Source organism: Purpureocillium takamizusanense, chromosome 7 (assembly GCF_022605165.1).
Source record: "Purpureocillium takamizusanense chromosome 7, complete sequence".
NCBI lineage: Eukaryota > Fungi > Ascomycota > Sordariomycetes > Hypocreales > Ophiocordycipitaceae > Purpureocillium > Purpureocillium takamizusanense.
The window spans coordinates 973,299-1,916,244 of record NC_063074.1 but is presented as its reverse complement, the minus strand read 5'-3'; the positions used below and the strand labels follow the sequence as shown (position 1 = coordinate 1,916,244).

Below are 942,946 nucleotides of genomic sequence, written 5' to 3'. Positions count from 1 at the left end.
ACAGACCTCTCCCACAAGCCGCGGCGTTCCAGCTCAATGGCGAGGCTCGACGACGACCGACGAAGACGACGACGACGACGACGACTGCCTCACGTCCGCGCTCGCCCTCGTCGCCATACATGCTCTTATTGTGTGGCGACGCGGTTCGACTCGTGATCCGGTACTGTACCTCTGACGGACCGATGTCGACAAGTTGATCTGCGCATCGCCCTTTGCGCGAGGCTCTAGCGCGGGGGCGGATGAGGGCAGCTAACGCCAGTGGGAAAGGCGCCCACGATGCCAAGGGAATCCGCAAGCCACGACCATCCCCGCCAGACCCAGGCGGTCCGTCCGTGTTGTCAACTAACAACGTAGGCACGTAGTGGCGAGTGGCTTGGTGGCCCTTTGGGCCGTTGCTTGGACACTGGGGGCCCGTCCCTCCTCGCGGCCTGGCGAGCCGTGTGTCTTGACCATCGCGTCGCTGCCAGGCCACGCAGGCACTTACAAGCTGGCAGGGCAGTCCAATGCCGCGAATCTGGCATGTTGGCCTCGGTCGCCCTCGCAAGATTGCATTTACGCTCGTCCAGACTGCACAGGGAGCCATGCGCCACCGACCGCCACATGGCGCTGGGTGACGAGCCGAGAATCTACACGTCGCTCGACCGCACATGACTGCTCAACAAATGGGCTCTCGAGGGTGACTCAAGGAGCGTGGCATAGGTTCAGACTCCCGCGCAAAGGAGTGATGATCGTCGTTGTCACGACTGCGGAGAGCCCAGATCCTGCCTGGCACTTTGGACCACGCACGGTACGATGGTACAGTACAGTACTGATTAGCGAAAGCGAAGCCACGCGACGCAGTGCAGGATTTCGTGCAGCGAGTACGAAGTACAATTGCCACAGTTGGTACTGGACCAGACAGAGCCAGACTCCTTCGCCTTGCGCCTTGTTCCCCATCCGTCAACCATGCATGTGCACGAGGGCCTCGGGAGCGCAACTGAGCCCCCAGTTTCCAGGCGGTTTGTCGATGCGTTCACTGGGGCTTCATTTGGTGACCCGAGAAAGCCCGTCCCAGTCCGTGGCCTGAGACGGTGGAAATAGACTGTCGGTGACCAGGGAAACCAGCGCGTGCTGTGTCTCGGTTCAGTTGGATGAGCTGGACCTGCATGCCATCCCTTTGCTCGCAGCGCTCACGGCCTCACCTTTTGTTCAAGTGCTCACTCCAGCCTGCGCTGCTCACGTTGTCTGCCTTTCTAGCGACACCCTCCGTGTTCACTCTGCGAACCAATGGCCGGATATCTTCGGGGCTAGAGTGGCAGACGCCAGCGGTGCGAATGGGCCTGAAGCCACCCTCGTGGCGCCCTCTGCGGTGGCGTGAGTGGAGAGGGAGGGAGGGAAGATGGGAAGGAAGGAGGGAGGGAGGTGCCTTGCCATGGATTCTTGCATCGACGGGGGGGCGACTCACTAGCATCAATGGCAGCCCGCGCTCCAGGGCGTCGAATGTCTGAGGCGGGGCCTCGCGTTAGGCGCACTCTATCGCCCCTGGGCCTCCCTGTGGCCTCGGTAGCGGCTTCCCTCACGGGCCCGGCTCGAGCCCCGCGAGGTGAGATCGCCCAAGTCCCCTGGAACGGAGGCGTGGAGGTTCAGGTTGGCGGCGGCGGCGACTTGCACCTCCCCACAGAGCAATGTCCCAGTCTGCCCTCCCGTCGCCTCCAGTGCTGCGCTGCCCTGAGGGGCCAATGCCATGGGCAACCCCTCGTGGCCTCCAGCGCGCGGGAGCCACTGGAGAGTCCCGTCTTCATCTCGAGGGCGGCCCCGTCCATCCGCCCGTCCCTCCCGCCACCCCCCTCTACATTCTCCAGGCCGCATCTCCGTTCTCCAGCATTGCCGTATCCCCCCAACAAGGGGCCCGGCTCCTAGTGCGAGTGCATCCACCCACAACTTCTCCGCCTTCCCATCACCGGCGACCCTTCGGTCTTCTCTTCCACCTTCCTTCCACTGCCGGTTGCACGTCCACTCGTTTCGAGCTGTCCCGAGCGACCATTTCCCACCAGCTACAAGCATAGTATAACCAAGTCGAACGCATTGCTTGCGGAGAAACGACACCGACGACAAACTGCATCGTCACCGTGGGCCCGTATTTTTTTCCTAACCCAACGTCGAACAGTTACGCCGCCTGCGCCTTACTGACGCCACGGAGGCCCTCACCAACGCCTTCACAAGCGAACCCGAGAACCCCACCGTACATGAGCTGCGCGGCGGCTTCATGATAGCCTTCTGCCCGTAGCCAGCGTGCACATGGACCCTGTGCCTCGCCAGCCGCGACCGTTTCATCTCAGCCGCCGACCCATGAACTCACCGGCCCGTGTCACGGATTGTTGATTTGCGAGGGTTCTCCCGCGACGGACGACGCCAGCCGCGCTGGCTTGCAAGGCCAACAGCATGCTGTCTGCTGCTTCACTGGCAGTAACGGCGGCGGCCGTTGCCCTTGCTGGCGTGGTCAATGCCCTGGACCCGACGCCGATTAGTCTCATGGCAGGCGACTGGTTCGTGGAACCGCTCCTCCGTGATTCACGCCCGACTGACGTCTTCACCGCAGGCTGGGCATAGATGGCAATTGGTCAACTGCTCAATTCTTGCTGGGCTCCAAATCTGACCTCGTCAATGTCATTGTGAGCACGGGGCTTTCAGAATTCTGGGCCGTCGGCGGTGGGGGATGTGCCGGAGGTACGTTGCTCTACGCCCTCCTTTCTGCTCAGCCAGTTCGGCTAGGGTTCATTTCTCTCTCTCCTTCTCTCTTTTCACCAGCACGGGCTGTTGATCACGCTGACAACCATGGTGCAGACGAGCTCACCTGCAGTAACGCACGTGGCGGCCTTTATAGCCCAACCAAGTCTGCCCACTGGTCCGCCCTTGGTATATATGAGCTAGGTCCCCAGTACTTGGGAATAAGGGCGAATGGGCAGTATGGGTTGGACACCATCAATGCCTACAGTCCTGTTAACGATATTGGCTTCGGCATGTCCAACGTATTGATGTCCGCCATCAACACCACCGACCCCTTTCTGGGCATGTTTGGACTTGGCATCCAGCAAGCCAGCTTCAACAACCGCACTATCGCTGAGTCGCCCATGACACAAGCTGTCAAGTCGTTCGGTTGGATACCGAGCTACACATACGGCTTCACTGCTGGCGCCCACTATCGTACGTTGCGAGGATGACTTGAGTGTCATGGTCTGAGATAATTGACGCTGACTTTGTTTTTCACAGGTGGCACCGTTCTTTCGGCTACGTTGGGAGGATTTGACATCAAGAGGTTTGTATCGCATGACAATCGGTTCACGTTGGACCCCAAAGAGGGCATTCCACGCCCTCTCGTTCGAGGCATTCAGGTTGCTGTCAACAATGTTGACGACAAGCCTAAACATTGGAGTTCCATGACAGAAATCCTTTCCGACTGGAGTAGTTCGTTTACGGCCATCGTTGACAGCTCGACGCCGCACTTGTGGTTGCCGGAGGAAGTCTGCAACCGCTTTGTCCATGCGTTGAATATCACCTACAATGACACGTACGGCCTTTATACACTTACAAACGACCAGTACCGCAGCTTCACTTCAAAAGACGCGGTGCAATTCACATTTAGCCTCACCAGCTACGACAACCACGACAACTTCGGCCTTCCCCTCCAAGTCCCCGGGGTTGTCAACATCACGCTCCCTCTGAAAGCTTTCGTCAGCTTGCTCGAGTATCCATACCATTCGCAGATCAAGTATGGCGATCCTGCGGTTCCTTATTTCAATCTGAAGAGAACGAAAGGCAAAACCTTTATCCTTGGACGATCCTTCTTGCAAGAAGCTTATCTCATCACACGATTCGATTCGGCAGCTTACTCCATCCATCAAGCCCGTTTTCCGGCCGAGGGAGATGCAGAGCTGCAGGCAGTGAAGCAGCCCAACAACAGCCCGTATCCCGGACCGCCACCTCCTAAAACTGAAGGACTCAGCACTGGCCAAATGGTTGGCATCGCTGTCGGCGTCGTATTGCTTTGCGTTGTCATGATATCCGCCTTGTGCCTGTATTGTCGACGACGCAAGCGACTGCGGAAGGCAAAGGCAGCAGATGAGACTGAAGGCAAGGACTCCGCTTCGACACTTGCCTCAGATTCGCCGCGAACGCCTGTGTCTAGAATTTTCTCTAAAATTGCTCGACGCGCAAAGTCCCGGCGAGTTGCGCGTGGCAACGAGCAAGATGCCCAAGTGCCCTTCGAAGCCCCCGACTGTCAAATTTACGAGTTGCCTGCCCCAGTTCCCCCGGTAGAGCTGGATGGGGGGAGTGATGAGAGCTCCGACTTTGGCGAAACCGAGCTTGGTACTGACAATACTGAGAATCTGAGCGCCTACGAACTTGCGAGGAGGAAGTTGGACAGGCAGTTGCAAGGGCCGGTTCCCGCCTACTCGCCACCAGATGATGGCGCCATGCTATCGCCAGAAAAATCGATCCCGGACTTGCGGCCTGCAGAAATACACTTTGTAACGGATCAGCCATCACCTATTTCTCCGACTAGGTCCCGAGGCGGAGACTCCAACACTCTACCGGGTTCGGAGCCCTCGCCCGTCTCTCCTCGGGCCGATTGGAATGGCTCGGAGCCCCCCTCCCCAGTCACAGCATCCTTGCCTCCAAGATCCTCATCGAAAGGAACCAGGAGCGGGGTAGGAAAGACCGAGTCGGTCACTTCCGGAACTCATAGATCTCGTTCGACTATTTCTACTGTTCCGGCAACGCCGGCGGCAGACAGCCAGCCGATCCCGTCAACGTCAATTCAGAGAACACCTATAGACCCCTCGAGGGTGATATGTCTAGGCCCATTACCGGAAAACATTCAAGCCCGCCGCTCCCACCCAATACCGCGGATCGTCGGCTCGGACGGGCGAAGCATCCCGCTTTCCATGTTTAACACAACCTCGATGCCTTCCGAAGGAAGCTTAGGCAGCAATTATACAGAGGAAGAGGAGCGATATGTGGAGGAGATGACCCGTCAGACGGGCCCGTCGCAGGCGAGGCCATATCACGCCAGCCATCAACCATCAAGAAGAAATGAAGACCAGCGTACGACACTGCCTTCACACCCGGAGGAGACTGTTCAGGCCAAGAGCACTGCACATTCCGATTCGAGTTCGATACGGCCTCGTCTTGACCCTGGTAGAGACTTGATCCACGTTCCCCAGATGGCAGAAAAACGCTACAGCTGGGAACACGACTGATACCTCCAACTGCGTTCGCCATGCTGGTGTTTTGGATATACCAAGTATTTGGCCTATATATCCCATCGACGCCTCCGCTCTCAACTGCACAGACCACATGTGGTCTACATTCTTTTTTCGTTTCATCTTGGCTCGCGTCTGCTTGTTCCTGTTTTTTTCATCTTGGGAAATAAAACTAGCGAAGGAGTTCCGGCATGGCGAGGGAGTGGCACCACTAACATGGGGAACGTCTAGCACCTGACATGGCCCCTGGCCAACGCCATAGCGGCACTGCTTTGCCGCCTTTTTCTTTGGCAGGACTACTGGGATGTTGATGAGTTTTTGCAACGCTATGGATCCGAGTCAACGGCGTTGGGTGGCAAACTGCTGTCTGGGCGATATATATCTTAACGAGTCTTATGATTTTGGTTAGCGAAGCGGAGGATGGCCGGGTACGCCTGGGGCCTTGCAGCAGAACAAGACAGTGGGAGGGGACAGATAGGAACCGTCATCTTTTGTCCATAGACTGGCTCAGCCACGTATTCCTCTCAGTATAGCGAATTAAATACTTATTCAACCAAACCGAACCTGCGCGTCCGTTCTGTCTCTATCCAATCGTGTCTCTCCACTTTGGTCCTTGCCGGGACCGGGCACGGGCAGCTTGCTCAGAAGGCATAGCCATCAAGAAAATGGTCAGAGTTCTTGCTCGATCTAATAGCCAATGGCCGTGAACCCAGCCATCAGTGGCGCCTTTGGCCGGCTAATCTAGTTTCACATGCTGTCAACATCAATATGCGGATCTACCATATCTCCTGCCACCAAGTCATCTCCTCAAGCATCCTTTCCCGCTCCGACTCGTCGTCCCCGGCGGACTCGACAAAGGGATCAAAGACTGCGTTCTTGCAAGCATCCGCCATCTTGGTCGAGCCGCCGCACACTGCGAAAATTGGCAACTGGGGGATGAGACGTCCGAGACGCGGGGCCTCGCGCCTGACCAAGTCCTGAACGTAGACCTTTTCCCTTTGGTCGCGCGAGAACGCGGTGAACAGGACCATCGTAGTGTTCTCCTGTATTGCCGCCCACTCGTCGCGGAAGAAGTAGTCGGCCGCTGCATTCCGATTGCCGAAGAAGAGCAGGACGGGGGCCGAATCGAGGTGTGTGAGACGCTCGTGGATGAGGCTTCGGACGGGGGCGACGCCGGTGCCAGTAGCCATGGCGATGAGAGGACGCCGGGCGTTGGAAGGGCCATGGATTGGTGATAGGACGGCCTTGTGTGAGACAACCAACTGGGCCCCTGCCGGCAAGTCGGCGAGATATCTTGAGCAGAGGCCTTGGCGAGGCTTGCGCAGGATGGTGCGGTACTTGACCAAGGCGACGAGTAGTTCGACCCGGGTGGTCTCTGGACGAGTTGGATGCGCGAGTCGGTCGCCGCCGTTGGCGATACTGAAGTCGCGGCCACGAATGAGAGGGAAGACATCAAGAATCCGCTCAGGTGGGATTCGGACCGAATAAAACTCCTCCAAGGCCTCCATGATGGTGCGACGAGAGCGTGTCGCGTAGTCAAAGTACTCATCCAGAAACTCCGTCATGGTGAACTCGAGTAGCCGCTCTTTGTGGTCCGGGTTGGAAGAGAAATAGGAGATGTTCTTGAGGAAAGAGCGTCGAGGCACGGCCATGAAATCGATGCTGTGCAGGAGTAGGCCACGAATTGTACAGGGGGACGGCGCACGGAGGCTGTTTGGCAAGGGCCCGCACAACGAGAGGTCCAGCGGCTTATCGGCGACGGACTCCCAGCCCATGAGAGTGATGAGCCTTTGGGCGTCGTCAGGGAAGTTCTTCGGGTAGATGGTGAGACAGTCGCCAGGGTTGCAATGTAACTTCTGGCCGCTGCCCCGAGACGGTATGTCAAATGACATGAGGCGTACGTCTTGCCAGTGCGTGTCCGGGGTCAGTTTTTCATTGCCGGCGAGGCTGGCATCCCACCCACCGGGGACGGGAATCACCTCTAGAGGTGGTGTGTTGGGAAGAGGGGTCTCATGAGTCTCGTCCGGGCCTTCGCAAAGCCCAGAGGTGATAGACTCGGCCTCTGCTTTTTGAAGCGCAGCGTGCAATGACCACCTCGGCGGCAGGTTGATCTCTTCGGGAATGGGGCCAAGGCCATGGCGTGGAGGATACTGGGCAAGCAAATGTGTCTTGAGCTCGTCCGCCCATCGCACAAAGCTGCCATCGATACTGCAAAGCCGGTCAGCAGGAAGAGACGTGTTGGGAAATGTGTCTTTACCCTTCGGGGAACTGCTCATCAGCCTCGCATGGCTCCATGAATGCCGTTCCGCCAAGCTGTTCCAGGCGCCGAATGAGCTTTCGTGCTGCCCAGTTGAACCTTGAGAGAATCACGTTAGCTTGGCCAGACACGAAAAGTCCACATGAACGGTGCTGTCGACCTACTTGAGGTATGTGCTGTCCCCCAAGCCGCAGCACGTGAATCTCACTTGGGCTAGGCAATTACTTGGCAGCCTCTTGCGAAGAAGCTTCTTCCAGAAGAGCAGCGAGTTGTGAGGCATGTCCCCCTGCCCGGTGGTAGAAATGACGAAGATGACGAGCTGGTGCTCCAGCAGCGCGGTCTAACGGGGCCAGGGATTAGCGGCGGGAAGGGGACGACATATGTCGACAGTTATCAAGGTGCGTACGAGTTCGACAGCGTCGAGTTCCTCCACGAGGCTTTCGAAATGCAGCCGTCGACACAGCTTGCCCAGCTCCTCCGCCATGTCCTGTGCATTGCCGGTCTCGGATCCGTATAGGACCAAGACGGTCCGGTCTGATGAGGTCATGACATGCGAGTCTTTGACGGGAAAAAGGTGCGTCCGTGCCACGCCCGTGGTGCTATTCAATTGATGGACCGAAAGGATCGGGAGGGCTCTCGTTGATATCGGGATTCGCCGACTTAACCACAATGCCGTGGGTTGGGGGGCGTGCCAAGCGCGTAGTTGTCGAAGGCGGAGGTTGGCCTGTGGTGGAAATCCTCGGGCAAAAAGTCTCGGTGGAAGTCCGATGCCGGCAGATCTAATCAATCAGCGCCGATGGACTCTGGCGCTTTGGTCGGCCTCGGCCTGTAGAGATGATACGCAATGCGCTAGGCTGTTGCTGGTCGTGGCAATTACTGAACTTGCTGCCCCAGATGTTGTAGTATGTTTTGGAATTGCGTTTTAAGCGGCGATGGGCGCGTCGGTCGTGCGAACATGTTGAAGGCTCAGAAAGGGAACACTTGGAAACCCGTACCCAGCGGCTATGGGTCGCGTGTCGCCACACTCACATGCAGAAGGCAACTACTAGGTATGTAGGTAAGTTCCTTATGTAGAACCCCACTGATAGGTTACTACCATACCGTACCTACCTAGAGCTGGACGGTGACGACAACTAGTAGTACGGGTGGGGGCACGGGACCTACTATGGAGATGAAGCCAGCTCCAGGTGGAGTACATCGCTGCCGTTCAAATACATATCCGCAACCTGAAGCTCGACGGTGGCATCACGAGACCCCGTTGGTCTCGCAGTCTGGAGCAGAACAGAGTGGGAGCTTCGACTTTGTGCTTTCCCAAGAAGCCGAAGGACAATAGTATCGGGCATTACTTTGCATGGGTCCAGAATACAGGCGATTGAGGTTCATGCCACCCTTCGTATCGCTGCTCTCCTCGGATCTTCATGGCACTCATCATTGCCAACATCTACTTCGCATGCCGTCGCAAAGCCGGCACAAGGAGTTTCCAAGAGCCTCTCCGTGCATGAGGAACATCTGCAATCAAGACCGGCGCCGGGCGCAAACGCGCTTCACGTGCTGCACGCCCGAGACCTGGAGCCCTTGCGAGGCAAAAGCAAGTCCGCGCACTGGGCTGTCGAAAACGCGACAGTGGGGAAGTGAACCACTATGACCAGCGTAGAGGCGAACCGTACTACTACCTAGGTAATAAGCGGAGTTACGGTACAGTAGGCGTGAGTGCGTCGCCCGCTTGAGCGCCCGCCGCGTGATTCAGACGGGCAGCCGTGTAACGGCCAGCGGGAGGCGGCTGCCACTTGCCACTTTAGTTTCGCCTTCTTCGGCTGCGGCACCGTGAGGGCAAGGGCGTCTGGAAGCGGCGCAGACGATCTCGGGAGTACGTACGGAGTACTAAGGATGTACTTCGCACTGACGGTCGGGGACCACATCAGTGATCCTGGGGCTCAAGGGTCGTCTGCACGTAATTTCTTTGTTCGGCTAACCACGTCGCGTAGACGCATGGGCCTGAGGCCTGGTCGTTGTCGCGGCAAGTGCGCCCGAGATGCGGCAAACCAGCAAGGCGCCGATGGCTCCTGCCACGCAAAATCCAGCAATCATCCTGCAAACGCACCACGCGAACCGGCTCCAAGGCACCGTCAAACGGAAGGCGCAATCAAGGTAGCGGTGCCGAGAGACATGTTCGAAGCAACCTCTCAACCCCCTTGCAGCCCTTGTCGGCGCCGTTGCCTCTTTGGACCGTGTGTGACGGCTCCTTCGACGCAGACCCAGCTCTACGGCAGTCGTCCCAGGGACGGGAGAGGCTCTGTAGCAAGCTGTACGTACTTGTAGCCGGGGGAGCCCGACAAGGTGTACAGTATACCTGCTGTACCCGTAGTAACTACTAGGTACCTACCTCCCAGGCTCCCATACCTTGAGTGTTTGGTGCTCTCAAGCTGCCTCCCGAGCTTCCCTAGCCGCTTTGCCCACCTCCAGTCGTTCCATCTCGCAAACCGCACGGCGAGCTCTGGACCATCTCCTCTAGGCGGGTGTTAGCGCTCACATCAGCGTCTCGCCCTTCCGTAGGCTAGGTGCTCTGGCAGGCAGGACCTCCACTGGCGCTCGCTGAAGGAGCCACCTCCAGTGAAAGCCCCTGCGAGGCAAGCGGACCCCTGCACAAGACCCCCCGACTTCAGCATCTCACAAGGCAAGCTCCAGCGCCAACGTCCACCAGGGTGGCAAGCGCAGCACACCTTCCTCAGTTGCCCGCAGCGCAGCTTTGCGCCGTCGCCCACCCCCCCCCCCCCCAAGAAAAATATTTCATATTCGCGACTCCAACCTGGCGTTCCCCTTTTCTCCCCTTTCATATCACCTGTCAACCTTGAGTCTTCCGCGCAACGCATCGCCGTCTGTCAACCCCCCAACGTTATCTAGGGCACCAAGCTACCCTGTCCATCTCCTCCCTCATTGCACCAGAGTTCAACCCCCGAGTTTCTCCTTCGAACGCCGCTGCCTGCTCCCGCCAGCCCACGTTCGAGCGTCATTCACCGACTCACCTGTCGATCCTCCATCCACCAGCCACCCAAAATGTCTGCTACCAACGTGGAGAAGGCCTCCGAGGCCGCCGTCAACGACGTTGCCAACACTCTGAGCAATACCTCAATCTCCCAGCCTGCCGATGACAAGGCCGCCGCCAACGAGGCTGCGTCGGCCAGCGCTGCCGAAGGCCGCCGCCTGTACATTGGCAATCTGGCCTACGCGACAACCGAGGGGGAGCTGAAGGACTTCTTCAAGAGCTATCTTGTGTAGGTGGCCCTTCGATCTCTGAATCCCCACCATCCTGTCTCCCGCTGCCTGCGCGGTATGTGTTGCGTTGCAGACGCTCGAAGGTGTCTCTCCGAGGTAGCGTCCTTCACATCTCCGCGCCCGTCTTCGCGCGTCTTCGCTTGCCACCGTTGCAACAGCGGGGATTTTTGGTTTGCCCTCGTCACATACCCTTCTTTATTTCCCAGACCGTACTGTTTGCCTGTGCTTATGCTTGGGTATTTTGTGCGAGCCATCAGCTTCATTTTGCGTTTCCTAACATGCCGCATGCATCCGGCCTGTGCTGTGTGCAACAAAGAGAGAGTAGCGCTGGCTGACATTTTCCGTCACAGAGAGTCTGTCTCCATCCCGAAGAACCCCCGCACCGAGCGCCCCGTGGGCTATGCCTTCGTCGACCTCTCCACCCCCTCCGAGGCTGAACGTGCGATCGCCGAGCTCTCCGGCAAAGAGATTTTGGAGCGCAAGGTCTCCGTGCAGCTGGCTCGCAAGCCTGAGGCTGCTGGTGACAAGGCCGACGGTGCCAACGGCGAGGGTTCCGGCGCCGAGGGCTCTCGCCGTCGCGCCTCCGGACGTGGACGCGGCCGTGGACGCGGCCGTGGCGGCCGCACCGGTCGTGGTGGCCGTGTTGGTGTATGTCATCTCGTTGCACCGGAATCTCCCATCATCAATAACTAACGAGAAATTAGGACGCCGGTGAGGAGAAGAAGGAGGGTGACGTTTCTGGAACTGCCGCAACTGACGTGGCGGCCGCCCCTGCCGATGCTGAGGGCACCACTGAGGTGCAGCCATTGAAGGACATCACGAACAAGAGCAAGACTGACGAGGACGACAAGAATTCCAAGTCTCAGACCCGGCCTCAGCGTGAGCGCCGCGAGCGCGGCCCCCCTGCGGACGGCATTCCTTCCAAGACCAAGGTCATGGTCGCCAACTTGCCCTACGACCTGACCGAGGAGAAGGTATGAGCCGCCATTTCACAGAGCCACTGTCACATTCAAGGCCGAGCTGACACGCAATGCAGCTCATTGAGCTGTTCAAGGCATACGAGCCTTCTTCGGCCAAGATCGCCCTGCGACCTATCCCCCGATTTATGATCAAGAAGCTCCAGGCTCGCGGTGAGGCTCGTAAGGGCCGTGGTTTCGGCTTTGTCACCCTGGCATCCGAAGAGCTGCAGCAGAAGGCTGTCAACGAGATGAATGGCAAGGATATCGAGGGCCGCGAAATTGCCGTCAAGGTGGCCATCGACAGCCCGGACAAGACGGACGAGGAAGCCAACGCTCCCCAGGGTGAAGAGACCAAGGAGGGCGCCGAGGCTGCCGCCGAGGCCCCTGCCACGACTGCCACTGCCTAGTTGCGTGGCAATGATTGCCTGTCCAGGCCAGGGTGCGCCTCAACCTGGAGAGCATAATTACGACATGGCACGCGATTTGAACGATATCTCTTACGGTAGCTACTGGCTACAGTCTCGACTTCAGGGACACCGGATTCCACCATTCGGCGCGGGAGAATACTATTGACACTTGTTGACAGGATTCTTCTTCAAACCTTTTGGCGGGCTCTGGTTGCGCCCTCAAATTTTGGCAATTTCTTACCTCCAACCACCACGGGAGGCTACGGAAGACGAAACCCCTTCTCATGTATCTGTACCACTCCTTTTTCCGTATCGGTTCTGCTGGGTTGTATTATAGCTTAAGCGGGAAAACGGCTCGGGAGGAGATAGAAGTGCGATACACAAAAAGGGGCGTTTTTGGCACAGTTGACGATTGATTGTGGTGATCGCTGTGTTATGTGAAGCCGTCCACTGGTTCTGATATCGAAGAGCTCGCAGCGCGGAGACTCTGCGCAGGAGACAGTTGTAGTAGCCACCACATGCCTTGCACACGCAGACGCGAGGAGCAAAAGCCCGCGAGGCTTCGTGACTCATAGAAGACGTGCTGGCATTTCGTAATGCGGCGTCGTCCACAGTCGCCGCGGTCTCCGCCGCGGTCACGCAGGCGCTTGTGCTGGTATGTAGGATACAGTTATGGCATGTGAGCTTTGAAGTTTTCGCCATGAGGTGAGCGAATTTGAAGCCAGAAATGAGCCATCAACGAACCATACACGGCTCACAACGCAGGGTGTAAGTTACGACAGAGTGCGCGCCATGACCATGATGAGGCGGCGCTGGCACGCTGCTGAGCCTCAAACCACCAACAGCGCCCGGGCGGGGCTGCATCACAGCGGGCGCCCCGCCAGCCAGCCCCATCAACGTACCTGGGGTTTCTTGCCCAGGTATGGAGTGCCCAGTGCACTGGCCCGCGCAAAGGGGGGAGCAAGGCGCCTGACCGGGCGCACTATCTGACCTGGTGGCCCCTTCTCCCAAACAGCGCATTGGACCGAGACGACGCTCGACACGCACACTTCTTGATTCCCACCACGTCTCCGCCTCGGATCGACTAGTTACAATCTCAAAGTCGCACATCGCCAGCAACTCGATTGTGAACACGCGAAGCGGTGCAACGCCAGCCCGGCCAGTCCGCCGCCCAGAACCACACGATGGCGACCAAGGCCATGTGGGAGGTCGACCCGGAGACGCGCTCCAAGGTCAGTCTGCCGGTGGGGGTCAACGAAGCGCTCGACCCTCCCTGGACTCTGAATGCGCGCTGACGACCGAACCCATAGCTCGCTGCTCTCCAGAAGGAATCTAAGAACAGTGTCTGTTGCGATTGCAATGCGCCGTCGCCGCAATGGGCGTCACCCAAGTTCGGCGTCTTCATCTGCCTTTCCTGCGCCGGCGTCCATCGCGGGCTGGGCGTCCACATCTCCTTTGTGCGGAGTATCTCAATGGACGCCTTCAAGGCGAGCGAGATTGAGCGTATGCGCCTGGGTGGCAACGAACGATGGAGGACTTTCTTCGAGGAGCACGAGGACACACAAATGAGAGGCATCACGTGGGACGATGCCACCATCGCGGAGCGATACGGTGGCGAGGTGGGCGAGGAATACAAGGAGAGGCTATCATGCAAGGTTGAGGGCCGTGAGTACGTCCCAGGTGAGAAGAAGCCCGCGGTGGCGCCAACACCAGCCCCCGCCGCGGCCACTTCTTCGGCACAACGGTCTGCCTCCCGGGCGAGCACACCACTCGGCGGAACGACAACGCGAGACGAGAGTCCTGCTCCCAACGGCGGCGGCAAGGTCAAGGTCGACGACAGGTACTTTGCCAAGCTAGGCGCCGACAATGCGTCCCGGCCTGATCACCTCCCCCCAAGCCAAGGAGGCAAGTACGGCGGCTTTGGCAATATGCCGGCTGCGACGCCGTCCAACCAAGGTCCGCTGCCAAACTTTGAGGATGTGCAGAGGGATCCCATGGGAGCGCTCACCAAAGGCTTCGGCTGGTTCACGTCGACCGTTTCGAAAACGGCCAAGACGGTCAACGATGGCTACATTCAGCCTACCGCCAAGAGCGTGAGTTCGATGCACCTTGTGTGACGCTTTGAAGCACAAAAGAAGCGCGAGACTGACGGAAGCGGGCACGCACAGTTTGCAGAGGGCGATTTTGCTAAACAGGCGCAGTTGACCGCTGCTGCGTTGGCAAAACAGGCGCAAGCGGCGGGCAAGAACGCCCACGACGGCTTCAACCGTTTCGTCGAAGGCAACGATCAGCCGCGCCGGGATGCGCCCCTGGATGCGAGCCGCAAGGACTTCTGGGACGACTTTTCTTCCCTGGCAGAGCAGAAGAAGGCTAACAGCTCCATTGGGACCAGCGCCATGGGCATGGGTAAGGGCCGGGGCGGCGCCGCAGCGCCGCCAGCGACAAAGAAGAATGACGATTGGGATGATTGGTGATGTTTGCCAAAAATTCAGAATTGTAAGTATGACAATCAGTGAATCATATATGGTGTTTCACCCTGGTCCGGTGGGTTTGGAAGAGAGATGGGGCGTGGCGGATCCAGTTGACGGGCGCAGAAGCATGGACTACGGGCATTAGCATATCTTTGAGACTCGATTTGGGGCTCAATTTGAGGAAAATGATAAGGAACGGCGTGTTCATAGTAAAGAAGCAGACGATGCGACGGCTCTGAGTTGTCGGGCTTTGTTGGCGAAGGGACCGTTGAGTTGATGGCCGGCTCCCTCTCCTAGAATTTGTGTTTGGATGGTCATCGACTTATGTACGACAAAGATCACAGACATACGGATTCCATGCTGCCGAGTCAAGATAAGTCCACGATTATATGCACTCTGACTCTCTTTGAGCCGCCTGCACATCAATCTGATAAAACGTTGGAAGTGGATGCGGGAGGTCACGTGAGTCGGCTGGCCGAGGTTGGAGCCGGTCATAGCCGGAACGTCTCGGGGCTCTGACGACTGGCTTTCGGTCTCCAGTGGCGGTTCAATGCTCGGCTTCCTCCACCTCACAACCATAAGGCCCGGTGCCATTGACCTGCAACGCTCGCCATGTCTGCTCTACGGATCCTGGTACCCGTCAAGAGGGTCATTGACTACGCGGTAGGTGGCTTCTTTAGTCCGCCCATCTGTCTTCGAGATTGCCAGAAATGGGCAGTCGCTGACCCCGTTGCCAACATGACAGGTCAAGCCGCGAGTCAACAAGGCCCAGACGGCGGTTGAGACGGCCGGCGTCAAGCACTCCATGAACCCGTTTGACGAGCTCTCCGTAGAGGAGTCGGTGCGCATCCGCGAAAAGAAGCGCGCTCCAGGCGGCGTCGACGACATCTGCGCCATCTCCGCCGGGCCCGCCAAGGCACAGGACATTCTGCGCACGGCCATGGCCATGGGCGCGGACCGGGGGATTCATGTTGAAGTCAAAGAGGGGGACGATCTGGAGCCGCTGACGGTGGCCAAGATGCTCAAGGCGGCGGCGGAGCAGCAGAAGAGCAACCTTATCATCCTGGGCAAGCAGAGCATCGACGACGACTCGGCGCAGACGGGCCAGATGCTGGCGGGCCTCCTGGGCTGGTCGCAGGCGACACAGGCGAGCAAGGTCGAATTCGGCGAGGGCGATAGCGTAACCGTGACCAAGGAGGTGGACGGTGGCGTCGAGACGGTGCGCGCCAAGCTGCCGCTCGTGGTGACGACGGATCTGCGCCTCAATGAGCCGCGCTACGCAAGCTTGCCCAACATCATGAAGGCGAAGAAGAAGAAGCTGGACAAGGTCACACTCAAGGACTTTGGGCTCGAGAACGAGAAGCGCCTCAAGGTGCTCAAGGTCACGGGTACGACCAGCGCCCCCTGTTCCCCGACGCCCGGAGAGGACGTGACACTGACAATTCCTGAAAAACAGAACCGCCGGCGAGGCAGGGCGGTGGCAAGGTCGAAGACGTGGATGGTCTGGTCAGCAAGCTCAAGGAGCTGGGCGCTCTGTAGATGGACAGGACGCGCGCAACCGAGATGGAGGCCCATAGATGTACGCTCACGGCACATGACAGCACAATACAACGCAATAAATACCACACGCATACTGATCCCGTGATGGAGAGCCAAGGGAGCCCGACGGGTCTGTGTGACACGGACCACCTTTAATTTTTGTGAGCTGCATCGTGGGGTGAGAACTGGGCCCTCCATGAGTATTGTGCTTCGTACGGCTGTAGAAGATGGAAGAGGTCGCCAGCAGAGGTTTTAGTTCGGAGTTTCGTCCCGGTTCAGGAAAGTTGACACCACACGTGCGGCTGTACTACTCTGCTTGTCGGACAAGTCGGGACGATCTGACATATCCATCATCTCTGGGCAGCGCGGAGCCATATGTCGGCGGCGACAGCAGGTTCCTGGGGCAACACAGCGTGGGACGGACCTATGCTATGCAGAAAGTCGCCCGGGATGAAGTCAGTGGCTCGGACCTCGCACGTCATGTTTGCTGCCGTGCTGGTCGACGGCAAGCTGCGTGCGGCAGCACAAAGGGGATTCCACCCAGTCCTCCACCCCGGGCTGCATATGCCGTGGCGGGAAACGCCTCGTGGTGCCACATGGCGCTTCCGCGGGCCGGTAGGAGGTGGCGGTGTCGATTCAAGTGACGAACGGGTTCCGACTCTTGCCTTGGCATCACCATGTGAGGCCCATGGCGGACGACGGGGCCGTACGCTCGGTTGGGAGCGGTGGGGGGGTGTTGTGCCTCTGTGGCTACATGCGCCAGTGACGGATCACGGCCGTTGACGGGGGCGGGCGTCGTAGCCGTGACTAACGGTGCTACGAGACGGGACGCTGCCAAGGCGGCAATGGGGAAATTTTTGTACTTCTTTTTCAGAGCAGAATAGGTACGTATACGGATGGCAGGCCTGGGAGAAGACAACATGCAGTACAGTAGGCGTTACGGACGCCAAACGGTGCGGTGCGGTGCGGTGCGGAGGGCATGTTGCCGGTCTCCCTCTCTCGCCTCTGATCGGTGACAACGGGCGGCCAGTGACAAGTGCGGGAACGATATCGGCGCTGCCCTGACTGCCGAGCTCCGAAAGCGGTTAAGCGTGGACAGCGATTCAGTAGCGGTGACGGACACCGGCACGAGGGCGACGTCCTCTCCCCACTGCCTGGCCTGGTTGGTACGCCTGGCGGCTGGGACCAGGTCTGTCCGCCGCGGGGGAAGGGCGCCTGCAGCACTGCAGCGAATGCAAGCAGCCTGCCCAGCCCGCCCTGGGCAGCTCCAGGGCAGAGCGCCCGCTTGCTGGAGGGGGGCCTGGAGCGGGCGGGGGGGCCAACGCCTGGAGCACAGTGAGGTGAAGGTGAATTTTTTTGGGGCGGGGTCAACGAATTGGATGCCGCGCCAGGCGCCTGCGTAGGTACCAATTGCTCCAAATCGGAGGCCGATAGGGTACCTTGGGCCGCCAACCTGTGACTCTGCCGTGTCCATTGGCAGCCCGCTTTTTCTTTTCTCATTCTGCCACCCACTCCCCGCCGCCATTGAATCAAATTCCCTCGTCCATCGCTTCCGCTCCCGCTTCGTCCTTCTCTCTCCTTCTCCTCCCCCAGACTTCCGTCACCTGCAACCTCTCTCGCGCCGCACCTGCAGACACAAAACAGCGATCAAGAAAACGCACTTTCCCCTTTCTCTCTCTCCTATACCCCCCCGGAGTGCCCCTGTCGCCTCAGCCCTCCCATTTCGTTGCTCTGCAGCTCGCTGCAATCCGCCCTTATGAACGGGCGCCCGTCAGTCTTCACCTCTCAAGTAAGTGATACCTAATCGTGCTTCCACATCTATATGTTGTGGCACCCCGATCCCTCGACTTTTGTCTTGTTCATTTCTTGCCTCTGCCAGTACTTTGGCTTGAGCAGTGGGCGGACGGTTCGTGGCCTGGACGGTCTCCCTGTCCCTATAATCGTCGTCCTCGCCGATGCTGCCCGAGCCTCGGCCATTGCTCCCACCGCCCTCCCACCAGTTCTCCCTCCATAAGAGCTCCCCTCTTTGTGCCTTGTCCTGTCCATCGTTCATACGTGGCTTGCATGCTAATGTGTTTCACTGCAGGATTATCTTTCTGGTGCGTCAACGTGTGTGGTTCGGCTGCGGCTGCCTGCCTGCCAGCAGGCGGCATGCCGCGGCCTGCAAAATGTCTTGACTAACCACCGATACAGACCACCTGTGGAGGTCCCTGTCATCTTAGAGACAGCTCTGCCTATCTCCAGCCCGCTTCTCTTATCTCGCATCAACACAACGTAATTGCAAACACCAAACGATTGCCATGTTTTCCCGGCTGGCAATCACACTCGCCAAACCGGCGGCTAAGCCCGCCGCGCTGAGCGCCCATCCCGCCGCCTTCGGCATTCGATTCCTGTCCCAGCAGGCTGCTCCCGTTGGAAGCACCGGCAGGAAGATCGGCTTCAAGGGCGTGCGAGCTACGGCCCCCGTAGCCTCGGCACCTGCCACCCTCACCATTCGAGTACGTTTATCTACCCCATGCCTCGCCTGCGCTCTACCATTTGCTGACGGCTTCTCGCGCAGGATGGACCCGTTTTCAAGGGCAAGGCCTTCGGTGCCGACTCCAACATCTCGGGCGAGGCTGTCTTCACCACCTCTCTAGTCGGATACCCTGAGTCCATGACCGACCCCTCATACCGAGGCCAGATCCTCGTATTTACGCAGCCGCTCATTGGCAACTACGGCGTTCCCTCGAGCGAGCGAGACCACTTCAACCTCCTCAAATACTTCGAGTCCCCCCATATTCAGTGTGCCGGCATCGTGGTCTCCGACGTGGCCCTCGACTACAGCCACTGGACCGCCGTTGAGAGCCTGGGCAATTGGTGTGCCCGTGAGGGTGTCCCGGCCATTTCTGGCGTCGACACTCGCGCCATCGTCACCTACCTCCGCGAGCAGGGCTCCTCCCTTGCTAGGATCTCCATTGGCGAGGACTACGACGCTGACGAGGATGAGAGCTTCCTCGACCCCGGCCAGATCAACCTCGTCAAGCGCGTAAGCACCAAGGCTCCCTTTGTTGTCGAGTCTCCCGGCGCTGCTTTCCACATTGCCCTCCTCGATTGCGGTGTCAAGGAGAATATTCTGCGCAGCCTCGTTAACCGTGGCGCCTCGGTGACCGTGTTCCCTTACAACTACCCTATCCACAAGGTCGCCCAGCACTTTGACGGCGTTTTCATCTCTAACGGCCCTGGTGACCCGACTCACTGCCAGGAGACTGTGTTCAACCTTGCCCGCCTCATGGAGACATCGTCTATCCCCATCATGGGCATCTGCCTGGGCCACCAGCTTCTGGCCCTGGCTGTCGGCGCTCGCACCATCAAACTGAAATACGGCAACCGGGCTCACAACATCCCTGCCCTCGACTTGACCACGGGCCAATGCCACATTACTAGCCAGAACCACGGCTACGCTGTTGACGCTAGCACCCTACCCAGCGAGTTCAAGGAATACTTTGTCAACCTCAATGACGGTAGCAACGAAGGTAGGTTTCCATCGTCAACATTTGATGGGTTAAGAGGCTGACGAGGTTATAATCAGGCATGATGCACAAGACCCGACCCATCTTTTCGACCCAGTTCCACCCCGAAGCCAAGGGCGGCCCCATGGACAGCGCGTACCTATTTGATAAGTACCTGCAGAACGTCCAGCTGGCCAAGGACGCCCAGAAGATCTACAAGGACAACCGACCCAGCCAGTTTGTCTTGGACATTCTGAGCAAGGAGCGCGTCGGTGTTGAGCCCACGCCCCTTGCCAGCGCTGCGTAATAGCGTGCTGACGAAGAGGCCCCGGCGCGATGTTGATACATGTTGTTTGGGTCCGGTGGCGTCTGCGACACGGGATTCGGATGGGATATTCAGGTTGATATAAGTTGCGGGAGGTCCGTTTGAAAGAGACCATGACAAAAGAATGATTGTGCTACACGTATTCTCTGGAGCTTTTTGTAGTCTAGTAGTGCAATGGACTTGGATCTTTGCCATCTTGTTGCACACTCACTCAACCCAATGAACCCAATCCCCGTCCCTTCTTCAAGTGGAACGTGGCCGTCCAGGGGAGCAGGTCAGTCATCCGGTGTACTCTACAGGGTTGTATTTCTATTCTACAGGGTGATGCAAGAGGCGAGGCGCTGGCTAGGATGGGCGTTGCCGCCAGATCCGTCGAAACCAACTAGTCCAGGGATGACCACTACTAGTCCAGTCGTCCATCCATCCAAACATGTCAAAAGTTTCGCACATGTCCAACCAACCTTCAGATCCGCTTCAGGTCGCGCCATCCCAACTCGAGCCATCCCATCTCGCGTCGGCCGCCTCCTCATTCATTGTCTGAACGCAGTTGCAGAGGCGCCGTGGCCCAAACAAACCGGCCTACCCCTCCGTTCAACTCCTCCGCCACCAAAAGTCTTCCCCTTCCACATGTCCTCACGAGAACGCCTTGTCCATGCGTTGATCGTGGAAAGATCATGGCGGGTCAATCGCCAGTTGCATGGTCCGCATTCTGGTGCAGCTCTGTTCCCGGCTGGGATCGAGCGCCATCAAGTAGCGCAGCTGCGGGACTTCTGAAAAGTTGCAATAAATTCCGACATATGTCGCTCAGCCGTAGCAGGCGTGGGTCAGACAAATCGTTTCCCGGTAAACGCCGTGTCATCCCTTGGGTATCATTGAGCATCAAAAGTCGTCATCCTCGACCCCTGTGTGTCAAATTTCGTGTTGAATGTGTTCCTCTTTCGTCGCGCTTTGGTCTTGTCGACTTGTCTGTCTGGCCTTGCGTGGCGGAAGGCGCCATCGCGATAGCCGGTCAAGAGAGCCGTACATGCAAATTGCAACGATGAAGCCATGCAACTGTTGCAAAGCCTCATTGTGGGCTAGTGGGGGCTGCCAAACTCAATACTCAAACACTCTCGTCTTCGCAATCATGCCCTCACACCCCGGGCAGATATCGGCAGTTCGTGGAATTAATAAGGGACGTAGCGATCACGTCCAAAGCCGTATGGACCGCCCCGAGGCGCGCCGCGGCCGCGGCCGCGACCACGACCACCGCCTCGGCCTCCGCGGCTACGGTCCATGGCCTGCTGACGGTGGGGAGGACGGATGCCAGCAAAGTTCTCTCTGCCGCGGTCGACGAAGACGTCGCCGCCCTGGAAAGAATAACGGTTAATCTCCCGGTCGGGTCCGAGGTGGACATCAAAATCAAGGTAGCGGAGCATGCAGTCGAGACGCCGATCCGCCAGTGACGGAGGCACCTCGCGGAAAGAAACCCACGGTTGCTCGATGGTACGGTTCCCACCATTGTAGGGAGAAGGTCCAGGAGCAGGACCTGCGTTAGGAGGTGGGTGCTGGGTGTTTGGGTGAGCGTTTGGAGGGCGATGGCCACGAGGTCCAGTCGGAGCTCCCACGACACCCTGCGGCGCCTGCTGCGGCGCCTGCTGCGCCTGCTGTGCCTGCGGTGGCTGTGCGCGGACGCCATGCGTCGCTGAGGAGGAACCAGTAACGGATGTGGAGCGAAGAAATGCTTCGGCAGTCAGTGCGTCTCCCACCCTTTCGTAGACCACCTCCCAGCGTTGGCCCACTTGACGTCTATTGTTGCCGTCCTGTTCGGTTTGAATCCAGCCATCGACCTTGCCCTCGGGGACGAAGTCTACAAAGAGAGCCTTTCTATTGCTCTCCAGGGGCCAGACACGACCGTGCAAACGGCGACGGACGCGACCGGCTGACGATGCAGACTCGAAAACAACAAACGCGTGCGTGCGGATGCTGTCGACGTAGAGGCTAGAGATGGCGTCGTCGTTGCGCTGGCCTCCTGCAGGCTGCTCAAGGTTAAGCAGATGATCGTGGAGGTCAGTCTCTCTCATGGGTCGCATGAGGTTGTTGATGTAAATGGCACGAGTGTTGGCGTGCATAGATGGGGCCACATTCGGCTGCGAGGCTTCTGATGAGGCTTCGTCGTTGACGCCACCGTCACTGGCTGCGACGTTCTCGTTGTCGAGGCTCGGCTGGGCGTGAGTTTTTTCAGGAAATGACGCGTCGGGGTCAGCAACCGAGGGCTGGTCGCCGTCATGCGCGACATCCTGGGCTCGCTTTCGCTTCGCGTCCATCTCCTTGGGGGTGGGGCTTTCGGAGCGTCTCTTGCGCTTGAGGTCCTCGGCATTTCCCTCAGGGACCCAGTCGTTCATGGGGGCATCCACGCCAGGAGAAAGACTGGAAGCGGCTGCAGTGTCTGACAGTGGGACGGAAGACTCGGGTGCAAGAGCTCCATGCATTTCGTAGCTCTCATGATCTGGCTTCTGGTTTGCTTCCTCCTCGGTATCGCGGAGCGCTTCACCAGAGGCAACCACAGGATCAGGCTCGCTGATGGGGGTGGGTGGGGGGATGGCGGCCTCGATGGGCTGATCATCTGTTTGTTGAGGAGTATTTTCAGGCTCTTTCTGAACTGCCTCTAGCTCTCTGGCGTCTTCATTCTGGGCATCGAGTTCATGAGACAAATGTCCAGCGTCGTCGGGATGGGCTGGCTCCGTAGGGGAAGCAGCCTCCTGGTCAGCAGCTTCGAGACGGGCAACGAGCTCAGCCTTGAGACCACCCTGTGGAAGACCGCGGCGCTTAAGCTCGGCCTTGAGATCGACGACCTTGAAGGTCGCCCAGGCGGCCATAGCGATAGCTGGTGCGAAGTCGAGGCCAAGCAGGCAAAGACTCGACGACAACAGTCCAGAAAATCGGAAGAGGCCCTGTGGTTTGTGGGATGAGCACGAGGCGGAATTACACACGCCATGACTGCGAATTTTTGGCTGGGGGACATACGGAAACGATGCGTCAACCGGAAACGAGCGTCGTCGAGCTTCCGTCGAGTTGAAACTCTGTGGCGGAGGTTCGAGGTAAAATAAACGATAGTGCAGAGCGGAAAGAGTACCTTGACGATGAGGGACCTGTGTCGACGTGGAAAGGCGTGCGGTTTGAGGGTGCGGGACGGGAGGAGTTGTGCGAGGTTGTGAAGGCGAGGTTTGCGATGTTGATGTAGACGGGAGAAACAAACCAAAACAGCACGGGCGAGGGACCGCGTCAAAAAAAAGCTGGGCCGACGTTCTGAGAGGTGTGGATGGATGGATTGGAGGGATGGAGGGGCATCCAATCCATTGGCACAACACCACCTACAATTAGTTAGTACCTAACTACTTACTACACCCTCTGTAACTTGGTACCTACTGTGCTACCTGTACTCCGCTACCTACCTAGTAGGTAAGGTACTAACTAAACTTACACCCCGTCCGCAATGGATGGAGTGGGGCACCCGCGCAGCTGGAGGGCGATGCCCCTGCAGCCCGCCAGCTGCCAGCGAGAGCCACTGACGCCCGCAGGTCAAGCAAGGTACGTGCCTACCCCGTTGGGCTGTTGTGCAATGTGCTCCCTGTCGACCTTCAACAACGGCTTGAACAGAATGCCCGCACACGCCTCCAACAGCACCGACTGCCAGCCAGTGGGCGGGGGGACATCGTTCCAATGGGTTCTGCCCCTGCGTTGCACGAGTCCACCCCCTGTCGCTCCCCACCCTGGGACACTTCTTCGGCACTTGATGCCAAACTGCCAACCGCTCCAGCCACTCATCCATCCATGGTCCATCCACCACCTCACGCGAGCTGCCGAACCGTCGTACAAAGTCTCCAATGCTCACTCTGGAGTTGGCGTCCGCTACTTCGTACATACCATATCGCCTTGTGTCGAAGCCAAGGTCGGCGTTCTCTTCAATTGGTCGCGCTCAACATTCGTGAACACGGCAGCCAAGAACCAAGTCAATTCATGAGGGTCACCCTGACTCGAAATATTCGTGCAACGATGCAAACACAGTTGACTTGAGGCAAGCGAAGCCACATGTGGCGCGAGGCACAGGTATGCACGTGAAAAGACTCGCCAGCTATTTCCATATGCTGGCGAAATGGCATTGTCACGACACCACGCCAAACGTGAGAATCACAACGCCTATGATGAGGATCATGTAGTGCGCCTAGAGTCTGGCTCCGATCCCTCAAAAATCATCAGCCCGCCCGTTGAGGCAAATTTGCGTTACTCAACCCTCATAGCCGGATGGTCTGGCTATCTGGCGCCCTTGTTGCGCCGCGCCAGCTTGGGCAGGGCGCGGTCGCCACCGAGTCTGCAAAGTCGCTTGTCCTCGCGCTCGATACTACAGCAGATATATGCCCCTTATCGTCGACTCGAACTCGTACGCTGCCGGCTCGCAATTATCGAGATTGTTGCGTCGGCAATGCTGTAGAACGCGATGTTGCTTGCATACAATGACGTTGCTTACAGAAAGTTGAGGGAAAGACAAGACTCATAGGCAACTTCCAGCCCTTGAGGAGCATGTGCTTGTCACTTTGGCCGATCTCCTTGGAGAGATAGCTGGTAGAAAGCAATGCATAGCATTGAAGGTATGGCGCGCACATTAGTGGCTGGCAACGCTCGAAAACGAAGCCGAGATCACGGGCCATGCAATGGACTTAGTAGCGCTGTAAACGTTCCGCCGGCCGTACGCCATTGCAAGTCGCAGCCACAGGTGGCAAGCCTTGCAAGTTGGACCCTGGAGGCGGGGCTCCTCAACGGGCATCTCATGCCAACTGCTACCGCCGCCAGCTTTCTCAACGGCTGCTACGAAGTACGTAGAGCCGGCGCGTCCAAATACCTACCTACTCGGCAACACGTTACGAATCAAGGGGGCGCCATACGATCTACGTAGCTACCTATTTGTGGTCTTGTGGCCATCTGCAAGAGTTTACGTACGAATTACTTGTCCGCATGTTTGTTGTTAGTGTTCAACACGCTCACTCCTTCCCCCTCCTGCGCCAGGGTCGGCGGACCCCACCACCCGACTTCTTCACAGCGGGTACGTACACGCAATCACTGTACCGTTAGTACAATTATGCACATCACCTGCCTGCAAACCCCCAAAGAGGCACGCCGGTCGACTTGTCGCACTCCTCACTCTGCCAAAAGAAATCCGACGACGCGCACACAGACAGCCCCCCCCCCCCCCCCCCCCCCCCCCCCCCCCCCCCCCCCCCCGGCCAACATCCAACATCCCCATCGACGCTCACACCCGCGACACGCGATCCTCCGTCCCAGTATGAGCACCCGCCATGGTGTTTTCTGGCCTGCTCAGCTCGGGCGACAGGCCGTCGTCTAGCCGCTCCAAGACGAGCGGCATCGAGGCGCACGACCTGCAGCCCGAGTTCATCCACGACGAGGCGCAGCTCCCGTGCACCCCCCCCGAGCGCCCCAACCTGCGCGACCTCAACAACAGCCTCGAGGCGCTGGCCGCCGTCTTCCCCGACATACAGATCGAGGTGTTCCGCGAGCTGCTGTCCAGCTTTGACGGCGAGTCGAGGCTGGCCCTTGTCGCTGACGCGTTGCTGAAGAACCGCGTTGCCTGGGTCAAGGGCCGCTGGAGGGCGATAGAGGCCGACGGCCAGGGCGCGCATGGCGTCCAAAGGGCAGACGTCTTCCGAAGCCAAGAGTACATCAAGGCCGTTCGCGCCCTCGCCTGGCAAGAGTTTCGAGGCCTACCGAGGGCCACCATCAACGCCGTCCTCGCCGAGTCGAACCACTCCTATCTCGATGCCCGGCGGACCCTCGTCTCGCTGTCTTCCAAGTCGTGGCGCTTTACGATATCATCGCTGATTCTACGCCGGAGGGCGGTGACGGGGACCGGCGGAGACTCCGCCGAGAACCATCCGCTCGTCGTGTGGCGCTCGACCGGCCAGGGGTCTATCATACCCACGATCCGCACCACGGGCAATGCCGAGCTCGATCGCGAACTGTACAATGCCCTCGTACGGCCACTGAAAGACCGGCTCCGTGTGGACAGAGAGGCCGCCGACCGTGACCTGGCGGCGCGGTTGAACAACCGTGAAGCCGAAGAGGTCAACGCAACGCACGAGTGTTCCTGCTGCTTCGTGACGAGCACATTCGAGGAGTTCACAAGCTGCAGCAAGGGCGGGCACATGATCTGCTTCCGCTGCGTGCAGCATTCCATCAAGGAAGCCCTGTTCGGCCAGGGCTGGCTCAGCATCAACACGGAGACGGGCACGCTCAAGTGCCTAGCCGTCGACGGCAACGAGTGCACCGGCCACGTCCCGGCCGACCACATACACCGGGCTCTGATGAATGACAAGTCGGGCGCAGATTTGCTTCACCGGCTAGACCAGCGGCTGGCAGAGCACAGCCTCGTCGCATCCAAAATTCCGCTGATACATTGCCCGTTTTGCAACTACGCTGAAATTGACGACATCTACATGCCGACCCATGAGACACGACTGCGCATGAGCGCTGGCAACGCCTACCAGCTGTTTATTCTAATCATTTGCGCCGGGTTTCTTATTCTCAGAATGCCCTTCGTCTTCGCATCGACGATCATCTGCGTTGTGTTGAGTACCAACCTCACCCTCTGGGGCGGCCTTACCACAGAATGGAAAAGGGCCATCACGAGGCACTGCCGCCGGCGTCGGGGCTTGCGGTTCGATTGCCAGAACCCCAGATGCGCGCGGTCATCGTGCCTCTCATGCCACAAGTCGTGGACGGATATTCATGTCTGCCACGAATCATCGCTCGTGGCGCTGCGAACGCAGGTGGAACAGGCCATGAGCCTGGCGGTCAAGCGTGTGTGCCCGCGATGCAACACCTCGTTCGTCAAGAACGCGGGCTGCAACAAGCTGACCTGCCCGTGCGGATACAAGATGTGCTACGTCTGCCGCGCCGACCTCGGCGACGAGGGCTACCGCCACTTCTGCGACCACTTCCGCCCCGACGGCGACCCGCGGCCGTGCCGGGAGTGCGACCGCTGCAACCTGTGGGAGTCTGAGGATGTGGAAGAGGTGCTGCGGGAGGCCCGCGACGAAGCCGAGCGCCGCTGGAAGGAGACGGAGAAGCGCGAGCTATCGGGCCAGGAGAAGACATACCTGGAGACGGGCGTCGCGGCGAGCGGCTCACACCGCCGCGTAGGGCGGATACTGTCGGGTGGGCACATGCCGACGCTGCCAGACATGCTCGACTTTCTGGTCGAGGTGCTCTTCACCTGAGGCATCATCAGTCGGCGCGCAGGCTGCTCGCCTCGGGTCCTCCTCACCACTGTACGATCCTTACGTTGTGTCGCTTACCTTGTTTTATGCGTTTCACTTGCCTTGGGCGTTTGGGAGCGGGGAAGCGGGACAATTCTTTCATATCAGCCGCGGAATATTCCCTCAGATGGTATACACAATAGTGGTGTGGTACGCGGACTGGCCGGCCTTTGTTTGGCTCATGCCGACCGATTGTTTTGTTTTTCATAAAATTCATTTTACCATCTCGCACGGCGGGCATAGGTCGGATAAGGTAACAAGGGGGTAGCCTCAATGGCAGCCCAGCGGACTTCATTTACAGTACAGACATCATTATAATACATGACCCATGGCAGAATGCTTCCTTTTCTCAGTTTGCGGGCTCTTGGAGTGCGAAAATCACAAAGCTCCTCTCTTCTGGCCCTTTCCACCACCATTCTTTCCCTTTGTACTTACTTTTTTGCTCTCTTTGGCTTACATCTTGCTCTTGTCGTCCGTCATGAGCTCCGCGGCGGCGCCCGCGATGGCGGGCTTGCCCGTCTCCTTGACCCTGGACTGGAAGACGACGCGGCTGCCCTCGCGCCACATCTCGGTGACGAGGGTCTGGCCGGGGATGACGGGGCCGGCGAAGCGGACCTTGATGTTCTTGAAGGCGCCGAAGCTTTTGGGAGGGGAAGAAGAAAGGTAGGTTAGCACGACGGTGTTTTTCATTGTTCACGGAATACCTGACCGAGGCAAGGGACGGACGCTCTAGGAACGGGGTTGGGCTGTGGGTAGGGGGAGAAGCCATACCGGTCGTAGACGGCCTTGCCGGCGATGCCAAAGGTGCAGAGGCCGTGCAGGATGGGAGCCTTGAAGCCGCCCATCTTGGCAAAGGCAGGGTCAATGTGCAGCGGGCTGTTGCGGGAAGTGTGTCAGTCGATATCCCATATTGGTTTATAAAAAAAGAAAGTCCCCTTTCGTTACCCGAGCGCTGTGGGTCCTTCAGGGGTAGTAGTAGGGAGGGGGGAGTGAGGGAGGGGTCCAGACGTACTTGTAGTCGCCGCTGAGGCGGTAGATGGCGGCCTGATCGTCGGTGGTCTGGCTCTCGACGACAACGTCCGGGGCGCGCTTGGGCGGCACGTTGGCGGCGGTGGCGGGGCCGCGGTCCTGGCCCTTCTTGGAGCCGTCGAAGCCGCCGCAGCCGCGCAGGAAGACGGTCATCTCGTTGTAGAAGACCTCCTGGCCCGTCTCGGCGATGACCGTGGTGATGCCGTTCTTGGCCAGCGCGGCGCTGCCCTTGTCCACCACCTCGAGGAGGCGGCCGCGCGAGACGAGGCGCCCCGACGTCGGCAGCGGCCACTGGCGGATCTCGAGGTACTGCTCGCCGTGCAGCAGCATCATGGGGTTGAAGTTGGGCACGATGGCGCTGTAGTCGAAGGGCATCTCGGTGGTAAAGGGCGGGATCACGCCGTACGTGGGCAGGACCTGGAAGTCCTCGTTGCCCTCACTGATGAGCGTGGTCATGATGGTTAGCTTGCAGGCCACCTGCAGCAACAAGAAGCGTGCGTCACCTACAAGACGTATTTCAGCTCAGTGCGCTTGGCACCAACGCCGAGGTTGTAGAGGATGGCGTCGCGCTCCTCGTACTTGAACTCGCAAGGGTTGCCCTCGGTCTTAACGGCATCGGCAATGGCAGAGAGGTACTCGTTGCCGGCGGCAGCAGAGCCGGCATCCTGTAACGACACGCAAATCAGCGATGGGGGTTCAGTCTCGGCGCGACTTGATCATTCTCTGTCAATCTGTGTCTTCTTTTTTGGATTTCACAAGATTCCTAGCACTAGTACTGCTACAGATACACGGGCGGGCGGGCATGAGGAGAGAGTGTGAGTTCTCATACCTTTCCGGCACCGGCCTTGTTCCCCATGTTGGCCATGATCTTCTGCAGCGACTCCTGCGTCTTCTCCGGGTTGTCGGTGCGGCCGTCGTCAAAGTTGACAATGTCCTTCCAGTGCTTCACCACCTCCTCGGGGACGAGCTTGACGTCGACAGGGAAGCCGTGGCCGCCGGTGCGCTGCCAGCGCGTGCGGCCGCACCAGCCGCTGCCGACCTCGTAGAGACCGCCAGTGGGGTCGGGGCACTTGTCGCTGCAGAGGGCGAGGACGAGCGGGGCGATGTAGTCGGGCTTGAAGGCCTGGACCATCTCCTCGGGCATGATGGTGGCCGTCATGGCGGTGCCGGCGTTGGGGGCGATGGTGTTGACATAGATGCCGTACTTGTAACCCTCGAGGGCCAGGGCACGGGAGAAGCCCAGGATACCACATTTCTGGACGAGTCAGCATGACTGTCTATTCACCTCAAGCAGGTAGCTTAGCTCCGGCAGGTTTTCACTTACCGCCGCGGCGTAGTTGGCCTGGCCAAAGTTGCCGTAAATGCCGCTCGTCGACGTCGTGTTGATGACGCGGCCGTACTTCTGCTTGAGGAAGTAGGGCCAAGCAGCCTTGGTGACCTTGTAGGTTCCGCGCAGGTGCACGTTCATGACAGGGTCCCAGAGGTTATCGTCCATGTTGGAGAAGGCCTTGTCCCGCAGGATGCCGGCGTTGTTGACAACAATGTCGACACGACCAAAGGCATCGATGGCGCCCTTGACGACGGCATCACCGTCCTCGGCCGAGGCCTTGACGCCAGCCGCCTTGCCGCCCATCTTCTTAATCTCGGCAACCACATCATCGGGGTTGACGAGGTCGTTGACAACGACAGAAGCGCCGTACTTGGCAAACGCCAGAGAGTAGGCGCGGCCGATACCAGCGCCGCCACCAGTGACGACGGCGACCCGGCCGGTGAAGTCGAGCTTCTCACCCTGCTCGTTGGGGCCCATCTTCATCGACTCCTCAAGGAGGCCGAGGAAGTCGTTGGGACCGGTGGGGTATTGAGGGCTGGAGAAGTCGGCGACCTTGTTCCACTTCTTGAGGATGGCGCCAGGCGTGTAGGAGTCGTCGGCCTTGAGGAGGAGGCCGCTCGAGCGCTCCCAGCGCAGCTTGGCGACATGGCCGCCACCGACCTCGAAGATGCCGCCCGTATCGGACGTATTGTTCTTGTGAACGAGAACAGCGACGAGGGGGACGACCCAATCGGGCTTGAGGTTCTCGAGAACGTCAGGGGGCATGACGGTCTCCGTCATGCGGCTGGCGGCTGCAGCGGCGGTCAGCATCTCACTCAGCACAGACTGCTTACGGTTCTCTGCCTGTGGACTGGAGAGTTCTTACCAATGGGCGCAATGACGTTGCAGAGAATGTTGTACTTGATGCCCTCCTTGGCCAGGGTCTCTGTGAAGCCAACCATGGCGAGCTTGGCGGCCGAGTAGTTGGTCTGCCCGAAGCTGCCGAAGAGGCCGGCGGCCGAGGCAGTGTTGATGACACGGCCGTACTTTTGCTTGCGGAAATGGGGCCAGGCAGCGCGGGCGCACTTGTACGCGCCCTTGACGTGGACCTTCATGATGAGGTCCCAGTCCTCGTCCTTGATGTTCTTGAAGGAAATGTCACGCAGGATACCGGCGTTGTTGAGGAGGATATCGATGCGGCCAAACGCCTTGATGGCCGTGTCAATGATGCGCTCGCCGTTCTCGACGCTGTCGTAGTTGGCGACGGCCTTGCCGCCAGCGGCCTTGATCTCGTCGACGACGACATCAGCAGCCTGTGTTTGTCGAGGTTAGCCGCAGTCCCTTGGTGATTAGGCAGGAGAAAAAGTCGTACCTTTGTCGAGTTGCCCTCGCCCTTGAAGGAGCCTCCGAGGTCGTTGACGACGACGCTGGCGCCGCGGGAGCCGAAGAAGAGAGCGTACGCGCGGCCGAGACCGCCGCCGGCGCCGGTAACGACGACGACCTGGCCGTCGTATCGCAATTGCTCAGCCATAGTGCGTGTGTATGTGCGCGCGTGTGTATGTGTATGTGTTGGTGGTGACGTCGCTCACGAGCCGTCCCTCTGCCCGCGAGAAGAGAAAGGCAAGGCAGTTAACGAAACTGGAGGCCCGGGGTATAAACGGGAGGTGGAAGCGGTATGAAGATGGGCGGAAATGGGGGGGGGATGAGGAAGAGCAGATGATGAGAGAGAGGCACGACGACGAGGAGGGAGAAGGGAGGAGGAGGAGCAAGGTTGAGGGCAGCAGCTGTGCTATTTTGTTCACTCGGTCGTCGGTTGGCCCCAAAACTGACTGACGCCGGCGAAGCCTAGAGCCTCGGCTGAGCTGGGCGGGGTGGGTAGCTCTTTCCCTCCCCGCCGCCGCTGGTGCCGCTGCCGCTGGTGCTGTTGGCTTTCCCGTGCCGAGCGGCGATGGGCGGCGTCGGTGCCAGATTCCCCACGCGCCCATGCGCCCCCCCAGGTGCGGAGGGAGACGCTAGGCCGCTTCGGGGCAGCGGCTTCACATGCCAGCGCCCGTCCGTGGGCGTGCAGGCAGGCGCAACGGAGAATTGCGCCTGCACTGCACTGCACTGCACTGCACTGCACTCACTCCGTTCCTCGCTATGATGAAGTCATGTGGGACAAGTCGCGGCGTGCTGCCTGCCATTCGCACTCTCCTCCGTCACATGTGCGCGCGTACCTGGTCTCGTATGGTATACTTCGTAGTGCCTGCCTTTTCACACCGACGACAGCCAAGTAAGAAGAAGCTACGGGCTGGCCCTCATAGACTAACTGCCTGCCATGGAAGCGTTGGAAATGATGCCCGATGATGATGGGTCGCCGCGCGCGAGCCCAGCGAGCCGACCGGCGCACGAATGCCGTCCCATCATTCAAAAAGAAACCCGGGTCGCCCCCCCCCCGACTGCCCCGGCTATAGCGTGTGGGCTCCAATCCCGCCCCCGAGGACGGACGGGCTTCCCATCCTCGCTCGGCATCGGAGCCGGAACCACTGACTCGTTCGACTCTCCGGACCTCCCCCCCATCTCTCTCGCACCCTCACTAAGCGCCCTCGACACCGCTGGGCCGCGGGACGTCACGATGCAGTCTTTTAGCCATCCAACGTCCCGTCCCGTCTCTTCACCAGGCCAGATCCGTCTAGCAGGGGATGGATGCGGGATGCGATGCGTGGGCGGGTCGTCGCAGACGCATCGAGCCGCACCAGATGGCTTATCCCACTGCCACGTACAATCATCGCTCTCCAAAATTTCCCGTGAACCAAGACTAACGCATCCCGACGAATGCGAGAGGTCCAGGCAAATGCTACTTTTTTTCTGCCATCGCCGCAAAATCTGGTCATCTGCGAGTGGGCCCCCAACGTCATGACCACTATAAGTCAAAATAGGCGTCCATTGCTTAGCCAATCACCATTGGTGAGCGCGACAGTATCCACGGTGTGCTGGCGCAATGGTAGCGCGTAGTCCTCCTATTGTCCTATCCTCTGGGGTAACAGGAATCAAGACTAAGGCTCAGGGTTCGAGTCCCTGGTATACCGGCGTGCTTTTACTTTTTTTTTCTCCTTTCTTTTTGGCCATGACACAGACACACTTCTTTGCATACTCGCCTTCTTCATGCTAAGCCACTGGTCTTGAGGCAGTTTCTATTTGAAAATATTTTTTTCTGGAATATATACACGTAGCGAATAGATTATGAATCCTAGGAGCTGGACATGTTGCTGCAAAACGACCACGCAACGGAGCCCATCGAATCACCACCATATGGCACATATCTCAATCATATATACGGTGCATTGGCACACAAATCATGAACAATAGGGGAAAAACTTGAATCGAGTTGGGGTATCTTTCACCATCTTCACATTCCTCACACCCCATGCCGCAACCAAAGCTGCGTGCCCCTTCCACCCATCATGCGCCTCCTCGTTTCCCATCCTCCTCCACCATCACGCTCGGGTCATACGCGAGGCACACCGCAGTCGCATAGTCCCCATCGTGGCTAATAGAGATCATGGCGCTCACATCCTGCTCCCCCTCCTCTCCGTCCGCGTCGCCGCCGCCGCCCGCCCGCCCAGCCCCCGCACGTATCCGTGCCACCGGCGGTCCGCTCCCCAGCCGCCCCTCGCCGCCGCCGCCCCTCCGCTCGATGATGACGTCGTGCAAGGTCAGCCGCCGGTGCGAGTGCGCCTTGATGGCCGCCTCCTTCGCCGCGAACCTGCTGCGCGGAACACCCCCGGGTCAGTGCGTGTGTCTGGTCTGGCGCTGCCGACTGACGCGCCAGGGGCCTGATGGCCGCAGTATCGACTGAAAGATATAAAAAGGGGGTAGGGGGAGGGGCCTTGCGCACCTGCCGGCTAGAAACGCCGCCGACTGCCACAGCGGCGTCGCCCGTAGCGTTAGCTCCTCGGCGTCATGCTTGGCAGCGGCCTCGCCGCGAGCGTCCGTCTGAGACGATGAACTCGTTGTAGCCACGTCTCGAAAGTCCAGGCGCGCATCCTTTTGCGCCAGCTCTTCGGGCGCGAGGATGCGATTCACGAAACGCGCCCGGCGTGGGCCGCGGAGGATGGAGTAGATGCGCGAGATTTGGCAGATGTCGGTGCCGACGTTGAGCGGAAAGGGAAACGCCCGCAGCGGCTTCATTGACGCCGGCTGCTGCAAGGCAATGGTCAAGGAGAGAGTGGCTGCACAACTGCCGGTGCACTCTGTGCTGGCAACTTGGCATCGGCCTCGCGAGTCGTAGGATGACTGCCTTATCGATAGGAGTTCCCTGCGCTAGCGTCGCTACCTAAACCAACTTCCATTGTTACGTCATTCCTCAATCACACATCAGGCCATCAGGGTTACACCCAAGCTTCGACGAGGAGCTCACAAATGTTCAATAACCGACGCTGTTATTACCTAGCACGCAAATAACCGACGATCCGGAATTCTCAAATCATTTAGAACCTTCCCACGAACAATTCCGAGCTCCCTGCAACTAAACGCCTTGGTTATGGTACTTGGAGCAAAGGAGGTATGCCCCGTTGCATCATGAGCAGGGCATGAGAAAGTAAAACAAACGCATTCAGTGATGCCTTCTTTCACAAATCATGATGGCGAAAATCGTCATCGAGTCATACTTTATAGTAAATTGCACAGGGCCACTGGGTGGCAGCGAATGACAGCTGCTGGTGTGGACGGAGGCGGAGTTGGAGTGACACAGCGTGCCATATTGGGGCGCTACCGAAGCTTCGAGGCGTCGAGTGCTCGATCGCAAAAAAACTGACGTACGAGCACCCTACTCGTTGAGCAGGGGAGCACGCTCCTGGTCGGCCGGCTCAGCACGTCGCCACCTAATCTCTCGTCCAGTCCAGGCGGGTACAGCCACGACGACTGTCATGATGAAAAGGAGGGCCATGATGATGAAGGCAAAGATCCACTGGAGGGCGATGATCTGTCGCGTGAATTGAGCGACACCAATGGCGGCAGCGAGCATGCTGAGGGCAAAACCCATGGTGTAGTCCTGCGACCAGTCAGCAAACTAGGGGTCACGGTTGGCTAGCATTCAGGCTCTTACCTTGTAGATGATGATGAAGAACATGCCGTAGACAAGGAGTGACCAAATGAAGATGTTGCCAAAGATGCGGGCCACGAGGCTGTGCGGGTGCGGCACCATGATGGCACCGTTCCAGTAAATGGCGACAAAGGTCCAGGCGAGAGGTCCCGACACGGTGGGCGCGTGGATGAAGCGCGGGTACGTGTGGTGGCGGAAATACAGCGAAGACAGATTGATAAAGTTGAGAATGAGGAGCAACTCAGCCCAGTGAAAGTGCGAGCGGACAAACAGCATGACGAAGCCAAAGTGGAAGAGGTTGTTCAGAATGAAGTGGCTGCCGACGCTGGCGGCGGCATTGACGGTATCGGCATTGCGGGAGAAGAGGTGAGTGATGTAGCCGAACTGGAGAACAAATAGGCCGACCCTAGACGAGTGAGCATTAGCAAGATGCTAGGGACTGACGGTAAACGTCGGAGGGCCAGGTAGAGGGTAACGTGGGCGCAGTACCAGTAGATATCGCCAAGAATGTGATTCATGGTGAATGCGCTGGGATAGAGGTAGTTCTGATCCCAGATGCGCTTGCGGATGGTGAAGCCATCATGGGGCCTGTGGATGGTGTAGTAGACGGTCACGACGACGGACAAGAGCCAGGTAACGAGGGTGAGGATCTTGTAGGTGGTGATGGACCCTGACGTGTGCGACTCGCGCTTGGTGAAGGGATTCCCTGGGGGGTCAAGTCAGCGCTCCCTTCTCTGCGTAGAAGCAAGCCTACACGCATCGCATGACGTGGGCGTGGCTCGCTAAGATTCCGGGAGAAGAATATGGGGGTGACTTGCAGGCATTCCAGTTGGCCATGACGGTGGTGGTTGCTGCGATGCAGCGGGTTCGCAAAGGCGTACGTGAATATGTGTGGGAGACGGCGAGGCGAGGGTGAGGACGCTGCGAAGCGAGGAGCAAGGCGAACGAGGTCCGAAGATGCTACGGGATCTGGCGAGCAGGTCGGTGGAACGACGAGGAAGCGTGGGCGGGCAGTAAAGTAGCAAGGTAGATAGATGGCCGGGGCACGGGGAATGTATAGGCTTATAATGGGAGGCTGCTGCTGCGGGGAAGGCGGGAGGGTGATGAGCTCACTCTGCCGTCTTGTACTTTGTACGAACTACGGGGCCTACCCAAGGTACTATAGTCACCTACTTTTGTTTCGGGACATGGAGCGCCTTGGAGGATGGAGCACTACCAAAGGTAACAAAACAAGTCTGGGTTGCAAGTGCCAAGGCAGGTACCTACACGGAGTAGCAGTAGTACAAAATGCCAGCCTACTACTATACCTTGCTTGGCTCGCGTCCCTACCCAGGTACTAAGGTAGGTAGCGTGGCGAGGCAAGTACCTCACTTGAACAAGGCAGGTCAAGAGCTCTTTTCCCCCTCGTGACTGGGAGCTTGTTACACGGGGCAGGTCAGTCTTCAACGATACCTCTGCACAAGGTACTAGGCGGCCATGCTCTCGCCCTTTCGGTCCCCTCATCCATCGCAAGCGGTGCAGCTCCTCCATCATACTGGAGCGACGACGTCACCGCCGCTGCTGCCGCCGCCGCCGCCGACTGCCTTGCTGGCGCGCAGACAAGACAAGGCCTCGCAGTGCAGTGGGACGGCGACAGCAGAGGGGAGGGGCAACTAGTACCTACAGTCGGTGCCTTAGATGTGTTGCAGTCAAGTACCTGATAAGTTACATGCGAAAGTACAGTACCCTACCTTCCTCACCCAAAAGAAGGAGTACCAGCCGTGGGCGGCTGCAGTACAAACGAAGCAGGTCCGGTCCATGGCTTTTTGCACACGCACGCACGCACGCACGCACGGCTCGATCCCGCAGGCCCGGCTCATCGCCATCATCACGTCACGCATCGCCGCTCCGCTGCCTCGGGGTGCCAATCAGTGCGCGCGCCAGCGACAGCGCCTGCGACAAACTGGGCGGCGCAGGTGACCTCCGAGGGGGGGTGGTCGAGGGGAGGGGAGGGGAGGGGGAACGGCGGGAGTGGCCACGACCGCGACCATCAACCCACACCACACGCGCGAACCCACGCATCCCCACGCGTCGCTCCAGTTCTGGTTCTGGCCAGCTCTGAATCCTAGCCGGGGATCGCGGGGGTAGTATGTCGTGTGTGGGTGTCTGGATGTCTCACCAGCCGCCGCCGCCGGGCCGGCACTGCATTATTCGTGGTGGGTTGTTGGTTCGGCGAGAAAAGGAGTCTCACTCACTCACTCACTGGCGGGCTCAGAAGAGGGGTGGGGGGGGAGCAGCAGTCGGCTTCTTCACGCACTGCCGACCACCACGACGCGCAAGCCTGCTCGACCGTGTGTGCAGCCTGCATCAACGGCACATGTACGTTGCATGATGCTTTTGTACTTGGCTTGAGCATTTTCAGGTAGCTTGTACAGTACCGCTGCCGCCGCACCACTAGCGGCCCACTGCAGTGCGCCCGTTTCAGCGGGGTACCGGTCCCGCACTAACTTGTAGCATCCATCCATCCACCACCTCATCCATGGACTGGACTGGAGCGGCCATCGATCCCATGCGCGATGGCAGGACCTTGTTCTCCGGCGCCGGCCCAGCATTCGCTCAAGGCAGGGGGCGAGGACCACTAAATCGATGCCCCATCGCGACGCCCGTCCATCTTTCCATCGCATCGCATCGCATCGCATCGCATCGCAACGCATCCTCTGGACCGACGCCCGCCGAATGGGCCGCTTCTTGCTGACGAGTGAGTGGGCGGGCTCGTCTCTAGAAGCCTGTCATGCCGTCCCACGTCTTTCTTGTCGTTTCGTGTGTCCCTGCACACACACGCCTCACTCTGTCGGGGGGGGGGGGGGGGCGTCAGCCTGCCTCTCTGACTTACATCCAATAAAGATACGTACTACCTCCAGGTGCTACTTCGTCCTTGTATGGAGTGCGTATTCGTACCTCTGCACAATAGTAGTACCTACTTATTTAGGCACTTGCCTAGGCACCTTAGTAGGTACTAACTTGGGCACGAAAACTTGAAGACATCGCCAGCCTCATCGGCACCGGCGCCCCCCGTTCCTCGATCGAGAAAACGACAAAATCATGCCCGCCTCCCGCCGCCCCCGTTGACACTCGACGCCACCGACGACGCAACCGCACCAGCTCGCGCCGCACCGCAACATGGCTGGCCTGCCACACCCACATGCCACCCGCCGGACACCACCACCACCGACCATCCCAGGCCATCATGGATGCACTGCATTGTTACTACAACCACCACCACCATCGCCGGTCACTACTGCCCGCCTTGCCGCCCTCCGCTGCTCGAAAGCAGCATCCATCCAGGTGGCAGCCTGCTCGTACCTGACCAACGTCAACAAGCACCTACCACCAATCCATACATCTCCCTGCGCTAGGCCCTTGGAGCGCCTCCCCCCCTCCCCTTCCTTCAGGCCACAAACCACACCACCCCCCAACCAAAACAGGGCGCCCTTGCGGGAGGCCATCCGAAGCCCGCTGCTACCCATGATGCTAACGTCGTATCTGCCTTTTCTACTTCGGTCGCCATCCCGCTTGTTCATTGAAGAAGTCTGTTGAGAAAGGGTCCTTCTCGCTGCATTTTCAACTGCAAAAAAGTGTGTTTCTTACTCAACAATAATAACAAGAGGAGATCTTTTATACAGCCAACTCGTGTCCGGGTATCTCTGTAATCCCCTTTATGCCATCAAAGAAAGCCCCTCGAGCGCCGCCGCGTCATACCATCAGCCGAGCAAAGTACAGAGAACAAAAGAAAACGAATAGTAGACAGAGCCTCTGCGGCTTCAAGAATCTGTAACCAGCTGCTCTCCTTGGTCCAGCAGTTCCGTCACCCTGCCTAGGTCCGTGACCAGGTTCTCCCCGAGGCCTACCAACAAGAGCTTCTCCGCGTTAGCCGGCAGACCTAGATATGTTGGCGGCTCGCGCTCCGGCAGCCTGTGGATCCACGCCATAAAGTCTTGCAGGCTTGTGCCCGAGGGCACCAGCAACCCGCCATCCGGTCCGTCCACGAGCTTGTGGTCCACGTCGTACGCCGCTGGCGTCAGGAACGAGGCCACCAGCTCGCCCAGGAGCTTGAAGTCGCCCTCATCGTCAATCTTGCCTCCGTATGTCTCCGTCACAAGGTATCGAATCATATCCCACGGGATGTTCTGCGGTGCAATATTGGTTCGGTTGCCGGCAACGCCCTCCAACCACGTGTCGACAATGAATGCAGAGCATTCGTACTGAAATACTGTTAGCAGGCTGTCTCATGGCCATACTGAGTGGTACTTACGTCGCTGTCGTTAAATTCCCAGAACCCCTTCCAGCCAAGGGTCGGCGCATACCGCAGCCGCTCCTGTGCCACGGCATGCAAGAACGAGATGAGGAGGTACAGCCTTGCCCTCTCCACGGGGCTCTTGGTCGCCCGTGTTGATAGTGACGAGAGCGAGTCCTTCATGTTCGCTCTCACGCCGGCGGGCTGCTCATACATGAGCACGCGAGAGGCGCGAATCAGATTGACGGGGATCTTGGGGCTCGACTCCATCGACAGGAACAGTCGGAAGTCCTTTTGCGGATTGAGCGCTTCCATTCGCTTCTCCAGGCTCTGAAGCCATGTCGGTGCGAGATGAACGTTCTTGACAAGCACCCATGAGCCCGTCTGAGCTGCGTTGCTAATAGCCTTGTCCGCGCTGGCCAAGCCTTCGTTAGAGCCCATGGCAATGTTGGTGCACTTGACGTTCATCCTCTCCACGAGGTTGTCCACCTTGTAGCTTGCGTCGAATCCGGGGCTGGATACCAGAGCAATCGGCAGCCTGGCCGAGACTTGACTGACTGTTGCTCCGAGGTCTTCAACATAGTCGAAGATGTCACTGCCAAACACCTGACCGACGAAGCGTTCAGCTGCCGGCACGAACCGATCCATGCGGAAGAGCTTCACGAGCAGGAGCGACAGAAGAGCCTGATCAAGAGGGCTGGCTTCATCATCCCAGACCTTGGGTACGGCCGCCTCAGCGAGCTCCTCAGCCAGGAACTTGTCCCAATCGCCAGTCGATATGCCGTCCAACCTCTCCTTGAATACGCTGAGCTTTCTAGCCTGCATGAAAGCGTCGTCCCTTTGGCCGGGGTTAGACGACAAGTCTTTGCCTTGGACGCGGCTGTCGAGGATGATGTCAATCAGCGACTTGTCCATCTTGTAGGGCGAGGCCTGCGCAAGCAGCATGCCCAAGGTGATGCGGTCCTTTTGCAGCAGACCAAGTGCCGTTCGCTTGAAGGCGTTTACAAACAAGTCCTTGACAATGATATCGCGACGCGCATTGTGGTCAGTCTCGCTCGCCAGATGCTGATTGCCGTGCAGCACCATCTGGAAAATGTCCAAAAAGTACTGAAGCGAGAACTGATAGAAGTGGTTGAGGAAGTGCAACTGGTCCAAGACGGCGAATACGGCGCTGCATGAGTTGGCGATAATACCGTACTGCTGCGTAATTTCTTCGACTTCCGCCATGACGCCCTCGGTGTTGCTCATCTTGGCCGAGATCTCAGCAGCCTCCGTCTTGAGTGTCTCGAGTGTTTCGATCACGTTGTCGTCGTCGAGAATATTGCCGCGGGACTCGTTGAGAGCCTGCAGAAGCTGCTTCTCGAGCTGACGTAGGTGCACCTTGAACTCTCCCTGGAGCTTGATGAGATTGGTGCGGCGCTCGTCGACATCCGGTCGCTCTGACTTGAGTACGTCGTTGAGAGACTGTGTCTGGAGACTGCTCTTGGTGACCGTAAAGTTGACAAAGGTGGTTCGGCTACAAATATCCGGAGCAAACTGCGCGGACGGGTCCCGGGTCGACAGGTAGAGCTTGAATGACGGCGAAAAGTCAATCTCTTGCTTGCCGAGCTGGATCAGCACACGGCCGCCAGTTCTCTGGTACTCCTTGTTCAAGACGTGATTGAGAATGGGGTCCAGATGCTCCGCGTCTTGGATCAAAATGGGGTTGCCAAAGCGCAGAGAGCTCTCAAGCTGCTTGGTAAATGTATCGTCCAAAAAGCTCGTAACCGTAAGGCGTCGGTCTTTGCACTCTTTCTGCAAAAATTCGGTGACTCTTCCCGACGGGTCGATGATGAGAGGGTATCGGTTGAACCGCTTGAGAATGATGGCGTTTTCCGTGCATAAGTCGTCGACAGGCAGCGTGTTTTCTTGCCAGCTGAGACGCTCGTCTGCACTCGAGAGGTATTCGGTAACGGGGTTCGGGGACTTGTACTGAATGCCGGAGAGGTGAAGCTGGTGACACCAATCGTCCATCATACTCTTTCGGAAGGTTTGGTCGTAGAGACCGCTATACGCCAAGAACGCGGCGGCGACCAGAACGTCACCCACAAGAGTGCTGATTTGTGTCTCGAAAGACTTGCTGCCTTCTTCCCAACGTGTCCTCTCCGACGACAGGCTGTCGAGGAGCCTCACGCTTCGGTCGACCTTGAATTGAACCTTGGACATCTCGGCCTTGATGGCTTGCGTCTCGCTGATGAGCGCGGCATATTCCGTCTTGTACGTGTTGATGCTGGCCTCCAGTTCAGCGATATTGCTCTCCACCGCCTTGGCTTCAGCCTTCGTCTGGAGAGCCTGCTCCTCAAGCTGCGTCACCTCTTCCTTGAGCGGGCCAACCCGATCTAGAATGTCCGAGTAGTTGACTTGAGCCGCCACCCACTGCACAAGAGGTCCACAGGCCTTGGAGGCTCTGTTAACCTTCTCAAAGGTAAACTCAGGGTTGGAAAGGAACTCGTTGCGCATCTTGATCCTCAGCGCCTTGGTCATCTGCTTGGCATTGTCGAACATGATAATGCTGGCAATGAAGTCATCCCTTCGTACGACTGCCTGGACCGCTTTCCAGTCGTTGATTCGGTGCCCGAGAAGCGTGCAAACTGCGTCAAGAGCAAGCCGGACGCCCTGCGGGGGGTTGCCCATGGACCGAACTTCGGTCAAATGTTGTCGCTTGATGTTGCTGACACTGGCCTTGGCCTCCTCGACGGCAGGCTCGGCTTTGGCGAGATCCTCCAGCACCACCTTCTTCCGCATTGCCACTTCCGCTTCTTGCTTCTCTAGCGCGACCTGGATCTCCAGCGACGTATTCTTCCTCTGCTCTGCCTCGCGCTGATCTGCAACCATGCGCTGTAACTTTTCATTGGCCTCGGCATCCTTTTGCTCCAGCTGAGTCTTCTTCTCGGCGAGGCTGACGCGCAGATCGCGGACCTTGTCCACCGTGTCCCTGAGCTTCTCAAGACCGACGTTCAGGTGGCGCTGCTGCTCTTCCAGGTCTTCACGCTTCTCATTGTACAACTTGACATATTGGCCGACGAAATCCAGGAAGTGGCGAGGCGTCAAGAAAGTCACCTTCTTCTGCTGTTGATATAGCTTCCGGTTGTAGCGCTGAAGCGAGTAGTGGATGTAGACCATCGAGTTGATGACGGCCTCGCGATGAGACGGCGGCAGGTTGAGGCCGCGGAAGGCCACAGGTATTGTATCGGGAGACTGCCAGTTGCTCCTGTCCAGGTCAACAGAGTGTGTCAACTCGTGGCCTACCTGGAACAGAGCCTGATCCGACCAGTCGCCGAACCAGTTAAGCACACATCGGTTGAACAAAGCAGGACTGGTCGCGGCCTTGGACGACAGACCACCCTCAGGCGGATTCATTGTAAAGACGACATGCAAGTTGTTGACAATCTGCTGGGTGAACCACTTGTAAAGCTCCTCCGGAGAGTCAAGGTGCAGGTTTTGACGCTGCGCACCTTCTTTGCACGCTGTCATCAGCGCAGCGTAGTCGTCGCCCTCGAAGAGGCCAGGAACCTCGGCATTGGCCAGAAGTGTGTTCATTCGCTCCAAAAATCCGGAATCAAGCACGTTTGCCTCATCCATGATGAAGCAGATCTTCTCGCCCTTGCAGCCACAGCGACGAAGGACATCACGCAGATCTTCGTCAAAGTCCTCTCCAGAGTATTTTCCATGGACCTTGATCTGGAAGACCTTGAGGCCGTTCATCCAGGCGACAAAGCGCGAGAGCGTTGTTTTGCCACTTCCACTAACACCAATCAGGATCAGGTGTCCCTGCGGCTGCCTGAAGACACGATCAATGCGAAGCACATGCTCCAAGACGTCGTTGAAAAGGATAAGTGGCACATCAACTTCCTCCTCGCAGAATGTCTTGAGTCGCGCTTTGACAAACTCACGTAGTTGCTCGCGGTCGACAGGGACGTAATTCTTGGACAGCCAGTTAGAGAAGAGAATAGGGCCGCCGAGAGCCTTGTCTTCTTCAATAGTAGGGAAGAGTTCGAGCGCGATGCGCCTGACCGCCTCATCGGTCCACTTTCGCTCATCCTCAGCGACCAAACGATCCTGGAAGAGACGCAGGGCCTCGTGAGCCCATATGCGGATCAAGCCCTCGAGTGACAGGCTCTCTAGAGGCTTGATGGCCTCGTAGACACCCCGGACCCAGCGCGTAAGCTCACGCGGGCTGTACACATAGTGCGGCTGAATCTTTGGTGTGAACCTCTGTTGAGACTCAAGATAGAACCGCACCATAGCGTGCGTGAGGGGTTCCGCGTACCCTCGCAGGGCAGGAATGATCTTGAGAACAGCTGAGTTGAAGGTTCCGTAAATTTGGTTGAGGGATAGCTCCCCTGGATAGTCCACCATGATGAGAGGTGCGTGACGCAGGAACCTCGCCCCAAGCGCAGTACGGCCGGCATCAGTCGGGGGGTTGCAGGCACCTACGAACTGGATCCGGTCGAGTGTGACCCAGGATTTGTCAGATGTACGCCAGAACCCATTGTGTTCGACAAGTTGGCGCAGGAAGGAAATAGCTCGCTGGGTCCCGTAGTTGTCCGGTGCCGGCAGATTGATTTCGTCGCAAAAGATGACGAGCCATCGGCCAATTTGTGTCGGTGAGAGCATGACCCCATTCAGAGTCTTCTTGTATTCGCAGTACTGCTCAAAGGTTTTGATCAGGAGGTCTGGCGTGGTTGCACTAGAAAAGTTGAGGCCGACAACTTCCATGTTTGGAAGCTTGCGAAGAGCACTGAACAGCGTCATTGTCTTGCCTGACCCTGGAGGACCACAGAGCAGGAGAGGCTTGTGTTCGGCCAACCATGAATAGAGGACGTCCTCGTGTCGAACCGTGTCCAACGTTGGGATGACGACATCGGTCTGAATGATGGAGTGTGTATTGACCTCGATGGTTGGCACTTGGTTTTGCCACGATGTCCATTCAGCTTTCGGCAGGCTGACATTAAAGTCGATGAGCGAGCTCGTGCCGTCCAAGGGCGGCGACCCAAAGCTGGCAAGTGCGCAGATGTCGTCGCCAAAGGCCTTCCGGTCGCCGAGCGGACAGTCTCCGGTCAGTGCCCAGACGAGGGCGAGCAGCAGCTTCTTGGGGATGAAGGCCTCAACCTGCTCAGGGTCCAGGGGAAAGTCAGAATGCTGCCCGTTGTACTCGATAACATCGCGAACCGCCTTGTTCAGCAACGAAAAGAGTGTCGTGAGCACACGGGAGACAGTGAACTCCATGATATGGTTGTAACCCTGGGCGCGTTCGAGCACCTGGAAGATAAAATCATCCGAGATGAGGCAAGATTTGAGCAAATCCGCCACCTGCCCTTGTACGACCAGGTTCTTGGCAGGCGTCTGTCCTGTGGCAACACTATCCTCATCCAAGTCCTCAAACGGAACGCTGCTCAGAGTTTCGAGATAATTGGCGACCATCATGCCGGGTGTGACAGTGTCCTCGCTGAACCACACCATGCCGCATCGACTGACGGTAGCGAGGGTGGCGTATTTCAACGTCTCCACCTCGAACATGATGCGAACGTTAGGTGGCAGGTTCAAGCGCTCACCGTTGGGAAGCGTAAGCAGCTTGTTGTCATCGAGCACTGAGTTCAAGTTCTCGACCCACTCGGGGTCGACATCGCCGTCGAAGACGATCCAGTGCCGCTTGGAGTCCTCGCCACGCAGGTTGTCAACAATCTTGCGGAGAATGCTCGTGAATAGGCCGTCGGTCCACTCGCGCGTAGTTGAGTCTAAATTTCCGTAAAGGGCCTCCTTTGACATGACTTTGGAGTCAATGACGTGCGACACGCCTTCGATACCTTCTACTTTCTGAAGCGCGTCCAGAAGGAGGCGCCAGGCCGTAGACTTTCCGCTGCCCGAGTTACCAACCATCATGACACCATGATGAATCTTTTGAATTTGGTGCAACTGCAACACTTTGGTCATCCACGTGTCGGTGACGACGAGATGACGCTCCGCGGCTAGGCCGCGAATAGCCTCTTCAAGCGCTTGGAGGTTTGCCGGCACGTATTCGATGCCAGGGAAGCATTTGCCTTCGAGTGTAGTCATGATCTCAACGTCCGACTTGATGAGCTTCGGAGCGATTGTCTCACGAATGCTCTGGACGATAATCTCCGGCTCCACGACCCCCTCGACACGTAGATTGCCATCATTGAGACGAGCGCGCTTGAGACCACCGGAGCTAACCAAGACGCTCTTCAGAGCACGCAGACCAAAGTCATAATGTGCTTGCTTCGAAAGCTGGGCAGAGCATTGGTCGAAGAATGGGACGGTCTGCTTGGAAAGTTGCTTTGCCTGGTTGAACCCTTGAGAGTAGAGCATGACTTCCGCGATGAGCTCTTTGTCAGGCTTCGACATGGCAACGCTGCGAAAGAGCTTCTTGAGGTTGTCGGGCAAGTTCGAGCGGCCTGCATAGCCAGGGTTCATGGTTATGAAGATGCCGGTGTTCTCATTGACACTGAGTTGACGGCCAACCAGCTCAATCTGAGCCTTGTCCTCCTCGGCACCCTGCTTGAGACCGAGCTGGATATTCTGAATCTGCTGCGACACGGCAGACAAGATCCTCTCCTCGAGACGGTTGAACTCGTCGAAGCAGCCCCAGGCACCAACTTGACAGATTCCCAAGAAGATACGACCCATGGCCTGAAAGTCAAAGGTGTCGTCGCAGCAAAATACCAGCGTAAACCTGCCAAGCTGGACACCCAGCGCCTTGACCGACTCCGTCTTGCCGGTACCAGCAGGGCCGTACGGCGAACCACCTAGGCGCTGACACAATGCTTGCGTGAGAGTGAGGAAGCAGCGGTCAGTCAGAGGGGTGCGAACGAGGCGATCTGGAACGCCCAAATACTCGAAGCCGTAATTGAGCTTGGCATTTGCCATGCGAACGTGAAGGCGGTCGAGGAAGTTCCCTTCAGGCGTGTAGACATAGCGCATTTGCAATTGCCAAAGGTAGTGACCCGCGGAGTTGGCACCAGCCATTATGAGCTTCTCAATGGCATCGCGCTGGTGTACACACTCGGTAATGAGTTGCTCACACTTCTTGCGAAGTGTGACCTCCAACTCGCCCAAGACGGTATCGGCAAGCACACGCAGAACTTGGATCTCTCGCTCGAACAGTGTTTGCAATGCTTGGCCGCCAGAGGCAAGCGTCTTCTCCACGGCTGTGGTCCAAACGACTTGGGTAGCCAGGACAACGATCTGACTGGGGAATTGCTCCATGAATGCGTTCAGCGCCGTGGCCTCCATAGTTTCCGACTCGAATATAGGTGTGTACTGGTCCACAGCCTCAGCGAGCAACTCGGCGAGAGTCGACTTCATGCCATTTTCGAGTAGCGCCAGCCAGTCATTGATTCGTGGGGTCTTTGCCAGGGAGATTTCCTTCTTCAGCTTGACGACTTCGCCTTCTTTCGAGGTAAAGCCGGAGATGATGGCTTCATCGTCCATCACGAGGCCGGACAGACCAGCAAACATCTTCTTGAAGTGCTTGGCGATGCGCAGAGTGTCGTTGCTGTTGCCGATCATTTCCAGCAAATCCTCGTCGCCGACGAAATAAAAGCGAGGGAAAGACACCCGCTCCTTCTCGAGATATTCGCCCAGAGCCTTCTGGATCTTGTTCAGCATTTCTGCCAAGCGTTCCAGCGACTTTTGCGCATTGGGAATATTGAGCACGTCCAGGACGTAAGGCGTCTTGTTGGCTTTCTTCATGACCGTCAAGAACTCGCTGTTGATGTTCTGGAACCGACCGGACTCAATCGGCAGCAAGTGCTTGATATCCGCATTGCCCGTGAAGACACCCTCCAGGTAGACCCACTGGCGCTGGACGTCAATCCAGACGTCAAACAAGACATGGACACGATTTAACTTGTCTTCCCAGGAAACGGCTTCTTCCTCAAACTCCTTGTAATAAGGGGAATGCTTCATGGCCTGCAGCGAGTTCAGGTTCTCGCTGCACTTCGCAAACAGGTCGTCCCACCCGCGGATCAGGCGGCATTTGTTCTGATAATTGACCATTTCTAGGGCGTAGTTCTGCCACGTCTCACGGACTTGCTTCAAGAACTCCTCAAGCGCCATCTCGCCCTGCGCCTGGGCGATGATGTCCTTGACGATTGCCTCGGTGGCAATGAGATTGAGGTCCCAAACATCGCCAAGCGTCATCGAACTGGGAGAGAACCGTTTCTGGGGCTTAATCTGCTTGTAAATCTTGTGCCAGTGCCGCTCGCGGATGGCGTCCGATTTGAGATCCGAGAGGATGGGGTTGACCTTGAGGAAACCTCGCAGAATGCCTTGGACATGCTCAAAGGCTGCGTACTGTCTCATGCGACTAGGCATTTCTTTGGTGCTCTTGATGAGATCATCGACCTTGGACCGAATCTTGCGAGGTTGAACTGCAGTCCAAAGGATGTCGCGCGTCTCGTTGAGGCTAGCCCAAATGGTCGACAAGTTCGACCAAACTGACTGGAAGTCTCGGACCTCCTCAAGCGTCGCCTCGAGAGAGCTGTCTTGGCTAGCGGGAAGATCCAGTGCTTCCTTTGCCTTGACTACCTGGAGGAAGTCATCCTGCAGGCTGGCTATGCGTGACTCAAAGGAGCTCAGCGTGGCAGAAGCCACATCGGGTTGGATCGTCCCAGACACCGGCTTTTCCTCGTTCCACTGGAAGATGATCTCAGCAATGCGCTCGTTCACCAGCTTATCCTGCGCAGTGATGTTCGCTCGCATGGCGTCCGACTGCTCTTCCATGACCCTCGATTTCTTCTCGAGAATTTCCTTGAGCGCCTCCCACTGACTGTCGATCTGCTCTATGTGCAGCCAGTCGTTCGGGAAGTGATACCGTTGTCGCACCAACGTTGACTGTCCCTGACGGAACATGTCAATTTCGGGTGCCCAGAGTTTGACATTCCGCTTGCAACTCTGCACAGCAGTGATGAATTGAACCGCCTGGGCGGTAGATGAGGTGTCAGAGCTCTGGCCCTCCAGGTGTTTGCGGGCCTTCTCAATGTCTGCATTGACGTCTCGCATTCGATTTCCAAGACGGCTGGCAAACTTGATCAGGATTTCATGTTGCCACTGGTCGTACTTTGCGTTGACCTTCGTCTGGACCTGGTCGTAGTCGACGGTGATGTGGCCAAACGAGCGGCTCACCTCCTGGGTGTCAAAGGTGGTGCGGACTTTGCGGATATCCTGCAGACACTCGAGCCATCGCGGAAGGTGGTCACCAAGCATGTCGTAGACCTGCTCCGACTGAAGATCCCAGAGAGACTGGAACTGAAGCCACTTGTCGACGTATGCGCTAATTTCGTGAAGCTTCTTCTCGACAGACACGTACACGCGATGCAGCATGCTTGCGCATTCAGTGGGCAGATCAGTAAAGCGTGGCTCATCGGTGGTGTTGGCGCGTAGGCTCATCTGATACCGAGATGCCTTGATCTTGCGGAGATTGCAGGCAATGCCCAGCCAGTCATGGAGGTGAAGAAACCAGCTGGCCCTTGCAAACTCCAAGGGCGGATCCAGGTAGATGACCTGATTTCGCATTGCCAGCTCGAGGACAGTCCGCTTCATGACGGGAGCGTCCTGCCTGCTGTCGTCTTCTGTGGTCTTCTTTCGGCGCCCCTCTTCCGTGGCCACATCTTCAAAGGCTGCTATCCAGGCCCGGACAGCGTCGTGCAGCCGGTCCAAGAGAATGGATTGGACCTTATGGTTCAACTCTGCGACCCAAAAGTCAAGATTCACGTACTGTTCAAGATTTAGCTGATCCACGGCCGACTGGATGGTGTTGAGGCGTGACGAAAAAGCCGATGCATCGTAGGGACAGGTATTGAGCTCCTTCAATGCCTGTTCGACCACGACATGGATGTGGACAAGGGAGACAGCCTTGCTCTGGAGAACCGAAACGGCAGCGGCAAACCCGCGGATGAACATGCCGTGCTTGCTTTCGGTGTTTTTGTTGAGGCCAAAGTCAGTGCCACCAGGGAGGAGAGGCCGGGACTGCCTCGCATCGGCATAAAACAGCTCATGGGAGTTGATGAAGGACTCCCAGCGAAGGGGAACGCCTTCGCCAATGAGTCTGTACACGTCGTTTCGATATCCGTGGAGAAGAATCGATTCCTCTCCCATCTCTGAGATTTGGCGCAGGGTCTGCGACAGCGTTCGCACACTCTCCATCAAACTGACAGCATAGGGGTACACTCTCTTGGCGTCCTTCGACACCGTTGTGACCGCGTGAGGGACCGAGTATGACTGCCACATCAAGTTTCTTGTTTCCTTGAAGAGAGTGATGATTTGCGGATCAAAGTTCACCGCCAGCTCGAGGATACCGCCTGCAGACCTTACTCGAGCAATTTCGAAGAGTTGGCCAGAGATGGAGATCTTTCTCCGGCCCACATCCGCCAGCCATGCCTCGTATATCCGTGCCGTGTCGAGCTTGTTCTTGAAGAGATCACTCTCCTCTTGCAACTTGTGTCCTTCGGCGTGCAAATGCCAGTCCGGGCCGAGCACAGCCTCGACCTTGCGCATGTACCCATCGAGCTGAAACTGGATCTGGCGGGCCCAGATGATAGCACCGGAGACGGGGGGAAGGTCGCGAAGTTGAGCCATAGCGTGCGCCTCGGAATGTCCATACTGCTGCTTGAAGCGCTCATGCAAGCCGTTGATGGCTTGCTTGACGTGGTCCATCAACTGATTCTGATATTCCTGGATTGCTCCACGGATCTTTGGTCGCACGAACAGTGCGTTGAACTTGGAAAAGACGCGAAACATCTCGTTGGCAGTCTTGGCCGTCGCCAAGCGGTCTCGCAGTCGGGCAATGATGGAGTTTTCTACACGCGTCGTGCGCTCGTTGTAGAGATTCTCGGCTCGAACCCACCGTTCCTTGCCTTGGTCGGTGACGTCGAGTAAGTCTACGTTTTGCAGAGCCTCCCAAGCCTGCTTGACCTCCTCCACCGCGTCGACGTCGCCCATCTCCTCCATGACAACGCCATTGCTGCTGGTCGTCTCGGTCACACCAGGGATGGTCGCTTTTGGGCCCAACACGTTGACGATGGTTCGCTGAAGCTGCTCGTGGTTGTCGCGAAAGGTGCCAACGTACTTGATTCGCGACTCGAGCTCGGAATGCTTCTTATTGATCTTGATAGGGATAAACTTCTCGTTTCTGCGTCGAGTGACCTCGCGAGCGACATTGGTGAACTCCTTGACGTTATCCTCCCAGGTCCTGAAGATGCCATCGCAGGTTCGCATGAGGGCCTGGAACTGCTGGTAATCTAGGTTCACGAGCTCGGTGCCGGGGAGCAGGCGGTGGAGCACATCATCCAGATCCGCGGAGATGGCTTCGACCAGAGGAAGTGCTCGTCGTATGGGATACGGACATATCCTCAGCTTCTTGTTCAGGTGACTGAAGATCTGCGAGACGGCCTCTTGGGCTTTGGGAAGCGAGGTCGCTGAGAGGAGTTCATCCAGAGGAAAGTCCCGCATAAGCTGATTGTACTTCTGCACCTTCTCCATTGCCTCCTTCAGCCCCGTGTCCGCAGTGAAGCTAACGGTCGCCTGAAAGCGCTTGGCGTGCTTGAGGATTTCGAGGGTGAGCAGAACACCTTCGCTCCTCAGCTGGCCTTCGATTCCTTCCAGAGCAGACTCCATGGACAACCAAAAGTTGACTTCCTGGCTCGCTGTGCTGAACTCCTGTGTTGCGTTCAGGGACGGGTCCTTGGTCATCTTGGTGACGCCCTGGATCGACTTGATCCACGAGTTCACGTTCGCCTGCAGCCTATTGAGAAAGGAGCTGTCTTGTAGCAGGTTGACAGGTATTTCATCAATCGTCGGTCGAGTATGCCGCGCCTCGGCATCGTCGAGAACGTTTTGAACAATCGAGTGGAACGTAAGGGAAATTTCGGGGATGTCGACGTTTTGCTGGAGGTGAAGGAGGCTCAGCTCCAAGTCGTTGAGTCTCTTCTTAGTCACAGGAATACCCGTCTTCGCGTCGACATCTGCGCGGCCCCTGGACCTGTTGGCCAGCTGCTGGCTCTTGGTGTTCGCATCAAAGTATGGCACAAGTGCGTGGTGAACCTGAGAATGGAGAACCTCCCATGGGGATAGTGAGGCACCCTGCTCTCCCACAGCAGCATTGAGAGAGGCAGGCCCCGGCAAATTAGTAATGAATATTTGTGAAGTCAGCGGTCGGGTCGGGTCGATGGGCTGCGGCGTCTTCAACAGAACGAGCGAGGCTATCGTCGTGGCGGACGACGAGATCTCGGTGGAAAGCGTGTAGTGAAAGGACGAGGGCACTGCGATCAACAGGTCAGCATCGACATAGTCGGCGAGAGTCCAGACCTCGCGCTCACCAGCCGTGTCAGTCCCATTCTCAACAGCGGACGCGGCGACAACGTCTTTCTGAATATACAGGACGTTTTGGGTATCATTTGCGAAACGAGTACAACGCGAAACAGTCTCGGCATGGCGGCTCTTATGCAGCAGGTTGCCCGGCTGCTCCAGCTCCTCGCGCGTGGCGCCGAGAGCCACCTGACAAACGGATGCCAAGTGCTCAACCACGCGTTCCGGCTCGATGGTCTGGAAAGGCGCTGGCGTCGCCCCGCCGTTGGCCGTTCCAACGCCCGGCGCCGGCGGGGAGGACACCTCCATATCGGCGTGCGCTGTCATGCGTGGGTATCGGCGTCGATGAGCGGGAACTCAGAGAAGGAGAGGCTCCAAATCACAAGCGAACGTTCATCTCTGTCAGTCAGAGGCGGGCACGAGAGGGCCGAGGGTCGATGGTTGAATGGGAGGGAGTGCGGAGCAAGCTCAGGGGCGCGGTCAAGGCTGCGATGTGGCTGCGCCAACACACGCGACGAGCGGCGAGAGACCCCCGAAGGCGTCGGCAAAGATGAACAAGTACGTAACTGCCAGTCTGTGGTCGGTCGTCGGCGTGCCGGACGGTGGTGAGGGTCGTCGGCGGAGGACGTATATGTTGAGGGATGGAATGGTTTGGGCTGGTTTGGCTCCGACTTCTTGCGAGCAATGCATGAGCCCGGTCCTGCAGCTGCCAGGAGAGAGGTAGGTACGCGACTTTGGCAACCCAACGAACCCCTGTCGCGACGGCATGTGCGGCCCTGGGGCGTTCTCGCTGCAGCAGTACCTAGGTAGTTACCACTAGTAGGTACCTACCGTCCTATAAAATGTGTGCATGTACATACAGTACGGGCAACCTCTCTTGGGTACCGAGTACGTGCGTGATTGGCCCGGCACCACGCGTGGCCATGGGGGTGTGGCTGTTGACTCTGAGGCGCCCGAAGCCCGCCCCGCAACTACTAACAACTTCGACTTCATCTGATATCTGGGTCCACCAACCTACCTTATTCTGCAGGACGTGGACTGCATGCGAGCGAGCATATGTGTAGTATGTATGCGCCCCCGAGCATGCCTCCCAGCACGTTCTATGCTCAAGAGCGTCATCGAGCATCGTCGTCGCCTCGCGGTCATACATCTACACCACCGTGCACGTCACCCCGATCCGTTGAACCGACCATGCATGGCCATACCAGTACGAAAACGATGCCAGACCTCACCTGTCCTCTTGTGATCCCAGTACCTATTGTCCCAAAATGAAAGATACAACCAGCCGTAAAAGACCCCATGCAAAACCGGTTCCTGCCAGCTCTCTCGGTTCGCAGACATCTCTCCCACCTCCCCTGTAGACTCAGTTTTTGCCATAAACCCAAGCACCCCAAAAGGTGTAAATCCCAGCAAGTCGTCCGGGAACGCCATCCCTCCACTCGCAACCCACGCCAGATCTTGCGTCGCCACAATCCTGTGCACCAGCCATGACATGTAATACCGGGAACCCAGCCGCAAATGGCCAACCCTCACGGTGGTCCCTTCTCTATTCGGGCTCTTCTCTTCGCCTAGCATGGTCTGCCCAGCGCGGCCCGACCTGCTGCAGTTCCAGCAAAAACCCCAGATGCTCCTCCTTTTCCACCCCTCTAGCCTGCTCAGGCTACCAGACCCATGGCCGCCAAATCACCTGCCCGGGTTGCCGCCAGCCGAGGCGTTCTCCGACAGCCTCTCACGCTGAATCATGACTCGCTCGTTGCAAATGTCGATGAAGGTTTCAAACTTCTGGATGAGCTTCTCTTTCTCTTCCAGTTTGGCCTTCAGCTCGTCAATTTCCTTTTGCTTCTCGTCTTCCATCTTCTTCATATCCTCGCGGGCCTTTGCGAGCTCTCGCCGGAGATCGGCTCGTATGCGGTCCTCGGGTGACTGCTGGGGCTTGGTGTAAATGGCTGGCCGGTTTTCAGCTATGCCCGTAGCCACCTTTGCCGGATTCCGGTTGATGGCGGCGCGGGCGTTGTATATATCCCTTGGGAGCAGATGGCAGTCTGGGTTTTCGTTCTGAAGAATCTGCAACGTTTCGGTGACGCCGGCACCTGCAGAAACGTCAGCGGAAACTGATCGACCATTTGCTGGCTGCTCCGACGACGTACCATTGTCCTTAAGCTGCTTGACCGCCGCCACCATTTTGCTATCTAGCTTGCGAGCGGCTGGGTGGTTCGAAGGTCCCTCGCTCGGGCCATGGTTGTGCTTCAGGTGCGCCAGATCAGGTCGGTAGCGAATTGTCCACTGCGTGCGCTGCTCAATGGCGAAGAAGCCGAACGGACAGTCACATTTCCTGGACGACGTCTTGCGTTTGCGAAATTCGGGACTGACACGGCTCGGCGGCTTGCCCGCCCGGTCGCAGACAAAGAGAACCTTTTTCAGGCCCGGAACTGTCTTCTTTGACCGGCCAATGACGATTGCATAGCCCACCGATGTGCAATACCGCAACACGGCCTTCTGGACAGCCTCCAAGGTCGGATAGCTCCCTCCTTCCGGGGGCGGCGACATCAATTCGCCCATTGGCTGGGAGGGGACGTAGGACGGGTCGTTGAGGAGCTTCGCTTCGAGCGTGCTCGCATCATCGTTCCCATCATTTTGTCCTTCAGTGTCCATGTCATCCACGGCGTGGTCATCCTGCTGTTGAGGAATCTGGGCTGGCGGCTGCTGCGGCGAGGGTTGCACCTGCTGTGCTTGCTGCACCTGCTGCATCTGAGGCACCTGTGGTACCTGTGGCACCTGAGGCTGTTGCTGCGGCTGCGCGGGAGGCTGCGGCATCTGCTGCGGCTGCTGCTGTGGAGTTTGCTGCTGCTGCTGCTGCTGCTGTTGTTGCTGTTGTTGCTGTTGTTGCTGTTGTTGCTGCTGCGCCTGCTGCTGCTGTTGCTGCTGCTGTTGTTGTTGCTGCTGCTGCTGCGCCTGCTGCTGCTGTTGTTGCTGCGGTGGGGGTTGTGGCGGCAATTGCTGCTGCTGCTGTTGTTGCGGCGTGTGCTGCTGTTGAGGAATCGGATGGCCTTGGTGCGATTGACGTCCAGGGTGGCCCGGATGTCCCTGGTGACTCTGATGTCCCTGGTGCCCCATATGGCTCTGGTGCGCTTGATGCGCCTGCTGATGGGCCTGGTGCTGCGCCGCCTGGTGTGCCTGATGTGCCTGGTGTGCCTGGTGCGCCTGGTGTTGTTGATGCTGTTGTTGGTGGTGAGGCTGCTGCTGCGGGTGCTGCTGCTGGTGGTGCTGCTGGTGGCTCGGGTGCCCCAGATGCGGCTGGTGAGAGGGATGAGGCTGCTGGTGCTGCTGGTGCGAAATGATAGGGTCATGCGGTACAGACTGACTGATGCCGCTGGGGAATACCATGGGCGGCGGGTTCGGCTGGGGCTGCATCTGTTGCCGCTGGGGGGCAGCTCTCTGTCGCTGGACATTGAGTGCGTTGGGGACATGGCTCTGCGGCGCCCGCGACGCCGGGTGGCCATTGGGAACATTGGTGTTGACAGTTTGCTGGAAAAGGTGCCCCGGATAGGCTGCCTGCGGCGGCTGCTGAGGCGTGTAGGCCTGGGTCTGGTAGGGCGAGGCGGCGTGAGGTGCGGGAGACTGCTTGTTCGGCTGGTGCTGGTTCGCATGCGAGGGTGCAAATCCGGGGTTGCGGCGCAAGCCGGCCTGAGAGAAGTTCAAGCCGGCGTGGGCATTGGACCCGGATGGCCCAAGGCTCGACATGATGGCGGCAGCGGGCGAGGGGCGACGACGACGCCTATTTATAATGCTCTGGCCAGTCGGTGACGGAGGAGGTGATGGTCAGTGTCTAGGACTGGCCGTCCCGTGGTTGGCGTTGACTGTTGACCGCGGCAGCGGGCCACGAGGCTCGCGCGGGTGACGCCGGGGGCAGCGGTGTACGGCTCGCAGCGACAACGGGTGGGTGTGGACGAGGTTCGTGAGCAGCGAGCGAATAGGCGCGTAGGCAGGCGACGGCGACGACGACGACGACGGTGACAACGCTGACCAAGGCCTTTCGAGTCTCGGTCTGCGAGCAAGAGAAGCAAGATGGATGGGGGGGGGAGGGAATAACAATCAATCCCTTGGGAGGAGGTGGTGTGGTCGTGTCAGGCCCGTCGTGGAGGAAAAACACTGCGCTGACGCGCGCCCGATCGCTCCGCTCGTGTCGGGCCTCTGTCGTCCCCTCGCTGCTCGTCGCTGTCGGCTCGTGATAACCCAGTCCGCACGTCTGTATGCCCTCGATTGATGAAGCAACGTTTTGTCGTTGACGATGGCGCGGCTCAGAGAAGAGCAAAACCCTGGACCTGGTTTGGGGGTGTCGTTAAGGACGATGGGCATGGAGGAGGAGGCGTGGAGGTGCGGTGCTGGGTAGAGGTGTGGGCAGAAAGACGGGAGGAGTGGCATGGGAGTGAGAGAGGGGACGGCAGCCGGCGAAGGGGGAGGGAGGGCATGGAGGGAGGGATGGGAGCGCGCACCGGGACGGGAGAGAGCTGCTGGGCTGAGGTGTGGGAATTTTTTCTCTGCCCTGCCGCGTCACGATAGGCTGTGCTGGCTCGGGTCCTAGTTGCTGGCGCCCGGCGGGGGGGCGTCTCAGGAAGGTTCCAGTGCTGGGCTGAGTGACTGGGGGGGGGGGGCGCTGTGCGAATGCACGTAGCGCGTTGGCTAGCACCGAGGCGCGAGCCCAGTGGCGGGATTGGCTGAGGAGGCCGGCGTTGGGAGGTGGGAGTGGAGGGGGGAGCGACGGACGCCGCTGCTCCTCGCTGAGGTGGGCTGCACCCGGCTGCGCTGGAAAAGGTACTTGCCCTGCCGGCTCGAACCTTAACGGTCGGGGGTACCACCCGTCTTGATGGAAGGCCGCAAGGCTCGCAGCCCAGTGGCTAAAGCGTGTCCCACTGGCGATGCCCTAGGGCTGGCCTGTTTGAGAGGGGGGGGCCGCCGCCGGGGGGGGCGCGCTGGGTTGGCCAAAGTCAGCTGGCCTCTCACTCACTCATCAACATGGAAGGTACAGTACTGCACAGAGGTACCTTTGTACGTCCAGCCTAGACCAGCGCCGCCTCATCAGGAAAGTCCCTCCCTTGCCTTATAGCCCAGCTCAGCGTTCGCGATACGTCTAGATAAACGACTCGTGCCGCGCATCGCCGTTGAAAATCCCGCTGGGGCGAAAGGCCGTGCAGAATTTTGTCCTGCTCTCCACCGGATGTACATTGGCAAGCCGCAAAGTTCTTCTGCTGATGATGTTGCAGCTCCGAGGGCCAACCGGAATGACCGCCCCCTCCTCGGCTTCTCAGGACCAGCCCCCAGCATGTCACGGCGTCCGTACGACGCCGTGGCTTCAGCGGCCTTGCCCGCCAGGCCTGAGTCCTCGACACGTGACGTGTGTTACACCCAGAACTGCAATGTGACAGCTGCTCATTATCATTATTATTGTGTTGTAGTTAGTAGTTGGTCAATAACTTGATCACCTTCCTGTCGGACAGCAACTTCGCTCGCCGCATCACACGCCTCCGCCGGCATCTTCCATCACCGCATTGGAGCACATGCGTCACGACGCGATTTCCCCACATGCGGCTTGTCCAACCACCCGTGTTGCCTGAAACCTGGCCTCTGTGTGTTCCTTCCAAAAGATATCTCGCTGCTCTAGCAGAAGTGTTGGATATGCCGTGTAACTCTAAAGCGTGGTGCTCTTTGGCTGATGACTTTCGCATCCTTGTGACTTCGTGCTCCCTATACTCCGCAGTTCCTGCCTGTGTGTATCCGACGCCGCCCCTCCACAGGCAACCCCGACCCTCAAGCCTGGTCTTCCATTAATCCGGGGGCTGCAGAAAGCCGGCGCCCCTACCCGCACGTATGGTATCGTCCCAGGCCAATAGCCCCAGTCGCAGACTCCAAACTCCGCCTCGCCCGAAACCAAAGGGAAAAAAGGCAGAATCACATATAAAGTCATCACCGGTCCATATGCTTCCTCTTCTTGCTGGGCCGTCGGCTTGAGTCATCATCGTTGTCCACAAAATGTCCCTTGTCCAACTGATGCTGCCTCAGGTTGTCCGGCCGGCGCTTATACTGGCTCGTGCACCCAGGGTAGGGGCATTTATATATCTTGGGTGGTCCGGTACCGTGCTGCAGTTTTCTGTGTTTGGCCATGCTACCTCCGAACCACCGAGGATCGCCCTTCGGTCGGTAGCCGCAGATGTCGCAGCAGCTGTCCGCCTTCACTTTTTTAGACGACGATGAGACGGGTGTTGGTGAGGCAGAAGTTGGCGAGCCCGCTGCTGCTGATGATAGGCTGGAGGACGACGATGCCTCCGGAGTCGGCATCCATGAGGCGCCCATTGGCGCCGGAGGCTCGACGGTCACCACAGGTATGGACGTTGCCCGTACAGGTACAGGTGCATCCGTAAGGGACACGTCGAGTCCAACGCGTAGCCCAAGGCCACAGTTCGGAACTTGACTCAACAAGTCATCCATATTTGGCGTCATTCGGCCTTCAAAACCGAGGGGCTCAAACGCCGCCTCTGCGTTGCTCATGCCTACATCTGCTGGGGCCGTCTTGCCAATTACAGATGCCACCAACTGCACGCCGCTTCGATAGTATCTGAGGCGGGGATCTGCGTGTCCAAACGACATATCGAAGAGTTGAAATAATGAGTCGATCTGTTCGCGTACAGAGAGAATATAATTGTCGAATGGGACGCTGAGTGGAAGTCGCATCTGGTCGTGAGTTAGTTTAAAACCTTAGACGCTTTCGCAAGCACCGTTAAACGTGCCTTTCCCGCTTGCAATAGCTCCAACTCCAGTCGACGTGGCGTAGCGATGTGATTTGACTTGACTCTGTCCAGAATATCGCGCATAGCCGATCCAAAGGCAGGAACTCCATTATGCTGTTGCGCAAGACAAGTCATTGCGTCTTCGGCGGCGATGGCAAACGGTGAGCCTTCATGGGCGTCCAGGTTAATGTCGTTTATGTGTTCTCGCCATACTTCCGATGCCTGTATGTCGATATGCGTGGCCTTGCGCAGGACCGAGGCTTCCACTTCTATTATGCTTGTTAGCTGCTGTTAGAAGGCATACATCGGTCAAACTTGCCATCCAGGAAGTATTGTGCGACAAATACTAGTGGGTCGGATCGGTCCATGCTTTGACAGGTCGCCGGCGCTTTGCCCTTTGACGTAGCCGGGTCGAAATCTGGCTGTGACAGGCTCGACCGTAGAAGATCCACGAAGTCATCGACGGGCATGGCGTCTGGTTTCCACAAGAAATCAACGACCTGAATATATGCCAGCTTATTCTCGCGAGATAGCCATGAGCTGTATGAAACGGCCTGGGTAAACAGAGCCGTGGACCGGGAAGCAGCTTCTTGCTCATCGATAACAAGCGAGAGCGCATATACAACGTGAACGAAGCAAAGCAGCTTGACGGCAGAAGTGACGACGTTGCCACTCAAGAGATCAGCCATGGTCTCCAGGCCAGCCAATGCGACAGATGCAGCGGACATATTGCAGAACTGGTTAACGACGTGGTTTTTCCCATCGCATCGCAAGCCCTTCATGGAGTGTGTGATATGGACCTCAATGACATTTTGTGCTGTTTGAATCAGCGCTGGGGTGTCGACGTATTGATTCCGGAAGGCATTAGCCAGCATCGTTGCAGAACTTTGGGCATTGTTGGGCCAGTGAAATGCCAGATTTCCTTCCAAGTGTTGCTCCTTCGAGGATGGCTCAGGGGCCGGCTCTGGTTCGGTGTCAAGCGCATCCGGCATGTGAAGGATATCGAATGTTGGCAACTCTGCCGGGAGTTCTTGTATGACTGGCCCGGCCGCAGTGTCCTGAACATCCATCTGCATCTGCGCCGCAAAGTCGACTTGTCGCTTATACTCACTGTTGCCCTGCGGGAACACATCGGCGAGGTTCAAGTCGTCAGCTGGGGAGGTAAGTGCCGAGTCGAACCCGGGAGCCTTGCTCCAAGATCCCGACCAGGCGGACATAGGGGAGATGTTATGGCTGGCAGTGCTCGAGGTACTGTTGGTACTGGCTGTACTGGCTGTTGACCGGACTGACGAGCTTGGGGCAAGCATGCCAGCCTTGCTTTTACCCCTTGATCTTGCACGGTAATAATCTGCCAGGCCTTGGGTGTGTACTTGCAAGACAGGGCGGTCGTAGGGAGAGGGCCGTGCGACGACATCCGCGGCCACATTCGGAGGTTCCGGCGTTGGGGAGAGGTCCCAATTGATGAGTGACTCGTCGATCACGGCGCGTACGTTTTGGAGATCCACGGTTTGTGGCTGTGGTGCAACCGTGGTGGTCATGGATGACATGTTGAATAGGTACGCCGGGTATGATTCAGGCTCCTCTCTCGCCTCCGGGATGGTGGCAAGATAATGCTCGGAAGAGCCGATCTCGTGGATTTCGGTCGACTGCAACTCAGCTTTTGGAGGTTCCAGGGCCGACTCGTAACTTGGAGGGTCGTCTTTTATATCCAGATCCAGGTCCGGAAGACTGCCATTCTTGGACTTGTGGCCCAGCGAGCTGAAGAAGTTTCTGGCCAGGGACATCATCCTCTTTCTCTTGGACGGGTGCCCTAGGCAACGTCTGCACTTGACGTCGCCCAGGTGCTCGGCCTTGCCGCAGTCATAACACCAGTACTCGCTTGACTCGAGGTGCTCACAGGAATAGAGGTGCTGCAGCATGAATTCGTGGTTGGGGAAGACCCTGCGACAGCGAAGCATGGGACACTCCCTCATCTGCTCGGGAGTGATCCTCGCTGAGCCATTGCGCTTGACGGCGACCCAGACGATAAATCTGTGCAGGGAACACTCATCGCTCGACATCTCGCGGGATCTAGTTGACAGCGGTCTTGGGTCAGCTCCCGGGCAGACTTGCGCCGTGCAGCAACAGGCAATCATCTCGAGCGCATGGCCTTACACGCAGTTGGGCGAGCTCCTCTCGCTCTCAAACGAAGTCACAGACGCAGAGGCGGTCGAGCCAGTGCCAGAGCGGCGCAGACCCAGTCGGTGGCCAGCGGGACTTCGGGTCCATCGTCGTAAGGCTGAGGCGGCGAGGCCCGATTCCTCAAAGGAGGAACGCCTTGAGGAGCTCTCCATAGTCGCACTCGCTGACGGTGGTCTGTTGTGAGCAGGACAACGCGGCGGGGGGTTCTCTAGGCAAACGGCAAGCAGATGAGGACCATGGCCAGGACGAAGCAGAGAGATCGAATAGAGTTGTTTGGCCGTCACGAGTTGCCACGCATGATGTTTTATTCGAGGTCTGTCCTGGAACACTGCGGGGAGGGAGCCACGAGGCGTGCTGAGGCTTGAGGCAGCCACAAAACAACTGGTCCGCCGTTGGTCCTAGGACACAGTGCTGCAGCAGTGACGAGCAGCATGTATTTAGGACTTGGCGAGTGTGCATGTAGGACTTGGAACGGCAGGATGGGGGGGGGGCTTTCGAGCAGGGGGGCCCGATGAGGCGGCTGAGCGAGCACACGGGAGCCGGGCCGGGGCTCGGATCCCACAGCCTCCCGAGTCACCCACCCCGTCTGCTCAGTCTGCTCTGCTTTCCCGGCCGCGCTGTCTATGAGTACGACATTCATGGCTGAAAGGCGCGGGCGACCTTGCGTGCTTGCTCCCCCTCCTGGCAAGCCAAACCTTGGCGGAACGGCATGGAAGGGCACAGCAGGATGCCGTTGTGCAGAGGGGCAGGCCAGGGTGCACAACACGGAGTGACGACGCGACCACAGGGCGCACCCGACACAGCGAGCAGACACACCCCTCCCCCCCCCTCCCCGCGTGTGCATGCGTGGCTGTGGGCGATCTGAGAGGGGATACCCAACAGAGCCGCATCGCAGAGAGTACCTAGGGCGTCGATTGGAGCGCTGGAGGCAGCCTGTCCTCACGCCCTGTCCTGTCAGCAGTCGTCAGCCACACAGGACGAGGCAGACTTTCCTTCATACCCACGGGCAGATCGGAGCCCCCGATAGGTGGGGGACACGGGCGTGGGCTTGGCGGGGCCAACCGGGCAGACGACGGCGCTCGAGCGGCAGCGACTTGCAGTGGACGACGGGATGGACTCGTCGAGGGCACGATATGCCTCGTGTCGGTATACGTATTGGGTTTCGTAGTCAGCGGTCTCCCTACGACTTGGGAAATACCCGACGTCTCGGCGCATCTCCAACTACGTACCTCGGAGGCGCCCACCCGTTCCTGCCAGCAAACTGCCTTCCCGTTCCAGAAGCAACAACCCACACACCACCTGCTCCTGCTGCCGAGAACCCATTCCGACGCCACACTTTCAGCTCAAGTAGCAACGACAACCTGTATCGTAGGCCCCACGCAAACAGATACTATGTGCGCTCGCACCAGTCATTCACAGATATTCCCACGATCGTCACGCCAAAACCCATCAAGCCTATATCCACAGTCTGAACAGAGCTGACGCGAGCCCCGGCGGTCGTCCAAGTCCGTTTCCAACTTGGTGCACGTGTGCAGGGTAGTCGCTTGTCTCAACTGGCACCCCAGTTCGGCTGTCATGATAATCGGCTCGGGCACACGCTCATCAACGAAGGGCTCAAATGTGTACTCACATGATAGAAACATGCCATGCTTCGATGTCGTTGCTTCATATGCTTTATTGCCCGTACGACAAAGGATCTAAGTTGCCCGCGGCCTCATATTTAGGTGACTCGTAAAAAGAAAAATTGCTCGCCGCGCCCATGTATGTGGTACCAGATAGTATACAAATGTAAAAGGAAGTGCGCGTAGCGCCATGTTCTGAGCCTCATCGACCGCTCTCGTCCTGTCTTTGTGCAGGCTTGCCAACCACCTCCCTCAAAACCCTCAATTTCTCCTCTGTCACGCGTATTGCCTCTTCGACCTCCTTCTCGTCCATTCGCTCTTCGCGCAGCTTCTCTTCCACAGTCCGTGGCTCCAAATGCCTCTTTCGAGTAATTGGCCCCCCCGAGTGTAAGCGGTCAAGCCCGACACGCTCATCGAGCCACTCCCACAGCTCACTGTCCTCGCGCCGCCACAGCTCCTCGTACGCTGCCAGACGGCTGGCGCTGTAGAACCCAACTTCGGGGCCGTAAGGCGAGACGTTCTTCCTCGGCGTGGAGCCGAAGCCAAACCACATCGCAACGAGTAGACCCACGAGCAGCCCGTACATGACATTGCCCGTGAGCACGGGTTGAACCAGATCGGCGCAAGGTTCGATCAGGCCCCTGACCGGTTCGAATAGGCCCCAATCCTGCTTCGCCGTCCGCTTTGCTTCCATCTTGCCCTCCACGCTGCCATCGGTCGACTGCAGAGCCTTGCTCCTCTTAAGCTTTCTCTTTGCCCGCGCGGGCCCATTGGGGCCCGTGCCAGCTCGCGAGCGAGTAGATGCCGCAGCCTTGAGAGCTGCAAACAAGTCTTTGCAGTGCTGTGTTTGGCCATCGACAGCGCCCTTTTCGATGGGACCTGAACGCGGTTAGCATCCTGCACTGACAGCCGCGTGATCTCCTGCACTTACCTTTCAGCCAGCTCTTCCCGGTCCATTCGGTTGTGCAGTTGACCTGAACGCGAGTGGTGTTGTTTTCTGCCCAAGACAAACAGAACCTCGTCTTGACCAGAAACACATTTCCACTAGGTACGTCTGGGGTTTGTGTGGAGGCGCTGACGTTGACGGCTCTCTCTAGATCGAGATTGTCGACAGTCTCCGACACGATGCACTTGGTTTGTTTGGGGCCGATTGACGCGTAGAGGGGCTTGATGTATGAGTAGGTGCGCGACCTGTTGTCCAGATTCAAGCCCTTCTTATCATCCATCTGTAGTTCGGTGCATTTTTGATCCCCTGCTAGCCACTTGGACATCCACGCCACCGAGGCAGGTCCAAACATCAAGTTGTACACCTTGCCCAAAGGGGCAGCGATGATGTCGTCGCCGACAATTTTGTCAAAGTGACTGGCCGAGTCGCCACAGTCTGTGGGTGGGTGAGTAGCAGGGCCCGGGAAGTCGACAGAACCCCCTGGAGGGGACGACGTATCCCCCGGGGGCTCAGCAGGAAGGCCATTCTGGACGGTCATGGCCGACGCCTTTCTGAGGCCAGGCTTCTCCGCGTCGGCTTCCACACCACTGAGCTCCGTCGCCTGCGTGTTGGGAATCTCGTCGTTCTCCTCTTCGTCGTAAAAATCGTCGTCGTCGTCGTCGTCGCCCTCGCTCTCGTCTTCGGATTCGGAGGCGACTTCTTGTGGCTCCCCTGCACCACCGAGCATTTCGTTGCCATCAACCTTTTCAGTCTTGTCACCTCCGGTACCCTCAAGTCTTACGCCATTCAGCGTGCTTCTCAAAGTCGGATGCCCGAGTTTCCAAATGTTGACGATGAGGTCATACGTCGCATCCCTGCTAGTGAAGCTGGCAAATATGTGTTTGGCATGAAGGGTTGAGATCATGAGCCCATTCTTGAAGACCAGCGCGGTGCTTCTTTTTTCCACTGACACAATCTCGTCAAAACTCATGACAAGGGTCGTCGTCCAACCGAGAATATTGCTGCTAAAGCAGAGATGCCCCTCGGAAACATACAGCCTACCGTGCGCGAGAATCTCTCTCTGTAGAGCACAGCTGTAGTCTTCGATGAGGTAGTCATCATCGGGGACGCTCTTAAAGAAGGTGTGGAAATCACGATTGCGCTTCTTGCTGGCAATGGCGAAGCCTGTGAGCTTTGGCGCCCCAAAGCTGCCGCTCGGCGTGATGGTGGAGTTGTTGGTTGCGGCTGCCGCTGCAGCGGCAGTCGTGGCCGTTCCGCCCGTCGTGACAGAGCTTCCACGCTTTCTGTGCGGCTTCATGGCACTTCGTATGCTCGATGAACGCTGCGCGTGACCCTTGTTGTCCGCCAGATCCATCTGTGGGGGAGTCTGGTCGCCACTCGTCGTTGCTTCTGCGAGCGATCGGGGACGGCTCGCAGGGCCCTCTGAAGGTACCTCTGCGAGCCGAGCCTGCGGGTCAACGGGCGCAGATTCTGAGCGGAGTCTTGTATCAGCTGCATCCGAGAACTTGGCGCTGGCCGGAGAGGCGATAGAGCTGGACGGCTCCGCGATTCCCAGCTGACTTAAGCTCAAGTCGCCGCTGCCAAGCGTTCGAATGGTGGATTCTTTGCGGTCCATTGTGTGGTCGATGCGGGGTTCCAGGTCGCGACCAGCCTCAGGCTCAGCTTGGCTGGTAACAGAAGAGCTTTGAGATCTGGGAAGGCTAGGTCTGCTCTTATTGCTACCGATGCCAATTCCCGTGCCGGGTATGTTGTTGCTGAACGTGGTGGCTGCGTTTTGGGCAGCGGTTAGCACGGATGAGAAGAAGCCGGTCGCACTTGGTGTCGGCTCGCCGCTCTCGTCGGTGGGAGTCAGGGGGGCGGTGGTGATGTTGGAAAGCTTGCTCGGCGCGATAACCGAAGATCCGGATCTGGCCCTACGGTGCGCGCTCATGCTCTGAAATGATGGGCTGCTGCCATCCGAGCTCACCCGAAAGCCGCCACCATTCCGCGTCAACCTTGTCTCCGGTGCTGTCCCTCGAGCGGGATCGCCACCGTCGGTCGGTGTCGGGGGCGTGTTGACGATAACGGGCGCAGCCTTGTCTAACGTTGGCGGGGTACGGGGGGGTTTCGTCTCGAGTCGTGGTGGTTGTCTCGAGCGGCGGTCAGGAGACGATGCGGTGACTGCGGCCGGCGGCTCGATAACGATGGGGGGCGCTGTCGTGTCACGGCCCACGGAGGCGGGGGGTGTGATGCTGTCGCTGCCGGCACGACTACCTTGTGACGATGGCGCAGGCTGGAAATGGCTATTGGAATCGAGATGCGTCGCCTGTACGACGGGAGAAGACGTGGTCAAGTATCCGATGAGCGATGGATGCGCGGAAATCGTGGTCGGTCGAGCTGGTGGAGAGCTCGTTGCGGGTCGCGGAGCTCTGTTCGGACTGGGGTCAGACCTCTTGTTCTGCGCATGCAGCCTGCGCGGGGGCTACAGGCACCAACGGCTGGCGTTGTAGGCGCGGGCAAAGCAATTGTGGTGGTATATCGCAAAGAATGGATGGCTTGCATCCAAGAAGAAAACGGTCGGGCTCGCCGAGGAAGTGTGGGCATAGGTACTTCGCACGCAACGTAATAAGATGGGAAGGAAGGTGGGAGAGAGCTGACATCAGGTCGCCGCATTTGGGCTGTCCGCCGTTGGCGTCTCAGACGCGCGGGTCCAGGACCAGCAGTGCTGCTGCTGGAGCTCCAAACCTTGCGCCACGCGGTGTAGCCATCCGACCGAAACGACAAGGGGGGGGGGGGGCCAAAGGAATACAAACTCACCCTTCAGGCGTGGCTGATTGCTGCTGCAGGTCGGCAACGCTCGAGTTGCGGGATGCAAAGCTTCGGCCATCGTCGTCGTCGTCGTCGTCAAGCAAACCCGTAGAGTTCGTGTCGTCGCTGTCGGCGAAGCGGCGGCTTGCTGTGTCATCGTCGACGGCCGAACCCTCCGCCTGCTTCTGCCTTCTTCGCCTGCGTCTGGCCGTAATAGACTTTGGCAACAGCTTGCCTAGGCCATTGCTGCCGGTGCTGGTGTCCATGAGGGTGGTGTGCTGTTCTTGCAAAACAGAGAAAACCCACGGCCAGTGGCAGTATCGGGCGCGGGGGTTGTCAAAGGTCCGGGACCAGCCGCGTGCGTCCGAGGCGTTGAGGGTGTCTGGTTGCGCTCCCCGTCCAGGCTACCTGCCACAGTGGCAGATGGACCCGGTTACTACAGCTGAAGCTGTCCGGGATGGTCGGTGGTGTGGGCGCGGCTCAGCTTCAGCATGCGCATCTTTGACGACACGCCGGCGCCATGAAATGAGGTGGAAGATGAAGATAGCGATGTCAAGTCGTGAAGAGGTCGATGACGATGAGGTATAGCAGAGGGGAAGTGTGAGCCCAGGAGTTGAAGGTCAGCCCTGTGCTGTGGCCGTTTGATGGTCAGCCCCCCTTCCGCCCAACCCTCTCTCGTCGGTGGCTCCATTTTAGACGCATTGTGCGCAGGACCAGGCGACTCGGAAGGTCAGCTCCAGGTACCTGTAAAGTACCTGGTGTCCCTGTGGCCTACAGACACGCGCAAGGTACCTATCTCTCGTCCAGGTGGGGCCCGGACAGGCAGCGGCCCGGGGACATTGACGCTGTCAAGCTGTGTTCTTTCCACTGGGGAAGGAACCGCCGGCCACGATCGACGATCCTTACTCAGTGGGCTGGCTTTGGTTCTCGATGCGCCCGATGCGCTCAATGCAGGTGCCAAAACAGGAAATGCCACTTGTCATCGCGCGCTTGCTCCATTCAAGCCTGCCTGGCATACCCTGCAATATCGCCATCAACAACGCACTGCCAGCGAAAAATCATGAATGTCTCCAGAGCAATAACCACTGCTTGAATTGCGGGACTAATCAATGCAAACGCCCCTCTGGTGGGGGCTTGTGTCTCAGATGTGCCAGCGAAGCTCGAAGCACGAAGGCTTCTCACAAAGTGTTGCTTCGTGGTGTAGCTACGAAGTAGCATCGTCACGTCCCCGCATGCTGCACTCGTCCCATTTGTCCACAGGCACGTCCGTGTTGGGTGGGCAAAGCTTGTCGTACCCTCCAATACCGCCGATGCGCAACGTTACCAGACTGGGACGAGGAACGGCTGAGCAAGAACCAACTACCTATGATGCTACTGTACGGAGGCTTAACCTTCGAGTGGTCTGGCTGGCTTGTACTTTTTTGGCAGTGCCTGGACTCCATTCACTCGTGCATCACAGGATAAAGGCGAGCTGGGTATAGAACATGCGTTGATGGCCGGCTCCTACTCTGAGCTGCTTAGACTGCGTCTCATACCAAGAGTTGGCTAAAACGAGCGTTGCCGTTCGGCGTAGACCTGGCAAGGCGGGCAACCTCCCGCAGGAACCAGCGGATCGATGAAAGCAGTTCGTACAGGTACTGTACTGCTGTACGGTACTATTAGAGGTACGTACCTACCTGGTACGTAGCTGGAGGTCTGGTGGCTGGAGGACGACGCCCCGCGTCACCTCAGTCACCTCAGACTCGTGGCGGTCCCCACGAGTCCCGTCGCTGAGGACTGATAGCGCGTGTTAGGCGACACTTTGCCGTTCGCGGAGAACGCTAGCGCAGGTCGCATCCAGGGTCGAGGAAGCATGTAACCTCTACCCCCCCGCCGGCACTGACCTGCCATGAGAACCTCACCTCAGTACCTTACCCCTTCACCCACCTGTCCGTCAAACGTGCTCGACGCCGCGCGGACAGCCCCGGGCGCCCGGAAATGAAGCGAAGAGTATCTATACAGCGAAATCACCCTCATCATATCCAGGGCTAACTAGACGCACTCTTGTCTTCCTTCCTGTGCAAGCACTTTTCTTGGGGCCTTCTTGTCGTCATGGACTCGTCACCACTCGTCAAAGCGCACGACCACGCCCGCGCGGCTGCCGTCGCGACCCGTCAGGCCCAGCAGGCCACGACGTCGGACACGACTGTCGCCATCAGCGAACACACCCACGCCGCTGGCGAATTCGCCAATGCCGCGCGCAGCACCACCAGCCTCGAGGCCCTGCGCACCCTTAAGCTGCTGGAGGAGCACCACAGGCGCCTCGCGGAGATCCTCAAGCTCCCCCCGGAGCCGACCTCGCAGACGGGAGACGATGAAGAGGAGACTGGGGAGAAGGCATCCGTGCAGGATGAAAAGGGCGAGTCCGCGACCGGCCAGCAGTCGACCAGCAGGAGAGAGCCCCACGGTTCCAAGGGTGCGCAGATGCCCAGCCTCGCACAGCAGCGCCGAATCGCGGCGCGGGAGATGTCATCGTCGATTGCGAGCAACCTTGCCTCCGCCAGGGGGATTCGATCCAAGTACCGCGAGCAGCCGCTCAGCCCCAGCGTTTCCAACGATCAGGCTCCCGGCAACGTCGATCCCCACCCGCGCCGCGACGGCTCCAAGGCCAAGATGCAGGACATCATTGACCACCAGACGGGGACGCCGACCTGGGTGCCGCCGATGAGCGCCCCCCGGAAGCAAGAGATGCGATCCAAAGGCGTGCCGTCGCCTCGCGCAGAAGTCCCGAGTGCTGCGTCGACCGAGGACGCTGGGTACGCCCGTTTCTACAACACCTTCGGGAATCTTATCAACAAAATCTCGGCCCCGTTGGCGTTCGCCGGCCTACCACTCATTCAGGAGGAACCAGGGTCCGAGGAAGCTAGAGAGCCAACCGAGGCGAGGTCCGCTTCCCCAACGTCTGCAAAGCGCAAGGCCCCTCGCCCGCCGCCCAGTTCTCTCAGCTTAGACCCCGACCTGTCGAAGATCTACTCCAAGGCCACCATGAGAGCGTTGGCGAGAGAGGGACATAGCGCCAGTGATTCCTTCTACGTAGTGCCAACTAGCGGGCACACCATGTCCTACGCAAACATTTTGACGTACGCCGAGAAGGAGAAGCGACGCCTCGAGGCGTCTGCGCACAGCGACCTCGCGCCGCCAGCCGAGGAGGACGAGGAGGACTTTGTCGATGCCAGGGAGACGCTGGTGCCGCTTTCGCCGGGAGCCAGGCGCAGAGCGGCTCGCAGCCAAAGCCACACGGAAAAGGGCCTGCGCAACACCATTGAGGAGCTCAGCATGGAGAACAAGTCGCTCAAGGACATGCTGGACAACGTGTCGAAGCGCCTGCATGCCTTTGAGGCGAGCTCGCAGCACTCGGCCATGGCCCTGGCCGAGAGCTACCGGGTCATGCGGCCGGGCTCGCCTACTGCGACGCACGCCAGCGGCAAGGCTGCTATGGATGATGCGCTGCGCAAGAAGGCACTGGACATGGAGGAGCAGCTCGGCGCGGCGGTCAAGCAGATGGAGCGGCTCGAAAAGGACAATCGCAAGATGCAAAAGACGCTCGACAAGTACCGCGAGAAGTGGGACATGCTCAAGGCGGGGGCAAAGGCGCGCAGGGAGGCACAAGCCGGGGAGAGCGTCGAGGATGCGCGGCAGAGCTAAGCAAGGCACGCGCTGTGCCGAGGGAACACCGTCGATGATGTGCCTCATTAGGTACTGTAACCATCCATGCACGTACTGCGTCTGGGCCATGTAGTCACATCGGAGTGCAAGTCCTTCTGCGCGCCCGCCCGCTCCCACCGGGGTCACTCCAGCGCGTTGCAAGCCTCCATCTCAGTTCCACCAGAAGCTCACGCTGAAACTGATGCTCAAGCTCCTCACGTAGTGCCACCACCCGATCGGAATCACCAGCGTGTCGCCCGGCTCGAGCACGCACTCCCAGCACTCGACGCCTTCGAGCCCCCGCCGCATGTCCTCGATTTCCCCGTCATCGGTCCCCTCCGGCGGCTCGTCCCAGCCCTCGAGCACGCCCACGTCCACGGCGCTCGTGTTGCTCATGTCGACGCCGTGTTCGGGTGCGCGGGGCCGCATCGCGTCCCGCCCGCCGCCGCCGTCACTGCACCACGGCGGGTACAGACGCACGTACTTTGTGCCGACGACCTGGCACAGCAGGTTGTGGTAGCCGTCGGTGTGGAGCGGCGTGATGGTGCGCGCCGGCCCGAACCATGCGTTGAGCTGCGGCACGTCGACCTGCGGCTGGTCCTTGGACGGGTCGGTGGGATGTCGGGGCACCGCGGCCCAGCAGAAGTCGGGGACGCGGATGTCGTTGCGCAGGACCGGCATCTGGTGGAAGAGGTTGTGCTGGGCTAGATATCCCACTGGTCGCGCCGTGGAGACGCCCTCTGTGGCTTCCTCCTCCTCCTCCTCCTCCTCCTCCTCCTCCTCGTCGCCGTCCGGTGCGGGCACGTTGACGTACTTGTCGAGGAAGCGTTTGAACTGGATGAGCTCCTGGCCCCATCCCTCGTCGACATAGCTGCGCCCAACTTCGACGGGCACGAGACGGCGCCCGCCGAATGTTCGGGAAAGGAGATAGTCCTGGCGCCTCCACGGGTTCTCGTTGAGGGCCGGCCAGTGGCCCATGAGGTCGGTGAAGATGACCGGCCGGGCCCTGCCGCCCTCGGCATTCATGTAGTCCTCGAACCTGTCGAGCGTCCAACCGTGGTGACGAGGGCATGTCCGCTCCGGCGACACTGCCGGCCGGCCATACGGCTCGCGGCTCGAAAAGATGGCACTCGCCGTCCGTTGGCGCTTCAGCGGCGGCTCCTGAGCACCGGCCCCCGCGCTACCAAACTCATGCCACACTTGCAGCTTGTGAAGCGTCTCCTCGATCCAAGTCGAGCCCAGGCTACCTGCGCCGCCAGTGGTGATGAGTGCTCTGTCGAGCAGCTCGACGACCCCATCCATCGCTGTGTCGGTGACGCGGCTGCGGCTGCAGAGCGGGCGCATGACGATGTGGAAGGTCATGAGCACCAGCGCGTCCGTGTAGAGTTCCCGCCAGCAATACGGCACGCGGTCGTACCGATACGCGTAGAACTTGGCCATGGCGATGGTCGCGATGTCATCGAGTCGCCGGCTGAGCAGGTCAGTGTGCGCTGAATCGGCATCACCACCACCACCACCACCACCACTGTTGCCTCCGTCGCATCTCGCTTTGCAGATATGCGCCAAGAGCTTGCCCTGCTTCACGAGGAGCTGCGCTGTAGCCGTCGCCTCCGGGTCTGCCTCGGCAACCGCATCCTTTCGGGGGATCCCTTTGGAGTCATGGCCGCCATCATGAGTCGCCGCTGCTTGTTCGAGCTTGTTCTTTGAGTGCGACTGCGCGATGGTATTGGCTGCAAGAGTATATCGCGCCAGAAGCTGCTCACAAGCTGAGTCCATTATTAGTCAAACATGGTATTGCCGAGGGCGGGTGGGCTGATTGCAATCCTGCAGCGTGTAATGTTGAAATACGAAGTGAGAAATGGGTTCCATGACACTGAAAGCCAGGCATGGCGGGCGACCCACACCTACAAAGTACCACGACGTCTGTGGCACTCGATACCATACCTCCCGTCGCCAGCCACATTGCACGATGTTAGTTACAAAGGACACCGGCGTCATTCAACGGGCAAGTTCGCGTACACTGTACTAGATACCTACTCTCATGCAACGGCACGGACGAGTCGACCAGTTGCATCGCCAGCGCTGTAGGGCTCAAATCCAGGAGCTGTGTCGTGTTCTATTCCTAACATGTCCATACACCTACAATGCCGTCCCGCCGGCCTTCAATCATGTATCCGTCTCTTACACGCACACGCTCTACAATAGCAGGCGTCTTGCCCTCCTCGGCCTCGGCAATGCCCGCGCCGCAGTCCCATTGCCGCCCTTCCACCTTATCGTACACCTTGACCACATCCTCACCCGCTGCGCTTACAATCCGGCGGGCGTCAAACATCATGCTGGTGATGGGGTTGTCGTAGGCGTAGGCGTCGAAGATGGAGCCTGTCCGCAAGTCCCATATCTGCGCATGCATTGTCAGCACAGGGTGTACGAACGAATGGACATCGCGACACTTACTCTGACGCTCCTGTCTAAGCTGCCAGTCACCAGATGGACGTCGTCGAATTGTAGACACGTCACGGCGCCCGTGTGGCCCACCAGGCTTCGATGAACCTGGCCACTTCTAAGATCCCAGAGGCGCACCATGCCGTCGGCGGTGCCGCAAGCCAATGCCGACTCGAATACCTGCAGCGCGCCAACAAAGTCTGCCGAGGTACCTTGCGACCGCCCTGTCGGCCGCCACGAGCTGTCAGATGTGTTTGTCGCCGTAGCCTGAGCGGCTGCCCACATCACGTCCAACGTCTGCACACAGCGGCCCTTTTCCAGGTCCCAATGGCGAAGTGTCTTGTCTGCCGACCCAGACACCAGCACGTCACCCCTGAAATACAGCGCCGTGACCTCATCAACGTGGGCCTGCAGGCTGAAGAGCTCGCAGTCGGCCATGCTCCCTTCAGGCGGGTCGATGGGCTGGTCGTCAGGATTTTCAAAGGCGATTGCATCGTCGTCCTCACCATCCTTGTCGTGGCCGCCGTGCGGATCGTAGAGAGCGCGGCTGAGGTCCCACAGCTTGATCGTCGCATCCGCGGACCCAGTCGCCAGGATGTTATCCTCAACCTGAAGAGCGCGAACCGACGCCGCGTGTCCTTCCAGGAAGCCCATACATCTGCCGGCATTCAGATCCCAGACCTTGACGGTGTCGTCGAGTGCGGCCGTCACCATGGTGCCAAACGGCGCATCAAAGTCGAGGGCCGTAACGTTGTCTCGATGTGCCCGGATCTCGCGAATACTGGACCCAGCCTCGAAATGTTCGTGAAGAATGGGCATCGACTTCCGGCGGTGGACTTTTTTCGGCCTGCGCGACGGCGTGCTGCTGGTCGAGTTTGGAAGCTTCTCGTATACAGATTGCGACATAAATCCAGGATCGTGATCGTCGGCGTCGCCAACCAGGTCGGCCTCGTCTTTCGTAGGAGCTTCTTGGGCTATGGCCTCCGCCTCGTCGACGAGCACCTGGGCCTCCTCTAGACGCCCCTCGACATCGATAACTGCGCGCGAACTTTGTGAGTCCTACGTGGAAGGCGATATTCTCAGCTGTAAACCTACTGTCGTGCTCTAGGAGAGCTTCCTCTTGCTCCAGGCCCGCTAGTCTCTCCAGGATGATCTTGCGCATGCCGTGAAGGTTGGCAATCTTGTTGTCGATCTCGCGGATTTCGCTGCTGGCCATGTTCTTGCGGACGCCGAGTAGCTCAAATTCGTGCATCATGGCTGCCTTCTCCCTCTTCAGCTGGGACAAATGCTTGGCGCCTCCAGTCTCGGGCGTTGATGCGCTCTCTTCCAGAAGCTTCCTACCCCTAGAGACACGGCGTCGATGCTTCTTCCCTTCGTCAGTCAGCTCGGGAAAGCTTGCCTGGAAGCCCTGGAAGAGGGAGTATGAGTTGTCATTGTCTGGGATGTTGGAGAGGAGGTCGTCAGACAGGTGGGTCAGGGCGCGATGCTGTATTTCGGTCGTGGAGAGCTTCGCGCGGACGAGATCGGTGGGCGTCGTGCGAGCCATGGAGAAGACACTGCGCTGAATGGTCGGGCGCTTGAGCTGCTTGTGCACCTCGGCCATGGCTGACTGATAGTGGTGGGTGGTCGTCGACTCGGCATTGGGACCCATGAGATGCGTCGCCGTCGTGGTCACCTTGCGGCCGAAGGCCTCCAGGCCACGGGTCTACGGGCAAGGAAGAGGATGAGTTAGCCAAGGCCTTGGAGAGCCGGCCATAGGGATGCTGCGCACCGAGATGATGGAGTGGTCCTCTTCCGCGGCGTCGTCGGGGAAGCCATAATGGTTCTCCTGGTCCGCCATGGCGCGGCGGCCGGTCCGGCCTGCGTGGCAAGCAAAATGAAGCGATCGATCGGCGACGTGTCGTTGTCGACTTCAAGAGAGAAGGGACTCGCGGCGGTTGGGCCTCAGCGCGGTTGTGGCCTGCGTGGGAGCAGCTGAGCAATGGCACGCGACCAGCAAACCTCGCGAGGAGCGAAAGTGCGACAGCGCAAGCGGAGAGACGCGACAAGCCGATGGCACGCACGAATAGAGGGTGTGAGGTGCAGCTCGTGGGTGCATCCGTGGGTAAGGTTGGAAGTACCTGGGTACCTTAGTACATTCTACCTTGCGCTACCTTCAGCCCCGCCGGCCCCGACAGCACACCCGCAGCAGCCCGCCTGCCCGGCAATTGAGCACGCCGATTGGAAGCCCCCGACAGGCGGCCCGGGCGGGCGCAAAGTGCCCGCCTTGGGTGCCCGCAGGTGGCACTGAGACACTGCGCGACTTCAACGGGGCCTTGCCCGAGGCCCCCCCCCTGGAGCTGCGGACGGACCGCTGCTGGACGCCTGCAACGGCGGCTCTGCCGGCGCCGGAGTGCCATCCATTGGATGGACTGGGACCTGGAATGACGATTTCGAGCACAGCCCCTGGCCTTCGTTCACACGTGCATCGTACAATCCTACAACCGGCGATCCAAGAGCCCTGGAGCTCTCCTTGCATGACTCGCCGCGATTTGCGACGGCTGTCTGGCCACTCACTCATCAGTCCTGCTGGTGCCCTCCTCGCCCTCCCTCCCGAAGCCACGCCCGCAGCTACTTAAGCCGGTGTATCTTGGCTGCTTTTTACGTGCGCCACCCCGAAAAAAAGCTCGGCACGTAGTAGTGAGACGCATCATCTTCCCGCCTCCGGCCTTCGGAGTCCACACGGCCTTATCCTCCACCACAAAACGATCGCATCCCACGCTTTTGAGCTCGGGGCGGTCGCGCAGAGAAAGCAGCCGACTGAATACCTGGACCAGCCTCGCTTGCGCGGTCCAAGATCCAACAATCATGGATTCTGTCGTGGACACCGCCGACGTCAACAAGGCGCTCGATCTTTCGCACATCCGGTTCCAATTGATGTAGGCCGATCCCCCCCCCGCCGGGGGCTCACGATCGACAAAGATGCAGCATGCTGATTGATGTTGCAGCCGGTTGGAGGACACCATCACCTTCCACCTCATCGAGCGGGTGCAATTCGCCCTAAACAAGGTGCTCCAAACACTTGCCCTCTGGCCCTGGCAGGTAGTCTAACTAACATGGCGGCCGCGCGCAGACCATCTATGTCCCTGGTGCGATCCATATTCCCAACAGCCATCTGAGCTTCTTCGACTGGTACTTCTCCGAGCAGGAGAAGCTGCAGTCCCTGATACGCCGCTACGAATCGCCCGACGAGTATCCGTTCTTCCCTCAAGCCGTCCAGACGCCCATTCTCAAGCCACTCAACTACCCCAAGATCCTACACGAAAACGATGTCAATGTCAACGACAAAATCAAGGCCTTCTACATTGACAAGTTCCTTCCGGCCGTATGCCCGGACTTTGGACGCGAGGACCGCGGCGAGTCGGAGGAAAACTATGGTTCCACTGCGACGTGTGACTTTGCCTGCTTGCAGGCCCTATCGCGGCGCATCCATTTCGGCAAGTTTGTTGCCGAGTCCAAGTTCCGCTCGGACCCGGAAAAGTACACGCGCATGATTCGGGCCTCTGACCGCGAGGGCATCGCGGCGTCCATCACCAACTCGGCTGTCGAGAAGACCATTCTCGAACGGCTGCGACTAAAGGGCCTTACGTATGGAACTGATCCCAGTGCCCCTGGGGGCACCGAGGGACCAACCAAGATCAATGTCGACGCCCTTGTGTCCATGTACAAGGACTTCGTTATCCCATTGACTAAAGAAGTTGAGGTGGAGTACTTGATGCAGAGACTTGAGAAGCCCAGTGCTTAACAGCTTTATTTGATTATTGGGGAGGGCTTAGGTACTCGTTAATGGCCTTGACTGCGCCTTCAAATTTGCTCGCCTCGATCAAAATCATGTGTCCAAATGCCTTGATGCCCATCTCCTGGAAGGCTCGCTTGCTGTCTGCAACAGCGTCGCCCTCCTTTGTGTAAGGGAAGTTGCCGTAGGCTAGAGCGTGTTTCTGCAGGACCTCGTCTTCAGGGTGGAAGTAGTACGTCGACGATTCATCCTTGGCCCTTTTGCGTTTCCTGTCCTCCACGTCCAGGGTCGACTCAACTTCCTGATACGTCTTGGAAAGAATCAGGTAATGCGTGAACTCGTATGGCTCCTTGTCCTCGACGGCGGCTTCCACCTCGTCCATGAGCATGGAGTACATGGGCGGGCTAATCTCCGCAGGGACGTTGATGAGCCGCTCCGAGAAGACGAGGCCAACATGTTTGCCGCCCTTGATGAGCTCCGACACCGGGGCGAGCGCCTCGTTGGTTTGCGCCTTGTCGGTGAGGTATTGGAGGATGTCTTTCATGGGCTCCTTGTCGCGATTCTCGTGCGTGTTGAGCGCGGTGATCATGGCGTAGGGATCGGTTGCCTTGCCGTCGACCTTGACGGTCGAACCGATGGTCGGCTGCGACAAGACGAGGTCGGAAAGGGCGGACATGTTGAAGAGGTTGGCGTCAACGTCGAAGAGTTGCCGCAGGAGCGACTTGACGCCGTGGAAGTCGATTTCCGGGTCGTAGTTGAACCATTCAAACTCGACGTCTACCATGTCAAAGTCCTGGATCATGAGTTAGCAGGTCATATACCAGCCAATTTCCCTTGGATGAGCGTGTCAAAGGGGCTTGCCTCGTCGTCGCCGCTGTCCTGGTCCATCTTGTCGACCCCAGCATCGGCGGGCGGCGCATCCTCGCGTGACCTCTTCTTGCCCATCTTGTGTGACTGAAGAAAGACTGTCTGAGACGGCTTTGGGGCGATGAAATTGTGACCACCGGAGAGAGATCGCCGGAGTTTGGTGAAGGCTTCAATTCAATGTGCGAATGTCACCACTGGGAGCTTCGCCGCCGAGACTCCTCCAGCACCGTCAGTCCGGACCATGTCAGTAAATTTTGTCAGGCTGCCCCGCGCTAAGCCCAACCAGGGCTGATGCGTGGGTTCGTGGCGGGAGCTTCTACAGCGCTGCACGGCGGTCGACAAAACCGTGAGGGGCGCTCCCCGGAGCGGACCAATAGCGCAAGGAGACTCCCGTATGGCTGAGGTGTGCCTGTGGCTGAGCTGGGCCGTTGCGGAGGAGCAGGCGACCGCCCCCGTCGTCGTCGTCGCTGCAGTTATCCATTGGTAGCGCCGAACCTCAGCAGTTCCAGCTTCCCCGTTCCGCAGCCCGGCACCTTGCGTCACCGTCGCGCCCGCAACTGGCCATTGCTCGCTCTCACCACCACGCCATCGCAAGCATTGACGCCGCTCTAGGATCCGCACCATGGTCGATGCTTGAAGCCTCGCCAGCTAGATTTCCGCGACTTCTCCCGCCGAAGCGACGCAAGCTCCACACGCGCCGACCGAAGTCTAGCAACGTCATCCCCCGCAGCGCACGCGGCAACCATCGCCATGGACTACAGCGCGTCCATTAACGAGGCCGAGGATCCGGCCGGTGCCTCGCCCTGGGGTAACTCGCCCCAGTCTTCGCCGCACCACAGTCGGACCGCCTTTGGCAACGTCGCTAGCGAGCCGCCGCCCTTCCCGTACACCCCCGAGAACTCCAACGGTCTCGGGCCAGCGGCTGTTGAGGGAGAGGGGTTCCAACGCCCGGGAACCGCTGCGACCGAGTCTGGCACCGAAGGCGAGGCTGGAGATTCTTTGGCGAGTGAAGCCAATGCAGCTGAGACGGTTGGTAGCTCGCAAGCCGTGGCCGCCGAGCAGGCCTCGCACACCTCGCATGCCGAGCCCCGTTCCCAGCCAGCCGCCGCTCCGCATGCGCAGCCTGGGCAGACGCGACAACCTCCTAAACCAGCTCAGCCTCAGTACAGGTTGCAGGCCAAAATCACCGGCCTTGAGCGAACCGGCAAAAAGGACCCCGTGCTGCGGTTCGATGTTCATGTAAATGCCGCCTACATTAATCCCCCACATCGTATCGGAACCATCCAAGCTGACCCTCTGAAGACGAACCTTCCACGGTTCCGGACGACCCAATATCGCGATGTGAGGCGACTGCATTCCGAATTCGTCAAGCTAGCTGATCACTTGATTTCCGCCAACCCCGAGGCCCTGGTACCTGCGGTCCCGCCTCCCGTCACGGCGGCTGGGGCCGGCACCGACGAGGACGAGACTCGCGTCAAGGCCATGATGCAGCGGTGGTTCAACTACGTGTGCAGCAATGACGTTCTGATGAGGGATGATGAGATGATTCTTTTCGTCGAGAGCGACTTTGGCTACAGCCCGCTGGTAAAGATGAAGCAACCTGCCACGGGCGTACGCCGGAAGATCCTGAAGCAATTCGCGCCCCCTCCTGATGATACCCCTGAGCTGGCGGATGCCCGACCTACGGTCAAGTTGTTCTATCTCGGCACAATGGATGCCGGTCACAAGGTGGACAAAATGGTCAAGGCTCGGCGAGGTAAGTTACTGACAGTTATGATCAGCGTAGGCGACAGACTCTGACCAAATGCAGGCCTCGGTCTCGCGGAATCTGACTATGGAGTCAAGCTGGGCAGCATGAACGTCCAGGAGCCACATCCCGGTCTCGCCAATGCCTACAGGAAGCTCGGCAAGGTCGTGCAGACCGTGGGCGACTACCACGCCGCCCAAGCGACGGCTGAGGCGGCCACAATCGGAGACCCGTTTCAATACCACTCCCAGGACTCTTTCATCGTCAAGGAGTCCCTGACGAACCGCCAGATCCTCATTCGGGAGTTCCTGCAGGCGCAGGAAGCAACGCGAAGCAAACTCAACGCCGCCGACCGGCTCAAGGCTAGCTCAAGCGTGCGACGCGAAAAGGTTGACGAAGCCATCGCGGCCCTCGACGAGGCCAGACAGAACGAAGAGTCGCTCTACAACAAGACCAACCGCGTCACGCAGAACCTTGTGCAGGAGCGGCGGAAGTGGTTCTCTCGCACTGCGGCCGACCTCCGACTGAGCATCCGCGAGTACGTCTGTCGCGAAATCGAAGCTGAGCGGCGGACGCTGGCTCTCCTGGAGACTGTGCGACCAGACATACGCTCCATCGACGCCTCGGGCGGCCTCAGCCGTCTCGGTCGCGAGGCGCACCCCACCATCCGCCGCGCCAGCATGGCCGCCAGCCAAGGCCCCAAGGGGGACGCGTGGAGCGGCGTGCCTCGGCGCTCCGACGCCACGAGCCGCAGTGTCTCGAGCAGCTTCATGGGCAAGGTTGCCGAGGAGGGCGACGGCGGCGATGACGAGCGCGAAGCCGGCCAGGGCAAGGCCGGTGGCGCAGGTACCGCTCACGCTGGCCTGCCGGGAGTGAATGAGGACGACGACGACCGCATCGATGCGAGGAACGCGGCAAGCCGGCTCGCGACGAGCACCTTTTGAGGGAGAGTGGCGTGGCTGGTGAGAGTGTCGACGATGAATGTTATGACGCAAGTGGTGCGGAGGCGGGCGGCTGGATGGGGCACATGGGCTTCAGTATATGCCTTTACTGCTATGGCATGTGCGCTTGTCCCCACGCTTCATGGCTCCTACGGCACCATAGCTGTTCAATTAACAATGTGTATGCTGGAATGGCCTGAGAAGCTGTCATCAGTTCCAGCACCGGTGTAAACACTTTAGCGTATATGTCAACCAAGGCTAGTTAGTATTTGCTTGCTTGGGACAACTACTGCATATAAGCGCATGGCGTGAAACTACCGTGTATTGAGCGTGAACGCGCAAGGACGGCGGTCCATGCAGCCTTCATGATCCTGTTGAACTCCAATAAACAGGCTAAAGGCATGCTCTCCGAAACGCCCCGCCAAGCCCAGTACTCCGACCCCCACCCTCACACGGGCCTGCTCTTCTTTTCTAGATGAGCAGCTCCCCCGCTCCCGGCAAGTTGAAAGACGAGCCTCCTTGAAAGTCTGGTGCGCCCCGCCGGCCCGTCGACTTGGCCGCCTCGATGATGTGAAACTTTTTGCCCACGTGGCGCGCCTCAGTCACGCCCTGCATCATTTGATTGAGCAGGCCGACTAGGTGGACGTTGTTGGTCTCCTGGCGAATTTCCCGTTCATAGGCGTCCTTGTCAGACGGGATGATCAGGTCCAGTCGGCTGACCAGGGCCTGAATCTGCCGCAAGATCGGCAAAGAGGGGACCGTACTGTATTCCGTGTCCATGCTGTCATCATCGGTCGTCAGACCATTGACAAACGACGATGGCAAATGCTCTAGATACGCCACAAGCAGTCGAATGCGAGAGTGTAGCATTTTGATGGCGTTGGCCTTGGTAGTGAGCGAGGCGAGCGTCTCCTCTTCTTCTCGAGTCAAAGGGACATTGTCTTCGTCGAGCGCCTGCCCCTTGCTGTCCTCGTTTTCGCTTTCGACAAGTCGTCGCTTTCCCTTGCCGTTGGACTCGACAGACCGTGTAGGGCGCTCTTCTTTCGAAGGAGCGGACGCGACCGCAGCACTGCCCCCCCCAGAGGCTACGTAGTTCATACTGATCATCTCCGTCTCGTCTGTCTCGACCGAATATGGCACCTCGCGGAACTTGAGCTTGAGCTTCGACTCGCCGTCGTCCATTTTTCGGTCCTCGCCATCTTGATCGCCCTTGAGCTCGTCGACTTCGTAGTTGCTCTCGTATACCGTGAGTGGCAGCTTGCCGCCGACTGAATGGTTCACGACCTCCTCGGGATGAAAGCCCAACAGTATCGCGGACTCGTTCCAGTCCCGTAGAATTTGTTCATGGATGGGGAGGACCGTCGGTGTCGGGCCGGTGGGTGGGAGGAGCGTGTACCAGCCGACAAACTCCAGCTGCCGCTCCTTGTGGACTTGGGTCACTGCAGAAAATGTCAGACAGCTTGAGATGGGCATCCCTTTAAAGGCGCATACTCTGCTCTAATCTCAGTGAGAATTTCTCCGTGTCGAGGAGGTAACGCCCCTCGACGGCTGGCGCCGGGAGGGTGTGGCATTCAAAGGCATGCTCGATCGTGATCTCGCGGCCATTCTGCTGGCCAAGGAGGGCGCCAACGATGGGACCCGTCTGCTGCCGCAGAGTATGTCTCGTGATGTAGTCGGATATCGTGAGAAGGACGAGAGGATGGAGGACCGCCTGGAGCTGCGAGCTCCTCTGACTCGACAGAAGAGGGTTAGAACTCCGGGAGTCCATCCTCCTCCCTACAGGCGGCCGGCAATAGGGCTGGGATACTACGGGGATGGCACGGTGGGCAAAGGAGCCTTTGCTGAGCAGTGCAATTCCTGAGTGATAGAATGACGCGCTGGTGCTGTCGCCTGCGATGGACCGTAGATGTGAGGCAGCTTGTGGTGGTGGGTAGTGGAGGTGGGAAGCTTTTGCCCCGCGTTCGTTGACGTTTGCTAGGGAAAAACAGCCCCACGAAATGTCACTGGGTTTCGCTGACTAAAGCATCACGTCGTGTAAGTCGGGTCGGGTGCCTCGCCAGCGCAGTACACCAAGAGGCATGAAATTTGTTCTTTAGGGTACATCTATATAACATTCTATATACAAATTGCCTCTCATGGCAGATGATCGAGTCGTGATGAGTCTCTAATAATGATGGGCAAGCACTGAGCTCCCCGGCCTTCACGTTTTATGCTGGGTATCCGGACCTCATACTTCGTATCAACTGGACCAAAAATCCACCCCGCCCCCCCAACCCGCAATGTCCAACCAACATCACCATTAACCCCCTCCCCAAAAGCCAGCTTTATGGGGCCCATTACTCTCCAGCATCCTCCGGAGGTGGCGTATGCTTGCCCTTCTTAATATTCTTCCATTCCATGCAGAGAGCGCTAGCAAGTTGAGCAACGGCCAATGCAACGCCTAGGAAGAAGATCCTTGTACAGGCGTAGTTATAGGCGTTAATGACAGTGTCGAAATATTGCGGCGGGACCACGTGTCGAAGTTGAGTCGCTCCGGTACTGACAATCATTTCGGGATCCAGACCGGGCAGGTGAGATAATCGAGACACCAGCAAACCACTGAGAATTGTCTGGCCGACAGAGACAAAGATGGCGCCACCCAGCTGCTGCGCGAAGAAAGTCACAGCCAGACCGCTCGGAATATCATCCTTGGGGAGAACCGCCTGCACAGCCAGGCCGACGGTTTGCATTCCAAGACCGACACCGAAACCGGTCAGAAATTGGTAGGCGATCCAGTGTGATGACCCGGTGGTTGGCGTGAACGTCGTCATCATGCCCTGCCCGACGGCCGTGATACAGCCGCCAAGAATCATGGACGGAACATAGTATCCGATGTTCTGCGTGAAAGCGGCCGAAACAATACCCGCTACAACCAGACTGAGAACGAGGGGTATGGTGTAAATTCCAGATTTGACCGGATCGACTCCGTGCGTTGTTTGAACTAAGGAACTGTAAGTAACAAAGATCAAGGGGGGCAGTGGAAAGAGACGGACGTACACCATAGTGGGATGTAGTAGACGCTCGCAATCATGCCGCCGGCGAGAAACAGCATGAAGAACGTGCCGGCGAGGATCGATCGCTGCCCGATAATGCGCACTGGTAGGGTGGCGCTCTGGGGCATCTTGACTTGTACTGCGGCAAAGGCGAGGCCAAGTACCCCGGCCACGACGAACAATAAGATGATGCGCCAGTTACTCCAGGGATACGTAGATCCTCCCCATTGCAGAGCGAGGATGAGCGAGACCGTCGATGGGATGAAGAAGAAGGTGCCGAGCGGATCGAGTCGCAGAATCTTCTCTTTGGTTGTCGTGGGTTGCTGCGGCTTGGTGGCCGGATTGAGGAAAAAGAAGAGAAAGATAAAGGCCACGGCGCCAATGGGAAGGTTCATGTAGAAGCACCACCTCCAAGTTGCTCGCTCAGTGAAGGCTCCGCCAATCAAGGGGCCGGCGACAGAGGATATGCCAAATACGAGACCAAACATGGCTGTAGTCGTGTCAGTATAAGACGGGGCACCATGAGAGGGCGCTCGAAAATCAGCTTACATTGGAACATTGGCCGCTTGTGAAGCGGCACCATGGGGATGACAATGAGCATGGAGCCGGTCATGATGCCAGCAGAGCCCAAGCCGGCAATGGAGCGACCAACGATGAAGACGGGCGAATTCGGGGCGGCGCCGCAGAGTGCCGAGCCCACTTCGAAGATGATGATACACGTCAAGAACGTCCAGCGCAGGCTATAGAAGCGGTATATCCGCCCAAACACGAGCTGAAAGGCGGCCGTCGTGAGCATGTATGCCGCGCCGTACCAGCCAATGTCGCCCAGGCTGCCGAAGTCGTCGGTGATGCGAGGGATAGCTGTGGACAAGATGGTCCGGTCCAGGGCGACGAGGAACATGGAGACGAAGGCGGAGAGCATGATGAGCCAGAACTTGGCTGTCTTTGGCTTGTAGTTCTTCTCGGTCTCATCCTGGGGGCCAGGCCCGGGTTGCTGTGGCTTCTCGGATACCGGCTCGCCAGCTTCCTTCTCAGGCACTGTCGCAGGCACTGTCGCCGATTCGTTCTTCTTCGCATCCCCGCCTTTTGTGCTGGACGAGGACAAGGAGGCCCTGTTGGGCCTGTCCTCGGCGGACTCTGTCGGCTGGTCGATGGCCATGGTGAAGGAGATGCTGCTTCCCGCAAGTCGCCGGGTCGGAGCGAAGGTAGGAAGGGTACAAGTCGTAGTTGCGCGTAGTGAGATGCAAACGAGCGAGCAAGAAGGGTTTTATAAATGATTGGGACGAAATAACTCTACGTACTCTTGAGGTCGAGGGACCATCCCGTCGTATTTCAGGCTGGGACGGGCCATGGGTGCTACTTATCATCTTATACTGACGAGTCGGTGGCTGTCGGGATTCAAACTGGCCCGCAGAGGAGACAAACAATTCCCTTTTTTTTCCATTTGGTGTTGGGGCTCGGGCTCGGACTTGTTCGCAATCCCTTTGAGGCCAAGACGTCAGGGGTCGTGAGCTTGAAATTGGCTGCTCGCGGCGGCGTGTGGCGGGCGGGCACGGGAACGCGCAATGCTTGTGACTCGCATGGCTCGATGCATCTCGCGAGACGGGAGGCGGCAAGCACAGGCTCGGGTGCGACCTGGGCTCGCAGCTGCCCGAGGTGGTGGCGCCATGCCCTTTTGGGAATTATCTATATAACCGATACCCGGGTCGGTTGGCAGGCAAAGCTGAAGGCTCGGGACCGAGAGGGGCATTTTGGACTCCGACACCAGCAACGGCCTCCTCTCTCGTCCAGCGACGTTGCCAGCGTGCGTGCCTGGGCCGGGCTGTTACGACGACGGAAGAAAGAAAAAAAACCTCAAACGCGCTGATTGCCAGCAGGTGACGCGGCGCATCCGATCCAGCGTTTCCCCGACCGAGGACTTCGGCATCTCGCACCGCACCATTGAAACTCGCGGGCGCCACCTCGTCCGCAACTCCCGCCAGGCCATCATCGACAGGTGCCGTAAGCCAGCCTTGCCTTAGTTTCCCCGCCTCTGGGTCCGGCACCTTGCTTGGTTCCATCCAGGTTGTCTCCCGTTCCGTCGCTTCGGCACAGCACTACAACGTACCTTACCTACTGCTGTGCAGTACTGCCCCCCCTCGCAAACGCTCCTCGCCTGGCGTGCTCTTGAGCCCACGACGCACCCGACACTTGCTCCCGCCGCGCCGGACACGACAGGCCGCTCCCGCACCCGAACACCCCTCCGTCCTGCCCGACCTCAGCCTTACCGCCGGGGTTGCTGCATCCCATCGTGGTGTATCTGCACCCTCGCCCCCGATTGTATGCAAGTCACCGGAGCGTGAACCAAACATTCTTGGCGCTTGCGCCGTGTCGTCCCGTGTCTCGCCTCCCGTCCGCCTCGACTCTGGGCCCCGGCGTGCCCCGTCAAACCCCCAACCCACCCGGCCCCAGAGGGAGCCGCCACTACGTGACCAGGCCGAGCCCTGGATATCGGACGGCGCCTGGTCGGCGTTGCATAGGTAGGTAGTATAAGAAATGTCGTCAGAGTCGTCGGCGCCCGCGCAGGGCCCGGAACCCGGCCCGGCGCCGATGGTCCAACCTCCGCAGCAACCTCATCACCTCGCGCAGCAACACTCATCGCAGCAGCTGTCGCTCCAGTACCAGCCAGACCTGGCTGCCATGAAGCTGACCCGTGGCACGAGTTGTGTGCTCTGCCAACAGCGCAAGGTCCGCTGCGACAAGAACAAGCCGTGCGCAAACTGCGTCAAGGCCGGCGTTGAGTGCAAAGTCGTTCCGCCCGCTCCGCCGCGCCGGCGCAAGAAGCGCCTCCAGGAGAAGGATCTCATTGACCGGCTCAAGAAGTACGAGGCCTTGTTGAGTGAGCACGGGGTCAAGTTTGATGCCATTGGCCAGGATCTGCGGAGCGACGGGCCGCAGATAGACGACGTTGAAGATCTGGAGAATGATTTCGAGGGTCTCAAGACGTCGCCAGAAGCCAGTGCGTCCCCTTCGGCGACGCCCAACCATGAAAAGTACGTTGTGCCCTTATCGCGGCAAATTGGCCCTATGCTGCTGCGTCACCCTTGCTGACCGTCACACCGCAGGACGGCAGGTGCTTGGTTCTCTCTCCACAAAGAAGTGTGTAGCCGCCATGCTGCAGTCAGACTCCCTGCCCAATCATGATGCTGACGTCTCACCCAGTTTCGAGCAAGTGAGCAGATCCTCCACGACTCCTCGGATGATGAGGCACCTGGAGTTCAAGGGTCGACCATCCACCGCGCCTTTGACCAGATGTTCAGCGACTCAGATGGCTTTCCCTTCATTAATCCCACCAGGAAAGAATCTGTCACCGACGACCATCCTTCCCCCATACAGATTTTCCAGCTGTGGCAGATATATATTGACAACATCAACCCATTACTCAAGATCACTCATGTGCCCACGGTTCAGGGCCAAATCATAGAGGCCACCTCGCGACTGGACAAGGCGCCCAAAAACATTGAATGCCTCATGTTTGCCATCTATGTCATGGCCATCACGTCACTTGAGGAAAGCGAGGTTCAGAAAATGTTCGGCGAGTCGAAAAAAGATATCCTCGGCCGCTACTTCTCGGCGCTTCAACAAGCGCTACTGAATGCGGGCTTCCTGCGGAACCACGATTTTTACTCTCTTCAAGCATACGTCCTATACCTGGTACGTGCCCTTCAAGTACATGTTTCACGCTCCCAAGGGCGCTGCTGACCAGAGCTTAGTTTGCCGTGAGGTGGTTCGTAGACCCTCGCCAGGTCTTCTGCTTACTTGGCATAGCTGTCCGCATTGCGCAGCGCATGGGTCTTCACCGGGACCCTGGGGGCATTGGCCTGCCCCCGTTCGAAGTCGAGCAGCGTCGGCGACTTTGGTGGACCATTGTAGGATACGATCGGCGGATAGGGGAAATGACCGGATCGACCGTCACGGCCTTATCTACCGGCGGCGACTGCAAGATGCCGCTCAACGTCAACGACTCTGACCTGCACGTTGAGGGCAAGGAGATGCCTGCGCCGCATAGTGGGCCGACCGAGATGCTGTTCGCCCTCACTCGGAATGAAATCGCCATGGCGGTCGCCAGCAATAGCAACCGGGACAGCTACAAGATGCACAATCCCGACAAAGGGAGCCCGTCGTCGTCGCAAGGAAGCGGTTCTAAGCCACAGCCAGCCACCATCCGAATCATCGGCCAAGACTCACCGGCGTACAGTCTGGATGGCTTCTGCGCCCACATGGAGGGAACCTATCTCTCTCAATGCGACCCCAAGATTCCTCTGCACTTTTTCACCTTGACAATGACACGGCAAAGTCTTTGCAAGATGCGGGTCATCAGTTTCCTGGTTCGCATGCACAATGCGGAGGCGATGCCCATCAAGGACATTGAGCGTGACTCCCTGTTTCTTCAAGCCACGCAAATGATTGAGTACGACAACGTCGTTCAGTCATCAGAAAGTTTGAAGCCATTCAGGTGGTTTTCCATGCACCACTTTCCCTTCCCGGCCTACATGTTTCTCGTTCAAGAGCTTCGCCATCGCGTGAGCGGCCCTATGATAGAGCGGGCGTGGGAAGCGATTGGCACCAACCACGATCTTAGGGGTCTAATGAACAATCTGCACAGCCCCATGCACTCAGCGTTTGGGAACTTGTTCTGCAAGGCTTGGGATGCGCATGAGACATCGCAGCGACAAAATGGGAAACCGGCGCAGCCGCCCCGATTCATCACCGTCCTGCGCGAACGCATAGAGAAGAAACGACGGGCCCGTGTGGATAACGACAAGGACCCGAGCCTACAGCAGGCACCTATTGCCTTTCCGCGTTCCCGGGACACCGACCATTCCACCCCCAACAGCGCCACTAGCAACCCAGCCATGATGACTCCCCCGTCGGTGGACCAGTCCATGTCAGGCACTGGTCCTCTTCCGCCGCTACCGCCCGGCTCTGCGCAGGTACACGACACGAATGACATGGACTGGTCATATCTCGTGGCCGGATACCAAGACATGGGGACGTTGCAGGGATACAACAACTTTGCCGGATTTGGGAATATGGGAGGGGCCATGGGTGGGATGCCGCCTCCCGGCGGGGGCAACAACATGTACGGTGGGTAATCACCATGCCGGCATATAAGGCAGGGGGGAAGCAACGAGACTTATATAGGTTGCATTTTCAGATGCTGGCGCCGGGTCTGTTCTTTTGGATACCACCACAATGAGCGGCGAGAGGACGGTACGGCATTGATGGAGTCTTGGAATCACGTGTACCATCATCACTGGCTCAGGCCATTCTTCAACAATCAAAGTCTGCAAAATTCTCATCTCTGTTGTGCTCCTGTGTCTTGTGTAGCATCCTGCATGCGTGCGCATGTGTCACATGTCCTTGTGCGAACGGTATAGGCCCCTAAGTGGGAAGATAGTGTTATACCCATGGAGCGTGATGGGTAGGTAGACCCTTAGAGTCCCGCCGGGCCCGCCTAGAGTCTCACGTCAGTGTCTGAGGCGGCGCTGTCGGGAGGCGGCCCATGCGGGTGCAAAAAAAAGCGCCGCCTATACAAGCCCAAGTGGTGCGCGAGTGATCGTCAGGGGGGTTCAAAACCGGCGCTTTTTTTTGCACCCGCATGGGCGGCGTCGAGGGAAGCTTCTGATGTCGAGCTGCTGGAGCTCGGCTGCTAGACAGGCGCTCGTACCCTCTGTCGTGACCCCCCCCGGCCGTTGGCAGACACCTGATGTTTCACTTATAATCATTGCCAGTTCAAGAGGGTGGTTTCTGGGCCCAGATGTCGAGCCAGTCGTGTTGAGCGTGGATCCGCGGATTATTGAACGCATCCAGGATTTCCTGCCCCAGCTTGTGCGCTTCGTCGGCATCCAGGCCCAGCGTTTCGTGTCTGACCAGCATGGTGACCAGCCAGTCCGACAGCAGGCTCTGGGCAAAGACGCCCATCTCTCTCAAGCGAGGGTCGTTGTGCCAGCGGCCGATGGGGATGGCGTTGCGCCTGACTGTGACGTTGACGAAACCTAGGCTCTCCAGCACGCCGGCGGCTGAGGAGGGGAACTGGAGGTTCCACCCGTACACGTTCGAGAATGGTCCATCAATGTGCTTGTACAGGGTATGAATGGGATGGTCGACATCCGCGGTGCCATCATCCGAGAAGATCTTGGGAATGATGTCGTGGATCTCAACCCAGCCACCTGGCTTAAGGTTCCTGCGGGAGGGGGTTGTGTGGTCAGCAAAACATGTGACGGCCCGCGATTGCCGGAACACTCTCACTCACTCAAGACATTTACGTAGAACTAGTTCCGGACGACGCACTGTGGGAAGAAGAAATCGGAGATGCATCAAGTCGGCGCCGAGGTAGATGCTGGTCCACGGGCGATGCTCGTCGTCCAGGTCTTCGACTCGGAACTCGAGGTTAGGGGGCAGCCAGTTGGGCTGTATGGGAGACAGATCCACGCCTATGACGCGGGCACTGGGGTATTGCTCCGCGACTGTTCAGACTTTGTTGAGCAGGACATTCTCTTGTGCCAGACACCCGGCCGGGGAGGAGGCCGGGGGGGAGGGGTTGACAGACCATCCAATGCCCAAAGTCCAAAGCCGGTCCCGAGGTCAACAATCTTTTGGGGGCTCGGACCAACCGGAGCGATGAAGAGTTTGCCCTCGAGGATGTAGTCCGAGTACAGCCTATGTTTTACACCTTCTCGAAGCTGCTCGGCGTCATCGTTTGGCATGCCATACCGCCCTTGCAAAACACCCTGATAGCGCCTGAGTCCGAAGGTAATAGGAGTCAGTTCAACGAAGCCGCGATACCGTGTAGAGGAATAAGTAAGGACTCGCCTCCCATGCTCGTATGAGTGCAGAAGCCTCGTGGTGTTGAGCGACGTAAATTCCGAGGTTGTTACCGACTCGCCATAGTCGGAGGTGACATCCTGATCATCGGTAGGATTGGATGCCATGACTGTGAGGACCCCGACATTTTTGTGACCAAGGCCAAGAACAAACCCCACGCGAGACGGACCGAGACGAAGGGGAGCGTGGCCCGGGGGGCTGGGAAGGCTACAACTAGTTACAAAGTTAAGTGCCGGTCGATGACAAGGAGCGCCTTGGCGTCTGGCGCGACGTCTGGTCGATTCGCACGACACGGGGGAACGGCTGCTCTTGAAGGAACCGGGTCCGGGGAGGGGGGGATATGAACGGGGGCCGGGATAAGGCTCGCAGAAGGCCCCCAATAATTGAGAAGGGTTGAGATGAGAACCAGGCTCGTGGACACGCCAGATCGGCGACGACGACGACGCTCAAGGATGGGTTGGTGCCGGGTCGTCGTAGTACATGGCGCTGGTTACTTTGGTAGCAACGTTAGTAGAGGTTGCCTGTTGGTCGTCGACCCAACCTGCTGGAAGCGGGTGGAGTGTCGTTTCGGCAACACAGAGGTCGGGCGGGCGGCACGCAGGATGGATGGCACGCAGGCAGGGTGGCACTGAGAGAGAGACTTGGGGTGGAAGAATGGGGGTGTGTGGATTGAGGCCCTTTCGCTGGGCTGGGTCCCAAAAATCGTCTCTCCTCCCGTCCCAACTGACTAAATTATTAACTAACGTTAGTGCGCCGTCTGGCTGGGATGGTGGGCAAGCCAACAACAAACACCCGTTGCTGCCGTCGGTGAGAGCGGCGTTGGCGAGTAGTACTACTGATACTATTTTGCCCAGAGCGAACCTGGGCTTTTACGAGGAGGGGAAAAAAAAAGGGACAAGTTAAAGGCAAGGAGGGGGGCTCGCGTAGAGATGCAGTATGCTCACCGCCCAGTGCCATGTCTCTCTTGCGCGAACCAGACTACCAACCTACTGATCCCAGGTCGTAGATTATGCGTGAACGAACCCCAGCAAGCACGAGGAAATCGTGGAGCTCCAGTGCTGGACACCACCAAGATCAGATCGCCTGACGCGGGCCTGTAGATCGGTAGGGCCATGCAGGGTGGCTTCCCCGTGCCGTCAGAGCAGGGGGGGGGGGGGGCGCGCGAATGAGGTGAGGCATCACGGGGTTCATCAGTTTATTGTGTGTGTGTGCTCGTACGAAGCAACAGCTTAGTATTCTGCTCCGCCCTTTCCGTAGTTTTGGGAGCGGTCCCATCAAGTACGCACATCAGCTCTTGACGTCAAAGTGCAGGCACCAAGGAAGCTTGGCTGCGTGCGCCAACCTGCCGGACATCAAAGCAGCAGGATCGGATGCAGCCCCCTCCCTCCCCCCTGCCCGTGTGCCGTGTCGGGAGTCGGACGATCCATCGACTTGCTGCTTTCCCGCATTGTCATTTGCACGCACGGTCAAGCGCACAAGTTCCGTCATCAGAGCCTCACCTCACGCGGAGCGGAGGGGATGACAGATGACGGCGGACAGGCGGTTGGGTGGTGCGGTGCAGCTTTCTTGATGCAAGATTGGGTAATAGTCTAGGTAGCCAGCGCAGCCACAGAACCTACCAGCGTTAGTAGCACCTAACGTGCGTACGTAGCTGGATCTTTGCCTGGGTACGCAAGGTGGTTTATGTACGCAGGCCCGGGGCTGCGCACTGCACTCGTGAAGGGGGCTTGTTGGCCGCTCGAAATGCAGGCGGGGACAGCTCAACCAAGGTTGCATGCATGCCTCTGATCACTGGCATGCATGCGTCCGCTTCGTCGGTCGGAACTGGAAGCAGCAATGCTTCGTGACCGCGGTCCGACGGGGCGTACTTCGTAATGTGAAATATAGAAGCGAGGATTCAGATGACGACAGCACGCCGGAGACATGGCCTACTCAGCCGAGACCGCCGATGCAAGGTCGTGGCCATCTTCCTGCCATGCACAGGAGGACCATCACGGTGCTGGTTGTGTTGGGCTAGTAACTTACTTACTCGTATGCATCCCGGGAGCCTGGAATCCTGGATTCTTGAAGGGATGGGCGCGCGCCCTCAAGGCAACTCTTCTCGTCAATTTGAGTACTAGCCAGAACGTTACTACCTAAGCAAGTAGGTATTTCGTTCCTTCCTGTTGCGCGCCGACTATCTGTAGGTACTACCCAAGTTAGTAGCTGCGGTTGCTGGTGGTGCAAAGTACAAAGTACGTATACTGTACAGAGTATCTGGAAGAAGAGCACCTGCAGCAACCCTGCCCCCGGTTCAGCAGCAATCGGCTTGGGCCCCGCCCTCCCGGCCAAGCGGGGCGTTCCTTCCCTCCCTCCCCGGTGTCACAATTTTGTCGCGCGGCGCACATGGAAGGCGCGTCACTGGCGCCGTCCAGCGCGTCTCCTGCCCATAAACACCTCCCGAGCCTTTCGACGCCCGTCCGTCCCGCGACAACCTCAACGCTCCTCTTCCTGCGACGCCCCGCTTGGACGCTGCCGTCACCACCTCCTGCATAGTCGTCTTTCAATAGCCATTGACTTTTTCTCTGGGCCCATTATATATACTACGTCGTTTTATGCATTACCGATTCCGTCCCGCCGCCTCAGCACACGCGCGACGGCACCGCGCCCGGCGCGTTTAATTGATTTAGGTCCGCCATCACCGTCACTACGACCAAAGACCACGATCCATGCATCCACGGCAGACTCAGCATCGTCACGCGTTTAAACATTGCTAGCCATGTATCTGCCACGTTCGCTGATATCGAAGCTCTACACCCACCTCCAAAATACGCGACATCCGCTCTCGCCGCCCGTCCTGATCCTCGTGGCCCTCGAGCCTGATTCGCTCTGCGCCTGCCGCATTCTCACCCGCCTCCTTAAGCATGACTACATCCCTCACAAGATCCAGCCCGTCGCCGGCTACAGCGACCTTGAAAAGGCCGGCACGGAGCTTGTTGTCCCCATGATGGAGAGTCAGGGCGGCAGTGGCGGTGTTGTCGTGTGCCTCGGCGTGGGAGGCATGGTCGACCTCGGGCCCCTACTGAAGCTGGAACCCGACGGCGAGGAAAACACCTACAGCGGCGTCGAGGTCTGGGTCATTGACGCCCACCGACCATGGAACTTGGGCAATGTGTTTGGTGGCTTTCCATTGGACCCGGCTACGGATACATCCAATTCATACCAGTCCAGGAGCCCGGGTGGCGTGGTAGGTGGGCAGATTGGACGAGGGTACCAGGCAGGCAAAGGTGGTATTGTGGTCTTCGATGATGGTGATATCGAAGAAGACCTCGCTGCTGAACGCGATGCTTACCTTGCCTTGGTGGACATGCCTGATATTGACGAAGATTTGGATGACCTGGGCCTCAGCGAAGACGACGAAGAGGAGGAACGGGATAGCGTCCGCCAAGATACCACCCGCGCTGGTCAGAAGAGGAAGAGCTGGTCAGATGGGCACGATGATGAGTCAAGCGACGATGAAGACCGGCCACGTCAACGACGCAGAAGCAATTCTGTAAGTCCAACCCAAGCAGGAACTCGTTCAACAATTTAACAATGGTGCAGTCGAGCCCCATACCCAGCTCCCCCCGCCCAAGACAGAGGGGTTTGATCTCTCTCCGAGATCCCGACCTCAATTTCTCCAGCGATGCAATCGAACCTCCCTCTGCAGCACAACCTCCTCCGGCGCCTTCTGCCCGTGCGCTCCGGCGGAAATTGCTTCGCATGCGCCGAGACAATGAGTCAATTCTTCATCAGTACTACAAGATGGGCTCGTCGTTCGCAGAGCCCATATCCTCTATGATGTACTCGCTCGCATCGGAATTGGGTCGCGAAGACAATGACTTGCTTTGGCTCACTATTGTTGGCGTAACGTCCATGGAACTGTACGGCAAGTCATCGGCGGGTATTGCGGCCGCCCTTCGCGGCAGTGATAGAGGACGGCCGACGGGATGGATGGGGGTCAGAGGAGCTCGGTTGCGGCAACTGTTGCGTGACGAAGTACGGCGCTTAAACCCACCAGAGGTTACAAATGGCCGAGTCGCCGCCGAAAACACGGGTGTGATCCCCACGACGGCACGGAACCCCGAAGATACGGCAATTCGACTGTCGCCCGAACCCCGGTTCCTCCTCATTCGCCACTGGAGTCTCTACGACAGCATGCTTCATTCTCCCTATCTCTTTTCCCGGCTCAAGACGTGGAGCGAGACGGGTATCAAACGTTTGCACAAGCTCCTTGCGAAGATGGGTGTCAGCTTGGCCCAGTGCAAGCAAAGCTACACGCACATGGACATGATGCTCAAGCGGGAACTGAGAGCCAAGCTTCTGAAATATGGTTCGCTCTACAATCTCGACGAGATGGTGCCTGCGGTCGACACGGACGGCAAAGACCGCGCCGGCGCCAAGGACGGCTGGGGCTTCGTCAGAAGCTGGGGCTGGCGTGCCACACTCAGCGCACAGGACGTCGGCGTGGTCATTGGCGCCCTCCTGGAGGTTGGCAAGCATGCGCAGGTAACAGACGTCGTCTACCCCGGGAGCCAAGTGTCCCGCGAGGTGGAAGACGACGCCGAGTACCTTGCCCAGGGTGAGGAATGGGTCAGCCGGTTCTGGGAAGCGTATGATGCCTTGGAAGAGTGAGTGTACCACGCGCCTCGTCTCCGTTCCAACTACTAATCTCCTGGTGGTGGCAGCATCGACGCCCTCAAGGCCGGCCTATCAACCGCACAATTCTTGCATCGCGCTATTTATCGCACCGGAACGTCCCTCATTAACAAGAAACAGATCAAGCACTTGCGAGCCTTCCGCATGTGCGTTGTCAAGGACGGACCGGATGTGGGGCTCTTCACGCATCCCGCTGCGTTGACGAAGCTGTCGCTCTGGATTGGGGAGGCCTTGGCCGAACAGGAGCGTGAGGCGCACGGCAAGCTGTCCCATGGCGGACGAGGAACACCCCTCGTCGTGGCAAGTCTGAATGAGAAGCGCGGTGTGTACATTGTTGTTGGCACTGGCGGCGGCGGCGGACCAGATACTACATTTCTCAACCGAGAAGCAGCGAAGAAGCGACGAGACGAGAAGGAAGCCAAAATCAAGGCCAAGGAGGAGTCCCGCCACGCTAAGCAGAAGATTCGAGAAGACAAGCGCGCAGCGAGACGCGCAGCCGGCCAACAGGATGATGATGACGAAGATCTTGAGACGGAATCGGAGGGCTCGGACGCGTCGGAATCAGACGACGAGTCAGAGGATGGCGACGCCGAGCAGACGAAGGGATACGGCCTGAACAAATTCGGCAGTGCGTTTCAGGAAGTGGTCTCGGAGACCAATGCGCGCGTGCGAATCGACAGCTTCGAGCATTGCGTGGTGGAGGTGAAGAAGGAGGACCTCGGAGGCTTCTTGGAGAGCCTGAGTATGAAGGCTGTCGTTGGCTAGTCCGGCCTCCTGACGGCAAGACTTGGGGCTCGCGGACGCCTCTGACTCAAATCGGCCTACGTGTGTGGCATGCTTAGTTGGACAAGAAGTTGTTAGTGATGATTAGGAGTACGAAGCGCGGTGTTACCCCATGTTACGAGACCGATGGCATATGTACTACTTGGTACGGCGGATATCTTTGCTGCATAGTTTATCATGAATTGCTTCCCTCCCTCATCATTATCGGTTTCTTTGTTGCCGTCCAAGGTTGCCGAGAAAGCCAAGACATGTGTCGGCGTGTTGGTGCCGGCAGGCAATTGGAGGTGAGATTTGGCGCTGACTGTTTACGGATGGCGCCGTCAGCACGTCGGGATGCCACTCAGCCCTAAGACACCAGCCCCCGGGATGTCGAACGGCCGCGCCATGCCCGTCAATTGGATATCGAGGGCCCCTGACTGGCTGGTACTATGGACGAGCACCAAATACACACGACGGCCGCACGGCAGGATCCCGTCAGGGGCTGGCCCCTCCCTCGTTGGGGCCCCGTTAAGGTCCTCCTTAGCCGGTCAGCATGCGCCCCCCGCCGGACTTGAGCATACATACATGCGAGCTGAGGGCGAAGGCTGATGGGTGGCGCATTCATACTAGTTATCTATATATGGGTGGGAGAGCCCGTCAGGCAGGCATCATCTGAATTCTACACTCGGGGTATCTGACATCGTTCTTCTCCGCGAGTTGTTCACGATCGAGAGAGAGACACGTTGGTCCGAGATACCGAAAGTCAAAGAGAACACGTTGGGATTCGAGCAAAGCGACAACACCATGGCCACGGAGAACGAGTCGACGACAATGAGCGGGGTCCCCGTGCCCTTTGCTCTGGTCGAGCCGTCGGCGGCAGGCGACAAGGTAAGGCACATGACCCTCCGACCAAGCAGTCTTTGCTCTCCAATTCGAGACGCGAAAGAAAGGGGAGAAAAGAGCTGACGTAGCGTGATGCCACCAGCTCGGGGATCGAGCCAAGGGTGCGAGCCTCATGGCTGCGGAGATGTGCATCGTCCACAACTGCCTCATCCGCGGCGTCAACGCCATATACATCCAGTGCGTCAACGTGGCGACCAAGGGAACGGAGCAGGACAAGCTCGACTTCGTAGGGTTCGCCAGCGCCTGGGGCCGGATGATCGAGGAACACCACGCCATCGAGGAAACGGACGTGTTCCCCGAGATCAACGAGATTACGGGGGTGCCGGGCCTCATGGACGCCAACGTCGAGGAACACGCCGTGTTCCACGAGGGCTTGAGCTCGTTCAGCGCCTACATCGAAAAGGTGAAGGACGGCGAGGAGGCGCTCGACGGCGACAAGCTCCGCGGCATCATCGACGGATTCATGCCGGCGCTGCGGGAGCATCTCGAGCACGAGATCACCACCCTGGTGGAGCTGGATAGGTACTCGGACAAGTGCGACTGGTCCGCGTGGTTCACGAAGAAGGGGGGCGAGATTGCGAGCAAGGGCATGAAGTCTTCTAAATACCGGGTGAGTTTTCCCATCGCAAGGACTAGCCAAGTGGAAGAGTTGGTCAAGGAGTCTCTTTGATGAGGAGTGCCTTTTTTCATTGCTAATGGGCGCGTTTGTCATAGAGTGAGGTGTTTCCGCTAGCCTTTTGCCTTCACGACAAGACGTTTGCAGGCGGCATTTGGGCGAGTTTCCCGCCGATCCCGTACTTGGCCACGTTGGTGCTGCGATGGTTGTTCATGGGCACGCACAAGGCGTGGTGGCGGTTCGCCCCATGCGACCTGACGTCGCAGCCGCAGAAGATGCCATTTGCGTGAGGAAGGGAGGTGGAAGCGAGAGACACGGGCGCAGGAAAAGAAAAAGAAAGAGCGAGACGAGGTTTGTCTCTGAGCGGATGGATCGGGGTCGATTCTAGCGTCATATTACATGGGCCGCAGTCGCGATGATGACGATATCATGGGGCGAGAGGCGCCGCCGAGGCATGATGAGGCGGGGATGGAGCGGCTCCGAACGAGAACGTGTCGGGGGGGGTTCAAGCAAGGTCCGCCGTCCAGAGGCTGAAGAATTATTACTAGTCATAATAGCGGTTTGACAACAGATACGCTCGCGAGGAGGCTCGGGACTGCAAATGAAATCGCACAGACGGCAATTTAGTAACTTACTTGACAATCTGGAGCAGGCTTCGACGTTCTTCTAGAAGGCATTCAGGGCGTGGCTTGCTGACCGTTGAGCGGCCCTGGCGGCGCAAGAAAAACAAGCTTCTCATCGACCTCCCCAAGTCGGGGTACTAGCTGGTGGGGGCCCATGCAGGACAGGGGGGGCAAAGGGGGCTGTGCAAAAAGGGTTGACACGATCGATGTCTTTTTTGGATGCTTTCTATGCCCGCGTGCGGCCCGTGGTGTCCGCTCGAAAGGAAGAGGTGCGTCCACGAGCAGCGGCGACGACGTCGAGGACCGTCCGAACAAGGGGTGGCCAGCTGGCATGCGAGGATGCAGGCACGTGAAGGGGCGAGAGACCGATGTTGGTGTGAAAAGGCCGGCGCGGTCGAGGCAAGATAGGAGCTGTTCTTCTTTCTTCTTCTTCTTCTTCTTCTTCTTCGACGGGCGTGTGTCCAGAAGGTGACGATGGTGGCATGGGTGGAAATACGGTGCATGATGTGCGTGGTGTGTGTGGCGTGGCCGTCGACATGGGGCGGACGTGCCTGGCAGGCGTTAGAGGTCACAGGGGAAGGAACGGCCCAGACTAGGGAGGGGCCTCAGGGTTCCCCTCCACTCCGCTGCTCCAAAGAGGAAGTGCTGCAGAAGGCACCTCCTTTTAAGGTGCGGATGTACGAAGTACCTTCGACTACATTGCTAGGTTAGTTAGTAGTGCCCCAGTCCATGGACAAGGTACTAATCCACTAACCTCACAGTAACCTTTGCCTATGCGTGGGTTGGGCACTCTGCCTCTGCGCGTTGGAGTGTATAGTACAAGGTAAGGCAATGCATACCTGTTACCACCCAAGGTACTACAGTGTGTAATAGTATGGACCTGAGCTCTGGCGAATCGTCATTGCATCGCGGGCTGGGGCCAGCGAGCCACACACAGTACATGCAACCACACCTTGCGGTGCGAAGATGGGCATGGGTGACGCGGCGGCGGCGCATGGGATGCGGCCCGTCGCGACGACCAGTGGTACGGTACAGCCAAGTTACTTGCCTTTGTACTTTGTACGTGTGCACGCAGCACTTGGTCGGGGGCGCGAAACATGCAGAAATGGTCGTGTGGCGACCAGGATTGGCTGCCTCATCCCAGGTCGTCATGTCGTGCGCCAGCACAGCGCATCGGACTGACGCAGCTTTGTGGTGCACGGCGAGATTCCAAACGACTGGACGAGCAGGACAGGCCAGGGCGCTACTAGGACGTACATACCTACTAGGTAGGTAAGGTACCTAAGGTAGAGAGAGACCTGTAGTAGTAGTACTTCTTACACGTCTGGCGCAACAAGGCTTGTAGACGTCGTTAGGCGCCACCACGACCACAAACAACCGCCCCGACGACAGACGGAACGGCCGGCCTTGCAGCGGCTTCCACAGGCAGAGCCGCCTCTGTCCCTCGATGGTGCATCAATGCATGGCATGGCCATCTTGCTTGAGTCGGTAACTACCATCGATACCACTGGCAATTTCGGCTAGACACCCAAGGTAATATTTGCTGTACCTTGAGTATAGAGGGGGATATGCTTGATAACAGCATGGCTTGGCTGCGGCAGGGGATGCGTGCAGCGTTACTCTTCACATCTGTCCACGGAAAATGCCACGGAGAAGCTGCCGCCACCACTGGGCGGGTTTCGCAAGCCCGACGTGTCAGTCCTGTTGGACAAGAACTGCATCTCGCTGCCCGCCGGCCGGCCGCATACAGGCTGTACCCAGAGACAAAAGAGGCCGCACAGGGGCGGTGGTGACCATTCACGCGCAAGCAACCCGCCCAGGGTGCGAAGTACAGTCTAGAGTACTACTAGGTACTAACGATCGATACTGGTACCTTGGGTACGGGATAGGTAGTTACAGGGCAGCGCTTCCAGTCAGGCGGCTTCGGATGGGAGGTACAAGTCAGGCAGGAGCCTCTCGCAAGGTACCTCCCTAGGTGCCTCAGGTACCTTGGCGCTTCTGCCAGACGGGGGGGGGGGTTCGAAACGAACGGCGCCACCCCTCCTCTCTCCCCTCCCAGGGCCGACCCCTCAATCTGAGGTGGCACAAACACCTTGGGTACCTTAGGTACCTCATGCAAGCTCTAGAGGTACTGAAGTACCTAAGTAGGACTGGGAGCGATCCTAGAGAGGTACCTCCTAACTCTGCAGTACAGTATGCCTCCCGCACCATAACCCCTCTGCGGCTCCGCTCCCCCTCGTCACCGTCCACCGTCCACCACCCGCCGCCTGCCCACCATCCCGGCGCCCGCTCGCCCACCCCCGAATTGTCAAAGGGACCACCACACGCCGCCGCCGCCGCCGCCTTTCTCGCCCTCGCTCTCTCTCGCGCGCTCTGCTGCTGCTACCTCGCTAGCTTCGTCACTGGTCGAGAGCCCGCCCATTGTCGCCTCCGCTGCGTGTCGCTCGCCTTACTCCCTCCCAGCTCGACGCACACACGAGCACTTGGTACTTCGTACATCGCGACTCGTCGGCTTCTTCGCCTCGCTCACGCCCGTATCGTTTCCTCTACTACAGCCGTCGCCTGTACTTTGCCGCCGGCTTGGGCCCCGCCCCGCTGTCGCCGAGTATTCTGCGCAAGCGCCACGACGCTCCACGGCGCCTACCTCCTCCCCTCGCCCGCCTGAACAGCCGACGACGACGACGACGCCGACGGACGGACGGACCCCTGACCCGACTACGACAGCTTTCCTGCGCCGTGTGCGTCTCCAGATTTGGGTTCCAGAAAAGGCGCATAGACTGGCTCAACGCGGTCGACTCGGCGTACATCGTCCCCTCCGGTAGACGTCTTGGCGGCGCGCCAGGTTCCTGGTTCCCTCCGGCGGCCGACGCTTCCCGAGCCCCCTCGATAAGCGCCCATCATTGCAGGCTAGCGACGACGACGACGATAACCACCTCGCGCCAAGGTGAACCGTCGTCATGGGTAAATCGTGAGTCTGACATTTGCCTCTCGCACCCGCCGACGGGCCCTCACAGAACTGGCCCGGCCCGCACACGCCCCTGCCTTGCCACACTGTCCGCGGCGAGTCGAATGCGACACAGAGAGGGAGGCTCACCTGAGCCTCGTCGTTGAAGAGCTCGCCGCCGCACTTGTCCATACATTATCGTCGTGCCTGTCGCAAGTAGCGTTGCTAACCTGCTCTGGTGGTATGCGCCCGCAGACAGTCAAAGCTCTCCCAAGAGCAGCTCGCCGAGCTTCAAAAGTCGACTCACTTTGACAAGAAGGAGCTGCAACAATGGTACAAGGGTACGACAACGGGCAACACAGGGCTATGCTCTCCATACGACTTGTCTTGCTCTTGGTGGCTAATCATGATGCCCTGCCGCAGGTTTCCTCAAGGATTGCCCGTCGGGCATGCTGAGCAAGGAAGAGTTCCAGAAGATCTACCGGCAGTTCTTCCCCTTTGGGGATCCAAGCTCGTTTGCCGACTACGTCTTCAACGTCTTTGACAGCGATAAATCCGGGACCATTGACTTCAAGGAGTTCATCTGCGCGCTGAGCGTTACTAGCCGGGGCAAGATGGAGGACAAGCTGGACTGGGCGTTTCAGCTGTACGACATTGACGGCGACGGCAAGATAAGCTACGACGAGATGCTCCAGATTGTCGAGGCAATCTACAAGATGGTACGTGGGCCCCAGGAAGAAGAACCGATCAAGCACCAGGAGCAGTCTCTTCTCACACTGTTTTTTTCTTTTTCGCGCAGGTCGGGTCCATGGTCAAGCTGCCCGAGGACGAAGATACCCCGGAGAAGCGTGTCAAGAAGATTTTCCGCATGATGGACAAGGACGAGAACGGGTCCCTCGACATGGAGGAGTTCAAGGAGGGCAGCAAGCGCGACGAGACGATTGTCTCGGCGCTGTCCCTCTACGATGGGCTCGTGTGAGAAGGAACGGCATGACCCGTCCGTCGCGGGGCTGCTGTTGTGGATGGGTTTCCCAGGGGGGCGATTGTTTGCGTCGTCGTCTTTGTGTTGTTCGTGTCCTTTGGCCGTATCATGGAGCTTGCGAGTATGGAAGAGAAAAAGAGAAAGCTTCTGCCCACGCCTCCCCTTTGGAATCCCGCAATGCAACGACGCACGCCGGGTGCGGTCCACGTGTATGGTTGAGCCATTTCGTATCATATACGAGAGCGTCGTGTACATCCGCACGGCTGTGTCGTGAATGTGTGTGTGCACAGCCAAGGAAGGTCAAACAAGTGCTGCTACTAGTTAGACAACGTTACCGATGCCCAGGTCCGGAGTGGGTCCGCGGTGCCTGTCGCTCGCTCACGTCCGACGCCGAACGAACTCATTACACCGCGCCGCGACTTTTCCAACGTTTCCCCCCCTTGTCATCAATAAACTCCCTCCCTCCCAACCGTGCCTCGTCGCAGCACGCTTGCGCTCAACAAAAGCTTGTACTGCACATCACATCCCACTCCCCTACCTTGCTCAAGGCAAATCAATCATGCTTCTCTGCTCATGACGGAGAGAGACAACCTCCTCCGGCCGCCTCCCCGTTGCGCCTCCTCCTCCTCCTCCTCCTCCTCCTCCTCCTCCGTCCTCGCCCGCCGCCGTCGTTACCGCCGCCGACGAAGCTCCGGAAGATGAGGAGCCTCGCCGCCCGGCTGACCGCCGCGTTTGGCGACCCCGTCACGGATCCCGATGAGGGTGCGCACGACTAGTTACTTGCCCTCCCCTTTCCCTCCGCCCCCCCCCCACAAACAAGAAAGCAAACAATCTTAAAAAATGCCCCCGTCTAACTAACCCCCTTGGTCTGCGCGACCATGGCAACACATATACAGAGACGTTTCTGCTCTACGCGCGCCCCATGCCCTCGCAGGACCTCGGCTTCGTCGACCCCCGCGCCGCGTCCCTCGAGGTGCCCGTCCGCGGCCGCGAGTACACCATCCACCAGTCGCCCTCGGTCCTGGCCTCGTCGCGCGCCGGCGGCACCACCGGAGCGGGTGTGTTGGACGCCTTTTCTTTCTCTTGCCCCTCTCTTCCCCTTCCTTCCTCCTCCTTCAGCCCCCTCCCCTTCGCTCGACCTGATGATATCCGGCGTTCACTCCTCCTATACCTAGTTTCAGCGTCCCCCAAATCCGCGTGTCAAAAACTGACCTCGACGGCGGGTTTATGTGAATGACTCTAGTCCTCTGGCGGGTAACTCCCCTCTTCGCCTCGTGGCTCGCCACCCCGAACACGGAGGGCACGCGGAACCACATCCTCTCGCTCCTGCGACGCCCGCGCCCCTCCGTCGTCGAGCTCGGGTGCGGCATCTCCCCGCTCTGCGCCCTGGCCCTCCGCCCGCTCGTCTCGTCCTACCTGCTCACCGACCAGCCCTACGTGCAGCGGCTGGTCACCAAGAACCTCGCCGCCAACCCTCCGCCCGCATCTCACCCCTCCTCTTCTCACAAGATCCCGTCGTCAAAAAGGATACGCGGTGGTGTCGCCGCCGCCGCCACGGATCAACAGCAGCAGCACGGCCACGTCCGCTTCCAACCCCTGGACTGGGAGACGGACCAAGTCACCGCCGACCTCGCCAGCCCGCACGGCGACAGCTTCGACGCCGTGGTCGCGTGCGACTGCGTCTTCAACTACGCCCTCATCGCCCCCTTTGTGCAGACGTGCGCCGACGTCTGCGCCCTGCGCCGCACCTCATCCTCTTCGTCCTCACACTCCTACTCCCAACCATCCTCCTCCCGCAACGACGGGCACGGCGGCAGCGGCCAGCAGGACCAGCACCACCAGCCTCGACGTGCGGACGACGACGACGACGACGACGACGCGGGCGATGAGGATGGGGATCCGTGCCTCTGCATCGTCGCGCAGCAGCTGCGCAACGACGACGTCTTCCTCGAGTGGCTGCGCGCCTTCAGCGACAGGTTTAACGTCTGGCGCGTGCCTGAGGACGTCCTGCCCGAAGGACTTCGCCCCGGCGATGGCTTTGTAGTGCATGTTGGTGTCTTGAAGGACCATGAGCAAAGACTTTGATAGAATCGGGACCTACACCATAAAAGCAAGCGAACGCGTGCTCTCTCTACATGCACTACTGGTCATTGCGCTGGGAGTTGGTCTTCGAGGTTCCAAGATGGAATTGCGCGGCTCGCGCGTCATTTGCTTCATATCTGGCAGAGCTTGTTCAATACCAGTAATCTCAAGACTTGCTATAAATCTTTTTTTGGTCACCTGCTAGTCCAACGTCAGGCGGCCGCAGTCAAAATACCCAACTGCGGCATCTCCTCCCCACCGTGTCCCCCCAACACCACACGCGCTCCCCTACCATTCAAGCGGCTCCTTCTTCTCCTCGCCTCGGTTCGTCTTGGGCACCGGCACCGCCTTGACCGGCAGCTTGCCACCCCGGCCATTGCGGCGGAGGTACCCGGTCCCATCGAGCCACGGCGTCTGCTCCGTCATTTTGCGCTCAAAGGCGGTAATCTTGTCCTCGAGCTGCATTGTCAGGCCGATGTCGTCGAGGCCGTCCACCAGGCAGTGCTTGCGGAACTCCTCCACCTCGAAGCGGCAGATGACGTCGCCCGCCGAGTTCTTGATGGCCTGCGCCGGCAGGTCCACCTCGACGTCGCGCCCGGCCCGGGCCTCGTCGGCAATGGCCTCGAGGTCGACCTTGTTCTCGATCCTGATGGGCAACATGCCGTTCTTAAACGTGTTGTTGAAGAAGATGTCGGCAAACGAGGGCGCAATGACGCACTTGATGCCAAAGTCCAGCAGAGCCCAGGGGGCGTGCTCGCGGGAGCTGCCGCAGCCAAAGTTATCCCCCGTGCAGACGAGGATCTTTGAGCCGCGGTACGGCTCCTGGTTCAGCACGAACTCGGGGTTCTCAGAGCCGTCGGGGTTGTAGCGCAGGGCGTGGAACAACGCCGTGCCCAGGCCCGTGCGCTTGATGGTCTTGAGGAATTGCTTCGGGATGATGGCGTCCGTGTCGACGTTGGCCATCTCGAGGGGCGCGGCGATGCCTTTGAGGGTGAGGAACTTGGGCAGGCCGGCTGAGGCTCCCGTGTGGGGCGCGTGCGTGTTGGTCTGGGGTGCCGTGTCTTCGGGCTGGTCGGCGATCATCTCCCTCTCGTGGGCATCTTCTTCGACTCTCTCGTCGATGCGTGGCGTGGCGGACGGCGTGATCCTCGCCTGGACGTGGGGGCTGGCGCCGTAGTCAGCGAGCTTACGGACGTCGGCCAGCTTGCCCACAATGGCCGCCGCCGCGGCCATGACGGGCGACATGAGATGTGTCCGGCCCTGAGCGCCCTGACGACCCTCAAAGTTTCGGTTCGACGTGCTGGCGCAGCGCTCCTTTGGTGACAGGATATCCGGGTTCATGCCGAGGCACATGCTGCAGCCGGCCTCTCGCCATTCGAAGCCGGCATCGACGAAGATCTGGTCCAGTCCCTCTTCCTCTGCTTGGGTCTTGACCAAGCCAGAGCCGGGGACCACCATGGCGCGCTTAATGTTGGCGGCGATCCGGCGGCCCTTGACAACATGGGCAGCGGCACGCAGGTCCTCGATGCGCGAGTTGGTGCAGGAGCCGATGAAGACCTTGTCGACGGGAATGTCCTCCATGGGTGTGCCGGCGGTGAGGCCCATATATTCAAGCATGCGCCGACCCGAGGCCTTCTTCGCGTCGGTAGCAAACGTCTCCGGGTCGGGAACGACGCCAGTGATGGGGATCACATCCTCGGGGCTGGTACCCCAGGTGACGGTGGGAATAATGTCCTTGGCATCGATAAAGACGTCGACGTCGTATTTGGCATCGGCATCGGATTGCAGCGACTTCCAGAAGGACACGGCGGCATCCCACTCGGCGGAGCCATATTTGGGGGCTAGGGGCCGGCCCTTGAGATACTCAAAGGTGGTTTCGTCGGGGGCTACCATGCCGGCACGGGCCCCGCCCTCGATGGACATGTTGCAGATGGACATGCGGGCCTCCATGCTGAGAGCGCGGATAACGGAGCCGCAGAACTCAATGACGGCGCCGGTGCCGCCGGCAGTGCCGATCTTGCCAATGGCGTGGAGGACAACATCCTTGGAGCTGACGCCGGGGGCCAGCTCGCCGTCAACCTGGATGCGCATGTTCTTGGAGCGCTTGGTGATGAGGCACTGGGTGGCAAGGACGTGTTCGACTTCACTGGTGCCAATGCCAAAGGCAAGGGCGCCGAACGCGCCATGCGTTGAGGTGTGGCTGTCACCGCAGACGACCGTGGTGCCGGGCAAGGTGAAGCCTTGCTCAGGGCCGATGACGTGGACGATGCCCTGGCGCTTGTCGCCCAGGCCGAAGTAGGTGAGGCCAAAATCCTTCACATTTTCCTCGAGGGTGACGCACTGAGTGCGCGAGTCGTCTTCGTCGATGAAGGAGGCAATATCCTTGAGGGCCTTGCGGGACGTTGTGGGCACATTCTAAAGAAGCAAGCCCGTGTCAGAGTGGCGCACACACGAAGCGACCGAGGGGGATGGGAAGCGCAATGCTTCGCGGTATATACGCACGTGGTCGGTGGTGGCCAGGGTGCAGTCCGGTCTCCGGACCTTGCGGCCGGCATTCTTGAGGCCCTCGAATGCTTGCTGTCGCACTGGTCAGCAATGCGCGGGACGAGGATTGGGGACTGGGCGGGAATGGGGCTGCGCGCGCGTACCGGTGATGTCACCTCGTGGACCAAATGTCTGTCTGCAGCGCAACAGGGTCAGTGCCTGCCAGGACCAAAAAAGGTAGGTAATATGCGCCAACAGGGGACGGGGCTGCTGAAGCGGCATACCAATGTAGAGAAGAATTGTGCCGTCGAGCTTCTCGTCCACGACATGGTGCGACAAGACCTTGTCGTAGAGGGTTTGCGGGGGTCTCTCAGTGGCCGGCATGGTGGCGGTTGCGTGTGAGTGAAGGGAAGGGTAGGTAGATGGAGGAGTGAAGCTGGAGGAGGGGAGAGGGAGGGCGGTAGTTTGACGGCGGCTCCGATCCGGCCAGTGGGCGGGCTATCGATATCGGCAGCGGCTTTGGGTCGTTGAGGAGACGTATGTAGGCAGTGGGCAGCTTGTCCGAGCACGGCGCGGTGGCTGAGAAAAGCGAGCCCAGGCAGTGGCGGCGGTGGTGAGGGAGGTGGGGTGCGGTGACGGAACCTTTTAGAAGGATGCCGCAGAGAAGTCAAAAAATTGGCGGGAGAGAGGAGGGGGAGGAGGAGGAGGATGAGGAGGGGGAGGATGAGGAGGAGGAGGATGAGGAGGAGGAGGATGAGAAGGAGGAGAGCACGCCGTAACACGAGCACAAGACACCACGTATTGCACTACACGGCTTTCTGTATCGCAACGTACGTACGTATGACCCGGGGACAAAAGAAGAGGGCCTTGATTCCCTTTTTAAAAGTCCCACCCTCGGACGCTGCCATTCCCACACCTGATGAGCGGCGAAGGCGCGGGCGCGCGCAACCACCGGCTTCGGAGGCTCCGATGATCGGAGGGGGGCACCCGCCCACCCCCCAGCTAACCCTGGCGGCTCCGGACCGGCAGCAAATCCCAGCGCTCCTTCCACCCGTGGACACCTTTTGGCACCGGCTGGCGCGGGGTACTTGCAGGGCTGCCGGCGGGGGCGACGGCGGGCAGGGCAGGGCAGGTGCCCAAAAAAGTACCTGCACCCACTGTACCAGGCCTCACGCCAGACTCCTACAAAGTACGCGGTCATCCATGTATTCCCTCCCCCCCCCCCACGAGCTTCATCTTCCAGCGGGCATGATCGGCCACACTCGGCCCACCCCACTGCGGGCGATTGCTAAGTCAATGCTCAGGATTGGCTCGACCGCGCCCGCCGCGGTTCAGGTTCAGGTTCGTGCGGCAAGGATTGGTCCGGCGCGGGACGGGCGGGCGCTGCAGCGCGAAAAAAAGACGACGAGATCTTGCGTTTTACACATGTGAGAAAGTGAGGTGCGCCATCCTGCCCCCCGAGAGGGCTCGACATGTTTCTCATTTCATTCTTCGCCCTCCTCCGATCCCGCTGGTACCTTCGTATAAATCGTAGCAAACGGTACGTACCATTGATGCTTTTTGGTGACATCGCGACGAGATCGGACGGCGTCGTGTCGCAGAGCTCTATGGTACGTACCTGCTTGCGCCATGTGCACCCAAAGTCGGTTCTCTCCCTTCTCAAAGTGGCCGAGCTGGAGAATGTCCGACCCACCCCGAACCCTCCTATATGTGCCTTGTCGTCGAGGTTCACCACCATGCAATGTACTCTATGACCTCGTCACATTACCCTCGGGGCCAAGTACGAAAAACTCGTACATCAACACCTCCGATCTGGGCGCTGCCCAACGCCAGAGCCTCTCCATGATCATGATCGTCGGGAGTCACCACCCTGAGGCTGTTGATGAGGATTACTGTCTCGGTCACCATGCAGACCAAACCGATATAGTGCACGTCGACTGGCCAATACAGCCGTTCCACGTCCAGCCCATCTAGTTCAGCGCAACCCTACGGTTGACAGACAGGCATGCTTCCACCTTGTAATAATTATGTCTTCACTGGTTGTTCAGTCTGCATACCAAATACACCCACGTCACTGCCAGCCAACCTGGACAGCTTAGAGGCGCGTTGCCAGAGACGGAATGGACTTCACTACCACTCAGCTCCACGTAAGAATCAGCCCACGGACACATTTCCCTCATGTCCTACCATCCCAAAGTCGTACGAAGTACTCTGGCGCCAGCTGTTCTTTGTGAAGCCGGCCGCTCTCAATCTCTCATGGTTACAGACTCAGGCATGCCGTGCTTGATGCCCCTTCACCACCTCAGCGGCTCCCTGTATCCATCTCTCGTCCCACCTTCACCAACCAGCGTTGCCAGTGCAGCTGCAGCTCTCGTGACCTACACGAGCATCACACTGCCTACAACTGCTGTCGGCATCGCCAACAACAACGCCAAAACATCCATCCCGGTTGCCTCTTGTCGCTCGTTTCTCTCCCAGAACTCGGACCGATACTGGAATACTGGCCAGACAATCTCCCAGTACATCGCTAGGAGTGCTTTCAAATAACGATAGGTCGTGCTTAGCACCGGCTTGATCGACGCCCACACCTCGCCTTCCTCCTCGCGCCACGCTGACCTTGCGGCGTGCTCACCTGTCGTCGTCTTGTCGAAAGGATCGCCGATGTCGTCTTCGGCGTCGAGATGAATGGGATAAGCCCCCGGCATGCCCATACTCTCCATTGAGCTCACATGGTTCGTCCATTCTCTGTTTCGACGTTCTCCTGTAGGCCGGGTTGGGGCCGAATCTTCCGCTACAGGGCGCGTCAGGTCCTCGCTCGTGCGTGTGTCGGGCCTTGGGTTCAGGTTTCTGTCCTGTTTGGCCGGAAGCCCTTCCTTGGTTGGCACTTGTGAGTTGCCACCGCTCCCTTGGCTCGACTTGGCGTTCTGTGGTATACACATTGACCTGTGTGATGTGCTGCACGGCGCCTTGATCTGCTGAGCCTCGCGCCCTGACTGCGCCGCTAGCTGTGCTGCGACAACGTTCCTTCGTCTTCTTGAGGGGGTCGTTCGCCTTGTGGACATAGTACCTGTTGCTTCTTCCGGTTTCAGCCTCGTCGAGCTCAGCGAGATATTCTGCAAAGGACTCTGAACAGTGTCCTTCAGCTCCTCGTCCGTTGGACTCAGTGACGGCAGGTTGTATATCAAACGGCTTAGTTGGCGGTGGCTGGTTGGCCGTCGCTCCGGCGAAGGGACGTCTCGTGTTGTCGGGACCGCCTGATGGTCGCACCCAGTAGTGGTGATGGTGTGTGTGGAGGCAAACTCGTCCATGATTTCCCGGCTCTTGTCTGTAATCTTCGTCATCGCCATCGTGCACCAATCGCTGTCTTGGCTTCCTGGACTCTGTGCTTCGAGCAAACATCCAAGACCTTGTTTGTCCTCCCGTTTCTGCTCCCCGGTGAGGATTTGGTCCTTCGGCGACGTCACTGTCGCACGCGTCTCTGTTGGCGGAGGGACTTTGTCTGTCGTGCCAGCTGGGCTTTTCAATACCAAGCATTTGATGCTGTCTGGTTGCTGGATATGTCTGAGGTTGGACAAAGGATTTGGAGCGAGTTTCGACTCGTGCGGCCTTGGCTTCTTTTCCGTCATTTTCAGTCTCAAACTCCCGAACGAGTGGTGGATCAGCTTCTGGAGAGACGGTTTCGTTGTTGCCGCCCGAAGTACGACGTCCTTGTCTTGCTGTGAAACCGTGGGCTCTGGACCATTGAACTTGTTGAGGGCGCGTTGGCTCTGTGTATGCACGTTCAATTTTCTCCGAAGTAGCGTGAAACTGCGTTTGGGAACCAGGAGCAGACTTTCCTGACTCACAGGCGGCACGGCCGTCGCTCCGTCGAGTTCTCGACTTCGCAAAAGTAGATCGTCGGGATCGGTCTGCGGCGGCACTTGATTGTCTAAAAAAGACCCTTCAACCGGGTGTGCGACATTGCTCTGGAAGAGTCTTGTTGTTTTGCCTGGCGTTATTACCTGGAGCTGAGGTAGCCTGCGCGAAGAAGGGACCACAGCTTCATCGCTAGCAGTGGTTTCCGGGCCGTTTCCGCTAGGGAGATGAGACGGAAAGCGCAGAGTGTCTTTCGTTGCTAAACCATCAGAAAGCTCGGAGTCATTGAATTTTATGCCGTTTTCGAATAATTCGAATGCGGATGGTGTCAGTTCCGTGAGGCTCTGGCCGTGGGGGGTCTTAACGACGGTGCCCCCGGAGCTCGAGTTCCTAGCCAGAGCATCATTGATTGCCTGTCCCAAGCCCTCTTGAGTACCCAAACGTGCACTTTGCGTGGGATATGCCAAGTCTATGAGCCTGGTAGTATTGTAATCTGCACCGTGGATAGTGTCGATGCACCGGGACCGCCGGTCTGGATAGCAGGGTTAGAGCGATATCAGCAACGCTCACGCCCAGCCTTGACTTACCGGCGCTGTCGATGCTGCTCACTTGAGACTGAACAATGGGACTCAGGTCCGGTTCCTGTGCCGAAGACCACTGCTTTGTATGTCTTCTCCATCTGACGGTTCTACTGGCATCCTTGAGCTCATTTGGGCTCCCTTCAAGACCACGCAGCTTGTTCTTCTGTCCTCCGAGGGAGCCTTGTTCCACCTCTTTATTGCCCTGGGATACGGGTGTCCTGTATGAGTGACGGCTACTCCTGAATGTGTTGCGCAGGATGTTGAGCTTCTGCAATGTGTCCTGGCTGGTGCTGCTCCTGTCGCTCTCTGTCGGAGTCAAAACATCCAACTGGCCTGTCTCTGGATTGACACCCTGCACTCCGAGATAATCTCCACTCTCTTTCAGGTTTCTTCTCTGGCGCCGTACCTCCTTCCTCGCCTCGATGTGTCGGCGTGTCTTGGATAGGCGACGCCCGGCAGTAGAGGAGACAACCGAGTCAGACGTGGTGTCATCGCCGGCGTGATTGTCTCTTCGGATGGGGATGTGAGCCCTATCTTGCTCATCATCATCGGGTCGCTGCAGACTGTCATCCTTGGGGGCCCAGCTCCATTTCCTCCCAATATCTCCCAGAGGGCCGAGCTTGGCCATATTTGCGGATGGCACTTCCCTCCTATTCGAGGACCCTTCGAGATGTGTCTGGGACAGATCTCTCGGTGTGTTCCAACGAACAATGTGGTCTGATCCGATGCTCTCACTGGCGCAGCTTTGACGACTATCCGTCACGTACCGGCGGGGCCTCAGCTGTGTCGGGTACCTTGACTCTTCTCGTGCCCAGAAGCCCTGGTCCCTGAGAGTTCCACCACGCTCTGGCCGTCGACTCGGGAGCACGTGTTTCACCCAGTCACTCCAGGACGACGTGGGACGTCTCCCTGGACGCTTTTTGCTCCCTCGACGTGTCCTTTGGGATGAACGAAGCACGGCTGGTCCGCTGCTGGGTGGACTAGTTACGGTGGGTGGCAGAAAGTACGGCATTGCAGAAACGAGCGGTCGAAGTAGGTCGCCTCGGTGGCCACAAAGGTGTCATGGCCGGAGGTTCTTTGTCAGAAGAGTGCGTTTTCACGCGGGTGTCGTGTCTCTTTCAAGAGTTAAGAAATGCACGAGAACGGAGGTAATGTTGAGGCTGCCAGTCCCGGGGCTGCATCAGTGAGGGCCAGAACTGGTTTGCTGTCGTCTGATTACCTTAGCCAACTCAGTCGCAGCTTCCTAGTTTGCCTGCTTCTCCGGACCTGTTCCGGCCGCAGCAAAAGATAAGAAATCCCACAGAGCAGCGGAAAGTCGAAGTAGTTTCACTTAATCGGGTCGTATTGCTCACTCTGTAGCCGCGCCTGCCCGCCTAGAAATGTACAGGGAAGGCTCGCGCCATAGATAAAACTTCATGCCCCAACACCAGCTAAGCAGATGAAAACGCCGCCTTGTATGCATTAATGCCCAGAATGCGCAACCTAGTCGTACAAGCATCCTCCCGCCTTTGAACATTCTATCGTCGTGATGGGAACCTCTCGTACCCAGGCCTGTGCTTGCCCATGTTGGCAAAAGGATGCGGCGAGCTGTTGAGGTTGGCGCTATACGACTTTCGGAGATTGGATTGTTTGGTCGGACTGGGACTCCTAGGGGGCTCCCAGTTGCGCTGCTCGTACGCGGCCATCTCCCTCGAGTTTCTTGGCGAGGGCTGATCGACCTTATTGATGTCGCCCAAGCTTATGGCTTTCTTGAGAGGGGATCGGTTGTGCGAGTAAACTCCCATGCTTCCGCCGAAGTTGTGGCTGCTTCCTGTTGAAGGTGGTATGCCACCGCTGGTCTGTGCTGCCACGGGGGTATATCCAGCGGGCAGGCTACTCCTCATTGTCGGACTTCTGTGCGTGACGCTCTGATTGATACTCGGGTTCAGGATTTCCACCCGGCGCGTGGCTGTTGGTGGTGTGAACATTTGCGGGTTCATCACATTACTGCTGCCCACAGAAGGGGTAGATTCTGGGGAGTCGACGTGGGGGTTGTGACGCGCCACGAAACTGCGCCTGATGAGCGTCGTCGGCGTGCCCGTCTGCACAAACTCCCGTGCCTTTACAGGCTGGTCGTTTGACATCTGGGTGCCCACATCTCTGACCACGGGATGGATTCGAGGGTGCACAAACTTGGCGTCGTACTCGTGCATGACCTCTTTCTGGATGATGGCGCCGTCCTTGGCCTGCTGGGAGTAGCGTGACGAGAAGAGGACGAGCTGCGCCGACAAGACCGCCTGCATCACCAGCGCGTTGAACACTGCCACGCTAGGCCGAGGATCCAGAGGCGCGAGCGGAAGGAAGAGAAGATAGACGAGGACGTGGCCCGGGCTGAAGAAGCAGAACATCCTGACGGACACGGGTAGAGGGTCCCAAACAGAGAGCTCCCACACGTCTCGAATCTTATCGGGATGTGCGCGCGACTCGGCCGACTCGGGCGTCAACATGTCGGCGATGTATCGAAGTGGCGACGAGGTGACAGGTGACGACTGAACTTTGACGCGATGCGCGGATGGCGTCGATGGTTGAACATCAATGTTCGCTTCGAACATCCTGTACTTTCTTGTTCGACACATGGTGTAGATGGCGTTGGTGATGGACACGAGTACGAGGCCCCAGACCAGGGGATACACCTATTTCGGAAATGTCAGTAAGGATTCTGTAGAAAGCGTCTGACGGTGGAGCTCACCAAGAACGACACCCAACCTACAGCCCCGTCTTCCGCAAAGATGTCATCGCGAGCAGCTGCCGAGCCAGAGTTTGCGCGCGCCAGGAGGAAGACAAAGTTGAGACCCAGGCCGACTTGCGTGCCTACCAGGTTCGAGTCCCAGTCTCTCGTCTCCATCTCTTCGGACAGCCACAGCAGAAAGTCCATGGGGTTGAGCATCGACGTGATGCGCTCCCAGAGCGGTCTGCGTCGCACGAGTCGAGGCATGTTGGCAGTTGCCCGTCGTGACCTGCGAGAAGACGCTCTGTCGATGCAGCGCTGCGGAGCTGCGAATGTGGGAAGCGCGCGGCCTTGTCGCGATGAGGGCGAGGACAAAGGGCCGCGCCCGAAGCTGCGTTTGCCTAAGGTAGGTGGGTGTGTGCGGTCGGTGCTGCTTGTTTACTTTTTCTGATCAGCCTTTGGGGTAGCCCTGCTGAGCTGAGGTGCCTGCCCTGGGCACCCAAGGCACCCTGCTTAGAGCCACAGGAGCGGAGCAGGGGGGCGGGGCGGACCAACAGTGGAGGTCAGCAGCAGGTGAGGCGGGGCTGTGGCTGTTCGCCGCACTCTCTTGATGGACCTTTGCGCCGCAACAGCGTGCGTCGTCTCCTAACGCCGCAACCCGCTTCGCTCTCTCCTACCGACAACGAGCCGCGAACAATCGTCAAGATGGCTTCGCAGGCGGACTACAAGGACCGGCAGTTTCTCGCCGTGATCGGAGACGAGGTGAGTAATGCCGCGACGGTGGCGAGGTGACGCACTGCGGCGCCTCGTTGATTGACCAACCGACCACTGACGTAAACCCAGGACTCGGTGACGGGACTGCTCCTCGCAGGCATCGGCGTGAGTCTGGGCTGGACGGCAGGCCATTCTGTACTTGGCGGCCCCCGCTGACAGAGCAGCAGCATGTCACCGCCGGTGCCGACGCGCAGAAGAACTTCCTCGTGGTCGACAGCAAGACTGACAATGCCGCCGTCGAGTCAGCTTTCGACCGTTTCACCCAGGAGAGGAAAGATATTGGCATCGTCTTGATCAACCAACACGTCAGTGTCTGAAAGTTTCACTGCGACGGCGCGGATATGGAACGATAGCTGATAACGACACAGATTGCTGACAGAATACGGCATCGGATCGACACCTATACGGCGGCTTTTCCTACGGTCCTCGAGATTCCAAGCAAAGATCACCCTTATGACCCCGAGAAGGACAGTGTGCTGAGGCGGGTACGCCGGCTTTTTGGCGAATAAAGGGGAGGTGCCTCGTCAGATGGGCAGCACTTGGAGGCGTCGTCTTATGACGAGGCTGCGGGTCAGTAGAGACTAGTACATTCATTCACCGGCGGCAGACCCGTGGCATGGGAATCCTTCCTAACTTCAATTTGCATTCAACGCGGCAATGTATGCTAAGCGCATGATCCCTCTAGTAAACGTAGCTATACTCCCCGTTCACGCAGCCTAAGTTTCAAGACGAAGGGTGATCATAGGAAATGCAAAACGCACAGCAACGCGCCAAGCCGACAATGCGAAGGGAAAGCCATGTCTCGTCCCAGAGCAACCAAACTGAAGAATATCTGTCGCTATACGTATGCGCATGAGGGGATGGTCAACATGAATCGTGGAATCAGAGTTCGTTGCTGAAGAAGCCGTTGCCCACTTTGAACGTGACGGTGGCGGTTAAGCAGGTGATCTTCTTATCGTTGGCGGTGTAGACATCTGCGAGGACGGAGTATGTGCCCTGAAGTCAAATGGTCAATACAAGGCGTCCTAGCGTGGCGCGGGGTCCAGGGCGGAAGCGACGTGGCATACAGGGGGTATCTCCTTGGGCAGGTCCACGGTCTTGCGGATCACCATCTTGCCCTTCTCAAGAGGGCACTTGAGGTCGACGTTGCCAATCTGCTCGCAAAGGTCCGCCTTGGTGTTGACAAGCCTGATGAGACCATACTTGACGGTCAAAAGCACGTACGCGCCCTTCTCGATGGTCTCGTTGACGATGCCGCTGGCCTCAATGACCAGTTCCTTGCCACTGCCCCACGATTAGCCTCCATCCACGCACGGCAAAAGAAGGATGGTCTTACGCAGCCGGGGGATTAGGGCTAAGATCAACTTTCTCAATCTTGACAATATCGTTGCCGTGCTCGCCAGTGCAAAACTCGAGCGGGGACTCGCCGGGGACCTTGGTACCGTCGTCGCTGGCGAGGGCGTTGGGGGCCTTGCCGTTGAAGACGCTCAGCGCCTCCGCCGAAGCCAGGCAGGCCGTCAGGCAGGCGACGGTGGCGGAGAACCTCATCGTGTAGGGGTTGGGGATATGCTATTCTCAAAGGTGGGATGCGTTGACAGAGGGATGCTTGGAGATGGATAGAGACGACTGCGGTGACTAGGTCGTGAGGCTGGTGGCGGGAGCGCAATCAGCGGAGATGGACGAGCGGCGATGTCGTCGGAGGTCGGGCGTCGCTTGTTGGGTGCGTCATGGGACCTGGACTCCGCTCTGATTGGCGCTACAGGAGCGACCGCAGGTCACGCTCGAGACTGGTTGCCGACAGGGATGAACGCCTGCAATCGAGCCCACCTACCCACCCCAACAGGCTCAGTCAGGACAGGGCAAGCCAGCGTCAGTTTCCTTTGGCTCTGCTGCGGGGGCCCCCAGGTCCCACTCAGTCAGTGGTGCTGTGCCTGGGCCTGCCTGTGGACCTCTGGTGCAGTAAACTCTCTTGTTGGACTTCCAAAAGAGCGACTCATATAGTTATGGCTTTCACGATCGTGTTTATAACTACGAGTTCAAGAGTTAACAAGGAAACTCACAAGGAGAGCAATGCAAAGACATGGTGCGCTGGCCGTGGCTACGTGGCGGGCATCCGATGTTCCCTCCCTTTCTGTACCGTACGAAGTACCTACTTCGCATGGAATTGCCTAAGAAGCCATGGAAGTCTCCTTCCTCCAGGCCTCGCTTCGCCCTCGCTCTCGCCCTCGCTCTTGCTGAGGCGCGAGGACATACATTCTCACGCACCGTCGGACGGAGCCGAGCAGATAGGGGATATACGCATCACTATCGTGCCAAAGACGTCATAATGCGACACAGTGCCCTTTTGGTACGCAGTCATGGCGACTGTGCTCAACCTGGATCATAAGGTACAGATTTGTACGTACAATCGTTCGAGGGGCTTTGTGCTTTGCTCGTGCTGGACGCCAAAGCTTCAGTGTCCCAGTAAGAAAGTGGTACTGCACAGACGTGCCTGGTGCAAGAATGCCAGCCAGGCTGCCGCTGCCACTGGTGGTACTAAGGCGGTCGGTGAATCAGCCCCTCAGGCACCAGCAGGCAGCAGCCGCGCACGGACCAAGCGTCTTCCGTATAAAAATCTTCCTCGTCGCCGGCCATTTCTCCCTCCTTTCTCTCCTTTTCTTCTTCATACTTACCTTGTTCCAGTCCCCCGAGCTCAAGCATTCGGGGTACTAGTGGGGGAGGCCTGCATTGCACACCGCGGAGTCTCCCGTGCTCAATTGTCCTTCGGGGCCATTGGGGGCGCAATTTTTGATGTTTTACTTTCTTTCATTGTGCTTGCAGCCTGGTGCTGTGGCACGAAGAAGGAGGCGAGGTGGTGGTGGGAAGGCTAGTAAGGCGAAGGCCTGACTCGCGTGTCAAAAGTTGGCGATGGCGAGCGCTTTCTTTTCAAGGTGCCCAAGTCGGGTCCAACGGGAGCAGATTGATCTATTGTAGCACATATTTCGCGTATGGTCGTTGCTACAACACGGTTCACCACTCGTAAGGATATTGGGGCTTGCTCTTGTTGCGCCTCGCGAGCCATTCCAATTTAGTCACCCAGCGACATGGTGACAGGAACATCCAGTTTCAGCCTGCCGCCCTGGCAAAGCAAAAGCGGTCAAGAAGCTCCCTGGTCTCTGCGATCAAGTGTCCAACCACACTGTCTGGCCGCCTCGCCCAGCGTCTTGATTGGTGGCTGCCGCCAGCCGGGCCAATGATGCTCATGCGCCGCTCCGCACGCTGTTGTTCCCGTCATGCTGACGCATTCTCAAGGTTGCATAAACACGCTACTCCGCGTCTGACCTAGCGCGGTACCACTCTCTGTGGCTGAACAGGGTCGTCCCGGCGTCGTTTGCGCTCCTCGTTTGCAGCCAGACCCGCTTACCACCGTGTAGAGGTCGAAAAGTGTGACGCCGCGTGCACGCAGATGGGCTTGCCCAAGCTGGTCGCACAACGAATGTGCCCATCGGACCTGAGCGATGTCGGTACTGGCTGACAGTGGTGCTCCAATTCTAGGTGTGTATGTCGACCATGTCGCGCCCGAGGCTCGCTGTGCCACCGCTTCCGGTCTGGAGGAGTGACCTCCTGTTGCGCGAGATCGATTTCACCTGTTGGGTGCGGGGGTGTGTGGCTGCGAATCGCAGCCAGAACGACACCCATGGCCATGGTACGTATTTGGCTTCCGACCACGGGCTGCCTTTTTCGAGGGCGTGAGTGGGCAATATTTGTTTGCTCCTTGTGTCCTGTCTGCAGCACGGGATTTGCATCGCATTGTTGGTCAGCGCGGACGCTCCTGGCTGGGCCGCTCGTCGAATGACGTGCGAACAGCCACTGACCACTATGCACCTCTGTCAGTGAACCCAAATAGCACCGTGCGGATTGATACATTCGTGCTTGCTTGCTGAGCCACTGCGTGTCGCGACGAGCCACCTACCTATCACCGTGTCGCAACACAGTACGAAGTGCTGCGTACGTGTCGTCGCCCAGCACCTCGGCTTGCACGCAAACCGCCCTGCTTGCATCTGCACTGTCGGTAGCACAACTTATCGCTGTGCGGCTCGGATACCCGCAGAGGCGGTGACTGAATCATTCCACTTCTGACAACCAGAAACGACACGAGAATGGACCCCGATCTGGAGCCAGGGCCTGGAGAACGCTGTACAGTGCAGAAGGTGGTACCGGCACCGAACGAGAGGAGAATTCCCAGCCTCCACCTGCCGCGGCCTGAAAGTTACGTATGCCAGTACTGACGTACTGCACGCACCACGCACCGTACGTACAGTACCTACCACCTGCTGTAACCTCTGCCTAAGCATGTACGGTACGTACCGTGAGCACCGGGCACAGTATCAACCAGATGGGGCCTTGCGAAATTTCTCTCCGGCAGGAGCTCTCCTCGCTCCCGCCCGCCAGCTCACCTTACCAAACCACCCGAGTCGATATCTTCCCTCCGTCGGCGTTGGTGCCACGATGTTCCAACTGGACGACGAGCACGGTTATGCCCCTGTTCTAGCCGCAGCTCAAAGCCGACGCCAGGAACGACGAACTTGAGCGAAGTCGCTGCCAACGACCAAAGACGGCCCCTGCATCTCCGGCAATGCGTCAGCGGCCGCGGATGGCCTCGTCAATGCGCCCAGCAATGAGTGCGTCCTCTGAAGCCTGGGAGACGGCGTACAGCGGGTGTGTTGTGTGAGTGTGTCTGGCTGCAATTTCGCGAGCAGTCGGTTCCGTCAGTGGGAACAGCGAAAGAGGGGGGGTTTCCGGTTTGCTCAGTGGTCCCCCCTCTTTTCCTCTCCCCTTCCAGGTTGTGAGAGGCCCAGTGGCCCCTCGCACTCTGGCCCTCTCTCTGTTGCTGCGCTGCCTGCACGAGCTCGCAGCCAGCTGTCCCCCCCCCCCCCCCATCCCTTCCGCGACACTCCACCTCCGCCCTCCCCTCGCCTCAGGTCAGACTCAGCCCGCGCCGCCTTGTTCCCTCCCATCGGGGAAGCCAGTGCTCCCCGGCCTCACCCTACCTGGCGGTACGTACCGCCTTGGCCTGCCTGCCCGGCCTTCCGTTGAGGCCTGAGGCACCCAGCAATCACAGGGCCCGGCACTAAGAGGGTCCCATCGCACCGCTTGTCCGCGATTGGGCTTAGCGCCAATGGAGGCTGCTCGCTGCGCTGCGCCTGCGCTGGGATGGAGATGAGAGTGCTGCCGCGCCGCCTGCGTTTGGGCCGAGTACGTACCTCTAGTACTGAGGTGCTCCTCCACTCTCAGCAGCATCCGGCATCTCAGCGCCCTGCACCCGCGCCGGCGACCAGCACCGACGCCAGCGACCAGCCAGCCAGCCAGCCAGCCCAGCCAGCCAACCCAGCCCAGCCCAGCCCAGGCGCAAGTGCCCTGGCCCGCCAGCCCATTCCCCATCCCCCCCCCCCCCGGCTGGGCGGCCAGCCAGCGAACGAGCGTGCGAGCGCGCGCTCTTGGGATCCTCGCTGCTCCTCCCACTGCTGGGTGCCGCACTCGTTGCAGCGCAGTGGCACCCCCAAGACTCTGCGTGTTTCTGCCGTCCCATCCCCCGTCCATCTCCCTCCTCCTCCTCCTCTTTCCCATCCTCCATTCCTCTCGACTCTACGATCTGCTCACTTGTTGTCCTCCCTTCCACGGACCGGTGTCGACGACTGTCGACCTTACTTTTGTCTTTCGAAACTCTGGCCGCCTCAATTTTCTTGGCATCCACGATCCGCTACGTCGTCCTCCCGCGCGCGCTCGACTTGCCGACCTCGACCGCCCTCCGTGACGAGTCTCACGAGTTTTGCGAGGAAACTTCTGTCCGCGACCACGGCCACAACCACTATTCGACACGCTCCAAAACCCCGTTTTGGGCCTCCCTGAACTTGACAGACCTCATCATCTGACTTCTTTTCTACCACGCTGCCGCGACGGTGCCTCTGCCCTTCTGTGCGGCTCTTAACGACCACCTGCCCACTCTTGGTCTACGGACTGCGAACGCTTCTGTGCTTCGATCGGCCAGTCTCTTACCATCTCGACGCATGGGAGCTTGAGACGGCGTCAAGTCATCGTCCGCGCTCCCGGCCCCGTCATCGCCGCGCGCCTCGACTGGCGGCGTCATGCCCCAAAGAGCGCGACGGTAATCAATTCACTCACGCCCCTCCGCGTCAAACCCACCCGTGAGGCCCTCTCTACATATTATGACAGACAACCCTGCGCCGCTGCCGACGCAGACCGCAGTTCCCAGTCAGACCGCCTTTGACGCGCCGGTCGCCGCCCCCGTTGTCAAAGACGAGGTCGCCGCCAACGCTGCGGAGACGGTGGAAGAAGAACCGTACACGATCAAGTGTATCTGTAACTTCTCTGACGATGACGGAAACACGATATACTGCGAGACATGCGACACATGGCAGCACATCGACTGCTTCTACCCTAATAACAGGGATGAGGCTATCCGCGAGGATTTCTCCCATTCCTGTGCAGACTGCAAGCCACGGCCATTGGACCGACAAAAGGCCATCGAGCGCACACTGAGACTCAGGAACGCCGCCATGGTGCAACCCTTGCCGGTCGACAAAAAGGCGAAACGGCCGCCCTCGAAAAGCCACAAGAAGAAGGTCAAACCTGCTGATCTTCAAGGGGTTGGCCAGCCTGAGACTGGCAAGAGTGGAAGCCCTAGCGACCAACCATCCTCGTCCAAGAAGCCAAAGTCGTCGCATCGTTCCTCACACTCAGTCAGCTCTCAACCTTCCAAGCGCAGTCCATCGTTCGGAAACCCGCGCCCGAACCATGCGCACCCCCCGAGTCCTGCCACAACCCCACCCGATCTCCCCGACGATTTCTTGATACATCACTATTCTGACGGATTCTACTCGTTGTACAACGAGAGCGATGTCCCTGACACACACAACAACGCGTTTGCCAACATTGCGATACCTGCTGCCCTTGGTCAGTGGCTTCGGGACCCCGAGACGATGAAGAAGGAGGTTGGCCGCACGCGAGATGAGGTCTTTAGAATTGACCCTCCTGTCGCAGACGAGAAGAAGCCGACTCTTGAAGTCAAGGATTCCACTCGTAGCTCTGACGCTGGATTGACACTGCGATGGCGCTTCGTCAAGTCTACCACCCCGATTGCCAAGGATGTCCGTCTGATTGAGCTCAATGGACAAATCGGTTTCCAGAAGGACTACTGCGCCGACCCCGACAATCTCTGGACCGATCTCTCTTCTCCGCTCCCTTTTGTCTTCTTCCACCCAATACTTCCCCTTTACATCGACACCCGCAAGGAAGGTTCCTTGGCGCGATACGTGCGGCGAAGCTGCAAGCCAAACGCGCAGCTTGACACATATTTGTCAAGCGGATCGGAGTATCACTTTTGGTTGGTGAGCGACAGGTACATTGCCGCGAACGAACAGATCACTCTGCCTTGGGACTTCCGCCTAGAGAAGAGCGTGCATTCTCGATGGCTCAATCTGCTGGGTCTCAATGATGACGACGTCTCGTCGCAGGACGAGCCCGAGATGGATCCCTCCGAATATAACGCCATCTCGAACTGGATCGATCGGATTCTCTCTGAATATGGCGGCTGCGCCTGCGACCTGGAAAACAATTGCGCCTTTGCTCGTTTCCATCGGCACTACTTGTACGGCAAGAATCGGGGCCGCGTTGCGAAGAAGAAGTCACGAAAGTCACGGAACCATACCATTTCCCCGACTAGCACAGGACAGGCGACGAATAGCCGGGCGCCTAGCGAGGGCCACGTCGACGATGGCGCAGACAACGACACGAAGAACGAATCGAGTATCTCTCGTAGCAAACCCTCGAGCAGAGACCGAACACCGTTGCCGCAGGGCCAATTTGATCAGTTGGGAATACTAACCGAGCCCACTGACCGCGATAAGCGGAAGGTGGCCATGGTAGAGGATTCTTTTAGGCGCATGGAGCAGCAGCAGCCACCACGAAAGAAGAAGAGAGTGTCCGATGGCACAAGCACGACTTCGTCGAAGCCTAAGTCCCGGAACGGGTCCGCTGCACCTCCGGGGAGTTATGTCGATGCTGGTACTTCTAGAAGTAAATCGGGCTCCCCAGCAAGCGGACAGTCTCCAAATCTGTCAAACCTTCCCGGGCCAAGCACATACAAGCCGACTTTGTCAATCGGGCAGTCGCGGCAATCGTCGGCGGCTCCACGGTCGGCGTACTGCGACGCAGGAGTTCAGACAGACCCTGTACAAGGAGAGTGGTTCAGCCAGCCAGCCCGCTCCCATGACTGCAAACGGCGAATCCTGTCATTATCGAAACGCTTGCTCAACAGCAGACTCAGAAACATCGTTGGAGACGAGGAAGCCAGGAAGCAGCCATCCCAAGCTGCACAAAGCGCAGTCGACAATGCGATGGACATCGATTCCACGACGGCTGACCCGAAGCCGTTTGTCCCTGGGGGTGTTGTCGAGCCACCATCGCCGATGTCACAATTCAGCGATACAGTGATGTCCGACCAACCTGCGGAGCCCGCGGCCTTGGTCCCAAACGGAATTGCTGCGTTGGGGCCGGAAAAGAAAACTCCGGATTTGCGTGTTCAGATGCCACCCATACCCGCCTTCGACAACACAGGGCTCGTCACGACGCCATTGTCAGCATCTGGGGCTGCAGGGCAATCCCCGGTGTCCGGAACCCTGCCCAGCCCTTTCGCGCCGCCAGCGGTCAACGGAGTAGCAGTCAACCCTAGTCCGGCTAAAAAGAAGCTGAGCCTTAGCGACTATACCAAGAGCAGGATGAACAAGGCTGCTGGAAAGGTGGCGGGCGGCTCCGCCCTCCTCAAGCCCGGGCTCGCCAGCCCGGAAGAGATTAAGGTGGAAGTCACGTTCGAGTCACAAGCCGTGGATAAACCACACGACCCAGCAGTGCCATCGACAGCACCGACATCGAATGGTCATTGAGGAATTCTGTGACAGAGTCTCGATGAGTCACGCTAGCAGTACCAAGTCTTGGGGAAGAGTACGGTGTTGACATACCGCGTGGGAAAATCCATTGCCTGTGAAGACGGGATGCAACCTTATTACGGGAGGCTATTCATATTCATGTCATGTCAGGAAAAAGACTATCTCGGACGGAACCGCTGGAGTTGGCGTTTTGGCGGAAATGATTGCACAACTGAGGCGCGGCGTACTCCTTCATATATACCTGTGCTCATTACGGCGAGGAGGGAACCACGGCAGTAGCTTTTATCACTGGAGTTCAGAAGGGGTTTGTCTTTGGTGTTTTCTTACGCCAGTATGGCAGCACTGGGCTCAGGCAAGGTTCACCTACTTCGCTCGCGGGAGAAGCTGTTACGACGCCAGAGGTACGTCAACGGCCTCGTATGACAGGGGCGTTTTGACACAGACATGATTGGGCCTGTCGATTTTGTTGTCTCTTTTCAAACCCATGTATTCATAGGCTCGACGTGGCGAACGCGGTCGCACCCCTCAATTTGGGGCTGATGGTTAGGTGGGTTCAAGCCCTGCCAACCTCGGTGTAGATAAAGATTATTTGCAGTTGTCATCTGCCCTTCTTGACCTCCAGTGGCCCTTAAGTCGTACAGAATGCGTAGCTCTATAGCTTCGTCCCCTCCCGCCTTGACATGGAATCGCAATATTGTGACGCGTCTGTCTCAACCCCCCTTTAACCACACTCATCTTTCATTCGTCTTTTGCGGTGTCTCCCGTGCTGAGACGTGGCAGACGCTGGACATGGTCTCTAGTTGGTCTGACAGGAGTAGTGTTACGCTGAGTTGGTGAGAAGTTTCATTCATCTAGCCCATGGGCCCGGGAGGCCGCTGTATAGACTACTTTCCACGCAACGCTAAGAGCGGGACACCCATTGAGAGAAGGTGAGTATGTATACAGTACACGTCCGTGGCATAACAAAAACACTTCCAAGCAGGGCTTGTCTACTGTAGACTCAAAGCAATCTCGCAGTTCAACAACGTTCTAGTATATGCAGACCCCGGCACAGCCGTCACGTCCGGGTCGCAGCTCGCACCACGATACGCCGTCGTTTCATCGCAGCGGCTTTGTCTCCTACCCTCCGTCGATTAATCATCATGCAGTATCGCGGCGGCCGCGGCGGCCGCGGCGAAAAGACACCCGTCGAGTATCGCCCGAAAGTCCTCCGTCGTAAAAACTCACACAGCCCATCCGGTCCATCACGGGGACTACTACAACGCATCAGCCTCATTCCGAATACCTATCCGCTAACCGCGGGAAGAGGCAGCAATAGCCTTCTCCACCATTTTCCCGACCCGCGACAAGAATTTCCTCTCTAGTTCATCCACGGCAGCAGATTCGTGCGGTCCTTCGCGCAGCCCCAGGATGCTCCCCAGTCTCGCGTAGGAGAGGATCCTCCAGTCGTCAAGTTGCTTCAGTATCCGTCGCATATCTTGCCTCAGCAAGCAAACCTTCCTGCTACGTTCCGCATCCCCCAGCAGTTCGGCAAGCGCCTCGGCATCGTAGAGGAACCGCTCTATGCCTGTTGTGCTGACCTTATGACGATGTACGGCGCTGTGGCGGATGTCGGCGATGGAGCGTAGGAGAATCCTCAGCGGCTCCCCGGCGTGTTGCGCGGCTAGAGAACTCCGTACTTGCCGCAGAAACTCGTCCGTCCAGCAGCTTAGCTCTACCGACTCCGCGCAATCCCATCCGCGGCGTTGAAAGATATCCCGCATTGTTCGCTTTCCGTGCTCGTAGCAAGCCGCCTCCAGAATGCTTTGCAGATGTTGCAATAGCGCGAGCTGGGTTTTGGCGGGGAGGTAGACGGGAATCACTGATGGACCTTCGACAGGAGCTGTCGAAGTCATCGCGGCGCTGGTAGGTCTCATCGAAGCCGAGGAGCCTTGGGACAAATCACCGACAGCTGACAACGGTATGTGAGTGCCCCTTGACGCGCGGTTAACGTCCGGTGCAGGGGCTGTTGGCCTAACAGCCCCCCTTCTGGGAAGAGGATGCTCTGCATCTAAAGCCTGCGTTGAAGCAGAGTTCTCGCCATGTGCAGCTGAATTTGGGCGGAGCCTTGTCGCTAATGATGATCCCGTGTCCTTACCAGTAGGACATGAGGTCTCAGCCGTTCTAGTTGTCTTGGCGCCGTGCTGCTCGGCTAGTAGACCGTAGTCTTCGTGTGTGTCCGTCTCGACTTTTACTGGTGATGCTTCTGAACAGTTTGAGATATTGAACTCGTCTCGTCCATCGGCCAACTGAACGTTTGATTAGCGCTGAAGATGACACATAATAAATGAGAATGATTTGGAAGGCTCACGGAAAGTACTGAAGTACGGTAGTCGACGACATGGCGCCAGTATATCGCACCTTCGTCCTGCACGGTCTCTCCATCTGCCAGTTGCTTGACTCTGGCGTGCCTCACAACACGGGTAACATTGATGACACCCACTACGTATGGGTTCTTGTCAGCCAGCCACGTACACGAAACAATCGTATGAACCACTGAATGCTAGCTTGAACTCACTGTGGTTGGACGCTATGAGCTCCTGCTGACAGTAGTCGGACACCAGCTTGCCAAGAGTGTGCGAGGGAAGCTCCTCTGAAGAGTACATCCAGTATACGCGCGCATACACGTGGGACTCGTCCGCTGCCCTGACCTCCAGGATTTTCGCCACCCAGTGGTCTGCGAGCTGGATTACAGCCGCTTGATCAGGGTCTTCTTTCACGTCGCTCTGCTGCTCAGCCGTTGCGGAACTGGCAACGTAGACGAAATCTTCCACGTAGTACTTGTCATGCTTGACTAGATTGGCTGGTTGTTGGTATTTGTTTCTGTCTCAGGGATTCCATGCTTGTGGTTGGAGAAAACCTACGGACAAAGCTGTTGTACCGTTTCATGTTGAGCCATTCCTGCTGCGGCTCAATAGTATACGAGACGTCCATGTCCCGCCTTAGCGACCCTCCAAAGGGGGGAAACGGCCATTCCTGTATTGGTACCCTCGCGCTGTCTGTAGCATCGCGCTTCCGCTTCTTGTCGGAACGAGTCCCTCGTGCATAGGAGGGCGTCTCGATGCTGGCCACCTTGAAGGGGCAGCGCGCAAAACTCGACTTGTCTCCCACGTGGGACTGCCTGGCGGGGGGCATGATGAATTGACCTTGTAAGGGAATGCAAACAGAAACTCGCGTCGTTGTCCTGAGTTGCGTGCTGGGTCAAACTGTTTGCTGAGCCGGAAATGACTGCACGATAGCCCGACCAGGGGTTCTGAGACAAGGGTCCAGGCCAACTAATTATGGAGCAGGACAAGACAAAACCCCTTCCACTTTCATGCACGATTCAGGACTTTAGGAGGGGTCTGCCAGACAGGGGACCACTGGGCTCAAGGTCTTGTTATAGTTTATGAAATGAACGCTCCGGGCTACGACCAGACCCCGTGTCGGTCGTCCTGGACGGCGGAAGAGTGGTGGAGCAAGTCAGAGGCAAGGCATGCGGTGTATATCAAGTCAACTCTAATCAGAACACGTACTTACTTCGTATTTGCTGTACGACGTACATGTAGTGTGATTGTCCTGGTTGGTCAGTGGAACTAAGTGGCTTTGATAGGTCGCCTTTGCGTTGGACGAAGCCCGTGGCTTACTGCGCCATATTTGCTTTGCTAACGTGCGCTTCTATATTCGAACATCTAAGCTGTGCTCCGGCATGCAGATGCGATGTGTCCCTGTGCAGATGCTGCGAATGCTCCCTCAGCGGCGTGCCGTGCCCCAATTGTCTTCCTTAAAGACAAGGAGAGCCAGCTTGTGTCTCACGAACAGGCCAAACAAGCCAGCGAAGAGCTGCAGCAAAGTGACCTCCCAGGCCAGGCGGTCTTCGCGGAGGGGGCCTCGCCAGACAAGCCAAAGATTAAGAATGGTGAAGTTGCTCGTTTCGACGAAGAGCCCCCTGTCGTCCAGCGTGACCGACAGCAAACGCAGCTTGGATAACAGGTGTAGAAGCTGCCCAACGAGAGGTCGCGGCTGGCGTTCTGGTGACCAGGGCGTTACGGACGGCTCGAGGAGGCCAGTCCGGGCGTTGAACTTAGGGAGCCGGTGGCGCGGGCAGGGGATGAGGCCGAAGATTTGAGGACAAGAGTAAAGAAAGTTGAATATCTGCGGTACGAGGAGCAGGCCCAGGGTCTTGGAGAAGTGGCCGAGGATGCCCACAACGGCAAAAACCATGCCGGAGAAATAGCAGTACGTGTCTCCCACAAACACCTTTGCCGGATACCAGTTGTGGTAGAGCAGAGCGCAGGAGACACCGATCCAGGGCAGCAGGAAGTAGAGGGAGAAAAGATGGGAGTCAGTCGCGGGGTGCGGGTACGGTGTCAAGAGGTAGAGGCAGTCGTTGAAAGCGATCAGAACCGCAACGACCACACACTGAGAGACTTCGATGCCGTTGATGCCTGCGAGCATGTTGATGCTTTGGGGGCAAAACATGGCAACACAAGCCATGTATACGTAGTATAAGGCGCCGAGGTCAAAGAGCTCGCCGAGGTACGGCTGGAGCTGCACGGGAATAACAATGGAAGTAACGCCAAAGTCGACAAAGTAAACGACGAGTATAGGGATGGAGGCCAAGCCGGGGATCCACCATTTGTGACGCCATCGAATATCGAACAAGTCGTCGCCGATGCCAAGAAAGGCGATGGTCTGGAGCGCAATGATAGCACCGAGGTACGAGGCGAGCTACAACATCAGCGGAGGCGACGGATGGGCCGGGGGAGGCAGTATTCACCTTATTATGCGGGAAGCGATGTAGGAAGCGACCCTGGTTTACCTCCTGGACCTCGACCACAACATCTCTGTTCCCGCCACCGCTCGTGGCCGCGACGATGTCCTTGTAGAAGGGAAACGGAATGAATACGATGACAGTCAGGAGGTAGACGGCGGCACAGACGGCGCCCATGCACTCGGGGATCTCGACTTTGTTGAGCTTGCTGAGGTCGCGGCCACGAAAGCCAGCCTTCATGAACGTCGGCCCAAGCCAGCGTATCATGGCATAGCACAGGCAGAACGCAAGGATCGAGAGGGCGAGCGAGGCTATCAGGGGCTCGCCATCGCCGTGGAAGGTATTTGCGATGATGGCAACGGAAGCGCCAGAGAGGGTAAGGAGCGTGATGGTCTCCGTGTGGGAGAGCGAGGTCGGCGATACGGCGGCGCCATGCGCTGTGACAGCCATGATGGCGGCGGCGGCGATAGCAGCGCCAGAGCAGGCAAAGCAGCCGGGGAATGTCGGACAGGGCGCTTCGATGCTCAGGGCAGTTCGTGCAGGCGCATCGTGGAACGACGGGGGCGCGGAACGGGCAATGCGAAACCCGATGGCCGCAAGCGAGAGAACAAAACAATAAATAGGAGAAGAAATGCTCCTAGCCTGGTTCGTCTGCCGGCAGAGTAGACAGTTGAAGAGGCCCGGGGGACGGGACAACACCAACGAACGCGTTGTCGTCGCGATCGCAAACGTAGCTGCAAAGTAGAAGTAGAATTGAGTGAAGTCCGTCGTCGCAGTTGCGGCCACGTTCGAGTTGCAGGAAACCTTACCCACTTCGATGGGGGAAGTCTTCAGTACCTAGGAAGGTGGGGCAGGCTGGGAGCTCCAGCGCAGCTTCCCTTGACACTGTGCTGCATTATTCGTCGCGACTACGTACCTACCTTTACACTTTATTATGTACGGGCCGAAATTCGTCAGGCTAATCTCGTCCTTTGCGTCGTCAAATCACGATACTAACTACAGGGGCCCAGCGAAACGCCATGCCAACGCCATCCCCGCCACCCGATGCTTAGCCCGCCGTTTGGGTATGCACAATCCTACTACTGCTTGATTTTTCAGGGTCAGGGGACTGTTGCCCCTGTCTTGGCGATTCGATTGCCTTGCTCAAGTAGCTCAAGCCTCGCTTCTACGTTGTACGTGTCGCGGGCCCATTACACCGTCTCTGGCAAGAGTGCTTGTTCTCCCGAGCTCGCAGGGCTTCTATTGTACGCTGCTGACCGCTCAAGTATCAATCCACAGCGAATGATGACCACGGGTGGCGATCCGAGGAGTGTCGGATCAGAAGTGGTCTTTCTTCGTATCCTAGACGCCATTGCTGACACCCACCCCGCGCGTTGCGCCGCGAGCCCACTTCACGCCCTTGCCCTCGCCGAGAGGTCATTGCCACGCCTTCATCATCGTGGCCCAGCGGCGTTTTGTCGCAAACCATGATGAACCCTCGGCTGCTGACAAGAAAAACTCCGATCCTGGGGTCGATGCTGCCGCACTTCCGCTTGTTACTTTCGGGTAAGCAACCTCCGCGTCGGCACGACCGCCACGCGTGATAAGCTAAGGAGCCCTGTCAAAAGATTTCAAGGACCAAACTTCAGAGAAGAAGGATCGGCCCTCGTCTGAACGGATGTTGCCATAAAGAGGAGGCTTAACGCGCATGCACAACCACAACACAGCACAGCACACCGGCCCCGGCTGCTAGTAGTCCGCCTTGACCGTGTCACGTCTTCGCCCGCTAATCGCCGGCAATGAGCGTATCCATGGACTTACCAGCCGCCCTTGCAGCTCAGACACGACGGCCAACCACATTGGCTGCGGAAACAACGCGGCCACTACCCAAGTCAGTAGTTGGCGGCCCTGGGCATTCAACCGGACAATGGGGAGGATACCTCCTCCGACCTGCCGCTTAGAGCCGCTCCAGAATCTCACTCTCCTGCTCCAGTTTGGCGTGCAAATGTCTGAACCATTGACGAAGGAATGAGTCAAGGCCGAGCGCGAGAAGAGCAGTGCGAATGGCCGACCCCCCTCGGACGCCTCATGGCTACGCCCCTCTCCCTCCCACACAGCAGTCGTCTCGCCTCATCAAGGTGCATTGTAGAACAATTTGAAGTGCCATAGTCGGCCGTGACCCGATGTGTAATCATAGCTGGCCCCTCGTCTTACACCCCCCTCGATCTCCGTAAACTCCGGCCGCTACCTCCACGTCTTGCCGTCTTGCCCTCTGCATTTGTATATATACGCTACTAAGTCTGGGTGTTGCTGCTCGTGGCTAATTGTTCATTTGAGCCCAACACTATTGCTACTTAGTCTTCTCAGGCGGAGGAAGTATAATACTAACATAGCCCTAATCATAATTTTGCCTCAACTTCTATCAGGCTGGCCTCACACCTTCAAGATGGGCGTGCCGGAAGAGAAGGACTCAGAAGGTGTGCCAGCGAGAGCTGCAAGCGTCGCCAGCGCTGCCGATGACTCCGATAATTCCTCGACCGTAACAGAGAGCCACAAGGCAACTAAGGCCTTGGAAAAGACTGCCAAGTCTGCAGAGGCCCATGCCGAGGCAGGAAGCTCCGGGCGACTGGATGTCGACATTGAAGCTCAACGGGTATGGGCATGCAACCACCCGACGGGAGTGCTGCTAACTTTCCCTAGGAAGACATAACGTTGGAAAAGGTCGAGACTCACAAGTCAAACACCAGCCGGAAGACAGGGCATAGTAAGCTCAGCCGTCTCTCCAAGAACAAGACGAAGGAGAAGCTCCCTCCCCCTACCATCCCGTTGATGGACCTGGACAAGGGCATCGTCGGCTGGGAGAGCCAGCACGATCCTGATATGCCCCTCAACTTTACGCCTGGCCGAAAGTGGCTCGCCACCGGCCTGCTCGGTGCCGTCACGTTCATGACACCCTTTGCCTCCTCGATCTTGGCCCCAGCTATCTCGTCGCTGGAAAAGGATTTTCATGAGACCAGCATCACCAAGGGCGCCATGCCCGTGAGCATTTTCCTTCTCGGCTACGCCGTCGGGCCTCTCTTTTTATCTCCGCTCTCGGAGATTTACGGCCGGAACATCGTCCTCGTCACGTCCAGTGCGTGGTTCTGCGCTTGGCTGATTGGGTGTGCGCTCGCGCCGTCGTTGGATACCCTCATCTTCTTCCGTTTCCTGACTGGCGTGGGGGGCTCGGCTTGCCAGACCATCGGCGGCGCTATCATCGCCGACATGTTTCCAGTCAGTGATCGCGGCCGAGCCATGACAATCTGGATGCTGGGGCCGATGTTTGGCCCCTCGTGCGCCCCGGTCATTGGCGGTTTTGTTTCCGAGACGATAGGCTGGCGCTGGGTCAACTGGCTCGCGTTCATCCCAGCGACCATTACCGTCGCTCTCATGACGTTTTTCGGCCGCGAGACCAACCACCGGGTCCTGATTGCCCAGAAGACCATGCGCCTTCAGAAGGAGCTGAACCGACCAGAGCTTCGGAGCTGCTACGTCGACCCTGACGGTCCAGTGTTGAGCAAGGGACGGATTCTGCTCAACGGACTGATCCGACCCATAAAGATGCTGTTCCGCTCTGTCATCATTTTCAGCGTGTCGCTTTACATTTCGTTCGCGTACGGCTGCCTGTACCTGCTCTTCAACACCATCCCCATCGTCTTCCAGGGCAGCTACCATTGGTCCATTGGCATCACGGGTCTCGTCTACTTGACCCTGCTGATCGGCTACGCCGTCGGCCTGACATGCTTCTCGATGCTATCCGACAAGACGGTCGTCCGCATGACGGCGGCCAACGGCGGCGTGTACGAGCCGGAAATGCGTCTTCCCGACTGCATCTGGTTCGCGCTCATCCTGCCCATCACCTTCTTCTGGTATGGCTGGAGCGCCGACAAGGCCGTCCACTGGATCGTGCCCGTCATCGGCATCGTGCCCTTTGGCATCGGCATCGTGGGCGTATGGCTCCCCATCCAGGCGTACATCGTCGACTGCTACCCCCACTACGCCGCCAGCGGCCTGGCCGCCTTCTCCGTCCTGCGATCCACCGTTGCCGCCTTCCTCCCGCTCGCCGGGCCGCAGATGTATAAGAGCCTGGGCGTGGGCTGGGGCACCTCGCTGCTTGGCTTCATTGCCGTGGCCCTGATCCCGATTCCGGCGTTGATTTACAAGTACGGGAAGTGGATGAGGACCCGGTTCCCGTTGACGGTGTAGCGAAGCCGCTGGATCTATCTCACTCGACTCTCCACTGACTTGGCGGGGCTGTTACATGTCGAGGTCTTGTTAACAAAGATGGGAGTGGAATACTTACTGCCTGCGGTCATGAGCGCCGTATAAGCCATCGATAGGTTGGAGACGTAAATCAAGTCCAAATATTTGCTCATATAAGTAGACGAAAAGCAACCCGCAGACTCCCCTCTAAAGAATTTTTAAGGCCAGAGAGTGGCAGTGCTTGCTTGCTCGTGGAGCCCTCCTGAGGAGCCGGTCGCTTCCCCTATTCAGCAAGGCATATGCGAGTGCCCCTTCCTGTGCGCAACTTTCGTCGACAAAGGCTGCCCGACAGATCGCGTCCTCAGCCCCGGTCCGAGTTCCGCCACTGGATCCACTAAACCGGACCAGTCCGCTCCGCGTAGGTCTCGGTCCGGGGCCGGAGCGGCCATTGAAACTGAGATTACCGCCGATCCGGTAGCCGGTAGGGAGAGCCTCCACCACCTCTTTCATCCAATATTCCAAGTCCCCTGCATGCCCTAGAAATCATTCGACCATCAGACGAGACGAGGTCATGAGCATGCGGAAGTGAACATCATGTTTCGTATAGACTTGCTTGCTTGCCTCATGGTTTCAAACCAAGTTCCACTTCAAGATGTATGCCCATGCCATGCCCACGCGGCCCTTCTTAGCCAAGAACTCCTTGGCTGTCACACCCCGACCGTCCTGTCCATCGATGCTGGTCAGCATCGCGACTTGCACGGACTGGCCCGGCGCCCCCAAATCCCGAGCATTTACGTCTATCCAGTGCCAGTAGCCATTGGTCTCGATGGGCACCATCTCATCCTTGCGCCCGTCGACGCCGTGAATGCTGAGTAGCAGGAGCGGGGGCTTCCCCAGCCCATCCTTCTCCGACGTCCAGTGCTCGCAGATTTTGGAGAATTGAAATCGGACCACCTGGCTGCTGTATATGGCGATATCCGCCTCTTTCGGTTCCACGCTCTCCTCCGCTATGCCTTCCTGATGACCGTTGGTGTAGAAGACTGGCGGCTCGCCATCCACTCGGCCTCTATAATATTCTTCCCAGGAGACCACACGCCCATCGCTTCGATACTGGTAGCTTGGATTGCTGGGGAAGTGTCGCAAACCAAAGCTCTCGTTGCTGCTAGTGAATTCCTTTGGTGAAAACTCCTGTTTGTAGAGGTTGTTGGCGCCACAAATATGGCCAGCACCCCAGCAAGCGTCTAGCAGCTTCCACACACCGCCATCTATGCGCACCGCGTTCCACGCATGGCCGTCAGGCTTGGGCGGAGGCGGGCGCTCCCCTTTCTTCAGAGGCGTGTGCCCGAACCCCTTGCCATGGCCACCGACGACGACGCACTCCAAGCCCGCGCGGTTGGCAATGGCCTTGTATGTCTCCGCGTATCCCTGGCAGACAGCCTTGCCACTGAAAATTGTCTCTTCGACAGACATGTGCCGCACATTATTGCCGAAAAAGGCTACGGTATCGTAGAAGATGTTGTGGTGGAACCAAGTAAAGATGGCGCGTGCCTTATCCGTGTAGGACGGGAAGGGATCGCAAAGACCACGCGCCAAATGTCCCACAGGATCGTTCCGTGGAAGTGACTGTCTCGGGAACTGAGCCGCCACGCCATCCGCAGCGCTCCAATCACGACATACCCAACAGTCATTCAGCGGCTTGGGCGGCTCCGCAGTCCTGGATGAGGCCGCATCGATTTGGGCTGCCGACGGTCGCGATGCGACAGGAATCGGTGGTGGCGCATCATCGTTCGCCGACGCAGATGGTCGAGTTGGAATGGGTGGACGGTCCGTTGTCGACTGCCCGCTACTGAAGCCCCGGATAGGAGGCAACTTGCGTGGGGCCGGCTTGGTGTCTTCTTCCGACTCCGTCCTAGTAGTGGCTGGTACGGGAGGATTCGGTGATTTCGCAGGCCTCGAGGGCAACCGCGGCGGCAGGGTAGGTCTCGAAGGAATGGCTAGTGTCGCGGATGGTTGTGGTGTCTTGGGTTTGGCTGCTTGTTTTGCCGCATATTCTTTAGCTCGAGCGTCCTTCTCTACCGCCTCGGCGGCAGCGGCCTCCTTTGCCTTGGCCTCGAGCTCCCGCCTGGTGGGGGGAAGCGGGGGTAAGCTGGAAGGGTCGAAAGCGGGAGCCATCTTGCGGCCTGCACCGCCATTGGAGCCGTAACTCGAAGCAGACGAGGCATGCCCGATGGACACGGACGACAATGTTGAGTGCTGGGATATTTCAGAGGAGGCCGAATTGCGCCGGGCAGTCAACAAGCCGGACTGGGTCGAAGCACGGCGAGGGACTTGCGCTGGAGACGGTGACGCCGACGACGATATTCGTGAAGGCAGCGGAGGGGGCGCCTGTCGACTGCCGTTCGGTTGATGGGCCCCATCGCCGCCTGAGGCGGTGGAAGACTGGGTGTCACGCCGAGGCAGAGGCGGCGGGTTGTTTCGATTCGGTCTCGGAGGCACCGTCGGGTTCACCTGATGATGTGACGGGGTTGAGCCATTGGTGCTGCGAATAGGAGGGGCTGGGGGCGGTGGTTTCTTTCGCGGGGCGTCGGAACCGTTGAAGTTCTTCTGCTTGTTGAGGGCAGCGATCCTCTCGGCGAGCGTGTTGAACTGCGGCTCCTCGGTATCCGCCATGCTGTCTAGGCGAATGGCAGCAGCGTATGATTCATCGAGGGCGCAGGCGTCTACAGTGCGATGGCAGTGGGAAAGGAATGACGAGGACGGATGGATCGAAGGCAGATGGGTGTGGCGGCGGGCTTGGCTATATCATAAGCGTGTGCCGCCAGGCCAGGCACGAGGAGGGCTTGGTGCGGTGCCGCTTCCCGTTGAGGCTCCGGCCGATCGAAGAAGGGGACTGGACCGCCGCCCCGACCACGGCGTGGGACAACCGTGGGCGACTGGGGGCGAGGAGTCGAATCCTTCGAGGAGTGGAGCTTCGTTTGTTTGCGCAGTTGCTGGCCAAGAAGTCGATGACACTGGTTGGGGACACGGATGTTGACAGGTTCTGGCTGTCTTCCTGGTGGCTTCGGCGAGAGATAGGATGGGACGTGAGGGGGGAGGAAGAGTAATGGAAGTTTAGATGGGGTGGATGCAATAAGAGGAGGCGTGGAGAGTAAAGCAGGCGATGATGTCGCGCGCGTTATTCGAGGTCGGAGTGAGGTCGAGGACCAGCCAGGATGCCCACTCCCCTCACTCACAGTGGACGAAAGACTAGGTGGCTTTCTTGGTTCCTTCCTCACCTGGTTTGCACAGCCCACCTAACTTATTAGTCCTGGCAGCTGGGGCAGACGGGAGTGGCAGCCAGTGGGGCCTGTCTGCGACTCGCTGGGCCCGCTGCCCTGGCACCTGGCATCCAATCCATGTCGGGGCGGCTAGGCGTTTTACTGGGGCTTCCGCCACAGGTTTGTGAGGCGTGGGCGTCCAGTGTCTGTCTGGTACCTAGGTAGTTATTCCAGGGGCCGACAAGGTCAGGACTCAGGCAATCAGGGCATCAGCCGGCCGTCCAGTGCAGCCAGCAGTGGGCGGATGGCGGGCTACGTGTGCTGTGCCTGCCGTTGCCACCAACGTAGACCTTTTTTCAGTTGCGGGCGCTGTGGGCCGGAGTAGTCGTCCCGAGGCACATGAGATTCGCATGAGCGAGCATGCTGCAACTTTTATTTCTTTTCATGCTATGCTGCAGTGTGACCTCGGAGAAGACTTGTCATGGGCATCGATTGCATGGCGGCACGCCGAGAGCGGGCATACTGAACTTCGAACTTGAGAGCGTATCTGCGATTCAAGGCTATTGTCTTTTGGCTTACATGTCCTTCGTAGGCAAAAGCCATCAAAGCAGACTGTGTTGTGCTTTTGGTATGTCTCAGTCGCACGCTGGACGGTCATCATCGCCGTCAGTCAAGCACCCCCACACGTCTCCTCACGAGAGCCCTGGCACAGCTAACGCGGAACCAAAAAAATGAGCCGCAGTGCACGGGGCACCCAGTGGAACCGGGCTTGTCGGGGGCCCTGGGGGATCGCTTGTGGCATCGGCGCTGCGAGCCAGCTGCCGGGAACGGGGAACGGGGCACGGGGCAGCTGCACTGGTCTTAGTGCAATTGCTAGCAGGACCTACCTGTCAAGGTACCAAGGTGTACCCAGCCTGCGTTTTGGAGTCAGATTGCGAATTGGGCGGCCCTAGGTAGGCTACACCTTAAGACCTACCTAGTAGTACTGAGAAGGTAAGCTATCAGCTTGTGCACTGCGAGCGTGCCTCGTGTACTGCGCCGCCGAGGAGAGTGAGGAAGAGCCCAGTCGTGAAATGATCGCCGCCTGCTCTTTGCTCCAGCTGGGTCGTCCAATAGCCTTCCGGTGGGCCCAAAGCGCCGCGAGACACTGCATGAGGCCAACGCAGCCCGTCGGGCCGCTCCAGATGGGCATTGTCGTTGCTTCTTGCGTCCCGTCGTCGCCCAGTTACCTGACTTATACCAACCAACCTGGCACTACTAGTATGCCTGTGGCTCACTACGAGTCGGTACGTTGCGTGTACATCCCATGTACGAAGTATACCTCGCACATTCACCCACTGCGCCTGCCGAGCGGCACCCCGTCGATTGATTAAATTCGGTCCAGCTCCGCACAACCAATCATGGGCAGCACACACTCTCTCATCAGGAGCCTTGGTGCGCCGTGGCCGCATCGCACTCAAACCGTCGCGGCATCCCCATTCTCGACCGGATCCATCCATCCATCCAGCTGCCCGCCGACCAACCAGCCACACCGGCTGCCGCCCGTCTCGAATCGGCTCGCCGCTGTTGCTTTCCTGCGCTGAGCCTGCAGCGAAGCGCTGGACAGCCACTGGCCCAGACGGTTCCGGAATGCTTCGTACTTGTGCCGGCCACTCCCTCCTACCGCAGTCACCACCACCAACATTACCACCACAAGTCTCGTCGCCCCAGAGTGTCGCCTGGCTTCCGTCGTTGAACAGCCTCGACCACACTGTCTGAGCCAAGCCCATCGCACCTGGGATCTTTGGTAGCGAGGCATTCTGTCCTTCTGTCCCGTCATCGGCGGCGCCCAACTCGTATCCATCACGACGACCACGCGTGCCCGCATGCCGCCTGCCTCACACGTGCGCCGCGTGCAGCTGAACGACATTGCATCCTGAAGGGGTGCCCTCACCGCGTCGCCCCTCGCCTCGCCGGAACGCCTGCGCTCCGTCCCCCCTGCTTGCGATAATGGCAGCGGAGGCTTCCGGCGGTGAGGCTGTCGCCCCGGCCAAACGAGCCTTTAGCTTCCTCGACTTGCCCGCCGAAACACAACAAGATATCATCTCTCACGTAAGCCGTCTGCTTTCCAGCCATGTCATGCCTCGTGTCGCTGCCTGCTCGCTCGACGGGACGCAAGCATAGGAGCGAGGAGGGGCATTATGATGCTGACTTTCGTCTATAGTGCTCCCAGAGTGACCTGATATGCTTGGCTCTGGTGTCCAAACGCATGCATGAACTCGCATCCACCCAACTTTATCGTAACTTCCACATTGTGTTCCCCGACGATGACGATATCAGCTTTGACTCCCCCATCGATGGCCTCGCCGGTGGTCTCGACACATTCACAACGAGCGAGTACAACTACGCCAAGCACCTGCGTGACCTCTCCATGGACACGCTGAGTGCTGGCCAGAAGGGAGAGCAGTCCTACCAACCCTATCTTTACTCAGCTAGTTGCGGCAAATTTCTCAACACTCTGCTCTATCTCACGCTCAAGAAGGCAAGGTCGCTTGAAGCGTTTAGGTAAGGATGACAGCGCTACCACCCGTGCGCTTTGGCGTTGGCTGACTGCCACCTCAGATGGAACATTCGCGTCGAGCTCAGCCGACCCATCTACCGAGAACTGCACCGGATAGCGCCACTGACCAAGTTGCATATTCGCATGCAAGCCGGAGAGTCATACTACAACCACCCTCCGCCGCTGCCTGTGTCCCCCGACTTGCACTCGCAGCCTACTACAGGTCACTGGCCGACGCCGCCAGTCGGTCCCTCTTCCTCGTTATTTTCCTCAGCTACCGCGCCAACCCAGTCTTCGTCACAAATTCCGGGTGGGCCGCCGCCAATTTTGGAACCGCAGTCTCGATTATCGGCCAGAAACTCCTCCTCGAAACGTGGCGCAGGAACGAAAGAGCCATCCACATTTTCAGGGTTCAAGAATCTCAAGAGCCTCAGTGTCTTGGACATTGATGGCCTTGACGCCGTGTCAGAGCTCAGAATTTGTGTGAAGAACTCGTATTCCACTCTGAAGGAGCTCCAGCTGTCCCTGTCCGATACATTGGCACAGCAGGCCCGGAAACCTCCTCCAGATTCCGACGCTGACGATTCCGATGTTGACGATGACTTCCATGTGGTTCCAACGTCGCAAAATACCAACTACGACGCAACTGGTCCTGCAAAAGCATTTCGAGCCCAGGAGGAGCGCAAGATCCAAGAGTCTATTCTGGGTCGGATTCTCGATATTGATCAAACCTTGACGAAAAAGTCTCCCATTCAGCACAACGCGCATCACGGCTCTTTTGATAAAGGTAAAGATGTCGACACGGGAGCTATCAACAGCGATCCTCGCGAAGCGTTTGTTTCGTCGATCAGGAAGGCCTGTTCAAAGCTCATGGCTCTGCAACAAGGCTCACGCGACTTCACGATCTCGCAACAGGACATTTTGGACACAATTGAAAGGGCTGCGAGGAAGTATGTTGATTCAGCCGACGCACCGTCAAAAAGTAGCGACACGACGAACTCGCCCGAAGTGCCCGTCGAACAGGGCTCCGACAGCGACCGACAAGCGATGCTGGCTTTGAGGCCTAAGGTCGATGCAGATATGCCGAAAGTGGCAGCCGAGCTGCCAGGTGCGGGGCCAAGCTCGGCGGTCAATGGCGCCTCTACGAGCTCTTTGCCAACCCATCTGTCTACACTGAAAGACAGTAGGCTTGACGGAGAGGAGCTGTCGCCAGACGACATCGACATTGCACACGTTCTGATTGTGGATGGACCGGAGGATTCGATTGCCGAACCCGCAGAATCGTCTGTCACGGCAGAGGACCAGGCCAAAGCCATGCCAGTAATCAGGAGGCCGGATGCAAACATGTCCGAACTGACGAAATTACTCTGTACAGGCACCGATCCTGTCTTACTAGCGGAGGCTGCGGATGAATGGGAGCGCCAGTGGACAGAGAAGAAGGCCATGCTGGAACCGCTAAGCGACAGGTTGAGGTTCTTGCAGAATCAAACCGACCTCTTATCACAAAGGGTAGGGAAAATGCGTTCGGAAGGCGTTGGCTCTGGGTCCCCGGAGATGCAGCTCATACTGTCAAAGATGCAGATGCTGAACAGGAGCGTGGCGGAGATTTTTGACGATGTGCGCGCAGTCGAAGACGATGTCGGCACAGTTTCCAAGGTGCTGTCAGCGGAACTATCAGGGGTCGGCCCGGCAGGCGACAAGCTGCGTCGATACATGGACGCGTACATGCGCGAGACTCGTGGCCTGGCTCTGGAGACGCTCAAGATACACCTCATTCCCGTCAAGGCCTCTGCTCTATCGCGCGGTGTCGATCTGGCTTGTCTGAAACAGCTCACGCTGCTCAATGTGGGGAGCCAGACGCCGATCTGGGCGCTGCTGGCCAAGGAGGGGAAAACACGGCCGCTTGCCCTGCGGACTGTCTTCACTGACCATGTCACGACGACCTTTCTGTCCTGCATGGCGCAGCTTCCTGAGCTCCACGACCTGTTTCTGTTGGAAAGAGGTCTCAAGCACAAGCCCGAGAGTTTCGCGCCGCGGACGACCACTACGATCGATCAGATACGGCGTCTCGTTCTCAAGAAGCACATGCACACACTGAAGCGCCTGATGATCAAGGATGAGTCCAACGGGCCAAACTGGGACGCAAACGAAAAGACGATGATTCTAATTTGCACGCGCGGCGCAAGCTTGGAGGAACTTGCCTTGAGCATGAACATTCACGCCGTGGTAAGGTTGCAAAGAGACAAAAGGGGGGGTACCAGCCAGCTAATTTTCTTTGTGTAGCACGCTTTCATGCAGTACTTCTCGGGTCTGATCAATCTGCGCGCCATCAACATCCTTCACTTTAGGAACAACGACACCTGCATCTGGGTGATGCGGGAGATTCTGCGGTTTATTGTGGACAACTTGTCGCATCACCCGGAGCTTAAGCTCGAGTGGATCGCCATGGAGGATGAGCGGGTGGAGCGGGTCGTGAGACCATCTGAGACGCAGGACAAGGTCCGCCAGGACGAGCCCGCCAACAGATCCAAGGGCAAGGGGAAGGAAAAGTCGCACGTGCCGACGGGGGCGGCGATGGATAGCACATTCCCGCTGCTGCCGATTGACGGGTTGGACTCGGATTCTGACAGTGAGGACGAGTCCCGTGACGATGGGAGACGACTCCGATTCCAGACGTTTGGCCCACTGCAGTTTTACGACGTATGGGGCGTGAAGATATTTGAGAAGGAGATCCGAAGTGGACGCTTATGAGCCGTTTTGGCGCCTCGCGAAGGTCACAGACCTTTGAGTCGCTCGAGGCGGGAGCATGCATGCTCAACGGGGGGTGGGGGGCAACTTTCTTGTTGGGAGTCATTAGGTGGCGGGTAGTCTCCCATCGAGGCTAGATGAACCATTTGCTGGGCGGGAACAGCACGGACGGCGCAAAGCGATGAGGGGTTTGGATTTATGGATCTCGTCAGGAGTGCACGAGAGGCTGGCTTGAGCGAGCGTGCCCATCGTGACCATCGTGACGATTGGGGAGCACCTAGGGCGGCTATGTATTTGCTCTGTACAGGGTTGTACATGTGATATTGACAAGAGAAAGCAATGCCTTCTCCAGACGCGCAATAGTTGCTGGAACGTAGACGTGCGTGTCGCCAACGGCCCTTCGGTTCGCGAGGTGGACAGGATAGATAATTAGTCGAGGTCGGCAAGGCCCCTTGCTTGTGTGGCATGCTCGTTGCGGCAGTCTCTTGGCAGTGGACGCTCGACAAACTCCATAGTACTGCCGTCGGACTACGTACCGAACTGGCGAGGTGCAGCCCGCGGAGCGATTCAGACCCATGGATGTCATGCATGAGACGGGATTGGGGGGGGGGGGGGGGGGGATCGAAGCTGGACCCTGGATTTCGACTCCCGAAGCCTCGACTCCACTGGAGAGCTCCGGGGCGTGCGTGGGATCGGGCACCTTCGTACTTCAATCGTACTGATGAGGGGGAAGCGGGGACTGCCGGGTCAGTGGTGGGGGGGAGAAGAGGGGGGGGGGGGGGATTTCCCTAGCCCGCCCCGTTTTCTCGACGCACACCGCCAACCCAAACGGAACGTCATTCTTGTTCCCAACGTTGTGCTACCGGCACTATCTCCGTCGTCAGCTTGGCCTGGCCTAGAACGGGGGGCGTTATGAGTCTCGTGACGGCCGCCACCTGTGTGCGGGGGGAAGACGAGGAGGGAAGGGGGAAGAATGCGACGACGACGGGGCACGTAGGGCGTCAGCGACCTTTTTTCCAGAGGTCGTCCAGAATCCAGATGCTGTATGTAGGCCCGCTTCCTCCTTCATGGTCCCAGACTGGACTGGACGGGACGGGACAGGATCAGGCCGGGTATTGCGTGCTCGCTAATCATAGATGGCCCGCTTGCTGCATGGACGCGCGCACCGCTACCTGACGTTACTTGACGTATTCGCCAGTGATATTAAGTTGGGGATATATGAGGTGATGATGATCCCGGCTGACGATCACTCCCGGGCTTGTGAAATGCTTGCGCCAGTGGGAAACCTGCATCCCCCGCTCAATCAATGACTGCCCCCTTCCTCTTACATCAGCGCCCGCCCGCCGCCCGCCCGCCTGCGCACCCGTCGTGTCATTTCACCTACCTATTCATTCCACGTATTGCTTCCTCCCATCATCCCCCCGCTGCTCTTTCTTGTCCTGTCCTGTCCTATCTGCCCGTGTCGAGGAAACAAAACAAAACATACTGCGATTCTCAGCCAGTCCTACCCCGCTGCTACGAGTAGTAGTCCGAGCGGCGATGCCGCCTTGCTGAAGCACGCGACCGTCACGTCGTCACCTCTGCATGCGTATGCCGATGCTGAACTACTATTTGTACCAGACATACGGCGATAATGCATCTGACTACATACCAGAGGCCGGACTTTAAGCCATTGCTCAACATTTGTCGGGGGCTCGGCGGCGGCGGCGGCGGCGGAGGCCGGTCTGGCGGCAAGCCCGTCGACTGGCCCAGGTCCGTCGACAACGAGGACGACGACAACATCAGCAAGCCCGAGTCGTCTTCGGCGGCGCCATCGAGCAGCCCGCCGCCGCCCGTCGACGCAGCTCGGTCCAGGGAAGAAGGAGGAGGAGGAGGAGCAAACCCCAAAGGGTCAGGGTTGTTCGAGCCCTCACAGCTGCTAGAGCTCCCTTCTGATGCGATACTGTTGATATGCGATCAACTGGACACCCCCGAGGCGCTCAGCCTGTCCCTCACCTGCAAGAGCCTCTACCGCCTGTGCTTCTCCAAGTATTCCTCGTGCCGCGGGGCGCTGTCTTCGGAGGAGCGCAGGCGGTTTCTCCTGCTCCTAGAAAGGGATCCTCGGATGGGGCGCAGCGTCTTTTACTGCTACCCGTGCAACTCGCTTCACCAGTTTGAGGAGCACTGGGGCCCCCATTCGAGCTCAAACGGCGGTGGTGGCGGCGGCGGCGGCGGCGGTGATGATGTCGTCCAGCAGGGCGAGGATCAGCAGCAGCAGGACATCTCCTCCTCCTCCTCCTCCTCCTCCAGACGAGAACAACAAGACTGCGACAACCGCGATCGCTTCTCCCCGATCGGCAACCGCTTCAACCTCTCCTACACCCTCGCGCGCCTCGTCATGAACCGCCACCTATACGGGCCGGCCCACGGCATCCCGCTGCGCAACATCTGCGTCAGCCACGTCGCGGAGAGGGACGTGCTCCGCGTCCGCTGCACCACCGACGCCCGGATCCGCGGCGGCGAGCTGTACCTCCTCCGCACGTACGACTTCTCCCTCGCGCGCGGGGACGTCGACGAGTTCCGCAGGTGCACCGGCGCGCGCGACTTTCGCCTCTGCCAGCACATGCCCCTCCTCTCCGGCAGCTCCGCGTACCGCCAGCACATTGCCGAGCTGCAGCGCAGGCCATCGCCGCCGCCGCAGCAGCAGCAGCAGGCCAACAACAACAGCAGCAGCAGCAGCAACGAGCCCGGGCTCGTGCCCTGCCGGGACGCTCAGGGCTCGTGCGGCATCTGCCTCATGGACTACGACATCACCATCTCGGCCTCGACTTCGGCGAGCGGCGGCGGCGGGGTCGGGGCCTGGGACGTGAGCATCAGGGCCTACCACCAGCTCGGCGCCTGCCGCTCCCCCGACGACTGGAAGTGGGCGCGCTTCACCGAGGCCGTCCGTCCGCATCTCTTCTTCCCCAACCGACCGAACCGTCGGGGCTCGACGCTGGGTGCCAGGGCCGTCAAGGAGCTGTGGATGGGCGGCGCCGACGCGGGCGAAGGGGAGGGTGGACGTGGTGGCGTCGCAGCGGCGGCCACAACCACGACCACGACCACGACGATGAGCCAAACTGATCTGCCCATCTCCCTGCCTTCCTGCTTGTGGCGCCATGCAACCCCCCTGACTGAACCCCCAGTCTGACGACGCGCCCGCCAAGATCATAACGTCCCATCGTGCCTCTATCCCATCGGAGAATCGCGGCCCAATCCCAGAGGCTTGGTTTGACTCCGAGCGGGCAGGAAAGACACTTCTGTGCTTCCGCAGCGCCAGACCTCTGGCAAGCGTCGCACTATTCTCATCCCAGCCTTAGGAACCGTGCAAGCCGGACGGCGATGTGCTTGAGCCGGCGACGGGGTGGTAGCCTGTGTGGCCAACAGGAAGCGTCCAGATGTCCATGTGTATGTAAGAATAAGTGAACATGGAGCTCTGCATTGTGGAGGACCGCATAGCCAAAGGCGAGCACCAACCAATGGCACCAGACGGTAGACTTGTTTATCCATCCCTGAGCATGAGGTACTCAACACACGCAGCTTCCCTGAGACGTCCGTCTACAACGAAGTGGTTGGGCCGTCGCAACTTGCACCGGCTCGGACCATTCACTCACTCACTGAAGTCACAACAGATGGCTAGGCAATGCAATAGCTTCTTTAATACAGAAAAAATCTAACCAAGTTCGAATCGTGGCGCCCCCGGCTGCACGGGATGCGCGGGGTTGTAGTACACTCTGCACGAACGTTCTATCGTAAAGCTCGGCACCAGCACTGCTCGGCTTTGCTTTGCCAGATAGACGAGTTTGCGCATGACCATCGGGTCTAGGGATGGGGATGATCCCCACGATGGCCCGGGATTTGATGTTGTGGATAGGTATCGTTAAGGGGTTCGTTTGATGCTTTATGTGCGAGAGCCACGATCTGTTCACAGCTTCTCGATGATAGCGGCAGCGTATTCATGAGTCTTCGCCTTGCCGCCCAGGTCGCCAGTGAGGGCCTTGCCCTCGGCGAGGGTGTCGAAAATGGCCTTCTCGATCCGATTGGCGTGGTTGTTGAGGCGCATGTGCCTCAGCATCATGATGGAGCTGAGGAGCAGCGCAGTGGGGTTGGCAAGACCCTTGCCGGCAATATCGGGGGCGGAGCCGTGAACGGCCTCGAAGATGGAGCACTCGTCACCGATGTTGCCAGAGGGAGTGAGGCCGAGGCCACCAATCAGACCGGCGCACATGTCAGACAGAATGTCGCCGTAAAGGTTGGGCATGACCAGGACCTTGTCGTTATAAGGGTCGGGGTCAGTGACCATCTTGAGGCACGTGTTGTCGAGAAGCTCGGCGTCGAACTCAATGCCGGGGAAGTCCTTGGCAACCTGGCGACCAACGTTCAGGAAGAGGCCGTCGGACATCTTCATGATGGTGGCCTTGTGAACGACGCGGACCTTCTTGCGGCCGATGGACTCGGCGTGTTGGAAGGCGAAGCGAAGAACGCGCTCGCTGGCCTCGCGGGTGATGAGCTTGATGCTCTGAACAACACCATCAACGACAACGTGCTCAATGCCAGAGTACTCGCCCTCAGTGTTCTCTCGGATCAGGACGGTATCGACGTCATCGTACGGGGTCTTGAAGCCGGCGACGGAACGGCATGGTCGCAGGTTGGCGAAAAGGTTGAAGGTACGGCGCAGAGTCAGGTTAAGCGAGACGTGGCCCTTGCCAACAGGAGTCTGGAGAGCGCGCAAAAGTCAGCGGACTGTCGATATGTGCTGCTATTCGCGCGGGGGCGGGGTGCCTACGGCCAGGGGACCCTTGAGGGCAATCTTGTTCTTCTTGATGTTCTCAATGGCGGCATCGGGAATAGCCGTCTTGCCGTCCTTCAGGATGGGGGTGACATCGACCGACTCCCAAGCGATTGGCGTCTAATTGAAACAAGGGTCAGAGCGTACAGCGCAGTCAGGAGCGGCGGCGAGTCGAACAAACCTTGGCGGCGGCGAAGATATCCTTGACAGAGACGGCAATCTCGGGGCCAATGCCATCGCCCTCAATCAAGCTAACCAGATAGTTGCCCTGAGCGAATGATCAGTAACTGCTGTAGGCACGAAGCAAAGCAACCGGTCTGAGTGATTTTACAAAGCGACAATCCCGGGGATGGGGCGAAGCATCCGTGGCCAATTGCACAAAGCTTGCCAGTATGACGATCACTCACCTTGGAGTCCTTGGTTCCCTCGTACTTGGCGACTCGCTCACCGGCAGTAGAGTAGCAGCGCTGGAGGTCGGGATGCGTCAGAAAGACATTCGATGCGTTGGCGCAACCAGAGGAGGAGGCCTTACAGAGACCGACCAGGTGGCAGCGGCGCGGGGAGCAGCGCGCAGGCACTGCCTGGGGATCGGGCTAGAGAAAGCTCGGATGGCCAGCATCGTGGAGAATGTGCGCGAGGAGCGGAGAGAGGGAGAGAGAGAGAGACAGAGAGGCGCGAGCTGCTGGACAAACACGCTGGGCCAAGGGAGAAACGCGAGGTGGAAGCAAAGGATAGAAAGTTTTGGGAGGTGTGGACAAAAACTAACTTAAGGTAGCCCGTCGATGCGGCAGCACCCAGCGCCTCAACCTGCACTGGAGCGGGAATAGCGATACGGCGACTTTTGCCTTGCCGGGACTGTCCGCGGCGCATGGGTACCAAGTTACTTGTGGCTGCTACGTTGCACGCTGAGGCTCACCTGGGCGGGCCGGCCAGGCAGCCAATTCGGTGACAGATTGAGAGCACCAGCCACTGAAGGTGTGGCGCCGGCCCCACCTTTCACCTTTTTTTTTTTCGCGACTTGGTTCGGTCCAGCGGCTCGGAGCCGTCGGACTTGCGCTGTGGCACGCCGAGCCGTGAGTGGCCGCAGGCAAGCGCAGGCGCAAGGCTGAGGTTTCTGGACGGACATGTGGCGCAGCATTGATGCCCGCAGCCGCGTGTGGCGTATTTCCGCTTTGGTGTGGGGTACCTCGCTCGCAGCGGCGCTGGACGGTCTGATTGTCTGTCACAGCTCCAGCTTTCATCAACCAGCTGGCGAGCTCCTCATCGTGCGACGCGCACTTCATCACCTGGCCACGACAGCGATCCCTTTCCCACGCCACATTTGCGCGCTTGATTCGCCTCTCCTCTCATGCCACGCGAATCACGCATTTGACATGATTGCCCGATAGACAACGACATCGGCGCATAGAGCGAACGATCCGCCCCTCATTCTCCTTGCCTAATGAGGCAGGGGTTTTGAGCGCACGTTGACGACACAATGGCCGACTTTGAGCGGACCATTCTCGAATTCTATCAGCTGCCTACACCATACCCTTCGGAATGGCCCACCGAAAAGGATGCAGGCTACTCTTCAGGAGACGACGATGGTGATATGAAGCATGGCCGACGAAAGTCGCGATACCAAGCCCTCGAGTCGGTGGCGGGGGGAGGCCAGAGCGGAGTTGGAACCATGGTTCAAAAGGACGAGCCTGACCCTCTCGGAACATCTGACAGCGTCGTTCGATCGCTCAAGAACATGGGTCTTCCACTACAGGATGACTTGCGCATGCGTAAGTCTCGCAACTTCCAATCGTAGGGTCTGAGTCCCTGCGGTCATGATCTGAAGCTAACGTGTCACCGCCTGGCTAGGAAACCGCTTCCTCCTTTCGTCGACTACCTTTTCCCCCGCACTCTTCCTGTCCCAGATGCATGCTAATGCCGACACACGGAGCTTGCTGCAGGGTCTGGACGTGCTCTCCCAGTCAATTGACCAAAAGTCCGCTTCGCTCAAGGTCCTCGTCGAATCCAACTTTGAACGCTTTGTCCGAGCAAAGGCAACAATAGACAATGTCTACAAGGAGATGAAATATCGCGGTGTGGAGCAGAACCAAGCCCGAGGCAGTCGTCACACGCGGCACACCAGTCGAACCAGCTTTCGCAACAGTATTAGCGGCACGGGCCTCAGCAACCCGCTTGCCCTACCTCCGTCGGAGAATCGAAAGAAGAATGCGCTGATGAAGGAGAGCGAATATGGCGTACTCGGAATCAAGGCTCCCCTCCTGGACGTGTCGGCGAAAGCCGAGGACGTCTGGGGTCCCGCCCTCGGAGGCCGGGAGAAAGAAGAGCATCTCAAAACAGTCTCGCACCAGCTCAACCATTTCAAAGAATACGTTGAGCTCAGCTCATCGGTTGCCGATAGCATCAAGCGGAAGGATTACGAAACCTTGATAGAGAGCTATAACCGTGCCAGGAAGTTCGCCGACGAAGCTCGCAAACTGTCGCAGACTCTCGGCGGCGAGACTCCCAGCGATACGCAGCTGTACCAAATGGTTGTTGCTGGGCGGATGTGGCATGACGTCGACCAACAAGTGCAGACCTTCCGGCGGGATATCTGGAAAAGACTCATATCTCTGCACACGCAGTCCAAGTCGGACACCGCGACCGGTCGCGTTCAGGATCAACACATGGATATTATCGGCCTGCTCCTCGAACTGGGTGTCGATGACAACCCGATATGGGTCTGGCTTCTAAGCCGCTATGACTACCTGAAAGGGAAGATTCAGGGGACAGCAGATCGGTCCAAGGTGGAGATTGAGGTGTTGCGGCGTAGGCTCGCTAACAACGATAAACCCACGCCGCAGTCGCTCGCCTCGCATCTACGGTCTCTAAGCAGACAATCCGTGCAGGGCAAACACCCGACCTCTGACGCTCCCGACGTCATTGAGCTATGGGAGAAGATGCTCACGTTCCTGACAAATCTCGTGTCGTCGCAAGGAATTCTGGGAGAGCTTGTCGAGTTTTGGCACACAGCGGAGGGGTTCATCCAAGGGAAAACGCAGTCATCGCTACCTCTGGGCTACAATGGTGAATCACGAGTCCATCACCAGCTCACACAGCAGGCCATCGCCGACCTGGAGAAGGGCATCGTGGAGCTGGTTGACTTGCTACGGGAGCACGTCTATGCCTTCTTTGCGGGCATGCCACCTGAGGATATATCCTTGCTCTTCTCTCCGCTGCCTGTGACACCACATTCACCGGCCTCTGCGGGCGGCATGACGCCCACGACGCTTCGAGACCCGCGCTTCAATTTCGACCCAAACAATCCCCCGCCACCGTCCCCTAGGAGAGGCGAACCGTGGGAGAAGCTTGCGTTCTGGCCCCCCTGGTCCAACTCAATCAGCGGCGTCCATTATCTGTCCAAGATGCTGACACTTGTCGGCTCGGGGGCTTCCGATATGGCCGGCATTAGCCCTGTGTCGTCGGGTGACCCTTTGGTACTGGACAACTTGAAGTCCCTGGTGGCAATTTCAAGAGAACGCTGCGTGACGGCACTATGTGCCGCCTGGAATCGTGATGCCGAGAACATCAAGTATGTCGAGGATTGGGAGCGGTCGCCGGACTCGGGCGATGTTACACGCATGCCAGCGGCCTTCTCATCCTTTGAGAGCGCACTACTGTCCGGCATGCAGAAGATTTTATACATCCCGGATGCCACTGCCCGAGACAACGCTCGAAACATGGTGCTACCGCCCCCGACCAAGCTGCTGCAGATGGTGCGGAGTCAGTACGTGACGACTCTGTACAAAGCTCTGAGCGGCATGGTGGAGAATGCCGAGCGCTCGGTCAAGAAAGGTGAAGACGACTGGACCACAGCCCGGGGTTCGTGGCAGGGTTCAAGCGCGACAGCACTCGTCACCGGCAAGAGCACCCTCGATCCGGGTGACAGGGTAAGGATTGCTTCCGATCCAAGCACGAGAAGATTGTACTGCCCTCAGCTGACTCGTTGCCCGCAGAATGTGCGCATGCTGTTGACGTTGAGCAACCTCCAATCTCTACGCTCACAGGTGGTCCCTAGCCTGAATGCGCAATTCGAAAACGCTTTTTCTGTAAAGTTGACGGATGAGTCCAAGACGATTCGGGACGTCCTGGGTCAGATTGACGCACGTCTCTTCCAGTCATACACGAAGCAAGCTGTGGAGAAGCTTCACGTCATCATCCAGGCCGGACTGTCGGCAACGGACTGGGCACCTGCTGCTGGCCAGCGCCCCCAGTCCGCCAAGCCGTACATCTACGAGGCACTGCTGACCCTCGTACTCGTCCACTCGCAAGTGTCGACGACGGCCTCGCCGCTCACGCTGCAGGTCCTCTCCTTCTTGCTCGAGCAGACGTCGTTGCAGCTCCTCGACGCCTTCCGCAAGCGGCCGCGGTACTCGCTCGAGGCCCTGATGCAGGCGACACTCGACGTCGAATTCGTGGCGCAGACGCTCAGCCACTACACGACGGACCGGGCGACGGAGTTGCAGAGCCAGATCTACCAGGAGCTCGACGGGCGGACCGACAACGACGCGCGCGCCCGCCTCCAGAACGAGCTGCCGGAGATGCGCAGCACGCTGAAGAAGCTGAGGGACGCCAGCAAGAATGAGTTTGCCTGTTTCAAGAAGCCGAAGCGGCCGCCGGGTCAGAGCGCTTCCAAGTCTGACACGAGCAGTGTAGCTACTTTTGTGAGCACGTAGAGGGTGAGGAGCTGAGTGCCGGGAACTGAGCGCCGAATTGGAAGACGCACAAGCTTTGCTCTATGGGGAGGCGGTGTTTAGACATTGGGATCACGACGTGTTAGCGCTCTGCAACCGCTTATTAGATACCTCGAGTAGGTTTAAGAGTCTTGTCACCTGCGGAGGTGTCTCGACAAAAGCTATTGATCTACCTTGATGCATCGCCCCGCGCCAGTTGGTCTGGCCTGGCTAGTGGGTAGGTCACGTCGTATACATGGATTCATTCATTCTATGCCGCGAGCGCACCCGTCTTTATTTCGCCCCCACACTCTTCTTTTTGCCCAAACGCCTTGCACGACCAATCAGAATAACAGCAACAACAGCAAACAGAGAGGCAACGGTATCAAGTTGTTGGGCAACGGTAGTCGGGGGAGGTATCATGTTCGTGAGCGCGTTGAGTCGTAAGCCATGAGAAAGGGGTTCGGTGCCAAAATCAAGGAGGGCACGCTGTCCCAATCCATGGGCAAAATAGTTGGAAAAAAAGGTATAAGTGTTAGGGTGACGGGTTGGGCAGCAGGAGGTGAGAGCAGAACATGAGCTCCAAGGAGCGCGAGTCCGCTGGGGAGAATTGTGAGCCCTTTTGGCGGGCTTGTATCGTATCATCTAGATCGAGCGTGTTAGTGACTGAGGAATTATCTTCGACAGTCGGGATGCGGAGCGGGGGAAACCTACATTCCAGGTCGAGGTTCTGAAAGTAGGCCGACACGGCGGGGTCGAGATCCGTTGTGGCCAGCTTGCCGTCCTCGCCTCGTGTTGTCTGCGGGAGTGCCTTGCGAATGCCGAGCAGCATCTTGAGCAGGGCAGCCAGGTTGCCGCCTTGTTCCGTGAAGACGCTGGGGTCCCGCTCAAGAGGCCAACCGGGCCGCAGGTGGTCCTGCTCCCAAGCCTTGAAGGCCCAGGTCGACTTTTCGATGCAGTTGAGGAAGATGATGGCCGTGAGGTACGTCTTGAAGCCCGCCTTGGTCTTGCTGTCGGCGAGGAGCCGGTCCATGAGGTTGAGGAGGCCGCGCGAGGTTGCGTTGGCCTTGCGCTCGGCTGCGGCGTTGAGCTGCATGCAGATCATGGTGTAGATGTCGACGCCGTTTTCCGTCTGCGCTTCCTTGATGGGCCGAGAGCGCTCTTCGTCGCCGGCCAGCTTCTCGACAATGGTCCACTGCCTTTCGCGATCGATGCTTTCAACGAGGCCCCAGAGCTCCAAAGCTTTGCTCAACAACTCGTCTTCATTCTCGGCAAGCTGCTGCACGGCAGTCTCGAGTGTCACACGCATGAACTTTGAGGGCTCGCGCTCGATGAAGAGGTGAAGGACATCACGCATGTATGCCTCGACCTTTTGTGGGACCTCTTCCTTGTCCTGGTTGACCATGATGACCTGATGATCTCTTGTCTGTTGGCCCTCATCTTGATCTTCCCCCGACTCGAGGATTACCGCTAGTGTCGCTAGGCTGATGCTCTTCCCGGCGTCTGGAAAGTGCGAGACCTCGACCACGGAACCGACGTCTGTTAGCTGTAGCTGATCCTTGTGGAGGTTGATGCGATTCTGTGACAGGACAACCTGAACACCAGCCGAGTAAAGGTCCAGCTGCTCGTGTAACCGTGAACGGACGCAGCCTGTCATCCAGACCCTGGGCGCCAGCACCTTGCGACAGGTGTCGCACGGCGTGCCTTTGCTGCAAATCTTTCGCAAAATCCGGCATCGAATGCAGGCGCCCAACTTGCGGACCTCCTTGACCTCTTGGCGCCTCGCAGGGGTGAACTTGGAACGGTAGTGACGCGACCGCCCGTTGAAAAGTGGCCCGCTGGTGTCCATGCGGACGCCCCCACGGTTGAGCGGTGCTGGCATGGGGGGGCTGTCGGTGGCAACGGGACCAGCAGATGCGGTGGTCATGTAAGTCATTTCGCCCCAGGGCTGAGAGGCGCTCGCGTCGCTAGCCACAGGCTGAGATGAGGGCTGCGCTGCCTCTGGTGTCGGCGACGCCTGGGCATCGGGCAGGGAGGGCGACAGAGCGGGCTGATCGTGCTGTACAAGCTGTGGATCGAGAAAAGAGGGATTGAGGCGAGCTGCAGCCGCAACGGCGACGGAGATGTTGGAAGGATCGGGGGATGAGCCGCTCACGGGGAGAAGGGCCTGCAACCTCTCTTCGGGTGAGAGCTCGGTGGTCGGTGGCGGCGTGTGGGCGAGGGCGGAGACGGCGCGGTCGCCTTGAGCGGGGCTTTCGTCTCTCCGCGCACCGCCCTGTGGACGATTCTCATAGCTGACTGGGGGGTTATCTAGAGTGTACTGCTCCTGGAGCTCGAAGCGGTCGGCGTTGTGTGTGCCGTTGGCTGTGGCGGCTTGGGCAACCGCGGTCTGGGACGCCTTTTGGCTGCCTGCACGGCTATTCTCGTTGAGGTCTACTTGCCGCGACGCCTCAGCGAGCGTCTCGAGAGCACTCCATCCTTGGGGTAGAGATGCCGGAGACACGGCCTGGCCATTCTCGCGCGCAAGGGCCTGCTGGTGGCGCTCGGCGGCCGATCGAGCATGGGCGATGCCGTGCAGCTCGAGGCAGGCGCGCATGCGCTCCGAGTCAGAAATGGCAGGGCATTTCTTGGTGATGTGTGCGGTAAGGCTGTCGATGCGTCCCTTGGGGAAGTTTTCGCCGCATTGCTTGCAGGTATGCGGGTACCGGTTGCTATTGTCGTTGAGCTTCGGCCCGCGCTCGAAGTACTCGAGGATGAGCGGGTTTGGTTTGCGGCCCATCGCGCGGCGCAGCAGCAAGGGGCCGGGCAATCAACCGGCAGGCTCGGGAATGGCAACGGCCAAGTGACTGCACGGGACAATGGCCCGTCGGAGGGTGCGAGACGCGAGTCGACGAGAGTTGTTGCTGCCGTGGGCGACGGACGGGGATAGCTTCACGGCGGGATGAGATTCTGCCTCTGTTGACCGACAAAATTCTCACACCGCCTTGAAGGGTCGGCGGGCAGGATATTCCGATGGCCGGAAAACCTGGTTGGTGGGGCGTAGTGATTGGTGGGTGTTTGGGCTTTGGATGGCAGCCGGCACTTCCAATCTGAGCGCGGGCGCCCCCACTTTATTGGGGCGCTTCTCAGGCGTTGCCGCAAGCGCGCTTGAAGGGCCCAATCGAAGCCTCCGGCAGCCCGGCAAGCCGGCAGCGCATTTGCTCTCAGGGCAGGTTGGGCCAGGCTCTCTCCTGCCCTGAGTCGGGTTCCTGATGGCGCAAATGGGCGTGCACACACCCCACCGCGTGTGGCCTTGCTTGGTCTTCTCTGTTGAGGGTTATGCCAGGCAGGTAATGGCGCGCTTAGAGGCTTTGCCAACCTCGATTGCTTACTCACGCCCACAGTAAATTGCACAGTACGGTGTCTTGCTGTTCAGTGAGCGCATACGAAGTTGGTACCTTGCGCGCCCGATGACGCCCTGAGAGGAAACACCTACCTGTACCAAGGCAGTACTCGCTAGTGTCATGCCAAGTTGTGGCTCGTGAGTTGACCCTAGGGAGTACCAAGGTACGAAGCTCTTCTCCGTCCCCTTGTGTCACGTGTGTTGTGTACAGTAGTCCTTCGTACAACAAATCGTATCGTATAAGTTAGCCGGCGCTCAGTGTCGCACCATTTCATCTGTTGTGGAACAATGATATCTTGGTCTGAACCTGGGGTCTCCACGGTCATGGGCCCGCACGACCCGCTGCGCGATAGCATGCATCATTGCCGACTTTCCACCCCCAGGAAAAGGCGCCGAAGTAGTACATACAAGGTAATTTATGTACAGTATTCATACAATACCAAATACCGCACATGGAGTAACTTACCAGCGGGACTAAAGTATCACAACTCGTACCTTGGCGGCCAGGAACAGGGTCCAGCGGCAGCCACCGGAGGGGCCACAAGGCCAGACCTCGCCCACTTCCACTCCTGACAACGAACAAACAACCATCTCCACCCAAGGCTAGAAGACGCCGTGCGCCTCCCCCACACGTGGTCCCTGGCCAGTCATCACGAGCCGCGAGCACACGAGCCTCTTGATCGTCAGATCTCTCGCTGGCAGATCGCCATCTGACTTTGGGCGATGTCGACTCTTGCGCCATGGCCCGGGTGGGAAGAGACGGCGCCGGCCTCGCACGGCGTCGAATACGTGTCGATACGGCCGCCGCCGACATTGTCCATTGACCCTTGTCGCGGTCGGGCACCGAGTCACATTCCTCGTCGCGTTGCGCCCCTCCTTCATGCGCTGCGACACTGTCATTTCCAAAATGCGCCCGCGATTATGGCGCATGAGCCAAAGGATGGACCCTCTGCGCCGCACTCCGTCAGTCGCCTTTCCAGGGCGGCGCCTCCTTGCTTATCGAGGGGCCAGGCTTCTGGAATAGTAGGATAATGCACTGCCCGCTCCCTTTTTGGCAGAGTCTTCTCTTTAGAGGGGCGGAGCCATCGAGGTGAAGAATAGACCGCATACTGAACTCTGCGTCCATTTACCTCATGAGACCGTTTTGCATCACCTCCATATCTCCGTGATCGCCACTCTGACCTTCTATCTGGCTGGCTGGCTAGCATTACTACTATTTTCTGACCCTACACAGACCGTCCCGCGCTCCGGGGTTTGGCGCCATCCCGGCCCGCCACCCACGGCCCCTACGCGAGGCACGTTGTTGTTGGATGCTGCAGTCCAGGCTCCATCCCGCCCTCGAGACGTGACCACCTACCGTCCAGGGCCATGTTGGCACGTGTGCTGTCGTTCTACGCGAAGACCGCAGCAGCCTACATCGGGCGAGAGGGTGGTGTTGGTGGTGTTGGTGGTTGTGTTGTTGTATATTAGTCGGCCCAGTCGCTGCACGCTCTGTACGGGAGCCGTTGTGGCGGATGTACTCCGTCTTTGTCTGAGTCTCAAGGATCGTCGGCGGCGCTCACGATGCGTTTGACCATCTGCCTCCAGTCGCTTCTGTCGGCGGCGGCATTGGCCGTCGACCTTTCTCAGTATGCGTTGACCAATGTGAGTGCAAACCAAACCAGGCCAAAAGCACTCCTCAAGCACTTCACTGACCCCGAATTCGAAATAAATAGACTGGGTCGATCGACGGCGGAAACACCTTTCCCGGTGTGTCTCGCCCGTTGGGAATGGTCAAGCTGGGTCCCGACCTTCAAACGGGAAAGGATGCGTATTCGGGGTATCTACCAACGGGCGACTTCATTGGCTTCTCGATGCTGCACGAGAGCGGCACTGGCGGCGCGCCCAAGTACGGCGTCGTATCGCAGATGCCCATCGTCGGACCCATCAAGAATCCTCTGTCCAACGCCATGAGAGCTATGCGGGCCGCACCCGACTTCACAGAGGTCGGGTACTACAGGTCGAGCCTCAAGTCCGGCGCATTGGTCGAGTTGGCGGCGTCGGCCAAGGCCGGCATGTACAAGTATACGTTCCCCAAGGGCAGCGATGGCCTCAACGTGGTCGTCGACGTGTCCCACGTGCTGCCGTCGTACCGCGGCATGGGGCTGGAACAGCATTATCTCGGCGGCAATATCACAGTTCACAAGCAAGCATCCGGGCATCTATCCTACACGGGCTTCGGGACCTACGATAATGTGAGACCCGGCTTTTCCGTGTCACAGCCACTTACATGTGCTCTGTCTCTCTTCCTCTCTTTGGCTTGTAAGTGTCAACTATGCTGACTCGACATGGGCGATGATAGGGATGGAACCGAGCCGGACCGTGGACCGTGTATTTCTGCGGCAGGTTCGACGCGCCTGCGACTTACAAGACCTTCTTGGGCGCAGACAAGACTTCGGACAAGCTTGTCGCCTTTTCCCAGGAGCCAAGCTACCAGTCCAACAAGGCGAGGCTCGGGGCCGTCTTCACGTTCAAACAGACATCGGTCGTCTCCCGCGTCGGCGTCTCCTTCATCTCCGCCGCCCAAGCCTGCTCCAACCTCGACAGGGAAATCACCGCCAACACTACGCTGAGCAAGCTTCGGCAGGAGACGCGCGACGCTTGGAACTCGCAGGTGTTCAGCAAGGTGACCACGACAGATACGAACAAGACGCGGCTGAACCAGCTGTATTCGGCGCTCTACTTTATGCACCTGCTGCCCACCAACAAGACCGGGGAGAACCCCCTGTGGAAGTCTCAGGAGCCGTACTACGATGACATCTTCACCTTTTGGGATCTGGTAAGTCTCTCCCGACAGTGTCTGCCTGCCCGGGCGTGAGGGGTTGACGCTGGTTTTAGTATCGCTGCACCACGCCTCTGTTGCACATCCTGCAGCCGTCGTACTACGAGGAGCTCCTGAGGTCCATGATTGACATTGGCCGGCACGAGGGCTGGGTGTCCGACGGGCGGTCGTCGTTCGCAAACGGGGCGGTCCAGGGAGGCAGCAACAGCGACAACGTCTTTGCCGACGCGTTCATTAAGGGTGTCCGCGGCAAGGTCAACTGGACCGAGGCATTTGCCTCCATGGTGAAGAACGCAGAGGTGGTCCCGCCCAACAACCACGATCCTCGCGATGCCACGGGATCTACCAAGGAAGGTCGCGGCGCGTTGCCCGACTGGCTCCAGCACGGCTTCATCACCACAAAGTTTGCTCGGTCCGTCAGCAGAGCGGTGGAGTAGTGAGTGTTTTACGGTCCCCCATATCAAGGTTCTCGCTGTGGTGAGTGACGTTTTTTGTTTTGCTGACGCAACGGACAGCTCGGTCAACGACTTTTCCCTCGCCGTGGTCGCTGCCGGACTCGACCGCGAGGACGGGTTCGACAAGTACTTGAACCGGTCCCAGCACTGGCGCAACCAGTGGAACCCCGACATGAAGGCGCTGGGATTCTCCGGCTTCCTCGGGCCCAGAGACTCCAAGGGGTTCATAAAGCAGGACCCCCTGTCCTGCGGCGGCTGCTACTGGGGCGACAAGTACTATCAGGCCCTCCCCTGGGAGTACTCGTTCAACGCGCACCATGACATGGCGCATCTGATCAAGCTCATGGGCGGCGCCGAGCGCTTCGTCGCGCGCCTCGAGACGACCTTTAAGCCCAACGTCGCCTCGGGCAACGCGCAGTTCGGCCACACGCTCTTCAACCCGGGCAACGAGCCCAGCTTCACCACCCCGTACCTCTACAACTACGTCAACCGGCAGGACCTGGCCGTCAGGCGCAGCCGCTTCGTCGCCAAGTCGTACTACGCGCCCAAGCCCGGCGGCCTGCCCGGCAACAGCGACGCTGGCGCCATGGAGTCGTGGCTGCTCTGGAACATGATCGGCCTGTACCCCATGACCGGCCAGCCCTACTTCCTCGTCGGGTCGCCCTGGTTCTCCGACCTGACCATCAACCTCGGCGGCGGCGGAGGGGGCGGGAAGACGAATAAGAAGAAGGAGAAGAAGCAGCTCGTCGTCAAGGCCAACGGCGGCGGCGAGGACAGGTTCTACGTGCAGTCGCTCAAGGTCAACGGCAAGGCCTGGAACAAGAGCTGGGTGACGTGGGACGACATCTTCGCCAGGGGCGGGACCCTCGAGTTTGAGCTCGGCCCCCATCCCAAGAACTGGACGACGGGCGTGCCGCCGCCGAGCATGGCGAGCCTGTCGCCGGACCAGGCCAGCAAGTTGGCGGAGCTGTGGTCTCAGGGTAAGAGCTGAATCGTCGACACAACACACACTGCCCTGCTGCACCGGGCCCGAATTGCTCCCGGGATCCAGCGAGATGGAAACGCGCGGCGAGCGCGTGTTCGAGCCAGTAAGCCCACCTCTGCCGGGCCGCGGGCGACGCATCTGCCGATGCAAAGCCGCCCTACTCCACGATTGTAGTACCTGTCGCTGTGGCATGCGATGTAATGAGGGCTACATATGTACATAACGACCTAATAGTTGGATACGGTGACGGGGAAACACTCCCATGTACATAGTCATGACGCTTAGAGTCGCCACAATAGAGCACATGAAAGATACACGCTTACAAAACTGCGTGCCCATACCAGCTCATGCCGTCTTCTCACCCAAATGGCCGATGAGGGCCGTGCAAATCATAGCGCCAGACGCCGTCATGAGGCCAGCAAAACAACCAAATCCAAAAGACTCCATACGCTTCTGGTATCATGAGTGCCCAGCGCCAGTGTCCGGGTCGCCACCGCCAAGCCGCTCGACAGTGCGAAAGACGTTTACAATAAAATTCATGGTCCAGGAGATGAGCCCGACGAGCTCAAAGGCGCCGAGAGCCGCCGCGAGATGAAGGAGGTTCGTCTCGCGCACGTTATGGTAGACAAGGCTCTCAAAGGCCAGAGCAGTGCTGGCCGACTTGAAGATGATAAAGAAGAGGTCGAGGAGGATGAGGCGGACTTTGGAGACGCCCGAGCGCAGGCCCACGGGTTTGCCCGTGTACTCGTCGTAGATCATGTAGCCGGTGTAGGGAATGGCGACGCAGTCTACCACGATGGCGACGAGAGACTGCGTGCGCTCGGCCGTTTCGCGGTCGTGAGAGTCTTCGAGGACGAGGATGCGCCCGGCAACGGCGAGAGCGAGGATAGAGGTGACGGCGACGGCGAGACGAAACAGCAGCGGCGACAGCGAGTGGCGGATGAGGACGTTCCACGCCCGCTTGTAGAAGGCGACGGTGCGGCGGCGGCGCGAGCCATGGCCCTTGGCCTTTGCGTCGTGCGGGTTGACGTTGTCGTCGGGACGTCGGTCAAAGTTGGGCTGGAGCTTGCGCATGGCCTCGTAGTCAAGCACCTCGGACTCCTCCCCGGGAGCGCGCCCCCAGGCGGAGGAATGGAGGAAGTCGTGCCAGGCGAGGGCCGGGGCAGCCGTGGCAGGCGAGTAGTAGCCGGGCACGATGACGGGGTCGGCCGTCCGCAGGTGGTCCCACTTCCGGCCGCGCATCGAGGCGCGGCCGTGACGCAGGAAGTGGGGGATGCGGGCGCGGGCATCCTGCGCGGGGCCGAGCTGGGGATCTTCCCAGGCGACGAAGCCGTCTTTGGAGACGCGGCGCCGGGGCTGGTCGGGGGTCGAGTTGTGCTGGGGGCGAACGGTGCGCGATGGGGGGCTCAGCAGGCGGAGCTGGTCGTCGGGGGGCTGGCCATAGCGCTTTTCGTATGAATCGATCCAGGCTGTGCACGGTATTAGTCTGGGACGGGACGGCGCGAAAGAAGACGGGGGGGGGATTGGTGGTAATACTCACGGGGGAGAGATCTCGGGGGCCGCAGGCGGAGGGCCGTGGTGTTGTCCGTCGTGCCGCTGGCGGCCGTCTGGACCGAGACCGACGCGCGGTTTGGCGGTCTTGGAGGCGACGGTGAGGAGGGGGAGTCCATCGGCGTTGGCAGAGGAGAGGCGGTAGAGATGGAAGAGTGGGAGATGGGAGACGCCAACGACGGCGACGGCGACGGCCGGGGTGAGGGCGAAGGTGAGGAAGCAGGCGCTGGCGGTTAGCAGCAGACAGCTTGCATGGTCGGTAGTGATGCCGTCCACGGGAAGGGCTTCATCGGTCGGCGGGCGCGGGCAAGAAATTTGTTTGTTTGTTTGGAGAGACCCGCCGCCTGAGTCGCGATGTGGCTCTCAAGGACAAATGTAGGATTGCTGCTGCTTTGGCGATGCGTCACGTCTGCCGTACAGGTTGGATTTGGGGGACACGAGCCGTCCCGAGTGTCTGGCGGACGCGATGTGGTTTCGACGGTCGGATTGGGATGGGGATTGAAGATTGTACGCAGTTGAGGTGGTGGTGGGTGGTTGGTGTTTTTAGACGCCGCATGACAGCTTTCCACCTCACCTCACCCCAGCCCAGCCTGGGGGCAGGGACGCCGAAAACAGGTTCTGGCCTGCAGTGGTGACATTGATGCACGCACGTCGCTAGCGGTCTGGCGTTAATGGCCCAAAGGCAAGGCACCGCTAGCGCCGACCTTGAACCACGGGAGCTGATGGGATGATGAGGGAACAGCAGATCCGTTTGGGGAAGAAAGTGACGACGGGCTGCAGCCAAAGCGGAGCCCGGCCGCGAAACATGAGGCGAACCTTGTTCTGCCACGGGGCTGGCGGGTCGCCCGGGTGCCTGATGCCGGGCGGGCTGCGACACGCCCAGTGGACGGGCGGGGAGGCAGTAGAGGTTGCCAGAGGCCAGGCCCCCTGTAGCTCACTGCCGTTGCGGAATTGCAACTCGTGGTGCCCTGATGAACGTTGGCGCATACCTAGGTAATCATACTGGCCCGCTGGACAAAGGGTGCCCCTCCTCCGTGCAATACGGCACCGGCGCGCGTAGAGGGCTCGACGTCACCTGATCGCGCGCCAGAGGCTGCCAAAGCTCCCACCTGATGCTCCCCAGACACGCGTCGGCACCTTCCAGGTTCCCCGAACCCGCGACGGCGGGCAGCTCAAGACAGGTTTATTCATTTCCTGCGCAATCAATTATCGCCCCTTCCTACCACCGACACGCGCGCCGCCAATTTATACTTTCAAGCCTCACCCCGAGACCGAGACCGAGCCTGTCACAGTCCCTGCCGGCCCGTCTGACCGGTCTCCTTCCTCGCGGCCTTCAGTAGCCGTGCGTGCCTCTGCCAACAGATATGAAGTGGCCAGCCTCGGAGCCACGTCCCGACATTGCGTGAGCCCGTCCGCGCCGTCTTCATTTCCGCTCGGCAGCTTCCTCTCCAGCAATTTCTGTCGCTGCCGAGGTCAGCATGGGATACAAAGAAAAGGGCAGCAGGCTGGCCGCCTTTGTGCGCGGCGGCTCTGACAGCGGGGCGGCGGCGGCCGGAGCGCCTGCGCCTGCCAACACCGATGACCCTGACGAGAAGCGTCCTGGAACGCCCCATGGGCGTCCGTCCGCCGTACAAAGCCGGCAGCAGCTTGCCGACGCCATCAAGATGCCTGTCCCGAAGCATCCTCGGAACGTTGTGGCTCCAGTGCTGCACGACCCAAAGGCGGAGCCCGTCGCCAGTCAGGGGAAGATTCAGTCCCCACGACGCAGCGCGCAGCCACCCCTCTCTCTCCCTCCGGTGCCCAGAGACTCCGACAGCAATCACGGCGACCTCTTCTCAGGCTCCCAGCTCGGTGATAATTTCATGAACTCGGGCCTGTCCACCCCCCACAACGAGCCTGAGCACATGGAGGAAGAGGTCACGCCGACAGCCAAGCGTCGCAACGAAGTAGCTGTCGATATGCCAGTGGACGACCTTGCGCGGAATCCCTTCGCACTACGCACCTCTTCTTTTCTCATCAATGACGAGGGCAGGGTGTCAGTCATTGATGGCAACAGGCGCCGACTTCCTCCGCAGATGATGGACGGCTTCCGTGATGACGGCGAGGACGCCTTAAATCATAAAAGACCTCATACCAGGTACACCCTCCGTCAGCACCATCCTGTCATGCCTCAAGCCCCCGCCACAGTCCGTCAGGTCCGAGTCAGGAAGCCACCGGCCCCTACTCAGCCCTCAAGAATCATCGAGGAGGCCGACGAGCCGCACAGCCCGGCGCCATCCGAGGACGGTGCAGCTTGGCCAGAACATCGCATCAGAGACAGCCGGCGATTACGGCCATACGACCGCCCCTGGGATGATAATCATGACCTTGAGGACGGCTGTGGGGATCCACAATCTGTACCGGAACGACAGCGCGCGCAAGAACCTAAACGACTGCCAAGCGCACCATCGATGCAACCCAGGGTGGTGGCTCAGGAACATCAGTCCAGAGACCGCAAGCGACGCCGGCCGAGCGCCGAGTACGACGACAACATGCTCAGTTCCATGACATTCAAGGACCTGCAGGATGAGCCCTTTGACGGCGGTGACACGAGACCGAACGGACTCAATGGGCGGGAGCTAGCCGCCAAGCTCCCCTCGAAACTGGCCCAATATCGTCATCTGGGCGATCGGGAACAGAGCCAGATGTTTGCTTCCATGTCCATGGATGACTGGGAGGTAGCTGGCGACTGGTTCGTGGACCAGTTCACCGATATCATGCAGAGGCTGAAGCAGGCGCGGCGAGACAAGCGACGCCTCATCCGCGACTTTGAAAACGAGGCCGCGGTGCGCGAGGAGGCCGTGCGGCTCCGCTCAGAAACGATTGACAGGCAGCTGGCCAAGATGCGCCAAGATGGGCTGCGCGTGGTGCAGGACAAGATTTCATAATGGCCTGGCCTGGCCGGGGTTGTTGTAGGGAGGGAACATGGGCGTCGCTGCCCTCTGTGGCATTTCCTTTGCTCAATTTCGTTGTATGGTGCGCGCACCAAGCGTGGCGTTTGGGAGCCATAGATGGTACTTGAGTTGGTACGTCCTACATGTAATGAACAAGAGCTCTCTAGGCCGCCGGTCGTGCGGTCTATATGCGAATCACCTGCTTCACCTTTCGATCCCGCCCGACGACCATCCGCAGCTGGCAGCCCGGCCGGCCAGGCAGGACTCCATCCCTCACGCCGTCCGTGTACAGCTCGTACCCAGGAAAGTAGCCGTCGACGAAGCGCACCACCTGCTCGGGCGTCATGCCCGCCGCGGGATCGCCGCCCCTGTCCCGCCGCAGCGCCTCCTCCTGCTCGAGCCGCCACGCGTACACGTACCCGACGTCCTCGGAGTCGACGTGCACGAAGGCGTCGAGCCGGTCCGTCAGCGCGTCGTCGTACGCCCGCAGCCGCTCGTTGACGAAGAGCAGGTGCTCGAGGGCGTGGTTCCGCAGCGTGCTGCCGCCACTCCGGCTTGGACTCGGGGTCGCGGCGGCGGCGGCGCGCCAGCGGGCTTCGACGGCGGCGGGGGGCAGCGCGCGGAAGCCGACGCACCAGCCCTCGAGGATGACGACCTGCACGGGGCCCTGCCGCTGATCATGGACGTCACCGTCGTCGTTGTCGTTGTGGGGAGACTCGCTGTTGTTGTTCACCGGCGTCCAGGTGCTTGCCGGCCGGCGGTCGCCCTGCCCGTTAAAGGCCGCCTTGTCGTAGTGCGGGATGCGTGTCGGTATGCCCCTTGCGAGGGCCGAGACGACGTCCCGTATGAGCGCCACGTCGTGCGTGCCTTGCGCGGGGGCACACACAGACACACGAGTCAGCTCCACGCGCTGCAATACTCAAGTCCAAAACAAAGATGGGGGAAGAAGACAAGACAGACACCTCTCTCCATCCAGCCAAGGAGTTCGGGGGGGGGGAGCGAAAACAGGCACCGGCTGACTGCCTGGCTTCAAGGTAAGGAAAGAAGGGATGCCTTACCGGGCTCACCGCGGTGCTGCACCAGCGCGTTGTCGGGATGCGCCGCCGCCAGCGCCCTCTGGTCCGCGTGCGTGAGGTAAAAGTCGTCGACGCTGCACACGAGCGTGCGCACGCCCCGCGCCTCGAGCGCGCCCGCCAGCGCGGCGACGAGCGTCGTCTTGCCGACGCCCTGCATGCCGTTGAGGCCGATGAGGAGCGGCGGTGGCGCCGGGGCCGAGACATGGTCACCGGCTGCCCTTTCTGCCGCGGCCGCAGAGGAAGAAGCCTGATGATGGTGGTTATGGTCGTGGTGGTGCTGCTGCTGCTGCTCGCGGTGCGCCCGCAGCCGCTCGAGGATAAACGGGATGCATATCGGCGCCTTGTCGTCTTCAAACGTCGGCGCCATGGGGGGTGGGAGCGAAACGAGAGTCGCTGCTGAAAGTTTCAACAGACCGAGGGGGAAAGAAGGGGGGGCAAACAGTGAGCGCGCGAGGATACGTGTTTTGGGTGGTCGTGTCCGTCGTGGTGCGCATGTCGTCGGCCCGGAGGCGGGATCAAGGCCGGCCGTCGGAGGCGGGGAAGCCCGGGGGGAGGTGGTGTGGGGTCGGGCGTTTTGCCGTCCGTCCGGCGGGGCACGGCACTTACACGGACAAGATTGAATTCGACTGACTGACTTGGTACGCTCTTCGTACTTGATTTTACATGCTCTCAGATGAATTTGAACGGATTTTCGGCGCTGAGATTCCTGGGCGGGCCCCCCAGTGCATTGCGGGTTATCTTCTACGAAACGCATGTGCGCAGTCGTTTCCAAGGCCCGGAATGGTTTCCAGTGTCCTACCACCGTTCAATTCTAACACGAGTTAATGGGAAGAACTGGTCTATCGTTCAGGTCTTTGGCAACTTGTGCCCTTACACTACCAGTCCAAATTTCACGATAATTTGTAAGATCATCGCTTGCTGCTCATGTCCTCAAAGGGGCTACGCTCGCCTCGAGATCCCATCTCGCCCAGGTATCCAGAACAGCCCCGCGCAACCACCTAACAAATACCCGAGTCACCCTTCTCCGTCCAAGAGCGGACCGACCTAGTGTTCTCACGGGAACCTTCCTCCATGCTCCGTTCGCCTCGGCCGTGCGACCGGCGACCGGCGATGCTGGTAGCATGACGCCGCAAACTGTCCAACTTGTGCGGCAGCGACTTGCCGTACCAGACCAGGACCGCCGCAGCTGTCAATGGAATAGCGACGACCCAGTACAGCCAGAACATGTCCGAGACTTGCCACGCGCTCGAGTTGTCGTCGAATTTGAAGAATGTTGTGCTGAAAATGGCCGACGTAAAGGTTGCCGGCAGGAACAGCAGCGACACAAATGCAATGGTCCGCATGGCAGAGCTATCTCGCTTGGTCGCGTTGGCAATCTCGACGGACACTGTGTTGAAGGCGAGTCCAATTTCGCTATTCAGCCGCGCCTTGTTCGAATCGGAACGGTGCAGCAGACCCGTCAGGAAATTTTGCTTGTCGAGTAGGCCATTGGTGATGTTCCTCGACGCCATCGACTTGCTACCACGCTTGAGGCCATTGAGAAAGCCGTCGTGGTGCTTTTCGATCCATTCCGTCGTAGAGATGGCGACTTCGAGTGTCTCGCAGACGTGCACCGCATGCCTCTGATAGTCGTACATGTTGAGAAAGCTGACGCTCCCGAGGATCGAGGCTTCCTGCGCGTGATCGTCCCGACTCTTCTCAATGCTCCTGACCAGATCACGTATCTGCCACACAGCCTTGTCTTGAGCTCTGACGACGAAGTCGATGAGGGGTGGGTAGATCCAGAAGGGGTCGGCCAGATCGTCCTCTCTGACAATGTCCATAAGGCTTCGCTCAAACTCGACGCGCAGGCCGTCATCTCTGTACCGCATCTTTTCTGGATCGAAGATGAGAATGACGGTATGGTTCAGCGAACTGTACCAGCGCGAAAACACATTCAGCTTTGCCCAATGATAGTCCACCTTGGCTTTCTCGGGCACGCTAGTTGTGTGCTTGACCTTGAAGCGACACCATGATACTACAGTCGGTTGAGCAGAGAACTTTTCCCTAACCTAGGCGGCAATCTCACCTGTTCCCTTCTGCTTCGCCGCAGACTCTGGAACTTCTCGAAATCCAAAGTAGCTGCTGGCCTGCACGTAATGGTCTTCCCACCATATCGGGGGCATGTCGAATTCGGAAGTCAGGGCTGACCGGCAAACATCGCAATTTCGGAGAGCTTTGTCGTTCGGCCCAAGGCCCCCTACGGCATTGACAAAACTCCAGCGTCTGTCAGCAGGGGCGCCCTCTGTGTTTGATCATGGTCTTCTTACATGAGAGAGACACCTCTCGCATCAGTGCGCGGACTAAAAGTGAAGTCGGCAATGCATGACTTTTGCGTCTCGTATTGCTCTGCCTTTGACTGCGCTTGGAGATGGTCAGCAGCTTAGCGGTTCGGGTCGCCATGGGAGTTCCTACGGACCCCAGTACCACGTCCTTGCCTCCAACTGCGGGCAGTGGTTCTTGCACGGCGCAGACAACTTCGTCATGGTGCTTAGAGGCGGATGCGAGGTGGACATGCGGCGGACGAGACGCCGCGACTTGGCCAAGCCAGATGATCAAGCCGGTAGCGACAGGAAGCCCGTAGTGCACAATGCAAGAATGACGATGGCAAGCCAGCCAATGTTATACCATTTCGGTGGCGGTCTCGGGGAACGAGGCCCTGTTGACCTGCAGGTGGAGGCAGCCAATGGGTCGCGGCTCTGTTAAGCGCCCGTCGCAAACACCGCCTTCTCACTTGCGTGGCAAGCAACTCGAGTCGCACCAAATATTCAGGCGTGGCAGTGCAGTGTTGACAGAGTTGTCGCGGCGACTTGCTGCCTTGTAGGGGCGTCCATCGCTTCGAGAGATATCCTCTCTGGCTGATAATCACACGAAGCAGATGTGTGGCCCGTAATGGTGAGGCAGATGGGCTTCCACAACCCCGCAGCCTCGTACGACAGAGTGAGTGGCGGTACTCGCAGCTTGACTGGTCAAACCCTGGCGATGGAAAACTGCCAATCTGCCTTTCCCCTCTCATGGCGGTGCAGAAACACGTCACGTACGTAGGCATAGAGAATAGGGAGGTAGGTGGCTCGGTTGCGCCTGCCAAGACTCGCAATGTGTGGTCCAGGGTATGTCGTTAAGCTGGCAATGTGCGGTTTGCTGGTCCTCCACATCACGACCCACGATTTGTTCGAACTTCAGAGTCGTTGTCATGCAACACCCTCGACCTCATCGATCGAGGTCAGGCGAAATATCCCAATCCGAGCATCTACAATGATGCTCGCGCCTTCCTTCACGACTTGCCCATTCGGCGCGTCCCGACCCAACGAAGCGGAACCCGCAGATCTTCATCCACTGCCAAAGCCATTCTCGGCCGATGAAGGAGCGCGGGCGGGCAATAACCTAAACGACGAGGCATTGGGCGAAACGGTTGACTACGAAGTATATACTCGCGGTTTCCGCGAAGGGCCCCTCCGTATTTCGGGCGGGGCTCTTGCATCCCCGTCATGGTTGTCCATGCACCGGCCGTGGACGACGCAGTCATCCTTGGATATACCCCCGAACAGCTGTTGGCTGCTTCAGACGGCCGTGTCTCGGCTGAGCTCCGCCTTGCTCACTGGGGCATGATGACCTGCCTCATTCGGGGTTCTGCGCTGAGATGGCCCCCCTTCACCCCCCCACCTCCAAACATCACAACGCTGCACAACGACGCTTTTCCCCTCTGATCTTGGCTCGGCAAGGCTGCTGATAGTGGGCCTACTGAGGCATTGCTGCCGCTGCCATTGATTCTTGCGAAGTACAGGCCTGCCCCGTTCCCGTGCTCATCGGTCGTCAGCCTCTCCTAGTTCATCGATGCTGTCGGCTGCCGGTTTCCTTCTGGCTTGTGAGTGCGGTCCTGGCTGACACAGGATTTTGACCAGTGCTCCGAATTCCGTCCACGACACCAGCGCCAAGGCGAACTTGGAGGAATCGAAGTGGTCCGGCATCGGACAGTTCGGTCCTGCATGCCGGCCCCTGTGTCACGATGGAGGCTAGATACATCACGGGCCACAACACGAGAGCCCAAAGTTCACCAGTACTACAGTACAAACAACGGCGTACGCGGCTCAACTGCCTGCACTCTTACAAGGTGTTGCATGGCTTGTTCCCACACGGGCCACACCGATTCCTCGACGTGGATGCGCCTCCCGCCATGCCGCCTTGCCGCCGCCTTGCCGTTCGACCCGGATGGTGGGCCTGTCTCCCCGGCCCTCCACATCGCCCAACGCCGCGAACTCACACCGTCCCCGCTAGTTAGCCCCAGACCTGATGCAGGACCGTAGGACGGAAGCTCCAAGACCCTCTGCGATCGGGCGCCTGCGGGCGTTCGAATCCGTTCCTGGTCCGTGTGACCACACCGCGTTGGTTCGAACTTCGGACTCAATGCGGGACGGGACGATTTCGTCGTGGTCAGCCAACTTAGACTTTCTTTTCACCTTCTGTTCACAAGAACGGGGCTCGTTCAATTGAGCCGCAATGGACATCGTGATCCATCGCTTCGGCTCGTACGAGTTTTCGCCTTTTGGAACCAGGGTTCAGCCAGACGAGCCTCCTCAGACACTGCTAAGCACGTGTGTATTCCCGCCATAGCCCGTTGAGAGGCACCAGCTGCCAGGTAATGGTCGTCAAGTGCCGTTCCAGGAGATTCTAACCCGTCGCACAGGCTCGGCAAGGCTGTCGCTCAGGTACCATGGATCCAGAAAGTGTCTGAGTTTGCCCAGTCGGGCACCCCTCAGGTGGTCATCTTTTCCATTTCAGCATTGTGGCTTGTATTCGGCCTGCTTCGACACCGCCGTGGCACCCCCGACTTCAAGCCAAAGGCTTCAGCAATACGATGGCGGTATGAACTCTTGTCCCAGGTGCTGAGGGCGACATCACTTGGGTTCCTTATCGCCGCGTGCATCCAAGGCCGTGTGCATTGGCTCAACCCGGCACTTCTAACGTACTGCTTCCTTCTCGGCTTGACTCGCCTCATCAACCACCTGCGATGGCGCCATACGGCTCTACACCAGGTCAACGCTGTTATGGCCGCCACTTTGATGTTGCTTTTCGCCGCTCAGTTTCTGCCATGTATTCAGATGGGCTCGGGCTGCTCCAAAAGCCCCGCGCTCGTTGGCGCCACCGCCGCCCTGGCCGCTGCGTTGATCATCGCCATGGTCACCCCTCGCGAATGGGTGCCGCCGCAGATTGGATACGATATCCCCGGTTTCGAGGTCCCCAAAGAACCGGCTCCCGAGGAGACATGCAGCTGGATCAATTACTACTGCACGTACCAGTGGCTGACACACATCATCTGGAAAGGAACCATGGGAAAGCTCGACATGGCTGGCATTCCGAAGCTCGCGTGGTACGACGAGCCTTTGTATCTCTTGCGCAGGGTCCAGGGTGCCCGCTCTATATCCAAGACGACCTTTTGGACTACTCTCCGCTTCATGCGCACGGAGCTGCTCCTCATGTCGCTATGGATTGGCAGTGGCTACACGGTCGAGAACGTTGCCCCCTTTGGCATGTACAAGTTGCTTGAATACCTCAGCTCGCCCAACGACGCTATATACCGCCCATGGGTTTGGCTGCTCCTCATGTTCACGGGCCCCGTGTCTCGCTCGATCCTGTTTCAGCAGTACATCTTCACCTCGACCAGGCTGATAGTTCGGATCAAGTCTGCCATGACCCAGGAGCTCTATCACAAGGCTTTGGAATCCATGGAGCTTGAAGACGATCCGTTCGAAGTCAACAGTGACAAGTCCAAGCACGACGAATCCAGCGAAAAGGCGCAAAAGTCTACCTCTGCCGGTCGTTTGGCAAATCTGATGGCTGCCGACGTCGATGCAATTTTCAAATCTCGAGATATCATGATTGTTTTGGTAGGAGTTCCTGCAGGAACGATTGTTTCTCTCATCGGCTTGTACAACATGCTTGGCTGGGCCTCCATTGTCGGAACCTTGATTCTGGTCCTGGCAACTCCCATTTCCGTTTGGCTTGGCAAGCTCATGTACACCACGCAAAAGCGGGTGCGTAAGGCCCAGGACTCGCGCATATCCCTCGTCACAGAGTATCTCGCTTCGATCCGCGCTATCAAATACTTTGCATGGGAGGCGCCCATCACTGACAAGATCATCGCCGCCCGTGCTGTCGAACAAAAGAGTCTGTGGAATCTCGCAGTCCTTCAAGCCATAATCAATGAGGTGACTCAGGTCTTCCCGTACCTCGCCCTGCTGGTCATGTTTGGCATACATATCATTGTCGACAAGAAGCCCTTGGAGGCGTCCACCGCGTTTACTACCATCTATCTCGTCAAGAACATTCGCAGAAACATTATGATGGCCAGCGTCTTTTCACGATCATTTGCGGGCGCCCTTGTTGCCTTTGGACGGTTGGACAAATATTTCGAGAGCACCGTGCCGCTCGTCAAATACCCGGTCGGCCCGCTACGCATTTGCGGCGGTTATTTCCGTCGAAACAAGAAGGCAGCTTTCCGTCTGGAGGACATTAGTCTCGACTTCGTGGAGGGCGGCCTGAACGTCATTTCCGGCCAGAGTGGCAGTGGAAAGACGACTCTGCTGCTCGCAATACTCGGCGAAACCTATCTCGAAGGCGGCAATGTGACGGCTCCTGCCGACATTGCATTCGCGTCCCAATCTGCGTGGCTCCAGAACGAAACCATCCAGGATAACATCCTATTCGGCAGTCCCATGGAGAAGGCTCGATATGACAGAGTCGTGGCAGCATGCTGTCTCCCAGAGGATCTCAAGGAGCTACCACAGCGTGACCAGACGGTCGTGGGAGAGAACGGGACATCTCTTTCGGGCGGTCAGAAAGCACGGGTTGCCCTGGCTAGAGCCCTATATTCGAAGGCACCTCTGCTGCTCTTAGATGATGTCTTCTCAGCTCTCGACGCGAAGACGTCAGCAGGGGTGTGGAAGCGTTGCTTCTGTAGTGATCTTCTTCATGGCCGCACCGTAGTGTTGGTCACTCAAGTCCCTTGGATATCATCTCAGGCAGACATGGCAATTTTGCTCGAAAAGGGTCAGGTACAAAGTGCAGAACCTAACATTGGTGTCGTACGCCAGCCGATCAAGATCGCCGAGGTGCTTGGCGGCGATGTCGACGATGAAGAGACTGAAACGGAAACGCCTCCTGAACCAGAACTGCAGCCGAACGGCGACTCCTTCAACGACCCGAACAAGGTTGCTCCGGATTCCTCGGTCAAAAACGTCGTTGATGAAGAGATGAAGGCGTCAAGCAATGTTGGACGCCTTGGTAGTGAGTAATTATAAGCCCTTTCCTAATAGGAGCCGCCGACTAATGATAAACCAGTGTTCCAATACATGGGTTACTACGGAAACCCGTTGTTCGCCATATCCTGCCTCGTCGGCCTCTTCCTCTCCAACGTGTTTTATTTTGGCGCCAGCTTTTGGTTGTCAATCTGGGTCGAAGCTTACAAAAACAAAGCACACGTCGACATTGCCTTTTACATGGGCATTTTTGCCCTCTTCACCTTTGGCGAACTCATCTCATATGGCCTGATCGTCGTCTTGTTCGAGTGGGGGACCTGGCGTGCCGCTAGAAAGCTTCACAACGACTTCATCCGCGGCATCATGCGCGTGTCTCTGTCTTGGTTCAAAGCAACGCCAATCGGCCGCATCACCAACCGCTTCTCTGGGGACATGGCGTCCATTGATGGATCGATTAATGGCATGTTGCGCGCAACGCTGGATGCCTTCATGATGCTCTTCTTTCGCATCGGTGCGGTCAGCGCCATCATGCCGGTATTCATGCTCCCCGGCATTTTTACCTGTTTTGTCGGCGTCATAGTTGGGGAGATGTACACGCGGACGGCCGTTGTGATAAAGCGGCTCACATCTTCGGCCCAGTCTCCGGTCTTCTCCCAATTTGCCGATACCCTGGCCGGGCTCTCAGTCATCAGAGCCAGAGACGGCAAGGCTCATGACTTTGGCGTCGAGCTGGCGAACAAATTAAGAGTTTGGTCCGCTGCCTCGGAAACAAACTACAACTGCAATCGTTGGGTCTCCGTCAGGATCGACTTTGTCACTGCTCTCGTGGCTCTTTTTGCGGGCATCATAGCCGTGTCTAAAGTCGGGCTCGTCGGCGCCGGGCTTGTTGGCTTCTCCTTGACCAACGCCAACGACCTGAGCCAAACCATTCTCGTTCTTGTGCGGGCCATGAACGAGCTCGAAGTTGAGATGCAAAGCTTCCATAGGGTCAAGGAGTATGTGAAGCTGGAGGCCGAGGATAAGGACGACAAGCCATACCCAGACGCGGGCGCGGGCGACTATGCGGACGATGACGCACACATGATTCCCAAGAATTGGCCGCGATCTGGGGAGATCGAGTTCCGCAACGTTACCATCAGATATGATCCTGAAGGTCCAGACATCCTGTCCGATGTCAATCTCAAGTTCAAAGCTGGGCAGCGCGTGGCAGTCGTCGGACGAACAGGGTCGGGCAAGAGTACTGTGAGTTGGCGACGTCGACCTTGCTGAGCCTATATCTAACAATTTTACAGTTGGTTCTCTCCCTCCTTCGATTCACTGACATTGTCAGTGGCGAAATCTTGTTCGATGGTGTCGACATCACAAAGGTCCCACGCCACAGACTCCGAGCGAGCCTGACCATCATTCCTCAAGAAGCTGTGCTGTTTAGTGGGACTGTTGAGTCCAACCTCGATCCCACCGGCCTGGTCCCTCGAGAGAAACTTGAGGCGGCATTGGAACATTGCAAAGGAATTGCGTCGTTCTCCGGTGACACGACTGAAGTGGACACCGGCGCAGAAGACGATCACGACTCGACGCCCGAGAACCGCCGCGCCCAAGCCATTACGCTGTCAACGGAGGTGGACGCCCGCGGCGAGAACTTCTCGCACGGCCAGCGGCAAGTCCTGTCGCTGTGCCGTGCCCTGATCCGGAAGAGCAAACTGATGCTCCTCGACGAGGCGACCGCGAGCATGGACTACGAGACCGACCGCGGGATCCAGCAGGTCCTGCGCAACGAGCTCGAGGAGTTCAACGACGGCCGCACCCTGGTCACGATTGCGCATCGCTTGCGCACCATTATAGACTACGACTGTGTGGTGGTTATGAGCGCCGGTAGAGTCTTGGAGTGAGTACACCTCCATTTTTTTGTCTCCTTTTTGGTTCTTTCCCTTTCGCCCTCGGCCGTTTCCTGGCCGGGACAAACTGACATCGGCCACTTTGCCAGGTTTGGCTCGCCCAATGAGCTCTACGAGGCCAAAGGCCAGTTTTACGACATGGTGTGCCACAGCGGCGAAGAGGAGGAGCTGCACAAGCTCCTGGAACAGACATAGACGCTGTTGGGACTGCGGCAACACGACGGACGCATGCGCGCCCTCGAAATACGGGAGGAGGGAAGGGAAGAGGAGTTCATGCATGCCCAGTAAACTCGATCCCATATCGTTGCTAGTCATGTAAGGTACTCATCGTGCCTTGTTTTTCCCGTTCTTTCTCTCCTTCCTCACTGCGCTGCGTATCTGCGCGTCCCTCACGGCAGCCACTCTGCTAGGACAAAATGAGGAGGGGAAAAGGGTAAAAAAGCCAAAAATCGGGAAGAGGAAAAGAGGCCCGTCTCATCGTAAAGTCATGATAGAGGGACAGCGATGAAACCACGATAGAGGACGCCAATTGAACAAGAGAGAAAAGAATTGATGGAATTCAAAGTTCGTTTCAAAACCTCCCGGTTTCCTTTCACCCACTGTTTCGTCAAACAAAGGCACACGCCGCCTGCCCGCCCGCCCGCCCCCTCCAATACGTACCGGCCGCCATCCTCCCACCTCAACGCCATAAAAACTCTGTATCAATGACAACCTTTGATGCGTGGGGCTGGTGCATGCCATGCATTTGGCCCCCGTCCGCGGAGACTTGCGGGCGGGCTCTGTGTTCTCCTGCGATGCGACGGGGGTCCGGGGATTGGTATCGTGCGACGTTGCGCGCTGAATCGAGATCCGCTCCAGACTTTCCGCTACCTCCTCGTCTAGCTTCTATCCAATGCACTTCCCTTCCCTTCCCAACTACGGCTACCTGTGTCCTACAGTCATTGCCCATTAAACTGTTGGCCGTCCAGGGCCTGCGGGTTGGAATCGACGTTATGGTAGTCGAGAATCTCCGAGTACCTGACGAAAAGAGGGTTAGAACCATGGACGACATGATTTGGGTAAAGATGTTGCATGACTCACATCATGATCTTCCACGTGTCGACGGGTAGGTCAGCATCGTTAAAGCTCCAGTCAAACTTCTCGTCGGCAACGGGCTCGTCGGTCGGGTCATGGTAAGGAGCGAGGTAATCGTGTGCCAGGGCCTCGGTGGCTGTTATCCGCTTTTTGGGGTCGAAAACCAGCATTTTCTCCAGCAAATCGATGGCTGCAACGAGATGTCAGCAATCACAGACGGCATTCTCGGGACCCAGTCGTCGTACCAGATTCATCGGCATTCTTGAACTTGTCCTTGAGGGGCTGTCGCTCCCGCTTCGGGAGGGACTTGACGAATCTCAAAGTCTGCGCCGTGGTCAGACGCGCTCTCTTACTCTTCCGCTTCATGCAACTCACATTTTCGCTAGCAATAGTGTTGATAACATCATCGGGGGGCGTGCCGAGCAGCTCGGTGATGATTGAGAACTGGTTGACGTGGTCCTTGCCGGGGAAGAGGGGCTTGCTCTCAAGCATTTCGGCGAAGATGCAGCCGGCACTCCAGATATCGACCTCGACGTCGTACTTTTGCCAGGTGAGCATGATTTCGGGTGCTCTGTAGTATCGGGTGGAGACGTAGCCCGTCATCTGGGGGTCTTGGATGCGCGCAAGGCCGAAGTCGCAAATCTTGAGGTCGCAGTTTTCGTTGACAAGGATGTTGCTCGGCTTGAGGTCACGGTGAACGACACCGGCCGAGTGCACGTATTTCAGACCCCGCTGCGGAACAGGGATTGTCAGCACAAAGCGCATCCTTACGTGTGTGGCTTTGGGATGCGTGACATACCATGATCTGATAGAGAAAGTACTGAATAAACTGCTTCTCCAGAGGTCGCGAGGTGAGTAACCGGTGCAGATCGGTGCCGAGAAGCTCTGTGACGAAGTAGCTGCAACTGGTCAGAAAGTGCACACGAAGAGAGATGGCGAATTGGGTCTGCAACATACATGTCTTCGAGGGGAGAGATGAAGATGTCGCTGAGTGAGATGACCTGCATGGAGGTCAGCGCTGCCCAAAGCGAGCAAATAACGTGGCGTGGGGAGCCTGGGACCGCGAAACGCACGTTTTCATGCCTGAGGTGCTTCAGCAATTTGAGCTCCCGATATGTTCGCTTGGCAAGGACCGGAGTGCTGAAGGGCTTCATGATCTTCTTGACGGCAACATTTTGGTTCGTGAGCTGGTCGCGGGCGGAGCTGCGAGAGGGAGGCATTGTCAGTTACAGCGGAGGCGGCGTAGGCGGGGAGGAACCAGGGCATACCAAACGAGTCCAAAGGCGCCCATGCCAACGGGCTGGAGATCCGAGTACCTGGGAGCAAGGTCAGCAATAGGGAAAAAGGCGAGCGAATCGGTGGACGGCCAAGGAGCGGAACGGCGCTGAAGGGTGGTTGCGCATCCGGGGCGGTAGGATGGCGGGGGGCCGGAGCGGCGGAGTTCGTGCGTACCTCGACGTGATCTCAAATGTGGTGCCAAAGATCTGGGCGCGCACGAATTCGGCCATGATTGCGGTGCGCAGGCGTCGATGCTCGATGCTCGATTGTCGGTGATCCCTGAGGCGGGCGATGGATGGGCTGCGGGAGCGAGGGTTTGTGGGAATGGAAGAGCGTGGACGCGGCGGCGGAAGAAGGGTCGGCGATGGTAGTGTCGGTCGGTGGGTAAGGATGGTCGGGTTGGTGGTGGTGGTGGTGGTGGTGGTACTTGGTACTACCAGTAGTGGCGGTGATGGGTGGGTGGTGGTGGGGTCACGTCGTCTGCGGGGTGAGGCGGCGGTGACTTTTTGAGTCTGTGGCGTGCAATGGGCAGCAAACAGCGCCTGTCGCCTCCGTCGGCGCTGTCGTCACCTGTGGCGTTGTGCTTGGCGTCGAGGTTTGGTTGTCGGGTTGGGCTCAACGGCCTTTTTTGACGTATTAGGTAGGATTTGATTGGCTTTTCCTTTCTTTTCGTCTTCCTTCTTTCTGCAGCGGGCTGCGCGCGTGCGTGGTGGGCTCGGCCGTTGAAGCGTCCGTATCGCGGAGTTGGAGGGCGGGAGGCAACGCAAGCGTTTGACGATGGACGGACGGATGGGGATGCCGCGCACGCGAGATGGGCAGCGGCGGCAAAAGTCGATGCAGTTGAAGATGCGGTGAAACCAGCGAGGTTGCAGGCAGCGCGACGACGAAAACTGGAGCTGTCGCGGAAACAGCGAGAAGTCAGCAACACATCGTGTCTGGCAACGGAAGTCTGCGCCTCGTGCAGGGTCGGGGTGTCGTCATTGAGCAGCAGCCAGCATCGCTTTCAAGAGGAGCCGCTGACGAGGATGGAGGGACGGGGGAGCAGGATCCATGCAGGCTAGGCAAGCCGCACGGATCAAGGGGGGGGATGAGATCCCATGGCGAACTTCCATTTTGATGGATGGACGCAAATCAATGCATCTTCCTCGAGCGCGCTGCTGGTGCTGGTGCTCAGGGTTCCAGCGCCAGGTTCCAGCGCCCCAGAGCGTGATATCCAATGGAGGCGCCCTGAATTGGACACCTGTGACAGGCCCCTTCCTCAGGGTCTGGTGCGCTTGCACGAGCTTTCCGGTTAGGTTGCTGCCCGCCCCTCAGCTCCCGTCCCGGCCGCTCAGCCGCCAAGGGGGCGTGGTGGCTAGTAGTGCGTGGTAGTGGCAGTAGCCCCTGGAGAGAAACCTCCGGCGAGGCAGAAGCGCCCGCCCGCACGGTGAGCCGAGGCGCCTCCGTCCACTGGCATTTCATTTCATGATGGCCACCTCATGGAAGTCGCCCGCCCACCACCATCATATCATTTCCACAGGCCGAGAATTCCCAAGTTGCGCATCATGTAGGCCATACCGGTCAAGGCTGCATCCGTAGAAGCCCAACTCGGCGTTCGGGAGGGATGGACAGGCCACGCAGTCGCACGGCAGCGCCCATCATGGAATGGGATGCCTTTTTAGCCGTGGGGGACGATGCCGGAGCTTGCCGCGTTCCCGATGTCGCCGCTATCGCGCCGCTCTCGCCGCCGGCCTTCTCGTTTGGTGAATGGCGAGCGTACCCAGTGGTGGCGGCGTGTCCAATGTATACTGTAGGCACCCTGGACGACCATGCGCCCGCGACCCCTGCAGTCCTGCACTTGCAGTTGCAAGCGTCGACGAATCGCGCGGGGGCGCGGCTCGCCTCTCGTCTCCCGATGCTTGACGCATGACGTAGGTAGGAGGGCACGACTCCGTTTGCCTGACACACCTCCGGAGGCAGGAAAGCCAACTGTGGCGACGAGGCGGGAATGCGATCATCGCCTCGAGCGCGGGCAAACCCCGTGCGGGGCGGCGACCCAGACGAAGGAGGATGAAGAGAGCGAGAGGAAGTAAAAGGACGAGGAGAGGGGGGAAGAGAGACGGCCGTGAGGGGACTTGGCATCGGATAAACGACACACAGCAAGGCGAACGGACCCAACTTACACGTCTTTCGTGTCCTCGGTACAATTATCGACCGAGATGAGGGGGATGAAGGAATCGCAGAGCGCGTTTGTTCCCGTATCACGGTTCAAACGTGTGCGCCGGGCGCGAATGCACAGCGGACCGTTGGTGTTTTATCAACCGCAGCCGCAGAGCTGGGCGGATCGGGAGCTCGGGGCTCGATGGGGGGCGCGCGCGCTTCGAGTCTGCCGATAGTACCTGTAGGCACGTAGCGTTCGCCGCCTGTCGTTCGTTTTTTTCTGGCCTAGCCGAGGCGCTAGCAATCATTAGCATTTCGGTGCCCGTTCGTCGCCTGGCCGCCGCGGTTCTAGACTTTGCTCGTTCGGCAAAAGCTGGGGCGGGGGAACGAACGTTCGTTTGGTGGTCGTAAAAAGCCCACCACTGGGGGGGGTTTCGCCGGTGTCCTTGGGTAAAAGACACGGAGGGGAACAAAGGTTTGCGCTGCTGCCGTTTACTTGTTCCGCGCGGAGAGAACGGGGGGTTTTCTCTCTCTCTCTCTCTCTCTCTCTCTCTCTCTCTCTGATCGCTCCGGTACGGCGAACTGAGGCGCGGTTGTCCGAACTGGCCCGGGACAGGGGGGCGTTGACCGGCGGCGGGTGTGCGCCGTTGGAGAGCAAGCAAATAGTTAGGTATGCCGTGTTATTGGCAAGGGGCACGATCGAGATTCGCAGTCGGGCGGGGCCTTTGCACGTCGGCAAGCTCGTGCACCTGCTCAGTCACAGGGTCGCGCTGTCCGTTTCTTTGCGAGGAGCAACGAGGAGGAAGAGGGAGCTTTACAAAAAAAAAAAAAAAGACCACGAGAGACGGGGAAGAGAGAGGGGGGGAGGGGGGAGAAGGAGAAGAAATGAGAGAAAGAAAGAGCCCTCGTCCTCTCTCAACCCAAAAGGGGGGACGGACGCAGGCGCTTCGTCGCATGGATCGGTGTGGGAATATGTCGGTGCCAGTCTCTGCGCATCGAGATCTGCCAACCCATCGACGCGGTCGAGGTCTGCAACCCACCGGCACAACAGGGACGCCCTGTGCCCCGTGTCTTTTGTCTGGTTCCAACTCCAGCTCTTGTTGCCTGCGGGCGGCTCGTTCTCTGCCCGCCTAAGATATGTTGCAGGGTCAGGCCGGTCTGCTCCCTATCCAGCCCTGCCCGCGCGTCTACCTACAGGTAGGTTAGTAACTACCTTGAAGACTGCCCTGGCGACGGGAGGGCTCCCGAACTGAGCTCATCAATACGCCCCGGCGGCTGCGGTGGTGACTGAAGTGCCGCCGCCTCATACACCTCCCCCAGGTACCTACACAGGTACGATGCCTTAGTAGGTACTGCCCTGCCCTGATGACGATGATGGAACCAGCCCGTCCAGCGGACAGCCAGCCCTACTAGAGCGCCTCGGCCCAGCACAGCGGAGGGGGGGAGGGGTAAGGTAGGTAGGGGAGGGGGGCACCAGCCACAGGGCACCAGCCGCCAGGGCCGACATCCCCAGGGGGCAGCAGCAGACAGCGCACCATCCCGCCCCTCCACCACCACCACCACCACCAGATCAGGCCCATCCATCCGAACATGCTATCCGCCTTGCCACCGTCCTTTGCCCAGCAATGAAGATGGATGGGATGAAAGTCGGAGGACTTATCACTTGGCTTGCCCACCTAGTTACCTACCTGCCTACCTGCTCACTCCCGCTTTGCCGTCTAGATGCGACGATGCAATTAGTAGGTGCGTCTCTCACGACTAGGCGTGTATGCACCTACAGTACCTTATACAGTATAACCTTAGTACCCCTCCATGCCATCCCACAAGCCAAGATCTCGATGCGCAGCGACAACAATAGTCACGGGCAGCCAACCAGCCCTTCCCATTCCCCCATTCTCCAAAATCACAAATCAAGGAAACCCGCGACGGCAAAACCCCATGCCCATCCATGTCTGTGCCAAATATTGATCCCTCGTGCATGGGATTCATTCCCATTCGCCGGGTCCCCTTTTCCTCCCCCCCTCGCCCCCCATCCCTCTCTCTTTCACCCCCGGCTGCTGCTCATTCCGACCCTGTCCCGCCTGCCTTGCTTGTCAGACCAGCCATAGGTACCATCCAGTCAGTAACCCAGCCCACCTGTCGCGAACAAATACAGCAAAGCGAGGGGCAAATCGGTAGGAATTTCTCTCCCCTCCCTCCCCCTCGAGGAGAGCCCTGACGTCACAGGTACCGAGGGCCGTTGGTGACCGCCCGCGAATGCGCCCAACGAAAGCAACATGCAATCGCAGGGCATGGCATAGCAGCAGCATGGCATGGAATGAGAGGAAGTCTTCCGGCTCATCATGACCACTGCCACCGTCATCACCAGTGAATGTTCGGAGACGAGCAGCAGCACGGTCCCTGACTTGCCAGTACTATTAGGTGCTCTCCTTGTGAATTAGTACGGCTACGCACGCACATGCCAGCAACAGATGGCCCGCCGCAGCGATACGCAGAGTTATTAGGACAAAGTACGTTGGGTACGTGTGGACCAAGTCCCATGTGCACCACTTCGTAAGGCATCCCGAATACTACGGCTCGTGGCACGTGGCAAGCAGTGCCGCCTCGCAATCGCTCCCATCGGTTCAATTGCGTACATGGGTATACTATACGTGTTTGCTTGCTCTCTGCAGGTGCTTTGCTTGCCTGCCTGCTTGCCTGCCTGCTTGCTCGCCTGCTTGCTCACTTGCTCGCTTGCTCGCCTCACTGACGAGACCCCCGCCCATCCCGCCATCCCGCCATCCCGCCAACATAGTTAGCCAGGCGCACACCGCACCGCACCGCACCACACGGCAAGGCACGGCACGGCACGGCACATGCGCACACCACCTGACGGGACGTTATGAGGTTAGTTAGTACCTCAGTCAAGGTACAGCACTTATTATTATTGCTACTGCCACTGTAATATGGAGGCTCCTCCCCAGGTTTCCCGGCACCGCTGCCCAGCGCGCCCCTTCAGTCGCCCGCCCGCCCGCCCGCCCGCCTGCGTGTGCGTGTGCGTGTGCGTGCCCCTCCCCCTCTTTCCCCCTCGCGCATCGCCCCGGCCGCAGGCAATCGACGCAAAAACCCCGATCCCCGCCTGGCCTGGCCTGGTCCAGGGCGCTCGAGGAGGAGCTTCTCCTCCGCCCCAGGCCGGGGCTAAACGCTTGACCTGGTTCCTGCTGCACAGCCACTGCGGCATGCACGTATGTACCAGTGCCTAACAGGTCAACGCCGTCCGTCCGTTCGACCGCCCGACTGCCTGCCCGTCTGTCTGTCCGTCTGTGCGCTGGCAACATCGTCCAAACCGCCGCACTGACTTAGCACCGCCAACACTACTGCCACAAAAGACGCTTTGTACGTGTTCTGTTAGCCATGTCCGCCACATCACGCAGCGGCTTTCGACATGTATCTGTTGTAGTATGAGGTTTAAACGACAATCCGTTGCCATCCATGTATCCTCCATGTTAAAGCAAACTTCCACCCTCCTCGCACGACTGACTCAAATATAAGTCAGACAATCATGTATTCGTCAAACAGTCTCTTCCTTCTACCCGGCTTCCCTTCCTTCCTCGCAACCGGGGCACACCCATCGTAATCGTCAAGCGCTACTACTCCCGAACGACAAGAGGCTCGACGTTCCAGATGCTTTCTGCGTACTCGTCGATGCATCGGTCGCTGGTGAAGAAACCCATGCGTGCCACCGCCGTGATGCACTTGGACACCCACTCGTCCTGGTTTCGGTACGCCTCGTCCACGAGTGCGTGCGTCTGAATGTAGCTGTGGAAGTCGTCCGACACCAGGTAGTAGTCTCCGTGATGCCTCACGGCCGCGATCAGGGCCCCAAAGTCGTCGGGCGCTCCAAAGGTCCCTTTCTCGATCTCACCAAACACCTTGTCCAGGTCGCTGTCGATCGAGTGGGAGCCGTAATTGTGTGCGTGGCGAAGGTCCTCTACGTCTTCTGCAAGGTTGCCAAACAAGAATATGTTATTCTCGCCAACCTCCCGGGTGATTTCAATCTGCGTGCGCGCTCAGTGTCAGCAGTTTGCCATTACCGTTGCCACGGTCCACCCGGGCCAGCATCGCCGCCCCCTGGGACTTACGTTGGCGCCGTCGCAGGTTCCAATGATCAACCCTCCGTTGAGAACAAACTTCATGTTGCTAGTTCCCGAAGCCCTATCCGCTGGTCAGCCGGGCCCATCCCCTCGCGGGTGTGGTGGTGCCCAATGGTAGACTTACTCTGTGCCGGCCGTCGAGATGTGCTCGCTGATATCCGAGGCGGGGCAGATCATCTCAGCCTTGCTGACGTTGTAGTCCTCCAGGAAGATGACCTTGAGAAGATCGCCGATATCCTCGTCCTTGTTCACAACAGCGCCGACCGCGTTGATGAGATGGATGATCTGTTTGGCCATCCAGTAGCCGGGCGCGGCCTTGCCGCCAAAGATTGATACACGGGGCAGCTGCTTCTTCCTGTCCTCGGGCTTCATGGCCTTGAGGGCCAGGTACCGGTGGATCACGCCAAAGATGTTGAGCTGCTGTCTCTTGTACTCGTGGATTCTCTTGACCTGGACGTCGAACAAGGCCGCTGGATTGACCGTTACGCCATTCGCCTCCTTGATGTACCGCGAGAGGCGCACCTTGTTGGCATACTTGATCTCGGCCCATTCCCGTCGAAAGTTGGGGTCTTTGGCGTGCGCTTCCAGCCTGTTGAGCTGCGTCAGGTCCTTCAGGAACGAGTTGCCGCCGCACTTGGACGCGATGAGCTCCGCCAGGCGTGGGTTGGCCTGGTGCAGCCAGCGTCTCGGGGTGATGCCGTTGGTCACATTGGTAAACTTGTCGGGCCCGTAGATCTGCACAAAGTCCTTGAAGATGGTCGTCTTGATCAGGTCCGAATGGAGCTCGGCGACGCCATTGACCTTGTGCGATCCGACAATGGCCAGGTACGCCATCCTCACCATCTTGGGCTGCGACTCCTCGATGATGGACACCCGCCGAAGCATGTCCCTGTCCTTGGGGAACGCCTTTTCGACCTTTTGCAAGAAGTAGAGGTTGATGTCGTAGATGATCTGGAGGTGCCTCGGGAGAAGGTGCTGGACGAGGCCGACGGGCCACTTCTCCAGCGCCTCGGGGAGCACTGTGTGGTTAGTGTAGCCAAACGTGTTGGTGACAAGATCCCACGCAACGTCCCATTCGAGCCCTTCGACGTCGATGAGGATGCGCTGGAGCTCGACGATGGCCAGCGTCGGGTGCGTATCATTCAGTTGAATGGCGACCTGGTCGGTGAACTCGCTCCAGGGGCGCTTGGACTTTTTGAAGCGGCGGACGATGTCATGGAGCGAGGCGGCGACCCAGAAGTACTGCTGCTTCAGTCGAAGCTCCTTGCCGCGCTCCAGGTTGTCGTTGGGATACAGCACGGCGCTGATTGTCTCGGCACGCTGCTGATCCGCCACGGAGCTCTCGTAGTCGCCATTGTTGAACTTTTGGAAGTCGAACTCGCCCCCCGATGCCTTGCTGGACCATAGGCGGAGGTTGTTGGTGGTCGGAGTATCGTATCCGGGGATCGGGACATCGTAGGCGACGGCCACAACAGTCTCACCGCCCTCCCATACAGACACCGTCTTTCCTTGATCATTAATAGTTTTGTTGACATGGCCAAAAAATTGGATCTAAAGGGTCAATCAGCCCAGTTCAACCCGTCAGCTGTAAGTAGAACCGGCGCTTACATCCACAGTCACGTCATGGCGGGGAAACTCCCAGGGATTGAAATCCAGCCAGTAGTCCGGCACCTCGACCTGGTAGCCGTCGATAATCTCCTGCTTGAAGATTCCGTATCTGTATCGAAGGCCATACCCCCAAGCCGGGTAGTTAAGTGAGGCAAGGCTGTCCAGGAAGCATGCCGCCAGACGGCCCAGGCCACCATTGCCAAGAGCAGCGTCGTGCTCCTGGCTGATGATGTCCTCCATTCTGAAGCCAAGGTCCGCAAGACCAGCTTGGGCGGTGCATTAGCAAATGCCATGTCCCCGATGGGGTCTGATCGGTAGGGGAGTGGCCCATACCTTTGGTTACATCCTTAAGCCCAACATTGAGGATGGCATTGTCCAGAGCGCGTCCCATCAGGAACTCCAAGCTCAGGTAGTAGACGCGCTTGGCGTCTCTGTACGTCTGGCGCTGCTGCGTCTTGTTCCATCCGGTGATGAGGCGGTCGCGAATGGCGAGGCTGGTGGCTGAGTACGCCGCCGACTCGTCGCAGTTGAACATGCTCCTGGCGAGGGTGGTCTCGACATGGCGAACGACGGCCCTCTCGAACCCATCCTTGTCCTTGAAGTCCTCTGGCTGGTTTCGCTTCCAGGCCTCGCGCTGGGGTTCGGGTATGGATGCTAGACAGGAACCGCATCAGCAAAAAGAGCAAGAAGAAGAAAAGGGGTAGGCCCCGAAACCCGTCACGGGCTGAATGCCGCCCATGAATTTGCCCACCTTCAACGATCTTGATCTCCCCAGGTCCCAGGCCGGTGGAGGTTCTCTTGTGCTTGGGCCGCGATATGCCGGCAGGACCCACGGCGCCCTGGATATCCACAATCGGAGCTCCGGTTGAGGGGCGACGCTCCCGAGTGGGCAATCGTGACTGTTCTGTCGCCATGGCTGCTGCTCTGTGGGTTCCACGGAACGAAATCTCAGCGCCTGCACCGCGTGGTCAGGACGTCGGGCCCTTTTTCAATGCGAATCTGCCTCGTGGGAGGCCCTGTAAAGAGAGATAGGCTCCGTCGGCAAGCTGATCGTACGAGAGGCTCTCGGCTGCTCTGAAGAGGCGTGATCTTACAGCTAAAGCAACTGTGGTGGGGGCCTTTAGCGGGGTTGGTTTGAGTGTCAGTCAAGACGCAGAGCTCGGGAGGGCCGGAAGCAGCTCGCGAGGGAGGAACAGGCGCAGGCGAGGGGAACAGAGTTCAATGTAGGCCACGATGGCACAAGAAAGGTAGACCCTTTCAAAGAGATGAAAACAAGAGGTTTCACGTGCGGCGTGGCAGTGTGGTATGGGGATGGGGGAGGGGTAAAGAGGTCAGGAAGGAGGGGGAAGGAGATACCTTATACACCTGCAATACTAACCTCGAGTACTGTCCGGGGCGAGGAGCAACTCGAGGAACATGGGAGGAGGGGAGCATCACATCACATCATGCGTGACTTCTCCCAGCCCCTCGCCTCCTCCTCCTACCTGCGCAGTAGCTCTGACCCAAGCTCGCCCAAGCTCCCGCCATCATGCCAGTGGATGTCAGGTCAAAGCCCCCTCCCCATCCCCCCTCTCAATTGAAGGAGGCTTTGCAGGCCCAGTTCCCGCGTGCCTTGGCCACCAAGGTAGCATGCTGGGTAGATGCCACACAAGAATAGTACCTTACCTCCTTCGTGGTACAGTAGGTTTATTAGTACCTTGGCCAGTGGCCTCTATCCTGGGCGCCACCCGCCGAGCCGAGCTGCAGGCCAGCCAGCCGGTGAGTTGGGCTGGACTGCGCGCGCATTGAACCTACCGCAGCAGCCATCGGTGGAGAGCTGCGGGATCGCACAGCACAGCAGGTTATAGTGCTTTGGGGTAAGTAAATAACCTGAGGTACATTAGTAGGTGCATTCGCCAACGGCGGGCCCTCTGCGCAATTCCGTCTCTGAAGCCGAATTGGCCGCATGATAGATACATCCCGCAGGCTCGGCACAGTGAGGTGCGTGCTGCACGAGCTTGGATACTTGCCCCTCCCTCCCCCTCCCCCCTCCCCCATCCTCCCCGCCATGATGAATGCACGACCAACAATCAGCCAGCAGCTGCAGCAGCAACACCAGCAGCAACAAGCTTCGATTGCGGGCGGGTGGGGAAGAGCAACCAACCAAAATAGCGTCATCGCCGCCTCTCCTCCAGCTGCGACTCCAGCCTCGCCACCGGCTGGCGGGCGTCGCTGCATGCAGCGGCATGCAACATGCACCACCACCTCCACGCTCATCCTCGTCCTCGTCCTCGTCGTCATCCTCCCTCTCCCACCCCCCGCCAACGCGCCCGTCGCGCCCATCACCGATCCCAATGACTCTCCCATCTAATGTTGATGCTACCCATGTGATGCCGAAGCTCTCGCCTTCACTCTGGTCACCGCCTTGCCAGGTTATACTACTAACGTACCAACGTACTACTTTGATACGAAGTAAATGCTACCGCCAACGCCGAGAACAACGAGCGGGGTGCACTCCTCCACTGCTTGAGGGCGGGCCTCCCTCAGGCCATCGTGGGGCCTTTCATGGCACCCCGCCGCCTCGACCCGCCGAGCGCCCCCAGTCTCCTCACCGTCGGGTCGGAGGTCCCTTCGCTCTTGACCTGGAAATCGTTGTACTCACGCACTGCGTTATCTACGACTTCGTACAGCACGCTATTAAGTTCGGGGGGCCTAGTGCTTAGTCCCATCGCGATCTCCCCGGCGCAGTCCCATTCTCTGCTCGCTGAGGTTGCCCTGCCTGCCTGGACCAACGCGGTCATGGATGAACTCATACTGATACAGTAGTTTTATTGAATCATTCATGTCTCGCTGCCTTGCCCCCTAGTCATTTTACATGAGCTGTGGGATGTGCAGGTCCGGAAAACTTCTACACCCATTCAACAACGTCCACTCGCTGTGTTGCACATTCAAGTGTGCTGCCAAATAAGAGTTACTCGACTCGATCCAGTGTCGATGCGCGCTCCTTTTGCTGAAACCTCGCTCACCCAATCGCTTGTTGCGGCCATCCCAACTTGAGGCCTACCCGCGCCGACTGATGCGGAGGCCTGGAGCAGAAATCCTCGCCTTCGATATCCTCCTGAATATCCAAGCACCTTTCTGCGCCATCGTCTCCCAAGTAGTTCATGTCACCGTATCATCATGCAACCTTGTGTCGTCCACCGAGCACTCGCCCATCCAAGACACGCCAGCCGGCCCATAGCATCGCTTGTAAACGTGGCAATCCAGCGCCAACTCCAAGGGCTCTATGTGGACGCAGCGTGCGGCTCTGCCACAGTGCCTCCCCGGGGCTGGCGAAAGACCCCATCTAGGAGCGGCGCATCGTTGGGGACTCCGTTAGGTGAATTAAAGTAGTGTGTGTTGCCCCCCGTCATCGGCAGGTCGTAAAAAAGGTGAGAAAGGTACCGGCACGCCAAACACAGTGAACGCCACCGGCTGGGAATAGACAGCCACCTTAACTCCGAATAATGCCCAGGAACGCTGGCGGTCCACCGCCCGTTCGTTTGTGTTGTTGGTGACCCAACACAGGTCCATCAAAGTATTCCCGAGTCTTTGAGCGCGTTGTTCAATATAGTCTCCTTAACAGCTGCGAACACGAGTCTGATATTCGAGGTATCCGTTGCTTGGGTGAGGCTGCGCGTTGCCTCTATTAGCATATTACCCATCGACCAAGTATGTCACTAGCAACTGCACTCACTGAGGATAAAGATTCAGGTGCGCCCGGTTCACCTGGTTAAAGCGCCACAGTAGATACTTTGCTGCCTTGTTGACGTCGTTGCCACCTGAGTAGTCGGGAAAGTAGTTGCCAAGCGGGGACCGGGTGAGCTTTTGCTTAAAGATGTCAACCTTGTTGAGGAACAAGATGATGCTAGTCCGCATGAACCATCGCGAGTTGACTACTGAGTCGAACAATAGCAAGCTCTCCATCATTCGGTTCTGACTGCTTTCTTCGAGAAGAACTTGATCGTACTCGCTGAGCGCGACGCAAAAGATAATCGACGTCACGTTCTCGAAGCAGTGGATCCACTTCTTGCGTTCGCTCCGTTGACCGCCAACATCGAACATGCTAGTAACGGTCAGCCGTCAGGGGCTGGGTGGCTGGAACGGGATGAACAAGGTTGCATACTGTATGCTGAGCTGTCCCATCTGGAAACGAGTTTCGTAGATGCCTGTGGTCTTAGTACGAGCACGTAGGACATCCATCTCGTTTGGCAGATAGTCGGGAGCGACGATGCGCATCACTTCTTGGAAGAAGCTGCATGGCCACGCCGGTCAGCGATGCCCCGTACCAGTGGAGAGAGATGACATACTATTCTGCCGAGTCCATGAGGTAGAACTCTGTCTGATGTTCCATCAACTGGTCCTTTGCTGGGTCTGACCACAGCGATTGAACGGCAGTGCCGACCTGAGGGTCAATGTGCGCTTGCGGGCCAGACTCGGCTTGGTAATCTAGCAGGAACTCTATGTGCTGCTTGTTTGTCTCCAGCTCTGGCTCGATGTCGAATTGCTGCATCGCCATGATGACAGCTTTGGCGCACTCGACCAAGTTCTTAAAGACCGTGGGCCTGTAGTTGTACAGCTCATCCTCGGAATAGCCCTTGAGGTGGATGATCTTCATTTGTTTGACAATCGTGGACTTGCCACTCTCGCCAGAGCCTGTGTAGTCGGGTCAGCAGTCGAGAAAACGGGCCAGATGACAAACTACGTACCGAGCAGTAGAATCTTGCATTCTTTCCGTAATCGCTTAGAGTCCTCTTCCAGAACCTTGTCGATGGCTTGGCTCTTCTTCTTCTGTTCCGCCTCCTCACTGTTGGAGCTCATACAACCACCCATCATGGGCGACTGGCAGAGCTCGACCGTGTGCGCTGACACAGCTCGAGGCGATGTGGCGTGTAGGTGGATGGCCGTCAACGACGGCAATGCCTCGCGATGGGGGTCTCGTCGAGGCTACTGGCGCATGGGCGGCCCTCGGGCGAGTCGCGGGTGTCGCGTTGGAAGCCGCAAGGCGATCTCGATCGAGGATGACGGGGGTACGGCCCGTTCGGCACGAATTCGTTTTTATCGGACGCGAACCCGGGAGATGCGTGGTAGAAGAGACGCCGTGTGGGGGGCGAATGCACGGTGTCGAGGAGCTACGCCGGCTGTTTGGGCGCGCGATGACGGGTCAGCGTGGGCGGAGACGGGGGGCGTGAGGCGGGTGACGAGGAAGGCAGTAGCCTCGTCGACCTCGTCGTCACAGTCGTCGTCGCAGTCGTCGGCGCCGTCGGCGTCGCCGGATTGATTAGTTGCGGGTGCCGGTGACGGTGTCGAGGGGCGCGGCCCAGGGGACTGGGAGAAGCAAAGAGAGAGAGGGCGGGTGAGGTGGTGAGCGGTGGTGGAGGAGCAGGCAGGCGAGGCGAGGCGAGGCGAGGCGGCAGGTTGGGAAGTGCAGTGGGAGCGAAAGCCAGGCGCCAGTGAGACCGCTGGGACTGATGACAGGCTTGGCGGGTGCTCAAGTCGGGGAAGGAGCTGCGCCAATTGGCGTGGAGCAACAAATGGAGATGGATGCGGATGGCCGTGGATGCGCGTGTGGAGGTCCCCGAGCCCAGCCGACCGTCGTTGGGCCTGGCGGTTGGAGGATGCTGGGGGTTTATTAGCTCTGCTTTAGCACGAGCCTATAGGCTACGTCCGAACGTACCTCCTCGTGCGGGTGCGGCAAAGTAGCACCTACAACGGCAGCGGAGGTTCCCAGGTTCCAAGCCCGGTGAACAGATGACGAGAGCCTGGAGGGCGTGCAGTGCAGTGCGGTGCCGGTATGAGGGAGCGAGAGACAGTGCCGCACTTTGCCGGGCGTCAGCCTCCAAGTAATAAGGTATGCGTGTTGCAGCTGGTACCGTCGCCTCGCCTCACCGTCTGGCGTCTGCGAGCGGACGTGCCCCGTGGCTGGGCCCAGCAGATTGGGCGGACCGGAGGCAGTCTGCAGCGGCGAGCGTAATAAGGTAGTATGCGTACCTTACGCAGCCGGGCCAGCCTCGCGCTCAGCCGGAGCGCGAGCAAACACACTGCGGGCGCAGAAAGTCGCTGAGACCCTGGCCAGGCGGGCGCCTTGGCATAAACCGATGCCTGTAAGGATGCAGTTGCGGCAGCCGCACGCTGGGGAGCGGCACTGACAGCGCAGCTAGTGGCCGGTCGGTCGGTCGGGTTCGGTCCGGTGCTGGCGTGGGGATGATGAGGATGGATGGAGGGCAGTGGGATGACCACGGCGGTGATGGATACCTACAAGCCAGAAAGAAGTTGGGCGAGGGGAAGTCGGGACGTCAAAGTGCGCCGTCGTCACCGAAGGGGTAGCAAAGGACGTTGGATCTAACAAAAAAGCTATCAAGTTACCTGGCGGTGGTGTGTGCGTCGTCCCTTCCTTACTTGCCGTGCCTGTTTCATCAAACTCCGCCTCAATGGCGGCAGCACAGGCGCAACCTCGCTGAAGACTAAACACGACCAATTGTGGAAGTCGCGGCCGACGAAACATCCGTGTCCCGTCCCATGTCCGCGAACACTCAAAGAAGCCCACTGCAGTCAACCCATCCAGGGGGTGCAAGGTGTTTCGTAAGGCAGTTACGTATGTACTTGGCACGTACCTGGTGGCAGGCGAGTGGTGCAGCGAATATATGTAGCGGCAGGAGCTGATGCTGCCACCTTCCCGCCCCGTCGGATGCTCGTGCACACATCCATGGATCGAGTCCCCTCCCCCGTCACCTAGGGATGCAGACAGGCAAGCACTTGCTTTCCGGCAGACATTGGCCACCGGGAGGTACTTTTATTAAGGCACGTATCTTAGAAGGTACAGCAAGGTAGCCAAGGTACCTTATCTGCGCACTGCGCCGGAGGCGAGAAAGCTTCACCGTTGAGCTCAGAAACAACCCCAGTCGACGACAACCGCAGACATCCGCCCCCCATTCAGCCAAAAAGGCGCGCGCACCCCAATGCGGCCCTGGCCACATCACCGCTGCTGGCCCTTGTCAACGACTCGCCCAAAGCGCTTGCATGTTCTTTGCGGATCGGTTCGGGGCGCCATGTCAGCCACTGAAGGTTGAGAGGAGGGGGGGGGGGCAAAAACCCTTCGAGCGTTGCTGGAATCAGCCTCCGCATTGACACAGGGTGGTGGTGTGCTGAGACTCGGAGTGCAGCTCGGCTCGAGGGTGCGCCTGTCACGAAAGATTCGTGCCCATGAGGCGGCTCGCGACGCGACGGACTTTGCTGCGTCGCGCTGTCAGTGATGGATGGGTCCATTCGAATGGTAGCGGAGTGGATTCATTAGTTAGGGAGGAGGGCCTTTCGGTACGGCACTATACTCTATTTCTCCCCCACCCGGGGTGCTATATATTAACTTAGTGCTAGCACACGCACTGATCGCGATAATAAGCTGGATAGGTTTCGTACTACCTTCGTATGTCTTGTCGATGGCGTGGGGGCGAGACGGGCTGATTGCAAACTGGGTTATGCTTCGTCCGTACGTGCTCGCAGGCCACGAGGACAGGGTTCGCCCCTGTCTTGCTTCAGCAGAGCAGCCGCCAATGCGAAGGCAGTGTTCTAGGCGGCCGCATCAGCCTGTCTCGGCCAAAAAGGGTCCAATTGTCGCAGTGCAAGACCACGGACGCCCGAGCTGGTGGCCGCGAGCCGGGGATACCTGACAGCCGCGCTCATCGTCACGGGCGCTTTTTCCGCTGACGACGTCTTTCGAAAGCTCCAGACCCAGATTGCGTATCTGGGAGGGAGAGGCTGGCGATCATTGCTCGTGACATTTTTCGTCTCAAGTGTGCTGCCGCCTAATCTGAACACCCTCCCCCCTCCGATGCATGGCAGTGCTACCGAGAGCGTGACAGCTGGGCTGTCTCATCGTGAGCATGTCACAGAGCTGAGGCTGCACATTGCGCCAGGACATGGCCATGCGCTCTGATGGACGTTTCGCATGTTGAAGCCCAGGAGATCCATCCGATTTACCAGAATGCTTGCTTCTGGTGGCGTTGCTGGTGACTGACATTTCTCGTCGTTGAGTCTTTACATTGGCGTAAACCCACAGTAGGGCCGATGAACTTGTCAGGGCATGGGTGACATGACATGGCTGCGGGCAATCTGCATGCCGCCAATGCGCGCTTTCGCAAGACCACACAATGCGACGAACCGAACAAGATTCGAAATCAGTGCTTCAGCATAGGGGGAGAGCAGCAGCCAAGACCAAGACGGAGCCTCCTCCCCAGTTCTCCTCAGCTTCGTCCCAAATCAACACTGCCAACAAATGAAGATGGATCGGGGTCGTTTCCCGGCTTGCGATGCAACTTATTATCGATTCACCACGTACTAAAAGGTACGCTTGGCACCCTCTGGACGCCCGAGTCCAGACATAGCGAGGAATCAACGAGTCAGGTCACCCGCGGGCAGAAAGAAAGTTCAGCTCCGAACCCTTCACCGATATGGCGCTTGCCATGCGCTCTACCTATGAGAGCCCCAGCATTGATCCCTCATTCCACAAATCAAGCACCAGGTACTAACGTTAGTCAGTCGCATCCAGCTCGAATATCAGGTGAACCCGGTGCACGGCACGGTGAGACGGACGGCTCCGACGCCTCGTGGGCGGGCCGCTGGCCCCTGAGTCTCTGGCATCTCGCCCACCAGTCACGTTTAATTATCAACGCTCTTGCCTGAGCATCTGGTTCGTGTGGCTGCAGCACCTGCGGACCAACCCCCCGTACCGGGCCTCGAGGAGCATGGCATGGCAAGTGAGCCCCCCCCCCCCATGTCTCCTTTTTACCAACAGGCACCGTCCTTTGGACCCGCCGTCATTTGGCAAGCATCTGCAGTGGCCAACGAGGAACGGCGCCGGCAAGACCAGGGGCCCTGCTGGTGTGCTCACTCCACGTTGGAAGTCGGCACATGTTGGCTCGTCCCCTGTTGCTCACGTTGTATCGAAACTCGCGACACAGCACGGTCACGGCTGACGAGGCAGGCCAACGGGAGCGACAGCAGTGACGGTCTACACGATTCGTGCGCGGCGGGCCACTCCGCGGCCCGGTGTGGGCGTGGCTGCGAGGGGCGACGATGACACCCGGTGCCGAGCGCAGTTGGAGCACGTCGACACGGTATGACCTGCCTGTCGACGGTAGGTACGCGGCGTCGAACGACAGGCCAGCAACGGCCCCCTACCTGAGTCCCGGGATCCTTTTGGGACGCGGGGAGGGGGGGGAGGGAGGCGGAGCGAGGGCGACAGGGAACGCACGTGGCGCCTCGGGCGTGGAGGTACGACAGCCTTGGACGTCTCATTTCTTCGTGATACATTCTCATTCTGGCCGCGTGCGGCCGCGACAGCCGTCCTTCCCGAAGCAGCCACATATGCGTCTCGTCTTTCTTTTTGTGCAACTTTGCACCTTTGTTTTGGTCCGTCCCACGTGTCTGTGTCACCAAGTAAAGGGCGCTCGCTGCACGTCAGCAAACCTGCCCGGGCACGTACAGTAGGTATACTGCATGCAGCTCCTGTCCATGTGCCGCCGCCTCGAGTGCCATGTCCGCACACGAGACAGAAGGGACTGCGCCGATGGCGCATGCATGCTATTCTACGCATATATGGTGCAGATGGCGGGCGAGCCGTTTGGGCCGGGTGAAGCAAGACCTGGAGCTGTCAGTCATGGTGCACGTCTGGAACCGCGAGCTACGCACGTTTGGGGACATGCGGAGCGCATCACATATTGGTGCTCGTGGTGACGGCTTGGCAATGTCAGGGAGGCATAGTATGACAAGACGCGCCTCCGGTAGAGTCGACATGTACCTGGTAGAGGGACCGGCGCTTGCTCTCCATGTCGCGCGTCGAGGCCGCGGACGACGCTCTACGTGCCAACGTACTAAACAGGCTACCGATCTCGTATCAGGTACGGGACACTTTTGGTCGTCGTCGACACAGACGAACAGCCGCTAAACCTCGGCGTTGTCAGATATTGTCACGGACCTTGGGTCAGTCGTCCATTGTTCGCCGGACGCGGGGCATGTAGTAACCTTGTCGGTAGGGTTCATGAAGATTCGATCAGGCACAAGCCGTTTTGGCGGAACATGCCGTCGGTTCCGTATACGTTTACATACGCACTTGGTGTAACAAAAGGCTCATGTCCCTGAAACCACTTCGAGATGCAGATACTACGTACCAAGTAGTACATGCGTGCCTTGCGCAAGCAGCAAGCTGGCTCATCACTGGGGAAAAAGGCGTCCCCCCGTCGTCTTTCCCCATCGATGGCGGAAGTAGCCGGGACACGCTCTCGGCAGGGCAGAATCTGGCGAGGAGGGCGCACATGGCGCGTGGCGATGAGACGTGCCGATGTCACCACGCATGCAATGCAGGACACGCTGGCAGGCAGGCTGACGAGATGCATACCTTACATACATACGCTGTAGTAGTAGTAGTAGATGCCCAGACAGACAAGACACTACTGGCCGCGCGCCCCGCCCGGCGTTTGCCATTGTTTATTTCATTTCAAGTGCAGGTGCATACGCACTTTGTTGTTGCAGGCGGTCGCAAAGACGGCATTTGCTGGAGACGGACAGCCAAAAAGACAGACAGACAGACGGGGCGAAAAAGGGTCAAGACGGGAGACGCGCCACGTGACGCGGCATGGGCGTGGGCATGGGCGAAAAAAAAAAAGAAGCTGGAACGCAAACGATGGGACCACATGGGCGGGCGGCGTTGGAGTCGGAAGCTGGCGTGCAAGGGGATGTTTCTGTCTCTTCTCTCACTCCCCTGGTGGGGTCTAACCACGTAGCTTATTTTTCGCCCTGTCGTCGGCGCGCCCCGTCATCGTCGGGGACGAGACACACTCTTTTTATTATGGTACTTGGTAGTTGGCCCATACAGATTATTAACTTACCTTAGTAGGTGGCCCTTGGAGATGCTCCGAGCACCCAAGCCTCGTCCACTCACTCCACTGAAGCCCCTCCCCCCCCTTCACGCGCCAAGGTTGTTGCTGAGCTGTACAAACCACCACCACCAGCAGGACAACCACTGACGCCAGCACTCGAATCGAGGTCGACGCCGCGCTGTCCAGTCAGTACTTGCCCGCACCGGGAGACCACGAGGGACAAGTAAAAATAAAAAATCCGGTTGACGTGCACTGCACTGCACAATTGGTATGATCACGCCCGTGCCCGCATTCGCTGGCACGCGTCATTGACGTCGCTGACCCCTTCTTCCATGCAGGCAAAGCTTCTGTTGTCAGCGTGCCGCGCCGCCCCTCGGAGCATCCAGATCCAGACCCCCAGACTGCACCCTACCTGCGAGAAAAAAACAAGGGCGGCGCCCGTTCAGCTGCCTTGCCTTGCCTTGCCTGCCGTTCGACCGTCGAGTCCCGAACCCCGATACTACTGCTACGGCTACTACCTTGCTGCCACCGTCGTCATTGTGCCCTGGGCCGCCCCGCGGGTCTGTCTGTCTGTCTGTCTTGTCTGGCTGGCGCTGGCTGGCATTGCATTTGCCCGGGACTCCCCCGCCATCTCGCATAGCCCGTGACAGTTCATCGTGCATTGATTGCCCTGCCGTTCGACACACAGCCGCAACCTACTAATCTACTACCTACGATACGTACTTCCTTGAACACGCCCTACCCGCGGTTCGTGACCGTCACCGCCGGCCTCTGCATCGGATAGCAATCGCCGAGACTACACCGCCGCCCCGAGACGGAGCATCCATCGGGCAGTCGGACCGCAACTCTTACGGACCAGGTTCCCCGGCCGAACGCACGCCTTCACACCCGTCAACTCGGCTGTGGCACGCGCCGTCCGCCCCGGGCCGCCTCGCCTCGCCTCGCCTCGCCTCACCGACAATCGACAGTCGACCGCCCCCGACGCTCGGCATAGCCATCCGCTCGCGACGCGTATGGATCCCTTGTAGATGACGACGACGACGATACGCTCAACTCACAAAAACCTCTTGGAAAAATCTACGCCCGCTGCGTGCTGACAGCGCGCCCACGGCGCAACACGCAGAAATGAGTGGTGATGAGGACGCCGGCTCCCAGAACGGGGCCGAGATACAGTCAGTGCTGTCGCCAATCAGCCCGCCGACTCCTGACACCCCTTCTTCCAGTCCCGGCTTCGCGCCGTTCGTGACCGTCGTTGGCTTTCACCATGCCCGCGGCCCAGAGGTTGAGACGTGGTTCGGTGCCGACGAGGGCACCGACCCTGCCGTCGACTTTGGCTGGTCTCTGCTTCCCTTCATGGCCCTAAGTGACGGTGCACACGCGTGAGTCCGCTGCTGCCGACTCCCTCCCATTTGATGTTGTTGTTAGCTGACCCAATCGCTCAGGTCCGAGGAAGACTTTTCGTACTTTACGTTGCTGAGGCCCAAGACAGACACGGAGCCGGCCACTTCGCTCTTCGGCATTTCCTGCACGCGGCAGCTCGACTCGACCCAGCTCATCGACCGACCCGCCGATGTGACCCGCTCGACCGTGCAAAAGGCCGTCGTCGTCATCGCCGACAGCCCGCAGTTCTTCGGCATGCTGCGGGAACGTCTCAGCATCGTCACCCAGGCTTGGTTCGCCCAGAGGGACTTTACCGACGTGGAGATCCTGCGCAGGTTCCAGGAGAGCCTTGCCGAAGAAAAGCTTAGGGGCGTCATGCAGCAGGAAGCCGACCGCGATCAGTACCTGGGCATGAGCCTGCGTGAGCTTATCCACGAGTTCAAGTGGCAGACGCTGGTCTTGTTCAAGTGCTGCCTGCTTCAACCAAAGGTATGCGATCCCTTTCCCCTCTCCTCTCCCACGCAGCAGACAGGCAGAGACTGACAGGTATAGATGCTCTTTTTTGGATCGCGGTGTGACAGGTTGTGCATGGTCCAATATTCTCTTATTTCCTTGATACCCGGACTGTTGCGCAACCTGCAAGACTGCGCGGAACCTGAGCTGAACAACTACGAGCAGAAGCTGTCTCGATCCACGAGCCTCCAGAGCAGCAACCGCAGTTCCCTCCTATCATTCATGGGCCTCCCTCTGCAGATTTTCGGCAAGGTACGTTTTGTTTTTGTCTTTTTTCGGCTTTTCCCAACCGCACAGGACCAAGCTCACAGCGGGGCGGCAATCAATCGCAGGGAAGCTTCTTTGGCCCATACACGCCTCTCCAGCAACTCGACATCCTCGCCGACTTTGGCACCAAGTCATACCTTGTCGGCAGCACCAATTCACTCCTCCTGCAGCAAAAAGACCGATACAGTGATATCCTGATTAATCTCGATGAGGACTCTATAAATATCACGTCCCCGTCCCTCAAGTCGGCACTGGCCCTGACCGCGGCTGATCGGCGATGGATCGACTACCTGACGCAGGAGGTCAACGAGACGTGGGACGAGGCGAACCCGAGCAGGCCCAAGACGATGCAGTACATTGGGAGCGAGGAATTCATCCGATCGCAGTTTGAGGCGTACATCCTGGGCCTCATCTCCTCAGTCAAGTTCCACAACTTCCTGACGGCCAACAACACCGAGGGCTCCAAGGGCGGCGGCGGGTTCGGCGCCGCCGAGGACCCCGCCGTGGACTTTGGCCTCGACTGGCTCGAGGCCTGGATGCGCACGGAAAACTACCGCATGTGGGACGCGCACACCGACGCGAACCTGTTCGCCGTCTCGGAGCCAAAGCACCCCTGCGCCGGCGGCCTGACCATCGACGACGTCCAGCGCCGCATCGCCGAGCAGGTCAAGGAGCTGCACCTCGACGAGCGGTTCGCCCAGGGCCGCGAGATCCTGGGCCGCAACCTCGCCGTCGGACGCGAAAAGGCCTCCACCATGTTCAACAAGCTGTACTCGGACGTCGAGTACCTGCGCGAGTCGCAGCGCCGCCGCGCCGACGAGGCCAGGGGGGCCGCCGCCGCCTCCTCCTCCTCCTCCCCGTCCGAGAAGCAGCAGCAGCAGGGGCAGATGGTCGACCTGTCCTCCAAGGCGCAGCAGACGGTGCAGTCGGCAGGCGCAAAGGCCAGCGCCTACATGTCCAGCTGGGCCGCCTGGGCGGGCGAGAAGCGCAAGACGGGCGGCTGGGGCGGCAGCTGGGGCAAGAAGTCCCCCTCGCCCTTCAAGGCGCGCGCAGCGGCACCGGCAACGTCAGCATCACCAGCGGCGTCACCAGCGGCGACAGCAGCAGCAGCAGCCAGCCCCACCCCCATCGACAAGGACTACCAGATAGTCAGCCCGCGCTGGTCGCGCGAAGCCTCCTCGACAGACGAACGGTCTGGGCACCGCCCGCCCACGCACGCCAGCTTCAGCGAGAGCATCCTCTCCGGGCCAGCAGGCAGTAGCGACGCCCCCGACCGGCCTGGCTCCGGAGGCTCCTCCTCTTCTTCCTCCGCCTCCGCCTCCGCCTTCCCTTCATCCGAAGCAGCAGCAGCGACCACGACAGGGGACGGGCCTTTGGACTCTGCAAAGAACGTGGAGCAAGCACCCAAAGACGACGGCTTCCAAAAGGAGGAATTGACAGGCGCGTCAAGGAATCGCCAGGTCGAAAACGGCAAAACCACCAAGACGGCCCCACTGGAGCAGGAGGAGGAGGTGGAACAGGGCGGCGGAACAGTCAACACCGAGGCAAAGGCACAGCAATAATAATAGATCGCGCGCACTGCATCGCTTGGGTTTTCTTGGATGAGAGGGAAAGGGGGCTGGGCAAGGGCGTAAGAGGCGTCCAGGCTCCAATGGTACATCAGACACGTATATATGCTAGGCAGCATACCCCGAACCGCATTCGAAACCACAATACTCATAGCCAGGACTGTTTTATTTTTCTCGATTGTGGGTGATGCATCGAGCAGATCATTATAAAAAGCGCTGCTCGTCTTTCCTTCTCCGTTATCCCCGCCCAAGGCCCGCCACTGCGTCCGTTCCATGCAAATCCTAGACGCCGCCGCGATATTCCCTTTTCATCATGAGGCTGACTAGGAAAAAAAGACCCCGCTGGTGTGACGGCTAGAACGTTCGCACGAAGACCCTCGAATGGCTGGAAATCGAACCGCCACTCGAGGAAAATATACAGATGAAGGCCACCTAGCCATAACCCGCCTCGTTTGTAGCAAACGCTCCAACCTCGACAGATGAGGGCTGCCTGTCCAGCTTGTGGCTTCAATACATCAAGTTCGTTGGTTCGGCTCCGACGCGCAATGCAATCGTTGGGTTGAGGGTTTGCTGTTCTGGACCAACCTAACAGTGAGATGGTGGACGACTACGCCAGGTAGCCCAGCTCGTCGTCCTCCAGGCGCTCCAGATACTCTTTATCGAGAAGGATCTCAATGCATTTCTTGATGTCTCCAACCTTGGGCACAAATCGAGATCGAATTTGGTTGATGGTCTCGCTGACCAACTGCGTGTGCTTCATCTTCTTTCGGGCTTTCATGATGCGCACAATCGCAGACTGCAAATTGTTAAGCGCCGCCTCCCTGCTCGGGATCGTATGAAGGGGAGGTACGTACCTGAAGAACCAGCTTGCGGTCTTCCTCGATTGTCTTGTTGGTTTCCGCCTCCTCTTGCTTGGTTTCCTTTACACCTCCAAGATTCAAGTTGACTCGAATCTTCTTGTTCTTGAAATCGTAGTTGAGGTTGAACGTCTTGCCTGAGCCCGGTTTGTCACCAGAGCCGCCAGACATGAGTAGCACCTTGGCCTTGAGAATAACAGCCAAGGCTTGGTCCAACACTTCGTTGCTGAGCTGGGTCGCGCTGAGCATGTCCTCGTAAGTGTAGGAGTCCTTCTCGTTGAAGAGAAGGAGGATGGCCATCTGGTATATAGAAACCTGGAACGTGAATGGGGTCTTGCTGCTCTTACAATACCCCGTGCGTATCTCGCCCTTGCAAAGATGCCATAGCCACGTGAGCTTGCGACCATCGTGCTTGTGCTTGTAGAAGCGCGCGAACCGCTCAATCTCCGTCGAAATCTCTGCAGGAGGGTGAAAATGGGTGCTCGGTGGCGTGAGCGGCCAAAATCCCGTGCCGAGAATCGAAAAGGTCGAGTCGACGCCGCTCACGGAGTCGACACTCGCAAGGTGCTCGCCAAACTCCTTGTTGAGATCTTTCGAAATCTGCATGTCCTGAAACATGCGCTGTAGCTTGTTAGTGTATTCGAAACCGCAGGCCTCCTTCAACTTGCTGATCATGCTCGTCTCGGCGTCATCCGAAGACGAATTGCTGTGCACCAACCGCCTCGCAAGCATTCGAGAGTAAAACTTTTGAAAGACATCCTTGTCTTCGATATATCTGAAGACGATCATGATCTGGCTCAGCGTCCGCTCGAGGTCGGCCTCCTCGATGCTCGTGCTGCTCTTGCGAAGCAGTACATCGGTGTATTTGGCCAGAAGCTCTGGCGATTTGCTCGACGCCGACTTGCAGACTTCGTTGCGGTTCACGAACTCACGGCAGGCATTATCTAACGATCGAGTGAACTCAGCCTCGTCGTTGAAAGCCTTCTTCACCAGCAGCTGGTACTGGCTATGGACCTCGAGGAGGGCATCGACGTAGACCTTGGGTTCGAGTTTGTCCCCCTCGGAGGACTGCACCTTTTGCACGGCGGCGAGACCAGCCTTGCGCACATGAGTCTCGAATTTGGTTCTCAGTGGCTCGAGACCGTCGGGGATGCGAGACAGAAGATTGTACATGCGGGCCATGTCCTCTTCGCGGTCTGTGTCCAGGAGGACCTGGAACTCCTCACGCAGGAGTGTCGAGTGGTCTGCAATAAGGGCCATGTTGCAGCATTTTTTGAGGGGGACGGCGATGTCCTGGTGCAGGTACATGCTGACCCTCTCTTCCTCTTCGGCGAGCCGAGTCTCCGCCTTTTTCATATACTCGACGACACTGTTCTCGGCGACGAATTGTTTAGACTCTGCCTGATAGAATTCCTTAGTCGCAGCTAGGAATGGCCTTTCGAAGTGATAGCGGTAGACGTCGAGGGTGGACTTGGATGGGTCGGCTTCGTCAAGTCCGAGGGACACGAAGGAGTCCACTACTTGCTTGATCTGGCTGTGCTCGATGGTTTCGCCATTTCTTTGCTTCTCGACGAGCTTTAGGACGGCGTCCATGACCTTGGCTGAGACCTGCTCAAACAGGACCTTGCGCCACTGAACGAGGTGTAGTGTGTATACATCGTAGATGTTCTTCTTGCCTTCGTCGATCTCGCGCTTCACCCAGTGGCGATTGAGGTATCTGAAGAGGTGGTGTATGTATTTGGCAGCCGTAGTGTAGCGATTCCACTCTTTGATATAGTACGTGAGAAGCGCTTCCTCGGTGTGCGATTTGGACTCTTCGACGAGCGTCTTGAGATGGGCTTGCAGGTAGCTGATGAGGTTGTTGTAGAGCTCCTCGCCGAGAAGGTGCGCTAACATAGGAATAGTGAGGTTAGCAATCGAGACTCGGAGGCGCCTCGGAAGGGAGTGCCCACCTCCGCGGTGGTTGGAGTGCATGGCAGGACCACTCAGCCCAACTGCTTTTTGAGACGTGCAAAAGTTGTGAACGGCACTGTTGAAGAGACAAGTCAGCAACGCGTAAATACGGTAGACGGACGGGTGGAGGGCATTTGGACGTACGTGTAGACTCCCATGTACATTTGCATGTCGATGCCCTGCTCAAGGTCATTCATAATACGCGTGATACCGGCCTGCAGATAATTCCATCTGCGCTTGGTTAGCAAACGGTTTGGCCCGTCAACAGGGTGCGTGATGCGCGTCAAGGAACTCACGTAGCACCAATGTCCTCACGGTTGGGAACCGGAGGCATCTGCTGGCTGGCGGGAGCCATCTTGGCGGCCATGTTTCTGCCGCGGGCTTCGCGAGAACGATGGGAAAGGAAGGAGAGGCAGAGGCGGGGTCAGGCGGCGACTCGCTGACGGAAACTCGAAGGTAGAAGGGAGGCTCAGGCGAGGTGGGTCGGACGCGGAGTTTGACGCGAAGGAGATGACGGTAACGGCTCTATGAGCGCTGCGTCGCCGCCACGAGATGCTCGCGTCGTGGTGATGGCGGCGCTGGCGTCGGGGCGTCACGCTCGCAACGATGACCAACCAGCAGCACCGACAGTAGGCGTGTGTGACGGCGGAGGGCGTTTGATCCGCTTGTGGATCAAACAGAAGATAAAGAAGAGTCACACGACGCGACGTCTGCCGCGCTGCTCGCTCGGCCCTGCAAGGACGAGGAAAACAAAGAAGGGGGGGCGTCGCGGCGTGATGCGGAAGGGAGACGCAGGAGAGAGGGATGATGGAAGGCGAGTCGGGCAGTCAGCGTGGAGGTTGTGGAGGTCAGCTCGGTAGGTGGCCGTGGCGGTGGTCGTGGCGTGGTGGTGGTGTCCAGTACGTACCTCGTGTGGCTGATGCTGAGCCGCGCCGCACGCTGCTGGGGCGGCAAGCACGACAGCCTACAGGCAGCTGCTGCGGGAGGCGCCGCCAGGCCGAGACATGACTAGCGCAAGTTCTGCCGCGCTTGGCCGCCTACCTCCAAATGGAAGTGGCAGTCGCGTGTCTTGACCGACGGTCGGCGTCGCCACCTGTTTGCCAGGTGCCGCTCATCACCCGCGGACCCGACCCCTCGGGCTGGCTCAGCAGCTGCCTACAAAGTCGCTTCAATCTAGTTCTCAAAGGCTGGTTTGTGCAGCGCCTGACGGCGAGACCTTGTGTCCGCAAACGCAGGACATTACGAGGCACTACATGTCTCCGGGCCAGCCGCGGTACGAACGGATGGATGCCTAACGCGGTGGCGCCTTTGCTGGGTTGAGGCAACGCCGCCGTCGACGATATGTCAACCGGCTGCGTTGGACGTAGAACGATGACGGTGCTAACCTGGGTCAGCTTTCGAATCTCGTCCCACCGCGGGCAAAGCCATCTCGTGAAAGAGCATCCTGGACATCTCACCCTCGGGTGCCTCGATTCTTTTCCCGTGGTTGTTCTTCTACGGGCAACCCGTTGTTCCAGCTACAGAGCATGGTTCTGTACAAGATAACGAGCCAACGATTTGGCAGCAGCCTTACATTGAACATGGGATTGCTGCGGCACGAAGCCTTGTACGTGGAGCCCCGGACCTGCATTGACACGACCATGTGAAGTCGTTGGCAGCCAGAAACAAGCCATGACCGCTTGGTGCATTTCCCATGGCGAAGCTGAGCATCGATTCGGCACCAGCACCCTCGTGACCACACAGGGTTGGCCCTCGAATTCGTCACAGCCTCTTCGCCCTACCTGGGACTAACGCATTGGCTCCCATCAAGGCTGTTGTTGATGGCAGCGGCTTGCTGTGGAGACTGTGACGCCTTCGCCCCCCCCCGTCTCATAAAGTCCTGGCTGACTTGCAAGTCCTCCGTGCTCCTTGTAGGTGACGGCGACAGGAGAGAGGCGGGCCGAATCCAGACTAGGACGTCGTCATCTGGGCGTCTCGGCTTCGGGCCGCGGTGATGCACGTGGTGGCGCTGGCTGGGCGCTGGCAAGGACGGGAGCGCGATTGAAGTGCTGAGGTCCCCGTCATCAGCTAATACGTAAACGTGACCTCTTGACATCTCCAACTGTGGGCAGGTGAAACGGCGCTGGACAGTCGGAGGGGGCGGGGACAAAGTCCTTCAAGTTGGAGAGTTCCCCATCAGCCCCCTCATCACGCCTCCCCTCCACCAGTGGAGACCACCAATACCCTCGAGAGGCTAAAATAAAATCCATAGCGTCATGTGAGCTTTCAAAGAGAAGGGCCCTGAAAGAGGGACTGCACTCTGGGTGGGCCTCGCGGCAAGCACATCATCACCGACCACCCGAAGCACCTCGTTGCTTGACTCGGCTCGCTGCCTCGCTCCGTTTACGGCGGGTCAATTTTCACGAGCGATTCCTAATAAACCTCAGGCGCCTGTGCTGGGCCCTTGCGTGACTGACCTGTGTTGTGGGCATGGGATGCGGTAGGAAGTCAAGTAAGCATCGGGATTTTTCCTTTCCTTTCATTAATTATCGCTCGGCCCGCCGCTCGACCCTGCCTGCTCTGCTCGTCCATGACGATTGTCCTCGTCGGCGCCCGGTGCCTTTGAACGCAAAACGGATTCCCCGCGGCAACCAAAAGGCGCAAACAAAGGCGCAAACACCACTTACCAAAGAGGCGACCACACCGGCGCGGTGACGAGACGTGTCTCTCTTCTCTCTCTGCCTCGCGCACTCCCCTCGGCCGGCGCATCGGGCCTTTCATTTTTCTTTTGCTTGTTTTACCTAAACTTATCCGTTCGTACCTGAACATAGCACCAGCTGCAGCCCGCTGCAACATCGCCCGCCGACTGGAACACCCTGCCATCCCGCCTGCCTGACCCCCCCGCGACAGCTCTACAGGCGTGCGCTTGCTTCAGTGTCTGGCTGACGGGCCGCCAGCCTGACACCGGACCGGCGGCTGTTCGTCCACTCGTCGTCCGCATTCGTACCGCACGCTGCACCCCGAGCTGAATGGATGCCCGACCCGTCTGCCCCTGAGCGACGACTGCGACACTCTCTGCATCCCTGCCAATACATGCCTCAGGTGGTCCGATCACAGCACGTTGCACCCAAGACGACTCACCCTGCCATTCATCGCAAGGGCCTCCGAACACTTAGTACGAAAGGTACCACTTCCTGTCAAAAACGGGTCGGGTACGTACTGTAACTGGTTCTCGGTCGCGACGGCGGCGGCGTCTGCTGACCCCGCCACCACCACCACCACCACCACTACCGCCACCACCATCAGCCAGCATTCAGTACCACCACGCAACCACTAAACCACACCTGGCCTCCTCCATCGTCCTGCATCCTCGTGCATTGCATCGCATCACATCGCGTCGTCCCGCGCCCGCCGCTCCCCCAGTGCTGCGCGCCGTGCTCCCTTTCACTCTTCGCGAGGGCCGCTCCCACTCTACTCAGCTCGACACCGTCGCACAGCTCCAACAAAGAGTCAACTTCGATAGTCGTCCCTATTGCCATCGATACCATCCGCCCTAGGGCGAGTCGGCGCCTCGCCTCTACAATAAGACTCCAGCGTCCTCTCGACTGGTCCCCCGTCTCATAAGGCGCTCCCGTCGCGCCGTCGACTCGGTCGGCTGAGCTGCGACTGGGCCCCGTTGCCTCATACACCCAGGCGCCGCCCGCAGGTCCTCAACTTGCCAGGTGGTGATATCCCGAACCGTCCGAGGCCCTGGATCAAAGACTCCGACAGCTGTAACGGCACAGCTATGCCTCACTCTCCTCCAGCCTATCTATTTGTCGTAAGGTCAGTTTCGCGCGCCTTCCGATCTGGGAACCAGAGACCCTTGCTGACCACGATCCCCAGACATGGAAACCGACTCGATGCCGCTGACAAGAAATGGCATCTCACCTCGCCAACCCCGTATGACCCGCCCCTGACGTACGGTGGCTTCCTACAGGCGAGGCAGGTGGGCAACCAGATCAGCAACTACTTGGAGCAGGCCAAGCTCGATGAGGAGGTCTCGCAGAACGGCGCAGCCCTCTCGGCCAAGCGGAGACGCTTCAAGATTGTCATACACAGCTCGCCCTTCCTCCGCTGTGTTCAGACATCCATCGGCATCAGCTCTGGCCTCGCCCAGACGTCTCCCGACTCCATCTTCAGCCCCGCCGACATCATCGTCCCCAAAGCCACCCCAACCTCTCAGCCGTTCCAGTTCAAGTCCAGCCTGCTGCGCCTCGACTCCTTTCTTGGAGAATGGCTCTCTCCAGAATACTTTGAGATGATCACGCCACCTCCCGGCCCTGCGCTTATGATGGGGAGCGCCAAAGCCGATCTTCTGCGGAGGGATGATTACAGCGCCTACACTGATCAGGCTCCGCAACCGCCCCCGGAGAAGCCGGCTTCGAACGGTTCCCTATGGCAAGCGTCTCCGAGTTCAGGCTCGTCCAGTGGAGCACAGACACCAAGGTCAGAGTCAAATGCGGCCCTCAATGTGTCCGGCTTGGCGTCTGCTCTGCCTGCTCGGGAGGCCAGGGGGGAGTATGTTGCCCCCAGGCCGTTGCACTCCGTGTCTGGCAGCCACAAGATCCCAGAGGGCTTGGTTGCCCACGCTCGAGATTCGTGTATGACCGTGGATTACCAGTGGGATTCGATGAGAGAGCCTCTCGATTTCGGCGACGGTGGCAAGTTTGGGGAAGAATGGACGTCAATGCATACGCGTTTCCGCGGCGGTTTGAGAAAGCTGCTCAACTGGTACGCCACGGCAGACAAACCCGCTGACTTGGTCGCACAGCCTTCGAAAGCGACCGGCGGTGACGGGCCCGAGGTTGAAAAGGAAGACGAAGACATCGAGACGGTCGTCATCGTTGTGTCCCACGGCGCTGGCTGTAACGCTCTAATCGGAGCTATTACTCACCAGCCTGTGCTCATGGATGTGGGCATAGCGTCCATCACTATGGCGACGAGGAAACCGAATCTCGATTACGAACAGATGTTGGCATCTGTCGAAGCATCAGCGGACCCTTCAGGAAAGCCTTTTGTCCAGGTGGATAAGATGTACGACATGCGGCTATCCGCCAGCACTGAACATCTGAAATCCAGCGGCTCGACTCCTGTGTCGTCGAGGTCGCAATCAAATTCGAATATCTGGACCGCGCCAACTCCCGGCACGCGTGGCCGGACTTCGACATTGGGTAGCACTGGCGGCCCTGTCATGAGCCCATTCATGTATTCGGATCCGTTTTCGTCGACAGGCAGTCGATCCACGTCGGCCAGCGCGGCAATGGGAAGTTCTCTAAGGCGCGAGTCGGCTTCGTTCCGACCTACGCCGCGTGGGTCGGCTATGGCCACGACGGGGATAGTTGGTACTGCCGGACAATCACCCGCTCGCAGCCGATCTCCCGGCACCGGCACCGGCGCTTCATTTGGGCTCTGGGCGCCGGTGCCATCATCGTTGCGGCTGATGGATGACGGCGGTGACGATGCGGACGATTTTGGCTCCATGATGCCCAATTTTGATCAAACGCGATTCGAATCCGCCGTCGCAGAAGACGAGTCGGAGGTCTCCTCAGTGAAAATGCCATCCACAGCGTCAGCGGCGGGCGCTGTGCCCCCGTCGCCAGCAACAGCCTTTCCGGCAGCAAAAAGCACCTCCCGCGGGCCAGTGCTTGCCGCTCCGATCAAGCTGAACACGAGCATCGTCCCGGAGAAGGCAGCTGAGGAGATGAAGATGTCCCAACTTGGCGGCGGCCTGGGCGGACTCTGGGGACACCCGCCACCGCCGGACGAGGCGGAGCGATTTCGCGATCTTAGTCTGACCAAACGACGGTGGACCGTTAACGAGCGAGCATGAAGTCTGAAGCATCGATTTTCCATGTTTGGCTGCTGGTCTCTGATGCCTAGCTAGGCTTCTTGCTATGCGCCCAAGGAAGTCTCGTCCGAATGATTTAATACCCTGGTTTATAGCGTTGTCAGTGAGTTCCGTTTGCGTTTTGATGAGCGGCGCTACGGGCGGGATTTGATCTTGCACAGCATGGCGGTGGCGAAAGGGAAGATGTGTGATGCGTGGAACGTGCGCGTATCGCAGAAAAGGGGGGAGGCGTTCTCCAAGGGCATATATGATGGGGATACCAGCGGGTCGACTATCTCCTCTCACCTTGACGGAGCGTGCGATTGGTGTAGTTCTTACGGCTCCGACGGCGGCGGCGACTGCCTGTAAAGGGTCCAAATCTAATCTATTCAATACTCATGTAAAGATTGCCCGCGTCTGCATGTGCGAGCCTCTTGTTGTACCCATCAAGATAAGTCACAAGGCCAATGTCTACCACACAATGTGCCGCCCCCATGACCGAGAGCGCGAAAATGGGGTATTCCGCTACTCTGGCCCAAAAAAAAGATCCATGATGTCGGTCCCATATTTCTCTCTATTCCAAGACGCCCGCCGGGCTATGTGACGGGGCAAGCAAGACACGTTTATTCAAGGACGTGATGCGTATCTTCCCCTCCTCCTTTTCTCTCTCTCCCCCTCTCTGGTTCTCACCACCTCTCCCTCGCCCCTCTTTCTGTGTGTGTCTGTGTGTATGTACATGTGTGTATGTCGGTCTTCGTCTCTCGCTTTGGGGCAGGAGGCGGGCGAAGGGCGAAGGGCTCTTTTACGCCGGGCCAAAGGCCTTGGTCATGGCCTGGTGAGCCAGCTCGACGCCGAGAAAGGTGGCGGCGTTGGCGGGGACGGCGCGGGCGAGGGCGGGTCCGAAGCCCGGGAAGAAGGCGCGGTAGCCACCCTTTGCGTAGAGCTCGCGGACAACGCCGCCGAGGGTGGCGTGGCCCTCGGCGGTCTGCAGGCGGGACTTGACGGTGTCGACGGGGAAGACGGGGATCCACATGGCGACGCCCGCGGCGGCGCCGGCGCAGGTGACGGCGGTGAGGGAGAGCTCGCCGGTGGGCTTGCCCGTGACGGGGTCGCGGGGGCTCATGGCGCGCTTGATGTACTCGTAGGCGGCGAAGTAGGCAGCGGAGCCGGGGCCGTCGCGGGCGAGGGTGGCGGCGGAGCCGCGGAAGACGCTGCGCAGGCCGCCCTCGCGGTAGAGCTGGCGGACGACGTCGAGGCCGCCGTTGTACTTTGGCTTCTCGCCTGGGGCGAGCTTCTTCTGGCCCTGGACCTGGAGGATGACCTTGACGCGCTCAAAAGGGGCGGTGATGGCCGTCATGGGCACGGCGGAGAGGAAGCCGGCCGTGGAAATTTGCGCAATGGACAGGCCGGCGACGGGGTCGACGGGGCTGGAGGCCGAGACGATTTGCTTGCCGAGGTCGTAGCCCCAGAAGGAAACGGCAACTATTGTTTTGGTAAAGAAGTGTCAGTCTTGAGTAGCTTGCAGGAAGGAGGGGGGGTCCAGGAAGAAGAAGACTCACACATGGGCGTCACGCCGACCAGAGGGGCGCTGACTCCCGCGTACAGGCCGCGGCGCAGGCCATCGCGGGCAATGCTCTTGCGGACAACGTCGACGGCGGACGAGTAGACGCCGCGCTCGGCCGTCTGCAGGCGGACCTTGACCAGGTCAAAGGGGTGGCCGACGACGACGGCGCAAATGCCGCCGAAGCCGCCGGCGCCGAGGGCGCGCAGCTGCGAGAGGAGGCCCGAGGCGGCGGCCCTTTTGGTCTCCTCGACCTGCGCGCGGTCGGGGAGCTTGTCGCCAACGAGGGAGGCGGCGGCCTCGGCCGGGGAGGACGAGGACGAGGACGAGGGGGACATGGTGTGCGTGGGGTGAATGTGTGTCTAAGAGTGTGAGTGAGTCGTCGGCGGCGGCGGCCGGTGGGAGCCAAGAGGAAGGAGCGAGACGGCGGTGTCGAGAGAGGAAGGGGGGGAAAGGGCGCAAAAGAGAGGAGAATGATTTTTTTTTCTCTCTCCCCTCGTCTGGTTCAGGTGATGGTGGTTGTGGTAGTAGCGGCGGCCCGTTTGGGCAGTGGTGATGAGGCCTCGTGGGTTGGGTGATGTTGCGACGACCAGAGGCGGTGGTGGTGGTGGTGGTGGTGGCGGTAGCTGTCGTATGCGCGTGCGCGCGCGCGTGTGGCGTGGTGTGGCGTGGTGTGGTGGTGGTGGCAGGAGCAAGGCAGGTTGGCCCGCAACTTGAGTTCGGGTTCGGTTCGGGGGAGGGGAATGCAACAAACCAGCGGGCGGCGGCGCGAGGGGGGGGGGACGAAGGGCGGTTGCGAGAAGCAGGACGGACGATTCTTTCAGTGTCCCGAGAGCGAGAGAGAACAGGATGTCGTCGTCTAGAGGTTTTCCGATCCAAGTCGCGTTGGGGGTGTGTAAAACCTGTCTGTCTGTCTGTCTGTCACGCCTGAACGAGGTGGAGGCGGCGTCGCAACCCGGCGATGTACGTCACAGCGCGGCGGCGGCGGCGGCGACGGCGATGGGCGGTGGGGGCGGATTCGGTCAACGGCGGTCCCGGGCTGTGCTGCTGCTGCTGCTGCTGCTCTTCTGACTTTCGGCGCAGGTCGAGAAGACGCTATGCCACTCCAATGCAATGGAATAGGTGCGCAAATTGGCGGACCGGTATGGCGAGAAGAAGAGGGGAGAGACGACAGAGGAGCGGGACGCGCGCGCGAGAGAGATGGCGGGAGTGTGAGAGAAGCAAGTTGCGAGATGCGGCTCTTTTTGCTTGCCTCGTGAAAAAAAAAAAAAGTGTTTCTAGAAGCATGCATGCACCGACAAGCGAAAGGGGCAGCGAGCTTTAGAGGCAAGAAAGGAAACCCTTCCACTGCTTCGGCTTCGGCCAGCCATGCATCCAGTCGAGGCTGCGGCGACGGGCTCCCCCACCCCCAGCGCCAGTCAACCTCGGCTCGGCCGTTCACCACCAGCAGCTGGTGGGGGGGCTGCCATTCCGTCCACCCTCGGCGGCCCTGCCTCGACATCGCCGTGCCCGCCCGCACGCACGCACGCACCGCCAAATATCCACCGAAATTGAAGGCTTACTAGCTACTATCCCCAAATCCCCGGAGAACTGCTCATAACCCCCTTCCGAGCCGGGCAGCCAAAGCCACCCATTTGTCCTCCAGTCCAGAAGGTGGTGGCCTCCCGTGGGTGTTCTCTTCCCTGCCTCCCCCTCCGCCTGGCGGGGGTGGACGTGGACGTGGACGGCAGGCGCGGCTCCCCGGTCGGCCGGTGGCGGGCGGACGGGCGGGCGGATCATTATGGCAGGCCCAGGTACGAGGTAGGTAACTACCAACAGAACCTAAGAGTCCAATGGGCGTCCCGACTCCCTCCCTCCCTATCTGGGAGGGAAAAGTACTGGATGGACTGTCCCCTCAGCCTGCCCGCGTGCGGCGGCAGCGGCAGCAGCAGCAGCGCTCTCATCAAGCCATGGATGAATCCCACGGGATCAACAAATGGCATGTTGCAGCCCCCCCCCCCCCCCCGCCATGTCGCCGCCCGCAGACTCGACGCGCCGTAGCCCGCGTCCTGTAGGACCCCAGGCGCCCCCCTCCCCCCCGGCATCGGGGAGGATGGATGGGACGAATGGATGCAACATGACGTTTTTTTGCACAGTGGCCGAACCACCCCCCTTTCCCTCCTTTTTCAATCTTCTCCCTCCTTCGTCACATCGCCCCTTTTCCTTTGCGCAAAGACGTAGAAATCGCCCACGGAACCAGCGTCAGTTTTTCTTGCTGATGCCATGGCAGATACCTACCTACCTACCTAGTTACTACACCGGGGCACTGTACTACCCCGTGCAGCGGCGCCCCGCGTCAACTTCCACCTCCCCACATGAATTGGATGGAACCCCCGTGCCCTGTGCCCTGTGCCCCGTGCCCCGTTTCGCGGGGACCTTGACATGTGAAAAAGACCGCCCCCCGCCCTCCCATCCAGGCCAGTCGACAGAAAACCTCAAACTCCTGTCGAATGATCGCCATTGTTTCCAGGGCGCGGCAACTGCCGTTTGCACTCCTGGCTCATGTGGTCGGACCGAAAATTCGTACCATGTTTGATTGATTGGCGTACAAAGTACAGCGGGCAAAATATATCAGACCGAACCGAGCACCGCCCAGCGCCGCAACCATGCTCGTCCTCTTGTTCCTCGAACCCTCCGCCTCCTTCTACAGTACATATGTTTTCTCTGTGAATATACAAGCCCATTTACGCAAAAACATATGAATAATGTGCCCATGCCGGGGGTTCGATCCAGAGACCCATGCGATACCGTGCTGGTGCTAGTGCTGGTACTGGTGAGTCTGCCGCTCCGGTCCGGCACCCGGCACCGGGGCCAACGACAGACCCGAGTTCATGCTGCCGCTGCCGCTGCCGCCTCCGTGGCCTCGGCGCCTCGTCTAAAACGGCTTCGGTGTCGCTGGCGTCGCTGGCGTCCGTCCTCTCGCGCACCAGCAGCCGTGGTCGCCCTCCCGCTCCACCTGCACCGTCGCGTCGATGCCCTCCCGCAGCAGGTACTCCCGCACCCGCTCCCTGGCCTCGTCCAGGCTCACACCGCGTGCCACGGTAACGTGTACCACGCCCACCAGCCGACCCCCGGACCGGCTGCCCGTCCGGTCGTCCAGCCACAGCTTGGGAGCCGTGTAGCTGACCACCCCTCGCTGCTGCAGGATGCCCCCTAGCGTGTTGCGCATTGTGTACTCAATGTCCTCGGGCACGCTCAGCAGCAGCCGCTTCGCGCACGACACCACCAGCGGCTTCGACGACAGAAAGATGAGAGCCGCGATCAGACAAGACGCCAACGGGTCCCAGCCTGACCACCCCCACACGCTCGTCAGGATCGTCGACACAATGACCGACACGCTGCCGAGCGTGTCCGCCAGCACGTGCAAGTAGATACCGTGCATGTTCTCGTTGCCGTGCGAGCTGCAGCCCTTATGGCCGTGGCCATGGTCGCCATGTGCATGGGAGTGATCGTGATCGTGGTCATGGCTGTGGCCGTCATCGTGGTCGTGCGAGTGCCCATGCGAGTGCCCGTGGTCATGTCCATGATGGTGGTGTCCAAATGCCATCATGCCGACCAAGTTCACCGCCAGCCCCAAGCTGCTGACTATGAACAGCTCACCCAGCCGCTTCGTCTTGGTGCCTTCCCACAGCCGCTCAAACGCCTCAAAGGCAATCTCGACGCTCAGGAGCCTGCCAAAGTCAGTCAGTCGGAACCCAACATCAGAAGCTCACTGCGCTGCGACCCACATCAGCAGGATGCCGTTGGCGAAGCCACTCAGCGTCTCAATCTTGCCAAAGCCATAGGGGAATTTTTGGCTCGGGGGCCACTTGCTCATGACGGCCGCCAACAGCCCAACGAGGAGCGCCACGCAGTCGAAAAACATGTGTATGCTGTCGCTGAGGAGGCCTAGCGAGTCGGTCACGTAGCCATAGAACGCCTGCACCGTCATGAAGCAGAAATTGAGCCTGAAAGCAACCTGGTCAATCATCCATGTGTCACGAGGCGGCCTGGAATACCCACGTCATAAAGTAGAAAATCCTTCTCGAATCCTTTTCCACGAGGATGGCGTGGATAATGGGAAATCGCGCGGCATACGGCAGTATCTTCCGCGTGAAGAGTGACCGCTCGGCTTTCTCGTCCGAGTGCGAATGCGCGTGCGCGTGTACATGACCGTGATGAGCGTCGTGGTCGTGATGATGGTCGTGATGATGGTCGTGGTAGTCTGGGCTGTGCCCATTGCCGGCGTGGCCATGGTGGCTGTGGCGGTGCTTGTGGTCCTTTGTCGGCGGCGAGTATGGTTTGGTCGGGACGTCGAGGGCGGCGGGTGTGACGATGCTCTTGCCGCCGGCCGTCGTCTCTTGCGTCCACCCGGCGAGCGTGTCCAACGCGGCCGGCGGAGCCTTGTCCCTCAGCAGCGAGGCGCTCGTGTTGGACGCGTGCGAACCGGCGCGGTTGTGCGAGTGGTGACGGGAGTGGGAGTGGCCCCGGTGGTCGTGGTCGCGAGCGTCCTCGTCGACGTGCGCGGGAAGGGACTCGCGCGACATGGAGGAGCGCCAGGCTGTCAGCGACGACTGCGAGTGCGAATGGGAGTGGGAATGGCCGTGGATGTGGTGTTGGTGCGCGTGCGGGAGCGCAGACGACGGCAGGGTATACGGCGAGGCCATGCTTCCGACAGCACAGGACTCTGTCGTCGTCGTCGGCGGCGGCGGCGGCGGCGGCGTCGTCGTCACTGGCGGTGCCGGAAGCGGATGGAGCGGTCGTCGTCAGGCGCTGCGGGTCCTCGCGAGAAAGGGTGGAGGTTTGAGGCAGAAGCGGCGCTGGCTGGCTGGGCGTGAGTACAAAGTACGGATACAGGAGAGGAGGGGGGGGAAGCAGCGGCGGAGCTTCCCAGCATTGCTCACCTCACTCAGGTCAACGCCGACGTCATCTGTTTCCGGGCGGTGCAGCACAGGACGCGGGTGTGGCCGAGCACGAGCAGGGAGGCCTGAGGAGAAGGGTCTGGGGAGACGGAGGACGTGCAGCTCTCTTGGTGATACGCCGCTCAATGATCAATTGGGTCGTGGGACGTCGGTGTGTCTGTCGCTCCTCTTTGCCAGCGGGCTGCGCGGTTTGATAAGGAGGCGCGCCAGCTGGGGTGCACGTGGTGGCAACGGAGCCTGGCTGGCTGCAATTGACTGGGAGGTGAGGCGCCAATCTCAGCAGATCCATGCAGGTGCACTCGGGCACCCTCACTGGCTTCATGCACCCCGGCCCGCTGTCCCAGGAAGGTCGCAGTGAGGCGGGCGGGGAGTCGCTACTACTAACTTACTAACCTTACGTACTTAGCGTGTGCAGGCGGGCAGTGAGCTGCGGAGTGCAGCAAGCATGGAAGATGGAACGCATCGAGGTCCACCGCGTGTGAGGAGGCGATGCAATGAACCGGCGACGGCGGATTGCAGCAGACAAACCCGCGAATGAGTCGAGGCCTCCAAAGTCAGTCAAAGTGTCAGCCATATGGCATTGTTTATTATGCGTCCCGTCTCACTGAGAGGTGTGCCGCGCGATCATAATGGGGAGTGGGCCTCCACTGAAGGTGTTTGTCTCGACCCCCTCTCTGGAGCACCGCAAGCCAATTGCCGGAGCCCCCCCAAAGCTGCAACCCCCTGCTGCAGGACACATCAACTTTCCCGCCCGGAGAGCCCGCCCCGGAACAGACGGGATCAATGAGAAACACGCCAGGTGCTGGATAACCGCCGGCTGGTGCGCTTCGTCCCGCCCAACCACTCTGCTTCCATGGCTTGGCGACCGACCGCCGTCCCGAAGCAGATTGGCTCCAGCGCACAGCCCGAGGCAAGGTCTCGGCGGGGAGGCAATTGGTTTCTCGCAAGCAGTTGTCGGCTAGCCCTACTGACTCGGTGGCAATGGATTGGTTGCGGCCTATTCGGTAGTAGTCATCTCAACTTGGAACGTATATTTGTAGGAAACAAAACGATGTGTTTCGAGCAGGTTCCTGAAGCCTGCCAGGTGGTGCTGATGATCAGGTCGGGTACCTAGTACTACAGTGCTGTACTCCCCGCTGACACAGCACCCACTAAATAAATCGGTCAAGGTAGCGTTGAGTTATGGAGTACAGGCACCGCGTACCAGAGCACTGCAGAGGCGTACCTTGGTTGCGCACACGAAGCCGATAACTGCAACTGGCCGCGTCGGCAGCTCCACGGACACCAGCGGGCGGCCGGCGCGCCGCCCCGCAGCGCAGAGGCCCCTGCTGCTGCCGCTGCCGCTGCCGCTACGTCGCTCCAAGTCCATGGCCCCCCCCCCCCGGGCCCGTCGAAACCGCATTTTCCCAGGATTCCGGGGGAGGGCGATTAGCGCCCCGGGCGACGACGCACCACCGGAATCTCCATCCCGTCTTGGAAGGCCACATCGCCTCGCAAGCCAACGGAGCCACGCCCAACGACGCGGACGCCTCACGTGCACGCCTTCCTCTCACTCATAACCGCCTTCTCCCTCGCTCACCTTAAGTCGGCCTCGTCGCCCCCGCGAGCTCGACGCGGACGGCACGCGCTCGCCCGCCGCCGCCGCCCGGGGGGTCTCAAGCCATGATTGTGCCGTTCCTGGCGTCCGTCCTCGCCGGCGCCGCTACCGTCATCCTCTTCCGCTATGTCTTGACGTTCCTCCCCTGGTTGGGCCGCCGCGCCCTCGACGTGATCCCGACGCGGTACCGTCCAGCCTCGCGGCCCGAGGACGAGCACATCCAGGTCCTCGTGCTCGGCGACATTGGCAGGAGCCCTCGCATGCAGTACCACGCCATCAGCGTGGCCAAGCACGGGCGCCATGTTGACATTGTGGGATACAAAGGTGGGTGGGCGCAGCAGCGGATAGATGCCTGTCATCACGTTCATGACGCTGACAGCAGACATAGAGACTGCGAGGCATCCCGACCTCATTGGGAACCCCCGCGTGGCCATGTATGCCCTCGCGCCGACTCCCGAGTGGATCGCCTGGGGGACCCTGCCCTTCTTCATCAACCTGCCCGTCAAAGTCATTCAGCAGTTCTGGACCCTCTTCTACACCCTCATGTATGCCACGCCGCCAGCTCGCTGGATCATCATACAGGTATAACCTACGCGCACGAGTCCGACTTTGATCTTTGTGTGTTGGTGTTGACCCTTTCTTCAGAACCCACCATCTATCCCAACCTTTCACGTAGCCCTCCTGGTCTCTTTGGTCCGAGGCAGCAAGATCGTCGTGGACTGGCACAATTACGGCTACTCTATCCTTGGCCAAAAGAGATTCCGCGGACCCCTTGTCCCCATTTACCGATGGTATGAAATGGGGCTCGGCCGCTTCCTCGGCAACGCCAACCTCGCCGTGACCGACGCAATGACCCGTCAGCTCCAGGGAGGTCGCTTCAACCTCAAGAACCCGGTCTATACCTTGCACGACCGCCCTGCTGAGATATTTCAGCCGATTCCGTCTGCCAAAGCCCGCGCAGCCTTCCTATCAAATCTCCCAGAGACAAAGTCCCAAGCCAAGGATATCATAAACGGTAGCGTGCGTCTCATTGTCAGCAGCACATCTTGGACTCCGGACGAAGACTTCGGCATCCTCCTCGACGCCCTCGTCGCCTATGCCAATCCGGACGTCGGCTCCACGGTGGAGCCTCCGGCGCCCATCCTCGCCATCATCACCGGCAAGGGCCCGGAGAAGGCCAAGTACCTGGAGCGTATCAAGGAATTGCAGGAGGGCGGGCGACTGCCGGGGACGCGCATTCTGACCGCCTGGCTCTCCAATCGCGACTATGCCACCCTGCTCTCCGCAGCTGACCTTGGAATCTCCCTACACAAGTCGAGCTCGGGGGTCGACCTGCCCATGAAGGTCGTTGACATGTTTGGCGCAGGGCTGCCCGTGGCCGCGTACTCGGCCTTTGAGAGCTTCGGCGAGCTCGTCAAGGAAGGGCAAAACGGGTGCGGGTTCGAGACGTCGGAGCAGTTGACGGAAATCCTGCGCCACCTGTTCAGCGCAGAAGGCGAGGCAGAACTCGCGCATCTGAAGAAGGGGGCTGTCAAGGAAGGGTCGCTCAGGTGGGACGAGGAGTGGGATCGGGTCATGGCACCACTCATAGAGGTTTTAGAAACATAAGCCGATAGGTGTCGATGCCAAAGCATCGCCGCCGCCGCCGCCGACTCGACATGAACAGGGTCGTCCAATGCATATACAGCCTTGATTTTGAACGCTAAACAAATGGGCTCCAGACACCAACTAATGCACCTCCTGCCACGGGAGCACCGCCGGTTCCATTCTCAAACAAACAACAAAACGCTGCCGTACGCTGTGCTCACGTCCCATCCCCCCACCTATTCAGCCGCTACGCCTTCCGTTGTGAGCCGGTTGGGTGGCCCTCGGGGTCTCAGTCTTCGCCGAGGCTGTCGCGGACGCACTTGCGACACCTCTTGCGAAACTCCTTGTGCTTGCCCTCGCGCTCCTCGCGGAACAGGCGGGCGGCCTCGACGTTGGCGGGGCTCTCGTCGTTGGGGTCGTGGAAAAGGCTGAGGGTGCTGACGAGGATGGTCTCGGGGGACTGGACGGGGCTCCAGCGCTCCGAGGCGGCCTCGTAGCCGTACTCGTCCTCCTCGGGCGGATGCAGGATGGAGATGCACAGCGCCCCGGACTCGTAGATGTTGGGATGGAACGGCACGGGTTGCTGGAACGTGAGCGTGGGGGGCATGTGCGGATAGTTGGGCGGGAAGACCATGCGGGCACGGAAGTTACCTCCTATAATATTGGACAAGGTCCCAGTCAGAAATCTACATACCTAGTTGTAACGTGGTAGGCAGACAGCATGTAAGCCGGAGGGAGGAGGGGAGGCCGAGACAAGGAGAGGGGGGAAAAAGAAGCCGCCCTCACCGCCATAGTATTTGCAGTCGTCGTTGATCATCAGCATCACCTCCCACTCAAAGATGTTGGCGTCGTTGACGAGGCCACACGAGATGCCGGGCAGATCCTTGCTCGCCTGCATCTCCTTGAGCTGCCGCCTCAGCAGCGAGCCGGCAGCGGAGGTGGCAGACATGACCTGCGGTGGACTGTTTTCCCCCCGACCGCTGCGCGGTGCGCGTCTTGGGCGGGCTGTGGTCGAATCGGGGGTGTGGCCGAGGACGTGGTCTTGGACGGGCGGCGGTCGCGGCGGGAGGTGGTGGGGGGGGGTGAGAGGAGGCGAAGCGTTCCCGTCTGCAACCTCGCGCGGGTGTGCAATGCAGGAGAGCTGTCGAACCCTGCCTGCCTGCCTGGGTGGGAAGAAAAACAAGGGGGGAGGGAGGGGGAGTGGGTGGGTGTTCTGTTCAGGAACGTGGAGGCCGATTTGCTCGCTCTCGTCGCTTTTGCTCGATGTCGTCGGCGGGGAGGGCTGGTGGTGTCAGTGTGCTGTGTGGCAGGGAAGATGTTGGTCGAGGGGTGGTGGGGTTGGTGATCTGAGAGGCTCGGCGGACGTGGGGAGGAAGTCGGGGCGGGAAGCTGGCAGAAGAAGCAAGTGGACGACGGGCCCCGCCGAGGAGGGAGGGGCTGACCGGCAACCCAACATGATGAGCAGCCACGCCTACCTACTGCTAGTAACATTGGTATGTATGTACCAAGGGTTGCGAGGCCAGCCGCACGAGCATGGTGAGTGGATGGATGGGTTTATTGTCGTAGCGCAGCAAGTTGCGGAGGGGAGACTGCGTTGCGAGGTATCGCCGTGTAGGGCATGAGACACAGCAGCCAACACAACCATATGGGCAGTAAAGGCCCATCTATCAGTATATCCAATCGCTCAAAGAGATAAAACGCCATGCCTTCCTTGCCCGCCCTAGATCTAGTCGCAGATCGATCCGGCGCGGCGCCAAACAAAGATTTCGCCATCTATGCGGGTATCAAGATCCGTTTCACGCCCGTTTTCCCACTCCCACTCAGCGATGTCCATCGTCATCTTTTCTTGGACGTTCCAAATCCCGTAAATCCCATCTGGGCCATCATGTCGTCCTCGTCGTGCTCGCCCTCGACCCTGACGTCGTCGCCGTACTCGACCTTGACCTTGGCTTCCTCCTCGCGCTGCAGGCGCTTCTTCTCCGCCTCGGCCCGCCGCTTCTGCCGCCTCTCCTCGGCCTCCTTCTCCATCTCCTCTTCGCGCAGTTGTAGACGGTCCTGCAGGCTCGTGGCCTTTTCCTTCTCGAGGTCGTGCTTGCGCCGGATGTAAAAGGCGATGCGTTCGTGCACCTCGGCCGCCGACGCGCGCTTGACCTCGGCCGTCTGGCCCGTGTTGAGCAGGTGCTGCATCGTGTTCAGATGCTCCACGAACTGCAGGTTGTCCTTGAACGTCAGGTCGCACGCCTCGCAGTAGAATCCCGCGCTGCGCCAGCGCTTGCCGACGCCCGCGCCGGCGGGCACCAGCTGCGTCTTGCCGACCTGCGCCGTCAGGTCGATGACATTGCGTCGCGCCGTCGTGTACGTCTCGTCGCCCGTCAGGGGCTTGTGGTATTTCTTGCCCGCGAGCTTCGCCTCGTACCGCGCCTTGGCCTCCTCCTTCTCGCGTGCCTCACGCTCCTTGGCCTTGGCCGCGTACTCGTCCAGGTCCCATGTCTTGCGGAAGTCGGTGTCGCCCGCGGGCGCGCCGTACGCGCCGCCCTTTTTCGAGTCGGCCATGGCGCTGCGAGGCTGTGGTCGTGGTTGCTGACGGCGATGCTGATGCTCGGCGAGCGTGACGACGCGAAAAGTTGAATGAGGCCGGGCAACCTTGCCTGGAGGGTGAGTGCCTGCGGGTGCTCTCGCTAGCGCAATGACGTCCCGCTGAGAGCCGCCCACCGCGCCGTGCGGCCATCAGGTTGCTCCACCACTCGTCGCATGGCTGTAAATGCCCCGCGGCGGGGCATCGTCGAACCTCAAGTCGATCCTCGATTTTTCCGAACCGACAAGCCGGGACGCATATCGCCAGACGCCCCAAGATGCTGTACCTGGTCGGTCTCGGTCTTTCCGACGAGACGGACATTACCGTCAAGGGCCTCGACGTCGTGAAGAAGGCCTCGAGAGTGTACCTGGAGGCGTACACCAGCATTCTGCTCGTGGACCAGTCTGTTTTGGTGAGAGACGCAGCCGCCGCACCACCGACGCACCAGCCGCTGACACATCGCAGGAGAGCTATTATGGACGGTCGATAACAATTGCCGATCGCGAGATGGTCGAGTCGAACAGCGACGAGATACTGCGAAACGCCAAGAACGAGGACGTCGCCTTTTGCGTCGTTGGTGATCCATTTGGGTAGGCGTGCCCGGTAAATGACCATTCGTCGGGAGCGATTGCGACTGACAAGGATGCAGAGCCACGACGCACACCGACCTGGTCATTCGAGCGAGAGAACTGGAAATACCTGTCAGGACCGTGCCCAACGCCTCCATCATGTCTGGCATCGGCGCCTGCGGCCTGCAGCTGTACAACTTTGGCCAGACCGTGTCCATGGTCTTCTTCACGGACTCATGGAAGCCCTCATCGTTCTACGACCGCATCAAGGAGAATAGAAGCATTGGCCTGCACACCCTCGTCCTCGTCGACATCAAGGTGAAAGAGCAGAGTCTGGAAAACATGGCCAGGGGCCGGCTCATCTACGAGCCGCCGCGCTACATGACCGTCGGCCAGTGCGCGCAACAGATGATCGAGATCGAGGACGAGAGAAAGGAAGGCGTGTATACTCGCGACAGTCTGGCAATCGGCGCCGCCCGTGTAGGCGGAAAGACGGAGAAGTTCGTCGCGGGCACATTGGAGGAGCTATGCGACGCAGATGATGCGCTGGGGCCGCCTCTGCACAGCCTGGTGTTGCTGGGCAGACGAGCGCACGAGTTGGAGAGCGACTACGTCCGCGAATTCGCGGTCGACAAGGAGAAGTGGGACAGGATATGGAAGGAGGACTACGGCAAGCAATGATAAATTCATATTAGAAGTATACCCATCATCGGCCTCGTACTACTTGGTACACACTATCTGATGCGCAGGACCGCAGTCTTGCATCTCATGACACGGGCTCCTCAGTGGCTGGCCCGCCACTGCTTGACCTCGTCTTGCGAGATCTCTCTCAGATTGTTCACTTGAGCAGGCTTGCCCGTCATGGCTCCCTGCACTACTTCAACTGCCCGGCTAATGATGTTCTTGGCCACGAGCGAATATGTCGTCGAGAGCATCTTGACGCGAATGACGCCAATGCGCGGGTCGTTCTCCGATCCGTCGTGCTTGCCGTCGCCAAGATCCCCGAGCCACGCCTTGAGCGCGGGGTTGTAATGCTTCCTGACGAGCTCTCTGTCCGTCACTATCGCGGCCTCGCCAGAAACGGAAGCCCACTCGCCCGACACATTGAGGAAAGAAATGTTGACGTGCGGGTCGCTCGACAGGTCGTCCGTCTTGCCAGACTCGGTGTTTGTATGGAACAAAAGATCGATGCCACCAGACTCCTGTGGAGGCAATGTTAGCTGTCATGTATTCCGAACACGAAAAGACTTTGAATGAGTCGTACAGTAGCGGCCAAAGCCATGCATCGTGAAACCAAATTCTTTGTTTCAGCCTCGCGAGTCGTCATCATGCCAAACTTGCAAGACGTCATGAACTGAACCAGGTCGTTGATCTTGGTCTCCAGATTGGGTTCATCTGCGTTGGCCGCCTTGTACGGGTCGGCAGGCTTGTCGCCAACGGAGGTGTTGGAGAAGGACATGATGATAACTGCTGTGTTTCTCTTTATGACTTGAGTGTACCAAGTAGCATTGAGGATGCGAGATGTATGATATTATACATTTTCATATCTGGTCGATTACCTCATGTGCGCTATATCGCGACCGTCATGTCGACTGATCGCATATGTCCACGATCGGGGGTTCATCATGACGTCAACCACATTGAGACAGTGTTCGGCGGAGGACCACATGCAGGCGTACTAGTAGCGTTGCCTAAACGAGCCGCCCGAATAGGTACCCTATTTATTTTTTCTGTTTTCCAAACCTCGACAAGTTGACGAGGCTGAGGTTGACGAATCCCCGTGTTCATCGGGTCCGCCACAGGTTTTGGCCGCAGGAACCTTGCGTCGGCGGAAGCGAGGGCTGCGGTGTCAGGCCGGACCCAGGAGGTTCCATGCAGCAAATTGCAGGGACGGGAGCCAAGCGAGGTGGCCAGTGGTGGTTCGACGGACCCCCGCCATCGCGGCAGGAGCTGTGCTACGTACGAGTAAAATTTCGCCCACCACCAACCTGTGCATCGCAGCGTCAGTGCTTCTCTCCACGGGCCCAAGCTTGGCTTGTCAACCGTGCCGAGCCAGACTCACTGCACTCGGAGAGAGAGGGACAAGACAGCCCGACGCTGCAGTCGGCCCCTCGATCCACACGCGATTCCGCGATTCGCCAGCACCCGACCATGTACCCGCAATCCTCCACGCCTTGGGGTTTGTGCATCTTCGTTAGCACTGCATTTGTCTGTAAATGGCCAGGGAATACCGGTGAAGCTTTCGACGAGGCAGGCACGATCCCGTCACATGACGTCGTGGTCGACCCATCGGAGTGCCATTCCGTACAGTCGTGGAAGGCGCAATAGCCCTCTCTTTCCCCGCGCCTCCTCCTGGCCGTGGCAGCCAGAATACTAAGCTGGAGCCCGGCTCAGCGTGTCGACGCCCGCGCCAGCCCGACACAGAAGGAGCAACCGCGACACGGCCCATTGCCTGCCCACAGCCCACGGCCCACGCTCGCGCCGACACTTGCGCCTGCCTCTCGACGAGCCTTGACGCCTCGTCCACGGCTTGAACTCCCAACATCCTCGCGAGCCAGCAATTAATTCTTTTTTCCCTTCCATCTCATCCTCACGCGAGCAGCCACCAACCCTTCTCCTCGCAATCAAACCGCGCGTCCTCATCTAGCCTCCCCCCCCAACGCTCGTCATCAGGCCAGGCCAGCACGGTCTGGGATCCAGGCGCCTTCTCTTCTTCCCTCAACTTAGATCCCGTCCTGTCGCCGTCCTCCACCACCTCTGCCAGCGCCTGGACGGTTTCCTGCTGGACCGAGCTCCCTTCCCCATCACCCGTCGAGTCACTGCTCCGACGGTACCAACCGATTCCAAGCCATGTACCACTGCTGCCACATCTGAATTCATGTGCCACAGGCGAGTCCTTTGAGCGACTTTTGACTACCTACTACCGCATTCTCCCCGTGCACCAGGCCGGGCTTTCTTTTCCAATTTGAACAACCATCCTTTTCAGCACACCACCAACGCGAAAACTTTCTTCGTCGTGGAGGCAATTTGAGACATTTGCCTCGCGGGCCCGGCGAGGTAGCTCACCTCGGCACACTCGGCCGATTCCGAACCATTCATCATCCTTGGAATCCAGCAGCTCGCCGTCCCACTGCCACTGCCACGGACCGTCTGTCTGCTCGTGGTCAATCACCACCTTGCCCGCTCGTCCAGTTTGCTGTTGCAGCCTTCACCCGAGGCTGGCACAGATTTGGGCATTGCAGAAAGCCCAGCAGAATGGCTTCATCTGCGCCAGTGGTACGTGATTTCCCCCTTTGGACCCCGGCCACTCCGGATGCCGTTAACTGACCGGGATATGCAGACCGTCTTCCCTTGGGAGTGCCGGGATAAAGAGGATCAGGCCAAAGCCTCCTATGAATTCCCTCTCCGGCGTGCCAACCAGGAATTGACAGAGGAGAACCTGCGCCTCAAGCGTATCCTGCGAGAGAATGGCATCTCTTGGTCCCCGGTTGCCCAAGCCCATCTCAAGCAGCGAGACCCTAACAAGCGCCGGACCCGATCGTCCATGGCGCATGATCTCGGCCGCCCGCACCTTCCCACGGAGGTCATTCTGCGCATCCTCAAATTCGCTCTCACGAGCGCACATCCGATCATTGACCCCCTTAGCCCTACCACGTCCGACCACCTCACTGAGCGCGAGAAGACAAGAGGCAATCAGATTGCCATCCACATCCTGGCCACCTGCCGAGCACTGCAAGTCGAGGGCACTCGTTACCTTTGGGAAGGTAATGAATTCACGTTCACGACGCCCGAGGCCCTTCGTCACTTTGCGGAACTGAGCCCTGGCTTTCGCCACAAGGTCACCACCGTTCGCCTTCGCATTGTGGCCCGATACTACGACGACCAGCGTCGTAAACACAAGCTGGAGCGGTACTACCATGCCGATTTGAAGCGAGATCAGAACCTCAAGGTCCAGATGAGGCCCAAGGAGACACCTCTTGTGCGTGGCGGGTTTCGGTGCTACACTTGGACCCAGATCGTCGACTTCCTTGCCGCTCTCCGAGCTCCCTACGACCCGGCTTACCGTGACAAGAAGAATCCTCGCCCCAGGCTGTTCCCTGCGTTGTCGACTTTGCGGATGGATCTCGTCAACTTTTCGGACACGCTGCTTCCCTTTTCCGGCTCTGAGCTGCATGACATTGCGAGCCATGAGCTTGGATGTACGCTCAATGAGCTGCAGATTACGGGAATGCCTTTCGACGACGCCGGCATGAAGGCGTCCGCCGAGCTCAGTGGCATGCTCAAGGACGAGGGACTCTATCTCGACGGCCCCGCCTCGTTCATTGCCCTCTCCAAACACTTGCAGCCCTTGTCGGGTCAAAGATGGTGTGCGCGAGTCATCCGGGCCTGGAAGGGAAATCCTGTGGGATCCGACTACGACGATGACGATGAAGTTGACGACAACCTCGCACACTTCAATGGCAATCACCAGCGGCTAGGTGCCCTTCCTCCCGCTCCTGTGGAACAGGGTCACCCAACCTCCACCCGGGATGAGGACACGGTCATCTGGAAAAAGGTGCCCACATCCCGCGATGGCCACAAGCGCACCTGGATCCAATTCTCTCGATTTAGTGGATACGAGATCAACGACCTGGATGATGACAGTGAAGACGAAGGGGTCTGCCCCTGCTGCGGAGAGTCGCATCCAGGCTCGTCCTTTCTCGAGTACATGATGGCGGATGATCTGGACTGACACCCGTATCAGCACGACCCTTGAGTGCATTGATGGTCCTTGAGTGCTCTATTGTCGGCAATGTGCAACGGGAAAACGGAGTTCGGTTTTGGCCATTGGGCGAGATGGAGGACAGCATTGCTGCATGACTAGATACCCTTTAGCTAGCGGAGACGTTCCGGCTTGCGTGAGTTTAATGAATGGAGCTTGTTTTTTTGAGCCAAAGGTCTCACAACGCTTGTCGCGAGAATTTCCCACGTTGCCGATGTTTTGCTGGGCGGGCGGCCACTGAGGTGACGCCGGGCGGATGCTTCCGCTTGCGGATGGGGGGCGGCAAGGCGGGTCGACACCTGTGGTAATTGTTAGTGCAGGGGTTGGAATGCCACGGTTCCCCAGATTTGTAAGCCTCACCCGCCATCAGTCAACCTCGCACCATCAGCCACCATTGTCGACCGCAACCTTTTCGTACTGGTGTGTCTTCGATGGACACAAGCCACGATAACGGGACGCGGTAGACTCGAAAGCGGCCGCCTTCCTGCCACGATCAAACATTCGTCCATCGCTACCCGGGATGAAGCTGCTCGACATGCGCTTGCCCGCCCTAGCGGCGCTGGCCATGTTCGCGTCCATGGCCATGAGCGAACACACGAGCAACTGGGCTGTGCTGGTGTGCACGTCGCGATTCTGGTTCAACTATCGGCACCTCGCCAACGTACTGTCCATGTACCGGACCGTGAAGAGACTGGGCATCCCGGACTCGCAGATCATCCTGATGCTGCCGGACGACATGGCGTGCAACCCGCGCAACGCGTTCCCCGGAACCGTGTACAGCAACTCGGATCGCGCAGTGGATCTGTACGGCGACAACATCGAAGTGGACTATCGCGGGTACGAGGTGACGGTGGAGAACTTCATCCGGCTGCTGACGGACCGCGTGGGCGCCGAGATGCCGCGCAGCAAGCGCCTATTGACCGACGACCGGAGCAACATCCTCGTGTACATGACGGGCCACGGGGGAAACGAGTTTCTGAAATTTCAGGATGCCGAGGAGATTGGTGCATACGACCTCGCGGACGCGTTTGAGCAAATGTGGGAAAAGAAGAGGTAGGCTTGCAACATGTGTCTTGCGTTCTACACACTTCAGCAAAGGCTAACCATGAGCAAGGTACCATGAGATTCTCTTCATGATCGATACCTGCCAGGCGAACACCATGTACAGCAGGCTATATTCACCAAACATCATCGCCACCGGCTCCTCCGAGCTAGACCAGTCCTCGTACTCGCACCATGCCGACAACGATGTCGGCGTCGCCGTCATCGACCGCTATACGTACTACAACCTGGAGTTCTTAGAGAGCCAAGTTCAGGATCTGAACAGCCCCAAGACGGTGGGTGATTTGTTCGACAGCTACGACTATGAGAAGATCCATTCCCATGCCGGCGTCCGATACGACCTGTTTCCCGGAGGGGCAGAGGCGGCTCGCAGCAGGCTCATCACCGACTTCTTTGGCAACATTCAGAACGTCGAAGTGGACCGCGCCAAGGATTCGGCGCTGGAGGAGCAGCTCCTGGAGCTAAGCAAGATGATCTCCTCGTTGAGAGAAAAGGATGCTGAGGAAGACGGAGCGAGCAAGAACGTGACGTCTGTTCCCGCTAGCATGCCGACGGAACCCGCCAAGAAGCTTCAGGGAGCAACAGCGCTGACAGAGGATAACTGGTGGACCAAGAAGGTCGTTGGGGCGTCGGCCCTGGCTGGATGCGCTCTGCTTTGGGGGCTGGGATCGTTCTTGGAATGAGAGCACTCGTTCGACGTGCGTTTGTTGAACTACGGGACGTGGTTCAGAGGCTCCTTGATGCAAGTCATCGATTCCTTGGGGCCGGGGTCAAGGTCTGTTCGACAAGGCGGGCGGACTCTGATGGCGAGCTTGACCATCACATCAAGGACCTTCGTGGTGTTCAGGACTGATTTGGTGTATTTCAGCGTAATGCAAGGGTGCTTTCTGCATTGTTTGAAGAATCATGGGATGCATGCAGTCTACGCTTGGTATTTTATCACTTAGCAGAATATACCGGAACGTGTTTATACAAAGTGTATGATCCTGACGTGAATGATAATAGCAAACCCTATGTGACCTGAGCATACCATTCCAATGTGCCATGTGATTAGTCAGCGGTCAACTTCAGTTCGAGTTAAGGTGACCTGAACTCGGCGACCTCACGTCTCTATCGTACACACAGAGGGTTGTTCACCAGCGACACTATCCAGAGGGTAAAATACATGCACAGCGCGTGATGGAAGGTCCATGAGGCTCGTGCAAGCGCTCCCTGGCAGCCATAAAGACGCGGAATGATGGACCGCGCAAAGGTACGTGTGGGCTCCAGGATTCACTTAAGCCAACTAATGAAGCCGCTGGGGAGAGCTATGTCCCATCCCTAGCTGCTTGAAAGGATCAGATTGAATGCGCGCTAACAAGATAAACCAGCTTCGTCCACTGGAGAGTCTGTACTTCAGGTTCCGGCCTCTCGCGCCACACGCCCTCTCCTGGTCTTGTGACGCGGAGCTGGCCGTCGCTCTTGACGACTCTATCCACGTCTTCCTCCCCGACTTCCCTGCGAACGTTGGTCACGACGACCCGGGCTCCGGGAAAGGCAGCGATGTGGCCCACCCGCAGTTCTCCATGGCGCTGCACGCGGCGGCTCTCATCCAGCCGGACCCGTCCATCAACGCGAGGCTCTGCGCCTCGGCGGGCGTCAAGATCCTCAGGGCACGCGTTGGCGAGGACTTCAAGCTCCAGGGCGTCGGAGGCGGGCCGGTGACGGGGGCGGGCGCGGCGGTGGGCCAGGTCGTGCGCGTGGAGTGGTCGCCCGGCGGGCTGGGGCACAGCCTGCGTCCGGTGCTCGCGGCCCTGACGACGAGCGGGTGCGTGCTGGTGCTGGGCGAGCACATCGACACCAACTCTACCATCAACGCCAGCGCCACGGCGCGCACGTTTCGGAACTGGAAGGTCCTCTGGGGGCTCGGTGCCGGGCTGCCCATCCCTGACGCTCAAGGCGGCCGGGACGGGGTCCGGTACATGAAGGAGAGGATCGTGTCGTTTTCGTGGGCGAAGGAGGTGTCGCCCGGGCGGGCACTGCTCGCCTACGTTACCCACCATCGAGAGGTTGTCATCATGAGCGTGCAGTACTCTGGCGGCTCGCGGCGTGCTGATGCTCCGGGTCAAGAGTACGCATGGAGGCTCTCGGAGCTGGCCAGGTTTGACGGCAGCGGCCCTCACAGAGGCATGGAGACTGGCGATGCCGACTTCGTACCCAGCGGTACCGCATTCTGTCTTAGATGGAGCCCTTGGTACGTGGCCACAGACTCTCGAACGGCAACATTGGCGTATATTGCTCGAGACCATGTCGGCTTCCGCAGGATTACGATTCGGGGCGACTGGGAAGCGGGAGGCGACCCGGCGGTTGATGTCGAGGCCGCCGACACGACGGGGATATGCATCCCGCTCGGCACGGACGCCCTCGTCGAATGGGAGGACGCTGTACGAGCTCCCCGCACGTTGGTTCCGATGGTCCACATGTGCTAACGGCGAGCAGATTTGGCCCGACGGCGAGACGTGGATGGCGCGAGGCATCATCGCGACCCCGTTCGTTCCGAGGCCGTTCCAGGTGGACCTGTGCGGCAGCGTGAACCGGATCGCGCGCCACGCGGTAGATGAATGCTCGAGCCTGTACGCCAGCGAGGACGAGGCCTCTACCAACCCAATCACCGGTACTTCTTGAATACCTGGTGCGTGTGCCAATCACGAGTTCAGTGCTGACGGCGCGAGCACCCCACAGGTCTTGTCATTCACCGGCCCGGTCCAGGGGAGAAGCCGCCCGCGCCGCGGTACTCCATCGTGAGGCTCTCCGCCACGGCGACCAACCAAGATTGGTACCAGACCAACGTGCCCGAGGGGGAGATGCCGCTGCCGCAGTGGGCGGAGCGGGTGAGACGGCTCACGCTGCGGACGGCCTCGCGCGTCGCCGTCATGCAGGGCGACTATTCGGACCCTGAGTCTGACGACGACGACGACGACGACGACGACGATTACGAAGATGACAACGAAGACATGGTGGCGGTAGTCGACGGCGAAGAACAAGTCGGGAATGGCGAAGGGGAGCCGCCTCTCTCCAAGGTCCCCCCACACCGCTTCCGCTTCTGGGGCCTCGCCGCGTCCCCCGGCGACGGCACCACGGCGGCGCTCGTGACACGGCACAACACGCAGCACGCGCACCGCCGCGCGCGGTCCAGCATCTTCTTCAGCTGGCGCGACGGCCGAGGCAGCACCTCCGCCGACGGGGCCGGGGCCGCGTCGTCACGTCCCGCCCCGCCGGACGGCTTGACGACCGAGGGCCGGCTCTGGGAGGCCGTGTACGGAGGCCAGGGCGACGTCGCCAGCATCCTGCCCCCGGACGGCGCGGAGGGCCCGTCCGCGCCACTGAGCACGGCACTGCATGACCTGTTCCGGGACGTGGCCACTCGCCGGGGATGCGTCTTCTGCGACGCGAAGCTGACCACGCTGGGCAAGGAAGCCAGGTGCGAAAGCGGACACACGTTTGGTGAGGTTTCCCCCCCATCTCCTCTTGTCTCTCTCTCTCTCTCCCTCCCTCTGAGAGAGGGCCACGCGTTTCGCGCAAAACAAAAGTGCTAATGCAGTCTTTCGCAGCGACATGCGCCGCCACAGGCCTCGCCATCATGGCCCCCGGGGTGTCGCGCCAGTGCGCCGTCTGCGGCCTGCGGTGCCTCAAGGTGTCCGAGCTGGTGGCCATCGCGACCGAGTACCTGGGCTCAGTGGGCGCGGGCGCCGTGGACTCGACGGGGGACCTGTGCGGCGGCTGCGGCGGCAAGTTTGTGTCCTAGGAGCAGGTGGGGGAACGCGCGCGCACACACCCCCTCCCTTTCCCAATAGTGGGCAGAGGCGCGCGGGGGGGGGGGTTGCTTTGGGCCTCCTGACGAGAAGAGCCTTCAGCAGCAGCTTCTTCAAATACACATAGTTGAAGCAACGATGAGGGCCCTCTTCGTCAGGCCAATGGCAGCAAGGGCATGTTGCGTTTCGACTTGACTGGGAGAAGCGGGCAGGCCCACCATCGATGCGGGCCAAACAAGCCTGACGGCTCGACCACAGAAGCATAGGGCTATAGCCAGTATATAGGTAGTAATGGAACCACGGCGATCCAATAAACGTCCATGTTCATGTTCCTTTTCGGATATCTCTCGCATCCCTGGGCCCGTTGACCCAGATAGAACCAGAGCCAGAGCCAGAACGACATACTCGCTACGGGAAGAGGAGCATCGACCTGGGCGCGACCCGGCCCGACATGGGACACAAAACGCGGACGACATCATTCAAGCCTTCGACAATCACGGTGATATGAAGAGGCCGACATGATTGCAGCAACGTCTCATCATTCCTATCTGGACAAGCGTGACGTCCTCCCCTCGACCATCATGCCCCAGCTACCACATGGCCATCCACCACCAACCCCCGTCCAGCACTCACTGCGTTATACACGCTGGACCCTGAAGACACCCCAATGTTCGTTTCCGGCTACGGGACGCAGGGCGGGGAAGAACAAATAGACATTCGGACATTACGAGTATGGCGTTCCGGCATTCCAGCTTGCATCTTCGTGGCACGCGACAAGCATCCTGTCCTTTCGTCCATACTTCGTAGCGTCGGTGAAGAGGTGCCATGGACCGAGAAAGCCTGCCGACGACCGTATGTGAAAAGGATATATATCAACATGGAAATTGCACCGGCCCCGGAAGCCCTTCAAACGGAGGTTCCCCGAAGCACGGTTCCAAAATAAAAAGGGCGGTGAAAGAGCGTAGAGAAGGTTGAAATGCTCAAAATGCGTTCCTTCGATCGTCTAGGATCATAAGCACAAAATCGCGTCGTGCGGTATCCATGCCGCACCACGTCTCCAAACGCCAATCTTTTTTTGCTGCAGGTCACGCCGGCTTATTTGTAAAGTCGGCCGCCCGGGGGCAGATGCTCAAGGAGGGCGACTGCCCATTCAATATGCCTGGCCAGGGACCGGCTTCCTGCCAACGGGGCCCGCAGGTGGCCCAGAGGAAGATCCTGGAGACATAGGCTCCTGGGGCGAAGACTGAGGGTTCATCGGACTGGGCCCGAGCGGGCTCACCCGCCGAGCTGAGCTGTTGGGGCTTTGTGGCGTACCAGAGGGACCTTGCCTCGGTCCCGGGGACTGCGCTCGCGGGCCGGGGCTCATCGGGCGGCCCGTACCCATGGGCGACTGGGGTCGACCGCCATACCCAGCCGGCGAGGCCGGGCGAGGGCCAGGGCCGGGAGGCCCCATGCGCGGATGAGACGGAGATTCGGGGCGGCCGGGTCGGCCACCGTGAGGCATGCCCTGCGGAGCCATCGAGCGCTGTCCGTTGCTGACGCTTGGTCCTCGAGGCCGGCCGTTGGGGTTCACGGGGGGGCCAGGACGGGCGGCCCCTGGAGGAGGGCGAGGCTTGACCGGACGGGTGGACAGGCAGGTTCGAGGCACCACGCCTTGCTGCGATCGATCCAGGCGAATGACAAGGGCCTGCGAGAGTCAGCACGTTGATTTTTGACAGAGCCTAACATGGTCAAGACACTCACCCAACCGTCGTCGTACTCGTGGAGCAGACGGACCAGCTCACCAGCCTTGAGGCCCATCTCGTCCTCCAGTGTGGGTTGGAAATCAAGCTGGACTCGGTGCACGGCGGAATTCTGAGGACCACCCGCCGCTGCGATGGCGGCGGCACCACTGGAAGCCGGGGCAGCAGTGCCGGGCGCCACCGAAGAAACACTGAACTCAGTACCGGCAGGACTCGGGGGTATCGTGCCAGGATGGTGAGGCAACGTCAGATCGATATTCTTCGGGCCGCCATTGCGCATCGATGTCTTGCGAGCCAGGCCGGCTGCTGCACCCGCGCCCACAGCAGTGCCAGCGGCGGCGGCGGCGATAACAGGTCCATTCGCGGTTAGTGGGTCCACGGGGCTCGGCGGCGAAACGGATCGGGGGGTGGTGGGGCCAGAGCCGTTGACGGACCCGTTGACGGGAGACGGGCTGGCACGACCATGGCTTCTCTCCTCCTTGATCGGGCTCGGGACTCGCTCGGCCTGGTTGCCGAATGGGTTGGCAGGGTTGGTGCTTTGGCTAGTGCCAGGGCGCTCCCAGGCGCTGCCGCCGACAGCTCGCGCCGACGCGCCAGCAGCGGCACCGGCGGCAGCCCCGCCGAGCATCATGCCCGCCCCCTTGCTGGAGCGCTTGTTATCAAGGCCGTTCCAGTTGGGAAGGAATTGAGTGACGGGACGCAGGCTGATTCGCGGGGCCTTGGGGTCAGCCTGAGACGCAGAAGCGGGCTCGAAGGGGGTCGGGCTAGGGGCGGGAGCGGCGCCAAAGTGATGCTTCTCGTCATCGTCCAGCTGCTCGCGCTCGGTGGCAGCCTTGCGGCGGCGGTTGAACAGGAAGAAGACGAGCAGACCGACCACAAGGAGGCCGCCGAGTACACCAAAAGCGATGCCGGCCTTGGCCCCGGTGCTCGGTCCTTGGTCACCCTTTGACGAGTCGGCGGTAGAGCTCGGTGAGGGCACGCCAAGAGTGGATGATGGTTGGCCATCGCCAAGACGGGTGGCGCGCGTAGACGAAGGGTCAACAGTGGCCTTTGCAATTACAGAGTCGACCGAGGACAGACTGGTGTTGGGTATTACCGAGGGCATTGGCGTTGACTTGGTGTGCTCCTGTGGTGTTGTCGTCGGCGGCTGCGTCTTGTTTTCCTCAGTGGGAGTTGTCTTGGGCTCCGGCTTTGGTGTTGGAGCAGAGCTGGGAGGCGGCGGTGGCGGCCTTTGGGTAGGCGTGTCCTTGGCCTGTTGGCCAATGGTGGAGTATCCGGCGACGGGACCCTTGAAGGTCGGCTCCATGGTCTTGTAAACGGTGCGAACAAGCGTTCCGTCGTCGCCTATTCCCTAGTCAGCCTGGAAACACCAACAGGCCCGCGCAAGCCAGGCGCAATGCTCGAGGGCAACGGCGCTGGAGACTATCGTCGGGGGCTAGTAGTACCGTCGTCTCTCTGGACCTTACCATTGTTGTTGTTGCCGCCGCCGCCGCCATTGTCCTTGAAGGGGTTCATCTTGTCCATCCAGCGGTCGAATTCGTCTCCGATGTCACGCCTGTCATGCAGATGGCGATGTTGGTGGTGCGGCATCTTGACCAGGCGGCGGGAGGAAACGTCAAGTACACTTTCGTCAAGCGCGGGCGGGGATATAACGTCAGCCGCTCAGGAGAGTGAGGGGACTTGACGCAGAACGCGGCAGGAATGCCAAGGGTATCCCAAGTCGAGGGAGAAACGAATGTATGGGTGCGCTATCGTGCGCGGCGCGTGTTTATTGTCGGGAGTGAACGAGGGTTGTCTCAGACCCGCAGGCTGGGTTTAGTGATACTAGACTGTACTGCGTCGGGCCCTGTCAAAGGAGGGTAGAAAGCGAGCCGGACCTGATGCCGAGCGAGAAAAGGCGGTGATGCGCGAAGGACGGTCGACGGCGAGTCTTGAAGCTCTGCTCTGCTTTGTTCCAAGGCTTCGGGTGCCCGAGACTTTGCTCTGGGAAAAGGAACGACGGCGGGGAGAATGAACGGAACGAGCGGACCGGCGCACACGCAGCTGGGAGTGACGGATCGGAGCGCTGCTGGTATACACAGTCACACGTCGGCGCTCACGCACACACCCACGGTTTCACGCTGGACGAGCGTTGCGTGAGGTGGCAGCGGAAGTGGACGGACGGTGAGGGTGGAGAAGAGGAGAGGGAGAGGGAGAGGGAGGAGGAGGACAAGGAGGAGGAGGAGCAGGAGGAGGAGCAGGAGGAGACGATTTAGAGAAGGAACCCGCAGACAGGATGGCACCTCGAGCTGGACATGGGGCTTGATGGAAGCTTTGGTGGACAGAACGGGGGGGGACGCCTGGACAGGGGCACGAGCACCGCTGAGCTGGGACCACCTTGGCGCCGAGAGGACCCGACAGGGCGAGGTGAGATCGTAGCTTAGCTTATTAGCTTAGCTGGAGGTGGGCGGCGCGGCGGCGCTGGCTGTCAGCGGGCAGGCAGAGAGCTATCCCGTGGGGGGATTGCTGCCCCGGAGCGGTGCAATCTGACGAGAGAACGGGCGGGCGAGCACAGTGAACAGGTGCAGTGGTCTGATTGACAAACGGTGCCGCCCGGCGTTTCGTTGCTGGGATCGAGTGGATGGGATGTTTGTGTGTCTGTCGAGCGAGCGAGCAGGGGTCGAGGCGCCGTCGAGGTTGAACAGGAACAAAGGACGATCCCGCACTGTAAGCGGCTTGGTGCGGGGGCCGCCCTAACGGCCCTCCCTTCACCTCGTGTTTGTGAAATGGTGGTGGTGGTGCCCGATCCCATCACGCCAGTCGGCCGGCCGGTGGTGGTGGCTTATTGTCTCATGAAAGCTCCATTGTGACGGTTGGTGCGCACGAGTTTGTGCATTCCATTGGTGAGCGGTCGGGCCCATTGTGCAAAAAAATGTGAGGATAATTTGTACTGTACAGTATACGTATGTACGATGCTGGACGGGCAGCTTTTGCGAGGGCTCGTATAAAGTACTCGTTGCAAAAGGATAGACACTCCTCTAGGATCGTTGTCGCCCGATACTATAATCCTGTATGCAGGTCATCTGATTTTATTTTTCTTCGTGTTTCAAGGGTCTCCCAGCTCTTCGACAGCGCCCTCGGCCTGGGCTGCCGGTTTCATGGCGGCGACACTAAGTAGCACTGTTGAATGCGCGCTCCCGAGCGCCCGTGCAGCAGCAGGAGACAGGCGCAGTAGAGTTGGTTGGGCTGTTGTTCTGTCTGCCCTGTGCTGACGCGCGGTGCATCATCCGGCGTCGACATCGCATGCATGCACAAACATCTCCCTTTCAGCGAGCGCGCCATGGTGTCGTCTGTGCGAGACACCATTTAGTAAGGTACGTTGTACCACTAGTAACACAATGCAGCAGCGTGCACTGTACTGCGACCGTAGTGTATCTGCACAAGGTGCATGTCATCACTCGGCAATCACCACCACCCTCTCGGCCTCTAAAAGCGGCGGCGAGAACTGCCCAGCAACACGAACACAGCAAAAGTCGGGAGGAGCCAGCCAGCCGGCCAGCCAGCCCGGAACAGCTTGGGCCGTAAAAGCACCACCACCACCACCACCACCCGTCATCACGGTGCCTTGCAGGACAGGACAGGGGACCATGGGGACTCGCAGGGGCCCTCGCAGGGGCCTCGCAGGGGGTGGAGGGGGACCACGGCCTGCACGGTCCCCACTACACCCCAGGAACCCGTCGGGCTTGATTGGCCCCAGATCAGGAAACGAGATTGCTAGCCAGGCACGCGCATGACCTGCAGCCAATCCGGGCGGGGCCGTGCGCTCCACCCCGCGACCCCCCTCATCACGGCCACAAACGAGCGTTTGTTGCGTGGGTCAATCATCAATCCCTTTCGCCATCGTCGTTGTCTGTCGTCTTGCCGTCGTCGCCGTTCTGTGCCAGCGCCACCTCATGCAGCTGCTCGCGACGCAGCCACCATCGGCAGCAGCAGCAGCAGCAGCAGCAGCGATTTCTGTACCACAGTCCGTCGTCATTGCCCCTTCGCTCGCCGCACGTCTGCCTTCACCCTCGCGCCCTGCACCCTCGATCCTCGCCATCCCCGAGTCATCGCCCTCGTCAATGCCTTCCAAGAAGCCCTCCCTTTCGCAAATGCTTCTTTTTCCAATACCATTTAAATTCAATGGCTTCGATATAAACCCACCACCATCTGGCCAGTTCTTCGCTGCCTCGACGCTCCATGGCTCCTCCTCCCCCTCATCCTTCTGCCCCTCCTCCCGCGTCTGCAGAAGACGGGCTGTGCCGGACTCAAGGCACACCGTCCAACGTCTTCGACTTGCCTGAACCGTCATCGCCCGCATCCTGGGCTTGATCGCGGGCGGGCACCCCTGGCCGAGCCATCCGCTCCTCCTCTCCCGCCCTGTCATCGCCAACAAGCGTCAACAGGGGCTGCTCGTCACGGTTCCCACTTCGTTGCATTTCTTTCTGCCTGCACCTGCGCGCTGGGGCACACCTGCGACGAGTGGTCGACCAGCGGTCACGATCACTTCCTCCTTCAGCTTCGGACGGACGGGACCCTGTCCCCAAGAGCCCCAGGTAAGAAATGTGTCTTCCATCGTCATCTCACCGACTTTCTCACTAGACTAGCAACCGACGCAATCGTTCATGTATGTACCTGCATAAAGCGCCCGTCCCGTTCCTTTGGCAACCCCGCCCTGCCTCGATGCTTGTCTCTGCGCAATATAGGCGGGCTTATCCCTTGCGCAATGAGCCTTGCGCAATGAGGAGGGTCCCTCATGGCTCCTCGGCGTCACCGGCACGAGACTTGCGCCCGCGCGCGCATGTGTGTGGTGCTGTGTGTTATGTCTCCCCACAGCTGCTCCGTTCCGCGCCTCTTCTCTGAGCCTTCCAAACCAACACCTCAAAGGAGAAAGGTCGGTCGGGTAAAGCTGCGAACCCGTCGCGCGAGCTAAGCAGGCCTTTGAAACACGCCCGATAAAAACTTGGGCGCCGGGGCAGCTGGGGACGATTATTCCCGCCTCCGGCTAGTGGTGCCTTCTAATTTCGATATGAGACCTGTTTTTTAGGCAGTCGCGTCTCTTTTTGCTCGCGCTGCCTGACAGGCGTAATTTGGGCCAGCTAGGAAGAAGAGAGAGCCTCGCGACTGTGATGCTTCCTCATTACGTACCTGTTGTTGCCAGAGGCCCGCAGAGGAGACCTCCCAAGGCGAGGACACATGGTGCTCTGATCATCATAAAAAAACACGTGACTATGATATTGTCAACTCTGTGGAATGTAAAGCCAATCTAGCTATCTGTCTGCTGCCGTGGCATCTAGGGCAATGCCCCCTTCCGCAATGCCAGCCGGCTATCTAAGGCTTATTTGTCCAGCCCCGCGCGCAGATCCGGTGTCCTCCGAATCTCGTTTCACTTTGTTTGCCACTCACCTATCAACATCCCCCAACGGTTCTAAGTTGTAGATGCGCAACGCCGGCCTGGTCATCGGATCCAGAGGATTTCTTGATGCTATGCCCGCGCGCTCGGGGCACCTCCGGTAGTGGCCCGCATTGCCTCAGGTGCCTCCCGTCCCAGTGTTTCCGTTCCATAGCGGAAAATAAGGTTTCCAGCTCACGTTTCGGCAAGCCCAGCCGCACCTACACTTGAAATCGACCATTCCTCGAGTTATTGAACTCTGTTGCGCTTCCTTTCTTGGGTACGTGCCCTTCTTGGTACAAAGTCAGTTAGTTCGTACCCACCGCCGCGACATGGTCGTAGCGTCTGCGTGGCTGGCTTCGAGTCTTCCGTATCTCGCTCGGTGGTGGTCTAGGGTGGTCGCTTTTTAACCAACGCGCCGCACCGGACGGGCGGACGGATGGACGGACGGGCGGGGCGGATCCCCCGGTCCGTCACCACCGGCCCCGTACCCGGATCGGCCCAGATGTGCCCCCAGAACACCCAAAGGCGACCCACGGGCTCGGAAAAAAGCGTCTGCACCGTGATAAACAAGGCCAGCGTGTTTGGGCCATCAGATGGTCCATGTCTTGGGGTCATTCCATCGTCCCCGTTATGTCCGCTCCGCCTCTCTACGGAGTGATATATAGCTCGTCTATGAACGCAGATCGCTGTGTGTATGAAAAGGGAAAAAAAGCCCAGTGAGATGACTCGTCTCCTCGTCCGCCCAAACACCCCCGAATCTCGCTCAAAATGAGAAACACAGACGACAAATCTGCCCACTCCGGCGTACCGTCTAGTACCACCGACCACGTCTACCCCTAAGCTTACATGGAATCTTCCATCTGCCGACTCCTCGTCTTGGACCAGTTGTCGCGGTCCTGCTTGCCGCCTTTGCTCTCCAGGCCCATGCCGCGCTCGACCCACTGCTTGCTCTCCATGTGGGAGAGGCGACTCAGCGCGCGGGCAAAGGCAAAGGCCTCCTCCTGGCCGGCGAACAGGCCCGAGTCTTTGATCTCGATTGGGGCTCCCTGCTCGTGCTCCTCCAGGACCTCGTCCGCGGTCCTCTCCCGGGCTTTTGCGTTGCCGTCCCCTCCCTTTCCGGCTCGCATCTTCCTCTCCCCTTCGAGCAAAGCCTCGGCAATCTCGTCCCGCGAGACAAAGAGTTCCGTCAGGGGCTTCTCCAGCGTGAGCACGAGCTTGGCGTTGCCCTCGTAGACGGCGTCGATGAACGTGATGAAGCGGCGCGCGAGGTCGCGCTCGTGGATCGTCATGCCGGGCACGTCGGTGACGATGAAGGCGTCGTAGCAGCGCACCAGCTCCAGGTAGTCGGCCGCCGACTTGGGCTTGCCGATGAGCTCGTCAAACGTGAACCAGGCGCAGCGCCCGCTGACGCGCGGGACGTAAATGTCTCGGCCCCAGACCTTTTGCGTCTCCGGGTGCGGCGCAAAGTTCTCCGAGTCGCCGAGGAAGCGGAACCACTTTTCGGCGTGTGACGCGGCGTGCTGGTCGAGCGGCGTGTGGTAGACGCCCGACGGCGGGCGCGGGATCTTGCGGTAGTCGGTCGGCGAGTCGAGGTTGATGACGTGCAGTCGATTCTTGAGCAGCTTGATGGCGGGGATGAAGGACTCGCGCTGGATGCCGTTCTTGTAGAGGTCGTCGGGCAGACGGTTTGACGTTGTGACCAGGACAACACCGTGGGACATGAGAGCCTCGAGCAATCTGTGCAGGAAGTCAGCGGCCGTTTGAACCACACGATATTCGAAAGAACGAGGTCGCTTCGTCGTACCTTCGGAGTATCATGGCGTCGGCCACGTCGGTGCACTGAAACTCATCGAAGCAGAGCACGTTCCCTTGCTCGGCAAAGTCGGCAGCTACATAAGGCACCGCATCGATATCGCTGCCATGCTCTACCTTGAGCCTGTGCAGCCGCTTGTGGACAAGCTGCATGAAGTTGTGAAAGTGGATGCGGGTCTTCGTCTTGACCGATTCCGGCAGGGTGTCGTAGAAGAGATCCATGAGCATGGTCTTGCCGCTGCCCACGTCGCCGTAAAGGTAGAGGCCTCGCGGCAGGTTTTGGGGGATCGCGCCGATGGCTTGCGCGCCGGCGCCGGCGCCCCCGCCTTTGCCGAAGAGGGAGGCGAAGACGGACTTCTTGGCGGGCTTGAGCTGGTCAAGGCTCGGGTGAACGACAGGAGGCGCGTGGTACTCGCGCAGCTCATCGTGTAGATGCTGTAGACTCTGGATTATGCCTGTTGCCAGGCGAGGCGCTCCCCGTCAGTGATGCGCAAAAGCGGTCTGTTGAGGTGGGAGGGCGCAAACTCACCTCGTTGATGCTCGTCGTCGCGCAGAAAGCCCTCATCCACGCGCCGGTCGTACTCCTGAAGCGGTCCTGTACACCAGGATCCTCTGTTCGGCTCGCTTTCAAAGAAGCGCAAAGTGCTTGGCCGAAGCCAGCCCCGCCGCGGGGCGACCTCGTTGAGCACCCTTGCTCGTTCCAACAACCCCTTCGCGTTGCGTGTTCGCGAGACGCCGGTGAGGCCGCCAAGCGATTGTCGTCGCGCGACCACACGTATCGAGCTGAAGGACCTGAGAGGCGACGCATCCTGCGGCAAGGCGACCATGGCCGACGCCTGCAGGCGGCGCAGGGGAGCATGGCGCGCCGTGCCGCCCCGCATGGCGACTGAAGCGGCGCGCACGAGAGGACACGACGGCGATGCCCTCACGGGAGGAGCAGGAACGATTCCGCGTGTGCGCGCAAGAGAGAGATAAAAGGAGAGTCTGAGTATCCTGGGGAAGCCCTGCTTGCCATGTGGGAGGGCGAAGGAGAAGCTGAGCACCGGGTGTCAAAAGTGAAACGACGTCACGGGGATCACGGAATGGCGCCCACGTGGATGTGCCGAGCCTGCGGGCGCGGACGGGGCCCGGGGTCTAGAAGTAGTCCCGTGTCGGCCCGCGGTTTAAGCGGTACGCGCACAACCCCGGCCACTGTGGCCAAAAAGTTGGAACCAGCAAGATCAATATCAATCAATCAATTGACCTGCTTGTTGCGGTGCTGTATTGGATTATTATTAAAGACGCCGAAAAGCCTCAAGACTCCTGCGCGCCCAATGCCCTAGTTAGTCGTACAAGGAAGTGTAGGTTTTCGTCACGGTCCTGACCCGCAGCGTTGAAGTCACCGTCCGCCACAACCGCCACACATGGCTAGCTAGAACCTACGATGCACCTTGTAGGTCGTAGCATCCTGCTTTCCCAAATCCCCGCCCTCTTCATTCGTCGTCCAAACCGTCGTCTCAACCGCAAGGGCAAACGATCGATCATGCCATCCAAACCGCCATGCTCAGGCCCCCGAGAAGACACGTGATGGGCACTTGGAGCACACCAGCCATCCCACGGGCCGGGTTCCCATTTTTGGGCGGGTTCTTGTTGTCGGTGCAGACCATATTGTCCGGGTTGTTGTTGTTATCAACCATGTCCCCGCCATACGCGTTGTTGCCGGGCGTAACAGAGGCAGCCAGGGTCACGGCTCTGCTCCTGTACTTTTCAAGGGTCTTGTCGCCGCTGGGATTGATGATGCCAACCATGCCTCTGATACACTCGTCGCCTTGTGACGAGTAGAAGGGCGTTGGGTCCGTGTTAGTCACAGTGACGCGGAATGTCTGGTTCTGTTCAGAGGTGTTAGATCCAAAGCTGACTCAGTTTGTCGTCCTTAAATGTATGCTCACCGACTCGCCACTCTGGACGGGCACGAAGCCGGAGAAGAAGCCAGTGCCGAGGCGCAGAGGAGAGCATGGGTTCTCATATGCGCCCGAGACCACGCTGTGGTTTCGGGATTGGAAGTGGAATTCGAGGACGTCGCCTTGCTTGGCTCGGACAGTGGAGGGGTCGAACGTGGTTTTGCTCGTTGCAGTGATCTTGATGGTGTCGGCGTGGGACAGGCAGGCCAGGGCAGCCGCCATGAGGCAGTGCTTCAGAGAAGGCATGGTAGCGTCAGTTACGTAATGTTTATGCAGAGGGAGGACTAAGTGACGGTGAAAGTGCTGTAGATTGAAGCTGGCGTGGCGCTGCGAGTAATTCTTTTCTCGTGCGCGGGACTCACGTCGTTTTTTAAACTTCAATGGTCCATGGTCGTGGGCTCGCGAGAAGGGATGAATGCCAAAGGAGAGATGAAACACAAGCTCACGCGCGCACCACCTCTTGGTGATATTTCAGCAACACAAAAACGAGGGGTCGAAGTTGGAGAGGCCCCTTGAGATGAGCCTGTGAACTTGACTACACGCTCGAGATTACGCCCAAGGAAGTGCTCTGTGCGGGCGACGGCAGTCGGTTACTTGGCTAGGGCAACCATTCTCTTTGAAGGGTTGGCGCCGCGCGCTGTAAATGTCGTAGAGGTCAATATATCCTGTGAGCTCGAGGGCGAGCACATGTCTCAGGAGCGAGAGCATCAAAGGCTACCCTACGACAGATGTATGCCGCAAGCCTTAGGGTCGCATCAGCGAAGCTACGGCTTTCACAGGCTGTCAATGATGACGGCGAGACCAAGCTTGTCCATGGCGCGGCATCAGCGCGGCCAAGGATCACGGGACGGTGGCGGCAGCATAGGTTGGGCGGCGCAACAGACTTGGACCCCTGATGAGGAAGATGGCGCCTCAAGCTATCCCACGTTTCGCAGGCAGGGCAGGCGTTGCAGGTAAGCAACCCAGCGGCTTCCCGATCGGGAAGGGGCGTCCAGGAAACATGCATGTGAGAGAAGGCGCGAACTGTCTGCTAAGGAATGATGGCTGCAGGAATGACGGGCGGCTGCACCTGCAGAGCTTAACGGGTGGAAGAACGGGTTCTTACCTCACCTTAGTACCTACCTACCTTTTCCTGCTCTGACATGTACCTACGATACGCGATTGGTCTGAGCCTTCGCGGAAGCCCGCCCTGTACTTGTAATTTACACGGTAAGACGATGCCTCCCTAGCCGCTGCTAGCCAGCGAGGCAGGGGCCTTATGGATCCGCTCGTGAATGTCACTCCCCCACGAGAGGGAAGGAGCCCCTCCCTGCGCAAGACCTCACGGCAGGTTCTCGGATGGCCCCTCGACTGGCGAGATCAATTTTAGAAGCCATTTAGCCCCCTTCAATTTTAAGTGGACAATAGACTGCTAGAAAGACCCCCGCGGGCCCTTCCAGTCCATTGACCACAGAGGACGGGGTGCCGCAGGGCGCTTCGACTACGCGTGATACCGCCATTTGATTCTAAACGAAGGTGGGGCCCCGTTGGTCCGCATCTCTGCGGCATCTGCCATGTCAAAATGGGGGTCACGACGATAGGTGTCTGGTGCAGACGGAGGTTAGATGTGCATGAGGCAGAGTTATACAAACACATCTTGTACGCAGGATCTGAACGCGGCGAGAATCGCTCAAAACGTTCAACAGTCCACTTTTTGGAATAATACAGTGTCAAGCAATTCAAGGGCAAGATTGCAAGGGAGCTGGTTTCAATAGACAGCGACCATCGTGGCTAGTGTCTCATGTCTCTCATTCATGCCTCTAGTGTGTCTTGTGCTCGTCGCCCAAGCAGGTCGGCATCAGACGTCGTGATTGATATTATCTAGCAAAGATGCAATGCGGACGAGCGTGCACGAGATGTTTGCGGTCGCCGTGGCGTTGCAGCGAGTGGTCGCTGTCTACAGTATGGCGCGGCTCCCGCCAATCGTCCCGTGATATCAACCACACGGCCCATTCGGCTCGCAATATCATGCTGGTCCAATTACAAAATTTTCTTCCGACAGGTATCATCTATAGGCGAGTAAGCTAAGATTGCAAAGACAAAGAATCCTCCAATAGATGAACCAAGCTTGGTATTCTGACCCCGGGCTCTCGAGGCGATACGACGCACACGGAGGTGCCAGATGCTCAGATGTCGTATCGAAGGGGCGTGGCCATGTTGAAGCTCTACTGGCTGCAGAAGTCAGCTGAAGGCAGTGGCGAACTTCCTCGACGCCGTCGACTTATCAGCGATTCGAGGACAAGAGAGGCTCTGCGCGGAATACCGCCCGCTGCAGATGTGGTATCACAGAACACGGACTGGCAGCATCCGATGCTAACATGTCGTCATCCCGCCGGGCCCTCGCAAGGGTATCGACGCAAGGCTCCAGGGGCACGCTTGGATTGACATGCCGAGCCGGTGGCGCCGTCCCAGTCGTTTGGTCTCACGGTCCCGGCCGGCCCTTCAGCAGCAGTGAGCGACACGGTTGTGTGCGGTTGGACAGCGTCATCGGACACGGGCGGTCAGGCCAGGTCACGCCGACCTGCGCAGATGCCGGTGCGGATGCAGATGCACGAGCCGATGCCAATGCCGATGCGCCGATGCAGGCGCAGGGTCGGGTCGAGAGGGGGGGGCATGCAGAGAGATTCAGCCAGGCAAGGAAGGAGTTGGGCGGATGCAGCAAGACGGGCGAAGGAAATGCCATGATTCACGGAACGGGATTTTGGGGCGAATTTTCCTTGCATGAGGTGAGGTGCCGCCTTGTTGGCCTGGCTCTGCCGAGACGAAGCGGTACGTAGAGCCTGTCGTTGGCGACCGCTACCTGCCGGCCTGCGCCTCTGTCGGGCCGGTGGTTACACCAAACGACTGGATACCATGAACCAGGAGCATGGACTGGAGGCCGCTCCATGCCCACCGGCACGGTGCCCGTCAACAGCTGGAGCTGGACTGAACCAGGCCAGGCCACTGAGGGTCCAGGAGGGCTTCCAGCGCCGGACTCCAGCGGTGGGCCACGAGCGGACGGCAGGGCCGGCGCCGCCAAGACCGCCTGTCCGATGATGGGTAGGCCTCTGGATGGTACCTACCTAGTAATTAAGGTGTCTTGGCTACGTTCGGTACCTCGGCACGATATTATTGGCGTTGCGTTGCATTCTTCGAAGAAGGTGCTCTGCTGGCCAGTGAGTGGGTGGCTGCTGCCAGTTGAGCCACACACCCCCGCGGAAAGGGTCGTCTGAGGTGGTCCCCTCCTTGACTCGGCCACTGCCACATTTTTGGCCTGCAGGCTCCTCACCTGGCACGAGAGTGGCAATTCATCCACCGAGACTTTCGCCAATTCAGCTTTCGGGACAGCTTCCTCTCTCTACCCAACCCACGACGTCGTCGTCGTCGCCCCCGTCGCCGCCGCCGCCGCCGCCGCTCACCACAGCCTATGCCTGGCTGAGAAGAGTTTTTCGACAGACTCTTCACAGCTGCCGCCGCCAAGCCAACATGCGGACTCTGCAGGTGTCTGGCGGCGCTGCTGTGGACACGGCTGACGTGCAACGACGCAACGAGCACCTGATGGATATCAGGACAATGGCCGAGCGTGTTTTGTTGGTCGTCGCGCCGCCGCCGCCGGCCGTCGGTCGGGACCGCGACGCGTCCGAGTCTGCAGCAAGGCTGTAGGCAAGCGCAAGGGACGAACCCCGGCACCAGCATGCGAGAACGGGACCGAAGGCAAGGAAATGCCTCTCTACTACTCCAGCAGCTCGAACAAAAACAATGATGAGGGCCTCCCCGCAGGTGTGGTGCTGCGCTTGCCCTCGATTCATTTGCCAAAAATGTCACTCCGTCGTCGGTACTGGCGCGCCGTCCGAATGGTCCTCCACAAAGCCTGCTGGCTCCCGTGCTCCTGGAAATTCCCCGACATTTGGACCAGCCATGGGAGTGGGGATAAGGGACGCCATCCATTGCTGGGCCGGGCGTGTGCGGAGCATCCGCTCTGCGCGCCGCTCGCGCTGTCAGCTGTTAGCTTGCCTGCCAAGGTGCTCTGCTGCTCGCACCGCACCTAGGGGGATCGTGATGCCCTTTGCGCCAGACGGGCCGGCCAAGGATCAACGCGTGCTTCGTAGCGCAGCACGGCGCAACTACTGCTTGTCGTTGCGCCGTCGACAACACCATCTGTTTCTGCCGCGCGCACGCAGCTCGTCCGGGTCGCGTATCTGCTAGCTAGGTATGACGAGCACGGCCAGAGCCATCACAAGCACGTACTTCGTACGGCTTATCTTTGCCAGCCATCACAAGCACATACGGCTCATCTTTGCCACGCGAAATCCAGCTACCGAGTAACTACCTAACTACGTCGCAGGTCTGCTGCTTCGTTTCTTTATTGGGCGTCACAGGTGCCAGGCATGGCAGGGCCTTTTCCCACGTTTGCCCCCACACCCTGAGCTTGACGGGTCGGGTCCATGGATGCCCCCCTCCTACACGCACCCCCCTCGCCCCTCTATGTCTCTCCATGCATGCCTCCTCAAACCTTCGTTGCGCCCCGTCTGCTGACTGCCAACCCGCATGGCCCCGTCTTCACTCGTGTCTCCTTGTGCACCTGGGAGCTGTCGCGACGCGGCTCAAAAGCTGAAAGTCCGCACGTGTGCCAAAAAGCAACGACGAGGTCGACAGAAAGCTTCGTCGAACCTTGATGCTGCTCGCCTGTCCGCGTACGCATCGTAGATGGCGACAAGGCTGCTGGCGCGGGCCCCCGAGCAGCTTGGCGGCTGGGCCGACTGACCTTGGACGCCAGTGCGAGGAGTGCGTCGAGACTCGGCCCATGCATCCCACATGGAGCTGCCCGCCCTATGGAGGCGCCAGAGACACACCCAAGCCACCGGTTCGACAACTCGGTGACGTTTTGCCCGCCCATTAGCCTTTGGCGGTCCGTCTGTCTGTCCTGTCAGGGGTGGCACTACTACGACTACAACGTACCAAGCCGTACTGTACGTGTGCGTGGCGGATCAAGGCACTGAACTGACGACGGCAAAGAGTTGAGGCAGAGGGAGCGCGAGTCACTCAAGCCTGCGTGGTCAGAGAGCGCAAGATGCTCAGCCCACCACCTCCGCGGCGGCGGCAATGTCGTCCCGTCCGTGGCGTCTGCTCCTCACCTCACCCCCCCAGTCGCCCGTCTGTCCGTCCCTCTCTCAGGCAGGCGAGCAAGCAACACGTACCACGCACAGGGTACCGTACGTACGTACCTGCTTTGCCTTTTAGCAGTCAGCAACCGAGCGAGCGAGCGAGCACGCACGTACACACGCATGCACGCACGCACGCCGGACAAGGCTGGGCCAGGTTGTAGTTGACGGGACGGCTCCCCTGGTCCTCCCTCGACCTCCCCTTGCTGCTAGCGTCGTCTGGTATAATGTTTCCAGCCCAGCCAAGGTCTCCCCGCTTATTGCCTTTTAGTCGACAGGCTCGACAACGGTTCCCCATCGCCCTCCTCGACAGCCTAGTCTTGGTTTTGTCCACTCAGTCTGGCCAGTGGTCCCCGGCGCCTGTGTGTGGTCCCGGGGGCGTGCTCTGATCTTGCCGGACACGGCCCTTGAATCAGGGCCTGTCGGGTGCTTTAAACTTGAGTCGCCCGTTGGGCAACGGCGGATCGAGCCAGACACGTTAAACTCTGCGCGACTCAAATCCCATTCTTCTCGATCTGCAACCCCATTCGACCGCTGGCCCCGGTCACTGTCTCTTCTTGGGTAACTCCCATACATAGGCGTCCCTCGCCCGCACCCTGGGCCTTGAAGATCATGCCGAACAAGCTGCTGCTCCTTTTTAGATCTCGACAACGTGCCTGGCACTAGACCAGGACCCCCTCTGCCCTGCCCCCCCCCTTCTTTACCCTTTCATTGTGCCCCATCCCAACTACAAACGACACCCAAGCATAGCTTCAGCTCTCTTCGAGCTAGGCATATTGCCTCATCGTTGGTTGCTGTTCAAGTCTGATCCAAAGCACCTGCACCTGCACGCGCACTCGCCCTGCCTTGGAGAGGGGAGAAAGAAACACAAACGAGGAACTTGAAGCGGGCGAGAAGGAGAGCTGTTCGCCGCCTATCGTGCGGTTGAACAAACATTGAGGCTAAATGTCAACCCCCGCAGTAAGTACCTCTCGACTGCAAGCCCAGCTGGCGCTTAGCTCCTTGACTGTTTCGTTTCGAGACCAGGAGTGCACGGAACTGACCCTTGAACCCCCCTTTGCTTTCGCTTGCTGCAGCAAAAGGCCAACCTAGCCCGTATCCGAGACAACCAGAGGAGATCACGCGCGCGAAGGAAAGAATACCTCCAGGAGCTGGAGCAGCGGCTCCGGGCCTGCGAGCTGCAAGGCATAGAGGCCTCAGCCGAGGTTCAGGTGGCCGCCAGGAGGGTCGCGGAAGAGAACAAGCAGCTGAGGGAGCTCCTCTACCGGCACGGATTCACCGACGAATACATCGCCAACTACCTCCAATCCGGCGCAACCGTCACACCTGATCCCGCTCAGACATCCTTTCGCGCGGGCGACGCAGGATCGGCCGTCCAGTCTCTTCAGCATCTTCTCGTGCCACGTCGACCGGCCGGCCTAGATCCGGGCATCGCGTTCCCGCTGCCGAGCCAGTCGAGCCGAGAGACATCGAGCGCCAGCACTTCGACGGCCAGCTCGACTATATGGGACCCCGCGCACACGACCATGGCAGCGTACGGTCACCACCCGCAACCTATGGGCGTCTCACCTGCCGTAATGGGCACGCCCAATCAAGGACCGTACACGTCACCGGGCTTCGGCAATGCCATTCCTGCGCGACAAGATCCTTTTGCCGGCCAACAGCACCAGCAAATACTCGGTGACCCGCGGCAGAGCATTGTGACGACACAGCCAGCGCAAGCGATGCACCTGGATAGCCGACCGGCGGTGAACTACCATTACTCCATGCCGCCGTACAACGACCCGACGACACGCAACTATGGTCCTCCTGGTGGCGGCTGCTGATGTCAGCGAACCCTCGCCAGGGATCAGAAAATACAAGAATCGCAGAGTCATGACCGCCGTCGGGGGTCGTTCATCTCTTCTCCGTCATAAAGTCGATTCTTGGCGCGACAGCGGTCCCGCGAAACCTTAAATCAGGCGACCGGAACTTGGGCCGAACGGGTTGAGCGAAAGCGACGGCCAGATTGTCTCGCTCCGTCCGTGGCAGAACTAGGGGTCGCTGACGCTCCGAACCATGTTAAGATATTTTGTATCCATGGTGCGAAGAACAAGGCTCCACGACGGCCTCGGCACAAACACGAAGCGCAAAAAGGAACGACGGTCGCCTCGGCGCCGAAGACAATCGAACGAGGCGACGACCGTATTCCCGTCCGGAGGAAGGCGGGCACTAAGTTAGTCGTCAGATTCGGTCGGCAGAGAAAATTGTATGGCGCTAGCCGAGCGCGGCGGGCAAAGACAGGCAAGACGACGCCAGCGAGTGGCGGCAGGAACCAGCTGTTTCTCGTATCTCCCTTTTTTTAAGGTTGGACTTTAGCCTCTTGCCGCAAATCCTGACATAGCGTTGCGGGCCGCATCGGCCGACGTCGCAAGACAGACGAGTACTACAATATCACGGCAACGACGAGAGAGACACGAGCGGAACCCTGATGGTGAAGCCCACGATGGCCTGGTATGAACAGCCGGCATGGGATGTGGCATGGCAATGCGGTGGGCCGGTGCCGAGGCGGCGAACAGCACGACGCGAAACCGCGGCCGGTGCCGTCGGCTTGCAAGCCGAAGAAGACCCTGCGTCAATGTATGACGCCACTGCGACGTGCCATGCCGGGTGCGTGGCGCGTGATGGAGTACAGTAAGTACATGTGTCTTAGTACGGCACAGTTTTATGTCGAGAGCCAGCCAAATTTTGATTCTTCCATGGGGCACTGTACCGAACCCCATCCATCCAACAAAGTCTACAAGGCTTGTACATATGCCATCGACAATAGCGAGACGTGACTAGCAGCATGCTCAGGACGGCGGCGGCGGTGCCAAGCGCGTCGAGGGGTCGAGACCGCGCTTGCCGTCGGCGTCACATCACACCAGAAAGCGCACAGGGGTTTCTTGATTCTCCCTCCGCCTCGGTCGAGTGATCTGGGGGGCCGGACACGGGCAGTGACATGACACGGGAGATCGCGATCGCAGTGACATTCGGTCCCGGCGGGGTCGGCGAACTTGACAATACCGGGGACGGGGAGGAGGGAGGCGTAGAGGGAGGTCGCCGAGGAGGACGCACGCACCGCGAGTCGCCTACTACGCGCCGACTGCAACCATCGTACGAGGCCGAGTCAGGCACGGCGCGACACTTGTTGGTCACGCGTGGGGGGATCGGTTATTAGTAGTATCTGTACAGACGGACCGGTGCGGCGTCCGTATACGTACGAAGTAGCACTACCACGGGAAGGGGGTTCCACCACGTGGGAGGGAACGTTGCCTTTGTAGGATGTGTCTTTTTTAAGAAAGGGAGGGGAAAGAGGCCGGTTCACAAAGTACGGAGTAGTGCTGAAGGAGTGCAAAAGACGAAAAAGAATGGGGCGACGATGACGGACGACAACGACGACACCTGAAGAAGGGAGGGGCTGTTGCTGTTGCTGTTGCTGGCGGGCGGGGCGAATGCGTGGTAGGCGATTGCCGATGGGGCTGTACTAGTAATTTCTACAAAGTACAGTACGATTCTAGGTATTTAGGTTGTAACTAATTGACTTGGCGGCTAGTCGGTCGGCGGGTGGCGCTTCGGGGACGGCGAGTACGGAGAATATACTGTAAGTTGGTACGTACTGCAACGCAGTCACACACCACACACAGATACATCTACAGACACGCTCATCACCCACACACGTGTACTGCAGAACGTGGGGGTAAATTAGGCGCGGGAGAATTATACCTTTTAGGAGGATTGGGGACGTTGGTGGAGGGCCGGGGGTGTGACTGATGACGGGCGCGAGAGCCGATGTGGACTCCGTTGGTAGGGCTGGGCTGGGCTGGGCTGGGCCGGGCTTGGAGGCTGGAGCTGTGTTGGGCTGTGCGCTTCCCACCGCCTGGATCCGGTGGCGGCGGCGTCCTCGACGACGGCGGCGCGGCGGTGTGGAGGAAGAAGAGGAAGGAGAAGAAGAAGACGAAGGGAAAAAAAGAGAAGGGGGAGTACTAGGAGGAGGGCAAGGATGACGACAGGGGGGAGGAGGGCAAAAAGCTGCCTGCCGGGGGGAGTTTGAGAACCTGTTATTCATCGTTGCCGGCGCGGCATCATATATTGGGGGGCAATAGGTCCCTTGGCTACTTTGTATGGTACTGAAGAATTGAAGAAGACGTGGGACGTAGATGGGTGAGTCCAGTCGCGTGCATGCTGTACATGGGACGGAACGATGACGACGATGACGGTGCCGTCGAGGCTAATTCCATCTATTCTGATTGCTGCTGTACATAATTGATGGAATGCGATGGAATAATACTGCAAGTGCCTTTGTAGGTGCAGCACGCACGGAACACGAAAACGACCTGCGCACGGCATACCGAAAGGAATCATCATCACCAGACTTTGTAGGGCTGCTGCGCCTCCACCAGCACCACCGGCACCACCACCAACAACAACAACAACCCACCGGCAGATGGGGATTAGAAATACCATACGGACCTAGATTGACGGTGACGCAGCTTTCCCGCTTGTTGCTCGCTTATTTTTGCCGTTGTTTGCCGCTGTCGTTGCTGTTGGTGTTGCATGTTGGTGTCGCATGATGGTGTTGGTATCTGTCGTTGGTGTCGTCGTTGGTGTCGTGCAGCCAGCCCCAGCCCCAGCCCTGCGCCCCTCCCCGGGTCCCCCCCTTGGCGCCAACAGCGGGATGTGCCGCCGCACTTTGGTAATAGTGCATAGGTGGTGGCGGACTTGAAAATCCAATGGGGAGTGGGAGGGGGGTGTAAGAGGCGCACGCGAGGGAGAAAAGAAAGAGGAAATAAAACGAGAGACAGACAGTCCAGTCCAGTCCAGGGGAAGAGAGGGGGGAGACAGAAAGAGGGCAAAATAGTTAGGGGCAGGGGGCCCAACAGGGGGGGCGCGTGCCTGCCCCTCGCGCCGCGCTCGCGCGAGAGAAAAAAGAAGAAGAAGAAGAAGAGACAATAGGATTTATTATTTGGCGCACCGACCTTTTACACAGAAACATTGAAACTACATGCGTACTTCGTACTTACACATGACCCCTAAGGTAGGTATACAGGAGGACCTTGTAGACCAACAATCGGGGTCGACGCCGCCACCGCATTTGGCCTGCCTGCCCCAGGACGACGACGACGGCACGCAACAAACAACAGCAGCAGAAGCAGCAGCAGCTTACAGCTTACAGCTACAGTTACGGCAACCCCCTCCCCCACCCTCCCGGGGCCCCTTCCCTGCTCCCGCCTTGGCCTGGACCCCTACTCATCCCCCCCCAAAAAAAAGAGACGCTGTCCCTGAGCGCTGCTACTGCCGGCTACCGGCTGCGAGGTGCCGGACTGTTGGTGATTGATATTGTTGGTGTTCATCTGTGGTTGCTGCTGTGGTACTATACCTTGGCTACCTACTTTATGTGCAGCATATATGTTAGTAGGTCGTTCCATGAGGTGCCCACTAAAATCCGCCTCAGGTGCCGTCCGGTGACGTCCTTGGGGGGGGCCTCCGGGGGCTCCTCCCGTGGCGGCGGCGGCGGCGCCTGCAGGGACAGGGGCAACGGCAGGCAGTCCGCGGGCGACGGCATGACGGCGGCCGGCAGTGGGAAGGGAGGAACGGCCGTGGATCCAGCGCGCCCGGAACTGAACTCGCATCCAGAAGGCGGACAGGGGGGTGGGTTGGTGGGTAGGTGGGTGGGACACTGATAGGTGGTGGGGGTGGGGGGGTTACCACCATGGCGGTGCCCGTGTCGGTCCCGGGCCGGGCTTTATTATAGCCGTAGGTTGGGTAGGTGCTTCATGCTAACGTCACTCACTACCTACCCTTTACCTACCAAGTTACTTACCTTGAGGTATGTAGTAACTAAGGTACTAAGTTAATTGGCATACCTAGGATAGGTAGGTACCTTGGTAGTAGTAATGGTGGAACCTTTTTGCACATCCAACTACTATTGCGTACTATACGAACTAATAGTAGAAACTTGACGCCGCCGTCACCGAGTGCAGTGCGTTGATGCGGCGGCGCTGGCAAGCAAGCTGCGCTCTACAGCTTTCGAGACACTCAGACAGCATGCGAGCTGCCTTTTTCTTCTTCTTTCCTGTCGGAGTTACTGTAGTGTCGTCTTCTTACTTTGTACGTAGCGACAGCCCCGTCAAGGGTAGGCACTCTTTCAGCGGTTTTGTCATTCACTGCCGAGGCATGGGAAAAGGTAGTACTAACTTATCATGCATGTATCAAAGTAAACGTGAAACCTTCCGGAGAGAAGAATGGCCTACGTCCCGCTACTGCGGAAAGCAGGGTTGCCCAACGCTCACCTGCCTGTCAAACGAGGCATCCGACTAAACTACTCACCAAGTGAGTTACTAAGTATTGTCCAAGTCATTTTGGCTGGTTGGGGTCAATGACATTCCTTGCTGGGCAGTAAGTATTTTGGGAGGGTTCACTTGGGAAGCGGGGCGCAGGTTCACTTCCTGAGATCATCCTTCGTACGTTTTATTCGAGGTATAGTAGGCAGGCACGGCGCGGAACAGGATGATATGGTATGTCACTCTGACCGCGACGATGACCATGAGAGACAGCAAGTGACGGCAAGCCCACTGGTTACTACGTTACTGCTGCTCTCTCTGCCCGTCACTAGCACGCACTGCCCAACGTTTATAAACGGCCACCATGCGCGACCACGGACAACAGGATGCGCCTGTCTTCTTGACTGTCCGATGAGGTTGTAGCAAGAAATTCCAACTCCGCGCCCTGGATCCTGTAACCCGTAAAACCTCATCTCATCTACTACACTCGCTTCCCTCCGCCGACCTCAACCACCGTCACCGCCGCAGGCCAGCAGCCGCTCCGCAGCCCCCGCTACAGGAAGTAGTCGGCCACGGGCTTCTTCGCCGGCATGCCCCGAGAGTCCTGCGGCGCTGCCTGGAACACGCGATACCGTCTCGCCGGGCCGCTCTTAGCCGCCACCCCGTCGCCCTCGAGCCCGGCCATGACCCCGGCGCTGCGGCCCACGTCGCCGTTACTCCGCGAAAACGCGCCCCAGCCGGACTCGTCCTCGGACAGCTCCATCACGGCCGCCACGTTGCCACATCGGTAGCAGTAGTTTGGTGCCGACCAAACCGTGACGATGGACGCATCAAACATCTCCTTGAACCCTTCCATGACGAGCTGATGAGCGCGCGCGATAAGGCTGAGATCGTTGCGGTGATTAAACACCCTGACAATATCAGCTCCAAACAGAAACCCCGCCCCTCGCGGCGACAGGCCCCATCCGTCGATATCGTCGGGGTCTGACCAGAGAAGGTCGCACATGGCACCCTCATGAGGCACCTCCTGCTTGCGATCGATAAGCCGGATCCTATCCACCGTATCGACGAGCGGGCTCAGCCCTCCATGCACGCAGAGCACCGCTCCCGCCGGGTTGCCCACACTGCCGCCGCTGTCCCCCGAGGCCCCCGAGCCGGGCGGACCCGTCTTGTCCTCAGAGCTGTTAGATCCGAGGGTATGCGACCCCGAACTGTCCCCCTGCTGGTTGCGATGCCGGCGGGGGAAGCGGCTGATGAGGCCCCCGTTCTGGTCGCACACCTCGATCTCCATGTTGTCCATGTCCGACGGCGGCGAGAGCGTGTTGGACGCGCCGAGCACGATGGCGCCCAGGGCGAGGTAGTCGAAGACGTCACAGCAATAACGCCACACGTTGGCGCTGCCATATTTCCGGAGACATTCATCATAGAATCCATAGACGGTCGTGATTTGCCGCGACTCGTGGTTGCCGCGAATGAGTGTCATGCGGTCGGGGTATCGTACTTTAAGACAGAGAAGCAGGAGGAAGGACTCGAGAGAATAGAAACCGCGATCAACAAAGTCGCCTATGCCAGGGTCAGCATCTACATTCGCCATCGCTTGGGCGTCCGGGGAGCTCGCGCGCGACTCACCCATGAAGAGATAGTTTGTATCGGGCACGTCCCCGCCCACTCGAAAGAGCTCCATAAGATCGTGAAACTGGCCGTGAATATCGCCGCATATCTGCTCCAATGTTAGCGCCTCACGAGACAGTTGAGAGGCACACGCCGGGGCAACATACCGTCACCGGGGCCGTCACGGTGACCACGTTGCCCTCTTCGATGAGAAGCTCACGCGCCCGGTGGCACAGCTCCCGCACCTGCGGCTCAGGAATGGGCCGACATGCGCGCAGTTGCGCGATGGCTCTGCAACACGGTTAGCTCAAAGCGGCTATCCAGAGAGGGCGTTGGATGTCGACGCACTTGTCGAGATCGCTCATCGCGGAACCGGCTTGACAACGGTCGCACGTGAGGCGGCGCGACTGGTTGCAATCTTGTTTGCGGAGACCTCGGCGATCACAACATGTCGTAACTGTGCAGTCCGGGGGCTAGCGGAGCTACGCCGCTTGATGGACGTGCGTAGGTCGGTATCTCGTGCCGAGCACGTAACGCGGCGGTAGATGGAAGAATGTCGAGAACTTGTTCGCCCAGGTCGCGCGGCTCGAAGTCGCGATCGCAAAGTGGGAAGGGGAAAGCGAAACCCGCCCAGCCGCTGCCAATTGCCAGAGACACTAGCGCCGTGCGCCGCCCCGCCAATGAAAGTCGATGGGTGGCAAAGGCCAAAAAAAATGTGGGCATGGCAGGCTACGTAGGCAAGGTAGCATGGTAGGTACTACAAGCAGGGGCTCATCGGAATTAGCTTCTGCCGGCTCCGATAGGCAATTGTCCCACCCGGCAGCCAATAAACGTTTGCGGAATCATCATGCAGCTCATTCGGCTCATCGGATCGCGTGCAGGCGTCTTTTTTCCCGGCCTGGGACCAGCATCGTCGCGCAGCTCAGTTGAAGCACAACCACCACCCCGCCAGCGCCGGCGCAGCAATCATCGCAGCGGCGGGAACATGCTTGTAACATTATGTGAGTGCCTCGGGCTCAATTCACCCACCAACAATCTCAGCTGACGAAGCATACGCGAAACACAGAACACTCTTGATCCCTTGTGCCGAATACGCGAGAGCGACGAGGGATCATGCCGCCACACCTCCACCCCAGGTCGCGAATGACCTCCTCCCTCTTCGCAACGACCGTCGTCGCCAGCTTCTTTGTCGTCGCGCTCCCGCACATCCTGCCCTGTCCCGTGCCCCGGACCAAGTTTGCCGACGGGGAGGTCATGGTCGACGAGAATGGACGGAGGAGGAGGTGGAGGAGGAGGGATTCCGCGGAAAGCAAGGATGGACTTGTACAGTTCAATCAGCCAGCGGACGACGATATATATACCAGCGTGGAGCGGACGACGAGAGAGTGCCCCGTGCCGAAGCCGGGAGGTATGTTGGGCGAATGGCTTGGCTTTCACAAGAGCGACGGCGGGACGGGGAAGCGATGACAATAACGAAGAGGGCAAACAATATAAAAAAAAGAGTAAACACATGAATCAGAGTCCACAGGACATGTATAACCAGTGTTCGAATAAACATACTTCACACAAGCTGGGTCCGAACGACTGCCCTGTGCGCATCCATGTCCCGACTCGGGGTGCCGTGCTCGGCGAAACCGATCACCCGCAACAATCGTGCAAGGCCCGCAAAGCAAGACCAGAACAAGGGAACATTTGAAAGTCGTGCTATGTGACCCATGGGAAGACACCTCGGCAGGGACCGGTGACGATGACCCGTCTCCCAGCCCTCGTCTTGGCAATGACTCCACCAACGCGGGTGGTGCCATCCGGACTCCCACGGGTCAGACGGCCTGACTACGAGACGCTGTAGTGACGCCCTCACATTCGTTGCCAGCCACCGACCGCCTGGGCCCTCCCCGTATATTGCGTGCCCAACGTGGGGAATGCGACGTGGTGTTTCACTTCCGCGCCGACGTGAGACAGTTGACATCGTCTGGACCGCCATAGAACCCCGCCCCCCCCTCTGCCGAGCTCGTGGACATGGGACAAGAGTCGACGTTGAGCTTAAAAACTACCCTAAAATCCGTCCGTGGAAACAGACTGACCAAGTAGTGAAAGGAAGAAAAAAAAAAAAGGGTCCGCTTCCCGTCTGGTTGCGCTGTGGCCTTGGGCTTGCTTAGCCTACGGCTCTGCGCCATACCGGACGATCTGACGTCGGAGATGGTGACAGGTGAGGGGGAAGGGGGGCCAATGGCAGTCACCAAACCTCAAACTTGGCGACTCCACGAGCTTAATGCGCTTTCCCACCCCCCCAAAATGCCCCCCTCCCCGCGATCGAGTCCCGCGAACCAATGGCATAACACGACTTGGCACGCTTCTATGTAATAGTCTCCTGGCCGTGGGCAGCAGGGACGGCAGGCAGCCTTGTGAGAGTCATGGGCCCGCCGCCGCGGGGGGGCGGACTTTGCGCTGGATACTGCTGATACTGGTTGGGAGGGGATGAGGGGGTGATGAGGATGGCTTCGATCCGGTCTCAAAAGCGATTCCTGGTGCGACGGAGAGCGCTGCTCCCGTTCAGACGGGCAGATCTGCCACCGCGGCCATGTTTGCCCCGTTGGAAGGATCGCGTTGCGAGAGGAAATCCGAGAATAGCACCTCGGCATAGTCGAGGCCTGCCTTTTGCCGTGGGACTATATTATGTCGACATCCTTCTCCCTCAGAAGTAGCACCGTCCGTCGCCCTCATCAGTGGAACTACTCATCTTACCTTCTTTTCTTCTCAACCCTCCCCCCCTCCTTTCCAGTCCTTACAAGAGCTGCGCTCTGTTCAATTCGCTTTCCCGACCTTCATTCTCCGGCTTTTCACTCCCTAGAGGACGTTCTCCAACAACAGAGACTAGAATAATTAAGAAAGCTTCATTCCTTCCCACACACACATACACATCACCTTCACCATGAAGACCGCCTCCATCCTGCTCTTGACCGCTGGCCTGGTGTCGGCGGTGGCCGTGCCCGCCAACCAGCTTGCCGAGCGCAGCCCGGAGCAGCTCAAGGCGCTGCCCAACGCCGCCGCGCCGGCCGTCCGCCGCTCCGAGTGGTACGTCCGCCAGGAGGAGCAGGCCCCCCCGGCCGACGACAGCGTGCCCGCCCGTGGCGGCATCGTGGGCGGGAACCAGGAGCAGAACAACCAGACTCAGGAGCAGAACAAGGACCAGAACAACCAGAACCAGAACAATCAGAACCAGGGGCAGAACAAGGATCAAAACAAGGACCAGCAGAACAAGGACCAGAACAACCAGAACAAGGATCAGAACAACCAGAACAAGGATCAGAACAACCAGAACAAGGATCAGAACAACCAAAACAAGGATCAGAACAAGAATAAGGACAACAACAACAAGAACAACAACAACAACAATAACAATAAGAACAACAACAACAACAACAAGAATAACAACAACAACAACAACAACAACAACAACCTCAACCAGGGCTCCTTCATCCCCCTCATGCAGAACCTCTTCCAGCAGATGGGCCTCAGCAACGTCATCAACCTCCAAGCCATTCAGAACCTCGCCCTCGCCAACCAAATCGGCCTCTTCTCGCAGGCGCAGCAGCTCTTTGACCTGCAGAGGCTCGGCATCATCTCCCAGCCGCAGGTGGTGGCCGTCCTCGGACAGGGGCTGGCTGGCAACGGCATCCGCATCGGTAAGTCTTGCCTGGACACTTTTTCAACAAGACCAAAACAAATGAGCCAAAAAAAAGCTTTGTAACACGAGAAAGGTGGCTGACTCTTTCTTCTAACAGTGGGCTAGTTGCCGTAGAGAAGCGGGAAAAGGGCGAGTACAGCGCGGCCGTAGAGCCGTGGCCTTGAGTTGGGGGTGGTGGTAAACTGGTGGTGGTGGTGGTTTGTTTCTACTTTGTACGCCGGGCAGGAAGCATGGGCAAGGTTGCGAGAGGATCATGGAATTTGCTTGCCTTGTCAACTTGAGAGAAAGTTATTTATGAAGCTGCGGAAATCACGAAAATATGATGACGGGAGTTGGGCTCCATCAATGGCAAAGCGTTTCGAAGGTATTGTGAGAGACCACATGGGTTGGCAGTCAGCCCACGGCAACTCTGGCCTGCATGCAGTGAGTGTGGCCATTACTTGGGAAACTCAGCCACCCCAACTGCGAGCTGTAATAAGAGTCCAAAAAATGGAGAAACCATGGGGATTTACTGTACCGATGCGTCAAGTTATGAAGCCACGTGCGGCAAGTGGCGCTCACCGTGATTCCTTTGGCTTGAGACAGTGCACATGTAACCTATGCGATGCAGAACGCACCACTCCAACGACGACTGAACTACTGAACAGAACTCGCATCTCACTTGAGTAATCACCCGCATCGTAAATCTGTTTTTTTTTTTTCGTTTCCTCGTGACCAATATCATGGTAGTGTTCGCCTCATCCCATCAGAGGGCATCGCCGACGGTCAGGGGCCATTCTTGGGCGCTGGCCATCCTCAAACACCAGCCGTGTCTGATTGACGCGGCAGAAGTGCGTCACAATGCAGACGACATCCCGCACCCCTGCCAAGCTTATCGCCAAACTTGGGGCGGGTGACACGCCAACGCTGCCTCTCGATCGAGTTTCCGGATCCGTGCGTCTTCCCTCCCCTTCGGGACCCGGCCGTGACGAATTGGATGACAGCTGCAGGCCCCTCCTCCTCGATCCATCATGCCGATGTCAAGTCCCCAGACCCGTGGCTGGTGCTCTGACTACGTACTCTATACAGTAGCAGCACACCATCGCAATGGCATCACAATCGGGACGGATCCACGCCGCCCCAGAATTGGACCAACGATGGTTCAGGTTGAGACGGCCGGCTCTTCCTTCATAACATCCGGCCGGTCATTGGGTATCGTCTCGCGAGCCCATGTGCGGTGAGGGGGTTGGGCCGTTGCCCCCCCTTTTCGTCTCATACCGTGCAGGGCCGGTGCGCGGGTTGAACTGGAGCCAAGAAGCCGGAGCCACATTCGTTAGACGCCATCTGCCATCCCGTCCGGCCACGACATCATCCGAAGTGCGGTGGCTGACGGGCTGCTTGGACGAACTGCCCGGAATGTGGTCGCTGCCGGCGAAGCGATGGCCGGGAGAGTCGTCGCCCGTGGGTAGTAGGCCTTGGCGTGTCCCTACCTCGGCCCCCTTGGGGAAGCTATCGTATTGCGTTCCGGCTGGGGTTTGGAGAGGGCCCCATGTTGTATAAAGACACTCGGTCTCGGCTCTGCCTCCCGAGTTCAAACACTCTACACTCCGCTTCCCAGTTAGCAAATACACTCATTCTTATTCATTCATTCAGAGGTAAGTGCCGAAGATCTGATGCGCGATGGGGCCGGGCTAACACACACCTTAGCTGGGCTCGCTGTTCGTTTCGTTCCTTTCACTTGTCTCGCCAAACACCCGAGCTGCGCTCCGTGCCGGTCATTCCAACCCATCGCACAATCCTTACGTCTCTAATTACCCGTCGAAAGGTACTTCTCTTCGGACAAGATGAAGTTTTCTAGCATGATCGCTGGCGCATTCGCCGCCCTGGCTGTCGCCGCCCCGGCCCCGTCCCCCGAGGCCGAGTCCACGACGCTCGAGGCTCGCCGCAGGTTCGATGCCGGCAGCCTCAACAACCTCGTCTTCAGGCAGCAGGACCTCAACTACCTGCTGAGCATCAACTCGCTGGACCTGGGCCTCTTCCAGACTCTCGGTGTCAACAACAACCTTGACCTGCTTCTGTTCCAGGAGCTCTTCAACATCCAGGCCTTCGACGTCAACTCGCTAGTGCGATTCGCTCAGTTGCACACGCTCCTCGCCGTGGCGGGTACGGGCGTGTTCAACGCCTTTGACCTGTCGACTCTCAACCTTGGCGTGCTTAACCTCGGCTTGATCGGCGGCGTGGGCGGCGTCCAGCTGAACCAGTTCATCGACAAGGGCGTGATCCCCCAGATTGGGAACATTGCTGGTGGCGGTAAGTACCGAGAGTGTCTTCCCTACACACGGAGTTTTAGCCATCAAGCGGCTGACGGTGAAACAGTCAAAACACCCATCATCCTGAAGTGAGGCTCCAAGATCCCTCGCAGCTTTGACGGATAAAGAGGACGCTCTCCGAGGATGTGACATGTTCGAAGGCCTCTCGAATTGGACGCCGTTGAGACAATGTTCTTCTCTGTCACTCCTGGCCTGCGCGCGCGGATGGATGCCTCTTGATGCCGTGGATCATGTGCAAGTATATCGGTAGTGTTTCCTTTCTCGGCTAGGAAGACGCAAGTAGTTCCCGCACTTGATAACTCCAACATTATTGTCAATCAAATGTCATTTTCTGGATTGAGGTTTACTTCCAGGCGCGCAGCGGAGACGCCGACACTTGCCTGTTCACGTGTGCATGCCCAATGTGATGTGCAAAACAGTCTGCCGGACGCCCAAAGGTGGCCTTGGCTGAGCTACCCCTTGCACGGAAGCCAGTTGTGATTGATGATTGATGCCTTGCGGCCGGCGATGTCGACTTGCCTGCAGTGTTGCAGGCGACGGACATGTACGAGGGCACGAGAATACACGCACATGGGAATATTGCAGTTTTCACGTTGTCCAGGCCAAGCAGACATCGTACGAGATGCGGAGCAGTAGGTACAGTATACTGTACTTCGTATGAAAAGGTGCCGAAAGGCAGCTTGATGGGGAAGGTACGCCCGCTGGTACCGGCGCCCACAGCCGCTGGCGTTGCATCGCATTTCGTATGTGGTGGAAGGAGCTAGGACTTTGTACGCATGCACGGGAGTCGCTCCCGCCGCGCGCCTTCTGAGTTCGTCACGTATTGCCGTGCCTGGAAAAATTGGAAGGAGCTCTTTGCCACGTGCTCTCCACGCACAACTGCGCCTCCGTCCTTCGTGCTTGCGAGTTAAGCCTCTGCTTCCACGTTGACTGGACGAGGCGCCAGCTCAGGAATCTATGATACGGCTCACGTGTGCGAATTTTCAGGCAGTTCAACACAGCACATGAAGAAGCACTGCTCGATAAATCTGGCCACGCATTAGCCGCAACAATGATCGTTTAGAGCCGAGACGGATGCACCCAGGTAAGAATAGAAGCGCACATATCTCCTCCCGTCCATCCACCACCTGTCCGCTTTCAAGATTGCAGTCGGACATTGAATAGCACATCTCCCATCAACTAACAGAACACGGCAAGGCCCGACCGCCGGGCCATTCCCGGCATTCGAAATGAGATTCGTCTTCGGGGCCACATAGTGCAACGGGTCGGTCACTGTCTCTCCGTGACCTGGCGAACCCCTCAAAGTACTCCGACACCGATGGCATGAATATCACAAAGCCCGCAGCTAAGCGTGGGCATCAAGAAAGCCATTATACATTCACAAGAGACAAAGACGGGCTAACCGTTGACTGCTGGCCGTTGATGTTGCGTGGCAGGTTTCGTTGTCCGTTGAACCCATCGTCGTGGCACCACCAGCATGCCTCCACCACGGATCCACCTGCGTCACTCCTGCAGTTGCTACTATTTCTGACTCTGGATCTGGGATCCGCTGGAGGCAGACTCCGCCCGCAGAAGGCCACCGGTTGTCAGTGAGCCCGAGACGAAGCGAGATGATTGTCCGCAATTCGGCCTGAGCGGTGAGGAGCTGCTGATCCCGCTCCGACAGCCTACCGAAATTTCTGACAGGAGCCGAAGCCAGCTGTTTCGGAGATGGCGGAAACGACCTACTACGAACAGCGCACAGAATAATGGTCGTCAACAGGGGCTCGGCCAAGACGAGGTGGTACGACGCGCATTGGTAGACCTGCGCGTCGGATCTTCGGCTCGCAGTGTGCAGGCCTGCTCGAGCTAACACGATGTGCACATACTCCGTAGAAGGTGCGGAGAAAAAAATCAGCGACTCCACTAAACAAGGCCATGCCTGTTGAGCCCACTGGGGCCAACGCGAGGGCCAGTGACTGGGAGTACCACGTCGGCCCATCTACGCTCGTATACGAGACGGCCAAACTGCGGACTCTGGCGCCGCGCAAGAGACCAGACGCCTGTTTGTCCGGCAGTTCCCAGTGGGCCGTTGGCAGGTCGGCGGTTGCAGTTGGCCCGAGAACTTGGCTACGAAGCTAGAGGGCGCGCGCCAACGGCGGCTGGGCAACCCCAGACGGACGTGCCGATGATCCCTTGACGGAATGGCAAGGCTTGGGTGCTGCCACGGTGCTGCAGATGCGATGCTGTGTCCGTACCACTAACACGGGAGGTGATGGCAGCATGCAGTGGCGTCTGGCTCTGCCCTGAAGGAGACAGACTTTGGGCTGGACCTACTATTGCTTTACAGTCGTCATAATGGTCGGGTTGCACACATGCATGCCCCCTCAGCTCACGGCTTAGCGGGTGCCTGGGGGCAAGCCACGGCGGACTTTGATTTATTGCTACACTACAGTATACCATTGCCCATGGCCCATGGCTTATGGCCCTGACGCCGCGACGCGGCTCCCCATGAACGTCGCGCTCAGCTACGGCGGGTCTCGGGTCCAGCACAGGCAGACTCGACTCGAAAGGGGCGACGCGACGGCGATGCGACCAGGGCTCGGCAGGACAATCGAAGCAAAACGGTGCAGCCACTGCAGTGTCTCGTCTCAGCCTCCCTTGTCCCAAGACTCTTGCCGCAAGTGCGATGGCGACTTGGTCAAGACAGGCCAGTGAGTGTCTCGGAGAAAAGGCAAGTTTATGTTGCCACGTTGACTGTCATTCTTCCTTCTTCTTGCTCATCGTCTTCCAACGTGTCCCGGCCACGTACGAAGTACTGTACATACGAGTGCGTTCGACGACAACGACGACGACGACGACGACGACAACGGCCAAGGCACCAACGACTGGCTTGACAGGCAAACCGGCCGACACGAACCCCTGTTTTACCTACTCTCGGCACCGCCTCCACCGCCTACACCACCAACTCGGGATAGTGGAGCCGTCGAGAGCCTCGCAGGCCATGCACGGCACCCAAGCCAAGGCGGTGCATCCCGGAACCCTGCGGCACCAGCGGCGCCTCTGCTTCCCCTGAGCTGCACGGACTCTGGGCGACGAGGCACAGCAGGCTCGGCAGCACATCAGCGTTGCCCAAAAGCTCGCCTTCTCTCCACCCTCGGCCAAGAAAACGGGCCAAACTTCGTGTCGACAAGCTTGCTTGCGTCGCTCACCAACTAATAACTTGCCCATCATCTCGCGCATGTTTTACGGGGTAGGAACCCCTGGGCTGCCATCCCTTCTTTCGCGGCCTGCCCTTGGGACCGGCTCATTTATTAGCCTCTCGCACCCTCTTGCCCGTCCCAGTGGCGTCTGTGTCTGCGGCCATCTATCTGCTCGCGTGCTCAGCTCCGACCCCGTCAGCCTTGCGACCGCAAGCTCACATCAGCTCGGCACGGCCCCTGACGATACTTTGGGGAACCAGGCCCCTTCAAAGCCCACGGGCATCCTCTCGACGAAGCTGTTTGCGAACACCACTGCAGCGAGGACTGGTGCTGCCAACTCGCCAAAACATGGTCCAAGCCCCTCACCGCCTTCGACCGAGGATCTCAAGAAGCGTTGCAGGACCACCAGGCAGGCAACATGCGTCGAGCCAATCGCCCGGCTGCCGAGGCCCTTGAAGGCCCGGCAAGCAAGCACAAGCTCGAGCGCGCCCGCAAGCACCACGGCGACGTCGACGAAGACGACGAGGTCGACACCTACTTCACCTACAGGCCCTTGTCCAACCTCCCTACGCCGCCTCCTACCTACAAGGATCCCTCATCGGCATCCCAATCGCCATCTTCGGATGAGGACGACGAGCATCTGATGGTCAGGTTTCGAGGTACGTGAAAAGTAGAGGAGGAGCTGCAAATGACCCGGCTTGGCTGACAATTGAGGCGGTATCGCAGGACCCGCCATCCATCTCGTCAATCTCATCCCTTCTGCCGCCTCGCTGGCAACGGCATCCGTGCCCCTCGTTCAGGCCCTGCTCACCCGCGCCGATCTCCCCCTCGAAACCATCGCCCTCGCCGTGTGCATCCTCGACAGCCTCGACGCCAAGTTCGCGCGTGCCTGGCGGCTCTCGTGCCCGCTCGCCCCCAACACCTTGATGCCGCTGTCGAAGCGCCATACCTTGCCCCCGACGCCGGCCCTCTACCAAGCCGCCCAGCAACAGATGCTGCACATTGACTCTGTGCGGCCCGAAGTCATCATCCTCGCGGCCATCGTCATCGCCGTCAAGTTTACCGAGGACCCGCAGCAGCCAACGCATTTCTACTGTCTGGAGTGGGGTAATGGCCTGTGGTCACCCGACCAGCTCAACACGACCGAGCGCTGCATCATGGAGTTTCTGCAGTACAGAATCATGCCGCTTTGCGACGAGGACTGCCTTGCCGATGCGATGGTCGACATGCAGCTGGCTGGTCAGCAGAGAGATTCTGAATTCGGCAGCCAGCACCACCACCAGCGGCCTAGGGCGGCGTCGCCAACGGCACACTTCTGCCCGTCGCACAGCAGATCCAAGACCATGGTCCCCCGCACTCCTACGCTGGGCTTGGGCCTCTCGCTGACCCCAGCGGAGACACCCTGAGCGGAGCAGACTGGGGCCGTCAATGACACCACGATGGGTCGCTGGCTGGCAGTGGTGGCCATATTCACGAGAGCCACGAGATGTCGACTTACCACTTGGCGCCCATTGGGCCTCGGTGGCGTTTCTAAGTCTTGGTTTAGGGTTTTTGGCACATTGGCATGGCGTTGTCGGGAGACTCGGGCTCTGAGTCGCGAGATTTGGCATGGAGCCATTTCTTGAAGCTTGTTTGGTACGTTGCCTGCGAGCCTAGGAACGTCTTGTTGGTGAGGCGGTGCCTGGTAACGCGGACCGGCAGACGCATTGGTTGTTCTGGACAATTTTTTTTTTGGTGGCAAGCTGTTGTCGACATACCCCGGAGAGCCTTGTGTTGATTGTTTTGCTTTTTGGGCATCTGAAGCAGCATTGGCGTGGCACTGCTCTTGCTTGTTGGTAATGTATGTCCCTGGGGATCAGGGAATCAAAATGGGGAGCATGATATGTATGGGATTGGGCGGTGTTAGTGTGCAAGCGTCGTCACAGCGAAATTAATCACGGGACCTGGTTGTTTTAATCCAATATGCATCTATGTATGGGCTTTGGAGAAGGATGGTTCCATGGCATCTTGTGTCTAATAACGTGTCGCTGGCTGGTATGGTCGCTCACCCATTGTCCCTTGAGCTGTTTTCCCTGGCCCGGCAAGGGGAGCATCACGGGCTGAGCCTGGCGACGGTCCACTTGGCTTCCTCACCGGGCTCGCCGCCGTCCTGGAGCTCGTAGACGAAGCGGTCATGCAGCCTGCTCTCCCTGCCCTGCCAGAACTCGACGCGGTCGGGGACGATGCGCAGGCCGCCCCAAAAGTCGGGGACGGGGATGTCGTCGCGGCCCTCGAAGCGGCGCTCCGCCTCGGCGACCCATTCCTCGAGCTGGGCGCGGCCATCATCATCGCCGTGGCCGTCGTTGTCGACATCGCCGACTCGAGCGCCGTCGCCGCCGCCGTCGCCGCCGGCCTTGGGGACGAGGACCTGGCTCTGGCGCGAGGCCCAGGCGCCGATGCGGCTCCCGCGGACGCGCGTGTCGAAGTAGGCCTGCGACTGGTCCCGGGGGTACCTCTCGGCGCGGCCCTCGACGCGGACCTGGCGCTGGAGGGCGGGCCAGTACCAGACGAGGGCGGCGTGCGGGTTGGTGGCGAGGTCGCGGGCCTTGCGCGACGTCTCGAGGTTGGAGTAGACGACGAAGCCGCCCCCCGCGTCGAGCTCCTTGAGGTAGACGAGGCGCGACGAGACGCGGCCCGAGGGGAGCTCCGCCGTGGAGAGCGCGCACGCCTCGGGCTGGGCGATGGCGGGCGTGGCCTGCGCCTCGGTGAACCACGCGTGGAACTGCGGCGCGGGGGACGCCGCCGACACGAGGTCGCGCCGCGAGAGCGTCCCGCGCGTGAACTGCGCGGCCTGTCCGTGGGCTTGGCTGCCGGCCGGGGCGACTGTTGCGTGCGTGCGCGTGCGTGTCAGCCCCAGTATTCCTCTTTTCCCCCTCCTTCGTTGGGGGGGAGGGAGGGGGGATGTGCTATCCCGTGTGTGGAGGAAGAAAAGAAAAGAACGAAACTTCAACAAACGTACAGATGAGCTTCTCCGGCGGCGCAGCCGCACCGGACTGCGACTCGGCGACCGGCGGCTGATACAGCGCCATCTGCGCGGCTCGAACGCAGCTGCTAAAGCTTCTCTGGGTTTCTTGGGCTTGGGCTTGGGCTCTGGCGGCGGCGGCGACTCGACGGGTAGAGGCGGCGAGGATGGGGCGTCGAGCTACCGTTGCAAGCCGTCGTCGTTGCTGTGGTGGTGGTGGTGGTGATGCTGCTGCTGCTGCTGCTGCTGTCGCTGCCCGATTTCCGGCGCTGCTACGGGACAGCAGAGGGACGACGACGGCGACTTCGTTGCGCGGTGCTAGTCGGTGGACGAGAACGGGGGTCCCCAGCACCCGACGCGTCATATGAAAAGGAGATGAAGCAACAACGCACGCCGAGTCGCGGCAGGCGGACAACGGCGATGACGACGGCGGGGTGTCTCTCTCTCTCTCTCTCTTTCTGAACCTTCTGAAGTAGGGGCAGCAGCAAGCTTCAGTCACCCCATGCGTTGCCGTCGAGCGTCCTTTGTGGTGGAGCGTGACTGCGTGAGCGGTGTGGTACGTATAGGCAAGTTTTCCAATGCGTGCGCAACTATAAGGTAGTTATGACTTTGCACAAACGACACGACAGGGCCGACGTCGGAAAACGGCGGCATGACACTTGGAAGAGGCACGGAGGGGAGGCCCGGATGGATGGATGGATGGATGGCGGGGTTGGTGGGGCGGCATCCCCCTACTAAGCCACACAGGCGGCCGCCGCCTCGTCAACGACTTGCATCCAGCTTGGATTGCCTCACTCGCGCCCTCAACCTCAACCACAGCCATTCATCGCCACAGGACACACACAAGGCATGGACGGAGACATACCACGAGACGGTACGATTACGAATCATTTATTTACTATATACGCTAGCTAACTAAAACGAACAAACCTACATACAAAATACGTACACAGATACGCACAGCACGCAAAACGCACATATACGCAACGCACACGTATATACACGCAACGCACGCCTGTACATACAATGCACTCAACATACAACACATACACACACAACGCCATACACGCAGCCAACGCACCCAAACGGTAACCCGTACCGAAAGATGCCGTGGCTACGACTCTACGCCTCTACGATCCAACGCCATGCCGGTCCCGCCACGTGTAGAACTGCCATGCAAATCGAATGCCTTGAGACGACACAGTTCTATCGTTATGAATGTAGCACTCTAGCCCGTATTCGTAAATCCGCCTTTTTTTTCCTGCTGTTAGATGTCAAACTTGAAGTGACTCCGCAATCCATGGCATCTGCCCGACATGCCTCACGATGAGGACATGACGAGTGCGAGCAGGGCCATTCTGCAGTAGAGCCCATAACGCATCTGGAGTGCATGTTAGTGCTCGCTCTTCTCCATCAGGGGATGGGTCACGCCTGCTTACCTGTCGGAAGTACGCCGCCCGCTGATCAAAGTCAACCTCCTCGGCCACCTCCTCGTTCCGCGGCAGCGGGTGCAGCACCACCATGGAGCTCTTGGCGTGCTTGAGCGCCGCATTGTCCACCCGGTACGAGTTCTTCACTTTCTCGTACTCCTCCACGCTCGGGAAGCGCTCCTTCTGGACCCGCGTGCAGTACAGCACGTCGCTTCGCGCAATCATCTCGGGCGTGAGCGTGTCCGACTCGCACAGCAGCTGGCCCGATGCCACGAGCTGTTGCCGCACGCCGTCGGGCAGCTTCAGCCCCTTGGGTGCCACTAACTGCACCTGCACCTGGTAGTGCCGCAGGAGGTACACGAGGGAGTGCACGGGCCGGCCGTACAGGAGATCACCCAGGAAGGTGATGGTCAGGCCCTGCACGGTGCCCAGCTCTTCCCGAATGGTGAAGAGATCCAGAAACGCTTGCGTCGGGTGCTCCTTGCTGCCGTTGCCGCCGTTGATGACAGGTACGTCGCAGTACTTCTCGGCAATGTCCACAGACTTTTCCTCTGGGTGGCGGAGCACGATGGCGTCGCCGTAGCACGCCAGCGTCCGGAGCGTGTCCTGCAGGCTCTCACCCTTTTGCACCGACGAGTGCGACGTCGAGATGGCCACGGTCCTGCCACCAAGACGCTGCATGGCCGCGTCGAACGAGGCAGAGGTCCTGGTCGAGGGCTCGTAGAAGAGCGTGCAAAGCACCTTGCCGCGAAGGAGGTTGAGCACGCCCTCACGTTGCACACCCAAGCGCATCTCCTGAGCGACAGTGAAGAGCAGATGAAGATCAGCTCGCGTGTACTGCTTGACAGACAGCACGTGGGACTTCTTGAAGATGGAGGGCTGAGAGAGCAGCTGCAAGACGGAGGCGCTGATGGACGAGGGGGCCGCCAGGGAGAACTCGTCCACGCCGGCGCCACGGAGGGGAGACGCCACAGCGTTGGCGCCGTCGCGAGTGCCCGGACGCCTGGGGCTCTCGGTAGCCTGGCCGATGGAGGGAATGGTTGCCTTCATCTCGGGCGTCTTGACAGACAGGACCTGCTTGGGCACCGCCGGCTCCTGAGTGATCTGGAAGTCTCGCTTCGAGACGTCCAGGTACACGTGGCGCGCAATGGCCTCGATCAGAATCTTCGCGTTCTTGACGTTGGTGACAAGAGGGATCTGGTAGTCAACGGCCATGCGGCGAGTCTTGTAGCCCTTGCTCATGTAGTTGGCCGGCCGGCGATACTTGTTGTTGGAGGGCAGGTTAATGTACAGGTCGATCGTGTTCTTGGCCAAATGCTGCGTGAGGGAGAACTCGGAGTTCATGTCCTCGTCGCGGCCCAGGACCTCAAGGTACTGAACCTGGACGCCGTGCTCCTGAAGGAAGTCGGCAGTACCGGCGGTGGCGAACAGCTTGTAGCCGATGCGCTGGAGCTTCTGCACCGAGGGCAGCATCTCCATCTTGTCCCTGAAAGAACCAATGGACAAAAGCACGTTGGCCTTGGGGATCTTGAAGCCGGTCGAGAGGAGCGCCTTGAGGTAGGCCTCATACTTGTCGACGCCAAAGCAGGCAACCTCGCCAGTCGAGGCCATCTCCACACCGAGAACAGGGTCAGCGCCGGACAGACGCGAGAAGCTGAACTGGGGAACCTTGACGCCGACACAGTCGGGAGAAAGGCTGGTGGGAGGATACTCCTGGAAGGGCTGGTGCATGATCGCCTTGGTGGCCATCTCGATCAGGTCAACGCCCATGACCTTGGAGACGAAGGGGAAAGACCGCGAGGCACGGACGTTGCACTCAATGACCTTGATGTCGTTGTCCTTGGCAATGAACTGAATGTTGAAAGGACCCGTGACGTTGAGCGCGGCGCCAATCTTACGGGTGGCTTCCTCAATGCGCTCAATCGTGGTCTGCTCCAGATCCTGTGGCGGCAGGATGAGGGTAGCGTCACCAGAGTGCACGCCAGCGTTCTCAACATGCTCAGAGACGAAATGGCCGACAACAACGCCGTCCTTGGCGACAGCGTCCATCTCAATCTCCTTGGCGTTCTCAATGTACTTGGAGATGACGACGGGATGCTCACGCGAGACCTCGGCGGCCTGAGCGAGGTAGTTTACCAAGTCCTTCTCGGAGTAGACCGTGTTCATGGCCGCGCCAGACAAGACGTACGACGGCCGGACGAGCACAGGGTAGCTGACAGTCTGGCAGAACTCCCGGGCCTCCTCGAAGCTTGTCAGCTCCTTCCACGTCGGCTGGTCAACCTCGATTCGGTCCAACATGCGCGAGAACTTGTAACGGTTCTCAGCCATGTCAATCATCTCAGGCGAGGTGCCCAACACCTTGACTCCAGCGCGATGCAGGGGCAGGGCAATGTTGTTGGGGGTCTGGCCACCCATGGCGCCGAGGACGCCGCCAGCGGCCTCCATCTGGTAAATGTCCAGCACCGTCTCCAGGTTGATGTTCTCAAAGTAGAGCTTGTCGGCCTCATCATAATCGGTGCTCACGGTCTCCGGGTTGTAATTGACCATGATGGTCTTGAAGCCGGTCTTGCGCAACGTGCGGATGGCGCGGACCGAGCACCAATCGAACTCGACGGAGGAACCGATTCGGTACACACCGGAGCCGAGAACCATGACACCGTGGTCGTTGAAGTCAACGTCGTGCTCGGTGGCATTATAGGTGAGGTAGAGATAGTTGGTATAGGCCGGGAACTCTGCCGCGACCGTGTCGATCTGCTTGACAAAGGGCTTGATGCCGGCCTCGAGCCTCATTCTGCGAACGGCAATTTCGTTGGAGTCCCAGAACTTGGCGAGCTGGCGGTCGCAGAAACCCAGACGCTTGGCCTGCAGCATGATCTCCGGCGAGCCGACGATGTCCTTGGTGTTATATTTGGACATGTCCTTGGCGAAATCGCTGAGGCTCTTGAGCTTGCGAAGGAACCACTTGTCGATCTTGGTCATCTCCCAGATCTTGTCAACGCTGTAGCCCTCGTGCATGGCGTTGGCAATGGCAAATAGCCGCTGGTCAGAGGGCGTCTGGAGCTCGTCATCAAGCTTCATGAGGGCGTTGGTCTCCCCGAAGCCGAGGTTGTGGAAATCGATGGCGCGGATGGCCTTTTGGATCGCCTCCTCGAACGATCGGCCAATGCTCATGACTTCTCCGACGCTCTTCATGGAAGAGCCCAGCTGCGTCGACACACGCGTGAACTTCTTGAGGTCCCAGCGCGGCATCTTCACCACGACATAGTCCAGCGAGGGCTCGAAGCACGCGCAAGTGACCTTTGTGACCGAGTTGGAAACCTCCTTGAGGGGGATCCCGAGACCGAGCTTGGCGGCAATAAAGGCCAGAGGATAGCCAGTCGCCTTGGAGGCCAAGGCAGACGATCTCGACAGTCGGGCGTTGACCTCAATGATGCAATATTCCCGTGAGAAAGGGTTGAGCGCATACTGGATGTTGCATTCACCCACAACACCAAGATGCCGGATGACGTTGACCGCAGTCGTCCGCAACATGTTATAATCCTCGTCAGACAGGGTCTGCGAGGGAGCAACGACGATCGAGTCGCCGGTGTGGATGCCAAGAGGATCAAAGTTCTCCATGTTGCACACGGTGATGCAGTTATCCTGGGCGTCGCGGACAACCTCGTACTCGATCTCTTTCCAGCCCTTCATGCTGCGCTCGATCAGAACCTGCGGGCTTGCGGCGAATGCCTTGTTGCAGAGGTCCATGAGCTCCTCTTCGTTGTTGGCGAACCCACTACCTAAGCCACCAAGGGCGTACGCAGCGCGGACGATGACCGGGAAGCCAATATCCTTGACGCACGACATGGCCTCTTCAACGTTGCTGGCAGAGGCAGACTTGGCGCATTTCTCGCCGATGGACTCCATGCTTCGGGCGAAAAGCTCACGGTCCTCGGTAGTGATGATGGTGTCGATGGGAGTGCCCAAGACCTTGACGCCGAGGCCCTCAAACTCATCCTTCAGCTGGATACCGACTTGGAGGGCAGTCTGTCCACCAAAGGTGACGTAAATGGCATCGGGCCGTTCGTAGTGAATGACTTTGCGGACGAACTCGGCGTTGACAGGCAGGAAGTAAACCTTGTCGGCCAAACCCTTGGAGGTCTGGATGGTGGCGATGTTGGGGTTGATGAGAACCGTGTAGATTCCCTCCTCCTTGAGAGCCTTGATGGCCTGGCTACCAGAGTAGTCGAACTCACCGGCCTGGCCGATGCTGAGGCCACCAGAACCGAGGACGAGGACCTTCTTGACGGAGACGCGGGGGTGCAGCCTCTCGTTCTCTTCAATGGTGCCTCCAGGGAAGCTCACAGGCTGCTGCAGAGAGGCAGGATTCTCGGCACAGTCGGCGATGGTGTTGATGAAGACATCAAAGAGGAACTCGGTGTCTCGGGGACCGGGCGTGCTCTCCGGGTGAAACTGCACGCTGAAGTAGGGCTTGTCGACATGCATGATGCCCTCGTTGCTGCCGTCATTGGCGTTGACGAAGAGCTCCTTCCAGCCAGCGGGCAGAGAGGCAGCATCGACGGCGAAACCGTGGTTCTGCGAGGTGATGTGGCATTTGCCAGTGACCATGCTCGTGCAGGGAATGTTGTGACCGCGGTTACCAAACTTCATCTTGGCTGTCTTGGCGCCAGAAGCGCGAGCAAGGAGCTGATGCCCCAAGCAAATGCCGAAGACGGGCGTCTTGTTCCTCTCCATGGCCGCCTGGATGTTCTTGACGGTTACGTCGAGAACAGCCGGGTCACCAGGACCGTTGGAGATGAAGAGACCGTCGTACTGGTCGCCAGCCTCTCTAGCAAGGTCGTGGTCCCAGGGGCAGACCATGACCTCGACACCACGCTTCAGGAAGCAGCGCAGCTGATTGTACTTCATACCGACGTCGACGCAGAGGACGCGGATCGGTCGGCCAGAGGGGTGCTTGCGAGTAGTCACAGAAGGGGGTGGCTTGTACAGCTTAGGAGCCTTGACAGACACTACGAACCGGCGTGAGCATACTGCCTGAGATCAACTGATAATATAGGGGACTCACCCTTGGCCACGAGGTTCTGCTCGTTGGGGTTCACCCAATCAATCGCCTCAAAAGGTTCCAAAGAGACGCCGGCCAGAGCATCGGGGATGACGCCATTCGGGACCGCGGCGCCGTTGGGGATGTCCTTGATCTGGAGCCTCATCTTGCCCAGCATGCTGCCCTTTTCCCGGATCTTCTTGGTGAGGCAACGGGTGTCGACGCCGTACATGGCGGGGACGCCCTGCTCCTTGAGCCAGGTGCCGAGGGACGAGGCAGCCAGGAAGTGGGAGTAGTCCTCGCCGCAGTACGAGTGGGCGACGAGACCGGCGATGTGAATCTGGGAAGACTCGAAGTGCGCCGGCAGGTCGCCGAGCAGCTCGTCCAAGGCTTCGCGCGACGGAACACCATAGTTTCCGACGAGGGGGAAGGTGATGACGAGGATCTGGCCGCGGTACGAGGGATCCGTCAGGGACTCGGGGTAGCCGACCATGCCCGTCTGGAAGACCAGCTCGCCAGCGATGCTCTTGTTGGCACCGAAGCTGTAGCCCTGGAAGGCGGAGCCGTCCTCGAGCTCGAGGCAGATGCGGCCCTCGTCCTTGGTGCTGGCCATGCGCGCCGAGGCGGGCGGCAGCGCGGTGACGGCCATTTTTGCTGCTTCAGCAAGTATGGCGGGTATCAGAGAGAATTGAAAAAAGAGGGGGCGAGTAGAGAGGAAGCGAGGGGCAACGCAGCCTCCCCGTCAGATGATGATAAATGGCAGAGGCTCGCGGGGCAGACGCAGCGCAAGAGTGGGATGCTCTATGCCTATGCGCGTGCGAGGGTGTTGCTAACGACTGCTGGGCAAGAAAACTCGTTCTCAGAGCTTCCCTGGACAGGTCAAGAGCGTTACCTCGCAATCGGCTGCCGCAGCGACTTGTCGATCCGTCCGTCCAGAGCGACGAGAAGACTCTGATGGAACGAGAGCGATGGTGAGGGAGGAGGAGGAGGAAGGGGAGGGGACTGAAGGGGAAGAAAAATACGTGAGCCCGCAATTGGCAAGCGGCCCAGAAACTTTTTTTTTTTCTCTCCTCCGTCCGCTGGGTCCCCCGCCTTGCCCGCCTCGGTGGTGGTCGAGGTCCCTGGCGGTGGGCGGCAGCCTGGTTGGCGTCGCCGAGATGGCGTCTCGTCATTGGCCAATGGCTATGGAGCCAGGCCGCCGGTCCAAAAGCCTGCAGGGCGTTCATAGGCTCAAGGTGAAGCGTGGAGGGGCTTCCAGCTCCCCCTCAGCGAGATGCAGCGCGTCGACGAGCCTTGCATGGAACCCAAACCTTGGGAGTGGCATCTGAACCCCGCCGCCCCGCCTGGCACGCATCAGTGAGGTCAAGGGCGGTGCGGTACGTGCCAGAGGAGAACCTGCGACGCCACCGAGTCGTGCATCGCCTAGTAGTCCCTCGCCGTCTGGTCTTTTCTTTGAGCTTGACGTTGCCGCACACTGGGGCAGTCGATTCGGGCATCGGCGCCTCAACTCGTGCACTTCGCTTTTATCCCATTGCCTTTCATGTCGTCCGCCGATCTCGTCGCCGTCGACGACGGTCAAACCAACGGTGGTAGCGCTCCTCAATGGACACAGACAGGTCTGGGATGGAAATGGAAAGTCTGCTTAAGCAAGGCATGATAAAAGACTTGGAAAAAAGCAGCATATCGTAGATGGAGGACCCCGCCCTCTACCAGGCGTGGCGCCCACCATGCACACCATACCGCATATATTGGTTGATATCGTACGGATTCCTCTCGCCGTAGAGCACACGCACGCCTCCTACCTATGTTGCCATTGCTTTTGCACTTTCGCCTTGCCCCTACACAGCAGTGCGGCCTAGGCCAAGTCGAGCCGTTGAAGAACGGCTGCTCAGCCGGCGAAGGAGCATGCCAGCACGCTTATATGCTTCACATGGAGACACACACACACACACACACACACACACATACGTGCTTTGGTTCAGCTCGGGAACCTCACAACGTTCGAGTCGCCATTTGCACTAGCGAACAAAAGTGTCGTATTAAAGTCTTTCAATGGCCACAGACGCCGATCCTTTGGTTTCCCCGCTCTATCCTGAACAACAACACCGTTGCGCCCGTCTGCTAATGTCACATGGACCCCTGGTGGGCCGGGGGTGCCGGCATGTTGGGCATCTGAGGAGCCTGCTGCACAGTAGGACTCGCTTGGTTCGACGTCGTCTGCTGGCCGCCCTTGGGGCCAGCGGCCGGTTTTCCAAACGTGTGCGGTTCCTTTTTCGGATCGAAACCGGGGAAGACGCCTTGGAGTCGCCTGTACAGCTCCTTGATGGCCTTGTCCCGCTCCGCTCGGTCTGCTACGGGGTCGATGGTCGAATCGACACCTTCAGCGCCCATTGGCGGCGCCCTGAGCTTCAGCGTCAGGTTCAGCGGCGGCGCCGTGAGGTAAGCCGGGCACGGCGGCACCTTGACCTCGGGCTTTCGATCTGCCAGCGCAGCCATATAGGATAAATTGGCTTGCAACCTGCGCATGCATCTAGGCGTGGCTGTCAGTACTCGTCGCCCCCTCAAACGCGGCCTACACCGTAACGTACTGCACGTAATCTTGTTGGAATTGGCTCTCCTCTTCTGAAGGTTTCCTGTCCGCGGGGTTTGCCCCGCCTGCGGCATGCTCCTTCTTCAGCTCTTGCTGGGTCGTCTGAATCTGAATCGACTCATAGAGCAGTTCGTGGTTGATGTCCAAAAGAAGGGCGAATCGCTCCTTCTCACGAGACTCAGTAGTCGGGCTCATTAGGGTTGGCGCCGGCAAGCTCATGCCGCCGCCGCCCTGGCTTGCAGAGAAGGTTGGCGTCTGAGGCGTGGTCATACCGCCTGTCGGTTGCGGCGCAAGGCCCGGCGTCTGGTTCTGCGGGGGAGGCTGAGGGGTCGAGAACTGCGGCTGCTGAGGGGGCATGATGCCTCCCGGAGTGCCTTGCTGGGCGCTTGGTGGTCTCTGGGGGGTCGACGCTTGACTCATGACCGGGTTTCCTTGCTGCACCTGGGCTTGAGCCTGTGCCTGTGCCTGAGCCTGTGCCTGAGCCTGGGCTTGGGCTTGGGCTTGGGCTTGAGCCTGGGCCTGAGCCTGGGCCTGCATCCGTTGCATCATCTGGGCCTGTTGCTGGGGCATGCCGCCCTGGTTCATTGGGAAGCCCTGCATGCCCTGCGGCATCATGTAATTGTTTTGGGCGAAATTCTGGGGAGGGACGCCCTGCGGCATCATCTGGCCGTAAGGGTTTCCGGGATACTGCTGCGGGTAGCCTTGCACTGCAGGCAGCGGTCAGCAGCCATACGAGAGACGAACACTGAGACTGACGCGGCGCCGATCACGGGCGAGGAGGAGGCTACCAAACTGCGGTTCGGCTTCGAGACTCCTTCGGCACCACGATGAGGACGGCAAGGTCCGACTTACTTTGTCCATTGGCGGCCATGTTGGCCATGCCTGGGTTCTGCATCATGCCAGCGGGCATGCCCTGCATCATCTGAGGGTTCGCGCCCGGGTTGAAGCCGCCCTGAGGACCCATGCCGGGGTACTGCTGATGCTGCTGATGCTGATGCTGCTGCTGCTGTTGTTGCTGCTGCTGCTGCTGCTGCTGCTGGCTGTACATCATCTGCTGCCCCGGCTGCGGCTGTTGCTGCGGCGGCGGTTGCGGCTGCTGCTGCTGCGCCGGATTGAATGGCGCGTTGGCAAAGCCATAGTTGGCGGAATACATCTCGGGCAGGAGGCCGCCCGCTGAGCGGCTGGTGGTCGATCAGGCCGCGCAGCAGTAAATGCGTCCCGTCCCGTTTTGCAAGGCGACAAATTGACGAGTCGAGGCGCGATTTGAGCTCCTCCAAGGAAGCAGTTGAACGTCGGAGTCGAGTCAACGCACGCTCCTACAGCGACTCCAATACCCTCCGCCCGGCCCGTCGCACCGTGGGCGCGTCTTGGACCCAAGGAGAGTAAAGGATCGACGCGTATGGCGAGTAGAGTCGTCGCGATCGGGGTTTGGTCACGGGCGCCTCAGTGGGAGCCGCGGCGTCTCGTGTCGCGGTCTGCCGATGGCCTGAGCGAAGGCGACGCGCGCGCGAACCCGTGCGATGATGGCGTCGAACAGTGTGGCGCTGGAGTCTCCTCGGTGAGATAACAGATAGACGTGGAGTCTCGTCGCGCGCGGGGGGGCTCTTTGCGAAAGGGTCGCGCGTGGTAGGGTCGATGGCTGATGGGGTGCGAATGCGAGAATGTATGCGGGAGCGATCCACGAAGGCAGCAAGGTATTCGATTTCGAACCGCGGTGTTGCGTCGGGGGAGCGAGTGGAGAGCCCAGGCGCGCGGACAATTTTCGGCCCTGGCGCTACCTGCTGCCCCTGCCTGGACGGACCCGCTCCTTCCAAGTGGAGCTTGCCCGGGCCCGTCTCAGTGACTGCCTCCATACTATGTACTAACGTTAACAAGTGGAAGAGGAAGGAGCACCTGTTGGTGAGTTACAGCGACAGCGACAGCGCCGCTCTTCCAAACCTAAGTCACTCGACGTGCCATTGAACTGTGGCATCCTGGCAACGCCGTTTCAGCCCTATGGCGAGAACAGCACACGGACACGGAGCATACTAGGCAACTACTTACTCACTCGGTATGCACAACTGAAGGTATGCTGTACTTGGTAGCATGCAAGGGGCATAATAACCTCGTACAGCTACCAAGAAGTTATCGAATCACCACACACGCACACACACACACACAACCATGCATAGCATCATCGACCGCAAGTACAAAGATGTATTCTCTGGAGAGTCGAAACAAGAACAAGCCGTTCTGCAACGGCGTCCATCAACGCCACAGCGACTGTTGAAGTGCCTGACCCGGAACTCATGATCCTGCTCAGCAAAAACTGGCCGCGGCCACCGGCCCCTCTTGATCGCAGGAAGACCTGCTGCACCAGCTTGCATCGATGATGTTGAACCACACACACCCCGCGCGGCCTGTTCGTTCTCTCGTCGTTGCCCTCAGTCGCATTTCACGCTCTGGTTCCGGCCGTTCCGAAACGTCATCCAGCATTTGCTCGTCTCGCGGCCAGGCTCCGGCCTGCACTGCAAATCCCAGTAGTCAGCTCACACCAGGCGTTTATTTTCCTCATTGACGGATGTTCGCGTATGTTGCCCGCGAGATGAGATGCTTACGGGATACTCATCGGGACAGATCATGAGCTGGGTCGTCTTGTTGCCAACCTCAACTCCGCAATAGAACCCCGGCTCGCAGGGCAGGGGCATCTCGTCGTCGAAAAAGCAGATCTATGATTCGGGCTTCATGTCAGACATGCTCGGGGCGCGGATCGAAGCTGTTCGGCTCACCCCCTCTTTGACTTCCCACATTTCGCCGGCAAGGGCCAAAGGGCAGAGCGCCAGCAGATAGAGAGCCCAAGACTTCATTGCTGTGTGGTGTGTAGGTGGTGTTGTTTGAATCCGGGTGTGCGGGATGTATTCGATGAGAGGTAGCAGGGGAGCCATTGAGATTGTCGAAGGCAAGGACCGTGGCATTTATACATGCAGCATTGGCCTGCTCATCATGAACTCTGCTGCCTTGCTCGGGGCGATTACGCCACACACGCAAATGCAATTGCTCAAACTAATCAGAGGCATACGTACTTGGTGTGTCGCCCTTAATACCGCAACGTCGTGTACCAATGGGGCCCATCAACATTGCAATATCAAAGGCTGCGCTGCGCTTCGAAAAAATGTCATCGCTTTGAGATGCGTGCCGTCATGTCCTGTCAAGCAATCATCCCACTTGTAGAGCGCGTCTTCTACGGAAGGCATAAGGATATGGTAAGGCCTCCGAGTCTTGTCGTGGAGACACGTCACCATCCATTCGGTCCGAACTGAGCGTTACTTGATATCCGGGCCCCCTTTTATACCGCACAGGCCAAAACCAATAACATAAGCACATCACGTCTCTATAATATACGGCTGGTCTCTAGTGGGGATGCGATGTGGTTTGCGGTTGTCGTATGTCAACGACATGATGTGCGATAGCATTCTACACGTACTAAAAATGCCACCCGTCGTCGATAAGGCTCCCTCTGACATTATGCTCACATCATTCTGCTGATGATGATAACCACGACGCAGTGGTAGTAGTTTCTATGATGAATGCGAACAAGTGTTTTTGATCTCTAACGTAACTCGTATTTGGCATGGATTTCAAGTATTCCACGTAACCAGGGTCGTGGGGCCCCAGACAGTTGCAATGGCAGTTGTACTTGTACTGAAGAATTTTACGTATATTGTACGCAACCCAGCTCGTCATTGACAAAACATGTCCTGTGGGCCCTTCCTGTGCTTCGAGGCGCACGCCCAAGTCCGACCGTGGGTGTCCTGCAGGATGCCCGCGCCCACCAGGTCCTTGCAGATGGGAGGCGTTTCCACGGGCAGCTTGGCGAGCCAGTTGGAGAGGGCCCCCGCGAAGTTGGTGATGGTGACGCTGTGGTTCACGCCGAGGCAGTACAGCTCCGGCTCCTTGACCGTCTTGATGAGGCTCGTCGAGCTCTGGATGTGCTCGTCGGCGAGGTTCTTGGCCGTCTGGGCGTTGCGGCTCCTGCAGACGTGGATGTGGACGTGCTCCATCTTCCTCGCCCGGGCCGAGTTGAGGAAGACGGCCTGCGACTGCGGCTTGTAGTGCTCCTGCGCGTAGGTCCAGCCGCGCTCGTGGCTGCCGCGCATCTGGAGGATGCCGGGCAGGAACTCGGTCGTGGTGATGAGGGGGTCCTTGGGGTCGTGGTCGTCGTAGATCCAGATCGGGGCCGGTCCGGGCATGATGACGCCGCCGGCCGCCGTATTTTCGCATCCCCCGTGCTTTATGCAGTCGCACACGGTGTGGAAGTAGAGCCCGCAGCCCGTGCAGTTTGTCTGTGACTCTGTGCATCCGCTCTTGCAGTCCTTGACGCCCTTGGTCTCGAAGATGGGGTCCGAAGCGCAGTAGGTGCAGGTGCTGGAGCAACCCGTCTTGGTGTCCTTGCATTCGCACCCAGACACGTCTTTGTTGGATATGTCTTTGGGGTTGCAGAGCCTCGCAGCACCATACTCGATCAAACAGGCGGATGAAAGCGCCAGGAGAGCCACCTTGACTTGCATGACGGGCGAGGATCAGGTGTTAGAACTGGCTAGTGGGGAATGAAGTGTCTTTTGGGGATGCAAGTGCAGGATAGCAGCGATCTTACAACCATCACCGTCGTTGCTTCGAATCCTGCTCTGACAGAACGCAACGGCCGCAAACCAAGGACTTATTTATACCTGCATGCTTCGGCGTGAATCTTATCGTCTGCAGGCTCTCGTGCCTCTGGTCGTTGGCAGTGGCCATGGATCGAGACTCCAGGGTTGGGAGGCTAGACGCCGCGTCTTTGCGACAGCGCGGGAGCTGAATATGCGACAAACCTTAATCACCCCAGCTTCGCTCAACAGTCGCGTGGGTGGCAGAAAGCAAGATGCCAAAACTCCTCGTTCCTGCACTGAATATGCCAATTTTCATTTGTTCTTGCCCCAAGTTCTCGACGCTGCTCGTGGCGAGATGGTTGAAGCCTGAGCATTGATCCCGGTTGACCTGAGGGTGAGCCGCTCCCCCCTCTTCGCATGTTTCGCGGCACCTGCTCGGCAGGTCAGTCCAAAGACCCGCTTGAACAGTTCCACAGGGCTTCTAGACCAAGCTGTGCAGCCGAGAAGATGGGTGCTTGTAATAGACCTACCCCCGCGCGCGGCGTCGGCCACAGCACAGGGCCCCACGTAGTCGCCGCCGCCGGAGCCTCTCTCGGACTGTGAGAGAACAGGGTTCCGGACGGGGCGTCGATAGTCTCGAGACATTTCGTCTATTCCGTAGCTGAGTGTGTGTCTCCGTCAGTGTAGATGCCGCCGAGGGAGGCGCGCAATCTGTCGACGCGGAAGCCACAGGAGATGTTGCCGTCGACGGCGCCGGAGCCAAAACCCAAAGGCAGCCGGGCGGTCTCCAAGCATGCCCAACACGACCCTTACGTCTCAAGTGGCCCGTGTATTTATCGCCATGAAGCATCGCAATGGTCTATTGGAGCGGATGTCCTTGCGACCATGCTTTCCTTGACTTGCTGATCCGGATGTTAGATGGCCCAGCACCATTTGCATCCACACATTTTCTTTCCATGTTCACACCTCCGAGCCCTATGTGCCAAGCCCGACCTACAGTGCCACACTGTCCTCCGAAAACGAAAAAACGCAAGACTGCGAATAGTGATACTCATTGAACATTCGCTTCATGTCACCCCTGTGAGGTTTAAAGGGCGAGGATAACCACAGTCAAACGACAATTGACTATCTGCAGGGTTGGCGATGATTCCCGCATCGGATGCTGTGTAAAATAGACTGAAAAAAAGAGCATTCACTGCAGTCGGCCGCCATTGGACGGAGAGAGATGCGGCTCCGGGGCCTCCCTCGGCCGGCCACCGGCTCGCTGCTAGGGAGTGGATGCTCCACCACGGCGGCCGGGGGCCCACCTGGGCACCGGGCCGAAACACGGGGCGGGCACTCAGCAGCTGAGCTCAGTGGAGGCCCCCTCGTGTAGGGCAGTCAAGCCGTTGGGCGGGCTCCTGCAAGTCAGCTCAGTGACTCCCGTCCCCCCACCCCGCTCTCCGGCGTCGGCGCGGCACTCACTCACTCATCAGTCACTCCCGCCATATCTTATCGCTGATGACCTCCAGTTCTTTTTCAACAGCGTCCCATCCCGCCATCCCGCCATCCCGCCCTCGCCCTCTCCTTTCTCCCGCCGCCGCCTCACGATACCGACTCCCCTTCTTCCTCCAGAACGTAGAGGCTGCTCGTCAATTGCGTCGCCAACCCCAATTCCCCGTCGCCCGCCATGTCGCCGTTTAACCTCGACACCTGCGCGCGGCCCAACATCCTGGCACTGCAGCCGTACCGCTGCGCAAGAGAGTATGACGATTGCCGCCCGCTGCTGCCGCCGCCCCTTCTCGCCGTGTTTCCCCCTCTTGCCCCCTGGCTTTTGCTGGTTTTGGTGATCGTCGTAGTTCCCAAACTGCGTAATTATCAACCGATGCTTGGACTGACAAGCCCTACTTGCGCATGATACAGTGACTACAAAGACGACGGCACAAACATCCTCCTCGACGCCAACGAAAATGCCTTCGGCCCGTCCCTCGCCCCGAAAGACGCCGCCAGCACCTCCTCCGCCTCCGCCTCGTCCTCGTCCCCCGCGGGCCCCTCGTCGACGCCGCTCTTCGATCCCCTCGGCCTGCACCGCTACCCCGACCCCCACCAGCGCGAGCTCAAGCAGCGCCTCTGCGACCTGCGCAACGCGCACGCGCACACCCCCCGCGCCATCACCCCGGACAACCTCTTCGTCGGCGTCGGCAGCGACGAGGCCATCGACGCCCTGCTGCGCTGCTTCTGCGTCCCCGGCCGCGACCGCGTCCTGACCTGCCCCCCCACGTACGGCATGTACTCGGTCTCGGCCCAGGTCAACGACGTCGGCCTCGTCAAGGTGCCCCTGCTCCCCGCGCCCGGCTTCGCCCTCGACGTCCCCGCCGTGCTCGACGCCCTCGCCGACGAGTCCAACTCGGTCAAGCTCGCCTACTTTTGCTCCCCCGGCAACCCCACGGGCTCCCTGCTCGCCAAGCGCGACGTCGAGCGCGTCCTCGCCCACCCCACGTGGAACGGCATCGTCGTCGTCGACGAGGCCTACATCGACTTCGCCCCCGAGGCCGCCTCCCTCGCCGAGCTCGTCGCCGAGTACCCCAACCTCGTCGTCATGCAGACCCTCTCCAAGGCCTTTGGCCTGGCCGGCATCCGCCTCGGCGCCGCCTTCGCCAGCGCCCCCGTCGCCCGCCTGCTCAACTCCCTCAAGGCCCCCTACAACATCTCCAGCCCCACCAGCGCCCTCGCCGCCTACGCCCTCGGTCCCGACGGCCTCGCCGTCATGCGCGCCAACCGCCAGCGCATCGTCGCCCAGCGCGACCGCCTGCTGCGCGAGATGCCCCTCATCCCCGGCGTCGGCCGCCTGCGCGGCGGCACCGAGAGCAACTTCTTGCTCTACGAGATGCTCGACGCCGCGGGCCGGCCCGACAACGTCGTCGCCCTCGCCGTCTACGAGCGTCTGGCCGAGACCAAGGGCGTCGTCGTCCGCTTCCGCGGCAAGGAGCACGGCTGCACCGGCTGCCTGCGCATCACCGTCGGGACCGAGGACGAGGTGACGCGGCTGCTCGAGTCGCTGCGGAGGCAGCTGGCCGAGGTGAGGGGCGAGGGCACCGCCGTTGACGCAACGGCAGACGAGGAGAAAAAGGAGCAGAAGGCAAACGCCGTTGTAGCATAGACTCGTGCGCGTCAATCGCTGCCATAGAAGCAAAAGCCCGAGTACGGTCGAGGGTCGTCTCCGCCCATTGACTTGCAATGACCGGCACGAGGGGCTCACAAAGGGGCCTTTGGTTATGCCATAGATGATTAGATATGAACAGTTTACATCTTGATGAATGTGCTAATGCATGTTCCCAGTCTTTGCTTCAATGTCAATTTCCCATTCCCATCCCCAACGCCCTTTTCTCGCAAGCCTTTCTCGTGCGCGTCTGTACTGTGCTTTCTAGTGAGATATTTACAGGATTATATACTCAATGAAAATTGACGACGCCTTCCCACCTCATATCCGAGTCAGGCCGGGGAAATGATCATGCCATGGCCCAAGTCATAGCCGTCGTGGCCAGACCGAGTACGACCAGCGCCAAGGCCGAGCCGCCCGGGGGGAACCGGCCGGCGGCGTCAGACTTCTTGGTTGGTGAGGAGACATCGCGGCGCGACGTCCGCGGCGCATCAGGTGCGTCGCGCTTGCTCGTCTCCGCCACATCAGTCTTGTAGGTGTCGATGGGCTTCCACTTGGCTTCGCGGACGTGCTTGATGGCGTCACCCTGGAGGGGCGCTTCGGCTTGGTGGATGAGCAAGCCCTGGATGGCCTCGAGCGCGCACATTTGCGGGCCCAGACCCGCCTTGTTGTCAAACGAGCCCGTGTACCACTTCATCCCACACTCGCGTCCGGTCTTGCCTCCTGTGCAGACGGAGGCAGCGGCCTTGACGGACGGCAGCATGTAGTCCTCAATCTTCTTGCGCAGCGAAGGCAGCATGACCGATGTCTGCCACATGAACCGCGACAGGTAGCCCTTGAATGTGATCATGTCGTAGTTGCACTTGTCGTTGGGCTCACAGGCTGCTTCGTACATGACATTCTTGGACTTGCCGCTGTCCTGGAAGAACCAACTGGCGCCGTCGATGAGCTTGCTAGTGCGGTCTACCCACTCACTCTTGCCCGTATGGTTGGCCATGACAGCAGCGCCGTAGATGAAGACGCCGCTCGTGTAGGTGAAGGAGGCCTTGTTGACTTGCTTGCACGAGGTCTTGATGTCGACGCCGTCGTAGATGTGGTAGCTGGTCGGGTCGATGATGCCTACTTGGGCAGACCAATCCCAAGCCTTTTCCGCCCAGTCGAGATACGTCTGGTTGCCTGTCGCCCTCGCCAGTCGCGCAGCCAGCTGGAACAGGCCACCATTGCTGATTGAGTTCTTGTACGTCATGCCGTTGGGGTTGTCGGCGTAGATCTGCCACAGCAGCCCGCCATTGCAGTTGCCGGCATCCCAGCGGCTGACGAGTGAATTGAACACGTTGGCAGCAATGTCGATCCAGGCAGGGGCCTTGGCGTCGGGTTGCGGGAAGTTGCGCTCCGCAGCAGACATGACTGCAGAGCCCCAGAAGAAGAGATCGTCATTGCCCTCCTCTTTGGCATGTTCCTTGGGAACATAGTTGAAAGTCGGCGCCAGATTGGTGGGATGCAACAGGGCTTGCAGCACGACGTCGTTGTAGCTGGGATCCTCGGTGTAGTGATAATAGTCCAGCATTGCGCCCCAGAGGGCGCCGGCCACCCACCAGTAGTACGGGTCAGGGACGTCTCCGATATCCTGAGGGCGTCCATTAGCAAAAGCCTTGGGGTATGAACGGTTTGCGGACCTACCACGGAGTTGGGATCAGTGGTGACGTTGCCCTTGTAATAGCTCATGGCATCGTGGGCTACGGTTGCTGCAACGTTGCGAATAGAAGCTGCGTGCTTCGTCAGTATAAGGCACGTTGGACGCAGGATCGTATCTGAATGACTGCACGTACTTGGACTGTCGACATTGAGGTCCTTTGGGGAAATGATGCCGCTCAGAGCCGCGACGATCGGGGCGCCGCTCTTGACAAACTTCATCATGCTGGCGACTGGAGGTGGTATTCGGCGTAAATGGTGTTGAGGGTTGAAGGTGCTGCCCGGCAGCTGTTGTGGTAGTAACGGTCGAGGCGTACGTTGTCGATGGCGGTGACAATCGCAGCGCCGTAGACAATACCGAAGACAAGGAGAACAAAAGGTAAGGTTATGAGGCAAAACAATGCCAAGCCTAAGCGCCGCAATACAACAACCTAAAAGAGCTGCGATGGGGTGATGTCTTGATCGGCGTGATGTAGAGCTTGGGATCAATAGACACCCATAGGATTTCGTATCACGGCATGTGATGCAGTGAGATGAATGGAAAGATAAAAGGGTAGAAACCAAGCGGTACTGTACAAAGAGCCCCGACAACAAGTGAACGAGTCGAGAAGGAACCGTGGGGCGGGCCGTGGGCGAGACGAAGGTGAATGAACAGGCAGTGCCGTGAATACGAGAACCAGCCGCGCCTCCGCTGCGAGGGAAGGAAACAATGGGGGGTTTTTCAAACAAGGGACGAAAGAACGAAACAGTCCAGGCTATATCGGGACGAAGGAGAAAGCTGAAGATTGAAGAGGAGGGGAAAGACTGAACTGCTTGGGGGGCGCCGAGCACATAGAGTGGTGGAGCTTATGTACGGTGTCATGGTGTGGTGAGCTGCAGGCAGAATAGGAGGCAGGTGGATGCATCAGAGCCAGGGTCTCTCGATTCGGCCCAAGCTCCAGGAACAGCCAAGCATAAGCCAGGGGTTGGTTGTTCTCCGGGAGCCTGCCAATTATGGCAGCCGGCCGGACTCGCTGTTGATCATACGGCCTGGCCTGGCCTGTCTTGCCGGCAGTGACACAGGGGCAGAGCGAGCCTCATCAAGGGCCGCCATGGCCACTCGAGAGATGATCGCTGGCGGCCCAGGACCCCGGTTGCGCTTCCCGACGGGAGCTTGGTTGGATCTGGCGGGCCCTGCGCTATAATTCCAGGGGCGTCGTGGGCGAGCAATACAAAGGCGGGTCCGCTCGTTTCGCCTTTGCGCGCGCCAACGGGCCCGGCAAACTGGACGTGGATGCCAAGGATGCTTTGGCTTTGGGTTCACATGCGGTTGTGCCACCCACCCACCACATCCTGTCTGTCGTGTTGCGTGGCCTGTGCTCGAGCGAGCAGCGCATCATCGGGAAGCTCACGGGTTGGACGAGGGACGAGCGTCAGGCGTGGCGCCCGACTGCGACCCATGAAATGGACTGACAGACGGGGCGGGCGCCTTGATCAAGTGCTGTTTTCCGCCGCCGCAGCATCGCATGTATGTACGGTATACGAAGTACGTACGTGCCATCGTATATGTACGTCGCAGTCGAGGGGGCCAAATCTGGGCGTTTCTCGGAGACTTTCCTGCCAGCAGCCTTGCCGTTGCGCTCGACAGGGGCGCTTGCCTGTTCCTCGCAGACGGGCGGGAGACTCGGACGATCATCAGTGGTGCTGGCAAACAAACGCCAACGCAGCGGCCACCGGGCGCCAGCGGGGCTCGGATTGGCCAGCAGCAGTCGAGGGCCGCGAACAAAAAGAAGAAACCTGAAACGGGCCAGGGGGTTGGTTCTCCGTCATGGTTGGGAGGCGCAGGGCGGAGAGCGAGCGAATCGCAAGGGCTGCGTCGCTGCGGGCAATCGGGGCGGGCGGCGGTTGTGCCTGAGGAGCGTGAGGAGGTGGCGGACGAGACGGCGGGGGCGGATGGGGGCGCGCATTAGGCATGGTCTTTTTGGGGGGGCGGGCTTCGTATTATGTCAGTGGCCGCCGCCGCCATTGTGACAATGGGAGGAGGATCCAATCCATGCATGGGGGTCGCTGCTTCCTTCCTGGCTTCGCCCACGACTAGTCTTTCAGCTCTCTGCAGGTACGTACTTCGTATCTCGCTCACGTTTGGGTAGGACTGGCTGGCGATACCTGCTCCTGCCGCAGCAGAGCATTCGCGCCCGGGCGGACAGCAAGCAGTTCGGGAAGGAGTGAGAGAAAGGCCCGAACGGTTCGCCGGCAGGAACCTGAACCCGGCCCGAGACACGTGAATCTTGTGTGCCTGGAACGAACGCCAATCCCCCCCCCCCCCGGCGTGGCGGCGGGGCTGCTTGCAGCATCACGGGCAACGCACAACAATAAGGTGTGGCTGTTTTGCCAACGTTGGGCCTTTAGCGGACAGACAGCATTGCTGCACAAACAAAAAGTGGTGTTGATTCTGCGGCGTTGTCAAGAGTTTCGAGAGTCACGTAAGATGTTGGAGATTTTTTGTCAGACCTTTTGTTTGTGGAAAAGCATTCCGTCACTGTCCAGACGTCGGAAGAAGTGGATTGCCTCTCAGAAGAAGGCTGATGATACGATGAGGTGTTGCAAACCAACGCAACGACCACCAGGCGGACCGACACGAGGATGCCTCAGGACAAGGAGTCGTGCACATGTCCGGAAGAATCCCAGGAGGAAAACTACAGGACGTCACGTGAGGGTGCGCGTGATTTCAGGGACTCGGTGGGATCAGCGCGGAGCGAAGTGAGCGAGAGAGACTCACTTCAAATGGCTATCGGTAATAAGGAAGATGGGAGCTGAGCAAGGTGAGCGCGGCTCATCCGGCTTACCACTGGGTCATATGATCATCAAAGAGCTGAATGAATATGCATACCACGGCCATTACTCAGGAAAGGATACCCAGATATCATATCCTGTGACCAATCCAAGCATTCATCTAAATGAGATGTGCAAAGCCTCCTGACGGACTTTTGTGAATCGTTTACTGCTCGTCAAGCCTAGCTTGTTACAACCTCCTAAGTAACTGCGAGCCATAGGGTCCCCTTGAGGCTTCGTTACATGAAGGTTGCCAATCACACTGTACATACCTAGCGGGGAAGGCGGGCTTGCCAAAGGAATATTTACCAGTGCCCACAAGGATAGGGGCGGCTCGCACTCGCACGTAGGGTCGTGGCTCGCCTTTTCTTCGAGACGTGGGATCGAAGGAGAGGGCGGTGCTTTTTTTTTTTTTTTTCACATGCTGTTCACGCAGGGTCTGCCTGGGTCAGGGCTCTTGCACCATCGATCAGCTTGACTTGAGGGGGTTCATATTGACGCTACATTAGAGGGGGCCAAGGCTCTCTCTCCTCTTGAGAAGCTCAGACGCGTGCCTTGTAAGTTGTAACCTATCGGGCCCATCGCCGGTCTCTTTGCCTCCTGCCTAACTTAGTACCCACATACATGTATATAGGACGATTCTGCTGTAGCATGTTGACGACCAGTTCCCTCACACGTTCCCTCATCAAAGCTGCGGTGTCTACTCTGGCTTCTTGTGGTGGGCTTCAAAACAAGCCTCCGGGCTCGAGTACTTGCCCTTCCGCCAGAGCCTTTCCTCGCAATACGTTTTCGTCCCCGGGCAGGTCTCAGAACCGGGAGCCATGTTGCACATGAAGTCATAGCCCTCTAGATAGGGCAGCAGAGCGGGCGTCGAAGAATCCGAACGAACAGGAGGAGGGGCGCGGTTTCTGTGACAGACCTCCCAGCCAAGGTTGTCAACTTCCTCGCAGTAGAGCTGCGAGCCGATGCACTGTTCCGACTCCGAATCCTGCTGCGAGCAGTAGCTTTTGGGTTCGATCCAAGGCAGCGGGTCAGGATTGGGCGTGCGGGCGTCGAAGCAAGCCTTGATGTCCTCTGTGCTATCCCCCTGTTTCCAACAAAAGTGCAAAGTGCCCAGGCATTCCTCCGAAGGATCGGGATGGTCGCGATCGTTGCTACCAGCGGCCAGAGGGGGGCTGCCACTGGAGCTTGTCGGCCGGCTTCGCGTGACAGTCCAAGGCGGTGGTGGTGGTGGTGGTTTGCGCCGGCACGGCCGCGACCGCGGTCGCGAAGGCGACGATTGAGAGAATGTTCATGGCGTGCATCATGTTGGAACCTGGTGCTTCTAGGCGATGCTGGCGCTAGATGATTGGAGCCTGATGAAGTGAATGTAGTACTGAGTTGCTGGCTGACTGCTGGGGTGATGTTCGATGTTGCGGCGAGGCGGCGGCGGCGGCGGCGGCGGCGGTATATAAGGAAGATGTGAATGATCCGGAGACGCCTTGTACTTTCTCTGGGCGTCGTCGTCACAGTCTAGAATGGGTATGCTTTTCGCACATGGGCAAGAAACCACGCCATCTTGCCTTGAGACCATCTTGCCTTGGGCATCGATTCGCAAGGCATAAACTCGTGGTCGCCCATTGGCATTGCGTCGTTAATGCGCCAACCTAAAATGAATACTAGTTCTCATGCGGCTGACGCCATCACGACGAGGTAGGCAAGAAGGTGCGATATTGCATTCGCTCGAATCAAACGGGAAGAAAAAAGCATCGTGGTGGCTGGTGGTGCGCCATTATGCCCTCACTCAGCCTTGTGATCAAGAGGGACAGGCGCTGCGTAACTTATTAGGTGCTACCGCATGTCGTTTGATGCTTGGCTTGGCATGTACAGGGAATCCTGCATGGCACATGCTTGTGGAGACATCAAGCAACACATTCCGACCATCATGCAACTTGACATGAGGAAGAATTCTCTTCTTCCATGACGACTTATATACGCCCGCGTTGCGTTGGGCGTCCCTCCCCTGTCAACACGCCAGGCAGGCAGGTTATGTACATAGTTAATTTAGTAGGCAAGCAGGATGAAGTCGTCACGCAGCTTTACCAACATGAGTATTCGACCCCGCGAAACATTGATGAGCTCCTCCACGTGCCAAGCCTGCTCGATAACATACGTACTGCAACTAAGAAACTCAGATAGATTCCTATTCGATGCCAAGCGCGACTACCACGACTTGCTCCTGCTCCGCACAACTCATAATTTGCAAGGACACAGGCTAATTATCCCTCTTCTATCGAGGTCCGTGCGCGAGAGTTGACGCGTATGCAATACACCATTGCGATATATTTCGTCGTCGGTGACCTGTACTGTACAAAACCGGGGAGTAGGCATAGTATTCGTTATATACTACAGCCATATGTTTGATTAGATATATTCATCTACGGACGTTACCATGGCCAATAATTCAAAAGGGGACAAGTCATGATGCCCCCCCCCCCACCCTTCCGGCCGCGGTCCCGGGGCCGCCACCGTTGCCACCTCGTGATGCCCTCTCGGATGTCGTCGTCTGCAGTCTTCTGCCCTTGGCCGCGGGCCCGCGATGTGGCTATTGAAGGCGCGTTGAGAAGCGTGGCCGTGATGTTGTCCGTCGTGCGTGCTGCTTTGTGGTGTTTGCGTGCGCGGCAATGGGTGGGTGGCCCGCGCCTGCACACCCTTACTCGTGTGGGGTAGGGCTGCGCGGCACGCAATTGGCTAGGAAAGAAAGGAAAATGGAACATCTGTGCGGCTAGCACTTTCTATCTGTGCGGCCAGCATTACCCGAATTAGATGCGGCTTTAGCCCATGACGGAGACACCTGGCTTGCATCGGCGAGAGTTGACAATCGCGGCAAGCAACCTCTCAGCTTTTCCCCCCCCACAAGTCATACGCAAGGCCGCCGCCAGGCATGACAGACTTGACATGAGGCGTAGTCGTGGGTGGCCGGGCACGGAAGATGGCCGAGCCAAGGTGATCAGAAGATTTCTGCCGCCTGGATGGAGGGAAAGAGCGTCTCAAATGCATGTTGGTTCTTACCTACAGCCAGACGCACGGTGTGGGTACCAGCATACAGGGGAATGCAAGGCAGCCCAGCCTTGCACACCGAGCCTTGAGGAACGAAGTCCTTTGTGGTCTTGACATCGGCACCGGTCTCTGGCCATTGAGCCAGCTTGGAGGTACCGGCAGTAGCTCCGGCCTTCGGCCTTGTGTAACAGCTTGACTAGAGAATCAAACTTCGTTTTTAACTTCTCTAATCTCGCTGGGAGGGAAAAAGACGGCCCATAAAAATGCTTTCGGAGCTTCGTTCCTCAGGGCATTTCCATGCAGAAAAGAATCATGAGGAGGATGGAGATATAATCCTCAAGCATCTGAAGAGGACACCAATAATAACCCGAGTCTTGGTGACCAGGACGATCTGAATGCCTTCACCGTACTGCTTGTGCCTTCATAAAGTGCCATCAAATCGCGGCTCTAACAAGTGCAACACTGTGCTGCATGGCCCCCAGATGTAGTAGAGCGGCTCAGCGGGATGGACGAGGATCCTCCAACTACGTACAAGAAACAGGCGTTTGAGCCGCTGTCGAACTGGGCGATGTAGCCCGGCTGATGGTGAGCAGGATCCCCACAAGGTCATTTCCCACCCGCCAGCCCTCAAGCCGCCGTGGGTCGACGACATCTCCTGCTTGTACATACTGCTGACTGGATGCACGGGGGTCCCCTGCCGCGCCCGCCCGTGCATCAGCATCGGTGTGCGCTGACCACGGCGTTTGCTTCTCCGACCCGGTGGAGCTATAGCTGGTATGTGAGATCCCGGTCGTCGGCATCGCCAGCAACCTGTAGTCGTTATCAAGAACTCACATAAGTGACTAGCCTGTCGACGATATCGTGGACTGCGCATGACCTTCTGTTTCATCCAAAGCTTAGGATTTGTCTGCACTACGAGGCCAGGGCACGCCCAGTTACCTCTGCAACTGCATTGGTAGGATTGAGTCTCTCAATACGAACAGGGGATCAGAAAGTTCTCTATAGACTCAGTGGTTGAATAGTGAGCGCAGTCAACTAAGCATTTATCCAGCCACAGTACTTGGCCGCGATACCCCATGAATCAGGAGCTGTGCAATGTGAGGGTAGGGGCTGGTCAGCAGAGGTTGCTCCCGCATCACGCACCAGGCATTCGGATGAGGGGCCAACCACATAGCTTACAGTGAGTTGCATTAGTTCTATCTATCACTGACAAAGGCCCGGACGATCAGATGTACATATTGCATGCAGAGACGGGTCGGCAGTTTCCCAATGACGGCATGCTGCTGTGAATCCCTGCTGTTTCGAACCAACGGTTCAGTATCTGAGGCGTTGTGAGCCGTAGGAAGACGGACAGGCCAAGTAAAGGGGGCTTCTGCGCTGCGATACGACTCTGTTGGTTCGACCAGCCCGGTGTCTGGCTACCGTTTGACTCGTGTCGTCGGACGGACACCAACGGACAGCCGGGGTAGGTCTTACCTCAGTGTTGCCGCCTTTTACCACGACATAATTGAAGCGTTGATTTGGACGGTAGGCAGATAGCCATCATTACTATCCGCATATCATTTCTCCCGTTCTTCAAAAAAAAAAAACCGTCACGAATATCCGCCTTTGAGTCTTCCCGCCCCGAACAGATCTTTCCGCCAGCGAATTCTGTACGGGCGGCCAACTCATTCCAGCTGACAAGGCAACATTTTAGTTACAGCTGTATCTGTTGCTGATAAAGAATAGAATATGATCGCCTTATATTGCCTGAGAATCACCTGCGGCGAAGACTTTACGTGTTCTGTCGCGGCTTGTCTAATCCCTCCGAACTCAGGGATCAGACGAGGCAAGACGCGGCCGCAAGGATCGTAGGCGTCAGACAAATTAAAAATCAGCTGGCTATATACAATGTCTCATTGCATAATGCAAGAACAAGAGAGTGGTAGTGCCCAATTTGGGAAATCTTTCAGCCCGCTCCCCGAGCCTGGTTCCAAGGGTCCTTCAGCGTACCGTCTGAGAGGGGTCTAAACCGCGGCCCTCATGCAGCAGAAGTTGGTATGATGGATGAAGATCATTCTCCTTCGAGGGTATAAAACCAATCCATGATCCCCATTCCGTTAAAGATACCATCACACCGCTGTTACTTCTGTTCATATTCACGGATTAGACTCAACTCCTCGATTCAACTCCTCCGCACGATCCACCATGAAGACCAACTTTCTGACCATTGCCACCCTGGCATACACAATCATTTCTTGCGCAGCCGCCAATCCCGCCAGTTTGCCAATGGGGATTGAAGTTACAGAGCGCGATGGAGTGACTCTGGTCCGTGAGGTTGTATGTTATACCGCCTACACTCATCATAGAAAGCAGAGCTGTTAACAATACTCATTACTAGCCCCACGAACGCCGTGGATTGGAGAAGCGATGCCGGGAGTGTGTTCACCTTGGTGGCGGCTGCAAGATTGGCGATGGAAGCTGCTATGCCGCTGAGCATGGAAGCTGCACTTGGTGTGGAAACCACTGCAAATCCATCTGCGTTCCGGATGGAGAGACTTGTGAGAAGTGGTGTCTCTATGCACCAAAGGATGGTTTTTAAGCTGAAAGGATAAGGCTTATACTTTAGCTGATGAGGGAGACTAAGAGATGGATGGCTACGACAATCTTTTGGAAGATGTCCCATGTTTCAAAAGATAATTCTCCATCGTTCGACCGTTGGCGGACACGTACGTAGTCAGAACCTGTGTGCGTGTGTTACATGATTGTGAGGCAGCTGCGGCGCGACCCGTTTCCATGGGGTGGCCGGGCGCTAGCCTTAGCGGCGGACGGCATCCGGGTGTGGCGGAATGTGCGGCGCAGGATTGGCCAGAAAACGATTCAGAAAGTGGAACGCCTCTACGTCGAGAGTTTTTCTCCAGTGCGAATAGCACTAGTAGTACTCTGTGTTTTGCACACAGAGTACTATGCACAAACCACAGCCTCATTAATGCACATGGATCTCAACGGCTACAGGGATTGGCAGTCACACCGCGCGCGACGACGCATTCTGACATGTTTCACTCTGTCGACGTTGCAGTCAGGCTGCGCACGGTAATCCTAGCATATAACATCGGTAAGGGAAATGGCCACGCGGCCACCGGATGAAATTTATTTTAAAAGCATGATCTCAAGAACCGCCCATCTCTAAATCACCAATAATGGCATGTAAATCGCGTGCTAGACTTATCCTTGGCGTAGGAGTCTTCTCTTTGATCTGGTGGGTGTTCTTCCTGCCCGTGCCGCATAGTGGCGGCTTCCATGAAATCACGAGCGCGCCGCTCCCGCCGCTAGACTTTTTAAAGGCGACCACGGATCGCGACCAGAGACATGCAGAGTACTACACCTCCAAGGTGGCGCGTGAGTTTTGCGCCGCGCATGGGTTCTCGGTTTTCAAGCCGCGCAGAGTTTCCGGTGAGCGCAAAGTATACGACCTCGTCATGGTGAATTCGGAACTGGACTTTCTCGAGATTCGGCTCAACACGATATACGACCATGTCGACTATTTTATCATTGTGGAGTCGCCGAAGACATTCCAGGGCGAGGACAAGCCCCTTATCATCAAGGAAAACTGGGGCAAGTTCCGTCGCTACCATGATAAGATGATTTATCATGAGTTACAGTTTCCAACCACGTTCAACCCGCATCGTGCGTGGGACTATGAAGACTTGCAGCGGGACGCCATGTACGAGCAGGTTATGCTTGGATTGAAGGGGCAAAGGTTTCCGGTTCAAGGGGACGTCATTGTGGTTGCCGACGTTGACGAGATCCCCCGTCCGCAAGCGCTACTCGTGCTACGCTCTTGCAACTACCACCGACGCCTCACGCTCGCTTCTAAATTCTACTACTACTCCTTTCAGTTCCTACACACTGGACCGGAATGGCAGCACCCGCAAGCAACGTACTACGAAGGATCACGCACCCTCAAGCCCACCAACCTGCGCAATGGGGATGGCGGGTTTGCCCCATTCCGCGGCCGAGAAAAGGGCGTGTTGAATAACGCAGGGTGGCATTGCAGCAGCTGCTTCGCGACAATAGAGCAGTTCCTTAACAAGATGGCCAGCTTCTCCCACGGGTGGATGAATGCTGAACCGTATCGAGACAAGGACAGGATCGCGGCGGCGGTGAGAGAAGGGAGAGATGTATGGGAGAGGCAGCAGGACACATTTACCAGGCTTGATGAGAACAAGGACATGCCTCCGCTGGTGCTCGAGGAGCCAAAGCGCTTTGGCTACATGACGAATCGGGATGGACCTTCAGCAGGGTTTACGGACTATCTACAACCGGATAAATAGCCAAAGGAAGAATTTAGGAGTATATCTTGACATCGAGGTGTGAGTGACGTTTGCTGGGCAGATGCGGTTGCTTGGGGATGTCAACCACTTTGTAAGTTATCAGTGGTTTTGGTATGAGAGTGCCTGTTCGCACAGACAGTCCCCTTTTCTTTTTCCTGGCCAATCGTGTGCCGCGCAGCCCGCCACCCCCACACGAACAAGGTACGAAGTACCTACGCACGCGCGGGCCGCCCACGCAGCCCCCGCAAACACCATCATACAGCAGCATGAGACGGACAGCATCACGGCTACGCCTCTCAACGCGCCTCCAATAGCCACATAGCAGGCCCGTGGCAAGCTCAAAAGACTATAGACGACGACGACGACGACGACGAAGAGCTCCGCACAAAGTCATGATTTGCCTGGACGGGAACCGTCCCCCCCCCCTCTTCAGTCGAGGTCCGCCCGAGATGCACATATGTGCTGCCAAGAAGGTAGTACATACACATCGTACCCCGACGATTTTCATCATATATGCGACGGTGACACGCTCTGAGCCAACACCGGGCATCTCGTGCAACCGCGCGCCGCCCCCAACAGTCCCGCGTAAGGCCAATGGTGGGATTCGCTCGGCCGCGATGCTGGCCTTATGTAAGGGAAGCCAAGCCTTCAGGAACAAAGTCATCGGCAGTCTTGGTTCTTGAGCTTTGGAAATAGGCATAGCGGTTCATGTTGAGCATCCTCATCGAAATCCGAACTTCGACTCTTCATCTTCCGGCCTTTGCTTGCCCCGACGGCGGCGTCGATCCACGTCACCGTGGCGCGAAGTTTTACATGGGTCTGGGTCATATGAGCACAAGTTGCACAGGGGTTCTGCTTTGAACAAAAGCGCCGCGTGGTAGATTCCGAATCTGCGACTCTTGGCCGAACCCAAACTCCGCGTACAACCCGAATCGAAAGCCTCCCCGAGACCACGCCCAGCGCCGGTGCAACGCTCCCTCGAGCGAATTCATGAATCCCAACGCAACGCAACGCTATGCTCTGGCTCTGGCTCTCGCCATCCGGCGGCCAGACGTGACCGACTATCGAGTGCAAAAGGCGGGGCATCAGGTCCGATGACGCCGACGACGAGGCCGAGTTCCTCCTCCTCCTCCTCCTCCTCCTCCTCCTCTACCACCAACACCATGCCAGTCCAGCCTTCCGTGGTCCATCACCTTTCTTCTCTTCTCCCAGGGGTATATCCAGCTTTCCGTCCGCCGACCCAGACCTCTTTCTCACCATGGACCATATGGTACGCGCTGCTAGCCAGAGACAGCCGCGACAAGTAGGGCGGCGCCCACGGCCACGCTCAACAGGCATCTATCGACTACTGTGCTTCCGCCAGCGCTTGTACTTGTGATGTTGGGACCGTAGAGCACCGAAGAGGCCACGGTGGGTACGGTGATGTCAGTCGGTGTGACGTTGAGGCTGTTGTCCGTCGTCGTCGGCTTGTCGGTCAGCGTGAGCACGCCCCACTGAACGTGGGAGCCGGACAGCGTCGAGGTCCACGAAACCTCGGTAGGGCCGGTGTGGTGCCCGTTGGTGTAGCCCGAGGCGTAGCTCGAGTAGCCCGAGCAGGTGGCGGCCGTCGTTCCGTTCATGTTGCACGCGAGGTCGGCAATGCTAAGCAAACGAAGACGGGTCAGCAACACCGTCGTCACCGGTGTCGATGCAGTGGGGGAGGGAGGGAGGGCGCAGCGCAGCATACTAGGTGGAGGTCAAGGTCCCGTGGAACTTGAGCGTGCTCTGGCCCTCGACGATGATGAAGGGGAACTCGAGGGAGATGTCGCACGCGGCGGGCGTGTCTGTCGGGCAGAAGATTGTATACGTCGTCTCGCTGGCCGTCTGGTTCTGCAACACACACGCTCGGTTGTCAGTCTCGGCCGGGTGTCCCCGCGTAGGGCCAGGGCGCCAGGGATCAGGGATCGGCATTGGGGGGGTGGGCGCACCGTGGAGAGGACGCTCCCGCGGAAGAGCGACCATGACTGGCTGGGGTAGTCGGGGATGAAGACGGGCGCGGTGGTTATGGTGGGCGTCGGAGCCGTCTGGCTGGGGGTCGCGCGACACGGACTGCATCGGAGAGACAGCGCGAGGAGGCAGGCCGCCAGCGACGATCGGAGGCCAGGCGCGGGCATGACGGGCGGTGGGTTGAACGACGGCGGCGTCGTCGTCGCCGTTGGCGGTGCTGCGTCAGCGGGCGGTCGGCGCGACGGGTCGGGGGGTCGGGGGGGGTCAGGGACTGGTGTCCATGGAGCGTGTGCGGCGGGCGACGAGCGTTGGCGATGGGCGGGAGGAGAGGAAGGAGGATGAGGAGGAGGAGAAAGAAGAAGAAGAAGCGGCGGCGATGGACGGCAAGAAATGCGAGCCAAAGAGACGGGAGGTCTTGGTTCACAGTCTGGGCAGTCGTCGTCTTTTGGGTCTCGGGGACGAGCAGGCGGGCGAAACGAGATTAGTGCCGACGCCGCCGTACCCGGCGGCTCTTGGCATGAGTCTGACAGCGCGCTCGAGGCCCGCCAGCCTGTATCAGCGCTCCATACTAGCGGTACCTTGGCTACATAGCGGTGCGCGGGTATGCACCAAGTACCGTAGCTACACGATGACTGACAGAGAGAGGGCTGTGGTGGAACGAGCGTCCGGGCGTCTTTGACGTCGACCTGCGTGCGTACGTACGTATACCATTATACCAGGTACCATCGTTAGTTTGCTGCAGCCCAGGGTGGTCCCGACTGCCGGAGAGCAGACGCCAACGTTGGTTGTTTCGTAACTACGAAGTACTACCACGCATGCACGAACACTGCCTGCTTGTTGGGCCGGCCCTCTTGACTGAATCGAGGTCCCTTGACGCTTGGCACCACCGGGCAGGCAGGCGGGCAGGCGGTCGCTGATGATCAAAAAGACGGACTCAACATGGCGCCCCGGGGTTCGATGCCGTCCACTTGCCGCATGCGCAAGCCGATGATGGTGTGCGATCCAGCGCGGCGGCGCGGTGCGGCGCGGTCGTCGTTGGCAGATGCTATGTTGGTTCAATGGCCCCCGGCCCCTGCTGCAGCTCTTCCATCATCCGGATATTCTGTCCTGCTGCCGTGCCGGGGGGGGGGGGGGGGGTTTCGTTGTGTTACGCGACGAGGACGAGGGCCGTAGGTATACTGTCTGACGTTGCCACATCTATACCTGTCGTTGTACCCTCTCAAGCCTCTGTCCTTTTTTGCGCATGCGCCTCTCGGCACGTGTAGACTCTGCCAAGCCGCGAAAACGAACGCTCGAGGTTGCACGAGCGCAAAGGCGGCGGCACGCCAAGGCGCCCCCCGGTGTTAGCTGAGTCGGCGCTCGCCACCGCGCCTCGAACCAAATCAAATCAAATCAATTGCCTGCCCCTCGAAGCTGCTGCTGCTGCAGTACCACCGGACCAGGTAACATACCTAGCAACTACCTACCCAGAACTGCTGGTGACCGACCGCCAAGAGCGCTCACGATGCCGACCCAAGGCGCGGCGCCAAGGCTTCTCCCCTCCCCCCTCCCCCCTCCCGGCAAGGGCGGCTCTTTTCGCGTCATGATTGTCAAAGCTCTCGGGTTGCGCTGCGCCTGCGCCTGTGCCTCTGCTCTGCCTGCGCGACATCGGACAGACGGCGCGTGCGTGCGTGCGTGCGTGTGCCCGCTGCGGGCTGGCTGGCTGGGCTGCCCCTAGGTATGATTTGGTAGGCAGTACAGTATACGCACACCTCGCGGACAGCACTGCACTGCACTGCACTCGTCCTTCATGCTTGCCTTTGGATGGGCGGCAAAGCATTGCGGGTGCTTGGCGACAAGCGATTCTCAAGCCCCTCCTCGCAATTCCGCATCATCTCACACCGTACTTGGACAATGTATTTACCCGGTCTCGACACCGCAGTGTGTGTCATGGTTGCCTCGTGCGCCGCCAATCCGGCACGAACCGAGAGCCCGCGCGACAGTCGGCTCAATCCTCTGCTCTGCAAACCTAACCTTGGAACGCCAAACAAGCCCTTATGACCTCCCCCCCTCACATCACACGTCAGATGATGAGTGAGACGGCGCTCATACATACAGTACGTACAAGCAGGAGCCCCGTTATTAGGTATAGGTTAGTGGTACATATCGTACCTGTGCTGTTGTTACTACAGGTACGTGCAACCCTACTACGTACGTGCATGAACGAAACGCACGAGCAACGTCCTCGGAGATGCCGTGGATGCCTTGCCCCTGTCGAGTTGACGATTGCATCCGCCAAGCAGGCCAACTCCTTTTTTTTTTCTTCCTTGGTCGTTGGCGGCAGTGGGCCGACGAAAGTGCCGGCATCTGTTGCTCGCCCCCCAAGCCAGCTGCTGGCGCCGTCCCTGCCCCTCCTGCCCCAGTGCCGCCCAATGCATGTTGCTGCTCAAACCCAAGATGTTGTTGGGTTGGATCTCTGGCGACCCCTTTCACTTGTACATGTAAACAAACGTCTTGTCGACGGCTTCGCTGGGCCCCGTCTCGACTTTTGATGCCTGCCTGCCTGCCCCCTACTAATTAATGTACCGCTCCTCCTCTGTGTCCTGCAGAAACGTCATCTTATATCCACCTAATTAGCCGGCAGTCGCTCATTCATGCAACGTCTCCATGCGCCCGGGGTTTCCAAGCTACTAACGTACCTAGTTACCGTCGTCTCCGTTGCTAGTTACTCCGTAGACTCGATGGGGATAAAGCCGCGCCGGGCTCTTCTTTCTCTCTCTCTTTCGCTTGGTGACAGCCGCCACTGCCGCGGGTTGCACAACCTATCATGGCTTACCTTAATACTACCGGCACTCCGCGGCAAATCTCGCGTAGTCAGAAACGACGCAACGATGAACGCGACTACTACTACTCCTTGTGCAAGGACTACGTTGCCACGCATGGAACCACCAAGACTAGTAGCGCAGACGGTCGGTGGCGCGACCTACGGGGCTCCCAAACAAAAGCACTTCTTGGCACTCGCGATGCCAAGTCGTCGTGGCGAGTCCTACCTTACTATATTAGTACCTACTACTAGTTGACTTTCTCCCGCCCCTGATGTGCCGCGTCCGTCTCTCCTTCAGTCTCTCTGTCGTGTAACCTCTCTCTCCGTCCTCGCCAGTCGCTCCCTCACTCACTCACGCTCGCTCGCTCGTCCGTCCGTCTCGTCGCCTGCGCTCGCACGCTTCCGCTCGTTTCAATCCGCCCCGAGTCGTCATCGCCCTCAGCCCAAACGAGCAAGGAATCCCCCCACCAAAAAAAGAAAAAGAAGAAGAAAATGGCCCGCTCCCTCGCCGCCCTCCTCGCCGCGACGACCGCCCTCGCCGGCGCCGCCCTCGCCGCCGACAGCGGCAGCAGCAGCACCACGACCGTGGTCCCCGTCCTGTTCCCCCTGTTCGACAAGCAGGACCTCGTCGGCTCCGTCGTCGACGCCGAGCCCAAGCTCACCACCTTTGCCGTCGCCTGCGCCCCCGGCGTCAAGCCCGAGGACTGCGGCTTCCCCGGCACCTTTACCGTCCTGCAGGGGCCCGAGACCTGGTCGCTGAGCTTCGGCGTGTCCATGTCCCTGGGCGATAGCTCGACCGTCGCGTACGTCACTGCGCTCGCTTTTGCCTGCTTCTGCTACCATCATCCCCCCCCCCTTACCCCCCTGGTCGTCGTCGTCGTTGAGAACATGGGACTAACTATCGCACGTGTATATGTCTGCAGAGCCCAGGACGCCAACTGCAAGCTCGACGCCGCCAAGGACGTCGCCACGTGCGTCGCCACCGAGTCCCAGCTGGACGGCGAGACCACGATGCAGACCAGCACGAGCGAGGTCCTCACCGGCTACAAGTCGCTCATGATCCCCGTCACCGTCACCGCCGGCCTCGACAAGCTCTCGGCTCCCGCCCCCGGCGCCACGCAGACCGACGCCCAGGCCAAGCCCACCACCGGTGCCAGCAGCACTGGCGCGTCCACCGGCGCGTCCGCGTCCGTGTCCGCGACTGCCTCCGGCTCCGGCGCCGCGGCAAAGTCTTCCTCAGCGTCGTCGACGACGACAACGAATGCGGCCGGCCCTGCGGTGACGCAGAATGCGGTCCTGGCGGGTGTCGCGGCGGTGGTTGGTGGTGCTATGATGATGTAGAGAGGGGCGGGGGCTTGTTGCTGTGCGTCACGGATGACAATTCGGGCACGTTGTGTTGATGTGTTCGCAGTGACTATCGCACCGCAGCAACCGTGACGTGATGTCAGTTGAACGGCAACGGTGGAGGTGGGCGATTCTCTATAATACATGAAATTTACAAATAAGAACTACAACCTACAATATACTTCGTATATCATATACATAATATAATATCACGGCAAAACAAATCAAAGACAAAAAAAGGTTGGGAAGCGACCCGCGCCCCGCTCACTCCGTGACAAGGCTCACCTAGATATGCATGTCGTACATGAGGGTTGACCCATTCACAGCAGTACCAGACACGCATAAAACGGCGTTCTGCGTGGCTGTCCGTAGTTCTGTCTCCTTCACCGTCATCTTCTAAACCGTGCATCCCTCTTGCGGCATCGGGCATCTCTCTGTAGACGAGCCCACGCGCTCTGCACGCAAAGACGTGCCCTTTACAGGACTACAAAGTACGAAGTAGAAGCAACAGCCCTAAGAACCCCAGTAGAGAGTTCTCTTTACCCCCGTAACTGCAGCAAGACGTAGAAGTTTCTTCGCTGGCGCGGCCTGCAAACAAGGAGCCCAGGCAAGTCAAGGACAGAGTCGAAGTTTTGCCGGCGCGCCCCAAGATGGACCGCCTCGTCAACGCGGGCAACATCCTGGTCGGGGTGTCGGCGTCGGTGCTCGTGTACGGCGTCCTCGTGCTGCACGCGCTGCCGTCTCGGCGCGGCGCCTTCGTGGCGACGGACGAGTGGATCCGGCGCGCGGTGCGGAGGACGGACGCGAGCCACTGGGACAGGCTGGCGATGGCGGAGATGTGCTGCTGACGCCGGATTGCGAGGCGGTGCTGGCATGCGACGAGGGTGAGGACGAGGGGGGTGGCCGGGCGCTGAGCCGGACGTGTGTTGGGCGAATGCCCGGGGCAACATGTGGTTCTATGCTAAAGAACTGTATGCAAGATGCTGGGGCGCTGTAGATTTTCGTGGGTATATATCAGCAACTGACGCAAGGCCTTGGATGAATCGACGAGACATTATATGGCTGCGTTAGCTGTCGTATAGATGGGGATTTGCGTGTTACGTGGCGAGGCGATCCTCGCGTCCGTCTTGCCAGCTGGTGCAGTTGATGCATCGCAGACACTGTACGTAGGAAGGTCAGCATCCCTCTGTCGGTGCCGTGGTTTCTGCATGAAAGAAGTCCATGTGGTCTGACCTTTTCGTTTATGCGCTTGCGACAGTACTTGCACTTCTTGGTGTACTTGATGATGGGGTCGTTGGACACGAGGGTGTAGATGTGGGCGAGGCCGTAGAGCGAGAAGCCGACCATGATGAAGGAGACGACCTGGTAGATGAAGGACCTGTCGAGTCACACGTTGAGCGCTCTCTCTCTCTCTCTCCTCTCTGATCGGGAATTTTCCCCTTTTCGCCTCTTCCATTCTTTGGCACACCGACCTACCCGTAGGCCATGACGACGGCGCCGTCCTCCTGCGCCTGGAACAGCGTGTTGTACCCCGTGGTGGCATTGTACCCGCTGCCGTACCGCAGCACGGCGAACTTTTGCTCAATGTTCTTGTTGACGGGGAAGATGACGGAGAGCGGGGGCATGAGGATGGCGCTGACAAAGGACTTGACGAGGTCGGTGAAGATGTTGGCGAGACTGTGTTTGTTTTGTTTCCCCGCGGTCAGCATTCATTCATTCGCCTGTCTTGTCATGTCTGCTTATTAGGCCGTGTCGAGTGGGGGAGTCGGCGCACATCAAGCCAAAGGCAATCTGCAAAATGTTGCCCTGAAAGGCAAAGTCGACGAAGCCGTCGAAGAAGCGCTTCATGCGGCGCTGGCCGCGGCCGAGCAACGACTCGGCCTCGCTGGATGAGCTGTGTTCCAGGTCGGCGGGCATTGTCGTCGGGGCTGCAGCGGCGGTGACGACGACGACGACGATGACGATGGATGCTCGAGAGGTGAAAGGAGGACGCCGAGCATGAAAAAGGGCAGATTGCGAGTGGGTAGGGAGGGGGCTTGGTGTTTGTTGTCAGCGGCGGCGGTGCTGGATGACGCAAATGGCGGTGGTAGGGGAGCGTGGGGTTATTAGTAGCGCCACCTTGGTGTTGATCTGGGGGGCAGATCTCTGGATGTTAGTGGCTGAGCGGCTTAGGGGACCCCTGTGGATGTGCCAGGTGACACCCAAACTTGCAACTGTCTGGCTGGGCATTGTTTGCTGGCTGCGCAGCAATCAAAACCGCCGATTTTTGGTGTTTCAAGCTTGGTGCCACTGCCACAATAACCGCTCCACTAGGTGCGTCAGCGATGCTTGTAAGCGAGTCCATATCTTGCGAGTGCTACAGCCCCAAGACTTTGGAAACGTGGAGACGGCGAGGCGGAGAATAGCCTTTCAAACTTGGGATTATTTTGTATTAAGTAGACTGCCTCGGACATTCCAGATGCCCGGGTGCAGGTTTCTAGATGGAGTAGAGGGAGCAGATGCGGGAAACCAGCATCAAGAGGTATCGTGTCGTATGAGGCGCACCCGCAACACAAAAATGCCGCCGAAAAGTGAACAACAGGGTCCAACGCCAAAGCAGTGCCGCTCCAACACTTGCATGCCACTCGCGATATGACATGTGCCTTTTTCACAACTCTCGGGCGTAACCAAACGAGGTCATCAGTCCATGCCCTTCTCGCTCTGCTGCACCGCAGCCGCCTTCTTGCGCCGCAGGGCCATGAACTGGGCCAGCCAGAACACGGCGACGCCCATCATGAAGCCCGTGGAAATCCACGTCAGGACGTAGAACTTGGTGCCGCGCTCGGCGGACAGGCCGACGCGGGCGCCCTTGTCGTTGATCTCGCGCACGCCCTTGCGGCCCGCGACGGAGACGACGATGCTCCCGATGAGGCACGAGAGGGCGCCCAGCGCGCCGAGCACAAGGTTGGCGAGCACGACGGGCGGGCGGTAGGAAAACGGCGGCGGCCCCTGCGGCGGCAGGACGAGGGCGGCGGTGTTGGCGAACATGGCGAGCCCGCTGAAGCCCATGGCCAGGGCGTAGAGGACGAAGAGCCCGAGCAGCGCGTCGTTGAGCACGTCGAGCTTGTCCTGCACGCCGTCGGGCCAGTCGATGTCGGCGAGGTTGAGCTTGAGCGGGCCGACGCCGAGCCCGTGGTTGAGCATGTCGGTGAGGTTGAGGCGGTCTAGACGGTTGCGGTCTGTTAGTATATATGCACACCACATCCTCGTACACGTACACTACAAAGGGGGGGGGGAGAACAAAACGTACGAGCAGGAGACGCGCTGCTGCAGTTGGTCACGGTGAGCGTCACGTCCTCGGCCGTGGGGCTGGGCGAGAAGCTGCCATCGCACGAGTCCATGATGTGCAGCGAGTACCACTCCGAGATGCCCAGCTTGCCGGCCAGCTTGTCGGCGACGTTGCCCGTGACGTCGTTGATCTTGTCCTTGGCGGCGTCCTTTTTGTCGTCGATCCAGCCTTTGACGCTGCCGAGCACGCCGTCGTCGCCGCCCTTGGATTTATCGGACTTGTTGAGGACGTTGTGCCCGACCATGGACGTGTTCAACTACAAGTCCCTTGAGTCAGCCCGATGGGTAACGCGCGTTTCTCGAGACTTTTTTTTTCTGGGAGAAAGCATACCCTGACGACGGCATAGTCCTCCATGAAACCCTTCTTCTGACCGGCAAAGAGGGTGAGGGACGTCAGCACGAAGCTGACGAGTGCGAGCACCAGCGGCGCGAGCACGAGAAACCGTGCGATTTGCTGCATCGCGGATCGCTTCGCTGTGTCTCTGTCGAATCCCGTCGAGATATATTAAAGAAGAGGAAGAAGAAAAGAAAAGAAAAACAGGAGCTGTAAATCTTTCCCTGTCTTGATATGTGTGGGTTTTTGAGCGAGGAGAAGTAGGAGAAGATAGAGGCGTCGCGGAGGATGATGGGTGGCGGCGGCACGCGGGCGAGATATGTTCGTCACCCGCGTTTGCACCAAGTGAGGCGGCTCCGAACAATGGATGGCGAAGAGCGCGCGGCAAACAGACGAGGCGAGACAAACAAGGGGCCCCCCTACCCGTCCATCCTTTGGGCAGTGATTCACTCTTTGTATGCATCAAGACTAATACATTGGAGCCATTGTCCGGGAGGACCACGACGCACCCGACCACCCCGGTTTTGCCCTTTGCTGGCTGGGCCCCCGCCACCGAGCCAAGATGCGGCGGCAGCCAGCCAGCCAAGCACTGGAATGGGTGGAGGACCGCCCAACAGCAGCGATGTCATGGTCGTAGTCATCGTTGTCGTCGTCGTCGTTGTTGTTGTTGCTGTCACGGGTGGGGGGAATTAATCCCTGTCGCGGACCTGCAGCGGCTCTGCCAGGGGCGCAGCATGCATCGCATCGCTCGTTTGAGGAGCCGCTGCGGCCATTGTCATTGGGGGGGAAGGCGATGATGAAGAAGATGATGAAGAAGGGTCCTTGCTGCTGGTAGGCAGGGCGTTGGAACGTGAGGTGGGCGGTTGGGCGGGCGGCTGCGTGACGGGGCGGCCAGCGATTCGCTGCGGGCCTCCGTGAGTGAGACAGTGGAGGCAGTAGGGCGGGCGGGTGTGCCTGATGAGTGGATGAGTGAATGCCCAGAGCCCAGGAACGGGCAGGCGGTAGTTACTAGGTAGGTATTGGTGACTTCTTTTTCGGGCGCCCGTCTGCTGCCGGAGAGAGGCCCCGCGGCGTCTCGTGGCCCGGTGGGGCCGTCCGTTTTACAGTGGACAGCCGCCAGCCACTCGCTGGGCCAACAGCGTGCTTGGCTGGGACAATGGACGGGCGGGACAGCAGCCTGTCCAACTCAATTCTAGGTTAGTAGTGGAGCGCATCGGCCGGAGAGGGGGCCGCCCGCAGCGGAGCCCGGCGCCGTTCAAGACAGCGAGCGAGTCGCTGCCCGGCCCGATGTGCCAAGTGGCAACCCCGCGGGAGCTTCCCGGTTGCAACGAGTGGACGCTGTCGCGGATGGAGGCATACCCGACCTTGCACTGACTACCAACGTAAGTAGCGCCATGATGGAGGATCTCTTTCATGTCGCTCGCCAGTCGTTGAAGGGGAAAGAAACCCAACACCCCCCTTGATCAAGGAGCTGGGCTCACCTGAGGATAGGAGGCTGTGGTGCGTACGTACAGTTTACTCTTTGTGGTGTAACAATCACCCCTTATTAGCAACGGCTCGCAGACGCAAACGCACACACACACATAGCATCTCAAAGAGCGTTTTTCCAGGCAGGGCTTCCCTTCTGTCGACTAAGAATCCGCGTGAGGCTTTGGACCAGCACCCGTGATGGCAGGCAACCATCCCACAAAGGTCGTTGTATACGCTCTCACAGGGTGCTCACGAATGGCTATTCTGTTCTACGCAGTCTCAACATGAGGTTCCCTTCTCGCTGGCGGACCTGGCACATTGTGCTGGACAAGTCTTGGGACGAGCATAGATCAGCGGCGTCGTGCTTTGAGCCACCACCCTGGAGACACACATCGCTTTCCACCTAAGACACTGCGTCTACGCTCTCCGCAGAAGAGACAAGACTCTGTCGCCGCCTACCTTATCTTAACACGATGCGCATGACGTTAGCCAGTAGGTATGTATACTAGCTCTGTATCTATGACCGAGATCTGTTTGGCTGGTACTGTTATGCGCAAGTGTCACTTCACGCTGCACATGGCCCAAGGGGGGCAGGCAAAGTGAAAGCAAACGGAGAGTAAGCAAGAAAAATGAAAGAGCACTTGCAGCAGCGGCAGTCGTTCTGTGATACTGCACCGGTTTATGTAGTGTCACCCTGCAACGGTCACAACTCCGAGCCGTGCTGCAGCGTTATCAGCCGAGTGTGCGACGTAGGTTAGTGACTTAGTTACGAAGTTGCCTTTCAGCATTACTTGAGGTACGTACCACCACCGAATGACCGGCGCGACGGATGACGTCGCTGGCACATGCCGTGCGCACCACGTGAAGCCTGGGCCCACTGCAGTCATTGCTTTAGTGCCACTGCCACTGCCTGCCACTGCCACCCCCCCCCCCCCTAACCCTCTGGCGCGTTCCCGCGCCCCAATCTCCCGCCTGCACCGCCGGCATAAACATCCATGCACCATCTAAACCTCACACCGGCTCGCAACGGCCATCATCACCACCACCACCACCACCTCCTCCTCCTCCTCCTCTACCGCCGCCGTCGTCCCGACGCATCGATCCGATCCGACGAGTCCACACGACCGCCTGACCCACGATAAATGTCTTCGCGCCTTTTCTTTTCCTTCTCTCTTCTGCCGCCTTTTTATCGTCATCAGGGGTATTCCCTTTGACCCGCAACCTCGCCGCCTCGCCATCCATCTCCACGTCGCCTCACCACGCGGCTCGCGATTATACCACCACCGCCGCCGCCGCCGCCGCCTTATCGCCTCCGCGTTTCCGGGGACAAACGCAGCTCGGGCGCGCCTCGACCATGACACTGCAGGCAGCTGCATCCCTCTCCCCGCGTCAACAGTTGCCCGCTGGTCGTTGAAAACCCCCCAACCCTCCCACGAGGCGGCCCCAACGAACGAACAATGCGATAGAGCCCGCGCGCAAGCAAACGCCCTCTTCTTCACGCCTCTCTTCCCCTCTACAGTGTGACGAGTGCGCTCTTTCCGTCGCTCCCACCGCCTGTTCCGAAAATTAAATACGTTTCGTTCCCTCCCTGCATACGCGCTCCCCTCCAGCGCTCCGTTAGCCACGACACGCGGCAAGGCCTTTCAAGCAAGCAAGCAAGCAAGCAAGCCAGCAAACGGCTAAGCCATGTCTTCCCTCGAGGCCAAGATCGTCGTTCTCGGCGCCCAAGGCGTCGGCAAGACCTCGCTCGTCATGCGATATTGCAAGGGCGCCTTCAACCCCGCCAAGGTTACGTCTACCGTTGGCGCCAGTTTCATGACCAAGCGTGTCATCGACTCTGACTCGGATACTGTCGTCCGTCTGCAGATCTGGGATACTGGTAAGCCTCCTCCCCCTCCTCTGCTTGAAGTCCAGATGGGCGCGGCTTGCTGACCCCTCTCACAGCCGGTCAAGAGCGGTTCCGCTCCATATCACGTTTGTACTATCGCGGCGCCAACGCCTGCATCCTCTGCTACAGCATCACCGACGCGCAGTCCTTCGAGGACATGGGCGTCTGGCTCACCGAGCTGCGCCGCAACCTCCCCAGCGACGTCGTCTTGCACGTCGTGGGCACAAAGGCCGACATTGTCGCCCGCGACCCTTCGGCCCGCCAGGTGCCGTTTGAGCGCTGCATCGCCTACGTCGCCGAGAACCTCGCTCCGGGCCTCGGCAGCACCCCGCCGCCCACCGCCACGCCCCTCGGCGCCTCTTCCTTGGCCCTGACCGGTGCCGTCGCCGGGGAGCCTCGTAGTCCGAGCTCCAAGCGCAGCTCCGGCTTCTGGGCCCAGGAGGTGGGCTGGGACGCCTGCCACGAGATCAGCGCCGAGAGCGGCGAGGGCGTCGAGGAGGTCTTCCGCGTCGTCGCCCGCAAGCTCGTCGAGCAGGACCGCAAGATGCAGCAGGCCCTCCTCACCGCCATGGCCGGCCCCGGCACCCCGGGCTTCGAGGCCGGCATGGACGGCGGTTACTTTGAGGGCGCCAACGCTAGGGGCAGCTTCCGCGTCGGCCGCGACAGGCGCAGCTGGCTCTTCTCCCCGGCTTTCTCCCCGGCCGTTACCATCGACCAGTCTGGCGCCGTGCAGCAGGAGCAGACGCGGGCCGACTACGCCAATAAGGAGCGGCGCAAATGCTGCTAGACGACGGGCACCGCACAAAGCATAGCACATAAAACCAGCAAACAAGGAAATAAACACGAGAACGATGGGCCGGATGGATATATACTGGCGGACGACGGCGTGGCGATGTCATTTTGCGGCAGCGGTTAGCTCTGTTCGGTCGAGCCGAGCGAGATACCCCGGTGGATCTGTGGTTTTCCGTCTCTCTTGACTCTTCCAATTCTCTTTCGCAGGCGTCTCTCTTGTTCTCTTTTGCATCACGTTGGTCTCTCTCTTTTCTTGTTTGCCATGGTTGGGCACTGGCATCGCGTGTCTTTTCTGTTTCGCCCTGCCCTGTCCTGCAGCACCGTAGGGACGGGAAGGGAGGTGGGAGGAGGGGGGCAGGACGCTTGTATACTGACTGGCTGAGCGGAACAGGCGTTCAGGATAAATGTGACTAATGGGATCCGGCCGGGGGTTGCCTACGTGTGCGCGCGCGTACTTCGTACGTGAGCAAGGCGTCCTTTGCATTCGTGGTGGCAGCGGCAGTTGGTGTTTTTCTGTGGTAGTTGCAGTGATGTGTGACGGAATGCGGTGGTGCATGCGTGCTGCGTTCTCGGATTTCATATTATATACGGTCGCACGCGCGTCAACGAACGAACGAACAAACGGAACCTGAAATTTTCTCTTGCTCTTCTGCCTGGGCGGTGACAGTGTGGTGACTTGCCATGTAGTTTGGATGAGCGCGCTCGACAGGCCGTGCATGCGTGTTTGCTGAGGAGGGGAAAAGGTGGGAGAGGGAGGAGCCCGTTGAATATAAAGTCACCGAGGACGGGTATTTTGCCTCGCGAGATTCGCAAGTCGTTCCTCTTGCCCCTTATCCTACTACGTCACGTAGCTCCCTTCATCTCCCCCCCGCAAACGACCCTTGCCAGCCTTATTTCGTGCATCATGGCACATATACTATGGTAGGGTTTACTACGTCTGCATGTATCATGGTAGGTTTCACGGATGAAGAGCTTGCGTGTACTTGTTGACTTTCCGAGGAGACCTCGATGTATATTGTATACAGCGCTCCCATAGTGTACACATCACGTATCGGCACTATTTCCATTGTACTTTTAGGAGCAGTATCATCTACCACATAACATGGTTCACGCAGCGGCGTCTTACTTCTCCAAGCCGGTCTGTAGCATCTTGTCGACCCTCGGGATGCTGTACTCGAGCCCAATGTACGCGTCGCTGACTACCAGGACGTCCATCTTGCGCCTCTGCCCCTCCACTGGCTCGGGCAGGCGGATCGTGGCCCTGGCCGACGGCGCGCTGCCTCCCCGGCCGGGCTTCCTGCCGGCACCGGAACTCGAGCCCGCGGACCAGCCCACGCGCTTCACGGCAATGACCTCGTCGCGCTCCACGTCGGCGACGACGACAAACCAGCCCTCCGTCTGGGGCTTGGGGAACTTGGGCGCAAAGATGCGCGCGTCGCGGTCAACGAGCGGGTTGAGCCGCTTCAGCTCCACGGTGAGCGACTCCGCCGTTGCTTCGCTGAGCGAGACGGACACGTTGGGCAAAATGGAGACGGCGCGGGCGAAGCGCGACTGCTGTGCGGCAGGCACGCTCAGCTTCTTCGCCAGCTGGTGGACCTGCGGCGTCGTAAGGGTGCTCATCTTGGCCAGCGACGTGTCGTCCTTGGCCGACTCCGGTTCGACGCCGGGCAGGATCGAAGCCGGCGCGTCGTTTGGCCAGCGGGCGCATTTGATGGACTGCATCAACTTCATCATCTGCAGACAGCTGGACAAGTGGCCCAGCTCGGTGAGGACATCGATGGACGCTTGGATGATGCGGATCGCCTGGTCGAGCACGCTCGTCTGGTCGCCGACGTAATCCGTGATGGGCAAGTCGATACGGGACATGTGTGCCTGGAGGAGGAGGAACGACTTGACGTGAGGATCCCACATGGGCAAGCCAAAGGAATGACCGGGGAAGGGGAGGTTGGACGACAGCGTCTCGTTGACGAGGTCTTCGTTGTGTCGCACGGGAAGCTCGTCATACTCGGTCGCGCGGCACATCCACGACAGCACGTCGAGAAACGACGCCTGCGCCTTGGCGTTCCGAACCAGGTGCCGAATGGTCAGGTGCGAGAGGTAGTAGTAGCTCATGATCTTGCCGAGCGGCGTCGAGTCGACGTCGCCGTTGGGAAACACCTCGACGCACTTGGACTCTGCCAGCTCACCGAGTGACTTTTCCACCATCTCCACCATGTACTCGTTGGCCAGCTGCTGTGCGGCAATGGAGCTATGCTCCTCGGCGGACAGCTCTAGTCCATAATAGGAGGGGTTTTTGTGCAGCCTCCGGAAGAAGAAGGTCCACGTCAGGTAGTCGAGCGCGTCCTGCTTGGTCAAGATCGTTTCGGCCGACACCTCGGCCCCCAAATGGTTGTCGAGAACGGTGTGCAGGGACGATTCCACGGGGAAGCCGGTGTGGAGGAAATGCTTGTAAAAGTCCTTCTTGGAGTCCTGTGTGAAGATGCGAGCAACGCCCGAGTTGTCAAACTGCGGACGGCCGGCTCGGCCCAGCATCTGCAGCACGTCTGTCAGATCCATGTCCTTGTAGCCCTCCATCTTGGCGTCGTAGAACTGCGTGCCCTTGACGACGACCAGGTGGGCGGGCAGATTGACCCCCCAGGCCAGGGTGCTGGTGGCCACCAAGATCTGGATCTTGTTGTGCAAGAAGAGCTCCTCGGCCAGCTGCCTGTCGGACTCGACTAGACCGGCATGATGGAGCCCGATGCCAAAGTTGATGGCTTCTTTGAGCGCATCGTCCTTGACCCTAGCCAAGTTCAGCTGCAAGTCCTCCTCGTCCATGCGCAAGAACCGTCGAGGGTTGTCTTCCATGCCGCAAAAGTTGATCAGATCTTTGGCAGTCAGTCGAGTCTGCCTTCGCGAGGCCACAAATACAATGACCGGCTTATCTGGGCTGTGGTTCTTGATGGCCAAAAAGGTCGGCCGGTTCATGGACTGCATCAGCGGACAGAAGCCCCTGACTTCTGGAAACCCGTCAATGTACAGCTCCAAGGGAACCGGGCGCACCGAGTGCTTGAAGTTGAACAATCCCTCCTTGACGCCGAGCCAATTGCCCAAGTCGGTAGCGTTTGCACAAGCCGTCGACATGCCAAGGAGCCGCACGGCGTTCTTCGTTGACGAGGCAATGTAGTTCATTCGCGAGACGATGATTTCCAAAATCGGACCGCGGTCTCCAGCAAGGAGATGTATCTCATCGATGATGACTAGGCTGACCTGTCGGACATAGCCTCGCGTCTGCCACGAACGCGAGATGCCGTCCCATTTCTCGGGCGTGGTGATGATGATGTCTGCGTCCTTGATCGTCCTCGTGTCTGGTGTGTTGTCACCCGTGAGCTCCACCAGTTTCAAGCCCAAGGGCCGTGCGAGGCGGGCTCCCCAATCCTTGACTCGCTCGCGAACGAGCGCCTTCATCGGGGCAATGTACACAACTTTCGACTTGGGGCGTTCCCTGAATGCCCACCACATGGCCAGCTCGGCAGCCACCGTCTTTCCACTGCCAGTGGGCGACCCGAGGAGGACGTTGGCGGCTGTATGGTAGAGGGTATGGAAAATCTGAGTCTGCATGGGGTTGAAGAATTGGAAGCGTTGGGCGTAAATCTCTTCCAATCCTGGGTTCTTGAGAGCCGTGATGGGGAGCGGCTGTAGATTGAGCAATTCTGTATAGACGCTCTCCGTGTCGGGCCTGATGAGGTGTTGGAAGGACACGGGCGTTACAGTCTCGGCGCCGAGCCATCTGTCCGAGACGGCACGCACGTAAATCTGCGTGGGCAGAGGGTCCGAGAGAGGAATGGTAAAGTTGAGCTCGTGATCATCGTGAAGCTTCCTATGGTTTAGGATGAAGAACTCGTGGTGGTAAATCTCGGACGTGTCCGAGTTCTCCACCCATATGTAGAATGACTCGGATGTTCCGTGTATATGGTCTCTCCAGGTGAAGTCTGGTATGACATATAGCTTGATCCGAAGAACGTCGCGGTTCAATGGGGCGATCTCAGCCTCCACATGGACTGTGGGGAAGTGATTCAAGATCTTGGCAATGTTCTTTCCAGCGCTGTGGTTGTGAACCAGGCCGCCAATCTCAGCGGCCTCCATGTCTTTCATGGCCTCCACGGTCAAGTGCTCTTTCGCGTCGAGTTGGTTGAGCACAGGCTTGGCCAGGTCGAATTGGTGAAGAGGGTGTTGAAAAGGCCATATCCGCTTCTCAATAGACTTGGACAAAGTGAGGAGGACGAGACACTGATGACCCCAGCGGCGATTGAGCGCCAGCATAAAGAGGGCGCGGCAGATGCGGCCAGACTGCTGCGCGACGTAGTTCATGTCGTTGGAGAGGGCAAAGTCCTCTGGCTGTTGCCGCGAAATGTACGATTGCAGAAGAATATTAGTCTTTGCCTGCGGCGTATCGATTCCTCCTTCGACAGCGCAGGGGATGATTTCGTTTTTAAGGTTGGTCAGCTCCTTGGCCTCGGTGTCGCGTGACTGCACGTTGTCGAACTCGCCGCTCATGCTAATCATCCTGAGAATGTCTGCTTCTGTGGCTTGGGGCTGCATCATGGTGTTGAACACTTGGATAGACGTGTGCAGTATATAATACTGGCTGGCAATGCGCCCGATATCCTTGCTGCGCAGCTCCTCGGTGCGCTCGTTGAATATGATCATCTGGCATTGCTGCAGCGTCCGCGCAGCTTGGATGGCGAGCTGGCGCCGCCGCTGAACGAGGGTAGGGTCGTCCCTGATCTCAGCCCACTCTATGCCGTACGCAGTCGGACTCCTTTGCATGCGGACAAACAGATACGAGTAGCCAATCCACTGGACCGCGTCCTGAATAGAGGTGACGGTCCCTAGCGCAATCTCGGCGTTGAGGTTATCCACGAGCTTGGTTGAGAACTTGGACTCGATGGGGAGCTGCTCCGTGATGGCAGTCAGGTAATGGTGCAGCTTGTCCTGGGTCGTACAAATCATTCCGATACCAGTGTCTTCGAACTGGGGTCGACCCGCGCGACCGAAGATCTGTAGCACGTCGAGAATCCCAAGGTCGACAAACTTGCCTTCCTGGGCACTGTAGACCTGGGTCCCCTTGATAACAACGGCTGCAGCAGGCAAGTTGACACCCCAGGCGAGCGTGGCCGTGCAGCAGAGAACCTTGAGAACGCCCTCGCCAAAGAGCCGCTCCATCAGATTGCGGTCCGCTCGTGCCATACCCGCATGATGGATGCCGATGCCCTTGGACAAGAGGTCTCGAATATCCTTGGACCGAGACGACTTCATATCCCTCGCCGCCTGTTCGAATCTGGGATGGCCACTAGGGTCAAACAAGTCCATGCACATGTGTTCAATGGCCTTTTGGTGCAGCATCCTGGCGCTCACCATGGTGTCTTTGCGCGAGTGCACGAACACCATGACTTGATGATCCCTTTCGAGCATTTCCTTGACCTTGTCAAAGGCCACGTTGTCGAGATTCTCCTTGGACTGCTTGGATCCGGCTTTGCCCTTGACTCCTATGAAGTGCTGCTCCAGGGGTACAGGGCGGAACGAGGCGTCAAAGTAGAACATGCCGGCATATCGGTTCACCTTGAGGAAATCGGCGACGTCGACATAGTTGGGTAGGGTGGCACTGAGGCCAATGACGCGGATTAAAGACTGAGTGCTCTCCACCTGACGCTCGGTTCGAGCGACGAGCGACTCCAGAACGGCACCTCGCTCGTCGTGGAGCATGTGGACTTCATCGATGATCAGGAGCCTGACCTTTTGAACCAACTCCGTGTCACCAGTGCCCTTTCTTGTAACAACATCCCACTTCTCGGGCGTGGTGACAATAATTTGTGTCTGCACAATCTCGGCCTTGGTCAATTGCATGTCTCCGGTGTACTCGCGGCACTTGATGCCGAGCCACGCGAGACGCTTGCCGAGCTTCTCGGTCACCTCGGCAGCCAGCGCCTTCATCGGAGCGACATAGACAATTTTGAAGTCGTCGATGTCAACGGCAAACTCCGTCGCCGCGGTGTCCTCCATCGGGTTTGGGTAGACGTGATGCCCGATGGTGTGAAGAATCGTGAGCATGGCGGCGTCAGTTTTGCCTGCACCGGTAGGAGCGCAGATGAGCATGTTCTCGTTGGTCTTGTACGCGACGGGATACACAAGGCTCTGCATACGGTTCAAGTTTTTGTAGCCCTTGAAGGTGTTTCTGCAAAGCCCATCGAGGGCCGAAATGCTGACGAGCTTCTCGCCAGGGCCGGGCGTGCCTTTGCGACCTGCGGGGACGGAGTACTCTTCGTACTTGTCAAATTGATGGCGTTCAGTGCCAACAGGAAGGCTGTACTTTTGCCCAGTCGAGCTCAGCGTATTGCCCGCGTGATAGGATTTGTACACGTGCGGGTATTGCGGCTCCTTGGCATAGCTGGGGGCGAGGGCGGCCGTCTTGTGCCTGACGTCTTGCTGGCGAAGGGCTTCCTCGCGCTGGGCTTTGGTCAAAATGCGTGGAACGGAGCTGGATGCCTGGTCCTGAGCCGATATCCCGGCCAGGGCCTCGTCCCTGTGAGCGAGGACTTCGATGATGAAGTCGAGGTCATCGAAGCCGACCAGGTCGGTGAGCTCGGCCTGCAGCTCCTGCTCGGGGCGGTCGGACGAGAGCAGACCGGTAATCTGAGACTGGAAGACGTCGGATGCGAGGCCGTTCTTGACAGCAATCTCGGAGCACCTTGCGGCGAGCCAGTCCGGGCCAAAGGTAGACGCATCACCAACGCCGTCGGGCTCAACAAAGTCGCTGCTGTACTCGTCTTGGTCGTCGTCGGAGATGAAGTCCCATACATCCTGCCCTCTGTTCTCCGAAGAGTACCCCTCAAAATCATCGTCGCCGTCCCAGTCGTCCTGGGCCTCCTTGGGGGGTTGAGGCGGGAGCTTGAGCTCTGCGAGGGCTGCCCGCATCGCGGCGAACTGCTCTCGCCATTGCGCCTCGGCTGTGGCCAGATTGTCGGATGCCATGCTGGGCCCTTTGCGTGAGACGAATTTCAGAGTGTACACTGGGAAGGTTATACGATGTAGATGGCAGTATCAGTCGTGGGCAGTCGTTCCGCTGTAGGGTGCCGCAGAGTCTAGCAGGTCGCGATATAAAGGCAGGACATCCAGTGCGAAGTGGCTTGGTGGGTGAGATGACCACGGAAGTTGGACTCAGAGCACTCGACGAGTCACACCGCCCCCGCTATCCGGGTCGCATACGCCCGATGGGCCCAGGTTCCCTCCAGCTGTCCTCCACTCCCACTAATAAAGAGCGCTGGCGCGGCACCCTGGTGGGGGTCCCGTCCGTTCTACTAGCGGCTGCGCCCGTCTTCAGTGGTCGCCTCCAACACTGGGCCGCTTCCACTTGGTAACTTACTTGGAAAACATCACCTCAGAGACGGCAAGACTGTAGCTGCTCGGGAAATGGTGGATATGATCGCTCTCTCCGAACAAACAGAAGGTGGCATGCCAATCGGTTCCGCGCGCTCAACGCGCCAAGATGGCCAAGTCGCGACGCTTGTTCCGCTCAACAACATGACATTCACACTGGGTATCCCAGCGGAGGGTGGGCTCCTCGCAGCCCCTTTGAAGCCCGTCGACGACCCGTCTGCGTGGGTTTGCGGGCTACCTCTCTTCCCTTCTCTGCGTTCTTGACCATGAGTACATGCTGTGCCTCCAGCCTGCCGGCCGAATGGCGTCTCTGGACCAACAATTCGTTCCCAGTTGCGCCATGACGAGCAAGTGTGGTGTTGCCTAACTACCTTACCAAGAGTCTTCCTCAACCGCGATCTACGCCCAGAGGACTCTGGTTTCAAGCTCTGCCGGCTACGTCTTGGCGTTCCTCGACTGCATAGCCGGGGAGGCTCACCCTTTGGATCTGTCCCTCTCCCCGGCTCTATGGGTGTTTGTCACTCTGATCATGCCGAACCTAGCCTTAAGTTCTAGTAGAGTGACGAAAGTGTTTCTTACTTATACTGAGCGATAGGCTCAGGATCGCCAACAAGAGCTCGCCAACGCAACCACGTATCGCGAACATTACCCATTCCATTTCTCTGGGAGACTCGGACACTGGACTGTGTCAAGGGGATCTTCAATCCATCTCCGCAGGCGCTGCCGAGGAGACGACGAGTGCTGTGACGATCTCTTCCCTGCAGCAGGCGTTCGGTGTAAGACGGATGCGTCGCCAGTGCGTCACAGTTGGGGCGCCCACTGCCGCGTGACCCAATTATGGTGGCTCCCGCCGCTTATTACCTTCCCTTCCATCCGGGCACCTTAGTAACTACCCCGGCACCCGGGCAGGCACATGCGGGCGGCCCAGCGCTTGAGGCGATCAGGCTCTGAGGTGGGCAAGCGTATAGGGTTGTACCTACCATTTGCTTCCTGCCTGTAGGCAAGGCTGCTGCCGGCTAGCCGTCACAGGCTCCAGCTGCTCCTTGTGCCTGCGACTCAACTCCGTCCGTCCCAACCGCTCCATTCAACATCCTCCCTCCTCCAACCCGCCAGCCGACCGCCCTCCCACCGGCGCAACGACAAACGACAACCGCCACAAGACCCCGCCATCCGCACAGTACACGCAAAGCCTCATCCTCCATCGTCCAACAGCCAGAGCAGAGCCGCCACCATGAAGCTGCACTACATCGGCGTAAATGATGCCCCTCCCCCCCATCCCCGCCTTCACCGTAGGCCGTCGTCTCACCTCGTCGTCGCTCGCCCGCGAGGAAACAGTTCGCTGACAACAAGCCGCCGCGCGCGCGTTCTCGCGCCGCTCGCGGGGGGGCGCAACCGAACAGATCATCCGCAACGAAGGCAAGCCCGCGCACGAAATCGTCGCCGAGAAGGAACTGAGCGCCTACTCGCGCTTCACACGCAACAAGTTGGTCACCGCCGCCGCTTCCCCTCCCCCGCGGCCTCGATACACGGACCGCCAGCGCTGACTGTCTGACCCTTTCTCCCTGCTTTTCTCCCCGTCCAGCTATGGCGAATTCATGACCCTTTTCGCGAAGACGGTCGCCGAGCGCACAAAACCCGGCCAGCGACAGGACGTTGAGGAACAAGGTACGCCAACTCATATGTGTGCCGGCAGCGACTTCAAGGGGTCAGCTCCGGGTTCCCGCGAGAGTCAGAGAGAGTGCCGCGGCTGACAAGGAGACATACTCGTCGGCGGAAACGAAAAGATTACACATTCCATGCCTACGGCCGGACCGAGGGCGTCTGCGGCATCATCATCTCGGACCACCAGTACCCCGCCCTGGTCGCCCATCAGCTCCTCAGCAAGTGCGTCGACGAGTTCCTCTCCAAGCACCCACGCTCGTCGTGGGCCACCGGCCAGCCCCAGCTGCCCATGCCTGAGCTGCGCGACTACCTCACCAAGTACCAGGACCCGCAGCAGGCCGACAGCATCATGAAGATCCAGAAGGAGCTTGACGAGACCAAGATCGTCCTGCACAAGACCATCGAGAGCGTACTGCAGCGCGGCGAGAAGATTGACGACCTCGTGGCCAAGAGCGACGGCCTGAGCTCCCAGAGCAAGATGTTTTACCGTGCGTCGGACCCCTTCCGCCCAATCCCTTTTGCCTGTCATCTACTTCGCTACCCTTCTATGCTCACGTTTGCCCTCCGCGCCCCCCGGGGATGTCCTTGCGAATCCTCATCTGACTGACTGACTGACTGACCGACCGCTTGCAGAGCAAGCCAAGAAGCAGAACTCGTGCTGTGTGTTGATGTAGCAGAGCCCCGACCGCTCTCTGCTTTCATGTTTGGCGTTGGACGTGGAGGATGCTGCTTTGCCCCCGAGCTGGCAGCACGAAAGATTGGGTACGATTTCTTAAGGCGCAGGTGCATTTATACATCTATCCACCGAGTACGACGCACCCCTGTTCTCTCGGCTCTACGCGCCCGTCGCTCGTTGTTTACGAATCCTCAATACATCAGTTGGCATGGGAAGGCTTCACATGGCTCGCGCCAACAGCGCCAAGATCAACACAACGACAAGGGCCAAGAGTTGATTCAGTACACACACCAGGGGCGGGGAAATAAATTAATGATATATGCATGTGAAGAACTTGATATTCACGTGAGAAATAATATCGGGCCTCGTGTCTATCTACAGGACTATCCCAGCCATTAACGCTTGGTTCATGCTCGTTACTTGGCCACCGCTGCTCGTCCATCTGGACAACCTCGCGAGTGACACCCTGGACACCCTGCCTGCAGGGCTCAATGAGATGCGCTTAGCGGGAAACAAAAAAAAAAGGGAAACAAAGGGACGTGAGAATCGTCTTGGAAAGGCGTGGATTAAGGTCGTGCGACGAATAGTCTTCGTCGCAGGGCTGGACGCGGCGGCGGCCATCCCAGTCCTTGCGCAGGCCAACCCGATGGCCCGCCACGCGCCTTCACCCATGCGACGTAGCGAGTCCTTTGGGCTTGTGCTCATGCGCGTTCCACAATTACGCGCTCGCTCTTGCGGTGCATGGCCTTGGGCGAAGTAGGATCGTGCCTTGGGTCGATGAGCCTCGGCGTTGAGCTCTTGGTCTCGCTCAGCTGTCTTTGCTCCAGCCCATGTCTCTGCAACGGGCCCAAAAGCGCCCTTTGCTGTCGGGAGACACTTATTTGTCTGGCAATGGACACTTCAACGGGATCCTGAGGCACCTTCTCCACTGCCAGTTCCGGGGGCTGTGAAACTTCCTCCGCGACGGGCGATGGTGGTAGTGACCGATCGTCATCCCGAGACGCAAAGGACCGAGGCGTTACTGCCTCGAGAGGCGGGTGTGTCGTGTTCCATGCTGACGGTGTTTTCCTTCTTCCTTCTTGAGATGTAGCTTCGCCATGGAAATACTCGTTGTCAGTGAGAGAAAGCGGCTTATCCACGGACAATCTAGCGCCGACGCTGATTTGAGACGACGAGCGACTGTGGAATTTGGATATGAGCTGCGGCCGTTCAGTTGTATTCTCGGCCGGCGGCGTCTCGTCAATTCTGCCCCCTTGGAGGCTGGACTCTGCAATGTGCCTCGTGCCTCTACGTTCAAGCGAGGTGCCGGTAGTCTTGAAGCCTGGTCGGGTCGAGGAAGGCATCGTCGCAGGAGATGTATTTGATCTTGCGCGTGAGAACTGCTCAAGGCCTCTCCCTTCCGAGCGAGGAGACTGATTCCGAGGTGAGCTTGACAAGTCGCCCAACGGCCTAGGTGACTCCTCCAAGGTCGAGTCATGGCCGTTAGGCGCTCCCTCTTGGATGGCCTTGAGCCGCTCTTGGGTTGCCTGCCTTCGAGCGAGCAGTGATGACGCGGTTTTATGCTGCAAAAGATGGCCGAACATGACGCTGTAGCGCTCAAGCGTTATATTTGGGATTTCGACATCAAGAAGCGGCTCGTTGGGGCGTGTCGCAGAAGGCGAGAATGCGTCGCCTCGCGCACTCTCTCCTGTCGTGTAAGTTCGGGTAGGACCATCCTTGGCTGGTGGAATGGGTGCGAAAACTTCGTTGCGAGGAATCTTTGCTCGCGCTCTCAGCATCGGTTCTGTGTGGGATCTGGCTATGGATCTGTGTGGAGATGGTGCGGCTGCTTCGACTCCTCGCGGATTCAATTGCGCGTGCGCCGCGGTCGACGCGCTTCGGCCAAGGGGCGAAGAGGCTGAGGGGCTCGTGACTGGCCCATCACGCAAAGGGCTCGAGGTACCTTTCCCTTTTTTGGATCCTGACAAGCCAAAGATACCCCATTTTCGAGACTTGGCCTTGGGCGAGGTCTCGTCATTGCTCGCGCCTTGGGCATCCGGGCTACCAGCAGTGACTGTCGTCGTGATCTGCGGTCTCCATGCTGTCATTGCGTAGTCGGGAGGGTGCGTTGGGCTGCCCAAGGCCATGCCAATGGCGATTATTCCAGTTTCCGGAGCGTCGTCCCGAGAAACCACTCTCAAGTCGTGAGTCTGGTCGATGGAAGTTGAGGACTCTGCCGAGGACCGATCGGTACGGATCGGCCTGTGGTACGATCTATAGTTTTCCTTGTTCTTGGCCTTGACTGCCGACGGTAATCCACCGGTAATATCTTTCGGGCTGGGCTCTGCGGATCCAGGGCCGCCATCGGCATCGGAGGCAATGCTTTCGTAAAGGTTCTCTGCCAGTGGTGGCACAGCGCCCTGAGGTGATACCATGGGGCAAACTGAAGGGTTATAAAGAACCCAGCAAGAGCCTGTGTCGGACGAAGAGGGCCGAGCTCAGGTGAGGGTGTCCCAGGTACGCCACTATCGTTTGCGCAGCGGTCGCTGTGGATGGAGACGGGAGCGATTTTGAAAGTCGATCGTATGAGATAACAGCCGCCGTTACACCTAGCCGTTCAGGGTTCCGCGATGTTTCTGTTCATTTTCGGGGTCCTTCTCATATCAACCTGAGGGGTGAGCAAGTTGCAGTGACTTTGTATTGCAGAGCAACGTCTACTTGTCCCAAGACGGTGGCGGTGACGAAGGCCCAGGCATCCTGCGGTATGGCTTGAAATTACCAGGGATGCGGCAGCCAAGTGCCCTGTAAGCAGATGCTCTGGTGGTTTCGAGTGAATGAGAGGAGGTCTGCGGAAAGGAAGAAACAGCTCCATGGCCGAGGCGGCATGGATGGGCTGCCCGGTGCGTGTCATGGCATACGAAACCTCCACTCGGCTCGTGTTGATGCAGCGTTATGTGGGCTTGCCCAGCATCGTTGCCATTTGGCGCTACTACCCCCTGATGCCATCGATCAGGTCGTGTGCTCGCGCACGAGAGCGATGATTGCGCAGCGCGGATCTGCTTGTTTGAGGTTGATGCCAGGGGCGGGTGACTTCAACCTGCCAGGGATCAGCTCCCGAGAAGAGCTGCCGCTGGGTTTCTGTGGACGCTGCTGGCGGCCGCTGCCATGGATCCCTGTCAAGGGGGTCAGCGTCTGTGGACCGCTGGAGGTTTCGGGAGCTTGTTTGCATCGGTATCCCGGTTGGCACTTGCAAGCTTGCTCGCGAGAGTGCTCGTGCCCCAGAAGAGCTCGCCCACTTGCCGACGCAGAGTCAGTCGGCGACGACATCGCCACGTCCATTTAGGTTGTTGGCCGATACGCGCCATGTCATTGCGAGCATGCTTGGCTGCATCTGTTGCGCCCTTTACCTTGTTTGGGTGAGGCCGCGACGACTACTGGGTTTGCTTTCGAGAAGGGTAGAGCGAAGCCGCGCCCCGGGCTTGACTTGTGGAGACGCGGAGGTGCAGATGCGCCGCGATTGATGCAACGCAAAAAAGTCGACAGCGATGGCATGCGATGCAGATTGCGGGCACGCATCTCGATAAGCACGGCGTCAAACGGCGGTACCGACGCGAGGCCATCCACGGACGCACCTTCCGAGCCCGGATTGTCAGCCTCCAGCCGCTCCTGCTCCCGCTCCTTTTCCTGCTCCTGCCTGCTCTTGCCCTGGGAGTCTCGGACAGTGCGTCGGTCGTTCCTGCGTCACACCCTCACCCTCACCCAGAGACGATGGTATTCGCGGTCGCCGCCCATGCCGCCCCACCCCCCTTGGCAGGCGCTCTTTGGGCAGGTTGCTCCCGCGCGCGCCGACTTGTCACGCCTGGACGTCGTGGGCCCACGCGATGGGGAACATGAAACACCCAACGATCTTGGGCGGCTCAAGCCACCACGTCTCAGATTTTGAACGGTTTGGTCCCCTGATGAGATGTCTGTATTGATGTGTGTGGTACGAAGTACTTCGTATCCAGGGACTGACTGACTTGGTTGTCCAAACACGCAGTGGCACTCTCTTCGGCAGGCTTCTGTCGCAGGACGTCCTGCCAGCTGAAGATGCCGTGGCCAGCCGTCGGGTCGGCCGTCTGTCGAGCCAGACAACCTTGTGAACTTACACGGACGGGGCAGCGTACCTACACAGGTACTATAGGTAACAATGATATGCACCCGTACCCAGTACTTCGTAGTTGCTATTTACAGAACTGTTTGAGAAAGATGAGCAGAGTCAGTACCACGCTCTGGGGTCAGAAAAGCGGCCCGTACCATATTCAATGATCCCGAAGGCCAATTATCCTACCATGCCCAAGATGCTTAAGTTGGTTGGCCATGGAAAGACCACGACAGCACTGGCCTGGGATCCGTACCCTGCCACGATACCCTGTCTGCTGACAGTCGTCGGCTGACGGTTGGAGAAGGACGCAGACAAGCAAAACGCAACAAGACTGCATTGGGCATTTGTGATTGAGTATAATCTCTTCTCCCCACCAACATCCAACAAAGGCCTCATCGTGGCGGGGCACAACTCCGTGGTCCGAACAGCGCTTGCTCAGACGGCCCGGCTAGAGCCGCCTCTTGTTTTTCATTTTAGCACAAGATCACAAGGCTCCTGAGTGGTTCGTCCCGTTTACGGCTTCATTATCCAGGGCCACCCGTTACAAGGCAGCCTGCTACCAAAGTCACCGCTGGCATTGACGACGCCCGTCGCAAACGCCCCTCCCAGAGTCCCGTCCCCGAGGCCGCGCCAGGCCGACGGGAAAGGGCCCGTGGACGGTTCCGTCAGAACGGGAGCCGCCCTCGCACAGCGACCTCCAACCGCCATGGACGGTCACCAGACTACACTGGACGGGAGCGCTAAGTTTCGGCAGCTCGCTCAGGCATCGATCTAGCAGCCGCCGCCGCCGCCGCCGCCGAAGAAACGCACTGGGGCCCCAGGCAACACTCGCCGGTGGTCCAGTGCCATTTAGCCAGGAGGTCACTGCAAGTAACCTTGAGAATGGATTGGAAGCGTCGTCCAGGCGGGGCCACAGCGCAGTCGCCTCGGCAGCCTCCAGCCCGGACAGCTTTGCGTCAGTGGCTTCCCACCACCAAGGGGCTCCAGGCGGCGGAATTTCTGGCCTCTCAACTCCCGACCCGTTGCCGCCTTTGCGGCGCCTCGCCACACCCAGCCGACACAGCTCCCGCTTATGAGGCGGACAGCCTGGATGGAGGCCAGTGGGCACTCTCTGGTTTTAGGGGGGGCGGCTCCAGTGTGTGACTACTGACGACGGGACGACGGGTCAGGCGGCCGGCTGGGGCTGCGCTGCCCAGCCCAGCGAGCGGTACGGAACGGTACCGCCAGCACCCGTGGTGGGGTTGCTGAAAAGGTACCCCTTCGCTCAAGAGCCGTGGCGGGGAACCTCTGGCCATGAGCCAATCCAGCCGGCCTTTGTCACCCAGTATAATTTCGGGTGGAGGGGCAGCACGCAACAAACTGGCGCTCGAGCCGACCTCAACTTTGGACTTCGATCCAACAAACTTCCAGAGCTCCCCCTCCGTCCGCCGACCCTCAGGATATCCGCCCAGAGCTTTAGCTGTAACCTCTTTGCCTTCGCAGCATAGCTTCTACTCCCTTTACCGGGCCCCCCTCCGCCTCGCCAGCTTCCCGCGGTCTCCCGAGCACGCAACCATGTCCTGGCAAGGCAAGTCCACCGCCTCCGTGTCGCGACCCCTCCTTCGCGGCACCAAAACCCTGACGTGATGGGCTGACCGTCCCCGTAGCTTATGTCGACACCAGGTAGAAGCCCATTTCCCACAGCACGCTTCACCATGCCGCATCGCGACGCTGGCCGCACACGTCGACGTGTTCAATGTACTGACGGAGAGCTGCAGCCTGGTTGCCACCGGCCATATAGACAAGGGCGCCATCATCAGTGCTGCCGGAGATAGCGCGTGGGCAGCGTCTTCCGACCTCCAGGTAGGCACCCGCTGCCTGGTCGAGAAGCCATGTCACGCGGGAGATACGCGAGCTAACTTTGAGTCACCACGCAGCTCAAGCCGGACGAGATGAAGGCCATCGCGTCCATCGTCAGCGGCGACAAGGCCGCCAAGGACAAGGCCTTCGCCGACGGTCTGTACGTTGCCGGCAGCCGATACGTCATGGCCCGCGCCGAGGACCGGAGTATCTACGCGCGACAGGTGCGTCACAGACCCCTCATATGGCACGTCGATGTAACATCGTGGGCAACATGCTAACGTGTTCTCTTCGCCACGTTTAGGGCCGGAATGGCGTCGCCATCGCGAAGACCAAGCAGGCCATTGTCATCGGCCACCATGGAGAGACCCAGGTCGCTGGCAACGCCAGCTCGACCGTCGAGGGCTTGGCCGACTACCTGATCAACCAGGGATATTAAGAGATGGGCATGTACGATGGAGCCGAGCCACTCGCCACGATCTCGTGGGCGAGCCGGCGAGGAGTGGTGGCGGCAACGCGCGGCGGATCCGCCTTGTCCAGCAATACATACGGTCCAAGCAGGGACAGCTAGCTACCGGCCTTGAGAGGCCGCGCGACGTTGCGTCTGCGAACATGGGGTTCTCCATTTGAGCCTGCAATCTTTACCTTACCTACCTCCTTATATGAGACCTAGAATCTTTGGTGACGTTTGGTGTGCATACATCTTCAGTGGGGCGGCGGCAGCTCTTCGGCAGGCTGGTCCATGCTTGTTGCTACAGGTGCCGTGACTACTGGACCGACGTATTCCTCTATGGCACTGAATCAGACACTCCAAACTCGGTTGTCGACAACGTCCGAGTGGTCCTCCAGGTGTTGTTGGTGAGTGATGTGAGTCAAGAAGAGGGCTGCATGCCACCTACTTTAGAGATCATGGCGGTTGCGGTATCGCCCCCCACTCACGAGAGTATGGGCTACCCGAAGCAGCCCGAGAAGTAATAGCTGGTCTCGAATTTCTGCAATGCGACGAGCAAATCCAGCAAGCTACGGCCATCATGGAGGAGGGGTGTTGCCACTAGAACATTCGATATGGGTACAGCATCAGATACCTGCCATTCTGGGCAACGGCAACCACACAGCTTCAAGCTGGCTCGTTTTACATTTGTTGTACATGATGGGGGCCGAACTCCCTTTCATTCATTGCGCCAGTACACGTCCCAGTAAACGCCGGATCCGCTTCCTCTATGCTCGGGCCCGTCTTTCTTTCCTTTTCGTACTCGTTCCCACAAAGCTGCGGATTATGCGTCGTCGTCGCGTTGCGCCAGCTCAGTCCGCCCCCCTTCGCTTCGCTCGTGCACAATCCGAAGCGAGGCGAGGCGCGCCGTCATGCCTTTCGTAACAAAATAAGAAGAATGAAAAAAAAAAATCTCGTTGCGGTCCGATGGGGTGAGGAGGGGAAAACATCTCTCGGTCTCCCCTTGCCCACGTTGGGCTTTATACGGGCAGCTCGGCGTTCCTGCGACCCAGCCCGACCTTGTCGACAATCATGCCAATGTAGGGGCCCACGACGGGCAGGCCGCGCGCGAAGCCGGCTATGGTGCCGAGGAAGTCGCCAAAGAGCACCACGATGCCGTACGCCTCGACGAGGAAGCCGATAAAGGTCCACCGCAGGAGGATCAGCGCCAGGCCAACGAAGAAGGCGGCGGTGCCCCTGGCCTTTTGCTTTCGCGCGAAGAAGAGGAGCGTCTTTTGCGGGCCGATGATGATGGTGAGGCCGATGAGGAAGAGGATCTGCCGAGAAAGAAAGAAGAACCTGCGTGTTAGTACTTGCGATTCGGCGGCGGGCGACTGCGGTTGCGCGAAAGGGGAAAGGGGGGGTCGTACGTTGCCCATGGCGAGCCTAGGTAAATTCGCGTCAGCATTTCCTTCTTTAGGCTACACGTAGGCGCAGCGCGGTTGCAGCTCACATGGCTCGATCAAAGAAGAGCATCACTCCTCCGATGAGGAACAGTCCTCCTGAAAGGGGGGAGGGCAGAAAGCGGGATAGTCAGCGTCCGCGCTGCAGCAGCGGGCAGGGTTATAATGCGGGCGCGTGCCTACCGCCAGAGCAGAAGACCACCCCGATTTCTGCAAACAAGAACAAAAGCATTTGGTGTCAGCATGCGTGCCAGCTTTTTGCGCAGCGTTGCGGCGACCACGATGACCTGCCTCGCGCCAGGCTCGCGACGGCGCGCGCACTCTCGCGGGAGAGGTCGTGTCGTGGGCGGGACGTACTTTGGGAGTCTGATAGCCACATCGACATGTTGGCAGCTGGTGGTGGGTTTCCGTGCTGCGATTCGAGGAACAGGGGGGAAAGGAAGATGGGAGCTGGATGCGCACGCAGCTGCGGAAGAGCACGGCATGCAAAGCTCACGTCCCGGTTCGAAGAGGAGAGTCGGCGGCGGCGGCGGTGGTGGAAAGGGTTGCTCGCGAGGAAATGATGCTCGAACTCTGGCACGCAACAGCAGCTGCTCGCTGGCCTCGACTAGGTACTTTAGTTGCGAGGCCACCTTTTCGGCTCCGGCCCCAGGGGTCTTGCAGTCGCTGGCGGCTTTTAATTCATTTCGAGCTTAGCGCTCACGCCGCTCTTGCGCCCCTGCTCAAGGGAGAGGAACGAAGTAACATACGAGATAGTGTGGCCATGTTTCCATTGTCACGAGAGAATCACTGGATCGGTCTACAACATACCGTAGACGCCCTGCAAAGTGCCGTGCGATGGCTCATGCAATGCCCCTAGTAAGACTTATCCATGCAAAAGCCTCACGTCTACTTTTCCAAGACTCAACAACAACAGTGTCAAGCAACACACGACGAGACGAGCGCACATCGAATCGCAAACACGTGCCAATCCAATAGGTGTCTTAAAAGCGGCACGGTACCTGGTCAAGTGGCAGGGAGGGGGGGGCGGCGAAAGAGCCCACCACCTCGCCGCCCGCCGCACAGCGTCCAACTTTCTGTGCCAGACAAACAATTTTCCGACGCTGAAAGCTGCAAGTCTGCTCCCCTTCGTCAAGTGCTTGTTTGCACCCGCACACACCTCCACGCCCACGAACCAGCACCGCGTCTGGCCGAGCTTCGAACAATGAATGTTTGAATGAAGGCATCTTGGTCTGAGGGCGGCGCACATCACGGAGTTGGCGCAAGGCCACGCCATCACGGCGTCTCCTGCCAAGTGGCCTGAACGCCGTCGGGTGGTAGGACTTGTTTCAAGGCGCGAAGCGTGTGTGCGTGCTCATCAAAGCACGCCATGAGAGGCAAACAAAAAAAAACGCTTTGCATTGCTCGCTCGTAGAAGCGAGTCCAGATATCCGTCTGCCATTCTATATTACATTGCCACGACGGCCACAAGCTCCGCGCTTTGGCAACTGAGATTCGTCCTCCGTACGCTCTCGGTACTCTGTCGACCTGGCAGAGAGCAAACCTCCTCGATCACGATTAAGCCGGAGCGTCAATTGCCATCCCTCTGCCGAAAGGCTCAAGGTGCATAGTTGGGGCTTGACTTTGTTGGTCGGACAATTTTTCTCCTCGTGAACGTCCCGTAGCATGGAGCAGCAGCATGATTCTCCGTGATCTGCTGCTGGCAGACTCTGTACTTTGACCATGTGTCGTCACTGTGTCTCCCCGTGCCTGTCCGTCGTATCCATTCCGTGTGATCATGACGGCCGGGGACTTGGATCATTTCAGGACCGTGTGCGCGCTGCGTGCCTCGAGGAACATCTCGGCAGACGACTGCGGCAGCGACCGGATCAGCCCAAACACCTCCTTGTTGTGGTACCGCATCCGCGTCTTCGGGTCGAGGTAGGGCGCCGGCAGGCCGGTGACGTCGCAGTAGTGCTTCGAGTGCGCCAGCGACGGCGCCGACTCGATGTTGGTGTACGTCGCGCTCGGGGCGGACACGGCCAGTCCTCCAGGGACGGCGACGGCGGCGGCGGCAGCGGCGCCACCGTTCTTGAGGCTCTTCTCCAGCACCAGCTTGGAGAGGCTGCGCGACGCCTGCGCCAGATTGGGTGGGTTGCTGCCGTTGACATTGTCGTTGGAGCTCAGCGCCGGCGTCGAGGTGCCGCTCGTGGAGAGGCCGTCGTCGGCGGCGGGCGTGGCGTTGCCGGAGACGTCCTGCGGGGTGGCGAGCGCCGAGGCCTCCCTCCTCGAGGCGTCGCCGACGATGGCCTTGAGGTTCTTGTTGCGGCGCTGGTTGGGCCGCCAGTTGGGGTTGCGGAAGTGCTTGTGGATGGAGTGGATGTCGAGCTGCTCGATGAGCTGCTGGTGCGCGAGCTGCGCCTCCGTCGGCGCGGCCATGGTGTCGGTACCGATGGGATAGAGTCGGAACAGATGGCAGTCGTCGTGGATTATGCGGCGACGGTCTGGATGCGGTGGGACAATGTGGCGGTTGGATGTGGTGTTGCGGGCGGGAAGAGTTGTTAATCAAGGGCAGACAGACAGACAGACGGTCATGGCGGTTCTGCCGCGGCCCACCGTGCGCGTGCCTGCGAGTTGTCACTGTCTGTGGCGCCAACGCCCACCATTGCTTTGTCTGGCTGGGGGATCATCGCTGTGCCTACCCGCCTGCCTCTAGCAAAACACCTTGATGCGCCAGCACTGTCAAAAAGTCGCCCGTATCCTGCTGTACGAGGATTGAATTTGAACATGGTGAGACTCTAACGAGCTGTCATTGATGACCAAGTGGCATATTTTAACCGTCAGTAGGAGAGCCCGCACGAGCATCAGCAGAACCTCCTGCTGTCCCGCATCATCACCAACGTGGTACGCCACGGCCTCGCCCAACGCCGAGGGGGCCAGCCACTGACAAGCCCCAGGAGAAACTCAACGAGGCTGTCGTCGTCATGAACAAGAGCCTTCAAGTCAGTCAATGGCATCCATGCGTGCGAGTGTCCGGGAGCTGACGTCTGTGTCAGGAAATCAACATTCAGAACATGAACGTCGAGCTCGTCGCGCAAATGTTTAAGAATTATCAGTCCAACGTGCTGTTCCACCTCGAAGGTGAGCGAGCATGTACAGCTCCCATTGTTTGTGCGCATCCTCACAGTTTCATAGCCACGGACAATCTCAAGCCACCGTCATAAAGTAATCTAGGACGGACATGGCGCCGACAGCATGGGCTGCTTGCTTCGGCGTTTTGGCCCGGCAACAGAGCCCCCAAGAGGAAGGCTCGTGGCAGGACAGGACAGCTCCATTTGTATATATTTAGTACTCGTAACGATGTAATGACTCATACGTACCATGCATTTGTGTCGATACTGTCCTTTGCGTTCTCGTTGCGTCCGCCGAAGACGGACCCAGTGTGCGCCTCCGCCAGACGCGTCCACTACCGGCCACGCCCATCATTCACACCCGCGATGTGTTAGCGGCGATGCTCGTGCCCGCGCGCCACCTATTGCATCCCTTGACCCACCTCCAAGACCTCTCTCGCCCGTCATTAGCCTCACAGCCTCGCAGCCTCGCAGCAACATACCTACTTTACGCTCTTCACCTTTGTGCCTCTGCCCCCAACTCCGAACGCGCCATCGCGGTCCGCCTCGCAATCGATTGGGTGCGACCCCGATTCCGCCCTCGCTGACGACTGCTTCACCATGAGAGTCTGAGACTCTGGATACGTCCTCTTCCGTCGCCAGCACCACCCACTTCGATTCTCCCCAGCAACTCCCACAATGGCGCCCTCTGCCGTCGACGAGAAGCCTCTCGGCCCGCCCGAGGCGAAGACGTACCCGCCCGCCAACATCTTTCCTGTTAAAGAGACGCGATTCGAAAAGTACATCGAGCCGCAGGACGACGGGCGCAAGCGAGCCCTCGAGAACCCGGACACGGCGGCCATCGTTATTGACAATGGTAATGAGACACTCACTCCCAATCGCAGGCACAATCTGACGCCTCGGTCACAGGCTCCTCGGCCGTGCGAGCTGGCTGGTCTTTCGAGTCGGCCCCGCGCTTCAGCATCCCCCCCATCATGTCCAAATACCGCGACCGCAAGCTCGGAAAGACCTTCTCGTTCGCCGGCTACGACTGCTACGCCGACACGACGGCTCGCGGCCACATCCGCAACGCTTTCGAGGCCGGCACCGGCATCGTCAGCAACTGGGACGTCATGGAGCACGTTCTCGACTATGTCTTCCTCAAGCTTGGCATGAACAACGCCGACGGCGCAGTCGACGTCCCCGTCGTCATGACCGAGGCTGTGGCCAACCTGCCCTATTCTAGAAAATGTCTGCCCCGGCCGAGACGCTCCATACAAGCATCTACTGACAGTGCCCTGCAGCCATGACCGAGATCGTATTCGAGTGCTACGGCGCGCCGTCGCTAGCCTACGGCATCGACTCGCTGTTTTCCTACCGTCAAAACCAGGGCAAGACGGGCCTGGTGGTCTCCTCGTCCTACACCTCCACCCATGTCATACCAGTCTACAACTCCAAAGCGATGCTCGCGCAGGCCATCCGGTTAAATTGGGGTGGCTACCACGGCGCCGAGTATCTGCTCAAGCTGATCCGCCTCAAGTACCCAGCCTTTTCGGGCAAGCTGAACGTGTCGCAGGCGGAGAACATGATTCGGGACCACTGCTACGTCTCCAAAGACTACGACAACGAGATCAGGAGCTACCTAGACTGGACGGGTCTCGAGGACCGCGATGTCGTGATTCAGTACCCCTACACCGAGGAGGTGATCATTCAAAAGTCAGAAGAGGAGCTGGCTCGGATAGCAGAACGCAAAAAGGAGAGCGGCCGGCGGCTTCAGGAGCAGGCCGCCAAGATGCGGCTGGAGAAGTTGATGAAGAAGGAGCAGGACCTTGAGTACTACAAGAACCTCCAGAGCCGGCTGGTGGACGAGACCAAGAAGGAGACGCGCCGTCAGCTCGACAGCCACGACATCAAAGACGAGGCTCAGCTCGACAAAATCATCAAGGAACTGGAAAAGTCCATCAAAAAGGCACGGACCAAGGACGTGGGCGGCGACCCGGAGGAGGAGCAAGAGGCGCCAGACTTTGGCCTCCTCGAGATTCCCGACGACCAGCTCGACGAGGCACAGCTCAAGCAGAAGCGACAACAGCGGCTGCTCAAGTCGAACCACGAGGCCCGGGCGCGCGCCAAGGCGGAGAAGGAGGCCGAAAAGGCCCGCGCCGAGGAGGACGCGCGGCTGGACAGGGAGCGGCGGGAAAATGACCTCGAGGGCTGGCTGGACGTGAAGCGACAGGCGCGCCTCGAGACGCTGTCCAAGATCAAGGAGCGCGACCGCCTCAAGGCAGACCTGGGCAACCGCAAGTCGCTGGCGTCGCAGATCCGCATGAAGAGCATCGCCAACCTGGCGTCGGACAACCCGACCAAGAAGCGGCGGCGGGGCGGCGACGACGACAACTTTGGCGCCAACGACGACGACTGGGGCGTGTACCGCCAGATCGCCGTGGGCGAGAACAGCGACGACGAGCAGGAGGAGGAGGACCTCGCGTCGAGCCTCAAGCAGCTCGAGCAGGACCTGCTCAGGTACGACCCCGAGTTCGACTATGAGCAGACCGAGGAGGCCAAGTCGGACTGGTCCAAGTCGCTGCTGCACGCCTTTGCGCGCGGCCCGCGGCCCTTCAACCCGGCGTCGCAGGCCGAGCTCAGCCAGGTCCACCTCAACGTCGAGCGCATCCGCGTCCCCGAGGTCGTCTTCCGCCCGTCCATTGCGGGCGTCGACCAGGCTGGCATCGTCGAGATCGCCGGCGACGTCCTCAACCAGCGCCTCGCCGGCATGCCCGCCGCCCGCGACGACTTCCTCCGCGACGTCTTCCTCACCGGCGGCAACACCCTTTTCCGCAACTTTGACGACCGCCTGCGCGACGGCCTGCGCGCCCTGCTCCCCGCCGACGCGCCCCTCGTCGTCCGCAGGGCCGCCGACGCCTGCCTCGACGCCTGGAAGGGCGCCGCCGGGTGGGCCGGCTCGCCCGCCTGGAGGGAGGCGCGCATCTCGCGCGAAGAGTACCAAGAAAAGGGGCCCGACTACATCAAGGTGAGCGAGCTACTACACAACGCCCCCCCCCCCCCCCCCCCACCTATCTTGACCCTATTATACGCTTGCGTATGCCCTGCCTCGTATGACATTGAGAGACTGACCACCGCCCTAGGAACACGACATGGGTAACTCATATGCGTGATCCGAGTATGCTTCAGCAACAGCTCCGGGAGTCGGTAGGAACGGGCTTGTGATTTCTATATTTGCGAAAAGGAGTCTTGATTGCGGTGTTTATTAGTCATTCTCACCAAGCCAAAATGGAGGATTCTCAAAACTGAATAAAAACGGATGTCCAGTTCATCTGACACAACATCGTACCGTTGACCACCAGAGCAGGTCATCGTCTATATAATATCCGTGTTGAACGCTACAAAATAGCCAGTATCCGTGCGACAGCGTCGCGACACTTCGCGTCCCGTAGCCCTCTCGCCTATCGCAATACATCAGTAAACACTTGGCAAAGCCATAACGCCCAAGGCATCGTCCTTGCGAGACGAGCCGTCACCTTCCAGAAACGCCGCTAACGCATAAACGAAACTCGCGCAGCGGTCAGGCGCCCGGGCATCTTGTCCTATTCTGCCCGGGTGACTCCTTCCTCGGGCTGCAACTGTCGGTTGATCTCTTCGGCCGAGCGCGTGTCGTCCTCGGCTCTGTTGGCATAGGCCTGTCGGTCCTCGTCCATCTGCTCCTGCAGCCCGGCGACGGCCTGGGCGACGGCCTCGAGCGGCGTCCCGGCCGCGGGATTATTGTTGGGTTCGCCAGGCGGCTGCTCCGGTCCGCTGGCCGCGGGTGGCGGCTGAGCAGCCGGAGGCTGGGAGAGGTTGACGTTGGGTGGAGGCTGAGGAAACTCGCCCTGGATGTCAAGCAACCGCGACTGCAGGTGAATGACATACTCCCGAAGCGCGTAGTTTTCTGTCTGCATGGCCTTGTACGTCTGCTCCATCTCGCCGTAATCCCGTACCTGCTGTTCGAGCTTCTTAATGTAACCCTCTTTCCGCTGGCGGAACGCGCGCTGTGGGAGACGTTGTCAATGAACCGGAACCAGGAGTGAAGCTGTAGCTACGACAGCCGGTACGTAAGAATTGCTCACCTGGGCAGCTCGGTTTTGCGCCGCGCGCTTAGACTGCGACAGCTCACGCTTCGCTTTGCGACCATCCGCAGAGGATCCTTGGTCCGGAGACGTGACGGACGGCGCCGGGGCTATGGGGGCGTTCTGAGGAGGGGCGGGAGAGGTGGCTGGACTGTGCCCAGACTGGGGGGGCATGGGCATCATGTTTGGAGCGGGCGCGCCGTGGCCGGGAGCCGCGCGAAGGTCAGGGTGAATGTGCGAGTCGGCCTCGGACTTGACGGCTAAGGCGCGAGCGGCGTCGTGTGAGGCAGCAGCCAGCTCGTCGTATCCATTCGCGGCACGCGCAGGCGGCGAGTGGGAGGGAGCGGCTCTCGCGTCGCGCGCGCTTGACGAGTCCGCGTCGTGGTTTTGCAAGAGCTCGAGCTGCGCGCGCAATTGCTGCTCTGGTGGTATCCAACCGCGACCGTGTTAGCAGGTGATGAGAGGCTCCCGGGGGGGTAATTGAGGCGCAAGCGGCGAATACGTGGCAAATGTGAGGCGAGGAGGGTAACAGGAACAGTGGCAGCGCAGACGCAGACGTGTTCTTTCTACCGCGACAAGCGGAAGGGCCCTCAGGCAGGTCAAAGTGCGCTCCAGATGACAAGACAGTGTGGTGTAAGGGCAGGCGGGTGGTGATGCAAACGGGTATACGGTGATTCTCAAGGCGAGAGCTCAGAAACACGGCCGCGCCAACGTGCAGTGCAGCTGGCAATGGGTCGTTGCAAGCGTCTCGCCACTGCACACAGGCCAAAAGACAAAGAGGAAGCAGAAGACAGGGACGAGGTGATCGTTGAGACTGACCTTGATTGCTGGTGCCCGTCGTCTGCTGCATTGCTGGGGATTCTGACTCAGCATTCGAGATGCGGGATGACTACGCAAGAATCGACGCTGCTGACGTGAAGGGAAAAATGAGGGCGAGCGAGGGGAGGACACTACAGCGCCGTGGTAGGAGCGCCCCGTGCTTGTCGATTGCTGCTTCTGCGTCTGTCCGTGGGTGGGGCTGGGGTGTGGGTGGGGACGTGCTCTGTTGGCGTGCATCCGGTAACCCGATTATGTAATATGGCGCAGCTGGGGGGGAAGGGGCCGAGGGCGGCCCTTGTGCCCGTCATCCGTCGCAATTGCCCATCCGCAGCCAGGACGGACGGAGCAGGTGCGATCCCTGAATGGAAACGCCGGCGGCGCTTGGACGACGAGCATCTGGGCATCCGGCGGCGCCTTCCCTCGGCTTGTGTCGTCGAGGGCAGACGGCAGGCAGGCGGCGCGAGCACACTCTCATGCAAGGTGCTTTGTGCCTAGGAGGTACAAAGGTACGGTCTGCTGCGCGTTGGTCAAAGTTGGAGCCGTTTGTTGGGCCCCGAGGCACAAAGTACTTCTCGTCAGGTAGACACCTACTACCTCAGTCGTGGCATGCACCAGTGGCAGGTATCTTCCTATCTTCCTAGATTACGAAGTACGTGTTCCGCATAACCGCACCAAGAACTTGTAAATGGGCCTCAGGCACCTTGGTGTCACAAGTCCGAACATTATTACTCGATTATGCCCTGCGCCGCGCCGCCTGGCCGCATTTCGGCCCAGCCATCCATGGAGGATGGGAATGCCACTTCGCCGCACCACCATGTCAACAACTCCCCGCCCCCAGCCCAGCCCCGGGCGCCCTCCTCCCTCGTCGGCCGCGTCGAGAGCAACGGCAGACGGCTGCGATGGCAGTACCGCCAACGTATCAGGATGGCTGGAATCTCGCGCGCCCTGTCACGCCGAGATGCACGCTGTCGGGTTTGTCAGCAATCTCCCAGCCGCCGAGCGGGGGAGGGCGGCCCTGTGCTGGGACGACACCAACTGGATTCCAAATGGGGAAATCGGCTCTCGCCCAGGCCCACGTTCCCGAGGAGTTCAAGAGTTGCGCAATATGCCGTGGGGTGGACGAGCTGGCCGCCGTTATCTCCAGGGCTGATCACGCGGTGCGGACACATACTAATGGCATGAACGGCCGAAATGCAGCTTGTGTCGTCGGGTGGCCTGGCCGCGCCATCAAGTAGCGCCGCCTGCCATCGAGATATGGCTCCGGGGCGTCCAGGACGGCTGCGAACCATCTTCTTCTCAGTACGAACCGGGAGCTGCGGGCGTATCCGCCTTTGCGGCGATTGCCACGTTGGCATTGCCGACTCTGGGCATGATTACTCCGGGATTATGTATGCGATTGGCCCGACGCGAGGCGGGAGCTACAGGGGCTGTTGTTGCAGGCACGTTTCCCTGACCCTGCACCAGAGGCAACGTCGGTCAACAACGAGATTGCCATCGCTTCCGAAGCGTTTCCGGCCTCCACATGCCCCGGTGAGGTGCTATACCTCATGAAACATAAGCGGACAGTTCCCTGACGGCTCTCGGGCAGTCCAAGGGTCCGCCCTGCGTTTTGGCCGCCCGTCACGCCAACAATACGTACAAACGTGTTCTCGCAAATTCCCCAGTTCGAAAGGGTGGTCTGAGTGCCTTCCCCTTGCAGCAGGGGCAGGGGCTTGGGTTTCCAACCGCCAGACGAGCCTCGGCGTGGTTTCGCAGCTCTGTCACCCGCGGTCAAGTCTTGTCTATATTTTGATGAACATCTACTAGCTTCGCGGTGTTGAGGCGCAGGCCCCTGGCCTCAGACACCTACTCCTCCCGTATGGAGGCCGGCAGACTCTTGAAGGGCGATCCCGCTCTCCACACGTGTGTAACGTTGTCCGGGTTGGTCAGGACCTTGATATCCTCGAGCGGGTTCGCTTTGACGGCAATGATGTCGGCGTCGTATCCCTCCTTGAGCTGGCCGCTCAGCGGCGCCAGCCCTCCGAGTGTTTCGGGGCCATTGGCCGTCGCGCACTCAATGGCTTGGAGTGGCGTCATGCCGGCCTCGACCGCGTATACCAGCTCGTGAGCATTGTTTCCATGCGACAGCTTAGACGACTTGTCGCTGCTCATTACGTCCGTTCCCAATGCTATCTTGACACCCTTTCTGACGCTAAGCTTGTACGCTTCCCTAGACTGTACGTCGAGGCGGAGGACCTTGCTCTTTATCGATGGCGGCAGCTGGTCCATATAGTCGGTGGCGAGGGTCCGGACAACGTGTTGGGTCGGCACAAAGATGGCGTCCTTTTCGATCATGAGGTCGGCAACCTCCTCATCGATATACGTGCCGTGCTCGATGGACTTGACTCCAGCGCGGAGCGCAGCCATGATGCCTGCCTTGCCGATGGCATGGGCCGCGACGGCACGACGGCTCCTCGCCGCCTCGTCAACCATGGCCTTGAGCTCTTCGTCGGAGAATTGGCGATCCTCGGGGTCATTGTCGAGGCTGAGCACGCCCCCGCTGGAGCACACCTTGATGACACGGGCTCCTCGCCGGACCATTCTCCTAACGGTCTTTATGCATTCATCGACGCCGTCGCAGACGCCAAGGGGCACCCCGCCGTGTTCCATGGCGTCCCTGATCGTGGCGATGGGCTGCAGGTGGTCGTCGCAGTGGCCACCGGTGATGGACAGCGCTGCAATCGAGGAGTAGATGTTGGGTCCGACCAACGGCCCGTCTCTGACTGCTGGCCACAGGTCGCCCGCGTACCCCTCGAGCTCGCGCACCGACGTGTATCCGGCCATGAGAGTGCGTCTCAGATCGTCGACAGTGATGGCGCCGATCAGGGCGCTGTAGTTGGGCAGAAAGTTCATGAGGTTAGACATGGAGGTGGCCACGTCGACGCCCATGAAGTGGGTGTGGCAGTCCCAGAGTCCAGGCATGAGGACGCACACATGAGTCGGCTGCATGTCATGATACTCGGTAGGGCGCTCCGGGAACGAGCCCACCCACTCGATGGTGCTGCCCCGGACAGCGATGGCGCCGTCCCGAATTGGCTCCCCGCGACCCGGGATAAGGGTATCGGCCCTGAGGAGGGTCACGACGGACTTATCGACGGGGACTTGGACGTCAATATGCGACGAAGGGAGCTGCTGGCGGCGGGTAGAGTCGTGCATATTGTCGCCCTGGTGACGTCTAGGGTAGCTGGTTAAATAAGTTTGCTCGGGTGGCTACCACCACGCACTTGCTCGGTACGAGGGCGAGGATGTAATGCCTGTATGGTGGGTGGCCTAGGATGGGACGCGACCGAGTGTCGTCAATATCAGATGGAATTTAAGGTTGAATGTTTGCAGCGAATGTGCGGGAAGACCTCTTCTTCCTCCATTCCCCTGCTTAAATGAGCGTGAATCATGAGGACGGGGCGGGTGCCGTTGCCGACGGACACTTCCTTCAGGTGTTGGTGGCGATCCGGGGGCTTCAACGGTCCAATTACGCAGATAGATGTCGAGCGGCTGTGAATTTGAGGGTGTGGAAGAGCAAGTCACCACCAACGACGTGGAAGTGCGATGGAACTGTTGGTCACGGGCCCGGATGGGGGGAGCAGGAAAAGGGAGGGGGGCCAAAGGGCGTGATGCACCGCCATTGGAACTGACTCTGTGCTGAACGAGAGCCCCATTTAGTCTAGTTTCTCACACCTGTCGTCGTCGTCGTCGTCTTCCGAGGGGACCAACGGTTCGCTTAGATTTGCATGACGCACGTGCGGCGGACGTAGCCGTTATGGAAAGGAGGGAGGAGGTCACTCGGGGTTGGATCCTCGAGGCACGCACGTTACGTTCGAGTCCGCTTGTTCCTGCCCCGAACGCCGACCCGCCGCGGGCGCCGCAGCCGGGCGCGTGCTACAATAGTAAGGTAGTACCTTAGTACGGGCTGCGTGCCCGCCCGGCTCCGGGGATTCTGGCAGGTCCACTGACTGTGGGGCCGGCGCTAGCTGTCTCTCTCTCTCTCTCTTTCTCTCTCTCACACACACTCGACCAAGTACGAAGCAATTAACGTGCTATCTCTCATCGACGCCGAGCGGCCGTGCTGCAACGCGCACGCCGTCGCCGCCGTACTCCTCTTCGTTTCCTCTCCTCCGCCGTGGCATCCGTCATGTCACGTCGGGCCATAGCCGGCTCACTGACACGTGCCCCTCAGCTGATACGTCCAATCACGATACAACCGCCGCCCTTTCCCCCCGCTCGCTTCTCATCATCATCATCATCATTATCACCATCATCGCAGTCAGTGTCAACCGCATCGGCCATGGATCCTCCGAATTCGAGCTCGAGCGCCAGCCCGCGCTTCTCTGCCGGCACCGACGAGGCGTCCGCGCGGGCGGCCGTCGCGTCGCTTCTGGCGCGGCCGTCGCCGTCGCCGTCGTCCCCTGGTGGTGAAGGACGCTGGGCGCTCGTCAAGGACGGGGAGGCTCTCGAGCGGAGCTTCAAGTTCAAGACGTTTGCCAAGACCTGGGTGCGTGCGTGCGTGCGTGCGTGCGCCTCGTTGGGCTATGTGACCTGCCGACGATGCCTTATTACACCCATCACTGCTCTCTTTTGACAGGGTCTCGATGCTGATGACGGGGCTTTAAAAAAAGGATTTCATGACGGCCGTGTCGCTGCAGTGCAAGCTCAAGAACCATCATCCAGAGTGGTCCAATGTGCGTTTTCTCCCACTTCCTCACTCCCTCCTCCCCTGTCCCGCCTGCCTGCCTTTCAAGCACGTAAAGTCACAGCCACACACGCCGCCCAAACAATGTAATGAGCACCTCGCAGAGGCTTGACCACGTTGGGCTGACGTGGTACATTGCTATCGTAGGTCTACAACACCACGTACATCCGCTGGACTACGCACAACCCGAAGGGCCTCTCGAGCAAGGACGTCGATCTGGCGGCCGTATGCGACGCCTTGGCCAAGGACTTCGGCGAGCTGCCGCCCGAGCCCGTGAGCTGCGCCGTGCGGGACGTGGCGGACCGCGTCGTCGGCGAGGCGGGGCCGGACTGCTGCACGCCGAAGAAGTGACGGCGTTGGAAGGGTGGATGTAAGATTTGAGTGCGCTGTACTGTGCCAGGATATCAAGCACTCTGGGTGGTGCGCATCAGACTGTCACAGCATAAGGAATGGAGCGTGGAGCGTCCATGGGCAAGACGGATCTAGTACGATGCCGCGTCGTCTACAGAGGGTCCAATCGCTCACTGCTGTAGGCCGACTGCGCGGCCTTCAACTTACGGGGCAACATGACAAGGTTCAAAATGATCGGCCGGCGATGGTATTATTAGTATTCGTCTAAGCCTTCCCCGGGCCTGCCACAAGGTGTGCACCGGCCACAATGTATATACAAGAGCCCAAATGCCATACTCAGCTCGCACTTCCCGAACGCCATGTGAATGCCAGCACTGCCCTCTAGCCTGGCATGATCGTCGTGACTGACCATTAGTCTATTGCATCTCAGATGATACGCGCTTGCCCCCCCGTCGGCCGAGGCCGTGCGCGTTGTCGGGTTGTCACCGTGACCCTTGGGCTCTTCGCCTGTAAGGGTCGTCTCCCCGCTGCTTGCTCATTGCTGCTTCTTAGCCTCCCGGATGGCCTTGAGCTTCCTCTCGCGACGCTTCTTGTGGGCCTCGGCACCGGCCTCGGTGTCCAGGAAATAGTCCCACCAGCGGAAGCTCGAGGCGTAGTTGCCAATGAACTTCTCGTGGTGCAGGTCGTGGTGGTCGGCGCCGGCCCAGACGGGCAAGACGTGGCGCAGGCTCCAGGGGAAATCGTAGCCGCTATGGGCATCGATGGCCTGGAACAGACGCAAGATGATCCACGTGTACATTGTGATGAGGTGGAGGTCGCCGGTGATGCAGAGCAGGATAATCGGGGACCCGACGACGCCGATGCCAAGGAGCATCGTCTCAATTGGCGAGGCGTACTCGGCAGCCAGGCCAAAGGGCGCCGAGTAGGTGTGGTGCATCTTGTGGATGGCCTTGTAGAGCGGCCCGTAGTGCAACGCTCGGTGGAACCAGTAGTGCCAGGTATCCTCCATGACGAAGAGGATGGAGATCTGGATGGCCATCTTGAGCAAGGTCGGGAAGGGCACGCCGTAGTCCATGCCAAAGTACGTGGCGATGGGATGGAAAAACCAAATCTGCGGCAGCTCGGCGGTAAAGTGACTGACGAGGACGATGGCGGCGCAGTCCCACTGCTCCTTGAGCGTCGGCATCTTTTGCTGCTGAATCTTGTACTTGTTGAAGTAGGGGATCTTGTCCATGATCATGAAGGGGAGGCAGCGGCCGAAGTAGACAATTTCGTGCATGACGAAGCTCATGATGCCCGTCGCCAGCGTGTCGTTTTGCATGAAGAGATACCAAGCCTGCGCGCAGCCGAGTTAGCCCACTGCTGTTTTCAGACATTCTGTTGAGGGGGGCGGAGGGCGGCGGTGGGAAGACGTACGGCCCAGAGGCGCTCGAGGTAGTTGAGGTGGACATTGTACTTGCCGACCTCCTCGAGGACGGAGAAGTAGTCCTGGGTCTGGTTGCCCATGGCCTTTGCGGTCGCGTTGCTGGGAGACGTCGCGTTAAAGACGTGTCGGATGACGATAAGGGGGATTTCCAGAGCGGTACTCACACCATGTCCATCTTGGCGCGGAGGCTGCGGATGCGCGGCCGATTGCAAGAGAATAGGGTCGGGCGGCGGCGGCGGCGACGACCACCGTGAACAACGCAAAAAGGAAAAAGGTCCGCGACAGTCGGTTGAAGCGACTGGAAGCAGAAAGGGTCGGTAGGAGATCGCGGTGGGGGGGGAAAGAGGGAGGAGGGAGATTTTATTTATCGGCTCTCATTTAAAGTGACCCTTGTTTTTGGGGGGTCTACTTTTTTCTTCGCCTCCCAACCATGCCAGTTGAGGTCAGGAGATGGCAAAGCGTTCGGGTTCCGCGCTGTAGCGCGGGTTTCCAGGGGCAGCTGCACGCTGGACTCGTCCACTCAGCGCCCTGTGCCTCGGCGGTCGCAGCAGCGGGAGGAGCTGGAAACCCCCCCAGTGGGGCGGGTTCCGTCTGCTGTGATGGCTCCAGAATGAGCCCACCCGCCTGGGCGGCTTCCCGATGTTCCGGGGGGTCCAGCGCTGGAGAAACGCATGATGACAGGAACGTGGCCCGTGGCTGGTGCGTTGGCGCAGCCACACACACGCAGGCCTGCGATGCGAATACGAGCGAGCAGGCGATCGGGTGCACCCTACGAAGTACTAGGTACCTAGGTTCCAGAGTACATGCATTTGTGCCGAGGGCAGGCGATGGCGAAATACGGGCTACTGCCACCTCGCTCTGGGAAAGAGTCGATTGTCGCAAATGTGATTCAGCTGAACGCCCTCTTCTGCGACAGTGGTGGCACGCGCGGGACTTGGAACCTCGTTGGGGAACAGAGACGGCACCTCTGCGTCGGTCACCAGACGGACCTGTGGTGGTGCGCTGCATGCAAGCCTGGCTGGAGTACGTACCGGCGCTGCCATCGATCGAACCCGAACACGAGACCGCGGGCGTGGGCGGGCCCCACCAACCACGGACATCCGATCGCCCGCCAAAGGCAGGACTCTGGCTGGATGATGTGCTGTCCAGCCTGCAGATTATCGGTGACGCGCCCGTTGGCCAGCGCCACCACCAGTACCAAGTACCACCTACCACATCCACCAGCAGCAGACGCATCATCGGCACCTCCGCCATCCGTTGGACCTCGCCGCCGCCGCCGTGGTGCCATTCACTCGAAGCCGCGCAACACGCTCCAGCTCCCTGGAGCCGTGCCGCCCGTCTACGCACGCGTCTCTTCCCCCGCAACTCCTGCACGCCACTGGGCCAGCCCGGTCCATACCCGCGGATGAGGCTCTGTCTTGCGGCCACCCTCTCGCGTGCCACCACTAGTGCCGGGCCCATCCATGCACCTGTCCCGCCTTGTTGCTTGGGCTCGCGATCCTACACCTCCGGCAACATCGTACCATGACGCTCGTCTCCGAGTAAGTGGCCCTAGGCTGCCCTTCTCGGCCTCTTCGTTCCCGTGCCTGCTGACAGCTTCTTGCTCCTCCTTGCAGTCAGGTGCGGCGTCTTGATGCGTACCTCGATCGCCTACCCGTCCTCTCCGAAGGCTCGTCCGATGACGGAGCTTCCGAGGCCGAGGAGCACGGCTTTGCCGTGGCCGACGCCGCTGCTGCTTCGAGGCTGGATCAGCTGCTCCGTATCGTTCAGTCCCTGAGCACGACCTCGTCCTCGCAGCCGCTTCTTCCCGCAAGCCGAGTACGGACCCTTCTCATCCAGTCCGGCATCCCATCCGCCAGATCACGGCAGGGGGAGTCGGACGCCGCGAGCGCTGGCTATACAGTGTCAAAGAGCGCATACGAAAACGAGATCGAATGGCTGTTGGTCACAAAGGCCACGATCCAGGTGTACGGCGCCATCCTCAACAACCTCTTGGACCGCATCACGCCGTTAAGCGACGACATCTGGTACTGGTCCGAGGTCCTCAATTCCTATACCTACAGCAGCCTCTATACTGTGCAGACGTCACCGCTGCGCCTGTGGGCATGGACGCAAGATGTTTACGTCTCGAGTAGGACGCGCATGCGCTCCATGTCTGTGCGAGATGCGCCAGCCGATATCGTCGACTCTACAGCATCGGGCATGTCGCAGCAGTGGAAGCAGTTCTACGGCATCGTTCGCGACACGATTCGGGAGCGTTCTTTTGCCAACATCCAACGCAAAGTCCTGTCTCCGCTCGCCCTCTGCCGGGCCGAAGCACGGCGCAAGCAGGCCCAATTGAAGAAGCTCAGGGAGATTACAGCAAGTGGCCTTGGCGTGCTGATCGACGAGGGCCTCCAGCTCGGTCACGACGACGAAAAGGCCGAAGTGCACGACCACCAGGACCTCAAGGGCGTGGTCGAGCGCAGCGTGGCGCTCATGGACGTGGTTCTCAAAGAGGTGTGCACTCTGGATGTCAACATTGACGACTTTGAAGATAAAGTCTTTGCCGGCGTCGAGGAAGACCCGGAGTTGTCGGTTCATCTCGAAGACAACATCACGCCAGACCGACCGGCCGTGTTGGCCCGCCGCCTGCTGCGTATCATGAACAGGACCTTGCCGGAACACTTCAACGCCATGCAATCGCTGGCGCAGGCAAACGGGCGCCCGTCTCGCATTGTCCGCTACTGGCTGCCGGCTGTTGTTGGCTTGCTGTCCTCCACAACTATGCTTCGGATCCTCGTGAATCGCAAGGCGGACATCATCGACTGGATCACGGGGTTCGGCCAGACGGTCCGAGACTTTTGGTTCAACTGGGTCGTCCAGCCCTTGGCAAAGGTGATTAAGACGATTCGACATGATGAAACAAGCGAGATTGCTATCATGAGCAGAGACAGTCTGAAGGCGGATCGCGAGAGCTTGGAGCGCATGGTAGTGGATTTCGCCGTGGACAAGCCTCACTTTGCCGCGGAGGCCTCGTCGCTGTCGGACGCTCAGATCGCCGAAATCCGCAGCAAGGTGGCCGAAGGGGACGTGACACCCGTGCTCCGGGCATACGAAAAGGACTTGAAGAGCCCGTTTATGGGGGCTGTCCGCGGCGACCTCGTTCGGTCTCTGCTCATTCAGGTGCAGAAGACCAAGGTGGACCTGGAGGTAGCCATGACGGGCATCGACTCGCTGCTGAAGAGCCAGGAGCTCGTGTTTGGCTTCGTGGGACTGACACCGGGGATCCTAGTCTCGATCGGCGTCATGCAGTATCTGCGTGGTGTGCTCGGCGGTCGTTCTTGGCACCGACAGGAGCGAAAGGCCGGGCGAGTCGTCCGCGTTCTCCGCAACATCGACCGTATCCTCTCGGAGGCGAGGCCGATGGAGAACAACGTCCTCTCCTACAAGGACCACGGCCTGCTGCTGTGCGAGGTGCACGTGCTGCGTGATCTGGGAGGCAAGCTCATGCCACGCGACGTTCGCAAGGAATTCCTAGAAGACCTTGACGATTTAGCCAACATCAAGGGCATACAGGTGCAGGCCAGGGCGCTCGACAGAATCCGCTGGGCGTATGCCAGGTGGCTCAAGTAGAAGCCCTTTTGTTGGTATGATTTGGGCGAGGTACGTAGTCGCTTTATCACGAGGCATCACGGAGCATGAGCACGCGACGGGAGTGGGCGGATACGGGCCAGTGCCCCACAGAACTCTCAAACACGCAGAGGAAAAAAAAAGTACGTACAGCAAGAAATTAGAAGAAGAAACAAAAACCCTTGCCAAAAGCGGCACCAGTACGCCTGTCGGAGGAGGTTTGAGGGTGTGACCGTGACGAATTCAAGCCGACGATAGCCTGCCCCATCAAGGTGGAGGCTGCATGGATGATGATGCATCGCGTAGATGCAGTGGTAGGGGCGACGCAGGTAGACGACTGAGTCTGGAATGGCATTGCGTCACGCCAAGTCGCTTATCCAAGGCGGTAGGCAGTACCGGTACAAGGAAGAACATGAGCATTTTGATCGACTACCACTACCTTATCGTAAGATAATTACTTGGGTACTTATTTAGGCAGGTACTACCTAGTACTAAAGTGTCTGTCAGATAAGAAGAACCCGGTGCCCTTGTGTAAATGCCTCGAGTTGCATCGGTATAATTACCGTCCGTACACGCCTGTAACGCTCACAACTTTTTTTTCTCCTCGATACCCATCTCCTCTGCAGTGGTCAATTTGCCGCTGACTACGATATGATGTTAGGCCTCCCTCACTTTGCGCGTCCGATTCAGCTCGGGCGATGATGATGCATGTAAAACAAAGCCGCGCGCGTCTGCGTCTGGGTGCGGCTGCTCATACCCTCCTGTCGCCGCCTGCGGCCTGTTCCTTCTCGCGAATGTCCTGCAAGCACGGGGCGAAGAACATGTCGCCCGTGACGACGAGATGCAGGGTCCGGGCGGCGACCATGAACCATAGGGCGACGACGGCGAGGGATATGATCTAGCGTCGCGGAAGATGGCCAGTCAGCATCCGCTCGCTATTTACTCGCACACTACACTAGACCATCGCCGCAGGGTCGACAACCGGGGGGGGGGGGGGCAAGGAGCCTTGATTCTCTGTGCGTACTCACCATGGTGGAGACTTTGAAAAAGTCGCTGTCGAGATTGACGGCCAGCAAGCTGGTGCACGTGGCCCAGACGCCGAGCGGAAAGGTGAACCCCCACCAGCCCATGTTGAAGGGAAAGTCTTTTATGGTGGCGATGCTGATGAAGGCGAAGCTGGTCCAGACGAGGGCGAACCCCCACATGACGAGGCCGAGGAAGACGCCGAGGACGTAGAGGATCTCGGCGGCGCGGGCGACGTCGACGTCGGCGCCGACGCCGCGGAAGACGGCCGTCTGGGGCAGGACGGCGAGGGCGACCTTGCCGAGCTGCTGGATGCCGAAGCCGCCCTGGCCGAGGGGCCCGATGGGGAGGAAGACGGAGACGATGACCTCGCGCGGGGGCAGGGAGTGGACGGTGAGGCGGTGGAAGTAGAGGGCGAGGACGCAGCCGGAGAGGGTCTGGCCGATGCCCCAGAGGACGTAGCAGGCGACGAGGGTGGCGAGCGCGTGGGACGGGTCGGGCAGGGCCTCGGCGACGATGCCGCCCGTGGCGGCGGCGACGACGGTGGGCACGATGGGGAGCAGCAGGGCGGCCGTGGTGTTGTGCAGGCCGGGCTTGTGGCGGTGCATGACGATGAAGGGCATGGTGATGCACGTGGCCATGGAGAGGAGGGCGTCGATCCACCAAAAGGCCCAGGCGAGGTGGACGACCCAGTCACCCCATGGCCTGCAGCAGAAGATCATCATGTTGATGATGGCTGTTTTGGCAGGAACGACAAGTCAGTCACGGGTGAACGGTCCCCCTCTGCTGATTTCTCTACAATCGACTGGCAACGGACGATCCGAGGGAGAGAGGAAAAGAGCAAAGGGACGTGATGAAGAGGGAATCCAAGGCGAACGAGAGAGCAAGCATGCTTACTGGCAAAGCCCATAGGAAAGCAGCCGAGAAACAGCGACTGGCCCGGGTGCGAGATCATGGCCCGCCAAATCTCGGGGTACAGCGTGTACCGCAGCAGCGAGATGGCGAGGAAGACGACGAAGAGGCCGACGTTGGCGGCGAAGAAGACGTACGAGACGTACTGCAGCCAGGCGCCGTTCCAGGGCAGGTTGTGCAGCAGCACCGAGACGATGCCCGTGCCCATGTTGACGGCGAACCATCTGATTCCATGGGTCAGCAAACAGACAAGACACCTTCTTCTTTATGGTACAAGGAAAGAAAACCCAGCTGAGAGACCACACGCTGGGGGGTTAGAGAAAAGGGCTCCGAGTGTGATGGACCATGAAGAAAGGAGACAAAGATGAAGACGAAGATGAGTTGGCGGAGCCGAAGAGGAAAACAAAAACTCACGAGGGCGTAAAGTTGCGGACGACGTGCCGCCAGCCCGCGTCGTGCTTTGTCTTGAGTCTCCCGCACGGCATGCGCTCCCCCAGGCATGGTGATGGCATCCCCGACTGTGACTGGGTCTGGGACTCGGTCTCGGTCTCGGACAGGCACTGCAGCGGAGGCGGCGGCTGTGGATTCGGGGGGCCGGAGCACTCCTTGGCGGTGGAGGCGGCGGCGGCGTCGGCCGTGATGGTGGTGGTCGTCGCCAAGGCCATGATGTCAATTGGGGTCGGCCCTCTTGTCTCTTACTGCTACTTTTCACAAGGAGGACAGCGAGGGGAGGGGAGGGGAGGAGAGGGGCATTAGCCGTGGGGGCTTCGAATGAGGGTTTGTTGCAACCTCGTTGACAGGGTTTCGATCCCAAGTCTGGGGTAATAATCTGCACGATCGGGAGATAGAGAGGGAAGTCAATCAATGCCCACCCCCAATGTCGTGTCGTAGCACACAGATCCTGCAACAAGAAAAGATATAGGGAGATCGATGTACAACAAACATCAAAAAGAGTCAGGAAAGGGGAGCCCGAGATGGATCGGACGTGGCGAGTCGGGCAGGTAAAGAAGAAAAAAATGGCCCAACGATGGCGATGAATACATATACTGTACGTACTGCTGCTACGAAATGACTAACTAGTTGTAGTTGATGGGGGAAAAAACCACTTTATTAAGTTGGTTGGCTCGGTATGTTCGCGGGCGGCGGGCGGCGTCGGAGAGGTGGAGCCCGCAGCGCCGATGAACGGGCGTCTTGTCGCCCCATGCGCCGCCGGCACCAGCAGTAAGTTACCTTGGTACCTTATTCAGTTCAGTTCAGTCATCGAACGGCATATTCTGCGACGACGACGACGATGACCGACGACGAGCGACGGGGGGAACACGATGATGACAAGGACGAGGGGCACGCCGGGGGAGAACCAGATGACCTTTCCTCTTTTGTCCGTCCTTGCCCCCCTCGGAAAACATCATTGCCGTCTCCTTTTGTCATCCATTCTGTCTTGTGGTACTGTATACCATACTCGTACCACGGCTCTATCCTATTTCGTACCACTTCTTGGACCGGCTCTTCTCTTCTTCACTGGTCCGGCCTCACTTCCCTATTCTGTAACTACCTAGCGACCTGCCCGTGATGCGCGCCATCCATCCCCCCCGGCGTCCGTCCGTCCGTCCCGTCCCCCCCCGCGCGCAGCACACTTGCGCTGCTGTGCCGCCCACGATGCACCACCGCTTCCCTCCCCCTCCTCTAATTATAAGCGTACTTTTGCGCATACTACATACAGCACATACCTACCGATGGGCAAGGAAGGGAAGGGACAGCAATCGGTGGCTGGCTGCTGCGTCGGGCGTTTCGGCTGTTCCCCCCCCCCCTTCCTCTCTTTTGCAACCAAACCCCCCCCCCCTCCCCTCGCCCGCTTTGGATTTGCAAGCAGGCATGCATTTTGCATGCATTGTACGGGGGTCACTGCACGGCGATGACAAAGTGCCGGTACTGTACTGTTCATTGCGATTACAAACATCATGGAAGTGCCGTGTGCAAAGTGCAAAAGTGCTGTTTGTTCGAGACCGCCAACGCGCCGCCCCCCCCCCCCGCCCTTCCTGCCCCCCGGCCGGGGCCGCTGTGCGTCCCCGGCACGGCAGTCGGGCAGGCAGGCAGGCGACGAACCGGCCTGGAGCGAGCAGGCCCCCCCCCCTTCCCGCCCCTTTTCCTACCTGGTCGCCCGCCGACTTCCGAACGAGGCCCCATTTTGCGAAGACCCAGTCCTCCTTTCTCTTTCTTTTTCGGCAATCCCAATCGGGCGTCGCACAGCGAGCATAGGCACAGTCCCTTGCCATGGCGAGCTGGCCTCCGGCCGGCGTCCCGGACCCTTGCGGGGCGGAGGACCTGGAAAAAGGCTCCGGGTGTGAGAGCACATAGGAGCAGCTGACGAAACATGTGCGATATTTTTTGTTTATCTTTATTTTTACAATTTTTCTACCAAATTTTTCGTGGTGATTCTGTTGACTGAATGTGGTGTTTGCCGCTCTGAGCCCACGTGGTCCGAGAAGCGCATGTAGCGGCCCTGTCACTGTACAAGCGCGAGCAACCTTTCGGGAATCGCCGTCCTGTTCCTCATACGGCGACCACGGCCGGAAGACGCCCCGCCAGTACGCACAAGGCAAGGCCAAGTAGACAGAACGTAGACGTACCTTTCTTAGTCAGGAGTGGACTCATGGTTCAGGGCGACCCAGTTTTCACAGCCCACTCCGCCAACCATAGCGTCCGAAACCTTCGCATCCAGTGCGGCTTCTCTCGCCATAACTCTCGCATCGCATTCCGACGGAAACAATTGGCACAAAGGCCAAAACCTGTTCCTCGACCCCACCGGAGCCCGGCACCCGCTGCGCTTTGTCGGCCACCCGAGGTTTCCCCCGTGTTCACCTGACTGGCGAGGCACAGCCCAAGGGTCAACGCAGGAGGCCCCCGCCGCGGCGACAATCGGACTGTCGGTGTGCTGTCCTTTTGTTCCGAGTTCCTGTCGTCAATCCATATAACCCCTCTTCAACCAAACACCCATCATCGTGTCAAGTCATACCAAGTAGCAGACCTTGACATCATCCATCATAGCAAGCAAGCCTCCAACATGGCCATCGACCTGATCCCATCCATCCCCGTGACCTCCGCCGCCAAGGACGTCAAGCGTGCCCCTCTCGCCAACCGCTTCGACGACTTGGTCCTGGCGCTGAAGGAGGCCCTTGGCCCCTCGTCGGGTCTGACGTCGGACGACGTCAACGTCGAGTTCCTCACACGCCTCATGACCAACTATGATAGCCAGCCTGCCGAGTGGTCCCGGTATGCCTTTGGCGACGCCAGCAGGGGCTACACTCGTAACCTCGTCGACGAGGGCAACGGCAAGAGCAACCTGGTATGTGCCCGATGCCCAGGGGTGACTCGTTCATGGGTAAACATGTCCGCGACTAACGATCATGATCGCAGCTCGTCCTCGTATGGTCTCCAGGCAAGGGTAGCCCGATCCATGACCACGGCAACGCCCACTGCCTCATGAAAATTCTGCGTGGTGGCCTGACCGAGACTCGCTACGCCTTCCCGGAGGAAGGCGAGCCCGCAGGCCCCATGAAGGTCATCTCGGAGAAGACATATACAGAAAACGCCGTGGCTTACATGGCCGACGAACTTGGACTGCACCGCATCTCCAACAACGGAAGCGACTTCGCCGTCTCGTTGCACCGTAGGTTCTGCCAGCCACCAAAGACACTTGTCCTTGACTGACTTTGACCTCGCAGTGTATACTCCGCCCAACGTGGCCAAAGAGGGATGTCACATCTTCGACGAGAAGACGGGCAGGAGCAGCCACATCCCGGGCTGCCACTACTACTCAGCGTATGGCCGGCTGCTGAAGTAGTAGGGCGTGGCGTCGAGGCGGTCCAGTATCCTCGAGCCATGGTGGCTGTATCGGCGTTGATGCATTCGTCCTTTGATCTTGTAGCGAGTTTTGTCCTTTCATTCCGTTTCCTTGTGTTGTCGAGTACGGCGAGCCTGACGAGGCTTCTCGGCTGGCAGTGTGGGGCCCAGGCATAAGCGATGGCAAAGAGGCCAAGTGCCGGATTTTGGCAACGAAGTCATGATAAATAGGGTACAAAATGAAAGCCCCAAGTCTAAACAAGACGTCCAAGGCCCTGAGATGTGTAAGGAGTGAAGTTGAAGTGGAAGAGAAGGGGGAAGGCATGTCGTCTTGTCCTCATCCCTCGCCTGTGGGAGGGCTCATCGATGGCGTGATTGACGCTAGTCCTGAATCGGCCTCCTCCTTCGCTCCACCGACAGCCGTCTGGCGAGTCACGTGATACCGTGTCTTTGGCGTGAGCCAACGAAGCGCGACTCGGAGAAGAGGAGAGTCGGGTGTCAAAAATAGGCGTCACCAAGGTGCTACGGTTGGCGCCCATATGCCTCGAATATTTCGTCAACCTCCGGGGTCGTACAAGCCACGGTCGACACCAACAGGTGCTCGCTGCCTCGCGCGTTTCACTCGACATCCCTTTTGCCGCTGCAATTCGTCGTCGACCCACCCGGTGTTCCAACGTGGAATCAGTCGTGCTGCACTAGCCCGGCAAGCATTGGTTCATTTGGCGCGAGCGTCGGCCGACAAGCCACCAAACCAGACAGCGAATCTGCGCCCCAGTCACCATGCCTCGCACCTCCAAGAAGCGAGCTAGCGACGGTGTCATTGACTTGACCGAGGAGCATCACCAGGCCGGGCGCCAGGCGAAGCGCTCTGCACTGTCCACGAGCCACCCATCGCGCCGTGGCTCCGGCGCCACGCACGGTCCCTCGTCGTTTACTTCCACCGGCATTGGAGGTTCCAGCGTTTACGGCTCGTCGCCACAGAGCTCGCTGTCTGCAGTCCGAGGCTCGAGCCGTGGACCCTCCCATTCGTCGCAATCATCACAGGCCACGCCTCCCTCTCAGTCCGGAAATGATGATCTGGAGTTTTTGGATCTCACTCAAGACGACGATGGACCTCCCACAGAATTCTACGGGTCCTTTGGTTCGAAAGCCCGAGCCACGGCGTCTTCAATGCCCGCTAATGCCGTCTAGATGGCAAGATTGTTGGAGTTCGGTACTACTCAGGGTATGCTAACCCGGGAGAGACCGTCCTATGTCGCCGAGAGCCGCAGAATCAGGTACGAGTCCATTATCCGCTGCCAGAGCTGCTGCTCATTGTGAATTAGTACGACCGCAATGCGATCCGCGTCGACAATGTAATGTACCAGCAGATTGGGCACTTGCCCAGAAAAGTTGTGGAAAAAATTGCTCCTTATGTGGTATGCCACCCTCCGTATTCCACGACTCCGATCATTCGTTGACAACGGTTTGCAGGATTCGGGTGACATTACGCTGGAGGCGCAACTCATCGGCGAGAAAGGCGTATATGACTGCCCCATACGTGTCTTGTTCTTCGGGCCCAGCGACCCGGCATCGCGGGCAAGAATTGAGAAGGCACTCAAGGCAGATAAGCTCGTCAAGGCCACTCAGTTGAACCAGACCCGGAAGGAGGCCGAGGCAAAGAGGCTGGCTATGGGTCTCAAAGCTGGCAGCTCAACGCAGGGCGTTGGTGATGAACAGAACGACGCTGGACAGGCCGAAGTAACGCTCGAGGATCTTATGAAGAGCAGCGACGCTACCGAATTCCGCCAAGGAGGCGATGCCATCAAGACTCTTGCCATCGACGAAGAACATTTGGCCAAGATGCCAATGGCGGCCCAGCCACCAGAGCTCAAGGCGACCCTACTTCCGTACCAACGGCAGGTGAGTTACACTTAGCGATGCAATCGTGGCAGCGTGCTGATAATGGTCAGGGCCTGGCTTGGATGATGTCCAAGGAGAATCCACAACTTCCTCAAAAAGGCTCTGAAAGACTGGTGCAACTCTGGAAGAAGACTACCCGGGACATGTACTGGAATCTGGCATCGGGATTCGTGACTCGGACTGCGCCCACGCTGTGCTCCGGAGGCATTCTCGCAGACGACATGGGCCTTGGTAAGACGCTGCAGATTATCAGTTTAATCCTCGCTGGCGGCCCTGGATCGACGCTCATCGTGGCGCCCGTGAGCGTCATGAGCAACTGGAAGCAGCAAATCGAACGACACGTCCAGGCAGATAAGGCGCCGAGTGTCATCATATATCATGGAGACAGGAAGGCGAAGGCTGCGGAGCTCATGAAGTACGATGTTGTCATCACCAGCTACGGAAGGCTTGCCCGGGAACGTGATCCCAAGGTCGAGCGCGTGTTACTGAGCAAATCTGTCGAGTGGCGGCGCGTCGTGCTTGACGAGGGCCACACCATTCGCAATGCCCGGACCAAGGTGGCAGCAGCGGCGTGCGAGCTGCAGGCTAAGTCACGCTGGGTACTCACGGGCACTCCCATGTAAGTTGTTGTGGCAGCAATTGTATGATGGTGCTGACAAACTCCATCCAGTGTCAACTCGGTCAAAGACTTGCACTCTCTGGTCAAGTTTCTGCATCTCACCGGAGGCATTGAGCAACCTGAAATCTTCAATACCAACGTCACCCGCAAGCTTGCTGCTGGAGACCGCAGCGGTGAAGTCATTCTCCAGGCCCTGGTGCAAGACATCTGCCTGCGGCGCAAAAAGGACATGAAGTTTGTCGATCTCAAGCTGCCAGACAAGAAGGAGTACCTGCACCGGATCACGTTCCACCCTTCAGAGAAGCAAAAATACAATGCATTGCTGTAAGGGACCTTTCCCTTTTCAAGGCATCGACTGGCTAACGGCCGGCAGATCAGAGGCGCGTGGAGCGCTGGAGGACTTTCAGAAAAACTCTTCTGCAGGACAAAAGGGGCGGTTCCAAAATGTCTTGGAACGGCTCCTTCGGCTCAGACAGGCGTGAGTCTTCCCTATACTACTCATCACACACACGAGACCACTGCTGACCCAGCTGCCAGCTGCAACCATTGGTCACTCTGCAGAGAACGCATTGAAGACCTCATGAAGCTTCTCGAGGATGAAGAGGTTGTCACCTTCACTGACAAGAACCGCGCCTTGCTGCAGGAGGCCCTGCGCCTCTACATTGAAAGCCAAGAAGACTGCGCCATCTGCTATGAAGTCCCGGGCTCCCCGGTTATCACAAACTGCAAGCACGTCTTTTGTCGGGGTTGCATTACGAAGGCCATCCAGATACAAGGAAAGTGCCCCATGTGCCGCAACGGCCTCACAGAGGACTGTCTTCTGGAGCCTGCCCCCGAGGGATCTGGTGACGCGGATTTCGACACCGATACTCAAAGTTCAAAGACGGATGCCATGATTCAAATCGTCCGCGCGACTCTAAAGAATCCCGGCTCCAAGGTTGTCATCTTTTCGCAGTGGACGTCGTTCTTGAACATCATTCAGAATCAGCTGAAAGCGGCCAACATTCAATTCTGTAGGGTTGACGGGAGCATGAACACAACCAAACGCGACCGCGCAATCGACGCCCTGGATAACGACCCCGACACTCGGGTAATGTTAGCCAGTCTGGCAGTCTGTAGCGTCGGTCTGAATCTGGTGTCGGCAGACACCGTCGTCTTGTCAGACAGCTGTGCGTACTTTGCTGCCGTGAGCAACATACTTGGGCGACGGCTAACTTTGACAACAGGGTGGGCGCCCGCGATCGAGGATCAGGCCATTGATCGAGTGCATCGGCTGGGCCAAATTCGAGAGACTACAGTCTGGCGCCTCGTTATGGAGGAAACCGTCGAGGAGCGCGTTCTGGCCATTCAGTCGGAGAAGCGGGAACTGGTTGGCAAGGCGTTTCAGGAAAAGGACAAGAAGTCCAAGAAGACCAGGGACACGCGCATGGCCGATGTCAAAAAGTTGCTGTCTTAGAGGGCTAGACTCAGGCGTTGGGGAGCGTGTTCCTCCGTGCGTTTGCTTCATAGACTTGGGGGCATGTTCGTTGGCTCAGATGGAGGCGGGCACATTGGTCACTCCGAGCTTCTTCACCCTGCCATTTGCTGCAAAAGTGTTTATCTCAACTATCGCTCATTTTCTGCGAGGCATGAGCGCGTGCTTACTACCTGCAGCGGACGGGGCAGCTGGGCCTGCTTCGGCCTGGGGACGACAGCCTTGCCGCCGTCGTAACCTTGATGGCCGCATGATACTGACACAACTGCACAGCACAGCATGGTAATTGTGTGGCTTTTTATAGCACCTGCTTGGCTCCTGTGCATGCGGCTCCTTTACGTTGTTGAACCTGCTGTGTGTGAGACATGGGCTGTCCGTCTCCTTGAAGGGTTCAGGGATTGATTGGATTGCAAAGGCGTACGATTGGCCAGCTCGACGGGGTGGCTTCCCCGCTGAAATTCTTGTGTGGAGGGGTCCAGGCCGCTGCAACTTTTCCCACTCGACCTACGTCTTCTTGCGTGTTCGCGGGGACGCCATTTCTGGCACCCAGTTCGAAAGTGTGCAACCCGACACTCACCAACAACACAGCCAGGATGGTTCTGACAAACTGGCTGTCCGAGCTAGGGCAGCAAGGTATCGTAACAGGTAAGTTGCCGCGAGCAGACTCGTCTCTCGCCCACGGGTGCGTGCTTCGTATGCTAACCGCTGTCGCGCCCGCGCAGATGCAGTCGAGCTGTGGCACGCGCATCGCACGCTGCTGATTTTCTGCGCGCTCTTCGTCCTCCTCTCGATTCGAGTCTACATCCACATCTACGACGACGAGAAGGATGCGGTTGCTGCCGTTCCACGAGCGTACGACAATGAAAAGGCGCCGCCGCCCGAGACCGTCGCTCCGGCCAAGGCCGTCCAAGTGGCAGAGAAGCCCGCTACGAAACCCACCACCGGACCCAGGAGAATAAAGGGCGGCGTTGCCAAGAAGCCGTCGCGGGAGAGGCAGGATGCGGTAGATGTCACGCGCCCGGTCAAGATCATGGCCTTTTTTTCGTCCGTCACTACCAAGACGGAGAAGATTGCCCGGGACTATCTTGCATCGCTCGAGGCGGCAGCGGAGAAGCTCGCGCGGGAGACAGGTCGCGCCTTTCTCAAGCCGGAGCTGCATGACCTGGCCGACGTCGACTTTGAAGACTTCTTCGTCTCGCCGCCCAAGTCTGCAGACGGCGCGTCCTACTTCTACGTCTTCCTGATTCCGAGCTACAACATTGACACGATCAACGACACGCTGCTCCAGCACCTGGAGGAGACCCACCACGACTTCAGGATCGACACCGCGCCGCTGTCGCTCCTGATGGGGTACTCGGTGTTTGGCTTCGGGGACAAGGAAGGGTGGCCGGACGAGGCGGAGGGCTTCTGCTTCCAGGCCAAGGAGCTGGACAGGTGGATGTCCAAGCTGACGGGCAGGAAGCGCGCGTATCCCGTCGGTATGGGCGACATGAAGAGCGATCACGCGGAGCGCTTCGCGGAGTGGTCAACCGGCCTGGAGGAGGTCTTGGAACACGTCGCGCGAACGGGAAGTTTGGGCGAGGGCGTCCGTGGCAGCGGCGACCCCATCGAGAGCGACCAAGAGGACGTTGCCGGCGAAGATGATGGCGAGGTCGTCTTTGATGACGAGGTTGAGAACGCTGACCAGGCATCCCCCCGCGCATTGGACGATGTCGAGGATTTGGGCAAGATGATACGCACAAACGGCTCCTCCTCCACCGGCAGCTCCTCCAAGAAGGCACCGCTCGCGGTAGACTTTACTTCTTACGGTGCTTCCACAAAGAAGAAGACGACACCTCAGGCCGCCGTGGTCAAGGAAATGGTCGCCAAGAACTCGCCCACGTACGCGGCCCTGACGAAGCAGGGATACGCCATCGTCGGCTCACACTCGGGCGTCAAGATCTGCCGGTGGACCAAATCCGCCTTGCGGGGGCGCGGGAGCTGCTACAAGTACTCCCTCTACGGCATCAACTCGCACCAGTGCATGGAGACGACGCCGTCCCTCTCGTGCTCCAACAAGTGCGTCTTCTGCTGGAGGCACGGCACCAACCCCGTGGGCACGACCTGGCGGTGGGTGGTCGACCCGCCCGAGATGATCTTCGAGGGCGTCAAGGAGAACCACTACAAGAAGATCAAGATGATGCGCGGCGTGCCCGGCGTCAGGGCCGAGCGGTACGCCGAGGCTCTGCGGATACGGCACTGCGCCCTGTCGCTGGTCGGCGAGCCCATCTTCTACCCGCACATCAACGAGTTCCTCGCCATGCTGCACGCCGAGCGCATCTCGTCGTTCCTCGTCTGCAACGCCCAGCACCCGGACCAGCTCGCGGCGCTCAAGGCCGTCACGCAGCTGTACGTGTCCATTGACGCGTCCAACAAGGACTCGCTCCGCAAGATCGACCGGCCCCTCCACCGCGACTTTTGGGAGCGCTTCCAGCGCTGCCTCGACATCCTCCGCGAGAAGCGCTTCCGCCACCGCACCGTCTTCCGCCTGACGCTCGTCAAGGGCTTCAACGTCGAGGACGAGGCCGAGGGGTACGCCCAGCTCGTCGAGCGCGGCCTGCCGTGCTTCGTCGAGGTCAAGGGCGTCACCTACTGCGGCACCGCCACGTCCTCCAACGCGGGGCTCAGCATGTCCAACGTGCCCTTTTACTGGGAGGTGTGCGACTTCGTCCGCGCGCTCGAGAAGAGGCTCAAGGCCCGGGGCCTCGCCTACGGCATCGCCGCCGAGCACGCCCACAGCTGCTGCATCCTGCTGGCCAGCGAGCGCTTCAGGGTCGACGGCCGCTGGCACACGCACATCGACTACGCGCGCTTCTTCGAGCTGCTCGAGGAGCGCGGCCCCGACGGCGACTGGACCCCCGAGGACTACATGGGCGAGCCGACGCCCGAGTGGGCGCTCTGGGGCAACGGCGGCTTCGATCCGCGCGACGATCGGGTGGACCGCAAGGGGCGCAAGATTGAGAACGTCGTCGTCCGGGAGCAGCCCCCGGAGCAGGTCTGGTAGCTACCATAGTTACGACATTGTACACGTTTCCATGTGAATGACAAGGCAGGGATTGTAATGAATCATGGATGGTGAATTTTGTTTTTGCGGAAACGCTGCCATTATTGCCTTTCCCAAGCCCACCCTGTGTGGTATCATTTCCCACCGTGGTACTGTTTACACAAAGCTCTATTCGAAAGCTTGAAGAGCGACAATATGGTACACTATAGGGGGGGACCGGTCAGTCCGACCCCTGAGATGGATTGGAGCGCCCCCTCCGTGGTGTACTTGTCAAGTGTGGAGGGGGGTTTCCTGTCGAGTTGAGTATCGGGGATTCGCTGCCCGCAGGATGTGCGGATTGCAAGTGGTCCCGGGATGCGTCAGTAGTTGATGCTTTAGTCGAGGCCGACGTTGGGGATGTCGCCCAGGTTGATGCCGCCGGCGGGGCGGGCACGGATATCTAGGCTGGAGTCGTATGCGATCATCTCGGCCAGAATGTCTAATATAGGCTGAAAGGCGACTGTTGTTAGCCACGGTCCTGGCGAATCCCCCTGTGACACGATAGGAAGGGCGACATACCTTGGGCACGGTGCTGTCATAAATCTTGATGAGGTCGCCGGGGGCCGGGTACACCTTGAGACCCTTGTAAAAGGCAAGAGCCGATTCAACCGCCTTGGAAGCTATCAAACAGAGTGAAGTCAGCATGCGGACGCAAAGCAAGGCGTGTATATGTGCTATCGGAGCAATAAGGGTAGAAAAAAAGAGAGACAAGGGCAGTCGTACGGTCTGAGCTGAGCATCTCTCCCGACATGACCTGTTCGTTAAAGTAGGCCTCGCGTTCCTCGACACCAGCAGGGAATCCCTCTTCCTTGGCCTCGTCGACCTTGATCTTGATGGCGTCGCGCTGACGCCGCGTCGAGGCCTCGGCCTCCTCCTTCTCGGCGCGGGCCTGGCGGCGCTCGTTTCTCCTCAGGTTGCGGCGGAAGTCGGCTTGCGAGCGGCGGCGGTAGTCGAACCAGGCGACGTAGGCTGCGAAAACGCACATGTTAGCTTCATTAGCTCGCTGCTTTCGGTGTGCGGTGAGGTGGTTCGAAGACGGAAGCTGAGGAGGGAGGGGGGATAAACCGAACTTCCGAGTGCCGGACGGTGAACTTTTGGGGGGAAAGGGAAGAGGGGAGGGAGGGAGATCGGGTCACTGCGTACCGACAACGGCGGCCGCGGCGGTTGCGACTGATGCCGTTACGACGGTCGATGTCTGAACCATTGTGACAGTCTTGAGGGGGGGAGGCGGAGCTGTAGCTCGGACGGCGGATGAGCAGTGTCGCAGCGACGGAGATGGACGGGGGGAGATCTTTCTGTTTTCGCGACGCGAAGGGACAAAAAAAACCCTGGCGTGGTTGATGTGGTGGGCGGCTGAGGTGGTGATGTCTGCTGAGAAGAGTTGCGCGCCCGCCGAAGGAAAGGGTGGGTGGGCGAGAATAATGCAGGCAGCTGGTGCAGCTTCTGGGTGCGCTGGTTGGTGGTGGTGGCCGTCAATCAGAGCCGACCAAAATTTTTGACGACATCAGCAAGCAGGCAGGCAGGCTGGCAGGCATGCGGCGCTGGGCCGCGGGAAGGGAAAAAAGGCTCCGGAACATCGATGGCGCGGGCGTTGGACGGTGGGTGCGTCGGGAGAACGTCGGCTGAATGGGCACCGAGCTTCCAGTAAGGTGCCACGGTGCAAAAGACGGCCCCCCGGGGGAAGACGGGGCCTTGGAGTGGCATCGCCTGGTGGGGCGTCCCCGTTGGAACGGGACGGGAGCCCGACGGGAGTGGATGGCGTGCAGTGCAGTGCGCCAGTGGAGGCTCAGGGCAGTCGGGTCCACGGGTGCTTGTAGCGCAGTGACAGCGGAGAGGCACCTCCACTGACTGAGGTGGCTAATAGGTACCCCCCTTATTCTAGCCAGTGGTGTGAGGTGTGCCCGCGTGCTGTGGCCTTGCCCGTTTGCTCAGCGGCCGCGCTGCTGATGAAACACCAGACTCACCTCACCTCCACATCGACGCCAGCCACGACGCCAGCCGCGAGCATCTCTGGTTCGCGGCACGACACACAAGAGGCGTGACGTCTGCTGCCACCGCTGCTCCAACACCGCCGACATCATGTCCGAGGAGCGCAGCAAAATCTCCCTCCGGAGCGGCCCTAAGCGCAAGGGCCGCCCGACTATCAGCGCCCCGAGGCAGATCTCGAGCCCCATCGCGCAGGATGAGGCAATCAAAGGCGGCGCCCCCGGGCCTGTTGAGGCCGTCCCTCGGCCTCGTCTACGGCCAGGGCCCTCGACCAGAGGAAAGGTACGATGCTCGGCCCCCGGGGTGTGCCCGGCGTTGTCGTTACGGCGGCTGCTAACCGTGTCCAGACCTCAGACCTTGTCAAGCAGCGATACTCGACGCGGTTCAACAACCTGCCGGCCGATTTCGACCCTTCCGCACCACCGATGCCGGCTATGCCCTCGATTGACAGATACGAGCAGGCAGATCGTCGACCGCCACCGTCGCGAGGGGGGGCCGCCCCTGTGGTAGACATCAAGACCCTTCGAGACCCCAACCTCGTGCCCGACCAGTACGTGTCCAAGGTTCTGGGCGACGCCACCGAGGAGCAGATTCAGGAGTTTGAGGAGTCATTGCGCAAGCTCAAGCAACGCGCCGCCACGGACCTCCAGCAAAACCTGATGCAGAATCGCACGCAATTCATTAAGATCAGCAAGGAGGCCGAGAAGCTCAAAGGCGAGATGAGAGCCCTGCGCAACCTGATGGCGGACCTCAAGACGAACACTACCGCCCTGCGAGCCGCCTCGATGAACAATGACGAGCCGGCAAGCCTCCCCGGGCGCGGCCCCACGGGCTTGAGCAAGCGAGACAAAAGGAGCTCTGTTGCGGATAGGAGCGCACTCTGGAACTCTCAGATGCAAGCTTTGTACAAGAACGTCGAGGGGTCCCAGAAGTTTCTGCCCAACTCGGCGGGTCGCCACGTCGTCCAAAATGCCGGCCCGTGGATCGAGCTGGACAACGCGACGTACAAGTCTCGGAGGGCGATGCAGATCTTCTTGCTCAACGACCACTTGCTCATTGCGTCACGCAAGAAGCGCAAGGTGGACGCCCCCAACACCGACACGTCCCGGAGCCCCATGATCAAGCTGGTCGCGGATCGGTGCTGGCCGCTGTTGGACGTCGAGGTCGTCGACATGCCCGGCACCGGAGAGTCTTCGGGCGGCAGGAACAAGCTGGCCGACGCCATCATGGTCCGCGGCGGCGGGCAGGAGTCTTTCATCTACCGCACCGAGAAGCCTGAGGCTTCCGAGAAGAAGTCGCTGCTTCTCAACGTGCGAAAGGCGGTCGAGGAGCTGCGCAAGGGCCTGCAGTCCGAGATGGAGGCTAACAACAAGGCGCGCGAGACCATCAACTACTTTGCCTCGCGCGACCCGGGTCTGCTGCAGAAGACGGAGCTACTGGAGACCCTGTCCGACATCAAGGACATGCTCATCGAGGTGGATGGCAAGCAGCAGAACCTCCGGTGGGTTGAGAGCCAGATGGACGAACTCGACATTGATGTATCGCTCCAAAGGATCGAGCCTGCCGTGACCCGTGTGGAGAAGCTCAAGGGACTTGCGCGAGGGCTTAAGAGCAACGTTGTCGCGCAGGATTTCATCGACTTCAAGGTGGAGGAGCGGTGCTCCAAGCTGGCGGGCATACTGATCCACGAGGTCGAGACGACGCACAGCAACCAGTCCAAGACGAAGCGCAATGTTGGCTGGCTAACACGGCTCGGGTTTGAAGACAGGGCCAGGGAAGCTTATCTGGCAGCACGTCGCGACATTATCCACAAGCGAGCAAGGTAAGCATCTCGCCAACAGCTGGGCGGCAATGCCGTGATGCCACGGCCGGGGGCTGACCAGGACACAGGCAATGCATTTTCCAGGGCGACCTGCACCTCTACATTTGGCAGCTCTCGTTTGTCTACTTCACCGTCATCCACAACACGGTGCAATGCTTCCAGAGCTGCTTCCCGCCGCCCATGATGAGCGCGTGTGTCAAGTGGGCCAAGGAGCAGGTGGAGGCGTTCAATGGTATCCTCGCGAGGCAGCTGAGCAGCACGGAGCGTGGAGGAGCGGTCTGGACGCAGTGCATAGACCGGGCCAAGGAGCACGCGCAGAAGCTATCGGAAGTCGGGCTGGATTTCAAGGATCTCGTGGGCCGGGGTCTCGAGGCGGAGGCCGCCGCGCGCGCCTCTACTGGCACCGCGACGGCGACGCCGGTGGGATTGGGATTGGCCTAGGTAGTTGCGAACTGGATGACGATGACTGAGGCACGACCATGGACGAGCTATGTAGCCTGATCAGGGTGCTAATACGGATAGCGTGTATAAAGTACGATTAATAACTACCTATCTAGGAGTTGGACTGTTCCAGGAACGTGCCATGATGTTGCAACTCCTTTGCAACGACCGTTCACGAATGGGACAGTGCGAAATAAAGGCACCCGACCTTGCCGACATTGGAGCTGCGGGAATGGCGCGGCTGTCGGGCACCAGCCACAGTGAGCTCCCGGAGCTGTCTCACGCAATAACTAGGTAGGTTGCTTTGAGCTCGTTTGTGGATGAATTGGAAGTATTATGGGGAGCTCCAGTCAGTGCATTTGGTGGGGCGGCTCAGAGGCTCTCGCGGAGGCCCAGCCAGTTTGTCAGTATGGATGGGAATCAGGGACAACAGGCACGATGAAACGGCTACATACGTCGCTCTTGACGCTGTTTATCGAGTGGCCATCGTTGAAGAGGTTTCCCTTTCGAAGCTGTCGAGATCTCCAAACCAACAAGAAAAAAATTGGTAAAAAGCCGTCTTTGGTTACACGTGCTATCTACCTAGGAACGCACGACCGGTAACTAAAAGGGGGGATACACAAAACGCATGCCGGGCCGGCGCGTAAAAGGCACGACAGCTTGCGTTAGTACCCAGAGAGTGGTTGTGTATCAGAGTGAGCCAATGTTTTTGGCGCGTCCCCCCGTGTCGCCCGTGCCGCTTGTCTCGCCACCTCGCCAGCCTTGGGTGGCAAGTGCCTGGGCGGTTGCCGTTGTGAGTGCCTGCCTGCCTGCCCGCCGTTGCGTGCCAGTCCAGCGTGATGGACCGCCCAGGCTGGTCGGCGAGGCTGAGAGGCGGCGTTGCACTGCACCCGACTGCACTGCACTGCAATGCGCTGCGCTGCGCCGCGCCAGCACGGAAGCAAGATTCAATCTCTGCCAGGAGCACCTCATCAGTGGAGGGGGCCCGCCCCCAGCAGCAGCCCAGACCAGCCCACCCGCCTGGCCGTCCGCCCACTCACACGCCGGCAGGCCCCCCTTGACGGGCGGGCGGGCACCTCCACAGCTCTCCAGCCAGCACCTGCGCTGGCAGAATCAGCATCATCCACCTATCCCCATCAATCACTCAGCAGCAGCAGCAGCAGCACCCTTCTCCGCCACTCCTCCCGCAACGAAACGCCCACGATCAAATCTCCCCCTCCACCCACCCCCCCTGGCGCTGCATCATCGCGACGAGCCACATCACGCCGGGCGGCTCCTCCAACCTCGAGCTCAATCTGCACCGGCTGGCTTAGCCACTGCTTCGAACCCCCACGATCCTCTGTGTCCCCTTTGGTGTCGTCGTAGCCATCTCTCTTTCTCTCTCCCCGTCCCCGTCTCCCTGCTTCGCTGCTGCCCCACCGATCGAATCGCGACTCTATCCGGGCGTGATCGCAACGTCATCTCTCTCGCCCGTCGTCTTCTGTCCCCGTCCCTCGACCGCAGCGCCCCGACAGCGGCTTAATACATCATGGACACCAACATGGAGGACGTCGGAAGGGCACCCGCCGACGTGTCGCCCGTCCAGAACGAGCCCGCCTCGATCCCCACACTCGACGGCTGGATCGAGAGCTTGATGAACTGCAAACAGCTGGCAGAGGCCGACGTCCAGAGACTTTGCGATAAGGTGAGTGTCCCCCTTCCTGCACCGCACCGAGCTTCGGACAAGGCGGTGTGCCGCCACTGGGCGCGCTCGTCATGCCGTCGCCGTCGCCCGGACTGGCCTTTGCCGCCCGCCTCCGTCCACGGCCGCGCGCCGTTCCTTGCGTCGTCGAGAGCTCGCGTGATCGAGTGAGGGGTTGGGCATCCGTGCTGACTTGCCATTGTACAGGCACGCGAGGTTCTGCAAGAGGAGTCCAATGTGCAGCCCGTGGTACGTGACATCCCTCTTTCGATGAAATGGCTTGACGCGACTGACTTGACGTCCCTGCCAGAAATGTCCCGTCACCGTCTGCGGCGACATCCACGGTCAGTTCCACGACCTGATGGAGCTCTTCAAGATTGGTGGTCCCAACCCAGACACCAACTACCTCTTCATGGGTACGTGACGCTCCCCTCGCAATGCCGCCTTCGGCGTGCCCGACGCTGACGCTCCCACAGGTGACTACGTCGACAGAGGCTACTACTCGGTCGAGACGGTCACCCTCCTCGTCGCTCTCAAGATCCGATACCCCCAACGCATCACCATCCTCCGAGGAAACCACGAATCCCGGCAAATCACGCAGGTCTACGGCTTCTACGACGAGTGCCTGCGCAAGTACGGAAACGCAAACGTGTGGAAATACTTCACTGACCTCTTCGACTACCTGCCACTCACCGCCCTCATCGACAACCAGATCTTCTGCCTACACGGCGGCCTGTCGCCCAGCATCGACACGCTCGACAACATCCGCGCCCTTGACCGCATCCAGGAGGTCCCTCACGAAGGCCCCATGTGCGACCTGCTGTGGTCCGATCCCGACGACCGTTGCGGCTGGGGTATCTCACCCCGTGGTGCGGGCTACACGTTTGGCCAGGACATCTCGGAGGCGTTCAACCACAACAACGGTCTGACATTGATTGCCAGGGCGCATCAGCTCGTCATGGAGGGCTACAACTGGTCCCAGGATCGCAACGTGGTGACCATCTTCTCTGGTACGTCTACTCCGTCCCTACGCGTGCGACCTCTGCTGACTGGTGCAAGCTCCCAACTACTGCTACCGGTGCGGTAACCAAGCCGCCATCATGGAGATTGACGAGCACCTGAAATACACCTTGTAAGCTCCAACCGCCGACTCAATGTGGACACGAATGCTAACGAGGCTCAGCCTGCAATTTGACCCCTGCCCGAGAGCGGGCGAACCCATGGTCTCCAGACGTACGTGTAACCTCTTTGTGACATGGGGTGACAGGACGCTGACTCGACACAGGAACGCCGGATTACTTCCTCTAATCGTGCACGACCTTGCATGTTCGGACAGATCTCGAGGCATACGCTGCGACGGCACGGCGTCAAGGACGACTCCAGAACTGTGTACGACTAATCTTGACAACAGTACAGAGGACACAGAAGACAACAGATGCGAGTCTACGTGCGTTGTGGGCGGAGGCGGGGACATGTGAGACTGGGTCTAGAAGGTGGGCGAATTCCTGGCTTTGGCGACGCATAACATAGAGTCTGCGAGGCAGGAAGACAAACAAGAAAAAAAATGTTGCGAGTACATGGATTCATTGCTAAATTTCTGATGAAACCCTTTTGTTTGCGATGGCTGATGGGTTGGTCGTGACTCTTCATTACTCGGGGTGACAGGTGAGGCTGTTGCAGTATTACTTTGAATGGCTTGTGCTTACGACTGAGAATGTTTTCGCTAAATTACCCCTAGATACAAGGGAGAAGCGTGTGCGCGTCAACCCTCGCGAGCTCTCCCAGACGGCATACATGTCCCGTCTAGTCTATAATGGTGCCGCTGTTTCCCAGCCGACAGTTGTCATGATGGTCATACACGTTTGCCTCCTCTTCCGCGACAAGCAAGACAGGGAGAAGAGTTGGTCCGCATCGCCTCACGAGGGCATGCCCCTTTCCGTCTCGGCCTTGGCTCGGGCCTCCCAGTCGCGCTCGCGGTCCTCTTGGCCCTGCTGCTCGGCGCTGAGGCGGAAGCCCTCCTCGACGGCGTCCTTGTCGTTGTTGTTGTTGTCACCACTGCCGTCGCCGCCACGCGAGTAGTCGCCGGGCTTGCAGCTGCCGTTGGGGATCCAGAAGCGGCGGTCGAAGCGCGACAGGGCGTAGGTGAAGACGACGATGAGCTCGATGGTGTAGTTGAAGCAGTAGTAGGCGGCCTTGTGGTGGAACCAGGCGGGGTGGTCGGCGGGTCGCTTGATGTAGGCGATGCCGGCGCGGAAGCCGGCGCCGAGGGCGAGCAGGGTGGTGGTGAAGAGGACGAGGGCGATTTTGGTGCGCATGCTGCCGGTGCCGAAGGGGTCGACGGGCTGGCCGACGCCGATGCCGCCGCCGCCAGTGATGGTGGTGGTTTGCCGCGGGAGGAGCAGGGCGAGGGCGACGATGGGGACGGGCAGGAAGGCGAGGACGGCGAGGAAGGTGACGGCGAAGAGCTGGACGTCGCGAATCTTGGTCAGCTTGTCCGCGTCGAGGGTGTAGAAGCTGTACACGGCGGCGGTGATGACCATGACGAGGCATGCGACGACGGCGGCGTACAGCCCACGAAAGCCGAGGCGCACGGGGCGGCACCACCCGAGCCGCGGCTGGTAGGCGCGGAGGATGCGCTGCGCGAGGATGAGGTTGACGATGAAGAGGAGCAGGACGCCCGCGTTGGTGAGGATGTTGGCGGCGATGGCGACGCGGACGTTGCGCGGGTAGCAGGCCCAGACGATGCGCATGACGTTTGCGGTGATGCGCGCCATGGAGAAGCCGAAGAGCACGCCCGAGAGCACGAACTTGTGCCCGCGCCGCATGTTGAGCTGCAGGATGGTCATGTTGAGCGCCGCCGAGGCGACGAAGAGGGCGAGCATGACGGCCGAGATGGGCACGTCGACGCCCGTCGTGGGCTGGCCGCCGAGGCCGGCGCCCTGGGGAGGGTACGGGGGGCCCTGCAGTGCGTACGTTATTGTCAGAAGGAAGCTCTAGCTAGTTACTGCCTACTCTCCGTGGTGGAAACGGCATGTGTTTTCTTCTTCGAGTGTTTTGGGACAGGGAGGTTACGAACCGGCTTCTTCAGCTGCTCGAGCTGGCCTCCTGGGCCGCCCGGCGGAGAGTTGGTCGACATGTCGTCGTTGTGAGGTTCCGGCTCGCCGGCCGTCGAACGATAAAGAAGCCCGTCGTGACAATCCAACTACAGGCGCGTGTGTATGTCTCTCTCTCTCTCTCTCCAACGAGGGCATTCACACTAGTGTCTCCCACGTATGTAGTGTGGTTATGGGTAGTTTGTTGACTCTGTTGACGATGGGTAGCACAACGAGGGTTGCATGGCAAGATAGACAGACACAAAGGGGGCGAAGAGCCTCACTACGACATATATAATAACCCCCACGCCTCAAGGATGCATGAATACGCCCTTTTATTTTTTTCCTCCTCCTGGCCCTTAGCGTCCCTTCCCGGACACCGCGCCGTCTCCATGGCGTTTGGTGTCCTGTTATGAGGTGAAGCGGTGCAGAGACGGACAAGCCACGGTCGGGGCTCGCGCAGTCGTGAGATCCGGGGTGGGTCGCCACTTGTTAGCGGGAGCGCGTGTGAGCTGCTACCTACTAAAACTACGACTAGCACTTAGCACCGCTAGGCCGGGAACCGGGGAGACTCGTGGTCGGGCGCTAGGAGGCATCGTGCGTCAGGGCATGGCTCTCGGGCTTTCCCAGGCCACCCGTGGTGCATGGGCATCGACCCTCCCCCAAGCCGAAGCCCAGCGATAAGCTTTTCCCTGCTTGCTGCTGGACTTTTGACGAAGGGGGCATTGAAGACGTGAGTTAATAACAGCGTTGCGCTTGTTGCCTCAGCAGTGCAGCAGCGGGATGGGAGGTGAAACGGCTTGAGACGAACGACGACGCACCGGGACCGCAGCTCGTCGTCCGGTGGGATTGCTGTGACGACTGGCGGCACGTACATGAATCGTGGGTGTTGTCGTCGTCGAGAGCCATGCCCGCCGAGTGATGGACAAGCCTCAATCAGAGGCCGGTGCTAGCAGTTAGCCTTGGTACGTTAGTAGTGCTCACGAACAGCATCATTCTTCGTAGAAGTCGGCAGCGAGTCCTTGCTTCCCACCGGTCACCCAACGTGCGTGGCGTCGGTACCGTGCATCCATCGATCGGGGGGGGGGGGTGCGGCCCAGCCCAGGCGACGGACAGACGGGAGGACGGGTTCCCGCTTCGATACACGACGGCGGGTCTGGCTCGCCGCCGCGATGCTGGAAACCACCCACGGGCGGGCAAAAAGGACAAAGGACAAAAGGAAAGGATCAGGGCCCCGCAAGCGCCATCATCATCGGTGGTCGGAGGTCGGAGCTTACGGTGGGCGCGAGCGCCGACATTGGCATCACTAGCCAGGAATAGGGTGGGTCTCGACTTCCTTCCTCGCCGACTTCATGCGAGTGTCAGTGAAGGCAGGAGCGGCTTGCTGCGTTCGTCCGGCTGTTGCCCTGGCACTAGACTACACACGCCACCGGCATGCCTGCCTCATAATAAGACGGGCTCTTGGGCTCGGGCAGATTCATGTCACTCATGCGCCTCGATGCTGTCAGATAAATACGAATACTAACTAATTGGTTCAACGCAGGGCGGGGCGCGCGAGCAGTTGATCCCAAGAGACGGCCGACACGAAGACGACCGACACGACACGACGCGACACAATCAGCCACGACTCCAATCCGTGATTGACGCGGGCCCACGAGACACGCCGCGACGACGGCCACTATCATGAGATGAAACGAATTACCTATCAAACGGCCTACTCCATCTGACCAAACAGTCAAACAAAGTCCAAGACGACGGTCTGCCTGCCCACAGACTACCAAAGTACCATGACGCCTCCCCGATGCCCATCCAGAAACCAACGAGACCAAAACTCCTGTCCGTGCTCCGCCCAAGACCAGACGTCGTACTTTTCCCAGCTCGTATTTCCCCTGTACACTGTGGCTTCTGGCCTTTGAGAACAATTTTACAAGCCAGTTTCTAGATGCCTTCTTCATACCGTGCGTCAGTTGCGGGCTCGAGATGTGATCAAGACCAGCCACGACGGGTCGCTCACCTGCATCAACAACAAACACTGGCACCTCGCCCCATGGAATGTTCTCCCGCCTACTCCCTCGCTTCCTGATGAGCGACCACCTCCTCATCCATGTATCTGGCCTTGTTGTCGGCCAGCCGGCTCCCGTCCACCTTGCCCCGGGGCACCCAATGGAGTTCCACGCGGGCTCCCCGCCCCTTGAGGCTCCGCGCCAGGTTCAGTATGTCCTGGGTGGCCTGAACCACCTCGGTCCGCTCGTGTGACATGGTGAGGAACAAGGGCCCTTGGATGCGGCAGAGGCGTCGCAGCACCGGGGTAGAGTCGGAGAAGACTCTCACCAGCGAGACCGGCTCGCCCGCGACCGCCGTCGCCGCCGCCATCTCCACTTCCTCCGCCTCCGTGAGGGCCGCCTGGAGGGCCGCCCGGATCGCCAGCGTCTCCAAATGATCCTTGTCCTTGTCCGCCGCCGCGCCGGTCCGGACCACCCGGTACTTCCACTGGCCGCCGCCGCCTGTGCTGCGGTACGACACGGCGTACCCGGCCGGCCGCAGCCAGTAGCCCTCGACGCACGTGTCGGTCCAGAGGGCGAGCTGGCCCGGGCTGCTGTTGCAGTTGCTCTGCGCGAACGGAACGCCGTCGATTGACCGCTGGATCATGACGGTTCCGCAAAACACCGACTGGCGGATCGTGGCCGCGTCTAGGTCGAGGGCGCGGCGCCATCGCGAGACCCGGCGGAAGGCGTTGCTTCGCTGGAGGGGGCTCGTCAGTCTCCACGACTTGAGCCAGTCGTTGTCGGAGTTGTTGTCCTCTTTCGAGGGCTGTTGTTGTTGACTCTGCTGCTGCTGTCCCTCTTCCCCCTGTTCCTCCTCCTCCTCCTCTCCCTCTCGCTCCTTCTGCAAGTGCTTTGGCTGCTTCCCCCCAGCCGAAGGGGCCATGGAGCCGACCGCGGTGTCGGAGTCGCGGCTGGAGGTGCCATCGACCTCGTAATCGACGTACTGGCCTGCCGCGGCCTGGTCGTGGGCGCGCTGGGCGACCATTGCCAACTCGAGGAGCTCCTGTTCGATCTCGTCACACATCATGTCGGTATGTGCCTTGGAATGGATGGAGTGGATGGGATGCAATGACAAGTTCAAACAGGGCAGGTGTCGTTGTAGAAGAGTGAGTGGTATTGGACATTCAGGTTGCAAAACGCAAAGATGAACAGGAAGGAAGTCGTCGCTGTTTTATACTCTGCAAATGACCGAGAGAATCATCTAGGGGACTTCGAGATGTTGTTCTGCTCGTCTTTGGGTTTCTCGTCCCGTAAACTATGTTGTCCTGTCACAGGGGTTTTAGGTGCAGTCCACGGAAGATTATCACTAGCACGCACTCTATCGCAACCACCATGGCTTCGGCACGGCGCCTCCGTGGAAAGCTCATTGCATAGTCTACATACATCGTCCGCTTTGAGTTACCCAGGCACCAGACGCCACCGGCCGTCACATGAAGTAGCATACACGAAAGGAGGGACGCTCCGCACCCCTGGGATTCGCATGATGATTCGCGAGGACGTCCATCGAAGCCGCAACGCAGGTACGGGGAAGTGCTCGTACTGACGTCGACGGGGATCGGTGACCTTGGCGTGGCTGGCGTCTTGGACAGGCATTTTCGTGGGTGCCTGGCCGTGCGTGGCCTCTTGTCGGGAAGACAGCTGTCAGAGGGGAACGAACGAACGAACGAACGGAACCCCTGGGGATGGATGGATGGATGCCTGGTACGGGACGGGCTGAAGTCGAGGCGCGGTAGATTGGCACCTGGCAGGTTCGTCGCGCGCTTGACACGTCTGGCGCAGAGCTTATTGCCTTGTTTACCTTTGGTCTAAGATTTTGTTCGTGCCGGGAGCCTCGTGGCGATGATGTCCGGCACTGACAGTTGATTGTAGAGTAAAGAGGGGGGAGATAAGGGTGACGCCGCCTCCTTCTCCCAGAGGTGCGCCCGCGCCAACGCACAGGCTATGAAGATGCTATTATGTGGCTGCGGCTCCTAGACATCAATCTTTTCATCTTTTGGCGAGCGTCCAACTACGCATAATCGACGTGATAAGCGCGGCGGGAATGTACTTTGGCGAACGGCATCACACACTGCAGGTATATATATTGCCAGTATACTCGACTCAACAGTATATACTGAGATTTAGTCTGGGAGGCGCTGTTGCTCCCACCGGGGAAGATGGCTTCCCCGATCGGGTAATAAGGCGCCCTTGCCGCCATTCGCCCGCCCCCCCCCCCCTGCCGTGCCCCTCCATCACCGCCGTGCCCGTATATATAGCCCGACCTCATCCTCCCTCCTCGACTTGTACTCTCGACTTTCTCTGCTCCTCGTTCCCTCGCACATCGGCCTCCTATAAACCGATGCGTGGGGGTCGAAACTCATCGTGTGTTTCATGTTGCACTAATGCCGGGGACATGTTCCATGACTACAGGTAAAAGTAGCACAACGGTCCCGATAGTGTGTCCATGACGTCCGCAATCTGTGTGCTCCTACCGGCGAATCCCAGGCTGAGAACGTCAGTCAGGCTTACCACCCTCGAAGGTGGTATGTTTGCCCATGTAACGTGGCTATATAGTCCCTGACCTAGTTGATCTCGCCGAGTCTCGGGATCCATTGCTTGCCTATAGGGCATTTATGAGTAATGCGACGAAAATGTTGACCTGCAGCCACTTACCACAGCGTCCACATGCGATCCATCATTCCATGGTGGGTATAGAACGCAGGGTCTCCGGGAGAGTTAAAGAAATCAACGCCTCCGGAGGCTCCTCTAAAGCCCTACCTTTAGAAAAGGACGGCCGAAGTCACGTATTAAACATTGAAGGCACGAAGCACTTACGTAATGGTACCGTGGCCGCTGACATGGGGCCCGAGCTCATCAGTGTATAAGACTCCCTCTGAAAGCGATCGGAACTCATCAACGTTCGGTTTCTGCAATAAATCTATCAATAGGTAATTAGCCGAAAATCCTTAAAATGTGCGTCTACTACTGCTTAGGGTATATATCTTACTCAAAACAGTAGTATAGTTGGCGTAACGAGTATTCAGACCAGGGCCAACGTCTCTCTTTATCCGCCGGGGGTTATATGCTACGTTGTCTCCCGGGCCAACATTGATTGTTATGTTCGCAAACGGTCCAGTCGTAACAAAACCTCCCCCCACTCCACGGGGGCGTGCACCTTTTCCGGGAAGAGGAAGGTCAGTAGACGCCCTAGAGGGCCGGGTAAGATTTGCGATAAACTCCCCGTTACCCCCTAAACTATATGGGTCTCCATTGAAGATGGGGCTGTCTTGCGGCGCCGAGGAATATTTTGGCCAGTCCCAGTACTGCAGGCATTGTAAGTGAAATTTCCGGAGCCGTGAGACATATTTGTCGTGGTCTCGTGCATACCGGTTGATAACCTTTATAGCCACATTCTTTACGCAAAGCGCGCTCGTATTCATAGATGAACCAACGATGCCATGGCTGAAAATAGCCATTATAGTGAATGGTCCTTGTCTGTAGAAGGTGCGTGACAACGAAGTCGTCGAACTATAGGCATAGCTATGCGTTAGCGTTGCACACATGGCACCCCGGGTCCTTTGTTTCGTACTCGGGACTTTGCTCCGGCTGCCACACTTTTCGGAGTTCGGGCGGGCAATTTTTGGAGACATTTGACGGCATTGACATAGTCCAGCCTCTCTGCCTCGGTGAGAGCACCGCTATAGGGAAGGGTTAGTCTTGGTTCGTACGGGGGGTTCTTGGACATGTCTTTCGACATACTACTCGCGGCGGAAAACGACGTTCTTGGATGTACACCGAGCATGCGCCCCTCTAGTATGGAATGCGGCCTCTCGGTCGTCGAGGAATCGTAGAACTTCTTCCTGTATCTCCTTGACGAGGGAATGAAACTCTTGCTTGTCGGCGTCGTGGTCGTCCCGTGAGGCAACCGATGCGTGAGCAGTGGCCACCCCAAGACTGACCAGAGCCAAAATTGACACCAGATTCATGTCAGTTTTTTTCGTGGTCGTGGTTCTTGCAAAGTGTCAGGATGAAAATAAATGGCATGCACCGCCCGACGGCTGGGGTGTGACTTCGGTTCCGCCGGTCGACATTGAACGGTATTTAAGCACGTAAGTAACGCTGTCTCAGACGGCAGACAAGATGTCTGAACCGCGACAGCACATCCAATTGTGTTTCATGAATCTTCGTATCAAATGTCATGGCCAGCGCCACAGTGTCGGCTTTCTTGGACATGTGGTCTTCCCTTGTCGGTAGGGATAGGCGTGGGCACCCGGCGAGAGCTCTGCGCTGTGACCCTTCCGGCAGTCGAGAGAAAACCATGACGCCGCATCTTCCGACCTTGACGTCCTTGGCGTTGCAGTGTTGGACGCATCTGCTACGAACGCGTCTTGTCGCCCCAAGTCTCGGGCGCGCGGGGCTGGTCACCAGCTCTCCGGGACGACGGCCGAAGCCCTCGGGACATGGCGGAGCACTGGGGGTGGCGCAACGATTTGACTTTCAACAACCCTAATAAAAACCCAAGCGCATCGCAACGTCACATCAAACATTGTGCCAAAGGTACTTGGACTCCTAGATGCTGTCCAACGCGGGCTGGTTCACACTATTGGTTATATCGAATCATCCGACATGGGGCTCTTGGTCATGTAAGGTGGGCTGGCGACTTTGATGCACTTGATCACGCCGGCCACACTCAACGTCTTATTACTCGGTGTGCATGGTCGCGTTTCCGTCCTTGACATACGCGTCTAGCGCCGCCAGAGCCCTAGACGTCGGAAAGCGACCGACGGTTATAGTTTCCTAGGCACAGTTGCGCAGTCCAGTCGTTGGTTCCCGCAAACCTTGAATAGCCTGGCATTCCTGGCCTGCCGCAGTCGTGCCCAGGATGCAACGAGTGGTCAGCTCAAGAGAGAGCTTGCATTGGCCGTCCAGAATACCACATGCTGTGCGTGACATGTTGCACAATGTCGGCGATATTCTGGAACGGGGTGCGGAATCGCCTTTCGCAGACCTATCGCAGTCTTGCCCGGTCGTGGGGTAAAATCTCGTTTTGTGCCGCTTGCCGCAGATGATGATGATGATGATGATGGTGAAGCGTGGAAGGGCCTTTTTGGGGCGTCGGCTGTTGGATCCAAGGTTTGATCGCATGCGCGGCGGAGTTGAGGAAGCTCTTGCGAGAGGCACCATATATCGTTCTGGCCCTTCCGAGACTCTCCGTCGGCGTAACGAGACTATTTTTTTCAGGGAGGCCGGTGTGTTTGCTTGCCTTTGGCTTTCCAGAGGATCAGGCGCGATTTCAGCATTTCCGTGAGGTCGTCAAAACGTTCTGTTCCCCTGCCTCGCGCGTTGGATGCGCAAGGCTGGCGGGGCCATTGCCCTAATAAAAGTGCTTATCAATGGAAGCAACCCATGGCGGAGACAGAAGGCGCGTGAGAGGAGGAGCCATAGTCTTGTTGTTCTGCTCGACGATGCCCACGTTTTGTGGTCTTGGACAATCTCCAGCGCTCCCCAAGGCAAACGCGCCAGGAGCTCCGCCGAGCCGACCAACCGCGCGACCATTGGGTGAGTAATAAGCCAACTGGGGGAGCCAGGCATCTCTGCAGAGGGCGGGCGGCTTCTCTTCCACAGACATTGCTTCCTCGCCGATGCAACGAGGACACTGTGCCTTTGCCATGCCATGAGCAGCGGGAAAAGACGGTCCGGGTCCGGTGATTACACTGTATAAGTTAGTAGTTACTCTGCGGGCTGTGCCAGCCCCTCCCTCACTGTCGAGACCACCAAAAGCGGCGGCACCTGCCACCGCCCGATTCGGTGGCCACAACAGCGCTTTCTATCGTTCATCTGTATTTGACGATCAACCCGTCTTTCCCGGCCGCCGTCTCCATTCATGTACTATCTTTGGAGGCTGCGGCTCCTTGACTCTGTCTGACTGAGCTGCGCAAAAATAACATTGACGGCGAGAGCCCCGACGGACGGACGCACGGCCGCGTCTTATGTGGCGAGCCGTGCTGCCCCTCCATCTATCCATCCATGGTGGTGCGTCGCATCTCGTCTCGCCGCGCACCGGCGGGCGGCACACAGGCCATGCTCCGATTTTATCACTCCGCAGTGGTCGCGAGACAGACGGGGTTCGCTCGTCGCAGCACGAGCCGGCTACGAAGACTCGCGCGCGCGCGGCCGTTCCAAAACACCGCCGCAGGCCGAACGCGCTGCCAATATATGCCACGGGCTGATTTGTATCGGGGGGGTTTCAGGCCCGCTACATGCATCCTATTCTGGCAAAACCTCTTTCGCTCTCTCTCTCTCTCGCTCTCTCTCTCTTGCGTGCGACGTATTAGAAACGCTTAAAGGACGGCGTATAAGTAGTGTAAGAGGGTGCTCACTTTCAGAGACACGGGACCTGACAGGAACTTTCTTGCCTGTATACACGCGAGTCTTCTAGTTGATATCTCAACCTTGCCATACAACGTTTATAACAATGAAGCTGGCTACTAGGAGTTTCTTCTTCCTGGGCGTTGTTTTTGGCCTCGCTGGAGAGGTGACGTGCTCGCTCGCCCCCTCGCTCGCCCGCGATAAGCGACTTTCTAACCCCATCGCAGGTTCTCGCGCTGCCGCACCCGCCGAGCGAGGCCTCCAACGTGACGACGATAGACACGGCGCTCTTGCCCGAGACAGACAACGTCCAGCTAGCCAGGAGGAGCGGCTTCACGAAAATGGAATGCGCAGTTTACAAGTCGTCTACATCAGCAGCCTATCATGATTCCACGTTCGAAAACAAGGATTACTTCCGCCATACCCATAAGGGTCTGCTCACGCTAGGTCCGGGAGAGTGTGACCGGGTTGGCTGCTGGGAGGACGTCGGAGTCTGGTGGTGCAACGAGGTACGTGGGCGCGCCCTCCTACAGCCGCGATGCGATGCGATGCGATGCGCTGCGATGCGATGCGATTCAAACGCACGCAACCGGATATGAAAGCAAAGGGAGGGGGTTTTCCATGATTGCTGACGACTGCGGTGGTGACGCACACCACCACCACCCCCCCATGTAGGATACCAAGAACAAGAAAAGAGTGTCTAGCTGGCTTGACGTCGAGGACGCCATCTTCAAAATGCACCTCTTCATGTACACGCCAGGCTGCGAAACGGAACCGTACCTCAAATGGTCCAACAGGATTTACCATACCGACGGCTGGAGCGTCACAGTCAGCCGTAAGAAGGGCCAGGAATGCTGAGCGTGTGGCGGCTGGGGCCAGTATCAAAGGAATGTAGGTGGTAAGTCGGGAGCGGGTAGTAGCGGCAAGGGCGGGGGGGGGGGGAGCGCGGGGGGGGGGGCCTCTGTATGGGAATAGGCGATATATTTCTTTATACAAGATGACTTTGTTCGCTGCACATCACCACGACAGGTGCCTCTATTGACGCCTCGAAGCATTGCATGTAGGCGATCCGGCGCTCGTATCGAACAACCTGATGAGCTAATAAGAGATTACTCTACGGCATCGAATTGCAGGCAGCCGAGGGTAGTAACTAGTAGACTCGTATATGCATCAGCCCAGAATCGGGGAGGGGAATGCGCTGCGTCGTCCCCCTCATTGGCGAATGGCGAACACATAGTACATGTACTTCGCACAGCAGTCAGGCAGGCAGGCCAATGGACAATTGTCGAGCTCACGGGGCTAAAACGAAACGCACGTAGGCTGCAGCAGTCGGCAGGATCCGACGACGACATCAAACAAAAAAGCAACCCCCCCCTAAAAAAAGGAAGAAGAAAAAACCCGGGAGGCGGGGTGGTCACGATGGCATGGATAGTGACACGTTCTCCGCAAGATGGTGTTGTGCGATTTGTGTCAGACACAACCACAAATTTTGGACCCCCCTTCCCCTCAGCAAAGCAAGTTTCGTATCATACGCCACCGACGACAAGCCCGTCGGCCATCGACTTTTTAAGAGGGACACACGGACGGATCGTTTGGGGGGCGGGGGGGACGGCGACGGCCACCAAACACGTCTGGAACCCGCGGATGGCCCGTCGCGTAAACAAGCGAGGTGGCCGACCAAATTCCCGCGTGCCCTGGCGCTTGAGACACAAAGCAGGGCGTCGCCGGCAGTTAGGTACTGTCTCGTCAAAGAGAAAAAGGCGGCTCATTCGAACGCCACGCGTCCGAGAGGATACATTGTAGAGAGGTCAGGACGCGGCGCGCGCTCTCGCGTCTTTCATCTACGACGGACCGACCCCCAGGCAGCGAGCGAGAACAGAAGGCTGGTGGTGGTCGTGGGTGGTGGCGGTGGCGCCCTCGTGTGGGCAAACCGGCGCCGACTTGTGCTGCCGTGCTGTTGGTTTCAAGGGCGATCTCTGTGCTACGAAGTACGGAGTAGGTAAGTAAGGAGATGCTAGTTACTAAGTTACGTACTACGTTAGTACTCCGTACTTGTACGATGGTCCCGAATGTTGGTGTAAGCCACGGCAAAAGCAAGCCCTTGGAGTGAGGCTCACAACAAGCAAGCAAGAAAACCATGCATGCATGTTCAATGAGGCCGGGGACCAGCAGGTGACACGCGCGACTGTTTGGGCAGATCAAACAGGCGCGGCACGGTAGTTGGCGCGTTGAAGATGGTAGTATATACACGGGGCATGCATGCAACAATGATGCAGTCAGTAGCTCTTCGTTCAAGTCGATTGTTGCCGCATTTTTATGCCGACAGCTGAAGCAGAGGCTGGTACTTTTATACTTTTATGCAGTAAAAATCCCCTTTGGATTCGAAAAGGATAAGGCGGTGGCGGAAGCTTTGGTTGGGGCCTTGCGGTTTCGAGGCGTCGCGGTTGGAATGCGGCAAGGAAGGAACGGGGCCAGCCCCCACGTGGTGGACAATGGGTAGGAAGGAGAGCAGACGAACCAGCAGCTCTTGCCTCGACAGCAGTGGCACGTACATACGTACGAAGTACGTATGTACGTACTACTGTAATGCACGAGGTATCGAACTTCACACGTTACCCAGTAGTACGTATCACGACGGCAAGAGTTCGTTTATATACTGCCCGTACTCGTACGAAAGAAACGGCCATGCCCGGGACGCAGCAACGTTTGCTCCTCTCTCTCTTCTCGCCGGCATGCATGCAAACCATCACGGTCAAACGCCTCTGCCAATTGATCGCCAGCCCGTTGCCCGCCGCTACGGCACACCAGAGTAAGATTGCGCTCCCACCGAAAACGTCCCAATCGAAACAAAGACGGGGGGGGAGGCCCTTGTGCGAGGAGCCTGGGCCAGGCAGGCGCAAACGCCTCTTGCGCGCCGCGCCGGAAGCCCCACCCCCCTTGCTAGGGTCCCCCAAGATTGCACGGCCCCGCAGGCCAGGTACTCGCGGATTGCCCAACCAGACGAGCTTTGCCGCGACGGACGTTAGTGCATCGTTGAAGGCCCAGGTCACTCTGCAGGCTCTCTTTGGCGTTGTGGTTACGCCGCAGAGCGTCCCTGCGGTATCAGCCCGTCCCCCCCGCCAGCCCGCCAAGTATGTACCTCGTACCGCAGAAAGAAAAGAAGAAAAAAGGTTCATCACCAACTGCCCAGGCGACACCCCCGGCCGCCGTCGACGCCGTGCCGCAGTTGGGAGCTCCATTCTGCCGGACCCCCGGCGCTGGGAAATAACAGCAGCTCAAGGCGCACAGCAGCGAGATTGCGCCAGTGGCAGCTGGACGTGACGAGACGAGACGGACCTGCAAGGCACCGACGACCTGCAGCGATAGCTCGCTCCCCTGGTCGTGACCCAGCTTGGGCGGTCCGGCGCTGTGTTTGACTACCGACCTGGTACCAAAGCTACCAGACGCACCGCCAACGTCCCACCACCCACCCCCCCGGGCCGCTGGTGAGGTTCGACCACCGCGCGCTAAAGGTACCTGGACTTGAGCGGCCGCGGTGAGGCGCTGGGCCCGATAGGTACGCCAGGGGTACCGGGTGTGTCTGGGCGCACCGACCACCGTCGCCGCCAAAACTGGGCAGCCGGGTTCCATTCGGGTGAGTAGTCACAAGGTACCTACCGCCAGCCCCTGGCATGTTGGTGCCCGCAAGGTACCTTGGGTAGGTGTCCAGTACTGCACCTCCCTCACTGCCACGGACGACGATGGGCCAGACTCACACCACTACCTCCTCCCCGTCGGCCCTCGCATCCCATCCTTCCACCCTCTCTCTCTCTCTCTCTCCTTCTCGTCGCCTCTCCTCCCAGGACGGCCGTCTCTCCCGTGCCGCCCCTCGCCCTCCACCCCACGCACACCCACCCACGCTCTCTCTCTTCCCTTCTTCTCCATTCCCTTCTTGTTTCGGCCCCAAGGTAGGAAGCCAGTCAGTCAGCGGACTCCTGCCGGTTTGCGCTGCCAAGCTTGGTTGCTTGCCCGCCTGTCTGTCTGTCTGTCTGTCTGTCCATCCTGGACGCGGTCCGCCGGGTCGTCTCGTCTCCTCGACCTCGCATTCTCCTCCCAGGCCTACGGAACCACGCACCAGCTGCGCTCGACGGCATCCACTCACTCATTACTTGGCCTAGTTGATCCCTAGTATTCCACGCCAACCACCTACGTCTTTGATCTTCCTTGTCGGCAAATTCCCTTTTTCTTCTCTTGTCGCCTCGGCACGCCCTCAGAAGCTACCGCGCGAAACGAACGACCGACGTCGTCGACGGCCAATTGCGTCAATTTCACCGCCTTTGTCGACTCGCGTGCGGCCCCCGGAGACGTGAGACAAGGTTGCAAAGCTTCTGGCGCGACGTGCCTGCTTCTTTTCGCCCTCGTCGACGACACTCGCACGACGGCGCAACCGGAGCGACACGTCCGCCACGACTGACTGCCCTTGCCCGCTCGACGTTTGTCACCAGCTTCCTTCCTTTCTTCACCACGCCGCCGGAACCCGCCCGCAGCGCTGCTGTTTCCTGGACTGCCTGCCCTTCCTTCACCCCAGGACGCGCCCCCGTCCGGTCCGCCGTGCCTCGTCTTCACTTTCCGTGCCCGCTCCCTCGTCGACCACGCGTGCTGTCGCCAAGGCCGTGGGTCAGACTTTGCCTCGCAGGTCACGACCTCTTGTCTTTGGGCCACCACGCTTAATGCTCTAGCATCGCTCCGTAAACAGCGCCTTAGAAAGCTGTCCAACTGCGACGATCACGCCCTGCATGGACATTTGAAAACCGCAATCGTACACGTCGACGTTTGAGCATCGAATCGACAGCCTCCAGTACACACCGCGTCCCGGTCCGAGCTCGTTGCTCCAGCCTGCCTATTGCGTCGTCTCCTCTTATAGCATCCAAGATGCGGCCGCGCACCGTCGACGATGCTTCGCACCGGCGGCGCCAGTCCGGCGTTCTGAAACGGAACACGCGCGGCGACAAACTGCAAATATCAACCATGAGGCGTGCCGCCTGGGCTGTCCTGGCAGCTGGCTCCAGCCTAGCGGCTGCACAGTCCAACGGTCGATGCGTCTCTCTCAGCGGCTCCAAGGCTTGCCCCGCGTTCGCGTCTGCCTCCGTTTCCACCAACGCGGCCTTGGTCAAGACTTAGTGAGATGAGACCTTGATCTTCCACTCTGCCGCTCCCTAACTGACCATTGCCTAGCCCTTTTCTGCAATTCGTCTCCGATAGTGCTTCATTCGACTATCAGTTGACAACTTATGTGAAAACATCTTATGTGAAAGACAAGTAAGCACGCATTCGAGGCATTGTTCGAATCTGTCGTTGACGTGTAGCAGATTTCAAAATGTCCTCGGTTGCAGCGGCATCAACTTCACAGACACGAGCAGCATGTATGCACGCTACACCACCACGGTACTCTGCAACACGCTTGTTCAGCAATCCAGCGCCGAGTGCGGCCTTTCCAAACAAGCATCACGCCCCGTCTGCGCCGGTACATGTGCCGACTTTGCCCAAAGCGAGGCCTTCATCACGGCAAACAAGGACCTCTGCTCAACACCAGGCGCCGACCTGACGAAGCTCATCAGAGCCGACTTCACTGTCTGTTCCCTCCCCGAGGGCTCGCTGCAGGGTGAATGCATTTTCGGGTTTGACAACGAGCCGGATAACTGTGGCTATGGCAACAGCACGTTGGGCCTCTGCTCGTACTGCAAAGCCGGCGGCGTCAACTCGACAGACACGTGCTGCTACAACGCCGATGCTGAAAAGCGCTGCGAAGGCGTGAAGCTACCCACTATTACGGCGACCATGATCTTTAGCACACCAACTGCAACTTCAACGCCAACCGGCACGTCGCCTGCCGACGGCGACGGCAAGAGCAATGACAAGAGCGGTGGCCTCAGCGGCGGCGCCATTGCCGGCATAGTTGTGGGATCCCTGGCCGGCGTTGCCCTTATTGCTATCCTCCTCCTTTTCTGCATACGGAGGCTGAGACGCCGAGAAGGAAGCCAATCAGGTAGCATCTTCAACCAGCCGTCGCCGGCTAGGAAAGGGCCCACCATGTCCCAGATGCGACAGAGCCCGCCGGAGGGATACGAGGTACTTCCAGGAGGGCGTGTTGCTCGCATGTCGGCCTTGGAGGGCCACTCGAGTGGCTCTCCAACACACCACAGCCGCAACGGGACATCGACTGCCGCCGCGGCCGCAGGATTCATGGCAGGACGAGGCAAGGGTGGAGACACGCAGTCGTCGTCGGACGAGTTTGGAGAAAGCCCTGAATCGGAGCCTCGTGGTGTCCTCCGACCGCCGCCCGCGTCAAGGAGACAGGGCTCCCTGTCGAGCGGATCGCTTCTCGCGGGCGATGCTCACTCGCCAGGCAGTGGTGGCGACCATTCTTCGCCTCTAGGCGTTGCCAGCCAAAATTCAGAGCAGCTGCCCTTCTTCAAGGACTACTACTCTCAGGACGATATCCACCCTGCCGACAAGGTGGCCGTGCTGTGGGCGTACCAGCCGCGAGCCCCCGATGAGTTTGCTCTTGAACGCGGAGACATGCTCAAGGTTGTGGGTATCTGGGATGACGGCTGGGCCACGGGCGTCATGCTGGACGAGCGGGCAGAGGAATGGGAGGCGCGACGACAGACACAGCGAGACAGCGGCGTCTCTAACACGTCGGAGCCTCGTGACGGCTCACCGACTGCGACACATGGCGAGATGAAGGCGTTCCCGCTGGTTTGCGTCTGCCTCCCCGAGCACTGGAGGAAGACGATTGAAGGAGACGGGTCGACCGATACAAACGGGAGTGGAATCGCCGCAAACGCCCCGCCAAATGTCTGATGGGTTGGCCGTGCTCTCCAACAATGAGCATGCTCTTGAATATGGGCCCTGGAAAGCGGCGGTTCTCAACTTGGCATTGGCTACGGCGTTTTGGTCAACCATGGCAGTCTTTGCGCGACAGGCTGTTCCAACTTGGGGGCAGCAAAGCATATATCGCGTCACGTCCCTTTAATGTGTACTCGCGGCACCTCGAAGCGCGCGAGTAACCTTTGACAAGTCGAAGGCGCCGGTAAAGCACGGCCAGAGAGCGTCCCGTTGCTCACGGCGCAGCATGCCAAACGCTCCCTCATTACCCGGACGCTGTACATACGTACTCTACATTCGACACAGCATCATGACGAAAAAGCAAGCGCATAATGACCACACCACGCCACGCCTTGCCGCGAGACGAAAGCTCAGCTCAATTCGGTTGTGCCCGCGCGAGCAAACTTGACGAGATGAACGAAGTGCGCTTAATTGTTTTGTCAGTATACCCGACCGTCTGGCGGTTTCGACTTGATTTGCGATTATCGAGCGTGGTTTTCTCTTTTCTTTCTTCCAATACCCGTGAGCGTTCATCAAGGAAGCTTGACTGTCGAGGCGGGATGGAGGGTGGTGCCGCTGTTTGGGGTGAATTGGTGTAGAAAAAGGTGTGGCGACGATGTAATCGACCTGTGGGAAGGAGATGTACCTGAAGCTGGGGCTGTCAAACGGGCGGCGTCATGGGAACGGACTCTGGGGGTTTGGGAGGCTGTCACGACATTCGATATCATCTTCTCTGCCCTACCGGCCGAACCTAAACATTGACATAGCTGTGGAGGGGTCACCTCCCGATTTACTTAGCTAGTTTAGATAACAATGGATGCGTCCCTGAAGCGTCGGAGGTGCCCACGTACCTGCTCCAGTGGGGAGACGGTGATGTGTATATAATATACATACATCTAATAACGAGGCAGCTGTGCAGTTGCGGTGGCGCTTTTTGTCTCGCATCTGGAGTCGGCGGAGGAGGAGCGGCGCCCCACCGCGGGGCTCACCGCCGCCGACTACATACGACCCCTCCAACTTCCAAGCCCCTCCAAACGACGTGCTCGGGCATTGACAACTTGACTCACCAAGCTACAAATACTTGGCCGTCTCTCACCCTCATCGCGACAACACGCCGCCGCCACGTTCCGACTCTCTGTCTCTCCCTTGGCAGAGCCAATTGACCACGAGCGCTGCTGCTGCTACTGCTGCTGCGACAGGGTCCCCCCACCCTCGGTCCTTCCCCAGACGACGACGACGACAACAACAACTGTAGCGTCCGCGCATCACGATACAAACACACACACACACACAAGCATCAGCCACGCACGCGCGTGCGAGGACACGGAGACTGCACGCGGGAGGAAAAGACCCGTCCGTCGTTGTGCCATCCATATGGCGGACAGGAGCCTCAACGAGCGGGCCGAGGGGCTGGTGCCTCGGTTCAGGCTCGAGCGAGTGCTGAACCAAGGTGCGTTTTTGCGTTAGGTTCTCGTTGGATTTGGCGTTCCTGTCGTCACGAACAAGCAAGCAAGCACGCAAGCAGACGAACAAACAGGCGGCCTGACGATGTCTCAGGGCCGTGCTGAGTGAGCCGTGCTGTGTGGTTGTTGCTACGTTATACCACCCGTTGCTTGCTTGTTTTGCCTGCCTGCCTGCCTGCCTGCCTGTCCTTGCCTCGATTTTCAAGTCAAATCAGCATGTAACCATTTGAGAAACGACAGACCAAGCCGGCCGCCGCACCAGCCTCTACGGCTCCATCGACGCGCAGCCCGCCCTGCTGGTGCTCGAGCGCGCGCCCTTTCCCGCCTCGGAGGCGTACCTGGCCCGCCTGCCGCGCAGCCTCGCGCGCCTGCGCAACCTGGGCGCCAACGACGTGTACAGCTGGAGCATGGCGCGGACGGGTCGCGACGACGATGACGACAAGAACAACAACGACAGCAAGGTGGATGGCGGCGACGGCGGCGAGGGCAAGGGCAATGGCGACGGCGACGACGACGACGACTTCTTCGCGGACCTCAAAATCAACCTGATATACCCGTGCACCGACACGCACGTCAAAAAGTACAGCAAGCAGGGCGTGCGCTTCGTCACCGAGACGCCCGACCTCTACCGGCAGCAGATCCGGCCGTACATGCAGGCCAAGCGTGAGCAGGGGCGGCTCAACTGGGTCTTCAACATTATAGAGGGCAGGACCGAGGTCGACGACGTTATATACAGGACCAAGCTGGGAGAGGCCGGCGACGAAGGATTCCTGCTCCTGCCCGACCTCAACTGGGACCGCAGCACCATCGATGCGCTGCACTTGCTGGCGCTCGTGGAGCGGCGCGACATCTGGTCCCTGCGCGACCTCAGGAAGAAACACATATCCTGGCTCGAGCACATGCGCGCCAAGCTCGTGTCCGCCACCGTGTCCACGTACCCGACGGTGGAACCCGACCAGCTCAAGCTGTACGTGCACTACCAGCCCACCTACTACCACTTCCACATCCACATTGTGCACGTGGCACTCGAGGCGGGCGCCACGCAGGCCACGGGCAAGGCTGTTGGCCTCGACGGCATCATCGAGACCCTCAAGGCCATGGCGGGGGGCGACGAGGCGGGCATGGACGGGCTGTCCATGACCTATACGCTAGGAGAGGCAAGCGAACTGTGGAAGGACGTGTTTGAGCCCCTCAAGAGCGGGCAAGCTTCTCAATAGCGATAATGAGGTCATTGACGCCAGGGCCGTTGGGGCAGTCAACCCACTCGCCGCCGTCGCGAATGCAATAGACTTTGTCGTCGAGTCTGATGGTGCAGCTCACCGTGACGTTAGCCTGCTCTCGTCAGCTCTAGAACCCTCTCGGTAGTGTCTCGCGGTGGTGTCTCCATACGTCAGCAGTGCGCTCGACGCTCGTGCGCAGCAGCTCCAGACCATGTGCGCCGTCGTCGCGCGTGGCGCACTCGTTGAGAGACTGGAAGTCAACGGCGTGCTCCAGGGCGCAGTCTTCGATAAGAGCCCGCTTGGGAATGTCTTTGTAGTCCTTGGTCAAGCACATGATGAAGCCCAAGTTGATCTTGGGGTCCGGGTACAGCTCGCGCGCACAGAGCTCGATAATATTGCCGAGGCATTCGGACGGGCCGTGCATGCATTCGACCCCATCGTTGGCGGTGGGGCTGGGAGCTTGGGTTAGCCAGCAAGCGACTGGGGAGACAACGAAGTTAATTCTCACGTTCCGATGTAGTTGAGCTTGAAGTCGACTTTGTCGTGGACGCGTTGCATAGCGGGGAGTATGAGCTCCCGGAGGGCATCCTGCAGCAGGCCTCGTTAGTCAAGGCCAGACCATGGGCTGCGCGGAGGACGAGGGGAAAGCCAGGAGCGGGAGCTACTCACCCTCGTGTCTGGGCACTTGCTGATGATGTGCGCCTCCAAGGGCACCAGACGGTTCGCATTGTTGATGCCGGAGACTGGGCCAGTAGCCACGCCATGCCGGCTCAGCTGTGGCGCACCGGTCCAGACGTGGTAGAGGACGACGAGAGCAACGACGAGGGAGAGGGTCATGCGCATGACATGGCGGAGGCGACTTGGCATGGCGGCGGTAGTGGCGGCGGCGGCACCTCGCGGGTCCGGACAGGGCTGTGTCTGACTGGCACTACGGCTCCTCTTCTCATCCATGGTGGATGACCTTGATGATAGTGCTTGGTGCGGTGCGGCGCGCGCGGCGGGGTGGTGGACGACGCGGTGCCGCGGCCCCTGCACGTGTTTCGGGGTGTGTGTGTGTGTGTTGTGTCGGTCGGTCCACGGTCGAGAGGCGAAGACGGGGGTCGGCAGGCGGACGCTTTTGGGGGGACGGGAGGGTGGGTGTGCGACAACCGAAGAATGCTACCTACCGCAAGCAGCAGGTGGTGTGGGTGGTGGTGGTGGTGGTGGCAGCGAGTGCGAGCGAGGGTCGCGTTTCGAAAAAGCTGCTCGTGTCGGCGCCTGTCGCGGGCGATGATGATCTGCCGCCGTCGCCGCTGCCGCTACGATCCGGGTCCGTGACAGGGAGTCGGGGACCGGCAGATGTCGAGATTGATGAGAAGCGGGCGGGGCGATGGATGGCAAGCGAATGCAAAGTGGGTAACAAGTATTTTTTGTCGCGAGGGGATGCCGACGGCGCGATTCGTATCGTTGCTAGTAATGCTGGTGGTGGTGGTGGTGATGATGATGCGGAGTCGACATTGGGGGGAGGAAGCTGTGGACTTTTGCGAGGGGCTACTACGCGAGTTAGTGATCAACAGCCCCGGTGCGTTTCGTTGGCGGCGGCAGCAGCACAGCACAGCACAGCACGGGGAAGAATCTTGATCGAGGAAGGAGGACCCCTCTTCAGCCCTGCCTCATCACGCCCGGATGAACTTCTGCAGCAGCAGCCACGTTGGGGCTTCTTGAGCCGCACCTGCCTGCTGCCCTGCGTGCGATGCGATTTGGCCGCACCACGACCACCAGTCGTCCGAATCGGGACAATGCTTTGTTTCCCCTTGACCGAGTGGCTCTGCATGTCGCAATTCGCTGCAAGGTGTTTGTTCCATTGTTCCTTCGTTACCTTGGACTCAGGCCCCCCCCCGGTTCGTCACCCGCTCAATGCCGCTTCTCACGCAATCTACAGGCACCTCTCGGCAGGCTGAGTTCTGAGTCCAACTGACCGGAATGTTCCGTTCGACCTCCCAGAGGCCCCCGTTCAAAAGTGCGTCAACGTTGGCCAACTTCGTGCACGCCTTCACGCCGTAGTAATCAAACAGAGTTTCGAGGCGGCTTCAACTGCCGAAACAAAGGCTACGGCCGAGGAGACAGGTCCTGCAGGGCCTGAGATGCATCATTGTCTCGTCTCGTGGCCTGGATCCTTGCTACGGTATCAACCCGCCATCGCGAGCCAAGCTTGAATGTCAGTAAGTGTGGCGAGGCGGGCACCTTGCCGTTGTGTCGCGAGGCCGAAGCAGGCGAGCCCTCGTATCAGATGCTGCATAACAGACAGACAGATGCCAGGATCACCTTGCTGTGCTTCCCCGCATGCTTGATTGCCTGCCCTACCTTGGCCGCTGGTATAGTACGTAGTGGCAGTCATTGCCCCGATGTGCGGATGACAACCCTGATAAATCTGCCGTCGGGAGTCTTGCTCCGCGTCGTCGTATACGAACTCTGGCCCGGCATCTCCTACCATGCCCCCCTGTGACCATGGTTGCATCCGCCCGAAAAGGGGGCAGCAGCCACCGGCCCGTCTGCGCCGGTGGGAACGAGAGACGACCGTTTCATAGGAGCCGGTGGTGCTTCTGACACTGCTCGATTTCAGGATGATGAGCTGTCGTGACCTGGTGACAAAGGTCGGCGCATGGCCGACGCGACGACACTCCACGCTTCTTACAGGTGGGGTTGGACAAGGCGCAGGAGTTCGAAACGCAGCAGGCGGGCCCCGAGCCTCACTCAGCAAGACGATGACGGGCGTGTCGGGGATTCGTGCATGTGGCATCTGCAGCGGAGAATACGGGGGGTTCAAGGACCGGTAAGCTTGAATCGGTTGCAGGTGACGCAGGGAGAGTCGAGCATGGCATCCATGACATGCATCATGGGGAGGGGGATGGAGATGGGAGACGAGATGGGGTATGGGGATGTGCATGTGGGATGATGTGGATGTGGATGGGCATGGGCATGGGCATGGGGAGCGAGCGCCTGGGGGATGCGCAAACGCGCGCGAGCAAACATGGAGTCGTCGTTTCACCCCCACCTTGGCTCCTGCCCACACGCACACACACACACGCACACGCACACCACACGCACACCACATGGGCTCCTTCCCGCTCTCGCTCCCACGTTGCATCGCCTTCCTTGCCAAGCTGCCTCCCACCAGAGCTCCTGCCTGCGCCGGGCGCTGTGCCTGATTGGGCCGCGCATACCTGCATCCCCCGACTCGCCGAGCAAGTATGCCTCATCAGGGGTTGTCGACCGTCTTTTAGCCCGCCCACCACTCTAAAAGTAGGTACCTTATGACCTCGGGGTCTGCCTGCGTGGAGGGCATTGGAGGAAAAGGGGGGGCTCTCGGGGTCATGGGCAGCGGGCGGGTGAGCGGCCACCGACCCGCAATGGGCTCCCGGACGGCCCCAAAGTTCCCCTGATGCCTGCCCGCCTGTTGCCTCCGACAGGTGGTGACCGTCCAGCCCGGCGCATTCAGTGGCGGCCTGGCCTGCTCTACACGTTGTCCATTCCGTTCTATCAGGGCCAACGAGATCCATGGCTAATAAATGGAAGCTCAACCGATTGCCACTTGCCGCATAACCCTGAAAGTTAGTGGAGGTGAGAGTGGAGGTGCTGATCTGGAATCGAAGCGCCCCGTATCGTACCTTATGTTGTGAAGGTAGGTTAGTTAGTACCTTCGGAGCTATTGCAACAATATTAGTACTGCGGTAGAGGTGCCCCGCGGTGCCAGCCAGCCAAATCCACCTCAGTGGATGACAGGCGGGTGGATGCTACGGCGCAAACCCCCCGCTGTGCGAGGCGCAGCCCAGCGCAGCCCAGCATCACCCAGGAGGTCGCCCGCCCAGGCTGGACGGGAGGGCTCCATGTTCCGCACCTCATCCTCCAATCCCGTCCCTCCCGGCGCAACCTCCCACCCCACCATCGATCGTCTTCCCACGCATCGGTCCATGTCATGGAAGCTTCCGTGTTCTGCATCCCCGACCTCGTGCCTGACACAGAGGGGACCGTGTGCATATAAGCACCGGGCCGCATCCACGTCCTCGTCCCCCAGTCTCCTCGCGACATCCCGGCGGCCGCTCCCACACATGTATGGAATGATCACGTACTAGCAGCAACCGCCAGGACTGCTCGGGACCCCCGCCATCGCCTAACCTGCTGTTGGTCGACGGCCTTCCCGTGGGTAAAGACAGACCGCTGCTGCACCGCCATGACGGCATCGTCATCCGACGAGGGTCCGGCCGCCCTCAACGACTTCCTTCGGCCCTTCCACGTCGATGTCGACACGTGCCACGCCCTTTCTCAGCGCTTCGCCGACAACTTTGCCTACCTCGCCGCAGAGTCGCAGGACCAGTTCCTTCCCACGCCCATCTCTCAATCCATCCTGCGGCCCATCGCAGACCATGGCCAAGGACGGTAAGCAGAGGCTGGCGCGGGCACTGCCTGCGGATCCCATCTTTTCGTCGATGAAAGAATCTTGCCGCTGACTCATGTCTCTAGACATCTCGCAATAGACATGTAAGCCGTGGCCGTGATCAAACCCCTTCTCCACGTGGCGGATGAGCCCACCCCACGAATGCTTCAATGCTAATGTCTTACAGCGGCGGCACCAACTTGAGGGTAGGCTTTGTTGAGCTACTCGCGGCTAAGCAATCCCAGGAGGAAGCCAATGGGGTCAGCGTCAACGGAAACAGCAATGGCCACTCCAGCGGCCAGACAAACGGCCACTCCAACGGTCATCAGCAGCAAGAACGCGCGCCATCCGGTCGTATACGGCGTCATCTGGAGAAGTCGTGGTCCATCTCAAATCACCTCAAGAACGACAATGCCGACAGCTTGTTCCTCTGGATTGGTAAGTGCATTGCCGAGGTCGTAGCCCAAGGACGCCAGGCATTCAACATTCCCAGCGATGAGCCGTTACCGCTCGGCGTGACCTTTAGTTTTCCAACCGACCAGCACTCTCTGTCGGAAGCGACCATAACCTCCATGGGTAAGGGCTTTGCCATACCGCCCGACGTCGAGCTCGGCGCGAGGCTTCAGCACGGCTATGACAAGTTCAAGACCGAGGACCTGCCGCCAATACGCGTTGCCGCCATCGCCAATGACTCCGTGTCCACGCTGGTCTCCTTCATCTTCAACTTTGACGGCGCAGCGCACCGTCGAGCCACCATGGGCCTGATCCTCGGCACCGGTAGCAATGCAACGGTTCCGCTGAGGTTGAACAGCCTCCACCCAACTAAGCAACAGCAAAAGGTGAGCGTGTTGCCCGGGGAGAAGGCCGAGGACGTCAAGATCGCCGTCAACACGGAGTGGAGTATCAACGGCACGGCGGCCCCCATGCGGGAGATGGGGTTGATAACTCGATGGGATGATGCGCTCAGCGCCCAGAACGAGAGGCCGGGGTTCCAACCGCTCGAATACATGACGGCGGGAAGGTATCTGGGCGAATTGGGGCGGATGATGATGCTGAGTTACCTGACGGAGACGCTTGGACTGCCTGCCGAGACGCTCCCGTCGATGCTTCTCGAGCGACACAGCCTGACGACAACGTTCCTCAGTCATTTCAAGCCCTTAGAGCCTGCCGTCCTCGTGGCCAAGCTCAAGGCGGAGTTCCTGGAGCCGACGGGTTTTGCCTGGACCGAAAGATTTGCTGAAGCCTTGTACCACATTGCAAAGGCCATCGAACTGCGGGCTGCAGGCATCATAGCCGCTGCTGTCATCGCCCTTCTTACAGTGGCGGAGGAGCTTCCTGCTCACGGGTCTGCCATGCAGGACCCGAGCGTTACTGAACTGGGTGTCGGTTACACGGGCGGCTGTATCGTCCACTTCCAAGACTACCTGGCGGACTGCCAGCAGTTTGTGGACGCCCTGATGAGGAAAAGATTTGGAGACAAGACGCCTCTGCGGGTGGCGCTGAGCCCGTGCCATGACGGAGGGATAACAGGAGCGGGTATCCTGGTGGCCGCAGCCATGTCGAGTAAAAAGCTGGAGACATGAGGCTGAGGCTGAAGCCGAGGAGCGGGAGACGTGCAGGCAACGTCAATGCAGCGGGTGTCACGGGGCGGGAGTTGCTCGCCTGTCGTCCAACCTCGGACGTAGAGCGGAGGCGGGGTCATATCCAAGGGGGGACGAAACGTGCTGGGTGAATCGATAAGACCACCGAAGTTCAGTAGATGGGGACCCGAGGGGCCGGGCCTGATATCATGTAGAGCCGCCTTGTTTTGCAGGATAACGAACCTATGGCGCAGATGGCGACATCCAATGCGGCTTTTTGGTCTCTGATCGGAGGCGCCCGATCCTTTTAAGCACACGGCTCTTGAGTATTGGACGGTCAATGTGCCTTGGTCGACCAATGCGTTGCCTTTCTTGTAAGCGGATACCGGCATGAGGAAGGCGACTCTCACCGCTGGGAAATGTAGCATGTAGGACCTCGGAGTGACCCAAGGGTCCCCGCCGAGAATAACAGAGTAACTGTCGGCCTCCGAGTCTCGAGCCTCGAGGGTCACGCATGCAGGCAGGCCGATGACGGGGCCGGTCACAGCGGGGACTGGCTGCGGCAGAGTGGATCGGGCACCCATGTTCCGTAAACACTTACATGACCATGCCGCCCCGGGACGTAAATCGGGCGGCGTCGGGGGCGGGAGTGGCTCGTCGTCGTCGACCGGTGAGCTCTTTGACGGTTTCTGTGTGCGTGCGTGTGTAACTTGATCTCGATGTGCGTTTCCGGACGGCCCAACGACACACGCCCTCGCCCTCGCCCTCGCGCCCTGTCTCTCTTTGTTCGTCCGTCTCCCCCGCCCCGTGGAGAGTAAAGAAAGCAAGCACTTGACAAGGGCGACTTGGACGTGCCGCGCGTCCCCACCGAAAAGGGTTGAGAAGAATGCCTATAAGCAAGTTGCGGGCCGACAATATCAAGGCTACGGCGGTGAATCCATGCCTCTCCGGCACGAGGTCTGGGCGTGCGCTCGCCGTGTCGGGCAGTGAGAACCTTGCAGGCTTGACGGTGGACGGCGATTTGTTAGGACGGCTTTCGAAATCGCTGCCCACGTCGTCGCCAGTGTTGGAGCCGGAGTCTTGCGGCGTCGCCATATTGCGGCCGGTCGTGTTGGATCAGTCCCAGGAGAGCAGCAAGACGGCAACGGAGCAAAGCATCCTGATTGGCGGTCCTGTTGACGAGGAAGAGGATGGGGGGGATGACGGTCGCGACGTGATGGATTGTCGTGGTCGGCCTACGGAGAGGTCGCCGCTTCTCCCGCCTCGAGACCGTCACTGCCCCTTTTCTCCTAAGCCGACGATTCGCAGGGCCGGCGAAACCGTCAACACCGACACCGACACCAACGAGAATAACAACGAGAACGATGCAGAGCCGCCGCCCTATCTTAACGGTGTGTCCCCCGGGCGTTTCTGGTTCATCTTCTCTCAGTTGCTGCTGTCGCAGTTCATCGGGTGCTTCGACGGCACCATCATGGCGTCGTCGCACCCGGTCATCACGTCCTACTTTGGGGCGGCCAACTCGGCGTCGTGGCTGTCGACGGCCTTTCTGCTTACCTCAACGGCCTTCCAGCCGTTGCTAGGCCGCCTGTCCGACGCTGTGGGCCGCAAGCCGCTCTTTCTCGGCTGCCTCGCCATTTTCGCGCTGGCGACGGCATGGTGCGCCGCCGCGTGGTCCATCGAGAGCTTCATCGTGGCGAGGGCGCTGTGCGGGCTCGGCGCGGGGGGATCCATGACGCTAGGGAGCATCATCACGAGCGACCTGGTGCCGATAGAGTGCGTTTGTTGTGGTCCTTTGCTTCTCCTCCTCGCCACTCACTCCCTCCAGTCTTCCCTCCCTTTCCCCTATTTTCCATGGTTGCCGCCTCCTGGACGAGCCCCCGAACACGGAGAAAACTTCTGCTAACCAAGCATGACACGCGGACGTAGACGGCGCGGCGCGTACCAGTCCATGATCAACGTCACATTTGGTGTCGGCTCCGCGCTGGGGTCCGCGCTGGGCGGTGCCATGGCCGAGGCACTGGGCTGGCGGTGGGAGTTTGGCGTCCAGATCCCGCCACTGGTGCTGTGCCTGGGTATCTCGGCCGTGGCGATCCCTGCGGAGCTGGGCATCGTCGAGGAGGAGCGCAAGGGTGTGTGGCGGGCACTGCGCGAGTTCGACACTCGCGGCTCGCTGCTGCTGTCGGCGTCGATATCCTTTCTCATCCTGGGTCTTGTGAGTGGTGTCGTTTCCCCCTTTCCCTCTACTTACTCTTCTGGGAGGAAAGGCGGGCGGACGAGACATTGTTGAAGTGAAAATTCCGCTCTAGCCTTCTTCCCTCCTTCCAATTTGCTCTTTTTCTAAGTACGTACTTCGTACCGTGGATGCGGATGCTGACTGCCTGCCATTCGTTTTGGGAAAGAACCTCGGAGGCAACGTTCTTGCGTGTAAGTGCACCTGCCCAACTACCATGTGCTGCTAAAGCTCTCTAACACATCGTCCCCCCTCCTTGCCTTTCCGCGCCTTCTTCCTTCCTTGAATTGCCATGCTGTGATCGTCGACTGTACTGTGTCGCTGTACTGACACGCCCAGGGTCGCACCCCTTTATCGTCGCCTCGCTCGCAGTCTTCGCCGTCTGCTTCCCCGTCTTCTTGCTCGTTGAGTCGCGTGTCCGCCGGCCCATCATGCCGCTTCACTTGATCCGCTATACGCCGCGCTCCAACCTCATAATTGCCAACTTTTTCGCTGCCATGATCTCCAACTCTATCGTCTTCAACATGTATGTCGCCCCTTTCCCTCTCGCCCTCTCTTTATGAACTCATGGCCACTCTTTCTTGTGCGTGTATATAGCACTTATGTGAGAGAGTGAGGCCTCGGGGCACCCAGGCATATATGGGCTAATGGATGGGTGTGCGTGTTCCTAGACCCCTCTACTTCCAGGCCGTCCTCCTCACCATTGCCACATCATCGGGCCTACGCCTCGTGCTGCCCTCGCTCGTCGCCTCCATCGCCGGCACCGGCACCGGTTTCGCAATCACCTGGACTCGCCGCCTCAAGTGGCCGCTCATCACGGGCGCGGCCATGTACCTGGCCGGGACGGCACGCCTGTGCCTCCTCCGCCGCGACCTCAAGCGCGCCGCGTATTTGCTCGTCCTCGTCCCCTCGTCCCTCGGCCAAGGCTTCCAGTTCCCGGGAACCTTCTTGGCTGTCCTCGCGTGCTCGGCACAGGCTGATCAGGCCGTCGTCACGAGCACCCTCCTCCTGTGGCGCAGCCTCGGCATGGTCCTCAGCGTCTCTGCCAGCAGCCTCGTTGTTCAGAACGCCCTCGTGCACCACCTCGGCTTGAACGTCTACGGGCCGGAGAGGGAGTCCGTCATTGCCCGCGTCAGGGCCTCCGTTGAGGCCATTGCTACCCTGGAGGAGCCATACCGGGAGCAGGTCATTCGCAGCTACGACAATGCCTTAAGGCTCACGTTCTTCTGTTGTATCGGGCTGGCTGTTGTTAATTACTTGCTCCTCGTGCCTGTCAAGCTGCCACGACTTGCATTTAGAAAGCATGGGAAATAGCAGGATGCATCGGGTGATCTCCACGGGGCGCGCACTTGTCGTCATAGCACAAGTTGGGATAGCCACGGGCTACGCGTTCATGACGTTGACATTTGTGTCTTGCGGATGCCCAAGTCCCGAGGGGCATTGTACCCATTTACCCCCAGATATAAAGTACACGCATGCTTGCAGCCGCCAAGTTTTACGGACGGGCTAGCTCACTGCGAAGATAGTAATCCCCAAACCCATTCAGTGATACCCATTGACATTGCCCGCCCGCAGCGCCTCCAGCTCGTCGCGGACCTTTCTAAACTCGTCCTGCGCCTCTCGTTCGCGCCGGCTGACGAAGCCCACTTCTTCCCTCAGCGCCTCGAGGCGCCTGTTGATGGCCACGTCCTCGGAGATGGCGAGCGTCTTGAACCCGCAGAGCGCGTTGCGCGCCTTTTCGAGCGCGTCCGAGGCGTCGTTGACCTTGTCCCGCAGCATCTTCTGCCGTTTCTGGTACCCGCCGAGGTGGAGGCCGAGCTTCTTCTCCAGCTTGGCGCCTTGCTCTGCCGACGCCATGATGGCGTCTTGCACGGCCTGAACGAGAGTCCGTCAGCAACCACGTGAGTCAATGTGAAGGAGGCGGAGGAGGGGAAGGAAAGTCTCACATCGAAGCCAGCGCGCATCGCGGCCTCCTGCTCCGCTGGGTCATCGTTGTAGCACCCAAGGCCGAGCAGTGTCGAGTCCTTTGCCCGACCGTCAAAGTAGGTCTGTATCTCTTCCAGGGGAGGACGCGGCTTCGCCTCGGAGAGAATGAGCAGGCGGGCGTCTGCGAGGGCGGCATCGTCAATGCGGTCGACGGGCCGGGCCGAGGCCTTCGCCTGGGAGCCGGGCAGCGGGTATCTGGCCGCGTCGTGGGCCATGAGGACTGCCGTTTCCTTGGCGATGAGGGCTGCGGCGGGGTCGGACTCTTGGCCGGCCTGGTTCAACAGGTTGTCCAGGTTGACTACGGCCGGGCGGGGCAGGTTGCGCTGCATGACTTGAGTCCTGCGCCTGCGCTCAAGCTCTTCCTCGGCGGCCTTGCGCTCGCGCTCCCTCCGATCCCGCGCGGCAGCGTCTTCCTGCCGCGCCTCGTCCGTCATTGCCGCCTCTTGTTGCTCATCCGGAATCTCAAATTCCCATTCGGTGTCCTTTGGCTTCGGGAGGGAGGCGAGTCCCGCCCGGAGCTCGTTCCGGCCGGCCAGCTCCCGCAACCTGATATCTCGGGGAGTGGCCGAGACCATGGACACGCCGTCCTCTCTGTTCAACGCAAATGTGTCTCGCGGCGTCCGCATGGGCGTCTGGCCTGGCCGGGCTGGTGTGGCTCCGACCCCGCCTGCTCTCAGGGGCGTGGCCATGGGATTCGGCGTCGCGGCGACCTGCTTCCTCGGCGCGATGCCATCGAAGCCGGTGGAGGCCGCTCCTTCGTACAGCGGGGTGTTCTCGCCACCAAGAAGCGCTGACTTGGTCTCGTTGAGGGCGCGTATATTCCGAATCTCGTTGGCGATGTGGTCTTCTTGCGCGGGCGCTCTCGGTGTCCGGATCGGGGCGCTGTTGTTAACCGTCGAATAGTCATTGACAAAACCCCTCGTTGCGTCGTTGTCGCTCTCCCTGGCCAAGGTGTTGGCCGCCTCTCCCATCTTGCCCATCTTGACGATGTCCTCGAGCTCTCCCTCGCTGATCTGCGGGGCAGGCAGGTTCAGAGCTCGCCGCTTGCTGTTTTGCTCGGCCTCACGCAGTTTCTGCATTTGACCGGCCTTTATGGCAGCCTTTTGCGACTCTGACATGCCGTCCTTTTCATTTTTCCTCCGCTTGCGGTCGTTGTCCTCGTCACCGTCACCCTTGCGCTTGGTCGCCAGCTGTTGCTTCCGAGGGTCAAACGCCTGGCGCTGGTGCTCGTTGCGCCTTTGTTCGTCGGACGTATCGTAGAAACCGGGGGCGGCCTTTGTCTCGAAGGGGATGTCGGCGTTGTAGTCCATCTCGCCCTTCTTGCGCGTGGTGACCTTGACGTTGATGCCGGCGGTCTTGAGCTCTCGGCGCTTCTGCAGAGAGGCCAAGCGGCGCGACTCTTCTTGCTGACGTTCTCGGGCTTTCCTCTTGGCCTTCTTGCCCTGCGTGTTGGCCAAACGGGCACGAGCCTCGCTCAGCATTTCCTTCTCGTCCTCGTCGAGGTCGACGGTGTCGGGCCGGGCGGGCTTCGTCTCGGGATCAGGGTCCAGCTCGCCGGGACGCAGCCTCCTCACGTCGTCGGCGCTGGGGGCCTGCGTCTCGCCGCCGTCGGGGCCGGTGAGGCCAAGGCCGGAGGACTCGCGGGCCTCAGCCTCGTCGAGGAGCTTCTGGTAGCGCTCGAGACACTGGTTGGCGGTGCGGCCGACAATGGGGGCGATGGTGCGCCATTGCGTGGGCATGATCTTGGCGAGATGGAGCAGCTTCTCGTCCTCCTCCTTGCTCCATTCGATCTTCTTGATGCTGGGGTCGAGCCATTCGTTCCAGCGGGCCTTGCACTGCTTGGGCGTCTTGCGCGCCAGCAGCGAGGAGACGCGCGCCCACTGGTTGAGGCCATATTTGGAGACGGAGGCCTTGAGGATCTCATCCTCGATGTTGGTCCAGACTCCTCCCTTGACGACGGGCATGATGGCGGCTGGCGGGCGCGACGCGGACGAGGTGGGAGAAGGTGGGCGGCGCGCGGCTGCCGTGACGGTCTGGCGAGAGAAGCGCGATGAGATGATGGGAAAATGTCCAACGAGGCTGCAGTTGGCAAAATGATGCTGAGTCATCCAATTTGTGGCGCGGTGGAGAGCACTCGTGTGGCGCGTGCTGGACGGTGTTGCGAGAGAGCAATCGTAGGTGGATGGCAGTCCGTGGATCCGCCACCCCCACTGCACTGGCTGGGCTGTCTGGGGCCCCGGAGCCCGCGCCGTGCGTCTGGTGGTGCCAGATCGAAGCTCGGCTCCCTCCCTACCTTACATTTCGTACAGTGACATTGGACCCTAATGGACCAAGACAAACCCAGTTACAGAACAACGCGGCTAATAATGAGCCTGCAACGCTGATGCTCGTGACAGTTGCAGCAGACGTCGCGTGGAGCCTCCAAAGATAACACAACTCTGTGGATTGAAACAGACATGATCACAGGGTCCCAAAAGCGCCACGTACGACGCCGAGGGCGATACACCACATGGACCCAAGAAGCATCTGGTTGGCGGGCAATGTGTGAAGCTGATTCTGGTCGAACTGTGACGATCCAATAAAGGTCCCCCTCCGTTATCATGGCCGGTCGCTGGGTGGTACTGTAGTTACCTACTCACGTATAACGCAGCTTGCATGCATGTACGAAGTAGCCAGCCCAAGGTGTGCGTTCCATCCAAGGGCAATTCGACCACGTTGATTGTCTCGGGACTTGTCGTTGCAGCCCAGCGTCGACGTGCCGCAGCAGCCACCCGTCCGTCAAGCCGGCATTGCCTCGTCCCCGGCACGCAAGCGTCCATTGTCCCCTCGACACTCATTTTCCATTTCCCCGTTGGGAGAGTGGTGCGCCGGACGTGACATCCATTATGGTGTACTCTGCCGTTCCCGACGTCGCGAAACAAGATTCCCTTTCGATGGGACAGGGAGGGGAACACACAAGTCCCTCTTCAACCTCGCAAAGCCCGTCGGAAGACGTGGACGACGATACAGGTACCTAGGTACCTTATCTAACTTTAGTAGTACCTCGTTACTCCGCAAAGTCCGCTCTGGGCGTCCCCAGTCCAGCGATGCCCAGCGCCCCGGGTGTGGGTGGGTGGATGCCCGCGCGCGCGTCTGTCAGGAACGGACCGCTGGGATCTGGGCCAGAACGCTTAGCAATCAGCAGGCGGCCAGTGGGTGGGCGCCCGGCCATCAATCAATCGGCAGGGCACCTCTCCATCCAGATTCCACCCCCCCATCCCCCCGACTACTGCCAGCGACGACGACCGCGTCATCGATTTGCTGGCAGCGAAAGCCCGGGACGTGCATTGGTTGGAGGCTTTGGTCCGCCGCCATCGCGCTGGGATTCGGGATTCGGCCGGACAACAGGGTCCCCAAGCCCTGTCGGGCTGGGCCGGTACGGTACCAGCCTGCCAGCGAGGCGAGGCAGGTAGCGGGCGATGGGCATGTTTGGGCCCTGGCTGAGGGCTCCCGGTTTCTTGGACAAATGGATTTGTATGTGGTCATGACTGTATGCGGTCATGATACGCGCATTGTGTCGTCCGGGACAGGCCCGCTGGCTGTGACCCAAATCGACGCGGCAATGCAGTGCAGTGCAGTACCACAGTGCAGTGCAGTGCAGGGCAGGGTTAGTACTCGCAGTCGGGCACTGTTGGAACGACGTTTAGCGTCTCCGCTAGCCGATGAACCCCCCCGCGGCCAAGCTGCTGGCGTGGCGGCGCCTCGGCTCCCTGCTCCGTCAGTGTGCCATGGATGCTGGACCTTCCCCTTCCTGACAACCATCGGCCACTTATCATTGTCGGCTCTCCATCCATCCTTGCTTGGGCTGTTTTGCTTCTCTTCCCGCTTGTCGACTCGTCAAGCCCGGCTCTTGTTCCGCTCCATACAAGGAACGGAACTTTGTTGCTAAACCTCAGGTCAAAGCACATCTCCCTCCTCCTCCCACTAAGCCTGTCGTGTGACGAGAATGGGATCCGACGCAACTCGTCACACCTCACCAACACAAAGAACCCGCGCCGGCTCGACCAACGCTTCCGCCGAGTTGGCCCTGTCCTCCACTGAACGCTGAGCGCATTCGCTGCGCTATATATCAAGGCCATTCATTGCCTGCGCAATTGGCCTTCTGGACGTCCGCCGCGCCACCGCGTCTCCAGCCGACTGAGCGCATCGATTATTCGCGAGCATGGTGCGCAGACGCCCCCTCGAGGGCTCTCAGCCCCGGCCTGCTGTGTCTACCAATGTGTACGGCCCGGAAGATGATGCCACCGAGTCGACAACGTCGCTGAGCACTGGTGCCCAAGACGTCGGTGACGGCGCCAACGATGGCGGTCGGAAGAGCAATTGGAGTGGCTTCGATGACTTCGAGGGCCTTCCTTGGTGGCGCACGCCTTCGGTATGCCGCTCCGCCTGCGCGGCGAAACTCTACCTTTGCTCGAAGCGCAGCGGCAACTGACGCAGACGTTGACGCAGGTGTTTTGGCTTTTGTTTCCCTTTGCCGTTTTCACCTTGGCCTTTGGCGGTGTCATTGTTCCCAAGCTGAACCTGTAAGCCGCCATCCATCCATCCATGTATCCTGCATGTCTCGTTTTCATGCATGAGCCGCCGCTTGCTGATGCGCCGACGCAGGATTCTTGACCTCGTCTGTAAGCAATACTTTGCCGACAGGACCCTCATCGACCCAAAGCACCCCATCATCCTCGGGAGCGATAATCCGCAGTGCCGGATCCCTGCGGTCCAGAAACATGCGGCAACCTTTATCCTTGTCCTCAACTTCGTAACCGGCGGCTTGAGCGCCATCATCGCCCCCAAGCTCGGCCACCTGTCCGACAGGTACGGGAGGCGGCGACTGCTCGCTGTCGCGTCCGTCGGCGGACTCCTCAACGAGTTCATCACCATCCTCGCTGCCCGGTTCCCCGAGACCGTCAACTATCGCTGGCTGGTCCTTGGCGCCGTGTTTGACGGCTTGACGGGGTCCTTTACTGCCGGCAGCATCCTGTCCCAGTCGTACACGAGCGACTGCACGCCTCCGTCGAAGCGCGCCGTTTCCATGGGCTACATCCAGGCATGTCTCTTCACGGGCCTTGCCTTTGGGCCGCTCATTGCCGGCTACTTTGTCAAATGGAGCGGCAACCTCCTCGCCATCTTCTACGTCGTCCTTGGCTGCCACACCTTCTTTATGCTGTTTGCCGGCTTCGTGATTCCCGAATCCGTGTCCAAGAAGAGGCAGCTCGCGGCGCGAGAAGCCCATCGCAAGGAAAAGGAGGCTCGCGCCGAGCAGGTGGGATCATGGCTATCGGCGGTCCAGTCGTCGAACCCCTTTGAGCCGCTCCGCATTCTTTGGCCCACGGGACCCGGCACTTCGACCAAGCTTCGGCTGAACCTGGTCGCCCTCGCCATCTGCGACGCCTGCATCCTCGGCGGCACGTTCGCCGCTGGAGCCTGCATCGTGCTGTACAGTGAGTACATGTTTGACTGGGGGACCTTTGAGACCTCTCGGTTTGTTTCGGCCCTGTCCATGGTGCGCGTCGTCGTTCTCATGGGAATCTTCCCCGTCCTCAACTACTTTGGGCGCGTGCGTCCCGCGGCGCCGCGGCGCAGGCTGTCCGGGGTGACGCCCGAGGACAAGAACAGCGGCGCGGACCACTTGGACACCTGGATCCTCCGCATCGCGCTGTTCTCGGAGATCTTGGGCTGCACTGGCTATGTGTTTGCGCGGTCCGAGGCCCTCTTCTTCGGCAGCGGCATGATGACGGCCTTGGGCGGTCTGGGCAGCGCGACCACGCAGGCGGTCATCACCAAGCATGTGCCGCAAGACCGCGTCGGAAAGATTCTTGGGGCCATTGGGATGCTGCATGCTCTCGCGAGAGTTGTTGGGCCCGTCCTATTCAACGGCATCTACGCGGCCACCGTGGAGACGTTTCCGCAGGCCATTTTCGTTGCGCTCGGCAGCTTGTATGTCGTTGCCTTTGTATCGAGCTTCCTGATTAAGACGCATAGTGAGTCGCAAGCACCATACGAGACGGCGCGACGATATTCTTGCTGATTGCTGACCACGTGTCCTAGTTCACTGGGAAGACGAGCCTGCTGCGGGAGAGAGGGAGCCTCTGCTAGATGCACAGCGGGCGTCCAACGGCGACGCAAACATTGGCGCCATAGACGAAGAAGACCAGCTTCGCGTCCAGTGAGGCGCGGCGCACTCTGGACCACTTGTCGACAGGGCACGGGGCTCTCCTCCTCTTCTTTTCCTTGGTTTTATTTGGCGGGATCACATTTTCTGGCATTCGAGGAGTTTGGGAGTTGGCAGCGACATTGCAGTTGGATACCTACTATGAGGGCCATGTAAGGGCGGGCAAGACGCGCAGACGCAAGCAGACAGCGGCTGTCGGTTCGGACACGGAGTCATATAGAACTCATGCGACATCCGTCTCATGTAAAAGTAGGGACACGTATGTGAAGCATTCATGTGAGAGAACTTGGATGTGGCGTCCCCAATGGGGTGAAATTAATAAACTAAATTAATTGACTGGCCGAGGAGCCATTGATATTGACCCGAGCACCGAGTTGGCACCCAGTGACATCGGCCGGCGCCACACCCTCCTGCCGCTCCGCTGACGTCCATCTTTCTTCCATCACCCCCACCAGCGAGCACAAGCTCCAGGCAGCTCCAGGTTCCCGATTCAGCCTCACAGCTCACGACAACCCACGGCGCTTCTCACTTAGCACCATTCTCTGACACATTTTTCACGAGCGGTTCCCCTTCCCGCTACACGTCGTATAAGAGCCACAGGCACGCGGGCGTCCTCGGACGGAGCATGCTCGCCGCCAGGTCGTTGTTGTTACGCACACGGGCCGCCAGAGCTGCCTCTTCGACGTCGCCAACAAAGAACAAAAGCAACTGCAATACTGTCCTCACCGCATTCCGACCTGTCTCGTCGTCTGTGACACGGGCCATCGCCATGTCTTCGGTGCCAGACGTCAAGGAGATTAGGTTCGGGCCCTTTGAGGTCACGAAGCAGGTGAGTGATCGAGGTCGAACCCCAAGTCCTAGTACTACACGCACACGCGCACACACACGCACACACAAATACGTGTCCGAGTCCGCTCGGCTGACCGCATACAACAGGTCTTTTGCGTCACGCCCCTCTCCTTTGCGCTCGTCAACCTCAAGCCCATCGTGCCGGGCCACGTGCTCGTGTGCCCGCTGGCCCCGCACCGGCGACTGACGGACCTCTCCCCCGCGGAGACGGCCGACCTGTTCACCACGGTGCAGCTGATACAGCGGGTGCTGGCGCAGAACTATTTCCCAACCGACGAGAACCTGGAGGGCCGCGGCCAAGGCGGGGACCCGTCGTCATCGTCGTCGTCGTTGTCGTCGCTAGTAGGAGGGAGCTTCACGGTGGCGGTGCAGGACGGGCCGGACGCAGGGCAGACGGTGCCGCACGTGCACGTGCATGTCATACCGCGGGCCAAGGGCGACCTGGGCGATGCCATGGACGAAATCTACGTGCGCATGGCGGGCGAGGAGGGCAACGTGGGCGGCGCGCTGTGGGACGGCGTCATGGGCAGGCGGCCGGTGCCCGGCGGGGGGATGCCGCGCATCGAGGACGTGGAGCGCAACGTGCGGACCGAGCGGCAGATGCACGACGAGGCGGACCGGTACAGGGCGACGCTGCGGCAGATGCACGACGAGGGGCAGAAGGAGAGGGGAGGCGGGGTTTCCAAGACAGAGGCCCCCAAGGCCGCCGAGCTGTGAGCGAGTCGGATCATGTCTGTAAGTGCAGGCTCGCCATGGTTATGCTTATGGGAGGGCGCCAGGGTTTCTCTACGGCAAGATGCTCTCCAATAGACTCCAAGACTTAGTCAAGATCTTGGGCACCGTTTTCCCCCAACGCAATGCTCGGCTACACACGCAGCAGCGAGTGCGTCTGGCATGAGGGCATGACGATGATGGGCGTAGAATTTTTGGTGACTTTCAGGTTCACTGGCTGGCATGACAGAGGACACGTGCGATGCAACGAGACACAGGGGGATTGATGAGGCATTGCTTGCAGCTGAGTTGATCAAAAGAAAAAGAAGGAGAAGAAGGGGGAGAAGGAGAAAAAACAAGAGGCGCATCATTCGCAGACAAATCCCGTCATGAAACCCCTGCTCCCTTATCATGCGCAGTCTATTTGTTTGAAGTTCTTCTCCCCGTAGTACGCCCAACAGCGACCGTCGTCGGCGGTGCACTATTGAACACAAGAGTGATGGCGTTTTATAGTCAGTGAGTGTAGTAATATGACCACCGCGCAGAGTGTGACAATCGCCTGGTGAAAAGTGCAGAAGCGGCGGCGCGCGGGGCGGTCTTGGACGCCAGCGATGCTTACTTTTTAGGATTGCAAGGCTCATATCTGAGAACTTCGTGGACAACGTAGGACAGTGCCGGAGCCTCATTGAACCATTCTTTTGCGGGCTCCACGTAGCGATGCTCGCACATCTGAGTCGTGACATTACACTAGGAGATTTCAGCAGTTCAAACGTGTCTTGTCGTCAAACGCGGGGGGCTCTCTTTTGTCCGGTTGATCAATGCCAGTAAAGAGCAAAGACCAAAAAGAAGAAGAGGAAAAAAAAATAAAGCGCCGAGATCTAACAGATAAGATAGACTGATAGAATGCAATTTGGTAAAGCATAGGACTGAAGTTTCGAGTTCGTACCTTCACTCCCGCTATGCGCCTATTCGCCTTTTCGCAGTGCTCATGCATCCTCTGTTCCGTTGGGAAATGATTAAGGATCCTCAGTTGATCGCATTGCGTCCATTCCGGGTTGGCGGATGCAAACCCACGGGAGAGAAGCAAGAGGCCGAGCATTGCGCGGGTCAACATCATGTTTCTGAGCGGGATCAAGGATGGCGGCTATCGGAAGGGCGAGGCGTGTGTGTGTGTGTTGGGGGGGGGGGGGCAGAAGAAGAAGAAGAAGAAAGACAGAAATGACAGAAGCAAAGGGCTCCGGGGGTGGCTCCGCTCAGTGGCCTTGAGAAAGTCGCTGTAGGTTTTGGGAACGCTGTCCGGGGAGGTTCTATCACGACCTTTTATACATGCGCGAGCGGAGGGAAGGTAACGCGTCAGCAGTTCCGTGAGCGTTCTCGCTATCTGCGTCAGAACGAGCAGCATTACTTGATATATATTATGCGATATATTCTTTTCCAAGTCAACTATAGTCATATCGTGCGCTATGATCATGTATATGGATGAGTGATTAGCTAACAAGACGCACGCACGCCCTAGTCCGATACTTATCAGGGAGAAGAGAGAAGGAGAAAAAAGACGCTCAGACGCGGCCTCTGTCTTGTCATAGAGTGACTTGGAGTTCGGGCTTATAACAGTCCTTTATCACGATTCAAGTACACTAAGCAGGGGAGACGACACGGTGGCCAGTATGAATATAACCTTTTTCGTATCACAAAGCCATTCCGCGTCTGAGCAAAACCTCGAGGAGGACGAGGAGACCAGGCAAGCTCGCGAGCAGCATAGAGACAGATTGCACCATATCACGCGGGATAGCAGGGCTTATGTAGTTTAACAGCATGATAGGGGTGGAGAGGGTGGCAATTCGATAACCGTCTATTTCCAAGAGCCTTTGAAATTCCTCGCACTCCTTCTGTAGCTTGCATGGTCTCCCCCCCCCCTCCTTCTTTTTCGCTTTTGCCGCCGCCAAGTGGGCATAAGCTCGTCGAGTCAGGGATCCCACTGAGATACTAAAAACAATCGGTTTGACAACTGATAACCCCTGTGATCCCGTCTCTTGCTACCAACAGAATATAAAGCCCCTATTTCCTGCACCGCGTCTGCGCATCTCGCAGCTGCCCCCCTCCGTGCACTGGGAGCCGTAATGAAAATGTAACATTAGCGACAGCGTGATGGCCGACTTCATATAGACGTATCGCTTACCTTGCCAATCTGACACCTGCGATCCACTTTATTCTTGTAGGCCTTGAAAATAGGGTAGGGGTAAACTTGGCCGCCCCTGCCACGATGGGGATGGTTCATGTTTCGGAACTTGGTCCTCGACTCGACCCCGTACCTGTAAAAAAAGCAAACGTCGGTCGTTGCGTTACACTATGGGTTTTTCATGGTTAGACCTGTCAGTTGGCGCTCCGCAACGTCTAGACCTGCCCAATGAACAAAAAATGGACAAGCAAGAAGAAGGGTTATGATCTTCGGTCGGTACCTGTATCCCGGAGCGAATGCTTTGCTCGTCGACCCATTCTTGGGCCGTCTTTTCATCTTTGAAATAAGGCATAACGGAGAGGCCGCCGCATGATACGCTGGTAGGGAGGAGCAAGAGCGCGAGCAGGGCGGCCGGCACCATGTTGTGAGGATTGAGATTGGAAGCAAGACGTGCAAAAGTCGAGATTGGCGCAAGTGGAGAGGGTAACGGCAGCAGAATGAAAATGGCGACGGCACCTTCTGGAGTCAACGGGGGTTAGCAAACACCTGCTGCCGGGCATGTCGGCACCGCTCGTTTTATATGTTCGCGAGAGGGCGGCTTATCGCTGCCCGGTTCGATAGAAATGGACACTTGGCGTTTTGGAGACGAGCATGCCGTAAAATATTAACTAATTTTTAATTCACAAAGCATCGTTTGGCAAGAACGCTCGGTTGCGTTGAGGATGTTTCATGTTGTTGAAGAAAATGCCGGCTGAAGATGCCCGTGCTCTGTCTGGTTCGGGGCTCCTCCTCAAGTTACCAACATAACATCGAATACTTTTTTTTTTTTTTTTTACAAAAGCAAACCATGTTTGTTACAGTTTCTAGGGTTAGCGTTTCCTAAGCTGTGACTACTACTGGGCCTTGATGCCTGGCCGGCTAGGCGACAGTCCGCTGCTTCTGGGTTCTTCTGCTCGGCGTTCACGTACCGAGTATGCGGGATCCATGTGATGTGCCACTGACGTTGCCCCAGCCAGGGTGCGGAAGCTCGTTCGCCCCTCGTCGGCGGGGGGGGGGAGGGAAGGAAAAGAGGCTGGATGTCCTGATGCAAAAAGATTGAACGGGAACGGGTCGCGATACGCATCGGACCCCGGCACGCATCTATGCGCAGCACCGCGCGGCCCCGATGGTTGCACGAGCTGCGCCGCAGGTGGCACTGCAGGACATGGACGATTTGAAACAGATGCGCCCGCTACCACAGCCACCACTGCTGCTGCTGTGTCTGTGCGTGCAATGGAGCGAGTGGCTTGTGTATGTATATCGATGGACAGAATCCGGGGCAAGATGGCGAGGCGGCCTGGCGCATCACACGCCGCCGAACGATCAAAGGGTGGAGGTGATCTGTACATGGCCAGAGTCCGTACTAGCCGGGCGATTTTTTTTCTTTCTTTCTCCTTCTTGTCTGGGGCCGTCTGCCGCCGCGACTGCAGTCCATCCATCCGCGGGGTCATGGGCGGCAAAGAAAAAAGAAGAAAAAAAGGACCGATGGATGTGTCGCGAGAATCGGCGCTCTGCCGCTGGCGGGCATCGTGCGACATCAAAAGGCGGCAAGCCCTGGGCGGGGTATGCAGTGCTCTGTCTGTTGGGCACGGAGCAGTGATAGTTGTACGGAGCAAGTGACTTTGTAGTTACGTCTGACCCAAAGACATCACACTTCAAGACATTCCCGTTTGTGTTGTTGGCCGCCGTGCATATAGTACAGTCAAGGCCACCACCACCATCACCACCACACGAGCGCGCTCCCCAAAAGGGATGGAAATTCTGTCTAGCAGGTTCGGCAGGAGAGCCGGTTGCGGGTTGCGGCGCCCGATTCACCATGGGCATACGCGCGCGCTGCCTTCTGCTGCAAGTCATGGTCCGCGCCTGGCACGGCACACCGAGCATGCCTGCCCTCCCTCCATGGATGAATGAATGCCTCCTCCGACATCCGACTCGGGACCCTCGAGCAGAGAGGAACTGGTGTGGTTGCAGCACGCTCCCCACCCAGTGCGACGTGATCCCGGCATGGTCCACGGGAGCTAGTGCGATCCCTGAGCCCTGTTCCTCGGTAGATGCATGGCGATGTCGGCCAAGTGGGCCTTCCCAGCGCCTCGCCTGCGCCAGACGGACAAGGGAGGGGGGTCATCGTCGACGGGACGCGCCCACGCGGCGACCAAGTGGAGGGCACTGCATGGATGGGGCCCACCTCGTCGGCCGAGACGCCAGGCGAGCAGCCACCTCGCTGGGTGTGCCTGGGCGAGGCGACAGGGTGTCGGGCGCCCTCGCATCGTCATTGGCCTGGTGTAAGTTGCGTTCGCGGTCGCCCTCGACATGCCAGTTGCATTTGCAGGCACGAGCACGACGGCACCGTCTGAAGCCTTGCATTGCAGCACTCGTGCGCCGCGGAAAGGGTGGAGGGAGGGGGGGGGGGGGGGCTGCTGCTGGTGTCGTCCATGTGAGCCAAATCGAGGCAGTCTCGGAGACTCGACGACGGCCTGCAATCAGTAGGCGCTGTGTATACTGTACTGTCTTCGGCCTGTCGTGCGGGGGTTCCTCGGGTTGCGGTGTGTGGAATGCCTTTGTCGCTCGCTGTCGCATGACCCACGCATCCACGACGCCACTTTTGGCGACTGATAGCCACAGGATACGTATGTAGTTATGGGCCTCGTCAAAGACAGAAGAGGGTTGCAGCAGCAGATCTCACGCACAGGCTCCAACGTTGTAATGGCTGCGACTGCACCTCCGTCAGGGTCTTGCAAGGCGCTCGGGTGTCCCGCGGCGGACGACCCCCGTCAATAGCATTGCAGTGTTGTGACTCTTGGTAGGCCTAACGCAAGTTGCAATTGTCGAGACGACACGGGAAACTTATAGCGGACAGAGGGCTCTCTTACATCGAGGCGACATCGCTCGTCTGTGGGAGGGGGCCAGAGGATGTCGCACTTGGTCATTCGTCCAAGAAGACTGTCGCCGAACGCCTCAGCTACTCCCGCACCCGCCACCCGAGGATGATCAATGCCGTCTTTGCAGGGCCGCATGTGAGGTTGAGATGGATGGTGGCGAGACCAGCGAGCGAGCGAGCGAGCGAGGACGGAAGGAGGGAGGCAAGAGGGACGAGATTGTCGGCGCAAGTGGTTTGACGGCGGGGTTCCGTGCGACGACCGCAATCTGCACACGGATACGTACCTGTTCTGCAACACGCTCCTCCAGCCCCACCGCCCGCCCGGTTGGTCGAGTTATGCAGCTATCCAACATAGTGGCATGTCGTGGTGCCAGGCCCACCCTTATCAGGCCGCGCCAGCGCCACATGTCACCAGACACGAGAAATTGTCGGCGGGGTTTGTGGCTTACCGGGGCTGGTCCCTCCCACGTAGCAGGATCATCAACCCAAACACCATCTTCTACATCGAGATGATCAACCTGGCGGAGCTCCCGTCCCGACCAAGGCACACCGACAGCCCACCTACTACTCCTTGGGGCCTGCAGGCCGACCGAGCAACGAGTGCGCGTTTGCGTCTTGCTTTGCCATCCCCACTCAGTAGATAGCCTCCAGGGCCAGCAACAGCACACCCGAAAGCAAACAATTCATTGTCTAGCGCAGACAAGGACGGCATTGTCCATGTTGACGCTCAACAAGCGCAATTGACGTGCTGGAGGCGCACGTCGTGCAACCAAGGGATGACGCATGCGGACTCGGGTGCGCTGAGACAATGCTGCTGCTGTGTGAAGAGAGTGAGACATGGGAGAGAGCAGGCTCTGCCGCGCTCATCATTGATTGTACCAAGTAAATACATATTCGCCCCGCCACGTGCATCTGCAACTGCATCTCTGCGCCTTCGCCTGCACCTGCACCTGCACCTGCGCCTGCGCCAGCGTCTGCGTCTGCGCGTGTATCCACCATGCATTCACCGCACCCAAGAAATTTCGCACCTGCATAAAAAGCTAAACCACTGAACCTGTGTGTGTTGCATGCATGCTTCTATCGATGCGTTCAGGCTTTGCGTCCCCCCACCCCACTCGCAAGCGCCGCCGCATCCTGCACTGTCTCCGTACTGTGCGCCTCCCCGATGGCCCGACCTTGAAATGCCCTCCTCCCACCTTTCTCGTCCGCTCCGCCCTCCTCGACTCACTCGACTTTTTCCTCTACCACTCACTTCCTTATTTTCGTGCTTCGGTTCCAGGAAAGCCTCTTTTGCCTTGCGACCTTTTGCCATATTCTCCTTTCCGGAGTCGCGCAATCAACTGCAAAGCCTGCCTCGAGACTGCCAACCGTAGTCTCGCTGGCAGAAGAGTGCCCACTGCTTCCCACACGAACCCACCATCGCCACCGCCGCTCGAGAGCCCGTCAGGATACGCACACAAACACGCGCGCCCACACCACCACCAGCTCCGTGCCCGCCGTGTCTTGCTGTCGTAAGCCCTCGCCTTGCGGAGAAGCCATGACCCTAACCAAGCAGACGCGCTTTCGGAACCCCGATGACTTTCCAACTCTTCAGCTCTTCCTGCTGGGTATGTGCTGCGCCCCTTGCCGTGTGCCGTATACTGTATGTTTCATCGCTGACACCATCTACAGCCATTGTCCGTCTTGCCGAGCCCATCGCCCTCACTTCCATCTTCCCCTATGCCTGGCCTTTGGTCAAGAAGTTCAAGATTGGCAGCGAGCAAGATGCATCCTTTTACGCCGGCCTCCTCATCTCGTCCTTTTCCCTCGCCGAGGCCCTCATGGGCATGTACTGGGGCGGACTCTCTGATCGCATCGGCCGCAAGCCGGTTCTGATGCTAGGATGCGTGGGTACCATGTTCAGCATGGTCATGGTAGGCTTCGCCTCCAACATGTGGATTGCATTGCTCGGACGAGCCATAGGTGGTCTCCTCAACGGCAACATTGGCGTCATCCAGACAATGGTCGGCGAACTCGTGACCAAGCCTGAGCACGAACGTATGTTGCCTCTCCTATGCCAGACCCTCAAACTTTATGTGTTTTGTTTACTGACCGATCATGGTAGCCCGAGCCTTTGCCGTCATGCCCTTCGTGTGGAGCATTGGAACCATCATCGGCCCCTGCATCGGCGGCACCTTTGCCGATCCCCACGAGTCGTGGCCCGATGCGTTCCCCAAAGGCAGCATGTTCGAGCGCTTCCCCTACCTCTTGCCCAACCTCCTCTGCGCGCTCCTCCTGCTCATCAGCATCGTCTTGGGGTTCTTCCTCCTCGACGAGACGCATCCTGACATGCAACCCCGGGTTCTGCTGCCGGCAGACACATATGTCTCGGAGGAAACTCCACTGATCGAGACCTCAGATGCCATGAAGCGACCCGCTGTGGATCTGCGCGCGGAGACGTATGGTACCATGCGAAGCGTCAATGGGCCGAGCCAAGACTGTATCGACGAGCCCATCGAGAAGCTTTGCGTTACCACCACACCCGTCTGGAACAAGCGTGTTGTCGGCTTCATCATTGCCCTGTCCATCTTTACGTACCACTCGATGACCTACGACCATCTCATGCCCATTTTCTTCGAAGACGACCGCGCATCGACAGTAGCCGCCATGGCTCGCATCCCATCTCTTTTCAAGTCATCCGGCGGTTTGGGGCTCTCTTTGCGCGACGTGGGGATGATCATGGCTGTCAACGGCGTCATCGCCCTGTTCGTCCAGGCTGTCATCTTCCCGCTCGCCGCGGAGAGGGTCGGTGTGTACAAGCTCTTCCTCATTGTCACGGTGCTACACCCCATCGTCTACGCCGTTGTCCCCTTCCTCCTGCTCGTTCCTGAATCCCTCATTTTCCCTGCTATCTATACTTGCCTTGCCATCCGAAACACTCTCTCCATTACCCTCTACCCTCTTCTCCTCATTCTCATCAAGGAGGCAACCCCGACTTCCAGTGCTCTGGGCAAGGTCAACGGCTTGGCTGCCAGCGCCGGCGCCGCATGCCGCATGATCGCGCCACCGATCGCAGGTTATCTCTACACCTATGGCAGCAAGATGAATTGCACTGCACTAGCCTGGTTCGGCAGCGTGGTCGTTGCCGCGGTTGGAGCTGTGCAATGCTTCTCTGTGCCACGCGAGCGAAACAACGACAGGACCGAAGAAGGTGCCGTTGCACAGCCTAAGCAAGGACCGAATGTTCTCGCTACTGAAGTTTCAGACGACGAGCAGTGATTGCTTGTTGTTTTGCGACCGAGTCCCGAACCCCCCTGAGTTTGCTGTTCACCCTCGAGTGCTACTCCCCCTAAGGAGCGACGAGGAAGCAGTTGACCATTTAGCAGTTTACGAACGACGAAGGCGACGTGGAAATCACGCGGTGTGGTGTTGTCCTGATGAGGGAGGGTGCTCTTTCAGCGAGTTTTGGCGTGTTTGAGTGTTGCAATTATAACCCATGGAGATTGGAGTCGTTGGTGAGACTAGCATTGGCATGGGTCGGCGTTTTTGGAGCACGGCGAAAGGTGTACTCTACTGCTTTTTACTTTTTTCCACCCTCACGAATAGAATGAGGCAGAACAGGTACATAGCAGCCAGGCAGGTAATAGAACGAGTTTGACGATGTCAGCTGTTACTGTATACGCACGAGTGGGTGCGCTGTGGCCGTGGTGCGTTTATCACGCTGTATATATCGAGACTGACGACACTCGTTCACGTAAAAAAATGCTTGTGAGCTGCCGTGACGACCCTTGGGTTGGTGGTGGTGGCAATACTAATAAGGCGATAGAAGTGGTGTGGTGGCGCCAGCGCCCAATAGAATTTTTCGGGTTCCGGTGGAAAAGTTGGAGAAACGGGGATTCTTGACGCCCAGCCAGAGTGACGTTTTTCAGCACCCCTAACCTCACCTACTCAACACCACGCTATGCCAGCAAGAACATGACACCTTACCGCATAGAATATCTTATCTGAAAAAGGGGAAAAAAGGATCAGAAAGGAAAGAGGATAACTCAGGGGACGTACCAGGACAACACATCCCGTCGCTGGGGACGGCCGCGCGCCTCAGACAGCCGCCACAATGCACATCGAGGAACTCACCGAACAGATGGCTCGGGCCATGGACATGGCCGGGCAGGGACAGCAGCAGCAGCAGCAGCAAGGCAGCCAGAGCGAGACGGACGCGACAAAACCGTCACTCCCGCCGGGCCTCGCCGTCAACGCCGGCAAGACGGTGGACGAGGTGTGGGCGGAGCTGAACAAGTCGCCGCTGTTCATGACGGAGCTGGAGGAAAACGACGACGTGGCGGCGCTGCAGGCGCTGAGCTACGAGGGATCCGCGCTGGAGAACAGCGCCGACTTCAAGGAGCGTGGCAACGAGTGCTTCAAGGTCAAGGGGTACGTGGACGCAAAGGAGTTTTACACGCGGGGGGTGCAGATCCTGGCGGCCGAGGAGGGCAAGCGGGCGCGGGGGGAGGCGACGACGAACCCCGACGGCGAGCCCGACTCGGAGGACGAGGTGCGGCGGCAGCGGGAGATGCTCGAGGCGCTGTACGTGAACCGGGCGGCGTGCCACCTCGCGCTGGACAACTTCCGCAGCTGCTGGCTCGACGGCGCGGCGGCGCTGCGCCTCAACCCGCGCAACGTCAAGGCGTGCTACCGCAGCGCGCGCGCGCTCCTGGCCGTGGACCGCGTCGCCGAGGCCGACGACGTGTGCGCCGCGGGGCTGGCCGTGGACGCGGACAACGCCTCGCTCCGCGCCGTGGCCGCCGACATCGTGCGCCGCGCGGGGGAGCTCGACGCCCGCCGCCGCCGGGACGAGGAGCGGGCGGCCACGCGCCTCCGCCGCGAGCGCCTCCTGGCCGCGGCCCTGGCGGCGCGCAACATCCCCACGCGCTCGACGGACAAGCCCCCCGAGATGGGCGACGCGCGGCTCGAGCTCGTCCCGGACCCCGACGACCCGCGCAGCTCCCTCGCCTTCCCGACCGTGCTGCTCTACCCGCTGCACCTCGAGAGCGACTTCATCAAGGCCTTTGGCGAGACGCAGACGCTCGACGACCACCTCGCCTACGTCCTGCCCCTGCCGTGGGACGCCCAGGCCGCCTACACCCCCGCGGGCGTGACGTGCTACGTCGAGACGCGCGACGGCGGCCTGCTCAAGATGGGCAAGCGCGTCCCGCTGCTCAAGGTCCTGGGCACCGGCAGGGTCGAGGTCGTCGACGAGGTGGTGCGCATCTTTGTCGTGCCGTCGGGCGAGGCCGAGGCGTGGGCCAGGGAGTTTAAGGAGAAGAGGGCGGCGGAGAGGGGGGACACCACAACAACAACAACAACCACCAAAACCACAACCTCAACTACGACCACTTCCGCCGCCGCGCGGTGACGGGAAACCAGAAAGACGGTTGGAAGGGAAGATTGCGGCCAACGCTCCCCGGGAGGCGTGAAGCAGAAAGGGGACAAAAGTCCTGCATGGATATACCAGTAGAGAAGAAGGGTCAACAGAGCTGCATGCGCGTGCCCTCTCGTCCTATGGTGGTGTGGTGGTGGTGGTGGTATGACAAGGTGCGAATCTTATAAAGAGTCATTCTGTCTCCGCCACGTGAAAAGGCTGCAGCAGCTACGTGCGTGCGTACGTACATATCGTACATCAAGATGACGCAGCAAAGGAAAACAAGTCTCCAAACAAACGACGCCCTCCACCGCCCCCCGCCGTGATGCCCAAACTTGTGTCATGCCTCTTGCGACCCTCCTCTACTTCTCCCCAACACCCTGCCTCGCCCCTGTCACCCGCATGGCGCCTTCAATGTCAGTCCCAACGCACAGTTGATACTGCCCGCTCTGATCGTTTCATCATTAGCACGACCTGGCACGACCCGGCCGCTGCGTCCATCTGCCCGCATGCCCCGGTAATGAGTCTTGTGACCCGACGGGGGCGGGCCCGTCCGTCAGTCCCGGCGCCTCCTGGTCCTCTGTTTGCAACCTCACCAGCGTCGCAGCAGCGGCATAATCCGCGACAAGACCATTGCCCGTTCGTTTCTCGTCTTTGCCGCTCCTTGTGGCCGCCGCGTCCTCTCGTGCTGGTGACGAGGAGAACGCTGCAAAGCCCGGTCTTGGCTCAGGGGCGGATGCCCCGGCATAGCGACGCTCCCAGTCGCCTGGTATGAACGCCGTCGCAGGCGCGTCAATGCTGTCTCTATGCAAGGGATCCCAATATGAAATCGGGCCTTGTGACTGTGCTTCTTCCTGTCGGGGGTGGATGGGAGGTAGACTGACCCCGCCAGCGTACGGATACGTCCTCGTCGTCCTGTGGCCGTGGGGAGGGAAAAGTTCGTGCCTGACCGGCCGCGCACCGGAATTGTTCCTCCGTATCGGCGTCCATGGCGAGAAACCGCCAGGCCTCAGGTAGGGATGTAGTTCCTCGCCGCGCGCCGCTCGATGGCTGTCGTGGGGCACATACATGAGCAGCCCGTTCTGTGTCGTGGCTTTCCTTGACAGGTAGGCATCTCGGGAGGCCTCGGCCTCCATGGTGGCCTCCATCACCAACTGTTGGTTGATAATCATCTCTCCAAACTCGGGGTAAGTGGCGGGAATGCACTCCATCGGAAACTCGGGCCCAAACAGTGGAATCAACGCCCCGGCGATGTCGTAGCAAAACGTGGCGCAGACTGCTCTGGCGCAACGGAACGGCATCCAATAGCCTAAAACGCCATGTCAGTCCCATGCTCGGATCGCGCAAGTCGGGCTCATACTTGCCTTGCGCGCCTACTGAACCTCCCGTAATGCTGGGGGAGATGTCTCTGAGCCCCGGATTCTTGTCCAGCATCTGCGATGGTTTCGTCTGCCCGCGCGTTAGTGCCGGGGCGCCTAGCCGGTGGATAATGGCCGGTCCATCGTCTCACCTTGGCATATCCAAGGCTCTTGAAAAACGGCGTCATGCGAACAAGTCCAATGTTGTAGTCCCACATCACCTTGTACTTCAGCTGCTGTCCGGGAATGCGAAACTCATAAGAAAACGCTACGTTTGGCGTGTCAGTCAGCTTTACATCTCAACGGGCCGTGTCTACTTGCCTTCGATGCTCTCCCGGCCAGTCTTTTCGAAGAAGTCCTTTTTCGTGCTGTTATAGGGTATGTGCTCACAACACTGCTGGATGTAGCCAAACGCATCAATTTCGTATTTGGCGACTTCCCGGGCGGCTGCATCGCTGACGTCTTCGAAAGGAGGATATCTGACCGGCCCTTGTGTCTTAGATCGCGGTACGTATGCTGCATTCCTGGAACCTCTTCTGCTTGGAAGTCGGTGTTTCTCCATCGTTGTTGCCAAGGTCGACTGAGTTTCGCGGGCTGAGGCCATGGGCAGGGCATGGGCTGGCAGACGTCGTCGGTCGGACCGCCTGTCAGGGGGGTCCGGATTGAGGAGCGATCTCAGTGGCAACATCGTGCATGGGGCGTTTGCACGCCGACCAGGTCAGTAAAGCAGGCGAGCAGGCACCCGAAAAGCTCCTCTGATCCTTTGCAGGTAGCCGGCCGCGACTGCGAATTCCCTGCAGCGACGTAGCCAGTGTATGGTGGTGGTGGACAAGAGAAGGATGCAACAACGCCCTACTGCTGCCACACAACCACAGCTTCGCAAAGAGTCCATCAGTAAGCCGTAGAACAGGCGCGGCAAACAACCGCAGAGAAAAGGAACTCTTTCTTGTCCACGGGGCGTGTCGCCTATCCCAGCGGTATCTCAAGCCTCCTCCACTTGTTCCTGCTTCCCGCCCCAGAATTCGACGGCCGAGACAGCTGGCAGGTCTGATCATGAACGCCGACGCAACGGGGCCTCAACAAAGCTGGAGCCTGGGGCCAGAATGTCAACACTGAGTCTCTGGGGGCACACTCTCATCGTCCTCCATTCCGTTTGCAGGTCCACCTGTGTCTGCCCGCGCGGCCCGTGGCGTACCTGGCGTTGGGTCGAACCGAAAAGCTTAGCCCTGAGCTGCCTGGATCCTTGTTTCGAGGCAGCACGATCGTTGATCTGGCTCCAAGATGCGTCGCTGGGCGAGAATATAGGGCAAAAATTTGCGTCAGGTCGTTCCTTGATGCATGTACGGCGCTGAATGGCCCCACGGGTGGTGCTCCCGTTGTTTCCTTGGGCATCGGCTCGGCGGTATTCACGTAGGATCCAGCACCGGCAGCGGAAAGGGCGAAGAAACCATCTGCTTGCCGTCCTTAGCCTTGTGGCACCCATCGGGTACCTGTCGGGCGTGGGTTTAGCTGAAGAGAAAGTTTCGGGCAACGGGCTGGTCCTGAGGGCGTGCTTGTCCGACATTCAAGGCTCCCGGCCAGGGCGGGCTGCTGGGCGGCAGCTCTACCGCGTTGCAGAAGCCCTTCTCGGATGCCAAACAAGCTGTGTGGCAGGCCATGTGGAAGCAAAGGCGGTAGGTAGGGTGGGCATGACAGCAGGCCTTGAGCATACGGGTATCTGCATCATGTACCGCAGCCTATGCCAGCGGCTCTTGCGCTCGAGGCCGCAGAGTCACGGCGCCGAAGCCTGGTGCACTCACTCCCAGCCAGTTCACCGCCCCGGATTTTGCAGACCCTTTTTTTTGCCGGATGAATGACTCGTCGCTGACTCTGCGAGTCATGATCGACCATCCCGGTGCCGTGGTGTTGAACCCGTTGCACCCTGTCGACCCGGTCTCATCCAGTCGACGAGTCGGTCTGGCCGTAGTATCGCGTGCCCTGCCCAAGCATAGATCTTGCCATGGTTACGGCGGGGGTAGTCCCTGGGCATATATCTCCAGGACACTGTGACCGTCATCTTGACGGCGAGGATGTCAGAGATATCTGCTGCATGACCGAGACGGGAGCGAGGCAAACAAATGCCAGCGTGACAGTAACAAGGCTTCTTGTTGCCGGTCTACCGCGGCGTATAGGGCCGCACTCTCGCAAGAGGAGAAATGCCCCGGAGGAGCACAAACCTGTTCATGGGGATAAATTTGCGGACTTGAGCCGAGCCTGGAACCCAGGAGCACGTGTAACGTCGGCTGCGTCCCCAAGACGGGGAGCCCGGCCTTGCGTCATGTAGCGACCAGGTCCAAAGACTTCAGCGTTGCGCGAAAGGTACTGTATGAACGCTTGTCAGACGCGTAAAGGATGCCCACCTGCATCGACGTTGCCATGCAGGGCCTATCAGCATGGTGGTGTCCCAAGCGTGGTGACGTTCGGGTCCGACCGAGGACGCAGCTCTCCAGTCTCACGCACGTCTCGTGCTCGACGAATAAAGACTCTTGCAGCGTCGGAAGCTTCCTAATACCACTCACCCTGGCTCTACTTGCCTGAGCAAAAGACTGCCGAGGGCTCAGCCCAAGCAGCTTGGATGATGCTCTGGTTATCCCGGTCGACATACCACGGCCTTTTAGGATATGGCAGACAACGGTTTCCACAGGCGCCGGGTTCTCTTCCTCGCCACGTGCTGCTGCTGTCTGTCGTCATCAAATCCGCCAACGTGCGCATCGGAGAATTATGCCCGTGTGCTCTTGCCACAGCATCACCACTAGGCGACAGACAATTGAAGCTTATCCCTCTAGGTGCCGATTTCATGTTGAGACATTGGCAACCCAGACGGCAGGTGGGTAAGACAGGAGGCCATGACGGACTCTAGCGTGGTAGTAGCTAACGTCGAGTGAAGCCAGCATGGCTGTCAGACGTTGCAGGCAGGGTGGCACGAACGACGAAAGCCCTTTCGCGGCGTCTGAACTGCCCGTTTCTCGTGTCACATCTCGGCATTGTGTAGCCGGACTCGGCTGGGAGGCACCGCTGCTTCAGGCACAGTCTATCGGGACGCGTCAAGTCGAGCCGGGCGGCGATGATGTCGCAGCAGCCCAAGCGCAGGCTTCGCATGCGGGACACGAGCTCGTCATGAGATGCCTGTGATGTTGTTACATTCACGTTGGGCTTACGACGCAAAGCGCAGAAACAAACACCCAATGGGCGGCCCTGGGGACTTGAGTGTGACTGTTGACAAACGGCAGGAGACAACTGTCCGTCGGCTTGTTGCGGTGCGCGGCTACACTGACACAGCGACGTGCGAGGTTGCAGACGGACGGCTGGGCTGATGGTGGAGGTGCTGGTCGGAGGCGTAGCACAGAAAAGGGGGCAGATGTGATGGCGAGCGGGCAGGGGTGGGTCGTCAGGGGTAGACGGGGGTTGAGGGTCCAGGAACGATGGCTGACATAATAATTGGGGTGTGGGTACCAAGTGTACTGTGTATGCCTCAGGCAGCAAGACACGGTCCCATCTTGGCTGGCTCTCATCAGGGTCCTGAATGGGGCAGGCGCGCGTCCCAAGGAGGGATTGATTGTTTACGCGATGGAGATCGACGGCCGACCACCACAACAGCCACAACAACAAACAACAACATCAACACTACCACCGGCGCTCCTTTAAGGGTCATGTGAACTGGCTCCCCAGACCGGCACGCCCCGTTGTCTTGTATCGCTCCGTCGCCGTCGCCCGGCTCGTTTTGCGGTCGTACCGGTCTCGCCGCCCCTGTCGCTCTTTGTTCTCGTGTTCAGACAATTTCTGTTTCTTTGTGCCTTGGGAATACTCGCTTTACCCTCGACGGTCTTTATCTAGAGCCGCCAAGATGGATTCCGACATCATGGACGATTCTGTATTCAGCCTGGACGAGGAGTCGGACGGTTTTGTTCCTGAAATGGTAAGTTGACCGCCCCTACCCCGAGTTTGCCTTACCGGTCGCCTCTCGCGCAGCTGGATATTTCATGAGCGGCCGGCGCATCGCCGCCAGCGCAGGCAGGCAGGCAGGCCGTGCGCCAGCTGCGCGCCGCCAGCGACTGCAACTGCAATTGTTGGCGAGCGCCCGGCCACGGGTGCTTCAAACCGCGCGCGAGTCTCTGGCTTCACTCCGCACTCTACCCTCCCCATACACCACCCAGCGCAGCATCTGCCTTCGCCATGGAGCCCCCTCCCGCGCCGCGCCAGGATGCGAAGCCATCCATCATTGCGAAATGGCTACTAATGGCTACCGAGCAGAGAGCCAAAAAGGCCGCCGCGCGGCCCGCCGCCAAGAAGGCAGCAGCAGCGAAGCCTGCAACGAAGAAGCGTGCCAAGCCCGAGAGCGACGACGAGGATTCCTTCGGCGAGACTTCTGGTTTCTCCCACACGCCTCCTAGCTCTAAGAAGCAAAAGAAGGGGCCGGCGCCAAAGAAGTCGAGCGGAGTACCGTTGGCCGAGGTGGAAAATGACAGCTTGATCATTGATGCCCCGACGCAGGCCAAGTCCAAGAAGACCGCGACCGAGACGTACCAGAAGCTCACCCAGCTGGAGCATATCATCAAGCGTCCTGACACCTACATCGGATCCGTCGAAAAGACGGACCAGCAAATGTGGGTGTTCAACAAGGAAACGTCCCAGATGGAGTATAAAAACATCACCTACGTGCCCGGCTTCTACAAGATCTTTGACGAGATCCTCGTCAACGCTGCCGACAACAAGCAGCGAGACAGCACCATGAACACGATGAAGGTCACCATCAACCGGGAGACGGGCGAGATCAGCGTGGAAAACAACGGCAAGGGAATTCCCGTTGTCATCCACGAAAAGGAGAAGATCTACATCCCAGAGCTGATCTTCGGTCACCTGCTTGCCGGCTCCAATTTTGACGACAACGAGCAAAAGACTGTCGGTGGCCGCAACGGCTACGGAGCCAAGCTCTGCAACGTTTTCAGCACCGAGTTCACTCTGGAGTGCCAGGATAGCACCCACGGCAAGCGATACAAGCAAACGTGGAACGACAACATGCAAAAGATGCAGAAGGCCAAGATCACTTCTAATAAATCTGCCGACTTTGTGCGCGTCACGTTCAAGCCGGACTACCACCGCTTTGGCATGCCCGAGGGCATCAGCGACGACCTCGAAGCACTGCTGTATCGACGCGTGTACGACATGGCTGGCACTGTCCGCGGCGTCAAAGTGCACCTTAACGGCACGCAGATCAAGCTCAACACCTTCAAGGCCTATTGTGACCTCTATGCCAAATCCATCGCCTCAGAGAGGAGCGCGGAGGAGGGTGGCGCCCCTACGTGCACCGTAGAGATCGACAAGGACAAGACCCATCCCCGATGGGAGGTGGGCTTCACCGTCTCCGACGGCACCTTCCAGCAGGTCTCCTTTGTCAACTCCATCGCTACCACCTCGGGCGGCACCCACGTCAACTACATCGCCGATCAGATCACCGCCTCGTTGCTCAAGACGTTGAACAAGAGAAAGAAGGGCCATACCCTGAAGCAGACCCATCTCCGAAACCACATCTTCATCTTCGTAAACTGCCTCGTCAACAACCCTGCGTTCACGTCGCAGACCAAGGAGCAGCTTACTACCAAGGCTAGTCAGTTTGGTAGCAGATGCACCTTGGGCGACGAATTCCTCAAGAAGATCGCCAAGTCCGAGGCCATCGAGAACATCATGGATTTTGCACAGAAGAAGGCAGACAAGATGATGTCCAAGAGCGACGGCAGCAAGCGTTCCCGCGTCAGCAACGCCAAGCTGGTCGAGGCCAACTTGGCGGGCACCCGCCGCGGACACGAGTGCACGCTGATTCTGACAGAAGGTGACTCTGCCAAGGGTCTGGCGGTGTCGGGACGAGCCATCCTCGACCCCGACCGCATCGGCGTGTTCCCCCTTCGAGGAAAGCTGCTCAACGTGCGAGACGCCTCAATCGACCAAATCACCAAGAACCAGGAGATTCAAAACATCAAACAGTTCTTGGGCCTAAAGCATAAACAGGTCTACACGGACACCAAGAGCCTTCGTTATGGCCACCTGATGATCATGACCGATCAGGATCACGACGGTAGTCATATCAAGGGCCTCCTGATCAACTTCCTCCAAGTCCAGTTTCCATCACTCTTGAAGATACCCGAGTTCCTCCGCGAGTTCATCACGCCAATCGTCAAAGTCTGGCAAGGTCCGAACCCGAAGAAGCCCCTCAAGCTCAGGTCCTTCTTCACACAGCCGCAGTACGAAGAGTGGAAGAAGTCAACGGAGCACTCTACCGGCAAGTGGACGAGCAAGTACTTCAAGGGTCTGGGAACCAGCTCCAACGAGGATGCCCAGGTCTACTTCACCAACCTGGATGAACACTTGAAGGAGTTCAACGTGATGACGGCAGATGAAGCCGAGCTATTCGATTTGGCCTTCTCCAAGAAGAAGGCAGACGCACGAAAGGAATGGCTCGGCAACTTCAAGCCTGGGACGTTTCTGGACCATTCAACCAAGTCCATCACCTACAGCGATTTCGTGAACAAGGAGCTCATTCTGTTCAGTATGGCTGATAATATGCGATCCATCCCGTCGGTACTAGACGGGCTGAAACCCGGTCAGCGAAAGGTCATGTACGCGTGTTTCAAGCGCAATCTGATCAAAGACAAGAAGGTTGCGGAGCTGTCGGGTTACGTCTCGGAGCAGACATCCTACCACCACGGCGAAGCGTCCCTTCAGCAGACCATTATTGGACTGGCCCAGAACTTCGTGGGGTCCAACAACATCAACTGCCTGGAACCAAGCGGCAACTTTGGTTCGCGACTCGCCGGAGGATCCGACGCCGCCAGCCCTCGTTACACCTTCACACGTCTCTCTCCGTTCGCGCGCAAGATTTTCTCGCCGCTTGACGAGCCGAACCTGAAGCATCAATACGATGACAACAACCGCATCGAGCCTGAAGTATATGCTCCCATCATTCCCATGGTGCTGGTGAATGGCGCCGACGGCATCGGCACGGGATGGAGCACGACGATCCCCAACTACCATCCCATCGACATCGTCAATAACCTGAAGCGACGCATGGGTCGTCTGGAAGAGGATGACCCGGAAGAAAGGCCCTTTGAGACCATGATGCCGTGGTTCCGGGGCTGGAAGGGAAGCCCTGAGCCAGCTGGCCCGGACCGGTACAAGTTCAACGGCATGGCCTACCAGAATGACGCCAACGCCAACGAGGTGGTCATCACCGAGCTGCCGATCCGCATGTGGACAGACGACTTCAAGGCCAGGCTGGAAAAGGTCATCAGTGGCGTGGATGGCCCAAGCTGGATCAAGGACTACAAGGAGTTCAACGACCACAAGACGGTGCACTTTGAGATCATGGTCGACGAGAAGCACATGGCCAAGGTCCTGGAGGAGGGCCTGCTCGAGCGCTTCAAGCTCACCAAGCAGGTTGCCACGTCAAACCTGGTTGCCTTTGACACGAACGGCATGATCCGCAAGTACGAAAAGGTGGAGGAGATTCTCGAGGAGTACTACCAGTACCGCCTGTCCATGTACTTGGAGCGAAAGGTATTTTCAGAAGAACCCCGCGTGTCTACATGTGCAGCGCTGACCAGACCTAGAAACACTGGCTGGGCGTCTACCACGCCGAGTGGCGCAAGCTGCAGAATCAGGCGAGATTCATCAAGGAGATCATCGACGGTGACCTGATTGTGGGCAAGAAGAAAAAGGACGTCCTCGTGCGCGAACTTCGCCAGCGCAAGTATGAGGCCTTCCCACGGGGCAAAGACACGAAGAAGAAGGCGACAGACGAAGACGACGATGAGTCGGGAGGTGAAGACAATGGAGAGGACCAAGACATGGTCGATGGTGGTGCTCGCGACTACGACTATCTGCTCTCGGTAAGCAACGAACGATGCGACCCCGGCCTTGATGGCGCTCCAGCTAACAGGTTCAGATGCCCATCTGGTCTTTGACGGCAGAACGCCTCGAGAAGCTCAACGACGCCATTGCCAGGAAGAGGGCCGAGCATGACGAACTTTTGGCCAAGAGCGAAAAGGACCTGTGGTGCACTGATCTAGACGAGTTTACGATCGAGTGGGAGAACCAGCTCGCGCTCGACGCAGAGATCCAGACCAGTATTCGTCGCATGGGCCGACGCGTATCCCAGAAGATAGGAGCTGGGCGAAATCGCAAGGCCAAGGACGACGATGACTACGAGCCCGAGAAGAAGACCAAGGGTAAGGGCAAGGCCAAGGCGGCGCCCAAGGTGGCGCCCAAGGTGGAGACGAAGAGCTCTCAGAGGTTTGCCGATATGTTCAGCTCGAAGCCCAAGGCCAAGAAGGAGCCGAAGCAGGAGACACCAGGCTTCTCTGAGGACAACTTTTCCGATGACGACTTTGCGGCGCTCAGCCGAAGCAAGCCGGCGGCTGCGCCTGCGCCAAAGGCCTCGCAGTCACAGTCGGTATCGGCCTCGCAGTCGGAAGAGCCCGATGCCGGGCGGACGAAGCGCGTGGCCGCCTCCAAGGCGAAGCGGGTGTTTGAGCTGTCATCGGATAGTGACGATGACTACAACGACAACCTGCTCGGCGACATTGGAGACATGGTCAAGGGCATCGGCAAGATGGAGGGCGAGTCAAGCGGACGACTCAGTCTATACGCCATGAACCGACCAGAGTCGAGTCACGGTAACGGCGGGTCCAGCGGACTGCCGAAGCTTAAGACGAAGGCGTCCAGGTCGACATTTGATGTGGACAGTCCGGACGAGACCAACTACGAGCTGCTGGCAAAGTCGTCCCCACACAAGGCGGCGAAGAGGGAGGAGGACGCGGTTGACAGCTTCTTGTCGGACGACGAGCCCATGGTGCCACCTTCCAAAGCCCAGGCGGCCAAGGCGTCTTCGAGCGGGACGGCTGGGCTCGCAACAGTCAAGAAAGCACGAGGGCGGCCGGCGGGGGCCAAGAACAAGGCCAAGGCTGAGCCCAAGGCCAAGGCCGCGCCCAAGGCGACGACACTCTCGCCCGCCGCCAAGGCCTATGCGGCGAAGCGGGGTGTCAAGAAGAGCGTGCTCGCGGCGCTCGACGACTCAGATGACGAGATGGCTGGTCCCCCCTCGCCGGTAGCAAAGCCTGCGGCTCGTGGACGGCCTGGTCGGACTGCCGCCACGAAGCGCCGTGTCGTAGTCGACATGGATTCGTCGATGGATCTCGAGGAAGACGATGGCAGCGACGACCCGTTTAAAATGGACGATGATGATGACTAGATATTTTGGCGCACGGTGCCTGAGGGGCTCGAGGAGTGCCGGATTTCAGTAGCTTTGCTTTTTCTTTATGGTGACGAGTTGTTGTCGCTGCGAGCCGAAGGGGCGAGCTCGTTGGTTTGCGGGCGTTGGCAGCAGGGAAGGAATGGATTCGCCCAGTCTATCTCAATTTGATACACCTTGACGCACTGCCGAATAGCTTGCGATGTGGTGAGCGCCGACGTGCAATGATGGCTTAATACGTGGGGAACATGAAAACGTGAAGTGAGTGTGGTTGTGCTTGTGGTGGCATCTATCTGTACGTAGTGGCGGTGATGGTGGCGGCGATGGTGGCGGCGTCGTCGTCTATCGATAAGGAATGATGGAGGGGTAGCGCGGGAGGTGCAGCACCAAGCTTGACTGACTACAACAACGGACGGCTGCTGAGCTCCAACCAAACAAACAACTGCCATCTTACCTTGCACAACCTCTCTCGCGAGGCAACGACGACCACATCTCAGAGGGGCAGCATCAGCAGCTGGAGTAGCAGCAGAAAATCAGTGACGTCTTTCTTCCCGACGATACACACACAGCCACACACACACAACGATGGCCTCGTCCTCCAACGACGAGCCGCCGCGCTCGCTCCGCGCCGTCTTCGAGGACGCAGAGGAGAAGCGCCGCGCCCTCGAGGCCTCCCCCGACGCGGCTACCTCGCCGCGCTACGCCGACGCCGTCGACGCCGCCGCCGCGCAGTACGCCCGCGCGCTCGACCTGTCTTCGGCGCTGGCCGTCTTCTCGCCCAACGAGTCGCTCGAGGACCTGGCCACGGCGTCGCTGCCGTACCTGCTCGCGAGCTTTTACCTGGCCGAGGTGCTGCAGCGGACGCCCACGTTTGTCCATCCCGTGCCGTCTGCTAGCGGCAGCGGCAGCAGTGGCGCGCCATCGTCGTCGCCGTCCGAGTCGACGCGCAGGCGGCTCGAGGTCCTGCGCCGCGCGCGCGCCGCGTACGAACGTTTCGTCGACCTGGCCGACGCGTACGGCCTCGTGTCGGGGCCCTACGTCGAGATGCTGGAGCGGTACCGCGACGACGCAGAGGGCTTCGCCGTGGTGCCGCCGGGGCGGGACGCGGCCGCCCGGCGCGAGGGCAAGATTGCGGGCTTCCGCGCGGAAAAGGCGCTGCGCGAAAGGCTCGCGTACCTCCGGGCCAGAAAGAGCCGGCGGCGCCACAACGATGATGAGGACACCGGCGGCGTTGATGACGAAGATGATGACGGCGACGTGGACGAGGAGGTGGCGCGCGAGCTGCACCTCGCGACCGTGGCGCACGCGGTGCACCAGACCTTCCAGGCGCTCGACTCGATGAACCGCGAGGTGCCGCTGCTCGCTCAGGCGCAGTCAGCACCCGACAACTACAACAACTACAACAACAACGGTGCCGAGCGTCAATCAGGAAACCAACGCCCCCGCGCAAACGACGACGACGACGCCACGACATGGCGCCTCGACCAGCCGCTCCACCGCAGCGGGCCCGGGGCCACGAGACCGGGACGCGGCGGCCCTCTCCTCTCGCAGCGCGGCACGCCCCTCCAGCCGTTCACGCTCGTCGGCTCGCGCGCGGACCTGGCCCGCGGCGTGTTCCGCCCGGGCCACAACCTCCCGACCATGAGCATCGACGAGTACCTCGAGGAGGAGCGCCGGCGCGGCGGCATCCTCGAGGGCGGCACCGACCCCGCCAGGCCCCAGGTCGACGAGGACGACGTGGACGCCGCCGACCGGGAGACGTACAAGGCGCGCGAGTGGGACGACTTCAAGGACGAGAACCCCCGCGGGTCGGGCAACACGCTCAACATGGGGTAGCCTTTTCTGCATTTCTCTGCTTGCTTGTCTGTTTGCTTGCTTGCTTCATCTACTTGCTTGGGTGGTTGGCATTTTCCACGGCGTTCATTCTTCTTTGGCATTTTGGCACGGGGCAAAGGCACTTCCAAGCGGGAACCGCAAAGCGACGCTCACAGGCAGAGGGGAACACACCGGTTCATCAACACAACACACAAAACAGTGTCTTGCACAATAGATACCCTATCTTTAAACCTCAGGGCCAAATACATGAACCCCCCCCCACCCCCCCCCCCCTCTCTCTCTCGTCATGACATGTCGTCGTAGTCTCGTTGATATCCAGCCGTATTCCTCGTCTCGTCGTACCCTGAAGGCAGCATCCTTTCAAACTTTTGCTTTTAGCGACCCGTTCCCAAAGTCATCTTCTTCGTAACTCGTTCGTTCTCCACTTTCATGTACTAGAAGCACGTGGATGCTGCTCAAACCATCACCAGACTGCCCTCGCTGTCGCTGTCACCGTCACTGTCTTCGCTATACGGCCCGACAGTGTCGTCGCGCCTGCCCCACGCGCCGCTACTGGCGGTCGACTCGCCGTCTGCCGTGGAGGCATCGTGCGCATCCGTGCCCGAGTCGGAGTCGACCATCATCTCGAGCGCCTGCCCCACGCCCTGGTGCGCCGCTGGCACCGCAAACTGCGCCTCCTGGTACTCCGAGCCGGCCATCGTAAACGACTCGGATGCGAGGGTGACCTCGTCGGCAATGACCTCGTCGGGCTTGTACACGGTCGAGATGCTATCGTGCACGTCGACCGATCCCGCTATGGTGCTCCCTTTGAACCTCATGGCCGACATCTCCTCAATCATGGACTCCGATATGCTCGCCGGGGCGGACGGCAACGTGCATCCCGTGTGGTATGCAGGCCCGGGGCCGTTGGGCCCCATGTCGGTTGGGGGAACATAGCTCTCGAACACTCCGCCCGTGCCGTCATCGAACCCGCCCGCCCACAACGGAAGAAACTTCAACTCGTTCATCGACATGGTCAGAAGCATGTGGCGAGTGAGATTCAGAGGTGGGTCGACGTCGTGGCGTATCCACGACACGGTGATGGGCTGCAGGGCGTCCTTGACCTGCCAGTCCAAACGATCCAGATCAAGCACGGGAAGAAAATGATAGACTGTGCTTCTGCTAGAAGTGTCGTATGGGCGCACAAACTCGGCGCATTCGGCAGTGCGCATAATGGCAGGCTGTTCGCGGGTCACGTTTCCGAGAATGATGTCCAGCTCCTTGACCAGGGACTGGTATGGAATCCCCGTCTTCTTCGCATGAGCCCCCAGGTATAGATGCCAGCTGCATGTCTCGCCGAGCTCGTTGTAGAAAAACGGACAAAGCAATTTTTGCGTGTCGTTCATGCGCAAGACTATCGATTCAAGGCTTTCGTAGTCCTGTGGCAGCATGTAGGTTGCCCGGTCCACGTCCATACTCCGGAACGTGTAGCGCTTTTCTGTGATGGGTTGCGACAGAATTCGTCGTACTATTTCGTTCACGGCAGTGGGGAGGGCATCCATCAGCACCCGCAGCAACGCCAGGGCCATGGGACAAGAAGGGGTGTCCCCTTTGGCCAGAAGAACCTCGAGCCTCCGAAGTTTCTCCCACTCCGCAATGTGCCAGACGTTGAACAAGTCGGGGCTCTGGAGCTGGTCCTTGAGCGTCGAAATTCTATCCACCAATGTTCGCGCGGCATGCTGTATGAGGTTGGAATGTTCGTCTGTGCAGTCTCCAGTCCTCCGGCCGAATATCGTGGTGCGGGGCGACGCCCGCTTGGCCTCGTCACTTGCCGCGTCCTGGAGGGCGAGTTCGTTGACAAGGATTCGGAACGCATTTTGGGTAATCTGCATGTTTTCGAGAGCGAAGCCGATGCGGAGAGCCTCTTCGGGAAGCACTTCGATAAATTTGATGTTGTTTCCGTGCATGAACCACTGCACGATACGATCGCGTATGACGGCGACGCAGTCAAACATCTTGGCAAGACCCAGGAGAGTCCAGACCCGGCTGGCCGAATCAATGAGCACATCCCGATCTTCGATGATGAAGAGCAGACGGATTATGGCGTTGCGATGGCGGATGGGGCAGTAGTCGGGTATCTGCCGAAACGCTGGTGTCTTGTAGCGGTCCGTCTCTCCCAAGAGCTTCAGGTTGAACAGGGTATCCGGCATTATCTGATAGATTCCAGGCTTCCTACCGCCATGGATTGTTTCATCGTATGTTTCGGGTGCTGAAACATTGCCGGCAGTGATGGCGGGCTTGAGATCCCCAAAGAACTCGTCGTCGCTGTCGACGTCGGGGGCCCGGCTCAAATGCCGGCACGAGCAAACATCGTCATGACCGCTGACGAGGCTCGGGTCCGTGTCGTACAGCTTATTGGAGCTCCACCAGCTCATGATGCCGGGGGTGAGCGAGAGCTCCGTCATCTGGAAGACGAGCTCGTCGCCTTCTGAGGGGGGCGTGAGGTCAATGAGAAACTTGACGCCGGGAGGCATCTTGTTGACCATCTTGCGGCGGCGCTGTATTCTGAACTGATACGTCGGGCCGAGCAACTCGGCGAATTTGGAGGACCCGGTTGCCAGAAGCCTCTGCGAGTGGACGCGGAACTTTTGGGTGCTGGCAAAGGGCACCCCATCACAGTCGGTTTTCCTCCACGAGTCCTTGAGGGTGCTCGGCAGGTCGACAAAGACAATGGTGTCGCCATGTTGAAGCTCGAACTCGGCATTGTGCAGAATGTGCAGCTCCATGTTTCTATACTCCTTGATCTGGGACTTGTCACGCATGATTTTGGGGCTCTGAGGCCACAACGTCGACTTGTTGAACGCGGCGGCGGACTGATCTACGTCGAGGACAGAAACTCGCGGCAACGAGGCGCCCTGAAGTATCACGCCGTCTTGCAAGTTGCCGGTCCAGTCGAATGAGCTGGCAGCCCAAGGATCGGTCATGGGCCAGGGCGTGAGGCCCTGCTCCGGCCGGCCTGGTTCATGCTGGGTTGCCATGGCGGGCGGATGAACCGACAGACGGCTGAACAGACGGCTGGGTGGGTGCGGATGGAAAGCAATTTGTCTCCTCGACAGTCGAGCTTGCTATCGCCCGCGATCAGCTTTGCGGCGGTTTGCCCACGTGGGTAACTGCCCGGCGCTGGCGGACGGGCAACAAGCCTTGGAACTTGTAGCCAATTGATGTGCGTTTTTGCTGATGAGCGCCTCGTGGGATGCAGAAACAAAGTGAGGGGCAGTCCCGCAGTCGACCGTGCAGCGGAGATGGGCTCGATTACGAGTCTGCGGTGAAGGGAGTAGCAGAGCGGCCGTGAAATCGATGATGGGATGAATGAAGAGGCAAACACGAATGACGGGGCGATGGGAAGTCGAGGTTGCTGATGGGTGGTGGTGGTGGTGGTGGTGCAGCACAGTATAGGCGGCTCAGGTAAGTAATGGCCGCCCGTAAACGCTGATGAGTTGCCTGCCCGCCCCGTCCCGTCTGCACTGCATGCCCTGCCCCCGTGACACGTCTAGGCTGTTTCTTACATGCAGCAGCACCGGCTGATGGACCGGGCAAGTGAGAAAAGGCAGTAGATCCCGGGTGGTAGGCAGGGCGAGGCAAGGTAAGGTAGGTTAGTACGAAGTACCCTTAGTACATATTCGATTTCTGTACTGTGCGAGGTGTATCGGCGCTGGCCACCATTCTCGCAACGCAAGTCGCGCGCCCGGAGGAAGGGGGCTTTTACGGCTTCAAGGTTGGTTATATCTCGATTGCCTTGGTGACACGCCGGAGCCCCAACGGGATGGGCTTAGATTCGCAAGTACACCTTGCGTAGGTGTGTTATTGGCACGAGTAGTCGCCTACAACTTCAGAAGAGAGGGAGAGAATGCCTGGGGCCATCCATGCATGGGTTTTTATCGACTTCTTGATACCTTGGTAGTAGCCGTGGCCCAGAGTCAAAGTCGGACAGGCCGAGCAAACGGTCGTGCCTGCCTTGCCTGCCTGTGGGATGCAACCTCCTGCACTGCCCACCAACTCTTAGTACATGATACTAAGTGAGTCACCCGCACGAACGAAAGTGCTGAGGTACAGTGCTAGTACCAAGGTCGTTGGAGTTTGATGGAGCATCTGCTCCTTTGGTACTAGAAGGTCCAATACAGGTTGACACCAAGTTCACGTCAGTACCAGCCACGAGCATGTCCATGGGAATGAATAATGTCAGTTGAGTCAACGCCCAGCCAGCGGCGCAGCTGCGCAGAATCCGGCAGTGCATTGACTAGCAGATCGTTGTTCCCAGTGTCTGCATGTAGTGCATCTACCTTGCGCTGTACTAACACTGTGCAGAACCAATCCGAACTCCAAACCTGAGGTAGCACTCCAAGTACCTGAGGAAGGTACAGGTACCCGGCCTGGTTTGTCCCAAGGCACCTACAAATATGTGCCCACTACTACTAGGTACCTTCAATGCTACGAGATCGAATCGCCAAGAGAAGAAAAAAAGAGCCCTTACATCCATCCAGCATCATCATCATCAGCCGCTGTTGCCTGCCCGTCTGTCCGTCCGCCTGATTGCACCGCCTCATGGTTGAGGATGATGATGATGATGTTGTTGATGACACGGCTCCGAGACGCAAAACAAAAATGTATGAAGCCCGTTGCTCCTGGGGGCCCCCCGGCCGGTGAGTTTCCTGCTCCTCCTCCTCATCTTCCCTCCCTCCCCGGTCCTCATTAGCATCAATCGTCCCCCCTCCGCTGAGGCTCACGCGCCACCACACCCACCACGCCTCGTCTCGCAAACACCAATGCCAACCACCAACAGTCACCACGATGGGCCGGCCCTGCGGCCACGCAACCCACACCCCTCCCCCCACCCCCCCGGCCCGGTTTCCACTTCGGCAGCGAGGCGCCACATGCACTCCCAGCTCCACCCCGTCTGACTGCCTCCCAGCTGACCCCGCCGTCGACCTGCCTGCCGCTTGTTGTGGATTCTTGTGAGGCTCCAAAGTCATCATCAATCTGTACTTCGACTTCCTCCGTACTGTGAACCTCGTCCTAGTGTCATTCTACAGAACAGCACCTGGCTTCAAGGACACGCGCAATTCATTCAATGCAATGCAATCCGGTTCTTGTTCTTTTCTCACTCTTGCCGATCCTGGCCGCAACCAACCTGGAACAATGCCGTGCCCTGACATGCGCAATCATTCTTCCCGCCACCGTACGCCTCATCGCCACCCAATAAACCTTACAAACCGCTCAAGGGATGGTAGGTATATATATGCTTCGCGGACCCCAACGCCTGTCAATGCAGTCAATCCCCATCATTACCCCCTCCCATTACATGGAGCTCCCCTTGGCTCCCATGCCGTCGTCCACCTCCCCTTCGTCGTCCGTAGTCGCGTAGACAATCTCCTTGCCCTTGGTCCGGGCCTCTCGCCGCGCGCCCATGCCGACTTTGCCTTCCTTCATGCTCCGTCGGCTGACCGGCCGGCTCGGGTGCGGTCTCCTGGGCGTCCCCTCGCCCTTGGTCCTCCGCGACCGGTCGTAGTCGCCGCTGTCGATGCCCGTCGCCCGAGCCTCTTCCGCCGACGAGTTGCGCGTCGTGTGCGGGCCCGTCGAGCTGTTCTTGAGGTCTCGCATCTCCTTGATGACGTCGGCGAAGCTCTCCTCCAGCGTCTTCATGCGAGCCAGAACCAGCCTTCCCATCCTATCACGGTCAGCGACATCCACCCCGCCCGCCGCACGCAGTCGGTTGTCCTTCATCATCGCCATGGCCATCTGTGTCTGGAAACTCCCCGCCATCCCGGCATTGGCGTCTTCCGGGGCGAACTGGTCTGAGAGAACGCTTAGGTCGATCGACGAGAGTCTCCTCGCGTCGCGCAGGCGGTCGCGCGGGTCGAGGCTGAGCATCGCCGTCCTGCTCACGCCGCCGCCAGTCTGCGAGAGACCGGGCGGTGCGAGAATTGGACGCGGGTGCGAGCTGGGGATCTGTGCCGTTCGTCGAGGCGAGGTCCGACGGCTCGCCTGGACAGGCGACGCTGCGCCGCCGGTGCCTCGGCCGCTCGGCCCGAGCTTCTTCACTGGGGCGGTCTTTGGCGGTGATTTTGTGGCGGCCGGCACGGCGGCTTGGGTCATCTCCTCTGGGTTGTAGAGGATAGTATTTGTTGACAGCGTGCGGCCGTGCATCCCACGCCTGTTGCCCTGGCGTGGGCTGGGGACTCCCTTGGCCGACGAGTCGTGCGACGAGGCCAGCTTGGCCGACCGCGCCGCCATTGGTGTCGTGAAGTAGTCTTCTTCCTCGATGCCGTGCTTCTCGAATTGGTTGCTGCGGTCGGCGTTGGTCACAGCATCGTCCTCGTCTTCGTCGTTCGTCACCAGCTCGTCGTCGCCGTCCGCGTCCGTGTGATCCTTGTAATCCGGTATCACGACGTCCAAGTTGGACCGGCGGCGCGCAAACGACGCCCCTTGGTTCGAGAGCAGGTCGGCGGGATCGCTCGCTGTTGATCTGACATCCGACACCTGCCGGTGCGACGATCGGTCCCACGCCACGCTCAGGCGCTTCTGCCAGTCCGGCACCGCTCTGCTATCCACCGTCGGCCAGTTTGAAAGCGGCATTCCATCGTCGTCGTGCTGGTCCATCCAGTTGCGAATAGCCGTCTGCGTCTTGCGTCGCTCGTTCCGCCGCTGGGTTCGTAGAGTAGATGCTTCGGGCATACGCCGAAAGACTTCTTCCAAGGCCCGGTCCTTGTGGAAGCCCGCCACAGACTCCTCCCGCACCCGAACGTTGGGGCTGAACATGGCCGTCCTCTCGACTGGGTCACGGAACGAGATCGTTCTCGGGCGGCTTCTCCCATGGTTCTCGACCAGGTCCGTGGGCTCGAACATGGACGGCGCCAGCCAAAACCTCTCATACAAGTAGATGAAGAAGAGGACGGGGAAGTGCGTGACCTTTATGATGGTGCGGTTGAGCCAGACAAAGTGTCTCAAGGGCATAAAGTACCGCAGGGGCATCAGAAGCCAGGCAAAGATGTTGCTGGGAGCAATGTACGAAAACAGCGCATCATTCTTGACCATGGAGATGGTGTTGATTGCAAATAAGAACCTGCAGCAACGGTTAGGCGGTGCCTCTGTAGCTGCACTTGGGACAGACAACTTACTGGTGTTCCTCGGTGGCATTTGACGCTATGGTCATGAAAGAGTTGGTCAAAACGGTGATGAGAATTGTCCTAGGCCAAGGTATCAGCCTCCGCCGCATGACGGCCAAGTTCATTCTACTCACACGACCAAGAAGTGACAAATAATGAGAAACATCATCATCAGAATGCGAGCAAGCCAGTTGTACTGCGGCCACCTAGTGTCCGGTCAGCATTGCCCTCAGTGCGGTCAAGGTAGAGATCCTGAGCAACGTACACGTCCCACGCGGCGGGAGTGAAGCCCATGAGAATCTGAAAGATCTTGTAGGCGACGTCGCCGCCGCTGTTGGCGCTCTGCGACAGGGTGAAGAAGACATAGAATCCGCTGCACATGATGAGAACCAGCACAAACACGGCAGCCAAGTCCACGGCCATGAGACGGAACGCAATCAGGAGCTGAGAGAAGTATTGGTAGTGGTCCAGGATGCTAAAGATGCGCGGCAGGAGAAGAATGGCGTTGGCGGCCAGGACATCGTACGCCATGTCGTTCCAGTGGTGCGGGTCAACCAGGAAGACGCCATAGGCGCGCATGCAGTAGTAGGCGATGAGCAGAACCAGGATCCCCAGGTCAAAGATGTTCCAGAAGCTCATAATGTAGAGCGCGAAACCCTGCTCGTTGAACCCAACGAGTTCGTCCAGCATGAACCCGGCACTCCAGAACCAGAAGACGAGCTCGAGGCCCGTGATTTGCACCGATCTCTGCGAGAGGACCGCCAGGAAGAGTCCGATCAAGACTGCGAGGGACACGGTAGAAAGAAACGACCTATACCGGGGGACACGCAGGCGCGACAGCTTGAGCATGGAGGCCTGGCGGGGGTCGTACAGCATCACGGTCCTTCTTCCGGGGGGCACGTGGAAACGTCCCGGCTTAGGTGGAAGGGATCCAAGCAGCGGGGTCCGATCGTTGGACTGGCGAGCATCGCCGTTGATGCCTTGGATGGAACCGGGCGGGGCCTCGCGGTGCAGGCTATCCGCTGCCGAGTAAAAGGTGATGGCACCATTCCACACGGCCTCGAGCTGCTGGATGACGACGGGATGTGCGAGGAAGTGCTTGGCGGAGGCGCGAATGGCAACCTCGAGCGTGGAGGTCCTCGACACCGTCATGGCCTGCTTGGACTTGGAGTTGGGGCGGCCGCCGACGGGGATGGGGGACTGCGCTCCCGGGAGCCCCTGCAGGGGATAAAAGTCGTAGGCCAGGGCATCGATGAGCTCCCTCGTGGTGTATTCCTTGAGCAGTTTGAGCGCGAGCAGCTCGCAGACCTTGGAGCGGGTATTGCTGATGCCGGCGTTGGCGGCGTAGCGCTGGCCCTCCTTTGTGAACTGGAGGCAGTTGGCCATGAGGGCGTACAGGGTCGCGCGGGAGAAGTGCTGGGTGCGTATCTGCTGCTGCATGGGCTTGACGAGGAACTGCGAGACCTGGGGCGAGCGCAGCTGCTCCCAGGTGAGCGTCGTCTCGGTGCGCGCCGAGACTATGATGCGGATAGCGTGCGTGATGTTGTAGATGGGCAGCGAGTCTGGCGTGCAACAACGAAGGGGGTCAGCAACACGATAAAATGCACTTTCGGCCAGGAGCCATATTCAAGGGTGTCTCGAGGAGGACCGTACCAAGATGCGTGGCAGAGAAGAGTGGCAAGACGGGCAACGCCTTGCCCGTCCTGCCGTCCTCGTCTGCGTCGGCGCCGTCGCCATCACCGTCGCCGTCCTCGTCCTGCGCATCATCGTCGGCGCCGTGGTCGAAGCGAAGGCCACGTTCCTCATTCGAGTCTTCGTCGTCGTCGTCGTCGGCCTCGGTGAAGTCGGCCGTGGCATGCGTGCGTCCGACGTAGCGTCGACGGGCACCGGGACGGGACGAGGGTGACAGGCTCGACTCGCGCAGGTCGACGCGACGGGGGCCGTGGCTCGGGCGGCGCAGCAGCGAGGAGAACATGATTCCAGCCAGGGAAGCGTGCGTTGGCTCGTGGAATCCAGCTTGGCCGCCGAAGAGGTGGACACGTCTCAGGGCAGCAGCAGCGCCATGGAGACGAGGCGAAGGGGTCGGGCTCGATGCCGCGAAAGGGCGAAGGGGAGGGGAGGAAGAGTGGGAGGGCGAGAGAAGCTTGGGTCGAGTGAGGTGACAGACAGGAGGGCAGGACGGGAGGTGCAAAAGGATCTTCCTGCCTGCCTGCCAACCCTGGCACGCACGAACTTCGAACCCAACCTGCAATCCAATCTCAATGGGCGAGCGACAGACGGCCAGCAGTACTAGGTAGGTACGTAGCCCAAGCCAAAAAGCCCGGCCCGGGCACCCACCCACCTCAGCTCGCGGGCGTTACTGACTTAGTGAGTTAGTGAGGTTTGTAGCCGCTGCAGGCGGGCTGGACGAGGCGCCGGGGCTGGCGCGCGGGGCTCAAGGGACGGGAGGACGCCCGGGCTGTGGGGGGGCCGATGTGAGGTGATGACCTCCAGCTCCATCAACCTGGAACCTCAACCCCGAATCGCCCCCCAATTACGCCAGGCCCAGTGCCGTGGGTTCACCTAAAACCGGGTGCCAGACGCACTGCTGCGGGACGAGGGACCCGCTGGAGGGAGTTCCAACCCATGTGAGGCCCCGCCCCTGGTCAAGGTCTGGTCTGGTCCGGTCCGGTTTGGCTGGTCACGTCGCACCAACAAACGGCGCAGGCCAAAGGCACGGCGGCTCAACGCGCGAGGGCTTCACTTTTTTCTTCGCGGCTGTCAAGGTGGCGGAAACGCATGCCGCTCAACACACTTTGTCGTGATGGTGTTTTTTTTCCCTCGATCCGTTTCTTCCTTACCCTTCACTTATCCTTGCCCGCGCCCCTCCCTCTCCTGAGGCGGCGCAGCGCGCGCTCGTGCGCCGGGCGGCTTCCATGCATCCATGCCTACTCGCTCACTACGTACTACAGTATAGTGGGCCGGCGGCCGACTTACACGGCGCCGTGGTGGCGGCGGCGGTGATGATGATGCTGGTGGGCCAGTTCAAATTACGCACGGGGCTAGCGAACGTTTGCCAAGGTTGAGCCATGCATTTGTTGACCATGTCCTGGACGTCCTTTGTTTTCCTTGCTCCCTGCGATGAACTAACTGCAACTCGTGACTTGCAGTTGCACTCGCCGAGTCGCGATGGCAGCTCCGCCATTCCGTCGGCATGGAGCTTTGGGTATCTACTGAGTGGTCTGCGAGCCGACGAATGCCATGATCGGCAGCCAGGCGAGACAGGGATGGACGCATGGATTAGGGAACATGGCCGGCACTGCAGGTATAGAGTGCCACTATACTACTAAAAATTTTAGGTACTTGAGAGGTGGTGACGGCGAATTTGCACCATCGCCGCCCACCGCCTCGACGGCGAGCAGCAAACAAGATAGAGCAAAGGCGGAAGGGAAAGAGAAAAAAACGAGGACGACGAACGCCTCAACCTCACACCGTCTCCAGCCCACCACCACCACCACAACCATCATGCAGCCGATGGCGCGCGCTGCAACCACCCGGCTTTTGACTTGGGGCGCGCATTCGAGATTGGCCGCATGACCAGACACACACACACCACACACACCCTTGCCTCGTCGCTCGACACCCCTTGACGCAGGCAGATGGCAGGGTGCGCGCCGCCGGACGCACGCACACACCACGCACGCACACGCACATGCCGCTCGCAAACCGGTCATTGGGCGACGGCGGGCGGCGCGATGCCTGTCTGTCTCGCCCTTCCCTGGCGAGCGTTCCCCGTCCGTCCGCCGCATCTGCTCCGCGAGCGCCCGCTAACCACGCCGCCGCAGACCTGGATGGCGCGCTAACTGCTGCTACTGCTGCTGCTGCTGCGAACCACGAGGACATCAGCAGCAGCTTCTTTGTCTCGTCTCAGATCAGACAGACAAAACTCGTCGCCGCGCTCCCCCGGGGGAGGGGGGAAGGGGAGAGCGGTGTGGAAGCTCGTGTGTAGTTCCCTTGCGTTGCGTTGCTTTGCGTTGCTTTGCATCGGCATGCCCATCTGGTGTTGCTGCCGCCCTCCTCCATCATCCTTCCCCGGGGCCCGGTCCGCAGCAGCGCTCGTGCGTGGGGCTCGGGCGGTGGTGGGTGTGCAGGTTGCAGAAGAATTGCCGCTCGCTCGCACGCAGCAGCAGCAGCAGCGGTGGATGATGGGATGGATGGTATCCGTTTGTTGACTACCCACGTACATCGGGTCTCATTGTGCTGCTACTTCATCGAGAGTTGTTTGTCTCGCTTGAGGGAGAGAGGGAGAGGGGAGGGGAGGTGTCGTGACCAGCATCTGACGCGACGGGTTGCATCATCAACAACATGGTTCCAACTTCCCCCACCATCGCGAGTCCCCCGTTCTGAAGACAACGACATCGTCGTCGTCGCGAGACAAGCATGACCCTGCTGCTGCGCACGCTGCCTCGTGTCTAGTGCTCCCTCCTCCATGGAACATTACTACTTTACCTACGAAGAATTTTTAATCTACGAAGCATGTACGATGTACACTTTACAGTGCCACGAAACACTTGACCGTCTGTTTTTCAATGCGCTTGACTCGCGGGCGTGCTGGACCCCTCCATCCGCGCCTTAAGACACGCACACACACCTTTTTGGCCCGATCCCTCCCTTGCAAGGAAAACGAGGAGCCATCGCCAACCTGCAGCGGGGGAGGGAGGAGGGAGGGGGGCATGGGATGCAGACATGCACAGACCCCAGACAGACAGACCAGATCAGATGTCGACCTGCCTGCCTGTCTGTCGGTCTGTTTGTCTGTCTGCATGTAGTTACAGTATATCGTACGTCTGTCTGGGTGGGCTCCCTCCCTCCCTCCCACCCCCGGCGACGGCCTCGTGCGCGAGGCATTTGCTGCGCGATATACTACCCATCGTCGTCGCTCGCGGATGACATGCAGTACATCCCCGGGCACCCCCATCATCAGCATCATCATCCAAGCCGGCAGGGGGGCGGCGGCAGTAGTACGTAGCACCATTACCACCACCACCACCATCGCCCACTACTACCAGGGTCCCCAAGCTCAGTCAAGCCCGCAATTGAGCCTGTTGTATTCAGGCTCTCGCTCGATCGATCGCATTTTCGCTCGTGTATGTATATGCCTACCTTGTGTACGTATATGCCTCGACTTTTGAACCCTCTTGCGCGCCCCGATCCCCTGGTAAAGGAGGGGTGAAGACGCAACGAATAATGGAAGGGCGCCAATTGATCCCCAACTACTCTATACCATGACGACCAGACACAAAGAATAGAATGTCGACTGGACACATGCGCCTCATGACATCCAACCCAGACCGGCGTTGGCAATATGTCTGGCGAGGAGCGAAAGTCGTAAAAAAACCAACAATTGGAGGCATCGCCGCTCCTGCAGGGTAACAAGGTATGCATGCATGTATACTGTACGTACTGCTGCGTCCATGTGTGTGTGTGAGTGTGTGTGTCACCCGAGACGCGCATCGTTGACAGCTCATGTGGCTGAAGCTATGCCCCCCCGGCTCCTGGCACAAGCTCGCGCCACAGCTAGATCGAGGTGCACGGCCCACCTGCCTGCCGGTCGCCCACGTTCATGTGGGGCGTCGGGAGGAGCATGTAAGTCGGACACGGGGGGGAGGGGCTCCGCGGCAGGATATCAACTTTCGGCGCGAACTAACATGCAACGTGCTGCATGTACGATGCGGGATTATGAGTAAAAATTCAGGGTCTATTGCTGTGGCTTGACGTAGCGCGCGCGCGTCCGCCACTTACACACTCGGGACCGCCCGGTTAGGAACCCAGTCCGACCCATAGTAGCGCATTCGCACATCGTCTCCTTTGACGAGTCCCGCGCCCTGAACAACGTACGTGTCCCCGGGGAACACATCCACACCGTTATCATCCCATCGGATCTCGCGCTCCTCGTCGGCGAGGTACAGTTCCAGGCCCTTGACAGGAGCGTCCGAGCTGATCTCGACCCGTCCCTCCAGCACTCGAAGCTTGATGTCATACGCAGTCGGCAGCGTCACATATTTCAGTGGCTGAGGCCAGTCTGACGCTCGAGAAACGACGCTCCCATCCGAGTGACGCATTATGGCTTGCACTGCAGTCCTGTCATCAACAGCGCAGTCCTCAGCGAGCTCCGTCGAGCGGTTGGCCCCGAGGATCTGGTTCCCCAAGGATATTGTCTGCCGGAGCTCTCCGGTCTGCGTGTCGTAGAGCCGCACTTCAACGCTGACGGCTGCCTTTTGCAGCGTCGTGTTCACTGCCCACACGTCATAGACGTACTCTTTATCCACGAGATCGTGGGGAGGACCCAGCAGCTGAGGCGGCGGCGATTTCAGCTTCTTGAGCTCCGGCGTGGAGCGGCCAATTCCGAGAGCGAGAGGCGCCGAGTCGCGCTTCGTCGCGAAAAAGGCCAGCTTTCGTTCTCCGTAGAAGTCAATGAGCGACCAGCTGGATACTGGCCAGCAGTCGTTGATCTGCAGCCACCGTCAGCACGCTCTACATCATAAATCACATCAGCGAGGGAGCGACACCCACCTGCCATATGAGTTGGCCGCCACAGTATTCGCGCCCCGGACCCTTCCATTGGCGACGGCAGCTACGGACGGCAGATGCGAGGCACTCGGCTTGCATGAGCTGCGTGGCGTATATCCAGCTGTCTAGGCGCATCGAGTCGGCACGAATGTTTTCCATGACGTACAACGCCAGCCTCCGTTCAGACCCGTCGGCTTTGTTGTGATGGTCCAGCACTGCGCTCTGAGGATACCGCTGTGTAGGGTCCGTCACGAAACGGGAGACGGACTTGGCAGATGGAAAGCCCAACATGCCAAATTCGGACACGAATCTTCCGGTGAGCTTGTCCCATAGCTGGTACTTTTCCTGCGAGCCGTGCCACACATTCCACTGGTGAATGTCGCCAACAGTGCGGTCCTCGGTGCCGTTTCCACCCCACGGAGACGCAGGATGATACGGCACACCCGGTGAGTGTTCGGAGACGACAGCGGGAAGAATAGTCTCATAGATTGTCCGAGCCGGGAAATTGGACTTGGTCCAGTCGCCGGAATGATCATTCGGATCCCAGTCCAGCTTGAGCATCTCTGCCACTTGGTAGTCCTCATTGTTACCCGCATAGATAACCACGGAGCAGTACTGCCGGAGTCGCTTTAGCTGGTCCACAGCCTCTCGCTTCACGCTGGCCGCAAACTCGGGATAGCAAGGGTACTGTCCACAAGCGAACATGAAGTCCTGCCAGACAAGCACACCCTGGCGGTCGCATTCGGCGTAGAGGGCGTCGTGCTCGTATATGCCGCCGCCCCATATTCTCAGCATGTTTTGGTTGCCCTCCAAGCAGGCCTCGACACTCTTCTTGTAGTCTTCTTGGGTCAAGGCCGTCAAGAATGAATGGTCGGGAATCCAATTGGACCCCGAGATGTACACAGGCTGGTTGTTGACCTCGATAAAGAAGCTGGTTCCGGGCTCCCCTTCCAAAGGCTCCTGCACCAACCGCAGTCGGCGGATCCCGATATGCGATGTCGATGTGTGCAGAGAAGTGCCGTGGCTGCTACGAATTTGAACTTCAACGTCGTAAAAGACTTGAGGCCCGTGTCCCGCAGGGTGCCAGAGTTCCGGCTGCGGAATGTCGAGAGAGACGCTACCTTGAGTCTCGTGCGCCGCCAACGTGGATTGGGCTTGGAACACGAGCTTGCTGGGGGAGGTGACGGTGACATCCACTACTGCGTCCTGGTCGAGTGCGGCGCCCCACGAAACGTCGATGGTGCAACGCTGCAAATCCTCACTGACAGTAGGATTGGCGAAGACGTCGTAGGCCATCGACGAGTAACTTTCAAGGTGAATCTCGCGATAAGGACCGCAGGTGAGTAAAATAGGACCCCAGTCCCAGCCGTAGTGGTACGGCGCCTTGCGGACATGCACGCGAGAGCTATCTCCGTTGAAGGCCCGCAGCTTTCCGTGCTTGGATTCAAGTGCTCGACCTTCACGTAAAGCGCTTCGAAAGGTAATGCGCAGGATGTTGGCACCGCTCTGCAGCTTGTCCGTGACAATGACCCGGTGGCGATGAAACATGTTGGATGATATGAGTATGAGCTGCTCGTTCAGGTAAACCGTGGCGAACGTGTCGAGGCCCTCCAAGACCAGGTCTTGCCTCGAATGGTCATTGTCCGGCTGGTGCACAAAGTCGCACTCGTACTCCCAGTCTGTCTCCCCCACCCACTGTACGAGGCGCTCATTTCGGTCGAGGAAGGGATCTGGAATGCGTTTTGCGTCGAGGAGGTCCGTGAAGATCTCGGTTGTCGGTCTCGAGTGCGAGCAAGGGTTCCAGTCTCCATCGCTCCCATGTTGGCGCCACCTCCATCCGGCGAGAGTCTGCGAGGTTGATGCCATGACGAGGGTGGTGCAAAGGCTTTTGGCGAGCCAGGGCAGCGGAGAGGGCGGCGAAAAGAAGACATGGCGACTTTATGGCCGAGCGTCGCGCCGCCTCATCGTAAACATTCTCCCGTCTCTTGCGCGGGCTGTCGCCGTGCAGTCGCCCGCGCATGGTTTCCGCCGCCGACCTTTTTTCCGTCTGGACTTATTGACCAAATCGTGGGGGCCAGCCGGGGACAAAGCAGGTGCAGGGGTCCATCGCACCTGCAGACAGATTGTGGGGTCGCTCCACCCGTCAGGACGCGTGGGGTCGTGGACGTGGGTGGTGGAGTCGTGCAGGCGGTACTTGCAGAGGTACTTCGTTGTAAGTTCCCCGACCCTCGCGACGTCTACCTACCTACTTACTACTGGCCTCGCTTGTCGGATGCAAAATTCCCTCCTGTCCTCCGCCGCCGTTCTCGCCGCCCTCGCCGCTCGACTTTCCGTTGGAACACCTGCCTCGGCGCTTCCATCATCCTATGCCTCACGCAGCCACGTGGCACAGGCATCTGATCTGCCGTGCTGACCGCAGTACCATGTTCAAGTCTTGCGACTACTGCCGGCATCGCAAAAAACGATGCATTCTCCCCGCGGGGTCTCCTATATCGGCACGGTGCTCCGATTGCGAGCATCTTGACCTCGTGTGCACATTCAGCTCTCGCCAACCGAGTTTGAAGCGCCGCAAGACGTCCCAGCGACTCGCGGCTCGTCTCTTAGAGGGTCTCGCCACGGATTGGCCCATGACCAGGACTGACAGTGACGAAGATGTGGCGAACCTCAAGGATGGCGACTGTCAGATACCTCTCGCCGGAAAGCGAGACATGGCCAACAAGCGTCTGGTGCAGGCAAATACTCCCGTCACTCACCACGACGACGAGCCTCTAACAATCAGCATGAGATACTGGCGGAATGTGCATCCATTCATGCCATTCATCCCTGTCGAGATGCTAGAGGAGGCGGACCTCGGAAGAGATCCGGATCTGGAGCACTGCGTCGATCTAGCCTCCCGCTTTTCCTTCAACTCGATGAGCGAAGACGTTGAAGTTCCCCTGCTCACGGATCGGCTGCTCTCGATGCTGCGCCACGGCACGCTGTCTACCTCAGCTATTGCCGGCCTTCTTCTCCTAATTCCGTCCATCTCCTTCCCAGACGAGCTGATCCATCAGGCAAGCCACTCTAGGTTCTTGACGAAATTGCATACTGACTGTAGACAGATCCTGTCCGCGGTTGAATCTGCAAGCGCTGCTGGCTCAGTGTCGCCATCCATATTATCCGGAACACTCGTTACCCATATCTGGCGGCAGCTTGCTGGATACTCTCATCCTCCGTTGAATCTGCCACTAGAAGTTCTCGGGAACTATGCCGAAACATTGAGCCCGACAACTTTTGCCCATCATTATGTCCGCCTCTCCCAGTTGGCTGCAGAACTTGGCCAGCGCCGCATGGCGATGGACCTGGACGGAATCACGGCAGACACAGCGCTCGCCTGGGCGAAACTCGAGTATAACTGCCTCCTGTGGCAGGTTCGTCTGCCGACGACGCTCTTGGACGGCCGCGATGATCTCCCGGCCACTCCACAGTCTGTCTTGATTCACTGCTTGTCGAACATGATCCTGCTGTCGTTTTACAGCGATGTTCTCGAGCACGCGGATACTCTGGGCGCCCAGTTGGCACTGCGACCTGTTCCGGGGGTCCTCCTCTTTCTGTGCGCTCTCGCTCGCAGCACATTTATCTGCCCTCGCAACGTACTGGACCGTTGGACGCTGCTTCTCCACATGCAGGCGGCCACAGTCCGCACCATGCTGCGTCTCTGGAGACAAACAGGGTTCGAGAATTGCCGGGCCCTGTGCAATCTCTGGGAAGACAGCCACAACCTATACCCTGACCTCAAGCAGCATGTGCGCGAGGAGATTGGGCCTGGTCCGTGGACGATTGAAGAGATTGATGGCTACTCGGTGTTCTGGACGTTTCGCGACCTACGTACGCTGACCGCCAAATTCATCATCGATAGTCGAGCATGACATGTTGAGATTTTAATTACCATGTGTCTGTCTCGTGATGGTCTGACCTATTTACCAACTCCCTTTAAGCCCTTGCCTTTTAATCAGTTTACGGGCGCTGTTGCTACACCCAGCTCGCTGTCCGCCTGCCCAAAGTACATGAACCACTGCCCCTTGAACTGCACCATGCCCTCGGTGAAAACAACCTCGTTTACCAGGCCCTCGCGCTCGTTTTGAGCCGACACCACCACCGACGGCTGATCCAGGCGCGCGACCGGACCATTTTCCAGATGCTGGTAGTCGATGAGCATCTGGCTGATGGAATACTGGTTGTTGCGGTAGCGCGCCGTTCCAAGGGTGGCGGCATTGTAGACGAGAATCCACTTGCCGTCGCGGGTCTTGACAGGGGCTGGGCCGGGCTCGAGCAGGCGGCTCTCCCACGGGAGGACGGACTCTGCAAAGTGCTCGCTGAAGGGCTTGGCAGTCCAGTTGAGCAGGTCGTCGCTCTCGGCGAGGTAGAGGTACGAGTCGCCAAAGATCATGACGTAGCGGCCCTCGGCGTTCTTCTCGGGGAAGATGGCACCCGACTTGGAATGGCCCTCGCGGAAGAGGGTGCGCCCGTCGCAGTTTCTCTCGACGTCCTTCATGTCCGGGAACAGGGGCGGGCGCTTCTCCCAGTGCACCAGGTCCGTGGAGGTGGCGAGGCACAGGCGGGGGGTCTTGAAGTCCCAGGACGTGTAGGTCATGTAGAAGACGCCGTCGAAGCGGGCGATGCGGGGGTCCTCGACGCCGCCGCCGGCCTTCCAGGGCTCGCTGGCCTCGAGCACGGGCCGGTCGAGGCGGGTGAAGTTGAAGCCATCGGTGGACCAGGCGAGGCCGACGCTCGACTTGAGCTGGGGGTTCTGCGCGCGGTAGAGGAGGAAGACGGTGTCGTCGAGGACGATGGCGGCGGCGTTGTAGATGTAGCCCGACTCGAACTCGTTGCTGGGGTTGGGCACGAGGAGCGGGTTGTGCTGGTACTTGGTGAAGGGGCCGATGGGGAAGATGGGCGCCTTGTAGTTGGCGTCGCCCTCGCGCGAGGCGGGGGTGATTTTGGGTGGCGTGGACGAGTATGCTGTGGAGGGAGACATGATGGTGGTGGCGGATGGTGTTGGGGGGTCGCGATGAAGAGGCGAGAAAAACCTACATGGTCTTTCTTGGGTTTCTTGGTTTATATTTCTTTATATTTGGTGATCGGGTGAGGGATGGCCCCCAAGGATGCAGTCATTGATACTGCGATGGGCGTCGGGGAAAAGGTCGGGGTTCTCCAAGTGTTTGGGGGGACAATGCCGACATTGTCCTTCCATAGAATCCATACCTACCAAGCTACCCACATGTATGCAAGCACGGAGAGGTGCAAGGTAGGTGGGTACTAGGTAGAGATGCTCGCTACAAGGACTATACCGGCCGGCCAAGTACCTGTCAAGGTCGACAAACGTATTGAAGAGGCAAACCTGTCGACGTGCGCCACTCGGGCCGGACGTTTTTGCACGCAAACCCGCGTGATTCCAGGAGAATTAGACGAGGCTACGCTCCTGTAGCGCCGACGAGCCCGCTGTGGCGCATCCGCCTTGCTCACCGAGACGCACCTGGAGGCTCCGTTTTCGCTGACGACTCTGGCCATTGCAGGCGCCCGGAGAAATAGCAAGGCAGAGAAAAACGATTGTTTCTTGCTACGGCGGCACTAATAAGTTGCTGGTACTAGTTAACTAGTCGCACGACCGAAGTGGACCGCTGTCAGCAGGGGGCAGGCACCTCCAACCTAGGAATCAGTTTTCGATGCACTTCGTTGCCTGCTTCGTCTGCCTGCCTCATCCTCCCCCCGCATCGTGGGGTGATTTGATGCCAGAAAGTCGATCGGCGTGGGGTGAAAGGTCCGACTGACCGACGCCGGGCAGGCCATCCCCATCGAATCGTCCCAAGGAGGAGGAACCCCTGGGCGGGCAAGTCGGAAAAAACGTCGGCCGTGTGCTCGCTCGCCCTGTCGCACCAAACAAACACCACCACACTCGCGCTCTCACACACAACGACCAGCGAGCGAGCGAGCGAGCAAGCGCCACGGCACACACACACACGCACACACACTTTCTGCCCCACACGATCTCGCCATGCGCGACGCCGGAGTCGGCTCGAGAAATGCCGTCTGGCTCTGCGGGATGGGTCCGGTCCAGATTCTCCCAACCCTGTGTCCAGGCCCCTCCCCCGACCATGAGAGCGGCAAAATTGTCGGGAATTCGGCAGGACGCCTCCGTCGAGGACGACGACGAGGCGGCGAGGCGACTCTCACTCTCACTCTCTCTCGCTCTACCCCTTGAACCAAACCCCAATGTCGTCCTGTATAAAATCACGGCCATGCGTCTGCTGAAATCCGGGGAACCCATAGCGTGCAGATCGCAAGCCCACTCGCCTTGGAGCTCCTGCCCTTCTCCTGGATCCCCGATACAATAAGCCTGCCTGCCTGCCTGCCTGCCTGCCTGCGCTCCCCGTCATGGACACCACCGCCGCCGCCCAAGGCAAGCAAGGGTCCGTCGGCTCGGACCATGTCGAGAGACCGGTTGACGACGCCGTCGATGTGCTCGTGCACCAGCGAGGCGTCGCCGCCCTCGAAGTGGTGCAGCGGCTGGAGCCCATCAAGAAGAGCAGCAAGCGCATGATACAGCTGTACATCATCTGCGGCTTCATGTTCCTCGGCTCGACCATGGGCGGCTTCGACGGCGCCCTCATGGGCAACATGCTCGCTATGCCCTCGTTCCAGCACCAGTTTGGGGCCGGCATCGTCGGCGTCAAGACGGCCTACATCTCCAGCATGTACTCCATCGGCTCCGTCTGCGCCCTGCCGTTTGTCGGCCCGGCCACCGATACGTGGGGCCGCCGCGTGGGCATCGTCTTCGGCTGCGTCTTCGTCGCCATGGGCGTCGTCATCCAGGTGACGTCGCACGCCCTGCCGCAGTACCTGGCCGGCCGCTTCTTCCTCGGCTTCGGCGCCTGCATCGCCAACGTCGCCTGCCCGTCGTACGTGGTCGAGTTTGCTCACCCGGCCTACCGCGGCGTCATCACCGGCCTCTACAACTGCGGATACTACCTCGGCGCCGTGCTGGCCGCCGCCGTCCTACGCGGCTGCGCCGGCCTCACGGGCAACGCCTCGTGGCTGATCCCGACGTACCTCCAGCTGGCCTTCCCCGCCCTGCTGGTCCCGGCGTGCTTCTTCTCGCCCGAGTCGCCGCGCTGGCTGTACGTGCACGGCCGCCCGGCCCAGTGCCGCGACATCCTCGTCAAGTACCACGGCAACGACAACCCCGACTCGCTGTACGTGCAGCTGCAGCTGCGCGAGTTCGAGGACGAGCTGGAGCTCGACGGCGCCGACAAGCGCTGGTGGGACTACCGCTGCCTCTTCAACTCGCGCGCCGCCGTGTACCGCGCCATCCTCTGCGCCGTGGCCGTCTCCGCCTTCAGCCAGTGGACCGGCCAGGGCGGCGTCTCCTACTTCCTGCCGGGCCTGCTGCAGACGACGGGCATCACAGACGCGACGACGGTGCTGGATATCAACCTGGGCATCACCATCGCGGGCGGTGTCGCCTCGTGCACGGGCGCCACCCTCATGGACCGCTTCGGCCGCCGCAAGATGCTCATTACGTGCTGCATTGGCCTGGCCCTGCTCTGGGGCGGCATGATCGGTGGCACGGGCGCCTTCACCACCTCGGGCAACACGGCGGCGGCAAACGCGTCCATTGCATTCATCTTCCTCATCAACATCGTCTTCTCGTGCGCCTACACGCCCCTGCAGGCGCTGTACCCGGTCGAGGTGCTGTCGTTTGAGCAGCGCGCCAAGGGCATGGCGCTGCAGAACATTGCCGGCAACGCGGCCGGCCTGGTGAACCAGTTCGCCCTGCCCATCGCCCTCGAGAAGATTGCCTGGAAGACGTACTTTATCTACCTGGCCACGTGCTCCCTCGAGGCTGTCTACTACTTCTTCCTCATGGTCGAGACCAAGGGCCACACGCTCGAGGAGCTCAACGAGATCTTCAAGGCGCCGAACCCGCGCAACGCGTCCCTGGCCAAGGAGAGGACGGAGGAGACGGTGGCCCAAGTGAGCGAGCTCAAGGGCGGCGATTTGTGATGTAACAAAATAGAGCGGATAGGAAAGCAACAGCCACCATTGATTGTGTTACCGTTTTGCCCTGGGCGCGTGTGTGCTTCTGTGACTGACGCCGTGGTTTGCCTGCGCTCCCTTGGGGGTTTGGTAGTTGCGTGGCTGTCATACGATTGTGCGGCATCTTGGAGTCACCTCCAGGATTACCGGCCGATGTAGAACAGCGGGTTGGTGCTCTATATGCACAGCAACGTCATCGCGGATGTCTCTGTACGTACCTGCTTCATACTGTACAGGTAAAAGAGCTCCATCTTCGTAATCAAGGTTGGCTCGGCTCGGGTAGGTAAGTTCCTGCATCCTGGCACACGGTGACTTACTCCGGAAGGCAAACATCATTGGTGTCATGCGTCCCTAATGAACGAGGGGTAGCATTGATATATATACGTATAACATACCTTGGCACCGAGGGCGACCGGGGGGCAGGGAAGGACGCGAGGGATGGGTGGATAGCCGTCGCTTGACGCGGAATTCGATGTCTGGGTTTGCGCATTTGCCATCGGCACCCCAAGACCAGGCAAAGACAAAAGGAAGGCGGTGCTTGTCGCGGTTCAGATGACCGCCCAGCGCGACGCCGCCATCGTCGTGTCATGTCATGGACGACGGCGATGCCGATGCCGAACGCATGGATCCAACCAAGGGATGGCGGTCAGCGCATGAGAGCGACCCCAGCAGACGTAATTTCGCCCCCAAGCGCTGTGTCCAGGGGGTCCCTCCCGTCCGGCCGCCTGCCGAACCTCGACCTCGCCGGGGACCAACCAGCAGACGCAGTTTGCGCCCGCGAACGGCTTTCGACGATTTTTGATGTGGTGGCCGGGATCCAATGGGACGGGGACTGGAGGCCCTGAGTCGACAGCAGCCAATTTCGCAGTGGCGCTAGGGAGGCGTCCTGCACAGTCGACAGGGCAATGGAAGCGACGCCAACAACTGCCACTGATGAGGTGCCCGTGCATGTCAGGTACCGTCCCGACGGTCCAGCATTTCAGGGGGGGTGGGCGCTCGCAGTGCCAAACGGTGCGCCAATGGACATCTTCCATCCGCCTGACCAAAACGCACCGCCGTTTAACGGCTACTCCAGGGCCTGGATGCAACTGCCCCTGATCGACGTTACGACCGCCCCTGCTTGGCCGGTATCCCCCTAACAACCGACGGAAGCCCGCGGCCTTGGAGCAGCCCGCCCTCCCCCCTCGGGAGCTGCAGGACCAGCGGCCGCGACCCTCCAGCAACGCGACCTCGACCCGCGACTCCACACCAGCTTGTCCAGCGTTCCCTTGTTTCCCACCCATATCGCGTCGTCGCTCCTTTAACCCTGTCGTGCTCTTGTTTCTACCGCCTATCCCCCCGTACAGTCCCTTTTGACTGCCGGCCCACTGCTACTATTGCATACGCCGCACTCGCTTGGTTGCTCCTCCTTGCTTGATCGTCTCTTTTCCCACCCCCGTTTCCAGAGCGTGCTTGTACGTACTTGCAATTGCCTGCCCCTGGTTGGCATTCCGGTCCCCTCGTCATCCCGTATAGTATCCAGATCTGCCAGATTCAGGGCCTCTGCCGGCTTTGCCATCCGCCCTGTCTCAGCCCCTGCGAGCCGCTCGATGAAACGACAAGACCGCGCCGCCCTTTCTTCTGGCCTGCCGACTGGCCACTTGCACTTCGAGAACCGTCATTGACGTCGAGCCTGCCGACCAGTATACGTGCTGTAATACACATCGCCCTGAAGCGGACGGCTGGGTCCCCTGGTGGAGGATAGTGTGGGCTGTGTCCGCGTGTGGCCCCGACTTGACCCTTTGCCCTGACACACGTCCGGCTCGTTCGAGAAGCGCGCGGCCCTGCGCCCTGCTCCGGCATACCGCATTCCAGCCCCGACCACCCCTCGATCCGTCCCTCGGCCCTCCCGATGACGGCAATGGTCTTGAGCGGGAAAGACGACGACGATGACCACCATGCCGCGCAATCCTCCCCGCCGGAAAACTTGGAACCCAGCACGGCAGCCGTGGACATCGCGGCCATCACGAACACCGCGGACGTTACGGACACGGCGGACGAGACGGGAGCCGAGACGCCCAAGATGGCTCACGACTCCATGGTAACCGTGAGGCTCTCGGAGCCGCCCTCGCTCACCCTCGATACGACACCGGCCGGCCGAGATTCTGCCTTGCCGCGGGGCAGCGATGGCGAGCTCCTCGACGCGAGCAGCGACAGGACCAGCGGATTTTCCGTGGCGCAACGAGACTCGTTCGTAACCGTATCGTCTACCGACGCGAGCAGCCGCAGCCTGCAAGATGAATTAGGGGACTACGCTGTCCATGGTGGCCCTGAAAGTGAGGATGATCTGGAGGAGGTGGATTGGGAACAGCTGGAAAAGACAGAGGATGAGCAGGTCAAGGATGACGAGACTGACAATGTGCGTGTCGATCCCTCTGCACTCGCCGCTCTTCCGTCATCACGATGCTAACCTTGTATAGTCGACGGCACTGCTCCTGGCGCGGCTGGAACAAGAGAATGCAAAGTTGGCTACTAACCCAAAGAGTGTCAAGGTCCAGGCTGTTGAGCGACAGACTGCCAGCAGACCCCGACCGCCGTCGATGGCTCAACTACGCCAGATGGTCCATGGCCCGACGCCTCCCGCCCTCAGGTACTCGATGCTCCCACCCCCTCCCATGACGGACCTCGAGTTCTATGCCGCTCTGGTCAAGGACTACCAACAGACGGCCGCACGCTTGCCAACCCTCTTGTCGAACAAGATCCGCAAGGGCATCCCGCCGCCCCTCCGTGGCGTCGTCTGGCAGAGCATGTCTGGCGCCCGCGATTCGGTCCTCGAGGAGCAATACGAGCGTTTCTGCGGCGAGTCCAGCCCTTATGAGCCCCTCATCGGCAAGGATCTGGGCAGAAGCTTTCCGGGCGTCGACATGTTCCGCGACTCGGAAGGAGACGGGCAGCGCATGCTTGGTCGTGTCCTCAAGTCTTTTAGTCTGTATGACACCAAAATCGGCTACTGCCAAGGCCTCGCATTCCTGGTTGGGCCGTTGTTGATGCACATGCCCGATAAACAAGCATTTTGCGTTCTGGTTCGGTATGACTTGTGTCTTTCCTTTGCCCGTGTCCCCCTTGTTGGCAATGCTGACGGCTTGTTAGGTTGATGGAGCGATATGACTTGCGCGCGTGCTTTCTGCCGGACCTCTCTGGGCTGCATGTCCGCATCTATCAATTTCGCCAGCTGCTCCGGCAAAGCCTACCCACGTTGTCGGCTCACCTGGAAGAGCTTCAGGTGGAGACTGCCTACGTCTCGCAGTGGTTCCTCAGCTTCTTCGCAGTCACATGCCCATTACCCATGCTATTTCGCATCTACGACGTCATCTTCGCCGAGGGCGCTTCCGAGACCCTAATGAGAGTCGCCCTCTCCCTAATGAGGAAGAATGAAGAACGACTGCTTGCTTGCACGGAGCTCGAGGATGTTATGCAGCTGCTTCTTTCTCGGGGTTTGTGGGACTGCTACCACTACGACGCCGACGAATTCGTCCAGGACTTTGTCGGCCTCACAGCCATCGTGTCCAGGGAGAGGCTCTCGCAGCTGGAGCAGGGCTACAGGGAGTCTCTAGTTGCGACGGCCAACACGGCGCGAGCCTCGGACATCACCACCGCTGCAAGCCGCTTCCTCGGCCGGATATGGGCATCGTCAGCGGGGACCAAGCATGCCACGCTCGCCCCCGGACTCACCGCCCCGTCACGGCCGTTGAGCATGCTGCGGCGCAGTGCATCAAAGCAGAGCATAGCGTCGACGCTGAACTCGATCGAGGCCAGCTCGGCGAGCGTCGCGAGCTCGTCCCTGACGGACGCCACCACCGTCTCACGCGCGTCCTCGAACGCCGAGGACGAACCATCGAGCCGCGAGTCGACGCCTGTCGGGCCCAAGCTGGCGCCAGGCGCCGCCAAGTCCGCCGACGAAAGATACTTGCATAGCCAGATTGAGGATCTGTTGACGGCCCTGAGCGAGCTGCAGCGGAACCATACCCTCCAGACCAACCAGCTTCAGTGGGAGCGAGAGGAGCGAGAAGAGGACCGTAAGGCGGTCCGGTTGTTGCTTGACGGGCTGCGCAAGAAGGCAACGAGCCAGGATGCATCGGCGGACGAAGAGGGAGCAGACGATATCGCAACCGACTCCATGGCGGCTCCAGAGCCGGCGCCCGAGTCACCTCCTACCGACACGTGTGCGCCGTCGGCCGAGGACCTCTCAGAGCTGCTTGACAGGGTAGATACGCGCTTTGGAAACGAGGACAAGAAGCACCGTTCCTCACTAGCGCAGTCCAAGTCGCAGCTCAGAGAGGAGCTACTGACGGTCAAAGACCAGCTGGTCAGCGCAATGTCCTTGTCTCAGGAACTTAATCGCCGAATCTACGACATGGGCCAAGAGATAACGTCTTTGAAAGAGCAGTTGCGAGAGCGGCATGGGCATGTGCGAACGCTCCATCAGGATAAGCAAAGGCTGGAGAAGCAAATCCACGGCCTTCGCACCAGGGTGTCAGCGGGATCAGCGATTGAGCCCAGTCGAGACACGACGGAATCGGAGTGGACGCTCAAGAGCAGCAGCAGTGGTGGGCTGAGAGAATTCAAACTTGGACGCAGCGTGTCGACGCCGTCGAATGGCCCCGAGTACAACAAGCGGGCATCGTCGCTGCCGCAGCCGCACGAGCCTGTGGTGTCATCCGCCGCGTCGACTGGGACCAAGACGCCGCCCAACGAGCACGAAGCGCTACTGCTGGAGCTCGTTCAGGCCAAGACGGCCGAGGCAACAGCGAAGCAAGAAGCAGAGGAGGCGAAACAGAAGCTGGAGGCTCTCCGCAAGGCCTGCGGAATACCCCCAGGAGAATCCCCAGGGGCTTCGACGGCCGCCTCGGGGAACCCAACCCTCGCCATGGGGGTGTTTGGGCGGCTTACTGGACATGCGCCGACGCCATCGTCGGATCAAAGCAGCAAGCCGCCAGGATCAACGTCGGGTACTGCTCTTGCCGGCGGCGGGTTCTGGGGTTGGCGACGGTGAGCTGCGAGAATGGACTCGTGACGCGTTGGGTTCAGAGGCTTGCATCTATGTGTACGAGACGGGAGTTTTTACTTTATGTGGCGGCCGTCTTGGCCGTCGTGCATGGAGTGCGCCGGCTCACGTCAGGACGCTCAACTGCAGAGTCAGGGGGCCTCAAGGAGAGCGAGCGTATTGCGCATCTTGGGACCGTGCGCCGTCCGCGCCGGTCCACGTTTCTTTTTCTTCTTTATTTTTCTTTCTGCGGGCATTATACCAATACTTAGAATGTCATAAGCCAACACGCAGGGGATGCTAGGTAGTGGACGTGGGAGGAAGAGGGCGGCTCGACTTAGCACGGAGTTTTGTGGGCAGCTGCTAGGACACGTATGCAGTGGACGGGCTGTCTTTGACGGCCCTTGATATCTCTCGGTCTGTGGGCGGGCACGTCGTGATTGTATGATTTGTGTGATTGCGCGACCACTGTTGAAGACTAACATGGCAGCGGCGTACGGAGTTTGCGGGAACGTAGACCGCACGCCACACGCACGCACTGGGGGATCTGTCCGGCCGCCCGCTCCACCACCCCCTGCCAGGGGCTTGCATAGGGAGCACGCGCGCGTGGTCCCCCCCCCCCGGACCGAGCCATGTGAGTGAGGATCTGGGGCGCAAAGTATGGCGCGGCAGATGTTGGCCTTCACGCGAGCAGCCAGAAGGAGTCGGGGGATACATCCTCGGCATCTCGGGAGATTGGGACGGGGGTGCGGTCGATCTATCTGCGTCGCCGCCGGCATCGCCGGCTTGTGTGACAAAAGAGGAACAAGCGCATAGCTGATGAAGAGACCTCAATGGACCATGAAGGGAGGAATAAGAAGAGCTCCATAGACGGCCGAGCGAGAGAGAGATATGACATGATGCCAGTGATACCAGGCCTTGCCTGCCTGCCTTGCCTTTTGTTAATGGTTGTCGTGCCGTGCCGTGTCGTGCCGTGTCATGGAGTATTATATTGATCTCTACGATCGACGGGGGAAAATATTCAAGTGCCTTCTTCTTGAGAGGACTGCCTCGAGAAAGGAGTTGTGTGTCTTACTCCGGGCGCCGACGAGGCACAGGGTGAGGGTGAGAGAGAGAACGAGGGGGGGCAGGCCGCTCGCTCATGTGCCGTTCAGTCGGTCGGCGGGCGTGGCGTAGCGTGATGTGGCGCTGGGCGGTAGGAACCTATCCTATCATACCCGACGTGCATTAGTACCTGTTGCACAAGGAAGAAGAGAGAGAAAAGGATCATATGACGCGGACGGGAATCACACTGCCTGCTTGCTGCGCGTGGGCATCACGGATCAAGGGCGTTTCCTCAGGCGCATCGCCGTCATTTGATGCTGCTGCTGGAGGCAAGAGGACTCGAAGGGGGGGGGGGGTTGGTTGGTGCCCCCGGTGAATTATTTAATTTGCAGAGAGTGCAAAGCAAGGCCATCCCGCTGGCCCCGACCTCACGGTAATGTGCCCCCGTCGGCGAAACTTGTTGGAAGAAGTGGCAGAAAAATCGACGTCGTCATTTTACGATGGGCGAGCCTGGTAGATCTACTACTAGGGCTGGGTACTAATAAGGTCAGTGAGGTAACTAGTTACCTCCTAATAACGATCCAAGCTTGCCAAGGTAAGGTGGCACTACGCGGTAGCCAAGGTCCATAAGTAGAGCCTATTCCCCTCTCGTCAACCAAGACGCCATCCATCGTGATGCGCGCCTCCCTCATCGGCGGCGGGGGCCACGCACAGCCGTTTTATTCAGGTGGGCGGCAGAGTCGGCCAACGTGCTTCGTACATACAGTATGAACTCCGCCTAGATTTTACCTTGTCAGTGGCCGTCGTTGGCGGTTGATCCTGCTGTGGCGCGACCCTATCAGCGCCAGCCGGACCAGACAAACCCCCCCTGCGTCATTCGACACTCTCCAGCCACACACGGAGCCCCTTCTAGTGCCAGCCCGAGATGTTGTACCTGGTATCCGTGGATGCACCTACCAGAGCTACAAAGTACATGTGCCCTGGAAGCTCCCCCGAGGCCGACTGATGAAGGGGCATTTGATCCTGTCGCTCTGTCTAGTCCAGTCGAGTTGTTGACCCTGCTGCTGCTGGACGGGACGGGACCCAGCTCATCAGGCCGCCGCCGCCAGCGGGTCCAAACGCCACTCGCGAAAGAATACCTTAGGTACCTTATTAATACTACGGGCCAGGTGCTTCCATGACCCTCGAGGTAGCGCTGATGAGGTCTGGTGCTCCACCGCGACTCCAGCGCAGGGCCTGGGCTGTCTCAGAGGCCTGCTGGACATGTACGGTGAGGGTAGGCACATGCTTCCGGGGGCAACAAGCCCACCTACCTAGTACTTGCTGCAAAGCATCCAACGCGCCCGTTTGAGCACTGCACCTGTGCACGGCAGCGCGGGAGAAAAAGAACTGCCTACTAAGGCGAAGCTGTGGGCAGGAAAATTGGAAGTGCCGGGCGAGCCACGCACCACCACTGCAGCAGCCAAGTTCCAGGCCCCTTCCCTTAGTGCTAGCAGTTACCTACAGTTACACCCCCGTCGATTCGATCCGATTCCTGCTGCTCCCGTAGTATCTGTCTGGTTGTCTCGCAGGCGCTCCGTCATCATTACCTCCGTGTCCTCCTCCTCCTCCCTCCTCCCTCCTCCATCCTCCTGCTTCCTGCTCTCTCCCTCTTGCTTCATCTTCATCCTGCATCTGCCATCTGCCGTCTCCTCCTCCATCGAGCTGCTGCATCCCCCCTCCCTATTCAGGTACGTGCGAGCGCGAGCACCCATTCATCCCTTCCCATCGTCCGGCCATGCCAGCTGTCTAGCTTAGCTACGTCAGCTAGCCAGCCAGCCAGCAGCTGTTCGTTCTCCTCGACAAGCTCCGGCTGCAGGCAGCTCCAACACACCCCCAATGCCCCCCCCCCGACCCGACGTGTCCGTCCCACAGCTCCGCTAACCAGCCGTTGCCCCCCCTACGTGCAGGCACAAAATATTCCAGCCCGCCGCCAGACCTAAAACCCCCTTCTCTCGTCCACCAACCGACCGGCGACACAGCCAGCTCCTATTCGCAAACCCCCCAAAAAATCCTGCAAACCCAACGCCCGCCCTCCTTGCACCGGAAAAGAATCAACCGTCGCAATGGCTGACACTGCTGACGCGCCTGCGGCCGTCAACGGCGGCTCTCTGCTCGACAACACCAAGACCAGTGAGGTACGCTGAGGACGAAGCCCCCCCCTTCCCCCCGCCCAGCTCGGGCCACGAAGCTGACAGAGAGCCAGTCAGAAGTTTTTTTTCTCTCTCTCTAGCCCTCTGACATGTGACGACGCGAACGCGTCCAGCGACCGCGATGACTGACCTCTCATCCCAACAGGCGCCGCCGCTGCCTTCGACTCCGTGACCAACGGTGCGTCCAGATGATCCCGGTGGCGTCTGCCTAGACCGAAACACTAACCCGACACGTTTGCGCAGGCCCCGTTGCACAGAACGTCAAGGACCACTCTGCAAAGGCCTCGGCCGAGCTCTCCAACCTGGCCGCTTCCCGCAAGACGCCTGACAACCCGGCTGCCACCGGCCAGCCTCTGACACACTACCACTCCTTTTTCTCGGAGCTTCTGTCGTGGAAGAACCCTCGTATGCGCTAGATCCCCCTCCCTGGGCCCGTTCCCGTGAGAGCACGCGACCACGTGCCACCTTGTTGCCCGAGTCCAGCGCTGACCCTGGTGTCTCTCAAGGTGCCTCTGCCATTGCCTACGCCTCCATCGTCTCCCTCATTTTCGCCGCCCGATACCTCGATGTCATCCGCTGGGCTTTCAAGCTGTCGTGGATGGCTCTCGCCGTCACCGTCAGCGCCGAGGCTGCCGGTAAGCTCGTCCTCAGCCACGGACTGGCCACGCAGATGCGTCCCCGCCGCTACTACACCGTTTCGCGAGCGACTCTCGACAGCATGATTGGCGACGTCCACGAGCTCGTCAACTTTTTCGTCATCGAGGCCCAGCGTATCCTCTTCGCTGAGAACCTCGGTGCTTCTGCTGCTGTGAGTTGCGACGATTCATGGCACTATGCCCGAGACCGAACATCAGGACTGACAGACCCAGGCTTGCGTCGCGGCCTTCATCTCCTACTACCTGGTTAAGCTTGTGCCGTACTGGGGCCTGGCTGTCATTGGCACCACCGTCGCCTTCTTTGTTCCCCTCATCTACACGACCAACCAGGAGCTCATCGACCACCACCTCAAGAACGCCTCGGATGCGATCGGCGCCCAGACGGCTCAGGTCCGCACTGTTGCTCAGAAGCAGGCCGACCACCTCGCCGCCGTGGGCAAGCAGTATGCGGGTGACTACACCGGCAAGGTCCAGGAGATGCTGCGTGGCCGTAGTGCCTCGCCCTCTGCCTCTGTCAAGCCCGCCCCCGTGCCCGTCGCCAAGCAGCCCGTCTTCCCCGTCCCGCCGACCGAGGAGCCCCAGAAGCAGAAGGTTGCAGAGCCCGAGCCGGTGCCCGCGCCCGTGTCGGAGCCGCTCGGCGAGGTTCCCGCGGACCCTGTTGCTGCTGAGCAGGAACCTCTGGTGGCGACTTAGGTGGCTCACCACAACAAGTTCCACGAGCACACGAAGTGAGGCAAAGGCATAGCTAGGCTAGGCGACGAACCTGTAACCGTCCTTTTACGAGGCATATGTTCTTTCCCCGACATTGGCATCGGTAGCGGGGTTGGCAAAGCCGGCGTTTGTGATGCGCCCCCGGCTGCTGCATTTCCTCGCGACCCTTTCGGCTTGCCCTGAGGTCAGTCGAGACGGACGAAAAACAACTTTGGAGAAGCGCTTGCGTTTGGGCACCCCGCGGCACGACGCGCGCGCGAGGTATCGAGTAACCGGTCAGGCTTGAGATTGTAGGACATGGTTTTCACGGTGGCCTGCTAGCGATCCCGACATGAGTTAAAACTTTATTAATGGACACGGTAATGAGTTAGTATCCTATATTCCTGTTGGGAGCATGTTTCTTGTGTGAGGTGTCTATTGCACTGCACTGCACTGCACTGCACTGCACTGCCTACAGTGACTGATGCAAAATGTTGCCACACGAGCCCTCACTACCTAACGTGCCAGGATGAGAAAGGCAAAGCCCAGGATGCCGCGGTAGTGCGCGAGGTAGTCGTGCTCGCGCTGGTCCAGCTGCCGGCGCAGCTCGTCGGCGCCAGGGGCCCCGGGGTGGTCGAGCAGCCAGCGCCTCTGGCCGGAGCGGTGGCGGGACTCGAAGTCGTCCCACTCGGCCTGGTCGGCGGTGCTGAGGTGCAGCACCGTCCAGCCCTCGTCGCGGCACGCGGCGACGAGGTCGGCGAGGGAGCCGGGGACCTCGTCGTCGCCGAAGAGGGCGCGCGTGGACGCGGGCGGGGGATGCTGCTGCCAGAACATTCCGCCAAAGAGGACTCTGGCGTGCCCGTTGCTGCTGCTGCTGCCGCCGCTGTGATGCTTTGACGGCGCAGAGGAGGAGGCGGAGGACGACGAGGAGGAATAGGGCTCGACGATGCGCCCGAGCTGTCGCAGCGCGGGGCGCGTCCCGCCGAGGGCGTGCGAGGAGCCGATGCAGATGGCGCGGGGGGCGGGCTGGGTCCACGACGAGGCTGGCTGCTCGACGAAGGAGACGGCGACGGTGCTGCTGCTGCTGACACCGCTGGCATCGTCTCCAGGAGGAGGTGGTGGTGGTGGTGAGGTGACGAGGCTCTGGGAGGCGGCGAGGGCGAGGCGGCCGCGGGCGAGGAGCGCGGCGTCGGTGTCTACGCCCGTAAAGGTCATGGTTACCGTTGCGGAGGAGGAGGAGGAGGAAGAGGAGGAAGAGGAGGTGGAAGAGGCTGCGGCGGCGGAGGAGGAGGCGGCGCGGAGGAGGAGCTCGCCCCAGCCGCAGCCGAGGTCCACGACGGAGATGGTGCTGTTGCTGTTGTTGCTGTTGCTGCTGTTGCTGCTGCTGCTGCTTGTGGCGCTGGCGCTGGTAGTGGCCATGGCGGCGGGCGAGAGGGCGAGGTGCGCGATGAGCGCGTCGGCGTGGGCGGACGAGAGGGGCGAGTTGAACGCGAGGTCTGCGTACTTGGCCTGCGAGAGGGTGAGGGAGGAGGTGGAGGAGGTGGTGCTGGTGCTGGTGGTTGCCATGGGAGTGGATGTGGGAGTGGTGGCGGAGGCGGATGCAGTAGACGGTTGCTCGTCGGCGGCCATGATGGTGATATGAATATGAGGTCAAAGGGTGGTCGTTATCGCCAGTGATGTCGTCAAGCTCGTCTTTCTTCTTTCGTGTTCAGTGGTGGTGGTGATGATGATGATGGTGATGGCGATGGCGATAGATGGTAGTCGATGATTGTCCGTGGTGGTGGCGGGTGGTGTTGAAGCTGCTTCTTGACTGATGGACTGACTGACTTCACCTTGTCTCACGACACAACTTGTAACTTTAGTACGTACAGCAACAACCAAGTTCTCCATGAACCAACAAGTGCTTTCCCGCGCTCTTTATACCCGATTGTCCCTCACAACTAGCAGTACACACGAAAACGAAAAAAATAAATAAAATAAACTCCCGCGGTTGAAAAGGGCAATCCGTCGCTCGCGCTGAGACCTTGAACGGGAAGGAGAGTTGTGTGTGGGATGGGATGGGATGAGTCACCCACTCACTCACTCAAGTAATAAGTCGACTCAGTCATCGCCATCGCCAAGATCAGCGTCCACACACACTATCACCGTACTACTATATGTTCCATTTCTTGAACCCCTGTCAGCGCCCATACAAGTCCTTGGCCACGTCCGAATTCGTCCGGCGCTTGCAAGGTTACCTACCCCCACTGCAAGAGAACGAAAGCTGCCAGCGTACGAAATACGGGGGGGGGGGGGTTAGTTAACTACAAACCGCGTGGGGACGAACATAGACAAACTGAGAAAGAGAGACAGAGAGAATGTGAGACAGAGAAACTTGATAGTCTCTTTCCAACGTCATCGTCTAGCATCCATGTACATGCTACAGTAGCAGACAGACTCGCCCCTACTTCCGCCTCTTGCCGCCGCCGCCACCGCCGCCTCCATCGTCGGCAGGCCCCCTCTTGCGCCCGTTCTTGCGCCAAAACTCCTTGCTCTCGCGCTTCTCCCGCGCCTCCTTCTTCTCCAGGTTGTCCGCCATCTTCTTCTTAAAGGCTGCGCGATTCTCGTCCTTCTTGGCCCGCCGCTTGGCCGCCGCGTCGTTGCGGACCGTCAGCAGCTGCTGCATCAGCGCCCGCGCCTTCTTCTCCTCCGACCCCGGCGCCAGCACCACCGCCCGCTTCTGCATGTACGTCTCGCGCTTCTGCTTCTTGGTCTGCACAATCTGCGACTTGAACGGCAGCTCCGCCGCCAGCGCCCGCGGCACCCGCAGCGGGTTGAAGTGCCGGTTCTCACGCTCAATCTTGCGGTACTGGCTGTTCTTGAGCTGCGGCGCCGCCACGCCCTCGTCCCGCCGCACCTCGCCCGTGAGTCGCATGGGCTGCCACCCCACCAGGTTGGACGCCGGGTTGTAGAAGCGGTGCGGCTTGATGGGGTACCACGCCCGCAGGAACACAATGTCGCTGAGCAGGATCTTGTCCTCGAAGGTCGCGCGGAAGTGGCCCTCGGGCTTGGAGAGCGCTCGCTTGATCTGGCCGCGCACCCCCGACACCGTCTTGATGGACGCGCCCTCAAACTTGGCAATCTCCAGCGACGAGTTGAACATGTCCTTGATAAAGGCCGTGTTCTTGAAGATCTTGTACGGCACACCCGTCAGCTTGAGCTTCTTGACAATCTCGGTCGACTCGTCCACGCTGAGCACTGTGCCCGTCGCCGCTATCCGGAAGCCCGGCGTCTCGGGAGAGAAGCTGTTGAAGCAGACAAAGCCAGTGTTGGGCGCAATCAGTGGCGCGTACACGGTGCCGAAGCAGTGCATGTGTTCGGGCGTGTACTTGAGCATGCGGTTGCGCGTCCGCGAGTCCGAGATGCTGTAGATGGGCAGCGTCTGGAACCGCCTCCACCCGAGAGAGAAGATGAGGGGGTCGTTGGTCTTGAGGATCTTCTTGTGCCATCGATGCCGCTTGATGCGTACCTGCACGAATCCCCATCGATCCTCGGTCGGAGTCAGGCCGCCCACGATGATGGGCAACCTGGCGTTGAACTTGGTGACGAATTCGGCCGGCACGTTCTCCAGGACGATTTTGGCGTATTTGCCGGCCCGGTATCCCTCGACGGCCGACCGTTGCCGCTCATCCAACGTCTCAAACTCCTCCTTGTTGATGTCGAGCTGCTTCTGGATCATGGCCTTTTGCGCGTCGTACCACTCGTCCTCGCCAAACTCTTGAATGTCGCCGCCTTCGCGACGGGCGTTGGCCTTGTCGTTGAGGAAGCCTTCCCGGTCTTCCTCTTCGAAACGCATCTTGAGCTCCTCCTTCCTCTTGGCGTTCTTTTCACGCTCAGCGGCGATGTCTTCCGCCGAGGGCTGCGCCGGAGCACCGGCATCGGCGGCCTCGAGATCCTCAAAGACACCATCGCCTTCGTCGCTCTCGTCGTCTCCACCGTCGTCGTCTTCGTCCTCGTCACCGTCTTCGTCGTCCCTGCCCACTGAAGCAGTCGTAAATCTTTTGCGCAGCTTGGCGATGGCGTCCCTTTCGGCCCACTTCGCGGCCAGGTCCTCGTAATCGTAGAGGGGTATTGACCTGTCCTCAACCATGTCCTCCTTCTCTTGTGCCGTCTTCTTGAAGAAAGCCTCGTCGTCCGAGTCCTCTTCAATGTTCTCCTCTTCCGACTCGCCGTAATCGCCGCGCCATCGCTTGAGCGCGTCTTCTGCACTCAAAGACGTGTCGTACATGAGCCTCGCCAGGTCGCCAGTGTGATATGACCGCCGCCTGTTGTTAAGTATCCTTGCCCTCTCGGTCAGGTCGTCTTTCCACCTCAGAGCAGCGGCCTCCTCGTCCGAGTCGTACTCCTCGTCGTCCTCTGCCTCATCGATTCCATCAATCGACCCCAAATCAGAGTCGCTGTCCGCAAACGCAATGTCCTCTTCGCCATCCCCCTTGTCGGCATCTTTGCGGAACAGCTTGCCGACCTTGGCTTCGCTGAACTCGTCGTCATCGACGTCCGAGCCCTCGTCGCCGCTGCCGCTGACAAAGCCCTCGTCATCCTCGGCGTCCACATCGTCTTCTTCTTCTTCCCGGTCCGCAAATCGAGCTCTTCTTTGGGATTTTCTGCCCGTGTCCTCCTCCTCGGCGATAGTCTTCAGCTTCTCACCGCCAGAGAACAGCTGCACGCCTTCGTCTGTCTGTCCCAAGAGCCTCCGCTCGGCTTGAAGCCCCACAATCATCTCTTCGCCTTCACCACGCTCCTCCTCATCATCGGCATCCTTGTCGAAGTTGAAGCCCTTTTCTCTAGTGATCCAGATGGCGTCACCGTCGATCTTCAGGCCGCTTCGATCCGACATGGGGGCGTGGAGCTTCTTTTCCTTCTCGTCCAGCCTCCTGCGTCCAGTCTTGCCGGTTATTTTGGCGAGCGCTTGCTCCATGGATGGAGTGGGGCATGGATCCGGAAGTACCTCCATGTTCGCGACGGTAAAGTCACCCAGTCCAGCGACGTGGACGCGCTGGCCTTGCGCCGCAAAGTTGGTGCCGCGCAAGTACCCGGACAGGACAATTGACCGGTCGCATTTCGGGTCCTTTTCGATGTTGGAAGGGTGGGTGATGTCGCGGAAGCTGTCGACGATGGTGTAGGGGTGAGAGTTGCGCCAGATGAGGGGGCGCGGGTTCTTCATGACGGAGAGGAAGCGCGAGAGGTTATGGATCTCGCGATCGGGGTATCGGCCGTTCATGACGCCAGAGAGGTAAAACAGATGCGCGCCCTGATACAGCTCTGTCCAAAGCCGGCGCTTTAGCCGCTTCTTTGCGTCCTTGAGCGCCTGCGGCTTGCGGAACAGGTCGAGGTGCGTCAGGATGCCAAAGACGTTGCCCGGCATGCCCGTCGAGGCCAGGACGTTGAGGAACTCCATCGTCTCCATCTCGAAACCGTAGTTGCCGTCAATCATGAGGAGGACGATGTCGGCGACCTTGGCGATGTCGACCATGGCCTCGAGCTCGTTGGGGCATTCGATAAAGGTCAGGCGCTGCTTCTTGGACGTGACGACGGTGATGGGACCCTGGGGGTCCGAGATGGTCTCCTTGGCATATCGGCGGATCAGGGACTTGAGGAGAGTCGTCTTGCCGACGCCGGGGGGCCCGACGATGGCGACGAGTCGGGGAGGTGCCTCATCGGGGAGACGGTCGACCTGGGGGACGTGGAAGCGCCGTTCTTTGATCTGCGGGGGTCAGCATGTACTCCAGGGAAACACAGCAAGATACTGCGTACATCTTGCGAGCGCGCAGCAGTCTTGGCTAGCTTGCCCGGCTTGGAAAAGGCAAAGGCCTTTGGGTTGCGTTCTGCGATGGTGGAGGTCAGCATGCCGCATCTCTCTGCTCTGTGCGCCGGAGCCTGCTCGCAACATACCCCCTGTGTGCTTCTGCGGCTTCTCTTTAGACTTGCGATGCGGCTTGTGGACTTGCTGCTCCATGATTGCGGTGCCGACAGCAAGGACGCAAGGCTCCTCGATCGCTGGGGATGCGGCGTCGTTTTGTCTCTGTTCGAGGCTGCCCGCTGGCTGGTAGGGAAATTTTCTTAGACGGGGGACTGGCGATGCTTATCGATAAGATTTTCAGTGGAGATGGCGCGCATCGCATCAGCGAGGAAGGCTTGGAAGGCACGCGAGCAGGGGTCCAGCGGCTCCTGCCCCACCCCCCCTCATCTGCAGCTTCTTTGCTTGCGATTCCTCAATCACAGTTCCTCATCTACGTTCATCACAAAGCGCATTACAGTTGTATTCTTAGTCACTTAAACTCTCATTGCTTGTGATCTTGGATTCATCTGCACTACATATACCCAATTCCGCATCCTGCCTACAGACAGTGGTCCGGCTTCTCTTCCGGGTTTCCCCACCACGTTGGGAACGGGTGTGACGTCCCGCTCGCGCCGTAGACGGCAAAGGACAGGATGAAAATGACAATTTGCGCGCCTCCGTCCAGCGCCGCGCCGATGAGGTAGTTGTACTTGTTGTAGATGTTGGGCATCCGCCGACGGAGCCAGACCTGCGAGAAGACGCCGACAGCTATCGACGACCAGATCCACGACGTGTTGCCAAAGTAGGCCTGCCCTGCGCACGAGGCGATGATGGCCGTGTTCAGCGGCACCTTGCGTACGCTCGGGAACACCTTGAGCACGCCCCAGTGAATGACGGGCAGGGCGGCGCCGATGACCAGGCCCAGGGGCACCAGCAAGTAGCGCCCCCGCGTCCCGTACATCTCCTTGGCCAGGGACCACGTGATGGCCTGCGAGTTGAGGCTCTGCATCGTCGAGCCACTCCAGACGTTGTTGCCCTCAGGGTCGAGCAGGATGTCGCGCTGGTTGGTGACAATGGTGGTCATGACGGCGTAGTTGAGGCCGGCGCCCAAGAGACTCGCATAGATTTGCGTCGCAAACATGACGCGGTGAGGCACCTTGGTGTACTGGCCGACCTTGAGCCAGTTGGACAGGTTGACGGCCAGGAGGATGACCTGGTGCGACCAGCTGGCAAAGTACAGGTTGGCAAGAGGCCGGCCGGGGTGGACGGCGCCAGCAACCATCTTGGACAGCTGGTTCGTGGCGACGCCCGTCCCGTACAATCCGTACAGAATGCACGAGAATGGGGCGATGGCGCCGCCGAGCAGGAGCGAGATGATGTAGCCCCAGACGGGGAGGGTCGTCTCGCCCCTGATATTGACGACGAGACCGGCAATGAAACACAGGACGAAGAGGGCCAGGTACCACCACTGGGGCACCTCCTTGTACCGGAGCATGGCCTGGTAGTGAGGGTCGGGCTGCGTCCTGTTGCGGGCCTGCTTCAAAGCGAGAATCATGTCCTTTCCGAAGAAGATGATGACGTGCGTGACGAGTGCGCCGATGGCAACGTTCATGGTGAAGTAGCCCCAGACCGTGCTCGACGTCAACCACGGCAGACCCACCTTGTCGAGCTTGGCTTGGTCGATGGTCCCCTCGTCGTTTACGATGGACGTAGTGGCGAGCCTCGTTCCGTTGGCGTGAAAGAGGGACGTCGACATGAAGGGGAACGTCTTGGCGCTCCAGGCGTTGTTGTAAAACAGACCCAGCATGGCGGCGTACCAGATCACGTACCCGATCCAGGCGTTGAGCTGCTGCTTCAGGGGCAGCGCCAGGTACGTGCTCTGGATGTATTGCCAGTCGAGCGAGAAGTTGAGCAGGCCCATGCCCTCGTTGGACGATGCGCCGCCAAAGACTGTCGAGAAGATCTTGCGCGTGCTGGTGGGGGCGTTCATGGACGCGAGGCAGAAAATGGATATGCCGCCGAACCACGTCACGATGTACGCGGGGAAGATTTCCCAGACGGCGGCGATGCTCAGGGCCCAGCCGAACTTGATCAGGCGGTCGCGGTTGGCGCGGCGGTCGAAGTGGAGGTTCTGGAAAAGCACCACCTGCGGCAGCGTCGTCCAGTAGACCATCTCGGCGGGGTACACGATCAGTGGCCGGAGGAGCCCTGCCAGGACGAAGCCACAGAGCGAGATGGAGAAGGTGGCCAGGATGGCGGTAGAGGCGGTGACGGCGCGGTCGTAAAAGAGACGCTCGACGGCGTAGATTTCCACTCCGGAGAGGCCGTTGTTACCGGAAGAGGCGATGAGAGACGCAACGACGTGCTCCTTGATCTGGAAAGGTTGTCCAAAGTTGAAGAAGCGTAGGGTGCTGCGCAGCCACCCGGGCTTGAGGCGGTCTGGGTTAGGCGTAAAGAGAGCCCATGCCTCGCCAAAGACGAAGATCAAGACTGCAGCGCGTCGAATGTGAGCAAGAACGACCAGCCGCGAGGGGAGATCAGATACAGGGTGAAAGCACATACGCTGCAAGAAGACGGCAGAGACCTGCATCTGGACCGGCTTAAACACGTAGAGCATCGTAATGACACTAGACAGGGCAGTGAAGACGGTGCCCAGAAAGATGGACCGGAAGGTCAAGGAGGGATCCTGGTCGTCCCTGTCGGAGATGAGGAATTTGGAGACGTCGAGTCCTGATGAAGCGCATCGGATCAGCAAAAGAGACGGGAGGCACCATGGACGAGGCGCATATGCGCTTACCATTGCGAATGACTGGGTGACCCTTGACATAGACCACACCGTCGTCCTCTTGCTTCGTGTCCTGAGGGCCTTCTGAGACGTGGACGTCCGTCCTGTTCAGGCTTGCTGCCTTCTCATCGTTGGCCTCAAAAGGAGGCCACTCAGGCTTGTTGTCGGCATCGCGCGCGCGGGGGGTATCAGACTGCACTTGGATGGCCGTCGACGAGCCTTTGGTCAAGTCGGCCATTGTTGTCGACTATACTGGGTCGGACCAGGAACCGACAACCGAGGATTTGCAGATCCAAAGCGAGGCAAGAATCGAATCGGTGCTCCCCCCGCAGGAACGTGCGATCGGCTGGTTTTTGGCAGGCGAAATGGGCGTCGCACGAGGGCAAAGCACGGCTGTGTGAGACACCAGGGAGGGAGGCCCGACCGCGGCAACTTATATCATGGCGCTGAGCGTTTCCCGTCGCCGCACCACGGCCTCCGTTTACGAGTATTCTCGCAGAGGAAAAAATGTCCTATCCGTGGAATCACTTTGGGTGCTGCAGCACTAACGCGACGGACTGCGGGGAGGCAAATCGAGCTGCCTCTTAGTTGATGGTGTGATTTGCAACTGGCATGGCGATTGCAACCCGACGAGTCGTTTGTCGGTGCAACGCTCCGCATCTTGGGCAACGAGACCGGGTTCCACGATAGGGCTAGGTTGTGCACCTCCAAAAGTACCTACCCGTTTGGGGGGGCGACATGGCGGGCGGCGGCGCGTGTTGCGAGGGGGGAGGGGGGGCACCTAGACTTGTTATTACTTCCTAGGGCAACTCGCTCAGAGTGAAGCTTCAAGACCCGCGCAGGACCGTTGCCACGGGGCAGTATATGGCAGCTCTCGATCCAAATCGCCTTGGCAGCCGTTGGACTGGGACCAGACTGAGCTGCCCGCATCCTGCAGCTTCGGCCGAGTCTTGGAGTGTTGTTGCACGGACGGCTCTTGAGTCTCGATGACGGTGCGGGGCCTGATCAGACGACTTCTAGCCAGTTCAACCCGGTGCGCGTCGATTGGTCCTGTGTTTGGAGGCGGACGAGGGAAAAAGTGCAAGCAGCGACGGCGCAATAAAGGGGGCGGGCGCGGGTAGAGTGGGTTTCTGTTCGCTCGAGGGTGAGCACTTGGTCGATGTCGTGCTCAGGTGCGGAGACTGACAGCCGGGGTTCGATGGGGGGGCCACTGTCAATCCGTCGACCCATCAGACGCGGCGCCGACGGGACGTCGTCGAATACCGTATCATGTTTCTGCCCGAATGGATCGCTCACTTTGGCAATGCGGAAGAACGAGAGGAGATGAAAAGGAGGCGTGGAAATGGACCGTTGACATGTCGTTGGCGGCATCGACGTCGTCGTTGTGGTCGGTCGTCGTGGCGGCACTTGGCAAACGGGAAGGCGCAGCTGGCGTTCTTGGCTCAGGGTCGGGAATTGGCAAGCACTGGCCTTGGCCGATTATTAAGGCCGCCGGATAATCAGGAGCAGGTGTAAGTCAGGCCGCTAGCCAGTTGGCCGACAGCACCTGCGCAAGCCACGCTGACGAAAAAAATATCCGACTGCCATTACTCCGTACATGGATTGTCCTGAGGATGAGGTCTGAAACCATATGTCCCGCTTATGTGAGTTGCCCCGGCCGTTGCCCGGTGTCCCATCAGTCATCGTCGGCGGCGTTCGTACAGGGGGGAAGTTGAGGTGTTTGCTACAACGTTGCTGAATCCTTTCTCTATGTAACGAATGAATGTCTTCCGTAGACACGGGGTTGGTAAAGAAGACAGTGTTATGGCGGGAGGTGAGAGGATGCGGTCCTTGACTTACACGACAGCCCTCACGCACCACCTCCTTGTGTGGATGCTCAACAGCCACCAAGCACCTCACACCCAGCTTCCAAGGACCTGAAACATCACGTATACTTAAAGAACTAATTTTGTATTATTTGTTATTCCATGGCCCAAGGAACTCGTTGCAGCTCATACATTAAGCTGGTCAGCGCTCGTAGGTTCTCCTCGTTCCAAAAGCGCGGATTACCCTATACCACATGAGGTCCTTGATGTTACATGCAACCACCACATCAGCTTGAGATCTTGCATATCCGATCTTACATTTATGATTTGACAAATAGATTAGGGCAAGCTACATTTCGTGAGAGGCGCATGTTGGATTACACGAATGAAGGACTGGTTCAACCGAGGAAGTGCCCTCCCACTCGAGTATGTGACAGCTTCAATGTCCGCCAATACATACTTCACAACTCCGTCACAAAACACAAAGCCGGCTGTGATGAAAGTAGTTCTTCGCGCAGCTCACGTGTGGCAAAACGCGCCGCGTGACGGCCCAGGGTCTCGCGCTGGCCGTTTACTACCCACAGCCGCGCGCTCTTATTCCCACCATGCCCGGCCGCTGCCGAGTCGAGCTTCCTTGTTGGGCAGGCGCCGCTGCCGGGACACGACGACACATGCACACAATATGTGGGAGTCACACGCGGCGGGCGAACCCTGAATCAACCAGACTTGCAGATCTTGGCGCAATTGCCACGACAAAATGCCGACGAGCATACTACGCCCGCCGTGTGCGACAAGAGAGAGAGAGAGAGAGCGCCGCTCTGCTGCACGATAGTGATGGTCGCAAACAAAGACAAAAGCCCGAGGACAAAGTGCTTGCTGTGACAACAAAATAGCCTGAGACGGGACTGCCGGACTACCTGTTGTCCCACGGTCTGCCCGTAGCCCGGATGCTCTCACTCGACGGGGACAGGGACCTCAATGGACAGTGGCCCCCGTGGCGTGACCCAAACACTTGCACCGTTGCACGGAAGCCAGCTCTGCAACCGAGCTCACCATCGGTGGAACGATGTCGTGCTGCATCCCCCTCACCTCGAGTTCTGTTACGTGCCCGGCTCGTCGACCAGCAGCAAGCGGATAACCAAGGCATTATTCTTCAAGGTCATCATCCAACAAGTGGTCCCAGAATTGGGATGCAAGCAGCTTGTACGTAAGAATAGGTCGCGAGGTAGAGGGAAAAAAAATAAAAAAATCGCAATCCATCACATGGCCCGGCGGCAATAACGCTCACGCCCTGCAGCTCGCCCTTTTTACGCTCGATGCTCCCTCCTCATCGGCCCGTGACAACCGCCATGGCGGCTAGTACCACGAAACGGGACGGGCACGGGATCGAAGCTATTGGATGTTTGCGATCGAGACGCCAGAAGCTCCAGCGGAGCCTCACGCCCCCCCTCCCATCCCCTTCCAGCTGCGTTGATGAGTGGCCAGTGGCCCTTGAGGAGAACCATGAAAAGACTAAAGTATGTATCAAGGAGAAACGGGCTGCGTGCACTGGGCCCAACAACGGACGGCGCGCTGTGGGTTCTATCCCACGGGGGGGGGGGGGTTCAGACTACGGGGTGCCAGACGTCGGCGGGCCCTGAGACTGGGTCCTGCCCGGCGTTGTACGTAAAAAAAGACGGATAGCCCGTCCGTTGCAGGCAGCAAAGGCGAGAAAGCTTGTTTTTTCCAGTGTTTTTTTTTTGGTGTCTCGTTTTGCTTCACGGGCTCCATCGATCGTGCATACACGGGTGGGTCTGGCCTGTGATGATGTGGGTGATAGTACTGCCCAGCAGAGCAGCAGCCGTTTGTGGTTCGACTGCTAGCTGCCAGCGGCCCTGGGGGGGTACAGTATAGGTGAGAGTTCGTTCCTCTTGCGGTTCGCGTCGTCCACGAGGCGGGCGAGCTTACGATTCTTCCATTGCTATCCACAGGTGCTACAGAAATTGTTCATGCGGCCGCTGGCGGTATGGCAAAGTTTTTCTCGTCGTTTTTTTCTTGGTTCTCAGTCCTCTGCAGTGTCATCCACCCGTCCTCCACGCCACCACGGGAGCCGTACCCGCGTGGGTGGATGGGAATTTCATGGTGGCGCACGGGCGACGGGTACAGTATTAGCAACAAAACAGCGGGCTGTCTGCGGTTCCAATGGCGCCGTTCCCATCCAGCTCCCAGTGGAGCCCCGCTGGTTCGGGGTGGCGCAGCCCCGTCCGAGCCCCGGCCGGCCGACGGGGGCGGAGGGGGGGCCAGCGGTCGGCCTTGGACGGCGCCGTCTGGGCTCCGCCTTGCGCGCCCCCCCCCGATGCGAATCCAGGTGGGCTGGGCTGGACTGCAACACGAACGCCAACAAAAAGTCTGTCGTGTCATGCCATCGTGTCCGTCATGTAAGGGCAGAAAACTGGTGTGCGAATCGGGATCGAATGAGGGCCCCCGGGGGCTGGTCTGCTGATCGGTGTTACCCGCCACGGCGCCTGCATCGTTGCAATTACGCTGTAACACACGTCTCGTAACAGGCTCTTTCTGTTGTACCAAGGTAGCAGGCCCCCCCCGCCCCCCCCCCCCTCCGTAGGCGACGACAAGTTGAGAGGGCTTCTCGCGGTTGGCTTCGGATGTGGCTGCTCGACGGCGACTTACACCAGCAGCGGCAGCAGAAACAAACGGCTCGTCCTGCTGCTGCTGCGCCCCACCGCCGCGCCCCAGCCAGGACTTGCTGCAACCTACCTATGCACGGGTCAATCTTCAGCGAATTTCAGGCGGGAACAGCCCGGCTTTCACTGCATGTCTCGGAGCGCGTTGCAGCAGTGCAGTGGAGCCCGTTGACTAACAGCCAGCCCGGGTCCAATCCTCAAAACGGGGGGCCAAAGGAAACAGCGCCAGCCGTTGGACAGCCCTGCCTACCAAGGTGCCCGCTTGCCGGAAAATTTTCCAGCGGCCCAGGCCTGGCGCCAGTGGCCTAATGGAGCCGTCAGCCACACCAGAACCACAGGCCGTTGCAAGCTGGAGGGAGGGGCGGCGGGCGGGCGGCTCGACACGTGGGAGAAGACTTTTTTCTTCGCGTCTGGCCGTGTGAATGAATGCTGCGGCAACGACCAATCCCTCCGGCACGCCTCCCTTCCAAGGCTGCCTGCATGTACAACGTCCGCAAATAAGTCACTACTAACGTACGAAGTACTGCCGCCGCCGCCGGTGAGGCGACGACAGCCGCTGCTTGCCCGGCTACCGCCGCCGCGGCCGGCGTGCCCCTTGCAGTGGCGGGCGATGGGAAAGCCAGGTAGGGGTGTGAGAATTGAATTTTTTAGAAGCAATTGGGGGACGTTGTTGGCTACAATCGCAGGGTTTTTCCTGTGATGGATTGATGTGGCGTGGCACCGATGCGATCCCGCTGCGATGCCATCCTGGGATGGATGGGCGATTGATTAATTGATTGATTGATGATGTGAGCGCGGCGCCCTACGATGGCGACAGCGACAACGACAATGGCGATGGATGGCGAGACGAGGACAGTGATGACCCGAGAGGGGGCTTTTTGGGGTCTCGCTGGCGTGTGATGCGATGTCGTCACGACGGGAGCAACGATGATGATGATGCTGCTGATGATGCTGCTGCTGCTTACACGCACGCGCGGTCGCTGATGAATCACAACCTTAGTACCTACCTATGCAAGCCACACGGCAGCCCTGTGACTCGCAGCGGCGTGGCAGTTCGCACGAGGGCTGTTCTGCCGTGTGCGCCGCGCCCTGTCGATCTTTACAGGGCTGTTGTGGCTGTGGCTGGCAGGTGTGTGTTTCCATTGGCGGCAGCTGGAGAGAGAACCTTGGAAAGGAAAAAGCTTGGTCATACCACCACCACGGGGGGGAGGAGGAGGAGGGGGTGACGTTGTGCCTTGCGTGGACCCGCCGGCCAGATTCGTCACACCCCCTTTCGCGGCCCGTGTCCCGCTGGCTGCTAGTTTTTTTCCCTTCTCTTTCACTTGTCTTCACAGGGACCTAGTAGCTTGCCTTTGTAGCTTAGTAGTACCTAACTTACCAAGTGGCCCCCGTGGCAGCGAGTGGATTTGCTTCGGGTGCGTTAACCGTGACACGGCCCCCCTTCCGCCCCGTGAGTCAACCCACCGCCGCAGCCAACCCGGCTTTGTCAGTCGCACTACACCCAGATGCCAGTCAGTCATCCATCCATCCAGTCCGCCCGTCCACTCACTCTGGTACGTAACGAGGGGCGTGCGCGTAGGACGTGCGCGTCGAGGTGGGCTGCTGCTGGCGCGTCCGTGATGTGTGTGGGTGGAGGTTCGTTCGGCAACCGACGCCAGGCGACGGCATTCGTTCACTCACTCACACGCTTACACGCACGCACGCACGCACGACGATGCTGCTGCTGCTAAGGTGAAAGTTTTCCTCTCAACCGTCCAAGAAACTAGTATACGTAGTTACGTAGTTACGTACCGTGCCGTACCGTGAGCTTCACGATGCTGCCCTCCTCGGGTATAAGAGCTCGCGGGCCCCCCGCCCTCCAAGGACCTGAATCGCCTTCTATCCCATCATCATCATCACCATCAATAACAACCCACAAGCAAATAAGCCTTCACTCTACTACAAGCCACCCCCCAAAAGCTTCTCTCACCCGCAACCGCAACCATACCCAACACCAACACCACCACCACCACCACCACCACAGCCAAAATGTCCAACTCCTCCGCCGCCGAGACCATCAACGCCTACGGGCCCATCTCCTCCCCCCACATCGTCTTCTCCGACATCTTCAGCAGCTCGCGCCGCAGCTCCATGGCCTCCCACGCCACCGACTCGCGCAAGAACAGCGTCTCCGAGCAGCCCAGCAGCAGCAGCAGCAAGCACAACAAGAGCAGCAAGAGCAGCAAGAGCAGCAGCAAGAAGACCCCCAAGGTTCCCACGCTCTTCATGCCCTCCATCCGCTGGGTCAACTAAAGAAGGCGAGATCGGGTACGACACAAAGAACAAACACCCTTAATGACTATACACTTTAATGAGCGCGGGTGAGGCTCGGGGCGGCCAGTCAGCAATGGCTCGTCGGCCTCCTCGTGCCCTCCCCGCCTGGAATTCGATGGCGAACGGCATTGCGACAGGCGGAGGGGACGCTCTCACCGGCCCCTCTCTCCTTTTTCCTTTTCCTTATTATAACGACTTGACGGACCATGGGGGGCTCTGATACAAACATCAACCCCGAGACTTAAAAAAGTGCTATTTGGATTTCATTTTGCAGAAAGAAACGACCCATGTCACCCCTGGGCGACGTTGATAGAGAAGCGCCTTGGATATATATATCTCATTGTTTTATTTCTTTCGATTGCTTCTAGAACTTAGATCCCTATACCAGGCAAGAGGCCTTAAGAGACACTTGACAAAATTTCTCGTCATCCATGCAGGATCTCTCATGCTCATTGCGCAAAAGTGATTGTCTACATCTACCTCATCATCAGCATTGGCACCCCCCCAGATCCATCCCGTCAAGGCGCCCTGCTCAGAAGCTGTCGTTGAGAATGTCCTCGTTCATCTTGACCATTGTCGGGCTGTACTCGGACGACTCCGGGTCCGCCCCCGCGTCAATGAGAATGTCGTCGACGATCCTCCTGCTCGCCTCCCGGGCTGTCATTCGCGATACTTTGTCAGCGTAATCATTCCCCAAACGGAGATGTGCACACACGGAGAGCGGGAATGGCTCACCTGGCGTCTGCAGCAGCTTCGACGGCGGCAGCGCAAACTGAATAGTCTTGGGCGGGCTCATCCCCGCGTAGAGATCACCGTCCTCGTCGTCGCCGTCGCTCTCCCAGTCAATCTCGTACTTTGGCTTGCGCCCGCCGCCGCCGCCCTCTGTATCGCCCGCCAACGCGTCCCGCGTCTTCCTCGCCGTCCCCGGCGTCTGCACGCTGACGCCGGGCGTCCTCGGCCCGCGCTGTGACGTTGCCGTCGCGGCCGCCAGCCGCTGCCGCGCGTTGCTCTTGAAAGGGGACATGAAGGCCTCGCTTCGCAGCGTCGGGACCGCCATCTCGGGCGACGACATGGGCGAGTCGTCGCGCCACGAGGGCCCCGCCGCCGCTTTCCCCTTGCCGCCGGCATCGCCCGTAGCCTTTTTCAGCGGCGAGATGCGGTACGCGGGCTTGTGCGGCGTCGCCTGCAAGCGGTAGTTCTTGTCGAGCACGCGGTGGAGGAGCGGATCTTTCTGCCTCTGCGTCGACTGCTCCAGCGTCCTGTCATCGCGGGCGCCCAGCCCCCCTGGCGTCATGGACATGTCCGGCAGACGCGCCGTACGCTGGGCGAACAGCACCGTCGAGTCCTCCCCGACGTCGTCGTCATCGTCGTCGTCGTCTTCCAGCACCGTCGTCGCGCCGGCGTCCTCCTCGTTGGCCATCTCCCGCTTCAAGGCCTCGTACGGCGACTCGAGCGGCGACAGCTGCGCGCGGATCGTCTTGGTCGCCGGTGGACGAGGCGTGCTCCCCGTAAGTTCCGCGTCGTCCAACAGGGACTCATCGCCGTGCAGCGTCGACTGCTCCGCGGGTGTCGTCGTGCGCGTCGCGTTGTCGTCATCATCATCATCCTGGGGCTGTGCCGTGTAGACTGACGACGTGTCGTCTCTCATCGCCGTGCTGTCCCCGGCCGCCGAGGACCCATCGTCGTTGGCGAGCTCCTCGTAGCCAGAGAGCGACACGTTGGCGGATGCCTCGAAGAATTGCTTCCAAAACTATCCCCAGGCGCGCGTCAGCAAGCTGCCCTTCCTACGTTCGTCGGAGCGGATTCGGTCATGTCATGCCTTGGACGCGTCCCAGACGGCGCGCGAGTGCTCGCCATATTGCTCCACCAGCGGCAGTATGCTCGTCGTCACGATTCGGTGGGCTTTGCTAAAGTTGTGGTCGATTTCTGCAGGAAAACTCTGGTCAGCCGACTCGGTGCGCTCGCCGACGGATACGCTGCTGCGACGTGCCTTGCAGCGTCAGCGTGATGGACTGCTCCAGCTTCTCGAGCTCTTCCGTCAGCGACAGGTTGCGCGCCGCGACGCTCGGCCGGGCCATTGTGCGGGGCCTCTCGAGGCAGTTTGGTTTGGTCTGGCGGCTCGGTTATTGTTGTCGAAACACGCGTCTGATGTTGGGTCGCTCTGTGGTTGTCGGTGAGATGAAGTCAAACAAACCGCGTGGAGAGACGCGCATGGAGGGGTAACTTAAGTGTGTACTTTGTTCGACGTGCAGCAGATTTGGCGGGGCAGCAGGTCGCGCCTCAACCGCCGCCAGTGTGTCCGGGTCAGTCAACCGCTGCGTGGGATCCGTGAGCCCGCCAAACGACGCGTGCACATGGAGCAGTGCAATAGTATGCTCTCTAAACGTTTACGACATGACTACATCTTTTATATCTATCGCTCAGCTCTTGACGTAGTAATCGCACATGTCGAGCTTCATCAGAAGCTGCGCAACCAGGCTCTCCTCGCCCACGCCCAACTGCCTCAGCATCTTGCCGCCCGCCTTGCCCTTCTCCGACAAGCCGCGGCACACAGTGATGAAGACCTGCATCTTCTTTTTGAAATGCGCGTACAGCGTCGCCGCCTCGGCCTCACCATCGGTTTCCAGGTTCCGTCCTAGCGCGTGAAGTCGCGACCACTTGGCGTACCGCAGAATCGTCGCGAATATCTCCTCCAAGAGGGCCAACACCGGCTGCTGTCGTTTCCTCAAGAACAGCGCAAACATGATGCCGTCAATGACTTGGGAGTGAAGATGCCGCAGTTGGTCAGGGCTTTGAACTGTTGCCGGTCCCGCCTCGACGGCCTTGTCGAGGTCGGCGCGCACCTTGTCCAACCGCCTCTCGAACGCGCCCCAGGGAACCGCAACACCTGTGTCCAGAAAGTACGAAGCCACGCTGCTCACAAACCTTTGCGCTTCTCTGGCAAACCGGAGCGACAGGGGCCCGGGGTTCTCCCACGCGCTGGTCCGCGCGCTGACGTCCACGTGTAGTTGGTTGACGACGTGCAGCATCCGCAAGACTCTCAGGAGCAACTTGAAGATGCTGTCGTAGTGCATGAGATTGGTGGGCGTGATGACCGACGTTAGCTCCGGTGGGGGTTTGTACGACAGACGAAGAAAATCGAGCGCCTCCAGCGAGTCTGGGTTGATGCACTTGTCGATCTCTTCAGGAGACAAGTCCCGCACGGCGAAGCTTAGATCCCCGGGCAGGGTCGATGGTTCAACGGACTGGGAGGCCATGGTCTCAGGCTTCGAACCTTGTTGCTGTACGTAACTCTCTGTCAAGACTCCCATGAGAGAAAGCCGCAGCTCGGAACTGGCGGGTGGCCAAGTGTCTCGACTCCCAAGCCGCAGCCCCATGACTCCCCCCTGCATGGCGACGCCTGCCTGTCTCTCAGCAGACTCTAGGTCAGGATCAAACAGTGCGTGCGATAGGCGGCTGCAAAACATGCCGTTACCGAGCAGCTGAAAGTCCCTCTGAAGTCTGAGGTGGCTGCGAATGTCATGCGCGTCAAACAGGAGCCGCAAGGCTTCTCGACTGACGATCTGAGCTTGCGCCGAGGCGATGCCGCCAAAAGACAAGACTGGGAGCAGTGACCAGTGTGGGGTCGCGTCGGACTGTATAGAGGCGGGCTGATAGTGTCTGGTGAGGCCCTCACGGACTATCCTGCTTAGCGGATCCTTTTTCGCCACCTCTTCCATAGATTGGCCCAGGTGAGCTATGGATGACATGATTCGTGCTTCCATCGCCCCCTCATCGAGTCCAAAGTATTCCAGCGTTGACGCTGGGTGGCTCTCCTGCTTCTTGACAGAGCGGGCGTCTGGCATCAACCCATGGCGGCTCTGTTCCAAAGCAGCCCGTAAACTGTCTCTGTAACGAGCGACACGATTTTCGAGATCCAGGATAGAGTCCCAATTGTAGTGCCACTCTGCTTTCGGTGGCTGGATCAGCTCGGTCAACGACTCCTGGGCTAGCAGATGCTTAGGATGAAAGGATTTGATGAATCTCAAATTTCGCCCGGTTTCGAAAATGGTGTCGACGACATCCTTTGGCATAAAGTCCGGAATTTTGCTGCTGTCGAGGCGGAAGTCGACTTCTATTTCCTCGCGCCCAAAATCATCCACGTAGGCCTCGGCCTCGACCTTGACAAAACCTTTGGCGTCTCCTTCTTTGGTCTTGGTGAGTGGCATGCCGCTTTCTTGCCTCGTGCCTATCCATTCTTCGATTGTCTCGACCCAAGGTGCAGAAACTCGTTGCAGTATCTCGCGAAATATGTACCGAATGTAATTCTCCCCGTCATCGACAGACGAGGCCGTATGGTACACGAGGGACAAGATCTCCTCATCTGGACAGTTGGGACGCAGCTTCGTTGCCATTCTCCTCAGGTACTTGAGAATGGTCAAGACCTCTTTGATGGTCGCCTGGAGCTGTAGCAGCGAGCGGGGGCTGCCTCCGTCCACGGCGACGCGCTGCTCGACGGCCTGCAAGACTTGGGTCATGCTGCTGGCGAGGGCAACGCCGCAGCGGCTGGGAAGCGTGTCCAAGGCAGCGCGAGAAAAGAGTCCGAGCTGCAAGAACGTAGAGCCGCACCAGTGTGCTTGGCCCTCGAGGCCTTGGAGAACCTGCTGCGAGTAGCCGGAAACGCGCAGTGCTGGGAGCGCCGGCTTGAAGGACCCAGCGCTTTCGTTTTTGACGAAGAAGATAGAGTCCCTTCCGACGGCCAAGGCAAGCAGAGACGAAAAGTACGGCTCGGCCGCGACGATGGGGACCGCCAAGTTTCCGAGCTGGAGAGGGTCGTCGGGCAAGGACAGCAGGGCGTCGTAGGCGTTGGGTCCGGCCTCGCTGAGGAACATGGGTGCGTGCGGAGCGACTTCGCCGGCATCAAAGGCGTCCCACGAGCGGAAGCAAGCCTTCTTTGGCGGGGACTCGGATGCGTCCATCCATAGATCCTCCTCGGGAGTGACATGACCGGGACCGTCGACGGGGTCCTCCGGCTCCGGGGAGGCTTCTGGCGTCGGCTCCCTTGGCTCGCTGCTGGACAGCGGGGGCAGCCGAAAGAAGCCATCCTGATCGAGGGAAATATCCCGATTAAGCGTGTTTGTGACGGACAGCGCGCTGAATGGCGCCCTGAGGCTCAGGCCGTCCGTTGCATTGTCGCGCGGCTGGAACGACGGCTCCCTGATGAGAGCATCCTGCCCGAACAGTGGCGTGACTGTGTGCCCGGCGTCGTGCGGCTCTAGCCAGTGGGATTTGGGCCAGAAGTCGGGAATGGCAAAGACATGGCCTTCTTTGCTGTCGCCGACCATGGCTGCATCTTGCGCCAGCCTTCTGGTCGAGATGCTCGAAGGGTGACGTTGGCGTTGCACGGGGGGAGTCTCCAGGCCCGCGACGCGCCAGAGCGCGTTCAATGGATGGATCCATGTTCACAAAGGCGAGCAGGGCGCCCGCGGCGGCTGGTCCACCCCGTACGGCAGCCAGCACTTTTATTAGCGGCATCCAGCGTGCCCCACTGCCCTGCTCGCACAAGGTAGCTGGCGGTGCAGTCACATCCATCCATCTCAGCAACCTCCGATTCACAGCCTCGCGCAAATCCAATTCTTTTCATTCTCTCGCTCCTCCCGCACCTCAGCCTCGTTACGCCCGCCACGCCCGCCAGCAACAGTCATCGCCACACACCCGGAGCATCATATCATATCCCACGACCACGTACCGCATCCAACGCCAATTGGCCCATCTCGAGCACCATGCCGCCGAAGAAGCGGGCGCGCGGCCAGCCTGCCGCGACGCCATCGGCAGCCCGCGACGATGATGCCATGGACATCGACACGCCCGAAGCCGGCGGCGACACGGCCGCGGCCAGCAGCGCTCTTCCCAACCTCAACGACCTCTGGACGGACGACCAAGTGGCGTCACTTTTCAAGGGCGTCATCCGCTGGAAGCCAGCTGGTATGTTTCTCCATCCTTGCCTTTCCTTTCCGTCCGCGCCTTTCCAAAGAGAGCTGCGCGAGAGAGATCCCCCCAGCCCGCTGACGTTGCTCCAGGCATGCACAAGCACTTCCGCATGATCGCCATATCAGAACACCTCCGCAACCACGGCTTCGACGCCGACATGTACCCGCACACGCGCATCCCCCACATCTGGCGCAAGCTGCGCACCTTTTACAACCTCGACATCATCGACGAGCGCGAGTCCTTTGACGACGACGACTCCTCCGACGATAGGTACCTCGAGTTCGCCCTCCCGCGCGAGACCTTCCTCGAGACCATGCTGCAGCGCGCCGTCGCGGACCCCAGCGAGGCGCCCACCTCGCCGCCGGAGCTTGACCTCTCCCCCCCACCCGAGGGCGGTCCGGCCGCCTCTGCCCCGGCGACGCGGAAGCGCAAGCGCGCCAGCACCAACGCCGCCGCCACGGCCAGCGCGACCAAGGCGCGGGGCCCGTCGGTAGAGGACACGGAGGACGGGACGGATGCGCCGTCGCCGGCGGCGAGGGCGACGAGGGGCTCGCGCGGCCGGACGAGGGCCGCCAGCCAGCAGGTCAAGGCGGCCGACAAGGATAAGGACAAGGAGAAGGAAAAGGAAAAGGAAAAAGAGAAAGAGAAAGACAAGGCAGAGACAACGGAAGACGAGGAGGATGCCGAGGATGGCGACGAGAGCGAGTCCGAAGAGGACGAGGAGAGTAGCGACGAGGAAGAAGAGGAGCGGGAGGAGAGCGGCACCCCGGCGTCCAGGGTCACCAGAGGTGCCACGCGTGGTCGCGGACGAGGTAGAGGCAGGGGAAGGGGGAGAGGCAGAGGGCGGTGATGGAGGATTGCAGACCCGTCGCGGCGGTCACCGCCGAGTTAGATACCCAGCGAGGCGTTGGATGCAAAAAATTATCAACAGACTTGCTATTATCCTAGTGAGCCAAATTCATCTACCAAGGACCCTGTTATAGCCCATAGACGACGGGTATCACTCCGTCTGCGCCTCCCACTCGCTGCGATACTTGAACTGTTCCGCCCAGTCTCTCCTCAAGGGGTATACGCTCTCCACGTCCAGGTTGGACCTCTCAAGCCGGCCGGGGTCCTGCACCCGGGGCATCTCCATGGGCGGCCTCCTCTGCAGCACCTCCCACATGTCCATCTCGGCCCGGGCGCTGGCGTGCTCGTCGAACCGGTCCGCCTGCTCCTGCTGCCGCCGCTCCGTCGCGATGCGCACCCTGAGCGCCTGCCTGGTGCCCGCGACGTCGCGCAGGTCGGCCGCCGAGTACCACAGGATCTCATTTGCCTCGCGGTCAATGTCCCAGTCCTCGGCGTTCTGGGACGACATCTCTTCGTCTTCATCCTCGTCCTCGGCCTCTTCCTCTTCCTCTTCCTCTTCCTCTTCAGAGCCGGATTCTTGCTTGTAGCCAGGCTGCCCGGTCGTCGCCTCCGGTCTACCGTCGCCCAACGCGCGCTCGACCTCGTCATACGACATGGGGTTCTCCTCGCCCTCGTCGTCCCGGTCGAGTGGTGGCTCCTCGTAGACGTCCAAGCGCAGCCTGCGGGCGCTCTTCATCCATAGATGTCTCGCATTCGCTGGCATGGCGAGGGAGGCAACCGCGGCCTCGGCGTCTTTGCGCCGCACAAAACTTCTAGTCTTGGGCACGAGTTCGCGCTTTGCCCTGATCCTCGACATGCTGATGAAGAGCGTGGCTTGCACCAGCCGCCTGGTCACGGACACGGCCAAGGAGTGGAAGTCGTCAAACGCCGTCGCCCACATGGAGGGGGGTACGTCGTCAATATGGTGCCAGTTGCTGTTGGGGATGGTCGAGTTCATGAAGAAGCGCTGCGAGAGCCTTAGCCACCGCGAGGTGTGAAAGAGCTGCGAGAAGGACGGCGGCGGCCGGCTGTCGCCCCGGTCCAGTCGCACGGCCACGTCCGGCGTGACGTCCCAGTCCGCACCCCATTTCTGCTCTTCGCGCTGCGACTCTCGCTGTTCTTGCTTCAGCGATACGGCGTCTGCCGCCTCCTCCTGCGCGTGGCAGCACTGCTGGCTGAGCTCTACGGCGGCAGGGTACTCGGCGGTGGCGAGAAACGCCCGGCGGTCGTACAGTCTCCTCCTCTGGTGGGCGTCTTGGAGGAAGTTGATGTAGTGCTGGACCTCGACGACGCTCTTGCTGCCCACGTGAGCCGCAATCTGTGCAGTGTGGTGCCTGCCACACCGCGACAGTGCCTCGAAGAATTGGCGTTTCTCCAGGGGCGACCAGATGGTGAGGCCAATCTGGGTGTCGGGAAGGTCGACCTCGTCGTCCAGACAGGCTCGATGTGCCGCATCGTCAATATCTCTGTTGAGCAGCTCGAGATACGCAAGGTTGATGGTGCCCCTTTGGCGCTTAAACGGGCGGAATGCCGGGTTGTCCTCTGCTCGGCGCTTTAGAGAAGGACGTTGCCTAGCATCGTGGCCCGAGGAGAGCGCGCCGCGCACCTCGTCGGAGTCGCCAACGTTGCTGCCTTCATCATCACTAGTGCGGTACTCGCTGCAAGTCTCGGGAACGAAATCGTCGTCCTCCGCCTTCACGTCTTCGTCGGGCTCGAAAGACTCCCGAGCAGGGTCTTCTTTTTCGGCGGAGTAGTTGCCCTCTGAGTCTGGATCCATCGTCGGGGAGAAAGGCTGGCGTGAATGGAACGAGGCGATGCGAACATGGCTGCCGAGTTCAGAGCGTACTTTACAGTGCGATTCAAGCTCAAAGAGGGCTCTTTTCTTGCGTCAGAAATGTTGCGCCTGAGCCCGTCGGAGTGGTATCGAATGGTTGAATTGAGAACGAATGCCCGTAGTTGTGAGGGTGAGATACAGCGGTGAGGGCCACGAAAATGGCAGCATTGGTAGGGGATAGGGACGCCGCCACAGCTGCTCGGGGCGATTACATAAGACAACAATTTTACTTCAAACCTGTGCCTCAGACTTGGAGCATGATGGACCCCAAGACAACTTTTGACCTCCGACCGGCTCGCTGAATGAATCTCGTCGGTCTACAGCTCGAGCTCATCGGCATGCTGTCATGATGTACGATGCTACGCACTCTTGCAGGATGCGTCTCCCGCGCGACGGCCGGGACGAAGCTCAGGCTCGCTCCCTTGAGCTTCAAGGCCTGCGCCGCGACGGTCGCCCCCATCACATCCCCCAGCAACAGCAACAACAAGCCCAAGCTCCGAGACTATCAGCAGGAGTGCATCAGATCCGTGCTCCAGTCTTTAAAGCGCGGGCATAAACGCGTCGGCATCTCCTTGGCCACGGGGAGCGGCAAGACGGTGAGTTGTCGCTGCGCCCCATCTCACAGAGGACCCTCCGGGGCTGACTTCGATTGATGGCCAGGTCATCTTCACTCAGCTTATCGGCAAGGTTCAACCTCGACTAGGCGGCGGCGGCGATCGCACGCTCATCCTGGCACACCGGCGTGAGTTGGTCGAACAAGCGGCGAGGCACTGTCAGATTGTTTACCCAGACAAGACGATTGAGGTTGAGATGGGCTCCCTCCACGCGTCCGGGACGGCGGACATCACCATTGCCAGCGTGCAGAGCATCACCTCCAAGGATCGTCTGGACAAATTCGACCCCGCGACGTTCAAGCTGGTTCTCGTGGATGAGGCGCATCACATCGTCGCCCAGGGCTACCTCAAGACCCTCAAGCATTTTGGTCTCGAGCAGAAGCAGCGCGACTCGCCCACCCTCATCGGCGTGTCCGCCACCTTTTCCCGCTTCGACGGCGTCAAGCTGGGCGCCGCCATTGACGAGATTGTGTACCACAAGGACTACGTTGACATGATTGCCGACAAGTGGCTCTCCGATGTCATCTTCACCACCGTAGAGTCCTCGGCGAACCTCTCCAGGGTCAAGAGCAGCGCTTTTGGCGACTTCCAGACAGGGGAGCTCTCCAAGGTGGTGAACACGGACGAGGTAAACGACGTCACGGTGCGGAGCTGGATGGCCAAGGCGCCCGACCGTAAGTCGACGCTCGTCTTCTGCGTCGACCTGGCCCACGTGTCCGGGCTCACGCACAAGTTCAGAGAATACGGCCTCGACGCCAGGTTCGTGACGGGCGAGACGCCCAAGGTGGGGCGGGGCGAGATCCTCGAGGCCTTCAAGAGGGGTGACTTCCCTGTGCTGGTCAACTGCGGCGTCTTCACCGAGGGCACAGACATCCCCAACGTCGACTGCATAGTCCTGGCGCGGCCGACCAGGTCGCGGAATCTGCTGGTCCAGATGATCGGACGGGGCATGCGTCTGCACCCGGGCAAGAAGAACTGCCACGTCATCGACCTGGTCTCGAGCCTGGAGACTGGCATCGTGACGACGCCGACTCTGTTCGGCCTCGACCCAAACGAGTTGGTGGACCTGGCGTCCGTCGACGACATGAGGAGGCTCAAGGATCAGCGCTCAGCAGAGGAGGAAGCCAGGCAACAGGAAGCCAACTCTGGCGCGTCCAGTGCCGTCCCAAGCGCGGCGAATGCGGTTACCTTTACGGACTACTCGTCGGTCATGGACCTCATTGCCGATACGTCCGGAGAGCGCCACATCCGCGCCATCAGCCAGAACGCCTGGGTGCAGGTTGGCCATGAGCGGTTCGTCCTCTCCGCGCCGAGCGGCTCGTACATACGCATCGAGCGCATCGCAGACCAAGCCGGCGCCGGCGCCGGCGCCGCAGCCAACTCAGCCCCGACGTACCGCGCGGTCGAGATCCGCGCGCTGCCGCCCGGCGTCTCCAAGTCGCCGTTTGCCTCCCCGAGGGAGATCCTCACGGCGGCGACCTTCAACGACGCGGTCCACGGCGCCGATAGCTACGCGTCCAACGCGTTCCCGCTCACCTTTATACGCCGACATCAGTCGTGGCGCAACCTGCCGCCCACGCAGGGCCAGCTCGACTTTGTGAACCGCATGCGCGGCAAGGGTAGCGACGCCCTGACCGCGGCGGACCTGACAAAGGGCAAGGCCGCCGACATGATCACCAAGCTCAAGCACGGGGCCCGCGGCCAGTTCGCCAAGATAGAGGCGGAGCAACGACGACAGGAGCGGCAGATGACGACGGCGGAAGCAAGACAGGGCCGCGAGCAGGTGAGAGTTGGGCCGGTCATGGCGTGAGCGCCGTTCCCTTGGGTTGATGTATACTACTATTCGTGACTGGTTTGCGGCTTTATACCACGGGTGCAGGGCGTTAGGGACATACGGGCAGCATGGGCTGCATACGACATACCTGCCACATCTATCATGTCCATCTAGTTTTGGAGAATAGCTAGACAGACGGTTTTGATTTCTTCCATCACACACCATGATCTATTCTGCCCCAGAAGATGTGCGGCCTGTTTCATCTCGCAGCCTGGCAGTACGAAGCCAGCCCGCCATCCGCAGCCCACCCCTCGCACACCTCGAGCAGTCCGCCAAGCCTGATGAGCGCCCCCGTAAACACGAGCACGTGCATCCAGTTGTGACTCTGCCCGAGCAGGTCAAACGTCTCGGGGAACCAGCGCTCCGGCACCCTCGCCGCGTAGATGGCGGCGCCCGCAAAGTTGACGAGCCCGAGCCCGAGGAACGACCGCAGGCCCATGACGGCGTTCACCGCGGCGAGGCCGTCTCCGTCGCCACCAAAACTGCGCCAGGAGTGCACTACGGGGGCAAAGAGGCTCGAGCCGAGGAAGCAATACATGAGGAAGCGCGCGGTGCGGAAGCTCGGTGTGCGAAACCGAGGCTGCAGCGTGAAGACGGCGCAGCCCGCGGCGGTGGCTGTCACGGCGGAGAAATACAGGATCCGTAGCGAGGCGGGCGCGCAGCGGAGGGCAAAGTGCGTGCCCGACACGCCGGTCCCCCACATGACGAGCACAATGCCGAGGTGGTCGAGCTGGTTGCCAAAACGGTGAACAGGCGCGCTGTGGTCTGACAGGGTGTGGTAGACGGTGGAGAGGGCAAAGCACACGACGACGCAGAAGTAGTAGGCTGAGACGGCGGCAACGTCGGGTAAGCTGATGGCTCGGCTCGAGGTGATGGCGGAGGAGTGAAAGTGAAGGAAGCGAAGGAGCCCGAGAAGAAACTGAAGAGCGCCGATGAGGTGCGACCATATGTTGGCTACCGATAGTCAGTTCAATATGCCGCGCTGAAAAAGAGTGCGGAGAGATGCCAAGCCTGCACCACTTGCCTGTTTCATTATGTATCTGGAGGATGCTCTTGATGGACCTTGAATAAGAGAACGAGGCAGGTCTGCGTTGTCAGCTGACGGGTTACCGCAGACGACATCTCTGGTCCGCTCACCGATACGCCGTCAAGATGTACTCGTTATCCCTGTCTTTGTGAGTTTCTGAAATGCGGGTATGACTTGAGTATTTGCCTACTTCTGCCATGGCACTGTGGCGGGCTGTCAGCGGGGACTCTGAGAGTGAACATGTGAGTTGCTGCCTGCCCTTACATATATCTTTCCAGGCCAAGAGCCCGACCTTTTTGCTGTTGTCGCTCATAGTTGGGGATGAGGAGGCTGATACATGAGCAACAGAAAATGATCGAAGAACAGCACTTTGTATCTGGTGAAACGGGGAGAACGGAAAGCGAAGTGCGCCCCGTCGCAGACCAAGCAGCAAAGAGGGGAGAGAAAGGCAATCTGACACATGGGGATCTACCACGGCGGATCGGCGGGGAGAACGCTACCCCAGCACCCCAACAGCACGAGGCAGCGCGACCAGCAAGCCGCGTTTGTGCAGAGGATGGGCGGGCGTGCCTCAGACATTACTTCGTACATACCTAACGGGACAGGGGGGGACCAGGGTGATGGCCCTGGCCTGGGCTGGCGCGAGGCGGCCCGTGGGCGCTTAGCCCGTGGCTTGACGAACGCTGATTAGCTGGCCGCCTCGACGACGAGGCTTATACCCGCATCTCGTGCAACCTCAGTGCTGCTGCAGGCTCCAGCCGTGTTGCATCGTACAGTGTAGCGACGACCAACACTTGGAGAAGAGGCGACGACGACGACGCCTGTTTTTCAAGGGGGCGATAACAAGGCCTGGGCGGTTGGATTCCGGCGGCTTCTGTGACGAACGGGAGGGCCAGCACCAGGCGCTTGGTGCAAGAATGAGGGGAAGCTGCAGCCACGAGATGCATCCTTCATCAATAGAGGGAAGGCACGGGCTGCGGAGGAGCGGGTAGGGAAGGCGCCGCCAACCGAGTATGAAAGGCAGGCACATCCGATCCGCATCTGATCTGCTCACAGTTCTTTTCGTTTGGTGCTTGCCTCGATACGTTTCATTTCAAAGTTTGCCCTTCTGTTACTCCCGCTTCTCATCGCTCTTGCCCGCTCGCTGGATCGTCCTTTGTGTCGCTGACGCCGAGCAAGATGCTCTTGTCGAGGCACACCGCTATCCCCGACAACACTATACACAGCCTCCTCGCCCGACGTTCCCAAGCCGTCAATGCGACCGGGACTGCCTCCAACGGTAGCAGCGGCACTGCCTCATATGTTGGATACGTCTCCGATCCCAATGGTCGCGGCACCACGTCCCTCGTCTTGTCCTGTCTTCTAACACTCATCCTCTGCGTCTGGTCTGCGCTCCACCTCAACGTGCCGGCCCGACGCCGCAGCATTATCCAAGTCTTCTGGCTCAACATCCGCTGGATCTTTGCTGGCATCTACGCCCCTGAGCTCGTAGTCTTTGTTGCTTGGCGTCAATGGTGCTCCGCGCGCATGCTCCAGCAACACATATTGCATCTCCATGCTGATGCCAAAGAGCGTGGCGATGACCGGTCCTCAGAAACGACTCACAGCGACCTGCCTCCCTGGACCATGGCTCACAGTTTCTTCGCTTGTGCGGGTGGCTTTGCCATCGAGCTCGAAAGCCTGTCTGGAGGCGTCCTCGACCAGTCACACCTGTCCGACGGAGACAACGGCGAGAAGACGGAAAGCCCACGGCTCACCCTCACCGCCAGGGGTGTGATGCTCCTTGCTAGTAGCGGATTCGTACCACGCGTGACCAAGGCCGAGATCGAAGACAAGTCCAAGGCAAATGATCTTGCCAAGGCCACAGTCATCGTACAAGCCACCTGGATGCTCGTGCAGGTCATCGGCCGCCTCGCCGCACACCTGCCCGTCACGCTCCTCGAGGTCAACACAGTTGCCCATGTGTAAGTTCTAAGTTCTAGGATCCTCGTCGAACTTGGCACCGTGCCATTGCTTTGATAACTACTAATTGCACAATGTACTTCATATTTATAGCCTCTGCGCCTTCGCCATGTACGTTTTTTGGTGGGACAAGCCCTTGCTGCCAAACGAGCCCATCATCCTGCGAGACGAGTCCCTCGCACCCCTCGTTGCCTTCATGTACGCCAGCAGCGAGATCAGCGGTCATGTCAAGCACAAGCAAAAAAATGTCAAGTCTCAGACGTTCATAAAAACTCTATTTGCCAACCTCAACCTATATTCAACAACGCCCGAGCTGGAAACGCTTTGTCTGTTGCGGCCCCGTGAGGATAGCGAAGGTGGTGAGACTGCGAAGGGCGAAGCAGAAGATATTGTCAAGCATCCGAATCTCGCATCTGTCACTCAATTCCCTGGCAGTGTTCAACGCGCGCCGCCATCTTGCCTGCGCCCTCTTGAAAAGACCCGCCAGAAGGAGCAAGGCACGGCATTCTTCGAGCGCAGGCCGCGAGTCATCTCGCACCAAGACCAGACTGCCGAGGATCCTGCTCCCTCAGATATGTCTCGATGGTCTCTCATTCAGCAAGCCTTTCAGAAATACCCGGATCTACTCCTTCGCAATCGTATACTTCTATCCCATTCTGTCGGCGAGCATTCGTCCTGCTTGCACCTGCGACCTGAACAGCTTGTCGCCACGCACATCCCCAATTGGCCCTCAAACGACCTTCTCCGTTCCGTCAACGGCCTCATCGTCGGCATGATTCTCTGGCTTGCGAATCTCTGCTATGGCGGCTTCCACGCAGCCGCTTGGAACGACCACTTCCCGTCTGTCCCAGAAAAGTGGCTGTGGCGAGCCTCCTCCTCCTACATTGGCTTCTGCGGAGGCTTCTGGGTGGTCCTCAACTCGGCCGTGGCTCGCTGGCCCGCCCTCAATGCCTTCTGGGAGAAGTGGATGGACGGCGAAAAGTCCTTGGCTCAGAGCATCGGCCTCGGAGTCATCGTCTTCACGTGCGGATTTAGCCTGATGCTGGCCCGCATGTACGTTGTAGTAGAGGCTTTCATCAGCATCCGCGAGCTGCCCGCCGCGGCATATGATACCCCCGATTGGACAGATCTCTTTCCTCACTTTTGATCAATCACTGTAGATGCGTAGGATACCCCTCAAAAGCATAAGGCGTTCATAACTGGGCTGGCGCACAAATGTTTAGAATATGAATCATGGCGCCCATGCTTAAGACGAAAAGGGAACAAACAGGGCAGACATCGCCGGGGCAGGCGAAAAGATGTTAGGTATGCTTCACGGCTTTATAGCTCATATATTGTGCTGTTGCTGCGTCTAGCGTAGACCCCCGTGCCGCACAAAAGTTCCGTTCCCTGGGGTTTCGACGCGTTCAGAGACACGCCGTATCCGCAGCCCGTCATGCTCCCGCAACATAAACTTTTCTCCTGCTCGAGCGCCCACGCGCCGGCTCTCCGCACAAATCCTGCGTCAAACTCTCGACCAGATCATTCTCGCTGCGTATTCTCGGGGTATTTTTGGTTTTCTTTGACGTTCAGTCGCGCATATGGGTATAAAGAGTGGACGTCAATCATCAAGAGTGACACCACCCGTCAAATAACCAAATCAAACAAATCTCATAAACATTCGCAGCGTTGCGGGGCACGAAACAGAGCGTGCACGCGGCGCGGCAAACAGGCAGCAAATGCAAGCAGAAACAATCAGGCCCGACCGATGCAACGCCATGTGACATCAGCCGTTCCAGGGTATACGTTTGCGCCAGGGTATATCCAGCAGGGGTATTCGCTCGAAGACGCATTCTAAGTTGGAATCTAACGGGAAGGCCCAACTGGGCCGGGGTATCCTGAATTCATGGAATGGGAAGTAGAAGGGCGGCCGCTGTCCCCCGACGCGCGAGGGCCGTGGCGTGGCGTCACATCGCCGGGCAGCGGAATGGCAAGCTTGCTGTCAATGTGCTTGCTGATCGGGCGCGGGGCCCAAGGGTGGTCGTCGTCGGGCAAATTTACGCCGCTGTCGTTCCAGGGGTTACGGTCGGCGTTGAAACTGCGGGTCGACTCGATGGAGATGAGCGACGACTTGGAGACGTTGCTCGAGCCCTTAAAGAAGTTGCCGTTGGTCGATTGCGAGCTGTTCTTTCTGCGGTCCAAAAAGGACGAGATGGACGTCATACTGCCGGGCTTGCGGAGGCGGTCGAGGATGCTGCTCCGCTCACGGGCGACCCCGGCCTCAAAGGCAGCCTTGACGGGGGAGTCGGCAGCAACGGTGTTGGGCGCGTGCTGAAGAAGCTTCGAGTCGAAGTACTGGAGAGAGTCCTCAAACGAGTCCGACTTGGGCCGGGGGATGGATCCCTTGACAATGGCGGCATCAACGGCAGCAGCCGCAAGCTGGGCCTGAAGGAAATCGATGGCATCCCGAAGCCCGCCGGCATTGTTGCGAGTAAAGCCCCAGACCAGAGTGACAGTCGGCTTGCCCTCTTCGGTGAGCTCGTCGGGGTTCTGGTGAACAGTGACCTCAACCTCGTACTGCGTCTTCAGCTTCGTCACCAGGTCTGAAGCAAAGTCCGCTGACTCGATGAACTTGACAAGCTCGGCAGTGCGGGCAACTACAAGCTCGTGCTTGTCTGGCACCATGCCAAGGAACTCGTCCACGCAGTGCGGTACCTGCCACTGCGGGCCGGTAACCGTGACCTCGTCGCTTGCCTCCTCGGTACTGGGGAAGTTGATCTTGCAGTTGTACTTTTGCTCCAGCTCATCGATCTCGGGCAAGCGTGCAATGAGCTCTCGATGGTACAAGCGATCTACGCTGGCAACCTGGGTGGTGTACTCCGAGTCCTGACCAGCCGAGTAAGCATAAGAACCCATGAGGCTATTCGGCGTGTTAAACTCACGGCTCGATCCACCATCTCAAGAATTTCGTTCTTGACCGCATCCAGATTCTGCGCGTTGCGCGCGGGCGTACGGCAAATCACGTTATCGACCTTGATGTCATCATCCTCGCGACTTATTCCACCTCTATCCATTGCGTTGGAGAACTTGACGAAGACGGAGTGCTTCTTCATAATACGCTGGATATGCTGGCCACCGATGCCGATGATGCGCTTGTGGTATTGGTCCGGGACATGGAAGGAGATGGAAGCAGGCATCTCTTGCTCAACAAGAGTGAGGCCTTGCTTCATGGACTCGTAGCTGGCTGCCATGACGTCAATGTTGAAATTGTACTCGTTGAAGCCGTCAAAGATGATCTGCACGTTGCCTGCCTGCTGTCAGTCGCCGGCGTCCATGGAACCTGAGGAGAGGCAAAACATACTCTGGCCCATGATCTTGTTGATTTTGCCATTCTTCTTGCCGCTAACAAACTCTTTGTGCTCGTTGGCCAGCTCAATCTTGACGCGAATCTGGTACGGAGCCAGTGTCACAAAGCGAAGTTCGGAGATGACGTTCAGCGCCGACTTGACAGCATCGTCAGACCCGGTGACGGTGAAGTTCATCTTGTCAAAAGACAAGTCAGCGTCCGAGTTGGCGCAGATCTCGCCCAACATCGCCTTGATATCCGCGGGGCCAAGGAGCTGTCTCTGATCGGAGTGCTGCGTGTACCAGCCAGCACCGTAAAATTGACCGGCCTTGCACGAGTTAGCCAGTGATCCGAGAAGGCGGATTCACACGTGTTACCTACCAAGGACATGAGTTCCCGCACGGTTCGCTCAACGGGAAGGCCCTCGCTGCCTTGGACCCGAACCATGGTACGCTGACACGCCAGTGGGGGGAACATGATGTACGTTCCATTGGCCTCGAGAATTTTGCGAACCTTATCGAGGCGGGTGAGCAGGATGCTGTCAATCTTAGCGGCGGGAATCGTGACGTCCTTGACGTAGAGTCGAATTCGCGAGACGGTCTCGTGCAGCTTCTGCTTGGCCAACTCGATGGCCTGCGGGGAGTCGCCGGTGATGAAGATATCGGAGGGATCACGGCGGTTCGCGTTCGGGGGACAGTAGCGGTACATTTGCGAGAACAGCGGAGGGAAGTAAATGGCAGTCCCGGTGGAAGACTCGATGAGCTTGATGTTCTTTCGATGCCGACCACAGACAAGCTGGTGGAGATAGAGCTCCACCTTGGTGACGTCGACAACACGACCAAGCTGCTTGGGTCAACACACGAGATCGTCATGATTAGAGGCAAATTTGGACGTACCAAAGTGTCAATGTGTATCAAGACCCGGGCTTTTGCGTGCTCGGACGAGAGAATGTCACCGTAGATGGCGACCCGCCATCGCTGGTCAATGCGCATCTCCGAATCGCCGGTCATGCCGTCCACCATGGGGGTCAGCTTGGGGCCAAGCAAGAAAATGTCGACACCGCAGAAGCTCGAGATGTAGTCTAAGGTTTCCACGACTGGGGTCTTGAGGATGCCGGCGCTGAGGTCGCAGACCAGGCTGCCGTCGATATCGATTATGGTGCAACGCTACGCAGCAGGGTCAGTCACCTGCTGCAGCAGCATATCAACAGCACCAGTAGGAGAAACAAACATACCATTGAGATGGGAATCTCATTGAGAATCGTCTCCCTGCTCTTGTTTACCAGCTCCGGGGAGCCGGACAGGCAGACGGTGGTGACCTGCTGGCCCCTGCCATTCTTGGGCGTTGTCGACAGAACGTGGGCCTCGATGGGTAGCGGTCCGATGGACAGGTCGCTGCAAAGCTTGCGAAGGTGGACCAGGTTCTGTACGTGAACGGGCAGCTCGTGCACTTGAACGTCATCGGGAGCGTCCTTAGGATGCGTCCACCTGAGGACGGCGTCCGTCGTGGCGTGGACAATGTCTTCGGTGTCGGGGCCGGCGAGGTCGGAAGCGAAGGGAACGTTGAACGAGTAGTGGATCGTGGCATCGGCGGCCTGCGGCGAGCTTATGGGGCCGCCAGGCTGGGCGGCGTTCTTGGGATGGGCGTTGAGGGCGTTCATGGGCATGTTGGGACGACCCATTCCGAAGTTGGGGCTCATCCTCTCGGACCAGTGACGCATGTTGGCCAGCTTATTCATGGTGAGGGAGCGGAGGTCGGGCTGGTCAAGCAGGGGGGCGTCAAGGCGAGGCGGATGGGCGACGGCTTTCGTGGGTATCCGGAGAAGAAGAGCCGTCAAAACGAAGTGAAAGAAGGGAAGCGTGCAGCGGCCGAAGAAGACAAGGGCAGAGTATGTCAACGGGGGGTGGGTATCTCGGAGGAGGTCGGTTGGGGAAGAAACAAAAAATAGCCGGGGGGAAAGGGGAGGGGGGGAAAGAGAAAAGGAAAAAGGAATTGGCGAGGTGGCCCTTTCCAAGTTCTCTTTTCGACGCGGGCTCGGGGGGGGAGATGGTTTGGCGGTGGTGGTGACGAGGAAGAGAGTGAAGGAGTGGAAGAGGAGGAATGGGACGAGAGAAGGCACCTCAGAGCCGGGTCCAGCCAGTCACGTCGGGTCTCTTGGTGGTGCAGGACTGGGCTGGGCTGGGCTGGGCTGGCGAAAGCGCGGGCGTCTGTCTGGCTGGAGTGGAAAGAGACGGGGCAGCAAGGCGCGGGCGAGCGAGTGAGCGGGCGAGAGCAGCAGGGCAGCCAGCCCAGAGCGGGTGGGGATCGGGGCGGAGTGGAAGGCCCCGGACACCTCAGCCAGTAGCAGTGGAGGCGGCCCCATGGCACCTCCAAGGGGACCTCGAGTTACCTGCAGGCCCCCGGCAGCAGCGCCCGCGGTGGCACATGCAGCGGCAGCAACAACGGCAACGGCAGCGCACACGAGGTACTGCAAAGTACCTTGGATGGAAGGCCCCCAGGGCAGAACCTCCGACAAGCAGCCACCCAAAGAAGCTGCCCCACGATATCGAGCATGGTTTGCATGTTTCCCGCGCAGGCGGCCTAGTCCAAACTAAACAAAGCCAGTCCAGATGGAAGCGAGCCACCGGGTCGGGGGCAGTCACGTCGGGGTTTGCCCAGCCGGCGCAGGTGTGTGCGCGTGCCATGCCAGCCATGCTAGGGAAGCTGATGGATGACAGAGAGAGAGAGACGGGAGGGAGCTGGCGGATGGGGTTTCCATGCTTGGGCGGGGAGTGGGACAAGGGAGTGGACAGCCATTGGGCAGACGCGGTGGGAGGGGGGCGGTCTCGAGCCCTCGACGGGCCCGCTGCAGCTCCCTACAGGGCAGCGTGGCAGGTGGGCGCTGATGATCGGGGGGGGGAGGGGGGCCGCGGACATGGATAGGTTGGTGGAAGCAGCAGGCAAACAGGTCAAGTCAGGTCAGGTCAGGCCGGGCCAGGGCAGGGCAGGGCAGGGCAGGGCAAGGCACGGGCACCGACTCGTCCCGTGGAGGGCGGCGGCGGCGGCGGCAAGGTTGGAACCCAGCAGGAGCGGCGGGTGCAGTCAATTCCAACGTGGCCCGCGCACCACCGGGCCGTTGTGGGAAGAAGAGCAATCATCAGTGCGTGGACGGCAACCTTGCAGAGGTGCACATACATAAGGTACTGTAGGTTGCAGACGTATGTGCACCTTGCGGGGGCTTGATGAGGGGGTCAGCGACTGCAACACCACCGTATCACCAGCAGAAAGTGCACCAGGTCCAGGTCCAGGTCCAGCCAACGCTGGCTGGCGGCGATGCCCTCTCCTCTGCGTGCGTGCGTGCGTGCGTACCTTGCCTTATCTCGCCAGCGCACGGAACGGGACGTAGGGCGTCGACGCCCATGGATGGGAGGTGTTGAGACGGCGAGCAGTGCTGACGCACCACGCACGTATCGGCGACTGGAATCGTCCGTCAGCTGGGCTGGGACCTGGACCAGGTCCTTTCCATCCGGTGGGGCGCTTGGCGATTGCTGGCGTGGGCTGGAGGGCTCAGAGCGTGTCTTTGGTGGGTTATACAATGTGCGAATGATACGTTGATGTCGGCGGCCTAGACTCGGGCTTGAAAGGCAGGCCACCGAAACTTCCTGGAGCCACAAAGGACAGTCAACAAACGGCTTGTCCGATTCTTCCACGATGGTTGAGAGGCGGTGCTTCATGGAGGGTGATGAGGGGCGGATACAGCAAGGTACTGCTTGGTGCAGCGCCTTGCACCTCCGGAGCGCTACCCCATCCGTGTGACTGCCACGGCGGTGCTGGCGGTGCTGGCGGTAGTGATGGTGGTGGTGGTGGTGGTGGTAGTGCTGCTGCTGCTGCTCCTGTTGCTGCCGGTGCTTCCAGGTTCCCACCCCAGCCCGCTAAAGTGGCAGATGCCGGCAGCCCGAGGTGGTGGGCGCCCCGGTTCTCGTACGCGGTGAGGTGAGCTGAAGGTGAGGTTAGGTCCCCACAGGTCGGGTGCTCGTGGGCATGGCGCCCGGCGTCTCCACTCCACAGGTCCTGACCCAGGTGGGAGCGCCTTCCAGCTGTTGCTTGTCCCAACCGGAAGGCACCTCGTCGATTCCACCTATGAATCCATCCAGGCTTTTTGCACTCGAATCCATCCTCCAGCTCACATCGTCCGTCCGTCCGTCCGTCCGTCCTCCTCCGCCAGAGCCCAGCAGGCGCGTGCTCAAACGCTGCAGACCTGGATGTCCCTGCCGGCAGCCGGTGCCCAGACCTGCACCTACTAAAGACTACCTCAGGTTCCAGCCGCCACGCCAGAGTGTACCGATCCAACTGTCCAGGCCGGGTTGCTCGCTCTGCTCCCTGGCCCTCGCCGCCGTGCCCGAGCGCGGCGCTGCTGCAGGTGCCGAGGGCGTCCCGTGTGCCGGCAGCTGGGCTGTTAGTAGCAACGCATACACGAACGAAAGGACTGTGCTGTGCAGTTGGTACATCCGCGAAAGTGGGAACTTCGTATACTACACTACCTAACGTTACGGCCGGCCTAGCTACTACCTACCTAGGTACCTACATGGCTGCGAACGAGTGAGTGCTTCGCCGCGGCCAGGTGCGTCTACAGCACACACAGAGACCGTTCCCAATGGGTACATCGTGGGTGCAATTGCGGGACTCGGTCTCGGGGCAAGCCGCGTGGAGGAGGTGGGAGCATAATGGGGGCCGGCGACGACGACTCCCTCTCACGAGTCACAGCCAGCCAGCCAGCCCACCACCAACCACCATCCGTCCACCTCGTACTTGCTATGGAGGCAGTGTACAAAGGTATGTGCGGTAGTACGAGCGCACGCATATTCGAGGCCCCCAGTCAGCCCGCAACGCACTGCAAGCCGCGTGCTACTATACCTACCTACAATGTACGGCGACCGGCCAGCCGAGGCGTCCGAGTCGTGTCTTGACTCTGACGAGAGGGGCCCCTGCCAGGCCTTGGTCGTAGCTTTACGCGCTACCTACGTCGGTGAGGGTACAAGACAATGACAGGGACGAGCACCACAACCACTTCTCGCTGCTGTTTGTACCGCCGCCGCTGCTGTTGTTGGCCCCAATGGCAGCCTGCCTGCCTGCCTGCCTGCCTGCCTGCCTGCCGTTCTGCCGGCTGCAGCGCTTCAGCCATCTGCCCGTCCGTCCGGCCGACCGGCAGTTCGGATCGGGTCCCCGGCCGGCTGGGTAGCGGGCGGCCAGCGTGTCCCGCAGCTGCAACAAGTCTGTCTTTGTCATGTCTTGTCCGCCTTTGTTGCTGCTCCTTTGCTGCCCGAGGTGAACCCCCGTTGGGTCCTGGTACGAAGATGGCGCCAGGTCATGCAATCGTGGCTAGGCAAGGTATGCAGCACTCGCCATAGCCATGGACGTGGGACATTGATGACAAGCACAAGGAGGACGTCGTCCACCGCACCGCTCTATGCCTCGTCCATTTCTTTCTTTCTCGAAAGCTCCGACCACTTCATGCGCCCACACACGTTACATATGGGAACAGTAGGGAGGGGGTGGAGACTAACTACCGCCTGCGGAATGCAATGAAAATGCAGCAGTCACCTCTTTCTCTCCCTGTCTCCTCCCTCTCTCTTGTTCGACCGCAGCCCACTCACTGCCTGCCCTGCCCTTCTGGCCCTCGTATCGCATCTCGTGCCGTTGCTATTTTCAGGCGAGACAGACACGGATCGTCGTCTCTCTTTTCTCCGATGCCCTCCTCGCGCGAGCACAGCTCCTATCAAGGTACCCACCACGTACGTACTACGTACAGCTAAAAACCTCGTGGCTCCGCCTCCCTCGCCCCCCGCGTCGTCCATCCGTCCCGCTACTACGGTATACCTAGTACCTACTAACGTACATGTGCCGGCCTGGTACGAAGGCAGCAATAGTAGTAAAGTCCATCGACGCCATGGACAGTAGACAAGCACCCGGCGCTCCGAACGATGCTCCGTTGACAGCAGCGCCATCTCACTGGCCCGATCCGAGGCCCGTTGAGTTGCTGCGCACGTACTACGACCTACTTGCTACCTAGTGCTACTACCACTAGTTTGCCCGTCTCCACGTACACGCAACTCCCAAGACTCCCTCGGCGCGACGGCACGAGTGTCAACAACCCAAGCAACCCCCCAGACCAACTCCGCCAGTCGAATCGTCGAGGTGTGCCGCCGCCGCCGCCGCAGCAGGCACAGTTAAGTGAGGTAGGTACTCCGGAGGTCCAACAACGTCCATGATTCACGGGCCTCGAGATACGCAACACAACACCATGCAAGCAAGGGGCCTGCCCCGTCAAACCGCCGTCGCACAGCGCGAGCAAAGGGGAGTTGGGGGGGCCTCCAACACGTTGCTTAACTCTAGTAGTACGTGCGCAAAACATCAGCGGGCACGTGAAACGCTGCCGCCGGCGCCGTCGCCGATGAGCAAAACAAGGTGATGCAGGCCGGGGCCTTGCCTTGCCCAGGAACTGCTGGTCAGATCCCCCCCATCCACCCCCACTCACACGGTTTGTTGGAGGAGAAGATGGAAGAGCCAAAGCACAGCCCACCTCGGTTCTACACTTGTCTCTCGTCCCATTCATTGATGCGAGTTCGAAATCTTATTTGAAGCTCCGCCCCTGCTGACCTTAGTAGTGTATACGTACCGTACGTACTCTGCTTTCCTTGCCGCGCCGTGAACGATGGTGGCAAGAGGGGAGTGGCCCGCCCCAAGTGTACGTAATAGTTACTTGCCAGTCATGCATTTGGGAGGGAGCGGGTCGTTTCCCTCCCTGACGTCCAAGGGCCTGCGAACATGGACGAAGTGCACAAACACACATGCTACCCGCGCCGTATCACACATCTCAAAAAAGCGTGCTTCAAACTTCGAAATTCAGGGTATCTCTGTGACAACCCGGCCGCCTCGCACAAATGCTATTCTGTACACACATATTTTGTTCAGAATATGAATCACGCAACACCGGTGCATGCATCGCTTCCTGCCCGGGCGCCGTCTCACTCACTGCCCTTCCTACCGGTATATCTCTCTCCTGGCGTCGTCCGCGTAGACAATCTCCTGCGTCGCGCCACGTGGCCGCTCGATAAAGGCAATCTCGCCGCCAGGCGGGGCATGAGATGAATGGCGATAGTCGCCGAGGGGCGGCGCGCCATAGTTTCTAACATAGGGCTGGGCAAGCTCGCGGCGGCTGTCTGGGTGGACGCTGGCGGCGTATTCGCGAACTGGCACCTCAGGCCGCACGCTCTGCACGCGCCCGTAGCTCGGCGGCATCTCGTGGTACCGTACGGCATCCGCCGGTATCGTGCTTGGAGCCCTGGCTAGGTGGCCCGGCGCTTCTCCAAAGAATCTTCGTTCGCGAGGCCCTCCAACCTCCACAAACTCCGCCGGCGGCGCCATTGGCCGTGCGGAATACTCGCGTCCATGGGTGTCTCGGTAGTCATACCCGGCATACTCAGGCTGCGTCACAATGCGCCTCGGCATGACGGCATATGCTGGCGGTGCCTGCGCACTGTGCCTGACGGCATCACTGCGGGGTTCGAGCCCAGCCTGCCGGGACGCCGTTCGGGGCGGTAGCCGTTCGTAAACTACACCGGGTTCTCCGGGACTCACCGAGGGAGCCATGGGTCGCTGAACCGCAGGATGAGCCGGGTCATAGTACTCACGGCCGAACTCGTCCACTACCATCCGAGGTGGCGCTGCTCCCGGCGGGGCACCGTACGATTCGCCGTCGGATGCGACGCGTACTCGGTCTCCTGGGAATTCGCCATAGGGTCGCGGCTGCTCTCGATAACCGTCGCCGGCGAGGGGAGGGGGGACTTGCCGGGAGGCATATCCCACGGTGGGCGGAGGATACTGCACAGGCAGCGCGCTCTGCGGGCCATAGCTCCTAAGGTGGCCCTCGGCTGGTATCCTGTGGTCGTCGACATACTGCCGAACGTATCTCGACTCGCCGAGATACGTCGTGCTGGCTGCGCGTTGAGGATATACGCTGGCGCCTTCGTAGCCCAGCGGGATGGGTTCGTCTCTGTACGGCCGGGTCAGGACTTGGCCCTCATTGCCGTTAGCCGGCGGTGGCTCGAATCTCGGCTCATACTCGAGATCGACAACACGCCCCTGAGCCTGTCGCTGGCGCTTGTTTGCCCTGTATTCAGGGGCAAAAATGGGCGACGGAGATCGAGGCTCGGGCTTTATGTAGGGACTGACGTTAGCATCCGGCGCTTGCCGGTCTGCCTTTCTTTTCTTCTTCCTCGCCTTCTTCCTCTCCGAGCCCTTCCCACCTTGGGATGAGCTGTCGGGACTGGTCGCCGTGGAGTGCTCATTGCGCAGCGCCGCAACCTGCGCCGGCGTGCCGTGTGTGCGGGGAATGGTTTGCTGGTGAGGCATCCGGCCCTGGGAAGCGGCAACCAGTAAAGAGACCTGAGACGGTTGAGGTGCCAGCGGCTGTAAAGCATGGCTCCTTATGTGCGGTGACGGAGGATGCATCTCCATATACGAGTCGATTCGCTGCGCAACGCAACTCATATTGTCTTCGGCTTCCGGGGGCTCGTAGTCCATGTGTGCTGAGTCGTCTGATAAGCTCTGCTCGCCGCTCGTTGGGGCTTGAACGAATCGAGTCGAGGCTTCTTCCACGCCAATATAATTATTCAGGCCTGGAACCACGCGGGGTTGGGGAGCGGCCGTGGGAGCGTTCGCAAGCGAAATAGGCTGGGCGTCGACACGCCTTACAGCATTCGCGGTCGGTTGCCCAGGGAGGGTGGTAGGCTGCTGGCCGGGTGGTTGTTGAGGAGCGGCCTGGGCGGGGGGCGGCGGTTCGCGGGCGACAACGGTCGGGCTGTGTGCCGCTTCAGATGCGTTGCGAACTCGAGAAGCCATGTGAGACTGAGGTGTCTCGTGCTGCGAGGAATAAAAGGTATCGTCATCGAACGAATCACTTTCAGCGTCCTTGTTATCAGTTAAACCGTCTTCAGCTGGCATAGTGGCGGCGGCGGCTGTGGCAGTAGCAGTAGGAGGGGGAGGATCCTGGACCGCGGGAACGAGGGCCTGGGCCTTGGAGAGAACATCGGACAGATCAAGCTCTGCGTTCTGCTTCTCCGCTTGAGAGGCCCTAGGCCCTCGTCGCCGGTCCACTTCGTCTTTCAGGGCTCGCTCGAGTCTCTGCCGTTGCAGCATCAGCTCGGCCTGCACCAGTTCCTCGGACTTTTCGAGGAGTATCGGATCGAACTCAACGGCCCTCGTTGCGAGAGGGCCCGTGCCGCTCGACGTGGACGCTTTCGCCACAGCCGGGGCCTTCCCTTTGCCCTTGGCTTTACTCGTCGACGACGACTGCGCGCCGCCTGTGCGGTTCGCATGCTTAGCATCTGTGACTGTCGACGGCACAGCATATCCATCAGCTGGGGGCCGTGCGATAATAGCACTCTGATCCTTGGGCGGCCGGATCGTCGGGTGCCGACCAGAGAGGATGGTGTCCTGTAGTTGCAGGATCAGTTCGTACTGCCGCATCTCGAAGGCTTCTCTGTCCTTGTCCACGGACCCGGCCATGGAGCCTGCGCCGTGGGACGGCATGTTCGAAGCTTTCCCCCGCGCCATGATCGCGGAGGGACCGCTCCTCACGCGGTCGTCGCGTCACTTGAAGCTCTCCGTGAGGCCTGGGTGGTCCAGGTGGAAGCTCGAGGTATCACAAGCGAGCGCGCTGAGGGAAAAAATGATGAGCGCCGTGACATGAACTGCTTCGCACGAGAAGCCTTGAGCTCAGCCATGGACAAGCTCCAGCGACACGTGTGTGTGACGGTGTTGGCTCCGTGCGGTGCCTAGTTAGCGAAGAGTCGCAGGAGTAAAGGGTGCAAGTGCGCGCGACGAGAGTCGGCCCAGGGGCAACAACTTCGGGCGGTGAGCTGTGGCAGGATGGATGGATGGATCCATGTGCCAAGTACTCCGTAGCGCGCGGTGCCCGATGCGGCAGGCGCAGGCTCTGGAATATGATTGCGGGCCAACGAAACCAACATTGGCCCAGGCCATGATACGTACTAACCTATACGTACTCAGGTACCTTATACAATGTAGCAGCTTATTGCATCTATGGTACGCTGTAACGGAATCTGCTTCTATAAAGTGCAAGGCCAGTCGTAAACATGCTGCCATGCCGCTCTGTCAGTCGGGCGCAATTCTGCATGCTTTTGAGGCGGCCCGTGCCTGCTGGCCGCAAGAGTCATTGGGCCCCTCCATCCACCGTTCGCCGTCGCAAACTCGGGCCTCTGCCGCCGCCGACGGGGGGCCTGTCAACCCGCGACGTCTAGCTATTACTCGCTCTCCACGCTAGTCGACTCCCCGGCTTCCTTCCAAACACCTTTGATCCCCCATCTCTACTTAGTCACATATTTCAACTTGGGCAGCCGCCAACCTGGCTCATTCTTCGCGCATTTTTGGTGTACTTTCTAGACGTGTGCTTTCATCTTCGAGTCCGTGTCGCCTTCATCGAGCGCAACCGTTGTCGCTCTCTCGTCATTGCCCAGTTCCTCACCCGACCACGCATACCGCCGCCACCATGGCCGCCATCGTCAACGGGACAAAGACCGGCAAACCGGTGCTCTTCTTGTATGTCCCCCTCCCAGCTGGTCAGAATGCTTTAAAGGCGACTCTCCTCAACTGACGCGCGACGTCCAGCGACATCGATAACTGCCTGTACCCCAGGAGTGAGCCGCTCACCGATGAGATGTGACTCATGCGCACGGAACACTAACTTGATGGGCAGGCACCCGGGTTCATGACATAATGGCGGAGCTCATCGACCAGTACTTTGTCAAGCATCTTGACATTCCTTTCGACGAGGCGGTCAGGCTGCACAGGGAGTATTACACCAACTATGGGCTGGCCATTGAGGGCCTCGTGCGCCACCACCAAATCGACCCCCTCGACTACAACGCCAAGGTCGACGACGCGCTCCCCCTGCAGGACATTATCAAGCCGAACCCCGAGCTGCGCAAGCTGCTCGAGGACATTGACAAGTCCAAGGTGGCCATGTGGCTCTTCACCAACGCCTACGTGACGCACGGCAAGCGCGTCGTCAAGCTGCTGGGCATCGACGACCTCTTCGACGGCCTCACCTTTTGTGACTACTCCCAGCAGCCCCTGATTTGCAAGCCGCACGAGGAAATGTACAAAAAGGGCATGCGGGAGGCCGGCGTGGAGCGGGTCGAGGACTGCTTCTTCGTCGGTACGTGCTCTCTGGGCTGGTGACGTTTACGCATCGGTGCTGACTTGTGCACAGACGACTCCTACTCCAATTGCGTCAAGGCAAAGGAGTTTGGCTGGACGGCCGCCCACCTGGTCGAGGACGGGTTGCCCGTACCAAGGGCCCCCGCGTCACAGTATCAGATCCGTGACCTGCAAGAATTGCGAGACATTTACCCCCAGTTCTTCAAGTCCAAGTCGTCATGAGGAGGAAGAGTGACTTTTGACGGCATGAATAGATAAGTAATGTAGTTAATGACGGCGGTATAGACCTTTTTCAACATAGACAATGTTGTGACTTGAGCCCAAGGCCCAATCATGGTGGTGTTGCTAGACTCCCAATCTGCCCTTGCAGTAATCCGATTCCGAACTCCTCGCTATGCATTATGAAACGCCCAAACCGGGCTTTGCCATACCTCCGGTCAAGGGCGCCGCACACTGCGAATGACATCGTCCAGCTGCGCCAGTATCTCGTCCCTCTCCTTGAGCGCCTCTTGCCTCTGTGCTTCCGCCGCCTTGAGGTCTTCCTCGAGGTCCTTGATGTTTTTCTCCTGGTCCTTTTCGCTGTTGTCGAGTCCGGGGAGCGATGAGATGAGGTACTCTATCTGCTGCTCCTTGAGAATGAGGTCCCTGGAGAGCTCCCGCAGGCCGGCCTGGAACTCATCGGCGGGGAGCGGGTCGACTGGACACGGTCAGCTGGCGTTCTTCCCGGGCGGGGAAAGGGATGACGCTGTTGGCACGTAAAAGGATCGTCGGGGAGGGCGCGCGCGCTCTCTCACCTTCTCTCTGCTGCGGCTCCTGCTTAAGGTCCCGCACCTTATCGCCGGGACTAAGAGTCTCGAGGTCGTGCCGGCTGTGCGTAAAGTGCAGCGTCGCGACGAACTGCTGGGCGAGCTGCAGGACGAGGAGGTCACGGTCAGCGCGTGTCGCAAATCGGGCAGGCGGGAGGGTGCGCGGGTGCTCTCTCTTGTGGGCAACCTACCTGGTCGACCGCATCCTGCAGCTGCGTGAGTCTGTCCCCCATGGTGAATAGACAGCGGTTGCGCGAGGGCGAGGCGCAATGCGGTAGTCAGTGTCGCGATGGTGTTGGTCTGCCTCCTGTGCTCCTCTTGTCGGAGCTCCGTTTGGCGACGTCAAAGGGCTCACAGTAAGTGGCTCGGGAGGTGCGGCAAATGTACATGCACTGTATCATTTCACTGTGCCCAGCGTTCGGACCACATCTGCCCCCCAAAACGCCGCCGGGTGGAGGCCAGTGGAGGCAGGTCCCGGGCCTTGGCGCACGGGAATTGGAAGTGAACACCCTGTTGTCAGGCGCGGCTGCTTACCTTATCGCCCCGTCTATTTCTGGATGATGCCAGCAAGCAGCTTCACCTCGACCTCTGCAAACCCTCGCACGTCGGCCTCGTCCAATTGCTCGTGCCGGTCTCTGCTCGCGTAGCGGACGCGCAGTTTCACTCATTGTCAGGACCGTCTTCGTCCCCTTTGCTTTCTTCTTCCTGACCAGAAGCAGCCCCTATCCCCTCCCCTTTCGCGCAAAAAGCGACAGACGGGCGGTTATAGAACAACGACGACGAGGAAGACGCCCGGAGATCCTTCACAATGTCAGAGCAGCAACAACAGACCCCGCCGTTCCCCCCGCCGGGCCAGATGCCACCCGGCATGCAGCGGCCGTCGCCCGAGCAGATCGCCGAGATCCAGCGCCGCGTCGCCGAGGATGCGCAAAAGGCCGGCATGTCGGTGCCCGAGTTCATCGAGCACATCAAGAAGCAGGCCATGGAGCAGCAGCGGGCGCGCATGATGCAGGCTCAGCAGCAGCAGGGCGGCCACCAGCACGGCCCCGGCTGCAACCACGACCACGGCCATGACCACGATCACGACCATGATCATGACCATGATCACGACGGACACCACCACCACAACAACCAGCCCCAGCCCATTCAGCCCGGGCCCGCGAACCCCAAGGCCATCGCTGTCGCCAAGTTCCTCAAGGGCCAGGACCTGAAGCCGCGCACCGTCATTCTCAACGGCGAACGCAAGGACATGTTCAAGGGTAAGCGACCCCATCAGCCCGCTCTCGTGGACGTTGCAATGCTAATAGGTGCAGTCAAACGTGCTCTGCGCGCCCTCCAGTCGCCTGCTTACGAACGGGCCCGCAAGAAGAACCCTCTTCTTCCCGAGATCAAGGACCGAGCCTCGCTGGAAAACACCTTCAAGCTCCTGCCCCTGAGTGTGCTCGCCCTTCGCGTCACCAAGCTCGAGCCCCAAGCCGGGCCCAACGGCAAGAAGCCCAAGCGCGTAAAGGGCCAGTGGAATGTCCGCATCGAGCAGCAACAGGAGGCTCAGGAAGACATGTACTACTGCTGGTTCTACGAAGGCAGCCAGATCAAGCGCCAGCTCTACGCCGCTCTCGCCCTCGTCCTCATCTTCATCATCGTCCTGTACCCGCTCTGGCCCCTCAAGCTGCGCCAGGGCGTCTACTACCTCAGTTGGGGACTTCTCTGTCTGCTCGGTCTCTTCTTCGTCATGGCCATCTTCCGCGTCATCCTCTTCTGCATCACATACTTTGCCGTTCCTCCGGGCCTCTGGCTGTATCCCAACCTCTGGGAGGACGTCTCGTTCATGGACAGCTTCAGGCCTGTGTGGGCTTGGCACGAGGTATGTTATCCGTCTAAGTCCTCTCTCGTTGGTGTCTCGCCGATACACAATGCTAATTGGCCGTCTAGTCTGCCGAAGAGAAAAAGGCCAAGAAGAAGAACAAGAAGAAGGTCAAGGTTGGAGGCGCCGGCGGCGGTACCACGAGCGCCGCGAGCGCCAACCATGTATTCGCCGCCGCCACGGGCATGGTCGAATCCACTGCCACGACGACGGGCACGGACACGCAGATTCAGACGGGTGGTGCGCAGCAGCGCAACTACGCTGCGCCCAGAGTGGAGGAGCTGGACGACGACGAGTGAGCGGAGGCAGAGGATCGCATGGAGAGTCGAAAATGGCGGCAGTGGAGAGACATGTGTCTTGTCTTGGAGGTCGGCGTTTGGGTCGGAGCAAACACAGAGTGTCACAAGTGGAAGGGGAGGGTCTTTCCATGTATAGCATCATGTCACGGTAGCAGAATGAGTGAAGTGTTCATCTACAGGTCTAGATGCGACTGTCGTTTGGCCGCTTTTCCTCGTTTGTCTGGGCACGCGCCGCCTCGTCTAGTGCTCGCTGCCCTGGGACCGCTCATAGTACCAGACGGCGTCCTTGGCCTTGGCGCAGGTCGACAGGCTGCCGCCGGCGGCATCCGCGGCCAGCTTCTTGGCGTGCGCCTCCTGAGGGCGGCCGTAGACGTGGTAGTAGTACCACACCTCGCCGAGGACGGTGCGGCCGGCGTCGCCGGAGCCCCTGCCGGCGTCGGTCTCGTTGTATCGGGGGCCGGAGCAGCCGAGGAAGGGGACGAGGCCGTCGAACCCGCGCGTCAGGGCGCCCTGGATGCGGGACAGGGTGTAGGCCGTGCGGTTGGAGGGGCGGACGCCGGCGGCGGCGAGCCAGTCAAAGGTGGGGAGCTCGCGCTGGAAGCGGATGACGGTCTCGAAGAAGTCGAAGAGGTCTCCGTGGGGGGTCGCCTTGGGGCCCTGTGAAGTGGCGGCCAGGAAGAGGACGAGGCCAGAGCGTTAGACACAAACTCAACGGACCACATACATATATACAAGTATATGAAAGGGGCAGGGGGGGGAAGGGGGCAAATCTCGGTGTAATAAGGAGCTTCAAAGAGACGGACGGGGACACGTACGTAGCACTCGGTCTGAAAGGTGGAATAGCAGGTGGCGTGCTTGGAGAACTCGTGGGCCCAAAAGACCCAGTTGGGGTCGTACTGGCTGACCCAGTAGCGGTTCATGTACGCGAGGAGGTCGAGCTTGCCGTGTGGCGCGAACCAAGCGTCGATGGGCTCGCCGGCGTAGGGCGGGACGGGGACGCCGTGGGGGGTGCCGTCGGTGGTGTTGGGCGCGGGCTTGGGGTCATATTGGCGGCTGTTTTTGACGGAGTGTTCAGCGGCTACTGACCTATGCGCTTGGACTGTGATGCCGTCGCCTGGGGTTGGGGGGTCTAGCAAGACTCACCTCAGGTCGCAGTACTGAGTGTAGGAGCCTGGAGGGGGCAGGGAGGAGGTTAGATCTCGGTGAGGTGGCGAGCGTGAGCCCTGCTTGGGAAGGAAGGAGCGGGGACGTGGACTTGCCGTTGCAGAAATCTAGTTGTGGTCAATTGCGTGTAAGCAATTGCAATGAAGACGTATGAGAGAGGAGGAGGAGGAGGAGGAGGAGGAGGAGATAAATCGAGACGTACCGGGCCAGAGGCCGTGAATGGTCCAATGGTCCTTGGGATAAATCTGGCCCTTGCTCTCGAGGCCGGTAAAGGTGTTCCAGATTTGCGTGGCAACCTACTCATCGACCACCGCCACCGCCATTGTCAACATCAGTCCAGAACTCCAGAGCAGAGCGTGACTTCTCAGGTATCGATAGGTAAGGTAGGTAGGAAGTCATTACCAGCAGCCCGCCGTACGTTTCCGTGCAGCACGTGTCGGCGACCTTGCCGGGCGTGGCCTTGCAGGAGCACGACAGGACGGGGTCGACTAATAGCAGACGAAGAAGACGGAAAGCCGCCCACTCTCAGTCAGTATTCTGGGCGTAAAAGGCCCATTCTCGTCGTCTCTTGCGGAATGCGGGGAACGGGACGGCCACGCACCGAGAGCGCAGGTGTGGTTGTCGGCGGTGATGCCGGGATACAGGCCTGCCGAGGCCGGCGGGGGAGCGACCGCCAGCAGCAGCAGCAGCATCAGCCCTGTGGCCGACGAAGCCAGGATGTTGGCGCCGCGATGCATCTTTGCGAGAGAAGAGTAGACGGGCGGAGGGGGGGGTTCGCGGGTGGGCGAGCGAACGATGGGAGGCAGACAGACAGACAGGCTTCAAAAAGCACGACCAAGGCAAAACGCGCGCGGGTGCTTCCTCGTCTGCCTTCTTATTTACTCATTTCAAATTCCCCGTATGGACGAACGAACGCACCGGGCCGACCGACCGACGCCCATGCTTTTCTTCCATCTTACTTATTAGGCCTGTTAGCCGACAGCTCAACAACGACAAGTTGGATGCCTGCCCGATGCAGCAACGGTCCCGCTCATCTTTAGCTCCTGTGCCCTCCTCTCTCTCTGGCGGCACCTTGGCTAGCTGCGAAAGCTGTGTGGCGATCCAGGGACCTTTGGTGTGGCAGGTGGCTGAGCCGCGCGCTGTGGTAGGCCAATTCCAAGTTGGCCTGCCTTGGGTGAATGCACAGTAAAGCATAGTTATACGCTGTGTGTGTAGGTGGCGCGCCGCTAACTACTAAACAAATGCTCCCTCCCGTCTTTGACCCCTGGTAAGCCTGAAAGACGAACGGCGGGTCAGCAGCAGCGGCACCCCTCTCCATCACCACCACAACCATCCAAGCCATCGTCGGCTGCGGCGAGGGCGGGCACGTTTGGGGGGTGAACCGACAGGTGAACCGACAGGTGAACCGACACGAGGGGGGCACGTGGCGTGCCTGCGCATCCGAGTGCCTGGGCCGTCCAGTTATTCGATGCACGTATAAAAGTACGAAGTACAGTATACAGACCGGAGCACGCCGAAGCAGGGGCCGCAGGCGGAGGAGCCCTCCGAAACGGGCTTCGGTCAAGGGGACGGGGGTTGACATTGGCTGGGTGCACCATCCCGGCGCTATGGGTTTTTTCTTCTCTTCTGTCTTCTCTTTTTCAGGTGACTTGATCTGGCAAAGTGATGCTTCCCTTGGGAGAGTTGATGGCAGGCAAGGTGTCCCTCTCCTCGCCATCAGTCGTATACCTCAAGAGTCCGGACTTTACCCTAAGCGTCTGTTCTCCAGGCATGAACAATATCATGAATTCAAACACAATCCTAGAGGCGATGAACTAGAGCGCAGCATGTAAAAACGCGTACCGACAGAAATATATGCCAACTGTGAAGTACATACACAGTCACTCAGCATTGGGCCCAAGGGGCTCCAGGATCTGGCGGGATCATTCAAGCGTGCCAGGTGCCCGAGCGTCAACCAACAACGCTTTCATTCACACGGTCCTCCGTTACATTACTTGTTTGTTTTAATATAAAAAGAAAGAACCTTTGGCGTCGTCAACTTCGGCGTACTGGCAAGCTCGCTCTTCACGTCACCGAAATGTCGGTAAACAAAAGTCAACTTTTCACTCTGCACGGGGAACCCCCCCAGATGTGGTGAGAGCTATCAGCCAAATATACTCGGGGAGTGACCATTGCAAGGCTGAGACGAAGTCTGAACGTCAGAGCCGCCCAACATCTAAACAAGGAGCTGCCGACAGTAGTGGTTGCCTTCTCAGCCGCAGACAACTCACAATGTGACTTCCTAGTCTGGCTCCAACAGCGCGTGCCCACCGTTCATACTTCGCATTTGGTTCGTCACCTTCAATTCACATCGTGTACTCTACGTACCGAAGATACTCTCTCCTCAGGTACCTTGGCGTGGCCTGGCAATGTTTGAGCTTATTTCTACCTCTGCCAACATTAACCAACCTTGCGGCTTTCGTACCAGAGTCTGCATCCAACCTCGTTACCAACTCGCGGCCGTCATCACGCCGATCGCTGCGTCCACGCATTAAACACCGCTGGTTCTCTCTCACCGCCACGACTGTACAGCTCACATGACCCACCGCCGGATATCCGTCAGAGTTGCTTGTAGAAGAATGTGCCGTCCTTGAGCTCCCCCGTCGGGCTCAGCCCGTACTTTGGTATCTTGCCCAGCTCCGTGTACCCCAGCTTCCTGAACAGCGCCTCCGCCGGGCTGCCCGTTTCCGTATCCAGCACCTGCGAATTCGACGTCAGCTTTGCGCACGTCACTCAACTCGTCCGGCCCACCAGCAGCATGGGCGGAAGGGGGAAACATGTCAGCGCCGTACCAGTGTCGTCCGGCCCAGCTTCGCTGCGTCGGCCTCGAGCGCCGCCACGAGAGCCGTCGCGCCGCCCTTGCTGCGCCAACTCTTGTGCATCAGCAGCTTCTCCACCGCGCCGCGGAAGGGCTCCGTCTCCGAGTCAGGCGTCGCGAGCATCACCACGCCCATGACCTCGGGGCCTCTGGGCCGGCCCGTCGCCGCCGCCGCAGCGGCAGTCACGGAGGGGTCGTCCTGCGGTCCCTGGCTGACGAGGATCCAGATGTGGCGCTTCCCGTCATGGACCTCGGCGATGCGCTCCTTCCACCACGACAGCAGCTTCTCGTGTGACAGCGGCGGCAGAAAGGTGGCGATGGCGCGGTCTTGGGTGATGCATGAGGCGTGGATGGCGGCTAGGTAGGGGGTAAGGTGCGCGTGCGCCTTGGGGTCAAAGGGCAGCACGACGGTGCCGGGTTGCGCCATGGTGGGCGCCGGCGGACAGAGGAAGAACCTGGAAGCTTCCGTATTCGAGTGAAGGCGTACGCAAGGTCCCCGTGAAAGGGGTGGCTAGTGGCTCAGAATGCACTCGAGCATGTCAGTCCGGGCTCGCGAGGCGGGAGTGCGTCTCAATTTTGTGAGCCTCGTGCTATCGCCAAAGTCAGCGACCAGACCCGACGCCCGAGCGGGCTCGCTCGCGTGTTTGCTCTTCTCTTGTATTCCATGCGTAGACCATGGGCAACGGTCAAAGGGCAAGAGGCGTGAGACGAAAAAAAGGGATGTAAAAACATACATGCTGGCTGTGGTGTGAGGCTGGTTCTGCAAGTCCCAAGTTGCGAATCGTCGCGAGCGGGCGCCGCCTCCTCGAGCTGAGCAAAGGATAAAAAGCCAGGGCACACAGCTCGGCACATGTGCGTCACGATGCGCGAGTGACGGGGCGGGCGGACCGGGCCGGACAATGGAGGGCGTTTCGAGACTGCCGTCGGCCGGATGCACGCAGGGACGGGCTGGCTGCGTGCTGCACGGCAGAAACGATGGGATGCATGGGTTGTCGGATGGATGGATGGTGGATGCAACGGGAATGGATCCATCCATGCCCGCCCGAGCAGCGAGCGGGTGGTGATGGGGGGCTTGGGGGGATGGCCTGACCTACATCCCGTCCAGTGAATCCAGCGGGCTGCAGCGGGCGGTCGGTCCATTGGGGCGGGGGCCTCGGGGAAGCTCCAGGGCTCCATACCTAGGAGGTTGTCAGGGGACGGGAGCCCCTGCCAGGCGGAAGTGGAGTGGATCGATAAATTCCCAATGATAACGAGGCCCGCGGCCCGACAGGCAAAGGACTAACAGCACCATCGACTCCATCGCAACAACAACCCTGCACCTGCCTGATGGCCCGTGGTCGCTCAAGCTGGACGAAGGACGCGCGGTCGAGGGAACAGGCTGACGGCGATGGGGCCCGTCAGGGACATCTTGCCGACAAGCTGAAGACGAGCCGGCTGTTGGCGAGGTATTTCGCCAGCGGGAGGAGGGCCATCCACTCGAAGGTAATGGACGGGTCGGAAGACCGTAGGGGGAAGTACCGGCGGGCTCGCTCGCCCTTCTGGTGCCGTAACTGCTGGTGGGCGGGTGCTCTGCGCCCATGTTTCGTCTTCATGCGATACTGTCATCTTGAAATTTGGGGCCTTCTTGGGCAGCTGGAAAACATGACGAGCAGGTTGGGGGAAACCGGATGCTGGATCGGCATTGCCCCTTTTTATTATCCGGCTGCTTTTCATGCTGTGTCACCATGATCCCGTTCAGCCTCACCTGCTTCGCGCGTGCTGTGGTTCGAGCAATGTTGAATAGAGGAAGAAATACACCCCCGGCCGCCTTTCGCGTCTTGCCACGATGATCCACTTCAGCCTCATCCATTCCTCGCCCACTTCGTACTTTGTGGGTGTTGCGGCTTTATGAAGTAGACGTATTCCAGGGGGGGTAATATAACCCCCCCGCGACCTTTCATGTTGTGCCACGATGATCTCCTTCAGCCTCTCCCGAGCCCTCTCGTCAACAGCTACTTGGTACGTACTCTGTACGTCCCGTGGTTCTGGAAATATTCGAGAGTATGGTTACACACACGACCGTCCGCTGAGCTTCACGTACTGCCTACTTTGCTTCAGCTATATTAACGTCTTCTCAGCACACGTTTCGGTGCCTCGTTGGCTTATAGTCTTGGATTTCCAGACTGCTTTCAGTCGAGTCTGTCACAGCCTCAAGCCACTATGCGCCTTATGTTCAAAGGGCGTTATAGTAAAATGCTTCGTCTTAGCCAGGCTGGAATTCTCGAGCTGGTGGCGTTTCACCACAGCACTCTCAAGGTAGTCCTGTGCATTGCTGTCATCATCCTATCCCATACGTGGCTTAAGGAAGGACCGGAAGACACTAAGGAGGTCATGTACTGGGACATGAAGGATTCTTTTGTCCTGCTGAAGCACGGCAGCCTCGAGCGAGACGAATGATCGAAGGTTACGAACTTCTGCGATGTCACGACTTGATCCGGTTCCAGTTTCATTTGAGCCAGGGGTATGGAGGGTCTAGTCTAGTGCCTTACCGAGTCAGGGGTTCAAAGTCGCTCGATTCTTCTATATAACGACTAAGAGACGTCGGCATTATATATATAATAGCATCGCTATAGTCTGCGAAAGTCATAACGTCTATGCCCTAGTTCTTACTTATAGTAGTAAGCCTCGAAACCTATTAGGGCTCGCCTCTGCTAAAGAGTTTTATGCAAATATAAAATACCGGCCTCAATCATTCATGAGTTGGCGAGCATCTAAAGCTATAGTAGCTGGGTTCACGGGAGACCGACTTCTCGGCCGTCAGTTTCTTGCGAACACGTGCGGTGCAAGTTTTCTTTCCCCTTTTCCCGTTACTACTGTACTCAAGTTAATGCACTGTTACATGCTCTCAAAAATAGACACCATCCCGTCTGCAGGAAACGAATGATCCGGCTGACTTATTGCAGCCCAGAACTGCGAGATCTACATCCTTGCGTTAGGACCAACCCCGTCACTGAATGGAATAATCTGTTTGTCTTTGGCCATCACTTGGAAATCATTGACGGCTTCGGAGATGTGGAGAATAAAATGTTCATTTGCGAATTTCTGCAGAGACTTGTCACGGAAAACCATCAGATACAGGCTGGCTCGCATCAGGTGGAATACAGACGACCTGGTCATTTGGGATAATCGGGCCGTATTTCATGTTGGTCTTCCTAATGCTGCCAATTGCAAACACCTACGATGGACGCTAACAATGATCATGAGCAGTGTGCGACGTATGACTACGGTGGGAGCGGTGTCCGGCGAGCAAACAGAGTGTGCGGTTGTGGCGAGGTGCCCTAGCTTGATCATCGGTCTCCGAGTCGGCGCCAAGCTTTGGGCATTTAACGGTGGTATACACCTGGAATCAAACCTGATTTGTGGGTTTGCTATGAGACGTCTGTCACTCGTTAGGTTTATTTTTCAAAACGCCGAGAAGGTTGAGTATCGGGCCTCACGAGACGACAACTTCCAGCTCTTTCGTGACGAGTCGCGGGCTGAACGTTCAAGCTGAAAGTTGGCAGATCCATAGGGCGTCAACTTGAACACTATAATCCGGTCATTCAGAGTTTGTCGACCCTGCCTTGAATGTGGAAAAAATCGATGATTGCAGGGTTCACGTTGAGTTTCGCGCTCTCCCACCACCAGGTCGCGTCCTCCCCTGTGAGCCGGAAAGAAGGTTGGTGTATAGAATTGTGGTTACGGCCGAGAAGTAGTGGTGGTTTGACGCCCCAGGGCGTCGTGGGACTCGCTGGGTGCTCACGGCAGCCCAATGCAAGACTGCACGTTTGAGAGAGGGATCCATGAAGGGGTTCAACTCACTGGGCCTGTCTGAGGATAGGCTTGGGAGAGAGGCGAGGTCTGCAGCTACGGGAACAGTAGGGACGGGAGTCACGGGACCGCCTAGCGCCTAGAACAGGCAAGAATGACGCCCTGCCCTTTGTGCATTGCCCTGGATGTTTGACTCATCACTGCGGGAGAGAGGAAGAGAGGGAGAGAATGTGTATGAGTGTTTCGAGAGAGTGTGTGAGCGAGAGAGAGAACGAGGCGGAGGCTGCGGCTCATTTCGACTCATAGTGGCTACACCACCTTCTCCGCCTTGGCTCAGCCAACCGGCGCAACCGTCTGGGGAAACCACGACCCAAGTCGATCCACTACCCGCATCTTAGCGCCGCATCATCCGGATTCTGCCCCGCCATAGTTTATCTTCTAACGCCGCGATGGGATGCAGCTGCTGCAAGTGCGCATGCATGTGGGGGAAGCACTTCAACAACCCGTCTTGACGACTTTGAGCTCGGCCTTGACCGGTGCCGTATATTTACCCGTCGCGCCTTCCCACCGTAAACGAACCTCTTGCTTTGGACTCCTGTGAAAGAATCAATCCATCGACATCGAGTAACCAGAACTCACCACACACCCCACCTCTCTCTCATGACGATACCCGACCTCACGAGCCTCGACACTCACGACACCACCACGACATCCTCCACACTGGGACGCCTACAAAGTGACCGACCCAGCATGGTGGACGTCGACCAGCAGCCGCGCCTTGCCGTCGCGCAGGCCCCGTCCCTTTGCCGCCTCTGCGACGTCGAGCTGCGCGGCGCGGAGACGTGGCGCGCGCACGTCAAGAGCGACGCACAGTGAGTTGCTCTTCCTTTTCCTTCACCGGTAATGCCCGGACCCTCCCCATTTCTCAATGCTGATGTCGTCGCGGCCGTTCGCCTCCGCCCCCAGTGTCTATAAGCTTCGAGTAAAAGTAGCGGAGCCGGGGAGCGTCGTCGAGTCGCCCTCTGTGTCGCCGTCAGAAGCCGTCGACGGGCAAGCGAAGCCCTCCAAATCGTCACGCGCACCGAAGAGGGCGGAGGTTGAAGACGACCAAGATGAGGAGGAGGACGTGGAAGATGACGAAGACGAAGACGACGACGAAGAAGAAGAAGAAGCGCCTGTCCCAGACTTCATCCCCAGCGAGTGCCTCTTCTGCGCCCACCGCGCCTCCTCCCCGCCCACCCTCGCCGCCAACCTCGCGCACATGTCCACCGCGCACGGCTTCGCCGTCCCCTTCCCGGACCTGCTGACCGTCGACCTCGACACCGTCGTCGGGTACCTGCACTTCATCATCCACGGCTACCGCGAGTGCATCAGCTGCGGCGCCCGCAAGGCCACCGTCGAGGGCGCCCGCCAGCACATGCTCGCCCGCGGCCACTGCCGCTTCGACGTCTCCCCCGACACCGAGGACTTTTACGACATGCCTCGCCAGCCTGACGCTGCCGTCGAGCAGATGCAGCGCCTGGCTGGTGCTGCCGCTGCCGGCGGCGGCGACGACAACAACAACAACAATGCCAACAGCGGCATGGCCGTCCGCCTGCCTTCGGGGAAGCTCGTCGCCCAGCGCCGCAACCCCGCCGACTCCCACCAGGAGCCCCGCGCGCCCTCCCGCCGCCAGGCCCCGCCATCAGACAAGGAGCGCGATTCGCTTCCTCAGCAAGCGTCAAGAGGCTCGACTGCTGCTGCTGCTGCTGCTGCTGCTGCTGCTGCTGCCCCTTCCTCCTCCTCCACTTCTCCCCCGGGTCTCGAGGTCGCGCAACGCGGCAGCGGTGGTGGTTCTGGCGGACAGCAGCTCGTGCGCAGCAACGAGGCCATCCTCGCCGCGCAGCTGTCCCGGCTGCGCATCGCGGGCGACCGGGCGCAGCACAGGATCGAGGCCCGCAAGCGCCGCTGGGTCGACCGTCGCAACAACCTCACAAAGTCCAAGCACTTTCGCATCGACGCCGGCGACAGCCGCTTCGGCAAGGGGTTTTGCTGTTAAGTGCGTACCGGGCCAGGTGGTCGGTCCGCAGCGGGTGGTTGGTGATTCGTCTGATTTCTTCCTATATTATGTGACAAAGAAGCAAGGTTCTGGCTGAAGGAGGCAGACAGGCAGGCAGGCAGGCATGCTGATGCTGTTCATGTATATATATGTAGCCGCCTTGGAGCACCAAACGTGGACATTTATCCGTTGGGAGGCATTGAACACTTGTCGAGAGACCCCTCGACGTAATCAATCAAGCATGTCACTCGGAACCCGGCGCTCGTTTTGACTGTACCTATCAGTCAGCATCACCGTCGTCGTGTCAAGTCAAGTACCAGATCAACAGTCGCGCAGCCCGCATCATCGAAAATGGGTAGATTAACCTATGCAAACAAGCCCGCGTTTCCACCACTGTCAATGCCATGTGCAGGCGTAAAAAGCCATAGTCTTGGACGAACCCCGGAACTCCGTGTCCCCTCTCACTTTCCGCAGACGCGCCGCAAAATCCTCTCGCTTAACCCGCGGCCGAGCAAATCCACTGGCTGACTCCTCTCGCGAGCGGGGTGTCGGAGAGAGGGAGAGGGAGAGAAATCCAACACGTGGTCGGGCCGACATAAGACGCATCTTCCCCTAGGGCCATGCATGAAGAGGTCCAGTGTCCTCACCCGCGCATTCTTCAACCGAAAACGAGGCCAAACGACCGTATCCGCCGTCGTCCGTCCCTGTAGTAATCTGCCAAAATCCCGGCCGCTGTTTGCTGATGAATCATGCTTCCGTCTCTTGCTGTAAAACTGCTCGCCTCCCTCAATCCGCCTTCTGATTACCATTGACGCCCAGCAGGCCCTCCTTCAGCTCTTTGATGCCCATGGTGTCGTCCAGCCGAAAGTGGCCGCCGCGTCTACGGCTGCGGCCCCGCAACCAAGAGTACAGCCCGAACGCAATGCCCGCCACGCAGCCAAACGAGAGATAGGGGTGCTCCGAGAAGGCCACCCGCATGTCGAAGAAAACCTTCTCAATGGCCGAAATGGTGAGCTTGTGCTTGATGACGTGCGGGCCGTAAACAATTTTGTCGAGCGTCTCCATGATGGACGTCCGGCTGACAAGGATGTAGTTGCCCGTGACCGTGTTATCCCAGTATCTCCGATTCTTCACGTCTTGTTAGCTTATGCTGATAAAGCATTGAGTCTGCCCGAGGCCACTTACGTCTTCGTCGTTGATAATGATGCGCTCACCGTCCTTGACGTCAATGCCATAGGTGGTGCGGATCCAGCGCTGCCAGTACGTGCCGTCGACCCAGGCAAACGCCACCTCCTTACGACCGGCGCTGCCCATGTCGATGCGAATCGCCTTAGCCGCACGCAACGCGCGCTGGTCGCCGCGATCTTCTGCCTCCTCGATCCTCATCTGCTTCGAGTCCCGGAGCTTCTTCCTCTCAAGCTGGAACTCCTGGATCTGCCTGTCCATCCACTCGTTCGCCGCGCTCTTCATTTCCCGCAGCGACGTCGCAAAGGCGTCCTTGTCCTTGTGGTTGAGGATGCCCAAAGCCACAATCTTGCCGTCAAAGATTTGGCGCGTGTTGGACGGGTTCAGCTCGGGGACAAGAGGCAGCCACACGGACCTCATCCACTCGAGCACGCCGTTGACGTCCCGCATCTCGTTGGGCGTCAAGGGTGCGTAGTACGTGGGGCGGCCTTCGCGAGAAACCAACAGCCTGGGCCAGGTCGTAATCTTGAACCTGCTGAACATCTTGGGGTCCTTGGTCTTGACGAGCTTGGCGTGGCCGATGAGGCCCAGGGGCAGTCTCTCGAGGGCCCTAAAGTCCTCGCTCGTCGTGGCATGGTCGTAGAAGTAGACGAAGATGACCTCTTCCTTTTGCTCGAGCTCCTTGAACGACTCGGCGTCCACGTCGGGGACGCCGCTGGCCAGATCCACCGCCTTGTCGGCGTACTGAACAAAGTCGCCGAGGCCCCGAAGCCCGGTGTACTCGGCGCGGTCCGCGCCCTTGAAGAACATGATGGTCGGGTACGATCGCGCCCCGACGTCCTTGCACAGGCGCGACTCCTTGTCGCAATTGACCTCGCCGACGTTGAGCTTGCCACGCATGGTCTTGGCGAGCTGCTGCCAGGTGGGAGCCATGGCTTGGCAGTGCGGGCACCAAGGGGCATAGAACTTGATGAGCCACGGGTCCTGGCTCAGAGTCACGAGCCTCTGGAAGCTCTCTGCCGTCAGGGCAACCGAGGCGCCGTCGGGGTTGTGCGTGGCCACGGGCTTCTTGGGTTCCTTGCCCTTGGCCTTCTCCTTGTCGCCAGACGTGGACACCTTCCAGTCGCTGCCAAAGGCTGGGCTCGACTTCTCGGTGCCAGCAGCCTTGGCCTTGTCGTTCTTCTCCGTCGGGTTGTCAGAAGAAGGCTTCTTGGCCGGGTCAACCAGCTCCTCGGATGCCTTGGTGCCGGCGGCAACCTTGGGGCCGGTGGTGTCGCCAGGCTTGGGCAGAACGGCGTCTTTGGGCCACGAACCAGGATGCGTCTTCTCAAGGGCGTGTTCGACCATCTGGCTAACTTCGTCCATGTCCTTGGCACCCCGGACGAACTCGCTGCTGACACCATTCTCGTACAAGACCGTCGTTGGGTATGACTGCACGTCGTGTTCCTGGCAGAGATCGGAGTAGGCGACACAATTTATGGTGGCGAAGCGGAAGTCGTAGTACTTGATGAAGGAGGTGTCCTCGGCGGGTTTCGACGTGTAGTAGTACTCATAGAGGGTCTGGTACGTGGGAGCAAAAGCCATGCAGTGGGGGCAGTACGGGCTGCCGTCGGGTTAGCCATGAGCGGCAGGCATTTGCCCGTGGCAGACAGGCAGGCAGGCAGGCTTCGCGACATACCTATAGTGCTTGACCAGCATCCAGCGCGACTGCGCAATCTCCTTGTCCCAGTTGGCGGGCGTGAGCTCCAGCAGCGGCGGGACGGAGAGTCCATTGAAGGTGGTGCCCTCCTTGTCGGGATCACGTTCCCCCAGAGACTGCGCCTGGCCCAGGGTCGCGAGCCCGGCGAGGAGTGCGAGGGCATGTGGCCTCATCGTGGGCGATGTTGCACCTCGCCTGGTGCAGGGAGACCAGGCAAGCGATCAGGAAAGACTGCAGCCAGCCCGCGGAAGGAAATTCGATTCGGCGCAGAGCAGGGTGATGCGACGGCGAATGGCAGGCGGCACGACGGCGCGCAACGTTTCGCAGAGGGCGGCGGCTTTTTGTGTACGGCCGTCTGGACCGGACGGACGCGTATACTGTGACAAACAAGTCGATGGGAGCACGCCCGGTCGGTAGGAGATTTCGCTCAGGAGGTGGTACGTGCGACACGACACGCCTGGCGTTGGAAGGAGGCGAGGGTCTGGTCTGGCTGGTAAGGGGTGCTGGTACTGTCTATGGCGACATGGATGAATGGAAAGAGGCCGCAAACCCGCTGCCAGGCGAGGCTCCGAGTGTTCGGCGGGGAGATGTTGTGGCCGTTGGAGTCGGGCGTTGATGAATGGATTGGCGAGGCGAGGGCAAGCAAGGCGAAAAGGGAAACGAACAGGCTGCGTCGAGGAAGCAGGAGGCCAAGCAACGGCATTGACGAAGGAAGCCACCTTTTCCGTAGGTGCGGTGCGCAGCGTAGTTGGGGCGTTGCGCCACACTTCCATGGACCGCTAAAACTAAGATTAGCGCCCATGGCATGCCCGCCTCCCTGGAGCTGGTGGGAGCAGGGAGGAGAGTGGACTCGACGAGTTCCACCATTGATGGCGGGCAAGGCGGGCAAGGGGGGGGGGGGGACTATGTCACCAGCCACTCGCCTTAGCCACATGCCGTCAATAGCAGGTCTGGGTCGGTTCTTGGATGAAGCATCCATCCCACAAAGTGATAGACGACGAACCAAGTCGTGCTTGCCCGTCCCGCTGGCGGGCAACCTCCAGCTGAAGCCGTATCGACAAGCAGGCCGAAATCCGTTGCATAAGCCGGCGGACGAGCGCGCGCGCACATCATCACGGTGTTTCATGCAAACGCCCCATGTAATGCCGCGTCAGATCGACGGCCGCCCAGGGCCGTTGGTGGCCCCAATGCCGCCTGAGCGCCAAGGGAGGGACGGCATCAAGAGCATGAAAAGCATCGATGAAGGGCATGTGAGCGGCCTCATCACAAGAGTTTTGCTAAATTGCTGCACCCTTGCTGCTGCATATTGAATGCAAGGGCCAACTTGGTCGCGTATTTCGTACGTATACTGTACGTACGTGAAGCATTTGGCACAAAGTACGAAGTACGCGACTCGCAGGCTTGCATGCCCCATGAAAGAGCTGGCCATGAGGGAGTTTGCGGCCTTGTGACTGCGTCGCGGTGCGTGGTTCCCCTACGCCGGGGGGCCCGGGTTTCGGTTCCAGGTTGCTGGCGGATGCTCCCGGCGCCCTAAAATCGCCTGTAGAAATGACCCATTCGCCGTACCTAGTGCGGGTTCCGTTTAGTAACTACGTATAGAGTGTGAAAGGCAGCCGGCTGGCCTTGTGGGCATCTGCACAAGGTAAACAGTGCCGAGATGGGGGATGGGCCTCGCCAGCCTCCACTGGCCTTCCAATTGCAAGCCATTTTACAATGCGCTGGCCTGGGCAGCTGCGACAGAGCTGGCAGCTGCCGTGCTAGTTCTACTTCATACCTACCAAAGGTAATCGCCCCAACTCACCAAGCCCGGCAAACTCGTCCTCACCAAGCTCACAACGTGCGCAACATGCCACGCCACGGGTCCTAGCCTTACACGTCTCTCGCTGCATTGACCTCATCATCCGTGGACCTATATCCAGCCCACCCGCCTTGGGCCAGGTGCACCGTTGAATAGATCGGCAGACCCTCCTGGTCCCTGGATGTTCCAGATGGTAACGTCCTTCCGCCTGATCCCGACCCTGTCCCACCTCGGTCTCCCCCTCGAGATCCGAACCCTTGATCAAGGGACCATGGAGCGCCCTTCTAAACGACAGCGAGTCGACGAGCCCGATGAACGCATCACGCCACGGTCCCTGTCGCGACCCATCACACCCCCACGAGCGCCTCAAGGTCGCGCACGGCGAGTGCTCCCCTCGCCATGGCAGTTGACATGGATCCGCGACCTCCCCGAAGAGCTCAACGGTGACGCCGTGTCCCTCAAGGACCTCTTGGGCGATCCGCTCATCGGGGAATGCTGGGAGTTCAACTTTCTTCATGACCTGGACTTTCTCATGAGCGCCTTCGACCTGGACACCAAGCACCTCGTCAAGGTCCACGTGGTGCATGGATTCTGGAAACGCGAGGACACAAACAGACTCATCCTTGCTGTAAGTGCCCGTCTGTGACTCGCAAGGCATCTCCTCACTGATGGCCGCAGCAAGAGGCGTCCAAGTTCGACAACCTCCAGCTTCACGTCGCACCCATGCCCGAGATGTTTGGGACCCATCACTCCAAGATGATGATTCTGTTTCGCCACGACGACACGGCGCAGGTCATCATTCACACTGCAAACATGATCGCCAAGGACTGGACCAACATGACGAATGGAGTTTGGAGCTCCCCACCGCTCCCGAAACTGGCAGGGGCAGGCAACAGCTCACGCGGTTCGCATTCAGCACCATGGGGGACGAGTGAGAGATTTAAATTTGACTTGCTCAGCTATCTAAGCTCCTACGACCGCCGCATACCAACTTGCAAACCCCTCGTGGACGCGCTCGCCGAGTATGATTTCTCCCAAATCAAAGCCGCCCTGGTTGCAAGCGTCCCTGGCACACACAACGTGCATGACGAGTCGGAAACCGCCTGGGGGTGGGCGGCCCTTAAGAAGTGTTTACGAACGATACCGTGCGCCGAGGGCGACGCGAACATTGTGGTGCAAGTGTCATCTATTGCGACCCTCGGCAGCAAGGACGACTGGCTCCAGAAGACGTTGTTCGACCCTCTTTCCAGCACCAAATCCCAGCAGCTCTCCAAGAGACCAAAGTTCAGCGTCGTTTTCCCGACTGCGGATGAGATCAGGCGGTCTCTGGACGGATACGCCTCAGGGGCCTCCATACACACCAAGATCCAATCACCGCAGCAGGTCAAGCAGTTGCAGTATCTAAGGCCCATGTTGTATCACTGGGCGAATGACAGCGAAGGGGGAAGGAGCTTGCCCCAGGAGCACAAGCTGTGGGATGGCGGTCGAAACCGGGCAGCGCCGCACATCAAGACGTACATTCGGTACAACAGCCGCGGGTCGCTGGATTGGGCGATTCTCACGTCTGCAAACCTCTCTAAGCAGGCCTGGGGTGATGCTGCCAGGTCGAACGGGGAGATGCGGATCGCCTCGTGGGAGATTGGCGTGGTGACCTGGCCGGCGTTGTACGGTGAGAGCAGCGTCATGGCGAGCACATTCAAGACGGACACACCAGCTGTTGGCGGCAACAAGAATCTCGAAAAGGGTCCCGTCATCGGTCTTCGAGTGCCGTACAGCTTGCCCCTGCAGCGTTATGGGCCCGACGAGGAGCCTTGGGTTCCTACCGTGGCTCACACGACACCCGACCACTTTGGGCGGACTTGGGACGGCTAGAGGCCGCGAGATTAACAAGGGTCTGGCGGGTCGGGTGTCAGAGACGCAGAACTGCAACGTCGTACGAGGTACGGAGTACAGCGGAGGGATGAAGCACAGCATGTCGTGGGATGGACTGCATGGCGGGGGAATATGAGCTGGGCTCCCAGGACCTGTCAATGGCGGCTGGTTGCATCCAATCGACGGCATGCGCTCGTGCCCAGCGCTGTACCCGCGAAACGTATACCTTGACGTCGCATGACGACCTGCTAACATCGCATGGGGTTGCTTTGGGAGTCCGGAGAAGGCACCGCGACACGGTCAGGTTGGTCGCCTCACACGAGGCAAGGCGAAATGAGGCACGGGGAAACACGTGTCCTGGAGAGCGAGTTCGGCAAAAGCCTCGATTGGCGACCTGCATCGACGGTGACAGGGCTACGGCTTTGCTCGTGAAGGGCGCGCGCAGAGAGGCAGGGCGGCGTCGTCAGCGTCGTCGTCGCAGGCTGGCCGGCAGCAGCGGTGAGCCGGATAGCTGGGACGGGTCTGACTCGGGTCAAGGGCGTGTTTGGGACACGAGGCGATCAGCATTGGCGTCGAAGGGAGGCGTTGGGAAATGATGATGGTGACGATGATGTTCGTCGTCAGGCAACATTGACGAGCCGCTGCTGCATGTCTGGCTCCCTGGTGATACACATTATTCACGACGGGGGGCGCGGGACGCCGAGAAGACGAAACGGATGCTGCACGCCACTGCGGGTGCCCACTGTGGGTGGCCGGACGGATGCCTTTATAGGCCTAATCAAGTTTGGAGGTTTAGGTTGGCGCCGCCACCCCAGCATTTTGGTTCACGGCAGGCAGATCTCTCTGCAACTTCCACTTTCAAGGTCCCACCGTATGACTCTTTTTTTTTCTCCAAGTCATGTCCCTCCATCCATCCACTCACGATTTCTGTCTGTGTCGCTGGCCGGCGCCCTCTCCTCACTCCTCCCACGAAATTCATCTTCTTGAACCCGGGTCACTCAATTGACAGGCCCAGCGACTACCGCTGTGAGCCGCGACATTGGATACACTTTGGCCATGTTGGACGCAGTGCAGTCGCCACTTGAATTGGAAACATCTTGAATATCCTTTGGCGGATGTTTTTTTTCATTGGACTTGGTTACTCACGGGGCGACAGTTTCTTGCTTGTACTTTGGACTTTGCCGATCGCCGTGTCGCCACTCATCGGCCCGTACAACCTCCTCATCTCGCTTGAACCGTCTCTTCACTGCAACAAGAGCCTCGAACAGCTCGGCCATAAGGCCATCCCAACCTCGCTCACACACAGACACGGCCTGACCTCCCGCCTCGCCACCGTCCACCATCATGGATCGCGGCCGGACCATTGCTTCGCCCAAGGGTCGCGGCAACAGGCGGTCCACCTCTCGACCGCACCAGATGCTCTCGAGCTCGCCCTTGGCCGAGCAGGCCCTGGCCGATGACATCGCCGCATGCTCCGAGGACGACGCCAACCACCCCGAGGACGACGACTTCTGCGATCCCGGCTTCCCCACTCACGGCCACGGCATGTATCGACGTCCAAGCGGCGTGGCATACGGCGGCGCCCGGCCCGTCTTCAACCAGCCCATCGACGAGCCCATCCTGACCCCTCTGGAGCGGAAGCAGTCACGCAACGCCGAGAGGAGCCTGCTGAGGGACAACCACGTCCTGCCGCCGAAGCATGCCGCCGATCCCAAGAAGAGGCCTGGTCTCGGGGCACGCATCTACCGTCGCTTTTTCAGCACCAAGCTGCCGCCTACCGACGAAGAGGACGCCGAAGCTGCTGCTCGACGACCGACAGAGACGTCGCCACTCCTGCATGGCGCTCACGTTCGTGAGTATGCCCCCGACGGCGACTCTGGATCCGCGGACGAGCGGCTCGAGGAGCAGTGGGAGGGTGCCGTTGCGTCTGGCCGGCTCCGTACCACCTGGCAGCGTGAGGCCAAGACCATCGTGTCGTACTCGGCGCCATTGATCGCCACCTTCTTCCTCCAGTACTCCATCAACGTGGCCAGCATCTTCGCCGTCGGCCGGATCGGCACCGTGGAGCTGGGAGCCGTGTCGCTCGCCAACATGTCCGCCGCCGTCTCGTGTCTGGCGCCCTTCCAAGGTCTGGCCACGAGCCTGGATACTCTCTGCGCTCAAGCCTACGGGTCTGGACACAAGCACCTCGTCGGCCTGCAATGCCAGCGCATGGCAACCTTCCTCCTGTGCCTCTCGGGTCCTGTGGCCGTGCTTTGGCTGTTTTCCGAGAGCATCCTCGTCCACATTGTGCCCGACCCCGAGTCGGCCCGGCTCGCCAGCCTCTACCTCAAGGTCATGATCTTCGGCATCCCCGGCATCATCCTCTTCGAGACCGGTAAGCGGTTTCTGCAGGCTCAGGGCCTCTTCAGGGCCACGACGTACATTCTGCTCGTCGCCGCGCCCATCAACATCTTCATCAACTGGCTTCTGGTCTGGAGGCTAGGCCTTGGCTTCGTCGGCGCCCCCACCGCCGTAGCCATTACCGAGAATCTCCTGCCAGTTCTTCTGTTCCTGTACGTCAGGTTCGTGGACGGCCAGCAGTGCTGGGGAGGCTTCAGCAAGCGGGCTTTCACCAACTGGTGGGTCATGATTCGCCTGGCACTGCCTGGCATGGTCATGGTCGAGGCCGAGTGGCTGGCCTTTGAGATTGTGACGCTCCTCTCCAGCCGCCTGGGCACCCAGTATCTGGCGGCCCAGAGTGTGCTCGCGACCCTCACCACCATCTCTTTTCAGATCCCATTCCCAATGTCGATTGCTGCGTCTACGCGAGTCGCCAACCTCATTGGAGCGGGTCTGGTCGACGCGGCCAAGATAACGGCTAGAGTGGTACGTGCATGCCGCACCTTACAAGTAGATGTGTTCCTTGCGCGCTTGCTGACCCTGCTACAGACCTTTGTCGCCGCGTGCCTCCTTGGCGTCTTCAACCTCGTTCTTTATAGCACGCTTCGATATCACCTACCGATTCTCTTCACCAACGACGACGAGGTCATTGCCCTGGTTGCTCAAGTCCTGCCCCTTGTTGCCGTGATGCAAGTATTCGATGGCCTCAGCGCCGGAGCACACGGCCTGCTGCGCGGCATAGGCAAGCAGTCGATTGGCGGACCCGCTAACCTCATCGCCTACTACGTCATCTCTCTCCCAATTTCGCTCGGCTTGACCTTTGGCCTCGACTGGCAGCTAGAAGGCCTCTGGAGCGGTGTCACGGTTGGACTCATCGTGTAAGTGAAGATGGTTATTTTCTCACGTCAAGGGAAGAGGCTAACTCTCTGGCTATAGAGTATCTCTGATCGAGTACACGTACCTCCTCAGGACGGACTGGCACAAGGCCGCCGCCGAGGCCGAGGCCCGCAACCAGGCCGGCTGAACGTGGGGGTCGACACACCGTGCGCTGCTTTGGGATTTCCGCGTTATTGATGAAGCATTTGTGCGGCGTTATCCCTTGGGGCATTCTGCAGGAGCGTTCAAGATGGGTTTCTTGCGTGGAGACAGAGGCTGGCACGAGGAGACGCTCACTAACTGGTTGGAGTCTGTTGTTGGCTCTACACTTAGCAGCCTCTCAAGGCTGACGATGTGGACATGTATGCATGTATGTGTGTCGCGGGTTGGACGTGCTTTGGATGGAGTACGGCTGCACAAACGCAAGGTATGCTTTTTGCAGAGGTTTGGGAGGCGGGCCCCCGGATGACGGAGATGGATCGTTGCGAGATATACCCGAGCGATGATGTGTGCACGATTCAACTACTTTGCTGTTTCTACGTGCCAAGTACGTCCTACAAGGTAGTTACATACGGTAGTAAGTAGGCCAGAACACGGCGCGATGAGTGGCGCTCCCAGCCATTCAGGGAGCGGACGGCTAACAAAAAATCGATCTTTTTCGCCTTGACCTTGGAACTGCCTATGATGTACATGACACGAAATCCACGCGCCCCACGGGGAAGATAGGCGTGGTGAGCCGAAACATGGATACCTAGAGGGAGGATAATCAATCAATCAATCGCTCCTCTCCTCCAGCCAGCCATCCAGCCAAATCAGCCCGCCAGCCCGCCCGTCCGTCTTTCCGTCCGTCCGTCCGTCCATCGCGGAGCCCTCTCTCTCTTTAACAACTGTATCTGTTCCAACAACGCAACAGCAGCAACAACAACAACAACAACAACAACAACAACAACAATAGCGCAACAAACAACATCTTTTTCTTTTAAGCGTCCCGTTCCCACCTGGTCCTCCTCCCTTCCCTTTCCTTGAAGTTGCGGGAGCAGCCAGCCATCTTAAGCCCTAAGAATCTGCCCCTCTGCCTGCAACGAAAAAAAAAAGAGGGAAAAAGTGCCCCAACACCTTTTCTTTTGCGGTGGTTCATCACCCACTCCCCCTTGTAAGTAGGTGTGTGCATGTGTGCGTGCGTGTAGCAGTTGTAGCATTTGTGGTAGAGTTCTAGCTGAGCATGGAGTGCGTGCGGATAGCCTTGGGGCCGAGTTCACTGAAAAAGAGAAGAGAGTCAGCATCGAAGCTTAAAAGCGTATACTATAAAATGGGCGAGGGGGAGAAAAGGCAAGTGCAAGAGGAGTGTATGTGCGTCTGTCTGTAAAGTAGGGAGGGGGGGGGGGGGCTCCGCTTACTTGTAGTCGACCCTGCTCAGGCTCATGAGACGCTGCGCCTCGATGCTCTGCGCGTCCATGTTAGAGTGCAGGCAAAAGGCGATACGGGCCGCGACCTGCGCGCCGAGGAACATGGCCTCCTCGAAGCCGTTCTTGGTCCACTCGCTGAGGTACGTCGGCAGGGCGGCCGTCTTGATGCTCGTGGGCGTCTGGCTGTGGAAGTGGTAGTGCGTGCCGCCGCCCGCCGCCGCCGACGGACCCGCCGCGTCGGAGCCCGCGGCAGGGGTGGCGGCCGAGGTGCCGCCTCCGGTAGCAGCAGCAGCACCGCCCGCGGCCGAGGTGTTGTTGTTGTTGGCGGCAGCGGCAGCGGCGGCGGCGCCGAGGCTGCTCGCCGTGGTGGCCGCCTGCAGCAGCGGGTTGACGCCGCTCGACGGCAGCTGGTGCGGCACGCCGGTGAAGGAGCCCGTGGGCGTCTGGCTGCCGGTGCCCGTGGGCGTGGCCACGTTGGACGGCAGCTCCGACGTGAACATGGTGGCCGTCGAGGGGGACACGAGGTGCCGCGCCGTGAGCGTCTGGAGGATGTTGTCGCGTAGCCCGCGCAGCCGCGCCCCGTTGCCTACGAAGACGAGGTTGTCCCAGCACGCCGGGCGCATGTACATGTCGTCGATGCCCTGGATCGTGCGGTAGATGGTCGACACGATGCGGTCGATCTCGGCCCGCTCCGCAAACGTGAAGCGCTCCAGCCCGATTTCCACGTCGCGGCGGATGCGCTTCGGCCGGAACTCGGGCGTGTCCTTGGACGTGTCGGGCGCAGGGGCCGCAACCGCCGCGGGCTCCGGCTCCGTCGGCTCGGGCTTCGGCTGTCCCTCTTGCTGCTGCGGCTCCGAGGGAGGTACGGCCGTCGCGCTGGCGCCGTTCGTTTCGGCCGGCTTGTCCTCCTGGCCTTCGGGCTTCGGGACCGCTGAGTCGTCTCCGTTGGCCATGGTCGTGTCTTCCGTCTGTGGCGCGGCGACGGCGCCGCTCCCGTCCGGCGCAGTGGTGGTCGGCGCGGAAGCCGTGGCTTGTTGCTCTCCTGCCGGCTTCTCTGCCGAACCCTCAGCAGGCGCCTCGGCCGTCGGCGGGACTTCTGCTGCTGCCGCCGCTGCTGCCGCGGTCGTCGCGCCGTTTCCGTTCGTCTCTTGCGGCGCGGCCGGCTTCGGCTGCTCCTTGGGAATCTCTTCTTGCACAACCTCTTCGTAGAAAAAGGTGTTGTGCGTCCGCTTCGCGTTGGGCAGCCGCGTGGGCTTGGCAGGCGCGGCGTCGCCCTCGGCACCCTTGGGTTTCCTGCCAGGCTTGCCCTTTTCCTTTTCCTTCTTGGCGAGAAACTCCTTGGTCTGACCGCTCGTAACAATGGCCGCGACGTCGAGCACGCCGTCTTCGTCACCGTTCTTATCCGTGCCCTCGTCCTCGTCGCCGCCATAGTCGGCTGCCGGCTTGGGCGCCTCGCTTGGCGCGGCCGCAGGTGCGGTGCTGGAGATGGCGGCGGCGGCGGCGGCGGCGGCGGCGGCGGGCGCAGAGCTGCTGGGCGGCGCACCCGCGGTGACCTCCCGGGGAAGCTCAACCAAAGCGTCCTCGCCGGGCGCGTAGGGGAGCACCTCGCATATCGTGCTCTTCTTGAGCTGCTCCGCCATGTCCCTGCTGAAGCCCTTGCCCTGCAGCATCTTCAGCAGGCGCTGGGTAAAGACCTCGCCGCCGCTGATGAGGCGGTCCCCGTTGGGCGAGCCGAGGTCCATGTGGTTGACGACGCGGCCGTCGTGGATGGCGGTGACGTCGACCTTTTCGTAGCCAATGTCGATGACGGTCATGTTGGGCCACTTGAGGCCGTACTGGGTGGCGAGGCCGCTGTGGATCATGCAGAGCGCTGGCGTGCGCGTCTTCTCGAAGATGTACTGGGCAATGGCCTCGCAGTCGGGACGCGTCCACTGCGGCGAGGCCATGAGCATGATTGGGGTGTTGTGGTAGGTGGTGGTGAGCATGCCGTGGACGTGGTCGAGGAAGGCGAGGAAGGCGTCCATGTTGACGATGCGGCCGCCTAGATAGATGTGTGCCCATTGTCAGTCGAATCGCGTTCGTAACATCACGGTGAGCAAAGGAGAACATAAGCATACCCTCAATGGGAAAGACGGCGCCCTCGTCCGAGTCGACGTCCTCCACCCAGTCCTCCGTCTCGACGCCGCCCGTGACCCTCGTGCGCTTGTACGTGTGGTACGGCCGCCACTCGTCGCCGTCGGGGAACATGCGCGTCGGGAAGCGATGGGTCGGCGGCGTCAGCTCGCTGCAGCCCAGCTGCGCCATGGTGGTGCGGCTGCCGGGGCACACGACGAGGATCTGCTCCTCGCGCCATTTGGCCGCCGAGGTCGCCATGGTTGTGCCGGGCAGCGAACCGCTGCTGCGCGTCGCCCTTGCCGGTGATGGTTGCGCCTGCGCGGGTCCTCCTTGTCGAGGTCCTCCTGCCGCTGCCGCTTCTGCTGTTACTTCTGCTGCTGCTGCTGCTGCTGCTACTGCTGGCGGTCGTCGCCGATTGTCGACGTCGCCCTGGAGCTGGAGGAGCCGCTGCAGGAGCAGAGTCGGCGGGACCCCGTGGTTGTTGGGGCTTGGAGCGTGGCCGCTGTGCGCGAGGGGCGGTTTTCGTGCGCGGCGGGGCGTCGACCGACGAGGCGCCTCGAGGCTTCGCGGGGAGTTCCTAGTCGCGGGGCCGCGGGAGCTGGCGGTGCGTCGCGATGGCGTGGTCGGCAGTGGTGGTGGTAGTGCTTGGTGTGGTGCTGGTGCGGTCGGCGAGGCTCGAGATGCTTTGCGCGACCGCAGGCGGTGCCCGTGCCCTTGTGGCGTCGAGCGCGTGTCCGCCGTGGCTGGTGCGGCAAGTGTGGCTGGGGCCTGTCGCAGGGCATTGGCCGTGCTGGGGAACGACCACTGCCAGTCTCGCACGTGATCCGCCCTTGAGGCTCGCGGCTGGCGATGATGCCACTCGAGAGGTGGCTTTTCAGACGCCATGGCGACGGACGCTCTGCTCAATGCCAATGGAGACAACCAGCACTGGGATCGAGTGGCGCGCCGAGGAGAGTCGGCGTGGAAGCAAGGGCGAGACTCTCAAGAGCTGTGCCAGAGGTGGGCAAAGATTCAAAGAGCGAACGCGCCAGGCTGGACTGCAACGCGTTTCTCGGCAACGACTGAACAGGCCTGCGGCCCGTTGAGCCGGCTCCCAGCATACATACATACATTCACTAGGGACGGAACGTGCATCCATTGTATTCAACAGTGGATAGATGCATCGATAAGTATATGCAACTTGGAAACTCCGGTGCGGCCGTCTAATATGGTCCTAAACCCACGACCTGCCATCATCCGTCCCTTCTCCGCCCCGACAGCGGCAGTCCCAAATGCTCCATGCGTGCCCGTCGATCCGGCCTGTGAATCGCCTTTCCTCTTCGTAATAGTGTCTGTCCGCTGAAATCGCAAAAATAACATCCGAGGCCTGCTTGACGCCGCCGCCGCCGCCACCGCCTCTCAGAGGCACCCAGTACCGCCGACTCCATTAACGCAGCTCGCAGGCCACCAACGCAAAACGGTCAAAAGCGGGAAAGCTCCCGGGGTTTCCAAACGCCTAATGCCCTTGCCGAGGCGTTCCACAATACTCAAGTGGAGGAGGCCGCCCCTCCTCCCGTAATGTACAGCGCCAAACCTACATATGTCAACATGAATGTAACCATTTCCCCGAGATCCGCAACCCAATTAGGAACTGATATCGTCACGTAGAAAATGAAAAAGTCATACGCCGGCTAAGCAAGCCTGCCTGGCCGTGCGGTAGCTAATGTATCGTCGTCAATGTCGTGGCCGCGCCTTCACGCGGCTGTCGCGCTCTTTGCGACTGGCACCTCGCGCTCGGTATCATGCCCATGTTTCTCGTTGGGCAGGTCTGTGTCCGTCTCTAGGCCCGATTTCTTTGGCGTCTTTTCTTCGAGCGCCTCATCCTCCACCAGCGAGCGCGGCCGCTCTGACGTCGGTGTTGTCAGCGACGACCCATCGTTGCTCCAGCGGTCTTCTGTCACGCCTGTGTAGACCGAGGACGTGTGCTTCTTGTGTGTAGTCGAATCCGAATTGTCAACCTGATCGATTTGGCCTTCGGCTTCATCGATTCCGTTTGTCGCCTCAATCGCATCGGTAAATTCTGCATCGCTGCTCTCGTGAGTCGTAGATTCGGCTTCTGCCGACACCTTCATCTGGGGCGACGTCTTCTCCGAACCCAAGGTTCTAGGCGCTGATTCCAGAGTCGGGGTTTTCTGCGTCTGAGTGTCCTCCGTCACGGTGTCATCCCCGGTGGGCAATGAGGACGCCGACGTTTCGGTCTGAACCTCGATAACGGGTAGGGACTGTGTGCCCTTGAGCGTTGTCTCGCCATGCCCGTCTTCGCTCATCGTCTTGCCGATGCTCGCCACTTCGGGCGCGCCTTGCTCCGCGTCCTCCTCAGCATGCAAATCCGTCTCGCTAAAAGCCTGCCGCAGAGGGCTCTTGACGCTGGAAACGTCGCCACCCATGTCGCTCTTGCTCGATCGAGAGCTCCGGAGGGCGCTGCGCATGGGCAATGGCGGGGGCACGCGCTTCGGGATGGTCACCACGTTGCCCTTGGCGTGGATGACCCGCGAAGCGATGGCTTGGGTCCGCGTGGGCTGTACCGCCGCCACCTCAAACACGACCGGCTCCTCATCTTCGTCCAGGTCGTCTTCATCGTCTGCGTCGTTCATCTCCTCCTCGGGCTTTTGCTCGTCTTCATTGAAAGTGGATGGCTTGGCCGCCTTCTCCTCCGAGGGCTCGGCGGCGGGCGGAGACGGGGCGACGCTAGTGCTGTCCCGCGACTTTGTGGCAGCCGTGCCGGCCGCCAGAACGGCGCCAATGGAGTGTTCCTGACTGAGATGGCGCAGGGGCGCGAGATCGACTCTGGTATAATCGACCTCCTCGTGCTCCTTGACTGCTGGGATGCGATCAATCGAAGCCCGCACGTTACCGTCGTCGCTCTGGCCGGGGCTCGGCGTCGTGTCGGGGGTGTTTGCGACATCGGTCTGCGTGTGGGCGTCCGTGACTTGACTTTTGACAGTCCGGGAGGACATTCCGCTGGCCCGATTGCTTCGGGTGGTGAAGGTTTCAACGCTTTGCCGACTAAATTTGGACATTGAGGGGCTCAGTGGCGTCGGGCTGTACTCAAACTGACTGCTAGAGGGCCGTAAGCGACTTCCGGCCTCTCGAATCTCCAGGCCGGCCATCTCGAGGGCGAGCACGCCAAACGGGTCAGGGTCGTCAGCCCTAGGCACGCCAAACGCTCCGCGCGGCGATGCCGGGGTGGAACCGGGGGTGGCGATGACGGCGTCGCCGGGCGCAGGCTGGACGGCCATCTTTTCTATGACAGCCGCCTCAAAGTCTGTCCTGCCCTCGGCCATCTTGATGACCTCGGAGAGAGGCTTCGTCTCGTCCACGTGACGAGAGACGTTGCCCGCGAGAACGTCCATCTGCGTGACGGTGCTGCCGTAGAAGCGCTCGTTTTCATTGGTGCGCTCTGTAAGAATACAGCCGTTAAGGTTGACGGCCTGGTGCTTGCCGCGCGCCTTCATGTAGGCCAGGACGGTGTTTCCGAGTTCCTTCCATTTGATATGGGCCTCGTCAGAGTCGAGGGTGACCGAGGGACCGTTGGTGAGCCCGACATCCTCGCCGAGGGTGACGCGTGGGCGGGTGATGGACTCGAGAGCGGCGAGATTGTTGATGACAAGAACGCAATCGTAGATGTCGACGCCAATGATGAAGCTGAGAGTGGGCGTATGAAGCAGGATACCCGAGGGAGGCGACCAGGTGCCGTCCGACTTTCTGGCAATGAGGATGCCGGAGCCGCCGGAGCCCGTCATCCACAAGCCGCTGCGCATGCAGGTGAAGACGGCAATTCCGGCGGCGTTTTGTATTATTCGCTTGGGAATCTTTTTGGTAATAAACTCGGGCGCCGCGGTCGCGTCGGCGGATGACGTCGGGGGTTCCGCTTCTCCGTCTGCAGGCGCCGAGTATCCATCGGCTGCAGGTACGTGCGTTAGCATTCGAGGGACGAGGAGCACAATTGGCGGCGACGCAAGGGGCAGCGGGGAGCAGAAGCAGAATCAGAATCAGAATCCAGGGGCGCGAGGGACGCACTGCAAAACGACTTGAGGATACGGGCAGCCTTGTCGCATTCGAGGTCGAGGGTGGCAGGCCAGAAGGCCTCGCGCTGGACGCGGCCGTCGCCATTGGCGACGGCGACGTTGATGCTCGGGGGCTTGGAGGGCCCCGAGGCGCTGTGTCGATTGCCCCAGGCGAAGAGGCTGCCCGGCTTCGCGCCCGAGTTCCTCTTGTCCCAGGACGGGAGGAAAGCAGAGACGCGCTGCATGGTGGCGACGAAGCGCCTCTCTGCCGCCGCCCGTCGTCACCAGTCGAGGAAGCAGCGTCGGGCGAATTCTGGGAGCGCGGGCTGCTGGGGGACGGGCGAGGGAGGGGGGAGAGAGGGGAGGTTCGCCGGCCGCCCCGTCGTGCGATCGATTCGTCCTCGGAAGGGGGGCGATGACGACGGCGACGACGATGTTGACGATGCTGGCGTCGGTCGGGGAGTCGACTGTAGGGGCGGGTGCCGGGAGTTGGGGGTGGTTGAAGTACGAAGCCAGGCGACGGGGGAATGAAAGAGCAAGAGGAGACGACCGAGACACCTTTGGTTTGGTTTGGTTTGGTTTGGTTTGGGGTACGAAAGTACGTGCAGGGCACCGCTACCTTGGCTTAGGTACGGGATACGCAGCCCAGCGCACAGCGCAGCACAGACAGCGCTGTGCGAACTACCTTGGCTACGCTAGGGTGTCGACTACTGAGGTAAGGTTGGTAAGGTACCAATGGTGCAGCAGGGACAGGGCAGTGGCGTCTTGGGCCATCGGTTCGGATGACCACCCTCTAGAGGTCGAGGAAAAGGAACCGGACTGGCAGATGCAGGCACTTCTCTCCGCAGAGTGAAGCGCGCCTCGTGTGAACTTGGATTTGCTTGGGGGGGCGAACATGGGGTCCATCAAATCGCCCAGCCGGACAGCCCTGCTGGAGCCCACCTCACCTGGGCATCTCCTCCGTGCATGCAGGCCATGCCCGAAACCAGGCCTTGCCCTCCACCATGTTCTACCTAGATAACTTTCCGCACAACCTGCTAGCCTGTGGGGATGCACACTTGCGGCGGCGCAGTGGGTGGGGTGGCCATCGGTGGGTGCGGCACCTCAGTGTGTAGGTCGAGTGTGGGTGGGTGAGTTGAGTGGGTGTCCGGGACTGGAGGGCCAGACGCCGGGGTCGGGACGGGTCCCTGTGCCGCTGCCGCCGAGGCCCGGGCGGGGGGGGGAGGCGCTGGAGGATTACAGGGCGCGCTGGCCCGCGAACGAACGAGCACGGTGAGGTGGAATGGAACAACGTAGGTAACCAGCACAATCAATCACAGTCACGTCACGTCACGTCACGTCAGGCAAGCGGAGCGCTACCTAGTAGGTAGGCTACCTTATCTGGCTACCAAGGTACTGTACGTGCCTGTGGTAGCGCACCCAGAGGGGAAAAGAAACCAGGAAGACGAAAAGAAACCAAAAAAAAAAAAAAAAAAAATTCACGACAAAAAAAAGTTTCTCGTTGCACCAACTACTGAAAGCATGCGGCAGCCGCCCTCGCGCTAACATGGATGGGCATGACCATGATGAGCATGATGGGCGATGGGCGCCGTGCGGTAGTGGTCGGTCGAAGGGGTGACACGGGCACGAGCGCGATCTGGCGCAAGGCTAGCCTGGCAGGGGTGCCGGTCATCATGAGTTTGAGGAGAGTCGGCGGCCACCCATCTCGCATGCCCGCCGCCGGATGATGGCATGGCGTGGCATGGGCAGAGCAGGCGGCATGGATGATGGTATGATGGGCGGCGGCGCCGGCGGCAGCGGCGGGCGAGGTAGACATCCGTCGATGATGGCTGTCCCGTGGCGCGCACGGGCAGCGGCCCTGCATGTGGAGGAGCTTTGGTGGACGAGGGCTCCTCTAGACCGACGGGACGGGACCCAACAGCCAGGAACGGGCGCCTTTAATTACAGCGCTGGATGGACTGCGTGCAACACTCGCGAAAACGCCATGAATTCGTGAGGTGACGTTGGGGGTCGGTTGTAAGTACAGCACAGCGCAGTACAGTGCAGTGTAGAAGAGAGACTGCAAAGTGATCCAATGGAATGGATCTTCTAGAGCGTGGGCCGGGGGCAGCACCACCACCAGACCTCACCTGCACCCAACGGCTGCGGGCCCCCTGCGCCGCTGCCCTGCCTTGCAGTGGCCTCCACTGCCAGCACAGGCCACTCCGCTCGGGGGCCCATCAACGCTGCAGCTGCAATGGAGGGAGCCCAGTGCATTTGATGCCGCCTGGTCGGGTCCAGAGTCGGGTGGCTCTGGGGGGGCGGGGGCCTTCTGGGGCTCGTTGTACGGTGGCGTCAGGGCGCCCCGCCCCCTCCTCCACTCCATCGTGGATAAGTTGATGCTTTCTCCGGCGTTTGCGATGCATGCTCAAGTGATGCGATGCGGTGCGATGCGCTGAGTAACAACCCGAGGGATGCTTGCTTTCTCGCGGCAGCGGCAAAAAGGCAGCAAAGCAGCAGCAGCAGCAGCAACTATTCAAAAGCGGCCCCCACCGAACCATCGCGTTGTCCGTGCAGGGACATGACATGATGGGCAGGGAGCGTTGCAGGCAGCCGCCAACATCAACATCAACAACAACCACCACCGCAACCTGAACCGGGAAAGGCCCCGCGCAAATCACTGCCCGCTGACCACTGACCACGGCCCTATTCTTCTTTCATTTTTTTTTTCTCTTGTTGCTTGCTTGCTATTGTGAATCACGGGGAAATTGAGGCGGGCGTGACCGACGTCGAGATCCGCATCGGGGCCCATCCATGGCGGCGTCGCGGCGCGCGCCAACATCATGTGCCACACGCATCCATCGTTGGCCAAATGACGCCCTCGTCCCCAGTCTTGACGGTCTTGACGCGACCAAGCGGCCGCCGGCCGAATGGACCTGGTGCGTACAATTTTTGATGAAAGGAGGCGCCCAGCATGCCGTTTTGTCGCGTGCCGTGTCGCCAGGAATGCGCCGAGAGTGGTTGGTTTCGCAAAACGACGACTGACCACGACGATGTGGTGCGTCGTACTTGCACTATCATTAGTACCTAGGTACTACTATGGCAGTGGGGGATCAATCAGGTGCTGTGCTGTGCTGCTGCTGCTGCTGCTGCTGCTGCTGCTGTCAGTTGGGGGCGCTTTCACTTGTACCGAGCGAGAGCGTGCAACGCACCTCCTTCCTCACCACAGTCTGAGGTGCACTTGACTTACTCATCGCTTCCTTCCCGGGTTCGCGCCAGCCAAAAGTCGCGAGCGGGACGGCACGTTTCTTTCTGCATCCCTCCCTCCCCGTTCCTGAAACAGTTTCTCCTAAAACACCACCCCCAAAAGCATCGCCAACATTCATTTTTTCTTCTTTCTCTTTCAACATCGACGTTGCCCTGATACGTACCAAGTACGTACTACCAACTACGTATATTGTATACTTACGCACAGAACACTCGTATGCAAGCTCTGTCTGGTGGCGCCCGACCCCAAATATCCCTCCTTTTATGGCCCCCCCGCCCTTGTTGATATCATGCTTGGTAAATTGTACAGGCCCGCCTCGTAGGCAACACTGACTCCACGAACCATGCAACAAAGACGCCGTCACCGCAGCGCCCCCCCCCGCAAACAACCTCGGACCCGGTGCAGCACAGAACACGCCACGTCTTGTCCATGTTGTGTAGCCTGCGGGCCTCTTCGCAAGGACGTGCGCACTGCACATGATGGACATAGTACGTACTTACTACAATACTTGTTTACATACCTGGCCTGGCCGGCGGTTGACAGCTCGCCGCACAGACTGCTCCGCCGGCGCCTGGGCCCAGCGGCCTCACAGACAAGCAGGCAACCAAGCAAGCTGTCATGGCCCGTTGCGTGTTTCACATAGAGGGGCAGAAGCAAAGGCCGCCCTCGCGCTCGTGCCTCGAGCGTTGCAGCACGCCAATATACCTGCCCGCCTCCTATTAACTTACTTGCCAAGTTGCTCCTCGATTAATTACCCCTCGCGGCACGGAGTCAGTCGGCGCTGCATGACATCGACGACGCCCCAACCGGATTGTCCAGAGGAGCGCGAGCCGCTTCCTTTCTCACTCCTGAGGATGCGCTACTGTGCTATACAGTACAGTTCGCATCCGACATGCGAGTTACGAAGTCGCATCACGGCAAGCTAACTCGTACATACATACAAGCTCATGGTCCGTGGCCCCCGGGGGGCGCCATCCATGACAATTCAGGCAACCCGACGGGCGCTCCCACGCGCTCCAAGACACACGTCCGTCTCGTCGCGCGCTTCCTCCCTGCAGAAGCAAGTCGTGCATGTCGGGGAGCCGCCGGCCCCCATCCGTACATACGGACCGCACGTCGCACCGCATTGACAAGCCGTCCCGTAGGTCTTTGGCAGAGGAGCGTCTCCAATCGAGGCGAGGATCGGAAGCTTGGAAGCTTTCTCTGGCTACTACACGGAATCCCACTGTTCGGGGGGGTTGTAGCTGTCGTTTGGCACGTCGTCCTTTTCCGCCACAGCCGGCCCCCACGAGGGATATATACGGAGCACTATTGCTTTCCACTCATCACCGGGACACACAGCATGAAGCTGTGAAACTGCGCCGCTCTCGTCCTCGGATGCCACCCTTCTGCGTAACATGCACAACTCATATGCGAATCGCTCCCTCGCCACAAGAGGTGCTCCATACAGGACAGCTGGGCAAGCCGGGGATATGCGGAAGCTCTTTCGCGCGACAGCCACATATAACAAGCACGTGTGTAACGGCAAAACGCCGACCCTGCTTGCGGGAACCTTGAAGTGGTGGCATCCATTGCTTCTTCGTTCAATGCCGGACCCGCAGCTCATCTCGCTGCAATCGCGCTAATAAATCGCGAACTTATTGGGGGCGGGGGCGCTCAGTTGGAACCGGCCGACCCTCTTCGAAAATCACACCTCGTCTCGTCCGTCTGCTCGTATGTGCATTGCTAGTAGTTGCGGCTCCTCGTATTCTTCCATGATGCGAGTGGCCTTGCTGGTTAGCTTGCTGGGGCTCCGAGTGAGAGTCCTTTCGCCTAGGGCAACCTAGGGCTGATACGGGCCTCAACTACGCCACGCCACCAGCACATATCCGGAGACAACAGCGTCGTCGTGCGTGGCAGCCCGGACGGTCGTGTTTTTCGCATCTAAACGAAGCCAGTCCTGAATCTGTAACTGATCTTGGTTGGTTGTGAGTCGACCGACTGCGTACGTTTCTCCATCAACCTTCCCTTGTAGTCGCGGGTCTCATCACAGCTCCCGCTCCGTTTAGTCGTAGCCTTGTTTCTCCCACTGTCATTACCTTTTTTAGTATTGTAGGTTTTATCATTCGCGATGTTCGTCTAGTGACAGGTTTTTTAGCAACAGGTTTCTGCCTGTTCTTTGTGCCGTGGCAGCGCCAGTGTCTGACTGGCCATGCATCTGTTTTTGCTTCTTCCCCATGCCCGGCTGTGATCCCGCCCGCCCCTTTGCTTCTGCCGTCTCCGGCAAACCCCTGGTTCCCGGTCTGAGGAGAAGAAAACAGGTTGCCGGCCATCGTCACGTCGCAGAGGCCGCCCCCCTTGAAGACCCTTGTTCCGGGGGGTCACAGATGAACGACATGCCGTGCTACTTTCCCTCCTTTTTTTTTCTCTCTCTCGTTTCCTGCAGACGTGCATTGCTGCTCGGACACGGGGTGGGATGGAGGCCCACGACTTGGTTCCCCCTTTTTTCCCCCATTGCCAGACTTGGTTTTGGTCTTTATATTTTCCTTCATGTGGTGAAGTGTCGAAGCCCCCCCCCCCTTTTAGGTGGGTGCGGATCATCATCTTGGTTTCTTGTCTGCCATCGCTTCCTTGCCTCTTTGAGCGTGGGGTCTATGTGTGTATCAAGACGACGCCTGGGTCGACGGTCGTAGACAAGCTCAACTATGCAAGGAAACATACGCACGCACGCACGCACGCGCACGAGACAAATGAAGTGCTTCTGGACAAGGACGGACCGCCAGTAACGTTGCGTCCTCCTACGAACCCCAAGCTCCATGCCTAGCCGGTCGTACATCCGTAGATGCCCACCGGCCTGTCCATGCCGGCCTTTCTGCACAAGTAAGGAAGGTCCGCGAACTCAACTATCGGGATGTTGGGGGGGGGGGGTCATAGACGTTCGATTCGGCTCTGTTCTTCAAAGGGGTATCCCGATCCGCCGAAGTCTCCATGCCTAAAAAAATACCTGTTCGAGAAATGCGGTATGAAACGCTTTGCGTGCTCTACGCGGGATCAATGCCCTTATATACGATACAAAACGGACGCCAAAGAGAACTCCTGCGCCGCTGTCGTTGCGTGTGCGCGTGCGCGCCGCGTTCGAGAAGAGTGACCCGTGTCGCGCAGGGCTGTAGAAGGATCGTGGAAGACTCCTGGACGTCAATACCCAAGTCATGGAGGACAGTGACCCAGTGCCCACTGCCCACCGTGGAATATATTTGGACACACACACACACACACACACACACAAGGTTGGCCGATCGGTCGCCATTGTCCTCTCCCCCTTCCCCCCTCTCTCTTTCTCTCTCTCTCTCTCTTTATCAAAACCCCCCTGGCGTTTCTTCCCAGTTTCCGCCGTACAGCACAGGGCAGACCGTACGATGCACTAGAGCCACTCAAGCATAATTTAGTAGAGATATAGGCATGGGGAAAAGACGCTACACAAGGCAAAGAACAGGCGATTCAGTCTCCTTCAGTCAAAGAACCTTTCGCGTTGAGCGTTCGTCCGGACAGACCCCATGCAGGCTCATCTATACGAAAGTTAACATGTTGAAGCCTTGTCGTTGACATGACAGGGTGCTCCTTGAAAGACGTACAGTAATAGTACTATGGTGGCTGATTGAAGTACCTCTACATCGCAGAAGTGGGCCCCAACGAGCATTAGACGTTAACGGGTACCTACCTACAATATGCATACCCGCCTTGGGCTTGTTAGTAACGTTAGTAGCACTGTTCTCTTCCAACGTCGGACCCACCGCTGACCACCTCCAGTTCGACGTCCATCAAACCACCGGCGTTTTTTGGCGGGTGGACGTCGCTTGCCACTCAAAATTTCACAACATCGCGGTTGCTTCCTGTCACTCACTCACTCGCTCACTCCCTCTCACTCAGTCGATCCACCACTCACTCACACACACACGCGCGCACTCACGCACCGACACAGTCGAGCCGCCATTCCCCAACCTCCCGCGCACAAGCCCTGCCTGCCTGCCTGCCTGCTACAACACACACGTCGACCCCCCTCCATCTCGACTCGACTCACTCGTCCGCTCTCTTCCACCACCACGGCGGCGGCCATCCAGATAGACAACCGAGCCGACTTTCAAGAAAAGAAGTCGGCGGCATCTCCACGGCGCACGCATCGCATCGCAGAACATGTAGCAGAGCGCATCCCCTCCCTCCCCTTAGCCCCCCCCCAAGTCTTCTTCTTCTTCTCCCAACTCGCCCTCCTCCGACAGACAACTGCAACTGCAACACGTCCCCCCCCTTGTTCATAATTCCCCCGGCCATCTTCCTTCCGTCTCCATCCGATCCGATAAAGCGCACCATATATACCTCCGACCGACCCCGTCGTCGGTTCTTCCGCTTAATCGACCATGCTCAAGTACGTTCTTTCCTCCCCTTACATACACCCCGCCCTCATTCGTCCACTTCCTCGAAGGGACAGACAGGCTCGAACGGATCCCCCGCTGACATGGCTTTTCCACTCGTCCCGCGCGACAGAGCCTACAAGAACCTCTCGCCCAAGACGCGGCTTGCCGTCGGCGTCGGCGTCATCGCCTGGGGCGTTGCCGGCCTCTACCTAAGTGACCGGGCAGAGGAGAGGCTCGGCTATACCCCGTCTGACAAGGACAAGGAGGAGCTGCGCAGCTGGGCGCCGCGCATTGTGACCGTTGACAAGTCCGATCGCGGGGACAAGTAGACGCGCTTCTGCGTGGCTGATGTCTAATATTGTACATTGTTGGTAGACTGAGCAGTTGATCAACCACCCGCTCCACACATGAGTGAGCATCACAATAGTATCTCACGCATCACGGTCCTACAACCTCAAGTGTACAAAAACATCGTTGATCAATTCCGGCCATAGAGTCATCATGGCCCTCGGAAATACACAGTAGCCGACCGACCGTCCGTTCTATCTGAAGGATCAAAAGTCTAGTAATGCAAACTCAACTCCCGTCCGCCGTCTATCCTTTTCGGAAATGCATTTGCAGAGCTGGACCGCCTTCCCGCCTTGCTTGACAAGAGTCAGCGCGCCTTGGCGCCTGCCAGCAGCCATGACCACCGTCAGTCCACCCGACAAAGCCCCAAACTGGTCCCCGAAACGCGTGAAATTCCACAACCAAAACAAGAACGAAAATAAAGACACGGATCTCAACGCCACCGAATGCAGCCTCCTTCCCCAATGCTTTTGTCAATCGTAACATATCCATTCCTCCGATTGTGCCGGTTTTCAATTTGTGGCCGGTGCTGCTCCAGTGTCGCCTGCTCCACGGGGGGTGTTGCCGAAAAAGTCCGTCATGTTCAACGTCGAATCCTCATGTTCCTTGATCTCCCCAACCTGCTCCAATTTTTCCCCTTTTGCTTCCCCGTTGTTGATTACCCAGGCCCTGATGCCATCCATGAGCCGCAGCACTTGCATGAAGCATGCCTCCTCTGACAAGTCCGGGTCATCTGGAAGCTTGTACGTCAACAGACGCTTCGCCATCCAGTAAGACAGAATAGAGTCAGTGTGGATGCAGCCCTCGGGTCCCTGACTAGCTGCCGCCGTCGACGGCGCATCCTCGTCTAGAATCGTCTTGACCTTATCGAGGGCGCCACTCAGGATGAGGTGGCTTTGCGGATCGAGAGATTGGCCGTTGACTGGATCCGTCTCCATTTTAACTCCGCCATGGGCCACAATCCACACGCGGGAAGGAAGAGGGTCATCTTGGTGGGGGTTCCCCAAGAATCCACCCCGCTGAACGCGCCAAATGAGAGCCATGACGGCAAACAATAGCGTCCACTTCCCACCCGTGCTGGTGCTTCCCTTGCTTATTCGATAAAGCGGATGGAGTAATGTCCTCAGAGCCAGATCAAACTCAGGTTGGTCACCGTGCAGAGACCCCGAATTCTGTCGCAGTCTGATGCTTGATGCCCAATCCGATTCGGTCCTAGCGCTCCAAAGAGACTCGTCGCACGGTAAGGGCAGTTGTATCTCGAACGGCCCAAACTGCGGCGCAATATTGCAATACAATGCCCATATGGTGTCGCAGACAATAATGCTGTGCATAAGCCGCAAACGCTGCTCGGAATCTGCCCAGGCCAGCCAGTCCTGCGCTCGTGGCCCGGGCTTGCCGGGCCCTCGAAGGTGCAAAAGACCAAGGCGCCTCGCCTGGGACGCGATCTGAGGAAATGCACTTCTTGCCCGGGTGCGCTGCTGCGAAGTTCCATTCCACACGTGAAGAGCGCTCATCAGCACAAGCGCTTGCAGCACCTGAATGTCTGTTGCTGAGGCATCTTCGCCCCGGTCGTCCCCGGAGTGAGACTGAGCCGGCATTGCGCCAAGGCAATCTCGCTCCATCGAGATCCAGAGGTTATCTATCATCTCGCGGACGACAGATGGCTCCACCCGATCCGAGTAGCAGGCGCCAATGCAGCACATGCAAGTGACCAAGCCGATGTGGGCATCCATGATCCGGAACGAGGGCTTGTGAAGCAGCGGCGCGTGCTGGTGGAAATTGTCGTAGTGGCCAATGAAGTTGTCAACGTTTTCTGGGGAAAGATGCAGGTTCATGCCGGTCAGATGAGGGTCAATCGCCTCGTTGGGGGGGTAAAAGAAATTAAGGATCTGGTTAGAAAGCTGGGTATAAGGATTCTCGACACTCGACGGTATGCCCCACTCAGAGTAGACGACGGCGTCGCTGGAGCTGCAACCCGTCGTCTCCATAGAGGAATTAGGCCCGGTTTTGGTTCCGATCTGCGTCTGCCCACGATTAGGAGGATGAAATGGATGCTCGTTGAGGGTTTGATGCGCACCAGCCTGGAACATCTGAGACCAATCGAGGCCAGATTGTTGATTCGCGTTGGAACCGCCATACATGGGCATCCCGTTCTGACCGTGGGGCACGCCGTAGTTGGGCATCTGCTGCTGGTTCATCGAGTTCTGGACGTCGGCACCATAGGGCTGCGAGTTGTTCATGCCAGGCATGTTCCTCCGATCCTGGGGCGCGCCATTCTCGAGCCGGTTCATGGAGTTAGATCGGGAGAGCTGGTTCTGGTCGCCGGCCATGTTATTCATGCCGTCCTGGACGGGAACCATGCCAAAGGGGTGGACCATGCCGTCGGCCGGGGGCATGTTGTTGAGGCCGTTGAGGTGGTTCATATCACCCTCGTTGGCGAGGCCGGCAGCCTTCTGGGCCTGAGCATTCTTCTTAACGTGGGCCTGCGGATGAGACAGGTGGCTGGCTCCGGTGGGGTTACCACGACGAATGGAGCACTTCTGGAAGTGACGCTTCAAGATGTCACTTCGCGAAAACGTATCACGGCAAAGCACACACATGTAGGGGCGGTCGCCAGTGTCTGCCATTGGGATTAGTACGCGCCGCCGTCATCAAAAGCAAGTCAACAAACTTACGTCGAAGGAGATGACGCTTCAGGTGCTTAGCGTGGAGATAAGTCTTGGTGCAGTGCGGGCAAGGAAACTTGCCGTCCGCATCCTTGACGGGAATCACCGTATTCTTTGCGGCAGTGGTGCCGGCCGGAGGGGCGGCAGGCCGGCCCGGAGCGCTGGGCAGGATGCCGCGGCGGCCCTGGGAGCCCACGACGTGCGTCGGCTGATCTCCCTCCTGGAGGACCGGGTTGGGCTGCATCAGCGAGCCGGGACCATAGGGCGAGGGCTGGCCGGGCTGGGGCATGAGGCCACCCGGAGGCATCGGGCGCAGGACCGGAGGGCCACGGCCGCCGACGGGCGCGGGCGCAATAGGCTGCGGGTGAGACGCAGCGGTGGTAGTCTGCGGCATCATGGCGGCCGACGTGCCGTATCCCGGATGGGGGGGATACGGGTTCTGAGCCATGGCGTAGACACCGGGCCGGGACGCGGGCTGGGACGTGTTCTGGTACGTGGGCACGTTCCCAGTCGAGTTGGGAGTGTTGGGAGTACCAGGAGTCCGCGGCGTGTGCGGGTGGCTACCGTACATGGGCTGCATGGCGGAGGTCGGGGGCTGCAGAGGAGGCAGCGTCTGCGGCAAAGGAGAACCCGTCTGGAGCTGGTTGGGCGAGATGGCAGTTGGCGATGGGTATGTCTGTGGCGCGGACGTTGTGTTTATACCATTGGACGGGTAATGAGAACTGTCCATGCTACTGCTCGAGACGCGTCGCGAAGCGTGAGGGGCCGGGACGTCGCGGGACGACCGTTGGTGTTGACGGGACTAACGGCAAGCCGAAGCTGTCGATGACTGCCTCGAGGCTCAAGAAGACGCGGGGATCCCACGAGAAGCGGACCCGGAGTCTTTGCGGGAGGTGATGTAGGTGCAAACAACGGGTTTGCGAAAAAGGCCCACGCGACGATGCGAGAAGGGCGGTGGATGAAGCGGCTCAAGGAAGGTCCCTCTTGGAGGTGTGGTGTTCGGGGGAGGGTTCCAGTGTGGAGACTGGGTCCTGGTCCTGTTTTTATTTTTTTCCCTTGAGCGGGCTGGGGGTGACGACTGTCAGGTACAACCGCGCAGGACGAGACGAGAGCGGAAAAAAGTGGGTGGAGGTGTGAGGTCAGAGGCAGAAGACCTTTTCTGTCGAGGTGTCGTGGAGGGTGGGTAATGGACGTGTTGCCGATTCGCGTGGCCGATAGGCAGGCTAGGCAGTTGGCCGTAGGTGAGGGAGGAAGTACCGCACGGTGAATGGCGAAGTAGCGAAACCTTCTTCCAGGCTGGTGTGGCAGGCGTAAGGAGATAAGTGGATGCAAAAGGGCGGCGGCAGAGCGGAACCGTTTTGCTCTTTTGGTGCTTGTTCGATGGTGGCAAGTGGGCCCTTGGCTGGTAACCGCAAGCAGGATAAAGGTGGTGCTGGGATCCAGAAAAGAAGATGGCCGAAGTTTTTTTTTGCCTTGGGGCGCGCGTTGTATTTTTTTTTACCACGAAATGGCGTGCACACCCGCGCGATCCGCAATCAATGGTCTGAAACGGTGCGTTTTTCGTCGCGGCGGAAGAGTGAGTCCTTCTGTGAGCGCGAGATGGTGGAACAACTGCTTTTCTTTGCTCTGCCAGGCGGAGGATGGAAAAAGAAGGAAGAGAGAGGGAGAGGGAGACGAGAGGGAAGGGGAGAAGTGAGAGGTCGGAAAGTCGAGGGAACAAGCCGGGCAAGCGATGCTGGGGAGGCAGGGGCGTGCCGCACAAGGTACCTTCTCGCGGGGTGTGCGACTAGTGAAAGGTACAACGAGCAAGGCAGGGCGTCCAGGGCCGCCAGCGTCGCTGTAAACGGGCTTTTGGGGGGGGCAAGAGACGCTCCAAGTACCAGTGACTTGCACGACCGCGGCGCGCGCGTGTCTGCCAATCCCCGGCCGACGATGCGATGGCAGAGACGGCCAGGAAGGCACGGCTGCAACACACTTGTCGTACTAAAGGTGCTACTGGGCTATGGAAAATGGAAGCGACGGGCAGGAGCGTCGCTTTCTGGTCTGGTGCCTTACTCGCGCTTTGCACGGCCGTGTCCGTGGGCGAGCGAGGTACAAGGCAAGAGGCGCGATGGTGCAAAATAAAGGCGGGCTACGTGCAAAAGGGGATCGAGTCGAGGTGTCCAACCTGGTTTGGATTCTCGCGTCGCATTCTTCTTCCCCAGTGGAATCTCTGGCTTCGATGACTGCACAGCGGTCGGTTGCTTGCGTGCCCAACGTTATGTCATGCGCTGGGAGGGAGGGGGGGGAGTCCGACAGCATTGCCACGCGTAGTCCCTGTTCTATAGGTAGGTACGTAGGTAGGGGTCTGGTGGTGGTGGTGGTGGTGGTGGTGGGTGGGTGGCTGGTGTTTTTTGGTTGCTGGACGCAGCGCCCGAAGCGAGTGCTTCCTTCCTCACTTTGCCGTGATATACTTTGTACGTAGCCCGTACTTGGCCGCAGCACAGCGCAGCACAGCGCAGCACAGCACAGCACAGCACAAGACAGCGCGGCACACAGCAATCTGCAGCGCTGTGCAAGCAACCTATTGTAGGAAGGTGCACTGCACCACATCGCGACTGCCTGCTTGGCCGCCGCCGACGCCAACATGCCATGGCCTCCGGCGAGCCGCCGCGAGCCAACCTGCAAGGCAAGGCAAGGCAAGGCAAGGCAAGGCAATAAGATAGGTACCTTACTTTAGCACCTAGCTCGCACGCACAGTCCATGTATACGAAGTCCTAGTACCGCTACCGCCGCCGCCCAATCCTTCGTACCTCGTACGTGCTCCAGTCCCTTCCCCTGCGGTTCGTACGTACGGTGGGCGGCGGACGCGCTTGCCTCGGCCGAACCTGGCCTGGCCTGACGCTGGTCAGGCGAGAGACGTCGACGGAGACACGCGCCTGCATGTCCAGTCCATTCACCTCCTCCAAGGCCATTATCAAGTGCCTATTGTGCGCCGCACGTCCGCCTGGTTGGCTCGTGGCTTGGCTCGATTCATTTGGAGCCGGCGATTTGGGAACCTTTTGTCCTCCGGAGTTTTTATTTGCTCATCGTTCCGGATGTCCGGCTCCTTTGGCTGGTCAGTCAGGCTTTGTCATTGAGTGCTTTTGGTCAGTGATTAGTTGGTTTTTTGCGCGCCTGCCTGCCTGCCCTACCCTGTCTGCCCGGCCTGCCTGCCTGCCTGCCTGCCGCAGGTGGTGTGTCGGCGACCAGTCGGCCGGCTGGCTCGTCAGTCGCGGGTACCGCGTACGACTAGTAGTACTAGAACCCAAAGGGCACATGTACAAGTACCCCGGCTGCACATGCCGGCTCTGTCGGCGCAACACCCCGAGGCGGTGTATCGTCGGCGTACCTGCCGGTCACCTTGGTCGCGGATAGAAGGCACGAGAAAGCGCATGAATCGCCCCCTCGGCCCTCGTCGCTGCCATTGCCCTTTCTAGCCCGCCACATCCTCCTGGCAGGCGGTGATGCGGCGAAGCCCCGTGTCGCGCGACGGCATCAGACCAGATCAGATGGGCTCTGATGGAATCAGCAACATGTGCTTTCTCCCCCCCCAGTACACGGACAGATTCTCGATGGATGGCAGATCCGTTGGACGGGCATGGATGGAGACAGCAGGCCCCAGCGCCGTGACCGGGGGGCCAGTCAAGGGCAGAACGCGCGCACGCGTGCCAACAACACCCACCTGAGTCTCCAAGCCAGTCCAGTCCAGCCCATAACTTATCCCACTGCCCGCGCGCGCACACACTCACACGCCTCCCTCCTTCGCACACGCCTCGCCACCACCCACCCCGTCAGGCTGCTGCGCCCTCTGTCTTCTCCAAGGTACAGTAGCTGTAGGCGTGATCCAAGCCCAGCTGCGTGACGATGGTGATTTGTATTGTTGGCCGCCAGGCGTTGCCTCGTGCGTCTGCGTGTGCCAGCAAGGATGGCGCAGGCTTCGTATTCTTCTCGTCGTGGCCACTATACTAATGGCATGTTGCTGACGTCTCCTCAATAACAAGGCTGAAACCGCTCTACTAGTAGTATGATACTTGTCCGCCATCGTCACTCACAATCACAATCACGAACGCGAGCGCGAGCGCGCGCGCGGCGTCTCGCGCCAGTCCTCTCTGGGCAGGATGCCTATGTTCCAAGCTAATACATCACACATTGAAAAGTCCACCTACGTTTCCGTAGCATGTATCCGTACTACTACTATGAATAATACATACTACGACGTGAAGCCTGGCCTGGGCACGCACCGGGGCTGCGGGTGTGGCTGCTGCTGGGAGCCTAGTTCATGCTCCTTGCAAGCCGCAGGCGAACCATGCCACGCCAGACAAGCAGTCCCAGGTCGGGGATGCTGCCCAAAGAACCCAAGCCCATGCGCGGGGAGGGGTCCTCGACCAGCAACGCCAATCCACGATGTTGCCAACCACGTCCGCGGGCATGCCATTCGAGAGAGCATGGCTGACGAGAGACCTACTTGGGCCTGACAGACACGTCCCTACATGCCTATCATCATCATCAAGGGACCCCTCGTCCTCTTTTGCCGACGGAAGGTCCCGACAAGGGTTGTACATGTGTACTAGCACACCTGGAGGAGACGCCTCACCGTCTTGGACGACGCCGTGTCGCGGAATGGTTGACCATTTGCCTCCCTTGTTCAGGTTAGTATCTGCAAGTGAGCATTCGCTCGCGCAGTAACCGCGCCCTCAAATGATCCATCCGATAGCCGTGAGCCCTTCCCCGGTATTACCTCATAGACGGGTTTAGCGGTGGCCCGAGAAGGATCGCCGAATGAGTCCGTGTCCAACCTCTCGTTTTCTGCGGTCGTGCGTCGCGAACGTGCGCTGGCGTCATGGGCAGACAGCTCGGTGCTGGACCACCAAGGCGGCGTCTGACCAGATTACCTACCACATCGTGGTCGCATCGGCCAACCCTCCACGCGAATTGTGCAACCAACAGCATGAGGGCCGGAGAAGGCGCATGATCACCGACCAATTCAAGTTCAATGGCCGCGCGACAAATCAGCCAAGCTCTGGTAAAGCTCTTGATGATGCCGCGCCAATTGGGTTCACCAGGGGTTTGTTTTTTTAAGCTCTCGTGATGAGCCGTTGATGCAGCCAAGGCAAGGCAGAGAGTACATGCTGTACTCCCGTGCCGTCGCACGTACATGATAAGCTGCAAGCATGATGATAGGAATCGCGCGTTTGATACGGATGTACTCCTTCTCCGACCACGCGGGAGGGGTTGACTCGCGGCAACCTTATTGGCATAATATATCAGCTGATTTCAGCGGCAAGCGGCACTGCCGTTCGCATGCCATTCATTTCACCCTTGGTCGGCGACGTTGGCTGTCCTCGTCGACTCAGGGGCATTTGCGTCAAAGGCGGCAACGATGCCACGCAGGAGCATCGTCGCCGCAATGCGCGGCTACTACTCTTGGTGGCTCCATGTGTCGTCAACAAAGCGTGCAAATTAGCACGAGAGACGGTGTTGTTTTGGCCTGGCATGCCGCAGAATCAAGCGGTGGACTTGGGGGCCGCAAACTGGAGCATGAAGGGAACCGACATGCAAGGCGATGATGTGCAGCGTCCCAGGATCCACGAGTCAAGAGGGCCCGGGGGGGGGCCAGGATGTGCCTGGCTTGCCTTGCCTGGCCCTGCCCCTCGCCAAGTCGGTCGTCGGTCCGTATTTGCTTGCGCAATCACCTGAAGAATGACAGGTGCGCGGTATGTACAAGCGCGTTGCAGGGACGGACTACGGAGTAGTAGTAGCACGGTTGTATAGGTGCTGTACATTTACAACGCAGCCGGACCCAGCGCTGGTCGTCACGGGCGTTGCATGTTCGCTTATATATTGGCACGCAACATCATATCTCGGCGCGGCCACCACAGACGGGGCAGGGGGTCCCTATCCGGACGGCGGTGGCGGCCAATGCCCAACAGCATGGCAGTCGGCCGACGAGCTGCTCCGGTAGGCACGGCATGCGCGCCGGCGACACGGGACGCAGTCGAGAGATCTGGAGATGAGGGGATCCCGTTCCCCTGGCTGCTGGCTCGCGTCAACGGCGGCGCCCAATGGCGGGTTCGCAGGGTCTCCAACATCTCGTGGTCAAGCCCACAGGGCAGATCTGTGGGACCAGCTGTTGCGTCGCCTCGCCGCCGTGAAGGAGGTGAGCCCCCAAATCGCCCAGGGGTCGGCCCCATTCACCGACCCCTCCACGCGCCCGGTGGACGAGGGGAGGGAGGGAGGGGGGATGGATGGGGACACCAAGGGCTTCGAAAGGTGATCCAGAAGCTTTCTCACGCTGGAGGCGGTGGAGTCGGCTTCCCGGGAGGAGACGCAGATTTGGAGAAGAAAAAAGATGGGCTGCGCACCGGGGACAGGACGAAGGAGGGGAAACGACAAGCACTGGCCCAGCAGGTGTCATGTCAGCGGAACGGGAGCCCCAGCGTCGGCGGGTGATGCAACGCAACAACCTTGAGCAACGTCGAGCATCTTGCGCGCTCCCTTGCACCGTCTCGTCATGTCCCAACGACGACGAGACAAGTCAAGTTTGCCGGGCGGCAATCCCTCCGCAGCACCGCCGCGCTTCCGCTCGCCGCTGATCGGACCGTGGCCGAGCCAGCTGGGCCAGTTCAGTTCACGGCGCTGGCGGAAGAGAAGGCAGCCGGCGAGGAAACCCTGCCGCCGCCCTCGGCGAGACGGCAAGTACCCCCGTACAAAGTACTTGTGAGCAAGGTCCTTGCGAGCGCGAGTTGTCGGGTGGCCTTTTTGGGTAAGGTGACGGAGAACGAAGGGCAAGGGCGCACGGTATCCGCGGACGATAGACAGGCAGGCAGGCCCAAGTGGGAGTGAGTGACGTCGATTCTCAGCGGCCATGGGACGCGCCAATTTCCTGGTACCGGGGGTGCGCGTATGCGTGTCTGTGTGGGTGTGTCTGTGTGTTGCGTGTGGCGTGCGCGATGGCCACACGAGAAGAGGGAGGCACGTCGGTACATCCGTACTTGTTATGGCAGTAATGTGTACTTTTCCCACCTAGGCAAGTACTGTTCTCTACAATTAGGCGTTAAAGGGTGTGTGGGAGAGAGAAGGCGAGGGAAAGAAAGCCTGTGTGTGAGTGTGAGAAAGTGTGTGTGTGTGAGTGTGTGAGTGTGTGTGCGCGAGAGAGAGAGACGTCGACCAAAGCGACGAGGCGACGTGCCAAAGAGGGCTCGAGACCGTCCGGTTTCGTGCTCCGGCGGGCGTGGCTCAGATTCTGATGCGGCATGGCGCAGGGCCAAATTCCGCAGCGTCGCGGAAAACCCAAGACGCCAGGGCCACCCTTCTCAAGCGCCTGGCCGGCTGCCGAAATTTCTCCGCCGACAAGGGGGGGACGAGGCCGCACCGCTGGCGCAGTTTATGCGGTTAATCATCCCTCACCGCCTGGCACCTGACGCGCAGAGATTTTTTTTTCTGTCACCCGTCGTCCGTCGGCTGAATTGTTTATGGCTCACCAATGCCGTTGCGGCGACGACATGCGCGAGTCAATGACACACGGTGCGAGCGGGATTCCTGCCCCCGCCGGCGGCACTGGAACTTGGCTCATGCAAGTGACGTGTGTTCGCAGCTCCTTGATTGAATAATACTGTACTGTACTGTACCGCACTGTACAGTGTCCACGGACTCCCGACGCGCGGAACGGCAAGCCGACGAGCCCCAAGCGCACGCAATCCGCCCGACCGCCCGACAGACACCGCAAGCACGATGTACTGTACAGTACAGTGCAGTGCAGTACAGCCAGTTGACGCTTGTGGTCGTCGTCGTCGTCGTCGCGGGCCCGGCACCGCGTCCCACGGTTCGCCGGTCGCACGGCACAGATTTGAGATGCGATGGGGCCGGTTGTGAGATGGCATGGGACGCTGCCCGCCCATGGCCGAATGGGGAATCCACGTCCGCTTGCGACATGCTCCCTCCCCCCCTCCCAGGCGTCGCAGATGGCGCTACCTGATTCATCGCCGGGTGCCGGGGTGCCCAGACAACGACCAAACGGAACCAGACCAGACCGTTACCGATGCCTGTCTCCTCGTGCTTCCCTCCAAGGCGCTTGCATCGTCATAATATCAAACCTAGTCCGTGAGATTTGCACCAAGGTCTGGTCGGGAAAGAACGGGCTGCAGCTGCGTACATGGCAAGGATGCCGAACTGTATCCCTGCCACCGTCGCGGTCACGGCCGGAACTGCTGGAAACGGAAAACCGACGGCTCTATCGTACCCCCCTCCTCCCCTTGCGCAAAGGACATCTACGTATCCGTCGTCTGCCCGTGGCTGCTGTGGCTGATAGGACACAGGCGCGCACCTCGGCAGAACAAGCGCTGTACTGTACACATATGTACGTACATGCCACCGTTCAGAACTCGGGCGCCGCGAAAGACGTCGGGAGCTCCGCCGCTGTGCATAATCGGAGGGTTGGGGTTTGGCCGCGAGCTACCAGCAACCAGTCGGGGGGAGTGAGACGCTGTCTGGCTGGTCTTCGCTGTGGCTCCCACCAACAGTAGTACCACCACCATCACCACCACGCGCCGCCGCCGCCGCCGCCGCCGCCGCCAGCGCGCTATCATTAGTACGACACACACACAGGCGCCGACGGGATGGTGGATGGCTCAGCTGGCTGGCCCGCCGCCGGGCTGCCATACAGCAGTGGGCGCGCGCGTGTCCCATCGCTCCGGGAGTCTGAGCCGGTGGCGGGCGCGGACCACCACCCCCAAACCCAAGCAAACCCAGTGTGACGTTGAACAGGACCACATTATTATCCGCTACAGCATCGGCAGTCGAATGTGTTCCTGGCGAGCAAAGCGGGACTCAGAAGAGCCTCAAGTGGAGTGCGGTCCAGACATTGCCGTCTCCAAGCCCTAGCCCACAATCCCGTTGGACAAGAGCCTCGCAGCCCGCCAGCTGTCACGACGGCACGGGCGAGGGCATCCACAGCGCAGCGGCGGCGGGAAGCAGTGGGGGCAGCATTGTGGAAAGGGGCAACGACGACGCCCTGAGATGCCTCCAACGCCATGCCTTCAACTCCTTCAAGGCGACACCCCCGGTCTCGCAGGTGCGCGCTGCGGCGGAACGACAGGTACGTACATTGAATAACACGTACATGCGATATACATACAACAGCACAGCAACTGCGAATTCTTTCATTGGGAATCGGTCGCGAATTGCTTGGCGCTGCTCCGGCTGGTGGGGGGGCAGGAGGGGGGTGCCATTGAACATCAACGGCGAGCGCCGTCGTCGGTCCGCCTCTCACGATGCCGCGACAAACGCCGTAAGCGGCCCATCGTTTGCCAGCGCACACCGGTGCTGTGCAGCGTGCCCGGCCGGGGCAGCTGACTTTTTTATTTTATTTTGTTTTTTTTTTTTTTGCATTCATTTTCTTCACTGCCTCTGGTCTCGCGCAATCGCGCAGCAGCCGGTGATGCGCACGAGTCAGTGACGATATCTGGCTTTCGGGCATGGCTCAGCAATTGGCAGAGAACCTGCCAGCGAAACCGACCTCGGACGAACCCCGACAGGTTCGCTTGTCATCTTCGCTGCACCACCCTGGCGCCTAGTGTCGAGCTATTTTACATTACCGAGAGTCTTGCCGGGGGGTCTCGGGCTTCCACGATGTAGGTACTCGGTACGGCATGACGCGTACAGCGCAGTAGGTAGAGAGCCCGTACCCGTACTTGTACTTTTGACGGGCCTGGCTTTGCTTGCTGGTCTTGCTCACTCTGCCCGTCGGCGAAGTAAGGTAGTACTACTACTACGAGGCATGGCCGGCGCGTACACAAGACAATGTGCAGCACGTCACGGTCACGCGGTCAATGGGGAGATTGAAGGAGAGGGGAGGTATCCCAATTTCGCTGAATGGCGGGCAGTGGTCGCCAGATGGCTGATGCTTCCGCGATTGTCGGCGGCAGGTTTCAGGGACCGTCCCGTGGGCATCGAGCATCGACCAGATTTGTGCCACGCTCCTTGTGGCCACGCGCTCTTGGCCTCTGGAAGTCACCGCGTGCGGCGCTGGGGCCGCAGCGTGGGCCGCGCGAACGCTTGCGAACCCGTGGCTGAAGTCGCGATACCAGCTGCCTAGCCATGTATCGTTGCGATCCACGGCCTGGAACTCACGATGACAGTCACCACTGCAGGCGTCCTGACGTAGTACCTACTTACAATGACGGGACAATACGTTACAATACCGCGTCTCTTTTTAGACACACAGCCGCGGGCGGACACGACTGGGCAGCGAGCGGGCAACCAAGCAAAGAAACTCGGTACTTGGTTGCAGGGCAGAACACACATCACAGTAACGGGCCTCAACACGCACCAACCAAAGAGACACGGCGACCGTCTCGGCTGCTCGCGACTCGCACGTCTGGACGTACGGACCAGTGGGTACAATTTACATACATACGTGCAATACGGACCATGATCTACGCCGTATAGAGCACTACCACAACCATGCTGTACCGTACGGGCAGCGTCCGCACGTAGCACCTCAACAAACAAACAAACCATCGGCGGCAACATACCACGTGGGAGTGGCCTCATCGCAACCCAGACTCCCCATGGAAAGTTCCGTGGCGCGAAATACTTGGAGGAGGAGGGGTTTGGGACTTTGGTCACAGCCAGACCAGGGTGTTTGGCGGGAAGGGATGGCTAATGACGAGGGAACCAAGCAAGCACAGCTTCCACACCAAAACCCGTGCAGGGTATATTTGCGACCAGCGCCGAGCCATGAGCGAGGGGAGGGGGAGGGGGAGGGGGTTAGTTACACCTCGTCTCATCAGAGAGCAACCGGCGGGTACAGTCACTGTACCGAGTACTCGATACAAGCAAGGAGTAGCAGCAGCAGCAGCGGACGCGGCAGTAGTGACGCCAACATGCCTTTCGCGTGCATTCGCCGCAGAGCGCAGAGCCACCATCATCACCCCCTGCCATGCAACGACTCCAACTCGGCGGATGGAGCCTGGCGGGCCCCGAGGCCCCTCCCTCCGCCCACTCACCCTCCCCGGTCCCATCAAGCTGGGACCAAAGCCGATTCCCAGCGCGCGCTGCGTGCTGGCTGGCGTGTCGGCGGAACTACCGAGGAATCTGATAACAGACACACTGACCACAGCTTCTTTGGCGTTGCGCTCCGGCCGGCCGCGGGGCTGCCAAGGCATGCAATGCAATACGACCGACGAACAGACAAGAGCGACGATACCACCTACCTCTTCGTCCTGTGGCTCTCTCCCGCGCTGCTGGCTCGCTCGCCCCAATGTGTAGCTGCTGCTGCTGCTGCTGCTAGAGGGCGTGCGTTTGTCGGCCAAGTACCCGTGCCGCGGGCCAAGGGCGACGGCGGCGACGGCGACGGCGACAGCGACGCCGAATGATGCTCTGTAGCACGCCGCCCAGCTGGTATCTGCATGCCTGTGATGCGCGAGGGAAGCCAATGGGCAGCCAGGGGGGGGGAGGAGGGGGGTTGGCAGGTCTCCCGTGCGTCACACCTACGTCGCGTGGTGGCATCGAAGACTGTGGCAATCAACCACGTCGACGCCCGAGGGCAGAAAAGCAGCGGGAGTGTCGGTCGGTGGCCTTGGGCTCGGAGCTTCCTGCTGGTGTAGCAGGCGTGCGAACGCGGGCGACTCAAAGAAGAAGAAGCAGCAGCAGCAGCAGCAGCGCATTGTACATGCGCGCATCATCAGCCAACCAGCCAGGCGCGATGTCGCCCGGCAGGAGAGGAGAGAGAAAGGAAGCTCGATCGACGACTGCAGCTTTTAGCTTTTTGGCGCTCATCAGATGGGCCGGTTGTAGATGGGCGTGTGCCAATGCTCGCTCGACTGATGACGAGATGGTGGTGGTGTGAGCCATCAAAGCCAAGAGACAAGGAAGGCCACCCTGGAAGCTCGCTCGCCGGTGATTCGAGCAAGGCGCTCGCATCATGATGCTGAGTGATGCCAAAGACGCGCCACCGGGGGCCGCAGTCGGAAGCGCAGGATGCCGACCCTTGCCGCAGACGGATGCACTCGCGCCACAGACGGGACAAGCGACGACGACGAAGACGACGACGACGACGACGACGTCGGCCTCGCGTGTCGCATCGTACGTAGCAATCGGCGCAGCACCGGTCTTCCCCATTTCCATTGCCTTGTCCTCCTCGTACATGAATGACCTGGCTGGAATTCCTTCTCCAGTGCGGCGGCATGGATCGAATCCTACGCGTCCCGTCGGTCTTGTCTTGTACACGTTGCATCAAGCCAACGTTTTGAAGCATCAACCTGTCGGATACGAAACGCAGACATATGGACACAGTAACTACGTATTGCACCCCGCGCGTGCGTACGCGCCGCTTTGGTTCAGCTATCTATATACCTTGTGTGCTCACCATGCAGTCGCAAACTATCTGTCCCTGAATGGGCAAAACGCCGCCGTCTCGTCTCGATTCTATGATTCGATTCGGTTCCCCTGCCTCCTCCAAGAGTAACAACGCCGCACGCACGCACGCACCCTACCTACGAGCACGACGCCAGCGTGTTACGATCGGCTGGCCATCCGACCGGGCGACACAGCTTTTCCTTTTTTTTCCCGCCCTTGCCCTTTACTTTGTTCGTCGATGGACTAACTTAGGGATGTGCCGCAGCTCCTTTGGCTCGGGAGCCGCGGGGGGGTGCGCCGCGCCAGTCACGCCTCCTATGCGGCGCGCGACACGAGACAAGGTGAGGGCAGAGATCGTGAGCTGCTATTATTTGTATTTCTTTCCTTTTTTTCGTCTACCTTTTTTCTTTCTTTTTTTGCCTTTGGGATCACAGCAGAGACGGGCGAGCAAGAAAGAGCAGGGTCAAGGCAGCCCGGAGACGGAGTGCGGCTCTCTGCTCCTCCCCCGCCCCTTTTTTTGCGCCATCGCGGCCCGTTGTCTTGTGTGCTCCCGCCCGCGCCACCGTTGCATGCCACCAGACTTCACATATTGCATCGCCCGGGACGGCTCGTTGGATGCTTTTTGCGGGCGATGAAGACGCCCCGGGGCGCAATTCGATGATGCCTGCGCCCGAGTACGTAGTATGGTATTGTCCTATGTGATTGACTATCCGTGACATTGCCCGCCACGCCCTCCCGGGAGAGAGGCAACCGATTGTTCCGCCGAAAGCGCGGAAAATACACTTTGTAGGTGCATGCCCCGGCCGCCGCGGAACGCAAAAAAGGACAGATACAACAACAACAACGACAACAAGGCGCAGAGGCGTGTGATTTCGCGGGGCCCGCCCGTCTGCCCCCCTCTTTCCAGCCTCGCGAGATGCGGTTTCGGAGTTGAGAGGCTGGCGTGGCCGGGCCCGGGCCGGACTGGACATGTCCATGACACTGACACGCGCAAACGCGCACACGGGAGAGGGGAAAGCCTCTGCATCCGGTCCGAGTTGTGAGAGAGAGAGAGACTGAGAGAAGGAGAGAGAAACGAGGAGGCAGGGCGGCGCTCCTGACGCGCGCGCGCCATGGGCCGGCCTCCTTTTGCTTGGCGCAGGCAGGCTTTGTATGTATGTATGCATGCATGCACGCACGCACGCATGGCACACAAGGAGATGAGAGAAAAGCAGCCGCCACAACAAGCGAGGCGGGCGCGTCAACAAAATCTCGGTGCCAGCCCACAAGCCCAGTCAGTTCCTGGTTACTCTGCTGTAGTTACACATCTACATATACTAAGTTACATGGCGTGCTGCTACTACGGAGTAATAACGTTTGTATGTACTTTGCATGCGTCGTCTTCCCGGGGGGAGGGGGAGGGGGCAAAAGACACCAGATACCATGATACCTAATCTCCGCGACATGGTCTCATCTGCGCCTCTTCTCTTCTCTCGGCGTCGTCGTCAGTCGTAGTAGTCGACGTCGTAGTCGTCGTCGACTGGGCAGGCTGTCCCCCTCCCCAACAAACACGCAGCCAAAACCTTGCCCCCCATCGTGCTTGTGCTACACGCCCCGTCGTCATCCGCCGCCCGCGCGGGCAGGCCGGCCGGAAAGGGGAGGGGAGGGGGCGTCCGGGCAAGCACACAGAGAGACAGGAAAGGGGGCGAATAGGCACAGGCAGGCAGGCAGGCAGGCAGGGAACCTCGGCGAAAGAGGGAGAGAGAGAGAACAAATAAAACAAACAGAAAGAATGAAAAAAACAAAAGATGATGGGCAGAGAAATCTTTTTGGGTAACACAAGAGAGATGCCTGTCCCTCATGTCCCATTTTATTGCCGGGGCGGCTTAGGAGCTCCGGCCCAATCCGCGTCGTGGGAATGGCCGGGAGGCACGCGAGCGATATGAGGGCATGCATTGGCCACATACGTACGTACGGAGTAGGTAGTACACGCATACATGCTGCTACGGCCGTCCGTCCCCCGGCTACTAAGTAGTAGAGGAGGAAGAGGGAGGGGGCATAGGGCGGCCCGCACCGCGGCAGAAGGAAGAGAGAGAGGTTCCAGAAGTCCTTGTACCAAGTTTACGGCCCGAGGACGAGGACGAGGACGAGGACGAAGAGCGGAGCCGAGGCAGGACGAAGAAGGAGCAACAGGAGAGAGAACAAAGGTATTTCCCCTCCCCAGCTTTTGTTGTGATAGATAGAGAGTGTTTACAGAGTAGTTACGTACAGCCAGAACAACGCAGTACGTACCAGAAAGGGGCTCTCTCTGTTCATGGCACGGGGAAAATTTAGTTAGTACTTGTTTATGCTGCCTGCCTGCCGAGCCGGGTGGCCCCGTTTCGTTTCGTTGACATGGGTTTGGCTTCTGTGCCGCGGGCGAAGATGGCCACCATGCGTGGCGAGCGAGAGACACGGAAAGAGACGGAGGGAGAGAAAGAGAGAGAGAAGGCGAGAGACATGCGCGTAGTACATACAGTATACATATGCAGCATTATGCTTATTATTTTTGTACAGGCCGCCATCCATCCATCCATCCATCCATCCATTCACCTACTACACGCCTCCAGCTGCAGTCCGTTGCAGCGCCGTAACTACCGCAAAAGTCATGCCCAGCCTCATTCACGCTCTTGGGCGTGCCGCGGACATCTCCCCGGCCCAGCAGCAGCAGCAGCAGCAGCACGTACGTACGCGTTCGTGCATGCATGAGGAAGCACCGATGAGTTGCATCGCGTAGCCCGCCGAGCATCTCATCTCCCCGGCGCAGACAGACAGACAGCCATACCGGGAGGGGTGTTGCTACCGTCACGAGATGATTCCAGGCGCCCGACGGGTCAAGGGAAGCGGCAAAGTCCGTCTGGCATCATCTGGTCCGTCACGTCTTCGGGAGGTGTGGTGGGTGGTCAAGAGAGGGATTGCTAGGCAGAGAGAGAGAGAGAGAGGCGCCAGCATACACACATGGCACGCACATACAGTACATGCTACCTATACTTACTACGTACATGCGTGCATGCATGCCTGCCTGCCTGCCCGGAAGGGTGTGTATGTGCCACCACGTTGTTGTTGTCTGGTTGTGGCGAGCTGTGACGGTGACGGTACGGATATTGAATGCTAGCTAACTTTGGGGGCAGGGGGGAGGAAGGGAGAGAGAGAGAGAGAGCGACTGTCGACGGACGCCTGGCACGGCCGCATGTGGTCATCCCCCTCGGAAGGAGGTTCCACAAGACAAGGTGGACGTAGACCCTGGATCCCCCCCCCTAGGCGACGGCGGTGAAGCGGCGGTCAGGCTGAGAGATTCACGATGGAGTCTTCAGGGAGGGGGGGCACTCGCTCGCTTCCATCACCAGATCCAACGCGGCCCTGCGGCGCGGCTCGAGCGGGGGGGGGGGCAATAGATGGCTGTCGAAAGCTCTAGGGCTGTTTATCACGAGCGTTTATCGATGCTTGTACTACTCGGACCTCCTGAAGTAGGCACACCACGGCGAGAGATAGAGATGGTTCCTCGGACTTGCTTGCTTTTCAGTGCCGCCGTGAGCTACCCTGCCCGTTCAGGGAACCGGGGGGGGGGGGGCTTGGATCCTTCTCGCGGGCCGGCAGCACGAATCTCGACGTGCCGGTATACAAAGTAGAGAGACATGGATACAGAGAGAAAGATCACAGAGACAGGCCAGCCTCATCGGCCAGCTACGCTACTAGCCACTCCCACCTTATTATCGACGTGAACAGAAAGCACACGTAAAAAGAAGTACATGGCGGCTTGTCAATGAACCCTGCACGGGAGGTTCCCGGGCCGGGACGCGGGCGCGGAGTAAAGGGCCCGGACGGGGGGGTTTCCGTTCGAACGCGCTGCTGACTTGACCGTCCGTAGTGCCGCCGGCTGGCATCCAGTAGGTGCCTTTTCGGAGGTCGCCCTCGGGAGGGGGATGCCAAGTTAGCAAAACGGCTGTCCTCCTTCTGTCCGGTTGCGGTCCCCTTTGCTACCGACATCACGGAGAGCGCGTCAATGTCGTCCCACACCGCGCTTCTGAAACGTCTATTACGGAGAGAAAGGGGGGCCCGCCGGGGGGGTTAGGAGGGGCAGGGCGAGGGGGAGGAGGAGATTGATGGATGAGGCGAGCGACGGACTTCCTCACGCCACTCTGCCTCGACGTGCATGTGTGTTCAACCGGGAATGCCCGCCTGCAGACGCTCCCGGTTCATTATTGACGAGAACCAGGCTTCATCCATGGAAAGAGACCTAGGTAGATGCCGTATCCGGACCGGGGGAAGGAAGGGGGGGGACTTGTGATGCCAAGCGGTTCCCTCAACCACAGAGGCATTGACGACTCATTCCCCCTTTGGGCGTCCCATGGCAGCTCGCCTAGCCCTCCCCTCTTCCTCCTCCTCCTCCTCCTCCCGTTCTACTACCACTACTACTGCTACCACCAAGTACGTACTTGGTGGTAGCGGTAGTAATACCCAAACTCTCCGCCCCAACAGCCCGTCGTCGCATCTTCCGCGTTGCCTTTGCAGTCCTCCCTCAGCCAGCCCCCCCTGGCGAGTCCGCCTGATAGGTGGGGACGATGTTTATTCTCACGATCGGTGGGCTGGCTGGCGGGCCGACCGCCCCACGGGCAAGACGTACGCCTCTCTCTTCTGACGTCGGAATCGGGCCACGATGTGTGCCTGTTATGGAAGAACCTCTCTATGCGCAGGTAGGGGAGAGGGGGGGGTTGGGCTTGGGTCGCAGGCTGAGGTCGCGGCGTGATGGTGCATTCTGTGCCTGACGAGGAAAAGCACGTGCAGGAGTCGAATGCGGTGTTTTTTTTTTATATAATTCTTGCCCATGAGCTGTGACAGTCGTGTCCTCGCGGCTCGTATGTGACCAAAATACCTGAGGAAGGGGGGAGTGCCGGGCAGATCCAGATGTGGTTCGCCTGACAGTAGGGCGCAGCGCAGTTACCGTAAGAGACCCGCCGTTGTAGGATGACAAGAGTTGCACGGCAGGCTAGGTGGACTCTTCATGGGGGGCGTTTCACAGCATGGTGGGCATCCTCGATGCGCGTCTGGACTGGTGATAAGGCGTCGATGCTTCAGGGGTTGCGGCGCGTCACGCCCCCTGACGAAGCTTGTTGGGATGCCTGCCCGTGTGAGGCCAGACAGACGCCCGTTTCCGTGACGGGACGTCTACTTTGTAGCTCTCACGGTACTGATGCCCGGCAGGCAGATGTGCTTGGAGGATGGCGCGGCTAAGCGAGAAGCAAGACCAGTTCATGTTGTTACGCCGAAGAGTGTGTCGTGATGACGGCCTTTGTGCCGCTATTAGCCCTGGATCGACGGCTCGGAACTCGGAACGGCACAGGAAAATTTGGGAAGTTTATTTCCAAACTGGTTGCGACGCGCTAGTTGGTAGCCCTCTACAGTTAGGCAAAACAATAGAAAGAAAGTTGGACGTGAGGCCCAAGCAAGGCATTGTCCCTTCGATTTTCGACACCCAGGCTGCTTCACGAAAGAGCGGAATACTAACACCGACCGGAGTGAGAGTAGTCATGATGCAACACGATAATGACCATTGTCGCTGTCAATCTTGCCACCGCGTGTTTATAGTTCATAGCTACCATACATTGTCTATATCGAGGTGTTGTGGCCGTTAGTATCGTGACGTCCGGTGCCGAGAGACGTGTGATCAATCTGGTGCGGCTTGCTTGCCATCGGCGTCTCATGTATTTCACGCTCTTTTGACGTCGCCAGAAGACGTCTCTTCCTTCGAGAATATCAACCGTAGGGACTTGGGACTGTGACCGTTCTCGATATCTACCTCAGAGTCTGACGACAGAAAACCGAAATCCTGGCCTGAGTGCGGAGAGGAGATTCGCGTCCCATCGTCCCCGTGCCCTACAGCTTGTCGGCCGCCTTTCCGTTAGAGATCGTTATTGGCCGGGACAGACGTGTTTCTGATTTCTGACTACCCCAACAACGGGTTTTTCATATTCTCGCTCCGACCGTGCTCCAGCAATGTTAGTGGTTGCCAGATGTTCGGTGTATGACTCCGGGGACTGGACGCTCTGGGGTTTGCGCATCCGTTGCTCAACACGAGGCTTCGCGACTTGGCAGACACAGGCCGTAAAATAGACATAGCACCATTTGCTCGCATGAGACAGCCATTCCCCTAAACAAGTTATCATGATCTCGTTGATGCACCTTGTTGTTCATTGAGTACATGTAATAGGATGGCTGACATGTAGTCGTGGGCAGACGGACAGGGGTCTAGGGTAGGTAAGATGGGACGCGTCGGCTGACTAACACCCTGTGGTCGTCCGTGGAGGCTCAAGGTATGGGGCAAAGGGCCAATCAGAGACGGCGCGGCCGACTGCACACCCAAATTTTGTGTCGCTCCCGTCCTCACCTCTCCAGCTTCGCCCAGTCGCGATATCAACGTGCTGCCGCGCAGACGGAAACCCTGTCAATGGCCGGTTCGAACGCCCTGCGGCCCTCCATGGGCTGCCTCTCGAGGCTGGGAGCCCCCCCCCTCGTCCGCTCTGCAAGACCGTCGGCGCCGAGAACAGCAGCAGCAGCCTTAGCCTTCTCGACGACGGCGCCACAATGCAAGCGGAAGAAGACGAAAGACAACAACAAGAAGCGCGGCGTCAGCAGCCTCTACGGCTCGGGCCCGCGGGAGCACCTGTCCATGTCGGACGTGCCGCTGCCGAAACCGCGCGACTTCAAGCCCAAGGTGGCCGTGGACGACAAGCACGGCCTGTGGGGCTTCTTCCCGGCGCCGGGCAAGCTGCTGTGGACGCCCAAGGAGACGGAGGAGCACGGCCGGGCCTGGACGGTCGAGGAGCTGCGCAGGAAGTCGTGGGAGGACCTGCACGCCCTGTGGTGGGCGTGCTGCAAGGAGCGCAACATGCTGGCGACTGGCAAGGTTGAGCTGGCGAGGGGGAAGCTGGGCTTTGGCGAGAGGGAATTCGATACGCGCGACGTGGAGGTAAGGCGCCCTTGCTCGCCTCTCCCCTGCCTGCGTCAAAATGAACGAGCATGCGCTGACAGCGAGTGATTTTTTTTGGCCGACAGGTACAAACGACTATGCAGGCGATCAAGCACGCCTTGACGGAACGATACTACACGTGGCAGGATGCCGTGGAAGTGGCCCGGTCGGACCCGGAGATCGACTTTGACTCGCGCGACGGTCAGGTGTACAAGCCATCGGCGTACGAGGACGACCTGGAGATGTCGGACAGCTGGGCGGCCGAGGCCGAGTCGGCGACACCCGAGAAGGAGGCGACGCCTCAGAAGGAGGCGACCCGGTAGTAGGATGCAGGCGTGATGTGATGTCAATGCCTGCCCGGGCCGTGGAGAGCGTGGAGAGCCGCCGTGCTTGGGGGCCCCAGCATGGCAAGAGCACATTGGGAATCGCGACGACACGACGAGGATGAAGACGATCAAGATGTCGCGCTGTACATTGTATCAAGGCACATGGGATCAATCAGGTGGAAGGGACGTGTACGATACAGATGTCGCCTGCTGCAGCGGGACAGCAGCGTATTGGGGCGCTTTCTGGAAAATACCAAAGCATTTCGTACCTGAACCAGGCCGCCACGGGCTCTGGAAATGGGGTTTTCTGGACCGAGGGAAGCCGCACGAGACAGCATCGTCATGGAAATTCGGTTTCTGCCCCGTGCCGTCTATGCCATGGCGCTGGGCGACAAAGGTTCTCTCTTACTCGAAGCACAGACTCTACTCGAGTGCTCGAGTGAAGATGAAAAGGGGGTCCTCGGCCGGGGTGCCCTGCACCGAATCTTCCAAAAATACTGGCAATGTCGCATCTTTTTGCGCAAGCAGAAATGACTGCAATCTCGGGCTTGGGAAGAAAGGGCCCCATAGCCATTGAAGGTGGACGGAGAGGGCGGTGGTCGTTGGCGGGCTTTTGGGGGGGGGGGGGGGGGCTGGTCTCCATTTTAGGCCGGACTTTGTAGCCCATGTCACTATTAGAGCTACTAACGGTAGGTTCATATAGGTACTGCCTCATTAGCTGCAGTGGACAGCCCGGGTATCCCTCCAGGGGCAGCTCTAGTAGGGCGGGCAGCTCTGGCGGCGAGCACCAGCAACTGCGGGTTGTATACTGCGGGCCTCCGTAGCGGACGGACGTCAGTCAGCGCAGCCCAGCAATGTCCACCGCGGCCCATGGAATTGGAGTTCCCCACACCACCTGCTGCACCTCACCGACACATGGACCACCTCACGCACGGCGACCCAAAACCCCCGCCGCCGTTTCGTCAACCCCTCCAGCTCGCCACAGCAGCTCCCCCCCCCTCCCTCCATCAAACCACAAGACCAGACCGAAGCCGCCCAATCCATCCCTTGGCTCGCGGCCCTTTTCTCCTCTGTCCAAGATTCCACCCTCCCCCTCCTCTACCCGACACGACACGACACGACAGACACGATCCGTCGCTGCGCAACCATGGATGAGATTGCCAAGGAGTACGACGTCCTCGTTGTCGGCACCGGTGAGTTGCCTCGCCTCGTCCTCGCCTCCCGACGAGGGCGCGGCCACCGAGGAGCCTGTCTACGCTCGCCGTGGGCCGTGCCCTCCTCGCCCTTGCTCGACGCATGCTGACGCCGCTGTATTGCTGTCCCTCATTAGGCTTGACCGAGTGTATTCTCTCTGGGTATGCGACGAACAATCGACTGCGCCGAACACTCTCCTCCTTGTCCCTCCTCGCTTGGCTAACACCGCCTTTCTGCATCCAGTGTGCTGTCCGTCAAGGGCAAGAAGGTCCTCCACATCGACCGCAACGACCACTATGGCGGGTTCGTCTTCATCACCTCCACAGCCCTGCTCATCCATCTGCTGCTTCATGCCATCGTTGCTGACGTCTTGTGCCGTACCGCAGCGAGGCCGCGTCCGTGAACCTCGAGACAGTTAGACCCCTCCTTACCTCCCCACCATTCGCGACGGCATCGCGCCTAGACGTCAACCCCCTTCTTCCTGTCCACGACTCTCGACTGACATCCTCTGCCTGCCGCAGCTCTTCAAAAAATATGGCAACTACCAAAAGGGCGAGGAGCCCTGGAAGCAGTACGGCCGCCTCAACGACTGGAACATCGACCTCGTCCCCAAGTTCCTCATGTCCTCGGGCGAGCTGACCAACATCCTCGTCTCCACCGACGTCACGCGATACCTCGAGTTCAAGCAGGTCGCCGGCAGCTATGTCCAACAAGGCTCTGGCCCCAAGGCCACCGTCGCCAAGGTCCCCTCCGACGCCGGCGAGGCTCTCAAGTCCCCGCTCATGGGCATCTTTGAGAAGCGACGTATGAAGTCCTTCATCGAGTGGGTTGGCACCTTTGACGCCAAGGACCCGGCCACTCACAAGGGTACATGACATCCCCCCCCCCCTCCCCCCTCCCCCCCCCGCTTGCGCTCATCTTCCTTCACCGCCCGTGCTGGCTGGCTGACGCATGATGTAGCTCTCGACATGAACAACTGCAGCATGAAGGAGGTTTACGACAAGTTTGGCCTCGAGGCGGGCACCCGCGACTTCATCGGCCACGCCATGGGCCTGTACCTCACCGACGACCACATCACGACCAAGGGTCAGGCCCCCGAGGTCATCGAGCGCGTCCGTCTCTATGGCAACTCTGTTGCCCGCTACGGCAAGTCGCCGTACATCTACCCGCTGTACGGCCTCGGCGAGCTGCCTCAGGGCTTCGCCCGCCTGTCCGCCATCTATGGCGGCACCTACATGCTGAACACGACCGTCGACGAGTTCCTGTATGAGGGCGACAATGCGGTGGGCATCAAGGCCACCATGTCCGGCGTCGAGGAGATGAAGTTTGAGACGAGGGCCAAGATGATCCTTGGCGACCCGTCGTACTTCCCTGGCAAGACCAAGGTTGTCGGTCACGTCCTCCGCGCCATCTGCATCCTCAAGCACCCCCTGGCCGGCACCAACGACAGCGACTCTTGCCAGCTCATCATCCCGCAGTCGCAGGTCGGCCGCAAGAACGGTAAGCATGATACCCTGCGCTGGGCGCTGCTCTTCCGCGATGCTGACTGCTTGACAGACATTTACATTGCCTGCGTCTCGTCTGCCCACAACGTCTGCCCCAAGGGCTACTGGATCGCCATCGTGTCGACCATTGCCGAGTCATCGGCCAACCACCACCTCGAGCTCAAGCCCGGCCTGGACCGCCTGGGCAAGATTGAGGAACAGTTCATGGTATGTCGCTCTGCGTCGCTGTCACCCTGCTCGTACAGGTCAGGTCATCTAATCATACGAGCTGTAACAGGGCCCGCCGATTCCCATCTCGGAGCCTCTTCAGGACGGCACCAAGGACAACATCTTCATCTCCAAGAGCTACGACGCCACCAGCCACTTCGAGACGACCACCGACGACGTCAAGGACATTTATCGTCGCTGTACCGGCGAGGAGCTTAAGGTCGAGGGTCTCAGGGATGGCCTCACCGTCGCCGACGAGCAATAGGCGGAGGCGCCGGGCCAGGGGGATGCGACGAAGATGTCAGTATCGGGAGCGGGGGCGAGAGACATGACATGGTTCACTCCAAGCTGTCATGGGTATTGCGGAAGACGAGAGGCAGCAAACACATGCGAATGAAGCAAAAACGGCAGAATCCTTGTGGGCGTGCGAGGGAGGGAGACTCGGTGTTTTGTAGGTTCCGTAGCTGCTCAGCACATTTGCAAGAATTATAGTCAATTGCCAGACAGCGAGGCTAGGCGGGCGTTACGAGGGTGGTCCCTCAACTACCGGCAACCAGCCAGGACTAGTTTACCCACTCTGATTCTTTCCACGCTCGAGATGCTTGACGTCTAGTTACTTTGTAGATGCAGGTATCCCCCACCTCCACGTCGCATCGCATAACTCTCACAACCGGGCAGTGCCCTATTCTTTCTCTCGCGGAGACAACATGGCATCTATTTCCCTTCTCTTGCTTGCCATGCCAGCCTTCAACTAGCAACTTGTTTTTGCTACCAAGGCCGCCCACCCCAGTCCCGAAATGGAAACCATGCAGCAGCCACAAAAAACCCGCGTGCGCCTCCAACTCCCGCAGCCAAGTTGACGATGTGATGGAAGATGACAATGACGAGGACACGTGAAAAGCAACAGTCGTACGTAGTAGGTGTGGAAGGCGGAGGGAAGAACCCCCAGAGAGCCAAAAGGACCAAGAGGAAGACACGACCTGGAAAATTTCCCACCCAATGCCTGCCTACGCCGCAATGGGTACAGATAGAAAAGACCCGGCAGTGAAGGGGCAGAAGCTGGTGGGGGAGAGTATGGAACAGACGTCGCTTTTTCGTGAGACGAGCAAAGACAATAGCTGGGGAAGACAGGAAAAAACACCGCCGTACTCGTCTATCGTCTTGAAGTCTTGCCCATGCCGCGCTTGCCAGAAGACTGATGTCCTAAGTCAGCGTTTGAACAGCACGAAAAGAATCGCCCGGGCACAGAAAAAAGGTACGGGGAAGCTTACCAAGTGCTTGATGATAGAGGCGGTCTGGTGCCTGTCGGCCTCGCCCTGCCGGGCCATGCGGTTCATCTTCTTCTGGTGCAGCTTGGCCAGGCGCTCGGCCTTTGTCCGCGACGCCTCGTCCTGGACGCCGTCGTCGCGGCGGTTCGTAGTGGGAGCGCGGCTCATGGAGCGCAGGCGGTCGCGGGGCTTGGCGTCGACGTCCATGGCATCCTCGGTGCCCAGCCGGCTGCGCGTCATGGAGCGGCCGCGGCTGCGGGCCCGGGGCTGAGCACGCTCGGCCAGGTTGGTCGTGTCCACGCCGAGCTGGTCGAGGGCGTCCTCGAGCTCTGAGTAGTTCTTCTTCAGGGCCTTGCGGGGAATGATGGCCTGGTTCTTGAGCTTCTTCTTCATGCGGGCCTCGTTGCGGATCAGCTGCTGCTTCTCGCGGATGATCTCGGCCTTTTGCATGATCTCGGCCTCGTCATCGTCGTCAATCTCCTCGTCCGAGTCGTAATAGCCCTCCTTCTCCAGCTTCTCCTCCTCCTCTTCCAGCGCCTGGAGCTTGGCCTCGATGTCGGGGTCGATGAAGTCGTAGACGTTTTGGCCGTCAAAAATTTCGGGAATCTTGTCGTACTTCCACTCGTCGTTCTTGAGCATGTAGTCGGCGCACATGTCGACGTTGTAGACGCCGGCGCCACCGTTCTCGTCCTGGACGTCCCTGGCTAATCTGCGGCGCTCGGGGTCCTCCTTGTCGTACTTCTTCCTCGACTTGATGCCCTCGGGGATGAAGGTCTCGAGCTTCTGGCCGCCCATGGGCTGGGCGACGTGGATGCGAGCCATGACGTCGGCGAGACGACCGCCGACCTCACCGCTGTTGGAGGTGCCGGCCTTGAGCTTCTGGTTGACTCGATCGGCGATGAGACGCTCGCAGGCGGCGTTCTTGACGTCCTGAACGCCCTCTTGCGTGTTGCAGGACAGCTGGAGCATCTCGACCTCGCCGGACTTGAGGAGAGTCTGCAGCTCGGCCTGGACGTCCGGGCTCAGATCCTCAGGGCGGGTGACGTCGATCTTGTTGACAACGAGGAAAACGAGCTTGTTGGAGAAGAGGGGCTTGATGCTGCGGAAGAGCTGGATCTGGGCCTGGACCGTGTAGCCGCACTGCTCAGACAGATCCATAAAGTAGAGAATGGCCGACCGCAAGTGGGCAATGGCAGTGATGCTCTGCATCTCGATGGTGTTCATCTCCTCGAGCGGGTGGTCGAGGATACCGGGGGTGTCAATGGCCTGGAAGCGCAGGTACTTGTAGTCGAAGTGGCCGACGAACAAAGACTTGGTTGTGAAGGCGTACGGCTGGACATCAACGTCGGCGCGGGTGATGCTGCGCAGGAAACTGGACTTGCCGACGTTGGGGTAGCCGCAGATGAGCAGGGTGCGGGTGTTGGGGTCGATGGAGGGCAGGCGACCGAGATGCTGGCGGACCTGGTCGAGATAGAGCAGGGGGTCCTTGAGGCGCTTGACGATGGTGGCCATGCGGCCCAGGCCGGCCTTTTTGAGCTGCTTGCATTGGAAGAGCGACTGGCCGTACTTGAGGAGGCGGACATAGTCGCGGGAGATGGTCTCGATCAGGTGCTTGGCGGTCGACAGCTGGCCGAGGGCGATGCGGAAGTGGTCGGCATCGTAGAGGGTGTTGAGCAGATCCTTGTGGAAGGGGTGGATGTCCTGGAGACGGGGGAAGGTCTCGAGGATGGCGCCCAGCTTCTCGGAGAAGGTCTCCTGGGTGAACTTGACCTTGCGGGTGTAGAAGGCTAGAGGGAGGGACGAGTGTCAGCAGATGGGCATGCGTGGGCAAGGGGGAAATGAGAGGGGGGCGGCGAAGGTGCGCACCTCGAATTCTGCTGATTTGGAAGCCGGCGCGGATCTGGGTGGGCAGCTTGCGCTGGGTGCGGCTCAGCACGATGTCGAGGAACTCCTGCTGCGTGGGCACCGGGGGGATGTCCTTCCACGTCGTCTTCATCTTGGGCGGATAGTGCGGCTTTGCGTTCGTGGCGATGAAAGACAAGTCACGACGAAGAGCAGCCCGCCTGCAGGTTTTGGAATGGGAGGAGGGAGGAGGAGTAGAGGAGCGGCTGGTGATGATGGGGCAGCCAGCGAGCCTGTGGTGCAGCGGCGGACTGAATTTGGCCAAGGCGGTCAATCAATTTTTTTTTCTGCACGGCGAAAAAGTGTGGAGTCGCGGCTGGGCGGCGAATGGGGAGGGGGGAGGGGCTGCCTATCGATAAGACGGCAGCGGGACCCCTGGGGGCGATGAGGAGGGCGCCTGCATGTACCTCGCCGGTGCGCTTTAGCGGCCACGATACATGAAGCCATGAAAGCCCCTCGTGGCGGACAGCTGGAACGCAAGGCCGGGCTGCCCCCAATTGAGCGCTGGGCAAAACAGATTTGGTCCCTGTGCCCCGCCCCGGCCAGCGCGTGCGTGTGAGAAAGTCCTCGGCGAGCGACGACCCCGCCAAAAACTTTTGGAAGACATTCAAGGAACGCCCACCCGCCTTGACGACGACGACGACCTTCTTCTCCCCGTACGAGCTTGGACATTCCTCCTTTGAGCTGCCCTCCGAAATCTCAGACTCCGACGGCCCCCGCATCTCACCCAAAAAAAATTAAAAAATGACGTCCCAACTCCCCGCCTACAAGCAAGACTTCCTCAAGGCCGCCATCGACGGCGGCGTGCTCAAGTTCGGCAGCTTCGAGCTCAAGTCGAAGCGGATATCGCCCTACTTCTTCAACGCGGGCGAGTTCCACACGGCGCGCCTCGCCGGGGCCATCTCGTCGGCGTTTGCGCAGACCATCATCGACGCGCAGCAGCGCGACGGCCTCGACTTCGACATCGTCTTTGGCCCGGCCTACAAGGGCATCCCGCTGTGCTCGGCCATCGCCATCAAGCTCGGCGAGCAGGCGCCGGCCAACCTCGACCGCGTCTCGTACTCGTTTGACCGCAAGGAGGCCAAGGACCACGGCGAGGGCGGCAACATTGTCGGCGCGCCACTCCGGGGCAAGCGCGTGCTCATCGTCGACGACGTCATCACCGCCGGCACCGCCAAGCGCGACGCCATCGACAAGATCCGCAAGGAGGGCGGCATCGTCGCCGGCATCGTCGTCGCCCTCGACCGCATGGAGAAGCTCCCCGCCGCCGACGGCGACGACTCCAAGCCCGGCCCCAGCGCCATCGGCGAGCTGCGCAAGGAGTACGGCATCCCCATCTTCGCCATCCTGACCCTCGACGACATCATTGCCGGCATGCAGGGCTTCGCGACCGCCGAGGACGTGCAGCGCACCGAGGAGTACCGCCGAAAGTACAAGGCGACGGACTGAGAGGTGGTTTTTTTCCCCAATGGTTGCTGTACATAGGGCATCTATAGGTAGAGAGAGGGTGGGTATAGTTGTAGCCGCCTTGTGGGAGAGACGTAGGAAAAAGGTCAGCCGAACGAGGGGTCTAAGAACCAAAGATTTCTCTCGATAAATCAGGCCTATAAAAATTTGGGTCGCGCCGTTTCATAATAGACAAGGGACGGCTGCGTGAGGTATGTGTGTACCTGGCGTCGGGTAGGGATTGCGTCGGGCACACACCACTGCGTTGCGTCGGCCATGTCTCGTCAGTCTCGTCAGGTATGTTTTGTCGGGTCAGGACCTGTGCGTGGGAGTGATGGAGAGGGTGGTGCAATGACATATCATGCAGAAGTGGTGAACCACCACGACAGCCGTGCCGGACACGTCCGCAATGAGCTGGTGAAAGCTCACATTCAACGTCTACAACACCTGTCTCGATGCTCACCAGAAGGCGTTTCAGAGAACCAGACGATACATCTTGATGAACCAAAACACTTTCATTATTCACTACTACTTATAAGCGGACCGCCGTCCGTCACGCCAGGCCTACGGGCTTGGGCTCCAGCTCGACTTGCAACGGCGCGTTGGCGGCCGCCAGCCCGGTAAACTTGCCCGTCACGTGGGGGTCCGGGCCGATGAAGTCGTTGGGGAAGCCAATGTCGAAGCTGGTGACGCCCTCGAGGAACTCGACCTGGGCCGGGGTCAACTTGATGCTCAGGGCGCGGATGTTGTCGTCGAGATGCTCGATCTTGCGGCCGCCGACGAGGGGGAAGACGTTGTGCGCCTTGGCCCTGACGTAGGCGAGGGCGACGGCGGTGATGGACTCGACGCCGAGCTCGCGGGCGACGGCCTCGAGGGCCTCGCTCACGCGCCTCTCGTCGTCGCTCTGGTCGGCGGAGAAGATGTTACGCAGGCCCTCGCCGCGCTGCCTGCGCTCCTCGATGGCGCGCCTGGTCTGGAACTTGCCGCCGCCGAGGACGTCCCAGGGGGCGAGGGCCATGCCGTAGTGGCGGGCGAGGGGGATGATGTCGCGCTCAAAGTCGCGGCGCATGACGTTCCAGCGGCCCTGGTAGATGCTAAAGGGCGTCTTGCCGTGGGCGAGGGCGTACTCGTTGGCGGCGGCGACGAGCCAGGCGGGCGTGTCCGAGGCGCCGAGGTAGAGGACCTGGCCCTGCTGGACGAGGACGTGCAGGGCGTCCATGATCTCGCGGACCGAGGTGGTGAAGTCCCACCAGTGCAGGTAGAGGATGTCGACCCAGTCGGTGCGCAGCTTGCGCAGCGAGTCGCGCAGGCTGACGCGCATGCTCCGGCGCGAGTTGCCGCAGTGGTTGGGGGCGCGGCCCTTGCCCAGGGCGTACGACTTGTAGTCGGTCGTGTACTTGGTGGCGACGACCATCTGGTCGCGGTTCCCGCGCGCCGCCATCCACTCGCCGATCCAGGCCTCGGACTGCTCGGCCTGGTAGTTGTTGGCCGTGTCGATGAAGTTGCCCCCGGCCTCGGCGAAGTGGTCGAGCAGCGCAAACGACTGCTCCTTGGACATGGAGCCCATGAAGCCCGCCCACGCGTCGCCCACCGACATGGCCCCGAGCTGCAGCGGCGACACGCGGATCCCCGCCGTCGACGAGAGGATGCGGTACCGCCCGAGCTCCGTCTTGGGTTCGGGGGCCGCGCCGAAGATGACCTCTGCCATGATGATGTACGAAGATGTGGATGAACTTGGAGACTCTCTTTACCCCCCTGAACTGACTGACTGGGCTTCTGATGCCGCCTGATATTGGCAAAAAAGGGGGCGTACTTGGGTATAATAGTAGAACACGATGAGGCTACTATGCCAGTACTCTACGAATCTCTTCTACGCAAAACACTGCTTCATATATATATATATATATATATCCTACTTCGTGTAAGAGAACTGTATACGCACGCGTCAAGGCCTCTGGTCGACTCCCATTTCTAAGCAGATGCTAACCCCGGTGGCAGCAACCAGCTGCATAATACATCTCCCGGTATCTCCATGTATCTCCATGACCATGAACGTCATGATTAGATGACCACGCACGCACGGGCAGATCGAGCATCGGCCTATGTTTGCTTGTCGGCGCTGGCTGCGTACCGCTACGACTGTCGTTTCGGCCCCACTCCGACGTCGTCGGGCCCGCCCCTCCCCCGGCAAAAGTCTAAAATAAAAAACTCCACGGACGACGCAACAAACCCCAGCCTGCCCGCAAGAATGCCATTACAGGACGTAGTAATAAGCCCAGTCAGTCAGCAGTTACACATCGCTTTTAGGTAGGTGCATAAGGTGCCGGCTGCTGCTATTCCTACGTTGAGTACCAGTAATAATACCCTCAAGTCCGCCCGTTGCTCGGACTCGTTTGCGGGCTCCTTAAGTCCTAGCGCTCCCTCCCCGCCCAACGTAACGCCGCCCAAGCCATCTCCGATCCTCATCGCCGAAACACATTTTCGGACATTAGAAAGGAGCCCTCCCCCCCCCCCTTTCGGAGGGACTGGCATGGCAACCGTCAACGTCATGGACTTGTTTCTTGCGTTGGGAAAGCGCTAGACCGCCTGGGCTATCTTGCCTTTGCAGCTTGGGTCTATTGGTCGCCACAGAGGGAGAGAGAGGGGGAGAAACAGGCCACGAGCCGCGTGACATGAAGGAAGATGGCAGTTCATGCTCTTGTTTTTCTTTGCTCTTCCTTGTCTTTTCGACTGTTCCCATGTGGGATGGCCCGCATGGGAGGGACCGATGCATCGTCGTGGGCAACACAGGCTTGGATTCCTTCCTACAGAGTCTATTCTGCAAGTGACACGTATCGACGCCTTCCCGGATCAACAACCTACGCAGGCGAGTTGTGCGTCGTCGCAGCCAACCAGCCATCTACATCATGGTCCTCAATCGTAAACGCCGTTGCGCCATTTCGCAGACATTGCTTAGAGGGAGCCGGCATACGCGCCGCAGCCGTCATTGAGCAGTGAACGAGCGAGCGCCTAGGTTCCAAAGAGTGGTTGCGAGGGCATCATCATCATCATCATCATCACCAGTCAATGCTTGCAACAAAGTTCAGCGCCGCGTCGATGCAACAATGTCAATGTCACCGCAGCGATGGTCCATAGGTGCCTCACGCAAGCCGGGGCAGGAATACCCCACGGGCTCCGAATAATGGTGTTACGTATAGGGAGTATTTGCAGCGGACCGATATTGTCACTCCGATCATATACTAGAGGCAAGCGCACATAACACGCGGGATAACGCTCCCACGCGTGCACCGCCCATGATAAAAGGCTTGAAGGAGGGCTGCCAACATGCCACCGGTTTCTTTCTTCGTTTGAACAGCGCAACCGCCGTCTCACGCTGCGGCCTACGTACGTTTCCACTTGTTACCGAGTGTCGTGTTCCATGCGGATTATCAGAACCTAACATACCAACGCAACGTACGTCGCTTTGTACTCTACATTCGCACGATGCTCTTCCCCTCCATGACCATGCCGCTCCTTGTGGCCTTGATGGGTGGCGCCTCCTGTGTATCCACGGGTGGTCCGCGCGACGAGACTCCAAACGGTCTTCTGAGGACATATCATCAGCAGGTCGAGGACCTACTCCGAGAAGCTACCAGCAGCACCGTCTGCTACAAAGACTACATCGGCAGGCTCAAGGCTTCCAAGCAAAAACCGCCAAACGCCTCGCTGACAGCGGGCATTCACGACAGTGACGCGTCAGCGAGAAGCTCATGGGTGCACCTTGACAACGCCCGCAAGACTGCTCAGAACCCAAAATTTGAAAGGAGCGGGCTCGTCGTCGAGGGTCTCCCTGACGTCCTGGATACCCGGGGCAAACACCAGGGACCATACACCGAGGCGCTCCAGCGCACGCTCAAGCATCTCGGCGAGGCGGCAGAGCTAGCCGGCGAGGCCCACGAAACCGTGCAACGGGAGAGAGCCAACGTCCTCGACGAGCTCAAGAAGCCTCCCAAGGACCGGCGCATTGACACGTCCAAGGCCGTGGTGCAGATGGAGGAGCTAGATGGGGGCGCACGAGGCCTCGTGGTGCTCGGCGTGGCCGTGGCAGGCGTGGCCGTAGCCGGGGTGATAACGTACGCACCCTTCGTGGCGGCGCACGTGGAGACGGCGCAGGCCATCGAAGAGCTTGACGAGGCGGTGTCAAGGACCAGGGACGTTGGGGCACGGTTCGCGTTGCAGGCAAGGTCCAACCCGCACGAGGTGGACATTGGCATGGCCGTGAGCCTTCGCGACAGCGCGGCCCATGCCAGAAGGCTGCTCCAGGTCGCTGACGACAACATTGCGGTGCAGGACAGGCTGCTCCCGCACGTCTCTGACGACCAACGGGCCGAGGCGAGCGCCGTCATTCACGATGCAGCGGTCCAAGTCCAAGATGCCCGCATGGCTATTGACCAGCCGCGAACCTGGTACTTGTGGTTCAGGAACTACGTCCGCAGCGTTGCCTTTTGACCAGAGGCCATGCATGGCAGGGGAAGGGATCTGGACGGGGCAAACGCGACGGCCATGGACGCATCAAGCACAAACGAGGGAGGCCTATCCATGGAGCGTTAGCCAGCAACGTCTTGTCTTGCATGGCTGATCGCGCGGCATGAGGCGACTGTGCAATGGAGGTATCACGCAGAAACGAGGGAAATCTCTAGCTGTGGAGCGGCAGTCGTGAGTGGCGGCAGCAGTTACGGCATGGCATCGTCGCGGTGATGGATGTTGAACGCAGTTTGGATGGAATGGAAAGGTGCAGCTCCAAGTGTGGCTTATCGGCTGGACAGAAGAGTGAGTGTTGTTGATGGCCTGAACAAATGACATTGATGGAATAGTAAAAGGAAGAGGTGGAAGTTCCGATGCCGTTCCATGCCTTTCCATGTCCAGTATAATTAGCTAGCGGCGCCCCAGAAAAGCTCCCATCTCTGTCAGCAGCCCACCTCAGCCCAGTCCCAGGTTGCCTTGCGGTGTCGTCACCGCCTCCAGAGCTGCTGTTGCCGTCCCCCCCCCGCCTCCCTTCCGTCCCGGTGGGGCCACAGCGGCGGGCGGAACACCGCAAGCACGGGCAACCACCCCAGGTACGCTGCGCCCTGCAGTAAGGTAGGCAAGGTACTGGCAGCCCAGGCCACTGGACGGACTGCCCTGGGCGTTCAATTACTTAGTACCTAGCGTTAGCTGCCCGTCCGCAAGCACCCCTGCCCGCCCTGTGCTGCAGGCTGGCGGCAGGTGGAGGGCAGTGGAGGCGCTGCTGGCGGATGGAACAGCGGACCCCGTTTGCATCTCGCCAACCTTTGTAGGTTGCTGACCTTCAAACCTCCATCCACCATCACCTCTCCCTCCTCTCCCGTCCCGCCTCTTGTTTCCCAAGCCAGCAATACGACACTCAAACACAACTGGAGGAGCTGCCTTGCCGTCCAAGACATTGTCTCCGACACCTTCCTTCGCAGCATCATCGTCTTTCGCCTAGACACAGACCCAGGTGTCCGCTGGACAGCTGTCGCCCGCCACCATGTAAGTAAGCCGCCGTGACCTCGCAGTCACACCATCCGACCACGACGCTGACCCGCGGCCTTTTTCTCTCTCTCTCTCTCTCCCTCCAGGCGCATCACGCTCAGCATATACAACCCGCAGGCCGCGAACCAGGATAACCTGGTGACGCTCGACATCTTCCCCGACATGACCATCTCCACCCTGCGCGAGTCCATCCAGGCCGATGCCAACATCCCGCCCGCCTCACAACAGATCTACCATAACGGCCGCCTCATCTCGGACGACTCCAAGACCATGGAGGAGCTGCAGATCGCCGATGGGGACATGTTGGCCGTGCACGTACGACCGCCCCGCGCCGCCGCGACACCTGCCCAGGCTCAGCGTCCGCAGGCCGCCCGCCCGTCAGCGGCCGCACCCGCGCAAACGCAGTCCCAACCGCGCCAGGGCGGCGACAACGACCCTGAGATGGTACGCCTTCAGGTGCTGGGTGACCCCGCTCTGAGGCAGCAGCTGCAGAGGCAGCATCCAGAGCTGGCCAGCGCCGCCGAGGACCCCGCCCGCTTCGCCGCCATCCTGCGAGACGCCCAGGACCGCGAGCGCCGAGAGCGCCTGGAGCGACAGCGGGAGATTGAGCGCCTCAATGATGACCCCTTCAACATTGAGAACCAGAGGAAGATTGAAGACATGATTAGGCAGGAGCGCGTCATGGAGAACCTGCAAAACGCCATGGAGCATAACCCCGAGGGTAAGCACCTCACCCACCAGACATGCTGCGGCGTAGCTTGCGACGAGGGCAGGAGGCGGCACGGCATCGCTGACGAATATCTCTAGTGTTTGGACGTGTGCACATGCTCTACATCAATGTAGAGGTCAACGGACACAAGGTCAAGGCCTTTGTCGACTCTGGGGCGCAGGCAACCATCATCTCTCCGTCGTGCGCCGAGGCATGCGGCATCATGCGCCTTGTCGACACGAGGTTTGCCGGCGTCGCCCGCGGCGTGGGCACGGCAAACATCATCGGCCGCGTCCACTCCGCCCAGATCAAGATCGGACAGCTGCACCTGCCATGCAGCTTCACCGTCATGGAGGGCAAGTCGACCGACTTGCTTCTCGGCTTGGACATGCTGAAGCGCTACCAGGCCACCATCGACCTGGCCAAGGACAAGCTCATCATCCAGGGCGAGGAGGTGCCCTTCCTCGGAGAGGCCGACATTCCCAAGGACGAAGAGGCCGCCGCCGCTCAGGAGCCCACGATACCCGGCCCGGCGGGCACCTCGATAGGACAGCGATCTGGGGTGGTTATGCCGCCCGGGCAGGCACAGCCGCCACCGCAGCAGCAGCAGCAGCAGCAGCAGCAGCAACAGCCGTCTGCGCCGACGCCGCCGGCACCAGTGCCAGCCGCTCAGGCACCTTCGGCGGCTACGCCAAACGTCACTCCCGCGCACGTCGACAGTCTGGTGGCAATGGGCGCCACCCGCGAGCAGGCTGTCCAGGCGCTGCAGGCGGCCGAGGACAATGTTGACGTCGCCGCCGGTTTGATTTTCTTCTGAGCTGCGGGCAGGCGACGGGGTTTCATCTTGGGAGCATTCGGTTGCATAGCATCTGGGCTTTTTGGGGCAAGGGAACGTCATCATGTCAACGACGCACGCTTTTTGGTAGCTTATATGTTTTTCTTTACTCTCTGGTCAAATCACGGAAAAGACAAAGGCGCAACCTGGCGACCGAGGACAGCCTGGGCTGCAAAGACGACAATGCGGGGGAAATGTACATGGGTCGGGGGGTGCCGGTGATGAGATCAAAAAAGACATGCTCGGTGCGTCACAACTTGGCATGGCCGTTGCATTATCTATCAAGTATCCTGCCGACCTTTTCTCGGTCGACTTATCCACAGCTTGGTGATGACAATGTTCTCTCTTGGACCGGTTACTGGTGACTTCCTCCATAATGTCCTCTTTTCGACAAGGCACCTGTCACCATCACTCCCTCCACGGCTCAGCGGATCTTGTACACACACGGCTTGAGAATGGCTGCCTCGCTGGCATCCACGCCGGCCTCGTCGTCATCCTGGTCGCCCTCATCCCACTTGGGCGCAAACGTCTTTTTCTTGCCGCCCCTGGTCCCCCCCTCCTGCGCCGCCGCCGCCGCCGCAGCCTTGACGCCCTTGCCCTTGGTCGGGGCGGCGCCCTTGATAAAGTGCATCTTGACGAACATGCGGTTCGACATGTCGACGGCCTCGGCGCGCTCCCCGCGGAGCACGAAGCCGCGCCGGCGCAGCGCCTCGACAAAGGCCGACACGTCCGTCTCGCGGCGCCGGTCCTCGACGCCGTCCACCTCGACGGCTAGGTCCTGCCCGTGCAGCGCCGTCGGGTCGTCGTCGGCGCCGGCGCCGCCTTTCTTGCCGCCCTTCTTGCCGGAAGTAGTAGCGGCGGCCGCCTTTTTGCGGTTGCCGACGCTGTGAGCCACGACGCCGCCGCCGCCGCCAGCAGCCCTCTTGCCGGCGGCGCCCGAGGGCGGCCCGAAGCGCGACTTGATCTCGGCGACCCAGAGCTCGCCCTTCCAGTGCAGGACGCGGTACGCCTCCTCGATGAAGTCGATCCAGTTGGTGCCCATGAGGGCGAGGCAGAAGATGGCCACGTTGACGGAGCCGTCGGCCAGCGGCAGGTCGGCGATGTCGGCGCGCGTGACGAGCGGGCTCGGGCTCTGCAGGTCGAAGCTCTTGACCTCGACGTTGAGCTTGGCCTGCTCCGCCCGCAGCGACTCGGCGAGCCGGGCGTCTCCGCAGCCCAGGTCCGCGATGGTGCAGAGGCCCGCCGTGCGCGGCAGGGGGAGGTCACCGCCCCGCGATGATTCCGATGCTGATGCCTGCCGTCCGCCGCGTCCACGACCGCCGCCGCGGCCACCACGCTGCTGCTGCTGGTGCCTGCCCGGCTGCCGGACCTTTGCGCGCGCGCGAATGTCGGCGAGGAAGCTGTCGACGGGGTTCTCGGGCCACACCTTGACCTGCCGGCGGAAGCCCTCGTGGTACTCGTCGAACATCTCGGGCGACTCCTGGAACAGCTCAAACGCCTCTTCCGACGGCCGCGTGTACAGCGTCTCGTTGAGATGCCGGAACCGCGCCGAGACGAGCTTCTCGCGCATCGACGCCTGCAGAGGCGTCAGCTTGTTGCTGCTGGTGGCCGGCTTGGGCGGCGGCATCGAGGGCTGCCCGTCGCGATTCCTGACATCGTTGTTGCCGGTTCTGGACTGCTGCTTTTCCTCCTCGGTGGCTGATGGTTGGGCGCCTCTGCTCTCATTGTTGCCCTTTTGCTTGTTCTTCTTCTTCTTGTCCTTCTTGCTTTCCTTGGGAGCCTCGCCCGTCTCCGTCCCCTCGGGCTTCGTCTCCTTCTTCTTCCCCTCTCCCCCGTCGACGTCAGCCGCGTGCTCCTGACTCTTCTTCACCTCAGCCTGTGCCTTCTTGCCGCCGCCCGCGCCGTCCTCCTTCCTCGCCTTCTTGGACGGCTTCTCCTTGGGCTGCTTGGACGACGACGGCGGCGGCGGCTGCGCCTTGCGACCCTCCACGACCGACTCGTACAGGTCGACGACGTTGGACGCCGTGACGGCCTCGGCGTTGCGCTTCCGCTTCCGCGACTTTGCGCCGGCGGCCGGGCCCTGCGCCGAGGTCGCCGCGGCCGACGAGGTGTTCTCCGCTTTGAGGCTGTCGGCCGAGACGGACCAGCCCGGAACGGCGAACATTTTTCTTTTTGGCCCCGAGTCAATGAAAGGGAATAAAGTCTTTCTTTTCTTGTGTGTGCGTGAGTGTGTGAGAGTTTATGTGAGATGCAGAGGCGGTTTCTGCCTCGTCTGCTCTCTTCGGTGCTGAGGTCGTTCCGAACTTTTTTTTTCGTGAGCTTGAGAGAGTGAGTGAAGCTGTGCTATTAGCGGCATGTGGCCCGTGCGTCTCCACAGCTGCTCATGTACTTTGTACCTCTCTACTAGACTGGACGTGCTAAATAAATTACTACTACCGGCAACTCAACCACCATGTCAACGACGTTATTCGTTTGTAGGTCAGCACCAAGACTGCATCCACAATCTACAACTACGAGGCTCTTGCGAAGGACGACTCCCACCCGGTGAGACCTTTACTCAGATTTTCGCTCTCATGATTCAGCTGCTGCGAGGAACCCCGGTTGCACAAACAGCCCTTGCATCGGACAAGATTCCGTGGTCGCCGTCGTCGCGCCTTGACCATCGTGCGAAGGATGCTGTGTATATACATCGCAACCCGTTATTACTGTGCAGAGAGAGAGAGAGAGAGAGAGAGAGAGAGAGAGATGGGGCGGGAGCAGGGGCTCCATGAGCTCTGCTCTGCCTGCCTGCCGTACGTCATGGATGCGCACAAGACTCTTCTGGTTCGCAACGTCCACACACACGCACGACCAAGCCCCCCCCCTCCCCTCCCGAGGAGATGCGCCGGCTGTTGCCTGGACCCGCGGCGCGCGGCGACGCAGGACTCGACAAATGGTGGCATGGTGACGTGAATGGGTGTGCTTCCAAGTCTCGTACCACTGATGCAGACAGAGAGAGGCTACACCTACGAAGTACAGTACTGTACTGTACTACAAAGTGCGTAGACCCAGGCAGCTTTCATCATCGGAGATGCGGGTCCGCGCACACGCGCGCGTGCCCATCTGCGTGTGCATGCGCGTGTGCGAGCGAGGTTTGCTCCTCGGCGCCGTACCGTGGGCCTCGCTGTGGCATCCTACGTCTGGCTAACGGCCCTACCCCGGGGGCATCCTCGACACATGCCTCTCCGACTAGTTCGCGAACGGGAAATGTCGCGAGCTTTGTCATTGATGGTTCAAGTGCGCATTGGCTCTTGCTTGCGGCGCGTTGGGTGAGCACAACGCAGAGTCTGCAGCAGCATGCCACCCACCTCTGCAGGGTCAGCCGGGCCCGGCGACGTGGTAAGCACCAGCCCTCGGGAACGGGACGAGATGGCGCCCCCGGGAGGAAGGGTGTTCGCAGACGCGCGAGCCTGCCTGTCGGTGCACGCTCTGCAGAGGCGAGGCGCGCTTCAGCGTCGCCGGATGCGTGGATGGGTGGGCGACACAGGGCCATATGCCACGTACGCCCCTTCAGCCCGGCCATGAGCATCTCTTCCCATGCATGTACGAACAGATTTTGTGTCCGATGCACCGGAGCCGGTGGCACGAGATTTGCTTCGCGCCATGGCAGATTTCGCACGGCGCGAGGCGTGCAACCACAAAGGCCTGCCCGGCCCTGGACAATGCACACGGGCCCCCGCCGCTGTGGCGTTGACATGTACCGGCGCTGCCGTAGACCGCTCACACGCACATACGAAGCACACTGCCATTGATTGTCCTCGACCAGATGGGACCCGTCGTGTGGAGGCTCCATCAGATGCACATGCCGTCGGGCCTGCCTGTACGTAAGTACAAGCTGGGGCCGATGCAGCCTTGCTGTGTCCTCCTCTCCTAAGTCGGCTCGAGATCAGGCAAGGTTCCGGAGCGAGGGTTACACGACACATGTTGGCTGAATCAATGGTAAGGTCTGTACCCCGTACGTATATTCTTCGTACCATCTCTCGTATGCGGACGAGCGGGCAAGATCTATCGTCGGGCAGAGACGGAGGAGCTTGTAAATGGCAGTGTGTCGCTTGTGAGACGAGGGCGTCGTCGTGGGCTGGCCTGGAAAGAGGCGCTTGGCTCGGGCGACAGCGGACATCTGCGCGCAATGCCCCTGACAGGGTCGCACCCCAGCCACTCCCTCGTTGGTGGAGGGGCGAAAAGGGTTGTCGACGAGCGAGACGACGCAGACGAGTCGCCGTCGCCCGCCATGCAAGTGACCAGAAGCCTCGCTTGGGGCCTGCCGTCGGCGAGCCGCCTGGAGCTCTGCATCTGCAGACTGCCTAGCCCAAGAAAAGAACTGCGGGTGATGTCGTGCTCAGTACCTTAAGATGGTAGGTGGCTTGTGGCTCGTGGCTCTGAAGCGGCGTCATAAAAAATCATCTGCCGAGACACGTCCTCGTTGTGGGCAAGGCCGTGAAATCGGGTTCGTGACCAATGCCGACGTGGCCAGATGTTCCAGAAGACTTGAGGATCGTGCGGCGAAACCTGAATGGCCGAGATCCCGGCGCCGCGCGCGGCTCATCCTGGAGCACTGAGCGACTTAGTAGAGGCAAATCTTGGCCGGCTAGCGCCCAGGCTCGGGAAAGATCTCCGCTGTCCTTGACCCTGGCCTATTTACGCCACAGCCTTTAGCCATGCAGGTCGGTGACGGGGGCCGATGGCAGTCATGTAATAAGTTGTCAGCCCCGGGGCTCGAGTCGATGGATTTTGCTACCGATGTGGAGCCCGGCAGGTGACGGCGTTGTCAGTTACGAGGCGCTAGGGGGCTGTCTATCGATATGTGAACGAGTCAACAAGTGCGCTTCTTCGGCCCGTTAGTTCTCGGCCGCTGGAAAGGGGAGCGGCGGTGTTGCAATAGCTTCGTGTGGTGTGGTGTGGTGTGGTGTGGTGTGGTGCGGTGGTGGTGGTGGTGATGGTGGTGGTGTTGGGGAGTCCAGGTTGATTTTTGGGCAGGCCTGGTGGTCGGTCATGATAGGTATGGAGCAGGGCAGGATGGTACGAAGTAGATAAGGTAGTTGTTGGCAAGACGGTCGCGCCTGCCGTCCACGCGGCCCCCTAAGACTGAATTCGTACCGCAGGTCTGGCTCTATCAAGGACAAGGGACTCCCTCTCACCAGTTACCAAGGTACTATCATGCGCCTGCAGTAGAATGACAAGCGCAGCGATGCACGAGGTAGGTACAATACCTAGGTCATCATCCCGTATTGTACTGTACTAAGCTAGTTACTCAGTAACATCGTGTCAGAGGCGCCAGACCCGATACGAAGGCCTCCTTTCCATGTCTTGTGCAGCAAGACTCCAAGGGGGCCCCTTGGGCAGCTCGGCCATGCCAAGCAAATGCACAGGCCCAGTCGACCCCTGGCTGGCCATGATGCTATGCTTTTCTATCAAACGGTATGCATGGATCTTGAGTCATGGCCGGCTGTTGGGCCATGACAATTGCGGGCAGGGTACTGTAGGAGTAGCAGTAGCAAACAACCAGAGGGGACGCGGATCGACTTGCAGAAGGGGAGACGGTTCCGGGGCCGCGCGAGCTCGTACTTCGTAGAGTAGAGTAATATCCACCACGACGCAAGGAACTATTCCTGTTCCTTCAAAGGACGGCGCTGCATATACAATACTCGGTCCCTTGCCAAGCTTTACATGGCTCGGGAAGCGTCGTGGTAGGTAAACTAGAGATAATAATAGTAAACCCCCATCTGCCAAATGGCGCAGTGCTGTTGCTGCTGCTGCTGCTGCTGCTGCTGTGACGCCTCGACGGATCTCACGCATGCATGCGACAGAGGCCTATTATCATGGGGGAGGAGGGGCGGCGGTACCAAGGTTGTGTGCCACTGCTCAGACGAACCCAGCCTCGTACGGCGGCGGCATGCGCACAAGTGTGCTCGAACGGGCGCCCGCAGAGGCCCACTGCCTGTGCGAGCGGCGCGCGATACTGTACAGCTAGTAGTACACCTTCCTTCGTGTCAGGATGAGGGAGGCGCGTATAGGTACTTGCGACAGGTACAGGTACTGTGCGGTACGGTACAGCAAGGGGCGCCCGTCTTTGGGTACAAGGCGATCGATTCGCCATGTTGGCTTGACGCCGCGCCAGACGGGCGGACGGCCGGGACGGGATGAATTTGCGGTGACGGGAGGAGGACGACGGTGAAATCAGGCAGGGGAATCATTATCACAAGTCCAACGCGTGGCGGTGGGCAGCATGTTTAGGAGTTACTTAATTGGTACAAGATCCAGCACAGTAAGCCAGTGCGGCTAGTTACAGTACCACTGACATACGGAGTATGTTATATCATATACGAACTTGAAGTTACCTGGATGTCAACGTCGCTTGAGCCCGGCCCGGCATCACCAGGCCGCGCCACAACGGGCGCCGGACCTGCATCCGGACTTCCAGCTGCCTACTAACCTACTACATATCCTACTAAGGTCTAGCAGGTTAGTAAGGTAGGCACAGGAGGTTAGGTTAGTACCTAGTAGTGGGCACTGCTGGCGAGCAACGTTGGCTCCCGTCCCTCGCAGCATTTGCGCAGGCGCGGGCGGCAGGCGCTCCCGTTGGGGGGCGGGCGATCCACTGAAGCCCGCGGAGCAGCGGAGATCCACCGATCTGCTTTTAACCTCCATCCCGTCCACCCTTCCATCCATCCATCCATCCGCCGACGCCAAGGGCCCCTCCGCTCCGCCGCCCGCCCGCCCATTGGGGTTCACCGTTTCCCACGTCTGTTGCCTGAAGATGAAGCAAGCGAGAATGGAACAAGCAGGACCGACCAGGGACAAGGGGCGTTCGCGCGTGCGTGCGTGCGTGCGTGAGTGCGTGCACGAGGCTTCGCTGCGGAGAGGGGGCGGCTGTTGTTGGTCCAGGACAGGGGAGGACAGGGCCGGCTCCGATCCATGCCTCGAGGTGCCTGCAATCCGATCTAATCCCTGCCCTGCGCTGCCCTGCGCTGCCCTTGGGCACCCTTTGAGTTCTCGGGGTGGTGAGGTGGTGGCCACTGCACAGTAACTGACAGTACTGATGTATACCGCCAGGTACAAGTCCTTATTGGTAGGACAGTGGGGTTCAAAAAGCTGTAGGTTGCCTGCACTGCATCATGCCCACGACGCCCGCCGCCCGCGCCCGCACCTGCAGTTGCACCTGCAGTTGCCACTCACTGCACCAGGACCGGCACCCACACCAGCAACATTCCCGCGGCACACACACACACACACACACACACACAGACCCAGAACACACACACACACATCACCTCGCACGACGTGACCTTGGGGCCTGCGCAGCGCTGTGCTGCACCGCTGCGATGCACCTCATCGCGTCGTGGGCCGGCCTTTGCCGAGCTCCGTGGCACACGGCACACGTGCGAGCCGCGCCGGTCGAGGCAGGCGCCAACACACCATCGTAGAGGACGCGGCTGGCCTCGATGCATGGTTTGTGAGCACCCCATAGATGCCTTTGTTGTATGAAGCAGTGGGTGCGCAAGGTGACTGCAGTGCCTCGACGAACCTGCCAACCTGCCTTGTATGAGGTTCTCGGCGCAGCAACAACTGCAAAGGCAAAACGGGCCCCCCCGTCCTTGAGGTGCCGCCAACCTCACCTTTGACATACGTACGATAATTACTACCTCTTTGGAAAGGTACTAACTAGCCTACCTTACCTACTATACCTAGCGGAGCGACTCGCGGCGGGCCCAGACTATCTCGTAGCATCATACTACTACTACGACATACCATCCAACGACCAGCTCCTAGAATAGCAGCGTGCCTCGGGTGTCTCGGGCTCCATAGCACCGACGGCGAAGCAACAAAGCACGGATGGGCCCCTTCGTCGACTCATCGTCGTTGGCAACTGCGTCGGAGGGACGCTTCTCCGCCAAGGGAGGGCGTTCTGCAGCCAGATGGAGCTGCCGGCCCCGTCCCAGTCCATGGCCCATCCTCCCCCGGACGGTCATGCCCATGTCATGTCTCACTCACGCTGGCTTGTTCTCTGATGAGCCTGGCCGCCACCATCACCACCACCCCAGCTGTGCTGTGCTGTGCTGTGCCGCGCACGGCGCACATGCACACCTGCCACAGCCTGGACGGCCAAGGGAACCATTGGGGGAGAAAGGCGGGGCGTTGTGCAGCACAGCAGCAGGAGGATCGGCTGGACCCCTCCTCTGTCAAACACACAACACCCACACACTGGCCTGCCATGGTGACATGGGCTTGCCAGAGGGCAATACTACTGTACCTAACTTCAAGTAGGTTGGAAGAGTAAAAAAGGGACCATGTGGCCGTGCGTGTTCTGGTCCCCGGGTGCGGGCCGCGGCCCCCCCCCCCCGGCGATCCGCCTCAAGCCCATCACCACCAGCAGGAGGCTTCGGTCGGGTGTGTGAAAATATGAAGGGCAATAAGAGGCATGCCTCTCCTTGCTGTGTAGTCGTCGTCTGCACTCTGCGTCGCTACCTATACGCTCTCGTGCCTGTGCTCGTCCTTGTCCCCCAGTTTTTGCGAACAACCCCCCCCCCCCCCCCCAAGAAAGCTCGTGCAACTTCCTCGGCGATCTTGCCTTGGGCCTGCAGCGCTCTCTGTCTCTCTCTCATACACACACAGTCTCTCTCCACTCTTCCGGGCCACAATATCCACTCCGCTCCAGATCTCCGTCCTTTCCCGGACGGGAAATGTGCCAACCGCTCGCGCGTGTGCGCATTGTCAGCTAAACTGCCTCTGGTAAGAAGCCGTTTTGTGTCTTTCGGTTCCCCGTTCCCTAGCCTGCCTGCCTACCTTGATACCTACCTGCCCTAGCCGCGGCCGGGGCATCCCAGGCGGCAAAGCACAGACTGGATGATCTGAGGGATCCGATCTGGCGAGGGTTCGTTCGTCATTGGGCCATCATGATGAGTGCGAAATGGATGGTGGTGCATCCTCCTGCCTCCACTTGCCGCCGGCTGGTCTGGACTTGGTAGTAGAGGTGTTCGCGTGCGCCCAACCGTGGCGGGCAGTCAGTCGGCCGCTCGTTGGGGGGACTACCCAAGCTCCCTCCCTCCCATCCACCACATGCCTGCCTGCTCAGGTGGGTGGTGTCGTCCAGATCTGTACATGGCTGCACTCGTCCTCTTCCCATCTCGGCGGGGTCACTCAGCGATACCTTGCCAGCCAGCCAGCCAGCCAGACCTCTCTCCCTCGTCCGCCTAGCCCTACTCCGTGCAGCAGTACCCTTTTTGCCCCTCTCACACGCCGTGCCCGCCTTCCTTAATACCTGCCCATCCATCATCACTTTTTTTTTCTGGCCTACTATACCTTATCTACCTTGCGCGCCGAAGCCTGTACATGGGCTTAGTGCTAACGTACCTACCTTATCGAAGCAAGGGAATTTATTGCCGACCTACCGAGTACTTGGGGTAGTTATACAGAGGCCCTTTCAGGTGGTACCTAGCTTCGGCAGTCAGTCAGTTCACGACTCCGTTCACCCGCGACTCGACCTTGTCCTTACCAAGTCGGCACTTGACCTTGTCCAATGTACTAGTACTAAGGTAAGATACCTTCCTTGGCTCCAAGGGCGTTTCTTGCCTGGGGCTCTGGGACAGGCAGGTATACTGTACCTCCCGTCCGGACTTGCGCTCCGGCACCTGCCCAAGTTGTCTTATTTTACCACCCACCGACCTACCAGAGTACCTTCCTACCTTACCTCACCTCACCTCACCTCACCTCATCCTGCCTTGCCCTTTGCCTCACCTCACCTCACCTCACCCCAACTCTCCGACCTGCCGTCTGTAAGTACCGTGCCTTGCCTTAAGTACCTACTTACCCCTGCCTCGCCCCGTACCTACCTTACCTTCTAGTACCTTACCTTGGTACTTTACTCTACCTCACTTCGCCTCGCCTGGCAATTCCTTGCTTCACCTCTGCTCCCGCTTCCACTTCCACCTCCAGACTCCTCCCGCTGCCCCGGCTTGTACCTCCCTCCACCCTGGCCTCCCTCGTCTCTCCTGTGATGTGCCTGTGCGCCCGCCTTCGCCTCAGTCCCCCTTCTGCCTTGCTCTCCCTGGCTATCTCTGTCCCAAGCCTGCGTCGAACCGTCGCCAGCTTTCTCACGCTCACAATCTCGCCTCAGCATCCGCCTCCAGCTGCCCGAACGCCAAGGCCGTCCACTCGTGCGTGGGCTTCATCCCGTCTGGCTCCGTCCTTTTCGCGAATTTCTTCGCCGATCCTAAACGTCGCTGACCATCGATCCTTTTCGCACTGCAGCCAACGGCACGGCGCCTGCGTCCAATAGCTGTTGTCGGCGTCGACAGCTACGAACCCCCCGCCCGATCGCCGCCCCCGGCACTTGGAAGACTCGCCGACAAGCCGCACGCGAGACTCGCGAGACTCGGCAACGTTCCTGAGATCCCACGGCCCGGCAAGGCTAGGGGGGTGTGTTGCCCCTGCGGACCCAATTTCCCGCCTCCTCAAGCGCCGGCGTCTTTTACACGTCTTCGCCCTGCCTGTCCTGCTAGTTGCCACCTCTCGAGTTACACAGCCAGTGTTTCACGCCCTTACAGTCGTTCCTCTCGCCGGTACCCATCGTTTGATGACCGCTTCTGCCGCTGTGTCTCCCCTGCCACCTTTGCGCCGGCCGTTCTCGCTCGTCGTTGCCCCGGCCCTGCTGGTTCGTCCCTTGACCTATTCCGTCTGCGAGCTCGCACATCCGTCGGCTCGTCCAGAAGCGGGAAACAGGCCTCTGTCGATGCACTTTTTGGACCTCTGCGCAATGTAAATACTCGCGCATAATCAACCGCCCCATCCTATTAGGTGTCTCTCTGGAGCGGCAGTCACGTCTCCTCGCCGAGCTGGCCATGGCCGAGAGGGCGAGCGCGACGTCGGCCCAAAAGGCGGGTGGTTCGGACCAGACTCCGCCTCTACAGCACGACGATGACAAGGACGACCCCAAGGGCAAGAAACCCATGGTGAAGAAGAGAACCAAGACTGGTTGCCTCAGTGAGTGCCCGCCGGCTTCCCTATGTGCCCCATGGCTCCCCTTGCTTGCGTACCAGCTCATCTGACCTCCTTGAAGCCTGCCGCAAGCGCCGGATAAAATGTGACGAGAACAAGCCAAGATGTAAGAATTGCATCAAGTCCAAGCGTGAGTGCGAGGGATACAACCAAAGAGTCGTCTTCAAAGATCCTATGGGGGCACAGCATGGCCACTTTGCACCTCCACTCTATTCGGCTGGCACTGCGTATCTCGGTGATCATCTGGCCGCCCACCATGTCAAGCCACCCGCTCCGTTACCTCTGCAGGCCATCGCCCCAAAGCCCTCGCCATTCGACTTTGGCCAACCTCATATGCTACCTCGACGGCCCCAGAATGGTCTCGCCGCCCACGACTTGAGCTTTGGCCATAGCCCCATTGAGGGGCACCCGTCCATGCCAAATCCCTTGCTGGGGCCTGACTTTACTGCGAGTCAAGAACAGGAGAATTACCTCCAAAGCGAGGCCGCCTTTTACAATCAGAGCAACGTCAACGCCCCCGGCGCTTCTTCTGCAGAGCAGCGGTCTCGGTATATTGGCAACGGGGCCTCGAACCACATATCCTCACATGCCTTTCGCGGCCCGGAAAGTGAATACGAGGAAGAGTTGTCGGACGAGGACATGTACATGGCCGAATCTGATGATGAACCGTCCGCGCTACCAGATCCAAAGGAGCTGATATCAGCCGGCTCTCGCCACATGTTCTGGCCATACCCGAGAGGAGGGGCAGTTGTGAGGACTTTCGCGGCCTTCGCTCAGGAACAGGCTTTAGCAGAGTACATGGATTACGCCCCCAATTCGGAGCTTCGGAATCAAGCAATGAGGACCATCTTCATGCACTTCGTTAGCGTTACGGGCCCTTCCATGTCGTTGTATGAAAGAGATCCCACTCCGCTTGACGGGTCTGGAAGTCTCGAGGGCAACGCCGAGCTCGGCCACAATCTCTTCAGTTGTAAGTCTTGCCTGTCGTTTCTCTCGTTTGCATGCCGAGTCACTTACCCAGGTATGCGCGTGCAGACACATTTCCCGTTCTTTCTTTGAATCATCCCGGCCTGCTTCACGCCATAATGGCCATTGCCAGCTTGCAAATCGCCAAACTTCAAGGGACACCGGCCACGGCGGCGCTGAAGCATTACCACTGGTCCATCCGGCGCATCGCCAAGAATGTGAAATCGCCCTTGAAGCGAACCAAGCTGTCCACCTTGGCAGCGACCCTCCTCCTGGCGTATTTCGAGGTCTGGTCGTCGGACCACTCCAAGTGGTGCAGCCATCTCTTCGGCGCGAGACTGCTTTTCCGCGAGATTGCCCTAAGGGACATGTCTCGAGTTTGTTTGCCGGTCAAGCGAAGGAAGCTTTTTGGAGGCACCGGTCTGGGAAAGGATGCCAGCGATCTCGACTACGATCTCCTGAGCCTCATAACAGGGACTCATCTGTCTGCTGAGGATTACGGGCTGCAAGACGGCCAGCTACTAGACGAGAGGTGTCTCTATACCACAGACCGCGACGTGCAGCAATACGATATACTGCGAGATCTCTTTTGGTGGTACGCTAAAATGGATGTTTACCAGAGCATTCTCGGGGGCACGAAGCTTTTGTATGACTCCACGTTGAGATTGTTGCAGACACACTACTGACAAAGGCTCTTTAACCACAGCATGGACTACGAGGCGTGGACACAATGCCCTCCAAGGGCGCCGCTCTCCAACTTCAATGCCATGTAGGTTGTGCTGTTGCAGCTGTGCCTGCGCACTCTTTGCTAACAATGCATAGTTATGGGACTTACGATCATCTCATTCTGCTCCTTGGCCGGCTTGCCAGTTTTGCGTCTCGCGACCTGTCGCGGAAGCGGAAGGCAAACCGACCTCAGAGCGCGAGCTCCTCGGGCGGCTCTCCGCCGCAATTCCCGGGCATTGTGCCAACATATGGAAAGTTCAACGTGCCCCTGGGCTTCAGTCCGCCGATGGATCATTCCCCGAACACGGATTCCAACGACGAGTTCGCAGCGCCACAAACGGCCGAGGCGGCGGAACACGAGTGGGAGAGCATCAGGCAGGGCTTCGAAGCGCTGGAGAGCTGTCTCGGAGCGCACTTCAAGCCGCTGGATAGCGAATACACGGACCGCAAAGAGACGCCGTTCGGCTCGGCGCTGCAGTACCGCACATACTCAGTGGCCGGCATTTGGATGAATTACTACATGGGCTTGATTCATTTATACCGAAGTCGCCCCAATATGCCACCAGCGGCCATGCAGGCAGCGCAAATGGCCGCTCCATCCACCGCTGGCTATGCTATCCAAATAGGCCGTATCGCGGCGGGTTTGGCAGACGACTCTTCTCGGAGACTCGAAGTCAGCACCACTCTTGCTGCCGCGTTCATCGAGAGCTGTTTCTGTCTCTTCGTGGCTGCCGTGCAGGTAAGTCGAGGTCCCACAACCCCGGCTGAGGCGTCCTTCTCCTGACATAAGTCGTGCCAGCTCCAAAACAGCGATCAACGCACTTGGGTAACACAGCGTATGTTCGACATCGCCCGTCTAACGGGCTGGCAGTCGGCCATGAAAATCGCCATTGGATGCGAAACGGCATGGCTCAAGGCCCACCAATTGGGACACGGGCCCGGATACAAGCGGCCTGAGCATCTGCAAGACGTACCAATCTCGGTATGGATGATGCCCCGCAGGTTGGATCAAAGGATTTCGGAACTCGACGGCAAAGAGGAGCAGCGTCTCGTGCTCGTGAGGTCAGAACAGACGAGTCTAGCTTTTGGGCTCTTGGGGGTAGAGAGAGACCTGGACCGTGTCGAGCTGGAAGACGACGATTGAGGGAGGGGGTTCAAGACGCGGAGCGTAGTGCTTTGGGGTTGTCGGAGTCTTTAGAGGGAGGCCTCTGCGCCGAGGACCGGGAAAAAGGAAAAGATTACATACATGTTGGAGTTTGCATGGGCGTTGTCTGTCCCGGGCGCAAGGAGGTTTCAAGACCTGCGCGGCCGGGCGTGGTCGGCCGTCGGAAGCGAAAGGTCACGGGGGCGCTATAATCGTCGTCGGCATCAGTGTGAAGCTTCTCATAATCATACATTCCGGACGTTGCCCTTAACGGGCGCGCTCGATGCGACAGCCCGAAGCAGGAAGCCCTTTGTGCGCTAGGCGCGTGTAGTTACAAGTCTATTCCTCTACAGGCGCGCGGCATGTCGCACGCGCTCAATTGGCCGGCAGCCGCTCCACGACAGCAGCCATCTCCTCGTCTGTGTATATCCTGAAGCCCTTTTCTTTGGTGACGCTAGCCAGTTGTACGTTCTTGGAGTCGAGCTTCTCCTCCATGACCTGCTTCAGCGTCTTGAGAACCAGCGTTTCGGCATCGGTGATGCTTAGAGACTAGAGATAGGGTGGCGTCAGCACATGGCTTCGGGTAAGTTATAACTCGAGACGAGACGCACCTTGTGGTATTCGTTCTGAAGTTCGGCCTGGGCCCCCTCAGAGCCGGATCCGATGGCCTTGGCGTCGTAGCGGTAGAAGGTGCCGCTCGGCTCGGCATGAAAGAGCTGAGGGCCGTCCTCGTCGAAGCCAGCGATGAGGAGGGCGACGCCAAAGGGACGGCTCATGATGGTCTCCTCGCCCTCGGCGCCCTCGCCGAAGCGCAGGGCGAGGTCGCAGATGGCCTGGGTGCAGCTCTCGACGCCGAGGGGCTCGTTGTAGTTGAAGGCGTGGCTCTGGCACTCGACGCGGGCGTGCTCGACCATGGAGCGGGCATCGGCCTGGAGCCCGGACATGGCGCAGCCGATGTGGCGGTCGATCTCGACAATCTTCTCGACCGACGACGTCTCGAGGAGGGTCGAGGTGACGCGCTTCTCGACGCCGAGGACGACGCCGTCCGAGGTGGCGACGCCGATGGCCGTGGAGCCGAGCTTGATGGCCTCGAGGGAGTACTCGACCTGGAAGAGGCGGCCTTCGGGGGAGAAGGTGTTGATGCCTCGGTCTGCGGCGCTTGGGAGCACGGGGTCAGCCGGCCGTCCATTGTCGGTAGGAAGGCAGCTTCATCAAGGAAGCGCATTCGCGGGAGGGAGATTGGGGGAGGGAGGGGGGAAGCTTGCCGTATTCGGATCTTGCCATGAACATCTTGGCGGTGTTTGGGGGTGGTTGTTACTGGTGGTGGTTGTGGTTGTGGTAGGTGGTGGTTCAGCTGGCCTGGCTAGAGGCGCAGGCCGGTGCGTGAGTGTCTTCGAGACAGAAAGAAGGAGAAGAAGACGACGACGACGACGGGCGGGATAATTGACGCTGCCGCGGCGGGGCGGGAGAGGGCGGGCTGCAACGGCGAGTGTCGGGGGAGCAGGCTGAGGTCAGAGGAGGAGGATGGAGGAGCATGCGCGAGGCGAGGTGAGGTGAGGTTGGAGCTCCCGGGGTCGACGACCGACAGCCTGGCTGGCTAGTAATATGGTAGGCTAGGCAAGCACCAGGCCTACGCACGCAGCCTCCAGCTCCAACGCTGGAGCTACCTACGGGCGGGCTACATGGTTGGGTGCCGGGGCGGCGCCCAGCACTCCACTGGCGGCGGGCCACGCCCGACCTCAGTACGTGCACGCCCGCCCAGGCCCTAGAAGGGGCGTTGCCCGCTTCCATGTTTGGTACAGTGTAGGTGGGTGGCTCGCAGGCCAGGCACTGGGCCGCTGTGCTGTCCGGCGTACGCTAGAACCTCCAGTGCTACGTACTTGCGCTGCCTTGGGGCAGGTCCGGCGTTTACCCGGGGACGGTGGGCAAGGTCGCCGTGTTACGTGGGCAGCTGCTAGGGTGGCATGGTGGGCACTCTCCCCTTGCAGCTAACTTAGCTGGCTGTCGGTTGTGGTACGTATTGGGGAAGCGACGCGCTGTGTCGCGGTTTCCCTTCTCGTGCTTGCAGCTGCGAGCCCCACGTTGAATGTTCGTACACACATGCTCGCATACACGGCAAATGCTGCCTTCAACACCGCACCGACACGTACACAAAGCTGAACAGATCACAACTGCTTCTTTTCCGACATACTTTGGCACTTTGACGCGAGAATCCGGCATTCTTTTCCGCAGCGCAAGGCCCATATCGCCCCTACACTTGCATGGCCGCCAAGGGCGCGCGTCGTGGGGCATCACTGATGTAACCCGTCCTCCCCTTCACGAGCTGCCAACATGTCCTCAGGAACAGCCAGAGCCTCGGCCAGCCGACCCAACGGCTTCGCCGAGGAGCGAGAGCGGGTACGTGCAGCTGGTGTAAGTGGCAGCGGCAGCGGCAGCGGCAGCTTCAGGAGCGAACAGCGCAGGACTACAGGCCCCGGCACGGCGCCGTCTCCCCAGCCAGACGGGCCGTTTCCCGGCGTGGCGCATAAGAGGACTGCGTCGGGAAACCCGCGCCCGGCGAGCAGGACGGCGGCGGGGGACGAGCGGCGGTACGAGGAGCGGCGCGTCACGGAGAGGACATACGAGGCGCGCATCGAGCGCACGCGCACGACGAGCCCGGAGAAGCAGCAGCGAAGGAGCGGCCCCGCGGAAAAGAGAATGTCTGATGCCCGTCGGCCTAAGTCTTCGTCGGAGGCGAGGCCTAGGGAGTCGGCCGTCGCCGAGGCGGCGCCTCAAGGTTCGTGGATTACGTCTTCGCAGTCTTTGGAAGCAACAGCTAACGAGCATAACAGCCCCTTGGAACCCAGAAGTTACCCTCCTCCCACACACAACGGCGCCTCTCGCCCCGCGGGTGTCGATACCGCCCCTCGCATCCGCAATGCCGCAAGCACTCCAACCAAAGCCACTGGCCGACATGTCACTAGAGCTCCAGGAGGCAGCAATCGTCGAGGATCTGCTCTTCGTCTTCATGGGCTTCGAAGGCCAATACATTCGATTCGCCAAGGGCTATGATCCGCATGAGGAGCGCGATCGCCTCTCCGGCCCGCCTTTCCGTATCATGCCGGGGCTCGACCCAAGCTTGCACGACCTGACCAAGTCGATGCTCAAGATGGCGACGTACTACTCGGCTCTGGAGGCCTTTGTCGATGTCCTGAGCAGGAGGGAGTTTGGAGCCGTCAATCATGCCCTGTGTGCCTCGGTACGGAAGTTCTTGCACGACTATCTCATCATGATTGCGCAGCTTGAGACGCAATTCCTCACCAGTGACACGTTCACGGTTCACATACTCAACATCCACACCATTTCCACGAGCCACTTGATGCTCCAGCTATATTCCCTGGCGCAGGAGCTTCTCAAGAAGAACGCGCTGTTAGACGACGAAAGCGAAGAAGACGACGACAGCGAAGATGACTATGACAAGGTGCTTGAAAAGCTGAACGACAATAAAGACCTACTCCCCGGAAACATGAGTACTGAAAAAATATGCAAGGGCGGCGTGGTTCTAGGGATCGTGACGAAGAGACTTGAGACCATGTCTGGAGACCCTGCGGCAAGGGCTCTGCTCACGTCATTGTTGCGTGACGCGAGCCGCCCGTACATGAAGATGCTGAACGAGTGGCTGCATCAAGGGAGCATCAACGACCCGCACTCGGAGTTTCTCATCAAGGAGCAGAAGAGCATCCGGCGCGAGAGGCTAGAGCAAGACTACACTGACGAGTACTGGGAGAGGCGCTACACCATACGCGACCGCGACGTCCCGCCGCAACTCGAGGCTGTCAAGGACAAGGTCCTGCTGGCGGGCAAGTACCTCAACGTCGTCCGCGAGTGTGGCGGCGTCGACGTGAGCAAGGTCGTGACCGACGTTCCGACCTCGTTCGACGACAGCAGGTTCTTGGAGAACGTCAACGACGCATACGCGCATGCCAACGAGTCGCTGATGCAGCTCCTTCTGACGACGCACGCTCTGCCCGCGCGCCTGCGGTCCATGAAACACTACTTCTTTCTCGATCCCTCCGACTACTTCTCATACTTCCTCGAGCTGGGTGCCTCGGAGCTGCGCAAGCCGGTCAAGACTGTCAACACGGGCAAGCTGCAGTCCCTGCTGGATCTCGTCCTGCGCCAGCCCGGCAGCATTGTGTCCCTGGACCCGTTCAAGGAAGACGTCAAGGTGACGATGAACGAAATCACCCTGACCAAGGCACTGCAGCGAGTCGTCAACATCACTGGCATCGAGCAGGGCGAGGTGCCCCAGGCGCCCGCCAGCCAGCCCATGGAGAGCGACAAGAACGCCACCGGCTTCACCTCGCTCGAGCTCGACTACTCCGTCCCCTTCCCAGTCTCCCTCGTCATCAGCCGCAAGACAGTCTGGCGATACAAGGCTCTCTTCCGGTACCTGCTCTCCCTGCGACACCTCGAGTCTCAGCTCTCTGCCACCTGGCAAACGCAGACGAGGAGCGTCAGCTGGGCGCACAAGGGATCCAACCCTGCGCTGGAGATTTGGAAGCGGCGCGCCTGGACGCTCCGGGCAAGGATGCTCGTCTTTGTGCAGCAGCTGCTCTATTTTTGCACCGCCGAGGTCATCGAGCCCAACTGGACCAAGTTCATGGCCCGTCTGGATGCCAAGGACGGCGACGCGGACAAGAAGCCCATGTCGAGGACCGTCGACGAGCTGATGCAGGACCACGTCGGGTTTCTGGATACCTGTCTCAAGGAGTGTATGCTCACCAACAGCAAGCTCCTCAGGGTACGTCTTTTCTATCTTCCTCCATCTCACCTTTTCGTGTTACCTTCTTCTTATGCGTACTAACACGGCGGCAACTGGCCCGCAGATCCACTCCAAACTCATGCAGACGTGCACCGTCTTCGCCGCCTACACAAACTGGCTCACACGCGAGCTCGAAAAGTCGGACCCGGACCTCTCGGGCGCCACCAAGCCCAGCACCATGACGGCCGACCAGTGGAAGCTCTTCCAGGCCACCAAGGCCGCTCAGCGTGGCGGCGCCGCTGCCGCATCGCAGCAGCAACAGCAAGACGCCTCCTTCGCCGCCGACGACGCAGAGGCCCGTGTCAACAACCTCTCCGAGATCATCCGCAAGTGGGAGGGCAACTTCAGCAGGCACCTCCAGATCCTCCTCGACGCCCTCAACCACTACGCCGCCACCGAGACCGTTGTCCTGCTGAGCCTGTGCGCGCGCCTCAGCACCGCCAACCAGGGGACCGAGTACGCGGGGCTCAAGCCCGACGACGACGGATAACCCCCTTTTCCGCGGAACTGCAAAAGCGAGACTTTGGGGGCGTTGCGGTGAGGGCGAAGCATTATTTCGTCAGGCATGGATTGGTTTCTACGGCGTCTGTGTAGTGGGGAACCGCATGATGGGATGGTTCTATCATTCACGGGATGGATGACTACGGGCTTCGAGCCGGGACGTGTCTGAGCCATGGGAGACATGCACAATGTTGTCTGCGGCGTGTTGAAACAGGTTGCATGGCCGCCCGGTGTAATTATGAGCGAGGTACGCGGCGTGCAGCAAGGGCGATAAAACAAGACTTGGTATTCTCGTGCCTAATCTGCTGCCCCTGTCATGTCATGAAACGTCCATGTATCATCCGTGATGCCTCCCAACTCCCTTTCAGTCGCCCAGCGCCTCTTTGACTATCTCCCCTCGTGAGAGCTGAGCTGTATCTAGCAAACGAGATGCGAGCCACCCAAATGCAGCGGAAAGTGGCCATTGCTAGAGTGCCTCCTGTGGCCCGCGTGTAAAGCGCAAAGAAGATGTAAAAAGGAAAGAATAAAAGAGGGAAAATGCTTCGTCATGAGTGCTTCCGCCCCTCGAAAAGGCAGCAAACGACCCGTCTCGTCAGGCATCCCGAAAACGCCATCCGTTATGCCCGATACTCCATAGCCCCCGTGTAAATGTGTCGGTTTGCCTCTTAATGAGAATAAGTCGTGGTAAACGTAAAAAAAAAAACTATTTGAAAAGGCTGCGCAGATCCATCAGCTTCTGCCGGGCGGCCTCGGCCTTGTCGAGCCTCCTGTTCTGGCCGTCCATGCTGAGGCTGGCCAGCTTCATCTTCTTGTCTTGAATTTCTAGCATCTTCTCTTCGAAGCTTCCGCGCATGATGTACCGGACCGTCCGGACGGGCCGCTTCTGGCCCAGCCGGTGAACGCGGTCCACAGCCTGCGCCTCGGCGGCAGGGTTGTATTGCGGCTCCATGACGTAGACGCTGTTGGCGGCGGTGAGGTTGAGGCCTAGTCCGCCTGCCATGATGGAGACGAGCAAGACCTCAACCGCATTGTCCTCGCGGAAGCTATCCATGGCCGCGGTGCGGGCAGTCCGTGTCATGGTTCCGTCCAGCCGAGCGAACGAGATGCCCGCTGCGCTGAGCGCCAGCTCAATCAAGTCCAAGTGCGATGTCCATCCCGAAAACACCACCGACTTGAAAGGTGGCTCCGTGGGGTTCGCCTCACTCGCCGCACGGGACTTGAGCAAGTCCTCAATCAGGGCCTTGGTCTTGGTGTGCGGTCCGTCGTACTTTTCAATCTTCTTCCGCACGTTCTTGGCCTTGCTCTTAGCAGGGCCGTCGTGCTCAGCGTCAACATCGTCGCGTCGAAGCTCGACCAGCTCAAGGCGAACGTGAGAGTTGCAGACAGGGCACGGCCCGGCCGACTGGCCAGGAATGAGGAGTGCCCTCGCACGCTCATGGTAGCCTCGCACGCAGGAGCGGCAGAGGACGTGAAAGCACGGAGTCATGTAGCCAAGGATATCATCCTGGTTTTCAGCATCGAGGTTCTGCCCGTCGGTCGCGTTGAGCTTCTTGGTGCATTCTATGCATGCATCGTTATTCGTGTCTTGCATGAGCGCAAACATCTCGTGTGCCTTTTGGTGCGAGAGAGTAGGCCCATTATTGTCGTCATCGTCGTCAATGTCAATGGCCATTTCTGCGGACATGCCCTTTAGGGCGGCTAAATCTTCGTCGTTAAGAAGATCTTTACCGTGCGCGCAGAGCAGTCGAAGTCGCAGGATGGCCTTGAGGATGTGGATGTACGTGTTTCCTCCCAGAGCTTTGCCAATGTTCGAACCGGCCAACACCCGCACGCGGTCCTGGGCGTTCCGCGCAAACATTTCGTAGATGCCTCGCTCCTCGGAGCTGAAGTCGAGACGGACAACCAGATCCTCTCGGGGAGGAAGGTCAATCTTGTCCTTGAGGCGGCGGAGAGTAATGGTATCGACGAGCACGCGCAGCTTCGGCACGATCTCGGGGTCGCAAGCCTTGAACGGCTCCACGATATAACGGTTGAACTTGGGCCGGTCGTGGAACGGGTGCAAGCGGAGGAAGGCGAGAAGAGCGGCCAGATCGTCCAACCGATTCTGAACAGGGGTACCGGTGACTGCCCATCGCCTTTCGGCCTGAAGCCGGCACATTGCTTTGAACTGCAGAGTCGACTGCTCGCGGATCATGTGGGCTTCATCGAGGACGATGCGGAACCAGCCAATCTCTTCCAGTGGATAGAGCCCTTCTTTTCGTTTTCTGCGCGAGCTCAGTTCGTTGGACACGGAGCCGTAAGTAGTGATGACAATATCAAACGTTGTCAGTCTCTCAACATCCTTGATGCGATTCGCTCCGTGATAAATGTGATACGACAGCGCACCAGGCTGCACGTGCTGTTTCATTTGCTCCTCCCAGTTGGTTATGGTGCTCAAGGGGCACACAATCAAGGTCGTCTTGGCGTGGCGCACAATGGGTGCCGGCTCGAAGCTGGCCTGCTGCATCATCATGTATCCGTCGTCCTTGGCCGGTCGAGCGTCCGTTGGGGGGCGCTGTACTGGGTCAAGACCTTCCCACACCTGTGCATCGTCTGTGGAGCTCGCGACTAGGGACAAGATGCTCAACGTCTTTCCAAGGCCCATCATATCGGCCAATATTCCACCCCGAGTCTCGGGTGGCGGCGCACGCTGTTCTTGGCCGGTGATTGCGTTGGAGTACACGCGCTCGCCCTTGGCATTGATCTTCGTCTTCCAGAAGGAAACCATGGCCTCCTGGTTTTCCTGCTCCTGCAGTGTCTTCTCCCTCATTGCCATGAAGAAGAGTCCTTGCTTCTGATGCTTAAGCAGAGGCGTAGTAATCGTCGAGGGAGGCTCCGCGAGGGGAAGGTCTTCGTTCCGCTTGAGGGAGTCGAATACGCCCATGACTTCCGAGCGGATCTCCTCAACGGTCCGGTTGGCGATTCCTGCAAAGGAACCTTGCGAGTTGGTCGGGTACACCTTTGGCGGAGGCGGGCAGTATAGGGTGTTGTGAGGATTGTAGACCTGAATGCCTTTTTGCACCAAATACGGCGCGAGGAGCTTCAGGTTGTGCTTTTGGAGCAGAAGACCGACGTTCTTGGCGTACTTTTTGGGTCCATACATGACCACGTCGAGGGTGTATGAGCGAGACGTTGCCTGACCTGGTTCCTCACCAGGCTTCTTGGGATGAGGCGGGATGCGGCAGTCGGTTCTCAGGCGAATATTGGTATCGAGCAGGGGACAGAATGCCGCGGCGCTGTTGGGCTCAACGACACCGACAATCTCTCGGGTGTGGTCACAAGCCTGTATCTTGATCGACTTGTCGCCGACCTGGCGCTTCAGGTTGATTTTGATGCCTGGCTGGTAGCCGGGACCCCACAAACTCTGCATCCCAGGCTTCGGTGCAGGGACCCTGAAGCAATTCAAATTGCTCTTGACCATGCCATAGCAAACCTCCTCATCCTTGGGATCGGACATGACCATGACATCGTCATCGTTGGCTGCGGCGGTCAGTAATGCGTTCCTCCCAAGCAGGCGGAAAGACTTCGTACCGCCAGTCAAGTCCACCGTTGCCGAGGCTAGCGTGCCTTGGGCATCGCCTTCGAGGCGCTTCTCCTTGACGTAGCTTCCGAGAATGCCACTACCACCGCGGACGGGGATGTTGCTCGTCCTAGCGGCGAAATCCTGGCCGTCTTCGGTCTTGCGACGCTTGGCTTGAGGCACGGCGGAGCGACTATGAACATTATTCACGCGCTCAATCCAGTTGCCGACACCATTTTGTCGCGGCTCGCCACTGTCGCTGGGCGTTGAGGCTTCGCTTGTGAAGCGGCTGGTGGCCGACTCATCCCGGGTGGCGAACTGAAAGACCATCGGGGTGGGTGCACCGGTGCTGGAGCGGTCCCTCGACGTAAGATGAGGCGCGCTCATGGTATGATTTGCGAGCCCGCTCCGCAGGTCGATGGCGCTGTTAGCCCGCCGACCAGGCTGAAGCAGCTCGGCTGGATTCCAGGAAGGCAGAGACCCCGGAGGGTGCGACGAGCGGCCTTGGGTGGCAGTATTGTCAGAAGCGACTTCTTGAGAGGGACTCGCCAGTGCAGAACTATCTGTGGGCTGTTGCAAGGCTTGGGAGGGCACGGCTGCATCGCTTGAAGCTGCCAGTGGCGCGCTGCGGGGCGGCGAGTGAGTACCGTTGGAAGCCATGCTGGCGCTCGGCGCAGCTCCAAGGTCGTGGGAGCGATGGAACGGGACGCGCGTGAGTTGTGTGGAGCGGGCCGAGTCTATCTGTGTTAACGGTGAGGCGAGAGTGTCGTTGTCATCAGACTCATGGCGCAGCGCACGGAGCTGGGCGCGAAAGCAAGGCCGTGCGTGGGGTGATGCGACGAGGTAGAGGGTTGCGATGCGATGCGATGCGATGTGATGCGATGCTACGCGTTGGCGAGAGGGGGGAGCGAGACTCTGTTTGCAAGCAAGCGCGAGTGCAGTCGACCTTTATGAAGACAAGACGGCGGGCGTTATCGGAAGCCTGAGGCGGAGGTGAGTTGATGAATCAGACAAGGGCGCAGTGGGCTCGGGGGGTCTGGTCTGGCGGCGGACGGGAGGTTGCAGGCGTGGGTGTGGGCGGCGCACGCAGGCACATGCAACCGGCAGCGGCGCACTTACGGCGTGAGAGGAGCTCCGTACCGCCAAAGCAAACGCCGGCCGGCACACGCTGGGACGGCGCTCGCTCGCTGTGAGGGGATTGGGAAAAGGGGGGGGGGGTCCTGGTCCCCACGTCGATGGATGATGGATGTCCTGCTGCGGTGCGACCCGCGGCCTAGGCTGATGGAGACGTTGTTGGGGACAAAGGAGGGAGGGTCGCAGGAAGGACGCGGGCGAGGAGGGATGAGCGAGGAAGGGAGGATGGGACGGGAAAATGCACATGCAAGAAGGGGGAAAGGAAGACGGATGGGTTTTGCCTTTGGTGGTGCGGTGTGGTGAAGAAGGCTGGCGGGGAGGTCGCCGCCCATTTGGAGAGAGGCAGGCAAGGCAAATGGACGGCACTGGGCTTGCTAGGCAGGGGCAGGGCAGGGCAGGTGCTCAAAGAAAGCCACCTACCTCTACTTCGTACCTTCCATACTAGACCTATAGGTAGGTACAGTATAGGTAACGTACTAAGTGAGTGAGTGAATGCCCGTGTCGGCAGGTGCGGGCGGGCGAGCGGCCTTTAGATGAGGGGGGAGCCCTGGAGTCCTGGCGGGAAAGAGCAGAAGAAGCAGCGGCGGCGGCGGCAGTAGCACCGGGTACGAAGGTATCAGGAGGGGCCTTTTTGCGTGCCTTATCTCCTTGTTGGGGTGCCTACGAAACGAGGTACTTGATGGTACAGCGCAGGACTGACCGTAGAGACACGCTATGTGTTTTTTTTGTTGCGTCGTAGCATGAGGTAATGCGAATTCACCGTTGAATATACGAGCACCTACACACAAACGAATCAAGCGCCCACCCGCCACCGCCTTGCTCATCCGTCCATCCATTCATCCTCCTCCTCACCTCATCAGTCAGCCTGCAAAGTCCGGGGCGGGCTATCCTGCGCTGCGCTGCGCTGCCTGCTCGCCGCCGCCAGCAGGGTCACCTGCACGGCACTGTTTGCAGTTCGCAGCCCCACCCCCTTCACTGATTGGCCTGCGCGACCCCCCAAGATCCGCCTAGCTGGCACCTCAGAAGCCACTGTGGACGGGCACGTGAGCTGCCGGCTTTTTTTTCTTCTCTTGCTCCTGTCCTTAGTCCGTCTTTCGCCTCCCGGTGGTCCATTTGGTGGGGGGTGCTGCCAGGACGAGCGCGGCTCTCATCAGCTGCAGATGCAGGGTGCGCTGGCGTCGTCATCGAAAGCGAGGGTGCTGATGCGGGTGCGGGTGCCAAGCTGCACAGTACTTTGTACTCCGCACCCGTGATGCTCGTGGAGACGCCGTCTGCGAGGTCGCACCGGCAGTGTTGACGGTTGGCTTCGTCGTGTTAGTACAAAGCACTGGCTGACAGTCTCTGCTGGTGCCTACATTATACCTACCTAGTAGGTATTGCGGTCAGGCAGGGGGACAAAGCACAGACGACGACATTCTGAAAGCGTTGCCTGCACCAGGCGCCTACTTGACTACTACAAAAGAGTGCCCGCCAGGCATGTCACTCTTCCGTCGGCGACACCACCACCGACGTAGCACACTCACCTTGCTCAGTCAGTGAACGCGTACCTAATAAGCGAAACACTGCCCCCATCAGACAGTATGTGCTCGTGCTTTGTGGCCGGGCTGCCTCCCGGCCGCTGGCTAACCAACCGAACACGTTGCACGCACGCCTCACCGACTCGACTCAGCGCATCCAGCCTCCGCGGTAGCCGATGCCTTGGACCGACAATGGAGTGAGCGACATCGAGCTCGTGTTGTCTGGACGCGCTGAGTAGGGCTGGTGATGAGCCCTGCCTGCGACATGCACCCGCTAGCCTACCGTGCCAAGGTGCTTCGCTGAATGCACGTCGTAAGATGGCATCAGCCACAGCAGTGGCGTGGAATTGCCGGCATCGCATCGAACACCACCTCGCAGCCCGATCGCCCAACGGGCATGCATTGCAGGTCAGGTGCGCTTCACCGGTGCTAAAACGACAAGGCAGTGAGCGCTTGCGGCCCAGCTGGATTTCTGTGCTAGCCTTGGTCAACGGAGACGGCAATGCGCCGTGCATCAGATGGCGCAGGGTAGGCAGCTTTAACACGAAGCAAAGTTGGTGCGCAAGTGCATCGCAAGACGCGGCACATGAAAGATTACATAAGCCGATCAAGGTCACAAGGAGTGAGTGAGCAGCTGCATGTGAGGTACTTTGGTACTGTACGTACCCGCCCGAAGAGGAGAGGAAAGGCTCGACTTTTTTTTTTGGTGCCTGGACCAGGACACACACGCACGGTACGGTAACTACCTCCGTTCGACGACGGTTGGTGCTCGCTGCCCCGCCATCATCTCGTCCCCACTGGTGGCCACACACTCACATCCCTCTCTCGCAAGCCTCGACGTCGCGTGCAGGCCGACAGAACTCGCACGCCTCCGACCTGCCCTTGACCCAGGAATTGAGACCGAGCGTTCTGTCCCTGCGACACACGCACAGACACAGCCGGGGCGACAATGGACATCACCAGCTTCATCGTCCAAGGCCGCGACCAGGCTCTCCTCTACGGCGACTACTCCACCTACCACTCCCAGCTGGCCAAGCGCCTCCTCAACACCCGCAAGAAGCTGGGCATTGCGACCAGAAACCGCGGCAAGTTCCACAACAAGGACAAGGTCACTGCAGAGGATGTCGCCGCCAGTCATGAGTGAGCCCGGATCGACCGTACCCTGGCCGAGTGCCCTGCCAGACACTGACCTCATTGGGATACTAGACACGTTCACCTGTTGCTTCTGACGAGCGAGCGAGCTTTTGCTCAGGCTATGAGCATCAAGGCCGCGCACACCGCCGATCAAAAGGGCCTCTCCAGCCGCACGCGCTCCCACATCGTCTCGCGACTCGACAAGGCAGCCCGCGCCGCCCAGGACCTCGTCGATGCCCTCTCCCAAAAGTCTGTGTCTGGTGCGTCGGACAACGATGTCCTCGAGGCCAAGGCGTACGCCGCCCTCATCCGAGGCGCAATGCTGTTCGAAAAGCACACCTGGGAGCCCTGCCTCCAAAGCTACGCCGTCGCCCGCGTTGTCTACAGCGCCCTGGCGATGACCGGCAGCGGCGACCTATTCAAAGACCTGCTCTCCGAGACCATTGACCCCTCTATCCGATATGCCGCCTACCAACTCAAGACCCCCCGAACCGTTCCCATTCCCGCGATTGCGCGCAAGGCTTTCCCTCGGTCGGATGCAGAGCTGGTCCGTGAGGTGGACAAAATCGACCCGTCCATCCTGGCTGATGCCGATGCGGCGGCCAAGACTGGCATTACCGCGGAGAGCGCCCCGAGGACCCTGACGTGGCGATCCAGGGAAGTGCAGATCGAGGACGCCCAAATATCGCTGGCCTGGGCGTCCGTCGAGGCTGCCAAGTCACGTTTGGCTGCGGCCGTCGAGGTATCCAAGGACAAGGAGCCCCACGAGGTGGCTGCCGTGTACGACGAAATCTTGACGGCGACCCAAGACGCCGTGGATGCGACCAAGCAGGCCATTGACGAACTCAGGGCCGAGGGCGTCGCCCAGAGCGACCCCCGCATGCAGGGATTGCAGATCACCCGCACCGCCGTCAACTACGAGATGATCAGCTGGAGAATCGGCCGAAACCGCGTATTGACCGGTCCTCAGGATGGTGCGCCCGAAGTCTACGGCTCGCTGCGGCGGAAGAAGAAGTCCCAGGCTGCCGAGGACGCGGGCAGCAAGGAGAGGGAGTTACCTACGCGCAAGAAGCTGGTGAAGCTCAAAGAAAAGCTGGCACTTTACGACGGCACCCTCCAAAACCTCGAGTCCATTAACGAACTTCCCGGTGTAGCGGCCGATGAGGGACTCGCGTCAAGGCTTGACGCGGTTGCAAACTATTTTGAGTCGCTCAAGTAGGCCACTCCTGGCAAACTACCCACCTTGACAGCCTACTGACCTGCTTACCCAGATGTCTGTCGATTGCGCGCTCGCACGCCATCGTCGGAAACGTCGCCAACGCCCTGGCCCTGATCAGCCGAGCCGCAGAGCTGTGCCAGGAGTCAGCGTCGAAGCTGCCCAAGAGATCAGACACGACTGGCTCGTCGGCCCTGAACGTCGAAGTTACGTCGGAGTCAGTGGCGACCCTTGCGAGTCTGCTCGACGGCGAGCTGCAGCGACATCGTGCCATTGTTCACATCGACAACCTCCGCAAGGGCGAAGGCAACGAGGCGGGCCGGCGCTCCAGGATCCCGCTTCTCGAGCGGCTGCAGGAGTACCCCCCTAATGGTGTGGACCTGTCCAATATTGTCGAGTTCCCGCCCAAGCTGGCGCTCATCCCCATGAAGCCCATCTTCCTCGACGTCGCCTGGAACTACATTGACTACCCCGGCAAGACCAGTGCCGCCACAGCAACGCCGGCAGCGGCTCCCGGGCCGGCGAAGGAACAGCCCGCGCCGCAAGCGAAGAGAGGATGGTTCGGCTTCGGGAGGTCATAGACGCGGCACCAAATTCTGGAACGCCGTTCTACACAGCTTCCTGACAAAATTTTACCATCCCGATGATCATCCCTCCGTCTCGCCCACCCTTGTGACTATCGCTTCCTCTTCTGATTTTTTTTAAAACCTCTTTTCCATCCCTCCCCTCCTCTCCTCTTCTCTCTTCACGGATCCCCTTCCCGCTGTAGAGACTGCACGCCCCACGGCAGCAAACCTCCTCTCGGCCTCCCCGTCGCCCGCCCTTGGTTGGCGCGGTCTCGCGCGCCTTGCGCTGCGTGAGACTACCACTGCTACTAGGGTCTTGGGGAGGCCCCCCCCATGTCTCACACACGTCCAAGGGAGCCGTAGATGCGCCCGCGATGCTACCTGCGTTCCTCTCCCGCGCGGGTCTCCCGCGTATATTGGAATGAGGTGAGCTTCCCGAGGGTGGCAATGATCACTCCCTTGTGAAGACTGCCGTCTCTTCTCTTTTTTCTGTCATCTCTCTAGTGCGTGCGTGCGTGCGCTCGCTTCCTCTCCCACAAGCCCCCCCTCACTCTCTCACGCTCTCTCTGCTTGCGTTTCTCTTTAAGTCGCTCGCTTCTCTTCGTCGTGCCTCTCCGATCGTCGTTCAGCGACCTGATCTTTTGGTGTGCCAGTCGCCTCGTCTCTCATTCTCTCTCTCTTCTCCTTTGCGCGGACGGAGCTTAGATGCACTCTTGCTTCACCTTTACGCGGTTGGCCCAACAAGTCGTCGCGCCCACCACCACCACGACCTACTACTCTAACCAGCAGATACCGCTCCGGGACCTCGCATCCTCATCGCCCGCCACGACTGCACCCCACGCGCGCGCGCAGCACCCCGCGATCCGATCCTCCCCATGGTGCCCCGTCCCCCCCGGCCAGAGGCCTTCCTCACCCCTCGGCCGTCGTCGTCGTCGTCTGCTGCCTCGCTCTCCTCGCGGCTCGTCGGCCTCGTCGCCCCGTTCCTCGCGCCGCCGCCCGTCACTTCCTCCTCCTCTTCTACCGCCACAACCTCTTCATCATCATCATCATCGTCCTCCAACGACGACGGTAACCTCGCCGGGCACCACCCCACCGCCGCCGACGCCCCCGCCGCTCTCGCCCTCACGGCCGCCATATTCGCCTTCCTGCTCGTCTTCCTCCTCTCCCTCAGCCTCCGCCGGCGACGGCAGCGGCCCCGATGCGCCGCCGCCACCGCCGCCCTCTTCGCGCCGTTTGTCTATCCCTGGACCCGCAACCGAAGCCGCAGCAACACCAACAGAGCCGACGACATCACCAGTGCCCCCCACGACAACAGCAGCAGCGGGAGCTACAGCGGAGGCGGCAACCCCAATCGTCTCAGCCGCCATGAGATGACCTCGCGCCCGCAGTCGCTCTACGACCCCACGGGCTTCAACGTCGCGGCCGGGGCAGCGGCGAGTGCCCAGGCGGGTGGCGGCAGCCCGCGATCAGGCATGTACTTTCCCTACCTGATCCTCGGCGGAGGCGCCGCCCAGCAACAGCAACAGCAGCAACAGCAGCAGCAGCAGCAGCAGCAGCAGCAGCCGCTGCTAGAGCGCTACAGGGACGAGCCGCAGGATCCGCCGCTCGAGCTCGACGAGGCGACGTGGGAGAGGGCCGACGGAAAGGATGGGAGGCCAGACGTCCTGCACTGGCACGGGACCAACATGCTCAACACGGCTTGGGGTTGGATGGCTTGACCACCAAAGCGCCACTTCGGGCGTTATTTAATTCTTGTAATAAGGGTTCCTGCCACTTATTTTCACGGCATCATGGAGATACATTTCATCATTGAGACGTGGCATTTGCATTTGAAGCAACCGTAGTTGAGAGGGGGGAGCTGGTATTATCATCTACCTGTACAAGGCCTTGCACTTTTTCAAGCCATCCAAAAAAACAACAACGCTCCCCTGCGTGTCCATGCCGTCGTCTCATAAGCACAACCGGAGATGAACTCTCAAAGAGGTTTTGATGCTCCAACGCCAGAATCCCCCGCCAACCATGGTATTAAAAACATGGGACCAAAAGTGTGAAACGTCAAGCTGCGGCTGAGACGGGATATGATACACTGTAATACAACAAGAAGTCAAAGGGATCTATGTCGCTCCCCACGCTCCTCCAATATTCGGACAAATCATCAAGGTTCAGAAGCTACCTTTTCAAGGCTTGTTCTCGTCCTTCTTCTCGCCCTCGGGAGCCTGCTGCTCGCCCGAGGCCTGCTGGCCCTCGCCAGACTCGTTGCGAGCCTTGTGCATCTTATCAAAGAGGTTCAGGCTGGCCATCTGGAGCTCGTCCGTCTTCTCCTTGATCTCGGCGGCGGTGGCGGTGCCCTCGCCAGACTGGCTCTTGGCGACGAACTCACGGAGAGAGGCAATCTTCTCCTTGATGCCGTCGGCCTCGGCCTTGTCGAGCTTGTCGGCGTACTCGTTCAGGGCACGGTCGGTGTCGTTGAGGACGCTGTCGGCGCGGTTGGCAGCCTCGATGGCAGCCTTGCGCTCCTTGTCGGCCTCGGCGTACTTCTCGGAGTCCTCAACCATCTGCTGGATCTCGTTATCGGAGAGACCGGAGCCGGAGGCAATGGTGATGGACTGGTCCTTGTTGGTGGACTTGTCCTTGGCATGGACGTGGACGATGGAGTCGGCATCAATGTCGAAGGTGACCTCGACCTGGGGCACACCGCGGTGGGCAGGGGGGATGCCGACGAGCTGGAAGTTGCCCAGAAGCTTGTTGTCGCGGACAAGCTCACGCTCACCCTGATAGACCTTGATCTCGACAGCCGTCTGGAAATCGGCGGCGGTAGAGAAGACCTGGGACTTCTTGGTAGGAATGGTAGTGTTGCGGTTGATCAGACGGGTGAAGACGCCGCCCAGAGTCTCGATACCGAGGGACAGGGGGGTGACATCGAGGAGCAGCAGGTCCTTGACCTCACCGGAGAGGACGGCACCCTGGATGGCGGCACCGATGGCGACAGCCTCGTCAGGGTTGACGGACTTGGCGGGGTCGCGGCCGAAGATGCCCTTGACGGACTCGGCGACCTTGGGCATGCGAGTCATGCCACCGACGAGGATGACCTCCTGGATCTCCTTGGGCTGGAGGCTGGCGTCCTTGAGGGCCTTGCGGACGGGCTCGATGGTGCGGCTGATGAGAGGGTCCACCATCTTCTCGAGCTGGGCGCGGGTGAGCTTCATGTTGATGTGCTTGGGGCCAGAGGAGTCGGCGGTGATGAAGGGCAGGTTGATGTCGGTCTGGAGAGACGACGACAGCTCGATCTTGGCCTTCTCGGCGGCCTCACGGATACGCTGGATGGCCATGCGGTCGCCAGACAGATCGATACCAGAGGTCTTCTTGAAGTCGGCAACCATGTGGCGGACGAGGTGGATGTCGAAGTCCTCACCGCCCAGGTGGGTGTCACCGTTGGTGGACTTGACCTCGAAGACGCCGTTCTGGATCTCGAGGATGGAGATATCGAAGGTGCCACCACCAAGATCGTAGACGGCGACGACGCGGTCAGCCTCCTTCTCGAGACCGTAAGCGAGGGCAGCGGCCGTTGGCTCGTTGACGACACGGAGAACGTTGAGACCGGCAATCTGGCCAGCGTCCTTGGTGCTCTGGCGCTGGGCGTCGTTGAAGTAGGCAGGGACAGTGACGACGGCGTTCTTAACAGGCTTGGACAGGTAGGCCTCGGCGGTCTCCTTCATCTTGTTGAGGACAAAGCCACCAATCTGCGAGGGAGAGTACTTCTGGTCGCGAGCAGAGACCCAGGCATCGCCGTTGGAGTGCTGGACGATCTTGTAGGGAACCTCCTTGATATCGCGCTGGACCTCAGGGTCGGTGAACTTGCGTCCTATTAACCGCTTGGTGGCGAACAGGGTGTTCTCTGGGTTGACGACGGCCTGTCGCTTGGCGGCGACACCGACGAGGCGCTCGCCGTCTTCGGCGAAGGCAACAACGGAGGGAGTAGTACGGGCACCTGAAGAGGCCAAGTCAGCAAGTTGGAACGACCGTATTGAATCTTGGCTGGATACTCACCCTCGGAGTTCTCAATAATGCGAGGAACCTTGCCCTCCATGATGGCGACGGCAGAGTTGGTGGTACCCAGATCGATGCCGATCACGGAACCCTGAACTTTGCCCTCACCCTCGGCAGCCGTAGACTCATAGCGAGCGAATCTGTTGGCCAGAGGAGCCCTGGCGAAGGCGGCCGAGCGGGCTGTGATGGGGGTAGCTCGGGGAAGCTGATGGGGAGAGTCAGCAGCTGTTGCATGCGGTTCGCGGCGCGACCCGGCGCACGCGCTCAGGAGGAGAATAATGGACACTTACAGCTCGGGAGAGACGCGAAGCCAGCATCTTGATTGTGAAGATGTGGATACAAATTACAAGAAATGAGGGAGGATGACAGCGCGCTCAAGGAAGGGGTATGAAGGAGGAGGGTATGGGAGGGAAGTGATATAGAGGGATGGAGACAGAGATGGTGAGAGGAAGGAGAAGGAAGCGAATTTTTTTGGCCCGAGAAAAATGGATAACCCCGGCCATAGAAGCCGAAGGAAGGAGGCAATGAATGGGCAGGCGGGTCCCCACAGCGCGCCCCCCCAATTACCCAATTGCGGGAGCGGAAGGCGGCGCATCATAATTCCGGGCGACCAAGAGCTTCTGGGAGATGCCACAGGGGCCGCGACCGGGGGAGAAGCTAGGGGGCCAATCAGAGTTAGCATTGGGTTTGCGACGTTTCTATGACGCCTCGTTTGGGGAGGTGGTCTGGTGCTGTGTTCGTCGATGAGATGCAAAGTCCGGTGGGTGACACGACGCCGGGATATCGGAGGCTTTACAAGCTCTTGTCGAATGTATATGTGTTGGAAGTCGCGAGGAAGCAAAGTCAATGGCGCCCAAACTGGGGTGAGGTTCAGCGAGCAGGGCTGGCTGCTGGATAGCACACGGTAGCTGAACGTAGGGGAGATCTGGTGTCACTGATTGGGGTCCGGCTGGTCTCGAGGGGCGTCCACGGCCAATGGGTCTCGGCATCACGTGTGGCAGCGACTTGATTGAAGGCCGGCGTGAGAAGACACGGGCGGTGACAACGACAATGACGCCAGACAAGCACGTCACACCCACTGGTAGCCTCTGCCCTCACGTGGTGACCATGGAAACGGAGGAGCGCCGCGCCGCCCGCAACTTGTAGGGCGACGAGAAGTGCTACGGCAGTGTCCACGAGGGTTTCTATTTTTGCCGGCCTACGGTCGTTGCGTTGCGTGTGACTGTGTATTCCGCATTAGGTAGGTGAAGAGCGACGACATCTCGTCAAGCTCCTAGTCGAGACTGAGAGAGGCTAAAACCAGGGAGCCCGAGTGGGGGACATTGATGAGGGTCGGGCAATTGCAGGACGAGGGGTCGCCGGCATGGCACGCAAATGGCTGGATCCTGACCGCCCCGGCACCGTGGTGGACTAGCTGGTGATGCGCTGAGCCATGCCAAAGCAGCGAGCGAGCTGGCCATGCTTAGGTGGGAAGGTTCCTTGGGGAGAGACGGGAGGGCTCCATGGGGACGAGCGGAGGCCACCGGGGGGGGGGAGGGGGGGTGCTAGGACCGTCTGAGTAGTAACTAGTAGCAGCGATGTGAGGCGATGTGAGTTTGGGTCAATGTTCGTCGGTACGTCGTTGGGAGGAAGGATGAATGGATGGTTGTCAACGAGTGCAGTGATACAAGTTGACGACATGGGGCTTCTAGATACCTATGGCAGTTTGGCGCACCGACGCAGTTTTTTCTCCGTCAAGCAGGCAGGCAGGACACTAATAACAGGTAGAATACCACCTCTTGGAGGGCTGGCCACGACGTCATCCCATGCCGCCGAAGTGGGAGCTGAGGTCAGAGCCCGCCCACCTGCAGTAAGATAAGGTACCTACGTACCAGTACCTGGGCCGCCCGCCGGCTCAGCGCCTTGGCCGAGGTCGCTGCCAGGCCCTGCGCTCCGGAAGCCGCCCGTGGGCCCCCCTTTGGACCAACTCGGGGCGCCCAACCCAGCCGCCTGGTGCGCTGAGCTGCTTGCTACCCGCTCGCTTCAGTGCTTGCCTGATGAGGTGCCCGTCCGCCCGTCCGTTGTCCGTCCACTGGCCGGCCGTTGCTTCCTGCTGCCGCTGTTGCTGCTGCCGCCGCCGCCGCCGCCGCCGCCTCCACTACGCCGCGCTCCACTACGATTGAAGTTACCTTAGGTACTAACCTTGCGCTGCGCTACGCTGCAAATGCAAATGCAACTGCAACTCGTCCGTCCTTGTCCATCCAATCCATCCACATCACATCACCTCACCACCACACCTCACCTCGTCGTCACCGCCGCCCGCCGCTTCTTGCCCAACGTCGTCGCCGTCGCCGCCCACCGCCGCAGGGCCTCGCTTGCTCCTCTGCTCTATCCACCCCCGCCATCCGACGACTGCCTTGCCGTTCTCGACCCGGGCGCACGCAACAACCCGTCGCCGGCCTCGGCTCCAGCTGCGACCCTCTCTCATCCATCCACCAGAGCTCCCCGCCCGCACGCACGCCCGCCGAGCCGCCGCCGAGTCGCCGACCCAGCCTGGACCGCCAAGGGCACGCGACACTCCACCTGGCCTCCGCCGCAGGCGGCCAGCCGGGCATATCTTGACCGCGTCGCAGACTCGCCGTCGCCCGGCACTGACCCGCGGCAGGGCCGGTGCCTCTGACCATGGCAGCAAACGATGATAATCCGTGGGTGACCTCGCCGAGAGCTGCTGCCCACTCCATCGCACCACCTCTTGCTAATCGCGCCACGCTCGGCTTCCGTAGATCCTATCCGACCGAAAGCATCGTCTCGAAAAAGGGGCGCAAGCATTACCGCGTTCCCGTACGATCACAGTGCGTGCCCGAGCCTACTTACCCCCCCCCCCCCCAACGCCTCCCTCGGCCTCCGGCTTCCTGTGCTGCGGATGTGCTGATGCATCATCATCCACTATAGACACTGGCAGCTGCGGTCCCTCATCAGCGCTGAGAAGCGACACATTGTCTACTTCCCCGGCGGCAGCGGTAGCAACCATGTCCAACGCCTCAACATACTCACCCGGGAGTGCGAGACCCTCAAGCTCCTGACCTTTGCGCCGCGCTGCTTGGTCGCCGAGAACGGTTGGCTTTGCTGTGGCAGCGAGACGGGCGAGTTTGTTGCCATCCATCTCGAAGAAAGCAATGACGATAACCAATCTGGGCTGGGCTTTGAGCTCGACGCCGAGACCCGACAGCAGCTGGGCCTCGATGGACTGCGTGATGACCCTTTGCTCTCCCTCCTCGCTCAAGCCCGCAGGTCGAACAAGAGCTTGATCGCCAAGAGCATGAAGTTGGCCAAGGACCGCGTCAATTGCGTCACCCTCTGGTTCCCCCCAGCCATCCTGACGCCTTCCCCAGAGGCCTACACCGAAGGCGTCGCCGTCCTGGCCAACAACGATCGCACCGTCGTCCTCGTCAGCCTCAGGGACTTTGAGCGCAGCGACAAGACGGAACCGCTCGACGTGGTCACGTATCCCGATTTTGTCAACAGAGCCATCATTTCCCCAGACGGGCAGCTTCTCATCGCCATATTAGATGACCCGTATCTATATGTCCACGTCCGTGGCGCACGCTCCGACGAGTCTCCCTCCTCGTCGTCGGCGGCGGACAACGCTGGTCACGGCAGATATCGGTGGGAGTTGAAGCAGAGGTTTCTGCTCAAGAGCCAGCGAAAGGACGACCGGTCAGACAGCCGCGGGAGCTTCGCCGCGTGCTTCTCTTCGTCGGGCGCCTACCTGGCAGTGGGAACACAACACGGCACCATTTCCATATTCGACACGACCCTCCTTACCGTCTACGGCGCGGACCCTCTCATCACCACATTCAAGTCTTCACGGCCAGAAAGCGGCCCCGGTGCCGTTCGGGACATGGCCTTTTGCCCTGGTCCATTCGACATCCTCGCGTGGACAGAGGATCGCGGCCACGTGGGCTTTGCTGACATGCGAAGCAACTTCATCACGCGCCAGATTGTCGACATCAACGTTGAAGCTGACTTTGAACACGTCGATATACTTGACCGTAACACCATCGACCCACGCCTGCTGCACAGCCAGGCCGAGCGACGGGGTAACCGATCGCCCTCGACGGCCACCGCTCGGAGGCGGCACGGAGAGGGACTGGATACTTTGAACCAGCCGCTAACCGCCAACGAGACGCTGGTGCTCGAAGCGATCCAGGGCGACCGGCGCCGCCGAGACAGAATAAGCCAGCGAAACAACGAGGCCGGGACGCGGCCAGGGGACCTGACCTGGACGTACTTATCCAACTTGCGGCCGTCTGCCAACGATGGCGACTCCTCGCGGCCGAGGGAGCGCAGCAGCAGCGTCGGCCGGGCCATGACCGACATGCTAGGGTCGTACCGGGACCAGCGGGCGGAACGCCTGCGCAGCACCCGGCAATATGTCCGGGAGGCGTCGGCGGAGCAGCGACAGGCGCTGCGCCGCCCCGAGCAGAGCCTTGTCGACAGGATCGGGGAGGCGGTGGCGGCTGTGCGCGACCAGCGCGACCGGCCAGACCCGTCGTACTTGAACGTCCTCGAGATCCTGCAGGCTAGGGAGCGCCCCGGAGACGAACACGACGACTCGGCGCTGCTGGCGCCGCTAGTCAACCAGGCGATGAATCGATGGGAGGAAAGCGCTATACGGGGTACGCTGGCGGCCGACCACGGTGTGTTCGAGGTGCCTCCCTCGCCCGACAACACAGCCGGCCTGGCCTGGACCTCGGACGGGCGAACACTGCAAGTCCCTCTGACGCATGTTATTTGACAAGTACAGGTTACTGACGTATTGGCGCAGGTTCATCGGTGCCCAGAACGGCATCTACCAAGTACAAATCAACGTCCACAGCCGCAAGTTCTGCCCGAGCATCACAATGAGCTGAGTGGAGTGCGCGTGCGAGGACAGCAACTGTTTTGCTCCTTCTTCGATGAAATGCTATTCCTCATGATCGGCGTTTTCGAGGTTTTTGTCCCTCGTGCTGGTCGACATGCGGCGTCCCGGTACTGTCGGATTTCATTCTCCTTTGGCCTCAAACTTGTGTAGCAACTGAAACGACGAAAAATTATCTCGCTTTTTTTTTTCCTTTTCTGCAGCCTTTTCATACAGCGCTGCTGTTTTATGACGGAGGGCGGGGCCGACGTGCTAATGACACGGGAACAAGGGATGGAGGGTGGCAGACACTGACCAGACGAAGCGTTATTTGACCCCAGCCCAGGACTCGGGTGCGAGTTCTTCGCGCTATCGTTATGTTGCATAGTATATCCTGGGGCAGGCATACGGCATTCATTCGCTACCCTGGGCTTGCGTATGTTTTTGCGTGTACGTGTGTGCATGTGTGCATGTTTGTTTTGCTGCTTCTTGCCGTGGACATGGTCTTCGCCGTGGGACAAGGACGTTTATGGTCTTCGGGACATGTTGCTCGCATTCTAATGCTGTATGATATTCGAATACGTTTGAATGCTGGCCTGGAGTTTGGACGCGGCCGCAGATGCGAACGAACGAACCGTGGGCAGAGACAAAAAAGATGACATTGTGCTTGACCGACTGACTCCTTGTGATGGATGGAAAGTAGTATATGTTTCCATGTGCAACAGGTATATGCGATGGATATATCGCGAAAGAGCCCGTCGAAACGCTAGACAAATCTTCACACAAACACACACCACTGAGGCGGCATTGATCGTCCGTCTTCACGAGGGGGCGCGCGCGTGCTCGCTCACGAGGGGGTCACGCTCCCATAGAGCAGCCTCTCCACCTCCTCGCCAATGGCCAGGCTGCTCGTCAGCCCGGGGCTCTCGATGCCGAGGAGGTTCACCCAGCCGGCGAACCCGTCCTCGATGCGTATGACGAAGTCGTTGAACCCACCGCCGCCCGCGCCGACGGCGCCGCGTGGGCTGAGCTTGGGGCGGATGCCGGCGTAGTCGGGGGTCAGGCACGCGGGGTCGACGCCCGGCAGGTACTTATGTATCTCGGCGACGGCGGCGGCCAGGCGTGCGTTGTTGGCGCCGCCGACGGCGAGGTCGTCCGGGGAGTCGACCCACTCGACGTCCGGGCCGAAGCGCATGCGGCCCGCGAGGTCGAGCGTCAGGTGCGTGCCGAGGCCGGCCGCGCCGGGCTCGGGGGCTGGGTAGATGAGGCGCGAGAGGCGCGGGCGCGGGCCCGCGTACGAGAAGTAGTTGCCCTTGGCGTAGTAGAGGCGCGCGGGGGGAGGCCGTCCCGCGGGCACGGCGATCATGTTGTGCACGTCGGCGGCGCCGAGGCCGGCCGCGTTGATGATGGTCTCGGCGGTGACGGTCGACGTCTCCCCCGTGGCGGCGTCGCGCACGGTGAGCTCCCACCCGGCGCTGCCCGGGGGCGGAGACGATGACGGTAACGGTGATGGTGATGATGCCGAGTCGCCGGATCCGCTGCCGGCGCCGGCGCTGGACCCCGACCCGGACCGGGACCCGGACGACCCCAGCGGCGCAATGGCCGTGACGGGCGAGTTGAGCGCCACGACGCCGCCCACATCCTCAAACAGGCCCTGCAGCGCGACCATGAGGCCGTGCGCGTCGACGATGCCCGTCGTCGGGCTCTCCAGCGCCCCCGCCTCGGCGCGCACGCCCTCGCCGTCGCGCCGCACCTCGGCATCGGCAACCCAGCGCACGGGGACGCCGAGCCCTCCACCACCATTGCAGAGACGCTCGATGCGCTCGAGGGCCTCGCGCTGGGCGTGCGTCTGCGCGACGATCCACTTGCCCGTGCGGCGGTGGCCGACGCCGTGCCGCGCGCAGAAGCCGTACAGCAGCTCCTTGCCGCGCACGCACAGCCGCGCCTTGAGCGTCGCCGCCCCGTAGTAGATGCCCGCGTGGATCACCTCGCTGTTGCGCGAGCTCGTCTCCGTGCCCACCGCGCCGTGCCGCTCGAGCAGCAGCGTCGTCGTCGCCGACGACGATGATGCCCCTGCCTCGCCCCGGAGGGCCAGCTGCCGCGCGACGGCGAGCCCCACGACGCCGCCGCCGATGACCTGGGCCCGGGAAAAGTAACCCCGTCGTCAGCGATTGCCAGGTAGTAGTTACCGGGGAGCGGAGAGAAAAGCGTCGAGCGAGCGCACCACGTGTGTAAAGTCGGCCCTCGCCGCCGCCGTCGAGCTAAACGGCGGGGGCCTCTGAGCGCCGCGCGGGCACGCACAGCCCGTCCGCAGGGGGAGCGCCGCGGCGGCCGTCCCTCTTCTCGGGGCGAGCATCATGACGTCGCCAGCTGCCCAGGGATAATCGCCTGACGCCGAGGTTTGGGCAGGAGAGGCGGCGAAAGTCGAGCGGCAGGCCCGTCTGGGATGGTGTTGTAGGTCCCTAAGGGTATGATGAAGCTTGCAGGTCCGGCTTCGGCCGTACGTCGTCCGTAGCTCCAGCAGCAGCTGGCGTCGGGCGGCTGGCTGTACGCACGGCCAAGTGCCGGTCCCCGCACCAATGACGTGTGCCGTCGAATACCTACTAATGCTGCGTCTCGGGCGGGCCCTGCTCGGGCGCACTTCGATCCATCTGCCGAAGCGGTGCCCTGCCGGTCCGGACCAAACAGCCTGCTGCCGTGCCGTGACACAAGTGCCGTCGAGCTGGGGATGGGGAAAGAATGTTCATTTACGCGTGAAACAGCCCGGTACTGCCAACAGCCCCAGCTACTACGTATACCCCGCGTCGTGGACAGCCTCCCGACACAACTGCATTCACTACTAGTTACCACGTACACCCACGCGTGAATGTCTGTTCGTTTCATTAAAGGCCTAATGCTCCGTTGGCCTCGTACCACGTGCTCGAGCGGCGACTTGTCATCCCTCCTGTCCTATATCCCGCAACTCCGGCGCAAAACGCGTTTTGACAACGCAGCAAAATTATCCGTAGCACGTCGGGCTCCAAGTAAACGCTGGCTATTTGGATGCCGCCTCCGCCTCCCCTTCGTCGGCAGTAAGCGACGATCGTATCAGATGCGACGGGACGGGCGGTTCCGTGGCAGCGGTAGGGCCCGACATCTCCGCTAGCTGCTTTTCTATGCGCCAGTCAGTCCATCATCAGGTCAGCCGCGCCGATACTGTACAACTCACCGAGGTCGCGGATCCGGTGCTTTAGCATTTGATTTTCTCGAATGAGCATCTGCGTTTCCGCCTGGTAGAAGGCGCTCTCGTCGCGGCCACCGAGCACCCAGTCTCCGCTCTCGGCACTGATCGACGTCGCCCTGATTCTCGGCGACGGGCCCCGGCTGGGTGTTCTAGATCGCCGGTGCAGGTCCGCTCGCGCCATGTCGAAAGAGCTCCGAGGGTGCGGGAGACCCGGAGAGCGAGGATATGAGCCGACCGAGCCGACCGTTTGGCTCCCGGGGAGCGTCGCCTGCGACGTCGACTGCATCGAGGCTCCCGGGATCGGTCTTGCTCTGCTCTCGGCGGCGGCATCATCGGCCGCAGTGTCTTGTCCCTGGGCGGGTCGTCCTGCCTGTAGACGTTGCAGTTCAAGCTGTTGTTGCCTGATCATTTGCAGGAGGCGGTTCTGTTCATCGTTAGTCAAGGACTGCAAAGTAGGCGGGGACTGGCATCGCCGATACGCACCACATGCGCTTCCTGCTCGGCCTCCAGCTCCTGATGCAGCTCGCCCAGACTCGGCGCTCGGTGGTGATGCGGATCGGCCGTGAGAGGGGAGCCGGACAGTGGCTGAGGGCTCAAACGTTGACTGCTGGAATGCTCCTGTGCCATCTCGCCGGGTCCCGGGATGGAGGGGTCGTTTAGTTGCAAGTTCATGAGGACAGCCGATCGTCGTCGTCCGCCGCGTGGAGAGGGCGCGTTTCGCGTCAAGGAGCTCTGAGATGATTCTGCTGTCTGGTCAGCGGACGGAAATGTAGACGTAAAAGGTTGGGGAAACAGCGGCCGGCGGCCTACTTACGCCTAGAAGGCTCGCGTCGCAGACCGGCGTTGACGGTGGCCGCAGCTTGCAAGGAGACGGACGTGGAGCGCGGGGAGCCAGTGGGAGACTCGGCGCGAGGCAACGGGGCTGCGTCGCCGTTTGTCGACATGTTGTCTGACGGGCGAGGCAACGATTCCGCTAGTGCTGGGATCGACGAGCAATACGCGGCGTCTTTGGCCGTGATGGGGATGCGGGCGAAAGATGTTTGAGATGCGGCTGTGTCTGTGTCCAGCTGGACCTTTGAGGTCAAAGCACCTCTGGGCGGATAGATGGAGGGGCACGAGGTGGATGGATCAGGCGGGACAGCACTGACGGGAGGTCAGGATCCTGTGGCGGGCCGGTACAGCGGGGTGGGTACCTGGAGCTTCGTCTGTGTATGCGGACAGCGAGGTGAGCTTGAGGAAGGCAGTTGGCGTAGGGAATGAGGGTTCAACCGTCGTGGAGCTGGAGCGGCAGAGGGGCGTTTAAAGAGACCTGGGTCATGTCGCGATGAATGCGTGGATGGGAAGACGGGCTACGTAGGTATGATCACGGCTCGCAGCGGCGATGACGACGAGGCGAGGCGCCGCGCCGTCCTTTGGCTGCGGGCGGCGACGCGGTGGGAGTGGAGGTCACGCGCCCTGTGCTGTCAGTCGACGGATGGAGCACGGTCTACCTAGGCGGCGCTGGTGGCGGCGGTTCACCAACCTGGAAGGGGCCCCGGGCCGTCCTGTCGGCGCGCTGGGAGGGCCACTGAAGGCCCCGCCAAAGTCCGTCGCTGAAGTCATGGCTGGAAGAAAGCATCTGATGGTGGGGCCACTCGCCATCGCACCTGACGTTCCGCTTTTGCCAGCGGAGCCATGGAGGACTGGACGGGACTTCCATTGCAGGCTGGCCAGCCGGGCAGGCAGCACGGGGGGCCTTGCAGGCAGGAGCGCAGTGGCTCGCAAAGGTATGGTATGTAACAACCTGAATGGACTCATCCATAACACCAAAGTCGCCCTCACCCTGACGACAATCTGAGCAGCAGCTCGCCTCTCTTCGCACATCATCTCGAGTCCGACTCGTTCGTGCGCAAGTCCCCTCTCTGCCAGCACCCGCCTGAGCACCGCTTCCCGTCTCCGTCCGATCTTCCACCGCGCTCTGTAGCATCTTGGAGCTCCCGCGTCCCGAGACGAGCGGACGCCCACGCCCGTGACAAACACGAGCAACACCACCATCGCCCACGCCGTTGCTGGCCATCTCGACGCCACCCAACCCGGCTCGCCCTCGCGTTCATCAGTAGTATGCCTCCTCGGCAACTTGGACGCGTCTTGGTCGGTTGCCGCGTCGCGGTTTCCGAGCTGGCCCTTGGACGCTCAACCTGACTCTGGCCCGCGCGCGTTCGTCAGCCACACCGTTTGCCGTCGCACCTGCTTCATACTCCGTAGGGCTTCAGCGCACCAGGGCCCTCGTGTCAGGCCTCGCACAGACGCCATTCCGGCCACATTTTTGCGAGTCTTTGTTGCACGACATTGTGCCCATACCTTGGTACTCGTGCTACGAAGTTAGTATCCTCTTTGCGCCAGGACCGATTGCACCTGTGGAGGGCCGACGGCTTGGGAAAGCCGTTGAAACGTCGTGGCCGCGTCTCTAACCCCATCGAGAAACGCTCGTCGGGAAGCCCGTCCAACACCATATCCGCAAGTTTCACCTCGACGACCAGGGCTGGCTGGGCTGCCACGAGCTGTTTGGTTTTCCCGCGGACCGGAAACATTTCTGTCTGTTCCGGGCGCTGTGGCTGGTCGTCGGCGACCTCGGACCATGAGGCGTCGAACCCCTCGATCCTTGACCGTCTGCCTGTGATGTTCGAGTCATTCTGCCGCCTTGCAGCCATGTCGGTGGGATGCGCGTCCAGCTGTCGAACTGTGGGAGCATGCGGACGGAGTCTCATGCGGCCTCATGCCGCGTTGTCGACGGCGGCGCAGCCCAACGACGTCTCTCCAGCCCCGGCGCCCTGTGTCTGCCGAGCCGATGTTACGGAGGACACGAGCGGGATACCTCGACGCTACTGCAGGCATCTCGGACGAGGATGTGATGGACCTTGCTACTCTGCTTCGGGCGGAGACCCTGCGCATCCTGCCCTGATCGTCGTTGATTCACCCGCTGCCGACACATGGCCGGCTTTCATGTCGCGCTGCGGCGTCAAAGAGCACGTACGCATTAGTACGTACTCTCGCGTGTGCAGGGAAGCCGTGACGGTATGATGCTCGTGACGGTACTCGTGACGGTACTCGAGATGATCGCTGACAAGGCCAGGGTGACGGGCTATCCCTGTCAGGACAAGTATGCGGCATCAAAACGTACTCGTACTCCGTCCCCGGTACCGTACTCTTCCTTGCACATGCACATGCCGTGAGCAGCTAGAAGTGGCAGAAGCTTTTATGCGTCGAAAACAACTTGGGTCAGCATGTGCCAAGCAGTATGATGCGACGGCATCCCGGAAGGCGCACGTAACGCCGTTAGGCCAGACGAAGAAACCAGGCCACGTGCGCTCGCTCCATTGCGAATTTGGAAGGGCGGCCGTTGGGCGGTCTCATATGACCAGCCGTCTCATCTTGTCTTGCCCAGATCCAACAGCTGTGCGGCCTTTGCGCAACGTGGGAGGGAGAGCGCGCGGCTGACGGTGGCACAAAAAACCGTTTTCCGCTTTGAGACATGGCAATCAACATATTGCCCCCTGTGGACTGGGCAGCGTCGTAGTGCAGGCAGAGAGTCAGGTCTGATCACAGTGGGTTTCGGCATGGCAATGAATGGTCCGGTGGTGCTCAGGTAGCGGCCGACCGGATTTGATAGCCGCCAGAAAAAGTGACAGATGCCAGAAGGGCGCGGATGCACTGTGCTGATATTACTTAGTACTACTACTACTACTAATACCACCACACTACAGTACTACGTACGACGACGGCACCCGAGGCGTTGGACGCGCAATATGACGGGGCCAGCTTGGCGGAGCGGGGGGCCGATTCCACAACTCGGGTCGGGGTCGTTCTCGCCCCTCGTTCATGGTCATGGTGCCATTACTTGGTAGGCGTGTACGAAATGCATACGTATCACCAGGTCCATCTCGATAGCCTGACCTGGGCTCAATCAAGATTGGCGCGACCAGCATCGCCTTGTCGGCCCAGCAGGCACAAATGAAGAACATTTGAGTTTTGTCGTCCACGGACGACCCTGTTGAACGGCTCAATGCCAACAGGGGCCTGGGCTGTCTTTTTCTTGTCCTCGACCCTGGGCAGGAGCAGGGATGGGCTGTGGGCCGATGCTAGCCCAGGGATCCATCCATTCATCCAGAGACGTTTGGCGTCGTTCAAGGCGAGGCTGTGGAGGTGCTGCTAGTACTAAGTTATTATCAGAGCAAGGGGCGCTCGGGGGACCAGGGGCCATGGATCCGGCAGGGGCTAGAGTGCCGACAACTCGGTTGGCGGAAGGGGACCGACCGGCTGTGACCTGTCGATTTGAAAAAAGAAAGCATCGAGATTTGAATGCTGCGCTGCTCTGCTTTACGTTATTTATATTTTTTGTTTTTGCTTTTACTGTACAGTACGTACCTCTGACGCTGCCCGACATGTGGAGTCTTGCTTGATGATCGGCCATGAGGTAATGGCAGCGGCGGCAGCAAGCAGCAGCAGCAGCAAAAAAGGTGTGTGGTTCTTGATGGAGCCTGCTGGGTGATGGGACGAGGCGGCACGACGGCGCACGTCCGTGTGAGACGCGGCCACAACCAGTCCCCGTCTGTCTCGAGGGCCGAGCGAGCGAGCGACGCCTGGGCAACTGGGCTTGGCTGGGCTGCAGCTGCCGACCTGCTGTTTGTCTGCACGCATGCACGCATGCACGCATGCGCGCGCCCGCGCAGGTCGTTGCAGCCTCGACGACGCCCGGGGGAAGCGAGCGAACGAACGAGCGGGCGCGGCTGGCTGGCTGGCTCCAGGTGTCAGTCAGTGGGCGGTGGTGGTGGCGGCGGCGGCGTCATTGCGCTGGGTTTGCGCCGCGTCCTGTCGCGGGCGGGTTGTGACTTGTGAGAGTCGAATTTCGTGATGCGCGCGCCGCTCGTAGGGTGTCATTATTACTACGTACTTCGTACCTCCCTCTAGATATGATCTTCTGTCGCCTGCCAGTTTGTCGGGGATGACCCGCGCTTTTGGTGGTGTGCATATGCATATGGCATTGTGTGCGGTTTTTTTTCTTTTCTGTTCTTGTTTCTTTCTTTCTTGTCTCTCCTTTCTTCATCTCTGCTTCTCCTTCCTTCCATGCAGCAGAGCGAAGAGGCGTAAGAGAGCGGGAAGAAGGGGGGGGGGTCCCGATGATGCACGAGCAGGTGTGGCTCTGTCTCCCATGCTCTCTCTCTCGTCCCTCTCCCCCTTCCTCTCTGAGGTGCGTTTCACGGGGGGGGGGACGCAACGTTGGAGAGGGCGCCGACAGCTTGTGCTCGTCGACGACACTGGAAAGCAAAGCTGACGCTGGGGCGTGGGTGCCGGGGGTAAGAATGATTGATTACCTTATCACATGAATGCCAGCCAGGCCGTGCGTGCGTGCGCCGCATGCGACTCATTCCGCGACGCCAATTCTCTCTCTCTCCTACGCGAGGCGGCTGAGAGACCGCATTATCACTGAGGGTCTCGTCTGCGCTTTTCGCTTTTCCGTCGCGGTTAGTAGGTAGCGCGTACGTGGTACAGTTACGTAGTACTTCGTACTGTCGTACGTAGTAGTAGTAGGGCAGCAGCATCACCCACGAGAATTATTGCTCTGGGGCGACTATACGTTACGGGCCAGGTTCATTGCAGCACGAAGCAGTAGGTACTACTTACCTACCTATAGTACTAACGTACAAAGCCGATTGTGCGGCGTCGGGACGGGATTCTCCGACAGGCATTATTTCTCTAATAAGACGCTAATACAACTGAATCGACTTTGACACGACCGTACAGTAATAAAGTACAATGCAGTGCAGTGCGGTACAGCAGCTGACCTTGGTGCCAAGTCAAGAGAGCCCCTGCGTCCGTCCCATTGTCAAGGTTCACGTATTGCTACGGTACGGGGGCTATAGTTATAGAGTATTGTTATATGCCACGACAGGCATACAGGCCCGAGCAGGTACGTAGTACTTCGTACAATGGGGGGAAACGGCCCGGCTGTTGTGCTGATAACATTTCACTGCATCTTATATTACATACATTGGTACTACTATAGCCGTGGTATGTGACGTATGCACAAGGTATTTTGTAGGAATCGCACGCACTGCGGCAACCATTGGAGGTGTGTTTGCGTGTGCGTGTGTCGCCAACACCAACCGTGATGGCCGGCCATGCAAGAGCCACCAAGCAGCTCGCGCGGCTCATCATCAAGCAACTGCGAGGCGGTGGTCTGTCTCCTCACTCACTCACTCTGGTGCAGACCCTCCTCTGGGCGTTCACTGACCACATGCGCGCCCATTCGCAGCCACCGTACAGGCGAGAAGCGGGACCCCCCCTCGCCCTCTCCTTGTCTTCACCCCATGCAATGTGGCTTTGAGAAGAACTTTGCACACACGTACACACACCAGACCTCTGTCTCTCTCTCACACGCCAACCCCACGACGAGCGTGTGGGAAAACCCCTGGCCCCCCCTCTCCGATCCAGTCCGTTCGTCCCGGAGAGGATGCCACAGGGGCAAGGTGGGCACTGTCCTGCCATGGTCCAAAAGCATATTTTTTCCTTCTTCTCCTCTTCCTCATACAGTACGTAACCCGCTTTGATTTTTTTGTCGCCTTTCCTTCTTTGTTTCTTTCCCCTTTTTATTAGTATCGGAGGCCCGAGCATTTGATGGGGACGTGGGGAGGGGAGGGGAGGGGAGGGGGGGGTCTGGCGTGTCACTGATGTGGACGAGGCGGGCGATGTCAAGTCCACTGGCGCGAGCTCCCCCCTCCGCTGAAACATGGACTTCAATGATGACCGACAGGATGGGAGCGACGGGCGGACAGCTTTGGGAGGGGGGTGGAGGCCTGTTGTCCACTGGAGAAGTCTGAACCTCCAGGGCTCGAACTGCCCTACCAAGGTAGTAAGGTACCTAAGGTAGGTTAGTAAGGTCGGGTGTGAGCGTCCGCCGCGCAGGCGCCGCGCGGGAGGACCCCCAAGGCTGCAGGCGGTGCAGCTCCAGCACCAAAGGCCCCCCCTCCCCACACCACTGCGCCAGGTACAAGCGCCATCCACCGGGCATGCGCCGCAGGGCCCTCCAGGGGGCCAGCGGGCTGCGCAACGGAGGCGCCCCCCCCGTACCTGCATGCGAGTGGCGCCAACCTTGAACGCCAGTCAGCCTGGGAACCCCGGTCTGCTTCCCACTGGGCCGACTTGCAGCAGTTGCTGTAGGCCCGTCAGTTTTTTACTACCTTAGGTACTGTACTAAATGTACCTTACTTCGTACAGGAGGAACATCAAAGGGAGGGAGGGGTAGTTAGGGGATCGAATCGAATCGGGGAAGACGAGGTCCAATGCGATGCAACCCCTCGCGGCGGGCAACCGAAGCTGCACCTCCGCCAGGTTAGTACCTTATGTATGTAGGTAGGTTGGCGACACACACGAGCACACACACGCGCGCGGCGCGGGGGAGGGAGGAGATGGACGCGAACTAGGACCGCGCCGCCGGTAGCTGCGGCGGCGCGTGCACACACACACACACACACACACACACACACACACATACACACACGAAGTGACAGTGGCACGACAGCATGGAACCTAATATGGGGGTTTCCCGCACGGGCAAAGGGGGGAGGCGCAGAGGTCGCAGGCAAACGAGAAGGACTGTCTGTCTGCCCGTCTGCCTGCCTGCCTGCTTGCATGCTTGATAACGATCCATGGATGAGGACTGGGCGGGGGGAGGGGGCGTCGCAGGCAACAAGGTACAGTGGTTGCTTGAACCGGACCTGAACTGCAGTTGCAGTGGATGGTGAGTGGGCAGGTCAGGTCAGGGCAGAGAAAAAAACCACTTTGTCGTACTGTAACTTAGTACCTGTAGTACAGTACAATAAAATGTACCGATCAAGTGGATGACGGGGGCCGGGGTGTGGGTGTGTGCGTCTGTGTCCGCAGCTTCATCAATGCCGTTGGTGCCCTCGCGCCCCCCCCCCCCCCTTCCCCTCCCGATGATGGGTCCACCATGATCCATCTGTCAGGTACGGACTGGCAGCGACCGCGGTCGGTCGATCGGTCGTCGCGTTGTGTGTCAGTCGTCGACTCTGGGGCGCCTGTGTGCAAATGTCTGTGTGTGTGCGTGTGTGTGAGAAGGCAGTGGTGGTGGAAGTGGTGGTGGTGGGCGTCTGTCTGCCTCCCTCCCTCCCTCCATCCGTCCATCCTCTCACCCTCTTCTGCAACACTGACACACTCTCAAATTACATATGCCCCGAGGTTTCACGATTCCCTCTGCCACCACCACCCATTTTCTCTTCCCTCCCTCCCGTTGCCCGTCGTCTTCTTCTTCGTTGTTTTGTTGGTCCCTCCTTTGTTTCTTCCAAGCCTACCTACCTACTTCGTACGCTACGTACCATATCTTTCTTGGTGCGGCGCTACTTCGTACACTGCCTCGTTTCGCCTCGTTGGTTTTCATCGCCTCTTTGCTTTGCTGTCGTGCTCTGCGCTTACTTTGCTTCACCCGCCCTGCTTTGGGCAACGTGCTTTCTGTCCCCATCTTGTCTTAACAGTCTTGTCCTGTCCTTCCACCTCATCCGTCCGTCCGTCCGTCCGGTCGATGGACTGACTGTCTGCCTGGCTGCCTGGAGTCATTCACTCGATCCTTCCTTCCCGAATCCCGACTGCTTGTGTCGCTCCTTCTACCAGTCCACCTCGCTCCTGCCGGCTCTTGAACTCCGTACACAGTACTGCGGGCAACGGACCGCAAACAATTAGTACCAGCAGCAGCAACAACTACAACAACAGCAGCAGCAACAGCAGCGGCAACAGCATCACCGATAACAAACAATCGCGGGGACAGACGCCATACCAACGACACGGGGCTCGCCCGTAAAGGCAATCCCTCCCCCACGGATTGAAGCCACCGCCGGCGCACCCAACAGCAAACCCGCCTTGGCTTGCATCTGCGGGCTTCACCGCTCGACATCACCGCCCGCCCGGCCATTGAGGTGCCTTGTCCAGGTGGGAAACAAGAACGGGCGTTGGCGGCGGCGTCGTCATCGCGCGCTTCAGGAGCAAGTTCCATCGATCTGGTGGTCTCGACTCTCGACTCTCGACTCCCGACTCCCGACTCCCGACTCCACGCCCCAGTCGTTCCCGCATTCCTTACCTCGGCGGCCCTCTCCCGTGGTCGGGACGTCCCTTCGCCGTGCCATTGGCGCGACGCCGGTCTTGTCTCTCCCTCCCGTTATTAGTGCTTCTGTCTCGGGTCCCTCCCCCATCGTTCATAACATCATCGGGTGCTACCCTGACGACGCAGCGCATGGCCCCGCTGGCCTCGTCGTCTGCTCGCCGTCCCAACGCTGCCGCCACCGCCGCCGCCAACACCTCCATCACTAACACACGCTCGCGCCATGATTCCCGCCAAAGGCCAAGTCATGGCCGCCGACGACGACATGCTCGACTCCCCGATAAGTCAGACCTTCTCCGCTCGTTTCGATCAGCTTGCCTGTGAGGAAGACGGTCAGCTCTTCGCCGCCCGGAATGCAAAGCCGAGTCGCAGGGAGTCGAGGCTCGGCCTCAGGGGCATCTTCGGCCGCTCTAAACCCCCCAAAGAGAACGAATCCCTACCTCACACCATTCATGGGCCGCGAACTCCCGCGGCCCGGATGTCGCTTGCGGGCTTGAGCAATTGGCCCCGCGCTCACAAATCCGAAGGCGCCCTCCTGTCCGGCCCATCGTGGCAGCAGTTGCCAGTCACCCCCGAGACTCCCCAAGAGGACTTGAGCGCTCATGACGACCCCTTGAGCGCCAGGAAGCGCAAAATGCGTCCCAGGACCCCCAAGCAGCCCCGAGAGGCGCCCGTCCACTGGTCGATGCCTCCGCTGTTCAAGGCATTCCCGCAGGCCGTGCGCCACGTTACTCTGCCTGCCACCAGCCTCTCGGCCGACGCAATTTTGCGCTTCAGCGAAAAGAAGGCCGGCACCAGCTCACCGCAGGACCCGACAGCGCCCGTTGAAGACGGAGAGCTCGACCCCCAAGAGACCGACAGGGACAGAAAAAAGCCTCGCCGCAATGCCACCGTGTCGGCTGAGAACCTGGAGTGGACAACCAAAATATATATCCTTGTGACATCGGGCTACCTTTTACAGTATGCAGGCGACGGCCACTTCGATCGATTACCGGAAAAGGTTCTTCGCTTGGGCCCTTCGTCGGCGGCCTTTGCTACAGACGCCATTCCCGGCCGGCATTGGGTCATTCACGTCTCGTCGACAGCTCAGGCTGATGGCACGCCAACTCCCGATTCTCGATCTCTCTTCTCCAAACTGCCGTTCCGAGTGGACAAGCGCAGCACGTCTAATTTGCTCATGGTTTTTGAAGGTGCCGACGTCATGGAAGCCTGGATATCGATCCTTCGTGGCGAGATTGAAAAGCTGGGCGGTAAAAAGAATCTGTCAGAGACAGGAAAGCCCAAGACGGCAGAGGCGACTCAGCACCTCAGGGAGCAGCCGAGCCAGCGCACTCTGATCGTGAGGGACCTTTCGCGATTCGGCTCGAATCGACTGAGTCGGGCGGTTTCTGGCGCGGACCGAGGTGACTGTGGCGGTGAGACTTCTCCCCGTCTCACAAACCTCGATACTCCTCGAGATCAGTCCATCGACGACGTCTCCACCACCAATAGCAGCGTTTCGCAAGATGAGAGACAGCTCGACAGTCTGCGCGAGAGTTCTCAACGGCTTTCGTACATTTCGTCAGGTCAGCGCACCTTCGTCACCTCAGCCGGTTCCTCCCCTGAACCATCACCGATCCGTGACAGCTTCTACTCGCATGCCGAGGAGCATTCGACGCATGCCAACGAGCACTGCGAGGCTGTGGCGAGACTGCGGCCTAATGCGTCGGATATTTCCATACGGCGGCAATCAATGCAAGTCACAAATCCTTTTGTCGCCCCGAGCCTAGTGCTTCACGGCAGCACCAGGAGCCCACTTGGCAGCAACGGGGCAGTATCCCGTGGCGATGGATTGATTTCGCCCGTGGGCGGGCGACCTACACCAAACTTCAGCGTTCCCCACTCCTCCAATCGGCGCTTCTCTTACGCAAGGACATACCTGACAGACGTAGACGATCCGCCGAGTGAGGCGCCAGGGGGCGCGCAGTTGCGGTCTGCCCGGCCCGGGCCGCCCACCGCGTTGCGGGAGTCACGGCCTCTGTCGATGGTTATGGATCAGCCCTCGCCGCGAGAGGTTCCCCCAGAGCGGCCGACAACGAGCCAGCGCCCCCACAAACTACTGTCGCCCGCCAAGAGACCGAGCCAGCAACGCTTGAGATCCATATCCCGGGGCAGAGAGGGGCCGGACGTGGAGGTCGCCTTGGGACGACGATCTGATTTCGCTAACATGGTGGAAGACAGACGAGGCTCTGCGGCAGAGGGACATCGACGGGTCTCGGAGTTCAGCGTCAGGCGAACGGAGGATGCCAGCGTGCCAAGGACGTCACAGGTTCTTCCCCTGTCCAGGTACGACGAACCGTTTGCGAGGCCACAGTCGCCGCCGCGAGCCAACCCGTCGGATGATGCCAGAAAGTATCGCTCTTCTTTCTTGGATGTCGGCGGACCACGAAGTCGATCGGTGGAACCATCCCGTGCGGCAAAGCGCGCAAGCCTGAACTCCATCATATCGGACAGATCGTACGACTATCACCAGTCCTTGATGGCGGAACTGCCTCAAGTTCCGCCACCCAAAGGACCTCTACCGCCGATTCCGCCTCCGACTGACAAGGAGTGCATGGCAAACGGCTTGAAACCGAGGGCGTCAGCGTTCAGCCGCAGGAGGAGCCTGCCACAGCTGGCGGGCGGCCCTCCACCGGCACCGCCCCCTACACGGGCGCTCCCACCCATTCCACAAAATGTTCAGATGCGAACCTGAGCCGTGTGCAGCTTGCTTTTCCTTTGTCGGCTTCTGCCCTGCATGAGAGGGGCAAATACGGGCGCGTGTATAGAGCTGCACAACGACATATTTTCCCAGCCAGTTTTTTGATTTCCGGCGTGGTTTCGGCAACGTTTTCTGACGGCAGTTCAAGTGCTGACTGCAGTGCTTGTGGGGTATTGGCGAGGCTATAGACTAAAGAGCATTAGCGAAACCCCTCGCATGGGTTGCTTTGCTTGTTGCTGACACGAGGCGAAGTCCCTAATGAGAGGATCGATTTGACGGACAGGAAAAACGATGTATAGACGGGATATGGTGCCTATTGGGGCGATTTGAGAGAGATGTGGGCGGCAGACCAGTTGTCTGGCTTGTACTATACCCGTCGCGTGCTTGCGCGGATTCGTATGTGAAGACGGATTTTGACCTCTCATGGTTTGATGGCCAATGTAATGTGTGTGAGTGTGTGTGAGAGAGGAGGCGGTCTGATGCGACGGCGGTGGGATTCTTGCCGGCCCTACTTACCTGGTACCGCAGAACATGGTAGTACTAGCACGGAGAAAGTGCTACTGTAATGAAACGTACCAGCGGGGAAAGAGAGCGGATGCTGTGGTGGTGGTGGTGGTTGTCAAGTCAAGGAGATGCAGGGCGGTAACGAGCGCGTCGGTCGGCGGCAGTGGGCCAAACAAGCTTATTGCTGCGGACCGTTAGCTGGTCCTGGGTCGCCTTCCCGATCGGGCAAGCAGGATCCGGAGGCGCGGGGTTGGGGCGGCGGGCACTGGCCACGGCCGTGGCGGGGCGTCCCGGGGGGGCCGGCCGGGGGGAGGGGAGGGAGTGGAGGGGACGAGCGCCGGATGGCCCAGGCGGGCATCAAGCCGCCTAGCTAGGTACGGTTTGCGCTGCGGGCTGTGCACCGTTGTTGCCGGTGGCGGTGGCCGTTATAGGATGTGCTGTTGTAGGGCATGAGGCCTGTATGCGCCCGCGGCGGACGGTGTGCAGCCCAAAGAGAGGGAGAAGTTCAGTTATCTGCACGTTTGAACGCTCGATGTTGTTGTGGCGGCGGGGGTTTCCAACGGTTCGTTGAGTGCTGGCTGGCTGGCTGGCTGGCTGGCCCGGGGGGTGGATGGTCGTGTGTAGAATTGGGAACAAGAGACGAGACGAGACGAGATGAGACGAGACTAGAGAGGAGGGAGCGACGGCTGTGCGAGCTTGGCGGATACATATCGCGACGTCACCTTCCGGAGATTGGAAAGCGCGACGGCGCGGGGGGCGGACGGGGGTCGGGGAGATCAGCGGAATAGGATAGAAGCTCGAGCAACAGGATGTTTCTCTTGGTCGGTAATGCGCCGTGCGCGCGCAGGTGCGTGGACGGTTGGATGGTAGAGGTTGGGTGGATGGACAGACGGACGGACAGACGGACGGATTGATGGCGGAACGAACCATGGGTGTGGGTGGGTAAGTGGGTGGATGGACGAGCTCGGCAGTGGAGGTGGAGGTGTTTGGGGGCCGATGTGGGATGCGAGATGCGGGATGAGGATGAGGATGAGGATGGGGGATGATCCATCGGGGATGAAAGGATGGAGGATGGAGATGGAGGAGGTGGATGGAGGTGGACCGCGGTGAGTTGGACGGACGGATGAAATGGGCGGGTGAGGTGGTGTGGTTAAACGTGTAGAAGCACCTTGATGCAGGCAGGGGTTCAAGCCCCGTGCGGGTGTAAGATATCTCATCAAGTAATAATGTAGGCAGGCAGGCCAGGCCAGGCCAGGCCAGCGAGCAGGACAATAAGCAAGAAGAGGAAAAACCAAAAGAAAAAACAAGCGCCCGTGGATGGGGATCGCAGTTGCATCCTGTTGCGGCGACAGGTATGCCTGCACACCATCGCACGCCATATCACACACACGCACGCACCTACACACACCCACTTACTCATACACATGACATGCACTGCCATTTCCTCGTGCGGCAGGCCATGCGTGGCATGGTTCCTGTACGATTTAAGCCTGGCCCAAGAAACCCTTGAAGCCGCGCTGGGGAGGGTCGATCGACCGAGCAGGCCGCATCGGAGATTAAACACAAAACGGAAGAACGGAGGAGAGGAGAGGAGAGGAGGGGAGGGGAGGGGAGGGGGGCTTCAAAAGGCCACCCTGCTCACCCCCTTGTCCGGCTGTGTGTCTCTCTCTCTATCTGTTGTCGGTCGGTCTTGCCTTGTCTCACGGGCGATACAGTCGAACGGAATAGGTAGGCTGGCAGTATCTACCAGGTGAGTACCTACCTTGGCTATGTATTCATTCATCCATTTATACGCCGGGGCCCTGCAACTCCGTCCTCTTCATCTTCTTGTCCTCTCCGTGCCGGTCGGTGCATCTGCTAAATGCCAACTTGGTAGATATTCATCTGTATAAGTCATCGTCGCCGCCGTCGTCGTCGTCATCGTCATCAGCCGCGGCGCCACCACACCACACCACACCACACACACACACCTCCCGGCACACATCCGTCGTCATCCTGGGATCTACATTCCTCCGCCCGCCAACTGCTCTCCCCCGGCACGCAGAACCTCGACAACGTCAACACCAGGCAATAATCATCCCGCCCCCCCCCCCGGGTTGGTCTGTCGACGGTCTTTTCAGCACATTCGTGCTGCCCCGTCCACAGGCGAGAGAGAACAGAGTCAATCGGCACTCTTTCTGTCCTCCTATCTTCATAGATCGCCATGGCGCCGCTACTGCGTGTCGCCGCGACGGCGCTCATCCTCCTGCTGGCGGGCGAACCCGCTGCTGCCGCCTCGCAGTGCGACGACAAGAAGCCTACGTCGAGCCCCGTGACGGCCCCTGGTGTCGCCTACAAGGTGCTGCTCAACGACCTGGCGCGCCCGCGGGGCGTCGTGGCGGATGCGCGGGGCAACCTGCTGGTCGTGGAGCAGGGCGGCAAGGGCGTGCGGAGGGTGGTCTTGGACGACGGGGCGGGCATCGACGTGTGCGTCCAGGAGAGCGCGCAGCTCATTGACGAGTCCAAGGTGAGTCGGCAGTCAGTTCCTGGCCGCCAGCCTGGCGGGTGTCTGTCTGTGACTTTCACAAACGACCATCCGTCGCCTCATCCTCCCCCCTAAGATGCGACATGCCCTGACTAGCACGCGCAGCTTAACCACGGCATCGCCCTGTCCGGCGACGGCCAGACGCTCTTCGCATCGTCGTCAACGGACGTCTTTGCCTACCCGTATGACGCCGACAAGGGCACGGCCGGCGCGGGCCGGCGCATCATCACGGGCATGGACCAGGGCGGCCACTCGACGCGCACGCTGCTGGTACCCCGGCACAACCCCAACCTGCTCGTCGTGTCGCGCGGCTCCGACGGCAACATTGACGTCAATACGACCGACATTGCGTCGGCGCGCAGCCAGCTGCGCGTCTTCGAGGTGGACGAGCTGCTCGCGGGCGACGCGGCGGTCCCGTACGCGAGCGGCAAGGTGCTGGGCTGGGGGCTTAGGAACAGCGTCGGCGTGGCCGAGGACCCGACGACGGGATACATTGTACGATGAACTGCCCTTGTTGAATGCGTTTTTGATGTATTGGCCCCTGATGCGCACCTGATGCTGACTTGTCCCTTCCCCCCCTCCCGCAGTGGTCCGTCGAAAACTCCATCGACAACATGAAGCGCGGCGGCGACGACATCCACAACTCTAACCCGGGCGAGGAGCTCAACTTTCATGGGCTACCCAACGACACGGCCAGCGACGTCTACGGCAAGAACTACGGTTACCCGGCCTGCGTGGCCATCTACGACGGCTCCAACGTCAAGGACTACCCGGGCGGCGCCGTCACGGGGAAGCAGATGGTGGGCGACCAGATGCCGAGCAATTACACCGACGAATTTTGTCAGAAGGAGACGGTGTCGCCGTACGTGACATTTGGATCGCACCTGGCGCCACTGGACATTGAGTTTCAGGACGACGGCTCGGCGGCGTATATAGCCATGCATGGGAGCTGGTGAGCTGACGATGATGTCCTCGGTATCGACTGGGACGATGCTGACTGCCCACAAGGAACCGGCAGCCGCCCAACGGGTACCGGCTCAGTCGAGTGTCGTACAGCAAGGGCTTCCCGGCGCGGCCCAAGGACAGCCCGGACGCCGAGGAGCGCATCATGTGGAACGCGGACAACGCCGAGTGCCCCAAGAGCTGCTTCCGGCCCGTGGGGCTAGCGCTGGGCGAGCAGGGGCGGCGGCTGTACATGACGAGCGACGCGACGGGCGAGCTGTACGCCGTGACGGGGTTCCAGGCGTGCGGCTACGGCGGCATGAAGGTGCAGGTCTTCTACCGGTGGGGGGTGTCGGCGCGGGCCGACGATACGAGGATCGAGTACTGCGACGGCGCCGTCTGAGGAGGGAGTGACTGCCTGGCTCTGATGATGGCGGCGGGCGGCCCGGTATTCGAGGACGGTCTTGGGCCTGGATCGAGTTTTGCGACGAGCGTGAGCAGGAAAAGTATACCAACCCCTAGGGAGATGCACGCAACGGAGGGGGAGCGGGATGGAAACCCCCATGACCTACAAAGTACAAAGTACATGGATAGGAAACTGTACGAAGCACACGCACACTCACGAACACTGTCGCTACGAGAGCAGCAACGATTAGAAGCAGAAGTGGCCAAACAATATTCAACAAATATTGAGCCCTACTATCCAAAGGGGACCTCGCTGTGTCATGAAGTGTAGGAATTGTAACGAGCAAGGCAAGAGGGCACTCTCTGAACTGGGTGGGGTCCTTCCTCGCGGATGGCTTTTGATGTCCCTGAGCGCTACCTTACGTACCTCGAGGTACCAACCACCTCTTCATTCGTCCTCATGCTGACTTGGCTTCTTCCCTCTTCACCCACCGTTCCTTGGGGTCCGCCAGCGTCCAATATGGATCTCTTCGCACTACCTAGCAAACCTGATCCACGAACTCTGGACGAACAGCGTCAGCCCACGGCACCCTCAATGGCAAGTCCTCTGCAAGCAGTACGCACGCATACCCCAGAGGCTCCCCACAGTGCCAGCTCTCAGACTCATGCATACTCTAGAGGCTCCCCCCTCGTGCTATCTCTCAAGACTCACTCATCCAACTTCCGTTTCACACCTGATGAACCCTCGTCGGACAAGCCGCCGCGGCGGCCATCAAGCAGAGCAGTCAGTCGAAATACACCTCCTCGTGGTGTAGGCCGACGACGCGAGTCCAGCGAAGAGTATTGGTTGCCAACGGATACATGCGCCTCTGCTGGAGCCCCTTGCCCCAAAGCCTCGGCGTGTCCAGGTTGCGGCACTTGACTTCCTCGCCGTCCATCGAATACCCCTGCGGCTCGACACTGTTAAAGGACGCCCCATAGTTGGTACGCACGCACATGAGGGCCGGGCTGGTGTCGCCCTGCACCTTGACGAAGAAGCACCCGCCGTCGTTCATGGCCACGGTGTCGAGCGGGATGTCGATGGCGAAGCCGTCGTCGGGGCTCCGCCGCGTGAAGGCCGTCTGGAACGGCCCCCGCTTGTTGAGGTTCATCAGGGGCTCGAGCCGCAGCAGGATGGACAGGAGGAGCTGCGGGTCGATCCAGCTCACCGCCACCACCTCGGACACAGACCTGCATACGACGCGGCCCAGGAAGAAGTCGCGCCACGGCCACTCCTGCACGCGCACCGCCTTGGCCACCAGGGTGAGGAAACCCGCCAGCACCCAACAGAAGACGGAGATGTTGAAGGGGTCCACGCCCTGGATTCGCTGCTCGACTGTGAAGCCGATGGCGAGGCCGCCCACCACGAGGCAGCCGCATAGCCCCAGCGAGCCCCAGCAGTACTTGCGGTACGGGATGATGATGGACTTTTCATCGACCACCCAGCTGTCAAAGAGCGTCATTCCGCGGGCGATGCGTGCATTTGACTTGCGGAGCTCCTCGTGGAGCACAGCGTCGCTGTCAACGCCACCGTGCTCCCCTTGTTGGTGGGAACACGTGGACGAGGACGAGGACGGATCGTTTCCCGGAGAAGCGTCCGACGACGGCCAGTGCGCCAGGGCTCGCTTTCGCGCGATTGGACTTGCGCTCAGGGGTATCACGTCCGGCCCCGTCACCGAGGAGTGGCTGCTGGTGCGGACGACAAAGGAGGCGAGAAACGGCACCTCTTCGCACGTCTTGGTCGGGTCGCTCGGGCTCGAGATGGTGTGGACGCTGTGCACGAGGCCGGCCAGTTGGCCCGGAAAGTCGCCGCAGAGCATGACGAACGGCACCAGAGCCGTGATGACGTCCTTCATGGACGCGAGCTGCAGCGCCCCGGAACGTGGCTTGCCCAGCAGAAGCGTCTCCTCGGGCCTCGCCCCTCGACCACGCCACCAAGCCCCCCGGCCTTTGGGCTCTCCCTCAGCCGGCAAAAGCCCAGTCCACTTCCAGTACACCGAAGTGTACGGTGCGGGTGCCGGCGAGTCCCCGATGACAGGCGGGAGCTCGCGGCCCGCGAGGCTGGCGCGCAAGTTTTCCAAATTGGCCAGGCACACTTCAAAGGCGAAGTCGGCGCAATGGATCTCGGGGCGGGACCCGCTGCCGCCGATGGCGCCGGATCGTTGCTGGCAGAGCATGTTGCGCTGCCGTCGCAACCCCGTATCGTAGAGGATGGAGCTGGCCTCGAACGAGTCGGGGCCGGCCGTCGCATTCCGATCCGCGGTAAGCTCGTCGGCGATGTGAATGATGAGAACGTTGATACACTGATGGAAGGCATCCATGATGACAAAGTAGCGGTGGCCGCAGTGGGTGACGTCCCTCTGCGCGGCCACCAGCTGCTTCTCTATGAAGCTGAGGTCCTCCTTGTCGGCCGGGACGGCAAAGTCGTTTTGGATCTGGTAGCGGAGGCGACTCTCCCAGGCTTTCTTCCCGGCCAGACACACCGACGCCGATCTCTCGAGGTCGAAGCTGACCACTTTGAGCTTGGCCGCCAACTTGGACAGGCTGATGATGACGTTGTCGTCCCAGAAGTCGCCCTTTGCGGTGCGGAGCAAGACTTGGACCAGAGTCCCCGTCACGTAGTTGATGAGGGCGTGATAGCAGCGGCTGTTCTCCTTGTCCAAGAGGATGGACCCGCGGGCCGTATGCACGGCACCCTTGGGGCCGAAGCTGTGAAGCAGGCGCCTGGTAGAGACCTGGACGTGGCCGAGATTGGCGATGGCGGGGCAGAACTCGAGCAGCAGCAGCTCGTTGTCGAGGATGCAGATGCTGGTGGCGTAGATGAGCTGCGTCGCGAGCTTGTCGAGGCGATGGTACCCCTCGCGGTCGGCCGCGCCGAACCATTCGGCGGCGCCCTCGAGCTGGATGGGCTTGTTATCGTTGACGATGCCGACGAGGCGACGGACCTCAAAGGCCCAGAGGTCGAACTGCTCCCGTTCCGAGACGAGGTAGTTCATGCTGTCGCTGAAGCGCGGCAGCTCCGTGATCTCAAAGCCTTCGTGGAGGCCGAAGGCTTCGTGCGAGTTGAGCTTCTTGACGATGGCCTCGGCGTCGAGGGCCCATTCCTTCCTCCGAGGCGCGTAGTGGTCTTGCGAGCGCTGAGGGTCGCCTCCGGGATCCGCGACGAGAGGTTGCTCGTACCCCAGGAGGGTTGGCCGGCGCTGCAGCGGCTTCATGCTGTGGGAAATAGAAGACTTGGTGCAGCCGGAGGGAGGAGACGGAGGAAGGGGAGGAGAATACTGGCGGGGGATGCATACAGGTCAGTTATCCCCAGTGAATGAACGGCAGAGGAGAGGTTCATCATGGTGAACAACAAAGGCGGGGGTAGGGCAGCACGACTCTGTGAAGATGGATATATGCTTGCTGGGGGGGTTCTTGCACACAAGGTCGTCGATCTGGTGAGACAGTGAGGCTGTCTGGCAGCATTCAGCCAGCCTCACCGTACTATGTGATGACATGCAGCATGCAAGCCGTATTTGACGTGGTCTGGACGATCTTACAAGTTAAGGGCTCGTCAGATGGCCGGCTGAAGCTGCTGGAGGCATGGATGCCTAATGTGATAATGCAGGCCCCCGGCAAGGCAAAGAAAGGTGCCGCCTGATGGTTCGTCTGTCCGCGAACGCCATGAATAGGTAGGGAGCGAGCGGCGGGACTGTTTTTGTCTTTTTGGTGTGTGTATACGAAGTATCTATATATTGTATACGCGCGCCAAAGAAAAACGACTGGGCGTCGAGAACGGTGATTTATATTCAACGACACGAGGCCATCACGGGACTTGGACGTCGGAGCCGGGTTTTGTGAGTTTTGTGACATCCCAACTTGGACGCAATGGGCGAATCTCCCGCAGGATACTCCACCTACACGAAGCTCATACGGGACGGCGACGCCGGGTCCGAGAGCGAGGGCGGGGAGCGGCGGCGCGTGTCCAACGGGCGCTTCTTCGACGTGACGGAGCACTGGCTGTCCGACTACGAGCCGGGCGAGTGCGTGCCGACGGGGGAGGACCCGGGCAGCGGCAGCAGGGCGTCGCGGGGCCGCTTCTCGGAGAACTCGCTGTTGCTGCGGCGCGTCGTCAAGAACCAGCGGGCGCCGCAGCTGCAGCTGGAGATTCAGTCGCCGACGCTGCAGCGGGCGTTCCGCGAGGCGACGAGGGGCATGGCGCGGTCGACGAGCCTGTCGTACGGGGACCCCGTCGTCATACAGGCGCCGTACTATGAGCTGTACTACTTTCGGCCGGAGCTGGAGGCGGCGCTGGCAGCGGCGACGAGGAGGGCGGCGGTGACGGCGGCGGCAGTGGCGGCGGTGAGGTCCGGGACGGAGAAGGAAAAGGGGAAGCGGGAGGGGGGCAAGGAGGAGGAGGAGGACAAGGACAAGGAAAAGGAGGACAAGGACAAGGAAAAGGGAAAGGAAAAGGAGGCGGCAGAGGCGGAGCATCTTCGACGAGAGCTTCATCTGTTCCGGGACTTTGAGGCGGCGCACCTGACGCAGACGCTCAAGCTCACGCAGGTCGAGGACCACATCCGGGAGGGGACGATGCGCTTCGAGCACCTGTGGTCGCTGTTTAAGCCGGGCGAGATGCTCGTGCTGCAGACGCAGGCGGTGACGAAGACGGCCACGAAGATGACGACGACGACGAAGACGAAGACGACGATGGGGGCGGCGACGATGACGCGGACGTGCGCGGTGCTGCGCAAGTACTGGACCGACCCGGACAACGGCAAGTGGTTCATCGAGGTGCAGCGCATGGCCTTTGACGGGCACCGGTTCGGCCCCGTGTGGGAGCGCTTCTCCTTCCTCATCTTCCCGGGCGCGGTGCCCATCGACTCGCTGGGCGCGTACCCGCTGGCCTGCTGCTGCTGCGGCGCGGACGGGGAGGAGGAGGAGGCGGTGCGGGAGGAGCTGAGGGCTCAGGGGCGGGCGTTTGTGAAGCTCTGCCGGGACGCGCAGAGGGCGGGGCGTCGTGGGAGCCGCCGTCGTCGTCGTAGGGGGGGAGGAGTTGGCGTGGTGGTGGAGGAGGAGGAGGAGGGGGAAGAAGAAGAGGAAGAGGAAGAGGAAGAGGAAGAAGAAGAGGCGTGTCTGCGCGAGTATAGCGGCCCCGTGTGGGTGGCCCACGAGCCGCGGGATCGCACGGGGACCGGCTTCTTTGACACGCCCGAGGACACGGTATGTATGGAAACTGAAAACGAGATGATGCTCGGTATGAACGTGTACGAGGATATTGCTGACACGATGGACCCATGGTCCTCCCACTGGCAGATACAGGGCCGCGTCCTCGTCGATCCCAAGGGCTTCTTCGACGAGTATCCCGGGTTCCGCCCTCACATTCTCTCCCGCGACAAGTCGCTGCCCCTCGCCCTCCCGCCTCTCTACCGCAACAACAAGACCAACAGCTCGTCGTCCTCCAGCAGCTCCGATGATGAACAGGGCCACCACCACGGCGGCGACGACAAGACGGGAGACGGAGACGGAGGAGACCAACGCATCCAGGGCGTCGACGACTTCTCCGACGACGAGCTCATCTGCTTCCCCAACATGATCCCCGGCTACTCCCTGGCCACCAAGCACGTCGGCTTCTTCGCCGTCGGCGACTTCCGCGCCGTGTCGTGGGAGGAGGACGAGGCGGCCAAGCTGTTTGGCAGCTCGCAAAAGATGCGCGCCGTGCACCGCGTCATCTCGGGCTACTCGTCCGACTCGAGCTCCTTTGCCTACTCGATCGGCGGCAAGGGCAAGGGCTTGGTGTTTTTGTTCTTTGGGCCCTCGGGGACGGGCAAGACTCTTACGGCAGGTATGCTATCCTCCATCTGTCTCTCTCTCTCTCTCTCTTCTTATCTTCCCACGAATTCGCCTCCTTATCCCTCCCCCCCTTTTCTCGGCTCAACGCAGGCATAGCGACAATGCCGAGGCAAACCAAGCAAGAAAAAGAAAAGAAAAGAGAGAGCATAGGCTAAGAGATACCTTTCCAGAGTGCGTGGCGGAGATCCTCCACCGGCCGCTGTACCGCGTCAGTGGCTCCGACCTGGGCTCGCAGCCCGGCGACATCGAGAAGAAGCTCCTCGCGGCCTTTCAACGCATCTCGCGCTGGAAGGCGATTCTTCTCCTCGACGAGGCGGACGCCTTCATGGCGAAGCGCGGCGACGACAGCTTGGAGAGGAACACCCTGGTAGCGAGTCAGTCGAGCTCTCCCCTTCTTATGTTTCCCCCCCCCCTTTTTTCCCCTCCAAAAAGAAAGAGTCCCCCTTCTACCTGAAAGAGACGGATCTGTTGACGCAAAGTGTAAACTACCCCCCCAACGTATAGTCCTCCTACGACTCCTAGAGTACCAGTCCGGCATCGTCATCTTGACCACCAACCGGCAGTCTGAGTTCGACCCGGCCTTTAGCTCCCGCATCCACCTCAACATCCACTTCCAGGCGCTCACGCCTCCGGAGCGCGAGATCATCTGGCGCAGCCACGGCAGCCGCAGCGGTAGCAACAGCAGCAGCAGCAGTAGAAAGAGGGCCACCACGTCCCCCCTGTCGGACGACGACTACGCCGCGCTGAGCCAGCTGGACATGGACGGGCGGTCCATCAAGAACGCGTTCCACGTGGCCGAGCTCTACGCGCGCGCCGGCGGAGCGGCGGCGTCGTCGTCAGCGGCACACGCCGGCGAGGGGGAGGTGGTCGTCTCGCTGGCGGATCTAAAGGAGGTGCTGCAGATCTCGCAGGGGGACGTCGAGCCCGAGTTGAGGGCGCAGCTCGAGAGGTTTTGCGGGGGCGGGCATTTTTCCAACAATGTTGGTGATCAAGTTGGTTACTAACTTACTAACTGAGGCTGATTGACTCTGGTTTCCATAAAATAAGCATGCAATCTCTCTATCGCTGTGCGGTTCTATGATTGAGTGTACGAAGGTATACTCGATTTGTCTGTAATATCTATCTGGACTGCCACGGACATGTCTCTCAGTACCCATTGCATTCTATTTTGTTCTTTTACCGTGTCTCGTTGCCTCAATGATAGATGGTTATGTGAGCTGTCTGTCGGGAGCCTGAGTAGCTTGTGAGACGCAGAAACTCCAAAGGCGGGCAGGTCATGATCTTACCGACAGCTCCCTAACAAACAAGCTTTGTCGAAGCTCTTTCTCTAGCGCTTAGTTTTTAGTTTCCTGTATGTACGCTCGTATACAGACTAAACTTACGAAGTACATACATACATTCTTGTGCATCTTCCCAACACCGACAACAACCTGCCAACAGAGGAGAGTAAGCGCGGGCAAACGCCAGGCCGAACAGGCACAACACTCACAAACAACCCCCCACTTCGTACTTCTTTTTGGAACTCGCCCATCCGTCGCAAGAGACGACCAGCCGCCGCCCCATCCCGCGCACGCAATGGAACCTGGGCGGGCGCATTCGACGCCCGCCCCTTGTCGGAGCCTCATCAGAAGAGATCGCCTGCCTGCCCGCTCCCCCCCCCCTCTCCGGTCCGTCGGTCCTCTTGTCTGACCACCTCTATCCATGCCGCACACGGCTAGACGACTTGGCAGCTGAAGGAGCTTGTCTGCGGCGCTTGCGTGGTTTTGGGAATGGCTTCCCACGCCCGCCACGTCGGGGGTGAGGCTCTTTGTCTCTTGGACATGGCGCCCTGGTTGAAGGGAGAGGGGAGGACAGGATTAGGCTGCCCCCAAGGCTGAAGTGTCATGGGCTACGCACACCGTGCCATGCCGAGAGCGGATGAGGGCTATGATGTCTCCATGGCAATTCGGCACCACGCCCCTCGTCGAGGCGGTCTCTCAGTCGGTCGAACAAGCAAGCGTGCGTGAGAGGGGAAGCCGGCCGTGTGGTCGGTCCTGCGCCAGCTGCGGCGTCCATGCATAAGAAGGGGCGTCGTCGCGTCTGCCTTTGCCCTCCAGCCTCGTCGCCGCCTTGCACCCGCAGCGCAGTGGAACGCAGAAAGAGAAAAGAGACGAGTTCTCTTTGACTTGGGGGAGAATTCCAAAGTGAGCTCCGGCTAGTCAGCCAGCCAGCCAGCCGGCAAGCAAGCAAGCCAAGGACTACCAAGTTCCAACTCCCGTCCAAACACAGTCCCCCCTCTGTCGAAAGGATGTTGTCGTCTTATTACTACTACCTGGCCCTGTTCGTCCCGGCGTTGGCCGTCGTCGCCTCGGCCGCCGAGCCGGCGGCGCCCAAGCTCTCGCCCCTCCTGGTCAACTTTGACGAGAAGCTCGAGGGCAGGACGGGCACGTACGAAAAGGTCGAGGACGTGGTGGGCCAGCTGTCTCTCGAGTCCAAGTTTGCCCCCAATGCGCACAACGAGTCGGCGGGCGGCGAGGGCGGCGATGTGCGCGCGCGGGATGCGACGCGGGAGCTGACGGCGCGGACGGTGCTCGACGTGCTGCTGAACCGCCGGCAGTACTGCAACGCGGGCTATGGCTATTGTTCGAGTGAGTGGATTTTCGTTAAAAGACTTTCCTGTCGATGGTGGTATGTGTGTGTGTGTGCTCTCAGCCAGTGTGAGAGAGTCACACACATACACACCCCCTTACACAACGAGGGACAAGACGACGACGATCAAGAGACCGAAGAGACACAGAGATAGAGAGATAGAGAGACCTAACTAACTCGACCATCCCCACAGGCTTCGGACGCTGCTGCCCGCAGTCGGACCGGTGCTGCTCGTACGGCTACTGCCTGCCGCCCAACACGCGATGCTGTCCCACGGGGCCCTGCGAGGGCAACAAGCTCTGCTGCGGGCAGTCGCACTGCTCGCCCGTCGGCGGCGACTGCTGCAGCGACGAGAGCTACTGCGAGCCGGGCAACCGCTGCTACCGGGTGCCGTCGCTGGGCAGCCGGCCCGTGTGCTGCACCGACTCGCAATGCACGGCCGTGGTGCGCGGCGGCACCACCACCTACGCGACGACGAGCACCACGACGCGCACCTACACGACGACGCAGTCGCAGTACTACTACTGGACCATCACCTACTGGTACTACTACTACTACTGGACCTACAGCTACCGCATCGAGGCCTCGGTCGTCACCTCGACGCGCCGCACCACCTACACGACGCTCAGCGTGAGCACCACCGACCGCGCCGCCGCCTCGTCCTACTTCAGCTCCGTCTCCGCCACCCTGTCGCTGCCGACCCCCGCCGCGGCCACCTCGCTGGCCTCGCTCACCGGCGTCACCTCGCACGCGTCCAAGGCGCCCGACGACGGCGGCGGCGGCAGCAGCACGGCGAGCGACGCCGGGGGTGCGACGCCGACGGACACGGACACGGGCTCTAGCGGCGGAGATGCAACGGCGAGCTCGGCGACAAGCTCTTCTTCTGCTGCCACTACTGCGGCCGGTGGCGGAAGCGGGAACAACGGCGGCGGCGGCGGCGGCGGCGGTGGCTCGTCTGCCGCCAGCGCGCTGTGGTCGCACATGGACGTCTACACGACGCTCGTCATGGCCCTGGGCGTCAGCGTCGGCATGGTCGCGGTGCTGCTGTGAGGGGACGAGACGGACTGGTCCCCCTTTTCTCCGTTTGCTCGATGGACGACGAGACGGCACACCGATGTGCTTGATGATTTTTGAGATTTTTGACGTTTAATGACTGGGATGGACGTGCTGCCGCTGCTTGATACCTACCATCTTATATACCCACCCTCCTTACTTGGTACTAATCGGAATTGATTGAAAGTAATTCATTAAATAAAGAACTATTGCATGGTCAGAGCCTTGCTCCTTGCGCAATGGACCTGGTGACGAGCGCGGTGATTAATTATTGATGTTTATTATGCATACCGAGCTTCAGTGTTGGTGGGTGCTCCGCTCAAGTGAAGCAACAATAATAAGCACAGCCTTTTTTGAGATCTGAGATGCGGGCTGCCCCGCACCGGCCCGTGGGCGCCGCCACGAGGCAAACTGCCTGCACTTTATCCTCGTGCGTTCCTTCCGTCATTCAATCCCGTCCCTTGCAAGTTGCCGCCCACTCTCCCGCCCGCCTGTCCCACCCAGCCACAGGCACCGCCACGCCACCTCCGCCCGCCCATCCAATAGGTAGTTACAAGCAGCGCTATGCAGCAAGGCGCGGTGCAGCAAACAGCTGGAGCGGAGGAGGTCACCACCAACCAGTTACCGCTGCCGCCAAACAAAGAAAACAACAGGCCGCACGCCGCGTCACACCACCATCGGCCATCGCCACCACCCTCTTTTTACCCCCCTCTCTCTTTCGCCTCGCGACCGCGATACCACCGCTCCCTGGGCTTCCATCCAGCCATTGCGGGAAGCATCCCCTCCCCTTTCCCATTGCATCCATCGTACCGTCCTCCCGGGCGCGACTCTCTATACGTACGCACGGCCCTTACCCGCCGCTGCTGCTTCCATCTGTGCCGCCCCGCCTGGCCCGGAGCATGAAGCCTCACCGCTGCCGCCGCCCCGTCATCGTCGAAGCAAGCTCGACAATCTCCGGTGGATAGACGGCTACGTACCACCACCAGACGCCCCCCCCCGCCCCTTGTGGCCATAATAAAACGACATCGCGCAGCCGCGCGTGATCGCGTCTACAGGCCCTCGGCCTAGTGGGCGGCGCCTTCTGCGCGGCCCCCCTCTTCTTTGCGTCGCCCATCATGCCGGCACTGCTCGACGACAAAGGCCTGCTGAGCCCGCGGTTGCCTGTCCGAGGACGCCATGTCCTCTCACCGCAGCTACAGCAACGACAACACCAAGACGCTCCGCCATCCATCACGCCGCCGCCGCCGACGACGACCGCACGAACCACCACGACCACCACCATCTCCTCGTCGTCCTTCTCCATCATCACCGCACACGACACGACCCCCTCCCTCCCATCCGCCACGCTCGCCGCGCGCCAGCAGAGCGCCCCGACGCCCACCTACGTCGTCATCCCCGCCACGTACGGCTCTCTCGACAGCTCCCCCTCCCCCGGCGTCGTCGTCGGCATCGTCCTCGGCTCCGTCGCCGGCTTCCTCCTCCTCCTCTTCCTCCTCTACTCGGCCCTCGGCTTCGGCCCCGTCGTGCTCGGCGGCTGGTCCCGCGGCGGGCGCGCCGAGTCCGTCGTCGTGGACGAGGAGATTGGGGTCTCGGGCATGGCCCGCGGCGCGCGCAGCAGCGTCCTGAGCTTCCGCTCTGCCGCCGCCCGCTCTGCCGCCGCCGAGCACAAGCGCCACCATAGACACCACCACCACCACCACGGGCGGGAGCGCCGCGGCCGCGCCACCGAGATGTTCGAGGTGCGTACGCGCGAGCGCGTCGTCACCGGCGGCGGGAGCGGTGGCGCGCCGCCCGCACCCGTCATCATCGACGCCAGGCCCGGCCCGCCCGGTGGCAGCGGCGGTGGTCCTCCTCCTCCTCCTCCACCATCCGGCCCGGGCGCACGGGCGCCGCCGCCGCCGCGCATAGTCCCCACGGACGACGAGGACGACGAGGTGGTGGTCATTGAGGAGCACAGCCCGCCCCCGCCCCCGTCGTCGTCGCGCCGCCGCAGGGAGAGCCGCCGACGCAGCAGCCGCGGCAGCCGTCCTGGCAGCGGGTACCACTACCGCGACGACCGCGACGACGGGCCGCCGCCTCCTCCCGGCGTGCGCCACGTGCGCCGCGAGAGCAGCCGCCGGTATAGCAGCAGCCGGGAGCGGTGATGCATCACGATGCGAGGCGAAGCCCGGCTGCTGCTCTGAAAGCACATTGAGACTCGGATGAGCAAAGAATATGCGCACCACCAAGACTGGTACTGACCGCGTGCGTTGTACGTCCGCATGCTAACTAATAACTTACACTGTACTACCGCCGCTGCTGCTGCCATCAATCCTCCTGCCCATCCCACCCACACGTGTCGGGAGGGCATTGGAATGCGCGAGCGCGGCGTCACCACCACCGGCGCCCGGCAGGGGGTCCATTGACAGGCGATGCGTCTCGCCTCGAACGCTCAGCGGGGGATCATGCACGGGTAACTCCACCAGTCTCCCCAGGAAGAGAGACGGGGGAAAGCGAAAGAAATCGGGAAGCAGGCGCGGGCGCGGACACGAACACGCCACGAAGACACGACGACAAGACATAGACGGACATGCATTGTACATGCAGCTCAATGAGAACAGGGCGGGCAACAACAAACCCTGTCCATCACATCCACGCCCGATAATGTACCATCATCACTTGAGTCCAGCAACTCCTGCAGGGTCCTCGTAAAATATACAGCGATATATATATGTACACTGGTCTGGTGCTTCAGCCCCAGGCCTCCCTTCATTTCACATTTCTCTCTCTCTCCCGGCCCCTGATTGCCTCTACTCCAGCCATGGGCATGACCACACCACGTCGTATTTTTGTTTTCACCTTGCATCTCTCGTCCCAGAGAGAACCTGTATCCGGCTGAAAGGACCAAGAAGCCCCCCCACCCCGTATAAAGAAACAAAGCAGCCACTCCGCTTCACCGTGCTCCGTTGCATCCGTCATCGCCCCAGGGTATTCCCTCACAGCTGAAGTGTCGACAAGGACGCGTAACCAGACAATGCATCCCAAGACGTGGGCTGCATCTCCTGGCGATGTCAAAACGCTCACAACGCGGCTCATCTTTTTCGCCTCTACGCAGCCCCATTGCCATTATTGCCACCGCCTCCATCGGCGCCTCCCCCGTTTCCACTGGCCCCGCCTCCGCCGCCCCCCGTCTGTTGTCCGCCAAAGAAGAAGGTATCAAAGGGGTTGATCTGCTGCCCTTCGCCGTAGTCGTTGTGCATCCCTTCCCAGTTGATGCCGAACCCGAGATCCAGCTGCGCCTGCTCCATGTTGTTCATGTCGCCGTTGGGTGTCGCGCCCAGGTTCTGAAGGAACTCCATGGTCTGCGCGTCGGGGTAGTCCATCGAGCCCTGCATGCCGAACTGCTGTCCCATGAAGGTGCCGCCCGCGCCCGCGTGTTGATTCCCACTTCTCCGTGACATGGGCGGCGAAGGAACAAGAGTCGGGCCGACGGAGGAGCCTCCATCGTGGCTGATGGTCCTTTCGCCAGGACTCGGGCCACTGTGGGAGCGAGACCCGGTTATGAAGGTGTCGGCATCGAACGTCTTAGACTTACCCAGTGGCGGTGTGTGCATCTCGCCTGTTGCCGAGAGGCTGGGCGACGACATGTTGTCGGCTATGGAAAGGTCAAACTGGAATGGCGCTTGCTCCTGCTGATTTGGTCTTCGGGACGGAGGCTTGAGGGTTGCGGCATCCGGCGCCGAGGCCCAATTCACCGTCTCGCGTCTCTGCCGCGGCGGTTGTTGCGACGTGGGACCGAAACCTCCTCTCGAGCTGGCCATCTTGATCGTCGCCTTGGCGGTGCGGTCAAAGGCGTCACGGCATGTTTCGGCCGGCGGGCACTTGTCAATCATATCGGTGAAGACTGACTTGGCTGCGAGAACGGTGAAGTCGACCTCGTCCATAGACTGTCAACGCTGTCAGCATCCGTCTCCAGCGAGCCCCCCCCCAGCTCTTACGACACTTACCAATCGGCTTCGCACAACAGGCGAGTGCCAAATGGCATACAAATACGAGATTCCCGCCATGAAGAGGTGGTGTGTGGACAGGTACGTGTAGCTCACGAGCCCACTAAGATGTAGCTGCCGGTAGATGCGGAGGATCTTCTGACCCGCCTCGGCAACCTTGAGGTAGATGCGATCTTCGTCCTCGCGCAACTCGGCCGTAAACGCTGTCGGGCTGTTGACCTCGTTGGAGGTGTTGTATTCGCCTTCAAACATGGCCGGGACGCTCAAGCTCTGCCTGTAGAGCATGATGATGGCCTGCCAGTAGTTGAGCTCCAGGAACTCGGTCGAAAACGCCACGCCCGTTTCGCTCCTGGTCGGGGCGTTTGCTTTCCACTGATATAGCCGCCTGTCTATGTCGATGCGCCAGGACCGGAATGAGTCGAACTGAACCAAGAAAGGGGAGGGTAAGTGCGTATGCATCTCGGGGTACTGTTTGCCCTGGTGGCCGCCCACACGCGCCAGCTGCGCCTGGTTGTATTGCAGCACCTGTAATATCTCAGACTGCAACATGCGAAGGCGGAAGTAGTGGTGAGCAACGTGCTTGTAGCTAGGCCGATCATCGTCCACAGGGGGATCTAGGAAGCCGCTTGGCGTGATGTACTCGTCGTCAAGGAGCGATGGCAGTTCGGTGGTGATGACTTGGTCGCTGATGCCGAACGGTCGACCGACGCATGTGCTCACCAGCCGATCAAACGAGTACGTGCACCACCACAGGCGCCTCCGCATGTCGCGGACCCATAGCCGCCTCCCGCGCTCCTGCGAGCCGTTGCCGCGTGCGCTCGGGTCGCCATCAGTCGTGTCCATTTCGGAAGACGGGTCCGGCGGCATTCCCTCAACGTCGGTGCCGTCTTCGTGGTGTAGCCCCAAGTCCACTGCCAAGCGGACAGCAACGCCGGTGATGTACCTGGTATACGTTAGCGCCGACTCATGTTGCGCAAAACTCTCCAGCTTGCTCACCAAAGGCCGGGGGGCACAGGGCGGAGCAGCGCGAAGTTGGCGAGCAGGAGTACTGCCTGTAGCACTTCGAGTCCGCCGGCGCTGAAGCTCAAGCACGACTCGAGGTGAACGATGGCGCTCGCGTGATACTCCTCCGGCTGGCTCTGGCCCTTTGCGTCGTCCAGGGCCATCCTGTCCCCGTCCGAGGCTTCTGTCTTGACCGGCTCGCCGACAATGACTCCGCAGCCGATGGCGAACACCATGTTGAGCAGATACAGCTCCCTCGGTGCCAGATCCTGACCGCCCGTCTCGTAGGCGTGATTGAACACCTTCATGAACTCGCCGCGGTGAAGAATCGGGATCTGGGGGTTGGCGTGCTCGAAGTACAGGTGGATCAGTCTCAGGCCGACCTCTTTGGCAGGGAATGGCGCGGGTTTGATAGTCGGTTTCGCGTGCAGGCCGAAGAAGGAGTCGCGCATCGACGTCGCGTTACCGGCGAGATTTCGGCCTCCAGGACGGTCGCCCGCAGTGCTGTTATCCGAGACTGAATACTGCACCGCGGCGAAGACGACCCGCGCGAAGGAAACACCCGACGCAGAGGCGAGGGACCTCGGTTTGGAAGGGCTGACAATGTTCAGCATGGCGGGACTCTGGCCGGCCTTCTTCGCCTTGAGCGTCTCGAGAACTTGGCTGTGCGACTTGGGGCGCTCCCCTGCCTCAGAGCGACCGGAATAGGCGCTGTACCCGCCGGACAGCGTGCTCGAGGCATCGACACCGGGACGAGAACATAGCTCCAGGTTCTCGGCGGGCGGGAAGGAGATGTTGTTGGCGCTGAGCAGCTTCTCCAGTTGCTCAACGCGCGTTTCGAGGTAGAAGACGTAGCTACGAGTCAGGTCAGCATCGAAGTGCGGGGAGAGAGAGGAAGAGAGGGTGAGAATCAGGCCGGGCGCTGGATGCCGCTGGGTAGCCCCCGTCTCCGCTTGCCTACCTTCTAGGAATCTCCTTTTTCGTGATGGGGTCGTATCCGACGCAGGCGACGCCGGCCTTGGCGCAGCTCGCGCAGCTGGGCAGCTTCTGGTCGCATCTGTTCTTACGGAGGCGGCAACGGTTGCAGGCGCTCACGTTGCGGAAGTTGCTGCTCTGGCCGGCCTTGCTGCTGACTCCAGCGGCGCCGAGCCCGGCGAGGCCATCGACCTGCTGCTCCGTCGGGCTGGGCTCCCCGTTTTGAGGCGAGCTGCCGTCGTGGGACTCCTGTCGCTGGCGCTTGGTACCGGGTTGTTGGGGATTGGGAGACGGCGGACCATGCGAGGGCATATTGCAAGGCCCCACGAAAGGCAGTCTGTCTCACGCGGATGTCGGTAGGATCGCGGCGGGCGCGAATTGATGATTCGGCCGAGTCTTGAAGAATCGTTAGCGGACTGGCTCCGAGGACGGCGGGGTTGCAGGGCTAATGCGGCAGGCGCAGGACGGCGAGCGCTGCATGCCATGACATACCCGTTTTCTTTTGCCTAGGCAGTGTTGCTGTTCGGGAACGATGCGATGGCTTGCTAGGTTGGATACCGGGTGCTACGGTCCATTATCCGAGCGGCCGAACGCTGCCTTTCAGGGTGCGCTCTGCAGGCTGCGCATCGGCTGGGTAGGCTGCTGGGGGGGAGGAAGGTGTGCAGGCGTGCAGGCAGGCAGGCGGCGCGGTTCAGCTGGGGCGGACAACCGCGGTGGTGGCGTTCGTTTTGCGGTGTTTGCGGTGGCAGAGGCGAAGATGAGATGATGGAGTGGGCGAGCAGGGACGAGTTTCGACGGAGCGTGAGAGGGAGGATCAAGGACCTGACGTGTGCTGTGCCGGGGGCGTTTGAGGGAGACGAGACGGGCGGGACGGCGAGGCTACGACGTTCCGATGAAGGACGACGATAAACGGCCGGGGAGGCAGGGTCCTTTGTCGCAGTGGCAGAGGCTGTCCGTGGCTGCTGCTGCTAACTACTACTGTAACTTAGTATGCCTCCTCTGGCTGGAACTCGCTCGGTCTACTAGCTCTTTAGCGCATGCGGCCGTGGAGGTCTGCGTGGATCGGAGCGCGACGGCGGGGGCCAGCTCTCTCTGCTTGCTTGCTCGACTTGTTGCTTCCCTCGACTCGACTCGACTGGCGAGGGCGACACGGATTTCTGCAGCGCAACGGGGCCCAGCGGCGACGGCGGGGGCGCCACCCTCTCACTCACCTCGTGCGCCCCCGCATGGAGCAAGCCACCCAGGCCCAGCGAGCCCCAGAGGCCATTCCGCAAAGGGCATCTTCTGGGCCCGTCTCATCCTCGGGCCTGCCTGGCGCCTGTCACCAGTGGCCCAGTCAGTCCCCGCGGCGCCCGGCACTGGCGCGCAATGTGGCAGTGATGGGGGGGCGGGATTGACAGGCGTCGTGGGCGCCAGGGAGGGCGGCCAAGTCTGGCAAGCCCCCAGCCCTCCATGCCGTCCAAGACCTTGGTGCGCAGGATCGATGTGTAATTGTAGGTCTGAGAGTGGCTCAAAAGCTGCCAGGCGTCCCACGCCCCGTCCGTACGAGGGAGCAGAGAGCAGAGAACAAGCGAGTGCGTGTGCCGTGGAGGGGCAGCCCCACCAGAGTCAGGAAGTCTTGTCATCGTCGGTCGTGTTCGAAGTCGACAGTGATGCTGCGGCCATTTCGGTATGCGTTGCGTGCTGGCGTGCGTGCTGGCCCGAACCGTCGTCCACTCAACCTTCAATTGTGACTGCCGCCTGGCGCGAAGGGGGAGGGAGGCACAATGTACAGTATAATCGAGCTCCGACTAAGGGCGGCGTCCTTCTCGTCTGGCTGTCAAGGTAGAACTGCCCGGTGAATGAGAAAATGCAAAAGAGCCGCGATGCACCCATCCACCAGAGGGCCAGGAACGAGCCACAAAAAGAATCCTGTGTACTCTGCTCGCCGGTCAGGGCCAGAATTAAGCACGGCAGGCGCGACGGGCGTCGCCATCGCGAGAAGAGCCTCTAAGTTACAATAGTTATTGCCCACTTAGGTAAAGTAGGCACTTTAATACGCCCTGCCGAGACTCCCGGGGGGGGGGACTTTCGGCGTCATCAACATCGTACGGCATGCATGCCCGTGCCTCTCCCGTCCTCACTTCACCTCCTACCTCGACGTCACTCTTTGCGGGGGCAGACAGACATAGCGTTTATATCGTTCCAAGAGCGCCTTGTTATCTCGGGCGCCGTCTCAACCGAATCCCACTCCAAGCTATCGTACCTACGTACCGAGTGCAGCCCCCCCCTTCTGGCTTCAGAACCCCAAAAGCAAGGCTCGGTATCCGACGTTACAGTTTATGGCTCGCATCAGATGCGCCTGGTCAGCGTCGTCGTTGGCGCCCGTCCGTCCGTCCGGATTCCCCCATGTCCCCTCCTCTTCCCGCTTGATGCAGTGTCGCCACCGCCCTTTGTCGTTCTTCTTCTTCTTCTTCTTAATCTTCCTAATAATGCCCCAAAGCAAGCCCATCCAAAGCGATAAAATCAGTCGAGTCTCAGGAGACAGGAATCGTAATGCGTCCTGGCTCGACGACGCCCTGCCAATCCGCCTGGCCGGCCAAGATGTAGTCTATGCAGGTACAACCCAAAATTAAGAAAGGAAGAAAAACCCAACATGTAAAAAGTGACAAACAGAAGCACGAAAACTCAGTTCCCCTCTAATTGCCGAATCAACGCCTTCCCAGCTGCCGCAGGCGAATCGAAGAAAAAGGGGGTATTATGTGCCCAAGTCATGAATTAAACCGGATATAAATCGACAGAATAAAGGATGAGAAGATGCGGGAATCGTTGCGAATAGCGTGTTTGTACTTTTCTCTCGTGTCGTCGTCGCATAAACTGAACGTCGACCGACTATACGGCCTCGTCCTCATCGTAAAGGAGGGACGAGTCAAGCAGCGACTGCTCCTGGGTCCCAGTGGGGGCGTCCTGCATCTCGCCTTCGGTGATTTGCGAGCTCAGGTAGGCTCCGACAATCGTGATCAAGCCGCTAAACCACCAAGCCAGTCCCGTGTAGCCTGACTGCAGCCCGATGGCATAGAGAAAGCCGGAGAGCGTAGGGCCGAGTGCTCGGCACAGGCTCGCCGTGGACGCGGCGATGCCGTTGATGGTTCCGAGCACCTGCTTGGACTGCGCCGCGTTGGCGAGGAGAATAGCATTGCTCGGATACGCCATGGTCGCGTAGGTGCACTTCCAGATGACCAGCAGGTAGACTGCCGGCATGCGCAAGTTTCCCGGGAGCAGGACGAGGTAAGGAGTTACGAGATAGAGCGAAAAGTACGAAAAGGCTAAGAGCCGGAACAGGCGAAGCGACCCTAGCCGTCGCATCACCGACGGGACGATGAAGTAGTTGGAGAGGAGCGAGTATACTCCTTGGATAGACATGATGACACCGATGGTCTTGGTCTCGAGCCCGAAGCCGTCGACAAACTTGAAGGGCAGCTCGACAACGCGATGCTCTGGCGGGGAGGTGCTGAGAAATACCGGGAAGAGCTGGTCAAAAGTCATGGTGTGACTGGTCTCATGTCAGCGTCTGATTGTTGCGCTCTCCTTGTGGGGGGGGGTTGGCTGACGGTCGCCCGGGGATACATACAAGGCGAGGATGCCGTATGAGATGATGTTCATGATGACAGGCTTGGTGAAGACCTTCGTCTTGGGTCTCGCGGCGGCAGAGATGCCCATGGGCTCGCCTGCATCGGTCTGGGGAGCCAGCTTAGGAGAGTTCTCCCAGCTTTGGTACTTGGGCAGCGGCTCGTCGACATCTATCATGGTTATGCGCGCCGAGCAGGCCACATCCGACGTATCGTAGCCGGTCAAGCCGTCGCTCGCGAGCAGGGCCTGCTTCTCCGCGGGCCGTCCGCGGCACTGGCACACCGCGGCTCGCTGGAATAGGGACGTGACCCGGGTTCCCAGCTCGCGGCCACGGTCTCTCTGGAGCTTCTTCTCCACATGCGTCTCCTCGAGGAACAACAAGCCGATCACGAGACCAACGAAGACGGTCGCGGCGCTGAAGAGGTTGGGCAGCAGGTAGGGGTACCGATCCCAGATGGTGCCGCGGGGGAACAAGTCGGGGTAGCTGATGCAGGGTCGCGCCAGGGCTCCGCCAATCATGGGCCCAATGATGGATCTATATCGTCTTGTCAGAAGCCCATGTCGTCAGCGTGCTTGGGATGAGGAAGCACGCACCCAATGCACCAGACCATGGGCATGATGGTGTAGGCCCGAGCTGCAGCCAACCAGTTAGCACTAACCATCTGATGATGCCTTGACACCAAGCCACGGCCAAGAGGGGGGGCAGATAGGCCACTCACGCTGCTGCTCTTTGAATGTGACCAACTCAGCAACCGTCGTCTGGAGCACTCCGATGTTCCTGTGCGGTCCACGTTGTCAGCCGAGGGGACCATGCTTCCCTTTTCCTCTCCCGGCTTTTCCCCCCCGCGGGGCAAACCACAAAACAGACGACACTCACCCGTTCAAGAGGCCACCCAGGGCCCGCGCAAACAGGGCCACCGGCAGGCTCGGGGCGAAGCCGAAGACGAGGACGCTCAGCGCCGTGCCCAAGAGGCCCGTCAGAAGGACCGGCTTGCGTCCAATCTTGTCGCTGAGCCGACCCCACATGACACCGGTAGCAAACTCGGCCAGCGTGAAGGCGGACGTGACCATGCCGGCGTAGACGGAGATTTTGCTGGAGTCGTCGGTGATGTGGAAGTCCTCGATCATGTAGTAGATGTAGGGGAAGATGGACATGAAGGCGATTGGTTCACATATCCTGCAACACGCTGTACGACAGGCGTTAGGAGAAGGCCGTGACTGGCGACCGGTCGTCCGCCGAGATGCCAAACCAGCGGACGATGCGGCGGGGGGAGGGGGGTCAGATACATACCGAGCACAAACATCTGCTTGGTCGGGAAGGGGTGCGTTTGGCTGCCATCTTTGTCGTGGCGGCTTGCCGCGGGCGACGTCTGTCTCCTCATGGTGACACTGGCGCAACGCAAGAGCGGCTAGCTTGGGATAGGCGTCTGTGCCAGGGCAAGCTGTGGCCAAAGGCACCGCAAGCGGGAGCCAATCGACTTTGGCGAGCAAAGGGAACGGTGACCACCTGCTCCAGGCGTTCAGTTCAGGTTGATAGGATATCTTCGCGGTCGAATACACGGGCAAGACGGGTTATATAAGCACACACGACTATCGCGGTCGTCGTGCGCGTCAGGTATCCAGTTGTATGGGGGATATGTATTGGCAGTCCAATGGACAGAGCGGTGTGCGTTGGCGCGGGCGACGAGGGAGGCATGCAAGCTTGATCATGAGTGAAAGAAAAGATGTGACAACAAGAGAAGACGAAGACGACGACAGGTCAGGCACACGTCAGGAAGGGTAGGGGAGGAGAGCCCGGTTATGGTCGAAGAAGGGGAGCGGGTGTGGATACATCTTTAAAAGAGGACGAGGATGGACTGACTGGCAAAAGGGACTGACCTTGAGTGACTGAGTGACTGACTGATGAGTCGATACTCGTCCAGCCCAGCGAGCAAGCCAAAGAAAAGTGACAAGAAAAGGAAGAGCGTGATGCTGGGCGCGCACCCCCCCCTTCCCCCCGGCATACCGAGTGACCGGCCCCATATTCTTGGTACCCTTTGGGCAAAAGTTTAGCACCAGATTAGGAACGGGGCGGTGACCTGGAGCCAGATCTTGACCTCTTACAACAGAAACTTGGGCCTGGCCTGCGACAAAGCAAGACGATGCGGCGAAGTTGGCTCCCACCACCCAAACCAAAACCCCAGGACCGGGGACACGACATTGGGCCGTGCGTGGGGCAATTGGACCTGGGGCGGCGCGCGGGCAACGGCTGGCCTTGCCTAGCAGGAAACGCGGCGGGCGGACGAGGAGAAGGGGAGTGGAGGGGAGGGGAGGGGGTGCGCGCCTGCGTGCCTGTGAGCGACGAGCACCACAGCAGTATGTACAGTACGTAGTACGTAGGTAGTGACTTCAATGGCGGCAGTAGTGCAAGATGGGAACAGACCTGCTGAGCCGAAAGGGGAGGGGTCCTCCTGGGTGAACCCCCCTCCTCCCCTCCCCCCCTGTCTGTCGGGCGGGCCAAGGCTGAAGGCGCAGCTTGTACCGCTCAGGTACCTACCGCTTTGGCTGGCCGGGTCGAGCATTGCTTCTGCTGCCTCATCGTCATCATCATCACCGCCGCCGCCGCCGGCTCGACAGGGGACGGTGGGCTGGGCTGCCGGATGGGGGGGGCGGTGACAGGGCTCTCGGGCTAGGCTTGTCCTCCCCGGCCTGGCCTGGCCTGGCCTGGCCTGGGCAACGGCTTTCGCAGCCCCCCCCCCCCCCGGGCGACCCTTGGGCGATTTGTTTGTTTGTTGCTGAGGCCTCTGAGAGAAGGTTCACAAACCGAGAGTGTGCTGCGAGTGAGAGAAAGAGAGAGAGAAGGGGAAGGGGAAGGAGGGACTAAAGCAAAGAGACAGCCAGTCTCGCTCCTCGTCCCTCCTTCTTCTGCCTCCCTCCGCGACCCGTTTCGTTGGCGCCCCTCTTCCGCGGCGCAGGGAGATAATAAGATGGTGTGCTTTAGGCGCTCCTCGCTCGCGCTGCCAAAGTCTGTCTGGTGGGATGGGATGAGCAAGCGAGCCCGCCGAAGCAACAGCGCCGCCATACTTCGTGCGTAGGTAGCTAGGTATCATGGCGCGGCTGGACCGGCCCTGCACCCCGGGAGCCGCCTGGCGTCTTGTCTTCCTGGCCGGGAGCTCGCCTGAGAGCTTCCGGAGGGACGGTGTGGGACTCGAGAGCTGACACCTTGGGAAAGGGGCGGGGGCGCGGCGTCACGCGGCGGGACCTCGTTCAGGTTCACGAGGTTTTAGTAGTAGTCGTCAGGTATGTTAGGTTAGTAGTAGTAGCGGGAACCCGACTGGCTGGCCGGTGCTACTACGTAGGTATAAACCGGGGCTTGTTGCTGGAAAGGGGGGTCCGTCAAGCGGAAGGAAGCGCAGCGCAAAAGCATCGTCCTTCACAACCGGACGAACAGACTGGACGAGGCGGCGCGCAGTCAACAAGTCATGCCGCAGCAGCAGCGGCGGCGGCGGCGGCGGCGGCGATACCGAGCTGGACGACGGACAAGACGCCCCCTTGGTTGTATCGTGGACCCATCTCGACGGCGCCCCCTTGCCTTGCTGCTGCTCCGCGTTCGCGTCGTTGCTTTTTTTTCCCTCATCCAATGTTCCTTTTTAATCTTTTTTTTTTCGCTCCTGCCGCGCAGCCGGGCTCCAGGTCCTGACCAGGACACCCACCTTCCATGGCGTCCCGCCCCATGTCGGAATAAATAGGTGCTACTAACGTGACTCCTAACATGCAAATCGCACCGCCGTCCGGACTGACGATACTCGTGCGAGCCTGCACAGTCAGGATCCGTGGGCTGTGCTGACGGCCATGGATCAGCTAGGTAAAGTGCGTACGTACCTAGTATGTATGTAAGTATGTACCTACATGGTAATATATGTGCGTCGTCCGTCAAGCGCGTCTGGAACCTAACAAGACGACCTCGGGACGGACGTTTCCTTCATCCAGCCGGAAAAGGGCCACCGCAACCGCACCACACCGCAGCGCGCTGCACCCTCCGCGGCCCTGGGACCGAGCTCGACGACCGGGCCCATGCGGTATTCTCAATCGCCAAATAAAATGCCATTGTTCAGTCTGACCCGCATGTCACTCGGGGCCCAGACGATGGGCGATGACGAAAGAGGCCGACCACGACAACCTGTCAACCCATCACCACCAGTAGTAAGTCAGTACATACTGTACGTTTGCCAGCCCAGTCTTCCCCCCTTGTCGGCTCCTTCGCCGGGGGCGTCCTGGTAATGTGAGCCACCAAGAGACCCGTGTCATGACAGTCCGCTCGCTGTGCAGTACTACACTCCATACGTGTCGTGTCATCGACGAGTGTACGAAGCGTCTACTTCGTACTGGCTGTCGAATGCACATGCTGCCTCGCCCCGGGGCTCTGGGCCGGCTTGCACCATCGTCACGGCACAGACCGAGGCGGACAGACGTCGTCATGCCAAACAATTCGCGTTGAGCGGGGCGTGCATCGTCGCCTCGGCGTGCCCCTCGCTTTTGCTGTCTCTGCACACACACACACACCCCTTCCGCCCCCGCCACGGCCGGCCACATTCTGGTCCTTGCAAGCTGGTCGTCCGTCATTTGCCTCGCCCATTATCGCAACGCCTCTCGCACATTTGAGCCCAACCAAAAAGTACAGTATAGTAGTAGTGGTAGTAGTACCTACCTGCATCGCGACAAGGATGATGGTTTCCCAGATGGCACACAGGGTGGCCTCTGACAAAAGGCGAGGCGAAGCGGTCAAGGGATCCGTGAGGCGAATGCTGGGTTGGGCAAATCCCCAGCAAACACTTTTCGAGCCCCTGGGCTGCCACGAGGCGCACGGCCCGAGTCCAGCTGGCCCTGATCTTGCGGCATCAAGGGAACACAACACGCGAGAGGCGCAACGGGACCAGTCGTGACGGCAAGCGGGCGCCGCAGACCCAGGCGGAACCCGCCTTGCGCACGCACGAATTCCCTTGCTTTCTTTGCAGGCCCGGCCTGCCCATCCCGAAAACGCCTGTACTCGCCGTCCACATGATGGCCAAGGCTCGTGGTCAAATGCCTGCATGCCTGTGGCCCGATCAAAACGCGCCCTTGGCTGTGCATCACGCAAGCTCTTTCAGGGTGCAAGCGTGGCGTTGCAGCCCGCGGCGTGCGTGGCTACCCAGCAAGCAGATCCGATGGGGTCCAAGTACGTAGGTACCTACCGGCCAGCAGGCGAGCTCTGCTGGCCCAAACTCGTGATGTTTCACGGCCTGTATGTTGTACTCGGCCGGGTGGCCGTGGCCTTACCCGCCGTCAGATCTGCATCCAACCGCGCGGCGGCACACTTGCATGCCAGCAACATGGGCCAAGCAACCACCGCTACTAAATAAGTTAGCATGAACGAGAACAGCAACCTTGGGCTCGGTGGGCTGATCGTGCAGGACGAAGCAGTTCCTGCTTGTTACACAGCGGTTGATCGCTGACAACCCAACTTGGCGCGCCACCCGCCGTCAGGCGGCAGACTTGACCGACCACCGGTGGTCAGCCGACGGCCTTGTCCGCGACTTCTCATGTGTCTGAACAAGGTTGTAGTTGTGAGAGCCCTGTGCTGTGTACTATGTCAATAACCCCGCATGCCAGCCGAAGCCGGGTTCGGCATGGCAGTTGCCAGAGGTCCGACGCAGGCAGCGGCGCCACATAACATGATGCCCAAGGGGGGCCGCCAAAGTAGGCCTATGCTGTCATGGACCTACCCGCGAATCCGCGAGACCGAATCGTTCCCCTTGACATTACCCGCGGCACCGTTTCTCCGATGATCGCCCAAGGCTAGCCGCGTCCGAGCCTGGCCATCTCTGACCGGTCGACGAGAGCCAATCTCGCTCTCGATATGTGAAGCTTCGTTGCCCCAACATGCGCCGCTAAGCAGACCGATAGCAGCCGATTAGCATCACGGGGCGCAACTTGTCGCTTTGATACGAAGCACTCCTGCACCGAATTCGCCAAGCCGACTCGCGCTAGATTCTTCGACTGCTACTACAGGGCCTCAGCATGGATACATGCCGCCCGCACGTCTGCGTCAGCCACGTGGTGAGGCGGCTAAGGCCCTTGCAACCCTGACGCGGACGAGTCCAAGCTCTGGCCGCCAGTCCACGGTAACGGGGGCACAATAGGTATGTACTTCGTACGTAGCAGAATGGCATTGTTCAGACACCCACGGTTTCACAGCAGCCAAGTCTAACGAACTGGCCTACTGTACCTCTTCAAAGATGCAGTCAAACCGCTATAGCGCTGAGGGTGAGCCCGGCATTGTGTTGAGATTGACTTTTGGCAGAATTTTGATCAGGCATTGCCCGTCCTCGCGTACTGTTGGTCAACCCATCTGCGGGGCCAAGGTTCGCAATGAGGCTCGTGCTGGTTTCTGGATGGAGCCGGCCGTTATGCCTCCGGAATCTGGATAGGGCTCAGGCCGGTTTCAAGCACATAAGTGATGCCTCCTCGGTTCCATCCGTGTTGGTCCTACAAAGTACAGTAAACCGGTGAGCAACTTGCATTTCCTTTGGCTCGGACCGCGTCCCTCATTGCACCTCGTGCTGTGTCTGCCGCTGAGGCATCGCCAGTCAATGCACCGCTCGGGTACACATACCCACAGCTCTGGCCAGCCAGAATCACAGCGGTGTTAGTTGCTTGGCTTGACTTGGGGGGGGCAGTCCTAGTCAGCCGAGCTGGACGCCCATTTCGCCCCCTGTCATCTCTCAAGGCGAACAAGAGCTGAGAGGGCGTGCGCCCAGACCATTCTTCCAGCAGGCACGTCACGGCAGAGTGCCGGAAATCCTGCCGGCTCCACAGCCAGCCTTCCATTTCCCTGCCGTCAAGGTATTGTGGATGTACTATACGTACTTCGTACTTGGTGCGTGGAAGTACTGCACAGTAGCGAACGGAATGGACGGCCTAGCTTCAAGTTCGGCAGCAGCTTTGCCACGTCGGCGAACTGTAACCCCGCTCGCAAATGAGCTGGATGATTTGTTGGTACTATTCTCTGACGTTTCAAGCCTCCCGTCCTTCGCGAATCTGCACTGACTCAGTCAGTCATTGGCGTTTTATCCCCGTCCGAGCACCCGAGGAGACACTTTGTTGCGCTCGGATCAACAAGAAAACGTGATTTCGTTGCTGCTGTTGCTTGCATCTCGGCCGATATTGGTGGAAACAAGATAATGCTGGCAGTTCGGTTCATCCGCGAGGCGCAACCGGGAAACTGAGAGCAATGGGAGAGTCGCACCATCGCCAACGTTCGGCCGACACGTCGGGAAACGTGCCTTGAGCGCGAGGGTGACGTCTTGGCCAGCCAAGTTTTCCATGTGTGCTCATGCGGCACAATGCACGACATGCAGCCGCCTCAGCGGCAAGTGCTCTCCGAGTCGGACGCTCCTTTCCAAAGCTCCACGGAACCCGACGATGTGGTTGCACCAACACGCACGTTTAACCGTAACCTGCGGCTTCACTCGATTGCATCAGGACAGCCTTCGATTGCGGCTTCCCTGCTGCTGAAACAAGGGTAATCCTTGGTTGGAGGACCATTGCTCACCAATTAGTGCTGGCATTCTCCTACCGCCTGACAGGCGATACCACGACCGCGCCAGCTCTAGTACGAGTTGCAAAGGGGTGCGGAGAGACGGTCACTCACCGCCACAATGGGACCTCGCGATCCCCCGCTACAGTACTCCGTGGACGACCGATGGAGTTGGGGTGGCCTTGGTTGTTTTTTTGTTTTGTTTTCGGGGGCTTGTGGAATTGCGATGGAACCCCCCCTGGTTGGGCGGTTTTGCCAGCGCCCATGCTGTCGTCATCCGTCAGCCGCCAGCGCCAAGAGGACGTCCAATGACTTCGCGCACAGAGCAGATGCCATGACCGCCCGGGGAGCCGTCCCTGATATCCGGTTCAGGTGGGACCCGGTTCTGTTCCCCGGACCTAAAACGGCGGATGCTAGACGGCCAGTGAGTGGTCCCTTTGGCCCAGGATCCGGAAATTTAAAGCTGGGCCAGGCTGCAGCAAGTGGCGTTCAGGGCACCCCGTCTCATGCCAGAGGCGAGCAGGGGATACCCAGCGCAGCGGTGTGCGGAGCAGATTCGTGGTGCTGATCAGCGTGATTGGGTTCCGCAGCCACGGCCTGGCGTCGCGCTAGAAGGGATGGGTTCAGACCCGGTGAGCTGGTTGAGGCGAAGGGGTGGGAGCCAGCATCTGACCACGAGTACCTTCCTGGTACAGTCGGGTCGCCTTCTCCAACTGGCCCGAATTATTGGTTGCTTGTGATGCTCCGATCTGGAGAGCAAGACAGCACACGAACGCGGCACAGAGACCGCGCAGTGTTGACGCTAGGGATGCCGCGGCAAAGCAGGGGGCATCCGGAAGGTGTCGGTCGAGGATTTGTCCTTTGTCATCGGCTTTTTGCACATGACTCCGCACTCCGTGGCCGTGGGTAGTTTAAGGTCAGAGAGCTGGATGCAACCAGTCTTGGGGAATCGGCCGATAGGTATGAGCTGTCGGACTCTGCAAAGGCGGGGACAGAGGTTGGCAGATCAGACAGTAGGTACCTGCAAGGCGCCAATTCGACGACGCTGCAGCACGGGCCTACAGGTACCTGGCGCCATGGCAAGGGACTGGACTCTTTGGTTGCTGGTTTGGCCTCGGACGATTTGGTGTTTTCTTCAAGTCGGCCATGGCTAGCGGAATCGACAGCTATGCCTGATCAGCAATCAAGAGGGCACCGTTGGCTGCATGCCATGTGTGTCTGGATGGTTACCGTGCTGGGACTCTCCCTTGATCCCATTGTTACATTCAGGCGTTGCTTTGCTCAAGCTGTCCCTCATTGGGGTTCTGTCGCCGGGCCTTCTCGAAAGGCCTTCGAGTGGGGGGGTGGCGTGGGTACAGCCAACCAGCCGGGGACCGACCGACGCGAGGGCCGCAGGCACCGAACTCACGGGGCACCCGGCGGCAGCTGGCAGGTAAGGTACTAGATGGCATGGTAGGTCCGTGTTGCGATCGACTGCTGCTCTTCGAGGCGAGGCGGCGGGTGGCTCCCCAAGACCAAGACGGGAGGCGGCGGTAAGGTTAGTGCAGTAGAGAAGGAAGACAGCGCCGAATAAAATGCTTCGCGAGATCAAACAGAATGCCCCCGGGCGGCTCTGACTTGCCTGGTTCATCCCGCGGAACGTCTCTGAACAGGCCGGGCGAATGGGAAGCCCGGGGACCGCTACAGCGGATAAGGCAGTGGCGACGGCATCCAAGCCGACTTGAGCCAAGCATCTCATCACCGGGCTTGCCAGCTCCGGTTGCCGCCCTGCCCGTCCTTGCGATTGGCATCGCATCCCATTCGCGGGCAGTAAGCGGACGGTAGGTGACTGACAGTTTCGTCCTCGGCACTTGCCAACATGCAGACTGAGCCTGGAAGGCGCGCCCTCCGGTCCTTCCTTGGACATTGGGTGGCATCGCGCTGCTGCTGCCCCTTCTTCCATCGCAACTACCTCAGTACCTACATACCTAGTACCTTAGAACTTACCTTGGTACCTACTAAGTAAACAACAGGCCGCCCAGCACTTGCCCCGTGCAGAAGTATGAAAGCGAGCCCGAGCCGCGCAGCCGAATCCGAGCACCCGCAGGTACCCTATTCGTCCATGGGTACTTCATACCTGCCCAGGTGCTAGGAAAGCGACCTGAAAGGTACCTACCTACTGACTTAGAGCACGGGGGCATCCCATACTGCACGGCGTCCAAAAGAAAACGGGCAACTGCATGTTCGTTTTGTCCCCCTGCATATGAAACAGATGTAGTGGACGTAGATATAATAGTACTAGGTACCTTACCTTACGTACATGCCTACCTTAGTACCTTGGTAGTTCTGGTATTTTCATCTGACGACAGACTCTCACAGTACTTTTTCTCTCTTCGTCTCCACTGGCGGCGTGAGGCCGAACCCCAAGCGCCGCACGCCGTGCCGACCGTCTGGCCGCGTGCCGCCTGGATTTGCGAAGTACTCTACCTGTACAAATGGCCTCGCATATACGCTCCGCGGCATGCACCTACCTAAGTACTGGGTACGAACAACTACCCGCTGCTGGCCGATGTGAGACAGGTCGCCACGGACTCGCTGTGCAAGCGCGGCTATCCAATCCCGAGTCTCCTCATCTCCTGCTCGGGCGCGGATGGAGGCGCATGCGCATTTCACTCGCGTCGATGACCGCGGGTGCTGGCGGACAAGGGTTGCGCCTCGCTCGTCTTCCTCTGGCGGCTGGGCTGGGCTCGATAGAGACATCAACGAAACCGCAGCCCTCTCAATACACAATTGCGTGTCGGACACGGTCAGGTGAACGGCGCACTGCAACCCACATGTCGACAGGCTCCATAATATCGAGTACATCAAGTTCCGCGAAGGCGTCGCAGCAGTACCGAGTAGGTATGCATTGTTTTTTTTTTTGCCTCGACAATGTCTCGGCAATTCTCGTTTGCGAGATGGGCGATGGACTTTTGGTCCCCCGGGTAAGGACGGCAGGGCTAATGTCGGCGCAGCCTTGACGTTCTTGAGAAAATACACAACGTGGTCGGCGTGGAGAACGCACCACCGGTGTCTCTACCCTGAGAGCGGCAGTGGGCATGCCCGTCCTTTTGCGTCTGCGGAACAAGAAGCTGGGACATGTGTTGCATTCAGCTGGCCAAGGGCGGACCACCTGGTCCCGACTCAATCACCCTGACTCTCCTACAACACGGCAAGTCCCGCTCATGCGGCCATTTATGGACGGGCTCCCCCAATGTGATGCAAGTAGTAGACCGATACATTCATCATCTCCTCCTCCAAGAAACACTCGTCGTACTGTCAAAGATTGTGGCGCTGCTCAAGATTTCACAGCTTTTGGTCGTGCCAATACAGATCATGACAGGGATGATGCAAGCCAGACGTGGGGGACATCGACTCCTTGATCCCTGTAAAAGGATCGATCTCTGACGGGCGCACTAGCAGTGCGGTTCGACCGAAGGGACAAGTAACGACTACCAAGTGCGGTCCAGCACAAATGCCATCACCCAATGTTCCTATAATCACAAAGACTCCGTGCTGACGCCAAGTAGGCAGATATGTCACCTCCGGACACAGAGATCGCCTCTAGCTGCGCCTTATTCCCATAAGCACAAATATTGCAGGGTCATGTCTGCTACGCAATATCACATAATGATTACAAGCTGTGGGCATCGTCTATAGAGACACTTCGAGCGTGTTTGGCATGTGCTTCGAAACGGCGTCCACCGTCCCTTGACCATCATCATCGGCGCACCGAGAGCGCAGGTCCCAAGGCGTCGCGGACCACGGACGACGCCTACTTGGTATTTCTGAGGCGCCCTTGCCGCAGAACCTCTGGGCCTAGCCAGCTACTTGGCCGATAGGACGTGATGCCATCACTCCGCGTTCGAGTCGTGCCATAAGTGACGAATAGTCGCACGGCCAGCACAAGGGTCATGTCAGCCCATCAGCCCTGAATGAGTGACACGCGCTCGTGCCGCAACACGGATGCGCCTGCCCTGGGGCTTGATAGTAACAAAAAATGTCGACGCGGTCCAGGCCTTGTATTGTAACCCCTTCGGCATGCAGCTCTCGGAAGACGGAACCTTGCCCTCTTGGCGGCGCCCCTGAACCCAGATGGCACCCGCCTCGGCGAGTGTATGTATGTACATCTCAAAAACCACACAAAGTGTTGGCGGCACCACTCCGCGCCACTTGCGGCGGGCCGAGAGATACGGACGCGATGCTGGCCCGGCCGAGACGATGAGATTGGCCCAGGCATTGCCGTGCGAGATGGTCTGAGCTGTCACTTTGGAGTCAAATGCGATAACTGACGAGAACTCACATCTTCAAAGCCCACCCGCAGGCATCCCCGATTGGCCTCGGAGATGAAGATGATGTGACGACTCCCTGCATGGATGGCGGACCGGTTTCCAGATGCACCTGACCAAGGCTGCTACCGACCGACGTGGGCCAGCAGAGGGCCGAGTGCAACGACGGTCCAAACACGCTGCTGGACGAGAAAGGGGTCCCATGAGCCCGTCGCTGCGCTGCCCCTGTTGCCCGAAGATGGAAATGGCCTTTGCAGGAGGTACAACACCGATACGGTAGTACTGACCTTACTGTACCGTGCTTGTCAAAGACGAATATTCATGCGGCTGCCCCTGCGCCGCCCGGACCAGCCACACCCAACACAACAAATTTCACCCGGGAAGAAGATGGTCGCTTGAGAAAAGAGGGGCATCAAGCCCTGTACAAGAAAATTCTTTACAGACGGTACTGTTATGTGTTCGCTTCCATTCTGCATGACGTCGAGAGTCGAGCCCGGACCCTTCGTTGGGAGTGTGGCCGACCCCGCTGGAAAGGTTCTACGCTATGGCTCGAGACTGGGGTCATGCAGCATAGATTACGTTGGTTTTGTCGGCCGTTGATTTCGATAGGGAGACAGCTCCAAGCCGCCGCCGTGAGGATTTTGTCCAACGCGAGGTTTGAGGTCAGAGTCCCGCAGGGCGACGTTGCACCAAGCGCGCTCAGAGACAGCCCACACGTCGGTGACGACATCCATCCAAAGCAGCGCGAGGCACGGGGCACATGGTGTGCCGGTAAGGCCCCGCAGGATGGCCATGCTGAGCTGTGTTGGCGAGCAGCAATAGATTGGGGCGTGGGACGACAAGGGCGGCCAGGCCACGGCATCAAGCAGCCGCCAAGAATGGTGCGTGCACATTTGCATACATGCTATCCGCAAACGCAATGCACATTGGCCTCACCGATTGCTGCTGTACAGTATTCACTGCCAGCCAGGCACAAGCTCCCGGCGGGCTCATTGCGCCCCGGAAACGCGGCTCAGGTTCTTCGCCGCCCAAGGAATACTGACTGGTCATTCTCGAGGAAAAGGCCCTGGCAAGGCTATCCCTTTTGTTGGACGTGGACACACCTAAAAACTGGCCAGGGGAAGCACTCATCACGGGCCCATCCCCCCGCAATCGCTAATAACGGCACGGTGATCACGAATGCCGCTCTGGAACGCTGGGGATCATGGCACGAAAGGGGGGATGCTGAGGCCGGGAAACACGCACCGTCGGTGACGGCGCAGCCAGTGAGGCCGGGCCACGAGTTCGATTCCACAAGGCCTTGATTAGAGAGCTCGAGACGGACTCGTGAGCCAGCGCTTGCGCCGCTCTGAACCGCGACACAGCATGGACTGCGCCGTGCAACACACTCGTGGGGCAGGCACATGGCCGGCCGTACCCGCGCCCTCGTGCCGGATACGCCAGCTGGCTGGTTCGACCAGCATCCGTCGCGTTGGTGCATCCGTCGCGGTCCTATCGAGCGAGCGTCGATGGATGCCAGTCCAGGGCGTCGTGTGACCAATGAACCATCCCTTGCGGCAGCACATCTGCTATGCTCGTCGGTTGGCACAGCCGGTGACAGATCTCGCCTTGCACGGACACACGGCGGCTCGGTCCCGTTGGGGCCATGGCTGCATGATGGTCTCGGGTGGATGGCAACAGACGTCACAATGCCTGCGTGCACCAGGGCGTCCGCAGTCGACGCTGGGTTGCGCGGGAAGCTAATGCCATCTATCTACTTCGTAGGTATGGGTATCGTCGAGTCAGGCCCTCGCATGTGGGGTTCCGGGTAGGTCGACACGTGCTGCTGGCGGCCGGAGCGGGAGCTGCCGACTGACGGACGGACCAACCGCCACGGCGTGTCCTGTATGCATCGCAAGTCTTTCTTGGACGGTCGATCTGTTGCGGTGGTGGCATTCCCTCTACTAGGTCAGGGCTCAGCTGGTGTGCTTTGTTTGCTGAAGTATTGCTGTACCTGGCCTTTTATTGCTCGTGTCTGTACCTTAGGCCACGCAGCCCTACTACCTTATTAGTACTTACCCGGTGGTACAAATTACAGCTCGAGCCGCCGAAAACGGGCGGACGGGCAGCGTTCAGGTTCAATTGGGTGCAAACAGGAAGCCTCTACTAGGTAACTGTCCGGCACCTCGCACAAAGTCCGGGCACCTGGTACTAAGTCAGGCAAGGAATTACAGTGGATGTTGCCCGCCCTGTGCCCATCCATCCGGATTATTAGCTCATCATCGCCCACCGACCGACCCTGACCCTTCCTTGCACGCGGGGTGGTGCGTCACACAGCGCAGTGGCCCCTCCACACACAGCCCTGGAGGCACCAAAGTCCTGCCTCGACTTTCTCGACTTGGTCCTTTGTGCGACAAACGCCATCACAGACAGCTACGCCAGGGTCGCGACTCGGCGTTCTCAGCGAGCGCACCGTCGCAGCAAACAAACCGTCAGCGATCGACAGCCTTCGGACGAACGCACACGCCTGCCACCCTGGGCTTTCCCGCCGCCCGTCACACGCCGCCGCCCGCTCGGATCTCCCGACCCGAACTGCCGCTACCGCCGACGTCGACTCACCGACCGGACCAGCCTTGCACACGCGCGCGGCGCCCGCAAAGGGGAGAGAAGAAACAAGCATGGCGGGCAAGAAGGGGGAGAACACCAAAAAGGTAGCGGGAAACGCCCGCAAGGCCGAGGCGGCGGCGCAAAAGGCGGCCCAGGCCGACGCCAAGCAACAAGCGGCCGAGGCGGAAAAGTGGCAAAAGGGTTCCAAGAGCAACGCAAAGAAGTGAGTAAACGTAATCATCTTCGTACCCAGGGCAAGTTGCCTTGGCGATTCTACCCCGACCCCTGTTCCTGGCCTCCCGTCTTCCCCGTGGCACGCACGGCATGGCATGGCTGACGTTTGGGCGCCCGCGCGTTCCGCGTCCCAGGGAGGCCGAGGAAGCGAAGAAGGCCGATGCAGCCAGGAAGAAGGCGGAGAAGGACGCCCTGCTAAAGGAGGAGGAGGCCAACACGCCCGGCCGCGCCGAGCCCAAGAAGTCCAAGGCCCCGGTCAAGAAGTCGCGCGGCCTGGACCTGTCGCAGCTCGACTCCGACGGGTCCTCGGCGGCGGCGCTCAACGCCACGGGCATCGACAACGCCCTTGACGCGCTGTCGCTGACGACGGGTGGCGACGACGGCAAGGTGGACAAGCACCCGGAGAGGCGGTTCGCGGCCGCCTTCGCCAAGTACGAGGAGCGACGGCTCGCCGAGATGAAGGCGGACGGGAGCGGCGTCGGCCTGCGCCTCGACCAGCGCAAGCAGAGGATCCGCAAAGAGTTTGACAAGAGCCCCGACAACCCCTTCAACCAGGTCACCGCGGCGTACAACGCGACGAGGACCGACCTCGACCAGATCAAGGCTGGCGAGAAGGCCAAGATTGAGAAGCGCCTCGGTCAGTAGGCCAGCGACGGGCACGGACAAAAGGCGGCGGGGGCGTCGGAATCATCCGTCTTGACCTGCATGCACATCCCTTTCCGTTTCTCCTTATAGAGTGACCTCCACGATGGAGGCTTAAAGCTGTGCTGGAGTTGTTGCCATAGCTGCTCTGTCCGAAGCTGGTCTGTGTTTCGCTTTTGGCGTCCATATATGAGCGGTCGTTGTGCCTGCCCCGCCATCGAGCAGCGCGAGCTTCCATTGACCCCGCCATTCCTCAATGCCAGCCCTTCCAAGTGACGCCAGTGCATTGCAGCCACCGCCCACAAGGGGGCTGGCAGAATTGCTCACCGCCCGGTGAGCCGCCCCCCAAAGCAGTAGTAACTAAGTTAGTAAGCAGCACTTCGTACAAGCTCCAGCATCTTGGATCTCCCAGCTGTCGGTCATCGCTTTTCCTCTCACTTGCTATCACATCTCACCTTGGTCTGCCGATATTCTTAGCTTTACCATAGGAGGAGCGCCCTCGGCCCGTTCGGAGGCACTATGCTCCATCTCGATTCGCTGCCGTCGCTCCGAAAGCAGCATCTCTTGTCCGAATTGTTTGTGCCCCGCCCGCTCACCCGTCCGTCTTCACTCCGTGACTTACATCGCAGCCAGTGCCGGGCTCAAGCAGGCGTGCCCGGAAGGCATATTCGTAACCATAACCCCAGGAGACCCGACCCTGTGGTCGGCCGTGCTCTTTGTTCGCGATGGTGAGGCGCCACCGCCGAGAGGAGGCCTCTACCGCAGGCCCTGGCGAGCGGCTGACGTGTTACAGGCCCGTACGCACAAGCGGTCCTGAGGTTTCAACTATCATTTCCAGATACATACCCAAGCCTCCCGCCCCTGGTTCTCTTTTCCACAGACATGTTTCATCCGCTCATCACCCCCCTCACGACCTACATGTATACCACCGACATCCAGGACAACGGAACCGTAAGTGCACGAGATGAAGAGCGTCTCCCTCCTGGCGGGTTTAGCCTCCGTCATGGATTCCCGCAGTGGTTTGGTCGGGGTAGGCGTGCCGCGTCCAGGACCCGGCACGTCAGCGGCGAGCCGTCGAGAAGCCCCGTCTCGGAGGCAGGGAGCAAGGCACCCTCGACTGTTTGCTCGCCCGAGTCCGAGGCCGATGGGCTTCCGAGCTACGTGCGGCAGTCCCAGCAGAGCGTCTCCGTCTACCACATCCTCAAGTACATCCGAGGTGCGTTTGATGAGGAGACGGTGCTCGACTCAGTGCCTCTCGAGGCGGCGGGAAACCCAGGGGCGTGGCACGCCTGGCGGACGCACCGACGCAGGCTAGGCAAGTTGCCACCGGAAGCAGCCTCTTCACCAACAGGCGAAAAGGACGTGGTCCTTGAGGCCGAGGCGCCGCCCGCCGAAGGCGCTCACTCAGCCACGAAGCGGCCTGGGGAATGGAACTGGGAAGGGGTCTGGGAGGATCGCGTGAAGAAGGGAATCGCCGCGAGCCTCTCCGAGTCGATCCTGTATGGCGGCTCTGGCGCGCCCGATGAGCTAGTAAGGAAGTTGCACCTGAACACGTTGCTTAGGCACTGACTCTTCTGTGCACAGATTCATTTCATTCCGATGGAGGAGCAAGACGTTGAACAGGTCAAGGATAACGTGCGCCGCACGCTTGGGACCGCGCCCTGAAGGGGAACGCGCCTGTACGTTTGCTACAGGCCTTTGGATCCGCCAGGAGCCAGTTGCGTCACCGCAAGCGCTTCCCTCTTCATCTTTCTTTGTTGCATGGCACCTGCGTCAGCTTCGATTTCGCCTTCTGTATACAGCGAGAGCAGCTTTTGATACCCCCTTCCAGATAGCACCGATTTTCTCGCTACGTAATTTCCGCTGGTCACGTCGGGGTCCCTGCCTCTTTCTCGCCTTTGCGTGTTCGCATGACCCAGAGAAACCCAGATTATGAAGAACTCGACAGCAGAGCATCTCATCCTTTGGAGCTTTTGGCGTGACCCTGCGAAGACGGCCGCCTTTGTCATTATTGCTCTTTGTCTATCCTTGCTGATCGCCGTCCTGTTCTTTCGGAAGTGCCTGCGGGCAGCTTGTGCGTGCGGCAAGGCGTCCGATCGCGACACTGCTGACCGCCGGGCTACCGACCTGCAGAACCACTCGGGGGATTCATAGAGAGATCCAGACGGAGCGGGCTACCTGTACGACACCAGGTGGTTGAACAAGCTGGGTTCAAGGGATATATACTCGCGGTATCTATAGCGACATGTCTACCGTCGCAGACGGGCCTCCTCACGTGGAGTTTCGGCTGCCCAAATCAATACAGCCAGCCTCGTACAAACCAACACCTCTGCGCATCATCAAGCGGCGGCACGACAACGCAAACTGCTCTGGCGTTACAGACGAGAATGCTCCTCCGAACGATGGGGTAGGCCCAATGCTCAACGCTCTGGGATTCATTGGTGAAGATTTCGGGCTGAACGTTGCCAAGCGCCATAGCAGACGCATAACGCCGACCGCATCGCCTAACAACGCCCTGTTGGGCTACGGCGAGGGGTCTCAGCCTGAGTCCTGGACGAGCCCACTGGAGCCTGCTCGACCTCCAGCAGTGCCATGGGGTGAAGCACTAGGGCGATGTCGAGACTTGCTGTCCAAGTCAACACCGCCGGCCAAGAACGCTCGGCGCCGCTGGCCTCTAGGACGAACTCGTCCGAGTTTGGGGCCATCTAGATGCCGAACGCCGTCATCCGGGTCATCCCTTCGATCCGACTACGTATCCGACACTCGCTCGTTCTCGCGGACCTCCACCATCGGAAGCGCTAGGCGGAAGCTGGCCCTGTGTGCGTTTGGCGACGAAGGCGAGAGCGCGGATCCGGTGGCAAGCCCAACTCCCCCAGCTTCCCCGCTGTTGCTGAATGGCAACGTGCATGCGCAGCCTCTTGTCCTGTCACCATGCATCTCAGTGAGATCCGAATCCGTGGAGCTAAAGAATGGCCAGCAGTGGCTTTGGGCAGCAATCGAGGTGTCGGCAAGGCTCTCGAGCATTCCGTCGTCGCGAGCTCCTTCAACCGCCAGCGCGCTGAAGGAGGCGACAGGAACATTTATAGATCATCAGCTAGGTTCGTCTTGCCCCCGCAGACCATCCATGTAATCAGCTAACACTGTGGGCAGATCGCTATTTTGAGTTTAGGTGTCTATACGATCTCACTGTTGAAGTGTTGCCGACCCCTGGCACCGCCATCGTGCAGCTTCTCGAGGAGCAAGCTTTCCCTACGCAGGTTCCCTGCTCGTGGAGACTGTCCGTTCCGAGTTTGCTGACAATGAGATGCAGAACGATTTACGCTGGGTCCAGCGTGTTCTTACTGGCCCAGATCTGCATCGAGTCGGAAAAGATTGGAGGACGCGGTCGCAATGGGCATGCAAGGCAGAAATCTGACGAGCTGATTGAGGATCTCGAGCTGCAACTAGGAAGCTCGGTTGTGGGATACATGCAGGTCCGCGTCTCGTACTCCCACTCCGCGTTCCCCGAGCACAAGACGATGCGGCCGGGGACGGAAGGGGTGTCTAGCTTGCGAAGCAGGCTGGAGACGACAGCCACGGCCACGCTGAAGAGGCGCAATAACCTGTCACTGTGGTCGGCGCGCTCGCGGTCATCCTGCGGCAGCCTTCTTGACATTGTTCGACTTCACTAGGGGGAGGACAAGGAGAAGATGGTGCGAGACGACATGCGCAGCAGGCAGCGTTTGCCGAGGAAACTCCAGAAATCGCAGTCAACCTATGTGCTCGGCGACGTGGGCGATCTTGACATGCAGTCCAGTTCCGACATGACAACGCCTCGCGCCTCCCCGTGCAGGTGGGACCAGCGGATGTATGGATCTCCCAAACCGTCCCTGTCGGGCAGAGATGCTCGATCGAGGGCGCAACGCATGGTGTCGGCGAGCCATTTGCCGGCAAGGCGCTCGTGGAGGGGCCGGGAGTCCAGCAGCAGCACTTCCGGCCACAGCCAAGTCTTGAGCCTCGAGGATGATGAGGATTCGAAACCAGGGAGCACAGAACAGGCATGCGGCGGTGCAGGCATGGCACACGACTCCCCCGACCAGAGACGAACAGCCGCTGTTGGTGCGTTTCGAGGGCTGGGCCCTGCCGCCTGGCCGCTGGCAGCCTCCAATGGACATGGCACTGACCAGGATGGCACGGTCCGGGTCAAGACGAAGAAGGAGATGGGCCTGTGGCCATGGGCGTCGTGGTTTTGACCAGCTGGCAACTACGAGTACGGGTTACAGCCCCTTCTGTCTAGTTGGTTTTCATTGTTTTTTTTGGTCTTATTATGTATTCCCAGGGCTATTCTAGCTCATCCTTCCACGGAATAGATACTTGTGCTCCCTTCCGGGAGACTGTTATGGCGGCAGCCCGGTTGGCCTCTCGAACGGCCGTGTCGATGTCGAATTCGGCGGCGCCGGCCTTTACGGCGGCGAGCGCGTAGGAGCCCACAAAGGTGTCGCCGGCGGCTGTCGTGTCGACAACGTTTGCTTTTTGCGCCTGGACGAGGGCGCTCTTGCCAGACTTTGTGACGTAGTAGACGCCGCGGCCGCCGAGGGTGATGATTACGTTCTGGACGCCTCTGCCGATGAATATGGCGCCGACGCGCTCCATTCCGGGCAGGTCATCGAGGTCGGACTCCTTGCCGCCGGAGAGGATGGCGGCCTCGGTCTCGTTGACGACGAGGTGGGCAAGCCCTCGGTAGGCGTCGTCGGGGAGGGGCTGTGCGGGGGCGGGGTTGAGGAGGACGGGGACGGCGGCGTCCCTGGCGGCGGCGAGGGCCTGGAGGACGGTGTCGAGGGGGATCTCGAGCTGCATGATGAGGAGGTCGGGGCGGGGGGCGGGGAGGGTGGCGAAGTCGCCGGGACGGAGGGAGTGGTTGGCCTCGGGGGAGAGGATGATGCGGTTCTGGCCCGAGGGCTCGTCGACGACGATGATGGCGATGCCCGTCTTGGCGCGGGGGAGGGCGCGGACGCCGGCGACGTCGACGCCGTACGAGGCGAGGCTCGAGGTGAGGAGGGGCCCGTAGGCGTCGTCGCCGCCGACGGCGCCGAGCATGGCGACGACGGCCGAGGGGTCGTCGAGGGACGAGGTGCGCGAGAGCTTGCCGCAGGCGACGGCCTGGTTGGCGCCCTTGCCGCCGGGGGAGGTGTTGAAGCCGCTCGACGTGAGGGTCTCGCCGGGGAGGGGGTGGTGGGGGACGTAGGAGACGAGGTCCATGTTGAGGGAGCCGAGGATGGTGATGCGCGGGAGGCCGGCGGCGCCTTCACGATGATTGTTGGGCGCCATGATTGTCAGTGTGTTTACTTGTTGTCGTTGCCGTTGTTGTCGGTTTCCTCTTCGTGGGGTTTGGCGACGCGGGGTTGTAAGGGAGTGCCCCAGGCGGCTCTGGACTCTGGGGGGATTTAGCGGACCGTGTCGCTTGCTAGGTGCTGTGGTTGTTGTCGCCGCGCTGGGGGGGGGTTCGCTGTCGCCGCCTGCCTTGAGTGGGAGAGTTTATTGCGAGAAGGGGAAAGGGGGGGAAAGACAAGATGGGGAGAAAGAAAAAAAAGGAAAGCGAGTGGATGAGGGTATCGTGAGAGCGGGAGGGAGGTGCAAGGGATGGCCGGGGAAAAAATTCACGGCATCCAATGAATGATGGGACGAAGGGAGGTGACGTTGAGTTGGAGCACGGCGATCCCTCTGGGCTTAGTAGCTTGCTAGGCACTTGGGTAACTAACTTAGTGGCCAGGTGAGGCACGGAAGGACCTTATGAGGCTCCCTAGGCTGGCGGCTTCCACAAGGCGGGGCATGACAGATCCATCCGTCACTACCACCTACCTGGCGCGGCAGCTGGAGCCCCCAGTCCACCACGGACGCATGGAGGGCACCTCGCCCGGGGATGCACCCCGCCCTGCGAGCCCTGAGCTGCAAGCTGCCCGGAGCCCAGCAGAGGTAACGAACGCCCGGGCCCCCGGGGCTGTAGGCAGTGGAGGGCGGAACCTCAAGCTGAGAGCCTTGGAGCCTCCATAGGCACCTAGGATAGAGCTTCCATAGAGGCAGTGCTGAGTGCGGACAGTTAGTTGGCTTTCAACCCGGGGCTCCTGTCGCTGTCGGTTGCTGTCGGGCATGCCGTGCGGTGAGGGAGGCAGCGCCCGTGCCCCCTCCACTCCATGCACTCCGTCCACACTCCTGCCCAGGTTCATGTTCGCGGCCTCACCTTCTGGAAGCCCGCCCCGGCCTCCGCCCCGATGCAGAATTCGGGTGCGCGCGTCGAGCGCCCCCGGCAAATGCTCCGCGACGGCGGCAAAGCCTGCCGAATCGATTCGGGCGCCTCCATCCAGCGGTCGCCTAGCACCCACGTTTTAGGAAGTCGCTGGCTGACAAGGACGGTGGATTTAGGCTATCTGTGGGCCCGGTCCTACCGGCCGATTTGGGTATGCTACGCGCTCGCCCGCACTTCGGCGCCGCTCGCTCGCCGTGGTCGCGCCGGATTCGCCGCGGGCGACGGCGGGCACCGAGGGAAGGGCCCGTGTACGGTCGACCAGCCAACTTCCCAAGGTCCCCCCCCCGGGACGGGTCGGAATGTTGTGGCACGGTGGCAGGAGATGGACGGGTCTGTGGACTGCGGGGTGGATGCGTCTGGGATGGAGCGATGGGAGGGTGTCGTGGCGTTGCGACTGTCTGGGCTACGTACTTTTCCAACGAAGCCATGCCATGCCTACTACTTCGAGTAGTGGACAGTGATGTTGGAGGGTTTGGTGCTGGCAGGGAGCGAGGCATGGCGGCGAGGAGCTAAGAAAGTGAGCGTGCGTGTCTGTAAAGATGAGACGGCCATGTCCCGTGTTGCAAAAAAGTCCGTCATCGGCCCTACGGATGCAGCCGGCCGCACAGAACCACGTCCTCCCCGAGCGGCATCCACGAGATGCCGGACAACCTGGCCGCCGGGACCGGGACGGGCGCCCCGCCGTGGTGCGCGTCCGTGACCCGCTCCGGCGAGACCACGACGCCGCCCCGGCCGAGCCACGTCGGCGCAATGGTCACGATGACCGAGTCCACGAGCCCCTGGCAGTCCGGATGGAGCAGCGCGTTGATGACGCGACCGCCGCCCTCGACCATGACGCTGGCGAGGCCCTCGGCGGCCAGCGCGGCGAATATGTCCTCCCAGCGGAACGTCCTCCTCGCGGCCGCCGCCGGCGACCCCCCGTCGTCATCTTGTCCCCCCCCTCCGGGGGCGGCGGCGGCGGCGTTAGTAGATGAAGGAGGAGAAGGAGATGACTTGACGTGGATGTACTTGCCGCCGTGCTCGCGCAGCATCGCAGCGCTCCCCGTCGGCACGTCGGCCTCGGACACGGCGGTGAGGACGTACGGCGCGAGCCCGGCCCCGGCGCGGGCCAGCTCGAGGACCTTGTCGGCGCGGCGCGGAGTCCAGCGGAGGCGCGGGTCCACAACGATGGGCCGCGGCTGCTGCTGCTGCTGTTGTTGCACGCCGGCGATGCGGCAGTTGAGCCCCGGGTCGTCGGCCAGCACCGTCGACACGCCCACGAGGATGGCGTCGTGCCGCGACCGCAGGTAGTGCGTCATGGCCTTGGACTCGGCGCCCGAGAGGCGCGTGCGCAGTCCCGGCGCGAGGGCGAGCGTCGAGTCGAGCGACGTGGCGAACGTGAGCGTGACGAACGGGCGCCGCTGCTCCCGCCGCCCGCTCGCGGTGCCGTCAGATGAGGCTGCAGCAGGAAAAGCAGTGGGCGTGCTTGTCTGTGTAGCCGACAATGATCGAGCCGGGGGCAGGTGCGGTTCGAGGGCCGCGGCCGAGGAGGCAGCAAAGGTGAGCTGCTCCGACATTTTTGCAGTTGAGTCTGTGCTGGTGGCGGTGATGGTGGTGCTGGGCGCGCGCGAACGGCGGCTGCACCAGCGGGCGAGCGGCAAGTGGCGAGGCTGCGAGTGCTGGTCGGGAGACCCTGAATTCTGGGGCCGCCGCCCTGTGTTGCCTGGGGAGGGAAGACGGGATGTTGCTCGCGTGACGTTCGAAAAAAAAAAAAGAACAAGGAGGTGAAGCTATTCGTTCATAGGGGAGTCAGCAGCGACGTCGGATGGGCAGGTAAGACTTACCTATTCGAAACGCGACCCCACCACGATTGGCGCAGCAGAGTCTAAGACCCCGACGTCAGAAATGAAGACTGAAAAGCTCAAGGCAGGCACACGCGGATTGCATTCGGACAAGCCGAAATTTATTATTATTCGCCATAGCGCCGTCGCCGCGGCGTGTGTACGTACATGCGAGTGAGTTTCTTTGCTGCCCCCCGGCCCATCTTCGTCATCCAGTCAAGGCGGCTGGCTCCTTGCTGTCCTTGTCGTATATCGGATTCCCATCATCGTCAAACTCGGCCCACTGGAAAAACGAGCACCCCTCCTTGCCCGGCACGTTGCTCGCGTGACACATCCAGAAATAGCGCCCGTAGTTGTCCCTCTTGCGTTGCACCACCCGCAGCACGCACGGGATCCCGCATCGGCAGCGCGGTGTGTGCCGCGGGTGGAACCGCTGCCGGTAGTCACGGTACGTGATGTTGATGCGCCGCACGCCCGCCACCGGGTGCGGGTCGATGGACGGCGCCGGGGCGATGCAGTGCTTCCACTCCTCCTGCATCTCGGCGTGCATCACGAGCAGCGAGTTGTGCGGCAGGTGGATCGCGATTTGGCCCTCGGCGTCCGGGTCGTCCTCGGCCGTCTTGACTCCGCCGCTGCTCGACGACGACGACGGCGCCTCGTTGCCGTCCTTGTCCTTGTCTTTGGGCAGGACCCTGCGGACGCGGAACTCGCGCGCGACGCCGAGCGAGACGGAGCCGATGACCGCGCGCGGGCCGAGATACGTGAGCTGGTCGCTGTGCCAGCCAACGCTCTCCTGGGCACCCTTGTAGCAGTTGACGAATGCCGAGTTGGGGACCCACGCGTGCGGCGACTGGTACTTGAGCTTCTTGCCGCCGGGATACCGCGTCGCGATGCGATGCTGAACCTCCCTGTTGACGGCCTCTTGCACTATGGGCTTGACCTTGGCGAGCTGGGGTGTGATGCGCCGAACGTCCTGCGTGCGGGTCGTCAGCGGCATCGCTCAATTGTACGAATTACGTTGCTACATCCATTTGCAGCTGGAGGCGCTCGAGCACTTACTGTGAGCTTTGCTCCGTTATAATAGTAGTCCGCCTTTTGCGTCTGCATCGCCTCGTAGCTCTCGACGAAGAAGCTCGATGTGTGCGGGCTCGACACGACATTGTCGAACAGCTTAAATGTAATCTTCTCAAACGACTCGGCCTCCTTGAGAAGCTCGCGCAGCAGGTCATTTGCGTCTTCCGCGGGCAGGAAGTTATGGATGATGGTGCAGGGTGTGTGCTCGGCCACGTCGGCCGGGTCGTACAGGTGCAGGGTGCTGCCCCGCTTCGACTTGAGCTTCTTCGTCTTCTTCTCCGGCGATGAGCTGGTGTCGTTCGACGGCAGTGCGTACTGCTTCAAAGACCTCTGGTAGCCAATAGCGCCGCTCTTCCTGCTGCTGATATGCGCGTGCTGCTGTTGCTGCAGCGCCGTCGACGCTTGGGAGACGCAGCCGTCGTGAGCGAGCAGAATGTCAAGGAGAGTCTCTTGTTCCACGGCGGGATGCAGGGAAGACAACAGGGCGAGCTTGACGTCTGTCGGTTCGTCTCCGTCTCCAAGGCCTGCTTCTGGCGCGGGACTCAGTTTACGCTTCGGCCTGGTGAGGAACGACTTCATGCTGTTGCGCAAATCGTGTAAGAGGACAATGAGCCCTCGCCCGTTTCGATGGCGCGCGACGCCCGCGACCGATATGTATCTGGCGAAGGGAGGTTTTACAAGTTCGGTTAATGCTATGACAAAAAGGAAAAGAAGAACGGCCGCCAGGGCCTGGGCCGATATCTGCAGCAACGCAATTACCAAGCGTGATTCTGCAGTCGATAGACGAAAGGGCGCGCGCCACCGGGACGCGAAGTCACGTGACTGAAGTCGGCTGTCATGACTGCTTGATGGCCCCGGTAGTCGCATGCCCCCGCCCGTAAAACGCGCCCCGCGATCTGCTAAAAGTGCCCCTGTAGTCTCGGTGCAATCCATTGCTCACAGCGGCCGGCCAAGCGCCGTCGACCCCTCGGCCAGCGCTCCACAGCGGACGACCAGCCACTGACGACGGGCCCCATTACCGAGGCACATGTCAAGTTGGAACCACCTCAGACCTCGAATACCTTATGTTGGATACCTAAGGTTATATTGTAGCTTAGGGAGGAATGAGCGGCGCCTCTCCGTCATCACCAATCCTGCTTCAACAGCAATTGTAGAACCTCTTTGCCACCCCCTCCCTCCCCCCAACCGCAATGGTGAGCACCGTCGCGCCGGCCCTGCAGAACCTCCGACGATAGGACCCGTGCTCGCGCAAGACGACGACGACGACGACACGCCCGCCCTCTGCTGTCCCGCGCTCCCGTCCGCCCGCCCGCCCGCCATCATGGCTGCCATGCTCGAGTTCCGCACGCAGGGTTACAACCCCTACGCGGTCAAGTACTCGCCCTACTACGACTCGCGCATCGCCGTCGCCACCTCGGCAAACTTTGGCATCGTCGGCAACGGCCGCGTCTTTGCCCTGGGCCTGACGGCGCAAGGCGTCCAGGTCGAGAAGACGTGAGTTGGTCACCAAAAGGCGAAAGGAGCGCGCGAGAGCACAGCACCGCTTGCTCTCGAGCCTGTATAGAGAGAGAGAGAGACATGGGAAAAGAGGACTGACACAGTTGCGCCACAGCTTCGACACAAACGACGCCCTCTACGACCTCGCCTGGTCCGAAATCAACGAGAACCAACTCATCGTCGCGTGCGGCGACGGCTCCCTCAAGCTCTTCGACCTCGCCGTCAACGATTTCCCCGTCATGAACTTTCACGAGCACAAGCGCGAGACGTTTTCCGTATGCTGGAGTCCCATCACCAAGGACTCGTTTCTCTCGAGCTCCTGGGACGGTACCGTCAAGATTGTACGCCGCCCCCCTTCTCTTCCCCTCACCAGTCCCCCCCGGGCCGCTTCCCCGCCGGAGAGCGGGAGAGAGAAAGGAGAAAAGTCCCACCACCGCCGCTGACAGTCAAAAAATCCCTTTTGCGCAGTGGTCCCCGACCAGGACGCAATCCCTCCGCACGCTGCCCATCGGCAACTGCACCTACAGCGCCTCCTTCTGCCCCTCCAACCCGGCCCTCATCTCCGCCGTCTCCTCCGACTCGCACCTCCGCATCTTCGACCTGCGCACCCCCTCGTCGGCAAAGTACCACCTCGTCTCCACGATACCCGTCCACGCCGCCGGCTCCTCCGGCCCCCAGCCCGGCGTCGGCCTCCCCGGCCCGCCGCCCGCCGCCGCCGCGGCGGCGAGCCCCCCCTCCGAGGTCCTCACCCACGACTGGAACAAGTACAACTCGACCGTCGTCGCCACCGGCGGCGTCGACCGCATCATCCGCACCTTTGACATCCGCAGCCCCGCCGCCGGCCCCCTCGCCGTCATGCAGGGCCACGACTACGCCGTCCGCCGCCTGGCCTGGAGCCCGCACGCGAGCGACGTCCTCATAAGCGCCAGCTACGACATGACTGTGCGCCTGTGGAACGACGCCGGCGCGTCCGCCGCCGCCGCCGCCGCTCCCCAGCAACAGCGTCCGCCGCAGGGCCCCTCCAGCGCCATACCCGGTGCCGCGGGCACGAGGGCCGGCCACCAGATGGGCATCATGAACCGCCACACCGAGTTCGTGACGGGAGTGGACTGGTGTCTGTTTGGTGTCGGCGGATGGGTCGCGTCGGTGGGCTGGGACGAGAGAGTGCTACTATGGGACGCCAATATGCTCATGGGCCATCGGTGAGGGGCACGCGTCACGCAGTGGCCGTTGACCCATGGGGCAACGTCTTGTGGTAAGTGAGGTGGTCGGATGACGGGCAAAAACATGGCAATGCATGGCGTTTTGGGATGCAGCGCATGCGGCAGAGCTGCCGTAGTTGGCTCGGACAATTGGGCCTCGATGATCAGCATGAGAATATTACAATCAGATACACAGGTTTTTATACAAGGTCCATTATTTGGGAGAGTTGGTTCCAAAACGCCTCTGACGTGATGCCCGTCCGTCCCTGAAGCCCCCCTTTCTACTGTACACAAAATTCCAGGCCCCTGGTTCGATGTTTGGTATCTTACACGCTTTTCCACACACACATATTCATGACATCGCCCTGATACATGATGAAAGGACTAACGCTGTCTAAAAAGACAAAGTTGCTTTCATGCACGTCATCGGCAAGGATGGGGATGCGGCGTCCTCGCGTGCGGAGAGCGAGGCTTCAGCACTTGGCTTTACCACTGGCTACGCCCAGAGCCGCGGCCCGAGCCGGGGCCGTCGCGCCGTACGTGGCGTCCCATCTCGACGAACGGATCCGACGACCGCCTGTCATCTGAAGAACGGGAGTTGAAACGCCCAGGGCCTCGGCGGTCACCCCGATCATTGCCGGAGTCGCGTCGAGCCATGCCGTCTTGAATATTCAAGTTAGACCTGGCCAGGCCCAGACCGCGCGCCCAGGTCGAGCTGACGGCCGGCGGCTCAGCCCAGCCCCAGCCCATAGTCGCCCAGAGATTCAAATCATCGACAAGTTCATCCTTGTTGCTGTGTTGACCGCCACCAAAGATGGACTTGTAAGCTCCTCCCAAGATGTGCTTCTTAATAGAGTTTGCGAGATCGAGCATTTCGCGATGACCCTGGGGGAGATCCCCGGATGCGATATCGACCGCTGCGCTCTCGAGTGACTTGTTCTGCTGGAGTGGGAGTCCCTTCAGGAGCCTCCTCGCACTGCTAAGCGACATGGGTGGCATCAGGAGCCAGCCCTCACCCTCTTTGTTCTGTCTCCCGGTACGGCCCAGTCGATGGATGTAGGACTCGCGGTCGCGCGGGGCGTCAATCTGAATGACGTGCGTGACATCAGGGAAGTCCATACCGCGGGCAGTGACATCGGAAGAAAAGATGACACCAGTTCGGGCCCGGCGAAACAGGTCGGCGGCCTTGGTCCGCTGGTTCTGAGTGAGCCCAGAGTGGATGGAGAAGGTTGGGATCTGCATCAAGTCACTGCGCCTTCGGTAGAAGCCGAGTTCGCCGCCGAGTTCGACGAGCGCGGTGGTGTTGAAGTATACAATCGCCTTGAAAGGCTTCAAGCTTCGATCTTGTTGACTCTTGGCGGACTCGCGGTCGATGAGCTCGAACAGACTGGGGAAGATGTTGGCCCACGAAGAGACGGCCACGATATGCTGCGGTACTCGTGCGTGGGTAAGGGACTCATTCTCGGCAATCGTCTGCACGAACTGGAAGTCTTGCGGTCGGACCATTGAGCGGGCCAGGCGGATGACGTTGTCGGGGATGGTGGCGGAGACCAGCATGGTTTGGCGGACCTTTTCGTCCTTGTTCGGGAGGCACCTCATGATCTCTTGCAGCTCCGCCTCAAAGCCGACGTCGAGCATACGGTCGGCCTCGTCGAGTACGAGAGCAGCCAGGTTTGGGGCGTCAATACCAGAGGCAGGGTCTTGCAGCAGGTCATTGAGGCGGCCGGGAGTGGCAACAAGCAGATGGCAGCCCTGGCGCTGCGTCTGACGGAGCATGTCGGCCTTGCGGGTTCCTCCGACAGCGGACTGAACGACGAGCCCGGTGTGTCGCACGAGACGCCTGGCTTCAGTGGCGATTTGCTCGGCGAGTTCGCGAGTCGGGGACAAAACGATGCCGCGGATATCGTCGGAGCGGGCGTGCCGCATCGCCTGTCTCGAGGCCAGCGACGGATCCTCCACAAGCATGCGCTGAAGCAACGGCAACAAAAAGGCAAGTGTCTTGCCAGTACCGGTCTTGGCCTGTGCAACACTGCAGCCATGGTTTAGCGAAGGTTGGTGGGTGTGAGGGGGATGGGAGAGACCCTTACATGTCGGTGCCCTTGAGGGCGGGGTTGATCGTCTTTGCCTGCACGGGGGTCATGTCTTCGTATCCCATGTCATCGGTGATGGCCTTTAGCAAGTTGCGGTGGACGCCGAGCTGTTCGAGATGGGCGAACTGGGTCGCCTCCTCGGGGGTGGCGGCGGCGGCGGCATCGACCACCGAGGAGTCCTCGGCGGTCACCTCGCTGCTGTACATGCGCGCACACTGTGCAATACTCTTCAGAGGCACACTGGAGCGGCCGAGAGATGCGATGCCCTGTCGCGCGACAGGCGCGAGGGCGCGACTGCGCGGGAGCATCGACGCCGACGCGGCGCTCGCCAGGCCGGCGCAGCGGCGGAGGCCATGTCTGAACATGACGGGCTTTCTTTCGATGGAAAGCGCGAAGTATGGCGAGCGAGTCAAAGATGAAAGGGGGGGTATCAGAGGCGTGCTGGGAAACACGGAAACGGAAAGGGAGAGAGAGAGAAAGCTGGAAGATGGAGGAGGAGTTGTTGCAACAGAAAAGGCAGGAACTGCGCTCCGAGAACTTTTTTTCGGGTCTGCAGTGGTCGCCCCTGCCTCGTCGGCCGCTTGTGCGAATCAGGAAAAGTCTGATGGGGCAACTCTGGATTAGCCTGGCGGTACGAAGTACGTACCTTTTGCTTCACTTGGGGCTGAGAGTCTGTGACTCGAATACTTTTCTCCACTGCGCGGGACGACATTATCACTTATTAGTAGTACTATTCCGACATTCGCTCACAGCTTATCGCACAAAGTGTGCATTGTAGAGCAAAGGCCAGGCTCAGCTCCCGCCCTCGCGCCCCGTCAAGCACTCAGAGCCTCTTCCGCGCTTGTTTGCGATAATACGGAAAACCCTTTCCTCGTGACGCCCGCGCCTCTAGACTCCAGAGCCCCTCCCTTCACACACGCCCTTTCAAAACGGGCATTGACAGACGTTCGTACAATCCGCCTCAATTTGAGGTACAAAAGGAGCCGGATGCTCTGGTGTGAGTTCCTCGGGCAATTGCTCAGCCTGTGCTACCTGTACGAGCATCCCGCACCCTGACTGCGTACGTATTGCCTGTCTAGCGACCCCTCAGTCTCCCATGGCTCGAGATGCTTCTCAAGGGCCTCTTGAGGCCAGCATCTTGCACCGCACGCAGAGGGTGCTTGTTCACGATAGGGAATAGATGACAGATTGCCTTCTCCAGACCAGCTGACTTCCCCCTCTTGTCCTGCCATCTATCCCACCACCCGTCACGCAGCATGGCCTTCTGCGGCCGCTGTGCCGGCCTGACCCTGCACGACTTCTACGACCGACCCATCCCCTTCCACCGCAACCTCGTCGACTTGAAGCAGAGCGCGGATGCCGGCTGTCCCTTCTGTTCCTTGTGCTGGGCCTCGCTTCTCAAAATCACCAACAAGGACCGGTTAGGAAAGCTGCTGCGAAATGAGTCTGCCTGGGATGAAGGCGAGAGGTGGACTCCCACAATGTGGCTGATGGGCGGCCACTTCCACACCCGCGGCAGAGCCGGGGCGTATATTGAAATCTCCTGTGGGAAGCCCAACCAAGTTGCATCGGGTGGCGAGCCGGAGGAGGAGTCCAATCCGAGATTCAGCGTGTCGGCGAGGCTCGAGGTTTACGAGTACGTGCGGCTTCCTTTATAGACGCAATGTGGGCTCCCACAACCTGCGCCACGTCCGTGATCCCTTGATCACAAAAGGCTGACGACCAGGAGCGTCCAAAAAGACTGCCTGGACAACCATCCACGTTCCGACTCTTGGGACGACGCAGCACGGCCGTCTAGAATCCGGAGCTGCGCGACAGCATAATCCAGGGGTGGCTGCGCACCTGTCGCGAAGAGCATCCCAAGTGCCGGGCCGGCAATGACAATGCCCCCATGCCTACGCGGGTCATTGACGTCCGGAGTCCGGACGGGCCATCAGCCCTGCGGCTCGTCTCGGGCCAGGGCATGTGCGAACCGTACATGGCCTTGTCCTACTGCTGGGGTGTGACGGCCGACGACATCCTGACCCTGACTCCCAAGACGTTTGCGTGCATGACCCAATGCATCGCGGAGTCGGATCTGGCACAGGCGCACCAGGACACGGTGTCCCTCGCTCGGGCACTGGGCATACGATACATATGGATCGACGCGCTGTGCATCATCCAAGGCGACGAACAAGACTGGACAAGGGAGTCTAGGAAGATGGCGCAGGTATACGGCAACGCCACCCTGACCGTCGTCGCCGGACGCTCCGCAGACGCAAGAAACGGCTACATCGACAACTTCGTGGACTCGTCACAAGCGGGGGCCCCGTCACCATGCCGGCTTCCTGTGGGCGGCACCCCGGCCTCGGACGCGGATTCTTCCAACGGCGGCGTCGTCATGGTCAGTCTGCCTCGTTCTACCGACCTCGGCCCCGTCGTGACCCGGGCGTGGTGCTGCCAGGAGAGGACTTGCTGTCGACGCGCCGTCATGTTTGGCACAGAGCAGCTCTTCTTCGAATGCGAGACCCTGCGCATCTACGAGAACGGGCTCATCGCAGATCGGCCGGCGGCGCGGTTCGCCTTTGACCAGCCGCCGCCGCCGTTGACTCTCTCGTCTTCTGCGCATCCTGACGAGCTGCGCGACAGGCGCGAGGCCACCCTGCGCAAGTGGTACGACTTCTTATACGTATACACGGCGTGCCGCCTGTCCGACCCGCACGACATCTTCGCCGCCATCGCCGCCATCGCCCAGCGGGCCGCGCGGGCTCTCGACTCACGCTACCTGGCCGGGATCTGGGAGTGCGACATGCTGCGCGGCCTGCTCTGGAAGCCGTGCTACCACCTCGAGGTGTCTCGGAACGCAAGGCTCGTGACCACGCGGCCCAAGCCCACGCGGCTCGCGGGCGCCGCCCGAGACTCGCGCGTTGTGCGCGCCCCGTCGTGGTCGTGGGCCGCCGTCGAGGGCCCCGTTTCGCATGAGAGCGCTACGCCCCCGAACATGGCGCGCTTCAGGGACCCGGCATATGCGAGGGCACGACCCGCGTGTGCGGGCTCAGCACGGTGGACGCGCGAAGACGACGACGACGACGACGAGCGGTGCGGGCCGGACAAGCTTCGCGTGCCCGCGCTGGAGCTGCGCCTCATCGGTCGCCTAGCCGCCGTGCGGGTGTCGCAGCACGGAGAGTGTGCCCTCAGCGTAGACGACTACATCGCCCAGACGTACCCGAGGGGAAGAAGGCGGGCGCTGCGGATAAACGTCGAAGGATTGCCGCTTCTCGGACTCGGAGCGGCCTTGGGGCTGGCTGACGATCCGTGTGGCCGCGTCGTGGGCATCGGGCTCTTCGACGTGCGCGAGGAGCGGGAAGGGGTCGACATCGTCTACTGCCTGCCCCTCGTCCGGGACAAGGGCCTGCTGCTGGCGAAGAGCGGTAATGGCCGCAGCTTCAGTCGGCTAGGGTGGTTCTGGGTCGAAAAGGAGGCTTGGTTTTCAAGCCACGAGGAGACGGAGGTGCATCTGTGTTGACGAGGCTCGCGGGGGTTGCACCGTTCCATACGTCGGTCAGCCTCTCAAGTCAAACAGCGAGGACGAGAGCCGAGCCGCAAGAGCCTCGTGCTGACGACGGTGGCCATCGCACCATGCTCACGGAATGGTCGTAAACGGCCTTTGCCCCCCTCAACACGTAATCCTTTCTGATCAAACCCAAACACGAGCCAGCCGACTGGCCAATCTGTTCGTATTGAAGCGTCCACGTGCGGAAATGTACTGTTTCGCGAGCCAACGCCGGCAACCATGTCCCATACCAGCCCTATGCACAAAAACACACATGCCATGCCTTAAGAACCAAAACCAAAACCTAGACGGGCCCTCTTCCATCCCCCTCGATTACGCAATAACGCCTGTTGTGCCGCTCGCCAGTGCCCAAGACCTCACAGCAATCCCTTGCTCATGTCATAGGACCAGCCGCCCTCGCGCCGCAACTTGTCGCGCGCAGCCAGGTCCTTCCGGATGTCATCCTCGGTCAAGCGATCGGCGCCGCTCCAGTTGGCGCTGGATGTGCGTGCACGGAACTTGTGCCACCTGTCCTTGCTCTTGTTGAAGACCTCTTCCATGTTCAGCGGCGCCGGAGGCCCGAAGATGTGAGACGGGTCCAGCGTCTCCTGATGCATCAGCGCCCGGCGCAGGTCGGGAGAGTCGGCCCACGCCGCCACCATGCCGTGTGACTCGTCCTCGTCTTCATCCTCGTCATCGGTCTGGATCTCAGGGAGCTCGATGGATTCACCGTTTTGGAACCGAGGCGATGACCGCGCTGGCTTGGCAGACGACTTGGCTCCATGAGGTGCCGCCGGGCGCGCGGGTGTCTTGTATGCGCCGCCAGCAGGGTTGGGGTTGGGCGCGAAAGGAATCGCGCCCTTGGATATCTGAGCCATGTCCAGGGGGTGGGCTGCCTTGACGTGACTGTTGTGCTGCGCTGTGACTGTGGCTTTGAACAGGTCGCGGGTTGCGCTCGGCGGAGCAGCCGTATATCCATACATGGACTTGGTGGGCAGGTCCTGCGCAAAGGTGGTCAACACACAGACTCAACAGCACGGGGGCTTCGATGGATGGGCCATCACTCACTTTCTTAAAGCCGGCCGACGGTCGCACGGGAGGGCCTTTGATGTTGCGTGACCTATCCTTGTCGGCCTCTTCGTCAAACGTCTCGCTGGTCCGGCGTCGCTTTGCATCGCTCCTCTCTGGGCCGCCCAGGGTGCGCTTGACGGCTGTCTTGCCCGCGTTGGTCAGGACCGCGTTGACGGGGCGGCTTGACTCATCCTGAGAGCGCTGCAGGTTGCCCGTCATCCGCGACTGTGGTCGCTGCGCCTCGGCCCTTGCGCCAGGAGCTGTCGAGATCCTCTTGTCGTGGCCCGCCGCGCCATCGGCCTGCCCATGCAGCTGAGATCGTACCGCAGGGGGTGGCGCTCGTGTCTGCTTCGCCTTCTCGATGGCCGCTTTTCGTTGAGCAGGAGTCTTGCCATCATTCTGAGATGCGGCAAACTCTCGCTCTTGACGCTTCTGCCGCTCGGCCTCTTGGCGCCGCGCCTCCTCCTGCTTCCGCTGCTCCTCTTGCGCGGCTGCGCGTTTCCGCTCAATCTCTGCCTTGGCATCGCGTCGACGCTGCGCCTCACGTTCATCCTGCTCCTTCTTCTTGGCTGCCAGGTCCAAGACCTTGGGGCGGCTTACCGACGCAGTGCCGCGCAGGCTCTGAGAAGAAGGCTTCGCGTGCAACGAGGCCTTGCTCGTTCTACTCCCAAGCTGGCTCTGAGACTGCGAACTGGAAGCACCCACAGTCTCGTGGGGGGTAGTTGACAGTCTGCTCGAAGGGTGGTACTGCGAGTGCTGAGAGCCAGTGTTTACCCTGATTACAGTTGGTGCCTGCCTTGCCTTGGTCTGGGACTCCTTGGTCGGCTTCATGGGTCGCTTTGTTTCCTTGGCTCGATTTCCTTGGCTCGATCCGACAGACTGAGAAGCAACCGGCGCAGGGGCGACAGGTAGGGCATCTTCCATCTCAACGTCTTTGTCAGACGGCTTTTGCTCCTGTTCCTCGACTGCAGGCGCCCGTCTAGGACTGGTTCTCGTGGCTTTCGGGGTGCTCTTCGGCAGGGTTCTCTCCTCTTGTTTCTTCAGGGCGATCTGTTTCTCCATGGCTGCAAGCTTTTCTTGTTCCTTGCTGAAGATGTATGCCTTTTCCCTCTCCTTTTCGCGCGCCTTCTCAAGTTTGTCGCTCTGCTCCACGGCTCGTTTCGCGTCTTTTTCCCGACGCTTCTGCTCCTTCTCCCGTTCAGTAGACGCTCTGGTACGCCGGGCGATAGGCTTCGTGGGACTTGCGTCTGGCTGCTGGCGACTCAGGGGATCCGCCTTTTGCTTGGAGGCGACAGATTCGGACGACATTGTAGGATGCAGTCCAAGCCGCGCTGTGGAGGGGGACATCAATGACTTCCCCTCGGCGCTGACTGCAGCACTGCTTGCCAACAGACCCCTGGAGCTCTTCAATATCGAGGAGAGCTTGTTCTTGACTTGCTTCAGAGGGCTCTCTCGCATTGTTCGGGAAGGAGACTTGGAGGGTGTATCCGCCTTTGTGGCCTCGACCGCGCTCATCAACGTGGGGTTCGAGACCGAGACAGTCTTCTTGAGAGCCAGTAGATCTGGGTCCGAAGCCGAGTGCATAATCGGGACGGTAGATACAGATGCTGACTTGCCGTGCCCATGGGCTCCGGGATATCCGGTCCGGGCGCGAAAGTCGGGCTGGCCGATTGTCTCTTTGCCCTGAATATCTTCCATTACATCCGCCGAATGGCTCTTTGGCAGTGCTGGCCTTAGGTCGGTGGTTTGGGTGGTTGTTGCGGGTGGCTCGATCCAATCGTCGTCGTCTTCGTCCTCATCTACTGGGAATGCCCCAGGCGTCGTCTGGACTGGCGTCTTCCGAACAGGGGATGGAGATCTAACTGCAGCAGGTTTCTGAGGCTGCGTCGCTGGCACCGTTGCAAGTTGTTTTGGTGGCGCGCCGCCGCCGGATTGCGACTTGCCCAGTCGGTTTATTTGGTCTTGCAGTCGTTGCGTGTATGTCATCGTATGGCTTGCGGCGACGTTGCTTTGCTCGTTCATGCCGCGGGCTGTGACGTCCTCGTCGACATCCATCTGGTCGTGGTGCTCATCATCATCATGGTCAAGTCTTGCGAGGTTCCCGAGACTCTTCCCGCCGGTTGGCCTGTTATAGTAGCTTGTTCGAATATGGTCCAAATGGCTTGTCCTGGAAACACGGCCGCCGATGCTCTTTCCCGCTGTGAGCGGCTCTCTTGCGGGCAGGGACGCAAAATTTAAGCTGCTCTTCCGGACCACGGGCCGTACCGGACTCGATCCGTCCGACGGTGACCGAGCATCGTCTGACTGTGGGTCGGCGTCGGCAGACTGATTTTGGCGCGCATTCGCAGTGGGATGTGTAGGAGCAGGGTTGGAACTCGACACCACGTCCATCTCCTCGTCCTCGGCAAGCTGGTCCGTCATGAAATCCACACGAGGCGTGGCGATCTTTGCCGTCGCATCGCTGAGCACACGAGTCGTCTGCTCCTCCCGAGCAGTCTGAAAGGTCTTTTCTGGCGACTCGAGAGCGATCTGCCGCGTTGAGCTCTCGCGCCTGACTGGCACAGTTGTCGTTGTGTGCCACTCGCCAATATTATAAGCGTCCTGGGTATCACCAGGCTCTGAATCCAAGTGAATGTTGACAGCGCCAACGTCCTGGCTGCCAAAGTATCCAGAGTCTTGAGTTGCCGTTGGTTTGGGCGAGAAGACGGGTTTCCGGGCAGAAGCCTGCTTGACGGGACTGTGCGAAGATCGAGCGCCTTGAGCATGAGCTTGTGGCGACTGGTTGAGGTCGGCTTGAGAGGCGACTTTGAGAGGGATATTTGGGGTCGGCGCGAATACGTCGGACAGAGGCTGCAAATAGAAGGTCAGCTGCTGTCCGGTCTAGGCGCACATCCGGTTCCCAATAACTTACCACACGCGATTCGGCCGGATTCTTGCGGGCCGTTCGTGGTGTCTTCCCGCGCAGCTTTCCAGGCGTTTTGAATGTTTCCGCAAGGTTTCTGATACGACGTATTGAGTTAGCCGCACGGATCGAACGCACGCGAGGGGGGCGCGAATTACGTTTCGTTTTCGTTGAAGATGCCAGCCATGTGCTCGTTGAGCCAGTCAAGCTCGTTCCGTACCGAGAATGAGAACTCTTCCACCTCAGCTTGCGTGATCTTAAGAGCGGAAGATCGCTCCTCAGCGATCCAGGCCGAGGAGCCGACCTGCAGTCGCGGTCCTCTCATGGCGGCCATGGTCGCAGGAAATAACCGGTCAAGGACCCCGCAGCTGAAGTGTCGCGAACCACAAAGACGATGTCGGTCAACTCGAGGATATCATACGGGCGTCTGCCGGGCTGTATGTGAGGATTGTTGGGGGTCTTGTATGCTCCGCGTTCATTTATGTGCCTCTGCGCAGGCAAGGAGCGTTGTTGATGGACAGTGGAGAGCTTCAAACGTTGGCGCAGCCAGTCACTCATTCCACGACGTCTTGTTTTGATTGAGCCCGAATCGGGCTAGCGTCGGCAGCCAGACTGGCATCGCTCGCCCTTGCCAGAGTCGCGTTTTCCAGGTCGCTCACGTGACTATGCAGTTTCAACTTATGTAAGGGGAAAAGGGACGCGCACACGTGATGATATGGCCCCTTATCAGTAACCAAACACGCCTTGTTTACTTTGGGCGTCGCGCGTCGCCAGATGAGCGGGCAACAGACCCTCGCATCGCGGCCCTTACAGTCTCTGCCCGCAAGTTGCAACCCGCCAACGCAGCGACCGGCGCCCATAATGAGGGTGATCGAAGTGATTATCGACGTGCGTCCTACCGGGGCCCATGAAACTCAACTTGTGCGTCGCTGACGGTTAGCACAGGGCTTCAAGTCGTACGCCGTACGAACGGTCATCTCAGGATGGTGAGGGGTCTCAGCCGTGCTCGGGAGTGGCATCCGGCGCCGCATCCAGACTGACAACCCCTTTAGGGACGAGAGCTTCAACTCCATCACCGGCCACAACGGCAGTGGCAAATCCAACATTCTCGACTCAATATGCTTCGTCCTGGGCATCACCAACATGTCCACGGTTCGAGCGCAGAACCTACAGGTAAGGGATGAGCCGGCGCAGCTTGCTGCAGGTGGGATCTAACGTGTGTAGGACCTCATTTATAAGCGCGGACAGGCTGGCGTCACAAAAGCCAGCGTTACCATCGTGTTCGACAACCGGGATACTAAGACGTCGCCGATCGGGTTCGAAGAGTATGCCACCATTAGCGTCACACGCCAAATCGTCCTGGGCGGCACGTCCAAGTACCTCATAAATGGCCACCGTGCACAGCAGCAGACGGTACAGAACTTGTTCCAGTCCGTCCAGCTGAACATCAACAACCCCAACTTCCTCATCATGCAAGGCCGAATTACCAAAGTCCTCAACATGAAGGCAGTGGAGATCCTTGCCATGATTGAGGAAGCGGCAGGCACGCGAATGTTTGAGGATAGGAGAGACAAGGCGCTCAAGACCATGGCTAAGAAGGAGCTCAAGTTGCAGGAGTTGAGGGAGCTGCTCAAAGATGAGATTGAGCCCAAGCTGGAGAAGCTGCGTACCGAGAAGCGCGCATTCCTCGATTTCCAACAGACACAAAACGATCTAGAGCGACTCACAAGGCTTGTCGTTGCCTACGACTATATCAAGTGCCAGGAAAAGCTAAAGCAATCTGCTGCCGATCTCGAGGGCAAGAAGCAGAGGCACAAGAGCCTGGAAGATTCCGCGTCGCGCATGAAGGGCGAGATCGCGCACCTCGAGGAAGATGTGAAAAAGGTCCGCGCTCAACGGGACAAGGAGCTTAAGAAGGGCGGCAAGGCTCAGGCGCTGGAGGAGGCGGTCAAAAAGCACGCCAACGAGCTAGTGCGACTTGCCACGGTCATGGATCTCAAGAACACGAGCTTGGCCGAGGAGAGTGAAAAAAGGTCCGCCGTGGAGAAGAATGTCGCTGAGCTCGAGACTGCGCTCGAAGACAAGACGACATCTTTCAACGAAGCCAAGTCCGCCTACGACGCAGCAAAGGACGACCTCGCAAAGCAGACCAAGGATGTCGAGTCCAAGGAGGAGCTGCTTCAAACCCTTCAAACTGGCGTCGCATCAAAGGACGGCCAGGAGAATGGCTACCAGGGCCAGTTGCAAGACGCGAGGAATCGCGCGACAGCCGCTGCAACCGAGCAGGAGCAGGCCAAGATCAAGATTTCCCACCTGCAGAGTAGGCTGAAGGAAGAAGAGCCTCGGGCAAAAAAAGCCAGGGAGCAGAATGCCGACCTCTTGCGGGACTTGGACGGCCTCAAATCACAGGCTCAACGCCTCGAGAAGGAACTCGGCAAGCTGGGGTTTGAGCCAGGCCAAGAGGAAGACATGTACAAGCAAGAAGCGGCATTACAACAGTCAGTCCGTGAGTTGCGACAGGACTCGGACAAACTGAAGCGCCAGGTCGCCAACATCGACTTCAACTACGCGGACCCCGTCCCCGGCTTCGACCGGTCCAAGGTCAAGGGGCTGGTAGCGCAACTCTTCACCCTCGACAAGGAACACACCAAAGCAGGCACCGCCCTGGAGATTTGTGCCGGAGGCCGTTTGTACAACGTTGTCGTCGACACCGAAGTAACGGGCACGCAGCTGCTCCAGAAGGGCAAGCTGAGGAAGCGAGTAACGATCATTCCACTCAACAAGATCGCTGCGTTCAAGGCGTCTGCCCAGACAATCGCCACGGCGCAAAGTCTGGCTCCTGGCAAGGTTGATCTTGCCCTGTCGCTGGTTGGATACGATGAGGAAGTGTCGGCCGCGATGGAGTACGTCTTTGGCAACACGTTGGTGTGCGCCGACGCCGAAACCGCGAAGCGCGTCACGTTTGACCCGAATGTGAGGATGCGTAGCATAACCCTGGAGGGCGATGCTTACGATCCCTCTGGAACGCTCTCTGGTGGTAGCGCGCCGAACTCGAGCGGCGTTCTTGTCACTCTCCAGAAGCTCAACAACATCACGAGACAGCTCAGTGAGGCAGAGCAGTCGCTCAAGGAAGTGCAAACCAACATTGCCAAGCAAAAGTCCAAGCTGGACCAGGCGCGGCGCATCAAGCAGGACCTCGACTTGAAAAGCCACGAGATCAAGCTGGCCGAAGACCAAATCAGCGGCAACTCCTCGTCCTCGATCATCCAGGAGGTGGAGAACATGAAGACCACCATAAGCGAGCTTCAGGAGAGCATCTCGGCGGCCAAGAAGCGCCAGGCTGAGGCGAGCGCGGACGTGAAGCGGATCGACAAGGACATGAAGGATTTCGACACCAACAAGGACGCCAAGCTTGTGGAGCTTCAGAAGTCAATCGACAAGCTCAGGGCCAGCCTCGACAAGAATTCTGCCGCCGCGAAAACGCTGCAAAAAGAACTCCAAAACGCTCAGCTGGACCTAGAGCAGGTGGGCAGTGATCTCTCGGCCGCGCGTGACCAGCTGCAGGAAGTAAAGCTCGGCATCAAGGCGCAGCAGCAAGACGTCGAAGGCCTTGCCAAGCAGCAAGCCGAGTTGACAGAGACTCACGATGCCGTCCAGGCCCAGCTAGATGACGAGCGGGCCAAGCTGCACCTCTTTGATGATGAACTCCGCGCGCTGGAAGAGGCAACTCGCTCCAAAAACGCTCGGATAGCTGAGGACGGCTTGGAGATGCAAAAGCTTGGCCACCAGATCGAGCGCTTCCACAAGGAGCAGCAGGGTGCGGCGGAAAACGTCGCCCACCTCGAGGCGGACCACGACTGGATCGAGGACGAGAAGGACAAGTTTGGTCGCAGCGGCACGCCATACGACTTCCAGGGCCAGAACATTGGCGAGTGCAAGTCGACGCTTCGCAACTTGACGGAACGCTTCCAGGGCATGAAGAAGAAGATCAACCCCAAGGTTATGAACATGATTGACAGCGTCGAGAAGAAGGAAGTGTCGCTCAAGCACATGATCAAGACGGTCATCCGCGACAAGCGCAAGATCGAGGAGACGATTGTGAGCCTCGACGACTACAAGAAGAAGGCTCTGCAGGAGACGTGGGAGAAGGTCAACGGGGACTTTGGCCAGATCTTCTCGGAGCTCCTGCCCGGCGGCAGCTTCGCCAAGCTCGATCCCCCCGAGGGCAAGGCCATTAGCGACGGCCTCGAGGTCAAGGTCTGCCTGGGCAAGGTGTGGAAGCAGAGCCTGACGGAGCTGAGCGGTGGTCAAAGGTATGGAAACACTCGGTCCCCGATGAAGCAGATGAACAACAAACAAGAGGCGAAATGCGCTAACGAAACGTTACCTGCCAGGTCTCTCGTGGCCCTGTCGCTCATCATGGCTCTGCTGCAGTTCAAGCCCGCGCCCATGTACATCCTCGATGAGGTCGACGCCGCGCTGGATCTGTCGCACACGCAGAACATTGGCCGGCTCATCAAGACGCGCTTCAAGGGCTCCCAGTTCATCGTCGTCAGCCTCAAAGACGGCATGTTCCAAAACGCCAACCGCATCTTCCGCACGCGCTTCAGCGAGGGCACCAGCATGGTTCAGGCCCTGACGCCGGCGGACATGAAGTAGACTGGCGAAGAGGGTCGGTCGCTCGAGCGGGCTTGAGGTGGTCGACCGGCAGCGCGTGCGGGCGGTGTACGAGACTACGAAGAGAGGACATGACCGGGCGTGTTGAATGATGATTTCCGGAACTGGGTATCAAGGGCATGTGACGGAGCGGGCGATGGTTATGCGGTCTTGATGCGTATAGGCATAATGTCTTTTTTGCCACACTTTTGTACATGTAAATAGCAGATTGCAGGGTGTTTTGTCTTTAATACCACTGCGCAGCATTGATTGAGCAGGGCGCCGCTCTCCTGATGACTGGGCTAGATGAAGATTGACGCTCGGCGTGGCGCACCGGGAACCGGTCAGGTCGACGAGTGTCGTCTGCGTGTGCCTCACTACGCCGTGCCGCGTCCATCGTCTCCCAGCCCGTCGTCGCACAGACGAAGGATCCCCAAACGCTGCTTGATGCCGAGATGGCGCGCCAACCCTGGCGGGAGCTCCGCCTCCATGTTCAGGGCGGGACGCACGTCACCCGGGCGAAGCGCAACTCGCGCGCCGCGGTAGCCCCTGGACGCGATGTCCGCCTCGGGGGGGAACTCGAGGGGCAGCCGCATCTCCATTTCCGGGACGGCGCGCAGACCGCGGCTCAGCTTGGCGGCCAGAACCCGCGCCAGACGTCGCAACAGCTCCTCGCCGCCTTCGACACCGTCATCGGCCCACGGGAAGCGCGCGACGACGAAGCCGCCCTCGACGCGGCCCAGCAGCCTGCTCGACTTGGCCTCGTCTGGGAGCCACACGTCGATCTTGACATCGGCCAGGGGCGGGACGTCGCTACGCGTCAACGCCTCCCACTGATCAACGTCGCCGTCCTCGTGACTCGCTGGGCGGCCCTGTCGCGCGTCTCCCGTCCCGGTTCGATCCGCTGGAGGGAGCGCCGCGCTGGCCGGCTGGGCGAAGGTGTAGAGGGAATCGCAGCGGAGGGAGCCGATGCGCCGCTGGTCCTCGGCGCGCGACACGTCGATGCCCCGACACGCCTTTATGGGGTAGACGACTGCCGTTGGGCTCGGCACCTCGAGAGGGGCGGCATCAATGCTAGTAGTAGTAGTACTCGACTGGGTCGTCTGGTGCTGGTGTTGTTGGGTGGGAGCAGGGCAAGTGCCATGTTGCGCCAGGGGCCGGCCGAGCTTGGAGTGCGTCTGCCCCAGCGCGTCGCTTTGCTCGACCGGCACGGGGGGAAATATGATGAACATGGGAATAACGAAGACGGCGATGGTCGATGCGAACAGCAGAACGGCGCTCCAGTCCACTCGTCGGCTCAAGACAGCCAAGAATTCCATTGCATAGACGCGGGCTGCCATGCCGGCCGAGTTGGTCGCACCCCTTGGCCTGCCAGCTGCTGCTGTAAAAACTAACAAGTCCGTCCCGGTGGCTTCGCAGCGTGTCTGACGGACAAGAGAGTGCGTGCTGCTAGATGCGGCTTCGTGGTCACGGTTGTGGCCTGACGCACGAGGATGACTGAAGATGAAGTTCCCTTTGCGTGCAACTGAAACGGTATATGGAGTAGGGGCGCGACGCCGAAGCTTGGCGGGACCGCGTCGGACGGGCACGCATACGAAAGCAGCGCCTGCCAGTCATGATAGATAAAGGGGAGCTGAGCAATGTCGAATTGCCGTGCTCGCGAGTGCCTACTAACATGATGCTGAGATATTGCGGCTGAGGTGTAGGGTAGGCGAATTTCATTGACGCCTGTAAACCCAACCCCCCCTCTGGCCTTGGGTTTCCGTGAACGACTGAGCCCGGGCAAAGCACTATGGGGCGAGCTGTGGCTTCTCTGGATGGCAAGTATAGACAAGGTGTGTATGCGCCTGTTCAAACGCGAGCGAGTTCCCGAACCTCCGAGCTGCGTGACGGCGGCTCACCATGAGTCAACGACGATAATAAGGTCAGGCGTTTTTCACCAGGGATCAGGCCTGCCCGCTCACACCACAGATGGCAGATGGAACGCCGGCCAACAACGGTCGGAAGAAGCCGAAAACTTGCAGCTACGCAAGCTGTGCTCGCGGCAACAGAATCAGCCAACACCATCCAGAGACTGTTGGCTCTGAGTGCGCGAGCCTCTGACCGTCGCCGCGTCTTACGACTGCAACTCAGCCCAGGGAGGCCGTCCACGGATTCCAACGGAACGCCAAGAGCGCCTTTGCAAGCGGCTGCCGAGTGCCGCGTTTGTCACATGAATCGTCCCCAGACGGGACATGGGTAATTTTTGCGGCGAGGACAGGCTTTTGTCCGAGGCATGGGCCCGGAACCCCCACACACGGGTTCCCCTCACTTCACCACTCACCCGCCTGCTGACGCGCGACAGGACAGGCAGCCAAAGACGTCGGGCCAGCGGAGCACTGGCGTCGAAGCTGCTGATCCTTCAGTTCGCACCCCTGTGTCTGCTCCTTGACCGCCTGGTGCTAGCTGCGTGACCTCGGTGCCTCTCCATGGCAGACAGAGGAGGTTCGTAAACCGAGTGGGAACCTGCTCAAAAGGCGTCCCGCTGCAGCACAAAGAAAAAGGAGAGTGACACGCTGACATTGTTCCGGTTGCAATATCCGAAAGACCGGTCGACTCCTCCCTCGACGTAACTCGAACCGCTGCGGGACCGTCATCGTGACAGCTCGCAAATTCGGTTCGTCAGAGTCCCGAGATGCGAGCCGGAAGCCGCCGCCCCCACCAGACAGCGCTGGAGCGGACGCTTGCCTGCCAGGTTCGTTCGTGGCGCCATCTTCTCATTCTGGCCAGCTAATAACGTGCTTGACCTCATAGGTTGCCATCAACGGCCAACTCCGCCGTGCAAGGAGGACCCTGCCATCAACACCTGGGGCACCTTGCAGGCTGGATACGTCAGATGGTCCCGTCGTTGCTCAAGGGCCCCTGCGGTGCCTGCCTCTCGTGCCAGGGTGACAGCAGTGGTGCACCGTAAGTTGTGACAACCCTCGAGGCCGAGAAACGCCACAACCTTGACTCGTGGAGGAACGTCGATACGTAGTTGCATGCACCCCAGCCAGACCCCAGCCGTGGTCCTTTCCCTTTTCTCCAGGGCACGACGCACGCGTCTCTGTCGTCGAGGCACGCCCGTCACCCACCGGAGCGTGACCGGCTCCAGCGGAGCGCGGAGGCCGTCACGGCCCCGTCCAACGACTTGCATACTAGCTGGCCTGCAAGTCTGGGCATTTTCCCACCTGTCCAGCAACCGGCCCGTCGGATCTATTGCCGCGCTCAACACCCGTAGCCCAACTTGCCGTTTTCGGTAATAGCCGCGGGCTCATACGCAGCTGGATCGAAACATAGCCTTGTTGCTGCACGGCATGTCGCCTGCCTGTTGTTGATTGTGGCGGAAACGTCCCGGCTGCTGCAGTGGTCTGTCGACGAAGCATGCTTCCGCATCGCGTGGCGGAAAAGGCTTCTGCGTTGTCCTCGACGGTGAGGCTCGAATCGTGCTACGTACTCACCTCTTGAGGATAACTGCCATCATTCCCTGTCGGCCCCGTGGCTGCCCAAGAACAGGCGTACCTTGTCTTGAGATCGAGGGCCCCCGCCAGTTGAACGTCCCCGCCGGGCTTGCCCCATGAGCCTCGCGCCACAGATTATGCCGGGACGGCTCAGCTTCCCCCCACAACCCAAGACGGGCGACCCCTGCCGGAGAGCTGTTCTGGCTTTACTACTTGCATCTCCCTCGACTGGATGGCTGGTTGGCAGGCGCCGGGAGGCTGGGAGACAGAGCAGTCCCGGAGCTGGGATATCCCAGTTTCGGCAACAAGATTTCCCAGGAGGAGCGCACGAGAGCCGCCTGGCTCAGGGCGGCGGCAGCGGGTGACCTGGTTGCGCACACGGTGCCAAGGAACCCCAAAGCAGTCAGTCGTATGGTCGCAAACGTGGCGTCCACCTTTCCCATTCTTGGGCTGGTTGTACCCCTTGCTGCAGCCCCCTGACGCCATGTTCCCGGCCACCACCAAAGCGGACCGCGCGATCACCCCCGAGAGGCCTGGACGGACTTTGGTGTGGCCCCGGCGGCGGCGGCGGCGGCGGCGGCGGATTGAGCCCCGTAATGCCAGCGTCGAGCTGCACGGGCGGACGGGCAACGAAACAACCGTGGGCGTGATGAGGGACGCAGTCTGCCAATGTGGGTCGCAGCCGGAATATGCATTTAGTTACACTTGCGTACTAGTTTGTACGCGTCCTCGAAGGTCGAATGATACTTCCCCGTCCTCTCACGCGGACTGCAACATTGACGCCTCGCTCGTGACTATGGCCGCTCTGCTAATTATTGTGGCCGTTGTGATGGAACTTCTAGAACCCCTCCGGTGTGGACGCAGGGCCCGGTGGCACCACATGCCGGCCGTGGGACTCCTTCCCTGGACTGACTTTTGTTTGGTTGGACATGATGCTCACACCTCCTACCGATGCCACCGCGTTGAGCATATCGATGATGGGCGGCCATCGCCACGCTGATAGGCCTGTCTCTCTCGAGGACACTCTGCCGCCGTTGATCAGCGCGCCAAGGGCCGTCGAGAAATGTCCGTGGCGCTGCCCTGTCACTGCTATGCCCGTCTGTTGCAACGCGCAGAAGCGGTCCAGGACTGGTTGGTGACATCTCGTGGAAACGAACTGGAAGCGGAACGTATAGCCCTGCCAAGCCAGGACGCCATAAGCTCATCCAGGCTCAGAGCTCAGGCGCTTTTGTAGTTCTGGCATCGGGTGCTCCGTGCCAGGGTGGCCAGGCATTTGTTCTTGTCAAACCACCCAAGTCTTCTTGTACGGACCAGAACTGGCATATTGTCTCTTCAATTAGCATGAGCGCAAATCTTGGGGACGGCTTGTGCCGTCAACGCATTCCGCGATCCACTGGGGCACACTACTAACAGACGGGGGTGAGAGGCGAAAGGGGCATTTCCCCGTGGTAGTTTCACCGATGCAGGGATCGAGTGCCGATTCGCAGGAGCTGATCCTTCCAAGGCGGCGACCTCTATGTGCGTACGAACGTGCCATTAGAGGTAGGTGATACAGATCGGAATTCAGTCCCTCAGCAGGATGTCTGGTCTCGCGAGACGTTTGGCATCTCCGGTCTCGGGCTACAGTAGAGTAGCGTCAACGCACCTTCCTTCCGCTGAGCTGGAAGGCTTACCCCATCCGCACCTTCTCCAGCGTCCATGCCAGAAATTTCATGTACATATACTTGCACATTCCGTATCATGCTCTGGCGCCCAAGTGCTCTGTTGGGCTCTTGGACGCGCCTTCTCTTCTTCCATCAGCCCTGGACGTCTGTCATCCGGTCTGTCATCCAGCCGCCAGCCAGCTAAGCAGCCGGTGGGGCAGCGACCGGGCGGAAGGAGCGGGTGAATACCTAATAAGGAAGTGCAATGGAGTAACAGAAGGCCAGAGGGCCTTAGGTACGTTTAATATGTGCAAGGTACCACTACCATAGCCACGCGTACTCTTGTCTAGGTAGGTACGGCCTTGTTGCCTTAGCTCGCACCTCGCCCTCGTTAGGTGAGTACCTAGTAGGTACGTTTGAATAGCAGGGAGCACTGCACCTTGTTTCTTTTTTCCCCAACGCACGTTGCCTTTGATACCTTGGCGCCTGGCCCAGTACTACAGTCCTGTGTTTGTATATTGCCGTGGGAGGGGCCGGTGGTATGTGGGCACCAAGCGCTGCGTCGTATTCTCCGGTAAAGATTAGACTATGCACATAAGGTACCTAGCACTAGATTTAGTACGTAGGAACCTATGTACGAAGCACCTCAAGTGCTAGACCTTAGGTATTAAGGTGCCTTGCAGCTCAATCAACTGCAGTGCTGTCCTGGGCTGCCGTTCGAGATGACGTCCTGCCAGCGATGACGACAAAGCAGCAGTCGCCTTGGTGTGCAGGGGGCATGCATGTTTGTCTCTGTCGGGCCCGCTATGGAGGAGGAAAGAGACTCGTACGAGAGCCAGCATTAGCTCCTTGGCCGTCCCAATAGGCGTGGTGCGGAGTCATGGAGTACCTAACTTAGTACCTTACCTACCGTATTATGTAGGTTCAGTAAGGTAGGTACAGTACTTGGGCAATTTTCACAATCCGGCAGGTGCGTGCGAGACTCGTGATGCGCTTGCGCTTGCTCTTGCTTTCCTTGCATTTCGCCATTTGGCCCAGCCCAGCCCAGCCTAGCCCAGCCCAGCGCTCCCCCCCCCCTTCTGCCTTACAGTACCATCTGTCGAGGTCTGAGACCCTCCATCAGACAAACCAACATGGACCGCAACGCAGGTATCTCTTGGCTGCGTGCCAACTGCTGTCCGACCTGCATCATCGATCAGCCCAACAGCAACGGACGATGCCCGTCCCCTGGCCCAAGCCGGGCCGGCCTCCGAACGTGACACAACGCCGCCGCCCACTTTCTTCATCACCCAGCCAGCACCAATGCGGACATAGGTTGTCGTGGCCATGTACGGAGTACGTGACTATGGCGATGCACAACATCCGTACCCAGCACGCCACGATAGCATGGCGAGCCTCCCACACTAGATCCATGGAGCCCCGTGGACAGCCCCTTGTCGGTGAAGCCATATGCCCCGCTGCGAAATGTTGACTTTGGGACCTCGCAGCTTGATTCGAACCGTCGTCGGAAGCAGAGCCTGCTTGGCGGTCTCGGCTCTGACCTCTGCCGAAGTCTCTTGCAAGGTTGTCCAGCCAGCCCATCGCGATCCGCATCGATCTGGTTCCCGTAGGCTCTTTGGCGGCCCCTTACGACTGCATTCCGAATTCCGCGCGCCCGCTTCTCCGACCAGCTTGCCTCCTCGGCGAGTGCCAGACGCCAACGACGTCCCTCTGCCACTACATCCACACGAACCTTCATTGACCTGGGTCTATGGCCTTATCCAAGAGTTAAGTCTCGCCAACCAATACTAGTCTTGGTCGCAAGCTTGTGGCGTCGCTGCCACGCTGCCACGCCTTGCAGGTCCCACCCGCAGGTGCATGCCCGAGTGAATACCAGACAGCCAGCCAGCCAAGCCAGGGAGCCTTGTTCGGATAACCAAGCCATCCATCATAATGGCGCCAGTCAATGACGGGGCGCTTTCTGCACCGACCACGGAGCTGCACTGGCCAGGGCCCAACATTGGTTCCCAATTTCGGAATGGGGAACTGCAAGCCTGTGGCACGGATCAAGCGCTTTTCTCTGCCCGCCTTGTGGAGCTTGCTGTCGACGAACCTGAACTTCGTTGCACAGGCGGACGTGTCCTGGCCAGCCGCACGCCTGCGATCTCTCCAGGGGAGGATGGGGAGGCACAAGCTCTGGCTCTACGGATACACATCGGCGCTAGACAAAAGGGCCACGAATCATGGAAGCGCGACATGCGCGCTGCGCTTCCGACCGTGATGGATATTGCTCGCATTCGGTGCTCGTCGGTAAGTTAGTAGCCGCGCTCGACGACGCCCAGCACACGGGGCTTTCGGCGACTTCGGGCACCGTCTTGACCCCTCCACATTGTGGACAAGGTTCGGCCAATATGCTCGGAGTCGGGCGGCGGTGCCGCTGGCCCGTTTTTATGGAGATCCCGCGGGAAAGGCGTCTTCAAAGCTGCGCCGTGCGATTGACCTGGCACCCCAGCGTTGCGCGCATGTCAAGGCTGACGCCCATATGCTGTCTGGTCCCACGCGCCTGCTTACTCGAACGACTGCTGCCACCTTTGCGTTACGGTTGTACGCGCGGCGGCGGCCAGTGGCAGGTAACACGACACTGGACAGGAACCCCGTGTTTTGGAGGATGGCATGGCATGGCACGGCGTGGGTGCATGACCAACAACGCCTTCGACCAACCCCAGCCGTCTCCACCTGGCGCTGGCGCTCCCTGGGATGTGTGGAGCACCACAAACCGCACCAGGCAGCGTCGCACCCACTTGGCCGCAGTCATCTGGGACCCCTGCTCGTCATCAGTACTACTACACACATGTAGGAAGTACTGCCCTTGACGGAGCGTTTGAGGATGAGCCCGGATTCTACAAGTACGTGCACATGGGATACCCGCTGAGCCCCCTGCCTGTGGCCAATCTAGCGTTGTCAAAAATCAAAATATCTTCAGGCGAAGATCACTTGCTCGTTCCGGGGCCCCGATATATTCAACGAGGAAAGGGTGTTTGGAACCCGAGCCACATTACCTTCAGGCTGCGAAGGGTACCAAAGGACTGGGTTACGGCCCCATCTAGTCTTCAAAACTGTTCGCGGCATTCGTTCAGGTCCAGTCTCGTCCCGCACAAGTCTCGTGACGGGCCTTACTTGGCACACTGCCCTGAACATGTTGAATAGGCGTAGCTTGCGGAGGCATTGACGGCACATCGCCGCACCAAACACAACGAGGAGCGAGATCCATTCTCCCCGAAAGGGGCCCCAAATGCGAGCACACACGCCAGTGCCCTCCTTGCCTCCAGAATCTCTGCGAATTCCGGAACAAGCCAAGGTGTGTGTGTGGCTGTTATCCCCCTACCCCCCCTCCGCCCACCACCCTGTCTGCAGTCTTAAGTTACATATTCAGCTCCCCAGGAACATCCATGACCGTATTGACCTCCAAGAAACACAGCACCACAGTTCTGCTGCTTCAGGTCTCTGACCCTTCTTTCTACAGATCCACTGGCCCGTGCCGCCTGCTTCATCGGCGGCTCCCTCTTACTTTAATCCTCAGCACACAGAGAGCGCCGGCCAGGGATCCCCGCAAGTTATTCGTTTTTCTCGGTTTTTCTCGGGACCAACAAGCCGTCTCTCTGGCATCCTCCTGCTCTTGACTGAGAGAAGTTGAGAGAAACAGCCCCGTCCCCCGAGATATCTCGTGACCCCTGGCTTCGCCGATTGCCGCTTGCCCACTTTGGAAACCACGTGGTTCCAAGATTTCACTGGCGGATCCTGTCTTGCAACGACACGTCTTAATCTGGGCTGAGTTGCGTCTAGGCTATACAGCCCCTTTGTTATATTCCTAGTCAACAGCAACAACCGACTCGACAGCCATCGCGCTTCATGGCCTCTGAAAACGCCACTTCCTGCACGCTCCCCTGAGATCTGCCGTTGGTAGGCTGGTGCGTCTTGATTTGGTCACCATCGCCCTACAACTTAGGACTTTGCTCGCGGGATTCATCCGATGTGGGTGAACGCGGATTCCGACGCTTGGTTGATTAGGAATTGGATCACCTCGATGAGTCGAGCCGCAACCAGAAGTTTCCCGCCGGCTGAGCAGCGTTTCTAAGCCGCGTTTGCTACGCGCCATTCCACTGCCGGTGATCATCAGGGCTTCTCCGGACACGGGCATTACCGCAATATCTCAACGGGGCCCGTTGCAACCGGGCCATCATTCGGCTCCATCAGACACGACGTGGCTCTGTCCACCTCTGTCGACCTTCCCTGTCGCCGCGGACGGGTGCTACTTTCCTATATCTGGACTGCACAGGTTCCTTTATGAGGCTGTTGTTTTGATTTTGATTCAAGCTGAACTTTCTGACCGGTCGCTTATTCCTTATTGGGCTGAGCATGAAACATACATCACAACAACCGTACTTCAGCCTCTGAAGTTCTTCGGTGGACCCTCGAGTCAACTGCTTTGGGTCAACAACCGGTCTCGATGGGCGACTACTATCACCATTTCCTGACATCCATGTCAGGGGTGGAGGACTACTCTCCTGCAGGTTTCCAGCACAGCCCACAGCTGCCCGGCGGACTTATTTCCACGCAGGGAAATCCCGCCGCCCTCGCATACCAAAGCACGCAGCGTCTTGGATATATCAGAAGCTTTCCCGAGCCCACTTTCCCGAACACACCCAAGCCGTCGAAGGGTCGCAGGAAGGTAGCAGCTACTGTCGGCAATGGAACAGATCACGTCAAGCATCGAAGAACGCGATCAGGGTGCTTCATGTGTAGAAGCAGGCGGGTCAAGGTATGTCGGGACGCCAATATCTGTGAGGCTTGGAGTCTCGTTGCTGATGGTAGTTTTCACAGTGCGACGAGACACGACCCATATGCGAACGTAAGTGTCTGGCTTGACCTTGTACTATGGCGCGCTTCCAATTCCTCAACAGCTAAATCGATTTTTAGGCTGCAAAAAAGGCAACCGTGAATGTATTTATCCAGATCCGCCCGGCCCCAAGGGTGCGCCAGGCCCCGGCAAATCTAAAGAGATGCAAAGTTCCACCTGCAAGGCGAGCCCCAGTTCGTCGAACGAAGGCGATGAAGATGATCGCGAATCAAGTAACCAGCTCGAGACGATTTACGATGACGATGAATCCGAGGATGCGCTTCAGCAGGCTCCCGGACCACATTCCCAGCCAGTAGAATCCTGCGGGTTGCCTCATGAACGACAGGGCTCCGAAGGCCTGATCGAAGACGGTGTTCAGGTCTTGTCCTCCCCCTCGACTTCTACTGCTGGAAGCATCAGTGTCGCTACAAGACAGTCGTGCGATCTTCCTAGTTCAGGTGGACGCACAGATTGGTCACATCTCCCCCCCGACTTTCAGCACCACCTTACCTACTATGTCGACAACATCACAAATTACCATTACAGCCTGGCCAACGACGGCGATGCCTTTTTCGGGACGATCATGCCCAGCCTCGCCATCAACCACGAGCCGCTGCTATACGCCCTAGTCGGCTTCTCGGCGTACCATGCAACGCTGGAGAATCCAAACGGGCAGCTTCAAGACTTCCTGGGGTATTACAACAGAAGCGTCACACTTCTGCTTGACTGTATCAAACGAAAGGAGACCAACAATGTCCCGGTTCTTGTCACAATTCTGCAGCTTGCAACCATGGACGTAAGTTCACGCGCTGTGCCGGCCTCAGTTAGCAAGTGTGCTAACCACTACAATAGGAATTTTTGGGTGACTGGGTGAACTTGATGGGCCATCAGAAAGCCGCGCTTGAAATCATCACAAAGGTCTTCACGCCAGAGACGGTCATGCTCACTCCTGTTGGTCGCGCCTGTTTAAACTGGTACAGTCGATACGACAACTACGTCGCCATCATGGGCGGGTTTCCTACGGAGCTTCCTCGCGAATGGTTTGAAGTCATGGTAAGCTATAGCCAGAGCCATGCTGCAGTGGAAACGGGAAACGTGCGCTGGAAGGCAGATGAGCGCTCTTCCAGACTGAGAATGATAAGTTACGACATGTCTATGCTGTACGCTCGCGGCAGTCGAGGGCAAATATCTCCTGAAGGCTTTCGCGAAAGCCATGAGCAGATAACGCAAAGGCTCTTGGATTGGAAGAGCAGTTGGGACCCAGCACTGACAGACCCGGCCTATCTCGTCACCGACTTCTCTTACCAAAGACCACTTGATGTTGAAGATATCGTGGATCCGTACGAAAAAGGGATCTTGTTCAAGCCGCCTCTATTCACCACCACCCTTATTACGGCCGAGTGGCACTCAATCTTCATCATGCACCTATCGCAGTCCATTGATACTCCACAGTCGCAACTGTTTGAGGAGATAGGGCAGCACGCCTACGTCGCATGTCAATATTTCGAGTCCGTGGAGTTTTGGCCCCTGAAGCCTAAAGGAGCCTTGATCTCGCTGCAGCCATGCATATCCATCGCGGCCCTCTTTCTGCCGCATGATATGCGCCATCAAATGTGGATTCGGCGCAAGTTTGCCCTTCTTGACATGCTGGGGTAAGTTTTCCCGCACAAAGCGCATCCACGGAGAGCACTGCGATCCTGACATCAGCAACAGGTGTATACATCCCACGGCACGCCGGATCAAGATGGCACAGGTGTTCCGTGACCCTTCGTGTGCGCGTTGGTGGCTTCCCAATGACGCTGGGTTGACTCCCGTCCTGCAGAATATACGCGCATTCGCAGACGACCGAAACGCGGCAGCTGTGAATGCGCAGCAGGAGAACATTCGAGAAGTAAGGCATCTTTTCGCCAAGCTGGAAGTAGGCCTCGCCGAGCCTGATGCGCAAGTCAAAGCCGGCGAATCTACTGGCCATTGACCAAATCAGAGCCCAGGCTTAGCCGCTCCCATGTCACGAAAGTTTTGAGTTGGGTCCGCGTCCACAGCATATGGCGGCAGGAGGCTCTCCTACGACAGAGCTTAGTGAGACCTCGCCAGATATTCGAGACGTCCTGAATGCAATACACTTGGTTAGAAGGGAGTTGCCGATTGAAATGCCTCACCTGAGAGAATGCAAACAAAAGTGTTCGACTACTGGCAGCCGGCTTAGCTTTGCTGCGACACGCGAGCTCATATCATGCCTTCCTACATCATGGTCGGCATCACTACGCCTTGGGCGCGGACATTGCGGACTTGCATGATCGGAAAAATTTCGACGAAAGCGATGAATTCAGGTCTGGGTGGGTGAGGCGACAGGAATCGGTGATGGGAGTTCTATATGACAGGTGATAAGATGACGTTTCATCTATCAAGGGGAAGGAAGGGATGCATTCAAGCCAACACTAAAGTTGCCCTTTGCTCTCGCATTGAGTACCTGCAACGGCGTCACGAGAGGAGCTCTTTACAATCCGTACGGCACGCACTGTGCCATTCGTTACAAGTGTCATACACATGGGACAGATTCGTCCCGCCGCGCTAATATACAAACACGGATACTCCTCGCCGCCGTTTCCCAATCATCACTGGATATTGGCCGAAGTGCTCACCCGCCCAGCCTACGTCAGTCCCAGGCCGTCTTCCAATGAGGCACTCGTACGTGGTTCTCCTTGAGGGGTATAATGCCGTGCCTGCGTTACTACGTTTCCTCCAACTTGTCTCGCCGCTACTGTGTCTCAGCCTCGGGCTTATCTTCGGTGAGCTTTGCATCCTCGCTTGTCTCTGCTGCTGTCTCTTTTGGTGATTCGGCGGCCTCGTCGGTTGGCGGCTCGGCGCCTTCCTCGACGGGTGCCGCTTCTGCCTTGTCATCTGCCTTGGCATCCTCACTGGCCGTGGGGGCCTCCACAGGCGTCATGTCCTCGGGTGAGTCAGCGGTGTTGTCCGGCTGCAAGGGCTCGATCTGCGGCTCGTCATGCTCAGGCTCGACTTCTACGACTGTCGCATCGGGGCCTGACACGGATTCCGACTTTGTGTGCTCTTGTGTCGGCTCGTGTATGGACGTGTTTCGTCGCGTGGATGACTCCATTGCGGAGTGGTCGACAATGACTGGGACCTCTGCCACCTCGGAGTCTTCATCTTCGCCATGTGGCGCCGAGATGTGCATATCTTCCATCTTACTGGACACAGCGTCTGTTTCCTCTTCGTCAGATTCCATTACGGTCGTCACCGCGCTCCCCGTCGAAGGGCTGCTCCTAATATGCCTTCGAGTGTTGGTGCGGCTGCTGGGGTGCAGCCCGTCATCTTCAGGGCCGCCTTGCCGCTGCTGAGAAGGCGATGGCTTTAAAATGGACGGAGGAGGATTCTCGACCTCTTGCTCCTGCTGGAGGCCGTCCAGACCTTCGGCTTCAGGTGGGAGTTTGTAGTTCTCGGCAGGCAACAAGTCGTACAAGTCGCAGACGGTCTTGAAGAAGACGTAGAGCCCGGTCTGCCCCTCGACGGTCCAAAAGACGCTGCGGTGCTGGAACCAGGCATGTGCGAAGATGCGGTGCAATCTCCGGAAGACGTTGACCAGGCTTTTGATACCGAAATTCTTGCTATGGGGGTCGTTGAGGACGACAAAGCGGCTAGGGAAGATTTTCTGGTCTGACACGACGTTGGCCGCCCAGTCGAGGGTGTGACAGCAATAGTCGATGGCGCAGCAGCTCTTGGGCTGCTCGTGTACGGCGCAGAGGAACTGCCACTCGGAGGCACGCATCTCGGGGCAAGTGTTGGCGCTGCAGGGAGGCGTGTCGAAGAGGAAGCCGACGATGAGGGAGTTGCACTGCGAGATGAGGAAGCGGCAGAGCTCGTAGAGCCATAGTGTTCGGTCGATACCCGGCGGCGGTTGCGCAAGCTGGAGGGCAGAGGCGCGGGTCAACGCCTGGGTGCCGGAGGCCGTGTGGTGATAGTGCAGTGCGGCGAGGTGCTCCTGAAGCTGGAAGGCGGAGTCGAGCTGCCCCGGGCGTAAACTGTCAGCAACTGTTCCTCTTCTTGGTCGCTCGTCCACCTCGCATGATGGAGAAGAGCAGATCGGCATACTTCATTCAGAGGAACTAGGGGAGGCCCGGCCGCCATGTCGGCAGCCTTGGTGCCCGGGTGTATGCGCCGCCGCGAGTGGTCATCGAGGACCGTCTGCTCCATCTGCGTTGGCTCTGGGCTGGCCGCCGCGCCGCCAGAGGGACTCTTTGGGCCGATTTGGATCTCGGCCGGCGGCGGGGGGCTCGGCAGACGCGGCGAGCTTGGTGCCAGCGCCATGTTGTTTGGTAGTGCGGCACGGCGCGTGCGCTGTTTCTGGGGGGGGGGGGGGGGGGAGATGACGAGAAGGAATTTGTTTGGGAGAGGAGGTGAAGCTGGTGATGGCCCGTGGGTGTTGACCTCCAGGCTGCTGCGCAAGGTAGCTTGACCCGGCGCTAATAAGGCAAGGTACTTTGGTACCGTGGACACGGTGAAGGAACGCCTGCTGAGGCTGCTGGGTGCCTGCCGGATGGCTGGCATGGAACCTGACAGAGCTTCCTGCTTGCTGAGGTAACCTGAAATTGGGGTAACTCTTGGATTGCTGCATGAGGTGTCAGAGGAAAGGCGGATCTTAGTGGCTGAAGCACCGGGAGCATCCATCCATTGCCGCCAGCGTCCAGTGCCAACGCCCCGGAAACCCACTGCAGCCGCCTAGGACCGGCTCTCTCTGGAGGCACCTATGGATCTCGAAAGCACCCAAACCAGTAGAATCAACATTTTCTCCCACTCATTCGCGCCATCGCCCGCTCTTTCACGGAGGGCCTCTTGAGTAAGGCGAAACTGAAGGCACTTTTATCCTCACTTGCCATTCATTCTCGGCCCCGTCTTAGCCGACGGCGCGCAACGCCTGGGCCGCCCATGGATCTTGACGATGACGTACCGCCGCAGCTCGTTGACACTGCCGTCGCGGCTTCAGAAGAGGAGCTCACTATCAAAGTCCCGATCACGATAGTAACTGGTATGACAGCCTGTACAAATCGCGAAACAATGCGCGTCCGACTCACATTCATGGTCGTCGTACAGGCTACCTCGGAGCCGGCAAGACAACGTTGCTCAACTACATCCTCACGGCGGAGCATGGCAAGAAGATCGCCGTCATTATGAATGGTCCGAGACCCCTCACAATCTAGCCTCAGGCATTCACTGACACTGAGCGAGCAGAATTCGGGGATTGTAAGCATGGGAAACTGGAAAGCTGGCAACGGGGACGCGTGTCTGACTTGAAACCCACCCAGCACTCGACATCGAAAAGTCCTTGACCGTCAACAAGGGTGACGAGAAAGTTGAAGAATGGCTCGAAGTCGGCAATGGTTGCATATGTTGCTCTGTTAAGTGCGTATAGCCTTCCTCTGCCTTACGTATGCGGCTGACAGCGTTGCCAGAGACACGGGGGTGAATGCAATCGAGTCTCTAATGGAGAAGAAGGGTGCCTTCGACTACATTCTCCTTGAGACGACCGGCCTTGCTGACCCAGGCAACCTGGCGCCCTTATTCTGGGTCGACGATGGCCTGGGGAGCACGATATACCTCGACGGCATTGTTACCCTGGTGGATGCCAAGAACATCCTGCGCAGCCTCGACGACCCCAGCGGCAAGGTTGAGGGGCATGATCACCACGACGACCACGGCCCTTTGATGACTACGGCCCACGTGCAAATCTCACACGCCGATGTCATCGTCATCAACAAATCAGACCTCGTCAGCCCGGAAGAGCTTCAAAGGGTGAGGGAGAGGATAGAGTCCATCAACGGCCTTGCCAAGGTTCACGTCACCGAGAAGAGTGCAGTCCCCCATCTGGAGGGATTCCTGCTAGATCTACATGCATATGACCAGTTCAACGAGGCAGAGGCCAGGATTAAGGGCCATAGCCACCTAGACCCGGTACGTCTCTGCTTACGTCACGGGGCGGAAGGAATCTGACGCGTCCTAGACGATATCTACCATATCGATACCCGTGCCTAGACTGCGCCCGGATCAGCTGGAGGCTGTCGACCGCTGGCTGCGGTCTGTGCTGTGGGATAACCAGCTTCCAGGCAGAGATGGAGAGAACGACTTCGAGATTCACCGGTCCAAGGGTCGCATTGTGCTTCAGAATGGCGAGGTCAAGATGATGCAAGGCGTGCGGGAAGTGTTTGAGCTGATCGACGCCCCAGACGGCGCGCCTGCCTCACCGGGTCAGGAGGGAAAGATCATCTTCATCGGTAGAAAGGTGGGTGATGTAGATTTCGAGTCCAGTTTTAGACGAGTGGTGCAATAAAATGCCACGGATTTCCCTTCCTTTTTGTGGCTGGTGATGCCCATAGCGGCAAGATGAGCTGGAACGATTGAGTTACTTGGGCAGGTGACAGTCGACATTGTCGCCGCAAACCAGCAGCAACTGCCTAACATGCGTATCCATCCGCCTTCAGCCTCGAGTGGCGCGAAAGCCGGCGTGATTGGCCGAATGGCGCATTTCGGGACGGACCCACTTGTTTCCGGCCACGGCGCCAGCGAACGGCTCAAGCCTTGGTAGCACCAGCCTGCCCTCGACCTCGACGACGCAATGCACAACACGTCGCTCTGCTGCAACAACGAAGCACACGATCCAGCGAACTCGAACCCGAAGGCGGAAGTCGCACCGTACGCTAGACGTCATTTGCGCAACGGGCCAAGCCACCGCCCGCGCGATCCAGAGCAATCATGAATCGGCCAGGTAGGACCAACCCAGATCTTCTCGTGTGGCCTCAGCCTCGAAACCGCAATACCGCAACGTCCGATGCACCTGCTTCGAGCCAACACACCCGACGCCAGGCCTGAGCAGATGGCTACGTCGATAAGGCATTGCCTGCGCCGAGGCTCGGTCTGCGCGACGATTCTCGACAAATTTCTGGCTGCTGCTACGGTGCCGTCGAGCCAGGCATGGCCGAGGAGCGCAGGGCGAGGCATGGCGTGGCTGCTATGGACAGTGCTCGATGCATTGGTGCTTCGACCGATGCGACCGATAACGTACAAGGTGCACTCGAGACTGCGTCGCCTAGAGTGGCCCGCGAGTAGCGCGTCAAGCGTCGCTGGCGCATGCATGGGCACCCGAGGCTGAGCTACGCGCAATCATGAAGAAGTCGATGCTGACTCCGGCTGGCAACGATAGGTGCGGTACCGCAGACAATACGGGGAATGCCTGGCAACTTTGGGGGCCAGCAACAACCTCAACAACCGGGCAGGTCGGTCTCTAGCCGGTTGCCGAACGGGAAGTTAGGTACTTGCTCATCGACCCCGTCTTCAGTCCACGCCTGGCGGCGGCCAGTGAATGACGGCTGACCGAATTCGTTGGGGCACAGTGAACAATAGCAATTCGGGCTGGGCTTTCGGGGGGGGAGTCCCCATGGGCGGTGCTGGGTTCAACCAGGGCCGCCAGCTGGGCGGCAACGTTAGCTTTGCCCAAAGCTTGAGCGGGTCGCAGCCTGCCACTCCTTTGGATCCCACGTACGTACCTGCCACTCTGCTCTGTTTCTGTCCGTTGCCCAACACTTCATGCCCCCAACGGCGAGCTCTCGTCGTGCACTTTCGCCATGCCCAAGAAAGCCCGGCTTGTCAACAGGGCCAACAACATGGCACACCAGGGGAGCTCTGCCGACCCATCCAAGGGTCTAGCCTACTCTGCTGTGGTCAAGGGGTACATCGCTTCATACTTTATTCGCATGCTGTTTTATGACAACCCATCGATCAGTATTCGTTTCCTCCAGAGAACGGATGAGTAACCGGCTAACCGACGACTTGTCACAGCGAGTTTCCGTCATTGTCAACGACACCGCAGCTCAACAGCGCTAGCCAAGCATGGTCAAATGCGGGCTCCCGAAACCCAAGCGGTCCTGGTCAGCGCAACCAGTCGACGCCGATATCATCTCAACAAGGCCAGGACGACATCTTTACCCCTCCCTCGACATCGAGATTGCAATCTAGCCAAGGTTCGTTGTATCCCAGTGGCGTATGGGCCAAGTCTGCCATTCCATGGCGTTATTTTCCCAGTAACGTTGGCCTCCGCCTGCTGCGCCGAGCTGTCGACAGAGAGAATGGACGAAGTGACAGCGCTGACCTGCCATCAGTAGGATTCGGTCCTCAGGCTCCTGGCTCGGGGCAAAGTCAGGCACACCGGGGTAACGGCCTGTTGAATGCACTGTCTGCCAACAGTCGAGCAAGCGAAGCGCGAACACCGCCGGGAGTCGGACCGCTAGGTGCGTCGATATCCACGTTGACTCCAAATACTGTGCTGACCCCACTTGATGCATCTCGGACGGCAGAAGGAAAGCAACCCCAGTCTTTGTTTCGAGATGACGGGTTCAGCAAAACTCCCTTAGGTGCCGATGCTGGCTCGCAAGCCACTGACGCACGGGGTAGCTTGGGTGTGATAGGAAACGAGAACCCGAGTGGCAAGTCGGAGAAGGACAAGGCCAGCCAATCCGCAGACGTTGTCGACCCTCTTTCTGGGATGCCTGCGGTGGACAAGTGGGGTATCAAGGGTTTGCGAACTCTGATGAACAATTATCCCGATTATCACGCGATGGTAGTAGGCATGGACCCAGGCTCTTTAGGACTGGACATGACCTCCCCAGAGTAAGTCTCGGAATCAAACTGCGACGCTACGATCCACGCTCACTGGAGATAGCCTCATCTCCACTCAAAACTACTCCCTCTTCGATGACCACCCGCCCAGGCCCACGGTCGACGCAGGAAAGTTCAGGCTGCCTGATTGTTACAACGTTACCAACGTCCAGCCAATCGAGACCAAGATCCAGAGCTTCAACGAGGAGACGCTTTTCTGGATATTTTATAGCTGTCCTGCCGACATCAAGCAGCAGATGGCCGCCGTGGAACTGTGAGTATTGGTGTGCGCAGATCGAGAGAACGGTATACTAACCGTTCCAGGCACTCACGAAACTGGCGCTGGCATAAGAAGCTGGCGATATGGCTCACCAAGGACGACCACATGACACCGCAGATCTTGAGTCCGAATCACGAACGAGGGTACTACGTCGTCTGGGACGCGGGCAACTGGCGGCGGGATCGGGTTGGTCAAATTGCAGCTCCAAAACCTGGCATACACTGACGCACGGATATAGAGGGAGCTCACATTGCACTACGGCGACCTAGATACGTCGCTGACCCAAGGCCCGACATTGGCTTGAGGGCCAGCAGGAGAACGAGAGGCTCGTATGTTTAACGAGGCTGCGCAGTGCTTGTTGCAGTGACTTGATGAATGGTCCGCGGGGGTCAATCGGCGTTTCAGCCTCTACGAGTAGGGGCAGGGGACTGGCATTGCTGCGGCATTGGGAATGGGTTCGGCGGCCAGACGGCCTTGGAATGCATTTTCGGGTTATACGGGGTAGACCTACTGCTGCGGACGGGCTGGCGTGACCAGCCGAGGGGGTTGCTTATCTGCTTCCCGATCAATGAAGCTCAATGTGCCCTTTGTCGACGGTATGGCTCTGTGAGACATGCTTAGTGGCCGACGATGCGATGAGTTGATGTCCAGCGTGCCCGTAACGATGAGAAGCCGCACTCGAGATGAGGCAGTGGCTGGATCAAAGAACTTCCAACTTGGATGTGAGCAGTCACAGGGAGTGGTGTGTTTGGGTGTCACTAAGATACTTCGGAATCAGTTCCCGACGCTTTGAGCCGTTGTCGCGTGAGGTTGAGGTGGTCTGGCGCGGGGCGGTTTAGCCGAGGTTCCACCATAGCATTTATGCGGAGCGTCCCGCCGCAAGGCCATGTCCGTAACCTTGATTACACGTCAACCCCGACCACTCCAACCATCGCAGCCAGCGACGAGCATCGGAACCACGATCCTGCCCTATCGAAATCTCAACGTATACGTACACACCCGCGGCTTCATCTGCCGCTCGAGGCGCACATCGCCGACCCTCGCAGCACGTAGGATCCCAACACCGCCACGCATCGGCCCATCGAGGAGCGGGAACTTGACGGCGGGCGCGGCTGCGCAGGACACATAATGTCGGACGACCAGATCTCGCTGCCATATCTGGCAGCCATCCTGGTGGTGTCAGGTCTGATCATACGGTATCTATTCTTCTCGGGGCCGCCGGTTCCGAGAGCGACGAGGTCGCCCGAGGCGTTCCTGCGATCCCGGGAAGCGGCCGTGGAGAGGATACAGCAAATGTTCCCGCAAGCGGAGCGGAGAAGCATCCTGTGGGATCTCCAGCGTAACGGAGGCAACATACAAAACACGACAGAGCGCATCCTCGCCGGGCGCTTGGAAACGGTAGGTCCTACATCACGACCCGCCATGCAGCATTGTGCGAGGGCGAGACTGACAGACGCGCGACTGCCAGCCCCCGGTTACCTTCCAGCCGCCCCCTCCGCCCGGGCAAACGGCGTCGAGCTCGAGCTCCGCTTCGGTGACGAGACAGCCCGAGAAGCCGGCGCAGCCAGATCTGATCTCGCGGTACAATCTCGAAGGAAAGATCAAGGCGGGGTCGCCCGCCGCCGCCTTCTCGGCGGACGCGGAGGCAGACAAGGCCAAGAAGAGCAAGGGCTGGAGCTCGAATCGAGACGAGCGGCAGGCGGCGCTGCAGCGGAGGCGGGACGAGATGATCTTAGCGGCGCGGCGCAAGATGGAGGCCAAGATGGCGGCTGAGAAGGTAACGCAGGCGGATTGATGCGGGGTGGGGAGAGGCGGCAGTGTATGATGAATAAAGGGGCGACAGAGCATGCCATGTTTGCCTTGGTAGTCAGCCGAAATACAGCGATGTATCGATAGTTGGGTCACGCAAGGATGCTGAGCGGGCATGTGAGTGTGTGGCCCCCCTTTTGGTTTTGGCTGGACTTGGGTATTCGTGAGTGATCCGAGACACAGGGCGCGGAGCGAATACGAATACGTGAGGCGAGCTCTGGCATTTTGGCCAGAAAGCCTATCCTAAAACCAGGACGTCTGGCTTTACCCCAGAGATGTGCCTGGAGGGACAAAGATCGGCGAGGCGGCAATTCACATGCACGCTGCGAGGGCCGGGGGAGAGAGGGGGAGGGGCGGCGCGAAAGGCATGCCAGACAGCGGGTGTGGGCAGGCGCGGCTCATGTGAGCCGGACGAGCCCCAGCTGGTGAGCGGGCTGTCATTTGCGTGCAGCAGCCATCAGTCATAACTGAAGGGTAATACCGACAATGGTCGAGAGCGGGAGGCAGCGAGATATGCGTAGATGCCGGCGCCCTATGCAGTGTGGACGTAGGGTTTCGTTCCCATGTTCCCTCCCATACGAGGGTTTGGGACGATTTTGCTAGTGCGTATCAGCACCCTCGGGAAGGACGATACTATCCAGGGTCTTTGTCGAAGAATGGATGAATGGTCTCTTGGTTGCCTCTGCAATGCAGCCAGGTCCATATAGTAGGTGCAGGCCAAACATGGCCGTCTGTCCATCGGCACAGGCGGGCGAGAGAGATACTCCGCGAGGTCTGGAGGAGAGTCCCGTTCCGCGAAAGAGGGTGGCGGCTGAACCCTTGAACTTGCTCACACGGTCGTGTCAATTGCTTATTAGCCACCTTCTGGTGACGCTCTTGGCCGTGTCGTCTTTTTTCGCCGACCAGCAGTGGCACTGATCGTCTTGTGTTCCTGGTAGGTTGCGGATAAGTTCCATTGAGGCCGCACGTGCTGTCGCAGTGGAGCGGCCGCCTGTTGTGGCCACTGCCCCCTGCTGGACGGACGTCACCTGGGCTGGGCCGTCGACTCCCGCCCGTGTCCGGGTCTTTCACACCCGGGGGTTCCAGTGAGGCACCGACGGCCTCAGGCCCCGCCCGCCACCCGAACAACCAGCTGGAGGCTGGCTGGGTGGGATGGACCCTGGAAACGCCCGCCCGCGGCATCGCTGCATGACGAAGCCTGCGAAGCTGCCCCTGGGCTGCTGAGCCACATCCGTTCCGTCATTCCACAAGGGCACAAGCACACAGCCCCCGGTGCCGTCTGCGACCCGCCTGAGGCGTCACCGGGCCTACCTTACTTATTACCTTACTACTAAGAGGTAGGCTTGCAAGGCTTGGTAGGTACCTTCACTGGCCCACCGCCTCACCTCCACTCCCGCGGCTGCCTTCCAGGGTCTGTTTGGGCGGGCCCCAAGGCATTGACTGCTATTGTCGAGTCGTCGTGGCCAGCGCGCGGCAGCTCAAACCCCAGAACAACAAAACCTCACGCAATCACCACCGTCCACGGCGTCAATCATCTGTCCGCCCATCCGACCACATCGCACAGCCAAGCCAACGCACTCGCTCTGCGCACGACTGCGTTACCCTGCATTTGGAAGCCGCTTTTTCCGTGCAACCTTTTCCCTGCCATCAGACTCGCGCTCATCGTGCAGCTGACGTCACTTTGGTAAGTCCTGAGTTCCTTTCTTCTGCATGCAAGCTCGGCGAGCCTGCAGTTTGCGCGTCGACTGCGCCATCCCAGACAAATCCAGCACGCAGGCAACCCCGCCGTCTTCTGGTTGGTCTCTGCCTTGCTTGTTCGGCTGTGCGGACCTAGCGGCCGCCCTCGTATTCCCCCTTCTGCCGTCCCGAGCATCTTGCTCATCTGCCCTTGCCAACACTGCGTGACTAGCCAGGCTGGTTGCGATCGTGACGCGATTACCAGCCGGGCTTGCTCACTTCACAACGCCTCGAACCGTTCCTCGCCCATGCTACAGATTGCTAACCACGGAGACTTCAGCGTCGGAGCCTAAGGAATACGCCCCCGCACCCACGTCCTTCCAGCTGCGAGGCGTCGCGCACGCGCGCACCCTTCACCAGACCTCGTTTGGGTCTGCACTACCAAAATCGACCGCACCCCCACGCGACAAACAGGCTTCAGGCGTCCCTAAGCGCGGGCCCTCAAAAGCTGCGAGCGCTCTCGAATCCATACTCTGATATGGTGCTCAACGCAATATCGCTCTGACACTACGCCACCTCGTCGACATATCCCGCTCCTGGCGACTGGTCTTCCGATGGCTCCCACTAGGGACTACTACGCTGATCTGGAGCTGCCCACCACTGCAGACGTTACCGAGGTCAAGAAGCAATTCAGGAAACTAGGTAAGGCGGAATCGCTCGCCGACAAGGGATCTCCTCACTGACACCTCTCCAGCGCTCAAGTACCACCCCGATCGCAATCCTGGCAAAGAGCAGGAAGTCAACTCCAAGTTCCAAATCATCCAATCCGCCCACGAGGTCCTCTCCGACCCTCAGCAGAAGGCGAAATACGATGCGACGCTCAGTCGGACAAACAGGGTAGGCGCTTCGGGCGTCAAGGGCAACCCGTGGGCGAACGTTAGCCAGCAATTTCCGACGCCTCCTCGCCGCAACGCTGCCGCACGCAATGCGACGTCAGGGGCGCAGCGATGGCAGACTCGATTCTCCAATGGTGTTCCTCCCACGGCCAAGCAAGGCGCCGCAGCCGATCCAGAGGCGAAGAAGAACGCCGCCCGAGCCTTCGAAAATATGCGCAAGAGCCAGTCCCATGGAAGCAGCAAGAACGCGCAGAAAGAAGCTCGCCCATCACAGCCTCCTCCACCTCCACCCCGGACGGAGACGGCCAGACAGCGGGCGGAAGCCTCGTTTGGGGCGAGAAAATCTGGGTACCAGCCACGCGCAGCGGCGCCTGGGGACGAGCCCCCATTCTCTGCGGCGAGTTACTACACGAGGATGAACGCAGACCAGCGACAGCCGCCTCCGCCTCCTCCCCGGAAAGCCCAGGATGGCCCTATGCCCGATCCTCTTAGCCAGTTCCGAGACCGCGATGCCTTTGCAGACGCCCGACAGAGCACGCCATACACATCGCACGGTGGCGAGAAGACAAATCCGTTTGACGGCGTGCCTCTTGGCCGCGCCAAGAGCTCTGGGAGCTCATACCGTAGGGAGGAGCCGTCCGACTCGGATGATAGAAACGGAGGGAACCGCAGCTCTAGCGTCCCCAAATCCGGTCTCCATACGCCACAGGAAGATGCTCTTCCGACATACACCGCCGACGAGACAGGCGGCGACACGTCTTTCAAAGCCAGGGCTAACGCCAGCAATTTCTACGGGAGCCTTGACCCAACTTCAGATGCTCCGAACCGTGAGTCTCTCCCCATACTGTACCCATAGCTTGACCGCTGACACACTCGCTAGAGACCGAGCCTCAAGGCCAGGATGCCAGCGGCCCATCATTGTATGCCACTCCTTATGATTTGCCGTCAGTTGCGTGTTCTTCATTTTCAAATTGTGACGGCAGACACCCCGGATGTCTGAACTACGGCAGATGGGTTTTTCATGAGTATGAAATAAGCCATGACTTCAACGCCAGCGAAGTCCACCGCCAGAATCCGGCTTCTAGTGGAGACCAGGAAAGCTTCCAGAATCTCAGTCCTTTCGAGCTGCGGCAGCACCTGCTTCTCGATCACTTGATAAAGAACAAGGGGGCCGACGGTTCGCCTGAAAAGGACAGGATGCATGCAGCCAGCTCAACCCCAGACTCGCATGATACGAGGGACTCTGCTGACCAAACTCTTGTGGGTAGCTTCAATTTTCCCGTGGGCGACGGCACTACCGAGCACAAATCGCCGACCACGGGCCAGAATCCGTTTGCCAAGACCAGCGTCGATGACATCAACACGCAGTTTGTCAATGACGAAAGGGAAAACACGTGGCAGTTCAGTGCCGGGAGTGGAGAGCCACAGGAGGGACGTACTCATAGTCGCCCTTCGTCGGGCGGCAGAAGCACGCGCCGCTCGCCGTTGAAGCGGCCGTCGATGCGACGACCCGAGCCCGAGCCTCCGGCTCCTCAAACGCAAGCCGAGACGAAGCCGACTGGGTTCAACGCTGATGAATGGGAGTTTGGACCACAGGCATTTGTCCCGCCACCAACGTCCGGCAACCCGGCCTCGCCCACGCGCCGTGCGAACTCTAAGAAGGTCAAGGCCAGGCCGACGGCAGGTAGTGCAGCCATTGTCGACGAAGACTCCAGCGAAGGTGAGACGTACGAATGGCGCGGCCGCAGTGCTGGGACAAAGCAGACGCCGGTAGATAGCCCTCAAGCCATGGATATCGACTCGCCTCCAACGGGACCAACGGCCGCCCCCTCGAGCGATTTCAACAACGCGCGCAACATACCCGTTGAGCCTACGCGGCCCGAATGGCGGCCCGGAAACGTCGATGCCGTGACTGGGGACGGCAAACCTCAGCGGCCGGAGAAGATACCCCTCGATCCGAACACAATGGGATCAGAGGACAGCGATGATATCCGCGCTAGCTTTGCGGATCTGAAGAACGTGGCTCCATTTGCCCGCGAACAGTCCGGTCTGCGATCCCTGGATGCTCTCAAGGACAGCCTGCCATTTGAGAGCAAAGCATCGGAGGAGATACCGATCAAGAAGCCCAAGGCACCGCCCCTTGACTTCCCGCCTCCTCCCGAGGCACCACGGCTGCCACCTACTGTGGCAATTGAGGGGATGAAGCCGAACGCGGCCTCGTGGAGCAAGTATCTTGAAGACTTCGAGACGTACCTGCAAGAGTGGGACAACTTTAACGGCCAAGTAGTAGACCACTTTGCCACGCGCAACTTCAATATTTCTTCCATCAGAGCCGCCAAGGGCTATGCCTTCTTGGGGGCTCGCAGCGACAGCGACATTCAGAGTTATATGCATTGGGTCCAACAGGACAACGACGTCCGGCGGCGATGGAGTGCGGCTTGCGAGGAGCATGAGAAGCGACTCGGCGAGTTCATGGCGTTCAGAGAGAAGATGAAGTAGAGCGTCGGATTTAACGGCTGGCTAGTGAGGCGCAGGACGGACTGCGTGCATTTTGCGTTGCTTTGATCACGGCAAGATGGATACCCATATCACGGCTACTACGACTGCATCTTGTTTGGAGTTGGTGGGGTTGCGACGAGCTGAGGAGGGTGCTTCCCAAGGCCAGACGCGCAGCTTGCGTTGCGCGCACAGCGCAAGGCGTTCTGATGGCGAAGGGTGAGGGCGAAGGGTGTTGCGTGTTTGTACAGGGAGGGCGTGCGTCGGTCCTGTCTAAGGGTTGAAGCTAGGGGAGCATGTCGCGTCTCTTGCATACGGGGCTGGCCGCGATAAGACACGACAGCAAACGACATGGATGACAAAGCGGCGCTGCAACGTTCTGTCCCTGAGCATGGTTTGGGGCCGCTTGAGTCTCTAGAGCGGAGGGGCATCAAGAGCAGCAATAGATTTAGTTGCAGAAGGAGCGGTCCGCTTGTCATGGAGCAGTGCGGTGCGTTGGTGTCGATGAAGTAAATGTCTGTAGTGAATTGGTTGAATCCACTCGGAACTTAACTGAAGGTTAGCATTGCATTGCCGTGCCACGGGTCTCATGGCTACACAAGTAAGAGAATGGCTGTTGATGCAGAGAGAATGTTTATTCTCAGTTTGTCTGGTAGCTCTTCTGTGGAACCTGCTCGTAGTTTCGACGTCGTAGTTTTCTCAACACCGGCATGTGGCCGGGCATCGCCGCGTGTTTAAAGTTGCAACTTTGCCAATAAACCCAGGACTTGCTTGGCTGATGGATGGATGCTCTCTGGGGGCTTCGAGGATGCAAATACTAGCCGACTGGGTTGTTTAATTTTCTGTTTTGCTTTGGTACGTTTTCGCCTTGCCGCATCGTGACTTGCCACTCTGCCGTCTCTTCAGGGCACATTCATTCATTCATTCATTGGCTTGAACCCGAAGAGATGGATGCCTGGAGAGTGTGTCGTCATGGCGAACAAGGAATGCCATTCTTCCACCAGCACGGCACGGCACGAACACGGCGTCGCCACAGCAAGCCTCCATGTGAGCTCCCCTTCCCAATCATCCACTGCAGTTGATGAACGGACAGCTGCCAGCGAGAGCTCGCTCGCCCGTTCGCTCCGCCGGGCCGCGCACCCGCCTGTCCGGGCAGTTGCCCAGCGCGCCTCTATTTTTTTTTTCTTTTCTCTTCTTTCCTGGTTGCCCGCGCACCTGGCGGACAGCCGGCGGCTGGTGCTGTTCAGAGGCACATGCCGCAATCAGTAACACCGCTTCGCCGCGGGTATAAAAGGCTGGCCCCCTTTGATTCTTCTTCTTTCTTTCTCTTTCTTTCTCTCTTCTCCTTCTCGTTCCGCGCAGTTTCGTGCACCTTTCTCACACGCTCTCCCGCACGGCATTACGCTCAACGCGCGCGTCTTGTTCCCCTTCCCACACCTGCTCAAGACAAACAAACACACAGCAACGGAGTCCACAACTGTGCCCCCAAACACGCTGCGTTGAAATTTTCGCAGTAGACTCGTCTTCTCTTTTCTTTCTTTCTTTTTAGTTTCATCTTTCTGCAACCCAAGCAACAATGTCCGACGTGGAAACTACCGCCACTCCCACCAAGTCCTCCGCCTGGACCGAGGAGGCCAAGGTACGTTGTCGTCGTCGTTGTCAACTCTCTCTCCACCGACGTGCAAAAAAAAAAAAAAAGGATTCTGTTCCCTTTACCTTTGCCCTTTTCTTTTCTTCTCTCCCCTGTCTGGGCTTCAAAGCACACAAGTAGCGAGGAGGAGGCTGACCGGGGGGCGCGTACGGCACGCACGCACAGGTAGAGCTGCTCCTCCGCATCATCGTCCAGCTCCGCGAGGACGGCAAGCAGGTCAACTGGTCGCGCATCAACATGCCCGGCCGTACCCTGAAGAGCATGCAGAACATGTGGACCAAGTTCAACAAGGAGATTGCCGAGCTCAAGAACGAGGAGGGCGCTGATGGCGGCGGCGGCGGCGGCGGCGGCGGCTCCAAGCCCGCTACTCCCACCCGGGCCAGAGCGACCCGTAAGTCCCTTTGACGCGAATCCGATGGATGTGCCTGTCCCCCTGTGGCAACTAGCTGCGTAGTTCCCTGGAGAGAGGCGGGGAGGAGAGGGAGAGAGGGAGAGAGGGAGAGAAAGCTCACTGACGTCTCTTGGTGAAACGCGTAGCACGTGGCCGCGGCCGTCCCAAGAAGTCCGAGGCGATTGTGGCTCCCGGAGCCAGCGACGACGAGGATGACAACAAGGTCACCCCAAAGAAGCGCGGCGCGGGTACGTAAAACTACTACGCACCTGACTGTAACTTCCGGCCACGAGAAGCGCCATCACCCTAACCATGCCGCTGTATCAGGTCGTGCCGCAGCCAATAGTGCCTCCAAGAGGATCAAGAAGGACGACGAAGAGGACGTCATCATCAAAGAAGACGTCGAAGGAGGCGTCGACGAGCTCGTCAAGACGGCCGAGTCTGAGATCGAGGAGTCTGTCGAGGTCTAGGCTTGTCGTGCCCTTTGCTTTGCGTTTTTACTTTTGCATCGGCGTTGGTTCATCACGCTGAGGACCTCATCGTATGGGCGCCTGGTTCTGGGACAAGGGCTTGGGAGGAGGTTTTCTATGGTACAGGCGTCATGATGCGGTGTTTCGGGCGACGAGTTATAAGTCTTTGCTCTTCAGTAGTGTCGGCGGCTTGTTCTTCTCGAGAGGGATAGGGTGAGATATCTCCTCTCGTAGCAGAGGACGGCGGATGCGGCCCTACTATAAACAGATTCTGTGTCTGGCGATTATGTCCGTTTGTGTGTCGGCTGTGAGAAACACGCGTAGGCGCAGTGCGACGCGGGGACAGAGACTTTTTTGTACGAGGCTGTCCCCAGTCCGCGGCTGTGGTTCAGTGTGTGTGTGTGACGGATGAATGCATGGACTAGTGTGCGCCGAGAAGATGGTTTGGGGCCACTGATGGGATAGGATACGGGGAGCACTGAGCGGAAGCCGTGGGTGATCTGGGACCTTCTCTGACGTGTGTGTGTGTGTGTGTGTGTGTGTTTGCCATCGCCCTTGTTCGTGGAGTCGCGGGGTTGACTTGCTACAAGGCTGGCACCCACGGGGCGCGTGCAGAGCGTGTCGGGCCGGCAGCAGAGGGCAGACTCAGAGAGCCTGGAGAGAGCGAGGGCCGTGGGATCGCATCCATCACATGGTTGTTCACATGAAGGCGAGACGAGGCGAGACGAGACAAGACGAGAGCCAAGGGGAAAAAAGGGGTGGCTGCTAGGCTGGGGACGTGGACTCATCGAGGCCGGCCGACTTGGACGGTTCCCCCCGCCCCCCCGTGACAGGCGCAGATCCGTACGTTGCTGAGCCGCATCGGTTGGCGGCCGCTGCCCGGGTTGATGAGAGGGGAGGGGGAGCTCTTGGCAAGCCGTCGGCGGGTGAGAAACGGGCGAGCACGGGGTGCACACACTGCGGATAGACTCGTACTTGTTCACAGTGGTGGTGATGGTGGTGACGATGGTGATGGTGGTTGAGGGTGGTTGACGAGGGTGTAGCCGTCAACCCCCATCATGCAACCCACACGTCCACCCACCACCACGGCAGGGGTGAGACATGCAGCCGCGCTTGAGGGCGGGCGGTGAACTGGACACGAACGAATGTCGTCTGGCAAGGCCGGCCGCCGACTGCCAGAACGAACGATGAGAGAAACTGGTGGTGAGCGGGCTTTGGGGGAGGGCAAAGCAGACATGATCAAGGTACTTTGTACGAAGCAGGACCTACCTTCCCTACCGGTATGTACCTGGACGGCGCCGAGGGAGGGTGGCCATCCGTGTGTACATCCATCCATGATGCATCCATACAATGGCCATCTATATACTGTACATGGATGGCCATGATCCATCCAGGTGCGCCCGCATGCCGCCCTTCCTATCCATCCACCTCTTCTGATCTGGTCTGATCTGATCTGATCTGACGCTGACGCTGACGCTGACACGATGGCAGTGAAGCCTCCTGATGGTTTTCCCCTTTGTTTCTGTCCGGTAATGGCGGCGCCGGCGGCGGCCAAGGCCCGGCCGGGTGCCTGGGGCGCAAGGTCGTACAGCAGGCGGTGAGATTGGTGATGTGAATGCGTGAGTGTATGCGTGCATGCTGTCCCCATCATCCATTTCGGTCGGCGTCAGACTCGGTCAGGTTTCTTTCATGGCGCTGTCAGTGGGAAAGGGGAGGTTGTTGGCTCTCAAGGTAGGTACTTGACGGTCATTACATAATCATGCCCTATATGGATGAGGTCGCCAGACGAGAGGTGATGGGATTCATGGACGAGTGTAGCGATGTGTGCAGCCGCCTGCGGGCAGCTAGAGGTGTCACCTCAGTCATTCATGTTCCAGCAGCGATGGCGCACCCTGGATGCGTGAATGAATGAACTGAACCCACACATGCACACCCTGCAGCTGTCGGGTGCGGGCCGGACGAAAGTTCCAAGGGCACCGGAGCTGTACCCGGTACCTTAGCACCTATTAGAGGTAGGTATCTGTCGAATAAGGTGTCTTAGTAGGTACTTTTCAGTTAGTACGTAGGTAGGTAGCGGGTGGAATCGCCTGGAAGTACGGCTAAGAAAGAAAAAAATGTAGATACCTCCCCCCATCAAGGTTAGTAGCACCCAGGTGTAGGGTTTAGTACCTACGATGGATGCCATAGGTACTGGTACGGGCACCTCACCTCACGGACTTCAGTGAGAGCAAATCCACTGCCGCGCACTGCAACTTTTTGGGGACCTGGGTGGCCTCTCTATCAGCTGCTCGTTTGTTTGGCGATGCAGTGGAGAGGCAAAGGGCAAAGGGCGAAGGAAAAAAAAGAGGAGAGGAGCGCGCCCCCCCCAAAAAGGCAAAGAGCACGCCCATGATTGCTTGCTCTTGGGGCCCCCGGTGGGCCCAAGTCGCTGTCGCTGCCGCCGCCGCCGCCAGGCACCTCGACGCTTGCAACTGAGAGGGCTGCAATTTCCATCCTGCTGATCCACCCCCAAAGTCGCATCCGCCTGCTCGCCTCTCCCCAACGACACATCACATGGACTGTCTGTCCATCCACCATCCCTCGTCGTCTCCCATCGCGCCGCCGCCTTAGCACCCCTCTCCGGCGACAGCATCTCCCTCGTGCGAACCGCGATCCGCAAACCCCCCCATCCCTCCCGGCCTCTCTGGCTGCGCACTGCGCTGCGACCCTCCGTCGGGCTGACAAAGAAAAGTCCCGTCACGAGCCCGCAAGGCTGCGAGCCCGCACCCGGCTAGGCTCCGTCTCTCTCTCTCTTTCTGCCTTGCTTGACGTCTGTCTTGCCACGGACGGACGCTGCGTGTGTGTGTGTCGCGTCGTCTCGTCCCCAGCTACGATCGACCGTCTTTGACCCCGAGGTCACTCACGGTCACGCCCGCCGCCTATTATATTGAAAACGGCGCGACGGCCCCTTCCCCTCCCCGAATTCCTAGCGACAAAGTACAGCCCTGCGTCCCGCCAGAGTTGCCCTTCGCGCGATCCTCCCCCAAACCAGCCTCCGTCATCATGAACGGCACACGAAGGTCCGCCGCCGCCAAGAGAAAGGCTGCGGCCTCTCCAGACCAGCCGCCGCCGGCCAAGAGAGCCGTCAACGGCAAGCTTTCCGCCGACGACAACACCCCCGATGTTGAGATTGCAGACTACGACGATGAGTCTGTCCTCAGCGACGACATGCACCTCCACGCGCCGCCCATGTACATTGGCACCCCCGGCAGCCTGGGCGAGTGGCAGGACACCATCCAAAAGGTGGTTCGCAACGTCGTCGCCATTCGATTTTGCCAGACGTGCTCCTTTGACACGGATGCGGCCTTGACCAGCGAGGCGACGGGCTTCGTCGTCGATTCCGAGCGAGGGTACGTATACAAACTTTCAAATGTCGGCGTGATTAGCTGGCTGGCCATGTCTCGTGCTGACCCAGCTTCATCCTGTAGATACATCATGACAAACCGCCATGTCGTCGGCGCTGGTCCGTTCTGGGGCCACTGTGTCTTCGACAACCACGAGGAAGTCGACTGCTACCCGGTATACCGCGATCCCGTCCACGATTTTGGCATTCTTCGCTACGACCCCAAAGCCATCAAGTATATGCATGTCGATGGTCTCGATCTGAGCCCCGACCAGGCCAAAGGTATAGAGCCCCCGACCCCTACGCGTCTGCTCTGTGTCCGCAAGTTAACCATACCATTCATTTCACAGTGGGTGTCGAGATTCGAGTGGTTGGCAACGACGCTGGTGAGAAGCTCAGTATCCTCTCTGGTGTCATCAGTCGACTAGATCGAAATGCCCCCGAATACGGCGAAGGCTACAGCGACTTCAACACGTGTTACTACCAGGCCAATGCCGCTGCCAGTGGCGGTAGCTCCGGCAGTCCCGTCGTCAGCAAAGACGGCTCTGCCGTTGCGCTCCAAGCTGGCGGTCGTTCCGACGGCGCGTCTACCGACTACTTCCTCCCGCTGGACCGGCCCCTGCGCGCTCTCCAATGCATCCAGCAGGGAAAGCCCGTCACTCGTGGCGACATTCAATGCCAGTTCCTTCTCAAGCCCTTCGACGAGTGTCGCAGGTTAGGACTGAGTCCGCACTGGGAGTCTGCGACGCGGGAGGCGTTTCCTGACGAGACCAACATGCTAGTGGCGGAGATTGTGCTTCCCGACGGCCCTTCGCACAACAAGATTGAGGAAGGCGACGTCTTGGTCAAGGTCAACGGAGAGCTCATCACACAGTTTATCCGCCTCGATGACATTCTCGACTCCAACGTCGGCCAGCCCATCAAGTTTCAGCTGCAGCGGGGTGGCCAGGACGTCGAGGTCGAGATTGAGGTCGGCGACCTTCACCAGATCACGCCAGACCGCTTTGTCACCGTTGCCGGCGCCAGTTTCCACGACCTCTCGTACCAGCAGGCCAGGCTGTATGCCGTGGCCGTCAAGGGCGTCTACGTGTGCGAGTCGGCGGGCTCCTTCCGCTTCGACAACACAGACAGCGGATGGATCGTTCAGACCGTCGATCACAAGAAGGTGCCGGACTTGGACACGTTTATCAAGGTCATGAAGGACATCCCCGACAAGGCGAGGATCGTGGCTACATACAAGCATCTGCGCGACCTGCACACGCTGAACACGACCGTCATCTATGTGGACCGCCACTGGTCTTCCAAGATGAAGATGGCTATTCGCAACGACGAGACGGGCCTGTGGGACTTCAAGGACCTTGGCGACCCTCTGCCACCGGTGCCTCCCGTCCGACGATCTGCCTCCTTCATCGAGCTGGATCATATGCCACACCCCGGCATTGCGGACCTGATCAGGAGCTTCGTCCACGTCAACTGCACCATGCCCGTCAAGCTGGACGGCTTCCCCAAGAACCGTAGGTGGGGAATGGGCCTGGTGATTGACGCCGACAACGGCCTCGTCCTCATCTCGCGCGCCGTCGTCCCGTACGACCTCTGCGACATCACGGTGACGATTGCCGACTCCATCATCGTCGAGGGCAAGGTCATCTTCCTACACCCACTCCAGAACTACGCCATCATCAAGTACGACCCGTCCCTTGTAGACGCGCCCGTCAAGAGTGCGAGGCTCAGCAGCGAGCACCTGACGCAGGGCGCCAAGACGTACTTTCTTGGATACAACAGGATCGGACGCGTCGTGCACGGCTCGACCACGGTGACCGAGATCACTGCTGTGGCCATCCCGGCCAACTCGGGTGCGCCGCGGTACCGCGCCGTCAACGTGGACGCCATCACAATCGACAGCAACCTCGGGTCGACGTGCAACAGCGGCGTGCTCGTGGCGCCCGACGGCACGGTGCAGGCGCTGTGGCTCAACTACCTCGGCGAGCGGTCGCCCTGCAGCCAGCGCGACGAAGAGTACTACCTCGGCCTGGGCACGCCGACACTGCTGCCCGTCATCTCGACGGTGCAGAAAGGGGAGACGCCGCAGCTGCGCATGCTGTCGGTCGAGCTGCGGTCCGTGCAGATGTCGCAGGCGCGCGTCATGGGCGTGTCGGACGAGTGGATCAAGAAGGTGACGCAGGCCAACCGCTCGCACCACCAACTCTTCATGGTCAGCAAGAGGACGTTTGAGCGGGGGGAGCACCCCGTGAGCCTCCTTGAGGGCGATATCGTCCTGACGCTCAACGGCAAGATTTGCACGACGATTTCGGACTTTGACGTCATGTACACGAGCGAGGTGCTGGACGCCGTCATCGTGCGAGAGTGCGAGGAGATGGAGCTGCAGCTGCCGACGGTGGCGGCCAAGGACATGGAGACGGACCACGCCGTGTCGTTTTGCGGCGCCGTCCTGCACCGCCCGCACCAGGCCGTCCGCCAGCAGATCAGCAAGCTGCACAGCGAGGTGTACGTCTCGAGTCGCATCCGCGGGTCGCCGGCATACCAGTATGGTGTGGCGCCGACCAACTTCATCACGCACGTCAACGGCAAGCCGACTCCGGACCTGGAATCCTTCATCGCCGCGACGCGGAGGATTCCCGACAATACCTGTACGTTGCAACGCGCCAACTCTCCCCTCCCCCTCCCTTTTCTTGTGTATGGTTGAGTTGTGCTGACTGGTGCGCAGACTTCCGTCTCAAGGCAGTGACTTTTGACAGCGTGCCGTGGGTCATCACGATGAAGAAGAACGACCACTACTTCCCGACGATGGAGTGGATCAAGGACGACAGCGAGGCGTGCGGATGGCGACGCGTCACGTACGAGGGCTCCGAGGTGTTTCAGGGCGAGGCGACAGACGGCATCCCGCCCGTGGCCGAGGAGGCCGAGGAGGAGTAGGGCGGGCCGGGCCGGGCAACTCGGTCGGCCACTTGTGTTGATTCTGAAGACTGGACTGTTTTGGGCTTCTGGCATGGGACCGGGCGTTATGGCTATGAAGGATCTCGACTTTGACTTTCTGGAGCTATCCAGTGGCTGTGGCCTGCACGGTGTTTTTTGGCGGAACTGGAAGGATACCGGCAGCCTCAGCGAGGGCCCAACTCTATGTGCGTGTTCATCATGAGGGGGAATTTTTATAGACAGGCATTATTGGGGGCCACCGTCTGCGACGGGGCTTGCGTAAATAGTAGGAGATGCTTGTGCGTTGGGTTGTCTGCGGTCGTTGTGTGACGGCCGGCCGAGCAGGCTGAATTATTTGCTGAGGGGCACTGATGAGGCTTCGTGTGTTGATTGTCTAACAGATAAAACCTTCGAAGCCTACTACTAGAGGTACCTACTAAGGTTATACCTTCCAGGGCTCTCTGGGAAGGAGCCCTTCACTACCATGGTACCTGATTCCGACATCCTTACGAAGTTGTACTCGTGTCAAAGGTATTACCGTGTCTAGCAACTTACCAGAGCACTTTAGTTGTTGGTAGGGAACTAGAGGTGCTAAGATAGGTACCTTAGGTACTTACTTCTTGGGTTGGGTACTGAGGTACCTCTAGTCGTAGGTGGTAGCTTTGGTGGGGCGCTGGCGGCTGGGGTCCTGAGTGAGCCCCGCAGTGACGACGCCCTGGTCTGTCCAACTGCGGCGGTGGGCAGGCGTTGCGGGTTGACGTCCGTCTCCCATGCATTGCATGCGCGTGGGAGCTTCACCCATTGACGTCTGCCTGACGGCTCATTTGTAAGCCTTGCGACCTTGACCTCGTCCCGGGAGCGCCCACGGACAGACGACGTTGCCTCCTGCATACCAAACTACCACGCCTCTCAAGATGCCTCCGCAGGCGTCGCTCGTGGTGAGTACCAGCCCTTGACTCCCTCCGTGCTGTCGTCCTGGCGGGCGCATTCATTCATACCCGTCCGGCCATGGTCGCCCGGACCTCCACGACCCCCATCCCCAAGGTGATGCAGGAAGCGGGCTGACAACCCGCCGCGCGGCAACGTCGGCGACAATAGACCAAGCTCAAGGTGCAGCTCAAGCTGGCCATCGCGCGGCTGCGCATGGTCCAGCAGCGCGACGAGCAGCTCGGCAAGACGCACCGGCGGGCCATGGCGCAGCTGCTCGAGGCGGGCAAGGTGGACTCGGCGACGATACGCGTCGAGGGCATCATCAGGGCCGACATCACGAGCGAGCTGCACGAGATGCTGGAGCTGTACTGCGAGCTGCTGCTGGCGCGCGCGGGCTTGCTCGAAGGACCGGCGTGCGACCCGGGGCTGGAGGAGGCGGTCAAGAGCATCGTGTACGCGGCGCCCAAGACGGAGATCAAGGAGCTGGGCACCGTGCGCCTGCTGCTGGCCGAAAAGTACGGCAAGGAGTTTGTGCTCGAGGCCATGGACAATGCCGACGGCAAGGTGAACCCCAAGGTGGTCAAGAAGCTCAGCGTCGAGCCCCCGCGGCAGGAGCTGGTACAGGGATACCTCGAGGAGATTGCCAAGGCGTATGGCGTCGACTGGCCGAGGCGGGGGGCGGTGACGCCTCCGCCGCCGGATCTGCTTGACGAAGATGACGGCGGCGGCGGCGATCACGACGACGACGACAATCCCTCGGGCGGGCAGGCGCAAAAGGCACTGGAGGAGCCGCTGGTGGCAGACAACCAGGCGCAGACACCGGCGCGGCGACAGGCGTCGCGCGGCGAGGAGGAGCTGCGGCGGGCGACGAACCCGCCGCGGGGCCAGCTCGGCGGGCCCAGAAGCCCCGTGACGGTGACGCCCCCGCGGATGACGACGGACAATGTGCACCCCAAGGTGACGCTGGGGTCGGTGGAGCTCAAGCCCAACAAGAAAATGGAGGGCGCGGCAGCCGCCACGGCGTCGGCGTCTTCGAGGAGGGCGGCCGGGGCCAAGGAGCCGGAGGGGTCGGTGCCGGACATAAGTGACTTGGAGAGGCGGTTTGCGGCGCTCAAGAAGAGGTGATGATGCTGGTGCTGATGATATGGATGGAGGAGGAGGGGGAGCAGGATTGCTAGGTTGTTTTCTTGCCTTGTTCCTCTTCTGTCCTTTTCATGGGTAGGAGGAATAGGTCTCATTCGCAAAGCGGCTGTGATTTCCCCAACATTTTGGCTACCTCAGTACTGCTTGCACCTTGCTTAGTACCTCCTACTAATGTATGCCCTGAATCACTCTCGTGGCCCGGATCCTGAACAGCATGTCGATGGGGAACACCCGGCAGGCCGCTGCCCGGCTGAATGCATCGCTGGCAGGTCGGCCAGCTGGCGGCGGCCCGGCAACCGACAGCTGTGAACAGCCTTGGGAGGATTGATGGCTTGCACGCGTCCGCCGGTATTTAAAGCGCCCTCCCCTTCTCCGACCCGTCACTCTGTTGTTTTCGAATTTTCACACCTGCAACCTCTTTCTCTCTTCCGCTCACCACCCTTCTCCCGCTTGATCACCGTCAAAGCTCTTCTACACACAACCGCCCGCTTGCACGGGAGTTAACCCCTCTCTCCAGCACGTCTTCCGCCTGACTCGAGAGCTGCCGTCTGTTCTTTTGCATTTATTTGTTGACTCCCTTGTCTCGTTGGACCTGCTCGCGACGCGTTTTGCACTGCCAACTTCCAACTTTACCTGCAAACAACAAACGAAACTCCCTTTCATTTGGCGTCTGCCCTCTCTGCTATCCCCTCGCAAGCATCGTCCCCATCCCCCCTTTCCATCCCCTATGTCTTACGCTCAGGACCCAGCGGTCCCTCACGCCGAGTTCGACTCGGAGGAGCAGATGCTCCGCAACGCGCGAGAGGCCCTCGGCTGCACTGACCTCGTCACCCTCGCGGACTTGGGCGACATGAGCCAGTCGGCCCTCGAGATCCGCCTCACCGACGCGCGGAGCCTCCTTTCCCCCGCGAGCATCGCCTCGCTCTACGCCGTCTGGCTGCAGGAGCGGACCCTCGCCGCCCTCGCCAAGCCCGACGACGAGACGATTCGCCAGTGTGTTTGGTTCCTCTTCGACTGCGGCTGCGGCGAGCGCATGGCCGTCGTCACCTGGTTGAACGTCGCTCTCAACGGCATCGAGAAGTGGGCCAAGGTCATGTCCCTCGGACGCGCGAGCGACACGCGTGCCGCCGTCATGTTGACCATTCGCGACCTCTACGCTGGCCTCACGGTGCTCCAGGGCCCTGCCAATGGCCATGTCCTGGCCCCTCTTCCCGCCGTCCGCCCCGTGACCGCCCCCTTGCACGCCCTTCAGCAGCCACAGCCGCACGGCCAGATGGCGAAGCCCTCGAAAACTTCTTACGGCAGTCGTGCCTCGGTGTTTTCGGTGAGAGTTGACTCGAGGATCCCGAAGTGGGTCATGGTTCTGACAGATGAGAAGCCCCCAGAGGAGATGCAACTTCGTCAAGACGCAAATGAGGTTACTTGCGCGCGATGTCTCACCACAGGTAGTACCCAACGGCCCCCGCCCCCCACGTGTTTGAGAGGAACGGAAGCTTAACATGTACAACGCAGGCCATGCCACGGGAAGCTGCCCCAAGGTCCACACTGGACCCGACAATGCTCTTGCGTCCAAGAAGCCCGATTATACCCTCGAGGGCCGCCTCTTCAAGCCCCCTAGCCACTCATTTGGAGCACACCAAAGTCTGGCGTCTGAACATGTTACTGGTAGGTCTCCGGGTGCAAGTTTCTTCGCCAAGGGATCCTACTCACACGACGCTCCAGTCTCTCAAGATCAACACCCAGCCAGCAGCACTTCGAGCGGCCGGGCTCTCGCCAACGTAACTGTCACTAAATCCGGAAATATGCTCAAGCTTAGCGGCGTTGTCAAGGGTCCGAATTCCGAATCCACTACCCACACCAGCTTCGAGCTGCCCGCGTTGCCTTATGCAGGACCTCAGGAGGGCATGTCGACCTAGGAGCATGTGAGTCCCTTACCACCGTTGCCCGCCCCCGTGCCGCATTCCGGTAGGACATGCTAACCGTTGCACACAGGACAATGCATACACCCTGAAGCCGCCCGTCGACAAGAAGACCGAGGCGGAGGCGCTCCAGCAGGCTGATGAGTTCCTGGCGCAACTCTCGGACGACCTCTCGCTCGATGACAACAAGCGACCCCTTCCGGGCGATGCTGACACTATCGCATCTCCACGGAGCAAGGGACCGGCGCGGAAGAAGCAGAAGAATAGAGGAGCGCGCATTCCTACCCTTGGCCAGCTGGCAGAGCCAGCCAAGCCCAAGCCCAAGGTCAAGGAGCCCGGCGATGTGATGGCTGTGCCGAAGGCGACTGCGGCGGCTGTCGAGACCGAACCCAAGGATGCCAGAAAGCCCGCGGCGGCATCGCCTCTGCGACCCTCCTCGGTGCAGGACCTGTTCCGCAACCGTGACAACTTCCGGGCCAGCCGCGTGCCACGACGCCTCACGGCAATCGAAATGTCGGAGGCGGACGACGTGGAGAGAGCGGCGGCCAATGCGGCGCGAGAGCAAGCCGCCGAGGATGAGCACACCGAGGCAGGAGCCGGTGTTCGGGTGACGGAGGCACAGAAGGGAGAAGCAGCCAATTGAGTGGCCGGGAAAGTGAGGGCTCAACCATGGTGTGGCGCGACAGCACCAGAGCCTGCGTGAGAAGGGGAATGGGGTGGCACAAATGCGGTGGATGTAGCTTTGCTCCATGTAGAGTCTGATAAAAAAGAAGAGGATGTCGCCCCATGTCCTCGATACGCCCCAACGCCAGCCCATGATATCTCGTGGTCTGAATTCTGTGCCCAGACGCCCAAAGCGAGAAAAAGATCCTAGACCTCCCACCCCATGTCCAGCCCACCCCCTGCGTTGAGGGGGACGACGAACGCTTCACATGCCCAAGCAGGCACGCACGCGCGCGCACCTACGTCTTTACTCTCTCCCTACCCTCCTCCCCCCTCCCCATCTACTCGAGCTTATCCAAGTGCTCAAGGCGCGTCAGGACGACCTGCTTGCTCGTCTCCTCAATCTCGCCGGCGAGAAAGACCTCGTCGAGGATGGCGTAGACCTTGTAGAAGTTGAAGACGAGGTCGAGCTCGCAGACGTTGCCGAAGAAGGCGTCGAGGACCTCGACGAAGAAGTGAATGGCCTCGAGGTAGGCGAGCTCGTTGTCGTTGGTGTCGACGCAGGCGCAGAAGAAGAGCCCCGCGTAGCGGCGGTAGACGATCTTGTTGTTGCGGAACTCGACGAAGTTGGACTGGTACTTTTGGTCGCGCGGGGCGACGAGGCGGTGCACCTCGCCCTTGAGCTTGATCTTTTGCTCGTCGCTGTAGGGGGCGTACCACTTGGCGAGCCGCGTCTTGCCTCTGTTGGATGCGCGCGCGCGGCTTCGTGGTCAGCCATCGTCGTCATCATCTTGGAGGGATCGAGCTATGAACACCGGGGAGGGTTGGCGTGCGAGAGAGAGGGAACCGGGGGGGTTAAAGGGGTGGGTTTCTCGTACTGCCGGTTTTGGATGAGAACAAATGACAGCATCGTGTGAGGGCGGCGAACGATGCCGGTCTGTGTGTGCGTGGGTGGGTAGGCGGCTGCGGTATAGGGCCGTGAGGGAGGTGTCGTGATTCGCGACGGCCGCTGGTCGTAGCTTCAACAAGGGGGCTGGCTGGCTGTTGATGGAATGTCGTCGGGAGCCGGGACGGGAGGTTCCCATTTCTGGCGCGCGGATGTCGCGGGGCAGCCTGTCTGGCGTGTCATTGGCTGGTGTTCCCGACTAGGTGCCCTACGTAGGTAGTACCATTAGCAACGGTCTGACGGGCAGAGGCAGGCACTGCAACTGCATCCAGCGGGGTTCCATCCATTCATGTCCGGGTGTCGTGCCTCTCAGTGGCCCCGGTAGTGAGTGGCCGCCGTGCAGGTTGTAGGCGCCGCCCGGGCTGCACCGTTGACCCGCATATATGATGCTGGGCTGCAGCCAGCCAGCCAGTTCGCCTTGACGACATGCCCATGTACGTGGGTTCACGACGTAGTACGACATGATTTGCATACGTGCATGCGAATGATTTCAGACACGAATTTTACATAGGAGAGGATACGGAAGAGCGCCTCAAGTGGGCAAAATGATATCTAATTTTGGCGCTTTACCTTGGAACATAACTCGCATTGAAATCCAAACTGTTTAGGAAAGCGCGGGTCAAGCAAGCGCCCGCTTTTTATTTCTCGACTCCCGTCCCCCCACCACCACCACCCACCACGGGCCGGAATCGCTCTCTCTCTCTCGCGTGCGCCCCAAGTGGCAGCATCAGACTCTCACGCGACCTCTCCAACTTCACGTCCGCATTCCCCCCCCCCTCCCCACCTCGACGCCGCACCGCAGCCACCACTGCCTGGATCGACACTCTGGCGCCGCTGCGATTCGCATCACGCCCCGGTTGCTCACCACTCTCGCCGCTCGCCATTCGACGACATGCCTCTGCCCCCGCCATGTCAGTCGCTCTCGGCTGCTCTCACTGGCGATTTCTAGTAACGTCGGTTGGATCTGCATCTGCCAGTCGCGAGTTTGGGGGTTGAGCAGAGGGGCCTTCTCCGCTCTCATACACCTCGTCGACCTCGCAATCTCCTCGCGGTGTCTACGACGCCCGTCCGCCCGTTCCGGCCGCTGTGATGGGACAGTCTCCTGTCAGCTTCTTCTTCTACTCATCATGGCTCGCTCGAACCCAGTCAAGAGGCTCGCCGGCCTCCTTTGGGGCGACTGCCAGACCAAGGCCCCATGGCAGCGCATCATCAAAAACTCTGTTGCTGCCGTCATCGCCGTCAGCATCGCCATCCTCCCGTCTCTCAAGACCAAGTCCACCTTTCTGATCCCCTTGATTGCCGTCTTCGCCAACCCCGGCCAGCGCATGGGCAGCATGATCGAGGCGCTGCTCATGGTTCTCCTCGGGTCCCTGGTCGGCCTCGCGTGGTCGCTCTTGTCTCTGTACTTATCCAGCCTCGTGGAGGACTCCAATCCTCCGGCGGCTTACACGATCCGCGCCCTGTTCCTCCTGACGACCACACTTGTGCATGGCTACTTCCGGTCGTCAAGTCCGCGCCTCTTTCTCTTCGTTTACTTTCTCATCGTTGAATCGCTCTTGACCATCCAACTACCCTCGACGGCGACCACGACGCTCTTCACAACCATTTACGTCCCGACGCTGATCGGTGCAGGTGTTGCTCTCGTCGTTCATCTTGCCATTTTCCCCGAGTTCTCCAGCAGCTATCTGGGCTCGTCAACCATCGACACGTTGATGGACACTATGGAGACCTTGGACCGCGCGACACATTGGTTCATTACGCCCGGAGGTGACGCCGAAGAGTGCAAGGAGCTGTTCGCTGCTTCGACACACAAGAGCTCCCATGGCAAGCAAATGTCAAGATGGCAGTCGACAAAACGCCGCTTTGCCGGGCTCCTGGCACAACTTCCTAGCCCATTCAAAGCTTCCAAAACGCCTTCTGCCTTCGCCGACATTCCCTGTCACTTGACAAGTCTCGCTCAATTGACTGCGCAAAAGTCGAAGCTTCGAGCGCAACTGTCCCGTTGCAAGGCCGCCCAGAATGAAGTTAACTTTGAGATCTCCATATCCGCGCTCCCACCCATCTCGATGAAACCCATTAGCACCCAACTCATGACAAGCGCTGTGCAAAACATCATTATCCTCATTGGAGCATGCGAGAACAAGTTTATCGTGCTCGGTAACGAAGACGACGCCGAAGAACCGATTATGGGCACAGAGCGGCCCTCTCGGCCGGTCACTCCGGACTTGACGCCCGACTCTGGACCGACAACGCCTGTCTCACGGCCAAAATTCGACAAGCAGAAGAGCTATGCAGACAGGATTGATAAGGTCAAGCCTGTCAAGGAACTCGAGACCGGCAGCGCCCAGCTTCTCGAGTCGATCCTACAGCACATCAAAGCCCCCGTGCTCGAGTTCCAGGCGTCAATGGATGACGCCGTCATCCTCGTGGCGTCGTGTCTCGCCTACTGCTACGACGTGCCGACTCTGCCCTCGGGAGCTCCGGCTCCACATGGAATACATTTGGAAGAAATCGATTTGCGGATCGACGAGTTTACTGGAGCCATTGCTCGGTTTGATAGGAGGTCGACGGACGAGCTCAAGCGCGCTGCGATGGAGTCGGGAGAGTCTGTCGACCTCATGCCGCGCATGGAGACGTTCTTGGCATCGTCTTTCCTGCTTGCATATCGTGACTCGGCGGCTCAAGTGCTAGGAATGCTCCGCCACGCTCGCATCCTGGTTGACAAGAGACAGCGACGCCACAATCGCTCACGGATATGGATGCCTCACATCACCAGTCTCCGCCAGTGGCTCAGCACGGGAGGAGAGTCTGACGCCATGGTCCTCCCCGAAAGGGCGAAGAAAGCTGCCCGCACGGGCAAGGGTTCTCGCTCAGCACCAGCCGCCAAGGATGAGGAGCCACCGCCATACGACGACGGCCTTCGGTATCCAGGAGACGAAGAAGCAGTCCCTGCGAATGCTCCTTCAGAAAAGCCCACGAAGTCGAAAGACTTGAATCACGGGCACAAAAGCCGCAAGAAGTCCAAAAGACCAGTGGGCAAGGGCTGGATGATGATGACCCGCGCCTGCGCCGCCGATGCAATCGAGTGGGCTCAGGGCTCGGATGACCTCCACTATGCGGTCAAGCTGGCCATGGCTGTGTTTCTAGTCACTTGGCCAGCTCTGGTGGCTTCTTGGAACGCCTGGTACACGGAGGTGCGCGGCGTGTGGGCGCCCATGCAGCTCATTCTCGTCTTCGAAGTGGCCATTGGCACGTCATTGTTCGCCTTTGGCCTGCGTATATTTGGTGTTGTGATCGGCTGCACTTTTGGATACCTGGCCGTCGAGATCGGAAGAGGAAATCGAGTCGCCGCCGTGGTAATATTGGTGTTGGGTATCGTCCCCTCCGTGTATGTACAGATCACGACCAAGTACGTCAAGGCGGGCATCGTTTCCATTGTATCCATGGCAGTTGTCACGCTCGGTAAGTCAAGTGCCCAGCGGTCCCCAAAATGTTGATACTGACAAGCGTACAGCGTCAATCGACCTTGGCTCAGAGGCGGTCACGGTGTATTACAAGCGTCTCGTCGCCTTCATTATAGGCGGGCTTGTTGCCGTTCTCGTCGAAGTTTGTATCGCTCCCGTTCGAGCCCGGGACCGCCTTGTTGAGTCGCTCTCTGCATCGGTCCGACAGGTGCAAAAGATGCAAGCCAGCCTTGCTGTTGGCGTCGACACGCCAGAGCGACTCGATTTGAAATCAGAGAAGCTTCTGAACCGCTTCAATCGTGCCCGCGACAAGGCGCAAGCAGCACTTGCGGCCGCAGAGACATTTCTCCCCTTTTGCTTCAACGAACCGCGCCTCAAGGGCAGCTTCAAGCCTCTTGCTCCGATTTACGAGGAAATAATATACGTTCTACACCAGATCATTGACCGAATGGACAGCGTCGTGCAGCTTCGCCTCGCTTACGGCTCCTCCATCCTCGAGGACCTCAACTCAGAGGTGTACGCATACAGGAGGAGCGTAGCCGCCACGTGCACCCTCACGCTCTTCTCTGTCAACGAGGCCCTCACCACGTGGTTGCCACTACCCCAGTTCATCCCTTCGGCGCGTCTCGCTCAGCTGCGGCTGATCAACCGCGTCCGCGCGATCCTCATGAGGCAAAGGTCGGATGCCGACGTCTCCGGCGTCAGGCGGTTCTCGACTAGGGCCGAACTGGACGAAGAAACTGCGAGTCTAATCACCAAGCGGAAATTTCTCTCGTGGAACGCCAGCACCGCCGGCATGATGGAGATCATCGAGTATCTCGAAGAGCTCATAGAATTGGTCAAGCTGCTGGTCGGAGTCAACGCCTTCCGAAGCGGCATGCTCGAGCGGCCTAACTATGGCGATTACGCTCAGACCCTCGGCGGAGACCAAAAGCAACTGGCCAAGGTCGGGTCGTCGCAGTCCGGCGGCTCCGGGTCGACGGCGGATGCCCATGAGTCTGCCGCCACTTCCGCGAGCCACGCCGCCGACGCGGGAGTATCGCTGCGGAGAGCCGCGACGTTCGCTCAACAGGCTTCGCAGCACGGCCAGCGCAACGCAGCTGGCGACGTTGGCGCCACCGCCGCCGCCGGCGAGGACGAGGACGAAGTCCTGCCCCTGAGCCTGCAGAGGGTCGGGACGAGGTTGCGGCGGGCTGATACGGTGGTACGACGGAGACGATTTACATTTGGCGGGCATTGAGCACGGCGTACTGTGTAAAGTGTTTGATTTAATACGTCGTATTGTTCACTTGGCTTCTCATACATTAGCATCAGCGGGTCGGCGTTTTAGAGGGCCGCCTGTAGACTGGTGTTGCATCGATGTTGGATCCACGATGCATATGAGAGGGGACATGGTCTGTCAGGTTAGATGGCGATTAATCCAAGAGGTCACTGTTCTTGCCCCACTGCCTTCCTTCTTGAGAGAGGAGAAAATAGAATCATGATGCTTCTTTGACTCTATCACGTCTCAGAAAATGCCTAGAAAGACAACTCGGGTATCCTGTTGGCCACGAAACCAAGCACAACCTCAAATCCCTTGCGAACCGAGAGACTCCCCCCCCCCCCCCAAAAAAAACCCGAAGCCAGCCGTGAACAAGAGCCACATCCCACTAAGCTCGTGGGCATCCACCATGCGCCGACGCCAAAGGAGAGCAAGACAAGTACGGACGGTGAGAAAGTCGAGACCACAGTCTAGATGATGTTGAGGGGCGTGTGTTGGATGAGGCGGGTGCCGTTGAGCATGGCGCGCAATTTCTTGGGACGCTGCTGGAAGCGACGAAACGCCTCCTGGACGTGCCGCGGCTCGATGGGCGTCTTCCCCTCGCTGGGGGGGTCGAAGAGGCCGTGCTGGTGCTTGCGCTTCTTGGCGCCGGCGACGCTGTCGGCGCCCGACTGGGCGCGGGCCAGGTCCTCCTGCTCCTTGGCCTTGAGGGCGACTTCGGTGAGGGTCGCGACCATCTCGAAGGTGAGGAAGCCGAGGATGTCGACAATGTCGTCCGAGGGCTTGCTGTCGGTGACGATGCCGAAGCCGGCCCACTCGCGGAAGCGCTTGCCCTTGCGCCAGGTGAACGAGGCCTGTCGGTACTCGGACCAGGTGACGTACTCCTCACGCGTCATGAGCTTGGTGCGCTCGTCGGCCTTGCGGAGGCGTTGGAGGGTCATGTAGTTCATCTCGTCCTCTTCCTCGTCCTCCTCGTCCTCCCGCTCAGGCACTTCGACGGAGAAGAAGGAGGCGGGCTCCCAGGGCAAGCCGACCTTGGCCTTCTTGTTCTTCTTGGCCGCCTCGTCGACGGGGCCGCCCGAGCCGGCCACGACGCCGCCCACAGGGTCGTCGCCCGCGGCCAGGTCGGCGTCGGCGCCCTTGTCGTCCGAGTCCTTGACGTTCTTGCGGACGTCCTTCCACGAGAGGAAGGTGCGCAGCCGCGACACCTTGGCCTGATCGTGGCGGATCTGAAAGATGAGGTCGTTTGTACTGATAGACTTGGAGCCGCGGCGCGAGGCCAGCTCAGTGCAATTACGGAGCTGAGAGGGGGGGTGTGCGAGTCAGCAAGCCATTATTTGAATGCCAAAAGCAGCTGTGGGAGCCGCGGTAGGAAATGACCAAGGGGAGAAAGGGAAATCAGCTCACCAGCTCGATGACTTGCTGCCGCACAATGTCCTCGATGATACTCGTAGTCTCAACGGAAGGCTCGGCGGTCTCGCCCGATACGTACATCATCTGCCGAATCGTGTTAACCATGAGTTCACGCGGCGACTTCTGCGACTTTGCCGGCGGCGGAGGCATCAACATGGGCATGTGTTCGCCTTGCTCGTTGGCGTCCATGCTGGGCGGCGGAGTTGGAGGGTTCCAGTGTTGTTGTGGGTTGAGGAGTTTGACCAGGTGGAGGAGCTGCTTGCCATGCAGTTGCGAGAGATGAGAGGTTGAGTGGCAAAGTGCAGTGCAGGAGCGACCAGGTAGCATATTTGGCTTCCGGGCGCGCGGCCGTTCAGCGCACCGCACAGCTCGCAGCTGCGCGAGCCCGGCGACCGATGACTATTCGTTTGAGCCGCTCCCACAGCCAGCACGCTCCGGGTCTTGCGCAGCAGCTTATTGGGGCACCGGGCCTGAACACGCAGCGTTTCTCTCGACGTAGGGCAAGCTGGTACGACCTCAACGAGCCGCGGGCGGTGGTCCGGGCCCAGCGGCGGGAGCAATCCCGTCTCATCTGATGCCAGTTTGTTGAAGCCTGTTCAACGGGGGGTGAGTGACTGGTGCTGGACCGGGTTCGTGAGGCGACACAGTCGGCGCATGTGCGTCAGCATCCTCGATATCGATTGAGGAGCCCGAGGGGAGGCTTCCGCGGGTGTTGAGACGACCAGGTGAGGCGAGTCCAAGGATATATCGGCTCCGCCGCCGCCGCCCAGGGAACGAGAGGTTCACGATCCGCCGTGCGAATTGCATTCACTGAATCGAAAGGGAGATCTGGGGATTGCCACTACTAACCTGACTGATCTCCTGGCGATACTTGTACGCCTTGTTGTCCTTGTCCGCCATGGTCGCGGTCGCAGTGGCTGCTCACGCAGCAGGAGTGACGTCCGAATCGATTGCCCCTGCCGTCTCTGGTCCTCGGTATTTGCGACACCGCCGCCGAGGTTTTTATCGTGTGAAAGCCTCCACGCCCTGGCCCGGGGGCAGATGCGCGCCTCCCTCAGACGAAATGCCGGCTTCCGGGCACGAGTGAGAGGGCACTGAGACGCGAGACGGTATTCAACGACGCGTGCGAGCGTACAAGAATAATGAGCGGTAGCAGAGGGGAAAACAAACAGGGAAAACTTCAAACCGTCGTGGTTCTGGGTGATGCAGAAAAGCGACAGTGGATCAATACGAGAGGAGGTTTAATAAGATTGACTAGGTAACAAAGCATACGAAGTACGTGACAGGACGGACTGGGTTCAGAGCGCAATGCATGCAGGTCATCAATCAATGGCCGCAGACGCCGAATCAACGAATCTGGGGTCAGGCACGTGATGGACCACGGCTCCACTTCCCACGACAGCGCCCGATAAGTGCATCACCCCGCCAATGTCATTCTCATTGCAAGGGAGGCGGCGGAACTTTGTCACTTTCGCTCGAATCATCTTTGTAGGAAATGCAAGCCACCATGGACTCACATGACAACATATACACGACATCGCCGTGCCAGCAGCCGCTGTCGTCGAGATGTCTTGTGGCCGTCTTAATTTTGTCATCTACCTAGCGCGCCTCCTGTCCAAGCCCGGCGAGCCAGGTGCCTCCCTTTGTCCCCCAGACGACGACATAGTGCGCCGCCAACAGCTGCCACTCCTCCACCTCGTCTAAACCCTCGAGCGCGTCCACCCTCCTCCGCTCGTCGCCGCCGACCCACCGCTCCCAGGCATCCTTGATGGTCGCGTGCCCGACGGCGTGGAACCCTGCGTCACGCAGCCGGTCCTCCTGCCCGGCGACGTCCCTGTAGCGCTCCAGGCTAGGCATGCTGATGCTGCGCGCGCGTAGATTTGAAACCATGACCTGGCCGAAGGCGTCGTCGAGCGGCATCGGCTCGTATATGACGACGGCCAGGCGCGGCATGCGGTCGCGGAAGACGCTCAGCACGCGCTCCGAGTCGCGTTGCGTGAGGTAGCAGAGGCAGCACTCGGACAGCACGAGCGTGGGCACGTCTGTGCGCATCGACGCGGGCATGCCCCCGGCCGCAGCAGCGAAGCGATCGGGCATGTCACGCAGGTCGCCCGCGTGGCAGTGATACTCGCTGGGGCCCTTGGCAGGGCGCGCGCTCCAGGAGCCGCTCTCGGCGGCCTCGACGTCCTCGAGCTGTCGCGCCATGGCCGGCGCTGAACGCACAATGTGCAGCTTCCGCCGGCACGTCTCGGCAAAGTCGAGTTCATGGTATATGAGGTCGTCGGTGTGGGGCCACTCGAGGGCGCGGAACGGCCTCGTGTCGGTGCCTGCGCCCAGTGAAATGATCTGCCTGGGTCCTTGGCCGCGCGTCTCGGCGAGGAACGCGCCGACGACCTGGTCCAGGGCTCGTGTGCGCATGTACGTGCCTGAATTGGGGAAACGGCTGCGTTAGTTGACAGGGAAGACGGGGTGGCTGGCCGGGGCAGCCAGAGATGGCGCGCGCATGCCTCGGTTGATGATGGGTAGCCGCCGCGTGGGCGGGCCGGACACGAAGAAGCCCGCGTAAGGGTCGTCCAGATAGCCCAGGCCGACGGCACTCAGCCTCGACACGGCGGCATCGGTGTCGGTGTCTTGAATGACGGCATCGGCAGAGGCGTGGCCGTGCCTCCTGCTGCCGCCTCGCCCGGCGCCCCTCCCGCCACGACTGCCTCCCCGCAAGGAGAGGAGGTTCGGTATTGAAGGTGCCGCCATGGTTGTGTGCATATATGATGCCCTTTCCTCCCGGTGCGCGCATCCGGGGCAGGTGGCGAGGAGAGTGCAACAGCTCGGTGGACGTTAAAGGCGTCCGGGTGACAGGATGGAAGCTTATGAGGGGCACACCTCCCTGAGATGTCCATGCTGCTCTGTGGGGTGGTGGGTCACCTGAGGGGCGCTGTTAGTACTACGTAGCGGCAAGGGTTCAGGGCGCCACAGGGGGTGACGTCGCCTCGCATGAGTGCTAAAGTGAGTGCATAAAGGCACCCGACCTCGGGCACCTACCAGTGGACGACGCATAGTACCTACTGTAGGTACGGGCAGTTACTAGAAGTTCGTAAACCCCACCGTCCATATCTCGTAGGTACCTGTAGCCAGTCAATATACCTCCCAGGCTACCTCAGGTCATCACGTCCTTCCTAACCAGGTGGTATTTCGCATTCATACCTACCTAGCTCTCTATAACACCATAACAACTAAAGAAACTTTGTGTTATAACCGCATCAAGTCGACCATTGTCTCAAGCTTTTTGTCAGTCACCGAGTTTCGACGGCGTTGAACATTGATTGCCTCTTCGGTTTTCCTGGCCTTGCATTCCACTAGCTGCATCAGAATCAAGGACCAGCGAGTCGGTGCGTCGAGCTGCTTCCTCCTCATGTTTCATCCAGAGAATTGTGACCCCACGGTGTAACCAGTTCTGACCACGGCCTACCAAGTTTCTTGTCTTCTACATCCCTACAGCCTTATAGGAGGGCCCCCTTGCCGTACTCCTCGACAACGAGCGTCGCCGGCCGCTTCCCAACCCAGCCTTTTTTTCTTGAAGTGTATCCTGGACACTCTCATGGCAAAGATAAAGTCGGTAGAGCCATCAAAAGCCGTCGAGTCGGTCGTCTCGTGCGTCGCCGTCGGCCCTACTCCGATCGTCGCAGGCAGTCCGAGCGTGCTCTGCACGTCGGCGCTCACCGTCACCTTCCTCCGATTTTGGATGACGGCCGCACCGCGCACGATCTTGAGCCCCGTCACGAGGCAGCAGCTTGCCTTGTCCCCGCGACTGCTCATGTAGGAGCGCACCTGGTCCTGTGCCATGGCCCGCTCAATGTACGATGCTGTTGGCGTGAAGGAGACGGTGTCTAGGCGGTCGAACTTGTATGCCGTCTCCTCGCTCCTCTCGATGCCCGGCCAGCTCGAAGCGGGCACGCCCGCCGCCGTGTACCAGCTGGACTGGGCCGACCCGCCGCCCGAGCTGCTCATGAAGGACTGGCGGACGCTCCTCGGCGCGTGCGCGGGCTCCCAGGCGGTGCGCAAGGCCCTGGAGCTGGAGAGGGCGCATTTCGCCCTCGGACTGACCCTGTGGTTCATCCTGCTGTGGGAGACGGAGTGGTTCGGCCACGTCTGCAGCTGTGCCTTTCGATGCGTGCTCTTTGCGCCTGACGCGGCTGGCCAGGAGGACAGCGGCGTCGAAGGGGCATCCGCGGATGATGCGGGTGGCGAGGCGGAAGCACGCTACCGCCGAGAGCACGTCTATGCGTACGATGCTTGCGCCGCGAGGGCGTCGACGCCGAAAATACCATCGCCGAGATCGAGGCCGGAGCCGACGCCATGCACGCACAACAAGGCTCGAGCTCGGCCGTGACATCTGCAGCTGCAGCTGCAGCAACAGCCCCAGCCACGACCTCCCTCGCTCCGTCATGCCGCGGCCCAGCCACCCTCAAGTACCGGCTCTACCATCTGGGCATGCTCCAGCCTGAGCTCGCCCTCGCCACGCCCATTCACCTGAGCTCCGATGTGGGCCAGGTGCCGCGCGCCGACTTCCCGGGCCGACCCGTCGGGCAGTTCCGCCGCATCCGCGACATCCGCAATCACAGAGAGATTCCCGCACAACTCAAGGAGGCCATCGAGTTCTGCTTCGACAAGGCCACCGAGACCCGCTGGTCCGCCGAGACCAAGGGCTTGGCCGCGTACGGGGTCAGCGACTTCCTCGAGGGCGTTGTCAAGCCCGTCAAGGAGTATTACGATGGCGTCAAAAAGAACTTCAAGTACGCGAAGCAGTTTACTCTGCTCGCTCAGCAATATCAGGAGGGCGACGCTGAACTGGTTCAAGATGCGTCGCAGTAGTCGAGCATGTTGGTGTGTTGGCTTTCGCCGACCCCTGAATAGACTTTTAGGAGCGTGGCATATAGAGCCCCCTACCGCCTTGGGCCCCTTGATAGCATAGACTTCAACTCTTCTGCTTCCTCGTAATCTTTACAGATTCATGGACCTTCGTGCAGGCTTCGCCGCCTCGTACCCAGCTGCAATGACGGGCCAGATGAATTCAAACTTTGTAGTTCCGCACTGGTAAACGGCGCGGGACCTGAAATTTATTTATTAGTTGCTGTAGCCCGATCGAATCATGGCTATTCGCATGCCACGCTCAATGGAAGATCATTGTATTATGATACTTTTTGACTTGATCCAAACCGAGGCATCCTGTTTTTTACTGCCAAACAAATGGATTCAAGCTAGGTCGCGCAAATCTCCACAAGCGGGCAAGTCCTTGGTACTGACTCCAGTGCTCTATGATATTGACTCGGTCTCTGAGACCCGCGTTAGCTCTGGTCATGAAATACGATATGGCTGCCCACCTATGCGATGCCACTGGTGCACCTTGCCGGACTCCAGGTCGGACAGGTGATGTTGCTCCTTGGTGACCCTGGAATCGGACAGCTTCGGTTGCGAATGAGAAGAATCAGAGCCGTGCGACCTCCCACCCTTGGACCCGGACCCAAGGCGAGGGAAGATGCGCACAAGGATAAGCCGCAAACTCGGGAGGCACGTGCATATCATGCCAACGTTGACCTCGACGGTAGACCAATTGACGGGGCTCCACTGATCATAAGTTGGGTTGGTCGAGTTGGCGAAGAAAACGAGAGATTGCAGTCGCAAGATGGAGACAACAGTGACACTTGATTGTTACGTGTCGTTAGCCAAGTCTGATCCCATATGTGAGAGAGAGACGGAACTCACAAAGTTCCCATGATAAACATGATGATGACCCCCATCTTCTTCTTCCAGTGCAAGGTTAGCTTCGAGACCTGGCTTAGGGGTATGGCAATCAACCAGAGGTCAACCGCCACGCTGAGAGCACCGTTGACCCAGCCAAAAGCGTTCAGGTTGATGCAACTGCCGCCTCGCGGATCGGTATATTGGGTCCAGAAGTAGCTGACCGGCTGGCATTGGAAAATGCCTGCCAAGGCAAACGCCAGGCCAAAAATGCCGTTGAAGATAGTCGTTCCCAAGAGCAGCCGCCGGATATTCGTCCCAGGAAAGATGCCCATGTAAAACAGCGATAGACTGATCTTGATGAGGGACAATTCGACAAAGTATAGTACCTCCATGATGTAGAGGTACATGCCAAATGTCGACAGCTCCTCCAAGGGCAGTGTCCATACGTCCCTGCCCAGACCATGGTGAGCGAGGCCGCGGACGTTGATGATGATGCAGGACACACGAAGAGCCAGAGTGCCTAGGATAACTGTGTCCTCGGGAGCAAGAGAGCGCCTTGCGCTGAAGAAGCGTTTGAAAATGACGCGGGCCAGGACGAGGAAGACGGCGATAGATCCGAGAGAGATGGCCATGGCGCTATACTGGCCCGATTTATCACGAAAGGGGGCATTGCAGGCTATTGATGTGACGTTTTTGGCGACTACGCGTGCATTTGCTTGTCAGCGATCGTGGCCATATGAGTTTAAAGGGTGCACCGCAACGTTCCATGGTGTTCATACCGAGCGCGTCGGAGAGGGAGCACGAGTGCAATATGCACTGGCTGGCTTCATCATTGATTGATTTTGTGTCGCAGATGCACTGCATGTCCGAGAGAGAGCATGATGACTTGGACACGGCCGTGGTCAGGCAGCTGGCCTACCAGGGAGGTATCGTCAGCAGGCCATTAAGAATACCAGGGTACTAAGGCAAAACTAACCGCGCATTTGGGAACGTCAGCCAGCACCTGCGTGGGAGTACCGAGGGCATTGGCTCTAGTTGTGTGCCCGCGAGACGGCGAGGGCAGCAGGATGGACGCCACGAGTGCCGCATTCAGCCAGAAACGCATGTTGGCGAGACCGAAGCAGCAGGTCTTGAGGCGCGGCCGTCGCACATGGAAATAAGAAAAAGGACGGCGTGCCTGCCGAAATGCAACTTGGTGCAGCTTCCTTCCGTCGGCGCTTGGCGACCCGGTGACCCGGCGACCCGGTGACCCGGTGACTGGTCAGTCGAAAGTGAGAAGACGATTGGGAAACTGCTCTTGAGACTGCTTCGTATAGGGAAGGTGCTCTAAAAAGCAGGCGCGGGGCACCAAAGCTCGCGCGCTCCTAGAGTCGTGACAACTGCATCACCAAAAGCCGGCGACGCAATGGTGTACATATATGGAGATGGAATGGAGGGCTTCAGAGTTCAAACCCCCAGACTGTTTGTGCTCGCGCCAGCGCACGCCCGCTCCATGCTGGTCGTGAACGTTAATATCCCAATCTGGGCCAGCCATCCCGCCGACGCCAACAACGGCTCTGTCGGCTGTCACTGGCATCGGGACGAGTCATGGCTGTCTAAGACTCGAGACCAGACGGTCTTGTCAGCTGTCAAGCCTCGTTCGGAGTGCAAGCCCTAACAAGGGATCGGCCACGACCGCTTGGTGCCTGCTAGTGCCAAGTTGCCTCCGCACTGACCGCCCGGGGAAACCCTGTCTGTTGGGCGAACGACACATGCGCGGGCATGGCCAGTGGCTTTGCCGCTGTCGATGTGTGGCTTGCGCGCTTCTCCCAGTCCGGCCATCCACCCCCCTCACCTCCCACTTCACGGCGTTGATTCCCATTTCCAAAACTGGGGCACAGCGCGATGGTGTGTTGCACGAGAGATGAGCTGCCAAAATCTAAATGAATTTTTTAGACGATGGCGATGAGGGGGGGGCCACACGGCCCGCATTGGCGGTGCTAGGCCGACGAGGCCCGGCACTTGGGCCATAACGCTGGCCGAGATGGCGTACGCACCGTCCTCTTCCTCCTCTCTTGCCTCCACGCGAGCGGAGTCGTCCTCTATTGTATTCACATGAGGTGTGTGTGTGTGTGTGTGTGGACGGGGAAGCCTCGAACTACGCCCAACAGAACGTAGCTGAAAGTCGTGTCGACCACCAGCACAGAACATGACCAGTCATCTTTGCGCCTGCGGAAATAAAAGGTTTCAAAGTCTTGTTCCCACGCCACTGAGAAAACAGCAAGACGCCTCATGCCAGGGACTACGCTTTGCGGTTTTGTCTTGCCACGCAACTCGTTCGTGAAGCATGAGCTCGCGGTAGCCGCCGAAATATACAATGGCCCCTTCGCGCTCCCTTTAACAGTCGTAACTTAGGCAACCCCTCAAGCCACTTGCAGGGTTCATGAGCAATCCTTCGCCATAACAGAAGCAGGCCTTGGGGGAAATACTGTCAATCTGTCTCGTACACTTTACCACGCCTTTTGCCATATAAACCCTCCGCGAGATCAGGGTATTGCAGAGGTAGCGAGCAATAGTGGACCAAGCAGCCCAGAGGTGGCCTTTACGACTGTCAAAGAATATCGTCGAGTTTTCCTGGGGTAGGGTTCCCGGCACTTCATCTGTACGTCCACCAACTAGCTCCGATACGGTGTGCTTCGCCGATTGACTTTTTTTCCCTCTTTGAGCTCCTGCTTTGACCCCTTACGTGGGCCCGATGTGACAACAACGACTACAAGAGACTATTGCCACAGCCCAATGTCTTACGCGTCGGGGACTTGATCAGACGTCCGAGATGTACAGTAGTAGCTGGCCAGGTCCAGGAAGACAAGGCAGCACAAGAGACGCCCCGGTGGTGCTGCGCCAAGCTGAAGCCGCTGCCCCAACACTCAGACAATCGACACCACGCTCATGACAAGGCACCCACGAGCAATCTGCCCCTGACCGCCTATCACCAAGTTCATCGCAAGACGTTTTTACGTACATGCTGTCAGGCGGATCTGGGCATCCCTGCTTCGCATCTTTCCGAGGCAGGGTTCTCCAAAGGGCCGTGCACGACTAGCGACAAGCCAGTATCAACCACCGGGGTACTACTCCGTACTGTATTCCAGCAAAGTCAAAGTACGAGCCGGTGGCATATTTGCCATCAAAGACGTCCCACGCACAGACCCACCGGAGCACAGGAGTCTACGTACGCGTCTCTGGAGGGCATGTGTCTCCATCTGGAGCGAGGACCATGCCGTTCCGATCAAGCATCACCTCTTGACAGAGGCACACGAAATATCTCATGCGACATTGGAGTCTAACGCCGTATATCACGTCCGGGTACGCTTTTTTTCTGGGCAGCAAGTTCCTTTGACACATCTGAAAGGCAGCTTGTCTGCGCAAAATAGGCCCTGCTGTCAGGACGGCGTCGAGGACGTTTGTGCTGTTGCATCCTGACAAAAGGACCACAGGCGCACAGCTGATGAAGAGACCTAATGGGCTATGAAGGGAGGAAGAAGAGATATATAGGTGGCCGAGCGAGAGAGAGAGAGAGAGAGCAGTGAAAAGAGCCGACCAACTGGAAGGCTGACCAGCCAGCCCACAACACATCCCCATCAGCTGCGTTCTCTTCGTCAACTATCGCAGCGGCGCACAAGGCAGACGGGCCCTGCTCTTCCGCCAAAATAAAACTTTGCCTTGTTTGTGATTTTCTGCAGCCTCTTGACGATTTATTTCCAGACGACGGGGCGACGATTTCGCTTCACGCGCTCGAGATCTTTGGCACGGCGATGAACGAATTGCCCACCCAACAGCAGCCGGGAGCTGCGGCGTGCAGGCCCAACCAAGTCTGCCAATTGAAGATGGGCGGCAATCAGTTACAATTCAAGTGCAAGCAATGTTTGTGACTCAAGGTGCGATGGATGCTACGGCAGGATGACAGTTTTGCCCCCACGGCCGGCATGGAAGCGTGGGGCAACAAAGGGTGACACGAAACTCTTCCCAAGAGAGCCGCATCGCGCATCACGTTGCACTCTGCAGGAAAGAAAGAAGAATGGAGGGAAGGGGGGCCAGGCGACCAACGGATGACGACAACCCACGCGCCTTTTAGTAAGCGTGCAACAGTTTGGACACCACGCGAGTCTGAGACGCAACTCAAAGAAAGCCCCTCCCCTCCTCGTGTCTCGCGTTCATCGTCAGGAAATCGAAAAGCTGCCTCCAACAAGCGACCTTGGGGCTCCGAGTGTAGCAGCACTTGGTTGATCAAGCGACCGCCCCGGTCTCCTCAAAGGCCGGCCGGGAAGCCGTGTGGTATTCAGAAGTTGGTCCTTCTTTGTGGTCCTCGCCGTCTGCCCAAACGGGCAATCGCCGTTGATGGAAATCAGGCGCAGGAGCTGCCTGGCCAGCTTGGTAGCAGGGCTGCTGGTTGGCAGCAGCCCATCTTTGCGCTCCCGTCCCGCTCCTTGGGGGGCTGTGCTGCCTGCGCTGGCTTCAATTTTAGTACCTGCAGCACTGTATCCGTACCAGCCTGGTACTGCAGTAGTGCCTGGCGATGGAAGCGCCTGTCGCCCTGTGAGGCCCAACCAGAGCTCCCGCTCCGCCGGGTTTTGAGGCTCAAGACGCACGCGAGAGCGCCTAGCACCCCTCGGGGGCCTGTCGCCGCCCGTCGCCTTCGCCACTAACCCCGGCCTTCGCGACGACAGCGAACCCCGAAGCCCACCCATTCATTGAGCCCCGGTGACGTCCCCCGAGGTACATTAGGCAGGTACCCTCCGGTCAGCCGCCTCACCACCACCATTCTTCGTCTCACATCTTTCTCTTTGTCGGCTTCGCCAACCACTTTCGCCTAGTCCTTTTGCCTCATCATCATCTACGTTTCTCCCCTTTTACTTGTTCATTCTTAATCCGGCGCAGTATTTTTTTCACTTCAACAAAACTATTCTCACTCTACAAACGCGCAGGCAGAGGCTCGTCGCGACAAACACCATGGAGCTCTCCCACGTCAGGCGAGCCATCGCCAGCGCCGTCGGCTCCGGCGGCGGCGGCGACGGCAACGTGCCCAGCTACGACATCCCCAACTGGACGATCCTCGTCTTCCTCATCGACCTCGTCATTCTCATCCCCGTCTTCTTCATTGTACGCCCCCCTTAATCTTTCTTCCAACTCCCGAGAAAGCCGACCGGAGCCCCCGTAACCCCCGCCCGTAGCTGACGCTCCCTCGCAGTTCGACTACAGCTTCAAGACCGTCTTCCCCGTCTTCGCCATGGTCGAGGACGAGAACCCCCCGGCGTACGAGCCCCTCTCCCTCAACCACGATGCCAACGCCGACGACATCGAGCCCGAGGCCCAACAGCAGGGCGGCCGCAAGCCCTCCGCCGTCAACGGTCAGTCGCGCACCGTCACCTCGTCCCTCCGCGCCGTGAACCGCCTGCTCCTCGCCCACGGCGGCTTCCGCGCCTACTTCCGCGGCTTCTTCTGCCTCGTCGCCCAGGGCCTCGCCACCTCGGTCCTCATGGGCCTCTTCTCCGCCGTCCTCGGCGGCTTCTTCACCCCCGTCGCCACCCTGCTCGCCAGCCTCGCCCTCGTCCAGCTCAGCACGGCCTGGGTCCACATCGTCATCTCCCTCCCCTCGAGGCGCCACTTCTGGAGCCGCCTCCCGCCCTTCAAGCGTGCCTTCGACGCCACCTGGAAGCCCGTCGCCCTGTACTGGCTCGCCGCCGAGGTCACCCGCTGGCTGCCCCTCGGCCTCGCCTTCGCCTTGCGCCTCAGGATCCCCAGCTTCGACAACAATGGAAACATGGAGCTCGACGGCCTCGACGCCGCCTGGTTTGTCAAGGGTGCCGCCATCCTCGTTTTCACCATCTTCGCCTCCGTCTTCCTCGTCATCCCGGCCAGGGTCATTCTCGTCCGCGTCCAGGCCTCGCTGCTCCCCGTCGAGGAGGACACCGTCATCCCCTTTGACCGCTCCTTCGAGGGCAAGGTCGAGCCCGCCATCGTCGGTGGCAAGGGCTACGTCTCCGTCGCCGACGCCTGGGGGACGTTCAGCAGGGCCGCCTGGCGCCGCCTCCTCGTTCTCTACGTCAAGGTCTTCCTCGCCAGCATGGCCGGTCTGCTCATCACCGCGGCCCTGATCGCTCCTCAGATTGTCGTCATCGCCAAGAAGACGGAGCGCGTCAACTGAGGTATTCCATCGACCCTGAATCGAGAGACTCTCTCCAGAAAACGACGGCCCGAGACACTTCCGTTCGCTCGCCGGTTGGCACCCCGCGTCGATGGACCTAGGTGTCTAGGTTCTCACTCTGAACACCCCTCACACAGACCTCTCTATTTGCGGTTACTCCGCTCCCACTTGCATTCCGCGGGATAATGAATTGATTTTTTTGGCATGTTTCTTTTGGATCTCTACCTCGGCTCTCAGTATGGCATAGATGGAATGTAGCAGCAAGCAAGCAAGCCGAGCCCAAATGCTCTTCAAGAACCTAAACAATGGCAATTACACATCACTGATTCTGCCCGTCATGAACGTGGGCCTTTGCATTTGCCTTGTTGATATTCATGCGTGAGCTGAAGACCGTCTCGTCGCCCGCGCCTCTGAGCAAAACTTCCGCTCAGCCCACTGACTGACTGACTTACTCCCCGCCCCAAGCTCGAGCCAGACGAGCCAGCCTCTTCCTCCCTATTGCCCCCCTCTCCTCCTGCGGCTACTCTCTAACTGTCCAGACCAGCCGCGCACCGCGCCGCCGTCCTGATACTCCAACGTCATTTCACCAACAAGAAAAGGGCTCCAGCTTGCCCATCTGTCTTGCTTTCCTGTCTCCTCTGCCGACCAAGCGTGTCGTGAATCCAATCGACGTTGCTCCGGTGGGCCCGTCCCACTGCATGACCGCCTTCTCCTGCCATGTCCTCGTGTTTGGTCTGGTCTGGTCTTGCTCTGGTCTGGTCTAACGAAAACATAAGGGAGCCGGACTAGGAGAAAATGATATCCTCACTCGCGCAGAGAGCCAGAAAGCAAGCAAAACAGCGAGAAAGGTCCTGGGGGGAATAGGAGAGCTGTGTGTGGCACGCGCGAGCCTAACTCGTATGGATGGGTTTGGTGTAGGTTTTGATCTTCTCGGAGAGGTAAGGTGCCGCAAACGAAAAGCAACAATGAGTACTAATAACATCTGAAGCGAGGCCATCTCAAGACACCGGTGTAAGAACGTGGCCGTGCCAATGGGGACAAAGCGGCAGAAACGCAAGGGGAAAGTGTCATCTTCGGTAAAAGGGGGGTATGGTGGTCTAAATCCGTTTCCTACCCTGCCAACGCCGCCAAAGCAAGAAAACCGTTGGTGGAGGCTTTTACGACTTGTTGAAGAACCAGCTGCTCCGCTTGTTGGTCGGAACCTCGCTCTGCTGGATGTTCTGGATCGTTGGCACAACGGGCAGAGCGTCGCCGCCGCCGCCGCCGCCGCCTCGCAGGGGCTTCGCAATACGGCTGCCGGCAGCGGCAAAGTTGAAGCCACCTCCCGCCGCGTTAAGTCCGCGCGTGCTGCCCGCCTTGGCCGCCTCCAGGCGCTCCTTGACGGAGGCCAGCTGGACCTCGAATCTTGGGTCTCTCGTTAGCAGGCTGATCTAAAGTTTGTCAGGGGCAAGGGAAAGGGCCAGGTCATACTTGTGATTAGCGGCCGCCATCTTTTCCTGGCTGTCCTGAAGCAGGCTCTCCAGGCTCTGGATGCGCTCGTTCCTCGCAATCAGCTTGCGCTCAGCAATGGCAACCTCCTTCTTCAGTGCCGAATTCTGCTCTACGAGCTGGCGCTGCACCTGGGTGAGCTGCTCTAGGTTCCGCTCGAGGAAGGCCATCTTCTTCTGCTGGGCCCGGTTATTGGACGATCGCAGCACGTTGTTGTACTGCTCGCGTGTCTCGTCCAAGGAGATCTCGAGCTCGACAACACGCTCGCAGCGGTTCTGCAGGTCGCGCATGAGGCTCTTCTTCATCACGTCAAACTCGGCAATCTGCTGCTGGATCGTCTTCCCGTTGGCCATCGGCGCCCCCACCCCAGACTTTACACGCTGCTGCAGGTCCTCAATCAGCGTCTTCATCCGGACGTTCTCTGATGCCTTTTGCGCTAGGTCTGCCTTCAGCTCGTCGACCAGGTGCATCTGCGTCGTCTGTCGGCCGGCGTAGGCCTTCTCCAGGCGCCCCTTGATCTCTTGCGCGTCGGCCTCGTTGAGATTGCGGGTGAGCAACTCTTCGTACTCCTGCTGCAACGACTCCAGTCGGTCTTCGAGCTCCTGCCGCCGGCGAGCGTCCATGTCGGTGGAGGAGGCTCCGTACAGGCTCAACTCGGCTTGCCTGACAATCCCCTGCGTCTCCAGCAGCTTGGCCCGCAGCTCTTTGAACTCTTCCGGTGCGATGGCGTCGCCAGCTTTGCTCTGCTCCTGCAAGGCATCGATGTGCTGCACGGCCTCGCTGATGAAGCGCTCGTTGTCGCTGAACACCTCACCCCCGAGGTCGAACCCGGCCATCATCTTGGCCATCTTCTCGGCCTTCTTCTTTTCCTTTTCGTCAAATGCAGCACCGTTCTCTTTGGCACTCATCTTGACATCCAGGAGCTGTTGCTTGACCTCGTCCAACTCGGTCGTAAGCTCGGCATTGGCCTCCTTGAGGGCATCCATCGTTATTCCCGCCTCCTTGCTCTCAAAGTTCAAACGTTCTAATTGCATCTTGAACTCGTTGACTTCCGTCGTGAGCCTCTCGTTCTCTTTGCCCATCCTGCTGTCGTGCTCCTTGAGGTAAGACATCTCCTCTTTCGTCTCACGCAGCTGCTTCTCGGCCGCCGTCGCTTGCGACTCCTTCTCAGCGAGTTGGTCCTGCAGCTCATTTTCACGCCGGAAGAACTCCTCACGCTCGTCCTTCTCTAGCGTCAGGCTGGGAGTGCCAGAGCGCTCAGAGATGATGGGAGTCTCGGATCGGCTCTCCGGAAGTGGCCGTGACGGGGTGGAAGGCCGCGCCCTAGCATCGACCTTGGCCCCGGACACGCCATCGGCAGCTCCTGGGTGAGCCCATCTCTCCTTGGGCACGGACTCTCCGGATCGCCACAGCTGGATCTCGCCCTCGAGGTTCTGAATGTAGCTCTCAAAGTTCGTGACCTGGCCCTGAGCCTTCTTGAGCAGAAGCTTGAGCTCGGCGGGGCTGAGCTCCGCATTGACCTTGGCCTTGTTCTTGATCGACTTGGCTCGCGTGCCAAACCGCAAGGTGCTCAAGGTTTCGGCATCGTTGTAGCTGCTGGGGGAGCAATTGATGATGAGGGTGGTCCGACTGTTGCCGCCCAGGGACTCTTGGAGAATTCGCGTCAATTTGGAATCTCGGTAGGGAACGTGAGACGATTTGCCGTCGGTCAAGGCGTTGATGACCATGCCGAGAGCGCTCAAGCTCTTGTTGATCTTCTTGGCCTCCTCGAGGGTCTGGCCGCTGGCACCCGTCTTGCCCACCTTTTCGCTACCGGCCAGATCCACCAGGAAAAGCTGGCCGCTCTTGGCCGAGCCCGTCTCGACATTCTTCTGCGTGATGGTGATGACGAAGATGGAATGCGATCGCGACGACTCCTGGTTCATGTTTGTGGCGGCGACGGCGCGGGCGTTGCCACCCCTGCGCATTACCTCGTAAACCTCCTGCACGCTCGAGACGTAAATCTCCAGTAGCCCCTTGACGTAGACGCCTCGGTTCTTCTCCTCGTGCACGGGGAGGTTGTCGTTTTGCGGGGCCAGCAAATCTCGGATGCGCTCCATGTAGATTTCCATGTAACTGACGCGCACGGTGTACTCTATCGTACCGGGGCTCGACATGATGCTGGCAAAGATCTGCTCGACGATGCGCGGGATGACGCCCCTCCCTTCCTCGTCGTCGATGTTGGTGCCCATCATGGTGTACGACTTGCCAGCGCCCGTCTGGCCGTAGGCGAAGACGGTGCCATTGTAGCCGTTGAGGATGTCGTCGACGGTGGAGCGAATGGAAAAGTCAAAGATGTCCTGCTGCTTGCATTCCATATCGAATACCCTGTCGAACGTGAAGGACCCTTGGGCGTCTCTCGACTATAGCGCCTCCCATATCAGCAACGACTCGGGGTGGGGATGCTGCTGAGCGGCGTGGGGATGCTGGCCCGGGAAGGGACTTACGTCGACAGTGCAGGAGTCATCCGAGTTGAACGACACGATAGGCTTGCCGCCCGAATCCAGCTCGATCCGGTTCTGGGGCCGGAACCGGGCCACGACCTTGATGCTGTTGGCAGACATGGTGGGCGCTATGGACGGGTCAGCGGCGACGCCGTGGTCATGAGGCGCGCCTCGTAGTCGACAGCTCGGGCGCGGCGATGTCGTGGAGGGAGACCTCTGGCGAGGTACGCGACGGCCTGCGACGATGACAGAGATGGGGGAGGCGGCGGCGGCAGCAGCGAGGGCCGGGCAACAAAGAGCCTAACCAACGAGTCGCAACACGACCGACCGCGGGCCCCTTGTGAGAAAAGGCGCAGCAACAGGCGAGGGAGAGCAGTGATAGTGAAGCAGAGGGGCGCCGAGGCCGCGATGGAGGGGCCTTGGAAGGCGGGCGGCGAGCCGGCTGAATCAAGACACGCCTGGGGCGGTTGCGATGGTGGTCGAGGTGATGGTGTTTTTGTTCAGAGAGTAGGCAAGTTACGGAGTGCCCGCCGAGGCAGTGGACGGTGGTGGGTGAGGCGACCGAATAGGATTGTGGGACGGAGCAAGGGGACAGACGCGCCGCGGGCTGTGAGCTGCAGCACCGAATCGTAAAAGCTTATGGCGGCGATCCTGAGGCCTCGCCAGCCAGATATGCAGCCCGCCTGTGCAGTAACTTGTTGGCAGTACCTGGAGCGGTAGCCCCCCAACTGCCCTGCCTGCGTGCTGGCAGGCGGCGGTGGGCGAGCCCCTGAAGCTACAACCTAGGAAGGCTCCATACCTAACTGGCACTAACCTACAAGGTTAGTAGTGCCCGGCCTTAGCTGGTCGAGGGCGCTGGGCGGCCCCCGATGAGATAATAACCCAAGTCAGGCACCGGAGGTACTAAAGTAGGTACCTTCCCGTCAGCAGAGTGGAACGCTGCGCTGGACAGGCACCACCCATCCATCCACACACTCCAGAGGTACAGTGCAGTGCCTCGTCAGTTACAGAGAGCGCGCTTCACCTCCACGGCGCGGCGCGACGTGAGGTTGTTATGAGAGGTGGCTTGGATGGGTGGCAGTGGCTTGGCCTCCCGCGCCGCCGCCAAACTCGTCGCCAGCTTCGGCCTGGCTCCAGCGCCGCTTTTTCTCGAGTTGAAGCCCACGCATGCATGCCCTTTGGCGTCATTATCAGCCTTGTCGCATTCCTCCCTGGGTTTCATCACCGAACAAAGACGACATTCCAACTGCTCCAGCCGGACCAGACCACTTCCACCATGCTGACCACAACCAACGTTGGGTACAGTACCGTATGCCGTTACAAACGTTTCAGCGTCGCTTTTCGCTGGTCCAACCGCGCCGGCGAGACCAAAGATACCTTGGTAAGTACAGCTACTAGGTAAGGCATGGAACAAGAGTTACGTAGATACGTACGTCCGTGAAAGTAGTACTAGCACGCCACGGCATCCTCCCGGCTCACCGCATCGCTGTTTGCCGCGCCCTTCCGCCGGACGTTCCGTATGACAGGGCTCTGTCGCTTCTTATTACTACTAATGAGCTCTCGCAGAGCGGGCTGCGCATCGTGCCAGGACTGCGCCACCAGTAGCAGCGCCGCGGTAGCGAGGTCGCCCGCAAATTGCGGTGGACTGTCGTGGGAGATTTTCATCATGCGCAACTGACTCAACGTAGGTCCACGCATGCTGGCTTGAGCCAGACACGCTATCACGACGCAGATTCCATTTGCGTCACCGTGACGAGCACGCGATGCTTTTTGCAAGCAGCGATGTGGAATACTGCGCCAACTCAAGATGCATGTTGAGCAATCGCTGTCTCGATTTGATTCCTGTCTTGCAAGTGCATCCGATGATCCCATGGTATAATCAGCCCAGCAACCTGCACCGAAACGCCTGCAAACTCCTCCGCCAATGGTTGAATTCTGTGTCAAGGTCAAGCCGCCACCTAGCTGGGCACCGGAAGCCTCCGCAACCGCATGCAAGCCGCTCAGGGTTGAAGGGCCTGCCGTGGCGGCCACGCAGCGGTGCGGAAAGCCTAGTCCTCCCAACTCTTCTCGACCGTCTCTCTGACCCGCTTCGTGTACTCCTTCCGATTATCCTTATAGAGGTTCGAGGCTTCGACGTTGGCGGGCGATCCGGTGTTGGGGTCGTTGAGTAGACTGACACATTCGTCAGCACACCATAGTCACTCCGGAGAATCACGGGTTCTGCGCACCTTTGAATACTGGTCAAGACTGCGGCCACGTCGTACGTTGGGCTCCATCTGTTTTGCAAGATGTCGAGGCAGAGCTCGCCCGTGGCGTAAACGTTGGGGTGGAACATTTGGCTGATGAATTTTACTTGTGGCGGCTTGTTGGGGTACTGCTCTTCGAACTGCATCACGAGCCTGAATGTTCCATCTTCAAATGGCGTGTCGGCCGGTCCGATGATGACTGCGTTCCTACACGGGGACTGTTAGCTCGTTGACTGGCGACACGGTAGCACTCGGCAACGGGGGCGTGGCGGAACGTACCAGGTCATGACGTTATCGGGGATGGGGGAGGCCGACACGCCGGCAGGAGGGTCCGTCTGCATGCGCTATCATTCAGTCAGCCGAGTCCAACGATGAGGGCACACGAGTGGTGACATGCCTTGAAGTCACGCATCAGACGGCGTCGTGCTGCCGTAGACATGGCTGTAAGGCTGGCCCTTGGGCAGCGGGTGGCGATATGGTGGGAGGACGAGGAGCTCGGGTGACGGCAGAGATGCAGGAGATGACGGCAGGACTCGCGGGCAGAAGAGATGAAGGCAGTCTGGGACTGTATGCCTGTCTCTCTGCTCCTTGGAGTTTGTTGCGTTGACGAGGGGATGTCTTGTGGCGGAAATTGGCCTTGGTCGTCAAACGGAGAGCCGTCGGAGCATGAATCGAATGGCAGCCCAGCAGCAACCCCGGGCTGCCAATCACGCAGCCTCGAATGCTGAGCCAATCACTACGAGCGACGTGGAGACTGCCTGGAAATTTCCGATACTAAATCACGTGGCCTCGCGGTCCTGCTCGCGTGGGGTGGCGTTTCGCGACTTGCCTCAGGAACTGGGCGGAGGGCGTGAAAAAACACCAACGCTCGACGCACTAAACTTTGGTTGGTAAGACCGGCGGTGTATTTTTGCACCCGTAGCGGGCAAGCCAACACGGTGGGACATTCGGAGTGTCGCCTGCGACAAGGAGAAGTAACTTAATAAGGCAGAGCGTACGTAGTAGTAATACTACCTTGCGCTTTATTGCTTGCTGACTGATGACATTGGGCGACTCGGGAGGGCGACAACGCAGCAGAGTTACATCGACGTGCAACCGAAATTCTCCGGCGCCGGTCATTCTCGCATCAGGGCATCCATCATACCGGTTTCCTAGACTGTCAGGCCCACTGTAACTCGACGCTCAACGCAGTGCTAGGCACGTGCGGTTTGAAGGCTTTGTACGTTGTTATACAATGACGCTGATTGCGGAGGTCCGGGTACTTGCGCACACTGGAGCTGTCCCGTTTCTGGCCCCCCGCAGCGCTGCTCCTGCTCATGGTGTTGCGCTCAACCCGAGGCGGCAATTTCCCCATATTTCGATCCCGCCTGCCCCTTCCCCCGGAATGCCGTCAACCCCCGCTCTAAGCCGAAGCCTACCGAACGGCGGACTTCCATCGCCGCCGCCGCCGCCGCCTCTTCCTGCGACTGCTCTTACTTCGTGTTCTGTTTCCCATCCGCGCCAGATTCCTTTCGTAACCACTATCCTTCCTCCTGCTTGCGACCGTACCTGGCGCCGTGATACCCAAATAGCAAATCATTCAATATGCCCGTCGCGCAGCTCAGGTCGCCTCGACTGGCGGGCCAACTGGCTCGGCATGTGAAGGTCGCGCGTGGCTTTTCCACCTCCGCCGCCACCCGCAAGGAAATCCAGGATGCCTACATCCTGAGCGCCGCGCGCACACCGACCGCCAAGGTGAGCATGACGATGACACGGTCGGAGGCTGCCTGCCGAGACTAATCAGTTTCCTCTCACACCAGTTCAATGGCTCTTTCCTCACCGTCTCGGCTCCTCAACTGGGTGCCACCGCCATCAAGTCGGCTCTTGAGAAGTCCAAGGTTCCCGTCGAGAAAATCACCGATGTATACATGGGAAACGTGCTGCAGGGTTCCGTCGGTCAGGCCCCTGCGCGGCAGGCGTCGATCTTCGCCGGCCTGCCCGAATCCGTCGAGGCCATCACCATCAACAAGGTGTGCGCCTCGGGGCTCAAGGCCGTCGCCTTTGCCGCGCAAAACATCCAGCTCGGGCTGGCCGAGGCCCAGGTCGCTGGTGGCATGGAGAATATGTCCCGTGTCCCGTACTACGTGCCTCGCGCCAGCAGCCTGCCCGCGTTTGGGCACGTCAAGCTGGAGGACGGCCTGATCAAGGACGGCCTGACGGATGTGTACCAGCAGTTCCACATGGGCAACTGCGCCGAGAACACGGTCAAGAAGCACTCCATCACGCGTGAGCAGCAGGACGAATACGCCATTCGCTCGTACAAGAACGCGCAGAAGGCCTGGGCCGACAAGGCCTTTGCCGACGAGATTGTCCCCGTCACGGTTCCCGGCAAGAAGGGCGACAAGGTCATTGACACGGACGAGGGCTTCATGGATGTCAAGATCGAGAAGATTCCCACGTTGAAGCCCGCCTTCGTCCGCGACGGAAGCGGCACCGTTACCGCTGCCAATTCGTCGACGCTCAACGACGGCGCCAGCGCCCTGGTGCTGGGCAACAAGGCCATCGCTCAGCAGTATGGCTCCGGTTCGCGGGTGCTGGCCAAGATCTGCAGCTACGCCGACGCCGCCGTCTCGCCTGTTGATTTCCCCGTCGCTCCCGCCAAGGCCGTGCCGATTGCGCTGGAGCGGGCGGGCATCACCAAGGACCAGGTGGCCGTGTGGGAGTTTAACGAGGCGTTTGCCGCCGTTATTCTGGCCAACTCCAAGATCCTGGGGCTCGAGAAGGCCAACGTAAACCCTCTAGGCGGCGCCATCTCACTGGGTCACGCCCTAGGCAGCTCCGGGTCGCGTATCCTGACGACGCTGCTGCACCAGCTGAAGCCTGGCGAGTATGGTGTGGCGGCCATTTGCAACGGCGGCGGTGCGGCCACGGCCATGGTGGTGCAGCGTGTGGAGTCTGTATAGGAAAGAGAGACTTGTCTTGGGTAACGTTGGTAGCGTTGGGGGTGTTGTTCAGCATGTATCCATCCATTTGCAAAGGCGCATAGAGGTTGTTTTGAGCTGTCCTCAAAAGGAACGCGGCTCCAATCATGGTTGCAGATGTTGCTGTGACTATGAGTGACGATGTACTGCACCTGAAGATGTAGCAGGAAGGCCTTGCCATGAACCTGGGACTGAAATGGAAATTAACGCTCAGAGTCGAGTCGAGGCTGTCCGCCTGGGTCGCATTGAAGGTGGTTGTGAGCGCTCCCCAGTGAAGCCGCACTATCTTGGCGGCCGGAAGTGGAGTCTCAGCTCACCTCGACTTACCTCGACTCACCTCGACTCACCTCGACTCACCTCCCGCTCATTCGCTACATTAGAACGACATCTACATCTCTCATCAAACCCCCTCCCCCCTTCCCCCCCCCCGTCACAGGCCGCCGGCGACGAAAAGACTGACAGCGGCCATGTCGCTCGTCAGCCAGTTCCTCTCGCAGATCCGGCAGCACGTGCGCGAGCGGCGCGGCGACCTGCTCGCGTCATGGCTGCAGGTCGAGCCCAACGCCGCGCAGCAGTACCATGCCATGGCCGACGAGCTGCGGCGCGACTTTGCCGACGGCGACGCGCTCGAGGCGACCGTCGAGTCCTGTCTGCCCTTGGACGACGATGACGACGACGACGACGACGGGCACGATGCTGATGGCGACATGGCGGAGGGCCGCGCCGCGCCGTGGCCGAGCTTTCAGGCCTTTATCAAGGAGTACCTGACGCTGTGGCGGGACATTGACCACGACGACCTGCTCGGCGCGCACGAGCTCCTGTCTTCCTTGGTAAAGTATGGTTTCCCCCTCCTATTTTCTCTCTCTCTCTCACCCATCCATCGTTCGGTCGGGAGGAGCGAAGCCCATCGTGGACGCACGGCAATGGGATGCTGACCGTGAGACCAACAGCGCCTGCGGCACCGCCTTCACGCACCCCCAGTACGGCGCCATGCTCATCCAGGTCTGCAAGAGCCTGTCCGAGTCGCTCGCGCGCTTCACCCTCAGGCTCAACCGCCGGCCGGACCTGACGCGGCGCCTGCGCGGCATGGGCGCCGGCGGTGACGAGGACGGCGGCGGCGCCAAGTCGGTGGCCGAGTCGTCGGCCGAGATCATCCAGAAGATCTTCAAGGTCTGCCTCATGGACCGCACCGCCGGCCGCCGGCCCGAGGGCAAGAAGGCCTGCGTCTACATGTTTGCCAACCTCGTCCTCAAGCTGCTCTTTGCTGTATGTTGTTTCTTCCCCCCCCCCACGACTCTTACCGTCGAAGCCAACGGCGACGAGGACGAAGACGACGACGTTTTTTTTTGGGGGGGGGTTTTGATGCTGATGCTGATGATGCTGATCCATGGGCCTCCTGCAGTGCAAGAGGACGCATCTCGCCACCATGATCTTCCGCAACATGTCGGCCAGCTCGCCGCCGCTGCACCTCTACCCCGCCGCCCAGCGCGTCACCTACCTCTACTACCTCGGGCGCTTCAACTTCGCCATGAACCACTACCTGCGCGCGGCGCTCTGCCTCGAGCAGGCCTACCTGCAGACCCCCGCGCAGCTCGTCTCCCACCGCCGCGACATCCTCACCTACCTCGTCCCCTGCAACATGCTCCTCGGCCGCTTCCCCTCGCAGCTCCTCCTCGCCCGCCCCGAGGCCGCCGACTCCCTCGCCCCCGTCTTCCTGCCCCTCTGCCGCGCCATCCGCGCCGGCAACTTCCCCGCCTTCCAGGACCACCTCGCCGCCCACCAGCCCTGGCTCTGGGAGAAGGGCCTCTACGTCCAGATGTGCTACCGCCTGCGGCCCCAGCTGTGGCGCTCCCTCGCCCGCAAGACCTTTCTCCTCACCTACGTCGCCCCCTCCGCCGATGAGTCGCGCCGCGCCGCCACCCTCGACCTCGCCGACCTCCATACCGCCGTCATCTTCGTCCAGCGTCGCCTCGAGGGCTGGCTGCCCTCCAGCCAGGTCGTCCGCGGCCGCCCCCACAACGTCAACGCCATCTTCATGAAGGCCATCACCAGCAACGTCCAGGTGCCCGCCGAGACGACCCTCGTCCCGCCCCCCGGCGGGCCCAAGCGCCTGCGCGCCAACGAGGGGCTCCTCCACGGCAACGCCCCCGTCAAGCTCGTCGACGTCGAGATGATGGTCGCCACCCTCATCCAGCAGGACTTCATGCACGGCTTCGTCGCCCACGGCCAAGGCAGGTTCGCCATCATCGGCGCAAAGTCTAAGGGCCCCCTGCTGGCCGGCTGGCCACCCGTGTGGCAGGCTATCAAGGAGCGCAAGTACGACGAGGCCTACGATCCCGACGATGTGCCCGGCTGGGTCAAGACTTGAGCGGCGCTTGCGACGAGGGAGGGCGAGGAGCGCGGCTCGGCTCGGCTGGACGGGAAGAGCCAAGCTGGAGCACGGAGACAAACTCTGCAAGATACCCAATGAAGGAGAGGCGTCAAGTTATGACAGACATTGATCAGTTTTAAACGGTTTGTATGTCACGAGTATGCACTGCCATGCGTGTACAGATCCCGATCACGACGCATGCACGAATGATCCAACATGATGAATGCATGCTTTGCGAGCGTGCCGTCCCATTTAGCCACGTGAGCATATCCAAAATGTGACGAGACCCAGTAGGCTCGACCCCGAAATAAGGGCCAACACCCCTCTCCCCCCGACAAAGCTTGTCAACAAGTATGATAATGCGGCCAACTCCAATCTCCCGTCATCCCCAATGTACGTGAAAATCGTCCAAATAAAACCTCCTTCGCTGTTTCCAACCCCCAGCCAGCCCGAAAATCACCAATGCGTAAAAGGGTATCGACCGAGAATTAAAAAAAAATGTGGCCCAAGAAGATGAGCGGCTGTCGAGAAGCCCATCCGAGTCATGGACTCCACTCATATAGGATGGCGGGACCGTCTTAACCGAGAGCCCCAAGGTCAGGGTCGCGTTGATCCAGACGGAGGAAGAAACGCGCCAAGTTCGCGAAGCCCTATATGTAGGCGAACAGAACGCTGCGTTCGAGCAGCGCGGCCCAAGAATGAGGGGCGGCGGAATGTGCAAAGACCAGCCGCAAGGAAGGGAAAAAGTATGCGTCTCCGTTGAATCATAAAACCATATAAAAAAAACTCCCTAGACAGGAGAAGGAGAACAGCCGACCTGGCGACGGGCATGTCAAAGATTGACAAAGAATTAAATCCAACCGGCCGGCCGTGGTTCAAGGCATTTCGGCATGGCCTACTAAAAGAGGACGGCTGCCGCGATGAACGCCACAACCAAGCCGGCCACAGCGGCGCTGCCCTGCTGCCGACCAGCCTCGTTCACTGTGTGGTGAGTCTTGGGCGGTTCGTCCGAGGACGTCGTCGAGGGGCCCGAGACTGTACTGGTGATATTCAGGTTGGAGCCAGTCGACGTGGTGGTGTTTTCGTGGAAGATACCGGGCACCAGCGTTGGCAGCTCCTTCTTGGTAGACGTAGCGGTGGACTCAGGGGTCGTGTACACCTCGGAAGAGGTGCTATTCGTTGTGGCGGCCACCGAGCTTGAAGGGGTCATCGGTGGGGGCGAGGAGGTAGAAGTGGTGGGCTGCACCGTGGTAGACGTTTCCTTTGGTGGCGGAGGAGGAGGAGGAGCCGATGTGGAGGTTTCCTGCTTGGGTGAGGAGGGCTTGGGGCCACCAGAGCCATCAAACATGACGATATGTGCCATCTTGCCCTCCTCGACGGTCACGACGCAGAAATCAGAGCCGCCAGCGCCGGTCGCCGCAAGCTTACTCCCGACTTTGCCACTGCCGGATGAAGGATCGATCTCACATGGCAGGCCGTTGCAGCCGCCGTCGGGGCACTCGACTCTCAGGCCAAAGCCGGGTCCCGAGGCCTTGAACTTGGGTTGCTCTTCCCACTTGGGGTTCCAGCCCAGCTTGACATACGTCTTGCCGCCCGCTGCGTTCGCGCCGGCAACGAAAGGAGCCCAGTTTCCAATAGGCTCCTTGTCATCACCCCACTTGCAATCCTCTTCACCAGTGCCGGGGGGGTTGATGTAGTAGCTACCGTCATTGTCAGCCACCACCACACGAACAGGTCTTTTGGCGGGGGGTCCTCCTTACTGAGCAGCTGTGCTGGCCCAATACTTTTCATCCGGGACGGCGATAAGCGATTCCGTCTTGATAAGCGTGGGGATGATCATGGACTCGTCTCCGGGCAGCATAGTCTGGCACCAGGACAGTTGGCTCTTGCACTTGTTGATGACCTTGACAGACTCAACGCCCCGAACACAATACGGCCTATCGGGAAACGGCTTCGAGAGCTCGCCACTCTTGTCGCAGAACAGTCCGCCCAACTAACCCTCATTAGCTCATGTGCAAGACGTGGACGGTAGCAGCACTCGTACCATGGACTCGGCAGGCTTGTACGTCGTGCCTGGCTTCCACTGAGCCAGAAGCAACGGAGATTTGCAGACATAGGGACAGTAACTGCCACACGTGCATTCCCGGTCGCTGGGGATGCCCCAGCCAGCGTTCATGCCACTAGGTGTGACGGCAAGAACGCTTTCGTGCTGGAAGAAGCTGCAAGTTCCTGCTCGCTTCTTGACGGATTCGTTTTCGGATTGGAAATGCGCGTGCGCGTGACCATGGCCGCCCAGATGCGAGACTTTGCGGTCGAGCTGATGCAGCCTCTGATGCGCGCTACTAGCTTCGACACCCGTGCCAGAGAGCGCTATTGTGGCCGATGCCAGAAGGGCCTGCAAAGAAGACAGCTTCATGACGGGCAAGGGCCGTTCGTCTGCCGGGCGGGACGAGTGATTGCTGGGGCTTCGGCTCGCTCGAGCGGCAGGACAACGAATGATTCAGCACCGAGAACGTCGCGAATCTCAGTGTCGATGGTGTAAGTGTGCGGGACCCGGCGTCGCTAGGACGGCCGTAGAAAATGAAAAGAGAATGGATAGCGTCGAGAAGACGATGACGGTACGGTCGTGTGCGTGTGCGTGTGTCTTGTCTTTGTGGGCGGGTGAGAGAAGCGAGCGTGTTTGGCAGACCACACCGGGTTTCTCGTCCCGTATAAGTGAGCGACGAGAGAGCGATCGAATGGTGCGGCGTAGCAGAAAGGAGTGGCTGCGACGAAGAATCGTAAACGAACGCAATGCAAACGAGCGACGGACGTCTGGGACGACAGAGAGGAGTGGGGTGGGAGATGCCGGACGAGGGCGGAGAGGTTTTGAGGGGGCCCGGGAGAAGCAACAGTAGATGGTTCGGCGGCGGGTTCCATGCGAACGAAGCTGAAGCATCAAATTGGGGCCTTGGGGTGTTGCACGACTTCCGTGCAGAGTGGAGCGCCCGTGCCCTCCACCAAGTCGGGCATGAAATCTGGCAACGGCCAATGGGCGCCCGGCCTTCATCTACCCCTGGCGGTGCGACAGCCAATCCACGGCCGAGACACTCTAAACGAAATGAGGTGGCCCCGTCCTGCCTTTGGAGTACAAAGCTCTGAAAAAACTTGGTCGCGGCCTGGTTACCAAGTACGTGCAGGGAGGGGCCTAAACTAACTAACTTAATTGGAACCCCACGCATCGCCCTCAAGCTCAACCCTTTTGCCTCAAATCTCGCTCATCACAAGCGGCCAAGGAAGCCCCCTGCTCTGTGTCTCGTCTGCTTGAGACGAGCAAGAAAAAAAGAAAAAAAGACAAACTCTTTTGCGCAGGGCAATTAGACATGCAGCTCCCTCTCCTTGACCTTTCCGTTGACGCCATTGCCCTCTCTTCGAGAACCAATTTGTCGCCTGTCTCGACTCGCCAGGACACACGGAGGCTGCCAAAACAGCAACGGCGCGTGCCCGACACAAACAATGAACAGCGATCCGGCCGCTCCTCCGACGTTCTTGGCCGGATCGGTGTTGCCAAGCTTGCATGAATGCTCACTGACAGACTACGACGACTCGGCTTCCCTGCCGAAGCACGCCAACGGCGTTTGGTATGCAAGTTGCGCTCGCTTTTGAAGCAGCCGGCCCACGTTCCCCTGGCCATGGCTCCCAAGGCCCAAAGCCATTCCGCCTCGAACGACTACGCATGTAAATTACGTAGTTACTGTACTTCGTACTGGGCGCGCTCCGTCCATGATGCCAAGGTGCGCTCCGTCCACTCATCTCGAGCGACTGTTGGCCTGGGATCCGTCTGCGTAGAGGTGCATATCATGGAGGTGTTGTGCCCCAAGGGACGGCGAACGCTGGGCAGGGCGCCAAGTCCTCAGTCTACCCACCAACTGCTTATGCCGTCCCGTCTGGCCAAGCCTTTTCGAGCTGAATCAAGCTCAGGTGGTGTCGCAAAGAGTCGAGACTCAAAACCCTCGTGGACAGCGTGTCCGAAGCGCCGGTGTCATCAGTGGCGTCGCCTTTCCATTCCTCTGCGATGCGCTTTGCCCCGCGCGGGACCACGTGTTGCCATGTTCTCGCCGGTTGCATGTCATGTCCGGCGGGTTTGATGCGAAGCACCCGTGTCGGCGGCCATGCTGCCGGTGGCATGGATGCGACAACGGGCGATGGCGGCCGCGGCATCGACATCACAGGGTGGCGATCGAGTGAGCGTCGCGACGTGGCCAGACCCTGATAATCGCACCTTCTCTTCAAATCGAAACGGCGCGGCAGTGGCGCACGGGATCAAAGGGAAGTGGCTTGGATGAGGATGCAATTGTCTCAAAAAAGCCCCCCCGGGGGGGGGTTCCAGAGCTGCCCACAGCTCGCCGTCTTGTCCTTCAACGCCCATTTAAGGGTCTGTTTCCAAAGTTGAACGCGATCAGCCTAAGGAGTCGTTGCCAAGCCCTTCTCGCAACATTTAGACTGTCGCTGAAATCTAAGTGACTCCAACGTACTCGCCTGGCGCGAGCATTGCTAGGGATGGGAAACGCTGCGGATATTCAACTTCTGGTGAGACACTAACCGCCAACTCCCGGATGTCATCGCACGGACAGAACCTTGCGAATCACCACTCAAAACAACCAAGAATCTGTGGTAGAAACCACACTCCAACAAGACGTGTAGAAGAGGGATGACACGGGCTAGAACAAAGCGCGTGGAGGATGGTGTCGAATTATGTACCGCTACAAAGCGTACAGGGTAAGTTGGTCTACAGGAGGCATTCAAAGCCCCTTTTCTCGGTGCCCGACGACTCTGGCAAACGAGTCAAAGGACATCGTCATTGAGTGCCGTCCGGCAGTCTTGCTGCGCAAGTGGTCGTCGTAGTCGAGCATCTCCTTGTACGGCACCTTGGCCACGATCTCCACCATCCGCGTCGTTGATTTCTTGCCCCGTAGCGACGTCACCGAATCGTAGGGGTCCGGAGGTGCGTAAATCCTAGACGCATCGACTAGCTCGACTTCGCCCAACGCAGACGGCGACTCGGCTGTCCGATTTATGACCTCTAGTATGTGGCCACCGGCGCCGGCCGTAATGTCGTGCTGCACGCTGCCTGCTGCTGCCTCGGGACAGGTGATGTGCGCGAGCATGATGGGCTCGAGGACGCCAATCTGGTGCTTGTCGAACGCATCTCGTAGGACGGCCTGCACGGCTGCCCTCGCAGCGCTACTGAAGTGACCACCCGTAGGGCTTTCCAGCGCGCCCTCGGACATGTCAAGCTCGACCTTGACGAGACAATTATTCATTGGAGATGCCCGACGGGGACCCCTGGCGAGCCCTGCGATGGCCCCGTTCAAAAGCTGGTGCCTCGCCTCTTCCACATCAAACGGAAGAGTGTCTTCGCCCTCGGGTGCAGGAATGCTGATCTGGAAGATGTTGCCGTCTCTCTCGACACCCCACTCCAGCAGGTCTTTGATGTGATGGCCTTCCATGGGTTCCAGCGTTGCCGTGCAGGCTACCTTGCCGGGCTTGCTAGCAATTGGCCGATCGAACACTACATGGTGCGGTTGCGTGGGAGCTGTTACGCATTCCTTGTAGTCCACCTCGATCTGACCAAACTCGGCATCAATCTTGTGCTTTTGCCGCATGTTATACAAAGAGACGTCCAGGTGGAGTTTGCCCATGCCTTGTATCGTGAACTGCTCTGTCTTGGGGTTGCGACCCCACCGCAAGCTCGGGTCCTCCCGAGACGCATTCTCCAGAGCTGTCTGGAGCTGTTGCGCGGCAACATTCCCGTAGGGATCGACTTGCAGGAACGCGACAGGCGGGGGGATCTCTGGCGGTCGGATCTGCATGTGGCGGAAGCCCTCGGCAACCGTCTTGCCGCTTGTCGTTGTGATCAGTGTGTCTCCTGTCCGTGCATGCTTCAGGCCTCGCAGCGCTCCAATCTGGCCCACAGCAAGCTCCGGGATATCGTGCGTCTTGGATGCCGAGATCTGCAGGATGCCCATAGGTCGCTCCTGGGTCATCAGGTTGGTGTTGAAAGTGGCCGCATTGCGCATCAGAGTGCCGTGATATACGCGCACGAAGCTGATGACACCCTCCTGGGGGTGGTTGGAGACCTTGAAGACGGCAGCGACGGAAGCAACGTTACCTCGCCCTCCTTTCTTGTCCTTTGCTTTGAGCAACTGCTCCATGTGATGCTTTGCGGAACCAACCCGCACTTCGACATCGGGCCTCTCGGATGGGTTTGGCAAATAGTCGGTAATAGCGTCCATCAAGGGCTCAACGCCGATATGCCTAAAGCTGGATCCTGCGAACACAGGGATGACCCTCCCATCGCCATTTTGAATTGCTCTTCGGATCGCTTGCTTCAGGAACGGTGCCGGCATGTCCGTGTTCTCCGCGAGAAATTCGTCCATGACGGCTTCGTCGACGTCTGCCAGGCCCTCGATTAACCGCTGTCTTGCCAAGTTCAGTTCCTTGATGAGCGTCGGGTTTGACGTGGCGAGAGCGTCTAATAGCTCATCCGGAGCATATCGGATCTTTTGCCTTTCCGACTTCCAGCGGTAGCCCACCCGGCTGACCACGTCGATGACGCCCACGAATTCATCCTTCTCCCACCACGGCAGCTGGCAGACGAGCGGCCAGCCCTTGAGTCGCGTGCCGATTTCCAGGACAGACTTTTTGAATGAGGCGCCTTCACGGTCCAGCTTGTTGCAGTAAGCGATGCGCGGAATCATGAACTCGTGAGCAGACGCCCAGACACGTTCAGTGTGCGCCTCGACGCCTTTGACAGAGTCGATGATGCAAACCGCACCGTCGAGGATGGGGAGGCACCTGTCGACCTCGAACCTAAAGTCCTGATGGCCAGGGGTGTCAATCAGATTGACGGTCTTGGGCTGAACTCCTGGAGTACAATCTTGTGCCCGTGGCCAGTGAAAGGTGATGGCGGCGGACTGAATGGTAATGCCGCGCTCCCTTTCCAGTTCGAGGAAGTCGGTCACAGTATTTCCGGAGTCGACGTCTAAGACCATCAGTAAGTTGAGTATCTTTGGGCCGGTTGTTTCAGCGCACCTCCAACTCTTTGAGTGACACCGCTGTAGTACAGCATTCGCTCTGTTGTGGTGGTTTTGCCCTGAGAATGTCAGCCGAGCACTGGATAGTACGCCATGTATCAACTGAAGAGCGGCTTACTGCGTCGACGTGTGCAATGATGCCAATGTTCCGGATATCCTCGAGGCGGGGGTGGTCCTGGGTGGCGGCTTGGCTGTAGAGCCGTACCGTCACGGGAGCGGCCGGCAGCGCCGCACATGCTCTGTTCCCGGCAGCTAGACACCTGCCAGCAGGCCGCGCACACCGAATGAGCGTAAATGCAATCATGGTGCCAGATGATATGGTCTCACGCGGTGCAGCATCTCTTGCACATGTGCCGGAACTCTCAGCCTCTCACCATGCGCAGTGAGGCATTGAACCCTGAGGCCTTGGTGGGTGTGAGGATTGGGCCGCACCACTGGCCCACCGAGGGAGAGAGAGAGCGTGCAGTTCTTGACGGGCAATTGAAGACTGGTCGGAAAGAGCGCCGCCCCGTATCCTAATGCAGCTGATGACAGCCAGGATAGACAATTGACGTCGAGCGAGTCGAAGAGCTTGGGCGCGGCAGAACCGAGATGGAAGACCGAGGACGTCAATGTCGCCCGCATTCAGCAGGCGGTGAACGACAGCTCCTTTTCAAACGCGCTAAACCACCCACGAACAGCGCCTAGCACCCGCATTGGTGCTGCTGCGGCCGCCGTGTTTGGCTTGCTCCCGGGCTGATAGCATTGGCCAGCGCCCTGGCGCCGCTACGTCAGTCCCCTCCCTGCCAGGTGCCCATCGATGGGGACGGGACGGGCTCTTTTCCAAAGCCAACGTCAACCGCGACACGCAACCCCCGTCCGTTGTCATCCTCCGCCCCCCCCTCCCCCAGCCTCGCCCACAGAAAGCTCAAAACAGCTGCCTGCACCTTTTCCCCCGCGGGCGCGCGCGCAACCTCGTCTGCATACGTACTTGATCCCTCCCGCCGCACCGCTCGTCGCACATTCTTTGTCGCAGCCATAACCCGCATCCCTCCTGCCGAGTCGCCTCGCGACTGCCGCCGCCATCATGGAGCTCTCCGACATCTTGTACGTTGTTGCGGCGCCGCTACTCACATCGTCAGGGGCCACGTTGAGCTGACTTTGCGCCCCTCCCCGTCTGCAGCCGCATCGTTAACTTGGCCGTTGGCGCCATCACCGTCATGGGTGGTATTGGCTCCATCTTTGCCTTTTCGCTGTACGTCGTCGTCTCCAAGCCAGCCCCCCCTTTTCGAATGCGCCGAACTGTCGCCCGCGGTGCCACAGGTAGCGGATTGAGGGGGCCATGCGAGCGCGTGCGGAGGACACCAGAGCCTGCTAACGCATGACTGCAGCCAGGGCATCGTCGTGGGCGCGTACATGATTGTCTTTGGTCTCTCGATTGCTCTTCTGGGTAGGTTACCATTGCACCTCGATCGAGGTGGGCTGTCAGTTGCTGACCCGTAGCAGAGTTCCAGATTCCGCCTCAGATCTCGCGATACGCCTCGTTTCTCTTCTCCTTCCTCGGCCGAGGCATCTGTGCGTATCCGACTTGAGCCCGTTGTGCCATTGGACCCTCGTCTAACCAAAAGCCCACACTAGTCTACATCTTCCTCGGCTGCCTTATCCTCGGAACCCACGTCCTACAGAAGATTGCTGGTGGTATTGTCGGCATCGTCGGCATCGGCTACGTTGTCCTCGAGTTCATCCCCTCAATTGAGCCTCCGAGCAACATGCGCGAGGCCGACGTCGCAGGCTGGGGCGCCGAGCAGGTCTAGTCAGACCATGCGGACATGGCGCCCGAGCCCGGCGCGGTCGCCATGACGAACCAGTCGCGTGACTAACGATGCTCTCGCCATCACGGCTCGGCATCCGATGTGGCGGACTTGGACGGTGACGCGAGTCCGTGGGGTCGTGTATGCACTTGGATGTGCACTTCCTGTGTTGCACTTCCTGTGTCAAGAATAGCAGTCAGAGTCTTCGTATAGATGCATTCATTGCGCTCGGTTGGCGGAGGGTGGCTTCAAAGGGGTTGATGCGCAGCTTAGGGTTCGGCGTTAGAACACGGTGTGTACAGAATGCAGACGATTACGAGTACTACGGGCACGTGTGAAAGTATCAAGTTAAACTGTTGCGTTGCGCAATGTTCCATTACCATTGTTGACTGTCATCAGGGGACTCCTCACGGATACATATCGTACATGCTGCCCAATCCCGGCCGCCCTCCCCTCGCCCCGGGTCAAAACATCAAACGCCGCGGAGAAAATAGAGGGAAATCTACTGCTTCTTCCACTGTCCCGCGTTCTCGACGCCCTTCCCCACGCTGTTGAGCCCGCCCTGGACGCCCGTGCCCAGGTTGCCCAGCGCGTCGCCGACGGGCCGGCCCGTCTCGCCCGTCGCGCTCGTGACGGTGTTGCCGACGCCCCTGGTCGCCTCGCCCGTGACGTTGCCCAGCGTGCCCGTCACGCCGCCGAGGGTGTTGCCCAGCGTGCTGGTGACGAACTGCGCCCCGCCGGCGGCCTGGTCGCCCAGGGAGTTGACGGTGTTGCCGGTCTTCTTGGTGGCGTCGGACATGGTTGTTATAGTAGTAGTTGTCTCTCTTAACTTGAAGAAGCTTGTGATAGCCGCGCCGTTTGAGCTATGGTAGGCTTTGATTGACTGCTTGCTTCTGGAATATGGACGTCGTTGAGATGGAGGCTTGCTTCCAATGCTGGGAGTGCTCAACCGCCGCCTTATATACGCCAGAAGCCGCTCCCCCAACGGATTCGAGTCTCAAATCGGTCAACAAGCCAGGCTTGCCAGGCACGTACGACTGACAGCTTACACGTGAAACGTAATGATCTGCTTCGAGGTGCGGCTGTCGGATGACGTCAAAGTTGAGGCACGTTGCGCCAATGCACATCATCCAGGGCCGCCTGCCATGAATCTCGATTTTGCTCCACATAATGTGGCGATGCCCACGACACCAAGGCAATCCAAGGCCACGAGCCCACGAAACACAATGCCATGCCCGCTGATTCGTCACGGGGGGCCACCCAAACCTGATCGGGCAACAGAATGAGCCAGGTTTTATATCAAAGCAGGATTTTGAGCGAAAACAAGCGCTTTCTAACGTTACTATATGCCCGCAAATGCCATCTAAGTAGGAATGACCCCCATGCACCCCAACGCTTCTAGCCTATGTTAAATTCGTCAGCGGCTGCGCGCATCAACATCATGCTCTTGCGCTTGATGACATCGCCCGCAGGTTGCTGCTCCTGTCCGCGATCCGACTTGGGCGCATCCCTAGACCCCTTCTTCTTGGCCTTGCGTTCTATACCAGCCCCAATACCACCTGGCGCCTCGCGCAGACCGAAGCTTTTCGCCACATGGCCCAAGTGCAGCTGTGTAATGTCAAAATGAACTCGCTCGTCCTTGACGTGCGTCGCGTAAGCCCTGATGTGTGACTTGAAGCCGTTGCGAGCTAGCTCTAGCCGCTTTGCGTCGTTGAGCAGACGCTGTTCTAGATGGAGCTGTAGCGTTTCGGCCTTGTCGTGGTACGAGTGCGCGTCTTCCGGCTTTGCCGATGTCTCGACAGGGAACTCCAGCTTTGCCATAAGGCCCTTTTTTAGAATCGCCTCATAAGGTTGGGACGACGGTGGTGTCGACGACTTGAGCAGTTCAATGTAGCCCTCCTCCGCGCCTGGCAGTAAGAATAGAGCGGCGTCGCCGGATCGACCAGCTCGGGCCGTCCGACCGACTCGATGGATGTGGTCCGCGAAGCTAAAGGCTGGATCGTATTCAATGACTAGATCGACCGACGGGATGTCCAAGCCTCGTGACGAGACATCGGTAGTGATCAGCAGCGATGGGGTTTTGCAAGCTGAAAATGACCTCAGGGTGGCCGTGCGGACTGGTTGGCTGAGCGATCCATGCATCCGGTGAAGAACCACTTCAGGGCTAGCCGCAGATGTAAAGTAGGCCGCCTTGGAGACTGTCTTCGAAACGAGCTCGGCGTCTCTCGAAGCTGACTGGGGCGCGTCTGACTCATCTGGTTTCCTCAAAAGCTCGTAGTGGAAATCTACCGAGTCGGCGCAAGACATGAAGATGATGGCCTTCATTGTGCGGCCTCGGCGCGAGAAGACAGACTTGAGGTACGAGACAAGGGTCACAAGGCGGAGCTTGGAAGGCACCACGATATAAGTCTGGTGCAGCTGCGCCGGCGCCTTGTGAACCGCGTTCTCGGCCGTTGGGTCATCGTCGCCCTTCTCGGCGGTTAGGAAGGTGGCGTCTGCGAGACTCATCTCGCCAAGCTTCTGCACGTTCATCTTCATGGTCGCAGAGCAGAGAACGGTCACGCGTCTGTCGGGTAGGGTATCGAGCGGGGTTCCTTTGTCGGTTTGGGTTACAATCGGGATCACCCGCAGCGACTCGATGGCCTTTTTCAAATCGTCCTCGAAACCCAGGTCCATGAGGCGGTCGCCTTCGTCCAGAATAAGCCACCGGACCGTGCCTAGGCTGAGAGCCTTGGTATTATCAATATGGTCTGCTAGTCGACCGGGGGTGGCGACCAGGAAGTTGACACCCTTTCGTATCCTCGCCTTTTCGGCTTTTTTGGACTCCCCGCCGGTGATTGCTGTCGACACTAGCCAGGGAAACGGCCGTATTAGCTGCTCGAGAACGGTATGTACCTGCTTGGCCAGTTCGCGAGTGGGGGAGACAATGATGGCGAAGATGCCAGAGTTTCGGTGTATTTGCTTATCACCGCCAGCGCTGAGAAGCAGTACGCGGTGGATAATGGGCAGCAGATACGAAAACGTTTTGCCGGAACCAGTTTCGGCCTGAACAAACGCATCGGAGCTGTTCGATAACAGGTGCGGTATGACTTTTTGCTGAATTGCTGTCGGCCGCTCAAGCTTCATCTTGGCAAGCTCGTCGACCAGGCGGGACGAGAGCGTGAGAGATCCAAAGTTGGCAACATCGGACAGCGGTGCATTGGTCGCCTGCGGTGCCGTCCATTCCCCCTCCTTTTCCTCTACGGCGGTCGTCTGCGCAGGGTTGAATGAAAAAAGCCTGGAGATCACCTGGCGGTTGCCTTTGGGTGCGTCCCCCGCGTGGCTCTTATGGTGACCAGAAAAGCCGGACTGTGAAGTGTCCTGTCGCGGACCTTCGGGTCGTTTGGAGAAACTCGGGCGGGGACCTGTCCTGTAGCTGGGAGTTCCGTCTGTGTCTTCGTCTTCGACTCGACGTCGCTTCGTAAATCTTGCTCCGTCGTCGGTCTCGTTCTTGGTCGTCTCGCCTCGCTCCGATGCCAACCGAGCGCCTCGTTCTGCACGCTTCCTGTCGCGCCAGCGGCCGCCTTTAAACTTGACCTGCGTCTTCAAAGGCTCAGGGCCCAGCTCAAAGTTGAGCAGCATGCCATCGTCGGCCATTGTGAACAGCAGGCTGGGCGATGCTCCGAGGTCGACGAATGTGGGGCCTGGTGTTGCAGTTCGCCAACACTGCGCCCAAGAAGCTGGGAATTTTTTTTCTTTGCAAGGGACCAGGCTTATCGGGGAGCTTATCGATAAGATTGATAGGCAGGCTTGGCGGGATCGCATCTGATGTTCAAACGGTACCCGGGGTTCGGGTCCAAGCTTCCCCAGATTTAGGCGTCATTGACGCCGATGAATGCCTGAGGACTGAATCAAGCATTCCGTGGTGGTGGGAAGCGACTACTGGACAATCAGAGGTGGGAAGTTATCCAAAGAACCCGTTGTTCGTGATGTGGTGTACTTGGTACTTGGTACGAAGTACAATGCTAATACCTCTCCGCCGGCAGCAACTTGGCTCATTTGAAGTACCGCATTTGCGCGTCTTCCCATGGTGTATGTACAGAACATGAAACACGTGTTTACAGGAGCATTTCGTCGGTGACCGCAAGCACGATGTTGGCCTTCTTCCCTGACCGGCTGCGTTGCGCATGACGTAGCTACCTGCGAAGCCCACGGGCGAGCGACTCAAGACCGCGCGCTCACAGACCTAGTGGCCGTGTTCCTGGGCAACGGCAGGCGGCTGCCAACTCCAACGTGTCCCTCCCTGCTGGCCAACCTGCGACAACTGCGAGACGGTGACTTCAACGCGTCTCGGCGATTTTGCCTCCGATGCGTCTCGGTCGCAAAACGCTGGCCAACGAAGGCGTCTCGACCGACACGGACAATCTTGTCGGGCCCGGGTTCGAGAAAAGGCCGAGTCGTAGATGGCGTGCGGGTGTGGCAGCCACAAGCTGCCGGCGGGCCGGGGTTTCGTTGGTGCCCGGCTCATCCGAACGACAGACGGGACATTTTCGTGGGCAGAGGCCATGTGACAGGCAAAGAAAGCCGTGGGGCGCCTGCCCCCCCCCTGAGCGGCAGCGCTCCAGCTGGCAGGGGCGCAACGGATGCTAACGTTTTGCGTACGCGGTATCTTTTGGTGCTCATCAGTCAGATTTCCTGCGAGGGCGTGGCGCGGATGCACTGTGCCGTCAGTCCGGGGAACCTGAAAACCCAATAGCGGCCCTGAGAGTGTTGACGGAGGACCTTGCCCGCGCGTTTAGATTGAGCCTCGAAGGGCGGGCATGTCAGGATCGCAGGATTACGCGCAGTCGCACTGCAGAGGCGACAACTGTGTGGGGGACGGCGGTTTTCATGCCCGAGGCCCATTATCTGCAGAACTGACTGAGCTCGTACGTTTCCCATGCATCATGCTTCTTTGGGCGTCTCTGTCGTTGGGACAAGAACAGTGGTAGCGTCGTAACAGAAATATTACATGGAATTGGCTGCCAACAGGTAGGTACGGAGTACCTTGTAACTCACGCGCGCCAGGACACCGATCAAAGCCCTTCCCAAAGTACTAACTCCAGCAATGAAAAGTACTCCAGTAATGAGGCCTGCTGGCAACCTGAGTTGGGCCGCTTCAAGGCTGGCACGCCTGCCATTGCCGCCAGGGAAATCACCACCGGGGCACCCGCTTCGATGAATCAACAAGTTGCTCTGGGCGTCTCCCGACAGGCTGACTGACAGGCGGGCTGTGGCGCTGCCCCTGCGCTCCGGCTTCACCCATGGTGGCCCACCACCACCGGAGCACCGTTCCCAGCCCCAGTCTGTCTTGTCCAACGGCGCTGTGCTCGCTCCGCAGACCCCTGCTTGCGTACCCGTCCTGCCACACGCCCTAGGACATTGTGGTCGTCATCCATCCACTTTCACCCGCATGTAACGGACACGCACGCACGCATGCCTGGTGGCCTGGCTCCTGTCGCGTGTGCCGATCGAGGACAGGGGAAACGTCACCGCGACCCCGAGATGGAGGGCAGTTGGTGCATGAATGCGAGCTGAGGACACCATGGCCTCTCAATACCCATCTGTTTGCGTTGGTCGTCGGGACGCGACGCGACATCGTGAGGAGAGGCAATGCCGTCGCCGAAGACGACTCGACCCGTACTTAGACCCGAGCTGGGCAGCCCCAAGCAGAAGTGAAAAAAAAAATTGCGTTTGCCCAGCGCTGGTTGGCCCGCGCCGCGGCAGCGTCTCCAGTGAAAAATACCCGGGCGAAGGGATTGGACGGATCCTCGAGGTGCTGACCCAGCAGCGCTGCATGGCCCTGCCCTGCCCATCGGTACCACACCTAACAGCCCGTATCTCCGCACCCGAATCCCTCCCGGGGCGTCCAGGGCCTCTGTCCCTGGCGCACCCGCAGGCGCCCGCGGTCGCCCGTACCTAGGCGTCCGTAGGCGTCCGTAGGCGGTCCACCTCGCCTCGCATAGTGGGAACCTACCTAGGATTCTAGGAAAGGTAGTGGAGCGGCACTAACGACGGGACCCGAACTGCTGCGCCGGCTCACCCAGCAGGTGGCAGCCCAGCCCAGCGCACGCCCTAGAGCTCCCGTGCGCTCCATTTCCCTCATCCCTGCGCGCCCGTCCAAAAAAGGCGCCTGGCCCCGCCCTCCCAGCACATGCCTTCGCTGGTCATCTCCCGCATTCTAAGACTCGTACCCGCGCCGCATCACTCGTGCCCCCCTTCCTGGTCCTGAGGCCAATACTTCTTCAAGCACTGGCATCCTGCTGCCCCTTCCTCTTTCTACACAACACGACGACAACAACGACCACCACCGTCACCATAATCCCTCCCTTTCTGGACCGCGCGTTTGTTTGACGGGCTTCGGCACTGTCAAATGAACCTGCAATCGTTTTCATTCTTTAATCTCTACGTGAGTGCTGTTCTGTCCCCGCCGCTGTTTTCGCCCCTGCGCTTGCCCCAGAGCTTCGCCGTTGCACTCGGTTCAACCGACCGTGACTCAACGTCGACGCCTGGCGCCCGCGACCTCAGGCAAACATTGACCACAACGGCACCTCCTCCTCTTCCATTTTCCCCTTGAAGCAGCAGCTGACCCTGTGTTTTCCGCAGTCCCCTCCCCCTCCAGTCTTCTAAATGCCCACCATCTATTCGTCGCTGTACACGAATTTCATCCGTCAAGGATCTACATTCGCAAAGTCCATCACCACCCACGGCTACGCACAGTCTGTTGTCGCTGCCGCCCACCCTCATGTTTTAAACTCTCAGAATCGCCCGGTCTTTGGTCGCCGGCACACCAACAGACTCGGGCGTCTCTCCAACTTCCAGCTTCATTCGGCGTTTCATTCTGAGCGGACGGGAGCCGGCCTCTCCTCCGACCACCGACATGGCCATGTGCATGGCGGCTTAGATGCCTATTTTGAGGCTCTCCAGAAGCAACAGGCTGCTGGCGAGGCCGACAAGGAGTGGACTCAGTTTGAGTTTCAGAAGCGGATCGAATGGAAGCCCAGCTCTTCGACTGTTCTCACCGGCGAAGAAGATGCCGCCGCCGCCAGCGAGCTTGTTGTCGAGGCGATCGACAATGACGGCGCCTCTTCTTTCACGGCGGAAGAGGCTGCCGCCTTGGCACACATCAACGCCGCCCTCGAGAAGGAGATTGAGGCTCGACAGTTGCAGGAGGCCGCTGAAAATGCGCCCTCGGCCTCTGTTCCTGGGTCCCTGTCGCATACGCCCAGGAGTGTGGCGCGCACTGCGACTCCTCCGGTTGATAGCCAGTCCCAATCTTATGCCGACCACTTGGCGAAGCTGGTTGCCGCCGACCGATATGGCGAGATTCCCGCGGTGTTCGAGGCCATGCTGGCCACGGGCGTCAAGCCCATTGCCAGTGCCTACAACGCCCTCTTGTTGGCCGCTATCCACATCCCGACGAAGAAGATTGAGATTGTTTCTAAAGCTCTCGATGTCTATGCTGACATGATCCGCCGACGTGTCACACCAGACAGCGAGACTTATGATGTTCTCGTCAATCTCTTGGCCTCGAGGTCTCTTGAGGTTTCCGCCATGAAGAAGGCTCTCGAGGACAAGCGTCAGCGTTTCGGAGGCATGGACGAGCCGGGCAAGTTCATGCTCGCGTCTCACGAGCTTGAGCATGCCATTCTTTGCGAGGATGACAGGCTCGATCTCGCCATCAAGCTCTTCGACCAGTCGGCCGACGCTGATGTCGCCATGTACTCTGCCGAGACTTATCACGAGCTGATCATTGCCTGCGCCGAGGCTGGCCGCGTGTCGGATATGCTCCGCCTGTTTGAGCACATGGAATTCAGCAAGACTGCGCCAATTTCGGCCATCTTTCCTGCGATGATTACAGCGTTTGCCAGCCGTGGTGACCTTGTCAGCGCAGTCGAGTGCTACAACGAGTATCGCAGCCTTGCGGTAGCTCACGACAACGGAAGCGCCAGCCTTCACGACCGACTTGATGACCAGGTCTATGCTGCTGTTATCAATGCCTATGTTGTATCGGACAAGATTGAGGGCGCTATGAAGTTCTTCAAGAAGATTGTCAGCGAGTATGGCGTTCGTGCGGTGGACATCAAGGACGCCCTTGTCAACCTCGGCTTCGTCAAAGGCTTCATTTCCCGCGGCATCTACCAGGAGGCTTTCCACTGGGCTCAGTCCGTTGAGGCTGAGGCTCAGTCAAAGGCTATGTCCCACATCGCCACCGTTGCTGCCGACCACAACGAGAAGATGACAGCAATCGAGGCGTATGGTAGCATCAAAGGCGACGCTCAGGCTCTTGTCACACCTACCATGGCGTTGCTTGCCATGAGCATCCGCGAGGGTGACGTCGCCTTAGCCACCAAGTACTGGCACGCCCTTTCTCGTCCGGAAGTCCACGCTACTGCGGCTTTCATCGAGCCGACGGCCATGTACGCCGTTGCCCTGATCGGTTCTGGACAGGTGGCCGAGGGCCTGGCCCAGTCAGAGACGATGTTCCAGCGCATCCGTGCCTCGGCATCCGAAGCGCAGACGCACCTGACTGAGGAGGTTGATGAGGGTGTTGAGTTCATCCAGCGGTACATGGAGACGCGAGGAATCGTGGACCCCCGCGAAATGGCTTCGCAGATGTCTTCGTTGCCTTCACAGGCGATGAGTGCGTCGCCGTTCCTGTCGACGCCCACCGTTTCCAGCTTCGAGGACAACTTCGACCCGCACGCCCACAGCACCGATTTCAAGGGTTCGTCTCTCATCGCTGACGATCTCGAGGGCAGCCACGGCCGCAAGGGCGCGCGCCTGGGTGATGCCCTCAACCGTTTCCGAAACATGCGTCGCGCTGGCCGCCACCCTCGCTACATCACGTACGCCAAGATGATTTCCGCCGCCGCTCGCGAGGGGAAGATGGAGCTCTGCCACGACATTCTCGCCATGGCGCGCACTGACGTTCCGCTGATGCCCCAATACGCCATGGTCCGCTACGGCTGGTCTTCGATTCTCGACGCAATGGTGGGCGCTTGCCTGACCATGGGTAACCGCGGCCGGGCTGAGCAGTACCATCAGGAGCTCCTGGAGATGGGTGCTGCTCCTTCTGCGAACACCTTTGGCCTCTACATCACGACTTTGAAGGACTCGACGAAGACGTTCGACGAGGCCTCTGAGGCTGTTCGAATCTTCCACCGGGCGAAGACGGAGGGCGTGGAACCCAGCTCGTTCTTGTACAATGCTCTCATTGGTAAGCTCGGCAAGGCTCGCCGCATTGACGACTGCCTGTTTTACTTTACCGAGATGAGGGCGTTGGGCATCAAGCCGACTTCCGTCACGTACGGCACCATCGTCAATGCCCTGTGCCGTGTCAGTGATGAGAAGTTTGCGGAGACGCTGTTTGATGAGATGGAGGCCATGCCCAACTACAAGGCCCGGCCTGCTCCGTATAACAGCATGATGCAGTTCTTCCTGACAACCAAGAGGGACAAGAGCAAAGTGCTTGCCTACTACGAGCGCATGAAGGCGAAGGGCATCGCTCCTACGTCGCACACGTTCAAGCTTCTGGTCGACACGCACGCGACGCTCGAGCCCGTTGATATGACGGCCGCTGAGCAAGTCCTCGACATGATTCGAGCCTCTGGCCAGCGAGCCGAGCCAGTCCACTATGCGTCGCTGATCCACGCTCGGGGCTGCGTCCAGCACGACATGGAGGGCGCCCGACAACTGTTCGACAGCGTCATTCGTGACTCGCTGGTTCCCGTCAATGCGAGCCTCTTCCAGGCGCTCTTCGAGGCCATGGTCGCCAACCACCAGGTCACAGCCACGGAACCCCTGCTCTCGCAGATGCGAAAGATGGGGGTTGAGCTTACCCCGTACATTGCCAACACATTAATTCACGGCTGGACGGCGCAGAAGAAGATCGACAAGGCGCAGCAGATCTACGACGCAGTCTTGCGCGAGAAGCGCGAGCCCAGCACGTACGAGGCCATGACGAGGGCGTACCTGGCGGTCGAGCAGAGGGAGCAGGCCAAGGGTGTGGTTGGCGAGATGCTCACGCGCGGCTATCCAAGTGCCGTGGTGAACAAGGTGCTGGAGCTTCTAGGCGGCGGACAGGAGGCGCCGGCGGCGTGAAGAAGTGGTTGAGTGGTGAGAGCGTTCGGTTGCCTTTTGCGAGCCTCTTGTTTGATACCCCATTGTGTTCGTGTTCACAGCAAGGAAGGAGTTTGGGGTGTCGTTGTAGACGACCAGAGGCTCTGCATGAGGGTATCAGAGTTTTTCCTATGTTCAATGCGGGCATGGCGTTTGGATTTGTTTTTTACAAAACGGGACTGGAGCCTTGGGCAGGGCGGCCCGGAACAGGGCACAGACAGACAGGACGGGACGAGACGGCATTGGCGGTCGGGCGGGACCAGCCCAGCGATAGACACATCTCCACTCGGCATGAAAAAAGGCCAAATAGCAGCATAAGGGGTCAAGAGGCGGGAAGGGGTTGCAGTTGGTTGACGGCGGCGCCTGAGCGAGGGCCTCGACGAGGTGGTAAAGAACAAGCCCCTGCTGCTTGTATTATATAGATCTAATACAACGAGATCTGAGCCACATGGACTGAACTGGTCTTGGTAAAGTGTACGGAGTAGTGAGGCTGGAGTTGTCCGTGGTTTAGGAGCGGGCTGGCGCGGGTAAGTAAGTGAGTGATGAGTCGGTATGCAGGGACTCTTTGCCGTCGCTACTACAGTATAGGGCATGGTGGCCGCGAAGCGTACTAGAGATGAGACGAACCAGTCTTGAATCCATAGTTGCCGGTCTCCCTTGGATAGCACCGCCGCACCGCCGGTGCGAACGATGCTCTTCGCCACGTACAACGGAATCGATCGCGTGTCGCATTAGTGACTGGTGTAGCCGTTGAGCATTCGTCGGGAGAATGGGGGTGCGTTGCACCAATCGTGCCAACATGTCTTCCGCATCTACTATCATCAATCACTCAATCCTTCGATCAAAACTAATGGCAGCGGTTCGATGCCGCGCGGACGGCTTGTTGCGAATGGAGGGCCCCGTGGTGGCGGGGTTGGTGGTAAATTGTAATGGTGGTACGGGGTCGTTCGCCCCTGCCTGCACTACCTGCCTGCCTACCTGCCTGCCTACCTGCCTGCCTGCGAGGGTGGGAGCTCCCAATTGCGACGAGGATTAATTACATTGTACTTCGTACTTGTTACCATGTACGAAATAGTAGTAACTAGTTACAAAGTAACTTGCTCCGTACAATATGCTATACTATTAGTAGTATATGTGGTCCCGCTCGGGCGCTTGACCAACGGCTAAGCAACCAAGTCGGACCTCTCTCAACTCTCTTTGCCCCACTCACTTCGGCCTCACTTGATGAGAGAGCTTCACCATCTCCGCCCCGCCCCCCCGAGCTGAAGCCTCACTCGGCATCTCACATACATCGATCGACAACCGAGAGCTCTCGCCTTGGCAAAGCCGCTCGGCTCAGCGATCCGACTCCCGTCCTGCCCGCGAGATTTGAATTTTCTTTTTGAGAAGCGTCTCATCCACGCGCCGCCCAGCTTTGGCTTTGGCGCCGCAGCGGCCGAGCGAGTAGGGCCACCGAGCTCACCACCACCACCACCACCACCATCACCACCATCACCGCCCGCGCGCCCCATTCGCCGCCGCCGTCGTCGCAGTCGTCGTCGCGATGCCCGGCCAACTGCACCCCACCGTGGCCGTCTCGGCGCCGGGCAAGGTGCTGCTGGCGGGCGGCTACCTGGTGCTGGACCGCAAGTACACGGGGCTCGTCTTTGGGCTGAGCGCGCGCATCAACGTCGTGGCGGGCGCCATCCACACGAGCCAGGGCGTCCAGGTCAACGAAATTGTCGTCGAGAGCCCGCAGTTCCTCGAGGCCCAGTGGCGGTACGGGTACCACTTGGCGTCCGAGGGTGGCGGCATCAAGGTCACGCAGCTGCAAGTGTGAGTCTGGAAGACAGCAAACCCCCCCCCCCCTTGTCCCCCAAAACAAAAGAACCCCTTTTGGCGCGTGCCGCCGTCCGGTTTGTGCGATGTCGCGTGCCTCTCTGTCTGTTTCCTCGGCCGCGGGTGGGTTCCGAAGCGAGACGGATATGACGGACATCTCGCACGGCGGGAGGAGGTTACACTCACATGTCGTCCGACCAAGGCCGATCCATCTCGCTGACACGCACATGTCTTTTCGCTTTCGCGCGCGTAGGGGCTCCAAAATACAAGCCAACTCGTTTGTTGAGACAACACTGAGCTATGCGCTCACCTACATTGCCGCGCACTCGGCCGGGGGTCGGATCAGCGCGGCGCGCCTCATCGTCCTTGCCGACAATGACTACTACTCGCAGTCGACACCCACGCCGGCCGACCCAGCCAGGGGCCGCTTCGCCAAGTTCGCCGTGCCGCTGAGCGGCGCCAACAAGACGGGGCTGGGCTCCTCGGCGGCGCTCGTCACGTCGCTCACGGCGGCGCTGCTCAGCCACTACCTCCCGCGCGACGCCTTCGACGCCTCGACGCCCGAGGGCCGTCGCACGCTGCACAACCTCGCGCAGGCGGCGCACTGCGCGGCCCAGGGCAAGGTCGGGTCCGGTTTCGACGTCGCGGCCGCCGTCTACGGCTCCTGCACGTACCGGCGATTCTCGCCCGCCGTCCTCGCCGGGCTGCCCGAGCCGGGCGCTCCCGGCTTCAGCGACCGGCTCGTCGCGACGGTCGACGACGCAGCCTCGACGTGGGACGTCGAGATCGAAGGCGGCGACGACGACCTGCGCCTTCCGGCGGGCGTGGCGCTGCGCATGTGCGACGTCGACTGCGGCAGCCAGACGGTCGGCATGGTCAAGAAGATGCTCGCGTGGCGCGCCGGCGACGACGCCGAGCGGGCGACGCAGCTCTGGGACGAGCTGCAGCACCGCAACGAGGCGCTCGCGGCGGCCCTGCGCCACGGGCGGGCCGACGAGCTGCCCGGCCTGCTGGCCGCGGTGCGGGAGCGCGTCCGCGACATGGGCCGCCGCAGCGGCGTGCCCGTCGAGCCCGAGGCGCAGACGGAGCTGCTGGACGCGCTGGGCGGCGTCGAGGGCGTCTACGGCGGCGTCGTGCCCGGGGCGGGCGGCTACGACGCGCTGGCGCTGCTGATGCGCGACGACGACGGCGGCGACACGGTCCGCAGGGTCGAGGCGCGGCTCGCCGCGTGGAGCCGGGACGGCGGGAAGGGGTCGCGCGTCCGGCTGCTCGACGTCAAGGGCGAGACCGAGGGGGTTCGCCTCGAGAGCCTGGACGAGTACCGCGGGTGGCTGGCGTGATGTTGATGACGTGTTCATACACACAAAAATGAAGATGTGTAGTCTTGACCGTACGTGCTACTTGACGCATATAATAACACATACACAGAAGAAGGAAGGGAAATGCCAGCGATCCAGACTCGACGAGACAAGGTCAAGCCTGGACAGACTTCTTTTCCCCTCAAATCGTTCCAGACACTGGTGACTGTTTCTATTCTTATTAATCTAGTCTACAGTGACGGACCACGCCGAGGACAAATTTCTGCAAAGAAAACCATGCGTGCATGCATGCATGTCGTTTCCTCCCGTCCCTGTACCTGCGTAGCCATAATCATGTTCCTTTCCCTTGTGCCCATTCCCGTTTCCCATGCCCGTCTTCCGAGGCCCAAGCCAGTTTCCCCCGTCTAGTAAAAGTGATCCCTCCTTTTGCCCTCCCGCAGCGCCCCCTTGCCTTCTTTTCCCCGAGGCCGTTTCCCCGTCTGTATCGTACAAATCTGACGTCCCGTCCCATCAAACCTCCGTTTCTGTGCCGCGATGGAGCCAGAACAACGGGTGAAACTGCAAAAGACACTCAAGACAAAAAGAAATCCCGAGAAAGGAAAAAGAAACCCAAAGGAGTTTCCCACGCGAGGTACGCCAGATCCCCTTTCCCCGCCTGGTTCCTCTTGCACAACCGAGACACACAAAGAGACAGAAGAAAGAAAGGGCTGAAGAAAACACGTGCTGTTGCTGCCGCTCTGTTGCAGTCTAGTGGTAGGTAGTCCCCTTTTTTTGTTTTTTGGTGACTTTGAATAGTGGCTGTTGATGTTGTTGGTGTTATTACACTGCCGACTAGGTCGACTGTCGACATGATAGGTATACTTCGTAAGGAAGAAAAAGGCATGTGGTTTTGTCGGCAGACGGACGAGATTATACCAATGGATGGTGTTGCTGTAAAGAACGAAGACGGCCGGCATTGACGACGAGTGGATTGATAGTGATGATGTTGGTGGTCTCGGCGATTGTCTCACCACACCGGCCGCGCGGGGACGGCAACGTGCGGCGGCAGCGACGTCATGACGGCAGGGGACGGCGTGCGAATCGGACGCGAGATCTTGTGCAGAGAGGGCGAGCGGGAGCGCGAGGGCATGTACTCGAAGACGCCGATGCGGCTGGCGGCGGCCTTTTCGCGGAGGATGGAGATCCTAGACGTTCAAAAAAGTGTCAGCAGAGCCGGCATTTGTGTGACGTGACGCTCGAGGGGCGGCAAGTGTCGTACTCATCCTCGGACACGCCTGGCAGGCAGACGGGCTCGTGCTTGAGGTCAAAGGGAGCGGACTGGGAGAGATTGTCAGCATGAGCAAGAGAGACTGGGGTAACCAGATGAAGCAGTAGCAGCACCAGAAGCCGCGGACTGAATTCATGGGAATACTCACAATTTCCATGGGAACCCTCTTATGCTTGCGCCGACGCTGCAGCAAGGTCTGAACACGCGAGCAGAGCATCCTGGCGTTGTCCTTTAGACACATGTAGACGCGCGGGAGGCGGCGAGACGGAAACCGAAGAGATGGGCCCGTGGTGGGGGCAAATATATATATGTGCGTGTGCGTGGCCTCCTGAGAGAGTGAGGAGGGTACGATCAAGGAGGAATTACGGGCTGCTGACGCGGTGGTGTCGATGCCGGTGCTGCTGAAGAAAAAAAAGCAAGTAAAAGGAAAGAGTAGAGCGCGAGAGCTGCTACCGACAGGTCGGTTCGGCCGGGTCCCGCGCAACGGCTGAGGGGTATATAAGCAATAAAACGGGTGAAATTTAGGCGGCCAACAGTGACAGGAGGCGATGCGATGCGATACGATGCGATGCGGATGTGATATCTTATAAGACGGGCGAGGGAGGAGAGGAAGATGGCGCGCCAAGGAGACCCAGCAATCTGGTAACCGGTAGCAGGGGGGTCACCGAAGAGGGTGTCAAGGCCGATTTAAGGTGTTGGTTGCCTGTCGATGGCGGTCGTTGGTGGTGTGATGGGCGTGATGGGTGGTGGTGGTGGTGTCGGTGGGCGCCGGTGGATGTCTTGCTTGCCCGGTTGGGGTTGAAAAAAAAGAAACGGGACGCGCAATGTCGCTAGTGATTACAAGAATACTATTGTATGTATGCCCCGGGTGTTTGCCGATGGATGAAGAAGGAGATGATGCCGGTGATTGATGATGACTTTTGTTGGTTTTTTTTCTCGGTCTTTCTTTTTTGGTACTGCCGCTGCTGCTGTTGATGATGCGAGGGAGGGAGAGAAAGAGAAGGAGGGAGAGAAAGAACGAGATTCAAAGACAGACAAGAGAGAGGGAGAATTGGGTCCTGCGAGAGGGACCGGGCTTTCGGCCAAAAAGTCAAGTCAGAAACAACAGTACAGTAAGCCGTGTGGTGTGTCGGCACACACCCAAACGTGGTGCGATGTGACGAGGCGAAGGAGGGATGTGTGATGGATGGTCCGTGGAGACGGGGCAGGACAGGACACGCAACAAGAGGCGTCTGTCTCCTCGTGTCTGTCCGTCTGTCGGTCCGTTCGGTCAACGTTTTGTTTTTTGTTGTTGTTTCCTGCTCCTGTTCCTGTTGGGGCTGGTGCCGGTGCTGGTGCTGGTGCTTGTGCCCTGTCCGTGTCCGAGCTGTTGCTGCTGCTGTTGCTGCTGCTGCTGCTGCTGCTACGGCTGCTGCTGCGTGTTGGTGGCGGCTGCGCCGAACAACGGCGGACGGACGGGCGGGCGAGGCAGCGGTGGCTTGCAATCCAGGGTGCGCTCGGAGGCACCTGCGAAATAGGAAGGCTGAAAAGAATGGAGATGAGAACGGGAGACCGATCAAGGCAATATTAAAGACGAGAGATGAAAGTAATGGTGGTACCAAGTACGTAGCAGTAGTGGTCGGACAAAGAGAGCGAAAGAAGTGAAAGAAAGAAGGGGGGGTGGAAGCAAGATGCTGCTGTGTGAGCTGCCGTCGAGTTCCCGACCGTCTGGTTGACCGATGACGACGATGATAAATTCGACAAGAATAGTTTCTCTTCCTTGAACGGCTCAATGCCCGCTGTCGGTTTTTCGAGAGCCACGCACCCGGGGCACCACGAGCGCGGCAGCAAAAAGCAAATACAAGCGACTACTACACACGTCCGCAAGCCAAAGGCAGCCACGACAAGGGGGAGGCGCCGATTCCGGTGGTCTGGGTCGACCGAACAGGGGGAGGGGCGTGTGTCCGTGTGCTGCTGCTGGTCCTGGTCGTTTGAGATGCTTTTGCTTCCTTGCTTGCTTGCTTTCTTTCTGTTCTTGCCCGGGGACCACGCCGCACGCGATGTACGTATGTATTGGAGCAGGCAGCAGGTAGCTGAAGTAGTATTGAAACACCACGCGCGCGTACCTACGCACACACACGCACACAACAGACCAGGTCCTGGGTGGTGATGCTGCTGCTGCGTCTCGTTCCCAAACGGGGGGGCGTCGTTGGCGGGCGGAGCAGGAGACGCGATCTCGAAAACGGAAAATCAGGCGAGCGGCACGGTAGAGCTGGCGGACCGGGCTGTCGGAGACGAGATTGTGTCAGACGCGCAACGCCGGGGCGTTCGGGCGAGCGAGCGGTCGATGCAGGAGAGAGTACTTCGTAGTAGTAATGGTGTGTGTGTTGTACGGTGAAGAGCGAGAGACTCGACGGACGATTCGAGGCGTCGGAACCGGCCACACAAAAAGAGAAGGTGTCAAGGAAGGAGCGACACGCCAGAGACGACGACGACGACGACGACAAAAAGGTACGTCTCGGCAGGAAACGGGCACACAAAAAAGAGAAGAAGAAGAAGAAGAAGGGGAAAATTAAAAAAGAACACCGTCCACGTCAAGATGCTTTGTGAACAGCACAGACTGAGTTGAACTGCACTGGGCTGGACTGGACTGGACCGTACCGTAGCGGACCGGTGATGTTTGTGAGTGAAAAAAGGCAAAGAGGCAAAAGAGCGAGAGTGCATGCAGAGGCAGCGGATGGACGGGAAAAGGGCACACGAGCAGCACACAAGTCGTATTAGTATAAGGTAACGTACAACGAGGTAACACCCACGCGTTGCCAACACGCCACGCCCACGCCTGCCGTCATCTACCACTACTATTACTACTGCTACTACGTGCTGTATGCAAGGCACGCCCGTCGTCGTCGCAAAGGGGAAAAATAAGGGCAGACAGACATGGACTTGACTGACAAGTGTGTGTGTGTGTCTGCAGCAGTCCCCTTCCTTGCCTTGACAACACCCACTTCAAGGGCGGCGGCGGCTGGGCGACCCAGACGATGGACGACTCACGAGTGCAAACGTACTAAGTTACTAGTTGTACATACGTCCCATCCTACCTCGAATGCCCTCGAACCGTAACAGGGGCAATGGCAGGAAAAGAGGGTCCCGCATACGTATCGTCTGAGACGCGCGCTCACGAACAGCGGCCCGCCCGAGACCCAACACCAACCCCAGTTGCAGCAACAGACTGCCTCCTCCGCACGCACGCACGCACTGCCACTCCTTCACTCTCTCTCTCCCCCCCCGTCTCGTTTCGGGACACGAGCTCTGGCCGGCCGGCTGGCTGGAATGCCGCGCCCGCCGTTGCTGGAATCCAGGGCGTCGCATCGCGCGTCTCGCCCGCAAACTGTCATCCACCACCCATGCAGTCAGTCAGTGGCTCGTGCCCAAACACAACCACCCATCCATCACCAGACGACGCCCTGCCAGCACGCACGCACCCACGAACGTCACGGCACGTCCCAAATGGGATCCGTGAATGCACGTTTCGGGGGTTCCGACACACAGCTGGCTGGGTCCCTGGCCCGAGGCCCGCCTGGCATCACAAGATAGGTAGGTTGGGGGCCGCCCAGCTGCAGGGCGATCCCGACCCCTTCACCAACCTGACCGTTGGCCTGGTAATTGCAGAGGGCTGAGGCGCCCCGACCCCTGCCAAAACGAGTGCATTGACGTTGGCGCGCCCTCTGTTGCTCCTCTCCCGAGGCGTCTGCTCCGACTGACTGACTGACTAGCTGCCCGACTGCTAATTCACGGACGCCGTGAATCCAACCACTCTGTCGCTTCTCCCTTGCCTTCGCCAGTGGGGGGGACCCGGTCTTGTCTCGCTCCCCTAGCGAGCATGCGAGCCTCCGCCAGACACCATCACGCCCGTCGGCATTCACGCCCAATCTTCATAAACCACCGCCGTGTCCTGGTCCTGCTGCCCCTGCCATCCCTCTCGTGCCAACATCCGACCGAGCATCCGCCGCCCCCCGTCCATGACACAGCCCAACGCCATATAAAGGCTTCTAGTGGCGGATTCGACCGCGATCTCGGTACCGGCCCAATTTCACGCAAATGTCCGGCAAGGGTCCCCGGCTCGCAAAGGGCGACCTCGTCTCTCGCTAATCGTCAGCACGTCTCATCAAAATCTCAGCTTGCCCGCTCCTGGCGAACCGTCCCAGGCAGTGCCCCCGGTGACACCAGTTCCACCACGCCTGTCGCGCCGCCCCTTCCCTTGCGACTCGACTCGTCTTCTTTGCCTGCTTTACTTGGGGTAGTCCTTGACGTGGAAGCTCTTGGACTTGACAAATTGGTCGAAGCCGAATCGCCCCAGTGTCTGACCCTTGCCCGAATTCTTGTACCCCGTCCACGCCAGATCCTGTGCTCCGTGGTTAGCTGTCTGCCCTTTGCATTCGTCATGCCGACCCTTCCCTCATCGCTCGAGAGACATACCGGACTAGGATAATCGCATCGATTAACGAATACAGTCCCCGCCTCCACCTCCTCGGCCAGCTCGTAGCCCTTGCCCGTGTCCTTGGTCCAAATACTGGCCGTCAGTCCGAACTCGCTGTCGTTCATGAGCTTGATGGCCTCGGCATCGCTCTTGACCTTCATGATGGGAATCACCGGGCCGAACGTCTCCTCCGTCATCACCGTCATGGAGTGATCGACGCCCGTCAGCAGTGTCGGTTTCACAAAGTTGCCCTTGGGCGGAGGGTTCGCGAAGCTCTCGTTTGCCGGCGTCGCATCCTTGGCGCCCTTGTCTAAGGCGTCCTTGATGTGCGACTGAATCGTCTCCTTGGAACGCTTGGAAATAACGGGTCCCACGTGAGTGGCCTTGTCAAACGGATCGCCCAGCTTGTAGCCCTTGAGCACCTTCTGCACCGCTGCAATAAACCCGTCGTGAATCTTTTCATTCACGTACACCCTCTCCAGCGAGCAGCAGCTCTGGCCCGAATTGAAGATGGCGCCGTCAACAATCTCCTCGGCTGCCCAATCAATGTCCACGTCTTCTCTGATGTAGGCCGGGTCTTTGCCGCCCAGCTCGAGGCCGACGTTGACGATGCGGTCGGCAGCAGCCTTTTGCACGGCCAAGCCGCCAGCCACGGAGCCTGTGAAGCAGACCAGAGCGATCCTCGGGTCCCGCACAATCGTCTCCATGACGGTAGGGGAGCCGCAGTGGAAGTACTGCAGCACACCCTTGGGCAGCCCAGCATCGGAGAATATCTGAGTCACGCGCTCCACGATGGTGGGGGTCTGGGGCGAGGGCTTGAGAATGACCGTGTTGCCCGCCAGAATAGCGGGGATCAGGGAGTTGACGAGAATCAAGTAGGGGTACTACATGAGATGGGCAGTCAGTCCGAGCTCGGGCTTGGCGTGCAAGGTAGCAAACTCACATTCCACGCAAAGATGATGAGCACGGGTCCGACGGGCACCTTGCGAATGAAGCGCTTGAAGCCCTTCTCCGGTTCGCCGTCCGTGTCCTTGAGAGCCTCGTCGCTGATCTTGAGCAGATACTCGCCGCGTTTGACCGCCGTGCTAATCTCTTTGCCGGTGAAGGCGATGGGTCGGCCCATCTGCACCGTCAGCTCCTGGGCCAGCTCGCTCTCATGGTCGCCAAGGCCCTTGAGGAACTTCCTGACAATGTCCTGCCTCTCCTTGAGCGTAGTTTTGCGGAAGCTCTCAAAGGCTTCGGTGGCGACCTTGGGCAGCTGCTCGAGGTCGGCCGCCGAGGCCCCGTTGCGGGTGATGATGGCCTCGTTGGTGGTGGGGGAGATGGTGTTGATGACTTCGACAGACATGATGGGGTGCGTGTGATGGCGTCCGGACGAGCAGAAAGCGGTGCTTGGTGGGAGGGGGCAAGGTCAAGGTTGTCGATGTACGAGGTGCTCATGAGGCAGTCGCGATGGAGGGGAGCTTGCCATGACATATACCTGCCCCGCGCCACCCGCCCAGCGTCTCGGGGGGGATGCGCCGGCATCTCTTGCTCCATCTGATTAGCCGCCTGCCGCGCAACCGCGCACCGAGTTCGGTCCCGCCGCCACCCCGCCATCGTAGGTGCTCACGAAGCCGGCTTTGCGAGACATGGTAGACGACCGCTTGACCAGACATCAGCAATTACCTAGGGAAACATTGCAAATTATGGGCGGCGGCCAGCGTTGCCAACCATTGCCATGTCCCTACATAACGATTCTCAGGCGGGCGGCCCTTGCACGCGGAATTGATGCACTGAGAACCCCTCCATTTGGCCTTTCTAAGCCAATGGCGTCTCATGCCGCCTTCCCAACCCACCTACCGGGCTTATCGATAAGGCACACCATTTTTCTCCAGCGCCCGAGTACTGCCTGCCTGTGGTCGCGGAATGAAGCAACCAGGTTCGTTCCTTGATCGCACCTCACGCACCAGCGACGCCATGGCTCCGCCAAAGAAGAACGAGTTTCTCGACGCGTCCGACAGCGAGGATGACCAGGCTAGCGGCTACGACTCCGACGACGAAGTGGCCAAGGGCGGCCGCAGCACAAAGCGACGCAAGGTCGACAGCGACGAGGACGATGTGATCAGCGACGCCGGGCACGACGCAAGCGACGCGGAAGACGACGACGAGCAAGGCGAATCAAGCAGAGCCACCGAAATAAAGGACGGAGACCAGACACGAGCCTCAAAAACCAATTCCAAAAAGACAAAATCAGCCCCGGACACGGAGCTCCCAGACGTCACGAGGCCACTGACCAAGAAGAACCTGATCGCCACCGACAAGGCCATCAAGAAGTCGGGCGTCGTCTTCCTCTCGCGGATACCACCATTCATGAAGCCCGCCAAGATCCGATCTCTGCTGGAGCCCTACGGCACCATCAACCGCACCTTTCTGGCGCCCGAGGACCCCGTCTCGCATGCGCGCCGCGTCCGCGCGGGAGGCAACAAGAAGCGCCTCTACACGGAGGGATGGGTCGAGTTTGTGCGCAAAAAGGACGCCAAGGCCGTATGCGAGCTGCTCAACGCGCGCATCATCGGCGGCAAGAAGGGCAGCTACTACCACGATGACATCTGGAACCTCGTCTACCTCAAGGGCTTCAAGTGGCACCACCTCACGGAGCAGATCGCGGCTGAGAACGCCGAGCGCGCCAGCCGCATGAGGGCTGAGATCAGCAAGGCGACCAAGGAGAACAAGGAATTTGTGCGCAACGTGGAGAAGGCCAAGATGCTCGACGGCATGCAGGCCAAGTCCAAGAAGCGCAAGGCTGCCGATGCCGAGGGCGGCGGCGGCGGCGACGACGACGACACCAGGACCGCTGCCGCTACGCTCTCGGGCGGCAAGCCGGAGCGGGCGCGGACGTTTAAGCAGGTGCAGCAGATTAAGAAGGCGGATGCTGAGGAGCAGCCCGAGCGTGTCACGCGCGTTCTGAGCAAGATCTTTTGAGCCATAGCATATGTCGTGAGGTGATGTTTTAATTACCCATCCGGCGCGGAGTTGGGGTTTGAGTTCTGTGCCAGCACCTCGCAATTCGCATGTGAAGCATCTCGCAGGAAATGACCAGATATAACGATACTTCTTTCCAACGCCGCCGTAGCCGATGCTGGACGTGCAGTGCAGTCCATCTTCCATCAGTGGCACTCATGTAGCGTCACAATTGTTCCTTTTCGTGCTAGCGCATCCCCGCCAGCAAAGAGTCACCGCTGGCGCCCACTCACCCACTGTGGCGGCGCGATAAGACTTTTCGAGGCGCTTATCAAGCAGTGGGGCAAACATTTTTCGAGTCCCTCACCAACACCGACTTCTCTCTGGATCCAGCCCAAGCCAGGCCATCGACATCACCCACCTGCCAAAAGCCACGGACACCTTCAACAGCAAAAATGTCCATGGACTTAGACGACGACGCCCCCGTGGCCATCGGGGGCCAGGCCCAGACGGGTGCCACGTACGTTTCCCCCATCGCGAACCGCCTTCCGTCCGCAGAGACCGAAAAAGAGATGTTAGCTATGAGAGAAAACGAAAGATTGCTGACTTGCATCCAGGATTCTCTGCTACAACTGCGGCGCCCCAATCGACGGCACGACGGCGACGGGCGCGCTGTGCTTTGCCTGCGTCAAGCTCACAGTCGACATCTCCCAGGGCGTCCAGCGCGAGGCGACGCTCAACTTCTGCCGCGACTGCGACCGGTGGCTCATGCCGCCCACAAGCTGGGTCGTGGCCATGCCCGAGTCACGAGAGCTGCTGGCTCTTTGCCTGAAAAAGCTGCGCGGCCTCCACAAGGTCCGCGTCGTCGATGCAAGCTTCATCTGGACCGAGCCCCACTCGAGGCGGATAAAGGTCAAGCTCACCATCCAGGACCAGGTCCAGGACGGCATGCTACTCCAGCAGACCTTTGAGGTGGTGTACGTGGTGGCGACGCAGCAGTGCCCCGAGTGCGCCAAGTCGTACACGGCCAACGTCTGGAGAGCCTGCGTGCAGGTCCGGCAAAAGGTCCTGCACAAGCGAACCTTTCTTTTCCTCGAGCAGCTCATCATGAAGCACAGCGCCCACAGAGATACCCTCAACATCAAGGAGGCCAAGGACGGCATCGACTTTTTCTTTTCGCAGCGTAATCAGGCCGAGAAATTCATTGACTTCCTCAATTCGGTCGTCCCCGTCAAGGTCAAGTCGTCGCAAGAGCTCATCTCTCAGGACATCCACACGTCCAAGAAGTCCTTCAAGTTCACCTATTCGGCCGAAATCGTGCCCATCTGCAGAGACGACCTGGTCGCCATGCCAATCAAGCTCGCCAAGCAGAGCGGCAACATCTCGCCCCTTGTCCTATGCCACAAGATTGGCACCTCAGTATACCTCCTGGACCCGCAGACTCTCCAGACCGCCGACATCAGCGGCCCCATCTACTGGCGCTCGCCGTTCTCGTCCTTGGCAGACGTCAAGGAGCTTGTCGAGTTTGTCGTCATGGACATTGAGCCGACGCCGACCAGACGAGGCAAATGGGTCCTCTCAGAGGCAACTGTCGCCCGTGCGTCAGATCTCGGCGTCAACGACAAAACATACTTTACGCGGACACACCTCGGCCACTACCTTCAGCCGGGCGACTCCGCCATGGGCTATCTGTTGACGGGCACGATGTTCAACAACCCGGAGTTCGAAGCGCTCGAGGAGTCGAACGTGTATTCATCAACAATTCCAGACGTCGTGCTGGTCAAGAAGCACTACCCCAACCGCCGGAGGAACCGCCGCCGCAACTGGAAGCTCAAGCGCATGAACAAGGATGAGGGCGAGCTGCTGCCCAAGAAGGCGGATCAGGACCGCATGGACCGCGAGTACGAGATGTTCTTGCAGGACGTTGAGGAGGACGAGGAGCTGCGGGCCGCCATGGCTCTATACAAGAACGAGAAGAAGCGTGAAGAGGAGGAGATGAGCATAGCGGAGACGGAGACGGAGACGGACGCCGGGGATGATGTCGGCGTACCGCGGGTCGACATGGATGAACTGTTGGATGACTTTGACGAGCTGACGATGCAGGAGCAATAGTCTTATCGCGGCGTTTAAAATAGTGTAATTCAGGCGTATATGAAGTTTCTACGCCCGAGGAGGCAGCCAGCATCTCATAAAAAGGATGGTATCGTATCTGGCGATAACTTGATTTTTGGTGAATCCTTCTCTGCCGCCCTTCTCATCTGTTCTCTGGACTTTTCTCGGCGCACGCGGCGTTTGTTGACGCCGAAAGGGTCATCTTCATCTTCATCCAGGTCCACAACGTGGTGGCGCTCTCGATCGCTGCTTCCTGTGGGAACGCCCTGGGCTGCGTCTGGTGCCATGCTACCGCGAGAGGGCGTGCGGCCGGCTGAGCGGTGGTATGGGCCGCTTGTCGAGGCCGCCGCCGCCGTGGTACGATGGCGCGGAGTAATAGCAAGCCGGTGAGCAGTAGCATCGTTGGAGGCCTCTGCTGCGGTTAGGGAAGAGGTCGTCGACGTTGTCTCGGCCCGCGACGCAAAGTCACGCTTGCGCTTAGCCCTGCCGCTGCTGTCATCCCGAGCGTGATCTGACCCCGCGTCTGCATTTGCCGTGGTCGACGACGCATGGTACCCCGCCGCGGCGCGGGTCGTCGAATGGGTCGACGCATAGGACGATATAGTCCTCGTCTCACTCCGCGGCCTCTCCATGAGGCCCTGCAGACTCGTTCCCACCCAGGGCAAGTCTACGGCGGCGGCCGCGCTCCCGCTGCCGTTGCCCTCGGCACCTGAGCGCTGTTGCAGGCGCCGCTGTCTCGCGCCGCGACGAGACGCCTCCCTACGGAAACGCGCCGTGGCCGTCAGTGGCGGGGCGACAACGGGGCGCTCCATCTCGCGGACAGCGGCCTCGCCCTGCGCGCGGGCGGCCGCCTTCAGGCGGTTATATTCCGCGCGGTGTAGGTGCGTGGTAAAGCGTTGTGCAACAGCGAGGAGCTCATCCTCAACCATGCGGTAGCGGTCGTCGGCGTCTGGGCCGGGAATCATGAACCTGCCAGCGCGCAAGCGCGTGGTCAGTGGAGTGAAAGAATGAGCATCACCGCCTGAGACTTACTGTTCCTGTGGAGGCGCGGGAGGGGGCGAAGTGGACGGGCTGCGGACAGGGTCTCTTCCTGATTTTCTGTCGTGTCAGCCGTTGAGTGTTTAAGGGTCGGGGCGACGCGGTGTGGTGCCTACGTGAAGCCGATGATGGGGCATGCTCGCGTCGCGGCGTAGTTGCCACGACATGACGTGCCAGCCTCACTGGTGTTTTGGTGCCCGACGGCGCGGGGCTCTCAGCTTTGGGGATATTTTTGGGTAATTCATTTTCGTTCCCCTCGTCCCCTTTCTTTGTTTTCCATGGCAGACGACGCGCCATCTCGACGACGGGAATGAGGTGATGTTGGTGATGCTGATGTGGGTGCCTGGTGTTGGAGACCTGGACCCTGAGAACCTGGGTGGGTGTTGAAGGTGCGGGGCCAGTGTATGAAAGCGAGGTGCCCAGAAGCGTGAAGGTCTTCGCCAGGGCTCAGTCGCTCAGTGGCCGGATCGCCTGCAAGACGAGACCAGAGAGGATGCGGTTCTCATGAATATCTCTTCCAGATCAAGTTTCGATTTTGTGAATTTGTTTTGAAATTGCCAGAGCCACGGCGAATGGGGTTGTAGGAGCTCATAAGGCAACTAAGGGCAGCGGGTGGTGCCTGCCCGAACTACGAAGTAACAAACCTAGCTACCCTGCGCGCAGTAACGGGTGATTTAACGTCCAGTCTCCGCCTCACTTCCTCAGAGCCCCCTGCCGATAACTGTTTCCCCCTGATGTCCTCCATAACGCTGACTTTACGAATTGGTGGGAAGGACTGTTGTTTGCCCGCAAGGTCACGTCGGGCTCCAGGTCTGATCGCTGCCGGCACCTCATTTAGCACCGAACTCACGATCTACTAAGGAATGAGATCGATACCGCGAGTCGACAAAGCACATGAAAGACCGGACGCTCACAAGGACGATGCAGCAACATAACCCCGTCCAGTGATGTAAGACCAAGCCCAGCGGGCGGCATTATGTACAGCCCTCTACAATCTGACAACGCCGCCTCGGCATTTTACACTGATGCGGCATAGGGCTGCTGAGCGTTGCCGCCCGAGGTGAAGTAGAAGGAGGCGAGTCTGCCAGGGTCGCATCCGCCGATTTAGGATCCCGTATATACGACGACTGCTGCCGTCGATACAATGTTTGGGGTGGTTGAGACTGCCTGAATAGTAAGCCAGTCTCCTGTCGGTGCGACACTGGTGTTGGTGTTGGCGGTGGCCGAACAAGATGCCTCGGACTCGGACTTGACGACAAGATGGGACTGACATTGCCCTCGACTTGATGAGTATGCGAGAATGTATGTTGAAGAAGGGTGCTCATGCCTGACCGGCCATAAATCGGCACGCAGCTTCCTCGGGTTCCCCAGATTGCCCAAACTCAATACGGCAGCGCTTCTTCACCATCTGCCTCATCATGTGGTCCGTCATGAAGCTTCACTCTGCCATCATCTCACCCCATGATGGGAACAAGCTCAACGGCGCGAACGGGTGTATCATCATCTTCCCCCACTTCTTGATAGACACGTACAGCTTGATATGACGACCGCCTCTCGGGACACTCTTTGGAGAGCCGCGGTCTATTCGCTGAAATACCCCGTCCCGTACAATAGCAAATCCGCTCACGCCTCCCTCCTCGTAGCAACGATATCTACGGCCAGACATATGGCGCCCGCAGCTTCTACGAGCAGCAGGCCGCGTACGACGCCTACGAAGCGCGCCTCCGCTTAATTTCGCCCTCCTACTTTGGCAAGTACAGCGGCAAGGCCTGGCGCGACTAGCACGACCTCATCATGGCCTTTGACCTGCAGGACGAGCCCTTTGCCGCCAAGACGGAACGAGTGCCGCGGGTAACGGGGGGCGCCGCAGCCAAGACGTGGGCGTGCGGCCGCTCCGACGCCCTGAGAGCAGCGCTCGGCGCCGACAGCCCTGTCAAGCGGCGACTATTCCAAGGGGTGCTCGTTCTTCGCGGGCGCCACGGACCGCCCGTCACTGGACATTGTCGCCGGTGCGTCAGTCAAAGGTCCCCTGCGGCTTGTCTCTCCTCTCCTTGACCCTTGACTGAACCACTCCTGCCCCCCCCGGGCCCCTTTTCTTCGCCTCTCCCCTGACGCACATGGCCCGAGACCGCCGCGTCACTGCCGTCATCACATTCTCGGGAAGACCACACTGCCGGTATGCATGTAGCGCACGATACTGACACGGCGCGCGCGCGCGCAGTTCCATCGCTACGCCGGTCCCGAGTCCTCCAGACCCAGCCAATGGGCCGACAGCTACGCCAGCTGGCTCTCCGACGCGGGCGGGCGGCAAGCCCGTCTTCCTCGAGGAGTGGGGGGTCGACGCGGGCGTCCTCGACCCCCGCGTCCGAGCTCCCCGCCAATACGGCCCGACATGAATGGTAGTGGCATCCCGAGGGTGTACTGGCGGCGGCTGCTCCCGAGTAGGAAGTGCGACGCCTCCGACGGCGACCCCTTCGGCTCCTCCATCGACGTAGCGACGTCCAAGCAGGACTGGATAGGCATCGTCTACCGAGTCATCGGGGGCTTAGAGCATAGGGGCCAGATGAATCAATTCAGGGGGTGCCATGCATGAGAGACAATGGCCCCTGAGTCAATGTGTATATATTCTTATTGGGACAGACACATGTATGCATGGCGGGTCTGTGTACTTTATACATTCGCAGTCTCGAGAAGAGACGAAAAATAGCACATGACAGTCGACGCCGTCGGCGCCCCTCATGGGCGTGTTTTATTCATCAAGCAGTCCTCTGCAGATATCTGGGTGTGTGTCCAGCTCTTGGGCCCGCCCTCATGAAAAAACAAAACAAAGAAGATGTAGAGTTACAAAAGAGACGCCATTATGCTGTGAGCCACAAGACAGAGAGGACTGAAAAGTTGACCACCTCGCCGGGAAGGGGCTCCCCCCTTCTTTTTCTCATAATGCTCGCTTACTGAGTCTCGCCGACGACTTTGCGAATGGCATTGGCCACGTGGTCAATGTTGTTGGTGTTGAGGCCGGCCATGCTGATGCGTCCATTCTTGGTCATGTAGATGTGGTACTCGTCGCGCAGCTTCTGGACCTGCGTCTCCGACAGGCCCGTGAAGCTGAACATGCCGATCTGGTCGGTGATGTGGTTCCAGGTGCCCGGGGTGCCGAGGGCCTCGAGCCTCGAGCGCAGCTCCTTGCGCATGGTGATGATGCGGCCCGACATGGTGCGCAGGTTGTCCTCCCACTCGGTGAAAAGCGCGGGGTCGCTGAGGACGGTGCTGGCGATGCGGGCGCCGTAGAGCGGGGGGTTGGAGATCTCGGAGCGCTGCAGGATGGCGAGCTGCGAAGCGATCCTGCCGATGGTGGCCGAGGCGTCAGAGGCAGGGCTGGTGACGACGTGGAAGCAGCCAGCGCGCTCGCCGTAGAGGCCAAAGTTCTTGGCGAAGCTCTGGCAGACGACGAGCTCGAAGCCCTGGTCAATGAAGTAGCGTAGGGCAGCGGCGTCGCGGGCGAGGTCGCCCGAGGCGAAGCCCTGGTAGGCGCAGTCGAAGAAGGGGAAGTGCTTCTTCTGGGCCATGATGGCGGCAAGTTCCTTCCACTGGTCCAAGGTCGGGTCGACGCCCGTGGGGTTGTGGGCGCAGGGGTGCAGTAGGATGATGGAGCGGTCCGGGGCGCCTTGGATGGCGGCCTTCATGCCGTCAAAGTCGAGGCCGTTGGACTTCTTGGAGAAGTAGGGGTAGTCAGCCGTCTGGAGGCCGACATTGCCAAAGATTTGCTTGTGGTTAGCCCAGGTGGGATTGGACAGGTAGACGACGCGGTTGCCCTTGTAGAACTTGGCGAGGAAGAGGGCGCCGAGGTGCACGGCTCCCGTGCCCGAGATGGTCTGCATCGACGTAGCGCGCTTCTCGCGCAGGGCGGGCGAGTCAGCGCCGAGTATCAGCTCGGCGGCCTTGGAGGTGAACTCGGGGAAGCCGGCGATCGGAGCATATTCGTGGTTCAGTTCGGGGTTGCTTCGGAGAATGTCGTCGGCCTGTGCCAGAGCGAAAAGGGTCAGCGGATCATCGGCCAAACGCGGAGCTGCGCAGTCCACCAAGAAGCATGACATAGGTGGGCTCTGCCCGAAGCAATTCTACCGGGGGGACTGCTCGGGTTGCGACGCAAACGAGAACCCCCCATCTTCAGGCCGCGCCATTTGCACGCACAGACAACGACGACCACCACAACACACGCACCTTCTTGACGACGGGCAGAACCCATGGCTTTCCATTGTTGTCGCGGTACGCTCCGATGCCCTGTTTTGATTCGAAGCGCGGTCAGCTTGAGGTCTGCCATCGGGTCCTGGCGCCCTCCGAACATCGGCTAGGAGGGGCGGGCAGGGACGACAACAATGGGTGAAAGGGCGGCACATACCAGGTCGACCTTTTGGGGGTTCGTGTCGGCCTTGTAGGCCCTGGCGAGGCCAAAGAGGGCATCCTCGGGGGCCTGGGGGACGGTGTCGGCGGGGAAGCTCGTCGCGGAAGCCATGCTGGGCGAGATGTGGTTTGCGATGTTGTTGAGGCGCTGGAGGGAGGATGACGCAGAAGTTGAGGACGAGGACGAAGACGGAGCCATGGTGGGCTGGCGGGGGGCGGGGCAGTCTGGAGTAATAACCAATTCGTTACTGGCTCGCTGCGGGCAGGCGTGTGTGTCTGAGCTGTCTCTGCACGGCTGCCGAGGGGTGAGCCTGCAGTGGAGAGACCGTTAGGTACGGAGGCCGTAGCCGCCCGGTGCCGGGGGACGACCTGGGTTCTGGTCGGGGGGGTCAGGTGAGGGCGCGTTTCTATCCGCGCTAGGTGCCGGCGCTCGTACGAGTAGTGGCGCGGGTAGCGGACTAAGGTGGGTGCTGCTGGTATGGATGGGATATGCTTTGTCGAGCGTCTCGACTGAGGTGTCAGACGGGATGCCGGGAGCTGGGCGTTGCGCCGCACTGCACTGCACCTTTACTGCACTGCACGACAGGCTGGGACCTTTTTAGGTCGGGTAGTGCACGGCGCTGCGCTGCTGCACGCTGCAATGCGTGTCGCGGCGGTCTTTCGATGCGCTGTTTCCTGGCAGGCGGTCCGATCCAATGGAATCACACAGGTCCACTGCTGGGGGCCTGCCTGCGGGAGTTCGAGGATGGCGGGGGTGGGACACGAGGTGCGCTGATTTCCCAGTGGGCAGGCGGGCGCGCTAACGTAATAGCGGACAGGGCACTGCAGCGCGCGGTTTGTAAGTCCTTCGCAGTTGGAGGTGTAGTTGAGGCGAGCGTCGACGGGCGGCGTTTGCTGAAACCGGCAATCAACCTATTAAACGAATCGGACCGGGGCGACGAGGGGTGCGGGGATTTCTTTTTTATGAAGGAAAAAAAAAACGCGCAGGCGAGAGCGCTTTGTGTGTCTGTGTGCGTATGCGTGTGCTGTGCTGTACTTGCCGCAAAGGAGAAAAAGATTCGCCAGACGGATCGTCTATGCAGGCTCGGATGTCGGTAGGGATAGTTACGTCAGGTGCGACAGGATTTCTTGCTTTCCCTGGACCGCGCGGCGCGAGACCCCAACGCGCGGGCGGCGGCCGTTTTTATGGCTGCCCTGCCCTGGCCTTTGCCTTTCCGGGGCCGCCTCGATTCCCTGCCGCTCGGTCGGTCCCACAGGCTGCCGCTCTGCTCGTGAGGTCACCGGCTGGCCGTCAGGCGGCTCGACCGAGGCCCCCTCCTCGGCTCCCACGGGCTTTTCCGTCGCTGGCCCTGGCATATGCGCGTGCCCTCCCGCCGGCCCCGGCGCCAAATCGAGGGGGACTCGCACCGCTTGAGAAAGACGGAAGGCGTGCTGGGGCGTGATGGTTCCCCTCACATGCTTGGGGTGATGGATGAGGCTCGTCACCCGGCCATCATCGTAAGGCTGCGCTGCTCTTTTTGATTCATTCTCTCGGCTTCGTCTCGTGGGCCCTTGTACGAAGTAACGTTATAATGTAGACTTTGCACTTGTGACCTGCGTAGCGTTCATCCGGAGCTGCGGCCGGCCGCGCTCTGAGGCAAGAGGGGAAAGCCCGCCCGGCAAGACGGACCGATGCCGCGGCCGTACCTCAATCATGATACCTCGTAGATTGCTCTGGGCTGGGCGGCTTGCCTGGTACGCGACTACTACATGTAACAGGGGAGACTCATGATTCCCCCGACCTCATCTCTGCCTCCACAATAACGCAATTGTCACTCTCACGTCGGTGACGTCGATGTCCTCCTATAAGTAGGTGGGTTGCCGGGCTGCCAAGGCAGGAGTTCCCCTGCCGCATACCGATCCGATACCAAAAACGCAGGCTTGCCAGTGACTGTCTCGTGTGTTCGACCTTGCCCGCCGTTCGTACTAAGTACCTAGGTACCTACGCAGCAGCCAGAGAGGACCACAGTGCAACACAGTTCTTTACAGCACCTAGGTAGGTACGAAGCACAAAGTGCAATACATGCCTTATTCCTTGAGCAAACCCCCCTTGCCCCCCTTAAGGGTCGTGCGCGCGACTTGTTCGGCCGACGGCCAGCGCGAACCGGGTTCGTTCTGTTCGCCCGGCCCCTCCCTCGGCTCTTCCGCCTGCGCCCCCGGCGTCCCGCGGCTTTCCACCCGCACCGGGGAGCCGCGCTCCCGGGCGCCAATTATTAGTCAAGGAATCGGTCGCCCCTAGCAAGCGGCCCGTTCTCGTGTCGTGCCGTGGTGGCTTCTGGTTGTTGCACGCCTCGTCGACTTTCTACGTGCCTCGCCTCTGGAGGTACTCTAGAGGTGCTGCGCTGTATATTGTACTCTACCAGGTACGGCTTTTGTGCTGTGCTGCATGTAGCTGAGGTAGCTCCCCAGTTTGCTTGTTGCTCCCGGCATCGCGGTCTCGGGGTGGCTACCTGGCATGGAAATTTGGAGTCCCCACGCGCCAAAAGGGGCCGCCCGTCACATGCTGCCCCAAGGCCTGCGGTTCCCCTGGCGCTAGGAGCAGCCGTCCTTTACGGTCCAGATTCCAAAAGTGTCAACAAGTGAGCAAGAGCAAAAGACGCCAGTTCGCCGTGGCTGTGACAGCATCATACAGCAGATACGCACGCTACATGCAAAAAGTGTAATATGCCTACTTCGTACATCGTCGTCGCCTGGTCCCAAGGCCCGTCCTCGTCATATGATGAGGTCCCAAATCACAAGAAACGCGCACAGTCCGCTGGCCGCAAAAAATGTATACCGAGCCGCGCTCGGCCGTTCTGTCGCCTTCTTGAGCTCCTTGTTGCCGCCTCCTACATTCTCCGTCGTCGAGAACGAGTCCGTCACCAGTTGCTCGATGTGTGCAGACTGTGTGGCCAAGTTGTTGACCAGCAGCGACTGCAGTTCCGAGATCTCCAGCAGTGACTTTTCTGCCGTCCTATAAAAAGCGTCAGCTGTCGGCGTCCTGTCCTCTGCTTAAAGCAGCCACTCGACCCTTCCCATCGTGCACAACATACCTGACCTTCCCCAGCGTGCTTTCGTAATGTTTCATCATGTCCTGATTCCCCTCCTCAAACATCTGCACCTGCTCCTCCGTCAGGCCATGATACGCGGTGGAGGCGTCTTCATGCGCCGTGGACCCGGTCGAGACCCGCGGTTTCGCTGCCGCGGGCGCAAACTCAGCAAAGTCGGCCGCTGGCGGGGCCATGAGACCACGCGTCTTTTCCATTTCCCGCGTCAGTCTTGTCTCCATCATGTCCTGCTGCGTCCGGCAGCACGACTCCAGCCTCTGCCGCAGGAACCACAGCACGCCATCGCGGTGCATGCCCGTCTGCTGCGCCTGCGCCTCCGCCGCCGCATGTTCCGGTGCTCTGCTCAATGTATCGCCGCCAGATGCCCACGCGCTGAGGGCGCTCAGCCCGCTGGCGTACTTTTTGCGGATGATGGCCGACTCCGTCTCCCGGCGAAGCTGCTCGGCGTCATCGAGGGCTCTGATACTCGCATTGAGCTCGCGGATCATCTGCTTCGCATTTGCGTCGACATCTTCACGCTCGCGGTCCGTCAGAACCCGGGGCTGCCCTTGCGAGTGGGTGCCGTGCGCTCGTCGCGGTTGCGCGGTCGAGAGGTACGCTTGTCGAACGTCTCTCAGCTCTTTGTGGAGTGTCGTGATGTGGGAATTCTGGTGGCCGCGCGAGGCTGTCAGCATATACGCCACTGTACGAAATCTGTACAGAAGGCAGGCGACATACGATACGGTAGGCCTCCTTCAAGAAGCCTTCCAGTGCGTCTGTGTCGAGACTCGCCTTTCCGAGGACTCGAGGAGCTGCTCGCTTGCCGAGAAGCTCATTGAGCTCGGCAGTGATGTTCACGGACGGCAGCATCGCCAGACCTGGATGCGACATGTTCGCGATGTGGCTCACGATTAGGGTCGCGCGTCGCTGTCTGGACAGGATGACAGAAGACCAATGGTCCTGTGCCGCTGCATCAATTCACAGCTGGGGTCTTCGTCATTTTGCCCACGTAGGTCCAGGTGCTGGAGGGTGGAGACCTGCTACACCCCTCCAAAGCTGGCCTCTCGCGGTCGCTGAGTCATCATCTGATTGAAGGTACTTCGGACGTACTACTGCGAAGAAGGCCAGGCATGTACCTAGGTAGGTTGCCCCGACAGGCACCTACTACCGTACCTACCTGCGCTCCCAGTGCGATGCGGAGCAGCAGCGCCCGCTGCGGGCGCGTAGATCGCCAAGTTTGCGCTCAGGTTGCTGACGCAAGAGAGTGCCAAGTGCGTCCCTGTAGTTAAGGTTCGTAGGGGGCCAGGACGCTGCCGAGCGCTGATGATGCACCGACTAACCAAGTTCACTTGCTGCAGTAGAAGGAAGGTAGGTCGTAGCGATGCAATGCAACTGCCAGCATAGCACTCACTCAGCTCCTCGGCGCCACTTCTGCCATGTGGTCCAGGGGGCCCCCTGCAGTGGCTGGAACAGCCAAACGCGAGGCCCAGGGTGCGTCACTGTTCTGCGTCCCACCACCTGGGTCTCAGGCTGCTCTTGCTCTGGCCAACGGTGCCGACTCGGAGCCGGAGGGTGACGGAAGCGTCGCCTGGGAGGGGGGGCCCTCGGCAGCGCATGGATTTATGCACCCCCGATGGGCCTGAGCCCAACAGGAGAGAGGACCCTGGCCACCGTGACGTTGGTCGCGTTCGACGTGCATTTTGAGATGTGCTAAACGACAACGACGACGACGACGACCACGGTGCCGAGCCACACCGTTGGCCACGTTCCAAAGCACAGGCCGGCGCAGAAAAAGTGATTTCAGCGGATGGACCAGAAGATGAATTGGGCTTGGCTTCGGGGGTTTTAACCGCGTCGCAGGTTTTAGTTGCCGCGCGAGTGAGAGTGCCAGCGCCATTCCAATGCCAAAGCCAACAACCTTAGTATAGTACCTTGCCTAGACACACCAAAAGCCAAGCCAAAAGCCACCTAAAGCCCCGGGCGGGCAGGCGGTTTCCAGTGGCAACCCAATCGCCTGGAGGGCTCCTTGTGGTACTGTAATTGCGTACTAGGGATCTTTCCTTTCCCTCAGCAGGTACCTGTAGGTGGTGGGTTAGTAGCAGTGACCTTGGTGGTCGCTGGCAGCCTCGTCGAGTGTGCAGCCGCGACGGCACATACACGGGTGGCGTGAGCCGCCCTCGATCCCACGCGAGAGGGCAGGCGTTACCGACGGGCCTTGCTTGCCTCACCTGCCCTGCAGGTAGTTTCGATGCTTTGCTCGGTTTCCTCTTCCGCCCATCTGTCTGTCTGTCTGTCTATCACCCAGTCCCTCGTTTCGTTTCCGAGACTCAATCCTCTCCTTGGCCCCCCCCCAAAGTCGCATCGCCCCAGTTCCTCTGCATCACCCGCCCGTGCGCCCTGGATCCTGATTCATCGTACTCAGCGCCGTCCTCCCAAAAGGCGCCCCGGCCTGAGCTCCCCCAGCTGCAAGGTTAGACACAAGGCGCCCGCCATCACTCGGAACCTGGCCGCGCACACTGGCCGCACCCTGGCCGCACCCATCCCATCGGCATGTTGGCGACGGACCTCCACCCGGACCTCGTTCAACGCCGGGCCACGGAAGCTGACCGAGTGAGAGCTTGAACGAGGGCGCCGACCGACTGGCCGCCTATCCTCCGCCATCCACGTCGTCCACGCCCGCCACGGACAATTCCCGTTTTTCCTATTTACCCAGCCAGCACCCGACCGGCAACTCTCTCCCTCGACTTTGTTCAACCTCGACGCATCCATCCGTCTCCGCCCTTTATCAGCCTACTTGCGGCTTTGCTGTCGCGGCCCGCACTTCGACGTCTTGGCGGGAAACGCCATATCGGACCCGCGTGGCCGAGCCGCCACTGTAGCACCTACGAACAAAGAGCAGAGAGGGAATGGGCAGCACGCATCACTCACTTCGTACCTACCTACTCACACCACAGTCCGCCTGTCCTGTCCTGTCTTGATTGTCCCACGGAAACACGGCCTTAAAGACGATCCCGCCCACACACTCCGCCCATCCCAATGTCGCGGACAGTTCTCCGGCAGGCCCTTTGTCCGTCAAGTCTTTTTCGATTCCTGCTCTTTCCCCCTTTTACCTGAGCCGCAAGCCCGGTAGAGCAAATGCTTTAGAGCTCGCTGCTCTTCTCCCGCAACGTGCAGGATGAAAGATGATGCCGCTGGCCCGGAGGCCTCGGCCGGCGATGGACAGCCTGCCTTCGAAGCTCTCGCCCATGCGTCGACGCATCCGACCATGTCCGAGATGGACACTCTTGGTCGCAAGTCAACCGATCTCAACCCGGCCGACACCGTGACGGCGTCCGGGCCCGTTGATGGTGCCGGTGTCTTGGAAGACGTCGAACCGGCCACCCGTGTATGCAGCGGCACGCCATACAGCGCCTTTACACGGAGAACCAAGGTCTGGATCACCATCATGGTCACCATTTCCAGCGTCATATCGCCCATGACGGCAAATGTCTACTATCCTGCCCTCAACGCCGTCGCAAGCGATCTGGGCGTCTCCATCTCTCTCATCAACTTGACCTTGACGACCTACATGATTTTCCAAGGCCTTTCGCCCACCATCTTCGGTGATTTTGGCGACATGGCTGGCCGTCGCCCGGCCTTCATCGTGGCCTTCTCCATCTACCTATGCGCAAATATTGGCCTTGCGCTACAGCGTAATTACGCCGCACTCATGGTGCTCCGGTGTCTGCAGTCCGCCGGCAGCAGCGGCACCCTTGCCCTAGGCTTCGCCGTCATGGCCGACATATCGCCAACCGAGGAGCGGGGCAGATACATGGGCTTCGTCAATGCCGGCATCAACTTTGGACCTACCATTGGGCCTGTTCTTGGCGGCATCTTGATTCAGTTCCTGGGGTGGCGCTCAGTCTTCTGGTTCTGCGCCATCTTTGTGGTCGTCTGGTTGATACCCTGGATCCTCGCCGTGCCGGAGACCTGCCGCGCCGTGGTCGGTAATGGCTCCATCCCCCCGCCGAAATGGAACATGACCTTGGTCGACTTCATTCGATGGCGCGGAGTCCACCAACGGCCGGCATCGGCACACAAGGTCAAAATTCGAACGCCCAACCCCCTGCGCACACTGTATATCGTCCTCAGGAAAGAGGAGGGCCTTATACTTTTCGTGTCGGCTATCATATACGTCAACTTTATCCTCGTGTCGGCCACGTTGTCGACGCTGTTCAAGGAGATTTATGAATTTGACGAATTGGAGGTCGGCCTATGCTACCTGCCGTACGGTATCGGCTGCTGCCTGTCCAGCCTCGTCACGGGCTACATCGTCGACTGGAACTATCGGCGTGTCGCGAAGAAGCTCGGGTTGCCCGTGCGCCGCAGGAAGGGGGATGACCTGAGCAAGTTCCCAATCGAGCACGCTCGCATTCAGATCGTGTATCCGGCATTGACGGTCGGCGCTGCATGTCTCATTGGCTGGGGCTGGGCACTGGAGGCCGAAATAAGCGTTGCGGCCCCACTAGTCCTGTCCTTCTTCATCGGTTGCCTGGTGCCGCCTTCGTTCAGCGTCCTCAACACATTGATTGTTGACCTGAACCCAGAAGCCCCGGCGACCGCGGCGGCAGCAAACAATCTCGTGCGCTGTTCTTTCGGCGCGGTGGCCACGGCCGTGATCGACTATATTCTCGGCGCTATGGGCCGCGGGTGGTGCTTCACATTCCTGGCCCTCGTTATGGTTCTGTGCTTCGCCGGCCTGAGAGTGCTTGAGAAGTGCGGACCTCGCTGGAGGGTGCAGGGAGCGAAGAAGAAAGGCCAGGAGGAGACTCAGGAGAAGTAAGTCAACTAGACATTACATACGACTGCATCTTAAAGTATGGCAGCGGCATTAGCGAATATGAATCCAGCCTTTTTTTGGTCTGATTTTGCTCTATTGGCAGTTTCTTGTACATTAGTCAAACGAGGTCCTATAGAGCCGTAACAGCAGACTCTAGAGAGTTTCTTTGTGCCTCCCACATCAACCAATCTGATCGTGTTGTCCTGTGACGCAAGTCAGCAATTGTTTCCAGTGGAATTGTGATGCATGAATGGGAACGCACGGTAAGAGGCCCATGGCGTTGATCTTCCACACGCCCACGGCGAGAGCCACGAGCTGCATTGCCACGTAGACGAGTTTTGTCTGGAAGAGCTTGGACGAGTTGCCCTCGGTTTGAAAGCGTTCAAACGCCTGGTTGGTGCCCATAAGGCCGACGAGGGGATTCTTGAAGGCCATGAAGACCATCATGATGCTGAAGATTTGGAGCGAGTTGCCTGACATGTACATCATGATAGCAGTCATGGGAAGGGACTTGACGGGCGCGAGGGCCACTTCCCATGCTTTTTTCAGCTTGAGCGTTTCCATCTCGTCCGTCGTCGGGGCCTTTCGCGGCTGAGGCTTGCCATCTTTCTTCTGAGGAGGGGTAGTCAGCGACCGATCTCTGGACGGGTGAGCGCGCGCGCCTTCAACTGCTACGGCGGCCGTGGCCACGGCTGCGGACGGGCTTTGAGGGATGGGAGGAGGGGGAAATTGGCGACGTGGCGGCGGCGCACCTTGGAGCCAGAGCTGCCGGGCGAGAAGCCAAGGGGGTCTGGGACGCCGGAGACCTTGGAGCGCGCGGCCGGGGGGGATTCGAGCTGGGCGACCCATGCGGGGACGCTGGGCTTGGGGGCTGCCATTTTTGTGGGAGGGCGAGCGGTGCGGGAAATGGAGGTTGTCGGTTCGTGAGGTCGCCGAGATTGGAGTTGAGAGGAGGAAGGGATGCGATCGCCAGAGCTGCTCGCCTCCACTCCGCGACGCCGCCCAGGGATGCTTACTTACTTACCTCGCCTTATCGATAAGCTGCTGCTGACCACCTCAGAGCTGCTTGGGCGGCACTGGGCAGGGGTGGACAAGGTAGGTACGTACTGTAGCGCGCCGTGCTTCCCGAATATTCAACTTCCCCCTTTCCATTCCACGACAAAGAGCGCTCAGTCCCGACACGACAAGCGGCCGACGAGGCTGTAGATGAGACTGCGATACGACCAGACAACTCCATATTCCCACGAGGAAGCGCCGAGGCAACGGCACCGAGCCGGACCGAGAGTGCCTCCCAGGCAGTGGCGCAACGACTATATACCCTGCCGACAGTTGCCTGACCTACTTCAACCGGTACGGTAGCCAGGGCGTACTGAGTACGCCAGTAGCGCTCGTAATTGAGCGGGAAACGCCTGTCGAACTCGAAACGGCGACACATGTGACACGAGCGCACCATCGGGACACCCCCGCCCTCTGCAGAAGCGCCCATCCCCCGCCTCGGAGCTGAAGCAGGACGGGGCAAAAAAACAAAGGGACAAAGAACGTTTTTGACCAGGCGTGCGTCGTGGTTCCTCATTGGGCTGCCAGCCAGGATAGCACACGCATACCGCACCCACGCTGCAAAGCCCCAGACTCGCCTCGCCTCGACTCGAACATCCGATAAGGGTGGCAGCGAGAGTGAGGGGTAGAACGGCCGGAGTGGACATCTAGGTTGCTGGCCAGTGCCGATTCTACCAGCCCAGCGTCGCCTGACGAGCCATCGGATCTGTTGGCAGCCCTGTCGAGCGGGATACCACAGACGTCGACCTCCACCACCAGGACTACCACCATGTCGGCCAAGGATGGGGGAGGTGACTCCAAGCTCTTTGCGAGGGTAAGCCACTTTTGTTTTCTGCCCTGTACTTGTTCTTTTGCGCCCTGGCATCCCCCGTCTCTGTCGCCATCTTCGTCTCTCTTCTTCTACACACAGCCCAGGCTTCGTGCCGCTCCTCGCAACGTGCGCCCTTGGGTTGCCCTTCGCCTGATCCCCTAACATGCCAATTCAACAACGTTTGCGGCTTCGCCATCGGATCGCAACATGATAGGCGCTTTTCCCGTGTACGCGCCAGCACTGGCGTTCGATAAGCTAAGGACTCGACAGGGCAAAGTAGCGGAGCTGCGGATCGAGCTCAACAGTGGCGGCAAGAAGGACAAGAACTACTCGGCCAAGAAGGTCGCCCTTAAGCGCATCGTCGCCAACATGACCATGAGCAACAACGACATGGTGGCGCTGTTCCCCGACATCATCGCCTGCATGCACCTCCCGAGCCTGGAGATTAAAAAGATGTGAGACGCTTTGCGCGAATGACAGGTTGACGGCATGGCTGACACCGCGCTGCATAGGTGCTTCTTGTACTTGGTCAACTACGCGCGCGTACGCCCAGAGATCGCCGTCCAGGCGATACCGATTCTGGAGAATGTGGGTGACGGACCGCCCGCGTTGAAAGCTCTCGCTGACGTACGCAGGATATGGAGGATCACAACCCTTTGGTGCGGGCGCTTGCGCTGCGGACCATGTCGTACATCCACGTCAAGGAGTTCGTCGAGGCTACGGTGCCCATCGTCAAGCACATGCTAAGAGACAACGACCCGTACGTGCGCAAAACCGCCGCCTTCTGCGTCGCCAAGCTGTACGACCACGACCGGCAAATGGTGGAGCGATCCGACCTAATCGACCGCCTCAACTCGTTGTTGAGGGACGACAATCCGACCGTCGTGGCCAGCGCGCTCGCCGGTTTGATGGACATTTGGGAGCGTAGCGACTCGATCAAGCTCACGATTGACTATAGCAATGCGTCCAAGATGGTGGCTATCCTTCCGGACTGCTCGGAGTAAGTAAGCCCAGAGACTGATCAGGTGTGGCTCGATGTGATGAGCTAACAGAGCTGCATACAGATGGGGCCAGACCTACATCCTCGAAGCGCTCATGTCGTACGTGCCACAAGAAACGGGAGAAGCTGCACTGTTGGCGGAGCGCATCGCCCCGCGGCTGTCGCACTCCAACTCAGCCGTCGTCCTCACGTGCATCCGAGTGATCCTCTACCTCATGAACTACATCGCCGACCAAAAGCAGGTATCGGCGCTGTGCAAGAAGCTGTCGCCGCCGCTGGTGACGCTGCTCGCCAAGGGTCCCGAGGTGCAGTATCTAGCACTGAGGAACGCGCTGCTCATCTTGCAGCGCCGGCCGGAAGTCCTCAAGAACGACATCCGTGTCTTCTTTTGCAAATATAACGACCCCATCTATGTCAAGGTGACCAAGCTGGAGCTCATCTTTATGCTCGCCAATGAGAACAACATTGACGAGGTTTTGACTGAGTTGAGGGAATACGCCACCGAAATCGATGTTCATTTCGTGCGCAAGGCAGTTCGCGCCATCGGGAAGCTGGCCGTTAAGATTGAGCCGGCGGCGAGACGGTGCATCGACTTGCTGCTGGAGCTCGTCTCGACAAAGATCACGTACATTGTGCAGGAGGCCACCGTCGTCATCCGCAACATCTTTCGCAAGTACCCGAACCAGTACGAATCCATCATCGGCACGCTCTGCGAGCACCTGGATTCGTTGGACGAGCCCGAGGCGAAGGCGGCCATGGTGTGGGTCATCGGGCAGTACGCAGATCGCATCGAGAACAGCGACGTGCTGCTGGAGGAGTTCCTGTACTCGTTTGCCGAAGAGCCGGTGGAGGTGCAGCTGGCGCTCCTGACGGCAACGGTCAAGCTCTTCATCCAGAGGCCGACCAAGGCGCAGGAACTGGTGCCAAAGGTGCTCAAATGGGCGACAGAGGAGACGGACAACCCGGACCTGCGCGACAGAGCCTACATGTACTGGCGGCTACTTTCGACGGACATGAACGCGGCCAAGCAGATTGTCATGGGCGAGAAGCCGCCCATCACGGCTGAGGCGGAGCGACTGGAGGCGCCGACGCTTGAGGAGATGTGTCTCAACGTCGGCACCCTCGCGACCGTCTACCTCAAGCCGGTGCAATCTGTGTTCCGCTCGGCACGGCCCCGCAAGCTGCAGGACTCGCCCGCGCTGCAGAAGCAGAATCTCCTGGTGGACAGGGACAACCAGAAGAGCATCAGCATGTTTGGACGTGGCGGCCAGCCTACCGACATCGACTTGCGGAGCCGGGAGGCGGCCTCGGCCACCGCCTCCTCCAACGGCAACTTGTCACAGGCGGTGAGCGACGCCGACGCCTACTTCTCGAGCATTGGGACGCAGCAGATGGCGGCCATGCGGATAGACCCAGGCGACGACATGTTTGGCGGCGGCGGCGGCAACGTGACGACGGGCTACGTGGTGAGCGCCCACGCACCGCAGGCAGTGATTCAGCCGGCACAGGGCGGGGGCAGCAACGGCGACTTGCTGGCGCTGTGAAGAGGGCGGGCACTGCTGCCGCACGTCTGAACAATGTCCCTGGTGGCCGTGCAGAGAGGGAGGGGGGCCTTTGCATGTGTGCTGATACCTCGCGGTGGACCTGGTTGCTCACTGGTCAGGGGCCTTACACTTAGGACTGGGATTGTACATAGCCACAACAATTTGTGACGAGGACGGGACGACGATGCGTGGAAGCATTTCGATGACAGGGATGGCAAACACACCGATGTTTGAACCGCTTTTTAAAGCCATGTAGGATGCAAGCACGAATCACAGACAAAAGCGACCCTAGTCCCGTGGAGGCAATTCGTGCATCATCATCAGTCAGATGGAGAGCTTGGCGAGAGCTGTCACTGTGGAACAGGCATGTTTCATCGCAGCATATTCCCACCTTGGTGCATCCATCACAGCAAAGACGGCGACAAAAGGGCGATCAATCAAGCCCCCCACCTGCGCGCGCTTTGGGGTGCTCGGGAGGTTCGACTGCAGACGGGAGGCACGTCCGACACCCAGCCCCCCCCCCTGGGCCGGCAGCTCTCGCCGAGATCTAGGACGGTTTTGCCACTGCCGACTCCCGGCATTGTCCACCCACCTTAGTACCTAACTTAGTACCACCACATATTAGTATCCGTCTCGTAATACTTGTCCCCCTACGGGGTTCCTCGACATTATGGTGCCTCGGTCCGACGTTGCCGGTTTGCTTGCTCTTGTCTGGATCCTGCATATGGCTTGGTAAAATAGCGCCGCGAGTCACTTTTAGTGTGTACGAATCTCCAAGCCTAGCCAGGTCTCGAGAATGACGGCACAGTTGCCGTTGCTGGCAGGGATTTCGGCGGCGACGTTGTCGTCGTTGTCGTCGTCAGGTTCGTACGCAGGCGGATGCCGGATCGCAGCACGTGGGTATCGTACGAAGCTTTTTGGAGCGGGTCGAATGGAATAAAGGTTTGTTTGTTATACTATTACTATTACCGTATTGTTGTTGTTCATGTTGTTGTTTCCTGTTCTTGATTGTACAGTACCCATCATCGTCAACATTACTACATATGCACATGCACGGGCATGCCCGGTCGAAACCTGCCAAACGCGCTGCCGTCGTCATCTTTGCCGCAGACATCCACGCAAGACCTGGTGACGTAGTCGAGCCTGAGGGCGCCCTTGCCCCAAGACTTGTCCCAGACGACGCCGCAGCGGCCCCCGCAGCCGCGGTCCTTGCCCTCGTTGCTCACGCGCCTGAGCCTGTCCATCAGGCGCTTGACCTCGCGGCCCGTGCGCGCCTCGCCCTTGGCCACGCCCCGGAAGAAGAGGCAGAAGCCGTTGGGCCCCGAAGAGTACTGCCGGCAGACGATGTGCTTGCCGTCCGGGTAGACCTCGTTGTCCGGGAGCCGCTGCACGAGGTCGTGCACGTAGTCGACGGCCCCGGCCGCCGCGGGCACCGTCGCGCAGTTGATGCTGACCTTGCAGTCCGCGTCGAGGTCGCCCGCCGCGGAAGGTGCGATGAGCGCGGCGAGGAGAGTGGCTATGATACGGAGGAGGAGACGCATCTGCGGGGGGCGGGTGCCGGTACAATTCTACGCATTAGCGGGCTGGATGGAGCTGGAGGGGGGGAAAGATCAATGGCCAAAAAAAAAAAGAAGCCAAAAAAGGAGAAACCCCATTTCGAGGTTGTCGATGTTTCTTACCTTGTCAGGTGCAAGTAACCGGGTGTGAAGTTGACTAATAAACGTCCTTGCCCGTCGAGATACGTACGGTATGCAATATCCCTGCCTCGTGAGGACTCAACGCGTTGGTCAGATACTTTTTCTGGCATCCTCCAAATGGCAAGGACGTCTATACACAGTATATAAGGAGACCATGACGCTTGGATTCGAGTGAGCTATCTGGGGGAGATCTCGGAATACACAAGACGTCTATAAATGTTAAAACGTGGAAAGCATTGACGAAGCGACCACCTCCCTCGAGGCGCGCGACCCGACCTTGTTTCTACTAACAGTGGTAGTATAATAGAAAGGCCTTGTGCACATGTCGTCCCCCGTCCATGGTGAGAGCCACGTGCTTGACGTTGCCCAACGCCGCAGAGGCGGCGGTGGTCCTTGCTGTCGCCCTGGGCTCTCTGAGCCTCTGTTGCTCCGTCGGTGGCCGTCGGGCGGCCCCGTTGTGGCCCCCGTATGACGCTGGTGATAGATCCGTGAAATTGGTACTACTACGTTACTTGGCAGTTTGTATACGCGGGCCTTTGACGGAAATGAGCATGCTGGGTAGACATTTTGTGACGCAAAGTCACAAGACAAGTCACTGTTGTGATTCGCCTGACTTATACGCTACATCGTAGGTAGGTATGCCATGTACTTCGTACGAAGTAAGTCACAACATGGATGCTGCCGGACCACCGCCAATAAAGGTGAGCCGGGCGCTGACAGCTTTCATTCAGTTCAGACTCAGAGCATGGATGGCCCCACCGCGTTCCATTTATGGGTCCCTGAAACCTCCCATCTGGCAACATGACGCCAGCTGGAAGCCCCAAAGGGTTCGATTCGACACAAGAGTCGGCAGGCAAGGGCCCACCCTAGGTGCTCGCGGAGGCTGCAAGGTTTGTGCTTGGTGATGGGGGGTCTTAGTTGATGCTTCGATGAGCCACGGCAGTCGTCGCAGCGCGTACTCCGTAACTGGCTCCTTGAGTCCTTGATGTGGGCGTGCAACGCAGGCTGAGGTTCCGCCTCTCCGCATGGAGCCCACTTTGCCTCAGCTCCCCCAAGCCACGGCGGACCGCAGTGGAGTTGCGGCTGGAGGCTTGACGGGCGGTTGGGCCGCTAAGTTACGTGTTGTACGAATTGCATAATGTACGGAGTCCGGACTGCATGCCGCTGATGGAGGAAGGAAACAGCCCAAGCTGTGGCACATACTAATCTATGGCGCTTGATTGTGCGTACGGTGCTGTACTTCGTAGTAGTCGGGTGCTGGTAGATTCTCAGTTCGGCGCATCGTAGGACGTCCTCGTCGGCGGCGAACTTGGTCAGGCGCCACGCTGGGCTGTGCAAGGTTCAGCATCATAGACACAAGAGCACACACGCCGAAACCGCCGGGGCCAAGAGCGGTACATGTTGTGTTAGCACGTTGGTACTAACTTACTACTACCTCCTCAGCTATGGCGATGCGATAGGTAAAACGGGGGGCTCCTCATGAGTGGCTGTACGAAGTACTGCAGGGAGGGTCCCGCGTTCTCGCCACGCCGCCCCAAGTAAAGAGGCTAAACTGCTGTGCCTTGCCTGCACGAGCACTATCTGCTGCCGCCACGACCACCACCACGTAGTACTAACCACTACTGCTGCCCCCTTGGGAGCTGCACATTCTCGTCCGCTTGGCGCGAGGTTATTAGCTCGGAGTGCGCTATTCCGGGCGACCGGAGGGAGAGTGGGCGAAGCGCGTGGCTGGAAAAGGTAGGTCGTTGGGGGGCATGTTGAAGTCTCGCAATGCAAGTCGGTCCGTCAGCCTCCTGCTGCTTGCCAGACAGGTCAGGTCCGGTCGAGTTGAGGGGGAGTGGAGGGGACAGTGAGAGACGTACCTAGCGTGATGGCCCCCGGGGTGGCACGGGCGAGAAAAGAGACCAATATGAGAGAGACAGAGGCGCAGAGAGAGAGAGAAAGAGATGGGGTCGAGGTTGAAAGCGATGCCGGCGCGACGAAGCAGGGCAGTCTTTACTCAGGATGCGAGTACAGTCTATGTCTACTACTAAGTAGATGTAGGTACGAAAAAGGTACCTGGCAAGGTATGTTGTCTCGTGTAGCAGGCCGTACGAAACCCACGTCGACCTCAAGAAAAGCACAAAGTACTTCGCATCCTGTATCGCATTGGATCTGTGAGAAGGTGCCACCGGGTCGTGCGGTGGCAGTTGAGGAAGGCGAGGCCTATGTCACCACTTGGTCTGGTGCCTTCCATTTACAAGAAGCAACCCTGCAAGTACTCAAGTACATTAGTACCCTGACGGCTGCTCGACAAGAGGCGAGAGTGCACATGGACATGGTCAGCGGCACGACGGGCTCTGAGCATTTCGTCAGGTCCGCCCACCCCTACAGAGCACTCACTAGAGTCCAACGGCATCGTTAGACTCTTCTCCCTGATCAAGGCCCGCCACGCCTCGGCGCCCCAGGCCAATCATCTCCAGCATCGCCAAGCCGGAGCCCGCACAGCGCCCGCCGTTGGGCGTGGCACAGGCGAGAGTGCGGCGGGGGCAGACGACGCGCTCCGTCACAGACACCCAACGACTGCAGTGCGTCCAGCCTCCCCCTTCTGTCTTTCTTCAGCGGCCGCCCGTCTGCACACAAGAACGCAGCAGTGCACCGCCCCAGACGTGCCATCGTACAGTAGCACAGTATCGAACAGTACAGCACAGCACAGCACAGCACAGCGACGCACGGCGAGTCAGCATCCTGTTGGGCCAAGAGTGAGTCCTGCAGCCACGGTTCCTTGGCCAGCGCCGCGTCTGGCATTTGTACTTCGTAGCCTCTACGAAGTATGGACAGCCGCATCATCTGTCCCGTCGCAACCTCATCAAACCGTTCTTTTCCATACACACGGCTCTGAGTGCGTTCAACGGCGCCGTCACAATCTCGTCAGCAGACAGGCCAGGCCCGGCGAGGCATCGACGCTCCCCCTCCTCCGTCCCGCCTGGCGCGCCCGCCATAGTAGTAGTAGCGTGCTCGCTCTCTCGATTTAGCACTTGGCGTCCACCCCCCCGGCAAGCCTCGCCTCTCGCCTCTCTGGCTCGCTCGAGCCCGCAGCCGGCCATCCGTCCTCCCCCACTCCCGTGTGGCCCGGAACTGGGGCTGGCCGCGCTCCTCGTTGCAGAAGCACGCTTGCTAGTCGCAGGCCGATCCTCGACTCGCCGCCCAGCTAAACGTCGACGCCGCGACTCTTCTCCGACCACATCCGACACCCTTTGGCCCTATCCCATCGTCGGTCATCGTCATCGAGCGAGCCGTGGTACCGATTCGTTTCCCGCCGCTGTGCATGAATTGAGACGGGCTGCCCAACTCCTGTCGCCGTCTCCTTTGTCTCATCCATCCATCCGCCCGCCGCTCGCTGTTGGTGCGAAGCCGCCAACCTGCGCCCCCTGTGCGCATCCCAGAGATGGAATCGTCCATGAGCGGAGGCAACTCCACCTCCGCCAACGACGCCCGCCTCGAGCAACCCAGCGACGCTGTTCCGATGGAAACCATTGACCAGCCTTCGGTGCCCGAAAAGGACGCGCTCAGGGCCGCCCATGACCCTGCCGCCGCTCAGCACGCCGCCCCGGCCTCAACAGACTCCCGCGGCGCCCCCGCCGACGCCGACCGGCCGCCGGCAAACGCGGAGCCCGACACCCACGCAACACCAGCAAAGGGCAAGGACAGGGACGACGATGCGCCCACGCCGCCATCCAAGGAGCGGAGCGACTCCATGGCCATCGGCCCTGCCCAGGATGACATCAGGGCCGTGAGCCACGGCGCTAGCGACAATCCCGTCTGCAACATCACTCTACTGCTCACGTCGGGGAGCCGCCACCCGTACAAGCTGGATGCCAAGTACCTGACGAGACGCAACGTCGTCATACCCGAAGAGACCGAGAGCGGCCACCCCGATCCCTTCAGCATCAGCGTCTACACCCTCAAGGAGCTCATCTTGAGGGAGTGGCGCGGCGACTGGGAGGCGAAGCCTGCGAGCCCCAGCAGCATACGTCTTATCCACTTCGGCAAGCTGCTGGACGATAAGGAGCAATTGAAGAGTACGTGCACGCATGTTGCGTCCACGCCCCGCTGCGTCCGGCTGACCAAATTGCAGAATATCAGTTTAGCACCGAGGCTCCGAATGTTGTCCACATGAGCATTCGCCCAGCGGATCTGGACGAGGAGGAGCCAAAGTCTGGGAGCAAGCATCTGCCCTCGGGCGGCGGAGACGGCCAGCACTCTCGAGGTGGCAGCAACTGCTGCGTCATATTATGAAGAAGGCGCAGAGGTTCTGGCTCGCAGAAATGTGAATGGCTCGATGTGTTACGACAACCAAGGATGGCTCTTCGTTGCCTGGCGCGGCCATGGCCGCCGGACACATATATGGCGCAGCGAAGGCGAACGAGGAATGGCCATGCCCCGGACTGCGTGCCCACATGCGTGCGCAGTCGCGTCCGGGTTTCGCACATAGGGGATTGAAGCATTACGCCCCATCCCCATTTCGGCACGACACACTCATTACACCATCGTGCTTTGTTGAATTTTCTTGGTCTACTGTTACACGGGCTGTAGCGTATGGCGGGACATTTTTACCGCAACAGAAGGATGGGAATCGGAGTCTATATGGGCGTCTCATCTTGTACAAATGTATTTTGCTCATTGCTATTTGGCAATGCCTCCGGGGCGCGGTCGGCGGATGAGCAGCGCACGCCGAGGGACTGAAACATGTCCATAGCAGGATAGAATTGCAGGTGATGTTTGCTGCTGGCCGCGTGCATTCGGCAGAAGAAATGTTGCGGGAGGCCCCGCATCTATGGTGGCCTTGCTGCGTCTTGATTTATTGTACATGTACTGAGCAATATTCATCCTCTTTCCCTCGAAACAGAGCCGCACCTCTCGGATCTCTCGGATCTACATGCCGTCATCCTCTACTGAATCTTGAGTTTCTTCTCCATCTCGTCGTGGACGCCCACCACACCCCTCGTCTCCTCGCCAGTGAAGATGTCCTCCCAGGAGATCATGTCGTCCCTGCCGTGCAGAATGTCCTCGTGGACGCTAGGCAGGCCGCCGCCGAGGGCGATGGGCCGCCACTCGCCCTCGCGGACCATCTTGAGCTCCATGCCGCGGCGGACGGGCTCGGCGATGCCAAAGGTGCGGCGGAGGGACTCCATGCGCAAGGCCTCCTGCGTGGCCTCCCAGCCCTTGAGGCGGGCCTCGAGCGGATGGGCCGAGGCGGGTTTCCCGGCGGCGGCGTCGTGCGGGCTGGGGCCGACGCCGTGGCGGAAGGTGTCGTGGACGCCCGGGGCGGAGGGCGCGGACGAGGTGTGCGACGCGGTGTGCGAGAAGGAGGAGGCGTGGGCGCTGGAGGGGACGATGCGCATGGACTGGGAGGAGGGAGGAAGGAAGGAATCCTGTTAGACGGTCAAGGTTCCGGGGAGGGGGGAACAGACGGACGGAGGGGCTTACCATTTTGACGGTTTGTTTGACGCGGTGAGGCGAGCGTGAGGAGGAGGAGGAGGAGTTATGGAATCGAGGATGCGGTCGTGGGCCCGGGGGCGAAGACGGCGCCTTGGTGTGCGCGCAGGATGGGAAGAGCGATGCGTTGCGCGGGAGGACGGGCGTCGACGTGCGTGCGTGTGGGCGAGCGTGGATGCGATGGTGTTGTGCTGTTGCGTTGCGGCTGGAGATTGTGATGATGGTGGAACGGGAATAATGGGCGATGATGATGATGAAGCTCGGGAGCTGCCTTCGTGGCTCAGGTCCCCCAGGCTGCGAGTAGCCTCGCGGTCAGCGCTGGAGCGGCCCACCTCAATGCTGGGTAGAACCTACCAAAGCCTCTCGGCTGAGCTGCGGCTCGAGCTGGGGCGGGTCCCAGGTGGTGGGTAGGTCGGATGTACTGTTTCGCTGCAGTTTGCTGGCCAGGGTACTTGGTGCGCTTTCAACTGCTGGTTGCCCGTTGTCGGCAAGGTACGTACCGTTGTCGTCCTGACCCTGGCCTGGCACGCCGTCCACAGTGAACCGCGATGAGGCGTGAATGAGGAGGGCATGCCGACCCCGGATGGCAGCTTATCCCCGATTACGGCCGCGTCGCTCGTCCAGCATACGATTGTAGAAGCTCCTTGACTCACGCCCCTCCCCCCCGGCGGGCATCTCTGATCATCTTCATAAGATTGATCCTCCGACCCAATTCATCTTCTCCCCAGACATGACCAGCTCGTGAATCCCGAGTCGATTTGGCTGGCTGGCGATGGCGTCGTCGTCCCTCAAGGCTCGCCCGCCGCCCATCATCCGCATCGCCAACGGCACCTTCTACCGGCGACACCCCAACTCGCACCAGCCAGGGCCGCACCCGCGCCATCCGAACCCGCCGCTCTTCCATGGCCTGTCGTTCGAGCTGCCCTCGTCGGCGCCGGCGGCGCACAACTGGTGCGTCGTCGGCCCTTCGCTCTCGGGCAAGACGACTCTGCTGCAGGCCCTCCGCGGCCGCCTGATCTGCGACCCGCCCACGGCGCGCTCGTTCCCGTACCTCTCGCAGGACGGCGTGCCGCCGCGGCTGCGAAACCCGCAGACGGCCGTGCGCTACGTCGGCTTCGACGCGGAGCAGGGCTCCGGCTCGCTGGCCCCCGGCGTGACGGCCTCGGCGTACCTGTCGGCGCGGTACGAGTCCCGTCGCGAGATCACCGACTTTTCGCTCCGGGACTTCTTGCTGGGCAACACGGAGCTGAACCCGCTCAAGGCGCCGCCGGGCGGGGAGCAGGATGACGGGTCCATCTCGACGGAGCTGCTGGACCGCGTCGTCAGGGACCTGAAGCTCGGCCACCTGCTGGATTTGCCCGTCACGTTCCTCAGCAACGGCCAGGGCCGACGAGCCCGCATCGCGCGTGCGTTGCTCATGAGGCCAGAGGTCCTGCTGCTGGACGAGCCGTTCATGGGCCTCGATCCCCCAACCGTGTCAGGCCTGAGCCCGCTACTGCAGTCGCTGGCCGAAAAGGCAAGCCCGCGGTTGGTGCTGAGCGCCCGGCCGCAGGATCCGCTGCCCGAATGGATCACGCACCTCATCTTCCTGCGGACGGACTGCCAGATCGGGTCCATGGGGCCAAAGGAAGTCGTGCTCGATGGCCTGAAAAAGTACGTGCGCGGCGTCAGCAAGGGCGGCCTGGTCGAGGACGAGAAGCTGCCCGTCCACGCTTTGCAGGATATTGGCCGTGTCTTGTCGTCGTCGGACGCGTCGTCTACGTCTGGCGCGACGGCTACGCAGGCCACCTCGCAAGTGCTCGGCTCTACGAACGCGGACGCCGAGCCGCTGGTGGAAATGGACGGCTGTCAGGTCCGCTACGGCGAGAAGATTGCACTGGGGAACTGGTCACAGCAGACCCCGCGGGGCAACAAGGACGGCCTGATATGGACCGTCCGGCGAGGCGAGCGATGGGGCGCCTTTGGCCCAAACGGCTCGGGCAAGACGACCATCGTCTCGCTGCTGGGCTCGGACCACCCGCAGACGTACTCGATGCCCATCAAGCTCTTTGGGCGCAGCCGCCTGCCCGAGCCGGGGTCGGGCCAGCGGCTGCCGCTCACCTTCTGGGACATCCAGTCGCGCATCGGCCACTCGAGCCCCGAGGTGCACCAGCACATGCCGCGGGGCCACACGATCCGGCAGGTGGTGGAGAACGCGTGGTCGGCGACGTTTGGCACGCCACCCAAGCTGGACGGCGCGGCTAGACAGAGGGTGGACGCGGCGCTGCGCTGGTTCGCGCCGGAGCTGCGGCCCAACAACGCGGCGACGGCGACGGCGACGGCGAACGAAAACGGGCATGGCGGCTGGGATGGGGGGCGCGACGACGTCTCGTGGGCGGACGAGTACGTGTTTGGGGAGATTTCCTTTTCGGCGCAGCGGGTGGCGCTCTTCATCCGGGCCACGATCAAGGGCGCCGACGTGGTGGTGCTGGACGAGGCGTTTAGCGGCATGGACGACGCGGTGCGGGACAAGTGCACGCGCTTCCTCGAAGAGGGGGCGCGCGACGAGGATAACAAGAACCGAGGCAGAGACGGAGAGCCCGCGGCGGCGGCGGCGAGGGCGTTGCTGCCCGGGCTGACGGACCGGCAGGCGCTGATTTGCATCGCGCACGTCAAGGAGGAGGTGCCCGACTGCGTGCGCGAGTGGATGTGTCTGCCCGAGGCCAACACGGGCAGGCCGGCGCGGTTCGGGCGGCTGGACGGCCCGCTGAGGGAGGACGAGGAGCGGTGGCATGCCATCTGGGGGTTCAAGGCGAACTAGAAGACTAACGTAGTAGTTGGATGGATGAGCGGGCGGACGAGCGGGCGGACGAGCGGGCGTGCCCGCGCATGAGAAATGGTGAAGGTTGGCTTCATGACGATGTATTCACCATATAAATTGTACATACATACTTAGCTAGATAGGTACAGCACCGCCGGACTCTACATGGCGACAATGAGGAGTTGATGCTGGACACTTGTTGTGGTTGCTGTTGGGCACAAAGCAGCACGTGCTTTATTCATTGCGCAAGTAATACCACGTTACGTACAGTATACATACTAACCTAGGCAGGTACTTACTTCCCCTTCCCTACTCGTCGAACAAAGGAGGGACCAAAGGAGTGGCGGAGGGTGTCAATGGCCAACAATAGACCGTGCTGCTGGTGCTGCTACTGAGACAAACATGCAGCTTCGATGCGGGCGTATCGCCCATGTTGCTGCGTAAAAGTAAGGTAGTACGCAAGGTAACAAACAGTACCTGCGTAATACCTAAACGGCACGCATCGACTGTCTCACCCCTTGTCTCTCGCTCTCTGTGCGATGGCTTCTCCGAGACTGATTGATGTACCTTACCTACACTTCGTACGGAGGACGTGAGGACTTTCAAGCTGCAATTCGTCCCATCTCGGTGGCCTGGCCGGGGGGGCGAGTGCCTGCGCGACAGCCGGGGCACAGGTGCAGATAGATCCATGTACTAGTTAGCGGCGCTCCAGTGAGCTGCGGTAAGGTCGGTACTTGTAGCGTCACACCCACTGTACACCAAGCGCGGCGTTAGCTCCCTCCCTACCTACCTAGTACCTTACCTTATTAGTAGGTGCCTAGTTGTGCAGTAACGCACTGTGTCTCTTGCATCACGACATTTGCCAACCCCTCCTCATTCTCAGTCTCAGTCTCATCCTCAACCTCAATTCATGCTCAAGCTTTCATAATAAAAAAGCGACGCCTCCGCTCATCCTCGACTGCACCCGGGAATCCCCCGCTCCCGCCCCATCCATCCCTCCCCATCGCGGGGACAAACTCCGAGCCATCATGTCGTCGTCGTCGGCGGCGGCGCAGACGCAGACGCAGACCCGGGCACGGCCACGGCAGCGGGACCGCCGCCACGCCGCCGAACCCGATCCCGACATCGACGCCGCCATGATCGACGAAGAGGACATCACCGTGCGGTGCTGCGCGCCCGTCTATGCCCTCACTGCGCCAGTCGAGGTTGGCGAGATAGGGTTCGTGAAAACTTTCCCGCATCACATCTTCGGCGTGCTCTCTCTCTCCTTTCCCCTGGCCGCCATCCGTCGCGGCAAAGAGCCGAAACAGAGAAAAGACGTAGAAACCTACTGACGTTGAATTCCTGCGCCATAGATCTGGTGGCCGCGCTGGCGAGTCGGCCTTCTTCGCCTGGCCGCTCTTCGGCCCGCTGCTCTTCCGCAACGAGACGAGCGACGCGCGCGACCACTGCGCCAACGAGCGAAGTACGCTGCTGGCCCCCCTCCCCTCACCCGTTCTGGTCATCTCCCCCGTCTGTCCCGTCTCTGCATCCAAACCTCTTGGCCGTGTCTAGGCTGACCTGGCCTGAACCCCCTCCTGCTGGGTTGTGCAGCCTTCCTCTCGTACCTGCGCATCGCCATCTACCTGGCCGTCCTCTCCGTCGCCATCACCCTGTCCTTCCACCTCAAGAACCAGCCCACCAACCTCGAGCGCCGCATGGCCAAGCCCCTCGGCATCATCTTCTGGGGCCTGAGCGTCGTCACGCTCGTCATCGGCCTGGGCAACTACATGAGTGAGTCAGCTGGTGATCCCCGATGTCCCTTGTTCGCGACGCAACGAGACGCCTGCCTCGCTCCGGGCATGCTGACATCGCCGCGCTGCAGAGACGGTCAACAAGTATAGCCGTAGGGTGGCTATAGTGCAATCCGGATGGAGGACGCAGCTGGTAAGCCAACTCCGCCACGCACCACGTGAAAGTGCGTGCAGCACACGGAGCAAATCGTCTGACGGGCGCAAAAGGTCCTTGGCATGCTCGCCGCCGCCATCATCGGCACGTGCATCGTTCTACTCGTGGTGGAAAAGCTGAGACCAAGCGAACGCTCGCTGTGATGATAAGGTTTTTCATGGGAATTCGCTACTACGCTCGCGTCAACCCACTCTATTGGCATCGCAAAACAGGTCCCTCGCGTACGAATCCGGCAGCGGCGACGTCTCCAAGTCTTCCTCGGAGCAGTGCCCGACCTGCCGCCGAAAGTCGTCCACGAACTCGGCCGTGTCCATGAGGAACTTGGCAAAGCTCTTTTGCTTGCCGTCCCAAGACAATATCGGTAGGTCCTCGGGCGGCTGCAATTCGCCGCGCTTGGGCAGCGTCTCTAGTACGTCCACCGACGATCCGGGGTCAAAAGCTCGGCTGACCCTGTCGACGAACCCCTCCTGCTCCCTGTCTTTGGAGGACATGGCGGAGTCGTCATACTCTTCCGGCTTATTGGAGAGGTCGGTGTGAACGCCGGCAATGACGCCGGCCGTCTCCTTGCCGGGGTACAGCGTGAAATAGCCTCGGAGCCGGGCGAGCTGCACCGCGTACTCCATCCAGGCTGAGTGCTGCTTGCCCACCTCCTTGTTGGCCAAGAGCGCTGGCGAGGAGGCGCTCGAGCTGCGCCGGTCTATCATCTGAGAGGCGTATGCGTGCAGCTCAATCCACTTGTCGCCCATGAACATGACCGCTTCGCTGGCGGGCGACTGCCAGAGGAACGATACGCCTTCGCTTCCGGGCTTGCTGCCACGCACTGGCGCGGGAGGCGAAAACGGCTGTGTGCCATCGAGGGACTTCGTTGGGACGGCAAAACTCAAGGCCATCAGTCTCAGATCCAAGCCTTCGCTGGTGGCAGCTCGAGAATACCGATAAAAGAGGACGGAGAATTTGAGATCTGTCGAGAGTTAAGAAGACTGTCATTATGCGGGGCACGACTCCTGGCCTGCACTTACAGTGGAAGAACTGAGGCGTCACCTCTGTGTTCGGAGACAGGACTAGCACGTGGGAGTTGACGGGGTCCAGCGGCCAAAAGGACTCGAGGAATCGCACCAAGCTCTCTTCTTCGCTGATGCGGTGGCTGGGAATGCGGCGATGTAGAGACATCATTTGCGGCAGCGGCTTCTCGACCCCTCCCCACGGGGGCCACTGATATCGAGCTAGGAAGCTCTGAAGCGAGGGTTCGATGAGACTCGGCAGTTCGACGGTGAGATGCGGAACGGAGTGGCCGCCGAGGTCCACGCGGGCGAGCGAGTTTAGCAACCTTTTGACGTTGCCTGTTCCTTTAGGCGGAGCGCGCACGATGATGTCGAAGCGGACCCGGTTCCAAGCTGTGCTGTGTTAGCACCCAGCCAGACTCGCCAGGCGGCTGACAAGACACATACCTGCCAGAGCCGGGGCGTCCAGCTTTGTGATCCACGACAGTCGGGTCTCAGGCTTATCGGGAAGCTCGATGAGAGCAGCGTGCGTGGATGAAATTTCGTCGCGAGCGCCGCGAAGGAAGAAGGCCTCCTCGGCATCAGTCGAGTCGACGAGGACGGCCTGTGGGTGCATGTACGAGTTGATGTAGTCTAGATATGGTCAGCATAGCGCCCTCGAATCTCAGCGGTGTACGACGTACAAAAGGCGCGCGCGACGGAGAGGGCCATGCGTGTTTCGGTAGACGTATCGGCGTGGTTGGGCCGCGCATCTGTGAACTGTCAGTTGCCCACGCTCGAGGACACGTACACACACATATCGAAGCTGAGAGCGCTCATCCATACCATGAATCATCATTGGACACGTCCTATCAATGCCGTTGACTTGGAGAAGCTCCTTGAGGGATATGGTCGACCGGCCGATGAATGCGAAGTGGACATAGGTCGTCTTCTCGTGGGCCATGCGGCACGCCATGGGCAGCAGCGTCGCCGCGCTCCTGAGGCTCGCCGCGGCAAACAAGACATTGCGGTTCGTGACGGAGGCGCCGCCGGTCGACGATATCGCGCGGAGGGACGCCGCCAGCTCGTAAAATTTGATGGGCCCATTGTAGCTCTCGGGCTGGCGTTGGAGGCCGTCGTGGCTAGCCGAGGCCGCCTTGGGCTTTTTCTCGGGCGCCGGCTTCGGCTTGGATTTCGTCTTGGGTTCCGGGTCGTCGAGAGGCAGAGGAGGAGGTCGCCCGCGGATGGGCGGGGAGTCATATGCGCCGGGGATGTCGTGAAGAAAGGAGGCGCCATCCCTGTCGAAAGGGGACGGGGACGAGGGGCCATCGTCGCCGGAGGTGATGGCGCGGATGAGGAACAAGAGCAAGACGGACAGGACGACGAGGTAGGCGACGAGGCGCAAGACCAAGCTCCGTCTCGGAGGATGGGCGACGGCATGCCACTGGCCTCGGGGCTGTTGCTGCTGCTTGGGGGTGAGGCCGAGGTCGTCGTCCTTTTTGGCCAGCTCCTCGTCGTCGCGCCGGAGGTGCCAGCGCCTCGAGCTCGACATGTTTTGTTCTTCTGGGGGAGGAGGAGGAGGAGGAGGAGGAGGAGGAGGAGGAGGAGGGGGAGGTCTGGCGAGCGAGGGGGCCTGCGTGCGTGCAACCGCAATCACATGTCGTCGCGCATGGAGTTGGGTTGCGCAGGCGTGACGGCGCGAGGAGCCGCTGTCGGAGGAACGGGGGATTCGTGTGGATGTGCTGTTTGGAGAGCGGGAGGGATTGATAGCTGGAGCCGAGTGAGGTGAAACGAGCCGAGCCGAGCTCCTTGGGAATAGTATGTATTCACCAACTTTTAGTTGGTTACGTGGTATGCGGCAGGCGGGCAACTGCTCCGTGGGCAGAACACAATGCCGTGTGGTGTAGGTTCTTCTCGGCGACACGGGAGGGAGGGACGGACGAGGACAGGTTGACGCTCTCACTCTCGGGCAGCCTGCACTGGGTCCCTCTCGAAATGAGGAGGTACCTGCACTAGCATCCAACTCAGGGCGCGTCAGTTGGGGAGCGGGTAGTGGGGCCAGCGGGTAGAGCTTAGGTGCGTCAGTTAGGGTCAGTTAGGGTCAGTTAGGTCGGTTGTTGCCCTGGAGGCGTGCTGGGCCGCTCCCCACCCCCACTACCCGTGAACCCCATGGATCGCCGGTACCTTGCCTTAGTACGAAGTGAACAGGTACGTCCGTATAGGCTGTCACGGCTGGATAGAGCGTGCCGGGCCCAAAAAGGTTCATCAGCGCACACTGACCTCTACACAAGGTATCTATCTACAGTCGTACATCGATCCACATATGCAGGGTGCCTTATGAGTAGTAGGAGAGGTCCCGTTCCCGCCACAAAGCGGTTTTCGGAGCCGTGGGGGCAGCACACCGGGAGGGGGCTCAAGCTTCGAGGGGTCTAACGCTGTACTCTGCAAGTACGCGTACCAAGGACTAATGAATCGCAGGAATGGGCTGTGCTGTGCTGTACTGCTCGCGCACCCGGCGACGGGCCAGACTTCGCGTTGGGGCCGCGGCCCACGGAGACACGGAGGGGCACCCTCGACCGCCGGAGAACTTGCCGCACAGCAAATGGGGTTATCATATATGTACTGCGAGTATCAAAGGCAATATATATGCCAGCAGCCGTCCGCCCGTGCATTGGATCCCGCGCGGGGTGCGGTGCCGCGCTCGCGTGGACGGGGTCCCATTGCTGCGCGGCCGCACGTCAAGGCCCCTGACCCCACTGTGGCTCTCCCGCGTCCAGCGCCGGGCAGCAGGTACCTACCCGCCGCCCGTCGTCCGGCGCTCCGGACGGCGTCCCCACTGTACCCGATCCTGAGGTGGGTGGGACCCCGCCAGCGCGCGGCTGGGCTTCCATTCCGTCCCATGCTGGATTGGATTTGATGGTGGGGTACGACAGCAATTCGAACCTCCATCTCCCTCCCAAACATTTTTTTTTCTCTTTCCCACTTCAGAGCAACCAGCTTCGCCAGCTAATAACTGCCTTTTCGACCCCTCCTCCACCCTCCTCCTTCCCTAGGTGCGATTTACAAGAAGCAACTCGCCCCCTGGGCATTGTACCGAGACATCGCGCCCGGAATCTACGTTCCGTAGAATAAACGAAAAATCAGGCGACCATGGGCAAGTCGAGGCGCAACCGAGGCGGCGCCGCCCACCGTCGCGACCCCATCGCCAAGCAGGTCAAGCCGCCCTCGGACCCCGAGCTGGCCGCCCTGCGCGAGTCCAAGATCCTGCCCGTCCTTGCCAATCTCAAGGACGCCGACCCCAAGTCCCGCTCCGCCGCCGCCGCCGCCATCTCCAACATCATCCACGACACCAAGTGCCGGAAGCTGCTCCTTCGCGAGCAGGTCGTCCATTTGGTCCTCACCCAGACCCTCACCGATGCCGCCCTCGAGAGCCGCGCCGCCGGCTGGGGCATCCTGCAGGTCCTCGCCCAGGAGGAGGAGGCCGACTTTTGCGTACATCTCTTCCGTCAGGATGTCTTGACAGCCATCGAGTACGCTGCCAAGATGGTACCCACCCCCGGCATGACCTGCCCGCCTGCCTGTTTCTCATCCTTCCCATTCTGCCGCTCCCCCCGCATACGGCTGACAAGCTCTACTCCCCTTGCCATCAGGTCATCGAAAAGCTGCAATCTACCGCAACGCCCTTCGCCAAGACGCCCAAGGTCGAGCAGGGCTTCGTCGCCAGCATCGCCGCCTCGCTCGTCTCTCTCCTGACCGCACTCGCCGAGGCCGGCGACGAGGTGCTCGAGGCCATCTCCGCCAATGCCACCATCTCGCAGTTCCTCTTCATTCTCATATCCCACAACGCCCATGGACAAGAAGACGGCATAGCCGCCCTCCGCGTCGATGCCATGGCCTGCCTCATGATTCTGTGCGAGGACAACGCGTCCCTGGCTCAAAAGCTCGTCACCTCCGAGCACGATCGCTGCCTCAAGGCACTGTTGGCCCTCAAAGACGACGCCAACGCCGATGGCGTCCTCGCTTGCGCTACCCTTCACAACATGTTCGCCTCCTTGAGCGGCGTTAAAAATGCGCCCCAGCTGCCACAGGCAGACGACTCCCTATTGATCCCCACCCTCACGAGGGTCATCACGGCCATCACTCAAGGCCCAACCGCGACCAACGGCAACGGATGGTCAAGTCCTGTCGAGCTGCAGCAGCTAGCACTCGAGACCTTGGCCTCCATCGGCACTACTCTCAACGCTGCCACGGCCGGCCCGGCCCCGCGAAAGGAACGAGATGACGCACCCAGGGATGACGATGAGGACATGGGCGACGCCGATGAACACGAAGATGCGGAGGAAAAGGAGGCTGAAGACGACGAGGACGATGAAATGGACCCGGACGAGATGGAAGCCGACATGGACATGGTCACGGGTGTCGACGGGGCTGACGACGATGACGACGACGACATCAACGACCTCCCCGTGCTCAAGGCCTTGCTCCAGAGTGCCATTCCCGAACTCATCCGTGTCGCCTGCCTCCAGCCCTCGAGCGACGAGTCCATGCGGCTTCAAGGCCACGCCCTCTCAGCCCTCAACAATATAGCCTGGTCCGTCTCCCTCGTCGACTTCTCCGAGGACCAGAACGAGGGCATTCAAAAGGCCTGGTCCCCCGTCGGCCGCTCTCTCTGGGAGCACGTCATCTCACCCATCCTCGCCACCGACACGGCCGACGTCGGCCTCGCCACGCAGGTCACCTCCCTCGCCTGGGCCGTCGCCCGCAGCCTCGGCGGCCGCACGCCTCTCAAGGCCGACGAACACCGCAAGTTCATCACCCTCTACCAGGCAACAAAGGGCCTCCTTGCCGCCCACCCCGACAACGACGGCGCCGGCGATGGAGTCGACGACCCTTTCCAGAGCCTCGGCGTCAAGTGTGTCGGCGTCCTCGGCCAGCTCGCCCTCCATCCCGCGCCCGTTGACCGCAACCGCGAGATTGGCACCTTCCTCGTCACCCTGCTTGCCGGCCTGCCCGACCCCGCCGCCGCCGGCCCCGCCGCTGTTGTCGGCGCGACGACGCCCCCCGCCGACGCCGTCGAGGCCCTCAATCAGCTCTTCGACGTCTACGGCGACGAGGCCTACCCCTACGACGCCGACGTCTTCTGGCGCGGCAACTTCCTCTCCCACCTCGAGGCCGCCGTGCCCAAGGCCCGCGCCCTCGCCAAGTCCATCGACAAGAAGACACACGCCGAGCTGAGGGTCCGCGCCGACGAGGCGTCTCTCAACTTGACCCGCTTCCTGGCCTACAAGAAGAAGCACGCGCCGTGAAAGAGGAGCTGGGCCTTGGCCCCCGTGGCCTCGACGCAAAGGCCGAAAACGAAATCATGACTTGTCCATGAGTACACGTCTGTGTGTGTGTGTGTGCGTGTGTGCATGTTTGTCACAAGGACAGACAGGATAAAGGAAAAGGGCTTATTGGAGAAGACGTTCCCCTTTAGCAAGGGCGCCCTGTATTCATGTCATCACCACGGCGCTAGATCGGCTTCATGCACCTGCAAACAGCTAGACAGCACATAGATATCCTCATCACCTTCTCCCAGCCTCCATCGTCAGCACCGCTCAAATACCTTGTACAGCCCCTTCAGGCTGGCCACCTCCAGGACGCCTCCGCTCATGAGCGACTTTGTCGCCACCAGACGCGCCTTGAACGCCGGAAACAAGATATTCTCCACCGCCCACCTGACATGTTGCCGCCTCGTCCGGACCTCGGCCGGCACATCTTCCTCCTCTTGCGCGGGCGCCGCCCCGCTCGACGCCGCGGGGAGCTGCTCAGGCACGTAAAACGTCGCCAGCGCCCTCAGAAACGACTCGAAGCAGGCTTTCTCGTCTGCCCAGTCGACGTTGGGTCCGAGCCGCAGGAGAAACTGTGGCAATTTGGCCACAGATGGCGTGTACCCCTTGACCAGCAGAGGAATAGAGACAAGATCGCCGGCTGGAGATATTTCAAGGGAGAAATATTCCAGGAGCATCTCCCTTCTCTCGATAAGCTGGTTCGCTACCTTGTTCACAATAGCTTCAACATCGAAATCTTCGTCTGAAACTCCCAACAGCTCCTTCTCCGTCTCTGCCGCCATTGTCAGAAGGTCCCCAAGTCTCAGTGGCGGACTGAACCGGATGGTGCCAAAGTTGCCAAAGTCTGTGAGCCCAAGCTGGTAGAAATACTCGAAGCATGCGTGCCCGTAGTCGATAAGGTACAACTTGATGCCGCTCTGTATCGCAGCCAACCGTCGGCTCTCGTCCACTATGCCGACAAAGGTATGAGATGTAAATATTTCTGTCAAATCGTCGTGCATGTCGTCACGAACTTCGCTGCGCAGCTCCTTGACGCTCCTTAGGCGGCAGAGGACTGGCTCGCGATCGCTCTCTTCATACTCAATACTTTCAGGGACGGCCAGCGGCTCCTCTGCACGGGCTCTCGCCTTCCCGGACTCTCCAGAGTCCGCCCTCAAGAACATGCTGGTGATCTTCCGCATCGACGTGTCTGTCCGGACGAGCTCGTTGGAATTCCGCCTCGCCTTGCCAGTAATCGTGTATTTCGGCGTGGCTGGTTGTGCATCGCCCGGATGCGCATCTTCAAACTGCATGGCGCCGGGCAAAAGCGTCTGCGTCTTGAATGTTCGGCTCGTGTCGACCGCCGCGAGTTCTTCCTCTATCTTGTTGCACACGTCTTGAATAATCTCATCCTCGTTCAGGAAGTGGACCTCTCGTTTTGTTGGGTGCACATTGACATCGACCCGCCCGGGATCGATCTCCAGACTCAGGTAGACGAAGGGATGTCCTCCTTTCGGCAGGTAGCCCGCGTAGACCTGTTCCACCGCCTTCTTTATGTTGCCCGATTCTACAGCCCGGTGATTTATGAAAAGTAACAGCGTCGTCTTCTTGATGTGGTAGTTTGCGTTGGTGACAATACCATGGGCAGTGTAGCCCCAGCGCTCCGCAGACGTCGTAAACTCAACCAGCTCATTCGCTACATTGCTGCCATGAATCTGGCGTATCCTGTCAGTGGGGGATGCTTGGGCTTGTATGGAGAGCGTGTTGGACGCTTCGCCCGCCTTCTTGCAAGTAAAGCCGACCCCCGCGCAGTGTATGGCGTAGCGGCCAACCATGTCAATGATCTTGTTATACTCCTCGCTGTGTGAGCGGAAAGCTCTGCGGCGCGTTGGGACGTTGAAGAACAGGTCTTCCACCGTGATCTGCGTCCCTGGCCGACTGGCCACCATCTTAGGCTCCGCAGGCTGACCTGGCTTTGGAGCGGCAAGTTTTCCGTCAAGATAGTGCGCCCGCCACCCAACATCAGAGTCTTTGGGTCTGGTAGTAACGCTCAAATGGGCAATATGGCTAATGCTCGCCAGGGCCTCTCCTCGAAAGCCATAAGTGCCAATCGTAGTGAGGTCTTCGAACGCTGTGATTTTGGACGTCGTGTGCCGTTCACACAGGATGGGCAAGTCGTCCCTCTACGTACGCCGTTAGCCGCTATGAAGCGCAGCGGAAGAGCGCACCGTCCGCCTCACCTGGATTCCGCCGCCATTGTCTGTGATCTGCAGCTGCTTTAGGCCGCCGTCCTTGACGACAATTTCGATGGCCGTTGACCCCGCGTCAACAGCATTCTCGATCAGCTCCTTGAGCGCGTGGACAGGGGCCACAATGATCTCGCCGGCAGCGATCTTGTTGACAACCGTCGGATCCAAGGCCTACCGGGCATGAGTCAACCTCTGGTTCGATGCTCACATCTCCAGAAATTTGCAAGCAATCGACTCACTCTGATTCGACGTGGCGGCCGTGCCTCCTCTGAGAGATCCTCCGCCTTGCGCTTCTTGCCGCCGTGGCTGTCCACGTCCATGCTGTCATGGGCCATGCCGCCTCCCTGGCCTCCGTCGCATCTGCGCTCAGAGGTAACGTTGCCTGGACCTTGCTGGGCCATTGGCGCCAGTGCCAGCCGGGAGATTTTGAAACAATAGTCAACACGATCGGCACAAGGGCCGAGCCGGAGAAGAGCGTCAGGCCTGTCTGTCGACGAGGAAAAGTTCAGGATGCTGGTGGGTTCGGTCGGGTCGAGATGGTGCAAGGCGGAAACCTGGGACCCGTCCGTGGTGGGGGTCGAGCTTCCGTCCCAAGCATGTCATGGGGGGGTGTGCGCCAGGGGAGGGCACGCGAAGCCTGCGCGTCCCCACGTGACCAAGCGGCGCATCTGGACATTCGGCAGGCATGAGTGCTGCTACGTACTTGGTACTTTCTGTGCCTTGCCTGCATGCAGGCGCCCGCGGATCAAGGGCAAGAGCGAGTTGCGCCCGTGCGCCCCTACCTTCCTTACGCAGCACAGAGTATATTGCACGTACGAAGAATAAGTACCCAAATGGTACCTTACATAGGATACCACCCTAAGCAGGTACCTAACCCGGCGGACGTGCCAGGTCAAAAAGGTCAACAGCTTATTACTACGTAGCGCTGCGCGCCGGAGGAAACAGGTACACGATGCCAAAAAAGGTGGCGCGGCCAGGCGGCGGGTGAACTGCGAGATTACTGGCACCGTTTCCCAATTACTACAAGCGTCGGTGCGACGTGTCGCTCGGCTCGGCAGTCGCACGAACTGCAGAAACCAACCCCCCTTTCCACCACCCCCGGCCGTCCCCGTTGTGGGTTTCTGGCGGCTCCTTCCCCGGGCCTGGCCCCGTTGCTCCACGTCGCTTCCCGGGCTCCATTGTCGTCCGCACGCGAATGGATCGCTCCTTCCCCGGATTTCGACGCACTCGGACCTCGGCAGCCCACGTCGTCGTTTCGTCCCTTCCAAGGTATTGCTACTACATAGGTACCTCACGTATACTGCACTATCACCTCTCAATCATGCTCTCATAGCATACAAGGTATCAGTCAGTATCGAATACATTAGTAGACATCAACCAGCGTCCCAAGTCGTACTTCGTGCTCAAGCAGCGATATGCATTCGGAACCTCGGTGCAGGCCACCGCGACCCTCGCACAACATCACGGTGGCAGGCAGGTGTCAGACTGTGGGTGCGTGAATCGTGGCTTCGCTAAAGACTGAAGACGCGCCTGCGCCATTGACAGTTTGGTGGGGATGCACAGACGTGTACTTCTGGTATCAGTACTACCGTGGTTTCGCCAACCTTCGACATGCGGTACTTGCTTGGTACATGAGTATGTGTACTTCGCACACGTGCTCAAGCTCAGACGTCTCCGACCAGAGTCATTGACGCGGCCACGGATGGCTTCCGCCCAGGTAAGACACAGTCTCAGATTCCTTCAACCACCAAGGCTGAGTGCGATAGTGGCGTCACATAAGAATCGAGCCCCAGTATCGTAGCACCATCCTCGGATTGCGTGACGGCGGAAGAAAGCTCCCCGTCTTGATACTTGCGCAGCGTGCCCATCGGTGGAGTTCAAGACTCCTGCGCTATGCGCTTTTAACACAAGAAACATCGTACGGGTATTATGGTGACCCCCCTGGTCACGAAAACACATCCTCAACTCCAACCAACATGCACAAGCCGTAGGGCCCGTCACCTACCTCCCAGCTAAGACAACTTCAAAGCAGGAAGTGTGCAGGCCATCCGTCCGTGACAGAGATGGTCCTAGCGGCACCGTTGGTTCAACTCGGCAACAGACGACCCCCCCCCCCCTCTTTTTCAGCTATATCCAAGGGCACGCGTATCAAGAGGTAGACGGCGCGCATCTCCAAGACTCCTGTCGCGTCGAAGCCCATCCCATAAACTCCGTGTTACAACGAACATCATTTATGGTGTGTCAGGTCTCGTCTGGATCCAGTGTGGCGTTTGGTCCTAAATCTAGAGTCGCAAATCTTCGTTCGGAAAATCGATAGAAACAGTTCGAGGTTGGAGTTGCTAGGTCGCCTGCTGACTTGATCTCGGTAATCTGACCAGGCCATCACTGCTCCCGCGGGTTTCGCTCAGATCTCTGGGGCCTATTAATTAAGCCCTCTATGTCAAGGCGGCTCGGGCGCTCCTCGCGCTGCCATGCCTGAGCAACAGGCGTCGTACGATGTTCAGACTGCGCTCGAATGGGAGCAAGTTGGTAGCCGTGGCTCCTCGCAGGCTCCGCAGAGTATGGCGTCTGGCTCCGATTCGGATCGTATGTTGTCTGTGTCGGAGACGCACCAGAGGGGATGCTACTCCGTCCCGATGTGGCATAAGAAAACAAAGTCGCCGAACCTGGACTAGTTCTTAACGCATCGGGACCTCCATATAAATTTGGCCCCAACGAAGACCGGGTTTGTAGCGAGCCTTCACTAAGCCGATGCCGAACCGGGTCAAAATGAGCCGGATCAGTGGCCCGAGCTGTAGGTGGTGGCCGCTGGCTCCCTGAATGGCTGTAAACCGACGCGCCCGATGAGGGTTGTACCTGCGCATAATGATATCCGTGTGGTACGGCCAGGAGCATCACCACAAAGTAGAAAGAACCCTCTTTGCCCAAGCCCATATGCAACCCAAACTGTCTCGCATAGCCATCAGGACAAACAAAGGTTAGCCTGTCTTGAATGCTGAAGACGAACTGCGAAATTTCTGTGGCGGTAAAACCAAGACCCTGGAGAGCAGGTCCACCGCCGAGTATTGGGGGGAGGTAATTTGGTTCCCTCCTCCTCTGTTCCTCTACAACTCGGTTCTGGAGAAGCATAACACTATCCACATCTGTGTCAACGACAAGGTCTCGCAGCCTGCGTCCAGTGAGGCTTGCGACACCAAGTATTTTCAGAAATGCGGGTGATGTCTTGGCAAATTCCATCCCCATCGTGAGGAAGGCAACAGGCTCCGGAGACGCCCCATAGACGCTGACATCGTCGGGTCTGCCATACTGCCTAATCGGTAGCGTGCCACCAACAGGCGACTCGAACGATCTGTGGAATTGGCGGTGTTGAGACATCTCGTCGCCCTCTTGGCCCACCAACCCGCCCGGCGCATACACAGCAAAAGGCCTGTGTGCGGATATGTCCGTATAACTGGGTATTCGCAGCGCATCGTACCGGGTGTCTCGGTCGTCTCGTAACCGTGGCCTCCCTCGTTTCTTGTGTTGGACATCCACGCAGGCATCTTCCTTGCCGTTGCTAAGGCACCTCGAACAAGGTCTCTGTGCTATACCAATGTCAGTAATCGCTCGATGTCGGTAGTCTACCTACCGGGTCATCCAGGTAGACTTCCGGTGTCATAACATATCCGCCGATAGGAACAAAACGACGTTGCCGACGTAAACATTGGAGGCAGCTTCTGAGAAGTTCCTCTGCACGTATACGCACCCATAGCCATAGCCATAGCGACCACAAATTCAAACAATAGTACAGATAGTCCACGGGAAAGGGTACAGTTCACCAACATAGTCACAGAAATCGAAAAATACGTACCATCGCACCTGTGGCTTCCTGTCAGATCTATGCTTGGAAAACTGCTAGTACTGCTGGTAAACTGCTTACCGGAGATGCGCTCGCTTGCAAGGAACACACGCCGAGGCTACGTGACCCTTTGCTTTCCTTTGAGACTTTGGGGAGGCAAATGGTTGATTATCTGGAGCACCCCCCCTATTGACCATGGCATAACTGGCTTCTGAACTCGGGCCCGCGGCTGCCACATGTTGGTGCTGATATAATTCTGGCCTCGACAGATGAGACTCCGGCGAGGCGTAGGATGGCGTCTGTTGCAATGATTCGCCCGGATATCTCGAAACGACGTATGGAACTCGTTGCGGCTCACGCTGATAGCCCGCAAGAGGTGGTGGCAGCCGAAGCTGCGCGTCGACATGCTGTGGGGGCGCTGCTCTATCCCGATAGACATCTTGAGCCAGCGATCCAGAGTGCCGCGAGGGCCCCTCGCCATATTCGTTCGCTTCGTGAACTATTCTGGGCGGAAGCGGCGGAGAGCCTGACATGGGCGGAGTGGGGTATGCCCGGACACGAGCAGCTCTCTCCGACTCTTCTCTCTTGCTGTCCCAGCCCAGATCTGGCGCGCCCCTCGACCCGCGAGTTATGTCTGGGCGATGGCCGAAAGGGTGTGGAGTTGCGTGGTGAGAGCAGCTTACTGACAGCATGGAGGGAGCCCTTCAACTAGTCGTCTGTGGTCTCGATTTCGGGCTCTCTCCTTGTGCCCCGTTGAGAGACGGTAGTGTTGTCAGCCGTGCTGCCACTCCAAGACGAGTCTCTCTCTCGGAGCTTTGGTTAGCGCGCCGGCGTAAGTCTTTCGATTACCGGAGAAGTTGTCTTTGTATCCCACTCGAGAAGCCGGTTGCAAATCTGTTGTCTTGCCACCCCGGAAACGATTTCCTATCAAGGAAAGCTCTTCGATGCACCAGACTTCGCCGCACCGTCCAGATGAGCCCTATTTGAGCAATTTGTCCTCTGCGTCAAGAACTTCGAAAGCTGAACCATCACAATGGTCGCACTGGCAGTCCGGAAGATCGTATCAGTGCGCAAAAGAGACGCACAAAGTTGACAAACTCAGCCCTGACCAATCGCCGGCGTTGTGGGCGCCTGCCGAGGGTACTAGGGAGGCAGCGAGAATCGCTGAAAAGTAAGGGACCAAGGAGAGTGGCCGCCCCCAGTCGACAACGAGATATACTGGAACGGCGCCGCGGGACTGAATCAGCTGGTGTGAAACCGATGGAAGCGGCGTCGTAATACTGCCAGGGATGATTTCACAACTGCCGTGATACGTCCTAGCCGGCAAATGATGTGACTTTTGGCAAAGAGGAAACTGAGAGCAAGTGCGGGTAAGACGCTCCGTCGTTGTAGGACCAAGAGTCGTGTCTCCGCAGCCTGACAAGCCCGAAGGTCGGGACGGGCGGCGAAGCGAGGGCTTGTTGAATGGTCAGGAATTGGCCGCCAGGAGACTGGCGCAGCGAGGCACAAGAGTCGAGACGGCGCCAGAGGCTGATCGGCGGCTCAGAGCCGGCTTTTGTGCGACCTTGGACTTCCGGGCTACGTACCTGCAAGTACTGCTGCTGAGCAGACGACGGTCAAGGGTCACTAGAGTTGGCAACCGGGCATTCGGGGGAGGGGGGTACCCTGGTCGGCGTCTGTCGAGTGGATGCTGGCCAAGGGGTGGGCGTCATGGCATGGGAGCACCCTGCTCATCCCATCTGACAATTCTCCGCGTGTCTCGAGTGTCCAGTTTTCCTTTCAGTGTGTCCGCGCTTGCATACCTTGGTGTGACTTTTGGGTTTGCAACGAGACCAGGGCGACGGGTGTGGCCGAGGGCGCTACTTGTGGAGGGCGGAGTGGGCATGCCGGGCCCTGTATCCTGCTCCAGGCAGGGGGCCACGTGAAGAAAGCCAAGGGCGAGAACAGTGGGACGAAGAGCAGAGACGAGGAGAGGATGGAGAAGGAGGAGGCGCTGGAGGAGGGGGCGTGTACGGACAGAAGCCTGTAGCTCGTCTAACACACAACTATCTAACACGTTAGACGTAGTGTCAGTTTTCGGTAATCGGAGACCGATCGCGCAAAGTAGCTCGGCGTCGAGGCCTGTACGAACTGTGTACAATGGACAAAGACCGCGTCAGGGGGGCCGGGCAAGACGGAGCACTTCACGAATGCTGGTCGAGACGAGAGTTTGGGGGGTGGGCAGATGGCAGGGGTGTCGAACGACTCTGGATACCTACGCACGAGGTACAACACCACTATTATGGAGCGGGCTGCCCACGAGAGCCATTCGAGGCTAACGTGCGAGTGGAGGGGAGAGCCAGATGTTTGGGCCGGGAACGGTTTCTGGAAGACGTCATGATTGGAGGAATCGGCAAAGTCGACCGGTTGGCGCCGTGCTGTCTCGGGGCTCGTCTGTTTCTTGCATCGGCGGCGAGGACAAGGGCCGCGCTCTGTGCGGAGGCTACTGCCAACGCGCAGGCAGACAGTCGCTTCTCTTCCAAGGGAATCCTCGCCGACGTCTTCGCCCGCCCCCGGTTCTGGAATGGGAACCTCGCGCTTAAATAGTGCCCGTGCCCGCACGTGCGTGAGGGTACGGGCACCCAAGTGTGGCTTTTCGCTGTGCACGTCCTCCTTGCATGTTGGCGATGTCGCAATGTTATGTGAAGCCCACGCCGTTGGCTGTCGACTTGTTGTTCCTCCTTTCGTTGATGAAAGGACGGGGGCCTGAGGGCCAGTCGACAACCCATAAGCTTCAGACATCTCAGATGTCACTCGACTCAGGCACACACACACAAGCACACCCAGGCGGTCGCCTGCACCCACGTAACGGCTCGGCCTCGGGAAAAAGGAATGTTGCTCCAGGCACACCATCGCCGGCTCGACAGCCACAGGGCCCCCTGTTGGAGGGCACCGCAAAGTCACCGGCAGGCGGGCCTGGCAATCTTGTGCCGGACAGGACGAAACGACGCCGACCAGGCAAGGTCGTCGTTGGTGGACGCCCCAGTACGGCCTAACCGTTTTGAAGATGGTTTCAATCGTTGCTAGGATAGCTTGTCGTTGGTGGGGATGACAAAGATTGGGGCACGCCGATGACGGTGGGAGCGGCCCTGCCTGGTATCTGGCTTTGCGAGATGGACAAACCATGGCAAACCAGGCCCTTCTCACAGTGAGGGAGCTGGTGGTTGCTTGTGGACTTGTTCAATGTGCCAGACTGCCAGCGTCATAGGCCGCAGACAATAGCGTCCGCGGGACCAACCCAGAAGCATGGACGGCCCTTCGACTCCGTCAGAGGCACACGAGTGCAGACAGAAGAACCCTGCTTGGCCTAACGGGGTTTGCCGTGCACCGTTGGCGTAGAGGCTAGTTACTGCTTGTGCAAGTCGGTAGCTGACGAAGGCTGGCGATGCTGTTGAAAAAAAAAGCCTATCAAAGGGTTTCGTCAGGAACCGGGTCGCCCATGTTCTCTGATCGAGCCTGAAGTAGTTAGTGAGCTGGTCGCGGGCGATCTAACACGTCCACGGTCTGCTTCCCGAGGGAAGACCGCATTGCCGCTCGTGGCCCCCATGCTGTCCCGGCTGGCTCTGGCTTGGCTTATTATGTGCGCACGTTCTCTGAGACTGCAAGCCCAGTCAGTCCATCGCTCGCCCTCTACGGGGACCGCATAGGTGCGCGCAGCGAGAACCCGGGTCGCGTGGCGGCGTTTGGCGAATACCTCAGCGTCAGTCGTTGGCTTCCTCAATCAGCTTCGTGTCGTCCATGGCGAACTCGTCCACGCCGGGGGCCGACCGTCGTAGAGTTGACCACGAATGGCGACGTGCCTGCCGGGCTTGAGGCGCACGTCTCGCAATGCCTCGCGCGGGAACGCCGCATTAGTGAGGATGCGCCAACGCCTTGCATCGCGCGCGGTCCGTACAGGCGACAGATCACTACCCGCTGCAGATCACAACGCCAGCAGAGCGGCAATTGTGTGGAGCGTGCCGCTCAAGATGTCCGGCCGGTGTGGTGGGCGATTTTAGACCCAGGGAGGCCATGCCAGGCAGGTAAGGCGACGACGAGGGTGGGTTGCATGGTGAAGGATTCTCGAGACGGCAGAGCAGACCGGGCGCAGTTCGTTCTCAACAGGCAGGCATTGGCGTGCTGCAGGGCAAACGAGTTCCATCGGCCAACCTTGCAGCGTGCCATGTACCTACGTGACGATCCCACAAGGCGCGCTCTCACCCAGGCTGGGATCCAGGCCAGCCAGGCTCTCCCTGTCCAAGGCGAGGCACCAAGGCCACTCTCGAGGTCGGCAGCGTGCCGCACCAACGGCGGCCCCGACCACGGGAACCCAAGATCCACTCGCCTCCAGAGATCCGGCGTGCCGTCCCAGAGTGTGAGGGCCCGACGGGGTCGGCGAACAGGCCAACTTGTGGTCCGCGGGTGGTCGTAGCCTGGCGCGATCCTTGCGTGCAGCCCCCAGTCGCCCCGTGGCGAGCAGGGCATCACGCAGATTATGGTGCAGGGATTTCGCGCCTGGAGCACCTGCCCTTGGGGGCCGGAGATTCCTGCTCCTCGCCAAAAGTTTTGGTTGCAGATCGCCCAAGCCATCCATGGGCAGGTCGACACGACCTTGACAGGTGCCTTAGTTACAAGGGGAGCCAGAGGAAGTCATCCTCGTCGGCATCGCTGCTTTGCCGCCCATGCGCTATAGTAGCTTTCGTCCAACCACTATCGGTCCTTGCTGATCGATCTCACAGACGGCCATAAAGCACCCGCCATGGGCTTGCCGCATTGCTCGCGGAAATTCCCGCCCGCGAAGTCCGCCGGCTCGCGATCGCTGGGCGGCAAAGCAGGTGATGGAGATCTCGGGACCTTGCATGCCCTTGTTTGATTTGCCTGGTTGCCGCACAAAGGGTACAATACCTACCAGCGTGTATGCCAAGTTACTGTACGAGTACGTGTACGGGTAATTACCGCTTGCGCTGTTATTGCGGTGGCCACTTTGTCCCCCCCCCCGCCTCCTGGACGGGCGCATACCGGCTCTGAAAGGTGGTGCTGTTCTTTGCAGCGCTGGATGCGAATCCATGAACACGGCCAGATGGGCAGTTGCCACCTGCATCCATCAAGATAGGATAAGGTGGCTCTGTTTGGTCGGGCCTGAGAACCCACTTCCGGCTGGGATGCTTATTGGCATGACATTGTCGGCCAACACGGACTTCTGACCAACTCGGTTGACGAAGGACATGCGCCTTGAGAGATGAAGATGTGAGATCGACGGACGTAGGACACACTAATATTCCAAGGCCATCCTTCTGTGACGCGGACCAACAAGCGACCAGAGGCGGTAAACGATTCGCGTGGCGGCGGCGCGAGGTGCAGGTTTGCCGCAGGGAGAGGAGAGCATCGTTTCGATTGCGGTTCCGCATCCCCGCAGCTGTGTACCAGCTCCAGCCTCCCAACGGGGTTCGTGCCTCCAAGCGCTCGACCCGAAACAAGCTTTTTGCAGCCGTGTACGACTCGTGAATGCACCACCAGGTGCATGGCGGGCAGATCAGCAAGCCTTGCCGGGCCGCCGGCGACTGACCAGAGTGGCCACGATGCAACGGTACCATCCCGTTCCGGGACCTGGGCGCAGGGTTGCTGGTGTTTTCGCGGGGCCATCAGACCCGGTGCATTAAGGTCGGCCCACCTGAGGCTCCCCCGGCCTCCATGCCTCCGACAAAGCGCCAGTGGGGGGGAATGCTACGCCGATTTGAACGGCGTGTACGAGAGCAATGCAGGACACACCAGGTTCTGTGGTATCCAGCGGTCGTCCTGTTATCCTGCGAGATGCTCATGGTGTAATGGACGAGAGGACCGTGATGGTGCTCTTGCGCGCGTCGAGGCTGTCGGCGATTGTGTCCAGCGTCGTTCAATTTGATGCGAGGATGCATTTCCTTCACAGCTGTCGCAGCTGCTGCCGTGCATCGAGGCCACCACACTCGCACTGCGAGCCCGACAGCCGTGCCCTGCCTTGCCAATGCAAAGCAGCTGCAGCGAAAGTGGGCTGGCATCGGTCGCTCGGGACGTCCTGGAACTCAACTGCCACACCGACAGCCAAGGGAAGATCAGCACGTGGGAGGAAGCAAGCTATTGAGTGTTAGCGTGGTCCGGCAGGGTAGAGCGGCGCGTCTGTCCACACACAAACAAGTACAAGCCCGCGTCTGGCTGGCGGTGTGTCGTCGCTCTGCCGGTGCACCACCACTCGTCTTTCTTGGGTCCAGTCGGGCCTTGGAGCCCGCAGAGGATGGACATGGACGTCGCAGGTCGCGGCACATGAAGTTGAACATGATCGTGGGGCAGAAAGTGGGCGCAGGGGTGCAGCCTGCAGGGTCCTGCTCCCTCCACTGCTCCCGTGACACCGTCGCGGCGCACCTGCCGTCATGGCTGCTGCTCACCAGCGCACTTTCTTTCCAATTTGAGCTTGTGTACTTTGTATACAGTACAATTGCACTTACGAATTACACCTTCTCGCACCCGCTTGCTCTGGCAACCTCCATGCATTTTGACCTGCACGCACCTGGTCAACTACCTCTAGGTATAGTAGTCTCCAGGCTCGAGGCCACCACACGCCCTTGCTGCACAATGATGAGGTACTAAGGTAAGGTACACAAACGAAACTGTAGGTACCTGTATACAAGGCACTTTAACCAGACAAGCCCGTTGTCCAAGGTACAGCAGCACCCAAATACCTAGTAAGTATCCTAGTAGGTACTTTAGTACCCAGTATGCTCGTGCCTGCACCACCTGCGTAACTTATAGGGAAGGTACGTCGGTCGGTCTTGGAGCCCTTCCTACCGTACTATACCTTCCTTACCTTGCACGAAGTATACTGTACCTTTAGTACGCAAGAACTGCGCATGTCCTCGAGGGGAAAAGCCGGCCATGCTCGATCGTAGGCTCATCATTTCGTACCACGCACGCAACGCTCCTCTTCCTTTGCAATCGCCATCTCTCTCACTAACCTTCGCCACCCTAGCGTGAGGGCCTCAATACCGCGCTTTCAAGTGCAGACAGCAAGCTTGTCCTATCCCCACTGACTTGTGCCGCCGCGTCACTCGATCACTCAAACTCCAGCGGTCGACCTCGCACATCAAGCGCCGCAACAGGTGCTCAACTCGACTATCTGGGTACGGGCAATGGGCCATGTGGCGCCAGCGCAGCAGACAGCCCGAGCACGCTCCATTTGAGTTTGTACGCCAGTGGGACCCAGCTGATCACCCCCTCCCAATGTCGGTGGTTCTGGCTTATCCTCCTCCATCTCTATCGCCGTTGCCGAACTGCGCGGAGGACCCCAGCAAAGACAATAGCCATGCAAATCTTCGAAAGGGGTCCGTGGCCTGAAACGAATGGATGCTGTCTCTCGTAAGGTCTGGCGCCATTAGTTTGCCGCTCACCGTGCAAGGGCGGACCGACAAAATTCGCATACTACTACTACTACTACCTAGCTCATCGTGGCCGGGCAAACTGCCATTGGGGCGGCAAGTAAGGCCCACATCAAACGACAGTAGCAGCCGATGATGTGTGAACCTTGAAGACGGTGAGGGCTGGCGCTGAGACAAGATTGCCCGCCGAGTTGCGCATATTGTCATTTTGATCAGACAAAATCGTCAGCAGCGCCCCCCCCTCCCGCCCTCCCCGCCCCACCCTTTAGAAAGAAGAGAGAGGCATAGTTACTGTACATGGTACGTCCTAACCGCTGCATAGATCTGGATTAGCCAGGGTGCCAAGCCTCTGCTTTGGGTTGCGAGGCACCGGCATGGCCGTTGAGCCCACGTCAGGACCGTGTTGTCCTACACGCACGTCTCTCGCTAGGGGCCTCACGCGATATTTTGGTTGACGGAGGTCTGACCTACAAGAAATATTGGCATACACCTCCCGATTTGGGTTCCAGGGAGAGAAATGGACCACACCAGTGCGCAACTCGCAGCTCTACCCTGCTCGCAACTTCATCACGGCCGCAAACGAGTCAGCATCACCTAGCATTGGGCTCGAACGAGGAAAGAATTGAGAGTCCTTTTGTTGGCGTACCATGCAGGATTTTGGAGTTGGGCCGTCTTCACTTGCGTGTCTCGTCCAACACCAACTCGAGGCGTTGGCGCATCACTGAACCTCTGCATTTCTCGGCGAAAGGAGATATCGGCTTTCTGCGCTTCATGCCTGCTCCCTAGGTACTCCGGATAGACGACATAGGACAGAAAGTGCCAGGGCCGGCATCAATAATGCAGGCGGACTAATCGGCGGCGGATTTCGCGCCTGCAATCAATTCTAAGAAGGTACATTCGTGCAGTCATGCAGTTCTCCCAAGTCGAGCAATTCAAGGTGAGGAAGTCGCGAAGCCTCCCGCCTCCCACCCCCCTTTGGCTTGCTGCCCTGCCTTTCACGATTCCCCAATGCCGTAACAAGTCCCGCAGTGGCCGAGGCCGATGGAAAGGCTGACGATGAAGCTTTGGCGAGCCAAGCACGGGGCGCATCAGTTCACAGGGGCAAGGTCATTGGCTTGGCACCACAATGAGCCAGGGCCCAAACCTTGCCCATCATTGAGGGTACGCCGTACGCCAGTGCTTGTGTCATGTGAGGGCCGCAACTACCATCTCGCCCTCCGCTTGCTCGGCGTCATTCCGTGGGCATCAAGGTATTCGAAACGGAACTAAAGGCGCCAATGACGATGGAGAAAGCCGACAAGGCCCCGTCTGAAACGGGGTCCAGGATGTCACAAGCAATGGCCAACGGCCAGCAACACGGTCATGTACTGCCCTGCGGCTTTGTACTTCTGATTCAAGCACCGACATGGATTCGCTTCCGGGAAATAAGGAACGGTCTCATGCCGCGTGGACCACGTGGAGGCATTGTCGGATTCCATATATACACGTACGAAGTACGGTTTGCTACGGTACACGTGCCAGAACGCTCGCAGCCCGTAGGCTTGAGGATGTGTTGTTGGGCCGGTTCAGTGTCAGCCTCGTCTTTTGGGGCATGAGCTGGCCGTTGCACCCGTCTGATTCAGAGGCGGCGCCGGCTCGCAGGTAGTTCGATCATAGTCGACGCATTGCTCGCGGAGACGCCGGCCTCAACAGCAGCGAGAAGCATATATGCATGTCGTTTGGCGGCTGCCTTTGCATGCAGCCGATAGAAGGCACACCACTCTAACTCTCGCGACATCTGACAGGAGGCCAGACCGGGATGTTGGTCGATTGCGAATGGGAAACGGCCGACACCAACAGCCGGGCGCGGGCCAGGAATCAATTCGCGGCAAGCAACATGCGACACCACCTCTGTGCTGCGCGTGCCCACACTGCCATAGCACATGATTGACAGATGGGACAGGCATGGCCAGGCGGTGGATCCATTCTCGACCCAACTTGTTACCTAGGCGGGAGGGCCTGCAATCTGCCGTATAGGGGAGGTGGATGAGGGAGTAGTAGCAGAGCGCCCGCCAGGTGAGGGAGGGATTCCTGGATGAGAATGCAAATGGGAGTCAAGCAAGGGCTGAATGGGCCAGGCAGGACACCCTCGAGCGACGACCGAAGGACTACGGAGCATTATTGATGGGCTAAATCTCCGGGCGGCATGGGTCGCGCGGCGACGTTTGCGTGCCCGTCGTCGAGGCGGTTGGGCTTCCGTCTTTCCGAACCGGGCCACGCCTCATGCCCCTCGGACCCCCAGTCTCGAACGAAGCCAGCCACGGTTATTATGTTGTCAACATAGGCAGGGCAGATGGGCCCAGGCAAGATACTATCTCTGCCAGCCCAGCCCAGCCCAGCCCGACTTTGCGGTGGCACTTTTCGCCCGCATGCAACACCAGTCACCCGCCCTCCCTAGGGTCGACGAGGGTTCGGGTCACAGTAGTTGGCAGCCGGTGCGATCAAGCGAGTGCCATGGCGCCGGCATGCCGGCGAGGCAGGGCGCGCCAGCTGCAAAAAAAAACCACCATCGGCGCATGCATCCTACCTCTGTGCGTACAAAATACATAGTATGGATATGCAGAGAGAGAGCTGGACAGACAGACAGACGAACGGGCGGACAGACAGGCCACGGGCACTTTGTACGCCTCGCTCTTCGCCTTTGCGAGCCGGGAACGCCGCAGACGGCCGCCACGCGATGCCAACGGAGTGGGCGAGCGTCGTGTCTGGCTGGTGTTGAGTTTGCGCCCTGGAAGCGATCCATGACATGACATGGCACACACAGACACGCGTCTCTGTCGCCCACACAACGGGGCAACTTCTCTGCCAAGCCGCTCCTTGTTTCTCTCGCCTCGCGCATTGTACAGGGTGGATACGAAGGCTGCGAGGCACGTCACACGGCCAGGGACAGGATCGCGTCCTCCCAAATGGTGCCCTCGGCCAGCGGAGCTCGATGAATATTTCCGGTCCAACGCATCTGTCGCATCAGGCGATCTTGAGCGCCTACCGAGCCGATTTGGAGTCCTTCCGGCCTCTTCGGACCGCGCCTCGCGATCCGGCACCGCGCCATAGATGCCAATTCGTCGTCGCGAGACTCGCCCGCTCCCGACTCGTGGTCGACGGGTCAAGACGGTTTAACCATGCCTCTCAGGCAAGGTCACCGGGGGCGCTGCCCGGGTCTCGGCTGTTGGCAGACCCCCCCCCCCCGGGGCCCCCCTCCCGGTCCCGTGCCAAAGCATCCATGCTCGCAACAGATGCGTGGGACTTGGGCGGCGCGGCGCGGGCTTTACAAGGTTTCGACACATCCGACTTGGTGGAGTAGGCGCAAGAAGGCAGCAGCAAGTCCTCGCGCCCTGCCGGCCGGACCAACAGCATCACCAACCGGTCGCATGAGCTGCACTCACACCTCCTTCATATGTACGTACTACTCGACTGGACTGGACCGCATTGTACTGTACTGTGCTGTGCTGTGATGTGCTGTACCTGTCTCCGACGCTGGCAGCGGACACGGAATCCAATTGCGCATAACCGCAGACAGAACCCTGGCATCATATCCGGTGCCGACACCTGGTTCTTATCTCCTTTGCTTTCGGGCCTAGCTGGTGGAGATCAATGCTCAGCCAGCTTTCATGTGCAGGTTCTCGCCTGCTTCCTAGGCCTCTCCCCATCCCACTGCAATTATCCAGCCTTGCTTGCCCCTTTATTATTAGGGCACCGAAGGATGGTTGCGTCCGTCTACTTGCGCAACTCTCCATGAGGAGGCGTGAGTTGGTACAGGTCTGGGGTAGCATGTTGGGCCTCGACATGCGACAAATATTACCAACTCGGCAGCAGCTCCTGGGCAAAAAGGGGTCGATCTGACTGCCTTGACCCGCGCGCCCTAGAAATGCATACCATGTTATTGCGCTCGGGCGAAGCTCCCGCAGCGCCGGCCCGTGAGTCCCCGATGGCCTCCCAGGACAAACGAGCCCATCGACTGCGTGGCCGTTTGCCCTCGCCGTCCGGCCGCCAAGATCGCGCCCGTCCTGGCAGCGGGTGTTAAAGGTGCAAGTCTCCGTGTTCTCCAGGCGCGCGCGCGGCCGCCCGTCGCTCCACAAAGGCACGAGGAGGAGTAGCGACCAAGGGCCCGGCACGGACGGACGAAACTTGTGGCCCCAAGCCCTCCGATGTGGTTCTCGTCTTTCTCTTCGCCGTGGCCATGGCTGTCACCATTCGGACCCTTGCAGAGCTGAAGATGACAGTGGCCACCGGCCTTGGGTGCCACTGCCACCTCGTCACACGTCAGGCAACGCGTTTTGCGTCCCGCCGGGACGGAACCGACCCCCCGCGGCCCATCACGGGGCGTTTTGGCGTTTCCAAGCGGAGAATCTGGTCGGGAAACTCACGCAGACGCCACGGTGGCCGCCACGACCACCACGACCACCACAAGAGACGACACCCCTTGAACCATGACCAAGGAAACGAATTGCGATCCCAGTCCCTCCCCCCCAATGCGGGGCCGAAGGACTGCCGATCTCCCATGTCATGCCAGGCCGCTTGGTGCCCGTAATTGCATGAACGAGACAGGCCACGGCGGGCGTGACATGTATAATGGACAACGGATTCCCAAGTAAACAATATTGCTCAACTCAAAATTTCAAGGCAAACCGACCAAGTACCCGCGGCAGATAGCCAGCCAGCCAGCCAGCCCAGAAGAAACATCAGTCATGCAAGCCAGGACTCCCCTTCCCTCTCGTCCCCGCCCCGACATCAAAGTTGCCCCCCGTCTCCATTGCCGGCCATTATATTGCCACAGGCCATGTCATACCCCGATACAGTACGGGCGTGTGTGGTCTCTCTGTTTCCGTACAAAGTACTCGCGAGCCTCATCGCAGCAAGCCCCCACAGCAGCATCAGTGCCTGCCGGCAGCAGCAGCACCCAAGCAAGCCCCCCACCGGCAATGGCCTCGATGGCCACGGCGGCGGCTGCGATGGCAGGCGGCCCGTGAGACAGCCCATCGCCACCTGCATCTAGAGACGCCCACACGCCCCACCCCATTTCCGGGGCCTTGCGTCTGTCTGTCTGTCTGTCTGTCTTGTCGGTCGGTCGGTCGGCCGGCCGGTCGCACAAAGCCATTCCCGCCTCGCTAATCGCCGGGTCAATGCGCCTCGCCTGCTCGCATGACTCCCTCATCTTGTGCTCATCTTGGGTGGTCATCAAGGGTCGGCCCCATCCATACTCGTACGTACATACATGCGTACCATTATAATAAGAGAAGAACGCGGGCGACGGGGCAATCGGAACGAGGCGGACAATAATAATGATGCGCCGCCCCCCCCGGCCCCCTTCGGACGCCCCGGCGCGGCGACGGGCGGCGTCACCAACACAATCCAAGCTAATGGAAGAAGCTGAGAGGCGCGTCGGCAACCTTTTTGAGCCCACGCGGAGGGATATCCGTGCGTCGTGCGTGCCTTGCCCCCTCCCAAGCAAGAGGCGTTCAAGGACGCAAGTTAGTATGTAGACGTTCTCAGCCGCTCATGCGCGCATGCGAGCTGCACGATCCTAGTACATACGTACGAAGTACGTAGTGGTGGTACCACATGCATAGCTACCTAGCGAGCTGGTATCGGCTCTGTCACGGACAGAAGCTGCACGGCCCTCCTTGCTTGGCAATACCTGGTGTTGTTATAACCGCAGGGAGAGACAGCGAGAGAGACAGAGAAGGTGGGAGAAAGAGGGACAGAGTAGGAGAGAGAGCGGGGAGAGACAGAGAAAGAGAGAGAGAATTTGGTGGTACTAGGTTGTGGTGGCAACTCGCTTGATCCAGCGCCCGCATGCCGTGTGAGGCTCGCACAGCGCATGATATGCAGATTTGCCGACCTGTATGTATGCCAACCGCGGTGGTGGCGCGTCATGTGAGACGCCTAATTGGACCGTGAGATGCTGGGAAAAGGAAAAGAGACAGAAGCCGTGACCGTTCAGTCCAGCTCTGGTCTCAACATCATGTATACAGACACTCATCTCGACAACAATAATTTCTCTCGCCGGTGGTGCACGCGCATGATCCGTGAAGACTCACGCCCACCACCGAAATGAGATGCATCTCCCCCTTCGCCGAGACGGGCTTCCCCATCTCCCACCTCGCCCCCCCCTGCGCGGCGTGTAGTTGCCCGTCTCTGGTCCTGCATGCTCGCCTCGTGACTCTGCGCGAAGACCGACCGTATCAGTCGACCGCCGACCGAGGCTTCGCTCACAGTCGGCTCTCGATGCCAGCAAAGTTGCTGTCAGCAGCCCAATGGGAGTCGGGCCAGACCAGCCGAATCGCTTCCCAAATATGACTGTCAAATATGAGCGTTAGAACACAGCCAGGCCGGGCAACAACAGCCACGTGAGACATTCCGGGTGGCGTGGGGTCGTCTCAGCGATTGACGACTGGGGGCTCTGGTACTTACCTGACGTGGAAGATCTGAAGGCCGTCCTTGACTTCCTGCGGGAGGTCCTTGACATCTTTTCTGTTCTGCGCGGGCAATAGCACCGTCTTGACACCCGCCCGCAGCGCGCCGATGAGCTTCTCCTTGATGCCCCCGACGGCGGTGACTCGGCCACGGAGAGATATCTCACCCTATATCGCGTGTTAGCGTTCATCTACCTTGACGATTGCGCCGCGACTCTTGTGGCTGCGGCGGGGGCTGGCAAGCTTACCGTCATGGCCATAGTAGGAGGGACGGGCTTGCCAGAGAACAGCGAGATTAGAGCGATGGCCTGGCCGATCCCGCTGCTGGGGCCGTCTTTGGGAATGGCGCCCGAGGGGCAGTGCACGTGAATGCTGCGGTCCTTCATGATATCGACGGTAGGCTCGGCAGTCAGTCCCAGCTCGAACGAGTGCGCCTTGACCCACGTCAGGGCCACCTCAACGCTTTCCTTGAGCACGTCGCCCAGCTTGCCCGTCAGCTGCACCCTGCCGTTGCCGGGCATGTCCGCGACCTCGATGAACAGAATGCTCCCGTTGCCGCCTGAGCTGTACGCCACGAGACCTGTGACTATGCCCGGCCTACTAGTCTTCTCGGCAATTTCCTCCTCAAACTTCTCGATGCCCAAGATGCTCTCGACGTCGTCTACGGTGAGACGCGAGCGGTACATTTCTAGGCGACCGGTGTCCCTGGCCTCGGCGAACTCGACCGCTTTGGCGCGACAGACGGAGCCAATCTCACGTTCCAGGTTGCGAACCCCTGATTCACGAGTGTACGACTCGATGATCTTGGAAACGACGTCCTGATCAAAGGCCACCTGATCCTCGGCTAATCCATTGACGCGGACCTGTTTCGGGACCAGGTGCTGCATGGCGATGTGGCGCTTCTCGAGCGTTGTGTAGCCGGGTAGGTAAATCATTTCCATCCGATCCAGCAGGGGCGCAGGGATGGTGTCGAGGCTGTTGGCGGTGGCGATGAAGAGGATCTTGGATAGGTCAATGGGCATGCCCACGTAGTGGTCGTGGAATGTGTGATTCTGCTCGGGGTCGAGCACCTCGAGCATGGCGGCAGAAGGGTCGCCATGTACGCTCGCAGAGCCAATCTTGTCGATCTCGTCAAGTAGGAAGACGGGGTTTGCGACGCCAACCTTGCGCAGACCTTGAACGATAAGGCCGGGCATAGCTGCGACGTACGTCCTCCGGTGACCGCGAATCTCGGCCTCGTCTCTCACGCCGCCGAGGGAAATTCGATGAAACTTGCGGCCGAGGGCAGTGGCGACCGATTTGGCGAGGCTCGTCTTGCCCACACCGGGCGGGCCGACAAGAAGCATGATAGGAGACTTGTCAACCATTCGCTGGGACTTGAGCATCTCTAGCTTGGCGCTGTGAGGGTCAGATACATCGGTCGGGGCCGCAGGATCTGATGGGCTAGATGTCGCGTCGTCAGGTGCCGGACCGCCAACGTCCGCTTCAGCTTGTCGGATCTTATCGTCGACCTCGTCGTTGATGGACTGCTTCAGCCGCAGCACGGCGAGGTACTCAATCAGCCTCTTCTTGACCTTGTCCAAGCCGTAGTGGTCGTCATCGAGTTGCTTGCGAGCCCGGGTCAATGTGTCGGGCCCCAGTCGGTCGTCCGTCGTGGCGGACCACGGGATCTCGGACAGGGTCTCGAGCCAGTTTCTGGTAACCTGGTACTCCTGGTTCATGGGCATCATCTTCTGAAGTCGCCGCAGCTCCCTGTCCACGGCCTTGGCAACCTCCGGGGGAAGGCGAGCGGCATGAAGCTTCTTTTTGAGTTCGTCGAGCTCATTGGCCTCCTGGTCATCATTTTGGTCCTGGCCTGAGGGCATTTGGCCATTGCCAGGCATGAAAGTCATACCGGGCACCTGTAGTATCGAATTCGGTTTCTTGGACTGCCCGTCGTTGAGGCGGTCCAGGATCTGCACAGGCACGGAAGTGAAGGTCGTGATCTTGAAGTTGTTCTTGATGCCTCCCACCTGTCGCTCGAGCAATTCGACCACTTTTGTGATTCTCACCTTGACGTCGAGGGCGGCCAAGACGCTGAGCTTTTCTTCGTGTGTCGTCTCGACGAGATTAGCCATGAAATCCGCGAGCAGGCCGGCCTCTTTGATCTCCCTCCTCATGATGAGCATTTCAAGTCGCTTCGTGATGGCCGGTGAGAGCATAGGTCCTCCCTTTGTGCGTGGAAGCAAGGACGAGATGCGCAGGATCGTGACGAGCTCCCTGGAGCGCAGTTTGAGTAGACCGAACAGGTCCTGGAGCTGCTTGTCGCCTATGTCGACTGGAGGAAGGGTACCTGTGGTCAGCGTCACGTGCTTGGATATGGGGGTGGCCATTGTTGCAACATACTGGCATCGCTAAAGTACGTCACCTTGCCCTCGAAGAAGGGACGCTCTCGCAGGATATGGTCAACGCGGACGCGAGCGGTGGCCTCGACCCGGAGCGCGAACTCGCCGCCTCCGCGCCCATCGATGCCGATGATCTTGGCAGCCACGCCAAAGCCAAAGAGATCATCCTTATTGGCGGTGCCGGGGTTGACCTCGTCAACCTGCGAGCCGTCTACATCCTCGCCATTGTTGATAAGCAGCTGACCGGTGGGACCAACGAGCGGAGAGGAGACGGGGACGCAGGCGATGGGGACGCCGTCGATGCGGCCGTCGGGGCCTTTGGCGGCGGCTCGTTCGTATACGTGGGCGAGGAGGGCGGGGATGTCGGGGCGGCTGGAACTGACGGGGATTCGCTGCACGAGACCGGGCAGGAGGACAGTGCCTCTGGCGAGAGGGATGATGGGAAGGGTCGCAGTATGTGGCCTGCCCATGGCGGTGCGAGGTCGGAGAGCAGCACGCGGGATGCTTCGTAGGGGGGGCGCGGACAAGAGAGAAGAGTGCTGTGGCCAGGGAGCGTACGGCAGCAGCAGCGAGGAGGAAACGTTCAGTTCAATGAGGCAGTGCGCGCGCGATGGCGCAGAGACGACGGATCAGGACCTTGGGTCCGATAGATGTCCGTGGCGGTTGGCGATGGGAGGGGGGATGGTTGGGGGAGGAGGAAAGAGCGCGGAAGTGGCCGTTGTCGTTGGCGGTCGGTGTCAGTCAGTCAGAAGCAAGCCCGAAGCTTCCCCCAGCTTCGGGGGTCCGACACCCGCCCCGGTCCGAATCAGGCAGTGGAGGCGGCCTGGGGTGCCGAGGCTTCCAATGAAGCCGGGCAGCCCAGCGCCCCACTATAGTGCTGGTAGTGGACGACGTCGCAATGTACGCTCTCTGCGCCTGGTACCTACTAACGCTACGTTATTACAGTAGGTCGGGTACTGCCCGCCCAGTGTCTCTGGGGGACGGGCTCGAATCCATCCCGCTGCCGCGTGGAAGCGGTCCTGCCGATGCTCCGCGGCTGCCGCGTGCTGCTCCTCGGCACCCCGATGACACGATACGATACCCGCCCTAAGTGACGCCTCAATGCAGCGCATGGACGGCTCCAAGTCCCTACCTTGCCTACGCATATCCCATGCCTTGATCGGCCATCAGTGTCAGGCGCGCAAGGCGGGGGGCACGGGCCGTGTCGCACATAACCTATCCCGCTGTCCGCCACCGCATGCCGCCCAAGCCCCGTAGCGGACGCTGTCCTGCCTCGCATGCTCCTCCGGACATGGATGGGCAGCAGGCGGGGCTGGCGTCGCTCTCACGCAGGCAAGCCCGAGCCACGACGACGCATGGCAATGGAACATAAGGCTTATTCGACCAGCGGCGACAGCAGCCTCGACCGCTGTGAGTCGGGCCTTGGACTTGATGGCTTCGGTGAGCCCCGGAGGGTGCGCCGTCGTCAGGGCAGATGGAGATATGCGTTACATACTTCGTACGTATCAATGGATACACGGGCTGTTATAAATCCGTCGCAGTGAGGTGGCATAGCATGGCATGGCACTGCAATGGCCCGCCTCCGAAACCTCATCCCGGGTTGTCTGCATTGCACGTACGAAGTAGCCGGGTTGCGAGAGACCGAGCCCACCCGCCCAGTGGCCACCGGCTCCTGCGCGTACAAGAACCCGGGCAGACGCTGACTCAGCGAGCTCGCTGCCTCGAGCGACCGGCGCCGCTACGAAGTACGTACTAGCGGGACCTCCACCCGCGCGCGGGGCAAAAGCTGGGAATCAATTAACGGAAGCGCGCCTCAAACGCGTCTCCCTCCGTCCCGCCATCGTGCATCCTGCAACACCATCACCACACCGTCACGAGCCACCATGTGTAAGGAAGCTTTCTCCCCCTCCCTTTCCTCGCCCGGTCTCCCTCCCCATCTTCAGAAACCACGTCCGCGCTGTCTCATACTGACATGTTCCCTTTGCCATACGTCCAGCAGCATACGGCGGATACACAAAGACCGCGTACGGCGCGCAGGGCGGCGACGACTCGGGCGGCTTCTTCGCCGGCGGCGGCTCACAGCAGGGCAGCCAGGGCGGAGGCGGCGGCAAGGTAAGCATGCTCTCTGCCATCACCAGCTCTTCTTCACGTACACGTACTCTTCACGTTCCTCACCGCGGAAACTCTCCCCTCCCCCGTGACTTTGCTTCGTTTCGCCCGTCAGCCGTCTGTCTAGCTAGCTGACAGAGGGTTTTGCACCCAAAAACTCTGCAGTCCTACCAGGATGAGTCTCTGCGGCCCGTCACCATCAAGCAGATCCTCGATGCCGAGGAGCCCTTCTCGGGCGCCGACTTCAAGATCGACGGCTCGCCCGTGACGCAAATCACCTTTGTCGGGCAGGTCCGCAGCATCAACCCGCAGCCCACCAACATCACGTTCAAGATCGACGACGGCACCGGCCAGATCGAGGTGAAGAAGTGGATCGACGCCGACAAGCAGGACGAGGCCGACCCGGGCTTCGAGCTCGACTCGCACGTCCGCGTCTGGGGCCGCCTCAAGTCCTTCTCCAACAAGCGCCACGTCGGCGCCCACGTCATCCGCCCCGTCGCCGACTTCAACGAGGTCAACTACCACCTCCTCGAGGCCACCTACGTGCACCTCTTCTTCACACGCGGGCCCCCCGGCGGTCAGCAGCCGCAACAGCAGAATGGCGACGGCATGTTCGTCGACGGCGGTGCCGGCTACGGGAACAGTGCGGGTGCCGGCGCGGGTCAGGTCAACAACAAGCTCGCAGACTGCTCGCCTGCTGCCAGGAAAGTCTTCAACTACATCAACGACACGCCTGGTGGCAACGAAGGCGCACACCTCAACGTCATATCCGGCGGTCTCGGCATGTCGGTACGGGATGTACTGATGGGAGCCGAGGACTTGCTGCAGCGGGGGCTGATTTACACAACGGTCGACGACGAGACGTGGGCCATCTTGGACTACTAAAGTGTGTGCCGCATTGTATAGGCGCGGACGGCCTGCGAAAGGTTGCCGCCGGAGCCGCGGCAACACGGGAAGGCTGGCTCAATGGTTAATTTTAAAACGGCATTTCGGGGTTTCGGTCATGACGGAATGTATCATTTCTCTTTGTCAGTCTGGTGCCAAAATGCAAGTCGGTACGGAACAAAACAGGCATAAACTCCTCCTTCACGCATGACATTCTGGCCCCGTCCCTCTCACATAGTCTCTGCACGAGGTGTCATAAGACCCGAGTACTTGTCCACCTCCCCTCCAAGACCAGTCCAAAACCCGCTACTGCGCCGCATCCCTCTCAAGCCTTGAGGCCCTCGGTCGAAGACTCTGTAACCGACTGCTGTAGCACTGACGGCTGCGGCGTACGAACCATGCAGTACAGATACACAGGCGTCGGACCGCGCTTCAGGGCAATCTCGTTTTTGACCTCGAAGCCGAACTTCTCGTACAGCTTTATGTTGGCTAGGGATGACGACTCAAGGTAGATGGGGCGGTTTTCGGCATCGGCCTGCCGCGTCGCGCGTGAGTCAGTCGATATCTTCCACACTTGCATTATCCCTAGGATTCTGTGGCCTACCTGTTCAGCCATGGCTCCAATGAGCTTACTCGCATAGCCTCGTCCTCGAGCATTAGGCTTCGTGCCAATGTATCCGAGGTACCAGCAGTCGTTGTTGAGGTCTCCCATGACTTGCTTCCGCGCATCGTGCAGCGCCGGAACGAGCTCTGTGAAAAAACGGCGCCTGGCTTCAGACGGCAGCTGATACCAGAGCCGCCAGGTGCCGCTCCAGAGCGTCGCCCACCAGTCGTCGTTGAACTTGCCTGGCGGTGTCCTGCCGTCCTCCTGGTCAGCTACCAAGCCCATTTATGGCCTCACGCGTGGACCATGGAACAACGGAAAACGAAGGACTGAAGGGGGAGTGGGGAGAGCACACCACAGGGCGATGGCCTCGTAGTCTGGGCCAACCGCCGTGGCCACGCCCCTGAGTCTATACGCCGCGAACGTGTACCTCATGATGCGCACGTGGAGCTTCCAGAGACGCTCGGGAGGCCATCCTTTGTCAAGTTCGTCGGCGAGCAGATAGACGCTCAGGGGGTCGGTGGCGAATGCGTGAGCCAGGGACAGGCCAGCCTCCTTGCGCTCCTTCATGCCGAGCTGGCGAACGGTATCATGCCAGATCGGAGGGATCAAGGACGGGACCCGTGCTGCTTCCACGACAAGGCGGGGAGCAGGGGTTTCGACGGGGTCCACGACGGGGTCCACGACGGTGTCCATGAGGAGCGGGCGTTACTACTGGCACGACTGTCTTTACTGCTGGGCGGCTTGTCCGGCATCCATGTGTTGTTGGCCGGGCTACTCTGGCCAGTCAGGGCGGATGAGTCGAACTGGAGGTTCATGCGGTGGTCGAGTCCCATCCGGACGGCGGTCTGCAGGCTTGCGTTGCGATGATGGGGGAAAAGTGTGTGTATCGTATCTCAGGTGCGGGAGGTTGCGACGTGTAAGTGCAAGAAACCAGGTGCCGCCTGCGTGCGTGTACGATATAAGTGGCAGAGGAAGCAAGGGCTCTCGCTCACGGAGGAAGCAACGACGCAGCGCGGCAGCTTCCTTTTATTAACAACACCTCAGCCTCTGCGACCGACCCGGGGCGGCCCCGCGATACACGTAAACCAACCCGAAAACCAGAAACCTTGGTAACTCAGATCAACCACTATCCGAGGTAGTAGCGGCAGTACAGTACAGCACACCCGGCGCGAGTCGACGACACAATAGCAGCCCAGCCAAGGCCTAGAGACGCCCGCGCGTATGCTTCAGGTAATGGGGTGAAACAACCCTGGCTCGCGATGCTCCTATCGGCGACGAGGAATCGCAGCCATGCTCACCACTATTGGTGCTCCACACACACATACACACACGTACACATGCGCCGCACACACACACGCAGCAGACAGACGCCAGTCTGGTTGCGTGTGTCGCCCCAAGCCGACGAGGACGCTGTTGAAGACGAGGGGGGAGCCACGAGGCTGGCTCCCGTGACGAGAATGCGGGGTGCGCCCGCCCATGGTTTCCCGCCGCCAACACGGGCGTGTCCAACCCAGATCCGAATCTAACATGAGCGGAACATCAGCCGACCGACCTGTCCGTCATGATCAGATCTCACCGGCCGGCCCACAAACCGCTGCCGAGCGGGCTGGCTGCGTCCAAACCAGGGCGAGCGGGGAGCTGACGACGATGCGACGTGACGGCCATTGCATCGGGCAGCCTCGCCGCGCTCGCAGCTGAGTCGGAACTAGTTGCTCCATTCGACGGGCCGGGATCCCCAGGTTGCCAACGTCGGCAGCGGCGTGCAGGCGGGTCTCGCCGCCGAGATAACGCAGCATGCAGTGTGTGGTCACGCGGCCGCAGATCGGGACCTGGGCAATTGGGCCAGGCGCTGACAACGAGGCAACGAGGGTTGGTGGACGGGCGCCGCGGGCCCGCCGCTTTCGTAGCCGTGTAACCATCGCGGTATGCCACGGCGCCTTGGCGTGCTCGCATGATGCGTGCCGCCCGGCCGGCGCCGCCGCGGAGAGTCTGCCGGGAGGGCCTCTGGACGGACAGGTATTATTGCTAAAACGCCTTGGGCCGTCCTCGGCGTGGCTACCTAGGGATACTGAAAAAGGGGAATCAATCGGCTGCCGAGGCCACATATGTGCAACTCCCTGTGAATGCAGGGCTATGTATGATATCACTTTTTTTGTCTTCAACTCATTACCCCTCACCTCGCCCTCCTTCACGGTGTTTTGGGCATCAACAAAGGCCCTCACACGCAGCCCCGCCTACAGCATGCGGCGGATCTCCTGCTCATTCATGTACTTGTCGAGCCCCGAATCAAGGTGCTCCCACCACTCAAACAGCATCGAGTTGCAGATAAGCTTGAACCAGGGGGTGAACTTGAGTGAGGGGTCGTCGAAGAGCTGCTTGAGCTTGTCGGCGCTGACGTATTGCGTGGCCTGCACCTCGTTGGGGTTGATGTTGAGGTCGACGTTGGCCTTGATGAAGAGGATATAGTCGACTGTAAAGCCAAGCGGGCTCGGTCAGTGTCTTGTCATTCGGCCATGTGGGGACGTGCCCCGGGGAGAGAGCAAACTCACCTTCGTGCTCTCCCCACTTGCCGTCGCTGGGCGCCTTGTAGTGAATGCGCGTGAGGAAGCGGAAGTCGTCGAGGGGCACCTGCTCCTTCTTGATGCCCAGCTCGTGGTCCAGCTTGCGCTGGGCGGCGCGCTTGGCGCCCTCGACGGCGTCGGGGAGCGTCGAGCCCGTCTCGCCCGACACGGACAGCGGGTGCGAGCAGCACGTGTTGGTCCACATGTCGGGGAAGGTGATCTTCTCGGAGGCGCGCTGCTGGAGCAGCAGCTCGTTCTTGTCGTTGAAGAGGAAGACGGAAAAGGCGCGATGGAGGAGACCCTTGTCGATGTTGGTCATGAGGTGGCCTGCGAGGGGGCGGGAGACGGGCGAGGTCAGTGTCCGTCTGGTCTCTGGAAGGAAGGATGGGGTGCGCGCTGTGCTGTGCTGCGCTGCGATATGCTGCGAATCACGTACAGATCTTCTTGCTAGCCTTGCCGACGGGCAGGTCGTTGTCGTCGGTGACAATGCACATCTCGTCCATGAGGCGGATCTGCTCCTCGTCGTGGCCCGACAGCGCATCGTCGTTCGTGTCGATGTCGGGGAAGAGGCGCAGGATGGTCTCGGCCGTCATGGGCTGGGCCGGCGCCGCCGCCGTTGTCGTCGTCGTCGTCGTCGTCGACATGGCGAAGGACGGTGTCGGTAAAGCTGCAATAGGTGGCGGATTGCAGGAGTCGAGGAGGCAGCAGTCGACCTGGGCGATGTGATGTGATGTGCCAACAACGATGGGGTCCAAGGGCAATTTAAACAACCAACTCTCCCCTCTCGGGCCACCCCCCAATTGGCATCTCAGAGGTGCCCCGCCAAAATCCGCTGGTCCCCCGAGCCCTTTCAGGTCTCTAGCGGCTGCGCGTGCATCGAATGGCATCAGGCGGCTCCTCACTGGCCAGTGCCGTCCCTGTCGTGCCGCCGCCGGCGGCCGAACGAGACATTAATATTTGATCGGCCCCACGGCCATCGGGGGCTTTGCCACTTTCTTGCTATTCGTGCCTCGTCCGCAGGGGCGGCTGGGGGATTATTGGCTGACTCAGCAAGGCACGACGACTACGACGACTGCCCAGACATGAGCGCCTAGGGCAAGAAGGTGGAGTGGAGGTGCTGTCCGTCCTGCAGGTAGGTATACGTAGGATGGTAGGTAAGCGGTCGATAGAAAAAGCGCACCGAGAAATCCTCGCCCACTCTACTATAGACAGAACGGCTATAGAGGATAAGATAAAAGAACCTATGATGGTCTTTAAGGAACTTAACTATTATCGTATTTAAAGGAAGGCGATCTCCTATTACGCTATCGTTATTTTCGTAGGGGATTTCTGCCACGCTCTGATCGTTTCGCCCGCAAAGTTACAATTGCGGTGCCGCTTATTCTGTCTACTAAGGTGCCTTACGGATGTCAATCGCCCGCTAGAGCCACTGACGACGGATTGCACAGTGCGCTGAGCCGCTAATCCGTTAGCGGCAGCGCTGGCAGCCAGGGGAACTTACCTCGCCTTACCAACCTAGTAGGTCCGCCGCTGCGAGGCTGGGGAGCTTCGTCACTAACCTGCATCACCATCACACCAACTACTAACCCAGCATCACCGCGCGACCTGGGAGCTGCGCAGTGCATTGCCCGCCCGCTCCCGCCCCCGTGCGACGCATACGTCAGGCGCGTGAGCGCAACCCGAGCCGTCGCGACTCCTGAATTGGCAGCCACCTCCCCCCCTTCCCCCCTCCCGCCGTTATCCCCGACGGAGCCGCTCAACCGCGCGCGCTCCATCGCCGACTTCTCCGCCACGATGCCCCCCAAGATCGAGGCCAAGGAGATTGAGACGTACTGGAACATCTTTTCCGACCGGACGGGCGGCGGCCAGTACCTGACGGGCGAGCAAGCGGCGCCGGTCCTCAAGAACAGCGGCCTGCGCGACGACCAGCTAGAACGGGTGTGGGACCTCGCCGACGTCGACAACGATGGCAACCTCGACTTTGAGGAGTTTTGCGTCGCCATGCGCGTCATCTTTGACGTCCTGAACGGCGTATGTCCCTTCCAATCTAAAGCGAGCGCGAGGCGGTGCGCGGAGACTTACATGGTGCTTGCAGGAATACGCCGACGTGCCAAGGACGCTGCCGGACTGGCTCGTCCCCGAGTCCAAGGCCCACCTCGTGCAGGCCAGCCGGGCCATCACAGGCAAGCAGCCGCAGTTTGAGCAGATCGAGGACGATTCGGACGACCAGGGGCTCAAGGACGGATTCGACTGGTACATGAGTCCCCAGGACAAGGCCAAGTACGAGCAGATCTACCAGGAGAACCGCGACATGCGGGGCGAGCTATCATGTCGGTCCCCCTCCCATGAGCACCTACTCACTCACCCTGGCGTCTTCTGGAACCGTACCTTGCTGATCAGTCTCGCAGTCAATGCCCTGGAAGACCTGTACGGCTCGCTCGACGTGCCCGATACCGACATACGCTCTGCCTGGAACCTCGTCAACCCGTCCGCAGGTTCCACCATCAACAAGGATGCCAGTCTCGCGTTCCTGCATATCCTCAACAACCGCCACGAGGGATTTCGCATCCCGCGCACCGTGCCGGCGTCGTTGCGTTCCAGCTTCGAGCGGAACCAGATAGACTACCAGCTCGACAACCAGCGGACGGGCGCGTCGTCGCGGTGGGCGGCCAAGGCCGACGACAACACGGCCACGGGGCGCAAAGCCAAGTTTGGTGACCAGTACCTGACGAGGCTCGGCCGGAGCGGATTCAAGGCGACGGGGACCGACTTTTCGACGGAGAAGACGGAGGATTGGGAGGAGGTGCGGCTGAAGCGCCAGCTGCAGGACCTGGACGCCAAGATCCAAAAGGTCGAGGAGATTGCCGAGCGGCGCAAGGGCGGCAAGCGGGATTCGAAGCCGGCGCTCGTCAAGAGGGAGCTGGACCAGCTGCTGGACTACAAGCGCAAGGAACTGCGGGAGCTGGAGGAGGGCAAGGGCAAGAGCGCGGCGGGGAGCGGCCTCAAGAGCATATCCGACGACCTGCAGACGGTGCGGGAGCAGGTGGAGGGGCTGGAGACGCACCTGCGGTCGAGGCAGGGCGCCTTGGACGACTTGCGGAGGCAGATTGACGCGGAGAAGGCGGGTTGACGTGTCGCGTGTGTGTGTGTGTGTGTTGTAAGAGGAAAAGAAGACTCTGGATCCAAGCGGGCATCTTTTATTGTTCATACGCCTCCAACGTGGTAGATACCTATTGACCAACCGAGTAGTGCTTGCATTACAATCATTACCCAGAGATGCGCGTCGCCCTATCGTCGGCGGGCATCTGCTGCCGGACACGGGCAATCTATTTATTACTACGGCTTACCATGCCTGCCTGCCTATACGCCGCCAGCCCCTACTCCCGAACTCACCACATGCTTCCCTTGACATACTTGGCGGTCCGTTCCGTGGCCAGGGTCCGGCTCTTGAGGGCCCAAACGACAAAGGACGGCAAGGGGATGGAGCCGTAGCGGCCGACGCCGCGGTCAGGGCCGATGGTGCAGAGGAAGACGTCGGTGGTGGGCAGCTTGACGGGGACCTGTGCCTTGTTGGAGAAGGAGAGCTCGACGTTTTTGGCTACGCAGGCGGCCTGGGGGAGGGGGAAGGGGGGCCAGGAAGAGAGGTCAGCAAGGCGCGCGCGAACACATGTAGACATGATGGAGTGTTATTCATTATTTTTGGGTTGAGGGGACATGAGGAGCAAGGGGGGCGTGCGTACGTGAGCTTCGGTGTTGAGCAGGCCGGCGTCGGGCTTGGAGACGACGTCGCCGACGGCCCAGACGCTGTCGACGCCCCTGACGCGCATGCAGTCGTCGACGTCGAGGTAGCCGCGGTCGGTGAGGAGGGCCTTGGGGATCCAGCGGGTGTTGGGGATGAGGCCGGTGGTGGGCAGGTAGGCGTCGGTCTCGAAGCTGCCGCCGTCGGAGAGGGTGACGACGATGGTGCCGTCGTCGCGGGCCTCGCGGTTGACGTTTGTGGCCCTGGCGCCCTTGTGGAGCTCGACGCCGAGGGCGCGCAGCTCGCGCTCGGCCTGGTCGGCGACGGTGGTGGCGGCGGTGCGGTGATTGTCGTCATCGTCATCGCCGCCGCCGCCGTCGTTGTTGGAGGAGAGCAGCCGGGGCGCGCTGTGCAGCAAGAGGACCGCCTTGCGCGGGCCGTAGGCGGCCTTGATCTCGGCGGCGAGCTCGACGCCCGTGGGCCCGCCGCCGGCGACGGTGACGTGGCGCGCGCGGGCGACGAGCCGGGCGGTGGCGCGCATGTCGCCGAGCAGGTCCTCGTACGAGCCCGAGGCCTTCCACGGCATGCCCGCGACCGCGGCCGAGGCCCCCGTCGCGAGCACCAGGTGCGTGTAGTGCACCAGCCGGATCCCGTACGTCGGCGTCTCCACGCTGACCGTCTTGTCCGCCGCGTCGAGGCGGATGGCGCGCCCCGTCACGAACTCGACGCTGCCGCGCGGGTAGCGGTGGATGAGCTCGGGCTCGATGGGGTGGAGGATGTCGTCGACGTCGTCGACGTCGATGCCGTCGCCATCGTCACCATCACCGTCACCATCACCGCCGTCACCACCACCACCACTAGAACCACCACCGCCGCCACTTTGCTGCTGCTGCTGTTGTGACCGCCGCCGCCGCCGCCGCCGCCGCAGCGCGCCCGGGACAACGGCGCGCACCGACGCAATGTTCCAGTAAAAGTGCGAATTCTGCGACACGAGCACCACGCGCATCTCGGGGTGCCGCCGGCGCGCCTGCTTGAGCAGCCGGTGCGTGACGGCCAGGCCGCCGAGCGAGCCGCCGACCACGACGACCTTTTTGTCGAGCTCGTGCACGGCCGGAAACATGGACATGATGGAGGCGCGGTGCTGGTATTGGTTTTTTTTTTTTTCTTGGTTCGACCTTGATGACTGCGACGGCGGCGGCGGCGGCGGCGGCGGACACAAGAGTGAAGCGAAGGCGTGTGTAGTCGCCCCCCTCCTCGTCATGTAATATACCAGTCGTAGGGTAATATGAAAATGTGGCGATGGCCTCAGACGTTGAGCGTCGGGGGGTCGGGCGCGTCTTTGCTGATGCGCACCGCGATGACAATACTGGCAACAGCAGCAGCAGCAGCGACGGGCAAGCAACGGAACGGTCCCACGACCCGCCACGTAAAGCCAAGGAACGCGAGAGGTTGGGGTTACGAGTCGCGCACGCGCGCGCGCTCGCGTCGCTGCACGAGCTGGCGGTCTATGACGGCGACGACATCCAGAAGAGGAGAGATGGGCTATCATTAGAGTTCAGCCCCAGGTCGCTCTCCTCCTACATGGTTGCGGGTCGCGTGGCGCGCAGAGGCGGAGGAGTACGACACTGCAATACCACCAGTGTTGCGAGAGAGCCGTAGAAAGAGGTACGTACAAAGCACAGAGGTGGGTGAGGTTATTCCGCCATTCTCAACAAAAAAAAAACCCCCCGCGGTATCCGTCCTTGGGTTGATGGGTTGCTATGACGGGGGGGACGGCATCGACCGTCCGTGGATTGGTGTCAATGAGGCTGCTGGTGATGGTTGAGGGGATACGAGATGACGTCTCGTCTGGTCGCTGTTCTCTTGGCAGGAGGCGGGCCGGTGTTTCGGACAGGCGGACGGACGGGCGGGCGGTCGGACGAAAGTCTGTCTCTCGGCCGGGCCAGACAAGGGAGGAGGCGGGAGAGAGACGGGAAGCCCCATTTTTATGCCGTGTGCGCGTGTGTGTGTCTTCATGTTTATGCCGTGTGTCATTGCGACGCACACCATGGAGCAAAGGGGTGTAGCACGAAACCGACTACATGCCATTCTTTTGTGTAGTTTGCACACTGATACTGGGAATGACGAAGAGCGTAGTAGGGAGGGAGAACCCCCATGTGCGGCAAGCAGGCTGGTAGACAGACGGACGGGGGACAGACAAAACAGGGCCACGGTATCAACGCCGTTCATCCATCACTCGATGGGGGTTCCCTCCAACGGCGACCGGCGCCCAGAGAGGGGAGTAGGTGGTGGGTGGTGATGCTGCCACTAATAAGTTACTACTGCTACTATCAAGAGTCAAAAGAGCCCAAACACCACCACCACCATCCCCCTTTGCATCGACAGTCCCCCCCCGTCAGCAGCGGTAACAGTACCACTACTACGTACGGCCTCGCACAACACGTTTCCCACCGACGCGTCATGTACGTCGTACGCGCAACGTCAAAAAAGAGGCGCCGAGGCCAATGGCACGCCACACTCACCTTTCCTTTCCTTTGCTTCCCTTTACTACGACTCTAGCGCGCGCCGCGCCCACGAGGCTTCATCCTCCTCTCCATGCCGCCTCCCCTAGTCCCGATACCTGCCTACACCCGTGCAGGCTTGTCCGCCTGGCTCGTGCGGGGTATACACGGATGCACCAACGCAGTTATATCTTGTAGAAAGCTGTTGGACACGGCACCCGGGTAGGCACGTGAATACATGTCCTATCTTCTCCCGTACATGCCATTCTCGCAGACCGTGTGTTCCATGGTTTTTGTTTGGCCCTGATCCTTTGTATATCTGAATAATACCATCATCTCTCTCAGTCCGTGGGACAGAGAATAAAGAAAAGAACCAAAAAAAAAAGTGCTCAACCCTATTTGAGTGCCACATTGGCCGTGGGGCTTACAATGAGCCCTCCGCGATGGCGATGCGGCCCCGCCGGCGAGAACTGGCTTCGTGGACGCCCCCCGGGCTGCGTCGCCAAGCGCCGTCCCCCGTCCAGAGCAAAAGGCCCATGCCTGAGCCCGCCGCCAAGCGGGCAGCACCACAGCCGTCGCATCATCATCATCATCATCAACTACGAGTACGTACAAGAAACTGCGACTGCTACGTTATCAAGTTACACGCTACGACGACAAAGGTCTTCAGCGCAAGCGAATGCGAGGTGGGGTAAATGGGCCACATTGTCGGCAAACCCAAGGTATATATATAATATAATATCCGTTTCGCGCTCCCAGGGCCCATCCGCGCGGGTGTGAGCCCGAGGGGGGGGGGGGGTTGGGAGAGGGGCCCATTAAACAATATGTTCCAAAGTCTACCGTACACATATCGCGTCTATCATCGCCGCGTCATCCTCACTCACCCAACTGCAAAAGCCGCTGGTCATGACTGAACATCCCTGAGCGCCGTGATGCATGTAACCGGGGGAGGGGAAGCAAGCAGCAAAACTGTGTCCCCCTCGGCACAAGAAAACATGGCGACGGGCACCCAGTCAGCCGCGAGGCGAGGCTATGTGATAAGTGTGTGTTTGTGTGTGTGAGAGAGAAGTGAAGGTACAAAAACAAGCCTTGGCGGCCACCAAGCCCACCACCGCTCCAGGTTACGCGTGACGCGCACGTCTCACTCCTTGCGGTGGTCTCCATAAGCCGGCTCCGATCCGTGACGTCCCGTGAGCAGTTTCATCCCGTAAGGCTGATACCGCTTACAGGGCCAGGACGGCGACGAGGGCGGCCAGGCCACCGACGGGGGCGAAGGCAGCGGCGCCGGCGGTGACGGTGGGCGGGCCGGTAGGGGCCGTCGTCGAGGGCTGCTGCGTGGGGACCGTGACGGTAGGGCTGGCCGTGGCCGTGGCCGTGCCGCTGGGCTTCTTGGTGGGCTTGGAAGAGCCCGACGAGGTGTTCTTGCCGGCGGCCGAGCAGAGCTTCTTGGCGGCAGGCAGAACCTCGTCTATGAGGTCGAACAGAGAGTGTCAGCAGGCCGAGTTACATTGTATACACCAGTTCAGACACATGGCGCGTGGCGGGGCATGAGTGAAGGGGATGTGTGAGAGACGGGCGAAACGTACTCAGGGCCTTATCCTGGCCGCACTTGCTGAGGATGCAGCCTGCGGCGGCACCCTGGACCTTTTCCATGTCCTTGCAGACGCACGGGATGTCGGTGGTCTCGCAGCTGGTGGACGCCTTGACGGCGTCGTCGAGGCAGGGCAGCGCGCACGAGGGGATGTCAGAGAGGCTCTGGGCAGCGGCCAGAGTGGCCAGGGCGACGGCGACGACAGCAAACGACTTCATGGTTGCGGTGTTTTCTGAGGGTTGATTTGGAGAGGAACAAAACGAAGCGAGTGACGATTTGATCCAAAAGTAACGGTGAGAGTGAGAAAAGGCGGGTGAAGAGGTAGGAAGGGGGGGGGGGGCGGCGAGAGGCGGGAGATGAGGCGCGGACCTTTTCGCAGTTTTATTGCATGTAAGCCGACGAGGACGGCGAGCGGGCCAGGCTGACGCTAGGTACCGGCCTTGGATCTTGCACACGGGAAGGCAAGAGAGAGCTAAGTGTGTGTGTGTGTGTGCGTCCCCATGTGCTGTGGCTGTTGGCAGCGCCGCATGGGGATCCCATCCCGTCCATCCATCCACAACCCACCCCAATCTCGGGCTAACGCGGGCGAAACTCACACGGACTCCCCAACGGGCAAGTTCCTAACCTCAATCAGTGCCGGACACGGTGCTTGGTTCTTCACCAACGAAAACAAGCATCGTCCCCTGGCCTGGCTGACAGACCGGGAGGCGGATCTGATGCCGGCAGAATGAGAGCCCAACCATCAGGGCAGCAACAGCGTCTCACTGGAACATATGTACATACATATACTGTACATATGCTGTACATATGCTGTAGCAATGCGGCACAGCGGCGACGAGGCCCTGTCGCGAGAAAGTCTATAAAGGGAACTCCACCTCTTCGGGACCGCGGCGTGTGGCGGCCACCGACAGTGTTGCAGTGGGATGCGGGTGGACCAGATCCTTGGGCCCTTGCAGCGGGCGACGCGGTGGACAGCAGACGCGGCTTTTGGTCGCCCTCTCTACATCATGCCATCTGTCCACCCAGCCATCCATGCCGGTGGGCAGGCGATGGGGGTCTGGGGGGTGTTCGTGGGCGACATCTCCTCTGTTTGCCGCATCGCGCCTTCGCAGGGAGCGGAGCCCAGCCGTAGGCACTTTGTTTTTTTAGTAGCAGTAGTATTCTGGGCCCATGGGCCTAAGCCAGAGTCAGACAGGCAGTCGTATGGACGATCGATTCATGGCGTCGAGCCACCCCGTTTCCCAGGGCTATCAAGTCAGCTGTGTTGCCGCCCCCCAAAATAAATGGCGCCGAATGAACGGCGGCCTGTCGGTCCTGCTCGCAAGTACGAAGTACGACGCACTGGGCGCAACTGCGTGAGTTCAGCCGAGCGGGTGGGCAGGGCGGGCGAACGTCGTGCCACCGCCACTAGGCGCTGCTTATCTCGCATCCGCGATTCGGCCGGGGGTCGCCTTGTTGTTGTGACGGTTCGCTCGTAATGTACGGGCGGGCGGTCGTGCGTGTGTGCGACCGCGTGTGCAGGTGTGCGCCCCGTGGGTGCGGTACGATATCTGCGGCGTGCTGTAGGATGACGACGGTGTGCATCGCCTATCGCTCATCGGCCAACCTCCTTCACAGGGAGACGAGACGAACCATTCGCCCCTCCCGAAAAGCGCCGCGCAGACACATCACCTGTGTGTCTCTCTCGCTCTTCGTATCTGTCTCTACCGTTGTCATGAGAGGGTTCGTTCGTAAGCGGCAGCCGCCACGCCCCGTGAACTGAGTGGCCATCATCACATGCCCGGCTGACTGCCCTGGGGGGTCCCTCCGATGCTGGTTGTGATGGTCCCCGTCGTGTCTGCGGGCAGTGAATGGTTCGCTGCTCCTCCTGCAGGAACGCCACCCGAACTCGACCAGAGCCAGAAAACGAGATGAGAGGGGGGGGGGCGGCAGACCAGCGAGGACCGAGAAAGCTGGGGGTGGGTTTTGGTTCGTCGTCTGTTTGGCCGAGCGGCCTGCTGAGAGAAACAGGGCCAGTAAAGCCTGGCCTGGGTGCTATGTACTAGGGACCTGGTCTTTGGGTCTGGGTTGGGTAGAATCGTCGACGTCGCCGCCCCCGCGGAGCTGTAACCGAGCCTGGCGGGGAGAAGGAGACAAAAGACAGAGGAGGAAAAAAAAAGAAGGGCCGCCCGCTCAGTGGATCGTGGGTGTGTGTGGGTGTTGCTGTGGAGGGTGGCGTGGGTGGATGCGGGTGGGCGCGGGCAATTACGAAGGGGCAAGGCTTCCCCGCTGAGTCTGCAGTGCGGCTCGAGCGCCACTCTCCTCTTCTTGTCTTGTCTCGTTTTTTTGTCTGCAGCGATTTTTCCAAATTCGCGCGCCAGCGCCACAAGGGTAACCAGGCAGCTAAGCTAGGTACCGGTACCTAGTACAGGTACTTGCATCGCACCAAGGCCAAGGCCAGCCCAGAAACGTGGGAGCCACACCGGCCCCAGTCCAGATCCAAGACGGCGACCAGCGGGCCAAGCTTCAAGACTGACGCCACACGCAGACAGACAGTCCCCCCCCCCCCCGGAACTGCATGTCACTGGTGCAGTGTTGAGGCATCGAGGCCACCATCTCGAAGCGCAAAAGCGCATGCAATCCCCTCGCAATTTCCAGTAACCAGTAGCACCAGCAGTAGCCTGCAGCAAACCTTATTAGTTGCTGCCGATACGGAGGTGGCCACCTGCCATGCTTTTCTTAGCTTCTACTATGGGCACAGTTTGGGCTACGACTTTGAATAATTGGTGCGGGCAATAGCAGGGGGCAGCAGCTGGGGGTCTGGGAGGAAGAGGGGGGCATGTCGAAGGGATAATTGAGGTTGATCAACCAAGGCGTCTAACTTGCAGTCGCCTTCCAACAAGGTACTACACAGTTCTGTATGTAGCGGTAACGCGAACAGGTAAAAAAACAAAAAAAAAAATTCCCCGGCGCCGTGCAACCAAGAGTAAGACGCCGTCATGTAAGCGTCGGAGCTGTCTTCCCAAAACGGGGCCCCCGGCACCCGCTTCGGTGACATGTGAAGACCTTTCCGGGGGTGGATGCCGCGCCGGGCGCGCGGTCCGGTTGGTTGGCTGGCTGGCCGGCGTGGGACATACATGGGCGGTTCTTGTCGGTCTTTGCTCGCTGTCTGTTCTGTCTCTCCTTGGGGCAGTGCGGTACTTTGCATTACCATGTGCGTGTGTGTGAGAGTGTGAGTGAGTGTTATGTGCGCGCATGTGTGTCTCGCGTGTGTTGGTGATGGCTGATGCCGCTGCTACACTACCGTATTGGTCGCCCTGTTGTTACATTCGGCATATCAGTCCGGCGTCGATACGAACTCCTACCTAGCTTACACTTTACCTACCCACGTACGAAGTAGGTACGAGTACATACCTCACCTTGGGTTGCCGCCCGCTTACTGCAGCCTGTGAGCGTGTGCGTGCGTGCGTGCGTGCGTGCGTGTGTGCGTGTGGTGGACATGATGAAGGTGCCGACCAACCTTGCGAGAGATAGCACGTATGAGACAAAAACAAATCCCCCGAGTCCTGTAATAACCTCTCTCCCCGCTGGGCCCGTTTTGTGATCCTTCTGCCGCCGCCGCACGGCTCGCTGATCGCCAAATCTCCATCGTGGTGAACCGCCGGCGTGCTTCGCTCCAGCAATAGGATCGCAGGGGTCCGCCACGGCGGCGGGGAGGATGGGGAGAAGGAGGAATGGGACGGGGGAGGGCACGGGCCGGCAGGCGGTGGTTTCAAGCACCGATCGTTGGCGCGTTGATGGCCCAGCAGCAGCGGCCGCGGGGCGGCGCGAGCTTCCGACCCTTGGGCACTGCATCTTCTTCCACCGTGGCTTCCGTCTTCTCGTCGCTGGCACGCGCTGCCGCCGCCGCCGACGCCGCCGCCACCGCTCCGGGGCTGAGCTGAGAGATGGGTAGAGAGAGAGCGGCGGTGCGCGTGACGAGAATGTGGCGCGGACATGACTGCTCGTGTTGTGCGAAAGAGAGAAACACCACGGCATGTGCCCGGCGTTACTGTACGCATTGTGCGAAGTACCTAAGCAAGTACAGTGCTGCGCAATGCGACTTACGATATACGACATGTAGCTCACGCTCAGGAAAGCTCGTAAAGAACTAAGACCATGTACAACGTGGAATGTATCTACGATATGCGACGTGTATCCTACGCACAGGAACATCGCGAAGAGACTTGATATCATGTGAAATGTTGATAAAGTACATATCTGTTGACCCGAAATCCAGATACCAAGAACCCCGAGCCTCGCGCTTCGTGACGTATCTCGTACTGTACAGTACAAAGGACGACCCAGCTGGGTATATACAATTGTGATATGCGTCAAATGCCGTGCCCACCCCCGTCTATAGGCTGAAGAACTGCCGCTCCTATACCGGACGGTCGCAATCCCGGTAGTAGTGATAGTAGTAGTAGAACAACAAACGCCGAAACCCCTGGCAGCCTGACGGCCGACTCTATGACCCGCCATTGACCTGTTTCACGCGCTCCGCCACCTTGGCCTTCTTCTGCTCGGCCGACAGCTTTTCGTAACCAGCCACGTCCTTGTCCCACTGCTGCACGCACTCGACGTTCCAGTTGCACTCCTCGACCTGGCCGTACGCCGGGTGGTTGTAGCGGTGGTGCCGGCTCGGCCAGTTGCTCGCGTGATAGTGGTGCTTGACGAGCGCGCCGCGCGACCCGTGGTTGCCCGAGTCCGAGTGACCCTGCCCGGCGCAAAAGGCCTCGACCGTGAGCACCAGCACCCGGCCCACGACCTTAGACTCGTCCATGTGGTGGAAGTCGTCCCACGTCACCTTGGCCGCGCCCTTGGGCTGCTGTCGGTTCATCTCGTCCAGCAGCGCCGATGTGAATGCTGACGGGCCCGTGCCCGTGATGACCTGGTCAAAGTCGAGCTCCACGCGCGAGATGGGTACGCGCTGCTTCTTGGCCACCCCCTTGTACCACTTCATGATATTCTCCACGAGTTTTAGCATCACCGGGTGCCGAGGCTTGGCGATGATGGTCCATTGGCAAAACGACTGCGACTTTTGCCCTAGGATCGGGTGGTCCTTGAACTGCGGCTCGTCCACCTCGATGCCCACGACCAAGTCGTAGTCCTCCTCGTTGTGCCGCTCCGGGAGGAAGCGGTGGAACGGCTTGAGCGCCTCGACGTCAATGTCGGCGTACACGCCGCCCTCTGAGTAAAGGATCATGTACCGCAGCAGGTCCGCCTTGATGATGGGGAGCTTTACGTTGCGGTAAAACTCGACAATGTCCGGGCGGTTGACGCCGTCGGGGCCAAAGTGCTCCTCGACGTACGTCATCTCGTTGCTGTCGGTGATGACCTCGTACCGCATCTGGGGGTTCTTTTGCAGCCATGTCGTGGCGCGCACCGTCTCCGTGATGCCGAAGAGCAGCGGGTCAATTTTCCAAGTCTGCCATATCTTTTGCGGGAATGTGCTCCCGGGAAGCCTTGCAGGGGGCGGCACCTGCTCGTCGTCTGTGATGCGGGGGAAGGCGTCGATGTTGAAGTAGATGAAGATGAGGAGGACACACGCCACGTAGACGGGGACGGCCTTTTTCAGGCGCCGCGGGAAGGGAATGTTCATTGGCGACAGCTTGACGGGAGGAAGCTTGACGGGAGCGAATTTGTGCGTGGGCGTGAGCGGCGGTGTGTCCATCTTCTTCATGGCTGGCGGCCTTGTACTTGCGGGCGAGGTGCCGGCCAGGCGCTGCAGGTGAAGAGTAAGACGCAGGGGCTGTCAGGGATCCTTTGGAGTGCCGTTGTGGTCTTCCAGCATGGCGCAAGGACGAGCGAATATGAGTCGTCAAGCACCCACGCCGGAGACGCAGGCAGCGCAGTACGAGGCGAGGCTGGATGGATGCCGAGCAAAAGAGTTGGGGTTGGCGTTGCTGGTTTGGCGGGAAGGACGGCGGGGGGAGAAAGCGTCACGCAGCGAGAGTACAGTACTTACGGTACCTCGTCTGCCAAGTCAAAACGCGGGACAAACTTGGTGCGCACTTACGAAGACCAAAAAAAGATACGTAGTACATGCGACGGGCAGTCTGTGGAGGCGTGATGGCGCACTCACTCCCACCCGCTCACCCTCTACGTATCTCTCTCTAGCCGGGGGTGGGCATCGGGATGGGAGCCAGCGGCCTGGCCAAGCCCAGCACGTGCTGTGGCCGCAGCCCGCTCAGGCACTGAATGGCGATATGGTTTTTCTGCGCGCGCGCGGGAACCTGGAAAACCGCCTGGCGCTGAGGTGCTTCTACCTTACCCGCCCCAGGAAAAGGGAAATTGCCTACCCACTGGCGGCGCACGGCAAAGGCGTGCGCGCACAAGGCAACCCAGATGGCATGGGAGGTACTACCCACCAACGTAGCATGGCAGCCAGCCATCCAGCCCTGTCCAGTCCAAAGGCTGTCCCGAATCCCGATGCACGCGAGCCGCTGGGCAGCGCTCGACTCGCGCGGTAGCGCCCGCCCGCCTCCCACACTCGGGCCAGGCTTGCAAGGGCCTGTAAGGCTTGTCAGCGGAGGGCAGTGGGTCGAGATTGGGACTTCGGTTGGGATCCGTCGAGCGCGCCGTTGCAGGGACTTGTCCATTCAGTGCGGGCCATTGGCCAGAAGCGGCCTTCGCGAGGTCCGAGAGGGCATGGACCGGGAGGCGCGAGCCCACAAGCCGGGGGAGGGGACGATCATTGCTATCAGTCATGGGTGCGATACTGATGGGTGGTGGGAGTTTGCTGGTCTGGTCAGTGGTGGTGGGGGGTGGGGAGATGGGGGAATTGGGGGGGAACACACGATGACGGGATGGGGGGAGGGTCCAGGGCCGAGCGAGCCTCGGTCGGGCTTCTAGGCTCAGGTCGCCCTGCCTGAAATTTTACGGTGCAGCAGGCACTGCGTCACCCGAGGCCGAACCTCCAGTTAGTACCTCCAAGCCCGTCTCGCACTGGATGTACCGGTACGAAGGCGCCAGAGTGTGCGCGCCACAGCAGGGAGTCTCCATCCACCCATGTGTGTCCTGTCTGCCAGTGCAAGGCACGCCCTCACGCAGGCTGTGCGCATCGACGTCTGTCCACAGTGTACGTACGCCTGGCCCAGATGCCTGCCCGCCGCCCCCCGGCGTCATCCCACATGCGGCCCTTGCCTGTGTGCCGCGGCGCCGCCAGATCCGTCGTGCACGACGAGCGCGGTAGCTGCGTCTGTGACCCGCATTGAGTCGCCGCGATCCGTTGCTCGTCGTCGTCGTCGCCATCAACATCACCGTCATCGCAACAGCAAGCTCGCGAGCCGCGTCGTTGTTCGCGTTGACACCGGCCCCCCCTCGAGGACCCTCGTCATGCCCTCGGTCTCGTCCGGTCTGCTCGGCGGCGACAATTGGGACGAGGCAAAGCTCGCCGCCGCCTCGTCCGACTCCGACTCCGACATTGCTTACCCGGGCCGCCGGCAGGCGTCGTCGTGGAAGTCGAAGCCCGGCCAGATCCTCAGTCGCCTCAGGCCGTGGCTGCGGCTGTCGTCCCACGGTGCTCAGAACCCAGGCCCGACGGCCTACTTGGATGGCCTGCGCGGCTTCGCGGCTCTCCTCGTCTACTGGCACCACCACGAGCTCTGGGTGCGCAACCCCTTCATCTTCGAGAATGCCTTTGGCTTCGAGGGCAACTTTTACTTTGCCACGCTGCCCGGCGTGCGCACCTTCTTCACCGGCGGCCACTACTCGGTGACCGTCTTCTTCGTCCTCTCGGGCTATGTCCTCTCCCTCAAGCCGCTGTCCCTCATCGAAAAGGGCGACTTTGCCGGCCTCAGCGATCACTTGGCATCGGCCCTGTTCAGGCGCTTCTTTCGGCTCTACATGCCGCTCGTCGCCGTCGTCCTCGTCTACGCCACGTCATGGCATCTCTTCGGATACTGGGTCGACACGGGAACCATTCCGCAGAGCACCTGGTTGGGTGAGATGTGGGCCTTCTATCTCGAGTTCAAGAACTTCAGCTTCATCTTCAAGGAGGGCGGCGAGCCGTGGATGACGTTTCACCGCCACATCTGGTCCATCCCCGTGGAGATGAGGGGGTCCATGATCGTCTTCAGCACGATACTGGCGCTCTCGCGATGCACGCGCAAGGCCCGCGTGTGGTGCCTCGTCGGCCTCATCTTTTACTTTCTGTACATTGCCGACGGCTCCTATGGCTCCATGTTCCTTGCGGGCACCTTGCTGTGCTATTTTGACATGCTGTCCAAGGCGGGCCAGCTGCCGGCCGTCTTTGAGCGCCTACGCAGGTACAAGATGTTCATCGTCTACCACATGCTAGCCATCAGCATCTACCTAGGCGGCGTGCCGAGCCATAACAACGACATGGACCAGTTTGCGAGGAACCGCGGCTGGTACTACCTGTCGCTGCTCAAGCCGCAGGCCGTCTTCGGCTACAAGTGGTTCTACCTCTTCTGGGCGGGGACGCTGCTGGTGGCGGCGGTGCCGCGCATCAGCTGGCTCAAGGCCTTCTTCGAGACGCGGCTCTGCCAGTACCTGGGCCGCATCTCGTACGCGCTGTACCTGGTCCACGGCCCGGTGCTGTGGACCATTGGTAACAGGCTGTACATGATGGTCGGTTGGCAGACGGAGAAGCAGCTCGAGGCGATTCCGCAGTGGGGGAACTGGTGGTCGCTGCCGCAGATCGGGCCGACGGGGCTCGAGCCGGCGTTCCTGGTGCCGCAGCTGCTGCTGATGCCGCTCACGCTGTGCCTGGCCGACTTCGTGACGAGGTCCATCGACAAGCCGAGCGTGCGGTTCGCGAGCTGGCTGTACAGGTCGACGCTGCCTGAGGCGCCAGGGAAGCACAACCGGGCCTGAGCTGGAACATGGATATGTGATACATGACATATATGGGTAGAGCATTTAGCGTTTTTCGGTATTATTAGAAAAAGGCATTTACTAGTACTTGAAAGCATTTACAGCACGAAACGCAAATTTCGTGCCTCACGATCAGGTTGTCTCAGATCGTTGGTGGCTTCGGGCGAGAATCAGCCGATCTGACGGTGACGATTGATTCTGTTTTGGAAGCATCAGGCCGATGGTGGCTGGCTGTACAGTGCGGCGAGGCGACAGTCCGCACGAGCGGTACTGTAATACTAGTCTGAGCGCGAGTCAAGGCCCGAGATGTCACTCTCCAGACGTCCCCGGCACTAACAGCTGCAGTAATTTTACGGCTCCCGTGCCCCCACTAAGTTGGTTGGCTCAGCGCGCCCTCGGCCAGCGTGGGCAGCGGCGTCACCGCTAATGCACTGACGGGTAAGCACAATCATATCGCTGCAGATCAAGACGCTCACAAGCGTGGTGGGCACATGCCAAAGGGCACACGGTGAGAGAAAGATACGGGAGACCAAAAAAGGGCGCTCGGGCTGCCAAACACGGCACCAGCTGAGCCGCAAGGCGTTCCGAATAACCTTGTACCTACATGTCATTCCTGTCCACTCGTCGCCGTTGTCGACCTTTTTTTTTCAATTAATTTCTCGATCGCTTGCTTGCTTGCGTGCCTGCTTGATCCTGTCGTCGAAACCACCCCCCTACCCTCGCATCTGACGTCTGCAGGTAGAGCGTGACGACACACCCCTGTCATCATCCTGCAGCGCGAACCCGTTCTCTTCTCTTGATCCAGACTCCCACCTCCTTGGATGCCGCCATTGCGCGCCATGGCAGACGAGGCCCGCGCAAGTCTGGTTCAGCTTCCATCCTTTTCGTTCACGACCAACAACGACCCGCTCCCCGTCGTGCGTCCCGCGTAAGACGATCAGGGGGAGGCAACAAAGACGACGATTGACTGTGTGCTGCAGTCGTTGCCGCCCGCTGACGCCGACCGCCGCCGCCGCCAATACATACTACTTTACCTGCTGTACTGCTGTCGACCGTCCGCCGCTAACACTGCGCTCCTGAGCTTGGCATCGATCGCGCACCGAGTGGTTCTGTCATGCTCTTGCGAAACGTCCACCGGCTGGCCCTGCTGGTCGGCCTGGCGCTCGTCCTGCTCTACGCAGCGTCGCACTACGGCGGTCTGTCGACTCGCAGCTGGTCAGACGCATCCAAGCTGCAGTGGCCGAAGCCAGACTCCAAGCCCAAGAAGCTGGCCAAGGGCAACGCCGACCAGCACGACGACGACGATGGCGCACACGGCTCGCAATGGGCGGCGGCGTCGCCTGAAGACGGCAAGAGCATGACGCCGAGCGACTTTACCGGCTCTCAGCAGCAGCCGCCGCTGCAGCATCAAGAGGTCTTTTCCGTGTCGACGCCCGACAAGAAGTTCTTGCGCATCGACTTTGGCGGCATCAGCGCCTTCAACCCCAACATCCTGCCGCACCCCGACGCCGACGACATCTGGGTCGTCGTGGCCCAACAGGTCAACGAGCAGCCGTCAATCGAGTTCAAGGAGGTGCATTGCGAGGCCATCGTGTGGGATGGCGCCCTCCGCTGCCGCGCGCCTCCCGCGCCGCTGCCCGTCCCGCCCACGCAGGGCGGCAAATGCGAGGGCGATCTCGAGTACTTCAACCTCAACATTGGGCCGCACGACGCCCGCGTCCTGTTCGGTCCCGAGCAGCCCTACATCACCTTTGGGTCCAACTCTAGGTTCACCTGCTTCGGCCAGTTCGTCCAGAACTTTGCCGGCCTGATCGGTTGGAACGGCGACAAGCCCGTCCCCGCGTTCGACTTCCGCAACGCCACCGAGCTGCAGCGCCCAGCGCCCTACGGCAAGATGGAAAAGAACTTCTTCATGTTCTGGGACAACCAGGGGCAAAAGTACGTCCACCAGGACATCTACCCTGCGCGCGTCTTCACGGAGCTCCGTGACGACGGGTCGGTCGGGCCGGACCTGGCCGCGCGCGCCGGCGCCCGCGACTCCAAGTGCATCGCCAAGTACATGCCGCGACCGGCGCCGAAGCTCGAGTCGATCCACCAGGCGACCAACTCGCTCAAAGTGACCATGTGCCGCAAGGCGGACGCGGGGTGCGCGGCCACCGACGACAACACCTTCATCTTCACCATCTACCAGCACAAAACATACTACAATTTCCACAGCGTCTACGAGCCGTACCTGATGGTGTTTGAGCAAAAGGCGCCGTTCCGCATTCACGCCATGTCCAAGCGGCCGCTGTGGATCTCGGGTCGCGAGCGGCACGAGGCCACCAACACGTCCGACATGTTCTACGTGACGTCGATGGCCTGGAAGAGCCGTGCGAGGCGCTACAGCGGATTCCTCGACGATGAGCTGTTCCTGGGCTTTGGCATCGAGGACAACAAGGCCGGCGCCATCGACGTCCTCGCGGGCGAGCTGCTGGGCGACCTGGGCCTGTGCGACGGCGTCTAGTGGAGCGCTGGACGCGAAAGAGAAGGGAATGCGGTCCAGACGCCCGGCCTACGGATTTGCGGGCAAACGAGAGGCCGCGTGACGGGACTTTTGGACATCTATGAGCATATGAGGACGGCAGCCCAAACGGCTGCACGTATTGGACACTTGCGGAGGAGGCGTCATATAGACGCGCAGGCCATGCCTCGCTACAAGGTAGAATGTGGGCATCAGATACTACGACATTGGAGAGATATGCGGGCGGACCACGCAGGGTAGATGGATTAGATGCTACCAACCCCCATTGAAGAGGGTTTTGCCCTTTCACTGCAGATCACCTCTGATGCTCGCGCCGAAACGGCAACTCGTGGACGTGGGCAGGCCGAGCAAGCAAGGCACTCGAGACGCGGCGGGGGGTTGGCGGCGGTTCCCGGATGAGACAGCGTTTGGCTACGTCTCAGACATGACGGCTCGGGGACGGGTCGCACCGGGCTCCAGCCGCGTTCCCCTTGGGGGCCAGGGAGTCGAGGGTCTGGGAGACTGGTGGAGTGACGTGACGAGATGATACAGGCACGTATACGAGAAAGAGAAATAGAGTTGCGTGCCCCTCGTGTCTTGGTGGCCAGGGGAATCAGGCACCACAAGCTAGCCCAAAGGCTACCTACGTGCACGATCCGTCCGCGGATGCGCTCGTCGTGATTCCCTCAAAAGAGAGCATGAGGGGGTGGACAGCCGCGCTGCCATCAGTCCAGTTACGGGGCGTCGGTGCGTAGCACTACAGCATCATGATTGCTGTGCCACGACATCCCAGGCTCGTGCGATGAAGGAGCGTCGCCCGCGGTACGTATGACGATGGGCGGGCGGCGACACCTCCACCCTCCCTCCCCAACGAACGACCCTCCCTCCGCACGGCCCAATCCAATCATCACCCGACGCTCGCTGTCCCCGTGAGCCCCTCCACCTACCTACCTAGTACGTATCTCCCTCCGCTACGGGCGGCGAGGCCACAACTGCAGCTCCAGCCTCCCCCGCCCCCTCCCCTTCCCCTTCCCCGCGCCACACCACGGACCGCCTCCCCTCTGTCTCTCTGCCCTCGACAACTCATCAACCCTCCCATCACCACCATCATCACGAGCTTCTGCGCCGCACGTCAAGCACACAGGAATAGCAGCACTTTTTTGCGCATCAGACCCATCCGTTCCTCCCGACGCTCGACGCCTCTCCGACGAACCGCAACCCCGCGCCGCCCCTCTGCAAACCCAAGAGAAAAAAAACCAACCCCCAACCGCCCATCATGTCTGCCCCTCAAAGCGAAGCTTTCAAGAAGGCTGTCGTCGACTCCAAGAAGCTCACTAGCAAGCCGAGCAACGACGAGCTGCTCGACCTCTACGGTGAGGGCCCCTCCTTCGTGTGCTGGAGAAGCTTTCGCCCCTTGTATCAATCACTCTTGCTAACGCCGCCAACGACAGCCCTGTACAAGGTTTCCATCGGCGAGGACATTTCCAAGGCCCCCGCCCCCGGCATGTTTGACCTCAAGGCAAGCCTTCCTCCCTCCGCCTCGTGCGCTCCCCCAGCGCCTTGATTGTCCCAAGAGGCCATTTCCCCCCTCCTTTCCACCCTTTCCATACTGCGCGATGCACGGCAGGGAGGTAACACCTCGGCTGACACTATGACCGTTCGCGTCGTGCAGGGCAAGGCCAAGAAGAACGCCTGGCAAAAGGTCGTCGACGAGGCCATCACCCCCCAGCAGGCCCAGGAGCGGTACGTCGAGCTCGTCGAGAAGCTCAAGGCCTCTTGCGGCTACGACGAGAACAAGGAGCCCGAGGCCGTCGGCAACTAAGCCAAAGGGAGCGACCCGACTCTATGTCATTGCACATACTACAGCATACACACACGCAGACGTCTTAGTATTACACTTACACGGAGGAATGATACCAGGGGAGGGACTGGGGGGTTCGGTGGCATAGTATGAGATGTATTGCAACGCGGAGGAAGCCTGACCGTTTGTTTGTTTGTTTGTTTGTAGGGACTTCGGCGGTGCTGGCGAGCAGGCATGGGCCGCCGCTCTGGTGGTCATGGACGCTGCCCAGTAGCAAGCGGCTGTGCCTGTCTGCCTGCGCCGTCGGATCATGTCTGCAAATGTACAAGTTGAATTCGGCGTGCTACCGCCGCCGTGTGGCCGCTGCATTTGGCCCAAAGACATGATGGAATGAATGGCATCGTGCTGAAGTCTCCTGTGCCGGCGTGCAGCCAGCGACGTCATCCTCGACTTGGGGCTCCACGACGTATTGCGTCGCCGAGCAAGCACGCCATAGCTCCGTGCCTGCGGGCGAGCAACCCCCTACCTGCCCCATTCAAAGGCGTCACTGCGGCACGTACGGCGACTTCTTCTTGGGATAGCGCGAGCTGGGGGTTCGGTACCCGCGATGCCAACTTGATAAGCGGGGGTCCCGGTCCGGCATCAGCGACGCGCCATGGCTCTCTGCCTGTATCCTCTCAAATCAAACAAGAGGCGTAGGGAACTGACACATCCGTCTCACGTATCGCCATCATGTTGTTCTTGTCCACCCTGCGCGCGAGCAGCCTGCTCCTGCTGCTGTCCGTGCATGGCATCACGCCCACGGCCGCCCATCAGCAGCAGCAGCAGCAGCAGCAGCAGCAGCAGATCCTCAGGCCGCCGCCGCCGCCGTCTCCCCATCATGCCCATGCCGTCGACCCAGCCATACTCCGCGCCATCGAGGCGCACGCCGACCCCGTCGACGCGCTCCTGTCCCTGCAGCCGGGCCTCGCCGCCGAGATGGCCTCGCCGCGCCTCCTGCACGTCTCGGGCGACGCGGCGCCGCGCTGGATGACCGAGGGCGACAAGCTCCGCCTGCGCCGCCGGCGCCGCAAGTTTTCCGACGTGACGGACCACGAGGACGTCTATCGCGCGATGAAGGCGGAGGGAGGGGGTGAGGCGGTCGCCCTGGCGGGAAAAGCACGTATGTCGTTGCCGAGAAAGGTGGCCGTGATGTCCGGCCCCGGCGCAGGAAAAGGAGGAGGAGCGAAGTGCGCGAAGGTGGTGAGAGGGAGAGAGCGAGGATACTAGAGTGCTGACGGAATCTTGCGCCCTTGCAGACGTCCCTGAGCTGGTGAACCAGCGCCTCGTCAAGCCGCTCATCGAGCAGGTCTCGGTAGAGGAGATGCGCCGGGCGCTGGAGCACCTGACGAGCTATTACACGCGGTACTTTGGTAGCACGACAGGCGAGCAGAGCGCGCAATGGATTCACGACCAGGTCGCCGAGGTGAGAGAAACAACTCCCCCCCCCCCCCGCCTCCTCTTCCTGCCGAGCAATCATTGTCACCAGACCACGCCTAGGGTGCACAAGGAGACGCATGGTTGTGCATGCGCAGCATACATACCATATAGACGTAGTAGAGATATCCTCCATGCATACGGCCCGATGCTAAAGAAAAGGGGCCGCCGCGGTCATCATCGCCGCGGTGGTGACCGAGCAGATCATCCGCACCGCGCCCTTCCACACGCACATTTCGCTCGAGTACTTCCCGCACCGGTTCCCGCAGCCGAGCATCATCGCGCGCTTCGAGCCGCGGCGGGGGCGCAACGCCTCGCAGCCGCTGACGGTGGTGGGCGCGCACCAGGACTCGATGAACTACCTGTTCCCGCTGCTGCCGGCCCCGGGGGCCGACGACGACGGCTCCGGCACCGTCGCCGTGCTCGAGGCCCTGCGCGTGCTCGCCCGCAGCGGCTACACGCCCCGCGACGGGCCCGTCGAGTTCCACTGGTACGCCGCCGAGGAGGGCGGCAACCTCGGCAGCCAGGCCGTGGCCCGGTACAAGAGGGAGTCGGGGGCGCGCATCGGCGCCATGCTCGAGTTTGTGAGTACGACCTAGTGCTGCCCAGATGGTATGTTACCTTGGGTTGGTAGGGCGGAAGGGGGAACAAACAAGTGTGACCCCTGCGAGCGCGTGCGAGAGAGAGAGAGAGAGAGAGAGAGAGAGAGACGTTGCTGCCGATGCTCAGGCGTGGCTGGCAAAGGTGCTTGCTTGCTTGGTTCTAACCACCCTCCCCCGAGCAGGACATGGTTGCCTTTGTCGCGCGCAACTCGACAGAATCGATCGGCCTCGTCGAGACCATGGCCGACGGCCCGTTGACCAACTGGACGCTGAACCTGGCCAGGGAGTATACCTCTCTGCCCGCCCACGCGTACACGCTCCCCGCGTGAGTCTCCATCTTCAGTCTTTTCTCTTCTTCCTCTTTTGCCCCGCCTGCTTCAGCTTCCATCCGTCCAGGCACTCTCTCTCTCTCTTCTCTCCCTCCCCCCCGCTCGTGAGGAGCACTCACCAGACGAGAAGAGAGGGGTGTGAAGAGACTCCTTTCCCCCTCAAACACATGTGCCAGAGCTGACAACAAGGCATCTATGCGAAAATATCAAACAGCAACGCCGGCTCCGACTACATGTCCTTCACCAAGTTCGGCTACCCGGCGGCCTTTGCCACCGAGGGCAACCCCCTGGGATCCATCGGGCGCCTCCCGGGCGACTACGACCCGTACGTGCACGGCGTGGGGGACACGCTCGACGTCGACGACGAGACGGGCGTCTTTTCCTTTGAGGTGAGTTTTGTGTGTGTGTGTGTGTGTGTGTGAGCGGTGACTTTGAAAAAAAGGGAGTAAATAAATAAAAGGAACAATGGGAAATATACCCGTAAAGAGGGAAAGAACGAAAGAAAGAAGAAAGGCTGACTGACGCACGTGGGTCAGCACATGGCCCGGTTCGCGGGGCTCGCCATCGCGTTTGCCATTGAGCAGGCCGGGTGGGACAATACGTGGCGGTAGGAGACTTGTTCTACGTATGGCTACTGCGATTGACGTCGAGTACTACTAGGTAGTAGTACGATGTATGAGGAGGCTTACCGAGAAGGGGGAAGAGATGGGTCTAGACTCGAGAGAGAACGAGTATTGTCTAGGTATGCAGAGAATGGTTATTGTCCAGGTATCTCCGGGAATGAGTGTTGTCTAGGTATTCAATACGTACGTAGCCGCCAGCACGTTGCGCAGGGAATGCATCATTCATTCATCGCACTCCTACCCAACTGCAAAGTACGTATACTGTATACTGTACGTGCAACATGGCCGTCCTCCACGGCCAACGCCATAATATATACAAAGTATACGCTACCCACCAAGACAACGCCCGTCCGTCCCTCCCCCGAGCCCGTCTACGCTCTACAACAGCCCCGGCAGATCACTCAACTTCCTCGCGCCTTTTTTATTTTATTTTCAATTTTGCTTCGCCACGCTCTTTCTTCCTTCTGGCTCTCTGATGCTCTCCCCCTCTCACTCCATCTCTCTCTCTCTCTCTCTCTCTCTCTCTCTCTCTCTCTCTCTCTCTCTCTCTCTCTCTCTTTCTCTCTCTCACACACACACACACACACACACACACAAATTCTCCTCGATGAGAAGCGGCAGCTCCCGAGCCAGACGCCGCTCCCGCTGTCGTATATGCATGGGGGTGGGGAGAGGGGAAGGCAGAGGGAAAAGGCAGAAGAAAATGGCTGCCCTTTCCCCAGATCGGGCGTGGCGCAGCGACGGGCTCTGGGGAAGGAAACTCAATCGCCCCGATGCGACGCGCCAAACATTCCAACGGCCGCCAGCCTTCTCCACAACCCGCCCCTCCCAGCCAACCCGTGTAAGTCGTCGGGAAGGAAAAGTAAACAAGAAGCGGCCGAGACACGCCCGGGTGGAGAGACACATGAGCAGAGAAGGAGACAAGTCGGACGACCACGCCCAGAAGCGGACAGTATGCGCGCGAGTGCAATGCCGAGTTACAATTGTTTACTAGGGCCATTAAGTGAATAGATACAGGCGACGGTCCGACGTCGGGCAGGGGGGGACAGGAAAGGAACCCCTTGACCAAGGCGCAGAGAGAATATCCAACCCGACCGGCGCCCTTGCGAAAAGGGAGCAACTAGGTATAATGCGCGCGCACGGAAAGGCAGAGAAATCCCCCCAAGAGATGCCCCCACAGCCAAATGCCAGCCGCCCTCTCCCCCAACACCATAGAAAGAGATCAAACCACGGCCGACTCCGGGTAGGGTATTGCTCAAAGTCGCCAGAAGGGGAATCGTCGCAGCAAGAAAAAAGGACGGGAAAAAAATGCAGGTAGGTAATCACACAAAAATTGGCAGGCCCGTGCCCGCGCAACTCGGGCGATTGCACCGCGACCCTCGTCGCACCGCCGTTGCGACCCACACCGGCGCTCCGTTCGTAAGACTCGTAACTCGTGGCTGCGCTTGAGCCTGTCGCGTTGGCCCGTGGCCTCCCGGACTCCAACGCCTCCACTCGTCATCAGAGCTCCGGGCCTCCCACGACCCCTATCCAGCGCGGCACCGAGGGCCGGCTTACAGAAGGGCGACGACACCAGCGGCGACCAGCAGCAGGGCGCTGACGCCGGTGGCGGCGGCAGCGTTGACGTTGGTCGGGGGCGGCGGCGGGTTCTTCGTGGTGGAGGGGATGACCACGGTGGGCTGGGTAGGCTTGGCCGTGGTGATGGTGTTGTTAGCACCAGTCCAGGCGGTCGTGTAGCCGGAGCTGCTAGGGCAGACGGTGGTGTTCTTGTCCTTGGTCTCGGTGATAATAGCGACGCTCGTGGTGGAGGGCTTCGAGGTGGTGGTGGGGGTCGTCGAGGTGGACGTCGAGGTGGACGAGGTGGTGGGAGGAGGAGGGGGACGAGGGGTCGAGGTGGTCGAGGGCTTGGTGGTGGAACGAGCCTGCTCGAGGCCGCCGGTGACGGTGTAGGCGGCGGCGCAGGCGGCGAGGTCCATTTCGTTGGGGCAGCACCAGGTGCGCTTGGAGTGGTCGTGGGTGCAGTAGTAGCCCTTGGCGCACGAGTCTGGCTATGCGTCAGCAAAAGTTGCTCGGGTCCGACGTGTGATGTCTGATGTCAGGAGAGGGAAGGGGCGGGCGCATCACTCACTGCCAGAGCCATCGGTGCAGCACGACTCGCCGGCGGCCGGGTTGAAGCAGTGGGCAACGTTGTCGGTGGTAGCGCACTGGTCGTAGCCGGGACCGCAGGCCTCGGCGCAGGTGTTGCCCTTGCCGCACTGGCTCGTCTCGGGTTCGTAGCCGTTGGTGCTGCGGCGCTGAAGCTCCTGGCCGGGCAGGTTCATGACTGCCAGGCGGTAGGGCTGCATCTTCTGGGGGGACGCGGCGGCGCCGGCGATGGACGCCGCGAGGACGGTGACGGAGGCGAGGAAGTGCATCGTGTCGGGTGGTGTTGCTGAGGTCAAAGAGTGTGTGTGCGGTTGTTGATTTGTCTCGGAACGAGGAAAGACGACGCGTCGAGAGGTGTTGTGGTTGCTGTGCTTGTTGCTTGCTGCTAGGTCTCACGAAAGAGTGGAACGAGTATTTGAAGCAATACTCTGAGGAGCGGACAAAACAGGTGAGCCTGCAAAGGAGACCTCAATGGGCCGACGAGCGCGTCTTGAGTGGTGGTGAAGGTGAGTGTTCGAGAGAAGGCGAGAAGGGGGACGGCGGAGGTGGGCGCTGGCAGGGGGGATCCTTTTTAATTTCCCGCCTTGATGGCGTTGCCCCAGGCGAGTCTCTCTTTTTGGCAGTCCCAGCGTGCCTGGCCTGGATCTTTGGGGGGGGGACCCGCCCCCTCCATCCATTGTGCTCAGCGAGAGCGCCGCTGCGCTGCACTGTGCTGTGCTGTGAGTGCGTAGGTGCAGTGGTGGGTGAGTGCAGCGAGTGACTGCCCTGCCCAGGTTGGTCTGGCCTGGTATGCCCCAGGCTGGTGTGTCGTCCCTGGCATGGCATGGGTGATGAATGGATGGATGCCCGTGCTCACAGCTCCCCTTCAGGGCAGCAAGCATGCCCGGGTCCGTTCCCTCATCCAGCCAAGTCAGGCACCGCGGCGCTAACGCAGCACTGGACCCGCCACCCTCGCCGACCACTGATCACTGGGTCCTCCAAGCTCCCGCACGCTGAGGCACCCGCCATGCCCAATGCGGTCAAGCGGTCAGGAACGGGCAGGGCCCCTTGCAAGGCTCCGCCAGCCCCCCCCCCCCCCCCAAGATGGGCCCTGTAATTGCCTCTGTGGACGGGCACCTGGAGACTCCAGCCCAGTGGAAGAGAGAACCCATTGCAGCATGAAGCAAGCCAAGGGCGGTTTGGGGCCGTTGGGCCCAATGGATCCATTTGGACAAGGGGCATCCACTCATCACCCAACTCCATCCATGGGTCCATCCACTCACTCACTGTCGAGCGCTGCAACGTCCATCTGGAGTCATGCACTCACTGAATCACGGGCACACTTTTTTCTCCCCCCACTGAGACTCAATTTCCACTACCGCCGTCGCCGCCCTTGCTCACGATTTGCCCTGGGATTCCCAAAGGAGTTGGATAGGTAGGCGCGATGAGCTCCCAGGACGTCGATTGCTTTATTGATAAATTGCATTTTTAGTTGCACGAATGAATCGCGCGGCCCCGGCGCCTGTTGAGACGACAAGGGAGGGAGAGGACGACGGAAGCGCGGCTTCGTTTTGCTTTCTACCAAAACCTTCAGTCAGTATTTTGTCGGTGCGGTAGCATCGCAGACGGACACGCAATTCCCCCGCCGGGCTTGGCTGGCGGCCAGGCTGATTTGGATCTGCGCACCACCCTGTCCGTTGCCGACGAGGACCTCACTCGCCTTCATCATCACGCCCGGTCACCCCGCCCGCATCCTTTGATCCTCCGTCGCCTCATGCGCTGGCTGCCAGCGTGCGCGTGCCTTCGTCGGCCACATCGCTCCATCCCTCGTTTCGCTTACTGACATGACCTCCCGACCGACTTACACAGAGAGGTTGGTTGGTGGGGGGGGAGTGTTCCGCCCTCGACGATGAAAGGGCCTCCTCCACTCCAAACAACGTGGTCGCCCGCACACCAACAGCCGTTTCGCGCGGCGGCCTAGTCAGAGAGTCATCGTGCCTGGCGCCAGGAACCAGACCTTGGCCCCTCGGCCAATCGTCTGCCGCCCAGGCGCTCAATCGTCCGTCGTTTGGGAGCCCGTCGCTCACCCTCTCTGGTGGAATCCCGTCCTGTCCTCTCTGGTTCTGGCCGGGGGCACCCACTCTCTCCTTCTCTGCCGGAAGCGTCTTCCTTTCCAACCGGCACTGGGTCTAATGAGTTACTCTCATCAGCCTTGCCCCCGACTGGATGGATGGATGAACGGACGGTAGTGGGGAGTGGTGACCCCTTCGTCGCGGATGGCGGCATCTCGGGAGGGGCCAACAACGTCCACTCACCCTTCAGAAATTTTACAGAATTTTTTTTCTGCCTCTCCTCCCTTGCACTCTCCTCTGGGCTGTCCTTCTTTGGTCCTGGTTTGCTGCGTCGTCGGCTCCATTTGTTCGATGGCCGCACAGGTCAAGTCGCTCTGTCTGGTCTGTGTGTTGGCAGCGGGCGCGCAAGAGAGCAACCATGGTGGTGGGCCAGTCGTTCCCGCGCTCGCGCCAACAGGCGCCCACGACACCACGGCTACTGGTGGTAAAAGCAGAAATACTACACGCGCTCTTCGTGTTTCAGGTCGCCTCGACGTGGCCTCTGCGGGTGGCCTCTGCGTGCCCGCCTGGCCTGCCGGCGTCGGTCGCCTAAAAAAAAAAGGATCACGATGCTTTGCGTGACTATTCTAGGTACATACATACGGACGTGGTCGCTCGACCAACAGAGAGGCTGTGCCATCGTCGTCAGTCGTCGTCGTCGTCGTCGGACCGACCGACCGCCATTGGCTGGCTGCACGGCAAATGCCTTTGTGTGCATAAGCAGGCATACCAAGTCTCTGGGTTGCGCGCGAGGCGCGACGACAAAGCTCCCGTGCTGCTGGTGCAACGCCGACTTGGAAACTTTTGTCCGCCTGTTTCACCCGTCGGCGGCTCCTTGCATTGCCTCCCGTCAATGGTGGCGCGAGTGCAGTGCCAGGACAAACGCCACCGGGGGGCGAACGACTGGCGTCAGAGCTCTTTCGACCGAATACCTAACTTACAGCGAGCTCTCCTTTTTATGCGTGAGGCTCGTGCTTCGTTTCAAAACAACTTGGGCCCCACCAAGCACTCCGTTCAACGCATGAACTTCACAAACGACTTCTCCGTATTGCGCTGCTCCCTGGCAAGGCTACTTACTGTACAGTACTGTGCCAGTACTATCACGAACCGCGGCGGTGTCACGACGAGCTGACGGCTGCTGCTGCTGCTGACCGCTCCGGGCCTGCGCATCGAACCCCCCGCTTATCGTGAACGCCTTCCCGTGGTTTGGCTGCGTGCGAGTCGCCATGGACACGAGGCGGTCGTGCCGCTGGGACCCTGGGCTCTGCTTTCCGTGCCCCACCAGATGATATGATTCCCAAACTTCGGGCAGCCCGACGACCATCACTTTCGCGGAGACGGACGAGCCATGGCTACTAGCCACGACTCGTAAAGCTAGGGCGAGCCCATTGCCAGAAGGAAAGTCGCCTCCCCTAGAATAATCAGCCTCGTGAGCACCGGCAACTACAGTATAGATGAGCCGGCAGACTGACCGCCGCGTTTGTCCCGGCCAGCGCTTCACTTGTGCCCCCCCCCCCTTCCATCTTGAACCTCCCTCGAGGACGTCCCAGCCAGAGCCGCATTGTCCGTGCGACGAGGCGCACAAAGGGAGAGCACTGCGTGGTACATACAGTCCTTGCCGTCCTCGCCTTTGTCCCCATTTCCGTCTCAGCAACCTCGGCGCGCAGCGCACAGACTAACACGAAGATGCCGCGTGCTGTGCACTGCGTACTCGACACTCCACCTCTGCTTCGTACTGCACCAACTATTCTTCTGTTCGATTAGTGTAGGGATTACCTTTACACAGCGCGAGTAAGGGGGCCATAACAGGTGAGATGTCGTTTTAAAGCCATTTTGGAACGACCAGGCGTCAGCCGCATGACTCTAGAAACGGGATTGCACCAGAAGAACATGGACTGCCATACGTATGATCCATGGGACATGGAGCGTCGTACCTGCACAGTAGACATATAGCACAAACTCACGCACGTATAGTGCGAATGGTGAAGGCTTGGGGGATACACGTATGAAGCTTCTCCACATATACGGCGACGTGTCGAGCGAACAGTCATTGGGAGGATCGCAAGCTTCCTAGCTAGTGGTTCCGCATTGACGAGCAACTACCGTGTTCACAGTATGGGAATACCAGACAGGCTTCAACAACCGGGCAGGCCAACGAAGCTCGGCCCAATGCTCATCCTATTCATCACCGCAGTAAAAAAACGATTGGCGCACGGCGGCGTCAGAACTACGTCCCCCAGCAGACCTTCTCCTCAGCTTCGCCAACCGGCGTCCGGCGATACCTGCGTCCTCACGCCATTACCCCTTGTACAGTAGTGGTAGTACATTCCCGCCGTGGCCCTCGCCAACGACAATCGGTCCGGGCTCTCCTCATCATGCGGTACGGCAAGAGGGCAAACCCTCCTTTTGAAGGCCCCTCTCTGCCCCCATCTGCCAGCATACAGACTTCATGCTGCTCCCGCAGCGGTGCCGGACCGTATACACACAGCATTAGCCTCGAAAAATGGTACAGCGTATTGGTGCAACGTCGTATCCGCCGTGCACACCGAAACCCCCTTCTCGCGCGCTACAAGGCGCGGCGCTCACTCGCCTTCGTCACCGCCCATCTTGGCGATCCACTTGTTCATGTGCGAAAACTTCTCCTCAAACGTGCGTTGCAGCTTCTCCCCGGCGGCCCACATCGGATCACCCTTCTTCCAGTATGTGAAGCAGTTGTCAAAGATCTGCCGCACGTCACGCACGAAATCCTCTTCATTGGGATACTCGCGCCGGTCCATCTTGGCCTTAATCGTGCTCAGATCCATTGGCCGCTTGACTTTGTCGAGATAATCGGGCACGCCATCCTCGACCGGCTCCACGGGGTCTTTGAACGGTCCAACAAGGCGTGTCCAAAACCCTGATCAACGTTTCAGCATGTCAGAAGCGCTATATCACGCAGCCATTGGCCGTAGAGGTCGTGGGTGACTCACCTGGACCTGAAAGCATCCTGTTCAGTAGATCGGCGCAGAATTCCAGCTTCTGCGCTGTCGTAAAGTTTCGCACGTCCACCAAGGCAGCGCTAGTCCTCCTCTTCTGCGTCTTGGGCAGGTCCGTTCGGGCGGCTCTGCGTCCTGCGGCTGCTGGGTCCAGCGGTGAAGCGACGGCGCCTGGGGCTCCGCTAGTCCTCCTATTCTTCTTAATGCTATTCAGCATCTCCTCGTCGATTCCCTCGTCGAGGTAGTGAACGTTCTTCCTAGGAAGTGCCGGCGTAGTATTGACAGCGGGCAAGTCGGCCGGTGCGTGCGGTACCGGCGACACATCGAACGAGCTCATGGCAACAACAAGCTCGCTCAAGACCTCTTGTGGCAGGGATTTGGCAAATTCCGCACGAGCATCGGAAGACCGCATGTACTCGGCTGCCCAAGACAGCAGCAGGAGCCGGATGGACGACCCCTCAGGTGTGTCCCTCCATACTTGTATGAGAAGCGGTGTGGCGGGGATTCTCTCGGTGAGTTTGCGGCACTCCTTCATGGCATCGAGTGTCTTTTCGCAAAGCCCATCGACGCCGAGCTTGTGGCCGAGGTTCCATAGGCCCACCAGTGACTCGTACGACGGCACGTTGGACTCATCAGCAATCAACACGCCGGTATACAGGTAGTTCTGTGCGAGGCCAAACACTTCTTTGGAGCAGTCGGGCAGCCTAACGACGTGCTCGAGGGCATCGTTGTCCGTCTTTTCCGCAAAATGGTTGCGGTAGAACTCGGAGCGGTCGCACAAGAAGTCCTTTTGGATACCAAAGGGCTGCTCGTCGGTGCCGACGAGTATTATGACAAATACTGGGTGTGCTTGGCTGGCGGGGCAGCTGTCAGCTTCGTGAACAACGATTGCAGATGGCCGGGCCTGTCATACAGCCAGGAGAATTTGGGCGGCGCCTCGGATGTGGTCGGCTTGGGAGGTTCCGCAGCGCCATTCGATGGCGCCTCCGTCGACATTTTGAAAGCGTCTTTCGAGTCAGTCAGAAAAGTATGATGTCAAGTTGGGGGCTATGTATGTGAGATGTCGAGCTGGTGCCGCTGGCGGAGATGACTTGCAGATCGAGGACCGTGAGAGCGACAGCGACACTCGCGCCCTCACTGCCGTGCAACTAACACACGCACTACGTGATGTGCTGCGTCACTCTTCTGCCATTGAGTGAGGTAGCGCGACGGCAACGGTTGCGGGCTTGACACGGGCGCACAGCGAAGACAAGGTGAATAACGGCGTGACTTACTGATCCGCCCACGGCACGCTTGCTGCACCGGTCCCCAGGACCAGGGTCAGGGCTGAGGGCTCAAAGACAGCTGTTGAAGCCAGTCAGACGCGCATGACACCGACGCCGATGCTCGCACGAGTTGTACCGCTGCGCGGCGCCAAAGTTGATGCCCGATGACCAGTCGTTGTGAACCGACAGGGCGAGAGAAGGTTCCGGACATTGGCGATGGGCACAACCTGAATGGTACCACAAACAGTGACGGGTCTTGATTGGTCGAAGTCGCTTATGTCATGGCCCGGATGCAGCTCAGCTCAGCTCACCTCGCCTGCCAGCACTGACCGACCACTGCCTAAAATAAACAGGTGCGGCCCTGTAGTTACTTCGTGCAGTAAACCTGAAACGTCCACAACTTTTGTTCATCGAGTTCCAAGGGAAACTCACGCATCGTTGATACGTACTAGATTGCCCATCGTGGTGCTTTATTCTAGCACTAGTTGGATCCGGTGACTAATGGTTTATGAGTGTCGGCTACCACTAATGCCATTGGACCATTATTACCACGCAGTAACAAGAAGCATACTTCGTACACACTCACTACTTCGCAAGAGCGACCAAGATCCTCACCCAACGGGACACACCCAAGAGCTGACCGGATTCCACAGGCCGCCAGATATTCAAATTAGATGGATTTAAACGACCCTCAGAGACAATATCATTTCCAGAGCTAGTGCATCACATTGCTGAGCCGATCCGTTCACGAGCAATCGTAAAGTACGAGGGTATCTACCTACCCTAGACCAATAACCTCGCCACGTTTTTCATGCCCTCCCCAGCCTCCGACATGACGTCTTCATCCGCATCACCCTCACAACTCGCAACGTAACGTGCCATCACACTCAATTCCTGCACAGGCTCACTGAAGCGTTTTCGACATACAAAAGGCCGACACGCAGGCCGGGAGGGCTGATCACGTCACTGTACGAAGTACATGTTGTTCGACGCATCCCGTTCCTGGAGACGAGCAGCGAACGCCCCCATCTTTGTCCGGGGATCACGTCCATTCAGACACGTCTATCTTGAGATGTCTATTCCTCGAAGATGGAGTAATACCATGGTATGCGCGAAAAGGGTATCGTCTGTGACTTCTGTTCGTATTTTCCTGGGGTGCATCGTCTGACACCTCACGAGCGTACAGACAGTTTCTGCTTTCCACGAGAAGAAGAACGACATACTCCCGAGACCAGGAGACTGTATTGAACAGAGCAGAGTATACCCTCATTCACACGCACAGCCAGAGTGTCCAGCTCCAACGTGGCCTATTGCGGTGTTGATGGTCAACAGAGACACGGCGGGTGGCCTGGCATACACATTAGCCAGCTCTCGGGTGGGCCTGAGGATATCACAGGGCTTTGCACAGAATCTCGATCTCGTCAAAGAGCGCCTCTATGCGGTTGCTGCTGGCCACTCGCACCGTCTAGACTCGACGGACATGGTCTCCCGCCGGCGAGGTCAAGATGCTCGAGTAGGCGAATGACTGTGACCACGTTAACGGACGTGACAGATACCGGGTCTGGCCTGCCCCTGCTTGCCTTCTGGGCAATGCGGATAACGCGCCCGGGGGCTTGTACGCGCAAATGTGTCTCGGAACTGGCACTCCCAAAGCGAGAGAAGCCGGATGCTTGCCATGCCTACGTCGGGTTCCGTCAACCTGGCCTTCCAGCCACTGTACCCGGCTTTGAGGCGACAACGTCGAGAATTGGCGAACAATGGGCAAAAGCCATCGTCAACGCCAGCACAGCATGGGCCACAATAGGCCAAAGGAATATCGGCAGTCGTCGGCCTTGAATGTCGTGCGTGCAGTCAACTGCATATGGTGGCGTGACGGACCGAGGGAGATCACCAGGTGGCATGTCCACGCGCCAACTCCCGCTATCCTGGGTTCTTCAGGAAACCGCCCGCCGCCGACGGGGGTGTCCGGCAGCCAGGGCAGCGCTCTGGATGGGCGAAGTCCCAGCTCGTCGCGCCGCCCTTGGTTCGCTGCAAGATGCCGCAGCCTTAGAACCAGTCGCCAGCCTGTCGTGCGACATGCGAGAAGGAGATGCGGAAGACCTGCAGGCCCCGACGCCAGCCGGCCCGCGGCCTCATCCCTAAGCCGATCGTCGCGCTGACGGACGTGTGGCGAACCATACTTCGTACCTCGGACACGACGCGGATAATTTGATGACTAGGCTCGATGGATCGGAAAATGACGCTTGAGATGAAGCTCGCGGCAGTCAGAAACTCGGGATCACGGTAGTAGTTCATACCCCACGGGGCAGCCATCGACTCATCGCCCGCCATGTTTCCACGGAGAAGCCTCAACGCGACGCGACGCATGGCAGGCCGGCCGACCCCATCGCGAGCCGATCCGGCGCGGCAGTCTGTTGCAGCGCCCAATCAATCACTGGAGTTCCGCGACCTGCTCGGCCCGGAAAGAGTATCGGCGGAGCGGGGCCCGAACTGCTGATGATGGCCGATCCGGTGGCACCACGATATCAATCAGGCCACGGCCTCTCGCGGGTCGGCTGATGTCTCCCTCGCAAACGGCCAAGGGGTGAAACGCCCCGACAAGAGCCGAGATCTCGGCCGCGCGAGGCCCCAAGAGAAACCCTTGAACATGCTTGACCCTCTCTGCAGCACTTACATACATGGCCCTACAGCGACTTGTCGTACGCGCAATTCCGTTTGCACATGGCACGCCCCGCGGCCGTCGGAAGTTTTGCCCGGTGCCCCCGTGCATGACGATCGGACCAACACGCCCTCATCTATCGGACGCGCGGGTCCAGTCCGCATGCCCGCTTCTCGGACAGGGTTTGTTCGTTACCGCGCGGACACGCCACTTCCTCCTCTTACCGTCCTCTGTCGATGTGCACACATCGCGCATACTGACTACAGCAAAACTACTACTACGTGTACATGAAGTACCATGCGCTGGTCGGCCCCTTCACCCTCCTGTAGCTTTCGCCCTGTCCTCGGCTTTGCTTTGGCCTTACGCCCGAGGAACTTTTTCTTTGTGCGAAGAACGTAGGGAGGCCCCCCCCCTGCCCGGCTTCAGCTCCCTCATGCACGCCAGAGCTTCAGCCACCGCGCATAACCGCGTCGCTAGACCGCCTGGGCGCGGGTCCTCTTCTGGGCCGCCACAACACACATACACACTACATTGCTAACGCTGGCTGTCGATGGATGGGAGGGTTGCAACTGCATGTCCGAAGCATATGTATGTGCACTTGTGGCGGAGAGGATATGTGTGTTGATACAAGTGCACTTGAGAGAGCGCCTCAAGCACTCTGTCGCCACACCCCGCCCTATAGCGCACCCAAATACTGCCAATGCTGTATTGTATACCTGGGCTATAACAAAGGTAGAGTTGGCCGCATTGCTGCGCGGAACCCCAGGATCAAGCGCCCCCCGGCGCCTCGGCCCTCAAGCGGCGGCCACGCCCCCCTGTCCATCCCCCCCGGTTCAGGTTTCACAAGCCCGCCTCATCCATCCTGGGGGAGGCAACAACAACAGCCGCCACAAGGTCAACGAAAAAGGAAGCAAAAGCAAGAGGGCAGATGGCAGGGTGAAGGGCCGCGGGGCGGGCCCTGTCGCAGATTGATCTGTGTACTACAATGTTGCATTGCGCGTCCGTCGATGGACAATCCAGCCCTCCAGCCCTCCAGCTCGCCCGCACGCACCCCTCCTTTCATCAACCACATCTTCTTCGCATCATACCGAGCTTCGACGTGCGTGCCACTTGGACCCGAGCCCATACTGAATGTTGCACATGCTCAGGTTTCGCACGTGCCACGCATTGATGTGCAGCGTCAATACCGTCCGTACATTTAAGCTTCGCTACGGATCAAGCACTTGGGCTTGCTCGGATGTATGTATGTGCAGACACATGTCTTGTAGGTGTCAGTGTCGTTGTGGTGACGTTGAGGTTGGCGGGGCTTTTGATGAGGCGCCCCGATGCATCAACAGCCGCCGTCTCCATTCATTCACACGACGTGCCTGGTACGTAGTGAGCGAGCGTTTGTTTACCGAACTGAACTGACTGCCATTTGACATGTGCACATGTCTAATGTTCTCCCGCTCTGCCCTCTTTCCCCTTCACACTCTCCCACACTAACTAACCTAGTAAATAAGTACTACTCTCAAGCTCCCGTCCCGAGTGTGTGCGCACCCCAGCGAAACAAACGCACAGCACGGTAGCATCTCGCGGGCATACTAGTTACCTAGTACACTAGTACTGCCGTTGGGATGAACGAGATAAGACGCCACCCACACGTATGTACGCGCGGTATACAGTACTGCCAAGTAGGCAGTCAAGTTATTAGTTAGTCTGGCGCTCTGGCACAAAAGATACGCACCGCTCATGGGGACCCCGAGCCCCCTTCCCCACCCCTAACTATTTCTGCGTCCACGATCCGGACACGCTGGAGAAGGAGACACACACAGAGAGAGAGAGAGACAGAGAGAGAGAGAGAAAAAGCTTGGGGCCCGTCCGTGGCTGCGGGGCCGTCTGTGCCCGTCGATAAGAGCGAGCGGACGGGCGGGCGGGCGGGCGGGCCAGGCAGGGGCACCCGCGGCGTGCGAGCGTCCGCCTGTTTGTCTGTTTGGGGCTTGCTCTCGCTCACAAGCATCGCAGTCTACCTATTGTGTTTGCCTGGCGGTACAGTACGTTTGGTACAGTACAGTATAGTGCTGAATACGAATGTAGGAGTGCGTACTTAGTCGTTAGTTATACTGTAGACAACAGCATTGGTACGGAGTTCTTAGTAGGTAGTATTGTTATGAATACCTCAGTCCTGCACCGTGCATCCAGGACAAATGATTGCTGGCTGCTTGCTTCGCACACGCACAGTCAGCCATGTACATACTACATGTACATAGGCACACAGCCCACTCCTCCTCCGACTTGACCCCGGATGCGAGGCAACATTCCCTTCAACAAAGCCTGTCTATCCTTTGTGGATAACAGTATGCACCCTCCTTCCTCGGCGAGCGGGTCGCCGGCAAACCATCCGCCGCCTGTGCACGGCACCAAAAGGTCGTTCGCAGTACGTACATAACGTTACCACCTACTTCGTACACACTGATGAGCGAGCTTGCATGCAAATCCCGCCCCATCGCTCGCCGTCGGCAGCCAAAGCCGGAGGGGATCGACCACAAGCATGGCGCGCTGAGATCTGATTCGGGAAATGGCTCTCTGCGCAGGGCCAGCGGCAGAGTGTTGGAGTTATACCTAATTTGTACGTAATGCCCTTCTCAGTCGCCGTCGACGGCGCGGATTCCGCAATCACAACCGACAAGCTACGATGATGCTCGAGGCCTGCTGGCTGTCCAAAAGACCATGCATCATCACGAGCCATCCGCCAAGAGACGTGACTCACCCTGGCCCAACCGACGGCCCAAAGGCGCCCCGGGACCATGCTGGACTTGGACCTGGAGTTGGGCCGACACGAATGCGGTGGTGGGTGTCCGTCCATCCAGCATGCAGAGCAGGAGCCTCGTCCTTGGGCCAGGCGGCGAGCTTTGCCATGCCATGCCATGCGCATGCCATAACCATATACCATGCCGTGCCATGTTATGCCCTCCCTCCTTGCCTTGTTGTAAGGTGCCATGCCGCGCCGCCGCGCCATGCCGTGCGCGCTTTTCAAGCCCCGTCGTGTCTGCGACAGCTGGAGACGATTCATTCTCCACCATCATGCAACGACAACCGGTGTCGTGAGCGAATTGGAGCCCAGTCCCAAGTCCCCCAAGTCCCCAGCTCCCCCAGTTCCCCCAGCTCCCCCAGCGGCTCGTGGCCAAGCTCAGCCCACGGGCAGCAGACGGACGACAGACGACACGACAGCGCTGGCAGCAGCCTTTGCCCGAGCACCAGAGATGCTCACGACCAGAGTCCGCCTCTCGCTGGTCGCACCGCTGCCGGCGTTGGTGAGATGATGATGCCCCTGCCACCAATCGTACCCCTCCCCCGACTCACATGCGACAGGGCTGCTGGCAATGACACGGGCGTGAGAACGTGGAGCAGCAGATCGGCCAGCCTAGCCCAGCACAGCACAGCACAGGGCGACAAGGGGATGCGCTCGCAAAAAATCGGACAATGTACCTCCTCCCCACAGGTACTTGCAAACGCCTTTGTCGAAGCAGAGGTGGGGTGCCCCAAGATGGCCGGCCCTACTAGGAATGGCCTTGAAAACCTCTGCCGTATCGCTGGTGGGGCGCCGCGTCCATGATGCCATCAGAGAATTTTTTAACCCTTCCAGAAGCATGTGGCCGTGGTTCTGGCGGGCTTGGCTCGCCCATGAGTGACGAAGCCCTCGCTGAGCCGGATTTGGCCGACTTCCCAGCCCAAACGCGTCCCCGCTGTCGCTGCCAGCCAGCCCCGACGATTCGCCGAGACGCAGCCACGATAATTGTTAGGAACCTTGAATCAGGGCCATTTGTAGCACAGCCTGCTGCTGTGTTTTGCTATTTCGAACGTCGCGTCGTGCTGCCCCAGACGTGCAAAGCCGGGGCCCCGTAACTATGCGGCCTGGTGTTTTTTTTGTGCCGTGTCGCGAGTAAGTACAGCATAGCCTCTGCAGCATTTTGTCTGCGACTTCTGCCTCTTTTTTCTTGGGCGCGCTCGAGTCGCCGTCCCTCCGTCTTGTTGTCGTGGCCGGAATGCCCGTCACCCTCCCCTTGCTTCGTCGCCGACCGCACGACTCGCAGCAAAGCCCACCGCGATTCCGCTGAGTCTTGGTGGACCGCGCCCCATCCGCGACATGGAGCCCGGGGGAGCTCAGCGTCGCGAAGCTCGGCGCTTCGCCGGCGCTTAATCATTGCACCCCGTGGCACTCCCCTCATCCTCCTCGCTGTCCGCGCAGGTGCTGTCGTCGTCTCGGCCAATCTCGTGGCCCAGCAGGATGTCTTCACTGCCCTGCCATTGCGGCGGTGGAGCGGGCATCGACTCCTCGTCCTCGTCGGCCCAGCCATAGTCTTCGTCGTCTTCGCTGTCCGGCACTTCCAGCCCCGTATGCCCCAGCTTTCTCTTACGACGTCCCGGATCTGCAGATCTTGCCGGGAATCTACTGGCGGCATCGTACGCGATGCTAGTCGTGCCGCCCTGCGCCTCTGGCGTTAGCACTTGTCTGCCGGCACAGTCTGCAGCTGGAGCCGAGACGGAACGTACAGCTTCAACCTTAAACGCACAAACGTGCTCAACGGCTAGTTGGGTTGCCTTGCCGTCGATCTTTTGTAGACCGGCCAAGAAGACCCCTCGCAGTTTCTTCTCCTCCCAGGCCCAGTCTCTGAAGAGGACGATGCGGGTTGATATGCCTTGCTCCCACACCGTTGCATTGACTGCCGCGACCAAGGTAGCGCCCTGCTCCGATTGCATCCTGGTCGCACACTGTGACAACACCACGACGGCGCAGTTCCTGGTGGCAGCTAGTTTCCGTAACGCGTCCATGACGTGACGCAGACACTGTAGTCGTTTCGCCGACGGGGAGGGGCCTACGATCCCGGGATAGATTGTCAGTCGTCAGCTCAGAAAATTAATTCTGGTTTGGGGGGCGGCCAGCCGCCGCTGCCTCACCTTGGCCGACTTTGAACCCCGATTTTACATCCTGGGCCCTAGGTAGGGCCGAGTTGAACAACGCAGATGCGGAGCTGATGACAACTAGAGAGACGCCCAAGCTCACCATCTCAGGCGTCGGACGAGATACTAGAGCCATCAGGTGTGGGAGCGTCAAGCACGAGTAGTGCTTGAACCTGGTCCAGTCTATCGCAGAACCAACCTCAGACAAACCAGCCTGTTGTCTAGCAGCCTGGACGGCTTTGATAGTCCTTGCCACTCGCTGCTTGTGCACCTTTTGGAGGCAGTCTAAACAGCCGCCTGTCAGTTACCACGGGCGCATCCGATGGGGGAGGGGAAAATCGAAGAGACAGACCTACCCACACCACATGGTGGCCGCTGCAGATGGCGTTGGCGGTCATCTGAATGCTACGCCTCGTGTCAGCTCTTGTGAGAGCTGTTGGTAAAGCGACATCTCCTCTTACGCCAAGGCGGTTTTCCCTGTACCAGGGGGACCCCATATCTCCGTTACCTGGCCGCGTTTGATGCTGCCACGGGAGGCTATGTCAGGGGAGTCTGCGTTCTCTGATCCGCAAAGCGCCCGATCAAGGCTTTCCAAGCCCGTCACGACTCCGGGTCTTGCGTCATGCTCGAGTTCATCGAGCGCCTGCGACGCCGCCACGGTGGGAAGTCGATCTGGGTAGAAAGTCAGCCGACCTTGGCCAGCATGATATGTAGGACGCATAGACCTACGAGCCCCGGGGGCGTCAAAACTCGAGATGTCATGCCCGTGAATGGAATGGTAGTCCATCATTCGTGGGCATGTGTGCGGCACCGGGTGTCATGCTGAAGTCGTGCCCAGGCTGGCAGAGGTCGCCGCGCGAACTAGAACGCGAGCTCACGTGATGGAACCACCCCCAGAAGAGAGCAGGCACGAAGGACTTTGTAGGCACAGTGAAGTTTCCTGTCGCAATTGAGCGATCCGTCCCCCGAAAACCCGCGCATGACTTGCGGAGAATGTCAAATTAATCCCAATGTTTGCTTGAAGCGATCTGAGGCTTGGACGACTGTCCATCGGACAGTCGATGCGAGGCCAGCTAAGCGCGACGTCGACTCGGTGTAAGTTGCCTGCACTCTTTTAGTACTGCCAAAGAGGGCAAGTATTTACAGCGCCCTCGCCTGGGATCCCCACCTCAACACCAGCGGTTGGCGCGCCACTCACTGTCCTCTGTAGGCGAGCATTCTCTTGATGCTGCTTTGGTACCTCAGTAGGGCCAATTCACGCTACAGGCTAACCCGGTACCGTACTAGGTTGTATGTACGGAGTACACTGGATGTGTTTTCAACGGCATTGATCCCCGGACCTGCGTCAAACTGGATCCCCACGGACATCGCATCAGTGCAGAATCTGGTACAGGCGGTGAGGCACATCTATCAGAGCATGGTCTGGCCCCTCTCATTTGCCGCCTCGAGTGTTCTTTGGACGACTCGTCTCCCCTTCCTAACCGCCGTGGCCGCGATGTTTCGGGTCGGCACGTCAGCAGACCCTCCGTTCGTGGCGTTGGACAGCAAGGTTGCCAGAGACAAGGCCGGCCGATTTGTGTGCACAACGCACTTCAGCTCAAGGAACGAAACCATGAACTAAGAACTTTGATTTGCCCTTCGCCCCCCGGCGCAAGACCGCAGAGCCAAAACGGCTACAGACGGGACCGACTGGATCAGCAACTAAGTTAATAAGGGCCGTCGTCAGCTGTCGTTAGAACCACTTGGCTGCTTTTTCTGGATCCGAGACCCTGGCCCGACAAGACGGAGCTCTCCCACACCTGCTGTCGCCATTACCCCTTGTCCGTATCAGGACGCGCTGCCCAGGTTTGTCCATGTACAGACAGGAAGAGAACTTTGGCGACGGATTTCATGAGCCTTCCCCTGCGCCATCGACATGCACCCGACGACACCCCCCAGTGAGATCCCTGCCGCGACGTAACTTGGGAAAGTGCATGCTCGTCGTGCGTGTAACGTGTTGCGATGCGTTCCCGTCGGCGTCGGCGCGGCTTTCCACCTGCGACACTGGAGTTTGGTTCAAACCTCCGACAGGGCCGTTTTCAAACAAGGGAGGCATGCGGCGAGGCCAGACGGCCGCGTTCCCCGCAAAAGCACGCCTGAGCACGACACGCCCCCGGCGGTCTGGAGCATCCAAAATGAAGCAATTACGCTGGGCCCTTTCGCAATTGCTACAAAGGGGGAGAGGGAACAGAGGAGGAGCGTTTGTCGTTATCAATCGCCGTTCCATGTGGGCCTGCACTCCACGGGGTACTACTAAGACCTGACCTGGCCTGGCCTGGCCTGGCGACACGACTCTAGAGAGCGCGCGCGCGGCCGGGCTCTCGTGGTGGAAGAGCCGTGACTTTGGCCGACTCAGTATCCGAGGAGGGCAGCCAGGGAGCGCTCCGCGTATTGAGGCTATGGAGCAGGTCGACGGCCCGGCGGCGCAACAGGGCGGTGGTCCGGAGACCCCGAGGGGTGGCCTCGGTTATTGGAGGCCATCGCCGCCACCAGCCAGTCGGTCGCCGAGCCCCCATGGCCCCCTAAGCGGAGCCCCGCATTCTACGTTGATTGCTGGCCGGCACGTGGGCGGCTTTGGGAGCTCGCTTTGGCCCAGCACGGACGGTGTTTGCGCGCACTACTGAGGCACGGTAGGGCTTGTCCTGGAACAGTCCCAAAGAGGTCGCTGTGTCTCTGGGCAGTCACACGTGAAAGAGGCAAGGCATTGTAGACTGGGCTCCCCTTGTTGGCAGCACGACTGTGACGACGTGACGGCCAGAGCACCTGCCAGACCATTCGGGACGGGGCGGGGGACCAAAAGGTTCGCAGGGGTTGTCGTCCCAAGGAAGGAGTTGTCGAAATGGCTCTGCAAGGCGCCGGCAGCCACCGCCGAGCCACGGGACGAGCAGGTGGCCACCATTGCCAAACTGGACCGAGCATGGGGGCCCGCGGAGCACGCACGCCATACGTGCTTCGTCGCTCGTTTGTGAAGCGATGAGATCAGACAGCCAGAAGGGGGCGGAATGCTGACTCCAACCCGCGATTATCCGCATTCGGAAGCTGACCAAACGTACAGGAGGGCTCAAACCAACTTGTCGGGTCCGGGGGCGGGTGGTGCTGCTCCTGCATTGTACATACGTATCTGGCAAGTGATCTCGCAAGCCTGAAGAGCAGAGACAAGTGCCCAAACGCCAGGGCCCCCAGGGACTCTCGCAAGCTTGCACCAGTTGCGACGAGGCTCTGGTGATTGGCAACCGAGCGGATCGCTATCAGCACCTGTAATCTGGAACTGCGAGTAGCTGGAGATAAGGGTAATCGTTAGCCGAGGCAAGCAACGACGGGAGCCGTTGACTGGGTGCATTGCGCTCGCGCGCCCAGACCTCTGGCGTTTCGCCCTGATTGCATCTGGTGATGGGGGCACCACGACATAGCGTGCCAGCCAGCGAGGCCAGGTAGCACGTACGTACCTAAAACAGCCGTGGTGGTGGTGCAATGCACCCACGCTCGGCGCCCCGGCCGGACTTCCCCGCGACGGAGCCGCCTGCCACTTACTCCAGGGCGCCGACAGGGGAGCGCCATGGGAGATCTGAGATGAGCCCCGGAATTGCCTGAACCGGCTAGGTGGGATGTCGGCTCAACACGGCAAATGTCTAGGCTTGCGTGAGGTATCAATCACAACAAACGTCGTTGCGCTTACTTAGGCCGGCGATGCGATTCGAGAGTCGACTTGTCCAGAAGAGTCGTACTGCAAGTAGCGAGCACAAGATGCACAAGGCGGAGCCTGACGAGACTGCCGCGAGAGGCGCTGAGAGGCACATGGCGAAGCCACCGCAAGGACCTGGTTGGGGGCCGCTGATAAGAGAAGGACAGACACGACGCCCTTTGTTGGCGAGGCTTTCGATCTGGTAGCGCACTATCGATTGGCACCCTGCAAGCCAATAACAGCGCCAGTCGTGGCTGGGCTGGCTTGTGCTTGACGGGATTCCGACGAGGATAGGCGGCCCCCCACACAAGGCGAGCAGGGGGTGGGTTTTTCTTCTTGGCCCTTTTTTTCTTTTCCTGGGGTTCCCAACTTTCGAGACCTACCGACAGTGTAGACGTGACAGCACAGAGAGAGAATGAAAGAGAGAGAGGGAGAGAGAGAGAGTGTGTGTGTGGGAAGAGACACGCGCACACACACTCACACATGCCAACGCTTGGCAAAAACCTGGTTCACACACCCCTCTGCAGGTTGCAAGTCTGGGGGAAGTCTGGGGAAAAGAAAGGGCTTCCCCGCTGATTGCCACGAGCCAGCGTTCACTTGAGCGAGTAGGATGGCATGTCAGCGGTCAAAGGCTGGCTGTACATGTACGTATACTACTCTGGCGATCGTGGCCCTCCACCCCCCTCTTAATGTTGATCCCGGCCGGAAGGGAAGGATGGGAGCTGCGTTTTGTAGTTTCGTGGCACCGCTCGAGAGGATCTGCAATACCACAAAGCCAGAGGCACAAGTTTCGGCCGTTGTCCATGATGCCTAATGACCGCTGCGAGGGGTGTGACGAGAAAGGCATCTTGGATCCCACCAACCGAGACATGACGAGCCTCGCCCTGTCCGTCACAGGCCGGCAGCGTCGGACGTGTGCCCGGTGGCAAAACGCGCTGGGACGAGCGACCCTGTCTCTGCCAACATGCTGGCCACGTCAGGAAGGTCTGGGAATGCTTGAGCCACGTTCTCTTTCAAAGGTCCCGGGGCGGGCCAGGCAGGACCCAGCCAGCCCCAGATCTGACAAGCTGGCATCGATAGGGCAAGGTGAGAAGGCCGAGACGACGGACAGCCGTCTTCGGAGGCTCAGCGCTGCCTTGATGGCGCACGCACACGAGATTTGACTGCTCGGTTGGCGCACCAATTACGACAACCCGGCTCTCGTGGCATGCCACCTCCAACCACGAGCTTCCGGGTAACGGTGTGCCTGGCGGCTCGGCGGGAGTCACCAACCCATTGCCATGCCGCACGCATCGCGGAGGGCCCTCCCTGGACACTGGCCGCCACTTGTCTCGCGGGGAAGCAGTAGGCGATGAGACGAAAGAAGCAAATTTCCCGCGGCCTGCTCCCTGCTCCGGGAGGCATCCGGTGCCCCGTGCCCGAACCAAACGAGGAAATGAGGCGATAGCCGTGCATGCGCGTGCGCTTCCACATTGGCGCCTATTGTTGCAACTCGGTGAATCGGGTGCCTGCTGGGGTCAGTGTCAGGGCGACGTCGGTCTGGTCTGGCCTGCTTCAGGGAGGGCGTCTGGGGAATCCGCGTCCCCCCCGTCCGCCCCCACAAATGGCGCTGCTCAGGCATGGCATCATTGATCCGCATCTCAGCCCATACGGCGCCACGGGATCAGGGCGGACGCCCTCGACGCGGCACGCCTCGAGATGGATAGCAGTGTCGGGCGCGCGCCGTGGCGATCGGGCTCGCCCAGGCGTACAGCACGTCGGCGGGCTGTCACGAGGACAGGCGCATCGTGAACCTGGCGGTTGCACAATGTGCTGGCAAGCAGCAAATCCAACCCCGACTGGTGGCGGGACAGGCAGCGGTTTCGTTCCCCGGTGGCGGCGCACGTCCGTTTGCGTTTCTGGCGGTAAGGGACTGAAATGGCGGGTGCCCCATCCGGGGAACAAGGACGACAAGACGCCATCTGGTGGGTGATTGCCCATCTCTCGCAATAATAGCAACGCGATCGAGGTTGGCTGCTGCACCGGCCGTCCCACGAACATGACGTGCCTCGCTGGGCCAAGCTACGGCTCGATCTTTGTATGGCCTTGTCGTCGCCCGGTGGCTTGCCCGACCAAGGTTACTCGCGCGTGGATGAGGCTTTCTTTCCGTTGGTCTCGCCAACGATTTTCCCGCAGGGCTGCCATCTGCTTACGCCGGCCTATAATTTGCTCCCCTTGGGGTGAGATGAGGTGAGCGCGATGAGTGGCCCCCGTGAAAGAGGCTGCTTGGGGGTCGGTGAGCCAATCAGTCTTGGAGAGCAAGACACGACGCGCGGGGTGCTGCGCCCCACGAGCTGCCAGAAGAAGGGAAGTTGTCGTGACGAGACCCAGAGGCGGGTGCGCCAAGTAGACAGTCATGTTGCCTTCCTTGCCTCGTAGTGGGGGCGCAACAGGGAGCGAGGGAACGATACAGGACTGTATGTAGTTACAAGCACGCCTCGTGAGTCGAGAGGGAATGCTCTGTCGTAGGAGAGGAACAATTGCTCGCCTGAATTGGCCCCTTTCCCCACACGCTGGTCTCCGGCGCGGTGCCCCTACTGCGGTTGCACATGTGCGGAACTGCGGTTGCACATTCTCACCATGTCTGGCTGGATCCTGCCTGCCTGATCGCCTGGCCGTCGTGTCAGTGGTCTGGGCCACATGGGACTGAGGCGCTCCAGAAGGGACGGCAGCGGCATCGGCAGAGGTGAGGCCATCCGTCCAACCATCGGCACAGGGCAGGGTAGAGCGGCTCTGGTCGCTTCCCTGGCGCGGAGCACGCAACACCAGCCCAGGTGAGGTGCCATTTGCCATTCAGGGAGGAACGGCGGATGGGCTGGATGGGGGCATCTTTGAGCGCGAGTGTTGAGTGGTGACGCCTGTTGGTGGGGTGAGGGATGGATGCAACGCACGCGCTCCCTAAGGTGGGTTGACGACAGGACAGCTGGTGAGTCGGGCACGAGCAAGTTCCAGCGGGCGGGCAGCGAGTGGAGGGCAGGCGCAGGCGCAGGCGCATAGGTAGGTACGCGGAGCGGACGCGGATGCAGACACAGACGCGGGCGGGCGTCCAGGGTGTGGGCGTAGCACGCCCAGCCGGTCCGCCTTGGCCCAAGGCGTTGGCAGCCCCCACTGCTATAGCGATTGAACCGCTTGGCCAGAAGCCAAGTACCTCCGCTGGGGCAGTACATGGGCCTGTCGCCCCGACAAGAGAGGAGGAGGAGGGGGTGGCTGTAGCCTAACCGTGGCCCCCCTCTGCCGCCCGCGTCCGTCCGCGGGCGGCTTTCATCCACCGGTCTAGTACGCAGTACCCAAGTAAGGTGGCTGCCAGTGGTGTGCTCGGCGCCTCACTGATAACTGAAAAGCGCTGGAGGCCCGGCGGCAACGACAGCGCCAGCCGTAGGAGCAACACCGCATCTTGGGTCACGATAGGCAATGTATCTCTTCATACAGGGAACTCACTCGTGGTGCACAGCGGCAAACCGCGTACCTTGATTTACCGTGTTAAACGCCTTCACGCCCCGTGACTTTCGTATCGCCTCCAACTGGCAGAGCAGCCCGCCTAGCCTTTCAAGGGCCATAATGATCTAGGTACTCATCCAGCAGCAGCAAGGGCGCCGCGCGCGCCCTGGGTTGCAGCGCAGCACAGCGCAGCACAACGAGGGACACAACCCCCCGTCCCCCGCCCCCTCCCCCTCCCCCAAGCCCAAGCACAGGCGTCCACTCTAACGTGTTCGCACATCCAGGCCAGGTGCCGTGCCCTCCACGCGGACAGGGCGTTTCACGAGTCCTGTACGTAAGGTACATGCGCGCAGCGAGGTTTGCAATCTGAGGGCGAGGCAAGGCAAGGCAAGGCAAGGCAAGGCAAGGTACCCGAGCCCCAAGGTTACCCTGGTACCTCCATTTCACCTTACATGCCTTTTCTCCCTGAGGTGCCCTGGGGGCGAGGCCTTCCGCCCACGCCCCCCACCCCCGTTGACATGTCGGCTGCGCGTCCCAACTTCCCTGCCGCGCTGCAACCGCTCCCACCTCACCTCCCCGCCTCAGGTGGCCTGAGGCGGCGCCGCCGTCTCCAGGTAGGTACCCGTCCACCGCCCCCGAGCCCCCCTTCTTGAGTTACCTTACCGGCCAAGGGCTTTTGGGGGGGGCTCCCCCCCCCCTCCCCCAGCGTGCCCCGTAGCGCCGTTCAGCGGCCACGGTCGCCCAGAAAGTTTTTTTTCCTGCCCCTACCATCCCCAGGTGGAGGTACTTGGCCCCAGGTACCCAACCCTCCTCCACACTCCACTGCACACTGAAGTGCCCAGCGCTTGTACCGACCCGGCCGAGGCCGCCCTTTTAAAACCATTCCCTCTCCCCCCGTCCCTCCCCAGAGAGAAAAAAGATCTCCCCATTTCTTCCCAACTCCAACACTACACCAAGCTTTTCTTCGACCCCGGATCCCGCATCCGGCCGTGGACTACCACCAGTCACCACCACCTGGCAGCACAAGCAACATCCACCGCCAGCCAGCCACCCTCGTTATCCAACGTCAACTTTTCTCCCTCGCCCGCAGGCACGATAGATAAGAGAGCAGGCACCGTCGCTGGCAGACTCTCTTGAGCCGCGCATCCCACCTCCCGATCACATGCAACGAGCACAGTCGGCAGTGGATTTCTCCAATCTGCTGAATCCCTCCGCTAGGGCTGATAGTAACAACCTCGACAAACACAGACTGCAGGCAAACGACGCCGACATGGCCAGCGCCGCCGTCACCGTCATCAAGCCCAACGGGCCCATCCCTGGCGCTCAGTCGTCGGACAGCTCTAACGAGCTGCCCCGCCCTTACAAGTGCCCACTTTGCGACAAGGCCTTCCACCGCCTCGAGCATCAGACGAGGCATATCCGCACGCACACCGGCGAGAAGCCTCACGCTTGCCAGTTCCCTGGCTGCAGCAAGAAGTTTTCTCGCTCCGATGAGCTCACCCGCCACTCGCGCATCCATAACAACCCCAACTCGCGGCGCGGCAAGGGCCAGCACCACCATCAGCAACAGCTTCACCACCATGTCCAGGGCCTACCCCCTCACCTGCATCATGAGGGCATGATGGCTCCTCCCCCTGCACCCAAGACAATTCGTTCAGCCCCCGGCTCGGCTTTGGGCTCGCCCAACGTCTCTCCGCCGCACTCGTACGCCTCCTTCGCCCAGCCTCACCACCCGTCGAGCGTCCACAGCTACAACCGTAGCGGCGACATCTCCATGCTGGCCAAAGCTGCTACCCAGGTCGAGCGCGAGACGCTTGCTGCTCCCACGAGCCACCATAATGCCAGACACCACCCCTATTACAGCCATGGCATGCCCGGTTCGAGGGGCCACCTGGCCGGGCTCTCTTCGTTCCACATGTCCCGATCACACTCCAACGAGGACCACAATGATGACCATTATAATGGTTCCATGAGACACGCCAAGCGCTCGAGGCCCAATTCACCCAACTCAACTGCGCCGTCCTCACCCACCTTCTCGCACGACTCGCTGTCCCCCACTCCGGATCATACGCCGATCGCTACGCCCGCCCACTCGCCTCGTCTTCGTCCCTTCTCGGGCTACGAGTTGCCGAGTCTGCGGAACCTCAGCCTCCAGCACAACACGACGCCTGCCCTGGCGCCCATGGAGCCTCATCTGGACACGCCCCCGTTTCCCCCAACGCTGGGCACCAACACTACTCGCAGCTCTGGCATGTCCCTGACGGACATTATCAGCCGCCCCGACGGTAGCCAGCGCAAGCTGCCCGTGCCCCAGGTTCCCAAGGTAGCGGTTCAGGATCTTCTATCCGACAATGGCTTCAGCAACAGCGGCAGGAGTTCGACGACGGGCAGCCTCGCAGGAGGTGATCTCATGGACCGCGTCTAGAGGACGCCCTGCCATTACGACCAAGCTCCGCACGACATGATGACTTTGGGATATAGAGGAATAGACAGAGTCGGCGTTTATGGTTTTTCACACGAGCAAGGGTCGGAATCCCTTCGCCTCGCTCCCAAGAGGAGAATGGGTGGGACTGGACGGTATTTGTAACGGTTGGACAGCCCGAAGGCTTATAGACATCACCACTTTTTTCCCCGGCGGACTATTTTTTTTGACAAGTTTTCCTTCTTTTGTTTTCGTTTCATTTGCACCGAAGAAGGGTGAGATGGGGTAGTGAAGTGATTTTGGGGGGTGTAATCTGGATTGCGGTTCTTTGTTGTGGACCTTCATCACTCAGTCTTGGAACTGGCGGCGCCAAAAAAGAAATCATCTTGAAAGAATGCAATAGGGCAGGGCAAACATGGTATCTACCAGGCGTGAGGAGTGTTCCCCTGCAACGCTCCCATCTTCACAAACAATCAAACAAATAAACCGTTAATCACACACTTTATACTCTTGCAACGCGACATCGCTGACTACCTATGGGATGACTGGCCAGTTTTGAAGTGACACGCAACCTTGTTACGGGGCTCAGCTTTTTGCGAGGCTTGGCGGGTGCCTATCAGTTGACTCGACACACGGTAAGGGCTGAGCTTGCGAAAGGGGTGGTATTCTTCGACGACTTTGGTGGGTGGATGAAGAAAAGGCGGGGGGGGGGGCAGTCCAGCGGCAGTAGCTGCCCGTTGGAAAGGTAGGCAAGTAAGCCCGAGGGGTGTTGGACGGTCCTGTCTGCCAGGCAGGCGAGCGAGCGAAGACAGACACATAGTAGACACACACACAGATACACACACACGCAGCGGAGGCGAACGGCGTGGGGAAAAAAAATTACAACGCCCCGTATGCAGTGCGACCTAGGCGCGCAACCTCTCCCCTCCCTCCTCCGCAACCTGTCTGTCCGTCTTCGAGACAGGGATGGATGATGGATGGGGGATGAATGAATGAGGTGGGGACGGCGGGGAGGAGGGGAGCGAGGGAGCGAGCAGCAGCGGGCCCACCACGGCACCCCGAGCTTTCCAGAGTGGCTGCACAGGCGGGCACGAAACTTTGAACCGTCGTACTTTAACTAGGCAGGCAGCAGTATGAATTCTGTACATAAAAGTGCGTAGGTACCTACATACCTTGATACTTACTTGGGTTGAGAGGCTGGAGCTGTTAGTAGTTAGCACCTCTTTGTACATCTTTCTGATGGTTTAGTAAGGTAGTACATCAGTGCAGTACACAATCTACCGATATGCGTGCCGCAAGCTGAAATGTGCCGCGGCGCTGCGCCTGGATGGAGGTGGTGGTGTGCAAAGCACGTATGTACGTACATACGTACTCCGTACGATTGTAGGAGAGCTGCAGGAGCGACCAGGTTTCAACAATGGCCGATGTTCCCCAGGCTTGCAGGGGGGAAGGGGGGCAAGGGAGAAGAAGGAAGGAAGGAAGTAAGGGGAGAGGAGGGGGGGGGGGGGGCCAAGCGCGAAACGACGCGCGCGCAATATGCAATCTGACGACACTCTGGCATGCACATGGCATAATAAGAGGGACTGACCATTGGGAAGACGTGTGGTGCGCACCGTGGCCGCGGCCATGCTACTCTCCTTGGTCAGCGGCAAATGCCTGGCCGAGGAGGACTATCGAGAGGTTGAACCCCAAGCACGCACGTCGACTGGTGTCATGTCGTCATCTAGAGGACACCTACTACAACGACGAGCCAGCGAAGGGGAGAAAGAAGAGTCAAGTGGCTGGACAGGACGGGCGGGGGGCCGAGGGAAGGGGGGCTTCCAGGCATCCCGGCTGCTTTATCACAAGGATCACGGGCTCTCATCATCGATCACTCTCTCCCTGGCCGTTTCTCGGCGACTGGCGGCGGCGGCCCGCCGAGATAGCCGCGACAGACGGGGGGACAAAAAGCTGCTGCTACGTCGTGCTATTAGCCGGCGCATCCCGGGCTGACGGCTCATGTCAATGTCTGGAAGCGCCCCCGACGTCGACCATGATGGTGCCTCCCCGGACGTCCCAAATCCGGCCCCACGGGGCAGGTAAATGAGCCGACGGCCCTGAACCTCAAAACTCAGTTTGCTCTGACCGAGAACCCCCCACATGGTGTGACGGAGCGATATGTTTGAGCGTCGTTTCCTGATAGCGGGCACTGGGGCATTGGTCGAGCCCAAGATAAGTAATCTAGAACTGAGTAACAAAACAGTACTCCTCCTACTGCTGCCCTTTGGCTACTGTACCGCAAACGCTATGGGCGCTACTATTAGCCTGGACGTCAGAGAGAGGCCCGATTTATGGAGTGGCGCTTATCGCTCCGCGCTGCCGGGATGAATTCGGCCCTGCTTCGAAGGTTTCGCTGCCTAGGTCAGCTCGGGGGAGAAGGCATCGCCATGTACCTAGCAAGGTCAAAAGACTGGAGAAGCTCGGTTGCCATCTTGCACAAAGTCTGTACGTGTGCTGCAACAAGACTCGTACAAAGTTCCTTACTCCATTGACCAGTTTTGGAATGCGGTTAACGACTCGTCAAAACGCCGCCTGCTGCCATCCAAACACAGTTCAGGTAGGAAAAGCCTTCGGATTGCGGCAAGGCGAAGGATTCCCCCAAACGATCACACCCTGAGGGTTGGCAAGCTTTCTGGCATCGTCTTCGTTGTGGTCGCCACGCCCCCTTGCTGCCCTGCCACTAGAGACCTGGAGGGTGCCGATTGCACACCAGGCGCCGACTGTTCACGCTTCGAATGGCTTCACAAAGCGTCCTCGTCCACACCTTGCGAGCACGAATTGCTGCTGGCACCATGACGGTACAGGCATGGGATGGGGCCTTAGGGGTCACGTCAGCCATGGCCCATGACCGGCAGAACGGCCCAAGGCCCCCCACCTCACTTCGTCAAGCAGAGATGATAGCGCCGTACGATATTCAAGCCATTGGGAAACGAGATCGATCCGTGCCTATCATGCACTCCTCATCGCCATCGGAGCACGGGAGGGAGCATGGCGACAAAACAGCGGTCCACTACATGTCGGCCACGCGTTGCAGTCCTCTCCCCCACTGGAAGCGCCGCAATAGACCGGTCAGTGACTCGGCAACAACACGTAGTGGTAGCCACTGCTCGTATCTTTCGTGCAATGGCAGCCGCTATTTTTGGCGCGATGGTTCACAAGCGCGCGCTGCGAGGTCGGAGTAACGTGAGCCTTCGCCGTCCAGCAAAATTATACTGGCCATCTTGCCAAGGTTTCTCGCCAAAGGACAGGCGATGAGACCAATGCCTCTCACCGCTAGCAATGCTGGGCGAATAAAAACCGACTCGGGGCTGTATGTGTGTCGGTCCGGGAATCTGCATGGCGTCCACAAGCATCCATCTCATTCTCCCCGCCCATGTCGGGGCAGCCGGCACGCGAGAACCTGTGGGTTGCATGACCCGACATCGTGCCGGACGTTGGCCCAAGGCAAGCCGTGGGCGCTCAACTTGACAGCGGCAATCCCCAGACATGACTGCCCGCCCACCAGCAAGGTCCTTGAAGAGACGGGACGGAGGACAGGATGCGGGGCTTGCGCTGTGGCTGCCGGGGGTGCCGTGTGGGCCACCCAGATGCGTCAGATCCGTCCCTGGATTCGAGGCGGCCGGGACGGAGGGCCGTCTGTACGAGCAAGAAAATTTTTTCTCATTTGGCCGTTTTTAGGTTTGACGCGTCTGCAGCAGTGTTGCACGAGCGACGCGGGGAAGCTGGCTGGTGGCCTGCCTGGCAGCCCGTCTTGGATCTGCATAGTATACCGGCGTTGCATCATCAAGCCGCTTTCTGCTGGGTGACACGGGAATCAATTGCGTTCGATGCCAGGCAGGCCCGAATGGCTGAAGCGACGGGCGATGAAGTAACGTCTGATGGAACCTGGTGCGAGCATTTGAGTCAGCCCACGACATCATGACCATTGCTCGCAGGAGCTCGTACGACCCGTCCTGGGTTGAGGCACGATGTCGCCCCCGCGTCTGGCTGCCAACGTTGCCCGCAGAGCACCCCATGCCATGCCTACTTTGTCAATCCTTGTTGTGGGGGTGGGGTTGGGGCAACCCGCACAACGTGCATGCTCGAAGCGAATACTGTTGGCTCGTCTGGCAGCGTCGAGGGACCGGGTGCAGTGAGCAACAAAAGCTGGGGGACCCTTGACAGCGCCGTGCGAGGACGGCTTGGAGGGGCTCCGCTGCGCAAGGTATCATACTTTCCATAGGCCTCTCTGTTGAGGAGATGTCCACTCACTGTGCAACGTCTCGGCTCCCAGTGGAGGCAGTCCGGCCGCCATGCCTCCGGGGCGGGTGGGATGCTGGGTTCCGCTCCTCCCAGAGCCAGAGTGCAAGGAATGCTCGTCGTCCAAGGCAAGAGCGTGCACGAGCTGGACGTATGTACGACTCCACGTCTCTCGACAAGAGTGGCTGGCGACATGCTCGCCACCGACGTGGACGGCCGAAGCGAAGTTGCTGAGGCGCCAGCCTCCTGCGACTGCCGTGCCGAAGCCCGTTGCCAACCGCTCGCCGTCGCGCAGTACAGCACAAATTCGTGTCATGATGAGTCGCCCGGCGGCAACCGACCTTCCGCGCGTGGACGAGCGTCGCAGTAGAGAATCCAGCCGTCCTGCTCAGTCGAGCAAGGCCCAGAACTGAGCACAGCACGTCTGGGGCACGGGTGGGGTCCGGGGCCGCGCGGTCGCCCTGGTCGATGGAGGATGCCAGTAGTATACTTGGGTGTGTGCGTTTCGAACAAGATATGAAACAAGGCACGGGCCACGAAGTAAGCCAATGGCTGGTACAAGGAAGCGATTGATGTGGTGTTTTGGCAACACGGCAGAGTAGAGCTTCTGTACCGGCCTCTGGAAACTTCGATCGATCGCGATTTCAAGGGCTTGCAGCTCCAGACGGCCAGCTCCTTCCTCGTCAATTATAGGCGTCCGAAGCTATCGGTCAATATGACGTCGTCGATGCCGGCAGCGGTTTCCTCGTGAAGCAAAGCCAGCCAGTCAAGGCGCCGCAGCTTGCTGAAAAGTTGCATGTGATTATCGCGAACTCGAGATACATCAAGTACCTACAGGAGCTAAGTACCTGCGTAGTGAGGTACCTAGTATGTAGTGCGAACCTAAACTTGGTACGTACAATTTACTTTGCGTCAGGTACGAAGTACTTTGTCCTCGACAAATTTAGTGCTTTGTGCTACCGGCACTGCCACGACCCTCAGTGGATTGTCTGGGGTCCTGTATTCTAGAACGCGGCATAATTTGAGAGCATTATCCCACCGCGGTCCGATGGCCGACCGACCCAGCCAGGACCCAGCCAGGACAGGAAGGGTCTCCCAGGCGTCGCCCCTGTGTCTACGGAGCACACAGTACCTAACGAAGCAGAGCACAAGCAAGTGCTTTGTCCCGCTGCAAGTGAGCTCCGCCTCACCTGCCTGCCCCGTCAAGCCTCAACTCCATCACACGGCCGTGGCAGTCCAGCTTGCCACGGGCCGTCGATTTCTCCAAGGCGAGGCAGGTGCGATGAGCTGGGGGAAAGGGTTGGGGGGGGGGTTTCAATCTGGTCCGGGGAAGCCATCAAGGTCCCTTTAGCACCGAGCCGGAGAGCCCGACACGCTGAAGAATGGCAGGGAATGTGCTCGTTGCCGCTGGACCTCCCTCAATCATCGGCCCTGCTACGTTGCACCTTCCCTGGTTGTGCCGTCCGGCGCTGAGCCGTCCGGCGCCACGGCGGAAGCGGCAGCGGAGGTGGCAGGGAGGAAGGTGTCGGTCTATCACCCACCAGCTGTAGGGAGTTACAAGGGAGTTTACAGGGGGGCGCATAGGGAGCCGTATGAACCCCGGACTTTGCCCGCCATGCCGCCCCCGAACCGGTAAGTAAGAGAGCCCGACAGGCTCCATCAGCTGCTCGGGCTGCCGTCGGCGTTGGTACCTAGTGGTTAGTAGTGCGCCGAGGATCCAGCCAGGGCTCATCGATCCGTCTTGCCTCCTCCCTTGCCCGTGTCTGTCGAAGCAGATCCGGGCTGGCGCGGCCGCGCTGTTGATCAGTGGACGGGACCGAAGGGCTGTCCTCAATGCCTGGTCGTGGCCGACGCCACTGTTTCCGCGAGAGCGGACAACGAGCAAATTAAGACCCTCGTATGACTCAAGGTTTGGAGGCCACGCCTCCCTCAGTCAATCCCTAGTGTTTGCACCTCGGGCCTGTTGCATTATAGATTGACATGTTCTAATCATGACATCAGCCTGTCAGGTTTGAATAGCGTCGACACTATTGCGGCGAACCCGACTTCATGTGGACATGGGAACATCTAACAGATGAGCTAGTACTGTCCACATCCCATCTCAAGGTATTAGACTACCGGCAGTTCACCTTGCTAGGCCCGTTGAGTGCTATAAGTTGGTGTTCGATTGGAAACACAACAGTACACTTTGGTCCGCCGGGGTCTTTTAGTAAACCGCACTATACGTTTGACATCTGCATATATCACACACGGGTAATGTAGGAGATCTATACGTCCCTTAATGCAAATGCTCCACCTGGAATTTAAGTGAATAGCACCCGTTGTGCATGGTGTAGCCGTTTCGAATACTTTTTTGGTACATGTAGTATTTGCAGCGATGGATAGTAACAACACGGCACTAATATTAGACTGGATTCGAAGAAATGAGGCCAATAGGTCTAGCAACGGTAGAGCTCTGCCGTTCATCTAGACTCTAGGATCTTTTAAGCTTTTATATGAATCGCGAGTAGGAACGCCAGGCGCCTCGAAATATATATGGCTTAACGCTACCGGTCTCCCGCCGCATATTGATATCGATATCCTTCACGTAAACAGCAGCTTTGAAACGATACACATCAGCAATCGGCACGCATGTCAACTTCGCACAACGCAATGACCGACAAGAGAATAAAAGCGCACGCAGTCATTCAAGGACTCACATTACGGGTGGCGAGACTGCGCTTGAGAAAACCACACAAATACGAAACGAGGCCAGACCATCACGCCTAACACAATAGTTGTCCGCAGACGAGCATCCTGTTGAGCCCTGCGCGTGGCGGGCCCGTGAATATGCGCACATGCGAATCATGTGGACTGCAGTGGGCATCGGTGGGGAGTGCCTATGAAGCCGATTGATTCCTTATCCCCTTGCCGGTGCGACTCTCTACAATACACGACATGCCATGCGCGGACACCGGCTCTCAACCACCACCTCGTAGCGACCCCTCATGAAGAAGTCAAGCGAGTCGACGGACGTACCGCGGGGCCACCAGCGTCGGAGAAGCCTCCGCGCCAGCTGATGGCCGGCGGCACCTCGACAGCAGATACTTGGATGTCGGGTCGAAGCTCCTGATGGCCCATGAGCCTGGCATGCACGCACACGGGAACTTGTGCTTCGGGTGAGGGTGTCAACTACATAACGCATATTTGAGCGGAGTACCTGGTATGTGGTCTCGATCGAAGCGCCAGATCCGCGGGAGCACCCCGCCCTATCGGCGTCTGCGCCGGATATTGCCATCAGGGGTAAGCCTACCCAGAAGCATCTGTCTGTGTTGGCTTCCTTCCGGCACACATCCACGCCGGGGACGCACAACGGCAAACATAGAGTCACCTGCTACATTGAGCAGTTGCCCAGAACCTGTGACTCTTGGCCAGGAGATGCGGAGAGCCCGCTGCTGCGAACTGGCCACATGATGATGATGATGATGATGATGATGATGATGCACAACAGCAAGGCATGAGCGATGTGCTTGAGAAACAAGCCTCGCGCTCCTCGAGTGCCAATGCCCGATTTCGGTATCTTTGGGCACAAAGGACTTCTGAAGATGGGGTCGGCAGAGAGCTCGCTTGGCCTTGGCTGTGGTGCGCGATCAATTACGCAACCGCATCGCGCTGAGCTTCCTTTTTTGACCAGCTTTGTTCATGCTGGGCCCTTGAGTGGCGTCAAGGGGTTGATAAACGACTCTGCAAGGCCACACTACGAGCAGAAAGTCTCTCCGCTATTGAGAAGCAGGAAGTCGGCATGCGCTGTGAAGCGTTGCAACCGCGAGATTTTATGTAATGCAAAACATTAAGCTGCGCCTCGCATGCGTCAACCATCCCGGTGCCGGGCGGCACGCTTGACCTGACACTGGTTTTATCTCGTCGGATGATCAGTCTCGTATGCCCCCTCATCGCTTCGTGCTCTCTTCCGAGGTCCGCACATCGTTTTACTACCACGATCGCGCGTCCCCTGACACTGGTGTTCAAGTTCACTCATATCCCGCTTGCCATCGGGGCAAATCTATAATGCTACCCAAGCCTATCACGGATGAACTGGCAACTTAACTGCCCTGATCCCCAGGTTGCTTAAGCAGCCGGCCTTGTAGGACAATCACTTTGCCACGGGGCGAACGATGCAACGCGGTAGAGCCTGGGCGAGTCTGTGGCGCCACAGAAACATGAAGGCACTTTTGTGAGGAGGCGCGATCGCAGCCAATTCACGCCCAGAAGACGGTACTCAGGCGCAGAGTTTCATGTCTCCGAATCTATATATTGGAGGGGTAGAGGGATCGTTGCTGCGGAGCGAAGCAGTTGGAGAAGGTAACATGATCGCCAGGGTCGATGATCGACCGACGACGCAGCCGTGCCGTGTGCCATGCATACGGTCTAGAGTAGGGGTCGCCCTCGGCAATGGCCTCTTGTGCGTTGCAACGAGGGTCAAGACGCGTTCCAGTTTCACTACGCTAGCTAGGTAGCATCATCATCGCCCACGGGCTCGGCAATGGTGATGTCCTTGAATGTAAAAGAGTCTTCCTTTTGCTAGTCCCACGCCTGGTCTCTTCATCGAGCAGTTTCAATCCGCCAACGTCCAGCTTCAGCAATGCGACTGCAGGATGTTGGTGCCCTCCCGGCAAAAGTTGAGGCCCTCCTTGTAGTTCATGTACCCAAAGTGCGCTGGCCAGGGGTCTTGGAGCGGCCCCTCCGTGAACATCCCCCATCCCCCCACGTAACGCCCACACTGGTTCGACACCTTGTCCAGCATTTGCGTGATGAGGAGAGGGGTCGCGTTCTGTACGAATATCTTGCCCTTGACATTGCACGCATACGCCACGACCGAGCCGCGGATCGAGTAGTAGTTGGGTGACCCATCGTAGTGCTTGTCCTGGGGGAACTGGCTCTTGAGGTCGGCGACGGCGGCGTCGGTGTCGCCCGCGTTGAGCTTGTGGCTGCAGAAGCAGAACGCGTAGTAGCCGTTGGTGGACTGCTCCGCCACGCCTCGTGTCGCAGCGTCGGCGACGGTGCCGCCGTCCTGTCCTCGAGGTGCGATGGGGCCGGCGATGCGAGTATGGACCTCGTTGCCCGCGTCGTCATACGTGACCGTGTAGGTGCCTTCAACGTACTCCTGAGGGAGTGTAATGGCCCCCACGAGCGTGGCCACACCCGCGATCATGCAAAGGAATCGCATTGTGCCTGAGAGGAATATGATTGTCGTGATGCAGTCTTCTGAGTTACCGAAGCCGGTCTGGATATCCTGGTGAGCTTCTTTGCGTGTCATAGACGAGAAAACGGACCGCAAGCCTCGCACGATGGTGCTTCATGTAGTTTTAGAAAGGCCTCAGCCGATCTCGAGACGCAGATTTTGATATATATTCGTGTGAGAAACATAGTGATTCACGTACCGACCGGCCTTTTCATGATCGTCTCGACGATGTCGTGAATGGCTCTCGTCTCTTTCATGTCAGTGCGGACAGCAACCATCAACGCGCCGCGCGATCAATGGAGCACTGGTATCAACCCAGGGGTTTGAAGCCGACAGCACAAGGCCCGCTTGGCGTGACGCACGATTCTCAACTTTATTTTGTCTCATGGAGGCGGCTCACCGACAATGGTTTGTGGGTGAGTGGCGCTGCCTTTGCCGATGCTATTACAGGTACATGAACAAACTGGACGTGGAACCTATCGTCGGTGAATCGTCGGTGAATGAGGACCGGACGGGTGTAGATGAAAGCACAGTGCACGTATGTGAACACATCAGATGGGAGAGAATGTCCGCTGCCTTTGTTCTACCCTGGTCCAGCCCTTCGAGGCTAAAGTGTTTGTTGACCCATGCTGTACTCTTTTCTCTGCTGGCTATGACAGTGAAAGGCTTACCTGTCTGCAAGGGCCATCAGACTGTATGTATCAATTGAACAGCGGATCAGCGATTATAAGGTAGGCATCACCGGCTGTCGACAGAGCTGTGAAGGTCGATTCCTGCTGCGTGCGCGTGGCCGCGATGCGAAGCCGCAGTTGGTCCGTGTAGCAAGGCACAGTAATGCCGAGGGCGAGCAGAATCCCAGGAACCCATTCCTAGGCTCGACAGTCATAGCATTAAAATACTTCAGAGGCACCTATCGTATGTGTTCCGTGTTGGCTAGGCCGTCGGGGAGCTTGCGTGGTGAGCGCTCGCGAATGACTTGCCGGCATCCAGGCTTCGTGCAGCGACAAGCTGCCACCAGCAGGTACCGTTGCGACGTGTCACAGTAGCCTCTCTAGGAGATTCAGGTGCGGAGACGTGTCTCATCAAGTTGGGTCGTTTCTGCGAGACCGGATCACCGCCTCTTCCTTTACATAGGCTGACGGGGCCGTTGGCGAATCCGCACTGCATCACATACGCAGCATCTCTGAGCTAGTTTCCCACGGCGTTTCGACACAGGTCTGCATGATGGCATTATTGTACAGGGCATGAACTTGGCATGCACTAACTGGTATGTGAAGTCAAACCGAGTCTCGACTCACATGGAGCCGCGATAGCATTGCCCTCATGATGAATACGTTGAGAACTTCAAACTCGATAGTTCATTGAAAGCCACGACGTTCTCTCCGTGGATATTCTTTCCATTGAGATAATTGCTACTAGAATGAACGTCTAGTGTGCTTCTACTTCGCAAGACTCATGCTAGTTCCGTTGAGGTGATGACAGTATACATGAGTATGGCTTTCTAAGTGCAATAGATGACACAGCCGCCCTATGTACAGACGTTTCGAATATTGAATCGCCTGCGCCAATGGGCATGAGAGGAATGGCCACCTGGATACTTTCCAGCATTCCCCGGGTCGGTCCGGCTGAGGCGATCTTCCCGCACAGGCTGAGGGCAGTTGGCATTCGTGCCAGGCTATCCTGGGGGACGTGCGGCATAGCAAGCCGGTCGAGCTGGCGAGAGAGTTGCAGTACCGATGTGCCTTCACGCTTGGTGTCCAGCGGGTTTGAATACAGGCATCAGACAAGCGCTCACAGCACCCTTTTCAGGCAACGTTCTTGTCTTTGCAGGGATGGAGTCGTGGCATCATTACCACTTTACGCCGAAGAAGCTTAGCTGCTTCTTTCCCGAAGCTGGCTTATCATCAGCGTTCTCCAGGTATATTCTCTCATGCCCTTTGATGTCGATGAAGAGGTATTTGTACTCGAAGTCGCTTTCGCCTCGGCGTCTGATCATGTGCATCTGCGCAATGCCATTTCGCAACGGACCATCAACCTAGGCAGGTTTTAGCAAGCTGCTCACGAGGTAAAGCGGATGCGCAACTGACATGGAAATGCATCACCAGATGCTCATTTCCTTGTGGGTCAGTTCTCTCAGACGACCTGGAAGGTTGTTAGCCATAGGCTCAGCCACCGGCTAGAGGAGCACTCGTACGCAACGGGACGAGCTCGTCGCCATTTGTTGAACGTTTCGTCGCCGTGGGCGATGATCTTTTTGGAATCACCGAGCAGCTCGATGCACCTGGCATCCTTCTTGATCTTGTCGACTGCTCGGTTGAATTGAGAGATCTTGCTGTCTGGGGAAAATACATCGGTCCAGAGGAAATATCCAACGGCTCCCTGCTCCAAAGTCAATACCAGATCGAGAAGATAGTCCGCAGAAAGCCATACCGTTAGCACCACTCCCACAAGAATCATGCCAAAGTTGAAACTCTGTTGCGTTGCCCTTGCCGTCTTTTCCGCCGCCGAGAGCTCGCTCCAAGGGACGTAGCCGTCGTCATTAAAGGGCGTGACGCTTCGCCGCCGGGGGCCCGGGTTGGCAGTCGTTCCGAGGCCTTGTTGTGTCGCATACGATCTCGTCAGGAACGCGGAACGAAGCGACGGAGGAGCGGCGGCGCACGCGCGTGGGCGCAGCGCGAGGAGAGAAGTTGTCGTCGGTTTCATCATGGCGGCTCCTCACTATCCATGGTACCAGCGATGGCGGGCTGGTGATGATGGAGCAGTTGCGTCAAGGCCAGAGGCGATACTCCGGTCATTCGTTGGTAGCAGCTGCTGCTGATGAAGCTGCCCTCGGCAGAAAGTTGTTGTACTGTTAGCAGCAGTGAAGGGTGGAGCATTGCCGCCGCCCAATCAGGGCTAGCGCCGCCGATATGCCACTTTACCTTAGCAGACGCTCGTCGCCCCTCAACATCACGTCTCCTGAACCGACGCCCAAAACTCTCCGGCTCCGTGCTCTCTGGCCGAGATCTGTCCTCCGACCTACCGCCCGCGAGGCAATCGACGTCACGCACCCACCGCTTCCAGGCTGCCTCGTTCAACCCACCCCGAATCTGCGACACGACTACCACGTGCCTGCCCAAGATGAGCGGCCTCGCGACCAAGCAGCAGTCGCTCAAGATCTTTGAGAAGCTCAAGTCCAAGCCTGCCAACAAGGTAAGCCTGGAGATGCGCCCGTCGTGCTGCTGGGATATGCCAACTTACCATGTCTCTCAGATATGCTTTGACTGCGGCCAGAAGAACCCGACGTGGACGTCGGTGCCGTTCGGCATCTACCTCTGCCTCGATTGCTCCGCCAACCACCGCAACCTAGGCGTGCACATCTCGTTTGTGCGCTCTACCAACCTCGATCGTACGTGCACCGATCATGTTCCCTCAAGAAGAGGAGACGGACAGGTTCTGACAATGGCGCAGAGTGGCAATGGGATCAGCTGCGACTCATGAAGGTTGGTGGCAACGAGGCTGCCACCAAGTTCTTCCAGCAAAACGGGGGCACTGCGGCGCTTAACAGCAAGGACCCCAAGACCAAGTATCAATCCAATGCGGCGACCAAGTACAAGGACGAGCTGAAGCGCCGCGCCGCCAGGGACGCCAAGGAGTGCGTATAACAACGTCCCATCACGGTCCGCCTGCTTACGATATTCTAGATTCCTGGGCGAGGTTGTTATTGCGGATGCGGCTGAAGGCGATGGATCTTCGACGCCGGCTGGCGAGCCTGATGATGACTTCTTCTCCTCGTGGGACAAGCCTGCCATTAAGCGCCCCACTCCTCCGCTGTCGCGCACAGCAACTCCTCCCGTTGTCGGCCGAACGCCCTCGCCCTTCCTCAATGCTGGCAATGGTAACGCCAAGGACGCGGGCCGGTCACCATCTCCCCTCGCCAAGGCGGACTCCACGGGAGAGAACAAGCCCACGGCGAGCCGCATCACGACATCGGCAGCGCTGCGCAAGACCGCCACCGCGGGCGGGCCGCGGAAAGCCAACGTCCTCGGTGCGAAGAAGACGACGAAGCTAGGGGCCAAGAAGGTCACGGGCGATGTGATTGACTTCGATGAGGCGGAGAAGAAGGCAAAGGAGGAGGCCGAGCGTATCGCAAAGCTGGGCTATGACCCGGACGCTGAAGAGGAGCAGACCAAGGAGTCGTCGGGGCCTGCCGCAACTATTCTGTCGCCCACTCCAGTTAGCCCCTCAGCCTCGGCCAGCTCACATACCCGGCAAAAGTCTAACGCGGAGGTCGAGAGACTGGGCATGGGCATGGGTCGTCTTGGTTTCGGTCAGATTGGAGGCAGCAAACCCGCTCAGTCTCAGGCTGCCAAGAAAAACGCCGGCGGCTTCGGCTCGGTTGGTCCTGTCAAGGCTGCTGCTGAAGGTATGTCTTTTCTCCACGGCACTCTGTTCGAACACAAAGCATGATTTCCTATGAATGCTCATACTGCACTCAGATGATTCCAACAACTACGCTCGTTCCAAGTTTGGTACACAAAAGGGCATCTCCTCGGACGAGTACTTCGGCAAGGGAGCCTTCGACCCCAACGCCCAAGCGGAGGCCAAGACGCGTCTACAGGGCTTCGAGGGAGCCACATCCATCTCGTCCAACGCCTACTTTGGGCGCCCTGAGGAGGAGGTTGAGGAGGACTACGGCGACCTCGAGTCTGCGGCCAAGGACTTCGTGCGCAAGTTTGGCATCACGGCGAGCGATGACCTCGAGAACTTGAGCAATGTTCTCGGCGAGGGTGCCACCAGGCTGCAGGGCGCGATCCGTGCTTACCTCGGCAGCTGAGTGCTGAGTAACTCACTAGCTCGATGGCGCGCCACACACCGCCTCGGACCCGAGGCAAGCTTTCACGAGCTCTGCTTGATTTCGTATCTGTTTGTATGAAGCGTCCTGATGGGATGTGAAGGAAAAATACGTCGCCATGAAGTTGGTCCACAGGCTGACTGAGGCTGCACGGATCTGACGACTCTCTGTTGGCTGGAGCACGGGGATGAAAACACGGCGGCGTACTGCGTGGTGTCAAATGTTGGTTAGCATGAAATAGACATACCGCCTGTTCACGATTCTGCAAGTTCCTGTCAAGTATCGAATTCACACAAGAATATGAAGGTGCAACAAAGCCCTATTCGTTGATTGTTTTTGTTTTGAATGTATTCGCATTTTGCACGCGCCCAATGCCTTATGTAGTCTACATGGTCATAACTAGGTAATAAAGGAAAACATCAAGTCACAGATCCAACTGTGTTTACAACTTGGCAATCATCTTGTTGCCCGTCTTGATCCAGCCGACGGCGTCGTTGACAAATTCGTCGACGACCGCCTTTGCGGGCTTGGTCTCGTTGCAGACGGCAGCGCACTTGCCCATCAGGTAGGGGCGGAACTGCTCAAAAGGATCGTCGGAGTCATCATCGTCCTCAGACTCGGACGCGGCGATGTTGCTCTCGACGCCCTTGTGCTCGGCGCCCTCGCCCGTTAACTTGTCGAGGTCGGCCTCGTAGGGGATGGTGCCCTTGGCAGCGAGCTCCTTCATCTCCTGCTGGCGGTTGGTCTCCCAGTCGTTGATGTAAGGGTTGTTGCGGACGCGCATGGGGCGGCCAGTGAAGATGATTGTGCGGATGTTGTCGTCGTGGCCGGCGGTGCGGACGGCGTCCTTGTGGGCCTTGGGGGCACCGGCCTCGTCGGTGAGAATGAAGCGCGTGCCGACCCAGACGGCGCCAGCGCCCATCATGAGGGAGGCAGCCAGCAACTGGCCGTTGTGGATGCCGCCGGCGGCGATGACCTGGACGGGGCCGCCGGTGACGGGGGACTTGTGGCCCTTGACCTCGTTTACGACGGCAGGGATGAGAACAGTGGTGGGGATGTCGCCGGTGTGGCCGCCGCCCTCGCCGCCCTGGGCGCAGATGATGTCGACGCCGAGCTCAAGACACTTCTTGACGTGCTTGACGTGGCCGATCATGTTCATGTAGACGATGCCATGGGCGTGCAGCTTGTCGACGACGGCCTTGGGGGGGACACCGACGGCCGAGACGAAGAGCTTGGCACCAGACTCGATAACGACGTCGACGAGCTCGTCGAGCTTGCCCTTGGTGTAGTCATAGCTGTGGTTCGCCAGAGTTAGCATCTTCTGTCGCATCGCGGTTTACCGACATGTGATCGCACACGCGCCGGGATTTGGCCCGTGAGCAAGTGGGGATGGGGCCGGTGGAAGAGCGCATAGTCATACGTACTTGGTCTTGCGAGCGCTGCCACCGACCTGGGGTAGCAGCAGGTCGACGCCGAATGGAGCGTTCTTGTCATCGAGGTACTCCTTGAGCTCGGCAACCTGCTCGCGGAGCATGTCGGGGGTGTAGCCGACGCCGCCGATGACACCGAGGCCGCCGGCGTTGGTGACGGCGGCAGCCAGCTTGGGGCCGGCGGCCACGTTCATGCCAGCCAGGAGGATGGGGTGTTTGATCTTGAAAAGATCGGTGATGGGCGTGCGGATCTGCTCTGCGAGGGGGTCAGTCCAATCCTGTCTCTCATGTAACCCCCCGCGACGAGCCGAACAACGGCTGCGGGGGGGCGTGAAAGCGACGAGCCGGGTGACGTACGTGGAGAGGCCATCTTGACGGTGTGGCGGGGGGCTTTGCGACAAAGACGAAGAAAGACCGGGGGGTCGCTGGTAAGACTGCGCGAAGGAGAATTTTGGAAGCACAGCGAAGGGGGGGGGGGAAAGGTAGAAAGTGAGAGAGTTGGCGAGGTTTTGAAGGAGGGAGTTTTGTAGCGGCGGCGACGGGTATAACAATCTCACATGAGCTGGGGCGGCGGCGACGGGCGATGGCGTCGCTCCGAGTCTTTGAGCGCGGCGCCAGCAAAACGTGCCGAGGCTCGGTGAGGCGCTAGCACGGTCCGGGTTTAGTGTGCTCTGGGGGGTCTGGGGATTTTGTCCCCGCTGGAGGGCGCGGTGGAAGCCCGGGCACAGAGTTTCTCCGACGGGCAACCTAGGCTAATAAAGCAGCAGCCCGGAGCAGTGCCAGGGGCACCTAGTGAGTGAGAGAGTCCAGTGACCTGGTGCACCGAGACGCGGCCTCGGAATCTCGTTATTAATCAGTCAGTCACAAATCACCACACCAGTTGCGCCCAGCGCCTATGTGCGCCAGCTCGCCCGCCGTCATTCTCTATATCTATTCCTTCTCCGTCTCTATTTCTCTGCTCTTTGACAAGGTCGTGGTGATTGATGCCTTGGCGCTCGAGGGGTTGCCTTGAGCACCCAGACATGTGACTCGCCGCCTCAGTGTGGTACCTAGCAGTTACCACTTCCTCTGTGCGGCAGCCCTGGTAGTGACATGGCGGACTGCGGCGCGCACAGCCCTCGTAAGTACGAGTGCCGTCCCTGCAAGCGTGTCTCCGCTGACTCGGCGCAGGCCATTGCAATCATCGGCCGTCTGATCTTATCAGATGCAAGTAGCAGACCAATGGGAGTGGCGATCCCGGCTCAAAGCAGCAACCGCGTCCGCTAGGAGGACGGGCGACTTTTGACTCTGTCAGTGCCTACGTAGTCCCGGTTCACGGTATCGCGTTTTTTCCTAGACGTGGTGCTGTCCTGTCGCCCACATATACCCGGATGCGAAGGACTCGCGTCTGACGCATTGGCGAGGGAAGTCGCAGCGCGCTTCGCCGTTGATTGCCCCGAGGCGAGCTGTTCCTGCACCGCGAGACGGGTCGTCACTGCCAGAAGACAGCTCCTGCCACACGACACCGGGGCGATTAGTCAATGAAGGCTCTCGGTCGGCGGGCTTGCGCCTGCCTTTTGAAGGAGGTGGATGTACTAAATTCTTTGAACGGAAACGTCAACTCTTAGGGACCTGCGCTTCCACATCTCCGATTACAAGTACTACCTTACTAATGTTAGGTAGTACGTAGCTCGTCGCTGTCCGACAATGTAGAATACCTTACCAGTGAGTGGCCAGGGATTCCAGAAGGTGTCCAATATCATCAGGCGCTCAATTGGAATGGGATTAATCACGACCAACAAGGTTAACCAATCTACCCAGGTACTTACCTGGAGTAGTAGATCACTTGGCACTTTGAGTCTTCGTAGCAGGTCGCTGCGTTCGCAACCTGAAAACAGCGCGGGCTCGGCTCCAGGGCGCTTGCTCCGTCGTCCCTGCCCTTTGTGCACCAAGTTTGTTGGTTGGAAGGTACTTCGTTGGCTGCACGTAACTGCGCTTACATGAAGTACTTTCTCCGTACCCGCTCAGCAACCAGTCGGTGGCGCCTACCCGACCAGTTGGCGAGTTTGCGACCATACCTTTTTTGGTCCGTCCCGCCAGTTGCCAGACCCCCAAATTCCAACGTCATCTCATGAAAATGCGCCAACAAGGGACTCTGGCATTTAAAACAAGATAATATTCTCGGACTCGCCATCCATGACCTTTTCAACAGTCCGAGGCTCTGTGCCCCAGGGCCTACGGCACTACCGACGATTTTATTCGCACCGGACTGGACTGGGCCTCTGTATTCAGACGTCTGTTTCGCGCCAACCGCCGGCAAGGGACCTCTCTCCTCGACCTGGAGCACATGAGCCGCGCCATGTTCGGCCCAGCCGCCTCCACTCCGGCTGCGCGTGTCACAGCGCGCCTCGAAAGGTGAAAGCATATATAGCGCTCGGGAGCAACCTTGGAGACCGCGTCGCCGAGATCGAAAAGGCGTGCAGGGAGATGGACCGCAGGGGCATCCTCGTCAAGCGCACCAGCAGCCTGTGGGAGACCAAACCTATGTACGTGATGGATCAAGGCCAATTCATCAATGGCGTTTGCGAGGTGAGTCGTTGCCACGAGCAAATCCCGCACCGTGTCGGCAAGATGCTCACGTGCAGAACAGGTCGAGACGGATCTTGAGCCGTTAGCCTTGCTGGACCAGCTTCAGGCCATTGAAAACGCCATGGGCCGTCACAAAGTCGTCGACAAGGGCCCCCGCAACATTGACTTGGACGTGCTGCTCTATGGAAATCAGACGGTCAACCACGACCGACTCAAGGTCCCCCATATTGGCATCCCTGAACGCGAGTTCGTCTTGAGGCCGTTGGCCGAGTAAGTGGCCCTCACGCGGCTTGTATTCCGAGGTGCCGAGTAGTCTCTGATACATGACCCCTCTAGGTTAATTCCCTCACATCCGCTTGACTCGTCTAGGCCGTGGAAGCTCGTGCAGGACTACCTCAACGAGCTGCCGGCGCGGGAGCCACTCTCGCCCGTCATACCGCTGCGGCCCACGTCCCCGGCCCTCACGCCACTGGTACACAACCGCAAGACCCATGTCATGGCAATCCTCAATCTGACGCCAGACTCCTTCTCTGATGGAGGACGCCACAGCTTGGAGAACCTGTCGGGGGTGATAGTCGACATTGCTCGTAGCGGGGCCACCGTTATCGATGTTGGCGGCCAGTCAACGGCCCCCGGCCGGCCAGAGGTAACGGCTGAAGAAGAAGCAGCCCGTGTCGTCCCTGCCGTCGAGCTCATCCGATCCCTGCCCGAGGCGCGTGACATGGCCATCAGCGTCGACACCTACCGTGCGCGCGTCGCAGAGATGGCTGTTGCCAGTGGAGCCGATATCATCAATGATGTCTCGGCTGGAATGCTAGACCCGGACATGCTGCCGACTGCTGCCCGACTGGGCGCAACCATCTGTCTGATGCACATGCGGGGAACACCAAGGTCCATGGTGGACCTCACGTCATATCCGGACGGTCTCATCCCTACAGTGGCTAAGGAGCTCCTGGGCCGCGTCACGGCCGCTGAGGAGGCAGGCGTCCGGCGATGGCGGATGATTCTCGATCCCGGTATTGGATTCGCCAAGACGGCGGCGCAAAACCTTGAACTTCTGCGGGGCCTTGCAGAGCTGAGAAACTGGCCTGGCCTGGAAGGCTTGCCGTGGCTCGTGGGCGCGAGCCGAAAGTCCTTCGTGGGCAAGGCGACGGGAGTGGTAGAGCCGTCTGAGCGGATTTGGGGAACGGCTGCGACAGTGGCGGCTGCTGTGCAAGGAGGAGCCGACGTGGTCCGCGTGCATGACGCACGAGAGATGACCAAGGTGGCTGCCATGTCGGATGCCATCTGGAGATCTGCCTAGTGCGTCATCTGGGGAACACGGCTCCCGCGTCCCCAAGCAGGAGTCTGTGCCACTGTGCAACGGCGGCGTCGACGGTAGACTCGGTGAGGGGCAGGGGCTGCAGGGTCGAGGAGAGCGGACCGGCTGTCAACAAATGTCAACTCAAGTACAGGAACATCCAGCCCCCCCCCCCCCTCTCCCCTTTCTCCTCCGAGCGGCCGCTGCGCCAAGACGAGGATGGCACCTTCGGCCAGATGCCTCGTCATATTTCCCAGGTCTTGGCTGTCTCTGTCCGGAATCGATCACGAGGCCTTCAGTTTATAATCCATGCTCAGCGCAAACTGGACAGCTCGCGTCTCGTTAGCTTGTCGAAGCCAAGCAGTGACCCCAGCCACGTCGATAAGGGAGGCCCACCAGGATTCAAATAATCAAACACCCCCTGGCCCTGTCCGCGGGTGCCCATTTCCCTGCCCACTCGGTGCATCATCACGGTGACTTCGCGGCAACTGTGGCTGTTTCCTGGTTCTCCGTCTCGGGTGGGAGAAAGTTGGTCGCCACGGCGTACATCTCGGCCGCATCTGCGTCGCGGAACACCAGTGTAGGACTGCATGGAGGAGAGGTGGTCAGGCCCCATGCTCAGCAGCTTCTTGGCCACCAACCGCCTGGCCCATGCCGCCACCATCTCAGCGGAGACGCTCCACAAACTCGGGTCCGCCATGCCAGTGTTTGCCCGACCGTTCGGGGTACTCCCTTGGTCTCCGTAGATGCTCGGCACAGGCAGCAGTGTATGCAGCACGCATGCACTACGGGCCGGCCGTGCGAACGCATCAGCAGTGAGAGTGGGCAAGGGGTGGCTATGGGGTGCCAACCCGTCCATTGGGCTGCGACGAGGTAGCCCGTGGCCGACCAAAGCACGAGAATCCGACGAAGGCTAGGTCAAGGTCGGGAAGAGCCCGCACACACGTACTGTACAGGCGTGCAAAGCAGCACGCGCAGCTGAAACAGAGCGATGCCGCTCGGGTGTGTCTCTGCCTCCGTGGACCGGCCATCGCCCTGCCGGCTTGGTGCTTTTCAGCTCGACTGCGTCTACTGAAGCATTAACATACTGTACAGGCTGTATTTAGTACGGGAGACAGGGTTGTGACACGTGGTGACTTTGCCAAATCCTGCACATGCTCGTGGGCATCTGCAGCGCCCCTTTTCGTACTCCTCGGCCCCCCTCCTGCGCCCCCCCCCCTTCTTCTCCCAGCCATCGTCCGTGGACCCGACTGGCTCAAGGGGCCATGGTTGCAACACCTCGAAGTGCCCAGAGAGAGTCCCTCCCTGGCTTCTTCATCGGAGGTTTAAGGGCTTGGGGGGTGACCAGGGGCCTCTGGCTACCAGTTGCTTGTTCCGGGAGCTGAGACAGGCCAGCAAGGCCAGTCCGTGGGCAGCGCACTCGACTGTGCGATGACTTCGAGGCATGCTGCTCTCCCCTAACCGTCAAAGAGTTCCCATTTGAATTTCTTGCCACCTGCGGTGGGACTCGAGATTTGAAAGACGGCAGAAGCGTAGGGCTGAGACGAGTCTGGTGCTGGACGAACTGGTTCGGTCGGACAGAGGGCGGACTGTCGTCAACGGGGCGGGCCTGTGCCGATGGTAACAGCCAGGCAGGGTCGAATCTGCCCTTATTGTTTGACGATATGAGATGACTCGTGTGGGACAGAGATCGTGCACCACGGGCGTGTTGCGCCTAACATGTACGGGTATGGGCACAGCAGCGGCGACGGGCAGATGGCAATGGCAAAGTCGATACCACCGACCAGCCCTGTACGCCCTCAAGAAGCTCAGCCGCGGTCTTTTACACTGGGGTGCCATCACTGCTGATCTACAAGAGGACGGCTCAAGCAGCAGCTGCCGCAAGGTTCGAGCGCTCTGCAGAATTCAATGTCAAAGCCCAACAATTTCGTCAATCTTACCGCATCGAAGACAAGGACTGATGAGCGGCAACCAGCCGTCGGCCGTAAGGATTGACTCGCGGCGCCCAAACGCCGATGGGGTTGAGCCTGATGATCTTGATGAGAGAGAGGGAGACGGGCGCTGGTCAGATTGCATCGGTCCCGAGACGCTCTGCCCGGCTTCCCGGTTTCCTTTTGACCCCCGGTCCTTCCAGCGAGCTGTCATGGCTCTCTCGCATCATTACACGCACGGGTCGTCGACGCCCCCCCATCAGGGGATTTGCCGCCGCCCTCATCCAAGCGAACCCATGCTTGCTTGTCAAATGGTGGCTGCATGGCCCATGGACCCCCCCTCCCCCCCTTTTCATCGGCCACCGTGCTGTTTTTCTTCTTCTTCTTCTTTCCTCCCCAGTCCTGCACTTTCGCAGACAGATGGCCAGACGATCCCTTCCGCGGGCTGGCTCGAATGAAGCTGGATGACAAATGGGCGGTAGACGAGGAGTCAAAGGGCACATGGCCGGCCACGGCTGCGTGTGAACCGCGCATGAGCTTCCGAGACTTCTGAACTGTTAGAGCCAGGCCAAGGTGGAGGCCGTTTGTCCTCGTTTCTCCCCAAGTATTCTTCGGTCTCGGTCTCGACACACCCCTTGGGTGGCATTCCTGCTGATTAGGCGTTTGAGTTTTGGATGGAGCCCAGTCATTAGTACTATCGTTGTTGCGCCGTGGGAGGGGCCGCTCTTCTCGGCTCGTTGCAGAAAGTGGGTTCTAGCTGCCCACGGACTCCCCACCAGTCCGCTGTCAGTTGTTCGTTGGTTGGAGACAAAAAAGATGAATCACGCGCGGCGACAGGCAGGCAGGCTGGTAGGCAGGGAGGGAAGGAGAGGCGTAAGCTCTGCCAGCAACAGACCAACCATGGATGCCGCGGAAATCTTCCAACGCGAGGCGACCGCTTCCTGCATGTCACTGGTCTCGGGCTTGTTTCCACGTCGTTGCTTCTTCTTTGTCCATGGCCCGTTGCCTCGCGGCTCGTGGGTGATGGGCTCGCTCGCTGCTACATACTTTTCTCGGTCATCAACATGCGCGAGCGTTGGCTTGAGGAATACTACCGTGGCGTCGAAAGTTCGCAACAGCGTCGGCAAAGACGCGACTTGACGATCGGATACTCTACAAGATGAGACTCATGAGTGCGGGACAGAGGCATCGTGCTCTGTCCACGCCCGCCCCTTTGGGTATCTCGTGCACACGGCCGGCCGGCCGGCCCCAAGGGGCAGGCGGACCGGCTATATCCCGCGCGTTACTGACGTCGATGCCTTCAGGGAACCATCGTCAGAACTGAGACACGGCTCTCGGATGCCTTTGAGCCTCATGCCTCTCCGCCTGCCTGCATATCTCTGGTCCCTGTCATGTCGATGACATACTCGGGCATGAGAGCAACCGGCATTCCCCCTCCTCCTCCCTCTTCAAGGGCCAATCGGGCCAGGCATAGCTACATCTCGAGCGGCAGACTAATAGCTGCAGCTGGCGAGCTTGAGAGAAGTGAGCATAAATCTTGCGGGAGGAACGGTCAATGAGGCAGGCGTTGGGGGCCGCAGAGGCGCCCGGCCGATCACACCATCCCCTCTCTCGTTTGTAGAGGTTACACAGACGCGCATCACACACGACACACGACACACGACACACACACACACACACGCATACTAGTAGTAATACCTACCTTCACGCGCGCGAACACACACGCGCACCTACACATACATACATACATTCCCTGCTGCAAATTAGAACCCCCCTCCCCCTTGTACACCCTCGAGCTCGGGGTATCAAGTCCAAACGGACGGTCGGTCACCCCCCTCCTCACACACACACAAGGGGCACTTGGCGAATCTGCAAGGGCCGTAGCGCAGGAAGGCGGTCGTGGTGCCCAAAGGACCAGACGACGAGCGCTTCACAGCCGCGCTACCTCGCACATAGCGGCACTCCCGTCATGTATACGATGCAAATATCCTCTCTTGACGCCGTATCGGAAGCGCCTTTAACCTCCCCTGCTGGGCAGATATGACAGGAGAGCGTCGAGCTCGTGACGCTCCTTCTCCTTGACCGCCTCCTCCTCATCTTCCGTCGTGACTGACCGGCCTCCTCTCCTTCGACCGTTGGGGTTTTTTCTTTCTTGTTTTTCATTTCTCTTCCGCAACGGCCTCGGCTACATGCGGCCGTGATTGGATCACTGAAGGGGTGGCGGGACGTCGAGGACGCGTTGGAGCTGCCGTGTGTGCCTTGTCTTAATCTCTCCTCTTACCTCGAGTCCCCTTGGGGCCCCGGCCCCCCGATTTCGACCCTCCAATCCTCCCAGGCTCAACCTGGCTGGCGATTGCCGCGCAAGCTCCACCTGTAGGACGTACAGGTCGTGCCAATGCGTGTAGTACCTCCAAGTACCTGCGGTACTGACTGTACTGCTGGCATGGGCTGCTGCCGCCCCGGAGATGTCAGATCATGAGGAGCATGTCGCCCTACAGCACCGCCGAAAGACAAGAGTCCAGCGCAAGACACACGCGCCCGCCGCCGCCGCCGCCGCTCGAAGAGGAGGGTGGAGCGAGGCAACGAGAGCCAACAACGGGCAGGGGGAGGGGGGAGAATGGATGGCGACAGAGTGCGAACAGCAACGCGCCGAGCCATTGCCCTATGTCACGCGTCTTTGTCCTCGGGGGGCATTTTGACGTATCGGCAAGCACGAAAACGCCGTAAGCCACCCGTGCGGATGCCTCGACACCCGCAAGGGCAGGGCGATGCAATGCCATGCCATGCCATGCCATGCTATGCCATGCTATGCTATGCCATGCCATTCCACGCCCGGTCTGGACTGGCCCTGTGGACAATGAGCAGCAGAGCCCGCAGAGCCCGCAGCCGGGGCTCCGATGATACTTTTTTTTCAAATGCCGCCACCACCAGCGCCACCAGACCGAGTTGGGGCCGGTAGGAGCTGAAAGGGGGAAATCGTGCCTAGAGCCTTGCTCGTCAAGAAGAGCGTTATGCGTGGCTCAGTCAAGCAAGGCCCAGCTGGGACGGGGTACCCCATTAGAAATTGGGGAGGAGGAGGAGGAGGGGTGTGTAGCGGGTGTGATGATGATGGATGGACAGTGGTGGACATGTCTACACTCTCCTTTTGTTGTTGCAGTGTGTCGAGTAATGAATCGGGGACAAGGCGTGGTAATGGCCCTGCCCCTGGTGTGTGCGCCTCTTACCTACAACGGCCTTCCGCCTCCTACGAAGCTTCCCCCCCCCCCCACAGTGGCACGTTTCTCTCGCACTCGCTCTGTTCTGTTCGTTCGGAAGGCGCCTGATCCGGCGTCCCGTAGGTACTAGTAACTGTTACTACTGCGACTGCTACTAGGTAGGTAGGTAGTTACTGCTACGTTCCGAAGACATACATGCGAACCTGTCAAGGCTGGCGCCACCTCCGCCTCACTCGCTCACTTTCTCTCTCTCTCTCTCTCTATCTCCCCACAACGACATTCGGCACCTTCTCGCACTCTCTATTCATTTCCCCTTTTGAGCCGCCAACTCATGGTGCGCGACCATCCGTTTGGCCGTCCTCAACTCCCACCCCGGTCGTCCCCCCCCCCACCCCCCTCTTCTTCCTTTCGATCGCCTCAAAATCCATAACGTAGTGTAGGCACGTCCCACATCACTCTAACCCTTTTTCTGGGGGACGCGGGCGCTTGGGGTGATCGCGCGCGGCTAGTCTGCGGCCCGTTCTTCCCTTTGCCCGATATTTCAAGACCCCCCCCCCCCCCCTTTTTTTTTTTGGTTTTGACGTAATAGCTAGCTAGTTCCGCGCCTCCACATCCCTCCTCCGCGACCGCTCCCCGGAAATACTAAAATCGTTAAAACAAAAACACGTCAAGGTGATGCTTCTCATTATTCTGCGTCCAAAGAAGAAAAAGCATGTCTCTCTCTGTGTAGGTTCCCGTTGCCACCCATCAGGGAGAGAAAATCAAGAGCTGCCAGGGGGCGAGGGGGAGCGCCTTGCGGGACGAACCGCAAAAGCAAAAAGAAAAACAAAAGGAGAAATCCACCACGATAATCGGAATGCAAAATAAGAGACTAACAAACATGCGGAGAGGGAAAAGAATGAGAAAAAGTATAACGCCCGGCTAGAGTAAAGTTTCGTATGGCAGAGACGGGGGGGCTGGCGTCAAAGATTGTCCAATGTATTAAAACAAAAGAGCAGACCAAAACTGTAAGAGAAAAGAAATAGTGGATGAAGAATAGACGTGAATGAGTGAGTGACAGAGGAGAGACATTATCGAAGAAAAAACGCGACTCAGGCGGAAGAGTGCGAACCCTGCCCCGAGTTGCAGAACAAGAAGAAGAAGAAGAAGGAACAAATCATCGACCTGGGTATTCCTCCTCCCTCCCGCCGCCGCAGCCACTGCCGCACTCCCCCCGTCCCCTTCTCGTGTAGCACGGAGCATTTTAGAGAACCCACCCCCCACCCCCTCCCCCCCCTTTTCCCCTTCATCTCAGTCGCCGCAGAGTCGCCTGCCTTCCGATATGCCTGCCTGCCTGCCGGCCTGCCAACAGTTCGGCGACGTTCCGCTAACAATAGGGAAGCAGGGTTCCATTCCCGCCACCGGTCTTGCCGCCCGCTCGGCGCCTAGCCTACCTACTGTCAGCTTTCGAGTGCCGCCTTCGCCGCTCAGCGGCAGCTTCCTGCGCCGGCTGGCTAGGCGTGCCAAGCCCGATCGCTCTAGATGCTGCTTGCCCCCTCCCATTTGTCTGTCGGTTACCGGTCTACCCGGCGTCTCATTCTCTCAACGCCAGACCTCCCGGCATGGACGGTCTCCAATCTTCGAATGCTGATGGCTTCCGTTCCGCTGCGAGTGTGTGCCCATAGTATGGTGTTTATAGCCACCGGAAAAAGAACATGGCTCCTTGAACCCCTAACCCATGCCCGGGCGCCCCCAATCCCTCCCACCCCAAAAATCCTGTATGGTGTAATGCTGGTCCATGTCTTTGTTTGTGCGACGTGACTTTTTGCCTTTTCTGCCCGTTGCCCGTTCTCCAAAAAGGATAAGCTTTCTGAAGCCTTGCTCTCCGAAAGGGTTAAGCTTCTGTAGCTTATGCAAAGCGCCTTTGAAAATGCATCAACGCGTGTCGGGGCTGAATTTCCACCAGGATGGGGGAAAAGGGGGACAGGGGGTGCGAGAAAGGTAGGTACGTAAAGCTCTTTTCAGCCCGGAACTGTGTCGCCGCAACCTGTGGGGTAGAAACTGAGTGTTTCATCACACCGGGAAGCGCCCCCGGTTGCTCAAGACATTGTCATGTTGATTCCGGGCGGCGACAAGATGGAGGGGTAGTAGCCGCCCGTCGAAGGTGTCTTGCCGTCAAACTGATCGTGCTGACGCGGGTCCGCCATGGTCCGTGGCGTGGCGCCAAAGGGCCGAGGTAGCATGTTAAGCTCGTACTCGTTCTTGACTTTGCCGTCCGGCCCCATGGTCGGCATGACGGCCTCGGCGCCAGCCCTATGGTTGAACATGTCGACCCGGTCCGTATGATGGCCGTGATGGTGATGATGGTGGTGATGTTGATGTTGGTGGTGGTGACCATCGTACATGGCCGTCCCCTGGTAATATTGATAGGCCGCCTTGGAGCCGTCCATGGCTTTGGGGTCGTCAGGGGCGGTCAGCATCGGGTCCTCCGACATTTCGTGCTGTCCCCTGCTTCCGTAAACGTTCCCTCTGGCGTCAAACTTGTCGTACGTCGTCGCATAGCCGCCTGTGCCCGCCCCGCCGAGCATGGCGCTGGAGTTGAAGTCTGCCATGTGGCCGAGCGGTGCATAGCTGCCGAGTGTACCGGCAGAGCCCCCAGGCCCGTTGCCTTGGCTTCCTCGTCTCTCGTTTTGATAGTGGCCCGGCGAACGGCCTCGCACAATCATCTTGGCCGACTTGCGATAAGCCACCTTGACGAACTGGTCTGGGTCGTGGACGCCAACATCGGCCCAGAGCTCCACAATCAGCTGGTAGTACTGCTGCGCTGCCCGCCGTTTACCATTGTTCTGTGTTGCCTGCTTGAATTGGATTCGTTCGAACGTGTGCTCGCTGGGGAGTGCTTGTCCGGCAGCCTGTGGATTGGTGAATCCGTCCGGATACAAGCCCCTCGTGCCGGGGACCGTGGGAACGTCCCCGTAGCCGGCTAGCGAAGGGTGCGTTGGAGAACTCGTCTTGGGCGCCATGGACACCTTTGACGGCTTGCTGATGGGGCCCTTGTCTCTCTTGGGCGTGTGCTGAACCAGCTCGATGCTCTGCTGCTCGTTTTCCGCCACAACTGCCGAAATGGACATCGCGAAACCGTAGACGGGGAACGGCTGGTTAGTGCCCGTTCCCGAGCTCGGTGTGAACTGAATCGCCATCGTAGGATAGTAGGGGCTAAGCTGAAACGAACAGACGCATGCCAGGTAGTTTCGTCGGTAGCACGTCCACTCGTGGTCTGGCGATAGGAAGGGGCCCTTGTCGACAGCACCGTTGATCTCCAGCTTGATCGGGCCCATGGATGAGTCCATGTACTGCAGCGTTCCGAGCGCTTGAAGGGGTTGGAGCGGTGGTACTTGGTTTTGCTGACTCGATGCCCGCGCGGCGTACTGCCCGGCGTCCATTCTTGCTGCCGAGGGGACGAAGTCGCTGAGCGGGCCTTGCGGAGCCGTCGTCAACTGATGTCGCCGGAGCGGCGCGCCGGGGAAGGAAGGCGATCGAGACAGAATCTCGGAGCCGCCACGTCGAAAAGACGGCGTCGTCGTCGAGTATTGCTCGCGGGTGCCCGCCAAATGTGGAAGTACTCCGGTGCGATGTGCGTGCGTTTGGGCATGTGCCATGCCCGCCGTCAAGAGTGTTGTGCTGCACAGCGGTGAGAAGAGAGAATCTGGATGACCACCACCAGACAACAGACCGACTGGACCCCGGCAGAGAAGGGGTGTCACCTACCTGGGAGTCAGAGGAGGCCTAAAAGCTGGACCATAGGCTGTTGGGGACTGCGGCTGCTGGTAGAAGTGGCCCGTATCTGGGGCGTACGATGCGATCGGATGAAAGAGGTTAAGGAGCGATGGCGGCTGGGGAGCATCTATTGTAAGAGGAGAGGAGGACGTGTGCGGTTCCTGGCTGAGCCTGCTGCTCCCTTTGGGTCAGCAATGCGACTTCAGCGCGGCGTAAAAAGGCAGCAGTGAATCTGATGCCAGGGAGCCCAAACCGATTACCGCAGGAGACGCTGTGCAGCACTCTGTCTGCCATACATGCGCGCAATGCCCACGTACAACCAAACCGCAGGGTGATACCGCCAACACTGGAGTTGTACCGAAACGACATGCACAGAGTCGACGAGCCCTCGGTGACTGACTGCACCGCCTCGACGGGTAGTGAGTCTCCAAAGGGGCAAGCGGATCGTTGGATCGAGCAGTATGGCTCAGAGCGCCGTGGCTCGGCACCACCCAGCAAGAACCAAAGCCACAGCCATCAACTGGCCGGTAGGGAAGAAGGGGCAGGAACCGTGCAAGGGGCACGAGAAAAGAGGCCCAGCAAGCTTTGTTTGCTGCCTTGGCTGGTCTTTTTGGTGGACGAGGCAGGGATTCAGGGCGGGTCCTGCGACCGAAGCTCCAAAACTCTCCATACTCGCCTGGGCCGGAACGGGCCTCCGTTGCACCAAAGACGTAGTAGTGTGTAGTGTAGATGTGTGAGAGGAACAATGTCGTGCAGGGACGGGGCACGGCACTTCAATCGTGTCGTGCGGTGCACAAGGGGAGAGGGCGGCTGCCCAAAAGGCAAAGGACGATAACTAATGCGAATATGGATGGATTGCCCTTACCTTTGATCCGTCGGCAGCTCGAGATAGCCCAGCTCGGCGCACTGGCTCGGCGAAGAGGTGTAGTCCTATGATTGTGGGAGGAGAGAGGGAAATGTCAGAATCACGCTCCCTCAGCTAGGACGGAAATCCCGGGGGTGGTTAATATTTGGGATCTCGTGTCAACTCGTTGACAGACAAGACGCCAGCCACCACCACTCGGGTGCGCAATAGTCCAACTGGGTGTTTTCGATGGAGGGTCAGCGGCCGACCACAAGTACACGGGTTTTTTTTTAAACCTGGTTTCCGATTAGCAGGCATAACGCAAGGCAAGACATCTCTTTGCAGGGCGGGCTGGCTGGGGCCTGTCGCTCGGGATATCCATTGCTTGTTAGGTGGCCGTGCATCGAGCAGCAGGGCGATGTAACTAGCCCCCGACGCAAACGGTACAGTACACCAGAATACTCGGGGCTCCAGGCACAGGACCTGACTCTGCAGGATTTCTGCAAGGTTGGTGCAGTCCTTTCGGAAGCAGCACGCCACGCACTGCCGGGGGTTGGTGGGTTACACAAACACGCCCGGGGTGTCGAATGGGTCTCTCTGAATTTCTCGTACCCAGCCCAGCGCCGTGTGAGCTCTGCTTTGTCTCAACGGGGACTGCCAGGCGGGAGCGAGTTCCTTCGCGCGTCCACGCCTGTCCGCAGGGCCGTAGTGGCGCGTGAAAGGGGGACCTGCTGGCCGGGGCCGAGTGCCGCCATCGTCGCTTGTTGTTGCGCGGTCACTCGACGTGACGGAAAGAAACTCAGCCTGTCTGGGACGGCCAAGACTCGACGTACCTTTTTACCGGACCACCCGTACCTACCGCAGCGTTCCATGCAGAGAAATCGGTCGCTCATTTCCGTTGTGCAAAGCGTAGTATCCATGGTTGAGAACCACAGACAACAGCGTACGCCGGTCGTGATCCCAGCTCATCCAACAGCGGCCCATGCAACCTTTGGCTGCATACTATAACGACAAGTGGCAATTCCTTCTCCCGTGGGGAGGCGACGAAATCAATCTCGCATCAATACAAATCTGAAAAAGAAATACCTTGAAGCTTGGGGGATGCATAAATGCCTGTCAGTGCGATCCGTCGTCGCAGCGAGGAGGGTCGGCGAGAATCTGAACACAGCACAGCACCCGAGGATTATTTGGTCGAGTACCCTGCACTTTAACTATAGACGACACTTTAGTAGGGAACTTGACATAGGGAACAAGGGGCTCAAGCGCAAATGCTCTCAAGCGCCGCAGTAGTCCTAACTAGAGTCTATGTCTTGAAGCAGCTTGGGGGCAGTGTCCTTACTCGTCGAATTGCGATTCCACCTCCAGGAATCTTTGAACGAGAACCCTTGTTTTCACTCTCCCAAAGCTACTTGTGTCGACAAAGTCTCGGAATTGACGCCGTTGCTGTGGCGCGCGCGTGAAACCGAGAGCGAACCCCCTTCACCTAATAGTTTCGAGATTGGAGACAAGGGGCTTAGGCTCATCAATGATCGGTGGCCTTTCCACATCAGAGTACTGTTAGTTTTCCCAGAAACAGTGACTCAGGATTCGGCAGGCATATAACAGTTGCGGGAGTTACCAAGTGCCTGCCGGTAAAGGGTAAGGGTCCGGACGCAAGGTTGATGGCGGCTCCCCGGGTAGCTCCAGAATCGCGTATCAATAGGCCCGCAGGCGACTATAGAGAGATTTGGTTGAAGTCTTGCGGGTCCCGGTCTTGTTTTGGCCGTATATGGGCGGCCTGAGCCCAATTCTCGGCAATCCTGTTCTTGAGATCCTGTCCTGCTTGTCTCTCGGACCACCCAACTAGCTGAGCAAAGGACAGGAGGGCTGTAAGGGCGAGAAACCCTTTGGTACAACTTTAGAGACGTCGGGGCAAGTGCGGCAGCCTGAGATCGCGATGCTGCCGAGCTTGCGAGAAAACTTGGCCTTCAAAACCGATAACCCTGGGCGGCAGCAATACTCTCGTGCAAGTGTAGGATCTCTGCTGTTCAGTGACTTAATTAACCCCTTTGATAGTTACTGTGGCGGACCGCTATCGCACATGAAGGACGTCGTGCATTCGCTGCCTCGCTAGGTTTAGGCGCCGTGAACGTGGTACGACACAAGCCGGCCCTAAATTCGAGCGCGATCGTTCTGCAGGAGTAGGCTCCCCGCGGCATACAGCGCGAGATTCGTCTTGCCGATGGCGAACTCGAGTTGTTTTTAAAGGCAAGTATCGCAACATCAAAAGTGGAGTGCGGTAGGAAAGGATGACATGGAAAGTTGGGCAATGGACCCGACGTGCTCGAGGAGTTCTTGGCCTATTTAATGATAGGCAGCCTGCTTGCTTGGGCAAGGGCCTAGGAGGCATTGACACGGGACCGCGTAAGTTACGCCGATGTTGGCCATACACCCAAGATGACATACTCTCGCGGGCAAGAGCCCCGAGCGGGAACCTACTAGTCACGAATGTGCCGCTAGACGATTTTGCTTGCTTGCTTGCTCGCTTGCTTGCCTGCCTGCAATCACAGGTCAAAATCTGTTTCTGGATCGTTAGACCATGTTTATCAAAAGATGGTCGCGGCTCGTATCAAGACGGCCATCACTCGCTTCTACAGAAGCGTCTTGCAAATGACGCGATCCTCATGCTTTCTGGACACGCGACGTTCGAGGCGATCGGAGAATGCTCCGGCGAATTCAGTCTTACTCGGACAGCTGATTTCTGAAGCGTTGTCGTCGCACACTTTCCTGGGCCTCTCCTGCTTTCGTAGCTGGGTTGGTCAAGCTGTATCTACCACAGAATGCGAATATGACGAAGCCAAGTCGTAGCCGGTACTAGAAGGGGCGAACCAGACTTGCCATAGCCCCAGCTCGTTGCTTCAAGCTGCATGCATGTAGCTACCCGGGCACCAGGGACTCCTTCAAGGGGTCGCGTACCCGTCGACTTCTCAGAATTATGACCGCCCCTGATGAAGGAGCCGCCTGTTCGGGTAGCTGCATGACGGCAGACACTCGAAGATGGAAGGAAGAAGGCGGGGCGGGACACGAAGCCGCAGCAGGACGCAAGACTCAGCCTAGGGTGTCAAAGAGACTCGGCCATTACCGTCTGGCGCTCCGATTTCCCTGGGTGTCTAGATCGTGGTGACCACTCAAGCGGCCACGATGGGGGTTCGGACGTGATCGACCCGGGCTGCGTAAACAAGGCTCAGCTGCGGCTGACTTCTGTACCAACTGGTACCTCACATGTATACATGCTCATGAGATACAAGCACGAGCCAAAAGTATAGTCTGAAAAGTAGAGAAGTATTGTCTCTTTGGCAGTACTTTTCGGGCCTTTGAGTCTGCCACGCGCCTTGTTATGAGGTGGCTTGTGGCGGGTCAGAGCCGGTACAACGTTGGTGATCCCCAGACGGTGGTACCGCATTTGAAATCAGGCTGGCAATCCAGGGAATCAACACGTGAGAACTCGATTTTAGAGGGGTGAATTGTTGCTAGTTCAATACCAGGAAGCGCTCGTGGCGCTGAACAGAGCGAGAGAGCCGAAGGTTGGCGGTGCCGAAGTAGAAGTTTACAAAGCTCGGCCCAGTCATGGATCGCCGAGTCTTTGAAATGGGCCGCGCAGCCGTGTTTGTTAGGACAGTCCCGATGCCGTCCCGCAAGATGACCGGATGACCGTCTATCCATGGCAGGCCAATGACAAGGCTATGTAACCGAAAAGAGTGGACTTGGACCGCACCCGGGCTGCCGCCGTGCGGGCCAGGCAGAGAATAGATGGCCACTTTCGCATCGAACTGGGAGGATTTCAGCTGCGGACCGTCAATCCGTGTCAATAACAATGAGAGGCTGGTAGAGCCACAAGGTCGATGGTGGCCAGTGCAACATCCCGCCTCCAGGGGGTGAGCCCAGAGGCTTGGTGTCGCCAAAAGGGCGCTACGGCACGAAGCGCAGGTGTTGGATATAGCGGTACTAGACCTGATTCGAGGGGAACAGGCTCGGGGCAGCTTACGGCGCTAGTTCTCTGCGTTGTTACCTTGGCTTATTCGATGAGGCTCGGTTATCGGCCGTTTAGTGAGTGCTGTACGGTAGCTGTTGGGCCTACCGAGCACGAAGTGGAGGCTAGACGAGTTGAGATCACTGAACCAATAGCTTGCGGGCTAAGATCGGTAGGGGAAGTCGGAGCCGTATGCGAGAGTCGTGCCTAAGTCCAGGTGCCTTGTTGGTAAGCAGATGCAATACAGAGTGCGGGCAGTAGGCTTGCCTATCCGCACCCGAGGGTTGGCATCGGACTCGGCGCTACAAGGCCTGCTGCCAACACTTGGACGGCATAAACTGTAGACCAAAATGTTCAGATCTTGTACCAGGTGGGCTTGCTGAGGCTGGTCACATACCTACCATCCAGGCAGCCTGGCAGCGGATTCTCGTGCATGTAGACGACCCAAGCGCTGCAACAGGTGACCCATGGCCACATTCATCGCGCTTGCCAGACGACCGGATCGGGTTGAGATGGTGGACGAGTGGATGCGGCGCACAGACCATTTGCTGGGAACTGCGGTGTTGCCATCAGGCCATTGATGTTCTGCATTCATGTCTCTGCTGCGAGTTCGTAGGGAGTGCATCCGGGTCGGTGGCACGGATAGACAGCGATGACGACCCGACGACATGGACGGAGCAGGTGGCTGGGCCTGCCAGAAGCCTTCGACAGGGTCACCGGGGCGGCCGACATCAGCATCGGGTCGGGGAACGTCGCCGGCATTCATTGTCGATTGCGCACATTGTTGTGTAGCGTTGCGTCCGCTGGCCATTCCGTACTTGGCCAGGCCGGAGAGGGCTGCACCTACCGGGGTTACGTGCGGTGAAATGTGCTTGCTGGTTGGCATCGTGGGTGACAGAAGGAGTCGGAGCAGCGAAAATGCCGGAGAGCGCAAATTGGGTTGCGATGGATCAAGGGTCTGGGTTTGGAGCCCAGAACAGGCCCCGGAGCAAACAGAAAGCAAGCACGAGACACGTATCTCACTTTCCTTTCGATTGCCCTAAGTCTACTTTGTAGAGGGAAAGAGCGTGGCATGCTGGTCCTTCCTGAACGATGGTTCTACATGCCGACGGGAACAAAGATGGCAATCGCCACCACCGCTAAAGTCCCGGCTGCTAGAACGGGAGCCTCAGGACAGCAACCTCAGGTCTAGATAAGGCACCTAGGTAAAGTATCTGGCAATCTGACACTGCGGGAGTCTAGGTTTTAGTTTCCAGTCTGATCAGCGCCCCATGCCGGTAACCAAGCGCATCTACAGCACCCAAGGCATCACTCCTCGCCGATAGCCGCCAGCTCACGACACGCCGTAGGAGGCAGGAATCCATACGAATAGACGCTTAACGACACTCGCCCCTTCCAAGTAGCCAGCGGCATCAAAGGGAGCCTTAGGTTTTGCCTTCTCACTGCAGGCATATCATCCTGGGTCTGCAAGCGGCTTGTGCGTAGACAACTCCCAGGCATTAGCCATCTTGACTAACAGAGAGCCTGTTTAGCAACTCAGAGAACACTCACTTAGGGTTAATTATCGGGTTCTAGGTATGCCTGTCCATGCGAAACTTCTGTTTTCCTCGAGCCCGAAATGTTGACGAACACCTGCTGCGCTCGACCGCCAGAGAAGCAGGATGGCCGAAGCGAGTTCCCGCTACGAGTGTCACCTCTCGACGATATGCCTCGAGCCACGGGTGGGTGCCAAAGGCATGTGCGAGTTGAATGCAGCCCAACTCTTGGAACAGTATTACGAGCCAGTACGGCAGATGCCACAAAGCAGAAGGAAACGGGCAGCTTGTACGTCCACACCTCTGCGTGCACCTGCCGGGGCATCACGAGCTAAGTTTGCATGGGACAAGACCAACCAACGACCTGCAGCTGCAGCTTTCGAACTTCAAGGCCGATTTTCGGAGAAGTATCGACTACGCTTATTATGGATCGTCACCACTAGACTGGCCGACTTCGAAGGCTGTTGTTATGCCACAGTCGCCCCGTATTGGACAACCGCTTCCGCCCCGGGGCCCTGACATGCAGCG

General features: G+C 59.5%; 288 protein-coding genes and 1 non-coding gene across 325 annotated transcripts; 144 read left to right on the top strand and 145 right to left on the bottom strand.

Annotated features, from left to right (window-relative positions):
• The first annotated feature begins 1,814 nt into the window (after positions 1-1,814).
• Positions 1,815-5,798, top strand: JDV02_007888 (uncharacterized protein). The gene is made up of 4 exons (XM_047989429.1): positions 1,815-2,525; positions 2,579-2,706; positions 2,824-3,183; positions 3,250-5,798. The coding sequence occupies exons 1-4, from the start codon at positions 2,422-2,424 to the stop codon at positions 5,238-5,240; spliced, it is 2,583 nt and encodes an 860-aa protein (XP_047845430.1). The 5' UTR covers positions 1,815-2,421; the 3' UTR covers positions 5,241-5,798.
• On the bottom strand, positions 5,725-8,420 carry TAH18 (NAPDH-dependent diflavin reductase). 3 transcript variants are annotated; one of them, XM_047989426.1, is made up of 4 exons: positions 7,907-8,420; positions 7,665-7,840; positions 7,501-7,599; positions 5,725-7,451 (listed from the first exon to the last, which is right to left on the bottom strand). In XM_047989426.1, the coding sequence occupies exons 1-4, from the start codon at positions 8,045-8,047 to the stop codon at positions 6,020-6,022; spliced, it is 1,848 nt and encodes a 615-aa protein (XP_047845427.1). In that variant the 5' UTR covers positions 8,048-8,420; the 3' UTR covers positions 5,725-6,019. The 3 variants fall into 3 exon arrangements, with proteins under 3 accessions (XP_047845427.1, XP_047845429.1, XP_047845428.1); XM_047989427.1 differs by having other exon boundaries at positions 5,829-7,451; positions 7,665-8,420; XM_047989428.1 differs by having other exon boundaries at positions 5,725-7,599; positions 7,665-8,420.
• Positions 8,421-10,291: 1,871 nt separating this feature from the next.
• On the top strand, positions 10,292-12,824 carry JDV02_007886 (uncharacterized protein). Its single transcript, XM_047989425.1, has 5 exons — positions 10,292-10,772; positions 11,124-11,421; positions 11,478-11,570; positions 11,625-11,747; positions 11,810-12,824. Exons 1-5 carry the CDS (start codon positions 10,555-10,557, stop codon positions 12,137-12,139), a joined length of 1,062 nt encoding a protein of 353 aa, XP_047845426.1. The 5' UTR covers positions 10,292-10,554; the 3' UTR covers positions 12,140-12,824.
• Positions 12,825-13,043: 219 nt separating this feature from the next.
• GCS1 (Zn finger-containing GTPase- Activating Protein for ARF) lies at positions 13,044-15,004 on the top strand. 3 transcript variants are annotated; one of them, XM_047989422.1, is made up of 3 exons: positions 13,044-13,371; positions 13,450-14,232; positions 14,308-15,004. In XM_047989422.1, exons 1-3 carry the CDS (start codon positions 13,324-13,326, stop codon positions 14,611-14,613), a joined length of 1,137 nt encoding a protein of 378 aa, XP_047845423.1. In that variant the 5' UTR covers positions 13,044-13,323; the 3' UTR covers positions 14,614-15,004. The 3 variants fall into 3 exon arrangements, with proteins under 3 accessions (XP_047845423.1, XP_047845425.1, XP_047845424.1); XM_047989424.1 differs by having other exon boundaries at positions 13,450-15,003; XM_047989423.1 differs by having other exon boundaries at positions 13,044-14,232; positions 14,308-15,003.
• Positions 15,005-15,158: 154 nt separating this feature from the next.
• On the top strand, positions 15,159-16,237 carry CIR1 (Putative electron transfer flavoprotein subunit). The gene is made up of 3 exons (XM_047989421.1): positions 15,159-15,273; positions 15,356-15,998; positions 16,067-16,237. The coding sequence occupies exons 1-3, from the start codon at positions 15,223-15,225 to the stop codon at positions 16,147-16,149; spliced, it is 777 nt and encodes a 258-aa protein (XP_047845422.1). The 5' UTR covers positions 15,159-15,222; the 3' UTR covers positions 16,150-16,237.
• Positions 16,238-17,679: 1,442 nt separating this feature from the next.
• On the top strand, positions 17,680-20,411 carry CPA1 (Carbamoyl-phosphate synthase (glutamine-hydrolyzing)). The gene is made up of 3 exons (XM_047989420.1): positions 17,680-18,647; positions 18,710-19,664; positions 19,721-20,411. The coding sequence occupies exons 1-3, from the start codon at positions 18,450-18,452 to the stop codon at positions 19,945-19,947; spliced, it is 1,380 nt and encodes a 459-aa protein (XP_047845421.1). The 5' UTR covers positions 17,680-18,449; the 3' UTR covers positions 19,948-20,411.
• On the bottom strand, positions 20,135-23,170 carry JDV02_007882 (uncharacterized protein). The gene is made up of 2 exons (XM_047989419.1): positions 22,972-23,170; positions 20,135-22,898 (listed from the first exon to the last, which is right to left on the bottom strand). The coding sequence occupies exon 2, from the start codon at positions 22,821-22,823 to the stop codon at positions 21,132-21,134; it is 1,692 nt and encodes a 563-aa protein (XP_047845420.1). The 5' UTR covers positions 22,824-22,898; positions 22,972-23,170; the 3' UTR covers positions 20,135-21,131.
• A 2,001-nt stretch (positions 23,171-25,171) lies between these two features.
• JDV02_007881 (uncharacterized protein) lies at positions 25,172-27,614 on the top strand. Its single transcript, XM_047989418.1, has one exon. It carries the CDS (start codon positions 25,299-25,301, stop codon positions 27,234-27,236), a length of 1,938 nt encoding a protein of 645 aa, XP_047845419.1. The 5' UTR covers positions 25,172-25,298; the 3' UTR covers positions 27,237-27,614.
• FOX2 (bifunctional hydroxyacyl-CoA dehydrogenase/enoyl-CoA hydratase fox2) lies at positions 27,538-31,541 on the bottom strand. The gene is made up of 8 exons (XM_047989417.1): positions 30,986-31,541; positions 30,500-30,926; positions 29,629-30,425; positions 29,134-29,559; positions 28,812-28,969; positions 28,288-28,743; positions 28,047-28,151; positions 27,538-27,915 (listed from the first exon to the last, which is right to left on the bottom strand). The coding sequence occupies exons 1-8, from the start codon at positions 31,142-31,144 to the stop codon at positions 27,729-27,731; spliced, it is 2,715 nt and encodes a 904-aa protein (XP_047845418.1). The 5' UTR covers positions 31,145-31,541; the 3' UTR covers positions 27,538-27,728.
• Positions 31,542-32,579: 1,038 nt separating this feature from the next.
• Positions 32,580-32,681, top strand: JDV02_007879. The gene has a single exon. It is a non-coding gene; the product is annotated as a tRNA-Arg (tRNA).
• A 373-nt stretch (positions 32,682-33,054) lies between these two features.
• Positions 33,055-33,783, bottom strand: JDV02_007878 (Holo-[acyl-carrier-protein] synthase; the record flags this gene model as incomplete). Its single annotated transcript, XM_047989416.1, has 2 exons — positions 33,055-33,358; positions 33,491-33,783. 2 exons carry the CDS (start codon positions 33,781-33,783, stop codon positions 33,055-33,057), a joined length of 597 nt encoding a protein of 198 aa, XP_047845417.1.
• Positions 33,784-34,420: 637 nt separating this feature from the next.
• Positions 34,421-35,533, bottom strand: JDV02_007877 (uncharacterized protein; the record flags this gene model as incomplete). Its single annotated transcript, XM_047989415.1, has 4 exons — positions 34,421-34,645; positions 34,700-35,102; positions 35,186-35,402; positions 35,515-35,533. 4 exons carry the CDS (start codon positions 35,531-35,533, stop codon positions 34,421-34,423), a joined length of 864 nt encoding a protein of 287 aa, XP_047845416.1.
• Positions 35,534-38,198: 2,665 nt separating this feature from the next.
• DYN1 (dynein heavy chain) lies at positions 38,199-52,021 on the bottom strand. The gene is made up of 3 exons (XM_047989414.1): positions 51,347-52,021; positions 38,988-51,289; positions 38,199-38,937 (listed from the first exon to the last, which is right to left on the bottom strand). The coding sequence occupies exons 1-3, from the start codon at positions 51,660-51,662 to the stop codon at positions 38,497-38,499; spliced, it is 13,059 nt and encodes a 4,352-aa protein (XP_047845415.1). The 5' UTR covers positions 51,663-52,021; the 3' UTR covers positions 38,199-38,496.
• Positions 52,022-52,299: 278 nt separating this feature from the next.
• RBF1 (Transcription factor rbf1 (RPG-box-binding factor) (Repressor-activator protein 1)) lies at positions 52,300-55,803 on the bottom strand. The gene has a single exon (XM_047992612.1). The coding sequence runs from the start codon at positions 55,074-55,076 to the stop codon at positions 53,019-53,021; it is 2,058 nt and encodes a 685-aa protein (XP_047845414.1). The 5' UTR covers positions 55,077-55,803; the 3' UTR covers positions 52,300-53,018.
• Positions 55,804-56,746: 943 nt separating this feature from the next.
• Positions 56,747-60,750, bottom strand: JDV02_007875 (uncharacterized protein). 2 transcript variants are annotated; one of them, XM_047989412.1, is made up of 4 exons: positions 60,272-60,750; positions 58,437-60,187; positions 58,118-58,386; positions 56,747-58,061 (listed from the first exon to the last, which is right to left on the bottom strand). In XM_047989412.1, the coding sequence occupies exons 1-4, from the start codon at positions 60,448-60,450 to the stop codon at positions 57,297-57,299; spliced, it is 2,964 nt and encodes a 987-aa protein (XP_047845412.1). In that variant the 5' UTR covers positions 60,451-60,750; the 3' UTR covers positions 56,747-57,296. The 2 variants fall into 2 exon arrangements, with proteins under 2 accessions (XP_047845412.1, XP_047845413.1); XM_047989413.1 differs by having other exon boundaries at positions 58,437-60,750.
• Positions 60,751-61,960: 1,210 nt separating this feature from the next.
• On the bottom strand, positions 61,961-66,258 carry JDV02_007874 (uncharacterized protein). Its single transcript, XM_047989411.1, has 3 exons — positions 65,663-66,258; positions 62,852-65,274; positions 61,961-62,799 (listed from the first exon to the last, which is right to left on the bottom strand). The coding sequence occupies exons 1-3, from the start codon at positions 65,917-65,919 to the stop codon at positions 62,123-62,125; spliced, it is 3,357 nt and encodes a 1,118-aa protein (XP_047845411.1). The 5' UTR covers positions 65,920-66,258; the 3' UTR covers positions 61,961-62,122.
• A 1,304-nt stretch (positions 66,259-67,562) lies between these two features.
• Positions 67,563-69,449, top strand: JDV02_007873 (uncharacterized protein). Its single transcript, XM_047989410.1, has one exon. The coding sequence runs from the start codon at positions 67,745-67,747 to the stop codon at positions 69,335-69,337; it is 1,593 nt and encodes a 530-aa protein (XP_047845410.1). The 5' UTR covers positions 67,563-67,744; the 3' UTR covers positions 69,338-69,449.
• Positions 69,185-71,167, bottom strand: MDV1_2 ([Histone H3]-dimethyl-L-lysine(36) demethylase). Its single transcript, XM_047989409.1, has one exon. The coding sequence runs from the start codon at positions 71,111-71,113 to the stop codon at positions 69,509-69,511; it is 1,605 nt and encodes a 534-aa protein (XP_047845409.1). The 5' UTR covers positions 71,114-71,167; the 3' UTR covers positions 69,185-69,508.
• Positions 71,168-71,339: 172 nt separating this feature from the next.
• MDV1_1 ([Histone H3]-dimethyl-L-lysine(36) demethylase) lies at positions 71,340-73,874 on the bottom strand. Its single transcript, XM_047989408.1, has 4 exons — positions 73,551-73,874; positions 72,875-73,484; positions 71,792-72,816; positions 71,340-71,735 (listed from the first exon to the last, which is right to left on the bottom strand). Exons 1-4 carry the CDS (start codon positions 73,617-73,619, stop codon positions 71,460-71,462), a joined length of 1,980 nt encoding a protein of 659 aa, XP_047845408.1. The 5' UTR covers positions 73,620-73,874; the 3' UTR covers positions 71,340-71,459.
• A 382-nt stretch (positions 73,875-74,256) lies between these two features.
• On the top strand, positions 74,257-75,621 carry ARO7 (Chorismate mutase). Its single transcript, XM_047989407.1, has 3 exons — positions 74,257-74,697; positions 74,767-74,827; positions 74,892-75,621. The coding sequence occupies exons 1-3, from the start codon at positions 74,627-74,629 to the stop codon at positions 75,561-75,563; spliced, it is 804 nt and encodes a 267-aa protein (XP_047845407.1). The 5' UTR covers positions 74,257-74,626; the 3' UTR covers positions 75,564-75,621.
• On the bottom strand, positions 75,554-76,624 carry BCP1 (Mss4p nuclear export). Of its 2 annotated transcripts, XM_047989405.1 has the most exons (2): positions 76,416-76,624; positions 75,554-76,347 (listed from the first exon to the last, which is right to left on the bottom strand). In XM_047989405.1, the coding sequence occupies exons 1-2, from the start codon at positions 76,497-76,499 to the stop codon at positions 75,577-75,579; spliced, it is 855 nt and encodes a 284-aa protein (XP_047845405.1). In that variant the 5' UTR covers positions 76,500-76,624; the 3' UTR covers positions 75,554-75,576. The 2 variants fall into 2 exon arrangements, with proteins under 2 accessions (XP_047845405.1, XP_047845406.1); XM_047989406.1 differs by having other exon boundaries at positions 75,554-76,437.
• A 329-nt stretch (positions 76,625-76,953) lies between these two features.
• Positions 76,954-79,395, top strand: VPS17 (Vacuolar protein sorting-associated protein 17). Its single transcript, XM_047989404.1, has 3 exons — positions 76,954-77,660; positions 77,724-78,177; positions 78,232-79,395. Exons 1-3 carry the CDS (start codon positions 77,172-77,174, stop codon positions 79,110-79,112), a joined length of 1,824 nt encoding a protein of 607 aa, XP_047845404.1. The 5' UTR covers positions 76,954-77,171; the 3' UTR covers positions 79,113-79,395.
• Positions 79,306-81,047, bottom strand: JDV02_007867 (uncharacterized protein). Its single transcript, XM_047989403.1, has 2 exons — positions 80,601-81,047; positions 79,306-80,548 (listed from the first exon to the last, which is right to left on the bottom strand). The coding sequence occupies exons 1-2, from the start codon at positions 80,875-80,877 to the stop codon at positions 79,581-79,583; spliced, it is 1,245 nt and encodes a 414-aa protein (XP_047845403.1). The 5' UTR covers positions 80,878-81,047; the 3' UTR covers positions 79,306-79,580.
• Positions 81,048-81,187: 140 nt separating this feature from the next.
• JDV02_007866 (uncharacterized protein) lies at positions 81,188-83,857 on the bottom strand. Its single transcript, XM_047989402.1, has 3 exons — positions 82,691-83,857; positions 82,146-82,631; positions 81,188-82,089 (listed from the first exon to the last, which is right to left on the bottom strand). The coding sequence occupies exons 1-3, from the start codon at positions 83,298-83,300 to the stop codon at positions 81,446-81,448; spliced, it is 1,740 nt and encodes a 579-aa protein (XP_047845402.1). The 5' UTR covers positions 83,301-83,857; the 3' UTR covers positions 81,188-81,445.
• A 23-nt stretch (positions 83,858-83,880) lies between these two features.
• On the top strand, positions 83,881-87,493 carry JDV02_007865 (uncharacterized protein). Its single transcript, XM_047989401.1, has 4 exons — positions 83,881-85,173; positions 85,246-85,279; positions 85,343-85,834; positions 85,894-87,493. Exons 1-4 carry the CDS (start codon positions 84,677-84,679, stop codon positions 87,274-87,276), a joined length of 2,406 nt encoding a protein of 801 aa, XP_047845401.1. The 5' UTR covers positions 83,881-84,676; the 3' UTR covers positions 87,277-87,493.
• JDV02_007864 (uncharacterized protein) lies at positions 87,426-89,642 on the bottom strand. The gene is made up of 4 exons (XM_047989400.1): positions 88,997-89,642; positions 88,734-88,924; positions 88,437-88,650; positions 87,426-88,367 (listed from the first exon to the last, which is right to left on the bottom strand). Exons 1-4 carry the CDS (start codon positions 89,113-89,115, stop codon positions 87,917-87,919), a joined length of 975 nt encoding a protein of 324 aa, XP_047845400.1. The 5' UTR covers positions 89,116-89,642; the 3' UTR covers positions 87,426-87,916.
• Positions 89,643-91,486: 1,844 nt separating this feature from the next.
• CDC45 (DNA replication initiation factor cdc45) lies at positions 91,487-94,814 on the top strand. Its single transcript, XM_047989399.1, has 3 exons — positions 91,487-92,540; positions 92,591-93,657; positions 93,715-94,814. The coding sequence occupies exons 1-3, from the start codon at positions 91,767-91,769 to the stop codon at positions 94,448-94,450; spliced, it is 2,577 nt and encodes an 858-aa protein (XP_047845399.1). The 5' UTR covers positions 91,487-91,766; the 3' UTR covers positions 94,451-94,814.
• Positions 94,815-95,137: 323 nt separating this feature from the next.
• On the top strand, positions 95,138-96,496 carry JDV02_007862 (uncharacterized protein). Its single transcript, XM_047989398.1, has 3 exons — positions 95,138-95,335; positions 95,433-95,960; positions 96,065-96,496. The coding sequence occupies exons 1-3, from the start codon at positions 95,252-95,254 to the stop codon at positions 96,254-96,256; spliced, it is 804 nt and encodes a 267-aa protein (XP_047845398.1). The 5' UTR covers positions 95,138-95,251; the 3' UTR covers positions 96,257-96,496.
• A 3,050-nt stretch (positions 96,497-99,546) lies between these two features.
• ncs1 (Calcium-binding protein NCS-1) lies at positions 99,547-100,512 on the top strand (the record flags this gene model as incomplete). The annotated part of the gene is made up of 4 exons (XM_047989397.1): positions 99,547-99,557; positions 99,789-99,874; positions 99,957-100,252; positions 100,333-100,512. The coding sequence occupies 4 exons, from the start codon at positions 99,547-99,549 to the stop codon at positions 100,510-100,512; spliced, it is 573 nt and encodes a 190-aa protein (XP_047845397.1).
• A 447-nt stretch (positions 100,513-100,959) lies between these two features.
• Positions 100,960-102,600, top strand: RKM5 (Ribosomal protein lysine methyltransferase; the record flags this gene model as incomplete). Of its 2 annotated transcripts, XM_047989395.1 has the most annotated exons (3): positions 100,960-101,277; positions 101,412-101,573; positions 101,759-102,600. In XM_047989395.1, the coding sequence occupies exons 1-3, from the start codon at positions 101,214-101,216 to the stop codon at positions 102,598-102,600; spliced, it is 1,068 nt and encodes a 355-aa protein (XP_047845395.1). In that variant the 5' UTR covers positions 100,960-101,213. The 2 variants fall into 2 exon arrangements, with proteins under 2 accessions (XP_047845395.1, XP_047845396.1); XM_047989396.1 differs by having other exon boundaries at positions 101,412-102,600.
• An 85-nt stretch (positions 102,601-102,685) lies between these two features.
• Positions 102,686-105,798, bottom strand: LEU1 (3-isopropylmalate dehydratase). The gene is made up of 4 exons (XM_047989394.1): positions 105,366-105,798; positions 105,246-105,277; positions 105,100-105,174; positions 102,686-105,012 (listed from the first exon to the last, which is right to left on the bottom strand). Exons 1-4 carry the CDS (start codon positions 105,463-105,465, stop codon positions 102,886-102,888), a joined length of 2,334 nt encoding a protein of 777 aa, XP_047845394.1. The 5' UTR covers positions 105,466-105,798; the 3' UTR covers positions 102,686-102,885.
• A 3,540-nt stretch (positions 105,799-109,338) lies between these two features.
• Positions 109,339-110,145, bottom strand: JDV02_007858 (uncharacterized protein; the record flags this gene model as incomplete). The annotated part of the gene is made up of 1 exon (XM_047989393.1): positions 109,339-110,145. One exon carries the CDS (start codon positions 110,143-110,145, stop codon positions 109,339-109,341), a length of 807 nt encoding a protein of 268 aa, XP_047845393.1.
• An 889-nt stretch (positions 110,146-111,034) lies between these two features.
• Positions 111,035-112,491, bottom strand: JDV02_007857 (uncharacterized protein; the record flags this gene model as incomplete). Its single annotated transcript, XM_047989392.1, has 2 exons — positions 111,035-112,189; positions 112,246-112,491. The coding sequence occupies 2 exons, from the start codon at positions 112,489-112,491 to the stop codon at positions 111,035-111,037; spliced, it is 1,401 nt and encodes a 466-aa protein (XP_047845392.1).
• Positions 112,492-112,864: 373 nt separating this feature from the next.
• On the top strand, positions 112,865-113,734 carry VMA7 (H(+)-transporting V1 sector ATPase subunit F). Its single transcript, XM_047989391.1, has 4 exons — positions 112,865-112,986; positions 113,068-113,103; positions 113,166-113,303; positions 113,367-113,734. The coding sequence occupies exons 1-4, from the start codon at positions 112,930-112,932 to the stop codon at positions 113,505-113,507; spliced, it is 372 nt and encodes a 123-aa protein (XP_047845391.1). The 5' UTR covers positions 112,865-112,929; the 3' UTR covers positions 113,508-113,734.
• Positions 113,622-114,715, bottom strand: NPC2 (Phosphatidylglycerol/phosphatidylinositol transfer protein). The gene is made up of 3 exons (XM_047989390.1): positions 114,335-114,715; positions 114,066-114,282; positions 113,622-113,994 (listed from the first exon to the last, which is right to left on the bottom strand). The coding sequence occupies exons 1-3, from the start codon at positions 114,544-114,546 to the stop codon at positions 113,881-113,883; spliced, it is 543 nt and encodes a 180-aa protein (XP_047845390.1). The 5' UTR covers positions 114,547-114,715; the 3' UTR covers positions 113,622-113,880.
• Positions 114,716-117,375: 2,660 nt separating this feature from the next.
• SET3 (SET domain-containing protein 3) lies at positions 117,376-122,565 on the top strand. The gene has a single exon (XM_047989389.1). It carries the CDS (start codon positions 119,205-119,207, stop codon positions 121,938-121,940), a length of 2,736 nt encoding a protein of 911 aa, XP_047845389.1. The 5' UTR covers positions 117,376-119,204; the 3' UTR covers positions 121,941-122,565.
• Positions 122,566-123,235: 670 nt separating this feature from the next.
• On the bottom strand, positions 123,236-125,117 carry JDV02_007853 (uncharacterized protein; the record flags this gene model as incomplete). The annotated part of the gene is made up of 4 exons (XM_047989388.1): positions 123,236-124,231; positions 124,294-124,424; positions 124,501-124,776; positions 124,847-125,117. The coding sequence occupies 4 exons, from the start codon at positions 125,115-125,117 to the stop codon at positions 123,236-123,238; spliced, it is 1,674 nt and encodes a 557-aa protein (XP_047845388.1).
• Positions 125,118-125,714: 597 nt separating this feature from the next.
• On the bottom strand, positions 125,715-127,185 carry ALG7 (N-acetylglucosaminephosphotransferase; the record flags this gene model as incomplete). Its single annotated transcript, XM_047989387.1, has 2 exons — positions 125,715-126,692; positions 126,742-127,185. 2 exons carry the CDS (start codon positions 127,183-127,185, stop codon positions 125,715-125,717), a joined length of 1,422 nt encoding a protein of 473 aa, XP_047845387.1.
• Positions 127,186-127,731: 546 nt separating this feature from the next.
• Positions 127,732-131,113, top strand: JDV02_007851 (uncharacterized protein). Its single transcript, XM_047989386.1, has 4 exons — positions 127,732-127,907; positions 128,001-128,280; positions 128,343-129,367; positions 129,415-131,113. Exons 3-4 carry the CDS (start codon positions 129,161-129,163, stop codon positions 130,957-130,959), a joined length of 1,752 nt encoding a protein of 583 aa, XP_047845386.1. The 5' UTR covers positions 127,732-127,907; positions 128,001-128,280; positions 128,343-129,160; the 3' UTR covers positions 130,960-131,113.
• A 473-nt stretch (positions 131,114-131,586) lies between these two features.
• JDV02_007850 (uncharacterized protein) lies at positions 131,587-133,626 on the bottom strand (the record flags this gene model as incomplete). The annotated part of the gene is made up of 1 exon (XM_047989385.1): positions 131,587-133,626. The coding sequence occupies one exon, from the start codon at positions 133,624-133,626 to the stop codon at positions 131,587-131,589; it is 2,040 nt and encodes a 679-aa protein (XP_047845385.1).
• Positions 133,627-135,636: 2,010 nt separating this feature from the next.
• On the top strand, positions 135,637-139,858 carry JDV02_007849 (uncharacterized protein). The gene is made up of 4 exons (XM_047989384.1): positions 135,637-136,304; positions 136,417-136,757; positions 136,815-138,978; positions 139,036-139,858. The coding sequence occupies exons 1-4, from the start codon at positions 136,203-136,205 to the stop codon at positions 139,501-139,503; spliced, it is 3,075 nt and encodes a 1,024-aa protein (XP_047845384.1). The 5' UTR covers positions 135,637-136,202; the 3' UTR covers positions 139,504-139,858.
• A 680-nt stretch (positions 139,859-140,538) lies between these two features.
• On the top strand, positions 140,539-143,189 carry JDV02_007848 (uncharacterized protein; the record flags this gene model as incomplete). Its single annotated transcript, XM_047989383.1, has 2 exons — positions 140,539-140,547; positions 141,155-143,189. 2 exons carry the CDS (start codon positions 140,539-140,541, stop codon positions 142,667-142,669), a joined length of 1,524 nt encoding a protein of 507 aa, XP_047845383.1. The 3' UTR covers positions 142,670-143,189.
• IDH2 (Isocitrate dehydrogenase (NAD(+))) lies at positions 143,170-145,089 on the bottom strand. The gene is made up of 5 exons (XM_047989382.1): positions 144,840-145,089; positions 144,715-144,774; positions 144,489-144,575; positions 144,305-144,427; positions 143,170-144,235 (listed from the first exon to the last, which is right to left on the bottom strand). Exons 1-5 carry the CDS (start codon positions 144,924-144,926, stop codon positions 143,444-143,446), a joined length of 1,149 nt encoding a protein of 382 aa, XP_047845382.1. The 5' UTR covers positions 144,927-145,089; the 3' UTR covers positions 143,170-143,443.
• A 445-nt stretch (positions 145,090-145,534) lies between these two features.
• On the top strand, positions 145,535-149,428 carry SEC5 (Exocyst complex component S5). The gene is made up of 3 exons (XM_047989381.1): positions 145,535-146,076; positions 146,156-148,233; positions 148,300-149,428. The coding sequence occupies exons 1-3, from the start codon at positions 145,785-145,787 to the stop codon at positions 149,017-149,019; spliced, it is 3,090 nt and encodes a 1,029-aa protein (XP_047845381.1). The 5' UTR covers positions 145,535-145,784; the 3' UTR covers positions 149,020-149,428.
• JDV02_007845 (uncharacterized protein) lies at positions 149,149-151,947 on the bottom strand. The gene is made up of 2 exons (XM_047989380.1): positions 149,731-151,947; positions 149,149-149,661 (listed from the first exon to the last, which is right to left on the bottom strand). Exons 1-2 carry the CDS (start codon positions 151,793-151,795, stop codon positions 149,552-149,554), a joined length of 2,175 nt encoding a protein of 724 aa, XP_047845380.1. The 5' UTR covers positions 151,796-151,947; the 3' UTR covers positions 149,149-149,551.
• A 1,545-nt stretch (positions 151,948-153,492) lies between these two features.
• On the top strand, positions 153,493-156,977 carry JDV02_007844 (uncharacterized protein). The gene is made up of 5 exons (XM_047989379.1): positions 153,493-154,042; positions 154,114-154,632; positions 154,740-155,216; positions 155,276-155,655; positions 155,735-156,977. Exons 1-5 carry the CDS (start codon positions 153,962-153,964, stop codon positions 156,663-156,665), a joined length of 2,388 nt encoding a protein of 795 aa, XP_047845379.1. The 5' UTR covers positions 153,493-153,961; the 3' UTR covers positions 156,666-156,977.
• JDV02_007843 (uncharacterized protein) lies at positions 156,841-158,786 on the bottom strand. The gene is made up of 2 exons (XM_047989378.1): positions 158,200-158,786; positions 156,841-158,128 (listed from the first exon to the last, which is right to left on the bottom strand). Exons 1-2 carry the CDS (start codon positions 158,327-158,329, stop codon positions 157,119-157,121), a joined length of 1,140 nt encoding a protein of 379 aa, XP_047845378.1. The 5' UTR covers positions 158,330-158,786; the 3' UTR covers positions 156,841-157,118.
• A 574-nt stretch (positions 158,787-159,360) lies between these two features.
• JDV02_007842 (uncharacterized protein) lies at positions 159,361-161,564 on the top strand. The gene has a single exon (XM_047989377.1). The coding sequence runs from the start codon at positions 159,689-159,691 to the stop codon at positions 161,135-161,137; it is 1,449 nt and encodes a 482-aa protein (XP_047845377.1). The 5' UTR covers positions 159,361-159,688; the 3' UTR covers positions 161,138-161,564.
• Positions 161,213-162,693, bottom strand: JDV02_007841 (Glycerate 3-kinase). Its single transcript, XM_047989376.1, has 2 exons — positions 162,202-162,693; positions 161,213-162,010 (listed from the first exon to the last, which is right to left on the bottom strand). The coding sequence occupies exons 1-2, from the start codon at positions 162,584-162,586 to the stop codon at positions 161,328-161,330; spliced, it is 1,068 nt and encodes a 355-aa protein (XP_047845376.1). The 5' UTR covers positions 162,587-162,693; the 3' UTR covers positions 161,213-161,327.
• Positions 162,694-163,011: 318 nt separating this feature from the next.
• Positions 163,012-164,971, bottom strand: JDV02_007840 (uncharacterized protein). Its single transcript, XM_047989375.1, has 4 exons — positions 164,678-164,971; positions 164,529-164,622; positions 164,288-164,475; positions 163,012-164,236 (listed from the first exon to the last, which is right to left on the bottom strand). The coding sequence occupies exons 1-4, from the start codon at positions 164,772-164,774 to the stop codon at positions 163,218-163,220; spliced, it is 1,398 nt and encodes a 465-aa protein (XP_047845375.1). The 5' UTR covers positions 164,775-164,971; the 3' UTR covers positions 163,012-163,217.
• A 1,511-nt stretch (positions 164,972-166,482) lies between these two features.
• Positions 166,483-171,953, top strand: JDV02_007839 (uncharacterized protein). 2 transcript variants are annotated; one of them, XM_047989373.1, is made up of 5 exons: positions 166,483-166,850; positions 166,943-169,542; positions 169,597-170,756; positions 170,807-171,399; positions 171,499-171,953. In XM_047989373.1, exons 1-5 carry the CDS (start codon positions 166,756-166,758, stop codon positions 171,602-171,604), a joined length of 4,554 nt encoding a protein of 1,517 aa, XP_047845373.1. In that variant the 5' UTR covers positions 166,483-166,755; the 3' UTR covers positions 171,605-171,953. The 2 variants fall into 2 exon arrangements, with proteins under 2 accessions (XP_047845373.1, XP_047845374.1); XM_047989374.1 differs by having other exon boundaries at positions 170,807-171,953.
• A 394-nt stretch (positions 171,954-172,347) lies between these two features.
• Positions 172,348-173,991, bottom strand: HOG1 (Mitogen-activated protein kinase; the record flags this gene model as incomplete). The annotated part of the gene is made up of 9 exons (XM_047989372.1): positions 172,348-172,426; positions 172,490-172,673; positions 172,729-172,807; positions 172,859-173,215; positions 173,283-173,382; positions 173,441-173,484; positions 173,557-173,686; positions 173,752-173,799; positions 173,936-173,991. The coding sequence occupies 9 exons, from the start codon at positions 173,989-173,991 to the stop codon at positions 172,348-172,350; spliced, it is 1,077 nt and encodes a 358-aa protein (XP_047845372.1).
• A 4,971-nt stretch (positions 173,992-178,962) lies between these two features.
• GPH1 (Glycogen phosphorylase) lies at positions 178,963-183,119 on the bottom strand. The gene is made up of 7 exons (XM_047989371.1): positions 182,736-183,119; positions 182,393-182,657; positions 181,975-182,295; positions 181,642-181,907; positions 180,158-181,584; positions 180,022-180,094; positions 178,963-179,937 (listed from the first exon to the last, which is right to left on the bottom strand). The coding sequence occupies exons 2-7, from the start codon at positions 182,553-182,555 to the stop codon at positions 179,530-179,532; spliced, it is 2,658 nt and encodes an 885-aa protein (XP_047845371.1). The 5' UTR covers positions 182,556-182,657; positions 182,736-183,119; the 3' UTR covers positions 178,963-179,529.
• A 2,073-nt stretch (positions 183,120-185,192) lies between these two features.
• On the bottom strand, positions 185,193-186,495 carry GPA2 (Guanine nucleotide-binding protein alpha-2 subunit; the record flags this gene model as incomplete). The annotated part of the gene is made up of 5 exons (XM_047989370.1): positions 185,193-185,292; positions 185,357-185,725; positions 185,786-185,914; positions 185,970-186,315; positions 186,369-186,495. 5 exons carry the CDS (start codon positions 186,493-186,495, stop codon positions 185,193-185,195), a joined length of 1,071 nt encoding a protein of 356 aa, XP_047845370.1.
• Positions 186,496-188,368: 1,873 nt separating this feature from the next.
• JDV02_007834 (uncharacterized protein) lies at positions 188,369-190,859 on the top strand. Of its 2 annotated transcripts, none has more exons than XM_047989367.1 (4): positions 188,369-188,407; positions 188,474-188,973; positions 189,034-190,412; positions 190,660-190,859. In XM_047989367.1, exon 3 carries the CDS (start codon positions 189,754-189,756, stop codon positions 190,336-190,338), a length of 585 nt encoding a protein of 194 aa, XP_047845367.1. In that variant the 5' UTR covers positions 188,369-188,407; positions 188,474-188,973; positions 189,034-189,753; the 3' UTR covers positions 190,339-190,412; positions 190,660-190,859. The 2 variants fall into 2 exon arrangements, with proteins under 2 accessions (XP_047845367.1, XP_047845368.1); XM_047989368.1 differs by lacking the exon at positions 188,369-188,407 and having other exon boundaries at positions 188,748-188,973; positions 189,059-190,081; positions 190,195-190,412; positions 190,640-190,859.
• JDV02_007835 (uncharacterized protein) lies at positions 188,437-189,011 on the bottom strand. Its single transcript, XM_047989369.1, has one exon. It carries the CDS (start codon positions 188,923-188,925, stop codon positions 188,593-188,595), a length of 333 nt encoding a protein of 110 aa, XP_047845369.1. The 5' UTR covers positions 188,926-189,011; the 3' UTR covers positions 188,437-188,592.
• A 65-nt stretch (positions 190,860-190,924) lies between the features above and the next one.
• On the top strand, positions 190,925-191,669 carry JDV02_010869 (uncharacterized protein). The gene has a single exon (XM_047992611.1). The coding sequence runs from the start codon at positions 191,192-191,194 to the stop codon at positions 191,600-191,602; it is 411 nt and encodes a 136-aa protein (XP_047845366.1). The 5' UTR covers positions 190,925-191,191; the 3' UTR covers positions 191,603-191,669.
• Positions 191,670-192,099: 430 nt separating this feature from the next.
• JDV02_007833 (uncharacterized protein) lies at positions 192,100-196,445 on the top strand. The gene is made up of 6 exons (XM_047989366.1): positions 192,100-192,801; positions 192,872-193,705; positions 193,757-193,912; positions 193,976-194,402; positions 194,466-194,678; positions 194,759-196,445. Exons 2-6 carry the CDS (start codon positions 193,659-193,661, stop codon positions 196,253-196,255), a joined length of 2,340 nt encoding a protein of 779 aa, XP_047845365.1. The 5' UTR covers positions 192,100-192,801; positions 192,872-193,658; the 3' UTR covers positions 196,256-196,445.
• On the bottom strand, positions 196,262-199,896 carry CDC53 (ubiquitin ligase (cullin) of SCF). The gene is made up of 5 exons (XM_047989365.1): positions 199,368-199,896; positions 199,216-199,302; positions 199,071-199,147; positions 197,116-199,007; positions 196,262-197,057 (listed from the first exon to the last, which is right to left on the bottom strand). Exons 1-5 carry the CDS (start codon positions 199,436-199,438, stop codon positions 196,869-196,871), a joined length of 2,316 nt encoding a protein of 771 aa, XP_047845364.1. The 5' UTR covers positions 199,439-199,896; the 3' UTR covers positions 196,262-196,868.
• A 1,500-nt stretch (positions 199,897-201,396) lies between these two features.
• JDV02_007831 (uncharacterized protein) lies at positions 201,397-205,333 on the top strand. Its single transcript, XM_047989364.1, has 2 exons — positions 201,397-202,875; positions 202,936-205,333. The coding sequence occupies exons 1-2, from the start codon at positions 202,838-202,840 to the stop codon at positions 204,920-204,922; spliced, it is 2,025 nt and encodes a 674-aa protein (XP_047845363.1). The 5' UTR covers positions 201,397-202,837; the 3' UTR covers positions 204,923-205,333.
• CRC1 (carnitine transporter) lies at positions 205,290-207,751 on the bottom strand. The gene is made up of 2 exons (XM_047989363.1): positions 206,479-207,751; positions 205,290-206,401 (listed from the first exon to the last, which is right to left on the bottom strand). Exons 1-2 carry the CDS (start codon positions 206,816-206,818, stop codon positions 205,722-205,724), a joined length of 1,020 nt encoding a protein of 339 aa, XP_047845362.1. The 5' UTR covers positions 206,819-207,751; the 3' UTR covers positions 205,290-205,721.
• Positions 207,752-209,026: 1,275 nt separating this feature from the next.
• Positions 209,027-211,665, bottom strand: MSC2 (Putative zinc transporter msc2). Its single transcript, XM_047989362.1, has 4 exons — positions 211,403-211,665; positions 210,522-211,322; positions 210,248-210,466; positions 209,027-210,190 (listed from the first exon to the last, which is right to left on the bottom strand). Exons 2-4 carry the CDS (start codon positions 211,163-211,165, stop codon positions 209,395-209,397), a joined length of 1,659 nt encoding a protein of 552 aa, XP_047845361.1. The 5' UTR covers positions 211,166-211,322; positions 211,403-211,665; the 3' UTR covers positions 209,027-209,394.
• Positions 211,666-212,827: 1,162 nt separating this feature from the next.
• Positions 212,828-214,740, top strand: ALG1 (Chitobiosyldiphosphodolichol beta-mannosyltransferase). The gene is made up of 3 exons (XM_047989361.1): positions 212,828-213,341; positions 213,406-213,599; positions 213,663-214,740. Exons 1-3 carry the CDS (start codon positions 213,083-213,085, stop codon positions 214,623-214,625), a joined length of 1,416 nt encoding a protein of 471 aa, XP_047845360.1. The 5' UTR covers positions 212,828-213,082; the 3' UTR covers positions 214,626-214,740.
• A 153-nt stretch (positions 214,741-214,893) lies between these two features.
• On the bottom strand, positions 214,894-215,553 carry JDV02_007827 (E2 ubiquitin-conjugating enzyme; the record flags this gene model as incomplete). The annotated part of the gene is made up of 2 exons (XM_047989360.1): positions 214,894-215,258; positions 215,391-215,553. 2 exons carry the CDS (start codon positions 215,551-215,553, stop codon positions 214,894-214,896), a joined length of 528 nt encoding a protein of 175 aa, XP_047845359.1.
• An 887-nt stretch (positions 215,554-216,440) lies between these two features.
• Positions 216,441-217,157, bottom strand: SNU23 (U4/U6.U5 snRNP associated protein; the record flags this gene model as incomplete). Its single annotated transcript, XM_047989359.1, has 1 exon — positions 216,441-217,157. The coding sequence occupies one exon, from the start codon at positions 217,155-217,157 to the stop codon at positions 216,441-216,443; it is 717 nt and encodes a 238-aa protein (XP_047845358.1).
• Positions 217,158-217,406: 249 nt separating this feature from the next.
• DPH5 (Diphthine methyl ester synthase) lies at positions 217,407-218,466 on the top strand. The gene is made up of 3 exons (XM_047989358.1): positions 217,407-217,591; positions 217,645-217,769; positions 217,829-218,466. The coding sequence occupies exons 1-3, from the start codon at positions 217,457-217,459 to the stop codon at positions 218,427-218,429; spliced, it is 861 nt and encodes a 286-aa protein (XP_047845357.1). The 5' UTR covers positions 217,407-217,456; the 3' UTR covers positions 218,430-218,466.
• A 64-nt stretch (positions 218,467-218,530) lies between these two features.
• Positions 218,531-219,207, bottom strand: BLI3 (BLI-3 blue-light-inducible Bli-3 protein; the record flags this gene model as incomplete). Its single annotated transcript, XM_047989357.1, has 2 exons — positions 218,531-218,950; positions 219,013-219,207. The coding sequence occupies 2 exons, from the start codon at positions 219,205-219,207 to the stop codon at positions 218,531-218,533; spliced, it is 615 nt and encodes a 204-aa protein (XP_047845356.1).
• A 537-nt stretch (positions 219,208-219,744) lies between these two features.
• Positions 219,745-222,738, top strand: JDV02_007823 (uncharacterized protein). Its single transcript, XM_047989356.1, has 2 exons — positions 219,745-221,024; positions 221,089-222,738. Exons 1-2 carry the CDS (start codon positions 221,004-221,006, stop codon positions 222,478-222,480), a joined length of 1,413 nt encoding a protein of 470 aa, XP_047845355.1. The 5' UTR covers positions 219,745-221,003; the 3' UTR covers positions 222,481-222,738.
• Positions 222,739-222,872: 134 nt separating this feature from the next.
• GPI8 (glycosylphosphatidylinositol anchor biosynthesis) lies at positions 222,873-224,544 on the top strand. Its single transcript, XM_047989355.1, has 2 exons — positions 222,873-223,563; positions 223,625-224,544. The coding sequence occupies exons 1-2, from the start codon at positions 223,031-223,033 to the stop codon at positions 224,253-224,255; spliced, it is 1,164 nt and encodes a 387-aa protein (XP_047845354.1). The 5' UTR covers positions 222,873-223,030; the 3' UTR covers positions 224,256-224,544.
• Positions 224,545-224,698: 154 nt separating this feature from the next.
• JDV02_007821 (uncharacterized protein) lies at positions 224,699-227,878 on the top strand. 2 transcript variants are annotated; one of them, XM_047989353.1, is made up of 5 exons: positions 224,699-224,824; positions 224,943-225,995; positions 226,051-226,225; positions 226,294-227,055; positions 227,163-227,878. In XM_047989353.1, exons 1-5 carry the CDS (start codon positions 224,807-224,809, stop codon positions 227,354-227,356), a joined length of 2,202 nt encoding a protein of 733 aa, XP_047845352.1. In that variant the 5' UTR covers positions 224,699-224,806; the 3' UTR covers positions 227,357-227,878. The 2 variants fall into 2 exon arrangements, with proteins under 2 accessions (XP_047845352.1, XP_047845353.1); XM_047989354.1 differs by having other exon boundaries at positions 226,294-227,878.
• Positions 227,625-231,493, bottom strand: JDV02_007820 (uncharacterized protein). The gene is made up of 3 exons (XM_047989352.1): positions 230,551-231,493; positions 229,107-230,449; positions 227,625-229,050 (listed from the first exon to the last, which is right to left on the bottom strand). The coding sequence occupies exons 1-3, from the start codon at positions 230,693-230,695 to the stop codon at positions 228,514-228,516; spliced, it is 2,025 nt and encodes a 674-aa protein (XP_047845351.1). The 5' UTR covers positions 230,696-231,493; the 3' UTR covers positions 227,625-228,513.
• A 3,867-nt stretch (positions 231,494-235,360) lies between these two features.
• AFG1_2 (Peroxisome-assembly ATPase) lies at positions 235,361-237,189 on the bottom strand (the record flags this gene model as incomplete). The annotated part of the gene is made up of 3 exons (XM_047989351.1): positions 235,361-236,255; positions 236,323-236,774; positions 236,860-237,189. The coding sequence occupies 3 exons, from the start codon at positions 237,187-237,189 to the stop codon at positions 235,361-235,363; spliced, it is 1,677 nt and encodes a 558-aa protein (XP_047845350.1).
• A 661-nt stretch (positions 237,190-237,850) lies between these two features.
• Positions 237,851-238,492, bottom strand: AFG1_1 (Peroxisome-assembly ATPase; the record flags this gene model as incomplete). The annotated part of the gene is made up of 2 exons (XM_047989350.1): positions 237,851-238,198; positions 238,259-238,492. 2 exons carry the CDS (start codon positions 238,490-238,492, stop codon positions 237,851-237,853), a joined length of 582 nt encoding a protein of 193 aa, XP_047845349.1.
• A 3,257-nt stretch (positions 238,493-241,749) lies between these two features.
• On the bottom strand, positions 241,750-242,097 carry JDV02_007817 (uncharacterized protein; the record flags this gene model as incomplete). Its single annotated transcript, XM_047989349.1, has 1 exon — positions 241,750-242,097. One exon carries the CDS (start codon positions 242,095-242,097, stop codon positions 241,750-241,752), a length of 348 nt encoding a protein of 115 aa, XP_047845348.1.
• A 2,298-nt stretch (positions 242,098-244,395) lies between these two features.
• Positions 244,396-245,276, top strand: JDV02_007816 (uncharacterized protein; the record flags this gene model as incomplete). The annotated part of the gene is made up of 2 exons (XM_047989348.1): positions 244,396-244,410; positions 244,527-245,276. The coding sequence occupies 2 exons, from the start codon at positions 244,396-244,398 to the stop codon at positions 245,274-245,276; spliced, it is 765 nt and encodes a 254-aa protein (XP_047845347.1).
• A 4,641-nt stretch (positions 245,277-249,917) lies between these two features.
• Positions 249,918-251,959, bottom strand: PPH3 (Protein-serine/threonine phosphatase). The gene is made up of 4 exons (XM_047989347.1): positions 251,712-251,959; positions 251,531-251,654; positions 251,382-251,472; positions 249,918-251,315 (listed from the first exon to the last, which is right to left on the bottom strand). The coding sequence occupies exons 1-4, from the start codon at positions 251,726-251,728 to the stop codon at positions 250,306-250,308; spliced, it is 1,242 nt and encodes a 413-aa protein (XP_047845346.1). The 5' UTR covers positions 251,729-251,959; the 3' UTR covers positions 249,918-250,305.
• Positions 251,960-252,293: 334 nt separating this feature from the next.
• Positions 252,294-252,930, top strand: JDV02_007814 (uncharacterized protein). Its single transcript, XM_047989346.1, has 2 exons — positions 252,294-252,364; positions 252,430-252,930. The coding sequence occupies exon 2, from the start codon at positions 252,477-252,479 to the stop codon at positions 252,828-252,830; it is 354 nt and encodes a 117-aa protein (XP_047845345.1). The 5' UTR covers positions 252,294-252,364; positions 252,430-252,476; the 3' UTR covers positions 252,831-252,930.
• A 1,100-nt stretch (positions 252,931-254,030) lies between these two features.
• On the top strand, positions 254,031-255,400 carry JDV02_007813 (uncharacterized protein). Its single transcript, XM_047989345.1, has 2 exons — positions 254,031-255,049; positions 255,149-255,400. Exons 1-2 carry the CDS (start codon positions 254,296-254,298, stop codon positions 255,154-255,156), a joined length of 762 nt encoding a protein of 253 aa, XP_047845344.1. The 5' UTR covers positions 254,031-254,295; the 3' UTR covers positions 255,157-255,400.
• Positions 255,401-256,578: 1,178 nt separating this feature from the next.
• JDV02_007812 (uncharacterized protein) lies at positions 256,579-257,705 on the top strand. The gene is made up of 3 exons (XM_047989344.1): positions 256,579-256,685; positions 256,738-257,340; positions 257,407-257,705. The coding sequence occupies exons 2-3, from the start codon at positions 256,875-256,877 to the stop codon at positions 257,430-257,432; spliced, it is 492 nt and encodes a 163-aa protein (XP_047845343.1). The 5' UTR covers positions 256,579-256,685; positions 256,738-256,874; the 3' UTR covers positions 257,433-257,705.
• Positions 257,706-260,960: 3,255 nt separating this feature from the next.
• On the top strand, positions 260,961-261,948 carry JDV02_007811 (uncharacterized protein; the record flags this gene model as incomplete). Its single annotated transcript, XM_047989343.1, has 2 exons — positions 260,961-261,201; positions 261,269-261,948. 2 exons carry the CDS (start codon positions 260,961-260,963, stop codon positions 261,946-261,948), a joined length of 921 nt encoding a protein of 306 aa, XP_047845342.1.
• A 549-nt stretch (positions 261,949-262,497) lies between these two features.
• On the bottom strand, positions 262,498-263,671 carry PDX3 (Pyridoxal 5'-phosphate synthase). Its single transcript, XM_047989342.1, has 2 exons — positions 263,541-263,671; positions 262,498-263,404 (listed from the first exon to the last, which is right to left on the bottom strand). The coding sequence occupies exons 1-2, from the start codon at positions 263,608-263,610 to the stop codon at positions 262,635-262,637; spliced, it is 840 nt and encodes a 279-aa protein (XP_047845341.1). The 5' UTR covers positions 263,611-263,671; the 3' UTR covers positions 262,498-262,634.
• A 749-nt stretch (positions 263,672-264,420) lies between these two features.
• On the bottom strand, positions 264,421-271,005 carry URA2 (Carbamoyl-phosphate synthase). The gene is made up of 3 exons (XM_047989341.1): positions 270,039-271,005; positions 264,983-269,982; positions 264,421-264,924 (listed from the first exon to the last, which is right to left on the bottom strand). Exons 1-3 carry the CDS (start codon positions 270,661-270,663, stop codon positions 264,865-264,867), a joined length of 5,685 nt encoding a protein of 1,894 aa, XP_047845340.1. The 5' UTR covers positions 270,664-271,005; the 3' UTR covers positions 264,421-264,864.
• A 1,014-nt stretch (positions 271,006-272,019) lies between these two features.
• JDV02_007808 (uncharacterized protein) lies at positions 272,020-274,396 on the bottom strand. Its single transcript, XM_047989340.1, has 3 exons — positions 273,457-274,396; positions 272,603-273,311; positions 272,020-272,544 (listed from the first exon to the last, which is right to left on the bottom strand). The coding sequence occupies exons 1-3, from the start codon at positions 273,755-273,757 to the stop codon at positions 272,142-272,144; spliced, it is 1,413 nt and encodes a 470-aa protein (XP_047845339.1). The 5' UTR covers positions 273,758-274,396; the 3' UTR covers positions 272,020-272,141.
• A 389-nt stretch (positions 274,397-274,785) lies between these two features.
• Positions 274,786-275,724, bottom strand: JDV02_007807 (uncharacterized protein). 2 transcript variants are annotated; one of them, XM_047989339.1, is made up of 3 exons: positions 275,667-275,724; positions 275,373-275,577; positions 274,786-275,312 (listed from the first exon to the last, which is right to left on the bottom strand). In XM_047989339.1, the coding sequence occupies exons 2-3, from the start codon at positions 275,556-275,558 to the stop codon at positions 275,133-275,135; spliced, it is 366 nt and encodes a 121-aa protein (XP_047845338.1). In that variant the 5' UTR covers positions 275,559-275,577; positions 275,667-275,724; the 3' UTR covers positions 274,786-275,132. The 2 variants fall into 2 exon arrangements, with proteins under 2 accessions (XP_047845338.1, XP_047845337.1); XM_047989338.1 differs by lacking the exon at positions 275,667-275,724 and having other exon boundaries at positions 274,786-275,111; positions 275,202-275,312; positions 275,373-275,640.
• A 599-nt stretch (positions 275,725-276,323) lies between these two features.
• JDV02_007806 (uncharacterized protein) lies at positions 276,324-277,151 on the bottom strand (the record flags this gene model as incomplete). Its single annotated transcript, XM_047989337.1, has 1 exon — positions 276,324-277,151. The coding sequence occupies one exon, from the start codon at positions 277,149-277,151 to the stop codon at positions 276,324-276,326; it is 828 nt and encodes a 275-aa protein (XP_047845336.1).
• A 1,632-nt stretch (positions 277,152-278,783) lies between these two features.
• On the top strand, positions 278,784-280,508 carry HIS5 (Histidinol-phosphate transaminase). The gene is made up of 2 exons (XM_047989336.1): positions 278,784-278,972; positions 279,132-280,508. The coding sequence occupies exons 1-2, from the start codon at positions 278,899-278,901 to the stop codon at positions 280,366-280,368; spliced, it is 1,311 nt and encodes a 436-aa protein (XP_047845335.1). The 5' UTR covers positions 278,784-278,898; the 3' UTR covers positions 280,369-280,508.
• Positions 280,410-284,027, bottom strand: JDV02_007804 (Mannan endo-1,6-alpha-mannosidase). Its single transcript, XM_047989335.1, has 3 exons — positions 282,198-284,027; positions 282,049-282,134; positions 280,410-281,995 (listed from the first exon to the last, which is right to left on the bottom strand). Exons 1-3 carry the CDS (start codon positions 282,283-282,285, stop codon positions 280,718-280,720), a joined length of 1,452 nt encoding a protein of 483 aa, XP_047845334.1. The 5' UTR covers positions 282,286-284,027; the 3' UTR covers positions 280,410-280,717.
• A 7,062-nt stretch (positions 284,028-291,089) lies between these two features.
• JDV02_007803 (Beta-1,4-mannosyl-glycoprotein 4-beta-N-acetylglucosaminyltransferase) lies at positions 291,090-292,261 on the top strand (the record flags this gene model as incomplete). The annotated part of the gene is made up of 1 exon (XM_047989334.1): positions 291,090-292,261. The coding sequence occupies one exon, from the start codon at positions 291,090-291,092 to the stop codon at positions 292,221-292,223; it is 1,134 nt and encodes a 377-aa protein (XP_047845333.1). The 3' UTR covers positions 292,224-292,261.
• A 666-nt stretch (positions 292,262-292,927) lies between these two features.
• Positions 292,928-294,639, bottom strand: JDV02_007802 (uncharacterized protein). Of its 2 annotated transcripts, XM_047989333.1 has the most exons (3): positions 294,191-294,639; positions 293,950-294,086; positions 292,928-293,864 (listed from the first exon to the last, which is right to left on the bottom strand). In XM_047989333.1, the coding sequence occupies exons 1-3, from the start codon at positions 294,374-294,376 to the stop codon at positions 293,504-293,506; spliced, it is 684 nt and encodes a 227-aa protein (XP_047845332.1). In that variant the 5' UTR covers positions 294,377-294,639; the 3' UTR covers positions 292,928-293,503. The 2 variants fall into 2 exon arrangements, with proteins under 2 accessions (XP_047845332.1, XP_047845331.1); XM_047989332.1 differs by having other exon boundaries at positions 293,950-294,639.
• A 2,865-nt stretch (positions 294,640-297,504) lies between these two features.
• JDV02_007801 (uncharacterized protein) lies at positions 297,505-298,353 on the top strand (the record flags this gene model as incomplete). The annotated part of the gene is made up of 2 exons (XM_047989331.1): positions 297,505-297,815; positions 297,936-298,353. 2 exons carry the CDS (start codon positions 297,505-297,507, stop codon positions 298,351-298,353), a joined length of 729 nt encoding a protein of 242 aa, XP_047845330.1.
• A 653-nt stretch (positions 298,354-299,006) lies between these two features.
• On the top strand, positions 299,007-299,204 carry JDV02_007800 (uncharacterized protein; the record flags this gene model as incomplete). The annotated part of the gene is made up of 1 exon (XM_047989330.1): positions 299,007-299,204. One exon carries the CDS (start codon positions 299,007-299,009, stop codon positions 299,202-299,204), a length of 198 nt encoding a protein of 65 aa, XP_047845329.1.
• A 249-nt stretch (positions 299,205-299,453) lies between these two features.
• JDV02_007799 (uncharacterized protein) lies at positions 299,454-300,273 on the bottom strand (the record flags this gene model as incomplete). Its single annotated transcript, XM_047989329.1, has 4 exons — positions 299,454-299,516; positions 299,590-299,734; positions 299,833-300,033; positions 300,131-300,273. The coding sequence occupies 4 exons, from the start codon at positions 300,271-300,273 to the stop codon at positions 299,454-299,456; spliced, it is 552 nt and encodes a 183-aa protein (XP_047845328.1).
• A 497-nt stretch (positions 300,274-300,770) lies between these two features.
• On the bottom strand, positions 300,771-302,827 carry JDV02_007798 (uncharacterized protein). The gene is made up of 3 exons (XM_047989328.1): positions 302,015-302,827; positions 301,646-301,940; positions 300,771-301,559 (listed from the first exon to the last, which is right to left on the bottom strand). Exons 1-3 carry the CDS (start codon positions 302,141-302,143, stop codon positions 301,036-301,038), a joined length of 948 nt encoding a protein of 315 aa, XP_047845327.1. The 5' UTR covers positions 302,144-302,827; the 3' UTR covers positions 300,771-301,035.
• Positions 302,828-305,173: 2,346 nt separating this feature from the next.
• Positions 305,174-306,162, top strand: JDV02_007797 (uncharacterized protein; the record flags this gene model as incomplete). The annotated part of the gene is made up of 2 exons (XM_047989327.1): positions 305,174-305,366; positions 305,432-306,162. 2 exons carry the CDS (start codon positions 305,174-305,176, stop codon positions 306,160-306,162), a joined length of 924 nt encoding a protein of 307 aa, XP_047845326.1.
• Positions 306,163-307,154: 992 nt separating this feature from the next.
• mug81 (RNA helicase) lies at positions 307,155-313,337 on the bottom strand. Its single transcript, XM_047989326.1, has one exon. It carries the CDS (start codon positions 313,176-313,178, stop codon positions 307,290-307,292), a length of 5,889 nt encoding a protein of 1,962 aa, XP_047845325.1. The 5' UTR covers positions 313,179-313,337; the 3' UTR covers positions 307,155-307,289.
• Positions 313,338-314,506: 1,169 nt separating this feature from the next.
• On the top strand, positions 314,507-316,315 carry YKT6 (palmitoyltransferase). The gene is made up of 5 exons (XM_047989325.1): positions 314,507-314,835; positions 314,984-315,066; positions 315,166-315,248; positions 315,368-315,733; positions 315,879-316,315. Exons 1-5 carry the CDS (start codon positions 314,815-314,817, stop codon positions 315,917-315,919), a joined length of 594 nt encoding a protein of 197 aa, XP_047845324.1. The 5' UTR covers positions 314,507-314,814; the 3' UTR covers positions 315,920-316,315.
• Positions 316,316-318,909: 2,594 nt separating this feature from the next.
• JDV02_007794 (uncharacterized protein) lies at positions 318,910-319,239 on the bottom strand (the record flags this gene model as incomplete). Its single annotated transcript, XM_047989324.1, has 1 exon — positions 318,910-319,239. One exon carries the CDS (start codon positions 319,237-319,239, stop codon positions 318,910-318,912), a length of 330 nt encoding a protein of 109 aa, XP_047845323.1.
• Positions 319,240-321,337: 2,098 nt separating this feature from the next.
• PFY1 (profilin, required for normal timing of actin polymerization in response to thermal stress) lies at positions 321,338-322,322 on the top strand (the record flags this gene model as incomplete). Its single annotated transcript, XM_047989323.1, has 5 exons — positions 321,338-321,611; positions 321,691-321,706; positions 321,802-321,886; positions 321,961-322,107; positions 322,188-322,322. The coding sequence occupies 5 exons, from the start codon at positions 321,338-321,340 to the stop codon at positions 322,320-322,322; spliced, it is 657 nt and encodes a 218-aa protein (XP_047845322.1).
• A 589-nt stretch (positions 322,323-322,911) lies between these two features.
• GOT1 (Golgi Transport) lies at positions 322,912-324,348 on the bottom strand. Of its 2 annotated transcripts, XM_047989321.1 has the most exons (5): positions 324,134-324,348; positions 323,960-323,986; positions 323,827-323,875; positions 323,744-323,759; positions 322,912-323,650 (listed from the first exon to the last, which is right to left on the bottom strand). In XM_047989321.1, the coding sequence occupies exons 1-5, from the start codon at positions 324,159-324,161 to the stop codon at positions 323,354-323,356; spliced, it is 417 nt and encodes a 138-aa protein (XP_047845320.1). In that variant the 5' UTR covers positions 324,162-324,348; the 3' UTR covers positions 322,912-323,353. The 2 variants fall into 2 exon arrangements, with proteins under 2 accessions (XP_047845320.1, XP_047845321.1); XM_047989322.1 differs by having other exon boundaries at positions 322,912-323,759; positions 323,827-324,348.
• Positions 324,349-325,092: 744 nt separating this feature from the next.
• Positions 325,093-326,298, bottom strand: JDV02_007791 (uncharacterized protein). The gene has a single exon (XM_047989320.1). The coding sequence runs from the start codon at positions 326,192-326,194 to the stop codon at positions 325,574-325,576; it is 621 nt and encodes a 206-aa protein (XP_047845319.1). The 5' UTR covers positions 326,195-326,298; the 3' UTR covers positions 325,093-325,573.
• A 175-nt stretch (positions 326,299-326,473) lies between these two features.
• Positions 326,474-327,139, top strand: DAD4 (DASH complex subunit dad4). Its single transcript, XM_047989319.1, has 5 exons — positions 326,474-326,545; positions 326,603-326,659; positions 326,713-326,757; positions 326,812-326,896; positions 326,951-327,139. Exons 1-5 carry the CDS (start codon positions 326,543-326,545, stop codon positions 326,977-326,979), a joined length of 219 nt encoding a protein of 72 aa, XP_047845318.1. The 5' UTR covers positions 326,474-326,542; the 3' UTR covers positions 326,980-327,139.
• A 221-nt stretch (positions 327,140-327,360) lies between these two features.
• ARP5 (Nuclear actin-protein involved in chromatin remodeling) lies at positions 327,361-330,227 on the top strand. Its single transcript, XM_047989318.1, has 4 exons — positions 327,361-327,742; positions 327,796-328,116; positions 328,170-329,893; positions 330,009-330,227. Exons 1-4 carry the CDS (start codon positions 327,565-327,567, stop codon positions 330,036-330,038), a joined length of 2,253 nt encoding a protein of 750 aa, XP_047845317.1. The 5' UTR covers positions 327,361-327,564; the 3' UTR covers positions 330,039-330,227.
• JDV02_007788 (uncharacterized protein) lies at positions 330,094-332,283 on the bottom strand. The gene is made up of 4 exons (XM_047989317.1): positions 332,028-332,283; positions 331,806-331,838; positions 330,987-331,408; positions 330,094-330,908 (listed from the first exon to the last, which is right to left on the bottom strand). The coding sequence occupies exons 2-4, from the start codon at positions 331,834-331,836 to the stop codon at positions 330,468-330,470; spliced, it is 894 nt and encodes a 297-aa protein (XP_047845316.1). The 5' UTR covers positions 331,837-331,838; positions 332,028-332,283; the 3' UTR covers positions 330,094-330,467.
• A 1,236-nt stretch (positions 332,284-333,519) lies between these two features.
• Positions 333,520-335,407, bottom strand: JDV02_007787 (uncharacterized protein). Its single transcript, XM_047989316.1, has one exon. It carries the CDS (start codon positions 334,998-335,000, stop codon positions 333,651-333,653), a length of 1,350 nt encoding a protein of 449 aa, XP_047845315.1. The 5' UTR covers positions 335,001-335,407; the 3' UTR covers positions 333,520-333,650.
• Positions 335,408-335,842: 435 nt separating this feature from the next.
• On the top strand, positions 335,843-337,202 carry JDV02_007786 (4a-hydroxytetrahydrobiopterin dehydratase). The gene is made up of 3 exons (XM_047989315.1): positions 335,843-336,333; positions 336,458-336,520; positions 336,679-337,202. Exons 1-3 carry the CDS (start codon positions 335,974-335,976, stop codon positions 336,880-336,882), a joined length of 627 nt encoding a protein of 208 aa, XP_047845314.1. The 5' UTR covers positions 335,843-335,973; the 3' UTR covers positions 336,883-337,202.
• ERG25 (4-alpha-methylsterol monooxygenase) lies at positions 337,115-338,691 on the bottom strand. Its single transcript, XM_047989314.1, has 3 exons — positions 338,473-338,691; positions 338,299-338,407; positions 337,115-338,218 (listed from the first exon to the last, which is right to left on the bottom strand). Exons 1-3 carry the CDS (start codon positions 338,481-338,483, stop codon positions 337,418-337,420), a joined length of 921 nt encoding a protein of 306 aa, XP_047845313.1. The 5' UTR covers positions 338,484-338,691; the 3' UTR covers positions 337,115-337,417.
• Positions 338,692-339,521: 830 nt separating this feature from the next.
• NCA2 (Nuclear control of ATPase protein 2) lies at positions 339,522-342,398 on the top strand. 2 transcript variants are annotated; one of them, XM_047989312.1, is made up of 2 exons: positions 339,522-339,849; positions 339,925-342,398. In XM_047989312.1, the coding sequence occupies exons 1-2, from the start codon at positions 339,833-339,835 to the stop codon at positions 341,921-341,923; spliced, it is 2,016 nt and encodes a 671-aa protein (XP_047845311.1). In that variant the 5' UTR covers positions 339,522-339,832; the 3' UTR covers positions 341,924-342,398. The 2 variants fall into 2 exon arrangements, with proteins under 2 accessions (XP_047845311.1, XP_047845312.1); XM_047989313.1 differs by having other exon boundaries at positions 339,522-342,398.
• Positions 342,378-344,903, bottom strand: SSU1 (Plasma membrane sulfite pump involved in sulfite metabolism). The gene is made up of 4 exons (XM_047989311.1): positions 344,270-344,903; positions 343,841-344,079; positions 342,949-343,679; positions 342,378-342,818 (listed from the first exon to the last, which is right to left on the bottom strand). Exons 1-4 carry the CDS (start codon positions 344,518-344,520, stop codon positions 342,672-342,674), a joined length of 1,368 nt encoding a protein of 455 aa, XP_047845310.1. The 5' UTR covers positions 344,521-344,903; the 3' UTR covers positions 342,378-342,671.
• Positions 344,904-346,839: 1,936 nt separating this feature from the next.
• On the top strand, positions 346,840-347,939 carry JDV02_007782 (Cysteine dioxygenase). The gene is made up of 3 exons (XM_047989310.1): positions 346,840-347,198; positions 347,270-347,522; positions 347,578-347,939. Exons 1-3 carry the CDS (start codon positions 346,917-346,919, stop codon positions 347,694-347,696), a joined length of 654 nt encoding a protein of 217 aa, XP_047845309.1. The 5' UTR covers positions 346,840-346,916; the 3' UTR covers positions 347,697-347,939.
• Positions 347,940-348,273: 334 nt separating this feature from the next.
• Positions 348,274-351,803, top strand: JDV02_007781 (RING-type E3 ubiquitin transferase). Of its 3 annotated transcripts, XM_047989308.1 has the most exons (9): positions 348,274-348,836; positions 348,887-348,972; positions 349,021-349,113; positions 349,169-349,597; positions 349,648-350,216; positions 350,268-350,540; positions 350,590-350,694; positions 350,754-351,385; positions 351,443-351,803. In XM_047989308.1, exons 1-9 carry the CDS (start codon positions 348,476-348,478, stop codon positions 351,670-351,672), a joined length of 2,778 nt encoding a protein of 925 aa, XP_047845307.1. In that variant the 5' UTR covers positions 348,274-348,475; the 3' UTR covers positions 351,673-351,803. The 3 variants fall into 3 exon arrangements, with proteins under 3 accessions (XP_047845307.1, XP_047845308.1, XP_047845306.1); XM_047989309.1 differs by having other exon boundaries at positions 350,268-350,694; XM_047989307.1 differs by having other exon boundaries at positions 348,274-348,972.
• Positions 351,804-352,078: 275 nt separating this feature from the next.
• On the top strand, positions 352,079-354,876 carry YPO7 (tRNA 4-demethylwyosine synthase (AdoMet-dependent)). Its single transcript, XM_047989306.1, has 2 exons — positions 352,079-352,335; positions 352,413-354,876. Exons 1-2 carry the CDS (start codon positions 352,284-352,286, stop codon positions 354,731-354,733), a joined length of 2,373 nt encoding a protein of 790 aa, XP_047845305.1. The 5' UTR covers positions 352,079-352,283; the 3' UTR covers positions 354,734-354,876.
• Positions 354,789-356,311, bottom strand: TOM20 (mitochondrial import receptor subunit tom20). The gene is made up of 4 exons (XM_047989305.1): positions 355,916-356,311; positions 355,496-355,741; positions 355,292-355,392; positions 354,789-355,221 (listed from the first exon to the last, which is right to left on the bottom strand). The coding sequence occupies exons 1-4, from the start codon at positions 355,974-355,976 to the stop codon at positions 355,108-355,110; spliced, it is 522 nt and encodes a 173-aa protein (XP_047845304.1). The 5' UTR covers positions 355,977-356,311; the 3' UTR covers positions 354,789-355,107.
• A 396-nt stretch (positions 356,312-356,707) lies between these two features.
• EXO84 (exocyst complex component exo84) lies at positions 356,708-359,150 on the top strand. Its single transcript, XM_047989304.1, has 3 exons — positions 356,708-357,040; positions 357,106-358,580; positions 358,649-359,150. The coding sequence occupies exons 1-3, from the start codon at positions 356,852-356,854 to the stop codon at positions 359,019-359,021; spliced, it is 2,037 nt and encodes a 678-aa protein (XP_047845303.1). The 5' UTR covers positions 356,708-356,851; the 3' UTR covers positions 359,022-359,150.
• Positions 359,151-360,082: 932 nt separating this feature from the next.
• On the top strand, positions 360,083-362,451 carry PPH1 (Protein-serine/threonine phosphatase). Its single transcript, XM_047989303.1, has 7 exons — positions 360,083-360,705; positions 360,910-360,951; positions 361,013-361,118; positions 361,179-361,712; positions 361,762-361,834; positions 361,886-361,935; positions 361,988-362,451. The coding sequence occupies exons 1-7, from the start codon at positions 360,550-360,552 to the stop codon at positions 362,008-362,010; spliced, it is 984 nt and encodes a 327-aa protein (XP_047845302.1). The 5' UTR covers positions 360,083-360,549; the 3' UTR covers positions 362,011-362,451.
• A 167-nt stretch (positions 362,452-362,618) lies between these two features.
• On the bottom strand, positions 362,619-364,997 carry JDV02_007776 (uncharacterized protein; the record flags this gene model as incomplete). Its single annotated transcript, XM_047989302.1, has 2 exons — positions 363,779-364,997; positions 362,619-363,662 (listed from the first exon to the last, which is right to left on the bottom strand). Exons 1-2 carry the CDS (start codon positions 363,836-363,838, stop codon positions 362,619-362,621), a joined length of 1,104 nt encoding a protein of 367 aa, XP_047845301.1. The 5' UTR covers positions 363,839-364,997.
• Positions 364,998-365,858: 861 nt separating this feature from the next.
• On the bottom strand, positions 365,859-366,866 carry JDV02_007775 (uncharacterized protein; the record flags this gene model as incomplete). Its single annotated transcript, XM_047989301.1, has 1 exon — positions 365,859-366,866. The coding sequence occupies one exon, from the start codon at positions 366,864-366,866 to the stop codon at positions 365,859-365,861; it is 1,008 nt and encodes a 335-aa protein (XP_047845300.1).
• Positions 366,867-368,093: 1,227 nt separating this feature from the next.
• JDV02_007774 (Tyrosinase) lies at positions 368,094-370,403 on the bottom strand. Its single transcript, XM_047989300.1, has 7 exons — positions 369,578-370,403; positions 369,408-369,496; positions 369,206-369,346; positions 368,826-369,141; positions 368,654-368,756; positions 368,492-368,584; positions 368,094-368,438 (listed from the first exon to the last, which is right to left on the bottom strand). Exons 1-7 carry the CDS (start codon positions 369,618-369,620, stop codon positions 368,243-368,245), a joined length of 981 nt encoding a protein of 326 aa, XP_047845299.1. The 5' UTR covers positions 369,621-370,403; the 3' UTR covers positions 368,094-368,242.
• Positions 370,404-370,615: 212 nt separating this feature from the next.
• Positions 370,616-371,002, bottom strand: JDV02_007773 (uncharacterized protein; the record flags this gene model as incomplete). The annotated part of the gene is made up of 1 exon (XM_047989299.1): positions 370,616-371,002. One exon carries the CDS (start codon positions 371,000-371,002, stop codon positions 370,616-370,618), a length of 387 nt encoding a protein of 128 aa, XP_047845298.1.
• Positions 371,003-371,649: 647 nt separating this feature from the next.
• Positions 371,650-373,100, top strand: JDV02_007772 (uncharacterized protein). Its single transcript, XM_047989298.1, has 3 exons — positions 371,650-372,353; positions 372,415-372,696; positions 372,863-373,100. The coding sequence occupies exons 1-3, from the start codon at positions 372,294-372,296 to the stop codon at positions 373,043-373,045; spliced, it is 525 nt and encodes a 174-aa protein (XP_047845297.1). The 5' UTR covers positions 371,650-372,293; the 3' UTR covers positions 373,046-373,100.
• A 2,843-nt stretch (positions 373,101-375,943) lies between these two features.
• Positions 375,944-379,883, top strand: JDV02_007771 (uncharacterized protein). The gene is made up of 3 exons (XM_047989297.1): positions 375,944-377,346; positions 377,402-377,485; positions 377,536-379,883. Exons 1-3 carry the CDS (start codon positions 377,099-377,101, stop codon positions 379,028-379,030), a joined length of 1,827 nt encoding a protein of 608 aa, XP_047845296.1. The 5' UTR covers positions 375,944-377,098; the 3' UTR covers positions 379,031-379,883.
• A 745-nt stretch (positions 379,884-380,628) lies between these two features.
• JDV02_007770 (5'-(N(7)-methyl 5'-triphosphoguanosine)-[mRNA] diphosphatase) lies at positions 380,629-382,014 on the top strand. The gene has a single exon (XM_047989296.1). It carries the CDS (start codon positions 380,925-380,927, stop codon positions 381,732-381,734), a length of 810 nt encoding a protein of 269 aa, XP_047845295.1. The 5' UTR covers positions 380,629-380,924; the 3' UTR covers positions 381,735-382,014.
• Positions 381,865-382,688, bottom strand: JDV02_007769 (uncharacterized protein; the record flags this gene model as incomplete). The annotated part of the gene is made up of 3 exons (XM_047989295.1): positions 381,865-382,189; positions 382,246-382,325; positions 382,407-382,688. The coding sequence occupies 3 exons, from the start codon at positions 382,686-382,688 to the stop codon at positions 381,865-381,867; spliced, it is 687 nt and encodes a 228-aa protein (XP_047845294.1).
• Positions 382,689-385,660: 2,972 nt separating this feature from the next.
• On the top strand, positions 385,661-388,205 carry JDV02_007768 (uncharacterized protein). Its single transcript, XM_047989294.1, has 3 exons — positions 385,661-386,153; positions 386,238-386,255; positions 386,339-388,205. Exons 1-3 carry the CDS (start codon positions 385,948-385,950, stop codon positions 387,732-387,734), a joined length of 1,620 nt encoding a protein of 539 aa, XP_047845293.1. The 5' UTR covers positions 385,661-385,947; the 3' UTR covers positions 387,735-388,205.
• A 142-nt stretch (positions 388,206-388,347) lies between these two features.
• Positions 388,348-391,509, top strand: JDV02_007767 (Beta-aspartyl-peptidase). Its single transcript, XM_047989293.1, has 5 exons — positions 388,348-389,504; positions 389,658-389,943; positions 390,131-390,155; positions 390,301-390,487; positions 390,633-391,509. The coding sequence occupies exons 1-5, from the start codon at positions 388,618-388,620 to the stop codon at positions 391,273-391,275; spliced, it is 2,028 nt and encodes a 675-aa protein (XP_047845292.1). The 5' UTR covers positions 388,348-388,617; the 3' UTR covers positions 391,276-391,509.
• CEF1 (Pre-mRNA-splicing factor cef1) lies at positions 391,374-393,977 on the bottom strand. Its single transcript, XM_047989292.1, has 2 exons — positions 391,908-393,977; positions 391,374-391,836 (listed from the first exon to the last, which is right to left on the bottom strand). Exons 1-2 carry the CDS (start codon positions 393,909-393,911, stop codon positions 391,504-391,506), a joined length of 2,337 nt encoding a protein of 778 aa, XP_047845291.1. The 5' UTR covers positions 393,912-393,977; the 3' UTR covers positions 391,374-391,503.
• A 1,743-nt stretch (positions 393,978-395,720) lies between these two features.
• On the top strand, positions 395,721-398,462 carry JDV02_007765 (uncharacterized protein). Its single transcript, XM_047989291.1, has 4 exons — positions 395,721-396,358; positions 396,436-396,509; positions 396,592-397,961; positions 398,029-398,462. The coding sequence occupies exons 1-4, from the start codon at positions 396,149-396,151 to the stop codon at positions 398,148-398,150; spliced, it is 1,776 nt and encodes a 591-aa protein (XP_047845290.1). The 5' UTR covers positions 395,721-396,148; the 3' UTR covers positions 398,151-398,462.
• A 122-nt stretch (positions 398,463-398,584) lies between these two features.
• Positions 398,585-400,157, top strand: HNT2 (Bis(5'-adenosyl)-triphosphatase). Its single transcript, XM_047989290.1, has 2 exons — positions 398,585-398,981; positions 399,089-400,157. Exons 1-2 carry the CDS (start codon positions 398,778-398,780, stop codon positions 399,716-399,718), a joined length of 834 nt encoding a protein of 277 aa, XP_047845289.1. The 5' UTR covers positions 398,585-398,777; the 3' UTR covers positions 399,719-400,157.
• A 5,859-nt stretch (positions 400,158-406,016) lies between these two features.
• JDV02_007763 (uncharacterized protein) lies at positions 406,017-408,450 on the top strand. Its single transcript, XM_047989289.1, has 3 exons — positions 406,017-406,415; positions 406,480-406,845; positions 406,913-408,450. Exons 1-3 carry the CDS (start codon positions 406,346-406,348, stop codon positions 408,064-408,066), a joined length of 1,590 nt encoding a protein of 529 aa, XP_047845288.1. The 5' UTR covers positions 406,017-406,345; the 3' UTR covers positions 408,067-408,450.
• A 136-nt stretch (positions 408,451-408,586) lies between these two features.
• CNS1 (HSP70/90 co-chaperone) lies at positions 408,587-410,470 on the top strand. Its single transcript, XM_047989288.1, has one exon. The coding sequence runs from the start codon at positions 408,902-408,904 to the stop codon at positions 410,198-410,200; it is 1,299 nt and encodes a 432-aa protein (XP_047845287.1). The 5' UTR covers positions 408,587-408,901; the 3' UTR covers positions 410,201-410,470.
• A 36-nt stretch (positions 410,471-410,506) lies between these two features.
• Positions 410,507-412,819, bottom strand: JDV02_007761 (uncharacterized protein). Its single transcript, XM_047989287.1, has 4 exons — positions 411,886-412,819; positions 411,717-411,832; positions 411,571-411,655; positions 410,507-411,515 (listed from the first exon to the last, which is right to left on the bottom strand). Exons 1-4 carry the CDS (start codon positions 412,250-412,252, stop codon positions 410,671-410,673), a joined length of 1,413 nt encoding a protein of 470 aa, XP_047845286.1. The 5' UTR covers positions 412,253-412,819; the 3' UTR covers positions 410,507-410,670.
• Positions 412,820-415,191: 2,372 nt separating this feature from the next.
• TOP2 (DNA topoisomerase 2) lies at positions 415,192-421,076 on the top strand. Its single transcript, XM_047989286.1, has 4 exons — positions 415,192-415,519; positions 415,855-419,151; positions 419,205-419,483; positions 419,540-421,076. The coding sequence occupies exons 1-4, from the start codon at positions 415,448-415,450 to the stop codon at positions 420,842-420,844; spliced, it is 4,953 nt and encodes a 1,650-aa protein (XP_047845285.1). The 5' UTR covers positions 415,192-415,447; the 3' UTR covers positions 420,845-421,076.
• Positions 421,077-421,146: 70 nt separating this feature from the next.
• Positions 421,147-422,723, top strand: TAP42 (Type 2A phosphatase-associated protein 42). Its single transcript, XM_047989285.1, has one exon. The coding sequence runs from the start codon at positions 421,430-421,432 to the stop codon at positions 422,678-422,680; it is 1,251 nt and encodes a 416-aa protein (XP_047845284.1). The 5' UTR covers positions 421,147-421,429; the 3' UTR covers positions 422,681-422,723.
• A 229-nt stretch (positions 422,724-422,952) lies between these two features.
• JDV02_007758 (uncharacterized protein) lies at positions 422,953-426,080 on the bottom strand. The gene has a single exon (XM_047989284.1). The coding sequence runs from the start codon at positions 425,695-425,697 to the stop codon at positions 423,136-423,138; it is 2,562 nt and encodes an 853-aa protein (XP_047845283.1). The 5' UTR covers positions 425,698-426,080; the 3' UTR covers positions 422,953-423,135.
• A 1,567-nt stretch (positions 426,081-427,647) lies between these two features.
• JDV02_007757 (uncharacterized protein) lies at positions 427,648-432,187 on the bottom strand. Its single transcript, XM_047989283.1, has 5 exons — positions 431,476-432,187; positions 430,088-431,384; positions 429,957-430,028; positions 429,835-429,903; positions 427,648-429,779 (listed from the first exon to the last, which is right to left on the bottom strand). The coding sequence occupies exons 1-5, from the start codon at positions 431,795-431,797 to the stop codon at positions 428,015-428,017; spliced, it is 3,525 nt and encodes a 1,174-aa protein (XP_047845282.1). The 5' UTR covers positions 431,798-432,187; the 3' UTR covers positions 427,648-428,014.
• A 1,473-nt stretch (positions 432,188-433,660) lies between these two features.
• Positions 433,661-434,047, bottom strand: JDV02_007756 (uncharacterized protein; the record flags this gene model as incomplete). The annotated part of the gene is made up of 1 exon (XM_047989282.1): positions 433,661-434,047. One exon carries the CDS (start codon positions 434,045-434,047, stop codon positions 433,661-433,663), a length of 387 nt encoding a protein of 128 aa, XP_047845281.1.
• Positions 434,048-435,599: 1,552 nt separating this feature from the next.
• Positions 435,600-438,237, bottom strand: JDV02_007755 (Beta-mannosidase; the record flags this gene model as incomplete). Its single annotated transcript, XM_047989281.1, has 2 exons — positions 435,600-436,313; positions 436,375-438,237. The coding sequence occupies 2 exons, from the start codon at positions 438,235-438,237 to the stop codon at positions 435,600-435,602; spliced, it is 2,577 nt and encodes an 858-aa protein (XP_047845280.1).
• Positions 438,238-438,794: 557 nt separating this feature from the next.
• On the top strand, positions 438,795-440,279 carry JDV02_007754 (uncharacterized protein; the record flags this gene model as incomplete). Its single annotated transcript, XM_047989280.1, has 2 exons — positions 438,795-439,424; positions 439,473-440,279. The coding sequence occupies 2 exons, from the start codon at positions 438,795-438,797 to the stop codon at positions 440,277-440,279; spliced, it is 1,437 nt and encodes a 478-aa protein (XP_047845279.1).
• An 83-nt stretch (positions 440,280-440,362) lies between these two features.
• On the bottom strand, positions 440,363-441,388 carry JDV02_007753 (uncharacterized protein; the record flags this gene model as incomplete). Its single annotated transcript, XM_047989279.1, has 1 exon — positions 440,363-441,388. One exon carries the CDS (start codon positions 441,386-441,388, stop codon positions 440,363-440,365), a length of 1,026 nt encoding a protein of 341 aa, XP_047845278.1.
• A 950-nt stretch (positions 441,389-442,338) lies between these two features.
• JDV02_007752 (uncharacterized protein) lies at positions 442,339-444,452 on the top strand. The gene has a single exon (XM_047989278.1). The coding sequence runs from the start codon at positions 442,786-442,788 to the stop codon at positions 444,412-444,414; it is 1,629 nt and encodes a 542-aa protein (XP_047845277.1). The 5' UTR covers positions 442,339-442,785; the 3' UTR covers positions 444,415-444,452.
• A 1,146-nt stretch (positions 444,453-445,598) lies between these two features.
• JDV02_007751 (uncharacterized protein) lies at positions 445,599-450,092 on the top strand. The gene is made up of 3 exons (XM_047989277.1): positions 445,599-446,845; positions 446,907-447,514; positions 447,577-450,092. Exons 1-3 carry the CDS (start codon positions 446,339-446,341, stop codon positions 449,477-449,479), a joined length of 3,018 nt encoding a protein of 1,005 aa, XP_047845276.1. The 5' UTR covers positions 445,599-446,338; the 3' UTR covers positions 449,480-450,092.
• A 2,191-nt stretch (positions 450,093-452,283) lies between these two features.
• On the top strand, positions 452,284-454,441 carry JDV02_007750 (uncharacterized protein). The gene is made up of 5 exons (XM_047989276.1): positions 452,284-452,686; positions 452,852-452,884; positions 452,950-453,111; positions 453,213-453,514; positions 453,576-454,441. The coding sequence occupies exons 1-5, from the start codon at positions 452,620-452,622 to the stop codon at positions 454,053-454,055; spliced, it is 1,044 nt and encodes a 347-aa protein (XP_047845275.1). The 5' UTR covers positions 452,284-452,619; the 3' UTR covers positions 454,056-454,441.
• Positions 454,382-456,093, bottom strand: JDV02_007749 (uncharacterized protein). Its single transcript, XM_047989275.1, has one exon. It carries the CDS (start codon positions 455,679-455,681, stop codon positions 454,569-454,571), a length of 1,113 nt encoding a protein of 370 aa, XP_047845274.1. The 5' UTR covers positions 455,682-456,093; the 3' UTR covers positions 454,382-454,568.
• A 402-nt stretch (positions 456,094-456,495) lies between these two features.
• Positions 456,496-460,110, bottom strand: BMS1 (Glycoside hydrolase 2 (Mannanase, beta-galactosidase); the record flags this gene model as incomplete). The annotated part of the gene is made up of 3 exons (XM_047989274.1): positions 459,984-460,110; positions 459,846-459,916; positions 456,496-459,795 (listed from the first exon to the last, which is right to left on the bottom strand). Exons 1-3 carry the CDS (start codon positions 460,045-460,047, stop codon positions 456,496-456,498), a joined length of 3,435 nt encoding a protein of 1,144 aa, XP_047845273.1. The 5' UTR covers positions 460,048-460,110.
• A 249-nt stretch (positions 460,111-460,359) lies between these two features.
• Positions 460,360-463,906, bottom strand: JDV02_007747 (uncharacterized protein). The gene is made up of 3 exons (XM_047989273.1): positions 462,668-463,906; positions 462,433-462,600; positions 460,360-462,360 (listed from the first exon to the last, which is right to left on the bottom strand). Exons 1-3 carry the CDS (start codon positions 462,891-462,893, stop codon positions 460,430-460,432), a joined length of 2,325 nt encoding a protein of 774 aa, XP_047845272.1. The 5' UTR covers positions 462,894-463,906; the 3' UTR covers positions 460,360-460,429.
• Positions 463,907-465,207: 1,301 nt separating this feature from the next.
• Positions 465,208-465,741, top strand: JDV02_007746 (uncharacterized protein; the record flags this gene model as incomplete). Its single annotated transcript, XM_047989272.1, has 1 exon — positions 465,208-465,741. Exon 1 carries the CDS (start codon positions 465,439-465,441, stop codon positions 465,739-465,741), a length of 303 nt encoding a protein of 100 aa, XP_047845271.1. The 5' UTR covers positions 465,208-465,438.
• Positions 465,742-469,074: 3,333 nt separating this feature from the next.
• JDV02_007745 (uncharacterized protein) lies at positions 469,075-469,868 on the top strand. The gene has a single exon (XM_047989271.1). It carries the CDS (start codon positions 469,170-469,172, stop codon positions 469,431-469,433), a length of 264 nt encoding a protein of 87 aa, XP_047845270.1. The 5' UTR covers positions 469,075-469,169; the 3' UTR covers positions 469,434-469,868.
• Positions 469,790-471,657, bottom strand: ASK1 (DASH complex subunit ask1). The gene is made up of 4 exons (XM_047989270.1): positions 471,445-471,657; positions 471,274-471,380; positions 470,190-471,204; positions 469,790-470,111 (listed from the first exon to the last, which is right to left on the bottom strand). The coding sequence occupies exons 1-4, from the start codon at positions 471,530-471,532 to the stop codon at positions 469,987-469,989; spliced, it is 1,335 nt and encodes a 444-aa protein (XP_047845269.1). The 5' UTR covers positions 471,533-471,657; the 3' UTR covers positions 469,790-469,986.
• Positions 471,658-471,797: 140 nt separating this feature from the next.
• Positions 471,798-474,913, bottom strand: JDV02_007743 (uncharacterized protein). Its single transcript, XM_047989269.1, has one exon. The coding sequence runs from the start codon at positions 474,776-474,778 to the stop codon at positions 471,875-471,877; it is 2,904 nt and encodes a 967-aa protein (XP_047845268.1). The 5' UTR covers positions 474,779-474,913; the 3' UTR covers positions 471,798-471,874.
• JDV02_007742 (uncharacterized protein) lies at positions 474,786-476,410 on the top strand. Its single transcript, XM_047989268.1, has 2 exons — positions 474,786-475,418; positions 475,514-476,410. Exons 1-2 carry the CDS (start codon positions 475,217-475,219, stop codon positions 476,272-476,274), a joined length of 963 nt encoding a protein of 320 aa, XP_047845267.1. The 5' UTR covers positions 474,786-475,216; the 3' UTR covers positions 476,275-476,410.
• Positions 476,331-478,264, bottom strand: JDV02_007741 (uncharacterized protein). The gene has a single exon (XM_047989267.1). The coding sequence runs from the start codon at positions 478,087-478,089 to the stop codon at positions 476,425-476,427; it is 1,665 nt and encodes a 554-aa protein (XP_047845266.1). The 5' UTR covers positions 478,090-478,264; the 3' UTR covers positions 476,331-476,424.
• A 98-nt stretch (positions 478,265-478,362) lies between these two features.
• On the top strand, positions 478,363-480,773 carry irc3 (Putative ATP-dependent helicase IRC3). The gene is made up of 2 exons (XM_047989266.1): positions 478,363-478,742; positions 478,807-480,773. The coding sequence occupies exons 1-2, from the start codon at positions 478,503-478,505 to the stop codon at positions 480,568-480,570; spliced, it is 2,004 nt and encodes a 667-aa protein (XP_047845265.1). The 5' UTR covers positions 478,363-478,502; the 3' UTR covers positions 480,571-480,773.
• JDV02_007739 (uncharacterized protein) lies at positions 480,681-482,123 on the bottom strand. Its single transcript, XM_047989265.1, has 5 exons — positions 481,886-482,123; positions 481,812-481,824; positions 481,732-481,761; positions 481,619-481,680; positions 480,681-481,548 (listed from the first exon to the last, which is right to left on the bottom strand). The coding sequence occupies exons 1-5, from the start codon at positions 481,932-481,934 to the stop codon at positions 480,794-480,796; spliced, it is 909 nt and encodes a 302-aa protein (XP_047845264.1). The 5' UTR covers positions 481,935-482,123; the 3' UTR covers positions 480,681-480,793.
• A 498-nt stretch (positions 482,124-482,621) lies between these two features.
• Positions 482,622-484,884, top strand: JDV02_007738 (uncharacterized protein). The gene is made up of 2 exons (XM_047989264.1): positions 482,622-483,585; positions 483,677-484,884. Exons 1-2 carry the CDS (start codon positions 482,801-482,803, stop codon positions 484,728-484,730), a joined length of 1,839 nt encoding a protein of 612 aa, XP_047845263.1. The 5' UTR covers positions 482,622-482,800; the 3' UTR covers positions 484,731-484,884.
• Positions 484,885-484,886: 2 nt separating this feature from the next.
• On the bottom strand, positions 484,887-489,039 carry JDV02_007737 (uncharacterized protein). The gene is made up of 6 exons (XM_047989263.1): positions 488,143-489,039; positions 487,805-488,074; positions 487,290-487,751; positions 486,924-487,236; positions 486,505-486,869; positions 484,887-486,448 (listed from the first exon to the last, which is right to left on the bottom strand). The coding sequence occupies exons 1-6, from the start codon at positions 488,644-488,646 to the stop codon at positions 485,429-485,431; spliced, it is 2,934 nt and encodes a 977-aa protein (XP_047845262.1). The 5' UTR covers positions 488,647-489,039; the 3' UTR covers positions 484,887-485,428.
• A 4,722-nt stretch (positions 489,040-493,761) lies between these two features.
• Positions 493,762-496,742, bottom strand: JDV02_007736 (uncharacterized protein). Its single transcript, XM_047989262.1, has one exon. It carries the CDS (start codon positions 496,500-496,502, stop codon positions 493,929-493,931), a length of 2,574 nt encoding a protein of 857 aa, XP_047845261.1. The 5' UTR covers positions 496,503-496,742; the 3' UTR covers positions 493,762-493,928.
• A 408-nt stretch (positions 496,743-497,150) lies between these two features.
• Positions 497,151-498,570, top strand: SDT1 (suppressor of deletion of TFIIS). The gene is made up of 4 exons (XM_047989261.1): positions 497,151-497,507; positions 497,577-497,605; positions 497,665-498,126; positions 498,181-498,570. The coding sequence occupies exons 1-4, from the start codon at positions 497,458-497,460 to the stop codon at positions 498,348-498,350; spliced, it is 711 nt and encodes a 236-aa protein (XP_047845260.1). The 5' UTR covers positions 497,151-497,457; the 3' UTR covers positions 498,351-498,570.
• SRB7 (RNA polymerase II mediator complex subunit) lies at positions 498,370-499,313 on the bottom strand. Its single transcript, XM_047989260.1, has 3 exons — positions 499,126-499,313; positions 498,923-499,037; positions 498,370-498,825 (listed from the first exon to the last, which is right to left on the bottom strand). Exons 1-3 carry the CDS (start codon positions 499,165-499,167, stop codon positions 498,566-498,568), a joined length of 417 nt encoding a protein of 138 aa, XP_047845259.1. The 5' UTR covers positions 499,168-499,313; the 3' UTR covers positions 498,370-498,565.
• A 200-nt stretch (positions 499,314-499,513) lies between these two features.
• On the top strand, positions 499,514-501,301 carry SEC62 (Translocation protein S62). Its single transcript, XM_047989259.1, has 3 exons — positions 499,514-500,193; positions 500,248-500,798; positions 500,867-501,301. The coding sequence occupies exons 1-3, from the start codon at positions 499,743-499,745 to the stop codon at positions 501,095-501,097; spliced, it is 1,233 nt and encodes a 410-aa protein (XP_047845258.1). The 5' UTR covers positions 499,514-499,742; the 3' UTR covers positions 501,098-501,301.
• Positions 501,239-502,998, bottom strand: JDV02_007732 (uncharacterized protein; the record flags this gene model as incomplete). The annotated part of the gene is made up of 7 exons (XM_047989258.1): positions 501,239-501,754; positions 501,913-502,150; positions 502,241-502,268; positions 502,357-502,368; positions 502,464-502,557; positions 502,664-502,749; positions 502,863-502,998. The coding sequence occupies 7 exons, from the start codon at positions 502,996-502,998 to the stop codon at positions 501,338-501,340; spliced, it is 1,011 nt and encodes a 336-aa protein (XP_047845257.1). The 3' UTR covers positions 501,239-501,337.
• Positions 502,999-504,614: 1,616 nt separating this feature from the next.
• JDV02_007731 (uncharacterized protein) lies at positions 504,615-506,129 on the bottom strand. The gene is made up of 3 exons (XM_047989257.1): positions 505,853-506,129; positions 505,093-505,708; positions 504,615-505,000 (listed from the first exon to the last, which is right to left on the bottom strand). The coding sequence occupies exons 2-3, from the start codon at positions 505,543-505,545 to the stop codon at positions 504,860-504,862; spliced, it is 594 nt and encodes a 197-aa protein (XP_047845256.1). The 5' UTR covers positions 505,546-505,708; positions 505,853-506,129; the 3' UTR covers positions 504,615-504,859.
• Positions 506,130-509,528: 3,399 nt separating this feature from the next.
• On the top strand, positions 509,529-510,961 carry JDV02_007730 (uncharacterized protein). 2 transcript variants are annotated; one of them, XM_047989256.1, is made up of 2 exons: positions 509,529-509,779; positions 509,874-510,961. In XM_047989256.1, exons 1-2 carry the CDS (start codon positions 509,568-509,570, stop codon positions 510,943-510,945), a joined length of 1,284 nt encoding a protein of 427 aa, XP_047845255.1. In that variant the 5' UTR covers positions 509,529-509,567; the 3' UTR covers positions 510,946-510,961. The 2 variants fall into 2 exon arrangements, with proteins under 2 accessions (XP_047845255.1, XP_047845254.1); XM_047989255.1 differs by having other exon boundaries at positions 509,529-510,961.
• A 315-nt stretch (positions 510,962-511,276) lies between these two features.
• Positions 511,277-514,577, bottom strand: JDV02_007729 (Protein disulfide-isomerase). The gene is made up of 3 exons (XM_047989254.1): positions 513,809-514,577; positions 512,131-513,733; positions 511,277-512,073 (listed from the first exon to the last, which is right to left on the bottom strand). Exons 1-3 carry the CDS (start codon positions 514,000-514,002, stop codon positions 511,732-511,734), a joined length of 2,139 nt encoding a protein of 712 aa, XP_047845253.1. The 5' UTR covers positions 514,003-514,577; the 3' UTR covers positions 511,277-511,731.
• A 1,231-nt stretch (positions 514,578-515,808) lies between these two features.
• JDV02_007728 (uncharacterized protein) lies at positions 515,809-517,499 on the top strand (the record flags this gene model as incomplete). Its single annotated transcript, XM_047989253.1, has 2 exons — positions 515,809-516,255; positions 516,306-517,499. 2 exons carry the CDS (start codon positions 515,809-515,811, stop codon positions 517,497-517,499), a joined length of 1,641 nt encoding a protein of 546 aa, XP_047845252.1.
• A 1,344-nt stretch (positions 517,500-518,843) lies between these two features.
• On the top strand, positions 518,844-520,905 carry JDV02_007727 (uncharacterized protein; the record flags this gene model as incomplete). Its single annotated transcript, XM_047989252.1, has 3 exons — positions 518,844-520,367; positions 520,431-520,759; positions 520,818-520,905. 3 exons carry the CDS (start codon positions 518,844-518,846, stop codon positions 520,903-520,905), a joined length of 1,941 nt encoding a protein of 646 aa, XP_047845251.1.
• Positions 520,906-521,408: 503 nt separating this feature from the next.
• ARP9 (Feruloyl esterase) lies at positions 521,409-524,927 on the bottom strand. Its single transcript, XM_047989251.1, has 3 exons — positions 524,281-524,927; positions 522,155-524,204; positions 521,409-522,015 (listed from the first exon to the last, which is right to left on the bottom strand). The coding sequence occupies exons 1-3, from the start codon at positions 524,534-524,536 to the stop codon at positions 521,970-521,972; spliced, it is 2,352 nt and encodes a 783-aa protein (XP_047845250.1). The 5' UTR covers positions 524,537-524,927; the 3' UTR covers positions 521,409-521,969.
• A 482-nt stretch (positions 524,928-525,409) lies between these two features.
• JDV02_007725 (uncharacterized protein) lies at positions 525,410-529,093 on the bottom strand. Its single transcript, XM_047989250.1, has 2 exons — positions 528,338-529,093; positions 525,410-528,221 (listed from the first exon to the last, which is right to left on the bottom strand). Exons 1-2 carry the CDS (start codon positions 528,567-528,569, stop codon positions 526,012-526,014), a joined length of 2,442 nt encoding a protein of 813 aa, XP_047845249.1. The 5' UTR covers positions 528,570-529,093; the 3' UTR covers positions 525,410-526,011.
• Positions 529,094-535,603: 6,510 nt separating this feature from the next.
• Positions 535,604-536,635, top strand: JDV02_007724 (uncharacterized protein). Its single transcript, XM_047989249.1, has 2 exons — positions 535,604-535,970; positions 536,090-536,635. Exons 1-2 carry the CDS (start codon positions 535,963-535,965, stop codon positions 536,286-536,288), a joined length of 207 nt encoding a protein of 68 aa, XP_047845248.1. The 5' UTR covers positions 535,604-535,962; the 3' UTR covers positions 536,289-536,635.
• On the bottom strand, positions 536,421-540,624 carry JDV02_007723 (uncharacterized protein). Its single transcript, XM_047989248.1, has 2 exons — positions 538,983-540,624; positions 536,421-538,927 (listed from the first exon to the last, which is right to left on the bottom strand). The coding sequence occupies exons 1-2, from the start codon at positions 539,701-539,703 to the stop codon at positions 536,820-536,822; spliced, it is 2,829 nt and encodes a 942-aa protein (XP_047845247.1). The 5' UTR covers positions 539,704-540,624; the 3' UTR covers positions 536,421-536,819.
• Positions 540,625-543,773: 3,149 nt separating this feature from the next.
• On the top strand, positions 543,774-544,073 carry JDV02_007722 (uncharacterized protein; the record flags this gene model as incomplete). The annotated part of the gene is made up of 1 exon (XM_047989247.1): positions 543,774-544,073. The coding sequence occupies one exon, from the start codon at positions 543,774-543,776 to the stop codon at positions 544,071-544,073; it is 300 nt and encodes a 99-aa protein (XP_047845246.1).
• A 13,645-nt stretch (positions 544,074-557,718) lies between these two features.
• MRPL4 (54S ribosomal protein L4 mitochondrial) lies at positions 557,719-559,215 on the top strand. Its single transcript, XM_047989246.1, has 2 exons — positions 557,719-558,336; positions 558,423-559,215. The coding sequence occupies exons 1-2, from the start codon at positions 557,815-557,817 to the stop codon at positions 558,657-558,659; spliced, it is 759 nt and encodes a 252-aa protein (XP_047845245.1). The 5' UTR covers positions 557,719-557,814; the 3' UTR covers positions 558,660-559,215.
• Positions 559,216-559,648: 433 nt separating this feature from the next.
• GDI1 (Rab GDP dissociation inhibitor alpha) lies at positions 559,649-562,089 on the top strand. The gene is made up of 7 exons (XM_047989245.1): positions 559,649-559,855; positions 559,993-560,017; positions 560,100-560,159; positions 560,243-560,270; positions 560,378-560,723; positions 560,817-561,356; positions 561,414-562,089. The coding sequence occupies exons 1-7, from the start codon at positions 559,810-559,812 to the stop codon at positions 561,785-561,787; spliced, it is 1,419 nt and encodes a 472-aa protein (XP_047845244.1). The 5' UTR covers positions 559,649-559,809; the 3' UTR covers positions 561,788-562,089.
• NOG1 (Nucleolar GTP-binding protein 1) lies at positions 562,054-564,977 on the bottom strand. The gene is made up of 3 exons (XM_047989244.1): positions 564,703-564,977; positions 562,840-564,623; positions 562,054-562,763 (listed from the first exon to the last, which is right to left on the bottom strand). The coding sequence occupies exons 1-3, from the start codon at positions 564,830-564,832 to the stop codon at positions 562,722-562,724; spliced, it is 1,956 nt and encodes a 651-aa protein (XP_047845243.1). The 5' UTR covers positions 564,833-564,977; the 3' UTR covers positions 562,054-562,721.
• Positions 564,978-565,311: 334 nt separating this feature from the next.
• URA5 (Orotate phosphoribosyltransferase) lies at positions 565,312-567,043 on the top strand. Its single transcript, XM_047989243.1, has one exon. It carries the CDS (start codon positions 565,483-565,485, stop codon positions 566,185-566,187), a length of 705 nt encoding a protein of 234 aa, XP_047845242.1. The 5' UTR covers positions 565,312-565,482; the 3' UTR covers positions 566,188-567,043.
• On the bottom strand, positions 566,738-567,892 carry AAD14 (Putative aryl-alcohol dehydrogenase aad14; the record flags this gene model as incomplete). Its single annotated transcript, XM_047989242.1, has 1 exon — positions 566,738-567,892. One exon carries the CDS (start codon positions 567,890-567,892, stop codon positions 566,738-566,740), a length of 1,155 nt encoding a protein of 384 aa, XP_047845241.1.
• Positions 567,893-568,910: 1,018 nt separating this feature from the next.
• On the top strand, positions 568,911-571,009 carry JDV02_007716 (uncharacterized protein). The gene has a single exon (XM_047989241.1). The coding sequence runs from the start codon at positions 569,668-569,670 to the stop codon at positions 570,670-570,672; it is 1,005 nt and encodes a 334-aa protein (XP_047845240.1). The 5' UTR covers positions 568,911-569,667; the 3' UTR covers positions 570,673-571,009.
• Positions 571,010-571,376: 367 nt separating this feature from the next.
• Positions 571,377-574,388, top strand: DDI1 (DNA damage-inducible protein 1). 2 transcript variants are annotated; one of them, XM_047989239.1, is made up of 3 exons: positions 571,377-571,713; positions 571,803-572,437; positions 572,524-574,388. In XM_047989239.1, coding segments are annotated over exons 1-3 (1,356 nt in total). In that variant the 5' UTR covers positions 571,377-571,711; the 3' UTR covers positions 573,243-574,388. The 2 variants fall into 2 exon arrangements, with proteins under 2 accessions (XP_047845238.1, XP_047845239.1); XM_047989240.1 differs by having other exon boundaries at positions 571,377-572,437; positions 572,524-574,095.
• On the bottom strand, positions 573,510-575,932 carry RRP8 (25S rRNA (adenine(645)-N(1))-methyltransferase). The gene has a single exon (XM_047989238.1). It carries the CDS (start codon positions 575,422-575,424, stop codon positions 573,685-573,687), a length of 1,740 nt encoding a protein of 579 aa, XP_047845237.1. The 5' UTR covers positions 575,425-575,932; the 3' UTR covers positions 573,510-573,684.
• A 6,459-nt stretch (positions 575,933-582,391) lies between these two features.
• On the top strand, positions 582,392-587,463 carry JDV02_007713 (uncharacterized protein). Of its 2 annotated transcripts, XM_047989236.1 has the most exons (7): positions 582,392-583,072; positions 583,414-584,279; positions 584,356-585,264; positions 585,330-585,906; positions 585,967-586,029; positions 586,083-586,725; positions 586,786-587,463. In XM_047989236.1, the coding sequence occupies exons 2-7, from the start codon at positions 584,138-584,140 to the stop codon at positions 587,128-587,130; spliced, it is 2,679 nt and encodes an 892-aa protein (XP_047845235.1). In that variant the 5' UTR covers positions 582,392-583,072; positions 583,414-584,137; the 3' UTR covers positions 587,131-587,463. The 2 variants fall into 2 exon arrangements, with proteins under 2 accessions (XP_047845235.1, XP_047845236.1); XM_047989237.1 differs by having other exon boundaries at positions 582,392-585,264.
• Positions 587,335-588,664, bottom strand: PUP2 (Proteasome endopeptidase complex). Its single transcript, XM_047989235.1, has 3 exons — positions 588,396-588,664; positions 587,742-588,280; positions 587,335-587,679 (listed from the first exon to the last, which is right to left on the bottom strand). The coding sequence occupies exons 1-3, from the start codon at positions 588,418-588,420 to the stop codon at positions 587,506-587,508; spliced, it is 738 nt and encodes a 245-aa protein (XP_047845234.1). The 5' UTR covers positions 588,421-588,664; the 3' UTR covers positions 587,335-587,505.
• A 544-nt stretch (positions 588,665-589,208) lies between these two features.
• alp4 (gamma tubulin complex Spc97/GCP2 subunit Alp4) lies at positions 589,209-592,789 on the top strand. Its single transcript, XM_047989234.1, has 3 exons — positions 589,209-589,906; positions 589,962-591,913; positions 591,999-592,789. The coding sequence occupies exons 1-3, from the start codon at positions 589,462-589,464 to the stop codon at positions 592,422-592,424; spliced, it is 2,823 nt and encodes a 940-aa protein (XP_047845233.1). The 5' UTR covers positions 589,209-589,461; the 3' UTR covers positions 592,425-592,789.
• JDV02_007710 (1-phosphatidylinositol 4-kinase) lies at positions 592,717-597,627 on the bottom strand. The gene is made up of 4 exons (XM_047989233.1): positions 597,549-597,627; positions 596,642-596,976; positions 596,006-596,497; positions 592,717-595,954 (listed from the first exon to the last, which is right to left on the bottom strand). Exons 2-4 carry the CDS (start codon positions 596,652-596,654, stop codon positions 593,139-593,141), a joined length of 3,321 nt encoding a protein of 1,106 aa, XP_047845232.1. The 5' UTR covers positions 596,655-596,976; positions 597,549-597,627; the 3' UTR covers positions 592,717-593,138.
• A 1,967-nt stretch (positions 597,628-599,594) lies between these two features.
• On the top strand, positions 599,595-601,576 carry SRP68 (signal recognition particle subunit srp68; the record flags this gene model as incomplete). The annotated part of the gene is made up of 3 exons (XM_047989232.1): positions 599,595-599,785; positions 599,852-600,994; positions 601,051-601,576. 3 exons carry the CDS (start codon positions 599,595-599,597, stop codon positions 601,574-601,576), a joined length of 1,860 nt encoding a protein of 619 aa, XP_047845231.1.
• Positions 601,577-602,436: 860 nt separating this feature from the next.
• On the top strand, positions 602,437-603,279 carry JDV02_007708 (uncharacterized protein; the record flags this gene model as incomplete). The annotated part of the gene is made up of 1 exon (XM_047989231.1): positions 602,437-603,279. The coding sequence occupies one exon, from the start codon at positions 602,437-602,439 to the stop codon at positions 603,277-603,279; it is 843 nt and encodes a 280-aa protein (XP_047845230.1).
• Positions 603,280-603,377: 98 nt separating this feature from the next.
• On the bottom strand, positions 603,378-607,097 carry SSC1 (Hsp70 ATPase ssc1). Of its 2 annotated transcripts, XM_047989230.1 has the most exons (3): positions 605,899-607,097; positions 605,609-605,813; positions 603,378-605,549 (listed from the first exon to the last, which is right to left on the bottom strand). In XM_047989230.1, the coding sequence occupies exons 1-3, from the start codon at positions 605,923-605,925 to the stop codon at positions 603,739-603,741; spliced, it is 2,043 nt and encodes a 680-aa protein (XP_047845229.1). In that variant the 5' UTR covers positions 605,926-607,097; the 3' UTR covers positions 603,378-603,738. The 2 variants fall into 2 exon arrangements, with proteins under 2 accessions (XP_047845229.1, XP_047845228.1); XM_047989229.1 differs by lacking the exon at positions 605,899-607,097 and having other exon boundaries at positions 603,378-605,813.
• A 714-nt stretch (positions 607,098-607,811) lies between these two features.
• JDV02_007706 (uncharacterized protein) lies at positions 607,812-608,267 on the top strand (the record flags this gene model as incomplete). Its single annotated transcript, XM_047989228.1, has 1 exon — positions 607,812-608,267. One exon carries the CDS (start codon positions 607,812-607,814, stop codon positions 608,265-608,267), a length of 456 nt encoding a protein of 151 aa, XP_047845227.1.
• Positions 608,268-608,269: 2 nt separating this feature from the next.
• Positions 608,270-610,500, top strand: JDV02_007705 (uncharacterized protein; the record flags this gene model as incomplete). The annotated part of the gene is made up of 4 exons (XM_047989227.1): positions 608,270-608,292; positions 608,371-608,439; positions 608,540-610,357; positions 610,416-610,500. The coding sequence occupies 4 exons, from the start codon at positions 608,270-608,272 to the stop codon at positions 610,498-610,500; spliced, it is 1,995 nt and encodes a 664-aa protein (XP_047845226.1).
• An 834-nt stretch (positions 610,501-611,334) lies between these two features.
• On the bottom strand, positions 611,335-612,846 carry JDV02_007704 (uncharacterized protein; the record flags this gene model as incomplete). Its single annotated transcript, XM_047989226.1, has 2 exons — positions 611,335-612,624; positions 612,712-612,846. The coding sequence occupies 2 exons, from the start codon at positions 612,844-612,846 to the stop codon at positions 611,335-611,337; spliced, it is 1,425 nt and encodes a 474-aa protein (XP_047845225.1).
• Positions 612,847-613,521: 675 nt separating this feature from the next.
• JDV02_007703 (uncharacterized protein) lies at positions 613,522-614,654 on the bottom strand (the record flags this gene model as incomplete). Its single annotated transcript, XM_047989225.1, has 4 exons — positions 613,522-613,640; positions 613,696-614,134; positions 614,194-614,453; positions 614,525-614,654. The coding sequence occupies 4 exons, from the start codon at positions 614,652-614,654 to the stop codon at positions 613,522-613,524; spliced, it is 948 nt and encodes a 315-aa protein (XP_047845224.1).
• An 8,118-nt stretch (positions 614,655-622,772) lies between these two features.
• JDV02_007702 (uncharacterized protein) lies at positions 622,773-626,029 on the top strand. Its single transcript, XM_047989224.1, has one exon. It carries the CDS (start codon positions 623,082-623,084, stop codon positions 625,590-625,592), a length of 2,511 nt encoding a protein of 836 aa, XP_047845223.1. The 5' UTR covers positions 622,773-623,081; the 3' UTR covers positions 625,593-626,029.
• Positions 626,030-627,789: 1,760 nt separating this feature from the next.
• JDV02_007701 (uncharacterized protein) lies at positions 627,790-630,252 on the top strand. Its single transcript, XM_047989223.1, has 5 exons — positions 627,790-627,852; positions 627,979-628,608; positions 628,732-629,121; positions 629,214-629,578; positions 629,635-630,252. Exons 2-5 carry the CDS (start codon positions 628,306-628,308, stop codon positions 629,969-629,971), a joined length of 1,395 nt encoding a protein of 464 aa, XP_047845222.1. The 5' UTR covers positions 627,790-627,852; positions 627,979-628,305; the 3' UTR covers positions 629,972-630,252.
• A 254-nt stretch (positions 630,253-630,506) lies between these two features.
• Positions 630,507-633,227, bottom strand: JDV02_007700 (uncharacterized protein; the record flags this gene model as incomplete). The annotated part of the gene is made up of 2 exons (XM_047989222.1): positions 630,507-630,535; positions 630,598-633,227. One exon carries the CDS (start codon positions 633,225-633,227, stop codon positions 630,759-630,761), a length of 2,469 nt encoding a protein of 822 aa, XP_047845221.1. The 3' UTR covers positions 630,507-630,535; positions 630,598-630,758.
• Positions 633,228-633,879: 652 nt separating this feature from the next.
• Positions 633,880-636,848, top strand: JDV02_007699 (uncharacterized protein; the record flags this gene model as incomplete). The annotated part of the gene is made up of 4 exons (XM_047989221.1): positions 633,880-635,214; positions 635,308-635,836; positions 636,015-636,218; positions 636,349-636,848. The coding sequence occupies 4 exons, from the start codon at positions 633,880-633,882 to the stop codon at positions 636,846-636,848; spliced, it is 2,568 nt and encodes an 855-aa protein (XP_047845220.1).
• A 658-nt stretch (positions 636,849-637,506) lies between these two features.
• Positions 637,507-639,753, top strand: JDV02_007698 (uncharacterized protein). Its single transcript, XM_047989220.1, has 2 exons — positions 637,507-638,471; positions 638,666-639,753. Exons 1-2 carry the CDS (start codon positions 638,132-638,134, stop codon positions 639,520-639,522), a joined length of 1,197 nt encoding a protein of 398 aa, XP_047845219.1. The 5' UTR covers positions 637,507-638,131; the 3' UTR covers positions 639,523-639,753.
• Positions 639,754-640,014: 261 nt separating this feature from the next.
• On the top strand, positions 640,015-642,360 carry JDV02_007697 (uncharacterized protein). Its single transcript, XM_047989219.1, has one exon. It carries the CDS (start codon positions 640,641-640,643, stop codon positions 641,667-641,669), a length of 1,029 nt encoding a protein of 342 aa, XP_047845218.1. The 5' UTR covers positions 640,015-640,640; the 3' UTR covers positions 641,670-642,360.
• On the bottom strand, positions 642,199-646,792 carry JDV02_007696 (uncharacterized protein). Its single transcript, XM_047989218.1, has 5 exons — positions 645,981-646,792; positions 645,475-645,884; positions 644,508-645,368; positions 643,512-644,454; positions 642,199-643,451 (listed from the first exon to the last, which is right to left on the bottom strand). The coding sequence occupies exons 2-5, from the start codon at positions 645,798-645,800 to the stop codon at positions 642,612-642,614; spliced, it is 2,970 nt and encodes a 989-aa protein (XP_047845217.1). The 5' UTR covers positions 645,801-645,884; positions 645,981-646,792; the 3' UTR covers positions 642,199-642,611.
• Positions 646,793-647,784: 992 nt separating this feature from the next.
• Positions 647,785-651,823, bottom strand: JDV02_007695 (uncharacterized protein). The gene is made up of 7 exons (XM_047989217.1): positions 650,976-651,823; positions 650,389-650,604; positions 649,975-650,284; positions 649,817-649,875; positions 649,692-649,731; positions 649,099-649,632; positions 647,785-649,020 (listed from the first exon to the last, which is right to left on the bottom strand). Exons 2-7 carry the CDS (start codon positions 650,477-650,479, stop codon positions 648,360-648,362), a joined length of 1,695 nt encoding a protein of 564 aa, XP_047845216.1. The 5' UTR covers positions 650,480-650,604; positions 650,976-651,823; the 3' UTR covers positions 647,785-648,359.
• A 7,946-nt stretch (positions 651,824-659,769) lies between these two features.
• On the top strand, positions 659,770-660,078 carry JDV02_007694 (uncharacterized protein; the record flags this gene model as incomplete). The annotated part of the gene is made up of 1 exon (XM_047989216.1): positions 659,770-660,078. One exon carries the CDS (start codon positions 659,770-659,772, stop codon positions 660,076-660,078), a length of 309 nt encoding a protein of 102 aa, XP_047845215.1.
• A 3,538-nt stretch (positions 660,079-663,616) lies between these two features.
• JDV02_007693 (uncharacterized protein) lies at positions 663,617-664,424 on the top strand (the record flags this gene model as incomplete). The annotated part of the gene is made up of 2 exons (XM_047989215.1): positions 663,617-663,768; positions 663,914-664,424. 2 exons carry the CDS (start codon positions 663,617-663,619, stop codon positions 664,422-664,424), a joined length of 663 nt encoding a protein of 220 aa, XP_047845214.1.
• A 516-nt stretch (positions 664,425-664,940) lies between these two features.
• Positions 664,941-666,086, top strand: JDV02_007692 (uncharacterized protein; the record flags this gene model as incomplete). Its single annotated transcript, XM_047989214.1, has 4 exons — positions 664,941-664,996; positions 665,055-665,149; positions 665,215-665,951; positions 666,006-666,086. The coding sequence occupies 4 exons, from the start codon at positions 664,941-664,943 to the stop codon at positions 666,084-666,086; spliced, it is 969 nt and encodes a 322-aa protein (XP_047845213.1).
• A 580-nt stretch (positions 666,087-666,666) lies between these two features.
• On the top strand, positions 666,667-668,092 carry JDV02_007691 (uncharacterized protein; the record flags this gene model as incomplete). The annotated part of the gene is made up of 2 exons (XM_047989213.1): positions 666,667-667,519; positions 667,572-668,092. The coding sequence occupies 2 exons, from the start codon at positions 666,667-666,669 to the stop codon at positions 668,090-668,092; spliced, it is 1,374 nt and encodes a 457-aa protein (XP_047845212.1).
• Positions 668,093-668,741: 649 nt separating this feature from the next.
• On the bottom strand, positions 668,742-669,728 carry RBK1 (Ribokinase; the record flags this gene model as incomplete). Its single annotated transcript, XM_047989212.1, has 1 exon — positions 668,742-669,728. The coding sequence occupies one exon, from the start codon at positions 669,726-669,728 to the stop codon at positions 668,742-668,744; it is 987 nt and encodes a 328-aa protein (XP_047845211.1).
• Positions 669,729-671,288: 1,560 nt separating this feature from the next.
• On the bottom strand, positions 671,289-672,260 carry RIB7 (2,5-diamino-6-(ribosylamino)-4(3H)-pyrimidinone 5'-phosphate reductase; the record flags this gene model as incomplete). The annotated part of the gene is made up of 1 exon (XM_047989211.1): positions 671,289-672,260. The coding sequence occupies one exon, from the start codon at positions 672,258-672,260 to the stop codon at positions 671,289-671,291; it is 972 nt and encodes a 323-aa protein (XP_047845210.1).
• A 378-nt stretch (positions 672,261-672,638) lies between these two features.
• JDV02_007688 (uncharacterized protein) lies at positions 672,639-674,341 on the bottom strand. Its single transcript, XM_047989210.1, has 2 exons — positions 673,584-674,341; positions 672,639-673,497 (listed from the first exon to the last, which is right to left on the bottom strand). The coding sequence occupies exons 1-2, from the start codon at positions 674,175-674,177 to the stop codon at positions 672,733-672,735; spliced, it is 1,359 nt and encodes a 452-aa protein (XP_047845209.1). The 5' UTR covers positions 674,178-674,341; the 3' UTR covers positions 672,639-672,732.
• A 257-nt stretch (positions 674,342-674,598) lies between these two features.
• PEX7 (peroxisomal targeting signal 2 receptor) lies at positions 674,599-676,301 on the top strand (the record flags this gene model as incomplete). The annotated part of the gene is made up of 3 exons (XM_047989209.1): positions 674,599-675,092; positions 675,211-675,436; positions 675,564-676,301. Exons 1-3 carry the CDS (start codon positions 674,626-674,628, stop codon positions 676,299-676,301), a joined length of 1,431 nt encoding a protein of 476 aa, XP_047845208.1. The 5' UTR covers positions 674,599-674,625.
• Positions 676,302-676,459: 158 nt separating this feature from the next.
• On the bottom strand, positions 676,460-678,881 carry JDV02_007686 (RNA helicase). The gene is made up of 2 exons (XM_047989208.1): positions 678,385-678,881; positions 676,460-678,326 (listed from the first exon to the last, which is right to left on the bottom strand). The coding sequence occupies exons 1-2, from the start codon at positions 678,750-678,752 to the stop codon at positions 676,784-676,786; spliced, it is 1,911 nt and encodes a 636-aa protein (XP_047845207.1). The 5' UTR covers positions 678,753-678,881; the 3' UTR covers positions 676,460-676,783.
• A 762-nt stretch (positions 678,882-679,643) lies between these two features.
• JDV02_007685 (uncharacterized protein) lies at positions 679,644-680,185 on the top strand (the record flags this gene model as incomplete). Its single annotated transcript, XM_047989207.1, has 2 exons — positions 679,644-680,023; positions 680,128-680,185. The coding sequence occupies 2 exons, from the start codon at positions 679,644-679,646 to the stop codon at positions 680,183-680,185; spliced, it is 438 nt and encodes a 145-aa protein (XP_047845206.1).
• Positions 680,186-680,278: 93 nt separating this feature from the next.
• On the top strand, positions 680,279-681,892 carry JDV02_007684 (uncharacterized protein; the record flags this gene model as incomplete). The annotated part of the gene is made up of 1 exon (XM_047989206.1): positions 680,279-681,892. The coding sequence occupies one exon, from the start codon at positions 680,279-680,281 to the stop codon at positions 681,890-681,892; it is 1,614 nt and encodes a 537-aa protein (XP_047845205.1).
• On the bottom strand, positions 681,664-687,321 carry JDV02_007683 (uncharacterized protein). Its single transcript, XM_047989205.1, has 4 exons — positions 686,051-687,321; positions 685,902-685,989; positions 682,988-685,840; positions 681,664-682,920 (listed from the first exon to the last, which is right to left on the bottom strand). Exons 1-4 carry the CDS (start codon positions 686,224-686,226, stop codon positions 682,297-682,299), a joined length of 3,741 nt encoding a protein of 1,246 aa, XP_047845204.1. The 5' UTR covers positions 686,227-687,321; the 3' UTR covers positions 681,664-682,296.
• SMC2 (Structural maintenance of chromosomes protein 2) lies at positions 686,687-690,834 on the top strand. Its single transcript, XM_047989204.1, has 5 exons — positions 686,687-686,780; positions 686,838-686,878; positions 686,945-687,065; positions 687,117-690,205; positions 690,287-690,834. The coding sequence occupies exons 1-5, from the start codon at positions 686,754-686,756 to the stop codon at positions 690,549-690,551; spliced, it is 3,543 nt and encodes a 1,180-aa protein (XP_047845203.1). The 5' UTR covers positions 686,687-686,753; the 3' UTR covers positions 690,552-690,834.
• Positions 690,835-690,925: 91 nt separating this feature from the next.
• Positions 690,926-691,888, bottom strand: JDV02_007681 (uncharacterized protein; the record flags this gene model as incomplete). The annotated part of the gene is made up of 1 exon (XM_047989203.1): positions 690,926-691,888. The coding sequence occupies one exon, from the start codon at positions 691,886-691,888 to the stop codon at positions 690,926-690,928; it is 963 nt and encodes a 320-aa protein (XP_047845202.1).
• Positions 691,889-698,504: 6,616 nt separating this feature from the next.
• On the top strand, positions 698,505-703,365 carry JDV02_007680 (uncharacterized protein). The gene is made up of 6 exons (XM_047989202.1): positions 698,505-699,007; positions 699,173-700,468; positions 700,531-700,558; positions 700,627-701,342; positions 701,399-702,198; positions 702,260-703,365. The coding sequence occupies exons 2-6, from the start codon at positions 700,157-700,159 to the stop codon at positions 702,519-702,521; spliced, it is 2,118 nt and encodes a 705-aa protein (XP_047845201.1). The 5' UTR covers positions 698,505-699,007; positions 699,173-700,156; the 3' UTR covers positions 702,522-703,365.
• On the bottom strand, positions 703,043-704,926 carry JDV02_007679 (uncharacterized protein). 2 transcript variants are annotated; one of them, XM_047989200.1, is made up of 2 exons: positions 704,657-704,926; positions 703,043-704,570 (listed from the first exon to the last, which is right to left on the bottom strand). In XM_047989200.1, the coding sequence occupies exons 1-2, from the start codon at positions 704,870-704,872 to the stop codon at positions 703,305-703,307; spliced, it is 1,482 nt and encodes a 493-aa protein (XP_047845199.1). In that variant the 5' UTR covers positions 704,873-704,926; the 3' UTR covers positions 703,043-703,304. The 2 variants fall into 2 exon arrangements, with proteins under 2 accessions (XP_047845199.1, XP_047845200.1); XM_047989201.1 differs by having other exon boundaries at positions 703,043-704,926.
• A 343-nt stretch (positions 704,927-705,269) lies between these two features.
• JDV02_007678 (uncharacterized protein) lies at positions 705,270-706,908 on the top strand. Its single transcript, XM_047989199.1, has 6 exons — positions 705,270-705,590; positions 705,656-705,739; positions 705,794-705,805; positions 705,868-705,964; positions 706,015-706,513; positions 706,563-706,908. Exons 1-6 carry the CDS (start codon positions 705,491-705,493, stop codon positions 706,887-706,889), a joined length of 1,119 nt encoding a protein of 372 aa, XP_047845198.1. The 5' UTR covers positions 705,270-705,490; the 3' UTR covers positions 706,890-706,908.
• Positions 706,909-707,172: 264 nt separating this feature from the next.
• Positions 707,173-710,285, top strand: JDV02_007677 (uncharacterized protein). 7 transcript variants are annotated; one of them, XM_047989194.1, is made up of 8 exons: positions 707,173-707,324; positions 707,760-707,867; positions 707,950-708,094; positions 708,395-708,576; positions 708,715-708,843; positions 708,910-709,222; positions 709,275-709,484; positions 709,535-710,285. In XM_047989194.1, the coding sequence occupies exons 1-8, from the start codon at positions 707,312-707,314 to the stop codon at positions 709,713-709,715; spliced, it is 1,281 nt and encodes a 426-aa protein (XP_047845193.1). In that variant the 5' UTR covers positions 707,173-707,311; the 3' UTR covers positions 709,716-710,285. The 7 variants fall into 7 exon arrangements, with proteins under 7 accessions (XP_047845193.1, XP_047845191.1, XP_047845197.1 ...); XM_047989192.1 differs by having other exon boundaries at positions 708,395-708,843; positions 709,535-709,676; positions 709,729-710,285; XM_047989198.1 differs by having other exon boundaries at positions 707,173-707,626; positions 707,760-708,094; positions 709,535-709,676; positions 709,729-710,285.
• Positions 710,286-710,406: 121 nt separating this feature from the next.
• On the top strand, positions 710,407-711,515 carry JDV02_007676 (uncharacterized protein). Its single transcript, XM_047989191.1, has 2 exons — positions 710,407-710,888; positions 710,959-711,515. Exons 1-2 carry the CDS (start codon positions 710,619-710,621, stop codon positions 711,283-711,285), a joined length of 597 nt encoding a protein of 198 aa, XP_047845190.1. The 5' UTR covers positions 710,407-710,618; the 3' UTR covers positions 711,286-711,515.
• Positions 711,516-713,590: 2,075 nt separating this feature from the next.
• Positions 713,591-716,371, top strand: JDV02_007675 (uncharacterized protein; the record flags this gene model as incomplete). The annotated part of the gene is made up of 3 exons (XM_047989190.1): positions 713,591-713,678; positions 713,731-714,699; positions 714,753-716,371. 3 exons carry the CDS (start codon positions 713,591-713,593, stop codon positions 716,369-716,371), a joined length of 2,676 nt encoding a protein of 891 aa, XP_047845189.1.
• A 1,364-nt stretch (positions 716,372-717,735) lies between these two features.
• On the top strand, positions 717,736-718,895 carry JDV02_007674 (uncharacterized protein). Its single transcript, XM_047989189.1, has 4 exons — positions 717,736-718,007; positions 718,185-718,410; positions 718,557-718,658; positions 718,738-718,895. Exons 1-4 carry the CDS (start codon positions 717,945-717,947, stop codon positions 718,878-718,880), a joined length of 534 nt encoding a protein of 177 aa, XP_047845188.1. The 5' UTR covers positions 717,736-717,944; the 3' UTR covers positions 718,881-718,895.
• A 2,465-nt stretch (positions 718,896-721,360) lies between these two features.
• On the top strand, positions 721,361-725,651 carry JDV02_007673 (uncharacterized protein). The gene is made up of 4 exons (XM_047989188.1): positions 721,361-722,269; positions 722,348-722,544; positions 722,613-724,910; positions 724,988-725,651. Exons 1-4 carry the CDS (start codon positions 721,923-721,925, stop codon positions 725,194-725,196), a joined length of 3,051 nt encoding a protein of 1,016 aa, XP_047845187.1. The 5' UTR covers positions 721,361-721,922; the 3' UTR covers positions 725,197-725,651.
• A 312-nt stretch (positions 725,652-725,963) lies between these two features.
• On the top strand, positions 725,964-727,858 carry IST1 (Vacuolar protein sorting-associated protein ist1). The gene is made up of 2 exons (XM_047989187.1): positions 725,964-726,134; positions 726,295-727,858. The coding sequence occupies exons 1-2, from the start codon at positions 726,111-726,113 to the stop codon at positions 727,249-727,251; spliced, it is 981 nt and encodes a 326-aa protein (XP_047845186.1). The 5' UTR covers positions 725,964-726,110; the 3' UTR covers positions 727,252-727,858.
• JDV02_007671 (uncharacterized protein) lies at positions 727,524-729,831 on the top strand (the record flags this gene model as incomplete). Its single annotated transcript, XM_047989186.1, has 6 exons — positions 727,524-727,617; positions 728,019-728,593; positions 728,648-728,714; positions 728,782-728,934; positions 728,992-729,155; positions 729,262-729,831. The coding sequence occupies 6 exons, from the start codon at positions 727,524-727,526 to the stop codon at positions 729,829-729,831; spliced, it is 1,623 nt and encodes a 540-aa protein (XP_047845185.1).
• Positions 729,832-730,179: 348 nt separating this feature from the next.
• On the bottom strand, positions 730,180-730,895 carry APS2 (AP-2 complex subunit sigma). The gene is made up of 2 exons (XM_047989185.1): positions 730,730-730,895; positions 730,180-730,592 (listed from the first exon to the last, which is right to left on the bottom strand). The coding sequence occupies exons 1-2, from the start codon at positions 730,759-730,761 to the stop codon at positions 730,193-730,195; spliced, it is 432 nt and encodes a 143-aa protein (XP_047845184.1). The 5' UTR covers positions 730,762-730,895; the 3' UTR covers positions 730,180-730,192.
• A 660-nt stretch (positions 730,896-731,555) lies between these two features.
• JDV02_007669 (uncharacterized protein) lies at positions 731,556-735,742 on the top strand. The gene is made up of 2 exons (XM_047989184.1): positions 731,556-734,259; positions 734,312-735,742. The coding sequence occupies exons 1-2, from the start codon at positions 731,925-731,927 to the stop codon at positions 735,499-735,501; spliced, it is 3,525 nt and encodes a 1,174-aa protein (XP_047845183.1). The 5' UTR covers positions 731,556-731,924; the 3' UTR covers positions 735,502-735,742.
• A 132-nt stretch (positions 735,743-735,874) lies between these two features.
• Positions 735,875-738,231, bottom strand: SPT3 (Transcription initiation protein spt3). The gene is made up of 3 exons (XM_047989183.1): positions 737,785-738,231; positions 736,930-737,019; positions 735,875-736,823 (listed from the first exon to the last, which is right to left on the bottom strand). The coding sequence occupies exons 1-3, from the start codon at positions 737,833-737,835 to the stop codon at positions 735,993-735,995; spliced, it is 972 nt and encodes a 323-aa protein (XP_047845182.1). The 5' UTR covers positions 737,836-738,231; the 3' UTR covers positions 735,875-735,992.
• Positions 738,232-738,409: 178 nt separating this feature from the next.
• On the bottom strand, positions 738,410-739,784 carry PPM1 ([Phosphatase 2A protein]-leucine-carboxy methyltransferase). 2 transcript variants are annotated; one of them, XM_047989181.1, is made up of 2 exons: positions 739,443-739,784; positions 738,410-739,361 (listed from the first exon to the last, which is right to left on the bottom strand). In XM_047989181.1, the coding sequence occupies exons 1-2, from the start codon at positions 739,696-739,698 to the stop codon at positions 738,535-738,537; spliced, it is 1,083 nt and encodes a 360-aa protein (XP_047845180.1). In that variant the 5' UTR covers positions 739,699-739,784; the 3' UTR covers positions 738,410-738,534. The 2 variants fall into 2 exon arrangements, with proteins under 2 accessions (XP_047845180.1, XP_047845181.1); XM_047989182.1 differs by having other exon boundaries at positions 738,410-739,784.
• A 746-nt stretch (positions 739,785-740,530) lies between these two features.
• On the top strand, positions 740,531-740,752 carry JDV02_007666 (uncharacterized protein; the record flags this gene model as incomplete). Its single annotated transcript, XM_047989180.1, has 1 exon — positions 740,531-740,752. One exon carries the CDS (start codon positions 740,531-740,533, stop codon positions 740,750-740,752), a length of 222 nt encoding a protein of 73 aa, XP_047845179.1.
• A 21-nt stretch (positions 740,753-740,773) lies between these two features.
• Positions 740,774-741,322, top strand: JDV02_007665 (uncharacterized protein; the record flags this gene model as incomplete). The annotated part of the gene is made up of 1 exon (XM_047989179.1): positions 740,774-741,322. One exon carries the CDS (start codon positions 740,774-740,776, stop codon positions 741,320-741,322), a length of 549 nt encoding a protein of 182 aa, XP_047845178.1.
• A 101-nt stretch (positions 741,323-741,423) lies between these two features.
• On the top strand, positions 741,424-741,848 carry JDV02_007664 (uncharacterized protein; the record flags this gene model as incomplete). Its single annotated transcript, XM_047989178.1, has 1 exon — positions 741,424-741,848. The coding sequence occupies one exon, from the start codon at positions 741,424-741,426 to the stop codon at positions 741,802-741,804; it is 381 nt and encodes a 126-aa protein (XP_047845177.1). The 3' UTR covers positions 741,805-741,848.
• A 30-nt stretch (positions 741,849-741,878) lies between these two features.
• Positions 741,879-744,769, bottom strand: JDV02_007663 (uncharacterized protein). Its single transcript, XM_047989177.1, has 5 exons — positions 743,651-744,769; positions 743,454-743,589; positions 742,696-743,374; positions 742,314-742,633; positions 741,879-742,265 (listed from the first exon to the last, which is right to left on the bottom strand). Exons 1-5 carry the CDS (start codon positions 743,777-743,779, stop codon positions 742,246-742,248), a joined length of 1,284 nt encoding a protein of 427 aa, XP_047845176.1. The 5' UTR covers positions 743,780-744,769; the 3' UTR covers positions 741,879-742,245.
• Positions 744,770-747,194: 2,425 nt separating this feature from the next.
• JDV02_007662 (uncharacterized protein) lies at positions 747,195-749,188 on the top strand. 2 transcript variants are annotated; one of them, XM_047989175.1, is made up of 2 exons: positions 747,195-747,810; positions 747,899-749,188. In XM_047989175.1, the coding sequence occupies exons 1-2, from the start codon at positions 747,661-747,663 to the stop codon at positions 748,853-748,855; spliced, it is 1,107 nt and encodes a 368-aa protein (XP_047845174.1). In that variant the 5' UTR covers positions 747,195-747,660; the 3' UTR covers positions 748,856-749,188. The 2 variants fall into 2 exon arrangements, with proteins under 2 accessions (XP_047845174.1, XP_047845175.1); XM_047989176.1 differs by lacking the exon at positions 747,195-747,810 and having other exon boundaries at positions 747,827-749,188.
• A 397-nt stretch (positions 749,189-749,585) lies between these two features.
• On the bottom strand, positions 749,586-753,436 carry KLP1 (Kinesin heavy chain). The gene is made up of 3 exons (XM_047989174.1): positions 752,830-753,436; positions 750,326-752,745; positions 749,586-750,259 (listed from the first exon to the last, which is right to left on the bottom strand). The coding sequence occupies exons 1-3, from the start codon at positions 752,944-752,946 to the stop codon at positions 750,013-750,015; spliced, it is 2,784 nt and encodes a 927-aa protein (XP_047845173.1). The 5' UTR covers positions 752,947-753,436; the 3' UTR covers positions 749,586-750,012.
• An 839-nt stretch (positions 753,437-754,275) lies between these two features.
• On the bottom strand, positions 754,276-754,698 carry JDV02_007660 (uncharacterized protein; the record flags this gene model as incomplete). Its single annotated transcript, XM_047989173.1, has 1 exon — positions 754,276-754,698. One exon carries the CDS (start codon positions 754,696-754,698, stop codon positions 754,276-754,278), a length of 423 nt encoding a protein of 140 aa, XP_047845172.1.
• A 176-nt stretch (positions 754,699-754,874) lies between these two features.
• On the bottom strand, positions 754,875-755,511 carry UBC2 (E2 ubiquitin-conjugating enzyme; the record flags this gene model as incomplete). Its single annotated transcript, XM_047989172.1, has 4 exons — positions 754,875-754,998; positions 755,055-755,279; positions 755,352-755,416; positions 755,470-755,511. 4 exons carry the CDS (start codon positions 755,509-755,511, stop codon positions 754,875-754,877), a joined length of 456 nt encoding a protein of 151 aa, XP_047845171.1.
• Positions 755,512-756,316: 805 nt separating this feature from the next.
• On the top strand, positions 756,317-758,246 carry JDV02_007658 (Acetyl-CoA C-acetyltransferase). Its single transcript, XM_047989171.1, has 2 exons — positions 756,317-756,806; positions 756,872-758,246. The coding sequence occupies exons 1-2, from the start codon at positions 756,657-756,659 to the stop codon at positions 758,012-758,014; spliced, it is 1,293 nt and encodes a 430-aa protein (XP_047845170.1). The 5' UTR covers positions 756,317-756,656; the 3' UTR covers positions 758,015-758,246.
• Positions 758,247-758,454: 208 nt separating this feature from the next.
• JDV02_007657 (uncharacterized protein) lies at positions 758,455-760,765 on the top strand. Its single transcript, XM_047989170.1, has 3 exons — positions 758,455-758,867; positions 758,983-759,298; positions 759,435-760,765. Exons 1-3 carry the CDS (start codon positions 758,500-758,502, stop codon positions 760,398-760,400), a joined length of 1,650 nt encoding a protein of 549 aa, XP_047845169.1. The 5' UTR covers positions 758,455-758,499; the 3' UTR covers positions 760,401-760,765.
• On the bottom strand, positions 760,533-763,276 carry JDV02_007656 (uncharacterized protein). Its single transcript, XM_047989169.1, has 3 exons — positions 762,448-763,276; positions 762,164-762,396; positions 760,533-762,103 (listed from the first exon to the last, which is right to left on the bottom strand). Exons 1-3 carry the CDS (start codon positions 762,817-762,819, stop codon positions 761,302-761,304), a joined length of 1,407 nt encoding a protein of 468 aa, XP_047845168.1. The 5' UTR covers positions 762,820-763,276; the 3' UTR covers positions 760,533-761,301.
• Positions 763,277-764,511: 1,235 nt separating this feature from the next.
• Positions 764,512-764,811, bottom strand: JDV02_007655 (uncharacterized protein; the record flags this gene model as incomplete). The annotated part of the gene is made up of 1 exon (XM_047989168.1): positions 764,512-764,811. One exon carries the CDS (start codon positions 764,809-764,811, stop codon positions 764,512-764,514), a length of 300 nt encoding a protein of 99 aa, XP_047845167.1.
• A 373-nt stretch (positions 764,812-765,184) lies between these two features.
• Positions 765,185-767,783, bottom strand: MEF2 (Ribosome-releasing factor 2, mitochondrial; the record flags this gene model as incomplete). Its single annotated transcript, XM_047989167.1, has 3 exons — positions 765,185-767,427; positions 767,478-767,538; positions 767,598-767,783. 3 exons carry the CDS (start codon positions 767,781-767,783, stop codon positions 765,185-765,187), a joined length of 2,490 nt encoding a protein of 829 aa, XP_047845166.1.
• Positions 767,784-768,340: 557 nt separating this feature from the next.
• On the top strand, positions 768,341-769,272 carry JDV02_007653 (uncharacterized protein; the record flags this gene model as incomplete). The annotated part of the gene is made up of 4 exons (XM_047989166.1): positions 768,341-768,565; positions 768,642-768,908; positions 768,965-769,033; positions 769,097-769,272. Exons 2-4 carry the CDS (start codon positions 768,875-768,877, stop codon positions 769,270-769,272), a joined length of 279 nt encoding a protein of 92 aa, XP_047845165.1. The 5' UTR covers positions 768,341-768,565; positions 768,642-768,874.
• Positions 769,273-769,639: 367 nt separating this feature from the next.
• JDV02_007652 (uncharacterized protein) lies at positions 769,640-770,376 on the bottom strand. The gene has a single exon (XM_047989165.1). It carries the CDS (start codon positions 770,066-770,068, stop codon positions 769,772-769,774), a length of 297 nt encoding a protein of 98 aa, XP_047845164.1. The 5' UTR covers positions 770,069-770,376; the 3' UTR covers positions 769,640-769,771.
• Positions 770,377-770,579: 203 nt separating this feature from the next.
• DBP7 (RNA helicase) lies at positions 770,580-772,958 on the bottom strand. The gene has a single exon (XM_047989164.1). It carries the CDS (start codon positions 772,903-772,905, stop codon positions 770,668-770,670), a length of 2,238 nt encoding a protein of 745 aa, XP_047845163.1. The 5' UTR covers positions 772,906-772,958; the 3' UTR covers positions 770,580-770,667.
• Positions 772,959-775,450: 2,492 nt separating this feature from the next.
• On the top strand, positions 775,451-779,858 carry JDV02_007650 (uncharacterized protein). The gene is made up of 2 exons (XM_047989163.1): positions 775,451-775,696; positions 775,894-779,858. Exon 2 carries the CDS (start codon positions 775,918-775,920, stop codon positions 779,389-779,391), a length of 3,474 nt encoding a protein of 1,157 aa, XP_047845162.1. The 5' UTR covers positions 775,451-775,696; positions 775,894-775,917; the 3' UTR covers positions 779,392-779,858.
• Positions 779,859-780,611: 753 nt separating this feature from the next.
• Positions 780,612-782,798, top strand: ERG8 (Phosphomevalonate kinase). 2 transcript variants are annotated; one of them, XM_047989161.1, is made up of 2 exons: positions 780,612-781,224; positions 781,481-782,798. In XM_047989161.1, the coding sequence occupies exons 1-2, from the start codon at positions 780,953-780,955 to the stop codon at positions 782,565-782,567; spliced, it is 1,359 nt and encodes a 452-aa protein (XP_047845160.1). In that variant the 5' UTR covers positions 780,612-780,952; the 3' UTR covers positions 782,568-782,798. The 2 variants fall into 2 exon arrangements, with proteins under 2 accessions (XP_047845160.1, XP_047845161.1); XM_047989162.1 differs by having other exon boundaries at positions 780,612-782,798.
• A 754-nt stretch (positions 782,799-783,552) lies between these two features.
• On the bottom strand, positions 783,553-784,030 carry JDV02_007648 (uncharacterized protein; the record flags this gene model as incomplete). Its single annotated transcript, XM_047989160.1, has 3 exons — positions 783,553-783,730; positions 783,805-783,863; positions 783,962-784,030. The coding sequence occupies 3 exons, from the start codon at positions 784,028-784,030 to the stop codon at positions 783,553-783,555; spliced, it is 306 nt and encodes a 101-aa protein (XP_047845159.1).
• Positions 784,031-787,491: 3,461 nt separating this feature from the next.
• On the bottom strand, positions 787,492-789,907 carry JDV02_007647 (uncharacterized protein). The gene is made up of 3 exons (XM_047989159.1): positions 789,213-789,907; positions 788,269-789,153; positions 787,492-788,194 (listed from the first exon to the last, which is right to left on the bottom strand). Exons 1-3 carry the CDS (start codon positions 789,615-789,617, stop codon positions 788,081-788,083), a joined length of 1,404 nt encoding a protein of 467 aa, XP_047845158.1. The 5' UTR covers positions 789,618-789,907; the 3' UTR covers positions 787,492-788,080.
• Positions 789,908-790,228: 321 nt separating this feature from the next.
• On the top strand, positions 790,229-791,233 carry ESF2 (RNA-binding ATPase activator esf2; the record flags this gene model as incomplete). Its single annotated transcript, XM_047989158.1, has 1 exon — positions 790,229-791,233. The coding sequence occupies one exon, from the start codon at positions 790,229-790,231 to the stop codon at positions 791,231-791,233; it is 1,005 nt and encodes a 334-aa protein (XP_047845157.1).
• A 358-nt stretch (positions 791,234-791,591) lies between these two features.
• Positions 791,592-793,426, top strand: NMD3 (ribosome-binding protein). 2 transcript variants are annotated; one of them, XM_047989156.1, is made up of 2 exons: positions 791,592-791,732; positions 791,830-793,426. In XM_047989156.1, exons 1-2 carry the CDS (start codon positions 791,668-791,670, stop codon positions 793,322-793,324), a joined length of 1,560 nt encoding a protein of 519 aa, XP_047845155.1. In that variant the 5' UTR covers positions 791,592-791,667; the 3' UTR covers positions 793,325-793,426. The 2 variants fall into 2 exon arrangements, with proteins under 2 accessions (XP_047845155.1, XP_047845156.1); XM_047989157.1 differs by having other exon boundaries at positions 791,592-793,426.
• On the bottom strand, positions 793,104-794,702 carry JDV02_007644 (uncharacterized protein). The gene is made up of 3 exons (XM_047989155.1): positions 794,479-794,702; positions 794,357-794,414; positions 793,104-794,293 (listed from the first exon to the last, which is right to left on the bottom strand). Exons 1-3 carry the CDS (start codon positions 794,657-794,659, stop codon positions 793,399-793,401), a joined length of 1,134 nt encoding a protein of 377 aa, XP_047845154.1. The 5' UTR covers positions 794,660-794,702; the 3' UTR covers positions 793,104-793,398.
• A 1,078-nt stretch (positions 794,703-795,780) lies between these two features.
• JDV02_007643 (Mannan endo-1,4-beta-mannosidase) lies at positions 795,781-796,144 on the top strand (the record flags this gene model as incomplete). Its single annotated transcript, XM_047989154.1, has 2 exons — positions 795,781-795,890; positions 796,006-796,144. 2 exons carry the CDS (start codon positions 795,781-795,783, stop codon positions 796,142-796,144), a joined length of 249 nt encoding a protein of 82 aa, XP_047845153.1.
• Positions 796,145-796,156: 12 nt separating this feature from the next.
• Positions 796,157-796,758, top strand: JDV02_007642 (uncharacterized protein; the record flags this gene model as incomplete). Its single annotated transcript, XM_047989153.1, has 2 exons — positions 796,157-796,371; positions 796,584-796,758. 2 exons carry the CDS (start codon positions 796,157-796,159, stop codon positions 796,756-796,758), a joined length of 390 nt encoding a protein of 129 aa, XP_047845152.1.
• Positions 796,759-796,930: 172 nt separating this feature from the next.
• On the bottom strand, positions 796,931-799,902 carry aat2 (Aspartate transaminase). Its single transcript, XM_047989152.1, has 3 exons — positions 798,762-799,902; positions 798,584-798,643; positions 796,931-798,381 (listed from the first exon to the last, which is right to left on the bottom strand). Exons 1-3 carry the CDS (start codon positions 798,960-798,962, stop codon positions 797,311-797,313), a joined length of 1,332 nt encoding a protein of 443 aa, XP_047845151.1. The 5' UTR covers positions 798,963-799,902; the 3' UTR covers positions 796,931-797,310.
• A 1,442-nt stretch (positions 799,903-801,344) lies between these two features.
• On the bottom strand, positions 801,345-803,608 carry JDV02_007640 (uncharacterized protein). The gene is made up of 3 exons (XM_047989151.1): positions 802,567-803,608; positions 801,835-802,496; positions 801,345-801,755 (listed from the first exon to the last, which is right to left on the bottom strand). The coding sequence occupies exons 1-3, from the start codon at positions 802,717-802,719 to the stop codon at positions 801,515-801,517; spliced, it is 1,056 nt and encodes a 351-aa protein (XP_047845150.1). The 5' UTR covers positions 802,720-803,608; the 3' UTR covers positions 801,345-801,514.
• Positions 803,609-804,136: 528 nt separating this feature from the next.
• Positions 804,137-806,833, top strand: JDV02_007639 (uncharacterized protein). Its single transcript, XM_047989150.1, has one exon. It carries the CDS (start codon positions 805,004-805,006, stop codon positions 806,648-806,650), a length of 1,647 nt encoding a protein of 548 aa, XP_047845149.1. The 5' UTR covers positions 804,137-805,003; the 3' UTR covers positions 806,651-806,833.
• Positions 806,327-807,642, bottom strand: JDV02_007638 (uncharacterized protein). Its single transcript, XM_047989149.1, has 4 exons — positions 807,400-807,642; positions 806,910-807,259; positions 806,592-806,850; positions 806,327-806,533 (listed from the first exon to the last, which is right to left on the bottom strand). Exons 1-3 carry the CDS (start codon positions 807,523-807,525, stop codon positions 806,778-806,780), a joined length of 549 nt encoding a protein of 182 aa, XP_047845148.1. The 5' UTR covers positions 807,526-807,642; the 3' UTR covers positions 806,327-806,533; positions 806,592-806,777.
• A 157-nt stretch (positions 807,643-807,799) lies between these two features.
• JDV02_007637 (uncharacterized protein) lies at positions 807,800-811,473 on the top strand. Of its 2 annotated transcripts, XM_047989147.1 has the most exons (5): positions 807,800-808,517; positions 808,785-808,969; positions 809,027-809,102; positions 809,150-809,514; positions 809,579-811,473. In XM_047989147.1, exons 1-5 carry the CDS (start codon positions 808,473-808,475, stop codon positions 811,056-811,058), a joined length of 2,151 nt encoding a protein of 716 aa, XP_047845146.1. In that variant the 5' UTR covers positions 807,800-808,472; the 3' UTR covers positions 811,059-811,473. The 2 variants fall into 2 exon arrangements, with proteins under 2 accessions (XP_047845146.1, XP_047845147.1); XM_047989148.1 differs by having other exon boundaries at positions 807,800-808,969.
• Positions 811,474-812,076: 603 nt separating this feature from the next.
• JDV02_007636 (uncharacterized protein) lies at positions 812,077-812,599 on the bottom strand (the record flags this gene model as incomplete). Its single annotated transcript, XM_047989146.1, has 1 exon — positions 812,077-812,599. One exon carries the CDS (start codon positions 812,597-812,599, stop codon positions 812,096-812,098), a length of 504 nt encoding a protein of 167 aa, XP_047845145.1. The 3' UTR covers positions 812,077-812,095.
• A 3,119-nt stretch (positions 812,600-815,718) lies between these two features.
• Positions 815,719-817,615, top strand: JDV02_007635 (uncharacterized protein). Its single transcript, XM_047989145.1, has 2 exons — positions 815,719-816,816; positions 816,873-817,615. Exons 1-2 carry the CDS (start codon positions 816,183-816,185, stop codon positions 817,031-817,033), a joined length of 795 nt encoding a protein of 264 aa, XP_047845144.1. The 5' UTR covers positions 815,719-816,182; the 3' UTR covers positions 817,034-817,615.
• On the bottom strand, positions 817,423-818,497 carry JDV02_007634 (uncharacterized protein). The gene is made up of 2 exons (XM_047989144.1): positions 818,225-818,497; positions 817,423-818,142 (listed from the first exon to the last, which is right to left on the bottom strand). The coding sequence occupies exons 1-2, from the start codon at positions 818,225-818,227 to the stop codon at positions 817,687-817,689; spliced, it is 459 nt and encodes a 152-aa protein (XP_047845143.1). The 5' UTR covers positions 818,228-818,497; the 3' UTR covers positions 817,423-817,686.
• Positions 818,498-818,851: 354 nt separating this feature from the next.
• Positions 818,852-821,249, top strand: JDV02_007633 (uncharacterized protein). The gene has a single exon (XM_047989143.1). It carries the CDS (start codon positions 819,006-819,008, stop codon positions 821,031-821,033), a length of 2,028 nt encoding a protein of 675 aa, XP_047845142.1. The 5' UTR covers positions 818,852-819,005; the 3' UTR covers positions 821,034-821,249.
• Positions 821,250-822,061: 812 nt separating this feature from the next.
• JDV02_007632 (uncharacterized protein) lies at positions 822,062-823,123 on the top strand (the record flags this gene model as incomplete). Its single annotated transcript, XM_047989142.1, has 5 exons — positions 822,062-822,252; positions 822,389-822,498; positions 822,627-822,806; positions 822,898-822,959; positions 823,034-823,123. The coding sequence occupies 5 exons, from the start codon at positions 822,062-822,064 to the stop codon at positions 823,121-823,123; spliced, it is 633 nt and encodes a 210-aa protein (XP_047845141.1).
• A 39-nt stretch (positions 823,124-823,162) lies between these two features.
• JDV02_007631 (uncharacterized protein) lies at positions 823,163-825,901 on the bottom strand (the record flags this gene model as incomplete). The annotated part of the gene is made up of 5 exons (XM_047989141.1): positions 824,807-825,901; positions 824,665-824,733; positions 824,429-824,614; positions 824,000-824,374; positions 823,163-823,941 (listed from the first exon to the last, which is right to left on the bottom strand). The coding sequence occupies exons 1-5, from the start codon at positions 825,510-825,512 to the stop codon at positions 823,163-823,165; spliced, it is 2,115 nt and encodes a 704-aa protein (XP_047845140.1). The 5' UTR covers positions 825,513-825,901.
• Positions 825,902-826,898: 997 nt separating this feature from the next.
• Positions 826,899-830,014, top strand: JDV02_007630 (uncharacterized protein). Its single transcript, XM_047989140.1, has 2 exons — positions 826,899-827,506; positions 827,611-830,014. The coding sequence occupies exons 1-2, from the start codon at positions 827,111-827,113 to the stop codon at positions 829,264-829,266; spliced, it is 2,052 nt and encodes a 683-aa protein (XP_047845139.1). The 5' UTR covers positions 826,899-827,110; the 3' UTR covers positions 829,267-830,014.
• On the bottom strand, positions 829,408-832,059 carry mlh1 (DNA mismatch repair protein Mlh1). Its single transcript, XM_047989139.1, has 3 exons — positions 831,758-832,059; positions 831,510-831,689; positions 829,408-831,452 (listed from the first exon to the last, which is right to left on the bottom strand). The coding sequence occupies exons 1-3, from the start codon at positions 831,917-831,919 to the stop codon at positions 829,548-829,550; spliced, it is 2,247 nt and encodes a 748-aa protein (XP_047845138.1). The 5' UTR covers positions 831,920-832,059; the 3' UTR covers positions 829,408-829,547.
• Positions 832,060-833,900: 1,841 nt separating this feature from the next.
• JDV02_007628 (uncharacterized protein) lies at positions 833,901-836,048 on the bottom strand (the record flags this gene model as incomplete). Its single annotated transcript, XM_047989138.1, has 3 exons — positions 833,901-835,102; positions 835,369-835,376; positions 835,438-836,048. The coding sequence occupies 3 exons, from the start codon at positions 836,046-836,048 to the stop codon at positions 833,901-833,903; spliced, it is 1,821 nt and encodes a 606-aa protein (XP_047845137.1).
• An 11,551-nt stretch (positions 836,049-847,599) lies between these two features.
• On the bottom strand, positions 847,600-847,995 carry JDV02_007627 (uncharacterized protein; the record flags this gene model as incomplete). The annotated part of the gene is made up of 1 exon (XM_047989137.1): positions 847,600-847,995. The coding sequence occupies one exon, from the start codon at positions 847,993-847,995 to the stop codon at positions 847,600-847,602; it is 396 nt and encodes a 131-aa protein (XP_047845136.1).
• A 1,033-nt stretch (positions 847,996-849,028) lies between these two features.
• JDV02_007626 (Endopeptidase La) lies at positions 849,029-852,086 on the bottom strand (the record flags this gene model as incomplete). The annotated part of the gene is made up of 4 exons (XM_047989136.1): positions 849,029-849,116; positions 849,231-849,400; positions 849,481-851,549; positions 851,618-852,086. The coding sequence occupies 4 exons, from the start codon at positions 852,084-852,086 to the stop codon at positions 849,029-849,031; spliced, it is 2,796 nt and encodes a 931-aa protein (XP_047845135.1).
• A 1,313-nt stretch (positions 852,087-853,399) lies between these two features.
• ssb2 (Replication factor A protein 2) lies at positions 853,400-854,887 on the top strand. The gene is made up of 3 exons (XM_047989135.1): positions 853,400-853,503; positions 853,613-853,728; positions 853,891-854,887. Exons 1-3 carry the CDS (start codon positions 853,500-853,502, stop codon positions 854,608-854,610), a joined length of 840 nt encoding a protein of 279 aa, XP_047845134.1. The 5' UTR covers positions 853,400-853,499; the 3' UTR covers positions 854,611-854,887.
• On the bottom strand, positions 854,724-856,184 carry JDV02_007624 (uncharacterized protein). The gene is made up of 3 exons (XM_047989134.1): positions 855,570-856,184; positions 855,215-855,467; positions 854,724-855,145 (listed from the first exon to the last, which is right to left on the bottom strand). The coding sequence occupies exons 1-3, from the start codon at positions 855,908-855,910 to the stop codon at positions 854,936-854,938; spliced, it is 804 nt and encodes a 267-aa protein (XP_047845133.1). The 5' UTR covers positions 855,911-856,184; the 3' UTR covers positions 854,724-854,935.
• Positions 856,185-856,942: 758 nt separating this feature from the next.
• IDI1 (Isopentenyl-diphosphate Delta-isomerase) lies at positions 856,943-858,738 on the bottom strand. Its single transcript, XM_047989133.1, has 3 exons — positions 858,215-858,738; positions 857,767-858,105; positions 856,943-857,687 (listed from the first exon to the last, which is right to left on the bottom strand). The coding sequence occupies exons 1-3, from the start codon at positions 858,663-858,665 to the stop codon at positions 857,452-857,454; spliced, it is 1,026 nt and encodes a 341-aa protein (XP_047845132.1). The 5' UTR covers positions 858,666-858,738; the 3' UTR covers positions 856,943-857,451.
• A 605-nt stretch (positions 858,739-859,343) lies between these two features.
• END3 (endocytosis defective- protein) lies at positions 859,344-861,234 on the top strand. Its single transcript, XM_047989132.1, has 3 exons — positions 859,344-859,809; positions 859,874-860,108; positions 860,187-861,234. Exons 1-3 carry the CDS (start codon positions 859,573-859,575, stop codon positions 860,906-860,908), a joined length of 1,194 nt encoding a protein of 397 aa, XP_047845131.1. The 5' UTR covers positions 859,344-859,572; the 3' UTR covers positions 860,909-861,234.
• JDV02_007621 (uncharacterized protein) lies at positions 860,962-863,434 on the bottom strand. Of its 2 annotated transcripts, XM_047989130.1 has the most exons (2): positions 861,519-863,434; positions 860,962-861,389 (listed from the first exon to the last, which is right to left on the bottom strand). In XM_047989130.1, the coding sequence occupies exons 1-2, from the start codon at positions 863,064-863,066 to the stop codon at positions 861,168-861,170; spliced, it is 1,770 nt and encodes a 589-aa protein (XP_047845129.1). In that variant the 5' UTR covers positions 863,067-863,434; the 3' UTR covers positions 860,962-861,167. The 2 variants fall into 2 exon arrangements, with proteins under 2 accessions (XP_047845129.1, XP_047845130.1); XM_047989131.1 differs by having other exon boundaries at positions 860,962-862,741.
• Positions 863,435-865,174: 1,740 nt separating this feature from the next.
• Positions 865,175-865,935, bottom strand: JDV02_007620 (uncharacterized protein). Its single transcript, XM_047989129.1, has 2 exons — positions 865,605-865,935; positions 865,175-865,486 (listed from the first exon to the last, which is right to left on the bottom strand). Exons 1-2 carry the CDS (start codon positions 865,825-865,827, stop codon positions 865,242-865,244), a joined length of 468 nt encoding a protein of 155 aa, XP_047845128.1. The 5' UTR covers positions 865,828-865,935; the 3' UTR covers positions 865,175-865,241.
• A 3,878-nt stretch (positions 865,936-869,813) lies between these two features.
• Positions 869,814-871,718, bottom strand: JDV02_007619 (uncharacterized protein). Its single transcript, XM_047989128.1, has one exon. The coding sequence runs from the start codon at positions 871,308-871,310 to the stop codon at positions 870,096-870,098; it is 1,215 nt and encodes a 404-aa protein (XP_047845127.1). The 5' UTR covers positions 871,311-871,718; the 3' UTR covers positions 869,814-870,095.
• A 968-nt stretch (positions 871,719-872,686) lies between these two features.
• On the top strand, positions 872,687-874,575 carry JDV02_007618 (uncharacterized protein). The gene has a single exon (XM_047989127.1). It carries the CDS (start codon positions 872,966-872,968, stop codon positions 874,466-874,468), a length of 1,503 nt encoding a protein of 500 aa, XP_047845126.1. The 5' UTR covers positions 872,687-872,965; the 3' UTR covers positions 874,469-874,575.
• Positions 874,576-875,582: 1,007 nt separating this feature from the next.
• JDV02_007617 (uncharacterized protein) lies at positions 875,583-876,974 on the top strand (the record flags this gene model as incomplete). The annotated part of the gene is made up of 1 exon (XM_047989126.1): positions 875,583-876,974. The coding sequence occupies one exon, from the start codon at positions 875,583-875,585 to the stop codon at positions 876,972-876,974; it is 1,392 nt and encodes a 463-aa protein (XP_047845125.1).
• Positions 876,975-878,247: 1,273 nt separating this feature from the next.
• Positions 878,248-878,793, top strand: ACB1 (acyl-CoA-binding protein (ACBP)/diazepam binding inhibitor (DBI)/endozepine (EP); the record flags this gene model as incomplete). Its single annotated transcript, XM_047989125.1, has 3 exons — positions 878,248-878,344; positions 878,423-878,490; positions 878,644-878,793. 3 exons carry the CDS (start codon positions 878,248-878,250, stop codon positions 878,791-878,793), a joined length of 315 nt encoding a protein of 104 aa, XP_047845124.1.
• Positions 878,794-879,435: 642 nt separating this feature from the next.
• Positions 879,436-882,014, top strand: JDV02_007615 (Bacterial leucyl aminopeptidase). 2 transcript variants are annotated; one of them, XM_047989123.1, is made up of 6 exons: positions 879,436-879,934; positions 880,071-880,237; positions 880,452-880,832; positions 881,033-881,175; positions 881,394-881,568; positions 881,716-882,014. In XM_047989123.1, exons 1-6 carry the CDS (start codon positions 879,505-879,507, stop codon positions 881,788-881,790), a joined length of 1,371 nt encoding a protein of 456 aa, XP_047845122.1. In that variant the 5' UTR covers positions 879,436-879,504; the 3' UTR covers positions 881,791-882,014. The 2 variants fall into 2 exon arrangements, with proteins under 2 accessions (XP_047845122.1, XP_047845123.1); XM_047989124.1 differs by lacking the exon at positions 881,716-882,014 and having other exon boundaries at positions 880,452-881,568.
• A 1,341-nt stretch (positions 882,015-883,355) lies between these two features.
• On the bottom strand, positions 883,356-884,216 carry JDV02_007614 (uncharacterized protein; the record flags this gene model as incomplete). The annotated part of the gene is made up of 2 exons (XM_047989122.1): positions 883,356-883,846; positions 883,931-884,216. The coding sequence occupies 2 exons, from the start codon at positions 884,214-884,216 to the stop codon at positions 883,356-883,358; spliced, it is 777 nt and encodes a 258-aa protein (XP_047845121.1).
• A 3,955-nt stretch (positions 884,217-888,171) lies between these two features.
• JDV02_007613 (uncharacterized protein) lies at positions 888,172-890,455 on the bottom strand. The gene is made up of 3 exons (XM_047989121.1): positions 889,926-890,455; positions 889,007-889,866; positions 888,172-888,933 (listed from the first exon to the last, which is right to left on the bottom strand). The coding sequence occupies exons 1-3, from the start codon at positions 890,006-890,008 to the stop codon at positions 888,620-888,622; spliced, it is 1,257 nt and encodes a 418-aa protein (XP_047845120.1). The 5' UTR covers positions 890,009-890,455; the 3' UTR covers positions 888,172-888,619.
• Positions 890,456-892,323: 1,868 nt separating this feature from the next.
• On the bottom strand, positions 892,324-892,644 carry JDV02_007612 (uncharacterized protein; the record flags this gene model as incomplete). Its single annotated transcript, XM_047989120.1, has 1 exon — positions 892,324-892,644. The coding sequence occupies one exon, from the start codon at positions 892,642-892,644 to the stop codon at positions 892,324-892,326; it is 321 nt and encodes a 106-aa protein (XP_047845119.1).
• A 4,202-nt stretch (positions 892,645-896,846) lies between these two features.
• On the bottom strand, positions 896,847-898,685 carry JDV02_007611 (uncharacterized protein). 3 transcript variants are annotated; one of them, XM_047989119.1, is made up of 6 exons: positions 898,339-898,685; positions 898,234-898,282; positions 898,149-898,162; positions 897,875-898,060; positions 897,470-897,792; positions 896,847-897,403 (listed from the first exon to the last, which is right to left on the bottom strand). In XM_047989119.1, exons 2-6 carry the CDS (start codon positions 898,242-898,244, stop codon positions 897,113-897,115), a joined length of 825 nt encoding a protein of 274 aa, XP_047845118.1. In that variant the 5' UTR covers positions 898,245-898,282; positions 898,339-898,685; the 3' UTR covers positions 896,847-897,112. The 3 variants fall into 3 exon arrangements, with proteins under 3 accessions (XP_047845118.1, XP_047845116.1, XP_047845117.1); XM_047989117.1 differs by having other exon boundaries at positions 897,875-898,162; positions 898,230-898,282; positions 898,339-898,549; positions 898,607-898,685; XM_047989118.1 differs by having other exon boundaries at positions 897,875-898,162.
• Positions 898,686-905,902: 7,217 nt separating this feature from the next.
• Positions 905,903-907,996, top strand: JDV02_007610 (uncharacterized protein). The gene has a single exon (XM_047989116.1). The coding sequence runs from the start codon at positions 906,238-906,240 to the stop codon at positions 907,498-907,500; it is 1,263 nt and encodes a 420-aa protein (XP_047845115.1). The 5' UTR covers positions 905,903-906,237; the 3' UTR covers positions 907,501-907,996.
• A 3,214-nt stretch (positions 907,997-911,210) lies between these two features.
• Positions 911,211-911,552, bottom strand: JDV02_007609 (uncharacterized protein; the record flags this gene model as incomplete). The annotated part of the gene is made up of 1 exon (XM_047989115.1): positions 911,211-911,552. The coding sequence occupies one exon, from the start codon at positions 911,550-911,552 to the stop codon at positions 911,211-911,213; it is 342 nt and encodes a 113-aa protein (XP_047845114.1).
• A 4,838-nt stretch (positions 911,553-916,390) lies between these two features.
• Positions 916,391-916,981, bottom strand: JDV02_007608 (uncharacterized protein; the record flags this gene model as incomplete). Its single annotated transcript, XM_047989114.1, has 1 exon — positions 916,391-916,981. The coding sequence occupies one exon, from the start codon at positions 916,979-916,981 to the stop codon at positions 916,391-916,393; it is 591 nt and encodes a 196-aa protein (XP_047845113.1).
• A 1,332-nt stretch (positions 916,982-918,313) lies between these two features.
• On the bottom strand, positions 918,314-919,804 carry TIM21 (mitochondrial import inner membrane translocase subunit tim21). Its single transcript, XM_047989113.1, has 4 exons — positions 919,427-919,804; positions 919,191-919,375; positions 919,084-919,138; positions 918,314-919,031 (listed from the first exon to the last, which is right to left on the bottom strand). The coding sequence occupies exons 1-4, from the start codon at positions 919,700-919,702 to the stop codon at positions 918,846-918,848; spliced, it is 702 nt and encodes a 233-aa protein (XP_047845112.1). The 5' UTR covers positions 919,703-919,804; the 3' UTR covers positions 918,314-918,845.
• Positions 919,805-919,953: 149 nt separating this feature from the next.
• On the top strand, positions 919,954-922,159 carry GLO3 (ADP-ribosylation factor GTPase activating protein, ER-Golgi transport). The gene is made up of 5 exons (XM_047989112.1): positions 919,954-920,188; positions 920,249-920,384; positions 920,447-920,630; positions 920,680-921,401; positions 921,475-922,159. The coding sequence occupies exons 1-5, from the start codon at positions 920,117-920,119 to the stop codon at positions 921,810-921,812; spliced, it is 1,452 nt and encodes a 483-aa protein (XP_047845111.1). The 5' UTR covers positions 919,954-920,116; the 3' UTR covers positions 921,813-922,159.
• JDV02_007605 (uncharacterized protein) lies at positions 922,147-923,859 on the bottom strand. Its single transcript, XM_047989111.1, has 3 exons — positions 923,618-923,859; positions 923,255-923,516; positions 922,147-923,125 (listed from the first exon to the last, which is right to left on the bottom strand). Exons 1-3 carry the CDS (start codon positions 923,628-923,630, stop codon positions 922,273-922,275), a joined length of 1,128 nt encoding a protein of 375 aa, XP_047845110.1. The 5' UTR covers positions 923,631-923,859; the 3' UTR covers positions 922,147-922,272.
• A 1,576-nt stretch (positions 923,860-925,435) lies between these two features.
• FOL1 (trifunctional dihydropteroate synthetase) lies at positions 925,436-927,131 on the top strand (the record flags this gene model as incomplete). Its single annotated transcript, XM_047989110.1, has 3 exons — positions 925,436-925,828; positions 925,890-926,098; positions 926,165-927,131. The coding sequence occupies 3 exons, from the start codon at positions 925,436-925,438 to the stop codon at positions 927,129-927,131; spliced, it is 1,569 nt and encodes a 522-aa protein (XP_047845109.1).
• Positions 927,132-929,483: 2,352 nt separating this feature from the next.
• Positions 929,484-930,772, top strand: JDV02_007603 (uncharacterized protein). Its single transcript, XM_047989109.1, has one exon. It carries the CDS (start codon positions 929,876-929,878, stop codon positions 930,197-930,199), a length of 324 nt encoding a protein of 107 aa, XP_047845108.1. The 5' UTR covers positions 929,484-929,875; the 3' UTR covers positions 930,200-930,772.
• A 3,580-nt stretch (positions 930,773-934,352) lies between these two features.
• Positions 934,353-936,178, bottom strand: JDV02_007602 (uncharacterized protein; the record flags this gene model as incomplete). The annotated part of the gene is made up of 2 exons (XM_047989108.1): positions 936,022-936,178; positions 934,353-935,934 (listed from the first exon to the last, which is right to left on the bottom strand). Exon 2 carries the CDS (start codon positions 935,910-935,912, stop codon positions 934,353-934,355), a length of 1,560 nt encoding a protein of 519 aa, XP_047845107.1. The 5' UTR covers positions 935,913-935,934; positions 936,022-936,178.
• Between the last annotated feature and the right edge of the window lie 6,768 nt (positions 936,179-942,946).

Bases quoted from the DNA above. Each gene is read 5' to 3' on its own strand.
- DAD4 (XM_047989319.1), top strand. The intron at 326,758-326,811 runs GTCAGTCAATGG...CGTCTGTGTCAG, and splicing joins TCATGAACAAGAGCCTTCAA to GAAATCAACATTCAGAACAT. The intron at 326,897-326,950 runs GTGAGCGAGCAT...ACAGTTTCATAG, and splicing joins CGTGCTGTTCCACCTCGAAG to CCACGGACAATCTCAAGCCA.
- JDV02_007787 (XM_047989316.1), bottom strand. From the start codon at position 335,000: ATGCACGACTCTACCCGCCGCCAGCAGCTCCCTTCGTCGCATATTGAC.
- TIM21 (XM_047989113.1), bottom strand. From the start codon at position 919,702: ATGATGAAACCGACGACAACTTCTCTCCTCGCGCTGCGCCCACGCGCG. The intron at 919,376-919,426 runs GTATGGCTTTCT...ACTTTGGAGCAG, and splicing joins TTGTGGGAGTGGTGCTAACG to GGAGCCGTTGGATATTTCCT. The intron at 919,032-919,083 runs GTCAGTTGCGCA...AAACCTGCCTAG, and splicing joins ATCTGGTGATGCATTTCCAT to GTTGATGGTCCGTTGCGAAA.
- SET3 (XM_047989389.1), top strand. From the start codon at position 119,205: ATGACAGACAACCCTGCGCCGCTGCCGACGCAGACCGCAGTTCCCAGT.
- JDV02_007674 (XM_047989189.1), top strand. From the start codon at position 717,945: ATGTCCGACGTGGAAACTACCGCCACTCCCACCAAGTCCTCCGCCTGG. The intron at 718,411-718,556 runs GTAAGTCCCTTT...TGAAACGCGTAG, and splicing joins CACCCGGGCCAGAGCGACCC to CACGTGGCCGCGGCCGTCCC. The intron at 718,659-718,737 runs GTACGTAAAACT...CCGCTGTATCAG, and splicing joins CCCAAAGAAGCGCGGCGCGG to GTCGTGCCGCAGCCAATAGT.
- mug81 (XM_047989326.1), bottom strand. From the start codon at position 313,178: ATGGCATCCGACAATCTGGCCACAGCCGAGGCGCAATGGCGAGAGCAG.
- ALG1 (XM_047989361.1), top strand. From the start codon at position 213,083: ATGATTGTGCCGTTCCTGGCGTCCGTCCTCGCCGGCGCCGCTACCGTC. The intron at 213,342-213,405 runs GTGGGTGGGCGC...CAGCAGACATAG, and splicing joins TGACATTGTGGGATACAAAG to AGACTGCGAGGCATCCCGAC. The intron at 213,600-213,662 runs GTATAACCTACG...CCCTTTCTTCAG, and splicing joins CTCGCTGGATCATCATACAG to AACCCACCATCTATCCCAAC.
- DBP7 (XM_047989164.1), bottom strand. From the start codon at position 772,905: ATGGCCGACGATGGCATGCTGCTCAACTTTGAGCTGGGCCCTGAGCCT.
- JDV02_007804 (XM_047989335.1), bottom strand. From the start codon at position 282,285: ATGATGAAGTTTGTCAAGAGCGGCGCCCCGATCGTCGCGGCTCTGAGC. The intron at 282,135-282,197 runs GTACGTGCAGTC...CGAAGCACGCAG, and splicing joins CCTCAATGTCGACAGTCCAA to CTTCTATTCGCAACGTTGCA. The intron at 281,996-282,048 runs GTAGGTCCGCAA...GGACGCCCTCAG, and splicing joins CCACTGATCCCAACTCCGTG to GATATCGGAGACGTCCCTGA.
- JDV02_007738 (XM_047989264.1), top strand. From the start codon at position 482,801: ATGCTCTTGTCGAGGCACACCGCTATCCCCGACAACACTATACACAGC. The intron at 483,586-483,676 runs GTAAGTTCTAAG...TCATATTTATAG, and splicing joins GTCAACACAGTTGCCCATGT to CCTCTGCGCCTTCGCCATGT.
- JDV02_007698 (XM_047989220.1), top strand. From the start codon at position 638,132: ATGTTGTCGTCTTATTACTACTACCTGGCCCTGTTCGTCCCGGCGTTG. The intron at 638,472-638,665 runs GTGAGTGGATTT...CCATCCCCACAG, and splicing joins GGGCTATGGCTATTGTTCGA to GCTTCGGACGCTGCTGCCCG.
- JDV02_007875 (XM_047989412.1), bottom strand. From the start codon at position 60,450: ATGGAGAGCTCCTCAAGGCGTTCCTCCTTTGAGGAATCGGGCCTCGCC. The intron at 60,188-60,271 runs GTAAGGCCATGC...GCTGTCAACTAG, and splicing joins AGGAGCTCGCCCAACTGCGT to ATCCCGCGAGATGTCGAGCG. The intron at 58,062-58,117 runs GCACGTTTAACG...ACTCACGACCAG, and splicing joins AGCTATTGCAAGCGGGAAAG to ATGCGACTTCCACTCAGCGT.
- JDV02_007658 (XM_047989171.1), top strand. From the start codon at position 756,657: ATGCCCGTCGCGCAGCTCAGGTCGCCTCGACTGGCGGGCCAACTGGCT. The intron at 756,807-756,871 runs GTGAGCATGACG...CTCTCACACCAG, and splicing joins CGCGCACACCGACCGCCAAG to TTCAATGGCTCTTTCCTCAC.
- JDV02_007686 (XM_047989208.1), bottom strand. From the start codon at position 678,752: ATGTTCAGACATGGCCTCCGCCGCTGCGCCGGCCTGGCGAGCGCCGCG. The intron at 678,327-678,384 runs GTAAGGGTCTCT...CCATGGCTGCAG, and splicing joins GCCCTCAAGGGCACCGACAT to TGTTGCACAGGCCAAGACCG.
- JDV02_007865 (XM_047989401.1), top strand. From the start codon at position 84,677: ATGTCGTCAGAGTCGTCGGCGCCCGCGCAGGGCCCGGAACCCGGCCCG. The intron at 85,174-85,245 runs GTACGTTGTGCC...GTCACACCGCAG, and splicing joins GCGACGCCCAACCATGAAAA to GACGGCAGGTGCTTGGTTCT. The intron at 85,835-85,893 runs GTACGTGCCCTT...ACCAGAGCTTAG, and splicing joins AAGCATACGTCCTATACCTG to TTTGCCGTGAGGTGGTTCGT.
- RRP8 (XM_047989238.1), bottom strand. From the start codon at position 575,424: ATGTTCGCCGTTCCGGGCTGGTCCGTCTCGGCCGACAGCCTCAAAGCG.
- JDV02_007851 (XM_047989386.1), top strand. From the start codon at position 129,161: ATGGGCGTGCCGGAAGAGAAGGACTCAGAAGGTGTGCCAGCGAGAGCT. The intron at 129,368-129,414 runs GTATGGGCATGC...AACTTTCCCTAG, and splicing joins TCGACATTGAAGCTCAACGG to GAAGACATAACGTTGGAAAA.
- JDV02_007821 (XM_047989353.1), top strand. The intron at 225,996-226,050 runs GTACGAGCTCCC...AACGGCGAGCAG, and splicing joins TCGTCGAATGGGAGGACGCT to ATTTGGCCCGACGGCGAGAC. The intron at 227,056-227,162 runs GTGAGGTTTCCC...AGTCTTTCGCAG, and splicing joins CGAAAGCGGACACACGTTTG to CGACATGCGCCGCCACAGGC.
- JDV02_007662 (XM_047989175.1), top strand. From the start codon at position 747,661: ATGGAGCTCTCCCACGTCAGGCGAGCCATCGCCAGCGCCGTCGGCTCC. The intron at 747,811-747,898 runs GTACGCCCCCCT...GCTCCCTCGCAG, and splicing joins TCATCCCCGTCTTCTTCATT to TTCGACTACAGCTTCAAGAC.
- JDV02_007702 (XM_047989224.1), top strand. From the start codon at position 623,082: ATGATTCCCGCCAAAGGCCAAGTCATGGCCGCCGACGACGACATGCTC.
- JDV02_007678 (XM_047989199.1), top strand. From the start codon at position 705,491: ATGGATCTTGACGATGACGTACCGCCGCAGCTCGTTGACACTGCCGTC. The intron at 705,965-706,014 runs GTGCGTATAGCC...CAGCGTTGCCAG, and splicing joins TGCATATGTTGCTCTGTTAA to AGACACGGGGGTGAATGCAA. The intron at 706,514-706,562 runs GTACGTCTCTGC...GACGCGTCCTAG, and splicing joins GCCATAGCCACCTAGACCCG to ACGATATCTACCATATCGAT.
- JDV02_007716 (XM_047989241.1), top strand. From the start codon at position 569,668: ATGCTCTTCCCCTCCATGACCATGCCGCTCCTTGTGGCCTTGATGGGT.
- JDV02_007820 (XM_047989352.1), bottom strand. From the start codon at position 230,695: ATGCCGCACCACCAACATCGCCATCTGCATGACAGGCGTGACATCGGA. The intron at 230,450-230,550 runs GTACTACTAGCC...ACTAGGGAATAG, and splicing joins TAAGGTCCAGAGAGACGACG to GCGACGACGGAACGCTTGTT. The intron at 229,051-229,106 runs GTGAGTGTCTTG...TGACTCTCGCAG, and splicing joins ACGAGTACGACGACGGTTGG to GCCCTTGTCATTCGCCTGGA.
- JDV02_007656 (XM_047989169.1), bottom strand. From the start codon at position 762,819: ATGAAGCTGTCTTCTTTGCAGGCCCTTCTGGCATCGGCCACAATAGCG. The intron at 762,397-762,447 runs GTACGAGTGCTG...AATGAGGGTTAG, and splicing joins ACAAGCCTGCCGAGTCCATG to TTGGGCGGACTGTTCTGCGA. The intron at 762,104-762,163 runs GTAAGGAGGACC...CAATGACGGTAG, and splicing joins TGGGCCAGCACAGCTGCTCA to CTACTACATCAACCCCCCCG.
- JDV02_007615 (XM_047989123.1), top strand. From the start codon at position 879,505: ATGTTGTTCTTGTCCACCCTGCGCGCGAGCAGCCTGCTCCTGCTGCTG. The intron at 880,238-880,451 runs GTGAGAGAAACA...GTGACCGAGCAG, and splicing joins TTCACGACCAGGTCGCCGAG to ATCATCCGCACCGCGCCCTT. The intron at 881,176-881,393 runs GTGAGTCTCCAT...AATATCAAACAG, and splicing joins CACGCGTACACGCTCCCCGC to CAACGCCGGCTCCGACTACA.
- JDV02_007745 (XM_047989271.1), top strand. From the start codon at position 469,170: ATGTCCAACTCCTCCGCCGCCGAGACCATCAACGCCTACGGGCCCATC.
- JDV02_007610 (XM_047989116.1), top strand. From the start codon at position 906,238: ATGCAACGAGCACAGTCGGCAGTGGATTTCTCCAATCTGCTGAATCCC.
- JDV02_007639 (XM_047989150.1), top strand. From the start codon at position 805,004: ATGAAAGATGATGCCGCTGGCCCGGAGGCCTCGGCCGGCGATGGACAG.
- ssb2 (XM_047989135.1), top strand. The intron at 853,729-853,890 runs GTAAGCATGCTC...AAAACTCTGCAG, and splicing joins AGGGCGGAGGCGGCGGCAAG to TCCTACCAGGATGAGTCTCT.
- JDV02_007729 (XM_047989254.1), bottom strand. From the start codon at position 514,002: ATGAGGCCACATGCCCTCGCACTCCTCGCCGGGCTCGCGACCCTGGGC. The intron at 513,734-513,808 runs GTATGTCGCGAA...ACCCGACGGCAG, and splicing joins ATGCTGGTCAAGCACTATAG to CCCGTACTGCCCCCACTGCA. The intron at 512,074-512,130 runs GTAAGTGGCCTC...CAAGACGTGAAG, and splicing joins TCATTATCAACGACGAAGAC to AATCGGAGATACTGGGATAA.
- JDV02_007669 (XM_047989184.1), top strand. From the start codon at position 731,925: ATGGCTCGCTCGAACCCAGTCAAGAGGCTCGCCGGCCTCCTTTGGGGC. The intron at 734,260-734,311 runs GTAAGTCAAGTG...ACAAGCGTACAG, and splicing joins CATGGCAGTTGTCACGCTCG to CGTCAATCGACCTTGGCTCA.
- SMC2 (XM_047989204.1), top strand. From the start codon at position 686,754: ATGAGGGTGATCGAAGTGATTATCGAC. The intron at 687,066-687,116 runs GTAAGGGATGAG...TAACGTGTGTAG, and splicing joins TTCGAGCGCAGAACCTACAG to GACCTCATTTATAAGCGCGG. The intron at 690,206-690,286 runs GTATGGAAACAC...GTTACCTGCCAG, and splicing joins GAGCTGAGCGGTGGTCAAAG to GTCTCTCGTGGCCCTGTCGC.
- CDC53 (XM_047989365.1), bottom strand. From the start codon at position 199,438: ATGGCCGCCAAGATGGCTCCCGCCAGCCAGCAGATGCCTCCGGTTCCC. The intron at 199,148-199,215 runs GTACGTCCAAAT...TCTCTTCAACAG, and splicing joins ATGTACATGGGAGTCTACAC to TGCCGTTCACAACTTTTGCA. The intron at 199,008-199,070 runs GTGGGCACTCCC...TTCCTATGTTAG, and splicing joins GCACTCCAACCACCGCGGAG to CGCACCTTCTCGGCGAGGAG.
- JDV02_007881 (XM_047989418.1), top strand. From the start codon at position 25,299: ATGGTGTTTTCTGGCCTGCTCAGCTCGGGCGACAGGCCGTCGTCTAGC.
- JDV02_007695 (XM_047989217.1), bottom strand. From the start codon at position 650,479: ATGAGGAGACAGACGTCGCCCGCGGCAAGCCGCCACGACAAAGATGGC. The intron at 650,285-650,388 runs GTATGTATCTGA...CCTGTCGTACAG, and splicing joins CAAGCAGATGTTTGTGCTCG to CGTGTTGCAGGATATGTGAA. The intron at 649,732-649,816 runs GTGAGTGGCCTA...GGTTGGCTGCAG, and splicing joins CACATTCAAAGAGCAGCAGC to CTCGGGCCTACACCATCATG.
- JDV02_007630 (XM_047989140.1), top strand. From the start codon at position 827,111: ATGGGCAAGTCGAGGCGCAACCGAGGCGGCGCCGCCCACCGTCGCGAC. The intron at 827,507-827,610 runs GTACCCACCCCC...CCTTGCCATCAG, and splicing joins TCGAGTACGCTGCCAAGATG to GTCATCGAAAAGCTGCAATC.
- SPT3 (XM_047989183.1), bottom strand. From the start codon at position 737,835: ATGGCGGACAAGGACAACAAGGCGTACAAGTATCGCCAGGAGATCAGT. The intron at 737,020-737,784 runs GTTAGTAGTGGC...ACGATTCGGCAG, and splicing joins ATCGCCAGGAGATCAGTCAG to ATGATGTACGTATCGGGCGA. The intron at 736,824-736,929 runs GTGAGCTGATTT...CCCCCCTCTCAG, and splicing joins GGCAGCAAGTCATCGAGCTG to CTCCGTAATTGCACTGAGCT.
- JDV02_007638 (XM_047989149.1), bottom strand. From the start codon at position 807,525: ATGGCAGCCCCCAAGCCCAGCGTCCCCGCATGGGTCGCCCAGCTCGAA. The intron at 807,260-807,399 runs GTGCGCCGCCGC...ACCCCTCCTCAG, and splicing joins CCGGCAGCTCTGGCTCCAAG to AAGAAAGATGGCAAGCCTCA. The intron at 806,851-806,909 runs GTGCGTTCCCAT...CTTGCGTCACAG, and splicing joins AACGCCATGGGCCTCTTACC to GACAACACGATCAGATTGGT.
- JDV02_007839 (XM_047989373.1), top strand. From the start codon at position 166,756: ATGGACATCGTGATCCATCGCTTCGGCTCGTACGAGTTTTCGCCTTTT. The intron at 166,851-166,942 runs GTGTGTATTCCC...CCCGTCGCACAG, and splicing joins CCTCAGACACTGCTAAGCAC to GCTCGGCAAGGCTGTCGCTC. The intron at 171,400-171,498 runs GTGAGTACACCT...CCACTTTGCCAG, and splicing joins AGCGCCGGTAGAGTCTTGGA to GTTTGGCTCGCCCAATGAGC.
- SSC1 (XM_047989230.1), bottom strand. From the start codon at position 605,925: ATGCTGGCTTCGCGTCTCTCCCGAGCT. The intron at 605,814-605,898 runs GTAAGTGTCCAT...TCTCCCCATCAG, and splicing joins CTTCGCGTCTCTCCCGAGCT to CTTCCCCGAGCTACCCCCAT. The intron at 605,550-605,608 runs GTGAGTATCCAG...TGGCCTCTTCAG, and splicing joins CATTATTGAGAACTCCGAGG to GTGCCCGTACTACTCCCTCC.
- TAH18 (XM_047989426.1), bottom strand. From the start codon at position 8,047: ATGACCTCATCAGACCGGACCGTCTTGGTCCTATACGGATCCGAGACC. The intron at 7,841-7,906 runs GTACGCACCTTG...TGGCCCCGTTAG, and splicing joins AACTCGACGCTGTCGAACTC to ACCGCGCTGCTGGAGCACCA. The intron at 7,452-7,500 runs GTAAAGACACAT...CCGGCTTTGCAG, and splicing joins GATGAGCAGTTCCCCGAAGG to TATCGATGGCAGCTTTGTGC.
- JDV02_007613 (XM_047989121.1), bottom strand. From the start codon at position 890,008: ATGTCGACGGAGGCGCCATCGAATGGCGCTGCGGAACCTCCCAAGCCG. The intron at 889,867-889,925 runs GTATGACAGGCC...CTGCCCCGCCAG, and splicing joins CCGCCCAAATTCTCCTGGCT to CCAAGCACACCCAGTATTTG. The intron at 888,934-889,006 runs GTGAGTCACCCA...AACGTTGATCAG, and splicing joins CAGGATGCTTTCAGGTCCAG to GGTTTTGGACACGCCTTGTT.
- JDV02_007842 (XM_047989377.1), top strand. From the start codon at position 159,689: ATGGGATACAAAGAAAAGGGCAGCAGGCTGGCCGCCTTTGTGCGCGGC.
- JDV02_007761 (XM_047989287.1), bottom strand. From the start codon at position 412,252: ATGTTGCCACTGAGATCGCTCCTCAATCCGGACCCCCCTGACAGGCGG. The intron at 411,656-411,716 runs GTGAGACGATGG...ACGCGCGGGCAG, and splicing joins AGAGCCTTGGATATGCCAAG to ACGAAACCATCGCAGATGCT. The intron at 411,516-411,570 runs GCAAGTATGAGC...ATGGCGTTTTAG, and splicing joins AGGTTCAGTAGGCGCGCAAG to GCTATTGGATGCCGTTCCGT.
- JDV02_007677 (XM_047989192.1), top strand. The intron at 707,868-707,949 runs GTACTTGCTCAT...GTTGGGGCACAG, and splicing joins GTTGCCGAACGGGAAGTTAG to TGAACAATAGCAATTCGGGC. The intron at 709,485-709,534 runs GTGAGTATTGGT...TAACCGTTCCAG, and splicing joins CAGATGGCCGCCGTGGAACT to GCACTCACGAAACTGGCGCT.
- JDV02_007647 (XM_047989159.1), bottom strand. From the start codon at position 789,617: ATGTCTGTCGAAGTCATCAACACCATCTCCCCCACCACCAACGAGGCC. The intron at 789,154-789,212 runs GTGAGTTTGCTA...CATCTCATGTAG, and splicing joins TCATCATCTTTGCGTGGAAT to TACCCCTACTTGATTCTCGT. The intron at 788,195-788,268 runs GTATGTCTCTCG...CACGGAGCACAG, and splicing joins GATGCGATTATCCTAGTCCG to GATCTGGCGTGGACGGGGTA.
- SRB7 (XM_047989260.1), bottom strand. From the start codon at position 499,167: ATGGGGGACAGACTCACGCAGCTGCAGGATGCGGTCGACCAG. The intron at 499,038-499,125 runs GTAGGTTGCCCA...CTCGTCCTGCAG, and splicing joins TGCAGGATGCGGTCGACCAG to CTCGCCCAGCAGTTCGTCGC. The intron at 498,826-498,922 runs GTGAGAGAGCGC...GACCGTGTCCAG, and splicing joins GGAGCCGCAGCAGAGAGAAG to TCGACCCGCTCCCCGCCGAT.
- CPA1 (XM_047989420.1), top strand. From the start codon at position 18,450: ATGTTTTCCCGGCTGGCAATCACACTCGCCAAACCGGCGGCTAAGCCC. The intron at 18,648-18,709 runs GTACGTTTATCT...CTTCTCGCGCAG, and splicing joins CTGCCACCCTCACCATTCGA to GATGGACCCGTTTTCAAGGG. The intron at 19,665-19,720 runs GTAGGTTTCCAT...GGTTATAATCAG, and splicing joins CAATGACGGTAGCAACGAAG to GCATGATGCACAAGACCCGA.
- JDV02_007624 (XM_047989134.1), bottom strand. From the start codon at position 855,910: ATGGACACCGTCGTGGACCCCGTCGTGGACCCCGTCGAAACCCCTGCT. The intron at 855,468-855,569 runs GTGTGCTCTCCC...GGAGGACGGCAG, and splicing joins TACGAGGCCATCGCCCTGTG to GACACCGCCAGGCAAGTTCA. The intron at 855,146-855,214 runs GTAGGCCACAGA...GCGACGCGGCAG, and splicing joins TTGGAGCCATGGCTGAACAG to GCCGATGCCGAAAACCGCCC.
- NOG1 (XM_047989244.1), bottom strand. From the start codon at position 564,832: ATGAAGACGACGTGGAAGGACATCCCCCCGGTGCCCACGCAGCAGGAG. The intron at 564,624-564,702 runs GTGCGCACCTTC...CCCTCCCTCTAG, and splicing joins CCAAATCAGCAGAATTCGAG to CCTTCTACACCCGCAAGGTC. The intron at 562,764-562,839 runs GTAAGCTTCCCC...TTAGGACATCAG, and splicing joins CCTCTATCATCAAGCACTTG to TCTTCTGGCAAGCGCGGCAT.
- JDV02_007676 (XM_047989191.1), top strand. From the start codon at position 710,619: ATGTCGGACGACCAGATCTCGCTGCCATATCTGGCAGCCATCCTGGTG. The intron at 710,889-710,958 runs GTAGGTCCTACA...CGCGACTGCCAG, and splicing joins TCGCCGGGCGCTTGGAAACG to CCCCCGGTTACCTTCCAGCC.
- JDV02_007786 (XM_047989315.1), top strand. From the start codon at position 335,974: ATGTCACGTCGGGCCATAGCCGGCTCACTGACACGTGCCCCTCAGCTG. The intron at 336,334-336,457 runs GTGCGTGCGTGC...CTTTAAAAAAAG, and splicing joins AGACGTTTGCCAAGACCTGG to GATTTCATGACGGCCGTGTC. The intron at 336,521-336,678 runs GTGCGTTTTCTC...TTGCTATCGTAG, and splicing joins ATCATCCAGAGTGGTCCAAT to GTCTACAACACCACGTACAT.
- JDV02_007864 (XM_047989400.1), bottom strand. From the start codon at position 89,115: ATGGCATCCAATCCTACCGATGATCAGGATGTCACCTCCGACTATGGC. The intron at 88,925-88,996 runs GCGAGTCCTTAC...CTTCGGACTCAG, and splicing joins CACTCATACGAGCATGGGAG to GCGCTATCAGGGTGTTTTGC. The intron at 88,368-88,436 runs GTGAGTGAGAGT...CCCCTCCCGCAG, and splicing joins GTTCTACGTAAATGTCTTGA to GAACCTTAAGCCAGGTGGCT.
- GPI8 (XM_047989355.1), top strand. From the start codon at position 223,031: ATGAAGCTGCTCGACATGCGCTTGCCCGCCCTAGCGGCGCTGGCCATG. The intron at 223,564-223,624 runs GTAGGCTTGCAA...ACCATGAGCAAG, and splicing joins CAAATGTGGGAAAAGAAGAG to GTACCATGAGATTCTCTTCA.
- JDV02_007752 (XM_047989278.1), top strand. From the start codon at position 442,786: ATGGACACCACCGCCGCCGCCCAAGGCAAGCAAGGGTCCGTCGGCTCG.
- HNT2 (XM_047989290.1), top strand. From the start codon at position 398,778: ATGCTCGCCGCCAGGTCGTTGTTGTTACGCACACGGGCCGCCAGAGCT. The intron at 398,982-399,088 runs GTGAGTGATCGA...CGCATACAACAG, and splicing joins CCTTTGAGGTCACGAAGCAG to GTCTTTTGCGTCACGCCCCT.
- JDV02_007882 (XM_047989419.1), bottom strand. From the start codon at position 22,823: ATGGCCGCCTGGGCGACCTTCAAGGTCGTCGATCTCAAGGCCGAGCTT.
- URA5 (XM_047989243.1), top strand. From the start codon at position 565,483: ATGACGTCCCAACTCCCCGCCTACAAGCAAGACTTCCTCAAGGCCGCC.
- JDV02_007696 (XM_047989218.1), bottom strand. From the start codon at position 645,800: ATGCCCTCGCATGGTCCGCCGTCTCCCAATCCCCAACAACCCGGTACC. The intron at 645,369-645,474 runs GTAGGCAAGCGG...CCTGACTCGTAG, and splicing joins AAAAAGGAGATTCCTAGAAG to CTACGTCTTCTACCTCGAAA. The intron at 643,452-643,511 runs GTAAGTGTCGTA...CAGCGTTGACAG, and splicing joins CTGTTGTGCGAAGCCGATTG to TCTATGGACGAGGTCGACTT.
- KLP1 (XM_047989174.1), bottom strand. From the start codon at position 752,946: ATGTCTGCCAACAGCATCAAGGTCGTGGCCCGGTTCCGGCCCCAGAAC. The intron at 752,746-752,829 runs GTAAGTCCCTTC...GAGGCGCTATAG, and splicing joins ATGACTCCTGCACTGTCGAC to TCGAGAGACGCCCAAGGGTC. The intron at 750,260-750,325 runs GTATGACCTGGC...GAGAGACCCAAG, and splicing joins ATGGCGGCCGCTAATCACAA to ATTCGAGGTCCAGCTGGCCT.
- JDV02_007843 (XM_047989378.1), bottom strand. From the start codon at position 158,329: ATGGACTCCCCCTCCTCACCGTCGCCTCCAAGACCGCCAAACCGCGCG. The intron at 158,129-158,199 runs GTGAGTATTACC...TACCGTGCACAG, and splicing joins GCCCCCGAGATCTCTCCCCC to CCTGGATCGATTCATACGAA.
- DDI1 (XM_047989239.1), top strand. The intron at 572,438-572,523 runs GTAAGCACCTCA...GAATATCTCTAG, and splicing joins CATGGAGCATAACCCCGAGG to TGTTTGGACGTGTGCACATG.
- JDV02_007737 (XM_047989263.1), bottom strand. From the start codon at position 488,646: ATGAATAAGCTGGCCAACATGCGTCACTGGTCCGAGAGGATGAGCCCC. The intron at 487,237-487,289 runs GTAGGTAACACG...AACTCGTGCAAG, and splicing joins TGCGGGAACTCATGTCCTTG to GCCGGTCAATTTTACGGTGC. The intron at 486,449-486,504 runs GTGAGTTTAACA...TCGGCTGGTCAG, and splicing joins TTGAGATGGTGGATCGAGCC to GACTCGGAGTACACCACCCA.
- JDV02_007841 (XM_047989376.1), bottom strand. From the start codon at position 162,586: ATGGCGCCGACGTTTGAAGACGACAAGGCGCCGATATGCATCCCGTTT. The intron at 162,011-162,201 runs GTAAGGCATCCC...CCCCCGCGCAAG, and splicing joins GCAGCACCGCGGTGAGCCCG to GCACGCACGACGTGGCGCTC.
- GDI1 (XM_047989245.1), top strand. From the start codon at position 559,810: ATGGATGAGATTGCCAAGGAGTACGACGTCCTCGTTGTCGGCACCG. The intron at 560,724-560,816 runs GTACATGACATC...CGCATGATGTAG, and splicing joins GGACCCGGCCACTCACAAGG to CTCTCGACATGAACAACTGC. The intron at 561,357-561,413 runs GTAAGCATGATA...ACTGCTTGACAG, and splicing joins GCAGGTCGGCCGCAAGAACG to ACATTTACATTGCCTGCGTC.
- JDV02_007713 (XM_047989236.1), top strand. From the start codon at position 584,138: ATGGCCGAGAGGGCGAGCGCGACGTCGGCCCAAAAGGCGGGTGGTTCG. The intron at 585,265-585,329 runs GTAAGTCTTGCC...ATGCGCGTGCAG, and splicing joins CGGCCACAATCTCTTCAGTT to ACACATTTCCCGTTCTTTCT. The intron at 585,907-585,966 runs GTATGACTCCAC...CTTTAACCACAG, and splicing joins CTCGGGGGCACGAAGCTTTT to CATGGACTACGAGGCGTGGA.
- ERG25 (XM_047989314.1), bottom strand. The intron at 338,219-338,298 runs GTACGTCTTCCC...GGCTGCGCGCAG, and splicing joins ACCTCGAGCGCCTCTGGGCC to GCTTGGTATCTCTTCATGCA.
- JDV02_007688 (XM_047989210.1), bottom strand. From the start codon at position 674,177: ATGAAGTCGTTCCTCACCAGGCCGAAGCGTAAACTGAGTCCCGCGCCA. The intron at 673,498-673,583 runs GTAAGTGCTCGA...ACCCGCACGCAG, and splicing joins ATAACGGAGCAAAGCTCACA to GACGTTCGGCGCATCACACC.
- BCP1 (XM_047989405.1), bottom strand. From the start codon at position 76,499: ATGGGCAAGAAGAGGTCACGCGAGGATGCGCCGCCCGCCGATGCTGGG. The intron at 76,348-76,415 runs GCAAGCCCCTTT...CTCATGATCCAG, and splicing joins AGGACAGCGGCGACGACGAG to GACTTTGACATGGTAGACGT.
- ERG8 (XM_047989161.1), top strand. From the start codon at position 780,953: ATGCCCGGCCAACTGCACCCCACCGTGGCCGTCTCGGCGCCGGGCAAG. The intron at 781,225-781,480 runs GTGAGTCTGGAA...TCGCGCGCGTAG, and splicing joins AAGGTCACGCAGCTGCAAGT to GGGCTCCAAAATACAAGCCA.
- JDV02_007886 (XM_047989425.1), top strand. From the start codon at position 10,555: ATGTCTGCTACCAACGTGGAGAAGGCCTCCGAGGCCGCCGTCAACGAC. The intron at 10,773-11,123 runs GTAGGTGGCCCT...TTTCCGTCACAG, and splicing joins TTCTTCAAGAGCTATCTTGT to AGAGTCTGTCTCCATCCCGA. The intron at 11,571-11,624 runs GTGCAGCCATTG...GAGGACGACAAG, and splicing joins ATGCTGAGGGCACCACTGAG to AATTCCAAGTCTCAGACCCG.
- IST1 (XM_047989187.1), top strand. From the start codon at position 726,111: ATGCCTCCGCAGGCGTCGCTCGTG. The intron at 726,135-726,294 runs GTGAGTACCAGC...CGGCGACAATAG, and splicing joins CTCCGCAGGCGTCGCTCGTG to ACCAAGCTCAAGGTGCAGCT.
- CNS1 (XM_047989288.1), top strand. From the start codon at position 408,902: ATGCACATCGAGGAACTCACCGAACAGATGGCTCGGGCCATGGACATG.
- ARP5 (XM_047989318.1), top strand. From the start codon at position 327,565: ATGGCGCCCTCTGCCGTCGACGAGAAGCCTCTCGGCCCGCCCGAGGCG. The intron at 327,743-327,795 runs GTAATGAGACAC...CCTCGGTCACAG, and splicing joins GGCCATCGTTATTGACAATG to GCTCCTCGGCCGTGCGAGCT. The intron at 328,117-328,169 runs GTCTGCCCCGGC...AGTGCCCTGCAG, and splicing joins CCTGCCCTATTCTAGAAAAT to CCATGACCGAGATCGTATTC.
- APS2 (XM_047989185.1), bottom strand. From the start codon at position 730,761: ATGCTGTCATTTGTTCTCATCCAAAACCGGCA. The intron at 730,593-730,729 runs GTACGAGAAACC...CGCATCCAACAG, and splicing joins GTTCTCATCCAAAACCGGCA to AGGCAAGACGCGGCTCGCCA.
- JDV02_007731 (XM_047989257.1), bottom strand. From the start codon at position 505,545: ATGGCGCAACCCGGCACCGTCGTGCTGCCCTTTGACCCCAAGGCGCAC. The intron at 505,001-505,092 runs GTACGGCGCTGA...TCGAATTCGCAG, and splicing joins AGCTGGGCCGGACGACACTG to GTGCTGGATACGGAAACGGG.
- JDV02_007730 (XM_047989256.1), top strand. From the start codon at position 509,568: ATGACGATACCCGACCTCACGAGCCTCGACACTCACGACACCACCACG. The intron at 509,780-509,873 runs GTGAGTTGCTCT...CTCCGCCCCCAG, and splicing joins CACGTCAAGAGCGACGCACA to TGTCTATAAGCTTCGAGTAA.
- JDV02_007673 (XM_047989188.1), top strand. From the start codon at position 721,923: ATGAACGGCACACGAAGGTCCGCCGCCGCCAAGAGAAAGGCTGCGGCC. The intron at 722,270-722,347 runs GTACGTATACAA...TTCATCCTGTAG, and splicing joins GTCGTCGATTCCGAGCGAGG to ATACATCATGACAAACCGCC. The intron at 722,545-722,612 runs GTATAGAGCCCC...TTCATTTCACAG, and splicing joins GAGCCCCGACCAGGCCAAAG to TGGGTGTCGAGATTCGAGTG.
- RBF1 (XM_047992612.1), bottom strand. From the start codon at position 55,076: ATGTCGAGCCTTGGGCCATCCGGGTCCAATGCCCACGCCGGCTTGAAC.
- JDV02_007611 (XM_047989117.1), bottom strand. From the start codon at position 898,667: ATGATGGACTACCATTCCATTCACGGGCATGACATCTCGAGTTTTGAC. The intron at 898,550-898,606 runs GTAGGTCTATGC...CTTTCTACCCAG, and splicing joins TTTTGACGCCCCCGGGGCTC to ATCGACTTCCCACCGTGGCG. The intron at 898,283-898,338 runs GTAAGAGGAGAT...CACGAGGCGTAG, and splicing joins ACAGGGAAAACCGCCTTGGC to CATTCAGATGACCGCCAACG.
- JDV02_007657 (XM_047989170.1), top strand. From the start codon at position 758,500: ATGTCGCTCGTCAGCCAGTTCCTCTCGCAGATCCGGCAGCACGTGCGC. The intron at 758,868-758,982 runs GTATGGTTTCCC...TGAGACCAACAG, and splicing joins CTCCTGTCTTCCTTGGTAAA to CGCCTGCGGCACCGCCTTCA. The intron at 759,299-759,434 runs GTATGTTGTTTC...GGCCTCCTGCAG, and splicing joins TCCTCAAGCTGCTCTTTGCT to TGCAAGAGGACGCATCTCGC.
- JDV02_007834 (XM_047989367.1), top strand. From the start codon at position 189,754: ATGGCTGCGGGCAATCTGCATGCCGCCAATGCGCGCTTTCGCAAGACC.
- HIS5 (XM_047989336.1), top strand. From the start codon at position 278,899: ATGTCGCCGTTTAACCTCGACACCTGCGCGCGGCCCAACATCCTGGCA. The intron at 278,973-279,131 runs GTATGACGATTG...CGCATGATACAG, and splicing joins CCGTACCGCTGCGCAAGAGA to TGACTACAAAGACGACGGCA.
- JDV02_007621 (XM_047989130.1), bottom strand. From the start codon at position 863,066: ATGATAGCCCATCTCTCCTCTTCTGGATGTCGTCGCCGTCATAGACCG. The intron at 861,390-861,518 runs GTACGCACGCCC...CCCCTCCCCCAG, and splicing joins TGCTCAACACCGAAGCTCAC to GCCGCCTGCGTAGCCAAAAA.
- JDV02_007603 (XM_047989109.1), top strand. From the start codon at position 929,876: ATGAATCACGCGCGGCGACAGGCAGGCAGGCTGGTAGGCAGGGAGGGA.
- GCS1 (XM_047989422.1), top strand. From the start codon at position 13,324: ATGGCGACCAAGGCCATGTGGGAGGTCGACCCGGAGACGCGCTCCAAG. The intron at 13,372-13,449 runs GTCAGTCTGCCG...CCGAACCCATAG, and splicing joins ACCCGGAGACGCGCTCCAAG to CTCGCTGCTCTCCAGAAGGA. The intron at 14,233-14,307 runs GTGAGTTCGATG...GGGCACGCACAG, and splicing joins TTCAGCCTACCGCCAAGAGC to TTTGCAGAGGGCGATTTTGC.
- JDV02_007840 (XM_047989375.1), bottom strand. From the start codon at position 164,774: ATGTCCACCTCGCATCCGCCTCTAAGCACCATGACGAAGTTGTCTGCG. The intron at 164,623-164,677 runs GTCCGTAGGAAC...ACCATCTCCAAG, and splicing joins GGCAAGGACGTGGTACTGGG to CGCAGTCAAAGGCAGAGCAA. The intron at 164,476-164,528 runs GTAAGAAGACCA...CAGACGCTGGAG, and splicing joins GCGAGAGGTGTCTCTCTCAT to TTTTGTCAATGCCGTAGGGG.
- JDV02_007813 (XM_047989345.1), top strand. From the start codon at position 254,296: ATGAAGACCGCCTCCATCCTGCTCTTGACCGCTGGCCTGGTGTCGGCG.
- JDV02_007802 (XM_047989332.1), bottom strand. From the start codon at position 294,317: ATGCAGTCCGTGTCGCGCGACCCCCAGCCAGACGGCTCCGACGCCCAC. The intron at 293,865-293,949 runs GTATGCTGCGCT...TCGTTTGCTTAG, and splicing joins GGGACCTTGACCTCCACCTA to CATTGCCGACCTCGCGTGCA.
- JDV02_007637 (XM_047989148.1), top strand. From the start codon at position 808,722: ATGATAGGCGCTTTTCCCGTGTACGCGCCAGCACTGGCGTTCGATAAG. The intron at 808,970-809,026 runs GTGAGACGCTTT...CGCGCTGCATAG, and splicing joins AGCCTGGAGATTAAAAAGAT to GTGCTTCTTGTACTTGGTCA. The intron at 809,103-809,149 runs GTGGGTGACGGA...TGACGTACGCAG, and splicing joins CGATACCGATTCTGGAGAAT to GATATGGAGGATCACAACCC.
- JDV02_007833 (XM_047989366.1), top strand. From the start codon at position 193,659: ATGAGTGGTGATGAGGACGCCGGCTCCCAGAACGGGGCCGAGATACA. The intron at 193,913-193,975 runs GTGAGTCCGCTG...CCAATCGCTCAG, and splicing joins CTAAGTGACGGTGCACACGC to GTCCGAGGAAGACTTTTCGT. The intron at 194,679-194,758 runs GTACGTTTTGTT...AATCAATCGCAG, and splicing joins CTCTGCAGATTTTCGGCAAG to GGAAGCTTCTTTGGCCCATA.
- JDV02_007723 (XM_047989248.1), bottom strand. From the start codon at position 539,703: ATGGACAGTTCTCATTACCCGTCCAATGGTATAAACACAACGTCCGCG. The intron at 538,928-538,982 runs GTAAGTTTGTTG...TCCCAATGGCAG, and splicing joins GAAGCGTCATCTCCTTCGAC to ACACTGGCGACCGCCCCTAC.
- JDV02_007743 (XM_047989269.1), bottom strand. From the start codon at position 474,778: ATGGTCGGCGACAGCAAAGAAGGCCATGTCTTTGCCATTCCCGACTTC.
- JDV02_007770 (XM_047989296.1), top strand. From the start codon at position 380,925: ATGGCGCGGACGGGTCGCGACGACGATGACGACAAGAACAACAACGAC.
- JDV02_007749 (XM_047989275.1), bottom strand. From the start codon at position 455,681: ATGGCCGCCGACGAGCAACCGTCTACTGCATCCGCCTCCGCCACCACT.
- JDV02_007772 (XM_047989298.1), top strand. From the start codon at position 372,294: ATGAAGCTGGCTACTAGGAGTTTCTTCTTCCTGGGCGTTGTTTTTGGC. The intron at 372,354-372,414 runs GTGACGTGCTCG...ACCCCATCGCAG, and splicing joins TTTTTGGCCTCGCTGGAGAG to GTTCTCGCGCTGCCGCACCC. The intron at 372,697-372,862 runs GTACGTGGGCGC...CCCCCCATGTAG, and splicing joins GAGTCTGGTGGTGCAACGAG to GATACCAAGAACAAGAAAAG.
- JDV02_007807 (XM_047989338.1), bottom strand. From the start codon at position 275,558: ATGCCACGGTCCTTGCCTTCGACAATCTCAATGGCTCCCCTGCTACCT. The intron at 275,313-275,372 runs GTGAGCCGAACA...CCCGAATCATAG, and splicing joins TGTGGGAAGTCAAAGAGGGG to ATCTGCTTTTTCGACGACGA. The intron at 275,112-275,201 runs GTAAGCATCTCA...TGGGATTTGCAG, and splicing joins TCTGTCCCGATGAGTATCCC to TGCAGGCCGGAGCCTGGCCG.
- JDV02_007798 (XM_047989328.1), bottom strand. From the start codon at position 302,143: ATGCAGCAAATCGCACGGTTTCTCGTGCTCGCGCCGCTGGTGCTCGCA. The intron at 301,941-302,014 runs GTATGCTTTCTC...AGGGACTTGTAG, and splicing joins AGGACTATGCCGTCGTCAGG to TTGAACACGTCCATGGTCGG. The intron at 301,560-301,645 runs GTACGTTTTGTT...GCAACCGTCTAG, and splicing joins CAGCAGCGCGTCTCCTGCTC to ACCGCCTCAACCTCACCGAC.
- YKT6 (XM_047989325.1), top strand. From the start codon at position 314,815: ATGAAGCTGCACTACATCGGC. The intron at 315,067-315,165 runs GTTGGTCACCGC...CTCCCCGTCCAG, and splicing joins TCGCGCTTCACACGCAACAA to CTATGGCGAATTCATGACCC. The intron at 315,249-315,367 runs GTACGCCAACTC...GGAAACGAAAAG, and splicing joins ACAGGACGTTGAGGAACAAG to ATTACACATTCCATGCCTAC.
- JDV02_007862 (XM_047989398.1), top strand. From the start codon at position 95,252: ATGGCCACGGAGAACGAGTCGACGACAATGAGCGGGGTCCCCGTGCCC. The intron at 95,336-95,432 runs GTAAGGCACATG...TGATGCCACCAG, and splicing joins CGTCGGCGGCAGGCGACAAG to CTCGGGGATCGAGCCAAGGG. The intron at 95,961-96,064 runs GTGAGTTTTCCC...CGTTTGTCATAG, and splicing joins TGAAGTCTTCTAAATACCGG to AGTGAGGTGTTTCCGCTAGC.
- JDV02_007823 (XM_047989356.1), top strand. From the start codon at position 221,004: ATGGCTTCATCTGCGCCAGTG. The intron at 221,025-221,088 runs GTACGTGATTTC...CGGGATATGCAG, and splicing joins TGGCTTCATCTGCGCCAGTG to ACCGTCTTCCCTTGGGAGTG.
- ARP9 (XM_047989251.1), bottom strand. From the start codon at position 524,536: ATGGCGACCTCGGCGGCCAAATGGCGCGAGGAGCAGATCCTCGTCGTG. The intron at 524,205-524,280 runs GTATGCTTATGT...ACATCTATCTAG, and splicing joins CGCCGTCTTTCCCATTGAGG to GCGGCCGCATCGTCAACATG. The intron at 522,016-522,154 runs GTAAGCGGAGCC...TCTCTTTTTCAG, and splicing joins CTGAGCAGGGTCGACTACAA to TGAACTCGGCCCCAAGGCTA.
- JDV02_007867 (XM_047989403.1), bottom strand. From the start codon at position 80,877: ATGGACTCCCGGAGTTCTAACCCTCTTCTGTCGAGTCAGAGGAGCTCG. The intron at 80,549-80,600 runs GTATGCGCCTTT...CATTTTCTGCAG, and splicing joins CTCACTGAGATTAGAGCAGA to TGACCCAAGTCCACAAGGAG.
- JDV02_007736 (XM_047989262.1), bottom strand. From the start codon at position 496,502: ATGGCGCGGGGGAAAGCTTCGAACATGCCGTCCCACGGCGCAGGCTCC.
- CDC45 (XM_047989399.1), top strand. From the start codon at position 91,767: ATGTATCTGCCACGTTCGCTGATATCGAAGCTCTACACCCACCTCCAA. The intron at 92,541-92,590 runs GTAAGTCCAACC...ACAATGGTGCAG, and splicing joins AACGACGCAGAAGCAATTCT to TCGAGCCCCATACCCAGCTC. The intron at 93,658-93,714 runs GTGAGTGTACCA...TGGTGGTGGCAG, and splicing joins GCGTATGATGCCTTGGAAGA to CATCGACGCCCTCAAGGCCG.
- MDV1_1 (XM_047989408.1), bottom strand. From the start codon at position 73,619: ATGGCGGACCAGGAGAACCATTATGGCTTCCCCGACGACGCCGCGGAA. The intron at 72,817-72,874 runs GTAGGTTTACAG...GTTCGCGCGCAG, and splicing joins AGCTCTCCTAGAGCACGACA to TTATCGATGTCGAGGGGCGT. The intron at 71,736-71,791 runs GTAAGTGTCGCG...ATGCATGCGCAG, and splicing joins GCTTAGACAGGAGCGTCAGA to ATATGGGACTTGCGGACAGG.
- JDV02_007605 (XM_047989111.1), bottom strand. The intron at 923,126-923,254 runs GTACGTATGACT...GGCGAACCACAG, and splicing joins GGCAGCGCTCGCAAGACCAA to CTATGACTACACCAAGGGCA.
- VPS17 (XM_047989404.1), top strand. From the start codon at position 77,172: ATGGACTACAGCGCGTCCATTAACGAGGCCGAGGATCCGGCCGGTGCC. The intron at 77,661-77,723 runs GTAAATGCCGCC...GACCCTCTGAAG, and splicing joins TGCTGCGGTTCGATGTTCAT to ACGAACCTTCCACGGTTCCG. The intron at 78,178-78,231 runs GTAAGTTACTGA...GACCAAATGCAG, and splicing joins AATGGTCAAGGCTCGGCGAG to GCCTCGGTCTCGCGGAATCT.
- JDV02_007812 (XM_047989344.1), top strand. From the start codon at position 256,875: ATGAAGTTTTCTAGCATGATCGCTGGCGCATTCGCCGCCCTGGCTGTC. The intron at 257,341-257,406 runs GTAAGTACCGAG...ACGGTGAAACAG, and splicing joins TGGGAACATTGCTGGTGGCG to TCAAAACACCCATCATCCTG.
- SEC62 (XM_047989259.1), top strand. From the start codon at position 499,743: ATGTCAGAGCAGCAACAACAGACCCCGCCGTTCCCCCCGCCGGGCCAG. The intron at 500,194-500,247 runs GTAAGCGACCCC...TAATAGGTGCAG, and splicing joins ACGCAAGGACATGTTCAAGG to TCAAACGTGCTCTGCGCGCC. The intron at 500,799-500,866 runs GTATGTTATCCG...TTGGCCGTCTAG, and splicing joins CTGTGTGGGCTTGGCACGAG to TCTGCCGAAGAGAAAAAGGC.
- aat2 (XM_047989152.1), bottom strand. From the start codon at position 798,962: ATGGCTCCGTCTTCGTCCTCGTCCTCAACTTCTGCGTCATCCTCCCTC. The intron at 798,644-798,761 runs GTATGTGCCGCC...GAATCAAAACAG, and splicing joins ACCCCCAAAAGGTCGACCTG to GGCATCGGAGCGTACCGCGA. The intron at 798,382-798,583 runs GTGCGTGTGTTG...GCTCTGGCACAG, and splicing joins TTCTGCCCGTCGTCAAGAAG to GCCGACGACATTCTCCGAAG.
- SDT1 (XM_047989261.1), top strand. From the start codon at position 497,458: ATGGCCGCCATCGTCAACGGGACAAAGACCGGCAAACCGGTGCTCTTC. The intron at 497,606-497,664 runs GTGAGCCGCTCA...CTTGATGGGCAG, and splicing joins TAACTGCCTGTACCCCAGGA to GCACCCGGGTTCATGACATA. The intron at 498,127-498,180 runs GTACGTGCTCTC...ACTTGTGCACAG, and splicing joins CGAGGACTGCTTCTTCGTCG to ACGACTCCTACTCCAATTGC.
- NPC2 (XM_047989390.1), bottom strand. From the start codon at position 114,546: ATGAGGTTCTCCGCCACCGTCGCCTGCCTGACGGCCTGCCTGGCTTCG. The intron at 114,283-114,334 runs GTAAGACCATCC...ATCGTGGGGCAG, and splicing joins AGCCCTAATCCCCCGGCTGC to TGGCAAGGAACTGGTCATTG. The intron at 113,995-114,065 runs GTATGCCACGTC...ATTTGACTTCAG, and splicing joins TGCCCAAGGAGATACCCCCT to GGCACATACTCCGTCCTCGC.
- URA2 (XM_047989341.1), bottom strand. From the start codon at position 270,663: ATGGCCGTCACCGCGCTGCCGCCCGCCTCGGCGCGCATGGCCAGCACC. The intron at 269,983-270,038 runs GTGAGTCCCCTA...GCCGGTTCGTAG, and splicing joins GCAGAACCTCGTGGCCAAGG to TGTCTGTCAAGGCTCCTAAG. The intron at 264,925-264,982 runs GTAAGCAGGCGT...CATGCACTCCAG, and splicing joins GGGCGGCGTACTTCCGACAG to ATGCGTTATGGGCTCTACTG.
- PDX3 (XM_047989342.1), bottom strand. From the start codon at position 263,610: ATGGCGCTGTATCAGCCGCCGGTCGCCGAGTCGCAGTCCGGTGCGGCT. The intron at 263,405-263,540 runs GTACGTTTGTTG...CGCACGCAACAG, and splicing joins GCCGCCGGAGAAGCTCATCT to TCGCCCCGGCCGGCAGCCAA.
- YPO7 (XM_047989306.1), top strand. From the start codon at position 352,284: ATGGTTCTGACAAACTGGCTGTCCGAGCTAGGGCAGCAAGGTATCGTA. The intron at 352,336-352,412 runs GTAAGTTGCCGC...GCGCCCGCGCAG, and splicing joins GCAGCAAGGTATCGTAACAG to ATGCAGTCGAGCTGTGGCAC.
- IDI1 (XM_047989133.1), bottom strand. From the start codon at position 858,665: ATGCCATTCGATGCACGCGCAGCCGCTAGAGACCTGAAAGGGCTCGGG. The intron at 858,106-858,214 runs GTACGTGATTCG...GCCCCCTCGCAG, and splicing joins CAAGGCTAGCAAGAAGATCT to GCCACCTCATGACCAACATC. The intron at 857,688-857,766 runs GTGAGTTTGCTC...TTGGCTTTACAG, and splicing joins CAAGTGGGGAGAGCACGAAG to TCGACTATATCCTCTTCATC.
- JDV02_007697 (XM_047989219.1), top strand. From the start codon at position 640,641: ATGCCGGCACTGCTCGACGACAAAGGCCTGCTGAGCCCGCGGTTGCCT.
- END3 (XM_047989132.1), top strand. From the start codon at position 859,573: ATGCCCCCCAAGATCGAGGCCAAGGAGATTGAGACGTACTGGAACATC. The intron at 859,810-859,873 runs GTATGTCCCTTC...TGGTGCTTGCAG, and splicing joins TCTTTGACGTCCTGAACGGC to GAATACGCCGACGTGCCAAG. The intron at 860,109-860,186 runs GTCGGTCCCCCT...TCAGTCTCGCAG, and splicing joins CATGCGGGGCGAGCTATCAT to TCAATGCCCTGGAAGACCTG.
- JDV02_007845 (XM_047989380.1), bottom strand. From the start codon at position 151,795: ATGGGCCGCAAACCAAACCCGCTCATCCTCGAGTACTTCGAGCGCGGG. The intron at 149,662-149,730 runs GTAGGTTTCCCC...CGCTCGATCTAG, and splicing joins TCAGAACCTCGACCTGGAAT to ATGATACGATACAAGCCCGC.
- LEU1 (XM_047989394.1), bottom strand. From the start codon at position 105,465: ATGCCGGCCACTGAGAGACCCCCGCAAACCCTCTACGACAAGGTCTTG. The intron at 105,278-105,365 runs GTATGCCGCTTC...GTTGCGCTGCAG, and splicing joins CACAATTCTTCTCTACATTG to ACAGACATTTGGTCCACGAG. The intron at 105,175-105,245 runs GTACGCGCGCGC...CCAGTGCGACAG, and splicing joins TCCACGAGGTGACATCACCG to CAAGCATTCGAGGGCCTCAA.
- TOP2 (XM_047989286.1), top strand. From the start codon at position 415,448: ATGGATTCCGACATCATGGACGATTCTGTATTCAGCCTGGACGAGGAG. The intron at 415,520-415,854 runs GTAAGTTGACCG...GCTACCGAGCAG, and splicing joins ACGGTTTTGTTCCTGAAATG to AGAGCCAAAAAGGCCGCCGC. The intron at 419,152-419,204 runs GTATTTTCAGAA...GACCAGACCTAG, and splicing joins CCATGTACTTGGAGCGAAAG to AAACACTGGCTGGGCGTCTA.
- JDV02_007791 (XM_047989320.1), bottom strand. From the start codon at position 326,194: ATGGCCGCGCCGACGGAGGCGCAGCTCGCGCACCAGCAGCTCATCGAG.
- JDV02_007650 (XM_047989163.1), top strand. From the start codon at position 775,918: ATGCCCACCATCTATTCGTCGCTGTACACGAATTTCATCCGTCAAGGA.
- JDV02_007866 (XM_047989402.1), bottom strand. From the start codon at position 83,300: ATGGCCATCGACCAGCCGACAGAGTCCGCCGAGGACAGGCCCAACAGG. The intron at 82,632-82,690 runs GTAAGCTGATTT...ACACGACTACAG, and splicing joins CAAGCGGCCAATGTTCCAAT to CCATGTTTGGTCTCGTATTT. The intron at 82,090-82,145 runs GTACGTCCGTCT...ACAGTTCCTTAG, and splicing joins CTACTACATCCCACTATGGT to TTCAAACAACGCACGGAGTC.
- JDV02_007710 (XM_047989233.1), bottom strand. The intron at 595,955-596,005 runs GTACGAAGTCTT...TGACCGCCGCAG, and splicing joins AACGGTGGACTTGACTGGCG to CCAACGATGACGATGTCATG.
- JDV02_007739 (XM_047989265.1), bottom strand. From the start codon at position 481,934: ATGAGCGACAACAGCAAAAAGGTCGGGCTCTTGGCCTGGAAAGATATA. The intron at 481,681-481,731 runs GTGAGCGGACCA...CTGACAACGCAG, and splicing joins TACATCTTGACGGCGTATCG to ACCTGCCTCGTTCTCTTATT. The intron at 481,549-481,618 runs GCAAGTGGTGCA...GACTATCGGTAG, and splicing joins CCAGATACATAATGAAACAG to CCAACATATGGTCGCACCTC.
- PUP2 (XM_047989235.1), bottom strand. From the start codon at position 588,420: ATGTTCATGGCAAGATCCGAATACG. The intron at 588,281-588,395 runs GCAAGCTTCCCC...CAAGCGCCGCAG, and splicing joins CATGGCAAGATCCGAATACG to ACCGAGGCATCAACACCTTC. The intron at 587,680-587,741 runs GTGCGTCTCGTC...CCCTATCTCTAG, and splicing joins TTCAGAACGAATACCACAAG to TCTCTAAGCATCACCGATGC.
- SSU1 (XM_047989311.1), bottom strand. From the start codon at position 344,520: ATGGCCTTGGCGACGACCACCACCATCACGGCCGACGCCGCCGCCGCC. The intron at 343,680-343,840 runs GTAAGCATGCTT...CTGCCAAAACAG, and splicing joins CTTTCCTATGGGCTTTGCCA to CCATCATCAACATGATGATC. The intron at 342,819-342,948 runs GTGAGTACGCAC...CCGCGACGCTAG, and splicing joins TTTTCAAAGTCTCCACCATG to ATCATATCCCTCGCCGTCGT.
- irc3 (XM_047989266.1), top strand. From the start codon at position 478,503: ATGCTACGCACTCTTGCAGGATGCGTCTCCCGCGCGACGGCCGGGACG. The intron at 478,743-478,806 runs GTGAGTTGTCGC...ATTGATGGCCAG, and splicing joins CCACGGGGAGCGGCAAGACG to GTCATCTTCACTCAGCTTAT.
- JDV02_007768 (XM_047989294.1), top strand. From the start codon at position 385,948: ATGACGGCATCGTCATCCGACGAGGGTCCGGCCGCCCTCAACGACTTC.
- JDV02_010869 (XM_047992611.1), top strand. From the start codon at position 191,192: ATGTCCGCACACGAGACAGAAGGGACTGCGCCGATGGCGCATGCATGC.
- JDV02_007742 (XM_047989268.1), top strand. From the start codon at position 475,217: ATGCCGCCGAAGAAGCGGGCGCGCGGCCAGCCTGCCGCGACGCCATCG. The intron at 475,419-475,513 runs GTATGTTTCTCC...ACGTTGCTCCAG, and splicing joins CATCCGCTGGAAGCCAGCTG to GCATGCACAAGCACTTCCGC.
- IDH2 (XM_047989382.1), bottom strand. From the start codon at position 144,926: ATGCTGGCCATCCGAGCTTTCTCTAGCCCGATCCCCAGGCAGTGCCTG. The intron at 144,775-144,839 runs GTAAGGCCTCCT...CCCGACCTCCAG, and splicing joins CTGCCACCTGGTCGGTCTCT to CGCTGCTACTCTACTGCCGG. The intron at 144,576-144,714 runs GTGAGTGATCGT...TCATTCGCTCAG, and splicing joins AGGGAACCAAGGACTCCAAG to GGCAACTATCTGGTTAGCTT.
- JDV02_007640 (XM_047989151.1), bottom strand. From the start codon at position 802,719: ATGTCGCATCCAGGTCTGGCGATGCTGCCGTCCGTGAACATCACTGCC. The intron at 802,497-802,566 runs GTATGTCGCCTG...CGCGGCCACCAG, and splicing joins TGAAGGAGGCCTACCGTATC to AATTCCCACATCACGACACT. The intron at 801,756-801,834 runs GTATGTTGTGCA...CGCTTTTTATAG, and splicing joins AGCACGCTGGGGAAGGTCAG to GACGGCAGAAAAGTCACTGC.
- DPH5 (XM_047989358.1), top strand. From the start codon at position 217,457: ATGCTGTACCTGGTCGGTCTCGGTCTTTCCGACGAGACGGACATTACC. The intron at 217,592-217,644 runs GTGAGAGACGCA...GACACATCGCAG, and splicing joins TCGTGGACCAGTCTGTTTTG to GAGAGCTATTATGGACGGTC. The intron at 217,770-217,828 runs GTAGGCGTGCCC...ACAAGGATGCAG, and splicing joins GTCGTTGGTGATCCATTTGG to AGCCACGACGCACACCGACC.
- JDV02_007765 (XM_047989291.1), top strand. From the start codon at position 396,149: ATGGTGCGCAGACGCCCCCTCGAGGGCTCTCAGCCCCGGCCTGCTGTG. The intron at 396,359-396,435 runs GTATGCCGCTCC...ACGTTGACGCAG, and splicing joins CTTGGTGGCGCACGCCTTCG to GTGTTTTGGCTTTTGTTTCC. The intron at 397,962-398,028 runs GTGAGTCGCAAG...CACGTGTCCTAG, and splicing joins CTTCCTGATTAAGACGCATA to TTCACTGGGAAGACGAGCCT.
- JDV02_007763 (XM_047989289.1), top strand. From the start codon at position 406,346: ATGACCCTAACCAAGCAGACGCGCTTTCGGAACCCCGATGACTTTCCA. The intron at 406,416-406,479 runs GTATGTGCTGCG...CACCATCTACAG, and splicing joins TCTTCAGCTCTTCCTGCTGG to CCATTGTCCGTCTTGCCGAG. The intron at 406,846-406,912 runs GTATGTTGCCTC...CGATCATGGTAG, and splicing joins GACCAAGCCTGAGCACGAAC to CCCGAGCCTTTGCCGTCATG.
- DYN1 (XM_047989414.1), bottom strand. From the start codon at position 51,662: ATGACAGCGCACGCCGATATGGAGGTGTCCTCCCCGCCGGCGCCGGGC. The intron at 51,290-51,346 runs GTGAGCGCGAGG...TGTTGATCGCAG, and splicing joins GAATGGGACTGACACGGCTG to TGCCCTCGTCCTTTCACTAC. The intron at 38,938-38,987 runs GTAAGTACCACT...ACAGTATTTCAG, and splicing joins GGGAATTTAACGACAGCGAC to TACGAATGCTCTGCATTCAT.
- JDV02_007679 (XM_047989200.1), bottom strand. From the start codon at position 704,872: ATGGCGCTGGCACCAAGCTCGCCGCGTCTGCCGAGCCCCCCGCCGCCG. The intron at 704,571-704,656 runs GTATGCCGATCT...CGCCCGGGGCAG, and splicing joins CCCTAGTTCCTCTGAATGAA to CTCGACTCCGCCTTCCAGCT.
- MSC2 (XM_047989362.1), bottom strand. From the start codon at position 211,165: ATGGCCTCGCCGTATACCCTGCCGTCGTCTGCGCTCCCGCACGCGCAC. The intron at 210,467-210,521 runs GTGGGTATTCCA...GGTTGCTTTCAG, and splicing joins AGGATTTTCTACTTTATGAC to GCTCAATTTCTGCTTCATGA. The intron at 210,191-210,247 runs GTGGGTCGCAGC...TGACTTTGGCAG, and splicing joins GCCAACGGCATCCTGCTGAT to GCTCCTGAGCGTCGAGATTG.
- JDV02_007757 (XM_047989283.1), bottom strand. From the start codon at position 431,797: ATGTTCTCCTCGCTGCTGCGCCGCCCGAGCCACGGCCCCCGTCGCGTC. The intron at 431,385-431,475 runs GTACGGTCCTCC...GTTGCACGCCAG, and splicing joins CTTCTCTGCCACGCATCTTG to ACTCGCTGCCCATCTACAAC. The intron at 429,904-429,956 runs GTGAGTAGAATG...ACCTTGGCCTAG, and splicing joins ATTTGTCACTTCTTGGTCGT to GACAATTCTCATCACCGTTT.
- JDV02_007782 (XM_047989310.1), top strand. From the start codon at position 346,917: ATGGCCATCGACCTGATCCCATCCATCCCCGTGACCTCCGCCGCCAAG. The intron at 347,199-347,269 runs GTATGTGCCCGA...TCATGATCGCAG, and splicing joins GCAACGGCAAGAGCAACCTG to CTCGTCCTCGTATGGTCTCC. The intron at 347,523-347,577 runs GTAGGTTCTGCC...TTGACCTCGCAG, and splicing joins CTTCGCCGTCTCGTTGCACC to TGTATACTCCGCCCAACGTG.
- JDV02_007751 (XM_047989277.1), top strand. From the start codon at position 446,339: ATGACGGCAATGGTCTTGAGCGGGAAAGACGACGACGATGACCACCAT. The intron at 446,846-446,906 runs GTGCGTGTCGAT...AACCTTGTATAG, and splicing joins AGGATGACGAGACTGACAAT to TCGACGGCACTGCTCCTGGC. The intron at 447,515-447,576 runs GTATGACTTGTG...ACGGCTTGTTAG, and splicing joins GCATTTTGCGTTCTGGTTCG to GTTGATGGAGCGATATGACT.
- JDV02_007831 (XM_047989364.1), top strand. From the start codon at position 202,838: ATGCCTCACTCTCCTCCAGCCTATCTATTTGTCGTAAG. The intron at 202,876-202,935 runs GTCAGTTTCGCG...CACGATCCCCAG, and splicing joins GCCTATCTATTTGTCGTAAG to ACATGGAAACCGACTCGATG.
- mlh1 (XM_047989139.1), bottom strand. From the start codon at position 831,919: ATGGCCCAGCAAGGTCCAGGCAACGTTACCTCTGAGCGCAGATGCGAC. The intron at 831,690-831,757 runs GTGAGTCGATTG...CATGCCCGGTAG, and splicing joins GGCCGCCACGTCGAATCAGA to GCCTTGGATCCGACGGTTGT. The intron at 831,453-831,509 runs GTGAGGCGGACG...CGGCGTACGTAG, and splicing joins ACAATGGCGGCGGAATCCAG to AGGGACGACTTGCCCATCCT.
- FOX2 (XM_047989417.1), bottom strand. From the start codon at position 31,144: ATGGCTGAGCAATTGCGATACGACGGCCAGGTCGTCGTCGTTACCGGC. The intron at 29,560-29,628 runs GTAAGTGAAAAC...TGACTCGTCCAG, and splicing joins AGGCCAACTACGCCGCGGCG to AAATGTGGTATCCTGGGCTT. The intron at 28,152-28,287 runs GTACGTCTGGAC...TTCCCGCAACAG, and splicing joins CGCCTCAGCGGCGACTACAA to CCCGCTGCACATTGACCCTG.
- JDV02_007758 (XM_047989284.1), bottom strand. From the start codon at position 425,697: ATGGCAACCCAGCATGAACCAGGCCGGCCGGAGCAGGGCCTCACGCCC.
- CEF1 (XM_047989292.1), bottom strand. From the start codon at position 393,911: ATGCCCGTCGTCAAGGGAGGAGTCTGGACCAACATCGAGGATGAGATC. The intron at 391,837-391,907 runs GTGAGACTTTCC...ACTCTCGTTCAG, and splicing joins CGATGCGCGCTGGCTTCGAT to GCCGTGCAAGACGCCATCAT.
- ASK1 (XM_047989270.1), bottom strand. From the start codon at position 471,532: ATGGCCCGGCCGAGCGTCGCGGCGCGCAACCTGTCGCTGACGGAAGAG. The intron at 471,381-471,444 runs GCACGTCGCAGC...GTTTTCCTGCAG, and splicing joins CATCACGCTGACGCTGCAAG to AAATCGACCACAACTTTAGC. The intron at 470,112-470,189 runs GTGAGCCATTCC...CGCGAATGACAG, and splicing joins GAAGCTGCTGCAGACGCCAG to CCCGGGAGGCGAGCAGGAGG.
- JDV02_007620 (XM_047989129.1), bottom strand. From the start codon at position 865,827: ATGAAGTCGTTTGCTGTCGTCGCCGTCGCCCTGGCCACTCTGGCCGCT. The intron at 865,487-865,604 runs GTACGTTTCGCC...TCGACCTCATAG, and splicing joins CGGCCAGGATAAGGCCCTGA to ACGAGGTTCTGCCTGCCGCC.
- JDV02_007663 (XM_047989177.1), bottom strand. From the start codon at position 743,779: ATGCGTTTCTGGCTGAATGCGGCACTCGTGGCGTCCATCCTGCTGCCC. The intron at 743,590-743,650 runs GTTAGTTTTGCC...CCTCCCTGGTAG, and splicing joins CTGACGTTCCCAAATGCGCG to GCCAGCTGCCTGACCACGGC. The intron at 743,375-743,453 runs GTATGAACACCA...ATGCACGCGTAG, and splicing joins CTCCCTCTCCGACGCGCTCG to TCGCCAAAAACGTCACATCA.
- GLO3 (XM_047989112.1), top strand. From the start codon at position 920,117: ATGAGCGGCCTCGCGACCAAGCAGCAGTCGCTCAAGATCTTTGAGAAG. The intron at 920,189-920,248 runs GTAAGCCTGGAG...CATGTCTCTCAG, and splicing joins AGTCCAAGCCTGCCAACAAG to ATATGCTTTGACTGCGGCCA. The intron at 921,402-921,474 runs GTATGTCTTTTC...TACTGCACTCAG, and splicing joins TGTCAAGGCTGCTGCTGAAG to ATGATTCCAACAACTACGCT.
- JDV02_007680 (XM_047989202.1), top strand. From the start codon at position 700,157: ATGGGCGACTACTATCACCATTTCCTGACATCCATGTCAGGGGTGGAG. The intron at 700,469-700,530 runs GTATGTCGGGAC...TAGTTTTCACAG, and splicing joins GTAGAAGCAGGCGGGTCAAG to TGCGACGAGACACGACCCAT. The intron at 702,199-702,259 runs GTAAGTTTTCCC...CATCAGCAACAG, and splicing joins GCCCTTCTTGACATGCTGGG to GTGTATACATCCCACGGCAC.
- JDV02_007619 (XM_047989128.1), bottom strand. From the start codon at position 871,310: ATGAAGAAGATGGACACACCGCCGCTCACGCCCACGCACAAATTCGCT.
- JDV02_007835 (XM_047989369.1), bottom strand. From the start codon at position 188,925: ATGGACCCATCCATCACTGACAGCGCGACGCAGCAAAGTCCGTCGCGT.
- MDV1_2 (XM_047989409.1), bottom strand. From the start codon at position 71,113: ATGGACTCAGCTTGTGAGCAGCTTCTGGCGCGATATACTCTTGCAGCC.
- JDV02_007814 (XM_047989346.1), top strand. From the start codon at position 252,477: ATGCCGCCACACCTCCACCCCAGGTCGCGAATGACCTCCTCCCTCTTC.
- JDV02_007701 (XM_047989223.1), top strand. From the start codon at position 628,306: ATGGCGCCGCTACTGCGTGTCGCCGCGACGGCGCTCATCCTCCTGCTG. The intron at 628,609-628,731 runs GTGAGTCGGCAG...TAGCACGCGCAG, and splicing joins AGCTCATTGACGAGTCCAAG to CTTAACCACGGCATCGCCCT. The intron at 629,579-629,634 runs GTGAGCTGACGA...ACTGCCCACAAG, and splicing joins ATAGCCATGCATGGGAGCTG to GAACCGGCAGCCGCCCAACG.
- JDV02_007849 (XM_047989384.1), top strand. From the start codon at position 136,203: ATGGCAGCGGAGGCTTCCGGCGGTGAGGCTGTCGCCCCGGCCAAACGA. The intron at 136,758-136,814 runs GTAAGGATGACA...CTGCCACCTCAG, and splicing joins AGGTCGCTTGAAGCGTTTAG to ATGGAACATTCGCGTCGAGC. The intron at 138,979-139,035 runs GTAAGGTTGCAA...TTCTTTGTGTAG, and splicing joins GCATGAACATTCACGCCGTG to CACGCTTTCATGCAGTACTT.
- JDV02_007618 (XM_047989127.1), top strand. From the start codon at position 872,966: ATGCCCTCGGTCTCGTCCGGTCTGCTCGGCGGCGACAATTGGGACGAG.
- VMA7 (XM_047989391.1), top strand. From the start codon at position 112,930: ATGGCTTCGCAGGCGGACTACAAGGACCGGCAGTTTCTCGCCGTGATC. The intron at 112,987-113,067 runs GTGAGTAATGCC...ACGTAAACCCAG, and splicing joins TCGCCGTGATCGGAGACGAG to GACTCGGTGACGGGACTGCT. The intron at 113,304-113,366 runs GTCAGTGTCTGA...ATAACGACACAG, and splicing joins TCGTCTTGATCAACCAACAC to ATTGCTGACAGAATACGGCA.
- JDV02_007633 (XM_047989143.1), top strand. From the start codon at position 819,006: ATGGCGTCGTCGTCCCTCAAGGCTCGCCCGCCGCCCATCATCCGCATC.
- JDV02_007750 (XM_047989276.1), top strand. From the start codon at position 452,620: ATGGCTGACACTGCTGACGCGCCTGCGGCCGTCAACGGCGGCTCTCTG. The intron at 452,885-452,949 runs GTGCGTCCAGAT...ACGTTTGCGCAG, and splicing joins CTTCGACTCCGTGACCAACG to GCCCCGTTGCACAGAACGTC. The intron at 453,112-453,212 runs GTATGCGCTAGA...GTGTCTCTCAAG, and splicing joins TCTGTCGTGGAAGAACCCTC to GTGCCTCTGCCATTGCCTAC.
- JDV02_007683 (XM_047989205.1), bottom strand. From the start codon at position 686,226: ATGGCCGCCATGAGAGGACCGCGACTGCAGGTCGGCTCCTCGGCCTGG. The intron at 685,990-686,050 runs GTAATTCGCGCC...ACGTCGTATCAG, and splicing joins ATCTTCAACGAAAACGAAAC to AAACCTTGCGGAAACATTCA. The intron at 685,841-685,901 runs GTAAGTTATTGG...TTCTATTTGCAG, and splicing joins ATCCGGCCGAATCGCGTGTG to CCTCTGTCCGACGTATTCGC.
- TOM20 (XM_047989305.1), bottom strand. From the start codon at position 355,976: ATGGTTCAGACATCGACCGTCGTAACGGCATCAGTCGCAACCGCCGCG. The intron at 355,742-355,915 runs GTACGCAGTGAC...GCGTTTTCGCAG, and splicing joins CGCCGCGGCCGCCGTTGTCG to CCTACGTCGCCTGGTTCGAC. The intron at 355,393-355,495 runs GTACGACTGCCC...TCTGTTTGATAG, and splicing joins AGAGATGCTCAGCTCAGACC to CTTCCAAGGCGGTTGAATCG.
- JDV02_007644 (XM_047989155.1), bottom strand. From the start codon at position 794,659: ATGGCGCGTCGTCTGCCATGGAAAACAAAGAAAGGGGACGAGGGGAAC. The intron at 794,415-794,478 runs GTAGGCACCACA...ACAGAAAATCAG, and splicing joins TGCCCCATCATCGGCTTCAC to GAAGAGACCCTGTCCGCAGC. The intron at 794,294-794,356 runs GTAAGTCTCAGG...GCGCGCTGGCAG, and splicing joins CCCGCGCCTCCACAGGAACA to GTTCATGATTCCCGGCCCAG.
- MRPL4 (XM_047989246.1), top strand. From the start codon at position 557,815: ATGGCCGGTTCGAACGCCCTGCGGCCCTCCATGGGCTGCCTCTCGAGG. The intron at 558,337-558,422 runs GTAAGGCGCCCT...TTTGGCCGACAG, and splicing joins TCGATACGCGCGACGTGGAG to GTACAAACGACTATGCAGGC.
- ARO7 (XM_047989407.1), top strand. From the start codon at position 74,627: ATGGATTCTGTCGTGGACACCGCCGACGTCAACAAGGCGCTCGATCTT. The intron at 74,698-74,766 runs GTAGGCCGATCC...TTGATGTTGCAG, and splicing joins CACATCCGGTTCCAATTGAT to CCGGTTGGAGGACACCATCA. The intron at 74,828-74,891 runs GTGCTCCAAACA...GGCCGCGCGCAG, and splicing joins TGCAATTCGCCCTAAACAAG to ACCATCTATGTCCCTGGTGC.
- JDV02_007774 (XM_047989300.1), bottom strand. From the start codon at position 369,620: ATGCTCGGTGTACATCCAAGAACGTCGTTTTCCGCCGCGAGTA. The intron at 369,497-369,577 runs GTATGTCGAAAG...TCACCGAGGCAG, and splicing joins GTCGTTTTCCGCCGCGAGTA to AGAGGCTGGACTATGTCAAT. The intron at 368,439-368,491 runs GTAAGTGGCTGC...AATGCCCTATAG, and splicing joins GATCGCATGTGGACGCTGTG to GCAAGCAATGGATCCCGAGA.
- JDV02_007741 (XM_047989267.1), bottom strand. From the start codon at position 478,089: ATGGATCCAGACTCAGAGGGCAACTACTCCGCCGAAAAAGAAGACCCT.
- PPH1 (XM_047989303.1), top strand. From the start codon at position 360,550: ATGGACACCAACATGGAGGACGTCGGAAGGGCACCCGCCGACGTGTCG. The intron at 361,713-361,761 runs GTACGTCTACTC...GACTGGTGCAAG, and splicing joins CGTGGTGACCATCTTCTCTG to CTCCCAACTACTGCTACCGG. The intron at 361,936-361,987 runs GTACGTGTAACC...GACTCGACACAG, and splicing joins CGAACCCATGGTCTCCAGAC to GAACGCCGGATTACTTCCTC.
- JDV02_007844 (XM_047989379.1), top strand. From the start codon at position 153,962: ATGCGTTTGACCATCTGCCTCCAGTCGCTTCTGTCGGCGGCGGCATTG. The intron at 155,217-155,275 runs GTAAGTCTCTCC...CGCTGGTTTTAG, and splicing joins TCTTCACCTTTTGGGATCTG to TATCGCTGCACCACGCCTCT. The intron at 155,656-155,734 runs GTGAGTGTTTTA...CGCAACGGACAG, and splicing joins GTCAGCAGAGCGGTGGAGTA to CTCGGTCAACGACTTTTCCC.
- EXO84 (XM_047989304.1), top strand. From the start codon at position 356,852: ATGTCCGAGGAGCGCAGCAAAATCTCCCTCCGGAGCGGCCCTAAGCGC. The intron at 357,041-357,105 runs GTACGATGCTCG...AACCGTGTCCAG, and splicing joins GGCCCTCGACCAGAGGAAAG to ACCTCAGACCTTGTCAAGCA. The intron at 358,581-358,648 runs GTAAGCATCTCG...ACCAGGACACAG, and splicing joins ATTATCCACAAGCGAGCAAG to GCAATGCATTTTCCAGGGCG.
- JDV02_007874 (XM_047989411.1), bottom strand. From the start codon at position 65,919: ATGGACACCAGCACCGGCAGCAATGGCCTAGGCAAGCTGTTGCCAAAG. The intron at 65,275-65,662 runs GTGAGTTTGTAT...CAGTCCGAACAG, and splicing joins CAATCAGCCACGCCTGAAGG to AGCTCCGCGACCCGCAACGA. The intron at 62,800-62,851 runs GTAAGTGCAGGA...AACCGCGTTCAG, and splicing joins CGGGAAGAGCTGGCTGAAAG to GTCCCATCGAAAAGGGCGCT.
- PPH3 (XM_047989347.1), bottom strand. The intron at 251,473-251,530 runs GTATGTTGCCCC...ACATTGGAGCAG, and splicing joins CCGTGACGGCCCCGGTGACG to ATATGCGGCGATATTCACGG. The intron at 251,316-251,381 runs GTGAGTCGCGCG...ACCCTGGCATAG, and splicing joins TACAAACTATCTCTTCATGG to GCGACTTTGTTGATCGCGGT.
- JDV02_007725 (XM_047989250.1), bottom strand. From the start codon at position 528,569: ATGCAGCGCGTCTCTGCTTTCCTCCCGTCCTGGGACAAGAGGAACTCG. The intron at 528,222-528,337 runs GTGCGTCCCTCG...ACGTACCTGCAG, and splicing joins TATCCTCAAGTCGTTTTGCA to CCGATGGATACTCGGCGCCT.
- JDV02_007808 (XM_047989340.1), bottom strand. From the start codon at position 273,757: ATGTATTCCGCCAACTATGGCTTTGCCAACGCGCCATTCAATCCGGCG. The intron at 273,312-273,456 runs GTAAGTCGGACC...CGCTGCCTGCAG, and splicing joins CATGGCCGCCAATGGACAAA to TGCAAGGCTACCCGCAGCAG. The intron at 272,545-272,602 runs GTACGTTACGGT...AGCCACGCCTAG, and splicing joins TTCCAACAAGATTACGTGCA to ATGCATGCGCAGGTTGCAAG.
- NMD3 (XM_047989156.1), top strand. From the start codon at position 791,668: ATGTCCATGGACTTAGACGACGACGCCCCCGTGGCCATCGGGGGCCAG. The intron at 791,733-791,829 runs GTACGTTTCCCC...ACTTGCATCCAG, and splicing joins CAGGCCCAGACGGGTGCCAC to GATTCTCTGCTACAACTGCG.
- JDV02_007747 (XM_047989273.1), bottom strand. From the start codon at position 462,893: ATGGCCGACTTGACCAAAGGCTCGTCGACGGCCATCCAAGTGCAGTCT. The intron at 462,601-462,667 runs GTAAGCGCATAT...GCGCTTCATCAG, and splicing joins TCACCCAGTCATTCGCAATG to GACTCGACGTCTCCAAATTC. The intron at 462,361-462,432 runs GTATGTGCTTTC...GACGCGCTGCAG, and splicing joins CTCTGCCGTCTTCTTGCAGC to TCTTGATCTTCGTCTTTGGC.
- JDV02_007788 (XM_047989317.1), bottom strand. From the start codon at position 331,836: ATGCAGCAGACGACGGGCACCAGCAATCAAG. The intron at 331,409-331,805 runs GTCAGTCTCAAC...GGATACCACCAG, and splicing joins GACGGGCACCAGCAATCAAG to AGCAGCAATTGCGCGCGCAG. The intron at 330,909-330,986 runs GTGAGCAATTCT...CGTCTCCCACAG, and splicing joins CGCAAAACCGAGCTGCCCAG to CGCGCGTTCCGCCAGCGGAA.
- JDV02_007873 (XM_047989410.1), top strand. From the start codon at position 67,745: ATGGACTCGTCACCACTCGTCAAAGCGCACGACCACGCCCGCGCGGCT.
- JDV02_007888 (XM_047989429.1), top strand. From the start codon at position 2,422: ATGCTGTCTGCTGCTTCACTGGCAGTAACGGCGGCGGCCGTTGCCCTT. The intron at 2,707-2,823 runs GTACGTTGCTCT...ACCATGGTGCAG, and splicing joins CGGTGGGGGATGTGCCGGAG to ACGAGCTCACCTGCAGTAAC. The intron at 3,184-3,249 runs GTACGTTGCGAG...TGTTTTTCACAG, and splicing joins CACTGCTGGCGCCCACTATC to GTGGCACCGTTCTTTCGGCT.
- JDV02_007781 (XM_047989308.1), top strand. From the start codon at position 348,476: ATGCCTCGCACCTCCAAGAAGCGAGCTAGCGACGGTGTCATTGACTTG. The intron at 350,695-350,753 runs GTGAGTCTTCCC...CCCAGCTGCCAG, and splicing joins CTCCTTCGGCTCAGACAGGC to CTGCAACCATTGGTCACTCT. The intron at 351,386-351,442 runs GTGCGTACTTTG...CTTTGACAACAG, and splicing joins CGTCGTCTTGTCAGACAGCT to GGTGGGCGCCCGCGATCGAG.
- CRC1 (XM_047989363.1), bottom strand. From the start codon at position 206,818: ATGTCCCCCTCGTCCTCGTCCTCGTCCTCCCCGGCCGAGGCCGCCGCC. The intron at 206,402-206,478 runs GTGAGTCTTCTT...CCAAAACAATAG, and splicing joins GGTCGGCGTGACGCCCATGT to TTGCCGTTTCCTTCTGGGGC.
- alp4 (XM_047989234.1), top strand. From the start codon at position 589,462: ATGTCCTCAGGAACAGCCAGAGCCTCGGCCAGCCGACCCAACGGCTTC. The intron at 589,907-589,961 runs GTTCGTGGATTA...CGAGCATAACAG, and splicing joins CGCCGAGGCGGCGCCTCAAG to CCCCTTGGAACCCAGAAGTT. The intron at 591,914-591,998 runs GTACGTCTTTTC...ACTGGCCCGCAG, and splicing joins CCAACAGCAAGCTCCTCAGG to ATCCACTCCAAACTCATGCA.
- JDV02_007771 (XM_047989297.1), top strand. From the start codon at position 377,099: ATGCGGCCGCGCACCGTCGACGATGCTTCGCACCGGCGGCGCCAGTCC. The intron at 377,347-377,401 runs GTGAGATGAGAC...ACCATTGCCTAG, and splicing joins GCGGCCTTGGTCAAGACTTA to CCCTTTTCTGCAATTCGTCT. The intron at 377,486-377,535 runs GTAAGCACGCAT...GACGTGTAGCAG, and splicing joins ACATCTTATGTGAAAGACAA to ATTTCAAAATGTCCTCGGTT.
- JDV02_007652 (XM_047989165.1), bottom strand. From the start codon at position 770,068: ATGTCCGACGCCACCAAGAAGACCGGCAACACCGTCAACTCCCTGGGC.
- CIR1 (XM_047989421.1), top strand. From the start codon at position 15,223: ATGTCTGCTCTACGGATCCTGGTACCCGTCAAGAGGGTCATTGACTAC. The intron at 15,274-15,355 runs GTAGGTGGCTTC...CCAACATGACAG, and splicing joins AGAGGGTCATTGACTACGCG to GTCAAGCCGCGAGTCAACAA. The intron at 15,999-16,066 runs GTACGACCAGCG...CCTGAAAAACAG, and splicing joins CAAGGTGCTCAAGGTCACGG to AACCGCCGGCGAGGCAGGGC.
- PPM1 (XM_047989181.1), bottom strand. From the start codon at position 739,698: ATGCACACAACCATGGCGGCACCTTCAATACCGAACCTCCTCTCCTTG. The intron at 739,362-739,442 runs GCATGCGCGCGC...TCCCCAATTCAG, and splicing joins GCTACCCATCATCAACCGAG to GCACGTACATGCGCACACGA.
- SEC5 (XM_047989381.1), top strand. From the start codon at position 145,785: ATGGCCGACTTTGAGCGGACCATTCTCGAATTCTATCAGCTGCCTACA. The intron at 146,077-146,155 runs GTAAGTCTCGCA...CCGCCTGGCTAG, and splicing joins ACAGGATGACTTGCGCATGC to GAAACCGCTTCCTCCTTTCG. The intron at 148,234-148,299 runs GTAAGGATTGCT...CGTTGCCCGCAG, and splicing joins CCCTCGATCCGGGTGACAGG to AATGTGCGCATGCTGTTGAC.
- GPH1 (XM_047989371.1), bottom strand. From the start codon at position 182,555: ATGGCGACAGAACAGTCACGATTGCCCACTCGGGAGCGTCGCCCCTCA. The intron at 181,585-181,641 runs GTAAGCGCCGGT...TTGACCCTTTAG, and splicing joins GCCATGACGTGACTGTGGAT to ATCCAATTTTTTGGCCATGT. The intron at 179,938-180,021 runs GTAAGTCCCAGG...GCGCGCACGCAG, and splicing joins GAACCTGCGACGGCGCCAAC to ATTGAAATCACCCGGGAGGT.
- GOT1 (XM_047989322.1), bottom strand. From the start codon at position 323,849: ATGCTCTTCTTTGATCGAGCCAT. The intron at 323,760-323,826 runs GTGAGCTGCAAC...GAATTTACCTAG, and splicing joins CTCTTCTTTGATCGAGCCAT to GCTCGCCATGGGCAACGTAC.
- JDV02_007767 (XM_047989293.1), top strand. From the start codon at position 388,618: ATGCCTATAAGCAAGTTGCGGGCCGACAATATCAAGGCTACGGCGGTG. The intron at 389,944-390,130 runs GTGAGTGGTGTC...GTTTTGGGAAAG, and splicing joins CCTTTCTCATCCTGGGTCTT to AACCTCGGAGGCAACGTTCT. The intron at 390,488-390,632 runs GTATGTCGCCCC...GCGTGTTCCTAG, and splicing joins AACTCTATCGTCTTCAACAT to ACCCCTCTACTTCCAGGCCG.
- TAP42 (XM_047989285.1), top strand. From the start codon at position 421,430: ATGGCCTCGTCCTCCAACGACGAGCCGCCGCGCTCGCTCCGCGCCGTC.
- JDV02_007635 (XM_047989145.1), top strand. From the start codon at position 816,183: ATGGAATCGTCCATGAGCGGAGGCAACTCCACCTCCGCCAACGACGCC. The intron at 816,817-816,872 runs GTACGTGCACGC...ACCAAATTGCAG, and splicing joins CGATAAGGAGCAATTGAAGA to AATATCAGTTTAGCACCGAG.